Source organism: Chlorocebus sabaeus, chromosome 2 (genome assembly GCF_047675955.1).
Source record: "Chlorocebus sabaeus isolate Y175 chromosome 2, mChlSab1.0.hap1, whole genome shotgun sequence".
NCBI classification, from domain to species: Eukaryota; Metazoa; Chordata; class Mammalia; order Primates; family Cercopithecidae; genus Chlorocebus; species Chlorocebus sabaeus.
Genome location: NC_132905.1, coordinates 57635121 through 58788553, shown reverse-complemented (window position 1 = coordinate 58788553; position 1153433 = coordinate 57635121). Strand labels below are relative to the sequence as shown.

The 1153433-nt window shown below is 42.6% G+C and overlaps 7 protein-coding genes, 2 long non-coding RNA genes and 1 pseudogene across 25 annotated transcripts; 4 read left to right on the top strand and 6 right to left on the bottom strand.

Moving 5' to 3' along the window:
* Positions 1 to 144876: 144876 nt before the first annotated feature.
* RALGAPA2 (Ral GTPase activating protein catalytic subunit alpha 2) lies at positions 144877 to 473127 on the top strand. 5 transcript variants are annotated; one of them, XM_037993998.2, is made up of 40 exons: positions 144881 to 145248; positions 177370 to 177480; positions 181533 to 181585; positions 204823 to 204880; positions 215183 to 215226; positions 217831 to 218008; positions 219130 to 219245; positions 221528 to 221666; positions 223392 to 223591; positions 229556 to 229783; positions 234957 to 235124; positions 236189 to 236326; positions 240046 to 240194; positions 244820 to 244931; positions 250818 to 251055; positions 254700 to 254864; positions 265003 to 265140; positions 266937 to 267034; positions 271323 to 271413; positions 273094 to 273270; positions 283614 to 283807; positions 284738 to 284836; positions 285071 to 285226; positions 310060 to 310188; positions 318952 to 319080; positions 319941 to 319999; positions 324032 to 324140; positions 329438 to 329548; positions 330904 to 330972; positions 331257 to 331394; positions 334940 to 335123; positions 342837 to 343608; positions 344768 to 344839; positions 350557 to 350680; positions 352615 to 352770; positions 360803 to 360961; positions 382697 to 382824; positions 444338 to 444459; positions 465943 to 465982; positions 469417 to 473127. In XM_037993998.2, exons 1-39 carry the CDS (start codon positions 145143 to 145145, stop codon positions 465945 to 465947), a joined length of 5622 nt encoding a protein of 1873 aa, XP_037849926.2. In that variant the 5' UTR covers positions 144881 to 145142; the 3' UTR covers positions 465948 to 465982; positions 469417 to 473127. The 5 variants fall into 5 exon arrangements, with proteins under 5 accessions (XP_072864752.1, XP_072864750.1, XP_037849926.2 ...); XM_007961465.3 differs by lacking the exon at positions 465943 to 465982; XM_073008649.1 differs by lacking the exons at positions 444338 to 444459; positions 465943 to 465982; positions 469417 to 473127 and adding an exon at positions 383109 to 408099 and having other exon boundaries at positions 144879 to 145248; positions 382697 to 382897.
* An 18065-nt stretch (positions 473128 to 491192) lies between these two features.
* INSM1 (INSM transcriptional repressor 1) lies at positions 491193 to 494153 on the bottom strand. Its single transcript, XM_007961451.3, has one exon. It carries the CDS (start codon positions 493878 to 493880, stop codon positions 492336 to 492338), a length of 1545 nt encoding a protein of 514 aa, XP_007959642.3. The 5' UTR covers positions 493881 to 494153; the 3' UTR covers positions 491193 to 492335.
* Positions 494154 to 501425: 7272 nt separating this feature from the next.
* CFAP61 (cilia and flagella associated protein 61) lies at positions 501426 to 784327 on the bottom strand. Of its 5 annotated transcripts, none has more exons than XM_007961384.3 (27): positions 784137 to 784326; positions 779976 to 780126; positions 767644 to 767794; positions 764609 to 764685; positions 763731 to 763798; positions 763371 to 763497; positions 749817 to 749949; positions 742048 to 742207; positions 700913 to 701004; positions 693305 to 693379; positions 688542 to 688720; positions 686351 to 686390; positions 683325 to 683464; positions 664590 to 664716; positions 661236 to 661313; positions 655899 to 656105; positions 652796 to 652930; positions 623747 to 623874; positions 605992 to 606090; positions 600429 to 600597; positions 589154 to 589328; positions 574832 to 575124; positions 563837 to 564164; positions 562385 to 562476; positions 554454 to 554659; positions 513149 to 513239; positions 501426 to 501915 (listed from the first exon to the last, which is right to left on the bottom strand). In XM_007961384.3, exons 2-27 carry the CDS (start codon positions 780116 to 780118, stop codon positions 501715 to 501717), a joined length of 3714 nt encoding a protein of 1237 aa, XP_007959575.3. In that variant the 5' UTR covers positions 780119 to 780126; positions 784137 to 784326; the 3' UTR covers positions 501426 to 501714. The 5 variants fall into 5 exon arrangements, with proteins under 5 accessions (XP_007959575.3, XP_007959582.3, XP_072864740.1 ...); XM_007961391.3 differs by having other exon boundaries at positions 784067 to 784147; XM_073008639.1 differs by lacking the exon at positions 605992 to 606090 and having other exon boundaries at positions 501432 to 501915; positions 784137 to 784327.
* On the top strand, positions 584357 to 597666 carry LOC140709559 (uncharacterized). The gene is made up of 4 exons (XR_012090057.1): positions 584357 to 584710; positions 592480 to 592576; positions 593635 to 593896; positions 596071 to 597666. It is a non-coding gene; the product is annotated as an uncharacterized lncRNA (long non-coding RNA).
* Positions 784328 to 784341: 14 nt separating the features above from the next.
* CRNKL1 (crooked neck pre-mRNA splicing factor 1) lies at positions 784342 to 804498 on the top strand. The gene is made up of 14 exons (XM_007961431.3): positions 784342 to 784522; positions 786164 to 786316; positions 787337 to 787428; positions 788254 to 788412; positions 788820 to 788986; positions 791253 to 791431; positions 793086 to 793256; positions 794435 to 794626; positions 795318 to 795377; positions 796175 to 796255; positions 797112 to 797351; positions 798510 to 798611; positions 799402 to 799650; positions 800615 to 804498. Exons 1-14 carry the CDS (start codon positions 784472 to 784474, stop codon positions 800780 to 800782), a joined length of 2064 nt encoding a protein of 687 aa, XP_007959622.1. The 5' UTR covers positions 784342 to 784471; the 3' UTR covers positions 800783 to 804498.
* NAA20 (N-alpha-acetyltransferase 20, NatB catalytic subunit) lies at positions 803347 to 819833 on the bottom strand. Its single transcript, XM_007961351.3, has 6 exons — positions 819670 to 819833; positions 814697 to 814721; positions 811462 to 811552; positions 810330 to 810465; positions 804324 to 804469; positions 803347 to 803873 (listed from the first exon to the last, which is right to left on the bottom strand). Exons 1-6 carry the CDS (start codon positions 819720 to 819722, stop codon positions 803788 to 803790), a joined length of 537 nt encoding a protein of 178 aa, XP_007959542.1. The 5' UTR covers positions 819723 to 819833; the 3' UTR covers positions 803347 to 803787.
* A 15576-nt stretch (positions 819834 to 835409) lies between these two features.
* Positions 835410 to 1088053, bottom strand: RIN2 (Ras and Rab interactor 2). Of its 9 annotated transcripts, none has more exons than XM_037993964.2 (13): positions 1087944 to 1088053; positions 1043113 to 1043238; positions 951325 to 951417; positions 904278 to 904378; positions 881793 to 881985; positions 877716 to 877827; positions 873512 to 873584; positions 867624 to 867715; positions 862440 to 863573; positions 847796 to 848101; positions 845840 to 845971; positions 841311 to 841474; positions 835410 to 837227 (listed from the first exon to the last, which is right to left on the bottom strand). In XM_037993964.2, exons 3-13 carry the CDS (start codon positions 951379 to 951381, stop codon positions 836904 to 836906), a joined length of 2688 nt encoding a protein of 895 aa, XP_037849892.2. In that variant the 5' UTR covers positions 951382 to 951417; positions 1043113 to 1043238; positions 1087944 to 1088053; the 3' UTR covers positions 835410 to 836903. The 9 variants fall into 9 exon arrangements, with proteins under 9 accessions (XP_037849892.2, XP_007959485.3, XP_007959494.3 ...); XM_007961294.3 differs by lacking the exon at positions 1087944 to 1088053 and adding an exon at positions 1087556 to 1087784; XM_007961303.3 differs by lacking the exons at positions 1043113 to 1043238; positions 1087944 to 1088053 and adding an exon at positions 954189 to 954337.
* LOC140710179 (uncharacterized) lies at positions 1087338 to 1088699 on the top strand. The gene has a single exon (XM_073011416.1). It carries the CDS (start codon positions 1087338 to 1087340, stop codon positions 1088229 to 1088231), a length of 894 nt encoding a protein of 297 aa, XP_072867517.1. The 3' UTR covers positions 1088232 to 1088699.
* Positions 1088700 to 1100642: 11943 nt separating this feature from the next.
* Positions 1100643 to 1116822, bottom strand: LOC140709528 (uncharacterized). Its single transcript, XR_012090046.1, has 5 exons — positions 1115699 to 1116822; positions 1110675 to 1110808; positions 1104498 to 1104601; positions 1103402 to 1103488; positions 1100643 to 1102559 (listed from the first exon to the last, which is right to left on the bottom strand). It is a non-coding gene; the product is annotated as an uncharacterized lncRNA (long non-coding RNA).
* Positions 1116823 to 1121695: 4873 nt separating this feature from the next.
* LOC140709519 (protein NDRG3-like) lies at positions 1121696 to 1151167 on the bottom strand (annotated as a pseudogene).
* Positions 1151168 to 1153433: the final 2266 nt, after the last annotated feature.

The window sequence follows — 1153433 nt, the reverse complement described above, 5'->3', positions numbered from 1 at the left end:
TGCTGCGCGAGTGACAAAATGGCTTCTTCCCACCCTCTCTCTGCTTCCACAGACTGGGGCATTTCTATTCTTTATCTTGCTACACCTTTATACTTTAAACATGTATCCCCCACCAATAAAAACACAATTTCACAGAGACTCCTGGGGCCCACAATTAAAGGCTTTTGTTGCAATGCCACATTTTATTTCCATGTCTTCTATGTTATCTAACTAGAACCAAACTAGCTAAACATTCCATGGGAATCCTCACCAGTGGGTCTCTACTCTCCAGGCAGAAAGATTTCCTGGATCTCTGCAGGCCACTGACTTATCTTTCTAGGAGACACAGGCATAGCACTCACCTGTGGCTTCCCGAGCCTCCTGGTGTTTGGATTCCCTGGGAGCTCCTTACATGAAAATGCCAGGCCCCTCCTAGACCTGATAGGTCGGAATGGGCAGAGGCAGATCCCCCAAAGCTCTCCAGTGCTAGGGTAACCAGACGCTGGTACTAAGGCCAGCTTTGGGGAAGTCCTGGCCTGTACAACAGTGGACATGAAATTACCAACAGGAATGCCTTCCTCACTCCAGCCCAGAGCTGGTCCAGTAGGGGGCTGAGCAGAGGGGAATTTTAATGTTGTTAGGAAACGCTGTGGTTTCAGGAGGAAGAAAACCATTTTAAGCTTAAACTCTGATCAGGAAGAAGCTCTTTTCTCCATTATGGAATTTGAAATGCCCATCCCTCCATGGAGGTGTGGCAGGAAATGCTACGGAGCCAGCCAGTGAACACAGATGAATGCTCAGTGCCCAGGTTAGAAGGCACGAGAAAGCAAGCACCTTGTGGGACTGCCTTGCCTAGCATTTCAAATGACGCAGAAAGTCAATTGTCCACAAGAGACAGGAGCACTGGCAGGAGCACCAAGAACGGTGCAGGTCCTCGGGGACATCAAGAGAAGAGCAACTCCAATCACGCCACCCCTGAAATCCCATCAACTCCTTTCTGAAGAGGAACTAATAGTCTATGTCAAATCTTTTAAAAGTGTTCTTACTACACACACTAATAATAATAATAATAAAGGAGATGGGAAGAAACGTTGGGAAGGGATGGATGTCTATGGCCTTGATGGTAGCGATGATTACACTGCTGTCTACTTCTCCCCAAACTCATCAAATTGTACACATTAATTACATACAGCTTTATACAAGTCAATCATACCTTAATAACGTGGTTTCAAAAATATTTTTGTGAGTTAGATTTCCAGTTTATTTTCTGCATGGAAAAATATATGCAGGTCTCTCTCTCTGGGTGTGGGTGCAATCATTTACAAGGTCTCTTGTTATCTTCTAAAGATTCCAACTTCACAGATCTTGCACAAAGGGGCTGTGTGTGGCCACCAGGGTTGAATGAACCTTGCCCAATTATTATAGTCAGGATTCTGGAGTTCTGAGAGAACAAGGCAAGCGGCTCCCCACACAGTATGATGTCTTACTGAAACTCATTTCTGTTGAGTCCTTTAAAGGCACAATCTGGCCAGGCATGGAGGCTCACACCTGTAATCTCAGCACTTTGGGAGGCCAAGGCAGATGGATCACTTAAGGCCAGGAGTTTGAGACCAGTCTGGCCAACATGGCAAAAACCCATGTCTACTAAAAACACAAAAATTAGCCTGGCGTGGTGGCGCACACCTGTAACCCCAGCTACTCAGGAGGTTGAGGCAGGAGAATCACTTCAATCTGGAAGGCAGAGGTTGCAGTGAGCAGAGATCATGCCACTGTACTCCAGCCTGGGCTATAGAGTGAGACTTCATCTCAAAAAAAAAAAAAAAAAAGGTACAATCTTAAAATTCGTAGGACTAGAGGCCAAAAGATGGTGTCTTTTTTTTTTTTTTTTTTTTTTGGATGCTTCTTTTCACTTCTTCTCAATATATTTCTATACCAAAGACTAAGAATATTTCCCCAAACTTTGCCAGCTCCATCTCTTCCCTCCTCTTCAAGAACTCTCTCTAGAAGTAGTGAGCTAAGTTCTCCAGAGCTTTCTCTCACAGGATATGGAGAAAACACATAACATCAGCCATGTTTGCTGCGGGAAGAAAACTAATTAGATGGGCAATGCTGTAAGCCACATCTATTTGTTTTAGATTTTTTTCAGTCTAAAAGAGTTGAGCCCAAAATGGATAAATGTGTCATTTCCCTTGAATGTGAGTGGGTATTAGAGACTCATTCTCCTAGACCCATTGAGTGCTCTGTAATTCAAGGGCTTTTTCTTTATTCCTCCAATAAAAATGTCTTGAGTTTTTCTGGAAGTGCAGACCGAAGACACATGAGGGCTTCCTCTCAACTGGTTTTGACTGATTTTTCAAAGAAGTTGGGTGCACCAGAGATAGAGATGTGGACAAAGTGGTCAGACACACACATCGTTCACTCCATAATGCACACTAACACCCTCATAGTGATTCTGTGAGCTCGTGTTTTATGCATTTGAACATTTCTTTCTTGCTGTATTATGCTTCTACACCTCTGTTATTAGATGCACCTGCTCATACAAGTTTGCTATCATTTATCTCACTTACAGTAACATCGAGCACGCCATTAGTGTTGCTTAGAATTACCCCAGCTCCAATGAAGATGCCTTAATAGTTTTGAAGGAACGCCACCCAAATTACAGTGTGTGGGCGAGAGAGTTCACCAGTCTATAAATGTGAAGATCTTCAAGCATTGTGCTACATTCTCTTTTATTCATTTTCTCTGAAGCAAGTTAAACCTCTTGAATTAAGATCTATGCTCAGATGCCAATGGAAATGGAGTGTGTTCAGAAACTGATGTTTACTCGAATGTGTTTATTGCTTAAGTGTCATTTCTGTCTTCATCCCTTTCATTGTCTTTTTGAGCTTTCAGAAAGGAATCCAGTATTTCCAATGTTTTTCTTTATCATTTCTCCCAAATGTGTGCTATTTGAGTTGTTATGGCTGAGAGCTATAATAACTTTCTTTTTTTTTTAAATTGCCCTACTGAATTTAAAAAATAGTGGTTAAGGAAGCTTTAGTTGATTTCAGTTAAGAGATGCTATGTAATGCAATTAAGAGATGCTGTATAAATTGCCTTCCATTCCAACAGGGAAAAGAATTCATATTGCTTTTTAGGATTCTGCATGCCTCTTTAAGTCCATGTACAGCCTAACACCACAGTCACTCCCTCCCTAATTTGTTTCTTGCAGAGGCAGGGAAGAATCATGGCCAATGGCAGAATTGCAAGCATCGCTTCTAGTTCCGCAATGATGCTGTGCTTGTGCACCCCCTGCTGGCTTAGTTTTTGGTAACAGCAGTTGAGGGGCTGGATCACAGAGGAAATGGGTACTTTGGTAGAAATCAGCAGAAAAGGATGACGATGACTAACTTGTCTTTTACTGTCTAAGCTTTCAAGAGCTTAGAGTCTCGCCCAAATGGGCAAGGGCAAGAGTCCATATTTTTAGAAATGTCTTGCCTTTCTCATGACTGTCGCAGGAAGTTAGTTTCCTATGTTTTTAAAGCACCTGTCAACAGCACTGTCTTAACCTTTATTGCAGGAAATGGAGGCTCCAGGCAGGACTCTTGGGCATGAGGAAGGGGTGTGTGTGTGTGTGTGTGTGTGTGTGTGCGCGCGCGCGCGCGCAATTTTGTCCCGTTGTCCCATTTCCATCAGGTCCTCCATTTTTAAAAATACAAGCGACTGACATTTTCTCAGCCTTCTAAGAGGTGGAATACACATGTGGCTTCAAGTCCCCCACGTCACTACCAGCCGCTTCCAACCCAACAATGGTTTCTACATAGAAACTCTGGGCCACCCACCCCGCTTACAGTGTGCTGAAATGTATCTGTTTAACTGTCCACTGACACATAATGGAAATGTTACCAAATGATGATTCTGAAATTTTCTCGTGCCTCCAACACATAGTTTATTTCCCATTCTCTGACAACCAGCCAATCCCCTAGGCATTACCACCCCACCGTAGGAAGCCAGCTGAAGCCCAGGCTGTGTTCATCTCTGGATTGACACATCCCTGGACACGAGTGACGAGTGATGGGGCTGACCTTAGGGTAAGTCAACACTCCCTTGGGACTGAGACCTCAGACTGTCACAATAGGAAAAGAGAGAGAATCTCCTTGGATTGGTGCAGAGCAAACATGGCTGTGGTTTTTGGCCAGTGCAGGCTGCCCGGAAGTAGCAGTGCCCTGTGCACTGGCAGGATGTGGTGCTCTTCCCCCTCTCTGCCACAGGCAGACCCAGTCCATGCTACACTGTCTCTCCTGTGCCCTCACAGCAGCCTCCCAGTCCTTCTTCCCATCCCCATTTGTCTTTCTTACAATCTGCTCTTCCACCCTGAGTCAGAGTATTGTCCCAAATCCTAAACTGATCCAGCTTGCCCTTTGGATTAAAACTTTTCAGGGTTGGACGTGGTGGCTCATGCCTATAATCCCAGCACTTTGGGAGGCCAAGGTGGGAGAATTGTTTGAGGTCAGGAGTTCAAGACCAGCTTGGCCAACATGGTGAAATCCTGTCTCTAATAAAAATACAAAAATTAGCCAGGTGTGGTGGCGGGCGCCTGTAATCCCAGCTACTCAGGAGGCTGAGGCAGGAGAATTGCTTGAATCTGGGAGGCGGAGGTTGCAGTGAGCTGAGATTGTGCCACTGCACTCCAGCCTGGGCAGCACAGCGAGACTTCATCCCAAAAAACAAATAAAAACAAACAAACAAACAACAACAACAACAAAACTTTTCAAAGATTTTCTGTTGCTTGTTGGAAAAAAACCTAAAATTCTCAGCTTAGCTTACCAGGCCAGTGGGGCCTCTCATCTATCCTTCCAATCAACCTCAGGTCTCAAGAGTCTCCTCTGTGTGCATTGCACGTATTCATCCACATTGACTTTTAAGCTCTGTAAGGACAGAGCAGGAGCCAGTCGCTGTATCCATGGTGCCTAGTGCAGAGCCTGGTATACAATGGATTATCCATGGTTCCGACTATTTGCTGAATCAATATGTGAATAACTTGGGTGACAGCATGGAAAGTTTCAGCAGCAGTGAGAGGCAGTGCCAAGAAAGAGGAGCACCAGTCCCTTTAGGGTTAATGGGAAAGAGCTCCTTGGTGACAGTAGCCAGCCTCCCTACTCACACTGCTGCATCAGCAGCAAAATAATCAATGGCAGACATCTCTAAGTGGGGCCAGAAGATGACAGGTACCATGCTTTAACTGGGAGAACTTGTTGGTGAGCAGAGCTGAGATGCCTCCCCCTCAGGTGTTGAGAAATGTTGGGAGGACCAGAGTTCCAGAAAGTTCCCTGCCCAGTGAGAGAGCTCAAAGAAATATTTTCTTTTCTCATCACTTGCTAAGGTTTTAGGAGTAGGCATATAAAATTAACAAGCAACAGGTATGTTTCTGGTAATAGAACATAGAAAAGTAGAACATAGAATAGAATAGATAATAGAACATAGAATGGAGTTGAAAGAATGAACAAAAAAGATTCAATGAGTTTTAAGGGTTTTAACCAAGTTTTAAGGGCTTTGACCAAGAACCGTAGGATCTTACGACGAAGACCTACTTTGAGTCATTGAGATACTGTCCCATCTGATTGTATTCTTTTAAATCCAATGCTAAGAACATAAAAAATGCTTACGACTTCAAAACATGGTTTAAATATATTGACCCTCTTTATAGATCCTATGTTTTCGGGAGATGACAGGACCTTTTAAATGTATTTTCTAAGAGATCCTTTGTTACTTAAAGGTCACATCAACTTTGATGGGATCTTTGGGTTCACGTCAAATATATTATGGCAGCAGCAATAAGTCATTTAAGCCATTAGTCATTTTGTAAGAGTCAAGTGTATGTCATTACTTCACCTTAAACTTGTTCACATTCCTAAGAGAGTTTTCCATTCCCACTGCATGTGTAAAGGAGTGCAAAGGAGGAGTGAGTTTCAAGCCCAATCCATTAAAAGCACATTCAAATGGATCCCTGTAAGATTTCCCTGTGATATAATCAGAGACAATAGCAAGAAGGGTACCTGGTTTTCTCCAACTGGCTTGCTCCAAATGTCACCAGTGCAGAGACTAGAAAATATCATCTCACTCCTCCTAGAGCTTCTCTAAGTGAATCACCAGGACTAGGGCCTGCTGGAGCTTTGCCTTCTTTTCTTTGGCAAAAATGACAGCCTCAGTGGCACCTCCTGCATGGCCCAGAGGCACCACCCCTTGCTTCCAATTTCAGTAATATTCCAAACTAACACGAATCGTTGAGTATGGCTGGGCACCAAAGGAGATTCTAACTGCACCAAGAGAAAACTTTAGATGACCACGGGGCTCTAATGTATTGCATCAATTTAACCACATTAGTTAAGAGAAAAACAGAAAGAGAAACAAAAAATGAACAATTTGAAGGAGAGTTTTCATACTATTAAGTGTCATATTGCTATTCTTTCTACTAAGTACCTCTGTAAAATAACAGTAATAATTTCTAATGTTTTATGTGTGTAAATATAGGTATGTATACATTTTCATATAAATATTTATATTTATACATATATTAAATGGTTTATAACATTGAAAATATTCTTTTAGAACATCAAGTTCAACATGTCAAAACACTCTCACTACCTTCACCTTCCAAACATGTGCCACCACAACTGTCTGATTTCAGTAACTGACATGACCATCTCCTGGTAAGAAGGCTGGAAATTACATTTGACTTGTCTCTTGCCGCCTCCATCCATTAGTCCTGTGGAAAATTCCTCCAGATCTCACTCACTTCCACCTCCTCTTTCTAAATTCAGCCCTTCTTCCTTGCAACCTATCTGCACAAAACAACCAGATTAACTTAGCACAATTCCTCTATGATTCAGTCAGGCCCCCAGTCAAAACTTTCAGTAGCTCCTCGTAGTCAACTCAATCTCTTCACAGTCACTCAAGACCCTCAGCATCTGGCCACACCTATCTTTCTTATACCTGTACTCCACACTAATCCCATTACTTCCATTGCCAAGCCCTTCCCTCTCCCAGTCCTCCCTCCCCCAGAGGGTCAACACCACACTATCACTGCAACTGTTTGTTTTTTGAGATGAAGTCTCGCTCTGTTGCCCAGGCTGGAGTGCAGTGGCACAATCTCAGCTCACTGCAACCTCCGCCTCCCAGATTCAAGCAATTCTCCTGCCTCAGCCTCCTGAGTAGCTGGGATTATAGGCACCCGCCACCACACCTGGCTAATTTTTGTATTTTTAGTAGAGATTGAGTTTCACCATGTTGGCCAGGCTGGTCTTGAACTCTTGACCTCAAGTGATCCTCCCACCTTGGCCTCCCAAAGTGCTGGGATTATAGGCATGAGCCACCACGTCCAACCCTGAAAAGTTTTAATCCAAAGGGCAAGCTGGATCAGTTTAGGATTTGGGACAATACTCTGACTCAGGGTGGAAGAGCAGATTGTAAGAAGGACAAATGGGAATGGGAAAAAGGACTGGGAGGCTGCTGTGAGGGCACAGGAGAGACAGTGTAGCATGGACTGGGTCTGCCTGTGGCAGAGAGGGGGAAGAGCACCACATTCTGCCAATGCACAAGGCACTGCTACTTCCGGGCAGCCTGCACTGGCCAAAAACCACAGCCATGTTTGCTCTGCACCAATCCAAGGAGATTCTCTCTCTTTTCCTATTGTGATAGTCTGAGGTCTCAGTCCCAAGGGAGTGTTGACTTACCCTAAGGTCAGCCCCATCACTCGTCACTCGTGTCCAGGGATGTCTCAGTCCAGAGATGAACACAGCTTGGGCTTCAGCTGGCTCCCTACGGTGGGGTGGTAATGCCTAGGGGATTGGCTGGTTGTCAGAGAATGGGAAATAAACTATGTGTTGGACGCACGAGAAAATTTCAGAATCATCATTTGGTAACATTTCCATTATGTGTCAGTGGACAGTTAAACAGATACATTTCAGCACACTGTAAGCGGGGTGGGTGGCCCAGAGTTTCTATGTAGAAACCATTGTTGGGTTGGAAGTGGTAGTGAGGTGGGGGACTGAAGCCACATGTGTATTCCACCTCTTAGAAGGCTGAGAAAATGTTAGTCGGTTATTTATTCTTATACTTTAAGTTCTAGAGTACATGTGCACTACGTGTAGGTTTGTTACATATGTATACATGTGCCATGTTGGTGTGCTGCACCCATTAACTCATCATTTACATTAGGTATATCTCTTAAAGCTATCCCTCCCCCTTCCCCCCACCCCACAACAGGCCCCAGTGTGTGATGTTCCCCTTCCTGTGTCCAAGTGTTCTCACCGTTCACTTCCCACCTATAAGTGAGAACATGTGGTGTTTGGTTTGCTGTCCTTGTGATAGTTTGCTCAGAATGATGGTTTCTAGCTTCATCCATGTCCCTACAAAGGACATGAACTCATCCGTTTTTTATGGCTGCATAGTATTCCATGGTGTATATGTGCCACATTTTCTTAATCCAGTCTATCATCAGTGGACATTTGGGTTGGTTCCAAGTCTTTGCTATTGTGAATAGTGCTGTAATAAACATACATGTGCATGTGTCTTTATAGCAGCATGATTTATAATTCTTTGGGTATATACCCAGTAATGGGATGGCTGGGTCAAATGGTATTTCTAGTTCTAGATCCTTGAGGAATCACCACACTGTCTTCCACAATGGTTGAACTAGTTTACAGTCCCACCAATAGTGTAAAAGTGTGGAACTTATATTTAAAAGGAAAGCAGAGGGGCGTTAATTTGAGTCATGCATGTTGTAAGAAATGTGGGTTTTCACTTCTGTGGTCCTGGACTTTACCCTTGACCACCAGGTAACAATGATTGTCCCCTTGAGCTCACCACCACCTCCAGGACTGCCTGTGTCACATGAGCCACCCAGGCTTCCGGGACTCAGGCTGTGGCCCTCACGGAGCTTTTACTCCTTACAGGGTCATGGCCAGGATGCTGGTGCAGACCATCCACACAGGCACCCAGAAGCTCCAAGACATTGAGGCCAAGCAGAATGTTGAAAAGAAGATGGTGGTTCCCAACCACACTGGCTTTAGCATTTACCATCCCAATCCAAAAGAAAAAAGCTCTCTGAGGTGGGCAGGAAAATTTGAGGAGGTCCAAATTGCACACATTAAAACATCCTACAACAACACAGAGATCCAGGTAATTTCTGCCACTAATCAGCCCTTTGCCCATACTTTCTGTGGCACAGAGGAATTTCTGAATGCCGAGAAGGAGGCAGGCATTGATGCACAGACAGCAGGCATAGCAGCAGTGACAAAAGCTTCAGGAAAGGGTGTTCCCCCCATCTGAGTTGTGGTGAAAGGCCAGGGGCCAGGACACCTGTCTGCCATCCAGGGACTGACCATGGGTGGCCTGGAAGTGATCTCAATCACCACAACACCCCCATCCCACACAATAGCTTCTGCCCCAGGAAGGCTCCAAGTCTGTGATGGAAGGGAAGCTTATACTTGAACCTAACCTCAAGTCTCAGCTCCAGTTGGACCTTGTGGAAAGCTCACTGTCAGAGCTCTTTCCAGAATATGGCTTGTTGGAAATCCTTCAGACAGTAAGGGAGAGTTTTGCCTTCTTACATAGTGTCCTTTGCTTGCACTTCCAGCTGGAGGTGAATGTGCCCCAGAAGTGAACTTTGCATCCTTAGACAAGAGGGGAGCTATGGGGACAGCTGTGGCCTAGGCCCAACCTCTGCTCTGAGAAAACAAAATAATGTCTGTACCATCTATTGTAAATAAATCAATGGAAAGCAGAGTGTAAAAGTTTGAAAAAATTGTAGGCTGGCCAAGTGATAGAAAAGAAAAACCCATTTTCTGGGAAAGAATTCAAACTGGCTGAAGAAATTTATGTAAGTAAAGGGGAGCCAAAAGTTAACAGCCAAGACAACGGAGAAAATGCCTTGAAGGTGTTTCAGACACCTTCATGGCAGCCCCTCCCATCACAGGTCCAGAAACCTAGGAGGGAAGAATAGTTTTGTGGGCAGGGCCCAGAGCCCCACTGCCCTGTGCAACCTTGGGACACTGCTCTCTGCACTGCAGCTGCTCCAGTTCTAGCTGTGGCTAAAAGGACCCCAGATATGTCTCAGGCCACTGCTCCAGAGGGCGCAAGCAATAAGGCTGTGTGGCTTTCATGTGATGTTTAGCCTGTGGGTATGCAGAGAGCAAGAGTTGAGGTTTCGGAGCCTCCACCTAGATTTCAGAGGATGTATGAAAATGCCTGATGTCCAGGCAGAATTCTGCTGTAAGGGCAGAGCCCTTGTGGAGTCTACTAAGGCAGTGCAGAGGGTAAATATGGGGTTGGAGCCCCCACATAGAGTTCCCACTGGGGAACTGCCTAGTGGAGCTGTGAAAAGAGGTTCATTGTCCTCCAGACTCTAGAATGGTAGATCTACTGACAGCTTGCACCTTGTGCCTGGAAAAGCCACAGACCCTCAGTGCCAGCCTGGGAAGCCATCCAAGGGGGCTATACCCTGCAGAGCCATAGAAGCAGAGATGTCCAAGGGTATGGAACCCACCCCTTGCATCACTGTGGCCTGGATATGAGACATGGAGTCAAAGGAGGTTATTTTGGAGCTTTAAGATTTAATATCTGCCCTGATGGGTTTCAGACTTGCGTGAGTCCTATAGCCCCTTTGTTTTGGCTGATTTCTCCCTTTGGAATGGGTGTATTTACCCAATGCCTGTACCTTCATTGTATCTTGGAAGTAACTAACTTTTTTTTAATTTTACTGACTAATAGGCAGAAGACAATTGTCTTGTCTCATATGAGACTCTGGACTGTGGACTTTGGAGTTAATGCTAAAATGAGTTAAGACTTGGGGGACTATTGGGAAGGCATGACTGGTTTTGCAGTATGAGAAGGACATGAGATTTGGGAGGAGCCAGGGGCAGAATGATATGGTTTGGATTTGTGTCCCTACTCAAATCTCACATCAAATTGTAATCCCCAGTGTTGGAGGAGGTAGTGGGAGGTGATTGGATCATGGAGGCAGATTTTCCCTTTGCTGTTCTTATGATAGTGAGTGAGTTCTCACAAGATCTGATTGTTTAAAAGTGTGTAGCACCTCTCCCTTCACCTTCTTCTTCCTTCTCTGACCGTGTAGGACTTGCCTCCTTCCTCTTCACCTTCTGCCATGATTTTAAGTTTCCTGAGGCCTCCCTAGTCATATTCCTGTACAGCCTGCAGAACCATGAGCCAATTAAACCTCTTTTCTTTATAAATTACCCAGTCCCAGGTAGTTCTTCATAGCAATATGAGGATGGACTAACACAGTGCCCTGCCACACTGAACTAAAATGACCTGGGCCTTGGCTGGGCACGGTGGCTCATGCCTGTGATCCCAACATTTTGGGAGGTCAAGGCAAGACAATTGCTTGAGACCAGGAGTTCAAGACTAGTCTGGGCAACATAGCAAGACCCTGTCTCTACAAAAAAAAAAAAAAAAGAAAATTTAAAATTAGCCAGACTCAAGTTTGAGGCAGGGGGATCACTTGAGCTCAGGAGTTTGAGGCTGCAGTCAGTCATGAGTCCACCACTGCACACCGGCCTGGGTGATAGAGTGAGACCTTGTCTCTACAATAAATAAATAAAATAAAAATAATAATAATAATAAATAAAACAAAACTATCTTACTCAGAAATTGAAAAGACATATTTTCCTTATTTTTCTCCATCCAAGAAGCTAAGTGACAAAGGCCGAGGATAAGAACAAGTAGTTTTCCAAGCTCATAAAGAAGAAGAATTGAAGATGGCCATGCTCACAGCCAACAGGAAGTTCAGAGTTTGGGGAGGGAATATTGATCACCTTCATGTAAGGATTATTGTTCTTATTTTAGAAAGTTCTTATTCAAAATGTTCTTGTAGACATTTTCCTGCTTTTATTTCAAATAAATACTTGCTTTTGTTTCACTTTCATTCAAGCCTTTGGTTTAAAAATAAAATGAGTCAGAAATGATCATTCAGAACAGATATTCTCAGAGCAGAAAATCTTATTTCCTAACATAGGAAATATGTTAGGACATATGTTTATTATTTCTATTGATTTCTTATAAGTGGCCTAGAAAAAAATCTCTCCTTCTACTGCTGTGAACACTAATTTCTAGGAATTCTTGCACCAACTGGAGGACAGTTAGCTGGAATTCAATAGAATCATATTTTAAATATGGCACTTGACTTCACAGCCACCTTTTCTCCACAATTCTTCTACCATTTCATATGTCGAAGGAGCCACCTGGATGTACATCTGGAAGGAGCCACCTGGGCCTGGAATGTGAAGAAGCCACTTTGAAGAACTAGCATTGATGCAGAAACCACTCTTGTGAGTAAATCATCTTGGCTTCCCCTCCCCGCCACCACCCATCCCTTGTCCATCTGAAGGTTGGTGGACATTTAGATCCAACCCAAGGAAATGAGTTTTTATTCCCTCCTTGTCTGTCTCTTTCTCCCTTGGTCTTCTTGCAACACAAATCTCAGCTAGGATTTCTATTAACTTTAAAACTCTTAAGACAAGATGAAAATTCAGATATCTCTTAGTCCATTCCTTGCCTCTGGGCCTGGTTGCTCTTAATCCATCTACCAGGTAGCTCTGTGGACAGCTGTGAAAAATCTCCGTAGTCACCAACTGCAACTCTTCCACATATAGTTTGTCTTGTTTCTGATTTCTTGAATCCAACGGATATCACAAATCTTTATTTTGTTTTCTTCATGGCATTACCTGAGGCCTAGTTAAATCTTTCTTGCTTGCGTGTTCAACTGTCTCCATCTTCTGGCATTTACATTCCCTGAAAACATAACTTTTTCTTGGTTATTGCTCTGTCTCCAACAACTTGTGAGCTGGGCATGATGGCTCATGCATGTAATCCTAGCACTTTAGGAGGCTGAGGCAATAGGATCACTTGAGCTCAGAAGTTTGAGACCAGCCTCAGCAACATCGTGAGACCCTAAATATTAAACTATGTATATTATTTTTATTATTTAATAATTAAAATTCTCATTACATCCACTAAAAATTAAAAAAAAAATTATACAGCATGGTGGCATGTTCCTGTGGTCCCAGCTACTCAGGAGGCTGAAGCAGGAGGATCACTTGAGCCCAGAAGTTCAAGGATGCAGTGAGTTGCACCCCAGCTTGGACAGCAGAGCTGTCTTATTCACTGAGACATAATGAATGTCTCAATGAATAAGTAAATACTTGCGGATTGATAGCAGTCAAAGTGAGGATATGTTAACAAAGCATCCATTTTTCCTCATACTTTTACACAAGGAACTGTGCAAAATGATTGAATTAAATAGTGAATGGTTATAAGTAAAGAGATGGTCCAGAATATTCTTCCCTTAGGAGGAATGTCAAGGTGTAAAGACTCAAGCCAGCCTATGAGTGTTAAGCAAAGTCAGTCGGTGGCAATGAGCCCACCCATCCAGAAAGGGCCTTTAGACTAGGGCTTCCCAAACTTCAATGTGCAGGAATCTCTTGGGGGGTCTTGTTAAAATGAGGTTCAGAGTTGGGTGTGGTGGCGGGGAGTGCCCCAGTCTCTGCCTTTCTAATAAGGTCATGGGTGATGCCGTGTGGGTGACGCCAGTCCTTGCACCACATTTTGAGTCGTGAGGCTGTAGATAGCCAAAGGTGTTCAAAAGAATTGCAACCCTTATTTTGCCTTAAGGACAGAATGCTGATCAGCTAAAAGTGTTGATTGTTCTTTTGTTCTTCTTTTTATCTTTTTCCCAGATATGCTAACCCCCACAAGTACACAAACATATAACCACCATGGAAAATATTCCAAATATGGAAATGAGTCACTTGGTAGTTGGCAGGCTGCTTAATGCATTGGGAAAAAAATAGGGTCTGAAAAATTATATGGAAGCAATTTCATTCCCATTTAATGCTTTAACCTGTTTCTTTGTGGCCACTGATGTAAAAAAAAAAAAAAAAAAAAAAAAAAAAAAAAAAAAAACGCTCTGATTGATCCGGAAAGGAATCTTGAGACTTCACACATATTATTTCATTGCTTCACAGATGTTTGGAAGAGGAAGAGAAAAGCAATTCATAGACCAAGAGCGACTCTTCTTCAGATCCACTCCACAGAGAGATTTTTCCAGTTCCTATGTTAGTGCAGCCCCCACACCATTTTGCCTCTTTGTGGGGGAATATAAGATGTATTCTTCCTTTAAGCTATTTACTAGGGCTAAAATGATACTCAGCCCTCCAGATGTTTATATAACAGAGAGCCAAAGAGCGCGAGACAAAAGGAGAACAGTTCTGCAACAGAGACACTGAGGGCTCCATTCATTGGGAAAGACCCGCTGACTTCCACGTTCGGCCCAGCTGTTTGTTCCAAAGTCACTCGGACTGTTGAAGGCTGTTGCCCCCCTGCTGCATGGGCCCCAGCAGGAGAAATCCGAACAGAAGGAGAGCGAGTGCTTGTGGTCTTCTCCGCGGCCTTCACTGCTTGCAGGGCCACAGAAGGGACAATCTTGAGTGTGAGGTCACTCAAAGTTCTGACTTTGCTTCAGCCCTGTGTCTCTGACAGCCATGACCCTATTTCCCTCCCCAGTCCAGGCCACATTTTCTGAAGAATGGAGACCCTCACTCTCCTCGTGTTACAAAAGCCCTGGCAGAGGCCCCAGCAGGGTAAAAGCAACCTGAACCTTCTTCTGGCTTCCTTTTTTGGTGCTCTCTGTTCAGGACGAGGGATATTGTTGTGTCAAAGCTCACTTATCAGTTTGCCCATCTGATAGGTGGGAATTAAACACAGGTGGGCACCTTCTCAGAAAATGAAAGTGGGACTCCAATTCTGCCTCGATAAACACAGCCTGCCCTTAGACCTCGCACACAAGGTTATTACTAGGGTAGCAGCGCTCCATCTTCAGGCCACTTAAGAGGGACGTCCCAGCCAGTGTTTCACATGTATGTGTACACTCACATGCCTGCACACACTCACACACCAGCACACACTCACAACTATGTACACACTCACACATGGACACAGTTATAACTCTACACACTCACAACCCTGCACATTGGCCTGTGTACACTCATATGCCCTTACACACACTCTCACTTGCACACACACAGACTGTGGAATAACAATCCTTTTCAAGAAAAACCCTCCATAGTTTCCAGTCCAATAACTTCTAACCAGGCACTCCCACCTTGAAAATATCCTGTCCTGTTCCCACTTCCATGGTCCGCTGTTTTCACACCTAGGACCCCTTGGTAGGCCTTCCTGCGAAAGGAACCTAAGAAGTCCTGAGAACCACTTCACAGCGCCACAGTTCTTGACCCTTCAGCTGCCCCGGGTTCTGCTTGCTCTTGGAGTTCTGCTGCACCTGGCATCCTGGCCCACCTACTCGCTCCCGCATCTCTTTCCCCAGTGCCCACCTCCTTCTTGACAACATCCACGGGCTCCAGTTGCCCTGGTCCTGGAACGTCGTCTTGCTCTTGCTCTTCCCAAGGCCTGGTGTCCCATCCCTGCAGCTGACAGACGTCCCCAAGGCCGGCCACCTGCCTGGGTCTCTGAATAGTGCCTGCTTCCATGGCCTGCCTCCGAGGGCAAGTCAGTCCTGTCATCAGGACCCGCTGGCACCTCTTGCTGGACTTCCCCAGCCCCATTGGTTGCCTGGGTGACTGCTAGTTGCCTAGCACCATATTTAAACAGCCAGATGTGTTTCCTGTCATTGGCCATCCTGGGTCTATCTCGACCCTTCAACACCTGGACCGCCAGGTTCCATCTCCCAGGCTACCCTGGCTCCCATCCCTGCATCCATCTATGTCAAGAGATAAAATTCTTAGATTAAAAACAATAAGATGATCCATTCTAACAACCTGCTTGGCTATGTATAACACTGATGTATAATTTCAACCAGGTAATGCCACCTACGAAGAAATGGGTCACAAAATGTGCTTCTGATCTCCTTTTACAGCTTGGCATTGCTTTTGCCAGCATTCAACTATAACACAGCTAATTGGCTTCATGACAAACTGGATGTTACAAAAGGCACACAAGACACTCCTAATAAAATTTTTTAAATTTCAACTTCTTAGTTAAGCAAATTAAGAAAATATTTTAAAGCAATTCAATAATGTTCAAAGAAGTAGCAAGCAATTCTAAAATATCACATCACAAAATAGAAACTAGTCACTAAAGAGAAACTTTTAGTTGAAGAAAAGTATATACATATACATTGACCCTTGAATAACACAACTTTGAACTACAAAGTTACACTTACATGCAGATTTTTTTTTCAACCAAACAAGGATTGAAAATACAGTATTCAAGGGATATGAAACCTACTTATATATAGAGGGTCAATTTTTCATATAACACAGATTTCTCATATTACACAGAAGGGCTGACTATGGGATTCAAGGGTGTGCAGATTTGGGTGTACGTGGGTGTCCTGGCCAATCCCCAGCATATACCAATGGATGACTATATATGTAAAAAATGGAGAAAATAAAGCTATCAATAGCTTCTACAAGAAGATGTTTGGCTTACTGATCCATTTCTGTAAATCTGAGCTATTTTCTGAAGCTGATTGTGCAAAGGTTCTACATAATCCCTTGGATCTACATGTCAACTTTTACCGTGAAAATGGCAAGCTGGGGTCCCTAGCAAGGCACACAGGTGATTGAGACACCTGTATCAAAAGGCAGTGGCCTATCTGGAAAGAAGGAAGCCAGCCAGGTGACTCTGGCCAGGTGATATACAGACAGCAGCAGTGTGGAGGAGAGAACACAAACCTGTGGGGGAGGGCAGGGAGAAGGCCTAGCCCTGAAGGAGGAGGGGGGCTTTTCCACCCCACGCCATTCCTTCCTCTAGCTCTGGGGAGGTGGTTGAGTGTATCTGTCGGCTGCCACATGTCAAAGAATGTCACCCCCAAGGGAGCAGGGGCTCAAACGGTCAAAGTAATTTACATTTTAAACAATTATAGGCTGGACACGGTGGCTCATGTGTGTAATCCCCGCACTTTGGGAGGCCAAGGCAGGCAGATCAGTTGAGGTCAGGATTGTGAGACCAGCCTGGCCAACATGGTGAAACTTCGTCTCTACCAAAAAATTAAAAAAAAAAAAAAAGAGCGGGGCATGGTAGCACGTGCCTGTAGTCCCAGCTACTTGGGAGGCTGAGGTGGGAGAATCAGTCAAACCTGGGAGGTGGAGATCACAGTGAGTCAAGGTCGTGCCATTGCACTCCAGCCTGGGTGACAGAGTAAGACCCTGTCAAAAAAAAATTATAAATGTACATTCTGGTGTGAAATGCTACAGTATTTCTGGATGGTTAGAGACTAATGATTTGAAAATTATTTGGGACATTTAAACAAAAAAGGGATACCAGCTAAATACCATGTCCCTGCCTGGCAGAGCTTCTGGGTAAACAGGCCACACTGCAGGGCACCAGCACCTCGCCTGGGAATCTGCACAGAATCCACTGCCCGATTCCTTGACCAGAGTCCACCAACCTGCCCAGTGCCCGGAGTGGCCGCCTGCTGCAAAACTTATCCACCATCCGTCACCCTAACTAAACCATGCATCTGTGTCTCCTCCGTTTTCTTTTGTGGAAGCGTGAATTAAATGCCCTTTCTGCTCTCTGTGCAGCTTGCTGGGGTGGGATGACCATGAACTTCCACAAAGATCAGAGAATGTTCCAAAGGCACCAAGTCATTAAACAGAAGATCCCACCCCAACCTCCCATTCAGGAAGCTCCCCAGAAAGCACCCTCCTTGTTTATGGGGATCCCACATGCTGGCACAAGCTACCAGTGTGGGTAGAAGATGTTTGTGGTTATCTTTTTAACCAACTTACAAAATATGCCAAACCCTGACAGTGGTTTTCCTACATGTATAGAAATAATTCTTTCTTCTTCTTCTCTTTCTTCTTTCTCCTCTTCTTCTTCTTCTTCCTCTCCCTTTCTGCTTCCCTTCCTCCTTTCCCTGCCTCTCCCCATCTCCTTTCCTACCTCCCCACCTTCCCCTACCCCTCCTCTTCCATAGTGGTTCCTCATTTTATGTTTGTCACTGCTTTAACTTGATAATCTGATAATGTTCCCAGCCCTCTCCCTAGAGACTGGGCATGGGACACACAGGGCAGTTGCTGTGGGCTCCATGACTCAGTCTTGGATCCCCACGAGGCTGGAAGTGAAGAAGTCCTTCTCTTTGTTAGACTTTTGGAAAATGCAGTGCCTCGGTCAACCTGGTCTAAGGAAGCTGCCTTTGGAGGGCACAGGACTGTCACCTGTGAGGATACCCTCCCCAGGCCAATGATGGGGGTTGTATTGAGAGGGGAACTACAATCACAAGGACAAGGTGGCTACTTGGCTTGATAAGGAACTTCAGGCAGCGAAGAAAGCTCTCAGAGCCCTCCTGTGAAGCGTCAGCACCTCACTCTCTGGCACACTGCTTTCTTTTTATTTGTTATAAATGAAGACATGCATTTGCCCAGATCCCTTCTGTGTTTACACAACACCTCTGCATGCCAGGATCTGCGGCACAGCCTACTCCAGTTGCATGATGGTCTTGCTGGTATATTTTGGACAGGGAAGTCCTTCTCTCCAGCACAACAACTGAGCAACTTTAGTTGTGTGAAAACAGATGAACAAATGTAAACATGACCTGAAAATCAGATGAGACAATGGCACACAGAAATGTTCTCCAAGGGGAGCTCTTTTGAGGGTGAGAGAAAGTCTTACAATCCCTCTATAAACACACAGCAACCATGCCTCTCTGCTCCCTCTCCCTGGGCCCTCTCCAAGCTTCATGTGTGCAGCATCAGAGATCTGAGTCTGGAGAGCATCCAGCTGTCCCAGCTGGAGGGCTGTGGGCAACAAAGGGTGGCCAGGAGGCTCTGAGGGGTTATCAGGGAAAGTGTCCATGACTGTAATCATGTCTGCCACGTAATAACTGCCTAATGTAGGCAGACCTGCTGCACTAAGAGTCATTTGCAGGTAAAAGAACAGGACGTGGAGAGGGTGGGGAGAGAGGGGAGAAAGGTCTGAGCTGACTGCAGCTGCGGGACTGAGCTGGGGACCCGTCCTGTGGCTCCCCCTTCTGACGTCTCCAGGGGAGCAGCCCAGTTCAAGGGAAAGGAGGAAGTCCAGGCATTCTCAAACAGGCGAGTCCAAGCTTGGCCAAGTTTGCCACAGAGGCGTCCCACGCTCCATCTCAAGACCAGAGAGCACAAGAATATTTTTATAGTTGAATTATTCAACTACACAGGTGAAAGTGAATTATTCCTGGTTCAACTACATGTTGGAGAAATGTCTGAAAGCAGAAGGCTAAAATCTTGCTAAATTGCAACATTTATACGGATAGAGGATGATTTTAATGATGTGCTGTTGAATCTTTTGAGGTCTGTAACTGTGATAATAAAGTGACGGCCAAGGACGAAGTCAGTGGCCAGAGTGTCATGGCCAGGTAGAGAACAGCACCCTGGGCCTGCGTGCAGGGGTGTCACTCAGAGACCAGGAGGAATAGGATGTGGGCTGGCCCCACCCAGTCAGTCCAACCTCTCTGGGGCACTGTAGTTTCCCATCCAAAATCTGGGGGTCTGAGGGTTCCTCATGCTCCAGACCTTGCTCCTAACTTCATAAAATGACCCAAATATTTACAGATGATGGTTTCTTTTGGTGGTTGGAATAGGGGTGGGGGGGAAGCTGAAAAAGTACTATGTCTGAACATGAATTTAGATAGATACAGCAAAAATGCTCAATTGATGCATTTGAAAGCAAAGTCCAGAGAATGGCAGAGGAAAGGGAAATGTTGCTGTCCGTCATAAAATAGAAACGAGATTTGGTTGTTTTTCCAAATCATTCCTTTAGTGTGTAAAATTTTATGTGAAATGGAAGTTGTCAAACACATGTCCCCAAAGTCTTCTGAAGCCTTAGCTCCACCAGGAAACATCCCCTACAAGTTCACCCTTCCCTCTCCTCCCCTAATATACGATACCAATCTGCAGTTGCGTTGAAGACCCACATACTCCTGAGCTGGTTACATAGCTCTTTCCAATGAGCTGACCTTTCCCTCCCCAGCTGCAGCATAAGCTCCTCCGGCAGAAGGGCTCTCTTTTATCTCTGCTTACACTTTCAGCAGCATCAGCCATGGTTTTTCCTTTGCTGTGATACATTTTCATCAACAGTGGTACATTCTTTTAAGACTTGTTTGATTCTGAGGTAACAGTGCTCTAATGTGTCCCCTCTCTCACCATGCCATCTCAGCAGCTGGGTTTGAAGGGGAAAAAAATGAGTGTTTGGGACGATGGACTCTCTGCCAGGAGTCCACATTCTTCTCTCATTCCAAGAAAGACAGGGTTTGGAATCAGGAGAACCGAGTTCAGTTCCCAGATCCATCATTTACAAGTCATGTGATCTCAACCCTCAGTTTCCCCACCTGTAAAAGGAGAATATTGATAACTGTCCTATATCCTATATATCTCATAGGACGATCATAAAACCCAGATAATCTCACATGAACAGTTTTCTGTGTATTACAAAACTGTTCCAATGGAAATACCAGAAAGTGGCGTGTTATCCTGTTGGCCCAAACCACTATCCACTTTTTATTTACCGGGAGGAAATAAAGTGCCCTGAGCTTTGAGAGACTTACTGAGTGATTGGAATGAGCTGTTCTCCACTTCGTGCATCACAGACCTCAGTGTGGTGAAGTGATACAATGTCCAGAACATTAATTCCTGAAGAAGGAGGGAAGGGAGAGTAGGATGCCACCTGAGATGGAGTTCATTGTCAGGAATCCAGGCAGATAGGAAATGGGCAGCACTGGACTCCAGGCCCAGTAGGACTTGAATATGAAACTGGAATGTAGGTCTAGTCTCACAGCTGAGTTGACAGTGAGGCAGGAGACCTGTGCTGGGGAAAACACAGGTGCCGTGAATGTACCACTTAGAGCAGTGGTCCCCAACCTTTTTGGCACCAGGGACCAGTTTCACAGGAGACAATTTTTCCCACCAACCAGGTGGGAGGGGAATAGTTTCTGGATGATTCAAGGGCATTACATTTATTGTGCACTTTATTTCTATTGTGACATTGTAATATGTAATGAAATAATTATACAAGTCACCATAATGTAGAATCGGGGGAGCCCTGAGCTTGGTTTCCTGCAACTAGATGGTCCCATCTGGGGGTGACAGGAGACAGTGACAGGTCATCAGGCATTAGATTCTCATAAGGAGCACAACCTACGTCCCTGGCATGCACAGTTCACAATAAGGGTTGTGCACTTAGGAGAATCTAATGCCACTGCTGATCTGATGGGAGCCAGAGTGCAGGTGGTAATGTGAGCCGGTGGAGTGACTGTAAGTACAGATGAAGCTGACCTTGCTCACCTGCCACTCACCTCCTGCTATGCAGCCTGGTTCCTAACAGGCCACCTACCAGTACCCCTGGTACCAGGGATTGAGGACCCCTGACATAGGGACTTCTGTTAGTCTAACTAGTACTGAAGGGGTTTTAGGGCCAAGGTCTGACAGGGGTGACTTAAGACAGAAGTTGGGTTATTGAGACAGGTTATTATACCCACCTCCCATAGGCTGTAGTCTGGGACCTAAAACAGAACTGAATGCTTTGGGCTTGGAGTGGGTTGAGAAGTAGATTCATTTAAGAAGCTTGAGACAGGGCTTCTAACAAGGGATGTTAACAAGGAATTCTTGACTTGAAATTACCAAGCAAGGGTGCATTTCCCAAGAGGATGTAATGATGTAAGAATCACTAGACTACAAAAACAGACTTGTGGCCTTATGTTGTACATTCTTTGATCCTGAGAGCTCCCAGATAATTAAAGATGCTATTAAGGGCAAGAAAAATATTTTCATTGTCTCATTTGCATATGAATGTAATTGTGCCAATTAAAGTTCAGCTGTAGCTAGCGGTATGGGGCAGCCTGCCTATCCATTCACTGGAGCTATTCCCAGTAGCAAGGATCTAGAGGAAGAAATCTCCCACTAGAACTGTAGTTCAGCCTTTTTCTGCTTTTGCTGCTCAACAAATCACACTTTAGTTTGTGGTTTAAAACAATAACCATTTATTTAACCTACTATTCTCCAGGCTGGCAATTTGGCCCAACTGGGTAGTTCCCAGGGTCTCGGCTAGACTTGCTCAATCATTGGCACTCAGTTGCCCATCTGCTGGATGGGGCTGGTGACCAGAGCAACAGTGGTACCTGGGCCACATGTCCCTTGTCCTCCAGCAGGCTACCCCAAGCTTATTCACTTGATGGTTGTATAGGGTTTTAAGAGGATAGAAGAGGCATGCATGACCTCTTGAGATCTAGACTCAGCATACCATTGCTTCCTCCACATTCTCTTGACCACAGCAAGTCACAAGATCAGGCAGATTCAAGGGTGGGGAAGTAGATTCCACCTTTCAATGGGAAGAGCAGCAAAGTTACATTGAAACAGGCAGGGATACAGGGAAAGGAATAATTGCAATCATTTTTGCAAGCAATTTACCAGAGCCTCAACCCATAGCAATCTTCGTCCTTTAAAAGATAGGATAGGCCAGGTGTGGTGGCTCATGCCTGTAATCCCAGCACTTTGGGAGGCTGAGACAGGTGAATCACTTGAGGTCAGGAGTTCGAGGCCTGCCTGGAAAACATGGTGAAACTGTACCAAAATATAAAAAAATTAGCTAGGCGTGGTGCCTGTGGTCCCAGCTACTTGGAAGACTGACGTGGCAGAATTGCTTGAACCTGGGGGGAAGATGTTGCACTGAGCCGAGATCGTGCCACTGCACTACAGTCTGGGTGATAGAGTGAGACCCTATCTCAAAAAAAAAACAAAAACAAAAAACAAAAAACAAACAAACAAACAAAAAACTAGATAGATAGGACAGAACCCAACCCAAATTCTGGTTCAGACTCTGGCCTTTGCTCCTTAGTTCATTTGTATTGCTTTAAAGGAAAACGTGAGGCAGGCTGAGTAATTTATAAAGTAAAGAGGTTTATTTGGCTCATGATTCTGCAGGCTGTGCAAGAAGCATGGAGCCAACATCTGCTTCTGGTGAGGGCCCCAAGCTGCTTCTACTCATGTTAAAAGGTGAACGGGAGTCAGTGCGCAGAGACCACATGGTAGAGAGGAAGCAAGAGACAGAGGAGGAGGTGCCGGGCTCTTTCTAACAACCAGCTCTCATGGGAACTGATAGAGTGAGAACTCACTCACTTGGCTCCAGATAGGACATTAATTCATGAGGGATCTGCTACCATGACACAAATGCCTCCCACTAAGCTCCACCTCCAACATTGGATCAAATGTCAACATGATGCTTGAGGGGAACAAGCATCCAAACTATAGCAGCTCCCAACTCACAATGAGGAGCTCTACCTCAATCCCCAAAGCATGCTCTCCCATCTCCCCCTGTCCTCCTGGAGCTGACTTCGTTGGAACCTTCTGGCCCAGCTAATAACCTTCCTGTGTCATCCTTGTCCTATCGTCGTGACATTCAGTGGGCCATGGCCCTGTGTAGGAGGATGTCCAGCTCTCTCCAGATCTCACACCAAGGCAGGAGGAAACCACTGCCTGCAGGCCTTGTCCCCTAATGCCACACTAGTGTCAGCAGCAGACAGGACCAGTGCTCAGGTCCCCACCTCTCAGCCCAGGGTCCTGTGCTCTTAACGTTTCTTGCCTGCAAGTGAGAGAATATGGAAAGGGCCTGCCCATCCCAGGCTCTATCTGTGCATTCAGGAAATCTTTTCAAAAGAAAAGCTAGGAGTTGTGATTGTTAATTTTATGTGTCAATTTGGCTGGGCCATGGTACCTAGGCATTTGGTCAAACACTATTCTAGACATTTCTGTGAAAGTATTTTTGAACTAGACTAACATTTATATGAGTGGCCTTCGAGTAACAAAGATTACCTTCCAAAATGTGTGTGGGCCTTATCCAATCAGTTGAAGACCTTAAGAAAAAAGACTGATTCTCCAACCAGGAAGGAGTCAGCCAGCAGACAGTCTTTAACTCTTCCCTGGGTTTCCAGTTTGGTAGCCTACCCTGAAGATGTTAAGCCAATTCCTTAAAATAAATCTCTCTGTATACATACATCCTATTCTGGTTTTGTGTTTGTTTGTTTGTTTGTGTGCTTTGTTTTTTTTCTGGAGAATCTGGCTAATCTAGGGGTGGAGACATTCTGTATAAAACAAGCTCTATCATTTACTCAAGATTATGGGTTAAACAAGTTTGACAACAATATCTGAAAACTGTAACATTTATAGTACCTTACTACTTGTTTTCAGGAGGTTTATGGTAGAAAGAAACAGAAAATGGACCTAAGAGAGGAAGAAGAGAGGAGAGTCTTTGTACTTTGTATTTTCATATATATTATTCCTAGTTAAATAAAGTGAATTGAAACTAAGGGACAATAATTAACAGTGATAGTCCGGATGATATGATATGTCCAACTTATCATTTCACTTTTATTTCCATTATATGTTTATGCATTTCTACCAGAATGGCTGTTAAAATAGGATTCTTACGACATTTCCTGAAAGGACTCAGTAGTCTTTTACTTAAATCTTATTCTTCTTCTTATTTTTTTTTTTGTAAGATAGAGTCTTGCTCCGTCACACAGGCTGGAGTGCAGTGGCACCACCTTAGCTCACTGTAACTTCTGCCTCCTAGGTTCAAGTGATTCTCCTGCCTCAGCCTCCTGAGTAGCTGGGATTACAGGCATGCACCACCATGCCCAGCTAATTTTTGTATTTTTGTAGAGATGGGGTCTCGTGATATTGGCCAGGCTGGTCTCGAACTCGTGACCTCAGGTGATCCGCCCGTGTCAACCTCCGAAAGTGCTGGGATTACAGGCATGAGCCACCAAGCCTGGCCTTTTACTTACATCTAAGTAGCTATTTTGCCAAGGACAGGGAGCCAAAGATGAATGTATTTTAAAAAATCATATGACCCTCATTTTAATTTAAACCATCTGGGAACCAAGATTTCAAGATGAACATAAAAAAATGAACGTAAACGGCCTTTGAATTGAAGATTTTTTCCCCCCACTGGGTTACAATAAAGTTCCCATAAGTCTCTGGATTAAAGCAAAAAAAAAAAAAAAAAAAAAAAAAAAAAAAAAAAAAAGCGAAGTTGTCAGGAAGGGAGTGAGAGAACCAGAAACTAGAATGAGCTGGTTGAGTCCTCATGAGCCATCTAAGTCCAAAGTTTAGGAATTCAAAGAGGCCATCAGGGTGACTGCAGTCTCCCCCCGGGACCACCACGCCGCTCCACTGGGGGGCTCTTTCTAAACCTAAGAGCCCAGCATACAACGTGACTCTCTTGAGTCCCTTATCAGAAGTCTTCTACATGGACAACTGAAAGGCCTTTCAATTCAAAAGCTCTTCAAGGGTAGTCAGTAAACCTGGCCTGTCTTACCCCAAAAGCCCGATCGCTACGAAGGGGAGATTTTTATTTTCTGGTCCATACCGCCATCTGCTGGCCTCGCCATCTCTAAGTGAAGCATTCGCTATATTTTCTTCCAGGAAATCCAGCAGATCATTTAGACTTCATTCTAAAATCCACGTATATTGAAGTGTTGCTTCACTTGTGAAAGTAGCACTTCTCAACATTTACAATAACAGTAAGAAAAGCACTTGATAAACCGGTTCGTCCGACACAAGTTACTTGCGTTGATTGTGAATATGAAACGAGGTAACAGTCAAGGAGCTAAAAATAACTAGGTACCTCTGAGCAGCCGGAGTCTCATTTGGATAATTAGTACCTACACTTGTCAGCCGTCTGATTGCCCAGTAATTATGTTTAAGTTAAACAGGTAAATCTGATGGGTACGTGTTTGTTTGTGGACAGGGTTAACAGCTCGGTTGATGAAGCATCCCTGCACCATCCTTCAGGAGCGCCATGGTAATTAATGGGCTCTTACAGGGTTTTTATATATGCAAATAAATATTTAACATGGAAATGTCCTTAGATGACAGACAACAGATTCATAAGAAACAACGATTTCCCATTAGCATGGACTGCTTCAGGGATATCGGTGAATACAGGTAGTCAGGGAACTGTCAACATGTGTTTGAAAAGCCATTCCGGAAGGGTCGCAGAACTGGGTGGCTCACTGAGCTGCTATATACATAGTTTGCAAAGCCCTTCAAAGGTTAATCATTCTCATCCTCCCCTTTTAGCCTCAATTGTCCTCTTTTGTCATGATCTCTTTATAAATAAAGGAAAGGAAAATAAGGAAAGATGGGGAGACAGAAGAGGAGAGAGAAGGAAAAGGAGAAAACCACGCTTAAAGTCCCTGCGGGAAACTGTTGTACAGTTGCACGCATTTAGATAAAACCCCTAACCAGCTTAATAATCTATTCTGAGACAAACAGGGCAGCTTGGAGAACCCTGTATTTGCTCTTCTAAGAAAAGGAGGTCAGGCGCGGTGGCTCAGGCCTATAATCCCAGCACTTTGGAAGGCCAAGGCGGGCAGATCACAAGGTCAAGAGATCGAGACCATCCTGGCAAACATGGTGAAACCCTGTCTCTACTAAAAATACAAAAATTAGCTGGGCATGATGGCGCATGCCTGTAGTCCCAGCTACTCGGGAGGCTGAGGCAGGAGAATCACTTGAACCTGGGAGGTGGAGGTTGCAGTAAGCCGAGATCATGCCACTGCACTCCAGCTTGGCGACAGAGCGAGACTCTGTCTAAAAAAAAAAAAAAAAAAAAAAAAAAAAGAGAGAGAGAAAAGAAAACAAAAGGAAATATTATCAATGAACTGATAGTTTCCCACATTCTCTAGCAAACAAAGAGCATGTGGGTGATAAAAAGAGGTTTAACGGAGTAAGCATGGCACGCTCTCAAATGATCGGCAATCAGATCTTTTTTTTTTTTCTGTCGCCCAGGCTGAAGTGCAGTGGCCAGATCTCAGCTCACTGCAAGCTCCGCCTCCCGGGTTTACGCCATTCTCCTGCCGCAGCCTCCCAAGTAGCTGGGAATATAGGCGCCCTCCATCTCGCCCAGCTAGTTTTTTGTATTTTTTAGTAGAGACGGGGTTTCACCATGTTAGCCAGGATGGTCTATGATCTCCTGACCTCGTGATCCGCCCATCTCGGCCTCCCAAAGTGCTGGGATTACAGGCTTGAGCCACCGCGCCCGGCCAGCAATCAGATCTTAAGAGAGACAACTCATTCTTCATCGGCTGCACCTAACTCTCCGGGCCCCAGTGATGTGATTGTTAATGGAATAATGCCTACGCAACCCAGCCAAATGAACCCGGAGCCTTCCCCTCTTACACTAAGATAGGCCACTGTTGGTTTCCGAAATAAGCATGACATCAGCAGTGGCCACCTCCTACAGTCCAAACCTCAGAGCTCCTTAGGGGAGCAGGCAAGGTGTGCAGGAGAGCCATGTGGCTCCAGAATGCTAGATTTCACTCCTGGCTCTGGCTCTGGGTAACGTGTGACTTATGACCAGTCGTGTGTGCCAATCAGTTGGAATTATTCCTCTGCTTTCTGCTCTTAAACAGAAATAATGAAGTTGCCTTGGTAGATGCACCACCTTTTAATGTTTGGAGTTTATCAAGAGGGTCATTTTTAACACTTTTTCTTCCCCTGAAAATATAAGAAATGCGTGGCCATCGAAAAAGAAAGAAGCAAAGAGAAAAGGAAAAGAAGCAAGAAAACAAAACAAGTGGACATAAGATGACTCCTCCAGGAACAGCCTCGTCCCTCTTCCCTCCTTGCCACGTGGCTTTCGGAAAGAGCAGCCTCTGGTTCTTTGTTTGCTCGCCTTCCCTTCACACTTCAGCCCTCCTATCTGTCTTCCGCGTCCTGCGTTGGTACAGCTCAATCCAGTGCGCATTTTGCAAGCCTTGATCGTGACTTTCCAGCAGTATCTCCCCTCGGATGCCGAGGGCCCAGGCCTCTGCTTTCCTCTTGCTTCTCTGGCCACCTCTCCATCCTTTAGAAGTCTCCTCCTTCTCTTCATGGCCATAATCTGGTGGGCACTTTTCTTTCCACTTGATACTCGCTCCCTATGTCCAAGGGTCTAACCCTGTCTGTAATGAGAATCACCTGAGGACTTTTATCATCTACTTATACCTGGGCCCCACCTCAGGCCAGGCAAGTCAGAATCTCTGAAGAAGGGATCTGGGGAAATTCAGTATCTTTTTAAAGCTCCCGAGGCAACTCCTACATTCAGACAGCATGAACTAAGCCTCCAGGAACTGTTCTTCAAATGGTACTGCACAAGTGGAACCCCCTGGGGAGTTTTAAAAGCTTCTGATGGCTGTATCCAGAGTGTCCAGGTCTGAGGGGTGTCCTGAGACGAGGGACTTTCAGTGCTAAAACTAGGAAAGTCCCAGGCAGGCCTGGACAAGTGGGGATGAATTGGTTGCCCTCCCCAGAGATTTTGACATAATGGTACTGGATGGGCATTGGGAATTTTTTATTTTTATTTTATTTTGTTTTATTTATTTATTTATTTTTGAGACCGAGTCTTGCTCTGTCGCCCAGCTGGAGTGCAATGGTGCAATCTCAGCTCACTGCAACCTCCACCTACTGGGTTCAAGTGATTCCCCCACCTCAGCCTCCTGAGTAGCTGGGATTATAGGCATCCACTATCATGCCCAGCTAATTTTTGTATTTTTGTAAAGACGGGGTTTCATCAGGTTGGCCAGGCTGCTCTTGAACTCCTGATCTCAGGTGGTCCACCCATCTCAGCCTCCCAAAGTGCTGAGATTACAGGCATGAGCCACTGTGCCTGGCTTTATTTTTATTTTTATGTTAATTTATGTAGAGACAAGGTCTTGCTCTGTCACCCAGGCTGGAGTACAGTGGTGTGATCATGGCTCACTGCAGCCTCGAGCTCAAGAGATCCTCCCCACTTCAGCCTGCCAAGTTGCTGGGACTACAGGCGTGTGCCACCATACCTAACTGATTTTATCATTGGGATTTTAGAAGCTCCCCAGGTAATTCTAGTGTGAAGCAAAGTTTGAGACTCACTGCCTGCGGTTAGTGATTTTCAAGCTTTCCTGTGCATGCAAACGCCCTGGAGGCTGTGTTAACATGGTCTGCGGGCCTCATCCCCAGAGTTCCTGACTCAGTAGGTCTCGGACAGGATGGGGCCAGAGATTCTGCACCTCAAACAACTTTCCAGGTAATGCTGCGCTGCTGGTGGTCCAGAGACCTACTTGGGGAGTCTCCTCCCCATCTTCAGCTCAAGTCACCATCCTCACAGTAACAAATGCAAAATGTGTGTCTCTACTCTGGCCCTTGCTTTGCTCTGTACGTCTGTGGAACCAACAGTGCATTTGATTCTCCACTGGAATGTTTTAAAGGCACCTCAAATTCAAAATGACAAAATGGAATTCACGATCATCTTCTCCAAGCCTGATTTCTTCTAATGGTCTTTGTATGTTGCAGCACAGAAACTTGACGTCATCTTTTATAGAAATCTCCCTCTGCCCACCCCCAGCTTCAAGTCATCACCAGCTTTCATTGATTTGACTGCTTTGGGGTGTCTTGGACCTACCCATTGTTCTCCCTCGCTACCCCACGACTTCCTGGTCTAAGCCCCATGAGGCCTCCTTGATGGGCGGTGTGGTGTCTCCCAGCACATCTCCCCTCTTCCCGCTGGCCTGTCTACCCATCTACTCCATTGTCCATGATATTTTTTCAATATTCAGATCCAATCGCCCCTCCCCCTGCTCAAACTCTTCAGCGGTTTTTCATGCCTGACCAGACCCTGCCTATCCTAGGCCTCCTCTCTTCTTCCCATCTCAGTAAGATATGGTGATGGACAGCAGTAACAGTGTCCAGCCGGCCCCAGCATGGCCTTTGTCATCATTATTTGTCTATGGTCAATGAGCTCAAATCCCAGCAGGGGATTGTAAAGGACATAGTCAGGGCCACACCACTGAAGAGCAGGAAAGCTGGGATCATGGTGTGGCTCCCCTGCAGTGCCTGGTGCTCCCCACCGCACCACACTGCCTTTCTGCACCTGTCACGTCCCACGGTGTCAGACCCAGAACTGAATCTTCACACAGGTCCCTATGACTGTGTCAGCCTGTGTCTTAGTTTGTGTTCCCTAGCTACAAGGATTTGGGTGCAAATGGTTTACCTGGGCATGCAGAGAATATGGGGGGGATACAGAGTGAGGTGGGTGAAGAAGTGAGACTAACGTGAGAACTTGGCCAACAAAAGGTATGGTTATGAAGCCACCTCACTGTGGACCACTGGGCACAGTCCTGGGGGGATGTTCTGGGAAGCAGCATGGGACATGATCCCCAGAATGAGCCCATCTGAGGAGCAGGGAGCTCCCTAATTGTCTGGCATTTACAACCTGCTGGATGTGCACAGGGAGATCCTCTGAGACTTTAATGAAATTCCTCCAGTGCTGAGGCAGGCACACCGTGGGGTGCGGACCGCTGACCCTGCTGTGTTTCCTACAATCTGCCTCCCGCTGCTCGTGGCTCTTTGGCTCCCAATCCAGGTGAGTTTTCTGGTAAATGTTAGTCACTAGTCACAAGAGGGACTAGACAGAAGAGGACAGGTGACTCCAGGTAAAGCCACCCCCACTCCCATAGAAAAACAAATCAGCAATGAAATACCTCTTCTATTTTTTCCACAGATCAGTTAGGTAGACCTTCCTGTATACAAGCTAGCTTCCTGCAATTTTTCTCTGGAAGCAAAATTCTTGCAAATCCAACGCTTTTAATAGCCCAGGGTGTGTGTGTGTGTGTGTGTGTGTGTGTGTGTGTGTGTGTGTGTGTGTGTGTGTGTTTTCTTTTTTTCTTTTTTTTTTTTAACAGAGTTTCACTCTGTTACCCAGGCTGAGTGCAGTGGCACCATCTCGGCTCACTGCAACCTCCGCTCCTGCCTCAGCCTCCCAAGTAGCTGGGACTACAGGCGCATGCCACCACGCCTGGCTAATTTTTTTTTGTATTTTTGTAGAGATGGGGTTTCACCACCTTAACCAGGCTGGTCTCAAACTCCTGACCTCAAATGATCCACCCACCTTGGCCTCCCAAATATCCAGGCCTCCTCTGCCTGGATATCCAAGCATTTCCCTACATCTTCTGAAATCTAGGTGGCAGTTTCCAATCCTCAACTCTTGTCTTCTGCACACCTGTAGGCCCAACACGATGTGCAAGCTGCCAATGCTTTGGACTTGCACCCTCTGAAGCAATGGCCTGAGCTGTACCTTGGCCCCTTTTAGCCATGGCTGGAGCTGGAGCAGCTGGGACACAGGGTGCCATGTCCCAAGGCTACATAGAGCAGCAGGGGCCCTAAGCCCAGCCCATGAAACCATTTTTCCCTCCTAGGCCTCTGGGCCTGTGATAGGAGGGGCTGCCTTGAAGCTCTGTGAAATGTCCTGGAGATATTTTTCCCATTGTCTTGGTGATTACATTTGGTTCCTGATTACTTATGCAAATTTCTGCAGCCATTTGAATTTCTCCCTAGAAAATGGGTTTTTCTTTACTACCACATGGTCAGGCTACAAATTTCCCAAACTTTTATGCTCTGCTTCCCATTTGAACATAAGTTACAATTTCAGATCATCTCTTTGTGAATGCATATGACTGTATGATTTCAGAAAAGCTTCTGAAATTTCTTCTACCAGAGACCCTCACTCACCTCTCTCAAGTTCAAAGTTCCAAAGATCTCTAGGGCAGGGGCAAAATGCTGCCAGTCTCTTTGCTAAAGCATAGCAACAGTCACCTTTGCTCCAGTTCCCAGTAAGTCCTCATCTCCATCTGAGACCATTTCAGCCCAGACTTTATTGTCCGTATCACTATCAGCATTTTGGTCAAAACCATTCAACAAGTCTCTAGGAATTTCCTTCCTGACATCTTCCTGTCTTCTTCTGACCCCTCCAAATTGTCCCAATCTATGCCCATTACCCAGTTCCAAAGTTGCTTCCATATTTTCAGGTTATCTTTATAGCAGTACCCCACTATCCTGATACTAATTTTCTCTATTTGTCCATTTTCAAACTGCTATAAAGAACTACCCAAAGCTGGGTAATTTATAAAGAAAACAGGTTTAATTGACTCACAGTTCTGCATGGCTGGGGAGGCCTTGGGAAACTTACAACAATGGCAGAAGGGGAAGGGAAGCAAGGCATGTCTTATGTGGCAGTAGGAGAGAGAGGGGATGGGAAGGGGGACATTTTTAAACTTTTAAACCATCAGATCTCGTGACAATGCACTTACTGTCACAAGAACAGCACAGGGGAAACTGACCCCATGATCCAATCACCTCCGACCAGGTCTCTCCCCTGACATGTGGGGATTACAATTTGAGATGATTTTTGGGTGGGGATACAGAGCCAAACTATGTCACCCCATGAGCAGGGTCTCATTTAGAGATGAGAAAACTGAGGCTCAGAGAGGTTCACAGACTTGCCTAAGGTCCCACAGCTGGAAAGTGGGATTGAGCCAGCTGGATAACGTTGGTTTTACTAAAGTGTAAACAACTAAAAGACTTAACAACTGCTAAGGGGTATTTGCATTTTAAAAACAAAACATATGGCCAGAGTTTCAGATAACAAAATGAAACTCTAACAGTGTAATTAGTTCAATGTGACAAGCAGTGTGTGATAAGTAGATGCCATATACTATTAATTATCCAAATAAATCAAGGAGAAAGACAATTTGCATTTAAATTTATTACATATATTAAAGAGAAACAGCCATAGAGGTAAAGGAACTGTATCAGCTGGTGCAGGTTTGGCTGCTGTCTTGTTAACTGAGGCAACACGACAGCTGTAAAATGTGCCGCTCAGGTTTCCTGCTGCAGCGAGCATAATTGACCAAAGGCTCCAGGTGCTGCCCCTGACTTTATGCCCAAAGGCTACACTTCTATGAACTGTTTCCAGCCAATGACTAAAAGAACCTGGGATATTAAGGCAGGTTTATTCTTTGAGACCCAACTAATTTTGGCTTAAGGACCACACCCACCCCCATCAGACTTGCCAAAACTCTTTGAGAATTGCATTGCAAAAACTTTACCTATCAAATCTCCCTTCCCTCCCCTCCCCTCCCCTCTCCTCCCCTCCCTCCCTCCTCCCTTCCTCACTCCTCCACAGGGGTCAGACCTGCCTGTTGGCTGAAGTATCTCCCAGCCTCCTCTGGTGCCCTCCTCCCTCCCTCTCTCCCTCCCCCCTCCTTTCCTCCCTCTTTCCCTCCCTTCCTTCCTTCCATCCTCCACAGGGGTCAGATCTGCATGTTGGCTGAAGGGTCTGCCAGTCTCCACTGCTGTCCTCCTTCCTCCCTCCCCTCCCCTCCCCTCCCCTCCCTCCCTCCCTTCCTTCCTTACTACCCTCCCTCCTTCCCTCCCTCCCTTCCTTCCTTCCTACCCTCCCTCCCTCCCTCCCTCCCTCGCTCCTCCACAGGGGTCAGACCTGCATGTTTACTGAAGGGTCTGCCAGTCTCCTCTGGTGCCCTCCTTCCTCCCCTCCCCTCCACTCCCTTCCCTTCCTCCTTCCCTTCCTTCCTTCCCTCCCTCCCTCCCTCACTCCTCCACAGGGGTCAGACCTGCATGTTGGCTGAAGGGTCTGCCAGCCTCCTCTGGTGCCCTCCACAATTTCTCCAATAAATCTCTTAGAAATCTGATTCCACCTTGGCATCTGTGGCTTGGAGGGCCTGGACTTAGACTACCAAAAAGAGGAATTTATTAGAAGAATATGGGGCAGTTCACAGAACCTTGAGGAAAACTTTCACTAGCAAGTGACAAGAAGAAGCCAGGCAATCCCAGGAAACCAGACAGTGAGAACTGATGGGGGCACTATCCCAGAAGAAGGCAGTCCCAGCCCTTTCCTGCCCCAAAGGACAGGTTTTGGCTGGCTTAGCTTAGGTCAAGACCCAGACTTGGCGGTATTTGATAGACCCACTAAGGCTGTCTGCATCCGGGCAAAGTGTAGCTTTGCAAAAGGAAAAGTGGGAAGAGAATGAAAGGACGTGGGATGGGTGAACACAGCAAATATTCTCTCAGGAAGGGCAAGTACCTGGTCCAGAATGCTCTTTGCTGAGTACAGAAGCGTCATGTAAAACCCTGATCCACGGACTCTGTAGCAGATTCTGACTGCCCAGATTCCTCTCCCTCACCCTCTTCCCTGAGTTCCCACTGCCTTCACTGCTGTTCTTCCTCCAGGAGCTTTCTTGAACACCAGAGCCCATGTACCTGTCCCTGCAGCCGGTTGGGAGTGACAGGGCATTCACACAGCCGGTCCTTGCCCAGCAGCCAGTGACTGCATGGAGCTTGGATGTGAATGCGCGATCCCTGCATCCCTCCGAGGCATCTCCACGCCATCTCCCAGAGGTACCTGCAGGATTGAGCTTCAGGTGCCCACAGTGGTAATTTGCTGTATAACACACCTATTATTGGCCACCTGCCTTTCCTTGTCTCTCTTCCTAATTCACCTCATTTGCCAGGGTTTTCTTCATCGCCCAATAAACTTCTTACACTACGATCCGTGCTCAGGGTCTCTTCTGGGAGAACACAAACTAATTCGTTATGATAAGAGATTATACTGCCATAATTATCATCTATGCACACAAAAATGTGGGTAAATCTTACACTCCTCATAGGGAGTGAAAAAGCCAGATACTGATAAGAACACACCGTGTTGTTCTATCTGTGCAAAGGACAAAAGCTGCTCACAGGAATCCTTGCTGTTAGAATCAGGAGAGTGGTCATCTTCATGGCGAAGGGCACGAGAGGTTGCCTAGGGATGTTCTCTTCCTGGACCCAGGTGCTGTTTACAGAGGTGAGTTTAATTTGAGAAACTTCATCAAGCTATACAATTATTATTTGTCCATATTTCTGCATGTACAGTAGACTTAAAATGTTTTTTAAAAATACGAGCAAAAAGAAAAAAAGGAATGTGCCATTTGTTTGTCATCCATCAATCCCTGCATCCACAGAATAAGGAAATCCTAAGTTCCAAGCTTCCACCTGAAGCTTACAGTCTCCAGAGGAGGCATGCAAGTACATTCCATAGGAGTCATATTTGAACATGGGGATCTTTTGTTCTGAGCAAAAAGTTCCATGTGCATAATTTCAAGTAAGCATTCTATAGAACAGCACTTGTCACTTGGGAAGACTGATATAAAAATAAATTCTAGGCCAGGTGCGGTGGTTCATTTCTGTAATCTCAGCACTTTGGGAGGTCAAGATGGAAGGATCACTTGAGGCCAGGGGTTCAAGACCTGGCCAACGTGGCAAAACCTCGTCTCTACTAAAAATACAAAAATATGGCCAGGTGCCATGGCTCATGCCTATAATCCCAGCATTTTGGGAGGCTGAGGTGGAAGAATCACCAGAGCCTGGGAGGTCGAGGCCACAATGGAGCATGCAGTGAGCACTGCACCCCAGCTTGGGCAACAGAGTGAGGCCCTGTCTCAAAAAATAATAAAATATAACAAAATAAATCATAGGTTTGGCATAATATACTTAGCCCCTTCAATTTCAAGAAGAAATCTTGTTTCCACCCCCAAAGCAAGAAGGGAAGAGAGGCGGAATCCCCTCATGGTGCACTTGTTGATGAATTTGTCCCCTGAGACAGCTAATCACGCTGGAGGTAGGCCTGCAGCCCGGCCTCCCTCCCCTTCTCAGACTAGACTGAGGCAGAATTCTCCTCTCTGCCTTCTAGAATGTCTCCTGACACCTGCTCCTCTTGGGGAGGTTCTGGGCTTTGGAGAGAGCACCTGGAATCCCCCACTAGAAAAGCCCAAAAACTGAAAAATATTCATTACGTATCTTCAATGGAGAGTTCCTGAGGTCCTCCAGCAGAGGGCGCTAGAGAAGAGCAGGCCAAATCTGCAGAGCGTTGACCAAAGTCACATCCAGTAAACCAAAGGCCTCGCCCCACCAGGCATCTCCCCACCAGCGCGATCCCGGGGATTTCTCCCACAGAACACAGCCCCAGCCCTGCACCTCCACGTGTGGCAGAGCAGGGAGAAGGCCCTGGGACATTTTCCTACTCAACAAATGTAAGCTGTCAATACATGATGGTCACTGTCTTGTGATAAGATTTGGAAGCTGCTTGGTATTGAGAGCACTTCGGGGCGATCCACAAGGAGCCCCACAGTCTTGCATGGGCCCCGTGTTCCTCTGCTCACTTCAGAGCGATCCTTCCTCTGTACCGCAGCTGCTCTTTTTCTCGTTCTTATTTTTTCTCCTTTGAGGGGAAGTAGAGGACTCCAGGGAGCAGTTAGTTGTACAGGACAACCCCAAATCCTACTCCTACAAGGCTTACTTTAGTAAAGCGAGTTGTTTTGATATAGTAGAATTAGTACTACCCCAACCAGTAGTCTTTGAATTGATACCTTAACTGATGAAGGGATGGTTTTAACACACATTTACAAAAGGAAGGAATTTTTAAAAAATAAAATGCTGTTTTCTAATTTTATTTTTTTTTCTAACTCCTCTTTTTTCTGTCTGGAGGGCCTGTAGGATCTTCTCTGTATTCTTGGCGGCTGAACAGAGTGCTGGATGCTCTCTAGAATTAGATCCCCCTTCTGGAGCGAGGCACTCGCACCCCTGGCTGCTGGGAGAGCCATTGCTCGCAGCTCACAGCTGAGAACTTCTCTGGGCATTGACTATGCTGGCCAAGGTTGTGGCGACTCTCTCTGGAGGCAGCTTGCAGCCAATGTCTGGACAATATGGAGGTAAAAGGGCCAGTCTACTTCAATTCAGGATGATGCCAAAGGGACATCCTAGCTCCAGAGCTCCCTGTGGGATCAGTGGAACCTCTATCTTGCCAGACAACACACACATCCCTGCCCTAGGCTATGTCCCCACCTCCCTCCTGAATTCCAGAGCAAGAACCAGGGTCAAGTCACAGCATAAACGAGGGGCAGCAACATGAGGAAAGGAATGATCTGATGATGGCCCACAGTCCCATGTTGCCATCACCCCTACACCAGCGCCCTTCCCTTAGAGTGCACTCAGAGGCACATGGGAGAGTGCCTTGTGATCACCTGACAGAGGAGGGGAAAGGTTAAGCTTGGTGCAGGGGTAAGTGAGCTTGAAATGTGGGTGCAAAATAAAAACTGGCTGCAGATGTACTGCTGCCTCGTTCAGGGTGGTGGTGAGAGATGGAGGTAAGGGGGAAGCTCTCCCGGTGGACAGGGCTTCAGGCAGTGTGGAAAGAGAAGTATCCTGAAATCAGACCCCACATTGGCTCCTGGGCAGTCTTGTGTGACTTGATGGGTTGGTCAGGGTCTGGAAGGAGGAAGGTTGAGAACACAGAGACCTGGGGAAGAGACATGTGACTGTGTCTATAGGATTTGGCACCCAGTGAAGATCCTGGCACAGATGTTAATATCTGCCAGAGAGAAACAACCCAGAAAAGGCATGACACAGGCAAGGAAAGAGAACGACTCAGTCAGCTGCTGTCTATTCTAGCCTCTGCCATTGGTTGTCCCAGTGCCGGCACAGCGGGCTCGCAAAGGGAAAGGCCATTGGTGGCAGGGGTAGAGGCTCTGTATGTGCCAGATAGAAGGGCTCCAACTCGCCAAGGCTGAGCCACTGCCACAGCCGAAGGGCCAATTTGCGAGCCACAGAAACCAAAACCGAACCTCTAATCTTTCAAAGTGACTGATGAAGGAGTTGGTGGCGAGCTGATGACACTGGATCCCTTCACTCTGGAAGCGGGAGCAATTCATCTTGCCTGGAGGCAACACACATTTTGCTTCCCTGCCTGTAGCGTGTTGGCCAGCACCACAATCCATCTTACAATATTTGACCCACCAACATGGAGCTCTGCTTACTTGCCACCACCTCAGATCGAGCAGCCCACTTCGCAGCAGAGGAGGGACACCTGGTCGTGGGTCTAGTACTCCTGTCTGCAGCACTCAGAAGCTGAGGCCTGAGAAAGTGATGCCAGAGCCTTCTGAAGGCATCTCTGAGACTCCAGCTTGGAGATGATGCCTTTCCGGTATAGGGTGGCATTTTCTGGGATGTAGTATATGCCCTGAATCAAAGGCCATGGCATGGAGCCGTGTCCCCTATTGGTAGAGCCAAGGCATGGACGTAGGCATGGCCCTACTCAACATCACCTCCAGTGACCCAGGTGGGGATTCTGGGTGCTGTACTCTGCAGCTTTAGGTTCTGATGATGCAGCGCTGCACTGGCCAACACAGTAGCCACTATCCCAATGTAGCTAGTTATATTTAAATTAATTAAAATAAAGTTCAAAATTCACTTTATGTATTTGTTGATTTCTTTATTTATTGAGACAGGCTCTCACTCTGTCACTCAGGCTGGAGTGCAGTAGTATGATCACAGCTCACTGCAGCCTCAACCTCCTAGGTTCAGACAGTCCTCCCACCTCAGCCACGCCTGGCTTATTTTCTTTTTATTTTTTGGAGAGACAGAATTTCACTATGTTGCCCAGGCTGGTCTCAAACTCCTGGGCTCAAGCAATCCTCCTGCCTTGGCCAACCAAAGTGCTGAGATTACAGGCATGAGCCACCACACCTGATCTTAAAATTCACTCTGTGTCACACTAGCCAGATTTCAAGGGCTCAGTGGCCACATATGGTTATTAGCTACCATGTTGGGCAAATCAGATATAGAACATTTCCATCATCATAGAAAGTTCTATTAGACAGCACTAGTCTATAAAGTCTCAGTTCCTGGAGAGGGAACATTTCTTCCAGGAGAAACCGTACGAGTCCCACTACATTTAAACTATTGCTGCTGCCTTATCACTTTGGGTTCCTCTTGCCAAGAGACCAGCAGACAAGAAAAAGAGTCACTTTGCTGGCAGGCAAATTATCCTCATTTTCCAGGAGGAGGAAGGGCTGCTGTTGCAGAACAATAGGACAGGCCCTCATGTGATCGGCCAGAGCATCTCTTGGTTACCAACACCCTGCCCAATTTTGATGGAAATGAACAAATGCTGCAGCCATGCCTGAGAAAGACTGTGGCCAGAGCTCCGGCTCCTCAGGGCGGAAGGTCTGGATTACTCTCCCAGATAAGCCACCTAGGCCAGCAGAGGCACTAGAGGCAAGAGGTGAGGGTATAAAGACAGAGTAAAATAGAAGAGGAGATACTGAGAATCAGCTACAGCCTCAGGACTGAATGCAGTCATGGGGATTACAATGTATATCAATATCCTTTCTGTTCTCTGTTTCTCCAAGAAAAATGCCCAACCACCATCCTGGACGACCTGTTCCCGCAGAGGATAAACGTCTATTCAAAGCAACTGGATTCTAGTGGTGCCCAAGGGGTAGATGTGGTGGATGCTGTGAGGCACCCCTTTCAGGGCCCAAGACTCTTTCCCTGTTACCCAAAGTACTTGTTGCTAATGGTGAACCGTTAAGTCTCTCTCCAGGAATTGCCCTGGGCTGAAGAGAGATGCTTTGCCCAGGTTACACCCAGTCCCTCAAGGCAGCGTCCAAGCATTGGTTGATAAAGGGAGACAAAGTCTAGCCCTCTGCAAGATTTAGATACTCAGCCCTGGGGCATTTTCTTCTATAAATACCTTTTTTTCCCCCCCCAGAATTATTCCTTCAGTGTTTTTTGGTTTCTCTTTCTGGGCTAGTATCTTGAATTAAATTTCTATGGCTCATCTCTATGGTCTGCGGTTTCTGCGGTTTTGCCCAAGGAACTGGAAGACTTTTGCTGCTTTAGCTTCTAGTCCCTCTATTGAATTTCATATTTCTCTAATCATTTTTTTTAATTTCCAAGAACTCTTTCTTATTTGAGCATTCCTTTTATTCACCAGATGTCGTCCTTATTGAATTGATATAATAGGTTTGTTTTCGAGTTCTTTTCTGTTCTCTAAATTACCTTTGTTTCTTCCAGAGTTCATTTTTTCTTAGTTTGTTTTGGCCCCTCTCATTCTTCGCACTGCTGATGTCTCCCTGGGTGCTATTGCGTAATCTCCTGACCAGCCTCTCTCCTGAGTGAAAGGCGTGACTGGCAACTGGGAATGCTAATTAGTAGATTTTGCTCGAGGACAATGTGATGAACAATTTCCATTTGTCCTTCCAGCCACCCTTCTCCCATTCCTACCCCACCCCAGCCCATCTCTGTCCCCTGGTTCCAAATTATGTCCCGTGAATGAGGCACCCTGGTGAGAGGCCTAAGGGAGGGAACAGATTGTGGACCGGATATTTCCTTTCCTACCTTCCCAGCTTCCTTCCTGCTGTGCCCCACAAGGGAAGGTGTCAGATCTTTTTGAGATGACTTTCTCCCCATCTGGTTTTTGCTAAATGCTCTCTGACCTTGTCTCTTCAAGCCAGGGGTTGTGACAGCCCCCGTGTTGCTGGCTTCAGGTTCCCACACAATCCTTTGCTCTTCCCAACCACACTCACTTTCCACATTAGGTCCTGTCTTACCCTGACTTCTCTAGAATGCAAAGCCCGAATGTGCTATTGTTAAAGGGAGTTCATTCTCAGAGCAGAGGAATAAGAGAATGGGAAGAGGAGGGAGAGCCGTTCTAGGAGGTGTGAGGAGCGGGCTGCTGCTTAGTGCAGGCGATAGCTCAATGCAACAGAACTGTGCTCTGAGCTGCGCTGTAAGTAGGACAGTCTGCGGCGGCGGGGGCGGGGAAGAGGCGAGAATTAATCCACCTGCTCTCGTTTCTTATTTGTCAAAAATTAGCTCCACAATGTGTTAACTCCCCCATGTGGTGAGCCCTGGGCATGACTGCATGGTGTCCCGTAACTCAGTATGGATCCTCAGGACAGGATGGAAAGGTTGTGCTTCCGGGTAGTAGGGAGGTGCTGACGGATTGCACCAGTGTAGTGCTGGTAAACGTTTGACAGCTGGTTCTCCTATTCCTATCTACCTTAAATAATGAAGTTCAGAAAATATGATTAAGTAGAGTTTATTTGATTGCAATGCTTGAGGATAGACACCCAAGGACACTGACTGCCAGCCAACAAATGGGGTCAGCATTCCAAAGTGAAGAAGTTACCGTTTTACTTATAGAAAGATACATTTTAGCAAGATTACAACATTTTACAAATGAGACCACTGCATATGTTACAGCGATTTTTTTTTCTTTTTTAAACAAGGTCTCACTCAGTTGCCCAGGATGGAGTGCAGTGGTGAAATCTTGGCTCACTGCAATCTCTGCCTTCCGGGCTCATGCCATCCTCCCACCTCACCCTCCCAAGTAGCTGGGTTACAAGCCTGCGGCAGCACATCCGGCTAATTTTTTTTTTTTTTCTTTTTGTAGAGACGGGGTTTCACCGTGTTCCCAGGCTGGTCTCAAACCCCTGGGCTCAAGTGATCCACCCAACTCAGCCTCCCAAAGTTCTGGCATTGCAGGTGCGAGCCGCCATGTCTTACCTTTACTGCATTTTGATTGGTTACAGTTGCTACGTTCAGAGAAAGATTACTTTATTAACACATGAGTAGGGGCAATGATCTAAAGGGGCCTATCTCTGGTGCCATTTGGTCTTAATTATTTACAGAAAAAAAGGCAAAAGTTGCAGCTGTATGCCCGTGACTCAAGTCACATGGTAACGTTCTTCTCAAGGCTCAGAATAATTTAAAGCTCCAACAGCTTTAAGTTGAATTACTTAATTTCACATTTCTATGGTATAAATATTCACCATAGCTGATGTCAAGCTACCAACATACTGACTCTGAAGGAACTTGAAAAGATGATTCAATAGATGTAAATAGCTCAAGAGCATGGCTGGGCACGGTGGCTCACGCCTGTAATCCCAGCACTTTGAGAGACTGAGACGGGCGGATCACCTGAGGTCAGGAGTTCGAGACCAGCCTGGCCAACATGGTGAAACCCTGTCTCTACTAAAAATACAAAAATTAGATGAGCATAGTGGCACACACCTGTAATCACAGCTACTTGGGAGACTGAGGCAGAAGGATTGCTTGAACCCAGTAGGCGGAGATTCTAGTGAGCTGAGATTGTGCCACTGCAGTCCAGCCTGAGTAACAGAGCGAGACTCTGTCTCAAAACAAAACCAAAGGAAAACGTAAATAAATAAATTAAATAGCTCAAGAGCAAAAATAATAGTCAAATGTCATAAAATAGAGAGTGATCAGTTTCGAGTGTTTGTTATCTTCCTTTTTAATGTAATTTACTTAATTATAAGTTTATATCACTTATTTTTTAATAATGGTTGTGTTTAGCTCTTGCAAGCTCTTGAGGCCTGGCTACACACATTGCTGGACTGCACCAGCAAAAAAAAGCAGTTGATCACTGCAGCAGTGGCTGACCCACAAGACAGGTGAGGCCCAATAGATCGGAATGGTGCATCAGAGGAGTCTGGTAGATTACCTTGCAAATACACCTCCTTACACTATCCTAACTTGAGTGTCAGGACCCTTGTGATACAATTGAGTAGGTGTAGGACTCTTGCTACACCCTCTTGTAGGGGAGGGAAAAATGGCTTCCCTTCACCCTTCTGGGTCCTTTGGCCAGGGTATTAATTAAATTGACATAAGACAGATTAACAGGAGAAAAACCGTATTTAATTACATACATACACCAGAGTCCAACAAAAATATGAGGGTCGAGGAAGGGCCAGGTGATTGCAGCTTATCTGGCATCCTGAGCTACAGAAGGAAATGGTGGCTTAGGTCTTCTGGGGTGTGGTAAAAGCAAATTATGGGAAGACAAGGGGAGGAAATGTATGGTGAATAAAACTTGTCTTGTTATGCAGATAAAAAGTCTCTCGGGTAATAAACATTGACTCAGAGCAATTCTCTTACGGACACAGGTACTTTTACTAATATATATTTCCCTTATAGATGTGGATTTTCTTTACAAAAGGGCAACTTTTCAAACTGGCTCCTGTGTCTGCAGTTTCCCAAAATAACCAGCTCAAAATATGCTGTGTGGCATGTTTTGGTCTCCTCTAGTCATATTTTGGGGTAGTGTGTCCTGAACCCCAACACTCTGAAGACACCAGAGTCAGGAAGGTTTTCTTTGAGAGATGCCAACCTCCACTCAAGAGAACATACCCTTCCCTGTACATTTAACTTCTTTAGAGGCTTCTCAGCTTCTGATGGGAATTCTCCACATGCAAATAAGATCCCTGGGGGGAGTTGTGCAAACATTCTGTCCTTCCCACCATTTTCAGCCCATTCCTCACTCCCTCCAATGCCTGCCAACTCCAAAACTGGAGCCAGTCTTGGAATTCACACAGTATCTTAGCATCATCTGAGCTGCTCCATCCACTCTGTTTTGCTGGCCAACACGTTTCTCATACTATCTTTTTCCCAGAAATTTGTTAGGATCTCTCTTCTACTCATCCACAACCCTCAGGTCTCTTTATCTTTATGGGTTTACTTCTTTTGGCACTATTAAACTTTTATTTCCATTGGATTTTCAAAAAGCAGAAATGATAACAAATTTCTTTACAGATTTAATTGGCTTTTATTTGCAATTCATGAATTGGGGTGGCCTCCATCCTACAAAATAGAATGAGAGTTCCCACGGAGCAATGGCAGAACAGTGGGTTTTGTAAGGCTGGAATAGGGAGACAGAACAATAGGAAAAAAACGCTGATTGGTTATTGTCAGGTTACTTCAGGTTTTTTTGGATTACTTTTTTCTGTAAAGGTTAAAGCAAAGGGACCATTTTTATTACACTCACTCAGGTAGACTAGAACCTCTTGTTTTCAGTAAAAAACTGGTCTGGTCTGTTTGGGGATCTATCTGCTTCCTTAAAGTTCCAGTTTGATTCTGTGGCATTTTGTGTGAGTGACTTTGTTTTGATTTTGTCTATTCTGCTGGGGCCTAGTACAGGGAGCTCAGTCTAAAGTGATGGACTCCCATAATATTTGTTTAACAGGATGTTAGGAGCCACAGGTCACTTGTTTTGTTTTGTTTTGTTTTGTTTTTTAAAGTCAGCAAAGGCTTATGTGTGATTAAGTAAAGCACAGGAATTAATTTCCATGAATGTGACTACTTAATTCTTTAATTATTTATAAGGGAGTTAAAAGTAAGTGAAAAACTTAGTGACAACCTTGAACTCCCAAATTACCACCTGTTTCTCAGCAAATTGCATTGTGAAAAACTTAAGTAAATGAAATCGTCTCAGTACACTTAAAATCTTGAACACTGACTTGATTTCTGACCTAAGGAAACCCTCTATAGTCATATTTTGGTGTGATATATCCTGAGCCCCAACATGATGTTCATATTATCTACCTGTTAAACAGACTGAGGGTGCTTATGAAAGTGACATGAGATTCATTTGCATTGTTAGTACTTTAAAGTCTGTTGTATGAAAGGTATTAATTCAGGAGTGAGATTTAACAACTCATTTGTTCCCAAGGATTTATTGAGCATTTATTGTATACACAGTCCTGTGTAAACCAAAAATAAAATTAAACCCCTCAACCAATTGAATGGACTTCCCCACCATTGGCCAAGGGCATTCTGGGTAAACCTGAAAAACAGGTTCAGGCCATGGTGGGAATGGGGGTCAGACATGCCTCATTATACCCTCCTCCTTCTGGAATTCAGACAGAACTGACCAGCTTTAACATTAAAACAGACATCTTAAGACTGACCAAACAGACTCTTCATAGCAATGCGATACATCACAAAATGTCAGATCACAGGCCCTGAAAGAAATCAAAGTATTTTACCCTGAAATATATTTCTTTGACATCTGGCAAAGCTGTCTCTTTTGGGGGATATCTACATCCTGTAGAGAATCCCCCTTCCCTTTCCAGGTCTTTTTCTGATCCAGGAGAGACTAACTAGGAGTCTGGCGCCCAGAAGTCTGATAAGAAATATTCGCCACATCTTCTCTCGGAAGCCTACTACTTAGAGACTTCATCTTCATAATAAAAGCCTCGGTCTCCACAATCCCTTATCTTAACCCAGACATTCCTTTCTATTGATTCCAGGTCTTTACATAATAACTCAACTCTTTCAACCAATTACTAATCAGAAAACCTTTGAATCCACCTATAACCTGAAAGCTCCCCACCCCTCAAGTTTTCCCACCTTTCTGAACTGAACCAATCTACACCTTACACATTGGTGTATAAGGTAATTGATGTCTGCTTGTAATTTCTGTCCCCCTAAAATGTATAAAATCAAGCAGTAACCCAGTAACGCAACCATCTTGGGCGTGTGTTCTCAGGACTCCCTGGGACTGTGTCAGGGACACATCCGCCTTCGTGGCAAAATAAACATTTAAATTGATTAAAACTTGTCTCAGATATTTTTTGTTTTATACCTGTATTAGGACATGACAAATTAAAAAGAAAAAAAAACACTGAATTTCTGTCTATAAAATATATTTATTTTGAGTAAAGTGAGGTTATGTTAATTGATTGGTACATATTACAAAAGATAATAATAAAATGGAAAATTGGTAAAATTTTAAAGAAAACATTTTGAAGACATTACTAAAAGTTAATTGCCTCATGTTTTCATCCTGTTTTTGAGATCTAACCTTATCTTTGTGTTAAAGGTGTTACTGAGCACAGGTTCTTGGGCTCTCATTATGTTAGAAATTGAGGTGAGGCCGGAAGAGTTTTTCCAGACAAGGCCTCACTGGAGCTTATGCCTGGACATAAGGGAGGCAATGAGAGAGAGAGAGAGAGAGAGAGAGAGAGAGAGAGAGAGAGAGAGAGATGTTGAGAGAGACAGAGGGAGAATTCCCTGGCTGACTTTCTGACAAGAGCCCGTAGGGCTTTTATATTAGGCAAAGCACAGGAGTTGACAGCCGGAGTAGAGTATGCAGGTAGGCATTATCTGGTTGCTATGGTTATCCTGAGTAATGGGCCCCTTGCTGGTCTGGCAGAAGGCAGCAAGCCTGCAAATCAATTGTTTAGCATTCTCTCCCAAGCTGAGGCACTCCGCAACCCTTGGTGATCTCCCAAGGCCAATTTCTGGAATTCTTTAAGTAAAAGGCATGGTTCACACATGATGACATCAGTGAGGTAGTGGTGTAGGTTTTGCAATCAGTGGAGATGCATGAAAGAATGCTCTGGTGGGAGTGAGGTGAAGCCAAGCCCCATTCCTACTCTGTCTCCGAGGGACTTTTAATCATCAAACTGAACTTTTTAAAATTTCAATTTTCTTAGAAATAGAGAATTGAGGCTATATTAGTCAACGTTCTCCAGAGAAACAGAACCAATAGGAAAACTGATAAGAATCAAACAGAAGAAAAAGAAATTACTATGAGGAATTGGTTCACCAGGTGCTTATAGAGGCTGAGAAGTCCCACAGAAGCTGGAGGACCAGGAAAGCCCATGGGATAATTTAGTTCACACCTGAGGACCAGGGGAGCCAATGGTATAAGTTCTGGTCTGAGAGCAGGAGAAGGGAGATGAGGTGTCCCAGCTCAAGCAGTTAGGCAGGAAAAAAGGGGGCAAATTCCTCCTTTCTCTGCCTTTTTTTCTGACCAGGTCCTCAATGGATTGAACAATGCACACTTACATTGGGAAGGCCCATCTGCTTGACCCAGTCCACCCATTCAAATGCTATTCTCTTCTGGAAACAGCCTCAAACACACCCAGAAATAATGTTTATTTGGGCATCCTGTGGTCCAGTCAAGTTGACACCCAGAATTACCCATCACAGTAACCATTCCCTGAAGCAATGATTCACCCAATGACTCTAAAGAAAGTGACTTCTTTTCTATCGATAAAGGATTCTCTTAGTGGAGGGAAAGATCAGACAGATAAAGGTCAGTAGGTAGAGCTAAGTCCTCATGATCTCTGGAGGAATTACTCCAGGGATACTTACGTTGTTTATGAAAGCTCTTTCTCTTCCTTGGGAGTTAGGTAATATCTTCAAATTATCTTGTCTTTAAAATTTGTGTGTCTGGAAGGAACCTGACAAATCCATCTCGTCCAAGTCCTCCATCACTGTGACTCAGAGTGATAGAGTGGCTTACGTGGCATCCCAGGGGAGTTGCTTCCAGACCCTGCCTCCTGCCTGTCCCCTTCCACTGACTCCTGGTGCATAGACTTTGAAGATCATTCAAGAGTTGTGCAGAAGCTGCTGAATGAAAATATATTATTGCCTCCTTGTTTATCTGTTCTTGTGTTAAGGAAAATTGAGAAAATGAGTTTGGAAATTTGAAAATGCAGTAAAGTAGCTAGATACTGGCAACACACAAAAAGGTAGGAGCTATGATCCCAACATTGGTCACAGTGAATGCACTATTCATTTTAACAGAAAAATTATATGCCAGCGTCTATGAAAACACATGAGTTTAGATTCTCTTACCAGTTCATGGATGGTTTTCAGTGCATTCATAACCATGTATTCTCTTGAGATAAATGTTTTAAAAAATTTAAGCCATTAAAAATATTAAAACCTTTCCTTTTTCTTCTCATTATTCCCAAATCTCAATAAACCATTGCTTTGTGTGAAGGAAACTCAAAACAGAGAAATGGGTGTGTCTTCCTAAAACTTTTTCAGATGGAGTGCCAGTGTTTTGTGGAAATGGGGTTATAAGTGCCTTGTCTGGGTTTCTTAGTTCCAAGCATCATCTACATATTACTCCAAATTGGGGTAACACAATCTGTATCCTTGCAATGAGTTTATGATGTTCATTGTCCTCATTAAACCACTATTACAAAATTATAACTGAGAGAGTAAAAGAGACCTGACCTAACCAACCATATCTTGCTTCTAACCTCCAAGCTGCCCTTGTTTATTCCTGGGCATAGGCCAAAATAACTTTGGGAGAAACTTTGTTTATAGTTCATAGTTTAAAACAAAGATGATAACAGCCCTTTCCCCAAACAAACCTCTTTCTTGCCTGGAGACTAGACTGCCTTTGTAAGACTAAAAAATTAGCCAAAATATTAGAAATTATGGGTTAGAAGTCATGCAGCTCAAGGCTACAAGATTCTCACACTCTCCAAATTGCTCCTGGAGATAACCTTGAAGCAGCTACGTTGTCTGGAATAAATACCAGTGGTTCGTCATCTGGTGCCAAGAAAATGTAGGACACGGGCACACACGAGGAGTTTAGGAGCAAAGGTTTAATAGGCAAAAGAAAGAGAAAGAAACAGAAAGGAATCTAGCTTTCTCTCTAGCGAGAAAGAGGGGACTTCCTAGAGGAAAAGGCAGGCTGGCGGTGGATGTGCTGGATTTTATAGTCAGGCGTCTAATTTACATAGGGCTCACAGACTGATTCCATCAGCTACGACATTTACACAGTATGCGAAGAAGGCTGGCCACCCCACACTAATCTTATTGTGCAAATAAACTTTCCCCTTGGCTGGCACCATCTTGTCTGCTCCTTACTGTACACGTGGCTGACAAAGAGAAGGAAGATGGAGCCACCATCATCTTGAACATGATTGGCACAACTGCTGGCATCTATGTCTGCTCTTTTTGTTGATTTTATAGGCTGCTCTTTGTTAGAAAGGAAAATAATTTGGGGCGGCTTTTCATTAAAAGGAAAACCTTACCAAGGCCTTCTGTACCCTCACTTATTTTGCAGACGCTGCACTTGATGGATCAGCAGCCAGATCAATAAACTGGCCCATCTGATCTTGTGGTCTACACCCAGGAACTGACTCAGCACAGGAGGACAGCTTCGACTCCCTATGGTTTCATCTCTGACCCAACCAATCAGCACTCCTGACTCACTGGCTCTACCACCCACCAACTTATCCTTAAAAACTCTTATCCCTGAATGCTCAGGGAGACTGATTTGAGTAATAATAAAATTCTGGTCTCCCAAACAGCTGGCTCTGCGTGAATTACTTGTTCTCTATTGCAGTTCCCCTATCCTGAAAAATTGGCTCTCTAGGCAGCGGGCAAGAAGAACCTTTTGGGCAGTTACAGTCAACACTGACTCTAGACCTCACAGGCAGTCAGAAGTAGAACCAAAGAGTCTGACATCAGAACTTACATCCTTAAACCTATGCAAAAATGCTGGGTGAAAGAACCAATAGTTCTGGATGGTATGCTTTCTTTGGGAAGAAGAAGATGGATCATCGGAATTTGCATGGTGGTAAACCTGGATGGGAATTTGGGAGGAGTCCCGATTTGAGAGTAGCTCAAGCTAGGACTGAGAAATAATACATGATGCAAATGCCAGAAGGGAAGATTGGAGTCAAGTCTGGAGATCCTTCAATGCCAACCATATTCATTAGCAAGTGGGTTAGCGCTTTTCACAGAGATCCAAATACTGCAACCTAAATATATTAGGGGGTTATTCTGTTTCAGAAAAGAAGCCAGGAAGTCAGTTCTCCAGGGCTTCAGGGACCCAGACTCTTGCTGCTTCTCCATCCTCAGGGTCACAGGTTGGCACAGGAGCTCCAGTCATCTTTGAAAGTGCCTTTGAAAAATTATAACAGTGAAAAAATTATGACAGTGAAAGATCTGACCTAACCAACCCTCAGCTTGCCTTTAACCTCCAAATTGTCCTTAATCCCTGGGCCTGGGCCAAACCAACTTTGGGAGACATTTAGTTTATAGTTTAATGATAATACCCCTTTCCAAAACTAAACTGCCTTTGAGAAGCTAATGAAAGAATCAGATTAGGAGAAAGAGGAGCCTGGATTCTGCTAATGTGTAGACATAAATGATTATCAGCCATTTTTCTGGAGGTGACAAGATTTGCAACTTCCCCAATTATTCCTGCAGATAACATCATTATTGTAGAACCTAAGACTGGCCTTTTGAGATATCTTTTTAGTTTTTTGCATTTCTGATGATGATGGCTCCACCTGAACCTGCCAAACATCCTGTGGAGTCACTCAGAAGAGGACAACTTTCCACACCCCTATTCTCTTGCCTGCTAGACTTTCAGGGAGATTGGTTTGAGTAATAACTCCATCTCCCACATGGCATGGCTGGCCTTTTGTCTTTCTTTATTGCAATGCCGTGGTCTCAGTGAGTTTGTCTGTGTTGTGGGCAGAATGAACCCATGGGGCAGTTACATCTTGTCTGTGTTCTAGGTCCAATTCGAGAAGGGAAGAGTGAAAGGGTGCTAGGTCATATCCCTCCAGCTGAGTCAGCTCTGTTAAAACAGCTTATTATGGGAGTCTCGGTGACTTTGTCTTGTTAAAAGAAAAACTTCAGCCAAATTAAATTTAAAGGAGTTTAATTGAGCAATGAATGATTCATGAATCGGGCAGCCCCCAGAATCACAGCAGATTCAGAGAGACTCCAAGGATGCCTTGTGGTCAGAACAAATTTATAGACCAAAAATGTAAAGTGAGGTACAGAAATACTTGGATTGGTTACAACTCGACGTTTGCCTTATTTGAACACAGTTTGAACACTCAGTAGTGTGTGACTGGTTGAAGTACTGCCACTGGGATTGGCCAAGACTCATTGATTGTTACAGGTGCATATTCCTAAGTTAGGGTGCCAACCTCCTCTACCTAGCAAGTTAGGTTGGAATTCATCCACAAGGTCTCAAATGTAGAAGTATGGAGTCCTTCTCAGGCCATATTTAGTTTGCTTTAACAGTCTACACCTCATAGGTCACCCCTGGCTGCAAGGGAGGCTGGAAAATGTCATCTTTTAACTGAACATTGCTTCCTAGAACAAACTTAGTGTTCTAAGGCAGAAATGAAGAAAGGTTGTTGGATAGGTGATGTCAATTTCTCTAGCCTGAAGAGTGTAGACTATTTTCTTAGGCCATGGGAAGTCGTTGGACAATTTTGAGGAGAAAGGTGATGGAGTCAAGAAGATGAAATTGACAGAAGTGTGTGAAAGCAAATAGATCAAGCAGAGGACGATGTGTGTGGATATGCACAGAAAGTGGAAGAATAGTCCAACGTACTCACAACCATCTGGAAACCTGAGGCATTTGGATGGCCCAGCTTCAAGATATACCTTTCCCAAGACAGATGCGGTGGCTCATGCCCATAATCCCAGCAACTAAGGAGGCAAGAAAATCACTTGAAACCAGGAGTTCAAGAACAGCCTGGGCAACATAATGAGATGCCCATCTCTAGTAAAAATAAAAATTTAAAAACTAGCCAGGTGTGATGGCATGCACTTGTTGTCCCAGCTACTCAGGAGGCTGAGGCAGGAGGATCACTTGAGCCCAGGAGTTCAAGGCTGCAGTGAGTTATGCTTGTGCCACTGTAGTCCAGCCTGGGCAACAGAGCAAGACCCCTTCTCTAAAATAAATAAAATTAAAATTTTCAAAAAGAAATACCTTCTCTGCAGCACTAGAAGTTGCAAGCCTAAAAGCTAACTGAATCTTTTTAGATTCAGTATGAAAATTGATGTCAGCTTTCATGCAATTAGCAACTTTATCAAATGCTATTCTTTCTAGAAAGCTACTCTAAAGCATTTTCTCTTCTGCCCTTTGCATTCATTTTAACACTAACATAACATTTTGTAATTGAATAATATTTCAAATCATCTTAAATTTGAATTGGGCTTGGAAATTTTGTCATCCTTAGGATGTCAGCACCAAGTTTTATTGAATTTATAGTCACAATCGAATGGGCATTTATTTTTTTATTTTTCAAGATGGAGCCTTGCTCTGTCTCCCAGGCTGGAGTGCAGTGACACGATCTCGGCTCCCTGCAACCTCCACCTGCCAAGTTCAAGCAATTCTCCTGCCTCAGCCTCCCAAGTAGCTGAGACTGCAGGTGTGCGCCACCTGTAGTGATTGCTTATATTTTTAGTAGAGATGGGGTTTCACCATGTTGGCCAGGCTGGTCTCGAACTCCTGACCTCAAACGATCCGCCCGCCTCACCCTCCCAAAGTGCTGGGATTATAAGCATGAGCCACTGCGCCTGGCCTCAAATAGGCATTTATATCAGTGAGATGTTCATAAGCTTTATAACTCAAAAAACAAAGCCCAAATACACAAAATAAACTCAGCAATAATAAATAAAGAATATGAGCTAGTGTGCACATAGCGTATAACAATCATGGTAGAATCATTGTTGATCTGATGTGACTTTTGATTATAGTCATTGTAATGCTTGTGAACTTCTTTTAATGGATACCTGGATTGGGAATACTGAGATTTCTGAGATATTTCAGAGACAAGGGGATGGAATATTTGAAATTAGAATTGTTCTGTAAATGGCATTGACTTCCTGCCTTGGTTATCTACACTATGAATATTAAAAATCATAAGGTTTATGTTTGAACTACAAGCATTTTCTTTTAAAAAGGGACACATAAATGGTGTGATCTATCCTGTTGTCATCGTCCTAAAAGTTGAAAGACTGCTGCTATTGCAAGGAATGGCTTGAGATGGCCAGTTTCCAGGCCACAAAACCCTCTGAAGCCTTTCAGGGACTGAGCTACAGAAAAACAGGCACTTCTATGTCAGCTGCTTAGAGAATGCTAAAGAATACATACATCCATGAGATACCTTCTGTTTACCACTGACTTGTTCTCTTACCTTAGTAGGACATACTTGCTTTAAAGCCCATAAATATATATTATCTTTTGTGGTTTAAAACTAGTTTTCAGGTGGGCACGGTGGCTCACACCTATAATCCGGAGGCAGGAGGATCTCTTGAGTCCACCAGTTCGAGACCAACCTGGGCAATATAGCAAAGCCCCATCTCTACAAAAAGTACAAAAATTACCTGGGTATGATGGTGTGCAGCTGTTGTCTCAGCTACTTTGGAGCCTATGGCAGGAAAATTACTTGAGCCCAGGAGGTGGAGGCTACAGAGCCATGATCATACCACCGCACTCCAGCCTAGGTGACAAAACAAGACCCTGTCTCAAAACAGGACAAAACAAAACAAAAAAAAGCCTAGTTCTCTTATGAAAAAAGTGAGATTCTACTTCTGAAATGCAGATGCTAAAAACTGATGCTGTCAGGGCAGGAAGTGTCTCTTTTTGTAGAAGAGTTTCATTTTAAAACATAATTTCCCATCCCAAAGTCTGCACTACTCGCAAAGGAAGGAAAGCATCACATGGCCATATAATTCCATGTGACCGTAGAGTATTAGCAATTCCATAAGCACCTGTTTTTTAGGAATCACATGGGAAGTTTCTCTCTCTCTTAATGTGCTACACAAAGCTGTATCCCCTTAATTTTGTCCTTCAGTCAAGAATTTACTCTCCAAAGGATATCAAATTTTTGGCTGTCATAGCAACTCTTTCTGGCATCTGAACCCACACCAGCTTATGCAGCCCAGCTCTTTGATGGAGTCTAGTGGCTACTGCCTGCAGCATCCAACAATGCCAGCAATTGTTCCACCAGTAGATGCCCCAGCCATTTGGGTCATCTCTTCAGTGGTATGTTTTAAAAATATTCTTGACAGATCTCATCTCCTTTGTACAAAATTGTAAGCAGGAGTTTTTCTTGGTCCACACAGAAAGGTAGGAAGTTACAAAATAGAGATGCTTTCAGTTCATTACTTCAAATCATACCGCATTTACTCGTGGGGAAGAATTTTGGTTTGAGTTGGGCACTTTGGCCTCTTTAATTTGCTAATTACCAGTATTAAATGTTTCTCTTTGATAGTGAATTTCTGGCAAAGCATCTGTTTTCATTCTGTGAACTATTGAGGATTATAAATTCTGAAATCTCTGCAGATGGGTTAATGATGTGCTAAACACGGTTTCACAGGGAGACAGATGGAGGCAGTTCCACAGCACAAGCAGCTGGGGAGGCCAGGGTCTGGACTACAGGGCCTGGTCCAGGGGACTTACCAGAAATCACAACAATAAAAACAATACATCTTCATTGGAGTTTGACAGTGATTGTTATTCTTTCTAACAGAGCGATAACCTGATTTGCCTACAAAAAAGTGCATTGTCAAGAACAAATCTAGCAGAGGTTGAGTGAATGAATATTTGGTGGCCGACTGTCAAGGTCTCCTCTGGTTTGCCCTGCCCATCCCCCGTCACATTTCTGCAAATTTTCCCTGCAGAATGTCTTGTTCTTAAGGAATTCAGGTGTCACAGGCAGCATCCTTTAGCTTCCTTGTAATATCAACCGATGCCTCCATAATGCCACCCCAAAGGGAAACTGGGGTGCTCACCATACATGAGAGAGAGGTAGTTCTAACACAAGTTTCCTAATCTTCCTTCCAGCCAGATGGCTGCCCCCTAGGCCCCACCTATATGGAAATTTTGGATCAGTTGCTGTTTAGAGGATTAAGCTTATCCCAAACAGACAGAAGGCTTCTCCCCACATCACAACAAAGCTGGAGAGTGAACCAGCACAAGGACCAGCCCCCCGTCAGACATCTGGACAGCAGGAAGTCTGCTCCTCTTTGGAAACCCAGAGAGAGCCAACCAGCCTTTGAGAGTTTTATGAAGGCGAGAGCTGTTGTGTGGAGTGTGAGGAGCAACACTGTCTGACTCTGCCAAAACACCTAAAGGAAAGGTTTGCCTCTGGCCAGGGGTAGGCACCAGGCAGAGCCATAGTCAGCCAAGCTACACAGCCTGCGACTTCAGCCTCCAGAGGCAGGCACCCAGTGGAATTCCTTGCCAACCCTCACCACAATAAGTGGTGATGGGAGATCTAGTTGTCCTACCTACAGGGCACACTTTGGAGAACAATAGGAGTAAAGTACACAGGAAGAACCCCAGACTTAGCACATGCTACCTGGGCGCTGATCCTGAGACAGGGTAGAGACAGAATTTGGGCCCCACTCACTTGTCTCTCACTGAGGATCTCTACCACAAGCTGGTGACCGGGAGGCCCCAGGGCTGGAGGGGATCCCAGCGAGGCCATCCAGACCTTGCCCCATAAATCTTGCTCAAGGTGCCATACCTATTGATTGAGGAAACTTGAGGAAGCTAAAATAAGCAGCTCCCACCTTAAATCTTACTCAAAGGAGTTAACCCTATTGCCTGCATGCCCACAAGGCCAGAAGAAAAAGTGATTCTTAACCTTAGCTTCATTATAGCACCAAAAATCACACCTGGGTGGAGACTGAACATTCTAATGAGACATGACACAGGAAGAAGCGTGTTATCATCTGCACAGGTGCTAAGCATTCCCGCCTATACATGCCTAACGTCACTCCTTTCCTACTGTGGCCCCTGTAAAAATGTCTTTCCAATGCCCCCCAGGGAGCCAGCTAGGGAATATTTTCCGTGCGCTGCCTCCCTTATGCCTGGGCACAGTCCCATAAAGCCTTGTCTGGGAAAACTCTTTTGGCCTCATGACAATTCCTATTTGCATTGAGAGCCCAAGAACCCGTGGTGGGTAACAATCTGACCCAGCCACCATGCCAGGCATGGGAATACAGCTATGAATGGAAACAGTCCCTGAGCTCAAGGAGCTCATAGGTGGAAAAGAAAGGGAAGCACTGAACAGTGTGGTCAACCAAGACAGGCAAAGCCTCGGTGGGAGTGCTTAGCAGGGGCTCTGCAAGAAGACACTGTGGGCCACATTCTCTTGGCCCACCTGGTGCTCCCCTCCAGTTGGTGGGCAATTTCTGTGCACACTGGGGGCTTGCTACTTCAAGAACCTGCCAGCCTCTCCCTTCTTCTCTATAGGAGGACTGCAGGGAGGCCAGGAAGTGTCAAGCACCTAAGGCCCCCGAGACAACATTCAACCAGTTGGTGAGTACACGTCGTGGCTTCCTCCCCACTCTCTGGGGCAATCCTCAGGTGGGCTCCACCGTCTCCCAGAGGTCCCTGGTAGGAGTGAGCCCAGTGGCCCTCTACGGTAACTCACTCATGGGCATACCCTTTATTGACTTCCCTGCCTCACTTCCCCACTCTTCACAGGGCTTTCTGGGTTACCTCCCAAGTAAACCACTTGGCTCAAACCCCTGTCTCAGGCTCTGCCTTGAAGGAGAGCCCAGGCAAAGAGGAATCTGAGATATTACATGGCACTTTGGTGCAAATTAGAAGATGGTCCCTTTCCCGATGCCCCCTGGAGGAGGCAGCCCGGGGCAGAGTGCATCCAGCAGAGAGTGACCCAGCCTGGATGTAACCATCTTTCTCCAGCTGCCTGTAGGACAAGCACCTTTCAAGTAGTCCCTGTGGGGTTCTCTGACACTTCCTGATAGCCAGGACTCAGCAAACACATCCCTCATTTCCCTGAGATGTGAAGCACAGATGCATGGTCTCCTATGCAAACTCCTTAGGCCAGATAAGTATCAGAAATTGAACAGTTCATATCCCATATTTGACATATCACCCCCGGAAGAATCTGGGACCACACTCCCAGTTTAATCAATCAGTTTAAAATTTCTAGGACAGGCATGGTAGCTCACGCCTGTGATCCCAGCACTTTGGGAGGCTGAGGCAGGAGGATCACTTGAGCCCAAGAGTTCAAGACCAGTCTGGGCAACATAATGAGACCCAGTCTACAAAAATTAAAATTTAAAAAAATGTAAAAATAAAATGAAATACAATTTCTGCTTCTGCATGTTTAACATAAAGAGTTTACCCCAACTCTCCAAAAACTGTTGGTTCTCAGAAGATTTCAAATTGTAGACAAGGGATTGTGGTGCTGTTTGATGTCCTGTCCATTCAAATAGTGTGACCCCAAGGCCCACTTCATACCCCTCCTCTTTCATGACCTCTTCTCTGAATTGTGAAGGACTCACGAGGCTCACCATCTATACTATAAAATATAGCACCACCAATGCAGTACTCCTCTCTATTTTCTCGTAGATTTTCATGCATTCTGTCTTCTGTTTCAGTTCCGTAAGTCCTTGAAGGTAGAAATCACGTTTTATGTAGGATGTTGGATTGGACAGGATTTGGGGTTACGTGAAAAACAAATTCAAACCAGAGTTTTAAAAGCTGAATTTTTTGGCAGGGTGCAGTGGTTCATGCATGTAATCCCAGCACTTTGGGAGGCCAAAGCGGGTGGGTCACTTGAGTCCAGGAGTTCGAGACCAGCCTGGGCAACATGGTGAAACCCCATCTCTAGAAAAAAATACAAAAATTAGCCAGGTGTGGTGGCATGCACCTGTAGTCCCACCTACTTGGAGCGGGGCTGAGGCTGGAAGTTTGCTTGAGTCTGGGAGGTGGAGGTTGCAGTGAGCAGTGATCACCACTGAACTTCAGCCTGAGTGACGGAGCGAGACTCTGTCTCAAAAAAAAAAAAAAAAAATCCGAATTTTTGCTTTTGTAATTGAAAAGTGCAGAATTAGCCTTTGATTCAGGTCCAGATGAACTCAGGGGCTCCACCCATCCATTGGGGCTCTGTCTTGTGGTTCTCTCTGTGTCTCTTTGTTCCGTCTTTGCTCCTCCTTTCTTGGTGTTATTCTTGGCTGGCTTTCTCCATGTGGTAGCCCCAAAAGACACAAAGCTTACAGCAGTTAGCTGAGCAATCCCCAGGGAGGGACAGCTTCTGTGTCCTGATACTTCCACAAAACTCCCACCAAGCCCTCTCATTGGCCAGCTTGGCCCTGACCCAATCTCCTTGGCCAAGGGTGGTGGCAACCGGTGCTTTCGGATGCTGTTGGCGGAATGCAAAATGATACAGCTCCCAGCAAGGGGCAATTATATATATGTGCATCCTCTGTTCCAGCAATCTCACCTCCAGAAGGCTGTCCTACCAGTACAGTGCAACAAACAGCATAAGGCAATTCATCACAGAACTTCATAATAACAAAAGATTGGAAATAATCAATTGCGCATCAACAAGAGACTGGTTTCATCAACTCTGGCACATTCATACAATGGATCTGCTAAAAGGAGTGAAGAATATTGTGATGGTTAACTTTATGTGTCAACTTGATGGGGCCCTGGGGGGCCTACATATTTGGTCAGTCATTATTCTGGGTGTTTTGGATGAGATTAGGATGTAACTCAGTAGGTGGAGTAAAGCAGATTGCTAGTGCTAATGTGGGTGAGCCTCAGCCAATCAGTCGAAGGTCTAAACAGAACAAAAAGGCTGGCCCTCTCCAGCATAAGATAATTCTGTCTGGCGTCCTTTGAGCTGGGATGTTAGCTTTTTCCTGTCTTCAAACTGAAACAACGGCTCTTCCTGAGTCTTGAGCCTGTCAGCCTTGGACTGAAACTACACCATGATTTCTCCTGGGTCTCCAGCTTGCTGACTCACTCTGCAGACCTTGGAACTTGTCAGCCTCCATGACTGTGTGAGCCAATTCCTTGTAATAAATATCTTTCTATATATACATATGTACACGTTGACACAAATATATACAACTATATCCCTTGCCAAACACACATCCTATTGAGTTGGTTTCTTTGGAGAAAGAACCCTGACTAATACAAAAATTTGACATTTACCATTATGGAGTAGTCTCCAGTATACTTTATTAAATGACACAAATAAGACAGAGAGAAGTGTATGTGATTTGTTAGCATATATACATTTTGCTTATATTTTTTAAAATGGAAAGGTAAATAAGAAAAAATCTGAATGTTATCTGTAGGACACAAGGAAGAAGAAAGTGAAAGAATCAGAGATTTGGCTTTGGAAACATACACACACACACACACACACGCACACGAGACAGCATCTCGCTCTGCTCACTCAGGCTGGAGTGCAGCGGCGCAAACACAGCTCTCAGGCTCAAGCAATCCTCCCACCTCAGCCTCCTGAGTAGATGGGATTACAGGTGGTCACCACTATGCCCAGCTAATTTTTTTTTTTTTTTTGAGTTAGGGTCTCCCTGTATTGCCCAGGCTGGTCTTGAACTCCTGGACTCAAGCAGTCCTCCTGCCTCGGCCTCCCAAAGGTATGAGCCACTGTGCCTAGCCTAAATAAATATTCTTAAGTGATTATAAAACAAAATCAAATGAAGTATTTCTCATATTATACTTTCCTAGATTCAAATTAGGAAACCTGGCCTGATGAAGTATGTCTGGGACGCCCCATCCACCAACTGAAAAAAGTCATATTGAAGTAAGACAAAATTTTGCATATTCTAGGATAACATGAAGCTGTGCAGAACCAATGGGACAGAATGTTTGACATTGGGACAGTGTGAGCAGATGTGGGGCCTTGTGGTTGCTGCACCCTTTGAAGCACTCAATAATGCTTCCTGATTCAATAAATGTGTCAATCAATTAACCTACATAGGGAGGCTGATGTTGCTAAAGTTACTCAGCCTGGAACAATGAGAAACTTCTCAGATTGCTATAAAACTATACTATAGATGGAAAGCATCCTGTTATAGGCAGGAAATGGAACAAGGCAAGAAAAACAGTAATCCCAGGCAGCCGTGTGAGATGGTGAAAATCTACAGGCCAGAAAAATGTACAGATCCAGGGACATTCAGTCAAGGTCTGAGAAAGAATCTAAGGATCTGAGCAAGGACTTGTCAAAACCCATGCTTCATTTTTGGAGCAGAACAAGCTCAGAAGTTCACATCATGGAAGCTTTGACACAATCTCACCTGAGAAATTGGGACATTTTAAAGTACTTTGCATCCAATTGCTCAAATTATGGGCTTTCAAATCACGAGGTTGCAAGGGACTAATCTAAGTTATGTGGTAATCCATCACTCCATGTAACAAAACATTTCATGATAAATCACTAAAAATATCTGCTGCTTCATTAAAAGAAGACCTCTATTTGATAATGTGTGCTCAAGATGAAAGAGAAGTGGCTTATGATGGACATCTCATCCTGCTTACCCACAGCAAAGCTGGAACAGGGCCAGGCACTGTGGCTCACGCCTATAATCCCAACACTCTGGGAGGCCGAGGTAGGTGGTTTGCTTGAGCTGAGGAGTTTGACATGGCAAGACCCCCATCTCTACAAAAAATGCAAAAATTAGCCAGGCATGGTAGCATGCGCCTGTAGTCCCAGCTACTCGGGAGGCTGAGGTGGGAGGATGGCTTGAGCCCAGGAGGCAGAGGTTGCAGTGAGCTGAGATTGTACTGCTACACTCCAGCCTGGGTGACAGAGTGAGGACCTGTCTCAAAAAAAAAAAAAAGCATAATAGGTGTAGTCAATGTACCATAAATGCAAAAATCAAGCCCCCTCTCTCCCTCACAAGTGGCTTTATGATTATACCCCAAGAGAAAAACTAGTCAGGCTTGCTTCTCGCACTGTTTAAGTGCATTTGTATTCTGTGATTACCCACTGGGTCCCTAGACATTGCAAGCATTATCAACTGTGCTGAACTTAAATAGGTCAGTAGGAGCCTGGCCAACTCTACAACCCCAGCCACGGGGATCGGCAATTCCTTTGCAGGGAAGCCTGGAGAGCTGAGATAGCTCTACAAATCCACAAGTGTTGGCAAAGACGTGAAGCAGTTAGAACTCCCCCAGTCTGCTGGTAGAAATGTAAAATCGTACAAACACTTTGGAAAATAATTTGGCAATTTCTTAAAAAGGTAGACATACTTCTCATATGATCCAGCCCTTTCATGCCTAGGTATTTACCTAAGAGAAATGAAAGTGTTATTTCCATACAAAGACGTGAATGTGAGTGCTCATGGAAACTTTACTTGGAAAAGTTGCAAACTAGAAATAATCCACGTGTTCTTCGACAGATCATACTACTCAACAGTGAAAAAGCAGCAGCTGCTGATGTCCACGACAGCGATGAATCTTAAAATCATGACGGTGGGTGAAGGCAGCCATGCTGTGCTGACACACATTGTTTCCCTGTATATAAAACTCTAGGAAATGAAAACTAATCCAATGGGACAGAAAGCAGATCTCGGCATGGGACGCTTGGGGGTGGAGGATTATAAGAGGCATAAGGGAACTTTCGAATATTGTCTATGCTTATTAGCATAATTTTTCCAGGGTGAAGTTTTCAAGGGTGTACACTCATATCAGAAATCATTGAATTGTGTACTAAAAAAGCGTTTCTCCTCAGGCAGGAAAGAAGGTGTAGCGCCTGGCACACTTGGTGCTCCTGTTCCGGAAAACTCCAGTCCCCACCCGCATTTGTAGAGAGGTGTTCTGCCAGGCCTCCACATCGTCTTTCATAGGCAAAATGGAAAGGAGCAAGTCTGATCTTTGTGCTGCATTCTGCTGGGGGCCTGGTAACGTCAGAGCCCAGGGTCAACCTCTGTCCTCAGCAGAGGAGGAAGACAAAATGTTACGTGACTGGCCCAAGGTCACTCAGCGAGTCACGGCCCAGCCAGTGATTTGTCCTCCTATATCCCGACTGTGGACCTGAGCTCGGGTCACTGGGTCACACAGCTTCCCAAGCCCTTCACAGCTGCCTGTTGTTTCCTGGTGGTGTACTTTCCCCTCTCAGTGCTGGATTGAGACCATTTTCTCTGAAGTTCGGAGTTTTTAAGGACACTCTTGGAAACCAGTCCTGGTTTTCAGTAAAATCGTATTCCTCATTCCATTGTATCCCTAGGTCACAGATAAACAGCTCTTTAGTCCTCCTGAGTCGCTTTGATCATTGGTCCTTTCATCCCAGATCTATACCGGTGGCCTCAGCCCTCTGGAGCCCGCATGAGCCCAGACTCTGTAAGGGTAATCTGTGGATCAGTCCGACATACATATGCTTAGCCAGAGTCATAAATGCCTTCATTATTCCGGACCACCCAGCTAATATTTTATTTTCAATATGAATGCCCAAGCCGTACAATGGCCTTGTTGTACTGCACACTTAGGCTGTGGCAAAGCCTGACCGTAATCTCCTCATTCATAAAGGACCCACAGGGCTCAGGTTATCCTTACTACTTTTGTGAGCACTTGCAAAATCCTTTGGGAAACCAGTGTAGTTTACAGCAATGTCTTGGGCCACTCGTCTCCCTAGCCCCTCCTAGTCATTCATGGGGGATTTCCAAACGGCCCCACACACCACACACAGGGTGGCCGCCCCCAGTGCCGGCGCACGCCCACGTGCCAGGACCGACTCGGGGGCTCAACCCGGTGCTGGCGGAGGCTCTCCCCTCTCCCATTCCCCGCAGGCTCCCTCCCTACCCACTTTCTGCCTCTGCTATTTCTCTTGAAAGGAGTTTGTACTCTGCTGCACACTTAACCGAAATATAGGAGGGCATAAAACAGTAGAGCCTCTGGTGGAATGAAACACTTGCAGTGTTGACCACGGTACATCCTGCCTTGACATACCCTGCAGGAGAGCAAGAGGAGATGCCTGTCTGGTGTGGATTAAAAAAAAAAAAAACACACACACACACACCTTGGCTGTTTATTTTTCCAATGGTTGAAAATGCCCCTTCACTGCTTGTAAACTATTGTGGAAGATCCTCAGTGTTAGGCACTGAAAATGAAGACGCTTGCAGAATTGTGCACCAGAAACATGATGGGCAGAGCGGCCCGTGGGCCAGCAGCATTGGTATCACCTGGGAGCTTGTGAAAAATGCAGAGTCTTAGGTCCCAATCCCTGTTTTTCCAAATCAGATTCTGTAGTTTAATAAGGTCCCCAGGTGATCACAGTCTGAGAAGTTCTGCTCGAAAAAATCACTGTCGAATGTTCCAGGACAAGAAAGTTAATCAGCCACCTTGAACAGACCACCTTGAAAATGGGGAAGGGGTTATTGTTTCCCAGGCCTTTTGGGCAGTTTTCAGCATTCCAGAATTCCCTAAAAGAGTTGATTCCCCACCAGATGCAGTGGCTCGTGCCTGCAATCCCAGCACTTTGGGAGGCCGAGGTGGTTGGATCACTTGAGGTCAGGAGTTCGAGACCGGCCTGGCCAACATGGTGAAAACCTATCTCTACTAAAAATACAAAAAATAGCTGGCCATAGTGGCATGCCCCTGTAATTCCAGCTACTTGGGAGGCTGAGGCAGGAGAATCACTTGAACTCGGGAGGCAGAAGTTACAGTGAGCCGAGATTGCACCACTGTATTCCAGCCTGGGCGACAGAGAGAGGCGCCATCTCAAAAAAAATGTTGATTCCCCAGTGGCCTGGGTGGGAAGAACATAGTCCAGGTTGAGACATGAGGCCTGTGTTTGGCATATTCTTGGGGTAGGGGGTGAGGGATATAGAGAAAGCTACAAGAGACATCAGCCCTCCACAACCTCAATAAAAGCCACCCCAGGATCACAAACACACAACCCTAGAGGTGACAGCTACGATTACCAATCTTAATAACCATCACTCACATGCCATAAAAACATTGCTATTTAACATAGCTCTCCGTTGTAGAGGTATTTTTGTTCCTTCTCTTTTTAGACTTGTTTTTCCATGACACACACATATACTTCAACTTGACCTACCAGAAAAATAGAAGGGAAACATTTTCATTCATACGGCATTGTCTCTGCCTAGTTAATTACTCTCCAGGAAAAATCAAGTTCATGTCACTCCCCTGGAATTTTCTCATTTGATCTGCTACATTGGCTTCATCAGTTTCCTCTAGATCAGTGATTCTCAACTGGGGGAGATTTTGCCTCCCAGGGGACGTTTGGCAATGTTTGGGGACATTTGAGGTTTCAAAGCAGAGGATAAAGAAGTGGTCCTAGCATCAGGTAGAGATTGGCTGGCGACGCTGCTGAATGTGCTGCAATGCACAGAACAGCCCTGCAACAAGGAACCGCCCGGCCCAAAAGGCCAAAAGTGCTGAGGGTGAGAAATCCTGCTCTGGACGGCTGCTACTCAAAACACATTTCATGGCCATTCTAACATTTATCCCACAACGAGTTCCCTCAACCTGCTGCCCACACACAGCCATGCACCCCCTCCTTTGAGAACACATATGGATTTACTAGCAATCATATATCACACTTACTGAATGCTTCATCTATTCCAGGCATTGCTTTGTGAGCTCGCTATGCACTTTCCAGCAACGTATTTATACTTTATAACAACCTTGGAGGCTTGGAGTCTTAGAAACTACTCTTATTATCATCCCATTCAACAGATAAGGACAACTGAGGCCCAGAGGGGAACACTTTGCCTGAGATAAAGGGTGAAGCCACGGTTTGCACCCAAGCGCATTGTCTCCAGAACCCATCTTCTTCTTCTTTTTTTTTTTTTTTTTTGGAGTCTCGCTCTGTCACTCAGGCAGGCTGGAGTGCAGTGGCGCAATCTCTGCTCACTGCAAGCTCCGCCTCCCAGGTTCACACCATTCTCCTGCCTAGCCCCCTGAGTAGCTGGGAATACAGGCGCCCACCACCACACCAGGCTAATTTTTTGTATTTTTAGTAGAGATGGGGTTTCACCGTGTTAGCCAGGATGGTCTCAATCTCCTGACCTCGTGATCCACCTGCCGTGGCCTCCCAAAGTGCTGGGATTACAGGTGTGAGCCACCGTGCCCGGGCCAGAACCCATCTTCTTAACCACAACACAATTCTGATGACTAAATACCTGCCAAGAAACTGGGGGTGACAGGGACTCTGTGCACCACAGTCAGGCTCCCAAGAGCCATAGGCCATGGGCAAGGCCTGCTCTTCTCAGGAGAACATGCTCCTTTACAAACATCGCTCTGCCCCAGGCACCAACCCCAGGCACCAGGTTGAGCATGAGAAATAAGAGGGAGGACCAGGCCCAGTGGCTCACGCCTGTAATCCCAGCACTTTGGGAGGCCGAGGCAGGTGGATCATCTGAGGTCAAGAATTTGAGACCAGCCTGGCCAACATGGTGAAACGAAGTCTCTACTAAAAATATAGAAATTAGCCAGGCGTGGTGGCATACACCTGTAGTCCCAGCTACTCAGGAGGCTGAGGCAGGAGAATTGCTTGGACCCCGGAGGCAGAGGTTGCAGTGAGCCAAGACTGCTCTGCTGTACTCCAGTCTGGACAGAGAGAGACTCCATCTCAAAATAAAAAATAAAAATGTTTAAAAAAGAAAGTAAGAGGGAAAACATCCTGGGTTCATTCTGGGAAAGCACAGTGGTTAGGAAGTTGAAGATATCTCTGCGGAACCCTGTGCCATTTCCTGAAAGCCTGTTCTGCAGCCTGTTCTGAGTCCTCCCGGTGTATAGTTGCTGGTAGAAAAGAGAGAGAAATAGCCCTGAGTCTGGCCATCTTGCTTGTAAAAGGGGAGGAGGATGAGTGAGTGGTCGTAATTCTGTTCTTAGTGTTTGAGGAACAAAATACAATTTCAGCTGATTGTGGCAGATCTGAGAAGTCCCATTCTACTTTTTTTTTTGTTTTTTTTTTTTTTAAGAGCCAGAGTCTTGCTCTGTCACTCAGGCTGGAGTGCACAGATGTGATCATAGCTCACTGTAACCCTGAACTCCTGGGCTTAAGGCACCCTTCTGTCTCAGCCCTCCAAGTAGCTAAGACTACAGGTGCGCACCACCGTGGCCAGCTAATTTCTTTTCTTTTCTTTTCTTTTCTTTTCTTTTCTTTTTTTTTTTTTTTTGAGACGGAGTTTCGCTGTTGTTGACCAGGCTGGAGTGCAATGGCGTGATCTTGGCTCACTGCAACCTCCACCTCCTGGGTTGAAGCGATTCTGCTGTCTCAGCCCCCCAAGTAGCTGGGATTACAGGCGTGTGCCACCACACCCGGCTAATTTTGTCTTTTTAGTAGAGACAGAGTTTCACCACGTTGGTCAGGCTGGTCTCAAACTCCTGGCCTCAAGTGATCCACCTGCCTTGGCCTCCCAAAGTGCTGGGATTTCAGGCATGAGCCACCATGCCTGGCTGCCAGCTAATTTCTTTAAAGTTGGGTTTTTTTTTTTTTTTTTTTTTTTTTTTTTAGAGATGACATCTTGCTGCGTTGCCCAGGCTGGAGTGCAGTGGCATGATCGTAGCTCACTGTAACCTTGAACTCCTGGCCTCAAGTGATCTGCCTCTGCTTCCCAAATCACTAGGATTATAAATATGAGCCACCACATCTGGCCAGAAGTCCCATTCTTCTAGAAGAAAAGTTGAATCACACTTGAGGAAAAGATGCAAAACCTTTCTCTAGCATAGTGATTCCCCCAAATCCTACTCCCTTTGAGTGTCTCGCCAGCCACATGGCTAATGGTCTCTTCCTTACCACCCTGCCTTGCATTTCTAACCCACACTGCAACCAGAATAATCTGTGTATTTTACAAAGACAATCAAACACAGTGCACAGTAAGTACAGTCATCCATCAACTTTTGTGGAGAGACACTGAAGTTCAAACACTTAAATAATTTAACGTAAGTATTTTACTGGCACAGATATAATTTATTCAGGTGAGGCATACCTGATAAGAATGTAAGCCGACACCCATCACCATGTATATCAGCCATTTGTGGACAGATTCCTGAGTGCCAGGCACTGAGTGCCAGGACAGTTTATGTGCGTTGCGTATCTTATTCAATCCTCATAACAACCTTGTCATTTCGTGAATGAAGAAATAGAGGTTCAGAGAGACAAAGTAACTTGCCCAGAGTCACACAGTTGGCCAGTGGCAGAACCAGAACCCAAGCCTGTCTCCTACTCACTGGGCTGACCTGTTGCCCCCTGGATCAATTAAGCTGTCATTAAGATGTTCCCTAATAAATTGGGCACCCCGATCCTACAGCACTGAAGTTGTGGCTTCCTTCTCACAGCCTCTTGGAGTCACTCAGCAACATCCCCACATGACCATGCTGTAAGTCTGTGGAGAATGAGGTCGCCCTCCCTCTCAGCTTTTCCTAGAGAACCAAGTGACCTAAGGGTCCGTCAGCATGCTGAGTAGAGCTGCTAGGGGCAGAGGTTTTTGGGGGAGAAGAGAGACTTCTGTTCCCTTGGCAAAAAGAAGATGGAAAAAGTGCTGCCTTGCCTAAAGGCAGAAAGAGTTTACAACAAAATTACCAGGACGGAATGGGCGAAGGAAAGGGAAGCCTTCAGCACTGTTCCTCTGCCTCCTCTTTCTTGGGATGCTTTAGCTCTATGTAGCACTTCTCAACAAGAGGACAATTTTGCCAACCAGGGGATATTTGATTGTGTCTAGAAACTTTCAGGTCATAACTAGGGGAGGGGGAGAGCTACTGGTCACTACTGGGTAGAGGCCAGGGATGCTGTTGAACCCTCTACGGTACAGAGGACATTTCCAACAAAAATGTATCTGCCCCAAAATGTCAGTGGGGCTGAGGGTGAGAAACTGCTCTATGGGATAAAACATGGAGCTTCACAAGCCCAGGTAAGCACAGCGTATTTGGGTAAAAACATCATCCTCTCTCTCATCTCTCATTTTTATCTGGTCCCGCTTTTCTCTCTGCCAACAAATGAACAGGGATTCAGAAATGTGTACTCTTTGTTCCCCACCCCTGAATCTGGAAGCGAAAGAAAAGCTAGTCCTGGCTGGGGGCAGTGGCTCACGCCTGTAGTCTTAGCACTTTGGTGAATCTTCCGAGGTCAGGAGTTCGAGACCAGCCTGGCCAACATGGTGAAACTCCTGTCTCTACTAAAAATACAAAAATTAGCCAGGCATGGTGGTGCGCACCAGCAGTCCTAGCTACTCAGGAGGCTGAGGCGGGAGAATCACTTGAACCTGGGGGCAGAGGCTACAGTGAGCTGAGATTGTACCACTTCACTACAGCCTGGGCAAAAAAGTGAAACTCGAAAGAGAGAGAGAGAGAGAGAGAAGGAAGGAAGGAAAGAGAGAGAGAGATAAAGAAAGGGAGAAAGGAAGGAAGGAAGGAAGGAAGGAAGGAAGGAAGGAAGGAAGGAAGGAAGGAAGGAAGGAAGGAAGGAAGGAAAGAAAGCAGGGAGGCAGGCAGGCGAGTCCCAACACAAAACAGGTGTGCTTGCTGCCCTGCTGCACCTTGACAGTCACCAGTGAGGCTGGGACTCCTTTACTCCTCCTTAGAGAAATGGGAGGTTCTGAGAAAAAGTGTTAGCCCAGCAAAATGTGGGGAAAAAAATGGGAAACAAGAACATTCCAGAAAAAATTTTCTAGAAACTCTCTCTGAAGTAGATAAAGTAACATGTGCAATTTAAAAAAGAAAAGTAAAACAAGCAAATACAAAATGGGAAACAAAAGTATAATACAGGTATTGTCTCTGCAGCCCAGGACAGGTCAGTGTGCTTGCAAGAAGGAACGTGACATTCACAAGACCGTCCTAGGCTGGTTCCTCCAAGAAGCAGACACCGAGATGGAGTTAGGAGTGCTGAGGATTAATTGGTAGTAGCACCTTTGAACGAAAAAGGGTGGATGCAATATTGGGATAAAGGGTACCACCCAAACTGTGGTACAGACATGGCAAAGTGCCAGGAATTGACCAGATTCTACCTCCCCACCTTTTTCAGTCTTTGGCAGGGGCCCCCCAGAACGGCATGTCATCAGCCAGCAACACTCCTGGGCAGAACCTCCCTGAAGGGGAAACTGCGTCATGTCTCAGGTTGGGCTCCTCAAAAGGAGACCCTGAGGCAGGGATTTATGTGAACGTGATTTATGAGAAATTAATCCCAGGAAAAACCTGGGAGTCGGGTAGCAGGCCAGAGAAGGGAGGGAGCCCGAGCCAGGTGAGAGAGTAGGCAAAGTCCCACGGAGAGAAACCTCAGCTTAGCGCTGGTGAAGACCACACCCTTGACCCGTCAGGGCTGGTCAGCCGCAGTCTATAACCCACCTGCCCTGTGAGGCACAGGTCAGGGCTGCCCCCGAAGAGGAGTGAATTCCCAGGCACTAGTTGTTCCTGTGCCTGCAGGCAAAGTGAGTTCCGGTAGCTTCCGGACAGTGCTCAAAGAGACACAGGTGCTGGCTGTTGGCAGTGAAGACACCCCAGTCACAGCTGTGCCTGAACATGGCCAAGGGCCTGAGGGCACGTGTGTGGAGTACTGGCAGCACCCCATGCAAGTAGAAACTCACATATTAGCAATGCAGAGAGGGAAAACTGGAAATGGAATCTATTATTATTATTATTATTATTATTAAGACAGGGTCTCACTCTTGCCCAGGCTGGAGTGCAATGGCGTGATCACAGCTCACTACAGTGTTGACCTCCTGAGTTCATGTGATCTCACTGCCTCAGCCTCACAGGTTGCTGAGCCTAAAGGAGCACACCCCCCACCCCCACGCCTGGTGGTTGTTCTTTTTTATTAAAATTTAGAGACGACATATCGCTGTCTTGCCCAGGCTGGTCTCAAACTCATGTCTTCAAACCATCTGCCCACCTTGACCTCCCAAAGTGCTGGGATTATAGGCATGAGCCATCGCACCCAACCTAAGATCAATTACTTTTTTTTTTAATTGAGATGGAATCTTGATGTATCGCCCAGGCTGGAGTGCAGTGGCACGATCTCGGCTCACTGCAAGCTCCGCCTCCCGGGTTCACACCATTCTCCTGCCTCAGCCTCCCGAGTAGCTGGGACTACAGGCTCCCGCCACCACGCCCGGCTAGTTTTTTGTATTTTTGGTAGAGACGGGGTTTCACCGTGTTAGCCAGCATGGTCTCGATCTCCTGACCTCGAGATCCACCCGCCTCGGCCTCCCAAAGTGCTGAGATTACAGGCGTGAGCCACCGCGCCCAGCCTAGATCAATTACTTTTAAAAGTTTGTTAAACTATTAATTTAAAAGTCAACTTGACCTTTTGTTTCAAAAAAAAAAAAAGAAGCCGAGTATGAAGCTTTGCACGTGCTGAGAGCGCGGGAAGCGAGCTACTCATTCTTCTTCCCTCTCTAGAGCCAATGAGGCTCCAGCTCCTTGTCCCAGATGTTTGAGGGGCCCACGGAGACTCAATGACAGTTAGCAGAGTAGAGTAATAGATTACCTAGAGCAACGCAAAGGACATGTGAAGCCATTTGCTTCACTGAGAAACTGCGATGTGTTTCCCACAGTTACAATAACGAATTGCCTCAATAAGGCCTTTGGGGCATAAAAAAGGGAGTATGTCTACAGCTTCACCAAGCGCTGAAGGGCGCAGTTCAGGTAAATCACAAGTTCTTCTCAAAGTGCTTTACCCCATTGTATTGCAGAAGTTTGCCGACAGGCTTATTTTCCTTTCTTTCAGTATTTTTCTCTGTGGGTCTCTACAGAGAAATTTTCCAAAAGAAACCTCAGGATTCTTATTTCTCAGGTTCTGGTAGGGGTGGTAGATGGGTCAAAGTTGTGTCCCCACCACAAACTGAAGCTCATTTGGAATTCCTGCAGTTAATTTTACCACTGTCAGTGGTGGAACCAGGTCACTCTGATCCCAATACTGCTTCCCTTCAAATCTGAGTTATCCACATGGACAGTTTAGGGTAGGTGAGCCAGAAGTCGTCAAACTTCTATGTGGTGGTATGTAAGCATGTGTTGTATAACTCACTTACTTTGCCTTTTCTTTTGCTTATTATTTTATTTGCTTATTTGCTGTTTTTTATTTGTTTGTTTTTTGAGATGGAGTCTCACTCTGTCACCCAGACTGGAGTGCAGTGGTGCCATCTCGGCTCATTGCAACCTCTGCCTCCCAGGTTCAAGTGATTCTTCTGCCTCAGTCTCCCGAGTAGCTGGGATTACAGGCATGTGTCACCATACCCAGCTAATTTTTGTATTTTTAGTAGAGATAGGGTTTCACCATGTTGGCCAGGCTGGTCCTGACCTCAGGTAATCCACCCGCCTCGGCCTCCCAAAGTGCTGGGATTACAGGTGTGAGCCACCACATCCAGTCTGCCTTTAGTTATTTTAAGAACAGTTTCTATTTTGCAGAAAAATTGAGAAGATGATGTAGAGTTCTCATATAGCCTCCCACACACAGATTCTCCTATTACTAGCATCTTACATTAGTGTGGTACAGAGACTATAATTAATGAACCAATACTGACACATTAGTATTAAGTAAAGCTCATAGTTTATTCAGGTTTTCTTAGTTTCTACCTAATGTATTTTTCTCTGTATTAGGATGTTGCCAGGATCCTGCATTATGTTTGACTACCATATCTCTTTACACTCCTTTGGACTGAGAGTTTTTCTGACCTTCCTCGTTTTTGGTGACTTTGACAGTCCTGAGAAGTACGGGCCAGGTGTATTGTAGGAAGTCCCTCTGTTAGGATGTCTCTGATGTTTTTTTCATGATGAATTGGGATCACAGATTTTGGGGAGGAAGACCACAAGAGATAAAGTGCTTCATCACTTCATGTCAAGGGTATATATGATCAATGTGATTACGGCTGTTGGTGTCGACCTTGATCACCTGGCTAAGGTTGTAGTTCTCAGGATTCTCCACTCTACGTTACCCTTTTATTTCCCTGTCTCATGCTGTGCTCTTTGGAAGGAAGCCACCATGTGTGATCCACACTTAAGGAGTGAGAAGTTGTGCTCTACCTCCTTTTGGCTGGACTCTACAAAATTTACTTGAAATTCTGCATGGAGATTTGTCTCTTCTCCCCATTAATTAATTTATGCATCATTTATTTGTGTCAGTATGTATTTGTAGATGTTTATTTTCAACTTTACCTTTGAAACTTTGACTTTATTTGATACGATTGTATTTATTTTGTTGCCCAAATTGTTCCAGATCTGGCCATTGGAAGCTCTTTAAGTTGGCTTCTGTGCTCCTTTGACATGCCCCCATCAATGTGTGTTAATTTTTTTTATCACCGCCTTATTTTCTGGTACTGTAAGTTGTTTCAGGCTCATCCCATATATCTCCTACCCCAGTTCTAGAAAGAGACATTTTTCCAAGGAACCATGGTTTATTTCATTTTTTTGGAGAATGTTAAAGCCAAGATCTGAGCTTGTTCCTTGTGGTTACTGAGATGTCATTGATTTTAGGACCTCTCAGCTGACAGAACAAAGAAATATATAGTCACATGTTACACAATGTTTTAGTCAACAACAGACCACATATACAACAGTGGTACCATAAGATTAAAATACCATATTTTTACTGTAACTTATTTATATTTCGATGCATTTAAATACATCTAAATATAGGTATATTTAGATGTATCCCATTGTGTTACAATTGCCTACAGTATTCGGGTGCTGTACAGTTGGGTAGCCTAGGAGCGACAGACTATACCATGTAGCCTAGGTGTGTAGCAGGCCACACCATCTACGTCTGTGTAAGCACACCCTATGATGTTCACACTACACAGTTGCCTAACAATGATTCATCAGGACATGTCCCAGTTGTTAAGTGATGCCTGACTGTATGTGTATATGTGCGTATTCATAAATATGCTCATATGGAATCGTCTGTATTTATATTGAGTTAAACATGAGTTGTTACTGATAGCTCCAACTCGAATCCACTACCACATGGGTCATTCGAGTCTTCTGTCCTTGCTCAGTGTAAATTCCTGCTCCAAGAGTAAAAACCCTGACTTCCATCATCACTATTCTTAACTGCTTAGTTCCAGGCACATGTATCATATCTGGTTTGTTAGCCCATCCTCTGAGAGAAACAATTTCCTCCCAGTACAGTGCTTATGTGCAGTCCTTTTGCCTTCAGTCCTACACATTCCATTTATTTCCAAAGTTCCTTAGGTCAACACCTATTCCTCTACCTCCTTCAGTGAAGTTATTTCATACACTTAATAATACAGGTAGATTATCTTGTCACAGTCTTGATTTTTTCTCTGGATTGCACTAATTTGGTCTTGATTTAAAATTTTGAAGCAATTTTTCTATGCCCAATGAGTCTCCCTGTCAGATTCTATCAAGTGGGGACCTTGAATAGCAAAATCATTTTCACTAGCAGTCTGGCTACAGAAAAAAGTTGCCATCAGGTATCTGAGGACTCAGAGGGTGTAAGTTACCATGACAGTTGTAGTCTCTACCTGTGTGTGTGTGTGCACCTGTGTGTGGGTGTGTGTGGTTTAAGTGGGTTTGACACATTCTACATCCTCAGAACAGATCACAGCACATAGAAAATGCTTCATAAATGCTTCTGTTATTACCACCACCAAGTTTTCAGCAGAAGAGCACAGTGGCATAAACATTTAAAAAATCACTCCGGAAGCTGGCTAGTAGTGGGGTCACTGGAGAAGCCTGGATGAGGGATGGGGACAGGATGGGGGTGGGCATAGAGAAAGGGAAAAGTTGAGTTGCCAATGGAGATGATGGGGTATGAGATGGAAGAGTCAAGGATAATACCTTGTTTTTGTCTTGAACAATCAGACACCAGGAATGGTGGGGAGGAAGGTTTTGGTTTCGTTCATCCTGAAAGCAGAGCGTGAACAAGGACTTGGATGCAGGACGTTCGTTTGGAAGGGGATCCCAGGAAGCTGGAGTGAGGGATAGAAAGATGGAAGGCAAAAAGCCAATAAAAGATGTGTCATCACTGTGGACAACTAGGCTCAGTCTCACCTGGGGCCCTCAGGGGAACTGTGTGGAACATGCCTCAGAGTTGCCCCTCTGAAAGATGGGAGACTGGGATGCTTACCCACCAGCTCCCACTCCCTTGGTGGAAGATGGCCCTGGAGCATTAACTCTCCTTCCTCCCTGCCTTTCCTGCCCTTCCTGCAGGCAGTGTGGGCTTCCCTGGCTTGGGAGAAAGTCCTGTGGCAGAAAAGTGAAGAGCTGCTGTGGTGGCAGAAGTGGGATGCCCTTGGTGTAGAACCATCTGCCACAGCTGCGGAAAAACCAGAGCCTGGTGGAGGAGGAGTCCAAAAGATGTTTGCTGCATGGAGAAAGATCAGGTTTCCAAGGGTGGGGTGGAGGACAAATTAGGCCTTTCCATTTTCAATTCAATGACTATCAAGCATAAGCAGGGTATTCTGTCTGGGTACATGGGAAATAGACTTGGAGCAGACCCAAAGGGAGTAAAGATTGGTTCCTTCTCTCAATAATTTTACAACTAATAATATAATATAATTAATGGAATATAATCAAAGAGCACTAGCTTTGAAGTCACACACATCAGGTTTAAGTCTGCCATTTTCTTCCTAGGCAAACTTAGGACATATTTTTAACCTTTTTGAGAACATTTCCTCTTTTATAAAATGAGATAACACTAGTTCCACTTGCAGAAGTTTGTTCTGAGTAGCATATGAAGTAATGCACCGAAGGGGCTGGCACAGGGCCTGGCCTAGGAAAACACAAGAACCATCAGTCGCTATTGTCGTTGCTATTGTTAAAATCAGAGATAAGCTATTTGCCACAATCATTATTCAGAAAAAAAAGATTTTCTTTCATAAGAAGGCAAAAATCTTCTCTCTCACCCCCATCCTAGTTACTTCTAGATGCAGAATTTTGAGGAAGAAATACAAAAGTAGGTCTAATATCTGATTATCTAATACATTCTTTATGTCTAGAGAATGACTATTTTTACACAAAAATCACTAAGGAATAATTCATACACATTCAGTCTTGTCCCTTTCTAACTTCAGAATTTAGTTATTATAGCTTTAGAATCTCCCGTTCATATCAAGAGGTGACTATAGAACAATCTTTTCACAAGAACTCTAAGCCATACCACCATTGTTTAATTGCCTGCTATCCTCATAGCTTATCTCTATCATTTTTAGCCTTTCTTCTGTAGACTGAAATTGGTGACTCTCAATTTGAAGAGCATGTGTTTGTGTGTGTGTATGTTTGTGTGTGGAAGAGAGAGAGAAGAAGGAGGGGTTTGTATCAGTTATCTACTATCATGATAATGCTGCGTAACAAACTACCATAAAACTTAGTGCCTGAAAACAAGAAGCATTTATTTAGCTCGCTTGTCTGTGGGTCAGTGATTCAGGCTCTGGCAGGCTGGGCAGCTCTGATGTCCGCAGGGCCCACAAACTCATGGGACACTGTTGGCTGTTGGCTGATCGGGAGGGGCATGAACTTGGCTGGGATGCCTGGGGCAGCTGGACTCGGCTTCCCAGGCCGCCTCCTACATCAGTCCAGCTTCAGCCTCCTCTTATGGTGAAGGTAGAGGAGCAGGAGAGAGAGCCAATGGATAAATGTTGCCGCATGCCTCTGTGCACATCACATCTCTGACATCACTTGGCCAAAAGGAAATCAAAGGCTGAGGAAAGAGAGTTGCCTCTTCAGTGAAATAACTGAAAACTCACACCACAGATGGCCTGAATACAGGGAGGGGTGGAGAACGGAAGCTACTCATGCCGCCTCTCATGGGGTAGGTATCAGAGTTACCTTGGGAACATTTGCTAACTCCTCACACACATCCTCCATCTGTGATAGGGACTCTGACACACTCTGGTTCCCCCACACTGCACCTTGCTGTGGGAAAACCACTTCCTCACGGTCCCTACATGAACAAACCCTACTTCCAAGACCACTCAGATTCCACGCTGGGTTATGGACTTCCATTAGTGCAAAATGTTTAACTGTATTTAACAAGGAAAACATTTATTGGACACTGTGCTAGTTCAGGGGATCCAGAAATGAGGAAGAGATAGTCACTGGCCCCAAGGGCTCCTGACTGGTTAAAGGAATAGCATAGCACACAGTTTCAATGCAGCACAGCAAGGGAGACAACAGAGAAAAGCAAAGCACTGCTGTGGGCAGGGAGATTCAGAGGTAAAACCTTTTATTCATTCTTCTATCTGTTCTTCTACTTCAAAATGCAACTGAAAAATGAACTCCAGTTTCTTCAACAGATGTAGCGGAAGAAAATAAAAAGAGATGGGGAGAAAACTACAGATTAAAAGAGACTTAAGCGATACATATCACAGCAACCTCATCACAGTGTGGATCTTACTGTGATTCAAACACACTGAAAAAAATTATGTTGTTTATAAAACAATTGGAAGCATAAATGGCAATATTAAGAAATTACTGTTAATTTTTTCAGTCTAATAATATGATAGTGTGGCTATATTTCAAACAGTGCTGGCCAGGCACTGTGGCTGACGATCATAATCCCAACACTTTGGGAGGCTGAGGCAGGTGGATCACTTGAGGCCAGGAGTTCGAGACCAGCCCGGCCAATATGGAGAAACCCCATCTCTACTAAAAATGCAAAAATTATCTGGGTATAGTGGCGGGCACCTGTAATCCCAGCTACTCAGGAGGCTGACACACAAGAATTGCTTGAAGCCAGGAGTTGGAGGCTGCAGTGAGCTGAGGTCATGCCACGGCACCCCAGTCTGGGCAACAGAGCAAGACTATGTCTCAAAAAATAAAATAAAATAAAATAAAATAAAATAGTGCTATTTAGAGCAATATACCTAAACATTTGTGATTGACATGATATAATGTTTAAGATTTGCATCAAAATAATACGGGAGTGGGTGTGGATGGGGCAGAACTGGCCATGGGTTGATGGTTATTGGGGCTGATGATGAGCACATGGGGACATGGGGTCCTGTACACTTTTCTGTCGGCTTTCGTGTATGTTTCAAATTTTCCACAATAGAAAGTTAAATAAGCTCTTCCTTAGAAAGATTGACAGGATTAACACACCTGATTCTGATGATTTCCAGGAACCCCCCTCCCCCATCACATGCACACACACACACACACACACACACACACACACACACTTACAGTTCAGTCCACACGTAACCAACATCGTGCACTGGTTTCGTGCTTTGCTATTATTGTATTTTATCTCTTAATGGGCTAATAGCCAATGATTCCATCTGTACAAAAGCAATCTGTGCCCTTGAATCCCTTCTGGCCCCATAAGAACTATGAAGCTGGTTCATTCCCCTTCTCTCCAGGGTCCCCTTGGGTGATCCCCGCCCTTGTGCACCAACTCCTGCCATTCATGATCTTGTCAGGAATCCTGATGACTGTTCTGTATTCTTTCTTAGTGATGGAGAGCCACTGGCTCTTGCAAAAATGAAAAAACATGAAGTTAAAAAAGAAAAAAGCCCGCCCATAACTCCCCAAACAGCTCCCCAGGGATAAAAGCATTCCTTTGCAAATTATTAGCTCACGCTTAAATGCCTGGACCATTTCATGTTCAAAAAATGCTAATGGTTTTCTAACTTTTATCAAGAAAGTCTTGGATACTGATACAACCTAGTCTTTTAGCTGCCGAGGTGGTCATCATATTCTTAGCTGGAAGTGGATGTAATAAGAATAAGCAGGAAGTTGCAGCCCAACTCCAGAATGAACGAAGTTCGTTAGTTACCATGATGCTGCATGGTAACTAATGTTGACAATCTTAACGCTTCAGTTCCCTTCAGGGACTTTGATATGAATATTCCAGAACATCAGTTCTGTCCAATCTGCAGATCCCACAGATGCAGGAAATGACAAACCACCCTGTCCTGCAGGATGACCTCGTTGCCTACATGAGGTTTCTGACAAATGCTTTTTCCTGACAAACACGTGAGCTCAGCTTTGCAGGGGATGAGAAATCAGAGGCTAAAAACTGAGGATGGTCTCACGTGGAGCCCAGTCTGTAAGTGGAGGATCATATCGTGTGGAGGCTGAAGGGTATGGGGAGGCACCATAGGTAGCTTTTAAGCCTATAATCTTCTTACTCTTGTCCAGATGGCTTAGCTGTGTATGTCTTCAGCAATGGCTTGACATAGTTAGTAAAGTACTAGACTTAAGACTCTGGGAATACAAATACAGCTGTCTTCAGAATGCAGCCAGGTAATGCCTGGGTGCAAACTGGACAGAGTGATATATGTCAGATTAAGCTGGCATGGCCTTTGCTTCTAAAAGAAACATGCATTCGCCTATTTTTCTTGAAACACATGGGTTTCTGTATCTATCCTTTTCCCTCTTGGTGGGGCATGTGGGTGTAAACTTTATTTCTCTCTTCCCTGTAAGTGAAATAACATAGCAAGGGGGTTGAAAATTGGCAACTTATACTCAGCCCAGACACAGGAAGGGGTAGGGTGGGGTGGGGACCTGATACGCTGGGAGGGTGTGGCCACTGTTCAACTCACCGGGGTTAGTGCCTCATGGAACCCAGCGTTGCCAGGTCTTCCTGTTGCTGAAGGAAAATCAGAAATGTAGATACTTGCAAAAAATCTAAGTTTTAAAGTTTGGTAACTTATTCAAATCTATACATATTTTAAAATATATTGCAGGACAAACTAACAAAACCTGTCTGTGGGTGACTCTGACCCTCAGACCACGCGTTTGTAGCCTCTGCACAAACTAATGGGAAAAAAGTTAACCCTTGAACTTTCTTTCCTCATAAAAATGCCACTCTTTGGCAATAACACTTCCCCAAATCTTTTCTGTGTTCTGTTTGACTTATGAGGCATAAATAAAAAGTACTTCCTGCCATGTGAACTTCTACCTCCTCCACACGGTAGAAAGAAACACTTTCCTATTTCACCGTTGGATGCTATGGTTTTTGAATCCTTTTTCTTTAAGAACTTGCCTTTATCTCATTCCTTTGGGCCAGAAGCCTACTTTGCTGAGAAAACTTGGCAGAAGGTTATATTTAGAAACGTGCGGAGCTTAGCAAATTCCCCTATCAGCTGCTCTGAAACCCATGACCCCACAGAGCGGAGCCTGCGTTCTGCTATTTCTGCCTGCCCTCGGGAGGACGTTTTATCAAAAAACACAGGAGGCACTTCTGGCCTGTATGCCCAAGACAAGTTTATGAGCACTGATTTAAATGGGCATAGGGAATACCTCTTGGTAATAATTGTCTTATTTTATTGTTACCTTTATTGCCAGAACAACAACAAAAAAGCTTTTTATAACTAGTAAAAGGAAAGGGGTTGGCCACTTCTTTCCTCTCCCACTAGGCCAAGAATTCACTTCTCACCCCTTCTCCCTGCTTTCTATTTGCATTTAGGCCATAAATGCTACAATCCAATGGGCTTTATAATTTTATCTCCCGGGAGCAGCTACTCAGTTGGGTCATCCTCAGGTAACAGGGGTTTATGCCAAGAAAAGATGAGGAACGAGGGCAACAGGAAAATTAGGAACTCACAGACAGTTGTGCTGAGGAAGGCCCCACAGGGACTGAAATTCAGGACTCCTGTCTGGGACCAAGAGCTGTTCCTGATCCCAGGGGCTCAGTTCCATTGAGGAGACATTCAACCCCGAGCTCGCAACAGGAGGAGTCCACCCATCTGCCGCCTTTGTGGATGCTGGACTGAACTGTGTGCCCCACAAATTCATATTTTGATGTCCTAGCCCCCAGAAACTCAGAATGTGACCTTCTTAGGAATTAAGGCCTTTAGATAGGTAATGAAGGTAAAACGCGGCCACACGGGCAGGTCCTACTCCAATGTGACTGGCGTCCTTAGGAGAAGAGGAGATGAGGACACAGGCACTTGCAGGAGGAAATGCATGTGCAGACACAGGGAGCAGGCGGCCATCTGCAAGCCAATGAGAGAGGCCTGAGAGGAAGACACCCTGCCCAATGAGAAGCCAGCCCCACCGACAACACCTGGATCTCCAGCTCCGGCCTCCAGCACGGCGAGAGCTCTGTTTCGGGGCTTAGCCACTTTTGCCCCTGTTACTCCGCAGTTACCGCCGCCACCCACCATCCTAGCTCCTGAATATCTCTGTATCCCCACTTGTGCTGACTCAGAGCTTCTTCCCCGGCAGAGCACTCTGGTCAACCCTCCTTGCAAGGTGCTGGGTCAGGTGCCCCATCCTGTTGCAACCCTGTGTCCAGGAGGTCACAGGATATGCTCTGAAGCTGTCTGGGGCTGTCTGCCTTGGCATGAGCTGCAGGAAGGGACTCTCTCCCAAGAAAGGAGTACATGTATACACATGGGTGTGCATTTGTGAAACATGCTTAGGTTGGCACATCACCACCCTCCTTTATTCAAAAGCCAGTTTATTCTAGAAAACGCAAACTAGGCTACGGTGATGATGAGGTGGGGGTTTGCAGTGGAGTTTGAGAAAACTTTAGGGAGGAAAGACGTGCTTTGTGATTCGATTGTGTCCATGATTTTGATTGTGGCCATGGATTTATGTTTATCTTTCCAAAACTCACGAAATCATACCCATTACAACATGGATACTGTTTATTGCATTAAATGAAACCTCAATAAAGTTGATTTTTGTAAAAGCCACTCTAGGAAGCTAGTTTCTGGATATTTTGCACTCTTGGGGTATGACAGAGAAGTCTGGAGGCTTGGGCCGAGTGCTAGAGAGGGCTCAGAAACCTCGCCTGGCTCATCCTGTAACATGAACCTGCAGTTTCTCCATCTTCTTGGCTTGGCAGACAGTGGGGTTGGTAGGCAAGGACCGGCTGTGTTGCGAAATGCCGGCACCAACTCCCTGGCAGCTAGAGTGAGCAGCAGAGTCAAATGAAGGTGTTGAGCAACCACTAAAGAGGAAGTCTCAGCTAATTACGGCGATGATTGCTGTAGTGGTGATCTGACACCTCCCTTTCAGGGAGTGTAAGAAAATGCCCTCTGGTCTGAGCCCCTCTTGTTCATCCCCACTGTGTTCAAAAATTACGTTTTCTCAAAATTCGATTGCAATTGTAGCTCAGTTTCCATTTTGGAGTGCAAGCTTTGATATCCCCGTCAGTACAAGTATTTCATGAGGCAATGTTGCTTGCAACATAACCTGGAAGGAATCCTGCTAGCATCTAGAAGGGACGTGCCCAGACCACGCCAAGCCCTGGCTTCACTGTTGCTGGTTTTGGTACTTGCTGAGTTGAGCAAGAATAGATGGACCCATTACATTGCTATTAATTCAAAAAAATAGAGTTTAAAGACACAGCCAACTTTTTAAAATGTTTTGGAAACAGAAACAAAGATATTGATCAAATATTCCTTTTTAATAAACCTTTTATTGAGGTACAGCATAATACAGAAATGTGTGCCAATTATAGAGGAACAGCTTTATTGCTGTATAACACAATATTCTACTCTATGACAGTACCACAATTTATGTATGCATTCTACTCTTGCTGAGTATTTGGATCCTTCCCAGTTTGGGGTGCAGGGGTGACAACATAAATGCCTTTTCTTCACTCATCACAAGGGTTGTGGTTGACACTCTTCTACCGAAAGACAGGCCAGCAAGAGAAAAAGTATAACACATATGTTTAACCAAGTTTTACATGATATGGGAGCCGTCAGAAGTGAAGACCCAAAACCTAGGGATAACTGTTTCGTTTTGCCCTGTTTTGTATGCTAAGTCTGATTAAAGAAGTGGATAGTTGTGGAGAAGCATGATTGGACAAAAAGTCCAGTGGTAATAAATGGGGTGGAGTGGGAGAACCCAGCAAAAATGCTTTGCTTGTTCAGATTCTTCCTGTTTTTATCCTTTCCTTTCCTTTTCTTTCTTTCTTTCTTTCTTTCTTTCTTTCTTTCTTTCTTTCTTTCTTTCTTTCTTTCTTTCTTTCTTTCTTTTTTTTTTTTTTTTTTTTTTGAGATAGTCTTGCTCTGTCACCCAGGCCAGAGTACAGTGGCATGATCTAGGCTCACTGCAACCTCCACCTCCTGGGTTCAAGTGATTCTTGTGCCTCAGCCTCCAAGAAGCTGGAATTACAGGAGTGCATCACCACACCCGGCTAATTTTGGGTTTTGCCATGTGGGCCAGGCTTGTCTCCAACTCCTGGTCTCAAGCAATTTTCTCACCTTGGCCTCCCAAAGTGCTGGGATTACAATGCAACTGGCCTTTAAATTTTTTTCTTAGATTTATCATTTATTTTTTATCTTTTAATTTTTTTACAGTTATTTAAGATTTTAAAAATGTTCGTTCATATTATTGACCTCTGTGTATACAGCATTTCTTCCTCCTGGATGCAAGCAGGATCCCTCTCGGAAGAGGGTCTTACGGCCTGCCTTTAGAGGAGGCAGATCAGAGAGTGACTTTCTAGCTTTTATGGCTTGCTTTGGGGGAAAGGAGTTCTAGTTTCTATGACCCACTTCAGGAAAAGAGGAATCCTGGTTTCTATGACATGGCTTGCGGGAGAAAAGGGAACAGGAGAACAAGGGCAACAGGAGGTCAGAGCCTTTGCTTCTGAGGCCCCTCCAGTCTCCTTCAGTTCAGAGTACTCAGCACCCCAAGGGGCCGTACTTCGGGGTATTGTGTGCTGAGCCCCAGGCAGGGGTTAATATGAACTGTGCTGCTATGAACATTTTAGTACATTTCCATAGATGAATACGTGTTCAGAATTCTGCCAAAAATGCTTGGCTCAGATGTTTAGTTTTCTAACAAATAATTTTCTAAAATGACTGTAGTAACATTTACTTACACCATCTGTGTATAAGCATTTCTGCTGTTTCTCCTCCTTGCTAACATTGGTTTTTATATCTTTTTTTATTATAGCCATTCTGGGTCAAAAATTTATTTGAGAAAAAATTGATAAGCTGGGAAGGAATCGTCATCATAAATATTTTCTATTAGGGAAATTTTGTTTCTTTTTAATTTACTTTTTATTTTTATTATTTTTTAAGAGATAGGGTCTTGCTCTGTTGCCCAGGCTGGAATGTAGTGGTGTGATCACAGCTCACTGCAGCCTCAACCTTCTGGGTTCCAGCAATCCCACCTTATCCTGCTGAGTAGGTGGAACTACAGGCACACACCACCATGCCTGGCTAATTTTTTTTTTTTTTTTTTCCTGGCCGGGCATGGTGGTATGTGCCTGTAGTCCCAGCTACTCAGGAGGTCTTGCTATGTTGCCCAGGCTAGTCTTGAACTCCGGGCCTCAAGTGATCCTCCTGTCTTGGCCTCTCAAAGCACTGGGATTGCAGGCATGAGCCACCACACCTGGCAAATTTTATTTCTTACAGTATTAAATACACAAAAAAGTTTTCCAGCCTCAGACAATCAATTGTGTACTTCATATCAGAAGACCTCCAAATGTAATTAAGCCTAAGACTCCACTGAACAATATTGAACATGGCTCAACATGATAAATATTGTGATGTGGTAGTAGGAATGGAAATTGGTGCAGCCATTTGGGCAGGTAGAGTCTATGTCTCTGGAACTAATCATATTTGACTCTCAGATGTGGAGACAAATCAATGTCCTTGGTATTTTTAGCAATGTACAGCCAATTACTGAGTTTACCATCTCAGACTGTGAGCACAGCAATGGGTTGCAATGGAAGCTATTAATTAATTGTCAGTGTGCACTGTTTGCTCCATGTTTCCTTACACAAATAAGTTAAGTCATATACATTGTATTTAAACTCAAGGTTTTGTTCTGTTCTTGGAAGCTGTATTGAGGCACGCTGAAAAGAATTGAAATAGTAACAAAAACTCCGCCAATTCAAAGGCAAAACTGCTTGTGACCTACCAATGGCCAAGTGTCAGTAAATGGTGACTAGGAAGAGGCCCACCATCCCAAAGAAGTTTTTGAACAGTTGCTCAGCTGAACAACCTAGCATTGAGCCCCTGGTTTTGTTCAGTTTACTTTTGAAGTTTGACACCTAGAATTATCTCGCCCACTACCAATACCAATTAACACGGATTTCATAAATACAGTCCATGAATAGTGTCCTCTTGACATCTTGAATTCTTTTATATGGTTACTCAAGGGTGGCATGTTACAGCTGGCCTTCTCTGTGATGGCAAGATGAGTGAACAAACTCTCAGCACATGCATGTGCTTAGTTGGGATATCCTGAGGTCTTAAGATATGAAGATCATGCTTCTTATTTAATTCCAAAGTCTTCATTAGAATGCATCCAAATATTAGACAAAATTCCTATTATTTTTTGGCTGCTAAAGAGATATTTTTCCACACTTAGAACCAAATGCTTTCATGATAAACTCATAAATGAAGCCCATTCATAACCTTGAGTTCCACTGGACAAAAGCAACCATTGACATTCTCTTCAGAGCTTACTGCAGGAATATGGACTTGTCTATATATCCTGCTGTGGTAAGAACCCTCAGGGGTCATAGCCTCCAGATGCTTTTCCCCAGGATCTGCCAGACAACCCTAAAGAATACTTCCTTTCCTCTAAGTTAAGAGTAGTTTATTGTAGTTCGGGAGTTCCTGAAAGAATTCAAGGATTACAGTCCTTGGGCTCTTCACTGCATGTCTGACTTTCCATATATAGGAAGCTAGCTTCCAGACACCAAATGATATGTCAGTTACCTATAAAGTGTATTTTGCAAACAAATTAAAAAGCCTGGGGGCTGGGCGCAGTGGCTCTCAGCACTTTGGGAGGCCGAGGTGTGTGGATTACCTGAGGTCAGAACTTCGTGACCAGCCTGGCCAACACCGTGAAACCCTGTCTCTACTAAAAATACAAACATTAGCTGGGTGTGATGGTGGGCACCTGTAATCCCTGCTACTCAGGAGGCTGAGGCAGGAGAATTGCTTGAACCTGGGAGGTGGAGGTTGCAATGAGCCGAGATTGTGCCACTGCACTCCAGCCTGGGAGACAAGAGTGAAACTCCATCTTGGAAACAAAACAAAACAAAACAAAACAAAACATCCTGGGAATTTCCTTAACTTGACAAAAAGTGTCTATAAAAAAATCAACAGCTAACATCATACTTAATGGTAAAACACTAAAAGCTTTCCTCCTAACTTCTGAAAAAATCAAGAATACCTGCACTTGTCACCTCTATTCAACAGTATAGTGGAGATTTTAGCCATAGTAATTAGTCAAGAAAAAGAAATAAAAGGCATTCATATTGGAAAGGAAGACTAAAACTATTTCTATGTGTAGATGACAGGATTTTGACAATTGAAACTCCTAAGGAACCCACAAATAAACCCAAAAACTATTAGAACTAATAAGCAAGTTCAGCAAAATTATAGAATAGAAGCTCATTATAGAAAAACCAACTGTATTTCTACATGCTAATAATGAACAGTCCAAAAGTGTAATTAAGAAAACAATTCCATTTACAATAGTACCAATAGTACCAATAAGGATAAAATATTTCAACAAGGATAAAAAAGTGTAGAACTTATACACTGAAAACTACAAAACATTGTTTAAAAAATTGTTTGGATTGAAAACTTTCATATTATTAAGATGGTAATACTCTTCAAACTGATTTACAAATTTTATGCTTTCCCTATCAAAATTCCAGCTGGCTTTTTTACAGAAATGAGTAAGCTGATCCTAAATTTCATATGAGAATGCAAAGGTCCCAAAATAGCAAAAACAATGAAAAAAGAAGAAAGCTGGAGGACACACACTTCCTGGTTTCAAAATTTGCTACAAAATGACAGTAATCAGGCCAGGCATGGTGGCTCACGCCTGTAATCCCAGCACTTTGGGAGTCTGAGGCAGGTGGATCACTCACCTGGGGTCAAGAGGTTGAGACCAGCCTGGTCAACATGGTGAAACTCCATCTCTACCAAAAAAAAAAAAAAAAAAAAAAAAAGCCAGGTGTGGTGGCAGGCACCTGTAATCCCAGCTACTCAGGAGGCTGAGGCAGGAGAATGGCTTGAACCTGGGAGGCAGAGGTTGCAGTGAGCCGAGGCTGTGCCATTGCACTCCAGCCTGGACAGCAAGAGTGAAACTGTCTCAAAAAAAAAAAAAAAAAAAAAAAAAAAAAATCAGTAATACAGATTGTGTGGTTCTAGCATGTGTGTTTATTGACCATTCCAATTGAGGTGAAATTTGTTGAAAGATAATTCAATTGTGTTTTTTTAGCTTAATTGGAGTTTGTTTTGTTTTTTTTGAGATGCAAGCTGGAGTGTAGTGGTGCGATCGTGGTTCACTGCAGCCTCGACCTCCCCAGGTTCAGGTGATCCTCCACCTCATCTTCTCAGGTAGCTGGGACCACAGGCACACACAATTATGCCCAGCTAATTTTTTGTATTTTTTGTAGAGACAGAGTTTCAACATGCTGCCCAGGCTGGGAGTTATTTAAAAAAGAAAATTAGAAACAATTATGCTAATACAGTTTTTATTAAAGATATATAAGATAGGTTCCTATATCCAGATGTTTTTAAACTATGATGTGTTAAAATCCTAATCCCCAGTGCCTCAGAATGTGCATTTACTTGGAAATAGGGTCCTCACAGAGGTTAAGATGAGATCATTAAGATGAGGGTGGGCTGTAATCCAATATAACTGATGTCCTTCTAAAAAGGAGACATTTGGACTCATAGACGGGCATGGAGGGAAGATGATGTGAGGAGACACAGGGAGAGCACTGTATGAAGACAGATCAAAGGGATGCAAGCATACACCACGGAAAACCAGATTGCCAGAAACACGCAAGAAACTAGAAAAAGGCAAGGGAGGATTCTCCCCTGCAGGTTTCAGTAAATCATGTATCTCAGTGTCACTTCTGCCACATTCTATGGTCAAAGCAAATCACAAGGCCTGCTCAGAATCAAGGAGAGAGGAAATTGACTGTAGCTCTTGATGGGAGGAACTTCAGTGGATCTGCGTCTCTATTTAATCTGTTGCATATGTTTTGGGACTTCTGTCCAGTACTGACAGGCAGAGCTAAGGCAGCCTGCACCTGGGTGCTAGTTCTGCTATAGTTCCTGTCCTGGAGGGTGCAATGGAGGCTCTGGTGAGGACTGACACACCCAGGGAGGACGTAAACACCCGGCAGTGTCAGGAGGTGAGGGAAAGGCAGCTGTGGCCGGACTTACCGTGTCTCCAAGGCGGCAGGTGGGGATGAATGTCTGAGGAGATGCACGTGTTGGTTTTTTTCGCAAGATTCACAGGTGCAGTATGTAGATGTTCACAGAGTCAGAGGGTGTGTTGAGGAAGACCGAGAGTATGATTATGAAATGGAGACAGGGATCTGAGAAGCGAGGAGGATTCCTGGAGGGGCATTCAGGACAATCTGACAGTTGCCAGCTAGTGTGATGAGGACACTGGATGTGTGGTCTAGTGAGGGAGGCCCAGGACCCTGTACAACAAAGTTTTCCTGCTGTCTCACATTTTTGCCTGGTACTACCCCCAATGGATATACGTATCTGAGCTCAAACAGAAGTATCAGTTAAAACATCCTTTATAGCTGGGCACAGTGGCTCACACCTATAATCTCCTCACCTTGGGAGGCCGAGACGGGTGGATCGAGCCCATCCTGGTTAACACGGTGAAACCCCATCTCTACTAAAAATACAAAAAAATTATCCGGGCGTGGTGGCAGACGCCTGTAGTTGCAGCTATTCGGGAGGCTGAGGCAGGAGAATCGCTTGAACCCAGGAGGTGGAGGTTGCAGTGAGCCGAGATGGCACCACTGCCCTCCAGCCTGGGTGACAGAGCGAGACTCCATCTCAAAAACAAACAAACAAACAAACAAAAATTCTTTACAAGAAATTCATACCGTCATTAGCCTTTTCATTTTTAGATAAATTTAATGTTAAGTAGATTTCTGGATTTTGTGAGTTTCACTCTGTATTCTGCCAGAAGATCCCCTAAGTCAAGGATAAGCATCCAAAGGTTTATGTTTGAGGTGACATTAGGAAACACTAGCAGGGGATGGGGATGAGAGACAGGAGGAAAACAACCACTAAAGGCCCTGTGACTGAGCAGGTAACTGCCAAAATCAACTGGGGTACAGTCCTACCGTGGAATGCTGGGAGACTGTGTAGAGCACATCTCAGAGTGGGGAGAGAGGGGAAGGTTGCCAGAATAATTATTAATCCATTCCCACCAGCCATGGGTGGAGGGCTGCTCCCAAGGACAGAGGGGTCCCAGAGCCCCCAGGAAGATTTTGGATTGGGATGCTGGGAGATGCTGGGTGCTGATGGGATGTGGGGTGTCGGGGAGGGGAAATACCAGAAATGTGTGCTCTAGTGACCAGAAACACACACCTATTGTTTCTTTTGGCTAAGATCAAGTGTAGTATCTCTTCTTATCAGAAACATACATTTTATGAAATCAGCATATGAAAGATCACATTCTCACTTTTGACTTGTGATGGTGACTTCCAATAATTTCTTTCCATATGTTTCCACCTTTCCCAATTTTGAGTCTTAGAAAATACAAATCACTGAAGAGCAGCTTTAAAAGCGTAGCCAGTATAGCGCAGTGCAGTGACACATGATGGGGATCGGTAATGTTTTGCCCTAGGCTAAAATTACCTAATTCTTGTTCAATACAGAGTTTAATGTAGCAGTTGGCTCATAACCCCTCCTTATACTGTCAAACGTCCACAGAACATTGTAGTTTGGCAATCCTAACTTCTTAGAGGCTTCAGTGACAATGCAAATTGAAGCCCCCCGGGCAAAGATTGCCTGGGCTCGTTGTCAAGTTCACCTGACAGGATAGTAAGACATCCCAGCAGTCTTGCCCTTGGTTTATCGACTTTCTCCCTGGCTGTGCCAAGTTTCCGGAGGCTGCCCTGGCATAGATGTCAGCAAGCTGAGGCTTCTGCAGGCAAAGAGATCTCATCTTACCTTGTCTGAATCCATTAATAATGTCCCAATCCCACTAAGCCCTCCCAGTGGCCTGGGGTGCAGTTCTATGAGAATAACCACTTGGTTTTAGTGGCGGTAAAGGGTTTGCAATCACCTGGGTACGCTGGCATTTCAAAGCATGAAAGAAAATGAAGCCAGCTCAATCTCCCCATAGAGACGATATTTATAAGTTTTTTAATAAAAGAAGAAATCGACCCTCCTGGTCTTAAAATTTGAAATTTACATTTGTCTCATCTGAGTTCCTTCCTCAGGAAACCCACCCTCAGGCAAGGGACTGAAACTCACCAGATCACGGCATCCAGAGGATGAGATCCCAGACCCCTCACTCAGCAGCATTGCTTCCCTACTCCTTCCTAACTTCTTCCTGCAGGCAGCTACATCTCTTCCCTGGCTATATAAACCTCAATTTTAGTCCATAGGCGAGACAGATTTGAGAGTTATCTCTCGTCCTCCTTGACTGCAGCATCCAAAAAGCCTTCTTCCCTGCTAATACTTGTTGTCTCAGTGATTGGCTTTCTGTGCCTCTAGCAGTGGGACCTAGACAGAGACCCCTGGTATTTAGGTAACAAAAAGAGACAGAAAAGGGACAAAAGATAAGAATGTGCGGGGGAGGAAAGCAGGAAAAAAGAAGGAAATAGGAGAGAATATCAGAAAGAAAGATACAAGCAACAAGAAAGAGTAATACCTGGACTGGGTGCGGTGGCTCACACCTGTAATCCCAGCACTTTGGGAGGCCAAGGCAGATGGACCACGAGGTCAGGAGATGGAGACCATCCTGGCTAACATGGTGAAACCCTGTCTCTACTAAAAATACCAAAAAAATTAGCTGGGTGTGGTGGTGGGTGCCTGTAGTCCCAGCCACTCGGGAGGCTGAGGCAGGAGAATGGTGTGAACCTGGGAGGCGGAGCTTGAAGTGAGCCAAGATCACGCCACTGCACTCCAGCCTGTGTGACAGAGGGAGACTCCGTGTCAAAAAAAAAAAAAGTGTCATTTGATCAGGGGTTTGGCACATGTAGGTGCCCTTTTGAAATGGACATTGTCTCAGTCTGGAGTCTCTCAGATAGCAATCCTAGGATACGGATTGGGTGCAGAGTTGATGTGAGGAGTGAAGCTAAGGACACAATGAATGGAAGACAGAATGGAGGGTGTGGTCCACTCAATGCCTGGATGGGCTCAGCTCCGGAGTGAGTCAACAGCCAGAGTTATCCCACAGGAGGGCAAGGGAATTGCATATTCACACATCAACTTAGAGTAACCATTGTTTCAGGACCACTTCAGAGAGATCTGAACTCCCCTGTGCCTCTGGCCTGTAGCAGGGAAGTGCTAATTGGGAATGCAGTGAGTGGCCATCAACAATGAGGACAGTGGGCATGAAGTAGGGAGGAGAAGTGGCAGGTAGGCAGGGCACCCAGGGCAGGCCATGGGTGTCTGCACAATTTCATTTTCAACCTTCTCCTCTTGCAAATCTCTATTATGTCATTTCAAAGGAAAACCATGATACCATCTCTGTTTGACTTGAATTTGATTCCAAAGCTTTGTTACAACATCTCAGACCAAAGTGACCTGGTAAATTTTCTCACTAGGGCGTTATACTTTTGTTGGGAGAGCAGAGCCCAGACAGACTTCTCTGGGGACAGAGTCAGGGAGTTGCTTTCTATCCTCCGGTAAACTGGCCTGAGTCATTTCTCCTAGAGAAAGAAAAAGTTGCTATATATACTCATCTGAGGGCTTTTCAGAAAAAGGTTTCCACTGTTTGATATGACTTTTGCAGGCAGATACAGCGGTCCTAAGCAAAAAAAGAGTAAAGAATAGGAGTTTTAAAAATTCTAACCCATAGAACAGGCTGTGAGTTACAGTGATTGTGTTTTGGGTCACATTGTCAACAAAGTTCCATTACTGAAGTAAAAAGCATCTTATATGTTGGTCTTACTTAGAAGGTGGTTCGGGCCAGGCGTGGTGGCTCACCTGTAACCCCAGCACTTTGGGAGACTGAGGTGGGCAAATTGCTTAAGCCCAGAAGTTAAAGACCAGTCTGGGCAACATGGCAAAACAAAAATTACAAAAATTAGCTGGGTATGGTGGTGTATGCCTGTAGTCCTAGCTACTTGGGAGGTTGAGATGGGAGGATCACTTGAGCCCAGGAGGTGGAGGTAGCAGTGAGCCAAGATCATGCCACCGCACTCCAGCCTGGGTGACAGAGCAGGACAAAATAAAGAAAGGGAAGGGAAGGAAAGGGAAGGGGAAAAGAGAAGGGAAGGGAAGGGAAGGAAAGGGAAGGGAAGGGAAGGGAAGATCGTTCAATGCCATGGATTTCAAGGGCAAGTTTAATATGTCTCCAAAAGGATATGACCCAATGGCAGTCTCAAAGCAATTACTAAATCACTGGTTTTAAAGCATTCATTTAGTGAATCCTTGTTGAGTATCTATAATAGGTGGATTCTATTCTTAATGCTGGGAATACAGCAGCAAGTCACATCCACAATGACCCCTGCCTTAGCAAGCTGGTTATCTGGTTGTGTATGACAGACCAGAAGCAAATAAGCAAAATACAGAGGATGTCAGATGATGGTAAGTACCATGCAGAAGGACAAAGCAGGGCCAAGAACAGGGCAGAATAAGTTTGGGGGCTGCACTTTCAACAATGTGGACAGGGCAGGGACCACTTGAGCAGGATGTGGAAGGAGGTTGGAGAGGACACTATTAACACCTGTGGAAGAGCCTTCCAGGCAGAGGGAACAGACAGTGTGTAAGCCTGAGGTGGGAGTGTGCCTATTTGTTAGAGCAAGAGGCTGAGTGGGGCTTTGAAGAAGGTAGCGTGCAATCTGAATTCAGGGCAGTTTCAACGTGAATGTAAACAAAAAATAAAATTCTAAGCCCCCCACCCCACCGTCATCTGAATGGACCCCTCCTCTTGGCCAAGGGAATTCCAGAGTTAACCCGAAAAACTAGTTGAGGCCATGATGGAAGTGGGACATGGGCATGTCTCATTATACTCTCCTCCCTTTTTAAATTCAGAAAAAGCCAACCATAACAGGCACAGTGGCTCAGGCCTGTAATCCTAGCACTTTGGGAGGCCGAGGTGGGCAGATCACTTGAGGCCAGGAGTTCAAGACCAGCCTGGTCAACATGGCAAAACCCCGTCTCTACTAAAAATACAAAAATTAGCCGGGCGTGGTGGCACATGCCTGTAATCCCAGCTACTCAGGAGGCTGAGGCAGGAGAATTGCTTGAACCCAGGAGTTGGAGGTTGCAGTGAGCCGAGATCACACCACTGCACTCCAGCCCGGGCAACAGAGAGGAACTCTGTCTCAAAAAAAAAAAAAAAAAAAAAGAAAAGAAAAGAAAGAAACACCAACCAGCATTAACATCAACACAGATCTTAAATCTGATAAGAAACATTTACAATCTATTCTCTCTGAAGCCTGCTACCTGGAGGCTTAATCAGTGTGATAAAACCTTGGTCTCCACAACCCCTCATCATAACCCAGACATTCCTTTCTATCGATAATAATTCTTTCAACCAATTGCCAATCAGAAAAGTTTTGCATCTACCTGTGAGCTGGAAGCCTCCTCCACTCACTTCAAGATGTCCTACTCTTACATTGGTTACAGATAGAACCAATGTAAATCTTACATGTACTGACTGATGTCTCATGTCTCCCTAAAGTGTATGGAAGCAAGTTGTACCCTGACCACCTAGGGCACATGTCCTCCGGATCTCCTGAGGCTGTGTCACAGGTGCATTCTTCACCTTGGCAAAATAAACTTTCTAAGTTGGTTAAGAACTGTCTCAGATACATTTGGGTTCACATAATCAATTGGGCAGCTGAGTTGAGGCTAGGCTGTGGGGGTCTAGGGAAAGGGGAGGCAGAGGAAAGGCAGGAATTACTTAATCTCCATCCTTGGTATGAATATCTGAGTGTGTTCGTTTTAAGAGTAGTAATAATGGAAGGAACTTCTGACATCTGGCCAGAGGAGCAATTTGCAGAGTCAAGGATGCTTTTACACAGGAATGCCTTTTTGCATTTAGTGATTCTAGTCTAGGGGCATTCCCCAAGAAAGTGAGATGCTAACGTTAAAAGGTAGGCTGATTTGCATATAAAAAATTCTCATTAGTTAACCTGAGAGGGGAAATTGGCATTTGATTAACTGCTCTGGGCTGGGCTGTTATGTTGTTTCGTTGTCACCAAAGCCCTTCAGGGTTGGGGATTAAGTTAGGGACACTGTGACTCCTTTTCCAGCCACCCACCCAGGGCTCACCAGTCCTTAGCTGGCAGGAAAGGGGGCAGATCTGGTTGGTCCCAATGAGAACTTTTTTTGGACTTTATTTCCCTGAGCTTGGCTCTTCCTGGCCAACAACTACAGTGATGTTTTCTGTTGGAGGCCTGGGCAGATAGAAAAAAAAATGTCCTAAATGCCCCTAAATGGAGCACTTGTTCAATAAATTCTGGTAATCCACTTGATGGAATTTTCTGCAGCCAGTTAAAATATGGCTGTGATGATGAGACAGCAACACAAGAAATGCTTTTGTAAAAAATAAAACAAAATTTAGAAAAATTGAATACCTCCCATGGTTACAAATATACACCTTTAAAAAAAATAGCCAAGAAAAAGAACAGCAGGAAGAGTATGAAAAGGGTCAAAGTGTAACAGTGATAATATTCAGCTGTCATCATTGAGTATATATATATATATTTTTTTCTAAATTGTTTTGAACTTCTGGCTTTCTGATGTCTACTTTGCTACAAAGGGAAGGCTAGTTTCTGAGAATCGACGGTCAGTGAACCTGACTAGCAGAGACTGGAAGGTTCTGAGTGGGTCCCACCTTCACCTCCAGTTTCTGGAAGCTGGGACTTGAGTCCTATTTCAAACCTCCCCTGCCCCATGTGGGAGGCCAGTGTTTGAAACAGTCTATCCCTTTCAACTTTCCTGCAAACAACAACGATTTCCTGGCAGTAATCACTAGTCATCAGCGAATTAAACTAACAAAGATATATGATATTTTCTTTCCTCCTTCCTTTTCCTTTCTCCAGAAATTTAGTCAAACAGGAATTTCAAAGGTCACTTTCTTGCCACGTGATTTTAATACCCTTCTACCAACCTGACACTTTCCTGCAAATTTGATAGATGAACAATCCCTGTTAGACAAATGTCAGGGGAGAAAATTAAAGTTTCGTGTTTCAGCTAGAAAAGGTGGTACAAAATACGATTTGTAAAGAGGTCTGAATTAACATTCAGAGTAAAAGGTTTAAGATACTTAAGTCCACATGTTTATGCCTATGAAAAAGCTGCTGTTTACTCCTAAACAATTCAATATATATTCTTTGGTGAAGCAATTTATGTAATCACTCAGGATCTTAATTTTTCCTTCTAATATAATTTTTTAAAACTTGCTGTCCAAAAGGCTGCAATGATAGCTGGTGAGCATTTCATAAATCCAATTTATTTTTTATCTATTAGACAAGTTGCCACCGTGCCTCAAAAGAAAGATTGGATATATGAAATTTTGATTTTTTACGTGTACATCTTGTATAACAATTGTAGATCATTGTGGTTATTTCTCTTCCCTCTTTCCTCCTTTTTTCCAGACTACCAATTAAAACGGTCATTAGTCACCTGTGCTCATACTACTATATTTCCCATAACACTTATTGAGAGTCTTTTACAGGAAACCTTTTTTCTTAATTTTCAGTAGGTAAAAATGCAGCTGGTTACGCTCACCAATGCATTTCCTCTTCTCCTCCCTGTCCTGCCTTGTCTTTCTTACTTTGCCTTTGTTCTCTTGCAATTGGAAATGTGGGAAAGCTACACTAAGATTTTGGGGAACTCTAATGAGGCTCCATCACTAATTAATGCTCTAATTAAAGTAGTTCTTGGAAGTGTTCTCCTAACGAACTGTTGCATCCCAGTCCCACAGCTTCCACTAAACTCTTTGATGTTGCTGTTGTATGACTCTGCTCCCAACCTTACTTACAAAAAGTAGACCCCAACATAAGTTGGCATATGTGTGTGGTCACAATAGCCTCTTGGCCTTACTACAGAGGCTGTGTGGTTTCTGCCCAGTACTGTGCCAAGCTGTCTTTTCTTTTCTTCCTTTCCTGGTTCCGAGGTTGGACATGACTGGCATATAGATGACTGTGATCCAGGTTAAATGTTTCTAAGAGTTTTCTTTGACAAGATTAGCTGTCTCAGTGGCTACCCCCGCCCCTTGACTTCCCTGCCATTGGGGGGCCCTAACCGTTGCACTATAGTACCTTCTGTCTGACTGCCCACCCTCATGCTAAGACCTAACACAACCTCTGTCAGACTTTCTTCTGCCCCAGCAATGACCCAAGTGTGTGGCAGAAATATTTTAGATATTTCTAAATATAAGATGGTAGATATTTTACACATAAGACAAAAATCTCTTAACACTTCTTCTAAAAATAGACATCTAGGCCCACATCTTTATCACTATGTGTATGATAAACACAGTGGAAATTGTACAGGCATATCCAATGTGAGAATGATTTCATTTATTCTGGCAATAGACATCTAGAATTTATAAGTGGGGCAAACATGCTGTAAATGGATTGGTTCCCAATAACGCACTGGTCCTAGTCTAGCCATTTGCTTGCAACACTTGCTACAAGATTTGAAAATATCTAGATGTTGGTGAGAGAAACAATTTGGTGTCTCTGTTTTTGAGTAATTTGCCAATTAGAACTAATGTATTATATTGATTCAGGTGGTTGCTGGAGTATAAATTTGAATGTGGAAAGAAGGTTTTATTAGTGTATAATAAACATACAGAAGAGTACACATATTGAGACTATGTAGTTTTGGGACAGGATCACTTGAGGCCAGGAGTTTGAGAGCAACCTGGTCAACATGGAGGGACCCTATCTACACAAATAATAAAAATACAAAATTGGCCAGGCATGGTGGTGTATGTCTGTAGTCCCAGCTACTTGGGTGGCTGAGGCAGAGCCCAGGTCTCCCAAGGAGCCCAGGAATTTGAGGCTGCAGCGAGCTGTGATCCTACCACTGCATTCCAGCCTGGGTGACAGAGTGAGGCCCTGCCTCAAAAAACAAAACAAAACAAAAACTATATACTTTAATGAATTTCTCAAAAAACTGAGCACACCCTTGTAACCAGCACTCAGACCCACAAAACCCCTGAAACTCCCACCTGGACACTTCCCTTCAGCCAAGGGAACTATATATGACTTCTAACAGTATAGAGTAATGTTTCTATATTTATAGTTTTTGAGTATGGCTTCCTTCGCTCAAAATTATATTTGTGATATTTATTTACATGATTGCACATAGTTGTAAATCATTTATTTATATTGCTGTAGAGACTTGCATTTCTATGATACGAGCAAACCACGATTCATTCTACTATTGCTGGGGATTTGGCTGTTTTCTGTTTTGGCTGTTGCAAATAGTTCTACTATGAACATTCTGGTCCATGTCTTTTGGTATACATATGTAGGCACTTCTAATAGGTATACCTGGAATGGAATTTCTGGACTATAGAGTCATGTTTGATACTGTCAAGCTGTTTTCCAAAGTGATGTTGTGTCAATTTACACTTTTGCCAGCAGCGCTTGAGAGTTTCAGTTGCTCTACCTCCTCTCCAGCAGTCAGTATTATCTGTCTGTTTCATTTTAGCCATTCTGATAACAGCTATAATTTGCATGTGCCTCATGACTAATTAAATTGAGCACACTTCATATGTTCATTGGCCATTTGGATGTACCTTGGGATATAGAGTTTTAATACTTACAAGGAATTTTTTTGTGTGATATAAAATGAAGTAGAAGAAACATTTTTCATTATAAAAATAAAAGTATAAAACTAACTTTTCACTCTCAGTTCACTTTTCATCCAGCGTACAAACAGGCATACATCAGCTTCCCGGTGGGAAGCAATTGAACTTAGATGTTTCCAGAGAGTTTAATGGAGGGACTTTGACAGTGGGGCAGCTAGGGTTAACAGGAGATGGAGAAGTACCCAGTGGCCAACAGAAGTGGGCTGTTGTCACCCCAGACCTAAAGAGGCAGAGGGTAGGAGTAGTGTCCCAGGAGCACAGTGCTCCTGATAGAGAGACCTTCCTGTAAGTTGAAGTGATGGATGGATACAGCCACTGCTGGAAAACATTGCCCAGGGCACAGAGGAAATGAGGAAGAAGTACCCCAGCCTCTTTCTTCCCTGGTCCTCACTCTCCTGCTAGTGCCTGCCATTGGCCAAATCCATCCTGAGTCCAGGGAATAAGGGAGTCTGAATAAGGCAACCCAGGGCACAGAGCAAGAGAGGGGAGAGCAGAATTGACCCACGGGGGGATGGATGGAGGGAAATAGAGATTCACCAGCACAAGCAAGTACTGCAGTATGGTGGGAAGGATGCAGCTCCAGAAGTCCGAGCCTCTGTCAGTCACTAGCACTGTCTTAGAACATGAAAAATAACCTTTTTGAGGCTCACTATCCTTATCTATAAAGGGGAGGCTTTGCCTGAACAGTCTGGTAGGTTTCTGTTGGTTCTTAGGTAGTGTTTTGGTCATGCGTTGTTTCTGAGAATTATGTAGTGACTCACTGAGTAGCTGCTACCATCTTCATGAGGATGGGCTCGGCAGGTCCCCAGAGGTCCCCACCACTTTCTATTGTGCTGTACAGCCCCCCATAGGCATTTGGGTTTACAAACCACGGCATAAGGTTTCTAGGTAGGATAAGATCTCAATGTAAAACTTCCTAAGTAAATATTAGATTGCTACCTGTAAATATTTCCTACTTCATTGAAGATGCATCTCCATCTGAAATAAATGATGCAGCCACTCTGGATTTCAGAAGTTTCATCCTTTTGCAGCAGAAGGCAGACCAAATACAGGGCAGGCTCCTTGGGCAAGATCAACTTGCATAAAGCACAAGGTGGCACTGAAGACACAGAAGACAGGACAAAGCAGTGGCCCTATGTGCTAACCAAATACGGAGGCAGGGGAGCCAGAGTATCAGCAAAATATGACTGTAGCTGTTAAAGCCTAATGCACACACAACCTATAATCCAGCAATTTCACTTCCAGATGCTTCCCTAAGGAAGCCGTCATGTGGGTACGTTATGTTTTATTTAAGAAAACTTGAGCTGGGATTCTACCACTTATTACCCATTCTGTCTGATCAGAGAGTATTCTTTGATTGATTATTTATTTTGACACAATATTAGCAGAAGTTGTTCTCTAAGCTTCAGTGACAGCCTTGAGTTTTGCAGCTTACTGGAGTGTTTTTGTTACGCATCATGCCACCCAGAGAAATTCAATGCCAGGAAGTGTTGCCTAATAGATAGAGGGCCAAAAGGAAACCCAGAGGGCCAATCACACCAGCCAATCCCTCTGCAGATTGCTGACTGCCCTGGGGTAACCTTGCTCACAGCCCTGTTTCTCTTATCTGTGCATGTAGCTCTTTGCCCCAGATCTTGAGGTCAGTTTCACTTATAAAGAACCTCAGGAGGACCTTAAATCTTTCTCTATCTCACAATGGATGAATACCTTTGCAACCATCTAAGGTGAATGTCCCATCCCTTTATGAAATGCATTTTAGTTTTTAGTGTGAGAGAAATAGCTGTTCAGACATCAGCCCATGGAGGTTTTTAAATGAGGCTGAAGTTAAATTGCACTTACAGCCTCAGGCAAGTCAATGAATTTATGCGATGAAAATTTTATTTAGCCATATAGCTTTTCATCTGTCTTCTAGTTTGGAAATGGAAATGCAACCTGATTTAATAATCAATAAATATAGAACGCTACTGAAACTGCAAGTAGAATTGTTCAAAATTATTATGGTATTACAAAACATTATGTTTCCTTTGACAATTTGAGATGGTGGGATTTTTTAGAGCAAGTTAATCAAGGCAAAGAATTTTAGCTTAGTTTCAATCCTCCAAATATGTCCAATACAAAAGATAAGCCTTAACTATCAAGTTTTTTTAAGTTCTTTAGTGAAAATTACGTAGTTAAGGAAGTAAGAAACGCAGCAACAAGGATGAATTTCAGACATAATGTTGGGGAAAATAAGTGAAACACAAAAGGCTATATAAACTGTAGGATTCCACATGTATGAAATTCAAAAACAAACAAAACATCTATGCTGACGTGGCTACTTCTGGGGGATCCTGGAGAGGGCATAAGACAGCCTTTCAGGAACTTGAAACACTCTGTCTTGTTGGTTTCGTGGCTGTAGACATGTTTAAAATTTATCAAGCTGTGTATTTGCAATTTTTACCCTTTGCTGTATATAAGTTATAACTTAAAAAAAAAAAATTCCGCAAAAAAACACCTGGTACAAGTGGTAGCTTAAGACTACTATTTTGTAAATAATTTATCTATAATTTGGAATTATTCTTTAATATTTAGGGGTCTCTGAAAACACAAAAAAGATAATCCATAAATAGTTTGATCTATACTTAGAGGGTAAATGATTTGCATGGCTAATGAATCAATTGGTTTTATTATTTATTTATTTATTTATTTATTGTTTTTGAGGCAGAGTCTCACTCTGTTGCCAAGGCTGGAGTGCAATGGTGCAATCTCGGCTCATGTCAACCTCTGTTTCAGGTTCAAGCGATTCTCATGCCTCAGCTACCTGAGTAGCTGGGATTACAGGTGTGCACCACCACACCTGGCTAATTTTTGTATTTTTAGTTGAAATGGGGTTTCGGCATGTTACCTGGTCTGGTCTCAAACTCCTGGTCTCAAGAGATCTGCCCACCTTGGCCTCCCAAAGTGCTGGGATTACAGGCGTGAATCACCATGCTCAACCAAATCAATTTGTTTTAAATGAATCTCTCAGAATGAACAATAATGAAGAGGCCTGATCTTTGCTGAACCTGATTTATTTCTCAGGTATGTGGATAGTCATCTCACTGTTGAAGTTATTTGATATCAATGATTTGGGTCATAGAGAATGTTCCATGGCACTATATGTTTAATTGCCTTTATTGTTCATATGCCCGTATCTAATTACAAATAATCATCCTGTAATATTTTCTTGTACATATTTGCTCAGATATTATCTTGTGAGGAACAGGTTGATTAACATTTTTCTTTCAATATGTTTTCATAGTTTTCTCCATGGTTTTCTGAAAACTTCAGCTGCATTTCTAAATATACATCTATTTGTTGTTGTGTTCTGGTTGTTGGATGGAAAAAAATGTTGACAAATTATTAAATTATTCTTGAAGCTATAATTATTGTAATTTCTTTTGCAGCAATCCATTTGAAAGAAAAGAAGTGTCACAGCCCCTGATTTACCAGTGAACCAAAAACACTTGTTAACAAATCCTCTGCACAAAGAGCACTGGAAAGTTTTGTTTATTTTCAATTGCCTGCACAATGACTGTTTCCAGTTTATTTTTTTTTACGTCTGCCCTAGAGTCCTGGCACTGACTAAAGCTCAGATACGCAAGAAAACAAGGAAGTGACTGATAAAATCATGTCACAAAGTCCAGAGCTAGGTAGTTTATTCTGTCCGTAAAGACTACAAAAACTTGGCCGGGTGCAGTGGCTTAGGCCTGTAATTCCAGTATTTTGAAAGGCTGAGGCAGGCGGATCACTTGAGGCCAGGAGTTCAAGAGCAGCCTGGGCAACATGGCAAAACCGCGTCTCTACTAAAACTACAAAAATTAGCCAAGCGGTGGTGGTGCATGCCTGTAATCCCAGTTACTCAGGTGGCTGAGGCACAAGAATTGCTTGAACCTGGGAGGAAGAGGTTCCAGTGAGCTGAGACTGGGCCACTGCAGTGCAGCCTGAGCAACAGAGTGAGACTTTGTCTCAAAAAAACAAACAAACAAAAAACAAAACAAAACAAATGAACAAACAAAAATCATAAAAAGTCTTGTTTGTGGTCATGTTTGGTGGGATTCCACCACCTGGATTGGACAAATCTCCACCGTCCTAAACCACAGCTTAGGCTCACAGAGCTTGGGTGATCTATAGCAGGTACTGTCAGTGCTCTGTCTAGATTTTCTTTTTTTTTTTCCTTTTTTTTTCCGAGACAGTCATGCTCTGTAGCCCAGGCTGGAGTGCAATAGTGCAATCTCGACTCACTGCAACCTCTGCCTCCCGGGTTCAAGCAATTCTCCTGCCTCAGCCTCCTGAGTAGCTGGGATTATAGGCACATGCCACCATGCCTGGCTAATTTTTGTATTTTTAGTAGAGACATGGTTTCACCCTGTTGACCAGGCTGGTCTCAAACTCCTGACCTTGTGATCCACCCACCTCAGCCTCCCAAAGTGCTGGGATTACAGGTGTGAGCCACCACGCCCGGCCCACTCTGTCTAGATTTTCTTGAATGCCTTTTCACTGTGTTTATGTGCTACTCTCCTTACTCCCCACAAACAAACTTGGGTGTGCTTTCCTTCGAACAGCCTGAGCTACAGCTCTTTGGAGGTATGTTCTTCCACTACTGGAACAATTTTGTGCAAATGTGAACATTTTGTGCAAATGTGCAAATAACTTGGAGTGCTGGGAAGTTACTCCTCCAGTGATTATTGGGTGCTGGGAGCTCAGCTCCCTGTCTCAGGGCACAATTCCGAAGTGTAACTTACATCCCAGAATCCTTTGCAGGATCAGGCTGAAGTCACACTTTGCAGGACTTTGCTAGACCCTGCATCCTTGCTTAGCTTCCTCCCTGTCCCTTTATACTTTCCTATTTCTTTAGTGTGTCCCTGGGGGGCACTCCCTTATCAATCACTTTCACATAAATATTAATCTTAGGAACTGGGCATGGTGCCTCATGCCTGTAACTCCAGCACTTTTTGAGGCCAACGCATCAGAATCACTTGAGGTCAAGAGTTTGAGACCAGCTTGGGCAGCATAGTGACACGCTGTCTCTACAAAAAAACAAAACAACAACAACAGAAATACAAACAAAAATACAAAAATTAGCTGGGTATGGTGATGTACACCTGTAGTTCTAGCTACTCAGGGGGCTGGGGTAGGAGGATCACTTGAGTCCAGGAGGTCAAGGCTGCAACAAGCCAAGCTTGCATCACTGCACTTCAGCCTAGGTGATAGAGAGAGATCTTGTCTCCAAAAAAATAATAATAATAATAATAATAATAACGTTAGAATTTGCTTCTGGGGAACCTGAATTAAGATTTGACCCTGAATCCTAATCTGTAATCTCCATCCTGGGTTTCATGAATGCTATATCATTATCAATATTTGAAGGGGACCGGGAGCTGGTCTGCTCACTGTTAACCTATTTTCTCCACCCTCTTTTGACTCTTGCAAGAATTCACTACTGCTCTAACTCCTTATACTCCCTTTTACACATTCAGCACCTTCAGGCTGTCAACAATTACATGGTAGATTGTGCATAACTTCAAAATCGCCTTTAGTGCAAAAAAATTGGAACCACAAGTTGCCTACCTAATTTAGCTCTGGTGGGTGGGGGACATAAACATAAATCCTTCCGATCAAGTTGGTACAAATCCAGTGTATTAATTATTCCAGTTATTGTTACTACGAAGCAGCATAGCTAGTTGAAATATAAGGCAATTTCTTACTGCTCACACATTTAAAATATATGTAATAAAGAAATAAACCAGATTTCTTGCCCACTTTTCACTCCATGTGCACAATTGCAAATGTAATAGTGAAAACTATTTTAGCCCTTTTGGAAAACCACAGTCAAACATTCTCTCATAAGGAGTGTTCCTGAATTTACAATATTCCTTAATATAGGTGATCTATTACCAATTCAAGTTTGATGAAGCCCAGTAGGCCCCGTTTTACAATCTTGTTTGCAATGTCTTAAAAAAAGAGAATTCTTACTTTTGTAGTTACTTCTACAATCTCCTTGGAATAACAAAGAGGAATAATTAGATGTTAGTGTAAATCATTCAGCTTCTACTTTTGTAAATACATTTAAAAATAATTGACCAATCAAGTAACTAAGGGGGCTAGGGCAGGAGGATCACTTGAGCCCAGGAGGTCGAGGCTGCAGTAAGCCAAGCTTCCATCACTGCACTTCGGCCTGGGTGAGATTACAGCAGACGTTGCTTGCCTAAAAGTAGGACACAAAAACAGGGCCATTCCTCCAAACATAGTAGTTTTTTCTCACAACTCAAGGATTAAAACAGAACTAGGCAGTTGCATTATTAATCACTGTTACAAACTATTTTTTGTAGGTAGCGTTCTTGATAATTCAGGAGGCAGTTCTTATCCTTGACCCCTCACCCATGGCCATGAAGATGGGATAAAAGTGATGTCAAAGCATGGAGACAATCAGCTATTAATAGCGTCTGCTCTTTGGTCTTTAAGGAACCAGCTCTTTACCCAAAGACATGGAACATAAGAATTCGGGAATGGATGGCAGTGTTCCACCATGGACCTCCTCAAGTTATTTTTCTATGTTATACTTGCCTTTTTTGGGAAAGGTGTCTGTGGCTTCTACTAAATTCTCGGATGGGTTCATGCTTAGAATTTTGTTTTTAAAAATCCCTGCAATAGGCCAGGCACAGTGGCTCATGCCTATAATCCCAGCACTTTGGGAGGCCAAGGCAGGTGGCTCATGAGGTCAGGAGTTTGAGACCAGAATGGCCAACATGGTGAAACCCCATCTCTACTAAAAATACAAAATAATTAGCCAGGCACGGTGGTGCACGCCTGTAGTCCCAGCTACTTGGGAAGCTGAGGCAGGAGCATCACTTGAACTGTGGAGGCAGAGGTTGCACTGAGCTGAGATCATACCACAGCACTCCAGCTTGTGTGACAGAGTGAGACTTCGTCTCAAAAACAAAACAAAACAAAACAAAAACCCTGCAATAGAATGTCCCATTCTGCTCACCCAGAATATGACCTTTGCACCCTACCCTGATTTGACCTAATGCCATATCAGCCTCAAGACACCAGGTGAGGGATACTGTTGTTCACCCTGCTACAAGCCATCAGATGCAGCTTAGGGCTGGAAAGAAGACATCCATCAAGGTGGTTGGGACACTTCTTAAATGTGTACACTTTGCAGCTGTGTTTTCCAAGTTGATCTCAACTTGACTGTGAAACTATGGCAGAATGCACAGCAGCAACAAAAAGACAATTCTAGCTTTGAGTCAAAGAAAGTGAGTAATTGCTGGAGATAATGTAGGTGGCTTGGATCAAGAAAGTAGAAGTTAAGACATAAAAAGTGATTAGATCTTGGATGTGTTTTGAAGACAAAGCCAACAGAGTTTGCTGATCCATGAGTAGAGGGTGTGACAGAAAGAGGAAAGCAAAGATGAGGTTTATACCTGACCAACTGGCAGGGTAGAGTTGCCAACACTGCAGGGGGAAGGTATGGATGGGGCACACTGGATGGGAAGATCTGGAGTTCTATCTCTGCTAAATTATGTTGGAGATCCCCATTAGACATCCAAGAAGAGATACTTAGGAGACATTCATGGGAGAGGTCTGATCTAAACATATGAATGTGAGAATCATTAGAATGTAGGTGATGCTGAAAGTCACGAGACTCTTTGAGATTACCAAGAAAAAGAAGGAAGTGAAAAAGACAAGTACAAAGACACAGCCATGAGGACTCCAAATTTAAGGGATAGAAAAGATTGAGAGGAATTCCTAAAGTCAGATGAGAAGAAACTCCTACTGAGTCAGGAGACTGTAGTACCCCAGAGGCCATAGGTGATAGGTCGATTTCCTTCCCTCCCTCCCTCCCTCCCTCCCTCCCTCCCTCCCTCCCTCCTTTCTTTCTTTCTTTCTTTCTTTCCTTCCTTCTTTCTTTCTTTCTTTCTTTCTTTCTTTCTTTCTTTCTTTCTTTCTTTCTTTCTTTCTTTCTTTCTTTCTTTCTTTCTTTCTTTCTTTCTCAGACTTCCGCTCTTGTTGCCCAGGCTGGATTGCAATGGCGTGGTCTTGCCTCACTGCAACCTCCGCCTCCCAGGTTCCAGTGATTCTCGTGCCTCAGCCTCCCTAGTAGCTGGGATTACAGGTGCCTGCCACCACGCCCAGCTAATTTTTGTGTATTTTTAGTAGACATGGGGTTTCACTATCTTGGCCAGGCTGGTCTCAAACTCCTGACCTCAGATGATCTACCCCTCTCGGCCTTCCAAAGTGCTGGGATTACAGGCGTGATGAGTCGATTTTCTAAAGATACCCTCACCACTATGTCCCTTGCCAAGTGAGGTTAACACTGCTCCTTCAAGAGGTAGGGGACGATGTTTCCTCCCTGGGAATCTGACAGGCCTGTGACTATGGTAAAAGTGAAACTGGATGATTTCCAAAGCTAGATGACAAAAGCACCGCAAAATAGCTTTTGTCTGGCCTCTTTCTGTTGGAACACATGCCCCAGGAGGCCCAAGCCTACGTGTGAGAAGTCTGGCCACAATGCTATGCTTTGCTGCCATGCTGGGGAGACCACGGAGAGAGACAGAGACAGACAGGCACAAGGATCCTAAGTGTCCCAGCCTCTAGGTGTTTGAGTCTTCCTAGCCCAGGCACCAGGCATATGAGTGAAAGAACTTCAGCTCATTCCAGACCCCGACCTTCGAGCCATCCCAGCTGGCATGGAGTGGGGCAGAAATGAGTAGTGCCCATGAAGCCCTGTCCCTATGGCAGATTCACGAGCAAAATGAATGAGTTGGTTATTTTAAACCATTAAGTTTTGGGGTAATTTATTATGCAGTCCTAGTAACTGGTACACCAAATAAAGATGACATTTCTCACAGAAGCACTTTCTCAATTCTGTCAAAGGCTGTTGTAGGTAAATGGAGATGATGACTGAGAACCAACCGACTGCTGAATCAACAATGTAGAAGGCACTGGAAATGGTAAGGCAGAACTGAAAAAACATGGGTTTAAGAAAGAATGGGAATTGAATTGGAAACAGCCAGTAATGACTACTCTTTCTAGGAGTTTTGCTAAAAAACAGATTTGAGAAATGAAGCAGTAGCTGGAGAGGAGAGTGGGGCCCGGAGAGAGGCTTTAGTTGAGGTTGAAGACAGACAGTATGTATATCGATGGTAATGATGCAGTAAAGGGTGGGAAATGGATGATGCAAAAGAGAGAGGAGTGAATTGCTGGGGCCAATTCTGTGAGAGATAAGAGGATACAGGGTCCATAACTTTATAACACAGGTAAAGGGAATGGCCTTAGCTGGAGCTCAGCAAGTTTGTTCATGGTTACAGAAGTAAAGGCAGAGTCTATGAGCACAGAAGCAGGTGAATGGTAAACATTGTGGTGGAAGGAAGTTTAAGTTCTAATTTGCTTGCTTCTGTTATTTCAGTGGAAAGTAAGTGGTCTAGGACTTTACCAACCAGCATTGGGGTCCCACTTGAAGTCCATAATCATGAACTTAAAGGGAGAGCAGTTAGTGTGGCAATGATGTTGTCCAGCTACATTCAGTGGCCCAGGTGCAAGTACAAAGTAGGCGATGCTTTGGACTTCACCAGGGTCAGGGAATTGTCAAGAGAAAACTGATAAGAGAAAGGGGTAAGGGAGATGAGAGCTTAGGCAAAGGAGTGGCTGTGGAATTTAAGCTGGGCTAAGAGAAAACAGAAGATGTCGGAGGTTGAGGGACAGCAAAGATGCAGTGGGATGTATGGATTGTAGCTCCCAGCAGAGGTGAAGGATTGGTCGAGCTCATATACTTTAAATAGCTCCAATCTGAGGATGAAGAACTCCAGCTCAGAGAGGGTAAAGTAGCTTTCAAGTAAAGTCACCAGGGATTCAAAGCTAGGCTGCCCAGCTCCTGTAACAGTGAGAACATCTCTTCACAGCTCAACATATGATCAGAAAGAAAGAGAAAAAAGAACAATTGATATTGATAGTCACCAAGAGCTCTGAAAACCAGATCTGGAGAAATATCCGCGGGAGGTCCCTCATGTTGTGAGATCTTGGTTTTACCTCCTGAGTGACATTATCACATGCACTTTTCAGAAGACTCTTGGTTATTTTTCTTATAATCCAATTTTTAATTCTTTGAGTTCTCCCTAGAAAAGGAACATAGCAAAAGAGTCGACCTCTGGGTAGGAAAATGAAAACTAAAGTTTCCATGGATCTTGTGCACCTGGTGCATGTATACTTCCTTACTGACCCATTTCCTGCAGCCCATGGAAGATTTCATCAAAGGAAGTACATGTCACAATTACATCATGAACCCAATTGTTTAAAGTTTCTATTACAGCCAATTAATTATAATGAGTACCAGGAGGCTCTCTATTTCTGCCCTGATACTTTGGCCAATGGCATCACACAGCAATTATGGGAAGATGTCTGTAAGAGGAAGTTTTGTAAGAGAAATTTTATAAGGCTGTTTGTGTATTGTGCCCTCAATTGTATTTGCAATATCATTTCCTACTGTTGATTGTCCCGTAATTCTGGTCATGCAGCAACTCCAGCATTGGTAATGTGTTTATTTCCAGAGGAGGTGGTTTGGGTGGGGAAGGAGGGGAGAGCTAAGAGGTTGTTATTTGTGTGTTTAAAAAGGCAGGTTAGCCTGAATATAATTACCTTCTTTTTTTCTTCTTGTTAAAGACAGAAGGAAAAAAAAAGCATGTGTAAGCTTGATTGTTTAGGAGATGAGCATACTAAAATAATTTGATGAAATTGGGTCATTTGAAACCAAAATAAGATTGTGAAGAAGGAGAAGTTTTCTCTACTCAGTGTTCTCTACTCATTTCCATATTATTCCCACCCCATCCCACCATTCCACCCTGGTTGGGCTTTCTGGGATCTCTCATTACTTTGTAAATCCTGACCCTGACGTACAAGAAAGAACAGAAGCTTGGACTTCAGAAAGATCTGAGTTTTTACTTAAGTTCCATCTACTAATGTATATCCTTAAGCCAGATAAGGCTCTTTGAGCCTGTTTCCTCCCCCTCATTCTGTAAAGTGGGGATTATAATACCTACCTCATGGGGTGGTTTGTAAGACTTAAATAAGTAGGAACAGCACCTGGTTGCTTACAATTGACTCAGTGTCCTGTTGCCTTCTGTTCCTCAGCCTATCCCTTGATTCTTCCAACCATCTCTTCCTAATCTTTGTGTATACTGCCTGCAATGTCTCCTGCACTCTAGCTAATTTGATGTGACTTCCCTCTCTCCTTTTCATCCATTCATCCTCCTTTCTTTCTTTCCAGTCTCCAAAATCCCAGTTGCCCAATAAAGCTTATCCATGTATTCTGAAGACATAACTTACATATCAAGTTTACCTTGAAATTGTTTGTAAATTTCCATGACTCACTTTAATATATATGCACCATGACATCAATCATGTATTCATTTATTCATTCAATTATTTGATTTGCACATTGGTCCAACATCTCTCTTCCTGCTTATGTTTCTGCAGGTTGATATTGTAGCTGAAATCTTATATTTTTGTAGTGCTTCATACTTTGTTTCTGACATGTTTTATCATAGACTATCTCAGTGGAGCCTTACAACATCATGTGAGGTAAGCAGGTCAGATATTGTTATCATTTTCTAGCTTTATAAATGTAAAAACAGACTCAGTAGAGTAGGTAGTTTACCTACCCATGATCACAACCCTGGTTTGTGGAAACCAGGCCATCTTGACCCAAAGCACACTCCTCACCTCCACGAGCCACCTCCCACCCTTATTCATTCCCCCTTATGCTGTATGTGATCCTAATTCTAACAGTGAAATTCCCTGGCTGCAGAGTCTCAGAAATACAAGTCTCTTTGTACTCTAGTCACTTTTTCCAGACCACACCACAGGGCCTATTTTAAATAGCTCTAATACTACATAAACCCCATTTTTCTTTAATCTGAGATTTCCTTTAATGCTGAGGAATCAGAGATACTGATTTTGACTTTCCAGTAGTTTACAGCCATCAGGAGCAATACCATGATCCTTAAGGCAAGGAGATCTCTTCAGCAAAGCATTAGGTTTGGGCTTAAAGAATGGCATATTCTTTGACCAAACAGGTTCAGTCATCCCTAATTCTGATTCGTTAAGTTCAAGAGCATGCTGATTTTTATTGTAACAGAACCTGCTGGTCTCTTATCTCATGCATGGTTGCAGTGCATTTAGATTCAGTTGATCATCACTCCTTATGTATCAATCCTTATCCTGCCCAGCTTCCATATTAAGTCTCCGTAAGCCAACAATTGTAACACATGGCAACATAATAAATTTCTGACTATATTTTGATTCCAGAAAAACATTTGAAGGCATTTAAATGCCCTCAAGAAAATCTGTGGTATTTCGATGACCTCATTTGTGTTGCATGTGGCTCCATTTCAAAGTTGAACCCCTTCTTGGGCACACGAGCACAGGAAACAAACACAACACTGAAAAACACATTTGATGTTTGAAGGTTTTATTAATATATATGTTGTCGTTAGAAATAAATCAAGGTTCCTTTCCTTCCTGGACCAGATTTTGACTCATAGTTACTTGCTGTTATTCATTTTCACTCCTCTGAATCTTCTAAATAAAAATAACCTAGCCTGGACAGGTGAGGTAGCTCATGCCTATAATCCCAGTGCTTTGGGAGATGGAGGCGGGAGGATCACTTGAGGCCACGAGTTTGAGACCAGCTTGAGCAACATAGTGCCCATCTCTACAAAATTAAAAAAAATTTTTTTTTTTTGAGACAGAGTCTCACTCTGTCACCTGGGCTGGAGTGCAGTGGTGCGATCTCAGCTCACTGCAACCTTCACCTCCCAGGTTCAAGTGATTCTCGTGCCTCAGCCTCCCAAGTAGCTGGGACTAGAGGAGGGTGCCACCATGCCCGGCTTTTTTTTTTGTATTCTTGGTAGAGACAGGGTTTTACCTTGTTGGCCAGGCTGGTCTCAAACTCCTGGCCTCAAGTGATCCACCCACCTCAGCCTCCCAAAGTGCTGAGATCACAGGTATGAGCCACCGCACCTGGCCAAAATTAATTTTTTTAAGTAAAAAAAAAAAAAAAAAATCTTAAAAAGATCTTGTTTTCTTTCAAATTTATCTTAGCACATTTTTAACACTTTGAGTGTGTGTTTGTGGGTTTTTGTTTATTTTCCAAGGAAGTTTTAAATACTTAACATATTACACATAAGGCTGAATGACAATGGATGTTATCATTTGGTCACATGAGCTATATTTAAGACAGTCCCACATGCATGCAGGAATATTTGGAAATGAATGTTCAATTCAGCCATGTGTGTTGCACTTCTACTTTGCATTAAGTGATAGGAGAGAAAAACATATAAATGTGGGCTTATTATGAGATTTGCCCATAAAATAGGGAATTTTGGTAATTTAAAATAAAGTGCTAAATGGAATATAACCAAAACCAACAGATAGGTGAGCTCATCTGTGTTGCACCTAGCAGAAAAGAGAATTACCAGTATCAACCCAAATCCTTGAGAAATGAGTGCCCCATGACAGCATATCAGTTATCTTGCCTTCTGGATTCCTAACATATTAGGTCATAAATGATGACAAAAGAAAGTCTTCACTAGAAGCCAAGACATTTATTGAAGGTCTGTTTCAATCATATATTGTACAAAAACAAACCACCCCAAAACTTAGCAGCCTAGAAACAACAATCATTTTATTTTCTTTCTAACTCTATAGGCTGAGTGGCTCTTTGCATGTGATGTCAGCTGGGACTCTAGTCAACTAGGTGGGGCCTTGGCTGAGCTGAATGTCCACAGTGGAGAACTTACATGGCTGGTGGTTGGTTGATGCTGGCTATTAGCTGGGAGTTAAGCTGGGGCCATAGACTGAGTGTCTCCACTCTCTTCCACCTGGCCTCTCCATGTGGGTTGGACTCCTTACGATATGGGACTGTGTTCCAAGAAGGAAATGTTGCTGAAATACCAGGTGTTTGGCCTATGTCCTGCTGCTCACCACACAGAAAGGCAATCACTGAAACAATGAGTACTGCCAGGAAAGAAGGCTTTAATCAGGTGCTGCAGCCAAGGAGATGGGAGATCAGTCCCACATCCATCTCCCCAACTGACTACAATTAGAGGTTTATAGAGCAAGGAAGAAATGTAACCATGTGTGGGAAAACAAGAACTAAGGAGGGTAGGGAAGAGAAGCTGGTCAACAGGAAGCAGGTGGTCAGTTAGGCAATCATGACAGGTGAGGGATCTGATATCTCATGGTCCAGAGGCAGTGATCTGGTGAGTTTCAGTTTCTTGATACTATCTGGTAGTCCTGGTGGTTGGTTTTCTGGAAAAGGAACTCAGATAAGACAAATGTAACTTTCTCAGGTTTTAAGACTGGGAGGGCTAATTTCTGTTTATTCAAGAGAAACCATAAACATCAATTCTATGGAGCAAGTGGGTCAGTTTCAGAAGCAGAAGCTTCCAGGCCTTTTAAGGTTTGGGCTCAGAAGTTCCAGATTGTCATTTTCTATCATATTGCACTGGACAAAACAGTCACATTGCTAGCCCAGATGCTAGGAGAGGATAAATAAATGCCACCTTTCTATGGCAGAGTAACAGACATAAAGGTGAAAGCAGGAACTTAGGATGGCTGTGTTTGGAGACTATCTACCCATAGAGCTCGAGTAAACACACAAAACATGCATGGCAAAGGCAAGACCTTTGCATCGGTCAGCCCGCCCAGGTCACTGGTCAGCCTGCCAGGTCATTCTCCTGGTTCTGTTACAGTCTCCTGCTTTTGTCTTCTTTCTATCTGGCCTTCCTTTGTATAAACTGAACTTCTAACTTCTGAACATCTTTCAAACCCAAGATGCCTGCATCTCTCCTAGAACTGAAAGCCTTTTGCCACGGTCTTGCTTCCCAGGCTTGACTCTTATCTCCTGCACTCTGAGCCCCACAGGACATCCTTGGTATACTGGACTCTCTCTCAGGCCTGTGTTTTGGACCCTGATGTTCAATTTCCTCTGTGGAGCTTCATGGACTCCTAGTCCCCAGCCTGCCCACATGGAATCTGACCTGTTTCTCCCGACATCCTAGTTTTAACCTTGATAGAGCATGGATGGGAGTAGACAGATAGTCATAAAAGATCCCATAGATCTTAAGAAGTTAAACGTCTTTGATTGAGCAGAGGGCTGAGCAATGCTATACAACTGGGACTAAGAAAAGGATGCTTGCAGAACAGAGAGGGTTGAGGGAGACTCAGCTTGGACGAGGGAAAAGGTGAGGATGGCTGGGAAAATTAGGGTTCAGGGCCAGGTGATAACAATCAAGCAGTTTAGACTTGATGTGATATGAAACTGTAAACCACTGTGCACTCTTGAGCTGAGGTGTGGCTTGGTGAAATGATGTTTAAGCAAGATTTGTGCAGGAGTGGAATGTAAGGTAAAGTGGAGAAATTGAAACGAAGGAGGCCAATGGTAACTGGGTGCACAGGTGATGAGTGCTAGGATTACAGGGGACTACAGTGGAAAAGATGAATATGAGACCATTTGAAGGGAAAAAATCTACAGGGCAGTGATTTCTCCAATATGGGAAATTCAACTAAAGACAGCCAGTGGGAAGTTACTGTAGGTTCTGGGGAAGGGAGGGGCTGGGATGATGGACAGCAGAGGGCAGAAAGCAATGGACAGGTTAAGACTGGAGGGGAGGAAAGATCTGTTATACAGTACAGGCTTCCTCATCTAAGCTGGTGGATGCTGACATGAAGAAAGAATGACTCAGAGAAAAATTCAAAGGCAGAAGAGACAGGCTTTAATGAAAGTTTCAATTGAGAAGAAAAAGAGAAAGGCTAGAGTAGAAGTGACTCGTCTGAATTTTGACAAATGGTGGGGCCAATAGCAGAAAGATTGATATGGTGAGGAAAGGCTGGCTTGGGAAAGAAGCTGAATATCACATAGACTGAGTCTAAGGTGACACGGAGCACTCTGGTAGGAACATCAGAAAGGGCATAGAGGTGGGATGACAAGTTCGGCAAGGCAGCATCAAAGTGTAAGTTCCTCGTTAAGAGTTGAAGGCCTGTGCCGGTGCAGATGTGGTGCCTGTCTTTGTCCCCAGACCACCTTGTGTTTGCTCTTTGCCACCTGAAGAGTAAAATGGCAGGATAGGAAGGCATGTCATATAGGAATGGTACAGGGAGCCCTGAGATCCACCTGTTGCCCTTATTCTTCTGAGTTCTCTAGTGAGCTTTCTAATGCACACCTGATCTCCACCACTCAGCATGAACAGTGCTGGTCGCTAGGTCTGAGGAAGCATGGTTACATTACCCAGGTATCTCCCCAATATGATTCACATCACTCAGCTTCAAATGAATTTGAAGCTGTGGATCCCAGATATCTGACCTAGGTGGAGAGATAGCTGAAACCCTCAACAATCCCTTATGCACACCTCTTATGGTAACCTGCTAGACCCTGAGCCCTGAAGTGACCGTTCAGACTGGGTCATGCTCCTGCTCCTTTCCCATTCCCACAAGGTTGTCTCAGGAGGAATGAGGCCCTCCTGTCCTCCTCTTTCCTCTTTTTCTGACTTGGACATAGATACTGCTCCCAGTTTATGTTTTTTCCTGCGTAGTGGAATTTGGAGTCACCTCTCTCAGTTCCGCTTCTCTCAATTAGCAGCTAGCATCTAAAAAACCTCCATCAACCTCAAGCTTTTAATCAAGTAGAAAGTTCCCTGCTTTTCTGCTTAGCTGGTATCAGCATTTTTCTATCTGTTTTCTCTCCTCTCTCTCTTGACAGTTCTTGCTATGTTGCTCAGGCTGACAGTGGCATGATCACGGCTCACTGCATCCTCAAACTCCTGGTCTTAAGCAGTCCTCTGACCTCAGCCTCCCGAGTAACTGGGACTACAGGCACACACCACTGAAATGGTATGAGACTACTCATCAACCCCAATGCCTACAACCTTTCATGTTACCAAACTTATAAATGTTCACCCATCTGTTTCTACTACACTTTCTAAAACGTTTCATATGACAAAGTTTTATTTTAACATGGACAGTGTCTGTCCCCTGCCTGGGGGTGGGATGGAACATATATCCCAAGGGTAATTCTATGGATTTGCATTCAAAGAGTCTTGAGTATTTTTTTTTTTTCTATTAACTCTGTATGTGGAAGAATTCACTTAGCAGGGAAAAAGTCAAAAACTTAAGACTGGACCTTGGGGGATACCTGCCTTCAGTTCAGAGAGTGAAAATAAAAATGGGTGAAGGACAGAAAGAAGTGGTCAAAGCCATAAGAGAAAATCTAAGAAAAATTAAGAACCAAAGGAGCAATCAAAAAAACTGGCAAGAAGGAGTTTGGGGGGCAGGAAGCTCTGTGGGGGAGCAAGGAATAGCATATGATTCCTGAGCCCTTATGTGCTAGGTTCTGTGCTAATTGCTTTGCATACAAATTCCATTTAACATTCATAGTTAACTTTATGAGTTATTAACATGCCCACAAATCTGAGGCATATTCTATATGGTTTCCCAGAGTCCTCCCAGGAGGAGTAGGGATGGAATTAAGTTCCAGGTGCTCACAGTAGCAATTTGCTTGATAATATAACCTCTAATGGCATCTCCTTTCCCTGTTCACTTCCTTATTCCCTACCACATTTTCCAGCATCACTTCCCAAATAAACTACTTGCACTCACATACTTGTGCCAGGGTCTCAGCTGCATCACTGTGGCTAGGGAGGGGAAGCCCTGAGGTATAGTTTTCTCAGGCTCCTCATGGGTCCTCTGCCTCTCCAGCTCTGAGTCAAGAACTGCCTCGGGGCCTGCTAAGTGGGAAGAGGTGATACCTTAGCAGAGGCAGGAGTGGGTGCTCAGGCCAACGGGCTGCTGGAGGACTTGTCAGGGCTGGAGGGTCTGCAGTCAGGCAGAGCTAATGGAAGGCTGGTCAGTCACAGGAGGTCGGCTACGGATCCCTGTGGGCATGAGACAGACCATGAGTTCTCTAGCCACAGACTGTTGGCCAAAAGGCCGGCAAGGTAGCTAGGAATCAGAGGCATAAGGGCCATCACCCCAGGAGGGAGCTGAAGGACACCATCCCCAAGGATCCTGTTTTAGGTCATTTGTGTTGTTATAAAGGAATACCTGAGCCCGGGTAATTTATAAAGAAAAAGAGGTTTATTTGGCTCACAGTTCTACAGGCTGGAAAAGAAGCATGGTGCTGGCATCAGCGTCTGGTAAGGGCTTCAGGAGTCTTCCAATCATGGAGGAAGGGGAAGAGGAGCCAGTGTGTGTGGAGATCACATGGGGAGAGAGGGAGCAAGAGAGAGGGGTGGTGCCAGGTTCTTGTTAACAACCAGCTCTTATGGGAACTAAAAGAGCAAAACTTTACTCATTACTTCGAAGATGACACCAAGCTGCTCATGAGAGATCCACTCCTATGACCCAGACATCTCCCATTAGGCCCCATATCCAACACTGGGGATCAAATTTCAACATGAGATTTGGAGGGGTCAAATGTCCAAGCCATGGCAGACCCCGTATCTTCTTCTCTGCCATATAAGCCATTAATATTCTCCCATCCAGCCAAAAGCCATCTTGCAAAACATTCTGGGAAAGATACAGAAGATGCAAAAATCTTATAGACCAAGCATTGCCTCATAGGATTATTAAATGATTGGATGGCAAATTTAGAAGTTAATTGTTTCCTCTTGCTCACAGGTGGGAGGAGCCTCAGGATCAAGGTCAAACAAAAAAAAGGGGCATTCTTTTCTCTGCACAGTTGAGCTATGTTGTGTGTGATTCCACTTGAACAGCCTATGAGGCTGAGCTTTGGGAATCTACGCTGAGAATCAGTCATCCTAGGATTCAAAAATCCTGGAGAAATATTCTATGGCACCGCTGATGGGTAGAGACAGGAAACACAGTTAATGTCTTCTGAACACGCTGGGATTTGACTTGGCCTCTGTTCAATCCTAGCACACTTTCAGGAGTGGCTCTTTTGTTTGTTTTAAAGTACCTCTCCACCCATGAATTCTGGCCCTCCAGTAACAGGATGTTATACAAATAGGCCAAGTTTTCCACAGGACTGTGGCTCTCCTTCCCTCCTTCCATGAGGGTATCAATATGCAGAAAAGGCCCTTGCTGTCTCCTCTGTTTTGTGTTCTGCTGGAGTGGCTCTTCCTGCAATCTGCTAAGACAGGAACTGGCTGCACTTAGCTTGAGTGGGCCCCCATCCAGCCCCTCTCAGCCGGGTCTGTGGTGGCCAGGGCCTCCCTGGCAAAGCTAACACACAACTACTATTGAGAAACAGCCGACAAGGGAAAGGGTGGCATTTGAGCCTTGAAACTCAGGCTTCTGGCTACATAACAACACATCGGATGACGGTGAGCCAGGAGCATGATAGAGAAAACAGGAGGCCGCTTTAAGGAATTTACACAGTACCTTTGCATTGGCAAGAGTTTAATTATTCATTCACAGCCAGCCGGATCTCAAAGGCTCAGCTGACAAAGCTTCAGCCCTTCTCTGCAACCATTAGAGGAAGCAGTCTGAGCCCTTTCGCTTGAGTAAACAAGCAGTGAGTACAGGCTACTATGTCCTGAACAATATCGGAGAACAGGGTTTCAGGCCATTTCCTTTACTGGCAGCGTGGTGACTTTTCATAAGGATAAGCTCAAAATGTAAGGGCCAGAGGGTCTGCAGTTAACATGGGGGAGGAGACTGTAACCATAGCAGCAACAAGAACACTGATAGTAGGGATTATGCATTGAGCCCTTTCTATATGCCAAGCCACATTAGGCATTCTTCCTGCACCCAGAGCAAGCCTTTATCATTGTCCCCACCGTGCATTTCAGGAAACTTGGGCGAAGAGAATTTGCCCCAAATCCTAATCCTATAACTGCTAAGAGACTGAGCCAGGAAGCCAAAATTAAAATGCACATCTACTCAGGAAACTGTTTTCTATCTATATTTTCTCTCTTTCTCTCTCTGAAACTTTCTTCAAAACCTTTGATGTTACAATTTTTAAAACTCAGACGTATGGTTGACTTTCTTCCCCCCCAAAGGCCTAAAATCAAGTCCCTTCATTCATGACTATTCATGATTTTAATTTAAAAATAAAAGAATACTACAGAATACTGACTCAGAAAACTAGGTGTTTGTCATCTGCCATGAACCTGGTTTCCTGCTTGACACAAGGTAAGCAGAGTGAGTGGGTGGCAATTTTTCACCTTTATTTAAATATTTTTTCTCAGTAGAAACTTTGTACAGTCCTACTTTCCCTCCTACCTTGGCAAACAAGCAGGTGACCTTCCTTTGAAATCTCTGAGATGCTGAATCTGTCTTTACGGAACTTCTCTCCTTACCTCTCAACACTGACTCTTGCTCCAGTTCCGGAAATACAGCTGAGAAACAAGGACAAGGCAGAAAAGACAGTATCGGTCATCACGCCCCCACTCCCAACCAAGTCAACCAAGTCTTCAGAGAGGGTCCTTTGAGTGCATTTTCCCCTGCAGCATCCAAGACAAGGTTAATGAATGCTGAATTGTCTCCTTTTTTTTTTTTTTTTTTTTGAGACGTAGTCTCGCCCTGTCACCCAAGCTGGAGTGCAATGGTGCAATCTCAGCTCACTGCAACCTCCACCTCCTAGATTCAGGTGATTCTCCTGCCTCAGTCTCTGGAGTAGCTGGGATTACTGGTGTCCACCACCACGCCCAGCTAATTTTGTATTTTCAGTAGAGAAGGGATTTCGCCATGTTGCCCAGGCTGGTCTCAAACTCCTGGTGTCAAGTGATCCACCCACCTCGGCCTCCCAAAGTGCTGGGATTACAGACATGAGCCACTGTGCCCAGCCTCCTTTTAAAACTAGTGAATTTGAATGATACTTCAGACCCTACAAGTTGTACCAGTGATTTGGTTTCAATCCTATCATATCTTACATGGCAATAATACTGCAAATATATGCACATTCCATACCAAGTGCTGAAAAAATATGGTGGCAGGTGAGTGATGTGGATTTGTTTTCTGTTGCCCAGTATCCACTAAGGCTTTCTAAGGGGTGACCATTTCACACATCTTATTTCTATGTGCCCATTATTACCACAGTCATAAGGTCATCTCCCAAAACGTGGTTCTGGAAAACTAAGTTGATCTAGCAAGGGATTACTAAAATCCCTTTGTATTTTAGAGAGCAGAAGCCTCTACTTGGTGGTTTCTGCTGGATTTTCCACTGTCCCAGGGTAAGAATAAAGACAAAATGACCCTAAGGTATGCATTAGAAGATGAATTTTTAATTTTTAACATCTTGGTTGGGTTTTCCTTCATAAATCAAGTTCTGCATTGTGCCCTGTCACCTTTAGGTCTCCCCGGTCCGTACCAAACTGTATTTGCACTAATTGTTTTGACACCGTGTCCAGAGTGCCGGGCTTGAGCTCCTACAGTGTTGCCTCTATTCCCACAGGCTTTTGAGATCCTGTGCTTTGGTCCCATTTATATGAGGACGCTCCAAGATCATCACCCTCCCTCACTTCCTTCTATATCCACCCTGCATTTGTCACCCACCAGTGAGGCTTCCAAGGACAATGGGAGATGCTTTGACAACAGCACCCACAACTCACATTTCCAAAGCACCTCTGAAGTTCTGGGTCACATACCAAGTGCTTCAGAGGAACGTTGATTTAATTCTCCCAGCAGCTCTGTGCTGCGTATGTCAGCCTCCACAGCAGGTAACAAGTGGCACTCCAAGAGGCCAGTGAAGGACATTCACAGACATGAGGGTAGGGCTAAGGGACTGATATGGGATAGTGAAGCTCCCAGGAAATAGCAACAGCCTGAAGGAGCAAGGGAAGAGATAGTCTAGTGAGAGCTGGAGTCAGAAAAGAGGAGTCAGTTGCCAAGAACACGGCTGTAAAGGAACACAACTACATGCAGAGCCTGGGCCAGAAGGCGGTGTGCACGTATAGGGCTGGCGGGGAGAAAGGCATCCATGTCCCTGACCTCGCTCTTGTGCCACCTTCCAATCTCACTGGAGCAGCTCCTATTGGCCACACCCAGCTGGCAGGCAGGGGAGCTTGGGAGATTCTGACTGGAGAGGTCAGTCTCCTGGTCACAGAACAGGACAGAGAAAGGCAGAAAGTGGATTCAGGGAAAGCAAGTGGAGAAATACCGGCATAATATAGCTTCTCTTTTTTCCTCACCATGTAAAATGCAGAGAGTTTCAGTATCTGCCCAAGTTCATAAGTGGCAAAGCTCAAGATTCAGATCCAGGCTTTGTGACTTCGGATTCCGTTGTCTAAGGCACTCTCAATGTGATCTTCCGGGTCCTGCCCCGTCCTCTACATCAGACCCAGGTGATTTGAACTTTGCATGTTGTCCAAATTTATTATTTTCCTGTGACAAGCTGTTTGGAGACCAGAGTCTCTTTCTCAGGCCAGCTTTCTGTCCTAAGAAAGTAATTTCAGTCTTGGCGCAGGGGCTCACGCCTGTAATTCCAGCACTTTGGGAGGCCGAGGCGGGCGGATCAGGAGGTCAGGAGATCGAGACCATCCTGGGTAACACAGTGAAACCCCGTCTCCACTAAAAATACAAAATATTAGCCGGGCGTAGTGGCGGGCACCTGTAGTCCCAGCTACTCGGGAGGCTGAGGCAGGAGAATGACGTGAACCAGGGAGGCAGAGCTTGCAGTGAGCCGAGATCAGGCGACTGCACTCCAGCCTGGGCAACAGAGTGAGACTCCGTCTCAAAAAATAAAAAGAAAGTAATTTCAGCATATTGCCACACATTTTAGGTTACTCTGAAACTGTCAAACCACAGACTGGATTTGGGTTTCATCCGACACAGTGTAACATGGCTACAGTTAACTGTTGTCTTCCCGGGAGGACACTGCACATAAAATTCCCTCTCCCAATCCAGGCCACACTAGGTTCAGTACCCCAAAGCCCTGTACATTGAGTATTAGCTTGGGAACTGTTTATGACTTCTGCTAAGCCAATGTTCTGACTGGGCTGAAACTTCGCTGTTAAAGGCAGGAGAAACACAGAGGGAATTATGCAAACAAAAAGAGTTCATATATAACTTTTAACTTATTCCTGCCAAATCTTGCTCTTGGATTTAAAAGAATATAGTTGTTCTGTCTGATAACTTACACTGCCAGGACAATCCTAGTGCCTCTTTATGTCAATGTTTCAAGAGACTTGCATCTTTGTGTAAACCACAGGAAACCTGGAAATATGTCACACAGCTTTTTTGTGGCAAATATACTTTAAAAAAAAATCAATAGGTTTTTGGGGAACAGGTGGTGTTTGGTTACATGATTAAGTTCTTTAGAGGTGATTTCTAAGATTTTGGTGCACCCGTCACACAAGCAGTGTACACTGTACCCAATGTGTAGTCTTTTATCCCTCACCCCCCCCACCCTGCATCTCCAAAGTCCATTGTATCACTCTTACGCCTTTGTGTCCTCATAGCTTAGCTCCTACTTATAAGTGAGAACATACGATGTTTGGTTTCTCCATTCCTGAGTTACTTCACTTAGAATAATAGTCTCCAATTCCACCCAGGTTGCTTTAAATGCCATTATTTCCTTTGTTTTTATGGCCGAGTAGTATTTTCTTTATCCACTTGTTGATTGATGGGCATTTGGGCTGGTTCTATGTTTTTGCAATTGCAAATTGTGCTGCTATAAACATGAGTGTGCAAGTATCTTTTTCATATAATGACTTCTTTTCCTCTTGGTAGATACCCAGGAGTGGAATTGCTGGATCAAATGGTAGTTCTAATTGTAGTCCTTCAAGGAATCTCCACAATGTTTTTCATAGTGGTTGTACTAGTTTATTACATTCCCACCAACAGTGTAAAAGTGTGCCCTTTTCACCACGTCTACACCAACATCTATTTCTTTTTAATTTTTTGATTACGGCCATTCTTGCAGGGGTAATGTGGTATCACATTGTGGTTTGGATTTGCATTTTCCTTATCATTAGTGATGTTGAGCTTTTTTCCATATGCTTGTTGGCCATTTGTATCTTCTTTTGAGGATTGTCTATTCATATCCTTAGCCCACATTTGGGTGGGATTGTTTGTTTTTTTCTGGCTGATTTGTTTGAGTTCTTTATAGATTCTAGGTATTAGTCCTTTGTTGGATGTATAGACTGTGAAGATTTCCTCCCACTCTGAGGGTTGTCTGTTAACTCTGCTGATTATTTCTTTTGCTGTGCAGAAGCTTTTTAGTTTAATTAAGTCCCATCTATTTATCTTTGTTTTTGTTGCATTTGCTTTTGGGTTCTTGGTCATGAAGTCTTTGCCTAAGCCAATGTCTAGAAGGGTTTCTCTGATGTTATCTTCTAGAATTTTTATGGTTTTAGGTCTTAGATTTAAGTCTTTGCTCCATCTTGAGTTGATTTTTGTATAAGGTGAGAGATCAGGCAAATCTGATATTTGACTTTAATTTAGATGAAATGTCTACATTTTGAAGACATTTTAATTTTACCAATAATCTTTAAAATTGTCTTTATTTCCAGATTACTAAAGTCATGCAAATAAAAGGCATTAAAGTTTCTGTTTTTCTGACAAAATATGATTTTTAAGCGCTTATTTTTATGATTTTTAAGCGCTTATTTTTTCTAAGCCAATTAGTCAGAGCTCTTTTATATATAAACATCACACACACAACACATAAATACATAGACAGACAGAAGATCCAGTAGTTGTAAGGTTTTTCATTTGCCAGTGTCTTACTTGGATTACTGGCTTCAGGGTGGAGCCTTTGTAGGAACAGGGCCAGGAAAGCATGCAGCTTCTAGGGCCTAATAAGAAGGCTTTGCGGCAAATACACTTTTAAAACCTAACTCTGCCAAGTGCACTGGTGGATGCCTATAGTCCCAGCTGCTCAAGAGGCTGAGACAGGAGGATTGCTTGAGCCCAAGAATTCTGGGCTATAGTGCAATATGCCGATCGGGTGTTCGCACTAAGTGCGGCATCGATATGGTGACCTCCTGGGGGTGTGGGAGCATCAGGTTGCCTAAGGAGGGGTGAATATATGGAACAGGTAAGAACTCACGTGCTGATCAGGAGTGGGATTGCATCTGTGAATAGCCATTGCACTCCAGCCTGGGCAACAGAGAGAGATCTTGCCTCTTAAAAAAAAAAAAAAAAAAGACAAAACCTGGCTCTTTGGTGTGAAACATTTTGAGTGACAACATAAATAATGATGACAATGGATCAAAACTCATAAAATACAATAAATTTCTATAAGCCCATACTGATACAAATAATAACTGAATAAATAAATAAACAGGGGAGAGGGAAAGCAACAGAATCCCAATTAATAAATGTAGAAGGAATGATGCAATTGGAAAACTATCATTTGGCAAGACACGCAGTAATAATTGTTCTAGACCAGAAACATCCATGGGAAAGCCGGGTGCAGTGGCTCACACCTGGAATCCAAGCACTTTGGGAGGCTGAAGTAGGGGGTAATGCTTTAGCCCAGGAATTCAAGACCAGCCTGGGCAACACAGCAAGACCCCATCTCTACAAAAAATAAAAATAAAAAATTAACCAGGCATGGTGGCACACGCCTGTGGTCCTAGCTACTTGGGAGGTTGAGATAGGAGGATCACTTAAGCCTGGGGGGTTGAGGCTACAGCGAGCCATGATTATGCCACTACACTCCTGCCTGGGTGACAGAGTGAGACCCTGTCTCAAAAACAATAAAAATAGAAATAAATAAGCTGACTCTTTTACTAAATACCATCTCCCTATACATTTAAGACATAATTTGATATAAGTGGATTTGCATAACTTAAATTCTGTTGCATTTCTGATACATTTCTGTTGTATTTCTGATATATTTCTGTTTCTGCTTGTCCATTCTGTACATGATCAGTCTCTTCATTTCACTTTGCTATATGAAAGCCGATTTTCAAACTATTCACATGGTAACATCTTGAAGTCTCTTTCCCTTTCTAATTCTCTAACATTTTCAGATAGGACCCTGCATTATTTTTTCCTTCTCATACCTCTCTCATCCTTCTCAATCAAAATAGTTGAATGGGTTAGTCAATGGGTGGATTAATAAAGCTACAGAATCACTCTCCAAGATTACATAATACATGATGTGCCCAAGAAAGAAAACCAGGGGGGCAGGTCGCAGGGGAAGCATTCTCAAGTAGCCTGAAGTAACAGATGCTACATGTCTCCCCCGGCATCCACTGCAGACAGTCCCCTACAGTAATACCCACAGCTTCCTGAAATAGCCTCCTGCATCTTTGTGCCCAAGGGCATTTTCTGGCATGGAAGGTGATTACCCAGCATGGGGCAGTTTATAAATGCTAGGAAGCTGGATTTAATGCACAAGGCAAAAACTTCAGCTACTGAGGGAAAGAATTGGTGGATAAATATCCCAGCTTCCCTGCCCCTCAGGAGGGCAACAATGAGTTGTGTTCCACGCAGTTCCTTGAGGGTCTCCAGTGGGATAGAGCTCCTGTTGCCCACGGGACAACCTGCTCATTGACACATCTTACATAGGGCTTCCCTGGTCACTTTCCCATTCCTCACTGTACTTCCTGCAATCATCTTCCAAATCAATTACTTGCACCTGAATCTGTAAGGCATACTGGGAAAAGGGGGGGTCGTCCAATTGCACATAAACAAACATCTCAAGCTCTCTCTGTCTCCGATGGAATGGACCACTTCTAATCCCACGTTTTCTCTCATACTTCCTAGCCCTTTGGGGACAGGCCATGGCATTTGATCTTGCCTACCTCCCCACTTCCTAAATTTTAGAAACAAGAATTTGATTCTCTTTATGACCCTGGTCCAGCCTAGCTAAGCTGTCATAGGGATACACAGCTTAGATCCCTGATAAGTGCTCATGTTAGTAAACCCACTTGAGGGAGAACTAAAGAGCCACCCTGGACAGCCTTAGTGCCGGTGAACTCCTTAACTCCCCTAGAAAAAGAGTGAATACGGCATAACCATACAGTGCTCCTGTAGTTTAGCATGATCTGGTTATGTTTGATCAGCGTAAACTACAGGGGCACTTATCAAGGAGGTGGAGACACTAACTACCCTGTTGGAAGTTAGTCATGACACCTCCTGTCAGCAGGTGTTAATATGAATCTTAGTGTCCACCTAACTTCTCTATTAAGCTAGTTGAAAGTTTCAGTTTTTTTATGGACCTGTACAGGCTTGAAAAGGAAGATATTTTAACAAAGAAACTCAAAGATCTAGGACGGTAGTAAGTTATCAAGCTTTACCCTTATACTTTGTTTTTTAAAAGAGAATTCTATTTAAGTTCTCGTATGTTTTATTTTAAATGATTTTTTCCCGAGTTATCAAAAGTAATACCTGCTCATGTAATGAATCCACAGCCTTGAAAATAAATAAAAATCATTGCCTGCATAAAATCCAGGTACACATTTTGGGGTTATGTTTTCTTTCCTCTGCATTATGTAGAATTATAGATGCATTCATGTGCTGATAAAGTTATAAAATCTGTATCATATTGTACATACAATTTTCTCTTCTTTCTTCTTAAATCTAACATTATAATATTAACATTTCCCTTGTCTTAATAGAGTTATAAATAATTTCAGTGGCTGCATGCATGATATTCCAAAGCATGAATATTCTATAATCTTATTTTCTTACTGCACACTTTAGTTATAATTTGTGATATCATTAAGTGGTGCTGTGATATCTGCATATAAATAATGTTGTGATGATATCTATGCATGTATTTCAATTTTTTCAAGTTTCAAAAAATTTAAAAATACTTCCTTAGGATAGTTCCTACACAGAAAATTATAGGGACAAAGGATACAGATTTATTTGAATTTCTTATTAGAAAGGCTGTTCCAATTTATATTTGGATTAGTATTATATCAGCATCTCATTCAACTATTAATTTTAAAGCCCTTTGCTAATTTAATGGGAAAAAATAGTATCCCAACTTTGTTTAATTTGTAATTCATTGCTGGTGAGATTTATTCTGTATTTCTTCCATCAATTTTTTTGTTTATATCCTTTGCCTATTTTAAAATTATTTATCTATTTTTAATTGACAAATAATTGTGTCTATTTTGGGGTACGTGTGATGTTTTGATCTGTGTGTACCTTGTTGGAAAGATTCACTCAAGCTAATTAATATATCCATTACCTCAACAACTTAGCATTTTTTTGTGCATGGAGAGATCATTAAAAATCTATTATTTTAGCAATTTTAAACTACATATTTTTATTAATTGTGGTCACCAGGTAGTAAAATAGATCACTAAAACCTTTGCCCATTTTTCTATTGGAAATTTGATGATTTTCTTATCAAGATGTTTAAGGTCAATATACACTAGAAATAGACACGTGGTCTATCACATCTATTGCAAATATTTTTCTGGTTTGTCATCAGACTTTAACTTATTGTGCTTTCAAACAAAGTTGCCCACATGTATTTCTAGTTTTAAAAAATGATTTGTTTTTACATTTAATTCCTTACCATCTGCAGAATTTATTCTGCTATAAATGGTTTACTTCTATTTTTCTAATAAATTACTGTAGGTTTAACAACCATTTAGTTAAATATTTCGGGCAAAAAGCACTAGAACTTTTCTTTTTGAAACTAGTAGCTGAAGTTGCATTTTGTCCAAAGCCAACTTGCAGATGCCCTTTGCTTCCTTAGAAGTGTTGATTCAGATTTTGGAAAGTGAATGATCAAAAACTGTTTTGGAAGCTTCAGTGCTTCCAAAGCACTAGCATTAAGGAGAGTGGAAAGGCCTGTTTGTGTCTCTGGGTAAGTAGAGATGACTTAGGGCTTTGGTCTGGGGATTTTCTGTGAGTGCATGAAAATCCCTAAGCAGGGTGGCATTCAAACGCCACTTCCTCTGCATCCTTTCCATAGGTCTGCGGTCACAATTCTGCCGAGAGGTTAGTGAATGGAGGAAGCCCTTTTATCAGGCAATTTTCTAACACAGAAGTGTTTACCCTTCCTGAAATGAAGTGATGATATATTTGTGTAGAAGAGGAAGCAGCAGGCAGGATAACCGAATGTCTGTCACTCCCCTCTGGCAGGTTTTAGATGCTTCACCAAGAAGATACAATTAAAAACATTTCTCACACAAAAATCTCCCTAGCCCACCAACTTAGAGGTAGCTGGTATCAGAAAATGTGTTTTCTTGGCATTCAGTGCAGCCAATGGTGGCATTTAAGTAGTTTGTGAAGAGCCGGATTTGACCGGTCATTTGTTCTCCTATTGCAGAGGCCTTTTGTGGCTTTTTGCTCCCCATTACAGTCATTCACTGTATTTTTGCGACAGTCCCCGATTCTCCTTTAGGGACTTCTTATCCCCTACCCACTCACATGTGTCTTGGTCTTTCTCCATCACCTGCCACAGTGACTGGCAGGGGTCTGGTGAAGGTCAACCCAGTTTTCTTGTTTGAGCCCCTAAACTGCCTGGCCATCCTGCCATATGAAGAGCCCGGGGGTGAGTCAGCTACAGAAAGGCCCAGTAGGAGCTCAGCCTTGAACCCTAAAGTCAAGTTCATTCCTGGACATCTCAGTTGCATGAATTAATACATTCCCTTTTCTTTCTTACAGCAGCTTAAGTTGGCCTTCCTCTGGGTTACATTTTTTTTTAAGTCCTTTTCTTTTCTCTGAGATGTAGTCTCGCTCTGTCACCCAGGCTGGAGTACAGTGGCATGATCTCGGCTCACTGCAACCTTTGCCTCTTGGGTTCAAGTGATTCTCCTGCCTCAGCCTCCCGAGCAGCTGGGATTACAGGTACACACCACCATGCCCAGATAATTTTTTGTATGTTTTATAGTAGAGATGGGGTTTTGCCATGTTGGCCAGACTGGTCTTGAACTCCTGACCACAGGTGATCTGCCTGCCTCAGCCTCGCAAAGCACTGGGATTACAGGCATGAGCCACCGTGCCAGACCTATAAAATCTTAACCGATAGAGTTACTCTGTTTTACTCCACATACACACTAGCAATTTTACTTCCTCCTTGCAATGAAAGGTATTGCTTTATAAAGGTTTTGCTTTATCTCATTGTTTTACCTTTGGATTATTGAGAATAGGCTTTTTTTGTTTGTTTGTTTTGAGACAGGGTCTTGCTCTGTTGTCCAGGCTGGAGTGCAGTGGTGCAACACAGCTCACTGCAGCCTTGACCTCCCGGGTTCAAGCAATCCTATGACCTCAGCCTCCTGAGGAGCTGGAACTACAGGCGTGCATCACCACATCTGGCTACTTTTTTTACTTTTTGTAGAGATGAGGTCTCATTGTGTTGCCCAGGCTGGTCTCAAACTCCTGGGCTCGAGCAATCCTCCTGCCTTGGCCTCCCAAAGTACTGGAATTACAGGTATCAGCCACCACACCTGGCCGAGAATGGATTTTGTAATAACTTTCCCTATGCAGGCCCATTTGAGATGAACGGGTGATGCCAGAAGTGCCCTTGTACTGATGTCCCCACCACCAAGCACTCTTCCGACCCAGGCTCAGCTTCGTCTCCAGCCCTGTTCAGTCTACCCCTGGGATCTCCAGGTTTAATACTTCAGGGAAACTTCCCTTTGCCTGCACTCAGAGTCGGACTTGGAAAAATTCTGCAGGCCAACCCTTGCACAGACATAAGAATGAGTCTCCTACTTCCCTTCAAATCTTGCGCCGTAGGTGCCTAGCTTGCCTTGCTCAAAGCCAGACCCTGGCCGTCTCGGAGGAGAACCAATTTTCTTTTTGTAGCCTCACACTGGGGTTTTGCCCTGGGATTTCACCTGTCACTGGGGTTTCACAGCAGAGGGTTTGATCCTCTGCTAAGAATCACACTCAGTCATGTCAGAACCTAGTGCTTTCGCTAGAGAAAAAGTATCACTTGAATTTAGGTTCTGAAAGCATCCATGCTGGCAGCTCCTCACCTATCTTTTCTTATTGTTTTGCTCTGAAGCAGAAGAACCAGGATCGTTTCTAATTCCAAGCCACCCAAAAACAGCTAAAAATTTTTGTCTTTTCTCTTTTCTGGAAGAATATGGATGTATTTTGCCTCCTTCTTCTAACTTATTTGATCTTCTGATGGCCTTTATCTCTGCATAGGGGAACAAAGCCTTTCTGTATATAAATCCATGAAAGTAGTAATAGTAACTCACACATGATGGGCTTTATGAATTTTAGCTCTTAGTATTTTTTACATATTATTTCTATTGAGTAGTTAAGACAGACTGTTGATTACTACTGATAGAAGTACCTGAGGTTCTCATATATATTTTAAGACACTTGGAGGTTTTTAAAGTAGAGGGAACATCAAAAAGAGAAAATCTTTTATTATTCAGGGTATCACCTCTAAACAGCAGCAGTTGTTATGGCCTTGATTAGGTAATCAGTGCCTGCACAACCGCTGAATCATAGCCCTCATTCCTCTTAATGGAAACTCACATGGTCATTGTGTTCACTTTCTATTTTTGAAATATACCTTCATGGGTGGAATTTTTGGTGAGGAAGTGAGGGAAAACTAGGGCTATCTGATTCAGAAATCTTGCGTGCAATCATATCAATCTGGTGAAAATAATTTTTTTTGCTCTAAGTCAACTGATTGGAGGTGAGAAAGGAATAATAGTCATTTTATCTAATTTCCAGCAAGAATAATAAAGAGATAAAAAGGAATCAAATAAGCCAAATTAATCTGCCATTATTTTAATCAAGAAGACAGAGCAAGCCAGATCCTGAGTCACCTTCCTCCCAACTATTTTTATTGACTTGAAATAACAAAGGATGGAAGCCTGAAATGACCCAGATCACTTTTCTCGGTTTTAATGCCCAGTGGATAAAGCATATCCTGGAATTCTCCGAGGTGGGGACTGTTTATGTAAGTCACTATTCTGAAAATGGATTTTTTTTTTTAAAGTTGGGGAGAAAGAAAAAAAAACCTAAAGTTAGAGAAACACTTTCTGTTGCCCACAGATTAAACAACACTTTTTAAAAATTGATGGTTTTGATAACTTTGCAGAAAACAAATTCTATGTTCCTTTAGTATGTGCTTCTTGGAGGCATCAGTCTCTCCAGCATGCCTGACAGAAACTTTTAACAAGTGAAAACAATAAAGCAGAGCCAGAAAAGGGTTGTATCTGGGGTGATTCAAAGCCAGAGTGTATTCAGGCATTTTTAAATTATGAACAATGCATTTTGGACATACAAAGAAGTACAGACATGATGAAATCAACACCCATCAAACAATTACATTCCCCAGGATCAAGCAATTCTCATGCCTCAGCCTCCTGAGTAGCTGGGATTACAGGTGTGCGCCACCACAACTGGCTAGTGTTTTTTGTATTTTTAGTAGAGACACAGTTGAGCTTTTATACAGATTGATTGCACTGAAAAATCAGAGGTTTAATCCAATATAGTAAAATCATATGCCCCCACTTTTTTTTAAAGCTTCATCTAGGAATTGAAGACCAACTGATACCTAGGACACTGCATTTAGAGCCAGAAACTACATGAAAATTCATCCAGGCCAGAAGACTTATGGTTTAGATGACTTCAAGTCTCTAAAGCTAATTAATAACCAGGCTAGGTCAGAAGCTCAGGCGCCTCCTAGGACAATGTTCAACTAACCATATCATTTGCTGGCCTGAAAATTTCAGTGGAAGCTCAATATTTGCCGAAAGCGGGAAGGATAGTGAACTAATTTTTTATAATGATGGTTCTCAAGGAACCACACTTACCAATATTCATGTCCTTGGATTGTTCCCCGCTTCTTGAATCTGGGGTGATTCTGTGACCTTCTTTAACCAATAGATCATGGAGGAAGTGACAGGGTGCCATTTCCAATTTGAAGCCTTAAAAAGACCTGGCAGCTTTCATTTTTGTATTTTAGAAGAAGCCAGTCACCATGTAAGAAGTTTGAGTATCCGGAGACTGCCTCCCTCTGAGAAGTCTAATCTAGCCATGTGGAGAGGCCAACCAGAAAGGAAGTGAGGCCACTGGCTAACAGCCCCAGCTGAGCTTCAAGCCAACAGTCAACACCGGCTTGCCAGCCATGTTAGTGAGGCCATCTTTCAAACTGATTCTTCAGCCTCAGTCAAACATCAGCCATGTAAAGCTGAGATGAACTGTCCCAGCCAAGCCTTGCAAATTGCAGGATTGTGAGCAAATAAACAAAACTTTGTTTTCAGCCACTAAGATTGGAGATAGTTTGTTATATAGCAATAAGTAGGTGAAACACAGAGGGTATCAGCTTGTGGCCTCAGGCATCTGAAATGAAAAAAAAAACCCACCAAAACACTAATCTCCTTAGACTCATCTCCTGTATCCAGTAACTTATCTCTAACATCCTTCCAATTCTAAAATTCTTTAAGCCTGTGACTCCTTGGCTCATTCCTTTTAATATCAGACTAGCCTTGTGTCTACATGATCAAATGATTTTAGTTTACAGAAGTTGACTGGCCTGACAGGGATTGCTTTTCCCACCAATAAGCAGGAAGGCAACTGGCAAGGGGGAGGAAGAATGGTCTTCCAGAGGTAGAGGCAGACAGTAGAAGAAGCCCCAATAGTTCAGGTGCTGGCAGCAAGGAAAGAAAACCCAAAGTTTGTCTCCATGGAGGATAGTGAGGGTATGTGTAGAGTAATAAACAGAATATCCATAGGAAAAGCACCAGGCATGCTTGAAACAGGCAGGCCAGAAATTAACTTGAGAAATAGACTTCTGATTCATCTAATCGAACAAAAAGCACTTAAAAATATACTGGGCCAACCTCGTTAACATAGTGGGACCCCATCTCTACAAAAAAGAAAAATGAAAAAGGTAGCCAGGTATAGTGGTGCACCTATAGTCCCAGCTAGGAGGGAGGCTGAGGTGGGAGGATCACTTGAACTCAGAATTCAAAGTTGCGGTGAGCTATGATCATACCACTAAACTCCATCCTGGGTGACAGACCGAGACCCTATCTCTAAAAACAAACAAAAAACCCCTTTGTTAAAGTTCAACTGATTGAAGCATGAAAAAAGGGTAATGGGACATTAGATCATGTCAAGTCTTGTTGGTCATTGTAAGGACTTTGGTTTTTTATTTTTTTTTAATTGACACAAAATAATTGTGCATATTTATGGGGTACATAGAGATGTTTCAATACACATATTTATGGTTACCAGATCAGAGTAATTAGCATATCCATCAGTTTAAACATTTATTATTTCTTTGTGTTGGGGACATTCAATATCCTCCTTCTAGCTATTTGGAGCTATCTAATATATTATTGTTAACTATAGTCATCCTACAGCACTATAGAACATGAGAATTTATCCCTGCTATCTAGCTGTAATTTTGTATGCTTCGGCAAATCTCTCCCTATCCCCCTCTTCCCTCTGTCCTTCCAGCCTCCAATATCCTCTGTTCTACTTTTTACTTCTATGAGATCTTTTTTTTTAGCTTCCACATATGAGTGAGAACATACGATGTTTAACTTTCTGTGCCCGACTTATTTCACTTAACACCATGTTCCCCAGTTCCATCCCTGTGGCCATAAATGCCTGGAGTTCCTTCTTCCTATGGCTAAATAGTATTCTATTCTTTATCCAGTCGCCTTCTTCAAGAGCCTTTCCTAGTCTCTCTGAACTGGTCTATCTTGACTTCTAGCTTCCAGAGGACAAACTGAGGCATATGTTTACTTCCTTCCTGCTTTTCCTGGTGCCTGTTCTGGTTTGTCTTTTTACCTGCCTTGTGTGAGCTGGATGACCTTGTGCCAACCATACAGCTTTTCTGAGTGTAGGTGAAATAAGTGCATGGAACTGCTTTAAAAAATGGTATTCAGATGTGATGGCATTTTCCAGCCGTCCTAATAAGGCCAGAAGCATCATGGCAGAGCCAGGCAAGTGGTTTCCTCCCTAGTTCTGGGAAGAGCCAGTCACTAACCAGCTTTGGTTACTTTTTCTCTTTACAATGAAGGACTACATCTGTCAGTTGCATTCCACTCCCGAAACCTTTTATGATTCCAGAATGTTCTTCCTAATACTCTTGACAATTATGTAAAATCATTTAACCTAAGCTATATCATGACCAGTGTTGGCATGGGGTTGGGTAGAATTACACAGGCAAAGCAAATGAGGGGCTTTCCTTTTTTCTTTTTTTAAGAGACAGGGTCTCACTTTGTTGTCCAGGCTGGAGTAAAGTGGCATGATGATAGCTCACTGAAGCTTTGAATTCCTAGGCTCAAGTGATCCTCCTGCCTCAGCCTCCCAAAGTGTTGGGATTACAGGTGAGAGCCACCAGGCCTGGCCTTGGCCAGCTTTCTTCTCATTTATGGTCCAGAAAGAGTGGATATTTCACTTCATATAATGGGGCATCAGTGAAAGTGCCCCTCCTTGCCAAAGAGTGCACATAACAAAAGTGGAGAATCAAGGGTTCTGGGTCGTTGTTTTGACTTGTTCTGATGGTGTCCAGTGTGAGCTATGCAGAACCACGGGAAACCACAGCTGTGTAAATCCTTCCTATTCAACACATTTAAAAATCAAGTGAGTACACAAATGAGTAATCTTAGCAAACAGAAATGGTCTTGTTCTAATTTTCTGGAGAGTGGAGAAAAAAACCTATGTATTGAACATTTTTGTGCCACATATTGTGTTCAATTCTTTTTATGCTCATTTACTTCTTAGATAGAATACATAACCCAATGCAGGTTTATCTCCACTTTATAGATGAGGAAAACTGAGCCTTTGAGAGTCTTGGAGAATTCAGTCACCCATTGAAGAATTGGGGAAAGACTGGGAATTGGAGCCTTTGGGTCTGCTGTCATCCTATCCTGCCTTCCACACATTCCAGGGAAGTTCACTTGTCTCTTCCCATTTTGGCATTATCGCCTTTTATGACCGTTTGGCCCTGCTGTTCTCTCTGTTTTCATAGGGCTTCAAGAACACATACACATTTCCGTAACCCATAGTATGCGAAATACAGCCACAAGCACAAACCTGGGTGATAACCACACAAACCAATCTGCTTCTGGTGAGCCTCACACAGCCCATTGCATCTCACCTCCTTGCTTTGACCTTGGGTGCATTCAGCTCCTTTCCCCAATTCAGGTGTCACCTCCAGGAAGCTTTCTCTGAGCTCCCCCCTTATTCTCACTGCCCAGTTCTCTTTGGTCTCTCCTATACTGCCCAGTACATGCTGCTATTTTTAATTACTATTATCTATTTAGGTATCTGTCTCCTACACCGGCCTGAGTTCTCTGAGGTAAGGGCTGTGACTGCCTCCTCTGTTAGACTGTGGTGTCTCTGGGGCTTGGGGCCATATTCTTATGATCTTTATAACTTCATTGCCATGCATGAAACTAGCAAAGGGTAGGGACTCAAGACTATTGACTGGATCAAAAAGACTGCCAAGAAGGACAATAAAAAGTGATAAATATTAGGGTGGTTTACAAAGGGAAAGCTCAATTCAGAGAAAAGAAGAAAAATAAGAACAGACAAAGAATAATATAAAGAGAGGTTCCTGAAGGCCAGTGTTTTGAAGATGTCAAGGGAATGTCTTAGTGATGCTCAGTGACATACGAATTCTTAAATTCTTAAAAATATGATCCAAGTCTTTCCAGTTATTTACTATGATGAGTCTAACATTTGCATAATTCATATACACCCTAAGTATAAGTAACATCAGGGGTTTCCCAGTTAAAATTCAGGAAAAAACTATCAAATATAACTCTTGCTCAAGGATTTACTGAAAGGAGTAAACTATGTATTTCAATCATCTTACTTATAATCAGCCTCCCAAAGAGGAGCTTTGGGAGGCTGATCCCAAGTACAAGATCTTAATTATAAATCAGCCCGATTAAGTGGACAATTCCCATATTCCAGGACAGATATTAATTTATGCCAAGTGAATGGTAAATAATGAGGATTCTATTCTCTTTATTCCTTTGTGGAAGATGTATTGATTTGTAATTGTTGTTATTTTAGCTATTCAGCATCCAAAAGCCCTTCCTCCAACAAAACTCCCCATTTTTTGGGGGTTGGGGATTTCCTATCCTGTATAGCTCTGTTTGGAGGTGGTGCCCACCTCCTACTACAAAGGGATCTAGCACCTCAGATTTTCTGTCCCATGGCAGCCAACAGGGTGAACGTATAAACTAGGCATCTGACCAAGGTTTAGCCAACCGGTCATTCTCTGTTGAAACTTTGAATTTGAGGATGTGAGGGATGGTTAGGGGTCCTTTGTTGTTATGAAAGCTATTGTATGCTGATACTACACAGCATATTCTGTGACCTGTCCGGGCCACCTGGAGCTTGCTGAGTTTCTACTTTTCTAATTATTGGTTCTCCGATCTCCCATTGATTTTGTGAGCCTGACATTCTTCCGATGATTGTCTTTCACTTAAAAAGTCAATTTATGTTGCTTACAACTAAGGATTCTGTCGAAACACCAGGTAAAGAGTCTCAGTTTAAGACATATATGTGGATTCATATTTGGATTAGTAAAAAATTTGTATTATTGTATTATGTTTCCCAACAATTACTGTTTCCCAAGAATTACTTTGAGATTTTTTTCTAGAAAATTATAGGAATTCCCAAATAAAACAAACTGTGTGATGAATGTCTCCATTTTGAATGAATAGTTTTTGTTGACATTCCATTATCTGTTTTTGTTTTTAGAAAATCTAACACCCAGTTCTAAATCAAGGAGAACATCTTATCTAATATTAAACCTAATGGTGGCACCTTGTCTACCAGGGACGGTGTGAGGTAATGAACAAACTTTCGCAGGCTCCTCACCTTGTGTAACTTCATCTCTCTCTAGATTTTGTGAATCGTCTTCTATTCAGTCTTATTTACTGCTTAGACAGTTTCCACGATTCCTGATTTTCCCAATATTATCATTCAAAGATATGTTTCTTGTTTTTTGTTGTTTTTTTTTTTACTTATAAATGTTCTCATGGTACGTACCCTTGGGGTTATATTTTTCTAATGTTGATGTATATCCATGATTCAATGCTGATATATTGATACTGCTCTGATGATTAAAAAATGAAAATATATCCAAAGCAGATGACATTGTGGTTGAAATATACAGCTGTGAATACATCTGCTTGAATAAATTTAGAAAAATGGTTGGTTTTCTTTTCCCTCAGGCCTTACTCTGTTACCAGGCATCCATCAGACATGTCAAAATGGCTAGTACATTTTCAAAAACTTTTAAAAGTCTGCCTTAAGTGATATTCTCATATAAAATGATTTATAGTCAAGTTTAAAGTATTAAATTTTCTTGCTTGACAGATATTTGGAAAGGAAAAAAACTAGTAGTTTCCTGTTATAAAGTAAACTAATAGGAGATTTTTTGGAGATAAAATATATTTTAAGTGTATACAGATATAGTACCATCTGGAAAACAGAGACATTAGGGTCTCATTCTTTTTTTTTTTTGAGATGGAGTTTCCCTGTTGTTGCCCAGGCTGGAGTGCAATGATGCGATCTTGGCTCACTGCAACCTCTGCCTCCTAGGTTCGAGTGATTCTTCTGCTTCAGCCTCTCGAGTAGCTGGGATTACAGGCATGCGCCACCATACCTGGCTAATTTTGTATTTTTATTCGAGATGGAATTTCTCTGTGTTGATCAGGCTGGTCTCTAACTCCTGACCGCAGGTGATCCGCCCACCTCAGCCTCCAAAAGTGCTAGGATTACAGTCGTGAGCGATGGTGCCCAGTCAAGGGTATCATTCTTATGAAGTGTTATTGTCCTTTCTTTCTTAGGAATTTTAGATAGGTATATGCTCTCAGATACAACGAAGATATTGAGGAGATGTTAGGTCAAAATTTCAGGGTGAAGCTGATACAAGAAAAAAACCTTGAATTTATTGGACTATAGTTTCTGTTTTATAGAAAACAAGGACCAAATGCTCACATCTCTAGTTCCAGTGCTTTGGGAGGCTGAGGTGGGAGGCTCACTGGAGCCCAGGATTTTGAGGCTGCAGTGAGCTACAATCATGCCACTGCACTCTAGCGTGGGTGACAGAGGGAGGCCATGTTTAAAATAGAAAAGAAAAAGCAAAAAGAAAATCAGATTGCAAAGTGGCATCCAGATGAGGACACAGCATGCATGACATCCTAAAAGATCTTGCTCCTAAGGACAGACACAATGAGCTTACCCAATAGGAAAATTTGTGGCTAAAAATGGAATTTTCCCACACACTCAAATTAACATAATATTCATGATAATTGGGATTAACATGCAAGCACAAGATATTTTTGTCAGTCTGAAAAAGTAAATCCTCCCAAGCTAAAAAAACTCTCTGATGAAAGAAAAATCAAAAAATAAAATGCAGCAACTTTTAATGTATCTTTTAAATTTATTTTTTATTCTGAATTATACAGAATCAAAACTCCACACAAGCATTGTTTATAAGATCCACTAATGTTATATTATTATTATTATTATTATTATTTTTGAGACAGAGTCTCGCCCCATCCCCCAGACTGGATTGCAGTGGCGCGATCTCAGCTCACTGCAACCTCCACCTCCTGGGTTCAAGCGATTCTCCTGCCTCAGTCTCCTGAGTAGCTGGGATTATAGGCATGCACGACCATGCCCGGCTACTTTTTGTATTTTTAGTAGAGACAGGGTTTCATCATGTTGGGCAGGTTGGTCTTGAACTCCTAACCTCAAGTTATCCGTCTGCCTCGGCCTCCCAAAATGTTATATTTTTATAACTTTTATGCTTTTTTAAAATTACTGATATGCTTACATAACAGCTTTCTTTAAATCTGAGTTAAGAAAATTTGTCAGTACATCATTGTTTTATTTTTCCTGACTATAATTACTTAGTTATAAGGACAATTACAATAATTAATACTTGACAGAATTTTGATGCTTGATACCTGAATATTGAGTAGCATCCAATTAAAATATCAGTGTAGTTTTCATGCACCAAAGAAAATATTTTGTTCAAGTTCCCAAAACAAACCTGAGGAGTTATGTTGGGTTTGAATTCAATAAAAAAGGCCAAGTTAAAATATGAAAAGAAATAGTTTTCATTTGGTGGGAGCTGAAATCAAAGTATGCATTTGTATACATTCTACTCAATCATCTGTCTCATGGCATTTTCCAAATTTTTGTTTATTTGTTTTAGAATAGGATCTTGCTCTGTCACCCAGGCTGGAGTGTAGTGGCACGATCTCAACTCACTGCAGCCTCCTGGGTTCAATCGATTCTTCTGCCTCAGCCTCCCAACTAGCTGGGACTACAGGTGTGCATCACCAAGACTGGCTAATTTCTTTTGTAATTTTTTGTAGAGATGGGGTTTCATCATGTTGCCCAGGCTGGTGTCTAACTCCTGAGCTCAAAGCAATCTGCCTGTCTAGGCCTCCCAAAATGTTGTGATTACAGGCATGAGCTACGGCGCCCGGCCCCAGCCCCAAATTTTTAAGGGTCTACCAGACCAAACCCTTCTCTGCCTTCACTGCATTTGGTTTGCTTTTCCCTTTTCTTTTATCTTGCTTTGCCTTTGGTTAATCCATATTGGCTACTGTCCATTCTGGTCTAGAAGTCTTTTTGTTTCTCTTAATCTCAGTTTCCATTTTCATGTCATCTTTTTCATCTTTTATCTGACATTGCATTTTCTTTCTTTCTTTTCTTTTCTCCTCCCTCTTTCTTTCTTTTTTGAGACAGGATAACTCAGTCTGGAGTGCAGTGGCGCCATCATTGTTCACTGCAGCCTTGAACTCCTGGGCTCAGGTGATCCTCCTTCTTCAGACTTTTGGTAACCGGGACTACAGGAGCGCACCACCATACCCCGTTAATTCTCTTAACTTTTTGTAGAGACAGGGTCTTGCCATGTTGCCTAGGCTGTTCTCCAACTTCTGGCCTCAAGTAATCCTCCCACCTTGGCCTCCTAAACTGCTGGGCCTGAACCACTGCACCCAGCCCATGTCAATGTTTGGGCACCACCACAGTTGCTATCTTGAACGTCTTTCATTAAGACATCACTGTCTACTTGGAGAGTATTTTTAAGCCTGCTAAGTTCCTCTGGGACATTCTTTTTTCTCTTTTCAGCCTGCGTCTTTCTTCTCCACTTACTCTGTATGCTTTTAGCCATGTATTACCTGAGAAACTCACAAACACACATGCCACAAGATCTTTTAATTTATTTTTATATATTTTTAAAATTTTTTTAGAGGCAAGATTTTTGCTCTGTCACCCAGGCTGGAGTGCAGTGGCACGATCATACCTCAATGCACTGTCAAAGTCCTGGACTCAAGTGATCCTCCCACCTCAGCCTCTCAAGTAACTAGGGCTACAGGTGCATGCTACCTTGCCCAACTAATTTTTCATTTTTTTGTACAGATGGAGCCTTGCTAAGTTGTCCAGGCTGGTCTTGAATTCCTGGTTTCAAGTGATCTCCTGCCTCAGGCTCCCAAAGTGCTAGGATTGCAGACATGAGCCACTGTGCCTCATCCAGTAACTTTTAGGTTATCTGGAAACTACAGTGCTTAAAGTTCTATGCATCTAGAATGATTCCAATTATTGAAGTTAAAAAGGCAAACAAATTGTCTGCGATAGCAGTGATTGCGTGTTTTGGAAAGAGATGGTTGATATTAGATGGGGAGGGCCTACTAGCCATTTCTCCCTTGTTGCAAGTAGTAACAACAATTTAGAAAAAGATAGAGGGGGTTGGAGTCAGGAGGGGAAGGATAAATTATGATTTCACAAATGATGAGTAATTTGCTTAAGCAGACAGGAAGCCCAAGGCATCTTTCAGAAAAAGTTCTAGGAAAAGAAGAGCAGAATTTTAAAATTTAGGTGCATAAAAAATTAATTTGAAAACATTGTACTGAACACATTCCCTAATTACAATACTGAGATATTAATGAGCAAGTAAGTGAATGAATGTATTCATTCAACAATTATTGATTGAGTGTTGACTCTGGCGCTGTGATGGGCACAAGCCTGGCAACAATGAATTGTAGAGTTGTTTGACAAATATTTAATCTCAAAGATTATCCAGGTTGCAGTTGTCACATAGGGCCTTGAAAGACCAATTTTCAGTACAATAGAAAAGAATGGGAAATTGCAAAACTCTGGTCATCACAATTTAGCCATAGCAATAACTCTTCGTTGGTGTGAATTTATACGCAAAAACAAAAAATCTGAAATTTTACTCCAGACAACATCAGGTATTGATGAGTTTAGTGATGAATAAGTTGAAGATTTGATGAATGAATTGAGGCCTTCTTGAGCTCTCATCCCATTTTGCTTACTTTGTCATGTTTACTGTTTTCCTGAACAATCAAATCCAATTTGGTGTTATCAGGAAAGCATGATGCTTCTCTGGTATGTGATGAAGACAGAGGATGATAAATCTTTGCACTGTCCTGTGGTTAGGAACTTTTTTCTTTTTCTTTGTTACTTGCTTTTTTATTTCGAGATAGTGTCTTGCTCTGTCCCCCAGGCTGGTGTGTAGTGGTGGGATCATGGCTCACTGCACCTCAGGCTCAAGCAAGCCACCTGCCTCAGCCTCCCGAGTAGCTAATTTTTTATATTTTTTGTAGAGATAGGGGTCTCATTATATTACCCAGTATGGTCTTGAACTCCTGAGCTCAAATGATCCTCCTACCTCAGTCTCTCAAAGTGTTGGTGTGAGTCACTGTGCCTGGCTGATTAGGATCTTAAAGTACACACCCAGTCAGGTCAAGTTTCCAACTTGTTACTGAGAAGAGATTTTAGCCAGATGAGAGTCTGTTGAAATCAACAAAGGTATAAGAAATGTCCTCTGCTTGAAATATTTACCTAGTAAATTAAGGAAGTCTTTTGAGGCCAGGCGAGGTGGCTCACACCTGTAATCCCAGTACTTTGGGAGGCCGAGGTGGGTGGATCATGAGGTCAGGAGATCGAGACCATCCTGGCTAACACGGTGAAACCCTGTCTCTACTAAAAATACAAAAAAAAAAAAAAAAAATTAGCCGGGCATGGTGGCAGCTGCCTGTAGTCCCAGCTACCCGGGAGGCTGAGGCAGGAGAATGGTATGAACCCGGGAGGTGGAGCTTGCAGTGAGCCGAGATCGTGCCACTGCACTCCAGCCTAGGCCACAGAACAAGACTACGTCTCAAAAAAAAAAAAAAGTCTTTTGAATATAATTATAAATTCCCCAATTTTTATTTATGTATGTATTCCATTTAAAAATTTTATTTTATGGAGAGACAGGGTCTTCCTATGTTGTCCAGTTCAGTCTCAAACTCCTGGGCTCAAGTGATCTTCTTGCCTCAGCCTCCCAAAGTGTTGGGTTTACTGGTGTGAGCCATCATGCCAGGACTGAATTTTTATTTATGATAAATCACAGTCATTATTCTTCTTGACCATCAAATTATCCCACATTTGACTATAGACTCCTTTGTTTTGAATCTTTCCCATTGACCTTTGAGTACAGTTTTATGTATTCCCTATATTTTCCTTGCCCCAGACCTGGAACCAGCCATTTTTCTAAAGAACTCTGATTATGGCTGTGTGTGGTGGCTCACGCCTGTAATCCTAGCATTTTGGGAGGCTGAGGTGTGCAGATTGCTTGAGTCAAGGAGTTTGAGACCAGTCTGGGCAACATGACAAAACCCTCTCTCTATTTTTTTAAAAAATTAATTAATTAAAAAAAAAAAAAAAGAACCGTGATTACTTAGGATGGAAAATGGTATTTGGAAACCAATATCTCATTACCACTGGGGATGACTGCTTCTAGGCACTTACAGAGATTAGAAGAACTAGAACACACAGCAGATTTTTTTGTTTTTAAGGAAATAGGCAAACTGATTCTAAACTTTATATGAAACTGCAGAGGACCTAGATAACCAAATAATCTTGAACAAAGATAATATACATTACCTGAAATCAAGACTTTCAATAAAGCTTAAGACAGAGGGGTAATGGTCTAGGGTTAAACAACTGTATCAGTGAGACAGAACCCCTGGGAATCCAGAAATAGATACATACACAGTTGATTGATAACTGATCAATGCTCCAAGTTAATTCAATATGGGAAAGAAAGTCTTTTTATAGCCCAGGCGCAGTGACTCACGCCTATAATCCCAGCACTTCGGGAGGCTGAGGTGGGCAGATCACGAAGTCAGGAGATCGAGACCATCCTGGCTAACACGGTGAAACTCCATCTCTACTAAAACTACAAAAATTAGCTGGGCGTGGTGTTGGGCGCCTGCAGTCCCAGCTACTCGGGAGGCTGAGGCAGGAGAATGGTGTGAACCCAGGAGGCGGAGCTTGCAGTGAGCCAAGATCGCGCCACTGCACTCCAGCCTGGGCAATGGAGCAAGACACCATCTCAAAAAAAAAGAAAGTCTTTTTATAAATATTGTTGGACAACTGCATATCTGCTTTTTCTTTCTTTCTTTTTTTTTTTTTTTGGTTGAGATAAGTATCACTCTGTGGACCAGGCTGGAGTGTAGTGGCATGTTCTTGGCTCACTGCAACCTCTGCCTCCCAGTTCAAGCAGTCCAGCCTCAGCCTCCCAAGTAGCTGGGATTACAGGTGCGTGCCACCATGCCCGGCTAATTTTTGTATTTTCAGTAGAGACGGGGTTTCACCATGTTGGCCAGGTTGATCTCGAACTCGTGACCTCAAGTGATCCATCTGCCTTGACCTGCCAAAGTGCTGGGGTTACAGGCATGGGCCACTGCATCCAGCCAATATCTGTATAGAAAGGAACGTATGCCTTCTTTTTATTCATTCATTTCATTCATGTATGACCTTGACACATGTGTTTTTTTTTTTTTTTTTTTTTTAGACGGAGTCTTGCTTCCTTGCCAGACTAGAGTGCAGTGGTGCCATCTTGGTTCACTGCAACCTCTGACTTCCTGGTTCAAATGATTCTCCTGCCTCAGCCTCCCCGGTAGCTGGGATTACAGGCATGCACCACCACACCCAGCTAATTTTTGTATTTGTAGTAGAGACAGGGTTTCACCATGTTGCCCAGCATAGTCTCAATCTCCTGACATCGTGATCCACCTGCCTTGGCCTCCCAAAGTGCTGGGATTACAGGTGTGAGCCACCACGCCTGGCCAACACGTGTGTATTTTTAAATTGTGAGTTCAAATAGATATTTGAAGTAAAATCTAGTATTACAGAGTTTTCACATTTTCTTTGATGTGATATTTTTCTATCTCCTTTCTCTTACTCTGAAAATCTTGGTTCTTAATAGTAATTATTAATTCTTTGCAGATCTTTTTGCCCTTAGACTATATCCCTCTAAGGAGGCACAATCAGAATATTGTTTTCAAAAATCTCTTGAAATAATTATTTTCTCTATATAGTTATGTTACCAATTACATATATGGTTGAGTTTATTTTTTCATTTATTTTTGATTTTCAGGTTTGTCTTTTTCTATTTTAATTTTTGAATATGTAAAACATTTATATGGTTCAAAAGTGAAAAAAATATATAAAAAGGTATACTCAGAGAGGACACTGTTTCATTCCTTTCCACCTCATCCTCCATCCCACTTAGGTAGGAATTAATGTTAGTTTTTTATTTATCCTTCCAGTGTTTCTTTTTGAAAAAAAATAGGTTTAATATTCTGCTCCTTTTATATTTAACAATGTATCTGGAAAATTGTGTCAAATCAGTACACAGGAAATTTTCTCATTATTTTTAAACAGCTGCATAGTACTCCATAGTGCTACACTGTGTGGATGAACTGGATTAAATTAGCCACTTATAGAAGTATGTGTGTATAAGCACCTTGTTAGACAATCACAGGGTTCTCTCTGGTATCTGGTAGTTCTTGTTTTCTGGGGTGGCTGCAACAGATGACCAAAAATTGGGTGGCTTAAAAACAACAGAAATTTATTTTCTCACAGTTCTGGAATCCTGAAGTCTGAAATCAAGGTGTTGGGCTTCCTCTGGAAGATTCCAGGGGGGAATCCTTTCTTGCCTCTTTCAGTTTCTCTTGGCTATAGGGGTCTTTTTGTTTGTGGCTCCATAACCTCAATCTCTACCTTGGTCTTCATGTGGCCTTCTCCTTTGTTTCTATGTTTTCACTTCTTTTGTTTCTTATAAGGACATTTGTCATTGGGTTTGGGGTTTACCCAGATAACCGAGGATCTTATTATATCTGCAAAGATCCTTTTACCAATTAAAGTCTCAGTCACAGTTTTCAGGGATTAGGACATAGACATATCTTTTTTGGGGGAAGGGTGGGCACTGTTCCGCCCACTACATTGGCTATTATAAATAGTACTGAAAGGAATACACTTCCACGCATGGTTTTATATTTATTTCTCCATAGAGTTATGCTACCAATTACATATATTGTTAGGTTTATTTTTTCCGTTTATTTTTTATTTTCAGGCTTGTCTTTTTCTGTTTCAATTTTTGAATATGTAAAACATTTATATGGCTCAAAAGTGAAAAAAAAATAAAAAGGTATACTCAGAGAGGACACTGAGTCCTTTCCACCTCATCCTCCATCCCACTTAGGTAGGCATTAATGTTAGGGTTTTTTTAAAAATCCTTCCAGTGTTATATATTATAATAGCTGCAGGGTAGATTCTTAGAAGTCAAAATTCTGGCTGGGTATGGTGGTTCACACTTGTAATCCCAGCATTTTGGGAGGCTGAGGCCCGTGGATCACTTGAGGTCAGGTGTTCAAGAACAGCCTGGCCAACATGGTGAAACCCTGTCTCTACCAAAAGTACAAAAATTAGCCAGGCATGGTGGCGCGTGCCTGCAATCCCAGCTACTCAGGAGGCTGAGGCAGGAGAATCGCTTGAACCTGGGAGGCAGAAGTTGCAGAGAGCTAAAAATCACACCACTGCACTACAGCCTGGGGGACAGAGCAAGACTGTCAAAAGGAAAAGGAAAACAAACAAACAAACCAAAAAACCTTGGGAGGCCAAAGCCCACGGATCACCTGAGGTCAGGTGTTCAAGACCAGCCTGGCCAATATGACAAAACCCCGTCTCCACTAAAAATTAGCCAGTTGTGTTTGTGCATGCCTGTAATCCCAGTTACTTGGGAGACCGAGGCAGAAAAATTGCTTGAACCTGGCGAGATAGCGCCACTGCACTCTAGCCTGGGTGACAGAGCCAGACTTCATCTCAAAAAAAGAAAAAACAAATTGAAATTCTGGGTCAAAAGGCAAATATTTATTTTTGCCAAATTTCCTTCCATAGGAGTTGTAGCATCTAACATTTCTACCAGCTATGTTTTCTATAGCTTTACCAGCAGACCAGAGTGTGTTATCACACCTTGTCTCTGTGGAGGTTGTTTGTTTGTTTTTTCTAATTCAAATGGTATTTCAGAGCAGTTTTAATTTGCATTGCAAGTTTTAAACTTTTGATCTCATTATTCTTATTTGCTGATTACTGTAGGACATTTATTCAACAACACTTAATGTCTGCATAACACTCGGCACTCTATAACTCCAGGGATAAAGAATTCAGTACAAAGCAAGTGAAGCCCTCAAAGGGTTCACAGCCCAGCAGGAATGAATTTAGGAAGAACAACAGAAAATAAGAAGAGCCATATGGTACGTGCATGTGGATGAAAAAGTACCAAGATAATAATACTATATGTTTCTTCCTTTTTAAGAGAAGATTTGGAGTTCTACATTTTCATTACTGGGTAAAGGCTGGATATGATGGGTGAGATGAATCTATATGCACAGATGCCTGTTTCTGGCATTACCAAGCTTGACAGTATCACATGTTCACTGTACACTGTCATTTATTCCCACAGGTAACTAATCGCTCAGCCTCCTCAACTGGATTGGAAGCCTTGGAGGTCAGGAAGATGCACCTTATACATCTTTTATCTCCAAGGTTTAGAATCATGCCTTACACAGTGGAGGTGCTGAATAAACGTTTGATGATGATGGCAGCTTGCTTTGCAATGAAAAAAAATGGAGTTTCCTAAGACAAGCATATTCTATTTTTTCAGTCAGTATAAGGAAAGTTATCTTCTCCTAAAGGAATTGGACAATGAACATTGTGATTTGCTATGTGTAATCAGATACAAGCTCAGCTGCTGTAACAAAGATTCTCAAAATGCCTTGACTTAAGATAAGACATTATTTTGCTCTCTTGCAGCACTTTTGGAGGTTTGTGGTCCTGGTGTGTGTTGTCATCTGGGAACTCAGGCTGGTAGGGCCGCTCTGCCATCATCTTGAACATGGGGCTTTCATCTCTGGGTCTGAGAGTGATCCATGCTATTGGGTTTATCAGTAGCCTGTTCTTTTTTATTGCTGAATGTGTCCATACGAAGGAATATTACAAAAGTCTAAAAATAGAGAGATGCTCTAAAACTGTTTAGTTTTTTTTTTGTTCTTTTTGCCTGCCTGGTTGAAATATGTAGGACTATTTTAGCTTTTTATTGTATTTCATTTAATGAACTTTTATTGAGTGACCCTACAGGCCAAATACTGTGCTCAGGGATGGGGATACAAAGGTGTGTAAATCCTTGTCTCTTCCCTCAAGTTATAGCTCAGCTAGAGGAGAAAAAGACAGTTGTGTTGTCCCAATTTGGATGGAAACCACGTGATTCTACCTTAAGTACTTGCTGAAAAAGCTGAAAGGATGTCAAAACTTGCAGGATCCGGATGCCACTATACAATCCTACGGTGTAAGAAATCTGACCATCTTCCAGCTCAAAGTCTTGCCCCAGGGAATAGGCGCCTGGCTTTAAAAAGTATACAGGCCTGAGTCAGATCCCTCAGGGTCTATTTCTGGTTCTGCTACTGGATCGCCATGTGGCTTGCACAACACAGAGAACACACCCTTCCTACAAACAGGCAAGATCCCAAGGAGCCCCCTGAGCGAGCGACCTCCATACCCCAAATGAGGCTGGGTTCCAGGAACCAAGGGGCCAGCTGAACTCCTCACCGGGGCACGCTCTTCCTTAGAGCCAAAGCCACTCATCTTAGTGTGAAATTAGAGCTGCGATTTTGGCACGGTCAGAGGGGCTTCGACTCGTTCCCTGGTGTGAATCCAGAAGCTAAACCTAAAAATAGTTTGCATTTGAAAAGCCTTGACACTTTTCTCACTGAGATGTGTGTGTGTGTGTGTGTAGTTCACGTTGCACTAGAGGAAAATGGGGTGCGCGCGCAGGAGATAGAGTGACGCTACGGACGATCTAGGCTGCCGGGGCAGAGGGCGGGCAGGGGCCGCCCTGCGCTTCTGCGACCCTGGAAAGGAGGTCGCAGCGCGTCGCCTGCTGGAGAACTTCATTTCCCAGGAGCACTTGCGGCCCGCGGCAGGGCGGGGCGACGTGCCCAATGCCAGCCCATTGACTCCCATCGTGCCGAAGGCCGCCAGCCTGATTGGAGGACTGTCTTGCGGTGCATCTCGGGATTTGTAGTACAACGTGTGCGTGAGAGAAGCTCCTTTGTGATTCGAGGCGCCTCCTCGGCGCTCTGAGCGCGTCCCTTCTAAGTTTTGGCGCGGACGGGCTAGTGTCCCGCGAGGAGAGTTCGGGCTGTGTGCGCGTGCGTAGCGCCCAAGGGGCCGGGAGGCACCTCCCGCGGGGCGGGGCCTTGGGTCCCGCGTCGACACCGCCTTCCTGCCCCGCCCCTCGCCGTGACCGGTCCGCCCCTCCTTCCTGGAGCCACAGCTGAGGCAGCGGCGGCGGCAGCAGCCCGGCTGGGGGCGGCGAGTGGCCCGCGCGACACGCGCCGGCCTCGACCCTATGCTTTGATTCGCGTGGCGCAGGCGCCTACTGCCCCGCCGGCGGGGCCCGGGCTTCCTGCCGCGGGATGTTCTCTCGAAGGAGCCACGGGGATGTGAAGAAGTCCACCCAGAAGGTGCTGGACCCGAAGAAGGACGTGCTGACCCGCCTGAAGCACCTGCGGGCGCTGCTGGGTAGGGCGCGCGCCGGGCGCGGGGGTCGGGGCACCGGGGGTAGGGGCACCTGCTGGGAGGGCGCCCCTCTGGGCAGGGGTCGGTGGCTGGGAGGCTGGGGAGGGGGATAGGTGGGCGTCCGACCCCTTTCCCTGGATCTGGGCTTGGACCCCCGGGGCTTTGTTTCCGGAAAGCCGCAGCCTGGCCCTCGGGCACTGCTCCAGTCGCCCTCGAGTTAAACTTAGCCCAGATTCTCGCTGGGCGCCTGCGCTCCCGGAGAACCTGGAGGCCGGGCACAGGGGTACCTGTCCCCTCTCCTCCCAGCAAGTGAACTGGATCCCAAGTGGTCATCACGCGCACACATTGAACTGTCACCTCCCCCTTTCATTTTTAAAATTTTATTTTTGAGTCTGAGACTCTAAGTAGACCGAGACCCCAAGTGAACCCAGCACAGACCTAATTGGGCTCTCATCTCTGTCATCCTCCTTTTAAATTTTCTTTTTACTTTTGAGTGTGAGACCCCAAATAGACTGAGATTCCAAGTGATCCCAGCGCAGATTTATCTGTTTTCCCATGCTGCTTTTTAAATTTAATTTTTATTTTGGGTTTGGCTGCTTCAGTTTCTTTGTGTCCTTGGAGTGAAGGGGCCTTCTCTTCCTGCTTGGAGAGAAGGGTGGTTTTCTTGGGTTCAGGGAGGCTGCTTCTCCTTTATTATCAGCGTGACAGTGATGGTGTCTGCCACCTTCTGGTTTATGGCCTGCCGGGTGGAGGTTCTGAGGAGCTCAGGTGGGCTTGGAGTTGACCTGTGATGTAGCTCACCCCTGTGGGTGTGAGGTGTCCACAAGACCTCCTGTCACCTGCTGCATGTGATCTGTAGCTGGTTCGCCTAGGCTATGTTTTGTTTTCTGTATTTTTTGCCTCCTAAGTCTTTTCTTTAGGATGAAAACACCTTTGCTGTCTATAGACACACTTACTTGCCTGTGTATTTGGTGGCGAAGGAAAGAACACCTTATGTTTCTTCTAGGTGTCTTTTAGTCCTAAAATTCACAAAAATTGCCTAGTGCTAATGTGTCTGTCACTTGAAAGAATATTGTATAAAATGATTTAACATGTGAGGATTTTAAATAAAGATCTTGTTCATGAGATCAGAAGTTGCTGATTATTTCTATTTATATTCTACCTCTGAGGGGGAAAAGAACCCAAGCCAAACCAAACCACACCTGATTTGGCCAAGTGAAGTTATTCACAGTCTCACATTCCTTGAGGTTACACTGACTTGTTCAGTTTGAAATGAAATGTAAATTAGTTACTGTTACAGGGATTCATTTTCAAGACTTTTGAGAGTGAAGTGTGGTGTTCTTGATAAACTGAATTTTCTACTTCCTGTAGATACCATGCACTCACAGGTTGCACAATACACAGGTTGCATTGTGTGGAGTTCCTAGTAGTGACTGATTAACACCTACTGCAGGGACATTTTTGATAAAGGAGAGTTGAGCTGTGTTTTAAAGCATTTGATACTTTGAGCCTTTTTCTGTGCTTTAGCATTTACACTTTTGTTCTGTTCAGGTCTGCAAGATTAAGTTGGCTACATTTTATAAAGGCAGAATCAAGTAAACCTAGATCAGGTTATTTCTTAGCACACAGTACATTGTTCCTATTCTGAGAAAGTTGTTTCTTTTCAAGTTTGTGGAATTGTAGTTTCACTCTAAGGTGTAGTTTCTTATTTTAGGGAACTTCCTTTTATCATTTCACGGAACTCATCATGACCTCAGTTTTGTAACATGGAGAGGTTCTTTTATATTTCCTTAGGTGTATGATTTTTGTTGATATACTTACGGGAGGAGTGGCCCAGTTTGCTTTGTTTATTACTGTGATCTTTGTAGGGACTAGATTTTTGTAAAATGTGTCTGAGGAGTTCTAGTCATAATATTTAATGTAAACTTTCACTTGCTCCTGTGATTTATTCAAGACTTCAGAAATAGTACATTAATGCACTAGTTCCTACCTAATCCCAATATTCTATTTGGTTGCTACTCAAAAAAAAGTCTGCTTAGAAAACAAAGGCCTCTTGAACTAAAAGTTAGGAATTAAGCCAAGATCAAGGAAACTATTTGAAGGAAATGAATAGTAATTACTATTGTATTTTTATGTGTGTATTTATATAACACTTTTGCTTTTCATATATTTTATCTTGAAGTGATAATAGTGATTTTTTTTTTAAGTACACAAAGATTATGCCACTGACTTGGGTATTTGCAGCCTGTCCCTGCTGCCTGCAGCTTCATGACTCGAGCTAGTTACGTAGCCTGTCTTTGAACCTCGGTTTCTTCGCTCTGTAAAATGGGTATGGTAATGTTTGCCTTTTCAAGGATGATTGTGAGTATGATGAATAAATGACTTCAGCTTGAAGTAGGCCTTTAACAGTTTCCTTTCCCAATATAGCTCCCACCATTAATAGGATTGGACAAGTATTTTGATAGGTAATTTTTCTGTCTTTCTTATTTTTGATACTAGTGATGAATTTGTTCTCTTTCCTAAAAAGTAGTCTGTATTTAAAACAACTGGGTGAGAAACATAAAATTAGTTGTGGAAGTAGAGTATTTCTTAGTGTCATGGTAATAACTCCAATTTGGATGTAGATACTTTGGCCTGGCTATATATTATAGACTGGTCTGCTATGATTAACTTTATTTTACAGAGGGGTAAACTGAGGCACAGGCCAGTTTGACACATGGTGTCAAGACATGGAGCAGATTTTACTTATGTTAGAGGAAGAACAAAGAGCAGTTAGGTCCTGTGACTTCCAGTTCTCCCTACACTGTTGACAAAACAAAAACCACAAAATCCTCTGTATTACCATATTGCTCCAGCAAAGATTCCCTGTCTTTTTTTTTTTTTTTTAACAGGGTCTTGCGCTGTTGTCCAGGCTGGGGTGCAGTAGTTTGACCTTGGCTCAACTACTATAGCCTTGGCCTCCCTGGCTCAAGTAATCTCCCACCTCAGCCCCCGGAGTAGCTGGGACTACAGGCATGCACCACTATACTAGGCTCATTTTTTTTTTGTTTTGAAATGGAGTCTCACTCTGTCACCCAGGCTGGAGTGCAGTGGTGCCATCTTGGCTCACTGTAACCTCCGCCTCCTGGGTTCAAGTGATTCTCATGCCTCAGCCTCCTGAGTAGCTGGGATTACAGGTGCGTATCACCGGGCCTGGCTAATTTTTGTGTTTTTAGTAGACAGAGGGTTTCACCGTGTTGGCCAGGCTGGTCTTGAACTCCTGGCTTCAGGTGATCTGCCCGACTCAGCCTCCCAAAGTGCTGGGATTACAGGTGTGAGCCGCCATGCCCAGCCAGATTTTTATATTTTTTGTAGAGACGGGGTTTTGCCATGTTGCTCAGGCTGGTCTTGAACTTACAGACTCAAACAATCCTCCCACTTCAGCCTCCCAAAGTGCTGGGCTTACAGGCATGAGCCACCATGCCTGACCAGATAGTGTATCTAATTAAAAGTTGAGTGTTTACTATGAGTCCCAAATTAGGATGTAGAAATGGGATTGATATAGTGAGAAGAACAGATACAAAATAATAGTAAATTTATGGTGTGTTATGTAATTAGATGGTCGGGTATATGATAGAATCCATTATAGGATTTCAAAGAACAAAAGAGATAATTAAGAATGTCACAAAAATAAGGGCATCTTTAAGGAGGTTTGTAGTCATCTGTTCTCATGCTGCTAATAAAGACATACCCGAGACTGGGTAATTTATAAAGGAAACAGGTTTAACTGACTCACAGTTCCATATGCCTCAGGAGGCTTCACAATCATGGCAGAAGGTGAATGAGAAGCAAAGTCATGTCTTCCATGGTGGCAGGCAAGAGAGCTTGTGCAGGGGAGCTCCCGTTTATCAAACCATCAGATCTTGTGAGATTTATTCACTACCCTGAGAACAGCATGGGGAAAGTCACCCTCATGACTGAGTTATCTCCAGCCGTCCCAGCCCTCGACATATGGGGATTATTACAATTCCAGGTGAGATTTGGATGAGGACACAGCCAAATCATACCAACGTTTTACTCATGCTGGGATCCAAAGAATGGTTAGACTAGTTCTGTCCAATAAAAATGTAATGTGAGCCATATGTGCAATTTTAATGTTTTTTAGTGACCACATGTTAAAAAGTAAAAAGAATCAGATGAAATTAATTTTAATAATGCATTTTATTTAAGTCCATGTTTCTAACATATATCTGCAGGTAATCAATATAGAATGCTATCAGTATTTTTTACATCTTTTTTTCATACGAAGTTTTTGGAATTCATTGTGTATTGTATATTTACAGCACATACCGGTTCACACTAGCTGTGTTTCAGGTGCTCATTAGTCATATGTCACTAGTGGCTGCACTGGACAGAGCAAGGTTAGAATTTGGGAAAGCAAGGTTAGAATTTGGCAGTTCCAACCAAGGGAAGATGGAAGAGCTGGTGGCGGAAGTAATGTGGCAGTGATATAGGAGGGTAAGGAAACCAGCCTGACTTTCACTGTGTCCAGTGGGGCAGTAGCGAGGTGTGGTGTTGGGCACTGAGGACCTTTGCCCGGAGGATATCCACAGTGTCCTGCATAGGCCAGGGGTAGGGTAGGGTCCTGGCGAATGAGTGGAACAGTAGCCTGACAAGCAGAAGCTGAGGCTGGCTGGGGGATCATAAGCCAGACTCAGGTCAAATTGTGACCTAGGTTTGGACCGGAGTAGAGAATCGTCTCTCACAAATGCTGTATATACAAACAGAGCAAAACACAGCATTGTCATATAGTTCGTTTTGTGCATATGTCGCTCTAGGTAGGAACAAATTGACATACAGTTTTAAATGTCTTTTATTTTATCATTAGCATTTTTCATGTTTTGTTCCTCTCATTTTTAAGTACAACTGTTTGTTAAGACCGTGTCCCATAATTTAGCCTACCATTTCCTGGATTGTTAAATTGTGTTCTTTTCTCTCCTTCCTTCTTTCCTTTTTTTCTTCCTTCCCTTTTCCTGATATAAACAGTACTTCAGTAAACATCTTGAGGAGCAGCTTTTTCTATATTTCATTAGAATAGATTTTATTGAAGTAAGATTGCTGGGTTTGAACATTTGATGACGATTCACAGTGCTTTACTAAGTGTTGCTCCATTGGCCCTGCTAGCAGCAAGGATTGAGGCTGCCATTTTCACCGTAGTCTGACTACCAATAAATACCTTTCTATAATTTGATAATTGCTGGTAGGTATTTGGGATAATAGGAGTGTCATCTACAGAGTGAGAACAATTGGGAAGGGATCCTGGGCAAGGATGGGAAAGATGAGTTTGGTGTTCTACATTTTGAGTTTAAGAAAAGGCAAGATCCAAGTGGCGTGGAGGGGTGTGGGACATGGGATCTGGACCTTAATGAAATGATAGAATGCTGTCATATGTTTAGTTTTATTGGTTATTATCATCATGACCTCATTGAATCTTTTTGCAACTGTAACAAAGGAAGTGTTCCTCTCCCCAGCTGAGGAAACTGAAGCTCAGTGAGAATAGCTACTTGTCTGCTAGCAAGCGGGAAAGCTGAGACTCATCTGATTATCAAGGTCATGTTATGCTTCTGCTAGTTATCTGATTCAAAAGGAAATTTACATATCAGAAAATATATTTATCCAGTAGAATGAATGATAACATAGAAACAAAACCCCAGCAATTTTTGCATGCCTCCCAAAAATGTTGCTGTGATGTTGGCTTCTCTCTTTCTGGTCCATTTTTCTGCATTTTTCTAGGGAGACTTAGGATTATCATATTTGATTGGAGCATGGGCAGACGATAAACAGTCTCCTCCAGTGTTTTAGTGTTCATTGCCTTCCCTGTAACCTTGGCAGGCCTAGCAGGTGATAAATATTTGCATGGACATTAATGCCACGTGGACATTCTACAACTAGAACAAAGCTGGGAGGAGTAATTTCAGACTCTTCAGGCAGTCTTAGTATGGTCTATCTCAGCTGACCTTGTTTGGTACAAAGTGATTTTGTCATAATGCTTCCTTTGCTATTTTTTCATCAATTACATTTATAACCTCTGGAATGTAAATGGAACTTTGGACACATATATGTAGCACAAATACGCCATCCCTCCCTCTAAGGCTTGAGGTTGTCTAGACTTCTGATGTGAGAAAAGTGAACACAGGGTAAATGTCCGAGCTCAGATGTTTTGTTTAAGATACTAAAAAAGTTTGGCTTCCATCTTTTACTCTGAGAAGGGAGATACTTGGTAGGTCTAGAATATTTTGCTGTAAACTTTTGTAATTTGGATTTTTATTTTGGAAGTACTTTATTTGTGGACAGGCATAATACTTTTACTAGGTGTTTAGAGTACTGATCTTTGGTTACCAAACTGAGTATCAAGATAGAACTACAAATAATTTTTTTATTTAGAAAAAAACTTGGCCGGGCGCGGTGGCTCACGCCTATAATCCCAACACTTTAGGAGGCCGAGGTGGGCAGATCACGAGGTCAGGAGTTCAAGACCAGCCTGGCCAGCATGGTGAAACACCGTCTCTACTAAAAATACAAAAATTAGCCAGGCATGGCTGCTTGGGAGACTGAGGCAGGAAAACTGCTTGAACCTGGCAGGTGGAGGTTGCGGTGAGCAGAGATCGCACCACTGCACTCCAGCCTGGGTAACAGAGTAAGACTCTCAAAAAGAAACGCAAAACAACAACAACAAAAAACTTGACTTTCAAAATAGCAAATTGTTTCAATTTGAATTTTAAAAATTTTTAAAAAGAAGACATATAAATTATTGTTCTGTGAAATTAAGAATAACTAATATAATGTGTTAAACAATTATCTTGTCCTTGAATTTAAAAAAAATCAAGCTGGGTGCTATTGCTCATGCCTGTAATACCAACACCTTGTGAAGGTTAAGTGAGAAGATCAGCCCAGAAGTTCAGTACCAGCCTGGGCAATATAGTGAGACCCCTTCTCTACAAACCGATGAAGAAATTAGCTGGGTATGCTTGCATGTGCTGTGGCCCCAGCTCCTCGGGAGGCTGAGGCTGGAGGATCACTTGGGCCCAGGAGGTCAAGGCTACAGTGAACCTTGATTGTGCCACTGCACTCCAGCTTAGGTGACAGAGCAAGACCGTGTATCAACAACAACAAAAATCAAGTCACAAGCATTGTTTTAAAGAGTATGTGAGTGCGTATGTGTTTGCCTGCATGTCTGACATAAGTAAGTCTGTGTTTAGATGTTAATAAGGCACAAGCCCAGGATTTATGGTTTGGTAGGAGAAATAGCCATGTAAACAATGAAATTTACCACGAGGGTTCTGAGTGGCACTGAGGAGTGTGGTGGAACCATAGAGGTGGGTACAGGTGCAGAGGAGGAACAGCAGCAAGACCTCCTGGAGACACCAGCCAGTGCTTCTTTAGGGAGGTTAGGTCTGAAGTAGGTTTTGAATAATTGATAAAGGATTTTACCAGGGGGACAAGTTGGGGATGAGGGTATTATAGAGAGAGGAACGTATGCAAAGGTAATGGTGTGTAGCACCATGGAGTTAAGTGCACAGTGTTTTAACTTATGGTGTAGGTAGATGTTGGGACTCCAGTGAAGAGTTTTAAGCAGAAGAGGAGCCAAATCCTGTCTCTTCCCATTTAGTGTCTGAGAATCCCATTCTCCTCTGAGATTTGAAACATAGATGCTGGGAGAGAGAGAGCTCCCTTCCTTTGGATTGCAAGCCCTGAAGATATAGTCTGGGCTGCTGGCATTTGTTTTTCCCACCATGTGGGGAGCATGTGCCTTAAATTGAATTCCACACTCACAGGGAATGACAATAGAGAGGTGGAGAGTGAGAGGAAGCCCATGAGTCCTGAGTTTGGCCGTGTCTTTGCCAGGTCCATCCTGAGCTGCTCAGTTGCAGGAACTGGTAACATGTTAACTAGCTTGAGTCATGTTTCTGGGTCTTGCATTTGAAAGAGCACCTAACATGGAGGTGTTTATGTGTATGGAGATTTGACTTTTATATTTTTTTAGAACTGGAGGAATTTGAGTTTATATGGAAGTAACTAATAAAGAGCGAAATTGAAGAAACGGGGGATAATAATGCAGAATGGTATCATCTGCAGTGAGATTGAGAGCCTGGGGTGAGAGATCAGGCTTAACAAGAGGGACACCTCTTTTTCTAAGGCCACTTGAAGGAAGTAGGAATGGGGTGCTGGGTGATGGGGACAGGGAGGGAGTTCTCACACCATGGCTTCTGTCCCCTCTGTGAAGGTAACAGGTGAAGTCATTTGCTGAGCCAGTTTTCTCACTCATGTGGTGATGGGAACTTAAATATGTCTTCCTCCCTCTTCTGTGCCACATAACCTCTTAAAAAAAGGACATCTGTTATCTGGAAGGCTTTGTTTTTTTTCCTTAGGGAGTGACTGAAAAATGCATTTAACGTTTATGTTAAATATTCACTAAGAAGGCGGAAAATCCATATAGAATGAGGCCAGTTTAAGTAGCACAGATGTGGTATGCCCTTCCACTCAATGACCATGTGCCCTAGAGCGGACCTAAGGTGGGACATGGGTACCCGCCGTGTCGCCGATAGTCTTCTTTCCTTTGTGCCTTTCACTGTGAGAGCATCCCCCTGCTGGGTATGACTCCAGAGTTAAAGGATCATTTTAATTTTTTCTACTTTTGCCTTTCTTATGACTTAACCGCATGTAAAATGTAACTCTGTTGGTATCTCAAATTCATGTACCAGTTTACGCTTTTGCAAAACGTCTTCTCATATTCTTATTTAATCAAATTGCTACCTTAAGCAATCAATTCATATTAATTATAAAAGAAATTTATTAAATATCTATTTGTGAATGTATTTTAGGTGGTCTTCAATACAGGTTATTTTACATAGTTAAAGCCTCCTGAATGTGTCAATACAAATAGCATTTTCCGGTGAGAGGATCCAGAATCCACTAACAAAATCTAGCAATTGAGAATTTGATAAAGTTAAAATAGGAATTTTAGAGAGATTATGTCATTTAAAGGATTTACCGTATAGATTCTTAGTAGATTGTTTCTGAGTTCATTCTGAATCCTCAATTCAGGGTTTTAGCCTTAATTTTCAGAAAAGTGATGTTTCATAACCATTTTATGTCTTTTATATTGTTTTAGAAACTGAAACCACAGCTATTTTAAAAGTAGTTGTAATCTTTTTTTTTTTTTTTTGGGACGGAGTCTCCCTTTGTCACACAGGCTGGAGTTCAGTGGTGCAATCTCGGCTCACTGCAACCTCTGCCTCCTGGGTTGAGGCGATTCCCATGCCTCAGCCACCTGAGTAGCTGGGATCACAGGCTTGCTCTACCATGCCTGGCTAATTTTTGTGTTTTTAGTAGCAACAAGGTTTTGCCATGTTGGCTAAGCTGGTCTTGAAATCCTCGCCTCCAGTGATTAGTCCACCTCGGCCTCCCAAAGCGCTGGGATTACAGGCGTGAGCCACTGCCCCTGGACAAAGTAGTAATCAAATTTTGATATTATAATTATGGTTAAGTTAAAAAAATCCCTTTTGATAAAGTTCAGGAGCCCATGGATATTGTGTTTGATTTCAAGTAATGACACATATTCATTGAACCTTAGCCATGCCTGAAAGTACAAGCATGGTACTTGTGACATTGCTTGTGCCTGACTATGACAGCCATAAGAATGTGCTGCTTCTCCTGCTGTGGGGAGCATGATTGACTGATGGCCCCAGCTGCTGCTCCCTGAATCTACCAATTTTGAGCCAAAGCTTAGTTTCCCTTGGGAAGCTCTTAGCCCATTACTGAGCACTACAGGAGTATTAATGCTACCTGTTCCTACACACTTCAGATGCTTCTGAAGGGCCACTTTGGCTTGAGGACTTCCTGTTGGCCTAAGACCTTCTCAGAACTGTGTTGAAGTCTGACACTCTTCCAACTCAACCTTCCTTCATTCCCCACTCCCCTTCCCAGGGGTCAGACCTGCATCATGGTCTAAATCCTCTCCCTGCCTTCACCAGCTCCTTCTCATTTATCCTCCATGGGCATTTTCCCCAATAAATCTCTCGCATGTCTAACCCCGTCTTGGCATCTACTTCTCAGAGAACCCAAACTAATCTACCATCCATTTTCTGGAAGCTGTTGTCCATCCTGCCATCTACAGTTTTTCCAGGAGACAGTGCCAACACTTTATATCTTCCATGTGGGCTTTCTTCATCCTCTTGCCCTGAATGTATCGCTTCTCAGAATTCCCACAGCACTTTGTACCTTTTGTTTGGTATTAATGGCCTTTCACTTTGCACCATGCTTATTTTCTTATTTATTTATTAATTTTTTTGAGATGGAGTCTTGCAGCCCAGGCTAGAGTGCAGTGGTGTGATCTTGGCTCACTGCAACCTCCACCTCCTGGGTTCAAGTGATTCTCCTGCCTCAGCCTCCTGAATAGCTGGGATTACAGGCACCTGCCACCGTGCCTGGCTAATTTTTGTATTTTTAGTAGAGACGGGGTTTCACCATCTTGGCCAAGCTGGTCTTGAACTCCTAATCCTGTGATCCATCCACCTCAGCCTCCCAAAGTGCTGGGGTTTCAGGCGTGAGCCACTGCGCCTGGCCGCACCATGCTTATTTATTTATTTATTTATTTATTTATTTATTTATTTATTGAGACAAAGTCTTGCTCTGTCGCCCAGGCTGGAGTGCAGTGGCATGGTCTCCACTCACTGCAACCTTCACCTCCCCTGGTCAAGCAAGTCTTCTGCTGCACCCTCCCCAGTAGCTGGGATTACAGGCACATGCCACCACGCCCAGCTAATTTTTTTGTATTACTAGTAGGGATGGGGTTTCACCATGTTGGCCAGGCTGTTCTTGAACTCCAGACCTCGCGATCTGCCTGCCTTGGCCTCCCAGAGGGCTGGGATTACAGGCGTGAGCCACTGAGCCTGGCCCATACCATGTTTATTTGTGTTCATGCCTTATACGTGTTCTTTCCCACTAAATTATAAGTACATAGAGAACCTGAACAGCATCTTTTTCATCTTGATTTCTCTTGATAACTTACTCCCCTATTTGGAATAATAATTAATATTTATTTAGTACTTTTTATGTGCTGAACAGTGCCATAAATATTTCTACATTTATTAATGCATTTAATCTGCCCAAATGAGATAGGGAATATCATTATCCCTGTTTTACAGTTGAGATACAGACAGGTTAAGAACCTTGTTCAAGGTTACACATCCAGTTAGTGGCAGAATCAGGATTTGAACCCAGGGAGCTGGCTCAAGTTCCTTTATTCACTTAGCAGTTATATGTCCAACACAAACTATGTGCCAGACATTGTGCATAGCACTAGGCATACCAGAGCTTGCAATCTTAGTTTAGAATAAGTAACTTTAAAAAAAAAAAACCACCAACCAAAAATGTAATTTCTGAATAGCTGGATCTAAGTCTACTGGGGAGCAGAGCTGGTCCATCATGGCTTAAATAATTCCTGAAAGCCTTCCCGCCCCAAAGATTGTTTTCATCAGTCAGAAGTTTCCAACATTAAATTAATGATTCAAGATCATGAATTAAGAGTGGTGGTTTCTCCCAAATGAATTCTCTAATCTCCTTTGTTTACACACATTCATTATCAGACCAATCTCTTGGATTCTAAGGGGAATAGATGTAAGAAAGACTATTTCCGTGGACCAAAGGGAGAGAGATTGGTGTTTGTAAACCTTGATGAAGGTTGGGGGAAAGAGGGGCAGCAATGCTGGAGAGCTGTTGGCAAGGGCAGGCTTAGGCAAATTCCCCAGATATTCCTTCATGGGAACAAAATTGGAGAGAGATTATTGTAAAGTTTTAAATTTATAAAAACCAAAACTGAGTCACATTCCCCCCAGTCAAAGACCTGTTACAGCTAGTGAGGAAATTGTTTTTTTACATTTCAACTTTTATTTTTGGTACAGGGGGTACATGTGCAGGTTTTTCACGTGGGTATGTTGTATGATGCTGAGGTTTGGGGTGTGGATCCCACCGTCCACATAGTGAGCATAGTGCCAAATAGGGTTTTTTTCAGCTCATACCCCACTCCCTCTGTCCCCACTCTAGGTAGTGTACAGTGTATCTTGTTGCCATGTTTATGTCCCCTTGTGCTCAGTGTTTAGCTCTCACTTACAAGTGAGAACATGTGATATTTGGTTTTTAGTTCCTGTATTAATTCGCTTAGGTTTATGGCCTCCAGCTGCATTCATGTTGCTGTAGAAGACATGATTTCATTCTTTTTTATGGCTGTGTAGTATTCCATGGTGTATATGTACCACATTTTCTTTATCCAGTCCACCACTAATGGGCACTTGGGTTGATTCCATGTTTTTCTGTTGTGAATAGCATGGCGATGAACATATGAGTGCATGTGGTTTTTTTGGTAGAATGATTTATTTTTTCCTTTGGGTATATACCCAGCAATGGAATTGCTGGGTCAAATGGTAACTCTCTTTTAAGTTCTTTGGGAAACTCAAAACTGCTTTCCACAGTGGCTGAGCTAATTTACATTCCCACCAACAGTGTGTAAGTGTTCCCTTTTCTCCACAGCCTCAGCAGCATCGGTCATTTTTTTTTTTTTAACTATTTAATAACCATTCTGACTGGTATGAGATGGTATCTCATTGTGGTTTTGATTTGCATTTCTTTGATGATTCGTGATGATGAGCACTTTTTTATATGTTTGTTGGCTGCTTGTATGTCTTCTTTTGTGACGTATCTGTTCATGTCTTTGCCCATTTTTTAAATGGGGTTATTTGGGAAAAATTTTTAAATGAAATCTTTGATAGTATTTTCAAAACTGCATGGAAGAGAGGGGAACTGAAGACATACGTTGCTTCTTTACAACTTCTGTTCGGGATCACCGTGTTTTATTTCTGTCTGGTCATATTCCTGGTGTAAACAGTGCAGACTGTCTCTATTCCATGGACTCTATAGTATCTAAGAAGATGAGGATGCATTTGGCCAGTTAGGCTTGATGTGGTATAGCTTATGCTGAACTCCTGGAGTGGAAGTAAAATATCCTCTAGTCTTCCTCAACATGTGTCTGTGTCTTTGTCTGTGTGTGTCATATTGCAGATATTTGTTTTCGAAAGAATTGTTCCTTTTCTCTTTTCCTGCTCCTAAAATAAATAAATATAGAAACCGACATATCACCTTTAACTGAAGTAAAAAATAAATAATGAACTGGAAAAATATTTGAAAGTTATAAGAGGAGAAATAGTTACATACATAATACATAAAAAACTACGTGTAATTAGCAAGAAAAATTGTAGTAAATAAATGTTCAAAATGTATGTATATGTAAATTGCAAATGGACAAATGCTAAGACCCATAAGAACGTTTTCAGTGTTTGTTCCTCACTAGTAATCTAAATATATAAACTTAGAGATTAAAATGTATTTATCCATTATATTTGCAAATTTGCTGTTGTCTTTTTTTCTCTGATGATAGTATATGGTGTGAGCTGTCTCCACTTTTGATAGGACTGTAACTTGGAACAATCTTTCTGAAAAGTCGTTTGTTAATACAGATCAATGATCTTTAAAATGTATATCCCATTTAAGCCGGGCGCGGTGGCTCAAGCCTGTAATCCCAGCACTTTGGGAGGCCGAGGCGGGCGGATCACAAGGTCAGGAGATCGAGACCATCCTGGCTAACATGAAACCCCGTCTCTACTAAAAATACAAAAAACTAGCCGGGCGAGGTGGCGGGCGCCTGTAGTCCCAGCTACTCAGGAGGCTGAGGCAGGAGAATGGCGTAAACCCAGGAGGCGGAGCTTGCAGTGAGCTGAGATCGTGCCACTGCACTCCAGACTGGGTGACAAAGCAAGACTCCGTCTCAAAAAAAAAAAAAAAAAAAAAAAAAAAAGTATATCCCATTTAACCCAATTTCCTCTTTTGCAAAAGCCTATTCTACCATCAAGAAGTGCTTTGCAGCATTGTTTGAATGTTAATTTTTTTTATTGAGTTGAAATTCACATAACATAAAATTAATCATTTTAGACCAGGCATGGTGGCTCACACCTGTAATCCCAGCACTTGGGAGGGAGGTGGGCAGATCACCTGAAGTCAGGAGTTCGAGGCCAGCCTCACCAACATAGTGAAACTAAAAATACAAAATACTCTACTAAGAATACAAAAATAAGCTGGGTGTGGTGGTGGGTGCCTGTAATCCCAGCTACTTGGGAGGCTGAGGCAGGAGAATCACTTGAACCCAGGATACAGAGGTTGCAGTGAGCTGAGGTCGTGCCACTGCACTCCAGTCTGGGCGACAGAGTGAGACTCCATCTCAGAAAAACAAAAAACAAAACCAAAAACCAAAAACCTTGAACCCAGGAGGTGGAGGATGTAGTGAGCCGAGATTGAGCTGCTGCACTCTGGCCTGGGCGACAGAGTGAGACTCTGTCTCAAAAAAAAAAAAACAAAAAAAAAACAAAAAACTCTTTTAAAAGTAAACAATTCAGTCGTGCTTAGTACATTAACAGCATTTTGCAACTGCTACCTCTATCTTCTTCCAAAACATTTTCATCACCCCTGAAAAACTAACCATTAAGCATTCACTCCTTACTCCCTCCTTTCCCCAGCTCTTGACAGCTACCTGTATGTATATGTTTAACCAGACTAGGCATTTTTTTTTCTGTTCTTAATCTGCTCCACTAGAAGGGTAGTATATGTTGAGTATATTTGTATTTGTAATACTTAGGACTTTAGGTTGCAAGTGGCAGAAACCCATCTTGAACTAACTTAAGCCAAAGAGGGATTTAATGACATACGTAACTAAACAGTCTAAGGGAACGTTTGGCATTCGAGATGACTGTCCACAGGGATGTGGTCAGGATACTTACTCAGTCTCATATCCACTCTCTCTTTTCCCACCTCCCCACTTGGTGGAAAATAGTCTCTACCTTTGGTTCTGTGTTTTTGTTTTCTGTGCTTCTGCTTCATTCTCAGGCCAACTCTGCCAGGTACAGGTGTGATGGTCCCTAGTATGGCCAGCCTGACATGTCCTGGCAGCTAGTGACCCTTGAGAGGAGTGTGACCACTCCCCTAGGGCCCGTACCCATTCCTGTACCAATCACTGGGTGAGGGAGATGGGGTACGGTGATTGGCCAGCCTGGATCCCGTGTCCTGTTCCTAGAGATGGAGTACTGTGATTGGCCAGCCTGGATCACTTGTCCTGTTCCTAGAGATGGAATCTCATTCTGGCTCCTGTATTTCCGAGAACGTAGAGGAATAGAGAAAAGGCATTCTGGCACATTCCCTCCCAGAACAGAACTGCTTGTAGCTCTGCCCATGCCTATTTGTACCACAAGAGGTTCATTGACTTTTGTGCTAATAATCATATATTATTGAGCAAAGCTTAGATGACATTCTGTAAATTCTATTTAAGATTATGGGAGTCATATTTGAGGATTATTTTTCTGTTTTTTAATTTAAAAAAATTTTTTTGAGATAGGGGTTTCTCTCTGTCACAAAAAAAATTTTTTTGAGATAGGGGTCGGTCTCTGTCACCCAGGCTGGAGTGCAGTGGTATGATCACAGCTCACTGCAGCCTTGATCTCCCAGGCTTAAGTGAGAGGATTATTTTTCTAGTTTGATGGGAGTAAAGGGTTGCCCTTTTAACAAATGGGATTGACCACTCTTTAGGTCTACGTAGCTTGGACTATTTCCACTGTTTTTAAAGTCATTCCACATATAGTGACTGAGTTGCCTGCTATTTGCAGATGAAGCCCTAGTGCTCATGGGACTTTCATTCTATTAGGGTAGATGGACAATAAATAACAGGCCAGGTGCAGTGGCTCATGCCTGTAATCCTAGTACTTTGTGAGGCCCAGGCAGGTGGATTGCTTGAGGCCAGGAGTTCAAGACCAACCTGGCCAACATAATGAGACTCCATCTCTGAAAAACAAGAACAAAAAAACCAAATAACAAATATATGATACAATTTCAGGTAATGATGATAGAAAAATTAAGCTTGATAAGGGTACGTGTATGCTTATTTAGATATTGGGGTGAGGGAAGGCCTCTCTGAAGAGAGCTTTGGACTGAGACCTGGGTTAAGCAAAGGAGCAGCTTTGTGATTATTTTTGGGGAATAGTGTTCTAAGCAGAGGGAACAGTAAGTACCAGGCTCTGAGTCATAAATAGACTGGAAATCTCATGGAAGTCAATAGGGGTGGAGGGGTGGAGGATAGAAGGAACCAGGAAAGGAGCAAGGGTGGGAGAGGGGAGATAGGGGTAAGATGGCGTGGGACTTTGGCATCCCAGTAAGGACTTGGGATGTTACTCTAAGTAAGATAAGATGGGGCACTCCAGTGGGGCTAAGAGCAGAGGATTGATCAGAGCTGACCTTTAGGTCTAAAGGAATCAATGTGGTTCCCTCATAGAGACTATACTTGCTTGGTTAGTTTACCAGAGATTGGTTTTCTGACCACAAGCTTTGTAACAAAGCTTTCTTTGGCTTACATTATAAAAGGTCAGATCTTTTGCCCAAAAACTGACCAGTGACTGGAGGCAGACAAGGGAAGAGGGAAGAGAAAGAAAGAAGCAGTGCCAGAGAAGAGAAATGAGTGGCTGCAGAAGCTGTAGCAAGCATAGGTGTTAAGGATGATGGGGACAGACAGCCTGTGTCCCTCCTTACTGCAGCAGCGAGTAGTGATGAGAAGACAGGATGGAAACACTTTGTGGCCAGTGGGTTGGCAAAGCTGGAGTATAGTGGGCCATGTAATGGGCCCACACAGTGGTCTGAACTTGTAGCAATATGGAGACGGGCTTGCTGTTATCCCCGACTCTACTGACAGGCAGAGAACAGGCGCATTAAAAAGTGCTCCTGCTGCTGACAAAAACATGGAGATCTGTCAGTGGCTGGAAAAGAATGAGACCAGACAAATGTTGATGGGTCAGTACACCAACAATTTAATATGACTGGTTGCAAAAGGCAGCAAACACTGCAGATTGGCTCCACATCAGATATCCACCTAAATTAGGACCCCAGTTGTGCTTTATGTTGGTCTTTTCTCAGTGGAAAGACCTGAGGGAATCTTGATCTTTGGCTCAGTGTTAATTGCAAACACATAATTCTGTGAACCAGTGTTGCTAACTGAACCTTATGTCTTATTCAGAAAGTTGGCTGTGGTGTTTCAAAATATGACAGTATTAGGTTAGCTATATACAGAAGGAGAATCATATGTATTCTTCCAGAGACATCATTTCTGAGCATAAACCATCTCTTTAGCACTTTTATAGTGTGCTGTGAAGAAGCTTCTGTTCTGTCAGTTGACAGTCAGTCAGCATCAGGTTTAAGCACAACGAGGAGAGGTTGACTCACATGGACTAAGGCTTCCAGGTCTTGGGAATGGGTCTCATTGTGACTGGAAATTTCATCACTTCTTTGCTTTCAAAAGTGTCAAACATTTGCTCTTGCCTACTCAGTGCTAGCTGCTGAGTGGCTGGACAGAGAAATGTCTTTCTGCCCGGTTCTATTATTTTTTATCCTTTTCAGTGAATGATGTCTAGAGAAACACAAAGGCAGCAAAGCTCCTCTAAATCACTAGGTCATTCCAAAGCATAATGTACCATGTATGTGCTGTTACAGAAGGAGTATAATTAAAAAATTGAACAGAGGAAATTTAAGTCATTTGCTGTTATTTACAACATTTTAGAATTGGTAAAGATACTCTTTTATATATTGTTTGGGTCTTAAGGTTTCTTCAAAGTTAAAAGTAAGACAGGTTTGGAGAAAAGTATGGCCTGGTGTTGTGACTGATGAGTTTTTTGTGGTAAATATTCAGGTTTTGAAAAAAATCCCTTTTTCGAACACCCTGGAAGTACCCCCAAAACAGCTTTATAGTTTTTTTCTGGTTCTACAATTTTACATACTCATTGTAAACATTTAGATAATGTGAATATATGAAAAATAATTTAGGTATCAAGGCGTCCTCAAATTCTGCAGTCCCCTGCCGAGCATTACTGAAATCCCAGTGAATGTGCTTTCTAGGCTGGCTCTTGCTTGGGTGTATTCCTTTCTCTCTCTCTTCCCTGCACCTGCCTCGCTTGCTGCCTCGGTTACACACACGAACACGGTTTTACATGAATAGTCATTCTGCATGGTCTAACACTATGTTTTTGACTTAAAGCCTTAGATATTTTTCCACATCAGTAAGTGAAGAATTACCTAAGACTTAAATGGCTGTAGCATGTTCCACTGGACTCCTATAACAAAATTCCCTATCACCCATCCTTCAGGTCATGAGTTTCAGGCCTTCACATGCTATTAGCAGATTGTGTGCCTGTGAGTGACTGCCCAGTGACCAAAAGGGCCTTCGGTTTCTTGTGTTAGGGACACAGCAGAGGTGACAATATTGGAGGCTGCTCATAAGTTGGGGATAATATGATTTCCTGGAGGTTAAGACAGTCCCTTGGGGAAAGCCACTTCAGTCTTTACTGAGTTAATTTCACAGAAATGCCACCCTTTTGAATTGTCTAGGAGGAAGGTCATTCCCTTGCAAACTGGCTCTAGTGTACTTTTTAAACAAACCAACTTCTGGGTGTACTTTTGTATTTAATAACTATTTAGTTCTGTGACTTGTGCCATGTCTCTCCTGTGTTCTTTTTGTTTTACAACAAAATAAAACAAAATATATTTCCAGGCATGCTTCCCTTAACTTCCTCTCTCACTTTTTTTTTAAAGTTACAATATCTTTTTTGAAATTTTATTTTTCATTTTTTGAGACAAGGTCTAGCTCTGTTGCCCAGGCTGGAGTGCAGTGGCTCAATCATGGCTCACTACAACCTCCACATCCCAGGCTCAAGCCATCCTCCCATCTTAGCCTCCCAAGTAGTTGGGACTACAGGCACACACCACCAAGTCCCGCTAATCTTTGTATTTTTTGTAGAGATGGGGTTTCACCATGTTACCTAGGCTGGTCTCCAACTCCTGGGCTCAAGTCATCTGCAGGCCTCGGCCTCCCGAAGTACTGGGATTACAGGTGTGACCCACCATGCCCAGCCAACTTTCTATTAGTATTACACTTAATTGGGTGAACAGTATGGGAGGCTGACTGCCTGGGTTCGAGTCCTGGCAGTGACCTACCCTTTCTAGTAGGGATAAGAATGATACCCACTATCCTGTGGTTGTTGGAGGTTGAGTCAATGTATACAAAGCTGTTTTGTGAGCTGTTATTACCACCAATCATAATTATTTGACATGATACATTATTGGACAGCTGTAAACACTCTCCTCGTCACTTTCTTGCCTCCTTAGTTAGGGGGAGTAGAGGTGACTACAGTTCCTAGGCTGTGGTCATTTTATTTCTGTCTCCAACTTTTCCCCTCAGGAGCGATTTTGATTATAATGTAGACTAGCTCCAATACAGATCAAGAAAAGGAGATCCAAGTATGCATTGACTTTAAAATATCTGGTGAAACTTGATTCCTAAAAGAGAGAGAAATAAAATGTAATATAACTCACATTTGATTTTGATATCAGTTTGTATAGTACGTTTTATTATATTGGTACTTGATATGTGTTAAAAATGAAGTTTTAGAATCCTGCATTTGAGAAGTGTGTGTCAAAAATGTTAAGTAAAAATAGCTGTACTTTTAAAAAGGTTAACACTAAGTATTTGGACTGTATCTTTATACAGAATTACTTTTACATAAGGACTGTCACTCCTGGTTAACCAAGTGTTACTATTTATCTGATTTCTAAGAATTTGATGTTGTACATCTGGTTTACTTTATAGGAGTAAAGAAATGAAAACAATATGCCTTCAGAAATGAAGTAGGATTAGTATTATAATTTCTGTGATCTTTTCAGTTGACACTAGTGTTTGTTTCCTGTTGGAATTGGCAAATTTTATGTCAGCTGTCTGCCTACAAGGATATTTTTGGTTGTAGGTAACAAAAAACTCAAATATAAGCAAGTAATAAGAATTTCTTTCTCCTATAAAAAGAGGCTCCAAGGCAGGGAGGACCCAGAATTAGTTAATTCATGGGTTTGGTGATGTTGACAGTCCAGATGCTTTCCACCTCTTGGCTTTGCCATCCTTAGTGTGGCCGGTTTGTCCTCAGGGTGGCAAAATGCCCACAGCCATTGCACTCAGACAGAATGATAGCCAAAGGCAGGAAAAAGAGGAACACTTATTCCTTAAAATCAATAAAGCTTGTCTCAGCTATCTTCATCAGACTTCTTATTGTTTTGTATTGATCAGCATTGGGTCACAGGCTTGAGTCACTGGCAAGGGGCATGTTGCCACCAAAACTGGCTCAGCAGTATCAGGTCCTCCCTCTGGGACTGGGAACAGGCCAGCTTCTGAGAGGGGCACTGCTTTGTGGAGGAGAAGATCCCTGAGCAAATGGAGGCTCTGTTAGGAAGAGGGAGGGTCTGTTGTGGGTGGTGGGTGAGGTGAAGGAGCTGGAGAGAAAGCAACAGTGTCTGCTCCAGGCTGCTCTCAGTTTTTAGTTTAAAATACTATGGAGAATGCTTGTGGAAATAAATGCTCAGTTATGATAAATTTTTGAATATATATTTATGGATTTTTTTAAATAATTTAAACTAGTATAACTAGCATGTACAACATGGCTGTAATTGTATGTAAGAAACAAACCTGTCAGTGGAGCTAAAAGATGACTTTGTTTCATTTCCTGTGGTCTTAGTCCCTTTGTGTTCCTATAAAGGAATACTGGGTAATTTATAAAGAAAAGAGGTTTATTTGACTCATGGTTTTGCAGGCTGTACAAGAAGCATGGCACCAGCATCTTCCTGTTTTGAGGGCCTTAGGAAGCTTCCATTCATGATAGAAGGCAAAGGGGAGTGGGCATCACATGATAAGAGAGAGGAGGTGGTGCCAGCCTCTTTGTAACAATCAGTTTTCATGGGAACGAATGGAGAGGGAACTCACTCATTACTGTAAGGACAGTACCACGATGTTCATGCGGAATCCACCCCCATGATCCATCTGTCTTCCACCAGGCCCCACCTCCAATACGGGGGATCAGATTTCAACATGAGATTTGGAGGGGACAGATATCCAAAATATATCACTTGCAATAGGAGAATATACACTTTAGGCCCCAACATATATCGAGAAGTTTTATGTCAGGCTTCTGGACTCCGCTTCCTTCTGATGGACCAGGCTAGTGGTGCTTGGGCACAGATTACATGTGTATCTGCTGTTGGCCCTGGAGAGAAGTGAAAATTGGCCATTGGATTAGCGGTGTGGAACTCCTTAGTGCAGTGTTGGGGAGTGGTGTCAAAGCCTGATTGGATTGGATGCTTTTGTTGAGTGGGTGATTTAAGGTGTTTATTATACATCATAAATTATGTATATATAAAACTTGTTTTTTTCACGTGCATTAAATATTTAATACAAAATTTTAAAAAATCTTTTGTATCCAGTACATGGTCTGTGCTCTGATAAATACTTTCAATTGAATCAGGGTTGAAACTGAGACTGGGGTTTTATTACATGAATATGTTAGAGGGAGAAAGAGGCTGAGGGGTTGAAGGACAGTGAAAGGATTGATTAAAAAGAGGAACTGTGGAAGCTAAATTGAGAAAGGAAGGAAGTGAGGACTTGAGGGGCATCAGAGATAGTGACAAGATGGTGGGGTTATTGGATTCAAGGACCCAAGGACGCAGTAAGGTTGAAGAGTTGTTGGAATTAGGGTTCCAGAAGGAGTGGGCGGGAAGGATAAGAAATAGTGGGTGACGAGAGAGTAGATTGCTTGAAACTGAGGCTTGCAGGTGGGGAGATTGTAAGTAACCACCGGGTCTAGGATCTGGCTGTGGGTGTGGGCGGCAGAGGTAGGGTAGAGGACAACCTCATTAGAAATGAAGGAGTCAGGCATCATATATATAAATGTTGGAACCAGAGTGAAGACAGTGCTAGTAGTATACTGCAAGACAGTTAGCCAGTCCCTGGGATCTTCGAGAGAGTGTCTTGGGAAGGGGAAAGATTGTGCAACTCCAGTCAGTGAAAGTTGGTACAGATGTAGTTGGAGGTAGATGGTGTGAGCAGCAGAGGAGCACTGTGTGTGTGAGGGGAAGGACCAGAATGGTCTGGAGACTGCAGTGGGAAGCAAGGGGGCCACCTGTCTCATCTTAGGCTTGGAGGTATGTGAGTGTAGGAGGAAGACAAAAGCCTTACCAGGCAGACCGCAAGGAACCAGTGTGCTGAGGGGACTTCCAGGTTTCAGGCACAGCTGAAAGGAAACAGCCTTTGCAGGTGGCATACAAGAGAGGATTTGGTGAGCTTTATTGGATATAGTGGGTGGGAGGGTAGGGTTAGGAAGCTAGGGTGAGATTGGTGATGCCCAGACCTGTGTGGGGGTGACAGTCAGAGATGAAGATCATGTGGGAATTGGATTTCCCAGGAGATGGATGGAAACCTGAGTGCAAGGCCTGGTGGGACATCTCCTGATGTGTACCTAGGGGGTGGTCCGTGATCACTTCTAATTATAGTTTCCTTACTGAGTGTGCTTTCTTAGGCAGCTCATGGTAGCTAGGTAAGGAGGAGGAAATGGGAGGTCTTGCAAGGAACAAGGGGAAGATCTCTGGTGGGGTGCTGTGTAGTAAAGGAGGGGCCAGGGTTATCTTGAGTACGTTATTACTTAACTTCTGGATGACTTCAGGAGTAATTCCATATCAAATATTTCCAATGATGTTTATGCTAAAGTGGGTGCAGATTGAATGTATAGTACTTCAGAGAATTTTTCTGAAATATGAAATCTTGATGATATTAGACAAGTGTGCTTGTAGAATGGACTTATGTCTTTTGGTTCATAAAACTTTGCAGAAATTCTATAAATAGCCTTAGACTGAAAAAGATAAGACAGAGAGGAGAGGGGGTAGTGGACAGGGAAGGTATGGGGAAGGGTGAGTGAGGTTGAGGGTGGAGTTTCTTGAAGCAGAAAATCAAAGAAGGGATTTGCTGTTGGTATTTTGGTTTGTGGGACAGAACTCAGATGACAGGACAGGAACTGAGGGAACCTCTGGCCTGAGCTGCTGGCTGAATCTGCAGGAGGAGTGAACTCCTTAACTGAGAGTGATTATGTTAATTTTCTTTAATTTTTGAAACTCCTTATAACAATTGTATTAAGGGTCTTTTTTTGTGATCTCTACCAATTTTGCTCACTTTGAGAGACAGGAGGAAATTGTGGGCCTGAGGACATATTTTATTTTTTTATTTTTATTTTTTTGAGACGGAGTCACCAGGCTGGAGTACAGTGGCTCAATCTTGGCCCGCTGCAACCTCTGCCTCCCAGGTTCAAGTGATTCTTCTGCCTTAGCCTCCTGAGGAGATGGGATTACAGGTGCATACCACTATGCCCAGCTAATTTTCGTATTTTTAGTAGAGATGGGGTTTCACCATGTTGGCCAGGATGGTCTTGATCTTTTGACCTCGTGGTCTGCCCGCCTCGGCCTCCCAAAGTGCTGGGATTACAGGCATGAGCCACTGCTCCTGTCCTATTTTATTTTTTAGAAAGTGTACTTTTGGTAATATTTACTCATAGTTATGCCTTAAGTTTTACATTTGTAGCAGGCATTATATATGTGTGTGTGAAACAAATGTGATGGTGATAATTCCTTGCTGTTTTGTAGAAAATAACTTGTTAAAAAGTAAAAAGATATAATTAAATTAATATAAATTCACTTAAAGTATATCAACAAGTTTAAAAATTTTAGTGCTGAGGAGGATGTTTCTGATTTCAGATTTTTCTTACATAACATAGAGACTTATATAATAGATGGTAGATAAATATTAGATAATTTAACAATATGAATGCTGTTGGTAACTTAAGGAATGAACATACATTTGCTCCATCATTCTTTTGAAAATGTTGCTATTTACTAGAAATTAATACTAGCTGCAGGGTGGACCTTCATTGCTTGTTACTTTGTTTTAGTAATTTATCATCTCTATCTAGGATAGTAGTCCTGACTCCTTCTGATTTGGAGGAATCTTTTTTGGTCCATCATTGTAAGAAATTTTACCTTGATTTTTAAAAAATCATTTTTGTTATTTGGTGTGACTTCAGGAATGCTTGAAAGGATTAATTATGAAGCCTCTCTATATATCTAAATTCTGCTGTTTGATACATTTATTTAGTACACATGTATTCAGTACCTATGCTTTGGCTGAAGGGAGACCCTGACGCTCTCTGCCCATAGTCTGGTGGGGGAGACTGAGGTATAGAAGTAGGAGGGGCATCTAAGAGCAGTGTGTGAGGAGCCGGGCAAGGTGTCCTTACCTGTGAACTGACTTGTGGGGATGACTGGGGCTTAGCTAAGGGGACAAAAGGGACTCTGTGCTTCCTTCACAGCCCGCTTCCTATTCTATCCTTCCCCACCTGGGCTTCTCACACCACATCTTTGACCAGATGTCGAGTTTCACGCCATTATAGCACTGGGGCTGGAGTCTTTTGTCTGATGCATCAAGTTTTCTGCTGTGTAAATTAGTATTTTCATCCACATGCATACTTTGTAGTTGCAAATAATCAGTCCAGGAGACTTTTTTTTTTTTTTTTTTTTTTTTGAGACGGAGGTTTGCTCTTGTTGCCCAGGCTGGAGTGCAGTGGTGCAGTCTCTGCTCACTGCAACTTCTGCTTCCCAGGTTCAAGTGATTCTCCAAGAGACATTGTAAAGTCTGTATTTATAGGCATTTTCCAGATGTGAATTTCTCTTTAATAATAATGATGATGATAAGAATGTTGATTGACCATTAAAGCCAGTCATTCCTGATATACCTCCTGTTTAATGATCTGATTGCCTGCTGAGTCTGGAAAGTCTTATTTTGTAGGTTTTTGCCTCCTGATGTAGATAAACTTCTGACCTGCAGTTAGCACATTACTGCAGGCACAGGGGGTACTGAAACATACTGGCTGGTGTCAGGAAAAGGAGTTCCTGCCTTCACCCTGGCTAGCATAGATCACTGTTGACAGAAAGTTTGTGTCAGTGGGCAGCCTCTGTAACTTGGATTCATTTTTCCTGCTTTTCCTTCTTCAATGGAGGGGATGATGTGTTATACTTGGGGGTATCTCTTCATAGGTTTGCTGGCCTTCATGACCAGTGAGGCTGTTCTGTACTGAGTTTCTTATTCTGCACCAACATTTCTATAACAGTGTTACATAACAAACCTTCCCAAACCTAGCAGCTTCCGTAAGCTTTACAGCAACAGGCATCTATTTTTCTCCCTCACTGTGTTGGGTCTGTATTGGCTAGGGTGGTTCTTCTCACTCATGGTTGCCTGGGGTTGGCTCCAGACTGGTGGCTTGGGTTCAGCTCTTCATGAATTTTCTCATTTTGCTTGGATCAGCAACTGCTTGGGGCTCTCCCAGCAACCACTGCCACATTTTTAAGGCCTTTTTAGTCAAAGCAAGTCAAGAGATCAGTCTTGGATCACTGTGGGTGGTACCATCCAAATGTGTGGATGGAAGGAAGGAATGATTTATGGCATTTCTACAGACTACCCAGGGACCTAGGCAGCTGTTTAAATGTGAAATCGCCAGAATCATATTAGCCTATAAGTAAGTAATGATGCATTACTAATGACATTCATCCTTGTCAGCATTTTCTGTCTTGTGTCTGACTAGTTCTTTTGCACTTCATTATTTTCCTTGTTCTCATTGAGTGCTTCTGAATGACTGTTTTATTAAGTTGTCAAGTTTGCCTTACATTCTTCATTTACCCTTTTTTCTATCACCAGCCTGTTAGCTTGATCGTCAGGCCTTCAGTGCCATTATCCAGGGAATTTCGGTAAAATAGTAAAGGACACCTATCTTCATCTACACACAGGACTGTAGACAGGGCTTGGATGGCTCTTAGTTCTGGCTTGGGAATAGAGGGGTGTAGGCAGTATAAAAGGTGCAGGAGGGTCATTCCTCAGGGGAGAACTGAACATGAGCTCCTTCCTCTCTTGACAGCATCCCACTGGGTGAGATGAGGACTTTTTCCCTTCCTTTGGTGCTGTCTCGGGGTCTGCTGAAGCAGGTTTTTGTGAGGCTGTGTTATGACCCTTCCAACTAAAAAGCAATAGAATTGCTATTGAAGAGGATTATACGTGGAAGGAAATAGAGGGATAATCCCACTGGTTTTGTGGGTGTGTTTACTAGTAGTACTTACTGCTGTATTAGGATTAGTGACCTTTGCTAGGAGCAAAGTAATTCTAAAATTACTGACATTTCTATAATGCTGACTGAAGCTCTCATAAGCACTCTACATATGCTCATTTTATCATCACAGCAGCCCTGTGATGTAAGAACCATTGTTAGCCTTATTTTTTTTTTCTTCTTCTTCTGAGATGTAGTCTCACTCTGTCGTCCAGGCTGGAGTGCATTGGTGCGATCTTGGCTCCTCCCAGGTTGAGGCAATTCTCCTGCCTCAGCCTCCCAAGTAGCTGGGATTACAGGCATGTGCCACCGTACCCAGCTAATTTTTGTATTTTTAGTAGAGTCAGAGTTTCACCCCTTTGGCCAGGCTGGTCTTGAACTCCTGACCTCAAGTGATCCACCAGCCTCGGCCTCCCAAAGTCCTGGGATTACAGGTGTGAGCCACCGTGCCTGGCCTGTTAGCCCCTTTTTAAAGATGAAATTGAGGAAGGGAGTGTTTAAATAACTTGTCCAAGGCCCTGTGGCTTCTGCATTTGAATCCAGGCAGTGTGCCCCAGAGGTTTTGCCCTCAACTTTTGCTGTTACCTTTCAGCTAGATGTGGAGAAATACTTGTCAACAAGAGGTTTAGCTGGACAAAGGGGTGGAGGAGGGTGGTTTTGGGTGGTATGTGGAAGATTATCTTTGAGATTTAAGGTGAAAATAGTAGACACAGTTTACAATCTGTTGATTGGTGGTGCAGGAAAATGAGAAGTTAAAGGAGATTTCTTTAAAAATTCAGAAATGACCTCTAGCTCTGCCAGGCTGTCTACCATTTGCTTCCCTGTGGTTAATTTGGAGATACTTCCCTGAGTTCTGTAATAGTAGTAAGCCAGTGTGCTAGCATCCATTCCATGCCAAACCCTGGAAGCCATCCCTTCAAAGGCGGTTTCCCATCTGGACTCTGGAGCACAGCCTTGCCCTCCCCCTATCTTCCCTACAGCCCTGAGAGGCTGTGGGGAGAGTTCCATGAGCTGCTTCTTCAGTGTCACTCACTCCTGTTTCTTACCTTGGGCTTTCCTTCCTTCTCTTTCTCCTCTGGCTCTCCTGCTCATCCTCAAGGTAATGATTTATTTCTTTTATATTCCTGACTGATTTATTCCCATTTGTCCCTGAGGCCTTTGTACTACTACTCAGGTATGGAGTTGCAGGACCAGGGTAGGGGTTCTGTTGACGTCGCCTACAGGCTGTGTTACCTTGGGCAGGTCATGTGAGATCCTGACCCTGAGGTTTCTTTCTCTTAATCACACCTGCCCATCTATTTCATTGGGCCATGGTGAGGGTCAAATAAAATAAACTCATGAACATTTCCTTTAAAGCATAAAGCATGACATAAATGTATGACATTAGCATTCCTAGCCTCCCCATGTGGCCTTATCCACTCCCTGCTGTGGTGTCCAGCATGGGCTTCAGGCATGGTACCTATTCTGTTACTTGCTTGTTTACCTGTGCACCCCTGAGGGCCTCGGGTCTTATTCTCTTTGAATTTTTTAGAGCTTAACACAGCACTTGTTGGCATGGAGAGGGGCTAGTAAATGTTTGAATGAGTGGGTCAAGAATGCCTGTGTGAAGGAAGTTTGTGGTCATAGTTGTCATCTTTTTTTCTTTTTTTTAAATTGAGCAAAGCCTTCCTGTTACATCTCTATGTTTCTTGATATTAGCTTTGTTAAAAAGTAGGCTTTTGATCCTTTCTTGTGTTTCTTTTTGCAGGTTGCTAAATTCCATTGCCTGTGATTGCCTTCCCTGAGACCTATGCTTACTTTATAAATATTCTTCTGATGAGTCTTTAAAAAAAAAAGACAAATCAAGAAATGATTCTAGATTTTGAATTAAAGATAAAATATCTGATATTTGTTATTTGGTTATTCATTTAACAAATGTGTTAAGTACCTTTCATGTACCAAGCTCCGTTCTTCAGGCTGGGGATGCAACAGTGGACAAAGCAGATGAGATTTCTGCCCTCATGCTGCTTACATTCTAACAGCCAGACAGTGAGGCAGCAAATTAATAAAGGGATGATTTCAACTCGTCTGAAGTGCTGTCAGGGGGAATCATGCGAAGAGGATGCCCAGACCAATAAGGAGTTCTCAACACATGTACATAAACTGAGTGTGCTGTAGATGCTGTGCTTCCGGGTTCACTGTGCACTGGGTTCCCTGGAACGTATCTAGTTGTCTTGTTAGTGAGCACTTAAGCTCAACACCACCAATGCCTTACCCACAAGAAAGATATTGGATGGCTGAGGATAAAGGTGGTTGTTACCTGGACCTTTGGCCTCATGAGGACATCTCAGTTTTTAAGAGGGATCCTTGAACATGATGAGGACCCTCTTTGTTTGGTTTGCTGATATTTGAGTGTCTGAGGGAATGAGGGAGTAAGGGAGGGAAAGATGGGGACTTGTTGATCTCACAGTAGCTTTCTGTGCCAGCTTGCTTCATCAGCACACCCATATCCTCCATGCTAGAGAAATTGTTTGCCAGCTTATGGCATTCTGTATCTGAGGCACATTCACTGCAGAGCCTACCAAGGGAGAGGGCCGGGGAGAGGAGGAAATGTGGAGTGACACATAGGGGCACTTGCAGATTTCTTTGAGGAAGTCATGTGTGATCCAGATTCTGAAGGATGAGACCTGTTGATGAAAAAAAATTGATGCTTTTAAACAATTAAAATTAGTTTTATTCAGAAGTCTTGCTGAGGTTTGCAACCAGGGCAAGTCAAGAGAGTGTCTGTTAGACTGCTCCAAAGTAGTGCTTTAGCCCACAGTTTATATACAGGTGGCGCACTCTGCATGTGCTCAGAAGTTACATTAAATGTGCTCAGAAGTTACATTAAGTGTGCTCGGAAATTACATTACAGCAAAATCTTATCAAGGTTTGGGTGTGAGGGTCCATCTGGTTATAGATTATAGAGGCATAATCATTAATCCTGTCAGATATTATGTGCAGGAAGAGGCAAGGGCCGAGACGAATCTATCTTTTCTGAAAATGCCGTGATTCAGGCAGGAGATGTGGGAACTGGTGCTGTATCCTGCTTATCATCTTCAGGGCATTCTTCTGAAGGGCTGTGCGGAGTCTTTGAGTCAGGGGCTTTGTAAAATTCTGCTGGCAAGGGATTTTGTGGAATTCTGCTGTTATGTAAGCAGGATGAACAGACACAGTGTCTGCATTTGCTACTTTGTCTCATACACTGAACCAGCTGCATGAAGATCTGGGAGTGGGGGTAGCATCCTGCAGGGGCCCCAAGTGGAGAATGTGTTTGGGAAGTTTTGGAAATGGAAAGAATCCACAGTGGCTAGAGGATAGGGAGTGAAGGGGAGAGTGGTGTGCAGTGAAGTTGGTGTTGAGTGGGGGAAATCGGGCAGGGCCTTCCTGGCCATGGTAAAGAGTTCGGATTTTAAGTCCTACTGGAGGCAGATGGAAGGTTTTGAGTAGAGGAGTGATCTGATTTGATTGACTCTATTAAATATTCGTGTTGGCTGCTACAGGGAATGGAAGAAGAGTGGAAGCAGGGAACCCAGGCAATGGGCAGAGGTCGCGGCCTGTGTGAGGGTTCATGGCCACATAGACCAGGCAAGGCCGTGGAGAGCAGAAGCGGTCCAGGGCTGGAACACGTACGTGATAAAGGCAGGCTAATAGAATGGCATACTGGGGATTGGTAGTGAGGAGTGATGCCCAGGCTGTGGCCAGAGCAGCGGGGTGGTTGGGGTTCCAACTTACTGAGATGGAAGAGCCTGAGGGAAGAACAGGATGTGATGGAGGACTTCCCTTTGGACACGTTTAATTTGAGAGGGCTTTAAGATCCTCACGTGGAGAATCAGCTGGCAGCAGGCCGTGAGATTAGAGCCTACAGTGGGAGATGTCAGGGCTGCAGATGGAAATCAGGAGTCCTCAGCAGAGATAAGATTTGTCTTTTGATTTCCCCAAGGATTTTGAGGGTTAGGCTGTTTCTTGTAGGTTTACAAGGTATAGTCATTATCATTGTATGTGTAGGCTAATTGATGAATTCTCAATTCATTCAAGAAAATATTGAACTAAATATTGTGCTAGATGCATGGGACATAATGATTCATGAGATAGACTGTGGGTTCTGTGAGGGCAGGGAATATGTCTAACGGAGGAGACAGAGCATTCCATCAGAATTAAGTCAGGAATTCAAGCAGAATTCCACCATAATTAAGTAAAATGTGATGTGTTCTGTGACAGGGAAGCATAGAGTGGGGGCTACACAGCAGAGGCGCAGACCTAGTCTTGGGGGTAAGGTGAGGATGTTTCAGCTGACTGCTGAGGGAGAGTGGCAGCCAGCTGAGTGAAGCCGGCTTCAGAAAGAGGGCTCAGTTAGTGGTAGATGGGCTAGCAGTTTGCATTAGAGTTGAAGTGTACTGAACTCTTTCTTGGAACTGGCAGATTCTGCACAAGGCACTCAAGGATTCCTTGGCAAGATTGTGTAGCTCACAGGAATGTTAATATTCGTGTGGGTTGATGATACTAGTTTCCTTGCTACCTGCTTTCACACAGTAAATTTGTTCCTTGCTAGGAATTTTCACAGCTCTGTGCCCAGTTTTATTTTGGTGCAGTAAATATAGTGTGAAATTGGCAGCTCATAAGACTTTATAAACACCTTACATGCATTATTTCAAAGAGCCAGGGCACATTTTTGCATGAAAAGCTCTTATACAATTATCAGAGAAAAACAACTCTTCAGAATCATCTGCATTATTGCTAACATTATGTAATTTGAACACCATAGTATGTATATTCACATAGATTCAGTGTTAGGACTGCAAAGGCAATTGGTACAACACTGTTACAGACTGAAGAGCAACACATGTTTTTCTTGAGTAATCCTTGCAGAATTTTAAGGAAGCTTTTTGTTGTTTGTTTGTTTTTTGCTTTGTTTTGTTTTTAAGAGACAGGGGTCTCACTCTGTTGCCCAGGCTGAAGTGCAGTGGCTCAACCATAGCTCACTGTAACTTCAAGCTCCTGGGCTCAGGCGATCCCCCTGCCTCAGCTTCCCAAGTAGCTGGGATTATAGGTGTGAGCTACAATGCCTGGCTCCAGGAAGCTGTTTTTACTTTTCCTCAGGTGCTAGTGTATTCTCCCAAAGTGCCAACTCCTTGGTCAGGACTGTAAATGGCACAAACAACCTTGTTTGCTGAGGAAAATGTACAAAGGTATGTTGACAGTGGGTGACTACTTTGACCCCCAGCATTGTGAGGTTTTACCCTGGCTGACCGGGGCCCTTGGAAGAACTGCCTGTGTTGCTACTCAGCCCCAGTGGGAGTTGTCACTGTGCTAAGTTTCCCACACCCCCGCCTGTCTGTCCACAGTCTGTGGTTTAGCAAAACTGCAGTACAACAGGGGCAACTCTAGGAACACGTGGTAGGTCCTACAGTGTCCATACATGAGTGGGGCAGGTCATCTAGAAGCTTGTGGTTGGGGAGCCTGTGCTAGTTCACTTGAGCTGGTTTCTGTTTTCATGCCCAGAGAGGTATGTTGGTGGGGAGGAAGCAGAAATTGGTCCATTTAGGAGCTCCACCAGCAAAGTTGTTTTTCAGAGGTACAAACCTATCCCCTCTTCACAGCCTGTGTCAAAAACTGTCTCCTTCATGAACCTCTACTTCCTCATCCCCTAACAGGAAATCATGTTGTCCCTCCCCAGACCTGCCCCTGCTTACCTCCGACCTTCTAGCTGGTCTGTCGTTGCTGGCACCTGTCAGCTCCGACCTCCCTGAATTGGCCCCACAGTCTCCTGAGCAGGGCTGAGTGATGGGTGGTACCCAAGGTTCAATTAAGAACTCTCTTAAGTGGAGAATAAACAAACAGGAATACTGTTTTGTTCTGTGTTGTCTTATAACGGAATGAAACTAGTTGTACTTGCCTTCTTTTCAGAGAAGGTTGTTTCTAAATTCTGGTAATTGTATAAAGTGAATTGTCGTAAATGGAAACTTTTTCTTTTCAGATAATGTGGATGCAAGTGATCTTAAGCAGTTTTTTGAGACCAACTATTCTCAGATATATTTCATCTTCTATGAAAATTTTATAACACTGGAAAATAGTTTGAAATTAAAAGGTAAGCATTTCTGTGTATTTTTTTTTAAACATGCAGGCATTTTTATAAGTTGTGTGTATCTTGAGCTACAAATTATACATTTTTAAGCCTTTTGTCTTGCCAAGACTTTAGCAAAGCTGTGAGAGCCTGGTGGACAGGGTGGCATCTTTGTTTCTCTTGAGCTTTCACTTATACAGATGTTAATTGAACAACACATGGCTAGCAAAAATAGCAGAAGAAACCCTTACAGAGCATGATTTTCAAAGGAATAAGTTACTTAGAAAGAAAAGTTATGCATGCGTACTGTTTAAAAAATTTGGATTCTGTAAAAGGACCTGAAATGAAAACTCAACTGTCTGTTTTGCCCTGCTTGCAGAGGCAGCACTATGAAAGATTTCCTGCATCTCCTTCCAGATGTATTATTAGTGTATTATGTTTATATATGTTTGTGACTATATTCTTTGAAAATCAAACCAACAAGATCACATTATACGTTCTGTTCTGTATACATTTATACATCCTGTCACCTAAGCGGCAGGATAGTGTAGCCTAGGGAGCCAGACTGGGTTGGGAACCCGGCCCCACCCTTCTGGCTGTTTCTCTTTGGCATCCTCTTGTCAGCATTAAACAGGTTCACAGGTATCCTAGCATTTTAGGACAGAGTTTGACACATAGTCCATGGTCAGTGAGTAGTAGCTGCCGTCACCGTCTTCCTTCATTTTCGTGTAGTCCGTGGGCTGAATCTGAATCCCTACAGCTCTATGAAGTAGGTGTTACTCATTCATTTAAAAAATAAGCCATATGCATAAATAACTGTGAAAAAAGTTAAAAAGTTAGTTGTTCTGTAAGACATTTAGATAGAATTCTGTGGTTCTTGGGAAGTGAGAGAGATGACTTCCTGCTGAGTGTATAGATGAGGCTTTGGGGAAGAGGCGGCCTTGGGAATGGACCTTGAAGGACAGCAGGATTTCAGGTGGAAGAGAGCGGCACTGCTGGTGGAGGGGAGAACGTGAGTAGAGCTAGGCCTGTTCTTACGACATGTATGGGAAAAGTTTTTTTGTTTTTTTTTTTTTCCTCTTGCAGCAAAGGTGTGTGAAAGAGATTTGCAGGAAATTAGATAATGCTTGCAAGGAGCCTTGAATTGCAGGCTAAGGAGTTTGGACTTTGTTCTGGAGGTGGTTAGAGCTCTTGAAAGCGTTTGCTACTATGACAAGTGTCTTGTAAAGTAGCAAGTGAACTAGAAGCAGGAACACCAATTGGAAGGCTGATGCTATCATTCATGTGAGGGATGGTGATGCCTGATCCGGGGAGGCAGTAGTTAAGGGAAAAGAAAAGTGTTGTGTCTCAGTGGATCTACCATCTATGAGACTTGGTTATAAGGGAAAGGGAGAAGTCAAAGATGCTTTCAGGACACTGAGTCTGCTTTGTGAGGTACCGTTAGCAGTAGGAACCCTGGAGGGAAGCCAGATTTGGAAGGCAGGAGGGTGAGAGTGGCTTTGGGCAGTCTGTGTTTGAGGTGCCTGGGGGATACCTTGGTGTAGGTGTTGGCTGGACGGTACAATGTGGGTGACTGGATCTTGGGAGAAAAGAGGTGAAATCATGCTATTGCCAAGGGAAAAAGTATACAGAGAAAGAGAGTGATGGTCAAAACTTTTAGATAATTACTTATTTTATTGGGTATATACAAAGGAAAGTGATGGAGTATTGGGAGGGATGCCAGGAAAGGGTTTTGTCACAGAGGCCCAGGGGAGAGAGAATTGAAGTCATGTAGGGTCAGCCCGTTGGTGCGTGAGATGCAGCTGGGCTGGGGAGTAAGAACCCCTCAGTGTGCTGGTCAGTGAGTGCTGAGAGAAAGGTTCTAGGTGAGGAGCAGGTCGGAAGCCAAACAGATGAACATAGAGTCACAGGGCGGTGAGCTGGTGAAGGTGACCCATGAGAATATCCTTTCAGAAAGTTGGATGTGAAGACACAGATTGTGTCTCACCCTGGTCATGGACAGGTTATTGAGGAATGCATCGGCCTGTTTGCAGACTGAGGAGTGGGTCAGCTGGAGTGGGGGATAACCGATGGTGCAGGTGTTGGGGGAAGTGGGTTGAGACAGGTCAAGGAAGAAGAAGAGACATGGAGAGGAGTGTACAGGTGGCCTTTCTATGTACGGAGGAGCAGATAAGGGGATAGTGTAGATATGGAGACATTTTGAGATGGAGAGGAAAAATTGAGGGACCCCTTGTCAGATGCCCTGATTGCTCCTATAGAACAGAGGCAGTTGTCAAGCATGGAGCGGAAGGAATTCAGGGTGAGGCACTGCGGTGGTCTTTGATTGTGGCCATTCTTGCAATCTACTGCAAAGAATCATAATGAAGAGCCAATAAAAATAGTGAGATTTTTGAAGTTTTTTTGCTTTTAGTATAATCTGTGTTCGATTGGAGTGCAGGGAAGACAGTGTACCCCAAAAAAGAAAAGAAAATGCCTACCAGGAATAATGAAATAAATAATCTTGTGATAACTTCAGCCTTTGCATTTATTCAGGCAAAAACTCCAGAGTTATTGGCTCTATCTTCAAAATACATCCAGAATCATCGGCCTGTTCTCATTGCCTACACTGGTAACACTAAAACTCCTGATATCCTCACCTGGATTGTAGCATTAGCCGCAGAAATGGTCTCCCACCGCCACACTTGTGCCCTCTCCCATCCCATAGTTTCTTGTCAAAAGAGCAGCTGGAGTCCTTTAAAAATATGAGTCAAATCATGATTCTTGGCTGTTCTAAACTTTCAAATGGGTTCTCATTCCGAGCCATTACAGTGGTCTCAGGGTCCACCTAATCTGCCTTCCTTTGCCTCACCTACTCTCCAGCCTCAGCTGCTCCAACTCTGCCCCTTGTGTGCTCCAGCCTTAAGGGCCTCTGGATGTTTTGTGACTATGCTAGCCATGCTCAGGTACAGGGACTTTGCATTGTTCAGTTCCTCTGCCTGGAACACACCTCCCCTAAATTTCCATATGGCTTTCTTCCAAACCCCCACATTTCCATATGACTTGCTTCCTAACCTCAAAGGATCTTGTCTCAGATGTAACCTTACCAGAGAGATGTTCTCTGACTTCCCCAGTCAAAATTGCATACCATCTTTTTACGCTTCTCTATCTGCCTTCCCTGTTGTTTTTCTCGCTCATTTATAGAATGCCCCCCTCCTGCCAGAATATTAACTTTTTGAGGGTAGGAGTTGTTGTCTGTTTTGCTCACTCCTGTATGCTCAGGGCCTAGAATAATCCCTGGCATATAGACATTCTGTAGTAGTTTTTCAACGAATGAGTAAATGATATCTACTTCATTGAGCTGTGGGGATTCAGTTAGATCAGGGGTCTACAGCTTGTAGCTGCCTGTTTTATAAATAAAGTTTTATTGTACAAGCCGTATCCATTTATGTATTGTCTGTGGCTGATTTTGTACTGTAACAGCAGATTTGAGTGTTTGTAAGAGAGGCCTGCAAAGCCTAAGATATTTGCTGTCTGACCCTTTACAGAAGAGGTTTGTTGATTCCTATATTAAATGACGTATGTCAAGCACTTAGCACGATGCTTGGTACACAGAGAGGACAAAAAATGGTAACCTCTGCTGCAGGTGTTGTAGGTTTTATTACTGTTGTTATTATCAATAGAACAATGTGCAGTTGCCCAAAAAGATATACTACTTTTATAGTTATCTGCTCTATGACTTTTTATGTTACCAACTTAGAAATTTTTCTTTGTGCTGTGCATTCTGCCACAATTTGAGCCAATAAGTAACTAGTTGAGAAATGAATAAATTACCCATCATAGTTTGGTAACAAGTTGGAAAACATGGAAGCTGTGTTCAAACAGCTAGCAAGGGGCAGCTCTGCTGGTTGTGGATCCAAGCAGTCTGGCTCGGTTGTCTGTTTGCAATCCTAATGTGTTCTCCATACTGCCTCTTGCTATTTTTTGAATAAATGAATGTATGTTGAGGCTTACTAGTTTTAAGCTGCCTTTTAGCGTAATTTGTAATGTCCTAAAGTTTAAATGATGTCATGATAACTAATTATTTTTTAATATTCCAGGGAATAATAAGTCACAAAGGGAGGAGCTGGACTCCATCCTCTTCCTTTTTGAAGTAAGTTTTGATGAATTTATTTAACTTTTATAATTCTTGTTGGAAATAAAGTATTTTTGATCTTTAATTTTATTTGAAGACAAAAATGGCTATTGGTGGACATATTTTTTTTCTTTCCTTCCTTCCTCCCACCCTCCCACTTTTACAAACAGTTCTACAAAGAATTTTCTTGTGATTTTCTTGTTTTGCAAATGTGTGAGAGTTTTTCCTGTACAGGTACCTAGATGTGAAATTATTAGATGGAAGAGTACACACATCTTAAATGGTAGCAGATATTGCTGAATTGCCCTCCAAAAGGTCATATAGTCACACTGAGAAACTGCACTGCAAAAAATAAAAAAATAAAAAATACCTAAAAATGTTATATAAACTGATATGTAAGTCTTATGTAAATTTCTTATACTCTAACATTGGAGGTGATTCATCGATACATATAAATATACACATATATATACATATATATAAATCCGACATGCAAAAACTTGTATTTTTCTACCAGCGAGGTTATGATCTTTATGCATCTGTATATCTGTGTGCATTGATCATATCTTCAATGTTGAAACTGTGTTTGGGTGTGGTTTTTGACTTATTAAGCTTAAAGTCTTTCTTGTCCAAATATATTAGTTAAGTGGCCAGATTATGGGTACCTGGAGAACACACTCAGAACTGAATTATAGGTTCTGAAAGTTAATTGTTGGTTTTTGAGAAATTATTTGTGGTTTGAGAGGTGTATGCTTAGGCTGGTGTGAGAAGATGAACTTTTATGGCTATAAAGGAAAGGCCTGATGTGAACAGGTGCAGAGCTGGCTCTAGAAGGAAGCCACTGTAGGAAAGATCTCCTACAGTAGAAGAGTTCTCCAGGGCCTTATTATGAGGGGCTTTCTGGGTTTATGGAAAAAAACAAAATATGGGAAACTTCCAGCCCAGGACTTGTCTTCATGGCTAGTGCTCAATAACCCTGGTTCCCCTTTCTCTCCTTTGAGAGCTATATTCCTTTCCAAAGTACACACATTGATTCACTGCATATTCTGTAGTGGTTATTATGTTTCCTTTGGTTACCCTCCTTTGAATGAAACCTGTGTAAGTGAGTTGTTTTTAACAGGAGCTTTAATTGTGTTAGTTAAATATGTATCTACTGACCATCATTTGTTTGTACTATTTTATCAACTTAATTATATTATTTATGTAATGGTTAAAGAATCCATAACATATGTAAGTTAGGAAGCATGGTAATAAAGCACATACTCTTGACACCCTCCCCCTTCTCCATTTTAGGAACTAAAAACTACTTAGGTGCTCTTCCACCATCCTTTCTCACCTCTGTGGCGGTCATTCCCCTGCATTTTATCATCCTCTTTCTTTTGAAAAATGGCTTTACCACATATATTTATACCCTTAAATAATTTCTTGTGTGGTTTTGTTTGGTTTTGAGTGTAATGGAAATGATCTTCTGTGGTACATAATCACCTTTGACATGCTTTTTACCCTCAACATTAATTCTAAGATTTATCCATGTTTTTAAATTTAGTTCAAGTTTATTCATTCCTACTGCTGGATTAGGTAAATATATGTGACTTGTTTAATTCCTACATTTTGTCTACAGATGTTTTGTTTTCTTGGTAGACAGATTGTCTGTGAATAAGGAATGAACATACTTGCCAGTTGGTCTGCTTTCCGCCCTGACTCAGCCTTCCAGTACATTGGTAAATGGAAGTGATAAAGGGTCATCTTGTTTTTGATCTAAAGAGAGTTTTGTTAATGTGAAACATTAAGAGTAATATTTTCTGTAACTTTTTGGTAGATTCTCTATCAAATTAAATAAGTTTGTTTCTATTCCTAGTTTGAGATGTATTTTAAAAATCTTAGATGGGTTTTGAGGTTTTTAAATTTTTTTTCTTGAAAAAACTTGATTGAGAGGATGATGATTCTTCTTGAGTATTAATATTGTGAATTATAGTTCTAGATTTTTGGATGGACTAATTACTATTATTATTATTCTTTGAGTCAGGGTATTGCCCAGGCTGGAGTACAGCAGCGTGAACATAGCTTACTGTAGCCTTGACTTCCTGGGCTCAAGTGATTCTCCTGCCTCAGCCTCCCGAGTAGCTGGGACTACATGTGTGCATCACTGTGCCCAGCTAATTTTTTTTCTTATTAATTTGTTGTAGAGATAGGGTCTCCCTATGTTGCCCAGGCTGGTCTCAAACTCCTGGGCTCAAGTGATCTTCCTGCCTTGGCCTCCTAAAGTTGTGGGATTATAGGCATGAGGCACTGCACCCAGCCTGGACTAATATTTTGTTTGCATTCTTGGATCTATGTTCACAGCTGAGGTTGGCCTCAGTTTTTCTTTCTCATGCTCATATTGTTTTTGACTGGTCCTGTCATAATGGTTATAAAACCTATTGTCAAGCATTTCTTCTTTCTCTGTTGTATAACATAGTTTTCTAAGATTGAAATGAGCTGTCATTGAAAGTTTGTTTACCTTTTCTATATAACCACTTGAAACTGGGGTGCTTTTTTTACTTATGTGAAGATTTTACCAACTTACTCAATTTCTTTGATAGTTTTAGACTTGTTTTAGTATTATTCAGATTTTTCTTTTTTTTTTCTCGATTCAGGTTTGGTAAGTTATATATTTTTCTAAGAATTTGGAGAATTCTAAGGATTTGTTCTTATCGCCAAAGTTTTAAAATGTATTGGCAAAGAAGCTTCTCTTTGAAAAGTCATAAGCCCTTCAGTTTTATCTCCCTTAGCATGGTCTTTATTGTCTTCAAGAAGTTTTTATATTACATACCTTAGTAGTGGTGGTGGTGGTAGTAGGAGGAGGAGGAGGAGGAGGAGTAGTATTTATGCCACATTTTTACTATCTTCTAGTTGCCATTGTAGCAGCTTTAAACTCTGTTTTTTTGATGTAATTGTTGTTCCTTTAAATGTCTTTTCTTTCTGGCTTCTTTTTTTTTTTTTTTTTTTTTGAGATGGAATGTCGTTCTGTCCCCCAGGCTGGAGTGCAGTGGTGCAATCTTGGCTCACTGCAAGCTCCACCTCCCGGGTTCATGCCATTCTTCTGCCTCAGCCTCCCGAGTAGCTGGGACTACAGGCACCCGCCACCACACCCGGCTAATTTTTTTGTATTTTTAGTAGAGACGGGTTTTCACCGTGTTAGCCAGGATGGTCTCGATCTCCTGACCTCGTGATCTATCCGCCTCAGCCTCCCAAAGTCTTGGGATTACAAGGCATGAGCCACTGCGCCGGGCTGCTTCTTTTAAGATCTTTTGTGTCTGTTGTTCTGTAGTTTAATTACAAAATATCTAGTTGAAGATTTCTTATCTTACTTGGTATATATGTTTCTCATGTCTCTGGATTCATGTTTTATAGTTCTCTAACATTCTTAGCTATTGTCTTCTCAAATATTGGTATGTTTCTGTTCATTCTGGCCATATTTTCTAGGATTCTTATTTAAACTTGTTGATCTATCTTCCCTGTCTCTTAAGCTTGCTTTTATTTTCTCCTCCCCCAATCTGTTTGTGTTGCATTCTGGGAAGTCTCTTCAGTTCTTTCTTCTAGTTCACTGACTCTCTTCTTTTGGAACAAATCTGCTACTTTACCAATCTATTGAGCTGTACATTTCAATGATTTTTTTTTATGTTTTAACAGCTTTTTTGGTTTGGCATTCTTTTTTTTTTTTTGAGACGGAGTCTTGCTCTGTCGCCCAGGCTGGAGTGCAGTGGCCGGATCTCAGCTCACTGCAAGCTCCGCCTCCCGGGTTTACGCCATTCTCCTGCCTCAGCCTCCCGAGTAGCTGGGACTACAGGCGCCCGCCATCTCACCCGGCTAGTTTTTTTTTGTATTTTTTAGTAGAGACGGGGTTTCACCGTGTTAGCCAGGATGGTCTCGATCTCCTGACCTCGTGATCCGCCCGTCTCGGCCTCCCAAAGTGCTGGGATTACAGGCTTGAGCCACCGCGCCCGGCCTGGTTTGGCATTCTTACGTGGCTGGTTGCTTTCGATTGTCTCTTGATCGTTGTTCATTTTTAGACATCTTTTGTTTTCTTAAACATTTACTGCATAATATTTCATATTTTGTATGTGATAATCCTAGTAGCTGAAGTGTTTGTCTAATTATGCTTGTTATTTCAGCTGCCTCTCATTCACAGTGGCTTCTTTTTTGCATATTTTGTGATATTTGATTTTGAGAGTGGTACTGAATGACTACAGATTTCATGTTTGTTAATTCTGGTTTCTCCCAGAAGATTTGTCTTTGCTTTTGCCGGGAGTCTGGGAATGCTCTTGATTGAGGGCACTTTAGCTCCATTTGAGGGTTCTGGTTTATGAATGGAAATTCAGGTTGAGTTCCCTAAACTTACCATGGTTGGGGACTGGGTGCTGGAGGGAACAGCCACCTGTAGATCCTGGCGCTAGTATTGCCATCAGCTCCTTGGCATTCTGCAGTTTTTTCTTTTGCATGTTGCTCACAGATCAGGTTTTAGCTCACTTGTCTTCTGCTTCCTTTCTTCTTCCCTCTTTACTCCTCCTTCTTCCCCTACCATTTTTTAGTCCCTTTTTAGTTTCTCTGTGTTCTTCAAAGCCCAGCAATGTTTTAAGAATTAGATTTGTTGTTGTGGATCTAAGGGCTAGTTGGCCTGCCGCAGGAAAACCCTTCAGAGATTCTAGATCTATCCCTCTCTCAGAAGTTTCAAAACCACCTCTTCGTGTTCCGAAATTCTAGACTAGGGAGGGTGTTAATACTGATTCATTACCATTTCCAGAGGATTAGTTGCCTATATAATAGAGCAAATATATATTATTCAAGGCTTCATAAAACTTTCGTTTTGCATGGTAAATATGAATGAGTAATACACTTGCATTAGTTTTGTTTATGCTTATGTTCCCTCTGTCTCTGGCTTTACAAGGTAGGTTGTAATTTGTATGTTTCATTCTGGGTACTAAGTAATTTCATTGCTGCTTTGTAGGATAGTGCCTTGTAAAGCTTGTAAAGAGATAGTTTATAAGCGTTTGGAAGTGAATACTTATCACTTTGTAAATAATTGGGAAAGGCTGCCTTGAGAAGAGGTGGAGTTAATAAGATGTGTTAAATCACAAAAGCGATACCATGTAGAGATATTCTATAAATAAGAAATGGCTTGGAAGAAAGCATAGAGGTAAGAGATAAGAAGGCATGAAAGAAGAGTATGTAAAGAGAGCTGCTGTCTGCCTTGTAAGTCAGGGATGCCCTGAAAGGGAACCTTGGAAAAGGAAACAGCAGTTTTTAGATGTAGAGTATTGGAGACATTATAATATTCTGATAAAGTAAGTAATGTGCAGTGAAGGCCACCGGCCTGTCCAGGTCATGGTCTCAGGCAGTGAGCAGACCTTTTTACTTGCGTTCCTCTCTAGTGGGAACACCTGTACCTTTTGGAAGTTGACCTTTCAGCTGTGTTTGCCTGTAGCTTCAGATATGTGCACCACTTAGGAGAGTTTCTGTTGGTTCATGGAGATGTTTGTCTTTTTTTTTTTTTTTTTTTTTTTTTTTTTGAGATGGAGTCTTGCTCTGTCGCCCAGGCTGGAGTGCAGTGGCTCGATCTTGGCTCACTGCAACCTCTGCCTTCCGGGTTCAAGCCATTCTCCCTGCCTCAGCCTCCCAAGTAGCTGGGACAACAGGCGCCTGCCACCATGCCCGGCTAATTTTTATATTTTTTAGTAGAGATGGAGTTTCACCATGTTGGCCAGGCTGGTCTTGAACTCCTGACCTCAGGTGATCCACGTGCCTCGGCCTCACAAAGTGCTGGGATTACAGGCATGAGCCACTGTGCCCGGCCTATCGTATTTTTTTCCACTATTGTTATGACTCTACTTTTACTGTACTTTAAAAAAAATATTTCATCCATTATTGCTTTTATTTTAAATGGAGATGTGAGGATGATGGTGTGGAACTCCAAAACATGAATTTACGTTTACCATCTTGACAGGAATCTACATGTTTTACATGGGCTAGCCTGTTTAAACCTTTCCTTCTGAAGTAGGTTTGGTCTTCCCAGTTTTTATGAATGAAATGTTGGAGGCTTTGTAGAGTTAGGTGACTTGCCCAAGGGTACACACTTAGTAAATGGGAGAGTGGGGATTTAACCTTTAGTCTAACTCTAGAACCTATTTTCCTAACTTACTGGCATGCTGCCTACCACTTAGGACTGTTGGTTATTCTGCTTTCTAAGCTGTATTCCATAGGCTGTCTATATCAACATGTACTGTTCTTTACAATCCATTCATTCATAAGACACATTTATTAGGTATGCACTGTGTCAGACACACGTAGGTGCTGGAGATACAACAATGAGCGAGGCAGACAGAGCCTCCCGTCCTCATGGAGCATAAATCAGCATTTCGTGGTGAGCTGAAGAGTCTATCGGTAAGAATGAATTAATGTCAGAACTCTAGTAATGACCTTCTGAGTCACAGAAAATCCTGAATGGTTCTTTTCAGAAGTGATATTTTGGTGATGGCTCTAGAATTAGTTACCTGCATGAGGGAAAGGAGGGTTGGTGTCGAAACACAAGGTACCTGGTGAATGGGCCTCAAGATCAGATAATTCACATGACCTTGAGAACCTTCTGGATTCAAGCTTGAGAGGTTATTTTAATGGTACCTGGGATTTGTTTTAATCAGGTGTGGTAAGGCACAGAAACGTGGAAATGATTGTTATGAAGGAAGAATTTTTAATTATGCTCACGGTCCTGTAGAAACAGACATGCCACACAGAGCCAAACAGAGAAGCACCAAGGCAGAATCAGTAGGCAAATAGGAAAGAAGGAGAGACAGACAGAACTGAGGGCAGGAGCTTTTATTGTGGTTTTTGCAGGAAGGAATGGGCAAGGCCAGGTAAGCAAACTACATAGGCTTAGGACTGGATAGTTTGAATAATTTCAGCTGACGGGACTGTAGGGGTGGGTAGCTCCTGGTTGTCCAGTACCTGGCCTCCGGGTGATTAGGGGAGGGGGATAGAGTCCATAAAAGGACGTGGTTGGGGTTATGGATTTGAGATTGGTTGTTGCCATATCAGAAACATGCTCTGAGCCACTATTTTTGGGAATTTGCTAACCCTTGGAAGGGCATCCTTCCTAGGTCATTGAGGCCCTAGATGTCAGCACATCAAGAATACAGAGAATAAGACAATACAGTTAATTCAGAGATACTGTTTCAAGCTTTCTGCCACGTTGTATGCCATCCCGTTTTACTAGAGAAATAGAATAGTTTGGAGTTACACATATATGTTTTAGAAAGTTTATAGAATTTGATATTTCCTTACCCTCCCACACTCCAATTAAAATACATTGACAGAAGAGGCTTAATTTCAAAACGTAAACGTGTTCTGGCATTGGAGTGCTACTCATTCAGATGTTCTTCAAATATCACAGAATTTGAAATCACAGATAAACAGATTCCTTATTCTAAATTTTATTTAAATTACCCCACTATATTAAACCCTGTTTCAATCTTGTCATTAGCCTTCCCGGAGACCTGAATGGGTTCTTTATGCTGGAAAGTGTGGCCCAGGCTGGTCTAACACCCACAGTCCTCTCCCTGGCTCTCGGTGTAGCTCTCCTTCGCATTTTGTGGTTACTCTGTGGAAGTGCTCTGTTGGGCTAACACTTTGCTCTTTTACCTCTCTTTGCATAGTTCCACTTCTGCCTCTTCATTTTTCAGGGACTGCCCTTAGCTCTTCTCCCCATCTGGCCCATTCTCTCAGACCCTGTTCAGACCCACCAATTTCTCCTGGCAACTCCTGCTGGAAGTTCTTATTCTTTCCTGGGGACTGATATAATAGCACTACCTTGTGCTATCATTTGACTGTGGCTGGATGTCCATAGTTATCCCTTAATGTGGCTACGCCTTAGCTTCCTAATGAGACTGTAAAAATCCTAACTCCATGTTTTTTGTTTGCATTTTTATACATGTTTTTGAGTGGAAGAGGGACAAGAACAAATAAAATGAACAAGAAAAGCAAATTCTTCTAAAGCCAACAACCGTGACTTACAAAACTTTGTGATGTTTTTCTTTCTTTCTTTTTTTTGAGACAGAGTCTCGCTCTGTTGCCCAGGCTGGAGTGCAGTGGCGCTATTTTGGCTCACTGCAACCTCTGCCTCATGGGTTCAAGCAGCTCTCCTGCCTCAGCCTCCCGAGTAGCTGGGACTACAGGCTTCTGCAACCACGCCCGGCTAATTTTTGTATATTTAGTAGAGACAAGATTTCACCATATTGGTCAGGCTGGTCTCAAACTCCTGGACTCAGGTGATCCATGTGGCTAGTGGCTACTGTATTGTACAGGGAGGCTCTAGAGTCCTCCAGTAGAGCCTCATTTCATCGTTTGAAAGACCACTTTTCGTTGTTAAACACGGTTAAATCCTTAGTATCTTGTACATCTGTATCCTTGTGATGCAGAGGACTTTGACTTAGGTTTAGAATTTTACTGAAATGGTTTCTCTGGGCATCTTCTTATTATCAGAGTGCCCTTGGCTGAGGGGAATGAGCATTTACCTCCACAGGCTGGGGAAGCATGGCTCCAAAGTGACCCTCTGCAAACAGAATTGAAAAGCCGTGCACAGTTTCATTCTACTGTTATCATGCATGTTTTAAAATGAAAATAATATTAAATAAAGGCTAGTCAAATTCCTTAGGACTTCATCTCCCTACCACACTTTCATCCTTTCTCCATCTGTTTCTCCTTTAAGATAAAGAAAACAGTTTCATCGCACTCCAGGATGATGCACCATCTCTTTTTGTCACCCCTCCTTTGGTAGGAGATTCTTATTTGAGAAGCATTGATGGAAGAGGCAAACTGCAGCATGTGAACCACACAGCAAGTGCAGATGACATGTGGGCTTCTTATAGGATACACAGAGAAAGAAAAATAATACCGTGGATGCTAGCTTTTGTTTTCCTTTAGTATTGAAATTTGATTGCTTGCGATTTATTACACGCCTATATGTACTGACTCCCTTCCTTCCCTGCAGTGTAGTGTTATGCTGGATTGGACAGCTGGACTCACGTGTGCACCGTCTTGCTGGGTGTAGTTATGTTTGGGATTCATAATTTGACCAGTGGTGAATCCAGGGATGTAGTGGAATCTATGTCTTACTTTAATGGAATTCAACACTGGGTCTCTTGTTCTTCATTGCTCCAGGTGAGCTTATATAGATAGTGGATTTAGCCTCTAATTTTTTCCCTTAGAGTAAGGGAAAAGAATTTTTAATGATTTTCCTGATAATGGTAATATAGCGATATCCAGTACAGTGCCATTAAGATGAAACAAATGGCTGATTTTCACTCTCGGTAGCATTGCTTTGTATATGCAATCCAGTAATTTGAATGTTGATTTTATTTCCCATCCAAATGCATTCATTTATAACTTTTCACATTTAATAGTAACATTTTGCTTTAGATACTAATAGTGAATTGCCTAAAGAAAAACTAGAGTTATGAATATAATAGGATTACAAACAATTCCGAGATTTATTTCCTTTCTTCTTCCTTTCCTTCTCCTTCTCCTCCTCTCTTCCTCCCCCAACCCCGTCTCCTCTTCTTTTGTGGGAATTGCGTATCTTTTATAACTCTTTGAAAATGAAAACAAATTAAAAGCTCCTGTGGAGGTTCAGTGAAAATGTCTGAACTGAATTCTAGGCAAGTCGACACATTCAGGCTAGGTGTCCTACAGGATTAAGTAATGATTCCTTTTCTTTCTTCATACAATGGCTAATGGCTTTTCTTACAAGTGAATAATACATAGCAAGGCGGCAGAATCATATTTTTACAATTAACTAGTTGCCACAGTTTCTGCTTTTCTCTGCTTTGTTATTCCTTATTCTGGGCTGTCCAGTGTGCAGCCATCCTTCCGTGCTGCTCCCTCCTCCCGTGCCAAGGTGAAGGACTTCCTCTACAAACCTCTCAGGCTGTTACTGCTTTTTATTTTGTTTCCCGTGAGGACCACTTTATGGTTTTTGAGTGGAAGAGGGACAAGAACAAATAAAATGAACAAGAAAAGCAGATTCTTCTAAAATTCTTGGAATTTAAGTTCTTATTGAGGATTTCAAATATTTAGATGCTTTAGTAGATTTTATTTTCCTTTAAAAGAATGATTCCAATTTTGAATGCAGCTCTTTGGTCACTGTCATAATTCTAAGTGACCGATTGCAGTTGAGAAAAAGCCACTAGCAATTCAAATTTTGTGGAGAGCATTTTTAAAAGAACTAAGCTGACACAGACTCCCATCTCCCATCCCCAAAGTCTCCCTGAGTTCCAGTTGGCAAAGAGAATGAATGTCTCTAGTTATCATGATGAAGATATTGGGTCACATTTATGACATAGAGCTGTATTTAAATGATAATAGAGGTGTATGATCATCTGGCCTTCTTTGTAATGCTAGTCATACTTGTAGCTTTTATTGATTTTGAACCCTTGGTTGGGAACAACTCCAAATGATAGCATTATTGTTATGGCATGGTGTGATCTTGCCTTGAGGCTGCTCTGCAGGGATCACAGTAGAGGGCCAGGTGGCCAAGGTACCCTTTTTCACTGGTCTCACATGTTGCCTGTGGTAGTGGATTAGCTCTGTAATTGCTCCTCAGTGCTATCACCTGTACTGGATACTGGAGAAATAAAACACACAACTGAGATCCTTTATCTCTATGGCATGTGGTTATTCTGGTGTCTGATTTTGATTGTGAAATATCTATGATCTCTACAAACTGGAAGGTGGGAACAAAATGTAAACATGTGGTCCATTTTGGAGATTCTTTGCATGCACTGTTCCTGGTTAAAATGTGATTATCCTATTAGAGAATGTTAGTAATTTTAATTAGACAAGTGTTTGAGTTGAAAGGAGTCAGTTTCAATGGATAGTTTAATATGCATATTTAGTATTAAAGACCGCAGTCTCCCTTTTGCATCAAGACTTATAGGTGAGAAACTTGGGATTGATCCAACGGGATATACCAAATTACTCAGGTCACCTTGGAGGAAGGGACACTGGAGATAAGATGTTCACGGAAGTCTGAAATTACATTCTTGTGGTTATCTGTTGCGGTCCAGGTGCCCTGAGCTCCTGGCATGCTGGCCTCTTTCACATAGTGTGCCACTTGACGTGTTGGTAACTGACACTCTCAAGAGGAGATCCTGTGGAAGGCAATACTAGCAAAAATGCTTCCAAGAATCTTTTAAGGGCAGATGGTAGAAACTGCATTAGGGCTAAAGATACGGGAAATTCACAGTGAAACTTGAGCATGTGTATTTATTGTTAGGATAGCAGGAGACATGTAGAGAGCTCTTTTCTCTTTAATTAAAATTAATCTGTTAATGCAGTTTGGGTAAGCTGGTTTTTTAAAAATTAATATATACCTTTAGGAGAGAATTGTACAAAAACTTGCTATCATAAATCTATTACTTGTTTTCTGTTTGGATGTGTAGTGTGGTGGCTGTTACAGAGTGACATCTAGTGTTTGATGTGGTTTGTGACACTGTACAAGTTGGAAGGGTCTGGCTTGAAGCCTTTGTGCACTGGCTCGGCCTGCAGGCCTTGGGCACTTGCTGAATGAATTTGACAGGTTGGCGAGTCCCAAGCCAACCTACAGGTGTACAATGCCTTCTAATTGTGCTGAGGCAGGAGTTTAAATCCTCTGAATTTATGGGGTGGTGGGAACCAAGTCGTGGCATCTCACTGGGGTTTTGTTATTCTGTACTCATCATGTATGTAGAAACTGTCTGGGAGTGATTTTTTCCCCTAAAAAATGGTATAAAACAGATGGCCAACTAATGGCCAACAATTGCTAGTACCAAAACTGAAGAGATCGGAAAAATGCAGTAGTTTTCAGGCAGAAAATGGAAACGAAGAATAGCATGGCAGATTTGGTTGTGACTGAGATCTCCTGTGTAAGATACTTTTGTGAAAAGAAGACTCCTTTTCAATCTGTTTTAGTGAATGCTTTATTTGAGGCAAACCCGACATATTATGGGTAGAATTATATGCTACTAATTTGTGGATTTGTGAAGGTCACTGAATGTTCGTTCTGTCATTTAAAAAATGAGTCCAGTGCAGTGTGAGTTTTTCTTTAAAAAGAAATTAGACCTTTACATGATCCTAAGCAAAGTGAAAAAATAACCTTGAAATCTATTAAGTGCCCGCCTTTGCAGTTTTTGAAGGTTGCATTTTTTGTACCTAGTGAAAACATCTTGCATATCACATTTTAGTACTTAATATGGTAGTCCCCCTTATCTGCAGTGTCACCTTCTGAGGTTTTGGTTACTGGTGGTCAATCAGGGTCCAGAAACATTAAATGGAAAATTAAAGAAATAAACCATTCATAAGTTTTAAATTGCATGCCATTCTGAGTTGTGTGGTGAAATCTCTCACCGTCCTACTCCATTCTGCCTGGGATATGAATCATTCTTTTGTCCAGTGGATCCATGCTGTAGAGGCTAGCTCTCCGTCAGTCACTTAGTAGTGGTCCTGGTTATCAGATAAGCTGTTGTGGTATCACAGTGCTTGTGTTCAAGTAACTCTTATTTTACTCAATAATGGCTCCAGGCCGGGCGTGGTGGTTCATGCCTGTAATCCCAGCACTGTGGGAGGCTGAGGCAGGTGGATTGCTTGAGGCCAGGAGTTTGAGGACAGCCTGCCCAATGTGGTGAAACCTCGTTTGTACTAAAAATACAAAAATTATCTTGACGTTGTGGTGCGCTCCTGTAATCCCAGCTACTCAGGAGGCTGAGGCTCGAGAATCACTTGAACTCGGGAGGCAGAGATTGCAGTGAGCTGAGATCGCGCCACTATGCTCCAGCCTGGGTGACAGAGTGAGACTCTGTCTCAAAATAATAATAATAATAATAATAATAATAATAATAATAATAATGGCTCCAAAACACGAGAGTAGTGATGCTGGCAATCAGATATGCCAAGGAGAAGCTGTACAGTGCTTCCATTAAGTGAAAAGGTGAAAGTTCTTGAATTAATAAGAAAGAAAAAAAACTGTATGCTGAGGTTGCTAAGATATCTACAGTGAGAATGAATCTTCTATGAAATTGTGAAGAAGGAAAAAGAAATGTATGCATAGTGTATATAGAGTTTGGTACTATCTGTGGTTTCAGGCATCCCTTGGGAGTCTTAAAACATATCCCCCTAGGATAAGGGAGGCCTTCTGCAAAAAACATCAGTCCGTCTGTTTATTTTGTTCAGTGCTGATAGTATTTTTCTTTACTCTGTGGCTCTGTATATTTTGTGCTGGTGCTCTTTGATACTATCTTCTGCCTACTACCTAAGACTTTGTTCAGAGCCTCAGTTTCCCCACCATTGGAGTATCCTGCTAAGTAGTCTTTTGATCTGTGATCTTCTACCCCTTCTCTCTCCCTCACTCACCTCAGATGCTGTCTGTGTGATGTAATTTCGATTCTCATTGCCTTTAGGATAAAAGTCACACTCTCTGGTACAGCCTTCAGAACGTTCTTCATCTGGTCTCTGCCTCCTTCTCTATCACCTGTCTTGTGCCCTCACTGGCAGCCTCTTACAGGTCCCCAAACAAGCAGGAAGGATTTTTATTTTTTTGCTGCTGTTTGGTCTGCCTGGAATGCTCTTTGCCTGACTCACCCCTATTGTCCTTCAAGATTCAGTTCAAGGGTATTCTCCCTTTGGAAGTGTGCCTTGTCTGTCTTCATTTCCTTGTGCATGTACTCACATCCCTGATTTTCTCACCTTTTCCCTCTTAGGGCTCTAGATTTTAGAGCAGGAATGGTGTCTTTTATGTATCTCTGATCCCTCACATGGTACCTGGCACAGAATGGGCACTTAATAGGAATATTTTTTAATGAATTAAATAAATGTTTGATTAAGAGGATATTTAATTACCTGCAGTACTACCAGTTCAGCTGTCTGTATCTTAGTGATTAACAATACTTGGTGATAATTTCATTATATAAGTCATTTTTGCTTTTATTTTTATGGATTTCTTCCTTAACAAAACTTTTTTTTTCAAATTTTTGAGTTTAAAACTTAGTTCTTGTATTACAGGAAATTCAGGTCTATGGATTTGTCTCTTATTTCAGCTTTGACCAATTTTTGTTATATGTGAATCACAATGTTGATTATTTTTCGTTTATAATCAGTTTTTTTAACTTGAGTGTTAAAATTCACAAATAATTGAGAATTACTTTTTTTTTTTTTTTAACTTGAGTGTTTAAAATCTACAAGTAATTGAGAATTTTTTTAGCTTAAACTCTTGATGGTGGACTTCCAGTGTATTGAGTTTGCTTGTGACCTATGTAAAACTTACTTTGAGGGATTTCTTTACGTGGCCTAGAAAAATAACTTCGTAAATGTTTCACAAATGTTGGATTCTGTGAAGTTCAGTATTTGATATATAGCTGTTAAACCAGTCTTGCTATAACTATATTCAAGTCTTCTGTATTATACTGTATTGCTTATTTTATTTCTCAAAGATAGTGTGTGTTAATATCTCCCATTTAAAAAGTGGTTTTCCCTTTTAGTTTCTCAAAGTTGTTTTAATGGAGTATGCCTCCATTGTTTTATTTCCATGCTATGTTATTTGTTGCATAAAGATTCATAAGTATTATAGGTATATTATAAATTACATATTTAACCTATTTGAAATAATTCCCTTTGTCCTGTTAATTACTTTTTCACTTGATACTAATATTGCTTTGTGTATATGTGTGTGTGTGTGTGTGTGTGTACGTGAGCCTCTTTTTCTGTATTTTATTGTCAGTCTTTCTGTGTTTGAAAGCTGGGTCTGATGGACTTGGTCTTTGATAGGGGAATTTAACCTGCTTATACTAACTACTTTTTTGTGTGTGATAACCAGTACACATCTGTGTTTTCTGATGCCCATTGTACTTGGTTTTAGCTTTTCTTCTAACTTTGTTTTTGGGGGAGAGGTCACTGATTTTGGCTTTATGGAATATGCTTTGTAATTTGGAAGGTACACTTTCTGTTTTCATTCCAATAACTATCTTTAACAATAATGTTTGCATTGTTTTTCTTCTAATATCAAGAATAAAGCAGACCGGGCACGGTGGCTCACTCCTGTAATCCCAGCACTTTGGGAGGCTGAGGCGGGCGGATCATGAGGTCAGGAGATCGAGACCATCCTGGCTAACATGGTGAAACCCCTTCTCTACCAAAAATACAAAAAATTAGCCAGGTGTGGTGGCGGGTGCCTGTAGTCCCAGCTACTCAGGAGGCTGAGGCAGGAGAATGGCATGAACCCGGGAGGCGGAGTTTGCAGTGAGCCGAGATCGTGCCACTGCACCCCAGCCTGGGCGATAGAGTGAGACTCCATCTCAAAAAAAGAGAATAAAGCAGTATTTCTCCCAGGCACAGTGGTTCACACCTATAACCCCAGCACTTTGGGAGGCCAAGGTGGGCAGATTACTTCAGGCCAAGAGTTCAAGACCAGCCTAACGAACATGGAGAAATCCCGTCTCTACTAAAAAATATAAAAATTAGCCAGGTGTGGTGGCACACACCTGTAATCCCAGCTACTCAGGAGGCTGAGACACAAGAATCGCTTGAGCCTGGGTGGTGGAGGTTGCAGTGAGCTGAGATTGCGCCCTTGCTCTCCAGCCTGGGTGACAGGGAGGCTCTGTCTCAAAAAAATAAATAAATAAAGCAAGATTCGATGATAGCCCCATAATTTTACTTTAATTCCGTATGTCTTTTATACTTCTTCTCAACTATTTTAAGCAGTTTGTACCCAGATTATTATTAATTTTATATTATTTTTCCCTCTTTAGTAGTTTATTATAATGTTATCTATTAGAGTATTCTTTTCTTTTTTACACGTTTAAACAGGGCTAATACCTCAATAATTTCAAGAAAATGACAAACCCTGTATTTGATTCTGCCTAGAGATCAACTGTACAGCACATAGGAGGTACATAATAACCTTTGTTCAGCAAAAGTGGTGTTAGTTGTAGACAAATCTTGGGGTACACAAACCAAGTCACCTGGGAGGGAGATGATACATAGTCTAGGCTCTCTGTACTGTCAGTACCCACAAAAGCAGTTAATAGAGATTTCATTTTCCTTCAGAACACAGGAAAAAAATATTTTATGCATGATCAGGAGCACAGCCAAAACCCTAGTGGGAGGTTCTTAAATACAAACTTTCAAACTTTACTTTTCACTTTACTGTCAAACTTCATGAGGATAGACGCCATGTACTATAAGCTTTTGTATTCTCCATGACACTTTGAACTTAATAAGGACTGCATAAATTATCTACTTAAATTAAAAAAAAAAAGTCCTGTACTTTTATATTATGCTTTTCCAATCAACTCTGCAATTCTCATATTTGTTGATACCTACACGTTAACTAGGGATGTCTAGGTAGAAACCTAAGAATGAACAAATCTGATCTCTGAGACTCAGGTCAGTCAACTAAGGAAACTAGAATTTTAAATAGGTTACCAGGAAGGTAAATAAACATCATGACATAAATACAGGCATGAATGAACTATCAGGGCTCCATTAAATCACTAAGAACTCACAGAGGCAAAGCTTTCAATCTGTTTGATAGTCTTTTTTTTTTTTTTCAAGACAGAGTCTCGCTCTGTTGCCCATGCTGGAGTGTGGTAGCACAATATCGGCTTACTGCAGCCTCCACCTCCCAGGCTCAAGTGAGAGTAGCTGGAATTACACATGTGCACCAACACCATCCCTGGGTAATTTTTGTAGTTTTAATAGAGACTGGGTTTCACCATATTGGCCAGGCTAGTCTCAAACTCCTGGCCTCAAAGTGATCTGCCCACCTCAGCCTCCCAAAGTGCTGGCATTACAGGCATGAGCCACCACACGCAGCCCATTTGTTTGATATTCTGTTTGTAGCTCTGTGCGCTGGTGGGATGGCTAGGGGTTCTCCTGAAATACTAGAAAGTGTAGTTGTACTGTAGGGGATACTCTGCTGGTCCAGGAACAACAGCTTTCCTCTTGCTGCTGCTCTGATTCTTGTCTTGTTCTGTTTTTTCCTTCTCTCCAACTTTCTGTGTGCTGTTTTCTTCATTCTGAGCATGGTCCCCAGTGTCATCATCTTTCAAGGTATAGAACTTGTTCATCCTCTTGCTGCTGCTGTTGCCATTCAAATTATTTTATTATTTTTAGGATGTTGTCTTATGTTAGTTGTTTTAGGAATATACTTTTTTTAATAGTCATATTAACTCCAATTATGTAAATATAGCTCACTGTCACAGTGTTTATAACCCCACGCCCTTGTTTTTGGATTATTTTGATTAATCTGTATATTTTCTGGAACATGAATTGTGTAGGATATATTGAAGAAGGGAGGTATGTGGCTGATAGACTTTCAGTTCTAGAATAACTTTCTTTTAACTTTAAACATATAGCAGGTCCTTAAATAACATTTTGTTATAATGTTAATGAGAAAGTGTTCAAGGCAAATATTCTGTCTTCATGAAAGAGTTGAACATTGTGGTAAGAGACAAGTGGCCAGGCCTAAGGCAGCGAATGATCAAGTTCCCCTCTCTATAGGTCTCCCTGGAAGCATCTATGCAGCTGGGCTCCTATGCACATGGGTCCTTCTGAAATCAGACTATACTTGTAACACAGGCATTCACAGAATGTTTTCTTTAAACTGAACTGTCCAGTTCTCATTGTAAGTTTTCTGCATATTTGTTATTCAAAATATCAAGTAACTAAGACCTCTTTTCTTTTAAACCAAATCTTTTATTTTCTCCTTGGTCAGCATTTTCTTTACCCAGAGCTCTTCTGTCCTGTAACTAGTTTGGAGAAGGGTTGCTCCCCACACTGTGCTTTCAGATGTAACATGTGAGTTGGTCGTCGTTGTAGTTGATTACCTTCCCATGAGTTAGTGTGTAGTATTTTCTTCATTCTTCACTGTCCTAGCTTTCTACGTGGAATTGAAATCAAGTGTGAATCCACTGGGGCATGTTGCAGTCATCTGATAATAATTAAAAAATATTTCCCACACAAATCAAAAGAAAACCAGCAGTTATAAAGCAGACTATAGCATCTTATGTAGACTCCAACTTACATTTCACATTATTCCTGGTCATGCAGTAGGTTCTGAAGAAAAAAGAACTATGGATAATCAGTTAAAAGAATGACAGATTCCCTGATGTGTTGATCAGTAGTAATACCTAATTTCGATTTCGAGTGTACTATAATGGATTACCATATAGATGCAGCTGAGCACTGAGCATTAAATAGAGCCATGTGTTTTTCAGAAAAGTAATATTTATTCACACTGTGTGGCTTTCTTGATTTTTTTTTTTTTTTTATTTTACTCTCCAGTGAAACTACAAACAAGATGTCAATAGCTTATGTGGCATTCACAGCAGTATAGCTTAGAATATTGGCTGCAGTAGAAGAAATGCCAGATTGTATTTGCCCCAGTAAAGGTAGGCTTCATCTAGGGCTTTCTGAGGGACAGGCTTAGCATTTGGACATAGATAGTTGTGCTGGGCTTTATTTTTATTGACCTCATAGACTTTAAACAATGGCTCTTGCAATATTTGGGTACAAGAAGAAGCATCAGTGTGCGTAATGTTTCAGCCTTTGAATTGTTGTATAAGATTTTATCCATTTGGGAATATTCTTAGTAACTCAGATATTGGGCATGCATTTCATATCCAAACCTTTTTGAGTGTTTTTAAAGTCCATCCATTTTGTGAATCTGAAAACTTACCCCGAAGTGGTGATAATGATAGGCCAGACCTCAGAATAAGTTGGAAATTACTTTTGTGGCAGACTGACAGTATCCAAGCATGTAGATACACATCGTCTTGCTGCATTCTGTGTTTTTCTTTGTTGTGTACTAACAAAAGAAAACGAAATCAAGAAGACCAATATGTATTTTGGAAAACTAAAAAGCATGATTTTCACTGCCAAATTAGTTTCCTGACTAAATTAAAGATCTGAAGAACAGTGGGTATGTCAAGCATTCATCTAATCTAAGATCTATTCTGAATCTTTACTTTTCTCAGCATTTCCTATATGAAATGTTTAAATTAAGTGGCAAGATGGGATCAGAATATGATCCTGGGATGTAGCTGGGCTGCCAGGTCCCTTAAAGGAGAATGCGTGAGATAATAGGGCACCAAGTCACTGCTGTGCCATTTGCCCAGGCAGAGTGAATGTATGGAAGGAAGCACAGAAGGGGTGGGGAGAGCTCAGTGGGACCAGGCTTCCATCAATGTGAGGTAGGAGCCAGCTGTTGAGAAACTGCCAGTAGAGAGGTCATGTCTCTCAAGTAGGGGGCCCATCTCTTAGAACTTCAGCTTTCTAATGTGATGAGAATATTCTTATTAATAATTTGAAGATTATTGTGGCACACATAGAGATGGGCTGTACACATTCCCCTTCAAGAAAGAATGTGCTGCCCAGCTACAAGGGTGGCGTTAGCTGATGGCTTCCAGCTCTTCACACCTTCAACTTTCCATTCTTGGTCATACTCTTTGCATCATGGCCCCAGGCCAGTAAATGCCAGAGGCAGTAGTACAAGGGCCTTGCCATTTCTAGTCACACTGGGCTCCTCTCATCTTTGCTCTGGAGCTTCCACTAGGTTGGCAGAGATTCATCAGCTCTGCTTCATGGTCTGAGGCTCCCCTGTCCAATCTTGCTGCCATCTTTTCTCTTTCACAGGTGTTAGTCCTCAGTAGACCATTTGTACTCCTAACTCCTCCATTGCAGCGTGTTTTCCGGAAAACTCACCTTGCCATTATCATTAATTTTTTTTTTATCAAAGAGACCAAATTGGTGGTCTATAGTAAATTTTTCTTTTAAGAGAAAGTTTGAGTTAAAGAACCAGAGGATCTAACTTAGATGCGGGTGCAGGCTTGTCTTCATCTCTTGAGTCTAGTGATCCCCAGGCCATCTCCAGATTATGTCTATTTGTGGCCCTAGAGTTGCTCATTTGGCCTGGCAGCCTAACTCCTGGGACCCTTGTTCTTATTCTCAGTTCCAGAGTCTTTGCATTTCTTGTTCTAACCTCTTTGCTTGTGATTTTTTCCTGTAGGTTGTAACCCAGCTCTGTGGGTTCTTGATCCTGTGTGATCATGGGGATATTTGAGTTTAGGTTCTGTTGGTAAGACAGTGCTCATGTGGGTTCTTATTAAGATATTCTGTAGAGAGCTGTTTTACTTATTCTGATTCCCTTTTAATGTCATGTAACTTGACATAACAACCCAGTTTTTATATTTAGCTCCTTTTTTGTGTTATTCATCTAAAATTAATGTTAGAGCATATTGCAAGGGGAAGACTTATTTTGATTTTTTTCCCCCTGAAACAGCCAGTTTACTTCTGTACAATTTATAAATGGATCTGTTATGCCTGGCATTTGGTGTCTGGCTTACAAAGGTTGTGTGTTCTCAAGGCAAGAGATTAACACTGAGCTCACTTGATTTAATATTGAAATCATTTTGTTTGATTTCATTTGTTTGACGTTAATTTTCCCACATTTTCTAATATGTTTAACTTTTTAGAACTAGTTGTGCATATAAATACTCTTAAATATTTCTAATCTGTATAATAAATAAGCATACAAATAGCCGGCATATCAAAGATTTCTCCTTGGATTCGAGCACATTAGCCTCTGGCTTCTGCTTTACCTTCATTTTACCTTCTTAGCAGAGCTCCCTCAGCTCACGGATACCTCCAGAGCTTCATCTTGTCTTATTTTAAACTCTCTCAAAAGAGAGCTCTCATATACACACAGCTTCAGCTGCTGCTCATATCTGTTACCATCCAAATCCTGCCTCTGTACTCCAGACCCATTTACACATTTGCCTAGAAGAACATCTCCAGTAAGGTCATCCATTGACACCTCAAAATGGCAGGATGTCCAGAATCAAACTTGATAGCTTATTTGCCTCGGGTCTAAGATTGGATCTGGATTTGATCTCTTGGATAAAAGTGTTGCCATCTACTAAGCCACTGGGAGCCATGGAGACCTCCATTTACTACAGCCCCTCTACCCACTTATCCTGACAATTTTATCTCCTGCATATCACTATTATATGTTCTGTTTACCTGGTCGACCTTGGTCCAGGCCTCCTTATTTCTCCTCTGAAATGCTACCATTGCCTCTCTTCAGTGATTGTGTCTGCCTCCCCTCTCAGCTGCCTCTAGTTCGCCTCCAGCTGGAACCCATTTAGGGACCACACTGCTCCCATGAGGACATTAAGCCCCCAGGCTTGCCTGCCTCTCCAGGCCCATCTCCTCCCCTTCTCCCTGCCTACCAGCCAAACTGACCCTCCTGCTGCTGTGGTTCCTGTAAGGCACCAAGCTGTCTTTGCCTTCTAGCATTCTCCCATGGTCTTTCTTCTGTCCCTATCCACTAGGCTAATTTAAATCATCTTCTAAGTCTCAGCTCAAGTGTCCTCATTTCCAGGAAGCATTCCATGAAGCCCCTGCTGAGGTGAAGCTCTTTCCCCCTTACTTCTGTAATGTTTCCTGCAAACGTCTGTCAGGGTTTTTTTTTTTTTTTTGCTAAATGATACTCTTTTCTTTATCATCTCTCTTGCCCACTATTCATGAAATCTTGGAAGGATTACATATTTTATTTATATTTATTTTATTTTTCAAGAATGAAGTCTTGTCTGGTGTGTAGGGATTTTTCACTCAATGGGATTTGGAATGTGTGTGGGTGTGTTTGAGTGTTTGTCAGAATTATCATGTAGTAACATTAGGTATGAGATACCTTTCAGAATTATGGGCTTGAAAGATAAGGTGACTTGAATAGACTTTCTCAAAAGAATCCATACATATATTTGGCCAACAAGTTTATGAAAAAATGTTTGACATCACTAATCATCAGGAAAATGCAAATTAAGATCACAGTGATATATCATCTCACACCTGTTAGAATTACTGTTATCAAAAAGACGACGGGTAACAAGTGTTGGCGAGGATGTAGAGACAAGAAAATGCTGGTATACTGTTGGTGGGAGTGTAAATTAGTGCAGCCCTTGTGGAGAATAGTATGGAAGTTCCTCAAAAAAACTAGAAATAAAATTGCCATATGCCCCAGCAATCCCATTTCTGGCTTTATGTCCCAAGGAATTGAAATCAGTATGCAGAAGAGATATCTGCACTTCCATGTTTATTGCAGCATTATTCACAGTAGTTGAGATATGGAAACAACCTAAGTGTCCATCAGTGAATGAATGGATATAGAAAATGTGGTATGAATACACAGTGAAATACTATTCAGCCTTATAAAAGGAAATGCTGTGATTTGTGACAACATGGTTGAACCTGGAGGACATTGTTGCCAAGTCAAATAAGCCAGGCACAGAAAGATACTGCATAGGGCTGGGCATGGTGGCTCATGCCTGTAATCCAAGCACTTTGGGAGGCTGAGGTGGGTGAATCACCCGAGGTCAGGAGTTTGAGACCAGCCTGGCCAACATGGTGAAACCCCTGTCTCTACTAAAAATGCAAATATTAGCTGGACGTAGTGGCAGGCACCTGTAATCCCAGCCACTTTGGAGACTCAGGCAGGAGAATCACTTGAACCATGGAGGCGGAGGTTGCAGTGAGCTGAAATCACACCAGTGTGCTCCAGCCTGGGCGACAGAGTGAGACTTTGTCTCAAAGGAAAAAAAGAAAGATAGTGCATGATCTCATGTATATGGAATCTACAAAAGTCAAATTTGTAAAAGTTTGGGGATATTTTTAACTATAATTCTAAAACTTATTAGTTTTTTTGGCCATTAATTTCACGAAACTCTTGCCACTGATTTCATTTTCTTGTCTCACTGAGTTGTTTACAGTCTCATTCTCTTTGTTTTCACTTTTCTTCCCAATCCTGTTCTTTGTCAGAGACTAATAGTGATTATAATGAAAATGGGAAGGCGATGGTGAAAAAGAAGAAACCTAGGGAATCTGTCATTTGGGAAATTATTATTTTAATATTTAAGAAATAGTTATTTAAGATAAAAATAGCATTTTAGGTTTTTTTCTTGTTTTCTTTTGGAGGGAATTAAACTTGGGACGGTAATCTCTTTAAAACATTCAGGTAAGCAAGCTTGCCTGGGGCAAGTGAAAGAAACGATCCCATAGGAATACAGCATAAAGTGCAGTATGTATGTTATTATAGTTTCCTTTTCCTCTTCTAGAACTTATCTATAGTGAGTAATATGGGCCTGTCATGAAAATGTGTAATTTCATTTGTTGTTTATTTTCTTTATATCTTTTTTTAATAGAAAATACTGCAGTTTCTACCTGAACGAATTTTCTTTCGATGGCATTACCAGAGTATAGGTAAGAACAATTAAAAATTTTTTAGTAATATGAATTTCTTCCAGTTGAATTTTCAGTAATTTTTATATAATTGATATCATCAAGATAGCTTATAGAAAGGAATATTAATAAGGGCATGGTATTATGGTAATGAAAACCAAGACAAGTTCAACCCTGACTCTGGAGACAAATATGTCTATCTCTTCCTCTGTGTGCTCCTTAAGAGTGTAGTTCATAGGCCAGCAGCATAAGCCTCACCCAGAAGCTTGTTAGAGATGCAGAATCTCGGGCCCCAGCCAGACCTCCTGAATCACGGTAGTGTGTATTTTTTTTTTTTTTTTTTTTGAGATGGAGTCTTGTTCTGTTGCCCGGGCTGGAGTGCAGTGGTGCGATCTCAGCCTATGGCAACCTCTGCCTCCTGGGTTCGAGTGATTCTCCTGCCTCAGCCTCCCGAGTAGTTGGGATTACAGGCGTGCACCACCATGCCTCGCTATTTTTTTTTTTTTTTTTTTTTTTTTTTTTGTAGTAGAGATGGGTTTCACCATGTTGGCCAGGCTGGTCTTCAACTCCTGGCCTTAAGCGATCCGCCTGCCTCTGCTTCCCAAAGTGCTGGGATTACAGGTGTAAGCCACCATGCCCAGCCAAGAGAATTCTTGCTCTTTAAGCCTGTATCATTGAAAATTATTCTCTTTGAATGCTTTACGATGTGGCATTGAGAGGAAACTTGAAATAAAGGAAGTTACTACAGCTGCCTTTTCTGTCCAGTTTTTAACATCTAACATCTCATCTCACTTGAATATACACAGCACAGCTGGAGGAATTCTGTGAAATCAATTGTGAATTCTGCCTTCTGTTTTAAGCAGTGTCTCCTTCAATCTCCTGCTCTACAAGAGTCTAGCATTTCCTACAAGTTTTCTTACTTACCAGATGTTTGTATTTGTGGAGAGTGTGACCTTATGATGGAATCTAACTCTGTTTGATCATTCATTCATTCAAATATTTATTGAGGGAGAGACATTTGTATGCAAAGTTCTGGAACAGAAACTAAGAATATATCACCATTCTTGTATTGTATAAGCCTTTTGCCCAGTCAGGGAATATATGAGAAAAAATAATTACAGCAAAATTGCCTCTGTGAAAGAAGTATGATGATAGCAAAAAAGAAAAGTTGAATAATTCTGTTCAGAGGAATTGAGGAAGGCTTCAAGAGAGGTAACTTTGATCTGAGCCTTGAAAGATGAACAGGTGCAGCATGGAAAGGGTTTTCTGAGTGGGAGATCAATATGTACAAAGTTGTGGAACCTGAAAGAATGCAGCATGGTTAGTGGATATTCCAAAATTCCGAATCCTAAATTTCATTTAGGATTATTTATGTGAAAATGGAATTGACTCTTATAGAAACTAAATTATTTGAAGTTATGTGTTCTTAATTTAAATAAAGTATATATGTCAATTGAACCAAATGTGTAAATCATTAAGATAGTGCCTTTATCTTTAACTATTTCAAATACACAAATAAAGTTTTTCTTTAGATTTTAGAGAGTTGTCCATCGCATTTCTGCTTAATTGAGACTTTCAGCTTGTGTTTTTAAATTAAAGTGAAAATAAAAATTTAAATGTAAGATGTAATCTAAAGAGACATCATGGGGATTTGTGGTGCTCCGTGGTACCGTAGGAATGGCTGACAATGAGAAATAACTGCATGCAGTATTTTTTATCTGTGCTACATATAATCCTTCTTCAATTTTGTTTATATCATTTGTATGAAAACTATGCTCATTTTCTTTAGATAGCACTTTAGAATGTCTGAAGATTAGTAGGCTCTTCTCAGCATGAATAAATTTATTAGGACTATGTGTGAAAATTAATTTGCATTTGTGTTGTGAAACTGTATGTGTCTAGTAGGCAGTGTGTAGTATTATTTTAATTCTGCCTAATACCATATAAACTGGTTAAAATTGCTGGTACAAGTAGCTTTTTACCCAGTTTGGCAGCATCTTAGCAAGAACAACGACTGGAGACCTCAGACTCCTCAGTTGAGACTGCCAAATACTGAATTTCCTGAGCCATCTAATAGCAGTATGTGTTGTTCATCTGGTGTGCAGAACAAGTTGTTGCTATAAAGTGGTCAGAATGAATAATATTTCAGAATGCTGAAATATGAGCATTTGCATGTAAAATTATGCATGTTTATTACTGATGCTTATATACTTAGAGTCAAACAGGCTCTTTTCAGACAAATAATTTTTGCATGATAATCATATTGGGTGGAAATGGGTGTTGACACAGGTCCACATCTCCTCTATAGTGATCTTTACTAGATGTGCTTTGGAATCAGGCATTTTCAGATTTTAGAATGGCAATGTGGTGCACTGATGTACAATGAAGCAAATAAGTTAGAACATCAAGACAATCTTAACATAACACTTCCAGTGGTCTGGGCAGCACCTTCTCCCCGCCACCCCAACTATGTAAGTTACTATTTCTATAGCTTAAGATAAGAATATGTACCATTAATGGAATATCTACACATAAGATAGCCTTATTTGAGGCATTGCCAGCATATGAATTCAGATTAGGTTCTGTCCACTAATGACTTACACAGAAGAACTTCAGTTTTCCTATAATCTTTTGGATTTTGAAATGGTCCATAAGAGATTATGGATTTGTAATTATATACATATATACCTCACTGTACCTATTGAATTATTTCCAGTTTATCTGGATTTTTAAAACTGTTACCATTAGTCAGTCCAGGTCTTGACTGAGTTGTTGTAGAAACTTAGAAACTATAGGAAAATACCAGGTATCAAAGGAAAGGAATGTGCTTTAAATATGTCCTCAGCATTGGCATCCTGGACTTTTACAAAACCTCTGAGTCTTGGGCAAGGAGGGGCCTTCTCACCAGCTAGTGCCTGACATTGTAGGTAGCAATATTCCTTACCTACTAGGAAGAACACTCCTATACTAATGTCTTACTAGTTAAATGTTATTGCAGCTGGTGGGGGACAAGGTATTCTGAAATGTTGGGTTAAAACCTTAAAGTCGTGGTTATACACAACTGATGCAGTATGCTTCTTGTCCCACACTGCATATGACAGTGTCACTAAGCAGAGAAACCTAAAATAAGGGCAACTGCTATATTCTATGAGTCTCAAAAGCCGAGAAGGAAGAAAATAATTTGAAACATCAACCACCACAGTGCTTGAAGTCTGTTTCTTATCATGTCGTCTTATTTTTGTCTATAGAAAACAGAGACATTCTATTTCTCTTAAAACTGCTTTTAGAGGGAAGGGATACTCTGTGGTTTCTCTTTGTTTTGGTTTTTAATGGCTGGCTCCTTGCTTTAAATCATTGAATGAGGAAACATTTGAACTCGTAAGTTTTGCAATGTGAAATGAACACGGGTTCATTATTCCAAGCATCTGGAGGTATTTCTTCAAGTGATGTTTGGAGAGCAAGATGACCAGGGAAGTGGATGGCACAATACTCACGAGCTCTGCATTGTATGCTAATATACAACTCAACTATTTGTAAAGTTCCATTACTGACTACAAAAGAAAAAAATTGTTTATCCAATTTTTTCTGAAGTCAGTTTTTAGGCCAGTAAATCATGGTGGATAAAGGTGACTGCTTGACATCTCATCTCTGGGCAATAATTAGAACTGATGGAGAGTGAGGCAGTGGCAAAGAATGGCACTGGCAGCAAACCAGGGATATTTGGGACAAGGGCAGGCTGTGCGTCGTCAACAGAGGACTTAAGTTATATGTGTGTTCACTTTAAGAAGGCTTACTGCTCTGGAGCCTCTAGAAAGCAAGTTTCCTGTCTCATTCAGTGTGTAGTGCTATGCCTGAACTCAATAATTATTTGTCAGGTAGGTAAAAGGATATATTTTGTATTAGAGATGTTTTATATAAAAATGTTAAAAATGAATTTTTATATAAAAAATGTTAAAAAGGTTTAAAGGGGTGGGGCTCAATTACTGGAAATTTCACATGTGTGCAATACCTCATATGTTTTTTTATGAGTCATTATTAAATCTAGTTTGTTCACCTAGATTTTTTATATACATAGTGTAAAAACCAAAGGCCTAACTAAGCTGAAAATTTGTTTTTTACTTTTTAAGTGTATTCCAGGTTTTGTGCCTGGGACTAACCAGTGGCCCCACATTGCCTGGGATGTGAACATAGGCTCTGACCAGTCTCATTTTTTAAGGTCCCTACTGCCCACTGGGTCCTAACCTTTCCTTGGGAGCCTGAGTCTGGCAGCTTTCCCTGGTGCCCTCATTCAGACCATACCATAGCTCACTCTTCCTGAGAGAGCGGGGTTTCCCTATGCACTTTACACAGGACTCCCTCTGAAGTGCATCACAGCCAGGCTGGGTGAAATCAGGGACCCCACGTGCCTCCATGTTCACCAGGAGATGTCTGGAACTAATGCCCCTGGTAGCATGGGGGCCGACTCACTTGGTGTTTTTCCATGCCCTCTCAGGGTGCTTTTACCATTATTGCTCTGTGCTTCTTCCCCTCCCAGGCACTTCTTTGTGTTTTGCCCTCTGGGGGTCCTCTTCTTGCGTTAAACAATAGCCCTAAAGCCTCAGCCTCTTTCTTTCACCTCCCTGACCACCTGAAACCTGACTTTTGTCTGAAGCTCCTCTGTCTTCCTCAGGAGTGGGGGTGAGATCATGGTCTTTCTTTTTTCCCATGCCAATTCCAGACGTTAGCCACCGTCTCCTCTGTGGAAACCTCTGTCCCTTTTCCATGCCACCTTCTACCTCCTGGTTGCTGCCATGTCTTTTGACCTCCTGCTCACTTGCCTTCCCCCCCATCCCCCGTGGCTTTGTTCTCTCCTAGCCCTTTTCCTTCATGCCAAGTTACCCATCAGCCCCCACCCCTAATCCTATGTGCCTCTGTGGCTTCAGACCCTGATCTCTGTCTGACCACGTCCTCCATTCTCCTGATATTTGACCCAATCACTTCCAGGTCAGCTGATCTTTTTTATATATTTATGGGGGGTGGTTAACAATTTATACACAGTAAATTATTTATATTTAAAATGCACATTTTGATAAGTTTTGACATAGGTGTACACATATGAAATCATTACTACCATCAAGATAATGAACATAGGTACTACCCCCAAAAGTTTCCTCATCCCCCTTGGTAATCCCGCTCTCCCATCTTTTCTCACCTCATCCCTAGGCAACCTCTGATCTGCTTTTCTGGCCCTTGTAGACTAGCTTGCGTTTTCTAGAGCCTTACATAAGTAGAATCATGAAGCATGTACTCTTCTTTGTTTGGCTTTTTTCACGTGGCATAATTATTTTAGGGTTTATTTACATATTTCATGAATTAATAGTTCATTCCTTCTTATTTCTGAGTAGTACAGTATTCCATTGTGTGGATATACCATAATTCCATAATTTATTCACTTATTGATGGTCATTTGGATTGTTTCTAGCATCTGGGACTATTACAAATAAAGCTACTATAAATATTTATGCTCAAGTCTTTGTGTGAACATATGATTTCCTGTCTCTTGGGAGTGGAATGGCTGAACCATGTAACAGTGTATGTTTAACTACTAGACTGTTTTCCAAAGTGGTTGTACCATTTTATGTTCCTACTAGCAGCGTAAGAGTTCCACTTACTCCATGTTCTCTTCAACATTTGTTATGGTCAGTCTTTTTATTTTAATGATAGTGTTATCTCATTGACTAATAATCTTAAGCATCTTTTTATGTGCTTATTTGCTATTTCTTTGTCTTCTTTGGTGAAGTTCAAATCTATTGCCCATTAAAAAAAATCTCCGATAGATGCCTTGGAAATATTTTCTCTCCATTTCTGGCTTGTCTTTTCATTCCCTTAATAGTGTCTTTGGAAAAGTTGAAGTTTTTAATTTTGAAGAAATCCAGTTAATCAATTTTTTCTTTTATGGATTATGCTTTTGGTGTCATGTGTAACAAATGTTTGCCTAACTCAAAGTCACAAAGATCTTCTGTGTTTTCATATAGCAGTTCTATAGTTTAGGTCTTTGATCCATTTTAAGCTAATTTATGTTAATTTCAAATGTTTAGTGGAATGCTGGTTCCTCATGCTTAGTGTGGATCTTGTAGTGCCAAGAAGTTCTCTGTTCCTATTCCACTGGCCTCTTCTAGCAGGCTTGGCATACTAGCAACCAGAGGGAGTTTCTTTCTTTCTCGCTCCTTGTTTGATGCTGGTGGTGTATTGCATTGTGTGTAATTTGGTTTGAAGCATGATATTGAGAAGGAGGTTTTAAAAAATTAAAACTACATAAGAAAAAAATTTATAATGTTAAAGTTTTAAGTTAGAAATATCTGTACGATCTCCTGGCCTTGAAAATATTATTAAAAGATTGTTAAAAGATTGTTACTTGGTCAAAGAGAAATTGTCAAATGTGACAATTCTTACCAATTTAAAGTGAGAAGCAAAGAAATAGATTTTGAAAATATCATTGATGAATTTGCTTTCTTCAGAGCCAGGAAAGTAATATAATACATTCTTTGTTATAAATAAAATATTTAAACTAATGCTATGAGTTTTAATACACCCAATTTTACATTTTTCAGCTACGTTAATGTTCTGTAAAAGAAAAAAAAATACATAGAAACACGCATACAGAAGTATACCCTTTTTCTTTTCCCTCAGGTTCCCTAAAAATTTAATATTGTTCATTATGGATTCTTTTCATTTTTAAAATGCAATTTTTAAAAACCATTGCATGAAAGTACTTATCTTGATTAATGAGTTTTTTGGTATCCCTTAAATTTTGTTCAGGGTCTACACTCTTCTCTCACTAGTCCCAACCCTGACATTTTTACTGCCTCTTCAAAAGTAGTAAGACTTACATTTAAAGGATATTTATGGTTAAAATGTAGTAAAAGCCAATAGAAATTAGAAATTCGTAGAATCAGCCCAAGTAATTAGGTCTTATTTATTCTTTCAGTTATTCCCATGGTCAATAAAGTGGCAACCAGTAGGGTTGATGAGGCATAGAAGAGGTGGGGTGGGTATAATTATAGCTTGGATAAGAAGTTTAAAAATCCACACAGGCGGCTGGGCGCGGTGGCTCAAGCCTGTATCCCAGCACTTTGGGAGGCTGAGACGGGCGGATCATGAAGTCAGGAGATCGAGACCATCCTGACTAACATGGTGAAACCCCGTCTCTACTACAAAAATACAAAAAACTAGCCGGGCGAGGTGGTGGGTGCTTGTAGTCCCAGCTACTCGGGAGGCTGAGGCAGGAGAATGGTGTAAACCCGGGAGGCGGAGCTTGCAGTGAGCTGAGATCCAGCCACTGCACTCCAGCCCGGGCGACAGAGCGAGACTGCATCTCAAAAAAATAAAAATAAAAAATAATCCACACAGGCATGACATATGTAGAGGAACTTAAAAATTAAAACAAAATGAGAAATGACTTGATAATGTTAAAGAAGAAGTATCTTTGTGAACTTAAGGCCTTAAAAAATACCTATAGGGGGCTGGGTGCAGTGGCTCACACCTGTAATCCCAGGACTTTTGGAGGCTGAGGTGGTCAGATCACCATATGGTGAAACCCTGTCTCTGCTAAAAAGCAAAAAATTAGCCAGGCATGGTGGCGCATGCCTGTAGTCTCAGCTACTCAGGAGGCTGAGGAACGAGAATCACTTGAGCCCCAGAGGTGGAGGTTGCAGTAAGCTGAGATCGCACCACTGCACTCCAGCTTTGGCTACAGAGTGAGACTGCATCTCAAAACAAAACAAAACAAAACAGAAAAACCCTACAGAGGCCAAGCAAAGTTCTCAGGTACTTATCACCAGTCCTCAAGCTATGTGCCCCCACTGCACAAGTTTTTCTTGCTGATACATATATTTTTTTAATTAGAAAAGAGTTCCTTAGAGAATAGCTGATACCCTGTCTTGCATGAAAAATGTACTTACCACATACCAGGCACTGTTCTGTGCATTCGTATATATTAACTCATTTAAATCTCACTGTCAGTTGTCTGATAGATACTGTTGTCACCCCATTTTACAGATGAGAAAACTCAAGCATAGTGAGATGAAGTTACTAACTTAGGTTACACAGTTAATAAATGCAGAACTTACATTTGAACCCAAGCAGTCTAGCTTCTGAGTCTGGCTTATAACTCCTAAGCTGTACTGCTTCACATGTACCAAAGAGTTTTTGAATACAACAGAATAGACTAGATCAAATACGTATGTATTAGTTTTCTGTTGCTGCTGTAACAAATTACCAGATTAATTTTAAAAAGTTTGGGACCATTGACCAATATGGGTCTCATGTTCTAGGTGTCTGCATGTAATGTCCTTTCTATATGTATTTTTCTTCTCTTTGTGTAGGGAACAGTGGATATAGGCATCTGTAGGTAGTCCAAATACTTAAAAAACACCAACAGCTGGGCGCGGAGGCTCACACCTTTAATCCCAGCACTTTGGGAGGCCAAGGCAGGTGGATTGCCTGGGCTCAGGAGTTCAAGACCAGCCTGGCTAACATGGTGAAACCCTGTCTCTACTAAAATACAAAAAATTAGCCAGGCATGGTGGTATGCACCTGTAATCCCAGCTACTTGGGAGGCTGAGGCAGGAGAATTGCTAGAACCTGGGAGGTAGAGGTTGCAGTGAGCAGAGGTCATGCCACTGCACTCCAGCCTGAGCGACAGAGTGAGATTCTGTCTCAAAAAAAAAAAAAAAGAAAAAGAAAAAGAAAGAAAAAAGAAAAAGCACCACCACCACCACTACCAAAAACAAGCTGGACCCATTGTAAGAAGGGGAAGGACTAACAAGCACCAATAGTCACACACAATGGCCAGGAGAAAGTATTTCCAAGAATATGTTGTAAGATGATGGATTAGCCAGATGGCTGGAAAGAGAACTGTCTGTGCAGACTTTATCATTAGGTCTCCTGGGAGGTCTAGTATCTGTTGGCTCTGCCAGCCACCATGAGGTCCTCAAAAGCTGTAATGAAGCAGATGTTAAACTGAGGTAGAACAAACTGTCCAAGAAGGATGAACATGGGGATAAAGAACAAGGTCCAGGTTGAGGAAAGGTGTGGGCTAGATGGACACTTGAACCTTAGCTGTGACAGAAGGAGCCAGCCTAGTAAATGCTGGCTCTAGACCAAAAACTACTGGATACGGTTTGGTGAAGGGAGAAGTTGGGAAGGGGGAGACACTTTAGCTTCCTTCACTCATGCACAAAAAAGTTATTTAAGTGCTAGAACCTAGTCTGAGTCATGATGATGAATTTCCTTTGAGCCCTAGTGTTAGGTGTTACGAACAGTGGAACTGTTGTAAAAGGTTCCTTCAGATTGTCAGTGATTTTGTTCTGCCTAATGCATTTCTACAGAGAGTATTCATTTAATTATTATATATGTATTTATCAATGTAGCTGTGGCTTGTATCAGTTGTCAAAACACTGGCTCCCTTGTTAGAGGAGCTCTTTGAAATTCATTGATGGACTAAATATGACTTGATATCTAATTTGTTAAAGAGCTATCACAAATTTTTCATCAGAGGATCTAAGTAATTTTTTTCTTAAAAGATCTGTAATTTGACTGAGAGGAAAGTTATCTTGCCTCAGATTTTCAGTATATTTCTATTTTAAAAGGTCATCTCCTTTTTTGAGGTTAAGATCCCGTTTTAGAGGCTACATAAGATATTTAGATGGGGTTGTATTTCTCCATACTGAGGTCATGAACACACTTATAGAAGACTTAGTAATAGTGTTGCATCCTCCTAAGGTAAGCTTTTCTCATTCTAGTGGGCTGCAGCACCAAAGTTTTTGTAGTTGACTGGAGTTCCGAGTCAGCCTTGATTCTGCCTCCTTGACAGTGACCGAAGTGCTCTACTAGAGAATTTACTGATGGACCAAACCCCATAAATGTGGTTGTCATTGCCAGCAGAGAAACATGCCATTCTGAGTATTTGTAAAATGTTCTTGTAAAACTGTTTTGTGAGCAGTTGTTTTACATTATTTTTACCTTTAGAGATTTAAAAAGAAAAAAAGCATCCATTTTATGCATAACAAGAGATATGCACATAATCCACTGTGGGCATTTGGCTTACCTTAATATCAGTCATTTTGACTGTTTTAAAATAATTCTGAAGAGATACATACTTAAAGTACTTTTATCTTGAAAATGTCTTTCCCTCCGTGACATTGCTTTGCTTCTGAAGGTCAGCCTTCTTCCTTTTATTTTTAAAAATTATATTTTTGTCATAAGTACATATTTTCTTCTTAAAATAGATCTTTGATATGCATTTTTATACTCTATTTATAATTCATTATTTTAAACTTTCAGGCTCAACTTTAAAGAAGCTTCTACACACTGGAAATTCTACTAAGGTATTTATTTTATCATGTAATGGCATTTTTTATTACTCTTAAATTTGTTAATGCCACAAAGTAACAATGTTAGGCTATTTTGGAAAAAAGACCTTTAAAAACCACTTGATTTAGTTTTAATTTTTAATTGATAAATTATATTTTTAGGGTTTTGTTCTTACATCATACCTTATTGCGAGAGACATTTTAAATGGTATTAGAAGAAAATGGGTTGGGCTTCAGAGTTTAGAGTTCGGAGTTCTAATTCTGATTCTGCTGGGTATGGATAGGGACCATGGGCAAGGCACTGACTGCTCCAGTTTATCATCAGAAAAAGGAAGAGCAGTCCCCCTCTAAACTTCAGAGCTCACATGCTTGATTCTGTCCATCTTGGTAACCTGGTTGTTAAAATTATGGTTGTCTCTAATTAATTTTACTAATTTTGAGAGCCATTGTGGGAGAAAAGAACAACAGGGTCTCACTCTTGAGTATTTATTTGTGGCAGATTTATAGGTTAAAATTGGTTTATTTTGAAATGGGTATGTCTTTTATTATAACATATACTTCTTGATGCTGAGATAAGATTTTGCTAAAACATAAGTGGCAGAAAAAATTCAGCCTGGGATGAATATTTTATGAAAGATAATTCACTTGGAGTTAATTACGTTGTGTGAATGCTTTTAATAAACTAATATATTGGTAGTTTTATACTAGCTTAAATAATCACAGCCTCTTAAAACTTGATATGTTAACTGTTTCTCACATGTTGAAAAAAAAAGGAGTTATTCCTAGCCGCACTGTAGATTCTGTATTTTGTCCCTCTTATTTTAAAGAAATAGGGTTATGATTAAAACCTATCAGTTTGTTAATCTCGTGTTTATAATTACCCTTATTTATGTTTAGTTCTCTTAAATACAGTTAACATATAAAAATCAGAGACTTGTGATAGAATTTCATAGAAACTTCCCTCTTGTTCAATTAAATATAATTTAATTAGATATACATAGAGCTGGCTGGGCGCAGTGGCTCACACCTGTAACCCCAGCACTTTGGGAGGCCAAGGCAGGCAGATTGCCTGAGGTCAGGAGTTTGAGACCAGCCTGGCCAACGTGGTGAAACCCTGTCTCTACTAAAAATACAAAAATTAGCCGGGCATGTTGGTGCATGCCTGTAGCCTCAGCTACTCAGGAGGCTGAAGCAGGAAAATTGCTTTCCCCCAGGAGGCGGAGGTTGCAGTGATCCGAGATCATGCCACTGCACTCCAGTTTGGGCAACAGAGTGAAACTCCATCCCCCGTCAAAAAAAATATATATATATACATAGAACCTTCTCTCTTCTCTCCTCTCTCCTCTCTCCTCTCTTCTCTCTTCTCTTCTCTTCTCAGTCTGATGGCTGAATAGTAATGTTACCACTCATTTTACCTGCTTGGCGAGAGGAGGGCAGGTGTGAGCAGTCATGGAGGTTTGAGTGGAGCAGTGGTGGAGTCCAGGAGCGTGTTTGGAAGTACGCTGTGAATTTACTCTGTTAATGGGGCAACACTGTCACCAGCTGGGGTGTCTGTCCTAGTGTATTTTGACTTCTATTGGGAGTCAGCAGAATATTTTTATTTATTTATTTTGGCTCTTCTCCACTTTTTGGTTTGGTTTTATGGCAAAGCCTTGTGTCTGACTTGCAATGTTCTTGCTCTGGCAGAGTCAGCACCACCTTGAATTAATTGAAAGGAGATGAGGCAGTCACCCCAGTTGCTGGCATTTGGAGCTCCCTACATCTTTCAGCTGCATGTGACATTTTTTCAGTCTCTTTTGCTTATTTTTTTTTTAATTGACATAATCTTTTCAGTCATTTAGGAATACAGAAATGGAGGGACATGTGCTTTTGAATTCTAGGAATGGGATAAATTTGGAAGTGTAAAGAAAGAAAAAGGACACATCTCCCTATGTTGATGTTTCCTACAGCATGATGCTGGCAATTCAGAGCATGGCAAAGGTGTTGGAGAAATAGAATAGGGACATAAGGTATGAGGAGAGCTGCTCTGTCTCATTAAGCCAGGCCTTCAAGGTCTTATTTAGCTCCTAGTCTTTTGATTCTCAAGAACATTATCAACATATTATATTATAGTGATAGCACATATAAATTTGGAGGGAGATTATCTTTGTCATTGTTTTTATGGATAATTGAGGCCATGGGTACTGTTGCCTTACAGAATAAGATACTATTAACAGGAAGCACTTACATAGTGCTTACTGAGAGTCAGCCATTGTGTTATTCGGTTTACGTATGTTAACTCAGTCTTTATCATAGTCTTTTGTGGTAAATGCTCTTATCCTTATTTCACAGATGGGGAGACTGAGGCATGGAGAAGTTAAGTGGTTCTCCGTGGGTCCCAGCTAGAAAGTGGCAGAGCTTGCATTTGAACCCAGGCACTTTGGCTCTAGAACCCTGGCTCTTAGTTCGTGCTGTATTGCAGCGTCTTTGCTTATCTGTCACTAAGTGAAGAAGTTGGTGTACTATCTAACACCCCTTTAACTTGTAGTTTCTCTTTCTCAGACTGATGCTCCATTGTAATGCATTTTGGTAAATACATGTTAAGTGTTTCATTTTCATTGTTTTTAATTTTGTTTTTAGATAAGATGTGAAGGAATCAGGCTGTTTCTTCTGTGGCTTCAAGCACTTCAGACAAACTGTGCAGAAGAGCAGGTGCTGATTTTTGCTTGCCTGGTGCCTGGTTTCCCAGCAGTCATGTCATCCAGGGGCCCTTGCACACTGGAGACACTCATCAATCCCAGCCCTAGTGTAGCTGATGGTAAGTTATGTTAGCAGATCTCCCATGTTGAAATTATTCTTGAACTTACATTGAGAAATTCTTTCTTTTTCATTTTCTTTTTCTTTTTTTTTTTTGAGACGGAGTCTTGCTGTCAGCCAGGCTGGAGTGCAGTGGCGCAATCTCGGCTCACTGCAAGCTCCGCCTCCTGGGTTCCCGCCATTCTCCTGCCTCAGTCTTCCGAGTAGGTGGGACTACAGGCGCCCGCCACCTCGCCCAGCTAGTTTTTTTTTTTTTTTTTTGTATTTTTTAGTAGAAACGGGGTTTCACTGTGTTAACCAGGATGGTCTCGATCTCCTGACCTCGTGATCCGCCCGTCTCGGCCTCCCAAAGTGCTGGTATTACAGGCTTGAGCCACCGTGCCCGGCCTTCATTTTCTTGAATAGAAATCCTGATGGAGTCTGAAGAGGAATTATTCCCCTTTCACATTCACTGTAGATTCTTACACACCTTAGAATCAAAAGACTTGGAGCTTATTTTATATGAAATGATGACAGGAGATATTTACTGAAGTGATGGAAGCAGGAATAGGAGGGGACAGATGTTGGCAGTAGCAGGAAGTAAAAACACATGGGAAGTCTGAACTGGTTTTCTGGCTATTAATGAGATTAAACTCCACCATCCAAAGCTACTGTCTATTCCTTATCACTGTTGTTCATAAGTGGACATTCATCTGCTCAACAGGATCTTATTTTGCCACTGTGTATTTTCCTGCAGCATCTATGGAAAGACAATAGTGGTCTCATGGGACTATTAACGGTGGCCATTTGTGTCCTATGAGTTTTCAAGGAATTTGCCTGTTGGGACCATTGATCTATTACTGTATATTGCACTATTGCTCAATGACTGGCGTTTGATCTTGGGCTGACCAAAGCAAAATTTGAAAGGGAAAGAATGGTGCAGCGGGAGAAGGTGCTTCGTGGGCATCTATCTGGGCTGTGTTTCCAGGCCCTTTAGGCACACTGCCTTGGAGTGTGCTCCTCAGTGTGAGCAGTTTCAGTGGATGGAGAGATGTATTTTAATAGAGACCATTTTTAAAACCCTAAATTCTGTTTAAAATTTAACTTTGGTGAACGAGCTCTCATCATTTTCTGTCCTTTCAGTAAAGATATATCCAGAAGAAATCACTCCACTCCTGCCAGCCATATCGGGGGAGAAGATTGCTGAGGACCAAACCTGCTTTTTTCTTCAAATACTATTGAAATATATGGTTATTCAGGTCAGAGAAAAATTATGACTCTTTCAGTGTGGTGGGTTTATTCTCAGCAGGAAGAGGTAATATTGCCTCTTTTCTCCCTGCGTATCCGTATTTTTTCCCTTTTCTTTTTCTTTGAGGTGATTTTATGTGATATTTCAGCAAGTGCAGAGTATGTACCATTTTTTAGGTCACTGCAGCAAGACCAGCTGTATGTACTATTTTGTGAGTGTGTTTAAACCATTTTTCTCTCTTTACTCCTTTCCTACCCCAATCTCTATGCTTGCAAGACAGGTTGAAGGAGGAGGCGGGCCCAGAGGCTGAACAGGTGGACAGGAATAGGCAGAGAAGACCTGTTATCAGGGGATCTGAAGGAAAGCACATGGAGCAATCTCCTCATGCCATTGGCACAGGCCTCCTTTATGTCATGTATTATTTTTTCTCATATGCACCAATTGCATACAGAACTGAAGTAACTGGTATGATTTTAATAGGAGATTTGTGACCCTGGTCTAGATTTCTGAATAATAGTTAGAATAAAATGTGCTGATTCTTTTTTCTCAGCAAATACTTCTGTTGTCCTTGAGTTCGTCCTGGGTATTGTCCAGTATCTGTCTTCCCCTTCACAGCCGAGTTGTTGAAGTAATAATCTCTACTGAGTTCACATCCTCACTTCATGTTCTTTTGACACCCACTGTTAGCTGCCTTCTGCTCTGTCACTGCTAAAGTGGCAAGCCCCAAACCACAAGGGTTCTAGGGTCAGCCCAGAAGGAGGGCACACTTCAGGTTTTGCTCTCCTTGTTCTTTGAGGGGATTTGACTACCCCTCCTTCATGAGTTTCTCTCCTCTTTTGATATTTTCTCTGGCATTTCTCCCTTCCTTTCACTCCCTTCTAGTTTTCTTTGGGGAACTGTGCTTTTCTCTGCTGTCTCTCAAGATTTAGTACTTGACTGCTTTTTCTGAATACTCAGCAATTTTGTCCCCTTTCCTTGCCCCTTTCCCTTTAGCCAGAAACAGAAACACAGGACTTCAAAATCCTGAAAACCTGACTGGGGCATGCTTTCATATTCTGGAAACCCCACATTTGAACTCTAATGGCCCATTCTAGATGCATCTCAAATGCCAGCTGTTCAGAAATGTTTGGACATTCCATTTGTCCTGGAAAATCAACAGAGTATCCAGAACTTGTGTTGGGGGCCTTGGGTTCTCATTCTAGGTGTGTCACTAATGAGTTGTGTGACCTCAGATAAGGCAGATGGAATTGATATAGGATAGAGGTTTGCATGCAGACTGTGAACCTTCTAATTGTGTGCAAAGTTTTAGGTGCATATCGGTGCCTCCCTTCTGCCTTCTCTTCTGTCGATTGAGATGAGTTCTCAGAGCACCGCTTTTGGCATATTACGGATGCTGAGCCCTGCTGCCCCTGGGGTAGCCAAAGCATCTCATCCCTTGACCTCAGGTGCTGCACAAATTTCATTTTCTAAGTGGGCATGTCAGGAAGGAAGTTGGGAAGCCCTGCTCTAGAGTGCTCTGTGGTCTAACAAACATTAAGAACCACTGACAGGTCTTCTCTAAGGGCCATGTTTCCCTAAATCATGTGGGAGTGACTGCACCTGTTTAACCAGGCTGTCCTCCTGGCTCCTGAGGGATGGTCCCAGATATTGAGCAGTTTTGGAGTGCTCCCACTATGCAAACACTGATGGGTTTTTGAGGGGGAGAATATTATCTCAACACTATGAAAGATTTAAACTTAATCCATAGTGGACTGGCATGCCTGGTTTATCTTAGCCTTTGAATTTTTTTAATACAGAGAATGCATTTTCCAAGATTCCACGGATTTTGCCTTTTGATATTGATTTTACATGTAGGTAACATTGGATGAAATTCTTGAGAAGGATTGTTTCTTTAATTTCTATTTATTATAAATGGCCTTTTTCTGAGTTTAGAAAACAGCACCTGATTATTCGTGACTGAATGTTTTAAAGGCACAAGAAATGTTAGATAATTACAAAAAACAGAAAAAATATGGACATGATATATTATAGCACATTGTAAAAGATATAATATCATTGAGTTGTTTGGTTTTCAGTAAAAATGCTGTTCTTAACATAGTTACTGTTTTGTTTTGAAGTATTCATTCCTGCCATCTTTTGAGCTTTGTTATTATTTCATTACATGATTGTCAGTATATTTGTCATTTTTTACATTTAGGATAGGAATTTTAGTAACATAACAACACTTCAGTTTAGTATATGTTAATTTGAAATGTAAATATACATATGTTCTTTTCCACATATTATCCAAAGGCTGCGAGCTTGGAGTGGAAGAATAAGGAGAATCAAGATACTGGTTTTAAATTTCTTTTTACATTGTTTCGAAAGTATTATCTTCCTCATTTATTTCCATCATTTACTAAGTTAACAAACATCTACAAACCTGTACTTGGTAAGTACTGTTGGAGCCGTGTATAGAGGATATCCAAAGGAAAACTATGCAGTCTCTTTCAAAGTGACCTTTGATTATTTTAAAGTAAAATTGTCATTTTATTTTTGTATTGAATGGTAACTTTATTATTAGATGTTTAAAGTTTCTTAATAAGTGATTTTAATTATTTGTACCTACTAAGATATACCTCAGCTCACAGCAGTAAAAGGGAACCGTGACTCCTATACTTAGAAATAATTTGAAATGTATTTATGATATTTTTGGTATAATTATATTGTCATCCTTTAATGTAAAAATCTCTGCATTTCCTAAAGTCTTTCCTTGTGGGTGGTGGGGTATGGTGACCTCAGGTTTTGCTCAGTGACTGGAGGCCAGCCCAGGGCAAACAGCTGCCATTGTATGCCTTTTCTTTCATGCTGGGTCCTACATTCAGCAGCTACTACTGACAGGTGCTTATGGAGAACCAAATTTTAGGTGATTGTACAAGCTATGGGCAGTAAGCCCCAGAGGACTAGGAAACAGAAAGGAATTTCTAATTTGGCACCTAGTGTTTTTTTCTTCTGTAAGAAATGAGGACTCAGAGGACAGAAGCATCCCTTAGAGTGGTGAAGGTGGGCGTCAAATCTTCCTCTCCCTATTATCTAAAACAGGTAGTTCAAATGAATAATTAAAAACAGTTTTGGAGGGGAAATGGTGACATGAGATGTTACTCTTTTGGGGAACATGGTCACCTGATTCAGTTGCCTGTGCTGTGTGTGTTCTATGTTTGCATACACACACACACACACACACACACACACACACGCACGGGAAGAGAAGCCAAAACTTGGTGCATTTTGAAAGTTGTAGAATTACTGACTTTTAGGAGCACTGGGACATGTATTTCCTTAGCTATATATATGTGAATATCTTTTCAATATTTGTTTCTGATTTCATATGTACTCTAAATTCATTGTGAAAACATGGTATATTGTTAATATTCCTAGATTAAAAGTTATTTGTTGATAATTTTTCTGCCTTATACAGGTATTTCAGATATACAAAAATTATTAAGATAGAGAGTTGAACTTATGGCAAGTAGTATCTCAAATCCAATACCATATAATTTTCATATTGATTATGGAATTTAAAGAATGAGAAATTGACTTCTTATTAAGTCTTTGGAAAAGGTAGCATTTGATTGCCTCAAAGATGAAATGTGACTTTCTGAATTCTTTTAAATATAAAGTAGATGACATTGATTCTGTTTCATTGGATTCATCTAAAGGGAAAAGGATATAAAACTCTAAAGTTCAGTGCATTTAATCGCTGCAATGTTAGATGTTAAAATACCTAAAATTATGTTTTAATAGTTCATATATATGTTTACATTTGTTCCAGCTATAAAATTAAATTAGGTATAATGTATGTGAAAAGATTTTCACTATTATAGTCTCATGTAATTTATCAAAATTGTTAAAAATAGTTGTTAGCTTAGTTTTTCCATAGCTGTATATCATAGATACATAAACAATCACCATCACCACCCATTCTCAGTCAGATCACAAGGTGGAATCAGAAAGGAGCCTACCAAAAAATGCCATTTTTAATCATTGAAGTTGTTCATTCTTAATTGCTATTTAGACAACCAAAAATTGGATTTAATTGGAAACCAAAACATTTGTAGGGGTTACATAATGTTATGATTTATTAGCCTAATCAATCATGTGTTCTTTTTTCTACCAGACATCCCCCATTTGAGACCAAAGCCAGTGTACATTACTACAACTCGAGACAATGAGAACATTTACAGTACAAAAATTCCATATATGACAGCTCGTGTTGTTTTTATTAAGTGGATTGTAACCTTCTTTTTGGAAAAAAAGTATCTAACTGCAACACAGAACACTAAAAATGGAGTTGATGTATTGCCTAAAATCATCCAGGTATGCCGTTCATCATCTTTTTATCTGTTAATGCTTCTGTAATAAAATACACTGGAACATAGCTGGAGTTATTGATTATTAGAGTTATTGGTTCTTCTAGGTTGTTGGTTATAGGTAAGTGATTTTATTGGCCTACCCTGTCTGTAATGCCGAGGTTTCAGAGGGAGTTGTGAGTTTGAATCACTTGCTGTGCATTGTTGGGATTGCCATGATGATGCAGTCTTGGGAGCCATTCTGAGAAGATGGCTGTTGTGTGCACACTCCTGGCTCCTCCTCATTCTCCTCACTTGAGTACCAGTGGCCTCTGAGCATGAGAACAGAGGCCTGTCTTGCCTTCACCAAGCCCCAATAGCTGGAAGGCTCTTAGGAAACTGTAAGTGGCCCATGGTGAGGACCTGTGAGGTTGCCAGGCGCCCTCCGGCATCTCAGGAGAGGGAAGTAGATCAGCAGCTCAGGATTTTGGGCTGGCTGTTGAGCAATGGTGGGGCCCCTAGAAGAGGAGGCTACCTCTTCCCTGAGGCCTTCAGAAGAGACCTTTCCTTGTATGGGACCTGCTGTGCTTTTTCTCTCTTGGCCTTGGTCAGCCATACACAAATGGGGGCTTTCCCAACAGGCTGAGTTGCTTAGGGACTTGGTGGAGCACTACCATTTGTGGAGGTCACAGAGCAGCCACTTCACTAAGGGATCATGGTGTCGTGTGCTCTTTTGTTTATTGTCCCCAAGAACAGGGATAGGAAGTGTGGTCCACTGACTGGAGATTTGCCGATGTCCTGGAAGTCCCAGAAGTCCGACCTAGGCCTGAGCTGAAAGAATGCACAGACCTGAGGAGGCAGATAAGTGGCTCTTGTGCTTCAAGGTTATTAGGAACCTTGATGGAGGAACACCAAACAGTCTAGAGCATGTGGCTCCTCTGGGGAGAAGTCACTGAAGAGTGAGAGGAGAAACCTATTTTCAAAATCTGAGGGAAGTGCGGTTGCAGTAAGAACAATGAAAGACTTGCTGGAAGAAAGTTTTAAGAAACCTTTGAATGTCTTAGTTAGAAAAATTAGTAAATAAAATGAAAATGGTAATGATTATTGCTGAGAAAAAAAATTAGTTTTCTGAAAAAACATCCCACCACAGTGACTAAAAATTTAGAGAGATAGAACTCAGAAATTAGTAGACAAGATCTAAGGACAGGTCCCTACCTTACAAATATTAGGTGGGTGGAAGAAGAAGAGAATGAAAATAATTGAACAAATAATAATAAAAGTTTATCTGAACTGGAAAAAAAAAAAAAAAAGGCATGCCTCAAACTTAAAGGGTCTTTGAGTCCCAGGAAAAATTATCAAGACACAAACCTAAACAGACATTTGATTTTCAGGAATTAAGAGACAGTGGTATAAGTTTCCAGACAGGTTACTTCAAAGGAATGAGACTGAGATTAGTGTTGAACATCTAATCAAATCTGCAATCCTGCAATCTCTTTCTCTCTCTCCTTCACACACACACACACACACACATCCCCCAACAGGATGTCAGTCAAGATTAAAAGAAAGAATCATTAATTAATGGTGTTGGAATAATTGGCTAGTCTCTTACAACATACTGAAGCAAACGACAGATTGATTTAAGGTCTACAATAAAAACAAAATACTGAAAAAATGTAGGCTGGGTGCAGTGGCTCACGCCTGTAATCCCAGCACTTTGGGAAGCCGAGGCCAGCGGATCATGAGGTCAGGAGATCGAGACCATCCTGGCTAAGACGGTGAAACCCCATCTCTACTAAGAATACAAAAAATTAGCTGGGCGCGGTGGCGGGCGCCTGTAGTCCCAGCTACTCAGGAGGCTGAGGCAGGAGAATGGCGTGAACCCAGGAGGCGGAGCTTGCAGTGAGCTGAGGCTGCATCACTGCACTCCAGCCTGGGCAACAGAGCGAGACTCTGTCTCAAAAAAAAAAAAAAAAAAGAGAAAAGAAAAAAAATGTAAGAGAAGGGAAAATCCAGGAGAGTGTCTAAATTTGGGAAGTGGTAGACTACCTTAGGTAGAAATAAGACCCAGTAGGCTGGGCACCTGTAATCCCAGCACTTTGGGAGGCCAAGGCAGGCAGATCACTTGAAGCCAGGAGTTCGAGACCAGGCTGGCCAACATGGTGAAATGCTGTCTCTACAAAAAATACAAAAATTAGCCAGGCATGGTGGCAGGTGCCTGTAATCCCAGCTATTTGGGAAGCTGGGGCAGGAGAATCGCTTGAACCTGGGAGGTGGAGGTTGCAGTGAGCAGAGATTGTGTTACTGCATTCCAGTATGGACGACAGAGCGAGACTCCCATTTCAAAAAAGAGGAAAGAGAGAAAGAGAAGGAAGGAGGGAGGAAGCAAGGAAAGAAGGAAAGAGAGAGAAAACGGAAAGAAAGGAAGGAAACAAAAAAAGGAAAGAAAAGGAAACAAAAAAAAGGAAAGAAAGAAAAAGAGAGAGAAAGACCCAGTAGCCATGGAAGAAATGAGGTTTGACTTTATTTAAAAAAAAAAAACAGTGAAAGATTTTTGTGTCAAAAGACTACATAAGGCCAGATCCAATCAATAGGCTATGAAGTAACATTGTGACTATTAAAAGGGTTAAGATCTCTGCTATATAAAGAGTACCCACGAACTGGTAAGAAGACAACCCCACTGAAAAATGGACAAAGGAGATGAAAGGGCGGCTCATAGAAGGCAGACTACAGGGACCCCTGATTTTATCGGCCGTCAGAGAAATGCAGTTAGTTCTGAACCACAATGAGATACCTTTGTTCACTTATCAGGTAGACAAAAATCTGTATGAAATTATGTGTAGGAAACGCAGTCATGCTCTTTGGTAAATTTACATCACATCTGAAGCGATTGTCACTCAGTTCAAAAAAGTCTTAATTAAGGGGTGTAACCTTTCCTCTCTGGTTTAAAAAGATCAGAAAACCATCACCTGTATTTACTGAAAATAAGTAGCTCATTCTTGAAAAGTACATCTGGATGATGAGAAGTAGAAAGAACAGCAAATTAACCACTGCTTTCAGGTTCTGATTTTTTCTTTTAGTTGACTCTTCACAGTTGTGAGTCATCTACTTTTACTGTCTAGCTTTTTTAACGTCTTAAAGGTTGGAACTTCGGAATCAATTAGGATGGTTCCCATCATCCTCATGGAAAAAGGATCACAGCTCAAACTGTCTTAAACATAAAATAAATACTTTGATCTTACTAAAAAGAAGCACATGGTGAGGCTGGCTGAGAATACGGTTCACTCAGGCATTCTCCCTGGTTCTCTGTGGTCTTCTCCTCACTGTTCTGCCCTTTCCCTCTGACAGCTTTGTCTACAGCAACTTCCCCCTTGATTGTAAGATGGCTACCAACAGCTGGGGCACTGCTTTTCTTGTTCACATTTAGAGGCGATCCAGAAATATAAAGCCCTTTCCGTTTGTCTGAGTGGAACAACTTACGTTACCTGCCTCCCCCGGAACAGTAACAAGAAACTGATTCGCTTAAAGCTGGGTGCGTGAGTGGGCCAGGAGATGTCATGATTGGCCTCCACAAAACAGATTGGTCCCTTAGTACTGTGGATGGGATCAGCTTCCTGTGAGTCAGTTGAGGTGCATAGGAGGCGGCACACAGAGGACTGAGGTTCTGTTAGGGAGGGAGAAAGAGTGCTGGGCTGACAGCCATTTGTACCCTCTGTGCCATCACACCCTGCAGATGACTGTCCCTAGAAATGGCCACTACCATTCTAGAGACTGCCACTATACCTCACAGTAAGTTGTTATATTAGTTTCTTACTGCCACTGTTGCAGATTCTCACAAACTTAATGTCTTGAAACAGTACAAATTTATTATCTTACGGTTTTGAAAGTCTGAAATCCAAAATCAAGTTATTGGCAGATCTGTGTTCCTTCTTGAGGTTCTAGGGGAGAATCCTGTGTTCTTGCCATGTCCAACTTCTAGAATCCTGTGTTCTTGCCGTGTACAGCTTCTGTATTCCTTGGCTGTGGCCCTGCATCACACCACCTTTTCTCCCAGTTTCCATCATCACTTAGCCTTCTTTGTCTGTTATCCTCCTGCCACCCTCTTATAAGGACCCTTGGATTATATTGGGACCGTTTGGATAATCCAAAATAATTTTTCTATCCCAACAGCCTTAACTTAATCACATCTGCTGTGTCTCTTTTGCCATGGAAGGTAGCACATTCACAGGTTCTGGGGATTAGGACATCCTTGGGGAAGTCATTATTCAGCCCACCAGTGCTGGTTGGTCTGCAAGGTCCAAGATGATTTCATTCACATGCCTGCTACTTGATGGGGGCAGTTGGAAAGGAAAGCTGGGTTCATCTGGGACTTCTTGTTCTGTTTTCTGGTTAACAAGGTAGTTGGACTTCTTATATGCCTGCACAGGGCTCCAAGAGTGAAATGTTTCAAGAGATGGGAATTGTTAACCAACAGCCTCTTGGGCCTGAGTCTGATACTGGCACAGGTCTCTTCCATTCTATTCTACTGGCTAAAGCAGTCATACAGTCCATGAGGATGAAAGGGAGGGGACATGGGCCTCATGTCTCTGTGGAAGGAGTGTTAAAGAATTTGTAGTCATCTTTAATTTGCTATGTATGTGCATTTTTTTTTTTCTTTTTTAGTTTGTGGGGAAAATGGGAGTTCTAGGTCAAAAAGTCACAGGTTATTGAGCCATAAGAGACTTTAGACCTAATCTAGCCTCTGTGTCCTACAAATTAACATATATGTGTGTGTATATGTGAAATCCAAGTGAGTTGCATGACTCGCGTTACAGTTAGGAATGTGGAGAAGCAAGTCTTTTGATTCTTAGTTTGGGCCTCTTCTTTCTGTGCTATACTCATCCTTGGGCCATTCCTACTGAAGCTTCAGATAAAAAAAAGAATAAAATGAATAAAGTGTTATTTTCCTGTGGAAGATAGTGGATCCGTCAAAAAGATAAAATAATTTCCATAGGTGAGCACATCTCACAGTGTGATAGTGCCTTTGATAAGCCACACAGGCTTAGTAACTAAGGCATGAAGAGAAAAATTATTTCAAGTATAATATTCCTTTAATTTTCTCTAGAGATTACTATTGGATATCTGTTTTGTTTTCAAACTGTGCTTGGTAGTTACTGAAATTAGTTTTGCACTATTCATATCTTATCTCTTCTTGTAAAAAATATTCACAGTAGGTAAATTTTAGTTGTATTTGGGCTATGTGTTTTTGACACTCAAAAGTAATAATGGAGTTTGCAAAGATGAAGCAAAATTATACGTATATTTTGTTTGGGGGAAACCTTTAATTCTATGTGGATATGAGAGCAGAAATCAGTGTTAAGCTTTGTGAGTGATTGCATGAATTACTTCATTTCTTTGCATGCCTAAAGTCTTTTAAATGTTTAAAATTTTGTGAATATTTCTTTACATTAGACCTAAGATTCTGAGGATAAAGCTGAGATCAGCATTCTTCTGATAAAATACCCTTTGAAGATCTTCACACTCCACTGTCAAGCTGCCACTTAGTCACATAAATCAAATGATGCATCCTATCATTGTTGTTGCAAGAAGTCCCCTGAATTTTCCTATCTCTGTGACCACAGGAGCAAATGCTAAGGTGTAGAGACCTGATGTGATGATAATACAAATGTGTTTACACATTAATTTATTCTGTGGTTTTACAATGCAAATTAAACCTTTCAGATTGGGAAAATTTCACAGCCCTCCTTTCTGAAACAGCTTAGTAGTTTTCCTTTTAAAATAGCTGAGTTGGGAGGGATTTGTTGGTTAGTTAGAAAATTGGTAAGTACAGGCTCTGGAACCTGTCGTGCTTCAAGCAGTTGCTGGTTTTAGTTTGCTGTACCCTGTGCACGTTGATGGTAACTAGGGTTACTTAAAACAAGGCAAGACTGAAGTTTGGCCAGGTGTTCTTGAGTTGGGGTGAGCATCATTGAGAAGTGTGCTGACTTTCTTCCAGACTGTTGGTAGTGGTACTGTGCAGGAGAGAGCGCCTGAGCTGGATGGTGGTGGGCCCATGGAGCCGGACAAAAGCCATTCTAACAGCAGCACCCTGTCGGACCGAAGACTCAGTAACTCCAGCCTCTGTAGCATTGAAGAAGAGCACCGAATGGTGTATGAAATGGTACAGCGGATTCTCTTGTCAACACGAGGTTATGTCAACTTCGTGAATGAAGTATTTCACCAGGTTAGTGTGTGTGTGTGTGTGTGTGTGTGTTACAAGTTCTTGAAATGGAAACGATTTTGTTTCATGTTCTTTTACTTGTAACACTCCAACAAATAGAGTTGATGAGTTGGGTTACGTTACAGAACTGAATAATAACAAATGATTCCTCTAATCTTTTAATTTGTGTGGATTGCTGTGATTTTTAAATTTTGTTGTTGAAAAACATTTACACAAGGAGGGAAAATTCTATATTTGAGCAAAATCATGAGACAGATACTTTCATGTTTTTGTGGCAAAGTAAACTCAGAATTAGGTGGGAAGAAAGCCATTCCTGAATACCCAGCAACAAATGAACACAGCAAAGAAGAGTCCAGTCTTATTCCCAGAGCCTCAAGGAGCTCTCTGAGGAGCTGGAGGTTTCTGCAAAAACCTTGCAGAGGTGTGTGGCACTCACAATATGATAGAATTATTTATGGCACTAGAGAAAAAGGTAGGTGGCAAGGGGAATAAAAGGAAAGAAAGGAGCAGAGGCCAAGACAAGAAAAGTACTGGTGCTTTTCTTGGTGTTCAAGGTACTGGTGCTCTTGAACACAGGAATGTGGCCTATTTGTGGGTATGTGTATATGAGGCGGAATAGTTGTTTTATCCATAGACCTGAAAAGTAGGTTAAGCCCTTGAATGGCAGAGTCCAGTTGTAGGTGAGGAGGAGAGGAAGACTCTTGTACATGTGAATGACGGGAATGCACCACAGAGAACTTCTTTTGGCGAGGCAAGTTTTTGAGATAGTGAATGATTGGCCCTATCACTTCTGGGACTTTAATTACAAAAAATCAACCAAAAATGAAAGTCCCAACCTAATCCATAGCAGTGTAGAGATTTTACCATATTTTCATTTTAATGAAGAAAAAATTTTACTTAAGAAAATGTTTGTGTAGTCTGCAATTAACATTCCACTTATAAAATATTTTTTTCTGGTTCTGTGGCCTGGCACTGCCTTGGTTCTTCTCACTCTCTGTGTCTTTCCTGTTTCATGTCTTGGCCCCTCTTCTTGTTTCATCCCAAATTACAGGTGTTAACCAAGATTCAGGGCTCAAGTCTTTGCTGTAATTCTACACTTGGCCTCATTGGGGCCTTTACTGCGGGTCCAGTGCCAGCAACCACTGTGGCATGTCTCCCAGTCAAGCCTTTTGTCTGAACCTCACTTGTAAATAAAAATATTAATTTCATTAAACAAATTTTTTATACTCATGAAAGATTTGTTACTGGCAGAGGATATACTACACCAGGAGCCGGAAAGCGTAACGCAATGCTGCAGAGACCAGGTACACCTGAGCACAGCTTCAAGGGCCTCACTCTGCTGCACAGAAAATGTGCCCTCTCGGGATCATGATTCACCATCATGAGAGTGAGTTATCTGTCTCAGGGAAGACAGGGCGCAAGTTTACTGAGAGGTCCTTCAGACCTAACTAATCACACGGCCAAAATCAGGCAGAATGACTGAGTAAACCAGCTGTAGACTCTCAGTGTCTACATTGTCACTAAACAATGTAGACAAGGTGGCCCTGGGTGCCTCCTACACTTGTCTTTTAAAATGGCCATGTGCCATTGCATCTGATGTTCCTGTAGTATCTTAATGATAACAAGACCAAAGCCTGGCTCATTTTTTCCCCCTAATATCAGCTTATCCTCTTGACTTGACTGCTTCTTCAAAGGGACCTGTATTCATGTTTGCATCTTAATTTTAATGCTCCTAGGTTCCCCATCTCCCTCTCCTCCTATGACAGTCACTGGACAAGTCACACAGGAGTTTTGCTTGCTCCTTTGCTCTCCATTTTCTTTGACTGTGGTTAGCAGCCCTCTCTTTGAACTCCCCTCTTTCTGTGTCATCCCTTTCTAGGTAGTACTGCACACATCATACTGCCAAAACAGTTTTTTTTTAATAATAGTCCATGATTTGAAAACCTAGTCCATTGCCTACATTAATGTTGTCATATTCATGCTGCTGTTGTACATGTGAGAAGTCCATGGCAACTATTTGAGTTGAAATAGTCAGGGTCCTGGAGTGTATGATCTATAGCAGGGGTCAGCACACTTTTTAAAGCAAAAGGCCAAATAGTAAGTATTTTAGGCCTCATGGATTATCCTGAATGCACCTCAGAGAGACAGAGAGGTGAGAACTGTGAGAGATTGAGACCTGGAGGATCTGGTGAGAAGGTTCAATAGGTATTCATGTCTCCTCTGGCTGCATTATTTTTTTGCTTACTGTTCTACCACTTTTGGAAGAGTATCCTACTCTGATTGTGGATTTTTTTTTGGAAAGCCTATCAGTTTTTGCTATATTTTTGGCAAAATTATTAGTTGCAATACAAACTTAGAATTAGTTTATATTCCTTTGAATTGAATGTTGTCATTAAGAAGTTTCTGTCTTCATCTCTAGTAATGGTTTTCTGGAGGAGGGGCACAAAGTCTATCTTGTCTATTTTTAATATAGCTCTACCAGTTTTCTTTTGGCTAGTGTTTGTGTGGTATATCTTTTGCTAACTCTTTACTCTCAGCCTCCCCTGTTCGTATGTTTTGGATGTCTTCTTATAAATTACAGCTAAGTCTTTTAAATAGTTTTTTAAATTAAATCTTACGATCTTTGTCTTTTGATTGGATCATTATTCATTACATTTAATATAGCAACTGCTGTTAGGTTTTAGTCGGCTGTCTTCTTACTTTCTAGTTGTATTGGACCTTCAAGCTCATTGTTTTTAATATCCTATTTTTCTTCTCAAATTAGTTTTACAGTCATTTGTACTTAAATAGTTAACACATGCATTCCTAACATGAATGTTAGCATTAATTCCAACTTTTACCCTCAGTACACATGTTAGCTCTATTTACTCCTCAGTTTATATGCCATTGTTATTATTATTAATATATAATATGTAGATGTTATCCCTTTCAGAACCACTGTAAAGTTTGTTTCATCCAGTTTTATTCTTTTTATTCATATATATTTTCATAAATATGTTTTATTCATTTAGATTTATCCACATTCTCTTTTTATTGCATTTTATTGCTTCCTAAATCTCTGACCAGGAAAAATTTCCCTTCTCTCTAAAGAATAAGTTTTAATATTTCTCTTAGCTCAGGTCTCCTGGTAACAAATTTTCTCATCTGAAAATGTCTGTATTTTGCTTTCATTTTAGAAGTATTTTATTTCTGGGTGTCAAATTCTACACTGGCAGCCCTCTGCACATGAATCTTTTGTTCCATTGTTTCTTGGCTTCCATTATTTCTTTGAGAAGTCATAGAAAGTCATGTGGTTGCTCCTTTGTAGGAGATATGTCTTTTTTCTTCTGGCTGCTTTTAAGATTTTTCTGATTATCTTTGGTTTTCAGCAGTTTTACCTGTAATATACTTCATATTTATCCTTGTTTTTCTTTGTGCTTCTTAAATCTAGGGATTGATATATTTCACCCATTTTGGCTAAATTCTCAGCCACTCTTTCCTCAAATATTGTTTCTTCCTCCCATCTTTTTTTTTCCCCTCTTTTTTTTTTCCTGCATCTCCAGTCGTTCATTGGATAACCTATTCATTGTATTTTCTCTTTCTTATCCTGTCTTCTGATTTATCCATTCTTTTATGTCTTCATAGTTTGTTCTAGATATTTTCTTCTGATTTTTCTTCCAGTTTTCTCTTTAGCTGTGTCCATTCTGTCCAACCCATATACTCTGAGTTTTTAATTTGAGTTTTTTTATTTTTAAATCCCATTACTTTGGCTTTTGATACCATGATTATCTCGATATTGATATATTACATGAACCTTTGTTAAAGTGAGTTCTGCCTGTAACTGGATCCTGTGGCTTGAACCTTAAGGGCAGTATTAAAACAATCCCAGCAACTTGAGACCAAGACCTGGATTTGTGGCTAACTTTGTAACCCTGGAAGAATATCTCTGGTGCTGTAAGCCTCAGTATCCTCATCTGTCACATTAAAGCATCTGAGTATGCGGTACCTCTCCCTCTTGTTCCCCTCACATATGGAAAGAGTTCTTAAAACTGATAAGCAAAAAGCAAATGCATTTCTCCTTTAAATTCTTTAACATTATTGGAATCTTCTCACATTAAATCAAAATTGCTGTGTGGAGATGTGTAAGGGAATTCCTTAATGTTAAAAAGTTCTTATAAATATGCACAATGCTACAACTTTGCCATAGGCTCTTGTTAACATTGATAGCTGAACTCATTAGTAACCTGATAAATGTGAAACAATTGTTTCTCAAAGAAATAATAATAACAAAAAAGGAAGGAAGGAAGGGAAAGGAAGAAGGACAAAAGCAAAGAAAAGGAGAAGAAAAAAAAAAGGAACAGAAGTCCTGATTTGTAACAGATGCTGACTTCTGTGGTAGAACCACTCCCACCGTGACTGATTCAGGCCAACACCATGACATCAATGAACATGGAGATGAGAAGAGATGGGCACAACTGGTTGCCACTGGCTGTACTAGTATGTCCCTTCTAACCTATTTCTGATTTTTTGGGAAAAGGTCCAGGTTGTGCATTATAATTATGTTTTGTAGCCAATTGAAAGATTTCTGTAGGTATGATTTGGTGATTTGGTTATTTTTGTAGACAAATTATTCAGAATATAAAAGTTATTTTTTTCATTTTTCTTTTCTTTTCTTTTCTTTTTTTTATTGAGACTGAGTCTCACTCTGTTGCCCACGCTGGAGTGCAGTGGTACAACCTTGACTCACTGCAACCTCCACCTCCTGGTTTCAAGTGATTCTCTTGCCTCAGCCTCCTGAGTAGCTGGGATTACAGGTGCATGCCACCACGCCCAGCTACTTTTTGTATTTTTAGGAGAGATGGGGTTTCGCTATGTTGGCCAGGTTGGACTCGAACTCCTGACCTCATGATCCACCTGCCTTGGCCTCCCAAAGTGTTAGGATTACAGGTGTGAGCTACCACGCCCAGCCTATAAAAGTTATTTTTAACTGCCATTTTTTAGGGCTCTCTTACAGGAATGTCTTTGTTTCTGCTGGTAAGTTTGGTGTGCACAAAGATTTGTGGCCCTTTGTAGTATATTTATAAGCTATGTGTTCCAAAGGAAAGTGAAATAAGTGATGGTCATTGGAAATGTCCGTGATGCTGCCCTATACTGATGTTTGTTTGTAGTTAAAGGGAGTTTTCTCTTTTCCTTTCAGGCATTTTTGTTGCCTTCCTGTGAGATAGCTGTAACAAGAAAAGTAGTTCAAGTGTACAGAAAGTGGATTCTCCAGGACAAACCTGTGTTCATGGAGGAGCCAGATAGAAAAGATGTTGCCCAAGAAGATGCTGAAAAATTAGGATTTTCTGAGACTGATAGCAAGGAGGTAATTTTTTTCACTTGTCTTTTGAGTTGAGGGTAAATATATTTCAGTAAAGTATACTTGCTCAGTCAAGAGTCTTGTCAATGGGACAAAGACTTCCTTTTATCCCATCTGATACTTCTGAGTTGCCAGGTTCTGTGAGGGTCTGCCTTAGAGAGTAGCTTCTGTACTCCCATTCTAGATTGGCAGTCATCTCCTACAACTCTACCCAGGGCCATCTGCGTGTTGCATCTTTGTTAGTCTCTATCGCAGGAGAGTTGTTTAATAAACCATCATATTTTACATGTCTCTTTGTGAGACTAAAAAAATCACTGCCTTCTCCTTGGCTTGTTTAAATAAATATCATTTGGAGAAACTAAATTGAGAATGTTTGGGCAGACTTTTCTTATGCAGTGGCCTGTACCAGAAGCAGCTAGATGTTACTCCTGTGAAAGAACTAACCAAACAGCAGTGTCCCTCTCCTTTAAGCCTCGCTGAGTGCTGGCCTCGTGGAGGGACCGCTGCCCATGTTAGATAAAGCTATAGGTTGGATAAATCCAAAATGACAGAGTGGAATATCTTCCTGAAACGAAAGAAACTTAAGCGATATTTATATTTCTGGCATACTATTATGAAATTAATTTAAAATGTTTAAAGTTTCTCACTAGAGGCATATCACTTTAAAATATCTGTGTTAATTCCATAATTTTAATTTTTCAGTATTGGTGAAATCATTTTAATAACTACCATGAGATCTAAATGAATATGCTATGTATCATTTATCACTTATTTTAAAGCAAATTATCACCCATTTTAAAGGTCTGTATTCCATGCTCACTCAGTCATTGGACAAACAGAACTCATTCTTTCAGCACATACTAAGTGCTGAGCACTATTTTAGGTGTTGATCATTGAGTGGGGAGCACTCTACCTCCTAGAACCTATTTTCATGTGAATCCTGGTGAGTTTAAGGAATTAAATATGCCAACTAAATATACTTAGTTTATATAATATAATTATATTTATAGTTAAATGTAAGTTAAACATGTGCATCTTCTACTCTGTTAATGGATCATTATCTTCTGAAGGCCTCGTCTGAAAGTTCTGGTCATAAACGATCTTCCAGTTGGGGACGCACGTACTCCTTCACAAGTGCAATGAGCAGAGGGTGTGTGACAGAGGAGGAAAATACAAATGTGAAAGCTGGCGTCCAGGCTTTGTTGCAGGTATGTGGCTGGCCAGAGCATGAAGACCCTTCCACTGCCTACAGCTGGAGCCATTTTGTCTTTTTATTTATTGGGGATAATGTCATATAAATATGGTGGTATTTGTAGCCATCTGTTAGTAAACAATAAACAGCAGTTTAATTAGTTATTAAATTCTTATTCTGACTTCTCTTTCTAATTCCTACCCACAATTTACAAAAATTTTTTTCTAGTCAAAGAAGACATAAGAACTGATTGCAGTCTTTTTGAGATTATTATATAGTGAATGTGAAATGACTGAGATTTAAATCTTTAAATTATCTTCCAAACACACATGAATAGTTATCTGGGCTCTTAATTTGCAAGACAAGCTTGGTGATTATAAAATCTTGTAAGTAATATTCCTCTTAAAATTGGCTGTGTTTACAAAGAAAAATGACTGATGTAGTTTTTAGATTTTTTTTTTTATTATACTTTATGTTCTAGGGTACATGTGCACAACATGCAGGTTTGTTACATATGTATACATGTGCCATGTTGGTGTGCTGTACCCATTAACTTGTCATTTACATTAGGTATATCTCCTAATGCTACCCCTCCCCTCTCTTCCCACCTCACAACAGGCCCCGGTGTGTGATGTTCCCCTTCCTGTGTCCAAGTGTTCTCACTGTTCAATTCCCACCTATGAGTGAGAACATGCAGTGTTTGGTTTTCTGTTCTTGCGGTAGTTTGCTGAGAATGATGGTTTCCAGCTGCATCCATGTGCCTACAAAGGACATGAACTCATCCTTTTTTATGGCTGCATAGTATTCCATGGTGTATATGTGTCACATTTTCTTAATCCAGTCTATCATTGATGGACATTTGGGTTGGTTACAAGTCTTTGCTGTTGTGAATAGTGCCGCAATAAACATACGTGTGCATGTGTCTTTATAGCAGCATGATTTATAATCCTTTGGGTATATACCGAGTAATGGGATGGCTAGGTCAAATGGTATTTCTAGTTCTAGATCCTTGAGGAATTGCCACACTGTTTTGAATGAATATATGAAATAGAACTGACACCATTTGAGAACATTTGAAAGAGCAACTTTGGATCTTTACTTAACCTCCCCAGAGCTCAGGATTTTACCTCAAAAATGGGAATTGGGAGATTTCCTCTCAGGTCTCATGTAGCTTGAAGAGTAAGTGAAAATACAGGGTGCCTCTCATTCCCCGCTCACTGTGCCCTCACCCACCACCCTTCATCCACGTTTGGAGATGTGTCACTTAGGCCTCCCATGTAGAGGCCAGGTGTGGAGTCTGGGGAAAGTCTGGGAATGACACGCATGTTTCTAATTTTCTGTCATCTGTTTCTTGATAGGATTCGTTTTCGTGGTATCCTTTTTGTTTTCAAGTGAATTAGCAGTTTAATATACCATACTGATGAATTTTCTCACTTTTCATTGAAAACCCACACGTAATTTTGAAGTTAACTTAAAAAAGTTGAGATGATTTCACTTGTGCATCTTTTGGTGTAGCTCATAAATATGACCTGCATCCCCATCAGAGAAACTCTTGCAGGAGTCCTTGCCCTTTGTCCCTCAGTAGCTCCATCTTTTAGCTAAGGGGATCTCCAGCAACAGTCTGTGGTGGTTGCAGGTGCCAGTGATCTCCTGGGTTCAAAAGAGTGCTTTTTATTTTCTGAAAGGATGAGTTACATCCACAGTAAGTCCTCACTAATGTCATCAATGGGTTCTCAGAAATGGTGACTTTAAATGAAGTGAGTACAGCAGGTCTTTGAGTAACATGGTTTGATTCAACATCATTTCATCATAATGCATCATTTCATCATAATGTTCATGAGAAAATAATTTTCTTTTATATTTTGCTTAAAGTCATCATTTCCAACAACCTATCAATGACGTTAAATGAGGACTTACTGTCCTTGCCTGAACTGAGAAAAAACAATTTCTGTTTTATTATATATAGTCCTACAGTTAAAAAAAGTATTTACTTTGGATTTAAATAGTTAGTTTTGTTCTTGTATCTAATACCTTGGTCCTCTACTTTGTTTATTAAGAAAAAGGGCCAAATGGAGGTTTGATAAGATAGTAATTTTCTTTCTTTTCTCCAACTGTGTCTCAGATGTTCAAGAGATAGTAGTTTTCTATAGTTGCTTTTGACAAGTGCACTCTGGACATACTAATTTAGTTTATTTTTACCTTAACTGATACCAGCACATTAATAAGAAATACTCATGCAGTACCTTTGATGTTTTGTAAAAAGTAAAAGTATATAAAGACTCCTTACATGGGAATGTGCAAAAAGTTTTTAATTCGTATTCAAGAAGCCAAATATATTGAATTAAAAGGATCTGTGTTGCAGTATATCATCTGTGGCGTACTTCTTTCAAAAACAGAACCACTAAAACTGCTGTAATCAAAAAGCTCTTTGTTTTTGTTTTTCTTACTCAAAGACTAGTAAATTCTTCATGACTGAAGTTATCATCATCAACTATATTATAGTGCTTATTTAGTGATTTTTCTTAGAAAATTGGGACATAATACCTTTTAATCTTACCTAAGATAACTTTAAAGGCTGTGAATATTTTAGTTCACCCACTTGACTTTTGATGTGAATTTTAATTTGGTCAGATTGTACATTTATTTTGATACAACACTTTAAAGAATTTTATTTATAAATGAGCTAGAGAAGCTCCTTCATCCTTTGAGCTTGTGTTGTTGAACACAAAGGAGATGTAAGAGGGAATGTACTAAGTATATGGAGCAGGTCCGTCCTCATACCAGATTGACAACTCAGAATATCTGCAGATGATGGGACACTGGTGTCAACTGTATAAATGGAAACGCACCATTATTTTGCTGTAGTGACTCAAAGCAGTAATAGTATGTGATATCCTGGATCAGCGCTTCTCACATTTTTCTGCTGAGATACCCCTGATGGTAGAGAACAGTGAACTTGTATGCTAAAGGTCTGAGGCAGAGGGTAGAGTAGTTGGCTGATTTTCTGAATTGTTTTTGAAATCTCAGCTTTTAACCTTAAGAATTCACTTAGATTTTGTATGCTACTGCATAATATATCTTTCATATTTAAAAACATAGGCTCCTGGAAGACGTGTGATGTCAATGGCTTCATCTGTTTCTGGGCACATCACAGCTACTTGAGGTTCTTATGCCTGTTGAGTGGTGCTGTCCATTGCTCCTGTCAGCAAGGAGTTCATGCTCTGGGAGACTCAATAAGAATCACATAGTTCTGTCTGACCACTGTCTGGCCATCTGTCCTCTTCTCCTCACATTTCCCCACTAAAGTTTCTCATTCGTATGCAACAATCCTACTTTTTCCCCTTGTTTTCCTTTTTTTGTTGAGGGGTTGTGGAAAAGAAGTCTTCAAAAGCTTTTCTGACTCATAAAATTTCTGTAGTTGCAATATTAATATGTAATAGTGATTTTTTTCTTTTCCCCTAGGGAAAGGCTTTTCAGGTGTCTCAGTATTTAAGTGATTCTAAAGGGTGAACTAAAAAAAATTTTGCATATGTGTTGGTACCACTTGCCTTAATGAATTTTTGCCTTATTGTGAATTTATATGTTGGTACCACTTGCCTTATTGAAATCGAATCTTTTGGAAATAACTAAAAAGTGATTTCATTGGTAGAGTGAAATTAATATCATCTTTAAGCAAAATTTATTCAAATGTTTATGTTCAGTTATATTTTCTAATGTAAAATTGTTGATTTTAAGGTATTTTTGACGAATTCTGCAAACGTCTTTTTGTTGGAACCATGTGCTGAAGTTCCCGTGCTCTTGAAAGAACAAGTTGATGCTTGTAAAGCTGTTTTGATTATTTTTAGGCGCATGATAATGGAGCTTACAATGAATAAAAAGACATGGTGAGTTTCTATCAAATTAATTAGTATTGTAAAACAGATGTTTCTGTTTTTCAACATCATTTAAATGTTAAGGCTTGCATTTGTTTAATGTTTTTACAAAGTTAACGACAAAATGTCTTTTGTAACAGTTTCTGTGAATTATGAAGAAGGTAGTTATCCAGTACTTTGATAGATCAATTATTTTCATTCTATTTTTTAAAAATGTCCTTGAACAATAAGTATTTTACTTAATAGTGGATTTTTCCTTTTAAACTTTCATCAAACATAGTTTTGTGGAAAAGCAGCAACTGGTGTCTTATAATATTCATCATAAGCTCAGGAGAGTTTGTTAATTGCCCTGAAATGCTGTCAACTGATTTTTATTGCTTCTAACTTGATGTTTTAAATTCATTTTGGAAAAACAATTATTTTAAATGATAAATTATCAGAGACTAAATACATAGTGCAGTCAAAAATCTGATCCTGTTATTAAAACTACAACAACATTTTTTTCCTTTTCATCTTTGTTTTTATTTGATGTTTTTATTTATAATGTCCCTATAGGTAAACAATGCATTAGATTTTTTTTTTCCTGCTCTTCTCTTTTTTTCCTGCTTTTCTCTTATTTGAAAGTCATCAGCTGGGTGCGGTAGCTCACGCCTGTAATCCCAGCACTTTGGGAGGCTGAGGTGGGTGGATCACCTGAGGTCAGGAGTTCGAGACCAGCCTGCCTAACATGGCGAAACTCCATCTCTCCTAAAAATACAAAAAAATTATCCAGGTGTGGTGGCAGGTGCCTGTGATCCTAGCTACTCGAGAAGCTGAGACAGGAGAATCACTTGAACCCGGAAGGCGGAGGTTGCAATGAGATTGCGCTACTGCTCTCCAGCCTAGGTGACAGAGTGAGACTTTGTCTCAAAAAAAAAAAAAAAAAAAGTCCTCACTTTACTCCATCTGATGAGGTATTTTCAGTGATGCTCAGCAACAGACCAGAAAGCCTCAGAGTCACTTTCCATTTCTTCCTCTTCTCCTCATGTGTCATCAGCCTCTCACTTCTGCCTTTAAAATGCTCCTCAAGCCTGTCCTTTGCATGTTCCCTCTCATTCCACCGCCGCCCTTGTGCAATCAAGCTGCCCACCCCAGCATCTCCCTAGGTGATCTTCTGCCTTGGTTCTCAGTCCTTGGAGGCCCTGCAGACCAGTGGCACCTTTCCTACCTGAAACCAGAGGGGTCCTCTGCCCATGTCTGCGTTCTGGAGGCCCTTGAGTCAGCAGGAAAGGGGCTTTGGAAAGTGTCTGCAGTTGGTAGGAAAGCGTGGACACGAGGTCTGATCGGAAAGGAACTGCAGGCCACCAAGTCCAATTCTTTTGCTTCAAAGATGAGGGAAGGGTGGACTCAAGAATCCTGGTGTGCAGAAAGTTCACAAGTACAGAAACCACAGGCATCAAAATGATATTATGATGTAGATTCCAACATCATCTTTCCCAGACTTCTAAACTTAGCACTATTTGCCAAGTTAAGAAATTGTTAAAACTAGAAATATTACAGTGATGCACAATATGATGTAAACAAAGTTAAATTCCACGTCAGTAATATTGACAATAATGAGAAATGCTGGTATATGCTTTCAATTAAAATACCTGTTCCTGAATACCATAGTTTTATCAACATCATTTAAAATGTTTTTCTCCTTTGAAAACTTCCTGAGTTTTGTATACTACTGTATCAGCAATTTTTTTATATTTTTTGATAATCTTTTTATTTTGATGAAAATTCTAGGAAGTAAAATTAAGCAATTCTGTTCTGACTTTTACAAATTCATAGATTCCTAGGTGAAAGTATAGAAAAGAAAAATTGTAGAAATCGATGAAAATAGTTAACGGGAAAATGGTCAATAGAGCATAGAAAGGAATGTGAGCAGTTTCTCTAACAGATTTTCTTGTGTATTTAAGTACCAGATAATCCCTTGCCTCCCATCCCTCCTTTCCTTCCTCACTCCTTCTTCTCCCGTCTCTCCTTACCTCCTTTTCTTCCATCTAATAAATAACTATCGAGCGTCTACTGTGAGAATATAGTGGCGAACTATGTAGACAAGGTCCCTGCCCTCATGAGGTTACATCCTCATAGGACCGAGAAACATTAAAAACCTAGAAACAATTTCAGAGAGTCTGAAGTACTGAGAAGAACAGTGAAGGTTGGAAAGGGAAAAGAGTCCTGAATTGGGTGTGTGTTGCTTGGCATGGATAGAGGGAGAGTTATTTCCGTCAGCTGTCAGAGAAAGCCTTCCTGAGCAGAGCCCTGAGTAAAGGGAAGGAGGAGCCTTGGGGAGGTCTAAGGGAAGGGCATTCCTGGTAGAAAGAGCAGCAGATGCAAAAGCCCTGATGGGAGAAAAGGTAAAAAAAAAAAAAAAAAAGTGGCTTGTTTAAGGAAGGACAAGATGATGGCCAGTGTGGTGGAGTGGATGGAGTGAGAGGGGAGGAGGCAGGGGGCAGGCCAGGGCCAGGTTTCTTGGGGTCCTGCAGACCAAAGGAAGGACACCAGCTACCTCCTTGTGTGTCTGCAAGATTGTGACATAATACAATTTATGCTTCTGAAAGGCCCCTGTGGCTGCTGGAGAACATGCATACAGTGCCATAAATGATGGTGGCTGAGACCGGGGCTGTAGCCAGGGAACTGTAAGAAGTGGTCCTGAAACAGGGAATAACTGGTATGTAAATGAGTTGAAATGGCACCTGTATGAAGAGATGGAGATCAGGTAAATAATGAAGAATGTAGAAAAACCCTGACTCCTGTGTCGGACCCAGGGATGACACACATGCCTGATTCGATGTACTCCAACAGAAGTTTATTACACTCTTTGAGCAGTTCTCCTTGGAGAAGTCAGTGCTTCACAAAATAGAAAGGAACAAGCAGTTGTCAAAACTGGCAGCTTTGGCAGGTTGTGCATCTTTCTACTGTTAGGAAAGATTTTTCCAAACCGTAGTTTTTCCACCCTTGTTTTCTTCCAGAAGACTCTGCATGCCTTTCTAAGCTTTCATAGGTTCAGCAATCAGATTGACTGTGTTTTTGTCAGTCATTGCTTTGATCACATTTGTAGCTTTTGATAGCAGTTGCCATGATCAAGGCTTTACTTGAAACTTATGATATCTGTTGTTCTCATCACATTCTCATGATGGGTCTGTAACTAGTTGTGTGCAAGGGATTGTTTTTCATTGTCTTATGCATCATGTAACAGGAACGGGCAGTGGTGATCCCTTCTCTTCCCTGGCGACAGGGACCTGGGTACCCTGAATGTGGTGAGCGACAAGCTGTCCCCCAGCACTGTGCCATTTCTTCTCCCAGTTCTCTTCAAAGTCACCATTGTACTTCATGCGTGTGTGCCCAGAAGATAGTCCTTTCTCTTCTGTGCTTCCAGAATCCATAGGCAGAGAATAGGAATACATGGGCAAGTAGCATGGAGTGCAGTGAGAATGTATACCAACAGATGACTCTGGGGACCAAAATCAAATGGGGCCAGCTACAAAGAGGGCAGGAAATCCCCACAGGTGATTTTACTGTGAGGAATTTTATGAGGTTCAGCATATTGTTAGGAGAAAATGCTATTCTGATATGCAGAGATATGAGAAAAGTATACAGGAACTATGATTTAGAGATCTCATCTGATTACTTTGTCCTATTCTCAGTTTTATTACTAAAGAGCAGTAAAGCCAAGGAGAAGGTAGTAAAGATTAGATGAATGGTTAGCATGTGAAACCTGAAAGGAACCGGAGTGATTTCCCTCAAGGAACAAATGCACCTCTGTTACATAACGTGTTCTGTGTTCCCATGGAATCTAGGGGAAGAAAAAGTGAGCAGATACTCTGATATGAGCAATATAACTTAGGTATAAGGAAGAAAAATGTCTTTTGGCTGTTCTGAATAACTTATTATTGTAATTAGCAGTGTTAGGCTGTCTCTATGCTGTTTTATAGACTTCAAAGTCCTTTTACGTAAAACCTTCTGTGAGAGACTATAACAAATGCTGGCACATTGGAACTGAGCTGCAGTGATGGCATTTGTCTCAATTGTGCCCTGTAGCGCAGAGTCAGGATCTTCTAGGCGTGAGCACTGTGCCTGTAAGTGTCCTGTAATGCAAACCCCTCCTGCCTGTGAGTACTGTGGCATTCCACCATACCAAGATACTGACTGTGTGTGTCCCCAAAATAAAGGGCAGAAAGTCAACTTAACTTCCTGTTGCAAAGATAGGGAGACCTTACAGGTCAAGTAAAACAGTGGATAGCAAAATTAAAGAGTGCTGCATACGTTCCAGTAGGTTTTCACTGAGTGCCTTTAAGGTGTTGGCACAGTTGGAGAAGACAGTCTTGCCTCTCTTTTTGCAAGGGAAGAAAATCAGGCTGGAATGTTATGTTTTATCCTGCCTGTTTGTGTGGACATGGGAGGCATATTTTTAAAACCGTTGTAACATAAGGGAGCTTATTTTGGTAAAATATGATATTCATTATGTAATTGGCATCTGGACTTTAATAGTTTCGAGTAATACGTAATTATCAATGTTGCTGAATTCTTAAGAGAATTTCTGGTACCTATAAGTTAAAGTACTTTGGAGACATGATTATTAATATGAGCTTTTATTTTGGGTGGCCCAGGGAACAGATGTTGCAAATACTACTCAGGATAACAGAAGCTGTCATGCAGAAGCCAAAGGATAAACAAATAAAGGACTTGTTTGCCCAGAGCTTGGCAGGGTTACTATTTAGGGTAAGTCTTTTTTATTAAAACACTGCAAATGCAAGAAGTCAATCAGATTTTATAGCAAACTAGTTTTAATCATTGAGAATTTTAAGAATAATGTTAAATTTAAATTTCTAGAAATTTTTCTTCTTAGCTTTGTCCTGAAGGTTATGATCTATTCTTTACAATTAGTGCTGGGCTTTTAGGCTTTTCTCCCTTTCTACCACCTCCTTCCTCTTTTGATTTGCTCAAGGGTGGTAGGAATTAGGAAGCTCTGATTGGCTTGGTGGAAGGCTAGGTAGATTTGGAGAGGTAAAGAATGAACGGAAGCATGGGAATGGGATAAAAATTTGAGAGCCATCAGTGTGTTGGGAAATTGTATTTCAAGCCACAGAATGGGCTTACCTAGAGAGGACAGTGTCCACAGGTGATGGAAGAGATGCTGAGAAAGGGTGACCACGCCGCGAGGAGGAAAACCAGAGGAGTGTGTGTCCTGGGTGCCTGGGGATGAGTAATTGGGTAGGAGGAGAGCAGCCAGTTGACCATGGGCTTTGACAGATGTAGTTGGTTGAGAATGTTCTATGGGATGAGGCCCACCTGGAGTAGATGGAGGAGAAGATGAGAGCTGGGCAGTGGAGGTTGCAAGCGTAGTTAAGGCTTTGCAGAGTTTGATGTGGAAAGGAAGAGGAAAAGGGGAGCTAGCTGAAGTCGGTGACATACATGGTGGGCGAGGTTTAAGGTGGGTGGTACTAAAGTATGTTTGCTCACCAATGGGATGGTCCAGTGAGGGAGGACAAGATGGTCTCGGGGAGACAGAGGATAACTGTAGAAGTGAAGTCCCGGATATGGTGGGGGGCTGGGCCGGTCTTTGGTGTGAGCAGAGAGCAAGGAGATGCCTGTGCTTCTTGCATCTCATGTGGTGAGCAGGTGAAGACCAAGAGCAGGCTGATACCTGGTGAGCTGCCTGGGGAAGAGGATGTGCCAGAGGGTCCTGAGCATGGCAGCCTACTCTGACATTGCTAATATTTATGAGGACCTTAGAGTTTATGAAGCATTACTGAAAGAGAAGAGTGTGAAAGGGCTCTGGAAAAATGCGACATTCTACATAAATAAAGGTATTAGTACAGTGGGTGGACTTGACTTTGGATAATTACATAGGTGATTCTTTTGCATATGTCCAGCTTTGCTCTGCTGATGCCTGGAGGGTGGTACTGACCACTGCTTTGCTGCCTGCCTGGACGTATGGACACTGCACACTTTGCCCTCTCAGCGAAGTGTCTCACTCTTGGCACCCTTTTGAGCTCCGTGTCCTGGACCTTGGCTGCCAAGTGGACATGAGCTGAAGCCAGTCTCACGCTGGCAGGTGCTTAGACCTTATTCTCACCAATTGCCTGGCTCTGCATCTGTTTTGTGTGTTGGAATTAGAGAACTTGTCACAGAATTAAACAAGTATCTATTCTGGGGTTTGGGGTCTTTTTTTCTTTTTTTTTGGTTGGTTTTGGTCTTTGGGGGGGAAAAAAAACTCCCCCCATGTAATGGAGAAAACCTTCTCAGATATTACTGCCCTCCTCAGTTGGCCTGACTTCCCCGAAGCTCAGTTGACCTGACTTCCCTGTAGCTTAATTCTGAGTTCATGATTATTAATGATTTTGATATTGTTATTATTTTGGCAGTTTTTAGGTAGATCAAGAAGGATGCTTAAGTTAAGAAGTAACCATATGGCTGGGCATGGTGTCTTACACCTGTAATCCCAGCACTTTGGGAGGCTGAGGCAGGAGGATTGCTTGAGCCCAAGAATTCAAAACCAGCCTGGGCAATAGAGTGAGACCCTGTCTCTACAAAAAATTTAAAAAAAATTAGCCGGCCATAGTGGCATGCACCTGAAGTTTCAGTTACTTGTGAGCTGAAGTGGGAAGATTGCTTGAACCTGGGAGGTTGAGGCTATCAGCGAGCTATGATTGCACCCCTGTACTGCAGCCTAGTCAAAAGAGCAAGACCCTGTCTCAAAAAAAAAAAAAAAAAAAAAAAAAAAAAAAAAACCTACCATAAAAAATAGTGAAGAGAGGATGAGCTTTTTGGTGTTAGGCAGATTGTGGTTCTGATCTCAGCTCTGCTACTCCCTGGCTATGTGGCCATGAGCACATGACTTTAGCTTTCTGAGTGTCTTCCCTAATCTGTCACAATCAGGAAAGGACTTCTTCCTACCCTGCAGGGTTGTCATGAGAATCAGAGTGGTCCCATTGGGATTTGTGATCTTCTGTTGACCTCCCACATTCTTATGGGAGGTGCAAGAGGCAAGAATAGTAAGGGTCCGGACTTACCAGGCTATCTGGTGTCTGATATCTGTTGGGCATCATCGTGGTCCCATACTGTCATTAAGATGTGCTGTTTAATTAGTATTCATTTGATCATGTGGACTGTCTAAAATGGCCAATTGATTTTTTTTGAAAAATTTAGAACAAGGAGACTTAAAAAAGACAGGACATTTTTAAGTTTTTATTACCCTTTTTATCTTTTTCTAGTTCTTCTTGTGTTTATTTTATCTGTCAGTAGATAACCTGGGCCACCAAATTTTCTTTAAGTGATGATTGAATTTGACTTAGTTTTAAATATTTACCAAATAATGATGATCGCCTTATTGCCCTAAGTGATGTTTTAATTTGTTATCAGTGCTAAATATGACCTTATGCTTGACGTTCTGATGGTATATCAGGAAACTATGGTCCTGCTCTTTGTAATATGAGCCATTAAAGTTATGTCGTCCCCTTTAATGTGCTGATAGAGTGAAGTAGGAAGTGGTTGGTTAGCAAATGTTCCTAAGAAAAGGAGTGATTTATTAGCTAAGGTGTTTTTAAAATACATCATGTGTACCAAAATGTATCTGATAAAACATCAAATTTCAGTGCTGAAGGAACCTTGGAGAAGCTCCTATGCAACTCTTATTTTTAATGAGAAATGTGACTACAGAAAGGCCAAATAACTTTCCTAGGTCACAAACCAGGGTAGTCTAGGCTGTTTGTTTCCATGTTCCTTTTAGAAAATGGTAATTGATCAGAAGGACACCCTGCCTTCATGTCCACAGGTGCCACCACTCACCACCCAACTGTATTTTACAAGTTTACCATTTTGCTCTGTGCAAGTGTTGTCAGTTGTGAATTACGATGATAATTCAACAGGTCTGCATACATTTGTAATATTTGCTAAGTTGATTTTATAAACTGCAAGAAGTCATTCTGCACTTGTTTCATAATTAGTTAATAAAGTGAAGCCATTTTAAGATCCCCAGTATAGAGCATCTCATTACACCAAGACATCTGCTGTTATCCATGAAACTGACACTATATCCGAATGTGAGTCTGAGTCCTGATAACATTATCAGTCTCTACTTTCTTACTCGGCTCAGATTATACTTATTGATCTAATATTTAATTTTATTGTCTATAGGTATTTTATGGCAATGTCCTCAAATTCATCTTGAAAGCAGGGGTATAAAAATTAATAGAAGATGACATCGTAGTCATAATAAAAATATTTAATAAAGATAATAAAATTATTTTATTTTCTTTCATATTTTTAGTTTTACAAAATTCATACATGTTAGAATCAGATTTTAAATATAAGTGGTTAATATCTTGTTTTTTATATAATTAACTACTTTAGTCCTACTTTAACATTTTTATTTTTTTAAAAAGTGGTAGCAGCCGGGCACGGTGGCTCACACCTGTAATCCCAGCACTTTGGGAGACCGAGGCGTGCAGATCATGAGGTCAGGAGATTGAGACCATCCTGGCTACCATGGTGAATCCCCATCTCTACTAAAAATACAAATAAATAAATAAATAAAATAAAATTAGCCAGGCATTGTGGCGGGCACCTGTAGTCTCAGCTACTTGGGAGGCTGAGGCAGGAGAATGGCGTGAACCCGGGAGGCGGAGCTTGCAGTGAGCCAAGATCGCGCCACAGCACTCCAGCCTGAGCGACAGAGTGGGACTCCGTCTCAAAAAAAAAGTGGTAAACACAAATCGAAACAGAGAACACATGTGTTACAGAAGGACCACTTTAAATAAGATTTTCCAAGTGGTCAGAACAGGCCTGCCTGATTTTACAGACTGATTTCTGTTTATCAAAGTTTTCCTGTGTCTATGTTAAAGAATAAATTCCATTTAAAAAATCTATATATAATTTGGGGGAAAAAATTAAGAAGTGAACTCACCTACACAAAGAAGAATTCCTGACAAGAGTGGGAGCCTATTTGCATCTGGGTTGGGCCTATGCAAATACAAGCTGGCATCTTAACAAGTGCGTTTATCGTTGACAACTGACTACAGGACTTACACAGACTTTGGGTATAAGGATTCCTTTTCACAAGCTTAGGAAAGCATTTTGTGGCTCATTTGAGATGCACTTGGCTATGTAGAGGCACTTCTTTCAGGGAAGATATATTTGGATTTGAATTTTAAAGGATGGTGAATATTTTGGCAGAGGTAAGGAATGGGGCAATTTTAAGGGAAGGAAATATCCAGGATATAGGCATAATTGTCTCATAGGGCTGTCCATGTGACCAGTTGTAATGCTGTGGATTGTAAGACTTGGGGCAGACACTGATAAGTGAATAGACTGTGAAGGAAAGGTGTGATAGGTGTATTGATGGAGGGGAAATGCAGGGACCTGGAGGACACTTCCTGGCGACTGGGAGGTGGTGGTGGGGAGATAGTCAAGGATACCTTCTTGGAGGAAGTGATGTACAAATTTTGACCTGAGAAATGATGGAGAGTTATACAGAAACAAAAAGGAGGAAAGAGAGGGAAGGAAGAGTATGTGCAAAGGCCAGCTGCAGGAGCGAGCAGGTAGAGGAACTGGGAGAACGTCAGTGGAAGAAATTGAATACCTTTTACTATTATGCTGTAGGATAGGTGCCTGAGGGTTGTGTAAGTAGCACTGTCTAGTACCTAGGTAGATAGATCAGGAAACCAGTAAAGAGGTCTAAACTGGACATGGAGATTCAGAAGTCAGCAGCACACAGAGGATAACTGGAGCCATGGGAATGGAGCCAAAACCCAGGCAGAAGGTGGAAGTGACCTCAGAAAGGGAAGATCCAGAGCAGTCTGTTGCCTGGGGGATGAGGAAGTGGAGATGGAGTAGATGTGGAACATTCTTTCAAGAAGTTTGGCTGTTAAAGTGGAAGGAAAAAGACTGTAGCTAGATGGGGGAATCTGGGTTCAAGGGAATTGTTTCTTTCAAGATGAGGAAGAATTTGGAGCATATTTAAATGCTGAAGAGAAAGAGCTGGGGAAGTGGGGTTGGCTGGAGATTAAAGGAGAGGGGTGGTTGAGAGGCATGAAGGTCCAGAGCATAAGGGGGCACAAGGATAGTAGATCAGGGGCCCCTCTTGGAGTTCAACCCACGGGTGGAGGAGGAGCTGGGTGAATGTGGGCAAGAGTGTGAGTCCATGGGCAGAGGTTGAGGGGAGTCTCATTGAATGGGTTCTGTTTCTTGTGAAGTCTGCAGTCAATCTGTCTGCTCAAAGTCGGGGAGGATTTGGTGGGCTGGAGGTTTTCCTTTAGGAGGTTTGAAGTAGCCACTGTGGATGGAAGGAAAAGAGCAGTCTCAGGAAGCAGAGTGGTCACTGTGCAGAGGGGTTTGTCTTCTCCCTGATTATAGCCAGGGCCAGCCGCAGACCCTAGAATAGTATTGAATCAGTAACTTTGTTCATAATGATAACTAACTTCCCAGTAGCTTAAATCTTGATTATAGTTGGTCAAGTGGATTTTGAGAGTTAAAAGAAAAACAACTTCCAAAAGTACTTTTTATTTTAAAATTTGTGTTATTAATAGTCATTTAAAACATTTTGTTAAAAAGTATACTTCTTCAAATGAAGATGTATGAATTCTCTTGTTGGTTGGTTGGTTTTAGACGCTCATGGTGGCTTGGATCCGAGCAAACCTCTGTGTGTACATTTCTCGAGAGCTCTGGGATGACTTTCTTGGTGTGCTGTCCTCCCTCACGGAATGGGAGGAACTTATAAACGAGTGGGCCAACATTATGGACTCCTTGACAGCAGTGCTTGCTAGAACCGTTTATGGAGTTGAGATGACAAACCTACCTCTGGATAAATTAAGTGAACAAAAGGAAAAGAAGCAACGAGGCAAAGGTATTTCTACTTTTCCAGGTTAACACCAGATGTCTAGGTCGGGGGACGAGTGTGTATTTGTATGACTAAGCAATTAATGCATGAGATTTTGTAATGAACTGAACCAGCTACACAGTGTCTTCTTAATAGTGGCATTAATTCGTGTCTCATATCATTCTGTTCCCTTAATGAGATGGTGAATTTCTGAGGAGGCTATGCAAAAAGGAAGATGCAAGGAAGGTAGTAGTAATAGTAGTGATAACTAACAGTAATAATAATGGCTATTACATTGTACATATTATCTCTTTTTGCCTTCATAATAACCTAGTGAACTGTAGATACTTGTATAATCCCCATATCACAGAGAAATAAACTGAAGTATGAGACTTTGCAGAGATGTCCAATCCTTTGGCTTCCCCGGGCCACATTGGAAGAATTGTCTTGGAGCACACATAAAATACACTAAAACTAACGATAGCTTATGAGCTAAAACAAACAAACAAACAAAAAATAGCAAAAAAAAAAAAATTCTCATAATGTTTTAAGAAAGTTTACACATTTGTGTTGGACTGTACTCAAAGCCATTCTTGGCTGCATGTGGCCCATGGGTTGGGCCACGGGTTGGTCAAGGTTGCCTTGCAGTGATTGACTCATCTGAGCCCACATAGTTAAGAAGTGTTTATAAAATCAAAGCTGGATAAATACAACTCAAGATGTCATACAATTAAGATGCATTCTACAGCCTCTCTAGGAAACATGGAGAAATTCTGAATGCTTCAGATGGGAGCTATTTTGGCTTTGTTGTATTTCTGGGTAAAAATTGTTTTGGGACTGAGAACCTCAAATGAAAGTGATGTTTTCAAGGTAGAAAACATCAGTGGTAGTTTCTGTTAGGAATGACAATTTGGCATCCGCTTGTCTTAATTACCATTCTTAAGGATGTGGCATGGTCCTTAGATTAATTCACTTGTACTACACCATACTCTGTAAAGATTTGAGGCTGGGCACAGTGGCTCAAGCCTGTAATCCCAGCACTTTGGGAGGCCGAGACGGGCGGATCACGAGGTCAGGAGATCGAGACCATCCTGGCTAACATGGTGCAACCCTGTCTCTACTAAAAAATACAAAAAACTAGCTGGGCGAGGTGGCGGGCGCCTGTAGTCCCAGCTACTCGGGAGGCTGAGGCAGGAGAATGGCGTAAACCCGGGAGGTAGAGCTTGCAGTGAGCTGAGATCTGGCCACTGCACTCCAGCCTGGGTGACAGAGCAAGACTCCGTCTCAAAAAAAAAAAAAGAAGATTTGAGGCAGCTCATAAAAAGGCATATAGTACAGTAGATCAAATACAAAATAGGGTCAAAATGAGTGGGATTGCAGGGAACTGCCGTTGTGACTAAAATGCCAAAATACATGCCATAGAGTCTCATGGACTTGCTGGGGAGATGGAAAAGTCAAACATTGGATTTGATTTTGGTCTTTGCAGGGTTACATCAAATCAGGAATCACAGAGCACATAGGGTAAAAACAATTCAATCACTTAGGTGATGCTTAGCTTTATTAGGTCCTCCTGAGACTTGGGAGGAATTTTTTCCTTCAAAGCCCCATAAAGGGTACACATTGCTTATTGTGTAGACTACCCCTTTAATAATACCAGCCTTATTATAGATTGTATCAGTGTGCTTTTGCCATGTGACAAATCACCCCAAAACTGATGGCTTAAAATAACAACCACTTATTTGTCTTGATTTGATGAGTTGGCAATTTGGATTGGACTCAGCCAGTCAGTTCTTCTGCTGGTCTTTGCTTCTGTGTTTGCAGTCAGCCAGGCTGTGAAGTAGTCAGCTAGGCAGCTCTACTTTTAGGGGTTGGCTGGCTGTAAGGGGGGGCAATGAGGTGCGACTGGGCCACGTGTTTCAGCAGCCAGAGGCTAGCTCAGGCTTGTTCACCAAGTGGCTTAGAGTTTCAGGAGCAGCAAGAGGGCAAGCTCAAATTTTCAAGTGCATTTCAAGTCTCTGCTTGTTCAGTTTTGCTACCAAAGTCAGTCACATGATGAAGCCTAATGTCAGTATGGGAGAGAACAACAGAGGATGTGGATACAGGGAGGTGTGAACCAGTTACGGTGGCTAGTAAACCATATACATGTGTAATAAATGTGATGGATTCTTACAATATCTTCATTGAAATCTGAGAATGGCTTGCCAAAGCACTAATTAATAAAAGCAAGTTAGTAAGAAGCCAAAATAAAGTAGTTGAAGTACATGGCAATCCAGTGGAACAGTTTAATCCCAATGTAGATTTAGACTGTCTAATGCAATGATTTTCTAACATTTTTTTAACAGATCCGTTTTTCTCCCCAGTTGAAAGTATACATAACCCCTTTCTAAAGAAATAGACCGGAGATTTGGGATTGAAGTGGGAGCAGGGAGCCAAGAGCCTGGGTCCTTGGCCTCCATCTAGTCCTCTCTAACAGCTCTGAGGACCTCTGTGTAAACCCAGGGCCTGAGAGGACCCAGATACTTCCAACTAGGAACTTGGCTCCCTAAGACAGTGGTTCTCAGCCCAGAAGAGAACTTACCTGGCTAAGAATACCTTTCAGGCTAGAGAAGGAGAGCTGAAATAGGATAAGGACCTACCTTCAATTGTAATCCATGCACGAGTGCACGTTTGTACATGCACGCGCGCACACACACACACACGCACACCTGCCATTCTGCAAGATTCTCTTCCTACCCACAAATTCATCTGAAGAGATAGACTTGTCTTGGGAAGGCAAACAACTTCAAAAACAGTGTTTTCAAAATGTACTGAACAAATTATTAAATTAATGACCATGACTAATGTTTCTGATTTATGTTGCTTTATTCTAAAAATGATTTAAATATTTATTGTAGAAACAGTTGCCTTCTAAGGGCTAGACTACTAGAAACAAAAAACACAGGCAGAGGAAACTGGGTGTGGAAACATGCCACAGGTGGCAGCCACTGGCCACATCATACCTGTACAGAAATCTCTAAGTCTGCCATTCTCTTTCCTCCTCTATTTCTTTTGGTCCATAGTCTCTCATTGAAATAATTAACCAGAACAATATGAGAAAAAAGAAAAGTTGAATCTCAGACTACAATGTTTTATTGTTTTGGACCTTTGCTAAAATAGGATTTTGTATTATTTATAGATTTTCATTATCCTGCCCATTTAACTGAATCCACATTAGAGTTTATAGGCATGGATTGCCCTGGGGATTTGTGGAGGGGTTGGTGTCTACAGGATACAGTACTATTCAAACATCAGGATCTCTGAGGTTTTGGCTTATAAGTAGTGGTTTTTGGAGTGTCCTGGGAACAGCAGTATAACTTCATTTGATATTGTTCTTGTATTGAGAAAGGTTTATTAATACGTTCTTTTGTATACTGGAGTGAGTACTATGAAGATAGGATAATATTCATAAGACTGTTTTATATTCTTGAAAATATTTTGGCAACAAGAATTCTTAAATTAGTGACATGTGAACAACTTCCTAAATTGCAGTGTAAGGAAGTGGTACTTAATTTGTGACAAGAAGACCTGCTGATTATATATAGTTGTATGTACACCATTTGCTGAGCAACACAAGCTGCGAAATGAATAATAATGAATTCAGCCTTTAGATTATTTTTCTTTTCCTTTATCAGGGTGTGTTCTAGATCCTCAGAAAGGAACCACTGTGGGGAGATCCTTTTCTCTCAGCTGGCGGAGCCACCCAGATGTGACCGAACCGATGCGATTTAGGAGTGCCACCACATCTGGAGCACCGGGAGTGGAAAAGGCGAGAAATATTGTTCGCCAAAAAGCAACTGGTAAACATTTATTTAAATGCTTCTCAAAAATCGAGTTGTTATCTAAAATGAATTTATAGACATAAGGTGTGTTAAAAATTCTACTCAAAATTTAAATATTAGACCTTATATTAAATGAAATGTCTCTGCATCTTTTTAGCTTTCTGCTGTGGTTACTTTTCAAATCACAGTTTTCAGTTACTTATTTCTAAATCCTCCATTGTGAAAAAGAACTTGAGATGTTAATGTTGAGTGAGATATTTGTACGAAATAGAGAAAATAGAGGTTTTGTTTGAACCTTGAAGAAAATAGATTGTTAATAAATACACCAGTAGTTGCATTATTGTCAGTGTTAAACCATGTTAATCTTTAGAGTGTGGCAACCTGTTTCAGCAAAGAAAAGGAGAATTATACACTTTAGTTTTCAGGACTGGATAGACATTTTCATTTTTTGCTCCTTTGGAAAATTGAGCCTTTTCATGTCTGTGTATGTTATCTTTGCAGCCTATTTCCATTAGCAACTTGACCAACAACCCCCAGTTAATTGGACTACTTTGCTACATTTTACTCTTTTTTTTGTTTTTTTTGTTTTGTTTTGTTTTGTTTTTTTGTTTTTTTTTTTGTTTTTTGAGACAGATTCTTGCTCAAAGTGTAGTGTAGTGGTGCAATCTCAGCTCATTGCAACTTCTGCTTTCTGGGTTCCAGCAGTTCTCCTGCCTCAGCCTCCTGAGTAGCTGAGATTACAGGCGCCCCACCACGCCCAGCAAATTTTTGTATTTTTAGTAGAAACAGGGTTTCACCATGTTGGTCAGGCTGGTCTCAAACTCCTGACCTCGTGATCCGCCTGCCTCGGCCTCCCAAAGTGCTGGGATTACAGGCGAGAGCCACTGTGCCCAGCCTACATTTGACTCTTAAAACAAAAAGTGAACTCTTTAAAAAGAAGCTTGTATATGGCATTTAATAAGAATAAACAAAACCACCTCCTCCCCAGTGACTTTGAGCCTGTAACTTAGATTTAAGACAATTGTAATTGATAATTTAGCATGTTGACTTCAGAAAGTCGCAAGATCCTCTGACCATAAAACAAAGATTCATTAAGGCTCAACATATTCTATAGTGCTTAGTAAAGGCTTAATACAGATAGTTTAGAATCCTGTTGGAGTTTTTATGAAAATATATTCCACCTTAACTGTAACTCTCTCATACTTTTTTGCTGTAGCATTTGCTGGAAATTATCACCTTATTTACATGCACGGCCTCTTCTGCTTCTTCCTTCTTTCCGTCATTCTCTCCCCTGAGGGGAGACCCGATTCATTGTTAGCAGGCAACTTTTGAGGATGCTTATTCACTGATTTCCTTTCTCATTCCAATTCCTAAAAACTATTTGCTTTTATCATTGGATTCTTTGGTTTTTTTTTTGTTTTTTTTTTTGAGTCGGAGTCTCATGCTGTCGCTCAGGCTGAAGTGCAGTGGTGCGATCTCAGCTCACTGCAACCTCCACCTCCCAGGTTCAAGCGAGTCTCCTGCCTCAGCCTCCTGAGTAGCTGGTACTACAGGTGCGCACCACCATGCTCAGCTAATTTTTGTACTTTTAGTAGAGAAGGGGTTTCACCATGTCGGTCAGGCTGGTCTCGAACTCCTGACCTCAGGTGATTCACCCGCCTCGGCCTTCCAAAGTGTTGGGATTAACGGGCGTGAGCCACTGCACCCAGCCTACTGGGAATTTGAATAGGCAAAGGGTAGGAGAAAGGGCAGTAGGGTAAAAAGTTTGTTTCAGTTTTTACAAATGTGTCACTATCATTTGTAGTTCCATTTCATTAATGTTAACTGATATCATACAAAAATAGTAAAGCAGCAAGTAAATCTTTGTATTTTTGTTTTAGAATAAAACTGATTTTACAGATTGTGGTTTTACATATATGAAGCACATTTTCCTCCTGTGTTCATTCAATTCCTCCAATGTTTATTTGACTGGCAGTATATAGAAAACATAAGAATACCGTAAAGTACACACTAAAGATGTATGGATTTAATAAACATGAAATGTGACATAAAAGGATGGGTTTCATGGAGATTTTACCTTTTCCTCAAATATCAGATCTTTTAATGTTCAACTTGACTTTTATGTGTTCTTGAGCTTTTTGGTTATTTAATTTACTGATTTGCTTTTGAATACAGTCAGCTCTCAGCAAACCAACTTCTGAATGAAGGCCAGATATTCCCTCTCTCACCATGGTCTTTTTGTATTTGTCCTTTAGGAAAGGAAAACTGATTATAATGCCTGTCCAAGCAAATAACCTGAATGTGAATCTGATACACAGCAGAAAGAAGGAAAGGCTAAACATATAAAGCATTTCAAAATAAAATTATTTGTGGATTGCCCATTGTCCTATGTCATGCGAATGACTGACTGAAAGTTGGCTGTATTTAGAGACTACAATTAAATACTGTACTTTGTACTGACTTCCTTTAAAGTTTAAAATGACCTCCTTTAAATGTTTAAAGAGAGCCCAGAAAAGTAATGATAATAAATTGAAAGGTCTTATTGTTCTTCTGACATAATTATTACTTTATCTCTCCTGGAAGCTAAGCGAAGCCAGTCTATCAGCAACTGTGTCCACCTTTCTGAGGCTTTGCCTGCCACTAAAAGCGTCCCGCTCCTCCTTCACACCGTGAGCGCTCTCTTACCTGGTCTCTCTTACTCTTCTTGCTCTCACAGGCTGTCAGGTACTGTAACACTGTCTCATGTGTCCATCACTGTTCCCGGGCTTCTCCGGCTTGCCTCTGGGGCTTGCTTCCTTTGTTAATATCCCCACATGACACACGTGCCTCACCATTACACTAGTGTTAAATTGCAATGAATGCTAGTAATTACTTTTGTGTAGTTAGATGCTTAGTGGCAATTAGATAGTCAAGAAAAATTTCTGTAACTTTGGTCTTGGCAGTAACAATTAAAGAGGATAGAAGGGTTTTTAAGTCCATAGCTATTTAATAGGGGGAAATGTGATGCCTGCCTTAGTGTGTCTTCTATACAGTACCCATAGAAAGTAAGGGGATTTTCATAAAAGTTTTGAACATGTCAGTATTAGAATGCTTGCTATGCCTTCCAAAAAATGAATAAACTAGAAAAATGTATGTAGGCGGGATCTACTTGGAGTTAATAAATCATGTATGTGAAGTAATGACCAGTTATGTAGATTCATACGGACTATTGAAATTTGAGTGAAAAAGGACCAGTGCCAAAAAGCAGTAATTTCCAAAACAAAGAAACGTTGTTCTTGTACTTCAGCCAATTAAAATTGAATTTAGCCATGTGTGATTTACACACAGTACCTTTTTTATTACGACATCATAGCACCAAAAGTCATATTTGGCCTAGTTACTTCAACAGAAGAATTTACCTTTCTCTATATTGAATAATTAGGTCTATGTCTATTTATTTTTCAGTGATTCTAGGATGAACTGAATCTTCTTCCTTAAAAGAGAAAGATCATTTTCATGATCTTTTTTGTTTTCAGAAATCTGGCATTGTAGATTAGTATTTTTTGTTGTTGTTGTTTTTGATTTTTTTGACACAGAATCTCTCTCTGTCACCCAGGCTAGAGTACAGTGGCGCAATCTCGGCTCACTGCAACCTCTGCCTCCTGGGTTCAAGCAGTTCTCCCGCCTCAGCCTCCCGAATAGCTGGGACTACAGGTGTGTGCCACCACACCTGGCTAATTTTTGTGTTTTTAGTAGAGAGGAGGTTTCACCATGTTGGCCAGGCAGGTCTTGAACTCCTGACCTCGTGACCCACCCGCCTCAGCCTCCTAAAGATTAGTATTTTTTTTTTTTTAACATTGGAGATAACCTAATTGTGGCTTTCTGTAATACTAAATTATGTCATACCATGTTTTAGCAAAGCAAAATGAAAGCTTAAGTTCTCTGATGGCTGTGTAAATACCATATTACTTTATAGAATTTAGGGGAAGAAGTTTTACCAAGAGTGAGGACTATAATGTTTCTTAGAAAACTCTTTTTCTCCAGTAACTATTAAAGGAGAAAAACAGTAAGAATGGTACATGGGAAAATGGTCACTAGTCAATTAAATTACTGTTGAGTTTTAACTGCCCGATTATTTGGTTTTCAAAAAAAAGCTATTGTTTAGAGATGATTAATAAAGTATTTAAAATGATTATACCCCCTGTTTGGCTAATATACACCCCAAATGAATTTTCTCATGTTGATAAGTTTTCTCATGTCACAGTCCATTTTTTTCTATATTTTGTTTCTCTTAAGTTTTTCCCTAGTTTGTCCAGAACATGTTCCCACAAGAAATCTCTTCCAATTAGTGATTTAATTTTGGAAGCTTTTGTTCTCATTCAATATTACATTTTATTTTACTAAGACTCTTGGTTCCTGTATATATGTATACAGTTCCAAATGAATGAAGTTAAATGTGATTTAGAGCAGTGGTTCTCAATTGGGGACAATTTCAACAATGCCAGGAGACATTTTTAATTGTCACACGTGGGAGAGTGCTAGTGGCAGCTTGTGGGTGGAAGTCAGGGATGTGCTGAATAGCTTGCAATGCACAGGACAGCTCCCAAATGAAGAATTGTCTGGTCCAAAATACCAGCAGTGCCGAGGCTGAGAAATCCTAACTTAGAGTGAAATCAAGTGGCCTGGACTTGGTCTGAGTTTTCCTGCCTTTGCCATCTTTGTTCTTGATTTTGTAGCACAAAGGGTAAAAGAACTTCAGAGTACAGTGACTTTGAGAACAACTTACCATTCTCTTTTTCACCTGACAACTATGATAGTGAGCTTCTTAGCCTGATGCCATTGGTTCTTTACTACTTAAAATGATGCCATTGTCCTTTATGACTGTCCTATCCAGAGACTGACCCAAGGGCAGATTGTATATTCTCTGCTGGTTGGCACATTAGAGTATTGAATTTGCCCTCCAATTTAAATCCTAGTGTGTAGGCATATCCCATCAACCTACTGCTAGATAATGTAACACTTAATTTTACTTTCTGGCCACAAGTTCTTTACCCTATCAATCATTGCTAATTTTGTTTACATTTAAGTTAACTTTTTTTGTTTTTGTTTCTAATCTATATGACTAGTCAACCCACCAAAATTGTTTTAATAATATAAGCAATAGACAATTACTTACTTTTAGCTATGATTGTATCTTTTTCTGATCTTTTTGGGACTGTATTTGGCGGCAGCAGCAGAATTTTGGGTGGGTTGTTTGTATTCTGGGAGGAAGAAGTGATGTTTGTATTTTGGAGTCACAACCAACTGTTTCCATTAACATGAACAGCTACATAAAGAAATACAGTTGGGGAGGTAGGACTGGCACTTTTTGTGATTTCCTTCCCGCCCCCCCTTGATGAGAACAGTTCTTTCCAGCTGTTCTATAATTTTTTTTTTTTTGAGATGGAGTCTTGCTCTGTACCTCTCAGGCTGGAGTGCAGTGGTGTGATGTTGGCCCACTGCAACCTCCACCTCCTGGGTCCTGGTTCAAGCATTTCTCCTGCTTCAGCCTCCCAAGTAGCTGGGATTATGGGCACGCCATGCACAGCTAACTTTTTGTATTTTTAGTAGAGATAGGGTTTCACCATGTTGACCAGGCGGGTCTTGAACTCCTAACGTCGTGATCTGCCTGCCTCGGCCTCCCAAAGTGCTGGGATTACAGGCGTGAGCCACCACGTTCTGTCTGTTCTACAGAGGATTTAACTGCTTTTTAGGTTGAAACATTTATCAATCTGTAGCACTTAACAGGCCATACAGATGGTAGATGTTATTTTTCTTTTAGGAATATTGTAATAGTAGTAATGAGAGTACTGTAATGAGAGTAATGTAATCAACAATCTCCCCTTATTCTAATAAAACATACTGGAATGGCATGGCAAACCTTGCCTCGCTCCTTCTGCATCTGGTTTGTGTGCTTCTAGGAAGTGCTTTGTTGTCAGGACCTGGTCTCATTTACCCATGGGAAGTTTGATCTTGTGGGAAGCTTCAAGATGCTGAGTTGATATGCATTTCCTGTGCTTTTTATAGGATCAGATTGGTATCATTCATGGTGTTTTCAAAATTAGGAAATTATATTTATTTTGCTTATGCAACTTTGTACAAGGGATAAATGGAACTCAGAATTTTGGTTATTGAAGAATGAGCCTCACTGCACTTACTAAATGTAAGACTGATTAATGAAGCCTTAAAAAGTGAGTGAAATTGCTATGAAAAATAGTCAGAGATCTGGAAAAAAATGGAAATTACTGAAGAGCTTACACACTTAATTTAATTTGATCGCACTGCCTTTCTCAGTAAAAAAACCTGAAATTTAGTAATCCTTATTGATCGTTTTCAGGTGATTTGAATGGAGCTTTAGAAAGTGATAGTTTAGGCTGGGCGCAGTGGCTCACGCCTGTAATCCCAACACTTTGGGAGGCCCAGGCAGGCGGATCATGAGGTCAGGAGATCGAGACCATCTTGGCTAACATGGGGAAACCCCATCTCTACTAAAAATACAAAAAATTAGCTGGGCATGTGCCTGTAGTCCCAGCTGCTCGGGAGGCTGAGGCAGGAGAATGCCATGAACTCAGGAGACGGAGCTTGCAGTGAGCTGAGATCACGCCACTGCACTCCAGCCTAGGCGACAGAGCGAGACTCCATCTCAAAAAAAAAAAAAAAAAAAAAAAAAGTTTAGTAATGGTATTGTGTAACTTACACTGTCAAGAGATGAGAAAGTTAGTGCTTTTAAAATCTGGGCAGTTGGGACTAGCTAGGCTTTAGAGAGAGTACCTTATTTGGTGAATCTGAGATAGAACTTAGCTCTTTGAAGTGATTTAAACAAATTATGTGACATTCAAAAATAGATCTAGGATTTATTATGTAATTTTAATGTAACTGATATAATTCTTTCTCTATTTTAAGTATCAGATAATCCTGTCTTTTGGTATTTGCATATCACTGTTAAAATAATTTTCATTTGTTATGAAAGAGCAACTGCTAACAGCTGACCCCATAGAATGAGAGCAGCTTTAACATAAATTGCTCTTTCTTAAATAAAATGCCAGCAGAGGGAGCCCAAGAACTATTTAAAAAGGAAAAATAGTATAAAGAAAATGTTTCTGTCATTCATGTGTTCATTTATACAAAACATGTATTTAATATAAAGTATGAGAAAATCCCAATAAATATACCATTACAAATCAGGAAATTGGGTTTAAATTGTGGGATAAGGAGAATTGAAAATTCTCTTTTACACCGTCTCAATTGATAGTCAACTACAGGAGTAGCTCAGGGCACCTGCAACACAACAGCACACTTAAGCATCATGGCTCTCCTCTTCCTTCTCACTCAATCAGGAGTGCTCCCGCCCTGCCACTGACTGCTATTCCTAAAGGCTTGGACTTTCTCCATCTGATAAGTCCCTCCTGAGAGTTTTATAAAAACAAAGCCTTAAAAGCTGCACTAGGCCAGCCTGTTGGGAAGGCAGACCAGCTGGTGGTGGCAGGCTCTTCGTCCGTCTGCTGCGTTGAGGACCAGTGGGGACACTCTAATTTGGAAGCAATGGCGCTGTGGCTATATTTCATCCCACCAGATGGCGATGTTCTTTATCTTTAGGCAGATGCTGCCAGTGTTGGCTCAGCCCTTATTTGCTCCTGCTCATAGCCCAGAAACCAACATCTATCCGTTTTTGGCATCAGGCTTCAGAGACTAACTCTTCCCACTATCCATAAAAAATGGCATATGCCAATTATATTTTAGAAAGTTAGGAAGCTCTTGGGCTCCCCCTACTGATACTGGATTAACCAGTAGATTCATTAACAAATATAAACTCTTCCCAGAAGGTTTCAACATCTTGCATAATTAGAATAAACAATTAGAGAAGACAGCCGGAAGGGCTGCCCCTATGGTGTTATTTGGCTTCTGTTGCTGAAGGCTGAAGAGACTAGAAATAGATCTGTGAGAAGGACGTAGTCTATACTTTGAGATGTGTAGGTAGATTAAAAATTTGCACATACGCTTTGTGTTTCTCTATAGAAAAATGAATAGTACTTGGCTGTTCAAAAGAAGAGGAGGGCAAAGACAACCTGGGAAACATGAGGCTTTAACGTATCTGTCTTTTCTTGCTACGTTGGCCTATCTTTGCTTGTACTCCAAACACAGTTTCCCACCAGCATCTCAAGTTAGACTCTGGGCTGGGCACCATGGCCCATGCCTGTAATCCCAGCACTTTGGAAGGCTGAGGTGGGTAGACTGCTTGAGACCAGCCTAGGCAACATGGCAAAACCCCGTCTCTGAAAAGACAAAAATGTTTTGGGTATAGTGGCATGCACCTGAACTCCCAGGTATTCAGGAGGGTGAGGTGTGAGGATCAGTTGAGCCAGGGGAGGTCCAGTGTGCAGTGAGCTGTGATCACACCACTGCACTCTAGCCTGGCAACAGAGCAAGGCACTGTCTTTAAAAAAAAAGTAAATTGATAAATTTTTGTAAGTGAAGGATCACACAAATTTCATAGTTTTGAGGTCTTGTAACCATATCAGCATACTATAAAATGCATTTTCATTTGGATAGAAACAATAAAACAGAAACCCTTTGTTGAAATTGTCTGTATTAAATTTAGAATTTTCCTATATACTTCTTGTTTAAGGTGAGCCATCAGTTTGCCTTATGACTTAGATTAAAGGATTGTACAGAGGGTGGGCAGTTGGCAGTGAGTTTCTTTTTCAGGTGACAAACCAGGTGACCCAGCCAGTTAAGATAATACAGGATGAGTTTTGATCATCCTCTTCTTAGTAGTAGTAATGAGCAGATGAAAAATTTTGGAAAAGACTTTATTCTAGTTATGTGGATGTAAAGTTTTATGACTACGTCAGTGAGTGTGGAATCTAATGAGAAACAGAGCTATGGGGGTTACATGCAGGGCCAGGGAGCAAGTCCTGTAGGGGATATTCCCAGGCCAGCACGGCAAGGAGGGATGAGGGAGCAGGTGTGCCTTTATCATAGGGGAGTGAACAGCAGGAAGAAGAGAGTAGTAGCAGGTGCCAACTGGGTTAGTACTACTGGAGACTAAAGTGAGCTAGAGTACTTTGCAAGCGGATCAGTATCTCCTGTGAGAACAAGGAAAGCCCATATTCACCCTGACTAGCATGTTTGACAACTCTCTAACAAGAGAGGGCTTTGTTGGGTTTTAAGAAGAGTGGCACAGCCAGATCTTTATTTTAGAGGGACCATGGAGAGGATAAATATGAAGGTGGTAAGAAGAGGGGGACAGTGATTAGTGATTAGTTAGCAGACTGTTACAACCACCTATGTAAAAGGTGGTGCAACCCTGAAGCTGTGACTCTAGACGGAGAGGCTGGGGTGATAATTCCAGTGCCTTGGGTGGTCTTTAGAGATTAAAGTGTACTGTGCAGTTTAGAAATGAGCTGGGGGGAACTCATTCTCTAGGGGAAACTCATTCTCTAGGGGAATATAGCTTGTAATAATACTGAGATTATCCTGTGGTCCCTACCCAGCTATGGTTTTCTATTTTATGTCTCTTATATATTGTTTTTCTACAAATACCTGTGGATCATTCTGTACTTTAGAGAATAATTCAACATTGCATTTGATGAAATAAGCCATTACATCACTATAGCATTTTATTTTGGACAGTTGGGCACTTACCTGTTAAAAAGGAATAATGCAGTAGAAATTCCCACGTTTCCTTTCATCTTCCTTTAGGGTGTGTGTGTGTGTGTGTGTGTGTGTGTGTGTGTGTGTGTGTGTGTATGTGTGTATGTGTGTGTGGTTTTTTGTTCTTCTCAAATGTACGTTATTCATTCTGTGCATCTCCTAGATCTCTCTTTCCTTGGCATGCCTGACCCTGAAATTCCAAATGACTTTTACAGTTCTTAACTTATTATTGTGGCTTTTTTCCTTTACTTTGATTGAAAAATAAACGACTTTATAGAACTTAAGTGGAAAATGTGTTCTTGGAGTAGAATATTAGGGGTTAGTAAGTGTAGGAAACTTGACGGTATAAATGCAGATTATCTGACTATAAATTATTTGTGAAAAGCATTTGAAACTTTATTTTTTAAATCATTTGTTTTAAGTGGTGAATGTGTTTTTAAAATCTTGAACTGTAACCTTGCATGTTTTGTGTTAATGCTCACAGAAGTAGAGGAGTGTCAGCAGTCAGAAAATGCATCTGCAGCCGGATCTGTCTATCTCACGGTGGGACAGCAGCAGCAGGTCCTTCGGAGCAGTAGTACCTCCGACATCCCTGAGCCGCTGTGCTCAGATTCTTCTCAGGGTACGTGGTATATTCAGTAATTAATACAGAACTATAGATTCTGGCAGAGGAATAAAAGCTGCATATAGTATTGCTTTGTACATGTATTCTAAATATATTTGTTTCAAGGGAATTACCTTTTTAATTTGGAAGGATGTGATTTATGTCAATGAAATATTTGCACTATTTAAACATGTTTATCTAAATTATTTGTATGTATCTGTATGTAGATATATACCCACTTTTTTAAAGGTTGGCATGTTTGAGGACTAGACAGGAGTCCAAGTGACTGGAGTAGAAGGAAGACAGAGACTGTTACAACATGAAGTCAAGTAGGGCATCAAATTAGGTATTATAGAAGGCAGAGAGGCAGGATGGGGGCAGGGACATAGGGAAAGGGCTGTGAGAAGAGCCGTTAAAGTTGAAAATGAGAATGGAAAGCTGACCAGACTTGTGAAAAAGTTTATTAGCAGCTTACCGACTCTGCTGAGGTTGAAAATAATAACTTTTAATAGCATTAATCTACACGGTTTCACCAACAACTTGCAGCAGCAACAGGGTGTGGAAAGCAAGGAGACAGATGGTTTGACCTGTAAACAGTGGATGATAGATTTGTTAGTGAAAGAGTGTGCTTAAAGTGTGTCTAGTGGACATAGTTACTCTGTTTTGGTGTCATGAATTAATTAAGAAATCAACCCTACGTATCAACAAGTTATCTCATATCTTTTAATGTCAAGGTCATGCTAGTCTCATCAGATGAGTAGAGAATTATTCTCTCTTAGAAATCCTCTGGAAATAAGAAAATACAGAAAAAGCTTCAGAAAATGTATTATCTGAAAGATTTTTGAAAGGTTTTGTATAAGACTATTATTTTTTTTTCGTACATATTTGGTAGAAACTACCAGTTGCCTGGATTTTTCTTGTAGGAATATTTTAAATTATCATTTAAATTTTAAGAAAATTTCAATTATGGAGGAGGAATAAGTTCAAGAGATCTGTTGTACAATATAGTGACTGTAATTTGTAACAGTGTATTGTATTCTTGAAAATTGCTGAGTAGTTTTAGTGTTCTCACCACAAAAAAGAATGTGATACATATTAATTAGCTTAATTTAGCCATTGCACAGTGTATACACACATTTCAAAACAACATGTTATACACATTACATTAATACAATTTTTATATGTTAAGTTAAATTTTAAAAGTTAAAATAGTTATAGGACGAGTTAGATTTTCCTTTTCTTGTTTTGACTTTGATAAATTATGTTTTTCTAGAAACTTATTCATTTTTTTTTCAAATTTATTGGTCCCAGATTATTCATAAAATCCTCTTATGATCAGCTTTAGTGTTTTCAGGCTTTGTGGTGATATTCCATTTTTTATTACTGAAACTGGTTATTTGTGCTCTCGTCAATCTTTATTCTCAAGCAATACTGAGACACCTTACTGCTCTCTTCTTCCTGTTGGTTCATCTGGCCAACACAGGCACCTTTTCTCTGAGATACCTTCCCCAAGATCCCAGGAAGGGTTTTGTTGACCTTCCCTATGCACACCTAAATGCGCTAAGTGAACCTGTTGGCCACAGTGAACAGTAATCAATCCACTCTCTTCATAGCTCTCTGTGGGCCAGAGACCAGGTCTAAAGTATGGCCTTGACCCGTAGGCTGCTGTTTTGCCAGGCCCTTAACTCCTGTTTTTACATATCTTAGAATGTTTAAATTTAATAGTTACCTATATATAAAATCATTTTCCAGTTTTATTATCTGAAACATTCCTTCTACCTATTTCCGCTACCCCCCTGCCCCACCATTTCTAGGTCAAAAGGCAGAAAACACACAGAATTTGAGTTCTTCAGGGCCTCAGCCTATTCAAGAGAATAAAGGACATGTGAAGAGAGAACATGAAGGAATAACAGTAAGATATTTTCAAACCATTTCAGTTTCTCATTAAAAATAAACATTAATTAGTGCTCAGTAAGTAAATTTATTGGTGGCAGTGATAATTAAAATATTTTTTCTGTTTAGACAGTTTATAGGCTCAAATGATGTTGAGATCTTTTAAGATTTTGCTAGCTTTCTATGTAAAATTACAGTCACATTACAAAAATAGGAAAAAAATTAACATGAAAATGGAGTTCAACAGCTGGTCTGTGTATGGCACTATATATTTTTAAGCAGTTACCTTTGCCTGCTAAACCTGCGTTTCAGATTCCCCATTCCTGATATCAGTTTAGGTAGCCTCCACTTGACATGAGTTACTAGAATCAGTGAGTATTCACAAAGATGTTAGGTTTCTTTAAAAAAATAAAACAAAATGGCATTTATGTAAATATGTATAAAGAAGAAAATTAAAACATAAGCCCGTAACTCATTCATGTAGATAACCCCTATTCATTTTTTTTTAGTGTAGCATATATTCTTTGAAAACTCAAACATCACAGAAAGATACACAATAAAAAAGGGAGAGCCTCTCCTTGCTCCCCTCCCACTGGACAATAACCCATGTTAAGTTTCTTTTTTCTTTATTTTTAAAAAGGGCATGTACTGGTTTACATCTGTATATTCTGTTTTCAACAATGAAATAAATACCCAGAAACCCACCATCAGCTTCAGATCATTTTGGCTTCTACGCTCCTTTCTTGTTCCTTCTCTCTGCTGTCTTCCCTCAGAGAGTGGCCTTATCTTGGCTTTGTGTTCATTATCCCCTCGCCTTGCTCTATAGTTTTGCTATATAAGTATGTATCTCTAAACAGGATATTCTTTAGTTTTCCTTACTTTTGAATTGTTTAATAAAGTATTGTTGCTTTGTTTACTCAGTTACATATTTTTAAGATTTATTCACGTTGTGCCATGTAGCAATAGTTCATGTTTTCTGTGATGTGGTATTCCACTATAAGCAGACCACAGTTTATTTTTTCATTCTCTTGTTGGTTGATGTTTAGATTGTTTCCAGCTTTTTGTTTTTGTGAAAACTGTAGCCACGTGCATTCTTGTATGTGTTTCAGTATCTGCATGTTTAATGTTTTCTCTATGATGGCTATCTAGGAACAGAATTAATGAATTATAGAATAAAAGAATGTTCTTCTTTATAAGATAACCCCTGTTCTCTAAAGTGGTTGCATCACTTATATTTTAGCCAGCATTGTGTAGAGCTCCCATTGATCTGCATTCTTGCCAACACGTTCTATTATCAGATTTTTTCATTTTTATTGGTCAACTGGGTGAAAATAAGATGTCTTATTTTGCGTTTCTTAGACTACTAATAAGGTTAAAAATCTTCCTATGTGTTTATTGGCCATTTTTGTTTCATCTGTGAAATGCCTACTGATGTCTTTGGTTGTTTTTCTATTGTCTGTCTTTTTCTCTTTATTTATATTTACTAGTTATTTGTACAATCTGAGTACTGATCCTATTTTGTTTATGTTTGTAGCAAATATCTTCTTCCAATATATGGTTTATATTTTTACTTTCTTTATGGTATCTTTTGATGAACAGAAGTTCTTCATTTTGATACTCTCTATTATTGTTTTTATTGTTGAGGTCTTATGGAATTTTTTAAAAGTCTCAACTAGACAGGAATAAAAATATTACCTTATATTTATAAATGTTTCAGGTTTGCTTTACAAATTTAAGTCTTTTATCCATTTGGAATTGATTCCTGTTTATGGAGGGAGGTAGGGATCCAATTTCATTTTTTTCCTGCATAGATAACTACTTGTGTCAGGTCCTATTTATTGAATTCATTTTTCTTTATTGATCTGAAATGCCACCTCTCTTTCATATATGCTATTTCCAAGATATGTAAGACCTCCTTTTGGTGTTTATCTTGATTCTTGGTTACTTTGTCTTTCAGACAGCACAATATCTCAGTTAATGTAGTTTTCCCACCTGTCTCCCTTTTCCTTCTAACGGAAGTTATTTTTCTATAATCTTTTGTCTTTCATTGTTGCTGAGAAGTCTTCTGTCCATCCGGTCCTGTCTAGTTATTGTTCCTTGCTGTTTTTGTTTATTTGTTTGTCCTTTTCCTTCCATTTCACTATAGTATATTTAGGTGCAGGAATCTTTTGGGTTCATCTATTTGTTCTTTTTGGTATATGGTGTGTGCCATGCATCTGCAAGTGCTCATCTTCTGTCATTTCTGGAAAATTCTTGGTAACATTTCTGCATATATTGTCTCATTTTTTCCTCATTGGTTCAGTGGTATCTCCACCTGTTACATGGGACGCTGGGGTTAAAAAAAGAAAAGAAATGCAAATATTGCCTCTTTTATATTCTCTCTTTGCTTTCCTTCTGGAATTCTGGGTGGAAATATTAGACTTTCCCATTCTGTCTTCCTCGTCTCTTAAATGATTTTGATATTTTCCATTCTCATTGGCTCGGTGTTTTCTGGATAATTTTATCAGCTCTGTCTTTCATCAGTTCAGTAACTGTATCTTTACTCTGTTGTTTAATACTTCCCTTGAGTTTTTTAGTTGAGCAGTTATGCCTTTTGTTTCTGACAGTTCATGTTTGTACTTTTCAAGCATATCTTGTAATTTCTAATAATCTTTTGTTGCTTGCTCGTTTTTGTGATTCCCAACTTTTATTCCTTTAAAATGTTTACAAGTTGCAATTCTGAATTTTTTATCTGATTTTCTGAAATCCTTGGGGCATCTAAACCTGATGTTTGTTGTTTGAGACTCTTCTTATACATGGTGATTTATTTTCTGTAGTGTTCGATGATGATTTATTATGAGTTCCTAGCTGGCTGATCTTAATCTGCAGAAAATGTGGATTTCTAAATTGATGACATTTCAACAGCATGTTTGCATTTGTTTCTTGCACCACATGGGGAGTGCTACTTTAATCCTGGAGTCTTGGTCCTCTTGCCACTGGCAATGGTACTATTGGATTTACCGTTGCAGTAGCCACATTTCACTGCCCTGGTTTCTGCTCACTTTTAAGGGTTGAAGGTAGATTTCTTGGAAGTTTCTTTTACTTCCTTTGAGCCCCAAATTGCAACTAAAGTTTTATGTAGGATCTGTTTCTATGGCTAGAAGATATATATACCCTCTAGATATATATCACTAGATACATATACCCTCTAGATATACCTTCTACATATACACACTAGATGTATATCATTCTTCTTTAAGGCTGTATATAATTTTTTCATATAGTGTTAATCCTCTAAATCTTCTAAATATTTTATTCATGGCCTGCTTCTTTTTTTTTAGCTTAATAATTATTTTTTCTTTTAATTTTTTTTCTAGTTTTGCCATGGTCAACATTTGTGGTGCATTCCTTTTTTTAACTCTACATCTTGTTCCCCCCTTAAACCTAAGGTTCAAGGCCCATAGGCAGCTGTGTCTTTTTAGAAGGTCTGCATTTCTTCTTATGTTTGTCCTTCTTCACCGGGCTGCCCTGCATGGCCTGGTATAACCAGCATCTCTTCCTGTACATAGAACTTGCTGATTACCACCCAGTACTTCCTGCCTTGAATCCTCTTCTGTCTTCCCTCTACCACTTCATGTCCATTGCCATCTTGAACAGCTCTCCTATAAAACTGAGCCAATTAAGGCAACAGTTTATTCTGTATACCTTTCAGAGACCGTTTATTTGCATATTTTGCTTATATACATTATAATTATTTTGTGTAATTTGTGTATGTTTTGTCTCTCCAAGCAAATTATAAGTTTTTAGAGGATGCAGATTGCCTCCTGATTTTTTTTAATCCTGTGAGTTTAATACAAAGTTAAGCAATGCTCAGGAGAGTTTGTGGCACACTTAACTAGGAAGACACTGAATGAACCTTTAGAACTCTGGATGGAGTTTGTGCCTTGCCTACCAGCACACTTACCATTTGTGTGCATAACTTAATGCCTTCCTAGAGCATTCTGTTCACTATATATGTGTGCTTGGCCAGAAGAACAAATAGAACTTTAAAAGAAATCTCTTGCATATAATTTGGCATTCCTTCTTAGATCAGTTTAATTGGATGTAAGTTGACAAAGTAGAGGATGTAAATAAAAGTTTCAGATCTTGAGTAACATAAAGTTAAATATAGTAATTTGTGAAAATATATCCTTCAAATGGAAAACATCAATTTATTTAGCTATTATTATTGTTTGTTTCTTTTTCTTTAGAAATTTGGGCTAGAAACTTAAGTGTTATAAAAATGAAAACTTTCCTGTAGTAAGTGCAATATTTCTTTTTGTCTGAAGATTTTAGTTCGAAGAAGCAGCAGCCCTGCTGAATTGGATTTGAAAGATGATTTGCAGCAGACACAAGGAAAATGTAGGGAAAGACAGAAGAGTAAGTTCCAGGAAATGTCTGTTCCTCTGACTATAGAGTTGATATGTTCTATTTTCTTTTTATGTTTTATTATTATTACTATTATTATTATTAGAGACACAGTCTCACTCTTTCGCCCAGGCTGGAGTGCTCTGGCACAATCATGGCTCACTGGAGCCTTAACCTCCCCAGGCTCGGGTGATCCTCCCACCCAAGCTTCCTAAGTAGCTGGGACTACAGGCACATGCCAGTGCACTCGGCTAATTTTTCTGTTTTTTTTTTTTTGTTTTTTTTTTTTAATAGAGATGAGGTTTCGCCATGTTGCCCAGGCTGGTTTCAAACGACTGGGCTGAAGCCATCTTCCCACTTTTTACCTTCTAACTTGAGTAATAGCTTGTCAATTTGAGAGAGATGGTTGTGAAATGGAACCTTCTTATTCCTGGAATCCCAGGATTGACAAAAGATTCATCCATACATACAATAAAACAGTTCTACTCACCTGTACCTTGAGAGGCCCGTCTTTCTACCCCTGGGCCTTTCTCCAGGAGAGTGGTACATCAGAGGCTGATGGCACGAGTGAGCAGATAGACCAGAGAGAAAAATTATCTTCCCCAGAAAGTTCCCAGAGGCTAGAAGCAAAAAGCATCAGAAGTACATTGAAGTTAATGGGATAAATACTTTGACATGAAATGAGGTTGGAATCCTGAGACGTATTATCATATACTGTAAAACACAGCCTTAGTACTCCGCTTTCCTGAAGTCAAGTGCCAGAGTAGCATAGTAAACACCGTCTCAAGTTCAGAACAGTTCTTGATGGGTGCAGAAGAGTTCCACCTTCACCCTGCTGGCTTAGAGCCCTTTGGGAGATGAAGTTTGGTACCTACCATTGGTCACCTGGTTACTGAGACAACTTTCAGTTCTTTGTGGGTAAATAGAGGACAGCAGATTAGAAACAGCAAGGGTAAGGGACTATTAGGAGCAGACAGAGCAGCCATAAGGGTGAGCAGACAGAGATGTAGCTGCATAAAGTTGTTATGAAGTAGACAGGAGACTTTGAGAAGCAGAACTGTCTAGGTTCATTTTATGTCAGACTAAATAGTTCTATACGTCTTCATAGCCCAGCCTTATTATATTATGACAAATTAGAACTTATTAATGTTTAAAGGGGAGAATTTCTGTTCTAGAAAAATCTGTTGTATTGGAACACTCTATCCCCAAATGACCCTGAATGAGTCACCCTAGGTCTATGTCTACCCATCAGGCTTGGAGCATACAGCATCCTTAGACTCTTCTACCCAGTAGAGTAAGCTTGCATTTGTGGTGGATCAGTTATTATCTTCTTCCTCCACCCACCCTCATTTTGTAAGTCCCAGCACACTTTTGGACTTGGTGTAGTTTGGGTATGGGGGCACTGAGTGAAGACACATTGAAGAGTGCCACTTGAATGATGATCTTGAATGATGAATAGAATGATCTATTATGATTGTGTTCATAATAGATATTTATCTCCTGTATTTGGAAGATTAATTTTCTTGACCACATGGGCACTTTATGAGCTCCACTCAAGTTCTGCAGGTTCTGCCAAAGAACCTGAATGATTCCTGCTGTGTCTGCTGTTTGGTTACTTTCATATGAGTAATTGTGAACATTCTGATTTTCAGCTACTTTTTATCTTAAACTTTGGTTCTTCCGTTGTACCAGGTGAAAGTACCAACAGTGACACAGCTCTGGGCTGTATCAATGAGGCAGAGCTGTCCATGGGCCCATGGCAGACCTGTGAGGAAGACCCAGAGCTGAATACTCCCACAGATGTTGTGGCTGATGCGGATGCTCGTCATTGGTTACAACTGAGTCCCACTGATGCTTCGAATTTAACAGGTGAATTGCATTTTGGAAAAGAGGCAGTAGTGCAAACAGCTAGGAGATCAGTTGTGAATCCTTGGAGTCCTGTATACAGAGGGTTCTGAAACAGTTGTAGGAGGAAGTGTGCCATGCTCCTGACCACTGTCCACCGTAGGAGGAAGTGGTGGTATTCATGTTAAGCCTTTATCCCTAACTGAATTGTTCTACTCTAGAAAGAAGAGTGATTTTTCCAACTCATATATGTTGTAAATCCAGGATAAGTCAAGGAGTTTAGATAGCTTATTGATTAATTTTTTAAAATTTTTAAATAAAATATTTGGTACATAAAATGTAAGTTGTAACATATACAGTATGTAAGTTACGGGGGACAGTAATGAAGTGAACATGAGTGAGTCTGCTACCCAGCTTAAAAACTAGCATGGCACCCAAGCCAGTGAGGTCTCCTAGAGGTGTTTCTCAAGTCCCTCCTGTTCTCCCATTATTTTGGGACCCTAGCCCAAATTTGTTTTTATAATAATTTCCTTGATTTCTTTATAGTTTTACCATGCATGTCAAGCAATATATCATTTAGTTTTGTTTCTAAACTTTAAAAATAATGACTTCATACTCTGTATTTTTTGCAACTTTTTAAATCTCAGATTGTTTGACTTCAGAGCCAAACTTTCTGGGTCGGCTTCCAGGCACTTCTGAGGAATTGCTGGGTGACCTTGAGCTAGTTATTTAATCTCTGTCCTTCTATTTCTTTGTCTTTAAATTTGGGATAATAACCCCTACTTTATAAAGGTTGTTGGAAGAATAAATGAGTGAACATATAAGTCAGGTGCACAAAATGGTGTGTGTGGAGCAGTCTGCAGTTTTAGCTACACACACACACACACACACACACACACACACACACACAGTGTGACACTGGGTAAGTGAACCTCAAAGGCTAAGTTCCCTTACCTGTATGACCAGTCTGATGAGAACAGGGAGACCATGGAGGAGCTGGGTTTGGTTTTGCTTTGTTTAATGGAGTGTTAGGAGAGACTCGTGCTCTGAGGAATCAGTGCGGGAAAGGCTGACCAGAGCTAAGACTTTTCTAGCTGCACGTTCATGTTCACACATAGATACCGTGTATGAAAACAACCACCACAAAGTAACATGTTAAGTAAAGAGTGTTATTAAAATTCCAAAATATATTTTAAAATGATTAACATAAAGGCTAAAATTTTACCTTAAATGGATTTTTTTCAAACCAAGCAAACTAGTTTTCACTGTGTTGTAAAATTTAACCAACATCTCTGATATTTGGGAAATTCTTGATGGAATATCATTAAAACTTCATAAAAGTAACATATAAAGGTGGTATTCAATAAAATTCTTTATAGACTAATAATGACTAATAATACTATTCATTGATATGAGATTTAACATTTACAAAGAATTTTGAGGCATTCTCTTTGATTCTGTATGGGAAGCAGGCCAAGCTTATCATGTCTGTTTTAGAGATGGGGAAATTGAGACCCAGGGAAATTGTTATCAAGCTGGAGTGTGAGTTCCAGGGATGAAACTGACTTTCAAAGTGTTTTGACTCAACATGCAGTGCTGTGTCTACTCCTTCACACTGTGTTCCTGTTAAAATTAAAATTATTGTAAAGCCCTTTGACCTACTTGAGAATCCTTACAGATTATCCAAGAGAAACTCATCATCGTGGTACCATAGGAGGCAAAACTGAAGCTTCAGTAGGTTGAATTTACTTAAACATGGACTAGTTTTAATTATTTTTATTGAAAGGGAAGAAAATTAGGTGATTACTTCTTTTGTCTGTTCTTTGGAAAGATTAGTTTTGATCCCATTTCAGGTTATGTATTGGACAGCTCAATTTAATAAACCTCTGTGAGGTAATGTTATATGATGTACTCCATGTTGTGCTTAACTCCTCCAAATACTTAGTTCTTCTTTGAAATACTAATATAGAGAATCAGTACATGCAGTTCAATAGTTCACCTTGTCATCTGTGAAAAGGACAAACTGTAATGTGAGAAGGTTTAAGGATTATCACAATTCTGAATTTAACTTTCTGTTCTTAAGAGAACAATTTCTTCATAAATGTTCAAACTAAAACTCATATGAGCCTGATTTTTAGGACATTTTGAGAGACAATTTGAGTATATCTTTGTTTCTTGTTGAATAATCCTACCAGTTATCAAATGCTTAGAATAATAAACTGCCTCCAAAATCTTAAATTCCTTCATCACTGGCAAACTAACAGTTTACTTTTATATTTGCTTTCTCACTTAAATTATGTTTGCTGAAAATAACAGCTAAATTTACTGTGCATTGTCTTAAAGTTTACCTGGGATTTGTTTTAATCATATGTGGTAAGACATACAGATATGGAGGTGATTGTCATGGAGGAAGAATTTTCTACTCACAGATCCTGGAAACAGGGGTCATGCAGGGAAGTACCAGGAGGCAGAAGGAACAAAATGGGGCAACAGCCTTTAGTGTCATTTCTATGAAAATAGCAAAGCAAGGCAGGGTATGCAGATTTAGGATTGCTAGTATGAATGACTTCAGTGGGCTCTGGAGCATACGGGCTATTTCTGCTTGCCTGGTACCCACCCAGTCCTGGGATGACAGGGCAGAGGATATTGACTTAGTATGTGAGAACTAGAGAAAGGAGGTAGTTGGAGGGTCTGAATTTTGAATTGGTAGGTTTGAATATGAAAGACCTGCTGCCTGGTGAATAGACTTCTATCTCTAGGAATTAGCTAACCCTAGAAGTGGCAGTGCTTCCCTGATCAGTGAGGCCCTAATGCCAGAGCATTGAGAAAACAGAAAATAAGAAAATATAGTTAATACATACATACATTTAGTTCTGTTGAAATAGTCAGGGGAGGGGGACATTTATGAGTCTACAGCTAAGAATTAGTACTGTCATTTACCTCATCCCTTGTTTAACAAATGAGCTTATAGTCTAAAATACTGATTTAGATGCTATGAGAAATAAAAAGATGAATAGGTCATAAGCTTCTATAGTTTTTAAGTGCTTACAAAAAGGACAGAAGACACAACATTTATCCTAATAGTCACAGATAATGTGATAAATTCTATGAAATTACTTAAAGTTATAATCATAGAGATAGACAAATAGATGGATGGAACAGAAGATAAAATACAGAACTGAGTGCACACAGACATGGAATCATGATATATGATATATGTGGCTTGTCAGGGCTGACAAGGAAACAATGTATTGTTCAACAAATTTCTGTGGAGCAGGTACTTAGCCATATGGAAAAAAATGAAATAGAATTCCTACCTCATACCATGTCCAAAGTCAGTTTCAGAGGGATAAAATACATAAATGTGAAAAGGAAAATTGAAAAACTTGGAAGAAAACATCTTTTTTAAAAGGGTCTATGTTGTTTGGTTTTTTTTAAAAAAGCTAACCATAAGAAAAGTGTCAGTAATTCAACCTCAGCAAAATGAAAACTCTATTACCAGATAAACTTTTAAGAATTCTGTGGTTTAGCAGAACCACAAAGGGAAAAAACCAGCTTTGTTGCTCTTTCCTTTCCATGTTCTTGTTAGCTCAGGGATAAGTTTTAAGGTAAGGTTTGGTGAGAAATGTTATCCAGCATCTTGGTTTAGTTGGGAGATTCCAAGGTCTTTCTCTACTGGAATGCAGACTCCAGGAAGGGGAGGCCTGTTATCTGCTGTCTGCACAGCTGATTCTTGCTTCCAGGAATAGTGCAGGACAGGAGAGAAGCGTTCAATAAATACTTGAATCAGTGAACAAATACACTTTAAGCTGCAAGCTGTTGTTTTATATAGCTGAAAAGAGCAATTAAATTTTAATTGTTTAGAAATAATATATAAGACAATTTCAAAATCTCTTTTATTTAGTGTGTTTATCACAGTCTTGCATCCAAACATTACAGAAATCTTTTTACCACTTCTGCTTTTAGTTATAGCTGTGAAAATGAATTACATCTCCTGTTACCTGCCACTAAAATTGTGTTTCCAAGAATGCTTTGTCAGCATTCTCTGTCATCACCTATATTTTTGGCATTTTCACCAGACTTTGATGTGTGTAGAAGTCATGAAATATTAGAAAGAAAAATAATAATGATAGCTACTGGGGCATTGGTAGCTCACCTTCTAAAATCTTTGCAGTGAACAGTGGACATCCTTGCAAAGGAGAGGAAGAAGGAGAGGAGAGCCAGGCTGCACTGGTGGGAATGGGATGCCACCTTGCTGCTTCTCCACTTGATCATTGACATCCAGGCCAGGCCTGAATTTTCTGGCGCTAGAATTAAGTTGTTTCACTCAGGCCTTTGAGTTTGTTTTTTGTGTTTAGATTTCAAATCAAAAGGAAAATTTGTTTTTGGAGACTGAGGCTACGTTTCTTTAACACTGTGCCAAGCTTATATAAAATCGTAGCCATATAAAATCACCATTCGGCCATAAATGCTTATTTTGCCTATTACCAAGACGTATTTCGTGGCTAAAATTCTTTCTATATTTGCAGAGTTCTAAACTTTTAGATCTCTTTGTAAAAATTATTTATGTGTTTGGAGAAAGACGATACGATTATGCTTGTAAGAGTTTTCACTTTAATAAAAAAATTTTAAGTTATAGCATTAAGTAGTAATAAAACAAAAAGATAGTAGGCTAGCATACTAGGTTGCTAATGAAAATAAAATAAACTAAATATTGGATATTTTTAGGGTGAACATGAAATTTTCTGAAGTCTCCCAAATCCCCATTTTTAATTAAGTGCTCCTTCACTGAGGAACCCTCTACATGTAAAATGTCAGCATCTGTTCTGTCACTTATGCTACCAGCAGAATAATTTTGGGCAAAACATTTCAACTCATTAACATTTTTGTTCATAGTAATACTGAGGAAACTCATACAGGCATCTCAGAAACTCCTGAAGAAGTCAGCATACTTTGATAATTTTATGGAGGATGTTGCCTAGGATTTTATCATCGAAGCATGAGTTTTTCTGAGTGTAAAGCAGTATTTAAGCAGATTTGCTATGTGGGATTCTTTCATAAGTAAGGGCATATTCGTTGGCAGGTTGCAAAGAGGTGCAGGTGATGATGAGGTACCTGTCTACATGTACTTAAGAGTGGTTACTCAAGCAAAGCTCCAGTGTGATTGGGATGCTGGGGGCCAATCTCTGTTTTGGATAGCTACATTTTTGGAGTGAAGGTTAGTGATGAAACAAAGCTGCAAATTATCTAATCCCCTTACTTTTTTTTCTCCTCAAGGGATTGAAAATGCCATGACATACTTTATGAGAAAAATAAATGCCATATTATGCTGCTTGTTGACTTGGGGTCTCATGTTGATTCATAAGCATTTATTGATGCTTCAGCATACCTTCTCAGACTAACAGATTCCTGACATTGTACTTACTTTACAGAATTAGGATGATGAGTCTCTCTTCTGAGGTTTTATAAAAGTCAGAGAACCCAGAAGGCCCATAATTAGGCTTTTTGCACCCTGCCTTTCAGGCACAGTGTGTAGGAATTCCAGTTTGGAATATATCTGCACATTTTAATGTGTCTCCTGAGTTGAGTATATGATACCCTTGTGGGAACTACAGATATGTTTTCCTCTAAGAAGGAACAGTGCTTCTGTGTTTGGGAAGGCCTTTCCATGACACCATGTGCCATCGTTATTACATCTTTTGTTTTCGTGTCTTGGGATCTTTCCATCGCTAATTTAATAAACATAGCTTATTATAGTGAGCAGCCGTTTTTGGACCTGCCCTGGCTCCTTTTCAGATTCATTTTTTTCTTGCCTGTTGTTGTCCTTGTCATTCTTCTACTTGAATTCCTCAGATTCAGAGATTGTGCTTCGGTTTCTTTGATTAGGCCTTAAAAATGCCAACAACATATACACTCAAGATGACACTAAGTGGGGGCTGATAATTGCCTAGAAATCAGCCTGGCTTTATTTGTATGGAGTGAAGAAGAGAACTTTGGGAATAATTATCTTAATAAATTAACATAATGTGTTATGTTCAAAAATTAGGAGAATAACAGAATAACATAGATGTTAATAAAAAGGAACCAATAAAGCTGAGAGCATACATGCATGTACTAGAAAGCAAATAAACAATAGAAGACAACTAAAAATTGTTCTTTAAAAACAATAATAAAATAGACAAACAGGCAAGATTGATCAAGAAAAAAATGTTGGAGGTGAAAAGGGAACAACTACAAAACCAATATAAATTTTGAAAATAATACAGTATGCTATTCAAATAGATCTATAAAAATAAAGGATAATTTCTAGCTTTACTAAACCTTCATGTAAAAGAGAAACTATCTTTTTCGTCCCATTCAATAGAAAGAGAAAGAAACTCACTTCTGTTATCTACCTTGTGTTACCTTGGTAACACACCGGACAAGGTCAGTATGAAAAAAACATAATTAGAGACCATCTCACTTATAAACATATAAGCAAAAAATTCAAAATAAGGCATTAACAAATGAGATTGAAGAATATTGGAAAAATATCATACATCAGGGCTAAGAGAAGTTCATTCCAGGAATGCAAAAGAAAAGCCTATGAGAAAGATATCCAATAGATCCCAACTGAGGAACAGTCTATAAAGCAGTACTCCTTAAAACCATGAAGGTTATCAAACACAAAGAAAGTTTTAAGAAAACTCACAGTTGAAAGGAGGCTATGGAGACATGATAGCTATTTGTTATGTGATATCCTGGATGAGATCCTGGAACAGAAAAAAGAGTTACATAAAAACTAAGGAAATCTCAATGAAGTGTAGACTTTATAATCATCTTTTAGTATTGGTTTGTTGTAATAAATATTCCATTTGAATATAAGATGTTAATAGTGGAGAAATTAGATATGGAGTATATGGGAACTCTGTATTATTGTCACAATTTTTTATAAATCCAAAATTGTCTTAAAAAATAAATTTTATTTGGCCGGGCGCAGTGGCTCAAGCCTGTAATCCCAGCACTTTGGGAGGCCGAGACAGGCGGATCACGAGGTCAGGAGATTGAGACCATCCTGGCTAACACGGTGAAACCCCGTCTCTACTAAAAAAATACAAAAAACTAGCCAGGCGTAGTGGCGGGCGCCTGTAGTCCCAGCTACTCGGGAAGCTGAGGCGGGAGAATGGCGTAAACCCGGGACGTGGAGCTTGCAGTGAGCTGAGATCCGGCCACTGCACTCCAGCCTGGGTGACAGAGCGACACTCCGTCTCAAAAAAATAAATAAATAAAAATAAATAAATAAATAAATAAATTTTATTTAAAAAAAACTAATTCAGGGAAAAATTACCAAATATAAAGTAAATGCATTAAAGCCAACAAAAATTATAAAATAAGTGGCTTTTAAAAATAAGCAAGAGGAATGAGTAACAAAGACATTACAAATTGTAATAATGCATATTATTAAAGACAGTAGAGTGAACAAACACAAATAACCCCACTTATTCTCCAAACCCTACCTAAGCCACATTGAAAGGATTTATATTAAATAAGACATAAATCCACAAGGGCAAAGATGGCAGGAGAAAGACAGTAGCAACCAACTTCTTGAAGTTACAGAACAGGTGGCCTGTGGTAAATGAATTGGCAGACCTGAGAATATTAAATCCTGTGTCAGTAGTAGGGAAAGCCAAGAAACAACCTGACTTAAATTAATACGGGTTCTCTGAAAGGGTTAGAAAATTTCCCATACCAGGTAGCTACAGAAGTAGGAAGTGATGATGGGGCTGAAAACAGAAAGACTGTAAGTCTGTTTAAGAACTAGTTAGAGCTCTGTTGCCACGGACCACTGCTTTTTCACCCTAGAAGATGGTACAAGTAAATTTGGGGGGGTGGGGGTTGTGGCTTGGAGTCATCAACACATCTGAGTGCAGAGATGCTGTCTTGAAAACAGAGGGATTAAAGGAGAGTTTACATACTCTTTGAGCAGGAGAGAGTCTTTCGAATTCCAGGAAAAAAAAAAAAAAACAACTCAACATACATATATCTGAGGTTTTTCAGGAACACAGTGAAACTGACCAAAGACCATGCCTGCTTATGGACTCTGCTTCTATTCCGTCCTGAGCATGTAGAGCTGTCAAATATGTTGGTGGAGAAATGAGTTTAAACTTGAGGAAAGAAATCCAGGCTAGAAGTGGGCATGTAGAGCTGTGAGTATATGGAGGGCATTGAAATATGTATGGCAGTAAGTCTGTATGAGATTAAGAAGGGCATTAGTATAGATAGAGAAGACAACAGCTCCAGGGCCCTTCAGTGTCCGCAGTCCATGAGATGAAGAAGCACCAGCAAGAGAAAACGACCAGGTGAGAGTCATACGTGGGGGTCAAATGGTTGAAGCGTTTCAGAAAGTAGACATGATTACCTGAATCAAATGCTACTGAGGACTGGACATTGAGCACTGCATTAAACAACATGGAAGTCTTTGGTGGCCTACTCAAGTACCATGCCAGTGGAGAAAAGGGAGAGAACACATGGGGGCTGAGGCTATGACACGTGAGAACAGAGACTGAACTTTGTGCAGAGGCTGCAGGTTGGAGATGTGGAAACCAGAATTAAAAAACTGAGCTGCGGGAGATTAGAGGAATGTGCTTGGCCATGGAAGCAAATAGATACAGAATTGTGGAAAAAGGGCCTGAGGAAGAAGCATTAAATGCTGCAAGGAAGTCAAAAGGATGAAGAGTGAGAAAATACAATGTGCAGTTAAAATGCTTGCCTCTGTTGATTATTACATACATACTATGAAATACAATTTTTTTGTTATAATACATCATTCTTTAAGTGGTGCCTATGTGTCTTTGGCTGCTTTTCCATTTACTCTAAAAATGTAAAGGCTTATGATTTTAGGAAGCTGGAGACTTATTCAAATCAGTCTCCCCTAGCCTTTACTCATCCTAAAGCAACAGGTATCCAAAGAACAAAATTCTGTAACTTAATCCATAAAATTAGATATACATGTAAATCATTAAATTCTTCTTTAACTATTTGTTTCAATGCACAAAGTTTCATATTTCATAATTAAATATATACTACAAAGACATTCTATGCCTTGAACTTGTTAGCACACTCCCATCTCACAGCCTTTGCTCTAGCTTTTCTCCCTAACTGGCTCTTCCCCACATAGCTGCACAGCCCATTTGCACATCATCTTCAAGTTCGAGTCACATGTTACTGCATGCTTAAAATCTTTAGTCACTGGAGAACTGCAAACAAAAGCCTCAATGAGATAACTGCTCCATGCCTATAAGAATAGTTAAAATTTTAAAAACCGACAGCATCAAGTTCTAGCAAGGATGTAGAGCAAGTGGAACTCTCATACTTTGCTCGCAGGAGTGCAAACCGTAACAGCACTTTGGACAACAGTTCGACAGTTTCTTTCTTCAGTTTAATGTTTATTAAGCATACACTTATGATTGGACCCAGGAATCTCACTCCTAGATATTTACTGAAGAGAAATGTAAACATATGTTAACACAGAAGCTTGTACATGGATGTTTATGGCAACTGTATTCATAATTGCCAAAAACAGGAACCAATCTAAATATGTACAGGTGAATGGATAAACTATGACACATCTATAAAATAGAATATTAATAGCAATAAGAAGAAACAACTGATACCCACAGCTGTATAGATGAATCTCAAATGCATTTTGCTGAGTGAAAGAAACCAGACAGAAAGGCTACAAATTGTAGGATTTCATTCATGTGACATTCTGGAAAAGGCAAAACTATAGGAACAGAAAACAAAGCAGTGGTTGCAAGAGGCTGAGAATAGAGGAAGGGGACCAATTATGAAGAGGCATTTTTTGGAGTGATGAGATCTTCCTTTTCTCAATTATGGTGGCAGTTTATGGCAACAGTTACATGAATGTATACATTCCTTAAAACTCCTTAAACCTGAAAGGGAGATTTCCTGTATGCACATCTTACCCCCATCAACCTGACCTAAGAACAACAGCCACCGCAAATGTTACTCTGGCATTGAGGCTTCCCTGGCCACCCATTTCCATGGCACTGTTTCTCACCTATCCTGCTCAAGGTTCTCCCTCTTCCTCTCCCCTGGTTTATAAAACCCATCACAGGGTCTCTAGGAACTATTATGTCATGTCTTAGCTTTTTGCTCTTTTAGTTTGAAGAATGAAAATCATTTGACCGTTCTTCATTGATCCTGCTTTTCTCTTGTTTTAAATTCTCAGCTGTTTCACATTTTTTGCCTTAATTATTTTACTTTGAATACATTAATTTTTAAGAATAGGTAACTTGTCTTAAAGAAAAAAGATATGATGAAATCAAGATTGTTTACAAGGTTAACAGATACGTTTTTCTGCATAGATAGCAGTGAGTGCCTCGCAGATGACTGTAGTATAATCGCCGGGGGGAGCCTCACTGGTTGGCACCCAGACTCTGCTGCTGTGTTGTGGCGAAGGGTCTTGGGGATCCTTGGAGATGTGAATAACATCCAGTCACCCAAGATCCATGCCAGAGTTTTCTGCTATCTCTATGAACTCTGGTACAAACTAGCAAAGGTAAGTCCTGCTATATTACTTTTTATTCTAATCCAGGAAAATGGTCATATCATTTAATGTAAAAACTGTGTTGCAGTTAACTACTGAACATATTCTGAAACACAAATGGTACATTTAGACAAAGTACATTTGATTATGGAAGAGTAATCATATATAACATGAATATTTTATAAATGCAAAAGTTATTTCATTTAGTGCAAAAGTAGAATATCGCTATAGGATATTAAATACAGGATGTTAAGTAGTTCTAGTTACTCTCTTTATAAAAGTGATACTGGTTTTATTGTATAAAATTTGAAAAATGTAGAAAAATACAAAGAAGAAAATTAACATCACTATTCATAGAAATAGCCAATATTAATATATAGTCTTCTTTCTTTTTACGAAAGTAGAATCTTAGAGTACATACAATATTTTTTTTTTTTGAGATGGAGTCTTGCTCTGTCGCCTTGGCTGGAGTGCAGTGGCGCCATCTTGACTCACTGCAACCCTCTGCCTCCCAGGTTCAAGCAATTCTCCTGCCTCAGCCTCCCGAGTAGTATATACAATTTTTATTCTGATTTTTGTTTGGGTTCTGACATTCACATGTTATTAAATTTTTTTTTCAAAAACATGGTTCATGTTTGTTCACTATAACTCATTAAAACGTTACTTATCATTTGGAATTCAGTACCTCCCCAGCCATTAACGTTCAAGGAAAAGCAATGCCTTTGTTTTGTATTTAAATCTAAAACCACATACAGTGAGCCAAACATACAATTCAAAAGGATAATCTCACAACAAAAGAGAAACTTGTAAATATTACAGATTTTCACTTAACTTATAGAAATTTAAGTGAAAGCAGCTATTTGGTCATGGAAAATAATGTTGAAATACTGTTAGGATAAACGTAATGTTACCTACCCTAAAATTCTCCTCTTTGTGAATTAGATACGGGATAATCTGGCAATAAGCCTGGATAACCAGTCTTCTCCATCTCCTCCAGTTTTGATCCCACCTCTCAGAATGTTTGCATCATGGCTATTTAAGGCAAGTGGATGTGTGTTTATTCCTTTATTGCAATTTCCTCTTCCTTTCTGAAATTGAGTTTGAAAAATATAATTGCCCAAGACTGCATGTTTTGAAGACAGGCTGGGTCTTACTAAAGTCACTGCTTCCCACATGTCCATAAACAACTCTTAAGGAAAACTGAGAAGTAAATGAAATGTTGAAATGCTCTGCACCTGGGCTTGATTTAATCTGGAAACATCATCTCCTTGACAGGCGGTGACACTGCCAAATGAATATAAGGAAGGCAAACTGCAAGCCTACAGGCTGATCTGTGCCATGATGACCAGACGCCAGGACGTTCTGCCAAACTCAGATTTCCTGGTGCATTTTTATCTTGTGATGCACCTGGGATTAACCAGCGAGGATCAGGTATTCTGCGACTCCTTTATTGTGATTGCCCATTAATTGGAAATAGCATAGCATTCTTTAAAGGCATTAGTAAGATTTATGAAAATACATCAGAAGTGTTGAATTTCTTAGTAGCTTCAACTCTTTTACACACAGCAAGCACAGTGGTCTTTCAAAAATGTAAATCAGGTTTCACATCCTTGCTGCTTCTCCCCACTGACTTTGCAATTGCATTGTGCCAACCGAATTTTAATTTTATTCTTTGGCCTCTATGATCTAACCTCTGCCTGTGTTGTCAACCTCAAAATACTATTATAACCACTTTTTGTTTGAGTTCTGCATTAAATATGGTTTGAAGAAAGTGGTACTGATCATTTAAAAATGTTTGAAAATTGTTGTTTTAGTAGTTAGGATGTTTTTGTGAAAGACTTTACCTGTAAGGTAGAAGACGAGTCCAGACATTTCTTGATAAGGAGTTATTTTAATTTCTCCCAGTGCAATTTAAGTTTGGTTCAAGTTCAAACAGAAAGGCCCAAGGAGCCACTAGCTACCTCTCCCTCCTTGTAGGCCCTGGTTTTGGGGGAGAGGATGTGGCCAGACCCTGACCTTCCTCCCCTGGGAAGACTTCTCCTAGTTGAGGGAGATTATGGATAGGGACACATGGACTCTTGACTTGATTTGGGATATCAAGCAGGCAAATGATGTGGTTGATTTATGCTTCACAGAGATTCTAGACTGCATTTGGAAGATGGATTTGAAAATGTGATAGTGATAGTGTGTGATAGTAGGATAGAATCAGAGATTGGCCTGTAGATGGAGAATTGTTAGGAAGTGTTTAATACAGATTTTAAAAAACGATAAGAACTAAGCTGGTAGCATTGGGGATGGAAAGAAAGGAATAGAAAAGATTCAAGAAATTTTAAGGCATTTCATTTTATTACTAGGTTTTCTTAACCAATTAGAGGTATAGGGAGTGTTTGAGAATTTACCCTTTAAATTGTAAATGCTTATTAATGAACTTGAATAATTTATTAACTATCAAGTAGCTGTCCTTTCTGCATTTTTTGTATTCTTTGAAGGTATGATGCAGATACACAGACCTTTTGATACCGCTAGGGTACACGTAAGAAGTTCTCCTGATAAGCAAACTTTTTTTTTTTTTTTTTTTTTTTTTTTTTGAGACGGAGTCTCACAGGCTGGAGTGCAGTGGCGCGATCTCCGCTCACTGCAAACTCGCTGCCTCTCAGGTTAACACCATTCTCCTGCCTCAGCCTCGCTAGAAGCTGGGACTACAGGTGCCTGCCACCACGCCCAGCTAATTTTTTTGTGTTTTCAGTAGAGACGGGGTTTCACCGTGTTCGCCAGGATGGTCTCGATCTCCTGACCTCGTGATCCGCCCGCCCGATCCGCCCACCTCGGCCTCCCAAAGTGCTGGGATTACAGGCGTGAGCCACCACGCCCTGCCGATAAGCAAACTTTTTTTTGTTGCTTTAAAATGTACTTGAATTTAAAGAGTTTGCAGTATGTATTTTACAACTTTGAACTTTAAAAATCATTGAACTCTTATATGAAATAATAACCATAACCGTTGTGATTTTAGCGGTGTATAGAGGACATCAGTGTAGCAGGCTGGCTTAGACCCATAATCTCATTTATTTCCTAGATAAATGTAGAAATAGGGACATAGAGTGGAATTGTTTGTACTCTCAAATATTTTACAGCCATCTTTGCAAGTGGAAGCATCTTTTACAGAATGATGCAACTCAGGGTATGTGGAGAATTATGGGGTATAGACAAGAGAATTAACTCTCAGATAATAGTGAACTCCTTCAGTGAAAGAAACAAAAGAGGAAGGTTTACTTAACAATGCTCTACTTTTAAGAAGCCTTTTGCTAATATTTTGCAGGAAAAAAACGTTTACTTGGAAATAATCATTAACTATAGATCCTTCTCATTTTATAAAAACAAGTAAGTTAGCAGTAAACAATGTTCCTTAGAATGAGTTTTTTAGAAAGTCACATAAATAGGTGAGTTTAGAATTATCTTTCTGTTTTAAGATGTGTTGATGTGGAAATGAAATAGTAAAATGAGATGAAATAAGAGTATGTTATATAGCATTTGAGAACCTGAAAAAAAATTATTTTACAAATCATTTTCAAGAAATATGATTTTGTAGTACAGACAAAATAATTCCAAATTTTGTGCTTAAAATTGTTTTTACATCGTAATGCATATTATGTTTTTAATTAAGTTAAAGTTCAATATCTTTTATAGTTCATAGTAGAATACAAAAATCTTAAAGGATGGTCCAGTGCTAACAGTAATCCCAACATTCAGACTTCTGAGAAGTCTGAGGATATCATAAATCTCTTATTTAAAATCTGCTTATTGTTTAGGCTATTAGAAGCTTAAATTTTTATGTGAGTTTAATAGAGTTGACTGTTTTCTTTAAACTTAACAATTATTGTTATATATTTTAGAAGCCCTGTCTGCAAAACAGAATTACTCTAAGTAAACTTTATTCCTTTGCCAAAAGAAAATTACGCAGAAGACCTAATGAAAGAAACTTTTTTCATTTAAGTTAAGAAATGTCTCTGGTAATTAGTTTAACTTTTGATCCACATGTCTAAATAGATCATAGTGGTTGTTCCAGAACTTATGTAATTCTAGAAACACATGTTATATTCATTATAAAAAGAAAGCATTTGCTGTAGAGAATACAGTTAAATTCAATTTTTTAATTAACTGTGTACCTGTGACTGGTACCATCTCAGGGCTTCTATTTTGTGAGAATTCTCAAAGGGCCACACTTTTATATATCCTAGCACTAAAAGGATTTATTTATGCAGAGAGAACCTTATGAAAGATGTCCTGTGTTTTTAAATAAATAATCATAAATAATTGTTTAAAATTGAACATTATCAGTTTTGTCTCACAAATAAAATCCAAGGTGGGTTTCTTCCTTTTGCCTCTGGGTGGCACACTTGTCTGCACAACACAGCTTTGTGGTTCATGGGCCTTTGAACATTATGCTGTATATGGCATGGTTGTTTTATGAAGTTCTTTCTTAAATCTGAAGGTATCAAAATTATGTCAGTAGTGACCAATAAAGTGTTGAATTAAATAAGTTATAAGATGCCGAAAATATGTTCAAACATAATGATGTTCATAGTAATTGAAGACATTTTTTAGTTTAAAAAGCAATTTGTAAAGTAGATATCTCACAAGCTGTGTTCCCTGGCAATCCTGGAAAGTTATAGTTTCATCTAATATGATAGAAAATTTATGATGTAAACAGACTTGGCCATTTGTATCTTAAAAAATAATAATACATATATCAAACAGCCAGAAAAAATGTAGTGCATTCCAAAACAACTGTTTTTAGTATTTTTAACCAGTTTTAATTATCCTAATAACTTATGTAATACTAGCACAATGAATTTATCAAGTAGTATTTCCCACGGTCCGTATGTAACATGGGTTCGTGGTTGATTGCTGTGATCGAAAACATGGTTTGAAATGGCTTTATTTTTTCCTTGACAATGAATTTTTAAAAAATTGATTTTACCAGTTTACAAAATAATTAAGATTATAAACAGTTCCAGAATAACTATAAATTATCAAGAAAATTTGGCGTGACTTTCAAGGCTACCCAGCCTGCCTGTGAAGGAGTCTCCCGGTGTGCTTCCCTCTGCTCAGCTGCTTTGTGTCTGGTGGGCTGGTGGTGGTGCTTAGGGGTATTTATTTCTTCAGCACTCACAATGCTGGACTGTGTGCTGGGGACTGCATGATGTTGTACCATTGAATCTTCTCTGCAATTCAATTCAATAAATACCATGGCCTATTTTATTTTATTTTATTTTTTTAGAGATGGGATATCACTAATGGCCCAGGCTGGAGCGCAGTGACACAATCATAGCTCACTGGGCTCAAGCAGTCCTCCCATCTTGGCCTCCCAAAATGCTGGAATTGCAGGTGTGAGCCATAGCGCCCAGCCCCTGAGGCCCATTTTATAAATAATGAAGCTTCAAAAAAGTATCAAAAACTTTTGCCCAGTGCCACAGGCTAAGAGGCTGTTAGAATTCACATACAGGCTTGGCTTATTCCACCAGGAATGTTTTTTTTAATTGATTCACAGCTAGCGTGTTGGTGCAACAGTCCTTGATGTTGTTTCTCCCTTCTGTTTTGTTTTGCCTAGGCTCTGCCCTTGGTCCCACTCCACTTCAGAATCCTCCTTGTTAAAGTACCCCGCCCCAACCTGGAAAGGCCTTTCCACAATTGCCTTCTCAGTTCTTCATCGTCCTTCAGTGTCTCTTCTAAAGCTGTTTCTCGTTGTTCTTTGTTTTTCCTAACACTTAAGCAGCTTTTTCACCTCAGAATTCCCCAACATAGTTTGACATGAAAGGACTTATGATTTGGATTTATTAAAAACAGTTTCTGTTAATTTCATGATTATTTAAAACAGATGGAAAGATCAATATGTGTGAAATGGAAAAGGACAGTTGAGGAAAGGAATTTTATTTTCATGTTTGTAAGAACACGTATCAGAGACTGGAAAGTTTCCTTTGCTTATTTGTGAACTATTTTTTAACAATGACTTACAGATTTAATGTCTTAATGTAATTTATCTGTTATACATCAAAGTTAAATTCTCTTTTAAATGGAAAGCCTACATTAATGTAAAATTATTGTTGCAAATTTGCATATAGACATTTTGGGAAATGTGAGTCTTTGTCATTTTCATGTATAATATTGTATTTTATAATGCACCAAAAAAGCATGAGGCTTCTCTCCAATGCAGAAGTGTTTGTTGTTCTGCCCTGAGGTAACATATTTGGATCGTAACAGCATAAAGTTAAGATCTAGTGTGATAGTGTGATAAAATGTCTTCGTTAACAGCGTGGGCCTCAAGTCAGCTTGTCTAATTTCCAGTCTTGGCTTTGTTACTTATTAGCGAAATCATTTGGGTTTGCTCTGCCATAGGCTTCCTTATCTATAGAATGAGGATAATAATGGTGCCTACCTTAGAGGGTTGTTTGAAGACTTGAAAGAGGTAAAACATGTAATGCATTCAGTCTGGATCATGGATATGATCCCTCAGTAAGCATGAGCTCTTGTAATAATATTAAGGGTGAGGAGAAGAACAGCAACTCCATCATTTGTTTCTGATATCTTAAAGTGTTGATTTTTTTTTTCTTTCCCCGTACATTTTCTTACTTTGAACATAATGATTTGACTGAAAAACATAACTAGGCGTTGTGGAATTTTACAATGTGTGGAGAAATAACCACTCCCTGTGCTGTAGACAGACATGCCGATTGATACATTTGTTTTACCCACGTATGCTTATGATCCAGAAATGCTTCTTTTGTGTCCATGGCCATCAGCTCACTTTCCCCTCACTTTTCACACACCCAGTGAGCCTTCTGTACAGGGAAAGCTAGAAAGCTGAACACTGCATGTCCCAGACTCCTTGCAGCTGGGTTGGCATTGACCCAGGTTCTGTCCAGCAGAGATACCAGCCAACATGGCACTTGAAAGTGGATGTGGGGAGTGGTGGGCAGCAGCACAGGGGGAGCTGGATCTTCTTGTCATGGAGGTTCTGCTCTGGCACCAGCATCACTGGTGAGATTAGCAGACAGTGGGCTCTGTTGGAACAGCCTTGTGATGTGGCTGGGTGTTTCTGCTTACCAACTTTTTCCTGACTGTGGAGACTTGTGATTGGTTCCCTGGCACTTCTAGACATTCTATAAGCCATCTGACACCCTCATAGAAATCTCTTTCTTCTTAATCTCAAAACAGTGGATTCTCTTGTCTGCAAGTAAGACCCTGGCTCAGCCAGTAACTGCTCTGGAAAGTGCTGTACTGGGCACTGGCAATACATGATCAGCACTGGTTCATATTTCAGTTGCTGAGTGCACTTGAGCATTAATTTAATTTTTGTATTTTTAAAATTTTAGCCACATTTTGTAGGCAATAATATTTAGCTTGTAGGAACATTTTGCTTTCATTTAACTCTACATTTTTATGAACCTTTTGTCACATCAGTGTTAAAAAAAAACATAATTTTAAACATCTTAAATAGAGCAGTATTGTATCACAGAAGTCAAAGTAGTTCATGATTTTCTTAACGGATGTTACAACCCCCTCTCATGAGGTATATGATGGAATAATATAATAATAAACAGTCGTTTGTAAAAAGATCCCATGAGACCCCTCAGTGAGCATTAAGACTCAGCAGTGAGCTTTGAAAGCAAGGTACAGGGGTGATACTTGTAAATTGGCCATACCTGACTCTTTTAATAACCTCAGACAGCCTGTATCATGCAGTCATATGTAATAATTGCGTCACCTTTTCTCAGACAAAGAATTGTGCTTTGCTGAAAATTTAGTCTTACAACTATAGAACCATATATATGTTAGATAAACATAAATTTCAAAGTATATTTAAGGTGAAACATAAGTGAGTATTCACTTCCAGAAAGGGTAAAGAATTAAGATGGCAATTTGGGGGCCTTGTTTATCTCACATCCCTGGAAATAATTTTAATACATGTCTCTCAAGTGCTCATTCTGTAAAACAAGTGATTTTACTAAGGTTTTAATTTATAGGATTTTAACTCAACACTAGCAGATAAAGTACTTATTTGTGAATTTAAAGATCTAACTGATGTTCCGAGGATGAAATAATAACCTTGATGTGTATCAGTAGAGGAACTTTAGACCTTTTGAAGACTAACTTTGTTAAAGCTTCATTTAAAAACAGTTTAAAAAAAACAAACAAACTATAGGCTTATACAATGAGTAAAAATAGGACTAATGTGGCACCTTATTCCTAAGGATTTTAAGAATTGGAAAATGTACTTCCAAGAATTCAGGAGATAAGATGGCTTCAGAATATATCGACTTTCAACGATAACATATGACTCTCATGGATGGCAGGCCTGATACTGGGAACTACAATACCTTAGAGCTAGACTTATCTTTGTCACTCACTGGACATGGGGCCCTCACCTATCCACAAGTAGTCAAGTGAATGAGTTGGGCTAGAGAGCCTCTCAGACCCTTTCCTAATCATTAAGCATTCTTAGATCCTCTGATTTATTTTTAGGCATTTTATTATTAGGGTCACATCACTCCTTCCTAAATGCGGCACAAAGTTCAATGATCTTTTTGTGTTGAATATTTTTTCCTGCCATGGTAAAAGCCTAGTCAGGTTAAGAGAGTGTGAGATGCGTAAAGTATCTGTAATATCCATCAGCTTGTGCAAAAAAACAAATAAGTAGTGATATACATGTTATGAAAATTGGACTGTTGAATATCCTTTTAGCTTAAGTTGATTTGAAAGCAGCTCACAGAGGAGAGGGGATTTAGCAGGACTTTCAAGGATGGATAGGATTGAGATAGTAGGACAAGAAGCATGATGAAGTTTCACATCAAAGATACAGAACTTTTCAGGCTGTGTTCAGGAACAATGACAAGCGTGGCTTTGATTTAATGCCAGATATATGCATAGAAATAATATGTGGTCATGAATCCAGGCAGCACTGTAGAGAGCCTTGATTCAAAGTAGTTTTCATCCCATGGAAAGTGGCGAGCTGTTGAAGGCTGTTGAGCATGATATTCCACATAACCAGAAGAGCATTTTAAGAAGCTTAAACCACAGTGATAAAGTGGAGGTGAATTGTAAACATGAAAGAATGATGACAACAAGCACAGAAAGGAAATTATTATAATAGCCCAGGAGCAAGGTAATGAGGGCTAACAAGGACTGAGACACAGATGGGGTTTGTGTATGTGTGTCTGTGTGTAAATTCCTTATATGTGTATATATTTTGTATATATATATGCACATGTGTTTTGTGCGTGTATGTGTGTGTGTGTGTGTGTGTATATGTGAGTGAAATATGTTGGAGAGGTAGGGTGTAGTACTGATTGGTAAACATCCTGAGAAAGTAGTATCCTGGCATGATTCCCATTATCTGTCAAGGCAAATGTTGATTCAGAAAGGCAAGAAGATGAATTGAGAAAAGGAAGACAGGTGGGCATGACAGGATAAAGTGACTGTAAGTTTCAACTCATGTCTTGATGACCCTTCCTCACCTTGGACATTGTAGCACAGGATAGGCCAAATGGGTGCATCCAAGGATACACCAAGGGGTGTCCCCAAAGAAGTCTCGCCTCTCGCCTGTTAGGAATTAGAAATGTGCAGGAAAGATTTCCAGGGACATTTTCCCTCTACTTAAGAGAACATATTTTCTAATTCTGTTGGAATTCAAGCCGTTGGTATGCAAATTTTAAATGTATTTATAATTATTAAAATGTGATGTCTAAAGGGCTCTGTAATTGTTGTTTTTGTTAGCCAAGACATATATTTGTTACTGATTGTTTTTGAAAGTAATGTGGCACTTAAAAACAAATTCTTTTGTTTTTCTAAAAATACAACTTCTGACCTGAATTTACTTTATTCAAGTTAATGAAATGTTACTGAATGTAAGTTTACTGTAGCAATAAACAAAACTTCCAAGTTTGACTTAGGTTTGATTGAAGGATAACATAAGGACAGGTGAGATATGACAACCCTCTCCTGACATGTATTGTTAAGTTAATAATAATTCCTATTTGTGCTTATTGTACAAATTCAGAGTGATAAAATATAGAAGCTGTCATATAATTAATGTTACACCATCAGGTAGCATCCAGTGCCTTCCGAGTGTTTTCCATAAGGTTTCATGGGAATGGACAAGCCACAGATTCATCAAAATTTATCAATGAAAATTTTATTATAACTTTATTCAGCTATCAATCACCATAAAGACTTCAGGTAGATGACTGCACTAAAAATAAATGTGAGATATTTTTTCTTTTCTTTTACAGCTGTAGAATCAATAATTATTTTCATTAATCTATAGACAGAGCCCACTTACACCTCAATGAGGAAAGTAAAAATATGTAGGAGGTAACAGATGGCAGAGGTTTCGGTTATGAGGTTTAACACATGTGCAGCGAACTTGTTTCACAGCTTTAAAAAGTGTAAGATGATAGCATGGAGGCTGATCCAGAGAGAAAAAAATCTACCTGGCAGGCCAGAAACTACAGTTTTGTTTGATTTCCTTTGTTGGATTTAAAGGTGTAAAGACTTTCTTTCAAGTAAATGTTATCAGAGATGAATATGAATTATGTATATTTAGCCCAAAGTCTTCCAGTATTTAATAAGACATGCTACATGAAATAAAGCATAAAAATAGTATAGCAACTCTCAGTGTATGTGGGAAAAGGAAAGATTTTGTTCTTCCTAAACTGTTACCGTGTGATATCGTGTATCAGTTGGCACACATTTTTCAGTTGAGAATGTGTTCTTTTGCTCTGAGGTTTCTCTCTGGAAGGAGACTCTACTGTGGCCTGTCACAGAGCCCAGGTCACCGGAATCTTTTTTAATAGAGTCACTGGAGTGCATTCTGTCTTTTCCCAGAGAGGGTAGATGCTCAGTAAATATATTGATTGATAGAAAATTGAAGGAAAAAAAAAAAAAAAAAGACCTGCTTCTGAGACTGGCTATTCCAAATCCACATAGCATCATGGGGAAGAATGGGTAACCAAATCTGTCAAGCTGAGCCACTTTGGTTGAAATTTTGGCTTCAACTATCAGTTTCAAGGCAGGCGTTAGCTTTCTACTGCGGTGAGCTAGTCAACTTTCATTACCCTAGAACAGTGATTCTTGGGGGGCAAGGGAATTTTGCCCCTTCCAGGGAACGTTTGGCAATGTCTGGACACTCTTTTGGTTGTCATAAGTAGGGGAGGGAAGTGTACTGTCATCTAGTGGATGAAAGCCAGGGATGTTGTTAAATGTTCTATAGTGCACAGAAACACAACAAGGAATTTATGACCAATAATGTCAGTAGTGCTGAGGTTGAGAAACCTTGCCCTAGGGGAGTACTTCTGCAGATGACATTGTCCTAAGAAAAGAGCTAGGTAATATAAATTAAATGATACAACTCAGTAATCAAAGACAGTAGGAAAGTCTCACTTTCTTAGCTTAACCAAGGAAATAAATGCATACGAAAATTTAACCAGGAAGATTAAGAGAGTCAGTGTTTCAGGTTGAGTTAAATGAATTTTCAACAAGGGTTCAGCTTACTAAGTTCTCTGTCTAAAAAAAGTCAATTTAAGAAATAAAACATGGAACGTTCTGATTAATTCTGAAGTTAACATGAAAATTATCTGAGGTGGATTTTGCCTGGAAGCCCAAAGTAGAGAGTTGTGTGACCTGCGTCTGCAAAGCCCAAGGCACTGTATATATGAAAGGAGGCAGGAAGGTGGCTCAGGTTCCACTTCTTGCATGAACACTGCCTGAGTACCTAAGAGGAAGTGGGATGGCTGAGAGAACAGCTTGTGTGGAAAAGGGTTGGTGCATGGAAACAGATAATTGCTTTCTTCAAATGTCTGAAGCAGTGCTGTGTGGAGAGAGACTGTTTTACCTCCAGAGCCGGGACTAATAGGTAGATTCCAGCTCATCATCAGGAGACACTAAATCCAGTTTTCTGTTCAAATACGGCAGGCGATAGATTCTGCATTTGTAAGCCTTTCAAGCTCTAAAGTATTCAGTCCAAGGCTGTCTAACCCTCTAGGATGGCCTCAGAAAAAGGGAACATTCACTTTAGAGCTTGAGCCCTACCTAGCCTTACACTCAAGTCACTGCATCCATGAATCAGTGACCACATACATAGCCTGTTTGGCTTGTGCTGCTTATTCCGTGAAATGAGTTTCTGATGACTCTGGGACTTTGGGAAGGTGAAGATAGCTAGGTCTTCAGTAGGCACTGGTACATTTCACTGTAGAAGGGATTTTCCTGCTCTTTGGAATATAGCTGTTGACCTGTAAGAGCATCTTTTCTCATTTAGAATTCGATAAAGACTTCAAGAAATGTTACATTTTTCTCCAGGCGCAGAGGCACTGAGAGACACAGGGACATTTCAAGTGCTGAAGTTATACTTGGGGAAGGAGGATACATTAACTCCCATTTAGAGAGGAATGATTTTTGAATATAAGAGATTTAAATCCTGACTGTGGTTTATAATTCATAAAGGGGAGACTTGGATAGATGGAAATAATGTCAAGAAAAGCATTTTAAATTGCAGTTTTTTTTTTGTGACAAAAGCGCTCTCCTTGTGGGGAATAATCTCTTTTTGTCTGTTGATTTCTTTTTTAATACATAACAATAAGTGGTATTGTGGTAATTGCAGATTGTTCAGCTATTAATGCTATTTACTGAAACGCATTTTAAAGAGAACACTGTTTTCTAAAGAAGCAATAAACAACAGTTTTTCTTTTGTTCTCCCATGGAAAAAATATCCTTTAGTAGGTATTTGTGGGCTAAAGAAATGTTAGCAAAAGAGAACCTTTTAATAATAAGACATTAAAACAAAATACTTACCATTTTCCTGTGTGCTGGAGTCTAGTTGAATACATGCAGCATGGTCCCTTCATCAAGACCCAATGCCTTGTGCCACCTATTTGCTTCCCTTCCTTGGTTCCCATGGCATACCCGCTGTTCCCGTCATGCAGGAGCCCTGTGCTCTCGGTGGCCTCACTCTTAGCTATGAGTAGCTCTCCCCTCCCCTAACAAGTCATTGCTGGAAGGCAGGGGCTGCCTCAGAGCCTCACAGCAACTAACGTGGTACCTTCAACTCAGTTAGCACTTGAGGATTTCAAATGATCCTGGAAAATTAATATTTTAATAAGATCATGAATAAAAGTTGCTATTATTTAATAAAAATAATAATTACGAACTTTGGAATTTACAAAATGCTTTCTCCTTTGCTCTTTTGAAAAGTATAACAGGGCATGATGCATTTTCATTCCCATTTTACAGATGATGACATTGTTGTTCAGAAGGTAAAGTATCTGCCCAAGTTCAGAGAGCAAATTGTATCTTTTACTGGAATTTTATCTTTAAAGCCCTCCTCCTTCTATTTCCGCATTAGCTTAAAAATCTACACTTAAAACACCTTCATTTTTTAAAAAGTTGTGTTTAAGCCCCTAAAATGAATTTTGTTATGTGTACATTAAAAATCAAAATGTAAAATAAGTATTCCTAGAATTTGAAGCAGCAAGCCATTTGTCCACTATTTAGAGGTCGATTGACCTCTGCTTTCTGCCATGGTGAAATTTGTATATGGTGGGCTTTTCATCATAGGGTGGACGGAACAGGTGTAGTGTCTGGTTTGCGGGTATTGCCGTTTTGCTAATGGATCTGGCCTGAGGTTTCTCCATAAGCAGGTTGATAGAGCTGACTTCCTTTGGGATCGTTCTCTCAAATTTAAGCCATTCTTGAGAGCTCTTTGTCTAAACACAAATTGTCTAAATGGGAGGGGTGGGAGATTGTCATTCTAATTCATCCAGGCCTCCACCCACATTAGTGGAGACTCCCAGAATTGAATGACCACAGGGTTGCCCTCTGTTTTTTTGCAGAACACAAAAATGTTGAGAGCTTCAGTTTTGCTGCTTTGTGCAGGTGGAGTAATTTTACTTGTAAGAAAATAAACTAGAGAACATGCATTTTGTGTTTTCTTAGAATGAAAAGAATGGATAATAATCATATTCTAACACTAATCTCTTTACTGATATGGGAACAAACCAGAAGATGTGGGAAGTAACAAACAGAAATCATTTTTCTATTGTTAATCTGTTCTTGGGCATAGGCTAGGAAACATCCTGGCAAAAGTCAGTACCATGAAGCAGACTCGTTTTCACCCAAACCTGAGAGCCAGGCTTCCTGATTTCACCTTATGAGAAGGAAGCATGTTTAAATGCATGGGACATGCTAGTCTGTGATGGCAGTAGAAGCCCTGAGCTTTTTTTTTTTTTTTTTAAGCAGAGTTGAGATCACAGATAAATGAGCATAGAAGCCACAAAGAACTGGTATATGTTCTCTAGTGTTCATTTTCAGGGAAGAATGGGAATCTTAATTTGTTGCTGGAATCTTGGTAAATTTCTTTTTTTTTTTTCCCCCAAAAGATCTTTCTAATGCATTTCCCCTCAGCGCCCCGAGCCTCCTCACATAATTCCACACCCCCTTATCCCCCATGCCCAGTAATTTCCTAAGAAGATGGCTTTGGTGGAAGACCTGTCTTTATTTTGAAGATAGCATTTTATGAGCCATTTCCTTCATCTGATAATACTTCTATGAGAGTAGGAGTTGTGTGTTTATTTTTGGAAGCATATTTTTAAGCTGAAGCAATCATTTGTTGACTTCACTTGAAAGTATAGTTTTAAAAGATGTTATTTGCATTTTTAAATGATTATTAGGTAAAGTGAGTGAGATGAAAGAAGAATTCATGTTTCAAAACTAAGTAAGTCCTCAGAATAGTGCTGTGCAGTCTGGGCGCGGTGGCTCATCCCTGTAATCCCAGCACTTTGGGAGGCCCAGGTGAGTGGATCACCTGAGGTCAAGAGTTCAAGACCAGCCTGGCCAACATGGTGAAGCCTCATCTCTACGAAAAATACAGAAAATTAGTCGGGTGTAGTGGCGGATGCCTGTAATTCCAGCTGCTTGTGAGGCTGAGGCCGGAGAATTGCTTGAACCCGGGAGGCGGAGGTTGCAGCGAGCCGAGATTGCGCCACTGCACTCCAGCCTGGGCAATGAGAGTGAAACTTCATCTCAAAAAAACAAAAAAAAAGTAGTGCTGTGCACTATATATGAGGCCCATTATTCAGGAATATTAAATGGTGCTTCATTGACCCTGACTTAACATTTTCCCTTCCTGTAAGGAGCAGACATGCTTGGGTTTGTGTTTAAACCTTGCTGGTAACTGCAGTTCTGGCCTTGATTGATACCGTTCTCTATGTCTGTTAAATTAAAAGATTGAATGATGATCTCTTGGATCTCTTTTCTAAGTTTTTGTGGTTCCAAAGGAATAAATTAAATACCTTTGTTACCCAAATTCAGTAGTGTTGTGTTTTCCCTACTGATGTTTTCTACTTCATTCTGGGGGTAACATAGTGTGCAGTTGGGTCCTAATCTAGATTCCAACATTAGAATGAGAAGATTATTTTACTTGGCATCATTGGCAGTGTCGATTAAATCTTTACTATGCCCTTGCAGCCATGAAATTAAGGAACACCTACCTGACTGTGTTAAGTCTGTGGTTTCACCCAAGTGTTTCTTTTTAATATTCTAAGAAGAATGTATTTCTAGCAGATGCATTCTTGAGACGGTGTGAATAATAAACCTGAGAAAAGTATAGTTTTCTGACTTGGGAGTACCTATATTTGTGTGTGCACATTTGACTCCTTTTGGCAATTCTTACCTTAGTATTTACTTACATGATTATACACTGTTAAGTGCATTCTACTTAACCTTTTTTTTTTTTTTTTTTTGAGATGAAGTCTCCCTCTGTCACCCAGACCGGAGTGCAGTGGCACAATCTTGGCTCACTGCAACCTCCGCCTCCCAGGTTCAAGCAATTCCCTGCCTCAGCCTCCTGAGTAGCTGGGATTACAGGTGCCCACCACCACACCCGGCTAATTTTTGTATTTTTAGTAGAGGTGGGGTTTCACCGTCTTGGCCAGGCTGGTCTTGAACTCCTGACCTCAGGTGATCCACTCACCTCGACCTCCCAAAGTGCTGTGATTACAGGCATGAGCCACCACGCTCGGCCACCCATCCTTTTATCTGTGATGGCACTGACCCTGTTTTTGCTTCTGCTAGAGAATATTGTAAAGCTGTAGAGGAGGGGGTGGAGGAGACAAACAGAGACACTTGCCTCAGTTTAGCCTCTTCTAAGACAAGCAGCTGGGCATCTCAGAAAAAGATTTTAGTATCCTCCTACCCCAGCCCTCCCTCATCCCCAGTGCCCAGTAACTTTCTTGGTGCTGTATGAATGCCTTTCTGTGTAGACTTATCCCTGAGCTTTGGCCATGAGGCCTAATCTTCTTTTGGAGTGCTGTACCAGCGTCTAGCACTTAGAGCACCTTACACATGAGTCTGATGCAACTGAGTCGCTTCCACTGTTATCACTTACTGGCAACAACTTGTTGAAGCCCTCATTTGCTAAAGTCTCATTGTGAGGATTTAATAACTGCTCTTGAGCATCTGCATCAACCTCATTAAGCAAGCCTGTTGTACAAACTGTAATAGTGTAGATTTGAAGCTTATCAGGGTCATGACTAAGACAGTCATTACGTAGTCAGGCCACAGCATCTTCAAGGCGCTGTTGGTGCAGCTGGTAAGTCACTTCTTTCCTTGACCTTACAACAGTTTTCCTCATCTTATGGAATTATAAATGTGCCAGAATTTCCTAATAGGTTTGCTCTCTCCCTGTCAGTCTCCTCAGTGAGCTGTGAAGTGCCCATTATAGGAAGCACACGTGAAAGACAGCAGCCCTTCTTGATCTGTGGGCTTCAGGCAGGGTGTTATGTTGGTCAGAGAAAAGGGGCTTTATGTTTTGTTCATATAGCAAAGGACTTGGAGCTGAGGGAGCGAGCTGATTCATGTGATGGAGAATCATTTCTTTCTTAGAGGCCCTGATCTCACAGCACCCTGAGCATCCTTGCAGAAAGCACTCATTTGCTGCTGCAAAAATGTATTGCAAAAAGGTTGCTCTGGGCTTGTTTGCCACATCATAGGCCCTGGCTTTCTTCTCACCAAAGAAATAACAGGCATTTCCATTTTAAACTCTGATGTTCTCCCTAAGATCGGGGGCAAGACAAGGATGTCTTTCCTCACAACATTTCAACAGTGTACCAGAGATTCTAGACAGGGAAATTAGGTAAGAAAATGAAATAAAAGCCATTCAGACTAGAAAGGAAAATGAAAGATATGTATATTGAAAGACTGTATGATCTTGTATTTGGAAAAGCTCAAGAAATACACACACACTTAAAAAGGAAACCTACTAGAACTAATAAATTATGTAAGATTGCAGGATACAAGATCAATATATAAAAATCAACTGTATTTTTATACAGCAGAAATAGACAATTTGGAAATGAAATTAAGAAAGCAATCATATTTACAGTAGCACCAAAAAGAATAAAATACTTAGGAATAAATTTAACCCAGGACTTGCAAGATGTATACACTGAAAACTGCAAACCTTGCCATAGGACATTAAAAACTCCCTAAATAAATGGAAAAATATCTGTGGATCAGAAGACTTAATATTATTAAGATAACAATACTCTCCAAAGTGATATGTAGCTTCCATACAATCCCTATCAAAATTTCAATGGTGTTTTTTGCAGAAATGGAAAAACTGATCCTAAATTTCATATGGAATTGCAGGGAATCCTGAATAACCAAAGCCATCTCAAAAAGGAACAAAATTAGAGAATTACTAGTTTCCTATTTCAAAAAATCGTAAAAAGCTAGAGTAATCCAAACGGTGTGGTCCTGGTAAAAGGTTAGACATATAGATCAACGGAATAGAACTGAGAGTCTAGAAGTAAACTTATACGCCCATAGTCAGCTGATTTTTTGACAAGGGTGCAAAGACAATTCAGTTGGAAAAGAATAGTCAATTCAACAGGTGATGCTGAGACAACTGGATACTCACATGCAAATGGATGAAGTTGGACCCCTACCTCACACCATATACACAGATTAATTCAAAATGGTTCTATGTCCTAAGTATAAGAGCTAAAATGGCAAAACTCTTAGAAAGGAAAGGACTAAATCTCCGTGACCTTGGATTTGCCAGTAGACTTTTAGATATGAAACCAAATATGCAAGCAACAGAAGAAAAAATGGATAAATTATCATTCATCAAAATTAAAATCTTTTGTGCTTCAAAAGATGCTGTCAAGCAAGTGAAACTACAACCCACAAAATATTTGAAATTATATAACTGATTAGGGCCTAGTATCCAGAATATATAAAGAAGTCTTACACAGCCAGGCGCAATGGCTCATGCCTGTTATCCCAACACTTTCGGAGGCTGAGACAGGTGGATTGCTTGAGGCCAGGGGTTTGAGACCTGCCTGGACAACGTGGTGAAACCCCACCTCTACCAAAAATACAAAAATTAGCCAGCCTTATGACCTAGTCTCAAAAATAAACAAATAAATGAAAATTTTAAAAATTAAGGAAGTCTTACAACTCAGCAACAAAAAGACAGCCCAAATAAAAAATGGGTGAAAGATATAGACTTAAACTTCTCCAGAGAAGATATAAAAATGGCCAAGAAGAAAATGAAAAGGTGCTTAGCATCATTATTCACCAGAGAAATTCAAATCAAAACCAGTTAAAAGGTAGAAACAGCTTAAATGTCCATCAACTGATGAAAAGATGAACAAAATGTAGTATATTGATACAATGGAATATTAATTTGAAGGAATTAAGTATTATTAACTAAGAAGGAATAAAGTATGTGCCACAACATGGATGAACCTTGAAAACATGTTAAGTAAAAGAAACCATACACAAAATGCCATATATATTGTAAGATTCCATATTCTGAAATATCCGGGATAGGCAGATTCATGAAGACAGGAAGTAGACTAGTAGTTGCCAGTTACTGGGTATATGAGAAGTGGGAAATAGCTGCTGGTGGGTATAGGCTTCATTTTGGGGTAATGAAAATGCTCCCAAATTAGTTAGTGGCGACGGTTGCACAATTCTGTGAATACACTAAAAACTACTGAATTGTACACTTTATAGGGTGAACTTCATTATATATGAATATATATCTTGAAGCTGTTACTAAGAGAAAGAGGCAGGTTAGACCTATTATTGACTTATCAACTTCTTTGTAAAATAAAATTCATGTACAGTGTTCCTTAAGTAAATCTGTATCCCACATGTTTTGAAGCAGAACAGTCCATCTTCATCTGTTTAAAGGCCAGCCAAGTTTTTCTTTATAGATAAGCAGTTATAAAAAATATTCAAGGTTCTCCTTTTGGTCTTGAGCATCACAGTGCCTTTTTCTGCCATCTGTCCACTTGTTCCGTCACTCCTGAAATCCTGATACTGTGCAAATGCTCAGAACAGCTCCTGTGGCCTAAGGAATTTGTTGCGTGTTTCCCATTCCCTAAGGCATGCTGCTGTCAAGGAAATTCAGTATCTTCTTCATAGCAGTTCTGCTGGTGAGAAGTTCTGGGTATTATGTTTTGTTTGGTTTTGGTTTTTTTAAAGACAAGTTCCCTATCTGTCGCCTGGGCTGGAATGCAGTCTTACAATTACAGCTCATTGCAGCCTTGATGTCCCAGGCTCAAGTGATCCTCCCAGCTCATCTTCCCAAGTAGCTGGGACCACAGGAGTTTACCACACCACACCTGGGTAATTTTTTTTTATTTTTTTTAGAGGCAGGGTCTTGATATGTCGCCCAGGCTGGTTTTGAACTCCTGGGCTCAAATGATCCCCCGCCTTGGCTTCCTAAAGTGCTAGAATTATAGGTATGAGCTGCCATGCCCAGCCACTAGGCAGTTTTGATTCTCTAGGTGCAGAACCCAATTACTCTGTCCTGTAATATTTCTCCTGACTTTTGTAACATAGTTGTACTCTAGGAAGTCACATTGTGTACAACACTTGTTAAAATCTCTGCTTTTTTCCCCAGACAGATGTACCAAGTTAGCCATTTTAATACATAATGTAAAGCACGTACCACATATTTGGCCCCAATCATCAAAGTAATTGATGTAATCAGCTTTGTCCTGCTATCTTTTTATTCTCAGCGACTTTTCTGGAAATGAAGTATTGGTGTCGTGCTCTGCCATGTTTTTTTGTTTTTTTTGTTTTTTAAAGGTCATGTTGATTTGATTTATTTTTTAATCATCAGAAGCCAGGTAGCAACTTGTGGTATGTAAAGTATGTCCTTGTGCCCTAAGCTGAAGGAGCAGAGACCCACTAGCAGAAATGAGAGAATCAGGCTTTGGAGCTTTGAGGTATCTTCAAATCTGGTCTTCTGGTAACTAAAAATTTCTCATCACTCAGCATTTCTGAACGTCAGGCAGGCAATAACTAATACTTAAAAATATGTCCAGAAGTACTACAGGATTGTGACTGTCTTCATTGTTAAAGTTTAAATTATAATCATATTTAGTATGAATGTATTCCTCTGCGTTCACATTTTTTATAATTAATTATCCAAGTATAGAATGAATCATACCTTTTTGTTAGCCAGATTACTGGGATAAACGGATCCCAACCTTACCCTCTTTACCAAATAAAAGAGCTTCCTATAGAATTTCCTAGGTAAAAGACAGGCATCTTCTCTAAAAAATAGTGATGAATTCATCTAACTGTGTAGTGTTTAGTTTTCTTTAAGTAAAAAGTTAAATGAGGAATTGAGTGATTTTTCATATGCAGATTTTATTTCTTGATGATTGTGTCTGGCCTCGTGGAGGGACGGAGTGACTTTAGGTGGAATAACCGGATCTGTTTGCTCTTGAGAAGCAGGCGCGAGTCCACGAAGGAAAGGCAGGGAGACAGATGGCTGGCTATTGTGTTACAACCATCATCTGCTGGGCCCTGAGCAAATATTAAGTGAATAATATATATGTAATTGGTGTGAAAGTACAGTTGCAACATTTCTAATACGGTTTGGAGGAGGGCTACTTCTTGAACATTTGTGTTTTATAGAATGCTAAGTTGAAATGTTTTTGTTTTTAGGGTTAATCCGTTTTAAACTGCTTTAAAGTGAACATTTTTTCCCCATTTTGACACCACTGTACAATATTTTGAATTGAAATGGCCTGTAATCGCCCTTTTTTATTTTCCATAACAACATGAGCACTAAATTATAGCTGTGCAATTATGTAAACAATGGAAATGCTTCCAGAATGAATCCTTCCTTTTAAATTTTCATTTTGTGTAATTGTTGGAAGGTTTGGAGCCATAATAAACAAAATTATTTTACACATTTATCGCTCTAAAGGTCAATTATAAGGGAACTAAAGAAACAACACTATGCAAAATGAATAAACCAATTTCTGTTGCCATCACCATATGTTTTTCTTATCACTTATGGTTTTTCCAGTTACTGTGTACATAGCATTCAATTAAAGCGATTCATTTACCAGGCTGAATATGGTTTGTGTTTATAGAACTGTGCTTTGGAGGAGAGGAAACAACACGCCTCTATTTGAATTACCTGATTTTTTGCAAGATCAGTGATAAGAGACAGATGTTCTCACCAGTTACTTTCTCATAACCACAATCTTTTGATAAGCTGCAAATTCACAATTATCATCTTAGTGATCTTTTCACACTCAACATATAGTATGCACTTGGACTTTTAACCAGAACAAGAGAAAAATACTGGTTTGGTGATCTGTTCACTATATTGCAATATTTTGCAGAATGAATTTTAATTTCTTTGAACAAAAGCATGTGAAAGATCTTTGTCTATGTGTCATATGTTCAACTCTCAAAAATAAACCTCATTTTATTTTAGATTCCATATATCATTGAGCCTATTGTTTAGTTTGTGGTTTAGTCTATTTAACATGTGAAAAAGAAACTAATTCTTGCTATAAAACTAACTTGAACTTCTTTGTATTAAGTTCTAGAACTCCTTAGAAAAATGAATCCTAGAAAGTCTAAAATGATAATTTTCCTGTTTTTCTTTTAGTATTTGCCTTGTAAAACACTGTGGCTAATTGCCGTAATGCTTTGTTAAGAGTGTTACTTGAAAGCACTAATTTCTAGAACTTTTGAATTTCTGGGATAATGTATGATCTAAGAGGCTTGTTTGTGTGCCACCTTTGAAATGTCTTAAACTATTCTTTCTGTAGATCAGCAAAGTAATAGTTCACTGAATTATATAAACTACACCTGTAAAGTAAATTTTACAAAGTAAAACTCTTCAGAGTCCTTCTCTTTTTGAAAAATAATTATTTAATTGCTACTCTATTTACTTCTTTATGGCTCTTTTCATTTTACAAAGGCGTATGTTCTTATCTGCTATCCCATTACGTACAACTCCGTAAGGGAGTATCATTCCATTTTATGGAAGAGAAGCATGAAGCTCTGGGTATGACCTGATCTGCCCACAGTCACACAAGGTTTTGAACCTAGGCCTCATGGCTCAAGTTCTAGAGTTCTTTTCACCACGCTAGAGTGCAGGGCTGTTTCTCACTAGCCATCTCAGTGGAGGCAGCGCTGAATAGCATCGAATCATACAGTACAAAGGATGGCCCCTTTCCTCCTCTCTGCAGGTGCTTGTGATACTCTTAGGTAGGCCAGCTGGAGTTGAGAGAAGTAGTTCTCTCACACCACCCTGACATTGCATTCTGTGCTTATATTTAACAAGGAGAGCTGGTCTCAGACCCAGAGTCTTCATCAGAGGATGATATTTTTAGCAAAAATTTAGCAGCATTGGTTACTATCATTGTATTACTTGAGTTACTTTTTACTTATGAGAAAGGATACACATAAGTTTTTCAGAACAATTGGGCCATTATTCTAAGCGAAGTAACTCGGGAATGGAAGACCAAACATTGTATGTTCTCTCTCGTAAGTGGGGGCTAGCTCTGAGTATGCAGAGGCATAAGAATAATACAGTGGACTTTGGGGACTTGCGGGAAAGGGTGGGAGATGGTGAGGGACAAAAGACTACAAATTGGGTACAGTGTTTACTGCTTGGGTGATGGGTGCACCAAAATCTCACAAATCATCACTAAAGAACTTACTCATCTGACCAAATAGCACCTGTTCCCTAAAAACCTATGGAAATAAAAAAATTAAAACATGAGTCACTTTGAAAACCCTGTTAGGCAAGTAATGTTCACTTTGGACAGGGAGATGGCAAAAGGCCTGAGGGTTGCATATGAATGACTGATGTCTGAGAGCATCATCCTGTCCCATGTATATATAAAGCCCTGGAGGCTGTGAGGAAGGTTTCAGATTTTTATTATATTTTTCAAAGACTCCTGTTATAGCTGTGTCTTAATGTACGGTGGGGAAGGTGAAAGAAGGATTCTACTGAGTTAGGAAATCAGTGGGGCATTTTGTGGACGTCCTGCTGCTGGGAATATGCAGTGGCTCTTCTTTGAGTACCACATGGTTATTCCTAATTTTAAAATGTTATCACAAAGATACAATCTTCGAGTTGTTCCATTTCAGTGTGGAGAAGCAACATAAGCAGGCATATGGCCATAATTTGGCTGACTGGTCATATAGTTCCCTCTTTAACCCCCCCATTTATTCTCCCCAGTGCTGTCTTTGGCGACTTCACACAGGCGCTGTGTCTCCTCAGGGCGCTGTCTTACGTGGGTGGCAGGGTAGGGTAGGCTAGCCATCTGTTATTTTGCCCTCTTTTTCCAACCTTCTTGCTCATAGTAGCAGGTTCCGTTGAAGTGACTGGCTGAAGTCCAGGGAGTGGGGGAGCCATGTGACTTTATCTCAGCTACATGCCTATCTACTGTCTTTAGCATCAGTATAGCAACTGAGTAATATTTTTTGAATGCCCTATTTTACAGATTATTGCCTTTATATGTACAAATCTTATGATGCAAAATGGATTCATTTACAAATTGTGGTGTTAGCTTGTTAAAGGATTTAGTTCATAATTCCCATAAATTTAGCCTAGAAAAGCATTTTTTAATTAAAACTCTAAATTCCAGTGGTGAAAATGGGCTTATTTGATTCAAATATGTGCTAAAGATTTTTAAAGCCCACAAGCTTCAAGGTTTAGTTTCCCATCTCAACAGATGGAATTAACACAAACATAACAAAGTTAACATCATGGTTGTTTGCATTATTAATCTTCAAATGCATGGCATTCTGCTACCTTGCTAGCCAGGTTTGCACGAATCCTTTCATTGCAACATATGTCAACAGAAATGTGCTTCCATCTGCTGCCGGATAGCTTGATGCCTGATATTCCGAGACAAGGCCCAGCACAATGAGTACCTCTGTGAGTAATTACAGGTGTGTGGTGAGGAGCCTAGGGCATTAATCAGAGGCTTAATTATGAAAAAGGTGGATCTTTTGTTCCACTCTTGAATCCTGAGTTTACCACACACTTTCTAAACTGCAGCATCCATCTGCTCGGTCCCTTAGAATGTTTGCCTTGACTGATACGGACCTTAAAGTGTATCAAAGGACGTGATTAAAGTAGGCTTAAACATTAACCTGGAAGAAGCGTGGTTCATGGTTTTTTTTCCCTTCCTTCCTTCCTTTTTTACTTATCTATCTATCTGTTTATTTCTGGTGTAGGAAAAAAGTCTGCTGAAATGCTAAAACTTTGAATTAGTACTTGCTAAACTATTTACTATATGTGAACTCTACTGAATTAAGCATTATACAGTAATTTTAAGAATGTAAAGGTCAAGATTTGTAGAAACTAAGACCCATGTAAGGAAAAAAAAGTCTTAGGAAAAATGGTTTGTGAACATATACAAATTTTTTTAAGAAGATAAGTTGTTAAATGAGGTTATTTTTATTATGACAGACTTAACATGTTAGAATTTAGCATGTAACTACTGCTTTGCTCTAATGTGATACTGATAGAATTAAATCAGGATTATTTTTAAGGATTTTTAAGATAACCACACTGAAATCTAAGAAGAGAAACTAGGATTGTGTGTGTGTGTGTGTGTGTGTGTGTGTGTTTTGCTTCTTACTCTTATATTGAGACTCTAATTAAAGTTGTGAAACTATAAGTCACATAACTATAATATAGTCATGTAACATTTTAGTCAGTGGCAGACCACATATATGATGGTGGTCCTATAAGATTATAGTGCTGTATTTTTACTGAACCTTTTCTGTGTCTAGATGTGGTTTGATATGCAGATAATTTCCATTGTGTTACAATTGCCTGTACCATTCGGTATAGTAACATGTTGTGCATATTTTTAGCCTGGATGTGTAGTAGGCGTCTACCATCTAGGTTTGTGTAAGTCACTCTATGATGTTCACAAGATGATGAAATTGCCTAACAGCACATTTCTTAGAATGTATCCTCGTCATAAAGTGACACGACTGTACTTCAGTGTGTGTTTTGATTAATGTACATGGCCAACAGCTGCATAAGTTTGTGATTTGTGGTTTTCTTACTAATTTCTGTTACACACACACACACACATACACACACACGCTTGCACAGATGGCTTCAGAGATGTGGCCTGGCCATGGATGGCATGAATGCTGTCCAGTGGTGGACCCCTGATCTGCCACAGGGAAGAATTAGATATCTGCTTCAGACCAGAGCTGAGGGGTGAGGGGCCATCCAGCCATCATTGAGAGGCCATCACAGACACAGGAACACAAGGTGTCTGGGGCAGATGATACTCTTCACACTGCACTCTGTGCAAAAGGCCACTAGTGCACTTTGTACTTGCACCGAGATCACACATATATTCAGAACCATGCTGATTCCCTGACCTTAGCATTTCACTCATTACAACATTACCTTAGCACTCTGCATATTCCCATTTCTTAACACATAAAACTATCTGAAGAGTGAAATTGTCCATCTCTTTGCCTACTTTAAGATATTTTAATGTAACTGTGTGCTTTAACTGTGGCAAATTGAAAGCTAAAGACAGGACATATGTTTTGTTTTAGTGATAGATATTTGAGGGTTTTAATTGCATATTTACCTCATTACTCCTGTAGCTTGTCCAAGGAGCCTACCTTTACATGGAAGACAGAGGAAATGTCTAGTCTCAGAGTCATGGTTTAGATTTTGCATAATTCATCTTACAACTTGGTGTCTCCAATCTCTCACCTTTGAAATAGGTACAATAACCCTTGGAGTAACTCAGTTTCCAATATCTCTTTCACTGAAAATGTTCTGTGATCTGTGCTGTCTTAGATTATTATACAGTGGTCATATGTACCACTACAAACACTACTTTGGAATTTTGTGTTTGAACATTACAATTGTGTTTTCTTATCTTCCCTTTTAGGATATCTTAAACACCATCATAAGGCACTGTCCACCCCGCTTTTTCTCCCTGGGTTTTCCTGGCTTCTCAATGCTGGTGGGGGACTTCATCACAGCCGCTGCCAGGGTCCTTAGCACAGACATGTTGACGGTGAGTATGACAATGCTCAGCATCCCAGCTCCCAAGAGGCTTCACAATCGCTAACAAGGTTCAGATTTCTCCACTCTTAACAGGTGTTGACTCATTAGTGCAATGTGAAACTGGGCTCTCAGGGTAGATACCCTGGCAGCTGATGTGTGAAATTGTAGGAAAAGATGACACACTGGTATTGGAAAGGCGTTTCATCAAAAGGCCAAAGTGTGAGAAATCATATCCTCACTAATATTTCAGCACATTTACACAGTCGGAAGCAGGACTTGTCTCTTAGAATATTATTAGCATTTTCCAGTAAATGGTGGCACAGACATAAATGTCTAAAATAGAGAGTTTTAAAATGTACATTAGCAGTATGATTTTTTTAAATTAAATCTTGGTTATTATAAGTCTCATAGAAAATATTTTCTTAAAATGTTAGAACACTAAAATCTTAACTAGAAGTGAATATGTATTCTCCTAATAACATGCCAGAATACTTTGGCAGAATTTTTGTAATAAAAATTAGAAGTGGACTAAATGATCAGTAAGGGCTGCAGAAAATTTATTTTTACTCTCTACATTTACCTCTACTACTAAGGCAGTATCTTTTTCTTTTCTTTTCTTTTTTTGTTGTTGTTTTTCAAGAGATAGGGTCCCGTTCATTCTCCACCTGGGCTGAAGCGCAGTGGTGCTATCGTGCCTAGATCACTGTAACCTCAAACTCCTGAGGTCAAGTGATCCTCCCACCTCAGCCTCCTGAGTAGTTAGGACTGCAGATACACACCACCATGCCTGGCTGAGTTTTAAATTTTTTGTAGAGATTGGAGTCCCTCAGTGTTTCCCGGATTGGTCTCAGACTCCTAGCCTTAAATGATCCTCCTGCCTCAGCCTCTAAAATGTTAGGATTACAGGTGTGAGCCACTGCACATGGCCAAAGCAATATCTTAATGCCTTTTTGAGAGAATACTGTTATACATTTAAAATGAAAGGACATTTTCCATTTGTGCTCTTTAAGCTGTTACATATTCAGAGTTATTTTTGCCTCTTCAAATGATATAAATAAAATTAGCTTTACTATTTGCTAAGCATTGGTATCGAAATCAGTGTGGCCATCCAACAACCTAAAGCTTGTTTGATATGTGATTACTTTTTCACTTTACTTATTTCTTCTTTTCAGGGTAAATTCAAACTTCAAGCCCTTGGTTTTAAATTAAACTGTTTAAAAATACTTCCTGTAGCTGGTATTTCATGTTGGTGCTTTCACACACTAACTTTTTCTTATAAAGATAAATTAGAAAACAAAGAGAAGTGAAAAGAGACAGGAGCAGAAGGAAAGAAAGGTAAAAGAGAAGAAGAGGCCAGGCATGGTGGCGTAAGTATAGTTACAGCTATAGGAGACTCAGGAAGCCGAGGTGGGAGAATCACTTGAGATCAGGAGTTTGAGTTCAGCCTGGAATCACCACACTGTCTTCCCCTATGGTTGAACTAATTTACACTCCCACCAACAGTGTAAAAGTGTTCTATTTCTCCACATCCTCTGCAGCATCTATTGTTTCCTGACTTTTTTTTTTCTTTTGAGACAGAGTCTTGCTCTGTCACCCAGTAGCTGGGACAACAGGCACCCTCCACCACACCCAGTTTGAAGTTTTGGTATTTTTAGTAGAGACAGGGTTTCACCGTGTTAGCCAGGGTGGTCTCGGTCTCCTGACCTCGTGATCCACCCGCCTGGGCCTCCCAAAGTGCTGGGATAACAAGCATGAGCCACCACGCCCGGCCTATTGTTTCCTGACTTTTTAATGATTCTAACTGGTGTGAGGTGGTATCTCATTGTGGTTTTTTTGATTTGCATTTCTCTAATGACCAGTGATGATGAGCTTTTTTTCATGTTTGTTGGCCACATAAATGTCTTCATTTGAGAAATATCTGTTCATAATCTTCACCAACTTTCTGACAGGGTTGGTTATTTTTTTTCTTATAAATTTGTTTAAGTTCCTGCCAGGCTCGGTAGCTCTTGCCTGTAATCTCAACACTTTAGGAAGCTGAGGTGGGCAGATCATGAGGTCAAGAGATCGAGACCATCCCAGTTAACACAGTGAAACCCCGTCTCTAATAAAATTTTTAAAAATTAGCTGGGTGTAGTGGCACACGCCTGTAGTCCCAGCTACTTGGGAGGCTGAGGCAGGAGAATTGCTTGAACCTGGGAGGCAGAGATTGCAGCGAGCCGAGATCGCGCCACTGCACTCCAGCCTGGGTGACAGAGCGCAACTCCCTCTAAAAAATAAAATGCTTTAAGTTCCTTGTAGATTCTGAATATTAGCCCTTTGATGGTTAGATTGCAAAATTTTTCTCCCATTCTGTAGGTTTTCTCTTCACTCTGATGATAGTTTCTTTTGCTGTGCAGAAGCTCTTTAATTTAATTAGGTCCTATTTGTCAATTTTGGCTTTTGTTGCAGTTGCTTTTTGTGTTTAGGTCATGAAGTCTTTACCAATGCCTATGTCCTGAATGATATTGCCTAGGTTTTTTTCTAGGGTTTTTATGGTTTTAGGTCTTATGTTTAAATCTTCAATACATCTTGAGTTAATTTTTGTATAAGGTGTAAGGAAGGGGTCCAGTTTCAGTTTTCTGCATATGGCTAGCCAGTTTTCCCAACACCATTTATTAAATAGGGAATCCTTTCCCCATTGCTTGTTTTTGTCAGATTTGTCAAAGATCAGATGGTTTTAGATGTGTGGTGTTATTTCTGAGGCCTCTGTTTTGTTCCATTGGTCTATATGTCTGTTTTGATACCAGTACCATGCTGTTCTGGTTACTGTATCCTTGTACTAGAGTTTGAAGTCAGGTATCGTGATGCCTCCAGCTTTTTTCTTTTTGCTTAGGATTGTCTTGGCTATATGGGCTCTTTTTTGGTTCCATATGAAATTTAAAGTAGTTTTTTCTAATTCTGTGAGGAAAGTCAATGGTACCTTGATGGGAATAGTATTGAATCTATAAATTACTTTGGGCAGTATGGCCATTTTCATGATATTGATTCTTCCTATCCTTGAGCATGGAATGTTTTTCCATTTTTTTGTGTCCTCTCTTATATCCTTGAGCAGTTCAATCCCTTGTAAATTGTATTCCTAGGTGTTTTATTCTCTTTGTAGCAGTTGTAAATGGGAGTTCACTCATGATTTGGCTCTCTGCTTGTCTATTATTGGTGTATAGGAATGCTCGTGATTTTTGCACATTGATTTTGTCTATTATTGGTGTATAGGAATGCTCGTGATTTTTGCACATTGATTTTGTATCCTGAGACTTTGCTGAAGTTTCTTATCAGCTTAAGGAGTTTTTGGGCTGAGAAGATGGGGTTTTCTAAATATACAATCATGTTATCTGCAAATAGATAATTTGACTTCCTCTCTTCCTATTTGAATACGCTTTGTTTCTTTCTCTTGCCTGATTGCCCTTAAAGTAGCCTTACAGACATACATTTGGCTAATAGTACAGTAGCCCCATTTTATCCTCAGTTTCACTTTCTGATATCAGTTACCACAGTCAGTGGTGGTCCAAAAATATTAAATGGAAGATTCTAGAAATAATTCAGAGTTTTAAATTGCACACCATTCTGAGTAGCTTGATGAAACCTTGAGCTGTCCTGCCCCATCTTGTCCGGGACATGGATCATTGCTTTGTCCAGTGGATCCACGCGGTATCTGCTACGCACCCATTAGTCACTTAGTGGCTGTATCTGTTACCAGGTGGACTGCTGTGATATCACAGTCCTTGTGTTCAGGTAATCTTTATTTTACATAATAGCCCCAAAGCACAGGAGTAGTGATGCTGTCATATTGTTATTATTGTTCTATTTCATTATTAGCTGTTATTGCTAATCTCTTACTGTGCTTAATTTATAAATTAAAATTTTTTCAAAGGTATGTATGTATTGCAAAAACAATAGTATATATAGGGTTTAGTACTATCCACAGTTTCAGTCATCCACTGAGGGGGTCTTAGAATGTATCCCCTTCAAAAAAGAGGGAACTGCTGTATATGAAAAATGCTCAAGATCACCAGGGAAATGCAAATTAAGATCACAGTGAGATAATTACCTCCCTGTTAGGATGGCTTTCACCAAAAAGACAAAAGATAAGTGTTGGCAAGGATGTGGAGGAAAGAGAACTCTCGTACACGTTTTAAAAAAAAAATTCTCCTTTTATTTGAATTCATTATATATTGCCTAGATTGCAATATATAATGTCCATTTATTGCTCCATTCCCTCTGTGATCACTACTTACCAAAATAGTGATTCTTCCTTATTTGAGGCCTCTGACAGAAAAAACTAGGATGAGATTTGACATCACAACCAACACATCCCCAAAGACACAGGTTAAAAACCTATTGATAGGGATCAATATGTATATTAAAACAATATGTATATCAAAATATTACATTGTATATCATTTAAATATATAATTTTTTTTTTAAGGTGGAGTCTCACTCTTTTGCCCAGCCTGGAGTGCAGTGGCGCAGTCTTGGCTCACTGCAACCTCCACCTCCTGGGTTCAAGCAATTCTCCTGCCTCAGCCTCCTGTGTAGCTGGGATTACAGGTGCCCGCCACCAGGCCAAGCTAATTTTTGTATTTTTAGTAGAGATGGGGTTTTACCATGTTGGTCAGGCTGGTCTCGAACCCCTGACCTCCTGATCCACCCACCTCGGCCTCCCAAAGTGCTGGGATTACAGGCGTGAGCCACCACGCCTGGCCCATAAATTTTTATTAATTATACTTTAGTAAAGCTGGAAAGAAAGAATCAACACAATAGAGACTACTCAAATCAAAGATGGTATAAAGATAAATGTAAAGGTCAAATTCACATAAAAAAGTGTTGCCAAGGTAGGAAAATAAATAACCAAGAAATAACCAGAACCTGGAAAAACACAAACTAGAAAATGTGGAGGGAAGAAAGTACTGAAATATAAACCAGGAATTTGCTTCAAAAAATTCAGAAAGGATGAAATACAAAACCAGCTTGCAAAAAAGAAAAAAGTGTTATGTTCTTTGAAACTACAATAAAAGAGACATGAGTGCCTTATCTTTTAAGCCTTTTAAAGGCATCGAATTTGCTTGGTCTTTAACACATATATCAATGTTACATAATATTATATACATTTTTCTTTACTATCTGCCTGAGGTATGATAGTAGGAATAAATGTTACAGCCATGAATTGATTTTTAATTCTGTTTTCAAATATTGCACATGAGTGTTTGGGTTAGTGAATGGTTGGGTACTGGGTATGCTAATCATACCATTTTTTCTACACATTTTCATCCCCTTGTACACTTTCAGTGGGAAGGTAAATTGGTGCAGCCATTATGGAAAACAGTATGGAGGTTTCTCAGAAAGTTGAAAATAGAACTACCATATGACCCAGCAATCCCACTTCTGGGTATATATCCAAAGGAATTGAAATCAGTATGTTGAAGAAATATCTGCACTCTCATTTCAGTGTAGCAGCATTCACAATAGCCAAGATATGAAAGCAACTTAAATGTCTGTTGACAGATGAATGGATAAAGGAAATGTACATATCTCCAGTGGAATATTATTCAGCCTTCAAAAAACAAAGGAAATTCTGTTGTTTGCAACAGCATGAATGAACCATTTTTCCAAATGAAAGAAGCCAAACTCAGACAAATACTGTGTGGTGTCACTTATATGTGGAATCTAAAAAAGTCCAACTCCTAGAAGCAGAGAGTAGAATGGTGGTTCCCAGGGGCTGTGGTTGGGGTCGGGGGAGATGGGACCACTGATGTTTCTCAGTGGTCAAAAGTTTCAGTAATGCAGAATGAATGAGTTCTGGAGATCTCAGTGTGGTCACTATAGTTAATAATACTATATTATAAACTTGAAATTTTCTAAGAGAGTAGATCTTAAATGTTCACAACTCACACATAAAGGAACTAACTATATGAGGTGATATATTAATTCACTTGTTTGTGGTAATCATTTCACTATGTATATGTATATCAAAATATGCTGTATATACTTTAAATATATAAATTTTTATTCATTATACTTTAGTAAAGTTGAAAAAAAGAATCAACACAAAATTAATAAAGTAGCCTTCCAAAATGTTTTTTTAAAAGAGAGAGAATATGAATGAGAATGTGAATGTAAGAGTTACATGAAGGAACCACACTCTGAGTATTAGTACTTTCTTGTTTAAACTTGAGGTTAAAATTGTAGAGGAACTGGTGAAAGATGTTTGGGCTGGAGCATACTTGCTCAGTCAGAATTTTCAGTTAGCACAAGGTAATTACCAGTTTGAAGTACCCCTGCTAGGTAGGTCTGCCCCACTGAGGCAGTAGGAGAGGGAGATGCACAGATGGCTCACCCAAGTCACCAAGAGATGAGGAGATGCTTGTGCGCAGCAACATTATTTGTAACGGCCAAAACCTAGAGCCAATCCAAATGCCCATCAGCAATAGAACAGATAAATTATGGTGTGTACATAAGATGGATTATTATATACAATGAAAACACAGGATCAGTTACATAACATAATGAGTGAAAGAAGTCAGACACAAAAGAACATATACTCTAATTTCATTTATTTAATTGAAAAACCAGACACAACCAATCTGTGGTGTTACTGCAGAATGCGGTTACTTTGGGGGAGGGGAGGCTATCATGGGAGGGGCACAAAGAGGACTTCTGTGGGTTGGTAGTGATATTCTTCCTGTTGTCTGTCTCTACGTCCTCAGGGCTCCGACCTCTGTCATCACTTCTCTCTCTGTGCACTCCACAAAGACGCATGCATTCAGTTCCTCTGAACACATCTGAGTTGTCATCCCAGACTTTTCTCTCCTAACCTCAGGACAAGCATTTCAAAAAGTCTTCTTCAGAACAGTAATCTCCCCAGATACTCTGGGGGAAAGGGAAGGAAGAAAGCCAGGTTCATAGTCAAGTAATTTTGGGAAATACACTTCTTCACTTGGAAATTCACAGCATACAGTAACACGTTAAATGCTTCTATTTAATTGTGCTTAGCCAAATGTCTCTGCAACGTCTTTTTCCTGGGAGTCTTTGTTTTTGCCCTTTCACAGTTGTTGTGGCCCTAGTGGAACATACTTTGGAGACAACTGCTTCTGACCCTTTCAGCCTCCCGTCTCATGGGCACCTGCCTCTTCCCTTCTCAGCTGGCTCCCTCACCCACCGCCAGCCTGCCTGATTTCTACTCCCCTCTGTGGCCCTTAGCAGCAGTTTGTTTTAGGTTTCCTAAACATCCTGAGCAGAACCAGTCCTTGCCTCATCCCATAGAATAGCTCTGCCGTGCTTTATATTGCCTTTTATTTACCTGTGTACTTACGGGAACCAAGCTAGGTAAAAAATGAAGGACTGGGCTCCCATGCTATGTTGCTCTCCTAGCAGGTGCTTCACTGAATTGTGTATAGCTGTTATTTGCCTTTCCTCCCCTACCTCACATACCGTGCCTCATCTCTCTGAGAGAGTAAAACTCTCTGATTTTATAGCCTAAGTGCTTAACCATAGGCTCAGTCTGGACCTGGGGCTAGGTGGCCTCAGTTCAAATCCAGGGCGATCACTTAGGAGCCATATGGCATTGAAAAGCTACTTAACTTCTTTGAGTGTCAGTTTTCTCACTGGAAAATGAAAACAATAGCCTCTCCTTCATTGGGTTGGTGAGGGGACTTTATGAGGAAATGCTTGTTCAGCACTTAGAAGAGTGCCTACCACAAAGTGAGAACTCCTTAAATGTGAGCTTTCATTGTTTTAATTATTACATAATAGTAGACAGATAGATGGACAGATAGGTAAGTAGACTGATGACAGACCTGTGTAATCCCCTATTCTTGGCTAACCACAGCTGCTGTTGTTGACTGAATTGAAATCTAGTGAAATGCCTTTTTTCTTTTTTTTGAGACAGAGTCTCACTCTGTTGCCTACGCTGGAGTGCAGTGGCACCATGTTGGTGCAACCTCCATCTCCTGCAACCTCCATCTCCTGGGTTCAAGCAAGTCTCCTGCCTCAGCCTCCTGAGTAGCTGGGATTACAGCTGCCCACCACCATGCCTGGCTAACTGGCTAGTTTTTGTATTTTTAGTAGAGATGAGATTTCACCATGTTGGCCAGGCTGGTCATGAACTCCTGACCTCAGGTGATCCGCCCGCCTCGGCCTCCCAGAATGCTGGGATTACAGGTGTGAGCCACTGCACCTGGATGTGCCTTTTTAAATATGTACCTAATTCTAACACTGGGCAAATAAGAGAAAAGTATCTCACTAGATATAGTGATATAGTATCTCATCATATGTTGTTTCATAAAGTAGTTCTTGGTGATAGACAGGAAATGTGGTAGTTTGTCTTCTCTTTCTACCCTCTGATAGTTACCTCCATCTCTACTTCTCTATGAATTCTCCTTAATTGTTCTTAGCAGCAAAATGATACTAAGTTGATATCCTTTACCCTGCTTTGTTGAGAACATTAGCAGTAAAACAATGTAAACAGTCATGACAGAGTCATTGGCCTTTCTAATTCTGAATGAATCTGCACATCAGTTTCCACAACACTTGTTTACCTCCAAGTATAGTGTTATTTTCCATTCCTTAGAAATTTGTTTTTCCGTTTAGGCAAACCTCTTTTGCTTAAATATTCACCTGGAAGAGAGTAACTCGACCAAGTTTGGTATTTTTTATCTAGGATGAAGAATAAAATGTCGCTTATTTAATGTTTCTAACTTACAAAAAGAGAAATGTGTGTGCTTCTCTTCCTTATGTGCAGGCGCCTCGTTCAGAGGCTGTCACTGTCCTTGGCTCTCTGGTGTGCTTTCCAAATACCTACCAGGAGATTCCTTTACTGCAGTCAGTGCCAGAAGTAAATGAGGCCATTACAGGAACTGAAGATGTCAAGGTACATAATGCATTTGACTGTATCTCAAGTTTAGCACTTTTTATAATTCTAGCTTTATGATTATCTCTTCCATTAGTATATATTAATCTGCGTATTCCTGAAATTTTGTTGTATCTTTCAAATGTTTCAGTAGGTGTTTTTAGAAGGCTATTCGTGGGCTATACATGTGTTAAATTCAGAGCATATTGCATATAGCTCTGAATAGCTATATAGCTATAGCTAAAGCAGGTGTTTTTTGTTATACCTGTTTATTGGGCCTAGGGATCATAATCATGTAGTGAATTGCCTTTGGTAATAATTTTATTAACTTAATTAACTGCATTAGTGCATCAAGTTAATTTATAAGAAATAATGGAAGTAAGCTAAATACTCAATCACGTTGTTGGCCTGATTAAATACTACTAATAATTTGAGATTCTAAATTATTTATTGGAGAATAAAAGTAAGCATTTGTTCTCTCCTCAGCTGACTTTGAGGTAAACAAAAATGCTTTTAGAATCCCAGAATCAATCAAACTATAAAACATAATTACACTATGTAATTCAGTGTACAACATTTAATTCAATTAAAGTAAAAGAAAACCGAGATTTTCTTATCTGGAAGTCTCATTTGCTTTATACCAGAAGCGCTCTACTCCCACGGGCTGAATGGCTTAGAGAGGCCCTGTGGAGACCCCCATCCTCCACCACCCACTCCCCCGAGCCCAGTGTTCTTCTCGCCTCAGGCTCTCACTCATAGATGAGCTCTCTGAGCTCCCTGGTTGAACTTCAGTAGTTCCTGGCTGCCTGGAACATGGTCAGAACATGTGGGAAACCAACTATGACAAAAAGTTTTTATTTTACTTAATTTTGTGTTTTTAGCATTACCTCATAAATATTTTACTGAAGAATGCCACAGAAGAACCAAATGAATATGCAAGGTAAATGTTGAATAAGAGGTAAACTATTTTAGAATTTTAAGATACACATTTATGTGTAAGTAGTTAATGTTACAAAAGAAAACACTTATTCTTTCACGTAGCTCTTATACAGACTGAAAAGTATAGGAAGAATGATGCCAGGAAGATGCTTTGCATGATTATTTAAAAAGGTATCATTATTAAGTAAAAATTGTAAAGTGCAGAAGAGTATACATAATACACTATTTTGTGTGAGAAAAAGCAAGATTACAAATATAATCATGTATCCTCTAATTAATTTTCAAGAAGAAAGAAAATGAAAATATAAACCAAATATTTATAGAAATATAAATATATAAATATAAATAGTTGGTGTATGTGTAGGGTAGTGACTCTCAACCAGTGACGATCTTTTACCCCAGGAAACATTTGGCAGTGTCTGGAAACATTTTGGCTGCTTCTGCCAGGCATCTGAGGTAGCCAGCAGCCTATGACCAAGATACATGAGGTTTTCTGAGCCACTTATGTGATGAAAAGTTTCTGCCTCTCCTCCCAAGGTGAAGACTAAAGCTGGGAATGCTGATGGAGGGGAACACCTGTCTCCGATCCTCAATTTCAAACCCCATAAGGTCACCAGAAGCCCAGCTCAGCCTCTTACTCCCTCCTAGGAACGGTTCATGTTCTGCTCCCTCTGTAGCCTCATTCCAAGACAACAGCCCATCATTCCTCACTGCCTTATCAGCTATTTGATGATTTTAAGGGTTTTTTTCTCTTGTATTTTGTATAATTTCTTTGGTTATCTTCAGTAGATGGGTTAGTCCAAATTTCCTAGTCTGCTGTTACCAGAAGCTAAACTGATAATAATTTGCAAATATTAAGCTAACATTGCATTTTTGGATAACCTCAACTTGGTTTATGTGATACCAGACCTGGTTTGGCTAATATTTTGTTCAGGAAAATTGCTTTTATATTGATGGCCTGTAATATTCCTTCCCCATCCTTCGCTTATCAGATTTGATTATAAGGTTATAAAGTCTCACAAAATGAGTTAAGTACTATTTCATTTTATTTCATTGGAAAGAGTTTTTACAGAATTAGAATTAATATTTTTGTGTATTTAGTAGACCTTGGTGGTAAAACTACCTAGGTCTAATATTTTCTTGATGAGAAGATTAACCACTGACTCATTCTCTTCAGTGATTTTAGGACTATTAAAGTTTCCTTCTTCTTTTTTTTTTTTTTTTTTCTTTTTTGACAGTATTAATGAACCAAACTTTTCTAGGAATTAGCCCATTTCACCTAAATTTTAAAATATACTGGTATATGAGTTATCTCTATTATATTTTATCTCTTTCACTTCTATGGTTACATCCACTTTTTAAATCTCTGACACGTTTTGTGTATCCTCTGATTTTCTGAAGTAGTCTTGCTAAAGATTTGTCAATTTTATTAGTCTTTTCAAATACTAGCCTTTGGTCTTTGTTCAACTTCTCTATTGTATATTTGCTTTTATTTCCCACTCTCTGCTCTTTTCTATCCTTTCTTTTGTTTTCTTTACAATCTTACCTTTAAGGTTATATATTATTTTCTTACCTTTAAGGTTATATATTTAGTATATTAATTTCTCCTTTACAGATATAAACATTTAAGACTACATGTTTATTGCTAGTTACTACTTTGTCTGAATTCTATTGGTATCTTTTTGTTACTGATGTCTTAGTTAATTGCATTATGGATCAAAATGTCTTACAGCAGTTTTTGAAATTGTTGAAATTTGCTTAATGACCTACTAGGTAGTCAGTTTTTGTCAATATCTCGTATAAACTTGAAAAAAATGTATGCCCTGTTCTTTGTTGGGCATAGTCTTCTAGTTGTGTTTATTAAATTTTTTTAATCCTGGGCTTCAAATATTCTGTATCCTGTCTGATTTTTTTTTCTTCAGCTTGATCACCTTCTGGAAGAAAAATGTTACAATCTCCTGCTATTTTGGTGTGTTTATGTATTTCTCCTTATATACTGTCAAATTTTGCTTTATATATTTTGAGGCTATGTGATTAGTTGCATAAAAGTTTAGAATTGTTCTATATAGTGAATCAAATATTTTATATTTTTTTTTAGTGACTCTTTATTTCTAAGGAGGATTTTTTTATCTTAAAGACCACTGGTTTAGTTATTTTTAAATAATACTTTCTATTCTTTTTAATTAACCTTTTTATATTCTTATTTTAGATATCTTTGCAAAAACTGTATATATCCAGATTTTATAATTTTATCCCATCTGATCTTTATTTTGTAACTGAAGCTTTAGGTTCATTTTCATTTGTTATAATTACTGATCTGTTTGGATATACTTCTTTTATCATATGTTATACTTTATTTTTAATAGGAAAGAAAGATCCAATTAAAAATAAGGCACTTCTTTTATTTCTCCTTTATCTTGCCTTCATTTCCCCATCCCCTGTTTTTCTTTCTTCTTCTTCTTCTTTTTTTTTTTTTTTTTGGATTTTTCTCCATTCTATTTATTACCTCAATTGTTTTTAAATCGTAGGCTCCCTTTCCTTCTTTTAGAGGTTATACTAGATACTTGAACACGCATACTTACCAAGCCTGCAGCTAGTCTCTCGTTACTCTCTTCCTGAACAGTGTGTGTTCCTCAGAACATAATTCCCTAATTTTGCTCCTACCTCACTGAACTTTCCTTTCTGTCCCGTTTGCTGACCTTTCCTCCTCTACCTAACCTCTGATGAATGTTAGAGTGACTTAGGGTTTATGGCTGGGCCTATTCTCTGTATGACTTCCTGGGTACTCTTATTCTGATCAGCCTTTAAATACCATCTTTCTGCTGATTTATTTATCTGCCTCTTCATTGAGCCCCTTTTATACTCAGACTTATATATTAAACTGCCTACTTGACATCTCAACTTGAATGTTTTAACACAACTATTACTGCACCCTTGAGTCTGCTTCTGACCCCCCTCCCCCACCTCCGAGCTGACTGTCCCTCAGATTTCATCTCACCACATGGCCCCACCATTCCCCCAGGTTTTCAGTTAAGAAATTTAGAGAAAACTCTTGATTTCTTCTTTTTCCTACACCTACTGCATCTAAATCATAAAGTCTTGGCAATTCTTCTTCCTCTCTCTTTTTTTAGTTCAGAAAGCCGAATTTCTGTGGAGTTAAAAACAGAATAGAAATGTGTATGGCATGGTCAGCTTTCTGTAAAGAGTATCTGGTCCTAGCACATTGTTTAGAGGAATTAACAGTGAAATTTATTTTGAAAGTTGTATTTATATATACTTTAAAATAAAATATAGCATTTGTTTTATGTTTGTGGTAGGTATTATGCATATTACTGTAAAGAAAACAATTACAAACTCCATTTTTGACAGTTTCCTCAGATTTATGTTTTTTTATTCTTCCTCAAAAATATCTTGAAACAGTAAAATGTAATAACCTATTAGTTTCAACAAAACTAGATAAGCTGGGCATAGTGGCTCACGCTTGTATTCCCAGCACTTTGGGAGGCCAAGGTGGGTGGATCACGAGGTCAGGGGTTTGAGACCAGCCTGACCAACATGGTGAAACCCTGTCTCTACTGAAAATACAAAAATTATTTTGTGGTGGTGGGCGCCTGTAGTCCCAGCTACTCAGGAGGCTGAGGCAGGAGAATTGCTGGAACCCGGGAGGTGGAGGTTGCAGTGAGCTGAGATAGCACCACTGCACTCCAGCCTAGGTGACAGAGTGAGACTCTGTCTCAAAACAAAAACAAAAATAAAAACAAATCAAAACTAAGTGGTACATGGGCTGTGACAATTAACAGAAAATATACCATTCAATTAAATATTTAAGTACTAAACTATTATCAATATTTCTATTTGTCCTGAAAATTGGCCTATTGAGGATTTTTTATCTTTCAAGAAGACATTCTGCTAATAAATCTACAATTTTTGCTATTTTGTATAAATAGATTTAAAGTGTTTTGTTATTTGAAAATACCGAGAAAGTTTATTAAGTTTCATGAGAGTTTTCCTCTGTTTTCTTCTTTTTAAAAAGATGCATTGCCATTTGCTCCCTTGGGGTCTGGATATGTGAAGAGCTTGCACAGTGTACAAGCCACCCTCAGGTGAAAGAGGCCATCAATGTGATAGGAGTAACTCTGAAGGTATTACCAGTTTGTGGTGCTGATTGGACATTAAGCTATATCTGAGGCATTTAACAGTTTGAGTTTGAATTAGCCCCATCTTTTTTATCCCCCAAATGATAGAAGGATTGTGATTCCCATTGCATGTGCTGCGAGGCTCCCGGGAGGGGCACCAATGGCTGCTCCCCTGCTGGCAGCTGCAGCCCAGCCACCAGTGTCTCGAGTGTTCCTGGACCAGTGGCCAGATGGGTTCCTCTGGTGGCTGGGAAGCTCCTGTCGCAAAGAGGACACCTGTCACCTGTTGGTGGGAGTGACAAGAGAGTGGGGTCTCGTGCTGTGTCCTCTTCAGCAGGCCTGGGAGAGACCTCCACAGCTTCCATTTAGGCCCCTCAGCGTTCACCATCTGACTGAATCTTGGGCACTTTAAGGACATCTTTCTCTCTTTGTCCTGTTAATGAGAAGAAGAACTGCCATTCCCTGGGCACTCACACTAGGTCGGAGTAATGGCGAACTCTAAATACTTCTGTTAATCTTCAAGACAGCTCTGCAAGATAGATGTTGCAATTTCTGTTTTATACCAGAGGAAATCAGGGCCCAGAGAAATTAGGTCACAAGCCTGAGGCCACACAGGTGTAAGTGATGGAACCAGCAATAAAAGCAGATCTGTGCGGCATTAAAGACATGCTTGAGCTTTCACATGTGCTATTAGGCTGCCTCTAAGCCAGAGCTCAAATCCTGCTGGGTCCTTTCCTGGGTCCTGCTTGGAAATGGTGGTAATAAATAGCATTGCCATTATCACCCTTAGGGAATCAGTGAGTGCCTGGTCTCTGCCAGGTGCTGTGCTGAGGGTTTTATGGAAGTTTTTAGTTCAGGGGTAAGTGTCCTCAGTTTACTGGTGGAGAAACTTAGGTGCAGGAGCATTCAGGCCCTAGAATGACCGCCTCACTGAACCAAAGTTCAACCCCTGAACCATCCATCCACGTAACACCAGCATTCAGGCTGCTGCGTGCCCTTCTGTGCTGCTGCCAGACGCAGCTATAATAGCAACGGCACTTACAGCTGACGCCTGGGACAGTCGCCATCAGGCTAGCAACAGTCACTGTTCCACCCTTTGTGTATTATCTGCTTCTGCGCATAGGATAACCAGCCAGTGCTGTCTCCCACCCTTGGCTTGGCATCTGGCCCCTGCCTGACCAAACTCAATGCCTCCTGTTCCCCAAGTACACCCTCTGACCACCCCCATTGCTTCATCCTCCCCCATTTCTCCTCCACAACACCTGGGAGTGGAGGTGGGGGTGGTGATTGTATTATGGGAGCTGGAAAAACACTTGCTGCTGATCCCTGTGATGAGGAATGGAAAAATTATCCAACCACAGTATCACAGAAGAGTGCCCCTCCAGCCAGAGCAGGGTGCTGACCGCTGACCTTTGTCAGCAGATTTAATCCTCAGAGCTGCCCTGTGAGGGGAAGTGTCAGTGCCACCTCCACTTCACAAATGAGGTGGATGAGCTGACTAGGGACCAAAGGAGCTTGCCAAAGCCAAACCCAGAACAGTCTGGCCACATGTGTGGAGTTTTGCACAACTGAGGTGTGTAGGACACCTCCTGACTCCCAAAGCCTTGGAGAAATATTTACATATAATTTATTAAAGTGAAAACAAGTTGGCTTTAAATTATATATCAATGTAGATCCCAATTCATTTTTAAATACCCTTTTTCAATTCTAAGATCTGTTTTAAAATTTTTAATTTTTCTTAAATCTAGAGGTATATAGTTAATGTAAGGTGGTTCCCCCATCTCTATTCCTTTCATGGAAAAACTATTAATAACTCAGTGGTGTGTTAGATTGAAGGAGATAGACACACACAGACACACAGAGTCATGCATTGCATAGTGATAGGGATACATTCTAAGAAAATTGTCACTAGGTGATTGCATTTTTGTGTGAATATCATTAAGAGTATTACAGAAACCTAGATGGTTTCTGGACTTTGTGGGATGGCTTGTTGCTCTGAAGTTATAAACCTATACAGCACACTACTGTACTGAATACTGTAGGAACTGAATATTGAATTGGAACACAATGGTGAGTACTTGGGTATCTAAACATGTCTGGACATAGAAAAGGTACAGTAAAAATATGGCACTATAAGCTTATGGGACTAGTGTTATATCTGCAGTGCTTACCAAATGTTTCCAAAAACATTGTTAGGAGGTACGTAACTGTATATGTGTATCTCTGTATAATACAGGAAAGAGATAGAAATTGCTAACAGAGTAGAAGGATAGATAATCTTTCTGCAACTTTTCATAATTTGGGGGGAAAATACAAGATACCAGAAAAACAATGTGGTTACCACATACTGAGCTCTCACTCTCTCCGCTATCCCAGCACAGCATAGAGATTGTCCTGCTGAATCCTCCCGCCTCTGGATAGCAGTAAAAGGGAAGAGGACTGAGGAAGGTCAAAGAACTGGCTCCAGCTTGAATTGCTAAGAAAGCAGAGGGATCAGGATGCAGCCAAGTTGTTGGGTCTTTAACCATTATTAATAACAGGAAACTCATTGACTTAAGTCCTGGTCTCTGAGGACACCTCCCTCCCCACTTCCCTCTTCCCCTGCCTCCTTCTAGTTCCCGTGTTGCTGTGGCAACTGGGTTGTTTTACCTAAGGACATAGCACATCAATCAAAGAACTGAGGACTGGAAGGGAAAGAGTTGCTACAAGGAACAAGAAGAACAGCCACCACTCTGAGAACAGGGGATTCTAGGAGGCTTTGGGGTTCTGCCAGGAGGGAGAGAAATGGAGAAAGAGGAGGCAGTGGGGTCGTCGGCCCCACCGCCAGCCAAGCCTCCGCCTGCTTTTTGGGTAGCGGAGAGTGCAAGCCCTGGCAGGGCTTCCTGCTTTACGGGCTCCACGTAAAGCCAGTGCCACCTCTCTTTTAAGAACCCTTCAGAAATGCCCTGCAAAGGTGACGTAGGTGTGCCCTTGAATGTGCAGAGCATTCCACTTAGCGAGGCCTTGCTTGGCTGGTTTGTTTATGGTGGGGTAGCAGATGGATGGTGGGCATGGGGTGGTTGGGGGAGGTGGTTCTAAGCCATAGCCATACTCACCAACTCTTGTGAGCTGTCCAGCCCTGCTCCTTCTCCCACCCCGTCTTCTGAGACATCACTGACTTTCCTCTTTCTCCTTACCCCATTGTTGTTTCAGGCTTTGAGTCCTGCCAGCTGTACTTCCTTAACGCCCATTGAATGCCCATGGTCCGTCCCACCCACTACCCAAGTCCATCCCTCACACAGCTCACCCTCCCAATACAGAGCCTCCTGATCAGAGTCACCAGTCCTAGACTGGCCCCCCACAGATCACTGTTCATACCACTGTCAGCGGGATCTGTTCACGCACAGGCTGACCAGTACAGCCCACAGGCTGGAGTGCTCATCATGGCTCTCTGTCGGTATTCTGTGACTGTATGCTGGAGAAGTGAGAGAGCACATGAATGGCTTATTTCATCTCCACCATTCCCCCCTCCTTCATTACATGTCAGTAACACCACCCTGCTTGCAGCCCCCTGTATCTGACTGACCTTTCCTACCTTGGTGCCTGGGCCCTGCCACCCATGCCTGGAAGGAGACCCCACATCCCCACTGCGTTCTTCCAGGAGCAGCTTAGCTCTCCTCTCCTTCCACGTTGCCGTCTCTCTGCCTGTTTTCCCCCAAGCCCCATGTCCCACTACTCTGTGCCCATAGCTTTTTTGTCTTGTCGGTCGGCTCTCAGAATTTTCTCTTGTCTGTTTCCAGCTGCTTGAGTTCAGAGCTTTGCCAGCCTTACCTTTCCACCTGGTGACTCTACCACTGTGGTGCAGCAGCAACACACACAGTGCCCGCTCATGTTCTCCCACTCCCTCTGAGTTTCATCTTCACCTTAGGCACAACACGCACATCCTTAAGGGGGGCATGCTAGGCATTAAAGATATAGTGGTGAACAATATATGCAGGAAATAACAGACAAAAAGGTCAGCTCTGATAGCCTGTAATGCCATGAAGGAGATCTAATAGAGGAATAGGATGAAGCTGAAGAGCAGAGGGGGTGGGCCACCACCCAGCTATTGGGGCGGTGTGGTGGCCTGAGGGAGGAGATGACATTTTATGCCATAATTTGAAAGATATAACAATGCAAGCCACATGCAGACCTAGGGATTAAGTGTTCCAAGCAAAGTTTAGAAGGAGCAGGTGCAAAGGCCATGGGGCCGAAGCAAGCCAGAGTGTTTGAGAGATGGAACAAGGCTGGTGGAAATTGTGTCATCTGGGATGTGGGGTCTCTGTGGCCAGGGAAGGCTGTGAAGAGCCCCTGAGTGCAACTACTACAGCCCTGCGTTTAGCTAGTGCCTCTCAGGTAGGGGTAGTCAGTAACTGTTTGTTCTGTAGAATTAAAAACCTTTCCCTTTCTACTTCCTTATTCTGTACATTTATCACTGAGGCACTGAACATTGATGATGCTGCTTCATGTGGCTTAGAGTGAGGTGTCCCTACACTAGGGTCAGTGACAAACTTTTCCTGCCGTACATAATGAGTAATGGATAATGGTATAGCCCCATGTTCTGGCCAGGGAGAAAAGCAGAGGGTGCCCTTGTCCCTTCTATGCTCTCCCAGCATGAAAAAGTAAGACCTTTAAGGTGCTGCCCTTAGACATGCTACGTCACAATAAATGGAAGCGTTGAGATGCATGCCAGCCTCAGGAAATGTACTCAGAATAATTGAGTATACCATAATTCCTTCGTTATCTTCTCCTACACTCTAACTTTACACATTCTTAGTATGTTATACGTGTAGGTCAAGTTTTATTTCATAGGATAGAAAGCCATTTAATCAATCCCTGTTTCTCCATATGTAAAATGAAAATAATATCTACCTTGCAGAGCTGTCAGTGAAGATTTATCAATGAGAGAATGAGTAAAATCCTTGTAAAAGTTTCAGTGTACGGGGATACATTTTAATTTCCTCTATTTGTCAAAAATATGATTTATGTGAGCTGAATAAGAAATTTGAAATTATGGTTTTAATTTCCAAATGAGTGAATGAAAGCTTCTTGTTCCTGTAGAACGTTATATAAATTAACACAATGAGGCTAGAGAAGAGGCAGTTTTAAAATGGTGATGTGACGATGTCTAAACTCTCTGGTAGTAAGACGTATTTTTCATCAATTTGAGGCAAAACAGATAAATGTAATCTATAAGGAACTGAGAGGAAGTAACTATTTTGTCCTTAAGAATGATGTACCTGTTAAGTTATGTATCTGCTTTGGGATTTGGTTTCTTTTTATAGTTTCCCAACAAAATCGTGGCCCAGGTAGCTTGCGATGTGCTTCAGTTGCTGGTTTCCTACTGGGAGAAACTTCAGATGTTTGAAACCTCTCTGCCTCGGAAAATGGCAGAAGTAAGTCTTTTTTTCTGTAATACTGAAACATAAGAATTTTCTTTTTATTGTATTTGATATTTAATTAATTATAAATGTTCAAATAATTGTTAGAGAACCGACTATTAAATTGCCACAAGTCACTCGTTTTAAGATTAAGTTAGACTGATTCTTCTCAGCTGTGATTTCAGGCACTATGTAAAGAAGCCAGCAGTGTTCCAGACAGAGGCTTATACTTGGGGAGTTTGAAAGGCAGGCACAACCACAACAAAGAGACCTTTTGTAGATTGGGCTTCATTCATCAAGAGCAATTTGGATGGTGCCAACAAGGAGTAGGCAGCTGGTTATGATGCCCTCCGTGAGGGGTGGAGGGGGCGGCTGTTGTGTAAAACAGAAGTCTCTCCCAGACTAAAGCCCTGGACCCCACTTTCTGCCCTAGCAGGATTATTGGCCATAATGAGATTGCTACCATGATAACCTCTGTGTGGGTAACTGGTGGGAGAGAGGGTTGGAAGGAATAGGAAGAATCTTCTCAACAGTCATATCCTGAAGGCCACTTGCGTCCAAGTGTGCTTCGCCTGTACACAGGCAAGCACTGTCACTCCCATAGGTGTCCATGGGATAAGGCACTTCTACTGAGTTTTATAGCTGCACTTTTAACACATGCCCTGTTCTTATACATCCAGTGGTAACTCTTCGAGGAAATTTGATTTGTCCCTGTGAGGTATTACAAGGAGAGAGAAGAAGTGATGTTGGTTTATTTTCTCTCAGCCCTAGACAGATTTCCCTGGAAAGATCACTTTGTTCTCTCAGAGGTACATTAAAAGGCACAAGTGATTTTTGACCTTAAGTGACCTAGAGTGAAATGGAGTTTGGACATGGGAACGTAAAATGCTCTGAAATGGAAAGTAGGGTTTTGGGGTGACAATGTAATTTATCATCTAAATGGGACTGCTTTTGAGAATGAAAGGGGTGCTGTTTACACCAGGACAGCAGGTGGAGACTTAGGGTAATTTATAATAAATCTAAAATGGGAGCATTTTCATAATTATTTTTGGAAGTGTTTTTTCACTTCACTATGAAAACTGTGGAAACTGATGTTCAGAATTATGTGACTGCAGAGAGAAATACTCTTTTCTCTGTCTTCCCCCCTAATTTTTCAACCAGAAAAGTAGAGTAGAAACTGGATGTGACCCCATTGTCTTTTCCTAATTTTCAAGGTCACCACACAGCTGGCCCTCTGCTTTGTATCACCTTTCTTTGGTGAGTTGGCACCAAGCTGGCTTTAGTTGCAAGGCCATCGTGGGACTCCTAACATGGGCTTACAAAGGCTTACAAATATGGTCTGTTTGATTGGGGATTTATCTTTTATGCAGATCCTTGTGGCCACAATTGCTTTTCTTTTACCAAGTGCAGAGTACTCCTCAGTGGAAACAGACAAGAAGGTAGGTGGCACATTAACTAAGTTTTTCCTTGAGTTTTTTTTTATTTTAATGTAAGGTAAAATGATAAATAATGTTACAACTAGTGATATCCTTTGTAATATCCTTCTCTATTGGCCTTAACAGTCTTTTTTGTGAAAATGCTATTTATTTATTTACTTGTTTACCTGCCTATCTAGCACCTGCATGTCCACTGAATACTATGTGTAGGGACAATTCTCTTATTATTGCATGTAGTGAGGTTTAAGAGACTGCAGCATAAGTTACCGGATATGTTCTTCTTCCAGTTTATTGTGTCCTTGCTACTCTGCCTCTTGGACTGGTGCATGGCGTTGCCCGTGAGTGTCCTTCTCCACCCCGTGTCCACGGCAGTCCTAGAGGAACAGCATTCGGCCAGAGCCCCCTTGCTGGATTATATCTACAGGGTGAGTCTCCACCTGGGTCTGGGGGAATGGAGTGTGGGTTTATATGCCAGAGAACCACCAAAATATGTCTTGTGCATGTACTTATTTGTCATTGCCCTTTTGAAAAGGATTTATGGTGGCTAAACTTTTTCTTAAAAAGTAAATAACTTGGCCAGGCACGGTGACTCACGCCTGTAATCCCAGCACTTTGGGAGGCCGAGGTGGGCAGATCACGAGGTCAGGAGATTGAGACCATCCTGGCTAACAAGGTGAAACCCCATCTCTACTAAAAATACAAAAAATTGGCTGGGTGTGATGGCGGGTGCCTATAGTCCCAGCTACCCTTGGGAGGCAGAGCTTGTAGTGAGAGGCGATCTCACCACTGCACTCCAGCCTAGGCAACAGAGCAAGACTCCATCTCAAAAAAAAGAAAAAAAAAAATTGTAAATAACTTAAGGACTGAAAGCAGAACAGATATAAAGAAGCAGTGGTTACCAAGTTAAAGATGCATGCATTTTACATGAATATCATCTTTATTCTTTAAACAACTGCAGTTTTGTCAGGATTCTTCAATTTTCATGGAACATGTTCTATGTCTACTTAAGAAAGAACTGTTCGCCACCTCACCCGGCTACTTTTTTGTATTTTTTAGTAGAGACGGGGTTTCAGTGTGCTAGCCAGGATGGTCTCGATCTCCTGACCTCGTGATCCGCCTCGGGAGGCTGAGGCAGGAGAATGGCGTAAACCTGGGAGGCAGAGCTTGCAGTGAGCTGAGATCCGGCCACTGTACTCCAGCCTGGGTGACAGAGCGAGACTCCCTCTCAAAAAAAAAAAAAAGAAAGAACTGTTCATATTATAGGGATATCTACATTAACTTTTTCCCTAGGGCAAATAACTTCTTTTTAAAAAATTAATTTATTTTTGTTGCACATATTAGATGTACATATTTTCAGGGTACATTTGATAATTTGATACATTCACGTAATCAAATCAGGGTAATTGGGATGTCTGTCTTAAATGTTTATCTTTTCTTTATGCTAGGGACACTGGAATTATTGTCTTCTAGCTATTTTGAAATGTACAATTGATTAATGTTAACTACAGCCATCCTACTGATCTATAGAACACCAGGTCTTATTTCTTTTATCTAACTATTTGTATACAGCATTACTTTGACAAAATCTGTTTATCAAAGGAAGAAAAAGGTTTAATGGTCTCAGTAATCATTTTGCCTCAAAAAATTCTTAAGAAATAAATTAAGGAATTATGTCACATCAAAGTAATTAGCTTCATCATTTTTATAATATTTAAAATATTCTTAGTTAACCCCCCCACCCCTTCCCCCCACACACATACACACTGATGACTAGGGGTGGCCTTTGCTCTGGATTGCTTATAATATCCTTCTGTAATTTGTCTTAACAGTCTCTCTCAAACCTTGGCTGTTCATTTAGCATTTGCATGTCCACTGAATAATTACTATTATGGAGGGAAAATTCTGTGGTTTACTCTTTTACTAAGAAACCTTTAATAATAAAAGAAGAGTCCAAGTCACAGACTGATTACTTTATTGCCTTATTTTTAAAAGTATTACTTTAAAAAAAATACCTAATTGTGGTTGAAATTCTACTAAAAAGTATTTGTGTATTCTTAAATGGTTTCTTCAGTAGTTAAAGATTTTAATAACTATATTAGGATTCATTAGATACTTCTGTTATTTTTGTGGCTTATAAACCTGTACAGAGCTTGGTTTGGACCAACTGCATTAGCCACAATCACTTATGTAAATCTCTTTTCTGAGTTCTTTCTTTTCTTAAAGATTTCTCTTAAAATTGCTTTATCACTGTAAAAGTCACCTCGTAGTAAAAATTCATAAATTTACTAAATAACTGTTTGTTTTGTATTTTAAGAGTAAACTTCTTATTGAAGTATAATATGCGTCCAGAAAACTGCACCAGTCTGTAAGTGAAAGCTTGATGAATTTTTACCAAGTGAGCATGCTTGTAAAACCAGAGCCCAGATCAGGAAACAGAACATTCCCGGCATCCTGGAAGCCTTCTCTGTGCCTCGCCCTAGCCACTGGCCCCATACACATGTCCAGGGATAGCCTCTATCCTGTGTAACGGAGTAGAGTAGTTTTGCCTGTTTTGAACTTGATACAAATTGAGTCATACAGTCTGTCTTCTTTTGTCTGACATCTTTTGCTCAACATTATTTTTTAGTGATTTATTCAAACTGTTGTGAATAGTTGCAGATTTTTCACTCTTGGTGATAGATAGTATTACACAGAATAAACCACAATACATTTATCTATTTTACTGTTCATAGACATTTGGATAGTTTAGAGTTTTGGACCCATAAAATGTGAATATTTAGGGTTGTTGTTTTGGATTTTTTTTGTTTGTTTTTTGTTTTTTTGTATACACACATATGCATTTCTGTTGGGTGTGTACCTAGGAGTGAAGTTGCTAGAATACATATATTCTGCCTTATTGGTAAACACCAAATAATTTTCCAAAGTAGTTGTGCTAGTTTACACATAGCATGTTGTTTTAATGTACACTTCCTACATTTATTGCATTTTGGCTACTAGAAATTAATTATCTCAGTGATTGCAGCTTAATTTTTAAATGAATAACAGAGCTGCCGTAAGGATTTTCCTATACTGCGATTTTTGCTAGGAAGAGGACATAGTCAAGTGGTTGCCCTGACAACTATAATTCTTGGTACTTTGTAGCCATTTACAAAGGGTACCTGACCACAAGGCCTCTTGCCATGTCAGCAAACCAAAGCTAGTCATCTAAAAGTGAATTTACTTTACAGAAATATATTTAACCCAATGGTGTTTTCTTAGTTTTTCAAGTATTACCTTGATTCTTATAGAAATCAGTGTTTGGAGTTTATGATCTTGAAGTTATGATTAAAAAGGAAATCTGGTACAATCATTACGTCATTTATGCATTTTAGCATATTCAAGATGATTTGTGTTTGCATGGCTTGTATGTGTACAAAAGCTCAAATGAGTAGATAGATCTTCAGTCAACTGCAGTTTGTAAACTACCGGTGAACTTTCAGGAAACTAATCTTGTCAAAATAAGAATAATTTTAAAATTGTATTAAGTTAGCCCTTACAATTCATGGTGTCATGAGTTATACTAATTTAAACTCATGTCGTGCACCTAATGGTCTCTGCTTGTTGTGCTCATTCCACCCTCCACCGTGGTTGGCCTGTCCCACCACTACCCTTCATGCCCTGATTAGTTCCTTCTACCTGTGCCACCTTTGGTGGACAGGAGGGGGACTTAGGTATGTGCAGTCACACAGAATGTGAATAAGTACTTTTTAACTTTTACTTTCCTTTTGCCTTGAGAACATATTTCTTGGCATTGATATGAAAGGAGCAAAATAAATTTGCTAATAGTAAGAATATATTTAAGAATGGTCATTCCATTTCCAACTAGGACCAAGCAGGAGTCCTAGCTGTCAACTGCAACAGTAGTTTGACAGATTGTCAGGGGACACGAGGTGGGTAGCATCCATGGTGCACATGGCCTCTGTTTTCACAGGTTCTGCACTGCTGTGTGTGTGGCTCAAGCACGTACACCCAACAGAGCCACTACACACTGACCCTGGCTGACTTGTCATCCACGGATTATGACCCCTTCCTGCCACTGGCAAATGTGAAGAGCTCTGAGCCAGTCCAGTATCATTCATCAGCGGAACTGGGTAACCTGCTGACTGTTGAAGAGGGTGAGTGAGTATTCTTTCAAGTATGAAACCTTGTGAGAAGGAAAAGGAAGGATTTAGCCTTTTGCCATGCTTGCTGTACTATTTTTTTTTTTTTAACTAGTTGTTGAAGTTGAAATCCTAGTTCCTGGAGTCCTCTGTGATGGCAAATTCTGCCTTCCTTGTTTCTTCTTTTTTTCTATTTTTTTTTTCTCTGCTGTTTTCCCATTTTGGTAGTTCAAATGGTTTTTGTATTATTCAAGACAGGTATGTCTTAGATCCTTGGAACTCACAAAAAAGGCTCATTTTCTATCCTCAAGGAGCTTTACATCTAATGGAAAACACACAGTGAAGTCCAGAAGGACTCATTGTGGACTGGTAGCACCAAGAGGGCTTTCCATGAAGAAGGACTTAAGCCAGACTTAGCAGGGTGGACAGGTGTTGAAAGGAGCTCGTAGATTGTTCCAAGTTAGAAGAGCATCATAGAAAGAGATGGAAATGTACTTGCTACAGTTTTAGATTTGCTCTGCTCATAGCAGAGAGTCCATTTTAGAGTATATAGGGATTGTCAGGACTTAGAGCCTGCTGTATTTCTTACTTAAGCACCCCTCTCCCCAGAATGATAAGAGCCCAGCTTTGGGCCTTGGAATGGGAGTCAGAATGTGGGTATATTGTCTATACATATGATAAAATTGCATAGAACCAAACACACACGCACACACACACACACAAATGCATGCATGTAAAACTGGTGAACACTGAATAATATAGATGGATTATTATCAATGTCAATTTCCTGACTGTGATGTTGTCCTATAGATATGCAAGATGTTACTCTGAGATTAAGGGTATTTGAGGTCTCTCTGTATTATTGCTTACAACTGCATGTGAATCTGCAGTTGTCTCAACACTAAAAATTAGAAGAAGAAAGAAGACTGAGCCTGGTGGCTCCCACCTGTAATCCTGTCACTTTGGGAGGCCAAGGAGAACAGATCACTTGACACAGGACCAGTTGAATCTGTGAGGTCAAGGCTGCTGTGATCAGTGCCACTGCACTCTAGCTTGAGCGACAGAATGAGACCCTATCTTAAAAAAAAAAAAAAAAAAAAATGAAAGAGATGTAGGTGTGAAGTGTTAGATCATCCATGAAAATTTTATGGACTTCACAAGTTAAAAACCTAGGCCCAAAAGTAGAATCATGCAGGCAAAAACATCCGTAAGGACAGCAGAGTGAAGAATGTCAGCAGGAAAGCAAAGTCAGGGAAGTAGAAAAAGGACCAAGAAAGAGTCATTTCTAGCAAATCAAGGAAGAAAGCAGGTAAGAAGTTGAGAAAGGTCAGTAGTGCTAGTTGCTTCAGAAAGCTTAGGGAAGGTGAGAATGAAACAGGAGCTGTTTTATTTCCCAACTAGGTGTTTGGTGGTAGGTTTTGCCAGAGCACTTTCACCAGAGTGGTGGGTCAAGCCAGATTACATGAGCAGGTGACCTGTGCAGTGACAATCACATCCCTGAGTCAGACTCCTTTTGTGAGGCCCTTGGTGGAAGGAGGAAGGACACAGCAGGCAGTGGCCAGGTGAGGGAGGACCAAGGTCCAGAGGTATGCTTGCAGCACTACAGAGTCTGGAGCAAGGTTCAAGCTGACAGGAAGGGAAAGGTGAGATGAGGATGAAAAAGACAGGAGGGGGGTTGACAGTCATGAGCAAGGGCTTAAAATCTAGCAGTCCTGATTTTAGCTCCATTTTGTAGATGAGCAAACTGAAGTTAAGGGATATTCGCAGGGGTGTGTACAAGTCAGAAGTAAGGGAGGTGGAATTTGAACCTAAGATGTAATGACCAAGTTCCTAAAATACATTATTGACTCTGAGATTTTTGACGTGGAGTAGATTTAACACTCTTGTTTTGAGTTGTGTTGGAGGTGATTGATACATGGTTCATTTTCACATTGTTCTCTTGATTTGTTCTCCATTTATTTAATCATTTAATTGTTTATTTCTGGAGCTCTACTGTCTGTTAACTGCAATGTCTGCTTTACTTTTCCCCCCACAATGATAAATTATTTTTATTAAGTAATTGAAACAACTCAATCTATTTGTTTTGTTGTTCCCTACTGTAAGTTCATATGTCTTATAATAAAATTATTTTTTCCTAAAGTCATCAATTTATACTCATCCCACATGAATATATTCCTAAAACATGGCTATCCCTAAAATAGGTTCACCATTTATTATGAGTTGTCACTTAAAAATAGCAGAAGATAAATAGGTTATTGAAAAAGGAAAAACCTAAAAATACACATTTAAATTCTGGCACCATTTTTCTTTCAATGTACAATTATCTTTTACCTGAATATTTGTTCTCCAAAAAACATCAGGAGCTAATGCAAACATTCCCAAGATAGTTCTAAAGTACTAAAAATAATTGCTTAAACTTCTCTGACAAAGGAGTTTTTACAATTCACTGACATATTAGCTAAGCAAATAGGCAAAATGCTTAAAAATATATTGGTATGCACATCCTTGCTAAGTGGATACATCATATAGAAAGTGAAAAGGAAAAATGAAGGTGAATAGTGTAGGTATTTTAGGTTAAGCAAGAAAGAGCTCAAATTTGAGGGTATTTTTTTTTCACTCAATGTCATACTTCATCATCCATAACAAAACTATCCCTGGTCAGGTGGCCAGGCACGGTGGCTCACGTCTGTAATCCCAGCACTTTGGGAGGCCGAGGCAGGTGGATCACGAGGTCAGGAGATCCAGACCATCCTGGCTAACATGGTGAAACCTTATCTCTACTAAAAATACAAAAAATTAGCTGGGCGTTGTGGCAGGTACCTGTAGTCCCAGCTACTTGGGAGGCTGAGGCAGGATAATTGCTTGAACCTGGGAGGCGGAGGTTGCAATGAGCCGACATCGCGCCACTGCACTCCAGCCTGGCGACAGAGCAAGACTCCATCTCGGGGGGAAAAAAAAAAAAAAAAAAATTTATGTTGTTTTTCACCTTTTTCTGGTATCTTGTTGAGTAGCTTAATAATCAACCTTCTAAATTCTTTATCTGATATTTCAAAGATTTCATCTTGGTTTAGATCCATTGCTGGGAAGCTAGTGTGATCTTTTGAACCTTGTTTTATCATATTACCTGTATTTTCTGGTTCCTTCTCATTTGTGTAGACTGTTTCTTCAAATTGTTCTTGAATTTATTCTTGATTTGACTGTTTTTATTTTTTAATTTCTTTTTCCCCTCCTCTTAAATACGTGACTTTAATGTTTATAGTTTATTATAGCCTAATTTGATTTTGCTGCTTTTAGAGGTGAATATTCTATATGAGTTTCTTGGTTATATGGAGTCTTTGTATGCTAAGTTTCTCAGATGCTGATTGTAGTAGTTACGTACTCGGGGTGTGGGCAATTTCATTGTCTCCTGTGGAATTGGAATGGCAAGGATCTCTTGAAGCTTATATCATTTCCCCATGGTATGCACTTTTTAATTTAATTTTTCCCCAGTATTTTATTGAATCTCTTGATGATCCAGGCTTCAGGCTAGTAGGGGAAGTATCTCTAGATAGAAACCAGTTGCAGCTAAAGCAGGTGGTTAGATACAATACACAATGGTGGACTGAGGCCCCAGCCTTGATTAATGTGGCTAGGGGATCTCTCAGTTAGATGCACTGAGTTTTATCAGGGTGAAGAGTAGGAACTAACTCAGCTCTCCTGTCAGGCCAGCGAGAAAGTTACCCACCTCCCAGCCTCACTCCTGTCCTAATGTTTCGGCTGTTCACATCAGACAGGCACCTCTTTTCATCTGTAGGGCTGAGGGATGTTGATGCTCCATGTGGAAAGGAATTATGATTCTGCCTCTTTTGCAAGCCTAAACTCGGAGAGTGCGTCTGTGAGGATGCAGTCACCATGAATTGTTCCAAGAGGGCTATCTATAGGTGCATTCATGCTGAGTTCCCATGGAAGACATTCCAGTTGTGTCTATGGTGGTTGACAAAGTGGAGAACAAGGACCCTTTCTCCACAAGCCTTCACGAGCATGCAGGCTGCCTTCCTGTTGGGGTAGAGGTTCAGACTTTCCCTGTTGCACCCAGCACTGCATTTGTGTCTCTGCTGCAGAAAGATGTGGGACTCAAGCCCTGCTGTCCAAATTCTTTTGTCCCTTGGGGTGTTCCCTTGATGTGGTGCTCTCCCCCTTCCCCTAGATATAAGAGGTCTTGATAGCCAGACTACAGTGATTGCTATTGCTCTTCTGGGTCTAGCCACCCAGTGGGGTTGCCACTCTCCAGGCTGGTGCTGGGAAATGTCTGCAAATGATCATCCGGTGATGTGACCTTTCTTCAAGTCTCCCAGCAGTGGGTACTCCAGCTGTGATAGAGGTGGCAGGGGAGTGACGTAGACTCTGTGAGATTCCTTGGTTATAGATATGCTTAGTGTGCTGGCTTTCTTGAATGCCGGTTTTAATTGTGGTTAACTTTCACCTGGATAGGCTCAGGACCTCTGGTGGCTAGAGTATTATGGGCATTGGTGATAGCTCAGGTCATTTAGCCATTTTCTCCTTCCTGGGCACAGTGTTATTCCACCTGTAGATGCTGTAGTGGGCTGCATCAGCTAGTTCCAGCCACGACGTGGTGCTTGCAAGAGAGCACCAGCTGCAGTACTAGCTGTGGGATTTGAGCTAGCCCTAAATTGCCTAGGGGAAGTAATCTGGTTTCTGAGGCAATGGGCAGGGCTGTAAAGCTCCTACAAGTTTGTGTCCTTTGTGTTAAGCTACCTAAGCTACCAGGGTGGGTGCAGGGATACATACCAACAGGTGGGGATAGGGTTGAGCAGATCTGTGCTCTGACTGTCCTTGAGTGGGGCCAGCCATGGTTCCTTTGAGGGTCAGGGGTGGTTCTCAGGCAGTGGGGTAATGTTCCAGAGGTAGTATAACTGCCTCTGCTGCACAGAAGAGTTCACAATGGGAGTGGAGTGTAGCAGGCAGCAGTAAGCCTTGCCCAGCTCCCATGCAGTTGGCAAGGCCGATCTCACTCCCTCAGTGTTCTTATTAGCAGCACCAGGTTTAGATCCAGGCAGTCTGCACACAGAACCCAGATCTGTCCCAGGCCATAAGCTTTCCCACCTGGCTTTCTGGCCGTGCCCCTCCTATCTGCCCATGATGCAGATGTGTCTGCAATGCACTTCCCTGTCCCCCCCCACCCCCCGCCCCTGCCGGTTCTGGTCAAAGGAGTTCATCCCTGCTCGAGATTATATCATGAAATTCAGTTGGGAGCAACTTTCACCCTGCAACCCCTTTCTGAGCTAGTTGACCGGCTTCCCCAAGGTCCCCTGTGAGATATATTCAGGTGTGGCTTCCCTCGGTTCATGCTGGAGACTGGGAATGCCTGCAAGGCATTTCCTGCTGCTACTTCTACTTTTATGTTTCTCATCACTCCCTTAAGCAGTTCCAGCTCTGGGTAGGGTTAAGGCCTTCTCCCATGACCTGGATTTTCAGATTCCTGTGTGGGGATGTGTATTCTGAAGGTAGTCTCTCCCACTCACACTCTGAGGATTTATAGTTTTTCCCCTGTCTCTTGGAGTAGACTTCAGCCTTCTGCTTCTTTCAAAGGGTCTGTGGATTCTTGCAGTTTTCCTGTTGAGTTCCTGTATTGCTCCTTGGAAAAAAGTTCACAGTGCAAATCTCTACACACTATTCTGTCCTTCCCAGTGGGAGAGGCACGCTAACACTGCCTCCAATCTGCCATCTTCTGGATTTGCTTCTATAGCCCTATGGACTTCTGTCGGCAGGTTTTATATTGGGCTGTGCAATTTGACCTATAAGCCAGTAGATGGTGTTTATGGGTAAAAGCTGGCTGTGGGTGATGTGGCCAGATATATAATTGATCCATGTTTACCAGGAGAAGCTCTCTATTGCCTCAGGCAATGGGGTGATCCATGGAGTGCACAGTGGTCTGAGCTCCCTGCTTAGCTCTGGGTGGGCAGGGGGCAAGATGGATTGAGCCAGACTGGACAGGCTCATTTACAGCTCCCCTGGTGTTGGGCACAAGTAGCAGTGCTGAGGGAGAATCCAGTGGGTGGCCATCAGGTGCCCAGTGATGTGCCTAGGCATGGAGCTGGGAAATCTCCTTGGCTCCCAGTTCTCTGCACAGGCAGAGGGGTACCTCAACTCCTGATCAGGAGAGTGGGTTTGGGTGCTCCAGGTATCTGTAAGTCTGCCTGGGCTTGGAGTGCAAAGGGCTCTGCTATACTACAATCTCTGCACAAGAAAGGTGGGGTGGCTCAGGCTGGTAACCCAAATGAGCAGGCACTTCAACTACCTGGAGATATGCCTGGGCGTGGGTGGAGAGGACCCCACTTCACCGTGGTCTCTGCACAGGAAGGGCAAGCTGGCTCAGTCTGCTGATTCAGGTGAGTGGGTGCTCTGAATGCTTGGAGATCTGCCTGGGCATGGAGTGGAATGGGCTCCACTGTACCATACAGGAAGGGTGGGGCAGCTCAGGCCGCCAATCTGGGCAAGGAAATGTGCCGAATACCTGGAGATCTGTCTTGGTGTGGAGTGGAGAGAGTTCTGCTGCACCAGGATCTCAGCAGAGGAGGGATGGAGAGACTCAGGCTGCTGAACCAGGCAAGCAGGAGCTCTCAGTGCCTAGAGACCTTCCTGAGCATGAAGCAGAGAGGGTCCCCCTGCTCCAGGATCTCTACATAAAGGGTGAAGCAGCTCACACTACCAGTCCAGGTGAGCAGGTGCTTTGAATGCCTGGAGATCTGCTTGGGTATGGAGCACAAAGGGCCCTGTTGCACCACAATCTATGTCCAGGAAGGGAAGCATGGCTCAGGCTGCCGGTCCAGGCAAGCAGGTGCTCTGAATGCCTGGAGATCTGCCTAGGCACGGAGTGGAGAGGGCCGTACTGTACCATGATGTGTGCACAGGAAGGTTGGGGCAGCTCAGGCCGCCAGTCTAGGAAAGCGTTTGCCCTTACTGCCTGGAGTCCTGCCTGGGAGTGGAACAGAGAGGGCCCTGCTGCACCATGATCTCAGGGGAGCAGTCTGGTGCACTCAGCAATGACACATGCAGACTGATTCTATGTTGCCAAGCTGGCCCTGGCTGCAAATCTCATTGCCCAGGAGAAACTTCAGCTGTAGCAGCTCTCTCCTCCCACCCCAAGCCTGCAGTTGAGAGGAGCACAATTCCAGTGCCTGCTGCTGAGGCACTTTCTGCAGTTCTGACGGTGGAAGTCCCTACCCCACTCCAGAGCAAGTGCTCCAATCTCTCAGTTCTGGATCTAGGAAATGCCTGCAGGTTTTTCTGGTGTCTTTTCCTCTCAGCACCTCCAAGCCTGTCCCCAAGATAGCTCTGGGGCTTGGGAGAAACATCATTCTCTGCCTTGGCCTGGGTTGCTTGGTTCCCCAGTGGAAAGGTAAATTACAGAGGGAGGCTCTTTCTCAGGTACTGGGGCTTCACTTACATCAGCTGGATGCCATCACAGGGTCTGTTTGCCTGCATTGTCCTCCCTGAGATCTGGAACATCCTTCATGATTCCAGTGAATCCCCATTTTCCTTCTTGAATTAAAGCTCAGAGAGTTGATCTTTTTGCACTATGTTGCTATTTCTAAGTGGCTGAGGCACACTAAAAGCCAGTAATATACCATACTGGAACTGCCCCCTGCCCCCCCTCCCCAAAAAAGGAGTTGAGTTTTAATCTTCATTCACCACTGACTCTTTATGTTTCTTTACTGCTGTTTACAGAGAAGAAGAGAAGAAGTTTGGAGTTGATCCCCTTGACTGCTCGAATGGTGATGGCCCACCTGGTGAACCACCTGGGGCACTACCCCCTCAGTGGGGGCCCTGCCATACTGCACAGCCTTGTCAGTGAGAACCACGACAATGCCCATGTGGAAGGCTCTGAGCTGTCCTCTGAGGTGTTCAGAAGCCCAAACCTGCAGCTGTTTGTATTTAACGATAGCACCCTCATCTCCTACCTTCAGACACCCACAGAAGGACTGGCAGGAGGATCACCAGTGGGCTGTCTCTCTGATGTGAGAGTAATTGTGAGGGATATCTCAGGGAAGTACTCTTGGGATGGTAAGGTTTTATATGGACCTTTGGAAGGCTGCTTAGCACCCAATGGAAGAAATCCTTCGTTTCTGGTTTCAAGCTGGCATCATGACACATTTGGACCTCAGAAAGACTCTTCTCAAGTTGAGGAGGGGGATGATGTTCTTGACAAATTACTTGAAAACATTGGCCATACAAGTCCTGAATGCCTTTTACCATCACAGCTAAATCTAAATGAACCTTCCCTACCCCCATGTGGCATGAACTATGACCAAGAGAAGGAAATTATCGAGGTCATTTTGCGCCAAAATGCTCAGGAGGATGAGTATATCCAGAGTCATAACTTCGATTCTGCAATGAAAGTCACCAGCCAAGGGCAGCCCTCCCCAGTGGAGCCCCGAGGACCCTTTTATTTCTGCAGGCTATTGCTTGATGACTTGGGAATGAATTCTTGGGACAGAAGGTAACAATCCATGGTAGACCTCCAGTTATTTTATTATTTTCATGTACTTGTATTTTTTATCAGTTTGTGGTTGGGGAAGAAGAAAAGATTGGAGAAGAGAGAAGAGTGGAGATTTTTCTTTATTTTAACATTTGCAGCTTATTTTCTGCTACTAAATTAAAGCTAGAAATGAAATTATGCTGTACTGGTGTGCAGACTGAATTCCAAACATGTTGGATATTTTAAAGGATATCAAACATTGTGGGGGGGGGGGGGCGGTGGTAGTGGTGGTTGTTTGTTTGTTTTTTGTTTTTTGAGACAGAGTCTTGCTCTGTTGCCCGGGCTGGAGTGCTGTGGTGTGGTCTTGGCTCACTGCAACCTCCGCCTCCCAGGTTCAAGCAATTCTTCTGCCTCAGCCTCCTGAGTAGCTGGGATTACAGGCGCCTGCCACCATGCCTGGCTAATTTTTTGTATTTTTAGTAGAAATGGAGTTTCACCATGTTGGCCAGGCTGGTCTCGAACTCCTGACCTCATGAGTCACCCGCCTTGGCCTCCCAAAGTGTTGGGATTATAGGTGTGAGCCACTGCACCTGGCTGAGAGTGTGTGTTTTAATTATTGCTTTGTCCATTATTGTTTCTGCCTTCATGCAGGAAGCAAATGAACTACAAAGGTGAATAAGCCACAGTCTAACCTTAGGTCTGATGTGGGAGATAGACCTAATACAACTCTGATAAAGGATAGAATGACCCAGGAGTTCATGAGTAATGATTAAATCCAATGGGAAGTACAGAGCAATGGAGAAGACTTTGTGGAAAGGGGTGGATTTGAGCTGCACCCTGATAGTGGAGTGGAGTTTTTAAGAACAGAGGCGGGGAAAAGGGATTCACAGCAGAGCTGACACTGGAAACAGACATAGTCACACAGTCACATGCATATAAGTCACAACACTCACCAAAGAGCCATCTGTGTCACTGGGTAGTAATGGGATGCCAGTGGAATTTTTATACCTTTGCATGTCTTAAGGAGAATGGAGTTCATTCTGTAGGTTTCTATCACAAATCTTTTGTGAGTGAGGTGGTAGAGGATGGGTGACAGGTATTTTTATTAAATTACTGATTGAAAAGTGGCAAAATGGTTCTGTAATCACATGGTTTTTCTTCCATCCTTTTTTCTTTATAGGAAGAATTTTCATCTGTTGAAGAAAAATTCAAAATTATTGAGAGAGCTAAAAAATTTGGACTCCCGCCAGTGGTATGTGAAAGTATATCAAATCACTTTTTTCCTGTTTGTCTCTGGGTATTCTTGGATAACAGATACAACTGCAGGAATGAATACACTTACTGAGACATCCAAGGATAGTTCTGTAACCTAGCATCTGGTGACATTTGCGCATGCCATACCTTTGGTGTTTTTTACTATAAGGAATAAACTTTCATGTTTGGTACACTAAAAAGAGGTCACCACTCCCACCTAATCTGTACTTTTGATTGTCTTTCTTTGGGGCTGCCAGAATTCTCATTTGATCTCTGCAACCACCTCTTTATGATGAAGAAAAAGTTTATCTAGGTTAAAGAGCCCATGGTTGCTCATACCATATTATCTAAAGCCAAGTGAGTCTGACTTCAAAATCCATGGTGTGTACCAAGGCGCTAACATTCTGTACTTGTGGCTTCATAGTGTTGGAAAGGTTAAAACCAGTGTATTGTAATTAATAACTCTCTGTTAATAAGCCTCATTGTCCAAAGCTGGCCAGACTCTCAGATCCACCCCTGTTCTATACTATCTCAGAAGCGTTTCTATAGATGAGCTCACAACCATGAAAAGTGTTTGATTTGGGGAATGTGTGTTTCCAAAATCATCTAAGTCAAGAATAAGTATAGTACTTGGTACATAACAGATGTTTCAAAGTTTTGAAGAGAATAAGCTGCCTCCTTAATCTTTAGTTTTTAAAAAAAACCTCTTTTTTATAAAAAAAAAAACAAAAACAACTTCATTCCCCTTTTATTCCGCTTAGGAATATTCTGATATTCTCTGAGCTCTCAAATTAAAAATTCAGGTTGTTTTCCTCAAGTTTATTTTTCAACTCTTCACACTATATTTTATTCATTACATTTTTCTTACTAGTTAACTAATAAATTTTTAAATCCGTTTTGAGCTATATGTTTTTAAAGGGTGGTGCAGTTGCTGGCTGAGAAGTAAGAAGGAAGAAAGGAAGTAAGAGTCCTGCTTTATCTTGACCAAAGTCATATCCTAGAATTTCAGAAAATTACTAGAGCTCTTTATTCTATTCATTAAATCCTTCATTCGTCCACTCTCACGCTTCTCTTCTAAATCGTGAGCTTCTCCTGCTTGCACTTACAGTGATGAGTTATAGCCTGCTGAATGAATATTTTCACCATCGTGTGTGTTTCAGTGGCTTTGTGATGGTGTTATTGTTTATTTTAAAGTTTTGATCAAAACTCAAAGTGACACATGCTTAAATTTTATTGTCAAGCAAACTCTTGGTTCATGTCAGTATTATTTGCATATCACCTTGACAACTGTGTTTCTTCTTTGGTGTTTTGAATTCTTGAATTGGATGTAAACCCAACTGGCAAAGTCCAGTTGGAATTTTCTTTTAAACACTTGGAAGATTATATTTCAGAAAGGTCCTTTGGTGATGTCACTAAGGACTGAGTAGATAAAATAATATTTAACTTACAGCTGTGTATTGTTTCCATCCTTCAGAAGCATGTGGTATTAAGATGGATTTGTTTGTATTGACCATTTTATGGGAATCAGAAGGGCATAAGGTTTTTTTTTTTCTTTTTTTCTTTTCTCTTCTTCACCCTTCTACTTTCCCACCTGTCTCCCAGGTCACTCAGGACCTCTTATTGCATCTCATATTTACACACATGTTGAGGCATGAACTGTTTCGTGTATGTTTCCAAGTCTTGGGAATGTGACAGGGTGGCTGTTCCAAACCTGATTCCCTCTGCAGAAGGGGATATGAGGGCCTTTTTTCCTAGGTGGCCTTACTCTTCTCTGGAGAGTAATAAATATTTCAGTATCAAGAAATATACATATATTTTTTTAAAAACACAGAATTAAAACATTCATTTGTAATTTTACCTGGATAAAGGAGCCATTCTCAGTCCAGAAGCCTGGAGCGCCATTGCCATTTTAAATGTCTTTGTTTCCTGACTTATCAGGTGAAACAGTAAAAGATTTGAATTTGAATAATTTTTTAAAGGCATTAGAAATGAAAAACCTGAAGCTGCCATTTCTCACCTTGTCCTTCACTGTATTCCATTTCCTGATTATTCTTGTGATTCCTTTTCTCTAGAGGAACATAGATCAACTTTTCTATGGAAATTCTGTAAGGGATTTATTCTGAAGAACTCAGGGATTCACCATCCTCTCCCTCCTTCCTTCGGTATTAAATAAGCAGTCACTTGGGTTCCACACTCAGCTTTTTAAGCATATGCTGAATTATTCCAGGCTTCTTAGTATTAAGTGAATACTTGGTTTCATGTAATTGCGGTCAATTTGTTGAGTGTTAATGCACTTTAGTTGCATGAGGTACAATTGAATTAGCTCCCTGGGGTACTGTTGCAGCGAAATACAGCTTTGAATAGCTGAGTGGCAGTCCCCTCCCTGCGCCTTGATCAACCTTCACTTAAAACCCCAACTCCTGGATTTAGTGTCTTCGACATCAAATGGGTATCATTTTAAGGTGAAAGGTGTTTTGAAGATTCTTTTTGAAGAAACCAGAAATAAGTCTGGTACTCCTCAGCTTTGAGAAATCTAGACTGCCTTGTATTTTGGTCAGGTAGCAGGTAAGAAAATACCTTGTCTGTCAACTTTCATTTAGAACATTTCTGTTTAATTCTGTTATCAATTTATCTCGCTGCTCTTGATGCATAGTTCCTTCTTAACATGTTCTTTGGAAAAGTTGAGGCTATCTTGCAGCTATGGTCTAGATTGTCAATGCTCTGATGAATGTACATACAAATCACAGTGGGCTTCCCTTTTAGATATAAATGCCTTCTTGCCACTACATGGGGAGGTGGATGTTAAAATCATGCTTTCCTTTGGCTTTTTCATGTGACAGCACAAGGAAACTGAGCTATTCTGGTCTATTCCTAATAAGAAAGAACAGTGCATTCTAATGAGGAAGGGGAGATTGTTAATTTCATGTATGTGTGTTTCTGAATTACCTGCTCCTTCATACATTGGTGTACTTCTTATGGATGTGAAGTGCTGTTGATGTTGCTAATTACCATTTCAAAAGCATGGTTCTAATAAGGCCAGACAGCTTCTGCATCCTAGCAGGCTCTCTGTGTACTAACATTTTGGAGAACGTGAAATTTGATGAATGTTTACAACTAAAGGTCATCTTTCCTCACACTCACATTGGTCAGCCCCATCATTCAGGCTTAGCTCTCTTGTGCTCCCACATTGAGTTAATGAGGGCTCAAGGACTTAGGAACAGCTGCAATGGAAAAAGCTTAGATTTTTAAGGAGAATAAACTGAAACATTGTAGATAAACCTGAGGTTTTTATGTATGTAAAGTCTATAAAACAAAGAAAAATTAAATGCTGAGGATTTTTTACATATGTAGAGAGACCTGCAGATAGAAATTGAATAACTCTACTTCTCCACCTTTGTTGAAAGAGGCAGTCTTTTAGGTCTTAGGTTATGGTTTCTGTTATTATCCAAGTGCCTAAATTTTTATAGCACTTGGAATAGGCTAGCCAGATTCTACGCCATTGGTGTCCCCTGCCTGTTGCTCAGGGCAGTGAATGGTGTGGCACTTTCAGGGCTTCCTGCTGCATGAGGACAAGCTTTCTAAATTTATTTTGAGGACATATTAAAGATATTGGGGCTGGGCATGTTGCTCAAGCCTATAAAGCCAGCACTTTGGGAGGCCAAGGTGGGTGGATCACCTGAGATCAGGAGTTCAAGACCAGCCTGGCCAACATGGTGAAACCCTGTCTCTACTAAAAATAATAATAAAAAATTAGCCAGGTGTGGTGGTTGTGTGATGGCACGCACCTGTAGTCCCAACTACTGGGACAGCTGAGGCACAAGAATCACGTGAACACAGGAGGCGGAGGTTGCAGTGAGCTGAGATCACGCCACTGCACTCCAGCCTAGGTGATGAAGTGAGACTGTCTAAAAAAAAAGATATTGTGAAAAGATTAAAAACATTAAAGATTATCTTTAAGATGTATTAAAGATTACGTGAAAGTGTCTTTTAAAATAGAAGCAACCTAAATGAGGATTTGGGCTATGACATATTAATATAATGGAATGTTGTTACAATCATTAAACCTCTGTTGTAGAAGCACATGATATAAAAGTCTTCACACTAAAAAATGGTTGAAATGGTGAATTTTATGATATGTATATTTTACCACAATAAAAAAAAGTGTTCACAGATATTGTAAGTGAAAAAATCTGTTGTAAAGCAGAATGTAGTAACTTCTCACATGTGCATGCAAAAGTGTATCCTAAAACGGTGTAACGGCTGTGTTCTTTGCTTATCTGTTGAAATTGCTAGTGATTTATATTCTTCTCTTTTCTTTCTGTATTTTCTAATTCTTCTTCCAAATATGTTTATTACATATAACCTATGGGGGAAGTGAATAAGCTATCTTAGTAAAAGGAGAGAACTCTCTTCCTCCAGTTATTTGTGTAACTTTTTAATTGAGAGTTAATTAGTTCTGATTATTAAGTAGAGAAATAATGCACACAGAAGGAAATCTTAGAGAATTTGTTAAAATATGGAGCTCAGTTCCACCAATATGATATCTAATCAAATTACAGTGTTGAAATATTAAACAATTTGACAGAAAAAAGTATTTCCGTATTTAAGAACTTTACAGTTATTCCTATGAGATTTATCAGAATGTAGTATAAAAAAAGGAGAAAGGTGGAACCGCTCTGGAAGTGGACATCGAAACTTTAAAAAAACCAAAACTCTTGGATGATTGGGCTAGGGAATGAATGATTCGTAATTAAAACTCCGTTTGAATAAGAACAATGTTTTCATCTCTAAACTATCACCAAATGCTTGGTACAGCCCCAGGTATTTTGTCGCATTACTCCAGGGTATAATTTGTAGAAATTTATTATTAATACATTCAAATGTATCACCTATATATCTGGTCAGTAACAGAGATTTAACTGAACACCTTCTGTATACAAAGCAGTATGCTAGATGTGCAAAAGAGAAAATGGCAGGGCTTCTTTTTTCAAAGTGCACATCACTTTTGCTTGATTTAATACCAGAGTATCCCAGATCTATCTTGGAACAAGCAGATGGAGGGTTTTGGCTAAAAGGGGTTCCCCTGACTAGCTGTCCACCTTGTCAGGCACCCTCAGAATAGTCAGAGCCCAGGAGTTAGTAAACCCCTTCATGAAGAAAATACCTAAGTGTGTTCTGCTTGGAAGGATATTCTTTTTCTCATAAAATCGTGGCATATTTTATAGTTCCAATCACAGAACCACCCAGTAGCCTAAAGTGTGAGTTAAATACGGACAGTCACATAGATCTATTCACAATTTATATCTATTTGAAATACTTTAAAAGATTATTTTTTACCAAAAACAGAGAACTTACCAAATGTTGTTCCCCAACCTGCTGGTCAGTGTATGTTGTATCTGAGGGTATGGTCTCAGGAAGCAGATGGCCTTGCCGCAGTTCCCATCCCCTGCTTGCTGGGTGTGCTTTTTGTTTCACTTTCTGTGCCTCCTTTCAACCACCTCTGCTAGGGAGGTGATAATAATACTCATCTCTTTAGCACGTTTGTGAAGAATAAATGAGACTATGTGTCAGACCATCTCAGAACACTGACTGACCCCTAGCAGGTTCTCAGTAAATGTAAGCTCAGTGGTAGAAGTCATGCTGGTCGTATTAATAGTAGTGAAGTAAAATTTTACATATAAGAATTCTAACTCCTTTAAATTTAAAAATTTATAGCCGTGAGACACACAAAATCGCAGTGTTTTACATTGCTGAAGGTCAAGAAGACAAGTGTTCAATCCTCTCTAACGAAAGAGGAAGCCAAGCATATGAAGACTTTGTTGCTGGACTTGGATGGGAGGTAATGCATTTCATTCACTAGGTGTTTATTGACCAGCGCTATTTAAGATGTGTCCAAAGTAGACATTGTATACGTTTTTACATGTGCTTTTGCATTCAAATATAGCATAGGTAGAGTTCTGGAATTGAAGAATTTATTGGATTTGACATCTATTAGTTGCTTGTCAATATTTAATATATGAACTTTTGTTTTCCTTTAACTTTCCTCTTAATATTTTTTCATTTGCTTTTTATCAGAACTGAATAGTCAGATGGGCTCTCCCAGCCATAGACAGTTTGTAGTAAGAGAAGACAAATGTGGGCAGAGAAGCAATGGCTTTGGCCACAGTATGGAGATTGAAGAAGAAGTCAATGACTTGATGGGTGAAAAGATGAAGAAAGAGTTGGATGAAGTCAAAAGTTGCAATGAAAATATAATATAATAGCCATGATGGTTTAGCTATCAACCTATTTCCCTAAGGTAGATCTCAGGATGATTGATGTTGGAAAAGTTTATTTTTTTCTTTATTAAATGGTACTCTGACATACAGACATATATACATTTATACACACACACACACACACACACACCCCTTTCCCCCCAAAACATAAACCTAAACAAAAAATTCCTAGAATCTGAAAGGATTAGTAGTTACAATGGAAATCAACATATCTAAAATAATTTACTTTTTTTTTTTCTTTCTTTTTTCTTTTTTTAGACAGAGTCTTGCTCTGTCACCAGGCTGGAGTGCAGTCGCATGATCTCGGCTCACTGCAACCTCCACCTCCCAGGTTCAAGCTCTTCTCCTGCCTCAGCCTCCCAAGTAGCTGAGACTACAGGCACGCACCACCACGCCCAGTTAATTTTTTTGTATTTTTAGTAGAGACGGGGTTTCACCGTGTTGGCCACGATGGTCTTGATCTCTTAACCTGGTGGTTCACCTGCCTTGGCCTCCTAAAGTGCTGGGATTACAGGCGTGAGCCACCGCATCCGGCCAATTTCCTTATTTTTTATTAGTTTCTTGAGTACCTGTGCTGTGAAAAACTTTCTGGGTGCCTTTGAGAGCTCAGTGCTAGCAAGGGGACTGAGGTAGGGATGGGGACAGGGTAAGAGTACATGAGAGTCAAAACAACATCCTTACTAAGGCAAGTAGGTTTGAGTCTAACAGTTGCTGCACTTCCAGTAAATCATTGTTCTTACAAGTAAGGCTACTTCTAATTTGTCATATAATATAGTTATTTAATATATTTTTAAGTCATACATTATCAGTTAGAGTTTTAAGAGTATATGTTTACTGTATTTGGCACGGAGGAGATTCTTCTATTTCTTTTTTCATATGTGTTAGAATAGGTATTTTACTGAAAGAATACTAGTCTATGAAAAGTTAGACATTTTGGATAAAGACACTAAGAAGTGAACACTCATGCCGTAACTTTAAAATGAATTATGACTTATAAACTTTCAGCAGTGGTGTAAAGTGGTTGTTCAACCCTTTTGAAAGGCAGTTTAGCAAAGTTTGCTGAATATTTTCAATATTGGTACCTTTTGACCCGGCGTCTTAGAAGAACACTCCTTTGAGTGTGCTTTCTGATTTAAAAAAGCAGAAACCCCCAAATTCCATCAATAGGGAACCTATGTACACACACACACACACACACACATATATATACACACATACATTTATACATACAGGTGGGAAAAAAGTTAGAGATTATATACCAAAAGTGTGATAGTGGTTTTATTCAGTTGATATGATTATAGAGCACTTTCATTTTTAATGTTTTTTATTTCTTTAACATCTTAATCTGGTCTAACTTTGTATTACATTTGTTTGTAATCAGAAAGAAAGATATAAAAATGAAAATAATTGATGTTTTTGTGAATTCACAGTCCTGCTTAGTGAAAGAACAGCTCATTTTTGATCCTCACTCTTTCTTCTTTGTGACCTTTGTCAGGTGGATCTCTCCACCCACTGTGGGTTCATGGGTGGCCTTCAGCGCAATGGCAGCACCGGGCAGACAGCTCCTTACTATGCTACCTCGACTGTGGAAGTGATTTTTCACGTTTCCACTCGAATGCCGTCAGACTCAGATGATTCCCTCACCAAAAAGGTAAGGCATCTCCTCGGGCACCATTCTTAGCTGCCCTGGTTTGTTGGTGAGGTTCTCCTAGGACAGACAAATACAAAGGTAGAACGCATACTGAGATGGTTTCCTCTAAACTCTACTACCCTGAGATTAAGGTTTAGGGAAAGAAAGGGTCTTAAATGTTACTTTTGGATCTTCCCTCCGGTGAATATTACCTGATGGAAAATGACATTTTTGATCTCACAGATTGTCAAAGATTACAAAGTATGATAACCCTGTACTAGTGGGGCTCTGGGAAAGCAGGCCCCTCCGAGGCTTGCTACAGAGCGATTTGGCAGCATCTGTCAACTTAAGTGCAGGTGCACAGCTGCCCAGCCGCCCCACTGTTGCCCCTTACCTTTTATTCTTCAACTTGCTCTGTGGCCAGTTTTCCTTAGAATTCAAAGGAAACCTTATCCACCCCTGAGGAACCTCCCCCAGGGAACTTGGCCTTTACCTTCCAACCTGCAGGATGTTTGACTCGGGCGACCCTGTATTAAAAGTGAGGAGCGCCTTAAAAGAAAAGGCATTTGACTCTAGGAAGGAAACCTCTAATCGGATCTGCTTCTGTAAGCTTCCAGATGAGGAGAACATCTCAGAGCAACTGTGATTTGCAGTCACTTGGCCTGCTAGCAGGTGGGGAACCTAGAATTCCCACCTTTCTCTCTTTCTACCACATAAATGCAAGGGACTGAGGGCAGCACCTCACGTGCTGACTAAGGCTGGCCATTGGGGAGTCTACTATGGTGGTTATAGCCAGACCCCGGTGACAGGTGCAACAAGGATCAGATGTATATTCAGTTATTTCATCAGCCTGTGCCTCAGTTTTTCATCTATTAAGTGAGATAAAAAACACAACCTATGTTACAGGGTTGTTGAGTGAAGTAAATGAGATAATTCCTATGAAATTATGAAATTGCTTAGCACGGTGCCTGGGACGATGTCTCTGACCATCATCCCTCATTATTGCCCGTTGGTCTAATTGATTCTTTTTTTCCCCTGCCCCATTAGCCAGGTGCTTTATATTGGCAGATTGGCCTCACTGTACCTGCTTTATTTCTTTATTGCACGGTTTTGCTTTTTCACCACTGCAACCACAGATGTCTCGACTGTGTACAGGCATACCTTGTTTCATTGTGCAGCACTTTATTGCGCTTCACAACATTTTTTACAAATTGGATATTTGTGGCAACCCTTAAACAAGTCTATCGGCACCATTTTTCCAACAGCAGGTGCTCATTTGTGTGTCTGTCTCATTTTGTAATATTCACAGTGTTTCTAACTTTATTATTATTATTATTATCATCATCTCATATGGTGGTCTGTAATCAGTGATCTTTGATGTTGCTATCATAATTATTTTGGGACACCACAAACTGCCCATATAAGATGGCAAACTTAATTGATCCATGTTGGGTGTGTTCTGACTGCTTCACCCACCGGCCATTTAATAACCCCGTGTGGCCTCAAAGTATTCAAGTGAAAGGAAAAATTGGATGTCTCTCACTAGAAATCAAAAGCTAGGAACGATTAGAAGACATGTTGAAAGCTGAGATAGGCCAAAAGCTAGACCTCTTTAAACATTTACCCAAGTTTTGAACATAAAGGAAAAGTTTTTGAAGGAAATTAAAAGTGCTACTCCAGTGAACACATGAATAATAAGAAAATGAAATAGCTTGTTACTGATATGGAGAAAGTTTTAGTGGCCTGAACAGATCAAACCAGCCATAACATTCCCTTAAGCCAGAACCCAATCCAGAGCAAGACCCTACACTGTTCAATTTTATGAAGGCTGAGAGAGACGAGGAAGCTGCAGAAGAAAAGTTTGAAGCTTGTCAAGGTTGGTTCATGAAGTTTGAGGAAAGAAGCTGTCTCCATAAAATGAAAGTGCAAGGTGCAGGAGCAAGTGCTCATGGAGAAGCTGCAGCTTATCCAGAAGATCTAACTAAGATCTCTGATGGAGGTGGCTGCACTAAACAACAGATATTCAGCATAGTAAAAACAGCCTTCTATTGGAAGAAGGTGCTATCTAGCACTTTCATAACTAGAGAGGAAAAGTTAATGCTTGGTTTCAAAGCTTCAAAGGAACAGACTGAGTCTCTTGTTAGGGCTAATGCAGCTGGTGACTTTAAGTTGAAGCCAGTGCTCATTTACCATTCCCCAAATTCTAGGACCCTTAAACATTATGCTGAATCTACTCTTACCTGTGCTCTGTAAATGGAACAACAAAACGTCTGTTTAGAGCATGGTTTACTGAAGATTTGAAGCCCACTGTTGAGACCTACTACTCAGAATAAGAGATTTATTTCAGAGTATTACTGCTCATTGACAATGTACCTCATCACCCAAGAGCTCTGAAGGAGGCGTAATGTTGTTTTTCATGCCTGCTAACAAAATATCCATATTCTGCAACCCACAGATCAAGGAGTAATTTCAACTTTCAAGTCTTACTATTTAAGAACTTTCATAAGGCTATGGCTGCCATAGGTAGTGATTTCTCTGATGGATCTAGCAAAGAACATTGAAAACCTTCTGGAAATGATTCACCATTCTAGATGCCATTAGAAACATTCATGATTCATGGGAACAGATCAAGATATCAACATTCACAGGAGTTTGGATAAAGTAGAGTCCCACCCTCATGGATGACTTTAAAAGATTCAAGACTTCAATGAAGGAAGTCACTGCACATGTAGCAGAAATAGCAAGAGAATTAGAAGTGGAGACTGAAGATGTAGCTGAATTACTGCAATGTCATGATAAAATTTGACTGGATGACGAGTTGCTTCTTATGGATAAGCAAAGAAAGTGGGTTTCTTGAGAAGGAATCTGTTCTCAGTGACGGTGCTATGAACATTGTTGAAATGACAACAAAGGATTTAGAATATTCCATAAATTTAATTAGTAAAGCAGTGACAGGGTTTGAAGAGTATTACTCCAATTTCAAAAGAAGTTCTGCTGTGGGCAAAATGCTGTCAGACACCATCACATGCTACAGGAAATCTTTCATGAAAGGAAGAGTCAATCAATGTAGCAATTTCATTATCTTATTTTAAGAAATTGCCACAGCCACCCCAGCCTTTAGCAACCACCACCCTGATCAATCAGCAGCCAACAACATCAAGGGAAAACCCTGTACCAGCAAAAAAAGACTACAACTCACTGAAGGCTCAGATAATCATTAACATCTTTTAGCAATAGAATTTTTTTATTAATATATGTATGTTAAGAAATAATGCTATTGTGTATTTAATAGACTATAGTAAACATAAGTTTTAGGCATACTACTTTCCCAGTGCACACAAAAATTTGTGTGATTTGCTTTATTGCGATATTTGAAATATCTAAAAAACCTATTGCAGATATGTCTGGAACCAAGCGTATAATGTCTCTGAGGTGTGCCTCTATATGATGGGCAACAGTGCATGTGAAACATCAGAACTCGAGTCATAGCCCAATTACAGACGACTTTCATAGCGATCAAGTGTCTCAGATGTACAAAGCACAGTGTGCATTCAAAAACTCAGCAGCCTTTCCCTCTCCTGCCCCAGCATGCTATAATGACCTCCTGGGGGTGGCAGTACTACAGTCAGAAGCGCTGACCACGTGCTGGTTCCCACAGGTCTTGGAGGAGCTGCCTCAGTGTTGGGTTTTGATGGCTGCCCCTGGCTGTAGAGCTCTCAGCAATGGGAACTCTGCCCTCCAAGAGTTCACCAGGATCTCAGACTCTAGTGTAGCTTACCAGGATCCTAAGCTGGGCTGACACATCTTTTTTATTTGCAGTACATTGTAAATTATTTCTGCTTTGCAAATGTGTCACCATATTCTATACTTTTCTTATGACTGAGAATTATTTTGTTAAAAGATATAATTTTTAAAATATAAAATATTTTTTAAAATTATTTCTTAAGTAAAGTAGGACTGTTTTTTCTTTGTTGAGAAAAGACATGTTTTCTTGTTAAAATGCCAGGCTGTAAATAATGTTCCAAGACTTGGCCTGGTTGAAAGATTCCCTACTGTAATAATCAAAATTCAGCTGATACCTTTTGCAGCTCTAAGATTTAGCATCATTAGTGATAAACTCTCTTTATCAGATGTCTCACAGCTAGACTAAAAATCAGTCACAGTAACAGCAGCCCACAGTTCCTTGTCTTATTCTAACTAAATTGTCCCTAACAGCTTAAAAATGAGCTACAAAATTCTAAAGTGATTCATGCTCTCTTCTGCCCCCATCACGGGGGGACTTTTTCAATTCTGCAATCCGGTTGCAACCCCATACTGAACTCTTGATCCTTCACTGCAGAAATTTGTTAGCTCTAGCTAGATTAGATTTTTCACAGCTAATCTAACTGCTGTAGGGGTTTGCAGAGTGGGGACAGAGCTGTGCTATTGGATTTGTCCAATTCATTTGACTCCAGGACTATAATTGCACTTATGTCTTACAAGGCTTTTATAGCCTCAGGCTGGCCAGCCACATAAAAAACAAATTGGCAGTGATACAGTACGAGTGAAAAGGGATGAAAGGCCCACATTATCAGTCTCCAGGCAGCGCTGTTCTGGCAGGAAGTTTCTTGGTTAATTTACAAATAAAACTTAGATTTTAGGATGGGCACACTGTCAGCTGAACAATGGGGATGTCAGGCCTGACTGTTACTTAGTAAAAGTAGCAGCCGGGCCCACTGAGGAGCAGGAATTCTTCAATCAAACAGACGACTCCTTCTGGAGCCAGCTGGCGATGTAATGCAATTAGTCGAGAAAGGAGGTCAGCCTATTAGGTGTGTACCATGACCAGTGTCACCAGTGGCGTGCAGCCTGGCAGCAGCAACAGACAGAATGGCTTAGGCAAAGGGACTTTAAAACTCTGTTCGGATGAAAAGTTGTGGAGCCGGGATTGATTTCTTAAGACTTAAAATCTGAGCATTTGTTCTGAGCCTGATGAGTCTCCAGGCATTCTGGAGCTTGTTGTGCAGTTGAAGGAGTAGCTAACATAAACACCGGCTCCATTCCAGGAGACTCATCATTCTTCTCCAGTTACATAGGAACCAGATCAACTTGACTTGTATGCACTCACTGAACTCACTGGTGGGTTTCTAATTTGAGGGCCTCTAATCACAGTTCTTTAATATTCACAAAATTAGGTCTCTATGATGGACTCTTCTTTAAATTGGGCAACACTTTGAGGTGTCCAGAGTATTCTGTATGTTCTGATGTGGTTGACAGTTTGCCCAGATGAATTTTATTTATTTTACCTACCTGTTTTCTTATAGGCAAAAGAAGCCATATTTTTGCCCTTTACTCTGGATTTATCAGCCAGTTGTTCCCATGGCCTTAGCTTTTAGTTTTGTGATTTGGCTAATTAAACTGTGACGTATCCAGAAGTCTGAGTCACATGTCACTGAAAGCAGCTTTGAGATGATGAATATATCATCTCATTACCACACAAAAATAGCTTTTCCTTAGTGACAGAATTGCCACACTGGGAGGATGGGTCTATTAGTGTGAAACTACCCTCCCTTGCTGTAGTTCTGAGAATACAGATGTAAGTAAAATTAAGAGATACTTAGCCTATGTAATTGAGTAACCCAATTTAAAATGGAAAAGTAACTACAAAATTTCAATAATCACGGTATTACCTCACAGTTAATGTTTTGCAGCTAATACTTGTGGAGCAAAAGGAGCTGTCACAGATACTAGAGCACCCACATAGGGTGGTGGCAGCACGTTTGAGGGGTGTTTAGTAGGTGTTTCCATTCAGACATTTGTGCAAGCATTATACCAAGGGACCCAGAGCCACTCTGAAGCTGGCTGTCTTTGCAGGGTGAGGGCTGTAAGTGTGAACTCTGGGATAGCCCCAGTTCTCACAGTTGCCTTCTGCAGGTCTTAATTCCGCTTACAGTTCCAGTTAGATACTATTCATATTTCCCTGAGAACATACCTATATTAGGTTCTTGGTGATGCTGGCTACCATGTTTTTACTTCAAAAGGACTGAATTTTAGGAGTGTATTGTAATGTCTTTGCATGTTTTATTAAAAAGAAAAAGAAAAGCTGTAGCAAATATAGGAATGGAGAAATAGAAAGAGCTGTTCAGCACTACTAGGAGGCCCGGTGTTGTATTTTGTTTAAAACTATGTAAGGGGTTGGCTACACCTTTTGCCTGCTATTCTTTTACCTTTATATGGGAAGGGGGAAGGAAAAAAATGATGTACTGGGTAATTTTGCCATTAGAAAGTCATAGATACCATTAAATTGTTCTGGATCATCATGACTTGTGCTCAGCACCAGCAGTTGCATTTGTCTCAGAGCCCACATTCAAACACAGTTGAATCGTGCACCCCTCAGTATAGGTACAATGGTATAGGCACAGGTCACTTTTTAAATAATTGGCCGTACAGTCATTCCCAGAACTATGAGAGTGAAGAATAAACAGGCATTGGAGCAAATGAGCTTCCTTTTGTAGCCTTATAAATAGAAAAGAGGCTATGTTGGGGTCACCTGAGATTTTCTTTTTGTGGTCCAATAGTCTAAAGAAAATTGTATTTATGCTAACACGTTTTAAATACATAGTATTCCAGAACATCTTTTTAAAAAATACTTTAAGATAATACTAAAAATGTTAGATTTGACACATCTCTATTTTATTAAACTGCGTCTGAATTTAGTCATTTTTAATGTTCATCTGTTAGATAAGGAAGCAAGAAATACTTGTTCGTGGTGCTGGAGAGTAGATAAGGAAGCAAGAAATACTTGTTCGTGGTGCTGGAGAGCGTCCTCCTGCAGTTCCATGTGAGAGAACGAGAATCTCAAATTCCCAGAAGATGTCAGAGGACCTTACCAGCCTTTGTGGTTTCAGAACTTCAATTTTGGCCAACATTTTAATCTTTATAATCTAGTTTATTTTAGTCACACTTTGATTCTTTGTCACTTAAATGATTTCGTGTGCAGCTTTCTCCAGCTTGAGATGGTACAGTCATTGTGCAGGAGATTGATCAAGGGTGTTCTTACACCTGACAAAGCCTGGGCCTGAAAGAACTCTCAAGAGGTCTTGTTTTGGAGATCTTTCTAGTAAGGCCTCCTCAAAGAGGCCAGGAGTCTGTGATTTGCTTTTGTTCTTTGCAGACTCTTTGTGTATAAGATGATAAAACAAGTGGGCTACACTGCTAAGCAATGACAGTAAAGTAACTTTGGGTGCAGGCTTAGGTAGCTTTGAAACAATGAAAATGACCCTGAATTGGAAGCCCCAGTGCATGTCCCGGGCCTGCTCTGTCACTGCTGCTCATGCACCCTCGGGTAGGTGGTGCCTGCACCTTCCTGAGCGCCCATTTCTTTTTTGTACAATAAGATGAAGATGATGTCATCTACCTGAGAGAGTTAATGGGAAGATTAAATGAGACAATATGTGTGAACATGCCTTCTATACAGTAAGCACTCTTTAAATGCTAGGTAGGGGTATTCTTATCAGACTTAAGCAATAGTTATTCATTTCCTAAGCAAAGGTGATTTTATACGTCTATTTCTTAAAGGTTTGTCACAAATCTAGTTTCCTATACATTTGATACCAATTGTGTTGTAATGGCTTATGTTCTCTTATGTTCATATTCTTATGTTCATAGTAACCATTGAATTGAGAGTCTCATAAAGCACAACTGCAATGTGGAATAAAAGACGCATGCTGTTAATTGTTTAGAAACATATTCAGCAATACAAAGCATAGGACTCTGATGCAGGAGTAAAATTCCATTGGAAAATAAATTCTTACAAAGACCTCAGCCCCATCCAGCTGTAATGTGCCTGCGAAGCTTGCATGCCTTATCTTAGTACCAACGCACTAAGAAGATAGGCTGTGTTTTTATACACTTGTGCTTTTTAAAATCCTCACAGAAGAACATCAGTGGTGTAGTCTTTTTTGATAGTGAACTTTTTTTGGCCTTTGAGTTTTATAATTCAATTTGTAAGCCATGACCCCTCATAAACTGCTGTTATCACCCTGATTAATAAAGAGCCAATTTGCTTTTGCAGCTTCGTCACTTGGGGAATGACGAGGTCCATATTGTCTGGTCTGAACACTCCAGAGATTACCGCAGGGGTATTATCCCAACCGCCTTTGGAGATGTTTCAATCGTTATTTACCCAATGAAGAATCACATGTTCTTCATCGCGATAACGAAGAAACCTGAGGTACGTCGTTTTTATTGCATTGTTGTACTGACTCATAAAGCATTTGCCGTGTGATTCACTGTCATTGAAAATCAATGATACAAATATGTTAAAAGGGACTCTCATCCTGTTGTTGAATGTCTTACATGTATCTGAATTATGCATGCTTTATAGGAATTAAATATGAATTGGGATTTTCAAAGAATTTTTCATCATGAGCACAAAATTTTGTTATTGTATTACTATACTTCTTTGGAAATTATAATGTCAAATTTATTATTCTGTAAATGTTTTAAGTTTTCTAAATTTTGTACTTTTGAAAAATTGTAACTTGAAATTTTGGGTATGTTGATTAATAATAAGAGTTGAAGGAACCGCATATCACATCTAGCATTTTGTGGAGAACCGTGGGTATGGAATCCAAGCTTGCCTGGTGTACAGGCACTTGCCAGTCCTCTGACTATGCTAATGGGGTCAATCCTGCAGGATTGCAGTCATGTCCACGAAGAGGCTGGGCCTCTGGAGCATGGCCCATGTGATGAGTTTCAACTATTGGAGCACCTTGCTGCAGAATCAGTTCAGCCATGTCAATTGGTATTGATTATGGGAAGAGCTGGAACAATCCAATGATCTGTGTGCTGTGTACTAAATTGGCTGCAGTTTCGATCCTTGTCATACCTTTAGTGGTATTTTAGCCATGCTTTATATAGCAACTTGTTTTAGTTTTAGAATTACTAATAGAAGGGTGTTTTTAAAGTTCTTAAACATTAGCATATTAAGCCATCTCTCAAGAGGAATGACTTTGTGTTTTTCAGCTTGATAGTAAGTATAATCTTCATTTTCATTTCAAGTTGTTCTCCTGAAGGAGCTGAAAGTTACGCTTCTGAAAACTCTCTTTTAAAGCTTTGAAATAATAGACAACAGATTTATTGTTCATATTAGGATTTATGACCTAATCTAAAGGGTTAAAGTTGTGAGGATTAAATGAGCTAATAAATAGAAAATGCTTCAAACAGTGCATGGTGCAGAGTAAAAGCTACTTAAGCGTTAGCTATTATTCTTCTTCTTATTGTTGTTGTTGTTGTGTTGTTTGTTATTACTACTATGGAGAGAGAATACTTAATGAATTCCAAGTTTAACATGCTTATTATTCTCAGAGTAGATGCAGTGTGGGTCAACTCCTGAATTCATAAAAGTCCCATTCTGGCTGTTGCAAAGCCTGACATAAAGGGAACCCTCTTTTCTATTCAGGGAACGCAGATGCCAAAAGTCACTTCATATTAAATATTTGCATCATTTTTTATTCTGATGTCCATGTGCGTAAAGTTTTCGATTTTGTCTATGAAAATGTCTCTTAGTGCTAATATTTGTATTTGTCCATGAAGAACACTAGTTTAAAGAATTAAACTGAAAATTTTAATATAAGGGAACCAGTGAATTTTGTGTCTTGTAGCTTGCAAAAAGAGGAAACGTGTTTCTTTAATATTTAGTATGGATTAATTGGCTTTATTAGCTCATTTTCAACATGGGCCTCTAAAATGTCATTTAATGTCACCTTTATTTTTAAATAAAAAACATACAAGGCATTTTAATTCACTTTATAGAATCAAAAGTGATTTTTTAAAATGGTAGTACATTGATAATGCATGAATATAATTATTAACATACCTTGTAAACTTTCTTATAAAATGTTTGCACATTTTATGAATTTGGCTATAAATTCTAACAAGATGAATTGATTGAGCAAATCGCTTTCTTAATAGTTTAATTCAAAAAGCCTAAAGGGAAGAAGAGAATAATGGCCAACTGGAAATTTAGTATTATCCTTACATTTAAAGTACAAACCATTACAATGTAATAAAATTAATCCAGACATTTCCAGGGCAAGTGTGGCTGACCTTTTGTTCACCAACCACTGACCCCAGGGTGAATGCAAGAGGCTTGCGGAGGGAAAGTCTGTTTGTTTGGCTTCAGTCCCTGGTATTTAAATTGCATTCCCTAATCAAATGAAAAGGCTGTCCTCTCTATCAGGTTACAGAATCCATGGCAACATTTGGCCTTTTATATCCATAATGTTAGCCTTTTTGTTTGCATCTAAGTAGAGACACCTGGAGCAATGTTAACATTAACCGATTTAGCATTAATAGCTTCATTATATAAGAATTTCTGATCAGATAGCTGTTACTTTTGTTATATTGCTTCAGCTTGTATTGTTGTCATTTTTTATCTCCCTGCTTGGCAACCAGGCAATGATTTGCAAATTTTTTTTGTCTTGATTAATTAAGCAATATAATTATCAGTAACCGTGATGCAGTCTTTGCTCAACAAAGCTTCTGAGAGAAAACAATGGTAAGTCTGTTAGTATGAATGCATTCCACGCGTCCCAGATGCATGAGGATATTATGGACAATGAGGGGAAAGGCCGCCTGTGAGCGAGGACAAAGGGTGCCACGCAGACTCGACACACTGCACATACCGCCAGGGACATGCTGCGGGCTCCCTGGGACACAGACGCCTCGTTAGATTACAGCTAGTCAGCAGAGATTAATTCTCAGCCATTTGGTGCAATAATTTACCCATTCCCCAGCCTTTTAACTAGTGTTCCTTACTGTGGAAGGGAAGGCTTTGTACTCAAAAGGTTTATTTAACCTTGCCTACTTTTAGGGATCTCCACCAAAATCATTAATTTTTTCTTAGAAATTGTAATGACGCAGCTGCTTGAAGTTAAGGAATATTCCTTTTGAAGGACAGGATATGCATAAGTTTCCAAAATTGTAGGTAGAGTCAAAGGCATTCTTCTAGCACCTGTATATTTCATCCGAGTATAGTATGACTCTATGGTCTAAGTACATTTATTTTACTGTTCTCTGGGCAGCCATGCTTCTCTAAGAATAATTTTAATCCTTTTTTGGGAGAGGAAAAAAAAAAAAACCTCATCAGTACACAAAAGTCTTGCTCATTGGATAGAGTCATGCATATTCAAAGTGTACTTTCATTCACTCGGCCTCATTAATAGCGTATGTAATAATGTAGGGCTATTTGTAATACAAGCTTACAGGCAGCATTGCTTCCAAGTCCTTTGAAATTTAGCATATTTCGCTTTTTCATTCCATACACCTCCCTTAAATATACAAATTATGTGCCTGGCAGAATCCGCCTCCTCTTAATAATACACAGCATTTGTGAAATGGTATGTTGAAGAAGTGTGGGTGTGCTTGTGTGAACGCATAAAACCCTCTCATCTGAGAGGGCCTGTTCACTTCTTGAGCTTTGTATTGAACTTCTTTTTTCATTTAAAAAAAAAAAAAAATCAGTGTGCTTAGCAGCATCATTCCATTGTTGAATTACTTTCAAAATAAGTCCATCTCCATAAACATTGACACAATCGTTCTTTGGTCATAGAAAAGAAATGTGTTATTGTTAGACTTATGTTTTTTCCAGCTTTTATTACTAAGTCAGCAGTCAAGGAAAGACTTGCATATAGAGTAGAAAGTGAGTGATTCAAGGGGTTTGTTAAAATGCCCGAGTTGTTCTTCAGAAAAGTGATTCATAGAGCCTCCACACTGCAGTGAGTACCCACACTGCTTTCCCTCCCTTTCAGTATCTGGAAAGTAACACTGGTGTTCAAAGTGTTTGCCTTTAGAAATTTGCAAAGGTAAGTTTTAGTGGTTTTGGCATGTTTGTTTCCAGGCATAGTAGTGACTGACTGGTGACCGGTTGACCAGAGGGTAGATGTTGAGAAGCAGCCTTGAGCAGGAGCAGTTGAGACAAGAGGAAGTTTTGGTGAAGAGTCCTCCTCTTCACCTCAACCAGAGTGTCCCTTTTGTAAATGGAAAACATGCTAAAAGTCCTCTGAATTCTGCTTACTCAGCCCTGGTACACATGGGCATGGAAAAAAAAATGATAGTGATTCAATGATTTCTGAAAAGCATAGGAAGGAAAGTAGTAAGACAGGAGATGGGACCCCAGAGTTATGGTTCTAAGCCTACCGCAAGATGGTAGATGTCTTGGGCAGATCTTTCCATTTCTTTGAACCTTAGCTTCCTCAGCTGTGAAATGCTGGTTGAGAATCAAGGCTTCTCTGTAGTCCTTAAAGGGATTCTAAATACCTTTTTTTTTTTTTTTTGGATCCTTTTGTTCCTAGCTGCCCGTACCTTTCCTTAAGTTGTCCTGACTATCCCCAGAGCTTCATGGAAGTAATCGCTGGCTCTCTTGAAGGTTCAGCAGCTGTTGTGAGTGAGTGAGTGAGAGTGTGTGTGTGTGTGGGTGTGAGTGTGGGTGTGGGTGTGTGTGTGTGTGTTCGTTCATGTGTTCGTGTGTGTTCATGCATCCCTCTTCAGGGTAACATCTAGCCCAGGACCTGTACCTGGAGCAGGTGCCCAGAAATACTGGGAAAAGGCTGATGTGCCAGAATTTACAAGAGCATTTGCACATGGGAGGCTGAGAGGAGCCTAGGATTGGCAATGAGTTTGAAAAGAAGTCTTTTAAGCTTACTAGTGTGACCTCATGGTATAGGGAGAGTGTTTGACTTTGCAACATGGTTATGTAAATTTCTTTCTTTTCATTTTATATGTGCATGTTTTCTTAAATATTTATCCCAATCACAGCCAACTAACCTGTTTAAGATTAAATCATGCCCTTTAAAATGCTCTGGGAACTTCTCAGGGAAAATAAATTGTTAACCTTTGAATACACAAAGAATTATTTATTTAGAAAAGATCGTTGAAAATACCAAACAACCAGAATGTACTAAAATAGGTTATTAAATGGATTACTATGTTATGTTCTGTTTGGATAATTTATTATTATTGTTATTAGCATTATTTTTAGTAAAGGAATGACATTGAGAACTATGTGAAAAGGCATCTGTCATTTGCAGATGTTAAATTAAAATCAAATTTCTTCTCTAATTCATTGCCACTTCTAATTAGAGGAATTCCCTAGATACGAGGGATTTGTATTATTCCTTTTGTCCAGTTTTTGAAAGACTGAGTCACCCACGAACAGTTGCTGAAGAATACTAAAGAACGTTTATTTATACAATAAGCCTTGATACAGATGGAAGAAAATCTATAGCCGACTATTATTAGCTCTTAGCCGCTGTTTTATCTTTCACAACAATTTGGCTTTTGAGAATTTCTTCTCAACTGATTTTCCTCAGAAGTTGACGTTATTTCACCTTTTTTAAGTTGGTCTTTGCATATACATCTTCTTCTTATTTGCTTTATCTTCTCTCCTTTGGCCAGCCAGAGAGCCAGCCTGTGTAAATGCATACCAAATGGCAAATGGTAGTGTAAGAAAGCAAGGCAGCTCTCATTCTTTGCCTCTGAGCTACTCAGTAGGAAGGGCCTTTTGACTCAAGAGACAGCAGGTTCCCCAGACCCCTCGGCATTCAACTGCCTAGGTTCCTGCACACAGGTGCACACAGTGTCAGCCACTCAGCCCAGCAAGGAGGATGGGTGTCTGGAACACACAGAACTTCTCTGTGAAAAGGAAAGAGCACTCATTGCCCCAGAATCAGAGAATTTATCTTTACAGTAGTAGTTTCTGTGCAACACTTGAAACGTATTAGTTTGTTGTTGTTGGGTTTTTTCCTTTTTTTTTTTTTTTCATTATTACTTTCATTACAACTCCACCTCGCCAGTTACTGGACTGCTTTTAGTATAAGCCATAAGAGGAAGTACACTTATATTTTTTATGCAGAATATTTTTTAAATAAACTCTTTGAAGTGTGGTGTTACTAAAGATAGATGGAAGAAAGGGTTATTCTTTCTTATTATTTCTTATTTGTACCTACTCTTAGACTATGAATAGGTCCTTGATTTTCCTCTTTGGAACTGAAATGCCTGTGTTTTCTACCAGTACTATCTTAGAGGGAAAGCTCATTATTAGTCATCACTAGTAGAACTAACAGTCTCATCCTTCTTTGCTCCCATTTGAATTCTCACAGGCCCAACTGCTTCCTCTGTGCTGTAGATACTGATATCAAAATAGCTTTGCCCAATCTTTGCAGTTTTTAGATCTTTGTGTTTTAATTGTGGAACATTTTTCTCAAACCCACCAAACAGAACTGTGGAAGTAGAAGAAGGTTACTCAGGACCCCAAGGCCACTCCCTTCACCCTTCCCCTGGCCTTTCATGCATCTCCATGAAGCAAAAGACAGATGGTCACGAGAGGCCTTATTCTAGAAATGTCGAAAGGGGCAACAGATTTGGTTAATGCCCAGCAATCAGTCCCTTGGGAACAGGAGTGCTTCATTCAGTCAAGCAAGCAACATCTATCCGTTGAGGCTGCTTCATGCCAGATACTGTGTCTAGGGTTGGGGGTCCCACTCTCCTGGAATCTAAATTTTAGTAAGGGAGATGGCCACTAAATAAGTAAATAAATGGTTGAGCCGAGACTCTTTTATAGGAGTGGGTGTTTCAAAGAAAGTAAAGCAGAGTGATAGAATGGGCAGGAAGAAGGATGCTTTAATTCAGATAGGGAGATGTCTGGTTTCCAGTCAGCATGGAGGAAGCTTGGTAGTCATCACTGCCATCCTCACAGTGAAGGTAAGTTTTAGTGGTTTGGGCATGTTTGTTTCCAGGCATAGTAGTGACTGGCTGGTGACCGGTTGACCAAAGGGTAGATGTTTAGAAGCAGCCTTGAGCAGGAGCAGTTGAGACAAGAGAGACTGTATCAGGCAGATATAGAGAATCACAGCTTATCAGAACAGAAGCCCAGTAGCAGAAACCTCTGGGAAACCAATACCACAATAGGAATACTTAAATTATAATTCACCCATTGCAGGAGGCTTAGTGTGGACAAATCTGAGAGTTAAATAGAGTCAAGTGGGGCTGGCTTGTAATCCCTCACACTTTTGTGAGTTTTACCTCTAGGATACCTACCAGGTTCTCACAGTAAAAACTGGAGGAAAATCCCCTCTTTGGCAGAAAAAGGGAGAAAGCAGCCATTTGGAAATACAGTTGACCTTTCAGCAACGTGGGTTTGAACTCTGTGGGTCCTCTTACACATGGATTTTTTCTCAACCAAACACAGATGGAAAATATACAGTATTTGTGGGAAACGAAACCCATGTAAATGGAGGGCTGACTTTTGGTATTTGTGGGCCAATTGCAGGAATTAAGTATGCTTGGATTTTGGCATGCACAGGGGTGGGGCATTGGTTCTGGAACCGGTCCCCCTCATATACCTAGGGATGACTGTATACCCAAAGTATGTTGTTCTTCTTAACAAAGTCTGCCCTCAAGAGAAACTTTTTTTTTTTTTTTTTTTTTTTTTTTTGAGACCAAGTCTGGCTGCCACCCAGGCTAGAGTGCAGTGGCACAATCTCAGCTCACTGCAACCTCTGCCTCCAGGGCTCAAGCAATCCTCACACTTCAGCCTCCGGAGTAGCTGGGACTAAAGGCATATGCCACCATACCTGGCCAAGTTTTGTATTTTTTTGGAGAAACGGGATTTCACCGTGTTGCCCAGGCTGGTCTCAAACTCCTGAACTCAAGTGATCCACTCACCTTGGCCTCCCAAAAGTACTGAGATTACAGACATGAGCCACTGTTCCCAGCCAAGAGAAACTATTTTAACACAGCCTGTCTGGCCTGGGGGAAGGGAAACACTTAACACGAGCTCCCTTTAGTCTTCCTGTCTCATCTAAGTTGGGATTGGAAGGAGACAAGAAAACAAAACTGAGAAGCACTTTTGAAGGTCACAGTCCAGGGGCACAGGCTCAGTGAAGGACTGAGACGTAATGCTAGGACTATAGAATGCTTCCTCTTCTCCATACACAACTACCATGTCAGGAGGGCTTTTGTATAGTAACAGGGAGTGCAGCTGAAAGAACTGCACATCCTAGATCTCATTCAAGAAAAGTTACGTAAAAAAGCCTAGAAATAACATGAGCGGTGAAAGCAAGGTCATCCAAAGAAATTTTAACATCTGACATGTACAGCTATAGAAAACAAAAAGCATGGCCTTTTAGCCAATTAACCATAAAACCCCACATTTGAGGCCTGATTACTTCAGTTCATTTTACCCAATACATCATATCCAGCTTTGAACAAAAAATACAAGGCATACTAAAAGACAAAATAAACAATTCTAAGAGACAAAGCAGGCATCAAAACCAGACTCAAACATGGCAGAGATTTTAGACTAATCAGATTGACAATTTAAAATAACTATGATTAATATGCTAAGGATACTAATGGAAAAAGTGGACAGCATACAAGAAGAGATGGCTAATGTAAGTAGAGAGATAGGCACTCCAAGAAGTAATTAAAATGAAATGCTACAAACCAAAAACCCTGTGACAGAAACAAAGAATGCTTGATGGGCTCATGAGTAAACTGGGCATGGTCAAGGAGAGGAATTGTGAGCCTGAGGATGTGTCAGTAGAAACTGTGAAACTGGAATGCAGAGGGGAGAAAAGGTTGAAAAACATCTGAACAGAACTTCCGAGACCTGTGTGACAATCACAGAAGATGTAATGACATGTAATGAGAATACAAGGAAGAGAAAGGAGAAGAAATTTTGGAAATTGTCATGGCTGAGAATTTTTCAAAATTAATGACAGATCCAGGAAGCACCAGGAACACTAAGCAGAATAAATATCAAAGTGTCTACACCTAGGCACATACAAAGCACAGAAAACCAAAAACAAAGAGAAAATCTTGAAAGGAGCCAGAGGGCTCCTATGCTGGCACCAGTAGCTACAGAGGAGCAAGGGTAATAAATAGGGCTTCTCTTCAGAAAGCGAGCAATCAGGAAGAGAGTGGCATAATATGTTTAAAGTGTTGAAGAAAAAAAACCAAAACACTAACCTAGAATTCTGTATCCAGAGAAATTATTCTTCAAAACTGAAGGAGAAAGACCTTGTCAGACAAAAGTTGAGGGAATATGTGATTAGTAGACCTGCCTTGCCTTTCCTTCACGTAAAAAAAAATAAATAAAAAAGAAAGAAAGAAAATTATGTAAGTCATAAAGATGGACCCACCTAAAGAAGGGAGAAGCTTTAGAGAAGGAAGAACTACAGGTAAAATGAAATCTGTTTTTTTATTCCTTTTTTGGGACAGACTGTCAGTCTGTTAACCAGGCTGTTAACTCAGCCCTTTTCTTATTCTTAATTGATCTAACAGATAAAATTATGTTCCAGATAATAATAGCAGCAAGTATTTCATGCTTATAGCATATAGATAAGTAATAAATGATAGCAATATTATAAGGATAGGAGGGAGGAATTGGGAATACTCTCTTATAAGGAACTTCCACTACCTGTGAAGCAGTATAGTGTTATTTGAAAGTGGATTTGGGTTAGTTATAAATGTATTTTCAAACTCAGGGCAACCACCAATAAAACATTTTTTATATAATATGCTGAGACGGGAAAAATTAATTGACTCATACACAATTCTCACTTAAAACTAGACAAGGCAGCAAATGAGTGGAAGACCAAAAAATAAATAAATAAATAAAAAATAAGGACAATGAATAAAATACATGTCAGTAGTCTTAAATATATCAATTAAAAGAGACTGTCAGAGTGGGTGCCAAAGAAGCCAAGACCCAACTATTTGTGTTGTCTACAAGAGACCCACTTTAAATATGAAGATACAGTTTAAAAGTAAAGGAATGGAGAAAGATATACCATGCTACCACTAATCAAAGAAAGCTCGAATAACTATATTAATATCAGATGGAGCTAACATCAGAGCAGGGAAAATCATCAGGGGTACAGGGGACATGACATAGCAGAACCTGCAAGGCCACGGTGAGGAGTTGGCCCAAATCCTGAACTTGATGAACTACAGCAGGGGTGTCCAATCTTTTGCCTTCCAAGGGCCACATTGGTAAAAGAATTATCTTGAGCCACACATAAAATACACTAACACTAATAATAGTTGATGACCTTAAAAAATTGCAAACAACAAAAATCTCGTAATGTTTTAAGAAAGTTATGAATTTGTGTTGCGCCACATTCAAAGTCATCCAGGGCCACATGTGGCCCATAGGCCATGGGTTGCACAAGCTTAAGCTGCAGCAAATCAGTTAGCCCCTCTAGCCTTCATCTCTTGCTCCATGAAGTAGGCATAAAGTGCTGGCCTCATGGGGTTGTTGTGAGAATTACATACTGTACATTGAGCACTGAGATCAGAACCTGGTCTAGTAATTAGGGGTCATAGTCATTGAGCTCATCATCAAAAATGAAATGTTCCTGGACATTTAAACCCCTTGTCTATGATTCTTTTGTTATTTTGTCTTAATCTTGTAATCCAAAAATATCTATTATGTATATTATTTTTGTCTCTAATCACTAAGAATCATTGACCCTAAAGGCATCAAAAGAGAGTCACTCATAGGCCCAAATAACTGATGAACCATCTGTAAAATATATTCATGGAGATGCCATACTGTTCCCATATTGACTTTTACTATTTGGAAATCCCTTTCTGTGTCTGGCTCAGGCTCTGCAAAATAGAATATAAATCTGTCTTTTCCCACCTTCAAGAATCTAGCCCAAGCCCAGTGAACCATTTCCTGAGCAGCCTCTCCTTAGAGAGTGCTGCTTTGCTGGTGCTACATGGAGTTATGTGTTCTGGAGGATGATGCGTGGCCTTCCCCTTCACACATCCCACCCTGAACCATAGAACACACAAGAAGACATTTAGGATTGAACACAGTGTACTTTTCATAAAATGTTTATAAAATGTTCAGTGCATGGACTCCTTGGTGTTTCTGGTAAATAGTGTGACTACTATTGTATTTCCCAATGGGAAAATTATTATCTTTTGGTACAATATCTTAGCAGATTTATCTGTTACCCACTTTGACATCTCAGGCATAAATGCACAAGTACAAACACATCCTCTCAATTCATAATCCCTGTGGAATTGTGAATTTCCCAGAGGGGGAATTGAATCCTAAATCTCAGATGTGAAGAGAGCATTTTAGGTTGCCTGTTCTGACCTTTATGCGGGACACCCCTGACGGCGTCCTTACCCGTGTGTTTGTGCACCAGCATCACTGGAGCACAAGACTAGCTCAAAGTCCACGTAGCTCTCTGAATATCCAGAAACTACTTTTTTTCCCCCTTTTAGCCTCTCATTTTTATTCTTCATTATTTCCAGTCTGGCACTTTATTCTCTCATTATTCATTAGAACTTCTTGATTGTCTGAGATTTACTTACAGGATCTGGTTAGAAATGTGGGAAAAACATATTGTTTGTAATTCTAATGAAATACCCCCAAGAAATTCTGTTTTCCTAAGTCTGTATGCAGGATTTAGGGTATTGCACATGGTTTCCCTGACGCGTGAGGTCAGTGCTTTGTTATTGGCAGATCACCAAGAGAAGACCTGCCCTGTAGTATGAGGTTCCACAGGTCTTGTACAGGTTGAGCCTTGATGGACGATCCTGATGCCTTAGTGATGAGGAAATTTTACCTTTGGCGCAGCTGGGGCCAAGCTTCTCAAGATGACCGTCCTTGGCCAGGTGCTTACATGGAAAGCAGCTCTGGTCTGCTCAGCCCAGTGGCAACCCTCCACTTGCCCATTCTCGCATGTGTGTAGAAACTTTCACAGTTTCTTTTCTTGTTGGCTTCTTCACCTAAAATTATTTTCTAATTCACTGTTGCAATATTCCCTACCAGTTACATTGATCTGTTTTAGAGATTGTGATCATGATTGCAATTACTATTAACTTCACAGACCCTTTCTTTCCATCGTTCTGTGATGGGCACTGGTATTTCTCTCCAGGTATAGAAACATGTACTCTTTCCTACCTGACTTTACCATTTTGGTTTCTGGCCACCTAATTTGTGAGGAACACCCAACAGATCTGCAGCCTTTCCAATTCTCATCACCCACCAGATCTTACCTCCTACTGACACACAGTGAGGATGCCTTCAGTTCAGCCTTTCCATTAAGTAAAAGATGGGAAACTTACCTGGTGCTCTGTATTGCTTTCATTTGGATGACCAGGACATGAAGTGGGTAGATGAGCAGGGGTGGGCAAGTACAGCAGTGCAGAATCTTTAGAGCAAGCTGATAATTTCTGGGCATTTCATCAAGTCCCGTATCATCTGGCTTCCCACACCTGTTCTTCAGCCTTTTCACTTATCTCCATGCATTTCTGTAAATACCTATTCCAGAGCTTTCCATTCTTCTCAGATCCAGTCTAGGCCTCTACACCTGCCTCACTTCCTTTTGTGGCCCTACCTCTGACTTCACTTTGCTCTCAGGAATCCCTCAGGAGCGCTGTGCAGCCCTTTGCCATGTTCTATCCACAATCTTTCTGTTTATTTATCTGTAATACTTTAATCATTAACTGTAGGCACAGCATTCATATAAACCAGCTAGCACTCAGCTAAATTAGAATCTCTTGAAATGCCCTTTGGGGAACCCTGCCCTAGAAAAGACAGCCAGACCCACTTCATGTTTTCATTCCTATTTTAACATTTGTCCGGAGTGCTCCACTCTTCTCACCATGAATCTCTGCCAACACCCATGGTCATGACCGCCTCCTACATGAAGCCTTCTATGGCTTCTCTCAGCTAGAAAAGAACTCTCTGTAGCTTCAGAATATTTTATCTGTGTCCACCCTAAAGCTTTTTTTCTCTTTTGCCTTCTTGAATACATAGTTTTACCTCTCCTGCAAACTACTTACAGTTCAGAGTCTCAATTTTTTCAGGTCTGTATTCCCCCACAGCCTTTAACATAACTTTGATTAAATGATGCAAATGAATAACTGTTAAACAGATGACATGTGAAATCTCTGCCCCTTTTGACGCAGAAAGATTCACTGTAGTCTTTAGAATTTTCAGACAAAGTTTTAGAGTCTTCTGAGTATTCATTTTTCCCAAAAGCTATATCTTCTAGTATTTTAGAGAACTTATTTATATAATACAGAGATAGGAATGTAGGGAAATAAAAATTCTGTTTTTCAGAAATAAACCTTACATTTCTCTTAAGGTTTTTACATGTATCTCGTTGGTGGTTGTTGTTGTTGTTGTTGTTGTTGTTTTTTACCTTGCCTCTCATTAGGACAGTACTATTTGCGACACACTTTTGGGCATTTGAACCTTTTAGTCACTCTGTGAGGCTCATAGGGCAGACAACACTGCCCTTGTGCTCCATACGTGTGTGTAGTTGATATGAGTGTAAATAATTTATCCAAGAGTACTTGATTCTGGTACCAAGTCCAGCATCCTGAATCCCAGTAGACTGAATCTCTTTAAGAGTAGAGAGGTATCAGTTTTCACACCTGTATGCAAATGCTTTTTATATTCTGTGTACACATCCTGTGTTCACATTATAGGTATATGTGTGAAGTCTAGGAGAAATTTGAATTCTAGACCTTCGTATTAAGTTACCCACCTCTTCCATGATAAAGGCAGTGCCAAAAATCTGGACACAGAAATCAGTCATATCATTGTTATGAACACAATACCTGCAGTTTTTTAGCAGAATGAGTAACTGACCAAACTGGGTAAGTTAAGCCACGCACATTCTTCATTTGTCGTTTTCAATGTGGCCTCCCTCTCGGCAGTATTCCAATCCTGGAGGCTGGAGGTTATCTGTGAGGAATCGGAACAGAGTTCGGTTGTTCATTGCCCTGCTTTGAACAATCAAGATGTCTGCATTGCATCCTTGAAAGATTAATCCCCACAAATCAAATGGGTATTTTCAGATCATTTTCTGTGTCCCAAGGATTATTTTTTGTCCTTGCTCCAACAACTGGGCATGTCCTTGTGCTGGCATGCTGGCTAGTGTTGCAACATGGACTTCAGTGTCATCACTTTGCTGCAAAAGGCTTTCTTTGCTTTCACAGTATCTTGCCAAGAAGAGTCCCTGGATATGAAGTGTCTTCATCTGGACCCAAACCTGAGAAAGAGAAATTAATTTGGGCTGCACCTTCTAGGTGTGTGCCTCCCCTGAGCACTGTACTTCTTTAGTCAAGGAACACATGATAGGGGCTCCACATGCAGCTCCTAATCTGCAGGTGGTAAGGAAATTCAGTTTGTCTGCAGTCGTGGAAAATCTTGTTAATCCCCAGGCTTTGGTCATCATGCTAGGAGAGGGCACTTAGGAGTCACTCAGAAACTTTAGGTGTTGTGAAATATACACGCTCAGCAGGATGAAATACCGAGATAAGGTTCTGTTTAGGACTAATACTTGATATCGTCTTCCATTAAATTTACCATTGAGCACGGGATCAGGAGTGAGTGCTCCATGAGAACCCTTCCCCATCCACTTTGTACAGCAGCAGCACTGTTTTCCCTGGCAGGACCACTCACCCTGTCTATACTGGAGCCTCCTTTACTGCCTCAGTGTCCAGTGGTCTGCAAAGCCTAAAATACCTGACCATCAGTTTCCACTTTCCACTGAGAACACTGTCTTCTTCTAGGAAGTACTTAAGTACTAAAGTACTCCTTAAGTACTAAAAACTAAAGTCAGAGACTATCATCATAGGGATAGGAAAAAAGGACATAACATATCTTATGGGTCAGTATCCCCAACTTATGGGGGAATATATCCTAGTTAGCTTGGTGAATGAGTTTTCAGCAGTCATCAAACAAGCAGGAGGCTGTGTGGGTAGGTCCTCCTGTAACTCCACTGGTCCCATGTACCTTCCTCATACCGTCACAGGGTGGGATATATCTTGCTATGAGGTAAGGCAAGTCCCTACCCAGTTCTTCTTTGGCTTTTTTAGTCAATTTCATTTCTATAAATGTCTCAAAGTCAGCTTGTCAAGATACATACATGCAATGCATTAAATCAATAGGTCAATCTAGGAAGGAAAGTCACAGCAATATTGAGTCTTCTAGTCCAGCAACAAATCTATCATTTCATTTATTTAGACTAACATCTCTGAATAAAGTTTTGTAACTTTCTTTATACTTTCCTTGTTAGACCATTTTATATTTTTATGCTTTCGTAAATAATATTTCCTTTTCTAACCATTTGTTGCTGGTGGACAGAAATGCATTTGGATTTTTGGTGAATTTATTCTGTATCCGTTGACTTTGATAAACCCTCTTACTAATTCTGACCATATGCCATAGATTATTTTGGAGATTCTGTGAGTACAGTTATATCATCTAAAAAAACGACAGTTTTACTTCTTCCTTTCTAGTTTGTAATCCTAGTATTTGTGTCTTGCATTACTGTATTGGCAAGGATCTCCAGTGCAAATGTTGGTAGATGTGATGTAGGGGTATATTTCATTTCTCCTTCACAGTCTCCCACATCAGGTTCTCAATGTTTCACTATTTAGTAGTTGCTCTGGAATACTGTAGATATTCTTTAACAGATTAAGGAAGTTCCCTTCTATTTCAGGATTGCTAAGAATTTTTTTCCTTAACTGGATTTTGAATTTTATGAAACACTTGTTTAAATGTCTTTTGAGATGATTACCCAACTTTTGTCATTCAGTCTATTAATGTGGTTGTATACACACTGATTTTACTGAAAATTGTGTTCTTGGGATATACCCGACTTGGTCATGATATTGTTATTTTTGCCCATTATGGAATTGGCTTGCTAATATTTTGATAGGGTTTTTGTATGCATATTCATGAGTGAGATTGGCCCCTCATTTTGGTATTAAGATTGTACTAGCCTAATAAAATGAATTTGTTTTCTCTTTTCCTATACTATGGAAGTTTCTCCAAAATAATAGTTATTTGTTGTTTGAAGATTTTATAGAATTTGCCAGTGAAGGCATCTGAGCTGGCTTTTCCTTGTTAAAATGTTTTTTTCTACTGTTTCATCTACTTTAAAGCTCATAGAATTATAGCTTTTATATATCGTCTTGTGTCTGTGTTTGCTAAATTTTATTTTTCTTCGCATTTGGCCATTTCATCTAAATTTTCAAAGTTATAGCATAAAGCTACGTATATTTTCTAAGTATCTATAGTTGGATTCCTTTTTCTTTCTAATATTATTTATTTGTGCTTTTTTTTTTTTCTTGATTCACCTTGCCAAAGAAATGTCATTTGTATTAGATGTTTTTCAAAGAACCAACTTTTTTTTTTTTTTCGACTTTTATTTTAGATTCCAGGAGTACATGTGCAGGTTTGTTACCTGGGTATATTGCATGATGCTGAGGTTTGGAGTATGAATGGTCCTATCACCCAGGTACTGAGCTTAGTACCCAAGAGTTAATTTTTCGACCCTTGCTCCCCTCCCTCCCCCTTCTACTAGTTCCCAGTTTCTGTTGTTGCCATCTTTTTATACAATTTTTGTTGTTAACTTTATGTACATGAGTACTCAGTGTTTAGCTCCCACTTATAAGTGAGAACATGCGGTATTTGGTTTTCGGTTTCTATGTTAATTTGCTTGGGATAATGGCCTGCAGCTGCATCCATGTTGCTGCAAAGGACATGGATTTGTTTGATTCTTTTGGTTTTTCAGTACTTCTTGAGTTGGGTGCCTATCTCATTGTGTTGCAGTCTTTATTTCTTTGTAATATGAGCATTTGATTCTACACGGTCCCTGTAAATACTGCTGTAAGGTATAAGTTATAATATCTGCTAGTCTTATTTTATCAGTTAGCTTGACATATTGCTAAATTTCCATTTCAATATTTTGTTGACCCATGAGTTATTCAGAAGTGTATTTCTTAATTTCTAAACGTAGAGGTTTGTGCCAATTATCCTTTTGTTGTTTGTTGTCGATAGCTTTTTGGGCACAGAATATGGATTGTAAAATTCCCACCCCTTGAAATTTATTGAGATTTGCTTTATGACCTAGAACAGAGGCCAACAAACATTTTTTGTAAAGGGCCAGATAGTAAATATTTTAGGCCTTGAGTCTGTCACAACTAAATAACTCTGCCATTATTTTGCAGAAGTAGCCATAGAAAATGTGTAAGTGGGCCAGGCACGGAGGCTCATGCCTATTATCCCAGCACTTTGGGAGGCTGAGGTGCATGGATCACTTGAGGCCAGGAAATCGAGACCAGTCTAGCCAACATAGTGAAACCGCGTCTCTACTAAAAGTACAAAAAAAATTAGCTGGGCTTGGTGGCACAGGCCTATAGTCTTAGCTACTTGGGAGGCTGAGACACCAGAATCGCTTGAACCCAAGAGGTGGAAGTTGCTGTGAGCCAAGATTGAGCCTCTGCACTCTAGCCTGGGCAACAGAGTGACACTCTGTCTCCAAAAAAAAAAAAAATGAAAGTGTGTAAGTGGATGACTCTGGCCATGTTCCATTAAAACTTTATTTATGAACTGAAATTTAAATCTCATAATTTTCACATCGCAAAATACTCTTTTAATTATTTTCCAACTATTTACAAAGTAAAAAAGCATTCTTAGCTTGCAGGCCATACACAAGGAGGTGCCAGGTTGGAATTAGACCCTGCTGACTGTATTCGTGGATCCTTGGCTGAGGATATGGTCAATTTTAAAAAGTATTCTGTACATGCTTGAAATGTATTTTCTGCAATTGTTGGGTAGAGTATTTTATATGTTTCCGTTATGATGAGTTTGTTAGTTGTCTCGTTCAGATCCTCTGTATTCTTGCTCTTTTCTGGAAAACGTTTTCTTGGAAATATATTAATATTGAAAAGGACACAAATTGTAAGTGTACAGCATGATGGATGTTTTCAAGTGAACACACTTGTGTAATACCACCCCAGATCAAAATAGAGGATATTGCCAGCCCCCAAAATTCTCACTTGTGCCCCATCTCAATCACTAATACAATGAAGAAGTGGCCGCTATTCTGACTTTTGGGCCTGTTGATCCATTTTACTTGATTTTGAACTTTCTGGGAATGGAATTATGTAGTATGAACTTTTTAGTGTCTGTTTCTTTCACTCATCATTGTATTTGAATTATTTTCATGATGTTACATGTAGTTGTGGTTTATTCATTTTCATTACTGTGGAATATTCTGTTGGGTGAATATAACACGGACTTTTAATTTGTTCTCCTCTGGATGGACCTTGTGGCTGTGTTCTGTTTGGTGAATATGTGTAACTTGCCTTTTCATTTGTGTGATGGGCAGAGTTTTAGAAATTTATATAAAGTCCAATGTATTTTCTTTCTTTTATGATTTATGCCTTTTGTACCCTGAAAAATCCTTGCCTATCCTAAGGTCGTGGTGATTTTCTCATGTTTTTTTCTAGAAGGTTTATGGTTTTAGCTTTAAGTCTATAATCCTCTCAATTTTTGTGTGTGATATGAGATGAAGGTCGAGGTTCACTTTTCCATATGGCTTTCCAGTTGTTCCAATGTCTTTGTTGAAACAGACCTTTTTCTTCCACCAAACTGATATGCTGCCTTTAGTGCAAATCAATTACCATGTAGGTATGACTCTATTCTTGGACTCTGTATTTTGTTTTATTGAAATATTTGTTTATCCTGGTACTACTATAATGATTTCTTAATTATTATATTTTTATAGTGTGCCTTGAAATTAGGTAATATAAGTCTTATTATTATCATCTTGACTAATTTCTGTCTTTTCATTTCCATGTGAACTTAGAAGTATTTGGTACATGTGTATTTTTTAAAAGCTTGCCAGAATTTTGATTGGGTTTTGTTGAATCGATAGCTTAATTTTAGCAGAATTGATATCTTAACAATATTGAAACTTCCAGTCCATGAACATTGTACATCTTTCCATTTATTTAACTTGTCTTTAATTTATCTCATCACTGTTTGGTAGTTTTCAATATAGATGTCTTGCATATTCTTTTATCAAATTTATTCTATTTTGATGCAATTATAAACAATGTTTTTACAGGTCTTTTCCCAATCGCTGGTTGCTAACATTCAGAAATATAATTGATTTGAGGAGTATATTGTTTTCTGAGACTTATCAAAATTCACTCACTAGTTCTAATTAAATTTCTTTGGACTTTTCATATACATAATTGTGTTATCTGTGAATAAAAACAATTTTACTTCTTTCTAACCTTTATGTTCCCTTCGTCTCCCCTACCCTTCTTTCTTTCTCTTAATTTTCTTTATTGTAGTGACTAGGATCTTCAAAAATGTTGAGTAGAAGAGGTGAACATAGAGATCCTTGCCTTTTCAGATCCCTTTTAGAAAACACTTAATCTTTCATCATTAATTATGACACCTTTTTCCCCCTTTAAGCTCTCATTAAGTTGAGGTATTTCCCTTCTATTCCTGGTTTGCTGAGCGATTTTGTTCTGTTTTGTTTTTCTAATTATGAATGAATTAAATTTTATTTAATGCTTGTTCTGTATCTGTTAAAGTCATATTGTTTTTATTCTGTATTTTGTCAATGTGGATTTTTGCACAGTGCTAAAATAAATTGCATTGATGGATTTATGAATGTTAAATGAACCTTGAGTTCCAATGGAAAATTCTGCTTGATCAAGATATATTGTCCTTTTTTATCTTGCTGGATTTAATTTACTAAAAATGTATAAAGGATTTTTGCATGATTGCTGAGAGATGTTAGTCCATAGTTTCCTTATCATGTCAGCTATTTATGGGCAGAGACAGTCTCTCATTCATTATTGTATCCCAAGCCCCTTCACCAGTGCCAACCACAGAAAAGGGGCTTTACAAATAAATAGTTTTTGAGAGAAGTTAAAAGACCTAGGATGGAGACCCACATTCATTAATTTAAATTATTTAAAATATTAATGAATGTAACTCATTTAGCAGGTATTTGCCTTCCAATTGTGTGTCAGGTACAGTGCTACTCAGAAGGGGTTTTCTTCCTCCATCTCTAGCCACTCCTTCTTTTCTAATTGTTTCTCATTTCTCTAAGCTCTAAACATTGGAAAGCCAGAGCATAGAGTCCTTGAGTCTCTTTTCTTGATCTTTTGTTGATGTTATCTGATCTCATGGCTAGAAGCATCATCTCTAAATGAACAGCTCCAACCTAGGCCTTTCCCCTGACTCTAGCATGGTATATCTACACTTGCTGAATACATCATCACTGGATACTTAGCATGTCTGAAGTAGAGCTAATGACCCTCCCTCTCAGTCTTCTCCATTTCAGGAAAAGGTAGCTACAGCCTTCCAATGGCCAGGCTAGAAACTGTGTCATCATCCCTGACACCTCTCTATCTCTCCCATCTCATTAACCATCCTCAACAAATCCTGACAACTCTACCTTCAAAATGTATCTATCACCTTTCTCCACTTTTGCTGCCATTCTGATCCAAGCCATTACCATCTCTTGCCTAGGTTATTCAGTAGTCACCAGCTAGTCTACTTAATTCCCCTTTGCAGTTTTCTCAACACAGGTGCGAAAACAATACCTTTGAAATGTAGGTTAGATCATATCCCCTGCTTCCCTAAACCCTCAGGAGGCTTTGATCTTACTCAGAATAGAAATCCAGAACCCTTAAAACTTCCTATAAAGCCCCCTTGTGATCTGCTTGACTTTAGCTCTTAATTCTTCCTTTTACTCGCTTGGCCCCAGCCACGGTGACTTCCTTGCTGTTGCTGAAACACAGTAATTCTACTCCCACCACAAAGCCTGTGCTGTTACTCTGCCTGGAATGTTCTTCCATTAGATCTTCCTATAGCTTGTGGTTCATTCATCACTTTCTTTAGGCCTTTACTGAAATGTCATCCTCTCCTTAAAGCCCTCCCTGGCCATTAGAGCCAACTGGAGACCCCTCCCAAATATAAAGTTCTGTTGCTCTTCCCTGCTTTATTTTTACCTTAGCACTTTTCCTGCCTATCATATATTTTATATGTTTATACTCTTTATTCTCTGAAATCTCCAATAAATTCCAAGCTCAATAAATTCAGGGATTTTTGTACTATTCACTGTTGTTTCCACAGTGAGTAGAACAGTGTCCATCACATAATAAATATTTTCCAAATACATGAATAGGCAAGTAATAAGTGAATGAATATAAGAGTTACATGATCTCGTGGAGCTCATGTAAGAGTTGTAATCTCATGGAGCTTACAATCTCCATATTAGTGAATAAAATTAAAGAAATTCTAATGGGAGAAAAAGGAGAGAAAAGAAATAAATCCAAAAAAGGCAAGTACAGAAACTTGTGAGTTTTCCACATAACAGAAATGGGTTCCGCTAAGAAAAGCCAGTCTCTATTAAAAACAGAAGCCAGGTGTGGTGGTGTGACTGTAATTCCAGCTACTCAGGAGACTGAGGTGGGAGGATGCTTGAGCCCAGAAGTTCCAGGCTGCAATGGGCTGTGATTGTGCCCCTGCACTCCAGGTTGGGTGACAGAAGGAGACCCTGTCCCAAAAAAAAGTAGAAAGAAATGAAGGTAATACAGTATATTGGAAGCAGAGGGGGGAAAGGTCAAGAAGAATGAGGACTGTGTGGGACTTTGTAGTTGTTGACAGGGATCATCATCATCTCCTTTAAGAGTTAATATACATCAGCACCCGTGGCAGGAACGTTACCAATTCCATAACCTGTTTCAGACGGATGCAAGACTAGTGTTGTGCATTGAAGCATGTCTGTGTATCATGCATAATTCATATGAGGTAGGCACTTAAGAGCAACGCCATTTCTATAAATGACAACAGAAGAGAAAAAACGAATAACCTGGTAAGATTTTCTCGTTGAAAGTTTGGCTGGAGAATGCCTAGTAGAGGAGCATTGTGGAGCAGTCCTGTTTCACTCGATTTGAAAGCCCTGGACCTGTGTCCTGTTAACGTCAGCGTCTGCTCTGTGGGTGACAGCTTACATGCTCATTGCAGGTCTGACATCAGTCAGCTACTCTCATATCTTTGATTTGACTTTTACCAGTTTTTAAAATTTGTTTTTCCATTTCAAATCAACAGGTTCCATTTTTTGGGCCTCTGTTCGATGGAGCCATAGTGAGTGGGAAGCTGCTGCCAAGCCTTGTATGTGCCACGTGCATCAACGCCAGCAGGGCTGTGAAGTGCCTCATCCCACTCTACCAGAGCTTGTATCTTTTTGCTTTAAATATGTAGCTTACTAACCATCCCAGAATCAAGACTCCTGGCAATTTTTCATAAGAGGTAAGTATTCAAAACTGAATTGAAGAGGGAAGAGAATTTTTTTCAGTCTGTGTTAAAAATAACATAGTGTGGTTTTTCATAGCATTTGTTAATTTATATTAAATGTAACAATTTTGTGCTGCATTAAACTTAGAGTTTACTTTCATGATTTACTCACATACGTTTGTGTCTGAGAAGCTGTGACCACTATGAGATGCTCCTGTCTCCTTAGGTATTTTGCCCCACGTTCAGTCTCATCCTGTATCCCTCTTATTTGTGGCAGCCCTTTGTGTATAAGGTGGGATGCTGAGCAAAACGTATTGCTCATTCAGAGTGCCTACCAGAAACCACAGCAAATGAAATGACCCCAATAAATCAAAGAATGTGGCAGGTACCGCATGAGAACTGCAAGTAGGTTTCTGGAAGATCTGAGGAGATAGAAATTGCTTCTGGTTGAGAGGAGAGGGCCGCCTGAGAACTGCAAGTAAGTTTCTGGAAGATCGGAAGAGATAGAAATTGCATCTGGTTGAGAGGAGTGCGAAAGGTGTCCTGAATTAAGTTGCATTTGGACTTATCAATAGGAATAGCTAGACATTCTTTTGTAATCTTCCCAAATCATTGATATTTTCTTCTCTAGTTCCTGATTTTGTTTCCAAAAACAGAATAAATTTCGCTCCTAAAATTTTTTCCTCAAACATTAATTGGCCTGCCGTAATCCTTAAATTCAAGCATGATCTCAAGTTATAAGAAAAAGAGATTAAGATGGGTGACCTCATAAAATTGATGCAAAAAAATTTGTTTGACCTCCTAATAAAACTTAGAATCTCTTTGTTTCTAATTGGCATTGATAATAATTTGAAACGTATTGTGTTTGACCTCTATATATACTTCTCCAAACCTAATAGTAAGTGATGCGTTGCTATAGCGGGTGAGAGTTGGGGGTGGATGAAAACTATCCCATGTGAATAGATACAGTTCATAAAAAAATACCTCTCATTAAAATCCTGGTCACTTCATTGACTGATATTCTGCCTTTAGATTAAAAAAAAATACATATGCCATGTGGCAACTTAAAATTATCATAGAAATGAGTAGTAGAAAAGAGCTATTAGGTCCCATCTGGTCCTTCCCCCGGGGGCCAGGGCAGCATTATTCCCTTCAGTGTACCCTTTCGTGCTTTGTCCAGGCTGGTGGTGAGTGTTTTGGAGATGGCATTCTTTGCAGTGATTTCCACAACACTCTAGTCGTAATCTTATGGCTGATGTCAATTTGGCCTTCAGCATGGAGTTTTTATTTCACATACTGTTAAAAAGAGCCTCTTGGCAGAAATGAGAAGTGATTGGTTTGTCAGTTTGCATGTCACCTAGGACGAGCTGGGCACTCATCAGTCAAGTATGTTGGACCAAGGCACCAAAAAAAATTTTTTTTTATTTTACAAATGAGAAAATTCCATTTTATATTAATTCCATTGTGACTTTTGTCATGTCACCTTCTCTACTTACTGAACTTCTCATTATAAAATACTTGCTTTGTTATTTTGTTTAACATTGCTTTCTCAAATAAGAATGTGATACAATTGGAATAATCAGGTTTAGGGAAAACAGTATTTTTAAAAGTTCAAAGGATACTATTCAGCATCACTTTGAAAACTTTTCAAGCAGTGACACATCAGGACTAATGTGGATACCAGCTTGGGCTACTGATGCTATGGTGTATTAGTAAATATACTCTAACTCACAAAATAGCTAACTTGACATCTCAAACAACAATATAGTACAGAAATTAGGAAAAAGGTTTAAACAACTATTATGTTGATCATTATCAATATTTTAAACTTTTTTTTGTCTTGTACCTGGAGAAAATTTAGTTGATGTTATTCAAATAAATTGTTTAAAACAAGAAATCAACTGTTATACATAATTTTTTATAGAGATGGAGCTAGTGGGGAAAACTGCAATCATTTAACTACTTTTTTCTTTTAATTTCTGTCTGGAGAAGGGCTAATATTCAGGACAGAAATAAGGAATATAATAAGAGAAAAAAATAGAAAACAATAAGGAAAAGGGTTTTTTGGATTTTTACTCTTTAAAAATTACCAATTTTAAGAACTCTGGGCCAGGCGTGGTGGCTCATGCCTGTAATCTCAACATTTGGTAGGCCGAGGTGGGCAGATCACTTGAGGTCAGAAATTTGAGACCAGCCTAGCTAACATAGCAAAACCCTGTCTCTAGTAAAAATACAAAAACATTAGCCAGGCATGGTGGTGCACGCCTGTAGTCCCAGCTAGTCGGGAGGTTGAGGCAGGAGAATTGTTTGAACTCAGGAGGCGGAGGCTGCAGTGAACCAAAATTGCACCACTGCACTGCAGCTTGGGGGACCACAGAGAGAGACTCTGTCTCAAAAAAAAAAAAAAAAAAAAAATCTACCTAAGCTATTAATAATTATTTCCTTTATGTTTTGTTAAATCCAAGTCCACATATGGTTTGGCAAAAGTCCATTGATTATGTCATACTTTATGTCTGAAATTTGCCGCTTCATTGAGATAAGTCTTAGATTTGAATTTTGAAAACCACTGAATAACTTAACAAATTCCAATTACAGGTGTCTTGTTACATTTATTCATTTTCCAAACAACTACTGTGGACTCACTGTTGCCAAGTCCAGTGCTAAGAGCTGAGGCTACAGCAGGGAGAAAGGTAGACCAGGTGTGTGCTTACATGCTTCACAGAGAAAACGCGCACATTGATAAAAATATACACGAATTGAGAGAAGTTCAGTAAAGAAACTTTTAATAAATAGAGAGTTTGGGTAAAAAAGGGTCAAGGCACAGAAAGGCCTATCCAAGGAGAGAGCATTTGGGCTGAAATTGGAGGGATGAGAGAGACACAGTCCTCAGAGAGTAGGGATGGCGTTCCAGGCAGAGGGTACAAGGACTCAGATTGTTCATGAGTGATAAACTTGCATTTTTCCAGGATTGTATGCATTTTCAAGTTCATCAGGTGTTTATGATGGACCCAAGAGCCAGATTCCAGCAGAGATGGTGTTCTGGTTGATCCCCGAGGAAGTCAAGCTTGCCTAACTCTTTCTGCTCATGCCCACCTTGGAAATTCTCATCTTAGCACAGCATCCAGAGTAAAGTCCAATGTCCCGTCCCGCGGGATCGTCAATGTAGACCCTAGAAGAGGGAGTGGGAACTCGGGGGGGACAAGAGACACGAGAAATGGAGACAAGACAGGATCCTGATCAAGTCTCGTTTATTGGTGGCAGCGTAATGCCTTATATAGATGAGCAGGGGCGGAGGTTGGGCCAGGGCGATGATGGTGGCCCTGCGGTGGGCGTGGCCAGGTCGGTTTCGGTTTCTTCCTCGGAGGTCATGTTGCGCCTGCGCCTTCGGCTGGTAATTTTCCCGGGCGCAGGATGGCGCCTGCGCTGTAAGTTGATCATCTTCCCGGGCGCGGGAAGATGGGTGGTGAAGAACCCGGAAGAGCGCCATTTTGTACTGGCGTATGGGACAGCAGAACAGGGAAGAAAGTAAATCTAGGGAGGAGGCATAGAGTGGAAACGTATAGAGCTCAGGCATCAGTCGTCAGTTATTATCGCTATGGCCGGGCCACCCCGCTCCAGACAGTCCCACAGCTGCCTGATGTCAGGTGCAATAAGTGGGGAGGGAGTGTAGGGCCCACCCCGCCCCCAGCTTATGTAATCTCCCAAGGGCTGAGGAGATCAGCAGTACCTTGGGCACACCTAGAACCAGGGCTGGCTATACAACCTGAGGGTCCCAGTGCACAATGAAAATATAGGGCTTCTTTTTCAAAACATAGGAAAAAATGCCTTTAAAGCCCCTAAAATATAAAGGTTTTCCCATTTGTAATCTCTCAACTTATCATATTTTTTATTTGCTATTTAATGTTATTCTAAGTAAAGAAATGTTAAAAATTTAAATTGTTAGCATTATCTTTATTTATTTATTTATTTATTTATTTATTTATTTTTTATTTTTTTATTTTTTTTGAGATGGAGTCTTGCTCTGTTGCCCAGGCTGGAGTGCAGTGGTGTGATCTCGGCTTACTGCAACCTCCACCTCCTGGCTTCAGGCGATTCTCCTGCCTCAGCCTCCTGAGTAGCTGGGATTGCAGGTGCACGCCACCACACCCAGATAATTTTTTGTATTTTTGGTTGAGATGGGGTTTCACCATGTTGGCCAGGCTGGTCTCGAACTCCTGGCCTCAAGTGACCCACCTCGGCTTCCCAAAGTGCTGGAATTACAGGTGTGAGCCACTGCACTCAGCCCCTAAATTGTTAGGACTATCTTATCACTCATCTCCCATCCAGTACTAGCTGGGCCCGACCCTGCTTAGCTTCTGAGGTCAGACAAGATCAAGCGCGTTTGGGGTGGTATGTTTGCAGACAAACCATTTTTCTTTATATTGTGCAATGCCAGTTTAATATGCAAATATGAGTATTTAGCTTATATATGGAATCACTGAAATTATGCAATTCATATTTCATAGCTTATGCATGCATATATATTTTGTTCCTACCAGAAGAATGGGAACACCACACAAAACCAACTGAGTATTTCACTCTTTATGTGCACATATTCTACCATTAGTCTGTACTATCAGTTTATTGATTAGCAAGAGAGGATTGACAGGAAAAGAGGCTCTGCTTTTTCCTTTCCTTTATTGTCACCATAAGTGGTCAGCTAATAGAGGGAAGTAACACAACTATGAAGAGATATGATAGGGTTCCTTCGTGTTCATGTTTCTTGGGGCACTACTGCTTTCTTTCTGCGTTTTAAGCAAGTTCTGAATCAAGAGAGTGTGACTCCTCAGGGAGTCCGCTCCCGTGAACACTCAACATAAAGGGAACACACTTCCCATGTGCAGATGTTCAGGTTTCGCGCCCATGAAGCCCTGCCTGCAGCCTGTCCCAAAACACCCCAGTACAAGGTGGGAATCTCTATTCCTGGGTGTTTATTAGAGTTGATTCCCTTCTTAAAGCCTGGCAGCATATCTGTTGGCAAAATTGTGTTGGCATATGAGCCCGGATCTGTTACTAAATAAAGCAGCTTGTATGAACAGCCCTACAAGAGAAGTTCATTTACAAGACAAAAACTTCTGAAAAGGAATTACTATTACCTGTTTCCCTGGGATCCTAGGTACAGTGGTGAGTGCCGACAAAGGGACATTTCTTTGTCCACTCAGACTGTTTTATATAGGCAGCCCTGTATCCCCATTTTGTTTCTGATATTTAGATTACACTTGTTAAGTAGAAAACATTGCCAAACTGCTTATTTCATCCAAATGTCATTCACTTTCAAGGGATCAGAATGACTGTTTTATAACAAAGGACATGTTTAGTTGAGACCTTGTATAAATCTTTTAGAGAGAGGACATGCATAGCCAAAATTGAGCTTGATGACAACTAAAGAAACAAGCCAATGGAATTACTTTGGAGTAGTTATTCTTATCTCTCTGTCCTCTCCCCAGCTAATTTTAACTGCCTTAAAATCGTGTCAGTTGGGATTCAGTTTTTATAATATTTAACTAGAAGTGGAAATGTGGGCAGTTACATATTAATTTTGTCCACTATGTTTAAGAAAATGCAACGTTTCTGATTAGGCTGAGGATAGGGGCATTGCTGGAGCAAATTTTCCCTTTGGGGGTCTTTATGAGAAGTAAATGCAGTTAGAATCAATATCAAAGGAGTTTTTATTTGGGGCCCCTTGGCTGAGTTAACAGTTGGAACTCTGCAGCAAAGGCACATAGAAGACTGAAAAATACCATTGTCTTACATGATTAAAAAAAAATGTAAGCACAGTAGGGGTATCTTTGGAAAGCACCCTCAGGAAGAGTTCACCCCAGCCCCTTTGTCCCTTCTGGGTTCTCCTGTGATGTCCTCTGCGGCCTAAATCAAATCTGTCAAGTGGAGCCTTCATCTTGTGGCCACTGCTTTTCTGAGTGATGAGAGCCAACTCACCTGCCATCTGCTTTTTCTATCCCTCATGGGCAATCAAAGAGCCTATTCCTGTGCCTAGAGGGTTGTAAATGGGAAGCTTGCCATATGTTGTGTTTACCATTCCCAAGCCAACTAAAGATTCCAAAATCAAATCGTGGTCAACTGATAGAAGTTTCCACAACCATTTGAGCCAAGGTTTTCATTGTTCTCATCAGATAACTTGTTTCAGGGAAAAGGTTGCCACACAATATGTAGTGTGGCCATTAGGAGGAGTTCACCCTGAATCAAACAGATGGTGGCTTTTTAAAATAAACGTCCACTTCAATAGAACAATAGTCGCAATGGCATTCACCATCTCTACTCACTGTAACTATCAGCATTTGATGGAGAGAACTGGACTGCCTAAGAAAAAATAATTTTCTATCTCATTCTTTCACAAGTGAAATATATACTTTCATTTTCAGTTAACATATGTGTTTGATAGTACCAGAGTGTCTCTCTCTTAGACCCATGACTTTGGAATCTCATTGCTAATTTCTGCTACGAATTTTCACATCTTCAAAAATGACTCCTCTCCAAAGCTGTAACAACCTTGTTTCTTTCTTGTTCAGTGGGATCTGTGGTTCTTTTTCCTGGACAGATCTTTAATTTCTTCCATTCATCTCCATACATTTCAGAAAAGAAGTAAAATGGTACCATGTGTTCTATTTTGCCAGGCATACAAAAAGAAGAGTTCAGAGGAAGAAATCACATATTCCCCTGGGTGGGTTGAGACTGTAAAAGGGAATGAGGAATTAGAGATTTTTTAATAAGGAGATTTTTATTAAAAACTTAAAATTATTCCTCTGAGAAAGAAAAAGGGGAGGCATGGAGGAGCAACCAATATAGCTGTACAAGGTTGCAGTCTCTGATGCGTTCGTAGTTAAAATACTCACATCAGATTCAAAGAGGAGCTCCTGACTCTGTAAATTAGCAGGTGGGCACTGTTAGCCAGTATCTCAATGACTTCCGTCTTCTCTGTCACATCTCCTTCAAATGGGAAGGGACCGAGAAGTACCTGAGTGGATGAATTAAAACTCAAGTTGCTAAGAATACAGTCAATCAATCAATCAATGGCTCTTGCAAGTAAGCTCCAGACTTCAGGATCACCTGTATCTGGCTGTAGAACAAATGATCTCAGAACCATAAGAAATATTTTTTTAGAAATCATGTAGAATAAAAGATATACCCAAAATTGGAAACAGGAAAATATTTTCTTTGTTTTCATAAAGGATTAAAGGATGAATTTTGGAATGTTGCATGGATCCTTTGTAAAATTGTTAGACTAGGTTACTAAATAGCTTGTGAGCCTTCAGAAAAGAATATGTTGACAAAGAATAAGGTATCCCGAACACACTTCACTGTGTGTTTTATAGGATTACTATTTTCAGAGATTAGAGGAAGCATATACATCTTGATTTTGGTAAAATCTAAAATAAAATATTATTATCATCTGGCAGGTATAAGAGAGAAATATGGGCCCCTAAGAGTTGGGTCATTTCATTGTGACCAAATCTAAAATGTATTAATTCATGGGCACCAGTCAGTGGGAAGCTTTGTGTGTCTTGTGTGGTTTCGATGCCACAGCTTTGCCGTTAACCCCTCTTCCAGTCAAAAGTTTTTTCCGTAACTTTCACAAAGGTCTAAAACGTGTTTATCAAGCCACCATTTGTAAGAAAGCTGAGAAGGTTAACTAATTTGACACGACGCAAAGTCACACATTAGGATTATCTCAAGAGATGAGAGACTTCCAGGCCCAAGCCAGCAAGATGAGGTTTAAGAGGGCAGAATGTAACATTATGTACTGAACTTTGGATAATCAGCTGCCTGAGTACAGGGGGAGGGTGATGTGGTTTCATAGCAGTCATTGTGAACAATGTCTGAGGATTTTGGTTGGCCGCAGATTGGAGATGAGAGACGAGAGTGATGCAACAGCCAGCCACACCAGCATTCTCTTGAGACTTCTGCATAGGAAACATGAGGTCCAATCACAGGACCTATGGCCTGTGCTGCAGCCTCAGGGAGCATCCAAAGGTGGTGTGCTGCCCTGGGGCCACATTTTAAAAGGGACCTTGACCAACCCAGAGCCAATCCAGAGAAATTGTAACTAAATGGGGAGCCATTAAAACCAAGAAGTAATTGTTTCAGGAGTCTGAGAGGTTTTATAAGAGGATATCAGTCTGCAGAACTGTGACCAGTGAATAGAGGCAACCAAGAAACAGCTTTATCTCAATGTCAAGTCAAACATTCAAAAACCAGAGTGGGCAGACCAGCTGCCAGCACACCAAATCTAGCCCACAGATGGGCTTTGTTTTAACTGCAGTTGTCCTCCTCACATTACCAAAAACCTAAACTAAAAATTGAGTTTGTCAGCCATGCTGAAAAATTGGGAGAGTTTGCATTTTTAAAAAATCTAAACTTTTGACTTCTCTTGAAGAATCAGAATATCTGACCCAACGGGGCCTTCCTTCTACGGACAGCAATCAGTCTCTCCACAGAATATGTGCTGTCCTGGTCACCACAGACCCTCCTGGTGTCTCCCCAGTGCTCAGGCCTGGTACCAGGCACCACCACCATGGCACCCACCATTTGGTCTCTCTGAGTTGGTGACAGGGCTAATGGGCCAAGCAAGTAAAACTGCCTGTTCCTTAGTGAAAGCCCAGCAAGCATTACCTGCAATTGTTTTATATTATCAACCTGGCCCTTGCAAATACTGGAGTTTCAAACCTCTGTTGTAAAAACTGGAACCACCCAACTGTGGAGTTAGGCCTCAGGAAATATTTCCTTTTTTACATTGTAGGTGTTAAAATAAAGGCTAGTAGAGTACCCTCCATTCAGTGCTCTGCAGAAGGCCCTCTTCTGTGTGAAAGGCTGGCTGCCTAGGTTGGGAGCTGTCCTCCACTCTTGGTGCATGGAAATGAGGCCCGTGAGAAGTGAGAAGATGCAGGAGAAATCTCGAGAGAAGGCGGTACACTCTGCTATTTTTGCTGTAGAGTGACATCTCACTGTTAGAAAAACGACCATCCCTTCAGAAGTTATTCTCAACCTCACAGCCTGTGGAGAAACGAGGCTCATGCTCCATCTAGGGGAATATCAAGAACAGCCTCATTCTTCCTTCTTCCTCTCTTGCCCCCCTCTCTCAGCTCATTCCTCAGTGGGTCACTGAATCTCACTGCCAGCCATCATGGGTAGCATGCTCCTTCCCACTGGGATGACCCCTAACCTGGGAGTCCCCTTTCAGCCACTCTGCTATGCCCCACCCTTCACACGGCCCTTGAGGCCCTCCTGTTCTAAGGACACCTCTCCCTCCTATAGCCATCTCCGCTCTGACTCACTGCTTGCCAGCCTGGGCCTCCTCTGTCCTCTGTCTCAGATGTGGCTCTCCAGGAGTGCTGGCTTTACCAGTGGGGGCCTTGTTTCCATTCTGCTGCTGTCCCCTAGTATATTATGAGTGAGTGTGTGTGTGTGTGTGTGTGTGTGTGTGTGTGTCTGTGAAGGCCTGCTGGGGAAGGGATGAAGCTGAAGAGTAATTTGGTAAGAAATGTTTTGGAAAACAGAAACCAAAAGTAAATCTTATTTTATAAAATGACACTTTTTCAAAATGAAAACCTTAATTGCCCAAGGCAAAATAGAACCTTAGGACTAGAATATGTATGCATATGTATGTGTGTGTATATATATACACACATACACACATATTAACTCCCTCTTTTCCATTTTTGAATGTTTAGTTTACAGCTGGATCCTGAACACTTAAAATAGCACCTGACACATAGTAGGAACTCAAAAATAAATAGGATTCAAGAGGAAGCAAATAATTTTTACTGAAAAATTGGATTTTGTGGTTTTTTTCTTCTTACTGGGTGTTTTGTGCATATTTTTATTGTGCACTAAATACTCACTCTAACATCACCCCAAAGTTATTGAAGGACATTTATATGGGAATCGTGGCAATTAGAATGGTAACTTCATATTTGATTTGAAATTGACAGAATCTTATCGAGATCGCTATAAAGGAAGTGATCCCATTTTCTTAGAGCCATAAGTTTATTTAGTTCGTTTTTGAGAGAGAGATTGAATTCAAACGTTGTTAAAGTCAGAAACCTTGCAGACAAGAAGGAAGTGGGAGGGAAATGTAATGTACCTTCAAAGCCTTGGCCTCCTGGGAAAGGAGTGACTCTCTAGACCTGGGTCAGAAAGAAGTGAATTTCAGTGTCAGAGTCCATTTATAACTCCTAGGTACCTAGTTGTGGGTTTTTGTGTTTTTTCTAACTGTTAATTGTATGCAAATTGTATACACATAAATAAAACGGGCTTGTAATGCCTAAAGGAAGCTCTCCACAGCTCTGAGACTTGGAGCGGGCGGGCCTTGGCTGCGCATGCAAATACTGACAGCTGAAGTCACTTGTTGGAAAGTCCGCAAACTCTGGTTACAGCTGCATTTGTCAGTAGCTTTAAGGGAAGTGTAATCAGCCAGAGGGATTAATTTGCATCTCAATTAGAAAAGAGTCTGGAGGAAGCACTAGGGTCTGTTGCGGGAAGGTTGTGGAAGAAATCTCACCAAGCACAAAAGCCTCCTGGCGCTTCGTCCTCCAGCTGAGTGGAGGACAATATCTGAGGTTTCGTTTCCATAGGGACCAGAAGCCTGCTGGGCCCCAGAAGAATCTCGGGTTTGCACCGTAATCATTTGGTCATGATGACACAAATTCCACTGTTGTTCCCAAATACATTTTTGCTATTAGAAAGCTGTTAGAAAAGTGGAAATGGTCGTCATATCAGAAGCATGCAAGAGGGTATTTGCTGACCCGACTTACCTTTTTCATAGTGCTGCTAGGGTTGCTAAGCATTTAACATTTATTAATGTCTGAGTATTCGAAGAGCAAAAGGTCATTCGATAAATGACAATATTTCTTTAGCATTCAGATGGTTACTTTGGGAATGACAGAGCTTCAAAGGGAGCCATTATTCCTGATTCTTCAACACTTTTCGACAATAGGCAAACAAGATTATAAATTTTAAAACATAGGCAAGGAAGAGACATGGAATCATCTGGCCATGAAGCACAGAAAAAAGTCTAGCCATTACAGGACTTTTTATAGTCCTAATGAATCCTAATAAAATCTTAATCTCTTTTTAAAATTATTAATTTTCCCTTTAAATATTATCTAGTCATTTTCACAGGCTTTGATACTTATATCAGATGGGTCCTTTGTTTTCAGAGGAGTTCTTAATATTACCAAAAGCGGGTACAAAGCCTGGTGAGATCTAAAGCTGTCTGAACCGTTTATCCATGCCAAATCACTAAGACTCAACCAGGAAGGCCCACCCTTGGCATTTGTGGAAGAAGACTTTTATTTCAGGTTTATTTTGTTCTCTCTTAAATAGTTAATTCATTGGCCCCAGTTTCAAAGTGAGAAAACAAACAAAGAACCGTGAGGGAAAAAAACAAAACAAAAACTGAATCCTACATTATAAACTGTTGACTACAAACTGAATTCTTTAAAAAAGAAAAAAAAAATCAGGATTTTAAGCCCATCCTCCTATTCTGGAAAGGGAAGGGAACAAGTTTCCTAAAGACAATCTCTTCTAGTGCCCACAGACTGAAATAACACATTGCAGCGAGACATCAGAACCTCTTAATCCAACATTAATCAAATTTCAGTTTACTAATTATCAGTCCCATTTTGAAAGGAACAGAATGCCATAAACAGCATCCACAGAACATTTAGTAGACTCTGGGATTATAAGCAATGTTTTGAAAGTGAGACTTTCTGTTATTCAAATCTCTGAAAAGGATAATACATGCCTTATTAGAATAAGAGACGTTGCAAAGCCAAAGAAGGACAAAGCAGGCAAGTCCAAATGGTGGTCCCTTCTGTGCAGAGTCTGCCCTGGTGTATGCAGTGGACTCCCAGCAGGTTTCTGTGCTGGAGTAATTTGCAACACACTCAAGTAAATTTTTAAATCAAAGCAGAATACTTTTTTGGTAATCTGGGGGTGAGTACGACCCAAATGCCATCATGTTAGCCTTGAAAGGGTGTCCTTTCTGTTTTACCAGTGAGGAATTTTACCAAACTCTAAAAGGGGTACTTCGAATTTTGTGCTTCAGATGCATTTCTGAGGCCCTGTGGTTTGAAAGCCTTTGATAGAGACCACTGGGGCCAGGGTGGGGGAAGGAAGGATGCTGCAGGGTTCCGTGCTAGTGCCCACTCCCTTTTCTCCTCTGTGATGATCAGGTGTCCCATGTGCCAAGCCACTACGGAGTCCAGATGCACTTTAATGTTTACATTGTGTTTTGCACATGCCTTTAACACATTCAACTTGAGAAGTGCACAGCTGCTTTAGTTTCCAGTAAGAGAGCATGTCCCCAAAATGCCACAATATTTTCAATAGCCAACTCTTGGGTGATTTCTCATTATTCCTTAGAAAACCTACATCTGATATTCTGTATGTTTAAATGGTCTTTTTGTAACTCTTTTCATCAGAATCACAAAAATGAAATGCTACAATGTTTAGTGGCTTATAATTTTTATCTTTCTTTAGCTTATTTTTTTCTAATGCTTTATTTCAGTCTTCAATCTTCCTCTTTGGTCCCAGGATATAAAAGAGCACAGAATATGTTGTCCCTCTGCCTTGTCCACTTGTTTAAACTCTCCAGCACAAAGCTTTGGTCCTTAATCCACCAACATCAATGAAGGGGCTGCCTCCTGAAAACTCAGGGTCTGCTTGTCATGGAACAAGCCAGCCCTTAAGATGCCAAGTCCCTTTGGTTCTCCCTTCATTTGCCTATGAAGTGGGATGTGAGTATATCAGTGCATCCCGGCTTTGAGGCAGATGTATGCCTGGAAGTGCAAAGTCTCATACCTCCACAAAGGGTAGGGCAGGCTTGCTGGCTGATGGGATTCTGAATTTATAAGCAGAGTTCCAGAATTCCCCCAGGGCCTACTTTTCAAAGGCAAATTAGTATGTTTGCAACTTGATCCCTGGGCAACTTTTGACAGTTGTTCTAAGAATAATAAAACAGATGGACAGAATAGATTTTGGGGTCTCCATCCAAACTGCCATCCTCAGTGGAATTTAAAGAAGGCATAGAGCTGATGGAGAGAGCTGCTGCTGCTTACTATCATGGTCTGCCTTTAACATCCAAGAGCCATAGCTTTCTCCCAGAAGATGGCAACTGTCATCATATTACATTTGCCTGCTGAGAGTTCAGCTTAGCTGTGATATGTGTTTTCTTCCCACCTTTGAAATTAAAAGAATTGAACTTAAATTGAATTTATACTCCAAAGAAACCAATTTTAATAAGAATATCAGTAAAAATGTAAGTTAGGTTTAAATTTAAGGAGTATTTTCATAGAGTTTTTAACCCTTATAAAAAGAAGAGCCTCTTTAGAATGTCTCAGAAATACCATTTACTCATTGATTTAGAAAAATAGAATGTATGCCTCTTTAACAGGATGAACATTCTTTGCTTATAATGACATACGCACATCAGAAGACTACATCAGAAAACAGCATCTAAATTATTTGAATAAAAAGAAACAGATTAGTTTTGTACTTGTGCTCTATAATTTTGTCAAATGCATATAATTTGTGCAGAAAGTTTGATGAAGGAAAGCACTTCACATAAACCGCTCCATTTTTTATAGAATTTTAGCCTAAGTGTGGGTTTCAGCTCAGATTGGGATGAGATGTGCTTTCCTTTTAACTTACATCGGCTTTCTCTGACATAAATTTCAAGACTCTGATTCCATGCTCTTCTTCTCTGGATAAATCTGTCCAGTGATCACTTTTTAGGTCATCAAGATTCAATAAGGTAGCAGGTCAGCCATGCTTTGGAGTTCCAGAGCTGCCGTGTGCTGTCAGAGCTAGTATGCACATGTGTGTGCATGAGCTGAACAGCCAGTTTCCTCAGTGAGTTTGTTCTGTAGGCCAATTATTTAGCTCAAATGTCCCTGACAATAACTCAGTAGAATAGTAAACATGTTTTGTTTGTTTTTTAATTTAGAGGAAACATAAAGCAATGTAAAACTTTTTCTACGTCAGTTACGCCATGTAACACCATAACACTGGACCCTTGACCCTTATGGTCAAGTCTTGGTTCTCAGTGAGAAGAGTTCTTGCACAGAAGAGTTTGGGAATATTCTCTTTCCTTCGTGGCAGCAATTTTACTACAAGTCCTAGATAAATTTTAAAGTATGTCTTGTTTATTGTCATGCCCAGCTTAGCAGGTAACATGTCATAGCTGACCTCTGAGAGACCTTGGGTTTTGATGTTAGTTTAAATTAAATAATAACTTAGTTTTTTGGCTTTGAATACTTTACCTCTGTCAGTTTCCTTACAGTAAAATGAGGAAAATAATCGCTCCCAGACAGATTATTGTAAGGATATATGGAATGAAGTATATATAAATATAAGACTGAAGAATGAATGAACAGATGAGCTGATAGATGCAGCAGTGTAGAGGAGGGCCTGGCCCCTCCCTTGTTCTCCCAGCTCCCACTAGGAGAACATCTCAGGGCCCAGACCCTGCCACATGTGCCGTGGTAAATCAGGGTGGCCATGCTTCCGTGTTCTTCTTGCAGCCAACATCGGTATGGCTGTGACAAGCACTGTAGTGGGCAGGCAGAGGTGAGTGGCCTCAGGGGGCTTCATGGCCAGGATGGATTATAACTGTGACATAGGGTAGGATGTGGCCCATGCTCTGGGAGGGGCCTGTGGTCAGTGCCTAGTGAGTATTTGTTGAGTCACTGAAACACAAGATATAAGAGAGAGAATCAGAGGGTCATGGGAGCTCGAAGGGTAAAGAATATTTCTAGCTGCTGCTGCAAATCATTCACATATTTTTGTGTACCTCTCATTAGTTCATGTGTGTGTCATCTACAACTTGATAGGTGGGAAATGTCATAACTTTGTTAATTTGTTTGTTTTACAAAAAGATACTCATATGCCGATTATAATTTATTGCATCAGTGTCCATGCCCCATTCCAAGGAGCTAAGGCATTTTTTCAGGGAGCAATCACCCTCTCGGTTACTATGTAATTCACTGATTTTACTCACACCATGCCCCCTGCATGAGGGCAGAGATTTCTGTCTGTTTTGTTCACTGGTGCCTCCAAACATGAGAGTGGAAATATTTAACAGTGGGTACATAAGGGCACCAGTTGGGCACTGACCAGGACGCCAGCCATATGGGTGTTTTCCAGGTGAATACCAACCCTGGATGTAGCCTCAGCACCTGCTGCAGAGTAAATATTTTTTCAGTGAGTACACGCTGAATGAACGAATTCAGCTCCTTGTCATCACAGAAAAGGTCACCAAATTTAGAACATTTGTCTTTCCGTAAAAAAGAAAAATGAGTAACTCATCTTTATGTTCAACTTTCAGCTTTTATAAAGTCTTTCCTGTGAGATAAATGGCAAACTTGTGTGTGTGACAAAAGATTTCCATGGTCATGCCCTGCCTCAGGACAGTAAATTGTAAAGATAATATGATTTATAAGTTAATAAAGTTCAACACTTCAGTTTGGAGGCTCATGTAAACCATGGTACCTCACCCTGTGCTGAAAGTGAATGAGGGTTCTACTGCCAGCCCCTCCTCCCTCTCCTTCTCTTTCTTAGTACAGCTCATACATTGAACCTGACCTGGAACAGTCTGATAGATGACCTAGCAAGAAGGGTGCAAGCGTCAGGCCACATGTTAAATTTCAGTAAAGCTTGAGTTCATCATTTGAGATAAAAAGATAAATATTAATAGAAGTCCTAACATTGTCTTCTCACATGAGAGTCTGCAAACTTACAAAATTAAGCATAATGATTTTTGCAAGAGCCGGACGTGATGTGGCAAGTTCCAGCTATTCAGGAGGTGGGAGGATCACTTGAGTCCAGGAGTTCAGGCTGTAGTGCAATATGATTGTGCCTATGAATAGCCTCTACACTGTAGCCTGAGCAACGTAACATACGCAGACACTGTCTCGGGAAAAAAAAAAAAAAAGAAAAGAAAAGAAACTTTATAAAGATTTTTGTAGAGATTTTTAAAGGCAAAATGGTGGAGGGAGGCTCTTCCATGGTTCTGTGGGTTGACTGGGCTCAGCTGGGTGGTTCTTACCCAGGCTCTCTCACATCTGGCACCTGCACTGGCATAGCCGGATATCCGTGGCTCAGCAGCCCCTCCACTTGCCTAGCCTGGGTCTTCTCACAGCAGTCAGGCTTCTGACATGGCTGCTACAGGCTCCAGAGATCCAGGTGGAGGTGCCAGCTTCTTCACAGTATCACTTTGGAAGTCTCAGAACTGTTTGGCCACAGCAGGTCACAAGGCCAGCCTAGATTCAAGGGAGGAGTGTGAGCCTGTTGTAAGGTAAGCAGCAGCCTGCCTGTCCAAGGAGGGCCACAGGCCAACGGACATTTCTCTGTCTTCCACAGCTGGTGTAGCACTGACCACACTGGGTCAGGGGCTCACTACGAGGCGTCTGCCCCACCAATGGTCAGCAAGCTCCTTAAAGGCAAAGCTCTGTGTCATTCATCTTTCAGTCTCCAGCATCTAACATCATAAGAAGTCAGTAGATGTTAGTTGGATTAAAATCAGTTATGCAAACATTTTAAGGAATTTCTAATTAGGGGAAAGTAGACTCTAGTACCATTTATGTAATTACACCACAGGATGTCTTTACAATGTGCATGGGAGGAAATGACTTAATATGGATACTGAAAAGATAACTGATTTAAATAATGACTTCTTAATCCAGAGAGTTAAATCATAAAAGCAATAGAGTTCTCTCTGCTCCCATGTCCACAGAAGCAAGTGTTTAAAGCGTGCATTTTGTTCCTGCTACACTTGATTTCCTTGGGCTCCTTATTTTCACTTTAACGTGGTCTCATGAATCCTAATTTTATATTGCTTTCAAAAATCATGAGTTTTGATGTACCTCATAATTGTATTTGACTTTTTAGATGAGTTTATGTCTTTGTGCCTTGGAAGTTGTCGCCCTCAAAATCTTTTGAAAATCTTATAAATTGTATCATTGAGATTTCTTTAAGGAGAATGTCAGTTTGGGCCAATTTTTTAATGTTTTGCTTTAAGTAGGGGGAGGCGTCAACTTTTAGTGGGGAAGGGATTGTATATTTTATAGTAAGAGCCGGCCTGATGGCTCTGGTGAACCTCTCAGACGCTGGAGGAACATTCTTACAGATGTATCCACATTGCTCTGACAGCTTCTTAACATGACCGTTGGCAGTCCTCTGTGGCAGTGGTTTGTCCGTCATGCCTTGGAGGACCGTAGGAATGCCTTTCCTAGGCTTCTGTTTCGTGTGTTTTTTAAATAGCCAGAGATTTCACATGGCATCCTTGGGTCTCATGACCAGCTGACAGGAGAGGAGGTGGTGGTGACTTTCCAGCCTTTGGCCCAATCCCCCAGCTCTTTAGTATTTCCGTGCACGTTACTGTAACTCATGGGCGATGTGAAGGAGTGCCACCCCACATTTGGAACCACGGCCTTCTGCCAGAGCAGATCAATACTTGAGCTGTCTGTCTCTAGCGCTCACCTTCCTTTCACACAGCGAGACCCTTCTGTAGGCAGCGATCGATAGCTCTAATCCGCTGCAGCCTGCAGCAAGTCATGCGAGGCAGAGCACTTAGGTGGCATTACATGGGACTGTGGAGGCAGCAGTTCTGGGGCTTAGATTCGTAACACCCTTCCTAGGGACACATTCTATTTGTAATGTGTACTTTTAATAATCTCTGCCGTGGATCACCATTCCTCTGAAACTTGATTCAGGGAAATGGATATGTGTTTGTGTTTGTGTTTGTATATGCATGTGTGAATTACAGACAGATATTCATTCTCTTCTCAGACTTTGTAGCAGCCCTCCCTGTGTAGTGCTGCTGTAGACCATCACTGCGTCACTACACATCTGGGCAGTTTTGTCTACTCTTGTGCTTTGTGCTGTAATTATTTCTAGTCTGGGTATTTTTAAAACATTAAAACTTTAAATATATATATATTTGAAATACCGGTAACTGAAGAACATTCTTACTCTAGCATGTGCTTTCCCACAAAACATCATTAGAAGACAATGAACACTGGATGTCACTACCATCTTTGAATGGCTGTGACCAACTGAGACGTTGGAGAGTGAAGATCTGTCTTTCCCTGGACCACTGAGACCAAAAGAGCCTCCGCCTAGGGATTAGCTTTGGAACTAACCCTGTGGCATCCTTGGAAGGCAGAGTAGGGAGTTAGAAAAATCTCCTTCGGTTCTTTACCTGGCCTTCCAATCCTCATTCCATTTCCATATCTAGTTATCTTTGTTTTGTCTGTGGACTTCAGGATACAACATAAAGTTAAAGGCTGATCTAAAGAAAGCGAATATGTGGGAGACAAGTCTGAACCAGGGTTTCCGGCCGCTGTTGTGTGCTAGTGCTACAAGGAGCAGGCAGCAGTGGCCAGTAGAGCCAAGGGTGTAATGCCTGCTGTGTGCGAGAGCCTCAGCAGCTGCCTGCCCGTCAGAGAGGACTGGTTTCCAAATTCAGACATGCTTGAACTCATTAGTGAATGACACACTGTATTTTACACAAAGGTCTCTCCTGGGATGTAATCTTTGTTTCGAGCTCTGTGGCCTTTTAAACTCTGTGCTGATCATCTCACCTTTAAGGCCACTTTCACTGATCTGCGCCTTACAGGCCCCTGTGTCCTTTCCATTTTTCACAGAGTACAGATATCACCTTCGGAGAACCCCTTAAGTTGAGCTTAGCTCACGGGAAAACTTCTGAGAAACAAGTTTTTTTCCAAGAACCAGGTAGTTCTCTCTCATATTTACACACATCCTGCCCTACGATACAGAGGTGCAAAGTGCATTTGTTGCTGGAGATGACCATTCAGTAAAGTGTCTTTTACTTGGGGCTTAAAAAAAATCTTGACAAAAAATAATCAACTGATTCTGATAATCTGATCATCTCATTCATATTCCTAGACACCAATTCTGGAAACTCCAAAAGCATTTTTTCCGTTAGTGTACTCATTCATTCAACAAAATACCCATCGGCCATTTCCTGTATGCCAGGCACTGTAGTGTTGCTGTGGGTGCACAATTGGAAGGCACAGTGCCCACTCTGGAGGGGCTCTTTGTTAAATACAGAGCACATTAGGGAAGAGAGCAGTGCACAGTTTCCTCATGGCTGTGATGCAGAGTGCAGCCTGGAGCCCCAAGGCATCCCATGGAGGGCCTGTGACCTGGCAATTGGAGGGTGAATAGGTGCCACAGGAACTTGATGGAAGAAAGGAGCGTTCAGAAAAAGTAAACAACTTTCAACAGAAAAGAGCCTTTGGTAAACCTGGAACCATCAAGAAACTTAGTGATCTTGGAGCTTCAGATGCTGCTAGGAACCCAAACCCACCCCCTGCAGTAATCAGACTGGGATACACAGCACCCAGATGTGCACACATCATTCCCTCCACTTCTTATCGCTGTCTCATCTCACTATGTCTGCAAGACACCTTCCCCCATCCCATGCCATAGACCCCTCACTCATTAGGAGATGTGTTGCTGTGTTATGTTGCGTGAGAAGAAGACCAGGAGGTGAAGCTTGGAGCTGTACTCTTGGGTCACCTGGAGAGTCATCTGTTTACTTAGCTGCACCATTCTTTGTTCTGTCCCAGGCACTAAGAGCCTCACATATTTTATTCAGTTATTAATCCTATCAGAAAGGCACAATTATGATCCTATTTTAATGTATTGTGCAAATACAGTGCAATGTCTTAAAACAACACAATCTATTATGTCACAAACTTTTTTGTATTTAAAAAATATAGTTGAGGGAACAGAAGCCCAGAAAAGCTAAATAACTTGCCTGAGGCCACACAGTTTTGCGAGTGGTAACCAGGACCTGAACCAGCAGCAGCTGCTCCACCTGTGCCATCAACTCACCGCTTCCCACCACCCCAGTGCCTGGTCAACACCTCTCCATCAGGACCCAAAGATGCCTGTGGAATTTTACATGCATTTCAGTGCAACTTTTTAAAGCATGTTGAATCTGTTGGTTGGATTTATAACTTGTGATTTACAGCTGATTTTGATAAGCCGCAAATGCCAGTATCATGTTTTAATGAGACTGAAGGCATGAATGAGCAGATTCTACTCTTGAGGCTGTTGTGGGAACACGCCGGCCGACATTGCACTCACCCCTCTGAAGGCCGGCATTGTCGCCAGGCTCATTAGCATCCACGCTCCTCGCTGGGCCGTTGCCGCTTGCTAGCTTACCAGCTGTTCCTGCTGCTCCGTACAATGTCGGATGTGTTCAGCTCACTGGGTTCCTGTCCTCGCCGCCGGGAGGAGACAGCCCTTCCGCTGGGGATACCCACGTGGCTGCCTGTCAGCGGTGGCACCGAATAAAGTAATAGGCCTTCGCATGGCATATGGTGTCTGGATTCGTACAAGATGCAAAACTCTTCTGCAGCTAATGCACGATGACTCATAGCATTGCTAATTTTTCAAACAAAAGCTGACTTCCACACCCACACTTTTAACCCCTCCAGCTAAAAACTCTTGGGTTGCAAAGCTCTAGAATGGTGACTTTTGGGTCACCATATACAATTTGTTATACTTATTGAAAGTGTATGAAATGACTTGCTTTACTTTGGATTGAAGTTATTTTAAATTTCTATTTTAAATTTATTTCCTCTCTATATGGGGAATTTTTAAGCTTTTAACTTTCAGTTTCTTTTTTACATTGGAAGAGTCTAAACAGTTGGATAGATTTACTTTAAAAGCTGTTATTAGAAAATCGGTCAGAAGGCACTATATTAGTTGAACACTTGTAATTGTTTAGTAGAAGTTAAGTTTCTCTTAAAAGCTTCATAGAAACTACTGCCTAATATTCTCATCAATTCAGGTGTGAAGCATTTCGTGCTCACATTATAGTATTTTAAAGCTATAAGAGAATGTTGATTCTTTTGTGGAATATGATTTTGCACAGTCTCTTCTGATATACTAAATAAAGCCCATTTAAACAACCAAATTCTGGCAACAAAAATTTAGATTATAAATTTATGTTAAAATGGCCATTTTTCAAACTAGAAAATAAACACATGGGATCTTCTAAAAGAATGTGCCTCCTAAACTTTGGATCAGTTGTGCTAATAGATAGCTACATTCAATCTGAGACTTTAAGTCCTAAAATAAGGCAGTTATTTGCATTTACACAATTTGGCATCCTTTTGAAGTAGTGATCAAAATATTGGTTCTTTTATAAATAACCTTTTATTGAACATTTTATTTAAACATTTCAGAGTCAAGAATTGCCATCATAAAATGATTAGGCAGTTTCTAATTATGGATCAGTAAGTGTTTTGTAGTCAGTCTGGCACATGAGCACTTTTGCAATCAGAATTTGGCAAATGTATGCATTTATAAAGGAACTTCAACCTAGGAGGGTAATACAGATTTTTTAAAAAATATATTACTTTTTGGAAGCCCAAAAGATGTCTTTCGGGGAACAGGCTAGAGACTCAGAATTGGTATTTTCATTTTGGTTTCATGTTTAAGTCAAGTTTTTGCTTTCTGATCTACAGATACGAATTCAAATGCACATCTAACTTATAAAGCGCATTCTATTCTCTGAAAATGAAATTTAAAAATACAAAATTTCTAAATAGGCCTTACTTTCTATATTCCAGTTTTGATGCCATTTTTCAAGCACACTCTCTAATTTTGCTCTTTGCCATTGGAAATAAGCTGGTGTGTATTTGGTGTGTCTAAAAATTTATTAGGCACTTAAATTCTCCACGTTTGGCATATATGAGGATTTCCAGTTTTGCTTTCACTGCCTTGAGTTTGAGACCTATGTTTGTTGTTACTCCTACTAGTACTTTCATTTTATCCTATTACCACTGATTTTTATGAAATGAGGGTAAAATTCGTTGGAGTATTCAAATAATTACCTAAGGACAGAAGTGGAGACACTGCTGAGCCTGAACTCTTGGTCAGTAGTTAGTGTCTGCATGTAACTGATAAAATGCTTTCTCATCAGCCAATGGACCAGAGGGCAAACTCAGCTCCAAAAGGCAGTTTGGAACATTAGTGCATGATGTGCAAAAGCGCAGGCTGATCACAGGCACCCAGAAGGACTATTGGACCATTATTCTCACTCTTGGCGACAACCCTGCAGAATGGGACTGTGTTAACCCACAGATGGGAAGAGTGAAGCTCGAGGAAGCTGGGTCTTGGCCTGGGGCCCACAGCCCAGGGCAGGGCTGGGATGAGAGCCCAGACCAACCTGACTCTATGGCCGCCTGCTGTTTCTCATTTGTGCACACTTTTGACCTAAGAATAGGAGACCATCAAAATGATATAGCTTTGAGAAAGTGAAGCAATTCCAATTAATTTTAGCTTGTTCTCTCATTATTGTTACCAAGTGGATCCTAGCCTTTTAAACCTTGATTGTATGGAATAAAGATGAAAACAAAATTATCGTAAGTTAGGATGGAGAGCATTCCCATTTTGACACCATGTGTACATCTCTTATACCTAAGTACATATAGCTTCCAAATTAAAAAGCAGTGAAAATATTAAGTTTAAATATTCTTACTGGCATATCCCACTTAGAGTCCATCCCAAAATAAGCATCTAATTGATGTTACTCAGTGTACTTTTGCCTTGAGAAATAGTTGAGGACACACTTCCATCACAGTGATTTTTCCATCTTTTTGCTAGCAAGATGTTTATTTGTGTATGTGGAATCCATTTATATTCTACCTCTCTCTAAAATAGATTTGAAAGAGCTTACATAAAGGCCATGTATAATGAGAAAGAGAAAATCAAAGCCCAGGAAGCGAGGATGAAAATAAGAGCATCTGAAGGCATTACAGAGCATCCACAGTCATGACTCTGGCAGCAGAGCAGGGCGCCCCCATTGACTACTGCTGACCTCTAATGCTTGCTGTAAGGTGTAGCTACCGTGTGTCTTCGGGCCATTCTTGTTCTAAAGTTGTCAATGACTGTTAATGAAATTATATTTTGTATAAGTTGGAAGACATAATAGGTTATTCTAATGAAATATATTCTAGACAACAGCATATGTTTATAGGAAATTTTTAATATCAAAATGATTTCTGTCTACCCCATGAGTTCAAAAGATACCTTTGGAGCAGACAAGCAAGTTCATGTGCATCACAAGCTAATTAGGTCCAAAAAAAAAAGTTGAGGGCTTAACAATAGCTGAAAAAGTGAAGGATTAATTAGTGACAGGGGGAAAGTATGACTGAAAAATAATCTTAATGCCCACATTAGCTGGCTAGCTGCTTTTGCTGAGCCTTTTAGTTTAAAAAGCCCAAGTGCCTGACATTTTGCATCTGTTTTTTTTTTGTGAAGATAAAAGGAAACTTGAGTGTCTCATTCTCAATAATGGATTTTATGTGACAAAAAGGTTTCTGCTCCCTTCATTTTCATGGCCAGGCATTTTTACGTTATTGCCCCACTGACTGTCATTTCTTGTTTAACTCTTTGTAGACTCGTACACCTTTCCTCAACCCTGGGGATGGTCTGGAATTGAATGATGTCAAAGGTGCTCTGTGTACTAGGTACTTCCATGCATGTTGGTCTTGTTACCATGTTGCAGGACTTGTTGCCCTGTAATCCAGCTCTTCTCTCAGGTTTGTTTACTTGTGATCACTATGTAATCATTCATTTTATGGAGCTTCATTAAGGACTGCAAACCTCTGTCCCAATTTAGCGTCATTCAAGCGTAGGTAGCATCCATCTGCTCCACCCGCACTGTTTAATTAATGAACTTCGTAATGTGTTTTTGCCTGTGAAAAGCTCTCTGTCTCCTCAGGTTGTTGAATGAGATGTGCATTCCAGGTTTTCTGTGTTAAGATTCTAGAAAGCCCGCCGTGGAAGGTGCTAATTATGGACTTACCAAACTCCTGTTAGTCATAACTTGAAGGCAGATTTACTTTTTGTTGTTGTTTTTTTTTCAATATATATTCATAAACCCGAAGTCAGGTCGCTTTTTAAGTAAGTAAATCACTGGTCAGCTTTCATAGTCATTCTCTTCAGTAAGAGTAAAGATTAACATTTTTTAAAAGCTATATTTTATTTCAGTACAATAAAAATATACTTGTTACCTTGAGGTTTTTCCTTCTGAAATTAAAGTTATAGAAATGTTTGAATGTCAAAAATGCTATTTCTGTTTTCCAATATCTTTTCATAGAATTGCCTGGGAAACTTTGTAGGATAGATGCTATTAAAAGTAATGAAGTAACAACTGTTTTTCTTGGAAAATAGTAACATTCATGTAATATATTTTTTAAATTTCATTATTTGTTTAATTATTAGTGTGTTGTAAAATTCTGTCTGGATTTAGAGGTGTTTTGTTGGCACCTGTTCAAAGACCTGATAAATTTGATATTATATGGCAGATAGCATAAAACTAGCCACGCTCATTTGCTTAACACGTCTATTAACAACTAAGACCAGGAGCTTAATCCTGATTTTTAACAACCAGACAACCTATGGATTATGTGCCTTTTCTTAAAGACTATTTAATATTGAGATTAAACTCCACTCTACCCTGTCAAGTACTCTCAAGTCCTAGAAAAAATTCTTTCTGTCTTGAAATATGACAGAGTTCTACATTCATGTTGTATTCAGCTCTTTTCATCACAATATTAACTCTTTTTCCTATAATGGTGAAAAATACATCTGAATATTCATTCTTCAAAAACAATTTTTACTTACCCCCATCCTAACTGAGGAGGGAGGACTATATTTGTGTTCTCATCTAGCCATTATAAAGTTAATACATTGGAAAATCAATGTTAAAGTTGTTTTACATTAAGTACCCCATGTTCTGTGAGAATAAAAGCAAAAAGGATTAAGAGCTGGAAGAATAATTGGAGCACAAGGAAGGAAGAATGATGCCCCCTTTTTTCTCTCCCTTCTCTAACATTTGTAGAACTGCATGTAGTCAGGGACCTGGCACGTTCCTGGCTACACTGATGATGTGGGACAAGGATCCTCAGATACTGTCGATGTGGCCCAGTCCAGTAGGCAAGAGACTGTCCTATCTTATCCCCTCTACAAGTGCCCAGAAAAAGAGCTTCATGATGACCAAAAAATGAGAGACATATTGCAAGATGAGCTTCACTCCTTATTTTATATTGGGTTGAAGTGCATGAAGTTGTTGATATTTGACTGTTTGACCTAGTTAAAAAAAAAAAAAAAGGCAATTTGATATAATTCAACCTAATTTTTTGCATTACAAAGCATGGAGAATATGTGAATAGCAACTTTGTTTACTAACCAGAGGAATCTGTGCACATGTGCTATGATGAGGGTTTAGCTGCCTTGACAGGACATCTGCCAGAGCTCAGGATTGCATTGTGAAGCTTCTCTGGAGCCCCTTGCTGTTGAGCTCCCTGCATCTTGAACCATTTTGGTCTGTCTTCGGGACCATCTTTTTCCTTTAGTGTTGTGTTTGTGTAGCTGGTTTCTCTGGGCATCGTGCCCAGTGAATGTTATTTTTGTTTATTGTATGCAGTGTCTCCAATCCTGTTTTCATGATAAAGCCTTTAAAAATCAATTAACAAATGAAATACATGTTTGCCTGGGAAACTTTTGAATTGCTTGCCATGTTAGCAAATTCACAATACTGCCACCAAGTCAGACAGCTGACCACCTTCTGGTGCTGGACAATGGATAGCCCCCTTCCTTTATCAGCCCATTAAAAAAGAGACTCAAACCACTTTTATCTTAATGAAATGAAAAGCACAAATTGAAAAAAGTTATCTTTGCTTTATAGGCAATTGTATTAAAATGTTAAAATCTACAAGCAAGATAATTAAAATGCTATCCCTGCCAATCAGCTGAGAAATTAGTTTAACTGGGTTTTGACTTCATGACAAATGGGCTATCAAACTAAAACTTAGCAGAACTGTGGCAGCCTGAGGGTTCCAGAGTGGAATTTGGCCTTAGAACATTTCCTAAGTGTGAGTTTGGGCACAGCCAGCCAAAGAGGCTCGGTGACTTGTCACTGCAGAGAACGCCTGCAGTGTCCTCACCCTGTCACAGCCTCAGACACATTTTGAATCTGCAGGAACTAGTTCAACCCAGTAAGTCATTCACTTTATCATTTGGTAGAACCATCAGGCCCAGTGGAATATTTGCCTTCTGCATTATACCTGTGTCCACGCAGGTCAGCTTTGTATCACCCAGGGCAGTGCTGAGCAGTGCAGTGCCATCTCTTTATGCATAGTAATGCATTTGCTTTCCACAGCAGCCCTGCAAAGCCAAGGTACTGTAATTTATTTTGCTGCTGGTGGCTACTGCTGTCCTCCTCCTCATCATTCTCCTCTCCTCCTTCTTGTTAATTTCAAAACCTATTTAGGTTGTTACAAAAGTAATTGTGGTTTTTGCCTTTAAGAGTAATGGCAGCATAATAGTTTGAAAATTTACCTCTTTCTCTGTAAGATGATGTGGTGGTTTTCAAAACAAAAGATTGATAATCTGCCAGCATGTGTGTTTAACTAGTTTATAATACATTCAGAATTTTTCTTCATTTCTCTAAATGTTTTTCACTTGTTTTTATGTGAAATCCTCAAAATGGGGAAGTTGAGAGGGGATATCTCAAATTTTTGTGTTTTATGTGAGTTTTAACAGTCAACACTTACTAACTGGAAACATATACATTCATTCAGCAATCCAAGAAGGCCACAGTTTGGGTTTCTATGAAGAACATGTGCTCAAGTAAGAATATAAGATTTTATTAACCACAGCTCCTGTTAAAGCGGATTTTGAAAGAAAAAGAAAAAAAAAAAAAAGGTGCCCCAGCAAGAGAGATGATACTTTAGCTCTAAGAAGAAAGTGGACTATGTTTGTAAATTCTGTCATTAAAAAAAAAAAAAATGTTTTTTCCAAAGCAAATGTGCATTGTTTAGTGCTAGCAGAATGCATTAGTTTTGGCTCTGAGTCCAGCTTTTCAGAAAATGCTTTTGAGTTCAAATCTTACAGCTTCTTTCAAAGCAGTTGCTGGATTTTGCCAGGTTTTTCTTTTTAATATTATACTTCTTTACATACTAGTTCTAAAAATAGTAAAGACATTGGGCAATTAAATTTGTTTATAATGAAAATTTCACGGAAATGTAATTCCTAAGAACCTGTTTGACCATTAATCAGAAGTGTTTTGGTGTTGTGAGAGGAAAGTACTGTTGGGAGGCTATGCTGTAGACTCCTTTACCCCCTGGCAGGCAGCCATGGAGAAAATAGCCTAGTTGGGTGGGTGGGTTGATTGACCTTTTTTTGTTATGGTTTATTTTTAAAACAAGAGTTTGAAGAAGCACCCCTTTCTGAGTGATGTGGACTAGTCAGGGCCAAAAGCTGAGCCAAAGACCAGATTAGATTTTGCAGGGGACCTCCCCAGCTTCCAGTTCCAAGAACAGAGTAAATGTCATTCAGTGGCCCCCAAACTCAGAACCAACATCTGACCAATATGTGTATTCCGTCATCTGCCCTTCTGCCATGCAAAATTCAGCGCTTTGTGTGTAATAGACTTCCATCTTCATGAATCTCCTTGCAAAACTCAGGCACTTAGGGAATAGTCAGACATTACATTCAAGCATCTCAAGTTACAGTAGTTTCCCCTTATCTACAGGGGATACATTCCAAGATGCCCAGTGGATGCCTGAAACCTCAGATAGTACCAAAACCTATATATTCTACGTTTTTTCCTACACATACATCCTATAATGAAGTTTAATTCTAAATTGGACAAAGGAAGAGATTAATAATAACTAATAATAAAATGTAACAAGTATGACAGTATGCCAGCGTCACTGCTTTTGCACTTTGGGGACATTATTGAGTAAAATAAGAGTTACTTGAACACAGGCACACGCAACACAGAACACAAGTGATGCTGCAGCTGTTGATCCGATAAATGACTAATAGGCAGTGCATGTGGCGTGGACCCGCTGGACAGAAGGACAGAACAGTGTGCAGTTTAAAACATGAATTGTTTACTTCTGGAATTTTCCATTTAACATTTTCAGACCTTGCTTGACTGCAGGTAACAAACTTATGGAAAAGGAAATCACGGAGAAGTGGGACTGGCTACTGTATTAAAATTAATGTGAAAAATACCAAGCATTGGTGAGACTATAGAACAACTAGAATTCTTAAATGCTGCTGGTGGGAATGTAAATTTGCTCAATCAACCACTTGGGAAAACTGACAGTATTTGCTAAGCTAATCTGCAATGTATCGGGAGAGGAGTTATCCTTCCAGTAAGGGGGTGAGTGTCTGGAAAGCAGCAGGAAGGTGCTGGTGATTTTTTATCGGGTTGCTGGTAATATGAGTGTGTTCAATTTGTGAAAATTCATTGAGCTGTATACTTCTGTGTACTCTGTGTGTGTGTGTGTGTGTGTTTGTCAATAAAAAGTTTTAAAATCTCTTGAAGTAAGTTAGAGCTTCTCAGATTGGGAAACCAGGTGATGTGCTAAGGTGTAGGAGAGTCCCAGGAGACACATGGCGTGCCTTTGCAGATCATTAGCAGTACTTGATAGTTAATCATATACAACATTTTTGTATTAAAATAAATGCAAGCCATGAATTTGCATTCTTTTTAACACGTATCTGACACATTTCTTGCTTACAGGCCCCTGGAGGTCCTGCTGTTCCATTCTGTGGCCCTGAGGGGAGATTCCAGAGGAAATGTGTGTGTTGTGTTGCCATAAACCATGGTTCCCAACCCTGGCTGCACATACAATCACATGGGGGGTTCCGATATTGACTGATACCCAGCACCCACCCCACAGATTCTGGGTAACTTGGTTTGGAGTGGGGACCAGGCATCAGTGCCGATTAACCACCAGGTGATTCTAATGCGCAGCCAGGAATGAGAGCTGCTGCCCTAAGGCATTAAGCAGCTCCCTTAGCAGGGATTCACAGATGCCCAAGGACTAGGAAGAAAGGATTGCTGCTGCTGTGAGAAATGGACTTGATATTCCCCCATGGTTTCTTCCAGATCTGAGAGTGGAAGATAGTGGCTAACGGCTATCCAGGGCTTAGCTTTTGTTGTGCACTGTACTAAGCACTTCATGTGGGCACCACTGTGTTCATCATTCAGCCATGAGGAAACGGAGACCCAGAGGGGTCACATGACGTCCTCAAGAGCTTTATAATGGTTATGGTGGCCTGGAGCACAGGCGTTCTGACCCCAAAGCTGGACTCCACCTTATGAGGATGTCATGTGGTAAGCCTTGCACAGCAGCCTGGCAGGCAGAAGGAAGTTAGGGATGCTGGAAGATTGAGGTGGCTGCAACTATAAAAGACAAAAAGCACCAGCTTCACAATTAGGGGCACCTGGTATGGGACACCCAAGGCTCAAGAGGGAACCAGAGATACAAGGGGAAAAAAGTGAAGATCAAGAGCACCTGGAGACATCATTTCATAGTTCTCCTATGCCCCCGGAAATAATGCAGTGTCAAAAAAGTCAGTATCTGGATTATCTCAGTTCGAAGCCACCCATTCACTGGAGGACTGCTTCCCCCATCCCCACCCAAAAAGGTGCTTTTTCTGCACCCTTCCTCATCCAGGAAATGAATGCAGTCCCCTTCAAATTACATCGCCATGCCACGGTAGTTTTACAAATCCTTCTGGTATTACAATCTTACCTTTTTAGACCTTTGTTAATTGATCAAAGGGTTAAAAGTATAAACACTATGCAGCTTTAAGGAAAATGTGGATATTAATGTCTTTCTTTAATCTATAATAATGACTGGTTTTAGTCAGAATGCTTTAAATGCAGCTATTGTAAAATCTCTGCCCTTGTATCAGTGGTTAAGTATCATGGTCCACTGATAGAGCTTTAAAAAGTTCAAAGGCTATGCTAGCATATCTTTTGTCTCTTCATCTTTTAACTGTAAAGAAAAAGATGTCCTTGTATCAAGCCTTAGTGTTTATGTGAAAAATGAAATTGGGTTCAGTTCGTGCGTAGATTTTTAGAGAGATTAAAGTGGGCATCACACAGTTTTTCTCTGTAAAAGGCTGCCTTTGATGTGCCTTCTGTCTGTTCATACAGAAGTGTCAGCTATTGTTTTTCAGCAGTAGAAGAGTGTCCGCTTGTCATCAGCACATTCTAATACCTTTGTGCTGGAGCCTTGTTCAAGGTAGATCTTATAATTCAGAGATAATGTTACTGGAACCGTACATTGTAACACCAGTCTGCTTTAGGAAGATGAATGCCAAGGCAAAGCCAAAGTGTTTATCAAAAATGATCAGGGAGCAAAACTAAAACATTTATATTTGAATGTCTGATTACAATCCATGCTCTAGATATTTCATTAGCAGTATAACACAGTTATTCTTTGGTGCTTGCTTGGAGTTTTGTTTGTGCTATTTCACTGCAAAGGAAACGAAGGAGACGGTTACATTAAGGAGCCCAGAGTAGCTGAGTGTATGGTCATACCTTGAATTAGGCTCAGATGACAGAGAGCAGAGTGCAGATGCCTTATGGCATCTGAAAGTGTAGAACATTCCTACCAAGTAGCTCTTGGCCAACCTGTAAGTCATAATTTAGTGAGCTCTTACAATGTATACAATGTGCTAAATATTTTATGTGTACTTTACCATCACTAGAAAGTAGGGTTGTTGTCCATTTTGCAAGAAAGAAGCGAAAGCACAGAGAGAAACTGAATGACTTGCCCAAGATCTCTCAGCCAGCAAGTGAGAGATGAATTCACACCCAGGCTTGGTGCTCACTCTCTTAGCCACTGCTGTCTGTCTTCCAACTGCATTGTCACTAATTGCTAAAAATATTTTCACACGCCAGGCGCAGTGGCCTACGCCTGTAATCCCAGCACTTTGGGAGGCCGAGGCGGGCGGATCACAAGGTCAGGAGATCAAGACCACAGTGAAACCCCGTCTCTACTAAAAATACAAAAAATTAGCCGGGCGCGGTGGCGGGCGTCTGTAGTCCCAGCTACTCGGGAGGCTGAGGCAGGAGAATGGCGTGAACCTGGGAGGCGGAGCTTGCAGTGAGCCGAGATCGCGCCGCTGCACTCCAGCCAGGGGGACAGAGCGAGACTCCGTCTCAAAACAAAACAAAACAAAAATATATTTTCACACACTACTTTGAATGTACAAACCAACTAATATTTATGCCTTTTTCTCTAAATTTATTCAGATGATCTTTTTCATTTCCAGTAAATATTTTTTAATGAAAATGAAATCCAATAGAATTTCTTTCTTTGCTTGTCTTATGTTCTTTTTGATAAATAATATGTACTTCAGGATAATTTCACTTTCTGTTGATGCTGCCTCTAAATTAAAAAAAGAAAAATCATGTTTTAAAATGATTTCCAGAACAGCTCAGACTACATCACTACATCCCTAGTACAGCACTATTTAAATAACTCTATGATACTATAACTTTGTTTTTCTTACATTACTTCCACTTAGAGCTTTCCCAGCACATGTCAACTCTGCAGCTCTGTATCTGAGGCTGATGACCAGTGCTCCAAGCATGGGCAACCTAGAGCATTAGCCAGGAGGAGAGAGGGAGTGCTCCTCCGGCAACCCCCTCTCTGGTCTTGAGGGAGAGAAGCAGAGGATGACTGACACAGAAGGGAGGGAGCTTACTTCTGCTGCCATCCTGCCTTGACCTGCCTCTGCTGTTGTTGTGGTCACTGCTGCAGAGGCCCAGGGATGGCAAGGTGACATTCTAGCTGTTCGTTTGTTTCAACAAGGCTAGCCACAGGTCCACCCAGACTCACCTCATTCGGGTCACCTTCCACCTAAACATTGGCAGCAGTTCCCTGACTTAGAGATTAACGGCTGTCACACTTCCCACTTGTTTCCTTCTCTTTCATTTTCTGTTATGAAAAGGGTGCTCATGTGAAACAGCTCCCAAAAAGCATCTTACGTAAATTCATGCCAAAATATGTGAGAGTCCTCTTGCAAAAGAAAATTGGAATGTGAATTCTGAATTAAAATAAGATTTCCCTTTCTGACCACTCCATTAAATTCGGCTTTTGTTTGTTTTTTATTTGCAAGTGTTGATGCGTGTTAAGATGAAGGCAGAGCTACACTGCTCCATTCTGAAGAAGCATTTGGCCACTAACTGATAAAAGAGCCAGGATCCATGTATAAATTATTCAGAAATTTGGTAAATAAACATGCAAACTTCTAGCTGGGGCTATTGCTATTGCATTATTCAGCCCAATAAAGAGAATTTAATTTAATGGATTTTCAGCAACATTGTTCAATGATCAACAAAAGGCATACTGTCTTTTACGAATAACTGATTTTCCCGGGGCATTCTGAAGAAAGTGGGTCCTCGTTAACCCTAGAATGGCTAGCTAATGTAATTGAAGCGCGACCACCTGGCAGCGAGGTTGCCCGTCAGCTGCCAAGGAAGGCCTGGGCCGGGGAGTACCAGGTGCTCTGCTCTCGCTGTCTGATTGTTACAGTGGAATAAACAGCGTGATTGCACAGTATGGCCAGGGGCGAGAATCCAAGACTGCTGCCAACCGGAGCGCGGGCTTTCTTCCCTAGTCTTTGACAAGGGGGGCCAAAAGTGTTTCTATTCAGAGCAGGTAAAGCTGACAAAGCTCCGATGTTGTCTGCACAATTAGGATGAAAAAAATAAGACTGGCCCAAGAACGAACCAGCAGTAAGCCTCAAGTACCTGTTTCTGTATCGTACAAAGCCTAGGCCTATTTAATACGGGCTGGGAAGTTTAAGCATAAAAATTTAAAATAAATTCAAGAAAAAGAACTTAAATACTCAGTGACCACTGTTTCTTAGAGCAGGTCAGCATTATTAAGCTTCCTGTTTTGAAGCATAATTTCAAGTCGTCACCATACAAAAAACTTTATTTTGGCCCGAATTCCATGGCAACCCAAATACCCTGTTTCTTTGATTATACTTCATAAATTCTGGGCCAGGTCTTTTTGCTTTCTCTATCTTCCTTTATAAAGCCCTACACACATCTATATTTAACTCACTGAAATAGTCCTCACTCTGTGGTGTTGTTTATTCTCAGTAATTTTTTTAAGTGCTGCTGCCCATCCGGAGATATAAAAGAAAATTAGCATTATTTGACTTGTAAAAACTTAATTAAGAAATAGACATTGTGACCTTTCTAAGGGGTTTTGAATGTGAAATGGTTCATTAAGTTTTTGTTAATAGAAAAGTAAAGAGCACTTTCCCCAAACGGCAAGAACAAAATCGCTTTCTCTTAACACATTGATTTATTTCATTTGCTAAGCACAGGAACCATGAAAAATTTCATCCCAGTAGCACATTAAATATGTGCAGAAGTAAAATTACAGCTGAACGGCACCTTGTACTTTGTACTCGTGGTGTGTACATTTCAATAGGCTAGGAGGAAGAAACAAACTGTAGAAAGATCATTTTATGAAATTAAATTACCTGTTTTGTATTGCTCTGAATCTCTGCGTGTAGCTGTGGATTCAGAGGGACTCGAACTGTTGCCTGCAGCTTTTCACGGGGTAATCCCATCACCCTCTCCAGCCCACCCCCCAGGATTAGTATCTATCACGGGAAAATAGAAATGAGAAAAATGCTTCCTGTTGCGTGTTTAGCCTCTCCAGTGGTACCTAACTATAAAAGGTGACCAGGGACTGGATGTGGTGGCTCAGGCCTATAATCCTAGCACTTGGTGAGGCTGAGGCCAGTGGATCGCTTAAGCTCAGGAGTTCACAACCAGCCTGGGCAACATGATGAAACCCCATCTCTACAAGAAATACAGAAGTTAGCTGGGCATGGTGGTGTGCACCTGTAGTCCCAGCTACTTGGGAGGCTGAGGTGGGAGGATCACTTGAGCCCAGGAGGTCACGGCTGCAGTGAGTTGAGATCGCACCACTGCACCCCAGCCTGGGTGAAAAAGTGAGACCCTGTCTCAAAAAAAAAACAAAAAAAAAACTAAAACCAGGATTGCTTAGAAAGATGAATATTAGGTCTGTGGCATCTCTCAGTGTATTGTCAGATGGCAGTCAGGGCACTTAGTAATAAATCAGAAGAGTGACTTGAACCAAGCCAGGTCATGTCTCCTAGCCTCAATTTCCATGCCTGGGAAAAGAGATGGTAAATAAATGCTACATGAAAAGTAATTAGTACAGGGGCTGCTAGAGACAGTGGCCTAATGAATGTGCTTTTCTTCCCCTTTTGCACATTGGGTCTTTCCCAATGGAAGGTGACCCAAGTTTGCTTAGGAGAAACAAGAAGTCAGAAGAACAACACAATTTCATGCCTTGTTTTCTAAAGGATTTATTTCTCAGCCTCTATTTTGCATAAATAAGTACTCTGTAAGGATGAAGTAAATATATATGAATTTAGTTGTTTGATGGGAAATACATGTATATAAATAAGTAGTCCACCTTTTAGTCTGATAGCTTGAAACTCCATTTTGTTTTCAGTCAAATGTGAGAGTCTTACTGGCAACCCCACCTTGACCCTGTCTTTGGATCCGGAGCTAGAAACCCAGATTGGACAGTGGGCATGTGTGCGGTCCTGAGTGCAGTGCCTGGTAGCCCTGGGCCCATGCTGCCTGTGGTCCCTAATGGCTGAGTCACTCTGATCACTGCCTCTGAGGGCTGGACCTTGAACATACCCTGGAACTTAGCAGGGACACCAAAAGGGATAAAGGGAGTCAGTCAAAAAGGCAGTCTCTCAATCTTCTTTGTGCCATGGATGTCTTGCACTTCTCAGAATGTTTATAAATGCAGAACATAAAGCATATAGGATTCCAGAGTACATCAGTTATAGTGAAATGCTTTCTAAATCAAATGCATATATAGTAATATAGGAACATCTTTATTCATGTATTAAATAGCAAGCTCTAGTAGTAGGTCCAATAATCATCATAATTTTGAAGTGGTAATGAGCGGAATCAATATTTTGAAACACTGGCAACAATATAGTGGTACGTGAAAATACCTGATTTCTACTGGTGACACAGTCACAGGTGGTATCACTTTGGTTTGTTCCTATTTATAATGGAAAGAAATGCTTCATTTCAGCCAGAGGATAGGATAGTGAGAATGAAGATGTGCTTTTTTACCATCCAGGTTCATGGACCCCTTGAATTTTGATCATCACCCAGAAGAGCCCCATGGGATCCATTGACCCATATTAAGAACCACTCTTTGTGGGATTCACAAGAACCAGAGTCAGGCAGGATCCACTGGAACCACTGCAGCGTTGTTTCTTCAGCCAGCTAGCCTGCAAGAGTGGTTTCTGAGACTCTGTAGGTATGGGGCCTGTTCTCTGGGTGCTAGATATGCCACAGTTCCTGCCCGCATGGAGCTTCCATTCCAGGGGAAGAGGCTGACAGCAAGCAATGTAGATCATGAAAATGCAGGGAAGTTAGAGCATGGTGAGTACTGAGGAGAAAACTGAAGCCAAGAAAGGGAGAATGAAGGGTCTGGATCGCAGTGCCTCCTGAGAAAAGCTGGCATTTGAGCAAAGACCTGAAGGGGGTGAGGGAGGCAGTCAGACAGGGGTCTTGGAAGAGCATCCCAGGCAGAGGGCACAGCACACACACATTGTGTGTGTGAAGTGTGGGAAGGGGTCCACACTCCACAGAGGTGACAGCAGGGGCAGGCACCCAGTGGGGCAGGGCCTTGCCAGCCACACTAAGGACTTCTGCTTTTGCTGTGAGATGGGAGCCATCAGAAGGCTGAACAGAGGAGGGCACCATCCCTAAAAGGCTCCTGTTGCTGGGTACAGAGGCCAGAAGAGGTAGGAGGCCACAGCCATAATCCAGGAACAAAATGACAATGGCGTGACCTGGATGGCGGTGTGTGGTGGTGACAGGTGGTCAGGTTCTGTATTGATGGGGATTTGGGGCCAGAGGATGCAGAGTCACGTATGCCTCAGTGACCAGGCGGTCTTCAGGATGTTCAGGGTAGTTTGTAGTTGCCTGTCTCTTTAACTTCTGCATTTAGAGAAGGTGAACTTCTGTTTGAATTAATAATGCCAACATTTATTGAGCTAACATTTATGAAATTATACATATTATATATTCACATGTGAATAGATGGTTTGTGTTCAGATGCCATTGTGCAGAGGAGGCCACAGTACCCGGAGAGGATGGGGAACTTGCCAAGGTCCCACCAGCAGCATTCAGAGCTCAGAGCCTCCCATCAGTTAGTTAGCCCCGGAGCTTGGTCTCCGCGGTGCGAATGCCATGATTGCCGATGCACAGGCTCAGATGAGGTGGCGCCCCGGCCACCCGCCTGTGGCAGGGATTAGATCAGGCATGGCGCATGAGTGTGTCTGGCAGGACGTAGTGGGCAGTCAAAATGGCAATTTCCTGCCTCCCTCCCTTCCAGGGGTCTGGGGCTTGACACATCGCCTCTCCCAGAACCCCACTCCCCCGATGAGGCCAGGGTTTTATTCCTTTTTCTATTTAGATTATTCTTCTGCCTCCAACCTTATGGCAACAGAGACAACAGTGTCAACACAGTGAAGCCTTTGTGAGCCATCCAGTGTTTGTCTCCCTCCCCAAGGGAAATGAGATGGCTGCCCTGGGCTGGTGTTCTATGCCTTTGTGTCTTGGCCAGGGCCCAGGGCCAGCTGATGGCAGGGACACTTTGCCATCTTACTCATGTATTGCCATGACACTTCAATACACTTTATCCACCACTACTAGTTTTCTCTTCATATTAGGGATGGCATTGGAAGAAGGAATAGATAAGTAACATGTTTGAGCAAAGAAAGATCTACCCTATTAAATTGTTTGGTTTGGTAGGGATGGTATTTAAACAGACTGAAATCTTTTTAGAAAACTCAACACAAAGCACATGTGTAGAAGACTTGATCTAATTTACTTGGAACATGGATGCACTAAGGATTTCAGTAGCTCTGGTTTCTTCGTGGGGTTTTATTTGAAGGGTTCTGCAAGCACTATATACTGGAGGCCGCTGTATTTTCTGGGGAGCAAAGTGGCCTGAGAGGGAGAAATGTCCATAGGCAGGGCTGTGATTTAGGCAGATGGGAAGAAACGTCTGCGGCCCAGTGGGCTTTTCCAAGTAATCTGTGACTCTCTGGTATTAGGATTAGACCATATGAAATGCTGCTTTTGCAGGTTAAAAATCAGCAATTTTGTATGATTCAACTTAATACATAACTTACCCCATTTTAAGACTTCAGGAGCTACAGTATTTCTGGGATTGTTCATTTAAACAGAACTTAGAGCAATAAATTTCTAAGAATTTATACTAATCCTGCTCACAGACTAATCTTGATTCTTGTCCGTGTGAGCTCAATCCAGAGCAGTCCCTGAAAGGCCATAGATCTAGTGCAGTCCCTGCCTGTGGCAGTGTCCACAGACACATCCCAGTGTCGGGGTCCCTCATTCCCTTCGTGAAGAGACCAGAGCCACCTCCTTTCACCACACTGGCACTCCGGGCAGCCTCCCAAGAATCCAGCATTAGCCTTCCTCCTTCTTTGCTAAAAATCACACTGTGCCACATCTCCTTTCTCCTGCCCCCAAATGGAGAGACGCACACGCTCCTCCCACTTTGCTATGGCACAGCACTGTCAGCTCTGCAGCAGCCAGCTTTCTAGTAAGGGTGTGACCCCTGTTCCCTACTCTTCTCCTTCAGATACAATATGATTCTGTATACTTATATTCAAGAGTTCATTCTTTACTGCCCTTTCTTTTTGCTCTGTATTAGCTGCATTTATGTAGATTTCTCTCCTCCAAATGATAGTGCCCTTAACTACAGATGCTGTTATGTATCCTTTTCCTCAGCTGCTCCCAGTCTGCCCAGGGTGGTGAACACCCTCCATCTCTGAGGTGTTGCTTCTGCCTCTGCGTCATGGACTTTAGTTCCATATTGTTGCAGCATTCACCTGTCCCTCCCACTGCCTCCCATGACCATTTTCTTCATCCAGGGCTGAGTTTAGAGCCAGGGGATCTGGCATCAACACCCAGGTGGCTGTGCAAGGCCTCCTTTGAGGAAAAGGATCTGCAATATCCACGACTTTTAGATACTTTGCACCTCCAGCATTGGCAAACATGGAATTCAAGAATTGTAGGTGAAGAACAGAGTGCACTTTGGAGCCATCTCTCTGTGATGTCCGTCAGCTTCTGGGCATAGGGTAGAACACAGGAGAATAACTTGTGGAGTTTTTCATAAGTTCACTTTCAATGCCTTTCTCTAAAACAAAAATTTTTTGAGGCATAGTCTCACTGTATTGCCCAGGCTGGAGTGCAGTGGTGCAATCAGAGTTCACTGCGGCCTTGACCTCCCAGGCTTAAGCGATCCTCCGGCCTCATCCTCCCAAGTAACCGAGACTACAGACGTACACCATCACACCCATCTAGTTTTTGATGTGTTAGTAGAGACGGGGTCTCGTCATGTTGTCCAGACTGGCCTCAAACTCCTGGGTTCAAAATACACTCCTGCATCAGCTTCCCAAAGTGCTGGGATTACATGCATGAGCCACTGCTCCCGGCCTCTAAGAGGAATTTTAATATGGTTCTCAACTCAAACAGATGAAAGGCAATGGCAGACTGCTTTAAAATGAACACATCCCATCCAGAACGTGGTCCTCTCCTCCTGGTCTTCACTTCTGAGCATTTGGCCATGCTGGTGGCCTCCCTCTGTTTTTAGTGTTAGGATATCAGAGGCTCACCTGCATCCATTTCTGGTTGTGACTGAAACAGTCCCCTACAGAGCTCACAGAGGACCGAGAGCATTTCTGCTTGCTTTTAAGATGTTTTTTGCAACCTTTTCCATCTCATATGGCTTTGAACTTATTAATTTTAAAATCCAAGGCCTCGTTGCTGACTGTGGGTTTTAGCTCTGCAACTTTCCCGGGACCCCCACAGAGGAACTACTGGCATTTTCCATGAGTTCCCATGAGAGGCCGGTGTGTGTGGCTATGAGCAACTTGTTTGGGAGAGACTAGCCATGTGTATTAAAATTTGTTTTGTTTTTGTCTTCATTTTGCTTTTATACACTTTATTCCTCACTGCCGGACTTGCTAAATTACTAGAGCTTGGATTTTTCAGGGGCTTTTTCAGGCCTCCAGATGAGTAAGTCATGGACACCCCCAGTACATCACCACCCCTTCTCCCTCTTCCTCCCCACTACAGATAGCTTACAACTGCTTGCCATGTCTGAGTACAAAGAATGTAGCCAAAACTTTCATCTACATGGCTGTTAAGTATACTTTACTATATAAAATACACATGATGCAGTGTTTTGTTATTTGATCTACCTTCTGATAAATTTTGGAATTTCACTGATGTATACTGGATTTTGAAGTATTTTAGCATTTGTCTGTTGTGTGGTGAAGCAGAGATGCTAATCCTGGTCCTTCATGAACATTGTCTTCATCTCACAAAAACATCCAGACTATCTCATTTATCAGGTGACCTTGTCTCTGTGGTCCTTTGAGTTTTAAGTAAGAGCTTATTTTAAATGAGCTGAGTAGGTTTGTTTGGGAATACTTATACTTGTTGGACCTCATCTGAGAAACATTTCAGCCTCATGAGATAAGGCAAACTGTTGGTGCAGCTTGCACAGAAAAGTACTGCATTTTTAGGTTGCATTTGTATTTATAGCTTACATCAAAAGGCTTATTCCTGTTTTCTCACAGGCTAGCAGCCTCTGGAAATATCCTGTGCCTGGCTGCAGCTTCTCCAGATTCCCCCAGACCCTTGCAGGGTTTGAGTGCTCCTCCTAATTTCTTTCTCTCACCTCTTTTAAGATATTGTATGAGAGCCAGGCGTGGTGGCCCACGCCTTTAATCCCAGCACTTTGGGAGGCTGAGGCGGGTGGATCACGAGGTCAAGAGATCGAGACCATCCTGGCTAACACGGTGAAACCCCGTCTCTACTAAAATTACAAAAAAATTAGCCGGGCGTGGTGGCGGGCACCTGTAGTCCCAGCTACTCGGGAGGCTGAGGCAGGAGAATGGCATGAACCTGGGAGGCGGAGCTTTCAGTGAGCCGAGATCGGACCACTGCACTCTAGCCTGGGCGACAGAGCAAGACTCCGTCTCAAAAAAAAAAAAAAAAAAAAAAATAGATATTGTATGAGAAGCCCCTCCCTACCCAACCATCTTTTGGGGCTCTGGCCAAATTATTAGGCGGAATCATATGAAATTGCTAATGTTGGTTTGCCTATGACCTAATCTTGAACTTGGAGCCTTAATTTCTTCAGCTATAAAGTGAGAGTAACAATACTTTCTTCATAGGATTTTGTGAGAATTATTCAAGATAATTTGGGCACACTATTGACTAGCACATAGTAGGATTGATAATTATGTCCTAATGGAGAGACAAATGGATAGAAGTGTTACTAGATGTTTGTTGGCATCACATGAAATGACCCAGTGGATTGTCACTAAATTTGCATAGTCATTCTTAAAATGTAGGCTTTTTAGAATGGGGAGAATTCACTTAGGAGATGCACGGTGCTCACTAACAAGCCAGATGTGCACTTCTAGACAGCTGGAGCAGCGGCTCTGCCCATGCACCAAGTGCCGCTGGGCCTTCAGATCAAGCAGTCACTTTCACATGCACAGCCTGAGGATGGACAATTGCAGAACTGGAGTATTTAATGATGATGATGATTCTCCCTGGTAAAAAGAGGAAGTGGACTAGCTTTAAAAAATATTCAGAAATGAGGCTATTTGGAGAGATTAGAATTTGTGGGGGGTTTTTTTTGTTTGTTTTTCAAAATAAATCATTCTAAATAAATAAGTAATTTTTTGTTTTCCCATGTATGTATAGCATGATGGAATGTATTTTCCATTGTTTCCCAATGTTGAAATAGTCTGCCATTTAGTCTCTCTCAAAGAATCATTAACTTTACATTCAGATTTTCTAAGGAAATGCTGTAGCTCTTGCTTTTAATTTTCTCCCACTCAGGGGGATTAGGTGGCATTACCAAGTGATTTAAAAATCCAGGTAGGCGCCTTTAATTTGTCCTGAAAAAATCCAAAAGCTCATTAAGCGACTTGCTGAAATGAATATATACGGTGCTCACCTTTGAAAAGGTTAGCATTGTCACAAAGCTCAGGGAGCCACTGCTTGGTAATTCTCCACCCTGCCCTTAGCTGTTTAACCCATGGCAATCACCTGGTTTGTGACACCGGGCAGCTCATTATAATCAGCAAAGCAGAGCCCTGGCAGCCCTCCACTACAGGCACAATGAAACAGTCACAGTCTTGGATCCATCTCTGTAGAAAATGTACATAGGTGTTTTATTCCATAGTGGTCGGGTCATCAAGGAAAAATAAACATAGCTTCCTCTCATGAATTCTGACAGTGAAGACGATCACGAGCCCTGGAACAACAGCGGTTCCTATTTCACAGTCCTTAATGTTTCTCGTGCCAACTGCTGCTTTAAAAAAATACATGACTTTAATGACCAAAATAGAATTTATTATTAGTTACAAGTTAAGGGATGTATAACCCATTTCTCTCTCCCATTAAGTCTGTGCAAGTAATATTAGTGGATGTTTCTCATTGAAGAGATCCCCTACTTCAACTTTGCATAGAGGAAAAACCTGAGACACAGGCCTGTTGTAGAAATTATTGCTGCATGGAGAGGTGCACACATTCTGTAGAAGTGGCATTTGGAATTGTCAGATAATAATTGCATATATTTGTGGGGTACAGTGTGATGTTGTGATACATGTGTACATTGCAGGTTGATTAGATCAGGCTAATTAACATAACTATTACTTTGCATACTTAACATTTCTTTGTGGTGAGAACACTTAAAATCTATTCCCTTTGCAATTTTGAAATCTATAATACATTATTATCTGCAGTCACCATGCTTAAATTTTTTTGCATATTTCCATCCTCCCATCTCAAGGATAATTTTAGAGTAATTTATTGCCAGTTTGCAAATTGTATCACAAATTTTAAAATTATGTAAAGCATGGTGCATGTTTAAGTTTTAGTTTTCTCTTGCATTTTCCTTAAACCTGTCTGGTCTTTGAAATGTACTCTACCTGCCTGAGATCCTCTCCCTCTGCCTAGAGCCACTTTCCAAGGCTGTGTCCAGGGCTTTCTATGCAGTGGCACCGTTCCTTCTCCCCTCCAGCCTCATACCTGGCTGCCAGACTCACCACCATGCATTCTCGGCCTACTGTCTACCCTCAGGAGCCTCCTCGCTTTCCGAACACCGGTGTCAGTCTAGACTCTGGCCTCTCCCCAGTCCTATGTCTTAAGGAGCCCTGTGTTCCCCAGTTTTCTGGACATGGCTTCTTGGGAGATGCCCCATAGTGTTTTCCTCCTGCCTCCCCCATCACTCCCGTTCTGATGTCGATTCCACTCAGTCTCAGAGCTACGCTTCAAGGGGACTCACTTCACAAAGCCCCCCAACCACACCAAAAGAGTAGAGCCGTTTCCTTCTCATGATACCTTGCATATTTGTTCACACCACCAAGAAGCCCTGGAAAGAATGTCCAAAAGTCATTCCTCTCACATCAGTAGTATGCTGGGAGAAGATAGGGACCATGAGTTACGTCTTTATGTCCTCCATGAACTCACAAAATAATTACTTCTGATTGAAAATATATAGAGGCATTTAAAAAGTTATCTCGCTCGTGTACTGTCCTTAACCTTTGGGGTCTACGTAGAGTACATACTGAGACCAGATGATCCCAGTGATGTACATATGTGATGTTTGATGAAAACAGTGAGATCTCGTGTCTGCTATCAACATACAGACACAGGGAACTCTGAAAGATAAAGGCAGTAGAGAAATACAAAGGCAATTTCTCAAGTGACATTTTTAATATTCACTGGAGATAAGTGAAAACAATTGAAACATCAGTCTACAAAGTAAATCACCAGTATACTTGATCAGAATCAGAACCTGCTGTAGGTAGAGGCAATTTTCCATCATGTAAAATGACTATTGTCCTTATCACTGGTCCCTGTGTTTCTGTTTTTAATTGAGCAAAACACTTCTTATGAAATATTCCCCCACCTGTTGGAGGAAGCATTCAGGCCATGGGACAAGGAGGTGATGTGGCCCTTTCCCGTAAAGGGAAAGATCTTGCTGCCCCAGGCCTCCACAGGGCCCAAAACTTTGAGCCAGATGCCTGGCCACGGTAGTCAGTAATTGAGGCCTGCCCTTGTGTCCTACTCTGGAATGCCAGGGCTCTACACTCCACGGTGGTCTTTTGCCAGCTGTTCCCTGTTAGGTTCCACTGACTGGGTGCCACTAGGTTCAGCAGCTGCTGCTTTGATCCTGAACAGGCACACCTGTGGCATCATTCCCCTCACTGCAGCATGGTCCCACAGATCAACCCTGAACCCCTTCTTTCACAGATGAGGGGATGCGGGTTCTGCAGGGCAAACTAGTTGCCTAAGGCCACAGGGCCAGGACTCAGAGGAGTCTGCATCTGAACTCAGGGCTTTAACTTAAACCCTGCTATCTGTAATGACACATAGAATATCAGGCCTGAATTTCTACTTTCTTTTTTGTTCAGAGTCATTGCACCGGTGCTTCTACCCTCTTCAGGATTTTTGAATGACACCAAGTGGCACATAATTAAAAATAAGGATTTATCAGAAATGTTTCACCCTTAGAAGATAGCAATGAAAGAATGACAGTTTATTCCTGTTCCCGCTCAGTGTTTTGATTGTGGTGCAAAAGGCCTTACAGTGAGACGCTCTGTTGTTCTCCAGTGTTGAAGCATGTCACAACTTCAGAAGCCACATCTGGCACCAAATTCATTCTCTCTTTGAAAATGTCCGTTCAAAATAATTAAGAAAACTTTAGAATTTTGTACTGATTGTCTTCAAAATATCACTAGAAATAATCGCAGAAAGCTAATTTTTGTGTAAATGAGCTCATTTAAATTTTTCAAATCTTGGTGCATGAAGGATTGAATTAATGTAGTTTATTCCTCTAAATTGTAGCTTCTTATGACAATTGTACAGATAATAAGTTAGCTAGAAAGTCACCATTTATTCCAGATTAGCTGTAAAAATGGCCAGTTTTGTGCTACTTTTGGTTCTGGGGAGAGAAAGAAGAATCTAATTTATCTATCTTTATTCTTCCTGTTAGCACCAAACAACAATGTGGATTAATTTAGCACTGAACATTGCAAACATCTTAAATAAGTTTGAAAGATTAAACTGAGACAGCGTGAGGGAGTAGAAAGAGGCCAGCGTGTGTTAACCGATCGGCCTGGGTTTGAGTTTCAGCCCTGCTCATTGCTAACTGGGTGGTCTCAGAGCATCACTTTTGTTGCCTGTTTCTGCTTTATCATATGTGGTTTGAGTTTTGCAGGAGGACCCAGTGGGCTCACAGCTACAAAGAACTTCATGAGTGGCCACCCATTGCACCAACATTGGGTAGCTTGTTTTTATTTCATAAAGATTGTCTCTTTTGTTCTAAGTGAGATATTGCCTCAACAGAACTCAGGCTAATTATAGTGTAATCTCACTATGATGGGTTTTAGAATCCTCCAATATACTGTAATACTCAGTACAACGTTTGAGTATTATAGAATCAAAGATTTAGAAGAGGATTGAGATGCAAGGAAGTACTTTCCTTACATCTGAGGAGAGAATAATGGACATGTAGGAGGCACTTAGTAAATGTCAAATGGAAGGGTTGGTGTGTAGATGGGTGAATAGGTGGGTGAGTGGGTGGATGGATGGATGGATGGATGGATGAGTGGGTGGGTGAATAGATGGGTGGCAGGCACAGTAATGGGAAGAAATGAGGGATTGAGAGAAGATGAACCTGGGCTTTCTGATGTGGATGGGCCACCACATTTGGGATCATACCCAGCCTCCTGGCCTTGGGAGCAGCGATACAGTTTTGCCTCACATATGAATTGCTCTTCAAATAAAATACAAAATGGCTCCAAAGGACATTTTCCTCGTCTGGGTCATGTCTTATGCCATTAATATAAAACTACTGATTTAATGGAGCTACTTTTGATCTATGAAGAAAAGACATACCAAATTCAATTTGGCTATTTTTTTCTAAGAGTAAATGTCTTAATTTGGATGAGAATGATTTGATTATAATTTTAAGTAATATTGCAGTTACATTTTTAGTCACGAAGATGATATCAAGTGACTCTATGAGGCTTAAGTGTGGAAAGTCCCAGAGAATTGTGTGGGTTGGGAATTTTATCTTTAACAGCATAGAGGGCTGTTTCTGTTGTTTGTATATTGTATGAGTTTAGTCAGAATAGATGTTACAAGGAATTTTGCATATAAAATATAAAAGCAGACAGTTTTCATTGAAGAGTAAAGTAGAATTATCCCAGAATATAAAAACATAAAAAGTTAAGATAAACACCCATCATTTTTTTTCTGAAATTTTCTTTTTAAAACATGTTATTTTGAGAGAATTTCTAATTCTGATCTCCTGACTGCAGCAGACTTTTTACCTGAATTCCTTCTGCCTTACTCTTAAAAGTTGAAAAGATTTAGATACTCAGAGGTACCTGCTGAAATGCAGTAGAAATGTTGAATCTGTTGTTCAAATGTCAGACTCAGGAAGGACCAAATATCTGCTCTGTACTTGATGATACATGTTCTCCAGCCACAAAAGAAAACACTCCTTACAAAAAAAAAAAAATATTCTTTTTTTCCCTTGCACAATCCATCCTGGGCCAGATATAGTCATAGCTCAATAGAAAATTGCTTTCCTGTTACTGGCAACCTGTGTGGTCACTGGTATGACACTGCCCCATGTCGACTTGCAAGCTGAGGGGCCACTGCAGCAGGCGCATGGTAACGGTGCCCAGGAGCACTGGAGGACTTGAAGGACACACACAGTGCCCAGTGCTGTCCACCCCCACCCGAAATGGGGTGCCAGGACCAGGGGCGGGAAGACAGCAGCCCCTGGGCTAGCCGGTTGGAGAGAGTTCTAATGAAGGGATGAGTGAGAGGGGAAGAGACAGCTGCATAAATAAGTGCAGGATACAGGACTGATGTGCTGTGCTGCAGAAGCCCCCACCCCACAAACAGAATGGCACACAGATGGGATTTAGTGAAACTGTCACTCCCGCCCCTGCTCTAACCCCCAGGATTTCTCTCACTGGCTTGTTAGAGCCAAAAATACTTGAAATGCAAGTATTGAGGTTTAATTTGCAGGAGAAAACAGTAAGTTTTCTTTCTCCTGAAGTTGTTGGATAATAGAGTCCCAGCTGGAGAGAGCGGAAGAAGGGTTACAATTTACTCCTTCAGCTTTCTATAAAATCACCAGTGAGTAGATGGAACTCGGCCTTCTGCTAGCTGTGGCCTCACTAGTCTTTTCTCTTGTTGGGAGAATTCTGATCATAAGAGGCAGGGCCGTGACTGAGAGCCGGGCTCTCAAGTCAGGCTGCTGGTAGCATCTGAGAGAGGTGGAACAGAACACTTTTCCTCTCTGCTCTTCAATTTCCTCCTCTGCAAAAAGATTAGGATAGTACAAACCACAGGAGGAAGTTGTGAGGATTAAATGAGATAGAGCCTATTACACTTCAACCCATTAAAAGCACTTGATCATTTTCATCAGTATCATTATTTAAATGTAACCTTTGGTTGATGCAGCAGCCACAGAGATGCCTGGCCGGAGGCTCACTTATGCTCAGGATATAGTCTGATTCACATGCTGCAGACACCACACCTGAAGGGCTGTCAGAACAGGGACTTTTCCCTTTGGGATGCATTCGTAAAAGGGCATCTTGTATGCTGTGTGTTGCTGACAGTCTCTGAGAATATGTCAGTGACTATGCCTGAACTTCACACTGAGCCCTATTGCTTCTTAAGCCTTCCTCTAATATCGTTACAGTGTTTCCCTTCCTCACCCCTAGGCAGAAGCATCACAGGACTGTATGACACCTTATGGGGTTCTCAGCGCAGTGCCCTTCAGCCAGAGACTCGTTAGCAAACAGGTGGCTTCACTACCCCACTCAAACACCTAGACCTTCATCAAGACTCATTATTTTCAGCAGAGCTATATATGTATATTTTTTTATTTACACAGCCTAGAACCAGATTAGCTGAAGGTTTAGAACAGTACAGTTGAGGCTGTTATGCAACCAGAGTAAGTCATTCCAGCAGCCCCTGGGAATTTTCATGACCAATCTTGACAGCAAACATAAAAATTTCAAACCACACTGCATAAGTCACTTATATATACTTCCTGATCATCTTTTTTTTTTTTTTTTTTTTAAACCTAACACTGAACAAAATGCTAGAACAGATGTAAAAGGAGCAAAAGAGGTCCTTTTGCCCTCTGGCTGCTCAAAACTACTTTCCGTAATGTCAGTGAGACCCGTATTCTCCACGCTCATCTGGTCATTTTGGTTTGCACAGGACCAGTGTCTGTTGAGGGGCCCAGCCATGCCTACAGATAGAGCAGCTCTTCAGAGTGCTGCAGATATAGACGTGCTCCAGGGCCATTTGTTGTGATGGCTCAACCCTTGTGTCCACTTAGTGTAAGCTTCTTCCTAAGTGAGCCGGTTGCATCACATACTATTACTAATAGCCAGAAATCAGTTGCTTTTAATATTAACTGGCCAACATACTTTTGCTGCTTCTGGTCATGGAGGAGCTTTGTGTTATTAGAATTCCCCCAAATTTCCAGTTAGGTTTCAATAATTGTGGCTTTTTTTTTTTTTTTTTTTTTTGCTCTGATAGGTCTGTGGGGTGTATTGAGTTTCAAGTGTGGGTCAGCAGTAATATTTATCATTCAGGTGTGCTATGCAATCCAGCGTACCACTCAAGCAGTCTGAATAGGCCAGAAAGGCCACTTGGCAACCTTCACATCAGCTTCTTTCCTCATTTTGTAAGTCACTTTGATTTGGTAAACCCCTAACTTTTCTTGGAGTGTCTTCTTGACATCTGATAACTTGGTATCAGATGAATATCTTCCTGGAAAACTGAGATGCCTTTAAGTTATTAAAATTATTTCATAGCAGCATACAAATACTGTTTTCTGCTTCCAGAGGTAGTGATATTTATTATTTTTAAATGCACAGAAGAAAAAACAAACATAGCTAAAATTTTGTAAATACCATGAAAAGGAATGATTTCCCCAAAATTGCTTTCAGAAATGAAAAATGAAGAAAATCTGTACACAACTTGGTGCAAATACTTTGGACCACAAAATTTGGTTGTATCATGCCTGAGCCTAGTCTGATTTCATGTGGGCCTAAGAGATTGTTTATAGGTAACAATTAAGAATGTCTCGAAGGAATGCATAACCAGAGTATCTGCTACAGATGTTTTCTTAAACTTGTCAGTTTCATTTACTTGTTATCTATCATATATCATATGTCATCATGATCCTATTTAATTTACAGAATCAACCTAGATATAAATTATTCTGTAGGCCAAATGAAAGTGACTTTTGCCTTCAAAATAGAATGGTTGAAGAATAAGCATTGGATAATTCAGTTCAAATTGTGTTGCACTAAATAATACCTGTAATGTATTTTATTGAATAATTTTTTTCTCTTAGAGTCAGTGATGACAGAGCCAGAGTTTACAATTCATGTGTATTGCTCTTTAATTGTCTACTCTTTTTATACTTTGCTACAAACAGGATTTAAGACATTTAGAGACAGTTCTGCATTTCTAATTATTTTCCATTTTGTTGTCACTTCATGGATATTACATGCCCCGAAAATGTCAGCAATGGTCCTTTCTAGATTAAGGTTGGGAGTACATTTTTTAGCTTCTAACACATGATATCTTTAAGATGAGTGAAAATCTGTGAAAGAGAAACACAGTTCAAGTGACATTGACTCCCTTCCTCCCAGAAATCAAGGTATTGGCGTCAGCATGGCAAAACTCAGGGCTTCTATTGTTCATATTGATTCGTCACTTTTTCAGCCATTTTCATCATTGAAGTAGCCTGTTGAATCTTTTCTCACTCAATTTGACAGCACTTTCTCTAGACTTGAAATAGGCTGAATGACTAATTTTCTTGTCACTTACATTTTTACTGATGTGAGACTTTGAGCGACAGTGTCACAGGGCATTTTCTCACTTGGTGATTTACAGAAGGTGAGGCGCACTGGGAGAACTGGAGAAGATGGAAATGGAAAATGCTATAATTAAGGATGTGCTCCTTCACAAATCAATCCCCTGGGAAGAAATGATTTGAACATTTCTAATAACAGTATAGTCCAAATCCATTGCATGTGTGGAGCGCCTCAGATTCTAGGAGGGAGACCTTCAGCTCCCTACTCCGGAAGGACATGGGGATATGAGAACAGACCATCTCCAAAAGTCTGTAATTTAATAGCCTGAAGAAAATCTTTTTCTCATTTCCATTTGCTCTTATCATTTCCTCAGAATTATTCTTAAACTTGGTTATATGGTATTTTCTTCTCTTTGAGCAGTAGTGAACTGTTTCTCTCCAGGAGTGTATCATTAGGGTTTGAAACTTAATCTAATATCTTATACCTCCATGTGTTTAATTTCCTTTTCCAAAACATCCATTTTATTTGGTTACATGGTTGAGTAAAGTCATCCTCTTTACCCGTTACCAGGCTGTGACATTTACTTTCAGTGATTCATTTATTTGCAGCCTTAAACAGTCCTAGAATTTAAATTTGCATTATATTGAAAGAGAAATAAAATCTTGTGAAAATGTTGTATGGCTTTAGGATGTAACTGGCATCTGTTCGTGTCTTGCTCATTATAGAATTTTATCCATTTGTTTAGTTATTAAATGCAACCTGAGCCCACCTGTAGAGCATGTGCCTTTGAGGCAGTTACCAGGGAACTACATGGGAGCTGAGGCTCTGCAGGAACCCTGCCGCTTCTCCTTCCAGATGCTTCTCCCTGGGATCTGGGAAATGGCTGTCTCCCCCTCCCTCCATATCCCTTGACTGCTCTTTCACTTCTGCCCACCCTCTGGTGGGGTGGGGGTGGTTCCCTAGCATTCCATTCTCCCCTTTTCTCCTTCAAGATCATCTCCAAACCCATGACTCAACTCTTCAGCTCTGGCCCAGGCCTCTCTGCTGAGTGCCAGTCAGCACTTCCCTGAAGTTCTCCCCCAAAAATCCTTTGGGCTCCTCAGACTCCTCCACTCAACCCTGCCTTCCTCCTCAGGTCCCTTTCTGTCCCACCCTCCTGGTCACTTACACCTTGATCCCAGGGTTTTGTCCAGAATCCACCTCCACTCTTACCGTTGGTGAACACCCCAACTGGTCTGCCCCTCATTGTGCCGCTTCCTCCCTTGCATTGTCTCCCTGCCCTGTTATCTCTCAGGCATAGATCAGGTCCTGCCGTTCATCTATTTTAAAACCTTTGGAGATTCCCAGTTGCCACAGGCTGATGTTGCTTCTTCCTTTCTGTAACCGGCCCATTGCAGTCTGACCAAGACCTACTCCTCATTCCCGTGAATCGCTCCACCCACCAGCTCCCTAGAACTCACTGTCCACTTGTCTTTCCATATAAGCTGTGAATGCTGTGAAGGACAAAACTATGTCTTTTTCATCCTCCAGCTGCTAGAACAGTCCTGGCACATGGTCTGCTGCTCTTCCTGTATTTTCCATGATTAAATGATTCAGCCACTGTCTGCCTGGAGGGCTTTTGCTCTGCCAGGCCATCCTGCCATTTGTTCTCTCATGTGGTCAGTGAAGATCTTTTTATTAGCAGGCCTTCCTCACAATACATAGTGTGCACTGTGTACCACTAGGCATTTTGGGGGGCATTTTTTTTGAAACAGGGTCTCATTCTGTCGCCCAGACTTCAGTGCAGTGGCATAATCAGAACTCACTGCAGCCTCAACTTCCCAGGCTCAAGTGATCCTTTCACCTCAACCTCCAGACCAGCTGGAACCATAGGCATGTGCCATCACTCCCGGCTAATTTTTTGGTTTTTTGTAGAGACAGGGTCTCACTATGTTGCCCAGGCTAGTCTCAAACTCCTGGCCCCAAGTGATTTTCCCACCTTAGTCTCCCAAAGTGGTGGGGATTACAGGGGTGAGCCACTGCACCCTGTGTGGGGGCATTTATTTTATTGAGATATAATTCACAGACCATAGCATTCACCCTTTTAAAATGTATAATACAGTGGTTTTTTGTATATTCACTGAGTTTTTCAACCATTGCCACTTCCAATTCCATAACATTTTGATCACCCCAAAAAGAAACTGAATACCCATTTACTGTCATGCCACGTACTCCCCTCCCTCCGGCCCCAAGCAGCCACTGATTTCCTTTATGTCTGTATTAATTTGCTTATTCTGGACATTTATATAAATGAAGTCCCACCATATATGGACTTTGGCATCTGACTCCTTTCACTTAGCAGAGTGTTTGCAAAGTCCATCCATGTCACAGCAGGTATCAATACTTCATTGCTTTTTATGGCTGAAGAATATTTTATTGTATGATATATTACATTTTGTTTATCCATTCATCAGTTTGCAGGCAAGGGGGTTGTTTCTGGTTTTTGCTGTAAATAATAGTGCTCCTATGAACATTTGTTGGAAAGTTTTTGTGTGAGCATGTATTTTCAGTTCTCTTGGGTACTGAACTTCTAGGAGTAGAATTGCTGGATCATCTGTTAACTTTTTGAGGAACTGCCAAACTGTTTTCCACAATGGCTGCACTTTATTTATTTATTTATGTATTTATTTATTTATTTTTGAGCCAGTTTTGCTCTTGTTGCCCAGGCTGGAGTGCAATGGCACAATCTTGTCTCGCCGCAACCTCCGCCTCCCGGGTTCAAGCAATTCTCCTGCCTCAGCCTCCTGAGTAGCTGGGATTACAGGCATGCGCCATCACACCCGGCTAATTTTGTATTTTTAGTAGAGATGGGGTTTCTCCATGTTAGTCGGGCTGGTCTCGAACTCCTGACCTCAGGTCATCCACCCGCCTCGGCCTCCCAAAGTGCTTGGATTACAGGCATGAGCCACTGCGCCCGGCCTGTGGCCGCACTTTATATTCCTACCAGCAAGGTATGAGGATTCCAATTTCTCCACATCTTCTCCTCATCCTCACTGGTTATTGTTGTTGCTTGTCCTTTTGATTATAGTCATCCTAGTAGACGTGAGGTCGTATCTTATTATGGTTTTCATTTCCATTTCCCTAATGACTAGTGGTGTTGAGCATCTTTTCATGTGTTTACTGGCCATTTGCATATCTTCTTTAGATAAATGTCTGTGCACATCCTTTTTCATTTTAAAACTCAGTTGTCTTTAGTGTTGATCTGTGAGAGTTCTTTATATATTTGAGATACAAGATCCTTATCACTTAAATGGTTGGCAGATGTTTTCTGCTATTCTCTATGTTGCCTCTTCACTTTCTTTGGTCACTGTTCAAAACATTGCTCAAAAACGAAAATGTGTCATTTTCTTGTGCAACCTGTATTCCAAAAGCGGCCAGTAGTGGGGAGCAGCAGAAGAAATCAGCTAATTAATTTCCTAGTTTTGTAAAATATTCTTAGCCATTCCTTCTCTGAGCTCAGACTCTGCCACAGTAGGCTCATTTTTTTTACTAGGTTTAAAATGCATCCATGTTTTACACCTTTGAAACAGGGTAAGCTGTCATTAAGTTATCTCATTTTTATAAGTTTCTGTGAGCCCAGTATCTGTCCTGTGGGAGGGTCATGCCTGCCTCCTTGTGTGTAGCACCTCATTCTCTGCCTCACCGGAGAACCTGGTTCTGCTCCATTTCCTCTTCCCTCCATGCCAGGGTATGTGTGTCACCCAACGTGGCCCTCTCTCTGCCATGCCATAGTCCTTCATGGTTACGCTCAAGGCCATTCTCAAAAGTTCTGGTCATTTCAAGCCTGTAAGTAACATTCTTACCTCTTCCACATGCCCAAAAGATGTATGTCATCCACTTCTGAAAAATGCAAAGAATAAGTAAGGTATTGAAATATTTGGACAGGCGCATTGATTGAACATATAGATGCCAGTCAGCCTTGACCTCTTCCAAACTAGAGGACACTCAGGACCTTCCTTAATGGTGCAGTTCCTCTAAGGGCAATATAGCAATGTAAGTGACATCATGTTGCTTCCTTGCCTCAAGCCATTCGAGTCTCCTGTGCCCAGGCCCAGCCTGTCTTTCAACTGTACCTCCTGCCACCGTCTTACTACCCCATGGCCCCAGTCTCCTTTCTCCTCCCGAAGCATCCCAAATTCCTTCCCACTTATGGCATTCTTTATGCCTGAACTGCTCTTACACTCCTTACCCCACTTCATCCCTGCTTGGTTAGCTGCTTCCCTCCCATCAGAGACTTCGTTGAGCTTATCTCCCTCTTTCCTTCCTGGTACTGATGTAATGACAGTTTGCCTTATTCCCTGGACTTGTCCTTTAACTAGTGTTCGGTCTGCCTCCCTGCTAGAATTCAGGCTTGCTGGGGGCAGGAGTGACATCTGTCTTGTTCCCTAATTACATGCCCATTACGTAGCACAGGGGGGCACTCAATACATATCTCTTGAATGGATGAGCGCTTGAATGAAGGTGGATTTGCTTTTTGAAAATAGCATAACCACTTGAGATCCAGTTCTCTGAGCAGACTAGGATAATGTATAGAAATCTATGCTTAAGCCCGTGAATATATGTAGTATTTTGACCATTCTCAGATTCAGCTGGTTTTGTCATTCTTAATGCGTAGTAATTCTAACAACAGTAATTTTGTAGAAATGCATTTTTATTTTTCGAAGCATTATCTCCCTCCCCCACAGGTGGCATTCATATCCCTGTTTGATTTGAGCTTTTTGAATCCCTTCTGTCAGAGTTCCCCACAACTTTCTGAAAATTTTGAGCTCTGACATTCTGGTCTACTTCTGGAATGAAATCCCTAAAAATAGTACTGTCTCTTTTCTGCTTTCTCTGTGTCTGAGTCAAATGGACTTCTTTGTAATCATCGTCAACTCTAACACCCAAACACATACCTTTTATATTAGCCTTCGACTTGAAGCTCATTCTGTCCTTCTGATGGGTGAGAAAAGATTCATTTGATTAGTGCTTTTTCATTCTGTCCAAATTGCCCATTTTTATTATGAAATATTTATACAGACTAGAAGACGTGTCATTTACATACGTTCTAAGGAACACCAAAACGTGTCCCAGTACTGATACCCACTTGCACCAGCCAATATATTTGAGACCTTCCCAGGTACCACCCCTCCATACCACAGAGGTAATCCCAGGTTATTATTTCCTTGCTCTTCATCATTTTCCTACATACGTGTATAGCCCTAAGCAATATGTTTCACTTAACCTGTTTTTAAAATATATATAGGCCAGGTAAGGTGGCTTAGGCCTATAATCCCAGCACTTTGGGAGGCTCAGGTGGAAGGATCACTTGAGGCCAGGAATTCAAGACCAGCCTGGGCAACATAGCGAGACCCATTGCTACAAAATATTTTAAAACTTATCCAGGCATGATGATGTATGTCTGTAGGCCCAGCTACTTGGGAGGCTGAGGTGGGAGGATTGCTTGAGTCCAGGACTTCAAGGTTGCAGTGAGCTATGATGGCTCCACTGCACTCCATACTACGTGACACAGTGAGACCCTGTCTATAAATAAATACATTAATTAATTAATTAATAATAAAAAGTGTAGCAATAGAATTGCACTCATGTGTCCTTCAGTGACTGGCTTTTTTGGTTGAGCATTGTTTTCAATTTTATCCTTGTTAATACACATGCCTATAGTTCATTTATTTTCACTGCTATATAATATCCCATTGTGTGACTGCATTTATCCATGAATGTTAAAAATAGTTTCCTTTTTCTTTTTTGCTGTTGTCTGTAACATGTTATAAACATTCTGAACCAAGCACATATGTACCAGAGCTCATATACTGAGGAGCGGAATTGCCAGTCCACAAGCACGCGCACCTTTTCTTCCCTGGATAAGGTCAGATTGCTCTCCCAAGAAGCCAGGCCAGTTACCTCCCAGCAGCAGGTTCTTGGGGCTCCTGTGCCCCATATGCTGTCTGACATTTGGCATTATTACATGTTCTGTGTTTGGCCACTCTGGGATATATAAGATGGTATTTTGTTGTGATTCTCATAATCCCTGATCGTTAATGATATTGAGCAACTTAATTGCCAGTCACGGTTTATCTCTTTGTTGCCCATCTTTTTAGTAGGTTATTTGGCTCTTTCTTATGGATTTGCTAGGCGTTCTTCTTATATTCTGGCACCTACCCCTTGCCAGCTCTCAGTTGCAGATGCTTCCTCCCACGTTGTGCCTGGTAGTTCTGCCTTCTTTACAGTATTGTGGTAAACAGGAGTTCTTACTTTGAATGTGATCAGATGTACCAGTCTTCTCCCTGTGGTTCATGTTTTGCTTTCTTAAGAGATCTATCCGTACCCCAGCGTCATAAAAAGTTTGCCCCATACATTCTTCTAAAAGTTTTTATCATGCAGTTTTTAAAATCTATGTAGAATTTTACTTCAAAATGAACTCTCTAACCTCTCCTTACAAGTTGCTATTGCCTATAATATATCTAGCTGTTTCATAGCTTAAAACAATGGACACGAATTTCAGGCATTCATTTATCCACACAGTAAATATTATGTGGGGTGCTTTTAAGCTAGGTTGTATGAGTGACATAAAAGAATAAATTTCTGTTGACATAAATTTGATGAACCTGACTCATATGGTGTCCTCAAGGAGTTTATTGAAGTAAACGATGGTCCCAAAAAACATATATCTGTGTCCCAGCTCCTGGAACCTGTGAATGTTAACTATTTGATACAAGGCTGTGTGCTGATATAAGTAAGTTAAGGATCTTGAAATGAGGAGATCATCCTGGGTTATCCAGGAGAACAGTAAATTCAGTGAGGAGTGTCCTTTTAAGGGAGACACATAGAATAGGAAAAGGCCATGTAGCCATGGAGGCAAAGAGTGGAGTCAGTGCAGCCCCACGAATGGAGACAGCCACCTGGAACTGGAAGAAGCATGAACAAAATCTCTCCTGCAGCCTCTGCTGTCATCTTGATTTTGGACCTGTGGTCTCCCAAAACTAGTGAGAGAATAAATTTCTGTTGTTTTAAACCACCCAATTTGTGGTCATTTCCAGCAGCCACAGAAAACTAACATAAGGAGGCTTAAGACGGTCATACGTGGTAGCTATTTAGCCAGAGGTTTTCAACCTTTTCCACACCCTAGTGTACTCAAGGGATGGGATAGTGGCAGCAGAACTCGGGAGCACCAGAACTTTTGAGAGGGATGCATGGATGGCTGAAGCATCCTAGATGGTTCTGAAACATGACATTCCCTTCTCTGCAGATCACTGCTATGGGAGTTAGAGTCTGCAGAGTCATGAGAATGGCTAGCTCCAGGCTTGCTTGTGCCAGTGATAAGAGGCTGCATGAGTTCAGAAAGAAAACTGGGGTGGGTATGCAAATTGTTACAGCACACACACACCGATGTCAGGAAGCTGCCTGTGTCCGGGGCCAGTTTGCCAGTCTGAGCATCATGTCTGCTCTTGGAAAATTTAGAGAAGGTTCAGGCAAGAAGGGTTTCAAGGGTTGAAAAAATATAGTCTGCATCATAGCCTCTTCCAAACATTTCTCTTTATTTCTTTGATAAAAGAAGCTTGAAAGTGCTAAACAACAGTCAACAAACACATAGCCTGAATAAGTAAAAAGAAATTTAAATGGAATAATTGTTGTTTTGTTGTATTTTATAAAGACAGCATGGTCTGGGTATAGATGCAGCTTACACATATGCACTCAGGTTTACATTGTGGGTTGATTATTGTAGCTCATGTATATTTAAGTCAGTTGATTTGTCTCATTTGGAGTTTAGTTCCCAACCTCACACAAGATCTTGAACTTAACACTATTTATTCTAGAATTCAAGATATTAGATGAAAGCAGTAAAGGTGAGAGGACCTGGGCTCTAGCCTTAATTCCATTACTGCGTCACTGTGATTCAAGAAAATTTCTTGAACTCTCGGAGCTCTCATTACCTGATCAGTAAAATGGAGACCGTAAGACTTCCCCGCTCATGAGGGTGTAGCCTGAAGGGGGTTTGCTTGCCATGGAGCCTGACATGGAACTCTCCTCTAGCTTACCTACTACATTCTTTCTGCAACAAAACCCTAGGCCCACATGGTAGAGGCAGGGAGCAGTCAATCCAGATTTATCGTGCTTTTCTTTTTGTGCTGGAACCCAGGTAGATGCTTCATATATAAGATTCTATTTAATCTTCCCAGCCATCCTGAGAACAGGGGTTGGTGTCCTCATTTTACACGTAAGACAACTGAGGCTGGGAGTTGGAGCAGCTTGCCTTTGCTGTCTCACGTGTAAAATGGGGACATCATCACCTGGCAGGGAAAAAAGCAACTGGGATTCAAACCCTGCCTTCCTTCCACCAAAATACAAGCTCCTTCCTGACTGTCATGCTGCTGCTGTCATTTCTAAAAATTAAAACAAACAATGAGAGTAAAGTTGGGGGACAGGTTCAGATTCTCAGACTCTTACAGCTCTGCAGATTCAGCAGGGTGTGTCTTGAGAGTCTCAAGAAGTTCTCTTGGAAATTTTTGATAAAATGTAACTAGTAATGGCATATAACCTCTTTAGTAAAGTAGGGGAATAATATTAATTTTTTTTATTTTTTATTCTAGAGACAGAATCTTGCTATGTTGCCCAGGCTGGACTCATTAAACTCTTGGGCTCAAGTGATCCTCCCACCTCAGCCCCTGAGTCGCTGGGGCTACAAGCCTGTCTCTTAATCAAAATTCTTGATGAAAATTCGTATGTGAAAATATGAGCAGAATGAGTGGCTAAAGAAACTGAGAAATATCCAGAAGCCAAGATGGGTTTCTGGTCAGCAATTTGAATTTTTCCTGAATTGAGTAATCCAGGGGAAAACTGCTCTTTAAAAAAGTACTTTGTTGGCCGGGCGCGGTGGCTCAAGCCTGTAATCCCAGCACTTTGGGAGGCCGAGACGGGCGGATCACGAGGTCAGGAGATCGAGACCATCCTGGCTAACACGGTGAAACCCCGTCTCTACTAAAAATACAAAAAACTAGCTGGGCGAGGTGGCGGGCGCCTGTAGTCCCAGCTACTCCGGAGGCTGAGGCAGGAGAATGGCGTAAACCCGGGAGGCGGAGCTTGCAGTGAGCTGAGATCCGGCCACTGCAGTCCAGCCCGGGCTACAGGGCAAGACTCCGTCTCAAAAAAAAAAAAAAAAAAAAAGTACTTTGTTGTGTGTGACTTTTAATGAGATAATAATTCAGAACAGAATTAAAAGTTACACATTTGGTAGTAGACTTTTTAAGAGAACAAAAGGGCCATGGCTCGTACTGAAACAGGGATCGGATTTGTGACCCGGTGCCTCTTTCCGTGAAAGGTCTTTGACCATCCAGGGATGGACATTATTTCAGCATTCACTTCACATTTTAACATGTCTTACATGTGAAAAGCTTACAGGCATTTTGATGTCTAAATTATAAATGTCCTTTGTTATAGAAAGCAACCAGCATTGAAGCCCTAAGGATATTAGGTAAGAAAATGTCAGATGATACTGCTCCAAATTCCCCTTGCTAGTAGTTCTACTAATTAATACAGTTAAGATCCCAGTGCTATGTTTTTTATGGCTACTAAAGGAAATGATTTTTGGCACCCACAAGCTCCTTGGCTGTTTCTAAATGCCTCCAGAGCTAAGGGGATATTTGTTTACTCTTTGTCAGGGTGTTTACATGCCCTGGCTTGGGCCATGAGCGAAAATGTATTTGATGATATCCTGGTCTCACCCCAGTCCCTAATGGATGTTTGTCTAAATGACAGCACCCAGTTTAGCACTGTTAACACTCCAGTTAGTAGGCGGGAGAGTGTGGACTATGTGTGACAGTCGGGGGCATGGATGGCAGGGTCAGGAACCTTCTCTGAAGGAAACACTCCCTCCTCCAGGATCCAGTTCTGGAAGCACCTTTGTGTTTTCTCTGTCTCCTACTGCTTTAATTTAGGAGTCAGACCATAAATATTCATTGAATCAGAGAATCTCACAACTTCATTATTACTCCTCTAAATACAGTGCTGGACTTTCTCTAAGGAGCCCAGATCTCTCAGCCTTGACAAGGACAAGCTTACAACAATTGGATAGTGCCATCCAGGATAGGGACAGTGGGCTGCCGTCTGGGGTCAGTTCATATAGTATGCAAAACGTCCCTTTGTAGGTTTGATCATGAGCTTGATTCACATAGCCAGCCACTTTCCAGATACGTGGCTTCCATAGAGTAGTTAGCAAAATGCACACGCATTTCCTTTTTGTTCACCATTGTCCCAAGCACTGTATGTGGATGTGTTGGACGCAGTGGGGCCTTTCGGGAAACAGCAGGACGATGCTAGGCAGAGCATGACAGGTCTTTAGAGGGACATGCCTGCTCTAACCCAGGCCCACAAGCAGACGATGGACTGAAAGGGGGAGCCATGAATTGAGCGTTGACAGCGGGCCACGGCGGTCCGAAGGCTCAGGTGGTTGTCAGCCATAAGTTTAGCTCAGCTCTTTGAGTAATTTGTCACGCCTCGCTCAGCCCCTGCTGGGCCAGCACGTGCCAGCTTAGTGTCAGAGTGCCTGTTCGCCAGACGGCCACTCAGGCCTAACGTCCTGCTGTTCCCCGGACCAGCGGCTTGCTGGGGCCATGCACGGAGGGCCGAGCCATGGCGACAGCCAAGTGCTGTGCAGAATAAGTGTGTTCATAATGAGACATGAATGGCATTAGTGGGTCCCTCTAGAATTGGGCCTGAGCAGGCGCCTCTCGCTGAGGAAGTTTGGCAGCCTGTTCATTAGGGCGAGTCACCAGGAGTTCAGCCCACAGTCGAGAAGCCAGTTCAGGCTCATGCTGCCCAGGCCTTGGGCGGTTGTGCTCATCTATATAAAAGATCATAAATCATTAGAGGGGCCACTTTGGAAATCTTCAAACTTATTTTCCTTGCTTGAGGTTGCATAGAGCAAGCTTATGGAGAAATTCTGGCAGCACGCTGTCCAGTAGTGCTTTCCACGGTGACAGGCATGTCCTATATCTGTGCAATCCAGTATAGAACCCCTAGCCACATGTGGCTATTGAGTGCTTAAAATATATCTAGGTGGGGTGGGGGGCGGTGGGGGGCAAAGCAACTGAATTGTAGCTTTTTATTTTAATTAATTCAGATTTCAAATGAGATAGCCTGTATGGCTACTGTATGGATACTACTGGCTACTGTATGAGATAGCACAGCCCTAGAATGCCTCTGGTCTCCTCATGGTGTGAAAATTATCCTCTGAAGGAGTAGGGAGAGGAAGAGCCTGCGTTTAGAGATCGGTGTGCACTCTTTGCTATAAGAAAGTAGAAAAGTATTTGACCATTTAAAAACACATGCTGTCTTGAAAGCTGATTGAGAGGGCCTAATTGTCACCAACTTGTATTTTTAAAGAGGCCGTTTTGAAAAGATATTTTGAAAATGTAGTGAGAAATGCTAGAGTTACGTTTCTTCTTCTGGAGCTGCAAATAATAAACTGATGGTGATCCACATTCCCTGTGTTCCTGGAGAATTAGCATGATTTTCAAAATGACTGAAACATGTCTTTTAACTTTTGCATTGATAATGAGGAAGGGGAAAATGAGACGTCATGCGGACTTCCCCAAGTGTTAATTCATAACGTCGTATGTGCAGTGCCTCCATCCATTGTCGGATTGTTCTGACGTTATCCTGTTATTGGAAGTGCATGATTCACCTTCTGAGGAAACAGAAGCCACACACAAAAGGGGAAGATTTGCTTTTTGCCCTGTGAAAGCCTGCCACACGCAGGGGTCCTATTAAGACAGCTGGAAAGTTGCTTCAGTGTGTTACGCTTGTAAATTTTATTGGTGACTGGTTTTTGATTACACATTTGAATGCTGTGTGTTCCAGAGTGCAGTTTTAATTAAAAGGCAGTAGTCTTTTTTAAAAAAATTGCACTGTACACTCTTGATAGATTCTCTCACATGGTAGTTCTTATTTTCCAATGTTCACAGCTTGTCTTGGTTAGAGGCTCTGATGCCCCCTCAAAGTATATCTTCCTAGCTTTCTCTCTTCCCAGTAACTTGCATCTTCTTATTTTTAAGAAGCGTCTGCACTGTTGTATTACCAAGTTGCTTGAAGTATCAACTCATGTCAATAGGCTAAGAATGTTTTATCCACTGAAATAGGACGTAAAAGATCTACCATTGTCAGTGGAAAGAGATGCCGTTGCAATCAGTGTCTCCTGTTTTTGTTTAAACCAACCCTAATGATCTTATGATGTTATTCTGTAACTGTTGCCTTACATGTTTTTTAGTATTAATAGTATTAAATGCAGTTAAAGTCTAAGAGAAACTTAGGTCTGAAAACCAGAATTTTGGTATGAATTATGACTAATATTTAATTTTCTGCAAGATGGTAAAGAACCTGCAGGATACTTTTTTACACAGAAAAAAATGCACAACAGTATTAAAAGTGAATTCTGTCACTGCTCTGCATGCCACTTTGCACACGCACTTTTTCCTTAACCGGTTACCGCAGCTATGAAGAGCGAGCTCTGTATCTCGAAGCAATAATTCAGAACCACCGCGAAGTCATGACATTCGAGGATTTCGCAGCCCAAGTCTTTTCTCCCTCTCCCAGCTACTCCCTCAGCGGAACGGGTGAGTGTCTACATTATTCTTCTCTCACGCGCTTAAGACGCATTCGAGCAGCAGATGTACACCTGTTTTTCACAGATAAATGCTTGCAAATTTAAGAAGAGCATTCTCCCTCTGAATCAACTAATGAATATCAAAAGGAATGATGACATTCATTTTAATTTGTTTTGTATTCGAGCTGTTCACTCAGTTCCTTTCTTCAGCTATCCTGTTAACCTTCAAATCTAGCAAGGTTAATGAACTTTTTCTCAGTAATGTGCTCCGGTTCATTCAGGAGTGTGGGTTTCTTGCTGAGCTGGGAATATGTTGTTTAAAAGCGATGCCCGAATCACTGCTTACTTATCAAAAAAGAGTTCCTCACAGTGGAAGCCGTTGCTACTAATGCTAAATGGGGATTATGCTGCCGAGATACGAGGGTCAGGGATTAATGCAGGAGACATGGAAGGACAGTGTCCCGGGGTCCATCATTACAGCAATGCAGTGTGCGTGTGTCTCTCTGGAGTGGTCTGTGTCATGTGGACAAGCCGCCGACCGGAGCAGCACCTGGTGTGGAACCTGTTTAGAAACTAGCTTACAATAATTTTCATTTATTAGGGCCAGGGGAAAATTGTGAAAGTTTCCATAGATTTCCTTGTTTTTAGGTTTTTATTCTTTTTATATTTCCAGCTTGGGGGGAAAAATACATGTACCGCCACTTAAACAGATTATATGATTACTGTGTGTTTCTTTCAAATAATAGAATTATTACTTGTAAATTTCTGCATATAATTACAGATTAATTGCCTTTCAGAGAGTAAATGGGATAGTTAGCCAATGCATGTTGAAATTCTCAGTGAGGAGCTTCCTTCTTCCACTGCTTAGATGCAACTGTTAGAGTGCTTAATAGATTTCTAACCTGTGTCAATTGTCTCTGAACACTGCCTTACTTCTCCTATTCTGATTCGTTAACAAATATCTTATACACAAAGTGAAAAAAAATTAAATCCAGTGAAATAAATCACTTACAAATAAAATCAGCCATGCATCATTGTTTAACATCGCTGGCCTCAATCCTCGCCTCTCGGAGCTTTGTTGGGAGATAAGAGGGAGAGGCACGCACTTGCGCAGGGAGCCAGGAGCAGCAGGCAGAAGGCTTGGGAGATAAGCAGGCTGGCAGAGGTGCAGGAGCAGCGCGATTTGCATAATCACGCCTCTGCTTCCTGGTGAGGCGTCAAGGAACACTGGGATGGCCTCTATTGATCTTTGTTGAACTGGAATACTAAGCAACATGAGAAAAGCTTATAACTTAAAGCTTTGATTAATGTTTCTTACATTAAAAAAGTGGAACAGCTGTGAATTGAATTCTTTTATACACTCTGCCAACATTCTATCTAAGACAAAAAAAAATTCGTTTCAAGGGAAATGAAGATTTCATACTCAGTCTGGCTAGAGATTTTAAATTGTTTCTAATTTTTCAGTGCAAGAACATGAGGGATCTGTAGCAAAGCTAATTTTAAAAAGATCTCATTCAGCTTTTTCCCACCCTCATGAGATTATTCCCCTCTTCGTGAGGACTTGATTTTTCAGTGCAGGTTGTTTTTTGTTTCTTGTTTTTTTGTTTGTTTGTTTCTTTTAACTCTTGAGAAAGCTTTTTATTTCTTAAAATTAAACATGTAAATAATAACTAGATGTTTTCATTCCTTAACTGTTACATTCTTAAGATTATTAAGATATTATCAAAATGAATAATGATGGACCTTGTTTTCTATGTATATTTTAGCCTCTGTATAAACTAATTTGATCTTTTCCAAACATTCATAATTATTTAAACCAATTGAAATGAGGGAGATTCTAGGAGCAATTCGAGTTTTTAAGAACTCTACTTGGAGAGGATTGTCAATGGGCTTCTTCAAGAATGTCATATTTTTGAAAATTGCTTACCAGAATAAAGATTCTGACAGCATGTGAGGGTGGGCATTGGAACTTTTCTAAAAGGAATGTGAAACCAAACATGGAATATCAAGACAAATGCTACTCCCTCCACTTTTCAAATTATTAACATCAGTATTACATTTCATAGTGTTCATGGTTTAAGGTATTCAGTGTTGAGTGGGAAAATTTTTTATATATCTATCATACCTATCCTTAAGTGTGATTTTTAAGTCTAGGCATGATGTTCTGTTTTAATTCTTTGCATATCTCCTCATAACGCTGAGCAGGAAGGAAGTAGATATAATCTTGATTTGAACTGAAATGTGGGGCAGTACAATGAGGACGGAGCATTTCAGCACCATAGACAAGCACGTTTCCAGAAGCATCTTCTCATTTACATACTGGCTTCGCTTTTGAAGAATCCCTGTCCACTGTCTGTTACTACTTCTACAGATGAAAACATTTGTCATTTGTTTACACTGTTATGTTCTTGGGACAAGTGCGATCAAACCCAGATGAGCCAGCCAGCTTAAACTAAGAAATTGAGGTGAAGTCTGTTCTTCCAAGCAACAAGCCAACTGGAAAAATTGACCCTGAGCGGCTTAAGCTCCCACAGTGCACTTAGGACCCAATCAGACCATCTCTGGCCCTCAGTGTCATCAAAGCAGGGCCTTGGGCTTGGGCTCACATGCATATGCACAATCTGAGGAATTAGGGGCTCCTAGGTTTTCTTTGTATCCTCACCACAAGGGGCTTTATTATTAATGAAGAGGGAGCGTCACCTGAACGCTGCATTCATTCCACACTGTATTGGTAGCAGCAAGCCAGAAAGCAGCATGCAGCCCCCACTTCTAGAGGGAAAGCCCCAATATCAGCCTTTAAGTCTGAAGTGAAAGTGGGAGATGTGCTCAGTGGGAGTGGCCTATGCCTGAAGGTTCCACTGTTGGAAAATGCCCTCTGCCTCTGACTTCCCCCATCCAGGTGCTGTTACCCATCCGCCCAACAAGCCCTGTGGGGACGGGGTTGGCCAGGTGAACAGGCTTCCGTTCAGGATGCGCTGTCAACCACACATGGTGATGTAGCTGCTAATATATGAGTGCTCGGCTTTTTTCAAAGAGCTTTCAAAACAAAATCTATTTTCCTAATCAGAAAATATTTTTAAAGACCATCATGTCTACCTTGTATCTATTCCATCCATTACTTGTATTGATAACACCTGACATGTAAAGATATTTCAACTACTTTTTTACCCAGCACTGTAGTTTACCTTCCTTTTTTGAACAGCAATAAATATAAATAATCTAAAAGGTAGTTAGTGTTAAAATATTGGTTGCAGTTAACATATATGTGTTTTATGTATAAATACATTTATATACACATGTACATTTCTCTCACACACACACACACATATTGAGGTGGGGGACTAAATTTGTGTTTTCAATCATATCACCAAGAAAGAGGGACCAGCAGAGAGGCCTTGAAAGGGTTAACTGGAATGGGCACCCTCGACTGCTGGGAGGGACTGATGTAATCACTGCAGCTCACAGCCAAGTGCATCTGTTCACCATGAGGTCATTCTTCTGCATGCTAATGATTTGGAAAATCAAGTCTAGTGTTTGACATTATCAGAAAAGATATAAATAGTGTAAATCTTTACTTTTTGGAAGTTGCTCTTACAAAAGAGAAAAAAGGAACTTTACATTGGACCTGAGATTTTTTTTCAGAACTGCCCTAAAGATTGTGTCTGGATCTAAAAATCTTGGAGGAATCCACTTGTGTCTGCTGATAAATCAATCCCCAGATCACTATTACAGTCACAGCTAGCAATCTGGTAGCCAAGGGCTACAGGTATGTCTCATTTCATATCTAATTTTAAGAATTTCCAAGTGCCTTTGTCCGAAGTCGATAAAGATAGATTTTTCCCAAAGAATGTTCAAAACCAAGTTAAATGAGTGGTTCTTCTCAGAATACCCAAACTGACTTGTGTTTACTGAAGATGCCAATACTACGTATGGTTCCTTTCTCCTTCAATATTGCTATAGAGAGCCAGCAGAGGGAGCACAGATCTTTGTTTATTTGTTAGCCCTGCATAAACACAGCATTTGATTTCTCCAAGATACGGTCAGAAATACTTCCTCCTTTATGATAGGCTGGATTGTAAAGGCTCCAGGATTTAGAACAAGTGGGAGAAGATTCCTCACTATGCTTCATCAGAGTCTGCCACTTTTAATGTAGGTCATATTTGGAGCTTAAACCAGATTAGTCTGAGTCGGTCTTAGGATGCCGCTGCCATTCCTGCTATTGCACAAAACTGCAAACTTTTATCTTTCACACAATTGCTTGGACGCCCTCGTGGAAAGGGTTATTTATGCCACTTACCTAATGAAAAAGACTTTTGTAGCTTTTCTTCTACAACACGGTCATTATGTTAAGTTTGCAGAACCTTTACCAGAAGACTGCCTGGTGTCACTGCGTCATTTTGGTGGCCAGTAAAATCTTCTCCTAAAACTGCAGATGGAGGCACTTATGTTACACATTTGCCTCAAAGCATATCTATGATGTAGACACTACACAAACTCCTCTTAGAACTTACCAGCCTTTGCCCAGAGAGATACGGCTACACCCAGCTTTTGCTTGGTAAGGCCTCCGCACCATATGCAGTCTTGTCATTCTGCATGCAGTCCTGACAGGTAATCTTCCTTGGCTCTTTCACCAAGCAGTTAATAATCAGGTTAACTCCTAGAAACAGCACCAGTAAATCCTAACCCAAACCCCAAAAAAGAGTTTCCCCGCTCATTGAAAGGATAGTCATGTGACAGACTCGTTCCATTTGTATTCATTCTCTCCCTGTTAAAGTGGTCTTAATACGGTTTTAATCAATAGTACTTCTTTTGAATCGTATGTGTTCAACTTCCCCATAACTTTGCTGAAGCCAGCAAAGAACATCACAGAATGCTGAACTAGAAGGGACTTCAGGAAAGATCATGTCTAACCCTGTCACATTAATTTTGAGCGAGCTGAAGACCAACCCATGAAATGACCACCGAAGGTCATGGGCAAGTTGGAATCAGGGCCAACTCAACCTTCACCTCCCCATTCCCCATGAAAATGCCAGCCCTGTGCCCACACTATAGTGATAATCCCATAATCAGAGCCATAGCTACCAACTCTTTATTAATACTAAAGGCCAGAATCGTGTTTTACTCTATTCAGATAATCCAGAAGTTTTCCCTTTTGGTCTCACTCTGTCGCCCAGGTCTCGATTGCAGTGGTGTTAGTACAGCCCACTGCATCCTCCCCGTCCCAGGCTCAAGCGATCCTCTAGCCTCAGCCTCCTGAGTAGCTGGAACTACAGGCATAAGCCACCACATCCAGCTAATTTCTGTATTTCTTCTAGAGACAGGGGTTCGCCGTGTTGCCCAGGCTGGTCTTAAACTCCTGGGCTCAAGTGATCTGCCCCCCTTGGCCTCCCAAAGTACTAGGATTACAGGCGTGAGCTACTGCACCCGACCGAGAAGTTTTCCTTAAATACAAGTTATCTGATATCACCATCTATTCAATAACTCAGCCATCCCACTCAGCACCCTCAGCACGCTTGGCTGTAGCTGGCCAAAGTGTTGCCACACGTCTTACAGACAACCGCCTTGTACAGATGTTTCTTCTACCCCCATAATCCCTTCTGGACACAGCCCAAGTCTTCCTTCCCTCATAACTGGCTTGATTTTGACCACTTTTGCTTTGCTTTTTTCCAATTTAAGATGTATTCTTCTTGCAAAGATGGAACAACATTGATAGAAAGTTTTTTTACTAGCTATCATTCCATCACCAAGAGCCAGTGGTGCTCAACTCTGGCTGCACATTGGAATCCCCTGTGAAGCTGTAAAGATACTGATGCTTGAGTCCCTCCACTAGATTCGGATTTATTGGTCTGGGGTGTGGCCTGAGCATGGAATTTTTAAAAAGAAAAAAAAAAAACAAAAAACTGAGGACATTTTAACATGCAGGCAGGACTGAGAACCACTGCCCTAAATTCTCTCTGTAATATTTAGGTCTTAATTTTAGTGCCATCTAACTTGTGATTATGTATATCTTGATTTTCCTTAGCATATATAAGCCTTTATCCTGTGTGTGTGTCTCCTCTCCATAATGAACTGTAAATTCTTTAGAGAGTGGTACATGGGATTTCTTTCCTACGTGCAACAGGTGTGAATAGAAAGGAGGACAGAAAGGATCAGGCTGTTGCTTTAAGCAGAACAGGTGTGTCTCTAGACCACAGATGTGTGGGCCTGATGCAAGATGCAGAGCAAACACTCATAATTATGTTTCATCTGTCCCCTCCTTCCCAGTCTCTTAGTGAAAGTGAGCCACCGACAAGAAATCTGATAAGAAGCTGGTGTGGAGAAAGGCAGGGGAAGTCAGGAGCAGGGGAAGTCAGGAGCTGGCGAATCCACAGACCGAGTAACTGAAACTTGATTCAAGGTGCTTTCGTAGATGGTCTCGAGGGTCTTAAAGGGAATTATCGATCACCCTGTTTAGCACCACTTTAGGCTTCGTGCTTCTTCATCCCTTTGTTCTTTTAAAACTTTTTTACTCTCCTCGGGGTCAGCTCTGGAAGAGATGAGACAAGCATTCTTTTCATTTGCTTGGCTAGAAAAGCGCCGCTGCTACCTGTCAGATGTTACCATCTCTGACGTGGTCCCTGTTGTCCCTGGAGGCTGCCACTGAGCAGGACTGTGCAGGGCACTTCAGGCAACACAAAGTAAAGCTCTGGGAACCTCATGCAGGCCTGTGTCTCTCCTTCCCTTGTGAAGCTTGAAGTCTTATTGGAGAAAAGCAGATACTCATGAGCCACAAGAAATGGCTATTAATAAGCCCAGATAAGTTTCCTCCAAACTATAACCTGTGTCAGAAAGATAACCAGCCAGTGGTTTAGGCCAGTTGGGTTGAGATTTCCCTGAGATGAACCATGCCATTTGCCTTGTGAACTTGAGGAGAATGAAAACTTGCCTCGTGTGTGTTAGCTATTCTACTAAGCATCCTGCCAGCCGGTTTGGAACTTCCCCACATTGCCTAATGTCTGAAAACTGGAAGGCCCATGGACAAAAATAAAAAGCTAGAGGATAGTAAATGTGAGAAGAGCAGAGAGAAAGAAACCACATGTTTCAGAGCCACTACGGGGACAGTGACAACTCCTGACAACCCTGGGGCTGATGCTGGGGCTATTCATAGGTTCCCAGAATAAGAAGTGGCCTGAGATCATTCATTTTGAAGTGTCGACCTTGCACTGAATCTGTTCCTTTGGCAGAACTCTGAAGGTGCAGCTTTTTCTGTGAAATGCTACGTTAGGTTCCGGGTTCCCAGTCCTTACAGGGTTTTAAGTGCAGGTGGCATCTTCCTCCTGCCTGACTGCTAATTACAGCTCAGGGGATGCTTTAGCAGTTGCCAAGAGATGGCTGGCAGGTACCAGGAATTTTTCTCAGAGACAATTTTTGGAAATAACTCTTAATGAAAGCTTGTTTGAAATAACCTTGAGAATTTGTTTCAGAAGAACCTGGAGCTCCCGACACCCCAGGTTCACATTCCTTGTGAACCGTGACTGTGGCCCGCAAGTCCTCCTGGCTCGGCAGGTGGTGCATGCACAACCTCAGCTGCTGAGGGGCCCCCTAGAACACTCTGGTTTTGCTCAAATTCCTGCTCAGCAACAGCCAAACCAAAGCAGAGGCCAAATGGAACCTCTCTTATTTGCAGTTAAGTCTTCTGACAGAAAGAAGAAAGAATCTTTTATACTGTCCTTTTCCAGGAAGATACAGGATAATAACAGGAACTAAACCTGTCAGTAGCACAGGTTTTCTCTATAGAGAAAAGCCGATTCCTTTTTGCCCATTAGCCTTTAAAGTCTCTCGAAACAGCTGAAGGAATAAAATCCCTTAAAAATGGAAACATGCCCATCCATTTTGAAATAAATAACTTTATGTATTTACAACATTGATGTGGCCAAATTCTCAGTACACAAGCAACCTAGTAGCATCACCGTGGACAATGCCGAGAAAGAGTAGGGAAAACCCTGTTTTGTGACCACTTCAAGAATATAAGACAATAGAATCCAGATGCATAGAGGACATGTGCCACCTACCTGTGCCCCCACGCAGAGGCTCCTCTTGCCTTTCCCGCAGCACTCAGCTGTGACCTGTGGTGGGAACCAGTGGCCTTCACCATTCCAGCATCTGTCTTCTCCTGTGTGGGATTGTGTGATCTATGAGATTGCCTGAGGATAAGGAAAAGCAGTCATGGGTCTGGCTTGGAAAGGTTCCACTCCCCCATACCCCTAATCTCAGGCAAAACAGGAAGTGCACACACCTTGCGTTGCCATTGCTGCTGAATGTGTTTGGGCAGACCCTGCAGTCAGCGTGCATCCCAGAGCCCATGCGCTGTCATTAGGGAAGCCCTGCTTCCTAGCTACATCCCTAGGGTGCAGAGAAGCAGCTGGAGAAACGGCGCGACTCCAGTTAGCACCACAGCCTCCAGGTAACATCTGGGCATGCAGCTTTGTGAGGCCAGGCGCTCTGGACCGGGGTGACAGTCACTGACCCAACAGCATCACACATGAGAGCCCCAGAGGAAATCAGTCACCACGGAGAAGGAAGGAGGAGACCAGAAGTGGAAATCTGCAGCCCGCTAGGCTGACTCTGCTCTTTCTCCCACTTACCCAAAGCTAGCAACTTGCTCGAGGCCAAATTGAGATATTAAAACTCAGGTCCACTCAAGACCTGGGGCCACAGAGGAACACACCTTTGCTACAATTTCAGTAGATGCGAACTGCAGCTTCACTCCTCAGAGCGTCTCATAAAGCCCACAAAAGTGGGTTTTCAGACATTCATCCCATAAATGTTTACCAAACACTGAATATGCCAGTTGCAGAGATGGGCAAGACAGACAGCAGCCCTTCCTCCACTGGAGGCTCACCTTCCAGACTGGCGAGTAGACGATGGTGTCTGCTCTCAGGAGCTGAAGAGTGCTGAGGAGAAAAGACAACAGGGAAAGAGCCTCGGGAATGCTACTGAGAAAAATCCAACACACCTGGGGTGGGGGTGCACTTTAAAATAGGGGGTCAGAGAAGGCCTCCCTGGAAAGGCGGCATGTGAGAAATGATGAGGAGGGAGTGGCAGGAAGGAGCAGGTGGAAGGGCCTGAGGCAGGGACTTTCCCGGCACAATCAAGGAGCAAGGAGCCCAGCCTACTTAGAGCTGAGCAAGCCCGAGTGGGCAGGAGGAACAGGGAGGTCAGAGTGGCCTTGCGGGCAGAGGACAAGACCTTGGCTCTTGCTCTGGTGGGTTGGGGAGCACACAAAGCCTGTGAAGCAGCAGAGTGCTATGATATGACTCTTCTACAAAGGGCAGTCAGGCTTCAGTGGGGAGGATGCACTGTGGGGAGGGGGGACAACTTCCATGGCAGTTTACTTGCCATGTATTCCCATCTCCAGACACGCAACAGGCATGTCATATGTGTCTGGTGCATGAACGGATGTTATGCTCATACAAGAGGTGTTCTGCCTGAACATTCCCTGGGGGGCACTAGGGGGCCCTCAGCGGTGCTCCCTCACTCCAGCACCACAGAACACAGCCACTGTCCTGGATTGCCCAGACAGGCAGAACGTGGAGCTCAGCCACATGTCCCACCCTGCCCTCAAGACCCTGTGCAGACCCCTGTGAGTTCCAGTGCTCATGAGTACGGGTGTGCATGAAGAATCGCGCAGATGGCCACCCCCGCTACACAGAAAGCGACTTCAAGAAACTTTAAACACCTCAGTGACACAGAAGGGCAAGGATGGGAGGCCAAGGCTCCCTAGCTTTTTTTACTCTTACAGAAATGGTCTCCAGGACTCAGTGAACTGTAACCATTCTTTATGTATGTGTAGAGATTTGCAATTTACTGCACGCTTTCCCCAGAGTCCCCCGCCCATGGGGCAAGATTGCTCTGACAGTTGAGGAATGGAGGCAGGCTGGTTTTTCCATCACAAGGTGGCTGTTCATGTCCCGACCAGGGCTCGAGCACTTAGGCCTCTTCGTTCTCAGACAGGACTCATTGCTCCACCCTGTATACAGCCCCCTTGCGTCTCCATCCCTGCTGTGGGGGACCCACCCACAGGAATGAACAACCCAGTGGCAGGGAGGAGCCCTTCTTCAGTGGCAGTGGCAAAATGTTCCTCCCTGAAGGCAGAAAGGACTGTTTTCTAGAATGTGTGACCTGTACAGTTTTTACAGTGGCAAAGGCACACCCACTTTGGCACTGATAACAGAAATTTAACTAAAAGGTTGCCTACTTTACAGTTCAAAAGGAGCACCACAGAAATAATTCACATATAACAAGTATCTTAATTATGGGCCAAAATTCCTTTCTGAGGACAAGACCATTTTTATCAGTGAAACTACCAGACACGTCCATTGCTTCTGCAGTGTTTCCTCAGACACCTCAGACAAATACTTAGAACTCACTGTCCTCCCACAATCACCATGGATTTAACTGCTACATTTTCTTGAGCTGTTGATTATTAGGGAAATTTTTTTTTTAATTTATTTATTATTAAACTTCAAGTTGTAGGGTACATGTGCACAACGTGCAGGTTTGCTACATATGTATACTTGTGCCATGTTGGTGTGCTGCACCCATCAACTCGTCATTTACATCAGGTATAACTCCCAATGCAATCCCTCCCCCCTCCCCCCTCCCCATGATAGGCCCCGGTGTGTGATGTTCCCCTTCCCGAGTCCAAGTGATCTCATTGTTCAGTTCCCGCCTATGAGTGAGAACATGTGGTGTTTGGTTTTCTGTTCTTGTGATAGTTTGCTGAGAATGATGGTTTCCAGCTGCATCCATGTCCCTACAAAGGACACAAACTCATCCTTTTTTATGGCTGCATAGTATTCCATGGTGTATATGTGCCACATTTTCTTAATCCAATCTGTCACTGATGGACATTTGGGTTGATTCCAAGTCTTTGCTATTGTGAATAGTGCTGCAATAAACATACGTGTGCATGTGTCTTTATAGCAGCATAATTTATAATCCTTTGGGTATATACCTAGTAATGGGATGGCTGGGTCATATGGTACATCTAGTTCTAGATCCTTGAGGAATCGCCATACTGATTTCCATAATGGTTGAACTAGTTTACAATCCCACCAACAGTGTAAAAGTGTTCCTATTTCTCCACATCCTCTCCAGCACCTGTTGTTTCCTGACTTTTGAATGATCGCCATTCTAACTGGTGTGAGATGGTATCTCATTGTGGTTTTGATTTGCATTTCTCTGATGGCCAGTGATGATGAGCATTTTTTCATGTGTCTGTTGGCTGTATGAATGTCTTCTTTTGAGAAATGTCTGTTCATATCCTTTGCCACTTTTTGATGGGGTTGTTTGTTTTTTTCTTGTAAATTTGTTTGAGTTCTTTGTAGGTTCTGGATATTAGCCCTTTGTCAGATGAGTAGATTGCAAAAATTTTCTCCCATTCTGTAGGTTGCCTGTTCACTCTGATGGTAGTTTCTTTTGCTGTGCAGAAGCTCTTTAGTTTAATGAGATCCCATTTGTCAATTTTGGCTTTTGCTGCCGTTGCTTTTGGTGTTTTAGACATGAAGTCTTTGCCCATGCCTATGTCCTGAATGGTACTACCTAGGTTTTCCTCTAGGATTTTTATGGTATTAGGTCTAACATTTAAGTCTCTAATCCATCTTGAATTAATTTTCGTATAAGGAGTAAGGAAAGGATCCAGTTTCAGCTTTCTACTTATGGCTAGCCAGTTTTCCCAGCACCATTTATTAAATAGGGAATCCTTTCCCCATTTCTTGTTTCTCTCAGGTTTGTCAAAGATCAGATGGCTGTAGACGTGTGGTATTATTTCTGAGGACTCTGTTCTGTTCCATTGGTCTATATCTCTGTTTTGGTACCAGTACCATGCTGTTTTGGTTACTGTAGCCTTGTAGTATAGTTTGAAGTCAGGTAGCGTGATGCCTCCAGCTTTGTTCTTTTGACTTAGGATTGTCTTGGAGATGTGGGCTCTTTTCTGGTTCCATATGAACTTTAAAGCAGTTTTTTCCAATTCTGTGAAGAAGCTCATTGGTAGCTTGATGGGGATGGCATTGAATCTATAAATTACCTTGGGCAGTATGGCCATTTTCACGATATTGATTCTTCCTATCCATGAGCATGGTATGTTCTTCCATTTGTTTGTGTCCTCTTTGATTTCACTGAGCAGTGGTTTGTGGTTCTCCTTGAAGAGGTCCTTTACATCCCTTGTAAGTTGGATTCCTAGGTATTTTATTCTCTTTGAAGCAATTGTGAATGGAAGTTCATTCCTGATTTGGCACTCTGTTTGACTGTCACTGGTGTATAAGAATGCTTGTGATTTTTGCACATTAATTTTGTATCCTGAGACTTTGCTGAAGTTGCTTATCAGCTTAAGGAGATTTTGGGCTGAGACAATGGGGTTTTCTAAATATACAATCATGTCGTCTGCAAACAGGGACAATTTGACTTCTTCTTTTCCTAACTGAATCCCCTTGATTTCTTTCTCTTGCCTGATTGCCCTAGCCAGAACTTCCAACACTATGTTGAATAGGAGTGGTGAGAGAGGGCATCCCTGTCTTGTGCCAGTTTTCAAAGGGAATTTTTCCAGTTTTTGCCCATTCAGTATGATATTGGCTGTGGGTTTGTCATAAATAGCTCTTATTATTTTGAGGTACGTTCCATCAATACCGAATTTATTGAGCGTTTTTAGCATGAAGGGCTGTTGAATTTTGTCAAAAGCCTTTTCTGCATCTATTGAGATAATGATGTGGTTCTTGTCTTTGGTTCTGTTTATATGCTGGATTATGTTTATTGATTTGCGAATGTTGAACCAGCCTTGCATCCCAGGGATGAAGCCCACTTGATCATGGTGGATAAGCTTTTTGATGTGCTGCTGAATCCGGTTTGCCAGTATTTTATTGAGGATTTTTGCATCGATGTTCATCAGGGATATTGGTCTAAAATTCTCTTTTTTGTTGTTGTGTCTCTGCCAGGCTTTGGTATCAGGATGTTGTTGGCCTCATAAAATGAGTTAGGGAGGATTCCCTCTTTTTCTATTGATTGGAATAGTTTCAGAAGGAATGGTACCAGCTCCTCCTTGTACCTCTGGTAGAATTCAGCTGTGAATCCATCTGGTCCTGGACTTTTTTTGGTTGGTAGGCTATTAATTATTGCCTCAATTTCAGAGCCTACTATTGGTCTATTCAGGGATTCAACTTCTTCCTGGTTTAGTCTTGGAAGAGTGTAAGTGTCCAGGAAATTATCCATTTCTTCTAGATTTTCCAGTTTATTTGCGTAGAGGTATTTATAGTATTCTCTGATGGTAGTTTGTATTTCTGTGGGGTCGGTGGTGATATCCCCTTTATCATTTTTAATTGCGTCGATTTGATTCTTCTCTCTTTTCTTCTTTATGAGTCTTGCTAGTGGTCTGTCAATTTTGTTGATCTTTTCAAAAAACCAACTCCTGGATTCATTGATTTTTTGGAGGGTTTTTTGTGTCTCTATCTCCTTCAGTTCTGCTCTGATCTTAGTTATTTCTTGCCTTCTGCTAGCTTTTGAATGTGTTTGCTCTTGCTTTTCTAGTTCTTTTAATTGCGATGTTAGAGTGTCAATTTTAGATCTTTCCTGCTTTCTCTTGTGGGCTTTTAGTGCTATAAATTTCCCTCTACACACTGCTTTAAATGTGTCCCAGAGATTCTGGTATGTTGTATCTTTGTTCTCATTGGTTTCAAAGAACATCTTTATTTCTGCCTTCATTTCGTTATGTACCCAGTAGTCATTCAGGAGCAGGTTGTTCAGTTTCCATGTAGTTGAGCGGTTTTGATTGAGTTTCTTAGTCCTGAGTTCTAATTTGATTGCACTGTGGTCTGAGAGACAGTTTGTTATAATTTCTGTTCTTGTACATTTGCTGAGGAGTGCTTTACTTCCAATTACGTGGTCAATTTTGGAGTAAGTACGATGTGGTGCTGAGAAGAATGTATATTCTGTTGATTTGGGGTGGAGAGTTCTATAGACGTCTATTAGGTCTGCTTGCTGCAGAGATGAGTTCAATTCCTGGATATCCTTGTTAACTTTCTGTCTCGTTGATCTGTCTAATGTTGACAGTGGAGTGTTGAAGTCTCCCATGATTATTGTATGGGAGTCTAAGTCTCTTTGTAAGTCTCTAAGGACTTGCTTTATGAATCTGGGTGCTCCTGTATTGGGTGCATATATATTTAGGATAGTTAGCTCTTCCTGTTGAATTGATCCCTTTACCATTATGTAATGGCCTTCTTTGTCTCTTTTGATCTTTGGTGGTTTAAAGTCTGTTTTATCAGAGACTAGTATTGCAACCCCCGCTTTTTTGTGTTCTCCATTTGCTTGGTAAATCTTCCTCCATCCCTTTATTTTGAGCCTATGTATGTCTCTGCGCGTGAGATGGGTCTCCTGAATACAGCAGACTGATGGGTCTTGACTCTTTATCCAGTTTGCCAGTCTGTGTCTTTTAATTGGAGCATTTAGTCCATTTACATTTAAGGTTAAGATTGTTATGTGTGAACTTGATCCTGCCATTATGATATTAACTGGTTATTTTGCTCGTTAGTTGATGCAGTTTCTTCCTAGCCTTGATGGTCTTTACATTTTGGCATGTTTTTGCAATGGCTGGTACCGGTTGTTCCTTTCCATGTTTAGTGCTTCCTTCAGGGTCTCTTGTAAGGCAGGCCTAGTGGTGACAAAATCTCTAAGCATTTGCTTATCTGTAAAGGATTTTATTTCTCCTTCACTTATGAAACTTAGTTTGGCTGGATATAAAATTCTGGGTTTAAAATTCTTTTCTTTAAGAATGTTGAATATTGGCCCCCACTCTCTTCTGGCTTGAAGAGTTTCTGCCGAGAGATCTGCTGTTAGTCTGATGGGCTTCCCTTTGTGGGTAACCCGACCTTTCTCTCTGGCTGCCCTTAAGATTTTTTCCTTCATTTCAACTTTGGTGAATCTGGCAATTATGTGTCTTGGAGTTGCTCTTCTCGAGGAGTATCTTTGTGGCGTTCTCTGTATTTCCTGGATTTGAATGTTGGCCTGCCCTACTAGGTTGGGGAAGTTCTCCTGGATGATATCCTGAAGAGTGTTTTCCAACTTGGTTCCATTTTCCCCCTCACTTTCAGGCACCCCAATCAGACGTAGATTTGGTCTTTTTACATAATCCCATACTTCTTGCAGGCTTTGTTCATTTCTTTTTCTTCTTTTCTCTTTTGGTTTCCCTTCTCGCTTCATTTCATTCATTTGATCCTCCATCGCTGACATTCTTTCTTCCAGTTGATTGAGTCGGTTACTGAAGCTTGTGCATTTGTCACGTATTTCTCGTGCCATGGTTTTCGTCTCTTTCATTTCGTTTGTGAGCTTCTCTGCATTAATTACTCTAGCCATCAATTCTTCCACTTTTTTCTCAAGATTTTTAGTTTCTTTGCGCTGGGTACGTAATTCCTCCTTTAGCTCTGAGAAATTTGATGGACTGAAGCCTTCTTCTCTCATCTCGTCGAAGTCATTCTCCGTCCAGCTTTGATCCGTTGCTGGCGATGAGCTGCGCTCCTTTGCCGGGGGAGATGCGCTCTTATTTTTTGAATTTCCAGCTTTTCTGCCCTGCTTTTTCCCCATCTTTGTCGTCTTATCTGCCTCTGGTCTTTGATGATGGTGATGTACTGATGGGGTTTTGGTGTAGGTGTCCTTCCTGTTTGATAGCTTTCCTTCTAACAGTCAGGATCCTCAGCTGTAGGTTGTAGCTGTAGGAGATTGCTTGAGGTCCACTCCAGACCCTGTTTGCCTGGGTATCAGCAGCAGAGGCTGCAGAAGATAGAATATTTCTGAACAGCGAGTGTACCTGTCTGATTCTTGCTTTGGAAGCTTCCTCTCAGGGGTGTACTCCACCCTGTGAGGTGTGGGGTGTCAGACTGCCCCTAGTGGGGGATGTCTCCCAGTTAGGCTACTCAGGGGTCAGGGACCCACTTGAGCAGGGAATCTGTCCCTTCTCAGATCTCAACCTCCGTGTTGGGAGATCCACTGCTCTCTTCAAAGCTGTCAGACAGAGTCGTTTGCGTCTGCAGAGCTGCTGCGTTTGTTATTGTTTACTGTGCCCTGTCCCCAGAGGTGGAGTCTACAGAGACAGGCAGGTTTCCTTGAGCTGCTGTGAGCTCCACCCAGTTCGAGCTTCCCAGCAGCTTTGTTTACCTACTTAAGCCTCAGCAATGGCGGGCGCCCCTCCCCCAGCCTCGCTGCTGCCTTGCCGGTAGATCACAGACTGCTGTGCTAGCAATGAGGGAGGCTCCGTGGGTGTGGGGCCCTCCCGGCCAGGTGTGGGATATGATCTCCTGGTGTGCCTGTTTGCTTAAAGCGCAGTATTGGGGTGGGAGTTACCCGATTTTCCAGGTGTTGTGTGTCTCAGTTCCCCTGGCTAGGAAAAGGGATTCCCTTCCCCCTTGCGCTTTCCAGGTGAGGCAATGCCTCGCCCTGCTTCAGCTCTCGCTGGTCGGGCTGCAGCAGCCGACCAGCACCGATCGTCTGGCACTCCCCAGTGAGATGAACCCAGTACCTCAGTTGAAAATGCAGAAATCACCGGTCTTCTGTGTCGCTCGCGCTGGGAGTTGGAGACTGGAGCTGTTCCTATTCGGCCATCTTGCTCCGCCCTCCTTATTAGGGAAATTTTTAAAATATAGTCCTGAGTGGCGCACACACTCCCAGTGTATCTTGGGACAAATCACACGGTAATCCCACCTCACTGCCGCAGTCACTCCTGAGTTGTTTTAAAACAGATCAATTCAAGTTAGAATAAGCTTGGGAGACAACCTGGAAGGGAAAACAGGTCACTGAAAGCAGTGTGCCATCGGTGGGGTGGCCCTCTTTGCTTTGAGGGTGGTGCGAGGCACAGCAGGAGAGGTGCTGGTGGCATCTACAGAGCTTCATAGCTGCCCTCGTTCCCCTGCTTGCCTGGGTGCCCCCGGGGGATTTTTTTCCTGAAATCTCAGAGCCATTTCTGTTGTGTCACTTTTGGAATCATGGGAATAGTAGTGCCACCCAGACCACCTTCTATTCTATTTTGCCATTTTAAAAACCAGCTTGTTGAGATCTAATTCACATATCATGCAGTTCAGCCATATGAAGTATGCAAGTCAGTGTTTTTGGTCTCTTCATTAGGTTATGCAACCATTACCACAATCAAATTCTATAACATTTCATCCCCCTTTAAACAGCCTGCCAATAGTCAATCCCCCTTCTCCCCGTCCACCCCTCAACTCTAAACAACCACGAATCCACTTTTTGTGTCTATGGACCTGCCCATTCTGGACATTTCATATAAATAAAATCATCCCATATGTGGTCTTTGGTGGCTGACTTCTTTCTCTTAGCATGTTCTTAAGGTGCCTCCATGTGTAGCCCATATCAGTATTCCATTTATTTTCATTGCCAAATATTCCACTGTACGGATAGACCAAATTTTGTTGGTCCATTCATCTGTTGATGGACATTTGAGCTGTTTCCACTTTTGGTCACTGTGAATATTGCTGCTGGGAACGTTTGGGTCCTGTGTGGCCATTCACTCATGTGACTTCAGTCTAGTAAAGTACACAGACTTCCCATGGCTAAGATGCAGCGGAAATCTTGGTGCTTATGTTCTGTGAGAGTGAGAGAGGGTCTGGAAACATTTCTTTATGATGGCCTAACAAGAAAGTTGACACCAAGATATTAATTTTAAATTTATAATTTAGTTTAATTTAGTAATAGAGCCACACAAGTACATTATAGTCAGGGAAGAGAAAGAAAAAAATGCCAGGAAAATTCTTTTACCAATGATCCACCTGCTCACTTAGCCCCGGCACGGGAGCAGCACATATACAGGCACACGCTTCACGCACTTTCCTTTCTTCCCTCCCTTCCTGCCAGTTCAACTGTCCCAGCTTTCGGCTTCTGAACCATGGGTGATGGGCAAGACCAACAACCAGAAAGAGGAAGCCAAACCCAGAGTCAGAGCCAGGGCCAGGACACAGCCACTGCTGCTGGATTGGAAATACTGGAAGCCATCCTTGGGCCATTTGGAGATGTTAATTAGGCTGGCTAATTCCCACTGGCCTTGGGTTGCCAGTGTTGAGTGTGTGGGCTTACCCCATCCACTGCCTGCACCTGTTCCCTTCCTCAGAGCCATTCCAAGGGATCTGAATAGCCCAGACAGCTCTCTGATCTCCCACTCTGTCCGCCTTCCTGCTGGTAGGATATTTAGCACTTGCCTAAAGCTGGAGCCCTAGTCCACTCTTTCTCTCCCTCATCCATGCCAGCTCTCCAAATAATTCTCTTTCCTAATTATCTTGAACCAGCTAATCATTTTCCACACTGACTGTTCAGTAACCAGGATCCAGGGACAGACAGCCGCGTTTCTTGTCTGACCCTGCCCAGCATCATCCCAGGTGGCAGCTCTGGATGACAGCCTTTCCTCAGAGGCAAGAAGCTTGGTTCAAAGCCTTGCTCTCTTGCTATCCCAGTGAGTACAGCTGGAGAAAGCATGCCATAGAAAGGCCCACCAATTCCTGGAGCGCCTCTGCTAGGTGGAGCCGCCCACAACACAACACATCTCCAGCCAGCCTCTTGTTTCCTGTCCTGCTTAAAATCCCTGTTGATATCCAGAGTATCAGAGAAGTCACACGAGGCGGAGGAAGCAAGACATCTTTCTTCAAAAGTGACTTCTGGATTCCTCCAGCTCAACTCTGCGTCTGAGCCGCCAGTTGGCCACAGTTTGGCCTTTTGGTGTCTGAGTTAAACCGTTAAGGGCTGTCCCTGAGGAGTCTTGATCAACTGCTCTTAGATATGAGTGGGGCTGGCTTCGATTCCCAGCCCCACAAATAGGTAAAAATGATTTCGAATGTAAAACACACATTAACCCTATAACCCAGTGTCACAACTTTTTTTTTTTTTTGGGCGGGGGGGACAGAGTTTCACTCTGTTTCCCAGAATGTTGTGCAACGGCACCATCTTGGCTTACTGAAACCTCCACCTTCCCAGTTCAAGCAATTCTCCTGCTTCAGCCTCCTAAGTAGCTGGGATTACAGGCACCTGCCACCACACCCAGCAGATTTTTTAATATTTTTAGTAGAGACAGGGTTTCACCATGTTGGCCAGGCTGGTCTTGAACTCCTGACCTCAGGTGAGCCACCGAGCCCAGCTGTCACAACCTTTTATCCATTATCACCCCACGTGGAACCTTCTGAGAGACATTTTGGTTTCCTAATTGGTCCCCTCCCCTGAAACAGCACAGAAACGCCGTCTATCTGTTTACTTACAGTACTTATACCTGTGCTGTACACATATAAAGAGTAGGCTATTTTGCCACCCCAAGGGGTGATATCCCCTCATTAGACTGCATGCTGTAACTTTTCTCCCAGATCCCCCAAAGGCAGCAGTTTCATCTGCTTTAGTAACCACTGTAACCCAGAGCCGAAAACAGTGCCTGGCACATATCTGCTGCCCATTTGACAAAGGGATAGGACAGTTAGGCTTTGTGTCTCTCCCCTATCCCTGCCAGGCGCCAGGTCCCTCCTGGCCTCTTCCCACCCCCCATCTCCAAGCACATTGCCCTCCAGGTGCCCTCCGCACTGCCCAGGTTGGTCAGTGCCCTGTGCGTACCCCAGAGATGTATCAAGAAGCTGACAGCTTACTCCTCTGCTCCATGACTGGAACCCCACCCTTTGGGAGCACTGCCATGTGTCAAGGGCAAGTGACATTTGAGCCCTATGGAATAATCAAGGCAGCCCCCAACTGTCTCTGTCTTTGCATCTCCTTAACTCAACCATGGATTGGCAGTTACTGAGACATTCTTTGTGGTCCAGCACTCCACACCAGGCTGCGTCTGGGGACACACAGGAGAGGGGCAACCCAGTCCTCATCAGCAATTACAAACAAGTCCTCCATTGTTAGCTGCGCCATCTGCTTTCTTGGTTTCTACCAATCGGGTGCCTGTACACACAGCATAACCAGGGCTGAGGGGCTGCAGAGGAGTGAGATCAAGGAGCCTCTTCATAAAGAGACCCTTTGCTCACACTGGAGGGTGTCAGTGGCCTGGTGCTCTAAAAGCCAAACTTCCTCAACTCAAGGAAGACCCACGCAGATATGCTCTGTTTGCCCTCTTCCATGAGAGGAAATGGGGGCCCTACAGCACAGTGCACTGGGGGGAATCAGAAATCTAAACGATTACATCTTCCAGAGGATCCACGGAAAACATTCTAGTTTGTGACCAACAGTCAGCAGCAGCCCAGAACCTCTTGTGCCCAAAGAGCACAACCAAGTGTGGAGAAAGAACGGTGTTCACGGTGGGTGGGAGTCGGACCGAGTGTGGAGAAGGAATGGCGTTCACGGTGGGTGGGAGTCAGACCAAGGATCATACACGAGCCACAGTTATTGATCCAGAATCTCCTAACCCCAAATAATTTTCTTGGGAGAAAGGGACAATTTTCATCAATAGATTGGAAAAGATGTCTCCATAGCAGTGCACATTTCTTTCATGAGCCTTGGCTAAGAGAATGTTAGTGGTCTCCTCCTGATGGCTGCTGGAGCCACCATCTTAGAAGTTTGCCCCTGTCACTGTGCCAACCTTGGCAGAGGGGGTCAGCAGGAAATCCGTATTTACAACTGTGGCTGTGCAGAGAATGGTCCACGTCGCTGATTAATGTCCTTTGTCCGGATTTGATGGTTGTCTAGTGACACAGAATTCAGGAGAGTTGGGGGGGCTGAGAGTTCAGGAGAAGCTACTACCTGCTGCAGAAAGAGGATGCATTCACCAAGGAAACCCCACTGTAGAAAATAGGATGGTGTGGAAGGGGTGGAAGAATCTGTCACAAAGCATAGAAAAGCTAAGATCCCCCTCAGTGCTGGGTGACTGCTGAGACCCTGCTGCTCTGTGGGTGAGAGTGACCTTATGGTCCAATTTTCCCACTCCAGGGTCCCCTCCCAAGCTTTCCTCTGCACAGGATGCTGTGTGTCCCCTCCCTGAGGACTGTCACATTGCAGGTGACACCAGTATTAACACACTGTGCGTAACTCAGAAACCTGTAAAATGAAACTTGGAGACATGTAAACTTGCCCACCTAGGGGGTTTCAATTATTTTTTCAGGTCATCCATTGAATTTCAAATGCTTGTCTTGAAAACACTTTTATCTTTGTCTTTTAAACAAAATCAGTCAGGAAAAGTTGGAGAGCAGGAAAAGGATATAGCTGTCAGTGCGGTCCAGCATCTGTAGGGCTTCTGACAGGGTCTGCATGCATAGACCCTGGGAGTGTTAATGTCTCTCTCATTTCACATTTGCAAACATGACATTGGCTTCTATTTTGTCCTATCAAGTAGCATTTTCAAGTGAGTTTTCAGTTTTTACTGATTGACAAGGCTGCAAAACTGCTTGGGCAGCTCAGGGATAAATGTATTATTAGCACTGTGTTAATGATCAAGTTGGAGCTGTGGGCTGCTGTGTATGTATTCACTCGATTTTGTGTTCTTTCCCTTCAGATTAAAACACGTAAAGGTCTCATTACAATATTTGAGCAAGGTAAGACAGACACTTCAGTGGATTTGTCCAGCCACCCTGCTTTGGGGAGGGGGTGGGACTTTTCTAACCGGCTGCCCTCGGTAGCGGACCCTGCATCGGTGCTCCTCGCCCTCCTGGGCCTTCCCCTCCCGAGCGGCCCTGCCCGCACTCCTGCCCCTGCATGTCTGCGCTGCCCAGGGAAGCCCAGCCTTGCCTTTCTTCTGCCCGTGCACTCGGGGGAGAATCCAACACCAACACCTGCTATCCCGGAAAATGTCTTTGTCACCTACCCTTTTGTGTGTGGGGCTGTAGGGAGCCGGTGGGCACGGGGGCCACCCCCTTTTTTGTTGCCCAGGCCTAGAGGAGCAGGGTCTTGAGATGGGCCGATAAGACACGGCACGTGCTGGGCCGGCCTTTGGCCGCCAGCCTTAATGGAGGCCTCTGAGGCTTCCACGCGGGGAGGGCAGGTTGTGGCGGGGGCTGCTGAATGGAACAGCTGGGGAAGGAAAAGCAGATAAAAGCTGCGGAGTGCAGAGGGTGGAGACCCAGGGATGCGCTGCGGTCTAGGACCCAGAGGATAGGCTGGCCATGGCAGATGTGACCTCCCCAGCCCGCCTTTCTGTCCTGGGTCTGGAGTCCAGGCCCTGCCTACGGCGCTCTGATGGATGGTAGCTGCCTTGGCAGGGCTGTCTGAAAACCCTGTCCCGTGTGGCCCGGGCTGCACCACCTCCCAGGCTCACAGGTGAAAGGCAAGCAGTTGGTAATGACAAGAATCATGGCAGTGCCCTTCACAGGAGAAAGCAAGTGAGCGAGCTGTCGTTCATAAGCCTGTCACCCACAGTGGAATGCAAAGCACAGAACCAGTCACTTTGTCTCAGTAAATATGGAAGTGGGATGTTAGGGTCCAAATTTGTTGGTTTATCCAAACCTTCACCCTCCTCTGCCAGGCAGGGCTGTTGGACCTGCAGGCCAGAGGAGCAGCCGGCGCCACAGCCAGCCGACCCTCCAGCCAGCTGCCCTTTCTCTTCCCCTCACCCATGGCTTAAGCCCAGGCCTGGTATTGTCCCAAACTGGGCTCACTTGTGTCAGCCCCAGCAGGTGACACGAGCCTCAGAGCCCAGGTGCTCATGTCAAGATGGGGCAGAAGAGGGCTATACGGTCCCCTCTGAGCAGGGCACTTTGCTGCAAAACTTTGCATTTGCTGAGACCCCCATGTCCATGCATGTTCTCCTGCTCCTGCCGCCAAAGTCGGGAGGTGAGGTTCGAGTGTCCTGTGAATAAATCCATGGCTTCTATCACCGGGAAGAGGCAGTGCGAGTGGAGCCACAGCTGCGAGTGGACGTGTCGTATCAGGAAGGCGGCCCTACCTTGTGTCCTGCCTACCCGTCCAGCATCTGCCACCTCCCCACCGCAGGATGCTGTGGCACGAGGGCCCAATGCAGATGAGAATGTCCCAGCGGAAAGCTGGGGACCAGAGGCATGTGTAGGGCACTGTGGCACTGGCTCCAGCCCAGCTGCAGGGGTGGCTTTGCCCTTTGCCCCTGGCCATGGGATCCCTGCTTTCAGGTGCACAGGCCCCCTTCTCTGCAGAGCTTCCTGCACTTCTCCAGGCTCACTCAGCGGGACAAAGCTGGCGTCCTTCTGTCCATCTGCAGGAACTCGTGGTGCACCCTCTTTCCCTCTTTATCTTCCCTGGGTGAGTGGGTGGGGCAGAGGAACTAAAATGTTTTCCTTCAAATCCAGAATTAGCAAAGGTTCACGCTTTCTCTTTGGATCTCACTTTACATCTTTCATTTACTTGCTTTTTCTTTTTTTTTTGGCTCCTTTATTCTAATCCATCTGATCACCATAGTGGGCTGGGTTGTTGGAATATTGTCTGGGATTAAATCAAGTCTGTTCTCCCACGCTGCCCCGTACCCTGGATTAAATGCCAGTGCCCACCACCAGCTACAAGGGGATGGAGAGATGCCTCGTAACAATCCAGCTTCTCTTGTGGATGATGGTCTAGCTGTGCTGCCTTTGTCAGAAGCAGCCTGTTTTTGTGTTCTGGGGTTCTTCTAGTGTGGTGTTTTTTTTGAGACTGGGTCTGACTTTGTCACCTAAGCTGGAGTACAGTGGTGCTATCACTGCAGCCTTGACCTCCCAGGCTCAAAATCCTCTCACCTCAGCCTCCCAAGTAGCTGGGACTACAGGTGTGCACCACCATGCCTGGATACGTTTTGCAGTGTTTTTGTAGAGCTGGGGTTTCACTATGTTTCCCAGGCTGGTCTGGAACTCCTGGGCTGAAGCGATCCCCGCACTGCGCCCGGCTGCAGCCTGTTTTAAAGATGAGAGTAGTGGGCCTGTCTCTGTTTGCCCGACCTTACCGAGCCGAGAAGAAGGGAGGCAACAGTGAAGCCCCTGGACTCTGAAAGTACTGAATTTCAGAACACCCTGAGCCAGGTTACTTCCATAGGTCCAAGCATGTTTGCAAGTGTTGATTTTGGAAACTCTTCCTAGAAACAATAAGGTAAGTTCAGAGAATGAAAAAAGATGCTGTCTGTGAATACAATAACCTACTTAAATTAATTTCAAATGCCACTAATAATAATACTTTCAAAGGCCAAAGCCCTGCAAGTGAATCATGCAGGGAGGAAGATGTGGAAACTCTGCTTTTGAGGTTTGTTCCCAGCAGAGGTCATGCAGGAAACTTGGGGCACAATACAACAGGGTTTAAAAATACGCTACAAGGGGAAGGGTGATGAAACGATCCTCTCGCTGGCAGAACGGCCCTAGGGGAGACCCAGCTCCACCCGCAACAGTGGCTCGGTGTTGCAGCAGGCATTCTTGTATTCCTCTGAGCACGCCGACGGCAGCCCTGGGGAAGCGCGGGATGCAGATGCACAGGTTTTAATTTTATTCCTTTTCCCTCCGGTGCTGAACAGCTGTATGCTCATCTGGACTCATTCAGACAAGCAATTTAGTCCTGACCTCTAGTCTTAGGCCCTTTGGGGAATAATTGAGTTGTAACTCATTGTGTAGAATATTGATATGTAAACAAGTGGAGATTCCAGGAACACCGCCAGGGATCTGCAGAGCGTCCTCTGAAGTTTCACGGGCTTTTCCATTGACTCCAGCCACTGCTTCTTCAGTGGCTCTTCCTCCCTTTCACTATGACCAGATGCCTTTTCTCTTCATTCTTTACTTATGAATTGGACAGTAAGTCTGAATTAATTTCACAAGATCCATAGCTTCTTTTATGCTGCAGAAAAGCCCAGAGCAAAGAATAAGAAGAAAGACATTCATGTATTTATTCATTCAACAAACATCTTTGCCGGCATAGCGTGGGAGGAGGTCACCAGACCCTTCTCCTGGGAATTTCCCTCCCTTCCGAGTGCCACAGATCCTCCCTGAATTGTGTGGCCGTAGAGCCTCCATTGCCTCCATGACTTAGCAGTTCTCTGCTTCCTTTGCAGGGGCCCTGCCCTCCAGTCTGAGTGCTGACCTCGAAGAGCCCCTGAGTGAGGAGGAGACAGAACACCCTCTCCTGCCTCTGCCCCGAGCCACTAAACCCAGAATCTCCAGGAAATTTCATTGCTGTACTAGTGCCCTCAGCAGGTCTTCCCATTAGTGGACTTCTGAAGCCCATGGTGAATCCCACTACAGCATCTCTGATGGGACTCAAACTAGGCTGTATCATCTTGTCCTGAAACCTCACAAACCTTGGACTTCCAAAGAAGAAACGAAAAAGTCACCAAAAACCAGAGATGAACCCACTGTCACATGGGCATTGGTGTGGCTGCTCTGGGCAGATCACAGCAGGAAAAGATTCTGCGCTTTCAGGGAGGGGCGGAGGGCAGCTGGCTTCTGCACCCCAAGTTGTTTCTTCTCATTTATGAACCCAAGCGTGATTCACAGAGGGGCTGGCGAAACCATTGTCTGACTGAGGAATTCTATCTGCATTGATTTTGCTAGTTCCTTTTAAGTTAGGATTTATGATTTACTCAAAACTTTCATCATCGTGGAAATTGGCTTTCCCCAGGGTCTTTTGCCCAGGAGATGTTTTACCTCAGTTGTCCAGTGTTGTTCCACCTGGTACCTGACGCCCTCTAACTGAGCAAGGTTCTGCACACCACGCAGAGGCCCTTCAGGTCGTGACAGTGATGCCCGTATCTTAGAACACTCAGAAGATTCCAGAAATACAGGGTCCTGTCCTTGCATAAGTTCCTGCAGGACAGGAAGTGTCCTAAGGCTCAAAACAGCACAGACCACATCCACACAAAAGGCGCATGCCAGCTTCAGGTGCTAGGCTGAGCCGGGCACCCCCCGGATGGCCTTGTGCCTCCAGAAGCCTCACGCTGCAACTTGGCTCCTATCTGTTGCCCAGAGAGGCCCCAGACAGGCCTCGGAAATGTTTCTTGTCACACAAAGCTTTTGGTAGCAGATTCCAAGCAAGGGATTTAATCCTTATATTTTTGCCCATTTGGCTCCAAGGAAGGCACATTAGACCTGTTTTTTTTTCTTTCTTTCTTTCTTAAAAAAATGAATGAATGAATTAATGAATGAAAGAAAAGAGAAGCAATGGTAAGCCCTCTCCTGCTGCAGGGCACTGGGTGGGCCCTGCCCGTCCTGCAGCAGAGAAATCAGTCAGCAGTGAAGAGCTGCTGGCACGGACCCCGGGCTCTGCCCTGGACCCTTGACCTGCCTCAGAGTTAGAAGTTTGCTCCACCCCGCACTTCACTTGGGAAGTAAATCCGAGAAACTCATCAAAGTCAATCCCCACTGCGCAGGCTTTGTTCTCACAGTGGCTGGGGACAGAGCAACGCCCTGCAGTGGGAAGAGAGAGCAGCACGAGAGACGCAGCCCCTAACTCGGCGTATGATGGGTGGGCCAGTCCTGGGAAAGGTGGGCCCTGTGCATGAGGTCTCCCTGCTGTCCTCTGCCCTCTGCCCTCTGCCCTTGCACACACTTGTTACCTTCAGGCTGCTTGGCCACCCAGGCCTGAAGAAGCTTTCTGAGGCTCTTACCCCATCAGAGCGGCCATTTTCACTGAGGAGCCAGTTTTTTCCATTAGCTATTGAGCTGGTTTGGCTGGAACCTGGCCTTTGTAGAGAGAATGGGAAGACCCAGGAGCCAGACTCACTCTTGGGACAAATGAGAAAGGGCTGAGCCAGTCATTCTGTCAGAAGGGCGGGCCTGCTCATCCTGGAGAGAATTTGCTTTTCTGCTTTATAGGGGATTGCAGGTAGCACTTGAGGCCAGGCCACTGACAGGAGCACCTTGAGAATCACCTGAACACAAGAGAATGAGGGTGCCCCAAAATGGAAGGAAGCTTCCAGCCCCTGGGCTGTTTTGGGAAGGGCCCAGGGTACTCACCGGGCCTGAAGGGCAATGTGAAGAGGGACTGCAAGTCCTGACATTTTCTGTGGTGTCAGCAAACGCCCCTTTATTTTAAATGATTCCAGACTTCTGGGCCGTGTCACTTGGCCACCGTCACTCAGGTTTGATCCTGCTGTTGAGCTGCTCCTGTCTCCTGTTTACCTCACTCCTGTTGGGAAGGCCATCGCATGCTCCTAGGCTCCAGAGTCCCCTGTAGGTCTCTACCAGCAGGTCGCCTCTGGGAGAAATTTCATCTTCAGGCACTAGAAGCTCCTGTTGTGGAATTCCTGGCTGTAGTAGAAAAGATATGTCAGGATTTAGAAATCGTATTTAACTCTCCTGGACTTCTGTTCCATGATTTCATTTTGCTTCCACGAACCAGCCATCCCGACCTTGGGGTGGGAAATTCAGTGGTAGGCAGCAAATAACTCAACCTTCCTGTAACCCCTGAGGACCTCATGACCCCAGATGACAGCCAGCAGTTTGGTGAGTGGAGTTTTTTTTGAGCCCGCCATTCTCGGTAGCAGCCTTGGTCTGGAGATTTGGAATGTGGAGCCGGGAATCTGACAGCCACGTTTCTCATGGTCACATGGACTGGAGTCGTTTTTGTTATTTGGGGTGGAAAATTGCAATGATCAAGCTTCTTTTTTTTTTTTTTTTTTTTTTTACTTAGAAAAGCAAATATTGTGTTTTTGTAATAAATCCCTTTCAGCAAAATTGCGGCGGATCATTCATCCAGCAGGGCCCCACCTGAGGCACAGCGCCGACTCATCACGGTGGTACCAGTGGGTCAGCCATCTGGAAACAGAAGTGGCCCTAATTGGGCCAAAATGTGGTAAGACTCACTGGCCTCAGGCAGGGCCAGGCCAGCTCCCTCACTTCTCTGCGCACCTGTTCCCAGAGTCCATCCAGAGCAAAGCTGATGTTTATAGTCTCATTGTACTTAGGCTTTTGTACTTTAAAAAATTATGACTTTTTAAAAATAATCAAGCCTTCAGCAGACAGAAGTGAAGAAATTTAGCCTGGGTTGCCTCAGCCACAAAGTCTGCAGTTCCTAAGAGCCACATGTTGGGAAAGTGGGGTGACCCAAACTTGGTGACATGGGTTGATTGATCAGACCCTTAGCCTTACAAGCAAGAGCTCATGCAGATCCACAGACCCCTGCACATCCTGTCTTCCTGACCTTCCTCAGGTGGCACCACCTGCGCCCCATGGACCTGCTGTATTGGTGTCATGTGGAGGTCTGATGAATCCTTTAAAACCTAACTGTGATGTCGTAAATGTAACTGTGCTACCTTTATATCTACTGAAGGGGAACGTCTGCATCCAAGGTAGATTCAACAGGAAACAACCATCGTTTTAGTTGCACTCAGTCTGTCAGTATGACATACACATGAAATGAATGTTTCCCGATGTTTTCAGGTCTACAATGTTTAGTACATGTAAATAAGGAAAAAAATTGATAAATACGGTAAATTAAGTTATAGCGTGTCATTTGATTCTTATTTTGCTGTCTCTTGTTATTTAATTTTCCTAATGCTCCACATCTAGGTTCCTTCCTAGGTGGTAGGAACACCTTGCAGACGTGTGTGCGCCAGGACACACCACGGCACAGGCAGCCACGGCGAGAAAGCACACATCTCCGCAGATGGCAGCCACCTGACTCTCCAGTTAACCTCTTTTACTCTTTAATTCTGATTTACTGTGATGATTTCATAAAGTGGAAACACAGCACTTCAGTGCTATATGTTTCTGTCATTCTCATTATAGTTTATAAGAAAATAAAGTTTACCCTGGCATCTAATAAAGAGGTGGTTTTCATTTTTATTGGACAGAATTGTTTGAAAGCATATTTTAACTAAAACCTAAACATGTATCCAAAATGGTAGCTGGTACCTGTGCGGGGAAGCTTACCAACGTGTTTATGCAAAATTGACCTCATTTCCTAACATGGAATGCTGAGATCCAGTCACAGGAGGCTCTGAATCCAAGCATCATGCTTCTAATCTACTTAAATCGCTTTCTCTCTTCATGAGTAAAGGGCTGGGTCAGTATCGCCTGCTACCATAACATCCATCCGAGCCCGCAATGAAATGTGCCCCTTGCTCCGTCTCTCCAGGGCAGCCCCTTTCTAGCGGTCAGGAGCCCCTGTCCCTGGTGAACAGGAGGCAGCGTTAGAGGTGAGTAAGTGATAGGATGTGATACGGTCTCCTGTTGGTGTGGCTGAAGCCAGCTGATGCCCGTCTAAGGACTCCAGCCATCTCATGACAGCCTGGCCGGGTGGCCTCTACCAGCATTGCAGGCTACTCATGCGCTAGGCAGCAGTGACCTTTCGGGTCATTGTATTAGAAGTCTGCAAAAATCATCCATTTGTCCAGTTAGCAAATATTTTTTGAGTACCTAATACTTACAAAACATGGCTGTGACCTCCCAAATGGTCTGGATGCCTTCTTGGGAGTCAAGCAGACCCTACATTCAATGTCTAGCTTTTCACTGATAACAAGAGCTTGCTTAATGGTACGTCCTGCTTCTAATACTTGGTACCTCATCGAATGAAGCTTGATGTGGAGTTTTAGAGCTTTGTGGCCTGGATGCAGTGGGTCCCACCCTGTGCATCCGCAGCGGTGAAGAATCTTCGTAAGTCAAATGCAGGTTCCTGGCTGCTGCCGACTCTGACCTACCAGGTCTGGGCTAGAACCTCAGCATCTCCACTTTTTAAAGCTACCCAGAGGACCTGCAGGTAGATCTGGGTTGAGGGGCTGGGCCAGCCCCCTCGGGAATGGTCTGGGCAGCTCATCCCCCACCTGCACTGAGGGAACATCGGAGAGCACTCCCTGCAGGACAGCTCTTCGCTCTACAGCTGCTCCCAGGAGCTGCGTTTCTGCCGCTCACTAATGACTCGGCGTCATAGGTGATAGGTCAGCTATGGAAATGGTTATTTGAAATTCAAAGGATGTTTTTCTCAAAGTCTTAAAACAGTTTACTTTTTTATATCCTTGTTTTTGTTTTCACCAAATCGTTTTCTCTGCTACACTTTTTATTTGTGGCAGAATGATGACAGGGTGGGGAGACATTCCAGCCCATCATGCCTCCTATAAGTGATCAGGTCACCTTAAGAAAGTACTCATCAAATCTTGGGCCATATTAAGCAAAACCTTCAGCAGAATTCCAAAGAACAATACAACTTCCAGTGCTTCCAAAAGGACCATTGCTACAAGGCCCTGATAGGTCTTTTGGGGCTTCTGCTAGGTACCAGAATTGAAAGCAAGAATATTTTTAAGGTACACCTAACCATAGTCTAATTCTCTAAGTGTTCCAGGAAAAAACGCTAGTTATTTATGCCTCCTGCAGTGAAGCGTGTCTTCCAGCGAGAGGCTCACACACTGATATTTGTTCACTTCAGTACATATTCAAGCTAGTATTACGGTGCTGTGTATGTGCAGAAACTAAATTGAGGCCACTTTGGTTTATTAAACCGTTTATGTCAAGGGGCACTATTATCATTTGCTCTTTTGTCTATACCTGGAAATGGTTTTAGTTGCATTTCGTTTTTCAAACCAAAAAGTGAAGGCCACGGAAATGGAGCACAAAGTAAACTCTGTCCCTGCATATTTGGTTTACTCAAGGCACGGATCTGCAGCTGGAAAGGTCACCCTCACCCCCTCAGTCTGACCACCTACTTCTACGGGTATGAAAACCAAGGCCTGAAGACGTTGGCTCACTGAGATTCACAAGGTCAGAAAGTGAGGCTCCAGGCAGGAGATCAGTTTCCTAGTTCCCACTTCTTGATGACACCCCCATTTAGCAGCAGTCACCGTTCTTCACCAGTGCATGGACTGTTTATTGAAAGCAACGTTTTGGTCACTTTAAAAAGGTCCCCTAATGCCAAGGCTTAGGCTACCCTGAGCCTGCTGTCGTAGGGACCAGGCCCAACACAGACCAAGGGCTTCGAGTGTGGGAGAGCTTGTTTTAACAAGAGACTTACCTACTCTCCCTGCATGCAGACACGGAAACGGTGGAGTTAACCTCTCTCCATGGCTCTAGAAGCCATGGACTGGAACCTCTGGAAAGAAAAGTTGCTCGTCTTCAACTCTGAAAAATAGACTTTGAGGTCAGAGCACGTAGCCAAAGCAGGGTTTTCATGCTTGGTGTGATGCCCAGGCAGGTGAGCCACGCTCCGGAAGGCCACAGTCTGCTCTCTGCACTCAGACATCTACGTGTTTACCAAGCATCTGCTACAATTTGGCCAAAATTGTCTCGTTTCTCTCCTGAAAATGTTTTCTGTTTTGGGAGTTTGAGACAAAAGATAATGACATATCAATCAATGTCCTTCCATGCCACAAGAACCACCCTTGAGTGGAGTAGAATGAGACTCGCTTCCGAAACCGAGGTCTGTTCTTAGCCTGCTGCAGATTCAACCCCATTTTCACCCTCAGAGAACATGACAAGACCAGCCAGCAGCCCAGCCAGGCAGGACATTTCAAACAGTAGTGATACCCTCTCTGCCCTCAAGGTGCTCTCAGATCTGCCCCCAACACACACAAACAGCAGTGACAAAAACAGGAGGAACTCTCCAAAATGACACTTTCTGAATTATAAGGAAAAAACAGCTGGAATTGGCGATTGCTTCATTTTTGTCATTGTCAGAATTTTAAGTTAAAAGTATTTTAATACCTAAGTGTCCTAAGTTGGATAAGATGGGGGCAGTGAGACATTTATAATAAGCTGTCACATCAGGCAGTATTCGTCTGGAAGATCCTGTGTTTCACAGAAGGAGAGTGAGAAAGTAGGTCCCAGCCAGTATCCTCCCTCCGTACCATGTCAGACATGGACCACGCTGATCAGATTGTTGCTATTTATATCAGGTATTCCTGCCTCAGATATCAGAGAGCATTATGTATGTGGTCAAAATTCTATTCTAACATTATTTTGGGAAAGAAAGAATAAATGCATAAATTATCTCTGGAACAAGAGGGCACTTTTTATGTGTCCAGGTGTCATTGCTAATCTTCCATTTATGTTCCCCCCGCCCCCGTGAAAATGCTTGTTGAGTTTGACATGGAATATTTTCCATGAAGAGGTCAGAGCCGTCGGCTTCCTCCTTAGCGTGGGGTCCTTAGGGCCTGGAAATTGGAGTGTGCTTCTCACTGAGGGCGTGAAGTGGGAAGGGGCTTGCTATTATAGATCCTGAAAGGATCTTTTTGACTTTAGAAAATAGCCTGGCAAAGAAAAGCTTTTTTCCGTGAATACTCAGGGACTGCATTATGCCCCTCAGATGATAGAGGAGAGTACTTTTGATCAATATTCCCTAAGAAATGGCCGCTGGGCTAAGTGCAGAGGGCCTCAATAGCAGTCTCCCTCCCGCCCGACCTGCAGAGCATCTGCGGCAAATCTCTCAGAGCAGTGGGAACCAGCGAGGGCGGTACATTAATGGCATCATCTTCTCCTTTTAAAAAAATGTCACCCCATTTTGTCCTCCATGTTGATGGCTGATTATGGGCCCACTGGAAACAGTTATTTCTATAGCTTTCTTCGGGGAAATCTTGGATCTTCGTTTCAGGCACCAGGAAAAGTGACCCCCTGGAACAGTTTCAACCTAAAGGCGAGAGCAAAATGCTAGTGGAAAACTCACATCAGGAGCTTCTCTTAATCACGGAAGGTCGTTTGTTTGGTTTTTTTTCTTTTTTTACTAATGATCAAGAGCTTAATAAAATAGCCAAAGTACAAATGTGTATATTACATCAGGTGTTCTATATTTTTTTCTCCTAAAAACAATGATCTGCCTCTATTCCAACGCCCCCCTCCCTAAGACTGATAAGCAGGTTCTTCAAAAGAACATTCTCAGCTGAGAGCTGTGGCTGACGCCTGAATCCCGCACTTTGGGAGGCTGAGGCGGATGGATCACTTGAGGTCAGGAGTTCGAGACCAACCTGGCCAACATGGTGAAACTGTCTCTACTAAAAATACAAAAATTAGCAGGGCGTGATGGTGCATGCCTGTAATCCCAACTACTTGGGACGCTGAGGCAGGAGAATAGCTCAAACCCGGGAGGCAGAGGTTGTGGTGAGCTGAGACTGTGCCACTGCACTCCAGCCTAGGTGAGACAGTGAAACTCTGATCCAAAAAAAAAAAGGAACATTCTCTCCAGATTAATGCAAAGACATAGAAATAGCATCATATAATACACATCATTCTACAACATCCTTGTTAAACTTTACAATGTCATAGGCACCCCTCTATCTAGTTTATCATTTTTCACAGCTGCATATTATTCCTTATTACAGATGTACCTTAATTTACTCAGCCCATCTGTGGACATTAAGGTGGCTTCCAGTGTTTGTCATAACAAAGACACCTGTAATAAACACCAGCACACCTATATCCTGACACACTGCTGCTTTTATTTCTGTATGATAAATTTCCAAAAAAAAATGAAATTACAGAGTCAGAGAGTATATGTCATTGTTATGGATTGAATGTTTGTGTCTTCCCAAAACCCATCTGTTGAAGCCCTAACCCCGGTGTTTACTAGGTGGGATCCTTGGGAGGTGACTGGGTTGCGATGAGGTCCTGGGGATGGGGTCTCCATGATGGGATGAGTGCTCTTAGAAGAAGAGAGGCCAGAGCTGAGCTGCTCTCTCTCTCTGCTATGTGAGGACACGGGGAGAAGGCTGCTGTCTGCAAGCCAGCAAGCAGGTCTTCACTGGAGACCCAAATCAGCCCACACCTTGATCTTAGACTTACCAGCCTCCAGAACTGTGAGAGAGAAATTCCTGTTGTTCACGCCATTCCTATTGTTTTAAGTTTAAGCCACTCAGTCTGTGGTATTTTGTTGCAGCAGCACAAGCTAACTGAGATAGTCATTATAGCCCCCAAGAGATTGATTATTTGACCACTTTTGAATTCTATAAAGTCAGTTTTGGAGTTATATTTAAAAATTACGCTAGGACCCATGTCTTCCCATGTTTATATAAGATAACTCAGTAAATTACCCAACAGCTTAAGAAAAGAAAAATTTTAAGGGGCACCCAGGCAAAAGGCATAATTTCAGCAATGACAAAATGAGGCATTTGTTGACCAAAGTAAGGACTCCCAATCAGTGTGTCCACACCGTATGTCTTTTCATGATAATGTTCCAAAGGATTTCTCAATTTTGGAGAAATTTTTGAAAATACTAACATAAAATTCATCAAATACACCATAAATTCACCTTTTGGTCATAGATTGGAGAGGAACATGGTCCTGGGAACCAATGTTGGCTTCCGATTCCATCTGCACACACTCCTGAGTGGCCATTCCCTATCTGGCTCGTTTCCTTGCCTGGGACTTGGGGTGATAATCCTGATTGTGGTGGCCAGCCTCAAGGATGGTCCCCAGCAATCATCACCTCCTGGAATTCATACCTTTGCATGGTCCTTTACATGCTGATTCAGAGATGACCTGTGGGACCAACAGAACCCAGCACAAGTGATATATCTTTCAAGATTAGTCATAAAGGTGTTACAGTTTCCACTTTGGTCTCTTGGGTGGCTTGCTTTGGAGAGAGCCACCGTGCTGTCAGGACACTCAGGCAGTGCTATAGAGACCAGCGTCCATGTAAGGGAGCCATCTTGGAAATAGATCTTCCAGCCCCAATCAACCCTTCGCTTGACAGCAGCCCCAGTGGAAAATCACTGTAATTTCGTGAAGGACCCCAAGTCAGAACCACCAAGCCAGGCTGCTACTGAGTTCCTGACAACACACAAATAATTAGATATAATAAATCTCTGTTGTTGTAAGCACTCAGTTTTGGGGAGATTTGTTGTTACACAGTCATAGTGCTTGGGACATTGACCTAATGGTTGTTTTTGAGATGAGCTGCAGACAATGTACAGAAGGCATTTACATACAACAGTGCATTCTACTAGTGAACCCAGACCGCATCATTTTGTGGAGGGCTACATCAAGAAGCCAGACACCTGGGTTCTGCTCTCTATGTCTTAGATGAAGAGCCTTCTGATTGAGGGCAAGGCATTCAACATTCAGACATTTTCTTAATATACAAATCAATGAATCATAATCTATACAGGATTGATGTGAAGACCAAATGGAAAAATTCACATGCAGGCCGGGCGTAGTGGCTCACGCATGTAATCCTAACACTTTTAGGAGGCCAAAGTGGGAGAATCACCTGAGCCCAGGAGTTCGAGACCAGCCTGGGCAACAAAGTGAGACCCCCATCTCTACAAAAAATGAAACATTAGCTGGGCATGGTGGTACGTACCTGTGGTTCCAGCTATAGGGGAGGCTGAGGTGGGAGGCTTGCTTGAGGCCCAGAGGTCAAGGCTATAGTGAGCCGTGTTCGTGCCACTGTACTCCAATCTGGGTGACAGAGTGTAGCAAAAATAAAAATTCACCCTCAAGCAGTCTAAAAGTCAGAGAGCACTGAAAAATATCAGATATATTCCTGATATCAGTTATCTATTGCTAATGAATCAGTAATAAATATCAGTTGTCTATTGCTACATAACAAATCACCCCAAAACTCAGTGGCTAAAAACAACCACAATCATTTTATTACAGTCTCACACAGTTCTGGGGGTGAGCAGGCCCAGCTGGGCTGTTCCCACCAGGGCTCTGTCATGCAAATGTTAGGGTAGAGAGGGCTGGCATCATCTTAGGGGCTCCCCTGATCCCCCAAATGTCTGGGGCTTGGTCGTTGACTGAGATCTTAGCTCAGCCCCAGTAGAGCACCTGAATGTGTCCTCTGTGTGTAGCTTGAGCTTGGCCTTTTCTAGCTTAGTCTCAGAAGTCACACAGTGTCACTTCTGCTTTTTATTTGAGGAAGCGTCACAAAGGCCCTCTTCGTTTTGTAGGTACAGACTTCACTTCACAATGGGAGGCATGTCAAAGAGCTTGCAGAAGTGATTTTAAACCTACACTAGGTGGCATTGAGATTATATACAATTTCAAATCAGTGTTCAACTGGGTGCGGTGGTTCACACCTGTAATCCCAGCACTTTGGGAGGCCAAGGTGGGTGGATTGCCTAAGGTCAGGAGTTCGAGACCAGCCTGGCCAACATAGTGAAACCCCATCTCTACTAAAAATACAAAAAATTAGCTGGGCGTGGTGGTGGGTGCGTGTAATCCCAGCTACTTGGGAGACTAAGGCAGGAGAATCACTGGAACTTGGGAGGCCGGGGGTTGCAGTGAGCCAAATTTGTGCCATTACATTCCAGCCTGGGCAATAAGAGTGAAACTCCACCTCCAAAAAAATAAATTAATAATAAAATAAAATCAGAATTCACTCCTGTCCTTGCAAGGATAATGAGTGAGTTCTCACCAGCACTTGACCTCAATAACTCATTTAATCTCAACAGTAGCCTTGGGAGACACTTAGTTGCAGACAGCCAAATCCACTTTAGCCTGCTGAAGGAGATAAATACTTTATTAAAGGCTCTTGGCTACCTTGCTTTATGTCCAGGAGGGCCACACAATCAGGCTTTGGGACTGAAAGATCCAGAAACAACACTCAAATTGCCCTGCTAGGCAAGTCCAGTGGCAGCTCACCTTACAACTCTGGGCCTTCACCACAGCCACCTCTGAGAGACAAATGCCTCTACTCTCCCCTCCCCAGCACTGACTGCACCCAGTCCCATCTCTTTCGTGTCTCTCTTTTGGATTTACATCTCATGGACACATTTGATGAGTGGTTAGGCACCTCCAATCCGAGTCAGGGTGACCTGACTCCTTTCTGTTGGACATTGGTCTTAATGAGCAGTGCATTTTCCATTCCCTTACAGCAGAGCCTAGCTGCAAGGGAGGCTGGAAAAGCAAGTTTCTGGATTCTACCTTGAGGAGGCAGAGCTCATCGGACTGAGAATTAGCTGAGCATAGGAAGGGTGTTCAAAAGACAATGGGCAAGCAGAAAACATAATAAATGTCTGCTACAGGTGGGCACTACTCTTCCCTAATTTTATCAATGAGAAAACAGGGAGAGAGGGTTAATCACTTGCCCATGGCCACCCAAAGCTGGTGGAGCTGAAATGATGAAAGCAGGCATTTGTGCTCCAAACCCCTGGCCCCTAACAGCCCCAGCATGCTGGAGGAGGGGCTGGGTCCTTTTGCATGTGAGCACATGAAATCTCACCACAGCAGAAGAGAGAGTGACCTGCTAGGATTATCAAAATCTGTCACTGCCAGAAGCTACAACACTGGCACTCTCTTTGAGATATAAAATTAAATTTTTAATTTAATCATTTTCTTAAATGTTACTAGACTTTGCGTCTCAGAGTTGGGGTTTGGGTCCAGCCCATTTGAGTCCCTCTGCTGCCATGATGTTAAAAGTGGGCAAGGGAGAGCCTGAAGCCCTGTGCTCAGAGACTTTTCCTTCTGCCACTCATACTGGTTGCCATGGTTCTGGAATGGCCTATTCAGTTGCTTGCAAGTGTAGAAGAGAAAGTGATTTCTACAACCAAGTGCTTTTAGAACCAAAGTGGAAGGTAGAGACCTCAATAGAAAGTGGCCTGGACGCGTGGTGGTGGGCGCATGGTGGCGCATGCCTGTAGTCCCAGCTACTCGGGAGGCTGAGGCAGGAGAATCACTTGAACCAGGGAGGCGGAAGTGGCAGTGAGCCAAGATCAAGCCACTGCACTCCAGCCTGGGTGACAGAGTCTCAAAAAAAAAAAAAAAAAAAAAAAAAAGAAAGAAAGAGAAAGAAAAAGAAGAAAAAAGAAAGTGGCCCGGGCAAGCTAACTTTCAGCAATATCCTCCCTGTGGTGCTGCTTACAACGCCACCATTCACAGTGAATTCGTGCCTCTCTTACAGTTTGCATCTGCAGCACGTTAAAGCAAAGCAAAAAGCGGTGTCGAGTCTAGAATCTGCTACGACGCAGATGCCAGTGTGGGCCGTAGTTAACATCATGTGGTACTAAATTTACCCAGTTGTCTCGCCAGTACCGTTATTTGTGTTTGCAAGTTGGGTCATGTAGAAATAACAAGTTTCTCCAATGCGTAAGATAAGAAATAGCTGGAAACGATGTTACATTTGGCTCCTCACTCTCTCCCAGATGGGATTTTCAGTCCATTATTTTGGAGTCAACTTGCCAAAACACAAATCAGCTGTTTCATGATCTGGGCTGAGAACCATACATGTTCCTGGGCCACCGTATCACGCTCCCTGCTGTAGCAGCCTGTTGACAAGAAGGTGGAACCAAGGCCCCAGCATGTCACCGTCCATTTGAATTCTCCCACACTGGAGCAATTGTTGCCTTGGAGGTTTCTCTTTATGAACTTCGTTGATCTCAACTAAATTTCCGCACTTTCAGGCCACGTCATTTCACAGGGCCTTCCATTTCTTCAGATGTTACACAGGGTAATGACCACTCCAACCTCTTGGAGGCATTGTGAGAACTCACTGAGTAATTCATATGAAGTCCTTGGACCAGGCAAAGTTGGTTAGTTAAAGTTGCTGAGTTAAAGTTATCTTTTGTCTGTAACTCAATTTTTAATGAATTGCTACCAAACGTCCTTAAAATGTTAATATGAATTTAGTCTGTTAGTATTGTTACAAACCCATCGTTAGTTGGGGTTAGTGTCCCTGGGTTGGTACCCAAGCCATCAACCCTTCCGAGGCCAAATTTACTGGGGGTAACAACTGGGAGAACTTACTCTATGACCAAGACCTCAAATTTTAAACCAGTGCCTATAAAACATCAGCGTGCATAGAGATTCCCTGGGGATCCTGTTAAAATACAGATTCTGATTTAGGAGGCCCAAAGCAGGGCTGGCACTTCTGCTCCCAGGGGATGCAGACCTATAGCTCCTGGAGCCACACTTTGAGTGGCAGGGCTCTAAATGATACATACTATGGAAGTACAACACATTGTCCCCCAGCATCGCCGTAACGGAGACGCTTGTGGGACTGGGTCAGAAACCTGCTTTAAGAAAAAAGTTTCAAGAGGTTGTGAACCTCTAATCAGAGCAGAATTCTCATTGGTGGACATTGATCTATATCTTCCAAATGCTCAAACGCTTGCACAATTAAAAGAGGTCATCAGTTGCCAGGAAGGTGCTTGTTGCTATAAAATTAACACTATTTTGAAACAAATCAATGCTGAGTTAAAATTATCTTCTGTCTTTAACTCAATTTTTAAGCTAATGGTTACAAAAATCCTTGAAATGTTGGGTTAAGCAATATAAAATTATTGATAGGAAAGTTTTTACTTTTACTTATAAAATCAGCAATGAGCTGGGTGCTCACACTTGTAATCCCAGCACTTTGGGAGGCTGAGGTGGGCAGATCACTTGAGGCCAGGAGTTGGAGACCTGCCTGGGCAACATAGTAAAACCCCATCTCTACTAAAAATACAAAAAAAAAAAAAAAAAAAAAAAAAAAAAAGCCTGATGTGGTGGCACACACCTGTAATCCCAGCTACTCGGGAGGCTGAGGCACAAGAATCACTTGAACCTGGGAAGCGGAGATGGCAGTGAACTGAGATTGTGCCACTGCACTTCAGCCTGAGCAACAGAGTGAGACCCTGTCTCAACAAAAAATAAACCCCAAAACAACCATGTCCTATGGTTCATCCTAAGAGTTGTGATTTCACCTGATAAATGAAACTATCACTGCAGTGAGAAAACAACCTTCAAACCAGGAGACAACCTTCCTGTTCTGTGTAGATTTCTGTGGCTGACTTAACAGACTGTGATTCGTGTGTATTGTCTGAGAGCTCCTGTAACTGATATAAACAGGAACAATATTAATAAAACTATCTTGGAGGCAGTTTCCTACTTTCAGAAAAACTAGTAAACTTCCTTATTTAAATTATCAGGGCCAGGTGTGGTGGCCCACACCTGTAATCTCAGCACTTTCAGAGGTCAAGGTAGGAAGATTGCTTGAGCCCAGGAGTTCCAGACCAGCCTGGGCAACATAGTGAGACCCGCATCTCTACAAGAAATAAAAAAATTACCCAGGCATGGTGGTGTGGACCTGTCATCTCAGCTACTCAGAAGGCTGAGACAAGAGGATCACTTGAGCCCAGGAGGTTAAGGCTACAGTGAGCCATGATCACGGCACTGCACTCCAGCCTGGGTGACAGAGTGAGACCCTGTCTCAAAAAACAAAAACAAAAACAAAAATCAGGTTAAAGAAACACGGTACCTTGGCCAGGCGTGGTGGTTCATGCTTGTAATCCCAGCACTTCAGGAGGTTGAGGCAGGTGGATCACTTCAGGCCAGGAATTCAAGACCAGCCTGGCCAACATAGTGAAACCCCATTTCTAATTAAAACACACACACACACACACACACACACACACACACACACAAATTAGCTGGATATAGTGGCACACGCCTGTAGTCCCAGCTACTCAGGAGACTGAGGCGGGAGGGTCTCTTGAGCCAGGGAGGCGAAGGTTGCAGTGAGCCGAGATCGCGTCACTACACTCCAACCTGGGCGACCCAGTGAGACTGTCTCAAAAAAAAAAAAAAAAAAAATCCAAAAAACAAAAAACATGCTACCTTAGGCAGTGACATCTGTAAAAATAGTGATACTAAATTTTGCAATGTTCAAGACTTATGAATGCTGAGTGAGTTTATGACACTCAACACACAACTGAGCAAAGCAGTTTTCATGAGGACCAAATTTCTATCTAATCAAGAGGAGGAATTACTGCGCCATTTTATTGTCTATTGCATGACATTATTGTCGGCAAATTTTTTCTATAAAGGGCGAATAGTAAATATTTTAGACTTTGAGGGCCATGTGGCCCCTCTCATAACTACTAAACTCTGCTGTTGTGGCATGAAAATAGCCATAGAGGCTGAGTATGTGAGTGAGCATGGCTATATGCCAATAAAACTTTATTTACAAAAGCTGGCTGGATTGAGCCAGTAGGCCTTAGTTTACTAACCCCTGGTCTAGACTTTTCCGTATTAATAATAATAGAGATTGTGAAATACTGCAATGATGGCAGTAATTCTGGAATCCCAATATAATCTTAGAATGTAAGGTCACATTTACTCTACAAATAAGGTAGATATAATATGCATTTAATTGGTTTTTGTCCTTTTTAGTCTGAATTACCAAATTTTGAAGATACTGAGGGGAAAACATGGTCTTCTCTGTGATTAACAGAACAAAACACGTAATGTTTCAAAAGACACAATAAAGATCTATTCCAAGACGTGAGGAAAACAGAATGTGTTCCTTTATGGTATAAAATATTTGATGAAATCTAACATGATTCTGTTCCAATTTGGGTACCCAGATATGATTGGTTCAGCCTCATTTGTCCCGGACAGTCTCAACCTGATCATTTTCATGCACACTCTTCCTATCGGTTTCTGCCCATCTCCTAATAACAACCTCTTTGTAGCTGTACTTATAAAATGGTAAAGGTTCATTTTACATACTGTAGTAGATAAATAGCAATAGAAAAGAACTGCCATCAACTGATGTTACAAGCTTTTAAATGGCAACATCGGACACATGCATTTCTGCCTAACTTCCCCATCCTTTTCTGTTCTTTGTGCTGGGAGGAAACTGTAGCCTGATGTTTTTTTCCTCCTGTGGAAAGCGCCCTCCTCTAAAACCCACCCTACCATGCTCTAATGCCTCCTCTGTGTCCTATCAGATTTGACACATAATAGCCTCTTGGCTCCCTCTCTTCATCCTGTCACCGTCAGGTGTGACTGTCACCTGGCTGTGGTGTTTGAGAAAGGGGTATTGCATCAGGGCCCTGGTCCTGCACAACAGAGATGAAGCAGATGTTGCATTCAAATAAAAAGCCCTTCTTTGATGAGTGAAAGAGAATAATAATGAATTCAGGTTGACGTTGCCAGCATGATCGTCTCCCCACTGCACAACGCTTGGTCTGCTGGTTCAAACCACAGGGAAGGAGCAAGGAACGCCTGGGTTCTGATGAAGGGGAGGCGACCCTGGGAAACTAGATGCAAACTGTGTCAACAAGCTTCTCATAGACACTGGGGGAGCTGCAGGGCGTGCACACGGCATGCTGGAAACAGGCTCTCAGTAATCATGCCTTTGACTGTGTCCTGCTGGCAGTAAACACTCTGTAAGTTTCATTTCAAGGTGGTGAATGTGGAATGTTCTAAGGATGGGTTTGTCTCCATGCTGTGGGCTTATGCGAGGAACTAGAGAAAAAACATTAGTGCTGATGCTTTGTGTGGAAATGCCACCAGGAAGACCACACAGGGTAGAAATCTTCAAACAAGACAAACATGAAGGTGATCACCCCAGAACCCATCCGCTCAGCATATACACTGCAGGTCCTGAACATTCCACTTTCCAGATGCAACACAGCAAGCCCACAGTCCAAGTATGCGGGGTACAAATGATGACGGTCGGGGCTTAGGATACGAAGGGGTGTGTTTGGGTGAGTGAAAATGTGTTAACTGACTTCATATCGTCTGCTTAAAGGTGCTCTGTGATTCTGAGAAGCATATCAAGCCTTAATAATGACCAAAAAGTAGTTGTGATTGGTAAATTTGTAAGCCAGGTTGATTATCTCATCTAGCTGTGAGAAATCAATTCCCTTCACCCCAAAGGTCCGTTGCACATCCCTTGCTGGGATGACACTTCTCATGAGGCTCTGTGGCTTTCAAAACCCAATGTGGCCTGTGTCAATTACCTACTGCAGGTCCTCATGAGGCATGTGTCCAGAGGAGCAGGACTCAGTCACCTTCAGAAAATCCTCTTGCCTGGGAAGTTGCTCTGATGACACCAAAACCTGTAGCTGGTTGTTTGCAAAAGGTGAGGGGATGTTGAAAAGTATTGATCTGTTTCCTTAGCAGTGTCACAAGGAGGCTGTAGTTCCCCAGTTCTCCCCAGGAAAAAAAAAAAAAAGTCATCGAGATCATTGGGCAAGTAGGTGCCATCCATCTCTGGTCTCTTCTTCGTGAGGAGTCAACATACCTGGCCTCACTTGGAAACCTTAGCCGATAAAGGTGCGAGGGGACACGAGGAACTCTAGGCTGCAGCCCATCAGAGGATGGTCTTCCGGCTCTGCATGTTTGTGAAGAGTTCTTTATTCTAGGGTCACTGGGCTCTTGTGGGACTTGTGACCAGGTCTCCTTAAGTTATAGAGCCACCTCCCACTGCTGAACTTGTCTTTGTGTTGCTGATGTGCCTGCTAGTGACAATTGCCATATTAGAACCCAGGAGTCATGAATACACCAGACTTTCCCTATGACTATTGGCCATTTAATGTTGCAGGCGGGCAGTAGAGAAACGATGTTTTTTCAATAGATATGACGGGATGGAACTTGAAGACGACTTTAACTGCTCTCTGTCTCACCTGGGTGGGATTTGGGGGCTATTACTTTGGGGTTATGTTGCCAAAAGACCCATGAGATGTTCCCATCATTGAAGATGAGAAACTAAGTGTCTTTAGGTCGGCACTTTGCGTTCCCCGCTTTGGTACCTCCTTGACGATCAGATGGAATCGAGATCCCTGCATGTTGCTATTCAGTTAGTTCTCATACTGGTGTGTTTTGCCACCTGTGGGTTTCTCTCTACAACTCAGTTTCCTCTTCTATCTCTAAATTCCATCGCTTGTAACTTTAACTACCAGAGCATTACAGGTTCCTTTAGTCTGGCCATCAAAGAACCGTAACTAATTCTAGCTCTGTCAGAAGCTAACTGGGGGACTCATTTTTATCCCATACATGATTCCATAGACTTAGCCTTGGGTCTGTTTGCCAGAAAATTTCTCTACAAGACCTAAATGTCCGTTCTGCAAAAAGCAAGTTTCGCTCAAAGTAACCCTGCCACAGGCCAGTGAGTTTGGAACGAATCCTCAATGCCATGGAAAATGCCTGGCAAAGAGGAGTGCCCCTGTCTAAGTGAAAAATGCGGGTCCCTCTGGGCTCCTCACTGCCCTTCATCTCCTGGGCTCAGGAGTCTTCCCCAAATGTCCCACAAAGGCTCCAGAGACCCTCAGGGCATCTGCCAGGAGTATTATCTCTGGTTTACAGATGAGGAGACTGAGGCCTTCAGGAAGCCAAGTGACTCAACCTCAGAAAGCCCAATCTTATACGAGGCCCCTTTCTCTTTTGCAAGACAGTTGATACATGAAGAATTCCTGTAGTGTTATCAGGTCACTCAGGGTGGTTAAGAGACGCTTCTGCTTTGTTTTGAAGACTCTGTGGATGGCTGTGGAGTTCAGCCCAACTAGGGGAGGAGACAGCCACTCACAGAGCAAAGGGAAGCCGATGAGAAATGTCACACCCTCCTCGGCAGCATCCGGGCACGGACATGCCAGGCGCATCCACCCGTGGCTAGTGTTGCCCTGGTCGATGTTGCATACCCAGGTCTCTGCAGGACCCCAACATGCCCACAGGTGCCCTTGTGCAGCTGGAGTCCAGCCAGCCTCCTGGCTTCATTTCTGTTCTGCAAGATCTGGGTACTCCCAGATCAAACCCAGCGACAGGCCCAGGATGAGCTGAAAGGTGCGATGACTTAGTCCATGGTGCTACACAGAAGGAAGGCGTGCCTCCAAGCACAGGCCTCCGAGTGAGTCACCCAAGTCAGACTCTTGCCAGTACAGCGTTCCTGCTCCGAGGGCGGCAAGAACCCCAGCGTTTCCAGGCCTCCAGGGAAAAGGCAAAGCAGGCAACCGGGGAACTGCCTCCAGAGGACATTAGTAACTCTGAAGAAAGGGCTCAACCAGCGTGGCGTGCAGCTGTTCCAGCCACAGGCTCATTGTGAAACCAAAGGAATGCCGAACAGCCTTCTGCTTTTTATTATACCACATTTGTATGGAAGTAGAGAAGGGTGAAGGCACTGGCGAAAATCAAATCTCTTCCTTTATTTCTTCCCTCTTTTAGCTCCTCCCTCCTTAACCTTGCTACTTTTCCTGACCCCCTGGGCCTCTCACCACCAAATCCCTGCTGTGGGATGGTATGGGATTCTCGGGCAGTTTCCATGGATGGCCTTCCCAGCTTGCAGCAGCCCCAGAGCACACGGAATGCCCACAGCCTCCTTCACAGATTTGTTAAAAAGTGTGTGAGTTTCAACGTGATGTTCTTGAATAGGAACCTTGTGAACATATTATTCAGGAAGGCAAGAAAAAGGGGAGAGAGCCTGATTCCCTCCCATATTCTGTTAACTTATATTGTGTTACTATGATAGAAATTGAGCAAGTTTGTCTATTTCTACACTGTTTCATTGCCTTCAACTCCATTTACTATAGTTTCATTTACTATCTCACATAGATACTTTGGGTTCCATTTTAGAAAAGGTATATTTGGTCCATTGAAATAAATTTCCACGGGGGATGAAGGGACATGTTTGTGAACAACCAAATTATATTTACCCTCATAAGGGTGGATCTTAGATGAATTCATGTTTTGTGATTACGGACGAGAACCACAGTGAGCCCAACAAGCTACCATGCCTGCAGACGAGTCTGGACTTGCCATATGCAGCTAATCTTCCAGTTTTTAAGGAAACTTTTTATTGCCAGAGAACGCGCATACTCTGACCCTCAGTTTGGGATATCTTTTAACGTTTGGTGTAACTCAGAGAGAATATTTTCAATGCTCCCATGCTCCCGTATTACTGTTGCAGGAGGGGAGAAGCAGCAGCTATCGGCCCACACATTTGAGTTTTTCTTTGTTTCAGTCAAAGTTTTCAGGATGTTATAAATGCTGCTCTGTCCCTGTGCTTTCCTATTGTACCAGCCCTGAGCTTTTTGTTATTTTCCAAACTGGTAAAATACGTAGTCATCAGTGATAAAAAGCTACATGCAATTTGTCCTGGAGGCAACTTACCTGTAGAGGTTTCTCTTTCATTGTTATTCAAAGGCTGTTTCCAGAGCCTCACAAAGGGAGGAATATTCCACAGTCCTGCTGGCTGAGCCTTTGGCTAAACCCCGTCCCACAGAAAACTTGAGGCTGCCAATCTGAAAATCATCTCTTTCCTCAGTTTGTCCTTCCAAGTTCCTCATGGACTGCCCTTCCCAGCCTCACTCCAGCTCCTCTTTGGAGATGCAAATTCTTTTACTGTGCATTTTCTAAAATCTCTTTGGCAGGCAAATGTTAGATTTAGCGGGCCTCAGGGAAAAAAAAAAAAAAAAGCAAAAACACACAAAAGGAAGGGAACGCACACATGCACAATTGTGAGATTTAGCACAGCTCCTTCATCAACTGTTTCCAAGACAGAGGAAAACAACCCAAAATACTCGCTGTTGAGAGTCAGAATTGTTCTTCAAATTGCTGAGTGACACATAACGGAAAACATTGTAATTACCTGTTATTAAATTTAATACCCCAAACAGATGGTGTTCCATTTTCCCCCCAAACAGACCGCTCACCTGATTGGAAAATTATTTCTAAACCCTTGCCCCCAGTTGCTTAACTTCCCATGGCATCCAAATGTGAATCGGGTTGCTGCCCGTGCTTTGCAAATCTAACGGTAAAGTCATTTCTCCTTTCTTGTAGTTGACTCAGGAACAAAAATTCCCGGCTTTATTTATCTGAGGAATTACTATCACCCTGACCCCCAAATTTTCAGGAAATGAAGGACTTGCTCAATGAAAGTGGAGTGAAAAGAACAGCTTCCTAGGGACACTGATCTAGATTTCTCTGAAAAGATGCCCAGGGCCTTCATTCTAAACCACCTCCTGGCACATTACTAAGGACCCCAACGAGGCTTGTTTCAGCCAGCCGCTACCAAGGCTATACCCTCAGGCTGCCACAAGGGCAGAGTCCCGCAGCTGAGGTTCAGCTCTGAAAACCCACCACCCTGGTGATGGTGGTGGTTCCCTCTTTCCTGATAAAAAAAATAAAGTTAGCTTTTAAGAGACGATCAGAAGCTCTATGTTAAATCCATCCTGAAAACATGTGATGCAGAAATCAGGCCACCACACTGTGACTTTGAAAATATTTTATTTGAATAGTAAATAGTTATACAGTTGAAACAATTCTATTGAAGCTTTCTATAAATAGCTAACAATTAAGAAAATAATGTATGTAGAAAAGAGATTGCATTTAAAAGTAAGAGCTGTCAGTTGTAAGGGCCCTGGGGGGCCCTCGAAGCAGAATAAATGGTAGGTTGTCTGTCATTCACTCAGATAGGTATAAAAGTTAAAACTTTAAGCAGATCCCTTTAGAAAAAGGCTCTCTTCTAAAACGCACAGTGGAATGTCAAGAGTGGCAGGGTGGGGAGGGGGCAGCGCACCAAAAAAATCTGCAATCAAATAATATCATAATCTTCATAATTAATATAAATAAATAAAGAATAAATAACAATTACTCATAAATCAACATATACATTTCGAGGGAACTGATAGTCCTACCTCAACAAAGATGATCAAACCAAAAAGTCTTACGTGAAACACTGAGGCAGTTACTACAGCATCTTCGGAACACTCCCTCCCTCCCCCCCCCAAAACAATCCCAGACAACGGTTCAAGGCATTTGTGGCTATACTAAAGAAAACTCTTTTTTAAGCAATTTGATTTGTTCACATACAAAAAGGTAAAGCCAGACTCCAGCAGTTCACAAGCCATAATAAAGCTAATCGTGTGGGAAGTTCATTTTACAGCCTGTGAAATATAAAGGCATTTATTCCTCAAGATTCACCCAAAACAACCCGTACGCTACATACATAGAGAGCAGAGATTGGTAGGCGAGGCGAGAGTAGACCGCCTTTCTAGACCATGAACACAGCGAATACTAGCAAGAAAAACAGCTTCTCCCCGCCAAGGGGAGGCTTCCAACCACTAGACAAACGCGTACAGCTTTTCTCCCTTGTACAGAGACTGACTCCTGTTGCGCCATGGGGGAGGTGGGGGGACACAACATAAAAGTGGGGGTTCCAAAAGGAGTCAAAACGAGAGGATGGGGTTACCGTCACGCCTCACCGAGAGAAGCGGAGACGACACTTTCACTCGGTGGGGGCGGGGGCGAGGCTCCCACAGCGCGGACTGGGGTTCGGGGCGTGCAGGGCGCACTCTCTTTGTGGGTCTCCAAGCGAAGGCACAGTTCGGGGGGCCGGGGTGGAGGGCGCGCTCTAGCAGGCCGGGCGCACGGGCACCTGCAGGAGGATCACCTGTCTGTTTTCGGATGGGTGGCACTTGTTGATGTGCCGCGTAAGGCCGGGCGAGCTGTAGAAGGTGGCCGGGCAGTACTTGCAGGGGAACACCTGGGCGGCGTGCAGCAGGCGCAGGTGGCGCTCCTGGGCGCCCTTGCTGGGGAACGACTCCCCGCACACTGGGCACAGGTGGCACTCGGCAGATGCACTCAGGCCCAGCACGCCGGCTGCCTCGCCGTCGCCGACCGCCTCCTGGGGCGCCTTCTCGTCGGGCCCGGGGTACAAGGCCAGTAGGTCCTCGGCCGGGGGCGCTGGCGGCGCGCCCTTGGCCTGCAGCGCCTGGTGGTGCGCCAGCAGGTGCTTGCGTAGGTAGGCCTGGCGGCGGAACTTCTTGGCGCAGTGATGGCACTCGTAGAGCCCGTCCTCGGAGCCCGACTCGGATACGCCGCCGGGGCTCGGCGTATCCCGGTCGCTGCCGCCGCCGGGTGCCTCCCGCGCCTCAGCCCTGGCTGCGGCTTCCGGCTCCGGCGCGCGGGCGGCAGCGGAGGGCGCGGGCCGCGGTTTGTGCCAGCGGCGGTGCGAGGCCAGGTTGGCCGGGCAGCTGAAGACCTTGGCGCACTCGGGGCAGCGGTACTCCACACGCACGATGCGCGAGCACTTGTGCTGCGCCAGCGCGAACGGGTCGGCGTACTCCTCCTTGCACAGCTGGCAGATGAACTCGCCCAGCGGCCGCGCCGCGCCCCCCGCACGGCCCCGCGGCGCCTCCACCGGGCCCTCCTTGATCTTGAGCCCCAGCACGGGCGACGTGGTCACCTCGTCCTCGAAGTGCAGCTTGCGGATGGCCTTGGGCTTCTTGGCGCCCGGGGCCTTGACTGCCTTGGCGGGCGGCTCGGCGGCGGCGGCGCCGGGGGGCGGGGGCCGCTTTCCCGGGGGCCGCAGGGCGGCGGCGGGGGGCAGTGGGGGACCGGGGCCTGGGCCGCGGGCCGCCTCGGTGCCAGCCGAGAACGCGGTGCCCATCTTGAGCTCGGCTGGCGCGAAGAGCAGCGCGTCGCCGCCGCAGGTGCCGCCGCCGCCGCCCGCTCCGCTCGCGCCGCCGCCGCCGCCCCCTCCGAGCAGCGCGGCGGGCGTGGGGAAGGACTCGGCCGAGACCGGCGAGCCCAGGTTGAAGCTGCGTTCGAAGTACTTGTGCTTCTCGTGCTCGCGGCTCACGGGCCGCGTGGGGCTGTAGAGCGGCGCGGGGTGCGCGGCCTCGGGGTTGCCGAAGTGTGCCGGCCGCGGGCCCGGCGGGGGTGGCGGCGGCCCAGGCGCGCAGGCGAGCGCGGCGGCGAGCGCTGCATGGGCGCGCTCCGCGGGCGGCGGCGGCGGCAGCGGCCCGGGGCCCGGGCTCGGCGCCGGGGGCTCGGCGCGGGCGTCCCCGCAGCCAGGCGAGAGCAGCAGCACGCGGTCGCCGTCCTCGCCGCCGCGGACCCGGTAGGACACGGGCGTGGACTTCTTACTGCGCTTCACCAGGAAGCCGCGGGGCATGTTGGCGCGGCCCGAGGGCACGGCAGTGGCTTGGTCTGCCCTCTGCGCTCGGTCCCGGCGGCCCTCAGTGCCCCCGACCCATTGCCCGGGCGCGGCGGCTGCGGGACTCGCGTGACGCCGGCGGCGACTCGGCCCAGCTCTGCGCCCTGCACGCGCGTCCCTGTCCCCGGGCCCGGCAGCCGCTCCCTTTTAACGGGGGGAGGGGGCCATTGTTCTCGCCTCCCGCTTCCCCCGGAGCCAATCAGCGCGCCCGCAGCTCCTCGGCCTGGCAGGGTGGGAGGGCGATGGGGCGGCCAAAAGGGGGCCGGGACTCGGGGGTCGCCCGGTAGGTGCGGCAGATGTACCTGAGGGCGCGGGGCCCCCGCGCGCGCCCCTTGGTCGCCCCGCCCGGCGCCGCCGCCCCGCCCGGCCCAGGCACACGCCCGGCCCCGCCTCCCTTCACGGTCTGCTGCTTCTCTATGGGGAGGCGCACGTGCCTGGGCTTTGTGTCTCTCCTACGGGGGGCGCGGAGCCGCCAAATGGGCCCGTCTATCAGCGCGACAATGCACGCCCCCCTCCCGCGCGGGGATTACCCGCGGGTCGCGAGCAAAATAGCAACAAAGGAGAAGAACGGCCCCAAATATGTCAGGAGGGTTCAATCCGCGAGCCGGAGCCTAGGGGGAAGTTGTGCGCGCTGATTGGGTGGGGGCGGGGGCGCGCCGGGGCGGTGCGTGGGAGAGCGGGGCGTCAGCTATCAGGGCGTCCGCGGAGGCGCAGTGGCTCCGCGTGGTGTTTGGGAAATAAACAAGAATCCGAGAGAGCAGCGGGGTCCCGACGGCCAAGAGCCTCCGCCAGGACCTCGGACGGATGGGCCGCTGGACCCAAGAGGCCAAGCAAAAGGGTTCCCTGGCGTTCCGAGTGTCGACAGGGGACCCAGCCTTGTCGCAGTGGCCGAGGGCGATGTTTGTGTTCACTGCCTCCGCGCGCCCACGGGCTGGGAAGGTTTCTTTTTGAGTTTGAGAAGGAATTGACGCGGCCTTCTCAGTCTCTAGAAAGCGCGGGATTGGAGCGCGGGGCGGGCTGGGCTGGTTTCCCAAAGGAACGTGAATTTCTGAACTTTTGGGTTCTTGGAGGCTCAGGAATGGCAGCTTTGGCGGGGCCCGGCCCAGGCCGCCCGGAGCCTCCGCGTGGTCCGGGGCTGGGTTAATCCGGGTGGAGTTGGCCGAAGCCCGAAACGCGCGGTCGGCCTCGTGCGCCCCAATGAAGTTGGTTTCTTCCTCCCCGCGCGGCCTCATGCATTTTCATTCCGAGCGGGCATTTTGTTTGCCAGTTGACATCAGATGCTAAATCAAGGGCTCCAATCAAGGCGCTGCGGAATAAAGGGGCCGCCTGTCTGGGCGCAGCCCCCACGGAGCCGTGCCCCCTTCACCTTTGTGAAGGAAATTAACCTCCCGCTATTGAGCTCCGGTCGCGGCCAATCTGGACGCAAAAGAGACGCGTGCTGGACGGGGGGGGGGGGGGGGGGGCAATCTGTCCTCTGAGGCAGGCTGAGGCCTCGGAGAGGACAAGCCGCCTCCCCTGTGCCACCAGGAAAAGACAACAGCGAAGACTCCCCCCACCCCCACCCCCACCTCCGCTGCCGTTCCGTTTGGACCCAGACTGGGCCGCCTGCCTCCATCCTCTGTCCAGCCCAGCCCCCAGGAAACACAAAAGGCAGAATCTCCGGGGGACAGGGCAGAGAACCCCACGAGTGCGTAGTGACCCTGATCGTCCAACACTGGGGAGCAAATAGCCAAGCCATATAAAATGTCACACACTCTGAGGAAAATGTCACTTTATTGAAAGAGAAAGAAACATTTTTCTGCAAAGCTCTATATACCAGACAGATTTTGCTGAGTTTTACTTATGCTTAATTCCACTGAAGGTATTTAATTGTTTTGGATTTTCCCTCTGAAAATACCCTGGCGTAGAAATTAAACATGTAAAAATAGAGTCCACATGAGTCATAAGTTGTGCTGGGGACAGTTGTTAGACTTTGTTAATTAAGGGGTTAATCAAGTTGCTTAATCAAGGGAAAGATAATTGATAATTTTATGTTTGTAATATTTTAACCCAGACACTGAAAAGGGAAGAATGCATATAGTGAAATATATTTTGACAAGTCTCACCCTAGTTTTAAAAATGCTGTGGTGACTGCTAGTCTCCCCAAAAGTTAGAAATCTTAAAATGAGTTTATCTAAAATGTATAAACAGATTTCTATCTTAAAGTAACTGATGTTACTTCCTTGCTCTTTTGAGCGCTGATTAATAGTGCTGATGAAATTAGAAGTGGGAAAAGGATTCCGAGACAGCTTTGGCCAATTTTATTTTCTAATCACGAATCCCATCTGGATTGGAGAATAGTACAGGGCGGGGGCTCGGCCTGCTACATTCGGTCTTGCATATGTAACACTCCTTCTATTCAACAGATAACAGAGAGTTAGTCACCTTGTGAATCCTTTAAAAATAACAACACCTATAATTGTAAATAAGCCGTGGGGATGGGGAACCGGTACCGCTACCAACAAAAAAATAAAACAACTCTTGCCTGAGTGAATTCAAACAGGGCTCTGAATTTAGCCAAGGGTTATCTATTGAACGCTACTGAGATACTGAGATTCAATGAATCCGTTTCTTTTTCTTTATTTGTGGCTTCTAGTCTTGCCAGCCTAAATGAAATCTGCTTCAGACGGGTCAGTCAAAATAAATGGAAACTTGAAAGGTACTAGTATTGAAAACTAATTTCACCACCTGGGGCTGGGAAGGAATTGGGCTGCCCGTGCGCGCAAGCACACACCAGCGACCTCCAAGCAGGTGTAGCCCAGCCTGGGTCGTGGATCGCAGCCGCCTCCTGCGTGATTTTCTCAGAACCTGTGTGCCCTCATGGATGGGAACATCGAGTCGAGATATTTGTCTTCGCTTGAGAAGAGCAAAGCGCCACCACACTGCGCCCCCGACGCCGGCCTTAGCGCACGCGAGTCGGAGAAGGGGCCGCGTGAAGTTAAGTTGGGGGAAAGAGCGTGGATTTGCCCCACTCCAGGGGGACTTCGCCAAAGTCAGTGAGCATAGGATCTAAGGCAGATCACCTAAGTGTCCTTCCCGGGCTTTAGGCGACTCCTCCCCTTCCTTCGGGGTCCTGGCCAGCGCTTTGGAAAAATCCCGGGCCTCTGCATTTATTGCCCTTGCGGACCCCGCGGTGGGTTCTTCCTCTGACCACTGCGGAGCCCGAGGCCACAGGCGCTGCAATGTCTCCTATCCTGGTGTGCGGGGGTGCCGTCGGGGCGCGCGCCGGGGTTCACTGTGACCCTCACCACAGCTGGAAATAAAAGTCAAGGCAACCGGGAGTTTGTAGAAAGCGCGAAGCTTGGAAATAAGAGCAGAAGCGGGGAACTTCTACGGAGGAGTTGGCTCCTTGGAGTGTCTAGAACAGGCCGCCCTGGCCTTACGGGAGGAGCCGGGCGGGCCCGCATCTCACCCCACAGCGGGTAGCGCGTTTGGAGACGTCGGCGTTGAGGGGGGAGTTGTCAGCGCCCCCCATCCCCACTCTGCTGCAGACTTCTCTTCTGGCTTCACAGAAGCCCCCACTCCTGGCCCTCAGTCCCCGGAGCCACAACCGGGCAGGAACCGTACGTTGCCGCTGCAGTGCCCGCCGCCCGGAGGGACCAGCGCCTCCCTGCGCCTGGCGCGCCCGACCCGAGCCGGTGAGAGGCTTTGTATTTGCAGGAATGAGGGGTTGTTGTGTCAGTCCCAGGGGCACGCGAGAGACACGCGCAGCCCGCCTGCCCGCCACCCCGCCCGGCCCGGCCCCAGGCACCTTCCGGGCCTCCCGCCCGCGGGCCGTTGCCTTTGTTCCGCGCATTAGCATAAAGCTGCCAGGGATCTCCCGTTTAAATAATTCCACACAAAAGGAGAGTGCATGAAAGAGAGCGAACAAGGGACGATCCGCGAGGCTGCGCCGTGCGCCCTCGCGGGGAGGGACCGCGCTCAAGTATTTCCCTCCCCTCGAGTTTCAAGTGCCCCCTGGCAATCTGCTGCGCGCCCATTATTCGGCCGGGGACCGACGGCGTGACTGGCCGCCTCTTTTATCCCCCCGAGAGTACCGTCGGGACCACTGCACGCTCCTTGAAGTGCCCTCGGGGCTGTTTGTTTTTGCCTCGGTGGGACCGTCGGGCCAGGGAGGGAGGAGAGCGGGCAGGAAGGCCCGGGCGGGCGGCGGGAAGGGCGGTGTCGGCGAAAGCTGGCAGAGGAGAAGCCTGGAAGGTGAGAAAGTCATAACCAGGGAATTAGGTCAGGGAGAGTCAGGACGGCACTGGACTCATCGGGATGACATTGAACTTGGGGTGTAAGAGGTGACCTCCACCTGTGAGGTGCTGGCAGCAGATGGTCCGTGCGCCTCGGTCTCAAACGGAACTGACAAAACCCAGCGAAACTGACCAGAAAGGCCGCGGCGACCCAGATCCTTTCCCCTTCCTCCCACCCCACTCACACCTGCACCCCGCCTCGCCTGCCGTAGGAGGACGAAGAGGCATCCAGGCTCCTGGGGGCCACAAAAGCATACTTTCTACCTTGGTGTGCGTTTTTGCTATGGGGTTAGGGGGTGCTCCTCCCCCACCATCGCCGTTCCTCTCCCTTCCGCCTTTCCCTCTTCTCCCGTCCCTGCTCTCCTCCCTAGCCCTCCGGTTCCCTCCTTGTGTCATCCGCCTCCTCTCTCTCCTCCTATCATTCTCTCCCCTTCTGTCTCTTCCCTTCTTTTCTTTCCCTTCCTTTCTTGCTCCCCACGGTCTCTCCTCTCCCTCCTCTCTCTCCCCATCCCTTTCACTCCTAGTCCCTCCCCACCTGTGGGCTCCCTCCCCATGACTGGCCCCCTTCCTCTCTCCCAGCCCCTTCTTCCCACTGTCCCTCCCTCCCCATCCAGTTCCCCCAGCCCTTTTTGCTGTCTTTCTGCTCCTCTCTCTCCTCTCGTCCCTCTCTCCTGTGTCTTCCCTTGCTTGTTTCTGTCCTCTCTCCCTCTCTTCCCCCACCTCTCTCCCAGTCTCCCATTCCTCTCCCCTACTCTCTTTGCTTCTCTCTCTCCCCCCTCCTTCACTCTCCCCCCACTCTTCTCCCTGCTCTTATTCTCCCCCCACTCCTCACAGGCCAATGTGTGTTATTTTATTTGTCTAGAGAGAGCCTATTTGTTCAGTGATGTGTGGCCTCCTGGTCGCCTGCTTTAATGGGGGACGCGGAGGCTTGGTTTCTGTGAGCATTAGCATACAGCTGCCGGGCTCTGCGCCCCTGCCGGCGCTCACTTTATCCCAGCCTTATCATCACTTCTTCTTTCAACCAGAAAACAATCAACAGCTCCTCGCACTCGGCGACTTTCGAGCCCTGCTCCCTGCTTCTTGGCTAACACTGGATCACTCGGGTGCGCACCCTCTCTCTCTCTCTCTCCCTCCTCTCTCTCTCTCCCTCTTGAAAGGGTAAATATTGATTGGCTGGCTTTACATTTTATGCTCCATGCCATATTTCCTTCCCTCCTTCACTTCGTCGTTGATTTTTCTCTTGCCCTCCTGTGATGTTTGAGTGTAATAAAACCATAAGAAGCCATTTTTTGGAAAGGCGGTGGTTACACTCTTTATTAAAAACCGACATCTGTCGGGAGAGCAATTAGAGGCATCAGAAGGCAGGGTTGTTGCATGTGATTTGGGAGAATAAAACTTTGGAAAATTAACTTTGGTATTTTTTTATTAATATTCTTTGCTTAAAACTGTAGAATTTCAAGATCAAGCTTAGAAGCCAAGATGTCCCCAGCTCAGCAGCAAGTGCTGAAATATGTAGAGATGCCAAGCATTCATTCCACTTACAGAATTCATGCCTTGTGCAAGCCAAGTCCAAATATTGGTCTCTTTCAAGCCCTTCCTTTTGCCAGGCTTTATCTTCACCGTTATTTTCCCAAAGCCCTTAGAATAGTCAATTGCAAGTTATAATCAACAACTCTTGAATTCCTCTTTTATTCTTAGGAAACTTGTTCAGTGACAAAGTTTTTAAGTCTGAACAGATATGCTAAGATTCTTAGATTCAGGAAATTATTTAGCATATATGCTAAATGTCCTGTAAATTACCCACTTTCTAAGTGTGAGATAAGGATTAAAATAATGTCACCCAATACACGTTGTAGACTAAAATATATTCTAGATATTTTTAAGTCTGCTGTGATACTTATGGAGCTCCAACACTCCTTTTTCAAAAGGCGGCAAAGGAAAACTTGTCACATTTATGCATGATTTTGTATTAAGGTTGACATTGTCATTTGGGGTCACTTTTATGTGACTAGAGGCTTTTTAATGCTAATACTTGGTCACAGAAGTCATAACTGTTGATCCTCTGAGGTTGTCCCATCCAAGGGTTCCAGGACCTGTCACAGAAACTTACTCCTTTTACTTATGAGTTTGACCCAGGTCCTTTCAGGGGAAAGGGACAGGGGAGGAGAGTTGCTTGAGCCGACTCATTCACCAGTCCCTGAAATATGGTTTCATGTGTGCTGGGTCTGAATTCTGAAGAGTGGACCAGTGGCAATTGTTCCCTATTCAAGTGACACAGTGTGTACCATATGGCCAATGCTGGACCCTCCCCACAGTGACCCATGCATTTGTGGAAAACGCACATGTGAAGGAATTAGGAGAATTTATTGCTTGCTTTTGCCTGCCTTGGGAAAATCAAGAGTTCAGTATTCTGGAACAATTTTATTTTGCAGAAATATCAATATCAAATAACTTTGCAGTTCCAACAAGTTGGCACTTTGCAGCAGAGAGTTTGATAATGTGTATACAATACTGTAATGCCAGCTCTGACTTTCCTTCTAATAGTTGTGTATCCCTTATCTTGTGCCAATTTTTGCTCAACATTTACCTGAAATATAACACATGAACAAAAAAGTGGAATTGTTCACAAAAACCAATGTTAAGCCCTGCTGTGAAAAAGTGTGTCACACTATCTACTAAGACAGACCCAATAAATGAGAACCATCTTATGTGCTGTTGCCCCTCGTTCCTGAATCCATGCAGTTTCTAGTGGGCAATTAATTTGCTTTATCTATAAGAAAAAGGGTTTCTGATCCACATTATAGCTGACATGTACTAGGGACCCCCTCACCCTCCCCCCAGTGCAAAGCATCAGTGCTAAGGATAAAAGAAAGTGAACTTAGATGAACTTCCCATTACCACCTTACCACGTTCTAATCTAAAACCTATGTGTGAACCCCTTGAGCATACAACTTTTTTGTGACTTTAGGCTCCTCATCTGCAATTTGAAACAGAAATACAGCCTCCTCCTTTCCAAAGGTCATGTAAGCTTTCCTACACAATCACTGCTTCTGATGTTGGACTATATAGATTTAATTTCTCATCCTCTGTTTACTGATTTTCCATTCTGGGCACATTTTCTTTTTTATCACCCATAAGTATTGCTGGGTAAACATGTGAAGAACTAACAAGACTGGCAGCAGAAGTTTCCAGGAAATCAAACAGAATCACACCCAAGGTAAAACAAGTTTTACACAGTATGATCTCATTTTATTGCCGAAATGGATTATTCTGCAGAGAAACATGCCTGGGATTTGTAAAGCGAGCCTGCCCCAGAAGAGAGGCACACGGCCATGTGCCACCTACTGGGATGATAGAAAACTACAGGCATAAGTCGGGGAAGGAAAGGAATGAACAAAACCACCAGGGGCTGGCTTCACTGTCATACCAGGCTGCAGAGAACTTTTCTATTTCTACAGAGCAAGTTTCCAGGAACGAAATAAATGAAAACCATCAAGGGGAGACCCTGCCTACAACTAAATGATGCCTGGCCACGCATACATGCGCAAGTGGTAGCGATTATAGTGTAGGTAGTCCAGAATTCTTCTCTCCACCAGGGTTTTGTAGATGGATTCCTCGAAGACTCTTTTGAGGTATTGCCTGGGCTTCTCAATCGGGTTTATTTCCTCATTTTCTATCTGATGGGCTAACTGCTCTATGGAAGGAAGGTCTTCCTCCTGTAAAACACAGTAAGAGGCCAGATACAGAAATTAATTGGACCCTGCACAGTTGTAACAGGGCAGTTTCGTGAAAATGAAGACGATAGTAGTCAGCTGTGCAAGGCTGGTCACTTTTTTCCTAGCTTTTGAAAATTCATTTTTAATTGTGGCAAAGTATACAATAACATCAAATGTCTTATTTTAATAATTTTTAGGTGTACACTTCAGTGGCATGAAGTACATTCACATTGCTGTGTAACCCTCACCCCTGTCCATCTCCAGGACTTTTTCATCTTCCTCAACTGAAATACTGTCTCCATTAAACAGCAGCTCCCTACCCTCCCATCCTCCAGGCCCTGGAAACCGCCTCTGTCTCTGTGAACGTGACTACACAGGCACCTCATATGAGTGGAACTGTGTAGTGTTTTTTTTTTGTGACTGGCTTATATCACTTAGCATAATGTCCTTAAGAGTCATCCAGGTTAGTAATTTCAAGCCCTTCATTTTCAGATAAAAATCATCATACTTGTTTTGTTGTTGTTGTTGTTTCTGTTTGTTTTTTGAGAAGGAATTTCGCTGTTGTTGCCCAGGCTGGAGTGCAATGGCGCGATCTGGGCTCACTGCAACCTCCGCCTCCCGGGTTCAAGCGATTCTCCTGCCTCAGCCTCCCGAGTAGCTGGGACCAGAGGCGTGGCCCACCACACCTGGCTAATTTTGTGTATTTAATAGAGACAGGGTCTCTCCTTGTTGGTCAGGCTGCTCTGGAACTCCCCACCTCAGGTGATCTGCCCGCCGAGGCCTCCCAAAGTGCTGGGATTACAGGCGTGAGCCACCGTGCCCTGCCCGTTTTAAAAATAATAATAATAAAAAAAGGAGTGATTAAACCTTTTTACTTGAAAGGTCCTAGATGGTTTTCTTGGTTATAATTCCCAAGAAATGGGATTTTAAAACCTTAGAATAAATTCACGGTCAAGTCAAATTTTATTGATACATTTGAAAAGATAGGGCTTAGAAAGAATAAAGTTGTTCAAAGTTGAGAATCATATGCTGTACACAGGTACAGTGTAGTAGAGATTTTCCGAACATTTCATTATAAACGTTTTCAGAGACAAGTTGAAGAATTGTCCAGTGGGCACCTGCACGCCCCCACCTGGACTCCACAGATAACATCTGCTATATTTGCTTCACCGCCGCATATCTGCCCTCCAGAGTAGGGTACTTCTAGAAAGCACATCCCCCAGGGTTGAGCTGGGTGCTTTCCAAACACCGTGATTCTTGAACATCACCGTAGATCAAGAGTCTGTGGACTCCAATGGTACATTTATTTCAACTTCCAATAATTCCTTCTATTTTGAACAGAAAAGGCAATTACTTGCAGGGTTTTGTTGGATTATTAACTTACTAGTGATAAGAGCTTATAGATAGGAAAACAGACTCAAGCTATATGGAGGCATAGAGTCATTGCCACTTGGCTAAGCAAGATACAACGAGGTGTTGGAGATTATGCATGCATTGGAAAGAGCAGTCAATGGGGCTTGCAGGAATTCAGAGGTAAACCAGAGGGATAAAGGTAGTGATAGGGAAAAAGCAACTGATTCTCACAACTAAATACTGGAGGTGCTGAAAACTTTGGGTGCCACCAGTAAGGCCTCGTGGATATATTCTGCAATGTGTATGAGGTTGGCTCTTTCTTCCTTAATTTTTCTGGAGAACTGTATCAAACCAACCAAAAACAATTACCTTATTAAAATTATACAAGATTTCGAGCTCATATTGTATGCTGCTGTTCTGACACTGGGTTAAATAGTGTAAAATCACTTTTAAAGTTTATTTCAAGCAAATATTCCTCTAGATTATAAACAGATTTTTGGGCACTTGCCTCTTGAAGGATGACCTGTCATACTGTGATCATCTTCTTTCACTGTGTGACCACCTCCCCTCACAGTATGACCACCTCCCCTCAGTGTGACCACTTCCCCTCAGTGTGACCACCTCCCCTCAGTATGACTACCACCCCTCACAGTGTGACCACGTCCCCTCAGTGTGACCACTTCCCCTCAATGTGACCACCTCCTCTCAGTGTGACCACCACCCCTCTCAGTGTGACTACCTCCCCTCACAGTATGACCACCTCCCCTCAGTGTGACCACCTCCCCTCAGTGTGACAACCACCCCTCACAGTGTGACCACCTTCCCTCACAGTATAACCACCTCCCCTCAGTGTGACTGCCTCCTCACTCACAGTATGACCACCTCCCCTCAGTGTGACCACTTCCCCTCAATGTGACCACCTCCTCTCAGTGTGACTACCACCCCTCACAGTGTGACCACCTCCCCTCCCAGTATGACCACTTCCCCTCAGTGTGACCACCTCCTCACTCACAGTATGACCACCTCCCCTCATTGTGACCACCTCCCCTCAGTGTGACCACCTCCTCTCAGTGTGACCACCTCCCCTCACAGTATGACCACCTCCTCTCAGTGTGACCACCTCCTCTCACAGTGTGACCACCTCCCCTCAGTGTGACCACCTCCTCACAGTATAACCACGTCCCCTCAGTGTGACCTCTTCTCAGTGTGACCACCTCCCCTCAGTGTGACCACCTCCTCACTCACAATATGACACCTCCCCTCAGTGTGACCACCTCTTCTCAGTGTGACCACCTCCCCTCTCAGTGTGACCACCTCTGCTCACAGTGTCACTACCTCCCCTCAGTGTGATCACCTCCCCTCAGTGTGATCACCTCCCCTCACAGTGTGGCTGCCTCCCCTCTCACAGTGTTACCACCTCCCCTCTTACAGTGTGACCACCTCCCCTCTCACAGTGTGACTACCTCCCCTCTCACAGTGTGACCACCTCCCATCACAGTGTGACCACCTCCCCTCACAGTGTGACTACCTTCCCTTAGTGTGACCATCTCCCCTCTCACAATGTGACCACCTCCCCTCTCACAGTGTGACCACCTCCCCTCACACAGTGTGACCACCTCCCCTCTCACAGTGTGACTCCCTCCCCTCTCACAGTATGACTCCCTCCCCTCAGTGTGACCACCTCCCCTCTCAGTGTGACCATCTCCCCTCACAATGTGATTACTTTTTCTTTCACAGCATTACCACCTCCCCTCAGTGTGACCATCTCCCCTCTCACAGTGTGACCACCTCCCTGACACAGTGTGACCACCTCCCCTTTCACAGTGTGATTACTTTTTCTCTCAGCGTGACCACCTCCCCTCAGTGTGACCACCTACCCTCATGCAGCGTGACCACTTTTTCTCTCAGTGTGACCACCTCCCCTCACACAATGTGATCACTTTTTCTCTCATAGTGTGAATACCTCCCCTCTCAGTGTGACTACCTCCTCTCAGTAGTGTAACCATCTCCCTTCACACAGTGTGACCACCCCCCTTCCTCCCCTCATTACCCTTATGAATTCAACTTCTTTAGATTCCACACGTAAGTGAGATCATGCAGTATTTGTCTTTCTGTACCTGATTTTTTTTTTTTTAAGACAAGGTCTCACTCTGTTGCCCAGACTGGAGTGCAGCGGGACGATCTCGGCTCACCACCACCTCTGCCTCCTGGGTGCAAGCAATTCTCCTGCCTCAGCCTCCCGAGTAGCTGGGATTACAGGTGCACACCACTACCGCCTGGCTAATTTTTGTATTTTTAGTAGAGACAAAGTTTCACCATGTTGGCAAGGCTACTCTTGAACTCCTGACCTCAAATGATCCACCTGCCTCGGCCTCCCAAAGTGCTGGGGTTATAGGCCACCGTGCCCGGCCGTACTTAGCATATTATACTTAGCATAATGTCCTCCAGGTTCGTCCATGTTGTTGAAAATGACAGAACAGAACTTCCTTTTTTTTAAGGCTGAATAGTATTCCATTGTGCATATATACCATAATTTATTTATCCATTCATCTGCTGATGAACACTTAGGTTCAATTCATGTCCTGGCTATTTTGAATAGGCTGCAATAGGCATAAAAATGCAGATATTTCTTTGATACACTGATTTCATTTGGATACATACCCAAAAGTGAGATTGCTGGATCATATGTAATTCTATTTTTAGTTTTTTGAGGAACCTCCATACTGTTTTCCAAAATGGCTGAACCAATCTACATCACCACCAACAGTGAACAAGAATTCCCTTTTCTCTACATCCTTGCCAACCTTTTATCTATAACAGCCATACTAACAAGGGTGAAGTGATAGCTCACTGTGGTTTTAATTTGCATTTCCCTGATGATACATGTGGTTGATCCTTTTTTAAATATATCTTTTGGTCACAGTAAGTCCTCATAGCGTCCTAGAAACTATAACTTTAAGTGAGATAACATGTATCAAAACAAATTTTACCATAGGCTAATTGATAAAAACAAGAGTGAAGTTCCAACAGCATATTTCTGGTCACAAAAACATCACCAAACTTCTAAATAAAGATCAAAAATACTTCTAATATTAAACACTAAAATAATTGTGGGCTATAATCCATTTAAGAAAGATTAACATAAACAAGTAAGGTAATTATTTACCGAATTATTTCAGTTCTGGGTGGTGGGTTGCTGGAGCCTATCCTGGCAGCCCAGGTCACAAAGGGGGAACCCATGATGAACAGGACCCTTCCCATCACAGGGTACATTCCCACCCACATCTGCACCTACACTCACGCACACTGGGACCATTTAGACATGCTAATTAACCTTTTGTGTCTGGCTCTTTTCACTTAGCATGGTGTTTTGATTTTTTCTGATCTTTGAACTCCAGTGTACCTGGTGAAAACCCACAATGCACACAGACATGGGCAGAACACGCAAACTCCACAGACAGTGGCCCAGGAATGACTTTCTTTTCCTCATCAATGTTACAACGAAAGGATGTTATTTGAGGACCTACCGCATGTATTCTTTTGAGAAGTGTCTATTCAGGTCCTTTGCTTGTGTTTATATCAGGCCATTTGTTTTCCTGTCGGTGAGTTGTGTGAGTTCCCTATATATTTTGGATATTAGCTAAAATTGGATATCATACATCAAATCAGATATATGATTTGGAAATATTTTCTCCCAGTCTGTGAGCTGTCTCTTCACTCTGTTTTCTTTGCTGTGCAGACGCTTTTACATTTGATGTAGACCCACTTGTCTGTTTTTGCTTTTGTTGCCTGTGCTTTTGGTGTCACATCCAAAAAAATCCTTTCTGAGACCAATGTCAAGAACTATTTTTCCTATGTTCTCTTCTAGAAGTTTTACAGTTTCCGGTCTTATGTTTAAGTCTTCACTCCATTTTGAATTGATTTTTGTGTATGGGCTGAGAGAAGAGTCCAATTTCATTCTTCTGCATGTAGATATCCAGTTTTTCTAATACCATTTATTGAAGGGACTGTCCTTTCCCCATTGTATGTTCTTGGCACTTCTGTCAAAAATAAAAATTTCTATCAAACATTTAAAGAATTAACAACAATTCTCTTGAACTCTTCCAAAAAATAGATATTGATAGAATTCACTAGCGAAGCCATCTGGTCTTGGGCTTTTCTTTGTGTGAGGTTTTTGATTATCGATTCAAGGTCTTGTTATAGCTCTGTTGAGATTTTCTATTTCTTCTTGTGTCAGTTTTTAGTTTGTTCATTTCTTTTCTTTCTTTCTTTTTTTTTTTTTTTTTTTTGAGACAGAGTCTTGCTTTGTCGCCCAGGCTGGAATGCAATGGCATGATTTCAGCTCACTGAAACCTCCGCCTCCCAGGTTCAAGTGATTCTCCTGCCTCAACCTCCTGAGTAGCTGGGGTTACAGGCATGTGCCACCATGCCGGGCTAATTTTTGTATTGTTAGTAGAGATGGGGTTTCACCATGTTGGTCAGGTTGGTCTCAAACTCCTGACCTCATGATTGGCCCACCATGGCCTCCCAAAGTGCTGAGATTACAGGCGTGAGCCACTGCACCCAGCCTAGTTTGTTCATTTCTAATAATTTGTCCATTTCATCTAGGTTATGTAATTGGTTGGCAAATAATTATTCATGACATTTTCTCATAATCCTTTTTTATTTCTGTAAGGTTGATAGTAACGTCCCCACTTCTATTTCTGACTTTAGTAATCTGAGTCTTTTTTCTTAGTCAGTCTAGCTGAAGGTTTATCAATTTGATTGATCTTTTCAAAGAACTAACCTTTGGTTGTATTGATTTTCTCTATTTTCTTATTCTCTATTTCATTTATCTCTGTTCTAATCCTTATTATTTCTTTTCTTCTGCCGGCATTAGGCTTAGTTTGGTTTTCTTTTTCTAGTTCCTCAAGTTATAAAATCAGGTTCCTGATTTGAGTTCTTTTTATGTAGGCACTTATAGCTTTAAATTCTGTTTTCTTTGGATCTCATAAATGTTGGTATGTTGTATCTTAGTTTTCATTCATCTATAAGCATTTCTAATATCCCTTTTTTATTTCTTTTATGACGCACTGGTTGCTTAAGAATGTGTTATTTAACTTCCATAAATTTGTGAATTTTTCCAATTTTCCTTCTGTGACTGATTTCTAGCTTCATTCCATTGTGGTTGGAGAATATACTTTGTATGATTTTAATCTGTTAAAATGTATTGGCACTTGTTTTGTGGCCTAACATATGGCCTATCCTGGAGAATGTTTTGTGTGCACTTGAGAAGAATGTGCATTCTACTGTTGAACAGAGAATTTCATCCACGACTGTTGGGTCCACTTGGCTTATAGTGCTATTGAAGTCATCTATTTCCTTATTGATTTTCTATCTGGTTGTTCTAGTCATTATTGAAAGTAAGATACAGAAATCTGCGTTATTATTTTAGAAATATTTCTTCTTTCAATTCTGCTTTTATTCGTATATTTTGGGGTTCTTTTGTTAAGTGAGTATATGGTTATAATTGTTATATCTTTCCTAAAGGATTTTGAAGGATCATTTTGACTGAATAAAATTTCACCTTGGTCAGTGATGCTGTGGCTTTGCCTGCAGCTGAATAATGCAGTGCCAGTGTTCCTCTGTTTACCTCCACAAGAGCATTCACGATATCTTGGAATGAGTTTGCTTTTTAAAAATAAATGTTATATTCTTTTTTTTTTTTTTTTTTTGAGACGGAGTTTTGCTCTTGTCACCCAGGCTGGAGTGCAGTGGCACAATCTGGGCTCACTGCAAACTCCACCTCCCAGTTCAAGCAATTCTGACTGCCTCAGCCCCCCGAGTTGCTGGGACTACAGCCACCTGCCACCATACCCAGCTAATTTTTGTATTTTTAGTAGAGACAGGGTTTCACCATGTTGGCCAGACTGGTCTCGAACTCCTGACCTCAGGCAATCCACCTGCCTTGGCCTCCCAAAGTGCTAGGATTACAGGCGTGAGCCACGGAGTTTCACTCTTGTCTCCCAGGCTGGACTGAAGTGGCACCATCTCAGCACACTGCAACCTCCGCCTCCTGAGTTCAAGAGAGGCTCCTGCCTCAGTCTCCCGAGTAGCTGGGATTATAGGCACCTGCCACCATGCCTGACCAACTTTTTGTATTTTTAGTAGAGATTAGATTTCACAATGTTGGCCAGGCTAGTCTCGAACTGCTGACCTCAGGTGATGCACCTGCCTCATCCTCCCAGAGTGCTTTACACTCTGGGATTACAAGCATGAGCCACTGCACCCGGCCCACGTTATAATGATTCTAATCTTCATAACAGATGACTTCTAACAACATTCATAGATAATAGATAGGTAATAGTCTTTTCTTACTTTCTTTACATGTGGAAGGAGAAGAAAATTGATATACCAAGCTCTAGGATATCATAGTTAATGGGATTGAACTTCTGTACTTCCCAGAAGACAAGATAGAAAGTGAAATAAAATGGGTTACATCATTTGAATATTTTTAAAAATTTTAATTTTAATTATTATGAGTACATAATAATTGCATATATTTATGGAGCACATGTGATATTTTGATACAGGCATACAATGTGTAATGATCAAATCAGGGTAAATGGAGTATCTGTCACCTCAAGCATTTATCATTTCTTTGTGTTAGAAACATTCCAATTCCACTCTTTTAGTTATCTTAGAATATAAAACAAATTAGTGTTAACTATAGTCACCCTATTGTGTTACCAAATACTAGATCTTATTCATCCTATCTAACTGTATTTTTGTACTCATTAACCATCCCCACTTTATCCACCCCCTCCTTGCCACCCTTCACAGCCTCTGGTGCCATCATCTCTAAGAGTTCAATTTTTTTTTTAAACTTCCACACATGTGTGAGAACATACAATATTTGTCTTTCTGTGTCTGGGATATTTTACTTAACATAATGTCCTCCAGTTCCATCCATGTTGTTGCAAATGACAGGATTTCCTTATTTTTATGGCTGGGTAATATTCCATTGTCTATATAGACCACATTTTTAAAAATCCATTCATTTGTTGGATGCTTAGGTTAATCCCCTATCTTGGCTATTGTGAGTAGTGCTGCGATAAACATGAGTGTGTAGGTATCCCTTCGATATACTGATTTCCTTTCTTTTGGATATACACCCAGCAGTGGGATTGCTGGGTCGTATGGCAGCTCTATTTTTAGCTTTTTGAGGAACCTCCAAACTGTTCTCCATAGTGGCCGTACTAATTTTCACTCCCACCAACAGTGTGCGAGGGTTCCCTTTTCTCCACATCCTCGCCAGCATTTGTTATTGCCTGTCTTTTGGATAAAAGCCATTGTAACTGGGGTGAGATGATATCTCGCTGCAGTTTTGACTTTTATTTCTCTGACGATTAGTGATGTTAAGCATTTTTCATATACCTGTTGGCCAATTGTACCTCATTTCAATATCTGAGAAAAGAAATTACTATTATTCTTTAGTGCAGGCTATTCATTTTATTTTATTTTCCTAATACCAAACTCTTCGGTGAAATTCCCACATATCTGCTCACGTGGCGGTCATTTCCCCAGCAGCCTGTCTCCACTGTCACCTCTGCGGCTGCTCACGGTGGCTGGCACTCCCTGGGCCACTCTTCTGTGCCATTGCACATTTCCCCGCTGCTACTCCTCCACAGCTCTCTGAGGTGGGAACAGCTGGCCCCATTTCTGCAGGAATGGGGGGGTCTGGCCGAGGCCACATGGCGTAGTCCAGCTGAGCTAGGCAGACACCACTCTACCCATCACCACTTCCTGTGGCCTTTCCCACTTGACAAACGAAATGCTGAAAATAAAACAGTCCTCCAATGGAGGTTTTTTCCTTCCAGAGGTTTCATTTTCTGGAAATCTACAAGACCCACAAGAATGGCTGGAGGGCCTTTAGTGTGTGTCTTGGGCAAATGTCTGTGGCCACTTCTGATCTGCTGCCTGGGCCTGCTGTCCACACTGAGTTCATTCATAGCAAATGGGTCCACAGCAAATATCTGTACACAGGTAAAAGTTTGAGGGTATCTCAGTGAGTTGTATGAAAAGTGGTGGATGCCTTGGGCTTGACAGTTTCCGTGGCTTCCCTTTTAAGCTTTAAGACTAAAACCCACCGGCTTTGTGCACAATGTTAACTGAAGAGCTCAACTCTGGGGTTAAGAAAGACGGAGGCACAGAGTTTTGATGGGATCACTTGGAAACGAAGGGCCGTTTACTGTAGGGGCAGTTGGAAGCTACAGATGACATTCTGCGAGGAAGGAAGTTGTCTCAGGAGCTGAACATTCAGTGAGCCCCAGGTTTACAACTCGGGTTCAGGTTTCCACTTAGGTTGGCCTCCTGCAGCCCTGGGTGAAGTGCAGGGCCCTGTTTGGCCTGCAGCGCCTTTAATGGATTCCATCAGCACATGTACACCTTCAGCAGCCTCTGACCTGGGCATTCAGCCACCCAGCCCTCCACTTCCCTCAGTTGCATTTACCTGCTGGATCCCAAGTCATTGCTGTTTGGTTTGAACTTTAAACCTGTGTTTCCCAATCTAAGCCTGCTTCAGATTAGGAAATGATTTACATTTCCCAGCCGGACCCTGGGAGTGAAACTGAAAGTGGGGGCACTGAGGAGAAGGTCCCAGGATACCCACTTCGGCCCCCGCATGGTTCAGTAACCATGTTCCCACCTTTGGGGTGAGACACCCTGGAATGTGAAGCTTGCTGTGTCACCATGGAGCTGATTTAAAATCTCTAAGCTGGTCGGGCGCAGTGGCTCATGCCCGTAATCCCAGCATTTGGGGAGGCCGAGGCGGGTGGATCACCTGAGGTCAGGAGTTCAAGACCAGCCTGCAGAGGTTGCAGTGAGCTGAGATCGTGCCATTGCACTCCAGCCTGCACAACAGAGGGAGACTCTGTCTCAAAAACAAAACAAAACAAACAAACAAAAAAACCCCAAAAAACCCCACCCCTTTAAACGTCAGTTTCTTCACTGGGAAAGTCAAGATGATAACAGTGGCTCCTCTACCCTCCTTAAATCACAGCAAGAGCTGGGATTAAGTGGGGAGCACACTGGGAATGGGGTGTGTGCTCTCTAGCGCTGCCGTGCAATAAGGCGTGTGGGCGCTCCCAGGTAGAAGTGACAATGGAGACGTGGGAGCTGCCCATATAGATGGTAAAAGGAGGTGGAAGCTAACCCAGGCCCCAGCCCTTGACTGAGCGAAGCGGGGTAGAGCCAGGCTGGAGATTCAACCACGCACTGAGCACAGCTGTTAACGTTCCACAGTTCTGCTAGAGACTCTCGTATTGAAAGAAATATTTTAACTTAAAGTTTCACAAATACCTCATTATTTATACTGCAGAGTCAAATTTCATGCTGAGCACAGAGCCCTTGGGCTATGCAGCCTGATGTCCAGTTAATTCTGTAGTATTTTGAGAAAAAAGTTCTGGTTATAAAAGGAGTGTGCTTTTGAGGCACACTGGATGGCTTCCCTGTACATCTTTAAAACAACACACACACACATGTTCCGCAAATGGCTGGCAAACACAGGCAGAAACTAAAGGAATGCAACCTTCATTCTTGAGGGCAAGTAGATGCAACTCAGATTCAGTTTTCCGCCAGCACTCTGAGCTTATCAGAAAAATACCGTTTCTTGTAAAAAGGAAAAAGAAATTTGCCCCCATAAAAAGATTTAAATAAAATCACTTTCCCTGAAATATCACAGTCTGCATTTACATGCTCCGCAGTTTGCTTATATGAGATACAGTTGTTTTAAAAAATAAAACCATAAAATGGGAATGTAGGGAAAAGTCTAAATGATCAACAGCTATCAGCTGCTTATAATTTGCAAGGAATAATCCACATATCCATTAATCACTCTTACCTCCTTGGAGGCTAAGATTTGCCGTAACTCTTTCCTGAGATCAATAAAACGATCGTGGAACAGGGCCAGGCACCACGGTTCGGTGAAGTAGCTGGTAAGGAAAGAAGAGACTCAGTGAGCTGGCAACCCTCTCATTATCACTAATAAAGTATTTACCTGCTTTTTTGCCTTTATAAATTACAGTTCTGGCCTCATTGCAATCGTTTGCTCATAAAATGTCTTGTGGAACAGCCTGACCAATCAATTTTTTAAATGGATGTTCCTGCTGTAAGGCCAGGTCCCATAATTACATTTAAAGTGGTTTAATTCAGAGCTGGGGCAAGACCCAGTGAAGAATCCTGATTTTATCAGAATTTAAAAGCCTGAAGACTTGTAAAGAACGGTGTCTCCATTATCTGCCCTCGTTTGAGAAAAACAGATTGCAAGATTAACTGCTGCATAAATAAATTAAATTTGGGTAGACAATAACACAAATGTTGTTCATCATTAAGGTTTCTGGATTAATAATGGCCAGAGAAACAGGCTGCGCTGCTGCTGCAACATGCTGTTCGCACGGTTGCATCGATGCTGAATTGAATCTCCTGTAGGAGAGCTGTATTTTCTGGTGTTCAGATTTGCTAACTTTTCACTGAAAGTTGAAATGCTTTCTTATATGGAGAATAATAAGATGATCCTTTATTTAATTGGAAAATTTGATGCATTTTTGGAATAACCAAGAACTCTTATTGGTATTTTAACTCTTACTTTAAGTGTCTTGGAACAGGGAACTTAACTGCTTCAGGGTCAAAGCCATGTCACTCAGCTGGGCTTTGCTCTCCTCTGGATGTGAGCTAGCTGTCCTTATTACTGTGTATAGATGTTGTGTGTGTGCACAGGGGAAGGAAAAACCTGGTGCGCCCACGTGGATGGGCACCTTCTGTTTTCCAAGACAAAAAGTTCTTAGGGATGGGGGTAAAGTGTCCCAGAGGCCACGGGGGCACTAGAGGACAGACACAACGCCGAGAGTCTGTGTTAGGGACAACCTGGCACTCGGCGGTATAAGGCCTTGCCCCGCACCCACTTGCTGGACCAGAAGACGGCATCAGTTCCTGATGACTCGCCCGCGTAGCTGTTCAGGTAATATGTTCATCCAGCTGTTAACACACCGTCTTTCCTCAGCAGCTGAAATCCCTCATGTTTGTTTCTGTGGCACCATCAGAGCTCCCACCCCCTTGGTTTTGGGGGTCTACGGCCACCTCTGTCTGGTGGCGGAACTGCCACTGCTTTCCTCACTTCCAGTGCCACCTGTTCCAACAACCCAGGTGCTCTCGGACCATGCTCCCCACCCAGCGCCTTTACTACTCTGCCCTCTGTGCTGCCCACTGGGGACCCGTCATCATCTGCTTCAGAGAGGGAGTTCTGTGAAGTCCCACTTCCCTTGGGAGCCCACTGTGGCCTGTCACGAGCTCTGGCCCTCCATCTAAACACCCGGGTTCCCACAGCCTTGTCATACAGAATAGCGTCACTGCCCTAAAAAGCCGTCTATGCTCTGCCTACTCACCCTCTCTCCTTCCCTCCCTCTGAACCCCTGGCAAATTAATTTTGGAGGAACTTGAATTGTATTAGAGAAAATGGGGGCTATGGACAAATTTTTGTAAAACATTTAAAAAAATCCTAGTGTCCAGGTTTTATTTCAGAAATAGAGTGGTGTTCTCCCAACCACACACCACCACACATCACACTTGCCAGCAACTCTAAAGGGAATGGATTTGCGACTTGAGGCTGTGCGCTCTGGGTGCCCACGGTGGCTGGCCCAGGGATGGGCCTTGGGGCCCAAGCTCCTGGCAGAGACCTGCATGGTGAGGGCAGGGCTCAGGCCCGGCTGCTTTCCCATATCCAAGGACAACTTTAGCACCAGCTACAGGCTCCCAGGTAAGGGTGGCCAGGAGGGGTGAGGGTGTCTGGGATCCTGTGGGCTTCCTAAAATCATCCTACAGCAGTAGCATGGCAGCTTTCATCATTCAAATTGGAAAAGCTCTGAATTTAACCAAACCTGTTTTACAATTGATCATAATGTTGAGTCAAATGAAGGTGGTTTCCTTTTGATACAAGAATGTTAGGTGGAAATTCTGCTTTAAGAAAAGTTTTAGGAACCAGGTATGATGTGTCATGCCTGCAATCCCAGCACTTTGGGAGGCCAAGGTGGGAGGATCACTTGAGGCCAGGAGTTCAAGACCAGCCTGGACAACATAGTGAGACCCCCATCTCTACCAAAAAAATAAATAAATAAATAAATTAGCCAGATGTGGTGACACATGCCTGTGGTCCCAGCTACTAGGGAGGCTGAGATTGGAGGATCACTTGAGCCCAGGAGTTTGAGGCTGCAGTGAGCTGTGATCACGCCACTGCTCTCCAGCCTACTGCACTCCAGCCTAGGTGACAGAGTGAGACCCCGCCTCCAAAAAAATAAAAATAAAGGTTTTAGACCTCCCCCAGGTTGAAAGATTTCTACGCGTTAGGCTCCTTCTGTATCCATAGGAAGGAGAGAAGCATCTTGGATCCTAGCGAAGCTTAGGGCCAGGTTTCCGCCAGGTACTATGGTGCCATCAGCATTCGTGATGAGCTTTTGGGAAATTTGTATTTCCATGAATATTGTGAATTTTAAAAACAAAAACTATTAACTTTTTTTCCCAATTTATATTCAAAAGGGGAAGACTACTAGGAGCCATGAAGTACCCCACACAGCCTGCCATCTAGAAATCTTCGGGAGAGAGGACCAGGTATGCACATGGCCCCAACGTGCTTTTTAAGGGGCTGTGTGCATTTGGGTGTCAATGCCACAAAAATCATTTTTGCACAGCTGTGAGAAAAAAGTTACACCTTTTGAAGACTGAAATAGAAGACCTTACTGTCTCTGTTCATGCTGCCAATGGCCAGCCTGGTTTATTTGGGAGGACTTAAATTCCCCATCACTTCTGCAAATAATACACTTTTCCAAGAAGCCCTGGGAGATTTTGACTTGCAGAACTGAATTAACCATTTCTGGTCGATATAGTCCGATCGTTAAGCAATTGACTAAATGTCTCCAGAGGTCATCCTCGCCCGCTCATCCAGGCAGTTCCATCGACAGACTCATAAACGGAGTGGGGATATGAAGGCCGGCTTGGCCATCGGACACGCTGAAGGCCGAGGAAAGCTGATCAACACGACACACTGGGAGAAGTTGTAGGGAAAAGTCCAGCACATCTACGGGGAAAGAGAAGTGGTAAAGGTGTCCTTTAAAGGCCGAGATCTCAACTCCAAGGCTAAGGCCTTCCTGGCCAGCAGGAAAGGAGTGCTGTGACTGCAGGTGTGCCTTTTCCAGCACTGGCATGGCATGGCAGGGCACGCTGAACTACGCACCAGGTGGCAAAGAGGAGGCGGGTGGCAGGGAAGAAACACATCACTTTTTCCAAGATTTTTTTTTTTTTTAATAAAAAGCATTCTAATGTTCTCTTGGCATGAAAAAAAAAAAGTTTCTGCTTTTAGAGCTGTTCACAGGCTCCCCAAGCTGCCACTCACACCTGCAGAGAGGGCTGCTGGAAAGTCAGGAGTCGCTTTTTTCCGGGCAGGCAGCTTCCACCAGGGAGACCTGTGGGTTTCCTTTGAGAATGATGCTCTTGCTTGTACATGTCTTTTCCGGCACAGCGGAGGGCAGACTGTTCTCCTTCTAAGATGCCTGCCTGAACGTCAAGCTCAGCCATGAGTCTCAATCTTGTGATACGAGAGGATAGAGTGTAGCTAGTGGGGCTTGCCTCTCTATGAAGCAGCCTGTGTCATGTCTCCATTCGATACACAGAAGGCAGGCAGTGATAAATATCATGGTAGCAAACAGATACCCAAGGCCAGGTATGATATACGGATGCATCTACTTTGGCCTGAATAACATTTGGAATTTGGGTTTCAGGCCTTTCTTTGATGAGTCAGATTAGGCAATGCTGTGTCCTCGTTTTTGTGTGGCATCCATCAGCTCAGTTGCCGAGGATGCCCTCCGTGGTTCGTCCTTGCTTTCCCACCAGCCTGGCCAAAATTGCTCCTCTCCATGGGTCACAGCAGGCATCTGGGTGTGCCAAGCCTGGCAAGAGGTCTGGGTGAGAGGGAGGCAGGATTGCAAACATGTTTCCTAAAGCCCCTTTGCCCCATGACCTCTTCCATGGTGGGATGTCTGCTAAGAACACTAGAACTATGTCCTAGCTTTCTTTTTTCTTCTATCCATCCATCCATCCATCCATCCATCCATCCATCCATCCATCCATCCATTTATCCATCCATTTATCCATCCACCCATCTATCTATCCATCCATTTATCTGCCCACCCATCTATCCATCCATCCATCCATCCATCCATCCATCCATCCATCCATCCTAACAGGTCTAGTGAGGCCTTCCTAAACCCTGTTTCCTTATTTCCAGTGGCTGCTTTCCTCTGGTTCTCTTCCTCTGCTGCATCACTCCACCCTTCAATGAACATCCCTTCCTTCCCTGTGCTTCCGTGTAGACTCTTCTCCCTCTCTTCTCTGTCCCAGGTGTGTTCAGAGCTTCTGACATTAACGGTTGCAAAATGGCAGGGAAGGAGAAGACCTAGGGTTCAATTCTTTGCCATGAATAGAATATGGCCCTCATGCCTGTGTCAAACATGTGATAGGCACTGAGGGTACCCTCAGTGAGAGAAAGCCCCTGCTCCCAGAAATGCACACATGGTGGGTGGGGGTGGGGAATATCAGAGTGCACATGGTGGGTGGGGGTGGGGAATGTCAGAGCTGCTTATGATGGCCTGGCATGGCAGGGTTGCAGAGGGGTGCACGCTGGGGAGGTGGGGGCTGGAGTGGGCTTGGCGAGGCCTGGCACTGTGACCTTCTTGAGCTCACTTCTTTGTCCTCTCAGCAGCTTCATCCCTAGGCTACCTCTTGGGCTAGTGTTTGCCAAACTTCAGTCACTTGGGAATCAATCGTTTTCTGTGTCTCTACATTACTGAATACTTCCAAATTTTCTTTAAAAATTTTTTAGGGCCGGGCGCGGTGGCTCAAGCCTGTAATCTCAGCACTTTGGGAGGCCGAGACGGGCAGATCACGAGGTCAGGAGATCGAGACCATCCTGGCTAACACGGTGAAACCCTGTCTCTACTAAAAAATACAAAAAACTAGCCAGGTGAGGTGGCGGGTGTCTGTAGTCTCAGCTACTCGGGAGGCTGAGGCAGGAGAATGGCGTAAACCCAGGAGGCAGAGCTTGCAGTGAGCTGAGATCCAGCCACTGCACTCCAGCCTGGGCGACAGAGCGAGACTCCATCTCAAAAAAAAAAAAAAAATTTTTTTTTGTTTAGAGACACCGTTTTGCTTTGTCACCCAGGTTGGAATACAGTGGCACAATCATAGCTCACTGCAGCCTCAAACTCCTGGGCTTAAGTGATCCTCCCGCCTCAGCCTCTCAAACAGCTGGGACTATAGGTGCACACTATCACACCTGGCTAATTTACTATTTGGTTTCTTTTAGAAACGGGGCTTTGCCATGTTGCCCAGGTTGGTCTCAAACTCCTAGCCTCAAGTAATCCTCCCAAGTAGCTAGGATTACAGGCATGAGCCACCAGGCCTGGCCCAAAATTTTCTTTACACTGATTTGTCTTTTAAAAAACTGAAATAATTACTTTTGTCTTGTCCTAAGTAATGATATCTATGAAATCACAGGCTTGACGTGCTTGTTATGTTTTATTCTAATTCCTGCCGGAACGAATCCATCATTAGTAAGATGTGGCTGTGCTGCCTGAGCTATCCTGCTGGTAGTAAGCACCTGGTGGGTGCTTACTACACCCTGGGAGGCATCCTGTTCTATTATAGCTTCATGCTGGAGGCACACTTAGATTCATCTGGGGATGCAAACCCACAGACTCTGTTACACGCAATTTCTGTGCATTATCTCATTTCATCCTAATTCTAATCCTAGAAAGTGGGACATGTTGGCCCATTTTACAGATGAAGACATAGATTCAGAGAGCTTAAATGAGTTGCCCAAGATCACAGAGTTAATAAGCGGCTGAACTGGGTCCTACCCATAGTTCTGTGTGACCCATGCTCTGAACAACTGTGTAACCAAATCCCATTTCCTTATGCTTTTTCCTGAGTCTCTCTAGCAACTCTCTTAATCACCCCAGTTTCCCAAGTATCCCCTACATGAGCTAGGATTAGATATGATTGAAATTACAGAAAGTTTCAAAGTAACTGTGACTTTCAAAAGGCAGAAGTGTATTTTTTCATGTAAAGAAGGTCTAGATGGGGAGTTTAGGGCTGCCAGGGTGGTTCCATGGACATCAGAGCACAGTACATTCATAGGGGCGTTGGCCTCATGATTCAAAATGGCTGCTGAGCTCCAGCCATCACATGGTTCTGGAATGAAGTATGGGGAAAAAAGGACTCATCTCCTTTCTTCTAAGGAGAGTTCCTGGAAGTTTCACAAAGCACTTCCATTTCTATCTTATTGGCCAATGGTTGGTCATATGACTTTCTTGGTTGCATGGCAGGTTGAGAACCAGTCATTTATTTTAGATATGATGTACTTCCCTATAAATCAGAATTCTGTTCCTGAAGGAGAGAGAATGGATGTTTTATCAGCTGTGATACCCCAAAGACTCTACAGCATCTGTTTTTAACAAAAATCTTTTCTTAAATTTATGAAAATTGGGAGATGTTTTTGGTTGAAGTTTCCAGAACTAGAACATGTTTATCACTCTAGACTCCAACTACTCCAAAACTGAACACTCTGGGGGAAAAAAATCCACAGAATATTTTCCACAGGCGACCTCTACCTCCAAGCCAGTGGGAAAGTCCTGGTGTCCTAAGAGTCCTACATGTTCCCATCTGGCCCGACCCGGCTTAACTGCGAAAACAGGCACAATTTGCATTCACACTGTCAGGCAGGGTTACGACCATTTTATTCTACTCATGAAAGAACATAAATGCAGGCATTTCAGTACAATTTTCAAAAATAAGAATAGGAACAAGTATTTCTAGTTATTCTTGGGTTTGCTTGGAAATGAGACCCCATGACATGAGCAGACACAACCCTGATGCCCTGCAACAAAAAATCCCGAAGACCGAAATGGAAGTCTGACTGAAGAGTTCCTTGGGTTCAGCCTGAGTTTGCAAGAATCTGTATCCAGTCAATTTTTTGATTGCTTTGAGGCAGATCTAGAAATGTAAGATTAAAGATTTTGAAAGCAAAACCAACTAGTTATTTGATGGCCAGTTGTAATTGTCACATGCTCTGATCTACACAACAGAAAATGCAGCAGCCTCGAAATATAATTTGGCTGTGGTTTCATTGTCACAACGTAGAGCTGGCCTCAGATGTTTCCTGAATGTTTTCTACAGAAAAACGGCTTACAATTCATTGGCACTAAGACCGAAATTCTAATCTTCAGCAGAAATCAGCTATTTTCTGAATGGCTTGTAAACATCCTCCTTCTTAATGCTACAGAGCAGTGTTTTGCCAATGATCCTGGTTTACCTGGGAATTCAGAAGCTAACATTGCGGCCACATGCAGCAGCTTATGCCTGTAATGCCAGCACTTTGGGAGACAGAGGCAGGCGGATCACTGGAGGTCAGGAGTTCGAGACCAGCCTGGCCAACATGGCGAAACCCCGTCTCTACAAAAAATATAAAAATTAGCAGGGCGTGGTGGTGCATACCTGAAGTCCCAGCTACTTGGGAGGCTGAGGCAGGAGAATTGCCTGTATCCGGGAGGCAGAGGTTGCAGTGAGCTGAGATTGTGCCACTGCTCTCTAGCCTGGGCGACAGAGCAAGACTTGGTTTGTTTAATAAAAAAAAAAAAGAAGAAGCTAACATTGCTTAACACTGGGTGCCTCCCACACCCTGGGCTCCCTTGCCTGGCAGCACTGGTGCTGGGAGGCACTGCTTTGCAAGGCTTTCTCTGCTCCAAATGCATGGTTTGCCTCTGCTGGAGGCCACTGGGACCGGCATGATGTGTGTTGTCTGTGAGCTGAACACCCAGAGCTGTCTTAGAGGGAAATCCTGACTAGCCCACAGGCCCCACGACCTCCCTTGCTGAGGGAAGGAGGCTGTGGTCTCTTGCAAGCACAAGTTTTCCTTTAGGTCCTTTGGTGTCTATAAGAACATGGAATCTGATCTTCTGTGCCTTCATCAGGTCACATTTGCTCTGGACAGGACCAGAAATTCCCTGCCACCCTTGCACCCAGAGCCTTAGTTTTCAGAAAGTTGAAAAATTACCTGAAGGATCTGTCTGCTGTCCATTTGTTTTTCTGAATCCCAGATACTCAGCCCAGGAACAGCTTAGAAGATGGAATATGTTAATTCATGAATTACGAATCTAGCCAGTGCTAACATTTCTCTCCTTGCTCTGATCTCTAAGGAGTGGGAAGCCACACATGGGCTGAGTTGGTGATCCATTCTCAGGATGCAAGTTGACTAAACAAAGACCGATGCTTGCGTTGGTGGTCTCTCCATCTCAACTCAGATTCGTGTTGCTGACCCGGCCTCAGTTTCCCATTTACTGTCCTTTTTCTTTTTACCCCAGCTCTGCTGCTTGTCAGCTTGTGTAATCTAGAGCTAGTTAGCTTTAGTCTCTCTTGGCCTCAGTCTTCTTAGCTGTAAAATGGGGATAATGATGGCCCTTCATTGCAAGAGTTACTATCAGAATTCAAGGAGACACTCCAGGTAAAAGATTTGGCATTATGCCTGGCACAGGGGAGAGGCTCCATATCAATGATGATTACTGTTATTGCTCTTAATTATCCTATTGCATATATTTGTGTAGGCTGCCTCAAATCCTTTCTGGTGTGAATCAGAAACTAAAATACGAAAATACTTTTTTGTTTGCTGCTTAATTCAAAGAAAGTCTTTCTTTGGCATAACTGCAGTTTTTCTCCTCAGGGAATGCTTTTCCTCCATTCAAAAGTACTGCATAAACTCATTTGCCTGCCATTTTATACAGCAGTAAAGGTAAGAGGACATCGTAACTAGCCTTCATGAAGTTTTGTCTTTCACTGAAGAATTATGCGGAAATAGGCCAGGTACAGTGGCTCATGCCTGTAATCCCAGTGCTGTGGGAAGCTGAAGTGGGAGGATTTGAGGACAGGAGCTTGAGACCAGTCTGGGCAACATAGCGAGACCCTTGTCTCTACAAAAATTAAAAAATAAAAATTAGCTGGGCGTGGTGGTACATGCCTGTAGTCCTAGCTATTTGGGAGGCAGAGGCAGGAGGATCACTTGAGCCCAGGAGTTTGAGGCTGTAGTGAGATATGTTCATGCCACAGAACTTAAGCCTGGGCAGCAGAGTGAGACCTTTTTTAATTTAAAAAAGAATTCTGAGGAAACAAATAAAAATTGCATGGAAATTGTTAAACTGAGGCCTTACTTTTTTTGTGTCTGAATTGATGAAAATTAAATACAAACTGTCCAAATGGAGTTATTTCTTTGCTGTTTTGCCTGCTTACTATGTTGGCTGAGCCAAGTAAATCAAAACAGTTAAACCAGTTGTTCACTGAACACATTTAGATGGCAGATGGGAGAAGTGGCCCCGGAATTAAGGCCCAGGCATTCTAAAGCCCAAGCAGACTGAATTTTCTTCTGACCTGTCTGACTTTTGGTCTTACTTGCCACAGCAAACCAGTTTTCTTGTAGAACTAGCATAATGTTTATACACTTAAGAATTTTGTTTCTATTTAAGTTTACCCTGAAAGCATAGCCGTGGGTCATTCACACACTTTGCCATGGTGGGAAGCTGGGTTTGGCGGTGCCTTACAGCAGTGTCTGCTGTCACGGTACAGGACTGAGACTTAGTGCTCCACCTCTTCCCTTTTATTCCATCTACAGTATTTATTTGCACATTGCTGGTTTCTTAGGGGCTGCACTAATTGAATTTGCACAATAAATCTAGTGCCCTGGAAGTTGGCCAGCTATTTACATTGATTTGTTATATAAGTTCAGCACTAATAGTATGAGGCAAGGTTAGCATTTAATTCTGCAGAAAAGGGGAAGCTCTTAGTGCTTCAGCTTCCCTTCCTGTGCCTGTCTGCTCTCATTCTGCTTCTCTCTTCATAGAGAGCACAACCATTTTCCTTTAATTAGGCTGCAGAGAGCCCAGGCCAGCATTAGGCCAGGCGGCGGCCACTCAGCCTCACTCACAGTCATGCCCATTTCCTATCTATTTTCTGTAGGAAAAGAAAAAAAAGTGTGTAAGTGCACATATAAACCCCCATGAGTCAGGGGGACAAAGGAGCCAGGAGGAATGACCTTTTGTGAGGCTAAGGCTGCAAGAACTAGCAAACCCCACAGAGCAAGATATTTCACTCCCTTATTATTCCTTTGGTTAAAGTAATGGCTCTTTAAATTCTGAAGAAGTGCTTAGTAGAAATATCATTCACCAGGACAGAACAGACACACCATGTTTGAAATGTGTTTAAAATAATTTTAAAAATAATTAATGAATACATGTTAAAAGTAATTCTCTTTCAGAAAATAGGCTTTTCTAATTAATGTGTTCCTTTTTTTTTTCTAAAGCTTTTACATGGAGAATAAGAAACTACAAACTGTTTCTTTGGTGTTTTTTTTTTTTTTTTTTGGTCACTCTTAGGATTTCAGGGTTGTGGTTTCCAAAAATCAAGCACGAAAATTTAACTAACATATTCCTAGTTCATATCTCACCAAAACACAGTAATGAGGGTAATGGATTACAACCCACAGAATAGTACAGGAATCCATAAGTCCACACTGATAAAAATTAATGAATGAGTAAATAAATGGAGGAGAAGGGACAATTCTTCCTTACAGTAGGATGCTAAGTAATAAATATATGAGAATTATGGAAGTAGAAAAATCACCATTTGGTAAACAGTGCAGTAATAGTTATTTCAGCCAAGAATTGTCCATGGAGTCTAAAATTAGTGGAAAAAATTATGAGACATAAGGTATTTATATAGTCTCAAAGTATCACTAATTAGTTATGAAGGTAAGAATACCTGTATAAATCATCTCAAAGTAGTACCTTTCCAGGGGAAAACCCTGCAGCTTGCGTTCTAACCAACTGATCACAGTTAACAAAACTGCTGGGATCCAGCTCACCAGCTGGTGAAGGACACTTCGCTCTGAGACAATTCTCTTGAATTCCTCACAAGGTATCAGAGCCCCATTTTTTTTGGAGCTGGGAGGGATAAGAGATGACAGATTTTGGTGACCTTCTTGTTCTACAGGTAGGAAAACAGAGGCCCACAGCTGCACCTGCTGAAGCCCCCATGATCCAGTCCAGGAGCCATGAGCCGCCAGTGGCTTCTGAGCACGTAAAATGTGGCCAGTCTGGACCAGGTGCAGTGGCTTACACCTGTTAATACCAGCACTCTGGGTGACTGAGGCAGGCGGATCATTAAGGTCAGGAGTTCGAGACCAGCCTGGGCAACATGGTGAAACCCTGTCTCTACAAAAAAAATACAAAAATTAGCTGAGTGGGGTGTCACACGCCTGTAATCCCAGCTACCCAGGAGACTGAGGTGGGCGGATCACTGCAGCCTGGGAGGCAGAGGTTGCAGTGAGCTGAGATCACGCCATGCACTCCAGTCTGGGTGACAGAGTGAGACCCTGTCACAAAACAAACAACAAAAGTGGCTAGCCTGAATTCAGATGTCCCTCCTGTATAAAATACACACTGAATTTTGAAGAGAATGCAACAAAAATGGAAAATAGCTTATTACTGTTTTTGTATTGACTAAGTGTTGAAATGACAAAAGTTTTGGATATACTGGGTTAAACAGATTATGACATTAATTTTCTCTGTTTCTTTTTATGTTTTTAATGTGACCACTAAAAAGGGTAAAATTTTGTATGTGGCTCCTGTCACATTTCCACTGGACATCACTGGTCTAGATAGAAAGGTGAAGAAAGTGAGTTTATTGAATGCCTCCTGTGAGCATCATTTCAAATGCAAGGATGAAGTGCAGTGCGCCCAGCATCCAGAGGTGCTCTGACAGCAAGAGATGACGGACATGTAAAGAGAACCACACTACTGTACAATACTGGGGGATGGCCGCACCACAGCAGGCAGGAGCTCCGCCATCACTCACAGGCGCTGCGCACAGAGGCACGGGGAGGATCTATTGAAGCCCTGGAGAAGGAGTCAGTGTTTGCCAGGGGTATTTCAGGCCCGGGGAAAGCGTGGAGGCACAGAGCAGGCAGGGCCTGCTGGGAACGACAGGTAGTTTGACTGCTCTAGCGTCCAGTCAGACGCCAGGTGGGAGGCAGTGGGCGGGGCCAGACTCTAAATGCTTGTGTATGGGGCTTGGACTTTATCTCCCAAGTGATGGAAAGCCACGGGAAGGCTTTACACAAGTGAGTGCTGTGGACATCCTATTTATGTTTCAGAACAAGTGCGCTGGAAGCCGTGTTGAGGCTACACTGGACAGGGTATGGCCGGAAGCAAAGGGGCCCTGCTAAATGCAGCTGCAATGGCAGCAGATGACTGGAGACACATTTAGGAGGTGAGGGGGAAGCAAGCGAGGGGAAAAGGTCTGCGGATATTCCCAGGTCCTGGCTCAGAGACGCAGGAAAGCAGGAGCACAGGACAGAGAAGTCAACAGGGGCAAATGGCAAGGAATGAGTCCATTCTTTTTAAAAGTGAAGTAGAGACAGAAGTGCCTGCAGAAGTCCAAAGTGGGAACGTCCAGTTGGCCAGACTGACCCTAGCACAGACGGAGCTGGACAAGGGCCCCAAGAGACAGGTTTGGTTCAAGGAAGAGATGATAAGACAGTTGATGGCAATCTCAAGGAAATCTCAGTATTTCCTGAGGGGTGGTGGGATCAGGGGAGCAGTGGGAGACACTTGAGTAAAGTGTCAGCAGAAGAAGTGACAAGGAACACAGGAGAGGGATCAAAAGGTTGATTCCTACCAGCCAAAAATCACCAGGAACCTGGCATGTAAACAAAGTCAGGTTTATTCAGCTGACTGCAGTAGGAAGAGCAAGGTCCCAAGGGATGTCTTGATAAGAAGGAGTTGAGAGGATCTTGAGACAGGATTTGGGCTGGTGCCCAACCTCCACGCCCTGACAACGCTTGTTAGCGCCTATATTTCAGAGAACAGCCATCCTATTGGGTATGAGGTGACATCTCATTCCGATTTTGATTTGCATTTCCCCGTTAAGTAGTCACGTCTGACACCTTTTCATGTACTTCCCAGCCATCTATATGTCTTCTTTGAAAAATTGTCTATTTGGGTCTTTGGCCCATTTTTAATTGGGTTATTTATTTGTTTTTGCTATTGAGTTATATGAGTTCATTATATATTTTGGATATTAACCCCCATTAGAAATATGGTTTGCAAATACTTCCTCTCATTTCATAGGTTGCCTTTTTTTTTTTTTGAAATTGTTTCCTTTGTTGTGCAGAAGCTTTTTGTTCGATGCAGAACTACTTGCTTTTTTCTGCTTTTGTTGCCTGTGCTTCTGGTTTCATATCACAAAAGTCAAGGCCAAGGCCAATGTCAAGGAGCTTTTCCTCTCTGTCTTCTTCTAGGAGTTTGGCCTTGTTAAGTTTGAGAGTCAAGTAAGCAGCTGAAAATATCACCAGAGCTTAGAAGCAAGTCTTGCACATACTGCCTCTAAAATACATCTGAAATCTGACCATCCAAACTGCCATCTCTCACCTGGGATATGGCTGTGGTTCCCTAACAGCTCCACTCCCCAGCAGCTATGGGGAATGTTTAAAACATGAATTGGCATGTTGCTACCCTTCATGCTTTGAAACAAGGATCCCAAGTCCAAACCTCCACTTACAGGATCTACATGATCCAGCTCTTCGGACCTTCTCTCCCTCTGCTACAGCCACGCTGGGCTTCTTTATTCCTCAAACATCCTATACTTAGTTACTTATCAAAGCGAAGCAGCACTGAAACCAGCCTGCATGACCACAGCTGGGGCTTCAGCATGGATTCTGACTGGAGAGAAGGGCAGTGCCTGAAAGCAAGGGGTGTTGATGCCCAAGACTGTGGGTGCTCACCGGGGGCAGATGAGCGCTGACATCATTATGAGTGACCACCCGGCAATTCATGATCTACCGGGAAGAAAGATTTGTAAGAAATCCTGTGATAGGGACTTTGAGGGACTTCAAATGCCTCCTGTTTCTTCTACTTTTTTGAGACAGGATCTTGCTCTGTTGCCCAGGCTGGAGTGCATTTCTTTTCTTCCAGGAAATTACCTTCTCTAGGATTGGGCAGATAGCTCCACTTCCTCTTGGGGAAGGTCTTGATTATGTCGTAACATAAACATAACTAAAATAATGTTTCTCTTACCCAAGGCTGAAGGTAATGGCAGTCCAAAGATATAAACATGTGACCTTAGCCCAAAGAGAGTCTCTTACAATCAAAATAAGAGTTCATGCCAGCCATTTTGGAAACATATTACATAATGTGAGTTACATTTATATTTTTTAGAGACATTTCAGTTTAATTTTTCTGAGGGAAGAAAGATAATAAGAAGGTGCATTAATGTTCCCTGACCCTAATTCATGAAATATGCACTGGCCTTCAAAGTCCCTGATTTAGTTTCTCTTTAAAAAATTACTTGTTCATTGTCTCTTTCCCATAAAAGGCAAGAAGAAGACAAGGGTGAGCACTATCTCCACTACTATTTAATATTGTACATGTAATTATAGGCAATTCAATAAAATAAGAAAAATAAATAGAAAGTAGAAGTATTGGAGAAGAAAAAAAAGGTGCTGTTATTGCAACTGATAATCATCTGTCAAAGAAATTCCAAGATAATCTAATAAAATATGCTTAAACAAAAAGAGACTTCAACACAAGAGCAACATACAAAACCAACATCTTTCCCAACTACCAGTATTTTTTTTAAATCAGAAAATGTAATGAAACAACAAGATTCCATCTACAGCAGCAACAAAACTATAAAAACTACTAAAATAAACCTGAATATAAATGTGCAAGCTCTATGAAAAAAAAAACCTATCAGAGTTCACGGAAGAAAATTTAAAAAGACCCGAATAGTAATATTCCATTGTATAAATGTACCCCAAATTAACCTGTAACTTCAATTCAGACTCAGTTAAAATTCTAAAAATAATTTTTATAAAGTTGGACATGATACATTCAGAAAAGTATAAGAATAGCTAGAAGACTACACATTAAAGATATCAAGTCAACTTATAATGTCTCAATCACTACAACAGCATGGAAGAGTACAGAAACAGACAAAATGGAGCAAAGAAACAGGGTAGTAAATTCAGAAACTGAATTATCTGTAGAAAAGATTTTGGCTCAGTGTACGATAATGGTAGTATTTCAATTACGTAGGAAAAAACATGAATTATTTAGAAAGAGTTGTTGGGAAAATTATCTCTACATTTGGAAAAAGTAAAATTAAATTCTTATATTCCACTGCACACAAGCACACACACAGTTTTCCAGATGAATTAAAGATGTCAATGTAAAACAAAGCTATGAAAGTGATAGAAAATAGGAGCATATTTTACAATTTCCAGGTGGAGAAATTTTCCTAAGTAGGAGACAGAATTCAAAAAGAATAATTTTGTTATTCTTCTTTGTTAGAGAAGTTTTGATTATGTAAAAATTCAAACATTTATATAAAAAAGATATCAAAAACAAATGATAAAAGTTAATAAAAAGACAAGCCACAAACTGGGAGAAAATCTTTGCAAAACACATATCCAATAAAGGAACAGTAAACAGAACACACAAAGCGCTCTTAAAACTCAACAGTAGGAAAACAAACATCCCAATTTAAAAATGAGCAAAGGAGCTGGACACATCACCAAAGAAGACATAGAGATAGCAAGCAAGCATTTGAGCTGAGCATGACAGAATGTCCCTGTAATCCCAGCCACACAGAAGGATGGTTTGAGCCCAGGAGTTTGAGACCAGCATGGACAACATAGTGAGACCTGTTAAAAATATATATACATTTTAAATTTATTGATCCCAAATTGGTCAATATGGTAAGTCACTAGGGAATTTCAAATTAAAAACAATGATGGGTATGGCTAAAATCTAAAACATTAACAACACTAAATGCTGACATGGATGTGGAACAACGGGAACTCTCATTCATTGCTGGTGAAAATGCAAAATGGTATAGCTACTTTGGCAGACAGTTTGGTGGGTTCTTACAAAAACTAAACACTCTTACCACATCATACAAAATTGTGTTCCTTGGTATAGTCCCAAAAGAGTTGAAAACTTATGTCCACACAAAAACTTGTACATGTTATAGCAGTTTTATTCATAATTGCCAAAACTTGGAACCACCAATATATATTTTAGTAGGTGAACAGATAAACAAACTGTGGTACATCCAGACAATGGAATATTATTCAGTGCCAAAAAGACATGGAGGAACCTTAAAAGCATATTACTAAGTGAAAAAAGCCAGTCCAAAAGCACTACATACTGTATGATTCCAACATATGATATTCTGGGAAAAGGTAAAACTATGGAGACAGTAATTAAAAAGAGTGGTTGCCAGAAGCTTGTAGGGAAGGCAGGAGGAAGGCATGAGCAGGCGTAGCACAGAGGATTTCCAGTGGGAAGCCATTCTGTTTCACATTGTAATGGTGGGTACATGTCAGTATACAGTTGTCAAGATAACAGAATGTCCGACATCAAGAATGAACCCTAATGTAAACTATGAACTTTAGTTAATAATAATGTATCAATATTGTTTCATCAGTTCTATCAAATGTACCACACACTAAAGATGTAAATAATAGTAGAAACTGTGTAAGTGGCTGGGGGTGGAGGAGGGTATGTGGGAGCTCTGTACTTTCTTCTTACAGACAGGAGGTCTTGCTATGTTGCCCAGGCTGGTCTCAAACTCCTGGCCTTAAAGGAACTCTTTATTTTCTGATCATTTTCTTCCGTAAACCTAGAACTGCCCTAAAAATGTCTATTAATTTTAAAGACAGGCTGTAAAATATTTGCAATGTACATAATAAGGATTACTAGTCTTTAAAAAGAATAAATTCTGATAAATAAAAAAGAAACAGGCAAACTAATTAAAATGGGCAAAGAATAACACGTAATTCACAGAAGAATAAATACAAATGACTAATAAACCTATGAAAAGATTCAAAGGACACTGAAAGAAATGCAAGTTGAAAGTACAATGAGAGATACACTTTTTACTCTTTCTTCGTCCTGCAGATAGACAATAAAACATGAAATATATCCAGTGTTCATGAGGATGGGGAGAAACAAGCCCTCTTCTATCCTGCTAGTGGGAATAAACTTTTTTGAAGATAACTTAAAATAATATCTTGATCAAAATTTAAATGTATATACCCACTGATCTGGACATCCCATACATGCACACAGAGATACATGTTCAGTGGAAACATTACATACAATGCCAGGACAAAATTGAAAATAACCTTAGTAGAAAAATCATTAAGCAAATTGGGATTTAGCTATTCCACGAAAGATTAAAAAAGCCATTAAAAAGAGTGAGAACGATGTGTACTGACATGCAAAGAACTTTATATTTATACATATTCTTAAGTGAAAAAACTAGAAGAAAACATGTACAGTATAATCCCATTTGAGAAACACATATTCACAAACTAAGACTGCAGTCAGTGTTGACCAGAGGAGTGGGACTGAGAGGAGGGAGAAAAGCTCAGTTGGGTGGTGGTAATTTTTTTTTTTAACAGCCATGTACAATTTTCTATCTTTCCTACTTAATTTTAAGCTCTGTGAAGGAAGAGAGCATGTCTCAATGGCTGTGTTTCAAGTACGCGGCACACTGATGTTCAACAAAAATACATTGAATGCATAAGAATTGAGAATATTAAAACAACTTTAATGGAAATAACCAAGGATATGCCAAAAAGATATATCATCAAGAAGGTTTATTGCAGGGTTAGTTGTGAAAACAAAAAGTTAAGAGCAACCCAGTTAATTAAGTAAGGCATGCTGGTATGGTAGAACTCTATCCAGTTGTTAAAAAATAATGCCATTAAAATAGAATCTCAAGAAACGGGAACATGTTCAGAATATGCTGAGAAGCTAAAATAGCAAGCTGCAAATCAGCATGTGAAATATTGTTTATGTATACATTTTATATTTAGAGAAAAATTTGAAAGGACATACACCAAAAAATTAACAATGATCACCTCTGAGTGATTGCTTCTGGGTAACTGGTTTCTTTGCAATTCTCTCTTTCATACCCCACTGCCTAGATCCCCCGTATTGGGCTCTGCAATGATCATGTACTACTTTTATAAACAGAAAACAAGGCTTTATTTTTAAAAATCTCTAGAAATGTAGCTCTGCAGTTTAGATTTTTATATGGCTTCTTTCTAGGGGCCTTTAGATGCAGCCCTCGGCTTTTGGATACTGGCTCTGTGCATTCCATTTGTTATTAATACAACTTGTCTGTTTACATCTTAGCCATCAATACTCTTCAACTTCTGTCTATCTGTTGAACTGAGACTTACTTGCTAAAACTAATAAAGAACATTCTGAGCAATCATATATTAACTCTTTGGGAAGAGAATTCTCTTTTTTAAGAGATGATTCTATTATTTGTTTTCTGGGCATTTGAATTCCATACTTGTTTTTAGGAACAAATTTTGTTTGAAGGTAGGGGTCTGTGTGTATTTCTTACTCTCTTTTGAGCTCCTGAAAATTTAGGGTTGTTTGTTGTCCTTTTTTAGAAAAATCGAAGACGAAGTCTGAATAACTTCTGCAGTTCCTTTCACGCCTATGCTGAATGAGGTCCATTTATTCCGTGGGGCCCTCTTTAAAAGCATACTGGCTCAAACCAGAATCCTTGCCTAGCTGAGGCTTCGGCAGGAAGAAGTTGAAGTCGAGTGGCAGAGTAGTTCACAGGTATGGGGCTAGGCCCCAGGGCAGCAGCACTTTGTCTAAGAACAGTGATCACAAAGTCAGAGCTGCATAATCTCATCATGAAGGGCCATCTGACATTATTGAAAACAAAGTCATTATTACGATAACTTTAACAGTCTCAGGCCTGGAAACCACTCACAGTCTAATTCAATAAATAAGCTACTTAAGTATAGAAAGTCACAAGGAAGAACAGATTTTGTGTCATATTAGTAAATCTGATTTTCATTAATGCAAGATGAATGTCTTCTATGAAACACTTTCCTATCATATTAATAACATGATAGCAAACAGCATTCACAGGTTGCTAGGCAACACGAGGACCCTCTAATGATCTCCTCTGTTCTCGAGAGGCCACAGAAGGAAGATGCCAGAACTCTGAAGGTAGTTCCCATTTCTCGGCAACTGTTTCTGCTGGAAGACCACCATGGGGCGGGAAGGGAAGGGAGTTAATGATTCCATTTACCATGGCAAATATATACCACTTCCCTCTGTCCTCTTTTGCACTGCCTTACTGTGTGGGAGAACAAGAATTGAGAAGGGGGCTTAGACACAGGAGGTCAAGAGTTCTCAGTCCATACCTCCTTTCCTGCACCCAGGTAGGCAACAGGCTGCTGTGAAATCAGGCTAGGAAATGGAGTGGAGGCCTTGAGGTTGTTTGCTGAGCCTCGTTTGTTGGAATCTGCTCAACCCCCTGCCATCCCTCTCTCTTTGTGGGGGTAGGCCCCCAGCAGTCATGCTGGGACTTCATGCCAGGAAACAGGGAAACTAATTTGATCCAAGCATTTCAGTTATGGATTAATGTGCAACAACCACTCCAAAACTCAGTAGCATAGAGCAACAGCCATTTTATTATGCTTATGATCACTTGGCTCTGCTCCATGATGACAGGGGTATCAGATGGAACAATGAGTGGGAGCCACTCAGATGACTGGGGCTGAAACCATCTGGAAGCTTCTTCACTCACATGTCTGGCACCTGGGTTGGGATGACTTGAAGGCTTGGCTCAGCGGGGATACTTTGCTAGAGTGTCCTGTATGGCCTGTCCACGTGGCTTGGGCTTCCTCACAGCATGGCGGTCTGAGGATGGTTAGACTTCTTACATGTCAGGCCAGGAAATTCAGAGGGAATATTCTAGCAAAAAAGTTGGACACTGCATGGACTTCTACAAGCCAGTCCCAGAAGTCACATGGTCTTATTCTGCCAAACTCTATTGGTAAAAGCAAGCAGTCATAAGCTTGCCTAGGTTCAAGGGCAGGGGATATACACCTGACACTCTTTCTGGGAGGAGGGCCAAATGGTTTGCAGTCATAGTTTGAAACTGTCCCACCAAGCCATACCTATCAATCACTCTCCAGGGAAACTGGAGGTGGGACCAAGGTGCACCTGGATAATTTCTATGGGTTTTGGGGCTTGTAACGTAAACATGAGAGCTGTGGGGGAAAGCAGAGGAAGTCAGTCTGCAAGAGAAAGAAGCAGCCACTGCATGGTCTCTCCTCTCCCTGCCTTGTCTGTCCTGCTGTGGTTCCTTCCCCAAACCCAGTCTTATCTCTGCCCTTTGTCCTGTTAGATACAACCATGAATCTTCACAATGGATTTTCCTTTTTACCTTAAATCTATAGCGTTGGTTGATTTCTGTTTCTTGCAACCAGAGTGTTAAGTAATTCAGAGGTTATCAGATACTTTTTCAATGATTGTGTAGCTTATATATGATTACTTATATAAGCTACTATTGCCTATCACCCAGTTTCAACAGTTAATGACTCACGGCCCATGTCATGTCATTGCTAGCTCCTCCTACTCTTCTCCCTCCTGGGTTATTTTGAAGAGAATCACCAGACCCTTCTTATTTATCAACCTTCGGCATAGCTATTGACACCTTGCTATGATAAAGGAAGTTTTACCTTTTTAAACTCAAACCCTCACTTCTCTCTCTCCCAATTTCCCAAATAGTTTGTATCACAGTTTTTTGGTTAAATTTGAATTCTGTGATTACATTATTTTAACAATGCAAATATTAATCACAGGCCTTTCTCGTATAACTTTTAACTTTTCTTAGAATTAATAACTGCCCTATTTTTCTTAGTTTTCAATGTATCTAGTACAATTTTTTTTTCAAAATGTTCCAGCAGCTCTGTAAAGCGCCCTTCAAAATTATTTTCCATGTAAACATATCAAATAATCCAAGTAATTAATTGTGCCCAGGACCCCTCCCTCCTCTCCTCTCTGGCCCACCTGGCTGTCTTCTTGGCAGCTGGGACTGCTCTGCATTGCTCCTCAGTGCCACAGCCCCTGCCTTACTCCTTCTTAGTTTACAACTTCGGTTGCTTCTCAAAAATAACTCCCTATTATGAGAATTTTAAATTATATTTAAGTTCAAAATATACCTAAAATGAGCTCCCCTCATCCATCACCCAATTAAAACAGTTATCAGCTCATGGGCAGTCTTGGGTCATCTCTAGTTCCTTCTACCATTCTCCCTCCTGGGTTATTTTGAAGCAAGTCTCCAGACACTTCAGTATGTATCTCTAAAAGATAATGGTTCTGTTTTTAAATATATATATATATCTGAAATACCATCTTTATAGCTAAAAAAATTAATCATAATTCCTTATCATCATTAACTCTCCAGGTTTCAAATTTCCAATCACCTCATAAATGGCATCGATTTTTGTTTTACAGCTTATCTGAATCAGGATCCAAATAGGTTGATATGTTTTTAAAATCTATTCCAATTCATAGGCCCCGCCTCCGCCACTGCAAGTTTTATTTCTTGCAATTTATTTGTTGAGGGAATCAGGCTGTTTGTCACATAGTTTCCCACTCTGAATTTAACATACTGCATCTCTGTGCTTTACATGTTTCATACGTTCATTTATCCTCTCTTTTCTACATATTGGTGGTAGATCAACAGTCCTGGTCGGACTCAAGTTCAATTTGGTTTGTTTTTCACAGGTGGTGTGTTTTCCCACCAAAAGTACATATGGTCTGCCTGTCTCCTTTTCTGTCTCAGCAGCCACTGATGTTCCATACCCATGTCCATGATTCCCTAGGGGTTTCTGGAAAATGATGATATTCTAGTCGTACCATTTCTCCTTCATTTATGAGCACTGATAGTCCTATCCCATTGGTTCTTACTTGATGGATGGTAATTGTATTAGTCCATTCTTGCACTGCTATAACGAAAGACCTGAAACTGGGCAATTTATAAAGAAAAGAGGTTGAATTGGCTCACAGTTGCACAGGCTGTACAGGAAGCATGTCTAGGGAGACCTCAGGAAACTTTCAGTCATAGTGGAAGGCAAGCAGGCGTGTCTTACCTGGCCAGAACAGGAGGAAGAGAGAAGAAAGGGAGGTGCCATGCACTTTTAAACAAGCACATCTCATGAGAACTCACTAACTACTACAAGAACAGCAAGGGGAAAATCCGCCCCCATGATCCAGTCACCTCCCACCAGGCCCCTCTTCCAACAATGGGGATTGCAATTCAACATGAGATTTGGGTGGGGACACAAATCCAAACCATGTCAGTAATAGAATTATTGTTTGGAATTATTTCCTTTCAGAACTTTGAAGACACTGCCTCATTATCTCTTAAGTTCTGAGGTTGCTATTCAAAAATCTGATACCAGTTTGATTCTAGTTCCTTTTTAATTGACCTGCTTTATTCACTGGAAGCTTTTAGGAGCTTCTCATTATTCCTGGAAGATGGGGAGCAATGCAGAACTACGTATTATGGGCAGGCCACTGCTTCATGCTACGGGAATTCACTCAGCCATGAGGGATAACTTAGGACAGGCTGTATAAAGAATCCGGGTCTTGCGACAGCCAATGGGAGGCAGAGAAAAGGGCTTTGTCTTCTCTAGTTCCTTCCTATCCATAGAGAATTACACCGTGCATCCTTCCTACCCATAGAGAATTACACCGTGCATTTCTGCACTGCATCATGTGGCCTCTTGGGAGCCAGATCTTACGACCTGTGGTGTAGAATTTTATCCAAGTCCAGAAGTGGAAGGAGGATCCAGAACCACTCAGGGAATCCAGCGAGGCTGAAAGTCTGTGGATACATCCAGTAAGTAACTGATGTTTAAGGAAAGCTTTTTGTCTCCCCAGAATCCCTCCTGACCCCCAAGCATTCTTGCCCCCTGGCCTCAGGGCTGGGACATGGCCATGCTGAAGGTCTAAGTGGGCAGACACATCATGGGAGCCAGACTGTTTGGAGTCCTTCCGCAGGAACTTTTCAAGGTGGCACTAGGCAAGAGAGGGTGCTCTATCCTCTAAATAGCAAGCTGTAAGATGCATGAGCCTGGGACTCCCCATGATTTCTACCATCAGGGGAGGCCAATCCCAGAGAAGGAAGCAGGGACAAAGGGCCAACGGTGTTTCAAATCCTGCCTCCAGCGCCAGCCCTGCACTCCTCGGTTTAGCTGCGAGTGACATGACAGTCTCCTCCCAGTGTCCACTGGTTTCAGCTGGGCTTCTGTCACTTGAAGACAAAGCTCCTGACGCTTATGACCAAGAAAAATATAAATAAAACCTTTAAAAATGCTTTATCCAATAACTTCTTGAAAGGAATGATTTTTTTAAAAAAACTCAAATTAAAAATGCTTCTCTGCTTCATATGTCTTCCTACTTAGTGTGCTGCAGATAGAGTTGTTGCAATACAGGCCTAAGTTGACACTTCAATCCAGCACATAATTGGAAAAAGAGTGGGGTCACGTTCGTTCATGTGTCAAATCCTCCCCAGGACTTCAGTAGCCTTGGAGGAACCCTGCATAAGGTCCACGTGCAGATCTGTCCTGAGGGCAACGATTGACCCAAGAAGGGACGTCCTTCCGGGTACGAGAGATGGTTTGAGTTGGGGGCCTGAAAAGCCCAGCAGATCCCTGGTAGCCAGTCCATGTGAATATCCTGAATGAGTTCTAGCATTGGTCAATTATCACATGCAGAAAGCCTACAGCTTGCAGGCGCCGTTTGTCAGCTGGGGCTGCTAGTAGCTGGGAACTAATCATTAAGTCTGCCAAGGAGCAGAGAAGCCTTTCTCCCAGCAGCCTCACGGCCTCCAGCGTGGTGTACATTTTCCTATTTCACTTGGATTTGCGCCTAATGATTGAACTATAGATTATTAATGCTGTGAAGCTCTGGGATCCCAGCGTGACTGTGCTGGGCTCTATTCTGCCCTCAGAGCCTTCAGCACGTATCCTGGCCTGGCAGACAGTGCCCCAGCAGCTGTCAGAGCTGCTGGGTCCAAGAAGGTACCGTGGGATCCAAAGAGTGGCTCCTATTAGCAGCTGCAGGGGCATCGTTGGTGGCATTTGGTGCTCTCTTCTCCCCAAATTACTAGAGAGAATGAATAATAAGTCACAAAACACAACTTAAAGTTTGCGAAGAGGGTGACAAAAAGTATCTTTTTAAAAGAGAAGCGAAAATGGCTGAGGCCATGCTGGGGCTCTGCCATCTGTCACTGTGCACAGCTGTCTGGGTGTGTGCTGGGGACACCGCTGAGCAGCACACACAGAGCCAGGTTGAAGACGTTTGGGGCCTGCAGCAGTGCACTCCCAGGGCAGAGAGAGGAGCTGTGCAGCCCAGCAACTGTGGAACAGACCCTCCAGGGGTGACTCTGATCTGAAAGCTTCTTGTCCTTTAGTTTTCAAAGACACCCCAGGGAATAATTATAAGGCCCCTTTTACAGATAAGGGAAACAAGGCTTAGAGGAATTAAGAGACTTGCATAAGAGGCTGGGCACAGTGGCTCATGCCTGTAATCCCAGCACTTTGGGAGGAGGCAGGCAGATCACTTGAGGTCAGGAGTTTGAGACCAGCCTGACCAACATGGTGAAACCCCATCTGTACTAAAAATATAAAAATTAGCCAGGCATGCTGGCTCGAGCCTGTAATCCCAGCTACTCAGGAGGCTGAGGCATGAGAATCGCTTGAACCTGGGAGGTGGAGGTTGCAGTGAGCCAAGATCATGCCACTGCATGCACTCCAGCCTGGGTGACAGAGTGAGACTCTGTCTAAAAAAAAGAAAAGCTTGTATAAGAAAGCATCACTCAGCAAATTCTGAAGGACCCTCACTGCTATGGTTTTTTGAGATGGGGTCTCACTCTGTCACCCAGGCTGGGGAGTGCAGTGGTGCAATCTTGGCTCAATGCAGCCTCTGCCTCCCGGGTTCGAGCGATCCTCTCACCTCAGCCACTCAAGTAGCTAGAAGTACATGCATGCACCAAGACACTCTGCTAATATTTTTTTTTTTTGTAGAGATGGGGTCTCACTATGTTGCCCAGGCTCCTCTTGAATGCTTGGGCTCAAGTGATCCTCCCCGCTCAGTCTCCCAAAGTGCTGAAATTACAGGCACGAGCCATCACACTCGCTCTCATGTTGAAATTTGATCCCTAATGTGGCAGTGTTGGGAGGTGGGGCCCAGTGGAAAGTGTGTGGGTAGTGGGGGCAGATCCCTCATGAATAGCTGGTGCCATTCTTATGGTAGTGAGTGAGCACTTGCTCTGGAGAAACTGAATTGGTTCTCACGGGAATGGATTCGTTCCCTCAGGAGCAGTTTGTTTTAAAGCCAGAGTGACCCTTGGCGCTGTCTTTGCAGGTCTCCATTTCCCCTTTGACCTTCCCCACCATGTTATGATGTAAAATAGCAGAGAAGCTCTCACCAGAAGCCAGGGTCATGCTGCTGTTGAACTCCCCAGCTTTGCAGAACTGTGAGCTAAATAAACCTCTTGTCTCTACAAATTACCCAGTCTCAGGTGTTCTGCTATAGCAACACAAAACAGAAGAAGACACCCACGGTGTGCTCTCTCCTTTTCACTCATGTTATTTGGTTTGGTGAAAATTAGGACACTCCCTTTATGCCTAGAGAATGAACTTAAGGCTGGTATAATGTCAGAACCAGGGACTGGATCCAGGTTCTGACATGGATGCCATTCCCATCACTGCTACACAGAAGTGTCCAGTGGATACCATGGGCCTTGGACAGAACGACCATCTGCTGTTGGAAAGAGCAAAACACCCTCTGTTTGCCTGCATCGCAGCCTACTGAATTGTGGGGATACAAAGAAGCAACAAACTTGGGGTGTAAATCTCTTAGCCTGCTCAGACTGATATAACAAAATGCTATAGATTGGGTGGCTTAAACAACAGAAATGTATTTCTCACTGTTCTGGAGGCTGAAAGTCCAAGATCAATGTGATAACATGGTTAAGTTCTGGTGAGGGCTCTCTTTCTAGTTTGTAGATGGCCACCTTCCTGCTGTGTCCTTACATGACACACAGAGAGAGACAGAGAGAGAGTCAGAGAGAGAGAGAGAGAGTGACATCTGTCTCTTCCTCTCCTAAGAGTCCTATCCTTATGATCTCATTGAATCTTAATTACCTCCTAAAGACCATATGTCCAGATACAGTCACATAAGGGATTAGGGCTTCAACATATACATTTGGTGAGGGGACATAATTCAGTCCACAGTGTTGGGGCTATAAGTAAGGCTATCAGTTGGAAGACAGGCAATAGAGAAGTTAAACAGACTAATGAGATACAGAATAACTTAAGAAATGTTGGTTGGCATGGGTAGGATGGTGCATGTAATACGGGGGCTGTGCCATGTCTTATTAGTCTGGAGCTGTTATATAATATATAATAAATACATACTAAAATTTGAAAAAAAAAAAGGTACTTTAACAATGTTGCTCCATTGTTTTCTGGCTTGCATTGTTTCTGATGAAGAATCTGTTGTCATTTTCACCTTATTCCTCTGTAAAGAATGTGCCCGTGTCCCTTGCTGCTTTTAAGACTTTCTCTTTATCATGGGTTTTGAGTAATTTGATTATGATATGCTTTGGTGTAGTTTTCTTCATTTTCTTAATGCTTGAGATTCATTGAGCTTCTCAGATTTGTGGGTTTTCATCAAATTTGGAAAAATTTTGGTCATTATTTCTTTAGGCCACTTGAAATTGTCCCATTCCTCACTGATACCCTGTTCATGGTTTTATATTCTTTTTTCTCTGTGTGTTGTATTTTGGGCAGTTTCAACTGTTATGTCTTCAAGTTCACTTACCCTTTTCCCAGCAAGGTCTAATCTGCAACTAATCCCATCCAGTGTAGTTCTCGTTTCAGACATTGTAGTTTTCATCTCTAAAAGTTTGATTTGGGTCTTTTCTATGTTTTCCACATCTTAATTTTTTAATCATGTGGAATGCAGTCATACTAACAGTTATAACAGCTGTTTCAACATGCTTGTCTGCTCATTCTAACATCTGCATCAGTTCCGGGTTGGTTTTGTTGACTCATTTTTCTCCTCATTATGGGCTGTATTTTCTCGTTTCTTTGCCTTCCCAGTAATTTTTTGATTAGGTGTCAGAAAGTGTATCATTTTGTTATGTGTGGAAATATTCAGTATTTCTATAAACATTCTTAAACTTGTTTTCAGATGTAGATAAGTTACTTGGAAAGCATTTGATACATTCATGTCTTGCTTTCAAGATTTATTAAGTGGGACTGCAGCAATGTTTGGTTTAGGACTAATTATTCCCTGCTACTGAGATGAGTCCCTTTTGTGTACCCTACCCATCGCCTCACTAATCTTAAAGTTCTCAAGTCTGGCTGGTGGGAACAGGCAGCGTTCCCAGCCTTGTGTGAGCATTAGACAACGTCATGCTTTTTCTAATCCTTTTGAGTGGTTCTTTCCCCTGTCTTGGGCAGTTTCCTTGCCACATGGACTGATCAGTTCTCAACTGAATGCTTCCAGGGGAGGCTTCTGCACATCTCCAAGCTTCTCTCTCTGTGCCGCCTTCTCCTTTCCAGTACTCTGTCCTGACAACCCACCTGCCTTGGTCTACCCAGACTCTCAGCTCCCTCTCCTCAACTCAGGGCTCTGCTTGGGCTCCACTTCCCTTTGCCTGGGAACTCTCTCAAGGCCGTTAGCTGGATCAACCATAGGGTTCACCTTCTTTGTTTCCCATCTCTCAAAGATCACTGTCCTTCATTGCCTGTTGTCTAATATCTTTTTAAAAAATTGTTTCTTACATTTTGGCAGCTATTTAGTTGTTTCATGTGGGAGGGTAAGTCTGGTTCCCCCCAAAAATTGAAAAAATTTATTGAATTCCACAACATCTGCTCCTAGGATTTTGGATAAGGGTTTTGTGGACCCATATATTATTAGAACCATCATCCTCACTGGTAGTAGATATAAATAAAAACTCCAAAGAGTCTTCTTGATAGTTTTGTATTTTGGGGGGCTGACTTCTGATCAAGGTTGATTAGTTAGCTATGAGAGATATTATAAACTGTTTCAGCCAGCTTCACTCAAGATACCGTGTAGCATGATTTAGCCAAAATATCACAGGCTGGGAAGTGAAAGACTACAATTTCCAGACTCATGTCCAGTGTAGGTTCTACATGGGACTGAGTTTCATCCAGAGAGACGACCCAGTGCAGGACTTGGATGATGGACATGAACACCATGAGGTGGAGATTCTGCCTCTACTCTATTAAACACCCTGAGGAGGAGACTCTGCCTCTACCCCGTGGAACAACCTGAGGAGGTGGTTCCACTGCATTTCTTGCTTTTGCTGGCAAGCCTGGCTGTGGCAGTATTTGGTGTCAGCTGTAGCAGAATCCCATGGGGGCAGAAATCAGGGTTTAGTGTACCCATTTTGCTGGTGTGGATTATGCCAGAGAGGATTGTTCGTAGAGCTGACAACTGTTGTGGCAGTTTTTCAGTTCCACGAATTCCTCGCTGTGGCAGAGACTGGCTAGGCCTGCGGGGCCATTTTCCGAATGTTTCGTGGAAGGCAGGCTGAAGCCTGCTCCTCCAGCCCATTCAAGGAATTGTATAAAGCACCCATAACTGGCAGTACATTGCTTTCTGTTGAAACTAGCTAGAGAGGATTTTGCTGTCTGCAATGGAATTCTAGCGGAGAGACGAACCATGGTACTTACTCACAGTGTGGCTGAGGAAGAGGAGATGATCTGGCCCTGCCCTTTCCTGGTTAATGTGTGCCTGCTTTGCCAGGCTTTGCAATCTGTAGTTTCTTTTGAACAATCCATTAAATGCTCATGCCGATTTTGTGGGGGGTTAGTTTACTTAAAACCAGAACCAGATACACAAAAGCTGCAGTAGGTTCCAAAGTTAACTAATAAGGGCTGGGTGTGGTGGCTTATTCCTGTAGTCCCAGCACTCTGGGAGGCCAAGGCAGGTGGATCACCTGAGGTCAGGAGTTTGAGACCAGCCTGGGCAACATGGTGAAACCCCGTCTCTACTAAAAATACAAAAATTAGCAGGGCATGGTAGCTCATGCCTGCAATCCCGCTACTCAGGAGACTGAGGCAGGAGAATCACTTGAACCCGGCAGGCAGAGGTTGCAATAAGCCAAGATTGTGTCACTGTGCTCCAGCCTGGGTGACAGAGCGAGACTCTGTCTCCAAAACAAAAGCAGAAACAAAGTTAATTAATAAAGTTGACCCCTCCAAGCTGTGACACTGTCCCATTACGGTATGTTGAGGCCATGTAGGATGCACAGCTGTCTTCCATCTGGCTCAAGAGGGCACCCATGTGTGTGCTTCGAATACTAATAAAACACAATTTCTGTTTTTTTTTTTAAGATAAAATTATAAATAGAAGTTGTAATATTTTCTTCCTCCACACATGAATTATCCTGGGCATCTTCTGAGGTATTTTATCAGAGAAGCAAAATTATTCTCATGTCCCAAACATTATTATTATTATTATTATTGCCAATCGTCTTATATAGGTAAATGATGAGTCAAACACAACAACTGCTTTTTCTAAAGAATGGTCATTGCATGATGGAAAACCTATTCCTATTTGTCCTGTATGAAGGAAATTTGACAGAAAGTCAGGAAACTGATTCTGGTCCTATTGGTGCCACTGTCTCGGTTGTGGCACATGGCAAGCCCAGCCACTCTGGTTCTCCCTTGCCTCACCTGTACGAGACAAGTGTGTGGGGCTGCAGTTAGGGTTTGCCTGGCACCTGGGTTCCCAGGAAGGAGAGCTGTGCTGTCTGCAAGCTTGCTGCAGGTCTTATTTCTAGGAGCAAATAGCAGTTCCCCTTCAATTCTTTTCATCTCATAGTGCAATCATCTAAAATAGTTACTGGGTAGTGGGATTAGGTATAGATTTTATATTCTACTTGGCATTTGAAATATTTTTCTGCATTATCTGTAATAAACACACATTGCTTTTGTAGTGGAACATTTAAAAAATTAAACAAATACGCTTAATTAAATAGCCCTCAAAAAGAAACCTACAGAGACTCAGGTGTAGGAGAGAAAGAAGGAGAATGCTGCACCTGTGACTCCCAACTGCTCAGGTGGCTTCAAAGCGTCTCTTTGCAATTGTTAGTTTGCCATAAAAAATTTAGGCAGGCAGGCCAGTTCCTTCTCACGGCTCAGTAGACTGAGAACATGATTTCTGAAATGCATTTATTTTCACAGTTCCAACAACAGTAAAACAACTCCGTTGTTTCTTGGAGTTTGGCGAAGAGGTATTTATATTAAAGCAGCTTAGTAGCCTTAAAGATAACCACGGCTCATCAGCTATTATTTTAAACTCATAAATAATCACCTTCAACCACATGCTGCCAGATGGGTATGTAATGAAATGGAGGAAGAAAATCTATAAAGGACTTTAACTCCTACTGTACAAGTTTGAAAAGAACGGCGATTTTTCGAAGCTGTGCAGAGGGACAGAAGTCAGTTCTGAACATACCAGTCAGCGTTCCTAAACCCCAAATCAAGACTTGGGCTCTAACAATAAGACAGTATGTTAGTAATCAAGGTAGTCTTGATAACTCTGGCAGGGAAGTGCCAGGCTGCCTGGGGTTGGCCAGCTGAGCCTGAAACAAGTATAAGGATAGGGTAAAATGGAATTTTTATCTCACTCAACAAGGCCGAGTGTCCCTTGTAAGGCCTGCAGAGTGACCAGGTGCCCCAGAAAGCTTACCTGTTCCACCCCTTCTCCCACACCAGCCCCCTCCCCACCTGTACACCTTTGGTACATGATCTGGAGAGAAAGTTTTCTCAGTGACCCCACAAAAGCAGGCACAGAGGGAAATTACTTCCTCTGTCTCCACTGGGCCTTCACTGAACACACATCTGTTAGCTTCCACATTGGCAGGTCAGAAACTCACATCCAAATGGGGCTGGTGATTAGCATTTTAGGGAACAATTGTTCATAGATGCTGCATCCAACACACCCACTCCAGATTTCATGGATGCAACTGCCCTACAGCAGCACCGTCCAACACAGCTTTCCACAACAATGGAAATGTTCTCTTCTCCACTGTCTGATATGGTCGCCACTTGTCACATGCGGCAGTTGACTATCATAGTGGACAGTGCAGGTCTAAAGTATTAGTGATTATTGACAATGCATGAAACAATGTTCCAAAGCAACTTTTAAAACTATATGACATTAGATTCTAGACACACTTTACAACTCAAACAGCTCATAATTTTACATTTTAAATGATATTAAGAATGTCTTTGGCTGCTTTGGGTGCCCAGTGGTTTAAAATGAAATCATTTTTAAGTGAAATTTATATGGAATCATCTGATCCATCCCTTTGCTATAAAGTGCCCTGGGAGGTACATTATCGACTCTCATCTTAGCACATTTATTCTAAGTAAAGCACCAGATTTCTCACTTATTTAATTATTGATAATGACCTCTCTCTAAATAAATTTTTTTCTTAGAGTGACTCTGAAAACAAGCATATTCAATGTCATATGTAATCCCATATAGACACTTTTAAAAATAAGATATAGCAAGCACATACATGAATGCAATTTTAAAACATTTGCTCATTTAGATTATTAAAAGAAGCACTGCTTCTTTTAATAATCTAATTTATTTTAAATTAGATTATTAAATAATAAATCTAAATAATCAAATTTAATTTAATTTAATTTGTATTAATTTTGGAGGGGAAGGGAATACTGCATAGAAGGCTGGAAGTGTTTCTGTCTCTCCATAAAGGCTAATATTGATGTATAGCGAACATGAACACACGAGTTAAGGTCATTACAAAGCTCTGCCCTTGTACAGTACTTTACATACTTTTAAAAAACTTTTTGCACTTGTACTTTACTTTCCATCAACATATACTTTTATCTCATGATCTGGGAAGATTTATCATGGATTACATCTCCATTTTATGGGTGAGGAAACTGATGCTCAATGTGATTAAATGGCTTGTTCAAGTTCACAAAGCTGATAAGCAAGAAGTCAGGAATTTGACCCCACTGTTGGTCTTAGTCTAGTGTCCTTTCCACGCTAAGGAAAGTGAGGATTTGCTTTCACCGACTGTAGGAGTTTCAAACTAAATTCTCTTAGGATATATACCAAGTGTGCACAGGGGCACAGGACAAAGAGGGTGGTCGAAGTGGCAGCTAAGAAGACAAGGGCAGGGGCTATGGATAACTGGGAGGTGGCAGTGGTGGGCTCACCATACGGTATTTCTTCGTTTTTATAAAGCTTGGTGAAGAGTTCAGTTTTTTTTGTAATATTGCAGACATGAGTCAGCAGACGTGTGTGAATTGTGTCTCACACTATATGATTTGTCTCATGTATGGTTCACATTTCAGCAAGGTCTTCCGGGATGCTGGGCCATCCCTGTGCTGAAATTGTCTCCCCGAGTATTAATATGTGATTTAAATATACATATTTCCTTTCAAATACTGAAACACTAGTTTTCTTGTATAGCCAGGGAGAATGCCAGCGCCTTCCTCTGCCTGCCTGGAAAGGGCGAGGTAAGGACTGCGGGAGTGCAGGTTGACTAAGTGGGGTGGGGAATCCTGGTGGAGAGTTACCTGTTAATAGACACGGGCTCCCACCCTCACCCCCAACTTCAGATTGATGTTAACCGGGGCTCAATTTCCTCCCTCATTTCTTACATTCTCATAAACAAAGCCTTAAACATAAAATGAAGTCTTGGCTGTTAGAGAGGGATAGTCATGTTTCTTTCACTCATTCATGGGCACTATCCCTCAGGCAAAGATTCTTACTAACGCTAGTGAGACTGAGGCACTTGAAATCAGAATTCATACATTCCTGATACCTCAAAACCATAAAAAAAATCTCAATCCGAGCCTTTCTAATAAGTCCTAACATGATATGCCAAGTGATATTTTCATGGTAAATGCGGTGAATGTTTAAAAGTTCACACTTCGTGCAGAACTCCATGTGTTCATTCCTCTGAACATTCATTTTGGACTATGCAAATGGGTGAGTCTACTTTTCTTCCACACTATCATCTTTGGCATGAGTATCTGAGAAGGGACATGTGCTGGCTCTAATTTCAGGGCAGTTCAAACATGGTCTCACCTTTCATCCCAGGAAAGGTTAGTTCCACACAAATGCCATAATGGAAAGATGTGAGGAGGTGACATATGCTAAAAAACACCCCTAGTTTTCATCAGAACAGGATTGCCAATAAGAACGGACACATGTTGTGTCCAGTGGAGTTGGGCCTCCTCCTTGGTCTATGCTTCCAGATCTAAGGTTGACCATCTTGGGAACAAGTAAGGTTCAAAAATTTGAGTTTGGTCTCATGGCCTGTGGAATAGTAGCAGAAACATCTCTGGGTACGGATCTGCCTGTTGGAGTAAGAAGGCCAAGGCGTGATCAATGAGGAATCCCCAGAGTATGTGAGCACACTGACCTCGATTGCCTTTTATGAGGGCAGAGAAATAGCCTGTAATTGAATGAGTGGGAAGCAAAAGGAAGAGAATGGATTTTGATTTTTAGCAAATCATTTGGGAAGGATTCTTTGCGAGGCTGGTCACACAGAACTGGCACGATCTGAAGTGAAATAATGGGCAGGAACCCTTACAGAGTCTACAGAGAGCAGGTCAGTGGCCTGGCACACAGCCACAGGGAAGCGCATGAGGGATGAGGTGGATACTGGGAGAATTACCATCCACCACCTTTCAGGTATGGACCAAAAAATTGAGAAACTGGAGTGGGCAGTCATCATTCAAGAAGATTTTGATAAATCGGGCAAAACAAGTACCTGGAATGTAGTGTGCAATTTACCGCTGAACATAGCAAAAGGCTGCTGAATACAGAAGCACAGAAAAATATTTCAAAGTCATGATTAAATGATTCCAACTGGAGTCAAATCAATAAATTAGGGGGCCACATGGGCTGGCAGCATCCTGCTTTGCTGGCAGCATCCTGCTTTGCAGCTCCAAAGACAGATAACACAAGGTGGCTCTCCTGAGGGAAGAACTTCTGGAGCCTCACAGTTCAAAAAGGTAATGGCAGCCTTTTAAAGGGCTGCTCAAATCCCATTTAGAACATTGTGCACAGCAACACTCAGCCACTAAATGTAGGCCACTGGCGTGTGTGGGGACGTGTGGAGGCGGCGGTGGCGCGGGCGCAAGGACCGGGCTGTCTGAGGGCAGTCTTTGAGAGCTGAGCATCTTAAGATGTGAAAAGAGGTTTAATCAAGGTTTATGAGTATCTCTTGGGCTCATACAAAGAAGCTAGGGCAGGACCTATTTACACCATGAGGATAAAGGATGCACAGGCTGCTAATTAAGGTGAAGAAGGGAGAGATTCTATAGGCGAGACCTCTCTTTTGCAGGGTCATCGATAAGTGGGGGTGAAAGAAAATGAAGTAGAGTCAAGAAAGCCGGGAAGACACGGGACAGGGTTGTTCAAGTCCCTGACAGGCAGCATCTCAGGAAGCCACCTCAGTCTCCACTCTCCTCTCCACCCACAGCTCCCATTTCCCCACTTCTCCACACCCTCACCGAAGTTCCTTTCACCCCCAGTGTCCTGAAGGAGGAGCATTTTCAGCAGGGCAGAGGTGCTGCCATTCTAAACACTGCCAAGGGACCTGGCAGGCGGGGGCACTGTGAGGTTTTGGAGAGGTGGGTGCAGGTATGTGTGAGCGTGTGACTGGGCGTGTGAGTGTACATTATGAGTGCTGTGTGAGTGTGCATGAGTGTGTGCACACGTGTGAGTGTGCATGAGTGGGGCCTGTGGGGGCATAAATGCTTTTAAGGGGAAGATTGGGAAAAGGAAGATTTTTAGTAACATATTTGTGTGACTTTAAATGCTGGTTGGTTCAGAAAGCAACAAATGACATAAAATTGGCTCTATTCTTTTTCCAAAGTAGTAAATCAATCAACTGATCAAATTCTCTCTCTCTCTCTCTCTCACATACACACACACACAAAACACGCACAGAGTCACCAATGGATTAGTTCTCTCACTCTGTTCAGAGCCAATGGTTTGTACTGGCTCTCAGAGGTAAAAACAAAGAATAAAATATAGGTGGAATCCAAGCCAGCCTGGGCCGCAGACCCTTCGCTTACTGTGGTCCCGTGACAGCTGCCTGCCTGTGCATCATGGCAGCTGACGACTCGGCCGCCACCTCGTGTCCCCATATGGTTCCAAGTGAGCCCCTCGCAAGCAGCCAGGGTCTGCCCGGGAGGCCTCGGCTACCACAGCAACATCTGACCCGCAGGGCTGCCACCGTTCCCATTGGCATAGCTAGTGCCTGCGCTGTTTTGGCCCTCGATGGAGTGAGAATAGATAGGGGAAAGTGGAGAGGAGGGATCCAACGGATCTCTCTGAGTGTGGAGAGGAACTGATACTGAAGTCATGCCTGACTTGCAGAACAATGCAGCTGGTTAACCGTCAGCCCTCCCGGCAGCAGCGAGCACTGAGGAAGGTGCCCCAGCCGTGCTGGATGGAAGTGCGCAAATGAAACATGCCTGGTCTGAACAAGAGAGGTTGCTGATGCTGCCAAGGTCAGGAAAACAATCGGTAATCATATCGCGGCCAAAATCAGCTCAACCATTCACCCTGCTTGGAAAGAGCCTCGCCAGTCGATCTGACAACAGACAGGGCAGGAGTGCTGGTCCAAAAATTAGCACTAGGACCTGGCAGCATTTCATGGCACTTGAAAAGAATGTGGCCGCAGCTGCACGTACCCGCTAACACCCGCCTGGAGTGACTGACAAGGCACAGCGGTGCTCTCAGAACCTCACTTGGAAATGACTGGCGGCCATCTTCCTGTCCCTGCTCCTTTCTGAAAGATGTCCATAGGCCCTTCCTGATAGCCGGTGTCACCCCGTCTTGCCATCCCAAACACTCGCCACAAATCAAATTAACTTTTGAAATCATTACTCTTGTCAGTTAACAGCGGCACCCCCTGTAATAGTCTCAAACTCACCAAGTCTGTTTCAGAATCACCTTCTATTTAGGGAGAAACAAAACAGGTAGGGCTTTGAATATGGTCAAATGTGAAAACATTTTTTTTCCAGAAAGTCTTAGCATATCATTCCCCACCAACCAAAATCTTTCTGTAACAAACAACTGATTCTCCTCTAACTCAAATATTTTGGGTAAGGTTTACCACAACCATAAAATCCTATATATAAGTGAAGGAGCAAATGAATTCATGTTAAAAATACTTGTGGTTTTCATTATTTAAAATAAGTATTGGAGCCAAGCCTGCAAGGAGGAGGGAAAGCTCACGATTTTAAATTTTGATACTTATCAAAATGTAGGTTATATTTGAAAGCATTAGGAAGACATCTTTACACGTAAAAGGTTTCAGGGACTAAGTACTCTTTCTGAAAAATAAAAATAAAAATCCATTCATGATAAGAACGCTTAGAAAACCAGTAATCAAAAGGAACTTTCTTAATCTGACAAAGGACATCTATAAAAATATACATATGGCAACTATTACACACTTAATTTTGAACCCTTTCCCCTTCAGATTAAGAATGGGGCAAGGGCACCATCCCTCACTACTCCTACTTAACTTTTTATTTTTATTTTTATTTTTGAGACACAAATTCACTCTGTTGCCCGGGCTGGAGTGCAGTGGAGCCATCTCGGCTCACTGCAACCTCCGCCTCCCAGGTTGAAGTGATTCTCATGCCTCAACCTCTCAGACAGCTGGGATTACAAGTGTGAGCCACTACGCCTGGCTAATTTTCATATTTTTAGTAGAGACAGGGTTTCCCCATGTTGGCCAGGCTGGTCTTGAACTCCTGATCTCAGGTGATTTGCATGCCTCGGCCTCCCAAGGTGCTGGGATTACAGGTGTGAGCCACCTCATCCCGCCAATCTTTTAATTACAAATCTTAGCCAGTGCAGTAAAGCAAGAAAGGAAATAAATATTATAAAAGTTGGAAAAGAAGAAACAAAGCTGTCACTATTTGCAGATGATATAATTTTTCTACTTGGAAAATCTAAAAATCTACAGGTAAATTACTCAAAACTTTCAGAATACAGAACTATACTAAAGTTAGTTCATCTCTATACACAAGCATCAATTCATAAAAAATGACATTTATAACAGAAAGAACAATATAACGCATCTTGGATCATATCCAACAAAAGTTGCACAAGCCATTCATGGATAAAATGATAAACCTTTATTGAAAGACATTAAAGAATACCTAAATTGAGAGCTATACTACGTTATAATATTGGACTCAATATCAAAGATGTCGATTCTTGCCTAATTGCTCTAAGATTTAATGCATTTCCTATCAAATCCAATGGGGCTTTTCATGGATCTTGACAAGTTGATTATAAAATTATTAGAAGAATGAAAGGACAAAAATACCCAAGACGCTCTTGAAGAAGACAAGCATTCTATTAAAAGTAAGAATATTGTTGACATCATAAAGAAAGTAAAAAGACAAGCCTCAAAGTTGGTTAAAAATACATAACCAACACAAGTTTGTATTCCGTTTGTTGATAAATAACTTCTGTGAAGTAACAATGAGAAGACACCCTCGCTTCATGGACAAATATCATGAATTGGAATTTCACAGAAACTACCACAAATGGCCCATGAACAAATGAAAAGGCAGCTAACTGCATCATTAAGTGGGGAAAAGCACATTAAAGCCCTAGGAGGATACCTTTGTGTGCTACTAGACTGGCCAAATTTAAAAGTCTAACAGTACCAAGCCTTGGCAGATCTGTGGAGCAAGAGGTGCTCTCTCATTCACTGCTGGGGGAAATTTAAATAAATACGACAGTCATGTGTCACTCAACAACGGGAATAGGTCCTGAGAAACACATTGCTGGCAACCATCCTAGAGTGCACTTACACAAACGCAGATGGTCTAGTCTACTACTACACATCTGGCCTATATGCCCCTGTTGCTCCTAGGTTACAAACTTGTACAGATTTCTATACCGAATACTGTAGGCAACTGTAACTCCATAGTAAGTGTTTGTGTATCTAAACATAGAAAAGTGAAAATATGGCATAAAAGATTTAAAAAGGGTATACCTGTATAGGGTACTTCCCATGAACGGAGCTTACAGGACCGGAAGTTGCTCTAGGGCAGTTAGTGAGCTAGTGGTGAGTGAGTGCGAAGGCCTGGGACATTACCATACAATACTGGAGATATTATAAACAGTACATTTAGTCTACACTAAATTTATAGAAACATGTTTCTCAATCTTTATTATTCTTTAATAATAAGTTAACCATTGCTTACCCTTTTTACCTTATAATCTAATTTCGTTTCAACTTTTTGACTCTTTTATTATAATAACATTTAGCTTAAAACACAAGCATGGCCAGGTGTGGTGGCTCACGCCTGTAATCCCAGCACTTTGGGAGGCTGAGGCAGGTGGATCACGAGGTCAGGAGATCAAGACCATCCTGGCTAACACAGTGAAACTCCGTCTCTACTAAAAATACAAAAAAATTAGCCGGGCATGGTGGTGGGCACCTGTAGTCCCAGCTACTTGGGAGACTGAGGCAGGAGAATGGCGTGAACCTGGGAGGCAGAGCTTGCAGTGAGCCGAGATTATGCACTCCAGCCTGGGCGACAGAGTGAGACTCCATCTCAAAAAACAAACAAACAAATAACAACAACAAAAAAACACAAGCACAAGGCCAGGCACGGTGGCTCACGCCTGTAATCCCAGCATTTTGGGAGGCCAAGGTGGGTGGATCACCTGAGGCTGGGAATTCGAGACCAGCCTGGCCAACATGGTGAAACCCCGTCTGTACTAAAAATGCAAAAATAAACTGGGTGTGGTAGCACATGCCTGTAATCCCAGCTACTTGGGAGGTTGAGGTAGGAGAATTGCTTGAACCTGGGAGGCGTAGGCTTCAGTGAGCCAAGATTATGCCACTGCACCCCAGCCTGGGCAACAGAGTGAGAGCACCCATAAGCACACTGTATAGCTATATGCAAATATTTCTCTAGGTCCTTATTTACAAAATTTTTTATTTTATTTTTTACTGTTTAAACTTTTTGTTAAAAACCAAGACACAAACACACACATTAGCCTAGGCCTGCAGGGTCAGGATCATCAATATCACTGTCTTCCACCTCTGCCTCTTGTCCCACTGGAAGGGCTTCGGGGCAGTAACACACATGGAGCTGCCGTCTCCTGTGATAATAATGCCTCTGAATACCCCCCGAAGGACCTGTCTGAGACTGTTTTAGAGTTAACTTTTTTGTTCATAAGTAGAAGGCATATACTCGAAAATAACGATAAAATGTATAGTATAGTAAATACATAAGCCAGTAACATGGTCATTTATTATCATCAGTGAGTATTCTGCACTGGACATAACTGTGTGCTATACTTTTATACCAACTGGGTAGCACAGTAAGTTTGTTGACCCAGCATCCCCACAAACACGTGAGTCATGTGTTGTGCTAGGTGACAGGAATGTGGCCTTTGGAGATGGAAATTTTTCAGCTTCATTAATATCTTATGGCACTACAATTATACGTGTGACCCACTGTTGACTGGAACGTCTTTATGTGGCACGTGACCGTACTTGGGAAACATTTGGGCACCAACTAGTAAAGTTGAAGATATGCACGTCCTGTGACCCAGCGGTTCTAGGGCTAGGACATCTCAGAGAGGTTCTGCACATGAGGTACGTCCACAGTGTTCACAACGTCCACTTGTAACGGCCCTGAACTGGAACCAGTGTAAATACAGTCAACAGGAAAAGCCATGACTGAATCGTGACCATGATATGATGGAATACCACACAGCAGGAAGAACAATCAAACCACAGCTACGGACATCATCCTGGATGCTTCTCACAAACACCGTGCTAAACAGAATGCTTGCTTTCTTTGGTAAGCCATAAACCTGAGTCAGAAGTAGGCACGGCAAATTAATATATTATTTAGGAAATCACATGTGTCTATGTACACGTCTTTAAAACAAGGGTTGACAAAGTATGACTAGGGGCAAATCCAGCCCAATGCCCATTTTGGTGAACGAAGCTTTCTTGGGACGCAGCTGTGTCCATTTGTTTACACATCATCATGGCTTCTTTCTCACTACCAGGGCTGGGCTGAGTACTGGCAACTGAGGCTATATCTGCCCCTTATAGAAGAAGTTCACTGATCCTTGCTTTATAGGCAACAGAGTGACAAACTCAAACTTCAGGACAGTGGCTACCTCCAAGAAGGTGGGGGAGGGCTGTGATCAGAGAGGGACTTCCTGACTGCTAATGTAAGGAATTATTTCTTAATATAGGCAGTGGGCCCATAGATTTCCAGTACTTTCAAGTGTCCATACATATTTCACCTGCCTTTTTGTTTGTATGACGCATTCTACAATTTAAAAAATTTTTAAGAGGCAAGAGAGATTGATGGCAATCCTGGCAGTTGCCTCTATGGGTGTCGAGAACACTGAAACTGCATAGTTTTCATTCCACATCGTCTCTGGTGCTGGCTCTGCATCACCGTGCTTTGTGAACAGGGAAAGTCTCCTAACCTTGCTAAGCAGCAAGCTAAGCAGCAAGCTACATTCAGAAGCAGCTTTCCACTCGGAACTTCCATTCTTCCTAATGGATAGGATGAAGTGTGTCTTAAGAGTTGGAAATGACAAAGGTTTCAAGTCTAACCCACCTGTCAGTGTGGGAACTCCCTTACCAATACACTGGACAAATGGCCACCCTGAGCCTGCCTGAACACATGCCATGAGCAGGAAGGCTTGGGTCACAAACACCCTGTCCCATGATCGTGGATTCCCATCAGGATCAGACCCTTCCACATGCTGTTCCCAAATCGACCTCCTACAATTCTGACCACTGCTCTTAGCCATCCTGTGTGGGAAGGGACTTGAATATCATCTCCTCCAAGCCTGTTCATGGTGGGCTTGGTTGCACCTGGGGTCCAGGCCCTGGTATGGCCATGGGGGCCATGTGTGGACACATCCCATGACTCTCTGCTCCCCAGTCCATATTAACGTCAGGTGTTCTTCTTCAGAACGAAATCTGCCACTCAGCTTCTCTCCGGGATTCCTGTTTTGCTTTCGGATGCATCACAACACACGTCCCTCATTCACAAGACATTATATATATTTGTATTTTCCTGTAGTCAAATGCAATGTCCAACTTACCTATAGAGATCTGTGATGAGGTTTTCATCGTACCGAGCACACAGGTTGTTGAGGAGTTGCTCGTGCTGGCCAAACAAGCAGATGTAGTTGGAGGCGGGGAAGGGCTCCCTAGAAAGGCACGTGATGGTTTCCACCATGTTATACTCGTTAATATGAATTCGGAAGTAAGTCCCGTTTTTCGCACTGCCGGTTACTATTTCTAAACCCTGGAGGAGGGATGCGGACCAGAAAAACAACATTAGAAACATTTCTAGATTTTGGGAAGTTTATCATAGCAATATATTTTTCAAATATAACAGATAGGTTATATCTCATCCCTTGTTGCAAATAACAGTAATAGATATTGACTAAACACGGCAGAAGGTAACAGTGTGTCAGAAACCACATACTTGGACTCAGTGACTAAATGTTCCTCAGGATATTTTAAACTGTGATTGCCTTGTTCCGTGTTTCTAAACTAGTTGCTAGGTTACAACCAATCCTTTACTAACACTGCATACCCAGCTAATAAGTGGAACTGGGTTTCTTCTCTCCTCTGAGGTGTTTAACACGGTTAAATTTCTTTGCTTACACAGCATCATTTCGAGAAAAACCTCCTAGTCAAAACTGACCAGAAATCATGTCAGTTATTTTCAAGATTACTTGAACAAAAGAAAGAAGTAAAAGGCCATGCCTGATGGCGGGGATTGGGCAGGGTCAGTCGTTTGAAAAGGTCTGTTCCCAGGAAGAAGGTTCAAGGCTATGAGAGATGCACATACACATTCTGCAGGTGGTTTTCTAGTTTATACATTGTTAAAGGTGTGGATTTGTGACTTTCTGCCCTGTAGAAACCAGCTCCAACTGCCACATGAGCCCAAGTGACAAGGATAGATGCTGCTCCAATTCCATGCCACGATGACTTTTTCTATTGCAGCCGCGGATGCCTCCCCACTGGCTCAGGCAGTGGGAAGATTCTGTGGACAAACATGAGTTTTGTCGGGGTTGGGGGGGCGGGAACTGAACCTTCCCTTTGGCCCTAGACTCTGACCTTAGTACACAGTAACGCTCAATAAATGTTCTTTGAGTGCATATAGATTTAAGCTTCTCTTCTGAACTTGAATGTGGCATTTAGAAATCCAAGGCAATTTGAACTGCCTGGATCCCAAACATTTACTTAGTCCTGGACATCACCTGGGGATTTTGTCTAAACAAGGACAGTTCAACTTTTAAATAAATACAGGCAACTGGTGGGTGTTTGGGTATCACACAGCAAAGCCCTGAGGGGACTCAGCCAACTGTAAAGGCATAAGATGAGACATACAGGAGCACGACAGGTGAGTTCTGGGCCACCCCCAGGTGTGTGTGTGAGAGGTTGGGCATTTGGGGGTGCGGGAGGAGCAAATGGGGTTGGGGGATGGTGTTTCAAGGGAGATGGAAGTGGTCCTTTGTTTATAGCAATGGATGGATAGATGGGAAATCTACCACCATAACAAAGTACTTAAAAAATCCAAACTTATTAAGATATTATCCAAAAAACAATGGCCTGCCCACAATGGAGGGCAATGCATTAAAAAAAATTAGTGTTAAAATATATTTCATAACAGGGAGATATGTTCACAGTACATTTTATACTTTAGAAGTAGTTTACAAAAACGCACAGTATCATTTCATTTGTTTTGTATCAACATTTTCACAAAATGTTGGTCATTTTCTGAAATGGTCAGTTAGTTAATGGTCACCTTCTGTGGTTGGGAGACTGGGTAATTTTTATTGTTTATCCTTATAGTTATTTGACTATCTGCAGTTTCTAATTTTTAAAAAATGATCATTACTTCTAAAATGAGGGAAAGTTATTTTTAAATACTCAGGCTGTGGCATGGCAAGGAACTAGATTTTTTGATGAACAAATTGAGGGAGGGAGGGAGGGAGGGAGGAAGGAAGGGAGACAGGCAGGAAGGAAGGAGGGAGAAAGGAAGGAGGGAGGGAGGGAGGGAGGGAAGGAGGAAAGGAAGGGAGAAAGAAAGGAAGGAAGGCAGGAAGGAGGGAGGGAGGGAGGAAGAAAGAAAAGAAAGAAGGCAGGCAAGAAGGAGGGAGGGATGAAGAAAGGAAAGAAGGAAGGAAGCAAGGAAGGAAGGGAAGGAAGGGAAGGAAGAAAGGAGGGAGGGAAGGGAAGGAGGAAAGGGATGAAGGAAGGAAGGAGGGAAGGGATGAAGGAAGGAAGGAGGGAGGGAGGAAGAAAGGAAGGAAGGAGGGAAGGAGGGAGGGAAGGAAGGAAGGGAAGGAAGGGAGAGAGGAAGGGAGGAAGGAAGGAAGGAGGGAGGGAAGGAGGAAGGGTAAGTAAAGAAGGAAGGGAGGAAAGAAGGAGGGAGGGAAGGAAGAAGAAAGGAAAGAAGGGAGGGAGGGAAGGAGGAAGGAAGGAAGGATGGAGGAAAGGAGGAGGGAAGGAGGAGGGAAGGAGGAAGGAAGGAAGGATGTAAAGAAGGGAGGGAGGAAGGGAAAGGAAGAAAGGAAGGAGGAGGGAGGGACGGAGGAAGGGAAGGCAGGAAGGCAGGAAGGCAGGAAGGCAGGCAGGCAGGCAGGCAGGCAGGCAGGAAGGAAGGAAGGAAGGAAGGAAGGAAGGAAGGAAGGAAGGAAGGAAGGAAGGAATGAAGGAAGGAAGGAAGGAAGGAAGGAAGCAGGCCGACTCCAGGCAGGAGTTGGTGCGGAAGGGCGGGTTCCTCTGGAAAAGAGTTTGGAAAAAGCCAGGACTGAGCCTCTGGCTGCAGGGGCCTGGTCTCCTCTGCCCATCCCTTGCCCTCAGCTCCTGCCACAGGCATCTCTCTAGGCCTGGATGCCTCATGGGCTTTGCTCATTCCCGGGTGTTTCCTCAAGTCCTGACTTCACAGTCTGAGCAATGACTCACACCATTGCATGGGGTGGGGGTGGGGGCACTTGACCTCACAGAATAACCTCTGGTGTCAACTTTAACTGATGGCCCAGGATATTCAGCAGTATTTCAGAATTAAAATATATGTAGATATATGGACAGTGAAGAACGTGACCTCCACATGTATTTCTAAATTAAACACAAGACTTGAAAGACCATTTGAGTTTGGAAACGGCAGCTTTAGGTTTGGCTTCTGGAACCCAGGGGTGCATGTCACCATCACAGTAAGGGATGATTGGTGGAAAAGCTGGAAAACTGCAGGTGAGTTCTGAGGAGGGGCGGCTCCTGCACCATGGCAGTAAGGCTGGCGTCTGGGAGAGGAGGCACCACAGACTCTGGCACAGTTTTATCTGCTAGGCTTTCCCAAGCCTTCTCCTCCTTTTAGGTTTCATTGTTCGAAGTGTTTAAAAAAGGGGGCCCAGGTGTCAAGGGGGCACACCTTGACATCCATCCATGTGGTTAACAAATCTTGACTTTGCCAAGAGTCTCACTAAATCCCCCACCTTCAGCCTACAAGAACTTCTTTGTGTTTAGGAGGGCTGACTTGGATTCCACGTATGTGGCCGAGGCTGTGCACCTCAAGATGAGGGTCACAGTCACTTAGTTGGCAGTGACGTGACAAGCCCTCAAGGAGCCCTGCAGGCTGCAGGCTGACAGCAGTGAGAGTCTGAGCATCTTGTGCCCTTAAATGTCATCCTGTTCCTTGAGAGTCTATCCTCAGCATCATTTTTAATGATTTTTTTGTTATGGACTTGTTGCATTTTTTGGTCTTATTTTGAAACGTAAAGACTGCATTATCATCTTTTGGCCTCCTCTATAAGTTTTGTCTGCATAATCCTAGCATACAGGGCCGTACAGAAATTACGGCTTAGAGTCCAGAAGCAGCTATGCTAGAGAAAGCGACGAGGAGGTTGCACTGATGGCTGATCTTAACTTTGGAAGGAACAGTGTCCATTTGAAGGAGATTTGGTACTACATTAGCCTCACTGGAGGGTCCATCTGGGAACTGACAGTGCATCAAAATACGCTGTATTCATGTTAAATACGATTCACTCATACAGGGGTTTCTCAGACACAAATTACCCTTGTAGTGCAGGCCATTCCTATTCACAGTCGCTGACAGAACAGGACAACCCAGTGAAGCCCAGAACTCTTTCTGCAATTGCTCATAGGAAGCTGCTCCACTAAGTGATGCCGTAGGGCACCTCCCAGCCCTGCCCACATGGTGCAGGGTTCTGGGGTCAGGATGCTTACTTCACAACCTTCCAATTTGGTAGGGTATGTCTCGCGTCTTCCCCTATTTTAAGTATATGAGTACATTGTTTAAAAATTTGGATATTAAATTTAAAATTTTGATGGAGTCACTGATTCTGATGTGGTTTTTCTTCTTCTTTTTTTCCCTGAATACAATTATCCTTTGGAGTTCCTTTATGATTTTGACAAAGGTTGGAAAATGGCTCTGGAATTCATGCCAAATGGAAGACACAGGATTAATCAGACTTGGTGTTCAAGAAATCAAGTTCCCAGCTCTCACGATGAACACACAATTTTAAATTTGATGGTATCCAAGGCAGAATTTGTTTTGACAAATTTCTTTATTCCGTGGTATATACACCAGCAAAGCATGTGGACTGGAATCTGTAAATTAGTTTATTATGTAGACGACTTGGGGTCCCCTTTCTTCCTTTTGTCAGGTTACCTCTCAAAGAGCTCATGAATTACTACAGTATCTTCCGACTTAAATATTCCAATTAGTGAGCACTATAAAAATCTGATAAGATTTGTCTGTGCTACATCTAGTGTATGAATAGTAATTCAATTTATCTGGTGAAATATTGTTCAATGGGCTCCATTCTTGATCAATTGGCTATATTTAGGTGACTGCCTGACCATTTTGGCAACAATTTCACTTAATCAAATTAATTCCAACCCCAAAAGATTGCCATGGAGCCATCCTACATTTTTTTTTCTTGGATAATAAAATGGAAAAAAAATCTGTTTAGATCTTCTGTACTAATTAAAAAGGAGGCCCACCTGGCAAAATGGTTAATTAAAGTCAGGGGTCCTGTTCACATACTGTCATAGCACCAGCCAAAGAATCTATTTAAGTTGCACTCTTATTAAAACTCTCATTATCTAAAAACCCCTTTTGGCTCCTCCTCTGATTTTATTTAGAGAGAGCCAGTGGCTCATAAATAAACGATGCTGCATGTAGGAAATCATGCACTGTCCTTGAAGAATCTGGTTCTGGCTGGAACCAAGTCCAATATGTTCTATCTCTTGTGCATATCAGACTCCAGTTATTTATCTGTGAAGATCAAAGTGCTTAGCCTGTGAATACTCTGGGCTTTATCCTATTTACCTCATGCCCCACCTCATTGGTGGCAGATTGTACTTTCCAAACATGGCCATGACAGTCTCCCCATCCCACACACTATCCTGCAATATGACCTTGACACTGTCTGTCTTGAGAGATGGACTCTCTATCCCCCACCTCTTGAATCTCGGTGGTTGCTGTGACTGCTCCAACAGAAAGAGTGGGAGAAGTGAGGCTGTGTGACTTTTGAGGGTGGGTCATAGAAGACAATGCAGCTTCCAACTTGCTAGTACCAACACTTGCACTTGGAGCCCAGAGCCACCACGTGAGCAGTCTGGCTACTCTGAGGCCACCATACTGTGAGGAAGCCCAGGCACTTGAGGACAGCCCAGGTCGGGAGGCCGTGGTGAGCACTTCCGGTCCTTGAGTCATCCCAGTCCTGCTGAATAACAAGCCTTCAGATTTAGCAAAGGAGCCTTCAGATGATCCGGACCATTGATCTAACCCTCTAGTCTTCCCATCTAAGGCTCTGGATAGTGTGAAGCAGAGACAAGCTGTGCCTACTGTGCCCTGTCCAAATTCCTGACTCACAGGATCTGTGAGCAGGATCAAATGGCTGCTTCATGCCACTGAGTGATTTTTATACAGCAATAGAAACTGGAACACTATTATGATCTTATGGTTTCCTGTATTATAAGAAAATTTTGCATCAGACCATGTGTACAGGACAACTAAAAGAATCTGGGAAAGGGCTAAGGGAAGTAAGTTTTAAACATACAGCATCTACCCTTTTCCTGGAAGAACTGGGTTTCATTATTTATCTGGAATAATGATTAAAACAGCCATCTTCATCACTTACTGGCTACCTGTTTTGTTCCAGACGATGTTACTTTATATATGCTCCCCAGCAATCCCAGAAATGCAGAGACGTTGAAGAACTTGTTCAAGGTCCGTGGGAAGGAAATGGAATAGCTGGGATTGAGACTTCCTGAAGGGTGAAGAGCCCATAGCCTGTGCCATTTGAGTAGGCCCCCATTTAAGGAATTTTCCAAGAGCTTCTACTTACATCTCATTGGTTAGAACCTGCCACATGGCTGACCCTGTCCTTGAGGAAATGTGGGAAATGTGTTTAATTTAGGTTGGTCATATTGTTTACCCTAAAAAATATTCAGGAGAAGAAAATGGGAATGGAAGTTAAGTAGACAGCTTCCAGTCTGCCTCACTGACTAAAAATCAAATGTGACATATCCAAAAGGAAACCCCCAGATGACAACACACAGCGGGCTGGGACCACGGGTCAGAGAATCTCATTAGAGGAGCTCTTCAACTGACCAACCACCTGTGTCCTTTAAACAGGGGAATTCCCAACTGCACAGCTTCTGCTTTTCCTGGAGGAGAGGAAAACAGTGGGGTCTCCATGGCCATTCCAGATGCTAAGCAATCTACCTGCTCCATTGACATGAAAGTGGATATTTCAGTTATCTATCAATGCATCACAGGTTGCCTCAAAACGTAGAGGCTTAACTTCCTTCAGTAGGTGAATGGATAAATAAACCGATACATCCAGACAATAGAGGATCGTTCAGTGCCAAAAAGAAATGAGCTATGAAGCCATGAAGAGATACAAAGGAAGCTTAAACGGATAGTGCTAAGTGAAAGAAACCAACCTGAAAAGACTATAGGCTGTATGATTCCAACTATATGACATTCTGGAAAAGGCAAAGTGACTGAGACAGTAAAAAGATCAGTAGTTGCCAGGCCTTAGGACAGAGGAAGGGACAAACAGGCAGCGCACAGAGGGTTCTTAGGGCAGTGAAGCTGCTCTGTATGATCCTGTAATGGTGGATATGTGTCATTATACATTTGTCCAAACCCACAGAATGTACAAAACCAAGAGTGAACCCTAATGTCAACTACGGGCTTTGGTTGATAATGTGCCAGTGTAGGTTTATTAATTGTAAGAAATAGATCACTGGTGGGGGATGTTGATAGTGGGGGAGGCTATATGTCTATTGAAGCATTGGGGTTATATGGGAAATCTTTCTACCTCTGCTCAATTTTGTTATGAAACCAAAATGGCTCTAAAAAATAAAGTCTATTAAAAAAAGTAATGGTGTAAAACAACAGTACATTTTTATTATCTCGCGGTCTCTGGGAGTCAGAAGCTGAAAGTGGCTTGGCTAGGAGATTCTGGCTCAAGGTCTTTCATAAGTTTTCAGTCAAGATGTTGGCTGGGGCTGCAGTCACCTGAAGGCGTGAATGAGGCTGGAGGATTCACTTCCAAGGTGGCACGCTCATCTGCCTGGCAAACTGATCATGGCTGGTGCAGGAACCCTCAATTCCTTGCCACATGGACCTCTCTCAACGGGTCCCTACAGCATGGCAGCAAGTCATCTAGAAGTGTGCAAGCTGGAAGCTGTAGTATCTTTCTTGACCTGACCTGACCTGACCTTGGAAGTCACAGAGTCATTTCCCCAGTATCCTCTTGGCTACACAGATCAGCCCTACTCAGCGCGGGAGGGGCCACACAAGGGCATGAAGACCAAGTCACGAGAGTCACTGAGGGCCATCTAGGGGGACGATTACCCCAGTGGGCTTCTGATGCGTGAACCGACACATTACAGTAAAGACTCCAAGTAAAGAATTTCATCCTCTTATAAACAAAGTTTTGTATTTGAAAGTAAAATGAAATTCAGAAACAATACTTACATAATTAGGCTGTGCCATTTGTACCTCCAAGGGAGTAGGAATGGCAGGCTTGGCAATATGCAGATAATGGTAAGACCCAGGAAGAATGCCCCCTAGAAGAGATGGCAAATTTTCCATTTCAAATGAATTGTTAAGGAGGTGAGTAACAGAGCTCACATTTTCATCACAGGACAAACAGATGCCTGCAGTGGTGTATGCTCCTCAAACTTTCCCACTAAAGTACCACCAACAGCAAGGAACTCCCCAGGGTGGTTGACATTTATTTAACCAAATTGATGTGAATGTGACACGATATCTCATAATGTAGCCGCCAATGCTCCAGGACATGCCAAGCCGATCTTGTATATCCTGTGATTATCCGTAGCTCCCCGCCCTCTAATCTGTATCTGCCAAAACCAGATCAAGACCTTTAGAAGCCTTAAATTGTTGCAAATAGGATTCCTGTTCCTCATCACTTCTCCAAAATGTAGCCAAAATATTAAAAAATTGAATTTAATTAGGACAATCAACAAAGTTCTTTGTTCAATGTTTTAGAAACTGTCATCATCGAATTCTTAATATGTTGGCTTGTCCCTGAGGTCTGGACCTGTGCCAGCTCTGGCTTCTGACAGCCCTCCCTTCTCTTGCCTGCCCACGGCCACCACCTTCTCTCAGGTCTTACCCAGAGAGAGAAGCAGAACAAGACCTTGTGGGGCTGCCTAGTTAGGAAGAGGAAGTCAAGGATGGAATGTGGGGCTTTCATTTCTGTAATCTGACATTCCATTGACTGGACTGGGTTTCTGTCAATGGAATGTCATGTACCTGAGTACATGTACTGGACATGTAACACGGAAGTGAACACGGAATTCTGTAAATATGTGCATTTTTCTGGTAAAAGGTCCACAACATTCAGAAACACCATTTTCAAAGGTATTTCTCATACCCTAACAGTGAAGGAACCCTGCATTACTCATGAAGTCATCTCCTCCCTAGGGGCCAAAAAGGTTTACGGGATAAAAGTGCACTGCTTTACAGCTGCAAATGGTTAAGCTTATCCATCCCAGAGCAGGCTGAGGCCTGGCTGCCTGGAAGAGTCTCCTCATCTCTGAACTTATAGTGAGAATGGAAGTTTTGGGTAAGATGTCAGGGAAAACCATCACTTTCCAGCTGTGGGACATCCAGACAAGTTAATAATCATTCCCTTGTCTGTTTTCGTATCTGTAAAATGGGAACCCCATTTAGGATGTGGTCCATAATAAATGCTCAAATGCAAAGAATCATAACAACAATAATTTTGGGTTTGTAATAAATGCCTCAGAAATTAGACAGACCCTTTCTCTGTCTCTGTGGCAACCCACTGAGATATGGAGGAGCCTTTTCCCCAAGCCTAAGAGAAACCTGGAGGGCTGGCCTGACTGCTGACCCCTACCTAATCTGTGGCTTCATCAAGGAGAAGGAAGCCTACTCGTATACCTTGAATCTTGGCTCCCTTGTACATGGGGATGAGCCGGTCAAGATCAGCTGGTGGCTCCGTCACAGGCTCAAGGGTTGGATCAAAGAGATGTAGCATAGCTGCTGCCAGCTGAAAGCCAATTTCTTTGGAACTGAAGTTGCTGTGAGTCCACTCATTTGAGTAGTATCTATTGGAGAATTTGGTGAGGGAGCCAGCAGCTCTGATGGCTATGTCATTGGTGTGGAAGTTGGCATCAATCACAAGTCGACCATCATACACAAGACATGAATCATTGAGGGCTTTAAATGTTTCATAATCCACATTCTTCTCACAGAAGCTGAAGAACATCTACGAAATGAACAATTACAGCAATGTTCAGTTATCACTCTTCGTTTTACCTTCCCAAGAGTGTGACTAGTCTCTAGGGCATTTTATTATTTGGGGCACAAAAATACAAATACTAAAAGTTTGTTATCATGTTGTTTGTGTGTGTATGAGAGATAGATTATCTTGGGTATGAAGAACACATTAAGATCCCCAAATGTCACTCTTATTCACTCAATTTTGACATCCAGTGGAGAGAATGATGCCAGGTGATAAAATGTCTCTCACAAGTGTGAGTGGTTTTCCATGTAAGAGGGTTTACATTTGTACAGACCCTGCCTTCCCCTCACACTCCTACATTTTGAACAGCTCTAGCTCAGCCTCCATCCTCTTCCCCTTCCTGTGTCCGACACTCGGGTCTCTGTAGGTTCCTTCTTGGGTTGACCTCATCCAGTCTTCAGTTTTCAGACTGCCCATTGCTAGCTTTTAAAACCCAGTAAGCTTGTCCCTATATGATGTTCCAGAGAAGATGGGTGCTTCATCAGTGTCTGTATCTACTAGGTCTGGGTTCCTGTCTTGTTGCTTCCTGCTCTCATACGACAGAGGGTCATTCAAGAAATACTGATGGCATACCTACCATATGCCAGGCACTGTGTGAGGGTGCCGTAAGTAGAGGGGCCACCAACCCCTTTGCATGCTCCTTAGAAATTATTTGTATGCCCTCTCCATTCTGTGCTCAAATTTCAATGTTTTCTTATGCTCATCTGGACATCATCTTCCACACTGATGTTGAAAGTCACTAAAGCAGTGCAAGTTAGTTGTTTTTGTCTTTAGTTGTTGGACCAATTGAAATAAGTTCAATTGATTTTATTTTTACCTAAAATAGTCTGCCACCTTAACAAAAGCATGCTAAAAACTGAACATAAGACATGGGTCCCAACCATACTGATGGTCATCTCCCCACTTCCATCACATTCCTGCTTTACCCCCCTCAACTGTTTCATTCTGTACAGACATCAGCTGTCCCTGGGCAAGAGATAGCCAGCCCCTTCAGTATTACTGCCCCACACCCATGAATGGTTCCAGGAGCTTTCTGATCCTGTGGTAGCCACTAGTCATGCAGAGCTATAAATATCTACATCTAAATTAATTTAAGTTAAATACAATGAAAACTTCGGTTCCTCAGTTGCAATAGCCCATTTCAAATGCTCAATAGCTGTAGGTGGCTAGTGGCTGCCATACTGGGCAGCGAAGATACAGCCTGTTTCCATCTTGAAGAAGGTTCTATTGGACAGCGGGACTCAGATCCATCAATCTCTATGATGTCCTTGGTCCTCCCTCAGGCAGACAGACTCTCTGCCCTTGCCCTGTCTTTATTCACTCAGTTGTCTCATCCCATCCCAGGATGCTTCTTTCTTTCAAGTCTTTTTCTTTTTTTTCTGTCTTATAATTCTTACACGGTGACCACAGGAAAATATATTTCTCTGAGTCTCTCTCTGATTCTGAATCTTTCTGTCTCCCTACACTCCTTTTTTGCTTTCTCATTTTTTTCCCCAATCTCTATAAAAAATAGATTTCCTACCCAGATAAATATATAGAAAGATATCAGATTTGAATTTAAATTACAAATAAAATCAGTGCCATCAACCTCTTGAGCCCTTGAAAATGTTCAGAAGTCTCCTTCAGCATCCTCATAGAAGTTCTACCTACCCAATTTTCTTTTTCTAATTAAGCCTACTTTTCATTTAAGTAGCACATTAAATATACTAGTTCCTGTTTTTCTGGGTTTTAAAGATTACCAGTATTGCAGTAATGTTTATTTACATGCTTTTGGTGTAGGCATTCACAATTTTGGCTACATTTGGGGTTTCATAGGAGTTTGTAGACTAGACTGAAAACCAAATAAGCAAATCCAACGTTGTTAATAGGAACATGTGTTCCAAGTTACAGACCTTGCAAATACAGCCTATGTGCTTCTGTAATGCCAATGGAATATACATATTGGGTACAACCAGGAAGTGGAAATGGCTGGCCACACTGACGTTCTGAGTACATATTTCAAGACTACTTATACTGACAATTCTGATTAAGGACAGCAAAACTCCTTGATTAGCTAGGGAGAAGGGTGGGTGTTGGTAGTCTGATACACTTCATTCGTTCATGCATTCAGACAAACACTTCTTGTGCCAGGCACTGTGTAAGGTCTCCAGAATGTCTTGGTGAAAAACATAAGCATGGAGCTCATGATCTAACTAGAGAGATGAATGCCAACAAGATGGGGAAGTCTGCCTCGAAAGCCAGTGTCACTGCAGCCTAACCTGGCTGGAGGCTGGACCACCTGCTAAGTAAGAGCCCTGGAGGTGCCACTCTCAGGCAGGATGTGGAGAGGCTTTGATGTGGGGACAAAACATCAATTTCAAGAGAGTTCTGCTTCTGCCTTGGTGCTATAACCTTCTGAGATGAGTCCTCCCACTGATCATAATTATAAACTCTGATATAAGAGGATTCTTATTAATATTTAAAAGTTTGGGTAGCTTGTGTATTACAGTAAAAACTTGGAGAAATGACCAGGATGGGGATAATTTCCCTTATTTTAGAGGTTTTGAAAAAGTTTGCTTTTTAAATTACCTTTTCTCTCCATTTCCACATACAGGTATTCAATTTAGAGTCTTTTTTTAAAGATAGGATCTCACTTTGTCACCTAGGTTGGAGGGCAGTGGCAAGATCTCGGCTCACTGCAGCCTTGACCTCCTGGGTTCAAGGGATCTTTCCACCTCAGCCCCTGCCATGTAGCTGGAACTACAGGTGCTTGCCACCATACCCGGCTACTTTTTTGGTATTTTTTGTAGAGACGGCCTTCACCATGTTGCCCAGGCTGGTCTTGAATTCCTGAGTTCAAGCCATTCACCCAACTTGGCCTCCCAAAGTGCTAGGATTATAGGCGTGAGCCACTGTGTCTGGCTTCAATTTAGAGGCCTTTTTTTTTTTAAAAAAAAGAGTGAGCTGCAGTCATCTTATGCCCTAATAGAAAATAGAGATGATAGAGGAGTCAGTGAACTCGAAGTTACATCAATAGAAACTGTCTAATTTGAAGAATAGTGAGAAAGAGAAAAAAGAGACTGAAACAAATAAACAGAGCCTTAGAGCCCCAGGGAACAATACAAAAAACTCTTAACAGATATGTAATTGGAATCCCAGAAAGAGAAGAGAGAAGAATGGGGTAAGAAAGAATGGCCAATAACTTGTTAAAATTTAGTGAAAATCATAAATTTATGGATTTGAGAAATTCAGTGAACCACAAACAAGACAAATTAAAAAAAATGCTTAGAGACATAATAAACACAGAATACCCGCAGCATCAAATTGCTAAAAACCAAGGATAAAGAGCAAACCTTGAAAGCAGCTGGTGGAAAATGACATATAGGGAAATGTTTTAAATGATCGTAGATTTAACATTCATGGATGTCAGAAGATGGTGGAAAAGCATCTTCAAAGTGCTGGGAAAAAATAACCTGTAAGCCCAGAATTCTATATTTGGTGAAAATAAACGTTAAGAATGAAAGCAACATATATTTTCAGATGGAGTAAAACTAGAGAATTACTTTTTAGCAGACCTACAATACAATAAATGCTCTGAAGGTTGTTTTGGCTGATGGGAGACTTGGATTTTCAAAAAGGAAGATAGAACAAGAAAATTAGTAAATATCTGGGTATCTATAAAAGACTATTCTTTTTAATTCTTCAATATATAAATGACCTTAAACAAAGATTACAATATTGCCTTACTGATTTTTCAGTGTTTGTAGATGTAACATACAGGATAGCTATTAACAAAATGGACATCCAGAATATGGGGAGAAGGAACTGCATAGCTGCAAGGTTTTTACATTTTATGTGAAATGGTACAAAATTAACTCTATTGAACATGAAAGATTGCTAATATGTATTACAATCCACAGAGCAATCACTAAAAAATAAGATATAGTTAAAAAGTCAATCAAAATAGACTACTACAAAATAATAATCCTAAAGAAAGCAGGCAAGGGGGAACACAAAAGAAAGAAGAGGGAACGAACAGTAAACAAATAATAAAATGGTAGACCTAAATCTAACCATATCAGTAATTACATTAAATATTAACGGTCTAAGTACTTTAAATAAAATGCAGAGATAGAGAAGATAAAAAGCATGTGGTAGTTAGAAGTCTATGATGGTTCCCAAGATTCCCACCTCTTCCCTAAGTACAAGTGTGAACTGTGAAAGTATAAGGTGATGTTATATGGCACATGTGACTTTAGACAGGGAGATCATGCTTGGTGGGTCTGACCTGATCAGGTAAACCCTTAAAAGGGACCAGGCTTTTCCTGAAGAAGGATTTGAAATGTGAAGGGAATTTGACATGAGTAAGATACTCTGTTGCTGGATGTGAGATGAAAGGGGCCATGAGGTAAGAAATATGAAAGGCCTCTAGGAGCTGAGAGTAGCCCCTGGCTGGACCAGCAAGGAAGTGGGGACTCCTGTCCTCAGCTGCAAGGAATTAAGTTCTATTACTATCACATAAGCTTGGAAGAGGACTTCAAGCTCCAAAGAGAATGCAGCCTGATTGGTACCTTGATTTTAGCCTTGAGAGTCCCTAGGCAGAGAAGCCAGCCACACCTTGCCTGCATTTCTGACTGATGGAGCTATAAACTAGTAAAGGGATGTTGTTTTAAGCTGTTAAGTTTGGGGTAATTTGTCATGCAGCACTACAAACATTAATATAATCTTTATGATGCCTACAAGAGACACACTTCAGACACAAAGACACAGATAAGTAGAAAGTAAATGGATGGGAAATATATCATGTAAACAGCAAGTATAAGAAGAATGGAATGGTCATATTAATATCAGATAATCTGGACCTTAAGATAAGGAATATTATTAAATATCAGAGATAAAGAGGGACATTTCATAATGATAAAAGGCACAATTCACAAGGCAGATATAACAACTATAAATGCTCATGGGCTTAATAACAGAGCCCCCAAGAAGATAAAGCAAAAATCAAAAGTATTAAAAGGAAAAACAGAAACTTCCAAAATAATAGCAAGAGATTGTAATACCCTTCTCTCAGCAATTAATAGAATGAGATAAAAATATCAGTAAAGACTTATGAGTATCGAACATCACTATCAACCATAATGAACGAACATTAAACTCAAGCACATAATACATATTCCTTGTACGTTCACAAAGTTACTCAATATGCTTGGACATAACACAAGTCTCAATTTTTTTTTTTTTTTTTTTTTTTTTTTTTTTGAGACAGGGTCTTGCATTGTCACCCAGGCTGGAGTGCAGTGGCGCCATCTGGACTCACTGCAACCTCCACCTCCTAGGTTCAAGCAATTCTCCTGCCTCAGCCTCCCGAGTAACTGGGATTTCAGGCATGCACCACCATGCCCAGCTAATTTTCATATGTTTAGTAGAGATGGGGTTTCACCGCATTGGGCAGGTTGGTCTTGAACTCCTAACCTCAAGTGATCTGCCCGCTTCGGCCTCCCAATGTGCTGGGATTACAGGTGTGAGCCACCGTCCCTGTCTCTAAATGTCAAAACACTGTTCTCTGATCACAACAGCATTACACTAGAAATCAATTAAAAATATAATATTTAGGAAAACTTTAAATATTTGAATATTAGTGCAGTTCTAAATAATCCAAGGTTGAATAAAGAATCACAGGGAGATTAGAAAATATTTTGAACTAAGTGGTAATTAAAAGTTAACATACAAATTTATGGGATGCAGCTCAAACATAATGGAAAACTTACAGCTGAAATGCTTATATAAATCAACAACTTAAGGCTCTACCTTAAGGAACTAGAAAAAAGAAGGGTAAAGTAAATCCAAAGCAAGAAGAAGGAAGAAAATAATTAAGAGCAGAAATCAATGGAGGAGAAAACTGACAGATAATAGAGAAAATTAATATACTCAAAAGCTGGTTAATTGAAAAAGATCAATAATATTGATAAATCCCTATCTACACTGGGGGAGAGAGAGAAAGAGAGTCAGAGAGAGAGAGACTGGCAGCAAACAGAGAGAGGGTCAGAGACACTGAACACAATTCACCAATCTCAGAAATAAATGAGGGGTTATTACTACAGATCCTAGACATCAAATAGATAATACAATAATATGTGAAAAACTTAATGTCAACAAATTTGACAAATGTAAATGAAATGGACAAATTTCTTAAAAATTACAACTTACAAAAATTTATAGAAGAAGCAGAAAATTTGAGTAGCCTTTTATCTAGTTAAAAAAATGAATTTGTTATCAAAAGCCTTTCAACAATATAAACTCCATGCCCAGATTGTTTCACTGGTTAATTCTGTCAAACATCCAAGAAAGAAAAAATAACAATCTTGCACAAACCTTTTCAGAAAATAAATAAGGAGGGGAACATTGCCCAAATTTTTTGCATGAGGCCAACACAGCTTGAACACCAAAACCTTACAAGGACATTACTAAAATAGAAAATTATAGATTAACATCCCTCATGAATATAGTTAAAAAATAGTTTCAAAAATTCTTAAAACATATTGGCAAGTAAAATTTAAGAATATAGAAAGATAATACATTATGACCAATTAAGTTTTATTCCAAAGATTTAAGGTTGACTGAACATTTTAAAAAATCAATCAGTGTAATTCAGTGTATTAAAGAATTAAGAAGAAAATTTCCATATTTCTTTTTAAGAAATATGGAAAGTTCACTTAACAAAATTCAACAGTCATTCATGATAAAACCTCTAAACAAACTAGGAATGGAAGGTTATTTCTTCAGTCTGATAAAAAGCACCAAAGAAAAATCCACAGCCAAATTCTCTCATATTTAATAGTGAAAGCCTGAAAGTTCTCTCTGGGATATGGAACAAGGCAAGGATGTCTATTTCCCCCACTTCTATTAAACATTGCACTGTAGGTCCTAGTGAGTAGAATAAAGCAAGTAACTGAAAAGACCTAAACATCAGAAAAGTAGTAAAACTGCCCCTATTTGCATGATATGTTTATGGACCTAAAAAACTACAAAAGCTAATAAGAGAATTTAGCAGTTTCAAGTTACAATGTTTATACACAAAGTAAATTGCATTTTGTAAACTTGCAGTGATCAATTGGAAATTTCAAAATTTTGAATACATTTATAATAGCTTGAACACTTCACAAAAAGGAGAAATACTAATGGCTACCAAAAAAATGAAAAGATGCCAAACATAATTAATCATCAGGAAAGCACAAATTTAAAAAACACAGTGACACATCATGTCACACCCACAAGAGTGGCTAAAATTAGATTGACAATACCAAGTGCTGACAAGAATATGGACCATCTGGAACTCCCATACATTGCTGATGGAAATGTAAAATGGTATAGCTACTTTGGAGAGCAACATGGCGACTTCTTAAAAGGTCAATATTCACCTACCAAAGAATTTAGACATTCTTTAGGCTTATAGCTAAGAGAAATAAAAATATTATCCACACAAAGACATGTACCAGAATGTACATAGCAGGCAAATGAATAAACACAACACAATATATCCATACAATGGACTACTACTTAGCCATAAAAAAGAATGAATTATTGATGCATGGAACTATATGAAATCTCAAAATCACTATGCTGAGTAAATGAAGCCAAATAGAAAAATAGCATATAATGTAAGATTCTGGTTATAAAAATCATAGTTTTAGTAGGTACATACACTGTGATATCACCTGCTTTAGTTTCCTAGGGCTGCTGTAATAAAGTACCACAAACTGAGTAGCTCAAGACAAGAGAAATTTATTCTCTCACAGTTCTGGAGAATCCAAGTATTGTCAGGACCATACTCCCTCCAGAGGCTCTAGGGAAGAAGCCTTCCCTGCCTCTTCCTACTTCCTGGAGGTTGCTAGCAATTCCTGCCATTCCATAACTTGCAGCTGCCATCACATCAACCTCTGCCTCCACTGTCATGAGGTTTTCTTCATTGTGTGTCTCTGTATGCCATCAAATCTATTTAAGGACACCAGTCATTGGATTCAGGGCCCACCTTGATCCAGGATGACTTTCTCTTTACTTGCTTACATCGACCAAGGTTCTATTAACAAATAAGGTCATGTTCACTGGTACTGGGGGTCAGGACATCAACATATCTTTCTGGGGGACGTAATTCAAGCCATGACACCAAGACCACTGTGAAGAAGATGGACACATTCATCCCTACCAAAAGATGCTTAATGCCCTGACAGATGCTGCCCAAAGCAGACAGTATGAGAGATACCTACCCTGAACTCCCCGCTTCCCATGTCTAATCTCCCACAGGTACAAACTGTTGGCCAAATAAAGATGAAAATCAGAGAATAATGGAGCCTGGGAAATGTCATCTGCAGGGGCCATTCTTTGTGAGACCAAGCAGACCAGGGAAGGTAGGAGAAAGAATACAACAGCAAACAGGCCAATGTTTGACCCAGACAGTGTTAGGATGAAAATGCTTACACATAGATTTTTTTTCTGCCTTTGCCATCCCTGAGACAGCAAGACCCACCCCTCCTCTTCCTTCTCCTCCTCAGCCTACTCAGTGTGAAGACAATGAGGATGAAGAACTTTATGATGATCCACTTCCACCTAATGAAGAATAAACATATTTTCTCTTCCTTATGATTGTCTTAACAACATTTTCTTTTATCTAGCTTACTTTATTGTAAGGATAGAGGATACAATACACATAAAATACAAAATATGTTTTCATATAATCAACTATTTATGTGATCAGTCAGGCTTCTGGTCATCAGTAGGCTTTTAGTAGCTATGTTTTTGGAGAGTCAAAAGTTATATGTGATTTTTCAACTTTGTGAAGAGGGTTGGTGTCCTTACTCCTCATGTGTTCAAGGGTCAATTTAATTTGCCAGATGTTTTTGTCAGGAGTTTGATTCTAATCTGAATAGGAAAGTGAAGGTCAGAAGAGCTGCTACCCAATGGGATGTTTGGGGAGGTTTTCTCAGGCCTCTGCTTCCTGAGCAAGGCACACACTCACCTCCAGAGGTGCTTCAGGATAAACATGGCAATCTTCCAGGTTTGCCATTTTTTTTGAGGGAAAATTTGGGCAAAAGTATTTTGATATTTCCTGTTTTAAATAGGTGTCATGACATACATGTATAGACAGTATCACTTTTTAAAATAAAGGAGACTTGTCCTGTCTTTTTCACTGTTACATCCCTAACACCTAGGACAGAGCCTGGGACCTAGCAGGTGTTCAATAAATATTTATGGAATGAATGAATAAATGAATGGACTACAGAGTAGAATACAAAATTTCCATGGATCTCAGGATAAAATGAGATTCTAAAAAAAAATCTTCCTTTTTAGTCTTTTTAGTGGTTTGCTTTGAGCTCCTGTCCTTTGAGTTCTGGGTTGGGGTGGGGGTGAGACCCACCATCCTCAATCCTTTGCAGCCTGTTAGTGAGAAGCCCTACTTAGGAAGATCACCCCCTACTCCTAGGTAAGGGCCTGCTGTGAACACCTGCCCCTAAATGGCTTGCCCATTGGATGTTAGCAGGCATTCTTTATCACAACCGCTAACACACACCCTTGGCTTACACAACCATTATCCTCATACTGACTTCAGCCTCCCCTTTGAGCAAGGGTCCCCTGCTTCTCAGTGAGATGGACCGGCCCCTTCCCTCCTTCCCTCCCTGCAGGCTTCTATGAACCTCCTAAGCTGGAAACTCTGAGGACGCAGGCTGGAAGGTAGGGTGTCACCCACCTGGAAAGGGAAGTGCTCTCTCTATACACACTGCCAGAGGTTGTGTGTCATGGGGAAAGACTCACCACTGCTGTTGCCAGAATCTTAAGAGGCTAATGGCAGCATAGACCTTGGGCTGGGCAGGGAACCAGCACTGCCACTGACTTAGAGCCATGGTGTTCTCATCTGTAAATTGGGGATACTTCCCTTTACAGAGCTGTCCCGATGAGGTGACAGAATGTCCTGGGGCACGGCAAGCTCTCAGTAAAGAGAGGCATTCTCCATTCAAATCTTTGACCTCCTGTCCACGAACAGGCAGGGTCTAATTTCCCACTCCTTGAATATGGGCTGGTCCTAGCGACTTGCCTCTAGCAAATAGAACGTGGTGGGAAGAATGCTGCTTGATTTCCGAGGCCAGGCCATCCAAGGTGACACAGCTGACACCGCCTCTCTCTCTGCTCTACCCTCAGACCCAAACCACCATGTTGTGAGGAAGCCAGGCCCATGAAGGTGCCACTTCTAAGTGTTGTGGCGAAAATCGCAACTAAAGTTGATTCAGGATCAACAGCCAGACACGTGAGTGGCTATGTTTTTGAGACAATTCCAGCCCACCCACTGCTGACTTCAGCCGCATGAGTGACCTCAAGTGGGAACTTCCTAGCTGAGTCTGGCCAAAGCCAGAAGAGATAAGAATAATAAAATAATAATAAAAATCCAGGAGAGACAAGAATAATAAACGTTGTTGTTTCTTCATGCCACTGAGTCTGGGGTGGGTTGTTACCCAGCAAGAGGTAATCCGAACACACAGAAAACAAAATCCAACATCTGGTATTCCAAATTCACTGCCCGCAATCTTCCAAACCCCCAAATCCCTTGGAGATGTCGGCTGTCCCTAGCTGGTGAGTGAGGTTTGCAGGGACCCACTTACACAGCACGGGAGTCTAAAAGGCTTGGTGGGTGTGGTGAAGGAGGCGCTGTAGATGGGGTCTGGGTGCAGGCCGTCATTCCACTGGGCCAGGATCGCATCCCGGTAAATAGTGACTCCGGCGGCTGCCAGCGCGTCCGCCACGGCGCTCTCCACCGAGTAGTTGTTGATGCAGGTGATGGTGGAGGCGGGCGGGGGCTGCACGAGGTGGATGCGGCTGCCGCTCACGCCAAGGTTTAAGAGCGTCTCCACAGTGGTGTAAGTATCAATTGTATTCCCATAGACAATGACATTCCCTAGGAAAGAAGGGAAAACGCTAAGATATACAGTTCAGAAAACCAAAAAACCTTAGTCAAATGCTAATAATGCCGAACTGCTCCATATAACCCTCTCATTTTTCAGCTGCAGGAAGCAAGGGGTGTTACCTAGCAACGGCGACCAAGATAATTTAGTAAAGAATCGGCACAAAACATCCCACAAAGTAGTCAAATACTTTTAATGCAGAAGTAGGACATTCGTTTATGTTCCTCTAATTTGAAGTTGAAATTATGCTGAAAGAAACTGTCTAGAAAAAAACCTTTTGTCTTGTTTTTGTTCCCAATTTGCTATACTTATTAGGGAAAAAAAATTACTAATGTTGGCAATGTATATTAGTTCTTCCTTACAGACAAAAAGGCAATGGCAAAAAATATTCATGCTCATGATGTTACTGATATTTTAATATCTAAATGTTGAACTGGATTGATTTCAAGGAAGTTTTCCCTTTTTTGAGAATTAAAGGCTAGAACATTCTGCTTTTCAACAGATAATTTTACAAATATTCAACCCTGAGTTTTAGAATTTCATGTGTCAAGACCTAGCTAGAGAGACTGAAGGACAGTATTTTGGTTAGCAAAAATAAAATCACAAAATAATCTTGACAGATTTCCCTTGTGTAAGAGCATTTTGATGATAGTCTATACTATTTACATTTCTCAAAAAGACCACAGAAGTAATTACATATGCTATTCTACTAGTTTAGCAGTTTTAAGATCAATGACACTATTAAATTAATGAAATGTAGTATATGCTATTTTTGACATTGAATTGGCATTTTCAAATTTTCACAAAGAAATAAACTGCTGTAGACTCATTTTCCAGGTAAGATACCAATTTTACCACAAAATGTACACTTTGTTGAATGTCTCTCTGTTTTTCTCCTGTTCATGAAATAGTATGAAAAGGAATTTTACAAGCCAAAATAAATAGCAAGTGTATTAATTCAATTTGGTTGAGGAAATCATGCCCAAATTGTTTTCAATCTAAAACTGAAAGGAGGTGTGATGGTTTGTCTTGTTTGCTTAGGAAAAATAAACTACAGTAACTTTCAGATGGCTTCTCGGAAGCTAACAGCATCTAGAAAGTTCTCCTACACTCCCTGCTCTTCATCTATGGAAAGCCAAGAAGGTACTGAAGTGAGGGAGTGGAGTCTCTCCATTCCTGCCTTCGCTAGGACGCTAGGACGGTTTTGTGGCTATGACTCCCACTCTGTTCAGATGCTCAAATGCAACATTCCTCGGTGAGCTGCATTTTCCTTGGCTGAAAGAGGCAACATTTTGCTTAAATTATTGAGGCTACCACCTGCTACAAAACATGAATCTTGGCTGTCTGGCACAACAAAGAATCAGCCTGCCAAGAAAGGCAAAACTTGAACCGAAAACTGTCAAAGGTTTGAGGTCTTCTGTCCTTTTGAAATAGGCAAGCCAAAACAATATTCATTTTCAGTTGAACGAATTTAAGTGTGTTTAGATCCCACACAGCTAAGGATTTTGTATTTTCCGCTCTCTTTCATGAGAGCTGTTAGCAGCTCTGCTGTGAGCTGGACTTTTTCTTCACAGGCTCATGGAAAACTGGGCCTGTGGTGCTGCTGGGGTTTGGAGAGCTCTCTGATCCAGCGAGCGTGGTCCATGGACTGCAGGCAGCTGGAGAGGATGATACTTTTCAATTCCAAAGGTAATACATTTTGTAAAACCTCTAATTTCAAAATTAGAGGTTTATTTCTAGATAATGTGACTTCTAAACAGTTTTGGCTATCTTTATGTTTAATTTGAAACAAAATTCCCTAACAAAAATATAAGACTTTAGTTATCTTAAGAGTCAGTTATCATCATAGCAATGGTGCGTAACAAACCACGTCAAAACTCCATGTCAAACAACAAGCAGCATGTTGTAGGTGGTCTACATACCTAGGGGCGGACTGATGTCAGCTGATATGGCTCCAGGTTGTGGCTGGGTTTGTTTGCACCATATGTGTTTCATCCTGCTTGGACTGACAGTTACCTGAGGCATTTTCTATTTATGGTGAAATGCAGGTGCACAGAAAGGCAAGCACAAGGGCCCAGGCACATGTCAAGCCTCCGCCCACATCACATCCACTAACATCCCATTGACCAAAGTAAGTGTCATGGCCATGTGCATGAGCACGGAAGTGAGGACGTCCACTCTGCCCACACAGCAGGGAGAGAAGGATGAATATTTACTGACCGGCAGTGCAAACCAGCATGGTCATATAGAAGATGACTGCCTGTGTGATTTCATCTCAAACTTTTCATTTAAACAGGTTTTCTATGACTAGTTACAGTTCTCTCATTTCCCATAAAATATAGTAGAGTGTTGTGATAATATAATCTGTTATATTAAATAAATAAGAACATGTTACACATCAAATCACATTCCTCCACAAATATAACAAAACATGATAAAAACTAGCTATTAATATGTAAGATGGCCTACTATTCTTGACCAGGTCCACCTCTTGCCCTTTTTTTATTTTCATTTTTATTTTTTGAGACATCTCTTGTCCGTTGCCCAGCCTGGAGTACAGTGGTGCGATCTCAGCTCACTGCAACCTCCACCTTTTGGGTTCAAGTCATTCTCCCACCTCAGCCTCCTGAGTAGCTGGAATTACAGGCCCGTGCCACTATGCCAGGTTAATTTTTGTATTTTTAGTAGAGACGAAGTTTCGACATGTTGACCAAGCTGGTCTTGAACTCCTGACCTCAAGTGATCTCCCCACCTTGGCTTCCCAAAGTGCTGGGATTACAGACGTGAGCCTCTGCGTCTGACCCAATATCTTGCCTTTAAATATCTCCGTTCTGTGGGAGATTATTCTTTTCATCATCTTTGTGCAGTTGTGAGTTCTTTCTGCAACACTGCTCACATTTACTTTGTAAAGGATTTTTAGATCCAGTTCATGTTTATCTCTGGACTCCGCTATGCCAGGCACAAAGTTAGGTACTTTTATACACAATCTCTCATATTGTTATCATTATCGATAACAATAGCATTTAGAACTGTGAACAATAACATGGGCTTCACTCAAATGCCCATATATAATGTTGTCATACAGCAAAATATAAGCATGGTGATAACACTTAGAATAACCAAAGTCTTATATTTTGGGGCCCCCTCCAGAAAAAAAGCCTAGTAGACAAATACTTTGATTATTCATTTTGGGACAAATCAAACTGGTTTAAAAATATGATTACTTATAATTATCAGAGCAATTTTACTAATATGGATGAGTTGGAACCAGTGCTTCTGAAGAACCCATGTCAAGGCCTTAGCCTGCCTGTGGCTCTATCTGGGCCCCACAGACTGTCCAGCCGCCAGGTAGGTGAGACCCCAGCAGGCCCGCGGGTGGTCTCCACCTTTCCTTTCCAGCACTCACCATGGCCTACACACCCAGGCTATAGCCAGGCTTCCTGGCGAGATGACTTGTTTGGACTGTAAGGTCCATGTTTGCCCTTCCCATCATGTTATCCCTGGAGCCTAGCACAGTGCCTGGCCTACACTGGATGCGACTGTAATTACCACCATAGTATTGTGTTTCCTGACCAGATACGTGGATATATGTCGGAGATTTATTAGATTGCTGATCCTAAGACTTTCTTCCTGCTAGCTGGATTATGCTTTTGGGCCCTCTAAATATTTAACACCAAACGACCTCACTGTAGCCAGATTTTCCCACCACCTATTTCTGCTTGGTATTCACTACTAAGTTGGTATTATAAGAACTATCCAGTCACAGAATGGGCTATACACCTGAGATTTGTAAGACAGAAATATGTTCCCCTTAACAATGTTCAATCTGGTTATTAGATTTCCAGTGTAGGCTCATGAAATCCCACATAGTCCCTAATGTAACCAAAATTGTGTATGCCTACAACAAATTATAGATATTAAATACTACTCCTGTCATATTGGTGGCATTTAAGCTCAGGGAAACAAGAAATTACACCTTTAATGTGCTATTTAAAGAAAGACAGGGCTGAGTGTAGTAGCCCATGCCTGTAATCCAAGCACTTTGGGAGGCTGAGGCAGGAGGATTCATTGAGGCCAGGGGGTTGAGACCAGACTGAGAAACACATCATAGCCTCGTCTCCACAAAAAAAAAAAAAAAAAAAAAAAAAAAAAAAAAATATATATAGTCCCAGTTACTCAGGAGGCTGATACAATTTCTGGGAATTTGTAGGAGTTTGAGAGATTTCCACCCCTGGTTTTCTTTTAGATGTAAATGTGACGTTGGATGACCAGGCTTTCTTATATTTTATATGGAAGTAGCAGTTGGGTAACTCATGTCGCAATGTTTAAGTCAATTTTGGGCTGAATCAAGAAGGAAAGATGGGGAAGGAAGGAAATGGAGAGAGAAACAAAGGGAGGCAGAGACACAGTCAAACAGTAGGTGCCTCAGAGAAACAGATCTTCCTGAATCCCTGGGTAAGAGTTAGAAGGAAGAAAGAGTTTAAAAGTAGGTGAGAGAAAGCAGCTGCTGGGTGGGATGAACCGAAGGCAAGTGAATAATGACCGGCGCGGGGGGACACTCTGTTGGTTGTGCCTGAGGGAGGTGTTGGGGCTGAGAGTTACGGGTCCCCGTGTGTCCAGTGGGTGGCTGAGCCTCCACTGGCACAGAACAGCGTGGCGGCTGTATAGACAGGTGAGACAGCCCCAGTTATGGGGACCATGACATATGTTCTTTGATAGCATGCTTTTATTTCAGTTTTTAATTAATTAATTAGTTTCGAGACAGAGTCTCACTCTGTAGCCCAGATTGGAGTGCAGTGGCACCATCTCGGCTCACTGCCACTTCTGCCTCCTGGGTTCACGTGATTCTCATGCTTCAGCCTCCTAAGTAGCTAGAACTACAGGCACCCACCACTACACCCGGCTAATTTTTATATTTTTAATAGAGATGGGGTTTCACCGTGTTGGCCAGGCTGGCAGTGAACTCTGGGCCTCAAGTGATCCACCCATCTCGGCCTCCCAAAGTGCTAAGACTATAGACATGAGCCACCACGCCCGGCCTACAGCATGCTTTTCATAAACCGGAAAACTTCAGTTAATGAAATATGAATTTATTTATTTAAATTTTAATTTTTTGGATACATAGTATGCCCATATTAAAGATGAATTTAATCCATGTATACCTACCATTGTGTACTTTATAATGCATGGAGCCCTTGCAAATATTTACAAGGAGGTAGATAACACAGTGCAGGGGCTTCCTTCACATTACTGGGATATCACATACACTGTTTTGAAGTTTCTAGACACACATAAAGAAAGGAGAGTGGGAAAACTGATGATTTCCCTGGATATCAGTTTTATGCTGAAAGATTTAGTCACCGTTTCCTTCCCAGATAAGCTTACCTAACAGATGAGAAATGACCAGCTTTTGCTCTCGATTTAACAGGTGACAGAGGTAAAGGATGGGCTGCCCCACTTTCAAATGGCAAATAACCAACGACAGAACACTCTGGGTGGATTCCTCATAAAGGATAAGGGAATATAACCATGGCAGTTTTCATGGAAGACCAATCTTTGTTGCTCCTTTTAGGGAATAAATCATGCATTACTCTGATTGCAGATCTGAGATGGGCAGTAGGGTCCAGGTAGAGCGCCCGTAAAAAGGCGACTGTGAGGAAGCTCCTGAAATTAAAGCTGGCAAGCAAGAAGGAGCTTGAAGTCATTCTCTCACTGCTAACCAGTGGCAGCCTTTGAAACAGAATGTGCAAGGGTGCTTCCTAGAGGAAGGAGGGTGCCAGAGTCAACAGCCCAACCAAGGAGAGAGAGGGGGAAGTGATGATGCAGTCAATACCTGCGTGAGCTGTCGATTCCCCACTTCAGACTGAAGGGCACTAGCACTTGCTAATTAAAATGCTGGTAGAAATGTACAGACTATCTTTTCGGTTTTTGTTTTTGTTTTGTTTTAAGATGGGGTCTTGCTGTCACTCAGGCTGGAGTGTAGTGTACAACAACAGCTCACTGCAGTCTCAAACTCCTGGGCTCGAGCAATCCTCCTGTCTCAGCCTCTTGAGTAGCTGGGACTACAGCCACATGCCACTATGCCTGGCTAGTTTTTTAAAAAAAAAAATTTTGTAAAGATGGGGTCTTGCTATGTTGGCCAGGCTGGTTCCAAAATCCTGACTTCAAGTGATCCTCCCACCTTGGCCTCTCAAGGTGTAAATGAACAAATCAGCAACTTTGATAGTGACCATGCACATAAGGTGATCACACTTTAAAGTTTCAACTTGGGGCTGGGTTCGGTGGCTCACACCTGTAATCCCAGCAATTTGAAAGGTTGAGGCTGGCAGATCACTTGAGGTCAGGAGTTTGAACCCAGCCTGACCAAAATGGTGAAACCCCATCTCTACTAAAAACACACAAAAATTAGTTGGGCATAGTGGATCACACCTGTAGTCCCAGCTACTCAGGAGGCTGAGGTAGGAGGATCGCTTGAACCCAGGGCACGGAGGTTGCTGTTGTGCCACTGGTGGGTGGCAGAGACAGACTCTGTCTAAAAAAGAATAATGCAGCAAGATTCAGGAAGTTCTTCAATTTATGTTAATCAAGGGGAAAAAATGCCAGTTTCATCATCCTAGTTCCTGAAGGCAGTATGTAAGAGTTTCAGGAGTTAGAAAACAAGTAATTAAAGGTATGACTTTGCAGGAAAGGAAAACTAAGTTGATTTCCCCATTAAGTTCAAGAAGTAAAATAAAGTGCTAATTTTTTTAGTCATAGATGTACCCTAAAAGTAATGGGACAACTTTTAAATAAATTATTTTTAGTAGATGCTAAAAAGTCATTTTATTCTTTTGAACTGAGTGCTTTACTTTTAAACACTTGGAAATTGTGCTCTGCTGCCATTTCATGGTCACACTCAATGCTATAAAGATGAAGCTTCTCCAAGGAGAGAATCAGGACTTGGAGGGAAAGATTTGCTGGTCTGGTGGTCTGGCCATGAAGTTAGATCTCAAGAATATAAGAAATAAATTCAGGATTTATGCACACAATATTAACATGAAGTTTTCTTCATAGTTATTATATCTTTAAGGTCAAAGAAACAAGAATTATGTGCTACATTTTATAGTTTATATATTTTAAATTATGTCTATGCATATTTACCTATTCTTTTGTATTTTAATGAATAATTATATTTCATTTTTCTGCTTCAAAAGAGACATACAGTGGTTACATATGACTCATTCATCCTCAGAACAGGCCTGTGAGACAGGATTTATCATTTTATCCAGAAAACAAGGTACAGAGAGGTTAAATCTTGAGCTCAAGGTCACATGGCAAGCAAGTGAGTCAGCAGGACTCAAACCCCATGAGTCTATTTCAAAACCAGGTCTCATAGCACTGCAGTACACTTGCAGATGGATGTGTAACACGTTACTAAAATATACTCCAACTGGCATTTTACATGGGTAAATATCTTCAGCAAATAACTAGATAATGAAATATTTTCAAGTAGCAATCATAGAATATTAATAAATCGTGAAATAAACACTTATTAAAAAACAGGCTGGGCATGGTGGCTCATGCCTGTAATCCCAGGACTTCGGGAGGCCAAGGTGGGAGGATCGCTTGAGGTTAGGAGTTTGAGTCCAGCCTGGCCAACATGGCGAAACCCCATCTCTACCAAAAACACAAAAATTAGCCGAGTGTGCTGGTGCATGACTATAATCCAAGCTTCTCAGGAGGCTGAGGCAGGAGAATCACTTGAGACGGAGAGGCAGATATTTCAGTCAGCTGAGACTGCACCACTGCACTCCAGCCTGGATGGCAGAGCAAGACTCTGCCGTATATATATAAATATATATAAATTTATAAATAAATAAAAAAATATGTGTGTATATATGTGTATGTGTGTATATATATGTGTATGTATATATGTGTGTGTGTGTATATATATATATAAAATATCTTGCTCACAAATAGAACCAGACAATGCTCTTTTTACTTTTTAGAAGTCAAAGCATAAGATTTCTATGCCCGAAACGTGACCTGTCTCATTCTGCTCTGCTGAATAAAAAGGGAAGAATATATTAGATATAACATAACAAAGGCTTTGTTCGATGATGCATGCAATGGAATTTTAATGTTATACTTTTCCTATAAACATGCTTTTAATAAGGCAGAAAACTATATTTAGCTAAAGATGAAAATAATTGACCCATTTTGAGCCATTAAGGCAGTTTATTTTTTTTTTACTTTACTTTCATCCTACTTTTCATTTTCATGGAAAGTACAGAGGTAATAGCAGATGAATTTCAATTAGTTTCAGTTAGTGCCATAAATTGTTATCATGTATTGGGTTGCTGGGTTCTATCGGAAACCCCCCAGCAGAACACTCCAGGTTTTGTTTGCAGTTGAAAGCAGCATTTGAGCCTGTGATGTCAGCTCTTCTCCATGGCACTGGAGCAGTTCTAACAGTTTAGGGTAATTTACTTATATAAATCCATCCAACTCTAGAGCCCAGAAAACCATGACCTCCGGATGGACTCATTCCCTCACGGAACCACTGTGTTCTCCTTTGGAAGCAGAAGATGTGAAATAAAACAGTGACTGCGCGAAGGAGCTACACTTTGGGGTGGTATCTGCGTGCGTCTGCAATGGGTAGAAGTTCAAAGGAGAGCCGACTTCCTCCTGGGAGTATCTCTTGTTCTTGATGCCCAATATACACTGTTCTAGAACACTCCATCCACCATTCTCCCCTCACATCCCTGGGCTTCAGTAACGTCAGCCCTGGTGTTTGCCAGGATTCAGGGTGTGGTTCCCGGAGGGACCAGTCACCCAACCACAGCCAATGGGACACGATGAAACTATTTTTCACTGTCCTTGGCTCCCTTGCCCCAACTCACATGCTAAAGTATTTAAAAAAGGGGAAATTAGCACCGTGGGAGTACAAATCAACTATGATGAAAACTGTCCACGTTTCTCCTGGTGTTATCAGGGTGACATGAAGAAAAAGCAAGGACTGAAATGTCCAGGACGGTCACGGATTGCTCCATGCGACCTTTCAAACATGCAGGAACACAGCCCTGCTCCTTGCTTTCCATCATGCGCCAGACTTCTAGCTTCTGGCTTCAAATGCCAATGACACAGGGAGGTGGGAGGGAGTCCCTAGAAAAACTCCAATCAGCCTGCAGATTGGGGTGGAGCCTCAAGAAGTCCATGTCATTTGCAGTGGGAAGGAGCCTGGCCCCTCCTCTTCCTGTGTGGAACCTGGGATTCAAGTAGCCTGCTGGCCTTGCGCAGGATCCTGCTTCCCCGCCCCCCCAACTCCCCTTTTTTTTTTTCTTTCACCCAGTAAAACCCTGTTTTACTCACCCTTCAAACCCTCTGCAAGCCTACATTTTCGTGGCCATGGGACGGACAAGGACCCCGTCTTTAGCTGAACTAAGGCAAAGCCCCGCAACACCACCATCTCATAGCTGACTTGGAAATAAGCTAGAAGCGGCTGTGTCAGCAAGACCACCAAATGCAGCAAGGGTGGCCACTTCCAGCTAGCTCCTGCGTGCATAGCTGCCTTGCCTCAGCTGGCTGCTGCCATCCATGGTAAGCCATTCTCCCGCGGTCACCTTCTCTCCGCTGGCATGGGTACTACGGATGGAAACGCCATTTTCCCAAAGTGCTATGTGTGTACAGTGGCACCCGCCTGGTCAGCTCCCATTCCTAAAAGGTAACCAGTTAAAACTTGGACGTGGCTGGGTGCTTGCCGCCCGCCAATGTCTGTCCCTGCCCATGCCTCCGGCTTCATCTCCTGCTGCTGCCCTTCACAGACTCTGCCCAGGCCACGTTGTTGGCCCAGTGTCTTTTGGACACAATCCATACTCCCCCAGCCTCTCTGTCTGCTTATCCTGTCCCTCTTCAAGACTAAGCTCAAATCCTCCTTTCTCGGGGAGGCCTTCTCCAAACTTCGCAGCCTCCAGGGCTCTCCTGAAGGCCACAGCGCCTCTATAGCTGACTGGCACCTGGTGTACACGGATCCCTGGCTTTAAATAGAGACTGATATCCTCAACTTCATCAGTGCCTGGTGGCAGGAGCTGAGACTTCTACTCTGGGGTACCTTTAATTCCATCACACGGTAAGAGCAATGCTAATGGCAGCCTCTATTTATAAAACTCTTTCTATGTATGAGAGACTGTCCTGAGTACGGCATGCCATCTCATTTATCTGTTTTCACCCTCTCAGCATCCCATGTGAGGTAGATATTATCTGGAATCTGAGAAACAGAGCGGTTAAATAACTTGCCCAAGGGAAACGGCACAGCCAAGATTTGAACCCAAGTCATGTGACTCCAGAACCTGAGCTAGACTGCCTTTATAAATGTCTGTTATTCGTGAGGAGGAACTTAACTCATCCTGTTTAGCCAGCATGTTATTACTGCCGTTATCAAGTATGAAGTTTTAAAGAAGAGCTTCAATTTCATTCAAGGGTTCTCTTGTCTTCATCTCAATTGACCATCTATTTCCAAGTTAGGCCGAATGCAAAATGTTTTGATAAAACTCACCATGTGGAGGGGGCAGGGGTAAGGAAAAGAGTTACATCCTGAACTGTCTTCACTTACATTCACTAAAACATTTATTTTCATTTACTATGTGCCAGGCACTATGCTGGATACAAGTGACATTGAGATATAGTAGAGCTGAAATTATCTAAGAAATGGCTTGGAGCTTCAACCAAGTATGGTACTGTAGATGTCTCAGAAGCAAAGTTGCAACAGCTGTATTCTTTTCAAAATGCAGTTCTGGAAAGACCACTAGGCTTTGCACAGTATGAAAAGGGATTTGAAAGCCCAGCAATGAAACTCAAGTATCATATACCCAAAGTCTCAGTTAAGAAATAGAGGTCACAAGGTGACTGAAGCGATTTGGCATGAATGTCTATTTCTACATGGAATGCCCTCCCTGCTAAACATATTTCAGCCTGCCAGGGAAGCCAACGGTGTATTTAGGAGGCTCTACCTCGAGGCCTTCTCTCACGCTGGATCCTACTCTTTGCTGCATTTCCTGGGAGCCTCTGTGGGTATAATTCTGTCTTGTGGTTGTTGGTTCTTGGCTCAGGTGGGGATGGGCTTTCTGTCCTAGGCCTGCTCTGCTCTGAGATTTGGACTGTGATCCAGTGATGCTGCAAGAATAATAATGGCAAGAATAAGATCTGAATGGGACTAAAGTTATGTCTGAATATGACCTGAATTACAGAAAAGATACAAAGAGGAGAAAGTTTTCTTAAGGCAAGATGTTAACATTTTTTCTTAACTTTGTTTACTTGAGAATTCACTTGAAAAGGGCCTCTACATGGAGTTAAATTAACTTGGCCAGGTCAGCTTTCCCTGAAGGCTCCCAGAGCTTGGTCCCAGCATGTGAGTGTTAAGAGCATCTACCTGGGAGGTGCCTTGGGGAGTGATTAAGCACCAGACCTGGAGAAAAATCACCTGCATATAAGACAGGAAACTAATTTCCACATACTTCTTATTCTGGCTCTTTGGTGGACAAAAGCAAGCACTCCAATTGGCTTTATACACTGGCTGCTGGGAGACAGTCTTAAATCTTGAAAAAGCATTTCCCTTTAAGCGGGCAGTGCAGCATCACCATCTCTGACAACTGGCCAAGTCAGCAGAATAGCACTGATGCTATTCCTCCATCTGAGAACCAAGAGGACAATACAAAGGCACTTGAAAGAGACCATAGTGCTTCTTGCTTTGAGGTTTCTAAATTCTCTGCCATCAACATTCCACCTTAAGAACTTGCAGTACCACTTTCGAAGGGTCTTGTCTTGGTCAAATGCTCCCTAGCCCAAACATCCAAAACACACAGAGGTTCAAAGTTAAAGCACAGCACTGCAGGCTAACAGGACTGGGTGCACTCTTAAAGATGTACTGTGCATTTTGTATTGAACGACTGGCTTTTGTGCTTTTGGGGAAGTTATGGTACTGGGGAACTTATGGTACATTTGGAGGTCTGGACTTCATGAAATGGTAATGATTTGTCAAAAATGTTATGGCTAAAAGCAGGTTACTACAAACTACAGCTCATCGTCTGGTTTCATAAATAAATTTTATCAGAACACGACCATGCTCATTCATTTACATATTGTCTATGGTCACTTGCTCACCAAAAGGGCAGAGTTGAAGAGTTGCAACAGAGAGCGTATGGCCTGCAAAGTCTAAAAGAAAAAAAAATTGTAAGATAAGGTCTTGCTCTGTCACCCAGGCTGGAGTGCAGTGGCATAATCATGGCTCACTGCAGCCTTGATCTCCCAAGCTCAATTGATCCTCCCACATCAGCCTCCTGAGTAGCTGAAACTATAGGTGTACACCACCATGCCCAGCTAATTTTTGTATTTTTTGTAGAGGTGGGGTTTTTCCATGTTTCCCAGGCTGGTCTCAAACTCCTGGGCTCAAGTGATCCTCCCACCTCGGCCCCCACAAAGTGCTGGGATTGCGGGTGTGAGTTACCATGCTCAACCAAGTCCAAAATATTTACTCTCTGGTATTTTACAGCAAAAATTCACCAACCAATGGATTAGAGAATTTTCCCTGATAAGAAAATACTCTGAGTCTACATAGATCATGGGGTAATTATTACAGAATGACTAAAAGGCTAAAACAGGTTTAAACATACATAGATGCAAAACTGAAAATAATTCCAAGCTTGGATGAAAGTATGAAATACTTTATGACATTTAAAAAATCTGGGTTGCCAGTATAATCTATCTCTATATCCCATCTCTACCCAAAGGTTCCAGACTCAGCTGGTTTTATGGGTGATTTCTGTCCAACTCTTAAGTTACTTTGTATTTCAGATCCCCAAAGAATATAGAGAGCTTCCAAAAATGCTTTGTGAGACTAGCATACCCTTGATTCCAAAAACCTGACAAGCAATGCATAAAAGAGAGAACTACAGGTCAATCTCATTTATGAATTTAGAGGCACACAGTCTATAAATAGTATCAGCAAATTGAATCCAGCAACGTATTGAATGCCGTTTGATACTCATTTTTAAATGCTGAATGTCGTAAATTAGTAACTTTTTAATGTAGTAAATGTTATAACTTGGCAAAAGTTAATACCTAAATGATCCACCAAAAATTATAATAAATTATATTTAATTTTAATGTATTAACAAATATAATTAGATTATACTCATATACATGTATTAAATAAATTAGCATGTTTAATTTTACACATCGATGCCCACTTTCTGGGCACTTAGTGGTTTTACATCCTTGGGCTGAACTCTAAACCACAGGTGGCTGTGGAACAGAACCAGGTCACTAACTGTCTTCTCACTTTTAGGCAAAAGAAAGGGGCTGCTTTAAGTAATCTCCTAACCTTGACTTCTAGGTTTCAGTTAAAGACACAAAAGCAGCCAGGCCCTCTTCTGGTTGTTTCACTGGCTGAATGATTTCAATGAAATTCAAGCAATAGAGAGAAAGATGCTTGAGAATACACTTTTGAGTGGCAGAGGCATTGGCACAAATGTTTCACTTTTTCATTTCGATTTAAAAAGTGGCATGTAACTCGAGTCTGTGTATTTGTGGGAAGGACTGTACGGGCAACACCAAGAAAGAGAACAATAGGTTGTGAAAACAAGAAAAGGCCCTTCCAATAGAAGCCTTTTTCTTCCTAGGTCTTTTCAGCTTCACAAAAGAAGACATATTTTCCATATAATTGCTAAACATGTTTGCTTATTAAATTATTCTTTAATTAGTTAATGATTTTAGCTATGCTTTGCTCTTCGGATATTCATTTTGTATAATAAAATAATTATAGATAATTAAACTATCTCAAGCCTTTTTCTTTCCCCCAGCAAACATGCTGGGTATCCAAAAATGACAACAAGTTGTAAATTAATCTGGAAAACAAAGCATGACAGATGAATGATTTGGTTGGAATTAATTAGGCACTAATTATATACTGGAACTAGATGAAGAATGAGACTCATTATAAAAATAAAACGCTCTTCTGAAGAGATGCACAGTTACCGACATCCTTACCTTCTGTGGTGATGGAGTTATTCCTTATCCAAGTCAGTGCCTTAAAGCAATCCTCTTCCTCGTTGAGAGTGAAATGGTTGCAAGGAACTTTCCCTGTGTACCGCCGCCGACTGCTGTTGGGAACCTCTCTGTTTGTCAGGTGTTGACTAATATCAGCCCCTGTGGGGCATGGGACCTGAAGTATGTTAGAGAAATGCTTGTTTCAGCGATAATAGATAAAGTGGTGACAGTGGTTAAAAAAAAAAAAAGTAGACATAGCAATGTTCAGTATGTCTTTTTCTGTCCCCAGATACAATCAATTAGATTTTAATCCAAGTAAGAAAAACACACACACACACACACACAGGTGAAATGAGCACCTAGAAACAATTATCAGAGGGAGTTGCTCTAGTTATGTAATGCTGTGTAACAAACTGTTTCAAAATTCAGTGGTAAAAATCAACCATTAGGCTCCCAGCCTATGTAGGACAGTAATTCAGACATGGCAAGGTGGGGAATGGCTTGTCTCTGTTCCACAGTGTCTGGGGCCTCAGCTAGGAAGACTCAGGGCCTGGGGCCTGAAATTATCTGAAGATAGTTAAACTATCTCAATCCTTTTTCTTTCCCCTGGAAAATATGCTGGGTATTCAAATGTGACAACAAATTGTCATGATTTGCCTTGCAGTTGATGTTGGCTAAGGGTTGGATTTGAGCTGGGGTTGTTGGCCAGAACACCTACATGTGGCCTCTCCATGTAGCTTGGGCTTCCTCATAACATGGTGGCTGGGTTCCTAGGGCAAGTGTTCTGAGAAAGAGAGAGCCAATACAGAGAGGTCCAGGTTCTTTTCCAGCCTAGTCTTGGAAGTTGACCAGTGTCTCTTCCACCATATTCGATTCATGGAGGTAGCCATAAAGGCCTGCCCAGGATCAGGGGAGGGAACCTCAACTCCACCTCTTCATGTAGGAGAGGCAAGGCTCTGGAAGAGGACATGGAAGTGAATTGGATGTGGTAGCCATTTTTGGCAAAAATAATCTGCCACAGAAACAATTATATCTGGGGTTGAAATTTAAGGGTATAGAGGGGCTAGGCAGAAAAGAAAAGGAAGGAAACATTATTATTTACTTATGAAAAGTATAGAATTATTCCTTGTCTTGTCAGAGAAATATTCTCCTTCTCTTTATTCCCCTCCATCTTTCTCTCAGTTTTGATGCAGATGTGTGTGGGAACAGAAACTTTCCTCTACTGTAAGGAAAGTAACAGTAAAAACACAATAAAGGATGATAGCTGATACTCGTCTTCTGTGTCAAGGATACTGTGGTAAACTGGAGGGTTTGTGCTTGGGCCAGAGAGATCAGCCATGACTCAGCTCCATCTAGTTGCTGCCAGTATAGAGTATGGATCCAGTATGGCCAGATCTGACTTCCCAAGAAATGCCAGGCCCTTGGGTTTTCATGTAGACTCCTGATTTTTTTTTTTTTTATTATATTGGTTCAAATTAAAATCAGACAAGGAAGTGTCATTGCAAAAACCAAATAAAACAGCATAGTGACCTGAGTTTCCCCAAATGGGCCACCACTTGGTCCCTCTGATTTTTGACTGGTTGCCAGATGGAGGTTATGAGGAGAAAAAGAGGGCAAGCAGAGGGGCAGCCTAGAGGGAGCCTGAGGTCTTTGGTGGAAGATCGATACCTACTGGCTTGCTGCATTCTGGGTCTAAGACCTCAGGGCTGTGAGGCAAGAATACTCCTAGAGCTATTACAGGCAATAAGTTCACTTGCGGTCAAGATGGATATTGGGGTAGAGGAAGTTCTTTATCCTTTGACAAGCAGGCAAATGCTGGCTGGTGCTTAAACTCATAGGGCTTGACTAAACTCCAGCTGACAGGAAACTTTTGGTTATACACTTCCTCAATAGAAATTGTAAAGCCTTAGTACATTGCCGTGATGTATTTAATGCAATTTCAAACTAGATTAAATTAAAATGAAACAGAGCAAAACAGAACCAATGTTTAAAGCTGGATATTCTTTCTCCATTAAGAAGCTGCAGTGAAATTATATTTAGCAAAAGGGAACAACTAAATAAATAGTGGTCATTTACTGTAACCAAAATTGAGGAGGTAAAGTTTTCTTATTAGTAATATAGCTTGTTTAGTAATACCCCACTAAAATGTTGATAGCATTATATTCATAGTTATTATAAAGCAGCCCACTGAAGGCTTTGATGAAAGGTTTGACATGCACAATACTGAATACTGTGCTTCAGGTTTTGAAACCTCACTGGAACTACAAGGAGCATTGTAGCATAAAAGAAAATAAAATTTGGGTAACATTACATCAGTTTAGTAAGTCATGATTTAACAATTGAAAAAGCCTTGGCAGAAAGTGGCAGCGCTAAAGAACAAATTGAGAGCCCTTCATTTCTAAAAGTTTCAAGTAGTGGGTGTCTAGGCAAAAACAAAAAAGGAAGAGGAGAAAAAAGAATAAGGTCCGAATGGAAAATTAGCTCACTACGATCTTGAAATGTAATTGCATTCTGACAATCCACATAATTCTTGTGTGCACTTAAATGTGTAGAGTTGTTTTGCATACTTCTCTACTATAAAGAATAAGAGCAATTAAAGAAAACCTAATGGGATTATGGCATTTTCACAAAGTAGGCAGAACTGAAGCTAGGATTATAAATTCCAAAGCCACACAAATTTGTCTGCACAGAGTTGAGGAGAACTCAGTGAATTAGAAAACAATCTATGGAAAAAAAAGCTTGCTTTGTGACCAGTTCATCATTTACTGTGTTCTTTCATTGAATGGAAGCTTTTAGCAGAAAAATAATTTGTATGGAGACATTGAGAAGAAGCCAGTACAAGAAATTTCCTTCTTCCATGTGTGCCTGTGGGACCACAGAGCTATCCAGCCCTGAAAAGTAAAAACAAGCTTCCTTTCTGAATGGTTCATCACATACTGTTTTCTTTCATTGAATAGCAGATTTCAACACTAAGAGGAGTTTGTAGGCAGACATTTAGAAGAAGCTAGCAGAAGTTTCTTACACCCATACACTCCTATTGGTCAAGAGAGGTCACCAGCCCTGAAAAAGAAAAAGAGGCAAAGGAGAGAACAGTCTTTGATATAAGGGCTTGGTTATCTTTAATGAAGTGCCATGAGGACTGGCTATCCAAACTGAGGGTCTCTGCCACTGACTAAAGTGCCACTAAATTTGAATGGAGAGCAGCAGATAACTTTTCAACCACACTGATTTGCCATTGCACAGTGCCACCATCACTTAGCAATAACTCACGGTGGCTAGGACTGCTGGCTGCCTAACTCAATATTCTGTCTTCCTTTCTTTCTTAGTAACAGACTCGGGAAATATGCTCAGCTGAAAAACTGCATTTTCCAACTCATGACCTAAGAGGTGGTCAGGAGATACAAGCAGGAGTCCTTGGATGAGGTAATGAGAGAAGTCATCATGCTCTAGTCCTTCCTCTTTCGTGCCTCTTGAAAATGGAATGACTGGAACCACAGCAGCCATCTCGAGATGCTGAGAATGGAAAACACACATTAAAAACAGAAAGAGGGCCAGGCATGGTGACTCACACCTGTAGTCCCAGCACTTTGGGAGGCTGAGGCAGGCGGATCCCTTGAGCCTAAGAGTTTGAGACCAGCCTGGGAAACATGGGAGATCTCATCTCTACTAAAAATACAAAAAAAAAAAAAATTAGCTGGGTTTGGTGGCATGCACCTGTATAGTCCCAGCTACTTGGGAGGCTGAAGTAGGAGAATTACCTGGGCCTGGGAGGTCAAGGTTGCAGTGGGCTGTGATTGCACCACTGCACTCCAGCCTGGGTGACAGGAGTCAGAACTTGTCAAAAAAAAAAAAAAAAAAAAAAAAGATGGAAGGGCCTGGGTTCCTGATGACATCAGGGAGCCACCTTACCGGGCCTGGGTTGCTTTTCTACAGATATTTTTAATGAGAGAAAGAAATAACCTTTTTCTTTTTGAACTGCTTATTTGACTGTAGCTATAAATACTAAGCTCTAGAATCTCTGTGGTAATGACTTTTAAAAGCCGTCAAGTATAAGCCTTGCACCATATCAATGAGAGATAAAGGGAAACAACAAGAAAGGGAAAAGAGAGGGAAAGAGAAGGAAACAGAGACAGTGCTTGATCCAGGGCCAGACCACCTGAGTTTGGACCCTAGTCTACCACCTCTGTAGTAACCGACCTTGGGCAAACTACCTAAGCTTCATGGTATGGCACGTCGGTTCTCTCAACTACAACACGGGGATGCAAATGGCAGTGACCTCAGGGTATGTGCGAGTTCCATCTGTTACCATGTGTCTGTCTCATGGTAAACATTCAACGGCAGTCAGGTGCTCAACCGCTTTGAGGTTCCCTAGCAGCAGGCTCCTGTCTCCTAGGGCTGACCGTTTTCTTTGGAGTAGATTTGAGTGAAAGTTGTTCCTCGGGATGAATAAACACTGCATTCCCGTCACTTTTAGGACCTAGATCTGTTTCCTAGAGCCATCATGTACAAGACTGAATTTGGTCTCCGTATGAAAATTCTTCAAGTATTTGAGGACTGGCTGGCCATCCTGCACACCCTGAATCTTCACCCCTCTGGCTGCACATCTGGAGTGACAGAGCCTGTCCCTCGCTGTGCTTCAGCTTGTTCCTTCCCTTCTTCAATGGGACTCCAAGGAATGAAGGTCATATTGCAAGTGCACTTCTGTTTTTGTGGCACATCCTCTGATACAACCATGTTCAGCAGGTAACTGGTTCATGACCTCTATATTCTCATCATGGATTTTACCCTTGGTCAGGTTTAATGCTTTTCTTTCTCCAATTCCCTTTCTTGGGCACTAATATTATTGCTGTTTCTAATTAAGCTGTGTGAAATTTGCCTGACAGTCTTTTGCTGGTGCACTTTGAACCATCTTATTTTTAAACTTTTGTTGCCCTTTGATTGGGTATTTCTCTTATATTTTGAATTAAGTGTAAAAACAGAGTCTTGGTTCTTGTAACAGGGTGGTTTGAAGCCCTAACCCTAATCCACCCATAACATTCACCACTATTTTCTCCTCATGTCATTCTGGTTTACACCTTCACTTTTAACCATTGTGTCTGTTTTCCTTTGTTTTCTCCCTTTTATCTTCTGCAGTGTTGGGAAGGTGAATTTCTTCATGCTGTTTCAAAGGATTCTTTAATCTTATTTCTTCTAAATATAAGAGTCACACTGAAATAGTACTTTTGGGTTTCTCCACTTAAGACAATGCATATTCCTCCCTTGCTACCTCCCTCCCAATTGTCAACAACTTCTTGGTCTTTATTAGATTAATTTAACTTAAGAGTCATTTTTCTATTTTGCATCTATTCTCAGATTTACAATAATTATTTAGATTACATTTATAAATTGTTTGTGGTGCTTGCCACCTGTCCTTTTATATGATTATGAAATTCTAAATTTTCTTTCTTTTTTTTTTTTTTTTTTTTGGAGACAGAGTCTTGCTTTGTTGCCCAGGCTGGAATGCAATGGCACAATCTCGGCTCACTGCAACCCCCGCCTCCTGGTTCAAGTGATTCTCTTGCCTCAGTGTCCCAAGTAGCTGGGATTACAGGACCCCGCTACCACACCAGGCTAATTTTTGTATTTTTAGTAGAGAGGGGGTTTCACCATGTTGGCCAGGCTGGTCTCGAACTCCTGACCTCAAGTGATCCACCCATCTCGGCCTCCCAAAGTGCTGGGATTATAGATGTGAGCCACCACACCTCGCTGAAGTTCTAAATTTTCTTTTCTATCTCAATTATTTTGAGTGCACATTAAGCAAAGAACATGGAAGATAATTTTTCTGAGGCCTTGTATATAAAAGAATGGCTATCTGCTATTTTCAAATATGAGAGATTTAGGTGGGCATATAATTACTGAATCACCACTTTTCATCAAAATTCTGTGAGGTTAGTTTCATTTTCTTTTGCTATTTAACACTGGAGATAAAATTTTTGGTATCTGTTTTATTTTTGTTCTTTTTTAGGGGGAAAGGTTGTAATCTGTTATTTTTCTTTTGAAGTTTGTTCAATTTTTTTCTGCCATTCTATGAGAAACTATTTATTATCCCCAATGCAGTTTGATCACCCAGCCTCTGAAATGGCAGCTGAAGCATCAGAAGAGCAGAGGCTGAGCTAAGAAGGCCACAGGGTTAGACAAAAATGGAGATGGGTGACTAAGAAAGAACTGAAATTCTGTCAGAACATAACTGAGAACATTTTTCTATGGTTTTGCCTAGAATGTGGTCAGCTGGACAATATGTTTTTCAGGTAAAAAGAAGTTTTCTTCTAGAATATCTTTAATTATTGTCTCTATTCCTTTTCTTTGAGTCTCCTCTTCAGGAAAACCAATTATTTCTATGCTGCCTCCATGCCTATCAGATCCTGTTTTCTCCTGAACCAAGCATATCCCTTTGTCCTCTGCTTCTGCCCTCCAGGGGTGCTCTGTCTTCAGCATCACTAACTGTTTAGCAGCAGTTCTGTCTCTGATGGGGATTTCATTTTAATTCTTTCTTATTCACCCATCTCCCTTTTCATCTGTGGCCTTCTCAGCTTTGCCTCTGCTCTTTCAATGGCTTCAGCTCCCATTTCAGAGGCCAGGTGATCAAATTGTATAGAGGATGATAGTTACCTGCAATGTGTGTGTGTGTGGGGGGGGGCCTGAATTTTTTAACATTTTCAAAAATATGTTCTTCCTCTGATTTTTCCAAATATTGTATTATTCTCTTTCTCTTATTGTGTTATCTTTTTATTCTAGTTGTCCTTTGCTATTCAACAAACTCGCACCAAAACTTAGTAGCTTAAACAACAACTACTTTCTTAACTTTCCAAGATTTTGTTGGTCAGAAATATGGATAGCATTTTGGTGATCAATTCTTTTATTCTGTGTGCTGTGGACAGGAGTCACTTGGCAACTTTCAGCTGGTGGATGGAGTGATCTGGAGGATCTGAGATTGTTTCACTCACATGCCTGTTCGCAAGGCTGGCCGAAAGGCTGGGATCAGCAGAGACTGTGAGGCAGAGAGCTCACCTACGGCATCTCCAGCATGGCAACCCCAGGGCATCAGAACTTCTCACGTGGCACCTCAGGACTCCAGGAGTGACTGCTGCCACAATCCAGGAGGCAGTGTATGGCCTCTGTGACTTGGCCTCAGAAGTCACACCATGTCACATCCTTTGCAGTTTATTGGCCGAGGCAGTCACAAGGCTGCCCAGATTCAAGGAGAGGAGACATAGACCTCTTAGATGGAAGAGGCATCAAAGAATTTGCAGTCATTTTTAAAACAGCCAGTTTTCTTTGACTGCATGCTTTTATTTTCCCCTGTAATCATTCTCAAAGTGAGATCTCTTTATAGTAGGTGACGTCAAATGACATGGGGGAGTGTCTTTCTCAGGTCTCTTACTGGGAGGTACAGTACTGGTGTGGATTCCTCCCCGCTGTGTGTAGAAGGTTCTCACCTGGGCTGCATCATTCTGGATGCTACACTGTTACTGACCCAGTCTAAGACATGATTAATCCCTTTGGAGACAATGTCACATTGCCAACCCACATCAAGCTCACTGTATACTGCAGTCCCAGCTATTCTTCTTGCTTGCTTGGAAGTACCTGCCCTACCTGCCAGCTGCTAGTGACCCCCGACTCATAAACAGTCCGTGCCATAGTCTTCTCATGCTCAACACCAAACTCATTTGATTTTGAGTTGGTACATTTTTGTTCTTCCTATTTATGAGGTTCCTCAAATCCAGGCCTGGGGCAGGCATCTCTCTGCTACTCCATGACTGTCCATGAGTCATGGAGAGTGGCCCTATGATCTCAGAGGGGTTTTCAAAACCAGAGTGTGTTTGCCAACAAAAATGATCAACATGGTTTGGAGTGGTGGAGAAAGAGTTACAGAGTCCAGAAAGTGAGCCAGCTAAATCTCCATCTTTGAAAATGGAGAGGTTGTAGATAATGTCTGAAGTTGACAGAGCAAGGAAAAACATTCTATAAACATATTACTGTATTTGGAGTTATGCGGATAGCCACTGAAGAACTGAGAAAAGAAATGCTTGAAACTGGTTGCCTCTGGAAAGAGCTGGGAGGAAGAGTGGGCTGGGAGAGAGACCAGCTCTCCTTATGCTCAGCCCTGCAGTGCAGTGTAGTATTTTACCTTGTGCATGGATTTTTGTAATAAAAAATAGTGATGTGCATTTGAATATTAAAACATTATACAACAATTTAGAGTGAGGTGTGCCATTTAAAAGTCTGGTTAGAAGCTGCGGTTTGTAATTACATTTTATAAAGGGTTGTCTTCTTGCTTTGGGTTTAAGCTCTGTTTTCATTATTTTAATTTGTTTTTTAGAAAATCACAAAATTGGGACAAAACCAGGAGAGAGTTGAAGAGAATGGGGAAAGGGGGAGAAAAGCTCCCCAGTGAATTCAGCTGCCCTTTCTGTATCACTCTATGTACTTTGATTTTATGTCCTTCTGGAAAAATTAAATTGGAACTCCCTTTATCACTTCTTCATTTCATTTTTTTTCCGTTGTAAAAAGGGCAAGAGCTTAATGTGCCACAGACTAAAGCTGCAGGGGCAGCTGGGCACACATGGGCAGATGCCCGAGGCTCCGGGCAGCTGGCTGGGTCTTCCACTCAGTTTCCAAAGTACGCAGTCGCAGCAGCAGCTGGAACCTGGCAGGCAGGTGACAGGGAGACAAGCTAAGGGGGTGCATGGTATTTCTCTCTGGTTTAATGTTTTAACAAGTAAGAGGAACACTTAAGTATTAAAACAAAGTATCCCTGCAGTAAATATTTATCCTTTAACCATAAAAATACCGTTTTATACCCTTTGAGAATCGACAGGAGAGCAGAGGAGAGGAGGGGAGGGGAGGAAAGGGGAAGGGAGTGAAGGGGAGAGGAATAGAGAGGAGAGGAAGGAAGGGGAGAGGAGAGGAGAGGGGATGGGAGGGGAGGGGAAGGATGGGAGGGGAGCGGAGGAGAGGAAAGAGATTCTTCAGAGGTTGATCCAAGCTACTCAAAGGGTTGTTCATTCACCAGCAGCATCGGCCTCACCTGGGAGCTTGTTAGAAATGTAGCATCTTCCTGTTCCCCTAAGTGGTCTGACAATCTGTGAAAATGTGAACCTCAGGCAAATCGAGAGGTTCAAATCTTTGTGTTCACTGAACACCTGTGAAATTGCCCAGGCCATCAGGGTATGCATAGATGAAGAGCATACCATATTTTTATGATTAAAGGATAAATATTTACTGCAGGGATACTTCATTTTGATATTTAAGTGTTCCTCTTACTTATTAAAACATTAAACCAGACAGAAATCTTTCAGTATCTGAAAGATGTCACTTTATAGAGACAATGTGTACCATTCTGACGTTACAAAGGTGGAGCTGGTAGGCGTGTCCAGGCCAAACGGTGGGACTGGACACAAGGTCAGTGACCCAAAAAGAGTGCTGAATGTTTGCTGCACATGCTTAAAAATGCAGAGAGCCACGCTGAACATAAGGATTTACATGTAGATTCTCTGGTCATTGAGCATAGCCAGGTGAACAAAGTACCCAAGATGTGTGGCCAGACTCACAGAGCTCAGGGTCAGGTTAATCCATGTGTGAGCTCTGCCTGCCACAATGAGATGAAGATTATTGAAAAGGAACAGATTGTTCCTAAACCAGAAGAGGCTGCACAGAAGAAAAAGATAACCCAGAAGAAACTGAAGAAATGGAAACTTACGGCACAGGAATAGACTCATCAAAGAATAAATGGAATTAAAAGTACAAGAAGGAAGGAAGGAAGGAAGGAAGGAAGGAAGGAAGGAAGGAAGGAAGGAAGGAAGGGAGGGAGGGAGGGAGGGAGGGAGGGAAAAAGGAAGGAAGGAAGAAAAAAGAAAAGAAAATGTAGCATCTCAGGCTCCCCATTCCATGACCTCCTGCTCCTAATGTGCATTTTAAGAAGCACAGGGGATTCATGTGCAGAGCACAGTTTGAGAGGTGCTATTCTAAGGTGTAGATGGGGAATTCTTAGTCAAGAAAGTGCAAGCTTGTGGTTCTCAGCTTTAGCTTAGGAGCATGTGGGGCACTAAAAAAATACTGACGACTGGGCCCCACCCTAGAATAATTAAAACAACCTCTGGGGGCGGAGCCTAGGCATGGATGTGTTTTCAAAGCACCCAGGTCTTCTCAATGTGCAGCCAAGGCAGAAAATACAGGGCAAGTGATGCTCAGAGCTGCTGAGCACATTCTGTGACAGTCCCTACGTGGAGACCCTGTCTCTATGCGCTGCCTCCTCTGTGCTTGGTGATGTCAAGGAAATCTGTCGTACCCAGGCCCACATCGAATCCACAACTGTTCACAAGATGGTCTAAATGGGGTGTCTAATCTTTTGGCTTCCCTGAGCCACACTGTAAGAAGAAGAATCATCGTGGACCACATAAAATATACAAACACTAAAGATAGCTGATGAGCTGAAGAAAATAAACTGCAAAAAAAAGTCATAAGGTTTTAAGAAAGTTTACAAATTTGTGTTGAGCCACATTGAAAGCCACCTTGGGCCCATGGACCGTGGGTTTCGCAAACTTGGTCGAGGACCTCATCCTTGAGTTACAGAGTAAGCCTCTTGTCACTGGAGAAATACCTTACTGCTGTAGACTACATGAAACACTCATGCGCACTACAAAGTGGAATATTAAAATCTGCTGCCCTGAGACACTGAACAGCTTCGGTGTATCCCGCAATGCTTTACTCAAATGTGGCTGGAGAGTTTAACTGAAAGGAAAGCATGGACACTGGGAAACCAATCAATCAGATTTCCTATTTTCATAACCGAGAGACAAAATAAAATAAGGGTTGACAGAAGGTGCACGTGTTTGCAATACTTTCGCGAGAGCCCATTGCCACAGCCAAATGTTAGCCTCTTGAGGCATAAATTAATTTACCACAAATGCATGCCTGATTGTGTCTGGATTCTGCTAGGGTGAGCAGTACGTGTTAGACTTTTGGACAACAGCTTAAAGAATGACATTTCTCCAACTTGCTGTGATTTCTATCCTTGAGCAGAATGTTTTTCTTGGAATGGGTTTCTGGGAGGGTTTGCTGACATAATTCTGGTTATGTGTGCGGGCTCCAAAGGGTGCTTTCATGAATTTAGAGCAGCAGCTGTCCAGGCAGAGGGCTGCTCTTTACCCAGAGAGCGTGTGCCCCAGTAAACATATGAATGGCTCTCATGGAGCTCCCCAGACACATGGCTTGCACCCCCTGTGCCCGGCCTTACCTGGTACTGCCGCCCGGTGCAGAGGATAAGGTGGTCATAGAGCACGATCTCGCCTGTGGAAAGCACAACGTGCTTGGCTGCTCGGTCTATGCCGGTCATTCTGCCCACCACGACATTAACCCAGGAGCACAGTGACATCAGCGCATAATCTTTATCATTAAAACAGTGGCTGCAAAGAGAGAAGCTCCATAAGTGACATTTGAGCAGCTGACAGCGGGCATTAATTAGACATCTGGTGAGCTGGTTCAAGTCCCCTAGTGGGCTGAGTCTGTGCTCTTGCTGTGAGTTTATCAGGACTGATACTAGGAGATTTTTCGTTATGAAACACTTAGTCACAAATTGACATCGTCCCATTAAAGCTAAATTGTTCCACCTGGCTTAGTTCAGCCCGCAACTGGGTGGGAGGTGTGTGTGTGTGTCTGTGTGTATGTGTGTGTGTGTGTGTGTGTGTGAAATCACTCATACCTTTCTTCTGCTTCTATTTCGTAGTGGTTGTAAATTTACTTTAGTTATTAAATTAGTGTATTGGCCACAGCCTCAAATGGAATGAGAAGGAAGAAAGTGACATTGTTGAGGATTCCCAAAGCCAGGGGTCAGAATCCTTGAATACCGAGAACCCTTCCTATTCGCTAATACTTTTCAGTAATGACTCATTCTGAGAATTAGCGTATGGCTTCCTGCCAAAACAACAAAATCCATTTTACTTAAAGAATATAGCAATTAGGGAGTTACGTTTGCAGCAAGTACACTCCCTGGAGACTTTGGAATTCACTTTTCAGGGCAGAGGTGATTTTCCAGGAACGGAGACTTCCACTGCCAGCAGGCCCAGGACGGCCATTCATGCCGTGGCTTCAGGGTGCTGTGGCTGCACTGGCTTTCATTTTCTGGGCTCTGTTGCAGAGTTTGAGTGCTTTCGTGTAATATGATAAGAGTGAGTTTCTTGTGGCTTTGGGTTTATTTAAAGAGTTTTGTGAGGGTTGTTTCCAGAATTTTCTGAAAGGATTGACCTCAAGTAAACCACCTTTTAGTGATTCTGCTCTGAATACTGAGAGTCTAAGGTAATAGGACATTAAGTGCTTCTTTTAATTTAGGCTGTATGATTCTTTTCTTCCTTTTTTCTCAATATAAAAACATTAAAATTTGTCTTTATTCATCTATTTATTTATTTATTTTTAGAGAAAGGATCTCGCTATGTTGCCCAAGCTGGTCTCAAACTCCTGGACTCAAGTGATCCTCCTGCCTCAGCCTCCTGAGTAGCTGGGACTAGAGGCACACGCCACTTCTGTGCTTGGTAGCACAGTCCTCTTCAAAAAGAACCCTGCCATGGTCTGTGTTGCTGACAAGCCTGGACTCTGTGTCTGCCTGCTATCTTCAGTTACCTCACCTCTTAACACAGGAGAATGAGCTCTCCCTACGTGCCTTCACCACTGACCGCTATAAGGAGTGACTGTGAGAATGTAAGACAGGCTGCTTTGTTAGGCGGGATGCATATGTGAAGAGTATTATTCTAAATAATATTAATGAGACAGAACCCTGTTTACTCTCTTTGGAGGCAAACAAGATTCTGAAGTGGTAATGACAGAACATTTCTTCTTTTTGATCTGCACATAAACCTGGTCTTACCACACAAAGAGAATTCTAGTCATGGGGACATATTAGACCTTGTTACAGGACCTGTGAAAGGGCTCTATGAAACAACTTAAAAACAAGAAACTTTCTTCTTAATAAGAAAAGAAAATCAGGGACTGGCCTATCACAGGAAAATAATGGATAGTGAGAGGAAATTCTCTTGTAAAAACCATTTCGCTAGCTTTATAGGAATACAGGAAATGTCATGGCTTCCCACATTTGTGAGACACCCATGAAAGACTGTTCTTATCTGCTCCAGATCCCTGCTGTAAGCCAGCCACGATGAGGAAAAGTTAAATACAGTTAGTGCACAGGGATTCGTTTTATGAGGCTGTGCCCAAAGATAAAGGCTCTCAGGGGAAATTTGTGGAAGGTGAAGACAATCATATTTTTAATGACAGTAGGACAGTAGCATTGATCACATCAGAATGCATATTTGAGAGTTAAAATGTGAAGCTCTGTCCAGTAGGAATGGCATTGGGGACCACTGATTTTTAGGAAACTTTACTAAGTCCTTTACAAAAGGAAGTGTTAAGAATGTGGGGTGATTGCTGTTACAATATGTTACTACACTGAATGATTTTATTTACTTATTTGAGACAAGATCTCACTCTGTCCCCCAGCCTAGAGCACAGTGGTACAATCATGGTTTACTGTAGCCTTGACCTCCTGGGCCCAAGCTATCCTCCCACCTCAGACTCTTGAGCAGCTGGGACTATAGGTGCAAGCTACCATGCCTGGCTAACTTTAAATTTTTTGTAGAAATGGGACTCTCCCTATGTTGCCCAGGCTGGTCTTCAACTCTTGGGTGCAGTCAATCTTCTCGCCTTGGCCTCCCAAAGTGCTGGGATTACCTGGCCATTTCTCAGTTTAAAATATCATTGTGTAAGTGATTGCTACCCATTCTGGATATTACTATCCATTCTGGATATTACTATCCATTCTGGACCTTCCTAAATTTCGTCACCAGGTGAGTGAAACTATATATTGAAGACTGTAAGTGATATTTTCCCAAAATTATGTTTTAAGTGGAATGAATAAGCTTCAATATTCTAACATAGCAGGGCCTGACTCATGGCTTGGTGGTAAGAGAAATACCTCCACTAGGCTTCGCCCGAAAAGAGAGAAGGCACCAAAGAAGGCACATCGGTGAAACTTCACGTTTCTCAAGTGAGCTCGACCGTGACTCAAAACTAATGTGAAAGATTGTCTTCATAGAAAGTTCTGAAGACAGATAATAAGGAGGAGGAAAAAAAGCAAAAATGGAGAATGGGGAAATTTCTGGAAAGTGCATAGATGAGTAGCAGCTTGCTCTAGGTTATAGTGCCCCCAACCTTATGGTCAAAAGCCTAGTCCAAAGCTCCAGGTGTGCAATTAGAAGCAAGCTCTGGGGGCCACAGATGAGTCAGTGGAGACCTGCACCTCATGGAGTCATGACTCTTCCAAGCTGGAAAGAACCTTAGAAATTCTCATAAAAGATTAATTGTGACACTCCTAGAAAAAGGACTATCACAATTAACTTCGAATTAATCAGTGCTGATTGTCCAATTAGTGGATTTCTCGTGCTTCCTGTTCCTCCTCTCCCACCGCCTGCCTTTCGGCTCCATCACAGACATGCCATTAGCACCTCCACAAGAGGCTGGATGTGGGGGGCGGGAAAGAAGACAGAAATGGTTCAAAAATTCTAACAATAATAAATTAAAACACTGGTTAACAAGTTCAAAATTAGTATTTGGAATCAGGGATTTAAATTACTAAATTTATGAATGTCATTTGCACCTTTCCGTTTGAAACCCCATGATCAGAGATAATTTCCTTTATCGGGGTTATGAGGACCATTTGAAAGGCATCTCCTATTTATGGTTCAATCTTACTGAAATATGTGGTTTCTAAGAAATATGATGACATGCAGTTACCCATGTAAAGGGGTCTGGCTGTGTTATTTAGTCCCTAACACTTGCTTGAGAGGAGGTTTGCAGGTATTTCTGGAGGTAACTTTCCTCTGTTCCACATTATTTACTGGGCATCTGCTGTGTGCCAAGGACTGTCCCAGGTATTGAGTATACATCAATCAATCAATGAATAAAAAGGCAAAAATGTCTGCCCTTGTGGAGTTTATATTATAGTTGATGGATTCTGAATATAAATATAAACATTATTTCAGAAGGCAAATAATACAATATTTAGGAGGATTTAAGTAGCAAGAAAAAAACAGAGCAGAGTATGAGGGACTGGAGTATATTGGGGTGTTGGCTGCAAATGGATGGGGCGGTCAGGATAGACCCCATAGAAAAGGTGACATTTAAGAGAGAAAAACAGAGACCTCAAGGTGGGGACTTGCCTGTTGCATCTGAGGAACATCGAGGAGGCTGGTGTGGCTCAAATGGGGAGAAAAAGGGCAAAAATGATAAAAGGTGAGGCTGGATAATTAAGTAGATGGAGACAGAGTTTAGGCTGGAGCAGCACAGCACGTTCTGCGATAATGAAAATGTTCTTATCTGTTCTGTCCAATATGGTAGCCACTGGCGACATGCGGCTAATGTGGCTGAGGCACCGACTTTTCATCTTATTTAACTTTAATAATTTAAATTTAAATACACGCGGCTAGTGGCCACCATATTGGATAGTGCCGTCCTGGGCTGTGAGGCGGCGATGTGATCTGAGCCAGCTTTCTGCAGCCTTGCTCTGGCTGCTGTGCTGAGAATGTGGAAGCAGGGACAGCAGCAGGGACAGCGGGGGCTTCCACCCACTCAGTCTGCCCATGCAGTGTCACACCTGCAGAAAGCCCCCTCAGTAGCTGTTTTCTCCTGACACACACCCAACATGGGATTGACGGAAACTTTCACTACGCTGATGGAATTAAGTTCCTCTTAAGACAGCTGCCAATAAAACCAGCATTTCCTGGGAATCATGTAATTTAGAAAGAGGGAAATGGAGGGAATGTGTTCTTGGCCAGAAGTTGGTGTTATGTTAATTTTAATAAAAAATCCAGCAAGCTTGGCTTCTCATGTACTGCTCATGATCAAAAAAAGCAAAACTCAGAGAAATGAAATTCCTTGCCCAGGTCCTTGGCGGCAGGGGCAGGATCTGAATTCACATCCTCCTGGCTCAAACCCATGCCCTTTTTTGTACCATAATGACATCCTTCAAGAAAAAATCCATAGTCTGATAAAATTATTAAGTGGAAATGAACCTGGTTCTGCTGGCAAGGAAGTTGTGGTTTTTTTCTCACTGTTTGTTTGAGGGCAAAACAACTCTTTTTCACGGAGGAAAGAGGGTCCCTTCATCATGGAATCTAAAATGAATCCCCTGGGAGGGAACAATTTCCTTCCTCCTTATTGGAAAAATTAGGAGCTTGTTTCTAGAGGCAGAGAAACTAATATTTCTTGTACCCATGTTTTGCTACAGGAAATTAAAATGAATGAAAGCTGTGTGATAAAGACATGGTATTTTCCAGAACAGATGTTGTCAAATAGTGATTCTCTTGGGATGAAGACAATAAAGCTCACCCGGACTGGCATGGAAGTTCTTTGCCTGATCATCTACTGAGTACAAATGGCCAGGGTAGCTGTGGGATCCATATCCCAGTGAGGTGCCCTGTCGGATGTAAATGTAGTCACCAACCTCCATTGCCCCGTAGTGTCACTCAGAGCCCAAAGGCAGGGCTGGCTGGGTCCGTAGGCTCCACCCCAATTGTTTGGAACAGGGCAGATGTCTTCCCACAGATACAAACTGGTGGCCCTGGCCTGCCAGTCTTGGCCACTTGCTTGTGAACACACTGGTACTTGTATCTCCTAAGTGATGCCTGAACTCCAGGAGAAAAGCCCCACCACTTCTCCTTTTCCAATCTGAAATCTACTATTTAGCATTAAGTAGACTGCACAAAGAGTAGAACATTTAGGCCTCAGAATGAAAAAGCAAATAAAATTCATACTCGCTGGCTAAAAATTTCCTTTGTTCAGTGTCCAGAAGTTTTTTTCCTGGGAGTCCATGAGTTGAAATCAGGGTAAGATTATTAAACTTCAAGTGAGAGCTAAAGAAAAAGAAAAATGAAAAAGAATAAGCAGTTAAGTGCAACTTAGCAAGTTTATCATAATTCAATTTAACTTTATATCTTGTCATCCAACTGTTGAATTGTTTTTGTAGCTACTAATTCTTTGCATGAACCTTCAAATAGAACCAACCATTTCAAGGAAAAAAGGAAGATGGTGCTGCAGCTGCTAACTGTAGAATCTTCCAAAAAGCTACACATTAGTAATGAGACAGGTTTTTAAAATGTGCTTTTCAAAGTAAAACTAAATAAAACAAATTGGGAGAGAGGTAAATTTAGTATAAAATTTAAATTTTAGACTACTTCTATTAATAATAAACTGCTTGGAAGCATAACAATTGCAGCTCAACCCGGATGACTGCTTCCAGTCAAGCGTTTTGTATGGCGCATTACACCATGTAGTCCTTACAGCAATCCAGTCAGGTCAGTAATACTATTATCCCTATTTTTTTTAGGTGGAACTGAAGCAAGTAATTTGCAAAGACCATTGGTATAGTTTGACTCTGTGTCCCCACTCAGATCTCATCATAATTCCCACGTGTTGTGGGAGGGACTTGGTGAGAGGTAATTGAATCATGGGAGCAGGTCTTTCCCATGCTGTTCTCATGATAGTGAATAAGTCTCATGAGATCGGATGGTTTTAAAAATGGGAGTTTCCTTGCACAAGCTCTCTCTTTGCCTGCTGCCACCCATGTAAGACGTGATTTGTTCCTCTTTGCCTTCTACCACGATTGTGAAGCCTCCCCAGCCACGTGGAACTGTAAGTCCATTAAACTTCTTTTTTTTTTTGTAAATTGCCCAGTGTTGGGTATGTCTTTATCAGCAGCATGAGAATGGACTAATACAGTACATTGGTACCAGTAGAGTGGGGCACTGCTGAAAAAATACCCAAAAATGTGGAAGTGACTTTGGAACTGGGTAACAGGCAGAGGTTGGAACAGTTTGGAGGGCTCAGAAGATGAGAAAATGTGGGAAAGTTTGCAACTCCCTAGAGACTTGCTGAATGGCTTTGCCCAAAATGCTGATAGCAATGTGGACAATAAAGTCCAGACTGAGGTGGTCTCAGAGGAAATGAGGAACTTTTTGAGAAATGGAGTAAAGGTGACTCTTGTTATGTTTTAGCGAAGAGACTGGTGGCATTTTGTCCCTGCCCTAGAGATTTGTGGAACTTTGAACTTGAGAGAGATGATTTAGGGTATCTGGCAGAAGAAATTTCTAAGCACCAAAGCATTCAAGAGATGACCTGTGTGCTCTTAAAGGCATTCAATTTTATAAGGGAAGCAGAGCATAAAAGTTTGGAAAATTTGCAGCCTGACAATGCAATAGAAAAGAATATCCCATTTTCTGAGGAGAAATTCAAGCCAGCTGCAGAAACGTGCATAAGTAACAAGGAGCTGAATGTTAATCACCAAGACAATGGAAAAAATGTCTCCAGGACATGTCAGAGGTCTTTATGGCAGCCCCTCCCATCACAGACTTGGAGGCCCAGGAGGAAAAAGTGGTTTTGTGGGTTGGGCATGCTGGGTGCAGCGTAGGGACTTGGTGCCCTGCATCCCAGATGCTCCATTCATGGCTGAAAGAGGCTAATGTAGAGCTCAGGCCATGGTTTCAGTGGGTATAAGCCTCAAACCTTGGCAGCTTCCATGTGGTGTTGAGCCTGCGAGTACACAGAAGTCAAGAATTGAGGTTTGGGAACCTCCGCATAGATATCAGAGGATGTATGGGTATGCCTGGATGTCCAGGCAGAAGTTTGCTGCAGGGGCAGGGCTCTCATGGAAAACTTCTGCTGGGGCAGTGTGGAAGGGAAATGTGGAGTCAGGGCTCCCACACAGAGTCCCTACTGGGGCACTGCCTAGTGGAGCTGTGAGAAGAGGGCCACTGTCCTCCAGACCCCAGAATGGTAGATCTACCAGCAGCTTGCACTGTGTGCCTGGAAAAGCCACAGACACTCAATGCTAACCCATGAAAACAGCCAGGAGGGAAGCTGTACCCTGCAAAGCCACAGGGGCGGAGCTGCCCAAGACCATGGGAACCCACCTCTTGCATCAGCATGACCTGGATGTGAGACATGGAGTCAAAGGAGATCATTTTGGAGCTTTAGGATTTGACTGCCCCACTGGATTTTGGACTTGCAAGGAGCCTGTAACCCCTTTGTTTTGGCCAATTTCTCCAATTTGGAATGGCTATATTTACCCAATGCCTCTACCCCCACCATATCTAGGAGGTAGCTAACTTGCTTTTGATTTTACAGGCTCATAGGCAGAAGGGACATGCCCTCAGATGAGACTTTAGACTGTGGATTTTTGAGTTAATGCTATAATGAGTTAAGACTTTGGGGGGCCAGGCATGGTGGCTCATACCTGTAATCCCAGCACTCTGGGAGGCCGCGGCAGGTGGATCACCTGAGGTCAGGAGTTTGAGACCAGCCTGACCAACATGGTGAAACCCCATCTCTACTAAAAATACAAAATTAGCCAGATGTGGTGGCGCATGCCTGTAATCCCAGCTACTTGGCAGGCTGAGGCAGGAGAATCACTTGAACTGGGGAGGCAGAGGTTGCAGTGAGTCAAGATCACACCATTGCACTCCAGCTTGGGCAACAAGAGTGAAACTCTATCTAAAAAAAAAAAAAAAAAAAAAGACTTGGGGGACTGTTGAGAAGGCATGATGGGTTTTAAAATGTGAATGATATGGTTTGGCTCTGTGTCTCCACCCAAATCTCATCTTGTAGCTCCCATAATTCCCATGTGTTGCAGGAGGGACCTACTGGGGGGTAATTGAATCATGGAGGCAGGTTTTTCCTATGCTGTTCTTGTCATAGTGAATTAGTCTCATGAGATACGATGGTTTTAAAAATGGGAGTTTCCCTGCACAAGCTCTCTCTTTGCCTGCTGCCATCTATTTAAGACATGAGTTGTTCCTCCTTGCCTTCCATCATGATCGTGAGGCCACCCCAGCCACGTGGAACTGCAGGTCCATTAAACCTCTTTCTTTTGTAAAAGGTCCAGTCTCAGGTATGTCTTTATCAGCAGCGTTGAGAACAGACTAATATAACCATATAGCTAGTAAGTCTGGAGGCAGCATCCTCTCACCTTACCTCTGCCTGTACTGTCCTGTAGACCTCAAATTGTTTAGAGGGATCCAAAGGTCATCTAATTCCCATCAGCTGACATTAGCTTTATTACATTCAGATACACATAGTTAGTCAAATCAGGATACCAAAAAGTGTCATCTGGGAGGAAATTCTAGAGGATTCCTTTTTAAGAGCAAAATTGCTTTATATTTGCATCAGGCTTTCCAGAGTCCAAGGCACATTCATAGGCATACACATAGAGATTAATCTTCTACACAATTTATGCTGGGGGTAGGGGAGAGGCTGGTTTTTCTAATCCACATTTCATATGTAAGAAAATCAAGGTTGGAAATGGTAAGCAATTTGTTCAAGGTTACAAAGCTCATAAGCAGTGCCAGCTATGAAAGCCAGGCCTGCTGGCCTCAGGCAGTGCCCTGCTCCAGGCACCCACAGTACTCCCTCTAACCAGTTCTACAGGTAAAGTGCACCTGAGTAGAGGCCTCTGAAGAACTCACATGCTCAAGGCTCACTCCATGTTTGTCCATCAGGATTTAAGATGCTCTTGCTGCAAATCCACCCCCTAAAGTCAGTAAAATTTTATGGTGAGCTGATCTTTTCATAGGGTTCATGCTGATGAGATTTTTTTTTTCTAAAATCTCTTCTTAGTTCACACCTCCCCTTCAATCAACCAAATGCCAAAAAAGAAGCCTTCACCAAGTCAGAGAGAAACACCTGCCCTCTTTTCCCATGAGAAGATTGGAAATGTTCCAAATGTGGAACTGCTATCAATTTACTGACAATCTGTTAAGTAGCACTAAAAGCAGGAGACTTTTGGTGATGGCGCAGGCCAGAAATGCAATAAACTCAACTGAACCTGACATTTAAAAATAGCTCAATATTATGAGAGGTTTTGCTCTAAAGTCTCTAAGGATGAGTGTCATTTAAGAATGAATATTCTTATTTGATAAGAAGAAAACTGAGTGCATCTTATCCTCTAATAATAAGAATAAAAAATTTGAATATCTTCAAATAACATAAAGGTCACAATTAACCCAGCTACTTATGGCTGACAGTCTACAAGTGCACACTGATTACTCGTCTCTGATTTATTACCATTTAATGGAAAATGCTAATAATAATCAGTGTTTATACTCACATGCAGTTAAAATTTATCCCAGCTTTGGGTGTTATGTGATAGAAATGTGGTTTATGTTACACCAATAATAGTTATATATAGGCCTTTTTTACATCTCTATGTAAATAGAAGGCTTAATAATTATCCAGCTATATCTTTTACTACAAAGACAATCCCTTTGGTTTTGAATCATTTGAATTACTGAACAACATGAATCAAATGATTTATAAATTACCAAACTACCACACTGCATTATCCTAAATAATGCTGTTGTACAATTTAAAATTTCCCCCAAAAAACAAAGTAGTTTAAAAAAAAACCTAATCTATCATGATATAGTACAAAAAATTTTGGGGGGATAGAGGCATTTTTTGAATTTTAATACATTAAAAAACAGGTTTCCACTCCTTTAGCCCAACTTAAAATCTTTTTGCATTCTTCATTGTTGCTATTCTGGGCCTTTCTCTAGCCTTCAAGTTCTGTACTGTAACCCCTCGTTATCCCTACTATCCCCCTTCCTCATCCTCAGGTGATCACATCCCCTATGTCATAAAGAAAATGAGGACTGGTCACCAGGCATTTTTATGTTTCCTTCTTACCATATCTAGAGCGTTCTTCCATTCCCCTGAGTCAGAAGAGACGTGTTTCCCCGTTAACCCTATCTCCTCTTCAAGTTCCTCTTCTTTCTCTCTCAATCCCTCTGACAGCAAACTTCTCTTAAAACTATACTTAAGACACCTGGACATCACCAGCCTCGTGCTGATAGGACGGATCCACGGAGTCAGCTGGGCCCATGACCTGCTTCTCTGCTTCTCCATGTGTGGTTTCCATTTTCAGGGTCACCTTGGGTTCAAGGTGGCTCCTGGAGCTCCAGCCATCACAGCCACATTACAGGCAGAGGAAGGAGAAATGGGCATAGAGGGCTGCCTATTAAGGAGCCTTCCTGAAAGTCCCACGTTTCTGCTTACCTAGCCAGAACTCAGTGACATGGCCAGGGAGCAGCAGGGAGTCTGGAAAATGTAGTTTTTCAAAGAAAACACAGTGATGTTTCCAAGAGCCACAGTTCCCAGGGTTTTGTGACCAAGTGCAGAATGAATACTGGGAGGCAACTAGAGGTTTCTATTTTCGTTGACTCATGGAGGAAGAATGAGGTGGGGATATGAGAAGATCCTTATTAATCAGGATCCAGGCCAAAAAAAAAAAAAAAAAAAAAAAAGATGGCAGACTCCACAAGGTCTTACTGACTGAAGGCGGCTGTGTATGCAGGGTTACAGGGACAAAGAGGGAAGGACAGTACCCAGGGTCTAGCAGCAGTGGGTGCCATCACTGATCCTGGGCCTAAAGGAGCAGGGGTGGAGGAAACAGTGAGAGCTGGGACCATGCAGGAGGCCTCCCCCAGGAGATGTCGCCACAGAACCTCCTGTCTGGGACGAAATTGAGGTCTAAATTGAGGTCTAAATTGAGGCTCCCTTTCATGACTGCTTTTTTACCAGCTCCTCCTCCTTTGTCCATTTCTCCCTAGCCAAGCTTCCCAAGCTTCATGCCTATTTCTGTGGATGATGTTATCCACCACCAGGACTCCCTCTTACACATTGACTACAATGTACTATACTATAGTGATTCTTCTAAGCTCTAAATCTAATTTCTAAATGCCTATTGGCCCTAACTGGCATGCTCCAGGGGGATCTCAAATTTAGTATATGCCCAAACAAAGCACTTGGTCACCTCATCCCACTCCTCCTCTATCTCTGTCAAAGCTTTGGCCAACTAACCACCTCTCGAGCTAGGAATTTTGAAACCAGTCTCAGGCTCCTTCCCACTACCCACATTGGCCACTGTGTCCAATCACTTTGACCTTGCCCACATCTCTCAAATGCCCCTGCAACCCACCCCTCCTATAACACACTGCCTTAGTTCGCCATTTTGTCTAGAGGGTTTGTCTCTCTGGCATGAGTCTCTCTCTTCTGTCTATCTTCCACACAGCTACTGGAAACCTCTTTTTAAATTAAATAAAATCTCAATGGTTTCTGGTTTTAAAATCCCTACCTTTGTTCTTGGTAGGGATTTTACCAAGGTAGCTGCAGAACAGACTTATTAAGATCCCGGTCTCAGAAATCGGACTGCCTCAGCGTGACTCCCAGCTCTAGCACTTCTAGGTTTTTTACCTTTGCAAGTTATTTGACCTCTCTGTGGCTCTAGAACCTAATGCTTCTTAGGGGTTCTGTGAAGATTAAATGAATCATTGTCTGTAAAATGCTTAAAATATTGCCTGCTACATAGTGCATTTTCAATAAATGGTAAGTGTTTTGATTACCAAACTGTTCAGTCCAAATTCCCTAGCGTGGCATAAACATCCTTCCGGCTGGGCCTAACCAAACTTCCCCAACCTTCTTTGTAACATCAACCTCCTTGCTATTCAGGGAAGGTTCCCTGCCCTTTCATGACTTTATATGAAAATATCACCAGCATTTTCATTTCTTTCTCCAACCTCATATTTTTGCTGTGATGGTTCTCTCTATAATCCGATTTAGCAATGTCTAAATATTTAATTTCTTAAATTTATAACTATGTAAGAGTATTGGTCTAAAATCATGAAGTTTATAATACATAATTCTAATAGACTGATTTTGAATTTGATTGCCTATGAATATTCAAAAAGTTCCTTCAAATAGAACAGTGGGTCACGGAGTACAGCTTGGGTTTGGGCATGCATTTGATGAAATGGCAGGAACAGCAGAACTACAGATAAAACGCAGATCTAATGGTGTTGGCTTAATGTATATAAACAATATCTAACATCACCGTGAGCCCTCAGCTCCAAAATCAAAGGTCACCATATCATGAAAAAAAAAAAAAAGTTCCAAGTTAAGTGCTCAAGCCAATGAAACATTAAACAAGGGCACCTGCATTTTTGCAGCAAATAATTCCAGTGGGGATTTCACGTTGCTGTGGATACAAAGGGGGGAACAGCTCAAAGATACTTGTAAAGCAGGGAGGGATTAGGGTATCCAGGGAAATAAGTAAAAGGTATTGTGTTTCATTCCATGCTTCAGGAGGACAGCTACAAAATTAGGTCTAAACATCCTTATCCTTCAAATAAAGAGGGTCACATTGCCAATTTATTGTGAACATGATAAAAGAAACATAAAACTTTTCATGGTGCTTACCCTTCTGGGCAGTAGATACATGTCAGCCCGCTAGGCGATCGCTAGTTATTTTCTAGCTGATTTTGTCTGGGTGCGTCTGCAGGGTGCAGGCATAGCAAAGGCAACCAAAGCAAGTGATTTAATTAACTGCTTTAATTAATGCTGTTATTTGAACAAATAGATAATGTAGAGAAAAAATTATTACCCCACATTGATCTAAATGTTTCAATTTAATTTACTAAAACCTCTGCTTTCTGAATGGTTCAAAACAGTGACAAAAATATTTGCCAAATGAAAATAAATCCTAGCTCGTGATAGATATGTCACCTATCTACATATTCTACTAGTTAAAAAATAACTCAGATTTAATTCAGTCTTAACAACAACACATGCCACAAAATACTATAGATGGAGTTTAAAAGTTGGGAGCTCTGTGAACTTCCAATATTAGAGGCAAAACAAATCCTCACAAAATATTTATTGTAAGTACACAGCAGATTAAGAGACTCTACCAGTTTTTCCCTGAAAAAAATTTAACTTTCTTTAGCAATATTTTTTTCTGTGTAAATCATAAGAGACTTTTGGTCAAGGTCCTGAGCCATTAATTTAATTTTTTTATTTTTAAAAAACTTTTTATTTTGGAGGATTTTAAATATACACGAGGTGAAAGAAGCTTAGCGATTACTAACATTGTGCTGCTTTTAAAATACTCACCAACACTGTTTGTTGTGGTTGGAGTAAACGCCACACATTGTATTATTTCATCATAAATTCTCTAACATGCAAGAACCTAACAATAAAATAAATTTAAGAAAACGGGAAAGGTGCAGGAGATTGTTAAATATTTAAAAGGATTTCAGGGGCATATTAACCAAATGTAGTATTTGGACCAGCTTTGCATCCTTATCCAAACCAACTAACTGTAAAAGAACAATTTTAAGACCACTGGGAAAACTGAACATGGACTGGTATCAGATGATATTAAGGAGTTATGGGGTGTTTGTTTGAGTGTGTTAATAGTACTCAATCCATTTTTGTTGTTAGTAAAAATTAAACGGCAGCTGCATCCATGGCCACAAAGTTGTCGGTCATGACGCACTCTGACCTCCAGGGGGAGACCGAAGAGAGAGATCCATAGAGGAGGCAAGGGATGGAGGATTCTGAGCACATCCAGAAGGGAGTGGGCAGTTCGTGGGGTAAGACAGAGCTTAAAACCTCTCTCCCTGACCCTACATCTCTCTTCTCTTGAGTGCCATCTTGCCCGGCTCCACCTTGGGTGGTTGGTCAGAGCTCCCTGGTCCTGGAGCTCCTGTAGGAATCAGGATGGGACAAATGGGGCAAGGAGCAAGTCTCTTAAGGTACCCTGAGTCGGTGTGATTCAACACTGGACCCGACACTAAGGTAGAAGTGTCTGCCTGGAGGGCCCTGGGTGCTCTCTGGAGTCCTCAGGGACCTGGCAGAGGAGAGGCGTAGTGGCCAGGATAAGGGGCTAGGCAGACGTTCAGGATCTCAGATAAAACACTGATGTATCACAAAAGAAACACATAAATCCTTACTGAAAAAATGAAAATGCATGCCATTCTTGAAATGTCAATTGAAAAGATAAGAATAAAATTTGGGAGTTCTGGCAAAACAGATTAAAATGAAATTGGTTTTCCTTTATAATCTAGGGGAAATGATTAATGATGTTTTTATCTATGTCTATGAAGTAAAACCATTATACATTTACATTTTAAGCGTATGTTTATATATACTGAACACACACTAGATGTAAATACCAAGATGGCAGCTATCAAAGATAAGCCAGAAAGCCCTTGCACATGAGAGATGGCAAAATAAAAGACACAAATCAATTTGTTCCTTAAGGATAGAATCATGGAGCGTTATGGGAATTCAAACTCGAGTGGGATCACTTCTGGTGGGGGAGGATGAAGAAGAGCTTTATGTTTTGGGCAAAGGCTGGCTATTAGCAAGGCTTTATTAACACCACATGGGCAGGTTTCTTCTTGGGCCTTCCTTCTTAATGGTGACAGTTTAAGCATGAGACTTCGCGAAATGCTTTCTGCTAGGTCCAGTTTAGCATGCTAATACTATGAATGTGGGTTCAACTATATAATGCTAATAATAACTTAAAAATTAGGCCCTGCAAGCCCCAAAGTAATGATGTGACTTAGAAGTTATATGATTTGCTAGGAATTAGAAAATGTGGTTTGGAAAACAAACCCATAAATACAAGTTAGTTACAATGAGCAATTACGGGGGGAATAGGTTTCCTTATAGATGAGACTGCCAATTTTGAGCAAATGTCTACATAAATGGCTCCTAAACCCACCTGCATGTCGGAATTACCTGGGGATTCTATTAAAAATATTGTACATATTCCTGAAACCCACCCCAGGCCAGGAACAGGGTCCCAGGAAACTATATTTGTACAACCTTTCCCATCCCTATCCAAGTGGCTGTGATGTGCAGAATTGTAGAGCCTGGAACTTTTGCAATCTGTTGCTTATAGAAACAGTTACCTAATATTAACCCTAAAATCTCAAGGTGATTCACAACATTTTCCTCCACCACAAGGTCTTAAAATAAAACGGAGAATTCAAACCTTTTTTTTCAGGCCCCAATGTCTTACTATACTGGCAGTGTTGGATTATCTGTTTGAAAGGCATTATCTTCAGAGAAGTACACTTAGCAAGAAACCTGTTGTCCAGAAGCCATCTGCTCCATAGATGGCTTTGCCTGCTCTGGGTCTCACACAGAGGCTCATGGTCCTCCCACTCCCCAGCAACGAGGACCACCTGTCACCTCTACTGGAGGGCCCTCATGCCTGTGTTTTCAGGCAGGGCTCTTTCTGGGCTTCCCTTCCAAATTTCTACCCAACATCAAATGCTATAAGTCGGGGGCAGTTTGATATGTCCTTATTCCTTCAGTCCTCTTGTACATCATTTTACGTGTGCCAAGATAGAAGAATTCAAATGCATGGGTGTTACGGCCCTAATCCTCCCTCCGCAGGGAGGAAAGTAAGTGACTGGCAGATGCAGTGCTGACGAAGTGGGAGAGGGTGCGCAGCTGAAGGTGTACGATGCCTTTTGCTTTTTTGGGAGTGAAGCTGCCCATGAAAAAAGTGGGGATGGGAGGATGGGGCAGGAAGGGCAAAGACCACATTGGCCTATTGGCCTAGTGGCATTGACTGAGTGCGTCCCTGCAGGTCTCGTGAAGACACACATTGCTGGGCCCGATTCCCAGAGTTTCTGATGCAGGAGGTCTGGGTGGGGCCTGAAAATCTGCATTTCCAACAGTTCCCAAGTTTTGTCCATGCTGGCGGGCCAGGGGTGGCACCTTGAGAGGCTCTATTCAAGGAGGAGAAAACTGAGAGGCTCCTGAGCGTTTGGGAGTCTCAAGAAAGGAGGGTAGAGTTTAATGTAAGTTTCTATGAAGGAAGTGTATGATCCCATTACATATCTGAGAGACATGTGTCTCTTAGGAGGATGTTCTGCAGACTCCAGGGAATGTCTCACCAGGAGTCAGATGCAGCTGCGGGTTGGAAACACCTCCGGCTCAGTCCTCAGGGAAGAGGGCGTCCTCCACATAGAGGACACTCCAGTTCCTCAGTCACTTCCCGCCTTTGAAAGTCAATGCAGGCTTCCATGGGGGTCTAGACATGCAAATTTACTTACTGGGGAGGTGTCTGTCTAACAAGTGTCAGCACTAGGCCTTTGGACAGATGCTTGACATTTGCTACCTGACTGAATGCTCAGGCCAGTGTGTGAGGAGGGAATTCTGGATGACTTCCCTGCAGCACGGGTGAGGAGACTGAAGTTCTGGGTATTGGAATCATTCTCCTGGTCTCTCTCCACTCCTCGCTTCTGACTTCCTTGACCTGCCACCTCCCCTGCAGGGCTGGGAAAGCAGAGCCTGGCCCTACCCCCAGGTTTCCGATTCAGTCCCTGGAGAGTGGGGCCTGAGTATCCCCACCTCCGACAGCTTCCCAGGCAATGCTGATGGTGCTGGGCCACAGACCACGTTTTGAAAACTAGTGAGTCTAACCTTAACTCCATCCCAAAGTAGAAATAAAGTATTTGCCAAGACAAGGTCCTTAAATGCCATCTCTTTTCCAGCAAAACTTTCTGGTAGTACACCTGCATCCTCTTTAGAACTGCAAGAAACCCACAAAATCCTCTACACACGGCCTTCTTAGCTAATCCGGCTTCTTCTCCATCATCGTCTATGCCCAAGTTTCAGTAAAAGGCAACTTCAAGAATATTAACAAGGAAGAACCGAACAAACTTAGCAAACTAAGGGACCGTAAGGGCACTCCAGAGACAGTGTTGAGGCCCACTCACCTCACCCTGGCCCACCTGCTCACCTGCAAAAGGGTCTCCTGTCTGCCTGTCTCTGCCCAAGGCCATTCTCTGACCTCAGTTGTCTACAGTGGGGACCCACCGACAAGGGTGTCTTTTGGCTTTGTGGCTGTCCTCACTTCCCTGTCACACGGCTCTGCTCTCAGGCAGTTCCCTAGGATCACTCCCAAATCACCTACTTGTATCCAAATGCTTTGTTTTCAGCTTGGTTTGAAAGAATGCAAACCAAGACAGGTACCAATGTCATTATTTGAAAATCATCCAATAACAAATGATGAAGACTGAGGAGGCGGGTGTACGACTCAGATCCAGGTACATGGTTTGTGCTGTGTGTGATCATGAAAAATGCATTTCCTACTTACCCTTAATGCCAAAGAATCACAAAGCACCCACAAAAAAAGGACAATAAGCTGACCTTCCCCCATCGAAAAGGCCTAAGGTTGCTCAAAGTGGATTGCTTTGCTTTTGTTCTGGGAGTCTGTAATGTGGGTATGAGGAGGTAAGTTACCTTGAAACAAGCAGGGGTGGATAATTTCAGTAAATAGTGGTGCTTTTATTTAACATTAATTACATTTAAATATTGGAGTCAAATAGGAAACCCCATTGTGATTAGTGACACCAGGGTGCGTTCTGGATCATTATTCTCCGATGGCAGAATGTCAAGTCTTGCTGCCTGGGGAGAATGAGACTCTTGAGCCTGACACATAAAGCTCCTTCCACCATCCCCTTTGCTCTGGCCACCAGACCAGCCTCTGCACCAGACCTGATGTCCTGTATGCCCCATGGATGTCCGTCTCCCGTACGCCCCCCCTGTGGATGTCCGTGCTGCCTGCTGCCTGGGCACATTGGAGGGCGGCCCTGCACATGCCCTGGGCCTCACTCCCATGCTGTCTCAGCACAGGGCAACGAACAGGGCAATTGCGAGGAGCACACGTGCAGAGACCGAGAGGACAGGCAGTCACAGTCACAAACCTGTCCATTGCAGTCGAGCTCTGAGATCAGCAAGGAAGCACTGACTATTTAATTAGTCACCTAATCAGTGACAGGCCACACTGAAGGTTTCAGATGTCCTCAGACAAATGTAAAGATAAAAAGCCTAATTAAGCCGCCAGCGCTAGGCTGGCTGCTGCCAGAGCCCACAGCTGTGCCGGATATTGTGCGGAACTGCACGACCCGATAACAGGAGTTGTGGTCATTGCCACAATTGCAGCTTGAAAAACATGCCCTGCTTGGTCCAAGCTATTCTTAGTCACCTTGACACATTCAACCAGATGAGGGGATCAACGTCTAGGCTGAAAGTCTGAGGTTGCATCTTTTGCTGGGATGATTTGGTTGGTTTTCAAGAAAACTCTTCTCAGTGGTGGAAGTGGAAGACAAGGGGAACCCGGGCTTTCCAGTGCCCACCAACCAGTGCTTCCTGCGAATCAGTGTTCTAGTCACACGGAGGGTTGCGGGGACACCGGCTGGGCTGCTTTCAGTCATTGTCATCCATGACTCTTGTAAGCATTTTTCTAGTGCCATTACAGGCTCTTCAAAAGATTCTTTACATCGGGATTAAATTAGGAAAGAGTTAAAAATAATGGATTAAAAAGGAACTTCCCCATAATTAGGAGTAAATACTACAAAACACCAAAGCATAGAGACTCATGTGCTGAAACAGAAGAGGAGAGCAACTGCCTCAGCTCCATGAACGCAGGCCCAGGAGACAGTCAAGGTGCTGTTCTGCATCATTCTGGAAAAAAAGCCTGTTTGGGACACTGTCTGGGGCAGGGCCTGAGGTTCTGCATTTCTGACGAATTCACAGGTAATGTCAATGCTGCTGGTCCACGCGCCACACCAGGAGTGAAAGGATGCAGAGAGGTGCATACACCTGGTTCCGGCTCCTCCTCTTCTGTTTTTTTTTTTCTTCTATTTTGCTATAGCATTTATATACTTAAAAAAAAAAAGATTCTGGAGTATCTTTGTGGAAACCTGAAATAGTCAAAGCACTGCATTTGAGGAGTTCCGTGATGCTAGACTCGGTGGGAGTTCACTTTACAGTGAGTTCACTTTACAGATCTCGCCCTCATAGGGTTTGTGGAGTTTCTACCGTGGTGGTGCCTTCGGGCTGGCAGGACCTGGGAGCCCCTGCTGGGACTCTCCTTCCGCACAGATGAGAACAGTACCTCCCTCAGGGCCACAGCACTGCTTGGCAGCAGAGGTGGGCTAACAGCTGCAGCCAAGTTCTTTCTGCTTTCTCCAGTGCTTGGAGGTTTTAAAGAGTCTTCATAATGGAAGTGCTGAGAAGGAGAACGCACACGTGACATCTGCAGTGTCCGAGCCAGGAACTTTCAGTCCCAAAGAACAGGGTGGCCAAATGAACAAACCCACCAATCACAAGAACAGTCACTGAAAAATAATCCAAGTCTATCACTTAAATATCTTGGGCATTATGAAGAACACACATAATCTCACAGTGAATGTCTTAAGATCTGTCTTTTCCCCTCCAATTTATGGCCCTCCACCCCATAGTACAAGCCGGCATTTTCTTCCTCTATGCCCTGCAACGCAAGAGAACCACCCCATTGCCCTCGCCTTGCCCTGCCCAGCTCCTGATCCTTGCCACAAACGTGCACGCTCCTGCGCCGGCCGGGCAGATGATAGGAAAGAAGGCTGGGTCCTTTCCTCCTGGGCTGCCTTCAGAGGCCAAGTGCACAAGACAAGGGGGAAGGGAACCAATGAGCTGAGCCCACCCCACCCTGAATGACTCTACGCCCCTGCCCATCTCCACCCCTGGAGGCCTCCGGCAGGGCTGAGGGAGACTGTAGAAGCCTCTGAGGGCCGTTGGCTCCTAGGCTCTGCTGGGGATCACCAGGGCCAACAACAGGAAGGCACGGAGGACAGCAGGGGAAGTAAAAGACTGGGATGCTGGAGTGTGTCCCCAGGAAAACGCCTGCCATGCATGTCTCCCGGTGCTGGAGGGCCCAAGAGGCTCCCCCTAGGAAGGACAAGATGCAGGACTCAGGCCTGACAACCACAGACAAGGAGCTGTATCTGTGCAGATTAACTGCACTCAGCTAGCAGATAAAATAGCATACTTTAAAAACAAGTCAGAACACCAGCGCAGTATTCCCTCATCACATGGAGCTTACATCCTAGGGTATATTAGGTAGTGAGTTTGCATAAAGCACTTCGGCTCTCCCAGTAGCACCTCAGCACTTGGGGAAGAAAGGATAGAAATTTACACAAACTGCTTTTGGTGTCCTTTGAAGAGAAGACCAAATGTATTTTATAATTTCTTGCATGGAAATAATACAAGAAGAAAGTTGTGTTTGTTTTGTCATCAGATGACAGAATTACCAGATTTTCTGGAGAAAGAGGTTACTGTCCTGAGCCTCAAGTGGATTTTCTAGGAACGATGGTGCCCCTACTGAGTCTGACGATGCAGCTCAAGACTACAAGGAGGCAGCCGGGTGCAGTGGCCCCTGCATGTAATCCTAGCACTTTGGGAGGCTGAGGCGGGTGGGTCACTTGAGGCCAGGAGCTTGAGACCAGCCTGGCCAACATAGTGAAACCCAATCTCTACTGAAAATACAAAAATTAGCCGGGCATGGTGGCTTGCACCTGTAATCCCAGCTACTTGGGAGGCTGAGGCAAGAGAATCACTTGAACCTGGCAGGAGGCAGAGGTTGTAGTGAGCCGAGATTGCTCCACTACACTCCAGCCTGGGCAACAGAGTGAGACTCTCTCCAAACAAAAACAAAAACAAACAAAAAAAGACTACAAGGAGGCTGATTTTCCTAAATTTTGCTTCCAAAATGTAGATTCAATCCTCATTGGTGGTCAGTGTTGGGTGAAAGCTATATTTCTTCATTTCAGCTCAAATTGTATATAAAATTAAATTCAAATGGCAGTTAAACTGGGAAAGTAAAATAAGCAGGTTACCATGGTGATTGCTAACTTAAAATAATTAGAGAAAAATAATAAGAAAACTATTTCCTCTCTTAAGGATTAGAGATCCGTAAACTGATACCAGTCTATTTTTAGTGTACATAATCTGTGTAATGATGATAGAGAATTATGAGTATTTTAGAATGCTTTATAAAGCTCTATTTGATTGGGAAATTTAATCAACCCAATACTTACATCAAAATTTATACTTGTCTTTATTAAATCTAAGTTGACTCCACAAAAAGAAAATTACTTGTATATGTCTCAATGTAATCATTTAAATAAAACATTATGACTAAGTAGATAGCTAAATTAAGATTTAAGACCTGTTTATGATAACTTCTTAACTGCTATAATTTCACAGCTCCACCTTGATAATTCATCATTCAAAAATGGTTGCATAAAACTTGCTGTTCGAAAGTTTTCAAGGCAGAGACCCATCAGAATAAGTAAAGCACTCAGACTACAACGTGGCATGCCCTGGGAATGGAATATTCCTAGGTGCTTCTCATCATTTCATGCTTGCAGTGAAATATTGCTGCAGACTGACCACATTATTTAAAGCACATGAACTCTGTTACTAACTTCAATAATGACACATAATTTATTTCTAGTTACCTAAGGGTATGTTCTGGAGAACTGAATAAACTGGCTAGAAAGGGAAAAAATCAATTCTTTTTTTATCTGGTTAATGTGATGTTAAATGAGCAAAATAACCACTTGGGATTAGCTCGTCTCCATGTTAACCAGGCACATACACCTTTTGAGGGTCACTTCCTCCGTTCATTTTCTTACCCAGCCCCTCACAAGGCCCCGCCTGTCTTGAGCTGGGAACTCTGCTAGCTTCCAGAAGAGTGACGGCGGGCTGCATTTTCCTATCTCCTGCTTACCTCTCAGCACGTGTAGTTTTGAATGGTAGCTAAAGTTTTTCATGTGATCCTGAACAAAAGATTTGGATAAACTGGACTCTTAATCCAGGGTTCTGTGGTTCCCAAAGTCAGGGTTTTAAAACATCTATGAGACTTTAAACAAAAATAAATGAAGGTAGCGAGTTTGACAGAAGCTAGGCAATACACTGACGGCTCCATGTTAGGTGCTGATGATGCCAGGCCATGATCCCAAGTTCTCAGACCCTAACCCAGGGTGTTTTCTATTAAAGAGGTGCTCAATTCAGTGAGCAGATAGAGAGAGAGACTGGGGATGCTGCAAATCCCTGAGCATCACGCATCAGAAAAATGGGCTCTGAAAGGAAACCTTGTTTAGTGCTTTGAGGGGGATGAGAAAACAGCATCAGAAGAGATGCACAGGCCTCCGTATTCCCTGAAGGGTTTTACCTGTTCCATGGGATCCAAAATTCAAGGGCTGAAGAAAGGTCCTGGCCCACATGCCATTTCTGAAACTGTAATGTATGAAGTCAAAACTCATTCCCAAACCTGCCTGATTATGTGGAATGCCTATTAACATTCAGATTCCTAGACCCTTCCCCAGGAGTCCAGGTGCTGCAAGTTGGGTGCAGGATCTTAGAACCTACATCTTTAACAAATGCTGCAGGTGGTTCTTATGATCTGGCCAGTAAGGAAAACATTCCTTTAGAAAAGGGGTCAGTAGGTTGTTTCTGGGAAGGGTGAGACAATACATATTTCAGGCACTGAAGGCCATATGGTCTCCGTTGCAACTACTCAGCAGAGGAGTCTGCCATCTAATCTGCTATTGTAGCACAAAAATGGCCACAGACAACACATAAATGAGTGTGGCTGTGTTCCAATAAAGCTTTATTTACAAAAGCACTTGGCAAGCCAGACCTGGCCTCAGGGCTATAGTTTGCTGACCCCTGATGTAGAATATTCTTTCACTGATTCATTCATCCACATAGGCAGGGTGTGTAGAGTACTGAACAATCTCAGGTCTGTTCTCTGAGGGTGTTCTCTTCAGATGTAGGAATATAATTTTTATTATTTAAAAACCAATCGATCAATAGAGTAAAACAACTCACCAAAATACCAATGTCTCTAGGAAGGAAACTCCAACACTGGATGCACCGACCACAATGATCTTGGCATTGACAGTTATTTTAGGTGCCAATGTTAGTTTTCTGTTTGTATGGTTTAAAGCATAACTCATCTGGAAAAAAAATACAAAGACAAAGAAGAAATCAAAGAAAATGTAGCAGTGTTCATACCCCCACATTACCAATTATGTAGAGTTATTTAACCAGGACATTGCCACCAAAACAAACCTAGTAGTGCCCATGTACAGCCACAGTGAAATGTATGGGAAGATATTTTTAAGAAATTAATGTATGAATATGTGAATATGCCTGACATCTCAGCTAGGTCACATCAGAATGCCTGGTTTTCAAGATTTTGTCTTAATGCTGACAGATGTCTCATACAGAGCAGAGACCCTCAATGATTAGAGACCACCAGTAAATGATACTACAAGGAGACGGGCAAGCTACTCCCTGAGAATCTGTAGTTCCATGAGAGGTCCTAAGTGTTTTCTTCTGTCCACAGTTTCCCTGAAACCTTGAGTAACAAATTATAATAGTTGGGTACTTGAAGATAAGTTTTAGCTCATGTTCAATTCTGTGTCCCTCACGTTACTTAACGTGGTATCTTCTGGACAGTAGATGCTCAATAATATTTGTAAAATGGCAAACATTTATTAAATGGCAAAAGTGTGTTAAATAATTAGGGTTGTTCAACCTTTCAGATACTTCAGAGTCAGGGAGGCCTCTTAGAATCACAGAAAGTAACTGGTGATCATGTTAACGTCCATGTTTACAAAAATTGCCTGAATTAGTCATTTATTTGATTTACACCCCTGCAGAAGCTGCAAGGGGTATATTAAATGTGCAAAGTAAAGTTTTACAAAGAAGTGATACAGCATTCTTGGAAGAACATTGGGATCTGTGCCAAAAGATCTTGGTTCTATTTTTAATCCATTGATTCAACACACTTTTTTGTTTGGTGCTTACTATGGTGTCTGGACAGTAACAAGAATTACAGCTGACTTCTCATTGGAAACAATGGTGACCAGAAGTCAATGGAAAGATATTCTTATCACCTCATCCCATGCTGTTAACTACATCAGCATTAACTTCATCCTCTAGGTCAGAAATCTCCACATTCTGATAGGTCAAACCTGCTTTGGATTTTCTTAAAATCCTGGGATACCAGGAGTTGGAAGTCTGACAGAATAATGGTAAAGTGTTATTTGGGTTCTCACCCACTTTCCAGTACTGTAGGGGCATGGGTGTGGCCATACACTTTGCCATTTAAAGGTAACATCTCAGATCTAGAGCATAAATCCCATTTCTCTGTCTCTAGATAGCCTAGCAACATGGAGGAAGGAAAATGGCTTGAGCCAAACAATATATTGATAGAAACTTAAAACAAAAGTGGGAGATTTCAGACTCCATAATTAACATCGCTTGTACTTCTCAACATCATTTCCACCCTACAACTCCCACCTTTAATTTGGCACAACAGAGATTTTGGAAGATATTGAGCTCACTCCCATTTTCAAGAGGGACTCAGATCCACATAAACCAAGTCACATACTCCCACTCTCTTTCCTCAGTGATTGGGTCAGGACACACATGTGACCTAAGTTAACCTAATCAGAGTGAAGCCCAGGACTTCTGCATGACAGCTGAAGAAGAGAAGCCTTCTTGTTTTCTGGATGGCATGTGGTGTAAATGTGAAGCCTGAAATGGCTATGGTCATCATGCCAAGAGGGAAACCATCCTGTGTTGAAGCCCCAAGAGAATCACAGAGAAACAGAACAGGCATTCTTTTCAAACCCTACCTGAAACCCATACTACCTTTGGACTCTTCAGTTATATAAGCAATACATATCAGTGAGATATTGCCACAATAGTGCTGTGAAACAAACCACTTCAAAATGCATTGGCTTAAAACAACTGTCACTTATTCTGGCTCATGCAATTCCAGGTCAGCTGGAAGTTGGCTGATCTAGGTTGGACTCAGCTGGGTCTGGCTCCAACCTGCAGATTCCAAACCTGCCTCACATTTCTCTGATGCAAGGGAGCCAGAGCTTGTTCTTCTCATGGCAATGGCAGAAATACAAGAAAGGTAAGTGAAAATAGGAATACTTTTAAAATCTGGCCAAAGCAAGTCATGTAGCTGAGCCTAACATCCATGAGTTAGGAAATACGCTCACCTTTAGAGGGAGGAACCTCAAAATCACACAGCAAAGGACACAGCCCAGGGAGGGATGAAGGCTGGGAAGAACGACACAGCCCACTGCATTTCTTTGATTGTTTAGGCCAGTTTGTTTTTTATATGCTACTGAAAACTTCCTAGATTGATATACTTTCTAAATGAAAATAATGAATATACCATTTGGGTGAAAAAGTGCATGTTCTTCAAATAAATGTCAGTTCTGATTTGCTCTATGAGAATTTCCCAGGACAGATCCATGAGGAATTGTGTGAGAAATCTAGTTCCTACTGGTTCACCTGGGTGCCAGTGTATACTGTACTCTGCTTAATTTCCAAGACAGGCAGGCTGACAGCAAATACACTTTAGCCAGCCTTACATTGGGTGGTCTAGAGCAAGGAAGGTGGGAAGCATATGTGTTGTAATGATGGCATCTAATCGCAGGCCTAGTTAACAGATTTAAAATGCAAGCATCTTGACAGAGGTCAGAAGCCAAGATTATTTTCAAAAAGAGATACGTTCAGACATTCCCCTCTGTGTTGGAAGTGTAAGCTAACATTGAAACATGGGCAGTAATGAAATTCTCCGGTGAAGAATTATACCTCATTTATGAAACAGCTCCTGTATCAGTGATACAAAGGCAGGCTGGGGAACAGAACAGAATGGCTTTTGTTTCCTACACAATAGCTGTAACACCAACAGCTGCCGGGCCTCACACATCACCTTTCTAACTGCTAAGTACACAAAGTGGCCTCCGGGGTCAAGAGCCAGCAACCAGTACCAATGATGGTGGGTGTCTCAGGAGAGTGGCCAGGCATTACAATGATTCATAGTCAACCCAATTTTGTGCCCAGGTTTTAATTAAAAACATATCCATCGCTAGGTATGATGAAGTCTTCTGACCTGAAAAAATCGTGTTTTTCTTTTATTAGTATAGATAGTTTTTAAATGTCTTGGAAAAAAAAAAAATTCTTCCTGGCCCGGAAACCCCCTTCAGTGACAACTGTAAATGAAGACGGCTTCTGCTGCTTTATGAAGGGTTTATTTTGCACAGAAGCAGGAAGCACAGGTTACTTTTTGATGAAAGCAGAATATTTCCTTCCTTTATGTTCCTTCAAACTATGAGTTTTCATGGGAAAGAAAAACAGACATGCAAGATCCTATGAGTCGAGCCAGCTTTTCCTTTTCTCCCTCTGAACATCTGCCAAAAACTGTCCCATGCATTGGAGATTCTATTTTGGGTCTGATTTCCTTCATAGAAAGTAAAAATAAAAGCCCTAGCTCTTGGCTCACATTTTATAGACAGAAATTAAATGATCCTCATAATGGAAAATTATTTCAAAGATTAAACAGGGTGAATTGTAACCTATTTACCTACCTACCATACCAGGAATAACATGGATGGGAAATCCAATTCTTATCTCCATATCCTTTCCAGACATTTCTATTTTTCTAATGGCATTAGGTTAGCATTTTAGACAAATAGATGATTTTTTTTTTGAAGTGGAGTTTCGCTGTTGTTGCCCAGGCTGGAGTGCAATGGCACCATCTTGGCTCACTGCAACCTCCGCCTCCCGGGTTCAAGAGATTCTCGACAAAGGGCCGATTTTAAGTGTAGAGATCAACAAGTAACCCAGCAAGATAAAACAAACCATACATCATGGGGTATAAGCTAACCTTTTAAGCTAAAAAAGAAATTCCTTAAAGTTGATGTCAACTCTCATAATAACTTTAAAATACAAACCATAGATTCCATTGCTTAGGTAGGAAAGGAAGGAATGATAATATTTGATACCCCTGTTAGGAAATTCCAGAGTTGAGCTTGGGGGTTGGGGGGGCGGGGAGGAATGTGGAAGATTCGGAGGTCAGATGGGAGGGAAGACAGGCTGAGATGGGAAAACAGGGAATAGAAATGAGCAAATGTTTATGTTTTAACCTCTTTATCTATAATTCCCTATGAGCTTCTGAAACAGAAGACTGTACATGTGAGTAGCTGAGTCACTACTGGAGGAGTTTGTGGTTGCTTTTATCCATTTATTTGGTTGCCTGCCACCCTGCAACTAGACTATTAACTCCTAGAGGCCAGGAACTATGTCTCTGTGTTTTGAGCACTTGCCTTATTTTAGCTGAACCATTTCTGCCATGCATTTTGGGGCATGTGGTACGTGGTAGAATAGGCACATCAACCTCGTGTTTCGTGGACCCTTTGGAAAGGGTGTTGACATAATTTCTGTATTCCAAATTATTTTAGTTGCTTCATTTCCATTTGCTTAAATGGCCAAATGAATAATCTGGATGTAAATCTGGATTTATACTTAGGATTAAATTTGATCTTTTTAGTAAAAATGATGTTGATGTGCACACCCAGTTGAGTTTATGTCATGATTCACATACATTGGTCAAGAGAACTTAAATAAATAGTTTTGAGTTTTAGGCACACTTGTTAACTGTTCTGTGTGTATGGACAAAAAATGGTCAAAATATAATTTCATTGGATATACATAGAAACGAGTTCCGTGTTTCCGCAAGTGGTTTGGTTTCTCTTCTGCACTTAGAATGAGTTAGAATGACTATAAAAGCATTACTGAAACTCAATTTCAATGTTAGATTCAAAATTGGGAGTTATTAAAACAACAAATAGGCTGATATACTAGAAAGCAACAAAAATAAATACAAATGATCCTACATAATACATACAAGGTTCATACTAAAATGGATCACGATGCTATCTATGGTGAATTTTTTCTTATCATAGCATTTCTTTTGGAGGTTACGTTCCACCTTTGGGATCATTAACCTGGGTGTCATTAGCTTGGTGGTAAGGTTTCGGCTTGTTTTCTTAACTTTGCCACTGGTTGAAATCCTGAGCCTCTTTTTCCTAAATACCAGTTTCCTCGGGTGTAAAATGGAAGTAAATTACATGAACCTCTGCTTTCCTCAGCAGGCAAACATGGGAACCAGTCTTTTAAAAACGTCTACAAATACTTCGAGCTTTTCAGGCAAAGATGTTACACTAGGTAAAATTGCAGATCCTCTCTCCCATCTGCAATATGAAAGGCAAATCTTTGAAAAACACGTTTGAAAAGGGCAAAACAATGAGCTCAATTTTTAGCTCACACCCATGTGTATATACATCTTTTCTTACAGAAAGCTTCCAAAGACTTCAAAGGGAGCTCTGTCCATACAAGGAAATGAAAGCTGGAAAGATTCAAACCCATTAGGAATAAAATTTCTGAAATCCATAATAAGCCTACTTTTGCTTTATAAATGTAATCTTTCTTATGCTTCTCTTTCTCTCTTTTCTCCTTGAGAAACTCTCTGTTTTCCCAATTTGAGCAAAACAAATTATGACAGATTTACAGTGGTACAAATATTAGTTTAGGGCTCAAAGTTCAAGTTGACCTCTTTGAGGCAAAGTATTGCAATATTACAAATAAATAAAGACTAGGGGGGTATAGACATTTTAAATAGAACCAATCAGTTGGAATCTCTTCAACAGGCATAAAATGCAATTTCAAAAGGACTTTCTACTAAAATAATTAAAAAGTTTCAAAAGTATGATATGAATACCAACACCTCTGTCCCGCAGAGCGTAAGTCTGTTGAGGTCAGGCTGTGGTTTTGAGACTTGCTTTACGAAGGATTCACTTAACTTTCCTCTCGGTTGGGGGTACTGGGAAGCTCAGAACAATTTAGTAGCTCCAGCACTTTAGAAAAAATGTGAACTGTTCTGTCTGTGGTATCCGCTGAGGGTAATGGTGATTCTAGGACACTGGCTTTTTTCTTAACACTGGATAGAGCATACTCAAAATCAGGTAGCAGAGGTCAAAGAGTGGGCCATGGTGGCCTCTATGATTCAATAAGTAAATTTCTTTAGCATTTTTCTTATATTTCTCTTATCAACTCCATCTGTCTCAATCCCTCATATACCCATATTCCCTATTTGGGCGTTATCATTAATTTGCACATTTCTAAAAGTTAAAATTATTGCCACCCTATGACATTCACTTGTGGCCATTCTTAAACACTTATATTAGAAAAATGATTTGAACGCTAAGTTGAGGGACTTTACTGGATTTCATCAATTCTAGCGTGCACATTTTTTTAATGCTGGTGTTCCTGAAATCAGCCTTCCAGTCAACAGCATTTCAATAGTAGCAGTCAGCCAGACAGTAGCAGTGACATAGTTGTCCTTACCCGTGCATGGGTGCTTGGCCATAGCTGTTCATCGTCATCACTTCAAGAGAGTCATGTGTATTATATGCACAATATGTGTTGAGTTTAAGTGCTTCTAACAATGTCTTCAAAAAGATTACAGCATGATTTGGCACTGAAATGAATACTTATTGTTGTGTTCCCATAAAGGCCCAGAAACTGAGCAGCAAGGTACAAATTTGATATTAGTGAAGCAAATACTAGTCATTGGAGGAATGGATGTAATTCCATGTTTTCTTGCAATGCAACAATTGAGTGCTTTTCAGGAGCAAATAAAAGATGACAAGGAGATGAAGCTGTGTTACATTTTGTTACTGAGACACATGCAAAAAAATTTTTCCACATCACCCAGCAAATAGTGCAATTGAAGGGCACATAAATTGCCTCCCCTCTCTGAATAGATGAAAGAAATTTCAAAGCACTAAGACTTATATGACTGATTCATATGCTGTTCAGGACTCTCATTTAGACATTGTGTTACAATTTAATTGGCTGCAGTTTTTTTTCTTAATACTACCTAAAATAAAGGTACATCTTATAATTGATAGCAACTTAGATTTGATGAATTAGGTGGTTAATTCACTTGTTTCCAATTAAATAATAGCCCCCAAACAAGTAGCTCATACGATCATTAAAATATGGTTGCCTTTGTGCAATACACAAACATCGGCAAGGGAGATCCACTGTTGGCTTTTCAGAGGCACTGAAATTCATTAATCCTTAATATAAGGCACATTAGCACAAGAACCAAGATAACCTCATATGGCTCCATGTCTCTCTTTTGCCACCTTGAGTAGTGTAAAGTGTTCAGAAATGTCCTCTGGGTTTCTGCAATATCCTACTCGAATCCTATCTGGTCTGTGTCAGCTAGCTGGCACTCCAGGTATCAGTCTCAATACAGGGTCAGCCATAAACTGGAGAAATGACTTCTCTGGGGGTGAACACACAAGGAAAGGCAGGAATAAAGTAAATCCATGGAAGAAAAATGGTTTACAGAACCAACAACCTGACTTGCATTGTTCTATAAGTAATAATTAGTACTACCTTACAGATGTATCTCTTTAACAAACTACTTAACATCCTGCTACCTAATCATTCTCAAGCTCTATATCCCCATGAAAGAACTACTTGTACTGGAATAAAATGAGGACATGAGCTGAAAGGTTTGGGAAACACATTCAAAAGTGATGGACGGCATTCTTCCTATTAAATAGTACCCTTCTGAAATGATGGATAGTTATTAGAGAACAAAAATTGTCTTCCACGTATTAAACTTAAACTACATTAAAAGGAAAAACAACTTATTTCTTCTACGTTCTCTCAGAACACTTGTGATGCCAAATGTGTGAGTTTTTCCCACACTGACCAATTTTCTGACACCAGCAGTGTGTCTGTTCTACGGTTCAATTCCATTCTGACACTGTCTATCTAGGCTTAGTCCCACAAGGCTGCTCCCTGTACCCCCACTTCACATGCCAATCGCAAGTCCATGTTGCCACCTGTACTTCTGACTGGCTGGCTATCAACTGGAGGTTCCCATGACCCCTGCTTAGGTTACGATAATTTGCTAGGATGGCTCACAGAACTTGGAGAAACAGTTTGCTAACTGTATTACTGGCCATTATAAAAGAGTTGGGCTCAGGAACAGCCAGCTGCACAGGGCATGCAGGGGGAAAAGCACAGAGCCTCCATGTGCTTTCCAGATGTGTCACCCTCCCAGCACCTCTGGTGTTTACCACCTCAGAAGTTCTCCTAACCACTTTGGTTAGGGTTTTATGGAGGCTTCATCGTGTAGGCATGGTTGATGAAATCATTGGCCACGGGTGGTTGAACTCAACCTCCAGCTCCTCTCCTCTCCCTGGAGGTTGGCAGGTAGGCCTGAAAGTTCCAACCCTCTAATGACATGGTTGGTTCTCCTGGCAACCAGCCCCCTTCCTTAGGTACTTTCCAAAAATCATCTTGTCAATATACAGACTCATGTGTTGTTGAAAGGAGCTCCTAATCAATAACAAAAGATGCTCCTCTCACCTTTATTGCACCAGAGTTTTGTCAGGGGTGGGGAACGAAAACAAAATATTGTAACAAAAGATGTTCCTGTTGCTTTTATCATTTAGGAAGTTACAAGTGTTTCAGGAGCTCTGACCAGGAGCTGGGGACAGAGACCAAATGTATATTTATTTTATCACAATTATCATAGCATATATATATATATGCTATGATATATATATATGTTTATAATACAGAGTTTGATTATGACATTCATAATCATAATATTAAGACATTCATAATCAAACTCTGTATTATAAACATATATCATATATGTTTATATCATATATCATATATATGTTTATAATACAGAGTTTGATTATGAATGTCTTAATAATGAGTTAAGAAATCAGAGAAATATATGAACTAATCTGTGGTAAATATATTCTAAGATTTTTGTGAAATGAAAAACAGTTATATTGTTGGTTGTTTTCCCATCCTAAAAACAGTAAGGGGTAGGTTTATAGAGAATGTATGGGGCATCAACTAAGTACTATTTGCTTAAAGGAAAGAGAATTTCAGGTCATTTTTCTCTTTCCAATCCATATCATAAAGGGTGGGACATATGATATATCAGAGATGTGTGAACAGTTGCTATTTAGCCATAGACTTTAAAATATTTTGTACTTATATCCTGGAAGTAGGCTGGAATCTGCCCTTAATCCTATAGAAACAACTTAAACTATATAGCAAAGAGTTACTATGCCAAAGAGTCATTTCTCCAACTAGAAAAGCAACTCTGGAAAAAAAATTTGGGGGATAAAAATCAATATTCTAGAGTCAAAGAACAAAATTTCAACAAATTGAGTTTCACAGATCTGACTGACTTTGATTAGCAATTCATGAACGGGGCAGCATTCAGCCTACAAAACAGAAAGGAGCTCTGATGAGCTAGACAGAGTGGGTAAGCTTTATCAGCAGTAAAGAAGTGAAGGAACACAGGAACAATGAACAAGTAGTGGATTGTTCATTTCAGTATTACTTTCCTTAGAGAGACATAAGCAAAATCTTGCTGGCTTAACGGGATTTGAATATCACCTCTCTTGTGATTTCTCAGCTATTTCAAGTAAATAACTTAGTTTTGGATTGGTAAAGTGGAACTTTAGCACAAGTGACTCCATTTTGGATCCACTATCTTTAACACTAGCAACAAGGACAGTCTAACTTGTTAGTGGGGAAGGCAACTGAATGTGTGAAGCAATTCTGAGGGCATTGAGATAACCTATTCAGTATCCTGATGTCTGAAATTCTACCACCAAAACTTTAACAGAGCTTAATTCAACAATTTCAATTTGACAGATACATACCAAGCATCTACCAGATGCCAACAATTGGTCTAAATGCTGAGGTGTGAATGAGGCATGGTTCTTGTCTTTAAGGTATTCTCATTAGGTTGGGGGACAGACAAGTAAACAAATAAAATGCAGCACATGTGACAAGGGTAGTGTATCAGGAAGCTATTGTTGTATAACAAACCAAGCCAAAATGCAGTGGGTTAAAAGAGTACGTATTCATGTGGCTCATGGTTCTGTAGGTCAGTAGTTTAGGCTGTGCTCACCTAGGAAGTTTTTCTGGACTCAGCAGGTGTATTAGTCTGTTTTCATGCTGCTGATAAAGACATACCCAAGACTGGGCAACTTAGAAAAGAAAGAGGTTTAATTGGACTTACAGTTCCATGTGGCTGGGGAAGGTCTCACAATCATGGCGGAGGGTGAAAGGCACTTCTTACATGGCGGTGGCAAGACAAAATGAGGAAGAAGCAAAAGTAGAAACCCCTGATAAGCTCATCAGATCTCGTGAGACTTATTCATTATCATGAGAATAGCACGGGAAAGACCAGCCCCCATGATTCAATGACCTTTCCCTGGGTCCCTGCCACAACACCTGGGAATTCTGGGAGATACAATTCAAGTTGAGATTTGGGTGGGGACACAGCCAAACCATATCAGCTGGGAAGCCATGGAATCAGCTGAAGTTTAACTGGTCTAGGATAACAGGAAAAGTCACGTAAGGCAGCTTGGAGAAAGTGACAGTGGAGCTAAATTTAGCAGAATCACTGGGATATTTCCAGGTGAACAAGAGGGAACAAGTTCCTGGATGAGAGAGAAAAGTCAGGGCAAGGATTTGGAAGGATGACACACCCACTGACCCCTAGGTCAGTCTACATGAATGGATTTGCAGATTATGTTCTGAGAGAAACCTTTGAAAGGAGAAGGCTGCATGGTCATGCAGAGGCAATACAAGAAGCAGACGTAGAGGGAGACACAAACGGAGGAGAAGGAGTTGGGACAGAAGGCTGGGAGGGAAAGCTCATGGCCAATTGTGTCCACACCACCACCTCCCATCAGGCAACATTACTTGGTAAATCTCTGCACACAGAATAAGATGAGAACTTCTGTTCCCCCAAGGAATATGCTGTTTGTTCAGGCCCCGTAAGTTAAGTGGCTATTTGCTCTGCAGGCTTAGGCCTCTGGTTCATTTGCTAGAACAACGACAGCAGTGGCAGAAAACTCATTTTTTCTGAGAAGTTTGATCCAAGTGAGTGCTGTTCCACAGATACAACTTTTCAATCTTGCTACCTTGCCACCATTTTCACTCCCAGATATTTATGTCACATTTATTTTCACTCCTGGATATTTTCAACACACGTGTCCTGTGAGCAAGCTAACATGTGCGACTCTATTTTAAATTTCTAATGTGTGCCTCCATGCACAATTTTAGTCTTTCAATTAGGCTCACTATTTCTGTTGACATCCAATTGTATCTCTGATTTAGTCTGAAGAAATTAAGCATATCTCTTTCATCTCAATGCGAACAATGGTTTGTATTCTCTTTCACATGACTTTAAAATTCTGTACACCAAAAGGCTCGCTGGGCTTTTGTAAAAGCAATGCACAATGATTGTTTTGAAAGAATAAGCCTTTCTGAAAATTCCTACAGAGTGTGCTAAGGCTACAAAGTTCAAAGGAATTTGGTCAGATTCAATGGAATAGCCTCTTGGTTCAAGTGAAGGACTTGGAGGGAGGAGTAAAACAAATCCACCTTCTTTTTAAATAGAAATGAAAAGAGAGCTAAGCAGAAACGTCAACAGGAAGGAAGCTGAAATACAATAAATGGGAGTGACCACTGCTGAACACCAGTCAGAGAAACATTTTAATAAAACACACAAGGCTAATTTCAGTCACTCAGATACTTCACATCAGATCAGGGAAAATAAAGATCTAAGTCTTTACTGCTAATTCTTAGGAAATGAAGATCCTATCCCATGAAAAAAAATTTGGTATAGAAAATGTCCACTGTTTTTCTTCTCATTCTTTGAATCAATTCCTGATGATTTTGACAGCACTTTAAAAAAACGTTAATTCCATGCTCTCAATGGAAACTTTTCCAAAACAGTATTCAAAATATCTGAAGTAGTTATGAAAATAAAAATAAAACCCCCAACCAAGCAAACACCAATAACAATACTGCTGTCATTAATCAGCACAAAAGGCTTCCCCGTGCCCAGAAGTCCTGGCAGGGACGCAGGTTGCTGCTCATGAGGGTGACACCTATGTGATGACAGCTGTGACTTTCAGGGTGTCTGAGACTCCAAATACAAAACCAAACAGGAGTCCTCGGGAAATTTTCCCTTTTGCTCACTCTGTGTATATTCAAACACAAACTATTTTCAAAAAATTCCCTAAAACCCCTCTGAGTGGGATGGAAGGGACTAGGCAAGCATATTGCACTGTAATTAACACCCGTTCACCACTGACATCACACGTCAGTGTAAAGATAGGTCACGTACTTTTAATTTCTCACACGCACGTCAGTGGTAAACAGTCCCAGTGTTCGTGTTAATGACACCATCTGGCGCCTCCCATAACTGTGTAGCATTCAGCTTCCAAACAAGATGTAATGGCAGCAACACATGAAACCCACTGACATTTACAGTAAGGAAATTTATTATCAGTCATCGGTTTGGTATAAATGTGTTTGCATGACTGCTGGGGCTATAAAATCGTCACCTTTGCCAGGCAAGCAAAGGTGCAATAAATAATGGATTTTAAGCCATGCATGTACTACCAAATCATTAAACATTTATCACACAGGCACAATAGCATCTTAAGCAACAATTACCACTTGAAAAATTAATGCCACTTTTGAGGGTTAAATGAAAACCATATAGTCTAAGCTTTAACGATTTTTAATGTGGCTCAGTATAGAATATGAAGTTTTTTTATTTTTATTTTTAGTTGAATATGATATATATATATAAAGAGGTCTTCTATAATAATTTTCTCTTGAGGAAGAATCACTCTATATTCTTTGGTTAAATACTAAAAAATACAATGGAAATGTTTCTTGAAAAAGAAATCATGGTTGAAACCTTTCAAAACTAGAAATGGCAAACAAAAGGTTCTTTAGGAGTCACATGGTATTATTTTCTTTAAAATCCTTAATGGATTAATCAGTGATGATTGAAATTAAACTATTTTAACTTTGGATTTAAGGAAACATAAAGTCAAAGCCATGAAAATCCCCTGAGTAACCCAGCCGCATTTGTCCCTACTACTTATTCCTTCCAAATACTCTCCCCATGGCGTGCCAGTAATTTCTCCGATATGCTTGTTCTATGGGTATCCATTGTTTTAAGAACAAAATCCTTAGCAATCACAATTCAAAATACAGATAGATTAGAGGAAGGTTTTATGGAGGATTAGAGGAAGGCTTTATGGAGGATTTATCAAAGAATAATTTTTGACACAAAGAAACAAAGAGAAACCTGCGTGGGAACTAGTTATTTATTTGCTTGCTGGACGTGGAACAATGCAGGCAGAGAAGCCAGTGACTGCCTTGACATGAGGCTCCCCGTGTGGGAGGTGAACCAGAAGCCAAGCCTGGAGGGAGACTGTGCCATCAAGAGGCTCTGTCACGAGATGCCAAGATGAGCACGCGTCTCCAAAACAACACAATCTCAACATGCAAAATGATCACCGAGCAAGAAGAAACAGAGTGAGCCCTAGAGTGAGTGAGTGGCACTGTCTGAAGAAAAAAAAAAAGTTAAGAAGTGACTGAACAAGAGATTTCTCCGTCAGTGTGTGAGTGAGGTTTAATTCCGTGGTGAGAGCTATTGCTTAGAAGGCCTCTGTAGTTTTATGGGTCTGCTCCCTGTGGAGGCTTCTCTGTCCACTCTCCTTTTGCCTGCCCTATGCCCTAAACAGGAAGCAGGTGCAGCGCTCTGCAGGCAGGATCCCTGCTGGGACGGAGGGCAGGATGGTCTGCAGAATATTGAGGAGGCCAGGAGGGGAGCCCTGCTCCCGAATTTTCAATCAGTGGAAAGAAGTGTTGAGATTTTAGGCCTTCATCTCTAATAGTGACTGCTGTTTACAGGGGTCCAGGGGACTGTGAGTCTTCTTTGTGTGTCTTGGAGTTGAAATTCAAGGTTTTGTCAAGACCATGCATCTTCCGGGATGGCTTCCTCCATTGTTGGGGAGAATCCCTGTGGACAGTGTTCATCTTTGGAGAACTGAATTTAGGACTCAACAGAAGGGCTTGGGGTGGGGCCGGTGGGGGGTGTATCACAGGAACTAAGAGATCACAGGGATGCCCCTCCTTGAATACATACGTATTGCTGGTTCCAAGTCACGGAGGGAGAACTTTGGAGCCTGGCCTGGTCAGACAGAGGAGGGGGTGACCACTCTCCCACCATTGCTGTCTGCAGGGTGACAAAGTTGCCTGAATTCCGTCTGTGTGCCCACATACACAAAGCTCTGCTACACAAAGGAGCCACTCCAGGGACTAACTTATGTGGGATTACGCAGAAACGAACACAATCCACTGGGATGGTGGTACTGTTATGAAACAACACAGACTGCCTGAGCCCCGGACATCACAACAAAAACACCGAGTATGGGAATTTTTCTCAAGCAGCTTCTCTATCCAATATCTGAGAGGGCCCCACACTGCCCTGTCCTTCCATCTGTCACTAAGTAATTCAAATATTTCCTAGAGTTCTTGCTGCTACCTTACATCTTCTGGAAGTGACTATCAGGGCCCTCACAGAGGTAGAGAATCAATGAATAACTCCAAGAAGGCTTTCCTCATTTCTTTCAAAGTTGTGTCACTTCCATAATACCTGATGCAACACTCTGCCTTCATATGAGAGAGACAGAGAGGGAGGGAGGGAGGAAGGGAGGGAGGGAAGGAGGGAGGGACAGAGAGAGGGAGAGAGAGAGAGAGAGAGAGAGAGAGAGAGAGAGAGAGAGAGATTGCACACCATGGCGAAAACAGCTCTCCTGAAGGGTGTGAATAAAACAGTTAACAATGAAGGGAGAGAAACAAAAAGCTATTCAACAGATGCATGTCATTTTTACTCTTCAGTGTGGATCAGTTTTTCTTGTTAATTATATCACCTATTCTTTCCTTATATTGATAATTACATAATTACATGAAACAGATGGGTGACAGAATGCACCCAGATGGTGAGAACGTAAACAGGCTTACAAATTGCTTATTCTTGAGCATATTAAAAATAATTATTTAATAATACATAGATTTCTACACTCTACACATCTGTTGAGTAGAGCCTCAAAATGGGTTACTTTGTCATTTTTTTTTTTTTTTCTTAAACAGATACAATGTTCTCCCTGGGAATTCCTGGGAGGCCAACTGCCACGGAGGTAAAATATTTCACCTTTTCCATAATTTGGATTCCTGAAATTCTAAAATCATGTTCTGAGTCCACTGGCTTGCTGTTTTGAAAAATAGAAAGGCTGGTTTCAAGGGGAGTTACAATCACATGTAGCACTGGTTATACTTTCACAAGCTGGACAAGATTAAAAATGGGAGGGCTTGCCTTGAGAACATATTTGACATGTTTTAATTGCATCCAGTGGACTTCTTGCATGAAATTCTTTCAAAATAATTACGAAACTAAGTCAAAAGCACCAAAGCTGCATGGGCTGAGTGTGTGTGGAGGTGTGTCTGTCGGAGGAGGGGGCTCACAGACCCCAGAGGCTTCTGGAGGGTCTGAGGGAAGAAGTGGCATTAGCTCCTTCCTCGTGGCCCACATGCCACCTCTGTGTTCTATGGAGTAAGGGCTCTGCTTAAATGATCCTTCTCAGAGGAGTTGTACCTGCCCTGTTCCCACCCTCCCCTCCCAGGCTCTCCTCCTGATGGCACTTGCTGCCACCGGGCACAGTGCCTCCTGGTCTGGGTACTGCCTGCTGCCCCAACTAGAACACAAGTGCTATGTGGCAGGGATGTGCCTATTTATAGCTGTCCCCACAGAGGACAGAGTTGGGCCCACCACATGATCAGCATGCAACAATACTGACTGAATGAATGCTGACATCAATTAATTCTCCACCTCCAAGCCCCCTAACCAGCGATGCAGAACAGGCCCTGTGCTTGCAGTTTCAACAGAAAAGCCTGTCCAGGAAGGAGCAGGGAGTGACCAACAAGGGGACTTCTCAATGGCAGGTGGGGGTGGAGGATAGCAGGGGTTCCTCTCTCAGTTGCAAAGCAGGTAGAAAAGCCACGGTGTTTATCGGGGTCATGGACAAAAAGCAGGACACCTAGAAACATGGTTTGGTGGAGGTAGAGAAACAGGCTCAGGCAGAGACAAACCCACCTGGCTTCTGGTGAAGCGATCTGGCTCTTGGTGAGGCAGGGGTGGGTCACAGAACTCCAGAATCAGGCTGTTGTCTCCCACTGCACCAGGAAGTGATGACATGTAGACGTGCTTGGAACTGGAAGTGTGAACACTTCCCCAGGGCCAAACTTGGATGGGGATTGTGTGCACTCTGTGTGTATGTATTTAGGTATGCCTGCTGCATGTGTGAGAGAGAGATGGCTGGAGGGAGAGACGGACAGAGAGAGAGAGTCATGAGAAGCATCTGAGTCCTCAGGGGCCTGGAGAACCTTTTGGTATTTGGGTTCTGTGAGCTGTGGCCACCTTCTGCTCTTGAATGGGATCGGGGAGTTGCTGAGCTGTTAGAAGTCACATGGTCTGAAAGGGGCCTGCCAGCCTTGGTCCTACCAATACATGGTGACCAAAGACCCAGTGTGTGGGGATCGATGTTGTCTGTAAACAAATCAAAATACTTTTGGTATGTAATTCTGTGGGACATTGTCAGCCCATCTTTCGGAGTTGCTTAACTGTGATTTGTGACGGATAATACTCAATTCCATTTTTAAATCAACTGTCAACTCCAGTTTCATGAAAAGCGCTGTCCCCACAGATCCATGAATGGCGGTGGGAGGGGGTGGTTTGCACGAGAGAGGAGCTCTGCTAAGGTGACTGGAAAGTGCTGCCTAAGACCTGTTCCCCGGAAGCACAGCTCTTTTTGGTTAAATGCATAGACTACCATAAAAACCACAATTACAGTGACTACCATGGTAATAATTTCAATGCACTGAATTATATGAAAAAACAAAATAAAACAAACAAAACCTGGGACACAATTGAACAGCACAAGAAGTAGGAATGTGGCATAGTCTGTAGTTTATGTTTATTGCCATGGGTTTCCACTGACCAAATGGCTCATGCCTGCCTGCACTGTAGCTAAGTCATGTTTGATATCTCAAACAAGTGGCAATAAAAAAAATCTTTATGGCTCCCATGCTATTTTCATACCTTATTCATTCTGGTTTTTCCCTGTTTTTAAGTCATCTTTTGTATTTTCTTCTTGCTTATTAAGTTGGTTACTATGGAGATCATGACATCAGCAATCTTGACTAAGCTTAATGGTCTCGAGGCAACATTCAGACTAAAAGTTTTGATACTTAAAGTGGTTCAACCCTGGAGAATGGGAGCAGATTGAGAGCTGAGGGCTGCGGGCTTCAAGCTGCTTCTCTAATGGAACACAGAGGTGGAAGGTGGTCCATGCCCACTCAGCCGAGTCTGCATGGGGCAGCCCTTGGGGAGGACTGCGCCCCTGGCTAACCAGGTACTGTACTTTCCAAGGCCCATTTAATCCTCCGCCTCTGATGAACTCAAATGCCATTTTCCCTCTGCATTTGGTGAGTGCAAATAATGATAACCAAACTCAAATTGCTTTAGGAAAATTACTAAACTGTGGAAGGCGTTTAATCCATCTCGGTTTAATTTGAATGTAAAACCTTTCTAGGTTCTCGGTTGTTTTTCCTCATCTTTCACATCTTCCAGAAAGGCAAAACCCATTTTTTTAATTGTTTATTTTTTGTAGAAATGGGCATCTCACTGTGTTACCCAGGCTGGTCTCAAACTCCTGGCTTCAAGTGATCCTCCTATTTCAGCCTCCCAAAGTGTTGGGATGATAGGTAGGAGCCACTGTGCCTAGCCCATATCCCATCTGTAAAACTAGAATTTATTAACGGGATATAACAAGTGAAAGTTTTAACAAAAAGACCTGAAAGTTAGGCTTATGACACTGTACTTTATTCTATACGCATCTACTGACCTCCAATCACTTCATAATGAATGGAATCATGTTTCTATAATTCTTCCATGAGCCAGAGGGAGTAGGCCAGCCCCAGAGGGGCATTCGTGGTCTGTGTTTCATATGTCTGCCACTGCTGTCATCCTAGTGGGGTGCTGTTTTTGTACTAGCAGATGTGTTTCATTTCTGCCAATCCATGCTGACTCATGACCCCTCCTGATGCTGCAGGCAACAGCCAGGGGACACCAGGCCTTTGGACAGACCCAGCCCCAGAGAACAAATGCGTCAATTCTGTGCTGTTTTGTTTCCAGGCAGATAACTGGTTGCAAGAAGGTTTTTTGAGTCTCAAAAGCCTGACTGTTATGCATCAAAAGTCAAAGTTGATGCTTCCAATGACAGATACAGAAGAACACAGGGGGATAGAGAGCCCACTGTCTAAGGACCAGGAGGAGGAAAGCCAGAGGGGAAGAAGGAGAAATTAGTGCAGTGCAACCCTCTCCTTCCCCTGGCTAAGCCCAGGAAAGTGGAAGGAAGCAGGCAGGATCCCCACAAAGATTTTGGAGAATACAAGAAGGAGACTGCTTCATGAGGGGGACTCTACTGCCACCTTGTCCTGGGAAGAGTCCAGTGGAGACGGCTGAGGGAGCTTCCCAGACGAGGAAGGAAATGAGGCAGCAATGAGCTTCTGAAAGCCCAAAGCGAGGAAAGCAGGAAAGGAAGAGAGCACCTGGCTCCAGGGAACACAAGGTCACACTCAGACTGGCCTCAAGGCTGTGAGGATGGGATGCTTCTGCAGAAAGCAGTGAGGGCTGCGGGGGCTTGGATGCCAGGACAAGGGGTGACTTTGCCTGAGGACAAAAGCTGATGTTCTGAACTCAGGATTCCTGTGAGGACAGGCACTACCCAAGTAGCAGATACCTCCCCTCCCAGCCTCCTCCCCGCCCGCCACAGTGCCATGACATTCCATGTCCATGAGCTCCTGAGAACTTGGATGTTTTTTCTACCCCACTAAAAACATGAAAGAAGAAAAGCTCCTACATGGACTCAATGTAAATATTAAATGATTAAATTTACCCAGAATTGATGGAGGTTACTTTTACTCCCATCAGGTGGAATAAAGGCTCAAAGCAGAGACTCAGTTCAATTAGACAAAAATAGGAAAATAAAAGATGTATCCTTTTGCACACCTGGTTACTTGTCTTAAAAATCTATATCTGACATAAAAAAGAGGGTTTGCTGTATGTCTCTATACTCTTTATGTTGCTTAGATACAGCAACATATTGCCAAGAGAAATCATCTTTTTCAATTCAGGAATCACAAGTTTTCATTTTCAAATTCTAAAACTTTAAGCTTTTTGATTAAAGAGATAGTAACTTTACCTTTGACTGAGCAATACCATTTCTAGGAATTTATTCAAAGGAAGTCAAAGCAAATGTGCTGAAAAATAATAAGGGCAGACATGGTAGCAGTGTTCATCATGATAAAAATTGGGTTAAAAACTTAACCAACATGAGGGAATTGGCCTGCACACAGCAATGGTGAATCGTGGGCTCTGACATCACACTGTTTAGTCCCCAAACCGCAACTTAGCAGCTGTGTAGCCTCAGCATGAAGACAATAGATGCTACATTCCAAAGGAGCCCCCTTATAAAAATGCCAAAGTCAGTGACAAGTGCCGGTTAAATGCCTTTTAACTCCTAACTCAAAATGAAGACATGAAAGTGTTAGATGAGTACATGCAAAAGGGGCTTTTTTGAAGATTTCTTCCAGGAGAACTGTTGATGTGCTGTGAGTCCCATGCCCCCCATCTCCAAAGAGGACAGATGGAAGGGGTTCCTTGTCTTTTGCTTCAAGTCACAGAAAGGGTTTGGGAGCCCTCCAAGAGCTTCATGTGAGGCCCCTAGACAAAGTGGATGGATGCGCTAGGTGAGCTGCACGGGCAGGTGGCCTGCATGGGCAGAGCCTGCTGGCCCACAGAGGCAAGAGCTCTTCTCTCAGGTCCTTCCTATACGGCACCTCCAGATGCAAATGAGACTCGGTATCAAAGCTAGAGGATGGCATCTCCTGCATCATGGGAATGCTGGTGAGAGCTCCCTAGAAACAGGAATCCCCTAGGAAACTGTAAACACACACTAAGAGAAGAGAATTCCAGCCTACAGAGTAGGGGCCATCTTACGACAGCAGTGGCCAAGTTCAGACTTGCCTCCTCCTCCAACTGTTCCTCCCTGCCCTGACCCCAATTTCAGAAGGACTAGAAACACAGCTCAATAATAAGAAGACACTAATAGGCTAAAGAAAGAGAAAGCACTAAATACTGAAGAGCTATATAAATGCTAAGTTAGTGGAAGGGGCATGAGAGTTCGGAAGAGACAAGAGGCCCTCCCCATCCTGCCTTCTCCAACCACAGGCTTCCTACGTGCTTGCAGGCTTCAGCAGTGGGTCAGGGGAGTCTCACCCTTGGAGGAAAATTGAATTTTGATTATTACATAAAATGAAATTGAACATTTTATGGAATTAAGATCAAGTATTGTGATTGGAAGTGACCCATACAGCTTTAATGACCTAGAACTGACCAGAAGGTCCCAGAACTTGCTCACTTTCCATCCGGGTGCAGGAGAAAACTCAGCCACATAGAACATATTTACAGGGCGATGAGATACAGAACTCAAGTGGCTTCGTGACTATTCACACAAGTCCTGCTGGCTTAATGCTCACTTGCATTACCAAACCTTTACTAACCTCAGTTTTCCCCACTGCAAAATGGAGACGATGATGCTGAAACATCTGTGAGAATGAAAGATCAGCTGGGACAGGATGTAATGCAGGGCCTGGCAGGAGGAAAGTACTCACTGAGCGGCAGGGCTTGCTGCTTCGCAGAAAACTGTGTGGCCACGAAAATCACACTTTACAATACTTAGTAACAAGTAAATATAGTCATAACATATTAAGTGAAGAAGCATGTTTCAAACACTATAACCCCATATCTAATAGCATATATGTAGTCTTTCTCACAGAAAATAATCCAGAAGTTGAAACCCCAAAATATTAACAAAGGTAATCCAAAGATAGGAGGAGAGAAGGTTTTACTGATTTTCTCTATTGTTTTTTCCTAAAATTTCTACCAAAAACATGTATTGCTTTTGTAATAACATACTTATTTTTAACCAAAGGGAAAAGATATCACTTCTCTAGTCAGTATCCACAGCTCTAATTGTCCCCTTTGTCATTTTATATCCCCAGCTACTTTAAAAATCACAAAGCAAAGCCTCACATTGGAGCTGCCATTCCTCTCTTCCCCGAAGGCAGATTCTGAAGAAGCCACTTAGCTGCGAAGGCCAGTTTCTGCCCGGGAGCTCAGCTCCACCCAGGAGCCTTGCTAGGCTGCAGGCTTTCAGAGCTCTGCAGCAGGCAGCTGATGCGTCCGGAGGCACTTCTGGACCTCTGTGGCATTCATTACCCTGGCTCTGCAGGGAACAGAATGCATTTTTTTTTCCTCCTACTGGGTTGTGGCAAGAACCCGATCAGCATCCAGGAAATCCTTAGAATTTTTTTCTTTTCTATTGGAAGCATTGGCAGCTCTTTTTAAGAGCAATATTACTAAAGGTGGATCAAACAAAGAACATGCTGGTGTCTTCGAAAAAACAGAAAGTCCCCCACTTTCCTCCTACATTTGGATAGGCATCTTGTTTGCTGCTTGAGCTCTCTTAGTTGTCCACACAGGACCATAAGAGGCTGCTGAGTCAGAGAGGGTGAAGCAGGAAAGCTAACAGAGATTTTATTTTAGAAAAATCTCTGCTTTCAAAAGAATTGAAGCAGCATTAGCAGTGTAGTCTCAAATGTGTGTATGAAGCTCTCTTGGAGTGGTGGAAACTCTACTTCTGAAACTGAAAGAACAGTTGAGACGTTGCCCTTCAATGGCCTTGATTTGACCAGCACTTCATCAATTACTAGCCGGAATGCTGAATCTGATCTAAGAATGAAAGAGTGCAAAATAATGCAGTCACTTTGGAAAATAGTTTGGCAGTTCCTCAAAATATTAAACATAGAGTAACCATGTGACCTAGCAGCCCCACTTGTAGGTATAGACACCGCCCCCCAAATGAAAACACATACACCCAAAAACCTGTGTGCACATTTTCATAGCAACGTTTCCATCATAGCCAAATAATGGAAAAAACTCAAATGTCATCGACTCATGCATGAAAAAATAAAATATAGTATTATCCACACAATAGGATATTCAACAATAAAAAAGAAATAAAGTACAGACACACACGCTACAATGTGGATGAAACATGCTAAGAAGCCAGTCACAAAATACCGCATAGTATATGTTGCGACTTGTATGAAATATCCAGAATAGGTAAGTTCATAGAGAGAGTAAGTAGATTACTGGTTGTCTAGGGTTGAGAGGAGAGGGCTGGGAAAGAGAGGAAGTGACTGCCAGTGGGCACAGGTTCCTTTTGGGGGTGATGAAAATGTTCTAAAATTAGATAGCGGTAATGATTGTTCAACTCTGTGAATATACTAAAAACCTTTGAATTGTATAGTTGAAGTGGGTGAATTGTATGGTGTATATATATGATTTATGTCACAATGTGAAGCTGTTAAAGACATGGTTGGGGGAAGAGAGAGACTGTCCTATAAATATCTGTCCTAGAAAATGAGGATAAGACGTAGCATTGATTCCTGACAACACTAAGATGTTAAGAAGTTACTTTTCCCAATTTCTTCTCTATCATACCCTCAGAGCCTCATCTTGCCCCCTGACCACTGCCCAGTTACTCAACAATTTCCACAGCTTGTTGATCATGCCACTAATTCACATCTTATCTCTTCCCTCCACCCACCCCCAAAAATAAACCTTTAGTCACTCATCTGATGGGCACTTACTTGGGTTCTGAAACCACATCCAACATGGAGCTGAATTTTGGGAAATGTATAATGTCGCCTCCATATGGGATCACAATTTTTTCCTTCCTTTCCCAGCAGCTGCCACCATAATTTTGCAACAACAAAGGTTTTTTGTAATAACAAAAATTACAAAGGTTTGTAACAACAAACCCATACAACAGGGAGCTAACTGCAGACAGCCTGAATCAGCAGGTGTCCAAAACCTGCCAGCACACCAACCTGGACCCATGTCTGCTCCTTCCTAGCCCAGGTCAGACAGGGTCAGGCTGGTACCAGATCAAACCCAAGAGTGGATCATTCAGCCAAGAGGAAAATTCAAACTGCACTGGGAGAAATCCAATCGTCTGTGGGTCACCTTTTGGTTAAGTACCTGGTGCCAAGGATTTGTGAGGTTCAACAAGATCTATATTGAACCATATTCCTTTTCTGTAGTTTGGTTTTCCTATAATGAGTCATACTAGTACTTTAGCCTTTTAGGTAGGAAAGTATGTCTGTGGAAGTTAAAGATAGGAGTTTTGGCAACCAACTGCCTGGGTTTGAAATTCTGTCAATTAAATTGCCTTTGGACAAGTTATTTACTCACCCTCCTGGCAAGCCTGTTTGCTTTAGGTACACTGAGGATGGTAATCGCAGTAACTATTTACATGTGCTGATGATGTGAGGACTAGATGAGAAACTCCATGGGAAGCCTTTAAGCAACAGCTCAAGAAGTAACAGTAATGCAATAGTAGTTGTTTTTAGTACCTGGTAACCTAAGAGGGAAAAATTAGGACAGTAAGGAGAATAAACACTGGTTTATAAGTCCTTCTGGTGTGTATTTATATACTATTTATATAATATACACTTATATAATATATAACATATTATATTAAACTAGATAATGTTCAGAGAATTGGAAAGAAATGACCATAGAACTTGTATTGTAGAAAGAAAAAAGCCCACAAAGGAACTTACGTAAATTATTCTAAGAATCTCAGAGAAAAGAGTTCACTATACATAGAAGGAAGTGCACTTCCCATAGATATTGTAAACACATAGGAACTGGCTGGGAAGTGGCTTGAAGAAGCAAACTGGACTCATGGCGATGATTTAAAGTGGGTTAATTTCACTTCAAGAAAATATTTCTCCCATGGTCACATTAATAATAATTAGAGCATATACGATGTTGAAAAAATACGGGTCTGCATTTTTAGAAACCTCTACCAAAGTGATGGCCCAAGAGCTAAAAATACACCGACCACAAATATAACCAAGGGAAGTCTAACCACTGGCGGTGAAAGTTACCACGTTTAAGGAAGGGGCTGGGAAACAATAAAGCTGGGGAAAATCTAGCAGGTGCTGGGAGAATAATGCAATTTCCTAGGGCAGCAGATGCACAAGTGAAACAGTATCCAGTAACAGTCCATCAGATGGTAATTATAGCTGGACTGGGAAGAACAGCCAGATGAAAAGGGGCAATTCAAAGGGTAACTGAATGCCAGTGAGTGACATCTTCCTGAGAGATCACATACCAGGAAAAAGCAGGGCCATCACTTAGCTCTGAGGGGGAGGGCTTCCATAAACCGTCATTTTTCTTTGTAGAAGGACAAAGGGAAAATGTGGAGAAATGAATGCACAGAATCCAAATGGAGGCCTCCAAAGAATTCATTAGTCGAGATTTAATCAGACCATCATTAATAAGCAACCAGAAAAAAAAAAAACAAAAAAAAACCCAAGATCACTCTGAAAGTATGATTCCTCAGGAAGGATGAAGGGTTGATTTAGTTCTGAAAATATGTGAGAGAGAGGTGAGTTCACGCTATAATTCTATGAACACTATAAACCAAGATGAAGAGCTGAAGTGACTGAAGTGGATGATGGGTAACATCTATTGATATTGAGGCAATGGCAGGGGCTATTTAAGTTCAAAGCAGGTTTTCTGGAGTGTAACATGACAAATAACACTTATTTAAACTCCCACTCCTGGAAAGGAAGCAGTGCCTTTTTTTCAAACACATTCCCTCTCCAGGAATTCTGCAGAAACAGGTCTGAGCCCAGTGTGGCTATTTCTCCTGAGTTTGGGCTCTTGTCACCTGGAAGGCCAGTACAAGCCCTCTTCCACCCCCAGTTAATACCAAAACTAGACTGGAAGCTCCTTGCAGGTATGCATGGTGACACAGTCATATCTGAATCCCTGTAAAAGGCAGAAAGGAAAGAAAACAGGCTTGTATGTAGACCCACCCTGAAAATAAGTGTAGGGCAGCTTGTTCGGCCGTCTTTAATCAATATAACTACTAAATTAATTCAGCCCAATTTTGAGTGTTTTCCTGATCGTAATACTCATTCAGGATAAATACTTGAGGGAATGGATGGATACCCCATTTTACATGATGTGATTATTACTCATTGCATGCCTGTATCAAAATCTCGTGTACGCTATAAACATCGATACCTGTGTACTAACAAAAATTAAAATTAAATAAATAAAATAATTTTGTAAAAAATAATAATACTTACGCAGGTAGGCCCTGATGAGTCATCTAATAAAAAACTTCCATGAGAATAACTCTCATAACGTAAAAGCACGGGCCAAGATGGCTCATTCAAGCTAAGAAAAGAATCTTCCAGGTCTATGATGTCAGTTATGGTCTTGGTCAGGAAAAGCCCTCTCTTACCCATGCATTCACACTGGTTGACTGTGGAGATATTATTACGAATCTTTGAGACCTCGTTCTGAAATGTGTGATGAAAATCATTTATGTTTTCTAGGCTCTTTTTTATTACCTGCTGTGGAGTGGGCTGTCAATTAATAGAATCGACGGGGAAGGTGTTGTGGCAGGGACACTGATCGTCCAAACCAGGCAGGAATTAGGAGGGCCTTGAGGTGGGAGCGAGGGCATATTTCCCTGCCATGCAGTGATGAATTTCAATCACTGCTGCCTTGTGCCAGATTCAAATTGGCAACCTACCGAGATGAAATGCTTTCTATCCCATTACTCATGCCTGGAGTGATCTGTTCCCTTGAAGATTGGCTTCCGAGGTGAAAACTAGGGACTGCATGGTCACTCTAAGATGCTTTAAATAGGATAAAAGGTATGAAAGACGAGTGGCCGGCAAGAGAAGTGATATGGACATGGTGAGGGAGCTGAGGGTCTCATATAAAGCTCGATGCACTGGGAGGGGAAGGGAGGGTGGGAGATGTGAAACCTAAAGGGAAAATTCATTCATTTGGTAATGAGAGTTGCTCAACCTTGCACAGTTTGCTACTGCAAAGCTATCGCTCTACTAAGAAAACAATGTCTTGAGGGATATACAGAGATTCTTCCTAAAAATACTCTACTTGGCTCAACTTGTCTCAGATAATCACTCTAAAACATTAAAACTGTCTAAAATGTTAAAAAGAGAAAAATAATTTTTAATAATATAATTTAGCATTTTAACTTTTTTTTTTTTTGAGATGGAGTCTCGCTCTGTCGCCCAGGCTGAAGCGCAGTGGCCAGATCTCAGCTCACTGCAAGCTCCGTCTCCCGGGTTTACGCCATTCTCCTGCCTCAGCCTCCTGAGTAGCTGGGACTACAGGCGCCCGCCACCTCGCCCGGCTAGTTTTTTTTGTATTTTTTAGTAGAGACAGGGTTTCACCATGTTAGCCAGGATGGTCTCAATCTCCTGACCTCGTGATCCACCCGTCTTGGCCTCCCAAAGTGCTGGGATTACAGGCTTGAGCCACCGTGCCCGGCCGCATTTTAACTTTTTAATACCAAGGCCCATTCCATGTGGATTATGATCTCGATAAATAATCCTGTGATTAAACTTTTAATATGTCTAAAATTTTTTAACTGAATCTTGTTTACTAAATCTAAATCTCCATTACAATTTTCTGAAGCTTGAATACAACGAGTAGCAACAAAAGTGCTTCTTAAACAGTCAGAATTCACCTGAGAAATAAGCACAATAGCACGAGCAGCAGGTAACAAGCATCTGTGTTAGAATTCTCCCACCTATCTGCTAAGTGGCTGCCTTCCTGGACCCTGGGTTTGAACAATCCATCTCTGCTTTGTACTGAAATACACCAGGGCTCAGGGGTGAGGGGCACAGCTTACTGAGATGACCATGGAAAAGGTTACTCAATGTAAGCAATGATTTCGGATCATACCAACCTGGGAAGTAGTAATGAGATAATTTTAAATGAAACAAAATGTTATCTCTGACTTTCTCTCCACCTAGAGCTCCAGCTCACCTCAAAATCACTTAACTGAAAATTCTCACAGTAGGGTGGGAGGGAAGGGGCAGGTGTGAAACTGCACTTCATATTCATAAAAACGATGCTTCCTGATATCCATACAGCAGCTCTGGACTCCTCCCTCCAGCTCCAGCCAGGCCACCCATGCTGCCAGAGGACTGGCTGAAGGCACAGGAGCCGTGGGCTGCCACTGAAGTATAAGTCTCAGCAATGACTGTAGAAGGTCAGCGTCTCTCATCCTGACCCTGATCTGATGCGGAAGCTGCAAAGTTGTATGCCGAGCACATCCATGTACTTCTATGCCCAGCGCTTTCTCCAGAGATCAGTTTGCCTCTGTGGAAACTGTATTTCAGTGCTGGAGACAGCATGTAGCCACTGTCTCTGACCCCAAGACACTGTCTTTGCACCAAACTTCTGGGTGTTGGCTCTCTTTCCAAAGCAGTCTGTTCCCAGGATCTTCACATGCAGACAGACCGCATGGTGGCCCATCCTAAAGGTCTTCCAGGTGGGCTAGGCACATCTCATCTCCAGTCCTGTGAACCCTGCTACTTAAGAATATGCCTGTGACCTTCAGATAAAATGATATGAATCTGGAGTTTGCTTCAAAATGATATAGGAGAAAGGGGAAATGGTGGGGGCACAGATGATCCAAAATTAGCTAAACAGTTGCAAATCATTGCAGCTGGGTGCTGAGTGCATGGGAGTTCCAGTGCCACTCAATCTGTGGTCTGGAACAGGTGCCCATGTGCAAACTATTATTCGTCTATGAAGATATGAGTAAGAGAGACCGAGAGAAGCATTCAGAAACTTTTATAGCAAACCAACAGAGTAATGCTATGTCTGTTAAATCTAACAATAAAAGAATTTTGTCTGTCTTTGCTTTTTAATCTTGTTTTCCCAGGAATTCACTTTTTACAAAACTATCAGTCTATGACTAATTGCACATTAATTTAAAAAAAAAAGACATGTAGATTGAGAAGTCCTGCTTTATATGATCAGTCTGTACTCACATATAAATTTACAATGATATAAATTTTGTTATTTTACAAATATAAAGATGAATGTAAGACACAAAGCTGCCTCTGAGTTGGTCTGATGGAGGTGCCCTCCCCATCCCTCAGTGCACCCGCCAGTAAGACAGGTGCCGGGCGGGGCGATGTCCTTCCCGCAGTGCCGAGCCTGTTGCAAAGTGTTTATTTCAGCATCATCTCCAGCTCTGAGGGGCAGCTCCTTGGGTAAGTGTTTGCAGAGTTTAAACTCACACTTTCCCTTTTTCTCTCTCACAAAGGACAAATGTTAGCCCAGGAAGGGATTTTTTTTTTTTTTTTTAACTTAAGTAGAAGAGTATACAAACACTACAAGTCCGTATCAGTCAACATGAGAAAATTATGTTTTCCAATTAAGTTATTGAAAAACACTATGTGTATGTATACAGGTACATTTGCATTTAAAAGAATATCTAGGTTTGATTTCAGTCCTTTTTCCTGTTCTCACAATAAAAGTGGCCCCTGGCCATTCATTTTAAGGTCAAAAACTCCTGCTGCCCCAGGGCAGCTAATATGCTTCCGTTAATCATCTTGATGCCCCTGGGGGAGGGAGTTAAAGAAACCAGCTTAGACCCGGGGCCCAAACATCTCAAATGTAGCCAGCTCTGTTTTCTCTGTCAGCTTCGTCGTAACAGCGAATGACCACTTAATGCCTTGAAAGCAAAACATCATTGAAAGGGGGAATCTGCTTTTGAGGACAGGGAAAGCAAATGAAAATATGCCAGAGGATGACTCTAGGTCTTTTGTCCTGGGACACAGCAGCCTGAGAGGCATCCCCATGGGATGACCCTGCAGGGTCCTGTGGCTACGGCTTTAGGCTTGCCGGGAAATAACGACTTGAGGGAAAGGGCTGCAGGGGAGCCTTCGCAGGGCTCCGCCTGTAAGGGTATGAGCACCAGGTTCCCTGTAATTAAGAAGCAGCCTGCTCCTGTGAAGACAGCACTGCCACCCCATCTGCCAGGCCCGCGGGAGCTGGCACCGCGCCGCCCTGCCTGCCGCCCTGCTACCCACCGGATCCTTGGAGACCGCCTTTGATGGAGCGTTTATGCCAAGCTTTTCCAGAGGATAGACAATCTGTCGTCGTGGTCGCACAGGAACCAAGTAATGAAGGGCAGATGTCAGGGAGTGGGCGTAGGGGTTCTGGAACTGAAAGACAGCAATCTATATTTTAGGGGAGAGAATGTCAAAGAGGCTCAGCACAGATGTCTGCGTACAGCTTTACAAATACAAAACTCTTAACTCGGCCAAGTCAGAGAAGAAAAAAAAAAATCAGCAAATAAACAAACATACTCTTCGAGCAGTGGAATGAATTGTAGATAATGCCTGACACTAATGAAGATAATTACGAGAGTAATTACATTACTATCTCTGTGGGAATGACAGATAAACAAGTGGTTTGGTTTATGGGATTTTTCAGTACAAGTATTTTCCCCGGGAGGATATTCCCTCCATAGTGATCATGCATCAGCTTGATCTGACCCCATTAAGCTGTGTTATCTGCATCCTGTTAACCTTTGTATGTTTGGCACAAGCTGCTTTAAGAAGACACATAGATAAAAATGTCATCCAAGGGGTAACTTAGCAGGGATGTGAAAATCCTCCTGTTTGTAAAAGTCACTCACAGTGACTTCAACCGGACCTCTGTTAAACAATAACAACAACAAAAACTGTTTTGGAACAAAAAGATAAAACTGAGAAGTGGGGGTGGGTGTGGGAGAAGTAGATCATAGTATTTACATCTAGACTAATACTAAATTATGAGTTGGATTTATACTTACTGAAATGAACTATGATAAACCACGTCTTAGGGGAATGCTTTAAGTATTGATTTTATCCAGTTTTAAAAACTTAGCAGAGAAAACCAAACATGGTGATCTTTATTTCTGTCACATTTATGAAATCTTAGGGTTTTGGTGAAATGAACTAAGGACATTGTAACCATTTAAATCTGAAGCGTCAGACTGTAAAATCAAAACTTTTAATGATACACTTATTGAATTTAAGCTGGAAAGCAAAGAAAGAAAAACAACTGTAGATGCATTTTAATAAATAGATGGTTTACATATGACTTTTTGCGGTTCTAAAAATAGCCCCTGGCATTTCTAAGAGCTTCTAAAATGGTTTTCTAAAATCCTTCACCACTGAACTTCACACCCTGACTTCGCAAACTGAAAAACAGAACCCTAGCCAGCACCCTGTTTTTATGCCTGAAAGAGCTCTTAATACATGCCTTGACCAGAGAGACAGAGAGAAAACCATCCCCATAATGTGAGCCAAAAAGCTCAACTTTACTGTAGTCAACTGGGGATTTATAGCAGAATTTGGGAATTCTTACTCAAATTATTTGGAACTGCTTCATACACTTGTTTTAAATGAATATGTGAAATCAACTGGAAGTGCAGACTGAGAAGAAATCTGTTTCCAAGCATGTTTTTAGAGGCTATATACAACAGTGTGGAACATATTCCTAATTTCATACTACTGAGGTAAATGTATAAACATTTAATGAAATGCCCAAGGTATTATTTTTATTATGGATGCAAATGGACCTTCTCTAACCCAGCACATCCAGGCAACTTCATGAATAAAAACAAGAAAGTAATATCACATCCTGAAGGTCACAAAATTGGCATATGGCCAAGTGCAAAGTAAAAGAAAACTGTGCAGGACCAGGATTTTCCAGCAGAACTGTTACCTTCCCATCTCAGTGAGCTCAAAGCTGGGCCATTTCATTGCCACGGTGCTGCATTTTGATAGCAAAAAAAAAAAAAGAAGCTAGGGCAGAGTCTACATCTCACTCAAAACCTTTTCTGTTTTTCTTCTTTCTTCCCCATTCCCTCTGGACTTCTCCAAAAGGTTTTCCGAACTTCTCCAAAAGGTTTTTGTTAAATAAAATACACTGGCGAGATTATTGCTATGTGTATGTACTAACACACTGTAGATTGTTTAATAAATAGACATGTTAATAATAAGGCATTTTAAGATCTCTTAGCTCCCTTTTGCTGATAAGAAGAAATGAGACAATGTCAAAGACTCTAGGCAGAACATGGGAAAGTTTGAGTTCATGAGTGGAATCTTATGGGGCAACTTCTACCTGCTCTAATGGTTGAATCCCTTCACCCCAAGTCTACATCAAGTTGAGGACCAATGTTGTCAGTGACTGAGAGACCAATTTGCAGGAAAAAGTCCTTGGGAATCTAGCTTGAAAACGCCCTTGCCTATGGAACAATCAGACACCTTATATGAGTGTGTGAGAGTGTGTGTGTGTGTGGGGGGGTGAGTATATGTGTGAATGCATGAGTGTGTGTGAGAGTGTGGTATATGTGCATGAATGTATGAGAGTGCGTGGGGTGTTTGTGTGTGTGTGTTTGTGACTCTTCTAGGCAATGGGGATATAGCTTTGACCAAGACAGATAAAAGCACGGCTGTGTTCATGGTAAAATAGATAACTTCAGTTGGTGGTGAGTGCTGTGAGGAACACTAAAGTGGGATGGGACGTATGCAAGTAAGATGGAGGGTGTGTGATCTGTGCATGCACATACACACCATGTATACACATCAGATTCGTATCTATTACCACAGTATTATTCCATGCAAGTGTGGCAAGTGTTACATGGGGTTACATCGGCATCAGGTATCTCCACACTTTCTCTCCATCACCTACTGGGGGTGTGTACAGTGCTTGTTTGGAATGTTGGGATAGCACACCAGTCTTCTAAAATAGAATTATTCTATGGATTAATCACTGAAATGTTCTTTGCTTGAAGGAATGAACAGGATCATGTTGGCGTTGCACTTGTGCATCATAAAAAATTATTAGATTTTCACGTCTCTTAGAGCATTTTTGCATGGTTTTCAGTCTCTGTTTTGTCAATATAGAAAAGCCAACATATTTTACTACCAATGATATTAGTTGTGATTGTGTCAGAAATTCGAAGCCTACAGAATGTCACTGTAGTCTATGAAAAAGGCAAAACTAAATATGGCCATTGGAAATTCAGACCCATGTTATCATCAAAACCCATCATGAGAGGAATGAATAAAATGAATAAAAAACACCAACAACACTGTGAACACTGACCTGCTAGGAAAGGGAATTGCACCATTCTCTCACCTTGCCTTCTCTGGATTTTGGGTAAACAGGGTAGTAGAGACAGGATTTAAAGCCTAAACGCAGGATCTCCTTCAGAAAGAACTTGGTGTAGTGCCGGAAAATGGGGTTGAGGGCAAAGTGATGCATGTGCCCATGTTCTTCACGCTGGTGGTGACTGAAGTAGATGAAATCTTCAATGTTGTAATGTGACCGTATGTACTCAATGTCCTACAGAAGAGACAGAAGGAATGGTTTCTACAAGCATTTTAAACAAATGGCATGCATTTTGTGATAAGTATCTTTTAAAAATTACTTTAGGTATGACAGTAAGAAATGTGTTTTTCTCTTCCATATTTGCCACCTCATCTTCACAGTAAATTTTTTAAATTAGAAATTACATTTCCTGAGAGCTAGTTGTTCTGATGGATTGTCTTTGGGGGATGGCAGCACAGCTTGTAATGTGCTCCTTCCACACCCATGGCTGCTATCAACTCAGAGAGCCCTGAGTCTCTGCCGTTGGCCAAGCGGCAGGACAGCAGCTCCATACCACTGAGGCGAAGTGAGCACAAGCCGGTCAGTGCAAGAGACCGAGCCCATGGGAAATTAGGGAGTCAGGCAGACAGAGCCACTGGTGTTCTCTGATGTGTTACCATTCACCTGTTAGTGTGGAAATGTGTCATCCCCAAGTCACACACTTTGTTTTGTTTTGCTTTTCTTCATTTGAGACAGAGTCTCACTCTGTCACTCACACTGGAGTGCCCCGGCGTGATCTTCGCTCACTGCAACTTTTGCCTCCTGGGTTCAAGAGATCCTCCCATCTCAGCCTCCCAACCAGCTGGGATTTCAGGCACCCACCATCATGCCTGGCTAATTTTTTTTTTAGTTTTAGTAGAGATGGGGTTTCACCATGTTTGGCCAGGCAGGTCTTAAACTCCGGACCTCAAGTGATCTGCCCGCCTTGGCCTCCCAAAGTGCTGAAATTACAGGTGCGAGTCACCATGCCTGGCCCCAAGTCATACACTTTGATTACATGTATGGCTAGCTGGCCTACAATAAAACTGCATAATTGGGCCTTATCCCTGTGCACTTCTTAAACCTTCTATCCCCCTTGATGTGTAATATTTTTACAGTGGAAGGTAATTTAAAGAATTGATGAGTGTCTTCCCATGTAAAGGAAATATCAGGTACACTGCTCTTGTTTCCACAGGTCTGGTTCTGGTTCCCCCTCTGTGCCCACACTGCACTGGGATCCCAGGTCTCCTTCATGCTAACTGTGCCCTGGGCCAGCCTGTCCTGTGTCACCTCCCAGCAGTGCACACTGTCAGGGGCATGGCAGGAGGGGAACACTCCAAGGTGGGTGTGACTCTCTGATGACAGCAGCAGTAAATGCACCCAAAACGCAGGAAAAATCAAATCATATGCAGGTTGCAAAACATCAACTTATATTTCTCCTTGTTTTCCACAGTAAAATTATTTTAAAAGCCTACTTTCAAGAACAGAAATTGGAGAATGCAAGGCCCCTGATGTGTTCTGTGATCAGCAAGGCTGGCACCAGCAAATCCATGAAAACTGTGGCATCTGTGGCCAAGCTTCTCGAGGTCCCCTGCCTTTCCAGCTTTTGTCACAAAGCACAGAGGAAACAGAGCTCAGGGTAACCGGGCCAGTGGCGGTACCCTAGGGCAGTTCTGGCAACCTTTCAATCTGCATTGACCCTGTAATGGCCTTTATACTATAAGACTTTTCTTTAATTACCAAGGAGGCATCCCTCATTATAAAATAAAATGAGTGATAAGTATAGGACTGAGAAATCATTGAAAAACAAAAAGCCAACAGAGGTTATTAGCTCAAAACAGCAGATGGGCCATGTGCATCTAATTTTCTTCCCATCCCAAATCCCTTAAAATAACAAAACCAAAAATTATCTTTGGTGTAATGAGAGCATAATGGAGGACAAAAACGTTAAGCAGTTTTACATTGGAAGGAAACCCTACTACTAGGTGAAACCTTCTTACCTTGGGTCACCTGGAGTCCCTGCCTGTCAGCTGGTACTCCATTCAAGCACACAAGGGGAAGCCAGACACTGCCATACCCTCCCAATCAAACAGAGGGACGGTGGCACTACCAGTGACAGGGGAGACGCCATGGAGAAACATACAAGCACAACTGTCAAGGATACCCATGCCAGCCACTCAAACTGATCATTTATTCTTTCACTCATGACAAGGACAGACTTTTGAGGAAAACTGACAAATAAAAAAAGACCAGCATAGAGAAACATACAACTTACTACAGAGAAGACAAATTATTCAGGAAGTAGCAGAGAATTAAAAAAAAGTTCTACAGAGTGTACTCAGAGAGATCAAAAAGGATCTTGCATGTAATAAACAAGCTGATACCAAAAAGGAACAATGAGAGAACAAGAGACTTGGAAGTTAAATAGATGAACTCTGAAATAAAGATTCCAATAGAGTACTTGGGTAATAGAATAAACACAGCTGAAGAATTAGAGATTTGGAGGACAAAATTGAGGAAATCTAAAATGATGAGTAAAATGTAACATATATATGTTTAGAGACATCGAAGAATCAATTAAAAAGATCTAATATCCATCTAAAAAAGAATTTAAGAAAAGGAGAATGGAGAAAATGGAGGAGAAGAAATAATTAATGAAATCATAGAAGACAAATTGCCAACAGAGACATAAGATACTTCTTGGCAAAATTTCAGAATTCCAGAGACAAAAAGAAAATTTAATTCTCGAGAAAGCAAGCAAACAAACACACATTTATTCATAAAAGATCAAGAATCAGGTTGGTATCAGATTATATTTTATCAATGACATTAGATACTGGAAGACAACAATCTGATGAGAAATAATTAGAATGAGGCTGGCGCAGATGGCTGATGCCTGTAATCCCAGCATTTTGGGAGCTTGAGGGGGGGCAGATCACCTGAGGTCAAGAGTTCAAGACCACACTGGCCAACATGGTGAAACCCCATCTCTACAAAAAATACAAAAATTAGCCGTGTGTGGTGGTGCACACCTGTAATTCCAGCTACTCAAGAGGCTGAGGCAAGAGAATCGCTTGAACCCGGGAGGCAGAGGCTGCAGTGAGCCAAGATCGCATCACTGCACTCCAGCCTGGGGGACAGAGCAAGACTCTATTTCCATAATAATAATAATAATTTGAATGAGAATTCTACACACAGCCAAATGAGTATACAAGTAGGAGGACCAATGACAATTTCTCATATTTGTGTGGATGCAGGGACCTTACTACCCAACACCGTCTCTAAAAGAATAACTAACTCCAAGAAATATGGGATCAAAAAGAGGACTAAATCTAAGAAAGAGAAAAGTGTGCAATATATTAAAGAAATAAAGCCATGTGAACATCTCGATGTCAAAAACACATTTGATAAAATTTAACACTCATCCATAATAAAAACTTTTAATAAGATAGAGAAGAAAATTTCCCTTACTTGTTAAGGGATATCTATCAGAAACCTACAGCCACGATTATGCTAAATGGAGGAAAGTATAGAATCATTCCATTAAAATCAAAAACACCAGAGAGGCAGCTATTACTAACACTATTACTCAATGTTGTTCTATCCATACACTAAAACTGGAAAAAGACTAAAGGTATAAATATTGAAAAGGAAGGTGTAGCAGGTTCTCTTATCCAAAGAATCCTAAGATGACCGCCAGGACAGTACCTATCATCCCACATCCCTCATGTTCTTCTGCAAAGTGACTCTGCCACACCTCCATTGAGAGAAGTCCACCTCCACCCCTTGTGTCTGAGCGTGCCCTCTAACTGCTCTGACCAGTAGAATAGGGTAGAGGTGATGCTGCGGCAGAAAAGAGAATCAGCTGAAAAACTTTCCAAGCTCAAAGATATTTCATAAAGGTGACTGAATACAAGATAAAAATACAAACACTAGTAGTTTTCCCATACACAAGACAAACATTAGAAAATATGAGAAAAAGTGTATACTCAGAATACCAAGAGAAATCATAAAACACGTAGAAATAAATGATCAATGTCTAGAACCGTGTCAGGTCAGGGTCTCAGCAGGAAACAGTATGATCAAATTAGGATAATTGGAGGCGGGTTTAACAAAGGAAATATTTACAAGGATGGGGCAGGTGTAAGAAGACAAGTAGGGACTGTGCCGCAGCAACTGCAAGCTATTCCCACCCTAAGAGGGTGGCACAGGAGGAGGGCTGGTTATAGGAATCCAAAAGGAGAGCATCATGAAGAGGCTACCTTGAAATGTCAGGGAACTCAGTGGAGATCAGCCTGCTGAGGCATCAGATGTCACTGTCCCCTCCTCCTTCTGTCAGGGCTCTCCATCCACCAAACCCAGTGGGCAGCCAAAAGGCAAAGGCACCCATAATGCTGTGCCCATCGGTCAGGCTCCCTGGGACAGAACAGGGTGGAGAAAGGTGGAGAGTGGACTCACAGGACAAACAAAAACCCGTATTGCACAAAACATGATGCAAAGAAAACCACACGAAAGAAGCCACAAAATGTTTCTGAAGAACCCAAAAAGTTAAACAACAACAACAACAACATAGAAAGCCATGATCCATGATCCTAGTAGGGAAGTCTCTATATTTTAATGTCAACTCCGCCTAAATTGTTCTATAGAATTCACATAGGTATAACTATATTAATAATAAGCATTACAAGGTTTGGGAGAGGAAATAGCCAAGAAAAAAAAAATAAGAAAATTTAGAAGACACCAAATGAGAGAACACTCCTCTACTAGATATAAAAGCACATGATAATGCAATAGGTATCAACAGATAAATCTATGGAAAAGGAGAGTTTAAAAATCGACATAGGCATATAGAAATTTAATAAACATAAAAGCAGCATTTTAAAACCAAAATAAAGAATGGACTATTCAGTAATAAATGCTTTGAAATAGCTGGCTGTGCACTGGGAAAAAATGACATTTCCATTTGACATACACACACATATATGATATATGTAACAAGTGCAAAGAAGAATGCTGGAAAGGATAAATGCATCACTACAGTAGTAATACTTTGGGGAGAGTAATGGAATATATCAATATATGTATAGGTGGTGGAAAGTTATCTGAGTTTTTAGGGTGAGAATGTTTTCATGTAGTCTTTGTAATATATTAAATATTGTGAACTGCAAAAAAATGGAGAATTGCAAGTTCTCCAAGTGGGATAGAGGCAGATGATGATGATATCCATCAGAAAAAGGAGGCATTCACATTAAATAAGTAAAAGTACAACTCCAAAAGGGGCATTTGGGCTAATTCATGATATAGCAAGGCACAATCAAAGAAATTAATATCCACTTCACAATTTACCATTTCATTTCTGATCACTGCAATACCAACTATTTGTTCCGCAACTTCAGCTACAAATGCCTGCAGCAGTGTTCCATCCTGAAAAGATAAGCAAATATTTTAAGACCCTTAAAAATATGGCTATGAATATTTCTGTAAGCAGGCAACAGTGGGTCTTAACCACATTCACATAACAACAACAACAACAACAGAACAAGCATCTATCAACACCTACTTTGGGTCAGGTAGTAAGTTAAACGCCCTCCCTATGTCCACTGGATCCTCACACCAACCCTATGAGATATTATTATTATTGTAATTATTATTATCAGTTTTGAGATGGAGTTTTGCTCTTGTTGCCCAGCTTGAGTGCAATGGCATGATCTCGGCTCACTGCAGCCTCCGCCTCCGGGGTTCAAGCAATTCTTGTGCCTCAGCCTCCCAAGCAACTGGGACTACAGGCGCTCAGCTAACTTTTGTATTTTCAGTAGAGACGAGGTTACACCACGTTGCCCAGGGTGGTCCTGAACTCCTAGCCTCAAAGAATCCACACACCTCGGGCTCCCAAAGTGCTAGGATTACAGGCGTGAGTCACCACACCTGGCCTCAGGGTTGAGACTTAATAATAAAGTTAATAATTTTACTGCTTCATCAAGGATATTTCTTAGTGAAACCAGCTTTTCCTTTCCTTTTTCTTTAATGGACATACTTGTAGATTTACATGCAGTGTAAGAAATAAAACAGAAATTTCTTGTACACTTTGTTTAGTATCCCCTAATGATAACATTTTGCATAACCATAGTATAATACTACAAGCAGGAAACCAACACTGTTACAATTGTGTGTGTGTGTGTGTGTGTGTGTGGTGTATGAAGTTTCACATGATTTCATCACCTCTATAGGTTTATGTATCCACCACTGTAGTCAGAATATTGAACAGTTCTAATACCACAAAATCCCTTGAGTTGCCCCCTCTGTCCCCATCCTCCCCACATCCTTAACCTCTGGCATCAAATAACCTGTTCTCCATTTGTAAAATACTATCACTTCAAAGTGTCATATAAATGGAACTCTAGAGGATATAACCTGTAGGGGTTGGCTTTTTCCCCACTCAGTATAATTCTCTGGAGATTTATCCAAGCCGATACATGTATCAAGAGTTCACTTCTTTCATTGCTTAGTAGTATTCCATGGCATGATGTTCCACAGTGTGTTTAACCATTCATCTGTTGAAGGATATCTGGGCTGACAATAGCTGCTATGAACATTAGTGTAAAGTCTTCATTTCTCTGGATCAAATGCCCACAAATGCAATTGTTAGACCATAAGATAGTTGCAGTTTTAGTTTTTAAATAAACAGCCAAGGTTGGGCATGGTGGCTCACACCTGTAATCCCAGCACTTTGGGAGGCTGAGGCAGGCAGATCACTTGACACCAGGAGTTCAAGACCAGCCTGGACAATGTGGTGAAACCCCGTCTCTACTAAAAATACAAAAACTACAGGCGGGCACCTGTAATCCCAGCTACTCATGAGGCTGAGGCAGGAGAATCACTTGAACCCGGGAAGCGGAGGTTGCAGTGAGCCAAGATCGCGCCACAGAACTCCAGCCTGGGTGACAAGAGCGAGACTCTGTCTCAAAATAAACAAATAAATAAAAATAAAAATAAAAAATTAAACAGCCAAAATATTTTCCAGAGTGGCCGCACCATTCTACATTCCCACCAGCAACACTAGAGATCCAGTTTCCCCACATCCTCGCCAGCATTTAGCAACTAGTGGCATCACTGTTTTTTGTTTCAGTCATTCTGATGGCTTTGCAAGGATATTCCACTGTGGTTTGCTCTTTCAGTAGTTACTGGGATGACAGTGAAGAACACCAGGACCACTAGGACATTTGCTGCCACTTCTGTGACCTACTCTGAGGTGGCACTGGCTTCACCCACCATTGCTATTGCTTTTGCATCATAAGTACAGATCTCAACACAGTGGAAAATGAATAAAACAGTTTTTACCTTGCAGACTCCCAGAAAATCCATGTTTCAGAGGCCCCCAAGGTTCTTTAGACCACACTTTGAGAACCAGGGCTTGACCTCATACCACTTAGAGGACCAGGAGGGAAGGAGCAAAAAATGAAGAAACAAAGAGTCCAAGACAAACCAAAGCAAATACCATGTGCTGAAGGGAAGCCGTATTTTAGTTTACTCTGATGCCTTCGTAAATAGTAAACATTTGTATATACACCATTATGTTTAGGTGTTTGGTGTCTTCCTTCTGATGACTTAAAAATTAACTAAAAGGTTTTTTTCCAAAAGAATGAATAACTGGAACTCCCCAAATGACCTCAACAGTAGAATGAAGATGTAAATGGTGGTATATTCATGCCATGAAATACTTCATGCTATAATATGAATGACTCTTACAAACATATTGCTGAGCAAAAGAAACTTGATATCAGAAAACAAGTGGTATGATTCCATTTATGTAGAGTTCAAAAATAGGCATAGCCAATTTCTGATCTTAGAAGCAAGGTGGTATTAACTTAGGGAAAGGCCTGAGTAGAGACATCGGGGAACTTCTGGCAGGCTGTGGTTAGTCTGTTTCTTAAAATGTGCTGGTTACATGGTGTATGCAAATTGTGAAATCCACTACACTGTTTATTGGTTATACCTCAATAAATTTTGTTCAAAATAAAATGTATCAAAAAAGTGACTATGCACAATATTCTTTAACTATCTGCATCTTTCCATGTGTAGTTAGATTAACTGGCACGGCCCTTAAGATAGCAGTATTAATTTATAGACTGCCACAAGCCTGACTTTTGCCATAGCACATACATGCATTACTACACTAGAAAGAGAACCCAACACTTATCATGCAGGATCTTTCCCAGACCATGTAATCCTGGGGGATGTAGCCAGCTCAACAAAAGGGTCTGGTCAGACTCATCATTCAATAGGCTCAAATAGGGTCCCACTACCCTCAATCTGGTACCCAGTGCTGCTGAGGTAGGTACCAGATACCCGTGGATTCCTAAGCTACCCTTCCCTAACCACGGTCATACTGTATCTACCTATCCTAAAAAATAGGATCTATATCATTTTGATATGATTGTTTGGATCAAGTCCAAATTTTCTATCTTCATGGGAAGGATTTTGGGTGTCTGATCCCTCTGGGGGATCCCCACTGAGAATGGTCGCACTTTCTTAAGTCCCAGTCTCCATGGTTTCCTCTTCTGCTCCCATCTTCTAACTCTATCTCCACTGCCCCCTGCCATATGATTTTCCAAATCAGATCCAAGGAAGTTTCAGGGCTGAATCTACATGAGTCATCACAATGGTCCCATACCCTGAGGTCTGGTCATATCACATACTTACAGGGTCTTTGCGAGCCACGTTGTAACGGTCTAAGTCCTCCAATATGCTTTTATTCAACATGAGGGTGCTGACAAGATTTTCCACACCAGGAGTATCCAAGAAAGTGGCAAATCTTATATGAATGGACCTGGGTAAGGAGAGGAATATATTTTTAAGTTAAAGTACTAAATATGTATTCCCCCACAAATGGAGACAGAATTGTAACATACCACACTTATATAAAATAATATCCAGTAAAGTATGTTTATATAACATTGGGGTTGGAGTAATTGTAAAAGTAACTAATTTCATTATAGAAAACCTGAAACACAAAAATGTGTGAAGAATAAGGTAAATATCACTAATAATGCCATTAACCAAAGACAACACAGAGATACTTTAAATATTTAGTTTACAATAGCACTATGATTTATTTCATAAACAGAGTCAAAATCCTTGCAATTTTTAAATTATGTTAGGAAGAAGTCACATTGCACCAGGGCTGGCTTCATGGGTGTGGGACCCACATAATGCTGTGTGCTTTGTAGAGCCTCACACTCACAGTTTATTGCTCTGAGGCCACCGTTCAAAAATTCTTAATAATTTTATCTTTCACTTCATGTTTTTAAGTGAAGTTAAGTGACACAATGGAGCATGTTAGGGGCCTTGGAGCCTCGGCTCACGTGTGCACCCCACGGTCTCTCCATGATGCTTTTCTCCCACCTGTTCCCTGCCCCTGGCATCCTGGGCCCTAGAGAGCCTCCCCATTCCTGCCTCATGACAGCTGCCTCCTCCTTCTGCCAGGGGTGACACTGGTTGCATTGGTTGGGGGAATCCCGCGTTCAGCCAACACCCAGTGGGGTTCCTGGACAAGGGTATAGAGAGGCTCATGAGTCAGGTACATGACACATGGAGTCTCTGGTCAGACCAAGGGGGTGGCTGTCCCCACCCTGGGCAGGCAGTGCCATGGCATGTTCGGCTAGCAACTCAGTGTGGACCTCCTACCCATCCTCCACCCAGGGGTTCAGTGCATCCTGGTGCAGAGGGTGCAAGCCCTTAGTTGGATGCCTGTTTGCCATGGGTTGGAGCTCATGGGAAAGAGAGACTGATTGCCCCACACGAGGCCAGAGCCTCACATTTTCATTTTGCAGTGGGTCCTGTATATTATGTAGCTGGCCTTGCGGTGAATTCTCTGCAGTTACTAGGGTATTATTACTCAATGGGACAATTCCATTCCCCCTCGTGCTGATACAATAAAATATCCTAATCTATTTAACTATCAACTGTAGGGAACATCTGTGCTTAAATTTTAATACATGCTTCCATATTAGGAACAAAGTATCGTATTTGCGAAGAGCAATATCTATATCTATAATTAACTAATAAAAAGATGAACAACTCCATCTTAATAATGTTTATGAGCAATTTTAAGTGAAAGGTAAGAACTTTGTTATATGACCACCTTACACCAAAATCTAGTTCAGTGGATTAAAGATGGAAATGTAACAAACAAGACCACAAAAGTACTAGGAAAACACTCAAGCGAATTAAAAACATATATCCACACAAAACCTGTACATGAATGTTCATAGCAGCATTATTATAGCCCAAGAGAAAACAACCCAAATGCCCACCAACTGATGAATGGATAAACAGAGTATGATTTATACATACAACAGAAAACTATTCAGCCATAAAAGAAGGTACTGACGCATACTCCAACATGCATGAACTTTAAAACACTGTGCGAAGTGAGAGAAACCATATACAAAAAGGCACATGTTGTGTAATTCCATTTATATGAAATGTCCAGAACAGGCAAATTTACAGTAATAGAAAGTGGGTTAGTGACTGTTGGGGACTGAGGGAAGAAGAGAATGGGAGTGACAGCTTGATAGGTACAGGGCATTCTTTGGGTGATACAAATGTTTTAGAACCAGATAGAGGTGGTAACTGCACAATGCTGTAACTCTACTACAAACCACTGAATTGTACAGTTGAAGTGGGTAAATTGTACGGCATGTGAATTACATCTCAATAAAGCTGTTACAAAAATATATATAATGCCAAAATAATTGAAAGGAAAAGGGAATGGCAACTAATAGCAAAAAAAAAAAAAAAAAAAAAAAAAAGGCTGGCATAGCTATATAAATATCAGATAAACCAGATCTTAAGGCAAAAATCATGAGAAAAAGGTCTTTGTTTGATAATAAAAGTTCACTAGGAAGACATAACAATACCATATCTATAGGTGTCTAACAATAAAGCTCCAGGATACTGAAGTAAAAATGGACAGGGTTATGAGAAGAGTTTGAAATTTACCATCATATTGGTAGAGTTTAATATGGTAGAGCTCTCTCAGAAACTGGTGTCAGACAACACATTTACGATACTGTGGAAGATCTGGATAAACTTCAGCTAAAGTACACTACATCCCCCACTGTTTCCATTCCAAAGCCCTCCAGCCAGCTGTCTTTCCTGTCTTAGGTAATAACTCCTCCATCCTTCCAGTGGTTCAGGCCCAGACCTTTGGCTTCATCTGTTTTCTTGCACACCTCTCTTTCAGCCTCACCTTGGGCTGACTCTACTTTCAAAATGCATCTAAGAATGAAACGACTTCTCAAGACCTCCAATGCTAGTCCAGTCTCCACCACCTCTCTCCTCGGTTGTTGGAACAACATCCTAGTGTCTCTCCACATTTCTGCCATTGTCCCTGACAAGCCATCCTCCACCAATTTGCCAGAGCAATGCTTATCAAATGTTAAGTCAGATCACAAGACTCTTGTACTCAAATTCCCAGTAATAGAGGTGTTCTTACCCTCTTTTATGTGTACGGCCCCTCTCAGAATGTTTTTAAATGAATAAAGTAAGACACATAAGATTATAATATATGAGCTTCATTAAACAAACACGACTCAGCAGGGAGTCTAATAATTACCATAATTTTGCTACATTGACAAGCATAAGCTTGCACTCCCAGTAAAAGCCAAAGTTCTACAGTGGCTGAGAGTCCCCTCCCCGGCTCCCCACAACCACAGCCTCCTTACCTGTGCCCTCCCTCTGGGACTGCTGCTTGCTCTGACTCATCTCCAAACAGTTGGCTTCTTGGTTTCCCTGCTCTGCGGCACAGGCCACCATGCTGTTCCTCAAACATGCTAGACATAGTTCCTCATCAGAAGTTCCTACTTGAGGAAGTTCCTACCTCATCAGAAGGTCCTACTTCATTAGAAGTTCTTACCTCATCAGAAGTTCCTACCTCATCAGAAGGTCCTACTTCATTAGAAGTTCTTACCTCATCAGAAGTTTCTACCTCAACAGAAGGTCCTACTTCATTAGAAGTTCTTACCTCATCAGAAGTCCTACCTCAACAGAAGGTCCTACCTCATCAGAATTCCCTACCTGAGAAAGTTCCTACCTCATCAGAAGTTCCTGCCTCATCAGAAGTTCTTACCTGAGGAAGTTCCTACCTCATCAGAATTCCCTACCTGAGAAAGTTCCTACCTCATCAGAAGTTCCTGCCTCATCAGAAGTTCTTACCTGAGGAAGTTCCTACCTCATCAGAAGTTACCTCATCAGAAGTTCCTACCTGTAATTCTCCTCCAGCAAATCTATGAGCCTGATCCATTACCTCAACATTTGAGTCTTTGCTGAAACTTCACCCTCTCAATGACCCTGAAACCCTATTTAAAATTTAGACCCTGACTTTCCAACCTCATTCCCTTTTCTATTTTTCTCCACAGCACTTCCTACTTTCTCTTTATTTTGTTTTTCACTGTTTGTCCCCTTCCACTAGAATAAAACTTGACAAGATGGGAGTGTCGGTCTATTTGCTTACTGCTGCCACCTCATGGCTAGAGCAATGGCTGGCACATGGTAGATGCTCAATAAATAGCTGTTAAGTGAACTAATCATGAAGCTTGCATGGAGACAGCCAGAGAGCTTCCCCATGCTTATTACATGTCTTTTTGCATGTGTGTTTTTTTTTTTACATATGATAAATACTACAACTGAGTTGTAAAGAGTGTTGTTGGATACTAGACTGGAAAGTGAGAGTAAGCGGACATCTTCCCCCAGTAAGGCCTGAGGCTCAGACCGTATCACAGTCCACTCCAAAAGGCCAGGGCTTTTTGTAGCCTACAGTGGTGCACAATAAATGTTCAGTGGGACATGGGGCTATCTTCCTGCAAAGGAGCACAAAACTGCAAACATTGTTTCACCAGTCTGTCCACGGAAATCTACCGGTGATTAGGGGTCACAACCATTTTGCATTCATCTCTGCTATTCATATTCACCAAAGAGGAATATTTCAGAGCTTTCCTTTGTTCCTAGAATTTCAGGGGGAGGAACAGGCAATGGCAGTATGTTTGTGCCCTCCTCTAAAATGACACTGTCCAGTACAAGAGCCCGTACACTTGAAATGTGGTACTCAGAACTGAGATGTGCTGTAAGAATAAAATATTAACTGAATTGTGGACTTGGTACAAAAAAGTAATATAAAGTATCTCATTTGTGCTTTTTAAATATTGATTATATGCTGAAACAATAATATTTTGGATATAATGGGTTACATAAGAAATAAATGTTACAATTAATTTCACCTACTTTTTGATTTTTAAATTAGTGTGGCTATTCAAAAATCTAAAATTACACATGTGGCTCAGAGTGTTTTGCTACTGATGGGGCTGCTCTCTATGTCTGTATTTGCCTCTGAGAACTACTTCCCAAAAGGTTTTTATTTAGCTCAAAAAGCAGAATGTAGGTTGGTGGGTGAGGTGGCTCACACCTGTAATCCCAGCACTTTGGGAGGCCAAGGCAGGAGGATCACTTGAGACCAGGAGTTCAAGACCAGCCCAGCCAACATGGTGAAACTCCATCTCTACTAAAAATACAAAATAGCTGTGCATGGTGGCTCACGCCTATAATCCCAGCTACTTGGTTGGCCAAGGCACCAGAATCACCTGAACCCAGAACCCAGGAGGCAGAGGTTGCAGTGAGTCGAAATCATGCCACTGCACTCCAGCCTGGGCAAAAGAGTGAGACTCTATCTAAAAAAAAAAAAAAAAAAAAAAATCAGAATGTAGGTCTTATTCCACATGTGACCCTTTTTTGGCAGGCTCTGAGGCAAGGTGGCTGTATATACACTATTCCTCCTACAACGGGTGCTGAGAATAGCAGCCTGTTTGTTTTCGCTTTAACTAGAATGAGATGTGGGAGACCTGAGGAGGAGGTGGTGCAGCTCCTTTCTTTTCTGGGTAAAGGGAGGAAGAGGTGTGGATTCTTTACTTAGTGTGTTCCGATAGCCGTGTGTCACTATGCACTTGTTCTTTGTGTCTTCACATCTCCTCCTGTTGCATTTTAAAGCATTTTCATAGTATGTGGTTTTGCCTAATAAAGCATTCTCATAGCAAAAAACAAAAAAACAAACAAAAACGGGACACATACTTGTTGCTACATGGGTATTTCCTTTACAAAGTAAATTGCTTTTAATTGCTTCTAGTTGCTTCTACACAGCAATTGGCAGGAAAAAGTGAAAAACGAATAAATGTAAGAAATAAACTCTTAAGACATATTTCCTTAAAATCAAGGATTAACATGGATTCATTAAGAATTATTCATTCACTCCATCACAAATATTTATTAAACATCTGCTGTGTGCCTCGTGTGTTCTGGGTGCTGGGGATACATCAGGGAAACAGACAATCCACAATTTCTACTCTCATGGAGCTGAACTGCTATTGACTCCAGACCATATTTTGAGAAATAATTCTGAAATTCTTTAAAGTTTTAAATAAGGCACATGAGGTTAGAAGCAGACCAATTGTTATGGAGACCTTCATCTGTGTTTTTGCTAGAGAAAGCACCTTGAAAAATACAATGACTTCAAGACAAAGTTGTCAGGATGCATACTATTTTATTCTCAACAAAAAACACCCATTAGAATCCTTAATTAAAATGACATGGATCTCAAATATATATATCATGTCATCTATACCAACAGAATACTGTTGTCAAATTATCAAGCAGCTATCTTTATTTCTTACCCTATTCTCAGATAAATCCTAAAGCTTTATTCAATGAGGGTCTATAAAATGATACCAAGACCTTCTGTGGAATGAACTTTAAATCTGCTAAATAAATATCCAATAAAACAAAGTCTGCTTCAATGATTATGTACTGACTTAGGCCTGGCAGGACCTCAGAAGATGGTGGCTCATTGGATGCACCTAAACGTGGCCCTACTTTCATCTCTCTGCAAGTTTCAAATAGGAAGTTGCTTCTTTCATTTTAGTCATTCTTTCATTTTAGCTATTAAGGTGGCTCCCTTCTTTCAGTCCCATGGCCTACAGCCAGGAAGGAGAACACTCCCACCTCCCTCTATCTGTTCCACATATCACCTTGCCTGACCGTCCCAGAAGCGAATGCGTACTCAGTAACCAGAAGAGTTTAGCGTTCTTTTCCCAAGGGTGCAAGTATGGTTCTAAAGCCACCCTGAATCAGTGAGGGAGATTAGCTATGTTTTTCATTATCCATCCACATGGCTTCTTCTATCCACAGAAAAAGCAAGGTTTCTGGAGGGCTTCCCAAGGCTTTACCTCTCCAGGTCACCTCTCTCTTATGCTTTCTCTCTCTGATGTACTTAAATGCTCTAACCTGTTAGTCCTCAGGAAATGGCACCTCTCCGTGAAGAAGTGATGAAGCCCCGCCCACTGGCCCCTTCTTGAGTCCTCAGAGTCTTGCAGTGTGGGTCACCTACTTCACAAGAGATTTGCTTCTCCCTGTTTTTGGCTGACTTTGACCTCAAGGATCAGAGTTTCTAGTATTTAATCAGATCACACATACAATAAAGTAGAATATCATATATGAAAGTGGAAGGAAAAAGATTTAACACAACTTTTCAATACCAAATTGAGTGGATGAATTGTTTTAGACACTTACAAGGTTATGTATGTGTGTGTATATATATGTTATATATACACACACATAATATATATATACACACAAAAAAAGTATGTATACACATAAATGTGTGTGTATATATATATACACACACATAAGAGTTGTATATATATACATGTAACTTTTACTTGAAGTTCAGGGGTACATGTGAAGGTTGGTTATATAGGTAAACCTGTGTCATGGGGGTTTGTTGTAGAGATTATTTATCACCCAGGTATTAAGCCTAGTACCCATTAATTAGGTTTCCTGATCCTCTCCCTCCTCCCACCCTCCACCCTCTGATTTGCCCCAGTGTGTCTGTTGTTCCCCTCTATGTGTCCATGTGTTCTCATTATTTAGCTTCCACTTATAAGTGAGAATGTGTGGCATTTGGTTTTCTCTTCCTGCATTAGTATGCTAAGGATAAGGGACTCCAGCTCCATCCATGTTCCTGCAAAGGACAAGATCTCATTCTTTTTTATGGCTGCATAGTATTCCATGGTGTATATGTACCACATTTTCTTTATCCACTTTACCATTGATGGGCATTTAGATTGATTCCATGTCTTTGCTATTGGGAATAGTGCTGCAATGAACATGCGTGTGTATGTGTCCTTAGAATGATCTATATTCCTTTGGATATATACTCAGTAGTGGGACTGCTGGGTGGAATGTTATTTCTGTTTTTAGGTCTTTGAGGAGTCATCACACTGTCTTCCACAATGGTTGAACTAATTTACACTCCCACAAACAGAGTATAAACATTCCTGTTTCTCTGCAACCTTGCCATCTGTTATTTTTTGACTTTTTTGTAATGGTCATTTTGACTGGTGTGAGATAGTATCTCTTTGTGGTTTTGATCTGCATTTGTCTAATGATCAGTGAGGTTGAGCTTTTCTTCGTATGATTGTTGGCTGCATGTATGTCTTCTCTTGAAAAGGGTCTATTCATGTCCTTTGCCCAGTATCCTTTTTTTTTTTTTTTGAGACACAGTCTCGCTCTGTTGCCCAGGGTAGAGTGCAGTGGCATGATCTCGGCTAACTGCAAGCTCCGCTTCATGGGTTCATGCCATTCTCCTGCCTCAGCCTCCTGAGTAGCTGGGACTACAGGTGCCCAGTTTTTAATGGGGTTGTTTTTTCATTGTAAATTTGTTTAAGTTCCTTATAGATGCTGGATATTAGACTTTTGTCAGATGCATAGTTTGCAAAAATTTCCTTCCATTCTACAGGTTGTCTGTTCACTCTGTGGATGGTTTCCTTTGCTGTGCAGAAGCATTTTAATTAGATACTGTGTGTCAATTTTTTCTTTTGTTGCAACTGCTTTTGGCGTCTTCATCATGAAATCTTTGCCAATTCCTATGTCCAGAATGGTACTGCCTAGGTTGTCTTCCGGGGTTTTTATAGTTTTGTGTTTTACATCTAAGTCTTTAATCCTTGAGTTAATTTTTGCATATGGTGTAAGGTGTCCAGTTTCAGTCTTCTTCATATGGCTACCCAGTTATCCCATCACCATTTATTGAATAGAGAATCCTTTCCCCATTGCTTTTGTCAGGTTTGTTGAAGATTAGATAGTTGTAGGTGTACAGGCTTATTTCTGGGTTCTCTATTCTCTTCCATTGGTCTATGTGTCTGCTTTTGTACCAGTACCACGCTGTTTTGGTTACTGTAGCCCTGCAGTATAGTTTGAAGTCAGGTAGGGTGATGCCTCCAGCTTTGTTCTTTTTGCTTTGGATTGCCTTGGCTATTCCGGCTCTTTTTCGGGTCCATATGAATATTAAAATAGTTTTTTCTAGTTCTGTGAAAAATGTCAATGGTAGTTTAATAGGAATAGTATTGAATCTATAAATTGCTTTGGGCAGCATGGTCATTTTGATATTGATTCTTTCTATCCATTAGCATGGAATGTTTTTCCATTTGTTTGTGTCATCTCTGATTTCTTTGAGCAGTGTTTTGTAGTTCTCCTTGTAGAGATCTTTCATCTCTCATTGGTTAGGTGTATTCCTAGGTATATTATTATTATTTTTTTTTTTGGCAATTGTGAATAGGATTGCGCTCTTGATTTGACTCTAGGCTTGACTGTGGTTGGTGTATAGGAGTATCAGTGATTTTTGCACATTGATTTTGTATCCTGAGACTTTGCTGAAGTTGTTTCTCAGCTTAAGGAGCTTTGGGGCAGAGACTATGAGATTTTCAAGATACGGGATCATGTCATCTGCAAACAGGAATAGTCTGACTTCCTCTCTTCCTATCTGGATGCCCTTTATGTATTGCAGAAAATAGGGCAATCTTTTAATACCAGTAAATAAAAACGAAATGACAGGGAGAAGAAAAAGTGATTTGAGTCTTTCTGAATTCCAAAGAAGTGATCGTTGTAATAGAATTATGAAACAATTTGATAGTCATTAGTATTTCAGTTTAAATCAAAAATAAACAAACAAAACCCACAAAATTAAAAATGAGGTTTCTATTGGGTTCCGTTCAAGGCGGCTGATTAAAAGCAGACGGGGCCAAGGACTGATGATGTTAAAACACTCTCCACAATAACACGGGCCTGAAATAGGTACAATGGTAACTTTCTGTGTGAGTCACCCACAGAAAAGCAAAGAAGACAGAAATGGTGAGGGGAGTAATTGCTTAAAGGACAACTAGTTGAATGCATTTTATTTACTGAGCCAAGTTGACAGCTGTATGATCTAACTCAGCAGTAAATATTTATTTATAAAAAATAATTCCTAGCACAATAAATATTGGTTAGCCAAGTACATCTGAAATGTTTCCCCACATTTAAAATTTCAAATTTCAGAAAAGCATCATGTGAAAGGGTGGCAAGATGGAGTGGGTGACCAATTCACCTGAATGTGTTCTCTACTAATGAATAAACAAGAGGACAGAAAAGCCAGTGGGTAGGTCAAGAATGAGCAAGCAGCGGAAATAGAAAAGGAATCATGATATGTAGCACACACTCACCCCGTATTAAGTTTGGAAATGTCCTAGAGGTTAATATAGGAAGAAAATGTATCATAAAGAAAGCATTTAATTTATTCACAATTAAAGTGCAAGTTATCATAAATATTAGGAAATGTTCTCATCTCAAAGGCCTGTAGTCACTAAACAAAAGGAGAGGGAACCTGGGTATGGAATGTGTTGACAGAAGAGGTAGCCATCACTAACGACTGAATGAGTAATTTGTCCCAGTGCTCACCAGCACAGTCAGAGGGCAGATGACAGACACAAATATAATTTCCCAAGGGAAGAAGAACGAAATTAGGTGGAGGACCAGAACATGAGGTCATGAAATTTAAAGTAACCAAACTTAAGAGCAGAAACAATTCATCCCAAATGTCAAGAGAAGTGAAGCAAAAAATAGAAGAACATGATACATTTTTAAAGAGTAGGTGTAGAGGACCTGAGCCCTCACCATGCCCAAGTGGCTCCTCCTCACCTCCTTCAGGTCTTTACTCATGGCCACCCTTCCTGTCCTAGGCAAAATGGCAGCCCCTCTCCCACTCAGCACTTCCGATCCCCTCTCCGCACCTGCTATACCCTTCATGTTCGCCCGCCCTCAGTGACTACATACTGTGCATTTGGATCTCTTTCCTTTACATCTTTTTCCACCATCTAGAATGCCCCTGGTATGGGCAATAATTTCTATCTGTTTGCATCATTTCTGTTTCCCCAGCACCTGGAATAGGACTGGCACACGTTTGCAGTCAGTGCTGTGGATTTTACTGGATGAATGAGGGGGTTTGCTGGGGTCTCTGAGAAGGAAAACAGACATCAGCCAGTACTCTCCTCCTGTACCCCAGAACCCAGTGGCCATTTTGTCAATGTGATAGATGTCAATTTCAGGATGGAGGGAGGGTGGAAGAAAGGAAAGAAACCAAGACCCTAGAGATACAAATCCTAAAGCCCTGCCTATCTCCAGACATCCTGCTTATGTGAGCCAGTACATGCCTTAAAGCAGAAGTCATTCTGAGTTGGTTTTTCTTTCCAACTGAAAGCATTCTCATTGTTAATCTAAATTTTGAAATGCAAAAAATGGTTTTAGAAAAACACAGGTGGAAAGTGTGTATGAAAAAAGAAAGGGCCAGGAACTAGAAACAAGCAAGAGAAATTAAAGCATTACTTGATATAAATAGAAAAAAATATGTAAAACAGTTATAGTCCACATATTCTTACAAATCTAACCAAAAGGTTATATTTATATATAGAAGAAACTTAGTAACTCAACAGTACCAAAAAATTACTAGATCATAAAAGGTGGTGTGGCCTTTAAACTTCTAAAAAGTAGGTGTGGCCTTTAAACTTCTAAAATTGTCTAGAAAAGGAAATAAATATAAAATAAAAGAATAAAAAGTAAAGTAGGTATGGCTTATATGTTTTATAGAAAATCTGTATTTGGAAGACAGATAATCACAATTCTTTTTTAAAAAATTAATTTAACTCTATTTTAAGTTCCAGGATACATGTGCAGGACAAACATATGTTACATAGTGTGTCATGGTGGTTTGTTGCACCTGTCAACCCATCACCTAGGTATTAAGCCCAGCATGCATTAGCTACTTATCCTGATGCTCTTCCTCCCCTCGGACCCCCACTGATAGGCCCCAATGTGTGTTGTTCCTCCTGGCCCCCACATGTGTTCATGTGTTCTCATCATTCAGCTCCCACTTATAAGTGAGAACATGTGGTGTTTGGTTTTCTGTTCCTGTGTTAGTTTGCTGAGGATAATGGCTTCCACCTGAATCCATGTCCCTGCAAAGGACGTAGTCTTGTTTCTTTTTTATGGCTGCATAGTATTCCATGGTATCATAGTATTCTATGGTACCACATTTTCTTTATCCAGTCTACCAGTGATGGGCATTTGGGTTAATTTCGTGTCTTTGCAATTATGAATGGTGCTGCAATGAACATATGCATGCATGTATCTTCAAAATAGAATGATTTATATTCCTTTGAGTATATACCAGAAATGGGATTGCTGGGTCAAATGGTATTTCTAGTTCTAGGTTTCTGAGGAATCAGCACACTGTCTTCCACAATGGTTGAACTAACTTACATTCCCACCAACAGTGTAAAAGTGTTCCTATTTCTCCATAGTCTTGCCAGCATCTGTTGTTTCTTGACTTTTTAATAATCGCCATTCTGACTGGCATGATATGCTATCTCTTTGCGGTTTTGATTTGCATTTCTCTAATGATCAGTGATTTTGAGCTTGATTTTGAGCTTTTTTTCACATTTGTTGGCTGCATGAATGTCTTCTTTTGAGAAGTGTCTGTTCATGGTCCTTTGCCCACTTTTTAATGGGGTTGTTATTTTCTTGGAAATTTGTTTAAGTTTCTTGTAGACTGTGGATATTAGACCTTTGTCAGATGAACACATTGCAAAAATTTTCTCATATTCTGTAGGTTGTCTGCTCACTCTGATGATAGTTTCTTTTGTAATAAATCACAATTCTTTTCTACCAGATGATGTATTCACTAAAAAAGCAGAAGCCCTGGCCAGGCACAGTGGCTCATGCCTGTAATCCCAGCACTTTGGGAGGCCAAGGTGGGTAGATCAGGAGGTCAGGAGATTGAGACTATCCTGGCTAACACGGTGAAACCCCGTCTCTACTAAAAATAAAAAATAAAATAAAAATTAGCTGGGCATCGTGGCCGGTGCCTGTAGTCCCAGCTACTCAGGAGGCTGAGGCAGGAGAATGGCATGAAACCTGGGAGGCAGAGCTTGCAATGAGCCAAGATCACACATTGCACTCCAGCCTGGGCGACAGAGTGAGACTCCATCTCAAAAAACAACAACAAACAAACAAACAAACAGAAGCCCCTACGGTGCTTCTCAAACTTTTAATGTGCATGAAAGTCAACTGGTGCACTTATTAGCAACACAGATTCAGAAAACCTGGGGCAGGGCCTGGGATTCTGCATTTTAGCAAAGTCTCAGCAGATGCTGCTGCTGCCGATCCCTGGACCACACCTGCAGTGGAACTGAAGAGCATATGAAGAAAGAACTGTCCTTGAGTAAAATGAGGTAACCTTGAGAAGGGAAGCCAGGTGCTAAGGAGCAAGAAGGAAGAATATGCCACGGTCCATGATGGCCGTATGCCCAGCCCACCCCGATGGCCTTCTTCAAGGGACAAACAAGTTCTTGTAAAGTCTCACTTTCTAAAAGCCAGGTGTGAGTCCTCACAGATACAAAGGGTGCATGTCACTGAGCATCACTGGATAGTGCCCTGACTTACAAAGGACCCTGGCTGCTGCACCTGAGCTCCTCTTGCCCTCCTGGCTGACACGCAGGTGCAGGGGACTGGCTGGAAACACCTTGGCACTTAAAGACAATGCCATGGGGATGCGGGGACAGAAGGGGATGGCCCTGTGCAGGCACTGCCACCTCAGGGTAGCTGATGCCAGGAACCCAGAAAGGTGATGGGAAGTCTTCTTTAAGGTCTCACCTACTCTCACATTTCCAAACTTCATTTTGTGTGATATGAAATTCCATCAAATTCATTTGTTAGTACACTCATTTTTTTTTAAAAAAAAAAACAAACATTGCTGGGGTGTAAGGGTGGGGGTTGCTCTTCCTTCTCATTTCTGTAGGAGCCTCTTCAGGTTGGCCACCCTCCTTTCTCTCCTCCACTCCTGCAGCCACGATCAGCTGCCTGGAGAGGGTGCAGGAGTGTGGACTTTAAAAGAGCAGAGGGAAGAACGATGTTGTACTCCCTATAGGAACTGAGCAATATTGACAGGCAAAGCTACCATTTTTAACATTAAATGTGTGGTTTCACTAAAAAGCTTTTTATGCTTAGAATATGGTTTAAACAATTAAAGAGGAGATCTATGCTTTCTGTAGAAAACAACTGCCCACTGCCATGTGCACCCCTAATGGTGATAGCGTGTGGGTTTCGAGGGATGCCTTCCCCTATGGGACCGTGCATAGCTTCTTGAATGGAAAAAGGCAATGGGCACAACCATGGCACTTGGAGAAGCTACAGGAGCACACAGGCAGGGAACCTGGTGTGGGCTGGCAGGTGTGCTGGCGACAAACTGGAGGAGGCTGTGAAGGACGGTTCCTGATGAGGGCTCAGGTGGCAACTGCGACAACACATGACTTGTGAAAGACACAAAAACTAGTTCAGCTTCTGAGTCTTTAATATTTCAGAAAAGAACCCAGGTATGCATCAGGAGCTCCAGTTTTAAATGCAAGTGATTCAAGAAAAAGAAGCTGGCACTGAAAAAGGTTACGAAGAAAAGCCAGGGCTCCACTGCAACCAAACTAATTCCCAGACAAGTGTGGAAAGTCTCATCATTTAAAAGATTTAGATTTTATTTTTAAGAAAAGTAATGCATGGACATAGTAAAAGAGTGTGTAAGAAAAGAATATGAATGTAAATTATGTAATTAAAGCTACTAAGAACAAGGCCGCTACTACAGCCAGACCGATGACCCCTTCCTAGATCCGTATCATCTCATTGCTCTCCATCTCCAGTGCCTTCATTCAATTGGATTTATTCAGAGTGAAAACTCCAAGAAAAAAAGTCACCAATGCACTTAAGAATGCGGAGTATAAAGTACATTTTTTAAAATTCTACTTGAATCATAATACAATATAAAATCTCAGTGTAGAAAAAATTAACTACATTTTTCTGTCACAGAAGTACTGCACACCCACTGATTTTTAAAAATTCAAACAGAAATAACCCATTTAAAAATAGGCAAAAGACCTAAACACACACCTCACCAAAGAAGACACACAGTTGGCAAATAAGCATATAAGACATGCTCAACACCACATGTCATTAAAACAGCGAGGTACCACTAACATACTGATTAGAATGGCCAAAATCCAAAACACTGATGACACCAAATGCTGGCAAGGGTGTGCAGCAGCAGGAACTCATTCACTGCTGGTGGGAATGCAAAATGGCTCAGCCACTCTGTCAGATAGTTTGACAGTTTCTTGTAAAACTAAACATATTCTGGATCCAGCAATTGCACTCTTTGGTAGTCATGTAAAAGTTGAAAACTTACACCCACATAAAAACCTACACATGAATGTTTATAGCAGCTTTATTCATAACTGCTCAAACTTGAAAGCAACAAGAGGTTTTTCAATTAGATAAATGGGTAGACACACTGTGGTACATCCAGACAACAGAATATTATCCAGGGCTACAAAGAAATAAGCTAGCCAGTCATGAAAAGATATGGAGGAACCTTAAAAACATATTAATCAGTGAAAAAAGCCAATCTGAAAAGGCTACTAACACGATTCCAAATTTATGACATTCTGTAAAATGTAAAATTCTGGAGACAGTAAAAAGACCAGTGGTTGACAGTGTTGTGGGAAATGAGGGATGAACAGACAGAGCATAGAGGATATTTAGGAGAGGAAAACTATTCTGTGTGCCATCATAACAGTGGATACATGTCATTACATATTTGCCCAAAGCCATAGGATGTACAACACCAACAGTGAACCCTAATGTAAACTATGGACATCGGTTGATAATGATACGTCAGTGGTGGTTCATCGATTACAACAAATGTGCCAATCTAGTGTCGGATGTTCATGATGCAAGAGTCTGTATATGGTGGTGGAGAAGGGACTTGTGAGAACTCTCTGCACTTTCTGCTCAATTTTGCTGTAAACCTAAAACTACTCTTTTGAAAAAAAGTTTATTGGCCAGGTGTGGTGGCTCACGCCTGTAATTGCAACACTGGGAGGCCAAGGTGGGTGAACTGCTTGAGCCCAGGAGAGTTCAAGATAAGCCTGGGGAACATGATGAAACCCTATCTCCACAAACAATACAAAAATCGGCCAGGTGTTGTGGCACATGTCTGTGGTCCTGGCTACTTGGGAGGCTGAGATGGGAGGATCACCTGAGCTTGGGAGATTGAGGCTCCAATGAGCCATAATTGTGCCACTGCACTCCAGCCTGAGCAAGAGAATGAGATGCTGTCTAAAAAAAAAAAGTTTATTAATTAAAACAAAAAAAATCAAACATAACAGATAGATGTAATGCAAAATGTCAGTCACCATCTTCACCTACAATTCCCAGTCTTGTTTCCCAGAGGCATATAAGGTTAATGATCCTATGTACCTTTTTAGAACTTCTATACATACACAAGATAAAAACTAGATATAACGTTCGCATAGTATCCTTTTTCCTCTTCTTTTTAATTAAGGAATCAACTGAGTTTCTTACTGGGCACATGCCCAACCTGCCAGCAACGTATCTTGCAGGCTCCCTTGCAGCTAAGTAGGGCCATGAGACCGAGTTCCTTAGCACACAATATGAACAGAGGTAATTCACGTCCCCTGAGAGGAAAGTGCTTCCCCTCCTCCACTTCTCGTTCCACCTTTCCCTGTGGGCTGCAATGTGGCTACAGCGCTCCGAGCTAGCTCTGAGCACAAGGAGGAAAAGTCCACTCTGGCCATGGGTCTGAAACTCTTGCATGCCACGGAGCCCTTTAACCCTCTGGTGATGCTGTGAACTCCTTCCCAGACAAATGTTTCTACATTCATAAAATAAAACACAGAGGATTACAAACTATCTTGAAACACAGTTAGCAAAATGTTTTTAAAAATATGTTACAGTAATGCCTGTGCCTCTTTGTTAATGCATTAACTAACAAATTCTGGTTGAGAATAAAATCACTGAAATTTCAAAGTAGGGTAAATATATGCGATCTTTTTGAGACATCTGCAACAACAAAAACATGAACGAAAATATCTGTCATTTCTACTGGCTACAAAGTCGTGGTTTCTGCTAACACTATGAGACCTGCTAGCTCCAGTCACAATGGAAGGACACACTAAACTTCACTTACAGGTTAGTGGAATAAAGATGTCGCTTTCCTTCCCATCCAGATTCACAGACCTCATGCTTCTCTCTGGATATGTTAGGTAAAGACCCTTGCTCTATGGAGTGGAGGAACAATAAGAGACGGAACTTCAGTTCCTGGACAATTTCATGGGAAAAAAGCTGACAGTCTCCTTAGACCACGTGCTCATGTCTGGACTACTGCAGGACAGAGACAGAACTGGCTCAAGGCAGTTCTGTTTAGGGGTCACTCTGATACAACAGTTTAGCAATAGTGCTGACCTCTACCTATGAACACTTTACAACAATCAGATGGGATTACACCAACCACACCATGTAGAGGAACAGTATGTGGGGTGGTCATGAGTTGGCTCTGTAAGCTAAAAGCCTAGGTTCCAATTTCAGTTCTGCCACTTTCTGCTGTGTGGACTGTAGACTAGTTACTCAACTTCCCTATGTCTCAGTCTTCTTACCTGTGAAATGAGAATAATGATACCTAACTAATTAGGTCACTGTGAGTGTTGATACACGGAAAGTGATTATTAAGAAAGCGCCTGGCACACTACAAATCCTCAATAAATGTTAATTATCATTAGTATTAGTACTTGTACTATTGTTGTTTGACTGTTTTTCTCACCATCCTAGATATCTTTCCACATAGGATACAGAAATCTGGTTTTATTTCTTCAAATCTTCATCATAATGTACTAAATGAACTTGCTAAAATTCATTTAAGCAGTCCCTAATTATGAAGTGAACATCTAGGATGTTTCTCAAAGTTTCACTCAAATGGTTAACACAGCACTTACGGAGCGAGCTCTCTGACGCTCCTCCACCAAACCTTTCGTCAGAAGATTGTGCGTCAACTTTATTGAGGTCTAATTTACATACAATAAAAGGCCCTCATTTCAAGTGTGCAGTTTGATGAGCCTCAGAATATTTTGTAAAAATAAGATAGAAGATATTAAATATACACTGATTTTTGTTTTTTTTTTTCCTGTACAATCTGGTCATGCCTTTAATTAATTGTTCTATTTAGGAATTAAATGATTTTCTTATTGATTCATTAAAGCTCTTTATATATTAAATATACCCACCTTTTGTCTGCCATATTTGTTTAAAACATCCTTCTGTTGGTCAGTTACATTTTAATTAAATCAGGTGGTTCAAAAAACTTGGTATAGTATAAGAAACCTTAATTTTTTTCTTTCATGTTTTAAAAAGAACTTTCTCATTCTGAGACGTGATAAAGGTCAATCTTTACTCACTTTCCTCATCCAGCACTCCATATTACTTTCTCAGGAAAGCTTCATCTGGCTGGGCCAACTCTCCCAATGTTCCACGCTCAGTAGCACATGCCCAGCACTGGTTACTCCCATCACAGTTGCAGTTTTACACTATGTGTGTCCATAAGCCTTGAAAAGGCAGGGACCATGTCTGTATGTTGTTCACCATTGTATTCCCAGAACTTGGCACAGAACCTAGCACTCTAAATATATTTTCTAATTTTTATGTTTTCAATATTTACATTTCACTCTTTAATCACCTGAGAATCTATTTTACGATAGAGTATCAAAAAAGTTTCTATCTTCATTTTGTCCCACCATTTACAGAAGAATTCTTCCTTTCCCCACTGTTGTGACACACACTTTGTCATGAATGTATTATATACACACACACACAAAGCTCAATCTGCACACTGAGTTCCTACTATACTGGGTCTGTTTCTTGTGTTACATTGTTCTGCCTACAGAATCAGTCAACGTGGCCTTGTCTTGATTGTTGTGGAGCTCTATTATGTTTTAATATCTGACAGGACAAATCTCTTCTCAAGTGCCATTCTTTCTCTAAATGTATTAGTTAAAAATCACTTAATCAAGCCCTCTTCTAATAAAAGATGATCTTTAAAATAAATTATTAAAATAGCAGGGAGCTCCTTGTTCCCTTGTCTTCTGTAATTTCATGGATTGCTGTGTGGCCAAACATGTGTCTACTCACTTGAGCAAGCCGGCCCGGTGGAAGACGTAGAGGTCCTGCTCGAGGGTGCAGGTGCTGAAAGGGACCATTTTCATGAAGTTCTGGATGAGGATGAACTCAGGGGTGAGACGGGGCAGAGAAATTATACAGAAGTTCTTATCCTAACATCATCAAAGACCAGGACACAGAGAAAAAATAAAAAACCATTAATCAAAAAACAAATTTCTCTAAAAAACACCAAGAAAACTAGAAGCAAAATGTGTTCATTAAGGAGAGGATACTCAAATTACCTTTCCTGTAATTTGGAAAATAATCACATAAAATTCACGAAATAAGCAACTACAAGGGCATGGAAAAAGTATCTTTGTGTCTTACTGAAACCTGAATAAATTAATCTTATAAACAATGGCAGTCATTCAGCATAACTCTTCTCGGGAAGTAGTTTTTAAACCAAGACAATTCATACTTGCAAGTTCACTTGTGTCACAAAGTCAGTGAGGTAGCATGGTGTCCTAGGCCTCTTGCTTCCTAAGTGACCTTACACCAGTGGCCCCTTCCTCTTAAGAGACGGGAGGATGATACTACAGGCCTTTTTTGGCTCTAAAATTCTGTGATTATCCATAAACCAACGTGTATGTATTTTATCATGACATGATCCCAGTTGGATGAACAGATCCATGAGCATGACTAAACCTAGGCAGTGGGTTTAGTTAGTAGACACAAGAGGTCTTGCATGTCCTGAGGGCTGTCATTCACCTATTCTAGGCCTGCCCTGTCAGTAGAGTAGACAATGAAATGTGGCTAGTATGGCAAAAGAACTAAATTTTAAATTTTATTTCGTTTAAATTCATTTAAATAAAAAAAAACTGATACTTAATTCCATTACTGGAAAAGTTTTATGTGTGCTTGGTTTGTGTGAATCTACTTATCCAACTGTAAATTTTATAACATCTAAATACAGATGAACTATTTCTGATGAAAATTCAGTACTTGTATTGAGATGTGCTATAGATGTGAAATATATATTAGACTTCAAAGACTTAGCATGAGAAAAAGAATGTAAATAGCTCACTAATAAGTTTTCATATTGATTATATGTTGAAATGATTACATTTGCCCAGGCACAGTGGCTCACTTCTGTAACCCCAGTACTTTGGGAGGTCAAGATGGGAAGACCACTTGAGCCCAGGAGTTCGAGCCCAGCCTCGGCAAGATGGCGAGATCCCATCTCTACAATTTTTTTTTTAATTAGCTGGGCATGGTGGTATGTCCCAGCTATTTGGGAGGCTGAGGCAGGATGATCTCTCGAGCCAAGGAGTTTGAGGCAGTAGTGAGCTATGATTGCGACACTGCATGCTGCAAAGTGAGACCCTGTCTCTTTAAAAACAGGATTGGGACACATTAAGTTAAATAAAAGATATTATCATATAAACTTCATCTGTTCCTTTTTCTTTTTTTTTCCTTGTGGCTCTTGGAACATTCAGAATTACCGACGTGGCTCACAATCCATGTCTGGACAGTGCTGCTCTAGGCTATCTGAGCTTCACGCAGCTGCCTGATCCTCTGCCAGGTCCCTGCAGAAGCAGCCTGCTCTTCCCAAAGCTAATTTGTCCCTTTGGGATCTCGCCTCCTCTTGAACCCTGTGAAGGCATTACTTGTGCTAATCCAAAACCCTGGGGACATTTGTGCAGCTCAAAGGAGTGAATCATTGTTTGACCTTAACTTCCTTCTTTTTAGCAAATTAGCAGGACTCCTTTAGGGGAAACTGAGAGTCAAGTTGCTGAAATACTCAAGTTGAAAATAAGGACTGGGTGCCAAGTCTGGGTGGGCTTTCTCTGGGAGGGGGAGACTAACTATAATGAGTTGCTTCATCTTGGATTTGAAGGATTAAGGATGAAGCAATCAAGGTTATTTTTTTTCCTGTCGTCCATGTTCCGAAGTCAAATAGAATTGAAATGTAAACAGCTCTTGTAACTTTTTAAAGCCAGCATTACTTTTATAATGTTAAAGATTTACCTTTACATGGACTTTAAAATAGGAAACAATTAAAATTAGTGAAATTTATTTGAGGAGTCTTTGAGGGAAACCAACTTTGTAAATCCTATGTTTAGGGTAATCTACATTGTTTTGAAAGTGCCTTAATAATCAATTTTTAAAAATTATGATGGAGAACGTATTGCCTTATTACATAGCTTCATTATAATAAAAATGAGGAAATAAAACTTAACATCACACAGTTTTAAGACAAAATAATTAAAGTATACTTGTTTTTGCCTCATGAGAAAGAGTATCCAGGAAATATAAAGCAATAGATATTTTTATTGAAATCAGTCAACTGAAGAAGTACAGTTGTTGACTTTACTTAACTAACAGGCCTGTCTTTATAAAAACGCATTTTGTCCCTCAAACCCTCCTTCTCCATTTTCTTTCCTTCAATAAAGAAGTGTGAGAGTTTGGCTGGATCTCCATCCCTAGAGAACAATGAGACAAGAATGTAGGCAGAAGCCCAGGACACCCTGACACGGAGAATCTTATTTGCACTTGGATATTAGCCTGCAGGCCCATTCACCAATGTGGGTTGAGCCCCCTGTACAAGACAGGCATGAAGTCAGGCCTGAGGAACTAGTAGGGAAAGAAATACCAACCTGAAAATCAACAAGTCCCTACTTTGCTACCCTCAGAAAAGCATTATGATGGTTTCAGAACACTTATAGCCAACATAATCTATCAAATAACATAACTGTATCATTTACTTTAATTTCTGACATTTTCATATATTACTATAAATGATTTGATTCTGATAAAACACTGGTAAGGCTATGTCTAAAAGAAATTTTGCATTTAAAGAGAACTGCTAAAATAGCATGACTTAAAAATTCTTGAAAATGACAATACTTTCTATTTTTATGAGCTCATGACATGCCATTTGACCTTATTCTCAGAACACAAACCTCAACATTCATAGCATAATAAATTTATGACATTTTACTTTTATATAACTTCTCTAAGCTTACAAAATCAGTTCTCAAAATTCAGCATGTACTTACAGAAAAAAGACTGAAAACAAAATTCATGAAATCCAGAGACCTGTAAACAAGACAGTAAGCACTGTCACTGCCCTGCAAGCAAATGCAACATCAGTGGACATTTACAGAGATTTACAGCTCCCTCCCCTCGGGCAGTGATTAGCCAACCACTAGTCAGAACGTGTGTCTAGCTGAACACTAATGGGGCGCATAAGTCGCAAGCTTCATATGCCAGTAATAAAGTATTCTGCAGAACTGAAGGCACTTTCACATCAATTAATAATCTCTGTGCATTTGAAAAGCCAAAACAAAATTGGTCATTCTGTGCCTCCGATCCTTCCTGTCTGTTTTGAAAGAGTTAAGAGGAGAGGTGGGAAATATTATAGGCTGCTTCTGATCTTTTTCCCTTTTATCCGTTGAAGATTTTCTGACTAGCTGCAGATGTAAGTTCATAGGCAAACTACACTGGGTCATCAAATTCCTGTTTCAAAATTCAAAAAGTATACTCTAAGCACAATCATATTTAAATGTACCAATAAAATAAATATAAAGCAACAAATACAGATAGGCTTTACAAGTTTTTAGATGTCTACAACACAATTAGAATAAAAAGAATTTATCTTTTCAATGTCCCAGATCTCCACAGAAGCCAAAAACTCAAGATGGAAAAAGTTAAAGTACAACATGGTTCCAGGGGATGCTGGGAGATTGGGAACATGTTTAAACAGATCCTCTGGAGAGGAACTGTCCAGCTATTCTTGGTCATCTAAAAGACATTCTAGAGCCTTCCATTCCATCAAAATGGGCCAATCATTTCCTCTTCGAGATGGTTCTATGAACAGATGAGGAGTCGGTGCTAAGGAGATGTGGCATCCAGGCACTGAGGGCAGCGTCCAGTGTTCAGACTAGAGGAGAACAGTAAGCACTGAACATACGGGAGTTCTGGAGGGGCGGGGTGGGTAGCTATGAGGTCTGGTGGGAGCCGGGGCTTTAGACAAAGCCCAGCACCATGCATGCCTCCTCCTTGCTTGCTGGATTGCTATTGGGTGTCAACTTATCCCTCACTCAGATATTCCATGTGGCTGAGGCACCAGTTGCAGATTCTGGGTAAAGCATGAGCTAAGGGATGGAGCCCATCTCCTCCATCTCCTTGTGGCATGGGCTCGTCACAGCCTTTGGCTCAGGAATGAACACACAGTCCTGTCAGCCCTCATGGGACTTTGGCTGGAAAAAGCTGGGCCCATCCTGGCAAGTCCTCCTCACTGGATTTTGATGCAGACCTGAGACTGTCAGTGGTCTTAGGCTTAGGATGGGGCACTCCTCTGAGAAAGGGGCCAATAGTAGGGAAGTAGGGTGATATGGTTTGGCTGCGTCCCCACCCAAATCTCATCTTGAATTGTAGCTCCCACAATTCCCAAGTGTTGTGGGAGGGACCCTTTGGGAGATAACTGAATCCTGGGGGCAGTTCCCCCATACCGTTCTCGTGGTAGTGAATAAGTCTCACGAGATCTCATGGTTTTATAAGAGGAAACCCCTTTCACTTGGCTCTCATTGTCTCTTTGCCTGCTGCCATGTAAGATGTGGCTTTTGTCTTCCCCCATGATCGTGAGACCTCCCCAGCCATAAGGAACTGTGAGTTCATTAAACCTCTTTTTCTTTATAAATTTCCCAGTCTTGAGTATGTCTTTATCACTATCATGAAAACAAACTAATACACAGGCTGAAGAGGTAGACAGAGAAACTTGGTCCTTGATTTGGTTATCTAAATAAATCCTAGATCAAGCCATATTTAAATTAGTCTCATCACTGGAGTTATCCTTAGGTATGTGAGGCAATTATTCAATTTTTTTTCCAAAGCCAGTTTGGTTGGATTTTCTGTTACTTGCAACCAAAGACTCTAGAAAACCAATAACCCAAATCCAAATTCTCCAAGAACTGCAAACTTTACAGAATGGGAGCAGCATGTGGTTATGTAAGTGATAATTTTCCAGATTCCCAATTGTTACATAGGTGGGCCAGCTTTCTAACCCACTTCTGTAGCCCTTGTTAAAATGTGATGGACTAGAATCTCTGGATGGGGCTTAGGAGTTTGTGGTTTTTAAAAATTCCCCAGGAGATTAGGATGCGGGCCAGGTTTGGAAATTACTGGCTTTGTAAACCAATGCCAGAAGAGATTCTCACTGTGACAGCCAGCCAGAAGGTCAGTACTTGCCTTGCTTCGTATTTCTCATCAATAAAAAACAGCTGAATACAAAAAGCAGCTGAGGCTCCCCTGTAGATGGGGCGGAATTGGACGGGCTCTTCAGGCAGTAAGAACGATGCCAAGCTCCTACTGCTGACACGGTGATCCTGTGCATATCCAGTGGAGATGTCACTGAGTTTTTCTATGTCCTAGAGCAAGGAGACAGGAGGAGCCAATGAGAATCCTGTCAATTCCCTATAATTTAGTGGGCTGGTGTTTGCATTATCTCTACATGACACCGTTCTGAGGACAGGTGTGACTGTCTCACCCGAAACAACTCATCCTGGGCCAGGCCTGGTTTTAAGGAGAGGTTCTTAATGAGATACTCAAAATTTATAAAATGTTTTTAAAAACTAGTTCTTCAATGAGAACACATGGACACAGGGAGGGGAACAACACACACTGGGGCCTGTCGGGGGGTTGAGTGGGGAAGGGGAGGGAGAGCATTAAGACAAATACCTAATGCAGGCAGGGCTTAAAACCTAGATGACGTGTTGACAGGTGCAGCAAACCACCATAGCACGTGTATACCTAGGTAACAAACCTGCACGTTCTGCACATGTATCCCAGAACTTAAAATTTAAAAAATAATAATAAAGAAAAATAAAACTAGTTCTTACATGAAGGTCTCACACGAGACAAATAGTTTCAGTTGGCCTTTGACATAGGGTCCATATTTTAACTGCATCCTGGGGTAGATATTAGAGCATGGTAGTATTATATACATATTATAATAACTCAGGAAGCAAAATACTTCTCTCCCTAAAACTGTGTTCATTGTGATACAAGAATTTTTGAATCTTGGGACTGGTCAGGTGGTCCTAGGAGTAACTGTGGTGGGGAGGTGGAGCCCAGGAAGGTCAAATGGACCACAGCCACCTGGAAAGTCAGGGCTGAGGCTGTTCTGTCTTGGTTCAGGTGCATCTAAAAAGGTGTCAAAACTCAGAAGATGATTCCTTTTGAGATCCCTCAAGGAGTTCTTTTAAATCAAAGTAATACATGCATATAAAAAAATTTAAAATAATATCAGCACCAAACATTTATTAAGAAAATCAGCAGTTCTCTGTCCTTCCAAGTCTCTACCCCCATTGAACAGAACTTTTGACCTTTTCATTTCTTTGGGTATTTACCTCTATATTTCTGAACAGTATGTTTATGGTGCTATTTCTAAATTCATTCGTTCTTAGAATTTCCTACTGGATATTGATGTAGTGGCTAGATTAATCCCTCTTATCCTACCCTCTTCCCCACATCTTATCCCCCAGGATAATTACATCACAATTCAGGGTTAAATCCATAAGTATTTACACTAATATGAATGTGTAAGTTCTGTTGTTGCTGAGGAAAGTAGTGTAATACGACAATGTTTTCATTTGTGTGCTTAGTTTTTATTCACTTGGTTTCCTAAATTTTTCACTTGCTTTATTAGATTTGCCAAATGTTGGTCACCACTATTTTCCAAATGATCAGGCATTTGAGATAATATATGAGCTTCCTTTTTTCTCCCCTCTAATCTGGACTTGCAGCTCTGCCGGCCTGCCTGTATTGCAGCTCCTATTTCGTAAGTTCCAGGTCTTTTCTTTGTCTTTTCTGTGCATCATTTAGGCCCTTATATCAGTAGAGCACATTGTTAGCTTCCCAAAAGCAACATGCTTGAAAAGCAAAACTCCACAGACACTGGCTAACTGGGGCACTTCATGGGGTGATCAGGCAGAGATATGGCATTATGATTGGGTGGCCAACATTCAGTGACATTATCTGAAGGTATTTTCTTTGGGCCTGTCAGTTTTGGGGGGACTTAAGTTCTCCAATATCCTGCACGGGGGACTGTGGTAGATGGAACAGTGGCCCCCAAAGATGTTATAGGCCCTAGTCCCTGCAACCTGTAAATATGTTATCTTTCAGGGCACAGGGATTATGTAGATGTCATCACATGAAGGGTTCTGTGATGAGGAGATGCTCCTGGATGATCCAGGTGGGGTCCAGTGGAATCACAGGGATCTGCTAAGAGGGAGGCAGCAGGTCCGAGTCAGAAGGACGAAGATGCTGCGCTGCCAGCTCTGAAGATGGAGGAAGGGGCCACAGAGCATGGAATGCAAGTGGCTTCTAGAAGCTGGCAAAAGCAAGGGAACAGATTCTCCCCCAGAGTCTCCAGAAGGAACACGCCCCTGTCTACACCTGAAGCTCAGCACACTCAAACCCATTTTGGAATTCTAACCTCCAGAACTACACAATAATAAATTTGTGTTGTATAAGCCACCAAGTTTGGGGTAATGTGTTACAGCAGCAATAGAAACTAATATAAGGCCTGGCTCCTGGCATCGAGAGGGCATGGCTGGAGGAGGGACTGTGGATTCCTCTGTTCGAAATGGAGAATTCCACTTACTTGTCTGTTCTCTATTCTTCACCATTACAACGCCCATGCAGCACAGGCTAAATCTGAATTAGCAGCAGCCTCTGTTCAATTTCTCTAGAGAATAGTCATTTTATCCTCTCACTTGGGGTGTGGCTGACAACCTAACTGAAGTCTGCAGGGATCCAGTGTTCCAGTCCCTCCACATCAGACTGCCCAGCTTTTCAGCCCAGTTCCTCACCCCGCCTTCTGCAAACCTCCAGTCTTCAGCCTTGTGCAGAATTCACACACTTTTCGCCAGTCTTTCCTCTCATAAAGATGCTTGAGTTTCACCTTCCTCAGCTGTGCTAAGCCAGTGTAAACTCCTCCATCGATTTTTTCAGTCTCAATATTTTTAAAGTGCTTATCTTCCAATATTTCCTCTCCATCTCATCTTTGTGGATTTGTGCCCTTTTTATTCCTTTACTGTCATTTCAGTGGTTTTCTCCGGTAGGGAGAGGAGATAAAACTAGGAGATCAATCCACCTTGTTGACTCAGGTGTCTTGTGGGGTTCCAACATGTTTGATGCAGTGGTGGGGGCAGGCACCCTGGCCCTCCATCCACATCCTTGCTTGGGTTCATAAGGGAACGGCTATCCTCTCAGGAATATTAGAGAGAAAAGTGCTGTCCTCTTCTACACCCCAACTTTCTTCCCTAGGGCACAGGGAGTGACCGACTGGTCAGTGAGTCTCCTAGTGCGGGCTGCCCCAGAAACACACCCCGAACTAAGAGTCTGAGAGTCAGTAGTTTACTTGGGGAGCAAAGCCAGGACACTCTGTAAGAGGAGTGGCGTGCGAGGTGAGGAAGGGGAGGCTGCCAGCATGGGGCGCTTCAAGATGTGGGTGACTACGGTGAATCGATCCCACCTGGATCTCTGGGAGCCTAGAGAACACAGTGCAGAGTGGTCCCATCTAAGAGGTGAAGGAGCTGGCGTATTGATTCTCCAATCCCTTCAGTCACTGGTTGATGGCTGCTTCCTCAAACCGCCTGCGCTGCTGCAAACACGGCATGGAAGGAAGACCAGGCACTTGCATTCCTTGTCCTCACAGGGTGCTCAGGAAGAATAAGTGCTAGAGGATATGGGTGGGGCTCCAACAGCACACGCTAATGTGAGATTCAAAAACTGGACCCTGTGCCTGCATTGTGCTGTCTCTTTATGGCAGCACATCCTGCTTCCAGGGTGCGTGTTTTCTTCTCCCCTCCCTGCAATTAGCTGGGAGTGGGGAGACCCTGCCCCACGGGTGAGGCCTGCCTACAACCACATGGGGGCGTTTAATTCAGTAAGGAGAAACGGGAAGCCCATTTGGGTTATCGGTCCAAGCTTTGTTTTCTAGTTCAGTGTTAGCCATGAGAAAGGGGTACTTCAATGCCTAGCTGACTTCTGGGTAGACTCCTTTACTGGTCAGAATCCAGAGAGGAGCGGGGCTGGAGAACCTGGCCCTCTGGCAGAACTTCAGTGTCTGGGCTTAGTCTAAGTTCAGTGAATCTGTCCCAGTGCCTCTGTGGATATGACTAAGCCCCATGCTCCATTCCCTTCTCAAGGGTGCTCTAGGCTTCTGTTCCTGAGTCAGTCCATCCATCACCAAGAGGCTCTCGGGAAACTACTGAAATTCCAGGACTGTGCTCATCATCAGGGAATGAAAATGCCTTATTGTACCAATCTCCCACTCAAAGGCCTACAACACCCTCCTCTGCTCCTTAGGAAAAGTTCGAGATCCTGAGCAGGGTTCACAGGACCCTGCCAATCTCTTCCGGAACCGCCAGGCTTCTGGCAGGGAACAAGAGGGACACTCCAATGAAGTGGTCAAGGGACCACCTGCAAAGGCATGGGTAGGATAAAGGGAAATCAAGAAAGGATGAGGAAGTCCCCAGGGATGGCCACTGCACTGGTGGAAGATGCTACACTCCTTGGCCTGAATTTGTAACAGGAAAGAGGACTTCCCAAATCCCCAGATGCATGTGAATGACATACATTAATAACACACCTAGATACAGACATGAGTGTATATATGTGCATATGATACAGAGAAAACCCTTATAAATATTTTGCCTCTCCAAAATGTTTTCTTTTTGGGCAATGGGAAGGAGAGATAAGCTGTATTTACTAAAATTTTTGCAAATAATTTATGTACAAATGGCAGCTTATCGTACAGGCCATGCAGAGAATACAGAAGAAAAGATTAATCACAGCAGGAGAAGAGGTAAGGAGGTGAGGCTTGGTGCAGCACGTCCTAAAGGAGGTGGGAGGTGTGAACTGGTGGCGACAGGCAGGGAGGTCAGGAGGGGTGTGAAACCCATGGGGTGGCCAGGGGGCATGCAAAGGCCCTCCTCAAACCGTACCTCTGGTTCACTAACACTTCCACTTTGGACTGCTGTTAAAGCTTCCTTGGATGCAGCTTCTTTGGCAATATTTCCCTGCAAATGATGACAGCAAGACATGAAAATTAATCAACACCTGCAGCAGTTTAGAGTCCAAGCTCTGGAGCAAGCTGCCGGGGTTCAGACCCCGGCTCTACAGCTTACCAGCCTCGTGGCATTGGGAACACTATGTAGCCTCAGTTTCCTCCTCTGTGAAAAGGGGATGAGAAGAGCATCTACTTCATAAGGGTGTTATGAGGATAAAATACAGACAGACAGACAGAGAAACAGAGGCTTAGCATAGTGCAGGCGCCTCCTGGTTCTCTGGAGATGTTAGTTATTACTCCATTATTCATATTCTTCTGTTTACCTTGAAAGGTGCACTAAGTTTTTTCTAAAAAAAAAAAAAAAAACTACTGTATTGAGGTATTATGATGGTGCAAAAGTAATTGTACCAAAAGTAACTGCATTAAAGTAATGGCAAAAACTGCAACTATTTGTGCACCAAAAGTAATTTGTGCCAACCTACCAGAATTGACATACAATAAGCTACATACAGTTGAAGTATACTTTTTGAAAAGCTTTGATTTACGTGTACACCCATAAAAATATCACCACGATCAAGATAATGAACATGACACATCACCCCCCAAGCTTCCATGTTCCTATGTGCCTCTCACTCCCACCCTTTCTACTCTGCCAACCACAGGCAAACACTGATATGATTTTTGTCATTGTAGAGTAGTTTGTACTTTCTGTAATTTTATATTACTGAAATCAAATAGCATTTACTCTTGATCCGGCTTCTTTCACTCAGCATATTTACTTTGAAATTCATCCATGCTGTTACACGCATCAGTGTTTTAGTCCTCTTTGTCCCTGAGTAGTACCCATGGTGTGGATGCACCGTACTGCCTCTACATCCTCACCAACACTTGGAATGCTTAATCTTTCTAGTTTTGGTCATTCTAATAGATGTATAGTTGTATTTGATTGTGGTTTTAATTTGCATTTCTCTAATGACTAATGAGATTGAGTGTCATTTCATGTGATGTCTTCTTTTGGAAACTTCAAATCTTTTACCCATTCTTAATTAGTTTTTTTATTTTATATTGTCGTGTTTTGAGAGTTTTTAAAAATATGTTGTAGAAACTCTGTCAGATATGTAATTTGCAAATATTTTCTCCCAGTCTGTGGCTTGTCTTTTCATTCTCTTAACAGTATTTTTCAAAAAGAAAAGGTTTTAAATTTCGATGACACCTAATTGGTCAATTTGTTCTTTTTTGTATTGTGCTTTTGATGTGGTTTCTGAGAAATCTTACCTAACCCAAAGTTCTCGTATGTTATGTTTTCTCTAGAGGTTATATTGGTTTGAATTCTGCATTCAAGTCTATGATTCATTTGCAGCTAAATTTGTATATGGTATGAGGTACGGATTGAGTTTTTTAAAAGTTTGTATATGGATATTCAGTTGTTTCAGAAAGAAAAGACTATTGTTTCTCCACTACATTGCCATGTGCCTTTGTCAAAAATCAGTTGTCTATATACATTGAGTCTATTTCTGAGTTTTTAAAATTCTATTCCATTAACCTACTGTTGACTTTAGCACCAATATTATACTATCTTCATTACAATAACCTTATAATAATTAGGCCAAGCATAATGGCTCACACATGTAATCCCAGTACTTTGGGAGACCAAGGTGGGCGGATCACTTGAGGCTGAAAGTTCAAGACCAACCGGGCCAACATAGCAAAACCCCATCTCTACTAAAAATACACACAAAAAAATCTAGGTGTGGTGGTTCACACCTGTAATCCCAGCTACTCAGAAGGCTGAGGCATGAGTATCACTCGAACCTGGGAGGCGGAGGTTGCAATGAGCTGAGATCATGCCACTGCACTCCAGTCTGGGCAATGGAGAAAAAAAAAAAGAATCTTATAATAATTAATCTTGAGATCAGTTAGTGTTATTCTATAGCTTCATTATTTTTCAAAGTTGCTCTGCCTGTTTTAGGTTATCTCCATTTTCACATAAATTTTGGAATCAATTAATTAAACTTTTATAAAAATTCCTGCTGAAAATGTGATTGGGATTTTGCTGAATTTGGGAAGAACTGATTTAAAGATTCAATATCCCACGAACATAGAATATCTCTCCATGTATTTAGGTCTTCTTTAATTTCTCTCAGAAATGTTTTGTAGTTTTCACCACAGAAGTCTTGAATATCTTTTGTCAGATTTAATATTTGTACTGTTTTAGATAGTATTTCCATCTGATTGTTCATTGCTATTATACAGAGATACAACGAAATTTTCCATATTAATTTTGTATATATTAGTTCTAGTAGCTGTTTTGTAGATTCCATCAGATTTTTTTCATAGGTAGTCATGCTGTCTGTGAGTAAAAGATAGTTTTAATTATTCCTTTTTAATCTGGATGCCTTTCATTTCTTTTCCTATCTTTCTGCACTGGTTCAAATCTCCAGTACAATTTTGATTAGAAGTGGTGAGAGCAGACATTCTTAACTTGTTCCTGACTTTAAGGGTAAAAGAATTAGTCTTTCACCATTATGTGTGATGTTTGCTGTAAGTTTTTCAAAAATAACCTTTATCAAATTGAAAGAGTGCTAAGAGTCTTTATGAGGAATTAATGTTAGATTTTCAAATGCCTTTTATACATTTATGAGATAAACATATGGGTTTTTTTTAGTTTGTTAAAATGGTGAATTACACTGATTTTCTTATGTTAAACCAAACTTGCATTCCTAGAATAAACCCTACTCAGTCATGATTATCCTTTTTGTATATTGACTAAGTTTACTAAATTTTAAATTTTTTTATTTCAATACTTTTGGGAGAACAGTTGGTGTTTGGTTGCATGGAAAAGTTCCTTAGTGATTTCTGAGATTTTGGTGCACTCATCATCCAAACAGTGTATACTGTACCCAATGTGTAGATAAAAGACTCTATGTTGATGGGCATTTAGTCTGGTTCCGTATTTTTGCAATTGTGAATTGCGCTGTTATAAACATGCTTGTGCAAGTGTGTTTTTCATATAATGACTTCTTTTCCATTCTGCAGACACCCAGTAGTGAGACTGCTAGATTAAATGGTAGTTCTACTTTTAATTCTTTAAGGAATCTCCATAGTGTTTTCGATAGTGCTTGTACTAGTTTACATTCCCACCAGCAGTGAAAAACTCTTCCCTTTTTACCACATCCAAGCCAACCAACATCTGTTGTTTTTTAATTTTTAAATGATAGCCATTCTTGTAGGAGTAAGGTGATATTCCATTGTGGTTTTGATTTGCATTTCCCTGATAATTAGTGGTGTTGAGCATCTTTTCATATGTTTGTTGGCTGTTTGTAAATCTTCTTTTGAGGATTCCCTATTCATGTCCTTTGCCTACTTTTTGATGGGATTATTTGGTTTTTTCTTGCTGATTCATTTGAGTTCCTTGTAGATTCTGGATACTAGTTCTTTGTTGGATACAGAGTTTGCAAATATTTTCTCCCACTCTGTGGGCTGTCTGTTTACTCTGCTGGTTGTTTTTTCCACTGTGCAGAAGCTTTTTAGTTTAATCAGGTCCCATTTATTTATCTTTGTTTTTGTTGCATTTGCTTTTGAGTTCTTGGTCTTTGCCTAAGCCAATGTCTAGTAGAGTTTTTTCCAATGTTATCTTTTAGAATTTTTATGGCTTCACCTCTTAGATTTAAGTCTTTGATCCATCCTGAGTTGATCTTTGTATAAGGTGAGAGATGAGGATCCAGCTTCATTCTTCTATATGTGGCTTGCCAGTTTTAACAAAATCTTTTTCCACTCCCAAATTATTTTCACTGCAAAGATCATTAAGTATTTTGACTCAAATCCACAAATGGATGTAAGCAAGTTACAATATTACATAAAGCTGAAGATATAATGTTATCCTTGAAATACATAATTTTTATAGCTAATTCACCACAGAAAACTTCATGAATTCTAAATATTATAACTAGAGCCTAGTCTAAAAAGCATAGAGTATTGTGAAAAAGATGCATATTGTGTTTGTCTGAAATCTTTAGAAAAAGCCTATTTTCTTCCACCAGCAGTGTTGGGAGTAGTTTCTTTATCCACTGGTAATGCCAAAAGTTGCTATTTCATGTCATTTCTATCTATTACTAATTTAAGACAACTATGCTGAATTAGGTTGTTTCATTCTAGTTTATTGAGAGGTCCTATTGTCACTCCTCAATGGATTTTACATATTTCTCATACACTTCACTCATGAGTTCATTCAGTTGCAGGGTGTTACTCAGCATCATCTTGACATTGATGCCCACTGTTGCATACCATTTTCTGTTATTATTCATTCATGTCTATCTGTGAATTGACACACTGAGAACACAGTGGTTCCATATGCAGCATCCAGAGAGCACTTCCCTCAGTCACCACGGCTGCAGCCCACAAGCTCCACATTGTTCACAGTGTGTCACATTTGATGGGATGCTGAGGGCCATTGTGCTGCACTCAGCTATCTAGGCCAGGAGGTGGGGCAAGGCTGGTCAATACTGTCATTAAAATCTTCTTTATCCTTACTGATTTTCTGTCTACTTATTCTATCAGTTACTGAGGGGAGCATATTGAAATCTCTAACTATAATTTTTATTGATCTATCTTTGCAGTTCTACAACTTTTTGCTTCTTATGTTTTGAAGCACTGTTATTGGGTGCATAAGTATTTAAGATTGTTATAGTCTCTTGGTCTTTGTAATCTCTTATAGTATTCTCTGTTTTGGAATCTACTTTGTCTGAAATTAGTAAAGCCATTCCAGCTAACTTTTGATTAGTGTTGGCATGGCGTATCCTTTTCCATTCTTTAAATTTAGTCTATTGTATCTTTACATTTAAATTGCATTTTTGTAGTCTACATAAACTGAATTTTGCATTTTATCCACCTATATCTGCTTTATATATATGCTCTTTAATTGGGACATTTAGAACATTTAAATTTAATGTAATTATTGCATACATAAGTTTAAGTCTGTCATCTTGTTATCTGTCCCATCTAGTCTTTGCTCCCTTTTTCCTTTTTGTCTTCTTTTGGTCTAATTTTGTATTTTTATGATGATATTTAATCTCAACTGTAGGCTTATTAGATATAACTCCTTGAATCTGATTTGTAACATTAGTGGTACATCTTTAACTTATCACAGACCGTCATTAGGTGATATTATAGCACTTTAGGTTTAATATAAGAACCTTAAAATAGTATACTTTTCCCCTTCAGGTCTCCTCTCAAGGTCTTTGTGCTATTCTTGTCATACATTTTATTTTTACATATGTTATAAACCCCACACTATTTTTGTTTGTGAAGTCACTATCTTTTAAAAAGATAAATATTAAGGATAAAATCGTATACTTTTTTTCACTTTGTTACCATTTCCAGTGCTCTTCAACTCTTTGTGTAGAGCCAAATTTCCATCTCATATAATTTTCCTTCTGCCTAAAGGGCTTTCTTTAACATTTCTCATAATGTGGGTCTGCTGGTGATGCATCTTTCCACCTTTTCTGTGTAGGGCAAACTCTTTATTTCACATTTTATTTTGAATGAAAGATATTTACTGGATATAAAATTCTAGGGTGGAGTTTATTTTCTTCTATTTCTTTAAAGATGTGATCCTACTATCTTTCTGCTTGTATTATTTCCAATAAGAAATCTGCTGTTATTCATGTCTTTGTTCCTTTGTTCCTAACTTGACTTCTCCCAAACCTACTCCTGGCTGCTTTTAAGATTTTCTCTTTATCACTGGTTTTCCACTGGCTTTGGTACAGTTTTCTTTAGGTTCTTGTGTTTGCTGAGCTTTTTGTATCTGTGAGTATATTGTTTTCATCAAATTTACAATTTTTCAGTCATTATTTCTTCAAATATGTTTTTTCTGTCCTAGCATCTCTCTCTTCATGTGGACTTCTGCTACACATATATCAGGTCTTTGCAGTTGTCCCAAAACTCACTGATATGTATCTTTTTAAAAAATCCCATTTATATTTGTTTCAAGTTCACTAATCTTTCATCTGCAATGCCTAACCTGGAGTTAATCTTTCCAGTGTATTTTTCATCTTATTTATTGTAGTTTTTAATCTCTAGAAGTTTGATTTGGAGCATTTTTATATCTTTTATGTCTCTCCTTAACCTTTGGAACATACAGTTATAATAACTGTTTCAATGTTTTTGTCCCTTAATTCTAACATGTTTTCATATGTGTGTAGGTTTCAACTGATTGATTTATTTCCACCTTTTGCATAATACACTACCAGTTTTTTGAGTGCTGGTAATTCTTTATTGGATTCCACACATGGTGAATTTTATCTTGGTGGGTGCTGAAGAATTTTGTATTCCTATAGATAGTCTTGTACTTTGTTCCAGGACTCAGTTAAGTTACTTTGATTTTTTCAGTTCTTGCTCTAAAGATTTGTTAGGCAGGACTGGGGCTGTGCCCTCTCTAGAACTAATTATTCTCCACAAGCCTCTTTTGTACACTCTCTTGCAAGTTATAAGCTTTTGCAGTCTGACTGGCGAGAACAGGCACTATTCCTAACTTTGTACAGGCACGGGCACTATTAATCCTCATCCTTTTCAGAGGTTCTTTTCTCAGCCTGGCCTTAAGGAGTTTCCTCCCATGCCTGGTATGATCAACACTCAGCTGACTGCCTGACTGATCTGCTGATCAATGATGTCTCTCTCTGTGCACTCTGTCCTTTCTAGTACTCCATCCTTCAGACTTGAGTCGCTCTAGTCCGCATGGACTTAAAGACTTGGGAAGTCTTCTGGCTCCTCCTGCCCTGCGTTGTGTCCTAGAAGCTCTGTCAAGGCAGTCAGCTGGGGCAGCCACAGGATTTGCTTGGACTGTCCCCCATCTCCCAGGCATCGCTGGCCTTTGTTACAGTGATGAACAGTGTTTCCTATATTTTAGCTACATTTTGGTTATTTTAGGCAGGAGAATAAATCCAGTCTCTGTTACTGCACTTTAGCATAAAAAGAAGAACGCTGCACTTTAAAAAAACAAAAACAAAAGCAAAAACTAATTCCATTCATCAGCTTCATTTCCATCAATCTAATCCATGCATATAATCTTTAAAAGATTTAGGTCTCCCCTGAGTCCCCTCTTTGCTGGGAGGAGACTTTTCTGGGCAATGGGGCAGGTGTTTCTGTGTCTGCTGGGCCCAGTCAGGGAAGGAAGGAAAATGCTGTCCCATTTGAGTATGCAGATAGTGTGTCAGTCTCTTCAGGAAGCCTGTATTTCCCAGTGAGTTTAAGGCAGCAGTTTTATCTGGCTCAGCCTCCTGAAGTCAGGGAGCAAGGTAGGGAAAGGCTGACATTCTGTTCTGACCTGCGTTTTGGAGCATACCAGTGAGGCTTTGATATGTCCGTTACACACACAGAGGCCTCTGTTGCTCCCAGCTCATGGTGTGCTTACTGCTAGTGAGGCCTTTTCTGCATCAGGCATTAGAACTTCTCGGTAGTGACCCCAGCCCCAGAGATGCCCCTGATGTCACAAGTAGTCCCCAGGCCCATCCTCCTACCCTAGGCATGGAAGGATGGTCTCTCTCACCTGGATGTTTTCCATGGTATCCGGAAAGACAGGTTCCTGCGACTCCTCGACTATTTTTTGGGAACCCTGGCTGCTACTCCTGAGCTCAGCATCTTTGAGAGAAGGGATAGAATAATGACAGAAAATAGGTGATAAATATCTGCAGAACCACAGGAAATTAGACAGCGTGGTCACATGTTTTTAAGCTACAATGCATCTGAAGAATTTTATTCTACAGAGCAGTACCTTGAGGTAGGAAGAGCAGGTCTCTGCAGCCCACCCGGATTTTGACACTGAGGAGGGATTCTGGGCTAGTTCCTCCCTCCCTCCACCTCTCTGTGCCCTTATCCACATGATGTTGCCCAGGGGAGTTGTGGAGATGGGAAGATGGGCAATGGACCTGGGCCGCAGGAGGCCCTCAACCTCTGCCAGGCCCTGGGCAATGGGATCCTTTGATAGCAGCCCCTTTTGAAGTTTACAAACAATGGGTTATCAGCTTCCTCGATGGTGGGCTTTGAAATGATCTTCAGGCAGAAGGTGGAAAAGGCCACAGTGAGTTACATCAGTGTTGGCTGAATGCCAAGGTTTAGCACAAGGGCTGCTTTCTCTTTGTTTGGAAAGACTGTGAACTCATGCTCTGCCAGCGGTCACAATGCTCACTTTTCTATTTTGTAATAGAAATTATTTTCAACAAGAACTGGAGCTGAGCATTGGTGTTTCAGTAAGTTCTGGAAAGTCAATAATCAGGGTAGCTTAGGCTTCATGTATTTAACCTTTACTAAAAATTACAGAAGAAAAAAAATTCCCATTTTGTCTAAAAAGGTCTTTCTCCCTCCTCCTCCCCTCCTTTCTTCTCTTTTGAAATCTCTCCGTGCCTAAAGAGGGCGTCCTGGGAGAAAACATCATTGGAGGATGTCCTCTCTTTTGTGCCTCACCCAGTGTCTGCCCTGCTGGGGGTTCTCAGCCATGACATCTGCTCTCAGCCTTTGGGCCTCAGCTCAGAGCAGCCCTAGGATGCCCTGCTCATAGCTGCCCCTCCCCAGAAGCGCTGCCATAGATGCAGGAGGGACCCTGGGCCCGCTGAAGGCTCCAGAGACTGCTGCTGCCACCGTGAGTGTGCGCATGCTGCTCTGCCTTCTTGTTTTCAAGCATCACATCAGACACTGCAGGGCCAGAGCAGCCAGGATCCTCTCTGCTTCCTCCTCTCCCATAGTGTTCTTCTAGTGCCAGCTACGACAATGGCCCCTGCAGATGTCTCTCAACCCCAAATACCTGGGTCGCTAATGTGTTACGCCTACTTCTGGCAAAGATATAGGTAAGTAAATGAAATTCTAAGAGAAAAATGAGATGCCCAGGGAAGTGTAAATGGCATAGTTGGAGAGGTACATAATGTTGAAGGCACAATGAGACAGAGTCACATCCTAGCATGAAAAAGCAGCTCTTTTGGCATGAAGAGAAAATGTCCTGAGAAGAGAGGGTAAAGCACTTAGAATCCCTCTTCCGAAGAAAGATGCTTTGAGGGAAAACAAAAACTGTCGTATCTCTAGCTCCTGATATGCCCTGCACCCTGCAGAATTTTCCAAATAAGACTATCTGGGGTTTCTAGCATTCTCATCATGACAAGAGCAGCATATTTTTTAGCTAATTAACTTTGTTGTTGAGATTAACACACATATGAAAAGTGTACAGCTCAGGGAATTTCTACATACGTCTATTCTTGAACAACAACCACCTATAAAAATACATAAAACTGGCTGGTCACAGTGGCTCACACCTGTAATCCTAGCACTTTAGGAGGCCAAGGCAGGTGGATTACCTGAGGTCAGGAGTTCAAGCCCAGCCTGACCAACATAATGAAACCCTGTCTCTACTAAAAATACAAAAAAGTAGCCAGGCATGGTGGTACACACCTGTAATCCCAGCTACTCGGGAGAGGCAGGAGAATCACTTGAACCTGGGAGGCGGAGGTTGCAGTGAGTCAAGATTGTGCTACTGCACTACAGCCTAGATGACAGAGTAAGACTCCAACTCAAGGAAAAAAAAAAAAAAAAAAAGGAAAAAAAAGAACATATAAAACATTTCTAGCACCCAGAAGTTTGCCTCATCTCCCCGTCCAGTCAATACTCCTCTTGAAGGTATCCGCTCTTCCAACTTTTACTATCATTGATTACTTTTGCTCAGCAGCAAACTTGTAAATTAAAAAAACTTATTTTCAGTAGTTACCTATTTCAATGTATTAAAAATGTATTTCTTTCCTATTTTAAGTTTGAAGAACTACAAAAAATGCAACTAAAAGTAGACATTCACTGTGCATGCTTCTTTTATAATTAGGAAAAGATTATTAAAAAATTAAAAGTCTTAAAGACTGGATTAGATTTTCAGTAAACTAATAATCCTGGTGACTTAATTGCCAATGGTCTGATGTTCGTGAGACAGTTACCAACTACAAAGACTAATTGCCGTGACTAAACTGTTGTGAGGTGCTGCAGTTGATTATTAAGCAGCTGCCACGTTCATCCCTCAAGGTGACTGCATTTCAGAACTGGGCAAGGTGAAGCTGGATCTCCCTCTCCAGTGTCTCTGGGGTCTTACGAAGTTTAATGAGTGAATGTTCATAATGCCCCTTGAGATCCTCAAATGTGAGGTGCTATCCTGAGGAAAGCTGAGGCAGTGGTATTATGTAACACATGACTAAAAATACTACTGAAGCTGCAGATTTAACTGTTATTTTATGGCGTATACCATCTAAGTAATTTAGAAGTCATGAACTATTGGTTTACTCTAGTGGGAGTAAAGGCACAATTTGTCAGGACTTTCTTTCTAAGTGAGACTGCTTGTCTGAAGCAGGTTTACCATGAAGCTAATAAAGCTAGAGGTTCGGGCATCTTCCCAGCACAGGTCCCTCCAAGGCACAGCATCTAATGCTCCATTCATCATTTTGCATTACTATCCTTAAAAAGGGCTCCTGAATGGGTCAGACCTTAGGTCCCACAAGACTCTGGATCTACCCCGCTCTTTATCTAATAGGAATAATCCATACAGAGTGTAAAAAAAAATAATACATGTTGAGGGCTTCAGGAATAAATAATAATATAATTTTGTGCTTTTTACATTTATTTTAAATATCCATCAAAAATCTTAATTTTTGTGTGATGAAATAAATTGATTCTAAAAGAGCAAATATGGAGAAACAGTAAACAAACATTTAAGAAAGATGAACAAAAAGAGAGCCATATTCCCAACTGAATATTAAGACATTATAAAGACATAGTTATTAAAACAGAGAGTTACTTACAGAATGAAAGCCAGAAATAGACCCAGACAGTTATGAAATGTTGATATATGATGAAAGTGGCATTTCAAATTAGGGGGGAAAGAACAAACTGTATAACAAATAGTGTTGGAGGAGGTGAAACAAAATGATCTAATAGAAGCTCCCACCGATCATCCTCCCCGCAGGAACACAAAATTTAACAATTACATACACAACAAAGCACCGTCAGAAGAACCAAAAATCACGGGAGCGATCGCAGTATCTGGTTTTTCACTTCATATAACTGAAAGAGGCACTGAAGAGGGCAGGAAAGGCAGTCTTGAATTGCCAACACTAACTTTTCCCCATTCCCCTGGCAGTAGCCATGTGGTGTGGAAAATCTGTACACTCGGGGAGAGAAAGTGCAGTGATTGTGGGACTTTGCAATGGAATGCAGTGCTGTCAACACCAGGCAGAACTCAGCTGGCACCCCGAGAGGGAGCATTTGCATCTGCCCTAGCCAGAGGGGAATCACCCATCCTGGTGGTTGGAACCTGAGTTCTGGCAAGCCTTGCCACCACAGGCAAAAGTGCTCTGGGGTCCTAAATAAACTTGAAAGGCTGTCTAGGCCACAAGGACTGAGCTACCAGACTTAGGGGACACACAACCTAGTAAAACACCAGCTGGATCTGCTAAAAGAGTGTTTGCGTTACCCCACCCCTAATCCCAGGCACCGCAGCTCACAGCTCCAAAAGAGACTCCAACTCCTTCCTTCCGCTTGAAAAGAGGAGAGGGGAGTGAAGAGCACTTTGTCTTGTAACTTGGATACCAGCTCAGCCACAGTAGGATAGGGCACCTGGCAGAGTCACAAGGTCCCTATTCCAGGCCCTGGCTCCTGGATGACATTTCTAGACACATCCTGGACTGGAAGGGAAGCTGCTGCCTTGACATGAAGGACCCAGCCCTAGTAGGATTCATCACGTGCTGACTGAAGAGCCCCTGGGCCCTGAACAATCAGCAGCAGTAGCCAGGTGGTACTTGCCATGGACCTTTGGTGAGACTAAGAGCTGTGCTGACTTCAGGTGTGACCAGCACATTCTCAGCTGTAGTGGCTACGAGAGACCACTTCTGCTTGAGAAAAGCAGAGGAAAGAGTAAAGGGGACTTTGTCTTGAGCTTGGGTGCCAGCTTGGCCACACTGGGGAGGAGCACCAAACAGGCTCTTAGGGTCCCTAATTCCAGGCTTTGGCTCTTGAATGGCATCTCTGGACCACCATGGGCCAGTGGAAGAGCCCACTGCCCTGAAGGGTGAGTCCCAGGCCTGAAAACATTCACCACAAGCTGACAGAAGAGCCCCTGGGCCTTAAGTGAACATCAGCAGTGCCCTGGTCGTACCCCTGTGGCCTGCGGTGGTGGTGGGCATGGGGAGAGACTCCTTTGCATGGGAAAAGGGGAGGGAAGAGTGGAAAGTACTTTGCCTAGTGCTGTCAGAGTCAGCTCAGCTGCAGTAGAATAGAGCACCAGGTAGATTTCTAAAGTTTCCTACTCCTGACCCTGGCTCCCAGACAGCATCTCTCGACCTCCATAGGGCCGGGGAACTTGTTGCCCTTCAGGGAAGGACACAGGCCTGGGTAGTTTCATCACCTGCTTATTGCAGAGCCCTAGGGCCTTGAGAGAACGTAGGCAGTGGCCAGGTAGTGGTTACAGTGGGCCTTGGGCAAGACCCAGTGCTGTGTTGGCTTAAGGTTTGACCCTGTGCAGTCACAGTGGTGGTGGCCACAAGGGTGCTTTGTGTCACCCCTCCCCCAACTTCAGGTGGCTCAACGCAGAGAGACTCCATTTGTTTGAGAGAAAGTAAAGGAAGAGAATAAGAGTCTCTGCTTGTTAATCCAGAGTATTCTTCTGGATCTTATCCAAGACCACCAAGGTGGTACCTCTACAAGTCTGCAAGAACCAAAATGTTACTGGGCTCTGAGTACACCCCTAATGCAGATACAGATGCAGTGGCCAAAAACTTAGTTCACAACATCCAAGTTCCTTTGAACACCTGGAAAGCCTTCCCAAGAAGGACAAGTACAAACAAGTCCAGATTGCAAGACTATAATAAATATCTAACTCTTCAGTGCCCAGACGCTGACAAACATCCACCTGCATTAAACCTATCCAGGAAAACATAACTTCACCAAACTAACTAAATAAGGCACCAAGGACCAATCTCAGATGGAGAATTCAAAATAGCTGTTTTGAGGAAAACTCAAAGAAATTCTAGATAACACACAGAAGGAATTCAAATCCTATCAAATAAATTTAACAAATAATTTGAAATAATTTTTAAAATAATGCAGAAATTCTGGAAGTGAAAAATGCAACTGACATAATGAAAAATGTATCAGAGTCTCTTAATTGCAGAATTGATCAAGCAAAAGAAAGAATTAGTGGGCTTGAAAAAAGGCTATTTGAAAATATACAATCAGAGGACACAAAAGAAAAAAGAATAAAAAAGAAGGAAGCATGCTTACAGGATCTAGAAAAATAGCCTCAAAGGGACAAATCTAAGAGTTATCACCCTTAAAGAAAAGGTGGAGAAAGAGAGAGGGATACAAGATTATTCAAGGGGATAGTAACAGAGAACGTCCCAAACCTAGAGAAAGATATCAATATTCCAGTCTAAGAAGTATAAACACCAAGTAGATTTAACCCAAAGAAGACTACCTCAAGGCATTCAATAATCAAACTCCCAAAGGTCAAGGGTAAAAAAAGGGACCCTAAAAGCATCAAGAGAAAAAAAAAAAATAATACACAAAGCAGCTCCAATACGTCTGGCAGCAGACTTTTCAGTGGATACCTTGCAGGCCAAGAAAGAGTGGCATAACATATTTAAAGTGCTGAAGAAAAAAAAAAAAACTCTTACCCTAGAATAGTATATCTGGCAAAAATATCCTTCAAACGTGAAAGAGTAATAAAGACTTTCCCAGACAAAAGATATTTCATCAATACCAGACCAGTCCTACAAGAAATGTTAAAGGAAGTTCTTCAATCTGAGAGAAAAGGACATTAATAAGCAATAAGAAACCATCTGAAGGTACAAAACTCATTGGTAATAGCAAATACACAGAGAAGCACAGACTATTACAACACTGTAATTACATTATGCAAACTACTCATATATTAAGTAGAAAGATGAAAAGATGATCATAAATAATAACTACAATGTTTCAAGACATAGTACAATAGGATATAAATAGAAACAACAAGAAAGCCAGGAGACAAAGTGTAGAGTTTTTTAGTTTTATTTTTGCTTGTTAGTTGCCGTTTGTTTATGCAATCACTGTTAAGTTGTCATCAGTTTAAAATAATGGGTTATATTATTTTCAAGCCTCATGGTACCCTCAAATCTAAAAACATACAATGGATACACAAAAAAATAAAAAGCAAAAAGTTAACATTGAGCACAGACAATTCTTTCAAGGAGTTTTTTCTGAAGAGTGAATAAGTCCTTATTTCTTGACATGTTTTTATGCCTTGGTTGGCCTCATTCCCTTTTGTCTTCATAATTGTGTAAGTTTCCTGTTGCTGCTGTAAAAAATTACCACTCACTTAGTGGCTTAAAACAACAGTAATTTATTCTCTCACAATTCTAGAGATAAGAAGTTGGAAATCAGTATCCCTGGGCTGAAATCAAGGTGTCAGGAGGCCTATGCTCACTCCAGAGGCTCTAGGGGAGAACCTGTTCCTTGTTTCTTCCAGTTTCTGTTGACTTTGGCATTCCTTGACTCGTTATGCCATTCCAATGTGATTCCATAATCCCACTGACTTTTCCTTTTCTGTCTTTATAATCTCCCTCTGTCTCTTCCTAATCACAGGACGCCTGTGATAGCATTTAAGGCCCCATAGATAATCCAGAATAAACTCCTCATCTCAAGATCCTTAATCGCAACTACAGAGACCTTTCAAAAAAAAAAAAAAAAAAGGTAACATTTACAGGTTCCAGAGATTATACAAGGGTGTCTTTAGTGAGGCCATTCTTCTCTCTACTTTAATAGGCACCTGTGGCTGACTGAATGCAGGGTATTTATCCAAATGCTTACTAGGAAGGTCAAACTCTCTACCTGTCCAAATCAGAAATGTTATCATCTCAGCATCTTCATCAAATAATCCATTCACTCTTATTAATCTCATCTCACAAAATGGTTCCACCATCTACCCAGTTTCTGAAATCATCCTTGATAGTCCCCTTTTCCACAACCTCCTTTCCCTATATCCAATAAAATATCAAGTTCCATTAATTCTCTAAAATATCTCCCAGGTCTATTCCACAGTTACTTTTCTGGTTCAATCCCTCCTCATCTCCTTCCTGGACACCACAGTGGCCTTTGCAAAGCCTTCCTGTGAACTAGAAACTGACCATGTAATGCTTTCTAATTAAATATTTCCAATGGTTCATCATCACATATTACCGATGTAATAGAATAGAATCTAAACTCTCTTGCAAGGCATGCAAGGCCTTGATTGCCTGGCCTCAGTTCTCCTGTTCTGCTTTGTCTCCTGCCACTCCCTCACTTGATGCTCCAGCAACACTGAACTTGTACTTTCCCGCAATAAGCCATGGTCTTGAATATCTCATTATTCTACACTCTTTGATATCACTGCTAGGAAAATCTTTCTGCTTATTCACCTAGAAAGCTCCAATTTGCTTTGAAGTCTTACTCAAAAGCTTTGAGGTCTACAAAGTCTATGTGGAGGCTATGAAGTCTATGTGGATGCTCTCAAGATGATTTAAGTGTAATTCTGCTCTGGTCCCACCACAATCTTCTATACTTCAAGACAATTATGTTATTGTAAAGTTGTTTGTCTTGCATCTTTATCTTGTCATCAGCTGGTACTGGACTCACTACATACTAGACTATGTTCCTAAAGTCTAGCATATGGGATGCACTCAGTATTTGTTTAATGACTGAATGAACAGCAAGAGGTTGATAATAAAGTCCACAATGATACAAAGAAAGATATTAGGCAGGTTGCAAGAAAGAAGGACAAAGGGCTTTTCTCACATTTTTCAATGAAACTCCTCCTACTTGGGATGTGGCGTACACTCCAGGCCATCCAGTACAATACACTTGAGCTTAATATATAGACAATTCCCAAATCACTGTCTTGAGATGAGACTTGAGATGAGGTCTTACCCTCCTCCAGGAAAAGATACCATTTCCCCATTCTCATTGTATCACAAATCAGGGGACCAATCTTACATTGAAGTTTGTCTCTCCTTAAGAAGGCCATGACAAAAGTCTTCAGCATTCTTCTTTTTGTGTATGAACATGGATTGCAATGATGACTCTGATTCTTTATATTCCCTGTTTTTAGGCCCTTTGCCCCATGTAGTCCCCTCTCACTCTGATTCTGGGTTTAATCATGTAACCTGCTTGGACAAGTGACATATGTTAGTTCAAAGCCTAAGCCTTCTGAGGTCTTGTATGTTCCCATTTGCTCTCTTGTGCCTCTACCCTCTCCATGAGAACCTGCACAAGATAGCCTCCTAAAAGATGAGAGAGATATGGAACGGAGCCAAGGCCTGACTAGACCAGCTGTCAGCCAAAATACTCTAAGACATGTGAGTAGACTCAGCCAAGATCAGCAGAGCTGCCTAGCTGACACCAAATGCATGAACAATACATGCTAATTGTGGTATGCCACTGTAGTTTTGTAGTTGTTTGTTAGTAGCATTACTGTGGCAATGGATTATTGATGTAGTTGCAAGAAGTAATAGAATCACCAAAATCCTGAACCTGATTCTTTGAAAATACCAATTAAATTAACATATCACTGGTGATATTAAGAAAGAATAAAACACCAATAAATGGTACCATAAATGAAACACAGGAATATAGAGGACATGTAGAAAGTAAGATGGTAGATAAAAACCCATAAGAACATTAAACGTAAATGGACTAAATACTTTAATTTAAAGACAGTAATTATGACACTAGATTAAAAACAAAGCCAACCAAACTCAATGCTGTTTATGGGCAACACATCTAAAATATAAGAAAATAGAAACGGTAAAAATAGAGAGACAGAAAAAAATATGGCATGTAAGTGAAAATCAAAGAAAGCTGATGTGGCCATATTAAAATCAGAAAAAGTAGACTTCAAGACAAAAACATCACTAAAGAAGGAAACTTCATAACTGATAAAAATTTCAAGGAAGATATAATAATTTAAAAACTATGCATTAAATAACATAGACTCCAAATATATAATGAAAAAAATGACAGCCTATGAGTAGGAGACAGTAAATCCATAATCAAAGCAGGAGATTTTAACACACCTCTCATGAATTGCTCAAAAAAGTGATAATATCAATAAGGATAAAATATCTGACAACATTACTAGCAAACATGATTGATTTATACAGAACACTGAACCTAAAAATTACGGGATCCACACTATTTTCATGGACTCAAGGAATCTTTACAAAAATGGACCATATGCCTAACAAAGTTGGAAGAATTAAAAACACACACAGTAGGTTCTCTGACTACAATGCAATTAAACTAAAGCCTAGTAAAAAACAAAACAAAACAAAAAACAAGGATATCCTGGATGGATAAAGAAAATGTGGCATATATACACAATGTACTATTATTATTCAGCTTTTAAAAGGAAGGAAAATCTGCAATATTTTATATATTTATATATTGCAAAAATCTGCAATATATAACAATATGGATGAAAGTTGAGGACACTATCTTATGTGAAATGAGCCAGGCACGGAACAAATAATACATAATTCCACTTTTATAAGGTATCTAAAATAGTGAAATTAATAGAAGCAGAGAGTAGAATGGTAGTTGCCAGGAGACTGAGGAGAGAGGAAAATGGGGAGTTGCTATTAAATAGGTATAAACTTTCATTTACACAAGATGAGTTAGTTCTAGAGAACTGCTGTACAACATCTACCTATAGTTAACAATTTTGCATTGAACACTTAAAAATTTGTTGAAAGAGTACCACAATTAAAAATGAAAAAAACAAGAACATTCCCATGTGTTTGTTAATAAATAACATTTTAAATAACTCATAAGTCAAAGAATATATAAAATGAAATTTCAAACATATTGATAATACATATATTAGTTACATAACAAAACTTGTGGGTTGCAGCTAAGACCAAGAATAGAAGGATATTTATAGTTTAAATACTTATATTAGTACAGAAGAAAAGCTGAAAAATCAATGAGTTAAAGAGTCCATTTAAAATATAAAAAAGCAAAAATCAAATAAGCCCAGGAATACAAAAAGGGAACTAATAAAGGAAAGAACAGAAATAAACTTGGTTACAAACTATAGAGAAGGATCAAACAAGCCAAAAGTTGATTTTTTGAAAAGACTAATAAAATTGACAGTAAGACTGTTTAAGAAGAGAAAATGAACACAAATACTCATATCATGAAAACTGAAAAAGGCAACATTACTACTTTGAACATTAAAAGCAGAATAAGAGAAAAATGAAAATGGCTTCAACTTTATCCTAATGCATTTGAAAATGTAAAGAAAATGTATATATTCATATAAAAAGTATGAACTACCAAATATAACAAATAGTTATATAACAATTTAAATTATAAACTGCAATTAAAAACCTTCCCACAAAAACTTCAGGTTCCAAAATGGTAGTGTAGAAGCCGGCTGGCTTCACTCCTCCTCCTCACCCACAGAAAACCAAAAACAAATACACAGGACCCAGATTATCACCAGCAATATCCCAGAACTCAAAAATGAGAAAGAGACAGTTCCCAGAGCCACAGAGAAGTGGAAAAACTGAGTAGATGGTAAGAGAATCAGACTTTTATATCTATGACACACTTTCCCCCAATCGCCCAGCTACAAGTATGTGGAAAATTTCCCTCAACTCACAGTTTTCTACACAGCAAACAGTGATACTGAGGCGGACAATCAGCTTCCCTGCCATCTTGAGTTCCCTGGCAGGAGATCTGTTCCTGCCTCAACTCATGGAAGGCATCAGGAGTACTTGAAGAAAGAAATATCCATCCCTAAGGACAGCCAGAAACAAAGTGGGGAGGTGGGACTATCATCCTCAGCCATGGAAATTCTGCTCTGTAACTCAAAGGAGACTCCAAATTAGCATTGCAGATCAGCAGCACCAAACTGTAGATTTATTCCATGGTCCCCTGGGCATGAACCCCTAGCTAGCCTTCCCACACTACTGGGATATCCCTTTGGGACCTCCTCCATTCAGGATGGGTGGCACTCTGACTGCTTACTAGAATTGATGCAAACCTGGGCTTAAAGTGCCATCTAGTGCCAAAAAGGAAGCAGCTACCTAGCGGGGGGGGGGGGGGGGGAAACAAAATCAACAGGTAAATTACAAAGAATCTGTAAGCAAATATCCCAATAAAAAACAAGCCAGAGGGAGAATGGAACAAATAACTTCAATTGTCCTTCAATTAAACTGTCCTTCAATGCAGGACATAAACACACACCACAGGAAACATCAGGAAACATGGAACTATGGTCCTCTCAAATTGACAAAGCAAGGAGCCAGTGACTGACCCTAATAAGATGGCAATATGTGAGCTCTATGACCAAGAATTCAAAATAGCAGTTTTAAGGAAACTCAGTGATCTTTTTTTTTTTTTTCTTTCTGAGACAGAGTCTTGCCCTGTGGCCCAGGCTGGAGTACATTGGCGTGATCTCAGCTCACTGCAACCTCTGCCTCCCAGGTTCAAGCAATTCTCCTGCCTCAGCCTCCTGAGTAGCTGGGATTAGAGGCACGCACTACCACGCCCGGCTAATTTTTTGTGTCTTTAGTAGGGATGAGGTTTCACCATGTTGGCCAGGTTGGTCTCAAACTCCTGACCTCGTGATCCACCTGCCTCGGCCTTCCAAAGTGCTGGGATTACAGGCATGAGCCAACACACCCGGCCACTCAGTGATCTTTAAGATAACTCAAAAAAGCAATTCATAAATGTATCAGATAAATTTAACAAAATAATTGAAATAACAAAAAAATCAAGCAGCTATCTTGGAACTGACAAACACATTTGCTACTGAAAATGTAGCAAAGAAACTGAAAAAATTACTGGAGGCCCTCAAGAGCAGAATGGATCAAGCAGAGGAAAGAATCAGTGAGCTCAAAGACAGGCTATCTGAAAATACATAATCAGAGGACAAAAAAGAAAAAAGAATGAAAACTAACAAAAAACAAGTCTAAGAATTACTAGTGTTCAAGATGTTGAGCAAAAATAGGGGTAGAAAGCTTATTTAAAAAAAAAAAAAAAAAAACTTTCCAAACTTGAGAAATAGATAAATATCCAGGTACAGGAAGATGAGAGAGCATCAAATAGATTTGACTCAAATAAGAATCCCCCAAGGCATATAATAAACTGATCAAAAGTCAAGAACAAAGAGAGGATCCTAAAAGCAGCAAGGGAAAAGACGCAAGTACAGAGCTCCAACTCATCTGGCAACAGACTTCTTAACAGAAACCATACCGGGTAGGTGGGAGTGAGATGACATTTTCAAAATTGCTGAAATTAAAAAACTTTCTTTGGAGAATACTGTATCCAGCAAACTTGTCCTTTAAATATGAAGGAAACATAAAAGTCTTTCCCAGATAAACAAAACTTGAGAGAATTTACCACAAACAGACCCATCTTACAAGAAATGTGAAAAGAGTTCTTCAATCTGAAAGAAAATGAAACTAATGATTTGTGCAAAAAGAAAACAACATCTGAAGGTATAAAACACACTGGTAAAATTAAGTACATGGACAAACCCAAAATACTCTAATACTGTACTTAGGGAGTACAATCTATTCATAACTCTAGTATGACATCCAAAAGAAAAATCTGTCAAAAACAATAATAGTTATATCAACTTGTTAAGAGATAGACAATATAAAAATATGTAAATTGAGACAACTAAAAGTCAAAATCTTGGGGGATGGAGTTAAAATATAAAGCTTTTTTTCTAGATTTTTCTTTGATTTTATTTTTTGTGATTGAAGGTAAGCTGTCATCTTTTAAAAATAATGTGTTATTTCTATAAGGTGTTTTTCATAGGCCTCATGACAACTATAATGCAAAAACCTATCATAGATACACTAAAAATAAAAAGCAGAAGAGTAAGCAATAGTTTGGATCATCATGGTGGATGGGAGGCAGGACTAGATTGCAGCTTCAACTCAGATGGATAAAGCAGCGTGCAGAGGCTTGCGCTGTGAATTTTAGCTCCAGATCAACAGCAAAAACAAACCAGCAATCCTGAGAGGACCCACAGACCCTCTGAAGGAAGCAGACTTCTCCTGCAGGACCTGGTAGACAGCCCAAATACTGTGAGTGGCCCAACTGCGGAAGTGGGAAAGGGAGATCCTCCTCTCCCAAACACACACCCCCATTGAAGAAAATGAAGGTCTGTTTGCAAGAGAAGTTTCCAACCTTGCTGGAAGTTGAGTCAATTTAGAAAGCTGAGTGAAATGCAGGGGTAGAGGAAGCAGTGGGAAAGGCCCTGGGAACTCGCTGGGTCCCCAGGCAGGCCATTCCTGCCTGGCACCACAGGGATCCATCAGGAGGGCAGCCAGAGGAGCAGGGAAAAACACCAAAAGAAGAAGGAAATCTCCAGCTGAAGTCTGTAACAATTTGAACCGGTGGTGAGAAGCCTTCTGGCCACAACTCGGGCAGAGGGCGTGAATCCAGTGTGCAGACTCCACAGATGGGGGAAGAACCAAGCCCTTTTCTTTCTCAGCTGGGAGGTGGACAGCCTGGGGCAAGTTCTCAAGCCCAGCTCGCCCAGCACATGGAAACAGACTATTGGGGGGCACAATGGGAATGAGACCGGCCCTTTGGTTTGCATGGGAGCTAGGTGAGGCCTGTGACTGCCAGCTTTCCCTAACTTCCCTGACAACCTGCATGACTCACCAGAGGCAGCCATAATCCTCCTAGGTTTATGTGCAACATAACTCCACTTACCTGGGAACCTCACCCCCATCCCCCACAGCAGCCACAGCAAGACCCGCCCAAGGACAGTCTGAGCTCAGACACGCCTAGCCATGCCCCCTACCTGATGGTCCTTCCCTACCCACCCTGGTAGCTGAAGAAAAAGAGCATATAATTCGGGGAGTTCTAGGGCCCCACCCACCACCGGTTTCTCTCCATACTATCACAGCTGATGCTCTCTGGAAAGTGCCACCTCCTGACAGGAGGCCAACCAGAACAAAAATAGAGCATTGAACCACCAAAGCTAAAAACTCTCATAGAGTTCATTTCAACCACACCTCCTCCCACCCCCAACTGCCACCTCCACTGGAACAGGTGCTGGTATCCACTGCTGAAAGACCCACAGATGGTTCACATCGTAGGACTCTATCCAGACAACCCCCAGTACCAGCCCAGAGCCGGGCAGACTTGCTGGGTGGCTAGACCCAGAAGAGACATAACAATCACTGCAGTTCAGCTCACAGGAAGCCACATCCATAGGAAAAGGGGGAGAGTACTACATCAAAGGAACACCCTGTGGGACAAGAGAATCTGAACAACAGCCTTCAGCCCTAGACCTTCCCTCTGACACAGCCTACCCAAATAAGAAGGAACCAGAAAACCAACTCTGGTAATATGACAAAAACAAGGCTCTTTAGCAACCCCAAAAAATCACACTAGTTCACCAGCAATGGATCCAAACCAGGAAGAAATCCTTGATTTACCTGAAGCAGATTTCAGGAGGTTAGTTATTAAGCTAATCAGGGAGGCACCAGAGAAAGGTGAAGCCCAATGCAAGGAAATCCAAAAAAACGATACAAGAAGTGAAGGGAGAAATATTCAAGGAAATAGATAACATAAATAAAAAACAATAAAACACTCAGGGAAGGTTGGACACACTTACAGAAATGCAAAATGCTCTGGTAAGTCTCAGCAATATAATTGGACAGTAGAAGAAAGAAATTCAGAGTTCAAAGACAAGATCTTTGAATTAACCCAATCCAACAAAAACAAAGAAAAAAGAATAATAAAATATGAACAAAGCCTCCAAGAAGTCTAGGATTATGTTAAATGACCAAACCCAAGAATAATCAGTATTCCTGAGGAAGAAGAGAAATCTAAAATTTGGAAAACATATTTGGCGAAAAAATCAAGGAAAACTTCCCCAGCCTTGCTAGAGACCTGGACATCCAAATATAAAAAGCACCAAGAACACCTGGGAAATTCATCACAGAAAGATCATCACCTAGGCAAACTGTCATCAGGTTATCCAAAGTTAAGATGAAGGAAAGAATCTTAAGAGCTGTGAGACAAAAGTACCAGATAGCCTATATAGGAAAACCTATCAGACTAACAGCAGATTTCTCAGCAGAAACCCTATAAGCTAGAAGGGATCGGGGCCCTATCTTCAGCCTCCTTAAACAAAACAATTATCAGCCAAGGATTTCGTATCCAGAGAAACTAAGCATCAGATATGAAGGAAAGATACAGTCTTTTTCAAACAAATGCTGAGAGAATTCGCCACTACCAAGTCTTCACTATAAGATCTGCTAAAAGGAGCTCTGAATCTTAAAACAAATACTGGAAACACATCAAAACAGAACCTCTTTAAAGCATAAATCACACAGGACCTATAAAACAAAAATACATGTTAAAAAGCAAAAACAAACACAAGGAACACAGGCAACAAACAGCATGACCAATGCAATGGTACCTCACATCTCAATAGTAACATTAAATGTAAATGGCCTAAATGTTTCACTTAAGATACAGAACTGGAGAATTGGTAAGAACTCACCAAGCATCTGCTGCCTTCAGGAGACTCACCTAACACATAAGGACTCGCAGTAAAGGGGTGGAAAAAGGCATTTCATGCAAATGGACACCAAAAGCAAGCAGGGGTAGCTATTCTTCTATCAGACAAAACAAACTTTAAAGCAACAGCAGTTAAAAGAGACAAAGAGGGGCATTATATAATGGTAAAAGGCCTTGTTCAGCAGGAAAATATCACAATCCTAAACATATATGCATTTACCACTGGAGATCCCAAATTTACTAATTACTAATAGACCTAAGAAATGAGATAGACAGCAACACAATAGTAGTGGGGGACTTCAATACTCCACTGATGGCACTAGACAGGTCATCAAGACAGAAAGTCAACAAAGCAGCAATGGATTTAACTTATATCTTAGAACAAATGAACTTAACAGATATATACAGAATATTTCATCCAACAACTACAGAAAACACATTCTATTCAACAGCACATGGAACTTTCTCCAAGATAGACCATCTGATAGGCCATAAAAGGAGCTTCAACAAATTTAAGAAAATTAAAATTACATCAAGCACTCTCTCAGACCACAGTGGGATAAAACTTTAAATTAATTCCAAAAGTAACCTTCAAAACCATGCAAATATATGGAAATTAAATAAACTGCTCCTGAATGAGCATTGCATCAAAAACGAAATCAAGACAGAAATAAAAAAATTCTTTGAACTGAATGACAATAATGATACAACCTATCAAAACCTCTGGGATACAGCAAAGGTGGTGCTAAGAGGGAAGTTCACACCCTTAAACACCTACATCAAAAAGACTGAAAGAGCACAAACTGACATTCTAAGGTCACACCTCAAGGAACTAGAGAAAGAAGAACAAACCAAACCCAAACCCAGCAGAAGAAAGGAAATAACCAAGACAAGAGCAGAACTAAATTAAATTGAAACAAACAAACAAACAAAAAAGATAAATGAAACAATAAGACGGTTCTTTGAAAAGATAAATAAAATTGATAGACCATCAGCAAGATTAACCAAGAAAAGAAAATATCCAAATAACCTCATTAAGAAAGGAAACAGGAGATATTACAGCTGACACCAATGAAATACAAAAGATCACTCAAGGCTACTATGAATACCTTTATACACATAAACCAGAAAACCTAGAAGAGATGGATAAATTCCTGGAAAAACAAAACCCTCCTAGCTTAAATCAGGAAGAATTAGATACCCTAAGTAGACCAATAATAAGCAGCGAGATTGAAATGGTAGTTTAAAAATTATCAACAAAAAACAGTCCAGGACCAGACGGATTCATAGCAGAATTCTGCCAGACATTCAAAGAAGAATTGGTATCAATCTTTCTGACACTATTCCACAAGATAGAGAAAGAAAGAACCCTCCCTAATTCATTCTGTGAAGCCAGCATCCCCCTAATACCAAAACCAGGAAAGGACATAACCAAAAAAGAAAACTACAGACCGATATCCTTGATGAACACAGATGCTAAAATCCTTAACAAAAAAACTAGCTAACCAAATCCAACAACATATCAAAAAGATAATCCACCATGATCAAGTGGGTTTCATACCAGGGATACAGGGATAGTTTATCATACGCAAGTCAATAAATGTGATATATCACATAAACAGAATTAAAAACAAAAATCATATGATCATCTCAATAGATGCAGAAAAAGCATTTGAAAAAATCCAGCATCCCTTTATGATTAAAACTCTCAGCAAAATCGGCATACAAGGAACATACCTCAATGTAACAAAAGTTATCTATGACAAATCCACAGCCAACATAATATTGAATGGGAAAAAGTTGAAAGCATTCCCTCTGAGAACTGGAACAAGACAAGTATGCCCACTCTCACCACTCCTCTTCAACATAGTACTGGAAGTCCTAGCCAGAGCAATCAGACAAAAGAAAGAAATAAAGGGCATCCAAATCAGTAAAGAGGAAGTCAAACTGTCACTGTTTACTGATGATATGACTGTTTACCTTGAAAACCCTAAAGATTCCCCTAAAAGCTCCTAAAACGGATAAAAGAATTCAGCTAACTTTCTGGATACAAGATTAATGTACAAAATCAGTAGCTCTCATATACACCAACAGCAATTAAGTGGAGAATCAAATTAAGAACTCAACCCCTTTTATAATAGTGTGCAAAAAAAATAATAATAATAACTTAGGAATATACCTAACCAAGAAGGCAAAAGGCCTCTACAAGGAAAACTACAAAATGCTGCAGAAAGAAATCACAGATGAAACAAACAAATGGAAACACATCCCATGCTCATGGATGGGTAAAATCAATATTGTGAAAATGACCATACTGCCAAAAGCAATCTACAAATTCAGTGCAATCCCCATCAAAATACCACCATAATTCTTCACAGAATTAGAAAATACAATTCTAAAATTCATATGGAACCAAAAAAGAGTCCGCATAGCCAAAGCAAGACTAAGCAAAAAGAACAAGTCTGGAGGCATCACACCACCTGATTTCAAACTATACTATAAGGCCATAGTCACCAAAACAGCATGATACTGGTATAAAAATAGGCACACAGACCAATGAAATAGCATAGAGAACCCAGAAATAAACCCAAATACTTATAGCTAACTGATCTTTGACAAAGCAAAAACATAAAGTGGGGAAAGGACACCCTTATCAACAAATGGTGCTTGGATAATTGGCTAGCCACATGTAGGAGAATGAAATTGGATCCTCATCTCTCACCTTGTAAAAACCAACTCTTAAATCAAAGACCTGAAACTATAAAAATTCTAGAAGATAACACTGGAAAAACCCTTCTAGACATTGGCGTAGGTAAGGATTTCATCACCAAGAACCCAAAAACAAATGCAATAAAAACAAAGATAAATAGTTGGGACTTAATTAAACTAAGGAGCTTTTGCACGGCAAAAGGAACAGTTAGCAGAATAAACAGACAACCCACAGAGAGGGAGCAAATATTTACAATCTGTACATCTGACAAAGGACTAATATCCAGAATCTACAATGAACTCAAACAAATCAGTAAGAAAAAAAAAAAACAATCCCATCAAAAAGTGAGCTAAGGACATGAACAGATAATTATCAAAAGAAGATACACAATTGGCCAACAAACATATGAAAAAATGCTCAACATCACTAATGATCAGGGAAATGCAAATCAAAACCACAATACCACCTTACTCTTGCAACAATGGCCATAATAAAAATTAAAAAAAAAAAAAAAACAGTAGATGTTGGCATGGATGCAGTGATCAGGTAACACTTCTACAATGCTGGTGGGAATGTAGACTAGTACAACCACTATGGAAAATGGTGTGGAGGTTTTCTAAAGAATTAAAAGTAGAACTACCATTTGACCCAGCAATCCCACTACTGGGGATCTACCCAGAGGAAAAAATAGTCATTATACAAAAAAGACACTTGGACATACACGTTTATAGCAGCACAATTCGCAATTGCAAAATCGTGGAACCAACCCAAATTGCCATCAATCAACGAGTGGAAAAAAAAACTGCGATATATATACACACACAATACAATGGAATACTACTGAGCCATAAAGATGAATGAATTAACAGCATATGCAGCAACGTGGATGAGATGAGAGACTATTATTCTAAGTGAAGTAACTCAGGAATGGAAAACCAAATGTCTCATGTTCTCACTGATACGTGGGAGTTAAGCTATGAGGACACAAAGGCATAAGAATGACACAGGCTGGGTGTGGTAGCTCATGCCTGTAATCCCAGCACTTTGGGAGGCCGAGGTGGGTGAATCACGAAGTCAGGAGTTTGAGACCAGCCTGGCTAATATGGTGAAACCCCATCTCTGCTAAAAAATACAAAAATTAGCTGGGTGTGGTGGTGCATGCCTGTAGTCCCAGCTGCTCGAGAAGCTGAGGCAGGAGAATCACTTGAACCAGGGAGGCGGAGGTTGCAGTGAGCCAAGATCATGCCACTGCACTGCAGCATGGGTGACAGAGTGAGACTCCGTCTCAAAAAAAAAAAAAAAAAAAAAAAAAAAGAATGACATGATGGACTTTGGGGACTTGGGGGGAAAGGTGGGAGGGGAATGAAGGATAAAAGACTACAAATAGGGTACAATGTATACTGCTTGGGTGATGGGTGCAACAAAATCTCACAAATCACCACTAAAGAACTTACTCATGTAACCAAATACCACCTGTACCCAAATAACTTATGGAAAAATTAAAGAAAAAAAAAAAAAAAGCAATGAATTCAAACATGCTACCAGAGAAAATCACTTAGCCACAAAGGACAATAGTAAGAAAGGAAGAAAGGAAAAGAGGAGTTACAAAACAACCAGAAAATAAGCAACAAAATGGCAGCTGAAAGCCTGTACTTATCAGCTAGGTGCAGGGGCTCACACCTATAATCCCAGCATTTTGGGAGGCTGAGGTGGGTAGATCACTTGAGGCCAGGAGTTCAAGACCAGTCTGGCCAAAATGGTGAAACACCATCTCTACTAAAATACAAAAATTAGCTGGGCATAGTGGCATGTGCCTGTAATCCCAGCTACTTGGGAGGCTGAGGCATGAGAATCACTTGAACCTGGCAGATAGAGGTCGCAGTGAGCCAAGACTGAACCCTGCACTCCAGCCAGACCCTGTCTCAAAAGAATATTTAAAAATTTTAAAAACTAAAAACAAAATCCTTACTTATCATTAATAACAATGAATGTAAATGAAGTCAATTCTCTAATTAAAAGACATAGAGTGTCGAGCATGGTGGCTCACACCTATAATCACAGCACTTTGGAAGGCTGAGTCGGGCAGATTGCTTGAGCTCAGGAGCTCGAGACCAGCCTGGGCAAAGTGGCAAAATCCCATATATACTGGGAAAAAAACCCCACAAAAACCAACAACAATTAGCCAGTTGCAGAGGCATGTGCCTGTAGTCCCAGCTACTCAGGAGGCCAAGGTGGGAGGATTGCTTAAGCCTGAAAGCTCAAGCTACAGTGAGCCAAGATGGTGCCACTGCACTCCAGCTTGGGTGACAGAAGGAGATCCTGTCTCAAAAAAAAAAAAAAAAAAAAGTAAAAATAAAAGATGTAGAGCAAGTAAATAGATAAAGAAGCAAGACCCAACTATATGCTGCCTACAAGAAACCTATTTCACCTATTAAGACACACATAAACTGAAAATGGAAATGGAAAAATATATTTCATGCAACTGAAAACCAAAAAAGAGCAGTAGTAGCTATACTAATATCAGATGAAATCGACTACAAAGACTTCTAAAAAAGACAAAGAAGATCACTATATACTGAAAAAGGAGGCAATCCAGCAACAGGATATAACAATTATAAATATCTATGAACTCAACACTAGAGTGTTCAAGTATACAAAGGAAATATTAATAGAGCTGAAGGGAGAGACAGACTGCAACATAATAGTAGTAAGGGACTTCGACACTCCACTCTCAGTAGTAGACAGATTATCTAGACAGAAAATCAACAAAGAAACAGTAGATTTAAACTACACACAAGACCAAATAGACCTAACTGACATTTACAGAACATTTCAACCAGCTGCTGCAGAATACATATTGTTTTCATCAGCACATGAAACATTCTCCAGAATAGATTCTCCAGAATAGATTCTCCAGAATCTTAGGCCACAAAAGAAGCCTCAACAAATTCAAAAAAGTAGAAATCATATCAAGTATTTCTTCTGACCACAATGGAATAAAAGTAGAAATCAATAAAAAGAGAAACCTCAAAAAATACACAAAAACATAGAAATTAAACAATCGTTTTCAATGAGTAAATGAAGAAATTCAGATGGAAATTTAAAAATTTCTTGAAACAAATAAAAATGGAAATACAACATACAAAAATCTATCAGATATAGCAAAAGCAGTACTAAGAGGAAAGTTCATAGCAATAAAAGCCTATATCAGAAAAGTAGTAAGACTTCAAAAAAACAACGATGTACCTCAAGAAACTAGGAAAGCAAGAGCAAACAAAACACAAAATTAGTGGAAGAAATGAAATAAAGATCGGAGTAAAAAATCTCTTTACTGAGTATTTAACCAAAGGAATAGATATTGTTCTATCATAAAGACACATGCACAGTATATTCACTGAAGCACTATTCATAACAGCAAAGACATAAACTCAACTTCAATGCCCATCAATGGTAGACTGGATAAAGACAATGAGATACATATACACCATGGAATACTATGCAGCTTTTGCAAGAACACGAATGGAGCTGGAGGCTGTTATCCTTACCAAACTAACATAGGAACAGAAAACCAAATACTGCATGTTCTCACTCATAAGCTGGAGTTAAATGATGTGAACATATGGACACATACAGGGGAACAACAGACAGTGGGGCCTACTGGAGGGCGGAGGGTAAAAGGACGGAAAGGATCAGGAAAAATAACTCATGGGTACTGGCTTAATACCTGGGTGATGAAATAATCTGTCCAACAAACCCCCATGACATGAGTTTACCTATGTAACAAACCTACACATGTACCCTTGAACTTAAAAGTTTAAAAAAAAATCATTTCTTCATAGCCAAAACAAAGATCAGAGTAGAAATAAATGAAATTGAGACCAAAAAATATAGAAGATAGACAAAATGAAAAATTGGTTTTTGAAAGGTACAAAAATAGACAAATCTTTAGCTAGACTAAGAAAAAAACAGAAAAGACTCAAAATCAGAAACATAAAAGGAAATATAGCAACTAAGACCACAAAAATACAAAGAATCATCAGAGACTATTATGAACAATTGCACACCAACAAATTGGAAAATCTAGAGAAAACTGATAAATTCCTGGACTACACAACCTACCAAGATTGAACAACAAAGAAATAGAAAACTTCAACAAACCGATAATGAATAACAAAATTGAAGCCATAATAAAAAGACTACAATCAAAGAAAAGCCCAGGACCTGATGGTTTCACTACGAATTCTACCAAACATTTAAAGAACGAATACTAATTTTACTGTAACTCTTCAAAAAAATTGAAAAGGAGGGAATATTTCTAAACTCATTCTATGAGGACAGCATTACCATAATACCAAAACCAGATAAGGACAGAACAAAAAAAAAACTACAGGCCAATACCACTGAAGAACATAGACACAAAAATTTCAACAAAACACTAGCAAACCAAATTCAATAACACATTAAAGATATCATTCACCAGTCGGGCACAATGTTACATACCTATAGTACCAGCTACTGGGAGACTGAGGCAGGGGTATCACTTGAACTCAAGAGTTCAAGACCAACCTGGCAAACACTGCAAAACTCTGTCTCAAAAAAAAAAAAAATCATTTCCCATGATCAAATGGGATTCATTTCAGGGATGCAAGGATGGTTCAATGTACACAAATCAATAAATGTGATACATCACATTACCAAAACCAAGAACAAAAACTATGTGATCATTTCAAGAGATGCTGAAAAAACGTGCAATAAAAGTCAGCATCCCTTTATGATAAAAATCTTCAACAAAATGAGTCCAGAAGGAACATACCTCAAAACACTGGGTGCAGTGGTTCACACCTGTAATCCTAGCACTTTGGGAAGCCAAGGCAGGCAGATAACCTGAGTTCAAGACCAGCCTGGCCAACATGGTGAAACCCCATCTCTACTAAAAATACAAAAATCAGCCAGGCGTGGTGGCAGGTGCCTATAATGGCAGCTACTTGGGAGACTGAAGCAGGAAAATTGCTTGAATCTGAGAGGTGGAGGTTTTAGTGAACCGAGACCATGTCATTGCACTCTAGTCTGGGCAACAAGAGCGAAACTCTGTGTCAAAAAAGAAAGAAAGACAAAGAAAGAAAGAAATAAGGAAGGAAGGAAGGAAAGAGAGGAAAGGAGGGAGGGAGGGAGGGAGACAGAACATACCCCAAAATAATGAAGACCATATATGACAAACCCACAGCTAACATCATACTAAATGAAAAAAAGTTGCAAGACCTTCCTCTGAGATCTAGAACAAGACAAGGATGCACACTTTCATTACTTGTATTCAACATAATACTAGGAATTCTGGACAGAAGAATTAAGCAAGAGAAAGAAAGGGCATCCAAATTGAAAAGGAAGATGTCAAATTTGTTTTCTTCACAGATGTGTTCTTATACTTAGAAAAACCTAAAGACTCCACCAAAAATCTGTTAGAACTAATAAATAAACAATAAATAAATTCAGTAAAGTTGCAGGATACAAAACTAAAATACAAAAATCAGTAGTATTTTATCACCAATAGCAAACAATCTGAAAAAGAGATCAAGAAAGCAATCCCATTTACAATAGCTACAAATAATATAAAATACCTAGGTATCAATTTCACCAAAGAAGTAAAAGACTTATATAAGGAAAACTAAAAAACACTGATGAAAAAAATTGAAGAGGACATACACATACAAAAACGGAAAAATAACCCATGGTCATGGATTAGAAGAATATCATTAAAATGACAATAATACCCAAAGTAATTTATAGATTCAATGAAAGGTTTACTAATGACATTCTTCATAGAAACAGAAAAAACAATGTGAAAATTTATACAAAATCACAAAGACCCTGAATACCCAAAGCAATCATGAGCAAAAGAACAAAGCTAGAGGCATCACGCGACCTGATTTTAAAACGTACTACAAAGCGATAGTAACCAAATTAGCATGGTACTGGCATAAAAAAGCAGACACATAAGACCAATGGAACAGAACAGAGAACTCAGCCATAAATTCATGCATTTACAGCCTATTTATTTATTTATTTATTTTTAACTTATTAATTTATTTTTTGAGATGGAGTCTCACTCTGTTGCCCAGGCTGGAGTACAGTGGCAAAATCTCAACTCACTGCTATATCCACCCTCTGGTTTCAAGTGATTCTCCTGCTTCAGGCTCCTGAGTAGCTGGTATTACAGGCGCATGCCACCATGCCTGGCTAATTTTGCATTTTTAGTAGAACCATGTTGGCCAGGCTGGTCTTAAACTCCTGACCTCAAGTGATCTACCCACCTCGGCCCCCAAAAGTGCTGGAATTACAGGTGTGAGCCACTGTGCCTGGCCTACAGCTGATTTATTTTTGGTGAAGGCATCAATAACATAAAGTGGGGAAAGGAAAGTCTTGTCAATAAATGGTGCTGGGAAAACTGGATGCAAAAGTCCTCAGCAAAATACTAGCAAGCCAAATTCAACAACACATTAAAAATATTATTCACCAGCTGGGCACAGTGTTACATACCTATATATCACTTCAGCCCAGGAGTATAAAAAATGTGAAAACAAACAAACAAACAAATGCCAAATGTTTTCACTCACATGTGGGAACTAAAAAAGTGGATCTCATGAAGACAAGAGAACAGAATGCTGGTTACTAGAGGTCAGGAAGAGTAAGGGGGTTGGGGAGAGAAAGAGAAGTTGATTGATGGGTACAAACATACAGTTTAATAGAAGAAGTAGGACCCAGTGTTTGATAGATCAGTAGGCTGACTGTAGTTTACAACCATGTAGAATGAAACTAGATCCCTACCTCTCACCATACACAAAAATAAAATAAAAATGGATTAAAATCCTAAATCTAAGACCTGACATAATGAAACTACTAGAACAATACATTGGGGAAACACTCCAGGACATTGGTCTGGACGAGGATTTTTTGTGTAAGACCTCAAAAGCACAGGCAACCAAAGCAAAAAGAGACAAATGGCATTACATTGAGTTAAAAAGTTTCTGCACAGCAAAGGAAACAATCAACAAAGTGAAAAGACAATCCACAGGATGGGAGAAATTATTTGCTAACTACCCATCTGTCAAGGGTTTAATAACTAGAATATAAGGAGCTCAAATAATTCAATAGCAAAAAAAAATCTCATTAAAAATGGGCAAAAGATCTGAATAGACATTTCACAAAAGAAGACATATGAATGGAAAACAGGTACATGAAAAAATGCTCAACATCACTAATCATCACAGAGATGCAAATACCCAAAACCACAATGAGATAACATCTCATCCCAGTTAAATGATGCTTATCAAAAAGGTATCAAATGCTGGTGAGAACGTAGAGAAGGGAAACCCAAACATATACATATGTTTATAGGAATGTAAATTAGTACAATCACTATAGAAAACTATATGGAGGTTCCTCAAAAAACTAAAAAACTACAACTACCATACGATCCAGCAATCCCACTGCTAGGTACATATTAAAAAGAAATGAAATCAGTACATTGAAGTGCTATCTGCACTTCCATGTTTATTGCAGCACTATTCGCAATAGCCAAAATATGGAATCAAGCTAAGTCCCCACCAATAGATGAATGGATAAAGAAAATGTGGTATATAAACACAATAGAATAATGTTCAGCCATTAAAAAGTAAAATCCCGTCATTTGCAACAACATAGATAGAACTGTACGCCCCCATTATGTTAAGTGAAATAAACCAAGCATGGAAAGACAAATATCCCATATTCTCACTCACGTATGGGAGCTAAAAAAATGGATCTATGAAGGTGGAGAGTAGATTGGTGGTTATCAGAGACCAAGAAGAACAGTGGAGTGGGGTGGGGAGGAGAGGAAAATTTGTAATGGGTACAAATATATAATTTAATAGAAGAAATAAGACCTAGTATTTGATAGCTCAATAGAGTGCCTGTAGTTTATAATAATCTATTATATATTTCAAAATAGCTAGAAAAGAATAATTTCAACTGTTTCCAGCATAAAGAAGAGATAAATATTTAAGGTGATGAATATCCCAATTATACTGATTTGATCTTTAGAAATTTTATGAATATATTAGCACATGCACTTTAAAAGTATTTCTCTTCTATTCTTTGGAAGTAATAAACTAACTTTTAAAATAAACTCAGTAATAAACTTGAAATGAATAGAAGAGAGAATACTCCTCAACTTGTTTTATGAGACCAGCATAACTCATTTCCAAAGTCTGGCAAGGAAGGACATTTCAAGAAGTGAAAGTTACAGGCCAATCTCACTCATGAACATAGGTGCAAAAATCCTAAACAAAACACTAGCAAACAAAATCCAGCACTGCATAAAAAGAATTGTATATCAAGACTAAATTGAAATTAACAAAATAGTTAACATAAAAAGTCAATCAATGTAATTTATCTCATTAACAGAATAGAGAAGAATCATATGATCATTTCAGGAAACACAGAAAAAAAAATTTATAAAATTCAATTCAATTCAAACAAACAAACCATTCCTAATAAAACTCTTAGCAAATCAGAAATACAGACACTTCCTTGACATGATAATGAGTATTCAAAAAGTCATCCTTAATGATGAAATACTGAAAACTTTTCAGTTAATTCTGAGATCAACAAAAGGATGCCTGTTAATGCCAATTCTATTTAAGGTGTTAGTAAATAAACAAATTTAAATTATAAAGATCGGAAGGTAAAGAACAAAAATTTACATTATATAGAGAAATACAAAAGAATATACAGATAAATCTCAGAATTCGTAAGTCTGTGTAGAAAGGTTGCCAGACATAAGGTCAATCAATTGACGAAAGCCCATTCCACTACAACATAACAGCCATGAACAATTTGAAAAATAATTTTTAAAAGATATTTACAATAGTGTAAAAATGCCAAATATCTAGGAATAAATCTAACAACAGATATGCAAAGCCTTTCTATAAAATCTATAAAACATTATAGGAAGAAACTAAGACACTTATTTATCCTTCAATAAATAAATTGTAGGCTATACCATATTCAGAGATTAGAAGGCTTAATATATTGTAAAAATGTCAGTTTCCCCACCAGCAAACTGATCTATAAATTTGAAGCAATCCCATTCAAGATCCCCAAAATGATTATTTTAGAATTTTATTTTATTTTAGAGACAGAGTCTCACTCTGTCACCCAAGTTGGAGTGCAGTGGTACGATCTTGGCTCACTGTAACCTCCACCTCCCACGGTTAGGTGATCCTCCCACCTCAGTAGCTGGGACCACAGGCACATGTCACCATGCCTGGCTAATTTTTTGTACTTTTTGTAGAGATAGGATTTCACCATATTGCCCAGGGTGGTCTTGAACTCCTCAGCTCAAGCAATCTGCCTGCCTTGGCCTCCCAGAGTGCTGGAATAACAGGTGTGAGCCACAGCACCCAGCCTATTTGGCCTATTTATTTTTTTGAGCTCTCATGTTTATGTGGAAAATTAGACAACTAAGAATAAAAAGGATAATCTTAAAAAACAAGGTGGAAAGACTTACTCTGCCAGTATCAAGATTTATCGTAAGTCTATGGTAATTAAGACAGTGTATTGTTGACAAAAAGAACAGAGAATCCCAAAATAGATGTACACATATATGGACATTTAATTTGTGACAAAGGAGGTACTGCAATTGGGGGAAAGAATGACCCTTCCAATAAACGGTAGTTAGTCAATTGGATATTCATATTTTTAAAAATAAAATGTGATTTCTATATCACACCATATATGAAAATCAATTATGTGTGGGTGCTAGACCTAAATGTAAAAGGCAAAAGAACATGGGGCAGGTGACTTGAGTAAAGTTGTCTAGGATCCATTCTTCATTGTCCCATGTCAAAATTGTCTATGCCCAAGACTTGGAGGACATTGCTTAGAACACTTCACTATAAAATTTCTTGTGGTACAGTGTGGGCCTAGGAATGGAAATATTATATCAGATTAAATATAATTCAAAGCATATTAGATGAGCAAAGACACTTATTTTGTATTGATGAAAGATATCCCCAATTATAACCTAATTGTCATGAACCTGCATGTACCAAAGAGCACACTATCTAAATACATAAAGCAAAAGTTTTACAAATGCAGTGATAGGTGGAGAAGATAAGACCACAGTGAACTGGAAAATTTTGCTTTCTCAGAATAAGACAGACCATGTCAACAATAATGAAGTTATGGAAGATTTGAATATCATAGTAAGCCATATTTAACCACATTATACAAAAGTTTGAGCCTTATAAACAGAGAATGCACATTCTCTTTGAAAGTTCATGGACATGTATGAAACTGATCCTATATGAGGCTGTAATAAAAGACCTTAATTTAAAGCAAAAGTAGAAATTACACAGGTTATATTTTCTGACCACAATGCAAAAATTTAGAAACTAAAGACAAGAGGACAAGCACACACAATAATCACACCCAATGGAAATCAAACCACTTCCCTAAAAAATTTCAGATAAAAGAGAAGATTAAAATCACAACCACAGACATTCATAAAATAACTACACTGAGAATAAGGATGTTAATATCAATATCACTTGGTAATAGTTTATGGGATAAAGACAAGGCAATACTGAGTGGAAGATGCATGGTTTTAAATGTGAAGTGATGAACAGCCCACCACAATGGTTGAAGATTATTTTAAACTGAAAACATTCCAACAATCAGCAGCCACAGAAAGAAACATTAAACTTAAGCAGAGCCTCCTGAAAATACGGCTTCCATTGACCCCCTCGCCCCCACACAGGAGTTTACAGTTTGGGAGAAGAATGATGACCCTTTTATCCTAGAAGTTCAAGTTCAGCTGCTATAAATGCCTGACTTTCCAGAAAGTCCCTGGAAAATCTCAAAGGATTTGTTCTTTCACCTTATAAAAAGAGAGATATCAAAAATTAATTAGGATAGGGAGTGATGGAAAATGTGAAAAAACAAAATAAAATTAGGTACGTTGAAATGCATGAAAAGCATTGTCAAATAAGAACAGATACTTAACTTTCCCAAGGTTATATTTTTACATATATTTTATGTAAATGTTATGAATATAAATATTTCAGGAAGTATATGAAGTTCCTAGAAATTTGTCAGTGCCCTCACTGTCGATGATCTGTGCTGGTATTGCTTTGCCTGATATTAGACAACAGCAGCATAATATTACAGCCATAATTCCAGTTTTTATTTTAAAAGTTCTATGCCACAGAAACAATCAAATTTCCTCATCAATTTTGCTATTTTTATAATGAACTCTCATCAGATCATTAGTCATACCATTTAAGTCTTTTCTTATCCTGGATAGTTTTTGAAAATGTATCACACCAGATAGGATGGACTGAGAGCCCAGAGTTCCACATGCATGACATGACTCTCGCCATGAATAAACATCAAACAAACAAAAATAAATTACGTTCTACAAAATTATGGGCTAAGTCATGAAAAGCAGAGAAAGACTGAGGAACTGTTCCATATTGAAAGATAATATGACAAGTAACTGCAGTTTGTTATCCTGGACTGGATTCTTTTGCCCCGAAGGACATCCTTGGGACAAATGAAGAAATGTAACTGGGGTCTTTGGATTGTGGATTAAATTGTAGTATCATATTCGTGTTAATTTCCTGATATGCGTGGATGTTTGAGGTTGTAAAGAAGAATGTCCCTCTTTATAGCAAATACATACAAAAGTATTTCAAGGTGATCCAGCTTCATGCTGGCAACTTATGTTGATAGGAATTAGGAAGAAAAAAATGTATCTGCAACTTTTCTGTAGATTTAACATTGTTTCCACATTTTAAAAAATATAGGGAGGAAATAAAAGCATTGCTTTATTGCCACTTCCGTGACTCCATCTCTTCTGTTGTTTTAGTTTATTGCCTCCCTGTACTCTTCATAACATGTGCTTTATCAGGTAACTTTACTCATACTGCAATTCATTTTGCATTGATTTTTTTTTCACCTAAGATTATATCTGAACCATTTCCCCTCACTACTTGTAACCTTCTTTTTAAAGGCTTCTGCATATCTATCTAAGGGATATTCACAAGTTTAGCCATCTTCTTGTGGGAGACTTGGGGTTTTTACATTTGTTTATTTGGATACTTTTTGTTTGTTCATTTTTAGTATTATGATTAAGCTTAGTGAAATTCTTGCATATAGATCTTTTTGTAGTATTAGTATTATTTCCTCAAATTTCTATAGTTGAAGTCAAAGAACATGAACATTTAATGGATTCTGTGATAACCATGAGTAAATTGTACTCCAGAATGTTATATCAGTCAACCTTCAGATCATCAGAAAATGTGAGTGTTCATTACAGGGCTTCTTGCGCAGAACTAAGTGTTTTAATTACAACGCATATTTAGAATTTAGTAGGCAAAATGGGGGAGAAAAAGATCTTGGGTTTTAATGTGCATTTCAGTTTTAGGAAAGTTTAATATTTTCCCACATTTATTATGAATATTTTTACAGTTACTTTTGTGATTTATTTTTCTCTTTATTTCAGAATATTTCATGTGAATTTAAATCAGTACTCAATAAAAAAGACAGGCTGGGTGTGGTTGCTCATCCCTGAAATTCCAGCACTTTGGGAGGCCAAGGCAGGAGGACTGCTTAAAGCCAGGAGTTCAAGACCAGCCTGGCAACAAAGTGAAACCCTGTCTTCACAAAAAATTTAAAAATTAGCAAGGTATGGTGGCACATACCTATAGTCCCAGCTACTCAGGAAGCTGAGGTAGGAGAATCACTTGAACCCAGGAAGAGTTCAAGGCTGCAGTGAGCCGTACTTGCACCACTATACCCCATTCTGGGCAACAGAATGAGACCCTGTCTCTGAAAAAAAAAAAAATTAAGTATGTTTCCACAGAGTTGGATACATATATATACACACACATATATTATACATATATACCTATATTTATCTCCACTACTGTATGCTAATTTTTCATCTTCATATACTAAATTAAGCTTTTCTAGAACAATCTTATTTCCAAAATTGATTCAAAGGAAATAGAAAACCTGAATCTATCAACTACCTTGAGGAGAAATGGAAAAGTTGTCAAAGATGCTTCCAAGGTGCCTCTACCAGGTCTTCTAGTGAATGAGCCTACTTGTATCTGGAGGTCTGAAAATATCAAAAGCCCAAGCAAAATGCAGTGGAGAGAAGGCCTCTGACCCAGTAGGCAAATAACTGGCTTCACGTTGGGCTTCAGAATTAATAAATTTTCCTTTGTTTGTTGCCATGTGCAAAAACTGTGCTTTTTAGTAATTGCTTCCTTAGCCGCTTGGCTCAGATTAAATGTGGTCCATGATATTTTAAGAATCACCAAAAACTCTTTGCAAACAGAACTCACAGTGACCTCGGTGCAGTGGGTGTGACCCACTGATGGCCAATTTAATCAAGGGGGAATTCAGAGTATTCGCTGCAAGCAATTGATTTTCAAGAGAAAAGTCAGCAGGATCAAACACCCAGTTGGGATGAAAATCCCTTGAATCACCCCTATCACCGTGTTTTCTAGCAACTAACTCCTGACTCCATGTAGCGTAATAGCCAAATTACTATAATTATCCTGCAACACAAGTGGCATATCAACACTATTTTAAACACGGATTTTTTTGCATAATCTTTCATTATTATCTTTCAGCCTTCCATTTGAAAATGGAAAACAACAACAAACTGTGATCTACCCCAACAGGGAAAAGGTCACCAGAGAGAAAAAATAAAAGGGTTATTTACATGTGAATGTACTGAGATGTGTTTTACAGTCAAATACACTCTTGAACTTCATTAAATGCCTTCTCCCCTGCTTCATAAATACGGGCAAAAGAGACATCCCCTACTGAGAAAATAATCCCAGCACATAATGATCATAACGAATATAAATAAAGCCACTTTTCTTCCTTTTCTTCCGAAGACCTCCAGGCCCCAATAAAAATGCGCTTGTACTTCCATCATTGTGAAATGAATCTGCCTGCTGGAGAGCAAGGCTGTGATATCACAGGTCTGCTCCCAGGGCTGAAGAGGAAAGGAGTAATGCAGATCTCAGTCATGTTGCTGTCTGCAAAATAACAGATTCTTAAGTGATTGCCATCCTTTGTTGCTGTGGCTGTTTTTGAAGACATTAGAAAAGGTTTAGAAATCAGCCTTGGGGCCGGGCGCGGTGGCTCAAGCCTGTAATCCCAGCACTTTGGGAGGCCGAGACGGGCGGATCACGAGGTCAGGAGATCGAGACCATCCTGGCTAACACGGTGAAACCCCATCTCTACTAAAAAAACACACAAAAAAAAACTAGCCGGGCGAGGTGGCGGGCGCCTGTAGTCCCAGCTACTTGGGAGGCTGAGGCAGGAGAATGGCGTGAACCCGGGAGGTGGACCTTGCAGTGAGCTGAGATCCCACCACTGCACTCCAGCCTGGGCGACAGAGCGAGACTCCGTCTCAAAAAAAAAAAAAAAAAAAAAAAAAAGAAATCAGCCCTGGAATTAAGACGGAGAATTGACAACAGGTTTTATGAAATAACCAAAAGGCTCACCAAGATGGCTTTGGGGTCATTTCCTTGACAACAAGTTCTGGGTTTCAGGTCTGGATTACAGTCTTCCTGGTATCCTACCAGTCCAGGGGCTCTGCCCTGAGAGCCCTGAAAGAGTCTAAACTCTCAACCTTGTAGATGCCTGGGTATAGGTCTGGTATGATTTATTTGTTTTATCAACATCTCTTGCAAAGTTTTAGAATTAACAAAATAGATTCTAGAAAATCAAATATATATATAATATATAGTTATATGTTTTTATATATAAATATATAAGTATATATTTATATATATATGTACACACACACACACACACTCACACACTCACACTAAAGACATTCAGTGACTTAAAAAAATAAAATTCATCACGCCTGTAATCCCAGCACTTTGGGAGGCCGAGGCGGGTGGATCATGAGGTCAGGAGATCGAGACCATCCTGGCTAACACAGTGAAACCCCGTCTCTACTAAAAAAAAAATACACAAAAAAATTAGCCGGGCATGGTGGCGGCGCCTGCAGTCCCAGCTACTCGGGAGGCTGAGGCAGGAGAATGGCTTGAACCCAGGAGGCGGAGCTTGCAGTGAGCCGAGATCACACCACTGCACTCCAGCCTGGGCGAAAGAGCGAGACTCTGTCTCAAAACAATAAAAATAAATTTAAAAAATTCAAATTTTAACAAGTGTAAGTTAGTATATTAGGGCTTTGTATGAACATTAAGTCAAGCCGACTTTGCTGCCACTGTCTGCATTACTGTCAGAGCCTTGACTAAAGGCATCAAAGAACCACACCACAGGATCTAGGGGAAGGAAAGTAAGCGGGAGGAGGGAGAACTGAGATGCTCAAAGCCCAGATCACAATGAGAAAATGGCAAATTTGGTGGCAATTGCCACCAAGTGAGTAATTGCTGTGTGGCCACTGAGTGAGAGCTATAATAGGCCCCAGAACTCACCCTAGCCTCCTGGGAAGTGGAGGTGACCAGGGCACGGAAGGCTGTAAGAGCAGAGTTCCTCTCCTAGGGGGATCTGAAACCCACGCCAGGAGCAATGAGAAGCCTATTTGGTGGGAAAGAGGGACATTCATCAGGCACAGAGTGTTAGGTGGGTGCAGTTTACATCCAGCCAGGGGAAGAACATGGGCTTATGAGAGGATGTAGACGTCCAAACATCCCCCATCCTGAACACATACCACCCCGCTATTAGGGACCAAAGGAAGGCAGTACGATACCATAGAGCCTTTCCCGGGCTGTAGTGTGCCTCCTCCCACCCCGAAACTTGTATGCTGAAGCCTTAACCCCTAGTACCTCAGAATGGGAATGTATTTGCAGACAGAGTCTTTAAAGAGGAAACTGAGTTAAAGCAAGGTCACTAAGGTGAGCCTTATGCAATGTGACTAGTGTCCTTATAAAAAGAAAAAACAAAAACACCGATGGATACAGAGGGAAGACCCTGTGAAGACACGGGGAGAAGACGGCCGTCTACATACCAAGGAGGGAGGCCTCAGAAGAAACTGACCCCTCCAACATCTTGACTTCTGGCCTCACAAATGTGAGAAAATCAATTTCTGTTTTTTAAGCCACCCAGTCTGTGACACTTTGTTACGGCAGCCCTGGCAGACTAAGTCCTGGTGGGTCACTGGTTAACTACAGAATTAACTGACTGTTAAAAACAAAGTTCCGAGATCTATAATGCAAAGATGGCGGCAGAAATCCTGACACGCTCTGTAGATACGTGCTCCAGTCCTATTTGGAGTCCATGTTAAAAGAATAATAAAGTAAAATAGAAGGGAATCCAGGAATATAAAATGGAACCTTAGGAAGAGAAGCGAAAAGACCTGGGATGATTTCATACACAATCAATAAGACTTAACGTAGCCATTGTTTTTTAGCTCCAACACAGGGAGAGTGGTTCCAGGTGTTTCCTAACCCAAGAGCTGAGGGAATCTGAGGTAAGAAGCAAATGTGAGTTCAATGAAACAAGACATAAAATTGAAACAAGACATATAAAGACATTTCCTGATAGCAGGAGTAATTTAAAAAAAAAATGTTAAAGGCAATATGGCGATGTTTTACGTGGAGACATTACAAAAATTATATTTTGAAGGGCCTTTTATATGTATAATGAGCAACAGTTTTCCTGGATGACTTGGTTACAAGAGGCTACACTAGTTATTCTTTTAAATCCCACAACTCTATTATGTAAAGTTAAATCTCTCCCTGCCAAGGAGCACATCAAGTTCTGCAGAGACTTTGTAAGGTGGGCCCTGGGTATATAATGAGATTTACCTTGCAGGAGTCTTTTAAAACAGAGATTCACGCTGCCCAGATCTCACCAGCCTACATGAGGAACAAAAGTTTTGTTTTTTGCTTTTTATTTTTTTATTTTAACTATTAAATGTGGTGATGCCAGTACAGCTGTGGAAATGCAGTCTGTGCCCTATTTTGCCTTATGCATCATCAAGAAAATTGCCAGCTCAAGCTTGATTCCAAAATCTTTATTGGGTGATGTAGCTAACAAAAGACACAGCTTGATTTGCAAACGCCAGGCAGGGCCAGTGCTGCGGCCAACTGGAAAAAATATTGTTTTGAACCATTTTATTGTCACTGAAGGAAAATATTCATAAACTGCCAGGCATATGGAACATCTCAAAGTGTATTCAATAAGTTTTTTTTAGCATTTAAGGGGATCTTACATCTCATTCAGTATAATCTTCCACACAAGCAGAAAGCCCTTTGTAAGTGTATATGACTGTTTCTTTATGAATTCTTCTAATATTCTGGGAACTTGCTACTTCCACACTAGGTCCTCCATTGAATTAAAAAAAAAATACACTTCTACTACTTTTTCCTTATGCTTGGACAAAATTTGCATCCTTAGAACTTATTCCCATTGGTCCCAGTTTACTCCCAACGTTTAGTACATAAAAACCAAAGTTTACAAGTATGTAATAGGTTATATATGCAAAATGAATAGCTATGAGAACATATACAAATTATTCAGGTAAAACACAAATTGATTGTACACAGTTAAACATTTTAGATTCAGGGAAACTTTTTTTAAGGTAGAACCTAGCATTTTATTTAGATCTTCATTAAACCGTTGTAATTGAGAACAGACATACGTAATAAACCTCCAAAAATAGATCCTGAAAGGCACTTTCTGCTCAGGGCAAGCAGTCATGGAATAAGCACATAAACAAGCTGGCTTCTCTGCACCACACCAGCCAAGTCAGCTTTCTCCATGGTCAGCCGCACCAGCTCTGCCCTCCTTTCTGTTAACACCAGCCAGACCTCCAGGGAAACTTTTGATAAGGCTGAGATGAGAAAGGACAGTAAGCTAACTACCATGTGTATTAGGAGCTAGAGAAAGGAGAGCCTCTGGATTCATTTAAGAATGTTGAGTCTTGACATTATTCTGCTTGAAAGGGTTGAGGTTGGTATGAAATTACAAGTTTTCACAGCTGGTAGGGAAAGATCAGATCTTGAGAGAAGAGCTTGAGAATAAGCAGTTTACTTTGGAGGTGGTTCCAGGATGCACCAGTAGGAGAGTGAGGAAAAGAGACAGGGAAGGAAAGACAACTAATAAAGTGTGTGTTATCCATGGACACACAAAGGGGAATAACACACACTGGGGCCTTTTGAGGGTGGAGGGTTGGAGGAGGGAGAGGATCAGGAAAAATAACTAATGGGTACTAGGCTTAATACCTGGATGATGCCATAATCTGTACAACAAACCCACATGACACAAGTTTACCTATGTAATGAACCTTCGCATGTACCCCTGAACTTAAAAGTTAAAAAACAATAACACGGCCGGGCGCGGTGGCTCAAGCCTGTAATCCCAGCACTTTGGGAGGCCGAGACGGGCGGATCACGAGGTCAGGAGATCGAGACCATCCTGGCTAACACGGTGAAACCCCGTCTCTACTAAAAAAAAAAAAAAAATACAAAAAACTAGCCGGGCGAGGTGGCAGGCGCCTGTAGTCCCAGCTACTCGGGAGGCTGAGGCAGGAGAATGGCGTAAACCCGGGAGGCGGAGCTTGCAGTGAGCTGAGATCGGCCACTGCACTCCAGCCTGGGCGACAGAGCGAGACTCTGTCTCAAAAAAAAAAAAAAAAAAAAAAAAAAAAAAACAACAACACATGTGTTATCACTCAGATTACTATTATGGACAACTGAAACTTAATCCCTTGGGGGAACTCTGAGAAACCAGCCAATACTCACATCTCTGAGTCCTCCCACCTGAGGAGTGAGGGAGCTGGGGTATTTATACTCTCACCCAAGTCAGTTGTGTATAAATAAATGCTTTCACAGCTGGTAGGAAAAGGCCTAACTAGTAGTGTCTTGGTCTCACTTCCCTCAGAAGCAAACCTTGAGTTAAAGATTCAATTACAACCATTTATTTGGGAGTCGATGGAGAAAGCACCAGCAGGGAAGCTGGGATGTGAGACAAGGAAGCAGTCTGTTCCTTAAGTGATAATTTCCTGATACTTCCAGCCTGACCCCTGCACAGGTCAGAGTGGCCTTTCACAGTTTTAAAAAAGCCTGCAGACACAGAGGTGAAGATTCCAGCAGACAGGAATTGTTTGGAGAACACACATATAAAATAAAAGTATGAGGGATATGGGCAGGTCACTGATCATTCACTGAAGTGATCATTCATTAAATAACTTATTACAGTGAAAAACTGGCCAGGCATGGCGGCTCATGCCTGTAATCCCAGCACTTTGGGATGCTGAGGTGGGCAGATCATCTGAGGTCCGGAGTTCAAGACCAGCCTGGTCAATATGGTGAAACACTATCTCTACTAAAAATACAAAAAATTTAGCTGGGTGTGGTGGCATACACATGTAATCTCAGCTACTGGGGAGGCTGAGGCAGAAGAATCGCTTGAACCTAGGAGGCAGAGGTTGCAATGAGCTGAGATTGCACCACTGTACTCCAACCTGGGTGACAGAGGGGGACTTCATCTCAAAAAAATAATTATAAAAAAAAATAAAGTGAAAAAACTGATTATGTATCTTGTGTAGCAGAGCCATCATTGGAGTTTTCTGTCAAAACCATCCAAGATAAAAAGTTACCTTGCCAAGACTATCATCTTGCACAAAAGAAGAGAGAGGCTGGGTCTGCCTTCTGGGTCAGCCACTGATGAGCTTTAAAAGCTTGGATGAGCTTGAGCAGGTATAAAATAGAGAGAACCTCACCTTCCCTAGCTCTCCTACACCAAGTTACAAGGATAAAATGAGATAATATAAATAAAAATCCTTTGAAATGGAAAAAGCACTAAACAAAATACAAGATATGTGGCATGGTGATGTGTGCTCATTTGAAACAAGAATTTTAGTTCATATTTTAGAGAAATTATATTTCCTTTAACTTGAGACTTTCATCAGGCAAGAAAAGTAACAGATCACAGTACATTTAGAATTTTCTCTGGAGCCTCATTCTTTGTTGTTGTTGATAGGAAGATGGCAGCAAAATGTGTTGATGACTCTTTTCTTAGATATAATGAGCTGTTGATGATTTGTGACTCAATCCCTGGAACTTATCTGGAAGTCTACAATGCCAGCTCCCTGGTGAAAATTTCATAAAGAATCATCTTTGTGTCAATGAACATAAAGCTGACTTTCAAAAATAAACAAGGCACAGAAGATAAGTTTTCCTATTTCTTTTACTTACCACCTGTCCTAGATTGACTGATTTTAGGTAAAAATATTAAAGGAGGTAGACAGAAGTAGGACTTCTTTTAGTGCCCATATCTCTGTGGGCTCTTGCTAGAGATATACTAGCTTATGTGTGTTTTTAAGTCCAGGGTTCAGTTTAAATTTTGAATTTCATTGCTCCATAAAGTTTCTAAGTAATTTTCCATTCATTCTACGTAGGAAACATTAGTAGCATCAGAGCCACTCAGGAACACACTGGAAGGGACTACATCCTTTCAACTTGTCCTTCATTACAATAGCCACAGGGGAAAAAATATTTTTAAATGTTCAGGACTTACTTTGTGTTTGGCGCTGAGCTAACCACAACACATAGATTCTAACATTTAATCATCCTCTCAGTTCTTTGGGTTAGATACTATTTTCATCTCCATTTTATATATGAGAATATTCAGCCATAAAAAGGCAATTTAGGACCAGGTGTGATGGCTCACACCTGTAATTCCAGCACTCTGGGAGGCCAAGGCAGGTGAATTACCTGAGGTCAGGACTTCAAGACCAGCCTAGTCAACATGGCAAAACACTCTCTACTAAAAATACAAAAATTAGCTGGGTGTGGTGGCAGTCGCCTGTAATCCCAGCTACTCTGTAGGCTGAGACAAGAGAATCACTTGAACCCAGGAGGTGGAGGTTGCAGTGAGCCAAGATCACACCATTGTACTCCAGCCTGGGTGACAAGAGTTAAACTCCATCTCAGAAAAAAAAAAAAAAAAGAAGGCCATTTAGTGCTGCTTTCAAAGAAGAATTTAAGCATTGGAAAATGACAATGACAACTTATGGTCCCGGACTGTCTCACAATGATAAGTTCCTTCAGAACTCTCCCATGGTAGAGTTCTTCTCTGAGAAGCATGGCAAGCAAGGCTTCGCTGTTAAACAATAAGGACCCCAAATCTCTTTTGGGAAGGGTGTTGTTATCATCAGAACAAAAGGGAAACTCCTCTACCTGTGGCTTTGCAAGTTCTCTGTGATAAATGTGTGTGTTCAGATGAGGTCTAGACGCTGTGCACTGGGTTTACGCATTCAGGAGAAAAGCTTAGCCAAGTCGCTGCCTTCTGTTGTCTAGACTGACAAGTCCTTTGCCACCAGCCAAGGGCTCCTTTTCCCATTTCTGAACAATCTTGTTATAATCTTTCAGACAGGAAAAAGCATAGCAATTTGAACTACCCTGATTTTACCCTAGGAAGATTCAAGTTGGTGGAAGGCCGACACAAAGGAAAAAAAAATTGCTAACGGTGATGATCAACATTTATTGAGTGTTAAATTGACTGTGCAAAGCACCCTACATGGCTTATCTCAGTGAAACTTCACAACCCCCCTCCCCACCTGCCACCGTGTGGGAGGTATTACTATTATGCTTATTTTACAAATGAAGAAATCCAGCTTTAGAGAAGTGAATTGATGTACCCACGGTAACTTGCCTGCCTGCATCTGTCTTCTGTAAGAACCCAAATATGTAACCGCAAAGATACCCATGGATACAGTAAGACCTCACTAAATTAACACATCAAAGTTCGAGATTGCCTAATTGAATGTGGTGAAAATCTTGATACAATATTTTAAAATTGATGATATCATTTCATATAGCTAGAAGTAACTTAAGTAAGTTAAAAATGACTATTTACAACAGACCTATACTATATAATGATTTGTCAAAGACAAAAAGACAGAAGCACTGAAAGTTGGGATTAAAACTTCAAAGCATATAAAACTTCCTGAGTTCTTGATTTGAAAAATTCACTTGTTGTATTTGGCTGTGTGTATGTGTGTGTGTGTGTGTGTGTGTGTGTGTGTGTAAAACCTGAAACACTAGTAATTATTTCACCATAACTTACATCTACTATAGCAATGAACATTCAAGAAGTGAGCATGCTCAATGTGGGAGCCCTAAAGCCCCAAGTCCAGTATGTCTAACTCCACCCCTGCACTATGACTATCTGTGCTTGTTGATATTTGCAAAAGGATGTAACCAACTATAGAACTACTCCTTAAGGGGAACTGGGGAAGGAAATATAAAGTACCCTATCTAGTTCCATCACTTAGCAAAGAGTGCAATGTGTATACAGCATAGATTTAATTTTCCAGTGTGTCCCCATGATATCCACTGTACCTTGACTTCTTCGGACACTTAGCTCTTGTGGTGCTTCCAGAACATCATCAGGATGGGGGAAACAGAGTCCGTGGAAAGGGCCCAAGTCAAAGCACTCATGTAGCAGTTGCATGTTCACTCTTGAGCACACACTCATGAACCCAACAGCTGTGCCTTCCACCTGAAATATCCAAAACACCTTATTATTCTTTTTTTTTGAGACAGAGTCTTGCTCTGTCGCCCAGGCTGGAGTGCAGTGGTGTATCTCGGCTCACCACAACCTCCGCCTCCTGGGTTCAAGCGATTCTCCTGCCCCAGCCTCCTGTGTAGCCATGTTGGCCAGGATGGTCTCAAAGTCCTGACCTCAAGTGATCTGCCCACCTCGGCCTCCCAAAGTGCTGGGATTACAGGCATGAGCCACCGCACCCAGTCCAAAACACTTCATTACTTTATCAGAGGTCAAATGATTCTCATCAGGAAACCTCCAGAGCCCTCAGTATGTGGTTGGCTGGTGGTTTGGCAGGCACCCTGAGATTTAAGGGAGGAATGAGTGGCTTCCTTAAGTACCTAAAACATGCTCAAAAATGTTCCAATAAGTGACCACTGGGGACACACCTAGTGGTGAATAAGTAACAGGGAAATTGCCAGAGTTCTTGACCCTTCAACCATTGGGATACTTGCCCTCTGCTCAGACCATGCCCCTGGCTGCTCCATATCCTCTGCCATTTGGTGTCATGTGTTTGTACCCCAACATAAGCCTGGTGCTTCTGTCTACTTTCTTCCCCTCTGCCATGCACATTTCTCAGGAATACAGGTCATTGTTCTGGTGCCCATGTGATCAGCCCCCAGTACAGAGAAAGTCCATGGACCCTAGCTCCTTATCAGGTAGAAACTCTTCAATTTGTCTTGAACTCACTTATTTATTAACTGGATAGTCTGATGGGGAGGAGATATGAGGGAAGGAAGTTTGGTGGAAAATGTTCGAGGGAAGTAAACTTGAGTCAGGCTGGGCTGGTTCACCAGGTGGCTCTCATCTGCAAACATCTAACTTCCCATCACCCCGAAATGCTGGTTCTGAAGCTCTTGCAGTTGTCCCCATGATTTTCTGTCTTTGATGAGTAATACATAGGTGAAAATATGAGTAACTAGCTGATCTGAACCCTGGTTGGGTACCAGGTACCTGATTGGTACCAAAACATTAGAAATTAACAACAGACTTCAATTCTATCATATTCCACATTGAGAGACGGCTGTGACTGAAACTCCTTATTATATCCCTTAAGTAATTCTGTATTTCATTGTTTTCTGCAAGGAAAGTATTTAAAATTTTAAAAGAGAGAGAAAATACATAGTCCTTTGAATTTCACATAAAATAATTATTAAGTAGATTTTAAGTAAATTCTGGTTGACTGATTAGACTCTGATAGCCGTTATTAGAAACCCACATTTACTGGGTCCTATCTCTCAAGTGTTCAGACTTTTAGATAACCATTGCATTCAGAAAGTAGCAGAACTCAATAATCACAGGCATTCTCTATTTCCAAGAATGCAGCATCTTTCCATAAATGCCCAGTCAGAGAAAATGGTTAATGCTTTAACCTCCTAAAACAGAGAATCAGGCTACAATAATACTCAGTTTTTAAAATGACACCAAAAAAAATAGGTATTAAACTACTATTTGTTCTCGAACATGTCTCCCAGTTAAAAATCATTTGTTCTCAAATGTGTTTGCAAAATAAAAGTGAGACTTCCTCTATTTTCTCCTCAAAACTGAAATACAAGGGGTATTTTTAAAAATTAATTTTTTCACGTATATTCCTTTCTTTACAGTCCCCCTAAAATGATACTGCTGAAAAAGCCTGGATTTACACAGCTGTTTTATAAAGCCATTGACACTTTAATAAAAGTCCAAAATAAACATTTTAATTTTTTTCCCAAATAACAAGTGATTGTTTGTCTTGTTTGCACTCGTGAACAAAGGCTGCATAGCCGCAGTTGTCTGGCTTCTCTGTAATTTCAGGCCCAAGACTCAGCAGACGCTGATTAACCAATCCATCTACCATATGTGCAGAAAGAGACGGCCAGCCTCACTCTCGGCAGGGAAAATTGGCATCCATCTTGGTTCACATGGAGATGTCCTTCTAATCCACAGCCGCGCTGGCGCAACAAAACTTCGATGGCCTGAAATACCTTTTGCTGGCTTCACAGCGAGCTGCATGTGCATGATAAGAATGTATTATTTATAAGACCGCTGTTAGTAATGAGCTATTACACTAATGGCTCATTGTGTTTGGAATTTGATTTCAAATGGCATGGATCACACATTCTGATGAAAATGAGAAAAACATGTTTTGCCATTAGGAACAAAGATTTAACGTTCTCCAATTCTACAACCTGTTATATTCCCATCATTCATCCAGGGTTGTAACAATTTACAAAAGTTCACAATTACAGACTACAACAGAGCAAGGACATATTGTGGAAGCGTCTGCTTTTTCCTTTGAGTTTCTTTCAAATAACCGATTTGAGACTGTTCTTAAATATGAATCTGCAGGAGTATCCAAATGCATTCTTGTGTATGCACTGAAAAAAATAAATGGATTTAATGGACTTTTTAAACTTGTACAACAGAAAAGCATTGATTGCTGGCTGTTATCTATCTTCCTGGTGACAGAAGTACTTTCCACCACAAGCGTCTTCAATTATCTTATACTGGAGAACAAAACTGAAAGTTTTGTTTTTCTTGCTTGTCCTGTAAAGATCTACATCATGACACAGAAGGTTTAGATTGCTAGAAAACTATATGTACTGTGGCCTTGTCTTCCCAAACAGGTCCATATTCCACCATGAGGGTTTTGCCCTCATTGTGACCACTGCTGGCTCTGATCCTCTCCTCCTGATGCCAAGCGCATGGCTGACCTGGCAGGCTCTCCCTGCCTGCAGGTCAGTGGTGCCTACTCAGACCACTGCTGCCCACACCATGGATGATGCCAAAGCAGACGCTCTGCCCATCTGTCACTAGGAGCCGCCGTTGGCCTCTAACTACCCTTCCCTAAAACCTCAGCTTGGAGTAAACACCAGATGTCAAGGTAAGTCAGGGTACAGTTATGACAAGGAACTTGTATGAAGTGATGGCCCCAAACTCCTCCAAACTAGCTATCAAGCCAAAGAAAGTCCTTGTAACTAAAAACCCTTTCAGTCATAAGGGTTTCCCACAGGGCACAGCCTTGCCCTCAGGTATGCTGCGTGCATGGCCTGGAACTGCCATGGCTGTTCAGAAAGAGACAAACTTGATGGACTTCTTTCTGTTTCCTCTGGTTGACAGTGGTTGCCTTAAAGTAACATGTGCCTGTAAATGCCTAATCAGCATTCCGGAGGGGTAGGGGGGAAGCCCAGATCTGTAGCATTTGCCAATTTCTGAGGTATAAGCACTCTCATCATGGCCGATGGGGGGAAAGCCTAGATTTGTAGCTTCTGCCGATTTCTGAGGCGTAAGCACTCGCATCATGGCCAATGTCAAGTGAACAGTGTGATCTCACTAAACATGTAGTTGGGAGGGAATGCACAGTAGCTAGCCATTATTTCTTACACCCACTGTATAGAGGCCACAGACATTTTTTTTAAAAACCCTCAAGAGCATGGACAATAGCAAAAAAAAATTGAAGGTGATGAATTTCAAGTATTTATTAACCTTGTTTTAATACAATTTATTACATTGTATGTTTCTATAATTTAATTTTTAATAATAGCTGTATTTAACAAGCAGTTTGCAGAGTTCCTGAAGATTTACAATCAGCCCTTGAGAGCCAGAGCAAGCTGGCTCCAGCACACCATTGCCTAAAAGGCCCCTAGGGAGGCAGGAAAAAGGGTAGCAACAGCATTGATCTTGAACCCCAAAAGGCTTCAGACATCAGACATGGCTCACTTCAGATTAGAGGTCCCCTCCCAGATCCCAGCTCACAGTCTTGTTTCTGCCCTTCTATTTGAAGATCGAGGTCTGTGGTCTCCCCTCCACAGAACACAAAGCCTCTGATGCTTGAGGCAGCACAGCCTCTGGAAGGAGATGGGGCTGGATGCCCTCTGCCTCTTTCAAGACACCAAAGAATCCTTGCAGGGTTGGAACCTCAGTTTTCAGCCTATGGCTTTGCTCTGATGTTTACACACACTGAAAGTGTGAAACATATGGCAAGAGAGAGAAAGAACGTGGGGGAAGAGGTCACTGCGGCTTCTCTACAAAGCACTGACTCAAGTGATTCAAACTAAAACTAGTACCTCGAAACCAAATAATTAACAGTCTTCCAAAAACAAAGACCCTGATTAAACCTGATGAGTAAAGTCTGGTCATGAAAATCCTTACTGGGGTCTGTATGAATCATTTCACTTCTCAGGAGTTTCTGTCTAGTTGTGTAAAGACAAGCTTTCCAAATGGTGCTGCTAGGCCCAAATGCTTCCAACCCTCCCTTCTGTGGCTAGCCTGGTAGCCTGGGGCTAATGGCTAAACGAGAATACGTGAAAGCAGGTCGTTGAGAAACCATGCCAAAACCTAAATATGAGAAAATAAAATAAACATTTAAAAACTAAAATAAAAATAAATAAAAATTCTTTCAATGTAGTACTTCAGAATCTAATTTCCAGGGCCAATTGTCAGCTTCAGAAACTAATACCCACATGTTTATAAAGTCATGTCATTCTCACCAGGTGTGTTTTATCCTCATGTAGATGAGTGTTGCACCACCTGGACTGCACATTGGAATCATCTGGGGAGATTTTTAAAAATCCAGATTGAGGCCAGGCATGGTGGCTCATGCCTGCAAACCCAGCACTTTGGGAGGCCGAGGCAAGAGGACTGCAGTTTAAGACAAGCCTGCGCAACATAGTGAGATCCTGTGTCTAAAATTAAAAATAAATATATGGATTATGTCTCACCCCCAAAAGATTCATTTAATTGGCCCGAGGGTACCCCTGCAACAGGATTTTTAAAAATGGATACAATTGATGTAATTCAACTACCATAAAAACAACCCTTTAAGAAATACACAATTCAGGCCTAGTGCAGTGGCTCACACCTGTAATTCCAACACTTTTAGAGGCCAAGGTGGGCAGATGACTTGAGGCCAAGAGTTTGCGACCAGCCTGCTCAACATGGCAAAACCCCATCTCCACTAAAAATACAAAAATTAGCCAGTGTGGTGGCAGGCACCTGTAATCCCAGCTACTTGGGAGGCTGAGGCAGGAGAATCGCTTGAACCCAGGAGGTGGAGGTTGCAGTCAGCCAAGATCACACCACTGCACTCCAACCTGGGCAACAGAGCAAGACTCTGTCTCAAAAAAAAAAAAAAAAAAAAAAAAAAACAAAACACACAATTCAGTGGTTTTTAATATATTCACAAAATTGTACACCCATCACCACTATGTAATCCCAGAACATTTTCATCCCCCCACCAACCAATGCCTATGCCCAGTATTAGTCACTTCTCCTTCCTTTCCCTCCAGACACTAATCTACCTTCTGTCTCTACAGAAGGGTCTATTCTAGGCTTTCATCTAAATGCCATCATACAATACGTGGTCTTTATGACCGACTTCTTTTCCTTAGCATCGTTTTCAAGGTTCCGACATGCTGTAGCATGTATCAGTGCTTCATTCTTCTATTTCCTAGTACTATTCCCTCGTATGGATATGCCATAACTTGTTTATGTAGTCATCAGTAGACAGACATTTGGCCTAGCTCTACTTTTTGGCTATTATGAATAATGCTTCTATAAACATTTGCATACAAATCTTTTTGTGGACACGTGTTTTCAATTCTGTGTATGGAATTGCTGGGTCAAATCGTAACTCTTATGTTTAACTTTTGGAGAAAATGTCAGACTGTTTTCCAAAATGGCCATGGCATTTTATATTCCTACCAGCAATGAATGAGGGTTCCAGTTTCTCCACATCCTTGCCAACATCTGCTATTGTCCTGCTTTTTGATTATAACCCTCCTAGTGGAGGTAAAGTGGTATCTTACTATGATTTTGATTTGCCTTTCCTTAATGACTAATGATGTTGAATGTCTTTTCACGTGCTTATTGGCCAATTGTATATTTTATTTATTCATTTTTTTGAAAAGTGTCTATTCAAATCATTTGCCCACATTTTATGTGGATTATTTTTCTGTTGTTGTGAGAGTTCTTTGTATATATTCTGGATCCAAGTCATTGGCATGGTATGGATAGTTAAAAGCCTCCCAAGTGATTTGCATATGTGCCAAGTTTGAGAACCACTGATGTAGAACAAAGCCTCAAACTGCTCATGTCATCCAAATAAGAGAACTTTTCATTCCAAGTTTCAAGAAAAGTAATATTCTTTAAACAGCTCTTATAGTTTTAACAAATAATGAGTAATGAGTAGATGAAGAATCATGAATTAGAGGGTATGGGCTGTCTTTTGGGCCCAATAGGCTGGGCCTTCTGATTTGTTTAGAAAAGCTAGAAATTCCAATTGCTATATAGACTTTCATAATTTTTACATTAGCTGCTAACTCAAAAATATTTAATCATATATAACTTGAATCAAATCATGAGAAAACATTGCACAAATTCAAAATGAGACATTCTACAAAATGTCTGACCTGTACTCTTCAAAACTGTAATTGTCATGGAAGATAAGGACTGATTGGAGAATTGTTCTAGATTTAAAAAGGCTGAAGAAACAGAGCACCTGAATGCAATGAATGGCCTGGAATTACCTCTGCCATAAAGGACATTCCTGGGACTGTCAGAAAAATCTGAATAGTCTGTAGATTAGATAAAAGAATTGCAGGAACTAGTTGGGTGTGGTGGCTCACTCCTCTAATCCCAGCACTTTGGGAGGCCAAGGCAGGCGGATCACCTGAGGTCAGGAGTTCACCTCAGGTCAGCCTGGCCAACATGGTGAAACCCCATCTCTACTAAAAATATAAAAGTTAGCTGGGTGTGGTGGCACACACCTGTAATCCCAGCTACTTGGGAGGCTAAAGCAGGACAATTGCTTGAACCCAAGAGGCAGAGGTTGCAGTAAGCCGAGATCATGACAGTGCACTCCAGTCTGGGTGACAGAGCAAGGCTCCATCTCAAAAAAATAAAAAATAAAAGAATTACAGGAATCATAATTACTTGGCTTTGATCATTGTATTGCAGTTATCTAAGAGAGTGTCCTTGTTTTTAGGAAATATACATTGAAATACTTAGAGGTAAAGGGGCATCATGTATGCAACTTACTCTCAAATGGTTCAGAATATACATGAGAGAGAGAGAAAGCCAGTGAGAGAGAAAGAGCGGGGTGGGGAATTAGAAAGGATGAACAAAAGAATAAAACAAATGGGGCTGGATGTTAACATTTGGGGAATCTGGGTAGTTATAAACTTTCTTTAAGTGTGAAACTATGTCAAAACAAAACGTTAAAAAAAAATACCTCTCCAACTCAAACAAAATCCATCTGCCAGCAGAACGCTGGTTTGTGACTACTGAAGTCTGAGATTTGGGGATTCTCAGAAATCCCCCTATGCACCCCTGGGGGGGTCTTTTCCATTCCCTCTCACTCTAGGAACAAGGCAAAAATCTACAGCACCCTGGGCATCTGGAAGGACATCGCAAAAGACAGCCTAAAGTCAGTAACCCAGGGGAGGAACCTGGAAGGGCAGTGGGAGGGCCGGGGTGCCCAGGGAGACAATGGCAGCTCCAGGGGTGCCCAGCAACACAAGAGCAACACCACTCACATCCCTCCTTCCTCTCACTAAGTGTGTCCCCACATGGATGAATCACTAACCTCACACACAACAGCATGATTCTCTTCATCTTGGGCCTCTATTAGTTCGGCCAGGAAGTATTCACCGTAAGTTTCCTTCAGAATTGTGTCATAGCGCATAAATATTGGCATGAGATCGTCATGGTCTTCCACCCTGTTTAATAGAAAGGCTGAAGTTCAGTGTTCGTTCACTCATTTTTGTCCTTCAACGGGGCACCAATTACGTGCCAGACCCTGTTCTAAGTGCTGGGGCTACAGCAACACTCATGATATCAACTTCCCTTCTTCTTTTTTTTTTTTTTTTTTTTTTGAGAGGGAGTCTAACTCTGTTGCCAGGCTGGAGTGCAGTGGTGCAATCTCGGCTCATTGCAACCTCCGCCTCCTGGGTTCAAGAGATTCTCCTGCCTCAGCCTCCTGAGTAGCTGGGACTACAGGCGCGCACCACCACACCCAGCTAATTTTTGTATTTTTAGTAGAGATAGGGTTTCACCATGTTGGCCAGGATGGTCTCTATCTCCTGACCTCGTGATCTGCCCGCCTCAGCCTCCCAGAGTGCTGGGATTACAGGTGTGAGCCACCGTGCCCAGCCTGAAATTACCTTCTAATAGGAGAAACAGACAATAAAGATGTAACCAATTTAGACAACTGTAAACATTTCAAATAATGATACATGCTTTGGGATAGAGTGTGAGAGGGTCAAGTGGTCAGGGAGGACCTCTGTGAGGAGGGTCATCTGAGCTGAGAGCTGAATGAAGAGAAAGGGAGGAAGCTACGTTGAAACCTAGAAGTGGAACATTGCAGGCAGAGGGAACACAGTTGGCATGTGTGGGTGTGGGATGCAAGGAAGCACTTGTCATGGGCCAAAGGACAAGAGACTAGGGGCAGCACTTCCCAAGGATGTTCTAAGAAACATCACTATGATATTGTCCCAAGCATCCTTCCAGCCCAAGTAATTCCAGTGCCTAAAACAATAACCCGTATAAGTCTCTTCCTGTTTCATAGTTATATATTAAAGACTCTGAGAAGCACTACAGTAAAGAATATTTAACCTTGTTTATGCATTTTTCAAACACTGGCCCATGGAATCCTTTATTCCTGAGATGTCTCTGCACTTGCCATGGAGGGGAAGGCCGGTGAGGTGATGGAGCACTGCTCGCCCTCCTGGGGACATCCACTCCGCTTCCATGCTCAGGACCCTTTACAGAGACCTTGACAACTAGTTGGGGATTGGGGGCGGCGGCGGGTGGGGACAAGAACCAGATTTATTGCAACTTGGGGAGGCTGGCTCCTGTGTTCCATCTTGCCGCAGGATTTAACACTCCTTTCTTCTTTTTAGCACATTCTTGGGTAAATTTAGTGCTATTTTTTACCTGTCTGGGATGTTCTTATACTTTTTTTTTCTGATACTCTTCCTGTAAAAATGTTTCAGCTTTGTGTTATTTTCTTCTAGTATATCTGCTTTGGCTACTAATGTCTATTTCCTTCCCCCGGAGCTTTACCACGCTACCATCTTCATCCCATTTTATCTTCTAGTATGTTCTCTTTGACGTTAATAGGAGCTCCATCTACTGAGTGATCAGTATATATATATAAAGCTCAGGGCTTTATCCGGATGATTTCTGCTACTGTGTTTCTCATAGTGATCCCAGGAGGGTGGCACTGCCATTTTCACTTTGCAGAGGGAGGAGAGTAAGGCCCATGGGGATTAGGAAATGCTTTGCCTGAGATGACAGAAATAGTTGGCAGCAGAGCCATGATATGAGCTCTGGTCTAGTGACTTAAGCCCTGCCTTCACACTCTGCTAAGCTGACAATGCACTTCAAAAATCCTCCTTTATTTTGACTCTTCTTTTGAAAATTTGCAGCAGGAAGCAAAAGAGTTGAGACGGGGGAGTCCTCGGCTAGGTGTCAGAGGTTATCATCCAGCCAGCCCTGCCACCACTCCTGCCCCTGCAGGAACGAATCCCCTGATCCTGCCACAGGTGTACTCCCTAAGTCTAAATTCTTTAAACTGGATGACCCCATGCACTCTGGATGAAAATCTTCACCCTGCTCCCAGGATGAAACCTTTGCCTCTGCAGACACAAGTATAATGGTTGAAATGATGCTGGTTTTCCATTAAAAACAGTAAGTATCTTGATGGAACAACTACACAGTTGAAAAACCAGGCCTCTGGTCTATAAAACTTCAGAGGTAAGGAGGGAGCCAACCAACAAGACCATGATACAAGGAGGAAAAGACGCACACAGAAGATGAGAACTCAGGATGGAAGCGACCATCACCATGACTCCTCAGGTTGAATCTTCTCGTTAACCTCTTGATACAGTTTGGCTGTGTCCCCACCCAAATCTCATCCTGAATTGTAGTTCCCATAATCCCCACATGTCATAGGAGGGACCTGGTGGGAGGTAATTGAATCATGGGGGCAGTTTCCCCCATGCTATTCTCGTGATAGTTAGAAGGTTTTCACGATATATGATGGTTTTAGAAGGGGTCTCCCCTTTCACTCGGCTCTCATTCTTCTTTCCTGCTGCCTTGTGAAGAAAGACACGTTTGCCTCCCCTTCCACCATGATTGTAAGTTTCCTGAGGCCTCCCCAGCTCTGTGGAACTGTGAGTCAATTAAACCTCTTTCCTTTATAAATAGCCCAGTCTCAGGTATGTCCTTACAGCAGTGGGAGAATGGACTAATACAACTCTTGTCAAAACTCTCTGGAAGGAGAGACAGCAAAGGGTCATTATCCAGGCAACCAGATCCTTTGTTTTCTTAAACTGTCAACCTGGCCCTGATGTCATCACCACCAAACAGTCTTATTCCATCATGCAAGGGCATCAGCACGAATTTCTAGTGATGAGGCTTAATCAGGGAGCCAGAAACAAATGTCAACCATTTTTTGAATGGGTATGACTGTACTACTGATGCTGCAGTCATTTTTCAAGCTATTTCAGCCCTGCAATAATTTACCAAAGGAAGGCCTTGACCACTTGTCCGTCTATTTCTGCATGTGATCACTGAGCATTATCAATGGTCACCTGTGGCCCAGGGGACTGAGGGACCACCATAAATGCATTAAGTCTTATGGTGCTCTTGAAAATATTAGAAATAAAATGATACAGCATAGTGGTCACAGCCTGAGCAGAGGAGCCAGGCTGCCTGTGTCTGGATCCTGCTTCTGCCCAGCTGTGACTTTGGGTACTTTACCTCTCTATGTTACTGTGTGTGCATCTGTCATAAAAATAGCAAATGTTTAAAAAGATCATGTGCAATGTTATTGTTATTATCATTATTACTTAGGTAGGAGAAACCAAAAAGAACTGCAGAACTTCTACAGTCAGTGGGTGGAATGAGAGTTTCTTACAACAGAAGCTTGAATCACTGCACTCACTTCCCACTGACTACTGTAAGGAGAAACTCCGTCATTCCATCCACCATCACTAATCTTCTTAAAACCCTGCTTTCTTCATCTTACTTTAAAACTTTTCCATGCAGCCATAAGAAATAATGAAATCATGTCCTTCGCAGCAACATGGTTGCAGCTGAAGGTCATTACCCTAAGCGAATTAACGCGGGAGCAAAAAAAACAAATACTGCATGTTCTCACTCATAAGTAGGAGCTAAACAATGGGCACTCATGGACATAAAGATGGTAACAATAGACACTGGGGACTTCTAGGGAGGGAAGAGAAGGAGCAGAGTATGGGTTGAAAAACTGTTGAGTACTATGCTCAGTACCTGGGTGATGGGATCAACTGTACCCCAAACCTCAGCATCATGCAACATACCCAGGTAACAAACCTACACATGTACCCACTAAATCTAAAATAAAAGTTGAAATTAGTTTTGAAAAACTCCACTTTTGCAAGCTCCCCACTGTTTCTGGGATGGGCACAAAATTCTTTGCCTCCATCTTTCCACCCTAGTCACCAATAATGATAAGAGTTGATTCACTTATTGTCTCTAGAAGGAGACTTCACCATCTTCCCTCCTTCTCACGTCTATTCTCAGCCAGTGCTCTGACCACCTTGCCCATCCCAATTCCAGCATCCCCAAAGCTCATCTCCACCCTACACCCTCCAGTGACTCTTCTCTCCCAACCTCCTTTCCCAGGAACCCAATGATGGGATCATCACTGGATATATATTGTCCAGTTCTGGCGCTAATTCTTATAGCCAAGGTGTAGCATCTTCCCAACCAGGGAAAATGTTCTTTAGGGAAACAGAAGGAATTCTGTAGCAGTTCTGTAGCATGTAGCCCAATAGCCAACGTGAACCGGGCCCATACCTTGTGCTAAGACCTTGTCAAGGGTCCCATTTACAGTCACAGCAGTGAAGGGCAGAATTTTTATGCCCAAGGGGCAGCATCTAGGCAGTCTGAACCTATGGTCCCATGCTGGTGGCATCATAGCCCCTCTGCTTAGCCTTCTGACTCTACTGACTAAGAAACTGGCAAAGTCACTTCAATACTAAGCCTTGGTTTTCTCATGTACAAAAAACAGGTAGGGACAAGAATAGCTGCGAGATCCAAATGACGCATTAAAGCTTGCTCTCTGGGGCACAGTAAGTCCTTAGCAAGTGTTTGTTCTCCACATGAGCCCTCAGAACCTTGGCAGAAAAAGCCTAGAACATTCTGCTGCCTTCCAGGAACAACTCACTTCCCCACTTAACCTGCCAAAAGGGTGTTGCTAATAAGAGGAGGTGGCTTTTCTCTGTAAGAAGAGTCCTTGATGATATTGGCTAAAAATAATCTGTAAAAAATTCTAGGAGAGAGTAGTCAACAAATCCATTTTCAAACATTTTGCCAAAAATAAAAGGTTGTATCAATATTTATTAACAGACATTTTAAATAATGGAAAAATAATTCAATAACCTAATCATTTTAAGTGAATGAAGACAGCAATCACACACAATCAACTGTGCACCATAGGCTTTTATTTATACGATGGGCACAAAAATATTACTCTACAGCTATAAACATCAGGAATAAAGGTTCCGGGAGACCCAGAGCCCTAGGCCTGCTCATGAAACCGAGCAGCCCATTAACAAAGTTATCCATAATCATACCTCAACACGAATTCTTCTGGGAAAAACAGAAAAACATCCAAATCTTGGAGTTCTGAAGAGGCTCTCTCTTAAGCCCTTCCCCAAAATGGATAAAGAGGAACTTGTTCTGCTAAATGCATTCCTTGGGGTAATTGATAATTTATGATCTTGCATCAGCCCGAGTGCTAATGATAAAGTATGACATCAGCCTCGCATAGTCTCAAATGGCATATGACAAAGTCCAGCCCCACAGAAACAAAACACCCCAGCTATGGAAAACAACTCATGTAGTCAAATGTTTCAACGTGAGTGTTCTGAGGCAACGAGCGCTGCCTGTCAAAGTCAGGATGTAAGAAGAGCCACTGTGAATTTGGCGCGGCAGCGCCACGTGCCCTGGCGTTGACATGCCGCACAGTGTTCCAGTGGTGATGACGAAGCAGAGTTTATAGGTCAACACAGAGTGCAATGGAAATAGTACAATTCTCTGAGTGAAAAGCAAAGTTACTTTATATCTTCCATTCAGAATGTGGCTTGGAGGGGGCAGCAATGTGCTTGTTAATGTCATCAATTATACAATATTTTATTTTAACTCCTCTGGAGGAAACAAACGGTCCACCTCATAAAGACTTATCAATCTCTCAGACACCCAGATTTCCATCAGACTCTGAAAACTGTGCCATGTGAAATGGAGTTGAACCCACACCTTAAGAAAATCGACCACCGCTCCAGGACACCCTACTTGGGAAATGGGTGTCTTCTAAGTCCACAGCTAGTAATGAGCCGGCAGCTTTCACTGGCTTCCTGGGAGCTGGGGAGAAGTGAGGACAAACTCCCTCAGCACTTCCACCAGTCGGTTAGCTGGGCTTGCTAGGACAACTGCGACGTCCAGGCCATGCAGAGCTCTCCCTTGCAGCCTGATGGGTCTCTGGGTGACACGCAGATCCTGAGATTGCTTCATTGCCTCCACGGTCTGGCTGCTGCACTACATGATTACGGCTCCAGAGGAAAACCTGCAGGCCTGCTTCCCTCAAGTCTGAGAGGTGTGCATCACTTCCCTGCAAGCACAGAAGCCCCTGTGAATGCACAGACGGAAAGCTCACACTTAAGGACTGGAGTGACAGCAGCAGCAGCAGGCCACCTCTTCTGGATGCACCTCTGCATCCAGAATCCTGGCACAGCCTCCTCGTTCCTGTCTGATGATAGTCTCCATATCCAGAGGGGATTTGCATTTCACTAGCTGGACTTTAAAAGGTACAGTTGGAAAAGGAATTCTGCTGTCACTTCAAACGCCATCAATATATTTCTTCAAAACTGTGTGTGTGTGTATTTTAAGAAACCAGTGAAGAAAGAAAAAAAGTCATAGAAAATCTAGTGGTAGCACCAGAGAATGCAGTGTGTTCTAGTTACGCCAACTTTTTATCATGCACACTGTCTCAGTGTGGGGTAGGAGACCCTAAGATCAGCACCAACTAGATTGCTCTTTGGCTTCAGGTATGCAAAACCAAGCACCTTTTTTCTTTCCAAGATCTTTTGTGACCTCTAGTGGTCTTCTTTAAGAAAATCAAATCTATCATTTCTAAACTCCATACAGTATATTCCACTGTAGAACTTCAAAATGGGTTTTGGAGTCATTCAGCTTCTAGTCCTTGGAAAATGTCATGATTTAAAAAATTATGAAGGGTTTTAAGCTCAAATTTGTCATGTGCGTTTCAAAGTACATCTGATCTAAACGTCCATCCTGGGATAGTATGGCTCCAGCTGGCTCGTCAACCAAGGTCTACTTACTGGGTCACTTACCAATCTCACTCATGAAGATTGTTGGGGAAAATCTGTCATTGCTCTACCCCTTCTTTTGGAATGCTTTAGGATATTCACAACAAACATCAGAATGTTTATTATATGAAATTGCTCAGAAGTCAAGTTTAAGTGGATTTCTAAAAAGCATGACATGAGACTATCAAATGCTTCACAAAAATGATTGCCTTAAGAGTTAAAACTTTGTAATTACAAACCACCAATCTTAAATCTTAAAGAATGTTTTTTTCATCTATTTTATTTTCTAATTTCAATAGTTTTGGGAATACGGGTAGTTTTTAGTTACATGGATGAGTTCCTTAATAGTGAATTCTGAGATTTTAGTGCACCCATCACCTGAGCAGTGTACACTATATCCAATAGGTTGGATTTTATTCCTCACCCCCTCCCAACCTCCCCCTTCCCAGTCCCCACAGTCCACTATGTCACTCTGTATGCCTTTGTGTCCACATAGCTTAGCTCCCACTTACAAGTGAGAACATACAGTATTTGGTTTTCCATTCCTGAGTTACTTCACTTAGAATAATGGCCTTCAGCTTCATCCAAGGTGCTATAAAAGACACTATTTTGTTCATTTTTATGGCTGAGTAGTATTCCATGGGGTATAAATATCATATTTTATTTATTCACTATTGGTTGATAGGCACTTAGGTTGGTTCCATATCCTTGCAATTGTAAATTGTGCTGCTATAAACACGTGTGTGCATGTATCTTTTTCATATAATGACTTATTTTCCTTTGAGCAGATTCCCAGTAGTGGGATTCCTGTATCAAGCGGTAGCTCTACTTTTAGCTCTTTAAGGAATCTCCACACTGTTTTCCATAGTGATTGTACTAATTTACATTCCCACCAGCAGTGTAAAAGTGTTCCTTTTCACCACATCCATGCCAGAATCTGTTGTTTTTTGACTTTTAAATTGTGGCCATTCTTGCAGGAGTAAGCCAGTATCTCATTACGGTTTAATCTGCATTTCCCTGATGATTAGTGATTTTTCATCTATTTTAAAAAGCAACAAGGTTGAGCCAATTTAATCAACCATTGTTATCAACAAAGAAGCAATACTCCACTAAGGAAACTTCAGTTATTTCACAACATTGTTTGAAAGCACATAATCCTTTCCTTGGCCAAGTCTCCTCCCAGCTCCAGGAGGACTTGAAAAAGACAGGTTTTTCCCCAGAAAAAGAGCATACCAATAGTTTCTAAATCTAAACATCTCAAATCCACCATGGATGATCAATGAAGCCCACTGTAGATTTTAAAGGTGTGTCCAGAAGTAGCTATGCTTTATTTCAGATAGTATGAAAAGTACAAAACAGTAACTTCATTAATTACTGTCTAAGTAGACAGGCAGATTACAGCATAATTTTCCACATGCGTAAATCAAAGAAATAGGACAGGGGATTACAGCGTTAATTCATTGGTTTTGAATGTATCACTAGCCAAATGGCCAAAGGATAATTACATCCCCAAACCCTTCACTGGTTCAGTGTCTTAAGAATTGTGGGCCGGGCACGGTGGCTCATGCCTGTAATCCCAACACTTTGGGAGGCTGAGACGGGCAGATCACGAGGTCAGGAGATCGAGACCATCCTGGCCAACACGGTGAAACCCCGTCTCTACTAAAATACAAAAAAAACCAGCTGGGCGTGGTGGTGGGCGCCTGTAATCCAAGCTACTCAGGAGGCTGAGGCAGGAGAATGGCATGAACCCAGGAGGCGGAGCTTGCAGTGAGCAGAGATCGCCCCACTGCACTCCAGCCTGGGCAACAGAGTGAGACTCCGTCTCAAAAAAAAAAAAAAAAGAATTGTGTTGTTTGGCGACAGAATGAGACTCCATCTCAAAAAAAAAAAAAAAGAATTGTGTCCTTCACCATTAACTATCAGTGCAAGTAACTATCGTTGCAACGGATGTCAAAAAACACGTGAGGGAAATAAGAGAAAGGAAGTAGCCTAAGAGCCACACAGCCATGCCCGTTTGACTTCTGTAAAGTCTCCATTTTTCTAGCGTTCTTAAGGAGGGAGGTAGTCCACACAACTGCATTCTCCAGATACATGAAATCCTGTGCCTGCAAGTATCAAAACTCGAATTTGAACATGTGGATCAAGGGCTTTCTAAAATGTGCCACACCTCTCTACCTTCTGCAGGCAAAGGCACCAACTGCCATACTGTCATACAATTCATTTCCACATGAATTCACTACTGTCCACTTATCTTCTTACAAACATCCCTTCCTCACTGCAAAGTATCCACTGTCACCTCTTTGCTACCACTCCTCCTGTGCTTTGCTTCTTTCAGATTTTCTGTGGGCACACCATCAGGGGCCATATGTGCAAGACCTCAGGTTAAGGTATCCAGGTTTATTTCAAGTTTTGTGAGCCTTGTCTACTGAAGGTTATAGTCCATAGCACTCAAGTTTTCAAGAGAAGAAAGGAAGAGAAGGAGGAAGCGAGGAAGGAAAGGAGGGAGAAAGGGAGACCAAACCACAACCATCTGTTACCAAATGCTTACTGGGAGCCAGGCACTTGGCTGAGCACATCCCACACCTTTTCTCCTGCACCCTGCATCCTGAGTGACAAGTAGGGTATTAGGGAGTAAATTAATAGACAATACCTTACTAAAAAGTGAAAGGAATAGGGAATTTTTGGATGGGCTGTTTCTATACATGTCATTTTCAGTGTTGGATTTATATACAAGTTTTCTATTACAATAATGCCTTGCTGAATAACTAAGTTGAAAGTACTTAAGCCCTACATACCTCCAGAAAATGATAATTCCCAAGATACAAGTCGAGTATCCTGACTAAAACTTAAGAAAACACTTTCAGAAATTTGCCTCTGTCAGTTGTAACTAACTCATATCTATCCCCTGCCTAATCCTTTGAAATTGTCTAGAATTGCCTCCTTTGTAGGAACATGTTTAATCATCCAGTAGGATGTTAGCTTAACTGGAAATTACTTTAAATTCAAGTATTTTATTCATTTAAAATGGAACCTATAAAAGGCACTCAAACTCTCACACATTTAGACAAATGCAATTTAAAGCAACAAAATACTATTTTGACCTAACAGATGGGGAAACTCTTTTTTTTCTTCTTCTTCTTCTTCTTTTTTTTAGACAGTCTCGTTCTGTCGCCAGGCAGAGAAAAAGGAGAAAAAGAGCAAATCAGGCTGTGGGTTGGGGAGAGGCCAATGTCTGGGCAGGTGGGCCCCCTCCCTCTTACCCAAAGTTCTTCTGATTTTTCTTTAATAGATATGGAAGCATCCAAGTTATCTATTTTTTCTTAAATCAGTTTTGGTAATTTGTGTTTTTCAAGCAATTGGCCCATTTTTATCTAAATTGTTGGATTTATTGACATTGAGTTATTTGTAGTGTCCCTGTATTAATCTTTTAATCCCTGTAGGATCTGTAGTGATATCACCTCTTTCATTCCTGATACTGGCAATTTGTCTTTTTTCTTGGTCAGTTTGGCTGGAAGTATCAGTTTTATTCATCCTATCTGTGCCTTTTTAAATTGCCAAATCTAATGGCTTCTCTTTTACTCAAATAATTTCATTGCCCTGCATCTTTCGCCACTTTATGAGTCTGAATTTCTTCTATATTCCTCTCCCTCTCTTCTAGTTTTCTTTCTTATTATTCATAGCTTGTTTTCATTTTTCAAAGTTCTGCCCTGGTTGGTCCTATGCTTTTTCACAGTACAATCTCCCCCTCAGCAAGACGATCTCCTTCATTTTCATGATCTCCCCACTTATCGACAAACTGACAACTCACAAATGTGTATCTCAAACCTGGCTTTTCCCTCTATTTCGATTTCCAACCTTCTCCTGTCCATTTAAATCTATTATTTCTACTTTCAGTTAATAAAATCACCATTTCCCCTAAACCTGAATTACCATTAACTCCTCATCCCTCAACTCCCCCATCCAACTGTAACCAAGTGCTACTTTCTAACATGTCTCTCTGTATCTATGCACCTGACCTGATCCTTTCCCCACCATGTAAACCAAAAATAAAATTCTAAGCCCCCCAAACCAATTGAATGGATTCCTCCTCTCAGCCAAGGGTATTCCAACATAAACCTGAAATACCAGTTCAGCCCATGATGGGAATGGGTGGTCAGTCATGCCTCATTATACTTTCCCTTTGGCATTAAGGCACAGCTGACCAGGATTAGCATGAAAACAGAGACCTTAAGAATGACAGAACAGACTCTTTGTAGGAATAAGATACCAACATGACAGCAGGGCAGGCCCTGAAATAAACTGAAGTATTTTACCCCAAAATATATTTCTTTGACATATTTTGAAATGGCCCTGTAAAGCTGTCTCTTCTGGGAAAATTCTGCATTCTGTGGGGAATCCCCTTCCCTTTCCAGGCATTTTTTTTCCTGATCCAAGAGAGAATTAACTAAGAGTCAGGCATATTTTTAAGTTCGATAAAAAATATTTATAATCTATTCTCTCTGAAGCCTGCTACCTGGAGGCCTCATCTGCACAATAAGAACTTTGGTCTCCATAACCCCCGTCTTAACCCAGACACTCCCTCGTATTGATTCCAGGTCTTTAGATAAACCCTTTCAACCAACTGCCAATCAGAAAATCTCTGAATCTGCCTATGACCTGGAAGGCCCTTCCCTGCTTTGAGTTGTCCTGTCTTTCCAGACTGAACCAATGCACATCTTACGTTTATTGATTTGTGTCTTATATCTCCCCAAAATGTATAAAACCAAGCTGTAGCCCAACCACTTCAGGCATAAGTTCTCAGGACCTCGTGCGGCTGTTGCAAAGCCCTGGTCACTCGTATTTGGCTCAGAATAAATCTCTTCAAACATTTTACCGAGTTTGACTCTTTTTGTCAACAACGTGGATCTCTGTGACCTGTCGCTGCTAGAATTCCAGCCTGTGTCATGATCTCCATGATCTTGGTTTCTATCTCTATCTGATTCCTATCTCTATGGATGCTTTTCACCCATTTTGTACATCATACAAGTGTAATCAGCAGTACTGTATACACTTTTTGTTTCTAAGTCTGCCTTCACTCAGCATAAACCTTCTGAGATTGATTCACGCTACTATATGTAAATGGTTCATTCCGCTGAATTGCTGAGTAGCATCCACTGTATAGATATACCACAGTTTGTAAGAGTAAACAACATTTACTGATGGATGGACAATTAGAGGTTTTTTTTTTGGGCGGGGGGAGCGGTTGTAATGAAGCTATCTTCATCTCTCTCTGTGCACCCCGCTTCTCAGCTACCAACGTGACAGTTAACTGAAGTGAGTCCCTCCCTACCACTTAACTCTAAGGCCCTCTGTCATAATGATATTTAATATTTCCTGGGTCCTTACATGTGGCAGGAAGTGTGCTATGTGCTTGACATTCATTAGCTCACAATCATCACAATCTTGTGTTGTAGACAATGGGCTTACATCCACTGACAGAGGGAACTTACACCCCCGCAGAGTTCACTTTCCTTTTGTAAGTTAACCCACCTGGTAAGCAGGAGAGCCAAGATCAGAATCCACATCAATCTGATGCCAGCATTGCAAACTCTTAACAACAATGCCATACTACTGCTACATGCCTGGTAAATGATAGGCTCTTACTTTTGTAAAGTTTTTAAAACTTTTAAAATACTTTTCTAAAGAAAGTCAGCATTCCTCAAACACAGCAATGGCTGATCCTAAAAGATACAATTTATTCTTCACTGATAAGCCAAGCAACCACCCCTGTGAGATGATTTCATAATGCACTCTTATTTCTAACAGCCACTTTACATCGCTCATGGTTGTGTGAGTCAGAACTCTGGCAGGGCTCAGCTGGGCATCCTCACTTGGGTCTTTCATGTGGCTCCAATCAGAGGTCAGCTGTGCTGTAGATATATCGGGCTCTCCTGGGCTGGGCGTCCACAACGGCTCGCTCACACAGTGGGCAGTGGAAGCTAACTGTCAGCAGGAGCCCAGCTGGGGCTGTCAACCACCCCTCCCTTGTGAACATGTGGCTTCTCCAGACTTCTTACATACGGCTGGCTTCCTCCAGAGCAAGCATCCTGAGAGTGCCAGGCAGACGCTTTCCAGCCTCACAAGTCCCAGAGCACCCCTTTGGCCATGGTCTACTGGTCAAAGTAGTCACAACCCACCCAGCTCCAGGAAGAGAGGATGAAACCCCCAAGGCTTGAAGAGAGGAGTGGCAAGGTCACATCAAAGAAGAGCCTGCGGGGTGGAAGGTGGTATGGCAGCCATCTTTGGAAAACACTGCCACAGCCATCTCCCTAAAACTGCTGAACTTGGGGCACCTGATGGTAGAGACCTTCAACTTGGAAAACCCCTCTTTGGGGTCAACAGCATCCTCACTCACTGAATGTCAGAAAATAGTTGGGTTTTACCAGGAAAACTGAATAGGCAGGTTCATTTTCAAGCTTGTTTTATTTGGAAGTTATCTTACTGGCGTGGGACCTAGGATTGTATGTTTTCAGAAACCCCTAAGGAGTCAATGCATAACGTTATAGCCACATAGAACGAAATGAGTATCATCAGATAGTCCTGCAAATAATGTCATTAAGGGGAACTATAAAGATATCCAAATGAAGTAATGTTTATGCGTATTGTAAAAAATTTTTTATCTGAGCTATGGTCACTTAGCATTGGTAGTTGAAAGAGTCTTGGGAAGATGACTATCCCAGTGAAGCAAGCTTAGGTCACACAAGGCATGACTCCAACCATACCTGGCTTTGCGAACGTGCAGCTGAGGATAGTGGCTGTGCCTGTGACATATATGCACTGCAAAGTCTTCCTCATACGTCGGACATGGAATGTTCCCCACTTGGTCAAAAACAGTTATGAGAGTTGAACCTAAATCACAGAGATAAAGAAACATGTCCTTATTTATCAAGAAATAAATTTGGGATGTCAGAACAAAATGTAGTTTCCATTCTAAATTGTGCTTTAATTGTTCTAATCAAATATGCACATGATACACTGAGGGCCTGGAGACCATTCTTATTTCTCATTCCCCAAAGCACCATTCTGGGAGTGAATTTTCAATGTTTGCTACTGGGGACCAGAGGTGGCTGGGCGGGCCTTACCTAGGCTCATGTAGGACGGCACGATGAGAAATATGAAGTGCAGCTCTGGCACTGCCTTATACACGGTTCTGGTGAGGAAAGAGAGGGTGGGCTGGTGTTAATAACAAAGCAGTCCCATTAGCTGGCACTTTATGAAGACAAATGCTGTCGCTAAAAAGGTGCGGTGCTCCTAAATCCACATGGGCTCCTTTGCTCCCCACCTGCAATGGCAAGAACAGCCTCAAGGCAATTTCTTTTTCTTCTCTATTTTTCCTTGGGTTCTAAAGGGCCCCTTTTCGATCTGTCCCATGGAGGCAGAGAGAATAAAAGGTGCCATGTTCATATGGCACACCAGATTTCTGCTAATATTAACCTTTGACCTGGCATCTGGACGGTCTGGTGTGACATTACAAAGTGACTTGAAAGCTGCGGTCACCACCCCCAAATGTCTGTGCAGGCTGTCAGAGGCTGTCAGAGACACAGCGCCATGACTCAGTAGCCCTGCTGGTCATTTTCCATGCATCCTATTATTCAGGATGCTTTGAAGTCTGTCATGTTAACAAACATTTCTAAGGATAAGATGAAGAAAAGCAGTTTTTAGAAATGTCCAAGCTTGTGACACTTAACTCTTCTCCTACTCCTCTCACCCCAAATCCATTTCTTTAAATTACTGTACTACCAGTTTGCCTCAAATGATATCAGCGTGCAGAATGGACAACAGATTCAAAGAATTATCTTCTTTCAGAAATATGATTGCTATTCAAAGTAAATATTTTAATATAGCCACAAATTACAACCAAATTAAACACCCCAAAGAATTTCATGTCTTTTAAAAACTATTTCAAAACTATCCACATAGTCTCTTTCATGTTCACCACTGCACCGCCCCATCCACTCACCGAAGAATCTCTTTGCAACAGCCAACAGAATACTCATCCACAGCCACAAAGAGGTGCATGAACAACGTATTCAGGGGCTGCAGAAGAAAAGAGAACACGGATTAAAGGCTGAGTCAGCATTCGGGCTAGGTCAGAGCAGGGTTGGAGGAGGGTTTCGGGGCATCCACAGACACAGAACAGCCTGGCATTCAGGGTTGATATTTTATGTCTTAAGTGATGCAACACCCAGGCGGCATTGGAGCTGTCTCACTGAGTCCGTTTGCCGCCTTCTGTCCTCCTCGCTCAGAATTATTCAAGGAAACAGGGATCGTAAATGAGTCCAGAGCGCCCGCCCTTCCTCCTGCCCTCACGAATGAGCTGTGGGCAGGGAAGAGCCTGCAGGGGAGTGAAATCGATTATTAACTCAGTAGTCTTGTCCTCAGGGGTGTCTATGCCAAGTGAAAGACAATCACCCTTTTCCCGGCGCTCTTGAGTCAGCAGCTGCTGCTCTATTCATGTGACAGGCGGGAGAGATTCTCTTATGAATTTGAAAAATGGAAGGCAGATGCCACGTTCAGAATCCATTGGCTTGTTTTGTTCAACATTCCCAGAGTCAGAATCAAATATTACTCTTGGGATCCAGAAAACCTGGGAGCTGAAAACTCACAGTAGCAAGATTCTAACATGACTTTCCAGTTAAATCTTCCAAGGTTTAAAAGAGCTTTGTCTCCTCCTTCTGCAGATTTTTAAAGTGGCCTAAACAATGAGTAAGTGGTTCAAACATCCACACATTGGTCCACTCAACTTGGTACCTCTGTGCTTATGAACAAATCTTCAAATTCTGGAAATAGTGCAGACGTGGACTGGCTGACTGGTGAGGGTAGTGCTGGCACCTATATCAGGACAGCACGGGTGCTGCCTAGGTTTCTTGTTTTTTGAATAACTTTCTAGACAGCTTTGTGGGACCAATGGCACTTCTGTGTGCCTTGCCCCCATTTCTGTTGGATGGTGTGTGACTCAGAAGCACTCGGAAAGAACTACATAGCGCCTAAAAGCGCAAGAGGAGAACTGTGTTTTGATTCATGAGCTAGAAAACTCCCAAAAGGCAAACAATACAAATCCCAAAAGTCCAGATAATGATGACGACGACATGATTTTAAGCACTTGCTGTGTATTCACTCATTTAATCCCACAATAATCTCACTCAACATCTGCCTTACATTCTGAATAGGGCTAGCCTCAGGAGCACACGGCTTATGATTTGCTTGATTTGTCTCCCAAATTCTCTCTTCCATCATAAATATGACAATGCAAGATTTATTCTTTAGCTTTAGGATAAAAATCATTACTTCAGCTGCAAATACCCCTGGGATAGGTATTACATTAAACCTTAAGGCTCTATATACTGGTGACATCCAGCAGAAAAGCAATGCAAGCCACAAACGTCATTTCAAATTTTCTAGTAGACACATTAAAAAAGAATAATGACAAACAGGTGAATTAATGTTTAATATTTAATTTAATATTTAACCTAATATATTCAAAATAGTATCATTTTAACAAGCAATCATTATAAAAATCATTAAGGAGATATTATACGCTCTTTGTTTTCTACTAAGTATTTGAAATCTGGCATATTTTATACTTATGGAACACCTCAATTCAGACTAGCGACATTTCAAGCGTTCATTAGTTACATAAAGCTGGTGGCAACCACATTGGACAGCCCAGCTCTATGCTGTCATAGAAGATAGTTTGAAAAGAAACAGAAGGGACATGTGTTTATGAGTAAGAGTGTTAATTTATAATTTTCAGAAAGGTAAAATCATAACCCTAATGCAAATATAAAAAAAAAATCTATCAGAGGTTTATTCAACTTCAACTCATCAATTAGTGAGGCAACCAGTGAGATGATAAAAATGATTCTTTGCACTTGAAGAGCTGGATACTTCAGCTGATTTACTAGGAAAAGGAAAGAATAAGATTGCTGGATTAGATACCAAATAACCATAATAAACCATAAACTTTGAGGTTGCCTCTTTCCAGACAGGAATTCTTTACATCCTAATGGACAAAAATCTACAGGCTAATCGCCATTCCTACAGCATTGTAAAACAGGCTAGTCAACCAAAGGTGCAAGCATCGGACTGAAATAATCTTTTTGGTCTATTTCCAAGTTTGGGATAATTTTTCTGACAACAGTCCTTGGGTATACAGGGTGGCAGGGTAGGAGAGAGCACAAAAGATGAGAGGAAGGCACCATCTAGTGAAATAAATGCTGAATAATTTGCTTAGGGGTGTGTGCATGTGTGCACATTTACACACGTGTACGGGGGGTGAATTCACCCACACACTCATTTGGCATTCCCTTTTCTTCTGACATGAGGGCTCTGGGGACATGCTGCAGAATTCCACCATAAGGCAAGGGTGCTGCCCAGAGTTGCAGCCTCTGGCACTCCACAAAAACTGGGGCCTGTCTCTAGCCTGGCTCTGGCAGGTTGCATGTAGGGAAAGCTCACATTTGGCACCAGGTACCCAGGCCAGACTCCTGGGAACCACTAACCTAGCTTCTGTTGGCCGACAAGTTGTCATGTGCCGGCAGCTAGAAGATATTAAATAAGCCAAGGTTCACGAGGGCATTTTGAAAATTATAGAATATGACAGAAGTCTGAGGCTCTGCTGTCATGATTACAAGGGCAAGCGTGTAGATGGCAGGTGCTCTCCTAACATATCAATGACCTTGGACACTGACGCCTGGAGAACAACACAAGACCTGGAAGCACACGTTTGACACTTCCACTAATTCCTCCCCTGCCCTCATTAGTGGAGCATGATCCAGGCCTTGCCAGCGGCTAGCCAACTTGGCAACTCCCTGCCCTTTCCTATCCCTTCTGGCACTACTCTCAGCCCTTTTCCTCCCCACCAGCTACCTTCACTTTTAAGTGTCATGATGTCATACACTGTTCAGTGCAAAACTTGGAAAGACATAATTACAAACACAGGACTCCCCCTCAAGATTCAGGGTGTTCTAATAAGCATTGTATGTGATTTCTTACTGTGCATGGGATGTCACTGTCGAGCTCCCGGAACACTGACACCCAGTCGTCCTGCTTGGCAACATTCCAGTTGGGGTAGTCCAGGAAGGTGGCCTGGGCCATGATCTCCTCCTTGTCATTGCAGAGGGTAACAGCAAGGTTTGCCTTTTCTCTGTAGAAATGATTAAAATTGCAAACATGAATAAGATTACAAAAAGTGAGGTGAGGACATATCATTTCTTCCCCTCTGGCTACTGGAGCTCAGCAGCCATTGCATGAGGGCTGATAATCTCTGGAAAAGGTGGGAATGATATTGCAGCCACTTTGGGGTACATCATTCAGAACAAGTGGTGCTGTCGACTAAACTTGTATTCAAAATGGCATTTCATGAGAAAGGTATTACATTTATGATATTGAGTATCTACTATCTTTCCCTGGGAGATTGGCTAGGAAGATATTTGACTACACAGTTTTCCCATCCTCTCCATGTTGCCAATACCACTGTGTTTGACCTAAACATCTGCGGTTAGGGTGGCCAAGTGTCCCTCTTTGCCCAGGACTGGGAGTGCCCAAGATATAAGACTTTCATGGCTTAAAAAAATGAAAGTCCTGGGCAAACTCAGATGAATGGGTCACCTATATACAGTGGTAAAGCTAACAGTTTAGCTCCATCTCAGTTACCATTCTCAAGCAATTCCTCCAAACTGTGAGTCCATGTCCCTGGGCTTACTGATTCATTCATATGGAATCTGGGAATCTGGATTATCGTCTGACCCAGCTGCAGAAATGGGGACTCTCAGGGGTCTTGCTTAAGCTAAGGTAACCCAGTGAGTTAATAAAGTGAAGAGAGGAGAAGCAGGCCTTCCAGTCTTATTCTGGTGGTTGTCTCAGAGGGACTATCTTGACAATCCCTCCCAACTGTTACCCTGTCTTGTGGCCCATCAAGGCAGCAAGACTTAAAGGCACTTAAAGGCAGCATATAGTTTACCACCTCCAAGAACCATTTGTGCATAAATTTAAATGTATTTTTTACTTTCTTAGTGAAATAAAATCTACTGGCATTTTAAGTTGGAGGAAAAAATAGTTAAACAGTCACTCAAAACACAAAGAAGGCAGCAGTTACCCACGTTCCTTCTTGAGGAGAACAGGAAGAAGCAAGCATGTAACTGGAGGAAGAGGCGAAGAGGAGACGACAGGAGGACAGAAAGTGACATGGGCTTTCCAGCTATGTTTTTATCACAGAAGGAATACACTGTCAGTGCAGAAAGAATGAGAAAATCTAAGCAAGAAGAGAAAAAAATAATTTGGAAAATCAGTTTTAATCCCACCTTCCATAGACAACCAACTACTGTCAATACTTTGGTTTCTGTCTCTCCATACTTATCTTTTCATGAGGGTAAACTATATGTTGAAATGTACACCATGTGTTTTTAAAACTGGAATCTGGCCAGGCACGGTGGCTCACACCTGTAATCCCAGCATTCTGGGAGGCCAAGGTGGGCAGATTACTTGAGGCCAGGAGTTCAAGACAGCCTGGCCAACATGGTGAAAACCCATCTCGACTAAAAATACAAAAATTAGCTGGGTATCATGGTACACGCCTGTAATCCCAGCGACTTGGGAGGCTGAGGCAGAGAATCGCTTGAACCTGGCAGGCAGAGGCTGCAGTGAGCCAAGATCGCACCACTGCACTCCAGCCTGGACGACAGAGCGAGACTCCATCTCAAAAATAATAATAATAAATAATAAAAAAATAAAAATGGAATCCCACAACCTATACTATTTGTAGTCTGCTTTATCTCACTTGACAGTGTACCCTTTTACTAGAGCAGTTCACCAAACAGCAGTCTCTCACACACATGCACTTCCTGTACTTTTTTCTTTAAATCAATTTACTTTGGGCTTAAAGTTTTAATAGGAAATATACATCGCTACCATAAATGGAAAACCAGTATCTCTTGCTATAAATAGAAGGTAAAGGCCGGGCGCAGTGGCTCAAGCCTGTAATCCCAGCACTTCTGAAGGCCGAGGCAGGTAGATCACAAGGTCAAGAGATCGAGACCACTCTGGCCAACACGGTGAAACCCCACCTCTACTAAAAATACAAACATTAGCTGGGAGTGATGGCACACGCCTGTAGTTCCAGCTACTCGGGAGGCTGAGGCAGGAGAATGACTTGAATCCAGGAGGTGGAGGTTGCAGCCAGCCAAGATCACGCCACTGCACTGCAGCCTGGCGACAGAGCAAGAGTCCGTCTCAAAAAAAAAAAGAAGAAGAAGAAGAAGAAGAAGAAGAAGAAGAAGAAGAAGAAGAAGAAGAAGAAGGTAACTATAAAAATAAATATGTAACATTTAAAACAAAATGTTTTCCTGCATGTAGCAAGTGAAATCCCCCTGGGTACCACCAGATGTACGGATCTCTTTGGGAAACATTGTGCTGGGGATATCAATCTCAGTGCCTGCAGCCACTGTCCCTTCTCAGAGGAAGACACAGCAGCCACATATGATCACACTCCTCAGCCACAGGGGAATGAAACAGGGCTGCTCCTGGTCCAGGGGCCCCATACAAGCACTGGCTGTCAAGGAAAAGAGGCAGTAGACTGTCCCAGGTTCCTAGAATACAGTATCCACACAGGGCTCTTTAGCACAGGGATGCAGCCCCAAAACTTCTCACTGAACCCTTCACTTCCATCTACCTCTATCATCTCCCTCCAGCTCTTGGTCTTTTGGGCTCCTCTGCCCCAGACTCCCAGAGTCATGACCTATGGTCTCAAGCTGAGAGTGCTCCCTCTAAACCAGATGAGAAAATGCACCAGACGCCGTACACATCAGCTCTGACGATAGTGGCAATCGTAGGGAGGAAGAAGTGGGCAAGAATTTGGGACAGCGCAGCCACCATCCCCTCAGGGAAGCAAAGAACAATGTGCTCCTGTAATTCTAACGAAATGCATTTATCCATGGGAACTTCAGGATGGCAGCTGGGTCCTATAGTACAATTAGCACAATACTATATACCACATAGACATTAAAGATTCAATATGCTTTTGTGGGTTGGCCTGGGAAGCCAGTCATGAATTACTTTGTTTCAATGGGAAAATGCACTACAGTTTACAAATAGCTGACTGTAAAAAGTAACTTTTGTAGCATTATCTTTTTATGTATATAATTTTTACTTATTACCCCTTAGCCACTAGGTCCTCCATAGCACAGATAAAAATCACCATGGGAACAAAGGGAAAGAAGAGGAGATATATATATATACACACACACCATATATATATTTTTGACAGAGTGTTGCTCTGTCACCCAGGCTGGAGTGCAGTGGCGCGATCTCGGCTCACCACAACCTCCCCCTCTGGGGTTCAAGTGATCCTCCCGCCTCAGCCTCCTGAGTAGCTGCGACTACAGATGCCTGCCACCACGTCCAGCTAATTTTTGTATTTTTAGTAGAGACAAGGTTTCACCATGTTGGCCAGGATGGTCTCAATCTCTTTTTTTTTTTATTATTATTGTTTTTGAGACGGAGTCTCACTCTGTGGTCTCTATCTCTTGACTTCATGATCCACCCACCTCAGCCTCCCAAAGTGCTGGGATTACAGGCATGAGCCACCGCGCCCGGCTGAGAAGGCATACTTTCAAATGTTGGATTTTAAACTCTTCTTTGTAATAAGCCAAATCCAAACTGAAGGAGCCCTATTAGTACACACACACATACACAGGTATTTCATACAAAATGGAAATCAGAGCTCTTTTCATTGGAGCAATGCCTCATTTATTCAACTGCTTAGGAAAATTTCCCAGCATAGCCAAAACTTATTTTCTTTTTTTACATTCAGATGTTATACAATTTTTTATAATATTTTAACGTGGTATAATTTACATGCAGTGAAATGATTTTGTGGGTACAATTTAACTAACTTTAGAAAATAAATACACCTTTGAATCACATCCACCCCCTCCACACATAAATCAATGTTTACATCATCACAAAAAGTTTCCTAATTTATCACCCAGTAAACAACCCATTAAAATAATGTGGACTGGTTACTGTCAAAGTATATTAGTTTTCCTGCTCTGGAACTTTATTTTTATTTTATTTTATTTTTTATTTATTATACTTTAAGTTCTGGGATACAAGTGCAGAACATATAGGTTTGTTACATAGGTATACACGTGCCATGTTGGTTTGCTGCACCCATCAACCCGTCACCTACATTAGGTATTTCTCCTAATGTCATCCCTCCCCTAACTCCCACTCTGACAGGCCCTAGTGTGTGACGTTCCCCTCCCTGTGTTCTCATTGTTTAACTCCCACTTATGAGTGAGAACATGTGGTGTTTGGTGTTTCATTCTTGTGATAGTTTGCTGAGAATGGTGATTTCCAGCTTCATCCATGTCCCTGCAAAGGACATGAACTCATCTTTTCTTATGGCTGCATAGTATTCCATGGTGTATATGTGTCACATTTTCTTTATCCAGTCTATTATTAAAGGATATTTGGGTTGGTTCCAAGTCTTTGCTATTGTGAATGGTGCTGTAATAAATATACGTGTGCATGTGTCTTTATAGTAGAATGACTTATAATCCTTTGGGTATATACCCAGTAGTGGGATGGCTGGGTCAAATGGTATTTCTAGTTCTAGATCCTTGAGGAATTGCCACACTGTCTTCCACAATGGTTGAACTAATTCACACTCCCACCAACAGGGTAAAAGCATTCCTATTTCTCCACATCCTCTCCAGCATCTGTTGTTTCCTGACTTTTTAATGATTGCCATTCTAACTGACTTGAGATGGTATCTCATTGTGGTTTTGATTTGCATTTCTCTAATGACCAGTGATGATGAGCATTTTTTCATGTCTGTTGGCTACATAAATGTCTTCTTTTGAGAAGCATCTGTTCATAACCTTTGCCCAGTTTTTGATGGGGTTGTTTTTTTCTGGTAAATTTGTTTAAGTTCCTTGTACAAAACTTATTTTCTTTATACTTGATGGAAATCTTAGTGAAACAGCACTCGCCTTTTCTGCTTGATTTGTTGTTTTTTTTTTTTTTTTTTTTTTTTTTGAGACGGAGTCTTGCTGTGTCACCCAGGCTGGAGTGCAGTGGCGCGATCTTGGCTCACTGCAAGCTCCACCTCCTGGGTTCACGCCATTCTCCTGCCTCAGACTCCCCAGCAGCTGGGACTACAGGCGCCCGCCACCATGCCCGGCTAATTTTTTGTATTTTTAGTAGAGACGGGGTTTCACCGTGTTAGCCAGGATGGTCTCGATCTCCTGACCTCGTGATCCCCTGACCTTGGCCTCCCAAAGTGCTGGGATTAGAGGTGTGAGTCACCGCGCCCAGCCTTAGGTGAGATCAGTTTTATTCGTTCCTGTACTTCTATAACTGAACAGGCAGTCAATAAAATAAAACCAAACACACAGACCACAAAAGAACCACCTTTTTTTTTTTTTTTAATGTCTATAAAATAAGTCATTAAGCCTTGCAGTTGACTTGGCCAAGGGACAGGAGTTGCCTAATATAAAAAAATGAAACACTGTGTGGGCTTAGTAGCAGCTGTTTTGGAAGCTTCAGGACATCAGTGAAAATTTAAATTTGCTTTTACTTCTGAAAATACACTGGCTTCTAAGATAGGTTGCAACCCTTTCAGTTATAAAGATCCCATTTTAACTTTTTTTTTTTTTTTAAATGTTTGGGGTCTGAGCAAGGGGAAGGCTGGAGTTACTGAGATAGGAAAAGTGTGGGAAGAGTGGATTAAAGGTGAAGACCACGCTGGATTCAAGTGCCTACTAGGTATCCAAGGGCTGGCATTCACCAGGAAGGTGGATAAATGAATTTGGAATCCAGAAGGTTCTGTCATCGATTTTTCACATTTATATCATAAATTCACTCAATTAATTTTTAAAAGTTTTCCACTACATGAGGTTGGTTACTATTTTCTTTTCCATGTGAACAACAAACTCTCTCAGCACCATTTACTGAGTGGCACAATCCTTCCCCACAAAGCCATCATCAAATTTTTATATAGGTATGGGTCTGTTTCTGGGATCTCTATCCTGGTCCATCTGTCTTTTGTCAATTCCCTGCAAATTACCACACTGCCCTGATTACTATACCTACAATGAATCTTTAGTTGGCAAGCCTCTCCACCTTATTTTTCTTCCTTCAGATTATCCTGAACCTTTGCTTTCCCATACAGATTTAGACTCATTAAGCTTGACAAATAATCTTGTCAGGATTTTGATGGGGGTGGAGGGAAACTGACTTTGTGATTTGAATCTTCCTGTCCAAAATGTAGTCTACCTCTTGAAATACCATAGTCCCCCCACTTCTTCGTGGTTTCATGGCCCACAGTTTCATAGTTAATTGCAGTCAACGGCAGTTAGAAAATACTAAATGGAAAATTCCAGAAATAAACAATCTATAAATTTATAATTGCATGCCATTCTGAGTAGCAAGATGAAATTACATGCCATTCCACCCCGTCCTGCCCAGGAATTGTCCAGCAGACCCACACTGTAGATGCTGCTGCCCGTGAGTCACCTAGAATTAGATCTGATAACTGCACTCTGTTACCAGATCGACTGTCACTGCATCACAGTACTTTGTTTGGTTCAAAGTGCAAGAGCACTGATGCTGGTAATTCAGATATGCTGAAGAGAAGCCGTAAAAGGCTTCCTTTACGTGAAAAGGTGAAAATTCTCAACTTAATGATGAAAAAATAAATTGTATGCTGAGGTTGCTAAGATCTAGGGTAAGAAGAAATCTTTAATCTGTGAAATTTTGAAAATGGAAAAAAAATTCGTGCTAGTTGTCCTGTCGCACCTCAAACTACAAAAGTTACAGTCACAGTGCATAGCAAATGCTTAGTTAAGATGGAAAAGCCATTACATTTGTAGGTGGAAGGCATGAACAAAAATGTGTTCTGACTAGTAATAATTGGATGTGGTACTATCCTCAGTTTCAGGCATTCACTGGGGGTCTTGGAATATATTTCCCTCAGATAAGGGAGGGGGGCGGCTACTGTATTTAGGCTTTCCTTAATGTCTTTCAATAGTTGACAATTTACCCCATAATGAGTTTGGAGTTATTTTGTCAGTTTTATACTAGGTACTTTATATTCTTTGGCATGGGCATAAATAGAAAAATGTTTTCTGTTCATTGTTAGTATATAAAAATGCAATGGGTTTTTGCTCAATGACTTTATAGCCAGGAATTTTAAACTTCTGTATTCATTCTAATTCATATTCCTGCCAATTTTCTAAGTAGAGAATATATCACCTGCAAAAAATGACAATTCCTTTCAAATCCTAGTACATTTTATTGCTTTTGCTCTCCCTTACTGCAATAGCTAGGATCTCATGACAACAGACATCCTCATTTATTATACAGGGATTGTTTTAATATTTTATCATTACATATGGTGTTTGTTAAAGGTTTTTACACATATGAGAATCATCTTATATTCTTATTTTGTTAAGAATTATTACTAAGAATATTGCATTTTATCAAATGATTTTGTCTTTATTGAGAAGATTACATTTTCTCCTTTGTTAATTTGATGAATTAGACTAATCCATTTTCTAATATTAAACCAATCTTGAATACCATGATCAATTAATCATAATCATATCTTTTTAGTTCATTATTAGATTCCTTTCCTATTTTTTTTTTTAGAATTTTTACATCCATGTTCATGAGCAAGGCATGAATGTTAATTTCATTTCTCTTTCTATGTGAGATTGGCCATTAACTTTCCTTTCTTGTATTGTCTTTGTCTTATTTTGATATTAACATTATGCTAGCCTCATAAAGTAAGCTAAAAAGTATTCTCTTCTGCTTCCAAGAACTTGTATTTATTTGGGACATACCCAATCCCTGAATGTTTGGTAGGACTGCTTGTAAAGACAGTTGTGCCTACCATTTTATTGGTGGGAGGATTTAAAATTAACAATTCAATTTAATGGGTTTCTATCATTTCTTTTTTTTTTTTTTTTTTGAGACGGAGTCTCGCTCTGTTGCCCAGGCTGGAGTGCAGTGGCACGATCTCTGCTCACTGCAAGCTCCGCCCCCCAGGTTCACGCCATTCTCCTGCCTCAGCCTCCTGAGTAGCTGGGACTACAGGCGCCTGCCACCATGCCCGGCTAATTTTTTTTTTTTTGTATTTTTAGTAGAGATGGGGTTTCACTGTGTTAGCCAGGATGGTCTCGATCTCTTGACCTTGTGATCCGCCCGTCTCGGCCTCCCAAAGCGCTGGCATTACAGGCGTGAGCCACCGTGCCCGGCCTCTATCATTTCTTAAGTTGATTTTAAGAAACTTTTCTGGGACCCCATATTTTCAAATTTATTGGCATACAGTTTTTTTTTATACAGGTCCCCAATCCCTTTAAATTCACAAAGCCCTAACTGGAAGCAGCAAAATTGGACTTGAAGTGACATGAGGTTACTCTACAGTCTTGATCCCATATATAAAATATTCTTACATTTTTACCACAGATATCCTAACGTATGTAATCATGGGAAATCTCTCCAGCCCTCATGGGTGGAATTCAATAATATTTCATCAATGGATGAAACTAATTTTTAAAATTCTGCATTCTGAAACACAACTAGTCACAAGGGATTTAGTTAAAGGATTGTGGATCTATAATACCCTTTTATTACCTGCTTAACCTCAGCAATATCTGTAGTTATTATGTCCTTTTCACATTACTTTGAAAGTTTTCCTTTTTTTCCTGATTAATCTTGTCAGAAGTTTTTTCTTTCTTTAGGCTTTTTAAAGAACCAACTTTTGGCTTTGTTTATCCTCTACCAGATGCTTGTTTTCTGTTTCATTAATGTGCTCTCTTGTCCTTTATTTCCAGTTTTCCTTGAGCTGATTCGACTGTTCTTGTTCTACCTTGGAGGTAAACTCTGAACTTTATTTCAGGTCTTTCTTCTCTTCTAAGTATTTAAGGTTGTTAAGTTCCCTCTAAAACCTGCTATTTTGTTAATCTATTTCTGCATAACAGGTTATCCCAAATTTAGTGGCTACGCTGTTTTATTTGCTCATGACTCTATGGGTGAGAAATTCAGACTGGGTACAGTAGGGGTATCTGTTGGGGCAAGAACCTCCAAGATGGTTTTTTACCCTCATGTGTCTTGTGCCTCAGTGAGGGTGGCCCAAAGGGGCTGGGGTGCGCCGGGAAGGGTGACATGGGGCCTTCCTTCTTGCTGGAGGCTGCGCTCCTCAGTTCTCCTCTAGGCAGACGCACGCTTCTCTCTTATGATATGGCCTCTCTGGGTGTTATGTCCAGTAGAGTAGACAGAATTTTTACGTGGTAGTGCAAGGTTCGAAGAGCACAAAACTGAAAGCTTCCAGCAAGGGCTCGAACTAGGGTGAGGCCAGAGGGACCCAGGGTTCAAAAATGGAAGGAGCTGTTCACTCTCAGGTTCATGCAGGGGCCCTAGCTGGGAGTGAGTACCCAGGATGTCCCTCGTGCCTCCCCTGGGTCAGCCCTGCTGTCAGGCCATCTTAACACTTGGGCCTGGGACCAGGACAGCCCCACTTCCATCACATTCTATCGGGGGAGTCACAGGCTCAGCAAAGATGGAAAACGTGGAGACTACAGCAGGGAGAACGACACAAAAAGGCACAGGGAATACAGGGAGGCGAGAGAGTCTCCAGTGCTCTACCAGTTCTACTGACTTTCACTTTATCTATTTTAGAATCGTGTCATTAGAAGCATGTAAGTTTAAAGCTGTCTTAGGTCTCCCAAGAACAGTTTTATCCTTATATAGTGACCCTCTTTACCTGTAGGGAGCTTTTCATCCTGAACTATATGCTGTCTGCTGCTGATATAGCAATAGTAGCCCTTGTTTTGGTTGAGATTTTGGGTGGCATATCTTTTTTTCCTGATACTTTGACTTTAAATATTTCTGTGACTTTATACATTAGGTCTGTCTCATAAATAGAATATCAGTTTTGTTTTGTATTCAGCCAATCTGCCCATCTTAATCTTTTAATGGAAGAATTTTGTCCGATGCATTTATTATGATTACTGATGTAGTAAAACTTATTTTCTTATTCTGTGATTTTAATACATCCTATGCTTTTTGTTTCTGTTTTCCTGCTCTTGTCTTGTCCTCTTAGATTCAGGGTTCGTTTTAAATTTCTCATTCCATTTTTCCCTCTATAGATCAGAAGTTATCATCTCTACACCTATTCTTTTAATGATGATCTTAACCATGTTAACATATATTCCTAACAGTCTTTACTGTCTGTTCCAGTTATCAACTGATGTGTAATAAACTACCCCAAACCTTAGTGGCTTTAAGTAACAATTATTATCTCTCACGGTTCTGTGGGCTGCCTGGGTTGAACTAAGCAGTTTTTGCGTGGTATCTCAGGCTATCAAATGGCAGCAGTGGCTAAAGCCATCTGAAGACTCAGTGTCTAAGACAGCTTACTTGCATGGTTGGCAGCTGGTGGCAGTTGCCAGCGGGGAGCTCAGCAGAGGCTGTCAAATGAAGCACCCACAGGGAGCCATGTGACTGGAGCTTTCATCAGTGCGGCATCGGGTTCTGAGAAGGAGCACTTCCGGAGACCCACTGGAAGTTGCAAGACTTCTTATGTCTCAGACTTGAAGTCAAATAGGGTCTCACTTCTGCTGCTTTCCATTGGTTGCATAGGGTGAGCCATGATTCTCTGTGAGAACAGACTACACAACTGCCTAAGTGACAGGATGTGCGGCTCACGGGAGCCGGGGGAGTCTGTTTGCATACCACTTACCACGCCCTCCATCTTGAATAAAACCTGAAGAATTCTTTCATTCTAATCATGTTCCTCCCAATTTATATGCTGTTTTTGTCCTGAATCTTAGTTTTAACATATGGTTTATACCTCACAAATCAGTCATTTTCAATATTATTGTTTTATGCCAGTCATACTTCTTCTTAGATTTACCTACATATTTGCCATATTTTTGTTGACATTCCTTCTTGTGTTTTGAGCTTTCTAGCTGAGGTATTCTCTGTTCTTCCAAGAGCATATTCTGAGGAATTTCCTCCATTCAGAGTCTATTGGTAAATGAGTTAGGTTTTTGTTTGCCAGAAAATGCATTTATTTTCTCCCAGGTCCCGCTAGGAATTGTTTCACTGGGTGAAATGGTGTCACAATTCTAAATTGATGTTATTTTTCTCTCCATTATTGAAGATATTCTACTATCTTCTGACTACTATTGTGGCTCCTAAGAAATCTATTAGTCTAATCTTTAGTTCTTTGCAGGCAACTTGGCTTTTTTTTTTCCTCTGTTATTTTTCAGATCTTTTTAGCTGTAATGTTTTGCTGTTTCATTATGATGTGCTCAATTGTGGATTTCTCTGTGTATTTATCCCCTTTGGGATTCACTGAGTTTTCTAGATGTAAGAAGTGTGCTTTCCAACAATTCTGAAAAACTCTCAGCCATTCTCTCTTCAAATAGTCACCCTCTGGCTTCCTATTATCTCCTAAAAGTCTAACTAGACTAGGACTCATGCTTCATTCATATTTTTTCTCTCTCTTTGTGTTGAACTCTAGGTAATTTACTGGTATTGATCCTCCAGCTCGTTACTTCTGTCTTCAACTGTGTCTATGAATGATGTTTAATTCATCTACAGAGCTTTTAATTTCAATTACATTTTAATTTCTAGATGGTCTTTTTCACTTTTGTTTAAATATGATTATTCATTTTTATAATTTTTTACTTTTTTTTTTTTTTTAAAGACAGAGTCTCACTGTGTTGCCCAGGCTGGAGTGCAGTGGTATAATCTCGGCTCACTGAAACCTCGGCCTCCCAAGTTCAAGAGATTCTCCTGTCTCAGCCTCTTGAGTAGCTGGGACTACAGGTGTGCACCACCACTCCTGGCTAATTTTTTGTATTTTTGGTAGAGATGGGGTTTCGCCATATAGGCCAGGTTGGTCTCAAACGCCTGACCACTCCTGACCTCGGGAGATCCGCCCACCTCAGCATCCCAGATTTTTTTAGTCTTTAATCTTTTTTTTTTTTTTTTTTTTTGAGACAGTGTCTCGCTCTGTCACCTCGGCTGGAGTGCAGTGGTGCGATCTCGGCTCACTGCAAACTCTGCCTCCCGTGTTCAAGTGACTCTCCTGTCTCAGCCTCCCAAGTAATGGGACTACAGGCATGTGCCACCACACTCAGCTAATTTTTGTATTTTTAATAGAGATGGGATTTCACCTGTTGGCCAGTCTGGTCTTGAACTCCTGGCCTCAGGTGATCCACCTGCCTTGGCCTCTCAAAATGCTGGGATTACAGGTGTGAGCCACTGCACCCAACCAAAATTGTGAACATTTTTGAACTTAGTTATGTACTTACAGAAGATAGATGATATTTAGCTCCCCAAACAGCTTGCAGGTAAATTTTCTAATAAGGCTTTTGATACAATAAACATCCTGTGATTCTGTTCTTCGGCAATGAACGACTTCTGCCTTTCCTCTTGGAGACGTGAGTACTGACATTTTTTATCCTGTCCCCAAAAGAGAGAAAAAAGTCCACTATTAATCTGATATGACAAGCCAGTTTGGTTATAATTGCACAAAATTGGACATTAATTCAATTTCCATATGGTCAGAATGAACATGGTGTGGGAATACTGGTGTGACACGTTTTCCCCTGGGTGTAGTCTGTGATGCTGTCACTGCAAACCAGCTGATGTTTCTCCATAGGAGAATGAAGTTTCTGAGAACTGGCCTGTTTAGAAGTTTCTGCAACTATATTCTTTGTTTCCAACAAAGCTGCTAAAAAAATTCTAACAATAGAATTGGAAAAACATTGAAAGGAATTATTTATGGATTCAGGGTCCTCTTATATTTAATCGGCCATGATGGCATGTGGTCAAGAGTTACTGGGGAAATATTGACAGCTGCTGCCTATGTTCTTAATAGAGTTCTCCAAACTGGAGCCCTGAAGATCAGCAGTCTTGAGAGATATTTTGAGACCAAAAACGTTCCGTAGTTAAGAGTAGGAAATGCTCGCAATAGGCTTCCTGAAGGGCCACCAGGACCATTAACATCTTTGAGAGGTTCCATAATAAAGCAACTTGTTTTCTTTGTATAACCCAGCCTTTCCCACAGAATCTCTAATGACAGCAACAGTGGAGAATCTAATGTTCCCGACGGACACTTTGGGAAATGCTGTTGACAAAAACAGTAGGTCACAAAATGATTTCAATTTCTCTCTCATTATCTCAATTTCTGTAAGTCTCTCTTTCTTCTCTCTTTCCCTCCCTTCTTTCCTTTGGAGGGAAAACAATTTTATTATATACTAGCCAGTGAGCTCAAAACAGGGAAAACAATGAAGGAGAAATTAATAATGTCTAGACTCCTATCAAAGCTAGCCATAAACATTGTCATTCCTTGTTTTGGTTTCAAATTGAAAGCAAAATTGGAATGAGACATCTTGTTTGTGAAACATATAAACTAATGCTACAAGTATATAAAAATTCTGAACAAAATAAGAAAGTATAAATAATTACATAACTGAATTTGGTAATAAGAAAAGAAGAAAGAAAGCGAGCAAGGGAAATTCTCCAACCAGGGGGCAATGATGTGAGCAGTACCTCAGGAAGTGATCAGATCTGACACAGGTTTTGGGGGTAGAACGGCCCTCACTCCAAACAGAGAATTAAAAAATTAAACCATGCATCTACTTGGAACTTTGGAAGGGCCCCTCAGTAAGCAAGGGGGCTAGAAAAATTAAACTCACCAGCCCAAGAAAGTGACAAGCTTTCTCTACGCAAAGCTCTATGTAGAAAACAAAACAAAAATACTGCTGAGAAGTCCAAATTCTAGACTAAAGTGGGTATGGCATTCTAGTCCACATAATCTGTGTATTGTGGAAGTCACCAAGAACTTTAGATGATAGACTCTGAAACAGACTATAAACTAAGTATGTTTATAATAAAGAAATATACAAAGAGAAACAAAAGTCATGAGAAGAGAACAGGTCATTATTTTAAAAAGAACAGAACCTTAAAAAATGAAATATGTGGTTATTGAAATTTAAACTAAGAGGACGGATTAAAAACAGAGAAGAATAAAGAAAATAAACTGGAAGATACTTATGAACAAATTATCTAGAAAGAAGCACACAGAAATAGAAAATACAGAATTCAGTCAAGATACATGTAAGACAGAATGAAAAACATCTGTCTTATGGGAATTCCAAAAAGAATAAATGAAACATTTGAAAATAATTGCTAATTATTTTTAGTATTGATGAAAGGCATGAACCTTCAGTTCAGAGCAGAAAATACAAATAAACTCCAAATATATAGTAGTAAAACTACAAAACCCAAAGACAAACAGAAAACTTTAAAGGAACCTGACAAAAGACAGACTGTCTATGAAAAAATAATTAGATTGACAGAATATTTCTCATCAGCAACATTAGAAGCCAGTAGCACAGGGGTTAGCAAACTTCTGTAAAAGGCCAGAGAATAAATACATTAAGCTTTATGAGCCACATGTTGTCTACACAACTATTCAACTCTGCCATTGTAGCACAGTAACAACCAGAGACAACATCAGCACAAATGAGCACGAATGTATTCCCACAAAATTTTTCTTACGGACACTGAAAGTTGGTTTATATATAATTTTCAAGTGCCATGTAATTGTTTTCAAATGTTTAAAATGTAAACTACATATAAAGTTTAATGTAAAATGTGTGTGTGTGTGTGTGTGTGTGTGTGTGTGTGTATCCCTAGCTCAGTCACAGTCCATACAAAATAGTCAATGGGCTGAATTTAGTCTATGGGCCATGATTTCCTGACGGCTAGAATAGTGTTTTAAAAATATAAAGGGAAAAATAACCATTAACCTAGACTGATAAACCTAGCTAAACAATCCCTTGAAAATGAAGATAAAATAAAGACAATTTCATGCAAAGACTGAAAGAAATTCAAAGAATCTTGTAGAAAGAACTAGGAGATAGTATATTCTGAGAAGAATAAAGTTAAAATCAGAAAGAAGTGGAATGAAAGATTAAATGCTGGGAAATAAGAAGGTAAACACGAATGTATATCTACAAAAGCATTGATGGCAAAAAGTAAGAAGGATAATACATTTTTCCTTAAAAAAAACAGAGAGATGAACTGAATTGCCAGACAACAAAAATGTGAGATAAAAGGATGGTGATCAGAAGCAAAGTATTCTAACATGTTTGTATGTTTGAGCAAAGGCAATCGATGATTAAATCAACGATTCATTTGGCAAATCAATTGTTTACAGTTACACATTTAAGGAAAATCACTTCAAAGAAACATCTTTTTAATATATTTTATTTTGTTAGGTGGTTTTATGAAAGTGATATAAAATCTTCTCTATTTAAATTTTGTAAAGTGAGATCAAATATCTAAATAATATGGTTAATAAAGAGTTATGGCAAATATATTGATGTTGGTTATAACTGCAGTTCTAGAAATCTGCATAAATCTTTTTTTGAAAGCAACAGCTGCATTGGTAGACGTGATATTACTACATACACAAATATATATTTTCCCCAAAAACCAAAAGAGCCTTGCAACTGTGGAGATTATTCTAACAAATGTGCTGCCAAGTCATGTCATTGTACATTTGTCCAAACTCATAGAATGTACAACACCAAGAGTGAACCCTAACGTGAACTACAAACTTTGAGTGATAATGATATGTCAATGTAGGTTCATGATTGTAACAAATGTACCGCTCTGGTGGAGGATATTTTTGAGAGTTGGAGGCTGTCAAAGCGGGGAAGAGGTACAATAATTGATAGCAGGAAGCTGTTGAGGGGGGAAATCTCTGTGCCTTCCACTTAATTTTGTTGTGAATCTAAAACTTCTCTAAAAATTTGTTTATTAAAAAAATTCTTTTAACTTTTGCTTAATTTTTCCGTTTTTGAGGGCAGGTTAAGTATTATAATAGCTAACATTTACTGAGCATTTGTCTTTAATCCTAGTGAAACAGATGTTATTACCCTTGTTTTATAGTTGAGGACACTGAGGCTAAGAAAATTTGAGTAATTAAGGCACACACAGAAGTTAAACATATTTCTTATCACAAGACTGAGTTGTTTTCTAGTTACTCTATTTATTTCCATTTTGTCCTAATATCTGGCTTCTAAGTACCTTCTGTTATTTTTAATTCCAAGCCTTAGAGTTAATTATTTGGGCACAACTGTCCAGAAACCAGAAACGAGGGGGCGTGGACCCAGAGACTACAAGACCTAGAATGCAATGCAGCGCCAGACAACCTAAAATGGCGGCAGCTCGCCCCTTCGCATGCTGGGAATGGTAGTTTCCTCGCTCTCCCTTCGTCCCCCGCCCCTCGAGCATCCAGATTGGAGGTTCGTCCCTACTCCCTTGCAGGGCGCCACGGCTAGACAGAGCCTCTCTTCCTTGCCTGGTCATCCCAGTTCTGGAGGCTGACCTGGGGATACGCCCTTGACGCCCTGAACCGCAGTCCTTCCGTCGCTGCTAGTCAGGCCGGCGCTACCCACCTCACGCGCAGCTCCACGGCGCCGCACTCCGCGCGCTGCTGTAACGGCGCCGCACTCCGCGCGCTGCTGTAACGGCGCCGCACTCCGCGCGCTGCTGTAACGGCGCCGTACTCCGCGCGCTGCTGTAAGGAGGACGCGCAGCCTGGTCCCCATGGAAACGGTGCCACGTCCGTCACGGCGCATGCGAGCGGTCAAAGGTCAGCCGGGCGAGTTCCGCTTCCGATTCCGGGATCCTGTTTGTTGTCGGAAAGCTTTGTGGTTTCGGTGAGCTCTCAGACCGCAGATTTCTAGCTTCCGTGCGGGGGACAGGTGCCCCGAGGTCCGCTGCTGCAGACATGGCGGCCTCCACCGCGGCCGGGAAACAGCGGATTCCCAAAGTGGCCAAGGTAGGCGATCGCGAGGGGCCTTGTGGGAAGTGTCCCAGGAGAGGGGCATCCCTCAGCCCTGGAGGTGCCCCGGGGGAGAGACAGTGTTCCCCCCGGGGAGAAGGCTCACCCTGAGAGATGGAGAGGAAGGGTCAGCTGGTGGTGGGGCGCGGGCTCTTGTCATCGCGGAACACGACGGGGTGGTTTTGCTGGGAGGAGGAGTGGAGTGGTTCAGTGAAGATTTACTGACCCAGGCACTGCACTGGGCGCTGGCTACGCGCGGACGCTGGCCAGAAGCAGTACTCAAAACACAAGTGTGTGTATGAAGACGACCTTGCCAGACGTTGCTGAGAGGCAAAGTAGAATATGCCGTGGGCGTGAATAAGGGGGTCGTATGAAGGGTTCCTGAAAGTAAATTTTGCTGAGGAAATGACCTTTAAGCTAAGACTTGAAGACTGAGTGGGAGTTAGCCCAGCTGACAGCGGAGGGCGAGAGTAGACGGCAGGAGTAGTATAGTATCATAAGTTAATTAAACAGTAGATTTACTATCTGGTATTTCCCTCGATAGCTGATACTTACGAAGTGCTTAATACGTGGCAGACTTTGTCTGAAGCCTTTACAGATATCCTCCCTCCAGTCTTTCTTGAGCCCAAATGACTCACTTGAACTGGACCTTTACATAACTATTTGTCTGACTTGCAAAAGTAATGCATATAGAGCAAGTAACACTGTGTCTGGCACTTAGTGCTTATTAAATATGAGCTATCACCATTATCATTACTCCACACGTGGCATTAAATAACAATTTTTATAATTCAGCTACATACACTTTTATTGGGCATCACCGGTCCAGTGGAAATACAGTGCCCGCCACATATGAAATTTTAAATTTTCTCATATCTACATTAAAAAGTAAAAGCAAAGCAAAAAAAGTGACATTAATTTTGATAATATATGTTTTATTTGAACTAATGTATCCAAAATATTATCATTTCAACAGGTAATCGGTATAAAAACTGTGAGATAGTTTGTTCTTTTTTTCATACGCCGTCTTCAAAACCAGTGTGTATTTTACATTTACAGTCCACCTCAATTTGTGCTCACCACATGTGACTCATAGCTACTGTGTTGGACAGCGCAGCTCTAAGCTACGTTAGACTGTAAGCTTCTAAGACCTCAAGAAACTTACAGTCTAATGATGGGAACTTATTGAATATTGCCTTTGACTTGAGGTTCCGTGAAAAAACCATACCCGCTTTTCCACCAGGAGCATTAAATAAGTTGAAGAATTCTGCAAATGCAGGTTGTAATACTGTTAATAAGATGTGCTACACATCTTGGTAAACCCTCTGGTCAGAATTTTACCTACACGGCCTCAAAGTTTATTATTATACTCATCTGAAAGGGAAAACTTGGTATTATTTTTGCCACCTTTTTCTCTTGAGACTTTTACCTGTGGCTTTGTAGTAGATACCATGAATAAGAGAGAAAACGTAGTATTTTTTTTTCTTTTCAGTCTCATGGAGGAATGGGAACATGTCATACAAAGAGAGCATCTTGTGATAATACTAATGAAGTTCATATCCTAAAAAATGTATGTTTGTTTCTTAAACCTTGTGTGAAGAGCATCTACTAAAAATAGAAATGTCTTGTTCTTAAAAGGTGAAAAACAAAGCCCCGGCTGAGGTACAGATAACTGCTGAACAACTCTTAAGAGAGGCTAAAGAAAGAGAACTTGAGCTTCTTCCACCTCCACCTCAACAGAAGATCACAGATGAAGAAGAATTAAATGATTATAAACTAAGGAAAAGGAAGGTCAGTCAGTGTGGTATCTTTCAGTCCACTAATTGTTAAAGAGTGTATCGGTCAGAGTTTGAAAAGCTGGTTGGATTCTGCAGGGCAAGATGAGGTTAGTGTTCCTAGACACATGAATAATGTCCTTCTGGTTACCAGATAACAGCATTTTTCTGAACCATATAAAATATGCCTTGAGTTTTCTGGTTAGAGTATAAAACAATTGAATCTGCATAATTTTTGATGCTGAATCAAAAATGGGTGGAAGTTTAGCAGGTGAAACAACAGACAACTGGAAGGAGGGTATGCTTAGTAAGGCTGGACTGTGTACTTCTGTCTATACCACCTTCTGTGTTAAGAAATGAGATCTGGCCAGGCACTGTGGCTCATGCCTGTAATCCCAGCACTTTGGGAGGCCAAGGTGGGCTGATCACCTGAGGTCAGGAGTTTGAGATCAGCCTAACCAAAATGGTGAAACCCCATCTTTACTAAAAATACAAAAATTAGCCGGGCGTGGTAGCAGGTGCCTGTAATCCTAGCTATTCAGGAGACTGACATGAGAATCGTAGGAACTCAGGACGTAGAGTCTGCAGTGAGCCGAGATCATACCACTGCACTCCGACCTGGGCGACAGAGTGAGACTTTGTCTCAGAAAAAAAGAAAAGAAAGGAAGAGGAATTGAGATCTGCAAAAGGACTATGAGAAGACTTTGGGATCCGATTTGACCTCTTCACTTTAGAATGTGGGACTGTTTTAAAGCATGAATTCTGTTATATATGAAATTCTGAACATTACCAGAGGACTTACAGGTAATAGTCAAAAACATTTTTTATTAGGGACAAGCATAGACTATTTTAAAGTATCAGTAAGTTGATTGTAACCTTCTGTAGTGGATTTCTTGTTCCTCAAGGATTCCAGAATGTAATTTCTCTTAAATATGAACAAAATGAATAACCAGTTTAGTACGACTTAAAATAGACCAAGGGTGCTGTCATTTTTAGTCATTTGCCCTTTGACTTGACCCTTTTTGCCTTCTTCCAGACTTTTGAAGATAACATAAGAAAAAACAGGACTGTAATTAGTAACTGGATAAAATACGCACAATGGGAAGAAAGCCTAAAGGAGATTCAGAGGTAAAATTGCTGAAAGTGTACTTTTGTGTATAATGATTCATAGGTTAACAGATACCAAAAAAAAGAAGAAGAAAAAGTTAAAGCACAGATAAAAGATTGTGCCTCGGGTAGAAATTTTCAACTATGGTTCCATGAAACCCTAGGGTTCCCTTGAGGGCCTCAAGAGCACTGGGGTAGAATAGTCCTGGAGGGAGGGGCGGGGGAGACTTTACAGATTGATCTTGTCAGCTGTAGCTAAAGTAGCACAATTTCATCTGCTTTCTATATATTGAGTTTTTTTTTTTTTTAATGGTTAGCTGAAAACCAATGGCCAAAAAAATAAAAATTGCAATCTGGCCCTTCCTATTGTCTAGCTTTCTGCATTCTCCCCTCATACCTCCTTCCCCCGCTGCGCCTGTGTACGTGCCACTCCCTGAATATATCATGTCTCCTTATTGTGAGGCTTGGCTGTTCTCCTCGCCTGGAATGAGCACCCCCTCCCCACCAACCTTAGTTTCCTGGTAAACTGAAACTTGCCTCAAGTTCTCATTTCTAGAGTTACCTACTACTTAGCTTTTTCCACCAGACATTTTCATTTCTTCCTCTCTGCTTCCTGTGCAGATCTTGACTATAACATAAATCACATTGCATTATAATTGCATGCATGTCTTTCTATAAGACTTCGTAAGGTACTTGAGAGCATTATATCTTTTCATCATCTTATGCCCAGAACCTGGCTCATGGTAGACACCTAATAAAACATCAGGGCATTCCAGATAGTGTGAAATAACCGCTGCATGTGTTGTCTGCACTACTTTTGATGCCCTGCAAATCTTGCTTCTTAAGGGCTCGATCCATATACGAGCGTGCTTTAGACGTAGACTATCGAAATATTACACTTTGGCTGAAATATGCAGAAATGGAGATGAAGAATCGCCAAGTCAACCATGCTCGAAATATCTGGGACCGGGCCATAACAACGCTGCCTCGAGTCAATCAGTTCTGGTAAGTTTCTGATAAAGTAGCCTTTTATAGACTAGAGAAAAGTTCCACATTTTCTGTATTTATTTTATTTACATGATAATAGTTTAATTTTACATCCTACTTTTTCTTTAAACATAAATGCTTTTTAATGTCCCATAGTCTGTTAAGTCATAATTGTGATGTTCTACAGCTATGTAATCGAAACTAAAATTTTGATTGCAATCTTTTGTTCATAAGCTTCTTGTTGAACTAGGCAACTTTTAATAAAAAATCTTTTTTTCCAATGGTTCACCCTTTTTCAGATTTATATTTCAATAACAAAACATGTTCAATTTAACCTTTAAGCAAGATAAAATCTTAAATCTTCCTCCCATTCAACAATGGGAGAACTAAACCACAGCAGATGTTTTCGGCTGATTTTGTTAAAGGTACAAGTACACATACATGGAGGAAATGTTGGGAAACATTGCTGGTGCCCGGCAGGTGTTTGAGCGCTGGATGGAGTGGCAGCCTGAGGAGCAAGCCTGGCACTCCTACATCAACTTCGAACTGAGATACAAAGAGGTGGATCGGGCCCGCACCATTTATGAGCGATATATCCTTTGGACGAGAACTGTATGGTGCCATGATTGTCCTGGATGCTGCTGCTCCTGTAGAGGTGTCTCATGGTCAGGACACACAGTCGTTGACATCAGACTAGAAGTCAAGAATGCCAGTTTATCAGCTTCCCTATGTTTTGTAGGGAAAGAGATTGGTCAGAATGAAAATTTGTGATCTGGGTAGTGAGAGTTTGGGTTTATTTTATTGTAGTGCTGAAAACTAATGTTTCCTTGTGGAAAACGATATTCCTGGGGGATTGTTTCCAGGACATCAAGAAGATGCCAAAATCGGTGATGCTTAAGTCCCTGATATAAAATGATGTAGTATTTGCATGTAACCTATGCATAGCCTCCCATATAATTTAAATAATCTCTAGATTACTTATACCTAATGTAATGTGAATGTTATGTAAATAATTGTTATTCTGTGTATTTTAAGGTATAATAACCAAAAAAACTACATGTTCAGTATAGAAGCACTTTTTTCTCACGAATACTTTATCTCAGGTTGGTTGAATCTACAGATATGGAACCCATGGCTGGAGGACTAACTGTACTAAGGTTCTGGCTGCCCTTGCCAGTCCTGTTTTTCTAAGGTTTGTGTTGGTCATTACTATCGTTACTGGAGTTCATCAAAGGTTTACTGTTTATTGGCTGTGTGGCTCCAGTGAGTCATTTAACTCCTTTGAGTCTTCGTGTCCTCTTCTTAAAAACAAGAATAAAAACACTTTTGTTAGGTGTTTTTCTTCACTTGTGAAGATTAAATGATACACATGAAAGCACTTTTAGAAACTAAAGTACAGTCATTCCTCATTATTCACAGATTCCATATTTGCAAAATCACATATTTGCTAAAATTTATTTGTAACCCCAAAAATCAGTCATTGTGGCACTTTCACAGTCGTTTGTGGACATGCACACAGCATGAAGTCCAGCAAGGCGAGGCTGTGCCTTCTGGTCTTAACCTCATATAACCATGCCCAGAGCTTGGAGACAGGAAGGGCCAGTGCCATGTAGTGCAAGGAGCTCCGGCCCGGGGGCCAGTTGGGGAGTTTGAATCTGTCAGTGGGGCAGCCTCAGTCCAATCACTTAACATTTCTAAATCACTTTTCTTACAAAATAATGAAGATAGAATCTGCTAGGATGAGTTCTTTTTAGGATTTAAGATGGTCATGAATGTGAGATTGTATATATACATGTTTCCCCTAGGCGCAGTGGTTCAGTACTCAATAATTAAGTGTTTGCAGTGACTAGATAGAACATAACTACCACAAATAATGAGAATCAACTTTACAATGCAGTATTAAGATCTTTTTATTTTTTTACTCTTCTCTCTTTAGGTGACAGTGTTAAGATCTTAATTATGTCTAGTAATTTTAATATTATTAGTTTGACAAAAGCTTTTATAGTACTTGCTATGTGCCAGGCATTATTCTAAGTACTTTACAAATATTGTGGTTTAATCCTCATAACAACCTTGCAGTGTAGGAACTTCTCCATCCTACAGATGAGGGAGCTGAGGCACGAGAGATTAAGTAGCTTGACTAGGTTCTCACAGGTGCTGATGGGAATAGAATGTGAACCTAGTAGCGCAGCTTCAGAAATGATGCTCTTCACTTCTTTGCCATATTTGAATGTATTACTACTTTGGAAATTAATGATTTATTCAAGGAAGATAGATTAAAATGGCAATTCAAAACTTTCTGCTTTGACTCTGGTTAACAGTTTGCTTTTTATAACATTTTTTTTCTTAATTATTAGTTCAAGTATTAATATTTTAATATAATCGGTGCCATTTATTGAACAGACCATTATTGACTACTTACAGTGCTATGTTCTTTTGGCCAGAAACGGTGCTAAGGGCTTTACATACATTTTCTCACTTAAAGCTGGCAGTAATCCAGTGAGGTTGGCATTATATTTCCCTGTTTACAAATGAAATAGCTGAGACTTTGACAAGTTTGGTGACTTATCCGAGATCACATGGTTGGTAACCTGGGTTGAGATTTGTCTTTGCTTCCAAACTCAAGTTTGTACCCACCACTAGAATCTTAACTAAGCACTAGAGGAAAATAGAGATGAATAGGCGTGGCCCTGCTCTCACGGAAGCCACTGTTTAGTTCTTCGCTTTTGTGTGTTTTATTCCCCTAGAGTTGTAGTTCGAATTGTTGGGGTTTCCGGGCTTTGGTATGGTTTTGGTGTTTACTTACCATTTTTTTAAGCCATGCTGTTTTGCCTGGTATTTCCTTAATCCCCTTGCACTTGTCCTCGTGCACCCTGATGTTAAGAACTGGATCAAGTATGCCCGCTTTGAAGAAAAACATGCTTATTTTGCCCACGCACGGAAAGTGTATGAGAGAGCTGTGGAATTCTTTGGAGATGAACATATGGATGAGCACCTGTATGTCGCCTTTGCCAAGTTTGAAGAAAATCAGAAAGAAGTAAGTATACTTAACTTCATTATACTGTGAAACAGCTTAGCAAAGATTACATTTTGTGCATGGTGAGTTCATTTCCATTTTTTCTTACTGACACGTCCCTGGGGAAGATGTTTTCAAAATGCAAAAAACACAACTTCTCACAGAGAACAGTGTATATATGTGACTAAGCTACAGATGGGAGCTGATTATAGATTGTACTGTACCTGTCTTAATTTTATTGTGCTTTGTTTGAAAATTAAGTCTTTTAGTCTGAATGCCCGTAAACTGAGAGCAAGTCTTTTAGCATCCTAAGTAAAGGACTTAACAGATAATAAATGTGGGAAACAAAAAGCATAAAGCCCCAGAACAGAAAACAAAATTTAGAATGGAAATAGACATTGCCCTACAAATAAGATAGTTCTTTTTTTCCCTTGTTCCTATGAAAATAGCTCAAATATTGAGAGGCTGAGGCAGGAGGATCGCTGGAGGCCAGGAGTTTGAGACCAGCCTGGGCGACATAGTGAGACCCTGTCTCTAAAAAAAAAAAAATTGAGTGGGCATAGTGGCGCATGCCTACAGTCCCAGCTACTTGGGAAACTGAGACAGGAGTGTCACCTGAGCCTAGGGGTTTGAGACTACAGTGAGCTATGGTCGTGCCATTGCACTCTAGCCTGGGTGACAGAGCAAGACCCCATTTCTTAAAAAAAAAAAAAAAAGGCAGTTCAAATAATACAGAATTGAGATCCATCCAAATACAGGTTTGAGCATTCCCAGTCTGAAAATCTGAAACTCAAAATGTGAAACTTGTTGAGTGCTGACATGACACTCAAAGGAAATGTTCATTGGAACGTTTCAGACTTTGGGTTTTTGGATTAGGGATGCTGAACCAGTAAGTATAATGCAAATATTCCAAAACTGGGAAAACATCCCAAATCCAAAACATGTCCGGTACCAAATATTTCAGACAAGAGATACTCAGCCTATACAAGGTCTTGCACAGACCATGCTAGGGAGTTTAGATTCTGTTCGAGCCAGCAGGAAGCATTAAAAGGTTTTAAGCGGACAGTGATTGGATATGATTTATATTTTAAAGAGAGCCTCTGGCTAATTCATGGAGAATATATGGGGGTGGATGGCAAAAGTGGAACCAGGGGAGACTAGTGAGGAGACTTTTGAAGTGGTCCAGGTAAACAGTGGAGCTTGATGGCTGGGGTCTGGGGACAAGCGAAGGGCTGTGTGGAAGAGATTGAAATGGCAGGGCATGTTGCAAGAGTGAATATGGAGAATGAGGGAAAAAGAGGAATTGAGGATCACCTGAAGGCTTTGGCGTGAGCAAGTATGTGACTGTAGGTTAGGCCTTGCCTACTAAGATTGGGAAGATGGGGAGAGTCCCAGGTTGAGTGGGGAAGAAACAAGCTCAGTTTTGGACCTGTTTGAGATGTGCAGTAGACATCCAATTGGCAGTGTTAGTTAGGTAGACAGTATTAAACGTGGAGCTCAAAGCAGGGTACTGGTCCATCCTGACAGAGATACCTTCAACAAAATGGAGAAAAGCATCTTACTCAGGACATTATGAGGCCTCAAATTAAGTAATATTTTGGTACATTTACTTTCCTACTTGTGACTGTCATGAGAATATTGTGTTATAGAAGGTAATCATCCTGTCTGCATTTAGTTTGAAAGGGTACGAGTGATTTACAAGTATGCCCTGGACAGAATTTCAAAACAAGATGCCCAAGAACTCTTTAAAAATTATACCATCTTTGAGAAGAAGTTTGGTGATAGGCGGGGTATTGAAGATATCATTGTGAGCAAACGGAGATTCCAGTACGAAGAAGAAGTAAAGGTGAGCGCTGGTGTGGATGGTCAACTCTGCAGATAACCCAAGATGTGCTCATCAATACTAGCAACACTAAGATGAATCATAGCAAGTTAGCACTACTACAAGTGATTAATCTCTTGATGATGTGCCTGTGATCAACTGGCAGCTATTTCAGACAAGTAGGAATAAACAAGGCTGATAGAAAAGGCAAGCAAACAACACTTGGATTTGCTGTGCCACTTACATGTTGTAAGTTATTTTGTTGATTGCTGACTGTGTGTAGAACTGGAGCAAAAGAAATGTGGACTCCATTCGAGCTCATTGTTGGAAGAAGGTGGAAGAGTCAGAGATTGGTCCAAAAACCTGTTTTGCACATCACCTTTGAGCTTAACTGCCTGAACAAAAGATGTATGCTAGACAGGGTTCCATTGGCATCTCTTTTTCTGTAATGTACTATTTTGATTTCAATTCAAAGAAAATAGCATTTTCCTTCAGTATTCTGCTATGTATTTAAAAATACTCTTGCTTAAAAATTAGCCGGGCGTGGTGGTGGGTGCCTGTAGTCCCAGCTACATGGGCAGCTGAGGCAGGAGAACGGCATGAACCCGGGAGGCGGAGCTTGCAGTGAGCCAAGATTGCGCCACTGCATTCCAACCTGGGCGACAGAGCCAGACTCCATCTCAAAAATAAAAATAAAAATAAATAAAAAATACTCTTACTTAGTCAAGTTAATTAAGATACCTCCAAGCAAAGGACTAAATCTGTTACTATTAATCTGTGGTGGTAGGTTAGCAAGATATGTGAAAGATGAATTACTGTTAATTGGAAAGGCAAGTTTAACAATTGTGAGCATGATATAATTCTATTGTTGTTACAGACATAATGATACATAGTCACATATTTGAGCAAATGCATTGGTAAGAATAGGCATCTAATTATTGACTATCATGAGAGTGATGACTATAGATGAAGGGGTCCTTGCTGTGGGACACCTGGCTAGTAATCTATCCTCTGTGTTCCTGTTTCTTTTCTATTTATGCAGTCTCAGGGATGGTGTTTTTAAAATGAGAGAACGTGTAAAATTTAGAAGAAAAGGTGCTAAAATATAGAAAGTCGGCCTGATGCCCTTTTTCAGCTTGCTTAACCTGGCAAGTGCAGCTCTTGGTTTTGCTTTTTATTTATTAAACTGGTTGTCTTTCTAGGCGAATCCACACAATTATGATGCATGGTTTGATTACTTGCGCTTGGTAGAAAGTGATGCAGAAGCTGAAGCCGTGAGAGAAGTCTATGAAAGGGCCATTGCCAATGTCCCACCCATTCAGGAGAAGAGGCACTGGAAGCGCTACATTTATCTTTGGATTAACTATGCACTCTATGAAGAATTGGAGGCAAAGGTGAAAAAACAGAATTATGTGTCAGCTGTTAATGGTTTCCTCTCCTCTGTATTCACAGCTCACCTATTGTGGATATTTATGATTCTTGAAACAAGGAAATTTAGTTTTAAATTTTTATAGGCTTCTGTTCAAGCCATACAGTTATATATTCACTCTGCAACATTTTAAACTCTCTGTGCTTGTTATGGCCACACGTGAGGGGCTTTTCTTATTTTGGTTTGATTTTTACTTGAGGCACAACAAGATATCACTTGGAACTTGAAAGAGAACAGTGAACCAGCCCTTAGTTTAATTAAATATAGTTTCCTGGATTTGCTCATTAATAGGGGTAATTATGGCTAGATTGTGCATTTTTGCTTTTAGGAAAAATCAAGTGGCATTTTCAGAAATCATTTGTATTAACCTTCTGGGTTTGATCTGAGACTATGAAATGTCTGTTTCTGCCATCAGGCAAAAAGGCTTTCTACAAAGAAGGGCTTAGAGTTTGGTGTCTTGTTGGTGATTCTTAAACTGAAGTTTCGTGGCCGTTCATACTTTAGATCATAAATCAGGGTTTGCAAGTAACAACTTGTGAAACATACTCAGTTTTGGGGATGTACATTTTTACTAGTATCAGTAAAATTAGTAACTAGTAAAATGAGTGTTAGCAGCAGACTTCAGTATTTTGTGAAAATTTATTATCCTAATACAGGATCCTGAGAGGACAAGACAGGTGTATCAAGCCTCTTTGGAACTAATTCCTCACAAAAAGGTATGTTTGCTCTAAAGTATTCCATTTCAAACAGGTCAGAATCCTCTTCTGTTACTTGTGAAGTAATTCAGTGAAACAATATTGGTTGATAAAATACTTCCCTGACCCACCATGGACAACATAAATAAAACTGAGATACGCGCCTTGCCTCTGAAAACAGCTCACAGTCTAGGTCGGAGGACTGCCTGCATTGACAAACAAACAAATTCAGAGAAGGCTAGGTAATTTGAATAGTCTGAGTGGAGGGAGAAAGATTTCCATGCAGAGAGCACACAACATGTGTCGGGGACACAGAGGCAGATTTGTTGGTAACAGTGAGTGTGTGCATGCCCAGATCAATGTGCCTCTTGTGTAGATGGTTGAGATGTTACCGCTGCCTTGTTTCCCAGCACGAGAAACAAAACGTGTTTCCTTCTGTAGAAGTGTTGACAGAGTTACTTTTCAGAATAGAGGTAGGACATTCTGCCCACATACAAGCATGCCTACAAAACAAAGTCTGTTCTGAGTAGAGGCTACCGTGCCGTGCAGTACAGTACAGTATTTGGATCATGATTCTGAGGAGAGGCTACCATGCCAGGCAGTACAGTACAGTATCTGGATCATGGGATGTGGGTTTCTAGCTTTTGTGAAACGAATGTGGTCTTTTTTGCTTGTAAATAAGCAGAGTACATTCCTCTTACTCTGAAGTTTTAGAGAAATAGAATTACCAATGGCCTTGGTTAATTTAAATTTACTTTAATTCAATTTAATTTGGATGAGGCTTTTAAGCTAGATGTTTTTGTGCTTTTGTTTTCTAGTTCACATTTGCCAAAATGTGGATACTGTATGCACAGTTTGAAATACGACAGAAGAATCTGTCGTTAGCCAGAAGAGCATTGGTAAGTAAAGAAAGGATCAAGATGTCTGATTAAGTTCTATGAGAAAGAAATTAAAGTTTTGGTGCTTGGAAGTTTTACAATTCCTACTTTAAAAAGTGACAGAAGTATTATACCTTTATAGCCTGGGACATGTTAGAAAACGTGCGTCCTCTGTAAAAACACTGACTAATAATGCGCAAATTATTATTATTACCGGGGGAAAATTACATTCTGTTTCAATATTGGAAACTTCTCTAGCTACCAGTTACTAGATCTTCCCACAGACTGGAATTGGTAATCTGATCCTGTGCAAGCTGTTTGGTGTATTAAATGCACTTTTAATTGTTCTACTTTTTTTTATTCCTTTTTTTTTTTTCTTTTCCGGGTTGTTTTTTTTTTTTTTTTTTTTTTTTTGAGACAGAGTCTCGCTCTGTTCCGCAAGCTGGAATGCAGTGGCGCGATCTTGGCTCACTGCAAACTCTGCCTCCTGGGCTGAAATCATCCTCCCACGCTGGCCTCTCAGAATGCTGGGATTACAGGCACGAGCCACCATGCCTTGTCCTTTTTATTTATAAGAGGTGTTATGCATCTGACGTCCATATTCCCTAGGAGATCCTGAGAAACTTTCCAATCTTATCTTATTTAGTTGCCCAAACATTTCTGGAACACTGCCTCTTGCTGAATGAATTAGAGGAGTTTCCTTCAGCCTTTTGTCAAGAACCAGTAAACATTGTGATACCACAGAGGGAAAGAACGGTAGGCCACGTTGACTTTGCAAGATTCTTCCTCATCAGAGAATAGCCTCTAGGGCAGTGCAATAACTGCACAAATTGAATCCACTACAGTATCACAGTGGTCTGGTTATTTTATTTTCCAGGGAACTTCCATAGGCAAATGTCCAAAAAACAAATTATTTAAAGTTTACATAGAGTTGGAGCTACAGCTTCGAGAATTTGACAGATGCCGGAAGCTTTATGAAAAGTTCCTGGAATTTGGACCTGAAAATTGTACCTCATGGATTAAATTTGCTGAATTAGAGACAATCCTTGGTGATATTGACAGAGCACGGGCAATCTATGAATTAGCCATCAGTCAGCCACGTTTAGACATGCCAGAGGTGAGCATCTCAAGTCAAATACCATTTTGTTTAAGATACTTGTTTAGTCTTACTTTAGATGACCATCTAAATGTGGGTGTATTTTAGAGTATAAAGAAGATCTAGCTAACTTAGTCTCTTCTGCTCAGATTAGGCTTGTATGTGGAAAGGTGGCTGTCGGGGACAGGGGAAGTAGCCCTCCTGTTAGATACCAGAACACAGTAGACATCCAGGATGATGCCCAGGATGAATTGGGATATCATGGGGGTGGGTGATGCCCCTTCTCCAACAGGGAAGCCTAAAGGGGCTGGGGAAGACACCAGGCAAAGAAGCAGCCAGCAGGCTGGCCCACCTGGAGAACAAGAGGGATGGAGGTGGGAACACATATCCCTGTATTCTCTAAACCAGGATGTCCTTGCAACTACTGTTGTCACTGTCCTGAAAGTCCTCGCCTGCCTTCAGTAGTTAAGCTTGACCCACAGGGTAGCACCAAACCACAGCTAGGACCGATTTGAATCTCACAGGAGCCGTAGAACTCACCCAGTTGTTTTGTTAATCTCATGCACTGACATGACCCCGCATTTAATGGTTTGGCCCCCTGACTGCATTAAGGCAGAGCTTTGGGTATCGCTGAGTTTGTCAGTTGTCCTCGGCTCCTCCACCAGACTGCCAGCTTTCAGGTGTCCAGGCCACGGTTTATTCATTCTTATGCCCTGCCAGGCTGTACCGAGCCAGTGCTCACCTGTTCAGTGAATGCTTGCTGCATTGAACTCTCATAATAACAAGGAGTGTACAGTAGAGGTAAGAACATACATACTGGCTAACCTGGGCCTATTTTCTCTCCGGAAGCTCAACTGCATGTGGCTGGAATATGAAAGAGTACCTGGGAGATGCTTGGCAAGTTTCTCAGCTCTTGATAAGTCAACCATTTAAAAAACTTCCAAAGAGAATCTCTAAGACTGAATCCAAGGCCCTTTTTCTGTAATCTGAAATTTTAGGCAAGTTTTGGCCAGCTTATAGATACCAGTGTTATTTGTCTTATCCACATGTGTTCTTTAGTTGTTCTGTAAGACTCCTATGTTCCTAGATGTAGGTTAGAGTGATACTTAAGCTGTGCTTTGGCTGGGGGCATGCTGCTTTGCAAATGTCAAGACTGACCAATTTACTTGTCTTTCTTAGGTGCTTTGGAAATCATATATTGATTTTGAAATTGAGCAGGAAGAAACAGAAAGAACACGAAACCTTTATCGACGGTTGCTTCAAAGGACGCAGCATGTCAAGGTAACCTTTTGCTTTGTAGATGATCTTTCATTTTGCTTGAATCAGCAGTCCTGAAGAAAATACTGTATTTCTGTATTTTAAGTGTTTGGGGTTTTTTTGTTTTTTGTTTTGTTTTGTTTTGTTTTAAAGGACTTCCTTGCTTCTTAAGAGAAACGTGAATCTCAGAGGACTTTCGAATGTTAAGTTTATACCAGGTCATTGTTCATGTTGCATGTGAATAGCTTGGGTATCACGAGATTGAAAAAAAGGTGAACTCTTTTTTTTTTTTTTTTTTTTTTTTTGGAGACAGTGTCACTCTGTCGCTAGGCTGGAGGGCAGTGGCGCAATCTTGGCTCACTGCAACCTCCACCTCCCAGGTTCAAGTAATTCTCCTGCCTCAGCCTCCCGAGTAGCTGGGAGTAGAGGTGTGCACCATCACACCCAAGCTAATGTTTCTATTTTTAGTAGAGACGGGGTCACCTGTTGGCCAGGATGGTCTCGATCTCTTGACCTTGTGATCTGCCCGCCTCAGCCTCCCAAAGTGCTGGAATTACAGGCGTGAGCCACTGCGCCCGGCCAAGTTAAACTCTTTTCAAGAGTTTAAAACTATGTCAGACATTTAATTGTAGAATGTAGAATGACATATTTTCAGTGTTTATATTGAAGCATATATTCATTGTTTTAATCTGTGAAACACTAGTAATGAACACATCTTTCCGATGTCATTAACTGGGAATTTGCTTTATTATTACTACATTATTGTCTTCTGAGTGACATGGTTAATTTGGTTCAATAATAACTTTTTTTAAAGGTATGGATCAGCTTTGCTCAGTTTGAGTTGTCTTCAGGAAAAGAAGGAAGTTTGGCTAAATGCAGACAAATTTATGAAGAAGCTAACAAAACCATGCGAAACTGTGAAGAAAAGGAAGAGAGACTTATGCTGCTGGAGTCTTGGCGAAGTTTTGAAGAGGAATTTGGAACAGCTTCAGATAAGGAGAGAGTAGACAAACTCATGCCAGAGAAAGTCAAGAAGAGAAGAAAGGTCCAGACGGACGATGGGGTAAGATCTCTGCCCTGGGACTGTTCATCTCACATCACATGAGTAGAAACACATCTGACTTTGAAATGTGGACTTTTAAGTGGCATATGTACAATCTTAGAATGGAAGCAGACCACCTGGAGTAGGAGATGGTTGCAATCTGGCTATTATGGAAACATGGGGTAGAGCATATGGTCCAGTCAGAGGTGGAGAATGAGAAGGGGTTGGCAAAGGTGTTTTGGTGACGGTTGAGTCTGGGAACTTCATGAAGTGTGATATTTTTAGAGCATTAAATAGGAAGTCAGCGTGGAGGAAGACAGAAGCGAACTTTCAGATAGCAGCCTATCCAGAGAAGGCTTGTAGGCGGTAAGAAAGAGTTTGGTGGGAGTCAGTGAAGACTGTTTTGCATAAAATGACGTGACCAGATTGCTGGCATCTCATACTGGTAGACTCAAGGGGCTTAGACTGGAGAAAGAAGACCCAGCAGGAAGCAGTTTTTACAAGCTGAGCAAGACATGGAAGCTGGAACTAGAATAGGGCCACAGGGCCTGTTAGAACAGTATTTGGAAAGTGAAATCAGTGACTGATAGGAGGTAAGGATGGGAGGGTAGGGAGTTGGAATAATAATGCACAGATGTATGACTTTTGCTACTGGATGAATATTATGTAAAAATCGTTAAACATTTTCTTAAACGTAAGACTACGCAATGTAGTTGGAGACACTGAACATCTTAGTTGACTGTAGAAGAGCTATGCTTAGATTTTTAGAATTTTTTTTGTACCACTTTAGTTTTCACTGAGCTACAGTTGCTGCTTACTCATTCCCAGTCTTTCAGACCCAGCCCTTGTTCTTTCTGTAGTAGACTTTGATGTTGTTTTGTAAAATGGAGGTAATCCTTCGGATTTCCAGTAAAAAATCTTCATTCTGATATGTGAGTATATCACCCACATGTTTGCTTATCTTTTCATTGTCTTATTTCTGTAGTCTGATGCAGGCTGGGAAGAATACTTTGATTACATCTTTCCAGAAGATGCTGCCAACCAACCTAACCTCAAACTCCTGGCCATGGCCAAACTGTGGAAGAAACAGCAGCAGGAAAAGGAGGATGCTGAGCACCATCCAGATGAGGACGTCGATGAGAGTGAATCCTGATCTTTTTTTCATATTGACAAATGTTTTGTTATTTTTATAAATTAATTGTTTGGAACTCTTGTGACTCCTGGAAGTTCTTATATATTTCACCAGTAAGAAATTGATTGGTATCTTTGATAGCTACTTTTTAAGTTATTTTTTAAATGCTTTTGGGTTAGCTAGGGGTGGGGATTGCAAGTAAAGGACTTTTTTAACTGCTGGATTTCTTTTTCCAACTGAGTCCAAACTTTTCTAACGTCTGTCCACATCATGCATTAGAAAATGTAATTAAGGTAACATTCTGCAGTAACTTTTCATGTCATAACCATAAAGATAGTTTATGCATTCATTTGAAATATGTAACTTTTTCATGTCTTCAGAGTCACAGACTTGAGTTCATTTCCCAGCTCTGCCACTCGTGATTATATAACTTAATTTTCATTTTCCTCATTCACAAAATGGGCCAATACTTTGACAACTCATTTTGAAGATTATATTATAAAAGAAATATACCTGGTGGGTGCATAGTAAGTGCTCAGTAAAGTGTTTGTTCTAAGCCACTTTTAAAAATAGTTTCATTCCTTGTAGAATTAAATGTGAGTAGATTAATTTACCTTACTTTATTACTAGTGGCCAGTTACATTAAGTGCTTTTTAGAACATTATTTGGAAAAAAAATTTGCAGTGATTCTATTTCTGAACAAGGTTCAGGAAACATTATTTACCAAGAGGAATTTAGTCTAATTTCAGTTAGGCACTCATCAGTTCTCCAGAGTGGTTGAGTTTGTAATAGCTTGTTTAAAGAATAATGGCTTGTTTACATGTGTGCTATGAAAAATGATGTCCCATGTTCACACAAATTTGGGAAAATCTGGACTAAGACTTAAGTCTCGCTAATCAAATCTCTTTACAGTTAGGCTTCTGTATATTATGTATCTCCGGTAGCAATGTTGCCATATTATTTCCCAAACTTAGTGGACAATGGAGTAATTTCTACCTAGAGTACCAGTAAACATCTCCCAGTGTGCTAGAGTAGAAAATGTCTACTCCTCACTGCTGACATGTTAAACTTACTCTTGGTTTAGAGCATGTGTAGAAACACGTAAGGTAGCTCTATGCTAAATAATGAAGAGTAGCACAAGAATGAATATATTTGCTGATATGTTGCTCACATTCTCAAGCAAAAATTTGACTACATTAACCGATCTGAGAGTTTTCCTTTAACCTGGACTGTTTCTCAAGCATATTTTTTCTTTGTTCACTGCCCAAGGACTAGAACTATATTTTTAAGGTTGTTTTCCCCTAAAAGGACCTTCAGTAAGCAAACTGATTATTAAATGTGCACATGTCTCATTCACCCAAGGAATAAAGCTACTTCGTAATGTTACTAAATTTTATCTTGAAAATAACATACAGTGTTTAAGGACAGAAGAAAATAGGACTGTTGAGATAAAAGGAAAATCTGTTTTCATCCTGACTGCTTTAGTCACTGGACCAGCATCAGCTGCTGCGGTGTCAGATCACATCTCAAGTAAAGGTCTGCCTAGTGAGTGAGCAGAACATCATCTTAATGAGGCCTTTGGCTCATCCAGTCAGGGAGTGAGATGAAAACAGGTCAGAATGCAAGTGACTTAATCACAGACTTCCTAGAATTACCTTTTTATGTTGCATGTATGCATAAGAAGAAAATTCTGTCATGTTCCCAAGGTAGAATTGTAATAAGCATGTGCCAGTGTGAAAGCTGGAAGGGAAAAAGCTATTCTCTAACAGGAGAACATAAAGATTCACTTCTCTCCCACCCTCAACTCCACCAAAATAAATCCTTTCAATAGTAAAAGTTTAATAATTTCTTGTGGATTTTTCTTTAGTTAAGTCTTTCACTAACTGGATATTTTCACATATTACAGAGGATGACACTACACATAAAATACATGGTTGGCCTATGCCTATGCTATAGTTATATGACCTTTCTTTAGGTATTATGTTCTTTTTCCTCTCTAAAAAAAAAAAATAACCTCAACAGTTTTTGTTTGTTTTTTTGGTTTTTTAGAAAGGCAGCATTTAAATAAAGCATTGTGAAGAGGAGAAAAGATCTAGGACTAACAGTGTAACAGTATGAACGCAGGTGACTGGGAAGAATTTACTACACGATAAGAAGGGAGCTTTTAAGTATGCTGGGCAGTGATTGCTTCAAGTGTGCATTTTTAAAATATGTATGGAAGTCACAATTTAATGAAAAAAACATATCCTAAATGATGACCTTTCACAATCCTGATTTTTCTTTTTTTTTTTTTGAGGCAGGGTCTCACTCTGTTGCCTGGGGTGGAATGCAGTGGGACAATCTCAGCTCACTGCAACCTCCATCTCCAGGGTTCAAACAATTCTTGTGCTTCAGCTTCTGCATAGCTGGGATGCCCAGCTAATTTTTGTATTTTTTAGTATAGATGGTATTTTTAGTATAAATTTTGGCCAGGCTGGTCTCGAACTCCCAACCTCATGCAATCAGCCTGCCTTGGCCTCCCAAAGTACTGGGATTACAATCTGATTTAGTTTTACAAATGACTAACAAACTTCAGAAAACATTCATAGGGTCAACAATGTATTTTATTATACATCTTAGATTTATACATTTCATATATGCTTTTTAAGCTTCAATTAACAATTCAATATAAAATTTAAAAACAAATATATGCAGCAGTGGTTCTCAGGCACAGAATTTAGGAGGAGACTGAAGCAAATCTTTTCCCTAGCATACATACAGTGAATATTACGAACCATGAGAGTGGGATGTTTCCTTCTGACCTAGCTGCCTTTTTGATTGAATTTTGTTAGTGAACAGCTTTAATAGGTATGACATTGCTAACTGGAAACAATGAGATTTTAAATAAATTGATAACCTGTATTTTCTTGAAGTCTTTAAGACCTAAAATGATTACTTTTCTCCTAATAGAGCTCCAGAATCATCCAATGAAAATAATATTGTCCATAAAGTATATAGAGTATCTGCCTAAGAACCACTGCCCAGGGTTATTCAATGTCTTCAGGCCTCACAGGATGAGGTAATGGTATGATGGATTTCTTCTCAGTGTCCCTGGAAAGTGCTTTCCTCATATCTGTAAAGAAGCAAAGTTTAATATAAACAAACAACATATTATATCAAATGTAAAGTGTATAAAGTTCCCATAAGAGGTTTTATCCCCTACCCCACTTCCACCAGATTCTAAGCAAAATGTATTTATAAATAAGTCTCCCAACTGCCAAGTATACCAGATGCTAACCAAACCTCACCCAGGATTCAGCTCACAATACACGTTCTTTCTTGTTATTAAAATGATATGTATGTAACATAGTAAAACAGTAATGTACAGAAATTAACCACTGGTTAGTTAATAGGTAAGTTAATTACTACTAATAGGTTCATAAAGGTAGGTTGAGGGAGATTTAATATTAAAGTCAAATATGATTCTTCTACATTTATTAAAATAATCAAAGACTACAATCTGTAGAATGAATGTAACTGTTTCGACGACTTCTTGAGGATACTGCCATGGAAGGGAGCTTACCATAAGCGTCCTCATCAGGCTCCCCGTTGCTGGCCGAATAGTACTCTATGACCGTCCTATATACACTGTAGCCCAACTGCTTGTACATGTTAACTGCAACTTGGTTAGATACTCTTACAAAGAGATCGACAAAAAATCCACCCTTTCTTTAAAAAAAAAAAAAAAAAAAGGAAAATGTTAGAATGTGAGACACCCTAGAAAGTAATAAATACATATTTTTTTAAAACATGTGTTTTTACCTTGCTCTGACTACTACTCAGAATGGTAGTAATAGGACTTTGTAGCTGATTACATGGTAACAGAAATTTGTATTAGTTAGGATTTATGACAATTACTTTGCAGTATAAGATGACTATATGTTTGCATACTAGCATTTCAAAAGCTGCAACACGTTTTCTTAAAAGATAAACTCAAGGCATTTGTTCTACAAATTCACCACCTATTAGTTTCTCCTGTTGATGAAGTTTACATACATGGAATCACATATTCTTTTGTCTTTTGCTTCTCTCAGTCAACTAACATTGTAAAAGTCAGCTTCAAGAGTGGCTGGGCTTGTGCACCACAAGTCATTCACGGTCCTGTTGATACACATTTCTGGCTTTTACTGTTACAAACGATGCTCCTATGAATACTTCTGTTGAGTGTCTCATGTAAGGTCTATAGCTAGGAGTCTCACTGTTGTGTCACAGGGCACATCTTCATTACTTAATGCCAAACTGTTTTCCCAACTGGCTTGTACCAACTCACTCTTGCACAGAAGTGAGTAAGCCTCCATTCCACAGCAGCAAGGCTTGGTGCATCAGATGTTTTTATTTTTGCCAATCTTACAGTGTAACTATATCTCAGATTTTAGTTTGTATTTGCAATTACTAACGATGCTGAATATATTTCTGTTGGTTGGCCATTTAGATTTCTCCTGTACAGTACTTAAATCTTTCACACAATTTTTCCCCCACTACAGTTCTCTATGTATTGTGAATATTCAGTACTGTGTAATGTCTTTGCAAATATCTTTTTCCAATTTGTGGTTTGTCTTGTCATTATCTTTATGGTATCTTTTGATAAAAAAAGTTACTTCACTTCAGTGAAGCTGAATATATGATGGCCTTTTTAAAAAGCCCTACACTAAGGCCACAGAGATACTCTGCCATATTAAATTCAAAAGACTTCTTAGCTTTACTTTCACATCTAGGTTTTTAATAAATCTGGAGTTGATTTGTGTATGGAATAGTGGTAATCTGGGAAATTTTTTTTTCCCATAGGGACATCCAATTGTCCAACCACCTTTACTGAAAAGTCTATCTTCATACTACTGATGTGCAATGCCTCCTTTGCGGTATGTTAAAGTCCATATATTCTCGGGTCTGTTTCTCAAATTCTGTAGCACTGGTCTAGATAACTACAGCACTAAGATACAGTCTCACTCTTTACAGTCTGATACCTGGAGGGGGCACATCACCCATTTTGCTGCTGTTCAAGAATATCTTGTCTCTTTTTTGCTCTTTCTATTCCTCTATATGTTTCAGAGTCAGCTTAACAAGTACTATAAAAAATACTTGGGATTTTTATTGCAGTTACATTGGAACTGTGGTCAATTACCTGTTTTACTGTATCCTCTAATCCAGTGATAGTTTATTGCTCCACTTATCAGGGCTACTTTAATATCTCTCAAAAAAGTTTTTAAAATGTCAGAGGTCTTGCATAGCACTTGCTAGATTCTTAAGTATTTAGTATTTTTTCATGCTATGGCATCTTTTTCTAAATTTTACTGTTTGTAAATATATAAATACCATTGATTTTTATACTGACTTTGTATCCAACAACCTTGCCTACCTTTTATTAATTCTAAACATTTATTTCTAGATTCTTGTGGATTTTATATTTATATAATATCTGTGCAAATTTCCTCTCATATGTAAATACAATTGCTTTTTATACTGACTTTATATCCAACAACTTTGCCTACCTTTCATTAATTCTAAATATTTATAGATTCTTACGGATTTTATATTTGTATAATCATATCTGTGCAAAATAAGTTTTGTTTCCTCTCAATCCTCCTATCGTTTATTTTTTCCTGCTTTCCTGCGCTGTCTATAATTTCTAGTAAATTACTGAAGAGGGACTAACTTGTCCCTGATTTCAAAAGGAAAGCATTCAATGTATCACTACTAAATATATTTACTACAGATTTCTTGTAGATATTTTTCAGGTTAAGGAAGTTCCCCCTTTCTATTTCCTAGTTTGCTAACAGTTTTTATCAGGAAGGAATATTGGATTTTATCAAGTTTGCTGCACTTTCTAAAATAACCAGTGTTCTCCTTTAGTGTAAAGTTGAAACCACCTTGTTTCTGATGTGTCATCCTATTTATGTAGTGCCAAATCCATTTTGCTAATTATTTTCCCGGGATTTTGCATCTGAGTGAGATCTTCCTTAAATTTTCCTTTCCCATATTTTGTCAAGTATTGTTATCCGAGTTATCCTGGCCTTAAAAAATAAGTTGAGGAATGTTCCCTTTTTTAGCTTGTGCAAAATAGTTTGTGTAAAAGTGACCTTTCAGTTGTTATTTCTTAAATGTTTGGTAAAATTGGCCAGAGAAGCCACAGCTTGCTTCGTGAAAAGATTTTGGCCTACTGATTGAAATTCTTTAGGGCAGGGGTTGGCTCACAACCTATTTTGCTACTGCCTTCAAGCTAAGAATGGTTTTTGCAATGGTTGTTAAAAAACAAACAAACAAAACACTATGTAACCAAGACTTTAGGTGGCCTGTAATGCCTGAATATTTACTATCTGACCCAGAAGAAAATTGCTGATTCTTTTTCTATAGGCTTGACAAATTTCTATCTCATTGTTCTATCAGTTAGAAAAAAGCATGTCTACATCTCACATTATAATTATTTGTCTATTTCTCCTTGTAGTTTTGTCAATTTGTGCATTTTTACTTTGAAATGATGTCACTGGGTATATACCATTTTAAACTGCTATTTTTTCTGTTTGTTTGAGATGGAGTCTCGCTCGTTGCACAGGCTAGAGTGTGATGGCGTGATCTTGGCTCACGGTAACCTTTGCCTCCCAGGTTCAAGCAATTCTCTGGCCTCAGCCTCCCAAGTAGCTGGGATTACAGTCACGTGCCACAACACCTGGCTAATTTTTGTATTTTCAGTCGAGACAGGATTTCACCATGTTGGCCAGACTGGTCTGGAACTCCTGACTTCAAGTGATCACCTGTCTTGGCCTCCCAAAGTGCTGGGATTACAGTCATGAGCCACCACTCCCAGTCTTGTTACTTCCTTGATGAAATATTTTATCAATATGCAGTGACCCTTTTTTACACTAGTAATAATTATTCGACTATAACTACTATTAATAAGTATTCTAACTTTCTTTTGGTTAGAATTTGCAAGGTAATTTAAAAATTTACTTTCAATCTTTCTGTATTAAAAATATTTTAATATATTTTACACATATTTCCTGTAAACAATACAGACAGCCTTTGTCTTTTAAATAAAGTCATCATAGCCAGCAGGGCATGGTGGTGGGTGCCTGTAATCCCAGCTACTCGGAGGGTAAGGCAGGAAAATTATTTGAGCCTGGGAGGCAGAGGTTGCAGTGAGCCGACATCATGCCACTGCACTCCAGCCTGAGCAACAGAGCGAGACCCCTCTCAAAAAATAATAATAAATAAAGTCCTAAGGCCATTAACATTTACTGTTGTAATTACTGACAGTGTTTGGAATCTTGGCTACCATTTTATTTCATGCATTTTGTTTTGCCGGTTTAGTTTCCTTTTTCTCTTCTTTGGGGTTGATTTCTATCATTCAGTTTTTCTTCTTCTCTACTTGTTTGGTTTCTATTTTTAATGTATACATTGTATACACTATGTATACATGTATACAAGCATATAATGTATACAAGCATGTGTATATATATAATGTATGTATATATGTATACATACTCCTACAAATAAAGATTACTTAAATCTTAGCAACTAGTCTCAAATAACGAAGGCTTAGAAACTGGAAGGGAAGAGAGCTTAGTGGTTTTCTACTCAGAGAGAGAATCTGTCATATAAGTACCTTAAATTATATGTGGAAGGTCATAGCTAGTTACAACCCACTTTCTTTTTTATTATACTTTAAGTTCTAGATACATGTGCAGAATGTGCAGGTTTGTTACATAGGTATACACATGCCATGGTGGTTTGCTGCACCCATCAACTCGTCATCTACATCATTAGGTATTTATCCTAATTCTATCCCTCCCTTAGACCCCTGCCCCCGACAAGCCTCGGTGTGTGATGTTCCCCTCCCTGTGTCCATGTGTTCTCATTGAACAACCCACTTTCTAACTCGCTGTTCACTATACAATAATGCCAAATACTTTTTTTTCAACATAATGCCATTAATAAAAGTGTGTAAACTATAATCATGCTAAAAATTTTCTTCCCTTCTTTGTTTGGTCTAGGGAGAACTTTAAAAAAAACCTTAAAGATTAGCACTCTTCTTTTTCAGCTAACACAATTTCTTCTCTTCTCTGAATGAGTTTGAGCTCCTTTTGCCTCTCATTTGGCTTGAAGCCTTTGTCAGGCCACAGTTACTTCTTTAAAACTTGCCTTTATTAAATCTAATAATTAAGTGGAAACTAAGCTCAAGAACCCTTCTCAGCAACTATTCTCTTTCCTACCACACTTTTAGGAAATTACAGTGGAGAAAGAAATGGCAGCTTGACAACAGGTCAAGCTTATACAAACATATCTCTTCTAGAATGAAGATACGAGGAGGGGCTTTCTCTTCTATTTACTGTATTACATGATAATGAAGAGGTTTGATATATACAACACATCTCTTAAAAAAAAAAAAAAAGGATGCCATGCTAGCAGTTCGCAAACTGTGCACTGAGGTGCCCTAAAGTGTCCCAAACTCATACAGCCACCAAAGGATATTTCGAATGTTCAGAAAAAACAGCAAAACCTTACATGTCAGATATTGGGAAACTAGTTTGAAGTAGTTCACAAGTTCAACATTAGATCATGCTACATTCCTCTTAATTACATAGTATTTCTATGAAGCTGAGTTTCTGGCAGTTGCTGTGATTAAAAAAAATATTAGGGCCGGGCACGGTGGCTCACGCCTGTAATCCCAACACTTTAGGAGGCCGAGGCGGGCGGATTACGAGGTCAGGAGATTGAGACCATCCTGGCTAACGCAGTGAAACCCCGTCTCTAAGAATACAAAAAATTAGCCGGGCATAGTGGTGAGCGCCTATAGTCCCAGCTACTCAGGAGGCTGAGGCAGGAGAATGGCATGAACCCGGGAGGCGGAGCTTGCAGTGAGCCAAGATTGTGCCACTGCACTCCAGCCTGGGCGACAGAGCAAGACTCCATCTCAAAAAAAAAAAGAAAAAGAAAAAGAAAACCAATGGGAAACAGGAATGCAGGTGGTTGTGTCAAGTCATCTAATTAATGTCCAACAGGTGTACACATCTCATTAGTAGCTAGCCATAGTTATTTAAGAATGAAATAAAAATATTTCTTCTTTCAATTTATTTATTTTTTTCTAAATGGCTATTAGTTGTTAGGCTATAAATACTTATTAAACAGTTAGAATATAACTGCTTAAGACTGAACTGTTTTCTTTTGGCCAAGAAGCACTGTTAAAAATTTATTCAGATGCCAAGGCAATGTTAACAGATATTAGGAGTGTGTGCCACAGTGGCAGGAACACTAAGAGAAACCTCGAGAGCTAGCCTTTGGAACTGATTCCACCAATTCCTCGGCTTATAGGCCTACAGCGGGTCACTGCAATACTTTGCCTTAATTTCCTCAATGGCAAAATAGAAACAATTATCACTTTGACTATGTGACAGAATTGTTGTAAGGACTATTGGAGATGGAGGAACATGAAATTCCTATAAACTGTAAAGCATGACAGTTATTCAGCCTGAAGGGGAAAAAAATGGTTAGGGGTCCACAAATCCCTAAGTGTATTTGAAAAACCGAATCTCACCTTTCTGAAATTTCCTCTAGTAACTCCATAAGTTTAGCAGCCAAACCAAGGCGTCGAAATTCTGGGGCAACAGACAGAGCTGTGACGTGCCCGTGCCATTCTTCCCTGGCTACTGAGCCTTCTGCTTTACCCATAACTGCCAACAACAAAAAAAAATCACATTCAGTAACTAGACACTGATTTACACATAAATATACAATTACTGTTCGGTACATTTTTATTACAAAGGAAACTGATAACGAAGTTTTTAAGTACCACCTGAGGTCATCCAGCTAACAGTGCTTTTATTTGAAATTCACTTGTAAATGTAATACTATATGTAGTTCTAAAATCAGAATTAGAACAAAAAAGAATGATATACTTAAAAACACAACTAATTTTGAAAAAAGAACCAGAGTATGTATTTTTTCAAATAGCTACATTTCATATAGTTGTGGATATATGTGGGTACATGTGGATGTACATATATAGTTCAGAGCTAAAGGTTTTGTTAGTAATGCTAACTCAATGAGGATGCTATGATGCCTGCATTATATACTAAATAAACCATGTAGAATTTTAACAAAAGTATAGAAAGATTTTTTTTAGAGACGGAGTCTCGCTGTGTCACCTAGGCTGGAGTGCAGTGGCATGATCTCAGCTCACTGCAAGCTCTGCCTCCGCGGTTCAAGTGATTCTCCTGCCTCAGCCTCCTGAGTAGCTGGGATTACAAGCGTGTGACACCACGCCCAGCTAATTTTTTGTATTTTTAGTAGAGGTGGGCTTTCACCATTTGGTCAGGCCGATCTCGAACTCCTGACCTCAAAGGATCCGCCTACCTCGGCCTTCCAAAGTGCTGGGATTACAGGCGTGAGCCACTGCACCTGGCCTTAGAATGAAATATTTTTTTCTTCTTTAGAATGAAAGATTTAAGAAGACTAAGACCATGTCTGTCTGGTTCACTGCCGTTATCACCTGGGCCTAGCACAATGCCCAAAACAGAGAGGAGATCAGTAAGTTGTTGAATTGTTGAAGAGGAAATAAAATTACAAGCATCATGATTATATTCCGATTCTGCAGTCTAAAGCAATTGGTTGAAATCTGTATTAAACTCTTTACCTACTCCACAAAATATTAGTGGTATTATACTTACTATAACCCATTAATTCTCCACCAGGTGCCTCTGCAACTATGAAATACTCTGGCCAGTGGGCGAGGTACTGTAGGTAGAAAGGAATCCCATACTAGAGTCCTGTTAAGGAGTGTGAAAAGTAATGGACAGTAAAAAGTTCTTCATTAAGGGATATTGTAAAAAAAGTTTCCTTTAAAAAGTATAGTTACTTTATCCCCAGCTCTGTGTGAGTCCTATAATCATACATACCATTACATGAAACATTTAGGTTATCACTGATTTTTAACAAAATTGCCTGGACATACAGCCTCAAGTGTGGAATGGTGATAGCACTGTCTAATAGAAAGCAGAGAATCAGGACCCCAAAGTTCTACAGTCTACTTCCCTACTGACCATACCATATCTAAGTCTCGCCATTTATCACCTGATACTATTTGTTAGCGGTCTGCCTCCTCTTAGTCTATGAATGTCATGTTCCCTCTATCCCTGGTGCCTGGTACACAGTAGATGCTCAATACATTCATGCTTGCATAATTGCACTGAAAAACTAATGGCTAGTACCTACTTTGACTTCAGCTATGAGACTGTGAAAATCACTTTACAACCTAAGTCCTTCCAGAGCCAACTTAATTACCCAGTTTTTCCTCTCCACTGATTCAAATCCTGCATTTCTACTAATGCAGATAAAAGCTGACTTAAGGAATCAACTATGTTAACAGTAAATGCCTGAGTAATTTGCTCATGACTTAACTCTTCAACCTTGGGATGTCCCTACTGACATGTAATCATTCCTACATTTCTCTTCTTTTCACTCTGTACTTTAATGGATGAAAATATATTTCTTGTTAGTATAAACTCTCTGATGCAATTTATCAGAGGACACCATCAATCATACATAAATATATTTTTTAAGTTCCTGGAAAACATGTTCAGTGTGAAATTCTTCAAAATCTCCTGTGAAGGACCACCATTATTTTGAATACCCCTCAAATACAACCCTTAACATGGCAGGCCAGCCAGTCTTCCTGCCAGCCAGCCTGACATACACCACAACCATCTCTCCTGTGGCTAACGGAGGAGTCCCAGACACCCCTCCCTCCCATCGACCTCTAGGACCCAACAGGTTACTTTCAAATATAGGCTCACCTGGATTATGGGACTTTCATTGTACATTTTAAATGTCACTGGAAGCACACCATATAAACCGATTTGCATCCTAAAGTTCTTCCCAATTTTTGTCATTCAAAATTCTTCAAAAATCTTTTTTTTTAAGTGGTGATATCATTAGTCATAATTTTAAAAGTCCAGATGAACACTGTGGAGATTTTTTGCTTTTCCCATTCAGTTTTGTTTCTGATATGTAGTACTGCTGCTGCCTGTACCTGTAAGTAATTTTTACTGCTGTATAGTATTTCCTTATGTGAAGAGACACCTTAAATAGCCTGTATCCTGACAATGGACACCTGGGTCATTTCCAGTTTCCCAAAAAAATGTCTGAAATCCTTCTTCAGTACAGTTTAATTTACTTAACCATCTCCTGATTGTTGTGTGTGAATCTTACTCCAAATGCTTAGTAACTCTCCTGCAATAAATAATTTTTGTAATGGTATAACTCAGGGGTTAGCAAACTTTTTCTGTAAAAGGCCAAATAGTAAACATCCTAGGCTTTGTGGGCCACACAGTCCCTGCTGGAACTACTCAAACTGCAAAAGCCACAGAAAAAATATATAAATTAATGAGCATGGTGTCCCAATAACATTTTATTTACAAAACAGGCAGTGGGCCACATTTGGCCTATGGGCCTTTTGTCAACCACTGACAAACTCCTCTATTTCTTCTTATTTTCGGCTTTCAGGAAATGGAATTACTATTTCCAAAGTGCCTTCCGGAAAGATAATAGCAATTTACATTGTCACTAGCAATTTATGAGAATGTTCCTCTCACCTCACCATCAGCAATGAGGTGTATCATTTTTTTAAATCTTGGCTGATACCTAAAATATGGCATCTCATTTTGATTTTAGTTTACATGTCTTTTGACTGATGAGACTGAACTCCTAACACCTTCAATAAGCTCCTATATGCCCTCTTTTGATAAATTACCAGTTAGCAGAACCCTCCTACCCACCTACAGTAGACATGGAGCATAACCCAGAATCCGAACTTTGTGTTGCAAGCCACTAGAGATGTGGGGTTATCTGTTACAACAGCATAACCAGAGTATCCTATCTTCACATCTTTGCCCCATTTTTCCTTTAGGACAATAATAGACACTGCTCATTGTTACCTCAAATCCTTTATTCACTTTAGTAACAAGTCCCAATTTATAAAGCGGGGCACATTTCTGGACTCTAGATAGGATTCGGTAGACAGGTGGAACATGAAACAGGTGCTGGTCAATGAGACAGAGCAGGGCTGTGCGGCATTTCCCAAAGGTACTCTTTTTTTTTTGAGACGGAGTCTCGCTCTGTAGCCCAGGCTGGAGTACAGTGGCGTGATCTCCGGTCACTGCAACCTCCGCCTCCCGGGTCCTGGTTCAAGCAATTCTCCTGCCTCGGCCTCCTGAGTAGCTGGGATTACGGAGTGCACCACCATGCCTGGCTAATTATTTTATTTTTATTAGAGACAGACGGGGTTTCACCATGTTGGCCAGGCTGGTCTTGCACGCCTGACCTCGTGATCTGCCTGCCTTGGCCTCCCAAAGTGCTAGGATTCCAGGCCCAAAGGTACTCTTAAAAGGGAAGAACACCCTCACCTCCCCCTCTGTTGATTCTGCTGCCGGAAACATTGCTGTGATGCTGTCTGCTCTGGCAGCATCTGGAACAAGATTACGGCCACTCTGTAGAGTGCTTAACCTGCAGAGAGCCTGCCTGCTGGTGTCTTCATGGAAGCATCACCTGCCTGGGACTGCTTATCTCCAGACTTTGTTCACACTAGACAGATAAAGCAGTCTTGACTTGCTGAAGTCACTGTGCTTTCTGGTGAATACAGCCATGCTGACTCCTGAGGGGCAAGGTTGGCAGGGGAGCTATGATGTTACAAATTTCTACGATATTAACAGTTTGTCAGCAGATCTAAGACAACTCTTGTTCTCAGTGTCATTTTTAAAAATTGCTTTCAGTGTTGCTTATGAAGTTTCCTGACCTACAAGTTTTTAAATTTTTCAGTACTCCTCTGTGTTTTCCTTTCATTTCTCTATTTTCTTTATTCTCAGTAAATCTTCATTCAACTTTTTTTTTTTTTGTAAAAAAGGATACAGTTTCTGTAAGCGGATCCAAGTTACTGAAAGAAACAAGAGAAATGTCAATAGTAAGCAGCGTTTACAATAACCAGTTGAAATAAGCTTGCTAAAGCTAACAATAATAATGCCACAAGGAAAACAAAACATGTTTCATCAACAATTTTAAGGCCAACTTTAGGGCTGAGGAAGATGATTTAATCTACCTAATAGCCATAATAGGCTGTCACAGCAACTATTAGGGTGTTTATACATTTTTTCATTTAACTGCTACTTGCTTCTTTAAAATTAAAGTTAATAAATCTACATCTCGCCTTTTCTAAGTGGCAATAAATTGCTAATGGAACTGGGGATCAACTAGGGATGTAGCTCGCAGAGACGGAAAGTCAAACTCGCCCACTGCAGCATCTAACCCCATGGATCCTCCCTGCCTGTGTCTGGGTCTTCCCTGACAATTGCTCCTTTATTCTACCTTGTAAATGTGGTCACTCCCACCACTCGGTTTTTGCTCCCCACTCCTACACTCCCACCTCCCTGTCCCCACCATCCCCATTCCTATGTGTTCAATCACGTGTTCTTGGTGGATGCCTCCCAACCTGGCTCTGCTGCTGTGGGCGCTTCAACCAGCACATCCCAGCACACCATTCCCGAATCTGCATTCTGAAAACCCATCTCCTCCGTCCCCTCACTTCCCTATTCAATCAGTGGAGCTATTATTTTGTCAGGCTCAAAACCAGCTACTTTTCAATTGTTCTCCTCCAATTTCTAGTCAAATTCTCCTTTGAGACCCATAGCGATGCTAGTCATATCATATTCTGTAGTCTAGCAGTTCCTAAACTTTTTGGTTTCAGAACTCCTTAACACTAAAAAGTTACTGAGGACCCCAAAGAACTTTTGTTTATATGGGTAATATCTACTGATATTTAAAAATGTTTAATATTCACTCAAAAATAAATCAATTACATGTTAACACAAATAACTTTACCAAAAAATCACTATACTTCCAAAAACAAAAAACAAAATCCAGTGACAACAATGGCATTGTTTTAACAATTCTGCAATGTCTTGCTTAAAAGACAACCGGATTCTCAAGCATTTGTTATGCTTGCTGCTGAAAGATCACACCTTGGGAAGCTCCAGTGTACTTGTGAGGGAATGACAGTGGAAAAGGCAAAAAACCTTCTTAATACATCATGAAGATAGCTCTGACCTCACAGAATATCTGAAACAATCTTGGGGACCCCCAAACCCTGGCCCACACCTTGAGAATCACTGCTCTAATACAGTGCAGGGAGTCACTCCCACACTTCTCAACAACTGCTTTATGTCCTCTTGTCTGCCCACCCGCACCCCCACCTCCAGCCCCACCATCTCAGGGGCTTCCTATTCTATCACAAGGAAAAGATAACGGGAAGAAGAAGGCTTCACCAAAGTCCCCCCACCGAACCCACACATACAGGCATCTGCACCCATATGCTACTTGCTTTCCTGTCACCAGGCACGGAGTGCTGGCGAGAGACCCCCTCAGTACTCGGGACCCTCCTCCTGCAATTCCTTCCCTCCTGCATCTGCATCTTCAATTTCTCTTTCCTGGAAGAAACATATAAATATGATGTGCACTGAGCCATCAGCTGCTCTTGAACAGCTTCCCACTGCTGGGACAGCCTGAAACGCTGTCTTCACTCAGCTTCTGAGACCATGGGGTTTTCCTCTCACCTCACTGAGCCACGTGGTCTCCTTTACTTGAACACTTGATGCCCTACGGCGCCATCTTACAGCCTCTTAGCCTTTTTTTCTACACTTGTGTTGACCCCCACATTTCCATCTTTAGCCCAGACCTAATCTTGAGATGCCCATGCCCAGATGCCTTCCTAGCCCCTCCACCTGGGTTTCTTGGTGCCCTTGGCAGAGAAGCTCAGGTCTTATGATGGCCTCTCCAAGTCCTGCCCTTCTGACTCTCTGCTATTGTCCCCTTACCCTCCCACACTCACTCTGTTCCAGCCACATGGCCTGCCTCCTATTTGAAACAGGGGTGTCTTCATTTACTGTTCCCTCTATTTGGAAGCTCCCCTGCCCCCTAGTATTCATGTAACTCATTCCTAACTTCCCCAGGTCTTTCTTCAAGGGCACTCTCCCTGAACCCCCAAACTAAAGCTGAATCCCCACTCGCTTCCAGCTTTCCTTCCCTGCTTCTATTTTCCTGTGTAACTGAACACTAAGCTCCACATGACTCCCCACACTGTGTTAGAGCAGTGATGCCCAAGGTGTGGGTCAGGATTTGAGGGAGTCCCTAAAATTGTTTCAGGTGTTCTATGAAGTCAGAGCTACTTTATGATACATTAAGGTGTTTAGAGGGGGAAAATGTACATTCTATAAAGACATCTTTTTGGTTATGTCTTGTTCATTGCTGTGTCTCTAGAACTGGTACACAGTAGGCACTCAAATATTTTTCTAAGAATAAAATATGTGTTAAATTAATTGCAGTGTTCTACATCCACAGATTCTTTCGATTCCGACTGCAACATCTAATCTGAGTCATTCTCAGAGTTTTCTACCAAAATGCCCTAATCAAAGAGGCAAGTAAATAGAAAAAATGGGGAACCAGGTGTGGTGGCTCACACCTGTAATCCCAGCACTTTGGGAGGATAAAGTGGGAGAATCACTTGAGCCTGGGAGTTCCAGACCAGCCTGGGCAATAAAACAAGACCCTGTCTCTACAAAAAAAATTTTAAAAATTAGTGGGGTGTGGCAGCACACCCCTGTAGTCCCAACTACTCGGGAGGCTGAGGCAGGAGGATTGCCTGGGCCTGGGAGCTTGAGACTAAAGCGACCTATGATTGTGCCACTGCACTCCCATCTGGGTGACAGAGTGAGACCTTGTCTCAAAAAATAAAAGAAAATGGGGAATAAATGGAGCTCCCCTACTGGCACATTCTGAAGAGGCCACATGATTCTCTGAAATCTAATATTTTCTTGTAAGTGTTCCTGTGTTATTTTCTTTCTATTCATTTCCATGTAAAACTGTTGTCCTTTCCTAGATCTTTAGGTAAAACTGATTCCCCATAAGGCTTAACTTTTCTTGAAGCTTCGAGGCATCCTGTCACCTCCCATGCTGCACCTCCCAAACTGAAGCCTCTGCCAAGTCATCATCTCTGGGCCACTGCCAAGGCCTCCTGAATGGCTTACCTGCCCAGTTTACCTGCTCTCATCACATGACAGCCCACAGAGCTCAGTGGTTAAGAATTTGAATCCATCACCTAGAATCCACAGTGAACATTTTGCTACACTGGCTTCATCATCTCTCTCTGCCCATCTATCAATCCTAGATTCATTTTTAAAAACAATAGGGCAGTATGTGAAAACTAAGAACCAAGTGGTTCCAATTCAAGTGTCAGGAGGATAGAAAGGACTATGGGATGAGATGGTTGGGAACATTTCAAAGAGGGTTGAGCCTCTCCAGAGGCTCCAGGTGGGTTAAGACCCACTCCAGACCAGTGGATCGCAAACGGAATGTGCGTTTCTAACATGGTCCCTGTGATCAGGGACCACATCTTTTAGAACCACTGCTCCAGAACCAATCTCCTTGGATGAAATTCCTTGCTTTACTCATCCCCACCTGGGCCAATTCACTTGTGCTTGCCATGCCTTGGTTTACTCATACACAAAATGGGGGTGACAGCACCTCAAAGAATCGTGAGGATTAACTGGATTATTATGTGGGCACTCAGAACAGTGCAGGGAACAATGAGTTCAACACAAGTCACCGCAGCTATGAAGCTTAAACCAGACTGGCCCAACAGAAAATTCTTGTCACAGGATCAAGTCGAAACCCCTCCTGTTTCACCCATTTCTCCCTGACTGCTCAGGGACAGAAAGCCACTAGATTCGCACTGACCCCAGTTGTCTAACCGCACTTCAAGTGTCCCCACTTTCATGCCCCACTCCTTCTCTGGAACTTCCTTCTTCCTCACTTACCAATGTGTCACCCATCCTTCAAGGCTCACCCTCTCTTTGAAATGTTCCCAGCCATCTCATCCCACAGTTCTTTCTATCTTCCCGACACTTGAATCAGAACCATTTGGTCCTTAGTTTTCACATACCGCCCTGTTGTTTTTTAAAGTGTATCTAGGACTCATTGATAGGCAGGAGAGATATCAGTGTAGCAAAATGTTAACTGCAGAATCCAGGAAAAGTGTCTATAAAAGCACAAGGTGAAATTCCTCCAACTTTTCTAAATGTGTGGGAATCTTCATAATAAAACATTTTCTTAAAAAAAAAAAAAAAAAAGGTACCCGCAAATCAGAGGTCTGACCTTAACTCGAATCCAAAGAGACTGCATCCAGGGCTCTGGGCACAGCAAGCCTCCCCTAAGATGTGCCCTGACTTCTCACAGAGGAAAAGTGTCTACACCGGGGTGCGCAGCTACAGTAACTAAACTTGCAAACACTAACCATGACTGAGACAGCATCCGCTGCCGGGGACACAGTGTTATTTCATTTAGATACAATTTAACCACGGCCACCAGGTGGGCTTCACTATGTACACATCCCAACAGCTGCTGACCAGCTTCCGATCCTCGCAAGCCCCCTCTGCGACCGGGCCTTCGGCAGTGCCCACTGCCCAGAAGAGGTGCGGCCCGGTCACGAGCCAGCAAGCAGTGGGGCAGGGCGAGGAGCCCAGGTCGTGGGCTCGAGGCCGCGCCCAGCCCCATCACCCGCGAGCTAGCAGGGTCCAGAGACAAAGTTTGAGCACCTTGGCCAAGGTCGCCAAGGCCGGCGTGCGTCGACTCCAGGCCCACCTGTCCCTGGACCCTGTGGCCCCAGGGAGGCGCCCACGTCGGCCGGCGGGGGTGGTTCTCGCGGGTCCCTGCCCGGGCTTGGGGTCCGGCCGGGAGGGTGCGGCTGGGGCCGGAGCTGGCGGGGCTGGAGGTGGCGGGGCCGGAGGTGGCGGGGCCCGACCACGAGCGGCTGGCCCTAGGCGCGTGTCACTCACATGTTGTTGAAGCGGAACAGGTCGTCGCAGGTGAAGGCCCGTAGCGTGGTCATCGCGCCGCCGCCGCTTCGGAAGCCCGTTCGCCAAGACCCCGCACTCGCCCCGCTACCGGAAGTCTCCCGGAGTGCGGCCGCCGCAGAACCGAGCCGGCCGGGGTATTGCTTCCGGGCTACAAGTTGCTCGGCAACAACAGCAGCGAAGCAGCTTCCTCTGGCGGCCGGCGGTGAGAATTGCCAGGCCGCTCCTGTAAGGCCTCCGGGGCTCTGGCTGCCCAGAACGTCGGAACCCCTCCTGGGAAGCGGCTGCAGAAAGCAGGCGGCGACACCTGGGAAGGAAAGAAGCTGTTGGTGATGCAGAAACCCAAGCAGAAGAGCGGGGTTCACAGCCACCCGGTGCTGCAGAGTAAATGAGGAATGGGAGAATTCATGACCCAGAGTGGCTTGTCCCAGTGATGCGAGTCGCAGATGTCATCTTAAAATGTCAACACCACGTTTAAAAACAAAAAGAAGGCCGGTGGCAGTGGCTCACGCCTGTATTCCCAACACTGGGAGGCCGAGGCGGGTAGATCACTTGAGTTCAGCAGTTCGAGACCAACCTGGCCAACATGGCGAGACTCGCTGTCTACTTAAAAAAAAAAAAAAGAAAAGAAGAAAAGAAAAAGAAAGAAAGAAAAATTAGCTGGGCGTGGTGGCACGCGCCTGTAATCCCAGCTACTTGGAGGCTGAGGCAGGAGAATCGCTTGAACCCAGGAGGCGGAGGTTGCAGTGAGCCGAGATCTCGCCACTGCACTCCAGCCTGGGCGACAGAGCTAGACTCCGTCTCAAGAATAAATAATAAATAAAAAAAACAAAAAGAAATGTAAAATTGATTTTGATAGTACACTTCATTTTACTCATTTATTTTTCTATTTAGGAAAAATATTTTTCCCTGACCCCACTTTATTATACCTGAAATATCATTTCAACATGTAACCAATCAATACTCAACATGTAATCAGTCAATAAAAAAATTAATGTGATATGTTACATTCTTTTCTGCAAAGACTTTGAAATCTGGTGTGTATACAATTGCAGTGCATTTCAATCTGAGAGAGCAGCTGTCATCGGAAATGCTTGTTCTCTATTTAGATTTCATCAATGTATGGTTAAAAAGCAGATTCTCATATCCAAGTGGTTCCAAATATACTGTTTTCAAATCGCTGAATCAAACATCAGTTTTTAAATTTAAAGTAGTTAAAATTAAAAGTTAAAAATTCATTTCTTCAGGCCAGACACAGTGGCTCACGCCCGTAATCCCGGTTACTTGGGAGGCTGAGGTGGGAGGATCATTTGAGCCCAGGAGGTAGAGGTTGCACTGAGCCATGATTGCACCACTGCACTCCAGCCTGGGTGACACAGCAAGACCCTGTCTCAAAAAGATAAGATAAAAGAGAGATAAAATACATAAAGCAAGCAGGAATGCTGAAATGCATTTACATAGAAGTGTTAAACTGGTCAATATCCACAGAGCTGTAATCCACTGTCTCTGCTGGACACTGTATAACACCATGCATTTGTATTTTATGGACAAAAATTTTCATTACTATCAATTTTCCTTAGCTTACATATTGGTAAAATTTTGTACTGTCAAAGACAATAAAAGGCAGAGAAAACCTGGAAACGTGTACTAGACAGGACACCCAGTAATCTTTTTCTGGCCATTTCAAAGTGTTTCATAATTTTTGTGTGTGTGACATGAACTAATGTTGATTTGAATCTTGTTCCTTATTAAGTAGTGAAGGTTTTTGTAATATCTTTGGCTCTGATTCATTGGTATTATAAACATTAGAAGTTTATAGCTACTTTATGTTTGTATCTAGGTAATGGTGGAATAAACATGATTTTGATTTTTAGAAAAAAACACTGTGGATTTAACACAAAGGTAGTACTGAAACCCTGCAGAGACTGGATGCTGTGGGCCAGCAGTTTGCAGCACTGATATGACTTATTATTCTGATTTTGAGGCACAGATCAGAAATGTCCGGTAGCTATGTGGCCATTCCAACACATGGGGTCAGAGGAACGTGCAGGGAAGTACAGAGAATATCCTGGATATTCACCACCTGGTTCTCCCTTCTCTCCTGTTTGTCTACTTATTTTTAAACTGTTATCAGTTTCCATTGCTGATTGCCGCCTATGAATTAGCATCTCAAAGGGTGGCCAGTAAGTGCCCAGCAAATATCGATTAAACAGCCGAGTGAAAAAGTGGCATGCAGGTTACCCAGAAGATAATGTCATCCTTGGTAGTTTACAAAGAGGGTATTCACGTTATCAACAAAGGTATTTCACCTCTCTGTGCCTTAGTTTCTGTAAAAGGTGCATAATCATAGCACCTACCTCACTGAATTATTATGAAGATTACATGAGTTAATATTTGTAAAGCACTTACAACAGTGCTTGCCACATTTTAAGTGCCCTGTAAGCGTTTGGTAAGGAAAATAATGAAATTAAGTATTTTGCATTTTGAAGGATCAGAATCTGGAGATGTAGAGTTAGGAGAGGCACAGCCCTCAACCATAGACCTTAGCATAAATGGCTCTGGAGGGGCAGTGGCTGCCCACAGTCCCCGAGGAGCAGCTTAGAGGAGATGCGTGAGGCTTTGGAAGCCACCTCCCTTTCCTCTTATTGTCTTGCTCCCACCAGAAAAGTCTACATGTTGACACATTTGTTTTATGGGTTTTAAAAATACCTTTCAGGGCTATTTACATTTTTAAAGACCTTTTAATAAAAATGATATATGCACATTATTAAGAAATCAAAGACTTGTGGAAATGTACAAAGAAGAAAACAACAAATCATTCAAAATTTTGCCACCTGGGAATAAACCATGTTAACTCACAGAGAATTTCAGTCATCTCTCTATGTAGATTAAGGGGTGAGAAAGAGACTTTTACTTAAAAGGGATTCTAATTACATATGTTAATAGATTGTAAAGTATAAGGTATTACTATACTTGACTTTTTTCTTTAATTTAACAGAAGAAAAACAAATCAAATGAAAATGAAAGAGTGCCAGGCGCTGTGAGTCACTCCTGTAATCTCAGCACTTTGGGAGGCCGAGGCAGGTGGTTCACCTGAGGCCAGGAGTTCAAGACCAGCCTGGCCAACATGGTGAACCCCATCTCTCCTAAAAATATAAAAACTAGCTGGGCATGGTGGTGGACACCTGTAATCTCAGCTACTCGAAAGACTGAGGCAGAAGAATCGCTTGAACCTAGGAGGCAGATGTTGCAGTTTACTGAGATTATACCACTGCACTCCAGCCTGGGCGACAGAGGGAGACTTCGTGTCAATAAATAAATGAATAAATAAATAGGCCGGGCGCGGTGGCTCACACCTGTAATCCCAGTGCTTTGGGAGGCCGAGGCGGGCGGATCATGAGGTCAGGAGTTTGAGACCAGCCTGGCCAACATGGTGAAACCCCGTCTCTACTAAAAATACAAAAAAACTTAGCCGGGCGTGGTAGCAGGCGCCTATAATCCCAGCTACTTGGGAGGCTGAGGCAGGAGAATTGCTTGAACCCGGGAGGCGGAGGTTGCAGTGAGCCGAGACCGTACCACTGCACTCCAGTCTGGGTGACAGAGCATGACTCTGTCTCAAAAAATTAAAAAATAATGAAAGTAATAAATAAATAAATGTGAAAATAAAGAGATTGCTGAGCAGCACAAAATAAAAGCTCCTAAAAGTTTCCTGTAAAGTTTAAGATATGTATAGTATTATACATGTATTAAATATACTTTCAGTCTCCTAATGAGGATAATTAATGGTCAAAATCAGATTTTTTAATAGAAGTTTCAATTTAGGGCACTATTGACTCTTTTTTGTTCTTTTGTTTTTTGGTTTTTTGCTTTTTTGAGACAGGGTCTTGCTCTGTCTCCCAGGCTGGAGTGCTGGCAGGATCTCAGCTCAGTGGAACCTCTGCCTCCTGGGTTCAAGAGATTCTCCTGCCTCTGCCTCCCGAGTAGCTGGAACTACAGGTGTGCACCACCACACGAGGCCTTTGTTTTTTTGAGACGGAGCCTGTTGCCCAGGCTGGAGTGCAGTGGTGTGATCCCAGCTCACTGCAACCTCTGCCTCCTGGGTTCAAGTGATTCTCTGCCTTAGCCTCCCTAGTAGCTGGGATCACAGGTGCCTGCCACCACAGGCTACTTTTTTTGTATTTTTAGTGGAGACGGAGTTTCACCATCTTGGTCAAGCTGGTCTTGAACTCCTGACCTTGTGATCTACCAGCCTCAGCCTCCCAAAGTGCTGGGATTACAGGCGTGAGCCACCACGCCTGGCCTTTTGCATGTGTGCATGTGAGAGAGGGTCTCTCTCTGTCGCCCAAGCTATAGCGAAGTGGCATGATCTCAGCTCACTGCAACCTCCACCTCCCAAGTTCAAGCAATTTCATGCCTCAGCTCCTGAGTAGCTGGGACTAGAGGCGTGTGCCACCATTCTCTATACAGCCACATCACTTTTACAACTATATATCACCTAGTTGTTTGGTTTTAAGTCTATGATTGAGTGGATGTAATTGTCATTCCTGTTTCTTGTTACAGCTTTTCCCTTTCCATTCTTCATTCTGATGCATGTATGGGTTGGCTGAGTTTCTCTGTTGAGCTTTTGTTTGTTTGACTTTGGTGTGCTTTGTTTTTCCTCAGGCTCATGGTGCTGGTGCTCTATTCACAGAGCGCCCTTGTCCCTTAGGACACTCAAGTGGAATATTGGCTGGATATTCCTGGATCCCATGTTCTCTCCTCCAAGATTTTGTAAACATCATTACTCCATTGTTTTCTGGTGTTTAAAGTTTCTGGGGGAGAAGAATAAGGCCAGCATGAGTTTTTTCCCCCTTGTATCAGTGGCAATTTATGCTGGAGTCTAATTATAACACTTCTAGAAATATAATTATGATACTTTTAGAAAGAAAACATTTTTAACAGTGCATGTGTTTTAAATCTAGTGAATCTGACAATTTCAGCAGTTTAACACTGAAATGTACTAAAAACTTCAAACCAGAATCACTCATACAAAGCTGATGGGAATGCAAAATGGTGCAGCCCCTCTGGAGAACAGTTTGGTAGTTTCTTTACAAATTGAACATGCAAACATGCAACTACCACTTGACCCAGCAATTGCATTCCTGGGCATTTAACCCAGAGAAATGAAAACTTATGTTTTCATCAAAACATCTATATGAATATATAAGCCAGAATCAAAAAAGTCTATGTACCCTATGATTCCATTTACATGGACATTCTTTTTTTTTTTTTTTTTTTTTTTTTTTTTTTTTTTTTTTTTTGAGACAGGGTCTCACTTTGTCACCCAGGCTGGAGTGAAGTGGCATGATCTCGGCTCACTGCAACCTCCACCTCCCCGGTTCAAGCGATTCTCCTGCCTCAGCCTCCCAAGTAGCTGGGGCTATAGGCATGCACCACCATGCCTAGCTAATTTTTGTATTTTTAGTAGAGATGGGGTGTTGACATATTGCCTAGGGTGGTCTCCAACTCCTGGCCACAGGTGATCCATCCACCTCAGTCTTCCAAAGTGCTGGGATTATAGGCACGAGTGAATGTGCCCAGCCATTTATATGACATTCTGAAAGGGCAGAATTATAGGAACAGAATAAAACAGACCAGTGTTTGCCCAGGCTGGGACTGATCATGGTGATGGCTACGTAACCAAATGAGTCTGTCAAAATATATCGAATGTGTACTAAAATGAGTGAATTTTACTTTATCAAACTTATGCCTTAATAAACCTGACTTTAAAAAGAGGAATCGCCCAGCACTTTGGGAGGCTGAGGTGGGAGGACTGCTTGAGGAGTTGGAGACCAGCCTGGGCAACAAAGCGAGACCCCATCCTTACAAAGAAGAAAGAAGAAAGAAGAAAGAAGAAAGAAGAAAGGAAGAAGAAGAAGAAGAAGAAGAAGAAGAAGAAGAAGAAGAAGAAGAAGACGACGAAGGAGGAGGAGGAGGAGGAGGAGGAGGAGGAGGAGGAGGAGGAGGAGAGGAGGAGGAGGAAGAAGAGGAAGAAAAAAAGCCTGGCATGGTGGTGTGTACCTGAAGTCCCAGCTACTTAGGAGGGTAAGGCCAGGGGATCCCTTGAACCCAGGAGTTTGAGGCTACAGTGAGCCATGATTGCACCACTGCACTCCAGTATGGTTTTTTTTTTTTTTTTTTTTTTTGAAAAAAAAAGAAAGGAAGGGAAGGGAAGAGAGGGGAGGGAGGGGAGAAGGAGAGAAGGGAAGCTGAGATTGCGCCACTGCACTCCAGCCCAGGCGACAGAGTGAGATTCCGTCTCAAAAAAAAAAAAAAGAAAAGAAAGAAAGAAAAGAAAAAGGAAAAGGAAAACAATAAGCAGCAATATCAGCACCTTTTTAGAAGTATGGAGATAAATAATGATGGGAGGGGAGGGGAGAAGAAGGAAGGAAAGAAGGAAGGAAGGAAGGAAGGAAGGAAGGAAGGAAGGAAGGAAGGAAGGAAAGAAGGAAGGAAGGAAGGAAGGAAGGAAGGAAGGAAGGAAGGAAGGAAGGATCAGCATAGTCTTTACATTTTTGTCACCGTCATTTTAAGAAGTATATTTGAAAAGCATGAACTACGTTAAGCCCCACAGTTACTTGGGCTTCTAGGACATGCTGCTATTGACTTCTGTTTCAGTGCATCTGATTTGATTTTTAGCCGGCAGTAAAATACTGTTTCTATCCCGGCTGCACATTTTCCCCTACATTAAAGATGACTCATAGAATCCTTTATTTATCATTCTACACAGAGTAATTTCTTTTACTGCTTCGTTGGAAAAAACTACAAGCTTTTACCACATTTAATGGCAAACATTTTCCTGCTCATTGAAACAAAACACCATGTGCTCTCTGTAAATAGTACTGACCCAGATTCACATCTATCATTGCAAAATTCCACATTGAAAACAAGCAAACAGCTTGATGGCTCATCTGTTGTTGCTCTGTTTCTTTTCTTTCAGATTATATGGAAAGGACAAAGTGTGCAGTAAATATATATTTTGATATATCCTAAGCAGCGTACTTTACAATTAAACAGCTTGGATGGTTGGATGCCTTCATATAAGAAATTTTTTAAATAAAATAATAACTGGACAAGATACATGCATTGACTCTGAACTATCGATGTAATAATCTATTTTCAGTTTTGCTAACTAGGATGTATAAATTCATTCACTATTCAAATTTAAAACTACAGGTTTCTTTCTGTATTTATTATTTTATTATTTATTTATTTTTTTCTTATTAAAACTACAGGTTTCAATTAAATAACGCAGGCTGTATTTATCTATCTTTTCCCTACCAATACCTCACTAAAATGAGAATTAAAGAAAATGTAAAAAGGAATTTTTTTAAAGGGCATACATCCATAGGAACAAAACGAATGGAAGAGGAGACAGTAGCCAATGGGAACTGGCAACAAAATTTTGTATGCTTGAAAACTCAGCAGACAGGAGAAAGTTAGATGTTAACCAACTGCAGGCGGAAAAGCCAGCAGGAAGCAAAGCAATTGACTCCCCGTGCAGAGTCTGGGTGGGCTCAGGAATTAGCCAAGGCGGGTGTGAGTGAAGGGAGAAGATGAGCGCCTCATTCCTGGAGAGACCCAGAAGCCATGTCCCTGAGCCATCAGAGCACAGGCAGCAAAGAGTGAGGTTGAGATACTGCATCGGAAATGGGCGGAGGTGAAAGCTGAAGACAGAAAGCTGAAACCCCACAGGCTCCTTGCCTGCTTAGCTCCCAGAACCCTGGCAACAAAATTTAACCCCACCTGGCACCCCCCAGTAGGATACTGGAGAATTTTCTTGGGGGGAAACCACCTGACCCAGAAGAAAAGCCCCACAGGTATTGACATATGGCCAGGTTGCCACATGGTCACCCTAAGGAGAGGACCACCATATAAGAGGGTTCAATCCTTACTTTCCAAGATATGGAATGAATAATTAATATCTTATATTGAAAAAGAGGCCGGGCATGGTAGCTCACACCTGTAATCCCAGCACTTTGGGAGGCAGAGGTGGGCAGATGACTTCAGGTCAGGAGTTCAAGACCAGCCTGACCAACACGGTGAAACCCCGTCTCTACTAAAAAATACAAAAAACTAGCCGGGCGAGGTGGTGGGCGCCTGTAGTCCCAGCTACTCGGGAGGCTGAGGCAGGAGAATGGCGTGAACCCGGGAGGCGGAGCTTGCAGTGAGCTGAGATCTGGCCACTGCACTCCAGCCTGGGCGACAGAGCGAGACTCCGTCTCAAAAAAAAAAAAAAAAAAAAGTAGCTGGGTGTGGTGGCACATGCTTGTAATCCCAGCTACTCAGGAGGCTGAGGCAGGAGAATCGCTTGAACCTGGGAGGTGGAGTTTGCAGTGAGCTGAGATCATGCCACTGCACTCCAGCCCGGTGGACAGAGTGAGACTCTGTCTCAAAAAAAAAAAAAAAAAAAGAAAAGAAAAGAAAAGAAAAAAGAAAAGAAAAGAAAAACCAATAAGCAGCAATATCAACATCTTTTTAGAAGTATGGAGATAAATAATGAAGACACAGCTGGAGATGTGGTTTGGGGGAGGAGGTAACAGAAATGGGATTGGGAGGAGGCTCAGGGGCTGCTACCTTCCATTGCAAGTCTTACAATATTTGGTTTTGAAAACTATGTATTGTGTGTATTTTTTAAAAAATCCTCCCTCCCGTAAAAAACATAAGGCAAAATCATGTGAGTAAACTGGTGTCATCTGGAAAAACAAACGAGGGCTCAGGATTGTTCAGAAAGGTTACCTGGAGAAATGGAAGAGTTCTGCGAAATTCACCACACTTTACCTTTGAAATCATCTGCTGGGGATTCCACAGGAGCTTTTTCCAACGAAGTTTTAAATCATTCACTCCTTGCTCACCAAAGAGGTTTTATTAAACACATCTTTGTTTTTTGAAGTTGATGAGTAAAAGGGTCTTATGATTAGTAGATTAGCAGATTCTCGGGGAATGAAATGCCTTTAAAAGGAAGTTGGCTGTTCTTCTTTTTTTTTGAGATGGAGTTTCGCTCTTGTTGCCCAGTCTAGAGTGCAATGGCGCAATCTCAGCTCACCACAATGTTCGCCTCCCGGGTTCAAGCGATTCTCCTACCTCAGCCTCCCGAGTAGCTGGGATTACAGGCATGTGCCACCATGACTGGCTAATTTTGTATTTCGAGTAGAAGACGGGGTTTCTCCATGTTGGCCAGGCTGGTCTCAAACTCTTGACCTCAGGTGATCCGCCCACCTCAGCCTCCCAAAGTGCTGGGATTACAGGAGTGAGCTACTGTGGCCAGCCCAGCTGTTCTTTAAGAAAATAAAAAAGCTTATAAACTTCCCATGTCACATGCAGATAATGTGACTAATTAACTGTGCATGATACATCCGTGCATGCACACACATTCATGTGCAAGCAGCTGGCCCAGAAATCCCCCCTCCGCTGCTCCTGTGTGCCCTCACACAGGTGTTGGAGGTGAGAGAAGTCACTTTCCAGCAAAATCATTAAAGTTCGACTTCAGCAATCCCACCTGATTTTCAGAATCTTTTCCCCATGCTCTTCAAGCCCCTTTTCCTTGTCAAAGCAAGAATATAATTGAATATACATAAGGAGGTAAAAACTTGGTTCCTGACATTTGTATGTGAAACCTTTTGTCCACAATGTGGTGATTTTAAACGAAGTTATGCCTTATTCTTAGCAAAACAATTATGAGCTATTTTCTTCTCCTTTCTTGCAGGGTTCTAAGAGCAGCACACCTCCTACATTTGTGTATTTGTATCAGCTGCACAAATGCCACTTCCCCCAATATACCTTGAACTAATGCTTCTCAAGCCAACTCTAATGTGCGCGTGAATCTTGTTAAAATGCAGATTCTGATCCAGCAGGTCTGCCAGGGGTCTGAGATTCTCACAAACCCCCAAAAGACGTGATGCTTCGGCCGGGCGCGGTGGCTCAAGCCTGTAATCCCAGCACTTTGGGAGGCCGAGACGGGCGGATCACGAGGTCAGGAGATGGAGACCATCCTGGCTGACACGGTGAAACCCCGTCTCTACTAAAAAATACAAAAAACTAGCCGGGCGAGGTGGCCGGCGCCTGTAGTCCCAGCTACTCGGGAGGCTGAGGCAGGAGAATGGCGTGAACCCGGGAGGCGGAGCTTGCAGTGAGCTGAGATCTGGCCACTGCACTCCAGCCTGGGCCACAGAGCAAGACTCCGTCTCAAAAAAAAAAAAAAAAAAAAAAAAAAAAAAAAAAAAAAAAGACGTGATGCTTCATCCATGGATTATGGTTTTCACAACAAAATCCTAAACTATCTGTTCAATGAGAATTTGCAATTTGTCAGGTCTCATATTTTCATGTGCTAGTAAAAATAGAAGCTTTGTGATGTCCTAGCTGCTTCACTTACATATATTTTTCTGATTGGTTAATGAGTCTCTAGCATTTTATTGTTCTCTGCAGTTTTTCTTTCAATAGATAGATAATAGATGCATAAGTCTATTCTGCATATGATTGTACATCAATAGGCTGCAGAGAAAAATGGGAGTGAGAAAGATAAAATGGACGGAAACTGCAATCTGGTAAATAAATGCATTATCTCTTAATTTGTAGAAGTGGCGAGAAGTCAGAAGCACGCACATCAGAAATAAAGAGAATTAATCACGTCAACCTCTGTATTCTTCTTGGTAAAGCACCAAGTTTTAAAGAATAGTCCTTTTAAATGATATAAATGTACATATAAATTCTATATAAATTAGTGAATATGATAAAGGGGAAAAAAGTGGAGGAAAGTTATTTAAACAATCACTGACTATAATTATGCTTTTACTTAAATAATAATTCCTTTTTGGGAAATACTATTTTAGACTCTTGTGTAGGCAGAGATGGTTCCTCTCAGGATTTCACTCTGGCCATAACTGGGAAGCTAGCAACACGTCTCTGCAACTTGCCTTGCTCCCTTTGCCTTTCTTGGTGAAAGTCACCCCTGGCTGTGGGCCCTGATGATGCTTTTGACCAGCAGGGAATACTGGGGAAAATGAGCTACTCCTAGCTCACACGCACACACCACCATCACCGCCATCGCCACCATCAGCAGTAACAGCAATGAAGTTGGGCTGGGCGCGGTGGCTCACACCTGTAATCCCAGCACTTTGGGAGGCTGAGGTGAGTGGACCACGGGGTCAGGAGATCGAGACCATCCTGGCTAACATGGTGAAACACCATCTCTACTAAAAATATAAAAAATTAGCCCAGCGTGGTGGTTGGCGCCTGTAGTCCCAGCTGCTCAGGAGGCTGAGGGAAGAGAATGGCGTGAACCTGGTAGACGGAGCTTGCAGTGAGCCGAGATCACACCACTGCACTCCAGCCTGGGTGACAGAGCGAGACTCTGTCTCAATAAATAAATAAATTAAATAAATAAAGTTAATAACTAGTTTTCACTTTATGTTTGATCTTCCTACATTGAGCAACCTGCCCCAATACATTTTTCTTAAACCTTTGATACCCATTACTGCCTTTCTTCTGTTTCACGAGAAACTTGCCAGCAGATAATAGCATGAATGGGTAGGCAGAAATAAGCAGTAGGGGTGAAATGCCAAAGCAGTCGATTATCTAATGATCGTAATAAGTAACATTTAACTGTGCTTATGGTGTGGTGCCTGGATGTTCTGAGCACTTTGCATAGATTAATTTATGTTTGCCTTACAGCAGCGACTGAAGAGGCAAGATGCTATTTTCATCCTTGGCTAGTAACACATACATATGTTTGATAGGATGCATGTGTCTGTTCCTTTGTAGATGTAACCTGTGAATGTGTTTTTATTTTATATGCACATACAGTCTTTTTTTTAAACTTCTAAATCAACCCTAGTTGATATGGTAGAACTGCACTCTCCAATATGGTAGCCACCAGACACATGTGGCTATTGATTATTTGAGACATGGCCAGTGTGAAATGAGATGTGCTGTAGGTGCAAAATGCACACACAACTTTGAAGACAATATAAAAAATAAAAGAATGTAAAATACCTCTTTAATATTTTTGATTAATTGTTGAAATATATTTGAGATATCATGAGCTAAATAAAATTACTAAAATTGATTCTACCTATTTTTTTTTTTGCTTTTTAAAAATGTGCCCACTAGTAAATGTAAAATTACCTATGTGGCTTGCTTCATATTTCTAAGGGATAGCACCAGGCTAGAAGTACATTTTCCATCGTCCTCTGCCAGCCAAATCAGGTTGAGAATACATGCTTGGTTAGGTGTCAGTGGCCTTGGCTAGGCAAGGTGTTACTTCTCCCAGGTGTGCTTTTATATTAAAATCCACATTTTGATCTAAACTAGTAGTTTTCATAGCAGAAGCACCTTGGAAGTTTAAAATAAATATGGCTGGCTGGGTTGCCTCTGCAGAGATTCTGATGGTCCGGGCAGCTGGGGCATTGGGAGTTTTAAAAGGCTCCAGGTGACTTCAAGCTGACAGCCAAAGCTGAGAGCCACCTATTCAAATGGAACAGCCGACACTGAGTCTTGGTGACAGATAGTGTGGGCGGGTAATGTTTGCAGTGGGGCCAGGTTCACACTTTTTGAGTCTCTGGTTGGAACTACAGAAACAAACTGTGGAAAGGATCAGAGCCTGCTTTTTGGCAAGGAGCCTTGGAATAGAGTTAAGAGCACCCTCAAATCCATGGCATGAGGGAAAACCCAGCCCACAGAATCATGGTAGGGAAATGGGAAGAAAGGCAAGCAATGGAGCTAATTATGTGTAGTGATATTTCCTCCACGAAACCGAAGGCTGGTTACAAAGGTGAAAGCCGTCTAGGAGCTCCTCCCTGGTCACCCGTGGTCCTCAGGTTCCAAGCCCCTCTTCACAGGCCACAGGATCTGACCAGCCCCATTCCCCAGCAGTGAGAAATGAGGGTTGGCTACAGTAGTTCTAATGTGTGCACTCAAAGGAAATACTCAGATTCATTAATGTAATGATATTCTAAGTGTCTTATATAGAGCTTCAGAATTCTGGCAAATTCTACTTTTAAATGGGAGAATTTGTATTAGACTGGAGATAAGAAACTCCTCCCCCACCCCCACCCCCAACCACCTCACTCCAATTGAAGCTTCTCCAGGGAGGTTTCTGAGGGGACGCCTTGGTTACACTTTCTCAACTATTTGGGAAGCTGAGGGGGTAGATCCCGTGAGTTCACGAGTTTGAGACTAGCCTGGGCAACATAGTGAGACCTCATCTCTGCAAAAAATAAACAAAAATTAGCTGGGCATGGTGGTGCACGCCTGTAGTCATAGCTAGTCAGGAGGCTGAGGTAGGAGGATTGCTCTTGAGCCCAGGAAGTTGAGGCTGCAGTGAGCCAAGATAGCACCACTGCATTTCATTTCAGCTTGAGTGACAGTCACACCTTGTCTCAAAAAGAAAAAAAAAAGTTATATGCCCACACCTTTCGGAATAATTATTTTTTTTAACTTCCCATACCTACGTTTCTTGCAAAGCTAGTATTCATGTGGGAAAGGTTTGTGCGAACTGCCACCATTTTTGATGTTGGAGTAAAATCGATCTTTTTCTAATCAGAACCTGTTTCTTGAGAAAAATGCCAGATGTTTTCCTCCTCCCTCCCTCTCTGCATTCTTTTTTCTTTTCTTTTCTTTTTCTTTTTTTTTGAGACTGAGTCTTGCTCTATTGTGCGGGCTAGAGTGCAGTGGCGTGATCTCAGCTGTCTGCAACCTCCGCCTCCTGGGTTCAAGGGATTCTCCTGCCTCAACTTCCCGAGTAGCTGGGATTACAGGTGCCTGCCACCATGCCTGGCTAATTTTTGTATTTTTAGTAGAGACAGGGTTTCACGATGTTGGCCAGGCTAGTCTTGAACTCCTGACCTCAAGTGAACTCCTGACCCGCCTTGGCCTCCCAAAGTGCTGGGTTTACAGGTATGAGCCACCGTTCCCAGTCCCTCTCTGCCTTCTTTACTTCCTTTCCTTATCACCTATTTAGGATTTCGCAATGTTAGGTGATTTCTTTTCCATATTTCCAACTGAATTAGAGTTAACGAAATGACAAAAAGTACTTTGGTCTCAAATTCATCATCATGAAAATGGGCCAAAAAAATGAGGACACTTAGAATTTTACTATCAGATACTGCCAGATGATTAAAACACCTGTATTCCACACACACTGTGCCCGTCTGAGTCCTTCTTGTGCTGTTTCTATTTCTCTCAGATTGCTGGCAAGTGACCAGGTGTGACCAGGCATGACCAGGCATGACCAGGCATGACCAGGCATTAAAGAAGTGCTCCCTCATTTCAAGTCTCTTAAAGATGAAGGTAACAGCTGCCCAATGAGGATGGAACCGCATTTTGTGAATGGAAGCACTCATAGCTGGGTTTCCTGGGTTTCCTGTACTTTGTATTTTCGTATAGATCTAAAGTTGTAACTTCCACATAATATGAACTACTTCAACAGTTTCTATTTCTATTCTATGTCCCTGGGGAGTGGGGGTGGTGCTAGAGTGAAAGGATTTGGCAGTGCATGCAACATTAAAAAAAAAAAAAAAAAAAAAAAAAACCCTTCCTTTGGCCAGCATTCAACTTTTATAACATGTTTTTATTTTTACTTTTTTTGGGGGGGAAAGACAGGGTTGCTCTGTCGTCCAGGCTGCAATGCAGTTGTGATCGTAGCTCACTGCAGCCTCCAATTCCTGGGCTCAAGCGATCCTCCCACCTCAGCTATAATATATTTTTAAATTTGGAAATGCATTCTCCTCTTCCTCCACCCAGCGTTATATTTTTACTCTCCTCTTATTCCCTCCAACCTTCACCCAAGTCTGTTTCCTGGCAATTTGAGAAGTGAGAAATGCCTGCATGGGGGAAAAAGTGGAGGCATATGTTGTGTTGTAATTTTAACGGGGAAGCATTGCCCAATGACAAAACCAGGGACTGTCTTGTGATGTCGCTTTCTGCCCACGCTACCTTTTCCTCTTCTGAGCTCGCTCTCATCCCGTGGAAGGCTGCAAGGCTGCCTCGCATCCAGAGGCTGTGACCTGCTTTAAATCAACAAAGCATGATGATCTTAGTTTGAAGAGTGGGGAGGACAACCATATGGATTGAGCTGTCAACGTTTAGTTCGTTCTAAATATCAAAAGCAGGCAGCCCATTCAGTCCTCATTCTGATCTTTACGGATCTCTCCCACTGATGAGTTAGAAACCCTTTTAAACTCATGTTTTCCTTCCTTCAGCCAGGAAGGATTTATTGAGCACTTACTATTAATATATGCCAGGCACTGTTCCAAGCATGGGGAGTATAGCAGCGAGGAGACCAAGCCTCTGGCTGTCAATTTTGAAACAGCACTGAACTTTCAGCCAGGGCATTGCAGAGGCTGCGTGAGGACAGGGTGGGGCTGTCTGCAGGGCCCCAGCTAACTCCATGTTCAAATTACCTGTGATTTTCTCTAAGTCCGACTGAGCCAAGTACTGTACTAGATAACAATGGAAACACTTTCAGGCGGGAGGATGATCTTTTCCTTCTGCTCCTTAACTTTTGCCCCATATCAGGAGGAGCTTCTGAGAAATGTGAGCTTTTCTGCTTAGCCCCTCAATACATCGTCTAACCACAAACCCTGGCTCGTATTTCATCTGTCCATGACACTGTGTGGTGCATGAATATATTCTTACTCTAAAGAAAAAAAAAAAAAGGATATTTCAAAAATTATTTTCACACATGATTATCATACAGTATTACAATGTATTATGTGCAAAATTCCATTTAAAAAATCATTTACAAAAGTACAACACAGTATGTGCTGAGGGTTCTAGTTCAACAAAAGCCAAGGCTAAAAAAGGTACAAGGTACAAAGCCAACCAAATTAGATGACTATGCATCTTTACACAGTACAATAACATGTTTTTGTAACTACCTGTGTTACATGGATACAAGACCCTCATAGTTTGTGCACCTGCAAACTGGTTTTATTTAACGTAAGTTTAATTTCACTGCAGGTTCTGATAATGTAGATTTTTTTTGTGTGTGTGCATTTTCAAATTCTTCTCCATTATACAGCATCTTATTTAACTAAACAAAAGCCACATTATACATTACTTGGTTTCTGGTCCCAATAATTTGATGCTGTTAGTTTTAATTTCTATGGAAAAGGAAGAAAAGGTGTTCTTCTTGATTTTTATTTTTCTGAAGGGGCTTTCAAAATTGTTTCTAAAAGCAAATCACACACGGAATAGATTTTGCCAAACCTCATTGCATATTTACAGTATTTTAAGCGTAGGTGGTTCCTTCTATCTCTTTTTCTACATCTTTCGAAGAGCCTGAACCAGCAGACTGCACTCCTCAGTCCTTTGTTAGAGTCCGTATTTCTCTCTCTACCTCTCGCTACATTCATTTCTCTCCTTATTCTCAGCATCATTTGTTTAAAAAACAAAACAGCAAAACACCACTAAACGTGAACAAGAGAACAGTACATCCGATTTCCAAAGGCATTCTGTGGCCAGTGTCAGGAATACGTTGCTTTAAGAAATCCAGCAGTCTCTCCCCACAAAGTTGCCAAAACATCCAGTTACAGAAAAGAGACTTTAAAAATGCAATACTCTCAAATCCAGCAAGAGATTTATTTTTGAATATTAAATGTTAAAATCACATGCATAATTATAGAATATTTTAAAGTTACAAAAATATTTTAAAAACCAATCCTGACAGTTTACCTGCAACTGCTATAAAAATTTCTATGAAATATATAAAAACATGAAGGCTCTTTGTAAAAAAAAAAAAAAAAAAAAAAGGAAAAAGGAAAAAGGAAGGCAGGAAGGGATGAGGCCATCCACAGGAGTGAGAATCACCTGACGCACTGCATCGCAAACATCTGCTGTTGAATTCAAAAGAACTTGTATCTGAAGTGTTTCTTCTGCACATATACATACATGTAAGCCAACCTAGAACCTGACTGGGGGTAGGTAGCAAACAATCTCAGGACACTTCAACCATCAAATACAATTCTCCATTGCCAAAAGGGAATCCTACTGTTTCACGAACCTCAGCTACCTTGCGTGGCTAAAGACGCCCTTGGCTGAGTTGGCCTGTGGATGGCTTAGTCACTAAACGGAGGGGTCCCCGAGGAGGTGACTGCTTTTCAAGCTCAAGCACATAGAAGCCAGAAGACAAGGCTTCCAGCTCCCCTTTGGATGCACCACTGGGAAGTCCTGCCTCTCTTCTAGGAGGTGGTGAGGTCTTCTTCTCCGTTCTGGAAAATGACGCCGTAAGGATCGTTCTTGATGCGTTTGTAGACAAAGTGGAAGATGTGGGGCTGTGGTCGACTGTGCAGCTCCGCCTTGATTTTTTGAGGGTAAGTGTCCTCTGCCAGCTGCTGCCATGTCTCATCAACGAAGAGAAAGAGGCTGTACTCCTCAGGGTCCCCCACCTTGAACTTCTCAGCGCAGATCTGACACACATCCTCGGTGGTGATATAAGGTCTCACAAGGAGGGTCTTTCCTGTGCAACCACTGTTGACCTCCTGAAATGCAACTCGGAGGTAATTCTGCAGGTGGAAGAGGAATGTTGAGACAGTCAGAAGAGAAAACTAGATAGCATGATGGGGGACCGAGTGGGGCGTGGTTACTGTGAGCCACTTCCAGGCCCTGTCCTGTCATAATGCCCGATGTCAGGCCATGAAGCTTCGAATGACAAGGAAAGAGGCTGACCTGACTTTGGACAGTGGCGAGGATAACTACATGATTCATTGCAACTGTAAGAAGCAGGAAGTCCAGGCAGCCCTAGTTCTGATCTTTCCATTTCCCTCATAAAGTCTGCTTAAGAAACCCCTGCTTAAGAGTGTGAACCGCATCCAATGCTGGGTTTCTTCCCAGATTGAAAAATAAACCAAATAGCACAAGAGTATGAAGGAAGTCAGCAGGAAGAGATTTAAAATATCTACACACAACAGCACGCACTGTGCTCACATTTTGTTTTTTTTCTGTTCCTTTTAAGAGATGAGATCTCACTATGTTCCCCAGGCTGGACTCATACTGCTGGGCTCAAGTGATCCTCCTGCCTCAGCCTCCTGAGTAGCTAAGTCTACAGGTGCATGCCACTGTACCTGGCTTGTGCTCACTTTTGATACACTTTTTAAATAAATCCTAATCAAGGGCAATAATTTAGATTGAATCACACACATACAAAAAACATGCTGACATCTGACTATTTTTTATCTCCCCCACATGGTGATTTCAGGTAGTTCAATCTAATACAAGGCTCTTAGTGGCTCTGGGCACAATGTGGAAAAAGTCAGAAGGAAAAGAACGTTGATTTTGCCAAACGCTTTGCAGATGGAGGTGATTACATGCAAGGTGGTGCTGCAGGGAATTAAACAAAGACATTTGAAGGCTCAGGCACTGCCATCATGCCAGGTACATACTATCATGAAATATGTAAACCTGTGGTCTTACAAGATACAAAGCCCAGACCAGGCATAAAGAATCTTAAACTCACATCAGGCTCTCCTAGATTTTGTGACCCCAGACAGCTTTGCTTCTGTTTCCTTAAGAGTGGTGTTATCAGATGAAATCTAGAACACCCAGTGAAATTTGAGTTTCATCTAGAAAACAAATACATTTTATTCTTCTAAATCTGGCAACCCTGCTCGGCAGTGAAGGGAAGGAGGGCTCTCTGCCCAGGTGCCTGCATGGTCACCACGAGGGTTTCCTGGGATAATGGAAGCTCTCGGGAAGGACAGTGAGCTCTGCACATGTCAGATATGTTTCATATCTGCTTCCAGTGGGGACTTTTGCTAGCCCAGTGACTTTGCAGGAGAGGTGAGCTAGTGGGAGGTGCCCAGGTTGACACTGACACTCTTTGAACGTTTTTTTTTTTTTTTTTTTTTTAAGAGAGAGGGTCTACGTGATCCCTGTTTGACTAGTGCAGAAACTGAGGCACAGAGAGGCTAAGTAACTTGCCCAAAGCCACACAGCTAGGACATGGCAGAGGCAGCCCCACCACCTTGACCACTAAGACGTACTGCCTCTTCCCACGTGAGAAGACCTCTGTGCCTGTGACCTCTGAATCAGGGGTTTCAGATGGAGCTTTGGGTCTGAGGTTTTGCTTTGACCCCCGAGCCGAGTGCTGAGCATTTCCTTCTTTGGTTACACTCTGAGAAGGCATGCACCTCCAAAGTGAGCAGGGTCAATGAAGGCAGGAGGGGGCGGCTGCAGAAGAAGGCAGCTCCACGGTGTCTGGGGGTCTCCAGGTGAAGAGGTGGAGGAGGAAGTGTGTGTTGGCAGGTGGGCAAAGGAACAATGAACTTTCCTTACTCCCTCTGTTCTGCCTCAGGCAGCCCCTCCCTGGACAGCTGTATAATGGCACCCCAGGGGTCTGCAAACACTGAGCGGCACAGGGACCTTCTTAGTGCAACAGGGTGAGGAGAGTGCAGCACGTGTATTCTCATTCTTTAGGTTTATGTGCTTGAGAAGGGATTTCTGAGAATACTGAAATCTTGGAGAAGAACGAGCTGATCTTGGCTTTCAAAGATGGGCTTGCCTTGTTTTTATTTGTTTTTGAGAAAGGGTCTTATTCTGCTGCCCAGGCTGGAGTGCAGTGGTGTGATCATGGCTCACTGTTGCCTCAAACTCCCGGGCTCGACAGATCCTCCCACCTTAGCCTCCTGAGTAGCTGGGACTACAGGTGTCTACCACTACACTGACTAACTTGAAAATTTTTGTTGTTGTTGTTTTGTAGAGAAGGGGGTCTCACTTTGTTGCCAAGGCTGGTCTCCAATGCCTGGCCTCAAGTGATCTTCCTGCCTCAGCCTGTGAGGCGCTGGGATTACAGGTGTGAGCCACCTCATCTGACCCCTCTATTTTCAGAGCTCTTATAAAAGAAAAAAAAAAAAGGCCAGGTACAGTGGCTCACGCCTGTAATCCCAGCACTTTGGGAAGCTGAGGCAGGTAGATCAGTTTGAGGCCAGGAGTTTGAGTCCAGCCTGGCCACCAGGGTGAAATCCCGTCTCTACTACAAATACAAAATAAATTAGCCAGCTGTGGTGGTGAGCACCTGTAGTCCCAGCTACTCCAGAGGCTGAGGCAGGAGAATCGTTTGAACCTGGAAGGTAGAGGTTGCAGTGAGCAGAGATCGTGCCACCACTGCACTCCAGCCTGGGTGAGCGAGACTCCACCTAAAAAAAAAAAAAAGCAGGTGAATCTGGACATGTAGGCAAACCTGTCCTGCTTTCCAGATCCCTGCTTGGAAACTCATCATGAGGAACATAGAAACAAACCACAGGCAGATGTTATCATTTAATTTAAAACCTTCAAAATATTATTTGAAGACACTTGCCAACTCACTTGTCATTTCATAAACAATGAGCAAATCAGAATTGTGTTAGGTAAGGATTTCTTTCTTTTTTCTTTTTTTTTTTTGAGACGGAGTCTCGCTTTGTCGCCCAGGCTGGAGTGCAGTGGCGCGATCTCCACTCACTGCAAGCTCCGCCTCCCGGGTTCAGGCCATTCTCCTGCCTCAGCCTCCCGAGTAACCGGGACTATAGGCGCCGGCCACCGCGCCCCGCTAATTTTTGTATTTTTAGTAGAGACGGGGTTTCACTGTGTTAGCCAGGGTGGTCTCAATCTCCCGACCTCGTGATCCGCCAGTCTCGGCCCCCTAAAGTGCTGGGATTACAGGCATGAGCCACCATGCCCAGCCTCTTTTTTTCTTTTTTGAGACTAAGTCTCACTCTGTCACCCAGGCTGGAGTGCAGCGGTGTGATCTCGGCTCACTGCAACCTCCGCCTCCTGGGTTCAAGCGATTCTGCTGCCTCAGCCTCCCAAGTAGCTGGGATTACAGGTGCCTGCCACTACACCCAGCTAATTTTTGTATTTTTAGTAGACACAGGGTTTCACCATGTTGGCCTGGCTGGTCTCGAACTCCTGACCTCAGGTGATCTGCCCGACTTGGCCTCCCAAAGTGCTGGGATTACAGGCGTGAGCCCTGATGCCTGGCCTTGGGTAAAGATTTCTATAGCCCTAACCCACCTCTCCATTCTAAGAAACAAGCTCACTGGGAATCCCACATTCCCAAGCAGCAGCTCATGGTCAGGAAAAACCCTGGCCAGGGAACCTGAGCAGGACTCGCTCAGATGCTTGCCTGGTCACTCTGCGCTGTGGACGGCTGCCATAGCTGTTGCTGCTGCTGCTGAGATTCTGGGGTCTTCTGTTTTGGAGAGCGGGCGAGTGAAAAGGGAAGGAGACATCACTGTTCCTCTCCCTTTTCCCAAAGAGAAACTAGGCCAATTGTATCGCGTAACACAGCGGCTGTTTCCTGATGAAACAAAATCTCCAACGCCTGTGCCAATGCTTCCTCCTCCTTTTTGACTTATCGTCTGCTTGTTTGGGCAGAAATCCTGCCTTAATTCAACTTGGTTTTCTTAAGGACAGCAAACCTTGGACCAACTATCCCATGCATATATAAATGTAAAGAAAACAGAGCAATGTAACAAGGCCAGAGGGTGGTTTGAGATCTCCCTTTCCTGCCAAATAATTCAACACAGTGGGGACCTCTGAGCTGGGATGTGCTGGGTGAGCCAGCTCTGCATTCCTGGAGGAGGAAGGAAGCAAAGCGGGGGCCAGCTGCACACCTGGAAGTCGTCCACAGAGGGGATGGTCCGGTTGGTGGTTCTCCGTTTGTGCCACTGCCTCAGGGTGTCTCTGGTTTCTGAGCTGAGCAGTCGCGCTGCTTGTTCTTCTTGGAAATTCTTTATCAGAGAAAGTGCTCCGTATGCGCTTGTCAAGTAATAGCCTCCTGAAAAAAGCAGAAAGAGTGGGTCCTCCCAGTGCCAACCTCCGCTCACAGGTGATAATGGGATGCCAGCATTAGAGGGCATGTTTTGTATTTTTAGTATTTCTTCAACATGCATTTCCTGTAGCATCACAGAGGCCCACATCCAAGAGCATGGCACTCACTCCTCCATCCATCCCTTCACACAGCCATCCCACAGAGATTTATGGAGTGACCCAGGCCTGGGAGGGGCCGGGGGAACACAGACAAGCCAGGCTGACAAGTTTCCTGTTTCCACTGATGGGATTTCCATTCCAGTGCGTGAGACTGACCAAGCCTCTAAAGTGTTTTTGTTGTTGTTGTTGTTTTTGAGATGGAATCTCGCTTCGTCACCTAGGCTGGAGTGCAGTGGCACAATCTCAGCTCACTGCAACCTCCGCCTCCCAGGTTCAAGCAACCCTCCCACCTCAGCCTCCTGAATGGCTGGGATTAAAGGCAGGCGCCACCATGCTTGGCTAATTTTTGTATTTTTAGTAGAGATGGGGTTTCACTATTTTGGCCAGGCTGGTGTCGAACCCTGGCCTCAACTGATCCACCCGTCCCGGCCTCTCAAAGTGCTGAGATTACATGAGCCACCATGCCTGGCCAAAATTATTAAAGTGCAATTGTGAAAAACGTTTGCTAGAAATAGTTGGGGTATTAAGGCCTGACAGAGTGGTTGGGGGAAAGTCAGGCTTGTGAGACAATCCAAAGCTAGAATCTCCTCCATCAGTCCAGACTCGTGGCAACACTTACTTTTGGCTTTTTCTTTTAGTAGTTGATATTTTCTATCTCTGATAAACAAGAATTTGGTTTTCAAAAAAAGTAAAAAAAAAAAAAAAAAAAAAAAAAAAAACAACTAAATGAATATTTTCTAAATTAAGTACACTATACACTTTGAAAGAACTGTTCGCAAAAATGTGGGTACTTCAAAAATAATTTCTCTCTCCTGATTCCCTTTCTTACCCCTTCCTTTGGGACTAACGTAACACCTGGCACTTAGGATAAAATAATTTACAAGAAAGTGATGTTCCTGTGATGGTGCATTTAGGAATGATCTCTTATGTTCCTGAGGAGTGGAAAAGGGCTGACGACCCTGTTAGATGCGTATGTATTCCTTCATAGTTTTTGTTGTAACATATGATTAGGTGCCTGGGGAGGAACTTACGGTCTCTGCGCTGAAGAGCCACTAGGGGTCGCCCCGAATGTTTATTAAAAATTCCCTAACTGGGCACAGCACATTTTAGATGTAGAGACATTCTTTGTCAAAATACCCACTGAATCTCTACTGCGAGCCACAGCTACAGAGGAGAAAGTAGGTTTGTAAGAAATAGAATCTGAGTCCTCACTCTCCAGAAGTTTATGAATGTGTGTTTTGTTTTGTTTTGTTTTTTTAAAAAAAGACACTGGTAATTTATGCCTGCAGGGACCAGAAGTTAGTTTGGTGAAATGAGTTTTGTGCAGAAGTGTCACCTTTAGGGGCAAAGTATTTAACTGTTCATGTGAGACCCTGTAGAAGCCTCTCTCTGGTCAATAAGTGGCAATATGTAAGATGGCAACTGTCCCCTCCATGTGGGTCAGGAGCCGCACACCCTGCGAACTTGTGCTGGACATGAACTCGAGAAAGAAAAACACCCTTCTTGTTTTTGAGTTGCAGATAAAGACTTGAGGTTATTTTTTTCCTGCAGCATAATCTGGGTCACCCTGAGCCACGCACTTTCCCTTGATCACATGTCAAGCTTTCTGTGTACAGAGTGATCTGAAAGGTTTTCCAGACCTTGCCACCTACAGTATAATCACCCTAGTTAAGAGTTTTGAATTGCTGATCTTTACCAAATATTTGCCCCACAAACAAATCAGCAGGTGACTGTGTGTGAAACTCAGTAATCCAGAATACAGATGCTACATGAAGAATTTCAGGAGAAATCAGTATGAATGTAAGTATTCGGGAAAGGCTGTATGGAGGGTCAGGATTTGAGCAAGGACTTGGAGAACTGTTACAATCTTTGTGCGGGTGGTGGGGGGCTCCTTTGGACTTCAAATTTTAGACTCCCTAGCTCTCATCTGTTCAGGACACTAAGGAGAAAACTCAAATGCTGGAAGCACAAAATTGACCACACTTTGAAACATGTGGATGCAATTAGAGAAGGTTTTAAATTTCAGCAAAACTATAACCCTACCACAAGAGTTGTGCAATTCTAAGGGATTCTATGACGCCTTTTTGGTAAATGAGAATACCTGCTTAAACAGCAGAAAACAGACGTGGCTGCTACCCTGCAAACCAAAGAGGACTTTGGGCAGGCACGGAAAAGTCCAATCTGTATTTTTGCCACTGCTCAGTAGCCTCTTCCTCCCAGGCTGCATAGCTTCAGTTCGATGCTACGCAGGCCTGGTCTGTGATCACAGCCAACCCGACTAGGCTGCCTGCTCTCCCAAGAAAGGCAGCCAAGAAGCCCCAGACACAGTTAAGTGGAAGCAGGCTTTATTGAAGTGCGAGCTCACCAGCCGCTTTGTGTCCTTACTAGCTGTGCCTTTGTCTTTCTTGTGGGATTCGTGGAGGAGATGACAGCCACCTGTCCATTAGTCATCAACACAGGGCCTTGCCCTGGGCCAGTCTGGGAAAGGGGCAGGTAGTAGGTGTCTCTATCCTTGGGCCACAAGATATAAGCAAATGTTTGTCCTGAGTGCACATTGTCAGTAACAGAATCGACTTTCTAAGTGAAACCCGCATGTCTTTTTCCCCAAAGCCCTAAGAGCTCTACATACTTATTACTAGAATTAAACATGATCGAAGCTTGAAAAAGAACAACCCCAAACTGTATTAATAACAAACACTACAGTGGAAGGAAGGAAAGCATGCCATGTAGACTAACATGCTTCTCTTGGTCCCTGGGCAAAACCACATGTTTGGCCTTGTCCGGTCTAATCCCAGGGCAGAACAGGCAAGAAAAGCTCCAGGGAGGGCCTCAGAGGCTCATCAGGGAGTGTCTGGTTCCATGGTTAGGAATATTAATGAGGGGACAGAAGAGGCTAAAGGGTGAAAGAATGAAAGAGGCCCATTCATACCTGCCTGGGATGGGGAACAGGAAGAGAGATATTCATCCCACATCCTGAGTCAGCACTACCCATGGCCACGTGGGAAGGGCATAAGTGGGCTCCAGAGAGGGCGGTCCCTCCGACAGAAAAAGTAGGACTGAAGAGACTAAGGGGCACATTCTGGGGTGGTAAAAATGCACGTCATTCCCTCCAGGGAAAATGCTGGGATGACTCATTCCTTAGGGAATCCTGTCAGAGATGGACCTTTCCACTCAAGCCCAGACTGAAACTCATCGGAAAAAACAACAACAACAACAACAACAGCAACAAAAACCCCATAACAATCCCCCCTAGGGCTTGTCTGGGTTTTTATCTGGATATATTAAAATGGATTAAGAGGATTCACAGTGCACAGGCCCTGATATGTTCTGCTTTAAAAAGATAAGCTCACACACAGTCCCAGTTACGTCTGCTTTTCAAGGTTGTGCGCTAGTGTGCCAAACATCCTAATCATTTCCATGGTGAAATACCTAAGCTATGCGTAAGGAGAAGGAATTTCTGCTAAGACATGTTGGCGTTAGGCAGACATAAGAAGAAGGAATCCGACTGCCAAGGTAAATTGAGAGCAAACTGCACGGATTCCACACCCCTGTGTTTTTATTATAAAAATGAAAAGACACTTAAAAAAAAAAACTGGAAAAAATTTAATACTGTTTTTACCTTAAAAGTGAAATTTTAAAAAATAAAAACAAAGCCAAGCTTTTACCCATTTCACGAATATAAGAGCAGGTTATTTTTCTGGCAATGGAAATATCCTCAACAAAAGTTTATAATTTTCTCTTGGAGTCAAAGAAACCATTTCTTAAAAAAAAAAAAAAGGCATTTATTCTACTGAATGTAGTTTTTTTATTGCCATTAAGCAATCTTAGTGAAGCATAGTTAAGATGGGGTTATATTTTTTCTTTGTGTTTTTCCTGGCTTTTCCAAATTTTCTACCATGAGTGCGTATTACCTTTGCAATCAGAAAAAGCTTAGTACACGCTTTTAAATTAAAAAAAAATTCAGTTAACGCTTAAGATGTCAAAAAAAGCACCCAAGTAACTGCTTCATGGGTGCAGAATTTTATTTTAGGGTGAGGAAAATAGTTTGATGCTAACTAAAGGTGGAGAATGCATGACATTGTGAATATACCAAATGCCACTGAATTATTCACTGTAAAATGATTAATGTTATGTTACATGAATTTCATCTCAATTTTTAAAAAAATGAAAAAAATAGCACCCAGTTCCTTCAACTTTTCTCAAAAGCAGTTACCTTCTCCATGTAACAGCGATGGGTCTAGGAGCTCCATCATGTACTCGATTTCAGTGTCCAATTCAAGCATGTCACACTGGGCTATGACGTAGGTCAGGACTGGCAAGAAGTCATCAGCGCCATACATCCTCCCTGAGAGTAGGAAGAAAGAACGAGATGGAGTGTTTTTACCAACTTTTCTTTCTTTCACATCCTACTTGCTGCTTTTATTAGACAGCAAGGAGTCACTCTGGGGGACTGCGCTATTTATAAACAGAGGTGGGTGTTTCTGGAATCCTATGTAACCTGTGACCCTCCCAGCTGCTAATGTTAGAGACCAGCCCTTACAGTTTCAGAATGAATGTCTATGAACCAATGAACACATTACAGATTTTCTCTCCGCTTTTATAATTTGTATAAAATTATATGATAGAACAGAATGCTCGTTAAAATATTTTAACTTTCAGCAAACAATAAACAATATTATAAAACACAAAATATTTACTTATGCTAATTCTTTGTGTCTTATTTCCTATTTCTTGCTATGCACATTATTCACAAACATAATGACAAGGCCAAACTCAAACCAGGAAGAAGCCAACTTTGCTCTGTATTTAATGTGAGCACACAGGTAATTCGGTATATGTTGAATACACACACTGATTAATAGAAATATATGGCAAAAAGTGTTAGTGTTTACTTCTAGTTTTCTTTACATCAGTGGTTCTCAACTGGAGATGGTTTTGTCCCCCAGGGGATATCTGGCACTGTCTGAAGACATTTTTCATTGACATAACTGGAGGGTGGGGATGCAGATGACATCTGGGATGCTACTAAACTTCCTACAGGAAGCAGGACAGCCCCTGATTAGAAGATTATAATTATTCTGTCTACATCAAGTCTTTAGTGTGTGTGTTGAGAAACTGTGCTTCAGAAGAAATCTGAATCCCATGCAGATTATTATTTGGGGAATTTTTAGAAATGACTGTGAACTACAGAAAATATGTTTCCTACATGTGAAATATGCTTGCAAACTTATGAGGTGATGTTCACATGCTATCATTACCAGGCCCAGGAGCTCATATTTTAACATCTTCACTCAACAATTCCCGAAGTGCACATACATTCCTGTCTACTCAAGCAGTGGTTAATAGAGCCTGTGTTTTCTCTCTGCTGCTTCTTCATTAAGCAATTTCACTCAGAAGAAAAGTTCGTAATCGTCCTCGGAATTACAATAAGCTTACTGAAGACCTGGGACAATGCAAGGCTCCATCACTATCCATGATTCATGGTTACCCCTGCATCTACAGGAAGCAGCAAGGCTAAATCCGAGGGCTGGCTTTCCAAGTTTGTAACTCTTTGGTGAATTTCAATTATATTGATTCGGCTTGTAGCAAAGAAGGTCTAGCCAATGAAACAGCTCTAATGAGGCCTCATTATGACTGAATGCTCCGAGTTCCTTTCACATACTATAGGTCATTGACATAAACCCTCATTGGCCAAAATGTTGTAATGATACTCGCTGATGTTTCCATTGCACTTGGGGCTATGTGTGAGCTGTCTCAGCTGATCCTCACCTTATGAAAGAAAGGGTGACATCCAGCTAAAGACGCAGAAAACTACAGCGTGCAAGGTTGATTAAGGGGACCAAAGTCCCTCAGTTAATTTTCTTCTTTTTGGAGGGAAGATTTGAACTCAGACTCCAGAGACTGAATTTGTAACCATACTCTGAACTAAATCTTTACTTAAATCGGCCAGGTACAAAAATCTTGTTGCCCTCATCTGCTTACATTTTAATCCGTTGCATGTGGCTAATTCGCCAGATATCAGAGAATCACTTGTAGTTTTGTAAGGCACTTGGTGAAATCAAGAGACCAAAGGGAGGAGAAATTGGGAATCAGAAAGCCTGACAGGAGACAGGCCTGTCTCTGGCCCGGGAGGGAAGCGGCATGGAGCCTGGGCTTCCAGCGGCCTCACCTGAGTTGTTCTCCATGACCGTGTAAATGAGCTTGCAGACCCGCAGCAGCAGCATGACCTTCTTTTCTGGTGAATACATCTTCTGCATGGTCATAAACTTGACTTTGATTTTCTCCACATCCACAAAATCAGGGGTCGGGGCAAAGACCCCCAGCTCCTGTGGATTCCTCTGCCGCACAAGCTGCAGGTTCTCCTTGAGTTGCTTCCATGAGCCGTCGGCCATGTGAAAGTCCTTCAGCATGGCCTCCACGTGCCCCTTGAGAGGCTTCAAGATGCACTTGTGCATGGCTTTTTCCAGCACCACATCTGCCAAAGAAAGTGTAGCTACTATGACCATTGTCTGAAGAAAGAAGAAATGCAACATCTGCTTTCTTAGAATGGATGTCTGCAACTCTACGCATTCATTGCAGGCACACAAGTTGTACACCTTAACATCCAACCAACAGACAACACCAAGCAGCACATGACTCACATGTTAACATTGTTTTCTGAAAAGCCAGGAAGACCTAATCTTCCCCAATGATGTCTACCTTGCATATAACCAATACAATGAAATACACTTGTTTTAATTACTTTCATGCCCTATCCCTATAAGTACAGGCAAATATGCTAGAAGACATTCTTTTGACCTAGTCCTCCAACTGGTCATCCAGTTAACAGGAGAGCAAAGATGTTATCTTAAAGGAAGGATTTTCTAATAATGAGGGTTCAACATCTCTTAGAATACTTTCTGAGGAGGGCCTGGCGCGGTGGCTCACATCCGTAATCCCAGCAATTTGGGAGGCTGAGGCAGGCGATCATTTGAGGTCAGGAGTTGGAGACCAGCCTGATCAACATGGTGAAACCCCATCTCTACTAAAAATACAAAAAAATTAGCTGGGCGTGGTGGTGCACACCTGTAGTCCCAGCTACTGGGGAGGTTGAGGCAGGAGAACTGTTTGAACCCAAGAGGAGGAGGTTGCAGTGAGCCAAGATTGTGCCACTGCACTCCAACCTGGGCGACAGAGTGATACCCCACCTAAAAAAAAAAAAAAAAAAAAAGATATTTTCTGAGGAAGTAGATCCACCTAAATATAATATGTGATCTTGGATCAGATTCTGGACTAAAAAATTCTTCATTTGCTGTAAAGGACATTAGTAGGGCATTGAATACAGCCTGTAGACTAGGTTATAGTGCTAACAAGGCATCAGTGTTAATTTTCTAGGTCTGATAATTACACTGTAGTTATTAAACAGGAATAGCCTTGTTTTTAGGAAATATGCATTGAAGTCTTTAGGGATAAAGGGATACAATGTCTGCAACTTAAATGGTTCAGAAAAAAAGGAGAGAGAGTGTGTGTGCATGTATTTGTGTGCACGTATGTGTACGTGCATATATGTGTGCCTGTGTGTGTGTGTTTGTGAACAGAGAGAAAGAGGAATGAGGCAGATGTGGCAAAGTGCTAACATTTGGGAATCTGAGTGAAGGGTAGATATTTCTTTATGCTATTTTTGCAACTTTCCTGGAAGTCTGAGATGATTTCAAAATTAAAAGTTAAAAATGTGTGAAATGTGTTTCTGTTCTGAGTTAGGAAACACCGTTGGGTGTGGGAGGTGTTATTCTTCCCTCCTTCTTTGAATGGTTGCCCAGTGGAGTAGCTTTCTTGGCTAATACCAAAATGACCAGTACCATAAATCCAGAGATGTGGGCTGAAGACTATTTATATAACAATAACTCCCCTGCTTTGTCAATAGCAGCTTTTTGATCTCATATGTTTGCACATTCTCATCTAAGCCCCCGGGTTCTACTGCAGCATCTACACATAAAATCATGACTCCTTAATTTGATTCCATTTGGGAAGCCAATGGATCCACTTACATATGAGATTAGAAATAGTTAAGTTAGGCCAGGCATGGCGAATCATGCCTGTAATCCCAGCACTTCGGGAGGCTGGGGTGGGCAGATCACTTGAGGCCAGGGGTTCAAGACCAGCCTGGCCAACATAGCGAAACCCCATCTCTACCAAAAATACAAAAAATTAGCTTGGTGTGGTGGTGCACGCCTGTAATCCCAACTACTCCAGAGGCTGAGGCGTGAGAATCTCTTGAACGCTGGAGGCAAAGGTTACAGTGAGCCTAGATCCTACCACTGCACTACAGCCTGAGTGACAGAATGAGACTCTGTCTCAGAAGAAAAAAGAGAAAGAAAAAAAAATAGTTGAGTTGTCTCTCTGGCCTTTGGAATTGCTGACACTGGATCAGATCATATTGAGTTCAAATGATTACCCATTATTAGAATGGCCAGGGACAAAGAGAAATCTAACCCAGAGGTATAAACAATGAAAACAATCCCTCAAGGTTAAAACTGAGGCCAAAAGTTACCGCTGACCCCACAATCATCATATTCCGCTGCCCAAGTTGTTGTTTTTTTTTCCTCCTCCTCCATCTTATCCAGGAGATCTCCTTGTTTAAATACAAAGGTTTATGTAACTATAGAAATCAAGGTTGATGCCAAGGAGGTTATAAAGTAGGAAAAAAAGCAGAACAACTTATTCACATCTGGCATTAAAACAAATTACTTGGTTTACATTGGTTGTTTTGTGTCAATAAGCTCGTGCAACTTTATAGCATATTTGACTTTACCTTATATCATCTTTATGATAAAAAATTAATAACAGCAATTAATATTTAGTGTTCAGATGGGCCAGGCTCCATCTAAGTGCTTTACTTCACTATCATCTAATCCTTGCAACAATTCTATTATTTTTGCACAGTACTAATATTATGTCCATTTAACAGATGGAGAAACTGAGGCTCAGAGATGACTAATGGCTTGATAGAAGCCACACAACTATTTTAAATAACCATTTATACAGCTTTTCAAAGTAAATAATCTTTTAATTGTAAAGTTCAAGTCACTTTATAAATACTTGCCAGTTTATTCCTCGCATCCAAACATTCTGAAAGCTACATTGATGGTTATAAGTGACCACTACTTGGTTAAAATAGGGTCACCATGGGAGGACAAAGGCCATGTCAATCATTAATTAGAAATGTACATGAATGTCCATAGTAATGTTATTTATAACAGCCCCAAGTTGGAAATAACCCAAAGGCCCATTTGGACAGAAATGAATACACTGGATATATTCATTCAATGCAACACTACAATGAAATTCAGACAATTGAATGTATTTATTCAATGAAAAAGCTCATATTACTGCTCTAGAACAACATGGATGAATCTCACGGACACGATGCTGTGTGAAAGAACCCAGACACAAGAGTATCTCCTACAGCATTTCATTTCTATGAATTTTCAAAAGCAGGCGAAACTAACCTGTGGGACAGAAGTCACCATGACAGTCCTCCCCTTGGGGAGGATCTGGGCTGGGACAGGACACCAGGGATTGGAGATGTTCTGTATCTGGATCTGGGTTGTGTCTACATGGGTGTGCATGTGTGTAAAATTATGTTGAGCCGAGCACTTAAGACTTACACGCTTTATGGATGTAAGTTAAACCTCAATAAATGTATATGAATCAGAGAAACAGAAAACAACTAAAGACCTGGATGAGATTTTCACCTTGAACCCCAAGGGCAACTTTTATCATCAGAGTGAGCCCGGTCACCTCTGGGCCAGAGTGTTAGTACACATCACCCCCAAAAGGCTCCCAGCTGCTCCTGGGGAACGATGACAGCAGAAAGGTCATTACTAGCAAGTTGGACAGGCTCCCTTGTGCAACTCATCCTTGCTGCCAGGGAGGGGTGCTGGCCTTCGAGAGGAATTCCACCCTTAGGTATAAAAGGGGCTGTGGAAATCTCTTAGGAGGGTTGAAACCTAGGACCAACTGCCAAGGGGGTAGCCCATTGTCTGAAAATAAAATGAAAAAGTAATTGCTAGTGGTAGATTTTAGTACATTTTTCTTTAAAGACTGTAATTTAAAAATAAGGAAACTGGTCCCTGCATGTTTTTTCAGAGGTTTACCCCATTCCTCCTCCCCACCCTCCCCAAATCCTTAATAAACATAAAGAGTAGGGGACAAGAGCCTAAATGAAAAGAGGGACCCAAGACCCAACTGGCTCTCTCCAGTAGAGAAAGTAAGGTTCTGCTCATAAAGCAAGAAGGAAAAAGGATTTGAGGAACCCAAGAACAGATGATCTTTCATATCATGAACCACCTCAGACAAAAGAGGAAAAAGCAAATTGATCACATTTCTCATAAATTACTACTCTCCATTGTTTTCTGTGATCTCTGTTTGCATTAATCGTTAATTCCTGGAAAACAAAAAAAAAAAAATCTTTTAAACTCTCAGAACAATGACACTATTCTAGCCACTTTACTTGCACTGGATCTTCAAATCCTCAAACAAACCCCATCCAGGGAGGAATACTATGTTTTCATTTCACAGATGAGGAAACCGAAACCCACGGACATCTTTGTCAAGCAGCTATCAAGAGCGGGAGCCAGGACTTGAACCCACAAAATGTTTCCTGAGTTCTTGGAGTAATGTCAACTGTATTCATCCACAAGCACGCATGCAAAACAAACACCTGAAACCTTTACAGATGAATAAGGTGAGTATATGCTTTTGAAGCTCATTACTGTCTTTTTGTTGTTGCTGTTGTTGAGATGGTGGGGGTCTCACTATGTTGCCCAGGTTGGTCTTGAACTCCTGGTCTCAAGGGATCCTCCCACATCAGCCTCCCAAAGCACTGGGATTACAGGCGTGAGACACCATGCCTAGCCTCACTCATTTCTTTTCTATTTTTCTAATAACAAGCAAACAGTAAAAAATCATTCAAACCACAACATACTGAATTTTAGAAACGAAATGTTTCTAAATGACCAAAACTGGAAACAAGTTCTCTGAAAATATTTATCAAGATTATATCAACTGGCCCCAAAATAATCCATAAGAAGAAAGTGGTAGAGACCATAGCAATTGCTGGCTTTTCCTTGACTAAATGTCACTTACTGTAATAATTTATAGGAAGTATTCAATGTGTTGGCCTCTAGACAAGAAGTGATTCATTCGTATTACTTCTCCAAGAATTGATTCACTCCTCCATTAAGGATGAGAGACAGAAACCTTGACCCTTTCCTTCATGCTGACCACCTATAGCATGGATTCCAGAGGCTGGAGACAGACAAAGAAACATCACAACACCAGCAATGCAGTGGCTTTGTTTGTGCACTTGCTGCGTTTCCGCTGCTGGCCCGAAGGCAGTGAGACTCTGAGAGGCAAAGCTGAAGACTGGAGAAATTGCTTGTGTTAGAAAGAGCCCTGGGAGCCATGAGGAGGCCAAGTCCCTTCCCCTCTCACTGCCACTGTCTGGACGGCCATCAGAATCATTGTCCACAGAAGGCAAGACAGAGCCAGCGGTCTGAACCTAACTGAGTTGGTGATTGTAAAAACAATACAAAGTAAAAATCAATATTCTCCAGGGAATCTAACCATACCCAGAGTCTAAACCACGTAATATAATTGCATGCTTCATAATGATGTGTTTTGGTCAAAGATGAACCATATATGCCAGGGTGGTCCCGTAAGATTTGTATTTATTTATTTATTTATTTTTTAATTTATGTTTTGAGACAGAGTCTTGCTCTGTCACCCAGGCTGGAGTGCAGTGGCACAATTTTGGCTCACTGCAACCTCTGTCTCCCAGGTTTAAGTGATTCTCCTGCCTCAGCCTCCTGAGTAGCTGGGATTACAGGCATACACCACCACACCCGGCTAACTTTTGTATTTTTAGTAGAGATGGGGTTTCACCATGTTGGCCAGGCTGGTCTTGAACTCTTGACCTCAGGTGATCCACCTGCCTCAGCCTCCCGAAGTGCTGGGATTACAGGCATGAGCCACCACGCCTAGCCCCATAAGATTCTGATACCCGTATTTTTACCGTTCTTTTCCTGTGTTTAGACATGTTTCGATATAGAGATACTTAGCATTGTGTCACAGTTGCCTACACTATTCAGTATAGTCACAAGCTGTCCAGGTTTCTAGCCTAGGAGCAGTAGACTACACCATACAGTCTAGGTGTGTAGTAGGCTATGCCACCTAGGTTTGTGTAAGTACTCTATGATGTTCCCACAACAACAATATTCTCTAACAGTGCACTTCTCAGATGTATCCCCATCGTTAAACAACACATGATTGCATTAAAAATGTACAGGTGTGTGATGTCCCCCGCTCTGTGTACAAGTGTTCCCATTGTTCAATTCCCACCTATGAGTGAGAACATGGGGGTTTGGTTTTCTGTCCTTGTGACAGTGTGCTCAGAACGATGGTTTCCAGCTTCAACAGGGCCTGCCGTTGGGTGGGGGGATGGGGAAGGGATAGCATTAGGAGAAATACCTAATGCAAATGACGAGTTAATGGGTGCAGCAAACCAACACGGCACATGTATACATATGTAAAAAACCTGCACGTTGTGCACATGTACCCTAGAACTTAAAATATAATCATAATTTGAAAATTGTACAGGTTACAACCTAAAGTTACTTGACAAAGATATAACATGAGGTTAGGGTGGGAGGGAGGTGAGGGTTGAAAAATTACCTATTGGGTTACAATGTTCATTATTCAGGTGATGGGTATACCAGAAGCCCAGACTTCATCACTACACTACATATGCATGTTAGAATTCTGCACATGTACCTCCTAAATACATAAACATATTTAAAATTTAAAAATCCATGAGTTTAGATCATATGACCTCTTAACTTATTCTAGTTCTAGCGTTCTGATTTTTTTTTAAAAAGGTAAAGTAGTAGAATAGAAGCTAATGTTTGATAACAAGATATGGGCCTTTTCTTGTAGGGAAGTCAAATTGTGGACATGTAAACGTTTATAATTGCTAACATTTATTGGGCATTTATTTCAGCACTTCCTAGTCTAATATTATATGTATTACCTCATTAACCCTCACTTCAGCCCTACGATGCTGGAATTACTGTCATTCTGTCATTCATTTCACAGATGGCCATGAGGCTTGGAAGTCAGGTGACTCTCCCAGGTGTTGGAGAAGAAATGCAACCCAGGTTACTTCCAGTCTGACGAGTCAGGAGATGGCACATAGACCTCCTTTGGAACAAAAAGGACAAAACGGCTTGATGCTTTCTTTTTTTATGTGCTAGCATATTCTCCTTTGGCTGTATTATTGGATTAAGGATCAGAACTAACACTGAGTGAAAGCTCAGTATGTCTATTAAGTACTTTACAGGTATTTAAACAATTCTTTGACTAAAATGGGTGCATAATCCCTATTTGTCTTAGTTTGGGTTCTCTCAGAAGCCAATCCTGAGACAAGGATTTGAGTGTGAGTGGTTAAATTTGGGAAGTGATCCCAGGAAGCACTGACTGGGGAGAGAAGGCAGCCAATATAGTTTGCTTTATTAAGCCAGTTATCACCACTGGCAGGTGGATCTCAGCCCTGCTGGGGAACTCCAAGAGGCAGTGTTGAACATGCCTTAGAGTTGCTCCCCCTGGAGGAGAGAGAGGCAGCTGGGTTACGGATACACATGCTCCCTTCAGACCCTGGCTGAGGCTGCTCCTGGAAGTGGATGGGCATCAATTTCCCAGGCTTTCTAGCCCACCCTGGGCCACAGCTCTGGTGAAAGCCTCATGCAAAATGTCACAGGTGCGGGAAGCTGGACGTCAGACTGGTAAGCAAGTGTCAGACTGGTAAGCAAGTGTCAGTGGGCAGAGCACAATGGCGTCTACAACACCATGTTACATGTGAAGCAACTGAGGCACAGAGATATTAAGAAACATGACCAAGCACCCACAAGTCAGCCACAGCGGAGTCAGTGCTTCAGACCTGCCTGAGCCCTTCCTCTGAGCCACCACTAGCCCCTGACTTTCAGTCAAGAAACTTCCCTATCTTACGTGAGTAGAGCTGGTGGCTGAGGAGGATGGAAGGCAGGATCTTGAAAATATGACACCGGGGCCGCCATGACAGCATTTTGCTAATCTTCTATTACAAACTACACAAAAAACGGCAGGCCACCTGGGGTTGCAGAGGCACTCAGGTCAGATGCAGAGTTTGAATGGGTAGCTTTCTGGTTTCTAACCATCAAAGAAGATGACCTTTCCCAGCCTCAGCTTCCTCATCTGTAAAATGGGGCCATTCATAGTTTCCCGGGGTGGTTGCTGGGAGGACTGGGAGGCGTCTCCACCAGGAGCACTTGTATGCATCTGATGCCTCGTAAGCACGTTGCTTTCTTTGTTGTCTCTGCCCTGACATAGAGTCAATTCGTCTTCTCTCTTTGAGGGGAAGCCCTCTGAAAACCACGCCTGGGTTTCTGCAGTCCCTAGTGTCCGCTGAAGTCCCCAGCACGAGGTCCTCATGCAGCACACACTCCAAAAGTGTGAAGTTTAACAGAAAATTCTTCCTTTGGGAGAAAACATGGAATTATGTCTTTACCCTGCAGAATACAGGTGTGTAACTCTAGTGATGAAATCATCGACCAGGTGTGGGGTAGGCAGGTGTGGGGCACCCCGTCACTCTGCAGGGATGTCCTGTAACCTGGATTGGTTTTAAGTATTGTTGGCCATGCACACTTCGATTCATAAATAATACATAATAAAGGACATTGGATGCTTTTAAGGAAGATCCCATTAGGCCAGCAAGGAAAGGGCCGAAATAAGGATAACAAGCACTGGGGCTTTGATCCAGTTCAGTTTCCGCTCATTTTGGTGGGCTTCAGGAAAAGCCAGTCTGCAAAAGTATGGGCTACATCTGTGTGATATTTGATGGAGGGACTCCATCAGACTGATTTCAGTGTCTTTTAGTAAAAGGATAGGAAAAATGAAAGCAGGGAAGAAGAGACCAGTCTCCCTTATGGAAGAATTCCAAGTAATTTATGTAGATCCTCCCACCTCTGGGAGGTGGAGCTTAATTCCACTCCATCTCTTGAGTGTGAGCAGTGCTAAGTGACTTGCTTCCAAAGAACAGAGTGTGGAAAGAGGGGAATCTTTAACTCTACAGGGCAAAAACCTGGCATACCCTGCCTTGGCCAGGGGGTCGGGAGAATAATGTCAGTGATGAGTCATGCAGACAGCAGGACCCTCTGGTGTGATGTGCCTTCACCTCTGAGGTCACCTTCCCGCCACATAAAACCAACTGGAAGGCAGCGATAATTCCCCGCCACCAGAAGTATAGACAAGGCCTGCCAAGGGTCCACGTCAGTCATGCTTGCATCTTGGCTTGACCTTGCTACGCTTTTGGTTTCTTCATCTATAGAAGTGAGGGCAATAAATGGAGCCTCCCAAGGCATTTGGAGGATTAAAGGGGATTCTACACATCAAAGTGCTTTGTAAACCATAAAGGGCCGCCCACGAGGAGCGATTACCAGTGCTCTCACTTGGCTCTTTTAAAAACAGGGATGCATTTAATTCGCACGCTTTGACTCCACAGGGGCAGCGGCTATGACTTCCCTTGGGCCTGGACAATAACTGAGAAGCTCCAGAGTGGATACTGTGTCTGCGAGAAGAGAGTGGGGGCTGTGTCTACACCACTTGTGCCCCGTTGAAAGACTGAGCTAGTGAGACAAGGCTGTGGGTAGGACCTGAGCACCAGGGAGGGCTGCATCTATGCAGTGCTGGCCTCACAGAGGTGTCCAGTGGGAACCCTCCTTTTGGCTGGAGTGGAGGGGTGGGAAAACATAGGTGTGCCTTAAAGAACCTGATGCTGCCACAAAATTCATGCAGCATTTTAGGTGTCCTTTGGGTGACATTCCTCAACTCCTACACGAATTCCTCTTTTACCCGGTGAGGTTTCCTGCCTGGGAGGTAGAAACACTCTACGAATATGGTCAGAAGATACTCTGGAGCAGACGTCTTCGTGTGACTTATTTTGTGATGCCATCCCCCACCCACCTTGTGAGCAAGCTCTTTCTGAATTACTGAGCTAATAGCCCCCTTGTGCAGGCTGTCATGGAGTCAGGGGCTGCGGGACAGAGAGTCACAACTCCAGCGGTATCAACCTTGTTTTGGTTGATGTAACATAATTGACCCCATTTTGTGCCCTAAAGTAAAAATTATTCAACAAAGGATGTCCCACGGGAGAAAAACAGATGCTTTCTATCGTGGTTTTCTATTTAAATTAATTTTTGGAAATAATATAGGTATCCTTTTGCATACCACAATCTTTCTTCTTTTTCTCTGCCTCTTGTTAACTCTACAAGGACATTTGTTCCCTCAGGCGATAGGGTCACATGTACTAGAGCAGAAGTCAGAAGATTCAAGGTTTTAATCTCTGTTTGGCACTAACATGTCTCCCTGGCTACACCTCTCAGAAGAGCTTTTTTGTTTGTTTGTTTGTTTGTTTGAGACGGAGTTTCACTCTTGTTGCCCAGGCTGGAATGCAATGGCATGATCTCGGCTTATTGCAAGCTCCACCTCCCGGGTTCAAGTGATTTTCCTGCCTCAGCCTCCCGAGTAGCTGGGATTACAGGCATCCACCACCATGCCCGGCTAATTTTTTTGTATTTTTAGTAGAGACTGGGTTTCACCACGTTGGCCAGGCTGGTCTCAAACTCCTGACCTCAGGTGATCCACCTACCTTGGCCTCCCTAAGTGCTGGGATTATAGGTGTGAGCCACTGCGCCCGGCCCCAGAATAGTTCTTTATCTTAAAAAATAACCCAGATAACTCATTGGCTTGAACCAAACTGTGACCTGAAAAATTAAAAACAAAACAAGTCACACTAGATATTGAAGCTAGAGCCACCTTAAATACTCACTTGAAAAAAAAAAAAAAAAAAAAAACAGATCTGAACCAGAGTAGTTGTGATTGTTTAACTCCCCGGGAATCATTTCAATTCTGTTTTCTATGTGTGCTATACTCTCTGGTGTCTTTTCCATATCATTTCTCTATTAACAAACAAAAAACACTCAGATACGTAAATCGAAGTGATCTTTGAAACATGTGGAAACTGATTTTAGGGATACTTTTTCTTCAAATCGTTAAATTGCTCTTTGGAGAAACCATACATTTTGGTTTGTAGCACTTAAATAAACACAGTACCGTCCTGTTTTCCACTACTGACTTTTAGGAATATGAACTAAAAGCCAACTGGCTCTTTGTATCACTGCTGATAGTCTGTGGAGAGTATCTGAATGAAATAGAAACTTTAAGATTACTAACATTTTTGGAGTTGGATGAATTTTGTTTTTCTTGACACAAGCCTTGAAAACAGAGGGATTTCCCAAGACCGACATCAAGTCAGAAATAAACTTCATTTTACCAAAATGAGAACACTAACCACACCATTGCAACAAGTTCTGCAAAATGAAGATTTCTCTACCCGAAACTTTGGATGGATTTCCCCCATGGGTTGAAAAAGACTAAAGCAAGAGTGGTGGGATGTGAACACCCACCAGTGAGGAGCGCGTATGTTGGAGCAGGAAGTGATTTCACCCCATCTAGATCCTATAGCATGACTCATCAGCAATGAGCGCAGCACACTGTCCACAAAGTGGTTGATCCCAAGGCTTTAAGTAGGGCCCCCAAACTGCACTCCTCTTATTAAAGCATTTGTTTGTTCTTCCACGTACCACTCTGGAGGGGTGAGAGTAGGTGATGGCTCTCTGGGTGGGAAGCCCAGTATGTGGCCTGGAATGAATAGACAGCTGGCACACACGGGAACAAGCCCGTGTCTTACCCGCATTGGCTTCATCCTCCAACAAGGAGAGCCAAGCTGGTGCCAGGCAATGAACATGTATTCAGGAAACTCTGCATAGCTAGGCTTTTGGTTGGAAATGCTCCAAAGGGTAGTCTACATAGAATGCAAATTCTCCAAGAGAGGACATAATCATTTACAGGGGCAATTTTTCAGTTTTGAGATTGATTCACTGTTTATCATTTGCACTTGTCCAGAAAGTGCTAGAAGGGATAGTGACACCAGCACATGGGCAAAAGGTGAGTGAGAACTATTTGTTTTTCTCATTAGCTTTTCTCTATGCAACGGAATAACCACCCTCTGAAGAAGACAGATGAGTATTATCTCCACATACTAAAGGGATACACGTGCATGCATTCATAGGTTCATTTTCACCTAAAAATGACTGCTCTAACATACATGGATTAAACCAGTGTAATATCTCCTCCTACCTTCTTGACTTCAGGATGTTGCATAAATCTAGGCTTTAAATTAGAATTCTGTCTTCTAGTTCAGAGCTATCTTCTTCAGAAGCTATAGGAAATGAGGATAGAAATAGGTTTTTTGTTTTTTTTTAAAGCAGACATAGACAAGTTTTTAAGCCCACCTAGACAAGTGGGCTATCTAAGTCCATGTTCTGGTCAGAGGCCTAATCTAGTAAAGTGCACCTCTATGGGGACTCGCTTTCTAATAATTAGGGTCACATCTTTTCTTCCACCTGGACTTGTGATGAGTTTCTCAGGTTGACCTTTGCTCCCACTCACCTTCTTTATTTCAAAAGTCCAACATTTTCACTATACTTTCAAAACAGAATGATGCTTTGAAAGTATAGTGAAAGCTTGAACTGGTGAAGAAACAGGAGGAACTGACTGCTTTTGGTGCAAAAGTTTAAAAAAACCAAACCAAACCAACCCACGGAAAAAGCATGGCAATGCTTGTGGAGGCCATACCCGTATCTCAACAGAGAGCTTTATTCTGAGCTGCCTCAACACAGGGTTGGTCCTGCGGTTACAATTCCCCTGAACTACTGATGAGAAGGTAGAAACACAAGCAGCAGCAGCAGAATAGTGAGCTCGGCAAACGTGGCCTTCTGATCCGACGGAAGTTCAAATACCGCACCTGCTAGTTTACTAGAGAGTGTGGCTGTCAGACAAATGGCATGGCCTGGCACGGCCCTCCTTGCCTTCCTCCAATCCTTAAGGGATGCCGATGCCTGTTCACAGGGGTGAGATGAGGATCCACTGGAATAGACTGGACAAGCTGCCGGGCTCGTACTCGAAGCTCCATAAATCATTTTAAATTAAAAGCTGCATCCTTCTAGAGTAGCAAAGTATATAATTTTCAGCATGTTTTTGGAGAAAATGAGTGAGTCCTTGAGTTCTAAGAGCAAGTACCATATCCAAATTTAACTACAAAAGGAGCTGGCTGAAGAGCTTCCCGGGACTAACTTGGGTCGGTGCTTGCAGCATCAGCAGGGAGGGAAGGCAAGGCACTGTGGGCTGGTTGGCGCCGCTGGCCACATAGCTCAGCCCTGACATCAGCGCCTGCCTGGCTGCACCCCCTCCGACCCCAGCCCCTAAGAGGAAGCTTCCCCTGCAGGTTGGGTTTCTGTTAATACTGAGTCTGATGTGGTCTCCCTTGAGAGCGGGTCTCTGGTGGGATGGGGAAAGAGGCAGCCTGCATGGATATTCTGCCGTCTCCTTGACGTCTTTTTCAATTAGAAGGCACCTCACAAGGGCACATTCCTTTAGCCACTCACTCCAGCAACACCCCAGCTTTAACCACGCCCTGATCATCCAAGCCTGGCCTCAGTCAAACCACAAGAAAACAAACAAGGCTTTGATTCCTTTGTGAGAAAATCAAAGAGCTGCTGAAAATCACTTAAAGGAGAAAAAAGGAGGGGGGGGCGGGGAGAGAGAGAGAGAGAGAGAGAGAGAGAGAGAGAGAGAGAGAGAGAGAGAGAGTCCTCTATCACACACTGTTTACCACTTTCAACAAATGGAACCAATCAGAAAGAAAAAATTGGGGTTTAGCTTCTGAACCGCCTGGAAATGTTTGGTAGCTCCAAATGCGCCTGCTGCCTAGTGAATAAAGTTTCTGAAATTAACCTTCAAGAGTCAACCTTCTAAAATTAAAAACAACAAACAAACAAAAAACGCTTCAACATTCTCACCCTGGAAAAAAAGACTGCTTGCCAAATTCAAATCTGCCTTGGCCGAAGTAACTATGAGCAACTCATCCTTTAAATGAGATTATAAAGAAAGTATTTCCCCTTGACATTGGAGAAAACACCTTTCATGTGACCTCCAAACTATGTTACTTATTTTAAAGGTACACAAAACAAACCTGTCTTTTTCAGTTTTTGCTTACTCTCAAGCTGTGCTGCTTACAGAAGTCTATGGGATGAGGAGCCAGCAGGATGGTTCCCTTGAGGGAGAACAGGGGTCCCAGGCTCGCTAGATGCTGGTCAGGTTCTGCTTATTCAGGGGTTGGTAGTTGTCCCACAGGTAAGCTCGCGGTGGAAACTCATTCCAATGCATACCTGAGTTTTGTGCTCTCTGAACATACGCTACATACAGCTCAATAAAAAGTTTCCTTTGCAACCAAGGCAGAACAAAATACCCACTGCCTCTCAGAAGATAACAAAAATACCTTTGTATGTATGCACAGCCTGCAGAGAAGCACACTTCCAGAAACGCCCAGCCCGTGTAACACACACACGTTACCACAGCAGGCGGCAGCTGGACCCACAGAGGGCCAAACTCCATCCCTGAATAGAATCACTCTGCAGTCCCAATCTGCCACTCCAAAAACATTTTTGAGCCTGGCAGTTAGCACCTACTTTGAGAAACTGATTTTTCCATTCAAACCGGGAGAGAAGGTGGAGGTGGGTGTTGTTCTGATGGAGTAAACTTCATCAAAAATAACAAACACAGGTGGCACTGCCCGGACAGAGTTACAATAGATTTTATATTTTAAAAAAGCGGATACTTACCTATTTGGTCTTCAGGGATCAGCGACTCGATGGGGGGGTCCAGCTCCGAGCTCTGAGACAAATAGTTCTTGACCTGGGTCATGAACTGCCGGATAGTCTGCAGCATGTCGGTGCTGGACACGTGGCACTCCTTGTTCTCCTGCAGGAAGCTCACGTAGTCCTGCACTAGGCACCCGAAGTAGGTGCATTTGTCCCGGGACAGCTCGGCGATCCTGCGGACCATCCGCTTCTCCGGGGTCATGAAGGAGCTGAACACCCCGCTCACCTTCTGCAGCTGGGACTTGACGAGCTTGGGCAGCACGAAGGAGCTGCTCCTTTTCTTTTTGGACTTGATGGGAGGCGCCATGGTCTCCTGGTCACTCTCCCCCTCGTAGTCCTCCAGGCTGCTGTTGGTGTCCGCCTCGTAGCCAAACAGAGGCATGCTCCGGTCGAACTCCAGCGAGTCGGAGGAGGAAGTAGAAATGCTCATGTCGCTCAGCCGCTGCCGGCCTCCATGGCACGGGGGCCGTGATTCAGAGCTGGGCGGCGGGGCCCTTGTGCAATCCCCCGGGGCGGCCTCAGGCGGGGCCCCACCTGGGCTGCCAGCTGTGCCCAGCTCCAGCTCCGGGCCCGCGCCCGGCCGGCCGCCGCTCAAGGTCTTTGCGCCGCCCTCTGCTTCCAGAAAAGAAGCCTGCTTCTTCAGCCGGGGTGGAGGGATGGGAGTTGGTTTCGTTCCAGGCAGAGCTACGTTCCCATGTTTGTTATGGTTGACTGTTTCTGGCATGCTCGTCTGGGTTTCAGTCCTGGCCAGCCGAGGGCTTGTGTGGAGACTATTAATAGCGGGTGGCGGGGGCCTGGGTGGGGGGGACCGAGTCCGCTCCGTGCCATTCGCGTTGGGAGTCCTTGTGCTCGGCCGTTTCAGGCCTCCACTGAGGTCCTGGCTGTGCACTTTCAAGAAAAGGGGATTAATAAAGCACAGGGCCCCGTTGGTCTGGCTGCACTCCAGCTCTGAAGGCGTCCTGGTTTTGATAGAATGCACTCCATTTATAAGGCAGAGCTGACGCAGGGAGGCAGGACAGATACCGTCGGAGGACAGAGGCCTATGGGGAGGTGGAGGGTTCGGGGGTTTGCTGTCAGCTGGGGAGCTCCAGAAATCTGAAAGTCATTATCAGTGAACACAAGAATGTAAATACGGTACTCTCAGACCATTCCTTCACAAATTAAAAAAAGCACACTGCATGACAACGCGAGTCTTGCGGGGTGGGGTGGGGGGTGCGTTGTACTCGGGTTTACTGCATTCCTTTACTGGAAAGGGCAGAAAGCCTGCCAGGCCCAGCTGTGGGCTCACAGGAAAGCTCCAGGGGCCTGCCACTTCAAAGTCCTGGAGAAATGGCTTGGCCAACATAGGATTCCAGCCCTGCCTTTTCACAGGTAAGTTGGAAGAAAAAAAGGAACTGGAATTGTTCCAATATAAGCTCAAAAAAGGTCACTGGGGCTTCCTGACTTGCTTTACAAAAACTGAACCGACTTACAAAGCAACACCACCCTTTCCCAACAACTTCTCCTGGGATGCCCTCCACGGTGCAGCTGCCAGTCAAGGAATCGGGCCTTGAAGTTCCCCTTTGATGGGCAGGACCAGCAGCTGGGCCTGGGGGATGTTACACAATCTGCCTAGGGTTTTACACATTCAGCATTAAAACCACCAAAGGAGGAAAACTACATTCATGGGTTCCATCAGCAGAAAAACCACAGCAAGCTTAATGTGCAGTGCAGGCCCAACCATTTACCTTTGTGGTTTGGAGCCCTTCCTTCCCAAATCCTATATAACCTCCTCACCATGCTCATAAATATGCAATGCCCTGCAAAGTCGTGCAGATTGCTTATTGATCCGTACTACTTGTGTCTCCTCTTGCAGATGAGTCTCAGTGTTCCATGTAAGTTGAGGGAGGTAGTGCTGTGATCAGTGGTGCCTGTTATAATTTCCATTTGGGATAGGTTATTCTTTTTTTTCCTCCTTGAGACGGAGTCTGGTTCTGTCGCCCAGGCAGATGGAGTCTGGCTCTGTCGCCCGTGCAGTGGCACGATCTTGGCTCACTGCAACCACCACCTCCCAGGTTCAAGTGATTCTCCTTCCTCAGCCTCCCAAGTACCTAGGACTGCAGGCGCATACCACCATGCCTGGCTAACTTTTGTATTTTTAGGAGAGAGGGGGTTTCATCATGTTGACTGGGCTGGTCTCAAACTCCTGACCTCAGGTGATCCACCTGCCCAGCCTCCCAAAGTGCTGGGATTATAGGCGTGAGCCACTGCACCTGGTCTGGAATAGGTATTCTCTATCTCTAGCCATGCTTTGCAGTGTGTTTCTTTCCCATGGGCCCAGAATGGCTGGGCATGGGAAGACTGAGGTGAAGCCCTTTGGGAGCCCTGGCCCTGCCTTGTCTGTGAGGTAGCAGCCGTGTCACATGCCTTATGTAATCTGTCCTGCATCCCTCCTTCTCTCTCCCTACTCCTGCACTGTCCAAGAAAGCCAACAGCCACAGGTGACTATTGAGTACTTGCAGTCGGCTAGTGCAACTGAAGAAGTCAGTATCAAATCTCATTCAGTGTCATTCAATTTAAATTTTAGAACTGATACTCAGTTCAGTCACTGGAAAACATTTAAGTATCTTTGGAACTTGGTTATGAGAATCTACTTTTTAAACTGTGAATTTAATGAAATCTAAATACAAGCCATGTATTTCTGACAAACATTCAGGGCCTGAGTTGAGGTGTGCTGTAAGTATAAAATACACATTGTGCTGGGCGCGGTGGCTCACGCCTGTAATCCCAGCACTTTGGGAGGCCGAGGCGGGCGGATCATGAGGTCAGGAGATCGAGACTATCCTGGCTAACACGGTGAAACCCCGTCTCTACTAATAATACAAAAAAATTAGCCAGGCGTGGTGGTGGGCGCCTGTAGTCCCAGCTACTCGGGAGGCTGAGGCAGGAGAATGGCGTGAACCCGGGAGGCGGAGCTTGCAGTGAACCGAGATCGCACCACTGCACTCCAGCCTGGGCGGCAGAGCAAGATTCCGTCTCAAAAAAATAAATAAATAAAATAAAATAAAATAAAATAAAATACACATTGGGTTTTGAATACCTGGTATGACAAAAAGAATGTAAAACATTTCATACCTTAAAATTTTTTTATATTGGCTACATGTAGAAATTATAGTGTTTTGGATATATTAAATACAACAAAATAAATTATTAAAATCAACTTAACCTGTGTGGCTACTGGAAAATTTCAGATTACATACAGATTAACCTTATGTTTCTATTAGCCAGGACAGCAGGTCTTGGAGAAACTACTTCCATCTCCTTTGAGTCCTCCTTAGACTGGTACTGTCACTGCTGTAAAACTTTTGTAAGGCTTTGTACACTTAGTTCATGTGTGTATGTATCTCCCATATAAACTACAAATCTCATTGGCAGTGGGTAGGGTCACAGGGAATAAGAGGGGATCTTATTAATCTTTGAGTCCTTGGTCTGGGGCACAGTGTCTGCCACAAAGCAGACCCTCGAGAAATACTAGTTTGATGAACAGTATTTTTACTGAGGCACAGAATTTTAAAATATGCTATCTCTACACAAAATGGATAACATGCACATTGAGAATCACAAGTCAAATATATGTGAATTAGCCCTTAGTCGCTTCTGGTTAGTAGCCACTGAAGCAAACTCTTTTTCCCTCTGTTTGGCGTAGCACAAGCGTTGTCCTTGATACTCCGGTCCTTCAGACTCAGCACTATGCACACAGGACCATCAAACTAGAGCTATGTGGACAGAGGTCAGGAGAGAGAACTGAGACCCAGTGCACATCTTCAAGAGGCCTGGAATCTAGTTGACAATATTGACTTAACTTCAGCGAGTATTTTAATCCCTCTCCAAAGGTATGCAGAACTTAGCTGCAAGAGAAGGTGCCGACTTTAAAATAGGGACATTTCTATGGCCTGAGAGTTTTGCCAGGATTCTCTTTCCAAATCCCATTACCCAGTCTTGCCATCTGACAGGCCTGAAACACAGAAGGCAATCCTTCTACAGATACAGTCTAAGTTTCATGGTTGAGCACGGTGGTGCATGCCTGTAATCCCAGCATTTTGGGAGACCAAAGCAGGTGGATTACCAAAAGTCAAGATTTCGAGACTTTCCTGGCCAACATGGTGAAACGCCGTCTCTACCAAAAATACAAAAATTAGCCAGGCGTGGTGGTAAGCGCCTATTACCCCAGCTACTCGGGAGGCTAAAGTGAGAGGATCACTTGGACCTGGGAGGCAGAGTCCGCAGTAAGCTGAGATCTCAACACTGCACTCCAGCCTGGGTGACAGAGCAAGACTCCCTTTCAAAAAAAAAAAAAAAAAAAAAAAAAAAAAAAGCAGGGAATTCAAAGCCATGCCGAGGCTCCTCTCTGAAGCTTCCCTGGAAATGATACTCGTTTCAAAACAAGTTCTTTAAGAGAAAAATATGCTGGAGGAGGAATACATACATCTTTTATTTGCTGGGTCAAGTATCATAGTGAGTGAAGTCCTAAAATCTTAAAAGAATTTCCTCTTTTGATCTAGGAGGAACATTTTTTGCAAAAGCTAAACCCACATAGATTCCCCCAGGGCAATGGAGAAAAGAAGTTAAAGTGGGTGAGTTGTATGTCTTGATCCATTGTCAACTATTGTCCGGCAGAATTGTGGGGACTTAGGGGACATCGGCAAAGGGGCAGGACGGGGAAGCAAGTACCCAGCTGCCAGAGGAGGGATCCACGACAGGTTAGGACATGGCCCGGAGCAGCAGGACGAGAATTGAATGACGAGAGAGGAAGTGGGACAGATGTTACTCTAGATGTCTGTGCTGTCAAATTCCTCAAAGCACAGAAGTGCCATCAATGTCCATGTGCCCCTCAAAAAAAAAAAAAAAAATCATGCATGCGAGATGCACTACACTGGATTTCCCTTTCTGTCAAGTGCTGCCTCTCCCCAGCAAGATTCCTCAGAAAACGAAGACATCAACATGTTACAGATGTTTACGTGAGGACATCAACATTTTGGGTAGCCCAAACTCATTGATGGAGAAGTTGGAGAGACTGACGGAGCAATATAACCTCAGTGAGCGCACCATTGACTCTGCTCCGTGGATTCATTTTTAGATAGACCTAGGCAGGGGGCACACACTTACTTAGTCCCATCTGGGCCAGTTCTTCAAGCTGAGCCTCCGACTTGGCTGTTGAAATGGCATAAGGCAACTTCAAGGTAAATGGCAGAACATCCCTGATTGTTCAGAAAAAGAGAGAATGTTTGTAATTACATGTCTGGTTTCTATCTGGTGTTTATTTTCATCATAGAGATGTTTTAGCTTAAACTGTTTAAAATATCCTAAGTAGACACCATACCATATCAACCAGAAGTTATCTTTCCTGGTGGTAAAACTTAACACTTACAATTCCTATCTTCTTATCACACTCAGGACAGGCTGAGAGAAAAGCCAGCATAGTTTCAGCATCAAAGTAGGGACCCAATTGCCCTGCTGAGTAGCTAAAAGGTATGTAGAGTTTACATCAGAATTGCTGACTCTGTTGGCAGATCTGGCATGCATATAAAACACTATGTACCAATTCACTGCATGCCCATGTGAATGTTGGCCCCAAACTGCCTGGGCAGGAATGTGGAATCCTAAACTGAGATGAATTAGCCCATTGCCTTGCACACTGCAGGCTCTCAATGAATATCTGTTGCCTTTACTTATGAAATCTTCCCATTAGAGCCCCCACATTGGCCTTGGTGTGCTGGAGACAAAACTTTCTCCTGTGTTTGGAGGCAGAGCTTCTCCAGTGTACAGATAGATACTCAGGGTCTTCTTACACTGCATACTCTGATTCCAGAGGTCTGGGAGGAACTGGAGATTTGGCATTTCTACCAAGCTCTTAGAGGAGGCTGATGCTGCTGGACCCTAGACCAGACTTTGAATAGGAAAGCAAGTCTAAGGCCCCTCATGCCAATAACTCCAGCACCCAAGCAGCGTGGTGCCATGTGCAGATGAATAAACACACATGGCAGAGAGAGCAACAGATCCAACAGGAGAGAGCCCAGCCAGCATCAGGGGCCTGCCACAGCCATGGGCTTGCTTGCTTGGAAAGGGCAAAGGCAGACTTAAACATTTGCTCATGTTCATACACAAAGGTTAGGACCATGCTCTAAGCACTGATGAATTCCCCACAGGGCAAAGCACGACACTGTCCTGACACAGACGGCAGAAAGTGCTTTTGAATGAATGAATGAATGGATGGATGAATGAATATTCAATAACTATGGTGACTTAATCAAAAGGGAGGGTTTTTTTTTCCCCCCAGTGGTGACAATAGTCTTACAAAGAAATAATTATTCATTCATTTATTCCACAGATGTTTATGATCATCTGTGATGTGCCAGACATTGCATCAGGGGCTGGGAACAAAACAGATGGAAATTTCTACCTGCATGGAGCTCCATATCAGGGGATACCGATAGATAATAAACAAATACACAATTTACAGAATCTACGAGAAGGAGACGCATGACATGGATAAAAGTGAAGCAGGAAAGGAGAATAAAGAGTGTTTGAGTGTGAAGGTGACCAGACAAGGCTTCATGAGCAGGCAGCATTTGACTGAAGATCTAATGGTGGCCAGGGGTTAAATCATGAGGGGAAGGAACTTCCAGGCAGCATGAGCAGCAGGTGCAAAGGCCCTGGGGTGGGGAGGGTCTGGCATGGATGAAGAACATCAAGGAGGCCACTGTGGCTGGAAGGTGCTACTAAGGAACAAAAGTCCTGCCTGGATTTTGTCATCATGAGACATGCTGAGAATTTCCACTGGCAAGAATAATGATACCAAACAACCTATTGTTTACAGTAAAATTAGGCAACATTCTTGGATAAACCAGATTAAATCTGGATGACTGGAGAATTTTGGAGCCATGGAAGCTGTTAACAATGAATGACAAATTAGTAAGTCAATGAGAAAAAAAAAAAAAAAACAAAAAAACCAAGAATGTTTTGACACTGTACTACTCTGCTAAGGTAAAGCCAGGAGGCTGCTCTTTCTTGGGGGTCAGGCCCAGATCACCTCTTCCTTCCACGAGACCGTTCATTTGTCCTCAAATGTTGTGAGCACCCCCTTTGCTTGGCCACTTGTGTCTGTTTGAGATGAAGCAGGCAGCACTGCAGGGGATGGCTGTGTCTGTAATAGCTGCTGGCTGACCTGGCAGGGTGGCAACCCTGATGATAATCTCAAATGAAGATTAATGGGAACCAGAACCTTGTAACACCAAACTAGCCTGTAAATATATGTTTGTATAGCCGGACCAACTTAATTAAAATCTACTTTCCTCAGACAATTTGGGGGGAAAACTGCATACAACAAAACCAACCTATGTTTATATTAAGCTTTTACCTTGCTCAATGCAGTACCTGGAGCTTAAATATCATGTGACTGGTTTGGATTTTTCTTAATGATATATGACAGGAAGCCACACCTGTGCTTGGTTAATGGATGCTTTCAGGCTTTGATCTACTAGAAAATTAGATGTTGCATATGCATCCTTTCCCACTGTGCCAACCAGGGTGCATCCCAGGATCTTTACACACACATGCACACACACAAGCACGCGCGTGCGCACACACATACACTCACACAGGGATGCCTTTCCCTTACATCCTATTAAAGAAAGGGGCCTCAATTCTAAAGCTTGCATAACAGACAGACAAAAGCCATCATCTTCGATATAAATGCTTCACCCAAGACTTAAAACATGTACAGTCTAGATTTATTTTGTTTAACTTTGCTCTATACATAGATTTCTAAAGGGGAGGGGACAAAGATCATCGGGCAACGATTAAATTACAGCAAGCACTGTAACTCGTGTGGGGCCTGCAACAGCCCTGGGAGGAAGCCGTGATTCCCCCATTCTGTGGATCAGGAGCAGATGATGACGCAGACAGGTGAGGTCCCTAGCACACCCTCGCAGAGCTAATGGAGGTGAAGTGAGGGTCGAAACCCAGATGTGTTGGGCCCTAAGGTCTGTGCAGCTGAATAGTATGGTGGGAAAATATGGGCTTTGGCATTAAGGCAGGCCTGAGTTCAACTCCCACAACTGTCACTTACTGATTGAATGATTGTGGGCACGTGCTTCACTTTTTCTGCCTCAGTGTTTTCATCATCCTAATTTACAGGGTTGCCATGAGGATTAGAAATATGTATGCATGGTGCTTAGCACAGATACAGAAAACTCCTAAAATTATGATTTCCTCTATCCCTCTATTCTGGTCTGAGGACAAGCAGCATCAGCCTCATCCCCTGGGAGTTTGCTGGAAATGCAAAATCTCAGGTACCACCCCAGACCCACTGAACCGGATTCTGCATTTTAACAAGACTCAAATGACTCTAGTACTCTCGTTACTACACTGATAACACCAAATCAACAGAGTGCTGCCAGGCATTGGGGGCGAAGGTGTGCAGTCACTATTTGTATTCTCAACAACACTTTTCAGTGAGCCTTCCCACCATGGCAAATCCTATGTTTATTGATTCGTGAATTCTCCTGTGCAATGCATATTTGCATATGCGTGCTGTGTGAAACACCAGAACCAATAATCCAATCATTTTCTTTACTTGAATATATTTATATAATAACAACCAACTAAAAAATGTCACAAATATTCTTGTAAGACTGGTAAATCAACTACCAATTGCCAAGAACATAGATGAGTAGCACAGAAAGAGAAACAAAAACATCAAATATCTTTGCATTTTGGAACAAATGGAGAAATTAATCTTGGCCTTCCTAGCTGCAAAACATCAATGTTGGAGTTTTTCTCTAAGTACCTTATATATTGGTATCAAGCTTTATAGTTTATAAGGTTTCCATATACTTTATCTCCTTGGATCTTTAAACAGTCCTGGACAGCAGGCCCTCCAGTCTACCATGAACACTGATGGTATCTTTTCTATGCTATTGCCAAATATTGCTTTGTAGGTGTAATGATTTTTCCCAACAACTCCACAATTACCAAAAAGCAAACTGTGAAAAGTAAGTATCAGCTGACTTCACCTCTGGCCGACATGTTAGCATTAATACTTACTCCTCCAAACTGGTTGACTTTAGGCCAGACCAGGTGTGCTTCCCTGGGGATGAGAGTGTGTGTGTGTGTGTGTGTGCGCGCACGTGTGTGTCGGGGGCTGTGCTTCTGCACCAGCCTCCTCTCTTTGGGCAGCACATTTCCTTACACAGGCTCAAGTGATCCTGCCCAAATCATGGCAGGTAGGTTGCATCCTCTTGTGAGGTGCTCCCAGGTACTGGTCCCATTCTCAGTGAAGCCCTCACTTTCCTCATGCTGGTAAGCAGCACTGAATTCCTCCTCTGGAAGTGCCTCCCCTTCCTGAGGCCATTTATTATGTGGCTTCAGCTGACCTGGAGACTTCAGGGGTAAAGAGCTTAGTGGCTCCTGGCTGGGCACAGTGGCTCATGCCTGTAAGCACTTTGGGAGGCCGAGGTGGGCGAATTGCCTGTCAGGAGTTCGAGACCAGCCTGGCCAACATGGTGAAACCCTGTCTCTACTAAAAATACAAAAATTAGCTGGGCATCGTGGTGCATGCCTGTAATCCCAGCTACTCAGGAGACTGAAGCAGGAGAATCGCTTGAACCCAGGAGGTGGAGGCTGCAGTGAGCCAAGATCACACCATTGCACCCCAGCCTGGGCAACAAAAGCAAAACTCCAGCTCAAAAAAAAAAAAAAAAAAAAAAAAAAAAAAAAAAAGAGCGTAGTGCCTCCTGCCCTCTGGCAGAGTCTAGTCAACAGGCACTTAGACTTTGAGAAACAACCTAATCCTTAAATTAAAATAAACTGAGCCAAACTCAAATAAACTCCCCAGCCTATATGTGTGATTGCTATGAGAAGTGATGTCTGAAAACATCCTAGTAACACATTTTCCTGTCTCTGCCATATTAGCGGCCATGGACAGACAGAGAAGGTCAAATTGAGTCCAGCCCCGTAAGAGGAGGCAATGCCAATCCCTGCAAATAACAAGAATTTTGATTCTTAATTACTGAAAAAACACTTGATGTGAAAAAACTGTTATTGCTAGAAAGAAAAAAAATGGAAAAAAAAAAAAAGCAAGCTTTCACACTCTGTTTACTCTGGTTAATATTCTGATTTTGGGCCGGGTGCGGTGGCTCACACCTGTAGTCCCAGCATTTTGGGAGGCCAAGGCGGGTGAATCACCTGAGTTTAGGAGTTCAAGACCAGCCTGGCCAACATTGTGAAACCCCATCTCTACTAAAAATACAAAAAATTAGCCAGGCATAGTGGCAGGCGCCTGTAATCTCAGCTACTCAGGAGGCTGAGTCGGGAGAATTGCTTGATCCCGGGAGGCAGAGGTTGTAGTGAGCTGAGATCATGCCACTGTACTCCAGCCTCCTGGGTGACAGAGTGAGATTTCGTCTCCAAGGAAAAAGAACAAAAGAAAAAGAAAAAAAGAATCTGATTTTGGAGTTAATGTTGTATAGAACAAAATAGCTGCTTTGGTTATGAAAAGGACGTGAGCACCCAGTTGGACTGAAGGACAAGACTGATGGGCCGGTTTAAGGAACCCACATTTGTAGAATGAACTCCATCCCTTGCAGAGTTTTCAGAGGCATTATCATGAACCTTTCAATGTCACAGGTTGGTATGCTCAGTCCCTTTCTGTGTGTATGTGTGTGTGTGTGCATGTGTGCACGTATGTGCATGTGTGCGTGTTTCCTGCTTGATGGGTCTGGCTGAAAGGAGCCTTGGGAGCAGCTTGAAGAAATAATCATATGAAGGAGAATTTATGTTTGGAGGGGTTGGGGTAGTTGTTTTGACCTGAAGCCTGGCATGGTGTGAACTTGGTGAACCTGTTCACTTGGTGAACATTTTACTTAAGTAACCAGTCTTAATCCACCAACATCAAATAGGTGGCCAGCCTCCTAGATCCTTTAAGAAACCTCAGGTTAATTATATCCCACACACCAAACAGGGCCTTGAAACCATATGAGAGGAAGAGGCCTTACCTGCTGATGCAGTAGAAAGCAATGAGCCGGAATAAATCTGCAAAACTGATTCCTGAGCCTTCCAGGGAAAAGGCTGGAAAAGAGATTTCAGAAAGCAGCTGATTCTCCCTGAGCACGTTCTGGGACAGGAAGAGCCCCTAACACCACGTGTGTGGGACCATCTGAGTACTCTCAAACAAACTACCGTGTGGCTTATCAGAACCAGCTGTGCAGAGGAGGCATGTCGGCCAGCAGCCACCGGTAAACAGTCGATGATCTGGAAGTTCATCGCTTGACTCATTCCGAGCACATGCTCCAGTGCTTGGTAAACAGACCAGGACAGACTCAAGTTGCACAACTGTCTTTTTTTTTTTTTTAACTTCAGAACACAAAGGGCAGGACAAGGGGCCAGTCTGTCTGGATTGTATCAGCACAGGACAGGGCTTGGGGAACACCAGGATGCCTACTCTTGACCCTCCTAGGACACATACTTCCCTGGCCACTCCTTTTTGTCATAACAGGGCACCTGTGATAAAAGCACACGGGAGAAGGAATGTAGAGCTGGGAGGATACAACGAGGTTCCCCAAAATCAGCTTTTGGTTAAATTCAACATGAAAAATTCCAAAACTAGCCGGACATAGTGGCTCATGCCTATAATCCCAGCACTTTGGGAGGCCGGGGAGGGAGGATCTCTTGAGCCCAGGAGTTTGAGACCAGCCTGGGCATTATAGTGAGACTACATCTCTCTTTTTTTTTTTTTCTCTCTCTCTCTCTCACTTTTTTTTAAAAACAAAAATTCTAAAACCCATTTACTTGGAGTGTTGTTCCCCCCTCCACCCCTGCGCCAGTGTACACATTTTCTAACACAGAAGACATATTCTGGGCTGGCTGCAGTGGCTTGTGCCTGTAATCCCAGTACTTTGTGAGGCCAAGGTGGGTGGATCACCTGAGGTCAGGAGTTCGAGACCAGCCTGGCCAACATGGCAAAAACCCATCTCTACTAAAAATACAAAAATTAGCTGGATGTGGTGGAACACGCCTGTAATCCCAGCTATTCTGGAGGCTGAGACAGGAGAATCACTTGAACCTGGGAGGAGGTTGCCGTGAGCCAACATCGAGCCACCGCACTCTAGCCTGGGTGACAGAGCAAGACTCTGTCTCAAAAAAAAAAAAAAAAAAACAAAAAACGAAGACACATAGTGGCAAGATGGTGTGGTATTTTGCTCATCTTCCAAATGCTGGAGCAGCAAGTGGTCTGACTTCAAATACTCATGAATTTGCCAGCCAGCCGTCACACAACCTCAGCTGAGCAACTCACACTGTTATTCCTCCTAACAGTGAAATATTCTCAGTTTTATGAAGATTTCCTCAATCCGATGTGTTTCTTCTCACTCCATACCCTCATTTATTTTGCTTATTTGCTTTTTTTTTTTTTTTGAGACAGAGTTTCGCTGTTGTTGCCCAGGTTGGAGTGCAGTGGCGCGATCTCGGCTCACTGCAACCTCCACCTCCCGGGTTCAAGCGATTCTCCTGTCTAAGCCTCCCAAGTAGCTGGGATTACAGGCATGTACCACCAGGCCTGGCTAATTTTGTATTTTTAGTAGAGATGGGGTTTATCCGTGTCAGGCTGGTCTTGAACTGCTGACCTCAGGCAATCCGCCCACCTCAGCCTCCCAAAGTGCTGGGATTACAGGCGTGAGCCACTGCGCCCGGCCGCTTATTTACTTTTTTGTATTATTTTGTTTATTTCTGTAGCACTCCCAAAAACCATCCATACCTCTACACATACACCATCACAGACACACAGAAACAACAAACACACATGTGTGCCACCATTTGTAGAGTTAAGTAGGAGAGAACTGATTTGGAGCAGGTTAGTTTCTCCAAGCCTTGGTTTTCTCATCTGGAAAATGGACTCTAACAGTACTTTCCTTATCTCCCAGAAGGGTGGTGTGGGGAGCTGAAATTTTAAAAAATGAAATAATTTATGTGAAAGCACTGTATCCAAATATGAGGTGTTGTTCATTATTAAGCTGCACTGTCCGTAAGTTATGACAAAATATCTGAATATTTATTTATTCGAGATAGAGTATCGCTCTGTTGCCTAGGCTGGCATGCAATGGCACGATCTCGGCTCACTGTAACCTCCACCTCCCGGGTTCAAGGGATTCTCCTGCCTCAGCCTCCTGAGCAGATAGGATTACAGGCCACACCTGGTTAATTTTTGTGTTTTTAGTAGAGACGGGGTTTCACCATGTTGCCCAGGCTGTTCTCGAACCCCTGGCCTCAAGTGACCTGCCTACCTCAGCCTCCCTGAATGTTTTTATAGCAAGTCCTTCCTTCACCTCAATTCACAGAGAAAATAAACAGGCCCTGGCTGGGAAGGGGCCATTGCAGTGGGACCCAGGCCTGTGGTAACTAGTTATGACCAGGCTAATGCTTTATTTAAACAAGCTCTTTTAACCACTTGAAGTCACCTGGAGAGAATTAGGGAAGTGACAGAGGCCTCGTCAAATTATGGGGGAAAAACCTTTGGCCACAAGGACCTCAACGAACAACCAGGAAGCTTCCACACACATTGCCCACACTTCTGGAAGAGGAAAGGAAGTGGCTTCCGACCAACACATCCCGTGCTCCACTTTGGACATTAGGGAGGAATTTCAAAACCAGTTAGATCTGTGGCGTCTTGCCTCGTGGACTTTTACATATATATTTTTTGTTGGGCTGTTTTTTCATTTTTAAGATACAGTCTGGCTCTGTCGCCCAGGTTGGAGTGCAGTGGCACGATCACGGCTCACTGCACTTAAGTGATCCCACCTCAGCCTCCTGAGTAGCTGGGACTACAGGCGTGTGCCACCATGCCTGGCTAATTTTATTTTTTCTTTTTTTTGTAGAGATGGAGTTTTGCCACGTTGCCCAGGCTGGTCTCAAACTCCTGAGCTCAAGCAACGCTCTGGCCTTGGCCTCCCAAAGTGCTAGGATTACAGGTGTGAGCCACGGTAATCCAGCCCCTCACAGACTTTCAAAAGTCAATTCAGAATTCCTCAATTAATTCACTTAATATACATTCATTATCAATTCACCTAACACATTATTAACTCAATATGAATTCATTACCTTTCAAAGAGTGGGTTTGCAATGTACCTTGTGGTTGCATCCTAACGTATTTACATTATTGGCTAGGTTCCGCCTGCTCGTGCGCCTTTCAGGAGGAAGTTTTTCCCTGGCATCCATGACCTTGTGGCCTTGTGAGATTCAGGTTCACAGTTGAGCTGGAGGTGGATCACAGTCAGCCTGGCAGGTTTTACCCTCCACTGACTGAGTTAAAGGTCATTTGGCTCAGCAAGATGGTGCCCTCCTGACTGAGTAGAATCTCATCTCAGCCCTGAACTTGACCTCCATCTACAGCTTCAGCTGCTCCAAATGCAGGAGGTGAGGTGCTGGGACATCGGGAAGCAAGAGATTGGAATCCCAGGCTCCGTCCGTCTTGCTTCTGAGCTCTCTCCTCCAGGCCTGCTCCTCCCACTCCTCCCCCTTGGATGTGCAGATCCATCTTCCGATCCTTTCTTGGAGGCTGGCAGTACATCAGAACTGCCTGTTCCCTTTTCTATTTACAACTTGGCCTCCCGACACTTCACATTTCCAATGACCAATCATGGAACAGCAGAAAGGAAACCAACACTACTGAACACCACTCTCCCTTCAAAATATTCGTCAAAAGGTTGGATTCTGCCTCTGATGAGCTGCATTTCATAGAAGACTGAACACTGATTGCCTGGAGGGAACAGGTCTGCTCAGGGATTATTTATTCACGAAGAAGTGCAGACACATGCTTTAGGATTAGATCCTGTAAAAGGGCTCTCTCACTACAGTCGCCTTGCAACTTAGTCATTGGCAAAGCTGGGAACCGAATTCATGTTCCACTTAATTGGGCAGTGGGAGAGAAAGTCAACCTCTATTAGTTCCCTACCATATGCCATGCAGTAGGTTGCACACTTAATATTCAGGTTGTTTGACTCATTAACAACTCAGAGGTTACCATCACCCCATGATACAGATGAGAAAACTGAGGCTCCTGGAGTAGGTTACCCGCCTAGTCATTCAATGCCAAGACTCAGACCCATATCTGCCCATCTCAAAACCAGAGCTCCTTCCACTTCCACTCCCTGCAGAGCCCCGCGGCCCTCATGTCAGTCAGGACCTGAGCATCCAATGACCACTTACTGTATGTGCTTTCCTTTATGGCAAATTCCTTGAGGGGGGCCCCAAATTCACAGGGCAGGCGGAGGGAGAGGACTTTCTTCTGCATTTTGGTAGATTTATGAACCAGGAAGATCTAGCGGAGGGAAAAGAAATAAAGCTTTAGGAAATATTTAGAACGTTGGAACCCAAGAATCTGGTTTCCCTCACAGCCAATGAATAGAGCCCCTTCGTATCCACACTGCATGGCTCCATGGAGGAAACTCTCTTGCCATAGAAAGGGGTGCTCAGTGCCCAGGCTGCTGACACCTTTGTTCATTACTGGCTTCAAAAGAATCCTGTTTTCCTCTGACAGAAGCTTCTCCGTGGGGCTAAGAATTCCCCTAGTCTGCATAAGCATTTTCAGTTCGGTGACTGTTTTACTGCTGCAGTTACATTCTCCAGCCCCGTCTTATATGATGTCTTATATGAGTTATATTCTCCGGTCCCTGTCTTATATATCTTGGTTGGTGAAACCTAAATTCTAAACACAGGTAACATGGCTAAACCGTAGGTGGTGAATTGGGAGTTCATTGGTTAACTTGGCTTACGAGGATATTTACAATAGAAATTTAAGTTCATTACCAACAGTGAAAAAGCAGAAGTTGCTTTGTTTTTCGTTTTCAAATTGAAATCTGAATTTCTAGCTCCTCCTGGAAAACGAGATGACACAGTATGACCAGGCAACAATCTACTGGAGCTGAAAAATGGCTGTTCCATTTGGGCGATGGGTGGATGCACGCTCAAGTTCACCCCCGTGGACATGGAGGCTATCCAATTATTCCTGAGTCACTTCACATTCTACCAGTTCCCTTAAGACCCTAATATTGTCTTTAGACACGTGCTTTAAAACAGCCCAATTCCTAGTGCTGATCTCAGGACACCATTCTGGCCCTCATCACTGCAGAGGTAATTATGCTGTGTACTGTTGTGCAGGCCATGCACTGCACAACTCCAGGAGGCACCACTCACCTAGTCTACGAATGAAGTGACTCTCCCTGGAGTGTGGCGTGTGGCAGCCCAGCTGAGTCCTGGTTCCCTTCTGTGGAACATGACCCTTCTCCAAGGATCTTATTCTGTCTGTCACGCATCTTTAGCTACTTCTCTTTCCTCTGCATTTAAACACCTTACTCTCTACCTCTTCTCTCCCCTACCTTTCTACAGCCTTTCATTTTTTCCCCACCTAATCTTTGCTCCTCTCTTTATCTCCAGTTAATAGCTTGTAAGATACTTTATTTAGGGGGTGGGAAGATGGGTATGGGACTTGAGTATCTGGTGAAGAATGAGGCTGGAAGACCTGGAGTTCTCTTTTCTCCTGGCACCATGGGGATGAATCCATAGGATTCATCCAGTAGCGGGTTCTGGGAGTCAGTGCCTCTGCGACACCCTAAAACTGAAGCAGATGCTTCCTAAATAGCATCCTGATGGGTAAGAGGCTGAAGCACCATGGAGAGGCAGCTGTTGGTGGTTAGGAGAGGAAGTATCACTCCCTTTTACAGGTGGAGATCCCCCTGAGCCTTGGGGTTGGGGAGTGCAACCTCTAGGCCTTATTTTTTGAGGACTGCAGGCTTACATTATATCAGGGGTTGGCAAAGTCTGGCCTGCAGATGAAATCCATCCTGCCATCTGTTTTTGAGTAAAGTTGTATTGAAACACAGCCAAGCTTGATCATTTACATATTGTCTGTGGCTGCTTTTGCATGACAATAGCATAGTTGAGTAGTTGTGACAGAGACTGTATGGCCTGCAAAGCCAAAAATATTTCACTTTGCCCTTTACAGAAACAGTTTGTGGACACCTATCTTAGATTGTAGAATAATTAAGGAAGGGGAACCCCAAAAGCCCACTTCACACTTCACTCATGCCACCATGGCCAGTCTCTGAAATCCTCCTCCTTCACACACTTTCAGCCACCTGCTTTTCTGTCTCTTCTTTTTTAATTTAATTTAATTTAATTTAATTTAATTTAATTTATTTTATTTTGAGATGGAGTCTGGCTCTGTCATCCAGGCTGAAGTGCAGTGGTGTAATCTCAGCTCACTGCAACTCCCACCTCCTGGGTTCAAGCGATTCTCCTGCCTCAGCCTCCGGAGTAGCTGGGGTTACAGGAGCATGCCACTATGCCTGGCTAATTTTTGCATTTTTAGTAGAGACAGGGTTTCGCCATGTTGGCCAGGCTGGTCTCGAACTCCTGACCTCAAGTGATCTGCTTGCCTTGGCCTCCCAAAGTGCTGGGATTACAGGCCTGAGCCACCATGCCTGGCCTCTCCCTTCATTATTCTTGACTGTCCTGGTCCACGTTACGACTGTCCTGGTCCACCTGACTCCTGTCCTGGCCCTGCCCTCAACCTGCCCAATCTCATCAGGCAGGCCCTGTGCAGGGATCAGGCAGGTAGATGGAGAGAACATGCCTGGCTTGTTTCCCACGCAGGTTTCAGCAAGAGTGGACGTGCCCTATCCTGGGAGGGGGAGCTGGGCAGGGTGTTGCCTAGCTCTGCAGCAACTTCTGTCTTTGGCATTGTTTGCAGAAACGCAAGAGCAGACAATTCAACAGGCTAAAAGTGAGGCTTCACAGGAGGTGAGGAAATTCTGATCCTACAGAGCAAAACTAGAGGCAGCAGCTCTGTGTTAGGGCCAAGGGATTCTTTGCAAAGATGAGAAAGCACCATGCCTTGTTCCCCTGAGCATGTTCTAGCAGATGTCTTAGTTCTGCCTGTTTCTGCCTGATGAGCAATAAAGAAAGATTCACACGTTTTTTAAAAAGTGAGAACAGACAGACTCTGACTGCTAGGAAATTCAAAAATATATTTGGTGCCCAATTCTTATGACATTCCTCAGCTGGCTACTAATGGGATTTTCCCCTTGCTTCGCCATCTAGTTCTTAGTCTCTATCTTGTGTTGTGCGTGAAGTCTTATTTTATCTGTGACTTACTGTATTTACCCTTTGGAAGTAGACACTGTACACAAGTGCTATCCTCTATAACTTTGTACTACAGTGAAAATGTTCCATATTCTGCACCATCTAATACGGTTGCCAGTCGAGGCCAGAGAGCACTTAAAATGTGGCTATGGTAACTGAGGGGCTGAATTTCTAATTTTGTTTGCTTTAATTCTTGTAAATTTAAAGAACCACATGGGGCAAGAAGCTACTATATTGGACAGCACAAGAGATACCAATCACTTTTTTTTTTTTGAGACAGATTCTCACTCTGTCGCCCAGACTGGAGTGGAGTGGCACAATCTCTGCTCATGACAACCTCCACTTTCTGTGTTCAAGTGATTCTCCTGCCTCAGCCTCCTGAGTAGCTGGGATTACAGGCATGTGCCACCACACTGGGCTAATTTTTGTAATTTTAGTAGAGATAGGGTGCCACTGTGTTGCCCAGGCTGGTCTTGAAATCCAGGCCTCAAGTGATCTGTCTGCCTTGGCCTCCCAAAGTGCTGGGATTACAGGCGTGAGACACCGTGCCCGGCCCCAATCGCTTTTTTGAGGACCTTCCGCAAGTCGTGGAGTGGTCTGGATGGGACGGACAGTGGTCTTAGATAGACAGTAGCTGAGGAAACCATATTAGACTTTGGTCTGTGTGGAAAGCCCAGGGAAAAGAGGACTACAGAGCAGGCAAGTCTGTGGACACAGAACTTTTGAAGGCTGGGTCCCAAGTTGGATGGCTGGACCCTGGCAGAGCTCCCAGGCTCAGAAGGAGAGGAAGGCAGCAGAGGCCACCAAGGATCCCAGACCCAGGCTCATCCTCAGTGTCTGGGCTCAAGAGGTCAGACCCAGGCTTCTGGCCAGTGGCCCCTACCGGCTACCCAGATGCCCAGTTACTCTGCTGAATCCTTGTACCTCCCATGGTAACTGAACAGATAAAGACAGAAAGACACGCCGTGAAGGGCTCTGTTCCTGGGTTTCCAGAATATTTCTGCATTGAAAACCAGTTACACATCAGGAAACATGCTCCTTACAAGCTGGGAAGAACTTTCTGGAACTAACTCCAAGTGTTTTTCTTTAAGCCGGCAGCAGTCCTGCCTGCCTCAACCTGCTTCCCGAGGTTCTGAGTCTTACCCCCGGAGGCTGGGCCTGCAGGACCTCTGCTGCCTCCTCCTCACTCAGACCCAGCTGCAGCCATATGGGGTGGGTGTGGAGAAGCCGGTCCAAGATGCTGAGCCTGTTGGAGAGGCTGTCATAGCCTGAGTCCCGGGCACAGGTCTTCACGTCCTCTTCCTCGGAATAGCCACCATCCTTGTGTCTTACCATGCTAGGAGAAAGAGAAGTGGCAGGGTCAGCGGGCTACAGTACCATTTCCCTAACAAGGAGGCCCTCCCTACAAGTTCATAGGCCAGGCTTGCCACCGCACATACCCCATCTTGTGATTGCCCCCTTAATCATCTTCTCTTCCAGACTGAAAGTTTTCTGAGGGCAGACACATTGTTTTATTTTACCCTATATCTCTCATATTAAAAAGAACACTTTGCACTGGACAGACCTGACCTTCTATTTCTAACCCCATTTTCAAAAGTTCTAAGCATCCAAAATGCCGTTTATTCAGGCTTTGTCTTCTGACATAAAACATGTCTTATTTTTCTTTTTTTTTGAGAGGGAGTCTCATTTTGTTGCCCAGGCTGGAGTGCAGTGGCACGATCTGGGCTCACTGCAACCTCCATCTCCTGGGTTCAAGTGATTCTCCTGCCTCAGCCTCCCGAGTAGTGGGGATGACAGGCACCTGCCGCCAGGCCCCGGCTAATTTTTGTATTTTTAATAGAAGTGGGGTTTCGCCATGTTGGCCAGGCTGGTCTTGAACTCCTGACCTCAGATGATCCGTCCACCTCAGCCTCCCAAAGTGCTGGGATTACAGGCGTGAGCCACCCCGCCTGGCTGACATAAAACATTTCTAACTTTGAGGACAGAACCCTAAATGCAAAATAGCATGGATGGCAACCGTGAGATCCTAATGCTCACTAGCATTTCTCATAAGTACAGCCATGCCCCAGTCTAAAGGCAAATGCACTCACACAGATTTATATTGTACCTGAATGATTGGATTTTATTTCTTCTCACAAATCTAAGCATTTTTATTACTGACATTATTTATAGTAAAACTTCACAGAGGAGTGATGCTGTGCTATTTGCAAAATCATGTCGACATTCTTTATAATAACTAAGACGTGGAAACAACCCAAATGTCTGTCAGTTGATGAGTGGATGAACAAAATGTGGCTGAGTGTGGCGGCTCATGCCCGTAATCCCAGCACTTTGGGAGGTTGAGGCGGACAGATCACTTGAGCCCAGGAGTTCAAAGCCAGCCTGTGGAACACGGTGAAATCCCATTTCTACTAAAAATACAAAAATCAGTCAGGTGTGGTCAGGTGCACCTGTAGTCCCAGCTACTCAGGAGGGTGAGGTGGGAGGATCGCTTGAGCGTGGGAGGTTAAGGCTGAAGTGAACCATGATCCCACCACTGCACTCCAGCCTGGACAACAGGAGTGAGACCCTGTCTCAAAAAAAGAAAAAAAATAAGTAATCTATTCTTACAATGGAATATTATTCAGCCATAAAAAGGAACAGAGCACGGATGCATGCTGCAACATGGATAAACTTGGAAAGCATTATGTTCAGTGACAGAAGCCAGATGCATAAGGCCACATACTGAATGACTATTTACATGAAATATCCAGAATGGGCAAATCTACAGAGACACAAAGTAGATTAGTGGGTGCCAGAGAATGAGGGAGAGAAAAGAGAATGGGGAGTGACTGCAAACAGGTACCGGTTTCTTTCTTCTGGGGTGATGGAAATGTTCTGGTATCAGACAGTGGTAATAATTGCACAATGTGTGAATGTACTAAAAACCCATGAATCATACACATTAAAAGGGTGAATTTTATGGTATGTGAATTATATCTTAATGACCAAACCATATTGATGTCCTTTTGGTGCCAATACTGGTTCTGTCAGTGAGTGTTTAATTCCCATTTCACCAATGAGAAGACTGAAGCCTAAGAAGTTACTGAGCTGTCCTGAGTGAAAACAGCCTTGAAACAGCAGAGCTAGAGATTACACATACTCTGATATTTATCCAACGTTGTGGGTACTAAGTCAGGTCAGGGACACAGGGGTGAGGGGCACAGAGGTCAGGTCAGGTCAGGGACACAGGGGTGAGGGGCACAGAGGTCAAGGACATCGGGCAGTTTGTATCCATGTAGCAGCTGTTGTGTGCCAAGTCCTTTACCTACATTCTCTCATTTACTCCTCTCGACAGCCCTGAACCACAGGCACCGTGATCCCAATTTACAGAGGACCAGGAGGCTGAGCCCAGGTCAGGACCTTGCTCAAGGTCAAGCCCCTGGTTAGAGGGAGGGGCTGACATTCCCATCCAAGGCAGCTTCGCTCTGGGTTCTCTCCCCCTTTACCAAACTCAGAACTGACACTTTCCCTGGCTCTCAAGGAGCAGGTCATCAAGCCCTATCCCGGGGCAGCCAGACCTAACCATTCATGGCCAAACAAGCAGGTTTAGCTTGGGGTATATATTGTCTTCAATCCTGTAAACCCAAAGGAACTCAACTGTGTGATCTAGATAATGTCTTTAGCACTGAGAAGGATGGATAATGAAACCGAATGTATGATGAGAGTTATAAAAAGGAAATTAAAGAAAGGAAGTGTGATAGTTCCACGTGGACAACTCTACTACTAAGAGGTGGGACTGAATTTAGAAGAAGCCAACCTATGCCGATCATTTTTGGGTGTGCAGACTCAATAATAATACCCAGTGTTGGCATGTGGCCTGGCCAGAGACCCCCATCCTAACTTCTCTCCATCACCTTCGTGACTTTCTGCAGGCCTGAGGAATCTCACTCATTCATTCGAGATTTATCTTTTTATTTCTTCTCAAACATATGAACGCTTTGCTCAACTTCTCCTACAAGTTTCCAGGTAGGAGACTCTGCGCCAAAAAGAATAGTTTCTCCTTCTGCAAATGCCATTCCAGCACCTGCAGGTATTAGGAAGTGAATATTTGCAGTTAAAAAAAAAACATACTCTTCAAAGTGAAGCTGGTGTTAAAATTCCTTTCATAGAAGGCAAAAGAGCCAGCTTTAGACAAGTGATTCTCAACCCTGGCTGCTGATAAAAATCACCTAAAAAAGCCAGGTGTGGAGGGCCGGGCGCGGTGGCGCACACCTGTAATCCCAGCACTTTGGGAGGCCGAGGCAGGTGGATCACGAGGTCAGGAGATCGAGACCATCCTGGCTAACACAGTGAAATCCTGTCTCTACTAAAAATACAAAAATTAGCCAGGCGTGGTGGTGGGCGCCTGTAGTCCCAGCTACTTGGGAGGCTGAGGCAGGAGAATGGCGTGAACCCAGGAGGTGGAGCTTGCAGTGAGCCGAGATCGTGCCACTGCACTTCAGCCTGGGTGACAGAGTGAGACTCTGTCTCGGGGGAAAAAAAAAAGCCAGGTGTTGTGGCTACACCTGTAATCCCAGCACTTTGGGAGGCTGAGGCAGGCAGATCACCTGAGACCAGGAGTTCAAGACCAGCCTGGCCAACATAGTGAATCCCCGTCTCTACTAAAATACAAAAAGTAGCTAGGAGTGGTGGTGGGCGCCTGTAGTCCCAGCTACTCAGGAGGCTAGGGCGGGAGAATCGCTTGAACTTGGGGAGGTGGAGGTTGCAGTGAGTGGAGATCGCACCACTACACTCCAGCCTGGGCGACAGAGCAAGAGCCTGTCTCAAAAAGAAAGAAAGAAAGAGAAAAAAAGCCAGGTGCAGTGGCTCACGCCTGTAATCCCAGCACACTTTGGGAGGCTGAGGCGGTTGGATCACCAGAAGTCAGGAGTTCAAGACCAGTCTGGTCAACATGGTGAAACCCTGTCTCTACTAAAAATACCAAAATTAGCTGGGCATGGTGGCGCACACCTGTAGTCCCAGCTACTCGGGAGACTGAGGCAGGAGAATAGCTTGAACTTGGGAGGCAGAGGTTGCAGTGAGCTGAGATTGTTCCACTGTACTCCAGCCTGGGCAAGACTCCATCTCAAAAAAAAAAAAAAAAATTTTCCCAGGGGATCTCAATGTGCAACCAAGTTTACAACCACTACTTTGGATCAGTGTTTGTCAAACTTGAGCGCCTGTGTGAAAGTCACCTGGGGTTTGTTAAGCCACAGATTCCTGATTTCAGACTCACAGCTTCTGCAGGCGTGGCGTGAGCCAGAGACATTGCATTTCTAACAAGCTCTCAGTGACCAATCTGAGGACAACACTGTAAGGCGCATCTGCCTGAGGTCCAAGTGTAAAACATGCATATTAACTCAGACCCAATTAGGGGTTTGGTTTGGTTTTGTTAGGGGCTGGGGGCGAGGGATGGGTACCATGCCACTAAAAGAATTCTTGGTGACTAAATGAATGTTTTATCACTGCCACCTCAGGTTGGCCATATTTTGCCAAGTCCAAATTGGACAGTGTCTAACATGACAATTGTGATGCTCATGTGTGCTGAAAGTAAACATGTTGACATATCTTTCTTCCCTAGAAGGGCACATCCTGTGACTCCTCTGTGGTTTCAAGGAGCTGAAAAGCCTTTGTTCTGACAAGTGACCTCAGCCTAAAAAGCAGGGACCAGACAGGAAGATGGTGAATAAAATTCATGGGACCTCGTAAAGGAGTAACCATAAATTATCCCTTGCCTTTGCAAATGACTAAGCTAACTCCTTGATTCAGCCAGCCACTTGAGATTTATAGCATATTATTACAGGACAAATTGGCTTTAATCAGGAACAACCTTCAGGAAAGAACTCATGTGAGAACGTCGAACATGTAGGGGATGCTACTGGTGCCCCACCTAGAGCCCCTCCTCTAGGGCAGGCACCCATGCCCCAGCTGCTGCGAGTGTTGGCTGTGGAAAGCTCACAGCTGCTCCTCTTCTCCTGGAAATGCCCAGGAAGCTACATCCTCTCCCTGAGAGCAGACTCGCTGCCAATGACATACTGATATGTACTTTCTACATATGTAAGATGGAGAAGAGTGGCCTTCTAGCCTCAAGGTGCGACAACTCTGGAGGCTATTCACACTGCTGAGCTCCCTGTGGGACCAGGCAGAGCCCACATCTTTGACTTGCCTCCTTCCTGTCCCATCCTGGATCCCTCACTCCTTGGCAGACTGTTCCTGAATCATTGCACAAGAAGCCCCGAATCAGGCTCTCCTTCCAGGGAACTCAACTTACGATAGAACTTGATGAGATTAATAGAAACTAATGATTGCTAAGAAAGGTGTCTGCATGCAAACAGGAGGGAAGGCAGTGAACAGAGGTTCATAAAAGGTAAAACACTGTGATATAATCCTGGAAATTCCAATAAAAACATGGCCATAGTGGAACGGCCACAGAGCCAAGCTCAGGGCAGGAAGCATGAGGTTCCTCTCTTAGCTTGGCCGGGCATGTGAGACCTTGCTCAGGTCCCTTTCTGAGCCTCGTCCTTTTGATCTGAAAATAGTAAATAACAATACCTTCACTACCAGCTAGTAATCAATGCAAGCAAAAATTGTGAGTGGATGCTAAAATGAGAAGGCAAAAGACTTAGGAAATAGGATAGTCATAGTCTTAAAATATCACCTCACAGATCACTTAACGACTTGTGAAAATGGAAAGGTACCCTGGCAATGGAGGAACCTGGTAGATGTCACCTTAACCAAGTGATCTGTGTTAACTCCTCCAAAAATGAGCCGCCCTGACATCACGTGCCCCCGACGTGAGGCTCTGAGAAGGTACCATGTCACCCAGGTGTCTTTCCTGCCCCCAAATAGGACTCACCTGAATGTATACAGGAGAAAAAAATCAGAAAAATCCAAATTTCAGTGACTGCAAAACCAATGGCCAAAACTTCAAAAATGTCAATGTCATGAATTTTAACAGGCTATAGGATTAACACAGATTCGAGGTGAATAAAGAGATATGATAACTACATGGAGTGTGTAGCCTTGAACTCATATGGCATCAGTATAAAAAGATCTATAAAGGACAATTTCACCTGTGATCCCAGCACTTTGGGATGCCAAGGTGTACGGATTGCTTGACCTCAGGAATTTGAGGCCAGCCCGGGCAACATGGCAAAACCTGGTCTCTACAAAATACACAGAAAAGAATTAGCCAGGCATGGTGGAGCATGCCTCTGGTCCCAACTACTCCAGAGGCTGAGATGGGAGGATCGCCTGAGCTTGGGAGGTGGAGGTTGCAGTGAGCTGAGATGGCGCCACTGCACTTCAGCCTGGGTGACAGAGTTAGACTCTGCCTCAAAAAAAAAAAAAAATAAAAATAAAAAAATAAAGGTAACCGGGCACAGTGGTGTGTGCCTATAGTCCCAGCTACAGCTACTCAGGAGGCTAAGGCAGGAGAACTGTTTGAACCTGAGAGGTGGAGGTTGCAGTGAGCCAAGACCATACCATTGCACTCCAGCCTGGGTGACAGAGCAAGACCTTATCTCAATAATAACATAACATAACATAACATAACATAACATAACATAACATAAAATGGATAATTTCCTAAGCGTGATAATTTTATTATGCTTACAAGGGAAAAATGCTCTTATTCTTAAGACACGCATACTGAAAGATTTAAGGGCAAAGTGTAAACATGTTTGAAAGTGTCAAATGGTGAGCTCCGCCTAAAAAGAAAAAAATATAGGGAGATAAAGAAAATGTAGCAAAATTTCAACACGTAGTGAATTAAGTGACCAGTGATATCTTTGCAAATTTTCCATAATGTTTGAAATTTCTCAAAATAATAGGTTGGAGGAGAAGTAGTAATATCTACCATCTCACTGAGTTTTTATGACTATAAAACTCATTTATTTGTGCAGCCATTCCCACTATGTCTAGGTGTCTAGGGCTGCTATCATGAGGAGATAAAACTTAGGTACAGCTACAGTGAGACCCACCTGTGACCACAATGGGCAAACCACAGAATGCCCCTCAAAGTATAAGGTGCCTCTAGGGGCAGAGAGCAAACACTCACCCAATAGAACAAACACTCACCCAGAGAACAAAAACTCCACCCATCCCAATTCCAACCAAACCTGGGCTTTATGGCTGTGAAGCAGATGGGTGGATCTTCCGTCCACTTTGGAAGGGCAGGGCTCTCCAGCACCTGTCCTGCTATTGTGAAAACCAGGTTAAGGCTCTTTGGAGTATGGGATGAGAGAGGCCTTTCCACTGGGCTAGATTTCCTTCCTTCCCATGGCCCAGTGTTAGTTGCCTGAGCAGGTGGAAGAATAAGTGATTGCAGAAAGCTCGTTCTGAATAGGATAACCAGGCAGACAAGGGTTAGTTTTACTAACATTGCCAGAATCAGATTCACTTGAGCAGAGCAGAGCTTCCAAATGATGCATGCCTTTTCTTGTCCTAATTCCAGAAGAATAGTACAGTCTACCAGCACAGCTCCTAATGACCAGTCCCAGCGACTAGGGTCTAGACAAAGCGTGCTATGAAGCCTCCCTTGCACCTCCCCCTACATCACCCGCTCCCCTGAGCTCCGTCCCCAACCATACATCTGAAGTGTACCCTTTGACCTTGCAAATGAGAGACAATTAATAAGGCAAAAATACATAGAAATTTGATGCGAGGTCATTTCTGTGGCAAAAAGTACTGCCAGAGTAAATAAAGTCAACAACTTTCTAGACATAAAAATCCTAGTTTGGCTGTTAAATAGCAAAAAGAAAGTTCAAGGCAAAATGCCAAATTCTTACTCTGTCAATCAAGGATGGTGCACATCCATTAGGCTATAGGTGTCAGCAGGTGTGCTCTGCTCTGTATGGCTCTGCCCTCAGTGGTAGGATATGAGGATAAACGAGTTAAACAAAAAGCCCCCTAAATCTCCTCTGTGCATGTAAAACCACACCTTCACTAAGCTGAGCAATTAGATATTTATTTATTTATTTATTTATTTATTTATTTATTTATTTTGAGACGGAATCTGGCTCTGTCACCCAGGCTGGAGTGCAATGGTGCAATCTTGGCTCACTGCAACCTCTGCCTCCCAGGTTCAAGTGATTCTCCAGCCTCAGCCTCCTAAGTAGCTGGAATTACAGGCACACACCACCATGCCTGGCTAATTTTTGTATTTTTTTAACAGAGACGAGGTTTCACCATGTTGGCCAGGCTGGTCTCAAACTCCTGATCTCAGGCGATCCACCAGCATTAGCCTCCCGAAGTGCTGGGATTACAGGTGTGAGCCGCAGCATCCAGCCTAGATTTTTTTTTTTTTTTAAATAAAATGACGTCCTGGTGCAGTGGCCTGTACCCTAATCCCAGCATTTTGGGAGGCAGAGGGAGGTGAATCGCTTGAGCCTAGGAGGTCGAGGTTGCAGTGAGCTGTGATCATGCCACTACACTCCAGCCTGGGCAACAGAGTGAGACCTTGTCTCAATAAATAAATACATACTTAAAATTAAAATTAAAATCATTCAAGACAATCACTTTTGTCTGGGACATACTTCCAAGTTGCCTTGGAGAGTGCTCCCGAGAAACTGGAGTTTCTAAATGGACAATTTAATATCATCTATCATAAGATGTGCCAGATTTTTTTTAAGAACAAAAGTGATTTCAAACAAATATTTAAAATGTACTATGAATTTTCCACCAGCCTGGCCAACATGGCGAAACCCCGTCTTTACTAAAAGTACAAAAATGAGCCGGGTGTGGTGGCGCGCTCCTGTAGTCCCAGCTACTTGGGAGGCTGAGGCAGGAGAATGGCTTGAACCTGGGAGGCGGAGGTTGCAGTAAGCCGAGACCGCGCCACTGCACTCCAGCCTGGGCGATGGAGGGATACTGTGTCTACAAAAATATATATCTATATATAGATATATATTTTTTCCAGTCTACAGCAGACTGTTAGATCATAATTCAGCTAAAAAAGGATTGGTTTAGTTAATTAACAATATCTGAAAACCCCTCATAGAATGAATGGCAAGTCCCCTATGGAGATAAATAAGGCAGTTGTGGCCCCTAAGTCAAGTGATGCTTTCCTAGGGGAAGTTCCATAGTTCTCCGGCTCCCTTCCGTGTGTCTGTGCCAGTGGCTGTGTCTCAGCACAGTCACTATCACATCTGCCTCGGAGCTGGAACCATTTGTGGTCTACCTTTGTGTTTTATCAAGGTAACCTGTTTTGCTTCTACTTACATGAGTCATCTGGTGACACTGAGATGACTGGGTCAGCAGTTAGTAGGAGGAAGGATTATCACAGTTTCTCAAAAGCAGCTGGGCTTTCGGCTTTTATCTCAGTTCCCCAAGCCCTGGCCGTAGACACGACCTTCTTTCCCTTGTCAGGCTCCACAAGGTATGGAGAACTCTCCCCTTGGAAGGGCGATACCTGCTTGCTTTGCCGGCTTTCCCAGGCCAATCCTGGTGGAATCTACAAGGACTGCCCCAGACCTGGGATTTGAAGGAGTGAGCGGCAGGCTCCTCCCATGTCTCTCCTTGCAAGTCTCACCTTTCTGGCCACGCACTCCCTGAAAACAGTCTTTACGAAAAATTCCTGGCTTTTCTTGAAGCCTGAGGGCTTGTTCCCTGAAGGTTTCTGGGAATCTTCTAGACTTTTATGAAAACAAAGTTTTTCATTGTTTACATGGTAAGTGTTTAATAAGTGGTTACAGAATGAAGACAATGGGCTAATTATCATTAACAGGGTGATAAGTTCTTATCAATAAAACAAAAACAACAACAAAAGCAGAGCTCAGGTTCCATATTGCTTTTGCCTCTGACTAAATTATGGTTTAAGATTCATTACATCGTTTGTCTCCCAAAGAACTGTAGTTTTGCTACTAAGTGGAAAACCCAAAAACAAAATAAAGCTCTAATGGTGGAAAAGTGTAGATTAATTTTGATATCTAAATTTTTAATTTTAAAAATTACCTTTTTAGAGATGGGGGTCTTGCTGAGTTTCCCAGGCTGGTCTCAAACTCCTGGCCTTAAGTGGTCCTCCTGTCTCAGCCTCAGCTTCCTGAGTAGCTGGGGCTACAGGCACAAGCCACCATGCCTAGCCCAATTTTGATATTTTGTAATATCTCAATGTGGTTAGAAACTGACAATATTTCCCAAAAAGTGATAGATATAGCAAGGTAATCCATGGAGGCATGGTTTTAATTTTAATGACCCTTACTTATTTTAATGGTTATATGTATTCAGTGTGTTTCCCAATTATGGTAAAGATACTGAATTTGGTTTTTGGTTTTTTTTTGACAGTCTGTCACCCAGGCTGGAGTGCAGTGGTGTGATCTCGGCTCACTGCAACCTCTACCTCCTGGGTTCGAGCAATTCTTCCACCTCAGCCTCCTGAGTAGTTGGGACTTCAGCTAATTTTTGTATTTTTAGTGGAGACAGGGTTTTGCTATGTTGGCCAGGCTGGTCTCGAACTCCTGATGTCAGGTGATCCATCCACCTTGGCCTCCCAAAGTGCTGGGATTACAGGTGTGTGCCACCGCACCAGGCTGAATTTGCTTTTTCCTTTTTTTTTCTTTGAGATAGAATCTCACTCTGTTGCCCAGGGCTGGAGTGCAGTGGTGACACAATCTCGGCTTACCGCAACCTCTGTCTCCCAGGTTCAGGCAATTCTTTTGCCTCAACCTCCTGAGTAGCTGGGACTACAGGCACGCGCCACCATGCCAGACTAATATTTGCATTTTTAGTAGAGACAGGGTTTCACCATGTTGGCCAGGCTGGTCTCGAACTCCTGGCCTCAATCGATCCTCCCGCCTTGGTCTCTCAAAGTGCTGGGATTCCAGGTGTGAGCCCCCGCGCTGGCCTGGGGAGATTATCCTGTAGATGGATCTACATGCTGTTGCTCAGCTTCCTCTTTACTGAGTTCAAGCTACTAGGAATGTCTCCTGCCATATCTGGCTCCTACCTACTTACCTACCTGTCAAACTGAGTTCAAATCCTCATCCCTTATCTCTTTCAGCTGCAAGTAATCTGTGACCCATCACATTCCTTCCTTACTGTCCCCACACCTCCAGGAAACCTACCCCATTCCACTCTGGTCAGACTTCTCTCCCTTACTAGCCTGGCCTCATCCCCAGGCCATATTCAGGCCTCAACCTGGGCAGGCATTAATAAAAGGTCTGCTTTAGGCGTGACCAGGGGCCTGAGGAGGAGGTGATCGGCAGAGAGCAAGGTTTACGGAAGAGGAGGAGCTTAGTGGGCAGGAAGAAAGGTTCTTACGGGTACTGGGCAGTTTCTTTCTGAGGCCTCCTAACAAATACAATCCGCTGCTCAGCTCCAGCCTCAGGAGACAAAGGGTTCTTGTTTCTGTGCTTATCAGGAAATGGGCGGCAAAAATCACCACAGCTACCAAGAGCCCCCTGACCTTTGGCCATCTCTGGGGCAAGAAAAGGAGGCAGCTCCAATCCTTCCAGAAAAACAAATCCTTCCTTATTGCTCGTGAATTTCTCCCATGGACACCCCTTCTAAGCTCAAGTCAACTAGCAAGGAGCGGGCTTTGAGTGGCTTTGGTTGTAAAAGTCAATGACGTTCTTGCAATCTACATAGTGAAAAAAAAAATGATAAGAAAGATAAAAAGAAAAGTCAATGATGAGCTTTAGTTTAGAATTACAATAATTCTACGCCCACCAATACCAGACATTGGAGACCAGTGCTCCGTCCAAGATCTCCAAATACAGAATGCTTTATTCCAGCATGGAGAATGAGATTTAGAATTCCAACAAAAGTGGCCTGCTGAGTGCAGGAGAAAGTAGAGGGTAGACAGTCCTGGCAGGAAAGTGCCCTTGGATGAAGGCAGGTGCAGTGCACAAGGTCTGAAGAAATCCCAGTGGGAACCCCACGCACACAGCTTCAGGGGCTTTCGCATTCAGTCATCAATTTATCTGGAATCAAAGCCATCCACCTCCTGCCCATGTGAGTGCACTGAAATCACGATGATATTTTTGGTAAAGCATGTCATAGTTTCAATGAAATCAACCCTGATTCTAGTCTCCCTCAGTCTCCTAATCTTCAGCGGTGAGGTGGAAAGAGGACCCCAAGTCAGACTCGAATCAGAGCCTCAGCACTGCCGCTTCGTCACTGTGAGGCCTGCAGCCATTACTACGCACCACTTAGCCTCAGTTTCCCTGTGTCTAAAAATGGATTCTTGTTGAAAAAAGGAATCTGTTAGCAAAACAAATAAACAGAACCTGAAAAGAACATCTGATTCTAAGTGCCTGGAATGTCTTTGAAACTATGAGTAAAGGTTCAGTTCCACAGGAGTTTCCAGGATGACTTCTTACTGTCTCCTAATTTTTGGATAGTCACAAAAAGAAAGCGAGGCAATGTGTTTCCATTCTAGGACTGACAAATACTGTTGTATAAACACAACTCTGGAGCTTGTTTTGGCAGCATTTCATGTGACCTGGGAGAAAGTAAAACCCCAAAGCTTCTAGAGGCTGGCTTCCAGCAGGTTCTGGAAGCAGGAGAGTTCTCCATCTACCTTTAGTGTCCAGGCTCAACCTGGACTCTTGTATCACCATCCTCAACTTTCAGATGGAAAAAGAAAAAAAAAAAGCCACTTCTTTTGATATTTTTGTGTTAAAATGTCCATGTATATCACGCTTCTCCAGGAGCCTCCCTTCAGCTGCATGCCATACTAAAACCTTTTTCCAGGCTGTTGCCTTAATCAGCTGCAAAGGCAAGAAAGGTACACCCTGGGATGTGGCACTGCCAGAGGACCCAGGCTTCTAGTTACAAGAGGCCAATGCAGGGGTCATCTTATGACTCAAGGATGAGACAGAAGTCAGAGTCTTGTGCCCATCATGGTCCTGCTCTTGGGACAGTAGATCCTTGACCATATATCAAAGGGAACACAAATATACATCCCAAATGACACGCCGCGGCCAAGATGCCTGGATAGGTGGGAGATGAAGCCAGGACTTAGTGGGGCTGGGAGAAGAGAGGTAGTGGGTCTGGGATCAACAACTTCTGGAAAAATATTAGAACCAGAGGCCCCTTATGTAGAGACACAGAAAATAATGGCTCATATCGAAGATATCTATCGACTAAAAATCTCTGACACAGGACCAATCCCAATTTGTGTTAAACACATACACATACAGAGAGCAAACAAAAAATACCCAGAGAAACTTCAAATTCAAAAATACCTAGAAGTTGATGTCTAATGATTTCTTAACACCTTCAGACATAAAAATATTTCTTTGGAATTTTGAAGTTCAGAACTTGAGTCTAGTTACAGGTTAAAAAAAAAAAAAGAAAGGAAAAAGTCCGGGCACAGTGGCTCACGCCTGTAATCCCAGCACTTTGGGAGGCCGAGACGGGCGGATCACGAGGTCAGGAGATCAAGACCATCCTGGCTAACACGGCGAAACCCCGTCTCTACTAAAAATACAAAAAATTAGCCGGGTGCGGTGGCGGGCGCCTGTAGTCTCAGCTACTCGGGAGGCTGAGGCAGGAGAATGGCGTGAACCTGGGAGGCGGAGCTTGCAGTGAGTGGAGATTACACCACTGCATTCCAGCCTGGGCGACAGAGCGAGACTCCGTCTCAAAAAAAAAAAAAAAAAAAAGAAAAGAAAAGAAAAGAAAAGAAAAGAATTTTGAAATGGAATTAAACATGTCTCTGTAATATTCTATTAGTCTAGAGAAGCAGGGAAACCCCAATCCATTCTGGACACAGCAGGACCCTGGCCTGGCTAACACAGTTGACAGCATGGAAATGGCCAGGTGAGCAGAAGAAACCTGTTACCCACCACCCCATATGGGAAGACTAGTGACAGAAAAGCCTGGGGAAATGGATTGTCTTAGAAGGACCACTGCATATTTAGCCAAGTTTTAAGGGCTATCAGTGGCCATCCAGTTTATCTCCTTATTTGAGATCAAAATGCTAGAAATTGATAAAACTGGTCCTGGGTCCAGTTTTCCAACTTATGCAGTTTCCCTAGAGCAAGCAAGTGCATACTTAATTCCTCAAGGCCTTTTTTTGGTCCCATTAAACTTGAAAAGGAAAAAAAATCACTAGCATATTTGGGGTTACGGATTTTATTTCTCCATGGAGAAGAGCTGCTGCTTTTTGAGGGTGGAGGCCCAACTTCCTCAAAAAAGATTTGTAAGAGTGTGTCACGGGAGGACTATTCTGAAAAACTTTTAGGGCCTTTGATCACTTTTAAATTCTATCAACAGAGGCCCAGCAGAAGAGGACACAGAAATGGGAACAAAAGCGCATGTCTGCCTCCGGGGAGACACTGCCATTTTCAGGAGGTAAGAAAAAGTGGTGGCTATTTTGCCCAAAACTTCCTCTCGCTGACTCTCCAGCTGGAGATGAAAAGGCCAGATATGGAGTGAATGCTGGCAGAAGCTTTTATTCATTCCTGTAAAAATAAGAAAGAGGAACAAAGAACCTGTTGTCCTGGTTGCCCTTGGAGCTGAAAACAGGCAGAAGAAGGAGCCAGGCGGGCACCAGTCTTGGTCCCGATGCCCTTTGAGCCCAGGGCATGCACCCTGCTTCACGGAAAGGCAAGCGTTCCATGGATTGGCAGTTTCTAGTATTTAATTGCTTTGGGTTGCACTGGTGTTATTTCCTAGCAGATGAATTCTAACTAAGCAGATATTTTATGGCAGAACCAACTGCCAATATAGCAGCAATGCAAAGCCTACAGAACACAGAATAGCTCCAATATGCTGCTGGAGACATTGTGTGGCCAAGGTTTACTATAAAAAGATAAGCCAGCCACTACTTTGGAAGGTGCTACCCATCAACAAGAACAGAATCAATTTCTAGGAAACTGCATTTCCAGGATGATCAAAAACACCCTTGTAACTCAGCGAAAAATTGTACATGATCTACCATTTAAATGGATTGTAATGCAAAAACATCAGAAGGATACACATCAAAGCAAAGAATTAAATCAGCCAACCCAACAAACAAACAATCAAAAATGGTTTTATCTTGGAGTGGGGGTGGGGTCGGGGTCAGGGTGCTGTTTATTTTGATTTTCTGCGTTGTGCTTTTTCCACCACGTACGTGTTTTACTTTTGGCCATCAAAAAAGAAATCTTAAACGTCCCTTTTAAAAACCTTCCTAAAGATAATAGATACCACCAGTCAAGATACACTGAACAGCTCTTTAGGGCATTTTTGATCTTATACTTCTTACTCACTCATTAATGAAATTGATGTACCTCTGACTTAGAGGTACCTGCTTCCCACCTGAGGTTCTCGGGACATCTGCTATCCTCCTGTATTCATCTGACATATTCTATTATGTCCCATTTCATTACATGAGACTCACTTGTTTATACTTTTTTCCCTCCTTAGGTTGTGTAAATCTTCAGGCTCCACTGTCTTGGTATTTTGATAAATAGGATCCACTGAATAAATTTTTTTTTTTTTTTTTTTTTTTTGAGACGGAGTCTGGCTCTGTCGTCCAAGCTGGAGTGCAGTGGCCAGATCTCAGCTCACTGCAAGCTCCGCCTCCTGGGTTTAGGCCATTCTCCTGCCTCAGCCTCCCGAGTAGCTGGAACTACAGGTGCCTGCCACTTCGCCCGGCTAGTGTTTTGTATTTTTTAGTAGAGATGGGGTTTCACCGTGTTAGCCAGGATGGTCTCGATCTCCTGACCTCGTGATCTGCCCGTCTTGGCCTCCCAAAGTGCTGGGATTACAGGCTTGAGCCACCGCGCCCGGCCTTTTTTTTTTTTTTTTTGAGACAGAATCTCACTTTGTCACCCAGGCTGAAGTGCAGTGGCTTGATCTCGGCTCACTGCAACCTCCGTCTTCCAGGTTCAAGCAATTCTCCTGCCTCATTCTGAGTAGCTGGGATTACAGGCACAAGCCACCATGCCCGGCTAATTTTTGTATTTTTAGTAGAGACGGGGTTTCACCATGTTGGCCAAGCTGTTCTTGAACTCCTGACCTCGTGATCCACCCACTTCAGCTTCCCAAAGTGCTGGGATTACAGGTGTGAGCCACCACACCCAGCTAAAATATTTTCTTTAATTTGAGTTTAGTGGTTGCTACATTGGTAAGAGTGTAGCAAAGAGCTGGTCAACCCTCATAGAATTCATTGAAATCATGTTCGCGACACTCCTGATTGAGCTGAAATATGGAAATATTCTAGGGGATTGGGGGTAAATTGATAAAAGTAATCATAGTAGTGAATCCTCGGTGACATAACCAGAAAATGTTTCACCATATACCTGTTGCTGCTACACGGCCTGCCCTGCAGCAGTAACAGGTTTGTCAGTAAAGCCATCGACGTGTGATGTGTTTACTCTGTGGACATTCATCTAGCTGGATGCTTATTTGTGAATTTTGCTGAGTCATGTTTTACTTCAGTGGAAAATTATTTAAAAAGCAGCACTAAGTGAAGGTGGGCCTGGTTCAAAAAGCCACAGAGTAGCTAATGTGGTCACAACTGTCCCCCTTGAGACTTAAGGAAGTGGAGCTCTGGGCACCTTTTCCCCAGGCTGCGACCACCATTCTTCCCTTCTCATCTTCAGTTCTCACCTCTGGGCAAGTGAAGAAGTGAACGATTGTCCAAGGAAGGAGCCATCTGGGTTTGTCAATGTTGTCACATAGCCACTGAGAAGCTCAGAGCTTCCCAGAAGAGGCCAAAGGTGATGACCAGCTGCTACATTGTAGCATTGAGAAGAGCTGGCCAAGGAATTTTTGAATTCCATGTGTCATGTCCGGTTCTGTGGTGGGGCAGGAGGAGTATAGACATGGGACCGCAGGCATCCCACAGCAATCCACTTGGGCTAGAGGACACCAGCGAGGTGGCAGCAGGAGTGATGGCTACAGGAGAGTGGAGGAAGGGACAAGCCACAGCCCTCACTGACCTGCTCTAGCCAGGATCCCAGGGATCCTGAACAGGCAGCCTGGGCCCAGACAATAGCTTGGGAGGTTGTTCTGCGGATCCCTCTGTTCTGCCTGAGGACAAAGTGATCTTTAGAGACTTGTGTCAGCCTAGAGGGGATGGGTTCAAGTGATGATGAGAGTGGAACCTACCTCAGGCCTGGTGGGCCTACCCAAAAGAGGCCTGCTTCCCCCAAATGAAAATGGACTGTGAAATCATGCGGGAGGGAGAGGGGAGTGAAACACCTTTATGTTCCCGTACTCGCCTGTCTTTGGAGGGATGCAGTGCGGAGAGAGGAAGCAGGAAACTGCACTGGGAGAGAGCAGAGGACCAGGAGCAAGAAGCCCTCAGTCTCGCCCCTGGTTTATGGGCTTCTATTTAGTAGATTAGCAGAGGCATGGAGGGAGATTTAATCAGCTCCTACTCTATTGGCCAAAGATTAAAATAGCTCATGGTAGAACTGGTGGAGGAGGCACGACTGGAGACTGGGGGAAGGGCCTCTGCCCTATTTCTTTGCTAGGGTGGAAGCCTTGGGCCTGTCACACATTTTCAACTTTTTATTTTTTTATGCACCGGTTGGTGGCCCCCTGCAAGAGGTCTCTGATGCACAAATACTGTAAAATCGCTAAGGGGTTTGGCACCTTTCCTTTATCCATTCAACAAATACTTAGCAAGTGCATTCTCTACGAAAGATACTGTCCCTGGCACTGCAATCCCAGGGTGAAGGACAGACCCAGCCCCTGCTCTCACAGAGCTTACCTTCTAGTGATGGGAAGCAGAAAATGCACAAATGGACCAGGTGTGGTGGCACATGCTTGTGATCCTAACTCTTTGGGAGGTCGAGGCGGGAGGATTGCCTGAGCTCAGGAGTTAAAGACCAGCCTGGGCAACATGGTGAAATGTCTCCACTAAAATACAAAAACTTAGCTGGGTGTGGTGGCGTGTGTCTGTAGTCCCAGCTACCCAGGAGGCTGGAGGCACAAGAATGACTTGAACCCGTGAGGTGGAGGTTGCAGTGAGCCAATATCATGCCACTATTGCACTCCAGCCTGGGTGACAGAGTGAGAGTCTGTTTCCAAGAAAAAAAAAAGAAAAAAAATGGACAGGAAGCAAGTGAGTATACGTCCTGTCTGTACAAGTTCTATGAAGAAACATAAAGCCAGGTAAGGAGGTAGAAGAAAAGGAGGGCTTAAGGGTGAAGGCTTCCTGGGGAAGGATGTGCCAGGCAGAAGGAACGGCAAGTACGAAGGCCAGGAGACAGGAGCCACATTGGCAAGGAAGTCAGTGGGACTGGAGCTGAGTGATGGGGAGAGACTCTTAGAGAAGAGATGGCGGAGGAGGGGGTGCTGGGGTGTCACATCTTGTAGGGTCTTGAAGGCCATGGTAGTAATTTTGGTTTTAGATGCAAAATTATCAAAAGGCTTTGAACAAAGGAGAGCTGTGTCTTGGACTTAGGTGAACTAAAAGGTTCACTGTCCTGCTTCGCTAATAGCCTGGAGAAAGTGGAACTGGTGGAAGCAGAGGCACCAGGCAGGGGCCACTGCAGTGGTGCTGGTGAGAAGTGGTTCCATCCTGTGTCTATTTAAAGGTAGAGGCTAGGCATGGCAGCTCACGCCTATAATCCCAGCACTTTGGGAGGCTGAGGTGAGTGGATCACTTGAGGCCAGGAGTTTGAGATCAGACTGGCCAACATGGTAGAACCCCATCTCTACTAAAATTACAAAAATTAGCCAGGCATTTTGGCACACACCTGTAATCCCAGCTATGTTGGAAGGCTGAGGCACAAGAATTGCTTGAACCTGGGAGGCAGAGGTTGCCGGAGGCTGAGATCATGTCACCACTGCATTCCAGCTCTGGGGAACAGAGCGAGATTTGTCTCAAAGAAAAATAAAATGTAGAGCTGCGTGGATTTGGAGATGGATGGGAGGAGGGCGGTTATGAGAGGAATAGAGGCATCATGGATGACTGCAAGGCCCAAGACGCTGGAGGCATGGTGACTGGGACGGGAAAGACTCAGGAAGGAACGCACCTGTGAAGGAACCCTGCCTGAGTGGGCAGTTGGTTACCAACCTCTGGACTCAAAGAGAGGATCAGCCAAGGGAGTATAAGTTGGGAATAACCAATGTATACATGGTATCAGAGCCACAAGACCGGGTGGGATAAGCTAGGAAATTACTCCACAGACCTCTTTTTAAAACTACATATAGTGTGTCTATTACCATGTGTCAGGAACCATGCTGAGTCCCTGACAGCTATTAACTCACTTAATCGTCCCAACAACCCTGTGAGGTAACTCTGTTATTATGCCCATTTTAATGGTAAGAATACTGAGGCACAGATATTTTTTAAAGTACCTTGTACAAAGCTAGTGGGAGAGAGGAGAGGTGTGAAGAGTGAAAAGGAGTGGCTTGGCTGGGCGCAGTGGCTCACACCTGTAATCTCAGCACTTTAGGAGGATGAGGTGGGAGGATCCCTTGAGCTTAGGGGTCTGAGACCCACCTGGGCAACACAGAGAGACCCCAATCTCTATCAAAAATTTTAAAAAAAATTAGCTGAGTATGGTGGCGGGCACCTGTGGTCCCAACGACTTGGGAGGTTGAGACAGGAAGATCGCTTGAGCCCAGGAGGTCAAGGCTGCTGTGAGCCAGGATTGTGCCACTGAACTCCAGCCTGGGTGACAGAGTGAGACTCCGTCTCAAAACAAACAAACAAAAAATAGAAAAGGAGAGGCTCAAAGTGTGATCTCTGGGTTCTCCAGGGCTGGAGTTCAGGGAGATAAAGAAGAACCAGTCAGGGCATTGAGGGCAGCAGCAGGACAGCTAAGAGGATCCCAGGGAGGTGTGGGGTCCCAGAAGTCAAGCCAAGCAAGTGTCCCAAAAAGGAGGGCAGATGGACCATGGCAGACGACGCTGACAGGAGACAGGCTGGGAAGTGGGCACTGGCCACCAGGCCAAAACTGACATCTTCACTTTCCCTAGCCTCATTCTGAATAAACTTCCTTCCATTTTGATTGTAGGCAACAAACCACAGTAGTATTATCAAGACCTGTGACTTTATCACCAACAGAAACCACAGAGGTTTCACCGTCATCACAGCTGTTACAGAGATTGTGTCATTTATGCCTGTCACGTGTAAAAAAGTGCCTATGCCATGAAAGCACACGCTGAAACACACACTGAAATCTTCTGATCACTGGACTTCACTATAATTGCTTTTCCCATGACATCCTATAGATCTTATTTTATGCATTTAAAAGATTATTCAGAGAAGGAGTCCATGGCACAAGAAAAAGTTAAAGATCAAGGTTTTCCCAATGTTAACCACGAAAGAGCAACCAAACATTAACACAGCTAGAGGAATAGTGATTCCTAACCTAGGGGACTAGCTTGGTGCTTAATCTGGTATTCCATCAACTAAGGAACCATAGACATTTCGTGGTGGCTGTGGTGGGATAGGCGACTCCCTGTCCCAGCTCACAGTCACAGAGTATGAAGCGCAGAGCAAGCTGACTGCCGTGCATTTCCCGCAGCCATCAGATGTGCAGAGCCAGGGGCTGGGGGTGCTCACTACTTCCTTCTGCAGGGGTTTTGCTGAAAGCAACTCTGCTACCTACTGGTTTGCTTTCCTCTTCCCTCCTCTCCCCTTTGGCTGCTGCTCTGTGCCAGGCTGAATTGTGGCCAGAGCTATGCTTTTCCTTGATCTTGGAAATAACTGAACTGGCCCTCCTGACAGCTCCATTGGATAAAATGGAGAAATTAAAAGCAAAACCACTACTTCTTAAAAATCAGCAAGAGACTCTAGCACATAAGTCAAAACTATGTAGCTTTTCGCCCACAGCACACAGTTTCCACATCAGTCAAATGCAGACCCAAAGAGCTTTCCCTCCTAGGAGTGTTAGGAAGATTCCATAAGTTAGTCGCTATAAGCGACTTAGAACAGTAGTTTAACATGAACAGTGTTGCCACATGGCCAGCATGACCTATGTTGTTAAATAAAGACAACTCATCTTGCTTTTTCCTCTTTCATTTCCGTTAAAAAAAAAAAAAAAAGCCAAGTAAAATGCCTCCGCAAATTTATCAATTCATGAATTAAGCAACATAGCATTCAAAGTGACATTCATCTGGGAAAAAAGGTTATTGTGGACTGCTTACAGTTATTCTTACATCTGAAAAGGAACAGATGGAAGGAAATGTGAAAGATTAAGCAACCACCCGGCTCTCACTCTAATATCCACCGGAGTCAGAAAACAAGATCTCGATGGCCCCTCACATGTTCAGAACGTCCTTCTTACACCCCTAAAATCCCCCGTGCTGATATGCAGGGGAAGGGTTTCTGCCGCTCTGTGTCCGGGTGTCTGTCATCTGTGGAGCTTGGGGTTGATCTCACAGAGCCACCTTTCCTGGCTATGAGAGAAATCAGTGCTACCAAAGCTCTCTTTTCTGTTGTTATCAGCCTAGACTCCCAATTAAATTTTAGCTCAACAAGGCACAGGATAAAGAGAAATTCCCTGGCTAAAGTTCCACGATGTTTGAAACTACTCTGGAGGTGAGGCAGAGAGTCACTACCTGAAAATCATCGTGCATTTGTCTAGTTTACGGGGAAAAAATAAGACTTTCACATTGAGGTCAAGGACAATCATAGAATGCTGGGTGTGCTGAAAGGAGCAAGGGGACCATCTGGTTCACCCCCATCGTTTCGTAGAGAAGGAAAGGAAAGGGAAGGCACAGAGAATTAAGGGTGAGTGCTGTTCCCCCAGAGACATCGGGTGTCAAAGTACCACCTGCCAGCTGCGAAGTGCTGGAAGGGATGGTGCTCTCTCCCCTCAGCGTATGGCGGGGAACTAGTCGGGCTGGTTTGAAACTTGCCTGGACAACCAGAACCATCTGGCTGGCCTGCCTGTTGCATGACTCGCAAGCAAAACCCACTCCATAAATCAGCCTCACACTGCTCCAGGCAGGCTCAGCCCCACTTTCTGGGAGAAAGGGGAAGCTGTTAATGAATCTGGCCTCTAAGACACGAAGTGTCTGTGCCTTTTTACAGCCATTATATTGTTATCTTGTTAGCATCAAAGTTGAAAGAGGTCACCTTCAACTCCCCACCACCCCCCGACTTTCGCACCCCTTTTCTCCAGGTACAGACTAATCCCTTGCCTCCTATTCAGACAGCGTGCAGTACTTGCACAGGTATCGGCTTCAACAGCACAGCACGCCGTCTTCCCTTTGTATCTGATTTACAACCACATCCAGTTTCCAATCGCTAAATGGCTTTTCAGGTTAATGGTTTTGGAGACTGCTGGGGTTTTTTCTGACCTGAGAATGCAAAATGAGTCCATCCTCTTTAGCGGCTCCCCTGTAAGCCTTCTGGAGACTCACACGGCTACACTGAATTCTACTTTGCACACGCTGGATCTCGCTGTGTTACTGTTTCCATCATTGGGAGTAGGTGGATATGGCACAGACAATTTTAGGTTTCCGGGTTCTGGTGCCAGGAGGAATCGAGAGAGTGTAAAGTTCAAGTGCCTTCAAAGTGATTAAAAGAAACAAGCAGACAACTAGTTCCTAGGCCACTCCCACCTCCTACAGAGGATTTCATCTAGAGCTGCCACCACACTCCCAGTTCCCGGACTTCTGAGGAGTGACTGCAAGTCAGCCCTTGGCAGTGCCAGGGTTCACTCGATCTCTTTCTCGCACCCATCACCTAACCGTGTCTCTGGTCACCTGTGGGTTTCAGCGGGTTCCAGGCCATTTTCCAGGCTGACATCTGTCCGCACCATCTCCTGTTTCAGTTCTCCGATCTCCGAGGCAATTGTGTCAATGAGCTATTCAAAGACAAAAATAGTATGACGTCAGGAAGTGGAGAGGCGTGGCATGCCCACAGCGCCCGGGGAGCTCAGGCTCTTCAGTAGGAACAGAGATGACCATCTTTTTCTATGTCTTTTTTTTTTTTTTAAATCTTGGCTCTGTGAATTTCCTCTGGCCAGAGGAAAAAATAAAGGGGGAGGAGGCAGCTTCTCCTTAGAAAGGGGAAGAACTTAGGTTTCGGTATTGTAATAAGGAAAAGAATATGATATCCAGTTTGTTAGGTTTCAGTATTGTAATAAGGAAGATAATATAACACCCAGTTAGCTTTCTCAACATGAATATAGACAGAATAAATACATCCTGCCAAAACCGGGCCTCAATATCCATTCGGCAAGGGAAACAATCCAAAGGAACCCCCTTTGAAGGACTGAAATTCATACAATCATTATTTTGGTTATAGAAATGAGCTTCTTGAAAAGACATATCCAGCATACACACTGATTTCTGAAGACATCAAAATGATTTCTTGTTCTATTTTTGCACTGCTGTGGAGAGAAGATTGTTGGGGAAAGGGAGGAGAAAGGACTGAGTGAGGCTGGGGTGGGTGAGTAGGGAGGAAGGGAAGTGGGCCCCAGGGCCATCTAGGGGAAAAGGCGGCCCCCTCTCAGATCCCCACCTATCCGTGCACCTGTATCTGACCCTTCAGACTGGTCTAAATTCTTTCGCTCTCCTATTCACTCATTCAACAGAGTCTTTCCCAGCGCGTACTAGGCACTGTAAGTGTAGAGTAGCTGTTCTCAAGGGTGCCACTCTGCTCACTATTTTTTTGAAAACATAGTAATTTTTCATACAAATGTTATTTACATCTACAAAAACATAGTAATTTTTCATACAAACGTTATTACATTAACATGTAATAGGTCCATTATTGTTTTAAAATAAGCATTTTAAAATTTCTTCATTTAAATTTCTAATATAGCAACTATTTATAGATATGATTCACACACACGTAAGTTCTTTGGGGTCCTGAATAATTTTTAAGAGCATTGGCCGGGCATAGTGGCTCATGCCTGGAATCCCAGCACTTTGGGAGGCTGAGGCAGGCGGATCACTTGAGGTCAGGAGGTCAAGACCAGCCTGGTCAACATGGCAAAACCCCATCTGTACATAAATACAAAAAATATTAGCCGGGCGTGGTGGTAGGCGCCTGTAAGTCCCAGCTACTCCAGAGGCTGAGGCAGGAGAATCACTTGAACCTAGGAGGTGGAGGCTGCAGTGAGCCGAGATCATGCCACCACACTCCAGCCTGGGCGACAGAGTGAGGTTCCATCTCAAAATAACAACAACAATAATAATAATTTTTAAGAGCCTCAAGGGGTCCCGAGGCTAAGAAGTTTGAGAACCACTGCTCTCACTAAACAGAAATGTTGTCTTGTCTCAAGTAGCTTTTATCCCACCCAGACTCTGGGAGGGAAACTTCATTTGTGCTTAAAGCTTGTTCTAAAATGTGACCTCATCTATTCACTCATTATTTCGACTTTTATGGGCTTTTGCTTCATGCCAGGCACTACAAATGGGGAGTGGAGCTGAGAAGATCTCAGTTCTGGAGATGAGAGTCTGGTGGGGCAGAAAGACACCAGAACCAAGCACTGAGCAGTTCCAGAATGAAGACAGATGAAGGTAATGCTGTGGGAGCAACGAAGGGGCCACATGGACCAGGGCGGGTGGGTCTTTTTTAAGTGATAGAGCCTTGAATGACAAGAATGCCATAAAAAGATCAAAGGAAGAGCCCTCCACATGGAGAGAAAGTTCTGGAGCTGAGGAAGGTGTGCAGGAGGAGAAGCAGGCAGGGATCAGATCTTGCCAACTTCTAGATCATAGCATTCATCACTTTGAGTCTTCTGTGGTAAGAACCACTGGAAGGTCTTAAGTAGAGGAATGGCATTTTATAAGTGTTTTATGGTCTAAACCGATCACCTTGGCACTGAGGTGGTTGGAAAGGGTGAGACGAGAAACAGGAAGACCAGCTAGGAGCAACTACAGTGGTCTAGGCAAGAGATGATATAGCTTGGACCAAGGTGGTAGCAGTGGAACTAGAAAGAAGGGGGGAATTTAGGAACTATTTGACATAGAAATTGATATAATTTGATGGATTGAATGTGGGGATGGTGGAAAGAGAAGAATCAAGGATGGCTCCCAAGTGTGTGGTTTGAGCAATTAATAAACGGCATTGCCCTTGACTGAGATGGGAGCAATGGGGAGGAATTAGACCTGAGAAGGAAACCACGTTGAACTTTGGGCAGGTTAAATTTTATTTCAGTTGCTTATCAGCCATCAAATAAATCTGTGAAGTAGCTTCTGACACTCTGCAAGGAGATTTTTCTACATTTGGAAGTCACTGGCACGTGTGGTTGGCATTCTAAAGCACTGTGGCAGGGACAGATTATCTAAGGAGAGAGGTCAGTGGAGAAGGGGACCCAGCAGATAGCTATGGATACTCCCAGGACTTAGAGGGTCAGAAGAAGGGAAGCCAGCCAAGCCCTTCATGCTTGATCCATCCCCTCGGTGCCTGTGACTGCAGTAAGGACCAGAGGGGGAGCTTCCAGAAGCACTGGGGCCTTGAGAGAGAAAATGATTAGGAGATTCTATTTTATACATATCTCTGCGGCAAAGTTTCTTTTAAAAGTCTGACAATGCCAAATATTCTAGGATGTGGGAAAACAGGATCCCCTTTGTCTTTCTCTGTTTCCTGTTGCTATAACAGAATACTACAGACTGGCTAATTTATTAAGAACAGAAGTTTATTTGGCTCACGGTTCTGGGAGCTGGAAAGTCCGAGAGCATGATTCTGGCATCTGGTAAGGGTCATCCCATGGAGGAAGGCAGAAGTGAGTGGAGACAGGGAGAGGAAATCGGCCAAGCTCATTCTTTTTGACAGGTAACCACATCTTTGAAAACTAACCCACTACCAAGATAATGGCATTAATTTACTTGCGAGGGCAGAGCCCTCATGACCTAATGATCTCTTAAAGATCTCACCTTTTAATACCATTACAATGGCAATTAAATTTCAACATGAGTCTTAGAGAGCATATTCAAACCATGGCACCTCTTACACTGCTGGAGGTGTATTGACCTCAAAGTTACTTTGGAAAGCAACTTGGCAACATCTTGTAGGGTTAAAGATACACAAACCTATATGTGTACTTTAGAGACTAAACTTGCACGTGGGCACAAAAATACCTTTGCAAGAATATTTGTTGCACCATTATTTGTGAGAGCACCTATGGGTCCATTAATAGGAGAATAGATAAATTAATTGAAGTATAAAATGCTACATGGCAGTTAAAAATTAATGATCCGGAACTGTATGTATGAACACATGCATAAACATAAAAGCTCAAAAGGCTTTTTTTGAAAGCAAAAAAAGGCAAATCAAGAAATATCACATTCAGTATATGAAGTTTAAAACCATGCAAACGTTCCCAACACAAAGAAAAAGATACATGGATGGATATCCCAGTTACCCTGATTTGATCATTACATATTACATACATATATCAAAATATCACCTGTACACCCCAAAATATGTATAACTATGACAAGACAAATTAACAAATAAAAATATATCTCAATAATATTTATATCGATAACATGTTGAAAGGATACTATTTTGTCTATGTTAAGTTTAAAAATATATTATTAGGCCAGATGTGGTAGCTCATGCCTGTAATCCCAGCATTTTGGGAGGCCAAGGTGGGAGAATTGCTTGAGACCAGGAGTTGGAGACCAGCCTGGACAACATAGTGAGACTCTGTTTCTATAAAAAAAATTTTAAAAATAAAATACTGTTACATGTTATATTATTAAAATTTTAAAAACATGCACAACTGTACTGTATGTTTATAGATATACACATAGGCACAAAAGCTATCCCAATATGTATAGGGTTATAACCCTAATCCAGGATAGTGGTTACCTCTAGACAGGAGAAATGGATGAAAGTGTTCACAGGCCAAGCGGCTCGGTCACGTGTGAGATTTTATTTATGTATTTATTTTGTAGAGACACTTTCTCGCTGTGCTGCGCGGGCTGATCTTGAACTCCTGGCCTCAAGCAATCCTCCCACCTTGGTCTCCCAAAGCTCTGGGACAGCAGACAGGCGCCACTGTGCCTGGCAAGATTTTATCTCTTAAAATGAAATGGCGAAACGATGACATTTGACAGCGCTGAGTGATGGGTATTTTAGTGTCATGTGTGGTTTTCTGTATGCTTAACGTGCTTTGTAACCAAAATTTTAGGAAACCAAGACAAAGAAAGGGTGGTGTGTATGAAAATGGAAGGAGTGAAGGGACTAAAAAGGTAGAAGCAAGGAAGGGGTTCAGGGGAGTCTGGGCAGCTCTGCTGAAGTCCCACCACCCTGGGACTAGGCCCTGCTTCATTCTGGACTGTGGCTGTGGCCCCAAACAGGAGGGCCACACACCCACCAGAAGCAGAGGGCCTTGTGAGGGAGGGCCGGCCACAGCCTCTGGCAAACCTCAAAGAGAAGACTCCCACCCCAGAAGGAAGCCCCGTCACTGGGTACATTTCCCTCTCCACACTTTGGTTACCTTCACAACCACCATACTGATTTGGACATAAAAACCCCAAATGGCCTTGATTCTCATCGGAATGGGCAGCAGCTGATTCCCTTCAGCCAGGCTGTTTTTGTCTGGGTACCACTCTTGCCGATGCTGTTGGCTGGATCTCCAGACCTCCAAGTTTCCTCCTTGATTCCTTCTCTACATCTGGCCACACACAAGAAGCTACAATCTGTGGCTGTCACTCAGGAGCACTCCCATGCCAAGTCACCAATCATGCCATGCAGAGGAAGGCGCCATGACCCCAAGGCACGAGGGTGGACAAGCACAGAGGTTGCACTTGACTGGATTGCTGTGGACCCTTCCCTGCTGGATGTGGGGATTTTTTTTTTTTTTTGGTCCCCCGAATCCCCCCAGCCCCACCTCCCCCCGCACCAGCTTTTCCCTCCCCTTCCATTCAGTCCTGACTCACTTGTCCCAGAGCACAGAGGGATTTAATCTCACGAATGGACCGGAGTTTAGTGTTCCAGGGCCAGTCCTCCCTCTCAGAATCATGTGTATATACCCCCTGGGCCCTCCGCCAGCAGCAGTTAGCATCACAAAACACTTCTTCCCGTCTGGGGATTGGATTTTGTCCCACTGAAGGGATTTTGCGTGTTTTTTAAAGTTGTTTTTGGACAAGTTTGTGTTGATTTATTTGTTTGTTTCTAATTCTCACAGACTTTCGATCTCATCCCTTACACTTGCTTCTTCAAAATTTCCTTCTTTGAGGGCAGAAATAACTTGTCACCCAACAAAGGAGACCAGTTTTAATGTCAGCTTTCCCATGTCAAAGCCAATAGCAGTTGGTGCTACAGGCCCGGTGTGGTGACTCACGCCTATAATCCCAGCACTTTAGGAGGCTGAGGCGGGTGGTTCACTTGAGGTCAGGAGTTTGAGACCAGACTCGCCAACATGATAAAACCCTATCTACTAAAAATACAAAAATTCGCTGGGCATGGTGGCATGTACCTATAATCCCAGCTACTTGGGAGGCTGAGGCAGGGGAATCGCTTGAACCCGGGAGGCAGAGGTTGCAGTGAGCCAAGATTGAGCCACTGCCCTCCAGCCTGGGTGACAGAGCCAGACTGTCTCAAAACAAAACAAAACAAACACACAAAAAAACCCAAAAACAAAAACACAAAAAACTGGTGCTACTAACTGAAGTTTCTCCAGACCCACTTACACAACCCCAGCCTCCAACACATCCCCGTACCTGTGCAGAATTCTTGCAAGCAGGGGGAGGGGCTGTCTACATATCTGCAAAGCTGGTGAGTGAGTGCCGCTCGCTACAGCCCTGCTCGGCTGTGGACACCTGGGAAAGTGGAGGCAGAGCCACATGGCTGTGATTCAGTGCAGCCAGAGGGTCAGACAGCACAAGGCTGGCAAGGCACAAAGTTGGTGAGACATCAAACACCCTACACAGCTACATCATTCCCAGAAAACCCCACAAGCAGCAACAAAGACCCCAACCCAAGGGATAGCCACCTATCCTCATAGAGCGCAGCAGACCACCACTGAGAGCTCGCCAGGGCATTGCCTGTGTTTGTTTTTCCCTGCAGGCATGTACAGCAGGACAGAGGGGTGATGTGCTGCCTTTAGAAGCTGGGAGAGAGTGGGTTGCTGGCCTGGCTGGGGACTTCCAGGGAAGAAAAGGGGGTGCTGGTGACCACAAGAGGGAGAGGAAGGCAAGCCAGGGGTTGGGTCCACTCCCTCGTCCTGCATTCATGCATAACACACCTTGAGAAGCCCGAGGTGTTCACCTGAGTTCTCCTGCATAAGAGCTGGCATCCTGGCCAAGGGCAAGAGAACAACTGGAGAAGGCCCAAGTTCTTTCCCAGCCCTTTGAGGTCACGCCCAGGGCTGGGGCTGGGCAAGGCTGGGCCTGCCGAGTTCCAGTCTGGTGCAGGAGTCTACAGTAATTTGTACCATTTTGTAATCATTCTGCGTAATTTCTCAGTCGGCGGGGACCTCATCCAAAGGGCCATTCTTCAGGCAGCAACCTTGTGAAATTTCGAGGCAGTCTGGCTTGCAGCTCTGACTGGTGACCTGGCAGCTGGGAGTACAGGTAAGCATACCAGCTTTTGGCTCAGAAAAACCTGTCTTTAAATCCTGTCTCGGGCCCCGGTTGGCTGAGTCACCTTGGGCGACCCATTTGGGTGCCCTCATCCTTAAACCCCCAAAGCTAGGGCTGATGATATCAAGGGAAGGTCATTGGAGGAATAAAATGGACAATGAGATTAAAACACTGCAATAGGCTGGGCATGGTGGCTCATGCCTGTAATCCCAACACTTTGGGAGGCTGAGGTGGGCAGATCACCTGAGGTCAGGAGTTCGAAACCAGCCTGGCCAACATGGTGAAACCGTATCTCTACTAAAAATACAAAAATTAGCCAGGTGTGGTGGTGTGCGCCTGCAGTTCCAGCTACTCCGAAGGCTGAGGCAGAAGAATCGCTTGAACCCAGGCGGTGGAGGTCGCAGACAGCCGAGGTCATACCACTGCATTCTAGCCTGGGCTACAGAGCAAGACTGTATCTCAAAAACAAAATAAAACACTTCAATAGGCACCTAAATACTCTCTAATCCTCTTCCTATTTAAACGATCTCTTGGATCTCTCGTCCAGGTGCAGTAGCCTACGCCTATAATCCCAGTTCTGTGGAAGTCCGAGGCAGGAGGATCACTTGAGCCCAGGAGTTTGAGACCAGCCTAAGCAACATGGAGAGACCTTGACTCTACAACAAATTAAAAAATTGGCTGGGAGCGGTGGCTCACGCCTATAATCTTAGCACTTTGGGAGGCTGAGGCAGGTGGATTGCCTGAGCTCAGGAGTTTGAGACCAGCCTGGGCAACACGGTGAAACCTCGTCTCCACTAAAATACAAAAAATTAGCTGGGCATGGCAGCGTGCACCTGTAGTCCCAGCTACTCAGGAGGCTGAGGCAAGATAATTGCTTGAACCCAGGAGATGGAGGTTACAGTGAGCCGAGATCACACCACTGCACTCTAGCCTGGGCAACAGAGTGAGACTCCATCTCCAAAAAAAAAAAAAAAAAAAAAAATTAGCTGGGCATGGCGGCGTGTGCCTTGTAGTCCCAGCTACTCAGGAGGCTGAAGTTGGTGGCTCACCTGAGCCCAGGAGTTCAAGGCTGCAGTGAGCCATGATGGTGCCACTGCACTGCAGCCTGGGTGACAGCAAGAGACTCCATCTCAAAAAAAAAAAAATAATAAAATAAACAAACAAATAAATAAATAACAAAGTATCTCTTTATATTAATGGCATTTGTTATTAACCAGAGAGCTGATACTAAAAGACACTTAAAACGGATTCATATACCTCCCATCCTGGAAAGAGACCATTTCATCACCAGCAGCAGAGACCTGGGACTACAAAGAAACAGTGTCTGCGGAGTCCAATCTCCTTCTGCCTGTCTGCTTAGAAGCCTCTAACCTAGAGATTTGCCTACCAGGCGCTGAATGTCCCCTAATAGAGAGAAAAGTTGTTGTATGCTTCTTTGCATGCATAGGAAGCTGCAGGGAGGAGGGTAAAGGGAGGGACCCCAAGTCTTGTTTTCTTTCTTTTAGGGTTACATAAAAGGAGAAAAATTATCTTGAAGGTCAAGTAAAAGTCAAATAAGAAAGTGCTTATGGCACAAGTCCTGATACAGAGCTCTTCAAATTCCAAGTCTCATTCAGGAATGTTATCAGTGGTTTGAAAAGGGATGTGTTTCTGATATGTTGAAGACTTGAAACCTAGGGTGTGGGAAAAGTCAAGTCCTTGGCTCCCAGCTATGGAATTTCCATTCCCCAAGGGCATCAACTTGGCCTTGAGGTGTGGTAAGCATTTATAATCCCGGAATCAGCTCTGCAGTATCAGACCTACCTCCAGATCCTAAAAAAACACATTACCCAAACAGTTCTCTCTACCGTCTGCTTCTGCTTGGCTGAGGAACCTCCTGGTGTGGTGGGTACCTCTCATGTAAGGGTTTTTCTAAACCAGTCTGGAAAATAATGAGCTTCCTCCAAACTTTCAAATGACCTTTGCCCCCAGGAACTGTCACCTGGGAAACAAAAAGGTAATGGAGGCTTTTGCCCTTCACTTGCAGATGGGCACCTGGACAATGACGCAAGTGCAGAGGGGCACCTGGACCATGACGCAAGCGCATCTTTGCAGAACATTGCTTCTTTTCTTTTAACTTTGTGTGTTACTCCTCCCAAGGGTGTTTGCATTTACATTTTTGAAATTGTAGTTACAAACATCACAAATGAATATATTTTAATTAAAGAAAATAAATGATTGTAGTTGAAAGTAATCTCCCTTGACCATCACCCATAATCTCCTTCACTTAGATGTAACCACTGTAATCAGTTTTGTGTGTATCATCCTTGAATGGTATCATCTGTGTTTTCTCCACCCAATGGAATTGTACTGGCTTACTAATTTCACGCAACAAATTGTAATGAGGTTTATCCACATTGACACATGAAGCCCTGGTTCAACTGTTGTAAGTGGGAACGGTTTTCCACCATAGGGATGTACCACAATCCACATATCCATTCTATTTCGATAGATGCTTAGTCGTTTCCAGCGTTTTGCTATCCATCACAGGCAGGGCTGTGATGGTCACCTGTATGCGTGTTCCCTTGTGTACCGTGTGAAACCTCAGAGAAAATGCCAGGGCCTATGCATGTAGCAGGTTCTGAGCTGGTGCTACAGGACTCCCCGGGTGGCTGTGCCCTTCTGCACTGCCCCTGCCATCTGTGAAAGTGTCCACACTGCTTGTCAATGATTTATATTATCAAACATTTAAACAGACCAATCTGATGAACAGAAATGATTTTGTTTTGTTTTCATTTGCTTAGCCCTGATTAAATTTGTATCGTTTATTTCTATTTCCTCTTGCAAGGAATTGCCTTTCCATTCATCTGTTGCCTATTTTGTGGTTTCTTGATTTTCAAAAATTAAGTTGCGTAAGTTGGTTGTATATATGAATCCATTGTCTGATATGTTTCATATATGTTCTCTTTCATTGTTTTTCTGCCTTTAAAATTTTCTTATGCTTTTAATGATGATAGAAGCAAATTTATCCAAGTTGCCAATATGGCTGTTGCTTATTAACTCTTGCCTAGAAAGAAGCCCCTCATCTTGAAGTAATAAAGTCCCTTTATTTTCTGCTAAGACTTATACAGTGTATACAGCTTTGCCTGTTTATATATGATGTATTTATTTATTTGTAGGCCTTTCATTCATCTGGAATTTAGTTTTGTGTATGGTGTAAAGTCAGGACTAGGCAGCAAGGAATAACTACAACATGGCCAGAGCTGAGTTCCTCCAGCCTGTTAAGCACTACACCCTGGGTTGGCTCTGCCTGCCTAAGGCACCTTCTGCAGGCTAAGGAATGTGCCCAGAGGGTAGTTTTTTGTGTTTTGTGTTTGTTTTTTTTTTGCAAATTTACCCAAAGGCTGGGGTGTGGTGAGAGGAGGGGCACAAAGAGGTAGGGGTATGAAAGTAGGGGTATGGAAGGTGGGGTATGGAAGGCAAGGGTATGAAGGTAGGGATATGGAAGATGGGGATATGGAGGTGGGCTATGAAAGGTGGGGGTATGAAGGAGGGGGTATGGAGGTGGGGTATGAACGTGGGCTATGAAAGGTGGGGGTGAAAGTGGGGGTATGAAGGTGGGGGTATGGAAGTGGAGTATGAAAGGTGGGGGTATGAAGGTGGGGTAAGAAGGTGGGGATATGGAAGGTGGGGTATGGAGGTGGGGTATGAAGGTGGGGTATGAAAGGTGGGGGTACGAATATGAAAGGTGGGGGTACGATACGAAGGTGGGGGTATGGAAGGTGGGGTATGAAGGTGGGGGTATGAAGAGGTGGGGTATGAAGAGGTGGGGGTAAGAAGGTGGGGTAAGGAAGGTGGGGGTATGGATGGTGGGGGTATGGAAGGTGGGGTTATGAAGGTGGGGGTATGAAAGGTGGGGGTATGAAGAGGTGGATATGAAGGTGGGGGTATGAGGGTGGGGGTATGGAAGGTGGAATATGAAGGTGGGGGTATGAAGGTGGGGGCATGAAGGTGGGGGTATGAAGAGGTGGGGTATGAAGAGGTGGGGTATGAATGTGGGGGTAGGAAGGTGGGGTGTGGAAGGTGGGGTATGGAAGGTGGGGTATGGAAGGTGGGGGTATGAAGTTGGGGAGTATGAAGAGGTGGGGTATGAAGGTGGGGGTATGGAAGGTGGGGATATGAAGGTGGGGGTATGAAGTGGGGGGTATCAAGAGGTGGGGTATGAAAGTGGGAGTATGAAGGGGTGGGGTGTGAAGGTGGGAGTATGAAGGTGGATGTATGAAGAGGTGGGGCATGGAAGGTCGGGGTATGAAGGTGGAAGTATGAAGGTGGGGGTACGAAGGTAGGAGTACAGAAGGTGGGGGTATGAAGGTGGGGTATGAAGGTGGGGGTATAAAGGTGGGGTATGAAGGAGTGGGAAATAAATGTGGGGTATGAATGTGGGGGTATGAAGGTGGGTGTATGAAGAGGTGGGGTATGGAAGGTGGGGGTATGAAGGTGCGAGTATGAACATGGCGGTATGAAGGTGGGGGTATGAAGAGGTGGAGGTATGAAATAGAACTCTGCCCTTTATTTTTCATTGCAAATGGAAATGAACTCGACAGCATTTATTCAATTGTCCATCCTAGCCCTGCTGGTTCAAGACACCACCTTAGTCAAAATCGGGATGTTCTATTTACCAAAAAGCAGCATTCACTATCTTTTAATTCCATTTTACTCCTCAAATAACAGTATGTAGAAAAAAATGTAATAAGCCACCCACCCCTATCCTCTGAGTTAAGTGAAATGAGTATTTTAGTGTGAATAACTTTATGATTTTAGTTCAAATTAGTAAATGGTAGTATCTAAAGGAAATAAACACAATGGATAATTTAATATTATCTATTTTTTAAAATAGAGGCCAGGCGCAGTGGCTCACGCCTGTAATCCCAGCACTTTGGGAGGCTGACGCGGGTGCATCACGAGGTCAGGAGGTCGAGACCATCCTGGCTAATATGGTGAAACCCCATCTCTACTAAAACTACAAAAAATTACCCGGGCGTGGTGGTGGGCACCTGTAGCCCCAGCTACTCGGGAGGCTGAGGCAGAAGAATGGTGTAAACCCAGGAGGCGGAGCTTGCAGTGAGCCGAGATCACGTCACTGTACTCCGGCCTGGTGACAGAGCTAGACTCCATCAAAAAATAAAATAAAAATAAAAAATAAATAAAAATAAAAATAGAGATGGAGTCTTGCTGTGTTGCCCAAGCTGGTCTCAAACTCCTGGGCTCAAGTAATCCTCCCACCTTGGCCTCCCAAAGTGCTGGGATTACAGGTGTGAACCACACCTCTCAGCCAAATTTATTTTATTTTATTTTATTTTTGAGACAGAGTCTTGCTGTCACCCAGGCTGGAGTGCAGTGGCACAATCTCAGCTCACTGCAACCTCCGCCTCCCAGGTTCAAGGGATTCTCCTGCCTCAGTCTCCCAAGTAGTTGGGACTGCAGGCGCCCGCCACCACGCCTGGCTAATTTTGGTATTTTTAGTAGAGACGGGGTTTCACCATACTGGTCAGGCTGGTCTCTAACTCCTGACTTTGTGATCCACCTGCCTCAGCCTCCCAAAGTGCTGGGATTACAGGCGTGAGTCACGGCACCCGGCCTCTCAGCCAATTTAATATTTAAAAGCAGAATTTTGACTTAAATGCCTACTTGGAATGTTATCATCTCTGCTGCTCTAAGCTGTGTGTCCTTGAATAAATAATCTGACCCCTTAAATTTCCTCAAGCTTAAAACGAGGACAGGACGAAGGTTGCGTCCAAGGTTGCAGAGAGTTCTCGGAAGTGACGCTGGCAGAGCCCCCAGCAGGTGAGCATCTGTAGTGTGCTGGTGGGGGGAGGGCTGAGTGACTTACACCCTCTTCCAAAGACAGAAGAGTGAGAGGTATGGTTTAAATGAGTGCTGCAGTGTGGGGTGGGGTCCGGGTGGCAGAATGCGTTGGCTAATTTTATCTGCTGGGAACACTGGTCTTTGGGCACTTCCTGGGAGCAGGAGGGAGACTCCCCACCTTATGGTCCCCATGGGCACTTTCATTCCACAGGGACATGGGGTCTGAGAAGCATGGATGGACTTACAGTGGACAGAATATTTGAAATTAGGAGAGCCCCAGAAAATGGAGCACCTGGTGCTCCTACTGAGTGGTGCTACCTCCTCGGGGGACCTCCAGGCATTGATGACGACGGTTTCATAGCTTTGGACCTCTTGGACTTTTCTCAGATCTGAAAATCCCTAGAAACATCAGGTTGCACAGTGGCCTCAATTGAGACCAACACTTCTGCCAGCGGGGGCCTCTCACACCTCCAGAGAGAAAGAGTGGTTGGGACAAGAGAACCGTATCCCACACAGCTGGTGGTTCAGGCTGTCACAGCTGGCTTTGTTTGGTGCAGAGTCCTTGAAGGGTCCCCAGGATCAGTCCGTGACCAGTGAATGCTGGGTGTTGGGGTGTAAATATCCTAGCTCCACACTCCTGATTGGGATAATTGAAGTGAGACCTACATTGTCCTCAAGCTCCCTTTAAGATGGACACAGGCCGGGAGCAGTGGCTCACACCTGTAATCCTAGCACTTTGGGAGGCTGAGGCTGGTAGATCACTTGAGGTCAGGCGTTCAAGACTAGCCTGGCCAATATGGTGAAACCCCATCTCTACTAAAAATACAAAGATTAGCCGGGCATGGTGGCATGCGCCTGTAATTGCAGGTGCTCTGGAGGAGGCTGAGGCGGGAGAATCGCTTGAACCTAGGAGGCGGAGGTTGCGGTGAGCTGAGATCCTGCCGCTGCACTCCAGCCTGGGTGACAGAGAGAGACCCTCTCACAAAACAAACAAACAAAGAAAACCCCGACAGATCCAAATTTACCCTTAGGGGACTTCACCTGATATTGGACCTCTGCTCTCTGATCTGTTTCCCTCAGGGCTCCAACCCCCACTTCACTGTGCGTTTCTCTTGGGAGCACTTCCTGAGAGCCACTTTCACACAGTTCTTCAGCTCTGGGCCTGTTTCTGGGGAACCTGACCTAGGACACCCCCCAACCTTCCTGCTTGGCCCCGCTCGGTGGGTTCTTCCTGGAGCCAGAGGTGCTCCCAAACGTCCCCACCTGGATGCAAATTCCACGGAGTAGGAATGCTGTCCTTTGGTTCAGCGTGATCTCCTCAGCTCAGAGCAGTCCCTGGCATGCATTAGTTGTTGAGTGAATCAAGTGCTCTTCCCTCTCCGCCTTCCTCTTGGTGACTTCTCTGTTCATTTTCGTGCCAGGCAGGGGGTAAATCAGGACAGGGAGGAGGTGGAGCTTGCATCCAATCCATTATAACCTCAGCTGGACGGGATGGGGAACTTGCTGACGTGTGGCATCCACTAAAAAGAGACTGCTCAAGTTTTCAATTATCCACCACCAAAAAACACCAATGTGTTTGCACATCCAGGAGGCAGTGGTTCTCTTCTGATCCTGGGGGAAGTTCTCATTGAGTGTAAAACGTTTGCTTTCAAACAATTAATAACGAAATTGTAAGCTGCTCCTCTCAATATATAAAAGAGATCAAAGTGGGCTCCACCTTGCCAGGCGCTCCTCACTATACGTGGAAGAGGCTGTGAAGGGCCGAGAGGACATCCCTGTTTAGGCTGCACCCCTGATCAGTGGCACTCCCAGAGGCTTAGCCCAGAGTTGTTTTTTTTTTAAAAAAAAAAAAAAAAAAAAAAATTGTTTCGGCTGGGCATGGTGGCTCACGCCTGTAATCCCAACAGTTTGGGAGGCAGAGGCAGGTGGGTCACTTGAGGTCAAGAGTTCGAGACCAGCCTGGCCAACATGGCGAAACCCTGTCTGTACTAAAAATACAAAAATTAGCCGGACATGGTGCACACCTGTAGTCCCAGCTACTCAGGGGCTGAGACAGGAGAATCACTTGAACTCGGGAGGTGGAGGTTGCCGGTGAGCCATGATCATGCCACTGTGCTCCAGCCTGGGCAACACAGTGAGACTCCATCTCAAAAACAAAAACAAAAACAAAAGAACTATGTTTGAAATTACACTGAAGAGCAAACACTCCGATATAATCCTCAATTTGGTGCACGCTCACAGAAAAAGAAAAATAAGTTGTAAAAGGTACATGTAGTATCTGTAGTTCAATGTGTGAAATACAGAAGCAGCTTGTGTGGCTGTATCTTGAAATAGTCCTCCTGCTGAGGCCTTGGTCTATTGCATCAGTTGTCTGAGGCCAGTGTTGTCTTAGATTACTCCATGACCTCTGAATTAATCAATGACCTTGGCAGTCACAGATGGCACCATACTCCTGCCTGTGGCTTTGCATTTTTAGGTTTAGTAATAAGAGAAATGACTGAAGTACCACAAGGGACGAAGTTCTTTCTCAGAGTGGTCACTAAGGTCTTCTGCAGCCCCAGTTAGTTTTAGCATTGGTGTTTTCAGTTAGATCTTGCATCTTTTGCTTAATATTTTTAAGAAGTGTTTACAGAGTACTTATTTTTTTTTTTAATTTATTTATTATTATTATACTTTAAGTTGTAGGGTACATGTGCATAACGTGCAGGTTTGTTACATATGTATACTTGTGCCATGTTGGTGTGCTGCACCCATCAACTTGTCATTTATGTCAGGTATAACTCCCAATACAATCCCTCCCCCCTCCCCCCTCCCCATGATAGGCCCCGGTGTGTGATGTTCCCCTTCCCGCGTCCAAGTAATCTCATTGTTCAGTTCCCACCTATGAGTGAGAACATGCGGTGTTTGGTTTTCTTAAGCATCAGGCTTTGGGTCTACAATAGGAAAGAAAAATACATAATGTGCACTTTCACATTTTTTATTTATTTTATTTTTTATTTTCTGAGCTCTGTTGCCTAGGCTGGAGTGCAGTGGCATGATCTCGGCTCACCGCAGCCTCCCTCTTCTGGGTTCAAGCAATCCTCCTGCCTCAACCTCCCAAGTAGCTGGGATTAGAGGTGTGTGCTACCACACCTGGCTAATTTTTGTATTTTTAGTAGAGACGGCGTTTCACCATGTTGGCCAGGCTGGTCTCGAACTCCTGAGCTCAAGTGAGCTGCCTGCCTTGACCTCCCAAGATACTGGGATTATGGTGTGAGCCACTGTACCTGGCCACAAATTTAAGATACTATTAATTATAACACACACTCTTATTTTATATACCATCAAGAAAAAGAGCCTTGCCACTTTTATACATCGTTGACTATAGGATACAAATGATTTCAGGGATAACATTTTGAAAATCTTCTAACTGAAATGTGCTGACTTATGTCTTCATGGAGCTCAGGTTGAAGGGGCCTGCAGCCGCATAGATCGAATATTAGTGACTTGTTCAGTTGTATTATTACTGACAAACATGCTGTGTGGGGACCAGCATCCTGGAATTTACAAATAGAAACTGACAGATGACCGGCAGGCCTTCCAGCATTCTGAGCTCTCCCTGGAACCTTCTCTGGGTATAAAACCAGGACTCTCGCACGGCATCTGCCATCCCCTAGCTGGAAGGCTGACAAGAGCAGATTCCCACATGGTAAACAGGTGCTCCACCTCAGCTTCCTGGGGAAACACAAAACCTGGAGCCCACTCCCTGGGAAATGAGAGCAACAACTGACTGTGGGGCCTTCCAGCCTCCCAGCCTTCAGAGACACTCCATTGGAGAGTAGCTTGAGTAGGTTTGCCATGAAGATCAACCTTGTTCTCCCATACACAGTTCAGCCACAAAAGGTTGTTCTTACAGCAGATACAACTATGCCAACTTCAGATAAAGCACAAAATGTTCCCTCGCAAAGGCATAGTTGGGCTCTGTGTAACACATCTACCTAAGTGTCATCCCAGATGTCATTCTGTATTTTGTCTGATTCTTTTTTTTTTTTTTAAGGCCCAGACTCTATAAAGTCAGATGCTAACTTCTGGAAGGTCTATAAATTGCAAATGATGTTTGTCCAGTAGAAAAGAGAACCCCAAATGTTTTGATTGTATTGCCCTTTATGTCTTTAGCCAGGTTTGTATTGGGTTCTACTTTTTGAAGTTGAGTTGTTTGAAAGTCAAAAAGTGGTTGAATGCTGACAATAGTAAGCTTACCTCTAACCTTCAAAGGTAGAAATGCAAAAGCGGCTTATGGTAGATGATAAAGTTGGTTTAAGGTGTTATTCTTTTGCCCACTGACTCTTTCCCAATCTTCGCTCCATTTGGAGCCAGCTTTAAAGCCCTGTTGATCTCGTTAATGAGTTAAATCAATCTTTGACACACACACACACACACACACACACTATGTATTTGTATGAGAGTCACATTTTTTCATTTTTTGAAAATTATCCCTGAAGTTTACAGCTATCCATCTAAGCTACGGGACCTTGGCTTGGGTGGGACGTTGCTTAACCTTTCCGGCCTTCAGTTTCCTTAAGCTTAAAATAGACCAACAGGTTTCCAGTGCCTCTTCTGGCTCTAACTTGGTGTCCCCCCAGCTGTCCCGCTTTGCTTTTCCGGAATGCCCTGGCATGGGTGTCACAGTGACATTCACTTCCCTTTTACCATTTCTGGCTTTTTACCACTTGTCTTCATTGGGCTTTCTACAAGCACTAGAGAAAAAAGATGACTTGCTCTTTCTAGAAGACGATCTGAATGTGTATATCAACATTTAAGTACGAAAACCATTGGATTCAGCATTTCTACTTCTAGGAATTGGCCCAAAGAAATAATTAGATACATGTAAAGGAATGCTTTGGGCAGTATCACTTGTAATAGTGAACAATGGAAAAAGGGTTAAATGTCAAACAGCTGTGGACTGGGTAAATAAAGTGTGTACCCTAATGGAATGCTATTCAGCCTTTGAAATGGTGATTCTGGTACATAGTTCTTGAGATGTACTCTCTATATATCAATATATTGTATGTCAATATATCGATATAGTGATATTAAGTGGAAATAAACAAGTTGTGAAACAGTATGTGTTCTCTGAGCTCACTTAAGTAATAGTTGTGGCTGCACTTGTGTATGGATTTACATAATACAGTCGAATCACAGACAGAACAAAAATCTGAATGCATTAGCGTCAAGATGCTCACTGGCTTCATTTCCGAGTGGACTGACTAGAGGTGGTACAATATAGGTCTCTTTCTTCTTTATACTTTTAAAATTTCATAGTAAAAATAACTATTATCATTTTAGGAAAAATAAAAGAAAAAGAATAATTTGATGGATGGCATTAACAGAGAGCCTGGAGTTAGCAGCACAGCAATCAGACAAGTTTCCTCTGGAGCTCCTGGGCTCAGCAATTTTGTACTCTGGACAGGTGCTTCCATTTGCCAGATGGAAGTGCTGGCAACAGATCACTTGGTTGGTGCAGTTCTTGGTAAACAAAGGAAATAAGGCATTATGTGGATGACTATGGCACAGCTATTGAATTATGTTCCACATTCCCGGGCCCTCTCCCTTCCTGAAGCCAGGGCTTTGCCATTTGGAGTTGTATCTTACCCACTCCACCTGCCTTTTTAATTTTTTTATTTTTTTAATATCTGCTCAATTACACAGCAGAGGCTGACTTCAATTGGAATGGAAGTCACTTTTCATTCCAAAACATTAGCTACGTGTCAGGTGGTTTTCACTTTTTCTCATTATAAACTCTGAGTTGTACTTTTCTTGTGCACACTACTTCGATGCCACTGTCTCCAAATGCCGACAAATTTCAAATGCACAGAGAGAGCCAGGATCTGTATATCAAGCAGCATCTCCCCAACTGGTTTCCACCCAACACAAGCAGTGTAGGATGTGAACAGGCACGATTTCAATAAAAAGACGACTGCTCGAACAACACTGAAAATATTCAGTGGAAGCGCATTAAACATTTGATAAAATGAGATCACTGAGGACTCCTCAGAACTCTTCAGATGCTGATGTCTAGGGTTGGTCTCCAGGGAGTGAATAAAGTGTGCGGGGTTCCCCAGACCTACTGGCTTTAGGGCTTTCTGTTGATGATCATTTCTGGGGAGCAGTAGTCTGCAAAACTCTTTTTATTTTTTGGATAGGATCTCACTCTGTCGCCCAGGCTGGAGTGCAGCCTCGAGCTCCCAGGCTAAAGTGATCCTCTTAACTCAGCCTCCTGAGTAGCTGGGACCACAGGTGTGCGCCACCATGCCCAGCTAATATTTTTATTTCTTGTACAGACGGAGTCTTGCTATGTTGTCCAGGATGGTCTCAAACTCCCGGCCTCAGGCAATCCTCTCGCTTTGGTCTCCCAAAGTACCAGGATTAAGGGCGTGAGCCACTACACCTGTCCCCCAAACTCTTAAAGAAATACAAACTTAAAGCAATGTTCCCGGGAACAGTAACTGCTGTATTTGGAATTTCCAGTTTCTTTCTTTCTTTCTTTCTTTCTTTTTTTTTTTTTTTTCAAATGGAGTCTCGCTGTGTTACCAGGCTGGAGTGCAGTGGTGCTATCTCAGCTCACTGCAACCTCTGCCTCCCAGGTTCAAGCGATTCTCCTGCCTCAGCCTCCCGAGTAGCTGGGACTACAGGCACCTGCCACCACACCCAGCTAATTTTTGTATTTTTAGTAGATTCAGGGCTTCACTGTGTTGGTCAGGATGGTCTCGGTCTCTTGACCTCATGATCCACCCGCCTCGGCCTCCCAAAGTGTTAAGACTACAGGCATGAGCCACAGCGCTCGGTCAGAGTTTCAGTTTTAATTAAAAAACAAGACAGAAAAGAATGGAGTAAGGGTTCATAGTGAAAGGAACTGGAGAGGGGAGATGAATCTGTAGCATGTAATATCAGAGGGGAAATTTTGAAATAGAACATGACAAAAAATTTTCTGTAAATTGAGCATGTCAGTGTCCTCTGAGCACATGGAGTTGGTTTAGGGAAGGAAGAGAGCAGAGCGGGTATGAAAAGGGGATTTGGATTATAAGCAAATGTGAAGTTCAGTCATTTTCAGTCTTGTGAAGATGATTAGTTACTCTAAGGGGATGAGTCACTAAGATTTGAAATTTACTGAAATGCAAAGGTTTGTTCCTCATTTGGAACCTGGACACTGATGCGGACATCTGCTGAGACACCCTTGACTTCTGAATCCAGATAGGACACATGGAGCAGAGACTGTGAGTGTTCTGCCCACGACCCTTGGAAATCACTGTTTTCTTCTGCTGTGATGGCTCTACTGCAGGCACCTGGAAGTCTCAGCCCATGAGATGAGGATGCTTTGTGACTGGGAGTGAGTGCAGAGCAGATCAGACCACGGTGCTGCGGAGTTAATACCCCAGGGCAGCCCTCAGCCAAGGAGAGATGGCAGTGGGTGCACAAATACCCCAGCTGCCTCGCTCCTATGTGGAACAACTCGGACGCCCCCACACAGTCTCCCAGAGGTCCCCAGTGGGATTGCACCATGTATTGGCTTCCTCCCCTTCCTGTCTCACTCCCCTACTCTCCCACCTGAACTTCCTGTGATCACTGATCACAGAATAGACTACTTGAATTTGTATTCTGTCTCTGAGTCGGCTACTGGAGAACCCAGACAATGTTTTTCTTTTTATTATGAATTCAGAGCAGGAAATCCCTGCTGGGATTCGGTCCATCTTAGGCAGCCAGATCCCTTCAACACCCGTAGGGCCTTTTCTCCCAGCTGCACTGCTGTCATCCTGAGGGTCTTAGGGAATGACCACAGAGGGGTCCCTTGTGCTGCTCTGCTCTTATTTAGGTTGTGGTAACCAGAACTAGGCACAGTTTCCCAGTGCCACCTTAGTCTCATCTCTCCCTGACACACACAAAACACCCTTTGTTATCATTTAGGATACATCTAACAGGATAGTATTCATAAGACTGGTGTTTCTTAAACTGGAATGTGCACACACATGACGTGGGGGCCTGGTGAGGGTGCAGGTTCTGATTCAGAGGCACACCACAGAGCCTGAGAGTCTGCACTTTTAGCAAACTCCATGGCCGACTGGCAGACCACACTGTGAACAAGGTTCCACTGGAGTGTGAGAGTCCCAACCACAAGACCAATTCTTTCCCAGGTCAGTGTATCCAGTGTCTCATCCAACTGACTACACAGTGGGTGCTGAGTAGGTATTGGTGAAATCTGGCTCTTGCAATTGATTAATACATCAATTCACTAATTTAATTCAGCTGCCCAGCTTCAAACAAGAGAGCAGCAACTGTTTAATGCAAATTTTTTGATGTAATGTCCTTCTGATGCTGGGAAAGTACATACTGGGAAAGTGGTACGGGAACACCACAGAACAATGCAGAGCATGTGCAGACAGGCAAATTTGATATGTGAGTCATTGTCAACTCACAGTTATTGACGACCTGCTACCACTACCTAGAGTAGTGGCCTAACTAGACACCAAAAGAAGCATAAGATATTATTTCTGTCCCCCAAAAGGCTTGCAATGTGACTGAAAAAATACGACAGACAATAAAAAACAAGCATCAGGTGAGTGGTTAAAGACAGTAGTAACGCTGACAACTAGCTTGCTTGATCTAACTCACTTGACATCTCAGTAAGCCCGTCTGATCATTGAACTGATAGTACTGTTACTAAAGCCACTTAGCTCTCTGGGACCGCAAACACTGGTAGTGGCATTTCACAAAACTCAGATTCAACTTCAACCCTATGATGCACCCCATCACAACACATGTGTGCATATGCCTATAGGCAGATGGGCCCCCTTAATCACATAGGTTTTAATATTCTTATTCAGGGCAAGAGAACAAAATAATCTTCCTTAAAAACAGGATCTAACCCACGTTCACAGCAGCATTATCTACAGTAGCCAAAAGGTAGAAGCACCCAGTGTCCACTGATGGATGAATGAATAAGCAAAATGTGGTCTACCCATACAATGGAATATTATTCAGCCTTAAAAAGGAAGAAAATTATAACATATGCTACAATAGGGATAAACTTTAAGGACATTATGCTAAGTGAAACAAGCCAGTTACAGAAGGACAAACACTGTATGATTCCACTTGTAGGAGGTACCTAGAGGAGTCAAACTCATAGAAACAGAAAGTAGAAGGGTAGTTACCAGGGTTGAGGAACAGGAGGAATGGGGAGTTATTTAATAGATAGAGTTTCGTTTCTGCAAGATGAAAGGAGTTCTGGAAATGGATGATGGTGATGGCTGCACAACAATGTGAATATACTTAATGCCACAGAATTGTACATTTAAAAACGCTTACAATGTGACTGGGCATGGTGGCTCATGTCCGTAATCTCAGCGCTTTCAGAGGTCAAGGCAGGAAGATGGCTTGAGCCCAGGAGTTTGAGAACAGCCTGGGCAACACAGTGAGACACCATCACTAAAATGCTTAAAATGGTAAGCTTAAGAAACATGCTTAAAAATGCTTAAAATGGTAAATTTTATGTTATGTATGCTTTATCAAAATTAAAAGAACAACATTAAGATCTGAGAGCTGCAGTGTAAACAACGACAACAAAACAGAATCCCTAGAAAATAATTTCGTAGAAAGCAAGGTAGAAGAGTTTCTTCTTGTTTATGAAAATATGTCGGCCGGGCGCGGTGGCTCAAGCCTGTAATCCCAGCACTTTGGGAGGCCGAGACGGGTGGATCACGAGGTCAGGAGATCGAGACCATCCTGGCTAACACGGTGAAACCCCGTCTCTACTAAAAAATACAAAAAAAAACTAGCCGGGCGAGGTGGCGGGCGCCTGTAGTCCCAGCTACTCGGGAGGCTGAGGCAGGAGAATGGCGTAAACCCGGGAGGCGGAGCTTGCAGTGAGCCGAGATTGCGCCACTGCACTCTAGCCTGGGCGACAGAGCGAGACTCCGTCTCAAAAAAAAAAAAAAAAAAAAAAAAAAAAAAAGAAAATATGTCATGGAGACCTTCTCTTGAGGAAATGATCTATGCGAACCCATCTCCAGCTTCTAAATTCTGGGCTCCTCCAAGAAAACGACAGTTAACAGAGGCAAAGCCCAGGAGGGCCCTAAATGTGAAGAGGACCCCCCGCAGCACTTTCTCCGGATCCATACACAGGGACAGAGGCTCAGCCTGTGCACAGCACACTCATGGCGCATCTTCATGCTGCGGACAACATGCAGCTTCCTCAGCTGTGACCTTCCCACGCCCCGGGGTCTTCCATTTCCTAGTGACATCAAACACTCAGGATGGAGAAGAAAAACCTGCCGTTCACCCAAAAAGGTGGTTGGAAATGACTATCCTGGCGTGGTGGCTCACGCCTGTAATCCCAGCACTTTGGGAGGCTGAGGTGGGTGGATCACTTGAGGTCAGGAGTTTGAGACTGGCCTGGCCAACATGGCGAAACCCTGTCTCTACTAAAAATACAAAAATTAGCCAAGCATGGTGGCAGGCGCCTGTAATCCTAGCTACTTGGGAGGCTGAGACAGTAGAATCGCTTGAATCCCAGAGGCGGAGGTTGCAGTGAGCCGAGATGGTGCCACTGCCCTCCAGCCTGGGTGATGGGAGTGAGACTCCATCTCAAAAAAAAAAAAAAAAAAAAAAAGAAAGAAATTATTATCCCAGCAATGGATGCGGGGGCTCTTCCTGATGGGAACAGGCCTTCTGGAGCCAGGTGACCTGGCTGAGATGCCACTGGAGAGGGGTCTGGCCTGGCAAAGAGCATGGACCTGCAGCAGGAGACCAACCAGGTTCTGGGGTGGTGAGAGCAGGGTGGAAGCCCAGGCTTCCTTCCTTTGTGTCTTTGAGCAGTGCTCATATGAAATGTGTCTGTGTGAAAGTCCTTTCCCTGTTCTGGGTCACAGCATTTTGACTCAGATGAGAAACTTATCTGGGTCCAGTTGACACGTACTTGAGGAGTCCTGGAATTAAGGCTGAGTTTTAGAATGTGCTTTTCATGTTCGGCTTAATTCAATTATCAAAACACATCAAATGCCTATCCTGAAATGGGCATGAGAGGCCACAGGAGTCCACAGGGCCAGGAAGTAAAACCTGAACTAAAAGGGAGCCCTGTGGATCCTTCCATCAAAGCCACGGCCTTGTGGACCCACGGCCATGGCTGGCTGCACTCTGTACGCTGGGCTCACCCACGAGATTCACCTATTCTGATAACAAAGAGGTTCATTTTGTAAAAAATGTCACATACAAATGCCATTCAAAGCCAGTACCAGGTATGTTGACTTTGTGGAAATTCACTAAGCTGAATATTGACGTGAGCACTTTCTGCATGTATGTGATACGGCAGCAAAAAGTTAAACACAGAATGAAATGAGTGAGACAGGACCATCTGGAGGCCAAAGACTCATGACAACTAAACGCAGTGAGGCAAAGAAATAGGAAAAGAAATAGCATAAGGACATGACCAGAGCAATGAACAAGCTCTGAAAATGAACTGTGGGTTAGAGAGGAGTGTTCTATTAGAGTTATCAGTGTGTGTAATAGTTTTTTGGCTTTAGTCATTTACTTACTCTTTGTGCAAGAGCATGTCCTTGTTCCTCGGAAATACACAAGGAGGATTTAGAGATAAGGTGGTGGGGTCGCGGGTGTGTATCCAATATACATTCAGATGGTTCAGAAAACAGAGTACATATGTAGCTATATGTAGAGAGACAAAATTATCTACTTATGTAAAATGTTGACATATTTGGGCCAGGCGTGGTGGCTCAACGCCTGTAATCCTAGCACTTTGGGAGGCCAAGGCGAGCAGATCATCTGAGGTCAGGAGTTCGAGACCAGTCTGGTCAACGTGGTGAAACTCCGTCTCTACTAAAAAAATAACAAAAATTAGCTGGGCAAGGTGGTACGCGCGTGTAATCCCAGCTACTCAGGAGGCTACTCAGGAGGCTGAGGCAGGAGAATCGCTTGAACCTGGGAGGTAGAGGTTGCAGTGAGTTGAGATTGTGCCACTGCACTCCAGCCTGGGCAACAAGAGTGAAACTCTGTCTCGAAAAAAAAAAAAAAAAAAATTGAGATATTTATATAATTCTTCATGTGTGTGTCTGTGTGTGTAGAAAGAGAATGATAGAGCAAGGGCAGCGAAAGGTTAACCATTGATGCATGCGGAACCAAGGTAATGGATATATAAGCATTCCTCGAACTCTTGCAACTATTCTGGAAGTTTGGAATTATATCAATAAACTCACTTCCTGGCCAAGTGCAGCGCGGCTCACACCTATAATCCCAGCGCTTTGGGAGGCTGAGGCAGGTGAATCACTTGAGGTCAGGAGTTTGTGACCAGCCTGGCCAACATGGAGAAACCCCGTCTCTACTAAAAATATAAAATTAGCTGGGCGTGGTGGTGGGCGCCTGTAATCCCAGCTCCGTGGGAGGCTATGGCAGGAGAATTACTTGAACCCAGGAGACAGAGGCTGCAGTGAGCCGAGATTGCGCCACTGCTCTCCATTCTGGGCGACAGAGTGAGACTCCATCTCAAAAAAAAAGCTCACCTCCTCTCCCAGGGGAAAAAAAATATTTCAAACAATATACATAAGAATGATTAAAAAAAAAGAGAGAGAGAGAGAGAGAAAGAAAAAAGAGAGTATGAAGGCCAAGTGTGGTGGCTCATGCCTATAATCCCAGCACTTTGGGAGGCCAAGGTGGGCGGATCACTTGAGGTCAGGCGTTCAAGACCAGCCTGGCCAACACTGTGAAACCCTGACTCTACTAAAAATACAAAAATTAGCTGTGCATGGTGGCGCAGGCCTGTAGTCCCAGCTACTCAGGATTCAAGGGGAATCACCTGAACCCGGGAGGTAGAGGTTGCAGTGAGCCAAGATCGCGCCTCTGCACTCCAGCCTGGGTGACAGTGAGAACTTGTCTCAAAAAAAAGAAAGTATGAAAAAAATTAAACTAAATAAAAAATTAATGTACACAAGATTAAAAACAGTGTTGCAAGGAACCACTTCCTTAATTTCTCCTAGCACATCTTCAAAGCTCACTTTGCACATTCTTACAGTTGGGAAATCTTGCCTTTGAAAAGTTCGGCCCGCTCTGTGCCTTGTCCTCAAAATCTGCGTCGATGGACACTTGGGACGCAAGCTGGAGGAAGTGTGCCCAGCTGCCACAGGCGCCCCACCTTTTTCTGCTCAAGACTGGCTGGGCTCCCAGGCATGGCCATGCCACGGTCCCCGTTCACAGCAGCCGCACCGCACCCAGGCTGTCTGCTTACTGCCTCTGGGGAAGCCAACGTCTCGTGGCCACCAAGGAGACCAGTTTAGCTTAGTGATGAGCCCTGGAACCACACAGCCCTGGCCTGAAACTAGCTCTGCTGGCTCCTACTACCTGTGGGACCTGTGGGGCGAGACTGTAACCTACCAGGGTCTCAATTTCCTCATCTGTAAAAGATGAGATAACTTGGTGGGATGGTGAAAGGGGACCAGCATGAGGATGCCCAGTGTATTGTGGACACAACCCAAATCATCCCATGCCAGCCGGGAGGAGGGTGCAGAGTGTGTGCCAAGCCCCAACACACAGACGTGCACACAAGCACACAAATGCTCATCTCAGATGAACTTGCCCGGTACTTGGCTGTTGAAAGTTCCAGAAAGGCATGATTTCAACTTCAGCATATAGGTAACTTCTGTGTCACTCGGGAAAAATTGAAATTATTTTTAGTTATGTATAAGTGGTGGTGGATCAAAACTCCTCAGTATTTGGGAACGTCTGAAGGCATTTAATCTTGCCTTGGGGGTAGGGCAGGGAAGGATGTGTGAGGTGAATGATAGGATGGAGGAGGAGATTATAAAGCTGGCTGCTCTGATGACAGGTGTGTTTGTTTTATGGGCCTCAGTGGGTTACTAACAAAAACTGAAGAGCAGACCGGGCATGGTGGCTCACGCCTGTAATTGCAGCACTTTGGGAGGCCGAGGTGGGTGGATCACCTGATGTCAGGAGTTTGAGACCAGCCTGGTCAACATGGCAAAACCCAGTCTCTACTAAAAACACAAAGTTAGCTGGGCATGGTGGTGGGCACCTGTAATCTCAGCTACTTGGGAGGCTGAGGCAGGAGAATCACTTGAACCTGGGAGGCGGAGGTTGCAGTGAGCTGAGATAAGGCCATGGCACTCCAGCCTGGGCAACAAGAGCAAAACTCCATCTCAAAAACAAACAAACAACAAACAAACAAACAAACAAACTGAAGAACAGGCATGGTGTTCCCCATGTGTATTTTTTCCATGGCCCACCCCTAAGCCCAGCTCTTTCTAAATAATGGATCTTCCACAAGTGACCAGAAATCTCTGAACAGAATGGAAGGAGGGCAGCCAACTTTTGCTGCCCGTAAGTAATTTCTGCCTCTTCAATTTGATTCTGAAAAGCTTTGAACTTTTAAACTCGAAACCTTAATAAATAAATGATGATGTTTTTGGGTTACTTGAATTTTTCTCAGTCTTCATTAACCTGCATGGTGGGAATGAGAGATTGTTTCCACAGCATTATTTTACTTACCAGAGAATTATCTCCCCACCCCCTGATGTCCAACCTCTTTCTTTCTTTTTTTTTTTTTTTCCGAGACGGAGTCTCGCTCTGTTGCCCAGGCTGGAGTGCAGTGGCACAATCTCGGCTCACTGCAAGCTCCGCATCCTGGGTTCACACCATTCTTCTGCCTCAGCCTCCCGAGTAGCTGGGACTATAGGAGCCCACCACCACGCCTGGCTAATTTGTTGTATTTTGGTAGAGACAGGTTTTCACCGTATCAGCCAGGATGGTCTTGATCTCCTGGCCTCGTGATCCGCCCGCCTCGGCCTCCCAAAGTGCTGGGATTACAGGTGTGAGCCACCACGCCTGGCCGATGTCCAAACTCTAAAGTTCCTATGTCCACAACACAACATAATGCTTCTTGGATAAGTCTTGTCTAGTTTTGAAGCGATCGCCCTGCAGACAGATGGGGCATAAGACCTACGCTGTCCCGACCGTGGTGAAGGCTCAGAGGTCAATGTTACAGGCATGAGGAAGGTGAAGAAACACACTTCATTAACCAGCTTCAGCCAAGAGCAGCTGCCCCTTAATGAGGGCCCTTCTTGATGGCTGGCATTGTCCACTGTCTCACTTACTCCTCCATCGTCTTAGCACCACAGGACAGGGATTTATTAATCCCACCTTACAGATGAGGAAACTGAGGCTCTGAGAGTTCACCTAATGTCATGCAGCTGGTAATGGTGCAACAGGGATTGGCAGCCCTTACGAACCCATGGCCTTTCCACCAGTATTTACCCAGGAGAGGTATTCATATCTTTGATGCATTAAAGGGAATATTGGCTTTTACTATGTTTGAAAAGGTGAGTGTGTGGACTCTGGGCAAGACCCTGTGGCTATACCCAGGACAAATTCACCAGTTTTATCTCAGACCCTGGGGCTCTCCCAAACCCACCTCCACCCTCTTCCTCCCTGACCTCAGCGTTCCTGCATCTCTGTATCTTCTTTGGCTCCTTGGAATTTCCTTCCTTCAAGTAGTAAGTGGACAGCTTCTGGTAATGGGTGGAACTGCCTTCCTTCCTCGCTCTGGTGATAAGTGGAGGATGAGAATGCACCCAGTGTCCAGCTGAGGGCTTGGCTGGGAGCCAGGGCTCTGTCCGGTGCACAGCCCAGGGCAACCCCCAGCTGCCTCCCCTAGAGCTGCCTCTCCCCTCCACAAGACCCAACCCTTTCCAGGGCTATGACTCGGCTGTGTCCTCAAAGTTCATGTGTTAGAAACGTAATCCTCAATGCAACAGTGTTGAGAGGTGGGACTTTTAGCAGGTAATTAGGTCAAAGAGGTCTGCCCTCTTGAATGGATTAACACCATTATTTTGGGAGTGCGCTGGTTATCACGGGAGTGGGTTCCTGATAAAAGGATGAGTTCAGCCCCTTTTCCTTCTCTCTCCTGCCCTTTCTCTCTCTCTCCCTCCTACCCTTGCGTGCACATGTACTCTCTGCTGCCCTTCCACCACAGAGTGACATAGCAAGGAGGCCCCCACAAAATGCAGTCCCCTCAACCTTGGGACTTCCCAGCCTCCAGAGTGGTATCATATACATCTCTGTTCTTTAGAAATTACCCAGGCTCAGGGATTCTGTTTTAGCAGCAGAAAACAGTCTAAGACATTGAGGAAGGCTGTGGCAGTCACTCCAATATGTATGTCACATATCAGAGGTCATACTCCAGTGGCCTATAGGACACTCACCCATGCTTTGTCCAGTTTGCCTCACATGGGCTTGTCTTGGCTTTTAGAGGTAAACCTGTTTCAACATTTAAATATAATAATATTTCATACAAAAATCAGGAGATTTACACAAAAAAATTCAGGTTTCCAGCTTTTGAAAATTAGAAACCCTGGACCATGATGGTGATGCTGCCTTGTTAGATGGGATATCCACTCTTCAGATTGTTGCAGACCCCCACTACTCCCTATGGTTCTCGTTCTCTAATACTGAGGCCAAATGTCAGGTGCCATTTATGAACTTTGGCCTGGGTTGGCTTCACCTGCCTACATTACCTTCCTGGCCCCTGTAAGCATCTGAGGTTAAGACCTCTGATGAATTCATCCCTGCTATTTTTTTCTTTTCGAGACAGAGTCTCACTCTGTCACCCAGGCTCTGGAGTGCAGTGGCATGATTATAGCTCACTACAGCCCCAACCTCCTGGGCTCAAGCAATCCTCCCATCTCAGCCTCCAGAGTAGCTAGGGTTACAGGTGCATGCCACCACGCATGGCTAATTTTTTATTTTTAGTATAGACAAGATCTTGCTGTATTGCCCAGGCTGGTCTCCAACTCCCAAACTCATGCAATCCTCCCACTTCGGCCTCTCAAAGTGCTGGGATTACAGGTGTAATTCACCATGCCTAGCCACTATTCCAGCTGTTTCTGACAACCTATATGTATGAGGCAAGTAGTGCAGTTCAGGAAAAAGAATGGAACCTGCCCTCGGAGATCAGGCTCTGAATCTTGGCTCTGCTGCTTACTCTCTGGGGGTCTTTTTATAGATTCATGGCCCTGGCATGTGTTTGTTTGTGAAACCTACACTCAAGACTACCTTTGAGAATTCAGTAACAAAATGCAGTTAGTTCCTAAGTCAGAGGTCAGCAATTTTCTCTATAGAGGGCCAGAGAATGAATATTTTAGGAATTATTTTCTAGGGGCAATACAGTCCCTTTAGCGACCAAGCTCTGCAGTTAATGGTACAGAGGCAGTTACAGACCATACGTGAGTGAATGGCTGGGTTCTAATAGAACTTTTTGTTTGCTTGTTTCTTTTTTGTTAAAGATAGAGTTTTGCTCTGTTGTCCAGGCGGGAGTGCAGTGGCATTATCATAGCTGCAGCCTTGAACGCCTGGGCTTAAGTGATCCTCCTGCCTCAGCCTCCAGGAGCACCTGGGACTACAGGCACATGCTACCACGCCCAGCTCCAATAGAACTTGACTTTCTCAGTTTATTTTATTTTTATAAATAGAGATGGGGTCTCAATATGTTGACCAGGCTGATCTTGAACTCCTGGCCTCAAGCCATCCTCCCATCTTGGCCTCCCAAAGTGTTAGGATTACAGGTATGAGCCACCTCGCCCAGCCAGAACTTGACTTTCAAGCACAGATGCCAGCTGGATGTGGCCTGAGTGTCATCGTTTGCTTTGTCCTCAGTGCTTGTCTCATTCCCTGTCCTACCCCTCTCTTGTCCACTCCACATATGTCAGGTAGGCGAGTTATTTCAAAGAGTATGAGACAATCCTGAAAAATGCACATCACAGGAGTCTGCAATCCTCCTCTCTGTCTTACCTTCCAAGTGGGGAAGGTGTGAGTTTTGAGTTTGTTCTGGCTTTTGCTGAGCAGATTCTGAATCGGGGCAGAGAAGAAAATCATGATACTAAAGATTCCAGCCAGGTCAAGGTGATCTGTACAATAAAGACCAGAAAGTGGGAACAGGACAGAGTAAACCAGAGAGGACCGCCAGGCTGGAAGAGCTTGGGAGAGATGGAGAAAGCAAATCAGAATTGGAGAAACTCAAACGTGAAGGATGGGGAGGAGGGGCAGGGCTACCTCAGTTTGAGAGAGCCGCCTGGCACAGGAAGAAGCATGTGTAGAGAAAGAATAGCAATTCAATGTCAAGATTTCAAGTTGTGCTTGGTTGATGGGTTGCAGACACAGTGTTAATGCCAGGTGAGCTTTATGAGGGTGGCACATAGATGGCACTCCTCTCCTTATACCTGTCACTGCTTCTGATAGCACTAAGAATGGAATCCCAGTGTTCACCCGGCTGGCATGACTGGCCTCCGGCCCCTCTGGCCTGCCATTCATTATACTTGCCACGCTTTTTCTCCCTCAGAGCCTCAGATGTCACTCCAGGCCTTTAAACATGTGGCTTCCTTATCTGGGAATGCTCTGCCTCTTGTCTCTTTCTCTCCTGCACAGTTCAGCTTAAAGTCACCTTTTCAGGAAGACTTTCCCCACCCCCCATGCAGGTAGCCCTGCCCCTCATCCCCATCCTTCAAGTTCAAGTTTCTCCAATTCTGATTTGCTTCCCCCAGCACCACATACCCAGTGCCCAGGGCTAGCCTCACCATTGTAGGTGTGGAATCAATACTGGCTGAATAAATGAACCATATATAGGCAGTGCATACAGATGTGTACTACACATTTTTTATTCATCCAGCAAATATATATATATATATAGAGAGAGAGAGAGAGAGAGGGAGAGAGAGATGGAGTCTCGTTCTGTCACCTAGGCTGGAGTGCAATGACATAACCTCGGCTCACCACAACCTCCACATGCTGGGTTCAAGCAATTCTCCTGCCTCAGCCTCCCGAGTAGCTGGGATTACAGGCATGCGCCACCACACCTGGCTAATTTTTGTATTTTTAGTAGAGACGAGGGTTCATCATGTTGACCAGGCTGGTCTCGAACTCCTGATCTCAAGTGATCTACCTGCCTTGGCCTCCTAAAGTGCTGGGATTACAGGCGTGAGCCACAGCGCCCGGCCCATTCAGCATATTTATTGAACACCTGCAATTACTGGCCAGGTATTGAGCTCAGCCCAGGTAATACAAATTCAGTAAGACACTCTCTCTGTCCTCAAGGAGCATGCAGGACACTGGGTGCTAAATACATGATCACAGTCTTCATGTTTCCTTTCCTTTCCTTTCCTTTACTTCTGGAAAGCCTGATTCAGAGATAGTTAGAGAAACCTCAAAATAAAAATGTTATTTCCTAATTTACAGTACAGACCAGGATTTCTCAACCTCAGCCTTGTTAGAATTTGGGGCTAGATAATTCTTTGTTGTGGGGGCTATCCTGGTCACTGGAGGAAGTTTGGCAGCATCTCTGTCCTCTGCCTACTGAGACCAGTAGCACCCCCACCCCAGTGGTGGCAGCCAAAAATACTTCCAGAGAACCACTGGCCAAGATGGAACCAGCTGTACTGGAACAGAACCCCAAGTGACCTGCGTCTTTTTGAAACCCCAAGACAAGCCTAGAATCTGGAAGTGGAACGAGAAAGGGAGAAATGCCCCTGGCATGCTCCCAACAGAACATAAACAACACACACAGAATATAAACACCAATTATTCAAGGCCACTAGGGAACAGGTCTGAAATGACAGAACAGAACCAGGATGCTGAAACCACAAAAACGATGAAATGGCCCCCTCTTTCGACACACAGGACTGCTGGCTGGTCCTTCACCAATGAAACCTCAAGCTCCCTTTATTTCCTCCCCTTCCAGATAAAGACCATTAAGCTGCCCTTAGCAAGAAATTACCCTCATTCCTGACAACATCCTAGCCCTCCTTTAGAGTTCCCCAAGAAAATACAGGATGCTAAATTAAATTTAAATTTTAGATAAACAATGAATAAAGTTTTTGAGTATAAGTATGTGTTAAATATTGCATAGGATATACTCATGCCATATCTGGAATTCAAGTTTCGCTGGTGTCCTGTATATTTTATTTGCTAGATCTGCAACCCCACCTTCCTTATAATTATCCAGCACAAGCAGAAACCCTTTAATGAGCTCTCCCAGCTCCCTCCGACTGAGAACCTCCTATGCCTCTGCTAGTGGGCATTCTGTCTGCACAAGCTCATAAGCCTAACTTTGAGGAAGGATGTCTTCCTGGTGGCCTTTGAGAAGAATCATCCCCACTTTTTGCTATAGGAAACTCAGAGATGGCCATCAGAAAGGGTTAGTGGTGGGTGGCCAGCAAAGGACAGAGGTAAGGGACAGGTGCAGTGGGAAAATTCAGAGAGGCTCAGCTCACGAGCATCCAGCCCAGGGACCACTCCATGGAAGGTGGTGGGAGGAGAGACTGCCTGTGTCTAATTTCTGAGCCAGCTGAGGCACAGAGTCAGCATCTCAAGGCCCCAAGTGGAGTCGGAGGAGTCCAATGAGTGCTGGGTCCTGTCTCTATGAAATTCCTCCCAAGTTTACACACAGTCTCCATGGAGCCACCAGGTACTTCACAAACTGTGTGACCCTGGGCAAGTTCTTCGTGCCTCAGTTTTCTTAACTGCAAAAGGGGGATAATAATATTGTGAGGATTAAATAAGTTAATGATTTTAAAGTGTTTAGAACAATGCCTGGAACAGCGTTCGTTCGATTTCTTTCTTTTTTTTCTTTTTTTTTTTTTTTGTGAGATGGAGTCTCATTCTGTCACCCAGGCTGGAGTGCAGTGGTGCAGTCTTGGCTCATCACAACCTCCACCTCTCAGGTTCAAGTGATTCTCCTGCTGCAGCCTCCTGAGCAGCTGGGATTACAGGTGCCTGCACCACACCCAGCTAATTTTTGTGACTTTAGTAAAGACCGGGTTTCACCATGTTGGTCAGGCTGGTCTCCCGACCTCAAGTGATCTGCCCGCCTTGGCCTCCCAAAGAGCTGGGATTACAGGCTTGGGCCACCGCGTCTGACCTGTTTATTAGATTAAACATAAATATTACAAAGTAATTGAATAAGGAAGAAGGCTGGGCTGTGCCTAGGGACTGGCACCAAAATAGTTGATTTTACCTAAATGTCAAGCAACAAAGTGTCTGTTTTTTCCATTTGATCATTTGTTCCTTTGGCTAATGGCAGTGTATACCAACAATGGAGTTTGAGTGTTCATTTTCCCCAGGATTTAGTTGGCGGGGGGAAGAGTCACCCTTGAATCTTAGCACACTGATTGTGCTAGCACCCATGGGTAAATGACAAAGTCGGGTGTTTGACACTGGGTGGGGCACTTCTGCCAGCGCATGTTGCAAGGTTCTGTTTGGCTGAGTCACCCTGCCTCTGAGGATCTCCACCCGTGTATCTGTGTGCAGATGCTTTTGTGAAAGCAAATAAAATGTAGGGACGGGAGTGGGGGAAAGCAGACAGAAAAAGATGCCGGTAATAACACCAAGGCTTGCAGAGTTATTGATTGAAATCATCAAAATACTGTATCTGAACCAACAGAGAGTTACAATCCAGCTGGTAAGGTGGTATCATTCCATTTTCCAGAGAAGGACATGAAGCCAGGTTGAGAATGAAGATGTTTCTGTGTTTTTTGTATAGTCCCGTTTACTCATTGAAATATAGGGTCTGGAGCAGTGGTTCTCCCACATGGGTGAGCATCAGAATCACCAGGAGAGAGCTGGGCCCCACCCTGCAGTTTCTGATTCTTTAGGTCTGGGGTGGAATCCAAGAAGTGCATTTCTTTTTTTTTGAGACAGAGCTCTTGTTGCCCAAGCCAGAGTACAATGGTGTGATCTCCACTCACTGCAACCTCCACCTCCTGGGTTCAAGCGATTCTCCTGCCTCAGCCTCCCAAGTAGCTGGGATTACAGGCATATGCCACCATACCCGGCTAATTTTGCACTTTTAGTAGAGATGAGGTTTATCCATGTTGGTCAGGCTGGTCTGGAACTCCCCACCTCAGGTGATCCGCCTGCCTCGGCCTTCCAAAGTGCTGGGCTTACAGGCGTGAGCCACCACACCCGGCCTCATTTTTGTTGTTGTTTCTGTTTTTTCTTTTTCTTTTTCTTTTTTTTTTAATTTAGTAGAGATAGGGTCTTCCCATGTTGACCAGGGCAGTCTCTGATTCCTGGGCTTAAGTGATCCTCCCACCTTGACTTCCCAAAGCGCTGAGATTACAGGTATGAGCCACTGCACTTGACTTTAGAATGGTTTTTATTTTTGAGACAGAGTCTCTCTCTGTTGCCCAGGCTGGAGTGCAGTGGCACAATCTCGGCTCACTGCAACCTCTGCCTCCTGGGTTCAAGTGATTCTTCTGCCTGGCCTCCTGAGTAACTGGGACTACAGGTGTGCGCCACCAAACCTGACTAGTTTTTATAGTTTTTGTAGAGTCAGGATTTCACCATGTTGGCCAGGCTGCTCTTGAACTCCTGACCTCAAGTGATCTGCCAGCCTCAGTCTCCCAAAGTGCTGGGATTACAGGCATAAGCCATGATGCCCAGTCAGAATAGTTTTTAAATTGGGATTATTTTACATGAAAATCTAGATTTCTGGCCTCACTTGGAAAAAATGAAAAACCCACATTCATTCTTGCATGACAAGAATTGGTTAGAACCGAGTAACCAGTTTCTCCTTCTAGAAGAGACTTGTATGCTCCAATTTTGTTACAGTCCCCACCAATCCCACCTGTCTGACACCAGGCCCACTCACTCATTTTATTTCTATTTGGCCCTGCAGGTTGTTGAGTTTGTGATGGAGCTGTTTTTCTTTTTTTTTTTTTTTTTAAATTTATTTATTATTATTAAACTTCAAGTTGTAGGGTACATGTGCACAACGTGCAGGTTTGCTACATATGTATACTTGTGCCATGTTGGTGTGCTGCACCCATCAACTCGTCATTTACATCAGGTATAACTCCCAATGCAATCCCTCCCCCCTCCCCCCTCCCCATGATAGGCCCCGGTGTGTGATGTTCCCCTTCCCGAGTCCAAGTGATCTCATTGTTCAGTTCCCACCTATGAGTGAGAACATGTGGTGTTTGGTTTTCTGTTCTTGTGATAGTTTGCTAAGAATGATGGTTTCCAGCTGCATCCATGTCCCTACAAAGGACACAAACTCATCCTTTTTTATGGCTGCATAGTATTCCATGGTGTATATGTGCCACATTCTCTTAATCCAATCTGTCACTGATGGACATTTGGGTTGATTCCAAGTCTTTGCTATTGTGAATAGTGCTGCAATAAACATACATGTGCATGTGTCTTTATAGCAGCATAATTTATGATCCTTTGGGTATATACCTAGTAATGGGATGGCTGGGTCATATGGTACATCTAGTTCTAGATCCTTGAGGAATCGCCATACTGTTTTCCATAATGGTTGAACTAGTTTACAATCCCACCAACAGTGTAAAAGTGTTCCTATTTCTCCACATCCTCTCCAGCACCTGTTGTTTCCTGACTTTTTAATGATCGCCATTCTAACTGGTGTGAGATGGTATCTCATTGTGGTTTTGATTTGCATTTCTCTGATGGCCAGTGATGATGAGCATTTTTTCATGTGTCTGTTGGCTGTATGAATGTCTTCTTTTGAGAAATGTCTGTTCATATCCTTTGCCCACTTTTGGATGGGGTTGTTTGTTTTTTTCTTGTAAATTTGTTTGAGTTCTTTGTAGGTTCTGGATATTAGCCCTTTGTCAGATGAGTAGATTGCAAAAATTTTCTCCCATTCTGTAGGTTGCCTGTTCACTCTGATGGTAGTTTCTTTTGCTGTGCAGAAGCTCTTTAGTTTAATGAGATCCCATTTGTCAATTTTGGCTTTTGCTGCCATTGCTTTTGGTGTTTTAGACATGAAGTCTTTGCCCATGCCTATGTCCTGAATGGTACTACCTAGGTTTTCCTCTAGGATTTTTATGGTATTAGGTCTAACATTTAAGTCTCTAATCCATCTTGAATTAATTTTCGTATAAGGAGTAAGGAAAGGATCCAGTTTCAGCTTTCTACTTATGGCTAGCCAATTTTCCCAGCACCATTTATTAAATAGGGAATCCTTTCCCCATTTCTTGTTTCTCTCAGGTTTGTCAAAGATCAGATGGTTGTAGATGTGTGGTATTATTTCTGAGGACTCTGTTCTGTTCCATTGGTCTATATCTCTGTTTTGGTACCAGTACCATGCTGTTTTGGTTACTGGGAGCTGTTTTTCTATGTTGTGCTCTCTAAGATATTCCCAGTGTAAGCCACAGCCTGATATTCACACATTTGAGTAATTGCTCCTGAGGCTAGACTTACTGACTGGCTTCTAATGAATAGAATATAGCAGAAGTGATGGGGTACCACTTCAAGAGTAGGTTATAAAAAGACTGTGACTTCCATCTCTCTTGCTCTCTCCTGTTTAATTTGCCCTGTGAGGAAGTCATCTGCCATGTCCTGAGGTCACCTCTGTGGAGAGAACCATGTGACAATGGACCGAGACCTGCCAAGTTAGTTCGTAAGTGGATTCCTCACCAATCAAGCCTTCAGATGAGACCATGACCCTGGCCACCAACTCCTCCCAAATCTCATAGTGACCTTGAGCTTGAGGCTCTCAGCTAAACTGCATTCAGATCTCTGACCCACAGAAACTGTGAGGTATGAATGTTTGCTGTTTGAAGTCACTAAGATTTGAGGTAATTAGTTACACAGCAATAGATAGTATAGGTTCAGATTATGTTGTGGAAATGGTTTTCTACATATCACCATAAAGACATTTGAAAGATTGTTATGCTGGGAAATTATTCTCCATCCAATTCACCTCAGATCAGTGGACACATATATGTACACATCTGAGTTCAGGGATTAAAGCAACACCCAGAACATCACTGTAAGGATTTTACACCATGAAAAAGAGCCCAGGAATCCTCTACCAGTATTTAAGTCAATAAACATTGAACCAGCTTTCTCATAGTTCTTCAGCCTCATTGAAGACATTTGATTTTTTAAGGCAAAAGTCCTTGGTTGGGGATATTTAGGAACAAGGAAAGAAGAGGCATAATAGAAGTAGCTCGGAATAAACCATTTCAGCAGTAATTATTAAGAAACACTAAGACTTGAAATAGATTTAAAAAGGTGGGGCATGTTTTTTTGATAAAAAGTGTTTAGTGCTATGAATTTTCCTCTGATTGCTGCTTTAAATGTATACCATTGATTCTGATAGGTAGTGTTCTGATTATCATTTTGTATCTTTTTTTCCATAATTCTGGTTTGTATTTCTGCTTTCACCCCAGAGTTGTTTATTAGAGGGTTTTAAAACTTCTAGATGAAAGGGCCTTTTTGTTTATTTGAGTTTGTCCTTTCATTGCCACGCTGGCACATGATTTAACAAGTTTATCTATGGATTAGTTAATTGTCTAGAGGAATGTATCTGTGTTTGATTTATGTGCTATTAATGAAAAGGTCAGACACAGTGAGGTTATATACCAGCCTGCAGATTTCTGTTCTGAAGGGAGAACACTAAAGGTTAGTTTTACTGCCTTGTAGGATGTTAACAGTTTTGATTTTAACTCAGAAAACTTATCACAGACTGCCTTTCTAAGTTGACTACAAATACATCACTTGTCAAAGCATTTTTTGAACCAGCTTTACTATTTACTGGTTTCCTCATAAATGGGTGAGATAAAGCTTTGGCAGGTGTTCATTCTATATTGTACAAGAGTCATATTTTAACTTTTTGAAAATTTTACATTGACACATAGTCCTTCAAAACTACATTTTCCTTCTTGGTATCCTTCTAATTATGAAACTTGGAGCTACAAGGAAGCCTGGAGAAATATGTCATTGAGGGGAACCTGGGCAATCTACTTCACTCCTGATTTTTAAACAACGAAGTCCCCTGGTGAAGATGAGCATGTGTTGGAACGACATATGCTGTTAGCATCAGAAATGAATGGCCACAATATACTGGAAAAACCATTTATGAAACCATGAAACCCATTGCTTTTTGAAAACATGAAGAGGAATTTCTGTTCAATAAGCTCATAGCATTCCTAGAAAGTCATGCCTTGGGGCACTGACTTGAGCCCTGGAAATGTTTGGAATAAATGGTGAGAGGCGTGTGTGTGCATCCAAAAATAGCCAACAGGCTGGGCACCGAAGCTCATACCTGTAATCCCAGCACTTTGGGAGGCTGAAGAACGAGGGTCACTTAAGCCCAAGAGTTCAAGACCAGACTGGGCAAAAACGTGAGACCCTGTCTCTATAAAAACTAAAATAAAAGTTGCCAGGCATGGTGGAATGCACCTGTAGTCCTGGCTACTTGGGAGGCTGATGGGGGAAGATAGCTTCAGCCCAGGAGTTCCAGGCTGCAGTGAGCTATGTTCATACCACAGCCCTCCAGCCTGGGCAACAGAGTGAGATTCCAACTCAAAAAAAAAAAAAAGCCAACAGCTCCTGCAGAAAGAAACCACCATTCCTATGACCTCTCCAGAAGGAGTATTCTGGGAGAGGGAGCTGGTAAAGCAGGAAGACGGTCACAGAACAACCAGAGCAGGAGGTCATGTGGGGCCAGGAAGCCACAGGACAAGTCAGATCAGGTCTGACTCCCATCCCTGCTGTATCCTAAACTGGGCCTCAGTTTCCCCATCTGTAAAAGGAAGGGATTTAGACCAGCTAAACCTTTGCTGTCCAGTCTGGCGGCTGCTGGCCGCATGTGCATACTGAGCACTTAAAAATGTAGCTGGTCTGGCTGGGTGCGATGACTCACACCTGTAATCCCAGCACTTTGGGAGGCTGAGGCAGGAAGACCACTTGAGGTCAGGAATTAAAGAGCAGCCTGCCAACATGGTGGAACCCTGTCTCTACTAAAAATACAAAACAAGTTAGCCGGGCATGGTGGCAGGTCATCTGTAATCCCAGCTACTCAGGAGGCTGAGGCAGGAGAATCACTTGAACCCAGGAGGCAGAGGTTGTAGTGAGCAGAGATTGTGCCACTGCACGCCAGTCTGGGCGACAGAGAGAGACTCTGTCTCAATAACAATAACAACAACAACAACAAGATGTAGCTGGTCTGAATTGAGACATGCTGAGTGTAAAATACACACGGTTTCAAAGACATGCAATAATACATGCTTTCAAATAACACGTACAAAATAAATATATACCAATTTTGTCAATATAAAAGTGGTAAAAAAAGAATGTAAAATATCTGATTAATACTTTTTTATATCTATCATTTGTTGACATCATGATATTTTAGATATACTAGGTCAAATAAAATATATTATTAAAATTAATTCTACTTGTTTTCCTTTTAAAGTTTAAAATGTGACAACTAGAATGCTTCAAATTACATCTGTGGCTTACATTGTTTTCTATGGGACAGTGGTGCTGTAGCTGTCAGTGTCTTTGAAGAATTTATTTATGGAAAACAAAAGGCATATCCACATACAGGTGTGAGGCACGCTTTGCAATACTATTATGAGTAAATTGTCACTGTGCCAGTCGCTGTGACTAAATCTCTCCTCGCCCTGCTGTTTCCACTGCAAGGTGCTGAGAGACCTGTGGGCTGATACACTGTGGGGATGTGGACTCACTGGACAGTGGGCAGCTGACGTTCTGTCTACTCACAGTCCAGGGGATCTGCTGGGAGGCCAAGGGACAACATTCATCTCTATGGCTTTTGAGCATCCAGAGACCCATGTAAGGATTTGCTCAATGAAATTACTGACTAGCAGGAGTTAGAGGCCAGTCTGGCCAACATAAAGAAACTCCGTCCCTACTAAAATTACAAAAAATTAGCTGGTTGTGGTGGCGCACGCCTGTAAACCCAGTCACTCAGGAGGCTGAGGCAGGAGAATCACTTGAACCTGAGAGTTGGAGGCTGCAGTGAGTCGAGATCATGTCATTGCACTCCAGCCTGGGCAACAGAGCAAGAGTTTATCTCAAAAAAAAAAAAAAAAAAAAAAAAAGAAAAGAGAAAGAAAGAAAGAAATTACTGACTAAAATGTGGTTTTTTATTCTATCCATTATTTTTCATGCCTCTGCAATCTCTGCCCATAGTACATTGTTATTGTGCATGCAGATGAATGAATTTCCACTTATCTGGAAATAAAAAATCTGAAAACTCCATTGCTGGGAATCCCAGAGGCCTGAGATGTGCAGTTGTATCAGTTCTGGATGATTGACAAATTTTGCTTGGCAGACAGAATTTTTGAAAATTGAATACTTCTTCAAATGCCAAGAAGAGACCCATAGTTAAGGGAACTCATCTGAGGTCCAGTGAATCATCACCCGCTGGTCCATCTATTTGGTATAGCCAGATTTCAGCAATGTGTTTTCTTCAAAGCTAGTCGCAGTTCTAGTCTTCGTGGTGTCAGAGAGCTCTTCTGTTATTCTCTGAAATACAGTGACAGGTTTTCTGTTTCTGAAACACAATCATGATGCACCTTCTTATCCAACCTGTGAGACATGACCAAAGAGGGCCTCTCACATTGGGCCTCTGCTGCTGGGCTGGGCCCTTGAATGACCCCAGTTGGTTTGTGAACCTAGGTTCAGGGATACTTCTGCAGCATGAATGGTTTTGAGGCCCGGGACAGTAGGATCCCTGTAAGCTAAAACACATTTTCTTCTTGGTCTAGTAAGAACAACTCTCACCCCGTCCCAGAGGCCAAGGAAGGTTAGAAGGTGGCCACTTAGAAAGGGGGTACTCTACACCCTCGAGGCTGGTGAGGGCAGGCTTGCTCAGGAAGCCCCAAGGTATGCTGGTAAGAAACTAGAACTGTTGACCGGACAGTTCACATTGGTTCTCTTCTGGCACCATTCTTTGCTGTAAGAGGATCCCTCTCAGGATCAGGGCCATGATGACAAAAGGAAAGAACAAATCCCTTATGGCAGATATACGAATTGAAGTTTATTTCCTGGCACTGCATTGAGACCACAGCTAGACCTTCATACATAACATTTCTCCCACAGTTTGATCTTCAGACCAAACTGAAGGAAGATACCAGCTCAGCCTGTGTGAGCTCTGTTGTCAGTGGATAAAGTGGGTCTAAAGCCTGGAAGGGTGGTTGGGAGGTTGATGGTGGGAAGTGGTAAGGGAGGGGGTGGTAGCAAGTCTGGAGACCGGGATTAGTGGGTTTGGACCCCAGGAGAGACTCACGATGCTGCAGAGGCAGGACCAGTGGAGGAAGAGTTCGGGGAAAGTGGAAGCACAGCCTGAAAATCTTTGAATGTCAAGGTGAAGGGTTCAGGCTTGGTCCTGTGCCAGCAAGGAGCCAGGGTCTTCAAGCAGGTGACATGGATCAGTAGAAACATGTACAGTGTTGGTGTGGGTGGATTATAGGCATCATTTATCATGCCCGCAATGGAAGAATGAGAACCAAATGAAAGAATGAGAACCCAAACTGGATGGGGAGGATAATGACAAAAAAGAGGTCTAATGATTGCCTTCCAATTATTTATGCTTTACACAAAGTCACATGAGCACTAATAGCCAAGTGGATATAGGACAGGAAAGAAGGGCAAGGACAGGATATAGGACAGGAAAGGTGGATGTAGGACAGGAAAGAAAGGCAAGGACTTTGGAGAAATGAAGAGGATTTGGGCCAGGGGTGGTGGCTCATGCCTGTAATCCCAGGGCTTTGGGAGGCCAAGGCAGGATGATTGCTTGAAGCTAGGAGTTTGAGACCAGCCTGGGCAACACAGAGAACCCATCTCTATTTTTTTAAATAGAGAAGTTAATTAAAAAAAAAAAAAAAATTAAAGAGGAGGATCTGCCAGCATTGGGAGCCTGGATGGTAGGGGAAGTGGGGGTGGCTTGGGGGAAGCTATGGGATTCAGGGAAAGGGAGGATCAAAGATAACTTTGAGCATCTCTGCCCCTAATTCAAGACTACCAATAGCTTTCCCAGCCCAGACGACATCTTTCTTTCAATATATCTTTGAAATATTTTGTTCAATATACCTTTGAAATCTGATAGCAGTAGGTGTTCACATTTATTACTTAAAAGCAGGCCACTTTGGCTACCATGTCCAAGGTGTTACCCCTTTTTCCCTACCATGTGTTTTGTTGTTGTTTTGTTGTTTTTTGAGACACAGCCTTGCTCTGTTGCCCAGGCTGGAGTATGGTGGCACCATCTTGGCTCAGTGCAACCTCCATCTCCTGGGTTCAAGCCATTCTCCTGCCTCAGCCTCCTGAGTAGCTGGGATTACAGGCGCCCATCACCACGCCTGGCTAATTTTTGTATTTTTAGTAGAGACAGGGTTTCACCATGTTGTCCAGGCTGGTCTCAAACTCCTGACCTCAAGTGATCTGCCCGCCTCGGCCTCCCAAAATGCTACAATTTACAGGCGTGAACCACAGCACCCGGCCCTGTCATGTGTTTTGTGGAGCAGGAAGATACTATTTTTCCCAGATGGTTGTGGAAAATTAACAATGGTGCTGTGAGTGACTGGAAAATGGGTTGATCTGCATAGGATGGATGTGGCTGGAGCTTCCAGGATGCGATTCCACAGTAACCACGGGGCATCTCAGTGATCCCAGAATGCTCACATAATCTGTGTGTTATCCACACACCTCATGTCCTCCAGCTTATCTGAGTCATGTCCATGAGCCAGGACAGATGGGAAACCACAAATCAAGGCTCGCTACTAGCGATTAGCAACTCTGGTTTGGAAACAAAAACTGGATGGGGAGGACAATGATGAAAAAGAGGTCCAATGGTTGCCTTCCAATTATCTGTGCTTTACACAAAGTCACACGAGCACTAACAGCCAAGAGAGGTATAATACTCATGCGGAATTCAGCTGTGAGCCAAGAATGTGACCAGGAAACCTCACGCTTTATGAAAGCATCCTCTCCAGTTGTAGGGCATCCCTGGTGTCTGCTGAGAAGTGCGTTGTAGTAGCATCAAGAGTCATTCCAAAACTTAGCTCCAACCACCTTCCTAAATGGTATAATGTCAAATCAGCTCTCAAGTCGAAGGCCGCTTCCTCAGGAAAGATTTCTCTGCAACCCCAGATTAGTTATATACTCTCAGCACTCCTTTTACATCTCCCATGAAGCATTTTTCAAAAACGATTTATAATTATGTGTCTGCTGCTGTGATTATTTGATTAATATCTTTATTTGCTACCAGACTGAAAGCTCCTTGAGGTTAGGGGCGGCTTCTGCTTTTTCTCTCCCTGGCCACGTACAAAGCTTGGCTGCTCATGGGTGCTTAACAGGTGAGAATTGAAATAAAGCATGGTGAGTCAGAGCAGCGCCAGTGGGTCCCAGAAGGTGCCCACTGGGTGACAACCCATCTCAGCACCGAACTCCCCTCCAGCTTGTTACAAATGAACCTGCAAAGAGTCAGCACTGAATATCCAAAGGGCAGTTTACTTCTCACAGATAATTACATGTGAATGCTGGTGACTAATTATGGAATAGTCACAGCAAAGAATAACCATGTATAGAATGAAGAGGAAGGAGGTGGGTGTGGTGGCTCACGCCTATAATCCCAGCACTTTGGGAGGCCAGGGTGGGAGGACTTCTTGAGCCCGGGAGTTCCAAGAAAGAAATAGGAAAGAAAGAAGTATAAAGTAACTATATCATTTACATGGAGCATCTGACTTAAATAAATTAAACAATTTAAACTCTGCCAAAAACACAGAATTACAGACAAGTTAAATAGTGCAGGCGCCTTTGCCAATATTTGCACAGGTATTTGACCCATGAGAGGTTACATGACAGGTCTCACCCTTGGCAGGGTCAGGCAGGCCTCTCACCTCTCACCTGATTGGTTCTTTCCTACAGCGTAGCCCAGAAATACAAGTCAATGACTTAACTGCTGTCCCACTGAAAACTCAAATAAAAACAAATGTGATTTTCTTAGAACTGCAGGAAAAACTGGCTACAGTAGACTTGATGATAGGTGGTATATTGGGCCCCACAGGGCACCTTCCTAAGAAATGTTCAAAGGCAACTTTGTACTCCATTTTCTTCCTCCTCCTCCTCCTCCTCCTCCTCCTCCTCCTCCTCCTCCTCCTCTGCCTCCTCCTCCGCCTCCTCCTCCTCCTCCTTCTGAGATGGAGTCTCGCTCTGTCACCCAGGCTGGAGTGCAGGGGTGCGATCTCACCTCACTGCAAGCTCCACCTTCCAGGTTCACGCCATTCTCCTGCCTCAGCCTCCGGAGTAGCTGGGACTACAGGCGCCCGCCACCATGCCCGGCTAACTTTTTGTATTTTTAGTAGAGACGGGGTTTCACCGTGTTAGCCAGGATGGTCTCCTGACCTTGTGATCCTCCCGCCTCGGCCTCTCAAAGTGCTGGGATTACAGGTGTGAGCCACCACACCCGGGCCTTTTTGTTTGTTTGTTTATAGATGGAGTCTTGCTCTGTCACCCAGGCTGGAGTGCAGTGGTGTGATCTTGGCTCACTGCAACCTCCGCCTCCCAGGTTCAAACGATTCTCCTGCCTCAGCCTCCTAAGTAGCTGGGATTACAGGTGCAGGCCACCACACCCAGCTAAGTTTTGTATTTTTGGTAGAGACAGGGTTTCGCCATGTTGGCCAGGCTAATCTCAAGCTCCTGACCTCAAGTGATCCGCCCACCTCGGCCTCCCAAAGTGCTGGGATTATAGGCGTGAACCACCGTGGCTGGCCTCCATTTTCTTCTTTTGCCTTGACTTTAAAATCTAATTACTATGTAAGATACAGCTCCACTGTGCTTCCTGACCATCATAAGGTGGTAATTACGGACTAGCCAATATTTAGGCTGATCTAGACAGTGCTTTGGGTTAAGGAGAGGTTTTGGGTCATCCCTCTTAACAGGGGAAAATAAATATCTCAGCATCAGATGCAACCTAGGAACCTGGAGGATGACAATCGGGCAGTCTGGTGGGCTTAACTTTGATCTACAGGGGACTTGAGGAGCTCCTTGCTCTCATCTGCCTCCTGTGGGTGGAGGTTATACAGGTTTGATCAAAACTGAGTAAATCATTTGAGAATTGAGATTGTCTGCAAAGCTTAACTATTAGGATTGATAATTGAGACCATCTGTGTCAACATAACTTAACTCTTTCTTCCAGGATCTTCTTGCCCAGAAAATTAAGGCTGTAAACCAATAAATAACTTCACTGTTTGCTGCAGGAAATGTCTACACAATAATTTGTCCTGGCAAACAATTTTGTTCACCTGGGAAAACAGCTCACTTATCAAACAAGGGTTTACTTGTCAAGAGCCACTTCAATATCCTAGTCTTGCTGTATCCACCAATCCCAAGCTATTGTGGCATAGACGTCACCAAAATCAAATTAGTTCTCCACCTTGAAAAATGCAGCTTGAAGGACTTGGACCTAGATTCCGGAATCCTATAAATCTGCCTCTTAATCTCCCCTGGCTTAGGCATGAATAACACTGTGTCCTGGTGATATTCTTCCTTATTTCAGTAAATCTCATGAACTTTGCTTTATCAGCAGGTTCTTCTGATGGACTTTTTTTGTAGAGTCAACAATTGACACAATATATCAGTTTTGGTCTCTTGGAAACAGGAAACATACAAATAAATGTTAATAGATACTTCCATCCCATAAAGGTTGGTTAATTGTTAAACATAGTCACTTGTTCTCAGTAATAAAATCTCCTCCATCTTCCTCCTCTGGGGACAAGACCTGGTGTTGGAACACCTGCCTGTGACAGATTTCAAGTGCATATTTTACTTTCATTTTTCTACCTTTTTAAACATAATTCTGTATTTTCAAAATTTTCTATACTGAGGATGCCTTAATTCAAGGGCGAATGAAAGGAAACAAAGCAAAAAGCCACAAGAGGGGAATTGATTCCCAAGTGTAAATTAGAAGCGACCACCAAGTCTTCACTAAATACACACACACAGTACATAAAACCACCATTTAAAATCTTATCTCATTAAGCTCGCAAGGTAATTTAGTCCCATTAACATCAACATGAACACAGAAGAGTTAGACAGTTGTAACCGTGCTTTCTCGTTATCATAAGAAGCCTTTGGGGATGTTTGATAAAATATTCCAGAAAATAATATTTCATCATTCTAAGGTGAGGCCCAGGAAGCTGTTTTTGTTTTGGAGCCCTTCAGTGATTCATACAAACAAGCCAAGGAGAGAACACATGGACGACAGCACTGATTCACTGGAAAGCAAAGTCCAGCGTCCACCATAAAACCCTGCAGCTGGAAAAGGACAAACTGAGCAGCTCTCAAATAAAGACAGCCTCATCCGTCTTGCGCAGCACGGCCCCTCTCCGTGCCCAAGTCCCGTGCCTGTATGAAAGCACTAAATCACAGACCCCGCAACCTGTTATAAGCCCTGGTAACAATCAGCGGCCGGGCTCAGGCAAGCTCCCTTAGCCGGCGCTGGCTGAGAGAGCAGACTTCCCTCAGCAGCTCCACGGAGCACCGCAGCTCCCAGGCTAAGGCAGCAAGCCGACGATTTGAGATCCCAGTCAAGGCTTCCTTTTACCTTAAAGAAACTTCCTCGCTTGTCCAGACCGCGGGCGCCCATGGTCCAAGCTGACATTTCCCCCAGCGGGGCTCCACTGCACGCCGGGGACTCCTGAAGGTAGAGACATTTTTAATGGTTAGTCCAGCCTGTAGGAAATTCCTTTCTAAGCCACAGAACACTCACAACAACAGTCCTGCCAAGATCTTTTTCCGTCAACAACACAGTGCCATTTATTTCTCACCAAGCCCTTACATCTCCCTTCAGCCCAATTTCCTGTCCCCACCAGCACAGTTCCTAGACGGCCCCACCTCACCAGCCCACCTCCCACCGCTGCCGCTGACGTAGAAGGTCCTTGGGACTCCAGGAAGCATAATGATTACTTTGTGTTTGACCTCGCGCTGAAATGTGAATGGAACCAATATTAGATGTGCCCATCATCTGCTCTGAAAGCTTATAGATTGACTGTGGCTGATCACAGAGGGACAGCTGAAGAAGGGATTTTCTGTACATCCCAGGAAATCCTGCTGGAAGAGGGTGAGGTCATCCTTAGTTCTGCAGGCCTCTCCCCCAGGCAAGGTCAACAGAAGGGCACTGGGAAGTAATCGGTCTATTTTTCCCTTAGAAATCAGAAATATTTGGATAAAATCCTGTCACTGTTTACAGGGATCAGTTCACGGAAGAGGACAACATGTAAACAGCTTCACAATCATCCAAAAAAGGGGAGTTGAACGTAGAGGAAAACTTAGAGGCAGGGTAACAACACAGTTCTGAATTCCAACTGCGGCTTTTGGGGCTTGGAATTTCCCCTGCTAGGGCATCAGATCCCAATAATTCTTCCCTTTGGGCCACAAAGCCTTCAACATTCAGTTCTAAGTTAAACATATATACACCTCTGCCAGCTGACCTGGCTCAGGCCTTTGTGCATTAAAGGGAGCACCCCCAAACCCTTCCTTACCCAGTGACTGTCCCGGGATCAAGTATAAAACCACCCTGTCTTTCCTCATTCATCCCTTCTCGCCATAACATGCACAGGATGTAGCTCATGCCAACCGTGACGGACACAGAGGAGGGCCAGTGAAGGAAATAGTGAGACTGTCTCTTGCACCATCAAGGAATATTCAAAGTGGTTCAGCTGCAGGGCTGGGTAGGCACCGAAGCTAAGGCAGCTGCTGCTGCAGGTTCACTGAGGCTGTTTCATTATTAGCTGAGTGGCAGAGAGCCAGCGACACAAACAGGACATTGAGGGTGACGGTTAGGGATGTTTCAACAAGTGGAAAAGCATGAATTTATAGCTGAGAAGTGCATATGAGTGAGTGAGCAAGGATCTTTGCAGAGAGGTTTTTTTTTTCGGCCCGATGATTTGCCCCCTGCTTGCACTCACAGTGAGTGGTGATGACCTCTGCACGGAATCCCATCTAGAAAACAAGAATGACACAGAGCATCCCACCCCTCCTTCCAGAACCATCGTCTCTTTGTGTCATCGCTCCGTGCTGTGGCCACTTTAAAGATTCGACGGTGTCTTCCCTGTGTTTCTTTCCACTTGTGATCCTGCTGGGATGAAGGCCAACCTTCCAGAAACCTCCTGAGAAGGCAGTGTGTGATTTGCTGACTCTAGAAGTTCAGGTTCGGGGTTCATCACTCATTAGCAAAGGCCACAGGTTGGAGCGACTCCAGAAAGAAATCACAGTGCCATGCTCAGAACTAGGGGCGGAATGGAGCCACACTGTCACCTTGGGGGGCAAACCATGACCTGTTTAGACCCAGAAGCACACAAATAAAAAAGCATACCCTGCTTTAAATCAGGCCTAATGTCTGGAATTCTTTTTATTTCAGACTTTTTTTCAGCAGGGGATTTGATGTCACCTGGCAGTTCAGGAATTGCTAAAGGACAGCCAAGACTTCATTCCTCATCCAGACTTAAGTTTCTTTGTTCTGTTCTGAAGTTTTCCATATACAAACTCTTTCTGATGAGCCATGGCAGGCAGGGAATTTTGCCTATAGCACTGGAGCAGTTTAGGTTCCAGAAGTGTACTAGTTTATTTTAATTAGCTGCCTGAAAACTGCATGTGCACACTTTCACCTCCAGCAGTCCTCAATTCACCATCCAGTTTGGATTCTGCTAAGGGCAGGCAGATCCATCACATTTCAAAAGATGCAGGTGGCATCTCTCCTTCATAAGCTACTCCAAGAGGGAAATGAGAGCAGGTGACAGGAACACACCGCCAGGTGCAGCAGCACGTACCTCCCACAGGATTAAATGCTGGGGGCCATCCAATAGTTCAAGCAGACAGTACATAGCTTATATTATTTTTAAAAATAAAGTTCTTGGTCAGAAAAATAAAGTTCTTGGTCTGTGCAGTGGCTCATGACCAGCATTTTGGGAAGCCAAGGTGGGAGAATCACTTGAACCCAGGAGTTTGAGACTAGTCTGGGCAACATAGCGAGACCTTGTCTCTACAAAAAATTAAAAAAAAAAAAATTAGATGGTCGTGGTGGCATGCTCCTGTAGCCCCAGCTACTCAGGAGGGAGGATCACTTGAGCCCAGGAGGCTGAGGCTACAGTGAGCCATGATCACACCACTGCATTTCAGCCTAGGCGACAGAGTAACACTCTGTCTCAAAAAAAGGAGAGAAAAGTTCTTAAGGGCCCCAAAGAAGTCCTGGTTTAAAATCCTTCTGTAGTAGCTATAGTTAGCTATAGTTTTCTTCCCCAAACCATAACCTTAGACACCTTGACTCAATATTGCCAGCAATCTAATACAATTTAAAACAATAACTTCTTTTCACCTGCGGTTCCCCATGCCTCCCCACAGATGTCACCCCAGCAGCTTCTTCCTAAAACCACCCCAGTAACAGGCTGGACTAAGAAACAAAAAGGGTACCGTAGTTTGAGAGGCTGTGAAATTCCTCCAGACTTGTACCGGTTGGAAGCGTGTTCTTTTCCTGGCTTCCCTGAAGGGTAAAGTGGATTCTTGAGAAAATGAGTCCAACACGTCTGGTAGATCTTTCCAGATACTAGCTAAAAGCTAGCAAAAAAAAAAAAAAAAAAAAAAAAAAAAAAAAAAAAAAAGAAGAAGAAGGCAGCCCTCATAGGACTAAGGACACTGCAAACATTTGGGAGCTGCCAAGCCTTTTCAACAACACCACTGAAAGAATGTAAACGGAGCTGGTCGCTTTGGTCGGCACTAATGGACAAAGGCAGGAAGTGACTATTCCTCATTCTCCCAGAGACATCAGCCTCTGTCACTTTATAGTAAACTTAGTGGTGGCTTTCCGTGTGGCCCCAAGAGCAACCGCTGTGGTAAAGCAAAGTATGTCTTTAAAAAACAGAAAGGATTCCTGCGTCCCCTGGCTGGGCTCCAGGCTGTGCTGCCTGCTTGCTATGTGAGACCGCTGGAGGCTGGTTCTCCAACCCATTCTACCGACAGCCACTGAGGCCAGGAGCTGAGGCCGCCACCTGGACCCTGGCTGTGGGCTGGCCGACTGGGGTTGAAACACAGAGTCCCCGATTTCCAGTTCACTGATCAATGGAACTGGGTTGAGTCACTGGCACTTTTCCAGTTTTTGCTGTGCTGGGCCACAGGCCAGATCTTGGCAAGATAGAGAGCTTGAGAAGCATTAAGGACAGGACTGTTCCCTCCTCTTCCCTCCCCCCTCACCCCTTCCCCGCCCACCTCTACTCTCCCTTCTCCACCCTTCCCATCCCATCTCCTCTGCTCCTCTTTTCTTCTCTTAATTTCTTTAGTCCAAAGTAACGTTCCTATTCTGAGTCAAGGATTTTATTTTATTAATTGACCAGTAAAAATTGTATATATTTATGGTATACAACATGACATCTTGAAATACATAGGTACACATATTGCAGAATGGCTAAGTGAAGCTAATTAACATATGTATTACCTCATATGCTTTTTACTTGTCCTGAGTGCACTTGCGCACTTAAAATCTCCTCTCTTTGAAAATTTTCTTTTCTTTTTACTTTTTTTTTGGGGGGGGTGGGGGACAGGGTCTTACTTTGTTGGCCAGGCTGCAGTGCTGTGGCATGATCTGAGCTCACTGCAGCTTCCACCTCTAGGGTTCAAGGGATTCTCCTGCCTTAGCCTCCCAAGTAGCCAGGATTACAAGCATGCACCATCATGCCTGGCTAATTTTTGTATTTTTTGGTAGATACGGGGTTTTACCATGTTGGCCAGGCTGGTCTTGAACTCCTGACCTCAAGTGATCTGCCTGCCTCGGCCTCCCAAAGTGCTGGGATTATAAGCATGAGCCACTGCGCCCGGCCGCAATTTTCAAATATGCAATACATTGGTTTTGACTACAGTCACCGTGTTGCACAATACAGCTCTTGGACTTATTCCTCCTTCTGAACCGAAAGTTTGTATCCTTTGACCAACATCAGCCCAATCTCTTCTCCCCTTGCCCCCAGTCCAGCTTTCTATTTTATCCTATTTTATTTACTTTAGGTTACAAGTGCAAACCCACAAGAGAAGCAGCAAAAGCAATTATATTGGATTCCACTACTCACAGGTCCGACTTAAAAGACACTTAGTGTACTCAAGTCCCGGATTCTCGAATCCGCACTGCCTGAGGTTGGCTACAGAAGCTTTCTAATCACAACCTTCAGTTTCTCTTTCTAGCTGTCAAATGAGGCGAGGCAGCACTGACTTCAGTCTCAGTAAACAAGACCTCGTTACTGTAATTATTTTACAGTCAAATTGACCGAAATAGGAAAAAGTGACTCACCCTAGGGGACCTGTCAGGTCAAGTCCGAATCTAAGAAATGTATCTCACACTTTTTTGCCTGGTCCCTTAATGAGCTCCCAGGGAGACAGGTCATCTCTCCTTTTAATGCTTTTTGTTTTTTTCTAAGAGAGGTAGGAGGAAGTGGAGGTGGCTGTGTGTCTGGGTCCAGGGAAGTTCTCTGAATATTTCCATAATTATCTTTGTATTACCCAATATTTTACACATTGGACAGAAAAATGTTATTCCAGGATCGGACTTGACAATTCGAACTATGTGAGTTAAAAGAAATTTTTCAAGTGTCTTGGATCACTGCTTGACACAGGATTTCCCTCGCCCAACAGTCATTTTTTAAAAAAATGTTAAGTTTGAAGGTCATGAAAACTTTTCATTGAAAAGAGAAGCTAATTTATGAGAAAGAAAGAAGTCATATGCAAAGAACTGTATTCCCAGCCACCTTACTCAGCAACAGTGTTTTAATTTTAATTTTAATTATTGTTTTTGAGACAGGGTCTCACTCTGTTGCCCAGGCTGGAGTGCATGGCTGCAGTCACGGCTCACTGCACCTCAACCTCCTGGGCTAAAGTGATTCTCCCGCCTCAGTCTCCCGAAAGCTGAGACTACCAGTGTGTGCCACCATATTCAACTCATCTTTTTATTTGTATTCTGTAGAGACCAGGTCTCCCTCCCTATGTTGCCCAGGCTGGTCTCAAACTCCTGGCCTCAAGCAATCCTTCCACCTTGGCTTCCCAAAGTGCTGGGATTACAGGAGTAAACCACTACGCCTGGTCCTAATCCTATTTGAAAACTATTGTTGGCCGGGTGCTGTGGCTCATGCCTGTATCCCGATAATCCTAAGCACTTTAGGAGGCCAAGGCAGAAGGATTGCTTGAGGCCAGGAGTTTGAGATCAGCCTGGACAATATAGTGGGACCCTATCTTTAACATAAAAAAATTAAAAAGTATTTAAAAAATGGAATTAGGAACAATATCCAGTGCCTCAATTTTGCTGAGAGTAACCTTTTTTTTTTTTTTTTTTTTTTTTAAACAAGGTGCTGTGGAGTAGGGTGGGTAAAACTGATTTCTGCCACTTACAGGACTGGCCTGTAAATGGGGCTAATTCCATTGGAAGTCCATCCCTTCTTTCCTTGGAAAACTGGTTCACAAACTCATAGAAACTCTCACCATGTCCACACCACAGAAGCCCTGCTGGTGCCCATGTAGCTACTGGCCATGTGGCCACCCGAGGGCAACAGGTGGCTCCTCTGCTGGTTAGAAAGTCCGCCTTTTCTGGCTGGACATGGTGGCTCATGCCTGTAATCCCAGCACTTTGGGAGGCTGAGGTGGGAGGATCACTTGAGGTCAGGAGTTCAAGATCAGCCCAGGCAACATAGGGAGACCCTGTCTCTACAAATAATAATAAAAACATGAGCCAGGCATGGTGATGCGTGCCTAGGGTCCCAGCTACTTGGGAAGCTGAGGCAGGAGGACTGCCTGAGCCCAGGAGGTCAAAGGTGCTGGGAGCCATTATCGCTCCACTGCACTCCAGCCTGGGTAATAGAGTGAGACCAGGGAGAAAAAAAAAAGTCCTCCCTTTATGGAGTAGGAAACTTCTCTCATCTCCCAGCCAATGCCCTCGTTTTCCCCCTTGGGCCATTTAAGAATTAGCCTCCTGCGGCATCCTTCTTCCCCACCCCTGCAGGCATCCCTTATTCCTCTCTTGACTGATGACTTCTCCTGCACCCGTGGCCCAGGACTCAGGGCTGATGGACTCTACTCACTTGGAATATGACTGAGCATGGAAAGAGGGGTAGCTATCCCTTGGCTCCCACAAGGTCACTGAAAAGTCTATATACAGTTGACCCTTGAACAATGGATGGGGTAAGGGTTCTGAGCCCCCGAGCTGTCAAAAATCTGAGTACAACTTTTAACTCCCCAAAACTTAACTACAAAGAGCCTACTATTGATCAGAAGCCTTACTGATAACACGAACAGCCAATTAACACATATGTTATGCATTCATAAGATATTTAGCATTTTCTTAATTTTTTCAGTATTTCTAGGCTACACAACTTGTGTGTTTTTTCAGATTGGTGCAAATCTCCCCCAGAAGTGTTTATGGAAAAAACTCATGTATACATGGACTAGTGTAGTTTGAAAACCTATGTTGTTCAAGGGTCAACAATATTTCCAAACCTCCTCACTCGAAAAGCTCCACGTGATCAGTGGTCACACAACAAACGCGTACAGTAACTTCATACAATACAATGCAGAAGTGTCATAAGCCAGCTCAGCTCTTAATCCACAGAATCCCATGGACAAAGAAGCCACACACTCTGGGACTGCCTCAGGGTCTACTCATCAACCTGTTAGCACTTGAGTTTAGAACTTTCTTTTCCAAGGTTCTCTGTCTATGATGGTAAAAGAGTCTATGTAGGTGATTATTTTTCATTAGAGGTTGTAATCTGGCAGCTTTTGGATTGAGTCCACACTGCAGACACAATATATTAAGTAATGCATTTATTTATGTATTTATGTATGTATGTATGTATGTATTTATTTATTTTGAGACAGAGTCTTGCTCTGTTGCCCAGACTGGAGTGCAGTGGCGCCATCTTGGCTCACTGCAACTTCTACCTCCCGGATTCAAGTGATTCTTGTGCCTCAGCCTCCCAGGTAGCTGGGACTACAGGTGTGCACCACCATGCCCAGCTAATTTTTGTATTTATAGAAGAGACAGGGTTTCACCGTGTTGGCTGGACTGCTCTGGAACTCCTGGCCTCAAGTGATCTGCCAGCCTTGGCCTCCCAGTGCTGGGATAACAGGTGTGAACCGTTGTGCCCTGCCTGCATTTAAAATGTTTCTGAATTAACTGTCTCCAGATCCCAAGACAGAGATTCACGCCCAGGTAGTTTCTCAGTGGTGACTTCAGGTAACACTTGTAGGGTATCGGATTGTGACAAAGGGAAGGGAGGGCAACCAATACAAGGTGCATAACCAAGCAAGGAACCACTGTGAGCAGTGGACTCTAGTCCCTCAGGGGAGCCCTGGGAGTCAGTGACAGCCATGCATCCAAACTGTCTCAAGTGAGGCAAGTGGGGAGCTGGGGTACTTGTCCAGCAACTCTCCTGAGTCATTGACTGAGAGCTGCTTCCGGAGGGTCTCAGTTCACCAGAACTTCCAACAAGTACCTGCGTGGGTAGAATGGGCTCTAGTAGCCAAAGAGAGCCCTCATATAAAGGTGGCAGCTGGCAATCAGGCCGGCGTGCATGGAGATGCTGTATCCAGGAATATGCGAAGGACTAGGTGCAGTTGGCCACTTTACAAAATCAGAACACTGCACATCAAATGTAGATGTCAGGCTTCTCTGGCCACCCTCAGTTATCTTTCCAGCATGGCCCCAGATGGCTCACTCTGAGGATTCTGTCAGGCAAAATGCAGGTCCTTCCAGTTGACCAGGGCCTATGGACCTGCTCTCCTCACTCAGATGCCCTGTGTGAGTGAAAGGGACTCACCCTTGTGCCCGATCCTGCGCCTGATCCGTAGCAGGTGTGATTCTGCCCAGCCCTCCCCTCAGCTGATTGGACTGGGGATGGACAATGGCCCAGACTAGAGTTAAGAGTCGCAGAGTAAGTGCTTATGCCTGAAAGCTGGATTTGAAACTGAAGGAAACTAAAATATTTCACCCCAAAATATACTTCTTTGACATCTTTCAAGATGGCTATTCAGAAGGGCTGGAAATCTAAGAATAGCTAAAAAGCTGTCTTTTCTGGGGATGCAGCCAGGTTTCCTCTGAGATCCTCCCTTGTCCAGATGTAGGAAAGATGAACTGAGAGGCTGGCACCATCAAAGGTGGGAAAGAACCATTTCCCATCTCTTCTTTCTGAAAGCTGCTACCTGGGAGGTTTCCTCTGCCTGATGAGACCACCTTTGCTAGCCAGGCCTCCTCTTCTGCCCCTCCCATCACCTATTTTGCCACCATCCAAAACCCATTCTTTCTGTAACCTCGAGATGGCATACAAGCTTCTGAGCCCCATAGCGGGGTGGGAGTGACCACTCTGCAGCTCTCCCTTGGGCATGTTAATAAATGTTTGTGCCATTTCTCCTCTTAACCTGCCTTTTGTTGGTCAATCTTTCATCCAGCCTTCAGAGAGTGAAGGGGAAATTTCTCCTTGGCTCCTACAAACTCATATGACTGCTCAATTTATGGGGAACAGATACCTTGAGTGAATAGATATGAGAGACCATTGGACCACAGGATGTGTGTGGTGGTAGTGAATGTTAAATGTGCGATGAAGAGTCTTGAGTTATATTGAAGAATATAAGTCTTGAGTTATATTGAAGAATCTTGAGTTATATTGAAGAGTCTTGACTTATATTCCCTTCCATCAAATACATTTTGAGCAGGATAGCATCTGAAGGATGAAGGACACCATGAGACACTCAGAGGCAGGTAGAACTTTGAGATGTTTACTATCATCCAACCAGATGTTTACTTCAAAGATCTTAGAATCAACTAAAGCCCACACTGATAAAGAAGAAGCCCACCAAACCAGAACAGTACTTGCAGCTGTCACCTCTGACGGGGTTTCTTAGATGAATACAGTAGCGGGAGACCTGTAGACCATCTGAGGGAAGATGCTTCAATTTAGGGATGAGGAAGATGGACAAGAGCCATACTTTGATCTCTCCTGTCACCTTGCAAAGGTGAGTGGAGGCTTTGCTATGTTTCCCCCCTCTCTCTTTTTAAGTTTCTGACTTGAATGAAATGCAATTAATTCTGTTTTTCTGACTGTGGGGCAGTTACGGACTGTTGTAAAAATGTTTTTACGTTGTTATTTATATCTGGTCTTTGTGACCTCAAAGGATATTTTAACCTCATGTTTAATAAACACTGATATTTAAATTGGAATTATACCAATATTGATAATTTTCATGGAGAACATATTTTCCCGAGCAAACTATCTTAACTCATTGGCCCGTTCTCTTAAACAGTACAGTTAAATTGTTTAAAACTTTTCCGAGTTCTATTTTAATTTTGTATCTTTCTTCTTTTTTTTTTTTTGAGACAGAGTCTTGCTCTGTCACCCAGGCTGGAGTGCAGTGGCCAGATCTCAGCTCACTGCAAGCTCCGCCTCCGGGGTCTATGCCATTCTCCTGCCTCAGCCTCCCGAGTAGCTGGAACTACAGGCGCCCGCCACCTCGCCCGGCTAGTTTTTTGTATTTTTTTTTGTAGAGATGGGGTTTCACCGTGTTAGCCAGGCTAGTCTCGATCTCCTGACCTCATGATCCGCCCGTCTCGGCCTCCCAAAGTGCTGGGATTACAGGCTTGAGCCACCGCGCCCGGCCTCTTCTTTTCTAATATAAGAACTTAAAGCTGTTAAGGATTCTATGTTTTGTTTTAAAAACTTTATAGTTTTAGCTTTTTTTATTTTTTTGAGATGGAGTTTCACTCTTGTTGCCCAGGCTGGAGTGCAGTGGCGTGGTCTCAGCTCACCATAATCTCCACCTCCCGAGTTCAAACGATTCTCCTACCTCAGCCTCCCGAGTAGCTGGGATTACAGGCGCCCACCACCACACCTGGCTAATTTTGTATTTTTAGTAGAGACGAGGTTTTGCCATGTTGGTCAGGCTGGTCTTGAACTCCTGACCTCAGGTGATCTGCCTGCCTTGGCCTCCCAAAGTGCTGGGATTACAGGTGTGAGCCACTGCACCCGATCAGTTTTAGCTTTTATGCATAGATCTATGATCCATCTCAAATTAATTTTTGTGTGTGGTATGAAGGTTGAGAGTCTGTTTTTTCATATAGCTATTCAGTTAATTTTAATTTTATAGAAAATAGTTTTAGGAATGAATACTTTCCTTGTAAACTTTGTAAAAGAGAAGTAATCGATCCAAAGTATTTTTGTCTTCATGAAACTTTACCGTTGAAGGTTCCTGCCCTGTGAGGTGTTGGCTGTTTTCATTATTTCTATGAAGTTTCAAATTTTCTGGGTTACATTTGGAATGTCTGAATTTTGTAAGATTGATGCTTCCGTCACTTTTTAGTACATAACAAGTGTGACTGTCCACAGTTAGGGACAGCTGTCATCAGGTTTTCTTCTATCAGTATCATTTTTCTCAGACCAAGTTTTTTCCACTTTCCAAAATTACAAACAAGATATAATTCATCAATTCATGTGTGGATCTATCACAAATTCTGTTGAGTGCATCTTCACCCATTTCATTATGAAATGGCTACAATACTAGTGATTTTGTAATTCTTAGACAGTCAGTAAGGAAAGGAGAAGCAATTCCACAGAAACTCTAGGAATATTCTTTGGCCCAGCAATGGAGTATTGAAATTCTAAACATAATACTGTTTATTCTATCAATGTTTTTATTTTGTTTCCTAACAGCCTATGTCATCAGTGGAGTAAAGAACTAAACAAAGTGCACATGGTTACATAAAAATGTCCTGGGTCTATTGGCCGGTGTGGTGGTGCATACCTGTAACTCCAGCGGCTACTTGGGAGGCTGAAGAGGGAGGATCTCTTGAGCCCAGGAGATTGAGGCTGCGGTGAGCTCAGATTGCACCACTGCACTCCAGCCTGGGTGACCCTGTGAGGGGCTCTGTCTCTATTTAAAAATAAATCAATAAAATACAACGTTTTGGGTCGAAATGTTATGACAACCAGTGCTATGAAGGAAAAAGAGAGGAACATCATCCCTATATAATAAATTAGCCTCTAGGATACATCTTGCCTGGAATCTTACGTACTCATTTGCTTCTTTTCCTTCATTTTGACCATGAATATGCTGATGTCTTTCCAAACTTTCCCCTTCACCATTAGGGTGTTGACCCTTCCCTTTATTTAGTGATGTGCAGGGAAATGTTTAACAACTGGCTTTCTGGGAAATAAAAGCTGCGAGTTTTAGCATTTGGCTATTTTGTGGTGTAAATACTCCCATCATGGCTGGTTCCAAGCTACCAATGTGATATCAACAGACTTGGAAAATTCATGAAAATCTAACAAACAGCTCTAGTGAGCAGGGAGAACCAATTCCAGGTCACCACTATATTTAATTCACCAATTCTAAACCATAAGGTCTCTGAAGAGGTGGTTTTTATTTGATTCTTCATACACTTAAGTAATAAAAGATAGCAAAAGTAAGAAACTAGATCTCCAGACTAAAACCAGTGCTTTATCCATGAAACCACATTATTTGTCACTAGTAGGACATAAAATATTTCTGGCTCTTATCTTAACCAAGTGAAATGCTGCCATCGGGAATAAAGGAAGCCATATGTTCGGTCTGTTATTTTAGACTTAGTGGGTTCCATTTCTATGGAGGTTGAAGAGGAGAAGAAGAAAAGATCTTCCTTTATGGAACCAGATATTAGAGATCTCATCTGCTTCTTCACAGTAGTGTCTTTAATACCTTACGTGCTGCCTGGTACGTACGTGCTCAGTAAATGTTTGCTGAATGAGTAAGTGCATAGGATTTTACAAAGAAGTCATCTAGGCTGAAGAGGAGGGTTTTTAAAGAATGACTTTTTCAGCTAGGTGCGGCAGCTAACATCTATAATCTCAGCATTTTGGGAGACCAAGGCAGGAGGATCACTTGAGCCCAGCAACACGGCAAAACCTTATCTCTACAAAAAATTAGCCGGGCATGGTGGCATGTATCTGTGGTCCCAGCCACTCAGGAGGATGAGGTGGAAGAATCGCTTGAGCCTGGAAGGTCAAGGCTGCATTAATCATGCAACTGCACTCCTGCTTAGGTAATAGAGTGAGACACTGTCTCAAAAAAAAAAAAAAAAAAAAAAAAAAGAATGACTTCCTCTAAAGCATAAGATGATAGGAAGAACCACGCTTATCTTTAAGAATCACTAGATCAGATAAAATGCCAACAACACACATACCATGCTGTAAACTCACAAAACATGCTGGAAAAAACTTTTTTTTTTTTTTTTTTTTTTTTGAGACAGAGTCTCACTCTGTTGCCCAGGCTGGAGTGCATTGGCGCGATCTCGGCTCACTGCAATCTCCACCTTCCCGGTTCAAGCAATTCTCTTGCTGCCTCAGTCACCTGAGTAGCTGAGATCACAGGTATGCACCACCATGACCAGCTGATTTTTGTAACTTTATTAGAGACAGAGTTTTGTCATGTTGGCGAGGCTGGTCTCAAACTCCTGGCCTCAAGTGATCTGACCGCCTCGGCCTTCCAAAGTGCTGGAATGGCATGAGCCACTGCACCTGGCCTGGAAAAAATATATATATTTTTTCATATCACTTTGAAATACTAAAGAAATAAAAGAGTCTAGGGAGTCCATGTGTTCTCTCTGTTGTTGGATTTTTCTTACAGAGTTCTATGATCTGAAGATCTTTCCTCTCTCTATAGCATACAAACCTACTTTGCTCCCTACAAGTCCCTAGCCAGTCATGTTTCTCAACCCTTTCATTTTTACACGAATTGGAATTCTAGAGAAGTCTCTGGGTGTTTGTCCAAGACAACACATCAGCATTGAAGATCACACAATGAAAAATGTCCACGGGAACAAGTGCAAAACTCCCAGTGAAATATATCTACCACTGAAGCAAACTGACCACACTGCATGTTTGTGCATGTCCTTGCATCCACGTGCTGTAGGATTAGAGCCTTAAATTTCCCATGCTTTCTCTTAGGAAGTGGGTTGGAGAACAGATGGCCTCCTCTGAAGAATGTCTTCCTTGTAAGCCCACAGATTCCCTGTGGACAGTCAGCGGAAGCACAGTGGCTAATATCAAAATAACAACATACTATGACACCTTCTATACATAGTAAATGTGCTAATAATATGTATTAATATTTAATACCATCACACAACCAGACTCCAGAAATTAGCAAGGGAAAAGCATAAAGAAAGAAACAGTTCTCCAAAATAACTTAGTATTTTGTGTGTCTGTGAAAGAGTCATGAAAATCCACGTAATGCTTTCAGAGATATCTGTCGCGATCACCAAAAGGTGGTTTTGGTGGCAGCAATTGTGCCTCAGAAGTTCAGGCATCTTTAAAAGTCTGTCTTGGCTGACAAATGGCATTCAGGTTTTTTTTGTTATGAGTGACAAGGACATAGGATATTTCACAAATAATAGTTTCCTATTATTCAGTTTTGCACTATTTGCAACTACCAAAAAATTTCTGCTAGGTTCTGCAGGTTCTCTGAAGCTTAGGGTTTTCCTCTCAAAGGTCTACCTCACCCCATCCTCTTGTTCAGACGTCTGACTCCTTCCCATGGCAGTGGTGTCAGACAGGGCAGGTGTGGTTAGCGTGGAGCCCAAGGTACAGGGGAGGAAGCAGGATTACCGCCATTGAGACTATTTGAGGGTGGGTACAAACTCATGTCTGAGGGAGACTGCTTTGGGTCATAATGATAGCTAAAGAGTCAGATTATGGAAAATAGAGTAAAGCATGGAGGGTCATGCGGGCCCATGGATGGATGGCCTGAGTGGACAGTAGAGACAGCATCACTGCCCGTGTCTGGGTTTTCATGCCACCCATGAGGATGCAGCGTGGACACTGACATTTTCAGGGACTGAGGCAAGAGGACAGATGGAATTTCACATATACTTTATGTCTCAATATTAAGAAATTACACATCAAGAGAACAAACTGTTAACTAAAATATGTTCTATTCTCCTACCATGACACATGTGCCTTTATGAGGACTTGGGAAACCTGGTTTAAATTTAAAATTCTCAGACTTGTCAGTGTTTTGTCCCTGAACATGGGGACATGGGGCCACACTGAACCTGCCTCAAGGTTTGTGACCTCTCTTCTCCCTCCACTAGCTCTGGGGATACCCCATCCTTGATGTCCAAGCACTGCGCATCCTTCATTCCCTCCCACACTTTTCAGCCTATGGATGCTACTCCAGGAGCAGAGTCAGCCCGTGGGCCCAGGGGCTTGGGAGACAGCCTGCCAGGCAGTGGAAGCAGGCTTGGGCCATGCGTGCAGAGATTCCAGAGCTTTGGGCATTGGGAGCATGGGCGAGGCAGTGAGGGGATGTGGGCCCAAGACTGGCACAACTTGTTTGCTCCAAAAATTTCTCCTTCCACGAGGAGGGTTGAGGCTAGGATAGGAAAAAGTGCACATCTCAAGTGTTAGGGGACTACTGGGTGGCAGGTAGGACCATCTTAGGGCTCACAACAGAATGGACACAGCTTCCACTACTATTTTTCTTTTTTGAGACAGTCTGTCGCCCAGACTAGAATGCACTGGGATAATCATGGCTCATGGCAGCCTCAACCTCCCAGGCTGAAGTGATCCTCCCACCTCAGCCTCTCCAGTAGCGGGGACTACAGGTGTACATCACCACGCTTGGATAATTTTTTGACTTTTTTTAGAGACAGGGGTCTCTACAGTTGTCCAGTCTAGTCTTGAAGTCCTGGGCTCAAGTGATTCTCACACTTCAGCCTCCAAAAGTGCTGAGATTACAGGCATGAACGATTGTGCCCAGCCCCACCACTGCTTTTAGTCCTCTCCCACCCTCCATCCATTCCTGGTTTGCAGAAGCATAAGGTTCGGTCCTGTGTGGGCCTAGTCACATCCCTGTGGTACTTGCAGAAAGCAGGTGGGCTTAGGTTCAACAGCCCTATGGCAACCTAATTTCTCTCTAGCTCTCAATTCCAGCGAAGAGGTCAGGCTCTCTCTTGAGAAGCATCCCGGCTCTTGTGCTCCTTCCTCTGCCTTATGGCTCTTTCACGGGGCGAGTCTACAACACTCTAACCCTGCACTATGAACCCACTGTCTTAGACTCCTGAAATCTCGTTCTCAATTCTAAACCAGATGCCTTTCCCCTCCAAACATTCTTGTCTTGGGAGTCAAAACGTATCCAGTAAGAACTGAAAAATACCCCTGCCTTGTGTCTGAGATATGTACACTTTCTCTGGGGCTGGGGTAATGTTATGAACCCTCTGCAATCAGCATCCATTGACCTCGAGTTACTGCAGATAATAGGAAAATAGATAACATGCCTGAGAATCACCCAAAAGCTGAGTTTCTTGGTAAAACAAGGTGTCCCTCTCTTTGGTTGGCTGTAATAGCATCTCCAGCAAGGGGGGACGGTTAGAAGTTAATGCCTTTCTTCCTGAAGACCTTATCTTCTTACTCTTCTCCAGAAGGCTGTAAGTGCTTTTGGTGAAATCAGGAAAGCAAACTGGGCCAAACTGGACTCTTTATAGTCCTCACCGGCCTAATCCAAATGGATGGATCTGGCTATAAAAGAAGGAATGCCCCAGTACACTTTGTATGTGTTTGTTTGTTTGTTTGGTTGGTTTGTTTTCTGTTTTTTAGACGGCGTCTCTATTGTCCAGGCTGGAGTGCAGTGGTGCAATCTCAGCTCACTGCAACCTCTGCCCTGCTGGGTTCAAGCAATTCTCCTGCCTCAGCCTCCTGAGTAGCTGGAATTACAGGCACCCACCACCACACCCAACTAACTTTTATATTTTTAGTAGAGACAGGGTTTCATCATGTTGGCCAGGCTGGTCTCTAACTCCTGGCCTCAAGTGATCTGCCTGCCTCAGTCTCCCAAAGTGCTAGGATTACAGGCATGAGCCACTGCACCCGGCCAGTATGTGGTATTTTGATTTATAAAGGGCTTTCACTCACATATCCCCATTTTGCCTGTCATGCCGTCGTAGTCTGTGTGGCACCTCTCTCTACAACATGAGCTCTCCCTGCATCTGGAAGCTTCCATTTTAACCAAGGCTTTCTCCATAGACCCTATTTTCCAGTGAAGCCCTCTTCTCTTAGTTAGGAGTCTTTCCTTTTCTCTCTTCTTCCCTTTTTTAAATTACAGTCTATCCCTTTATTATCTCATTGGGGTATACACATAGAGTAGACAGAAATGAAATCTTTCAGTCAAAGGCAAAAGATTTATACGACCTGAAGATCAACCAGAGGATAGATGTCAGATCTTTCAGTGGCAAAGCTGTGCATTATTTCTGGATTGCAACTACTTATTTTGCCTGGATCAAACAAAAATAAAACAAAAAAGCTAAGGGTTTGTGGAGTCCTCTTCCTTCTTTCCTATACTCTGAAATATCGGTCTAGAAAAAACTACGAGAAACAGTCATTTTTGGTTTCTTTCTCTGAAATTTAGCTTCCAGTGCAGACTTTCCACTTCACATTCCGTTCCCCTGAAGTCGTCGCTCCATCTTCTGTTAATGACAACCCCAGGCTGAAAGCCTCAGAGGGAGGGACCCCAGCTGTGCTCTCACTTTCCTCCTCATATCAGTCATTCTGTGGTTCTGCTGAGTCTTCTGGTTGAAACGTCGCTCATCTTCCTTCCCATCCTCTGCACTCACTCAGACCTTGGACTGCGGCGACCCTAATGGCTTCAGCAGCTCTTTAAATGTCTGTGCATCACCACTGTCTGCCTCTGCTTCATTCCATCCTACAGGCCTGCACCAAAGGACACATTCTGCTGGGAATGTGTTGGGTGATTTAAATGTCTGCATCACCACTGTCTGTGTCTGTTTCATTCCATCCTGCAGTCTGGCACCAGCATTCTGCTTCCCTGTTTGCAACCCATTTTTTATTTATTCAAAATTTAAAAAATTTTAATCTGTTGCTTAGGCTGGACTGCAGTGGCACAATCATAGCTCACTATAGCCTCAAACTCTTGGACTCAAGCGATCCTCCCGCCTCAGACTCCCTTGGGACTATAGGTGTGCAGTACCACATCCAGTTAACTCATTTTTTGTAGAATTTAAAAATTTAGGCTGGGTGCAGTGGCTCATGCCTGTAATCCCAGAACTTTGGGAGGCCGAGGTGGGCATATCACAAGGTCAGGAGTTTGAGACCAGCCTGGCCAACATGGTGAAACCCTGTCTCTACTAAAAAAAAAAAAAAAAAAACCAAAAATTAGCCAGGCATGGTGGTGTGTGCCTGTAATCCCAGCTACTCAGGAGGCTGAGGCAGGAGAATTGCTTCAACCCGGGAGGCGGAAGTTGTAGTGAGCCAAGATCGTGCCACTGCACTCCAAACTGAGCAACAGAGCAAGACTCCGTTTAAAAAAAAAAAAAATTATTGACTGGGTGCGGTGGCTCACGCCTGTAATCCCAGCTCTTTGGGGGACCAAGGTGGGTGGATCACTTGAGGTCAGGAGTTGGAGACCAGACTGGACAGCATAGCAAAACCCCAGCTCTACTAAAAATACAAAAATTAGCTGTTTGTGGTGGTGCTTGCCTGTAATCCTAGCTCCTCAGGAGGCTGAGGCATGAGAATCACTTGAACCCAGGAGGCAGGGGCTTCAGTGAGCCAAGATCATGCCACTGCACTCCAGTCTGGGTAATGGAGTGAGACCTTGTCTCAAAAAATAAGAAAATAAGAAAATAAAATAATTTTAAAAATAAAAAATTTATCTATATTCCCTCTTTAGGGCCCCTTCTGCTCTGCAACCAACCCAACTATTCAATCTCAGTTGCTAATTATATCTCTACTCAACTATGCCTCAACTCTCATTATGCTCCTCTGCTCAATGTAACCTGTCTTAGTCTCCATTCCCCTGGAAGCCAACTTTGAGAGAAGCATTGCTGTGCAAGTTGTTTCCTTGGGAGGTGGTCCTAGGAAACACTGTAGGGAAGGAGACAGGTACTGTGAGGGAGTCAGGGAAGGGAAGGCAGCCAAGGAAAGGTGCATTACTGACACCAGGAAGCATTATGAGATAAGGACAGGGTGTGCTGTCTTGAGCACCCTTCTGGGTTAGCTCCATCTGTCACTGTCTTTCTTTGAGCCACAATCAATTGTGCTTCATGGTATTAAGTTCTATAAAGTCATCACCAACTGTGAATTAGCGAACACTGAACCATTGTTCCTAGGGGAAATACCAGCTTAGGTTCCTGCTAGCCCCTGGTCACAGCATTTTCATTAATAGATCAGGGCATAACCTTGCTTTATGTGTGTTTCTAGTTAAAACCACCATATTTAATATGTATTGTTGATTCATTGACACTGAAGTCATAGTCAACAGCACTATAACTCATGCCCAAACAGAGCTTATGTAACATTCACATTTTCTCCATCACAGCCTTCTTGCCCTTAAACAGTTCTTTGGCATTTACTTTAGGGGCCTCTTAAAGCAGCAAAATAACCAACACACACACACACACACACACACACACACACACACCCCAAAATGTGAAAAAGGCAGCACTAAATAGACATCAAAAAGGACACTTGCTTACAATATGAGAGCCAAAAAGAAGGTAGGATCCTCAGCTGGGAATGTGCCAGGTGATTTAAATTTTTTGCTCCTCTGTGTACGTACACAATGACCACAAAAGCACCACGATTATTGATTGGGAGTCACAAATAAATGTCAGCAAGAAGGCAAATTTGCAAATACTGACTTCACAAATAATGAGGATCAACTGCATTTTCAATTCTGTAAATTGTAGAAAACTGATAATAATGCAAATGAGTGTTGCCCACAGAGATGCAAATTCGGTTCTGTGGAGATGCACTTGATTAGTGCCCTGTGGATATTGACCAGTTTTGCACCCACTTGTAAAGTAATTTCAGTGTTTTTAATTGCCTATATCGGGGTCTGCAAAGAAGGTCTAGTAGGCCAAATGCACTTACCATGTGCTTTTGAGAATAACGTTTCATTGAAACACCAGCGACCACTCCTTTATTAACATATAATCTATAGCTGTTTCAGACTAAAATGGCAGAACTGAGTAATTGCAACAGAGACTACGTGGCCTGCAAACCCTAAAATATTATCTGGTCCTTTCCAGAAAAAGTGTGTTATACAGCTGGACATGGTGGTGCACACCTGTAATTCCAGCATATTGGTAGCCGGAAGCAGGAGGTTCCCTTGACCCAAGAGTTCAAGAGCAGCCTTGGCAACATAGTGAGACCCCATCTCTACAAAAAACTTAAAAAAATGAGCCAAGAGTGGTGGCACATGCCTGTAGTCCCAGCTACTTGGGAGGCTGAGGCATGAGGATTACCTGAGCCCAAGAGATCAAGGCTGCAGTGAGCCGAGATTGTACCACTGCACTCCAGCTTGGGTGATAGAGCAAAACTCTGTCTCAAAAATAAATAAATAAAAAAATAAAAATAATAAAACATTAAAAAAGAGAAAGCGTGTTATATATTTGTGTGTAAGTGCTATTTGAGTCCACTTTTAAAACAGTTGTGACATTTTACCATTTCCCTCATTCGCTAATGAGTTTAAAATTTTTTTGAACAGTTTTTGAAAAATTTAATTAATTAACATTAAATATATTTAGGGGGTACAAGTGCAGGCACCTTACATGCATATTTTGTGTCGTGGTGAAGTTTGGGCTTCTGGTACACCCATCACCTGAATAGTGAGCATCGTAATCAATGGGTAATTTTTCAACCCTCACTCCCTACCCAGCGTCCCACATTTTGTAGTTCCCAATGTCCAGTATTTCACTCTGATGTAGTTTTTAAAAAAATTTCTATTAATGTCATGATTTTACCTTTAGAATACTTATCCTTTAAGACAACATGTGTAGCTGGGGGCCACCAGAGCATGATGCTGCAGGGGAGTGCAGATGATGTGGGGTGAGTGTGCTCCAGGGGTGTCCCAGTTGAGGTCAAGGAAGCTGGGTTGTGTGGGTCACTGTTGGAGAATTGCTCTTGGGGGTATTAACTTGATGGCACCCTCAGACGGCCAGGCAGAAAGTTGCAGTAAGACGTGCACAGGAGTGTATGGTAGGAGGAGGTGAGCGAGGTACAATTGCACATGCATCTTATCCATACTTTATCCCCATTCCCACCTTTGCATTTGGATCAGTGCCCCCACACCTTCCCAGCTTCATATATCCAAATTCTACCCATTCTTCAAAGATCAGCTCAAGCCCACCGTATTAGTCCATTCTCACACTACTATACAGAACTTCCTCAGACTGGGTCATTTATAAAGGAAAGAGGTTTAATCGACTTACAGTTCCGCATGGCTGAGGAAGTCTCAGGCAACTTACAATCATGGTGGAAGGGGAAGCAAGCACCTTCTTCACAAGGCGGCAGGAGAGAGATGAGTGAAAAAGGAGGAACTTCTGAACACTTATAAAACCGTCAGATCTTGTGAGCACTCACTCACTATCACTAGGCGTGGGGGAAACTGCCCCCATGATCCAATCACCTCCCACCAGGTCCCTCCCTCAACACCTGGGGATTACAATTCAAGATGAGATTTGAGTGGGGACACGAAGCCAAACCATATCACCTACCTTGTTCATGGACTTTTCCCTGAGCACTGCCCCCATAATGATCTAACACCATTATTGAACCAGTGAAATAACTTAAGAGTCTACAATTCCTAAATCTTAGTGTCCTCCTCATAAACGTCATTGAAATAAACTGGGGACCCATTTCAGCATTTTTAACTGGAAATATAGTCCCTCTTGGGCAGAGTTCCTGCCTATGATTCATTAGAGAAGCCGTGATGTTAGTTCTACCTCCTTCAGGGTAGAGACCCCACAGAATGGAGATAGGAAGCATTCCTCACTAGCAACGATCTGTCTTTGTTGAGTATTTTGACACATGGCATTGCATGCCCTAACTCCCAGCCAAACCTAGAACAAGCCAACCTAGAACAGCTAGAACATGTGACCTAAGGTGGCAGTCTGAGGAAGAGGAAATTCTGAAACTACATAGTGCGTGATGCACTGCTATTTACTAGAAATGGTGATTTTTCTCACCTCAACCCCAATCCCTCATTTTAGTGGGATAACTCTGAGGTGTACAATCTATACTGTCTCCCAAAGATACCTCATGACATGAAGCTTCGGCTGTCCCAGTGAGGGCCAGCTTGAAAACAAACCATATATTGGCTGCCATTTATTCGATTCCACAATCTCCTACTAGTATCCTTTTTTTCCTTCCAAAACATGGCTTGCATTTTAATTCTTATCTCAGGGTCTGCTTCTGAGGAGACCCAAAGCAAGACAATCGCAGATGGTTATGAACACAAACACACACACACTTGCTTGATCACACACTTCTCTCCTGTTCCCATTTTCCTATGGGAGTGTGATGGTTAATACTGAACGTCAACTTGATTGGATTGAAAGATACAAAGTATTGATCCTGGGTGTGTCTATGAGGGTGTTGCCAAAGGAGATTAACATTTGAGTCAGTGGACTGGGAAAGACAGACCCACCCTTAATCTGGGTGGGCACAATCTAATCAGCTGCCAGTGTGGCTAGAACATAAAGCAGGCAGAAAAATGTGAAAAGAGAGACTGGCCTAGCCTCCCAGCCTACATCTTTCTCCCATGCTGGATGCTTCCTGCCCTCGAACATTAGACTCCAAGTTCCTCAGTTTTGGAACCTGAGCTGGCTCTCCTTGCCCCTCAGCTTGTAGACGTCCTATTGTGGGACCTTGTGATTGTGTGAGTTAATAATTAATAAACTCCCCTTTATACATATATAATCTATTCCATTAGTTCTGTCCCTTTAGAGAACCCTGATTGTTTTTATTTATTTATCTATTTATTTTTGAGATGGAGTGTCGCTCTGTCACACAGGTTGGAGTGCAATGGCAAGATCTTGGCTCACTGCAACATCTGCCTGCCAGGTTCAAGCTATTCTCCTGCCTCAGCCTCCTGAGTAGCTGGGATTACAGGCATGTGCCATCACGTCTGGCTAATATTTTTTGTATTTTTAGTAGACATGGGGTTTCATTATGTTGGCCAGGCTGGTCTCAAACTCCTAACCTCAGGGGATCCACCTGCCTTGGCCTCCCAAAGTGCTGGGATTACAGGCATGAGCCACTGTGCCCAGCCTTGTTATTTGTACTTGAATCTTTCTCGGGGTCTGATTTCATGGATCCTAATATAAAATTTAGAAGAAATACATACACATGTTTTGAATAAAATTTGAGTGTCTCTGTAAATAACCACTATATTTTGGGACTATAACTAACATTATCCACTTAAGACTGGTGAAAAAACTAAAATGAAAGGCCATTGCAAATTACAAATAAGCTAAAATGTTGTGTTACATTCAGTGCAAATAATGATACAACTACTTTGAAAAAATGTAATTTTATTAATAGAGTATCTCTTTTTAATAAAAAAATTAAATTAGAGACAGGGGTCACTTTGTTGCTCAGGATGGTCTCAAACTCCTGGCTTCAAAGTGAAGCCCCGTCTTGGCCTCCCAAAGTAAGATTACAGGTATGAGCCACCTGCCTGACAAGAGTATCGTTTTTGTTTTTGTTCAGCTCTTGCAAAATAAATTCAAAGAAAAAGAAGTGTCACCAAATGATTAGTCCTCTTAGGATCCCCATGTGCCTTGGTCCAGATCTGCTCCCATCAGACCACAATGAAAGCTTTTCAGATATCCCTCCTATTTTTCTCTTCATAATCCCTTGCCTGCTTCTCCATGGTAATCAGCAATCAATCCTGCAATATAAATAAGGTCAAACTCCTAACTTCAGGTGATCCACCTGCCTCGGCCTCCCAAAGTGCTGGGATTACAGGCATGAGCCACTGCGTCCGGCCTCGTTATTTGTGTGTGTGTGTGTGTGTGTGTGTGTGTGTGTGTGTGTGTGTGTATATATAAACGCTTCATATATATATAACCTTTTATATATATATAAAATCAGCTAGGAGTTTTTATGTTGGAAGTAACAGAAAATCCAATTCAAATTGGCTTAAAGGTAAATAATAACATCTCCTTAAACAGTGTTTGTTAGTTGCAAGGGGACCGATAGTAACTATACAGTGGAGAAATTAGGCAACACTTTGTCCAGGTGATCCAAATCGGCATCCCCAACGAAGGCAACCAGATGCTGTGTTCCTCCAGATGTGATGCCCAAGAAGAACACAGCATCAGTTAGAGGATGTTCCAACAGGGGATGTGTACGTGGAATCTCATCACAAAGAAACATACCCACCCCAACTAAGGGACATCCTATCACAGAACCGGCCTAGATTCTATATCAATATCAATGTCTTGAAAAACAAAGAAAGGCTGAGGAAACATTTTTTCTTTCTTTCTTTCTTTTTTTTTGAAAGAGTCTAATGCTATAGCCCAGGCTGGAGTGCAGTGGTGTCATCTTGGCTCACTGCAACCTCTGCCTCCTTGGTTCAAGTGATTCTTGTGCCTCAACCTCCTGGGTGGCTAGGATTACAGACGTGCACCATCATGCCTGGCTAAGTTTTGTATTTTTAGTAGAGATCGGGTTCCACCATGTTGGCCAGGCTGGTTTTGAACTCCTGGCCTTATATGATCCACCTGCCTCAGCTTCCCAAAGTGTTGGGATTACAGGCTTGAGCCATCGCACCCAGCCTGAGGAATCATTCTTAAAAGAGATTAAAGAGGCATGACGCCTCCCCACAAAAGACGTGATCTGGACTAGTTCCTGGACTAGAGAAAGAAACATGCTACACAGGACATTATTGGGAGAACTGATAAAAATTGGCATCTGAGGTTTAGATCAAAGTATCATATGATGATTAGGCTTCATTCTTGGGTCATTGAACTGTGGGAATGTAGGAGAACCTCCCTGTTCTTCAGAAGTATGTACTGGCACAGTAAGTGGTGAAGGGGCCTGATGGCTACAATCTACTCTAATCTGGTTCAGAGGCTGATATAGGAAATGGGGCAAAATGGCACAGGTCAGTGGACCTGTGCAAATAGTACAGAGGAGTCCTCAGAACTATTCTTGCCACAATTATGGAAGTTTGACATTATTTCAGAATAACTTGGCCTGGCGTGGTGGCTCACGCCTGTAATCCCAACACTTTGAGAAGCCCGGGTGGGAGGACTGCTTGAGTCCAGCACTGTTACCTGGGCGACACAGCGAACCCCCTTATCTACAATAAATAAATAAAATTAGCCAGGCATGGTGGGGCACACCTGTATTCCCAGCTACTTGGGAGGCTGAGGTGGGAGCATCACTTGAGTCCAGGAGTTTGAGGCTGCAGTAGCTGTGATTGCACCACTGCACTCCAGCTTGGGCTACAGAGTGAGACTCTGTCTCTCAAAAAAATCCCAAGAACAAAATAAAAGCTTAAAAATCTCTAAGCAGTAAAAGTGATTAAAGGATGGCCTAAAGTCCAGGGTGAGGGTGGAGGCTTCACGGAGTGGCATGGGCCAATCCAGCAGCTCCACAATTTAACCAGGCCCCAATTCCCCAGCTTTTTCTATCTCTTGGTTTGGCCCTTCCCTGGGTCAGTGCTAACCCATCTTCAGTGGGGTCAGCGGTGACGTGGCTTCGCCTCCCCACCTCACCATGTGATAAAAGTCAGTAACCTCTGAAGGAGTAGTGAGGGTCTTGTTCCCCAGAAACCCTTCCTCTCAAGTTTGGGAAACCCCGCCTAAAACACAAAATCTAATCAAGGTGGCCCTGACACTCAGTCCAGACTCTGCCATAGCGTATATGGTCTTCATCAATTTCATTCAAACCTTTACATGCATTTCTAATTCTTCTCTTCAGTGCAGACTCATCCACACCATGTATCTCTGTTTACATCACCCAGTCTCTGTTTAAAATGCCTCCCCCTCACCACCTGGTGAACATTTGTTTTTTGTTTTGTTTTGTTTTGTTTTGTTTGAGACGGAATCTCACCCTGTCACCCAGACTGGAGTGCAGTGGTGCGCTCTCAGCTCACTGCAACCTCCACTTCCCAGTTCAAGCAATTCCCCGTCTCTGCCTCCCAAGTAGCTGGAATTAGAGGCACAGACCACCATACTCAGCTACCTTTTTGCATTTTTAGTAGAGACAGGGTTTCATGATGTTGGCCAGGTTGGTCTTGAACTTCTGACCTCAGGTGATCCACTCCCCTCAGCCTCCCAAAGTGCTAGGATTATAGGTATGAGCCACTGTGCCCGGCCAGTGAACACCTTTTTATCCCTCAAGACTCAGGTCAGAGATCATCTCCTCTGTGCCAGCCTCCCTTCATTCCCTATTCCCATCATTAGGCCTCCCTCTTTCTGGGTTCCCAAGGTCCCTCTGACAGCTTCCACAACATCATGATTGTAGGTGTCTGTTTATCACACATAGGCTGTGTGCCTCTATGGGATGGAGCACGGCCTGTTGTCTGATGTTCACGGTCCACCCAGCGTATCATAAAACCTGGACCAGACCCTAAGACATGCTCTACTCATTTCACGTGTTTCCTGGCACAGTGAAAGTCTGTGGTATGAATTCAGGAGCGAATCTGTAAGACTACTTAACACAGTGCTGGACACTAAATAATTTACTAAAATAAAATGTTGTCCAATAAAATACATCTTCATTCATTTGGGTATTTTACTGCATGAAGGAAAATTACCCTGTTACTCAAGCCACATGGAATCACTAAGAAACTCATAACGTAGCCAGGCTGTGGAAAGCGCGTATGTCCCAATTTCCTGTTTTTCTCGGAGACGCTGCTGCCCCAGCCCGGGTCAGGCGATGCGTGGTTTGTGGCCTGCCACTTGGGCAGCCCTGGCTCAGAAGAAAGGCCATCTTCATTTTACATGGGAAAGTTGGAGAAACCTCAGAAAAGCCATGGTGCATAAATATCACGTCACCAAGGCGGGGAACTGGCCACGCTCAGGCCTCCTTGAGGCCTGGCCTGATGTCAGCTCCTGCTGTGGAGCTTAGTTTGGCTCTTTGTGCACCAGCATGCCCCACGCCAGACGTGACGACATGGATGGCTTTTGCAGCCCCAGCCGCAGAGCAGGCTGCTGATGCCGCCCTTTCTTGTCCCACAAAAATGCCTTGCAGTTCAGAGAGCAGGCCGGCTCACCCAGCTGCATAGCATTTTCAGAGCAGCTTTGGGACCGTCATCCAGCAAAGTCTAAATACCCTCCCAGTTTGATTCATCTCTCATTTTTAGACAAACCACAACTCCTAAAATTCTCCCACAGCAGAGAAACTTGGTAGACACCATCTTAACTAAACCATTGGAGTTAATGTCACCAAGAATAAAACAAACCTGCCGCATGTGCCTCCTGATATCCGGCACTGAGGAGGCCACTGCATCACTCTCGGGCATTCCTGCCAGGGGTGCAACACATGAATCTACTGTGAGGAGCATCAGACAAACCCAAACTGGGGGTCACTCTACAAAAATGACTGGCCTGCATGCTCTAAAAACGTCAAGGTCTTAAAAGGCAAAAAAAAAAACTAAGGATACATTTCAGAGTGAAGGAATCTCTAAAGATAAATGAAAACTCAATTCAATAAATGATCCTCAGTTGGATGCTGAACGGAAAAAAAATGCTGTAAATGACATTATTGGGATAATAAACTGAAATATGGGCAATAGATTAAAGTTTTGCATCAATGTTAAATTTCCTGAATTTGGTAACTGTATTGTGATGATGTAAAAATATGTCCTTGTTCTTAGGAAGTAAACACTAAAGTATTAAGTGGTAAAGGGGCATAACACATGAAACTTACTGTCAAATGGTTTAGAAAAAAGTGTGTGTGTGTGCACATGTGTTGTGTGTGGAGTGAGAGATATAAAACAGAAATAAAACAAATGTGGTAAAATGTTAAAATGTGTTAATTTGGATAACTGACATCTTATGAGTCTCTGTACTATACTTGCAAACTTTGTGTAAATTTGAAATTATTTAAAAATTTAAAAATGCATTCCATTAAACAAAACAAAAATAAAACAAGATACTTAGTGATGGTTTAACGTTTTTGCATTACACTAACATGTGTGTTCAAAAATAAATTAATCTGGCCAGGTATGGTGGCTCACACCTATAATCCCAGCACTTTGGGGGGCCAAGGCGGGTGGATCACTTGAGGTCAGGAGTTCAAGATTAGCCTGGCCAACATAGTGAAACCCCCATCTCTACTACAAATACAACAATTATCCTGGTGTGGTGGTGCCTGCCTGTAATCCCAGCTACTCAGGAGGCTGAGGCATGAGAATCATTTGAACCTGGGAGGTGGAACTTGCAGTGAGCTGAGATCATGCTACTGCACTCCAGCCTGGGTGACACAGGGAGATTCTGTCTCAAAATAAATAAATAAATAACCAAAATTAATCTAGAAACACAATTTCACATGTTAGTGTTTTTTAAACATGTAAAATTTGAAATATAATAAGCGTATCTGGCTATGTGTTTTGTGAATTTTGTATGCAATGTTAAAGATATACAAAAAGGTTTAAAGATGTATCACGTCTCTCTGCACTCCCCAGCCCTGTGAATTCCTCTCTATCATTTGTCCTTTTTCTCTCAGAGGTTACAAGAATTCTGAACTTGGAGTTCATCAGTCCTATATATCGGGGTCCCCCACCCCCCACCCCCCGAGACTGCACAGCAGGAGGTGAACAGTGAGTGAGCCAGTGAAGCTTCATCTGTATTTACAGCCACTCCCCATTGCTCGTATTATCACCTGAGCTCTGCCTCCTGTCAGATCAGCAGTGGCATTAGATTCTCACAGGAGCATGAACTCTATTGTGAACTGCACATGTGAGGGATCCACACTGCTTGCTCCTTATGAGAATCTAATGCCTGATGATCTGTCTCCCATCACCCCTAGATGGGACCATTTAGTTGCAGGAAACCAAGCTCAGGGCTCCCACTGATTCTACATTATGGTGACTTGTATAATTATTTCATTATATATTACAAAGTAATAATAATAGAAATAAACTACACAATAAATGTAATGTCCTTGAATCATCCCCAAACCATCCCCTACACAACCCCGGTCCATGGAAAAACTTGTCTTCCATTAAACCGGTCCCTGGTGCCAAAAAGGTTGGGGAACGCTTCTACTATATGTATGCAAATGTACCTTTACGCCTTTGCTGCATATGTATATATATGTATATTTTTATTATATTTTTGAAAAGTATAACTTTTGTCGAGGCATGGTGGCTCATGCTTATAATCCCAGCACTTTAGGAGGCCAAAACAGGATTGCTTAAGGTCAGGAGTTTGAGACTGGGCTGGGGAACAAAGTGAGATCCCCATCTCTACAAAAATAAAAATTAGCTGGGCCTGGTGGTGTGTGCCTATAGTTTTAGCTTCTTGAGAGGCTGAGGAGGGAAGATCACTTGAACCCAGGAGTTTGCGGCTGCAGTGAGCTATGACTGCAGCACTGCATTTGAGCCTGGGTAACAGAGCAAGACCATGTTACCAAAAAAAAAAAAAAAAAAAAGAAAGAAAAAAAAAGAAAGTATAACTTTTAAAATGAAATTTGAATTAAAAACTGTGTAATCCCTGAAGAATCCCTCAGGGCATATATTAGGGTTCCAGGGAAAACGATTTTATTTGGCAGTTTTATTTAGCTGAACTGATCTTTCTGGCTCTTCAGAGTCATTTACCCAGTGGCCTGAGTGTACCTCCTCAGAAAGTAACCTGAATGTTGTGACTATAATGTATAGAAAATATGTCATAGCACACACCTGATGACATGCTGGAATCAAAATATGCCATCTCACAATGGTGATGGTGAGCATCTCTTCTTAACTCTGCCTAAGGACATCCTGTTGGTAATTTGAAGATGACCATGGTTGGAGTATTTATTTACACCACGGAAACTGGCAAGTGCTAAATATGGGGGAGTTGTAAACATTTACAGCAAACTGTTGTCTGTACCTTTCTCCCCAGCACCTTTGATGTAAAAGGGATAAGCTAATTCAGGTTTTTCAGGTAGTCTTTCAGACACTCAAAAAAGAAAATGAAGAAATAAAACTTGTTAAGATTTCATAGCCTAGCTTGAATGCTATAGAAAGTGTTAAGGTGAATTTAGGTGATCTTTAAAAAAATGCCCAAATAGAATCCTCCAAATATAATTTACAAATAATATTTGTCCTGTAGAGAACAAAGATGACGGTTTGATGGCCCTGTGAGGATGGTAACTAGTTTTGTACCACAGGCAGCGAGTATATGTAGCCTATTTCAGCAGGCTTTCTTTGGACTGATTACATATACACCAATCTCTTGTACCCATCCTGCTCTCAACTAGCTTTACCCACCTGCTGATGCCTTCCTAATAAGTCTTTAACCCCACACTCCTTATATGTCTATAGGAGGGTTCTATTTTTAAACTTTTAAATGATCATATTTTGACAAAGGAAAAGTGTATTGGAATTAAAGAATTTGGTCCTTTTTTCTTGTCAAATTTCATACTGTCTGCTCTGGAGGAGGGACTTTGGTGAAGTCAGGAAGGAAGGATTCAAAGGATGTTGTGTTTCACGACCTGGTAATTTTGTTTATAGAGCCAAGCCTCATGATTTTCGAAATGTAACCATGTCTGGTGTTAATAAGAACCAGGAAGATCCTAACCACAAACAGATGAATGTTTTGCCAAAGAGCTTGTGCCCTGTACAGCAAACTTAACCAAATAACTTTATGAAAGTTCAGCTGTTAACTCCTCACTCCAGAAAAGAGGACATGAACCCTGCAAACTAAACAGTGCCACCCAGGATGGTCAAAAACCAGGGTACTGTCAATAGTAACTTCTGCCTCTTGCAAACTATTGTTTCCCAGCCTTTTCAGACCTTTTTTTCTAATTGATCCCCCCATTAAATTGTAATACCATGGATATCCATTATATAACTGTTTATGTATCATACGGATGTCTGTGTCTGATACATTAAAAGAAAAAGTGTTTTTTTTTTTTTTTTTTTTTTACCACCCACCCCCCAGAACCAATTTTTGCCTTCTTGGGGGCAATCTAGCCCCTGTTGAGAATGCGTGTTGTAAACTGACCATTATTCACTGTGCTCTCATAGCCTGGCAACATCCACATGGGATTTCTCAGAGCGGTGTGAAGATGAACACAGAATGGGAATGATCTCTCCCATCTATGGTCATCTTTGCTTTCTACTGATGAACAGCACTTTTATAACAGCAGAAACAACAACCATTCTGGGACTTCCTAGATGCAAGGAATGAGCTAAGCACTTTACATACTGTCAAAGTTTGCCTTATCCCAGAAGCAAACCCCAAGGCAAGGATTCCAGGGCTGGTAATTTCTGGGAAAGTGGTCCTAAGAAATACTGGTAGGTGAATGGGAAAGTGAGGCAGGAAAGAGGAGGATGATTTTCAAGCTATTGACTCCTGTGGACAAATGGAGCCTAATCTCACAGAGTAACACTGGCAAACAGTGTCAAACACAAGCTTCAGAGTGATCCCATCTGAACGGGGTGAAGGAGCCTGGGTATTGATACAGTTGACTTCCATCAGTCATTGGTTGAAGAGTGCTTGTGGGGACATTAACTCCCCTAGACAGAGAGATGCAAATGCAAGCAGCCAGCAGTCAAGCTGGTGTGAGCCGCAATGATAAGGCCCAGGGTAGAAGGCTGAGGCACATACATGGTCTCATGTAATCTACAACTTTTATGAGAGGTGAGCCCTTAATCACTGCGAATGTTACAGAAATGAGACAAAAGGTGTTAAATAATGTTCCCAAGGTCAACAGGGAGTAAGTGGAAGTGACAAGTGCTGACTCCAGAGGCCACATGTGTGCCAGGCTGCACATGTATACTGCCTTTCTCCTTGCACACACATGTTCCTCTTGATTTTTCCTATTCAAATCTATTTGATGAAGCAGTAAGACATATATGAGAAAGCGCTCACCTTAGGTAAACATATAAGTTGAGAGGACAAGGGTGGACATAGAGCAGAGGGTGAAAGAAGAGAGAAAAGTAGATGATACCAAGAAGGAGAAACATGGCACAGGTCTGCTGGCTCCATGCTGGAGGGCAGATGTTGCTACATTAAGTCATATTACAAACCAGCTCAAAGACAAGATCTAGCAATGAGAGGGGATTCAACTCTGTAAACGTGCATTTGGCAAGGATTCAGTTCTAGGGACTGTGCTCCCAAGCACTGGGAACACCAAGGTTACTAAGACCAGCCCTGGTCCTAACTTTGAAGAACTCATAGTCTACATAGAGCATTAAAGAAAAAGTTATTCAATGATACTTGTTAATGCCTGGTAAGACAGACTTTATTCAGTCTGCGGTAATGGGTGGTTGAGGAGAAAGATTGAGTTTAACTCTGAATACAGCATGGACAAGTGGGAATTTACAGCCAAGGAGCAGAGTGGAGGGACAGTGGATGGGGCCTCTATTAAATTTTAATACCATGGATATCCATTGTATAACTGTTTATGTATCATATGCATATTACCAAGAGGAAACATCAGGGTCAGGAGACTCGGGCTAAACCAACCTAACAGGATTCTTGCTGAAGACAGGCCAGGGTGGCCAGACACCACCTGGGGGATAGTGGCAGTGAAGAAATCTGATCAGATATGGAGGGTAAGCATCGGTTATGGAGGGTGATCATCAGATATGGAGGGTGAGCATCAGGTTGATCAGATATGGAGGGTGATCATCAGATACGGAGGGTGATCATCGGATACGGAGGGTGATCAGATATGGAGGGTGATCATCGGATATGGAGGTTGCTCAGATATGGAGGGTGATCACTGGATACGGAGGTTGATCAGATATGGAGGGTGATCATTGGATATGGAGGGTGACCAGATATCAAGGGCAGGGCGTTCTTGCTCAACTGACTTAGCAGGGTTCTTTGCTAAAACTAGATTTTATAAGGGGTGCGCAGAAGCACCTAGGAAGAGGTCCAGGAGCCTGACTAAAGTTTCGTCAAGCCAAGAATCTTTGTCAAGGGGAAGGGCTGCGGTGGAACATATCATAACAAAGGCTGACAATGAGAGTAGAGTGCAGTTGGGCAGAAATCAATTTTCTCTGGAGGTGGGAGGGTCAGGGAAACCTATAAGGAGGAGGGACATTTGAGAGGGGCTTTAAAGGAAGAATAAGAGTTTAGGAGGTGGACAGGATCAATAAGGATAGAAGGAATAGTGTGACATCTGCCTGGAGACTGATCAAAGCAGGACATTTGACATTTTTTTTTTTTTTTTTTTGAGACAGAGTCTCGCTCTTTCGCCCAGGCTGGAGTGCAGTGGCACGATCTCGGCTCACTGCAAGCTCCACCTCCCAAGTTCACACAATTCTCCTGTCTCAGCCTCCCGAGTAGCTGGGACTACAGGCGCTCGCCACCACACCTGGCTAATTTTTTGTATTTTTAGTAGAGACGGGGTTTCACCATGTTAGCCGGGATGGTCTCGATCTCCCGACCTCGCGATCCACCTGTCTCAGCCTCCCGAAGTGCTGGGATTACAGGCATGGGCCACCGCGCCCGGCCGACACATTCTTGATTTGCTCTGCTCACCATTTTCTACCTCATAAGGTCATAAGGGGAACTGTTAACCCAAACTTAACAAGGAAAGACTGGCTGTGGGTTTAGACGTGATGGAATGTTATCATAGGATTTGTAATAGTGAAAGAAGGGTGTTATTTACCTTGGCTTTAATTTGCTACCTTCCAGAATTATCTGCAAAAACTTGCAGTTGGTTAGGTGCTATGCCACCTCTTTTATGGCTTTTTTCTTCATTCATTTAGTCATTCATTAACTCAACTATGGGGATGTAAAGGTGAATTAGAGTTTGTTTTCTGTTCTGAATATGCTCATAGTCCAGTGAGGGCCATGATTAAATAAGAAACCATTAAAAGACAAGCTTATCAGTGCTAAAACAGAGAGAGAGAGGCACGCCATCCAGACTCTGTGGAGGGTGAGTGTGTGAGAGTGACACAAGGGTCCCAAGAGGAGAAGACAACTAGGCAATCTGAAAATTAGCTTAGAATTACCTGGCCAGGTGCAGTGGCTCATGCCTGTAATCCCAGCACTTTGGGAGGCCAAGGCGGGCGGATTGCCTGAGGTCAGGAGTTCAAGACCAGTCTGGCCAACATGGTGAAACCCTGTCTCTACCAAAAATACCACAAAAAATTAGCTGGGTGTGGTCACATGTGCCTGTAATCCCAGCTACTCGGGAGGCTGAGGCAGGGGAATTGCTTGAGGAGGTGGAGCTAGCAGTGAGCCAAGATCATCTTGTCACTGCACTCCAGCCTGGGCAACAGAGTGAGACTCCTTCTCAGAAAAAAAAAAAAAAAGAATTACCCATGTAAAGGGGCAGACCAGACACAGGATGTCTCCTTGGGCACCAGTCAGGAGTCCATTTCTGGCTTCCAACCATTAGCATCTGTGCCACTTCACTTGAGGGTTTTCCCTGGTGATGGGACCTAATGCTATCACACCTACGGAAGGCCAGAAGTGCAAGGGGCAGCCAATGACAGAGAAAAGCCAATGCCTGGGAGTTGGCAAACAAATACCCAGCTCCTTTGCACCTTGGGATGAGTGACTCTGAAGATTGTGCTCTCTACAGCATCTTCAAGTTTTTCAGTGGGATTCAGTTCCAGTTGTCCACAGGAGTGCCAGGCTGGATAAAACACTCTATATTGGCTTCCTTCCCTTTCTTGTTTCACTTCCAAGATCCCCCAGTGATGCTTCTGGGGGTCATCTCCCAAATAAACCACTTGCACTTCAATCCATGACTCCTAAGTTTTGGGCTTGATGACTGGGTTCTCCGTATAGAGAAGGCAGGTGAGGAAGGGAAAGATTTATGGAAAAGAAAACGAGCTGAATTTGGAATTGTTGAGTTTGAGCTGTCAGTAGGGCATCTATGAGGAAAGTTCAGGAAGCAGGTATATCAATGGATCTGGCTCATGGGAAGGAGTTATGTGCTAGAGATACTCACATAGGAGCTGTCAGCATGTACATGGTAGCTATTGTCATGGAATAGATGGGATCTTCATGGAAGTCAAGGGAAAGTTGTATTTCAAGATCTTGTGACTATTTAATGGTGCCAGTACTTCAAAGCGGGCAAGAAAGATATGAATTGAAAGCTATCTGTTGGAAGGAAGAGCCAAAGAAATGGGAGGAAAATGGGGAAGTTGGCATTTTATGCACAGTATCCTATTTGACCCTCTAGTCAATCTTAGGATGGAGGCACCATTCTTGCTTAATGTTACACAATTAACAAGTGGTAGAGTCAGGTTTAGCACCAGGAATGTGTGAATCCCAGCAGTCCTCTCTTCCTATTATGCCAGGCTCCCTTTCCCTGTGCCTGAGGGTGAACGCCCAGGGGCATCTCTGCAGCCACATCCTGCCTGCCCTCATCCAGCTCATCCCTGGAAGTTGGATGGCTCCTCCTCATTTTGTTCCTGTCAATTAGTGCCTCTAAGGAGACTCTGATTCATTAATGTAGTCCCAACATTCTTAAGTATGACCCTTGGAAGGGCCTGGCATGGAAGTCTTTTCTTGCTGTAGAGCTGTTTGAATTCCCAAGAAAGCTCCATGGTCTCCAGAGCCCATCTTCTGAGCCCAGGGGTCTCAACTCAGTTGCTGCTACCTAATCTGAAGCCACTTTAAGGAATGTGTTCTGTCCTCCACCGCGTTTGCAGCAGTCCCGCCTTCTCCCTGCATGTCCTGAGCCTCTTGCCAACTCCTGCTTAGTTCTGGTCCCCACTACATGGGCAGCTCAGTCCAGGCCCTGCCAGGGTCTCTTTATGAACAGCAGACCCAAGCATTTACTCTTGATTGTAGGAAGACAGATGAGATCATGGAATTATTGACATCTTCAGTAAGTAAGGAAAACTTACGGAGAATGGGGGAGGAGTTAGAGGATTAGGAAGAAGTAAATATTATTCCAAATGGAGGTTTCTTTTCCTGGATATGGTCAAGAAGGGATTATCAAGATGATAGTCTGGTTTTTGAGCACTTAGAAGGAAAATGATGGTCTCTAGACATTAGCATGATGTCCCTAAAATGCGAACTTCATTGACTTTGTCATGTTTCTAAGCAATAGATCAGGGCTGTGAATATGGAAGAGGTTGATTTCACAAAATCTGACAAGCTTCTCCAAACACTCTAAGAGACGCAATGCAGATATTTGGGCTGGACAGCACTGAAGTCAGTTATCAGCTTACCCAGACTCAAAAGCTTTCAGGTCCCTTAGACCAAAAATCAGATGGTGTTGGGCCTCTTCCTGCTTCAATCTATTCCACAAATTTGTTGGTCTTGCCTCCCTAATTTAACTCTGTCACCCTTCCTGCCTCACTCAGATGTAGCCTGACCTGATTCCTATTTTCCCCACTCAAGAAAAGGGCAGGCAGTTAAACTGGCAAAAGAAACAGGGGTTATAAGACAGAAAAACAAGGAGTAGGCAAAAATTTCTTAAACAGGACATAAAAAACACAAGCCATCTTAATACATTTTTTAAAAAAGACAGACCATAAAAAGGGATGAACTGGACCTCATTAAAGTTAATGCTTTTGTTCAACAAAACACATCATTAAACAGTGAAGGAATAAGACACAGAGCAGGAGAAGATATTTGAAATGCACATATATGACAAATAACTTATGACCAGAATATATAAGGAAGACAAAACACATTTTCAAAAGAACAAAAGACTTAAATGATGCCTTCACTACAGAGAATAATCAAACCAAAAACATTTGAAACTGTTCAACATTATTACTCATAAGGAAAATCCAAATTACTATTATTATTATTATTATTATTATTATTATTAGAGACAGGGTCTCACTTTGTTGCCCAGGCTGGCTTCAAATTCCTGGGCTCAAGCGATCTTCCCACCTCAGTCTCCCAAGTAGCTGGGATTACAGGTGTGTACCACCATATCCAGGGAGGAAAATCCAAATTAAAGCCACATTGAGATACCCCCATGCGCCCTCTGGAATAAGAAAAATTTAAAAGACTGATCATACCAAGTGTTAGCAACTAGAACTCTCATATGGTGCTGGTGGGAATAAAAATTGGTCCAACTACCTTGGAAAGCTGGAATAATTTACTAATATCTATGCTTACTCTATAATCCAGTAATTCCACTCTTAGTTATACATTCAAAATAAATGAGTGTATATGTCTACAAAACGATACACGTACAGAAATGTTCATTGCAGCTTTATTCATTATAGTCCAGACTAGAAACAATTTAAATATCCATCAACATGAAAGTAATACAATGAATCCATTGTATTGTTCATACTATGGATAAGTACCCAGGAACAAAGAGGAACAAATTACTGATATATGAAGCAACATGGATGAATTTCCTCAAAAGATTATGTTGAGCAAAAGAGGCCAGTTGCAAAGGTGTATATATTTTGATTCCATATATATGAGATCAGTAACAGGCAAAACTAATATACATTGCTATTAATAGAAAACAGAATAATGGGTATTCTTGTTTAGGGAGGCATTGACTAGGAAAGGGATAGGAAACCATCCAGGATAATGAAAATGTTCTAGACCTTGATCTGGATGGTGGCTACAGGGGTCTATGCATAAAGCTCATTTGTATACTTAAGACTTTGCACTTTGCTGTATACAAATTATATCTCAATACAAATAAGGTTTTAGAAAATGAGGGGGGATACTGGCTAAGATATTCCAGTACGTGTATATATAAGGGCTTTAAAAAGCCACATAAAAAGTGGCCTCTCTTCCTGTTTCTTTACTACTGGCCACATTGCCAGATTCGGAATCAGTTCACGTCCAAAGTCACCTCACTCATGGTTCTAGTTCCATTTCTAATAATCAGTCACTGGAATGCTCCAGTGGAGAAATACTAAATGTAATAGCATCTGAGTCTCCATCAATAGTAAAGGACACCATTATTTTATATATCGTCTAATGAAACAGACATTGCCAATTAAACCATGGCAATATCTCTCTCCCTTCCTTCCTTCCCTCCTTCCTTCCTTCCTTCTTTCCTTCCGTCCTTCCATCCTCCCTCCTCCCTCCCTCCTTCTGTCCCTTCCTTCCTTTCCTTCCTTCCTTCCTCTCTTTCTCCCTCTCTTTCTTTTTTTTTCCTGAGACAAAGTCTTACTCTGTCACCCAGGCTGGAGTACAGTGACATGATCATGACTCACTGCAGCCTTGAACTCCTGGGCTCAAGCGATCCTCCCACCTCAGCCTCTGGAGTAGCTGGGACTACAGGCAAATGTCACCATGCCCAACTACTGCTCATTAAAATTATTTTTTAAATTTATTTTGTAGAGATGGGGTGTCACTATGTTGACCAGGCTGAATTTATTTTCTTATCTCTTAGAATTTACTTTAATCTTATTGAAATAACTCTTAAAATCCTAAAATCATATTTAGACACAGAATGTCATCATGCATATTACAAGGAAAATAAAAGCAAAATTAATTAATTAAGATATCCCTAAAATTCCTTCATATACAGGGTATGATCTTTCAAGGACATTGATGATGTAGCGTCTCCTAAAAGATGTTCCCTTTTTTTTTTTTTTTTTCCGAGAAGGAGTCTTGCTGTGTCATCCAGGCTGGAGTGCAGTGGTGCGATCTCTGCTCACTGAAACCTCCACTGGCTCCCAGGTTCAAGCAATTCTCCTGCCTCAGCCTCCTGAGTAGCTGGGATTGCAGGCGTGAGCCACCATGCCTGGCCAAGATGTTTCATTTTTGTCTCTGGGACTTTTTTTCCCCCCAAGCCTCTGGCATCAGTTTTGCGAGTCTCTTGCTGATGTTTTCTTGATTTTACAGAAGAGGTCAGTGAAAGACTCATATTCCTTCCTTAAATGCTCCTTAAATGGCTGATGGAAACTTCAGCGTGTCCAGTTGCAAGCTTGTACACACTCAGGAAATGACAGCCACTTGAAGACTATGTGGTTAGAAGGGGTTATAAGTTGCTATCAAATTATGCAAATGATGTCCATTGCTATTTAAGATATACTGATGAATATGTAAAGCACCTTATCCTAAGCGACTAGGTGGCTGTAGCATCTTACAGACGTTAATTCCCAATATGGCTTGTAGTCACAAAAGAATAATTTCATTATTACCTTGTATGTAAAGGACTAATGTAGGTTAAGAATGATCAGAGAGGAGGCTAGAAAAGAGTATAGAAAAAGTAATTTGGCATGGTCTCCACCTAAACATGGGAGCAGCCTGCCCACTACCCCTTTGGCAGGTGTTTTCCTGTAGTAGAAATGCAGGCCTCAGGCAAACAGATCTGGATAATTCAAGCCGTTATGATCGCCTGACCAACGCTTCTTGCTTCCTCTCCATGTTCATAAGCAAAGCTGGAATTATGATTTGATGTTCTACGTTAATTTCCTACTGAAAAGAATACGCTGAGTGGATGACAGGAGCTTTCTAGCCTGTAATATACTTAGATTTCTAGTTGCAAATCAATAAGGTGACTTTCTGGTTTATATATCAGTTGTACGAGCTTAATTAGTAGGAGTCTATCCGGAGCCTTCATCACCACCTGGAGACGCTGGTAGAATCACCTTGGTCACGTTACCCACCTTCAATTCTTTACCCTTCTATTTATCCACACCCTTTGCCATGTGGCTTTGCAGTTCCCCAAGTAGAGGCAGAGCATATTTCCCTGCCCTTTGATGTGGGGCTTCATTGCATGACCTGCTTTGCCCAATAGAATAAATGACATGAGCACTGGCTCTAAAAAGTGTTTATGTGGTCGGGCTTGTGCTCTGGTGCTTCTGCCATGGCCCTGAGAACACGTGTCAGAGATGCCAGGGAAGATAAAAGACATATGGAGTAGCCCTGAACCAATCCACGACTCACAGCCAAGCCTAGTTGAGCCCAGATGAGCCCAGCCCGCCCAGCCTAGATGAGCTGAACTTCAGCCAGCCTGCATATGTAAGTGTGAGAAAGAAGTGCTTATTGTTAGGCCAGGTGCGGTGGCTCAAGCCTGTAATCCCAGCACTTTGGGAGGCCGAGACGGGCGGATCACGAAGTCAGGAGATCGTAGACCATCCTGGCTAACACGGTGAAACCCTGTCTCTACTAAAAAATACAAAAAACTAGCCGGGCGAGGTGGCAGGTGCCTATAGTCCCAGCTACTCGGGAGGCTGAGGCAGGAGAATGGTGTAAACCCAGGAAGTGGAGCTTGCAGTGAGCTGAGATCCGGCCACTGCACTCCAGCCTGGGCAACAGAGCGACACTCCGTCTCAAAAAAAAAAAAAAAAGAAGTGCTTGTTGTTGTATACCTCTGAGTTTGGGGGTGCCTTGTTAGGTAGTTCTACTGGCACTATAGCTAACTAAATACCTCTTTTCAGCCAGTCTCATGGCAGCTGCCACAGTGCCGACCACCATGTGTGGTCACTCCACCCTAGAGCTCTTGGGAGCCCAAGGTTTTGTTTTGTTTTGTTTTTTGAGACAGGGTCTTGCTCTATTGCCCAGGTTGGAGCATAGTAGCACAATCGTAACTCACTGCAGTCTCGACCCCCTGCGCTTAAGCGATCCTCCCACCTTAGCCTCTGAGTAGCTGGGACCACAGGCATGGACCACCAAGTCCAGCTAATTTTTTATTTTTGTAGAGATGGGGTATTGCTGTGTTGTGCAGGCTGGTCTCAAGAACTTCTGGCCTCAAGCAATCTTCCTGCCTCAGCCTCCTTAATTGCTGGGATTATAGGCTTGAGCCATCATGCCCAGCCCCAAGGCCAAGGTTCTTTGTCCCTGGCACCTGGGTTGGCCTACCCAGTGGCTGCAAACTTTTCCCAATTTCCTTCATCTGTACTTGGCTTCAAGATTCACCTGCGTCTGAACCCCTGACACTGCAAATTCCTTCCTTTCTTATTGATTGGGTCCTCTTGCCTAGCGTCACATCCACACCACTGGGGCCTGTTCCCGCAGCATCATCTCACCTGCCCCAAGGTTTTCTCTTTGCCACTGGCCCCTCTCCATCACCCCAGTTCCCAGCACCCAGCATGTCTGGAGATCAGTGTCAGACTGCAGGTTAGGCAAATTTGCTATTTCTTTCTTTCTTCTTTTCTTTTCTTTCCTCTCTCTCTCTCTCTTTTTTTTTTTTTTTGGACAGAGTCTTGCTCTTGTTGCCCAGGCTAGAGTGCAGTGGTGCGATCTTGGCTTACTGCAATCTCTGCATCCCAGGTTCAAGCGATTCTCCTGCCTCAGCCTCCTGAGTAGCTGAGATTACAGGCATGTGCCAACATTCCCGGCTAATTTTTTGGTTTTTGTTTGTATTTTTGGGAAACAGGGTTTCACCATGTTGGTCAGGCTGGTCTTGAACTCCTGACTGCAAATGATCCACTGGCCTTGGCCTTCCAAAGTGCTGGGATTACAGGCATGAGCCACCGCACCCGGCTTGGTCTGCCATTTCTAACCACAAAGTGCATCTCTTTAAAACAAGTTTTAAAACTAAATATACTGTACCAGGGGCATGTGTTGGATGATACAAGTGTAGGTGGCATTCCAGTTGAATTCAGGGGTCCCCAAACCTCCTCTGCTATCCACTGGCCCAACCTATTGCAGTGACTGCTGCAAACAGAAGGTAAGAAGCCAATAGTGGTCAAGTGGTTTGTGAGGACCATGGCTGGTGCTTCTGTGCGTTGTCTAGAGTCCAGCCAGAGTCTACTCTGATGATGGGATACACAGCATTTCTCCTGACAGATGATTACTCTCTGGGAAAACAACAGCCTTCACGGAGAAGCCACAGACTGTGTTAGGACAAGAGCTGAACCCACCCCTCCCCCGTGTCCTCCAGGGGCTCTCATGTGATTCCTTGTTGGGCAAAAGGGTGGAAAAGCAAGGGAGGTTAAAAACAGCAAGACAGCACTCAGAAAAAGTATGGAAGGAGGTCTGTTAATGGTAATTCATGGGAAAAGTAATTTATGATGCTGGATTAACCAAATGTTAATGGCCTTTGTCCTCAGGACACATTTTTGCAGAGTGTCCAGGCCAAAAGCTCCTCAGGCGTGAGGCCGGCAGCCCAGCATGGACATTTTCAGAGCACTTTGAGATTTACTTTAATGAGAACAGTCACTTGTATATAACCAAAAATAGACGTAGGAGGAGGTTCAGGAGAAAGGAACTTGTTCCTTTCTGGTAAATCACAAGGAACAAAGAGGGAAAATCTCGATCTTGAAAACTGCTTTTTCTAGCCTCATCTATTAAACTTCCCATTTTCTGGAGGCTGCTGTTTTGAGGCATTAAGAGACTTGTATTTTAATATACAAACCACAAACCCTGGCTTTTCTCTGTGCTATGCCATTATCTGGCTCTTGGCAGACTTAAAATTCTTCCTTTTAAAACTATTTCCTTTTGGAGGTCAGCTGAAAGTCCGGTTCAAGCACCACATTGATAAAACTGAACACAGGACCCCTCTTAAAAGGCAGCAATTATGGGTCCCAGTAGAAAAACAGTCCGTGGTGCCAGGCTTCCGAGACACCATGCCTCAAACGTGGCTTTGTGTCAACGCAGCTGTATCCACAGGCAAAAAGTTAAAAGACTTATTTAAAAATGTTTCCACTTCTGGAAGCTCTCTCTCTGCAACTTCTCTGCCGAGCGGGAGCAGAGTCGGAGTAGAAGGATGCTCTCTCAGCTACCAGGACCCTGCTGGGTCTGGCATTTTCATGCCCCGACCTTGGGAGGCTGTGCCCATGGCCATCCTGTTCTCTAACCTCGGCCCCGGTTTCCACACTTACTCATTTCTGTCTGAGCAGGCCTGAGCAAGAGCCTTGATAGCTGGTCAGCATTGAGGTCCAGAAGGAAAAGTCATACTTTTCTGTCTGTCTATATTCAGATGGCAAAATAGTAAAACCTGTTTATTCATTCTGCAGACAGGATGAGCTCATAGGGAGCCAGAATTTTTTTTTTTTTTTTTTTTTAAATTTGCAAAATCTGGTGGTTTAAGTCTATACAACTTTAATACAGTTTAGGCTTTTGATATCCAGTGAATTCTATCCGCTTACTACTCTCCAAATAGCCAATAGCTTGAATTTTGTCTCAGTGCAATTCTCCCAAAGGTAGTGACCATTGTACAGAATGGATATAGAGTAAGACAGGAGCTACAGAGACTTGAGGAAAGCCGGATGAGTTTGGACAACTAAATGGCCGACTGATGGTAGAGAATTAGTAAAATGTTTTTAGTTTAAATAAAGAGTCACCCTTACTACTGTTGAATTTCCTCCCAAGTGGAAATCATTCTATCACGGCTGTGTCTATTATAGTCTATTACAGTAACTGCAAGTGTCACAAGTGTTCTATGTCAGGCTAGGATAACCTAGAGGCAGTAATTTTTTAAATGATAAAATAAACTTAATGCATATAAACGCATGATAAACCTATTTTTTCCATCATCAACCTTTTCAAGTATTTAAATAAACAATTGCTCTGTACTGTGAAAAAAAAATGGTTTCATTCTTAAACTGGGAAGAGGATTGTCATTGACTGATAAGAGCAGATGTACATTTCTGGCTTTTTTTTCTTTTAGTCAGATCTTCCAGAAGAGACCCCACTCTTTTTTCTTTCTTTTTTTCTTTCCTTTTCTTTCTTTCTTTCTTTTTTTTTTTTTTTTTTTTTTTTTTTTTTTTTTTTTGAGATGGAGTCTTGCTCTGTCACCAGGCTGAAGTGCAGTGGTGCAATCTCAGCTCACTACAACTTCCGATTCCCTGGTTCAAGTGATTCTCCTACCTCAGCCTCCCCAGTAGCTGGGATTACAGGCATACACCACCACGCCCAGCTAATTTTTTTTTTTTTTGTATTTTTAGTAGAGATGGGGTTTCACCATGTTAGCCAGGATGGTCTCGATCTCCTGACCTCATGATCCACCCGCCTCAGCCTCCCAAAGTGCTGGGATTACAGGCGTGAGCCACCGCGCATGGCCGAGACCCTGCTCTTTTGAAGTCAACTTTTTATTGAAGTATAATGTATACATGGAAAGTATGCATATCATATAACTGTAGCTTGATGGATTTTCAAAAAGTATACCACTTAACTAGCATTAAGATCAAGAAACAGAATGCCATCCACACCTCAATGTCCCCTCCCTCCCCTTTGCTTTTATTTTCTCATCAAGCAGGAGTCAGCAAATATGGCCCCTGCCTATTTTCGCAAATAAAGTTTTATTGGAACACAGCTGTGCTCATTCTTTTACATCTCGTTCATGGTTGCTTTTGTACTGGAATGGTGGAGTGAATGTTTGCAACAAGGACCATAGGGTCTGTGGAGTTTAAAACAGTTACTTTCTGGACCTCTACAGAAAAAAGTTTATGGGTACCTCCCTGTTCTAGAGCAGAACTGATCAGTAGAATATAATTCCACTCACAGTCATAATGTTAAATTTTCTAGGAACCAGATTAAAAAGTAAGATTAGACAGGTAAAAATAATTTTAATACTGTTTAATTTCCCAATATATCTAAAATGTCACTTAAATGTAACCAATTACAAAAATGAGATATTTTATATCTTTTTCATAACGTTTCTAAATCTGGTATGTATTTTACACTGACTGCACATCTCAGTTCACATGAGCCACACGTCAAGTGCTGGACAGTGCCATGTATTCTGGGACTACTGTGCTGGGTGCCACACTTCTAGAACCCCCTCTGGGTCTCTGGAAGCTGGAGCGGCAGCACCTCTACCCTCTTGTTGATCCCACTGCCAGTCTAGGCACCTCTCTTTTAACTGCATGCACGTTTGTGCATAAGCTTTCCTGATTCTTTAAAACGTGCATTTTCAAAACCACCCTGAGAAATCCTACAACTCTTAGTTGTAACATATCTCAGGGATGAAGAGTATGGAAGAACGGCCTAAACTCACAAGTTTTATGAGCAAGGGTGGAGTGAGCTGATGAGCATCAAAACCCTTTGGACTTTCAATAAGGGAAAAATAACATGAAAACTGCAATCAAATGCTAAATGCTTCAGATGAAGGATAAAAAGCAAAAAAGGAATCAACGAGCATCCCTCAAGAGCATCTTCAGCAACTCAGCTGTGCCATTATTCTATTCAGTGACAAAACAATGTTGACTGCAGGGCAAAACACTAATTTAATTTTGGTCTGCCCAATATTACAAAACGAGATAAACAAAAGAAAAATGGAATAGTCGCCCATGTTCAAAAATTAACAGATACTACTTACGAATCTGGATTTCTCTCATCTTTTGAAAAATCAGAAGGTCTGCAAACACAGGTCCTGTATTCTCAGGTAATTATGGTAGGCTGGATGGAGTAACTGGTGCCCCCGCCCACAGAAGAAGGTGCTCTCTCTATTTATAACAAACCCACAGCCAATATCATACTGAATGGGCAAAAGCTGGAAGCATTCCCTTTGAAAACTGGCACAAGACAAGGATGTCCTCTCTCACCACTCCCATTAAACATAGTATTGGAAGTTCTGGCCAGGGCAATCAGGCAAGAGAAAGAAATAAAGTGTATTCAAATAGGAAGAGAGGAAATCAAATTGTCTGTGTTTGCAGATGACATGATTGTATATTTAGAAAACCCCACCATCTCAGCCCAAAATCACCTTAAGCTGATTAGCAACTTCAGCAAAGTCTCAGGATACAAAGTCAATGTGCAAAAATCACAAGCAGTCCTATACACCAATAATAGAGAGCCAAATTGTGACTGAACTCCCATTCACAACTGATACAAAGAGAATAAAATACCTAGGAATCCAACTTACAAGGGATGTGAAGGACTTCTTCAAGGTGAACCACAAACCACTGCTCAAGGAAATAAGAGAGGACACAAACAAATGGAAAAACATTCCATGCTCATGGATAGAAAGAATCAATATTGTGAAAATGGCCACACTGCCCAAAGTAATTTATAGATTTAATGTTATCCCCATCAAGCTACCATTAACTTTCTTCACAGAATTAGAAAGAACTATTTTAAATTTCATATGGAACCAAAAAAGAGCCCGTATAGCCAAGACAATCCTAAGCAAAAAGAACAAAGCTGGAGGCATCACACTACTTGACTTCAAACTATACTACAAGGCTACAGTAACCAAACAGCGTAGTGATGGTACCAAAACAGGTAGATAGACCAATGGAACAGAACAGAAGCCTCAGAAATAACACCACACATCTGGAACCATCTGATCCTTGACAAACCTGACAAAAACAAGCAATGGGGAAAGGATTTCCTGTTTAATAAATGATATTGGGAAAACTGGCTAGCCATATGCAGAAAACGGAAACTGGACCCCTTTCTTACATCTTACACAGAAATTAACTCAAGATGAATTAAAGACTTAAACATAATACCTAAAATCATGAAAATATTAGAAGAAAACCTAGGCAATACCATTCAGGACATAGGCATGGGCAAAGACTTCATGACTAAAACACCAAAAGCAATGGCAACGAAAGCCAAAATAGACAAATGGGATCTAACTAAACTAAACAGCTTCTGCACAGAAAAAGAAACTATCATCAGAGTGAACCGGCAACCTACAGAATGGGAGAAAATTTTTGCAATCTATCCATCAAATTATCCACAAAGGGCTAATATCCAGAATCTACAAGGAACTTAAACAAATTTGCCAAAAAAAAAAAAAAAAATCAAAAAGTAGGTGAAGGATATGAACAGATACTTCTCAGAAGAAGACATTTATGTGGCCAAGAAAAGTATGAAAAAAAGCTCATCATCACTGTTCATTAGAGAGATGCAAATCAAAACCACAATGAGATACCATCCTGCTCCAGTTAGAATGGTGATCATTAAAAAGTCAGGAAACAACAGATGCTGGAGAGGATGTGGAGAAATAGGAACGCTTTTACACTGTAGGTGGGAGTGTAAATTAGTTCAACCACTGTGGAAGACAGTGTGGCAATTCCTCACTAGAAATACTATTTGACCCAGCAATCTCATTACTGGGTATATACCCAAAGGATTATAAATCCTTCTACTATAAACACACATGCACATGTATGTTTATTGCAGCACTATTCACAATAGCAAATACTTGGAACCAACCCAAATGCCCATCAATGATAGACTGGATAAAGAAAACGTGGCACATATACACCATGGAACACTATGCATCTATAAAAAAGGATGAGTTCATGTCCTTTGCAGGGACATGGATGAAGTTGGAAACCATCATTCTCAGCAAACTAACACAGGAACAGAAAACCAAACATCAGATGTTCTCATTCATAAGTGGGAGCTGAACAATGAAAACACATGGACACAGGAAGGGGAACATCACACACCAGGGCCTGTTGTGGGGTGGGGGACTGCAGGGAGATAGCATTAGCAGAAATACCTAATGTAGATGGCAGGTTGATGGATGCAACAAACCAACAAGGCATGTGTATACCTATGTAACAAACCTGCATGTCCTGTGCATGTATCCCAGAACTTAAAGTATAATTTAAAAAAAAAAAAAAGGAGAAGAAGAAGACAGTGCTTTCTAGTTGCCATGTTCTCCACCATTCCCACCTGTCGCACACCAGTCATGCACCCATTTGCTTGACTACCTAGTTTTTGAGTTTGTGTCCCCTGCAGTAGTCATACCTTTGGGACAATAAGACTTTCCTGAGTTACAATAGGCTAATGTTGAAAGCAATATGGTTGTATGCTATTGGCAATGGGAAAAATTGTAGCAAAATTAAACACTATTATTTATCATGCTTATATTCGAGTGGTTTCAGTTTAACCATAAGGGGCTCTGAGCCTTTAGCTTATATCTCAGTAGAATAGTTGGTTCCAGATTCAAAGGCAAGTGATGTTTTTTATCCTTCACATATCTGAGGCAACGAAGTGCTTAATGAGGTAACTCCCACCAGCACAGGCTTGAAATTACCAACTGTTTCCAATCTTGCCAGCCAAACTGGAGAAACACTCCACTATCATCATTTGTAGAGCTACTCTCCCTTAACTTATTTTGGCATTGGAGTTTGACATACTGGAGGATTTCAATATGATTTGCCATCAGGAAATTAAAGATTTATTCTTCCCTATCGAAGGTATTTGTACTCTAGTTTGTTAATTTGCCTGAATCATGTTGTTTTTAAAGTTATGGATAGTTACTGAGTCAAAGAATTGCGTGTTTTATAGAAGGATAAAATGTATTTTTTTAATAAAGTCAATCGTTTTTATTTGAAAACATTTTGAGGACTAAAAGGTATTTTTTTTTTCAGAATAATTTTTTACTTCTAATATGATTGGTTCTTTTCAAAAGAAAGTAAAAAAAAAGTGACTATGTGGCCGGGCGCGGTGGCTCAAGCCTGTAATCCCAGCACTTTGGGAGGCCGAGGTGGGCGGATCACAAAGTCAGGAGATGGAGACCACGGTGAAACCCCGTCTCTACTAAAAACACAAAAAATTAGCCGGGTGCGGTAGTGGGCGCCTGTAGTCCCAGCTACTCAGGAGGCTGAGGCAGGAGAATGGCGTGAACCCAGGAGGCGAGGCTTGCAGTGAGCCGAGATCGCGCCACTGCACTCCAGCCTGGGGGACACAGCGAGACTCCGTCTCAAAAAAAAAAAAAGTGACTATATTTTTCAGTATTGCTTGCCATTTGATATTCACGCATGCTAGTGGATTGTGGTAGTCCAGGCACATCTTGGAGATACTGTGGGTTTGGTTCCAGACCACCACAATAAAGCAGATATCACAATAAAGTGAATATTGCAATAAAGGGAGTCACGCAAAGTTTTTGATTTTCCAGTACATGTAGAAGTTATGTTTAGACTCTATTATAGTCTATTAAGTACCTAATAACATTTTGTATAAAAAATGCACATATTTCTATGTAAAAATACTTTATCACCAAAAAATGCTAACGATCATCTGAGCCTTCAGCAAGTTGTCATTTTTTGCTGGTGGAGGGTTTTGCCTTGATGTTGATGGCTGCTGGCTGATCAGGGTGGTGGTTGTTGAAAGTTGGGGTGGCTGCGGCAATTTCTTAAAATAAGACAACGATGATGTTTGTCACATTGATTGACTTTTTTTTCATCAAAGATTTCTCTGTAGCATGTGATGTTGTTTGACAGCATTTTACCCAAAGTAGAACTTGTTTCAAAATTGGAGTAATCTTCTCAAACCCTTCTGGCCACTACTTTATCAGCTAAGTTTATAAAATATTCTAAATCTTTTGTTGTCATTTTAACACTGTTCACAGTATCTTCACCAGGAGCGATTCCATCTCAATAAACCATTTTCTTTGCTCATTTGGAAGAAGCAACTCCTCATTCGTTTGAGTTTTATCATGAGATTGTGGTCATTCAACGACATCTTCAGGCTTCACTTCTAATTCTAGTTCTCTTGCTACTTCTACCACATCTGCAGCAGATTCCTCCACAGAAGCCTTGAGCCCCTCAAAATCATTCATGAGAGTTGGCATCAACTTTTTCCAAACTCCAATTAAAATACCAGTGTATTTTGGCCTCCTCCTGTGAATCATGAATGTTCTTTGTGACATCTAGAATGCTGAATTCTTTTCAGAAGATTTTTCAATATATTTTGCTCGGATCCATGAGAGGAATCACTATCTATGGCAGTTATAGCATTACAAAATGTAGTTCTTAAATAATAAGACTTGAAAGTTGAAATTACTTCTTGGTCCAAGGGCTGCAGAATGGATGCTGTGTTAGCAGGCCTGAAAACACGAATCTCCTCTTACATTTCATTTAGAGTCTTGGGTGGCCAGATGCATTGTCAATAAGCAGTAACATTTTTAAAGAAATATATTTTTTTCTAAGCAGTAGGTCTCAACAGTGGGCTTAAAATACTCAGTAATCCATCCTGTAAACAGATGTGCAGCTGGGCGCAGTGGCTCATGCCTGTAATCCCACCACTTTGGGAGGCTGAGGCAGGTGAATCACCTGAGGTCAGGAGTTTGAGACTAGCCTGGCCAATATGGCGAAACCCTATCTCTACTAAAAATACAAAAAACAAACAAACAAACAAACAAATTAGCCAGGGATGGTGGTGAGTGCCTGTAATCCCAGATACTAGGGGACGCTGAGGCAGAAGAATTGCTTTAACTCAGGAGGCAGAGGTTGCAGTGAGCCAAGATCACACCACTACACTCCAGCCTGGGCAACAGAGCAAGACTCGGTCTCAAACAAACAAAACAAAACAAGGAAACAATAAAACAGATGTGCTGTCATCTAGGCTTTGCAGTTCCATTTGTAGAGCACAGGCAGAGTAGATTCAGCCTAATTATTAAGGGCCCTAGAATTTGGGGAATGATAAATGAACCTTGGCTTCAACTTAAGGTCACCAACTGCATTAGCCCCTAACAAGAGAGTCAGCCTGTTCTTTGATGTTTTGAAGCCAAGCACTGACTTCTCTCTAGCTACGAGAGCCGTAGATGACATCTTCTTCCAACGAAAGGCTGTTTCACGTACATTGAAAATCTGTTGTTTAGTGTAGTGAGTTGCAATTATCAATTATCTTAGCTAGATCTTCTGGACAGCTTGCTGCAGATTCTCCACCGGCACTTGCAGATGGCTTCTTTCTTTAAATCTCAGGAACTAACTTTGCCAGCTTCAAGCTTTTCTTCTGCAGCTTCCTCACATGACTTAGCCTTCACACTGACAAAGCTCCCAGCAGGACCTGCACAAAGTAGGTACAAGGGCAGTCCTGCCTGCAAGCCAGCCTAGCCCCTGTGCATCCTTAAATGCTTTTTCTCATTGGTCCTAGTTCCCGTCCCTGGTTTTCAGCTGTGGGATGCTCTCACAGGTTTCGATGTTTGCAAAGGTCACTTTTATCACATGATAAGCCCCTTTACAATGTGGATGCCTAGATCATCCCCCAAATAAACATGAACACTTTATAGTAGAGAGAGAGGAAACTCTGCCTTTATGGTTCAGATCATCATTTCAATGGTGGCCTTTTTAATTCCATAAGCTGGCAAAATCTATGGGGCTGCACTTATTACTGCCAACTACATGCGAGGTTATAGATTTAATTCACTTCAATAGACCTGAAAGAACAAAAGCCAATTCGTGTTCAAGCCAGCAGTGCCAAAAAAATCACAGTAAAGTCCTTTTGAAGAAGGCCTTCACCGAGTGTGGTGGGTCACGCCTGTAGCCACCTCACTCGAGCTAAAGGACTTTTTCAAAAGGATTTTACTGTCCTTGGGAGGCTGGGGTGGAAGGAACACTTGAGGCCAGGAGTTTGAGGCTGCAGTGTGCTATGTTCACATCTGCGAATAGCCACTCTCACTCTCACTCTGGACAACATAGTAAGACCCTATCTCTAAAAGAAAATAAAGTCCTTTCCTGGTAGGTAACAAGGGATTGAAAATGACCCATGGGATCAAATATTCCCTAAAGAACAGATAATTTTTGGAGAATAAGAGAGGCCGAAGAAGAAAGAGAAAAGTGGGACAAAAGTTCACATTGGAGATGATGGAAATACTCTTACATGTGGGTTATGTCTCATCATCTCTCAACAGCAAACTATCTTAACCAATGTTCAAGATTTTAAATCTGTGAGTTCCTAGAAAGAAAAGACATTTGTTCATCAATTGCTCTGGACAACTCTAAGCACAATGAGGTATCCATTAGAGGAGCTTGTGGAACACGAATGAAAAATGCTCTACGGGACCCTAGGAAATGGAACTGTGTGGATTCAAGGCTTTGTCTCTCACTGCCCATCCTGGATGAAGATGTTTTCCCAGCACTTCAAGGCATGACTGAACTTAAGGGCATGTAAAGACATTTCCTCAATTAACAGAAGTGGTTTCTGGTTGGCTAAGGGGCATAGGGACTTACCCTTGACAGAAGCCCATGAATAGGCTATGTCAACAATGATAAGGCATTCCTGTAAACTGTGGGGAAAGGCTCTCTATGGAAAGGAAATGACGATGTGTGTTTGTGTTTTAAAAAAGAACCTAAGAACAACTCCTTTCGACTTGTGTTTCCCCAAGTTGCCTGCTCACTGTCACACTGGTGAAAATCAGGAACCTTGTAAGGATAAACAACAAACCAACCCCAAACTGCTGCCCAAGTACGCAGTGCTGAGCGTGGCCACTGTCTTACCAAGGCCTGGCACCAGGGAAAAGGCGTGGGGAAGGAAACTCTTGAGACCCGGACTCACCCACTTCCACTGGCAAACCTTCGTGTGACCAGGAATGTTCTCTCTAAGTTTCTGTTTCTCTGTTTGTGAAATTTGAGGTTGGAGTTGGCATTGAAATACTAGTTTTTAGTTTTTTCCTTGATTATAGAAATAATAGCTACTCATTGGAGGGAACACAATAAAGCTTGAAGAAGAATATCAAAAACATCTACAATCTTGCCACCTCGAAGTAACCACTGTTATCATTTGGTATATTAATTTCAGGCAATTGTCCTCAAAGACATGTATTAATATATTTTTTTAATAAATAGCTACTCTTTCAAATTCCTTGCAGTTCTAGGGCTTTACTGCTGCAGGAAATGTGGGTTTCAATTTTGCATTTACAGAAGCACTTTTGATTTAAAGATACTGCTTACTCTTACTTTAAACATGTCAGTACTGTACATTTCAAATGTTCCATTGGATTTGAAGCCAAGTGTTTTAGATAGGATTCATTCAGAGGGTGAGTGGGAAAGGGGAGGGCCTTTCTAGCCACATTGCACAAAGAACAGTGGAGAGGGAAGGGGGACAGGGTTGCAGAGGTGCAAGAAGAAAGGCCCAGGAGAGAAACCAGAGGTAAGAGTGGAACTAGATCCTCCAGGGGAAGGTGGTAGAGAAGGAAGGAAAGGGTCTTCTCTAGCCAAGCAATTCTCTTAAGACACAACAGACTCTGAGAGGGTAAATAGCCCCTGGTAGAGAAAAGCATTAGGTCAGGGGCCCAGAGACATGGTGAACTCCATCACTTCGTTGGTTTTGTGACTTTGGCTGGGTTATGGAACCTCACTGAGTTTCCATGCCTTCATCTGTAAAATGTGGGCAGCAGGTCCTGCTCAGTCTCCACACTGTGGCTGGGATGATACTGCGGATCTAGCTCATGAAAGCTGTAGGCAGGTTCCAGGGCATGCCCAAGGGCAAGTTATTCTCACTGCCATGAGGAGGGAGGTCCCATCCTGGCCTTTATTCATTTTCCTTCTCAAGTATTTATGCAATTAGGTACCAACAAAAGGGACTTTGTGCACAATAGCTTTTCTCACCGGTTATTTTCTTCCTCCCTTGGAAACCACATGGTTGTCAGGCAAAGGCTAAAGTTGACCAGGGGATTGGAATAGATTCCAGGGAGCATCCATGAGGCGCTGAGCACTGGGGCTGCACAGACTCGGATTTGTGCTCCTCCCACTGCGGAAGCAATCGTACACAACGGTCCGGCTGGAATACCGTTCCCAATCATCAGGTTGGTCCGTGGACAGATTTAAAATGATCCGAGAGGCCTTCCAGGCCATCCAGGCTGACAAGCTGGTGTTGTCAGGCCACTGGGTGGAGCTTTGGGGGCTGGAGAGGAGGCTTGTGTGAAGTCTCGGGGACCCCAGTGTGAGTGGAGGTAGTGGTACCCTCAGCACCAACCCTGCACCCAGAGTTACTTCTCACACTAGAAAAATAGACGCTGGAGCACAGGTGTGCCGAGGCCTGCCAAGCTATCCAAACAGTGCCAAACCTGTCTGCAAAAGACTCATCCAGACCATTGGTTTAGATTTCACCACAGTTGGGAGTATGATTTCCCATAGCCATGGGGGAAAGAGACCTGACTGGAAGCAGCCAGCTCCAGTCCCCAGGATGAATCCCAGTGAGAAAGGGGGTGGCTAAAGCCACACACGATCCTCCCAGTGTCACACAGCATTATTCACAATAGCCAAAAAGTGGACACGATCCAAATGTCCATAAATTAATGAATGGACAAACAGAATAGGGTGTGTCCATACAATGAAATATATATGTGGTTATAAAAAGGACTGAATTACTGATACGGGTTACAACATGGATGAACCTTGAATGCTAAGTCAAAAGAGACAGACACGAAAGGCCACATATGGTATGATTCCATGCATACAAAATGTCCAGAAGAGGTAAACGCATAGAGACAGGGAGTAGACGATGAGTGGCTTCCAGTAGCTGAGAGAGGAGGAATGAGGAAATGACTGTAAATGGTGATGAGGTTTTTGGGGGAAATGATGGAAATGTTCTGGATAGCTGTGATGGTTGCAAAACTTTGTGTATGTACTGAAAATCATTGAATTGTATGCTTTAAAGGGGTAAATTTTATAGTATGTAAATCATACATTAATTTTTAGAAAGTACAAAAAGTAATAGTCTTATTAAAATTAATGCTACTATTAAACTTGATTGGGCAAATTAATTCATTAAACAGGCCATATCTCTCTTCCTCAAGACACCAAACAAATGCAAGCTTAGCTCACAATATCCTATGCAATGTAGAATGACTGATCTTAGACTTACTTATTGCAGAACCTGTTTAAAAAGAAGTCAGAATGTAACTAACAAAAGTTACTTCATGTTAAAAGAAGATGGAAATAGGCTTCCAATGAGAGAAGATACGTTTTTGTTTTTAAACTAAAATCTGAAGTTTTTTTGTTTAAAAAAAAAAAAACCCTCCGATTTTTGTGAAGTGACTGTTTTAGCCAGCTGAATAAATTACTTTCTTTTTCTTGTCCCCTCCACTCAAAATACATTTCAGATATATTATAGTTAAGTCAATAAACAGTGAAACCAGAAGAAAATACAGGCATGTATCTGTCTTATCTCTGGATTGGGAAGATCACTCTCAGCATTCACTCCCACAAGAAAGGAAAGGAAAGGACAGGAGAGGGGAGAGGAGGGGAGGGAAGGGGAGGGGAAGAAAGAAAGGAAGGAGGGAAGGAGAAAGAAAGAGATAAGGAAAGGAAGAAAGGAAAGAAAAAAGAAAGGAAAGAGAAAAAGAAGAATCAAAGAGAAAAAGGTTGACAGATTTAATTATATTAAAAATAGCATTATCTGTATATCAGCATATATCATAAACAATTAAAAAGCAAAGCAAAAGCTTGACTTACCATTTGTTAAGAATTTGATAAAATATAATATACTTAACTTATAATGAATTTAAATACAGCAATAAAAACTCTAGTATCCCAATGGTGAAATTAGAACTTCTGAATAGAAAAAACACGGCATAGAAAAGATATGTGATTAATCTGAAAATGTTGAAACTTCCTAGTAATAAAAATGCAGATTAAACTGACAACAAGAGACTATTTTTCACTTGTGAAATAAGTGAAGATTAAGAAAGAGATAATGCTTCCTTGTGGATTTCTCAGTCTTTATTTTCCCTGGAGGTGTTTCAATTTTCTTTGAATAGTTCATGTGTATTGAGTTAATTCTCAAGTACATTATTTCCTTTTTGCTGCTATTACATGAACAGATTCTGGGCTCAGACTGAGCTGGGTTAAAACCCAAGCTGTGTAATTCACTCTGTGTGTGTGTTTGTGTGTATGATGTTCAGTGTTACTTAATCTCTCTGAAGCTTAGCCTCCATACATATCTGCAAAATGGGGATCATTAGAGTACCCATCTCATAGCAGTGTTGTATGGAAATTGTAAGGATAAAGCTTTAGGGAAGGCATCTGCACATGATATATAATAAATGGTAGGTAGTACAACGGTGCAGTGGCCAGGATGAGGCTTTTTCAATATCTTCCAGTTCCTCTAAAATTAATATTTGTCACTAAGACTCTGATGCATTTTTGTTACTTTTTATAATAATGTGATTATATGCCTTGAATTTGGCAAAAATCAACAAAAATTTATTTAAGAAAATAGTTAAGTTCAGCAAAATTCTAGGATGTTACCTATAAATGTAAAAATCAACAGAATTATTTAATGTTAGTAATGGAAGAGAAACTCATTATCTTCCTCCATCATAACAGCTACAAAAATTAAATAGATGAGAATTACATAATTCAATAAACATAAGGGCCATCAAAATTATATAACCCTAACAGGAGAAATGAAAAAAGATTTAGATAGATGGAGAGAGAAAGAGAGAGAGAGACAGAGAGAGAGAAAGAGATCATGGTCTCCTAAATGGTAGATTAGAAATACTATCCATGAAAATATTCTTTAATTTACTATCAATATTTAATGTAATTCCAATTAAAGTAGGCACATAACTGTGAGGGATTAAGTTAGATCTAATTAGTTCAATTTTTCTGAAGAACGAGCTGGTGATCTGTAATGAGAATTACAAATCTTTTCATGCACTAATATTTAAGTTACTAATGTGGAAATTGAGGATGAATCTTTTAATTTAGTTTTGGTGTGATGGCATAATGAGGAAATAGTCACTTACGAATTCACTCAAATTTTAGTTAATTGAAACAAGCATTTTCCTGGAAGAAATGGGGGTATCTTATGTTCAGTGTTATAATTGCTGGAGCACTCAGTGTCTTAATTCTTTAACCCACTTTGCCTCGAGGTCTGCAATCGACATGCATTGTACATCATCCGATGTCACCAGATGATGCCAGTCATGGAAACAAAAGTGGCTGAGCTCAGACCAATGGTCTGTCCGTAAGTGCTTGATGCAGAGCTCAGCTCTCCCTCTAGGGATGTAGAATAGGGGGACTTATCTGGTAGCCCGGGATACCAGATGGCCTGGCCATGCCCCAAAGGAACAAAGGCAGCCAGTCCCAGTCCTAGCACAGTGCCCAGAGCTCAGAGGAACGTGTGACAGGCAAGGACCCTGGATTCCCTCATCGACTGTCATCCTTAGAGGAGCAAGATGCAGTCTCTCCTTCTGGCCAGGAACCTTTCCTTCTGTAGCTTTTCTGCAATTAAACAAGTTCATGGAGAGGAGAGATTTTTCTGCTCATCCTGGTTCACTAAATGGAGTGCTTGAAAAAACCTTGAAAAAATTTAAGTAATTGTGAGCATCCACTCAACTTCCCATTCATATTTGCTGTGACTTAAGCAAAGCAATGTAGGCCCGAATTTCAGAGAAGACGGCTTTTGAGATAAACTGACTTCTTTCTGTTAACTAAATATTTCCTTACTATTTGCTTTTGGGTACTGATTTATTTACCTTAGAGTATAGCTGTCTAAATGCTGATCTTTTAATCAACTCAGGTAAATGATCTGAAATTCGGTTTATTTCTTTCATAACTCAGTACACATTTATTTATGCCCTTTTTATCTGATCTTGTTTAAAGTAATATAATAGTTTTTATTGAAGACTTTAAAATATTCTGCCCTCAAAAAATTTTAATGAAGTTGAAGGTAAAACCATTTACACATGAGCCCTTTAAATCATAAAGAAGATTTATATACATTCCACATATATGCCTATAGATACAAACATTCACCACGCACACACACACACATATGTATATAAACAAAATAAAGCAGTGTGCTATAATTTACACAATTACTAGTGCAGACATGAAGATAATGATAGATGCAGTGTGGGAGTTAGTCTAGGAAATCCTTCCCTCCCTCCCTCCCTCCCTCCCTCCCTCCCTCCCTCCCTCCCTTCCTTCCTTCCTTCCTTCCTTCCTTCCTTCCTTCCTTCCTTCCTTCCTCCCCCCCTTTGTTCATTCCTCCCTCCCTCTTTTTCTCTTTCTCTCTTTCTCTCTTTCTCTCTTTTTCTTTTTCTTTCTTTCTTTCTTTCTTTCTTTCTTTCTTTCTTTCTTTCTTTCTTTTTCTTTCTTTCTTTTCTTTTCTTTTCTTTTCTTTCATTTCTTTCTCTCTTTCTCTCTCTCTCTCCCTCTTTCTTTCTTTCTTTTCTTCACAGGGTCTTCCTCTATTGCCCAGGCTGGAACGCAGTGTTTCGCTCTTGGCTCACTGCAGCCTTGACTTCCTGGATCCTCCTGCCTCAGTCTCTCAAAGTGGTGGGATTGCAGGTGTGAGCCACTCTGCCTGGCCTAGAGTCAAGTTTTAAAGAAAATGATGAACATTATTTATTATACAACTTAAAAGACAGAAGACTGGGGTATCAGGTCTACATGTTACCACAAAAGATATGAATAATACAGAACAAAAGAAAAAACTAAGAAGACAGATGATCATTCTATTTTCCTAGTTTGCATATTTATGAAATCTGAAGACTAAATACAGTCAACAGGGCCAGCCATGAGGTGCCTCCCTTCACACCAATATTCTTGATTTGCTCCTCCTCTTTCAAGGGGGCGGGAGGGCAGGAGGAGGAGCCTGTCTGGAACCAGAGCATCAGGCTGGGTGGGAGGTTGCAGCCGTGGGGCGGGGCTGAATGCTGCTGCTTACTAGCTGTGTGATTTGGGTTAGGCCATTTGTCCTTCCTGTGCTTAGCGATGTACCTGGCACCAAGCAAGTGCCCCATAAACATGGGCTATCCCTTCTCCCTGCTATTTTCACCCATAGGCAGCCTCCACTTTGGCAAAAATGGGTGCCAGTTGCATCTTCCCCCTGAAGCACAAAGCCGAATGAGGGGATGTGAATTTGCCCGTAGGTAATGTGCTGCTCATGCCAGTGGGTTCTTTCATGCTTTTTATAGGTGGGATATTTAGGGAGCTGCCTATGGGCTGATCCATTAATTAGGCTCTTACAGCCTGTACTAAGGAGATTAGCAGGAGTCACTAAATGATCCATAACCATTACACACACTACGGGAAAACCCTGCAACCAGCACAAGGTCCCTCCACATTTCCTGTGATGCTTCCTTGTAGGTTACTAGGTCGCTGCGGGTCTCACTCACAGGGGATCCTTGTGCAGGCGATGTGGTGGAGGAAAGCTCTCAGGAGAAGGGGATGGGGGCAAGCAATGGGACCTTAGCAGGAGGCCAACCTCAGCCCGAGCCTGCAGGGAGCTCTGGGGTTTGAACTGCACCAGAGATTTGGTCCTGCACTGAGGCAAGGGGGCTGCGCTTTTGCACCCCTGTGCTGCCTTGCATCTCATGGGGGAGAATCTCCTGGGGAGGGAGGCCAGTTAGCAGCCACCACTCCCAGCACAGTGGGGCACCAGCCCAGGCTTGAGGATCTGGTGGGGCCCCAAGAGCACTGCTACACTCACTACTCATATATAGATACCTTCTGTTCTCTTCCTTGTGCATGTAAGACCGTAAAACCAAGTACTTGAGAGCAAACTATTCTTGGCATTCTTGCTATTTTAAGAGCTCAACACGTTGTAAACAGTAACTCAGAAAAGCTGAACACCAAGGGACATTTGTATTTAACTGGCTTTTAAAAAATATAGGTTTTACGTGGACACAGGAAGGGGAAAAACACACACTGGGGCCTATTGGGGAGTCAGGGGTGAGTGGAGGAAACATAAAGGATGAGTCAATAGGTTCAGCAAACCACCACGGCACACGTATACCTTTGTAACAAACCTGCACGTCTACACGTGCCTCCCGGAACTTAAAGTAAAAAAATACACACATATATACACACACACATATATATGTTTACTATATATATAGGTTTACTGTCTATATATAGGTTTACTATATATAGGTTTACTCTGTATATAGGTTTACTATATATAGGTCTATAGTAAACCTATCTATATATCTATATCTATATCTAGGTTTTATTATGATTTTGTTTTGGCAAGGCCAGAATATCAGGAGATGACTACCATTGAAAAGACAGTTTGTTACTCACAGATTCCAAGAGGAGGGCTTGCCACACTGTCGGGGGCCACACAGGGAAACACCAGGGTCCGTTAGACGCAGAAGGTGAGGGGAAAACTGTGGGCGGGAGCTTTCGCTGTGGTTTCCGTGGGGAGCAACATGTAGGGCAGGGTAATCCGGCTTAGGACTGGGTGGTTTGAGTAATTTCGTTAGGCTCTGGAGTATAGGGGCTGCTGTGGTTTGAATGTTTGTGCCTCCTTCAAAATTCATGTTAAAACTTAATCCTCAGTGCAACAGTGTTAAGAAGTGGGGCCCTTAGGAGGTGAGGAGGCCATGAGGGACCTGCCCTCATGAATAGATTAGTGTCTTACCAAAGGGTTTGAGGGGGTGAGTTGGCCCCTTCTGTCCCTTCTGCTGCATGAGGACAGAGCATTCGTCCCCTCCAGAATATGCAGCAACACCTTCAAGCAGAGAGCAGCCCTCACCAGACACCGAACCTGCTGGTGCCTTCTTCTTGCACTTCCCAGACTCCAGAACTGTGAGAATAAATGCCTATTGTTTCTAAGTTATCCAGTCTGAGGCATTTTGTTATAGCAGCACTGAGGGACTAAGGAAGAGGCTGTCCCTGGTTGTCTGCTACCTGGCCCCAGGGTGATCAGGGTTGGTGGGTCATGGCCTGGAGTGTGGGAGCTCATGAAAGAGGTGGCTGGGGTATGGGCTCCGGAGTGTTTGGTTTGCCTTTGAAAGGCGTGCTTGAGGGTGAGTCTTTTTTACAATTTCCAAAAATTAGCCCTGGGAGGGACAGTGGGGAGCAAGAGGGAGGCAGTCTAGGGAGGTGGGGAGAGTCATCGGGTTGCCACACGCGTCTTGTCTCTGTAAAGGAGAGTGGGGAGGAAGGAAGGTTGGGGACAGCATCCTAGATCACCATGCTGGCTGAGAAAGGCTGGCGAGGCCATCTGGGAGTCACAGAGCCAGCGATGGCTGTCAGAGGCCGCCCGTGTCTCTTGGGAGTGTGCTTGCCTTAGTATCCCTACTGGGTTCAGCCGCTGGCTTAGAAATTCAGCGATGGGTTAGACAGCACAGCAGGTGGTGCCCTCAGCTAGTCACATCCCCTTTAGTTGCAAATCTGCAGATACATTCTCACTATCACAAAGTGTAAGGATGACATGCATCAAAACAGGTGAAGCCCTCGGAACATTGCCGGGTACATGGTGAACACTGCGTAAGGTCTGCTATTATTATTATTATTATTATTCATTGCTAGAAACATTATCTGTATGGTAGAACCAATACATGCATTTGTTTTTGTTTGAGTTTTGCTTTGTAGCTGTCTCCTACAGGAAGGAGAATCCATGTATTTTAAAAGTCTACGTCTAGGGTGATATGAACTATTACTACTTAACTTTCTATATGTATTTATTGAATCCACTATAACAAACTTATCGAATATAGCTCTTATATTTCTTTATCCTCCCTGGAACACTTCCTGTATATTCAAGCTCATTGTACATGCTCAATAAATGTTTGCTGAATAAATAATGGGTTCAAGCATATCAGGGAAATTATACTGATATAATCTCAAGTACTTGATGGGCTTAACTTTATCGTTGAAATAAGTTCATAAAACAATCTCAGTCTACTCTTCCTATTCAGTTATACCTATTTATTTTCCCAATACTTTAAAATAAAAAGTTTCACACAGCAAAATTGAAAGAATTTTTCAGTGAACACTCATATACACACCACCAAGATTCTACCATTGACATTTCACAATACTTGTTTTATCCATATTTTTCCATCTCTACCTCCCTCTACGCACACCCCAATCCATCTTATTTTAGGTGCATTTGAAAGAAAAACTTGGATGTCTGTACTTCCCCCTAAATACTTCTAACGTACATATCACTAACTAGAATTCAATTTTTTTCAGGTTAAAAAATGTTAATGTAAAAATTTATGTGAAGTTTTTAAATGAACGAAACTACTCCCAAGCACCAAGCACCAGACATCTGCTTGCTGAGAGCAGTTGGCAGCTGCACATTTCTAAAGTGAACTGGGTGCCCTGGGAGGGTGGAGCATCTACCTGGAGTGTGGCATGCTGGGGCATCTGTGTACTTCTCCAAGAGGCTGATGGTCACGGGTTGGGGTCTCCCGGAAGCAGACCTGGAGACAGAGTTTAGGGATCACTGCCTGTGGAATGGTAAGGAAGCAGGAGTGGACACAGGGACATGGAGATAAGGTTCAGGATTCAGGATGAGCCAACCTCATAGGGGTGTCCCGAGGTGGGCTGAGATGGCTATGCCCTTATACCCCCACCAGCATCAGTCACTGGATGTGGGTGTCCCCGGGAATGGCATGACCCTTGCCTAGGCAGCCCCCTTCAGCCAAGGTACCCCTGCAGGGGCTGCCTGGCAGCTATTGACTCCCCATGGTCAGCACTGGCAGCAGCCGGGCAACAAGTCCCTCCTTAAGGGGGATCTGGTGGCGCATCACAGTGTCTACTACACTAATGATACTGCATTCATTTTAGCGACACATCATGTGGCAGTTGTTCATGCTTTATTCCACAGCAACAGGAAATTCCAGCCCATCCTTACTGAGAGTCCTGGAGACTGAATGACTGGGCTTGAGTAAGCTGTGATAAACATTTGCTGGTACGTGATGCACTGTGGGACGTGACATTGGAAAGGGCTGAGGCTTATGGCTGACGGTCATATCATTAAGGTATCCCTCATGTGGCAGGAAGATGCTACACCTGAGGGAGCAGGGGGTCTTCACCAAACTGCACAATAATGAAGCATGAAGGAGAGGCCAAGAAAGGATTCCAAGGTAATGCCATGTAAGTAAAAGATGATTTGAGGCCTGGTATAAAAGTTAATGAAAAGCTAGCTTGAATTTAGATAACTTGGTAAAAGAAAATGTGAAGCTAGTTAGAGAAACCAGCAGTCTCATGACCTCACACAGTCATCAGGACTGGCGTTGGCTAAAAAACAAATGGTTTCATAAAAATGATATTTTAAAATGCAAATTTCATCCTATTCTCCCTTCCTTTAGAAAATATGTCTTCCTGAGGTGGACACCTGTCATTTGAGTATCCCCTAAATCTTTTGATCACAATCCCTATTTTGATAGTGTCTTTCAGGATAATTTCTGTCTTTCCAATATAGGATGCAAAAATAAGACAACAGACACCTCATTTTCTGGCCTCCTTGCTGCTGGGATGTGGCCATATGATTTAGACTCTACCAAGCAGATGGGCTCCTGCACGGCTTTGTTGGGAACTGAGTGATGCAGGGAATGACACAGAGTCAGGGGCATCGTTTTGTGGTTAGGGACCATGGCAGAGCTGGAGCGGCTCTGAGCAGCAGCCCCTAGGGGGTCTCCTGGTTCAGCAGCTTCCTGATCCCTTCTGCAGTGGCCAACCCCTTGGTCGGCTGATTCTGGTGGGCCATTCTGGGAGTCCCTTGGGAAGCTCAGCCTAAACCCCACTGCTTGATCCATCCCATGATTCTGGGAACTTTGTTCATCAGTGCCCCTCCCTGCCTAAACCAGCTAGAGGGGATTCTCTCATATGCATCTAAAAACCCTGACCAATACATTTCCTATTGCCACAACAGTGGATTTTGAACTTTTTAAGCTGGCGCACTTTCATCAAACACAATAGTCTATAGAAGCCCAGTATACAACGTAGATGATATACGAAATTGTTCTTCCCACCCTCCTCACTCTAGACCTCTCTGGAGCTCCTGTGAACTCACCCCTGGGAGAAAGCATGGTTATTACAGAGGGCCCTTCATATACTGGATTCAATCCACATTTTTTTCTTTTTTTGTCTTAATCTCCTATCTCGCCCCCAAACAAAGTCCTATGGATTAATAAATTAATCCCATTTGCAAGCACACCGTACAACTTTGGGTTTCCATAACTGCTCATCTTCTCTTCTTTCTTCCTGGGATGTCTGTCATGAGTAGATTTGCCAGGAAAAATGCTCATGTACTCTTCAAGAACCTGATCAATCAGAACCTCCACGAACCTCTCACCCAAAACGTCCCATTACATAGGTGGCAATTTCAGTATCCTCTTAGCATTCATGGGCCTACTATTTCCAGAGGTAGCTCTATTCTCTGCTGAGGATCCCAGGTAATCTGCATGTTTGCTGAGGCACAAATTTGAATCATTAGTATATTAAGGGTGGTGAAATGCCCTGGCTTTTCCTTTCCTTCCACCCACCCTATCAACCAGGGCTTCACATGAGCCAAACCAAGCCTAGCAGGAAGCCAGTTAGCAAAGGGAGCCTGAGACAATGTAGCCGGTTGGACCATCCCAATCATCATACAGAGCAGAACCAGCAAAAATGGACCTAGGATGGTGAAGGAAATGATCAGCTCTGCAGAACTTCCTAGGAGTCAGCAAGATCACAAGGAATGGAACCCTCCGTTAGAATGCGACCAAGAGACGGCATATTTTATCATGTTCCACTCATAAGAAACATACTTTTTCTTTTCTTTTGGAGAGTGCTAAGCTGTCTCTGTTAAGTCAAGGACAAATAAATCTATGCATCTACATAATGGTTTTCATGTTAGAAGATAATGGAGACGAATGGAGAAAAGAATAAAAGTGCTACTGTGCTGACAGGAAGCCACAGCCACCATCAACGCAGGAAGTGAGTGATTCATTCCTGCTGCAGATATCAGGCAGAAAGACAGGTGGCAGGTTCAGCTGTCCACACACATTCTCATAGTGTCTCTGTGATAAAAACTGCGTAGGACACACACTTGACCTAACTTGTGGGCAGATTCAGCCCTCAGAAGGATCAGAAAGCTGTGGGTGGAGCTGCTATTCTCAACTTACTTCTGATTCACCGGGAGGAACTGATTGGGGAAGTGGAAGTGAGAGGCATTGTAAGAGAAAATTCTTAAGTAATCCTTACGTTCACAAAAGCTAGGAGTGGGAAAGTTAGTTGGGCTGATGAATTTTGTGGTTTATAAACAGAGATTTCACAAAGTTTAAAGGTGAGTTGGAGTCTATAAACAGTGCCCTCTTTTCCATCAAATAGAATGGGAAGTTCTTGAAAATGGGGTTCTGACATCACAAATGAGTCAGTAGCTAAGAGGGAAAGGTATCACAAGCAGGCGTGTCTGCACCTTTGCAATGAACAGCTGGGCAGCACAGGAATATGGGTAAGGGCTTTGGAGGCCTAAGTGTACCCCAAACAGTGTGCTGGATCTATATGAATAATGCCTAGAAGCCTATATCCCAGGAGAGGGGTATTTTACAAATAAAACAAAGCTAAATAAAACCATAAAATACCTTTTTAAAAGTACTTTTGGAACACAATGTGGTTGACTAGCAGCAAAAAAAAAAAAAAAAAAAAAAAAAAAAGCAAATCTACTAAAGTCCTTGACTATGGGAGCAATTAATTTACATCAGCTGAACACCTAAAGGCTGTAAGACAGGAAGAGGAGACCAGCATTAAAAAGCAAGACTGGATCCTGAGGTCAATTAGGCGGTCATAGGAGCGTACCTGGATCTTCTATAGGCATTTTGTTTTCCAATCAGGAGGACTCCTGTGCCACGCTATGGTTAAAAATTAAATGCATGTGAGATTATTTGTGATCACCTTCAAGCATTCAGGAGAATTGAAGAGGGCTGGATAAAGTTGGTAGATAATGTTGGTCCTTGGCTTCAAAAACAGAGAAGGCAGTAGACTCCTCCAGCTATAAAGCTTTGGGTTCAAGGGCCATTTTAGAGATGATTGCTCTTGGGATTCTTTGCAAGATGGTGTATCTTAGCCAAAACGTGGTCATCTCCAGGGTCCAGTTTGGGTTTCCCAAGACAAGCTATGTCAGTTTAGCCATACTCCTTATGTACTTGGCAGGGCTATTAGACTAGAAAATTAGAAAAAGGCAGGGTGTGGTGGCTCATGCCTGCAGTCCCGGCACTTTGGGAGGCCAAGGCGAGCAGATCACCTGAGGTCAGGAGTTGGAGACCAGCTGGCCAACATGGTGAGACCCCATCTCTACTAAAAATACAAAAATTAGCTAGGTATGGTAGTGTATGCCTGTAATCCCAGCTACTTGGGAGGCTGAGGCAGGAGAATCGCTTGAACCTGGGAGGTGGAGGTTGCAATGAGTTGAGATTGCACCACTGTACTCCAGCCTGGGCAATAAGAGCGAAACTCTGTCTCAAAAAAAACCCAAAAACAAATCAACAGAAAAACCAACAACAAACCCAAAAATAAAATTAGAAAAAACGATTGTGTAGATCTGAATTTCAAAAAGGGAGCTGACAAATAATGACACCTTTTTAGCAAGAAAAAAAATTGCATATAAGAGGATGACGAGAAAATAGTTAAATGCCTGCACACAGGAGCCACAGTTGATGGATTGCTACCAAGCAGGAGTAGGCCCCAAGATTCCCTCCGTGCCTGTCCTGTGCAGGATGTTTGCTAAGAAGGTAAACCAGGATAAGGATTAAACAGAAGTTAAGCTGATAGATGACTTAAAGTAGAGAGAATGGCAAACCTTATAAATCAGTGTTTCCTAAACACCAGTCATTCATGTACTGCCTTCACAATGCCTGCTGCCAAGTATCACACAGGATTGTGAATTTTCCTTAAATTGACTCTCTTTTCAACTTAAATCTTTAGCAGAAGAAGCGAATGGATATGATGTGCCAATTACATCCTTGCTATGGCCCCATGACTATGAAAACAGGGAAGGGCCATCCCAGGGAATCACTAAGGGCGTGACTTTGAGCAGTTACTTAGTTATCCGTGCCTTAGTTTCCTCATCTGTAAAATGGGTATTGAATGAAGCAGTTCATGAAAAAGCACTTCTTAGCACAATGTTCATAATATAATAAATGATTAATAAATGCTAGCTATTCTCATAATTATTTATTATTAGATTAGAAATTATAAGAAATTTTTTTTAAATCCTGGCTTACTAAGGTCAAGATAAAATGTATTCATGCAAACAGTCACTCACCTCCTTTTACAGAGTACACTGTTTAGAAATTATAGCAAACTAAATAAATGCATGCAAAGCACTTTGCAAGTTAAATTATTGTTAAAAATATTAACCATAATAAAGCATATATTAGCATGAGCAACAAAGAGCGACCATAAATCATACTTTGATACTATAAACTAAATTCATAAGAATTAAGCAATGAAATAAAATTATTACAGAATGCTAATCTGAGTTCCAGCTAAAAATCTTCAGGGCTGTGCCTACAATGATTGTTGTAACATGCTTTGGAAAGATGGGACCAGATGAAATAATTAGGATACAAAATACAACTCAACTGGCTGAGACAACAGGCTCACAAATGAGATGTAGCAGAAATAAATGCAAAATCCTGTGAGTGGGGTTACAGACAACATCACCTGAGGGTGCACTGAGGCAAGGTGCAGCCTACTAGAAACACAGGTGAGAGAGTCTTTGGTTTGAAGCTCAGTGATAGAGTTGTCCAAATCCCTGATGAGCACTTGGGCTTATCCAAGGCGGTATCCATATTTGTGGAAGTCTTATTCTGTGTGTCCTCAACCTTCAGTGAGAATGAAGGGCTTGAGTGAGCACCCATGGTGGGATTTTGCAACACTGGATTGAGGCAACGAAAGAACCCAGGAAGTGAGAGAACAGGAACCTGGCCACAAGAGGCCTAGCTGAAGCACCTAAAAAGTTTAGGGTAAGAGAGGACTGGGAAGGGGGAGAGGAGCCGGGCAGGAGAACTGTCTTCTGAAAGGGAGGCTCCATCTGCCTGGATCAAGCTAAGAAAGACCTGTCTAATGACCAAAGCTGCCCATACGTGGCAAGGACTGCTCTGGAGGCAGAGGGCCTCTGACTGCTGGGTGACCCTAGGACATCAACCAGGTAGCGGGGCTGCCAAGAAAGGTTTAGTCCTAGAGGCAGGACTGCCTAGAGGCAGAGTCTGAGGTGGAGATTCAGATGCATAAGGCATATTGGGAGGGTCTTGTATGGAAGTGAGGAAGGCAGGTAGGAAAGGAGAAAGAGCAGAGTGAGCCAGTGGTTGCAGGGAAAGTCTACCCTGGTCTCATCCCCAGGGAGCTCGAGAGCGTGACTCACACCCCACAGTTATCCCACCGGCGGCGAGGCGGGGCGTGCTGCCTGTTATGCTTTGGTGCCAGTCAGTGTGTCTGAGTGTGTCTTCCTGGGTAAGGAGGTTCTCGTGGCCTCAAGCAGGCCTTAGAGAAGAGAGCCACTGAGAGCCGTCACATTCAACTCCCACCATGGTCGGAGGAGGACATCTGGGTGGATCAGCATCCAAACAGTGATATAAGAGGGTGGCCTTCGAATGATCCTCTCCAACTGGAAATGATCATCGGCAGGACCTAACCGAGTTTCTGTAACTAATGCCTTCAGTTCATTTTTCAAAAAGTCTTCTAGACCATTTTCCTTCTCCTTGGCTCCTGTTGTGTTCCTGCCAGCCAGAACTCACGAAAACCTCTCTTTCTGGGATTCTAAGAAGTTCCTGCAATGGTTACACAGTCCATGTCACACACGGAGGATCCAGGTCTCAGTGGGCCTTAGATTCATGGTATTCTGGAAGCCCCCTTTAGGAGACAGAAAACGAAAGTACTAATGCAAACTGCCCACAGGACTGGGAGGGATCTGGGCAAAAGAAGGGCCATATACACAGAATAGTGTACTATTATTTAAAAACAAATATACCTAACACCCTAAATAATAATAATGATGATGAAATCACAATTTGATGTACTAGGTACATGTATTTTAAATAATCTTAAAATAAACCCCTAAGCTCAAAAAGGATGTTCCATTTAAAATTATCTCATGTTCACTCAAGGGCACAGGTGTGTCTCGCTGATAAGCAGTGGTAGCAAACTGTGCGGGAAGCTTCCGTCCCTGCCGTAGGCTTATTCTTTTTTTTTTTTTTTTTTTTTTTTGAGACGGAGTCTCGCTCTGTCCCCCAGCCTGGAGTGCAGTGGCACAATCTCGGCTCACTGCAAGCTCCGCCTCCCGGGTTCACGCCATTCGGAAGGAAAGGGAAAGGCCATTGAGAGGGAGCCTAGGTGAGGTCCAGCATGCAAATAACTTTCATACAATTAACTCAGCACATGCGCATACCAGCCCCTGGGTGGGCATAGAAGCAGGCAGAGTAGATGTTACCACCATTTATTCACTTTTGCTCAGAGAATGCCAAATAGCCACAAAAGAGTTAGATGAGAACTTCATTCGGTCTTCAGATTCCAGGGCATGAACACTTCCACTACCTTCTGCTTCCTCACCACATTCACTGCCAGTAAGCTTTGACATTAAGGTGAGAAACTTCAACAAGCAGCAATGTCTCCTTGCTATGGCTCTATGACTATTAAACCAGGGCTGGGCCATCCCAGGGAATCACTAAGCAGTTACTTTGAGCAGTTACTTAGTTACTCCGTGCTTCAGTTTCCTCATCTGCAAAATGCGCATTGAATAAAAATAGTCCATGAATAAGCACTTCTTAGCACAATGTGTGTAATATAACAAATGATTAATAAATGCTAGCTATTCTAATGATTATTATTTATTATTAGAAATTATTAGAAATATATTTTTTAAAATCCCGGTTTACTATGTTGCTAGGCCAAATAAAATGTATTCACGCAAATAGTCACCTCTTTTTGCAGAGTACATTGTTTAGAAATTATAGCATACTAAATAAATGCATCTAAAGCACTTTGCAAGTTAAATTATTGTTAAAATATTAACCATAATAATGCATATATTAGCATAAGCAACAAAGAGTTATCATAAATAATTAAAACTTCACTATGTTCATCCAAATAGATGTATTTGGTGCTTTAACATCTGAATTTGTAATTGTGTGTGCGTGTGTGTGTGTGTGTGTGTGTATTTTGCTTTCAGTGTAAATCAGTAAGAACCTATCCTGCCTAGAAGAATAGGTATCATTAGCAGAGGTCTTACCAGTGCTCTAAGTAATTCTAATACCAGATGGAATGAAGACATTTGGAGGGGATCAGGGAAAGATGGGCAAGGGAGCATTTAAGATGAAATCAGGATACCTGTTTAGAATCTATTCGTGGCTTTTGGAGTTCCTTACTTCCTGAGTCTCTTCATACAGATAACGGGCTCTTCCATCTATTCTATTGATTCAGCCTCTGAAAATTCTTGCCATTCTTTGGATTCATCTATACAAACTTCAATTATAAGCTCCAAGAAAACACAGGAGGCCCAATCAAAAGAAAGAGTACTGCCACTCTCATTGTTCAGATGTAGGCAGTTCTCACCCCACTGTCTCGGTCTTGAAGAGCTGGTCAACCTGTCCCAGGCCAGTCTTGCACCATTTCTAGTCTGCAGATCTCCCAGGAAGCTCAGACCTATGAGCCACCTAGAAACAAATACATTTGAGTCCATTTTAAAGGCTGGAACACAGATCAGAATGGACTTCATGGGTCTGAAGATTCTGGAGACAAAAATATCTTCCAAAAAGTGGGAGGAGAATGAACCACGTTTAACCTGGGTTTCACCTTTTCAGTTCTACCTTTTGCAGCCTAAGCAGTGAAGATGGGTAAAACTTGGCCCACAGTTCACTCAGCCATTCTTCTACTTAACAAACATGACTGAATATCTGTAACGTCCCAGGCAGTCAATGTGAGATAACAGACATATGACAATGCAGCCCTTTGCACCCAGACACTACCAACAAGATCACTGCTAAAACAGATCTGTGACCAGTGCAATAGGAACAGAAAATGGAAAGTGTAAATTCTGAGGGAGGCTAGAAGAGAACTGCAGAAAAAACAGCCTCTGAGTTGAGCCTGAAAGGACGAGTAGGCAGAGGAAGGGATTCCAGGCAGAGAGAGAGAGAGAGAGAGAGAGAGAGAGAGAGAGAGAGAGAGAGCGAGCACCGTGAGGAATGGTGTCCAGAAGTGAGAAAGGAGCAACTGCTTTGGAGAAGCTACACGTCCAATACTGCCCACTCTTGCTGGAGCCTCAAGTATCCTGCAGAAGGGGAAGTGGGGCTGGACAGGGGTGATCAGATCATCCTTAGGCCAGAGACAAACTGAGGTTTGATCCTATGGGGAATGACGAGGCCCCACTGAATACTTCTGAGTAGGAGAGGGACATTGTGGATGGCCAAGCAGGTAGGGGAATGATCGTACACATGTGAGATGAATGGAAAAGGGTGGGGCACATATGGGCAATATATTTATGAGATACAGGATTTGAGTTTCCCTTAGGAAACGTGAGTGGGTGGTGGTACAATTCACCAAAGTAAGACATCTAGAAAGATAGGAGGTATGGTGGGAGAAAAATAAAATAGTTGAACTTTGGACCAGCTAAATTTGAGGAGCCTGTAGGCCTCCTAAGTGGAAATGACCAAAGGATAGTTGGATAGATGAGTATGGAGCCGAGACATACAGTCAGGGGTGGAGAAACAGAGTTAGAGCAGGCAGGACCACCAGTGGATGAAACTCTCGGTGGAAAGCCAGACAACCCACCTAGACCAGCAGCATCAGCCTCACCTGCAGCAATGTTCTACAGCCAATTCACATCAGCTCACACCGGCCCACAAGAGCCCATTACCAAATGTGCAGCAATTTTGCAGGCTGGTTGTGAAACCCTTGGTAGCTTGGTGGGAGTATTTATACCACATGGAAGTCAGCAAATGCTATAAATTAGGTCTGTTTGCTCCACAGCCCATCCTAGAGCTGGCTACCAGCCTATGGTGCACTTGAGAAGGAATTATAAATGCCAATTATCAGCCCCCAGCCCAGATCTATTGCATCAGAAACCCTGAGGGAGTTTTCACCAGCTCTCCAGGGGACTCAGATGGGAAAGTGAGAGAATGCCAGCAACCACAGGAAGTACATGGTCCACACTGGCCCAGGAAGACCAGCCTGGCCTAGAACCCGCTGGAAATGCACCTGAGGCTGGGCTGGCTCAGGGAGACCCCTGGCTTGCTTTTGGGGGACTCTAGACCACTGGACCCAGAAACAGACTGTTGACAATTGGCCAACATCTCTCCAAGTCTGTGATAGAAGTAACATACCCAGACCCCTCGCCCACACTTCTCGAATTTCCTAAAGTAAATTACCACTTTTTGTCTGTGTTTTGGGGGGGTTTAAGGGGAAAAGTGACAATTTAAGAGTCTGTAGTGCATTACGTTACTTTTTGGTGATAAATTACAATGTTAAAATCTCACTCACTAAGAAAGGCTACGATGGAGTCCCTTAAAACTGGCATCTGTTCATTTGCCATTTAAAATGACCTTATTTAGAATCAGGCTTTGTTTCCTGGTTTCACCTTTCAAATAAACAATCATAACATTGGCCACTTGATCTTACTAGTCCTTATGACTGTCACAAAACAAGGTTAACAGCAACAGGATTAGCAGTAAAAATCAATGTTGATGTAAAATGGCAACAAATTGCCTACAATATTAGAGATACATTTTGAGTTGTCTGTTTGAGCCTTTTAAATTTAATGAGAACCATATAATGTCATTGTTTTATTTTAATACTTATTTGATTACAGTAATTTGATACTCATCAGACCAGAAATCTTGAGTTTTTATTTGCATTTGCATTTATGTGACTTTGAGAAAGTTGTTAAATCTCTTTGATTACCTATAAAAATTGAAAGTTTGGATTAGATGTCATTTCTGATCACTTATCACTCACGGCTATATGCTTTTGCTTTTTAAATAAAAGTATATTTTCAGCTGGGTGTGGTGGTTCATGCCTGTAATCCCAGCACTTTGGGAGACTGAGGAAGGAGGATTGTTTGAGCTCAGGGGTTTCAGACCAGTCCAGGCAACATAGTGAAACACATTTCTACAAAAATGAAAGAAGTAGCTAGGCATGGTTGCCTGTACCTGTGGTCCCAGCTACTCAGGAGGGTGAGGTGGGAGGATGGCATGAGCTTTGGAGGTTGAGGCTACAGTGAGTTGTGACTGTGCCATTGCACTCCAGCCTCAGCGAGACCTTGTCTGGTACACATACAATTTCAATCATTAAATATTCTGTAAATATTAAAACAACACAAAAGTGTATGAATAAAAGGGAAAGTCCCCTCCTGTTATGAACTGAACGTTTGTGGACACCTGTGTTAAAGCCCTAATCTCCACTGTGAAGTTATTTGGAGGTGGAACCTTTGGGAGGTATTTAGGTTTAGATGAGGTCATGAGGGTGGGGTGCTTGTGATGGGATTAGTGCCCTCAAAGAAGAGACACCAGAGAGCTTGCTGGTTCTTTTTCTCTCTGCTGTGTGAGAAGATGACTATCTGCAAGCCAGGAAACGGACCCTCATCAGAGCCTGACCATGCTGGCACCTGGACCTTGGACTTCTCAGCCTTCAGAACTACAAGACATACATTTCTGTTGTTTAAACAGCACAGCCTATGCTATTTTGTTATGGCAGCCTTCTAATCCTTCCCCACCTAGAAATAAATTTCATCAACCATTAAAGATCTGTCCTTCCAGACCCTATATGTATGCCCATGTGCACATACACACACACATTTTTATATGAAGGGATCATACTGCACATACTGTCCTGAGATGTGTATTTTACATGTGATAAGACAACATGGACATCTTTTCATGTTAACACAAATATATCCAGCTCATCCCTTTCACACCTGTGAAACAGTAATACATTTAATCAACTGATGAACGTTTCAGTTACTTTTAATTTTTGCTGTTTTTGATATTTTAAACAATGTTGCAACCTTTTTTTCAAATATCTTTTAATCCATGCCCAGTTACTTTCTTTTCCTTTTTTTTTTTTCTTTTTTTTGAGATAGAGTCTCACTCTGTCACCCAGCCTGGAGTGCTGTGGAGCCATCTCGGCTTACTACAACCTCTGCCTTCCGGGTTCAAGAGATTCTCCTGCCTCAGCCTCCTGAGTAGCTGGGATTACAGGCATGCACCACTATGCCAGGCTAATTTTTATATTTTTAGTAGAGACAGGGTTTCAGCAGTTGGTCAGGCTGGTCTCGAACTCCTGACCTCGTGATCCGCCCACCTTGGCTTCCCAAAGTGCTGGGCATGCCCAGCTATTTTCTTAAATTAAGTTCTATAAAATGAGTTACTAGGGTGAGGCATATGCAGTTTTAAGAACTTGTGATGCGAGGATGCCCATGAATTCACACTCTTGCCAACCATGAGCATTAACAATTGTTTACTTTTTTGCTCATTTGAAAAGTACAATATAATACAGTTGTGCATTGCCCAATGACATTTCAGTCAATGATGGACTTACATACAATGGTGGTCCCATAAGATTATAATGGAGCTGCACTATACAGGTGTACTATTTTTAAAAAAGTCTTTGATACCATATTTTTACTGTACATTTTCTATGTTAGATATGCTTAGTACTTATTCTTATGTTACAATTGCCTAATGGTATTCAGTACAGTAACATGCTGCAGAGGTTCATAGCTTAGAAGCAATAGACTATTCCATATAGCCTACCTGTGTAGTGGCTCTACCATTTTTGTGTAAGTGCACTCTATGATATTTGCACAATGGCAAAACTGCCAAATGATTCACTTCTCAGAACGTATCCCCATCATTAAGGGATGCATGACTATACTTCACTGTTATGTAATTCACATTTTTTGATTCTGAATGATGAATGAACAAACATATTTAATGTTTTTTGGAAAGGCGATATTCAATAGTGATGGAGTGCTCAGGCTCTAGAGCTGAACTGAGAGCTGTTGAATCTTGGCTTTGCCCCATTGTCAGTGGTGAACCCTAGACAAGTTATTGAACCTCAGTGGGCATCAGTGTCTTTCTTTTTGATTCATTGATTTTATTAAAAAAAATTCTTGTGACTTTTTCAGTTTTTAGTTTCATCAAAATTATACAAAAAATCAAATAGATCCATAAAGATTATTCACATAAAAAGCATTTCTCCCCACTTCCCTCTCCTTAGAGTCAACCACTTTCAATCTTTTTAGCTAATTGTGTTGGTGCTATAATCTAAATGTTTGTGCCCCCCGCCCCCAAATTTATACGTTGAAACCAAATCCCCAATGCAATAGTATGAAGAGGTAGGGCCTTTAGGAGGTGATTAGGTCTTGAGTGAAGCTCTCATGAATGGGATTACTGCCCTTATAAAAGAGGCCTGAGTGAGCTTGTTTGCCCCGTCTGCCAAGTGAGGACACAGCTAGAAGGCTTCATCTTTGAAGCAAAGGGTGAGCCTTCCCCAGGGACTGAGTCAGCTAGCACCTTGAATTTAGGATTTCCGGGCTCCAGAACTGTGAGCAACACATTTCTATTGTTTATAAATTACTCAGTTTAAGGTATTTTGTTAGAGCAGATGGAATGGACCAACCCAGTTGGTATTTACTTCCAAGTAATAACACATGTATTGCAACTTCTGGAATTTTCCATTTTAGACTGTTGATTCCCTATTATGGAAGGCAAGGATTGAACTCTCCTTTACCACCTCTACCCCCATCCCAGCTCTAGCAAATGTGCACACTTCTTGTCTCCACTTTCTCTATATGACTATGTCTCCATTTTCTCTACATGATATTACAATCACGCCAATATTGTTATATTGTAATTATACCAATATTGTATTCATCACTGAAATACACAGTATATTATGATAAATGTTCCTCTCTTGAACAACTTAATATTGTCTTATTTTTAGTTTTTATTTACTTTTCTCTTATTCATCCTGAAATTTACAAATTTTCTAAATCTTCTTTCAGTTATTCAGATGCATCAGGAATTGTATCAATGTCCTCTTGTCTCAACAGAATATGGCTGGCAATCCTCTTTTATGCAGAGGTTAAGAAATTATACTTCCTATATGTTCAGGAAATATTCGATCGGGCTTTTTGTTTGTGTGACCCAGTTCTGATTGCAAGGCAACCATGTGCAACTTCTACCCGGGTGCACTGTTTTCTGTTTGCGTTTCCACCTCAAGCTCTCCATGCTAACAGACACATAAAAAGCCTGAGGCCTAGCAAGGCAAAAATTGTTTCCCAAGGCTACCCAAGGATCAGACCAGAATTTGATCTTCTGACACCTTGTTTGGCCTATTTTTTTTTTTTTTTTTTTGAGACGGAGTCTCGCTCTGTCGCCCAGGTTGGAGTGCAGTGACCAGATCTCAGCTCACTCCAAGCTCCACCTCCCGGGTTTACGCCATTCTCCTGCCTCAGCCTCCGAGTAGCTGGGACTACAGGCACCCGTTACCTCGCCCGGCTAGTTTTTTGTATTTTTTAGTAGAGACGGGGTTTCACCGTGTAGGCCAGGATGGTCTGGATCTCCTGACCTCGTGATCCGCCCGTCTCGGCCTCCCAAAGTGCTGGGATTACAGGCTTGAGCCACCGTGCCCGGCCTGTTTGGCCTATTTAACTGGTTAACCATTTGTCCCTGCTCTTAAACTGCTCCAATTCCTTAAACTTGTAGAGCCTATACTCTGAACAGGAAAATTAGAGTTCTCATTATCGCAGACGTAGATGCCAAAGCCCCTTCAGGTTAGGTGATATCAAATGGAGGTAGGGTCACATCTACACCCTTGGAACAGGTGATCACAAACTATTAATCAGCAATGCTAACTGCAAGTGGAAACTTAGGGAGAATAATTGATTATGGTTAAGGCATGACTTTAGGAATTCTTTGTAAGTCTAGCTTATAAAGAAAAATCCCTTGGCTTGAAATTTTCTAAAATTAGACTCAAGGAAGTTAGATAAAAGTATATCTGAGATAAATGAATCTGTTCCAAATTTTTCAAAGCTGCATCAATATAGTAAGGTTCAAGCTATCCACAAATATTATTTATATGCCACTGGCAAGGGGCCGTGATCAATGTCTGTTTCTTGAAGGCAGAAGTGTGACCCAAAAGCTTCTTAACCAAATAAGACGTTTATGTTTTCCAACATCAAATTTGCCCGTATGTTATCAAGATGAATCCAAGGATTGCTACAAACCATATGAACCCCTAAAGGGAAGCTTTCTTACTTCCCCAAAGGAAGATGCTACAGCAACTTTCATCACTGCCTAAAGACAGTTGTTTGAGCTGATGCTGACCACAGCATGCAAGGTACCTTGCTCAGCAGTGACTAATCAGGTTCCCACAGGACTCTGTGGTGTAGTGGACTCCAGAGGAAGTCAATGGCAATGAATCACAGTGCTCAGGAATGAAAAATACAGCTGTGATTCACATTAACTCAAAGAAAAGGTTGAGGGGAAACAAACCTAAAAATTAAAACCACACACACGCACGCATCAGCAAATACCACACCGAGCATGTCAGTGTAGCTTCTGCTTTTGAAAAGTCCAAAGAAGAAAAAGAAAAGCAACTTTTCAAAACAAAGCCTAATAGATCTATTCATAGCAAGATTGAACTTGTATAATGCAAAATGTAGTTCCATAAAAGGAAATAAATTACTTTCAGTGAACTTGGTTTTTGTTATAAGAAAAAGGGAGCCAATGTATTGTTTTTGGCCTAATTTCAAATATTCCTATGTATACCTTCTTTAATTTTTATTGACTACTATCAAACTTTTAAATTTCAGCTTTTGCTTCAATTACTTTATCTTTGTAAACAGAATTCGTGCCTCATTATAGGCCTTCTCTTAACTAGCATTGCTTTCTCAATAATGAATTATCTAGGAACACAAAATAAGAAAGTGCAAGTTGGATTCATTGTTGTTAGACTCACCAAGCAATTAAAAAATAAATAAACAAAACACAAACCTCAAGGTTATTAGGACTGATCACTTTGAAACCTGCTGGAAATACTGCAGAAAGTCATAGAGCTCAGAGCCAGTTAATAATCCACACAGATACAAATTGGAGTTTCTTTGTTGGTGCTTAAATGGATGAATATTACATGACCAAGTTTATAAAACATGAAATGAAGTTAATATTTGGATAGGATGTGGTTTATTCTAGCACCAGAAATGGCCAAGTGGATTTTAAAATCAGTGTAGACGAGGGCTGGGCATGATGGCTCACACCTGTAATCCTGAGACTTTTTGGGAGGCTGAGGTGGGAGGATCACTTGAGGCCAGGAGTTCAAGACCAGATTGAGCAACATATCAAGACCATGTCTCTACCAAAAAAAAAAAAAAAAAAAAAAAATTAGCTGGGTATGGCGGGATGCACCTGTAGTCCCAGCTGCTTGTGAGCCTAAGGTGGGAGGATGCTTGAGCCCAGGAGTTCCAGGCTGCAGTGCGGTATGACTGTGCCACGGCACTCCAGCCCGGGTGAAAGGGCAAAACCCTGTCTCCAAAATACAAAACATAAAATTACTTTAGACCAGAGATTGAATGACTTTAATCATGTGAGAGGCGGACGCTTTAGGTGGACATCTGGAGTGGGATGTTGTTTGACCACACCAGTTGTTGTGAGTGATTGTTATTGTAATCAGTGATGTTAGAAAATAAACATGTCATCTTGTTTTGGAAGGCAATGCCAATCAGTGACAAGGCAGAGTCAGACTTGTGGAAGCACTGGGGAGGGGGGTGGGAGGAGGGGAAGGAAGGGGCAAGTGTGCACAGTGACCTCCTGTCCACCTACCAAACATGGGTCCAAACACCCCAGGTAGCTGAGCCCCAGGCAAGCGGCCTGGGTTGGACCTTACTTAACATGATTTATTTTTGTCTGATTTTTCCAAGCCTAATGGTCTCGTTGGGCCAAGCTAACCAAAAGCCTAAAATCTTCACTTTATATTTTATTGTGTGACCTCGTAAACACACATTTGCCCTTCATTTGCCAGTAAGAACATAACAAAACAAAGCAACATTAGAAACAGCATTTTGGGCTCAAATGCTTTCTTCTCTGTTTCGTGCATGTGATGCCACTATTTTTCTATTCTGACCTATTCGACATATTTTGCTATTTACCAACTGGAAGAGATTATTCATCATTTCAAATGACCCATCTGGAAGGCATTTTATAAACATGTCTAGTTTTCTATAATTTATTTATATTTCCAGATATCAAAATTCCTAAAATATGTTGAAACCACACCCCAGATAATAAAGACTATGTATTATTTTCCAGTTGAATCTTTTCAGTGTTTTTGGTAACAAAATTATGATAAAACAGGTGACACAATTAATCATGTGGGACATTCAAACCCAGTGCTTTTTATATATTTAATGTAACTTTTTATTTTACAGAAATACATGTTTGTTACAGAACATTTAGAAGATATAAATTTTAAAAGCTACAGGTCTATTTGTTAATCCTTGGGAGTACATCCTTCCAGAATTTTTGTGCACCCATCTGTCTCTGCTTTTTTATTGTGTTTTACTTCATTTTGTAATTCCTATTATAACCTGACATGTATCATGTATTTATTTGCCCAATTGTTCTAATCTATTTCTCTCACTCGAATGGAAGCCTCTTAGGGGAAAGTACTCTGCCACTTTTGTTCACTACCAAGCCCCACTAGCCTCACATAGTATCTGGTACAGATTAGGTGTCCATAAAAGAAAGAAAGAATGAATAGTTGATGCTCACTAAATATTTGAAGAATTGAAAGACGCCTTGAAGTACAAGCCAACTGACCCAAAGTCACAATATGGCAAATGGATGGGAACTTCCTTCTTTTCCACCTCATATTTCTTGATTTCATCTGCTATTGGCTGAGTAGCCTGTTAATTTGCTTGAACTCAGTCAATTAGCTGCAGGCATGCGGATGATTCATTATATGAGAACTAGAGAGAAGTCGTGATCTGGGGGCAAGGGGAAGAGTGGTGACCCCCACAAATGGGGCTGACTGTGCGGGAGGCCACTGTGGAGTGGATTAGAGAGGGGAAGTCTATTGCTGAGCTTACTGGTGCCTGTGTTCTTCCTGCAGGAGTGGTGAATGAATAGCTCCCCTCAATTCCTCCATTCTCAGAATCTGACCTTGCACTGTTAGGTGGATACAAAGCAAGTGATTCTTGATCAGCCCCAAAGGGACAGCGCTGAGGAAGCTGAGTACCTTCTGCAGTAACTGAAGAAAGGAAGATCATCATGAGTACTCTCACGTCTTTCTTTACTCAACACCTGGACATTTTAACCACCAACTTCCCATTCACAGACAAAAAGTAATCCAGGGAGTATTGTTACCAGACAACGACTATTTTTAACAAAAGATTTAAAGTCTGATCGTGCTCTTCCTTTTGATTCTTTCAGTGAGGATGTCCACACTATGAAACAATTTCCAAGTATACCATTCTGATGGGGTGGGGGTGGGGGCTGCAGTGTGATGGGAGCTAGAATTGCCTCTTTAACTTTTTATTCAGAAATAATTTTGAACTTACAGAAAATAATTGCAATGATCCAAACCCTTACTACTCAAGAAGGAGGAAAACAACCCAACACAAAATAAGCAAAAGATTTGAACAGACATTTCATCAAAGAAGCTATGCAAATGGCAAATGAGCACATGAAAATACGCTTAACATCATGAGTCTGTAGGGAAAGGCTAAAACCACAATAAGATGCCACAACACATCTATCAGAATGGCTGAAATAGAAAAGAGTGATATTACCAACTGTCAATGAGGACTCGGAGAACTGGAAGCATCATACATAGTTGATGGGAACATAAAATGGTACAGTCTCTTTGGAAAACAGTTGGGTAGTTTCTTAAAGAAATAAACATAAACTTAACACATCACCCAGAAATTCCACTCATAGGTATTTACTCAGGAGAAGTGGAAATGTGTGTCTGCATAAAGACTTGTATGTGGGAGTTCACAGTAGCATGACTTATAACAATAAAACTAAAAACAGTCCAAATGTAGAACGGATAAACAAAATGTGATAAATCCATGCAGTGAAATACTATTCAGTGTTAAAAAAAGAACAAGCTATTGATACCTGCTACAACGTGGATGACTTTAATAACATTATGTTGAGTGGGAGTAGTCAGGCACAAAAGACTGCAAATGGTATAGTTCCACCTATGCAAAATTTCTGGAAAGCTGTATACATTTACTAAAACACTATACTGGTACACTTAAAATAGGTAAACTTTATGGTATGTAAATTATACCCAAATAAAGCTTTTTTAAAACTGGGAGCATATTCTAAGTATTGTCTGTACTGTGCTTTTTTCTACTCAAAACTATAACTCAAAGAGAGTTTCATATTACCACAGGAGATGGCCCTCATTTTTTAGTGGTTATATAATGGTTCGTTGTATGACTGTGCCCACATTTAAGTAATGTAAACAGCCATGAACAAAAAGTTCTCATTTCCCCATTCCGTCCAAAGACCTTGTAGGCATACAGTTTCTGCGTTCAGTTTTAAAAGCTACAAATTCGTTCCTTCCTTGCCTCAAAATCTCTTGAGCACCCTGTGGTGGATGCTAATGGTGCCTCCCTTGTCCCCTCCACACCCACTGTTCCCATCCATGTCAAGGGTTTCCCACTGCAGGTACCCGTGAGTCTCTTCCTGAAGTCTCTCTGGTGACAGGAGCATACCTGAATCACTCATGGGTGGCCAGAAGTGCCAGGAAGTTACTGCCTTTTGGAGCAGTCCTCACCAATGAGGGAAGGAAGCTATGGACAGACACCCCAGCTCCCTCACTCTGTGGGTAAAACCACTCAGAGGTGACGTCTCCAGCAACTTACAGCACTCCCAGCACCACTGAACCCCCATTGCCAATGGCAGCATCTGATCTTTAACACTCGTTCTTTCCCTTCTTTGTCCCATTTCCCTACCCGTCCTCCATCCTTCCTGGAATCACTCACCAAATAAATTACTGTATCTAAATCCTTGTCCAAAATCAACCACCACCAAGAAGTGACAGTTACTAATTGGCTTATACATCTGGTACTCTCCACTTTATCCTTGTGCATTTGTTTTTTTATATTAAACAATCTTTATTTGAAAAACAGTACCTTACAATCTTAACACTAGCAAACTTCAACAAGAGCAATTTCAGCATCGATAAACAGTAGCTAAACTAATGAGAGAGCGATCAAAAGTGCTTTAAAGGGAGCAGCATTGGCTGATGTTCTGCCGAGGCTCTGGGCATTCAGAACCTGGCTAAAGGGAAAACAGAATCAAATCGGCAGGTGCTCCGGACCCAAGCCCTCACATTGTGACCCACCTCCCTCCTGGGGGCCCTGGCAGCCCATAGTCCCCTTGGTACATCTTTTTTCATTTCTCTGAGATGGAGTCTCGCTCTGTCACCTAAGGTGGAGTGCAGTGGCACAATCTCAGCTCACTGCAACCTCTGCCTCCCAGGTTCAAGTGATTCTCATGCCTCAGCCTCCCGAGTAGCTGGGACTATAGGCATGCACTACCACACCTGGCTATATATATATCTTTTATATTATTAATAGAGATGGAGTTTTGCCATGTTGGCCAGGCTGGTCTCGAACTCTTGACCTCAAGAAATCCACCTGCCTTGGCCTCCCAAAGTGCTGGGATTACAGGAGTGAGCCACCACACCTGGCCCCTCTTGGCACTTCTGGGCTTCTGTGGACTGTGGATGGTGGAGCCCTAGGAGCCAAAAGGTCACTCAGGAAAGGCTGCAACTTGGCCTTGCAGTCAGCTGGCTTCTGCCTGTTGTAGTCATTTTCTTTCTGCAGCACCTGGAGTGCTGTCCCAGTTGTTGCAGCGCCCATCTAGCTTTCCTGGGCTGTTCTCTCGTGGAAGAGGATCTCCCTCTGAAAACTGGAAGTGTCTTTCTTCAATTCCTGGGCCAGGTCTTGGGCCATCTTCTTGTAGTGGTTGTGGGTGTGACACGTGGTTCATGTATATGTGCACCTTGTGAAGTCTCTGGTCAAGGTCCAGGCAGTAGGCGTCTCCTCTGTGGACTCCCATGAGGCCCCATCATGTGTTCTCGGTGGAGATCAGGCAGAACGGGAAGCGTCGGTTGCAGCTTCAGGAGCTCCCTCTCCAGCGGTGCCCTTGCACCCTGCAGAGGCGCCTGCTCACTGATCAGACTTTGGACTTGTGCTGTGAGTTCTTTATACCTTTGATTTCTTCTCACGATTCCATGTCTGCTTCTCCAGTCTCCCCCTAAGGACATTCGGAGGATGCACCTAAGTCACCATCGTCATCCACACTCTTCAGAGGGACTTGTGGTTGGGACGCTAGGGGACCGCCATATCCTGCTGCCCTGTTCTCCTCCTCTGCCAAGTTCCCATCCTCTGCATGGTCTCTACCACCCTCTAGCAGATGCAGGACACTGGGCGGGGTGTGGACCAGGGAGGTCAGTCACTTCACTCCAACGTTCATGACTGTTTCATTCCTGCCTTGGCCTGCTTCAGCCTTTCCTTCTTTGCCTGCAAGCGTTGCTTCCATCTGACAATTTCCTGGTTGGGCAGCTCTGCAGGTTGCTGATGGTCACTGCTGTCATTCAGATCATCCACAGTTTTCCCCTGATCTTCTGCCCCAGCTGTGAAGTATATGGACATGCTGTGCATCAGTCACTTACGGAAGTTCAGGAGGCTTCCTGTTTGGTGTTTTTTTCAGAAGCTCACCTAGTTCCTGATGGGAAGACCTGCTTATTTCACTCAGAACCCTAGGCAGAGGGTTTGGAGCAATCCAGGACTGGCCTATGGAATGGGCAACATGAGGCCCCCCACTGGCCTAGGGTGCTGGCTGCATCGTGGCTCTGGCCTTTCCTTGGACCACACCCTGGATGACATCCCTTTGGGCTGGCTCTGCCCTTCTTTTCACTGCATGTCGTCTCCTGACCATAAAGGCCACCATAGCAGTGCATGCCCAGATCACCCAGGGTATCCCTAGGGTCGCTGGCACTAGTCCCAGGATTCTGTACATCACTAGCCCTGCCACCCGCAGGGGGCCAGCAGCAGCTGAGTAGGCATTGCATAGCGAGCAGCAGGCCCTCCGTGGCTCCAGAAGGCTCTGCTGCTCTGTTTCCACTTGCCAGTGGCCTGTGGACCACAGTTAACCGGAACCCTGTGGAGTGTTTTGTCTCTGACACAAACAAGGGCCCACCAACCAGGGTAGACCATCCGTTGGGCTGGGGGAGGGGAGGCATCTCGTGCTCTGGAAAACTGTCCCTGATTTTGCTGTGCAAATAGAAAGTGACATTACTTATACAGGGCCTTGGGGGAGTGGAAAGAGTTCATAGCAGACCCGAGCTCAGGCTACTCCAGGCCCCACCTGGCCCTACAGCATAGCTAGATGGTCAAAGCAGGGCTATGTCACAGCCCGTATCTACACACGATCCTCTTCTCAGCTTTCCTTCACCTGACTCGCCTTCCCCTGACTCTCACTGGGCCATGGCAGCCTCTCTGGCCCTGCTGGGGACCGGGCTCAGGGAGGAGAGGGGAGGCCTGTGACTGCCAGGTGTGGCCCGTGAATTTATACAGACAGAAGCAAGCCACTAAGCATGCAGGCATCTTAACGGTATGCATAAGGCATATGATTTCATTCATAGTTTAATTAGAATGCACCGTAAGACACTAGCATCAAGGTCTGGGTTCATTTGATTGCTTGCTTAGCCAATGCAAGGACACAGTATAAATAACTTATGAGTGTTTGGAAAGACATTTAATCATTTAAGGCTTAGGTTTCTTCCGCAGACCTTCTTTAGACGGCCAAGAACACAACAGTGATGCCACCCCTAGCATATGTTTTATGACTTACAACTCACAAAAAGCATAAAACAGCAAGTCTTTTCCATTCTAAGTTGGAAAAAGTCCTGTAAATTTATGGCTGCAAATTCCAACCGACATAAAAGCCTTTGCCTCTTCTCTTTCCAGCTAAATTGCATCCATGCCAGATGAGAGAGCCAAGGTATTGGGAGAAGCACAGAAAAGACATTTTTGCAGAAACCAAAACCTTCTCCTAAAATTTAGAAAAACACACACATCAATATGACTGACAATTTATTCATTCTACTTGCTACTCTTATTTCATTCTGACAAGCTTGGGCAACTGGTGTGTGCTGAATCCAAGTCTAATCATCTGAGGCAGCTGCTGAGGTGTTAACAGGTTGTCACTGTGGAGGAATAAGCTCACCATCTCCAAACACTTCATGATTCTAAGGTGAACAAAGCCATCATACAAGATAAAGTAACAATTCCCAGCTCGGGTCTGAGATAAAGAGATTCCTGGAGCCTTATGGTGTGCAGCTTTTAGTATCATCTCATCTCCCATGAATAACAACTTAGAATATCATTAAGGTTTTGGGATTTTGCCGAAAGTGATAACTAAAGCTAGCAATGGTAAAGACTTAAATTTCACATCATGTTTGCCCAATTTGGCAGAAGATAGAGGAAGCATGGTAGATGGCCTTATTGGTCTTAAGCCAAGGTCAACAGTGGAAACTCCTCCAGCAAAGGCAGAATGCATTTCTCTGCCTCTTGACTTAGGTTTGGCCATATGACTTGCTTTGGCTAATAGAATAATACAGAAATGTCAATGTGCCATTTCCAAGCACAAGCTTTACAAGGTTTCTTGGGCTTCTACTTATACTCATGCACCTTTGCCGTTGTCACAAGGAGAGCTTTCCTCAGGTAGCCACCGCCCACCAACCTGGACTTAGAGTGTGCTAAGTGTTGCTGGCCTGAACCCAGACATCAGTGGGAAGCCAAGCCTAGCTGAACCTGTGCAGGAAGCAGCGTCACCTAGCTGAGCCCAACCTAGATCAGCCAGATCCCAGCTAACCTCTGTCTGCATGAGCTAAACAGACACTTATTATAAATTTCTTGTCCTTTTTTTTTTTTTTTTTTTTTTGAGACAGGATCTCACTCTGTTGCCCAGGCTGGAGTGCAGTGGTACAATCATGGATCACTGCAGCCTCGAGCTCCTGGACTCAAGCGATCCTCCCACCTTAGCTTCCCTATTAGCCAGGACTACAGGTGCACACCACCATGCCTGGCTAATTTTTGTATCTTTTGTAGAAATGCAGTTTCACCATGTTGCCCAGGCTGATCTCAAACTTCTGTGCTCAGACAATCCTCCCACCTCAGGCTCCCAAAGAGCTGGGATTACAGGTGTGAGTCACTGCACCCGGCTCAGTTTTCCTACTGAGTTTGGAGATGGTTTGTTGCACATGTAAGAGCTGATGCCAGAGCAAACGGGAAGTACAGGAAGCCGGGGGAATAGTGCATAGTAGGTTTCTCCTCTTTCCTTCCCTGGAAAAATGGGTGGCAACGTGCAGGATATAATCATGATGTTCACAGTTGTTTTTTAAAAAGTCCTTCTCACACCAGTTAGAATGGCAATCATTAAAATGTCAGGAAACAAGAGATGCTGGAGAGGACGTGGAGAAATAGGAACGCTTTTACACAGTTGGTGGGAGTGTAAATTAGTTCATCCATTGTGGAAAACAGTACAGCGATTTCTCAAGGAACTAGAACTAGAAATACCATTTGACCTAGTAATCCCATTACTGGGTATATACCCAAAGGATTATACATCATTCTACTATAAAGACACATGCACATTCATGTCTATTGCAGCACTGTTCACAATAGCAAAGACTTGGAACCAACCCAAATGCCCATCAATGATAGACTGGATGAAGAAAATGTGGCACATATACACCATAGAACACTACGCAGCCATAAAAAAGGATGAGTTCATGTCCTTTGCAGTGACATGGATGAAGATGGAAACCATCATTCTCAGCAAACTATCACAGTGACGGAAAAACCACACACCGCATGTTCTCACTCATAAGTGGGAGTTGAACTATGAGAACACATGGACACAGGGTAGGGGAGCATCACACGCTGTGGCCTGTTGGGGGTTGGGGGGCTGGGGGAGGGATAACATTAGGAGAAATACCTAATGTAGATGACGGGTTGATGGGTGCGGCAAACCACCATGGGTCACGTATACCTATGTAACAAACCTGCATGTTCTGCACATGTACCTCAGAACTTAAAGTATAATAATTTTTTTAAAAAGTCCCTATAATTTGGGAAGGGGGCAGTGGCTCATGCCTGTAATCCCAGCACTTTGGGAGGCTGAAGCAGGCAGATCACCTGAGGTCAGGAGTTTGAGACCAGCCTGGCCAACATCGCGAAACCCTGTCTCCACTAAAAATACAAAAATTAGCTGGGTGTGGTGGCGCGTGCCTGTAATCCCAGCTACCCAGGAGGCTGAAGTAGGAAAATTCTTGAACCCAGGAAGTGGAGGCTGCAGTGAGCCGAGATCGCACCACTGCACTCCAGCATGGGCGACAGAGTGAGACCTCATCTCAAAAAAAAAAAAAAAAAAGAAAAAGGTCCCTATAACTTCTTCCAAGAATATCCTAACTTCTGAGTCCCATAGTTGGACTATTCCAAGATGAATCCTACACAGTCTGTCACAGTAATGGTGGGATTGAGGCCCAGTGCCCACAGTGGTAACCTGCTCATGTCACAGACTATATGGCCTCTTTGCCCTTCGTATCCCACTCCCCACTCCGTCATTGTGCTTCAGAGCATCCCTGCCCATATAAATACTCACATCCCAATTTTTGACCAAAGCTAAGTCTCATTGTAACAAATAGTAGCTAACACTCACTGAACACTTGAATGTGCCAGACGCCATGACACACAGGTAACATTGTAACAAATAGTAGCTAACACTCACTGAACACTTGAATGTGCCAGACGCCATGACACACAGGTAACTTTACTTCTCAGTGCTTCGGTTTTCTCATCTGTAAAATGAGGGTAAGAATAGTGCCTACCTAAATAAACTAGAAAATCTAGCAGAAATGAATAAATTCCTGGACACAAAGGCCCTCCCAAGACTGAACCAGGAAGAAGCTGAATCCCTGAATAGACCAATAACAAGTTCTGAAATTCTGAGGCAGTCATAAATAGCCTACCAATCAAAAATAAAAGAAAACAACAACAAAACAAAACAAAGCAAAAAAACCCAGATGGATTTACAGCTGAATTCTACCAAAGGTACAAAGAGGAGCTTGTACCATTTCTTCTGAAACTATACCAAACAATTGAAAAGGAGCGACTTCTCCCTAACTCATTTTATAAGGCCAGCATCATCCTGATACCAAAACCTGGCAGAGACACAACAAAAAAATAAAACTTCAGGCCAATATCCCTGATGAACATTGATACAAAAATGCTCAATAAAATACTGGCAAACCAAATCCAGCAGCACATCAAAAAGCTTATTCACCATGATTAAGTCAGTTTCAACCCCGGGATGCAAGGCTGGTTCGACATATGCAAATCAGTAAATGTAATTCATCATATAAACAGAACTAAAGATAAAAACTACATTATTATCTCAATGGATGTGGAAAAGGCCTCCAATAAAACTCCACATCCCTTTATGTTAAAAACTCTCAATAAACTAGGCACTGATGGAACATACTTCAAAATAATAAGAGCCATTTATGACAAACCTACAGTTAATATCATACTGAATAGAAAAAAGCTGGAAGCATTCCCCTTGAAAACTGGCATAAGATAAAGATGCCTTCTCTCACCACTCCTATTCAACATAGTATTGGAATTTCTGGTCAGGGTAATCAAGCCAGAGAAAGATATAAACGGAATCAAATAGGAAGAGAGGAAGTCAAACTGCCTTTGTTTGAAGATGACATGATCCTATATCTAGAAAACCACATTGTCTCAGCCCAAAAGCTTCTTAAGCTGATAAGCAACTTCAGCAAAGTCTCAGGATACAAAATTAATGTGTGAAAATCACAAGCATTCCTATACACCAACAATAGACAAGCAGTGAACCAAACCATGAATGAACTCCCATTCACAATTGCTATAAAGAGAATAAAATACCTAGGAATACAGCTAACAAGAGAAGTGAAGGACCTCTTCAAGGAGAACTACAAACCACTGCTCAAAGAAATCAGAGGTGACACAAACAAATGGAAAAACATCCCATGCTCAAGGACAGGAAGAATCAATATCATGAAAATGGCCAAACTGCCCAAAGTAATTTATAGATTCAATGCCATTCCCATTAAACTACCATTGACACTTCTTCACAGAATTCAAAAAAACTACTTTAAAATTCACATGGAACCAAAAGAGTCTGTATAGGTAAGACAATCTTAAGCAAAAAGAACAAAGATCTGATTTTTAGTTTTGGGTTTCACATTTAAGTCTTTAATCCATCTTGAGTTGATTTTTGTATAAGGTATAAGGAAGGGGTCCAGTTTCAATTTTCTGCATATGGCCAGCCAGTTTTCCCAGTACCATTTATTAAATAGGGAATCCTTTCCCCATTGCTTGCTTTTGTCAGGTTTGTCAAAAATCAGATGTTTGCAGATGTGTGACCTTATCTCTTAGATCTCTATTCTGTTCCTTTGGTCTATGTGTCTGTTTTTGTACCAGTGTCATGCTGTTTTGGTTACTGTAAACTTGTAGTATAGTTTGAATTCAGGTAGTGTGATGCCTCCAGCTTTGTTCTTTTTGCACACAACAAGCTTTCAATAAATGCTAGTTATTTTCCAGCAAGACTTGCTTATCCTTATTACTATCAGGCTTCTAAGCTGCATCTGCTAGGGTTGAAAGAACAGGGTAGAATTGAGGAAAATAAAGAGGTAAAAGAGAATGAAGAGAAAAGGAGTACATTTCATCTTCATTAAGCCACTTTAAAATTCTCAGCCTGCTGATGGCAGTGCTGGCTCATCAGTGAGCAGGTAGAACAACAGGAACAATAAAGCATTCTCTGTTAATCGTATTTAGTTTATGAAATTCTATTGCACTTAGGGCAGGAGAAGCCTGGGAACAAGAGAAGATAAAAAAGGGGTCTGGGGGAGAGGCTGGTTAGGTTGTGCTCCTTGGAGTATAGGTGTAAGGTATGGGAGGCATTTTCAAAGGACTGTGTCCAAGAGAGGATACATTGTTTGCAACAGGGCGCAGCAGGGTCTGGAGGACTTCATTCAGATGTGCAGAGGACCAGGGCTCACTCTAGATGGTGCCAGAGCACTCCTTGGGGTACCATGAAATAGGGCACAAAAACCTAGCTTTTGAGGGGGACTTCAAGACTCAGTCAAGGTGGAGAAGGGGATGGGTCACTCAGTTGGTATTAAAAACTAACCATCCCTAGAAACCCAGTTAAAAGTGGGGACTACCCAAAGGTGGCTGACGGACTGACTGCTTGCCAAGAATTCTCCTTCAGCGATGTCATCCCTCCAGCCTGCCCTTCTATAACACAGCCTCACTCCAGACCTTCAGTCACACTGTGGCAAGGGCAAGGGAGGGAGGCCAAGCCCCAGGAGCTCTGGCTATACCTTATTTTTGTTGTTGTTAAAGAAACTTTTGTAGAGATAGTGCGCAAGCTGATCTTGAACTCCTGTCCTCAAGCAATCCTCCTGCCCTAGCCTCCCAAAGGACTGAGATTACAGACATGAGCCACCATACCTGGCCTGGCCATACTTGGTAGAGGCAGCTATTTCTGCCAAGCATGTAGGTCACCTAAGCATGGGGTGCTGGGGACAGGGCCCTGTGAAGTCACACGGCCTGCTCCAAATTCCACCTTTGACGCTGCCTAACTGGGTGATGTAGAGCAAGTGACAACCTCGTAAGACTCAGTTTCCCCATCTGTAAAATGACAACAATAACAATCCCACCTGTATAGCGCTGTTGTGATTATTAAATATGACAACAGATGCTGTGGTCATCAGTTCTCCAATGTTGTATATTGGCTTTTCCCCTCTTGAAAATATTTTTTGCTTGGATAATAACCTAGTGAAATATTGTATCTCAGAGTCCTGTGGCAGTTCCTGTTATTGTTTAGTTTACAACTGCATTTTACTGAAGTAATTTATTTATGAAAGTCAAGCACAGGGGTGTTTTATCTAACAGGAAGGACAGAGGAAGTGAGAAATAAATCTTTGGCCTCAAAAGACAAACCTACAGCATCATGATAGGACTTCAGTATGTATACCTGGAACTATGCACTTCCTTACTCTGTCATCATTATTATCAAGAAAATTCACATCTAATGCTCTCTGGTGTTTATTTAACATGCATTTATTAGCTGTCTGCTCAGGTAAGGGTCTTTGCTAGAAGAAAAGAGGTGAGGAACAGGAAAGACAGACCAATCGCAGGCCTTCCCAAAATAAAACAAGGGATAGAGACATCGATCACAGAATCACGTAATGATGCCAGGGGTGGTGGCTCACGCCTGTAATCCTAGCACTTTGGGAGGCCGAGGCCGGTGGATCGTGAGTTCAGGAGATCAAGACCATCCTGGCTAACACGGTGAAACCCTGTCTCTACTAAAAATACAAAATACAAAAAATTAGCTAGGTGTGGTGGCGGGACCCTGTAGTCCCAGTTACTCGAGAGGCTGAAGCAGGAGAATGGCATGAACCCAGGAGGCGGAGCCTGCAGTGAGCTGAGATCACGTCACTGCACTCCAGCCTGGGCAACAGAGTGAGACTCCGTCTCAAAACATAAAAATAAAAAAATAAAATAAAATAAAAAAAACATGAATCACATAATGATTATTTTACATGATAGGGAAAAGAATATTGTGTAATATGAGCAGATACCACAGGATTTAAATTCATGGAGGGAAGGTAGACAGCTTCCTGAGAGAACCCTACATTTAAGTCAGAACAGGAGGCATCCATCCAGGGTCCAAATTAAGAAATAGAGCAGCAACATATTGTGCAGAGATAGTTCTCTAACATTTTTCTCTCTTGTTCCTCTTACTCTGCAACGGTTTTCTTTCTCTGAGAGCAGTTTTGTCTACAGGGCAGCTAAGGCCCAGATCCCAGCTCAGAAAGAATGCGTGGTTAGAGCAGTGGTGAACCTCACAAGCTTGAAATCAGATAGCCCCGGGTTTAAACTCCAGCAACACATTCAATAGTTGTGTGGCCTTGGGTAAGTCAGTTTATCTCACTCAAATTCTGTTTTCTTACTTGTAAACAAGTGTAATGATATCTTACACTTAAACAGTGTTGCTGTGGGTTTAAATGAGATAGCTGAAAACAACAGTGTTAATTTTGCTGATGAATCTGTTATAGGGGCAGGGCTCAGCAGGGATGGTTCAGCAGGGACAGCTTATTTCTGCTCCATTCAGCATCAGCTGGGGCAGCTCAAAGGCTGGGGGCTGGAGCCAGCCTTCTAAGTACCATGTCATGGGGCTGTCAACTGGAGCACCGACATGTAGCCTCTCTGCAGGGCCTGGCTTCCCAGAAACATGGTGGCTGGGTCTCAAGGACATGTATCCTAAGAGGTTTACAGAGCCTGGTGGAAACCCCGTCCCTTTGCTAATCAAGACTTTGCTGTCACTTGGCATCACTTTGCCACATTCTTTATGTCAAGGCAGTCACTGTGTCCTGCTCAGATTCAAGGAGAGGGAAAATAGACTTCTCCACCTGATGGAGGAGTAGCAAGGTTTTGGAGGAGCCATCACTGTGACCTATGTTGAAAAATATGATCTGCCATAGTGGCCTATACTGATATCCCATCGACGCAATTTCCTTTCAGTGTGAAGATTTATAATTCTATGAAAAAAAAATCTACGAAAAGTACAGAAGAGGAAGCAAAGTGGTGGGAACTGAAGAGAAGTAGAATCATTACTGCCACATCCTCTTTCAGTTATTGCCAGGTTCTTTGTACTTGGAGGTGGTGTCATCCCTCAGATGAGGCAACAGCAGTTCCCACCTCATGGTGGTGTTGTGATAATTGAATGAACTAACCCATTAAAGTGCTTAAAGCTGTGCCTGGCCCATGATGAGTGCTCTGAAAATGTAAATGGTTTCCCTTTATGCTCATGGGCTCCTAACTTGTCCTGATCTTGATGTGGCCCTGCTGCCAGTGTATCATGGACAGAATCCCTCAGACAGCTGGAAAACATCCTCCCTATTGCTTTGTCACAGCAAAGTCCCTTCCACAGCCACATACCACAGCTATAGCACATGATATTCCCGATCACACTGATGAGCTTGGAAATGAAGGAAACACTGGGGTAGTGCACACTGGGTTTATGGTCTCACTGCTACGTACCCCTTCACGCCAGCATCTCTTCTCCTCTCCCACTGCAGTTCAGCCTGACCTCCCCAGTGTTCTGAAGGGCTTGCACATTTTATCTTTTCTGGTAGAAGTTCAGAAGTCCAGATCTCTCGTCTCCATCTACAACACAAAAATTTACCATTCAGAGTTTTGTATGTATATTTAAAACACAATGAACAACCACCCAGAGAACTTGTTTCCTAGCCTGGCTCTGGGAGGAGACATTGCTAAATGAGAACACAGTGATGGCCTTTCCTTCCCATTCCTGGTCCTCCACCTTTGGACCAGGAAACCGAGGAGGGAGATTTCTTTACCAGAATGCCCTGTAAACCCCTGTGCCAATGCTCAGATTTAAAAAACTCTCCATGGTCTTTCATGAATGGAACTAATCAACAAGCATCCTGTCTTCCCCACCAGTTAAGTGACATTTCATTTCTTTCCCTTATCCTTTGCATCACATCGCTTCCTCCAAAAAGGATCCCGAAATCTTCCAGTCTAGGATTCTGGAGATGGGACTAATCAGAATAAGAAATTCCTATATTGCCAGATGCAGTGACTGGCATCTATAATCCCAGCACTTTGGAAAGTGGACACGGGTGGATCACTTGGGCTCAGGAGTTTGAGACCAGCCTGGGCAACATGGTGAAATCCCGTCTCTACCAAAACTACAAAAAATTAGCCAGGCATAGTGACACACACCTGTGGTCCCAACTACTTGGGAGGCTGAGGTGGGAGGATCGCTTGAACCCAGGAGGCCGAAGTTGCAGTAGCAGAGATTATGCTACTGCACTTCAGCCTGAGTGACAGAGTGAGGTTCCATCTCAAAAAAAAAAAAATCCCATATTATCCTACATTTCATTTTTAACTGCTTGAATCAGTATCCTAGCCTTTTCAAAATTACTTAAGTACATGCATGAATGCAGTCACCTTGCTTGAAAATGCAAATATTAGATCAAATCTCAAGTTCCCTTTGACCATTACCATTAACTCCTATATCCTTGGCAGAAGTGGGCATTTTTATAATTTAAATTATATCTTTCCAGATTGCTTCTGTGCATTCCAATATCCAATTACACATGCACACACACACACAAACCCACATGCATGCACACGCACACACACAAGTGTATGTGTTTCTTTTCTAAATATATGTTTCTCATGTGCTCCATTCTCCTACTTGTTCCATCCTCAGGATGTCCTATCAAACTCCCATCATCGGTATAAGAAAGTTATCTCATTCTTTTTTTCCCATTGCTTTCCCAATATTTCATAGTCTTGGCTCCTCTGTCAGGCTCTATAACTGGCCTCTGACTTCCCCGCCATCTCCTCCCCCGGAACTCTCACACACAGATGCACACACATCCCTTCCTTCACACCTGGGTCCATATTAGCTTTCTGGCTTGGAATATCCTCCCTGTCCGTCTCCTTTTCCTTGAGAAGATTCAGCTCTTGGGCTGGGATGCAACATACTTGGGCTTCAGTCCCAGATAAGTTGCTCAGGCAAATTACTTAACCTGGGTTCTTATATAAAAAAATAGGGTAATTGTAATAGCATTTATTATACTTCAAAGCATTGCTCTAAAGATTAAGTAGAATAATCCATAGAAAGCATTGGTCCATTGCAGGTTATTTAGTAAATGCTCAAACAATGTGAGCTACCACCACCGTCAATGTTAGTGATCATCATCATCACCATTTTCCAGGAATCATTTAAATCCCACTTTCCTTCTTAATCCAGATTTTCCTCTGAACCCCTGCTTCCCACACAGATAGGACTACTCAAAATCATCCCAATAAACATTAAGCTACGTTGACATCACTTCACAATGTCTTCTAATATTTACTAATAGATAGGCCTTGGATTCAATTTACTGCCCCACTTGGTATTCAGGGCGAGCTTCACAAATCACACAGAGTAAAGGGAGCCAGTGAGTAAAGTAAGGTTATCCTTTCAAGGGACAAAAATGCTAGGGGTTCTTCTGTTGCATGGTTTATATTATGGTATCAAATAAGTATGTACAAATAAAGTAACTAGGTGTAAATGGCTTATGTTCTTGTTTTTACATAGTTATAAAACCATGCACAATTGTAAATTATTTATTTATTTTTTAAATTTATTTATTATTATTATACTTTAAGTTGTAGGGTACATGTGCACAACGTGCAGGTTTGTTACATATGTATACTTGTGCCATGTTGGTGTGCTGCACCCATCAACTCGTCATTTACATCAGGTATAACTCCCAATGCAATCCCTACCCCCTCCCCCCTCCCCATGATAGGCCCCGGTGTGTGATGTTCCCCTTCCCGAGTCCAAGTGATCTCATTGTTCAGTTCCCGCCTATGAGTGAGAACATGCGGTGTTTGGTTTTCTGTTCTTGTGATAGTTTGCTAAGAATGATGGTTTCCAGCTGCATCCATGTCCCTACAAAGGACACAAACTCATCCTTTTTTATGGCTGCATAGTATTCCATGGTGTATATGTGCCACATTTTCTTAACCCAATCTGTCACTGATGGACATTTGGGTTGATTCCAAGTCTTTGCTATTGTGAATAGTGCTGCGATAAACATACGTGTGCATGTGTCTTTATAGCAGCATAATTTATAATCCTTTGGGTATATACCCAGTAATGGGATGGCTGGGTCATATGGTACATCTAGTTCTAGGTCCTTGAGGAATCGCCATACTGTTTTCCATAATGGTTGAACTAGTTTACAATCCCACCAACAGTGTAAAAGTGTTCCTATTTCTCCACATCCTCTCCAGCACCTGTTGTTTCCTGACTTTTTAATGATCACCATTCTAACTGGTGTGAGAAGGTATCTCATTGTGGTTTTGATTTGCATTTCTCTGATGGCCAGTGATGATGAGCATTTTTTCATGTGTCTGTTGGCTGTATGAATGTCTTCTTTTGAGAAATGTCTGTTCATATCCTTTGCCACTTTTTGATGGGGTTGTTTGTTTTTTTCTTGTAAATTTGTTTGAGTTCTTTGTAGGTTCTGGATATTAGCCCTTTGTCAGATGAGTAGATGGCAAAAATTTTCTCCCATTCTGTAGGTTGCCTGTTCACTCTGATGGTAGTTTCTTTTGCTGTGCAGAAGCTCTTTAGTTTAATGAGATCCCATTTGTCAATTTTGGCTTTTGCTGCTGTTGCTTTTGGTGTTTTAGACATGAAGTCTTTGCCCATGCCTATGTCCTGAATGGTACTACCTAGGTTTTCCTCTAGGATTTTTATGGTATTAGGTCTAACATTTAAGTCTCTAATCCATCTTGAATTAATTTTCGTATAAGGACACAATTGTAAATTATATAAGAACAAGAATGCAAATTAATATAATTAAAAGTAACTCAATTAATGCAAGGGATAATGTTTTCCCGAAACTAAGTCACTCTTGCAGCATAAATACGGTGGGGCTACATATTCTAAGACAGGAAGGGCTTACATGAGAGAACAAGTCAAAAATTACCCTGACAGCTAATTTGCTGTGTGCAGAGGCTCATACTAGTGATAGGTACCTATAAACTGAGACCACCTGGGGGAAGAGCAGACTCCAGTGCTCTACGTCATGCTGATGCTGGGACACTCACTCACTGAGTGGAATGGTAGCTGAAATTGCTCACACAATTCAAATTATTCCAATCTCTTCCACTCTCTCTTTGAATTCTCCCACTACATTTCTCTATCTGAATTACTGGGCAGCTTTCATTCATTCGCCCCCATTACACTGCATTTGGCTTTCACTAGGGGAAAACAAACAAACAAACAAACATTGACTATGTGTGAAGCCTCCTCTGGCCATCTTCATACCTTGCAACAATCTCAGTTTATGGGACGATTTGGCCCCAAGGCAAATTAAATAAACTCAAACTCAGAGGCAGGCACTGAAATTACTTGGCAGAACTTGGTCCCAAGGCTCAATTCTTTGGGGATTCTCCACCCTGGCTGCACACCTGTGAAGCTTTAAGCAAGCTCCAAGCCCAGAGTACATCCCAAATCAATTACAGGAGAGTCTCTGGGGGTGGGAATCCTATTTTTGAAGCTCCATGTGTGATTCTAATGTGCACTGAAGGTTGAGAACAGGAATCTATTGACTCATAGCTTTCAAACACGTTTGACTTCCATCCATGGTAATAAATATATTTCACATCATGATCCATACCCAGGCATAGACATACAAAACAGAAACAAACATTTTGTAGAACAATACTTAACTGTTGCTACCAGCCATACACTCTAATATTATCCATTTTTTTTTCACTTTTATTTAAAACAACGCTGGACGTATCCAACTTCACCCCTTAATGAACCACAATTCACTAGAGGGTCATGACCTACAGCTTGAAAAACACTGCTCTAGTTAGTCCAGAATGTAATTTGATTAATTAGTAAATGTTATCCTTGACATAAAAACATACTGGATTTCAGACATTCCAAAGGAGGATATGTGGATCCCGGAGAATAAGTCCATATAGAGGCTCATTTTGAAAATCTTTACTATGGACCAAATCCTTCATTTTACAAAACAGAAAAGGTCAAACTCCTATATACCATTCCTCCTGGATGTGTACATGCCTGTGTGTGTTACACTTTGCCCTAACCTACCTTTCTTTTCTTTTTTCTTTTCTTTTCTTTTCTTTCTTTTCTTTCCTCCTCTCCTCTCCTCTTCCTTTCTCTTCTCTTCTTTCTCTTTTTTAGAGACAGTTTCATTCTGTTGCCCAGGCTGGAGCGCAATGGTGCAATCTCGGCTCACTGCAAGATTACTGGCTGAGCCACTGCGCCCAGCCCTTTGTTTCATATTTTCTTGTGGCATTTTATCTATTTGAAAAATCCTTAAATGATGACATTGTGGATCCTTAAACATAGAGCTCCTGGAGCTTAGTGATGTTGCTTCAGTGTGTGTTGTTTGGGGGTGCTGGTCTTTTTTTCCTTTGCCCATGATGCATGGGGTGGGTATGTGCATTTTAACACTTGTCAACTGAGTTTTAGCATTCTAGGATATATTTCCAATTTGGATTTGACACAACGGCACTCTAAGGAGGGTGAAAAAATTCTCATTTGGTCTTATAGAGAAGGGGATTTGCTGTCACGTGCAGGATCTCAATAGTTAGGCTGTTTTCCATACTAGAACCTCTTCTAACATCAGACTGTATTGTTTTAGATCTCTGACACCCTTATCTCATGGGCAAAATAGAGGGTAATAAAAGCTGATTACAATATCCAGCTGTCATTAATATTGATTCAGTAGCATCCACAAGTATTTAAAACTAAGTTTTCTGAGGACCTGAGGGGGAAAAAACCTTACCAGGCAAAATGCTATTGGTCAACTTCCAAAGGGGTTTTCACTTTGAAAACTACAATAAACAGTCAAACTCAAACAACCTAAAAAATAGACACAAAACTGAACTTGCACTGAATATGTATGATGTATGATATAACATCTTACAGAAACTAAGATATCACTGCAAAAATTAAAACACTATAGCCACTTACAAACGGTGCTTTTCCATAAGAAGAAATATAATCACCTATTAAAAACAGAAACAGACTGACTGAGACTTCCCTGCGAGTTCGGGTTAAGCAGCTGGAACAACTTGGGATGCTGTCCTGACCTTCCTGGGCCAGTGTCACCACATGTGTACACAAGAGCATTTCCTCAGCAAAGTGCCTGTGCTTTAAATGGGTTATTGAACTTTAACAGGGTTGTGCACCTAAGAGAAATGCAATTTCATTTAAAACTGACATTGGTTTCCTAACAAACCAGAATTTCTCTAAAGACAACTAAAGTGTTTCTACCTTTGAGAATTCTAAATTGTCTTAAATTTTAATTTAATTTTTCTATGGAGGAAAGCCAAATTTATAAAGGGGATTGTCTTGATCAGAATTATTCATGAATTAACCAATGTTGATTAAGCATCTAGTAGGTGGGAGGCGTTGTGAGAAATTCTGAGTTGCTGTTCTCATCAGAAACCCTGAAGTCCTTATAAAGAAATTTATAAATTAAAACCTACGAGGTAATAACAGGTTGAAGAAAATGAAATATCAACTAGGTTTAGTTTTTCTTAATCCAGTAGTCACAACTCTAGAAACTGAAGTAGTTGCTTATTTTTCCACATAGTATCATCTAGAAGGTTCATATCTACGTTATTCATCATTACCTAGTATCACTGAATCTTTTTCTTTCTTTCTTTCTTTTTTATGAGACAGGATCTCACTCTGTTGCTTAGGCTGGAGTGCAGTGGTGCGATTTTGGCTCACTGCAACCTCCACCTTCAGGGTTCAAGTGATTCTCCTGCCTCAGCCTCCCAAGTACCTGGGACTACAGGCACCTGTCACCACACCTGACTAATTTTTGTATTTTTAGTAGAGATGGGGTTTTGCTATGTTGGCCAGGCTGGGCTCGAACTCTTGACCTCCGGTGATCCACCCATCTTGGCCTCTCAAAGTGCTGGGATTACAGACGTGAGCCACTGCACCCAGCCCACTGAATCTTTTTGAAGATTTGCACATGCAGGCCACTTGCTGGGTGTCATTTTGAAATGCTGCTATTGGTGGAGTTCATCTCTCACTAAAGCCTTTGTTTTCAATTCTATACATGTTGACTATAGATGCATTATTCTTTGGATCCTTAATTGTGATCTTGGGTATATTATTTTCCCTGATCTTCTCTTAAAGGAGGTAAAATTGGTTCAGTTCATCCTGCCTTAGTGTATCCAAGCTTCACAGATGAAAAGATTCAGTAACCAATTTGACTGATTTTCATTAGGTACTTAATCTTGCCCGTGTTATCTTCACGATGGGACCCCATCTCTGGTGTTGGCTCAGGCTAAGAATTTACTCACCCAGCTATGAGCTTTCTCATTTCAATTCCCTGTATTTCCCTATCTAGCAACCCTAGCAATGCGTCAGTAGCTACCATGGGGAACCCAAATCTAGGCTTGTCCAGTCTTTCCCCACAGCTTTTCCTATAAAACAATGAATTCCCAACCATAGAAAGTGTTAAAACATCGTTCTGTAATCCTAATAACCTGGAAAATTTGGAGTTACTCAAAGTAAAATAAGATTTTTTGTGCAAGATTTCTAGAGCATCTCCGCTAGTATAATCTAACAGGGTCAAAGAATGTTCCAGCATCTCCCTAAACCCTTTGAGCTTTCATTTGTGAAAACCTCAGGATTAGGCCAGCTGTGAAGATAGTGCCCTGGAGTACTTATTTTCTCCCTCCCTTTTTCCTTTCCTTTTTTTTTTTTTGTTAAATTAATTGTATTAGAGAAAGGCATTGCCATCTCCCTCTCTGGGGTAAGAGAGAGAGAAAGACTAACATTCAAGGGAAACCATGCTATTATCACAGGAAAGCCCCTCTATGGCTGAGCCATCCAACACAGCAGCCACGGGCCCTGCGTGGCAATCAAGCACCTGAAATGTGGCAAGTCTGAATCGGGATGCTTTGTAAGTAGAATATATGCTCCAGGTTTTGAAGACTTAATACAAAAAAAAAAAAAGTAAAATGCCTCAATAATAAATTTTCATATTGATCATATGTTGAAATATTGAATTAAATACAATATCTTATCAAAATTAATTTTACCTATTGCTTTTAACTTGCTAAAATGTGACTACAAAAAAATTGAAAATTACATACGCAGTTCTACTGGACAGTGCTGCCTGATCGAATAATTCCCAAAGTCTTACTGGTCATCAATACCTCTTGGCTGGGCTGGTATATTTGCTGTATTCTGAACACACAGACACACAAACACAACGCTATATTCTGAACATCACACACACACACACACACACACACAGAGTGGCTGCTTAGCCTAAAATATCTTGCCCTCTGCAGCCATCTCCTGTTACTATCCTGCCCAACCTTTAAGATCCATCTCAAAACATAATAGGCAATTGCTAGCAGGTCTTCAGAAGAGATTCCGTGCCGGGCACTATGCTGAGCCCCCTCCCTCAAATAACCCTGGCAGCCTATGAAGGTGTAATAGAATGTGCTCATTTTGTAGCTGGAAGAGGTGAGGTGACCTGCTTAATGCTATGTGCTGGTCAGTGGCAAAGCTGAGTCTTCTTTGGCTTGTCAATCACCAAATCATCTTTAGCCCCTATGGTGGCTCTTGCCTCACCTCCCCATGTGTGCTCTAAGTCCCCAATGGCAGGCACCCCTTGCTCCTGTGAGCTTCACTTCCCTCAGTTTCCAGACCTTAGTTCAAGTGTCTTTCTCACAATACCCATCACTCATTGCATCCTATTACCACCGCTTTGACATTTTGTTTCAGGCACATGATACCCTCTGATGACCCGGGTGGATTCTGCTCTTGCTTAAATGTTCATGAGAAATGACACTATGAGGTCTCAGTCAATATTTGATTAAGGTAAACATGTTATATACTTGATTATCTTCCTTTCACCATCTTTTAAAACCATATATTTTTGCTGTTAAAAATGGGAATTAAGTGCATTGATGAGGGTGACCATTACAGACAGGTAGACCCTAAAAAGCCAAGCCAAACCACGCCGGCTGGAAGTGTAATTTCCCCTGTGGTAGAATTTGACGCTGAAGACCTTCACAGGCAGTTCCTTTGTCCACAAATAAGAATTTCTTTCTTTCAGCTCATACTGTCAACTTGACCTTGTCAACTGCTCTGGCCATGTCCCTGGAAGGAGTCCCACTTGTCCTTCCTCTTCCCCCAACCATGGAAAACAACCTGAGAAAAAGCTGGATGGGGGAGTGAAGGAAAAAAATTACACATTTCTTTTTCAACATTATTAAAGAAATGAAGATAATAATTATGGGTAATTCTAAAACATGAACATTTTAGGTAAGTTTAGATGACTTTATTCCTTACCTGTTGCCTGAAGTGGACACAACGCAGGCAAATAAAGCCTTGCTAGTTGCATTAAGACAACCCCAATGCTGATTTTGCACGAGAATATGAGCATTTCCTCAAAATGCCTCCTGTTAACAGTTCTAGGAATACTTATTTCAAAGAATAATTTATCTTTGGAAAAAGAAAGTAAAGGTCCTATGAAAAATGAGGATTTATATGTGTTATATTTTTCATTCCCTTTCCAAAGACTTTTGTGTAATGAAGAAAATTTAGATTACTTTAAAATGAACTTCTTAGTTAACTTTCCTCAACTGATGGTCTCTGCTTTCCCTGGGGAAGTCATGTTATTGCAAGTTTATGAAGTTTTTCTCACTTCCACATAATAATATCTGAGGCAGGGGGCACATCTCCTCTTTGGCAGATCAGGTATTCTTTCAAAGATCAAGCTAAGAATTTTGTTGACCTTAAACTATCTAAGCCTTAGCACTATAACTCCCAAATTATATTCTTTGGTGTCTTCTTAAATATGTAAGAGTAAATTAAATATCCACAGAATTGTATTTGATTTTCTCAAATAAATTCATTCACTTTTTTGGAAACCTTATCTTTAGAAATGACCAAGAGTTTTAGAAATACATATATATCTGTGATAATTTTCCAATCATTTCTAATTCTCTTTTTCCAATTAAAGAAATGGGACAAGTAATTCATTTGTTTATTCAATTTCAAAACCACTTGCTGATTTTGTTCAAGGTCTAAGCTATACACTACAGGAACGCACATGAAGTCCTGTTTTTCTATATGGGCCATCTGAAAGAGATGCCGAAGATGAGTGTAGTTTTGGCTGGGAAGTGTAGGGAAAGGCATTTTAGTTTAGACAGGACCACTTGGTTTAAAGCAGCTGTGCCAAGGTACAACCATTAGAACACTGGTTAGCCCTTGGAGCACTGAGGATTCACATGCAAAGGCAGGCCAGGTCACGGTCTGGACAAAGGGAAGGGTTTCCATTTTACAATGTAAACCAATGGAAGCTGGTGACCATCTCAGAGTAGGAGTGGAGTGCTGGAGGTGGAAGGACCACTTAGGGCAGGTAAGAGAGACCTGAACTAAGGAATATGGGCTTGAACTAACAACAAAGGTGACAGACATGAAGAAGGGCCAGATAAGGCCACCCAAAGGAAAAGGAAGTTGGGAGGGGGAACTGGTTTGGGCAAGTGGATGATTATTCTATTTTTATTAATTTTTTTACTGCTGGGGTCACCCTACGTTGCCCAGGCTGGCACTGAACTCCTCCTGGACTCAAGTTATCCTCCTACTTCAGCCTCCGGAGTAGATAGGACTACAAGCACAAGCCACAGAGCCCAGCTTACCCCATATTTAGATAAATTAAGTCCAACTTGAAAAGTCCAACATTAGTTGAAAAATTAACAGGAATAAATGGATATTTTGTATCGGGATAAAACCTCCCCTTCCCTAAACCCACATACACAAATAGAGAACGAAGGCTTAGTGGAATAGTAACTGTCCCCTACATAATAAGGCTAGAGATCACGTTATCTGAGTGGGAAGCAGGCAACCTGATTTGCTGGCCTTGTAAGACTGGGGCAGTTGCTGGTGTCAGTGGTTGTATGATTATTTCATTTTTGGATAAATTGAGTCTGAGGTTTCCAGGGAGATCCAGATTGAGAAATACAAAAGGCAGTTGAAGAATTACTAGAGACAAATGAATAAGTCTATATTCGGAACACAACACATCTACAACGAGGGAAATGATGGTGTATAGAGGTCAGATCACCTTCAAACCTTCTGTTTGATTCTGGGTGCCACATTTTGATAGAAATGTAATAAAACTGGGGCCTGTCAAGAAGTAGACAGAAATGAAATATGTGACCATGTTTAGGAAAAAATGTTTGAAGGAGTCTTGGATGATTGACTTGGAGAAAAGAAAAAGCAGGGAAGGCTCTGTCATGTGAGTGGAATCAGACTTGATCAGTGACATATAAGAGGAGAACCAAAGGGCAGAAATTAGAGGAAGACAAACTGTAACTAGAGATAAGGAATCTCTAGCTAGCACTTTGGGATTGGTTGATTTTCTCCTCATCAAAATATTAAAGCACAGACTGAATAACAACCCCTGGGGATGCAGAGAGGGGATTGAAGCACACTGCAGGGAACCAGACAACAGTTGGATATCCCTGAGAGCCCTATGACCCCATGGGAGGAGGCAGATTGGAACAACAGATACAAGATTAGAAGCCACCTACAGGGAGCAAGCAGTTAAAACTACAAATAGGTAAGATGCCCAAGATACCAACTGTAGCAAGAGAAAATAAGTAAACTGCAGAAAGAATCTTGTACGAAATAAAGCAAACTAAGCGAGATAGAGAAATCATAAAGGACTAGGAAGAAAATTGAGAGTGTCACATAACAAAAAACAAAGGAGAGGAAATTCTATTGAAGTATAATTAACGTACAGTAAAGTGCAGACGTCTTAAGTGAAAAGTACTAGTTTAAAACATCTTTGCGTATTCCAAGTTCATGAAGATATTTCTCTTATATCTTTTCTAGAAGGTTGTTTTAGTTTTAACATTTAAGCCTATGATCCATCATAAAATCATTTTTGTGTATGGTATAGGAATCAAGTTTTATTTTTTTCTTCGGGAATATCAACTGACTAGTACCATCTGTGGAAAAGACTCTTCTCCCACCTCCACGCCTGCTTAATTGGAGTGTAGCCTTTGTTGTAAGCCAAGATACTGCATTATCTTGTAGATCTGTCTCTGAACTCTCACTTCTGTTCCATTTACCTATTTGTCTATCCTTGTTCTGATGCCACAGTCTTCATTATGTAGCTTTATAGCATGTCTTGATAATTGGTAATGTAAGAGCTACAGATTTGTTGTTGTTCTTAAATAAGGCTTTGAATTTTATAATTATTTTTCAATGTCACCTACATTTTGGAATTAACTTACCAATTTAAACAGAAAATAACCCTACTAGGACTTATTTGAAATTCTGATGAATCTGTAGATCATTTTGGGGAGAATTGACATCTTTAAAATATTTCAATCCATGAACATGGTATGTCCTTCTATCTATTTAGATCTTCTTTAATTTCTCTCAATGTTTTGTAGTTTTAGTGTGGTGTTCTTGCACATCTATTGTTAAGTTTATTTTTGTACGGTACTGTAAATCCCATTTTCTATTTAATTTTCTACTTGTTACTAGTATATTAACTCCTGATTAATGGGAATTTTAATTTTTTTTTTTTTTTTTGAGACAAAGTCTTGCTTTGTTGCCCAGGCTGGAGTGCAATGGTGCCATCCCAGCCTGCTGCAACCTCTGTCTACTGGGTTCAGCTGATTCTCTTGCCTCAACCTCCCAAGTAGCTGGGATTACAGGTGCCTGCCACCATGCCCAGCTAGATTTTGTATTTTTGTTTTGTTTTGTTTTGTTTTTAGCAGAGACAGGGTTTCTCCATGTTGGCCAGGCTGGTCTTGAACTCCCAACTTGTAAGTGATCGGCCTGCTTCAGCCCCCCAAAGTGCTGGGATTACAGGCACGAGGCAATGCACCTGGCCAATTCTTATTTTCTAATTGTAATAAGACTTCTTTCTTTTTCTTGCCTTAGTGTCCTGGTAAGACTACCAGTACATTGTTGAACACAGGTGACAGACTGATAGGTGCTATAAGGTGAGAGTGAATAAAAGTTGTAAGGCACACTTGTGTTATTCCATACATCAGAATGAAAGCAGTAAGTATTTCACCATTCAATATGACTTGCACATACCCTTTGTCAGATTCAAGTGGTTACCTTTGAATGGTAGTTTGCTGAGATCACACTAGGTATTTTTAATCTAAATGTTAAATTCTACAACAAAAATACAATAACTTATTCAGAAATTCAAGTTAGGGAGGGGTGTAGTTCTTCACACTACTGATAGAGGAAGTCTTCCTCTATTTGGAAAAGACTATCACCTTGGACAGATGGAGTAGATCTGAGATTGTCTTGTGTAATGCGTAGGGTAGTAACACGGTCGCCAGTAAGCACATGCTTGAGTCAAGCAATTTAATCTCTGAACTGTCTATCCTCCCCTTATTAGATCTGGATCCAGAGCTTAAAATACAAAATCCAGAGAGCATAACATAATGACAACACTAGCTACCACTTATTGAGCACTCAGTATATGCTTAACATTATATTAAGCCATTCATGTCTATTATTTCATTCAATCCTTGCTATAACCCTCATAAAAATAGAAGAGGCAGCAAAGGCATGAGAAATAAATTTACTTGCCCGTGGTCACACAGCCAGTAAGTGAGGGAGCTAGGATTCAAACCGTCTGACTGCATGACATTAATCACTACACTTTCGCCATCAGGAATAAAATCTTCTCCCTCTAGCCCCCTACTTGAGGTCATTTCTCTCTCTCTCTCTTTTTTTTTTTTAATGACAGAGTCTTGCTCTGTCGCCCAGGCTGGAGTGCACTGGCTCACTGCAACCTCTGCCTCCTGGGTTCAAGCAATTCTCCTGCCTCAGCCTCCTGAGTAGCTAGGATTACAGGCGCATACCACCATGCCCAGCTAATTTTTGTATTTTTTAGTAGAAATGGGGTTTCACCATGTTGGCCAGGCTGGTCTCAAACTCCTGATCTTGTGACCTGCCTCGGCCTCCCAAAGTGCTGGGATTACAGGCATGAGCCAACACGCCTGGCCAGTCTTTCTCTTTATTATGGCCTAGAATGCTAAATATGTTTGCTCACCATAGAATTAGCTTGAGAGCTACCCAACGTTGGGCTTTATTAGAAATCCTTGAGAGCAGCGCCACATTCTTAGTCCCTATGTCCTTTTAGCTTTATCCCACCCAGAAACAAAATAGACAGCTCTCTCCAGTACCCTATCCTATCATTTACTTTCACCAAAAGCAATAGATACATAAAGCTTTGCAAATACAAAAACAGAAAATCACTGGAAAATAACTCAATTCTTTTCCACCAGAAGGGTTAGCTTGTAAGCTAAATCTAGAGAGGAATATAATTCTTCCCAAAGAGACATGTCCTGTCCTATCAACTTCCTCTATAAAAATTATCCAAAACAACACTACCACAAAAGGTATTAGGCACAGTCACAATGCTTTCCCTAGAAATGATGGCTTCATGCATCTTTACGCTTCAGGCATCCTCATTATCTATTGCTATATAACAAGTCACTGCAAGACTCAGTGGCTTAAAACAATAACCATTTTATTATTGCCATGGTTTCTGAGTGTCTGGAATTCAGGAAGGGCTTAGCTGGGTAGTTCTGGCTCAGAGTCTCAAATGTGGTTGCAGCCAGATGTTAACTGGAGCTGGAACAAAAGGCAGAGTGTGTGGGGGTGGGGAGCAGGAAGGTACTGCTGGAACAGCTGGAGACTGCTAGGGCATCTCTCTCTTTTTTCATGTAGCTTCAGGGCTTTGTCATGTGATCTGTTTGCCTGGGCTAGTTTGGGTTTCCTCATAGTATGGTGGCCTCAGAACCTGCTTGCATGGCAGCTCAGCACTCCAGCAAGAATGCACCAGACAGCAAGGTGAAAATTTCATTATCTTTTTCTTTTCAAATTATCCTCAGAAGTAATGCAGTATTATTTTTGCTGCATTCTATTGGGTACAAGTGAGACACAAACCCACCCAGACTCAAGGGACAGGCATTCAACTTTACCTCTTGATAAAGAGGTGCCTAGGAGAAGGTGTGGGATGGGTGATGATATTGTGGTTATGTTTAGAAAAATACAATCTGTCCCACAGACTGAAGTTAGTAATACACTGGAAATGTCACAGAGGGGAAAGCCATTCCCATTCTCATTTTTCACATGTATAAACCAAGGCAAAGCATTTCTTTTTTTTTTTTTTCTTTGAGACGGAGTCTCGCTCTGTCACCCAGGCTGGAGTGCAGTGGCCGGATCTCAGCTCACTGCAAGCTCCGCCTCCCGGGTTTACGCCATTCTCCTACCTCAGCCTCCCAAGTAGCTGGGACTACAGGCGCCCGCCACCTCGCCCGGCTAGTTTTTTGTATTTTTTAGTAGAGACGGAGTTTCACCGTGTTAGCCAGGATGGTCTCGATCTCCTGACCTTCTGATCTGCCTGTCTCAGCCTCCCAAAGTGCTGGGATTACAGGCTTGAGCCACCGCACCCGGCCAAGGCAAAGCATTTCTAAGCTACTTGTGGTCACACAGAGGCAGGGAAGAAACTATCATATGTGTTACTTTGACTTATCTACAACTTTAATGATGAATATAATGTATGAAAATTACTTTTTAAAGTATAAAATACAGCATGATTTATTATAGTCATTCATTATAATTTGGAAACATCTCTGAAAAGTTTATCTCTGAAAGTTCGACATATTACCAAGGAGAATGAAGCTCTCCTTGGAAAGTTTAATCCACTCAACTTGATTTTCCCTGGGAAAGTATTTGGGTATTTCCTACAGTCTCATATAATAGAGAACTTGGCAAGTAAAAATGATAGCCAACATTGGCTTTTCACAATGTTCCCCACTGAAATAGCCAGTACGCTTATGGATAAGAAATGTTTGCCATGGGCTGGGGTTTAGAAAACATAGGCCGGTGGATGGGAAAAGGCAACAGAGAAAAGGTGCTAAGTTCTGGTCCATTCACTTTCCGCTGAAAGGATGTCCCTTCTGGCAGCACAAGTATCTGCAAACTGAATTTCTCCATGTCCTCTCCGGAGTTCAGTCAACTCTCATTTCACATCGTCCTGGGTTTTGCCCATTTTAGTTCTGATTTTTTAAATTAAAGGTTGGGTTTTTTAACATATGAAAATTCTTATGTTAGGACATTTAATTAGTGTTGGAATGCCATTACAGTTTTCTTTTGCTCTGGTGTGTGTGTGTGGGGTGTGTGTGTAGAGGGGTGAGAACATTCACTAGCTGAAATGCTTAGATTCATAAACTCGTTTCTTCTGATTGCAGCTCTGCTTGCACGTTGTCTGCCACTTTCTGCTCTTTTTGTCATCTATTTTCTTTATTGGATCGTGGGTGAGTGTTGATGCAGGCAGGGACAGTGTGTGGGTGGCTAACTAGGTTTCTTGATTCAGATGCGCCCTCTACCGTTGATAGAGTGAAGTGTAATTTCTTCATTGTGCTTACTCTAGAAGAGGGGGAGCATGTCTAATTTTCTGGTTTTCTTTGATCTGTAAAGGACCCTTTATTTTATTCTTTTTGTTTTCTTTCTGGATATCACCAAGTTTCCAAGGGGCAGTTCCCTTCCTAGTTTCCCTCGTCTCTCCCAGTAACCTCACCTTTCCCACGGCTGTAGCCTCCAGTCTCACACTGTCTGGTATTCCCACTCAGGATAGGGCCTGTCTTTCCACCGGTGACGTGATCTGGGCTGCATCACCCCAGGCTCTGCACACTCCTGCCCACCTCCACTTGTCCTCTGTGGTCCCCGCCCAACGCTCTAGACAGGGGCGGGCTCCGGAGCCTGCCTGACTGGACCTGGGTGCTTCTCTCACTACTTACAGGACATTTGAAGTCTGTAGAATTTTGTCTCTTAGTAATCCTGAGGGCTTGTGTAAACAATGGTTTTATTTGCTCTATTTGTTGATTTGGGTAAATTTTTTTAAGTTAAGGTAAGAGATTTGGATGTAGGCAACCACCATTATTCTACTGAAACTCAGAGTTCCCTATGCGTTTAAATAATAATGCCATTTACTGTGCTAAAACATCCATTTACCCAGATCTATTTGCTCTTCACAACACAAGCATTTCTTAGTACAACAGTATATATAGCTTTTTAAACAAGGAACCCTTTGTAATAACTAACATGCATACACACACACACAATTGTTTAAATTCCTTTCTGACCACTACAGTACACTTGAAGCTAAAATTCTTACATATCATCAGCCATCACCAAAACAAGCAAACTTCCTACCTCAACTACATCAGCAAAGGGCACAGCGCCCTTGATAGCATCTGCTGTCCTGAATAAAACTACAGGTTGCAGGAGTTACTGGCAAAGCCACATCTGATTTTCAAGTTGCCTTGGGGTAGCAGGCAATTTGCCAATTTCAAGCAGCGCCATCCAGTGCCATGTGCCAGCCCTGCTCGGACACACTGTGTCCGCCAGTGTCTCACTGTGCTAACCTGGCCTCCACCCCGGAGTAGACACTGCAGATGCTGCTCGCGTCCCCTCTTCCACGACAGCCTGCAGGACTCCACACTGCCAGCATCCCCGTCTCCTTGCCTGAGGGTTCCTCTGGCTCTTGGAATGAGCTTGTCCCAGGGAGAGGCCTGAAATGCTAGGAATCAGTTCCCAGACCCCAGTAGCCCTCAACCTACAACTGATGAGAGTGAATGTGAACACCTGCCCTGCACCTCCCACACCTCCACCCCTAGTGGGACAGTTAGCTCCCCAGTAGGGGTAAGCTCTAGCTGTCCATGGGGTAAACGATTGATAACACTCTTCATATTGTTGCCTCACTCCCCTGCCCACCTCCCCACTTCCCTAGGGGTTTCCTGGGACCACTCTCCCAATCAACTACTTGCATTCGAATCAAATCCTTGTTCAGAGCCGGCTTCAGGAGGAATTCAGATCAACACAGTTCCCCAGCTCAGGGCCTCACCTCCAGCCACCCAGAGCCTTTGCTTGGACAGGAATCACCCAGATCAGACTGGAAGACAGCCTCAGCCGGGTCCCCATCCAAACAGGGCAGGAATGAGAGGGGGCTTTGGATGCGACGTCCACAAACCTGGGGGTCCAGGGAAGCCCATGAGAAGGCCTTGACGGGAGTCCGCAGAGAACCCTGGTGTGGCCATGGCCGAGACTCAAAGGGGCAGTGATGGGGAGGGCCATCTACAGTCCATGACAAAGGCCTGTGCACATAGTAACTTCTATGCCCATGTTTGTGGGGTTCATAAATGAGCAGGAATTTAGTTTGAGAAAACCGTATGAAAATAAACTCTGTTAAACACGGAATGTTTTTCCAGTTACCACTCTAATGTAACACATATTTGTTGTGTTATGATCTGATACAGCAACACACGACCACCAGGATGAGCAAGAGTTGGGATTTATAGACTCCCACCCACCACCACCGTGGGGCACTCAAGAGAACCCACCATTGACCATAGGCAGCCGCTTCTTTGAATTCCTGGGTGGGGTCACATACTAAAAGGAGAGATGGAAATGGTTTGAGCTTTTCTTCATACACTCACTGTCCAAAGCTGCTAGGCATTCCGGGCCCCCCTCCCCCCGTTGCAGGCCTGAGCTGGGCAGCCAGCACACAGGTAGGCAGGAGATGCGGTCAAACGGTCAAACACCTGTTAAATGGCCGTGAAGTCAATACGTCTGTGTACCAGGGAGGAAATAATTGTCTTAATAAATGTCTTAATAATTAAGACAAGGGACACATCAACCTGGGTAATGCTTTAGAAGAGGAAGAGGCCAGACTGGCACATGAAGCTGATGAGTTTGGTTCATGCCAAGTAGGAGCAAGGGAGGCATTTAGAACACAGGAGAAGATGCACATTTACAGGCAGAATCAGGCTTTTTCCAATTCTTGGGGACATCGGTTAATTAACTCAACAGTTATTTTTAAACTTTGTTATTCAATAATAACATTTTTAATAGTTAACTGTGTTTTTAAGACAGTCTCGCTCTGTCGGCCAGGCTGGAGTCCATCTCAACTCACTGCAAGCTCTGCCTCCCAGGTTCAATTGATTCTTGTTCCTCAGCCACCCAGGTAGCTGGGACTACAGGCGTGAATCACCAGGCCTGGATAATTTTTGTATTTTTAGTAGAAGCGGGGTTTCACCATGTTGGCCAGGCTGGTCTCAAACTCCTGGCCTCATGTGATCCACCCACCTTGGCCTCCCAAAGTGCTGGGATTACAGGCGTGAGCCACCATGGCTGGCTAACATTTTAAAATACATATCTCATGCCTGACATTGGCTTAGGTGCTAGGCATATGGCAAGGAACATATAGACTTGATCTGGACCTTTCCTTCAAGAGTTTTAGTGGGAAAGACAGACCAATCTAGTGTGATCAATCCACTGGATATTTCATGAATAATTCTCCATTCAACTTTGTCTGATATGTTCCTGTGGATCCCGGTCATGTGCAAGCCCAGATAAGGAAGGGTTAACCATCCTGGCATTAACACCTCAAACAATAAAACAGATTATTAAATTAGGGCTTAATTTAAAATGTAAAGCCAAATTACACTACCTTAGTAACCTATCATGGGAAATGGAACTGTTCTTTGATGATGCATGGTCATCAATAACCTTCAGTACATATGTTTTAGGTTTTGTATCCCCAGCTGTAGGGGGCACAGTAATTGCAAGCACAGAGTTAATGAAGATTGGCCGCAGATGAATACCTAGAAATACTTTTCTTGAAAAAAATGAAAAACAAGATATGATCTTCCTTCATAGCTCTTTGCCTCACTCATAAAAAACTTGGTAAATAGGCCTTGCGCTATGGCTCAGGCCTTTAATCTCACCACTTTGGGAGGCCAAGGCAGGTGGATCACTTGAAGTCAGGAGTTCGAGACCAGCCCGGCCAACATGGTGAAACCCCGTCTCTACAAAAAATACAAAAATTAGCCAGCTGTGGTGGTGGGTGCCTGTAATCCCAGCTACTCTAGAGGCTGAGGCAGGAGAATCACTTGAACCCAGAAGATGGGGGTTGCAGTGAGCAGAGAGATTGTGTCACTTGGTAAAGGGTATGCAGATGTCAGATTCCCTGGATGATGCAACACTGCTGCTTTTCTAAACAGATCCCCAAAGCCAGGACACAAGGAGTTTTCCTAACCTCCAGAAAGTCACCTATTGCAGTCATTATCAATGTTCTCTTTCTTGGCAATAATAAGCTATTTCTACACACTCCTTACAACATGTAGCCACTGCCCACTGAGCATCTATCCATGTGACTTCTATGTCCCAGATGTTCTTGCATTGGGAAGGGTCTATGTGACTGGGTTTGGGCCAGTAAAATATGGGTGGAAGTGATATATGCCACCCTCAGACATGGCATTTAAAGTGATGCCATGTGTCTCCAGCCTTCTCTCCCTTTCTGCAATAGCCTTGTAAACTATATGTTCCAGATGACATGATACAAGATAAAAACAGCCTGGATCCCTGCATTATCACCTGAAGAGCCACCCAACCAAAATCATGTAGTGGATGTGGGTTGAGTGGCTCTTTTTTACAAGCCCCTGAAAGTCTGGGTTTTGTTAGCCTCTCCTAACAAGTGCAACCATCTGACCAGGCTGCAACCACCCTTTCATCTCTCTATTACTAGAAGAACTGAAATAAAATGAACTTCCTGGCTGGGAGCGGTGGCTCATGCCTGTAATCCCAGCACTTTGGGAGGCCGAGGCGGGCGGATCACAAGGTCAAGAGATGGAGATCATCCTGGCGAACACGGTGAAACCCCCGTCTCTATTGAAAATACAAAAAAAATTAGCTGGGCGTGGTGGCGGGCACCTGTAGTCCCAGCTTCTAGGGAGGCTGAGGCAGGAGAATGGCGTGAACCCAGGAGGCAACGGAGCTTGCAATGAGCGGAGATCATGCCACTGCACTCCAGCCTGGGCGACAGAGTGAGACTCCATCTCAAAAAAAAAAAAAAAAAAAAAAAAATTGAACTTCCCTCCTATTCTTCAAGACCTTCTATTATTGACCTTGTTGCATATAAAGCCACAGCACAAATGCTGAGTGCATTCCCCATGCCAATTAAATTCAAGTATTATGTGGCATAGCTCCTTTAATCTTCTCCTTCGAAGCAGATGCTATTCTTATTTTCATTTTACATATGAAGAAACTGAGGCTCAGAGAGGTTAATTAGTTTGCCGAGAGATCCACAGCTTGTAAGTGGATTCACGAGGGTTGCAACAGAGGCCATCTAGCTCCAGAACACGTGTTTTTATTCATCACACTGTCCCACTTCTCCATCTAGCCTTTCGTGTCAGCACCAGTCACATTCTTGAGCACTGAGCATTTCCACTAACACAATGTTGGCCGCTGGGTGGACTTGTGGCGAGACCCTTGATTCCCACTTGGCTTTGTCTACTTTAAGAGAAGCTCATTACACCCAGATCTCACTGGGTAGTAGGACATGTGATATCTGAGCAGTGAATGGGACACCCTGGTCCCTTGTGATTGTATTTTTAAAGAGGCACTACTTCTTCAAAACATATCAATTCATGACCACTATCGGAAGCTGTCTTCACAAACAACCCTAGGTCATGATTATTTCCTTGCTATTTTAATGCTTTCCTTTTCACTGAATTCTAGGCCTATGCAGCCTTAAAATTATATAGCTACCTTCATGATAAGTGAAATTTCTCAAGGAATATCTTCCACATTAATTCATGCTCTGAATCACATTACACTCTGGCCCAAGAGCTGAGTCAATGAGGCATTGGTGTTTTGTATTTTTGTTTCTGTATTTTTCTGAACAGTTCAAATCATAGACAATGAGTAGATATTGTCTTTATAATCAGAAATAAAAGCTATTATATGTTAATGAGGTGCTCGCAGAAAGAAAATGATTCAACTATTACAGAAGCCATAACATCGCTTCTTTAGGGCAAACACCGCAACCTCCAGAAATAGGCTGGTTTTGCTATGCTTAGACAAACCAAAGATTTCATATATTCTTTCCCTGGAGGCACAAAACATGCTGGTACCAATAAAAATCACATCCATCACACTAACTCGAGCTTTGTAAGCAATACATGGTATACTTTTGAAAGCCACGGCACGACTAGATTGTCTAACCACTGAAAGTCTTATTTTAGAAAATCTCAAAGTGTTCAAGTAAGAAAAATACTAATACTTGTTTTTCCAGGGCTTGGGTCTGGGGACATTTATCTGAGGCTCTCTGCTTGGCTGCAATTTGACAAGCATGGCCAGAATGAATCAGTTTTTCATCCTGGGAGTCAACATGGATCCTGGAATTTGGACACATTTTCTTATTCAAATCCCAGCTTCCACATTCTCTTACCTTGGTATCCTAAGCAAATTAGTTATACCCCACTGAGGTGCAGTTCTAGTGACCCGTGCCCTGAGGACTGTGCTGTAAGAATGAGTTGAGATGATCTCTCTGGAATACCCAGCCCAGGGCCTGGCCCAGAGAAAAGCACTTAGCTCAGCACCTGCGCATGGTAGCACTCAATAAACATTAACGATATTATCAATAATTACGAGGATTTTTTAAAATCTGTGCTTTGAATGCCTGTTATCACCTTGACACACAGGATACAGCATTTGCTACACAGGATACAGCATTTGCTATGTAAAACTGGCAGGATTTAGGTTAGAATTGAGCCAGAAGTCAAACACTCTTCAATTCTCTCACTGAGACACCTTTCTGAGCTGGACCTGGAATTGCAAGAATATGGCTCAGTCTCCTTTTTACAGATTTGTGATGATCCAAGAGGATGAATCCTCCCGTTACTACCATTATTGCTCTCGCTGGATCACCCACATGGCCTTATTTTCTCTTTTAAGTTACTTGTAATTTCCTTATGGACATTTCTGCCTTTTGACTTAGTGGTGTTCTTAGTCCAAACTCTACTCTGTATCAGGACCCAGATGTTCCGATGCTGGTTTTCAGCTGTGAGAAAATGGAGAAGGGGAATCCCAGGAGTTGTAGCAGTTGGAGGGCTGGGAGTACAGTCCCAGGCACTAGCAAGGCAACTCAGGTGGTGTCTCTGGGCCTCGGTTTCTTTCTTTGTACCCCACAGGGCCCTCCGAGGTCCCAGAAGTTCCCTAACTTCAGAATAGATGTCCTTCTTCCAAATGTCCCCAGTTCACCGTCCCATTACTTGGTATGGCCCAGTTCCTGGCCCCAAAGAAGCTCAGGGTTTTCCCTACCCGGCGTCGGCTCCAAGCTAAGAATCAGCCCGTGTTTGGGATGTGTCATGGAAAGTCTATGCTGGGCTTTGCAGTCAGCACTTCTAGTTCCAAACCCTGGCTCTGGCACTACTTATTAGGTTTGTGACTTGGGACCAGTTCACTTAATTTCTCAGAGCCTTTGTTTGCCCATCTGTAAAGTGGGGATCAAGGCACTCGCCCCACAAAACTGTGAGTACCCTAAATAAAGTAGATAAAGTTCCCACCACAGTGCCTCACACACAACTAACAGTCCCAAAATAATAAATGCTCTAAGTACAAGGACTTGGGCACAAAATTTGACATTTCTAGGATTTAGCGTCCCCTTCTGTAAAAGTGGGTGATATGATTCAGTGATTTTTAGGGTCTTTTGCTATCTCAAATTTTGAGTCTATGTAAATGCTCATGCAACTGGAATTCACCATCTTGTCTGAACCCTTAACACTACTGCTTCTGTGGCACCTGGCAGGGAGCCTTATGCATGCAGGCAATTTATAAATGCCCGGGGCAACGCCCTCTGCATTTCTAAAGTTATCTCTTCTGTGTCAGGGGACTTTGTTTTTCCTTCCCAAGCAAATGAAAAATATATTCAGGTGGACCCCAAACAAAGGCATGCTTTTCTCCTCCTTTGAAAATACAGCTTCTGTAGCATTGTTTGCCTTTTTAGGAATTTCCTTGGATTTGGAACACACCTGTAAGACTGTGGATTGTAGCATGTGTTGATTGTAATCACACATCCAAAGCCTCCCCAAATTCAATTACATTTTGGTGGCTCCTAAAAAAGTGACATTTGACTTTTAAAAATGGCAAAATTAAAAAACCAGGAAGGCCACAGAACCAGCCTTTGCTCCACACCAGTGTTCTGCGTGTTTATTCACAGCATTTCACAATTAGTCTGGAACGAAAACTAAACCAGAGAAATTGAAAATTCCATTTGAATAGAAAACCCCCTGTTTATCGTAAGGAAGATCTCTTCTCAGCCAGAAATGAATACAAACCAATATAAGAAAAATCACGGTGAATGTCTCTGCTCTGCAGAAAGACAGCCCCCGTTTACTTGAGGAATTAGTTTTAAATGGTCATTTCCTGGAACCATGAGGTGACGCAGAGGTCAGGTCTAAACAACAATTTATAAAAGCCTATTAAATCCCATGGGTCAGTTTTATAGTAACTGGAGTGTGGAATTTTAATCTCCTGGCATGGAGGGGAAATGTGGAAGAATGCAGAGCTGAAGTTCTGAAACAGCATCTTTCTTTGTAAGATATACTGGGGCTACCCCACCCTAGGTTTCTCAACAGGTGGGACCCTGCTCCAAAGGTCCCAGTGGGGCAGATGAGCTTGAAGCAGAAGGGGCCTGGTGGGGTGAAGAGGGAAAGAGATTCAGGCACTTGGAGCCTCTTCCCCTGAGATTTCTAGGGGTTCCACCTGTGTCCTTCCCTGTGTTCTTTGGCCCTGAGCACACAGTTCTTCTAAACCTCCCACATTTAAAAAGACCAACACTCTACCATGAATGATGGAGGGAGAAGCCAGGATAAAACAATTCCCTCTGGGATAGATCCACCCCGAACACCTCCTCCTTCCTCCCTCACTCCTTTTCCTATTTTATCTGTCAATGAAAAGAGCCCTTAAGAGATTTATTCTGTAAAACATCTGTAAAACATCTTAACAGATTTATTCTGAGCCAAATATGAGTGATCAGTGGCCTGAGACAGAGCCCAAGGAGATCCTGAGAACATGTGCCCAAGGTGGTCGGGCTACAGCTTGGTTTTATACATTCTAGAGGGATGTAAGACATCAATACATGTAAGACATAATCAGTACATGTAAGATGTACACTGGTTTCGTCTGGAAAGGCAGGAAAATCGGAAGGGAGGGGGCTTTCAGGTTGTGGGCAGATTGGAAGATTTTTTCTTTCTTTCTTTCTTTTTTTTTTTTGAGAAGGGGTCTCGCTCTGTCGCCCAGGCTGGAGTGCAGTGGCGTGATCTCAGCTCACTGCAGCCTCTGCCTCCTGGGTTCAAGCAATTCTCCCACCTCAGCCTCCCGAGTAGTTGGGACTATAGGTACCCGCCACCATGCCCAGCTAATTTTTGCATTTTTAGTAGAGATGGGGTTTCACCATGTTGGCCAGGCTAGTCTTGAACTCCTGACCTCAGGTGATCCATCTGCCTTAGCCTCCCAAAGTGCTAGGATTACAGGCGAGAGCCACAGTGCCTGGCCACATTCAAAGATTTTCTGATTGGCAATTGGTTGCAAGAGTTTTTATCTAAAGACCTGGAATCAATAAGGGGTTATGGAGAGTAAAGTTTTGTCATGCAAATAAAACCTCCAGGTAGCAAGCTTCAGAGAGAAGAGATTGTAAATGTTTCTCATCAGACTTAAAGAATCTGTTCTATCAGTCTTAAGGTTTCTGTGTTGATGTTAATGTTGGTCAGCTGTGCCTGAATTCCAAAAGGGAGGAGGGTATAATGAGGTAAGTCCGACTCCCACTTCCCATCATGGCCTGAGCTAGTTTTTCTGGTTAACTTTGGAATGCCTTTGGCCAAGGGGAGGGGTCCATCAGTTGGTTGGGGGACTTAGAATTTTATTTTTGGTTTACATACCAAGGAAATGAGAAGAAGTTAACGGTTGACTTTAGGGCACATAAAAGATTGAGGCCAGAGAACCCCTGGGTAAGTCTTTAATAAGCTATACACGTCACAAAAATATTTGTTAGTATTAGTATTTCTATTTCAGAAGGAAACTGTAAAACCAGATTGCCTGGGTATTTTTCTGCAGTTTCAGTCGGAGCGAAGCTGGAGGCTCTGACCGCCTGTGGAGGGTGAGGCTCCTGACTGCAGTTGAGTCCTGCACTCAGCTAAGCAATGGAGGGCCCCGGGGCGGACATGCTTCTTAGGCTGTTGGCTTCAGGAGAAGCAGTACAGCTTGGCACTTAGGAGTTTGGGCTCTGTCAATGGACAGAGCTGGTCCAAGACCGGTTCTACCACTGATTAACATGAACTTGAGCAAATGCTTGTGTTCTCTAAGCCTCTGTTTTTCCAGTGTAAAATGGGTAAGAATACTCATCTTCAAGACCGGTGTAACTATACAATAAATAGCACATGGACTGTGGCAAGTATATGAGTGACACACATGTACTTAATAAATCTTAGGTATCATGACGTTCATTACTGATCTCACCTCTCAGCAGTCTACCTACAGTCTCTTGTTGAAATCAGGTGGTGTCCTCAGCCCCAATTTGGAAGGGCAGGCATACCTCCACCAGTCAGAAACCTACTGCAGTAGAGGGAGCCAGATGCTAACATCCAAAATACCGATTTCAATGGGGGCTCCATTTGCAGGGAAGATATGCAATTTAGCAAAATGAACCAGTAGTCAACCCTTGCATTGCCACGTTTTCACAGACTTTGGAGGCCATAGTTAGCAACATAAGATTTTGCACTTATTGACATCCTGTTACACCAGTTAATCCCAGGATAACATTTCCATATCCTTTTCTTAGACAATTTTATCCTCTTTAGGCTCTCTATATACTGAAAACTGCTGACAATGCATTTGTAGCCCAAAGCTCTCTTTCAAGCTCCAGACTCCCAGATCTTTAATACCTCCTTGGGTTTTCACAGGCTCATCAAACTTAACACATACAAAGTGGAACTCTGTATTGCTTTGGCTTCTTTTCCTCCCAGATTGATCATCTCCTTAAATAATGCCTCCATGAACGTGGGTGGTCAGTAATGGGCCATCCTTGACTCTTCTGCTCTCCTCACATCTAATTCATCACAGCTTTGCTGGGTCATTCTCCAAATTTTGCCTCCAATTCTTTCCCGGAGCCCGGGACCAGTCTCGGAATGATCACAGTCTTCCGCCATCTGGTCTCACTGAGGCCACTCTTGCTCCACTGAAATGCTGTCTGTGATCAGCAGTCAGCGTGAACTTTGTAACACCAAATCCTATGACATCATCCTATTCACAAGAAAGAACAATGGCTTGGAATGGGACAATGGCCACAGAGATTCAGGGAAGTACAAAAGCGGGTACCCTGCCTGTTCGATGCCTGACAACATAATTGGTACTCAATAGTGATCTGATGAGCAAATGCATGGATCCCACTCCCTTGTGTCCTTTTTCTACAATATGAATGATTTTCTCAAGGCCTTTTCAATTCCTTTACATGCCACAGTGGCAGAAGACAAGGGAGACTCATGGCTTTTTCTGACTAAAGATTCTCTTGGAATTCCTCTCTGCAATCTCTGGCTCTTAATCTTTTTTCCGCTTCTTCTCTAGTTGCAAAAATATTGCTTTTATAATATGCTACTTTAAGAAAAATACAACATACCCAGTCCACATTCCTATCTGACTTCCTTTGGAGAAATCAATGAGAGTTGGGTTGTGTTGAGTTCTTTATGCAACCTCATCATCCTGTTCTCTTCAGCAATCCCAGTGCTCTCTCCTGATTCAGTGAACTGGTACTTGGCTGCTTGGGGGTAAGAGGGGAGATACATTCATATTTATGTCATTTTAGATGCATCATGTAAATTGAGTTCAGAAACCTAAGCTCTGTCTTTAAAAATTCCCTGTGAGATAAAAGAGAGGAGCCTATAAAGGCCTCCACCCCCTGCCTATGGTAGCTGGTTGACAGCCCATAAACACGGTTGTTCCATGGGACAGAAGCTCCAAGGTCATGGAACTGGGTGCTGGTCAGGGGCAAATCAAGGGCACGATGGTGAATTTTATATGAAGCTAAACTTATTTCTTTTATTTTTATTATACATATATAATATTTTATAATATTTATCTAGTGCATCGTATTACTTTATTTTTATTATCACAACCCATGATGTGATTTTAATAGTGATTGTAACCAGAATCACTGTAGTATCAGGCATTTTGAAATTGTACTGCACATCTCCCAAGTACAGTCATTTGGCCACTCATGCCCCTCGGCCAGCAGGAAGGAGAAGTTGCAGTTCATTAAGCATCAACACCTCCAAAGAGATGTACCTGGCACCCAGCAGTACCATCAAGAGATCACAGAAACCAGCCAGAAATCATAGACAGCACGCCACCAAACCAAAGTTCTGGAACACCCACCTCACTTGGCCCTTTCTTTAAGCCTTCAGCTCCCATTCTCTGCTTTCAACCACCTCAGAAAGTGCTAAGGCCTCCCCAACAACAGCAGAACAAGGCAAGGAGGCAACTCACACCTGGCCCTTTGACCTGTAATAAATATTTACTGCTGAGAATGCCTGACTCTGTTTTCTGATTGCGTGCACTGGTCACATTTCCTGGATATTTGATCAGTTTCTAATTTTACACCTAGTTACGGGTTGAATTGTGTCCCTGCAAAGAGATATGTTGGCGTTCTCACCCCAGTAGCATTGGATATTACCTTATTTGGAAATAGGGTCTATGCAGATTTAACTAAGTTAGATGAGGTCATCAGATGAGACCCAATCCAACAGGAAAGGGGAAACCTGGAGGACCATGTGAGGACACTCTGGGAGAATGTTGTGTGAGCATGGAGGACTGGCGGGATGCATCTACAAGCTAAGGTATGCTTGAGGCTTCCAGAAGCCGCGAGAGAGGCCTGGAACAGCTCCTTCCCTACCACCTTCAGAGGGAGCACAACCTTGCCGACACCTTGATTTCAGACTTCTGGCCTCCAGAACTGTGAGACAATAAATTTCTGTTGTTTCGAGCCACCTTGTTTGTGGTATTTTGTTACAGCAACCCTAGAATATTAATGCATGCTTGTATTTCTACACAGATACATTCTGAGGTTATTACAGTCATTGCTACAAGTATAGGTCCTGGTGTTTGACAGACCAGGAGTGAATTGTGGCTCCCCACTTTCAAGCTTTGTGACTACAGACAAATCACTCCATCTCTCCATGCCTCAGTTTCTATAATTTGGAAAAAAAAAAAAAAAAGCATAAAACGACTTCATGCGTACCGCGGCGGTGACGCACGAGGTGATCATCTCACAGGCTGGTCAGGGTTCTGAGATGAGGCCAGCCCACGTAAGTCCTGAACAGAGGTCTGGCTCAGGTGGTGCCGGGACCCTTGTAGCTGCTGGAATTATTCCTTGGGATCTTGGAGTGCTTGGCAGTGGAAGCTCATGTCTCTTGTGACATGAAACCCAAGATCAGCATGGTTCCAGGGCTGGCTTCGTGACACCCAAACTGTTCAGTCACACAGGGCCCTGCATTCAGAAGGGCCCCACCCTTGGTTTAATGTCAGATGCTGCTAGAAAATCACATCATATGGGGATCAAAGACTGACCACTGGATTTAAAAACGGGGGGTCATCGGTGACCTTGTCAAAATCAGTTCCGGGGCAGTATCCTGGCTACAGTGGTAGAACAGAAGAAGCGAAGGAAGGGACCTGGGGACAGTGCGCACCGACGCGCTCGTAAAGAGTTCTATGTAGAATGAAAGCTGAGAAAAGAGGTGGGAGCTGGAAGTAAATGTGGAGTCAACAGAAAGTTCTCTAAAGATGAGCCATACTACAGTATGAATGCACCTGGATGGAAATGACCCAGGAGACAGGGTGAGAAACTGGTGACCCCGCAAAGAGCGGCACAATTGCTGCTGTAATGCCCTTGAGTATCTGAGAGAAGCCTGGGTGGACTGCGTACCCAAGAGCGCGCATCTGTTCTATCCACGGAAGCCTGGGTGGACTACATTACCTGAGAGCGCGCATCTGTTCTATCCACGGAAGCCTGGGTGGACTACATTACCCGAGAGCGCGCATCTGTTCTATCCACGGAAGCCTGGGTGGACTGCCTACCTGACAGCGCGCATCTGTTCTTTCCACGGAATCCTGGGTGGACTGCATTACCCGAGAGCGCGCATCTGTTCTATCCACGGAAGCCTGGGTGGACTGCGTACCTGAGAGCACGCATCTGTTCTATCCACGGAAGCCTGGGTGGACTGCATTACCCGAGAGCGCGGAAGCCTGGGTGGACTGCATTACCCGAGAGCGCGGAAGCCTGGGTGGACTGCGTACCTGAGAGCGCGCATCTGTTCTATCCACGGAAGCCTGGGTGGACTGCATTACCAGAGAGCGCGCATCTGTTCTATCCACGGAAGCAGGAGGGAGCTGGAGCCTATGGTCGGCATGCAGGTGGCTTGGTAGTGTTTGGGAGGGGTTTGGAAGTTCTGGAAGTTCTGCGGATTAGTTCTAGTTTCTGTGCAACAGAGCAAGATCCTGTCTCAAAAAAACGAGGAGAGCAGGAGGAGGCAGGAGGCTTGAGAAGCGGGGGACAGAGTGGAATAATCATCCAGGGCATGTTTTTTTCAAAGCCCATTAGTGGGTTGTGAAAGCAATTTAGAAAAGCTGCTCTCAGAGCATTTTAATGAAATGAAAGAGGATAGGATCAGAGAGAAGAAAAAAGGAAATACCAAAGTAGTAAGTGTTAGTTCCCCGAACTCTCCTTCACTCCTACACATATAAAAATGTAATTGTAAAAAACAAGTATGTCGAAGATGGAGCTGAAGAAGTGTGTGGATGGACCAAGAAAAGGGAGCTGGACCCCTCGAGACCGACAGCTGTGAATCCCTTAAGGAGGCTGTGGTCTTCCTGGCCGTGTCCAGCTGCCTGGTGCAGGCACAGCCCAGGGCAAGTGTGCTTCAGCAAGGGTTGGGGTTGAGCCCAGGGAGTGCCCTGAGAGAGACCAGGCAAGAGAATTGAGGAATACGCAAAGGAGGTGTTATGTGGTATATTATGAAACATATACCTGATCTTTAACCCTGTTTCCTGCCATACAACTCCAAAAATCCTTAGACTCTCCAAAGATGTTTCTGCAGGCTACTGAGTGGATTGACGGATAGCAGTCCCTGGTTACGGGAAAGACCAAGGCCGGATTAGAGGACTGGGACTTTGAGCCACTGTCTCACTTGCAGGGACGGGAGAGGGGCTGAAGGTTAAGTTGATCACCAATGGCCAATGGTTTGACCAAGCAGACCTAGGTAATGAAGCTACCACAAACACGCCAAAGGCCTGTGTTCAGAAAGCTTCTTGGAAGCTGGCTTACTCCTATGCTTCTCTTCATCTGTATCTTTTGCAATATCCTTACAATAATCCAGTAAATATTTGTGTTTCCCTGAGCTCTGTGAGCTACTCTAGCAAATTAATCGAACTCGAAGAAGGGTCTGTGGGAACCCCGGCTTGATGCCGGTCAGTCAGCAGATCCGGAGGCCGGGACTTGTGGGAAGGTCGGGGTGGGGGGGGGCAGTCTCGCGAGACCCAGCCCTCGCCCTGTGGGGGTTGAGCTGGAGGATGCCCAGCTGGTGTCCACTGCTTGGTGTGTGGGGAAAACCCCCACATATTTGGTCACAGAAGTCTTCCATGTTGATGATTGTTGCGAGAGCAGAGGAAAAACACGTTTTTGTTTTGTTTTTCACGTACAGGTTATACGTGAAAACATGGAATTCTTGCTGGGAAGGAGGCAGCAGGAGATGGAAGAGGGACAGAGGCCAGGGGCAGAGCTATGGGTTGCAGGGCTTGGTGGTGACTGAGCGGAAGCAGCTCCGCAGGGAAAACAAAATTTCACATTTCCTCCTCCAGACGGAGGGCAGGGGAATTGTGTCCCCTTAGAAACGCTCATTTGCAGAGAGGTTCTGTTAAATAGCTGATCGGGAAATGCTTTAAGGGTCAGAGGGCTTTCTCCTTGCCTCTGCACTGGGCTTTTCACATGTCATGTAAACAATTTTGAAGTCAAATGGTATCATAGCTGGGTCAATTTCTCCAGCACTCACCCAACATTGTTTTCCTCAAAGGCAGTTCTGTTAAATAATCCTTCCTTCAGCTCAGTCAACCTTCAACAGCTATTTTGCTAAATTTATTACTTTTTATCTTTGCTTCAGGAATGATATTTATTTTATAAAAGCATCATAATCCTTGTGAAATATGAAGTCTTGGTTCTTATGTCAGGCTCTTTTTGTCTCTCTAAAACACTTGAGCACAGCTTTCTCTGGAGCCTGTTATACCTTCATTACACCATCTTCCATGAGAAATAGAAATAATTCCTCAGAATGTTAAAGACCAACTACAACCAAGAGGTTTAAATGGGCTTATAGGAAAGTGTAGCTAAAATATTCACTTTTTCTTTTCTGCTGTTCATTTTCTTTTGCTCTTAGGGTTGATAACTTTTTCTCTTACAATAATTATTTTTATCGTTTATTGATTTTTTTTTTTTTTTTTTTTTTTGACGGAGAGTCTCACTCTGTCGCCCAGGCTGGAGTGCAGTGGCATGATCTCGGCTCACTGCAAGTTCCTTCTCCTGGGTTCACGCCATTCTCCTGGTTCAGCCTCCCAAGCAGCTGGGACTACAGGCACCTGCCACCACGCCCGGCTAAATTTTTGTACTTTTTAGTAGAGTGGGGGTTTCACCGTGTTGGCCAGGATGGTCTTGATCTTCTGATCTCATGATCCACCCGTCTCCGCCTCCCAAAGTGCTGGGATTACAAGCATGAGCCACTGCGCCCGGCCTATGGTTTATTGATTCTTAAGCTAAATGAAATATACCTTAGTAAAAAACTTTTAAAAGAGGTTGATTTCCACCTTATATCAGCAGTTCAAATTAGACCTTATCATGATCTACCTCCTGAGGTCTTGAAACACAGTATTTAAAGTATCTGATTCCATATGGCCCTGTCATGTTATTCTGCTTTCTCAGCCATTACTCCAGCTGTTGCATGCTCAGAATAGCAGACACACGGAATTCTTACTAGTGGTTTGTCACTGGTAGGAGCTTCATGTTAAATTGCAGCCGCCTGGTAACAACAAAGTGCTTCATCTCTGAAATCTCTTGTGATTTGCTAGCTTGAAGTAATTTACATATCCAACCCTGTTACACTTCACTGGCAGGGCCTGTGCAACCTACCAGAGATGGAGGGGCAATGATGATGACGACAGCACAGAAAGGATGGAGGTGGGAAGGTGCCTATGCATTCAGATACTCATGTGTATTTGAGTAAGGATTTGACAAACTACTAGCCTGGGTGGTGACGGTATGCGCTTCTGTGCCCTGACCTGGTTAGGAGATTCTTCTTCATATCTTCACATTCTCTGGTCTCCTAGACCCAAAGCTCTCAGTGTCCTCTATCCTACTCATTACTTACCCTTTAAGGATCTCAGAGCCAATAATAATAGAAACAGAAAGCTGGCTGGGTGCAGTGGCTCATGCCTATAATCCCAGCACTTTGGGAGGCCAAGAGGGGTGGATCACCTGAGGTCAGGAGTTTGAGACCAGCCTGGCCAACATGGTGAAACCCTGTCTCTACTAAAAATACAAAAATTAGCTGGGCGTGTTGGCGGGCACCTGTAATCCCAGCTACTCAGGAGGCTGAGGCAGGAGAATCACTTGAACCCAAGAGGCAGAGGTTGTGGTGAGCCGAGAGTGTGCCATTGCACTCCAGCCTGGGTGACAGAGCAAGACTCAGTCTCCAAAAAAAGAAAAAAAAAAAGAAAAAAAAAAAAAGAAACAGAAAGCAAACTATTTCCAAGAAGGATATATATATATAATTATATTGAATATTTCCAATAAGGTCTAAAGGCATGAAAGTCAGCACCAGAAGTGTGAGAAATAAGCACGTATAGGACAGGTGGTTTCTGCTGGGTCAGCCTAACCTCTGAGGGGCCAGTAAGCCACACTTGGCATCATGCTGTGTAATGTCAGTAAGACACTCCTGCTCCTCATACGATCAGGAGGTCACAAGAAATGACAATGAATTATTCATAACAGTCCACCCTGTCTGCCTGTGTGAGGATGAGAACAGGTATCCCAGTCTGGCAAATGCTGCCAACGCCCTGTCCCTGTGCCTTCAGAGTCCTAAACCATTTTCATTCACATTTGCACTCCACAGCCAGCACCTGGGTCTCTGTCAGAGGACAGCTCTCTATGGGACTTGCTTTGCCTGCCTGCAGAGAGAGCTGGAAGCGCTTAGGGCAACCCTTAGTCTGACTGATGCAGGGGTATAGCGTCTCCAGTAAGCTGGCCTCCAATCTGGCTACTCTTGTGGGGTCCACACTGTCTACAGAGCGTTCCCGTTTGCACCGCTGCTCAGCTTCCTTGCTTTCTGGCCCCCTTTCCCCTCTCTCCTGCTTTCCTGTGAATATTTCTTCATCCATTTTCCATGAATCCTCACCTCAGGGTCTGCTTCTAGGGAACCTGGTCTGAGACCTTCCCTCATCTCCTGTTATAGACAAGGAGCCTGAGATTCTATTTAGATCAAAACATAGGGAACAAGACCAGGCAGAACCTAAGCATTTGTTTGTGGACTATACTGTTTCTCTCATGGACTTTCTCCATTGTGACACACAGTCTGGATCATTGGGACGTGATGCTCTCCTAAGTTGTCTTCCACTTGTCCCGCAGTTACAGTTCTTGCCTGCCTCCCCGGACTGAAGCCCTCAGAGGGTCTGGGTCACATCCTCCGTCTCTCTCCATGTTTCGCAGGAGGCTTGCATTGATTTTTCTTTTTTTTTTCTTTTGAGACAGAGTTTTGCTTTGTTGCCCATGCTGGAGTGCAATGGTACGATCTCGGCTCACTGCACCCTCCACCTCCCAGGTTCAAGTGATTCTCCTAACTCAGCCTCCTGAGTAGCTGGGATTACAGGCGCCCACCACCACACCCAGCTAATTTTTGTATTTTTAGTAGAGACGGGGTTTTACCATGTTGGCCAGGCTGGTCTTGAACTCCTGATCTCAGGTCATCCACCCCCCTTGGCCCCGCAGAGTGCTGGGATTACAGGTGTGAGCCACTGCATCTGGCCAGGAGCCTCGCATTCTAAGTGGTGCCATAATGAACTCGTGGGAGCTCAGAAAACAATACCCCAAAATGAGGGCGTCAGAAGCAAAAGTCATTCTCTGACCTTCTGCCCTCTGGTCTCTCAGCCACATCCTCCCTGAGGCTAGTCAGAGAAACTAGAATTCTCCTTCAAAGTGGGTCATAGGACCCATAACCTCTTTTCTCCAGAGCCAGCCACAAAACCTAAACGTACTGCTGTAACTTTCCCTCCACCATTCTGTGTAAAAACTGGCCATAAAGAAACTGTCTGACCTGCTGTGACTAACTGTAGGTCATGAGCGTATTCCAGGGAGGGTCTGGCAACATACCTGGAAGAAAGGAATCTGCTCAGAGAGACCAGGAGGAATCTAGACAGACAGGCCTTGATGGGTCTCCCCAAGCAGTCTGTTCGCACTCAATCAGACTCTCTTTGTCCAATCACATTTCTACGTGGCTGTTCATATTTGTTGAACCTAAACATAAACACAACTTCCCCTGTATTTTTGGGTCTTCATTCTGAAGGCTCCTCTGTATATACTTTAAGTAAATCTGTATGCCTTTTCCCCAATTAACCTGCCTTTTCTGAGTTGATTTTACAGCAAACCTTCAGCAGGTGAAGGAGAACTTTTCCCTTGGCCCCTACAAACTACACGTTCCTTCCCTAGGTGCTCCAAACCTCTCTTGTTTCTCTCTCTTTTTTTCTTTTCTTTTCTTTTCTTTTTTTTTTTTTCTGAGATGGAGTCTCATACTTTTGCCTAGGCTGGAGTGCAGTGGCGTGATCTCAGTTCATTGCAACCTCTGCCTCCCGGGTTCAAGCAATTCTCCTGCCTCAACCTCCCAAGTAGCAGGGATTACAGGTGTGTGCCATGACACCCAGCTAATTTTTGCATTTTTAGTAGAGATGGGGTTTCACCATATTGGCCAGGGTGGTTTTGAACTCGTGACCTCAAGTGATTCACCTGCCTCAGCCTCCCAAAGTGCTGGGATTACAGGTGTGAGCCACCACACCCAGCTTATTTCTCACTCTTTGCACTTACCACTCCTGCCTGGAACCCACGTGTTACTAGTTAACACTGATGATTCCATCCACCATAGCTTAGACATCCCTTCCATTGTGAATCCTTTTCTGATGCCCAGGAAAGGATGAAGTACCCCTTCTGTATGCAACCACATTGTCCTTGAATAGAAAGCGGCCTGGGAACCAACCTTGAATCTGCCCTTTCCTAGCCCCATTCTTTGAAATTACTCTACCTCTGATCCCAAGGTCCCATGGAAGCACAGTTTAAAACAGGGAGATTGCCTGAACCAACACTAAAGTGTAGTAGGTTATTTGTATTATTTAGATCATATATGTAGTCTAAGATCATCCTGTAAATGGTTTAGGGAAAGACATTAGCTACAAATATTAGGGAAAACGGGGGTATGAGATGTGCCCAGAGAAAGTGTTTGTCATAGGGAACACACACCATCTGTTAAGGGAGGAATCCCGGAATACAGAGAGGATGGGTGGGTTCCCTGTGACAGATGGCCAGGAGCGGGCTCCCACCATGGGGGAGGAACAGGGAGCTGTCTGACTGTCACTTCATACATCAGACCTCACCCGACTGAGGGGATAAGAAGCTTTGAAGAAGCCACCCTAATAAAGCACCTTCGTCAACCTAGGAGGACCATTCTCCCCATCTGTGCCTAGTCCGTCCCACTGGCTGTCCCTCCTTCCCTCCCTCCCTCTGTAGGCTCCTTTGCTCAAAAGCCACGAAACCTTCCAAAGGGTCTTGCCATCCATGAGGATGAAGTCTCCTTCCTTCAGCAACATTAGTCTAGCAGAGAGCCAGAGGAATCTCCTAAACCCACCCCATCCCACCCCCAAGGTCCCTGTGCTTACTTCATAAAAGGAAGAGGGATAAATACCTTTTCTGTCGCCCAGGCTGGGGTGCAGTGGCCGGATCTCAGCTCACTGCAAGCTCCACCTCCCGGGTTTACGCCAGTCTCCTGCCTCAGCCTCCCGAGTAGCTGGGACTATAGCCGCCCGCCACCTCGCCTGGCTAGATTTTGTATTTTTTAGTAGAGACGGGGTTTCACCGTGTTAGCCAGGATAGTCTCAATCTCCTGACCTCGTGATCCGCCCATCTCGGCCTCCCAAAGTGCTGGGATTACAGGCTTGAGCCACCATGCCTGGCTGATAAATACCTTTTCTAAAAAGACAAGAGCCTCCGACTTTGTGGAATCCCTGAATTGTCAAGGAGAAAAACTATTGCAAAGGACAGCAACAAAGCACTTGAATTAGGGGTTTTCCAATTCAAACTCAACACAAATATGTCTGTCTCTCGAGTCAAGCACTGACCACACTGTCCTGCCCTTCCCAGTCTAAGTATCCCCTGCTAGGCTGCGAGGTCCTTTAGACCTGGAATCTTAAAGGAGCGCCTGCACACATGAGTGCAAATGAATCTTTGGGCCAGCCAAGATCCCACACCTCCCAGCAGAGCTGAAACCAGAAGCTGGTCTTGTCTAATCTGGGTTTGTGCCTTCCTCACCAGCCACCCCAGGGATCAGTGTGCTCATGTGACCTGAACACATACAATCAATGCCCACTGGCTCTAATTCAGTGTCATGGTTTCCCGGAAAGAGGATCCTAAACTTTCTTTCTGGTCTTCGCAAATTAGGCTTAATATAATTCCAAACAAATACGCCGGAATACAATTTCACTGGAAGAATTAATGAGTGAATTTGCCAAAAAAATTTGGGGGTGGGGGAGGAGATAAAAGGATAGAAAGTGGCCGGGCACGGTAGCTCGCGCCTGTAATCCCAGCACTTTGGGAGGCTGAGGCAGGTGGATCACTTTAGGTCAGGAGTTCGAGACCAGCCTGGCCAACATGGTGAAACCCCGTCTCTACTAAAAATACAACCTGGTAGGCAGAGGTTGCCGTGAGCTGAGATCATGCCACTGCACTTCTACCTGGGCAACAGAGCAAGACTCTGTCAAAAAAAAAAAAAAAAGAAAAACAGAAAAGAAAGGGCAGAGAGTGAAGTGGGACTTGCCCTTCCTAGTATACTTTGTATGTATTATGGAGCTGGGGAAAGGCAGGTTTATTCACCAAATGATGCCAGACGTGGGGGAAAACTATGGGGAGAAAAGAATAAACTTTTGTTCCTACTTTATAAACCGCTTACCAAATGATCCCAAATGAATTTAAGTAGTAATCTAAAAAACTGAAAGCAGAAACATTAGAAGAAAATATAAAAGGCTAGGTAATTGATTGAGGAAGTGGAAAGGTTTTCTATGCAGAGGCGCCATTAAGGAAATTTTAAGAAAAAGCACAAACATTTGATGATGCAAAAGGTTAAAGATTTTGTATAACAAAATGTATATCACTGAAGTGATAAACATTCAGCACTTAAACAAGGAAAGTCTGGACAGCAAGACGATGAGCGTTTAGGTTCCACGCCCCTTATCCGGACACGGGTGTGCTGAAGTCAGACACACCGGGACTGCTAGGTCCTGCACAGACAAGGTGGCTGGTCTCAGCACTCAACTCCTGGTGTGGGATCCTGGCTGACTTTCCGAGACTCAAAGGTTTCCATGGAATCTGACTAGTGCAGCTGCCCTCAGTTACCACACAGGACAGACATATGCCTCCATTCATGTTTTAAAAGTATTCTTATAATCAAGCCATAGTTAAAATGCAATGGGGGAGTTCAGTATTTGGGAAAAATCTGTAACAATTTCTTAACAACTAAAGTTCATCCAGCTAACTATTTAAACTAGCTATTTTTTTAAATTTTGAATTCCTGATCTACCAAATAAAATCAGATACATAAAAAACAAAAAGTCTCTTTATCCAATTTATTGGATTAAATTACTTAAAAAAAAGACTTCACTCATTAAAAATGCAAATGTTTCCAAATTTGCTTTTTAAAATGACTCAGATTTTGAGAATTTGAAGCAAGTGGGGGGTTATGTATTAATACTCCATGTACTATCACTTGGCCAGATGGCATCATCAAAAAAAAATGAGATATACACTTATAGTAGGAATTAGGACACCTCCCAGATCTGTTTATCATTTGGGTACTATAAAACCCAGCAATGTCTTTTAAATCACTCTTACGATGATTTTTAAAACAAACCAGCATACCTTTATAGCCTTTCCTACATCAAACTGAATCAGGGGCTCTCAATCACGGACCATCAAGTTTTGGGGTAGTTCAAAGTTAGTAATGGAGGTTCTTACAACCAAAGATTTTTGACCAGAATAAGATATCTCACACAGGCTGGAATACCCATAGCCTTAAAAAAATCCAATTTTATTTTCTGAGACTCTTTTACAAAATGGGTGTGTTTAAACTTTCACCTAACCATTAGTGAGTTTACAAACCATTTCTGCTACAAAAAAAGTGTCATTTAATCATTCATTCATTCACTTATTCATTATGTGATTATGCTCTTGAGTGGTTTTGCTAGTGGCTGTGTTAACTTGTGTGGTTCTATTCACACTTTCAGCTGACATTTCACACTTCTCTGTGCTGATATACATATGTATTTTTTTATTTTTATTTTTATTTTTTATTTTTTGAGACAGAGTCTCTGTTGCCCAGGCTGGAGTGCAATGGAGTGATCTTGGCTCACTGCAACCTCCGCCTCCTGGGTTCAGGGGATTCTCCTGCCTTAGCCTCTGAAGTAGCGAGGACTACAGGGGACTGCCACCAGGTCCAGCTAATTTTTTTGGTATTTTTAGTAGAGACGGGGTTTCACCATGTTGATCAGGCTGGCCCTGAACTCCTAACCTCAAGTGACCTACCTGCCTCAGTCTCCCATAATGCTAGGATTACAGGCATAAGCCACTGCACCTGGCCAGAACTTTAAAACTCAACAGGTTAAAGATCACACTTAGGCCTGTTCACAGTGGCTCATGCCTGTAATCGCTGCATTTTGGGAGGCTGAGGCAGGCGGATCACCTCAGGTCAGGAGTTTGAGACCAGCCTGGCCAACATGATGAAACCCTGTCTCTACTAAAAATACAAAAAAATTAGCCAGGTGTGGTGGCGGGCATCTGTAATCCCAGCTACTAAGGAGGCTAAGGCAGGAGAATCACTTGAACCAGGGAGGTGGAGGTTGCAGTGAGCCAAGATCACACCCCTGCACTCCAGCCTGGGCAATAAGAGCGACACTCTGTCTCAAAATAAATAAATAAATAAATCACACTCAGTATTTCCTCCCTACCTTCTCCCTTGTTCGCACAGCACGATGACATGTGCATGCTCACACACACACACTTGAACTCCATGGCTTGCCTAATGACTCATCAGCCTTCTAGTCTCTTCTTCAACTCCCCTTGTCACTCCCCATCCCGCCCCATCTGATAGGTCCATTTTTCTCAAAACACTCCTTCCCTTGACTTCTGTGACACCACTCTGTTTAATACATATCTGTAAATGAGACTTTTTACTTTTTGTGCTTTGGAAAAATCTACGAAACAAATCTTGAGATATATTTGCTCAGCATTGGAGACCTAGAAATGTCTGCAGATGAATGTTAAATCTGCACAGCCATGCCTCTTTGATCACTTTCCAAAGGCTCCTCCATTAGCCCACAATACTCCTTTGACTTCCTGAAATTCTAACTCCAACTTCCCCACTTCATCTCCTTAATTGCAATAACGCCTCAATAGCTGAGGTTACTGGTCCGTGGAAGGTGCTCTAACAGTAGATTGAAGGCAAACTCTAATTTAAAAATACCTCATTTCAAACAATGGGTGTTTGCGAATGGGGGCTGCAGCTCTTATGAGGAGGGATGAGGAGGGACTGCTATTAGCAGGCTCTGTTCCAGGTCTGAGACAGCCAGAGAATGACGGTTGCTACCTTTTCATAAGTAAATGTCCACACACACTTAGACACCCTAGAGAATTCACTTGGCCAGCACCCAGGAGAGAGGAAGTGAGAGAACTGAAAATTCACTCAGCAGGAGTCCTTTCTCACTCAATGGATGTAACTAGCCAAGATGAAAGAGTGATCTCAGGACAAGAACCCTGAAGTTACCACCCCATCTACAGAGCTGTGTGTGAGGACATTCTCAGAGTTGGGAAGGCTGGTTGAGATCTGAAGGCTTCTGGGCAGCAAAAAGGCAGTGCTCTCCAGAGGCTGGGGTTCCCTCAGATCATATCTGATCAAACCCAAAGAACCTACTCATATTAATCGGATGCAGGGAAGCTACTTGAGTTAATTGGATACATAGATCAACAATCCACTCTAAATTTACAAGGGTGGATTATTATGCTTTTCTAGTGTCCAGAGTACACATTTTTAGTATCCAAAATACCACATATTACTTGGAGTCAGCATTCCTTGGAGGCTGACCCAGACATTAGAAGATTCTGGGAGAACTGAACAATTCCCAAGGTGAATTCCTTGGAACAATGGATCCGGAAGATGCTTCGTGAGAAAGAGTGTTCTGTGGCCAAATAAAGTTGGCAAGCATCCCATACTATGGTGTCACTCTAGACAGTCCCTATGTATGGTATAATAATAGACTCCTTAAAGTCCTGCCATAAAAATCAGATTAACATTAGCACTTCCCTAACATATTTTATCACTGTAACTCATTAGTGATTGTTTAGCAAAACTGCATCCTAAAACACAACTCAGTGAATCCTGCTCTGTACACACACTGCATGGAGTGTGCCTCTGGGCAGGTTCACTTTTAGCAAGTCCACTGTGCTGCGGCAGAATGACAGACTACTTTAGGCTTCCATCTCCTCACCTACAAAATGCAATGAATACTACTGTTGTGGGAACGGCTGAGATACTATCTGTAAAGCCATTTTATAATGTGCTACAAAAATGTTATCTGCTTTCTTCAGAGGCATTACAGTCCCAAGGGTGTACTTCTTGCTGTGCAACTCCTCAAAATGCCTTGACAAAGGGATACTTTTGCTCATCCATTCATTCATTCAACACCCCCTCCTTTACTGGTAGGTCTTAAGGGCTATGGCCTGGTTTTGAACCCTGAGAGGCTTACAGACAGTGGGCAAGTGAGGTCCACTGCATTGCTTTAAGTGATACACACACACACACACAAGGAATTCTGGTGGTGGTGAGGGGGTGTCTTACCAGGGAAAGCAGGACAGGGTCAGGGAAATCTTTCTTGCTGAAACTATTAGGATTCTTGAAGGATCATTAGGAAGGTTGGATGTACAAGGGAAGTTGGGCACAAGGTCAAAACACTGTAACACGGAGAGTATGTGAAGAATGGGCCTCCCATTAATGGGTCGGACCCATTAATGAGCACGGACCTCCCAGGGCAGCATACCCTGTGTTTCATCTGTGATACCTGATTCATCTGTGTCCTCCAAGCAGAGGAAGATGATTTAGCTAAGCGAGGAGGTTCTTTCTGGAAAGTGGAAGTCCTGAAGTGGGTAGTGGCCCTTGACTTTGGATAAGGTATGTGGCAGGACACCTTGGGTGGGGATAAGAGTGCTGCTGTGAAGTTAACTTTAAATAAGCACATGCCCCCAGCACTTTGGGAGGCCGAGACGGGCGGATCACGAGGTCAGGAGATTGAGACCATCCTGGCTAACACGGTGAAACCCCGTCTCTACTAAAAAAAAAAAAATACAAAAAACTAGCCGGGCGAGGTGGCGGGCGCCTGTAGTCCCAGCTACTCGGGAGGCTGAGGCAGGAGAATGGCGTGAACCCGGGAGGCGGAGCTTGCAGTGAGCTGAGATCCGGCCACTGCACTCCAGCCTGGGTGACAGAGCAAGACTCCCTCTCCAAAAAAAAAAAAAAAGCACATGCCATAGCCATCCTGGGAGTCAAGCTCTCTCCCGCCTGCCCTACACTAGAGGTCAAGTGTGGGCTATTTCAGTTTCCTCCTCTGCTCTGATGGACTGTCTGAAGGAGAATGTTTCCAGACAAGAGAGGTCTTGACAGCAGATTGGTTTTCCCCATGTCTCCAGCCTCCAACTATTGAAAGTCTCCAAACCCAAAAGCTCCTGTCAACAGCCTTCTTCCCAAGTTCCAAAAGCAAGGGCCCTTCGCTGTCCCAGGACCCTACCAATCCCTAGCTTGTGATGCTCTCTCTCCAGAGGTGCCAAAGCATGGGAGTGCACACTTTGGGTATTCCAGAGGCAATATTAGAACCTGAAGCAAAAAGGAAAATTAGCACCTCTATATCCACTTATGACAACATCCTCCCATATTTGAATTAGGTAAAAAGTTAATAAAAGCTCTGCAGTCAGTGGACATGACTACAGCTGAAGCCAGAGTTGCTCAATCTGTTGCATGCCACTGTGAACTCTGAAACCACCAGCCAAGGAAACAGACAAATGGGGAGGCTGGGGTGGGAGACTGGATATGACTGTTCTCATTGAACAATAAAGCAGTGTTTTTTGTTTTGTTTTGTTTTGTTTTTTTAGAGGGAGAGTTTCACTCTGTCACCCAGGCTGAGTGGAGTCGCACAATGTCGGCTCGCTGCAACCTCTGCCTCCTGGGTTCAAATGATTCTCCTACCTCAGCCTCCCGAGTAGCTGGGACCGCAGGCACGTGTCACCTTACCCAGATAATTTTTGTATTTTTAGTAGAGATGGAGTTTCACCATGTTGGCCAGGCTGGTCTTGAACTACTGACCTCAAGTGATCTGCCCACCTCAGCCTCCCTAAGTGCTGGGATTACAGGCGTGAGCCACTGCACCCGGCCTATGAAGCAGGGTTCTAACAACACCCACCTTATTTAAAATGTTGATTTTTGCTTATCATGAATTTTTTACATTCAATTTGGTTTTGTTAAAAAGATCGTATTAAAATACTATTTATCTTAATGATGGAGTGCTGCCCTGTGTGTTTCTTTTTTCCCAGTAAACCCTTTGCACTCCTAGCAAGTGTTTCTTTTTGGTTCGGTATTTACAGTCCTTTTGGTCGAAGAGTACTCTGATGTTTCCTTACTGATGACACCGTGTTCCTAAGAAACCCCAATGTGTCCAAAACCGCGCAAGGAAGTGCGGCTACGCTGCGGAATTAGGAAAACCCCAGGGATTTGAGAGCTCTGAGAAGAGAGGCGCCTCTCAGGGCCCAGGGGACCGATCTTGCCCTGTATTTCTTGGCAACATATCACAGGGTTTAAAGCTGAACTTCTGGAAATCCTGCTGTCCCCGCTCCGTCGAGGGGCGCACCACCGCCCGTGGGTGGACGCGGAGCCGGTGGGAGCCCAGGCCAAGGGTGGAGGCCGAGCCCAGAAGGGGGCGGGGAGGCCTCAAAGTGGGAAAGTGGCCCCGTCCCTTCCCGGCAGGAATCCAGGGCTCCTCCTCCGCCCGCTGTGCAGCCATCAATCACCGCAACAGCCCAAGTGCCCCCTGCCCGGACACAACACAACAACCCTCCTGCTTTTCCACCGGGGGAGGAAATCTCCGGTCGCAGCATCTGCCCCGCACACTGGCTGGACGCACCAGTGGGGTCCGCGCTGGAGATCAAAGCTGTGCGACACTGGGTCTGGCCCGCGCGCTCAGGCGCAGGGAGCACTTGATACCCCACAGGCAGCCCTGCAGGTAGAATTCCACAAAGATCCCTACCAAACTCCGTCCCTTGCACATGCACGCACACCCGCACCTCGAGCCATAGTGCCCTCCAGCTGCCCCTCACCCCAGCCCCGCACAGGTCAGCTGAGGACACCCGGTGACCCTGCCGGGACCAGCGACCACCTCGCGCTCCGGAATGTCACCCTGTCCCTTGTCCCCACTCCCTGATCCCCCTCCCCGCTTCCGCCCCCAGGATCCCCTAGGACGCGCTCTGGCTGTCTTCCCGCGTGGGGAGAGAGTGCGCGCAGCAGCACCCGCGTCTGGAACCCCAGAGAGCCCCGCCCGTGCCCGGAGCCTCTCCGGGCTCTGGGTGCGGGCACAGGGGGTGGGGTCTCCGCTGCCACCGCCCCTTACCTCGCGCGGGCCCTCCCCGCAGGTCCCGGAGGCGGGGGCGACCGGTAGCCCCAAAGATGAGCGCGGGGCTGGGTTTCACCGCCCGGGAGGAGCAAGAGGAGGAGGAGGAAGAGGAGGAAGGGGGAGAAAGGAGGGGAGGGGAGGGGAGAGGAGAGGAAAGAGGAGGAGGGGAGGGAAGGGCTTTGTGTTTGCCTCGGGCCGTCCCTTGGCAGTAGGGAGCCATCCCCCTCCCCCAGCCACCTTCCAGAGCTCGCAGAGAGGATGGGGCGGGGGTGATCCGATCCGAGGCAGCGACCAAGGCGCCTGCGCGACCCCAGGTCCGGCCCATCGCTCCACTCCCTCGTACCGCAAGCCCCAACCCCTCCTGACAACCACCCGCTACGCTTACCCGGTTACAAGGAACCCAGGCTGCAACCAGGAAAAACTGCCATCAGAAAGTTTATCTAAGCCGGAGCAAACTTGGCTGGACCGGCCCCTGACCCGCCTTGACGCCGCCGCCCCCGTCTTCTGCGCTCCCCGGCCAGGCGAGGACCAGAGTTTTGTTGTCGGAGATTCTTGCCTTTCTTGTTTTAGCACAAACGCGCACGCACCCCTTTCCCATAACGAGCCCCTCCGCCCAACTACAGATCCCGGGATCTGTCGCTGGGGCTGGAAAGGCCCCACTCCAGAGGCCTGAGCTGGCTGCGGCTCTTGGTCCCGGGTCAGGTTCTCCAGGGTTGGACACGCTCTGGACGCCTGGGCGGGTTGTTTTGCTTCGGCCTCGCTGGCCGGGGGCCCGCCCACCCCGCCTGGAACGCGGTTTGGATCGGTGCTGGGAGCCCTCTGTAACCCCACAGAAGGCCACGCAGGCAGGCGGGGACGCGAGAGCCGTGGGGCCAGTTCCCCGCCAGCATCCAGCCTTTTCGGAATCAGGCGCTTCACTGGTGATTCGCTGGGTTTCCCCACTTCCCACGAGGACCTCACCTTTGGGAATTAATTGCTGACAGTGTTAGAGTTACAAAGTAGTCAGTGTCACAGAGGGAACCTCAAGGAGACAAAGGGACACCTTGGTGTCAGAGAGACAGTTGTTACGGGCAGAAACAGAACAGCGAAGCGGAAAGAAAACAAACCTTGTTTCTGTTCTTGTTCCACTTCAGACAGTAGCAGAGGAGACTTGGATGTCATTGGTGTTGGTTTTCGTGATTCCTGCCTTCTAAAATCACAAGACTTGTTTATCATTTATCATCAGCTCAGATCCCGGGAAAATAGCCCCCTGCACTTCTGTTTCTGCTCCAAGACACCCATTAAATAAATAATTGAACACCTGCTGGTGCCAGGCGACGTTCTAATGCTTGGGATGTGACGGTGAACAAAGTGAAAGTCTCCCTCACCTGGGGGAGCTGAAGTCCTGCGGGGAAGAGGTGGGAGACAGAGGGTAAACCATGGCCATCCATAAGTCAATTATTTGGGGTGTTGGAAGAGGTCGGTGACAGGCAAAACAAGAAATAGAATATGGGGGCCCAGAGTGCTTGTGTCTGGAGCAGGTCACAGAATTAAATAGGTCACCGGTGTGGTCAGGGTGGTCCTCGGGGAAGGTGGGATTTGAGCCTTAAGGGTTTGAGCAGAGGATGACCTGATCTGTTATTGCTGAGAACTCAGTGTGATGCTGTTTGGAGAGCCCACTGTCCAGGTAGAGGTGGAAATAAGCCAGGAGGCGATTGAAATAGTTCAGGCTAGAGATGGTGGCTGGTAGCAGGCTCAGAGCAGGGGTGGTGGAGAAAGGTAGTTGGATTCTTATTTATTTTGAAGGTCGAGCTGACAGCAATTCCTAAGAGGTTGGATACATGGGCAAAAGGGAAAGGTGGACAGAAAGGTAGACCTGGCCCCATGTCCCTCTCTCTTCAGCCGCAGAGTAACCCAGTTTTATAGACAAAGGGTGCCAGGTAAATGCTGAAGACACCTGACCTCTGCTCCTTTCTTCCTGTCCAGTTTTCCTTTCTCCCCTTCCACCCACTCTCTTGAAAACATCCTTCCTCTGCCCACATTGCACCACGGATGGTCCCAGAGGCTCAGTCTCTTCCAGAACTTGGGGGCCATTTTGCTCTGCCCTTCCCCAGAAAAACATCTTTTACTGTAGAAATGAATTTGGGGGTTGTTTATTCAAAACTATTTATTGAGTACCTACTATGTGCCAAGCAGTCATAGGCACTGGAGCTACAGCAGTGAACTAAACAGAAAAATCCCCATGTTCTCTGCGAACTCACAATCTAATGGGGAGGGAGAGGCAATAAACCAGACAAACAAGGTGAATGTGTAGTATTCAAGCCGTAGAGAAAAGCTAAACCAGGAAGACAGCCACTCATCAAAGAAAACCGTGAACACACATGGACTTATCTCATTTTTGACAGACTTGACCTCCCATCCCAGGGTCCCAAGAGACTCGAGTGGCTGCTTCAGTCAGCTGCAGAGAGCACAAGTGCTCGTGGGGCACTTTTGCAAGCTTGGGGACCGGCTAGCCAAGAAAATGTCATTTCTAATGAAGTTATTTGCCCTTTAAAGTAAACCAAGCTGTGTTGGTTCTGGAAGCATTGCCCAGAGCTGGCAACTCAGCAATTTGTTTCCCTCCTCTGTTGAGCAGGGCAGGTAGAGGTGAGTGTCATGTGTAAATGATTTGAAAAGTGCAATTTTTTACTCTGGGATCTGAGTAAATATGAGGAGGTGATGGGGTGGAGGTGGCGGCAGAGGTAGTTATGGAGGAGGTGATGGGGTGGAGGTGGCGGCAGAGGTAGTTATGGAGGAGGTGATGGGGTGGAGGTGGCGGCAGAGGTAGTTATGGAGGAGGTGATGGGGTGGAGGTGGCGGCAGAGGTAGTTATGGAGGAGGTGATGGGGTGGAGGTGGCGGCAGAGGTAGTTATGGAGGAGGTGATGGGGTGGAGGTGGCGGCAGAGGTAGTTATGGAGGAGGTGATGGGGTGGAGGTGGCAGCAGCAGAGGTAGTTATAGAGGAGGTGATGGGGTGGAGGTGGCGGCAGCAGAGGTAGTTATGGAGGAGGTGATGGTGGTATCAATGATGGTGAGCCTGCTTATAGCAGCAGAGGGGGCTATGGTGATGGTGGAGCAAGATATGAAAACCAAGGTGGTAGATATGGTGGCGGTGGCAGAGAATATGATGGTTACAATGAAGGAGGAAATTTTGGCGCTGGTAACTATGGTAACTATGGTGGTGGTGGGAACTATGATTTTAGCAATTATAGTGGACAACAGCAATCAAATTATGGACCTATGAAAGGGGGTAATTTTGGTGGAAGAAGCTCAGGCAGTCCCTATGGTGGTACTTACGGATCTGGTGGTGGAAATGGTAAATATAGTAGCAGAAGGTTCTAAAAACAGCAGAAAAAGGCTATAGATCTCGGCTCACTGCAACCTCCTGGGTTCAAGGGATTCTCCTGCCTCAGCCTCCCAAGTAGCTGGGACTACAAGGATGCGCCACCATGCCCAGCTAATTTTTAGTAGAGATGGGGTGTTTCAACATGTTGGCCAGGATGTTCTCGATCCTTGACCTCATGATCCACCCACCTCGGCCTCCCAAAATGTTGGGATTACAGGTGTGAGCCACTGCAGCTGGCCAATTTTTTGTATTTTTAGTAGAGTTGGGGTTTCACCATGTTGGCCAGGCTGGTCTCCAACTCCTGACCTCAGGTAATCCACCCGTCTCGGCCTCCCAAAGTGCTGGGATTACAGGCTTGAGCCATCATGCCCAGCCAGGGCTATAGTTCTTAGCAGGAGAGAGAGAGCAAGGAGTTGTCAGGAAAGCTGCAGGTTACTTGGAGACAGTAGTTCCAAATGCGTTAGAGGAACTTTAAAAATCCGCCACAGAAGGAACGATGGTCCATCATCAGAAAAGTTACTGCAGCTTCAATAGGAAACCCTTCTTGTGCAGGACTGTCAGAGTCGCAGTTTGCAAAAAGTGCAGCGATTGATTAATATAATATAGTGTTGTAGCCTTTTCTTTACGTCAGGTATATTGCCCTGTAAATTGTGGTAGTGGTACCAGGAATAAAAATTAAGGAATTTTTAACTTTTCAAATTAAGAAAAAGATAACATGATGACCAAATTGGCTTTTTCCCAGGAATGCAGAGTTGACTTAAAAACTGAACATCACAGCTGGGTGCGGTGGCTCACTCCTGTAATCCCAGCACTTTGGGAGGCCGAGGCAGGTGGATCACGAGGTCAGGAGTTTGAAACTAGCCTGGTCAAGATGGTGAAACCCCGTCTCTACTAAAAATGCAAACATTAGCTGGGCATGGTGGCGGACACCTGTAATCACAGCTACTCGGGAGGCTGAGGCAGGAGAATCGCTTGAACCCGGGAGGCAGAGGTTGCAGTGAGCCGTGATTGCGCCACTGCACTCCAGCCTGGGTGACAGAGCAGGACTCCATCTCAAAAAAAAAAAAAAAAAAAGAAAAAAAAACCTCACAAAAACCAAAAACTGAACATCACTTGCTTAACAATAAGGATAAATGTAAAATTAAAATTTATTTACAAAATAAGAACTGAACATTGGCCAGGGACAATGGCTAATGCCTGTAATCTAAGAACTTTGGGAGGCTGAGGTGGGAGAATCACTTAAGGCCAGCCAGGAATTTGAGACGAGCCTGGGTAACATGGTGAGAGTCTATCTTTACAAAAAATTTAAAAATTAGTCAGGCATGGTGGTGCATGCCTGTGGTCCCAGCTACCCTAGAGGCTGAGGCAGGAGAATTGTTTGAGCCTGTGACATTGAGGCTGCAGTGAGCCATGACTGTGCCACTACACTCCAGCCTAGCCAACAGAGCAAGAACCTGGCTCAATCAATCAATAACTGAACATTGGCTGGTGCGGTGGCTCACACCTGTAATCCCAGCACTTTGGGAGGCCGAGGCAGGTGGATCACCTGAGGCCAGGAGTTCAAGACCAGCCTGGCCAACATGGTGAAACCCCATCTCTACAAAAATAGAAAAATTAGCCGGGCATAATGGTGGGCGCCTGTAATCTCAGGTACTCCAGAGGCTGAGGCAGGAACATTGTTTGAACCCAGGAGGCAGAGGTTGCAGTGAGCCAAGATCGGGCCATGGCACTCCAGCCTGGGTGACAGAGTGACATTACATCTCAAAAAGAAAAAAAAAAATCTATAACATACTTCATGGGATTATTTTCCATCTAAGATTGGGAACGAAGCAACAATGTTCTTACCACGTCTACTCAGTGTTGCACCAAAGGCCCTAACAAATGCAGTAAGACAAGAAAAAGAAATGTAAAGTATATGGATTGGAAAATAAAATAATACAGCTATGTTTACTTACAGATAACACAATCATATACAGATAATCCTAAGGAATCTGCCAAAAAGCTACTAGAACTAAAAGTAGATTTAGCAAGGTGACCCAGAGTCAATATGCTTTGAGAAGTGTAGTGACCCCAGTGGGGTCTCTGCTTCCTTTTCTTTGGTTTCTTTGCCTGACTGAGAGCTCTTTGACCTTTGTACCCTTAATTTTTTTTTTCTTTTTATTTTTTAGAGACAGTTTCACTATGTTGCTCAGGCAGGCTTCAAACTCCTGGGCTCAAGTGAATCCTGTTGCCTCGGCCTCCCAAGTAGCTGGGCCTCTAGGTGTGCACCACCACGCCCGGCTTGTATTCTGTACCTTTGAGAAGAGTCTCTTCTTGAGCTGTGCTGTAACCCTGAAAAAATTCTGTGGTTGGGAATGAGCTAAATATTTGAAAATAGGCCCAGCTGAACTAGTGACCAAGACCTTGTATCTTTTGCATGGTTCTTGAACCACCCCACCCCAGCCACTGTCACCAGTTATTAGAATCAGAAAGGGTAGCTACACCTGGGATCTGGTCTCAGGGATAAAGAGGTCAGGGGTCATCCATCCCTGATTGCTTCCTCTCTCTCAGCCTCACATCCAGCCCAACAGAAAGCCCTATTGGGTGTGGTCAGAACACAGCTAAGAACCGACCACTTCTCACCTGGACAGAGCCTGCTGCAGCTTCCTGCGTGGCTTCCTCTCTTCGCATCAGGCAGGAGGAGTCAGGTCATCTCACTCCCCTGCTCAGAATCCTCCCTGTCACACTTAAAATCAATCCCAAGTCCTCTCCCTGGAAAGGCTCTGTGTGACCTGACTCCCAACTCCCCACTCCCCTCGTCCTGTCTCCTGTGGCCGCCTGCTGAGGACGCACGCGCCTCCCTAAGGCCTGTGCTCACACTCACACCCTGGCACTCCGTGTCCTCTGAATGCTGCTTTATTTCCTCTTGGCACTTATCACTCTCACATTATTTTCTTATTTGTTTACTGTCCACCTTGCCAACTAGATTGTGGGCAGGAATCTTGCTTTTCATACTGCAGAATCTCTGGTTTTCTGAACAGTGCCTGGCACAGAGTCAGCACACAGTATCTGTTTGTTGAATGAATGACTGGGTCTCTGTGATAAACACTCGGATGGAGCCACGATGACAAGCAGTTTTAAAGGAGAGCTCATCACCGTTTGCACTCCTACTGTCTGTGGGCACAGATGGTGTTGGGAATGATTCTTGAAGGCCTATCATTGCACGATTTGCAGCAAACACATATTGAGCATTTACTAAGCCCTACTCTGCCCTGGGGACAGAAGGCCCACCCAGAGCCAGCCCTCAGCTGAAGACAGAGTGCTGTGGGGCACACAGGTCCAGGTGACTGATGGGGGAGCAGGTCACTAGGGGTAATGGGGAGGTGACTTTGGTTCTGTCTTTGGAACTGATGCTACAAACGGCCTGAATCTTCCTGTTTGGGGGGCAGTCTTCCCCCAGCTCTTCATCCTCTCTCCCCCTCTCAACATGCATAGGTGTGCTGACCAGCTCATTCATTTATTCAGTAAACATCTGCTGAGCACCCACTACATGCTGGACACTCTGCTCTGGGCCCAGACACACGTATGAAATCATCACACTCGGGGGAAATAAGCGCTGTCTTGTCAGCACATCCACAGCTAGGATTTTCCTTAACGGTCCTCATTTCACGTATGTAGTTCCTGTATTATTCTCATCAGAGCATGTCCCAAGATTTTTTTTTTTTTTTTTTGAGACGGAGTTTTGCTCTTATTCCTCAGGCTGGAGTGCAATTGCACGATCTCAGCTCACTGCACCCTCCACCTCCTGCGTTCAAGCAATTCTCCTGCCTCAGCCTCCTGAGTAGCTGGGATTATAGGCACCTGCCACCATGCCTGACTAATTTTTTTGTATTTTTAATAGAGACGGGGTTTCACCATGTTAGCCAGGCTGCTCTCGAACTCCTGACCTCAGGTGATCCACCCACCTTGGCCTCTCAAAGTACTGGGATTACAGGCATGAGCCACCGTGCCTGGCCATGATTTTGTTTCAGGAAATAAATTTAGCCAGCTGTGGTGGCTCACACCTGTAATCCCAGCACTTGGGAAGTCTGAGTGGGAGGATCGCTTGAGCCCAGGAGTTCAAGATCAGCCTGGCAACATAGTGAGATCCTGTCTCTAAAAAAAATTTTAAAGTTAGGCATGGTGGTGCACCCCCCTGTAGTTCCAGCTACTCAAGAAGCTGAGGTGGGAGGATCACTTGAGCCCAGAAGTTCAAGACTGCAGTGAACCATGATTGTGCCACTGCACTCCAAGCTGGGCAACAGAGTGAGATCCTGTCTCAAAAAACAACAAAAAAAAAGCTGGGTGTGGTGGCTCATGCCAGTAATCCCAGCACTTTGGGAGGCCAAGGTGGGTGATCTCCTGAGGTCAGGAGTTTGAGACCAGCCTGGGCAACATAGCAGAATGCTGTTTCTATTCAAAATACAAAAATTACCTGGGCCAGGCATGGTGGCTCACGCCTGTAATCTTAGCACTTTGGGAGGCCAAGGTGGGTGAATCACTTGAGGTCAGGAGTTCAAGACCAGCCAAGGCAACATAGCAAAACCCCGTCTTTAAAGAAAAAATACAGGCCGGGCACGGTGGCTCATGCCTGTAATCCCAGCACTTTGGGAGGCCGAGGCGGGCAGATCACAAGGTCAGGAAATCGAGATCATCCTGGCTAACACGGTGAAACCCCATCTCTACTGAAAATACAAAAAATTATCCAGGCGTGGTGGTGGGTGCCTGTAGTCCCAGCTACTAGGGAGGCTGAGGCAGGAGAATGGTGTGAACCCGGGAGGCAGAGCTTGCAGTGAGCTGAGATTGCGCCACTGCACTCCAGCCTGGGTGACAGAGGTTCTGTCTCAAAAAAAAAAAGAAAAAAAAATACAGCTGGGCACAGTGACTCATGCCTGTAATCCCAGCACTTTGCAATGCCAAGGCAGGTGGATCACAAGGTCAAGAGATCAAGACCATCCTGGCCAACATAGTGAAACCCTGTCTCTACTAAAAATACAATAATTAGCTGGGTGTGGTAGCATGCGCCTGTAATCCTGGCTACTCGGGAGGCTGAGGCAGGATAATTGCTTGAACCTGGGAGGTGTAGGTTGCAGTGAGCCGAGATTGTGCCACTGCACTCTAGCCAGATGACAGAACAAGACTCTGTCTCAAAAAAAAAAAAACCACAAAAATTAGCCAGGCATGGTAGCATATACCTGTAGTCCCAGCTACTCAGGAGGCTAAGGTGAGAGAATCGCTTGAACCTGGGAGGTGGAGGTTGCAGTGAGCCAAGATAGTGCCACTGCACTCCAGCTTGGGTGACCCTGTCTTTAAAAAAAAAAAGAGAAAAAGAAAAGAAATAAACCTATTATAGCTACAGAAGAGGTCTTTTCAAGATGCTATGGGAGTTGAGAACAAAGATTGACATAGTCTGGGAAGGCGATAATCTGGGAAGGCGATGGTCTGGGAAGGCGATGGTCTGGGAAGGTCCCATTGGAACGAATGGCAAAGGATGAGTGTGAGTTTGCCATGAGGAGAAGCCGAGGGCAGGCTTTCCAGATGGAGGGAGGGGTATGTGTAAGGATGCAGTGGTAGAAAGAACGAGGTATGTTTACAGAGTGGCTGGTGGGCAGAGGGTCCAGAGGGAACACTGGAAGCTGTGGCTGGATGCGGGTCCTAGAGGAGGACCCACCAGAAAGAAAGGCACAGTATAAGTTCCTGGTTTCAGAAAGCTCTGGCAGGCGTAGGCAACATCACCTCTGGGACCTCTGGGGTCAGGTGGTCCAGTGACCATGCTGGGAGGGGCTATGAGAGATCAGATCAGGAGCTGCGTGTGGGAAGTGGGCCTAGCAGGACCCTCCCGAACCTTCTCTGCTGAGGCCTCTGAGAAGCTTTGGGGATGCTGAATCTGGCAGCCTCCACTGTCTGCACCCTGAGGACAAAAGCCATGACTTAGCAGGCCTGACTCAGAGGAGATGCTCAGTAAGTGTTTCTCAACTGAAAGTGGACAGAGGTGAGCCCCACAGGGGCAGGAATGACGTCTTGCTCATCAATCTCCCTCATAGTGCCTGATGCAGAACAGATATACAGCAGGACAGCCAGGTGGGGCTGCTGCTGGGGCCTGTCCCCAACCCTGTGCTGACCTCTGCACAATCCTGTGACCTCCACAGAGTCTTCCAGGCATCCTTCACCAACCAAGATTTGGGGCCTGAGTAGAGCCTGGCCATGGCTGTCCCGAGGCCTGTCATATAGCCAGGTATGCCAGAGGGACTTGGGAAGATGGGGTCTTCCCGCTCCGGACTCTGAGTAGCATCCTGGTAGCTCAGGGCCCCAGGCCTTCCTCCTTGGTCCACACACAGGCTTGAAGCCCCTGTGGAATCAGTGCCTTTGGGCCAATGAAAAGCTGATCCTGGCATCGCTCACTCACTCACTCGGTCAATGGCTAATTCCCATTATATAAGACAGGAGCATACTGTAAAAGACATTATCTCTTATTACTTCATTCTGGGTTCCCTAGATTGGAACTCTGTTTTCAAACTCAAGAGAACAGTAGAACCATCCAGAGAGCTTGTCCAAGAAGCAGATTTCTGACCTCTGCCCCCAAAAGTCTGATTCAGTTAGGTCTGCGGTGGGGCCCACGAGTCGACAGTGTCGACAAGTTCCCCTGATGATTTCTGTACACTCAAGTCTGAGAACCACTGTTCTCTGAGGTCACTTGGGCCCTTAGAGTGACTGTGGTGTCAAACCACAGTACAGAAGTTTACACTGTGACCAAGGACACACCTTATAAAAAATCTGAAACAAAAGTTTTATGACGCAGTATTTACCCCAACCATGGTCATGTTCTCTGCTCAATTTCACTACAAACACGCACTGGTCCAGACCCACTAAATTCGTGGGTTCTGACCCTGGCTACCCATCAGAATCACCTGGGCAGCTTTTACAGTGTGCAGGCCACATCCCAGACCAGTGAGTCAGAAACCCTGGAGGTGGGGTACAGGCATCAGTAGTTGATTTATTGAATTTATTTATTTATGTATTTATTTTTTAGAGACAGGGTCTTGGTCTGTCACCCGGGCTGGAGTCCAGTGGTGTGATCATAGCTCACTGCAGCATCGACCTCTTGGGCTTAAGTAATTCTCCTGCCTCAGCTTCCCAAGTAGCTGAGACAACAGGCACATGCTGCCACACACATGCCACCACACCCGGCTAACTTAAATTTTTTTTTTTTTTAAAGAGATGGGGCTCTCCCTTTGTTGCCCAGGCTGGTTTTGAACTCCTGGGCTCAAGTCCTCTTGCCTTGGCCTCACAACATGCTGGGATTACAGGTGTGAGACATTGCACATGGCCCCTAAACTGATTCTTGTCCCACAAATTGACCATGACCTGCAGGAAAACTTTACCTTTCCTGAAAAATTGGCAAATTCTTTTTTTCTTTCCCTGTTCACGTTTTTCATCTTCCTCTTTGATAAGAAGAGCTGCATATTGATCCATCCCCTTTTGGAGTTGACTATGGGGACCTGGATAATCAGTCCCAGTAATTATCTGGATTTTTTTTTTTTTTTTTTTTTTTTTTTGGAGACACAGTCTCACTCTGTCACCCAGGCTGGAGTGTAGTGGTGCCATCTTGGCTCACTGCAACCTCCACCTCCCAGTTTCAAGCAATTCTCCAGCCTCAGCCTCCTGAGTAGCTGGGATTACAGGCACCCGCCATCACGCCCGGCTAATTTTTTTGTATTTTTAGTAGAGATGAGGTTTCGCCATGTTGGCCAGGCTGGTCTCAAACTCCTGACCTCAGGTGATCCACCCACCTTGGCCTCCCAAAGTGCTGGGATTGCAGGCATGAGCCACCGCGCCCGGCCTTATGTGGATCTTATGGATCTTTAAAGATCTTCCTGGATCCGGCCAGGCACGGCGGCGGGCGGCTCACGCCTGCAATCCCAGCACTTCGGTCCCGTTAGAGGCTTCACCGTGCCTTCTCATTGGAAGTCTGTATTTCTGGCCGGGTGTGGCGGCTCACACCTGCAATCGCAGCACTTTGGGAGGCCAAGGTGGGCGGATCATCTGAGGTCAGGAGTTTGGGACCAGCCTGGCCAACATGGCAAAACCCCGTTTCTACTAAAAATACAAAAAAAAAAAAAAAAAATAGCCCGATATGGTGCCTCATGCCTATAATCCCAGCACTTTGGGAGGCTGAGGCGGGTCAATCACCTGAGGTCAGGAGTTTGAGACCAGCCTGACCAACATGATAAAACCCTGTCTCTACTAAAAACACAAAAATTAGTTGGGCATGGTGGCACATGCCTGTCATCCCAGCTACTCAGGAGGTTTAGGCAGGAGACTCACTTGAACCCAGGAGGTAGAGGTTGCAGTGAGCCGAGATCGCGCCACTGCACTCCAGCCTGGGCAACAGAGACTCTGTCTCAAAAAAATAATAATTACCCCGGTGTGGTAGCACACACCTGTAATCCCAGCTACCAGGGAGGCTGAGGCATGAGAATCACTTGAACCCAGGAGGCGGAGGCTGCACTGAGCCAAAATGTGCCACTTCACTCCAGCCTGGGTGACACAGTGAGACTCTGTCTCAAAAAAAAAAAAAAAAAAAAAAAAAAAAAAAATTCATGGATCCATACGGCTTTCTCCTCTATCACTCACATGGTTTTCTCTTTGCGTCTGTGCCTTCTTAGGTAAGGGGCAGAGTGGCCATAAGGGCCGGCCACTATATTCTTGGGGCTGAACCAGGCCAGAGAATGGGCCAGGGGTGGGGCAGCTGAGCACTGAGCACTTCCTGTGGCTCCTCAAGCGCCGGGGGACAGTCTGCAGTGGGGCCCTGCTCCACTCCACACCACTGCTGTGGTTTCCTGTTTGCCGCTGCTGTGCTGGGCTGGCCTCCTCAGCCCCTCCACCAGCATATGGATGTATGTGAGGTGGGGGTGCTGATGCTGCCTAGAAAATAGCAGGAGGGGTCTCGGAGAGGTCAACCCAGGAGCGCCCAAGGGCAAGGGAGGAGACGTAAAGAAGTTGGAGAGGGTCCTGGGAGGGAGACTGAGGCAGAGAACAAAGGGTCCCGACAGCCTCTCACAGTTGGTTCATATCAAGGCGGGTGCCAGGAGGTCTGTCCGCTCCTGATGCCTCCTTTCCTGGTCTGTCACTGTGCTTGCAGTGCCAACATTACTGCCCCATGTGGCCCTTTCTTGGGGGCCTGGAGTGAGAGGAGCTGTGGCTGAGTTTGAATCCTGGCTCTGCACTTACTAGCTGTGTTTCCCCAGGCAAACTGTTTCTCTTCTCTAAGCCTCAGTTTTTCCATCTGTAAAATGAAGACAATGGGAGTACAATCCCCACACATTGTTTTAAGTCACACAAATGTGGGTGCTGCTGCTCCTTCAGCATCCCTCTTTGCCTCTGCCTTAAGGGACTCGGGCAGCAGCTCAGAGGGAGGCAGGGACATCAAAGAGACTATCAATCAACTTTGTGTTTTCATTGCAAAAGGCCCTGCACCTGGGGTGGGAGACGTCCCACATGAATGTGTGATGTGGCACGTCCCTACCCCTCTTTGGGCCTGTTTTTCAGTCTGTACGGTGGGGAGAGGAGGATCCATGAGGTGACTTCCAAAGGGTTTCTAGCTCCAACTGGCTACTGACCCAAGAGATCCTGTCACTGTTTTAACGTTTTGCCAAGAGATCAGAATCATGTGGTGTTTTGGGGAGGGAGGAAGCCCTCCTAGTCAGCGCAAGGAAATTCTGTAACTATACTCTATTAAAAATCCTAGTTGCCAATGTATTGGCTGAGCCTAGATCCCTACTGTGGGCCATTCACATTCACTTTTATTTTTTTAAGATGGAGTCTGGCTCTGTTGCCCAGGCTGGAGTGCAGTGATGCAGTCATGGCTCACTGCATCCTGGAACTCCTGGGCTCAAGCAATCCTCCTGCCTCAGCCTCCCAAGTAGCTCAGACTACAGGCAGGCACCACCATGCCTCACTACATTTTAAATTTTTTTGTAGAGAAGTTGTCTCATTATGTTGGCTAGGCTGGTCTCAAATTCTTGAGCACAAGTGATTCTCCCACCTCAGCCTCCCAAAGTGCTGGGATTACAGGTGTGAGCCACAGTGCCCCGCCTGTATTCATTTTTAGAAATGCAGATTTTTGCTCTATTGCTGATAGGCTCTCATGGCAGCAACATGGCAGACAACAGCCAGACTGCTCGACACCAAGGCTAGGAACTCCAGCCCTTCACATCTGGCCTTCTGTCTGCCCCACCCTCAAGTCATATCATACTTGACTCTCGGCACTGGAGGGGCAAGCCCTGGTATCACTGTGAATCTCAAATAGAGATTCTGTGCCATGGAACACTGGTTTCCAGTGACCTAGGAGCTCTCTGAGAGCAGGGACCATGTCCACCTCCTTCAGCAGAGATGCCTAAGGCCTGACACATACAGTAGGTCCTGTCCTTCCCTGAAGGCTCCTCACATCACGGGTGCTGGAGAAGCATTTGCTGAACGAACGAACATAGAGTGAATATTACAGGTGCTGCATGATGAAACGCTCCTGCCTTCAGAAACACTTGGGAAATGCCCAGTTAGGCAAGCGCGACGCCTTAAGAAGTCTTGTGTTAACACAGATTATGAACCTCTCAGAGAAGGATGATTTTCGGTGTCCCCTAAACTGACCCCTCATCTCCTCTATTTCTAAGCAGGTGGCCCACAGAACACACTCAGAGAGTTCCTGGAATGAGTCCTCTCATCTCCCCCAAAGCCCACGCCCAGCACCGTGTCTCTGCTGAGGAGCAGCTCCACTGCCTTGGGAGAAAACCCGAGCTTCTCAGCCCGGCATCCAAGGCCTCTATGCTGGAGCCTTGCTCACTTCTAACCTCCTATTTTCCTGAGGTGCAGCCCCCTGGCCCACCCCAGCACCAATGTGTCTTGTTGCCCGGGATCCTGTGGGAACATCCTTCAAGTTTCCACTCATGGCCCACTCCTCTATGAAGCCTCCCTTGATTGCTCGAAAGTTAGCTGCCTCTCCTCTGCTTTCATGGCCTGTCTCCATCTCCCCAAGCCTGGGCCCCACATGGCTCATATGGGCAGGACATGGAGCTGGGGCTCAGGAAATCTTGGTTGACTGAGGAGTCAGGCAAAGCCTATTTTTCTGGGCCGCACCTGCAGTCATATATCTGTGGGCTCCTTTCTTTTTTTTTTTGAGACGGAGTCTCGCTCTGTTGCCCAGGCTGGAGTGCAATGGCTGGATCTCTACTCACTGCAAGCTCCGCCTCCCGGGTTTCCGCCATTCTGCTGCCTCAGCCTCCCAAGTAGCTGGGACTACAGGCGCCCACCACCTCGCCCAGCTAGTTTTTTGTATTTTTTAGTAGAGACGGGGTTTCACTGTGTTAGCCAGGAAGGTCTCAATCTCCTGACCTCGTGATACACCCGCCTCGGCCTCCCAAAGTGCTGGGATTACAGGCTTGAGCCACCGCGCCTGGCCAGGGCTCCTTTCTGAGACCTCCACGCAGGGAGGGCCTGGGCTGGTGCTGAGCTTACCCACCTCTCCTGGTTTGGCTCTCCCGGATGAGGAAGGCCCCTCCAGGGTTCCCAGGTAACAACAGCAGTTCCTCAGCTTTCTCCCTGCTTAGGCCCTCATACAGCCACCTGGAGGAGTGAGAGAGAGGGACAAGGGACAGGGTCAGCCTGGAGGAAGAGGGAAGCCAAGATTTTACCACCACCTCTGAGTGACCCTCACAAGGCCCTCCCTCTCTGGGCCTCAAAGTTCTACCTGTTCCACAAAGAGCTGGGCTCAGGGTCTCGGAGGCCCACGCCATCTTTGTCCTCCTAGTCCTGGCTCCAGGGCCCTGGCAGGACAAACTCATGGGGACAGCCTCAGCTTTCTCTGCCTGGAGACCTCATTCCCAAGTAACCTGGGTTGGTCCCAGCCTCTCTGCTATCCCTGCTCAGTGCCCCCAGCACCCTGATTCTATCTACTCACCTTTCTAAGCCCCACCTTCCCAAGAGCTGCCCCTCTGATTTTTTCTTTTTTAATTGAGACAGGCTCCTGCTGTGTGGCCTAGACTGGAGTGCAGTGGCACAATCACGGCTCACTGCAGCCTTGACCTTCCAGGCTCGAGCGATCCTCCCACCTTAGCCTCCCTAGTAGCTGGGACCACAGGTGCGCACCACTGTGCCAGGCCCTCACAGGGCATGCTCCCATCTCCTATTTGGACTTTTCAGCGTTTTCCACCATGAGATCCTGGCAACCTCCAAAGCCCAGAGCTCCACACCTCCTCTATGGGCCTTCCCAAGCCCCTCCCCTGGCTCCCACGTCTCACAGGCCAACCTGTGCTAGGATGAGCTATCTGCACCTCTTGAGGGCAGGGCCTCGGTTCAATTCTCCTCTATCCTCAGCTTTGCTCAGCGCAGAGCTGCGCATAAAGGGGAGCTCTTGTGGGAAGAGAAAGCAGGAAGCTCCGCAAGGTGGGCCTGGGGTGGGAACTCACCCATGGGAGACTTTGGCCACGTGGATACTGGGGATGTTGTACTCTCTGCCTGAGACTTCAGACAGCACCGTCCACCAGTCTCCATCCCTGGAGGGAGAAAAGAGTCGGGGTACCTTTTTCAGATGAGCCAAGGCCCCAAGAACTGCACATTCAGGGTTGTCAAGGAGCCTCTCAGGCTGGGTCCTGCAGCCACATGTCCCGCCTGTTTCCCAGGCTTCCCTGCACTAGCCTGTCCAGGTAGCTCCTGAGTCAGGGCTGGGGCCAGTGGTAGATGGCACTTCAGGCTCCCTGCTACAGGGCACTGCCCACCCACTGCCTCTCTCTGTGGGGGTGTCCAGCCGCCTAAAATTCTACCACAGGGTTTCTGTGAGCACTTCAGCAAAGGCTCATGCTTTTCTACCTGGGGAAGGGCCCCTTCTCCCAGGACAGCATCTCTATTCCTTCCTTCCTTCATCTATTTTTATTTTTTTGAGACAGAGTTTTGCTCTTGTCGCCCAGGCTGGAGTGCAGTGGCGTGATCTCAGCTCACTGCAACCTCCGCCTCCCAGGTTCAAGCGATTCTCCTGCCTTTGCCTCCCGAGTAGCTGGGATTACAGGCACCTGCCACCACACCTGGCTAATTTGTGTATTTTTAGTAGAGACAGGGTTTCACCATGTTGGCCAGGCTGGTCTCAAACCCCTGACCTCAGGTGATCTGCCTACCTTGGCCTCCCAAAGTGCTGGGATTACAGGTGTGAGCTAGCACATGTGGCCCATTCATTTATTTTTAAAGACAGAGTCTTGTTGTCACCCAAGCTGAAGTGCACTGGCTTGATCATAGCTCACTGCAGTCTTGAACTCCCGAGTTCAAGCGATTCTCCCACCTAAGCCTTCCAGACAGCTGGGACTACAGGCACACACCACCATGCCTGGCTCTATTAGTGACACCTGGGACTACAGGCACGCACTGCCATGCCTGGCTCTATTAGTAACAGCTGGGACTAGAGGCACTCACCACCATGCCTGGCTCTATTAGTGATACCGGGGACTACAGGCAGGCACCACCATGCCTGGCTCTATTAGTGCATATTCAGGTACCCAGTGCCCATGGACTTACTCAGAGACGATGGTCAATGGCTCCCCGCCCGAGTCTCAGCGACAGCTCAGCTGGGCCACCTGCTGGGAAACTGCCCAGGGCCATGGCTGTGGCCTTGCTTCTCTCTAGATGGAGGGACAGAAATGGTCACCCACTTAGCTATCCCTGCTCCATGTGTGACGTCTAGTGGAGTCTGGCCTGGGTCTGGCTCCCAGCATCAGCCCTCCACAAGCACCCTGACGGAGTCCCATCCACTTCCTAAGAGGGCCACCCTGGAATCAAGCTTTACCAGCAGAGCTTTGCAGGGCCCTGACAGTGCCCAGACAGAAAGAAAGAAAGAAAAATATTTGCAATTGGGTCGTGCTCCATCAGCACCGCACGTAGCCTGAGCGACAGGGCAAGATCCTATCTCTAAAAATTAGGCTCAATGCAGCCTTGACCTCCTGGGCGCAAATCCTCCAGCCTCAGCCTCCTGAGTGGCTGGGACTACAGGTGTGCACCACTACACCCAGCTAATTTAAAACCATTGTTTAGTAGAGATGAGGTCTCGCTATGTTGCCCAGGACATGATGGCCATGAGGCTCAGGATGTGGTAACCGTAAGGCCCAATTTCAAGGCTGGGCCTCAGTCGGCAAGGGCACCCTCAGCACAGGATGCATGCCCTCACCCACCCCAGAGGGCAGCCTGCTCAGGCCAGCCAGACTCCCTATGACTGCCGAGCCTTGTAGCCTGAAAATCCAGCTTTCAGCAGCTGCTGAAGGCCACTTCACTGCACCCTAGTGTCCCTCCCTTCTTCCCCTTGTCCTTTCTCTGTAAGGATTCCTGAGACACTTGTAGCACATAAACGCATTAAGTGTGAGAAGCAGCCAGAGTCAGCAAGAAGGGCCCATCTGCGTCCTAGACACCCTGTAGGAAGCAAGGTCTTAGAGGACTCTGGTCCTCTAAGATGGAGCTAGGACCCCAGGAAGTGGGGCAGGGGACGCAAACGAGCAGACAAGGATGTGGGGGTTGGGTGGGGGCACCGTGTAGGCTGAAGGGCCTGTGCTCCAGGTGGGCATGGGAAGAGTGAGGCTGATTCTGGAAATGGACTAGTTCCTCCACATCCTCCCAGACACATGTGGAGACCCCTGCAGTGAACCCAGCCTGGAGAGCTCCCCAGGGGTCTCTCCTCTGAGGCCTTTGCAGCATAAGGCCTGGCCATTCCACAGTGCAGGGAAATGTCTGATGCTTAGACAAATGATGCACATCTTGTGACACGTGCTCTCTGATGAGAATGGGAAAATGTGGCCTGGGAGGGCCCCTTTCCCTCCTGGAAGCCCTGGCCTTGCACCCCTGGGGGCAGCCACCCAGCTGTACACACTACACTGTCCCCCTGAATGGCCTCATTCTTCCTGGCTGACTTACCTTCATCCATTTCCCAACCAAAACATCCCTTTTTCCAGGAAGCCTTCCCTGACCAGCCACTTCTGCACACACTCTTGGTCAGAATCCCTTAAAACATACTGCCACCAAAATCTAAGTTCTAGTTGGTGATTGGTTTAGCACCTGTCCCTGGGGCTCAACTGTCCCTGAAGGCATGGACTGTGCCTGTCTTGTCTACTTCTGTGTCCCCAGGTCCTGTCACAAGGCCTGGCATGTGGTAGATTTTAAAGTGGTTGCAAGAGGCCGGGCGCAGGAGCTCATGCCTGCAATCTCAGCACTTTGGGAGGCCGAGGCACGTGGATCACCTGAGGTTGGGAGTTTGAGCCCAGCATGACCAACATGGTAAAACCTCATCTCTACTAAAAATACAAAATTAGCCCAGTGTGGTGGCGCATGCCTGTAATCCCAGCTACTTGAGAGGCTGAGGCAGGAGAATCACTTGAACCTGGGAGACAGAGGTTGCAGTGAGCCAAGATCACACCATTGCACTCCAGCCTGGGCAACAAGAGCTAAACTCCATCTCAAAAAGAAAAAAAAAATAAAAAAGGTTGCAAGACTGACCGTCCGCGGTGACTCACACCTGTAATTCCAGCACTTTGGGAGGCCGAGGCGGGCAGATAGCCCGAGGTCGGAAGTTCCAGACCACCCTGGCCCACATGGAGAAACCCCGTCTCTAATAAAAATACAAAAATTAGCCAGGCATGGTGGCGGGCACCTGTAATCCCAGCTACTCAGGAGGCTGAGACAGGAGAGGCGGAGGTTGCGGTGAGCCGACATTGCGCCACTGCACTCCAGCGTGGGCGACAGAGCAAGGTTCCGTCTCCAAAAAAAAAAAGAAAATGTGCTTCAATCTGTTTTACTGCAGTGACAGATTAATAGCTTGGTTGGCAGAATTTACTCACAATTCTAAATAATTTTTCTTTGAGGTAAGTAAATCTGCTCGGAATTGTCTTGGCTCATCAGTGTTTGCTTGTCAGCATTTTCTATAACTGAAATAGGAGTGAGGTGACCCTTGTTCTATTAGTCAAGATCTACCTCTAAGGCATGTTTTTTTTTGTTTGTTTGGTTGGTTTTTTTTTTTTTTGAGACGGAGTCTCACTTTGCAATCTTGGTTCGCTGCAACCTCCGCCTTCCAGGTTCAAGCGATTCTCCTACCTCAGCCTCCTGAGTAGCTGGAATTACAGGCACCCACCACCACACTTGGCTACTTTTTGTATTTTTTGTAGAGATGAGGGTTCACCATGTTAGTCAGGCTGGTCTCGAACTCCTGACCTCGTGATCTGCCCGCCTCAGCCTCCCACAGTGCTGGGATTACAGGCGTGAACCACTGTGCCCAGCCTACCTCTAAGGTTTTAATCGTTTTGAACCCAGTACTCTTGTTTGAAATGTCCAGCTGTAAACTTTGCTACATATTTGTAGGCACAGTGATGTTATTTCTTCAATGTAGGCTCATAGTCTGTGAAGTTTGCTTTTTTTTTTTTTGAGATAGTCCCACTCTGTCGCCGAGGCTGGAGTGCAGTGGCACGATCTAGGCTCACTGCAATCTTGACTTCCCAGGTTCAAGCGATTCTCCTCCCTCAGCCTCCTGAGTAGCTGGGATTACAGGCACATACCACCATGCCTGGCTAAATTTTTTTGTACTTTTAGTAGAGACAGGTTTCTCCATGTTGTCCAGGCTGGTCTCAAACTCTTGACTTCAGGTCTGCCTGCCTCGGCCTCTTTTTTTTTTTTTTTGAGACAGAGTCTCACACTGTCACCCGGGCTGGACTGCAATGGCATGATCTTGGCTCACTGCAACCTCCACCTCCTGGGTTCAAGCGATTCTCCTGCCTCAGCCTCCCAAGTAGCTGGGATTACAGGTACCCACCACCATGCATAGCTAACTTTTTGTATTTTTAGTAGAGATGGAGTTTCCCTATGTTGGCCAGGTTGGTCTTGAATTCCTGACCTCATGATCTGCCCTCCTTGGCCTCTTAAAGTGCTGGGATTACAGGCATGAGCCACCACACCTGGTCTGAAGTTTGCTTTTTTTAGTCAGCTCCATAAAACAGTGTGCTAAGATTTTCACATCTTTAATTATCACATGGTTGAGGAGAGTTCTACATTACAAATGAAAAACTTGAGATAGGGAATTTAGGCGATTTATTGTTTTGTTTTGTTTTGTTTTTGAGACAGAGTCTTGCTCTGTCCCCCAGGCTGGAGTGCAGTGGTGCGATCTCGGCTCACTGCAACTTCCGGCTCCCAGGTTTAAGAAATTCTCCTGTCTCAGCCTCCAGAGTAGCTGGGACTACAGGTACATGCCACCATGCCTGGCTAACTTTTGTATTTTTAGTAGAGACAGGGTTTTACCATATTGGTCGAGCTGGTCTCAAATTCTCGAGCTCAGGTGATCCACCTGCCTCAGCCTCCCAAAGTGCTGAGATTTACAGGCATGAGCCACCACCCCTAGCCAATTTAGGTGATTTAACTAAAGTCCCAGTAGCAAAACTTACACAAAAGCCATATAAGGCGCATGTCCCTAGGCTCTGTCCAGGGGAGTGAGGAAATACACTGTGAAGTAGTGTGATCTTGTTATCTGTGCTAGTTGATTTTATGTGTCATTGTGGCTAGGCCACACAACCCAGATATGTGGTCAAATACCAGTCTAGATGTTGCTGTGAATGAGATTGAATTTATTTATTTTTTTGAGACAAAGTTTCGCTCTTGTTGCCCAGGCTGGAGTGCAGGTGCAGTGGTGCGATCTTGGCTCACTGCAACCTCTGCCTCCCAGGTTCAAGTGATTCTCCTGCCTCAGCCTCCCAAGTAGCTGGGATTACAGGTGTGCGCCACCATGCTTGGCTAATTTTGTATTTTTAGTAGAGATGGGGTTTCACCATGTGGGTCAGGCTGGTCTCAAACTCCCAACCTCACGTGATCCACCCACCTCGGCCTCTCAAAGTGCTGGGATTACAGGCGTGAGCCACTGCGCTCAGCCGAGATTGAATTTAAGTCAGTAGACTGAGTAATGCAGATGACCCTCCATAATGTGAGTGGGCCTCATGCAATCAGCTGAAGGTCATAAAAGAACAAGACTGACGTCCTTTGAGGAAGAGGGAATTCTGCCTCCAGACTGTGGTCGGACTCAGGACCACAGCATCAGCTCTTCCCTGGGTCTCCAGTCTGCCTTGCCGATTTCAGACTTACAGCCTCCACAATCGTTAGAGCCAGCTCCTCAAGACAAAATCTCTATACACATACACACACACACACACACACACACACACACACACACACACACATCCCCCCCCACACCACTTATTGGTTCTATTTCTCTGGAGAACCCTAATACATTATTGAAATCCCAATCAAGGTGTGACTTGAGAAAGGATTTGTGGCCTGTTTGGGGAAACAAGAAATAGACCTGGGGCCATAGTTCCAACATCAAAATACCAGAATTGCTAGGATATTTTTATTGTTCAACTGTCCTAGAAACTGGGAGTTTTAGTCAAGACTATATTAGAAAATCATGGTTATAGACTCAGCATATGCATTGTCTATGCTATTTTTCTACCATTAAGACACTCCTGGCAAGGGCCAGGCATGGTGGCTCATGCCTGAAATCTCAGCACTTTGGGAGGCCAAGGCAGGAGCATCACTTGATCCCAAGAGTTCAAGACCAGCCTGGACAACATAGGGAGACTCCATCTCTACAAAAACATTTAAAATGGAGCCAGGCATGGTGGCATGTGCCCGTAGTCCCAGCTACTTGGGAGGCTGAGGTAGGAGGATCGCTTGAGCCTGAGAGGTTCAAAATGCAGTAAGCCATGATCACGCCACTGCACTCCAGCCTGGGTGACAAAGCAAGATCATGCATTAAAAAAAAAAAAAAAGCACAAAAATAAAAAAGACAGCCCTAATGTCACTTCAGGTAATTTCACAGTACCTGTCAGGTCCACTAGAACAGTATAGCAGAACTTTCTACAATAATAGAAATGTTCTGTAATTCTGTGCTGTCTAACAAGGTGGTCACTCACTACATGTGCTATCAAGCACTTACTTAAAATAAATGTGGCTGGGGTGATGAAAGACCTTTTTTTTTTTTTTTTTTTTTTTGGTGAGACAGATTCTCACTCTGTTGCCTAGGCTGGAGTGCAGTGGCATGATCTTGGCTCACTGCAACCTCTGCCTCCCGGCTTCAAGCGATTCTCCTGCCTCAGCCTCCTAAGTAGCTGGGATTACAGGTGCCTGCCACCATGACCGGCTAATTTTTGTATTTTTAGTAAAGATAGGGCTTTACCATGTTGGCCAGGCTGGTCTTGAACTCCTGACCTCAGGTGATCTGCCTGCCTTGACCTCCCAGAGTGCGGGATTACAGGCATGAACCACCGTGACTGACCCCGGCCTAAAATTTTAAATTTAAGTAGTTGCGTGTGGCTGGTGGCTACTGCATTGGACAGTGCAGCTCTAGGGGGCTGCAGAGGTGGGGCTGGCCAGCTCGGTGTTTGGATAAACAACTTCTTGAGAAGGAGGGAAGCCTTGGGAAATGCCTGGGGGTCTATCATGCCTCCTGGTTTAATATTCTGGTCAGTGCCTATTGCTTTCTCCTATTTTCTCATTTACTCCATTGTTTACTATTACTGCTAAGGTGGGCTCTATAGGGGCAGTAGGACCCTTTATGCAGCAGGACCTCAGTGGTGCTTATGCTGTGTTGGAGCTGCTGGCTAGGAAGGCCCACAGAGGCAGTGAAGTCTAGTACTGTGTGGGAAGGGCCTGGCTGTCACAGGCCCCGAGGCTTACCTGCTTCCGTGGTCACAGGTCCCTGGCCTTGCACAGAGGGACTCAAGCTTGGGCTTGGCAGGGATTTTCTTCTGCTGGGCAGACTTCCCATTGTTCCTCAGCAGAGCACTCAGAAGCACATCATCGACGGAAATCTGAAAGAGACACAGTGATGGGGACAGAGCCCAGGCTTCTGGCCCAATCTCAGATAACTCTCCCTCCCCAGATCGGCCCTGGCTACCTCCTCACAGAGCATGTGAATGACCTCCCTCCTGTGGGGCCAGGCTCCAGCCCCTGAAGGCTTCCTGCACATTGGACGCTGTTTTCTCCACATCTCATCTTTTTTATGCCGCAACAGGCTCAACTTTTTCTTTCTGGGCCTCTGCTTAGGTCCCTCCCATGGGCAGTTATGCCTTCTCCTCTCTTTCAGTCCTGTTTGGATCCTATTCTTCCTTCCCCAGGAAGCCTTCCCAGCCCCTAGCCTTTGTTGATCACTCCTTTGACTTCCTACGGCTCACTTAGAACCCTTTCTCTGACCAGGGATCACACTCTGCTATGGGTGGGAGGGGACAATGACAGGACAGTGAGCTCCCTCCAGGCATACCAGGACCTGTGGCTTGGGTCAGGGGTCTGCAAGGAGGGCTGGATGTGGTGGTTCATGCCTGTAATCCCAACACTTTGGGAGGCTGAGGCAGGTGCATGACCTGAGGTCAGGAGTTCAAGACCAGCCTGACCAGTATGGTGAAACCTCATCTCTACTAAAAATACAAAGATTAGGTGGGCGTGGTGGCATGCACCTGTAGTCCCAGCTACTCAGGAGGGAGGCTGAGATAGAATTGCTTGAACCTGGGAGACAGAGGTTGCAATGAGCCAAGATCAAGTCACTGCACTCCAGCCTAGGTGACACAGCAAGACTCCCTCTCAAAAAAAAAAAAAAAAAAAAAAAAGGTCTGCAAGGGGGATCTGAGCAGGTGTGAGAGATGGTGTCACAGCAAGCCACGGTGACACGGATACACTTACTGGTGTCACAGGGCCAAGTAAGAGTACCTGTCTCAGCCTCCTGAGTTGCTGGGATTACAGGCGTGAGCCACCAGGCCCCGTACTTTAAGAGGCCGAGTACTTAATCCCAGCACTTTAAGAGGCTGAGGAGGGTAGATTGCTTGAGCTTAGGAGTTCCAGACCAGCCTGGCCAGCATGGCGAAATCTAGTCTCAATAAAAGAAACCACAAAAATTAGCCGGCTGTGGTGGTGCACACCTGTAATCCCAGCTATTTGGGAGGCTGAGGTGGGAGGGCGGGAGGATTGCTTGAGCTTGGGAGGTGGAGTTCACAGTGAGCCAAGATCATACTAGTGCACTCCAGCCTGGGCAACAGAGTGAGATGCTGTCTCACAAAAAAAAAAAAAAAAAAAAAAAAGTACCAGGGGTTGTATGATGCAGTGATGACTTGCAAGGCTTCGGGGGACTGACTGTTGAGCCACTTCCCCTCTCTGTGCCTCCTTTTCCTCATCTGAAGAATGGGGATAACAACACTCAACATACAGGTCCGAGAGATAACGCACATGAAAACCCTGGCCAGCCCCCTGTTTCCTTTACCACGTCCTGAATGTCACTTCATCAGAGGCCTCTCCTGGGAGCCTCCCCAGGAGGTCTCGCTCCGTCACCCAGGCTACAGTGTAGTGGTGCAGTCCTAGCTCATTGCACCCTTGAACTCCTGGGTTCAGGGGATCCTCCCACCTCAGCCTCCCAAGTAGCTGGGATCACAGGCATTAGCCACCGCACCGAGCCTCTTTGCAAGTTGTTTTTTTTTTTTTTTTTTGAGACAGAGTTTTACTCTTGTTGCCCAAGCTGGAGTGCAATAGCGCGATCGTGGCTCACCACAACCTCCGCCTCCTGGCTTCAAGTGATTCTCCTTCCTCAGCCTCCCGAGTAGCTGGGATTACAGGCATGTGCCACCACGTCTGGTCAATTTTGTATTTTTAGTAGAGACAGGGTTTCTCCATATTGGTCAGGGTGGTCTCGAACTCCCGACCTCAGGTGATCTGCCCACCTCGGCCTCCCAAAGTGCTGGGATTACAGGCATGAGCCACTGCGCCTGGCCCTTTTTCTTTTAAGTTATGGGCTCTCGCCTTTTTGCCCAGGCTGTTCTTGAACTCCTGGGCTCCATCAATCCTCCCACCTCAGCTTCCCAAAGTCCTGGGATTACAGGTGTGAGCCATGGGACCCAGCCTCTTGGGAAGTTTTCATCATTCATTTTAGAGTTTACTTCTTTAATCTGCCACTATCCTGTAACTGCATGAGGACAAGAACTTCTTTTGTTTGCCTATTACTCAGCATTTAGGGAAGCACTCAGCACACATTAACTAAATGAGACCGTTAGCTCTTCGGACAGGTGTCTTATCCTTAGAATAGTTTAAATCCCCAGATTTCCAGGGTAGTGCTGACTTTTCCAAACACTATATTAAAGTGTTTGGGGAGTGGGAGGCAGAGCTTTGTATTTCTTTTCAGATGGTTTCATTCTTTTCAGTAGGGACAAGGCACAATTACACATTTGGCCCAGTTCAGCTGGTATTCATGGAGTTCCTGCTCTGTCTCAGGCACCTGCCAAGGGCTGGCAGTCCCTGGAGGGGAACCCATGCTCCTTACTCTGGAGGAGCTCACTGAATGGGGTGGTGACAGAGTGGGCTCCTTCCTGGATGAGGACGGGTGTCCATCAATATCATGGAGTGATTTCTGTGGCCTCCTGGGCCAGTCCTGTCTGGGGAGTCAAGATCCTACCTTAGCGGATGGAACAGCCTCTCTGTTCTTCAGCCTCATGTCATTGACATGGGAATAACAATACCTGGGCCGGGTGCGGTGGCTCACTCCTGTAATCCCCAGCACTTTGGGAGGCTGAGACGAGCAGATCACATGAGGTCAGGAGTTTGAGACCAGCCTGGCCAACATGGTGAAACCCTGTCTTTACTAAAAATACAAAAATGAGCCGGGTGTGGTGGTGGGTGCCTGTAATCCCAGCTACTTGAGAGGCTGAGGCAAAAGAATTGCTTGAACCTGGGAGGCAGGGGCTGCAGTGAGCCGAGATTGTGCCACTGCACTGCAGCCTGCGTGACAGAGCGAGACTCTGTACCCGCCCTGCTGCAAAACAAACAAACAAACAAACAAACACCCAATACCTGCTTGCTGCTGCCTCCCTATGGGGAGTTCAGCATTCATCTGGAAGGGAGCTCTTGAACACAGAATGGGCATATGGCATGGAAATGAGTCCTGACAGCCACTTCCTGCTCAGAGTTTTAGGATCCTGCAGCCTGGGTACATTGAAATGGTGCTGCTGTTCTTGAGGAGGTTTTTTGGTTTTGTTTTACATTATTGGGGTCTTGCTGTGTTGCCCAGGCTGGTCTTGAACTCCTGGGCTCAAACGATCCTCCTGAGGAGGAATTTTACAAACCCAAGACCAGGAAACCCCAGGGAGAGAACCTCTGGCTTGGGTAGCGTGAGTGCCCACTTGAACCTGGTTGGAGCTGTGTGGCCTCAGGCAAAGCATGCAAGCTTCCTGCGTCTCATCTGTGAATGAGGTGCACCACAGGCACCACAGGGCTGTGGGGAGAGTCGCAGGAGTCCGGCACAGAGTGGGTGCTCAGTAAGGCTTAGTTTCCTTTCCCCTCCTTCAGGAAGACCACAGTCACCACCTGCAATAGACCGAGAGACTCCTTCCTGCCGCAGGTGGAGCTGGGGGCTGGGCCCAAAGGCAGACGGAGACAGGGGAGCTGTACTCAGGCTGGAAGCCTCCCCAGAGTCTCTGCAGCTCCCCTCACCTGGTCAAGGACTTGGTCAGGTCAAGGCCAATAAGCCCCTGGGGGCAAAATAAAGACCATGCGATAGGCCAGCCTAGGAGGAGGCAGTATTAGCCACAACTTTTATAAGACAGCATCTAATCATTAACTACACAAATTTTTGAAAATCTTACTATATGCCAGGCACTTTCCGGAGGACATGAGGCATCGGGTGAAAGGAAAAAGTTAGTCAACGGCAGCCGAGATCAGCTCACTGCCCAGAATATTGGTTGTTTTTTTTTTCAATGTCTCACTTGGGCCCCATTTCAGATACAGTGACCAACTCCCTGAGAGGATGACCTTGTGCTTCTGGTCACATAGCCCATTTGTGCAGGGCTGGGCCTGCTGTCATGTGTATTTTGTGCTTCTGAAGATCATTTTTCAGCAGTGGGTGTAAGAGTGATGGATTTGACCAGGCACGGTGGCTCATGCCTATAATCCCAGCAATTCAGGAGGCTGAGACAGGAGGATTGCTTGAGGCCAGGAGTTTGAGACCAGCCTGGGCAACATAGTGAGACCTCCCCCCGGCCCCTGCCATCTCTACAAAAATATAACAAATTAGCTGGGTATGGTGGTACATGCCTGTAGTCTCAGCTACTTGGGAGGCTAAGGTGGGAGGATCCCCTGAACCCAGGAGTTCAAGGGTGCAATGAGCTAGGACTGCACCACTACACTTGAGCCCAGGGGTTCAAGTCTATAGTCATGATTACGCCGCCGCACTCCAGCCTGGGTGACAGAACGAGACCCCAGCTCAACAAAAAATAATAATGAATTTGGATTGAGTTAAAGGGAGATCTCTCCCTTTCTTTCAACTGAGAAATATCACCCTTTTGAGAGTGAGATTTCACTGTAGGCTCTCCAGCTGAACTGTCTTGAGAGATGATAGCCCTCACATTCCTGCCTTTGGAGTCTCACTGCAGCACAGAGAGGGCCCCAAAGTCACACAGCAAATGCGCGACTGAGATGGGACTAGGACCGGCGTGAAGACAAGCTGCAGGGAAGAGCGTAAGCTCCAAGAGGCAGTCAAAGGTGGAGCAGGTGGGTCTTGGTTCTTCTGGGACCCCCAGAAAACACTCCTCTTTACAGCCACTCTCCCTTCTCCTTCAGCTGTTTTTTTTTCCCAATGGCAAATAAAGCCCAGACCCAGTCTGAGCCGGGGAGACCATTCTTCCTCACCTGGCTCCAGGCCATCCAAGAACAAAAGCAAGCATACTTACTGGTTTGTCATCAAAGGCTTGGGAAGACGGCTCTGCTGAGACGCTAGACAGGTTAGGGCTTTGGGGGCCCTTCTGGAAGTCTGCCAGTGTCCTTGGTCCTAGGACACCCAGAACTCTCTCAGCCTGGGAGGATCTTCAGTGAGAGGCTAGGTGTCGGTTTGGGTAGCTCAGCATCCGTCTGCAGTCAGCAGTTTGTACAGCAGGGATGGATCAGCTGTCCCATGCTCCTGAGGGATTCTGGATTGGGGAACCCTCCCAAGCACAGTCGAGCCAGGGAAGGCAGGCCCAGGGCCCTCTGAGCTCTGTCACAGAGACACAGGCGTGGGGTCCTTGGAGCTCTAGCTCCGACTGCAGACTCTGTGGTTCTCACAACCACCCGTTTCCTCTGACGGCATCACAGACCATGGAGGAGCCACCTTCCCCGAGTTCCTGTTTCTAGGGGAGCAGCTGCTGCCTTGTCATGATCCTGGAGCAAAAGATTTTTCTCTGGCTTTGTGGCATGGTCTTGTCCAAGGAACACAGGACTGAGGAAAATGAGCAGGAGTTCCCATGCTGACCTAACCATAACAATCACTCAACCGGGCTTAATTGTAGTAATTTCTGGGATCTCCCAAACCTTCTAAATCCAAGTCACCAGACAGGGAGCCCAGGAATCTAAATTTTAAACCAAGCGATTCCCTTGACTGCTGAGTTTGGGAAGTAGTGCCTTCTCAACCTTTAGTGTGCATAGGAATCACCTGCAGATCTTGTTAAACTGCAGGCTCTGATTCAGAAGGTCTGGGGCGGAGTTCAATATTTTGCATTTCTAATAAGCTCCCAGGTGACCCCCATGTTGCCAGTCTGGGGACCACACTTTGAATAGCAGTATCTGGACAGTGGTCTCCAAGTGTGGTCCCTAGACCAGCAGCCTCAGCGGGAATTTGTTAGACATGCAAATTCTCAGGCTGCATCCCAGATCCACGGAATCATACTCTGGGGGTAGGCCCGGCAATGTTTTCATGCTTCCAGGTGATTCCAATGCATGCCCAGGCTTGATTTCTTTTTTAACAGGGTCTTGCTTTGTCACCCAGGATGGAGTGCAGTGGCACAATCATAGCTCAGTGCAGCCTTGACCCAGGCTCAAGTAATCCTCTCTTCTCAGCCTTGAGTAGCTAGGACTACAGGTGTGCACCAGCACTCATGGCTAATTTTAAAATTTTTTTGTAGAGATGACAAGCATGAGCCACGGTCCATGCCTAAGCTTGAGAGTCACTGGTCTCGGATAAAGAATCTGACTCCGGCTGAATTGTCTTTGATCAGTGTGTTACCTTCAGTCCTACCTTTCATTAAGATTTAACCACCCCCTCTTGCTGCTTCCCCATTAGGGGGATTAGTACTCCTGGAGACAAAGGGCCCACTGCACTGAAATGACTTCTGACTCCAGCTCAGCCCATGCAGCCCTTTCTGGGGCCTTGCCAGCTACAGCACTCCTGCTCAGGTTCTCCCTTGATCCTGGGGAAGGCTGGTTTGATTTTTATCTTTGTAGGCACTCGGCATAGTGAGCTGAAGGAGCCAGAGTGGAGGCACACTTCTGCACGAAAGTTCTAATCAGGATGTTAGAATGGGTGACAGCCACTCAGGGACGTAGGCCTTGGCTTGAGCCCACCTTCCCACTCCTGCTGCCATACAACTCTAATGCCCATCTTCTTATGACAGGCAAATTTCCAAAACAAGCCTCAAGGTGCAGTTCATGAATGGGGCAGGAAGTAGGGAATCTCTGGTCTCTTCTTAAAAGAATCCCACCGCATAACTCTCCTTTTCTACCTAGGGAGGCACCTGAGAATTACAAAATTTAAAATCCTATGTCTTCCACTAAGAAATATGCACTGGTGTTCCTCCCTGGCTCCTGGCCAGAGCTCTTAAAACCCTTCTAATTTTCTCGGTGACAGAAGTGTTTTCTGTTCTAATGAGGCAACACTTGGTGGGCTCCTGGATGCGGACTGGTCACTAGAAAGACAAAGCCATCATTATGAGCTTGGAGCTTTCAGTCCCACCCTCATCCTCTGGAGTAGGGAGAGGAGCTGGAGATTGAGTTAATGATTGATAATGCTTATGTAATGAAGCTTCTATAAAAATCCCTAAAGTACGAGGTTCAGAGAGCTTCCAGGTTGGTGAACACATCCAGCACACCAGAAGGATGGCACACTCCAACTCCCTGGGACCCCTCCAGACCTTGCTCTACATACTTTTTTTTTTTTTTTTTTTTTTTTAAGATAGAGTCTTGCTGTGTTGCCCAGACTGGAGTGCAGTGGCACAATTTAGGCTCACTATATCCTTTGCTTCCTGGGTTCAAGCGATCCTCTTGCCTCAGCCTCCCGAGTAGCGGGGATTACAGGTGCCCACCATCGTGCCCAGTTAATTTTTGTATTTTTAGTAGAGAGGCAGTTTCATCATGTTAGCCAGGCTGGTCTTGAACTCCTGACCTCAGGGAATCCACCCACGTTGGCTTCCTAAACTGCTGGGATTACAGGCTTGAGCCACTGTGTCCAGCCTCCTACATATACATACATACATACACACATATATATATATATATATATATATATATATTTTTTTTTTTTTTTTTGAGATGGAGTTTTGCTCTTGTTGCCCAGGCTGGAGTGCAATGGCGCAATCTTGGCAACCTCAGTCTCCCGGGTTTAAGCGATTCTGCCTCAGCCTCCCAAGTAGCTGGGATTACAGGCATCTGCCACCATGCCCGGCTAATTTTTGTATTTTTAGTAGACGGGGTTTCACCATGTTGACCAGCCTCAAACTCTTGATCTTGTGATCCACCTGCCTTGGCCTCCCAAAGTGCTGGATTACAGGTGTGAGCCACCACACCCAGCCCTATCTACTTCTTTATCTGGCTATTTACTTGTTGTATCCTTTATTGTATGCTGTTTTTTTTTTTTTTTTTTGAGATGGAGTCTTGCTCTGTCACCCAGGTTGGAGTGCAGTGGCACGATCTTGGCTCACTGCAAGCTCCGCCTCCCGGGTTCATGCCATTCTCCTGCCTCGGCCTCCCGAGTAGCTGGGACTACAGGTGCCTGCCACCATGCCCAGCTAATTTTTTGTATTTTTAGTAGAAATGGGGTTTCACCATGTTAGCCAGGATGGTTTTGATCTCCTGACCTTATGATCACTATATTGCCCAGGCTGGTCTTGAACTCCCGGATTCAAGTGATCCTCCTCCTCCCAAAGTGCTAGTATTACTGGTGTGAGCCACCGCATCCAGCCTCATATCCTTTTGAATAATAAACCAGTCAATTCAGTGTTTCCCTGAGTTCTGTGAGCCATCCTAGCAAACTATCAAACCTGAGGGAGGGGGTCCAATTTGTAGCCAGGGTGGACAGAAGTATGAATAACCTGGGGATCCACTGCTTGCAACTGGCATCTGAAGCAGGTCTTGTGGGCCTGAACCCTTAACCTGTAGGGTCTGTGCTAACTCCAGGAAGCTGGAGTCATAATTTAAGACATCTACTCCGTGTCTGGGGTGTTGGAGAATTGGTTGGTATGGGAAAAAAGCTCATACATTTGGTCACAGAAGTGTTGGAATTGTTGAGTGTAGTGGAGGAAACTGTTTCCCATACAGCCACTTACTAGTTTTGTGACCATTTACAAACTAGTTATCTCTGGACCCGTTTCTGCATCCATAAAATGGGAATAGCATGTACCTCACTGGATCAATAGAAGGAAATTTATAGGAAGGCATTAAGGGCCTGGCCTATATATAGATGCTCAATAAAGGGCTGATTCCCACACCTGTAATCCTAGCATTTTGGGAGGCTAAGGCAAGATCACTTGAAGTCAGCAGTTCAAGTCCAGCCCGGGCAACAAAGTGATACCCTGTCTCTACAAAAAATAAAAAATTAGCTAGGCATGGTGGTGCATGCCTGTAGTCTCTGTTACTCAAGAGGCTGAAGTGGGAGGATGGCTTGAGCCCAGGAGTTTGAGGCTGCAGTGAGCTATGATTATACCACTGCCATCCAGCTTGGGTGACAAAGCAAGATACTGTTTAAAAAAAAAAAAAAAGTCCCAGTGCAGTAGCTCATGCCTGTAATCTCAGCACTTTGGGAGGCTGAGGCGGGCAGATCACTAAAAGTCAGGAGTTCCAGACCAGCATGGTCAACATGGCGAAACCCCATCTCTACAAAAAATTAGCTGGATGTGGTAGCACATGCCTATAGTCCCAGGACTCGGGAGGCTGAGACAGAAGAATTGCTTGAACCTAGGAGGCAGAGGTTGCAGTGAGTAGATATCGTGCCACTGCAGTCCAGCCTGGGCGATAGAGTGAGACTTCATGTCAAAACGAAACATAACAAAACAAAAAACAAAAAAAGGGCAACTGAGGCCATCAGATCAATTCCTTCCCATGTCAGCATTCTGTGGACCACTGGCCTGCATTGTAAGACTTCAGCTTGGTAATCTTGATCTGTTCACATACATTTGTTTCAACTCCTCTGCAAGAACGGGCAGGGTCCATGTCATTTTTTTCCTTTTTTTTTTTTGAGACAGTCTCGCTCTGCTGCCCAGGCTGGAGTGCAGTGGTGCTATCTCTGCTGTCTGCAAGCTCCGCCTCCTGGGTTCACGCCATTCTCCTGCCTCAGCCTCCCAAGTAGCTGGGACTACAGGTGCCCGCCACCACGGCCGACTAATTTTTTGTATTTTTAGTAGAGATGGGGTTTCACTGTATTAGCCAGGATGGTCTCGATCTCCTGACCTCGTGATTTGCCCACCTCAGCCTCCCAAAGTGCTGGGATTACTGGCGTAAGCCACTGCACCCTGCGGTCCATGTCATTTTTTACGAGTGCCTCTCGCAGATGTAGCAATCCACATGTACTTTTGCTGGCACTTGCCCCTGGGTCATTGAAAACTCATCTGAGATGGTGGTCTCCTGAAATGATTATTATTATTTTTTTGAGACAGAGTCTCACTCTTGTTGCCCAGGCTGGAGTGCAATGGTGCAATCTTGGCTCACTGCAACCTCCACCTCGTGGGTTCAAGTGATTCTCCTGCCTCAGCCTCCCAAGTAGATGGGATTACAGGCACATGCTACCATGCTCAGCTAATTTTTTTTTTTTTTTTTTTGTACTTTTAGTAGAGATGGGGTTTCATCATATTGGTCAGGCTGGTCTTGAACTCCTGAACTCCAGTGATCTGCCCGCCTCGGCCTCCCAAAGTGCTGGGATTACAGGTGTGAGCCACCACACCTGGCTTTTTTTTTTTTTTTTTTTTGAGACACAGTCTCGCTCTGTAGCCCAGGCTAGAGTGCAGTGGTGTGATCTTAGCTCACGGCAACCTCCAGCTCCTAGGTTCAAGTGATTCTCCTGCCTCAGCCTTCCAAGTAGCTGGGATTACAGGCACGCACCACCATGTCCGGCTAATTTTTGTATTTTTAGTAGAAACAGGGCTTCACCATGTTGGCCTGGCTGGTCTTTAACTCCTGTCCTCAGGTGATCCGCCCACCTCAGCCTCCCAGAGTGCTGGGATTACAGGTGTGAGCCCCTGCACCCGGTCTGAAATTATTCTTGATGGGTACAAATATAGCTATTTCTGGAGAAACACAGGCTGGTCTCTTAGAGGAACCCAGACAAGTGGTTGCAGATTATTAAATGAGAAGTGAGACTCAGCAATCCCACACAGGTGGTAGAGCTGTGACGTGGACCACCTTCTCAAGACCTCAGCATCTCCATCACAAACAATACTGTCAGGCTTCTCACGATTTTTGGCTTCAGGGAAATATAGACACATCAGATAGAATTCTGCATAATTCCCTAGGATTTGATCCTGGCTAGAGTTATTGGCTGTATGACTTTGGGCAAATGATTTATCATCAGGCTTCATTTCCTCCTATAAATGGACAGTGTTGCTTGGTGGATAAGCAATCATATGTGAAAATGCCAACACAGAACCAGTATACAGCAACTCGTCCCACCCTGAACCCCAGTGAATGGCTTGAAAGAAATACCACCAGCAATCAGGTAACAATGAGACATATACAGCTTTATTTAATAATCTGTAAAAAGTCGTACTCTGGCAGAGTGATGCATTCCTTATCTCAGCAGAAAGCAAACAGTGTGTCTGAAAAGCCCCTTCCCAAGGTTTGGAACTGTGTAACCCTGAGCTTACATCTCAACGTTCCCAAGAGCTGGGCTCTTGCTATGTGGCAGTCGGTCTCCACAGTTCTCTCACCCTCCAGCAATACTCTCTGTCTTGCTGTGACTTCCTCACTTAACAGTAGACAGGAGGCTGAAAACAACTTTACCTGGACAGGGCTGCCCCTACAGAGTGGCCCTTTCCCTCCTACAAAAGGGAGTTCATAGGATTAACAATCTTTCTGATGGCTGGGCAAAATGACTCATGCCTATAATCCCAGCACTTTGGGAGGCTGAAGCGGGCAGATCACTTGAGGTCAGGAGTTCCAGACCAGCCTGGCCAACATGGTGATATTCCATCTCTACTAAAAATACGTAACTTAGCTGGGCATGGTGGCAGGTGCCTGTAGTCCTAGCTACTCGGGAGGCTGAGGCAGGAGAATCGCTTGAACCCAGGGGGCAGAGGGTGAGCCAAGTTTGCGCCATTGCACTCCAGCCTGGGTGACAGAACGAGACTCTGTCTCCAAAAAAAAAAAAAAAAAAAAAAAAAAATAGATTCTGAGAAATGGGTTCTGTATCAATTTAATTTGGCTTCCATTACATCTACTGAAATCAAGGCCATACTTATTAAACATGATACTATGTTAATGGTTGTTCCTCTCTCCCCACCCATTTCTCCACCATCTACATGCTTTTTAGGCCATACCTCTCCCCTCTCTGGGAACTGAGGAATGGAGACACTCTCCGTCATAGACCTAAGAGGCACTTCTTGTGGATATGTGGATGTCCAGTATCAGATACTGCAGCGACAGCAGTTTTGCTCTTCAGAGCAGAGGCCTGGCATTTTGTTTCCACCTTCCTGTGCTAAGAGAGTCCAGTAATTAAGCCACATTCACTCCTTGGAAAAAACTCTTATGTTGTATCGGAACCTCACCGATGGTTCATGGGCTTCCAGCAGAATATATTCCTCCCTTTTATTTATAGAAGAGTATACAGAAATTCATTTGGACAGAAGGAGTCTCTCTATGTAATAGGCACCCTTCTACTATTGCTCACAATCAATCAATGGTCCAGATGGCAATTATGATTTTCCACATTCCTCAGAGCTGCTCTCTCCTGAAATCACTCTGCAAATTTTGTTGACCAATTTGCAAACAAAAGAGAACGCAGTGGCCTACCCAACCTAGAAATCTATTCTGCCTAATTCCCTTAAAAACACCATTGAGAATGCAAAATAAGTCCCTTGTTTGTTTTTTTGCAGCAGCACTACAAGAAAGCGTGTCTAAAACCACAGAACTATGCACACACAAACAGAGACACACGTGCTCGCACACACATAGAGTTGGGATCAAAGAATCTTATCCGATACATAGTTGGGGGAGCACGGGAAAAAGCTGGCAAGAGAGGATATGGAGAGATCTGATCAGCTAAAGATGTTGGAATGTTACAGTATGGCATGGAAGTGGTTCTTGGGCTATACAAAAAAGGGGGTGGGCAGGCAGAGAGAATGATAAATCCAGGCTACTAGAGAGAGGTTCAGTGGCCATGCATGAATTAAAGATAGTAGAGGCCAGTTTAGTTGGATGAAATGTTATATTATGGAGTGGTCATTTGAAGAAGGATGCACTTGCAACGGTCCAGGGGAGGAGCATCTGCTTAGCAGGACACCTCCATGGTCTAGTGTCTGTCCAGGACATCAGGGGACTCACAGGATTCTTGAGTTCCATATGTCTGATTGCTGGTGACAGACTGGCTGAAGGGACTTTCTCCAGAGCCGAGGGTACTCGAGGTTGAGTGGGTTCGTGATCGGGCGAGTCGAGTCACGCCGGCCAATGGTACTGTAACAGAGAACCAAGGGGACTAGAAGATGAAGCCCTAGTTAAGCCCAGCTAACCTAGGAGTCTCACCAAAGGCTTTATGTTTAGCTTTTCTGACTCATTTACAATGACACCCAGGACAAGATATAGCCATCCCCATTTGGTATTATTTGCTCTAGGTGAGTGGTGATATGTGAGGCCACTTTAATCCTTTAGATCTGGTTGGAATCTCAGCTGATTGTAGTCACCACAGAACAAGGGGAAACCCTAAGTCCAGAGTATGGCCTCTTAGCTATGCCCACACCATTCAGACAGTGACAGAATGGAGGCTTTGGGAACCCAAACAGGTAACCAAAACCTACAGTGCATGCAAGACTAAACCAAAAGAAAAGAAAGACAAACACACAAGTATGAAGGTGTTTCACAAACACAGTGCAAGCCCGATACAACGAGACTACCATCCGTGTCCACAGGCTACCTTGCTACCAGGGAGGAGATGTGTAGGACAGTGCAGGTGAAGGGCAGGGCAGGTTGGCTTGGAGCTGACCTCGACACAGGGATGAGGTACAGGTTGCCAGGGATGGAGGAGCTCTGGGGGTAGGTGTTAAACTCAGACTCCTATTCTGCCACTGCTTGACTCTAAGGTCCTTCCAGCTTGGCTGGGACTGGGCCTTACCTGGCATATAGCCTCCCTGCCTATCTTCCTGGGCAGCAGCCACTCCCCTAGCTGTATTTCAATGCTGGGGTCAGAAGGTGCTATCATCTGCAGAGTTCTCTGGGCATAGGCTCTGACCCTCCTATTTAGAGCCAAGGCTGTCCTTGGATTCCTATGTCTGGAGGTTAATTCAAGGATTAGTAGGTGGCGGTGGAAGATGTGCCCTGCCTATCAAGTTTCAGCTGCTGCTGTGACCCTGGATTTAGGATGACAAGAGGAGGCCTGCCCCTTACAACCAGATCCTTTCTTCCTCCTGAGAGACCAGGGCTGGACCTGCAGGCTAAATCTCTTGGGGTGTACTGAGCCACGTTCTATTGGGCTCTCACTGCACAGGAAGACTGCGGACATGCTGCAGGCAGCCAGTGCAGCCAGGAGAGACTGGAAGGCGGGGCGGGGCCAGCACAGAGGAAGGTACCTGACTCGGTGCTCAGGTGACTGAGCTGCACATATGGGACTGGAAGCAGGATGGACACAGGAAAAGGCAGGTTAGTGATCCGAGAGTGCCAAGTGGCAACCTCAGCTGCCTGGTAGACATGACAGAATACTCTAAGCCAGGGATAAAGTTTTATTTTAAGCTCCCAGAGAGGAGGTGAGGCTGACAGATACTTGAATAACATCTCAAATGTTACTTTCCCCAACTAGACAAAGGCAATTGTTTTCCTCTCGCCTATAAACAGTCATCTTGCTTTGGATCAGAAGTGGGCTGGAAGATCAGCTATTTCATAGGAAAAGGATAAGAATGGGATAGGAGAGGGGCTCCTGCTCCTCCCAGTGAGCCACAAGGCTGTGGGTGTGGGCTCGGTTGGTAGCGGCTCACAGGCAAGGATGACACAGCCACTTAAGACAAGACATACATGGTCTGCCTGGCAGGTACAGGGCTGCACCCAGGGCCCAGCTGCCCAGAGCAGCTGACCAGGCAGCTCTCCAATGACCATTATCCACACTAATACCAAAGACAGGAGAAAAATCACCTTACTGGGTAAGGAGCTCTGTACCTGGGTGAAAGAGTTTTTCTTAAAACTCCAAGAAAGGAGCAAGTGTAGATAATTCTATGACCATGAGAAAGCTCAGGGGTCTTACAACACAAAAGACCAAGACAATGGCGTATGGTATGGACACACCCTTGGACTTGCTCTAAAACACTCTCCAAGTTCATCTCCTGGAGTGGAGGAGACTTTCCCAAGGATACTGCCCTTTTCTCCTGCGTCTCTGTTTCATTTCTCTTGGTCAGGAGTTATTAACCAGCTGAGTTTAAATGCAAATCATAATTTCAGATTCACACCTAGGACAGCCTAAGCTACAGGGGTTCAAAATTGGGCTTTGGAGTCAGACTGCCAGGGTTTGAATCATGGCCCTGCAGCTGAATTTTTACCCTTGGCAATGTGCTTAGTCTCTCTGAGCCTTAGTTTCTTCTTCTATAAAATGGCACTAATAACAGAATGACCTCTTAGATTAAGAATATACAGGCTGGGTGTGGTGGCTCACGCCTGTAATCCCAGCACTTTGGGAAGCGGAGGCAGGCAGATCACGAGGTCAAGAGATCAAGACCATCCTGGCCAACATGGTGAAACTCTGTCTCTCCTAAAAATACAAAAATTAGCCGGGCATGATGGCATGTGCCTGTAGTCCCAGCTACTTGGGTGGCTGAGGCAAGAGATCAAGACCATCCTGGCCAACATGGTGAAACTCTGTCTCTCCTAAAAATACAAAAATTAGCCAGGCATGGTGGCATGTGCCTGTAGTCCCAGCTACTTGGGAGGCTGAGGCAGGAGAATTGCTTGAACCCAGAAGGCAGAGGCTGCAGTGAGCCGAGATCACACCACTGCACTCCAGCCTGGCGAGAGTGACACTCCATCTCAAAAAAAAACAAAACAAAAAAAAAAACAAAAAAAAAAAAAACAAAAGAATATATAGTGCCTGAAAAAAGTAAGTGCTGAGTGTTAGCTTCTCATAAATATGGACAAATCAATGTTCCATAACCATTTCAGTTTCTACTTTGCTTAAGGCTAGCTGCCACAGAGGTTATATCTCAGGAATTGTGGGCTCCCAGATGTGAAACTGGCCCCCAATAATCCTAAATTGTTGCTAGATAGAAAGTTGTATACTACTCACTGTAGCCCATTCCCTGCAAAAAGTACTTGAAGTCCTTGGCGAGCTTCCCAGGCTGGGGGGATAAAACAAGAGGGCATTAATCTTCGCACAGACAGAGAGGCAGAATTAAATGGGTGTTTAAAAAAAAATTTCCTTACCTGAACTACCTGGGGCAGTCCCCCACAGTCTGCCATCTAGAAAAGGAAAAATATGCAAGTCAGCTGGGACTGACCCTTAAGAGAATTGCTCTGAACACCCCAAGGCCTTTCAAACGGAACAAGATCGAATTCTAGGTTTTAATGTTTAACTGCAAGTTTACATCTTAATGCACCTACATACAAACATTTATAACCTTGGATGAAAATCTGGTATCATTATTACATACTTATGTATCAATAAGACTGAAGCCCTGACTTTCACGCCCATGGTGGGAATTTTCTGTCGAGGTGATAGTGAAGTTAACCACTATTCTCAACCATGAAAAGCACCTGAAGAATGTTCCTTTCAGAGCCCTCGAACAGTGTGACCCTAACTTCTCTGTGCATCGTGCTTTCCAAGTCCCATTTCAACTCTACATTATCTTTCCTCCATGAGTGAGGACACTCAGCCATCAAGAGCTGATACTGATTCAGCCGGCTCGCTCAGTCAGTTACTTTCCTCTAATAGCTGGGTTTGGTAATGCTGCTTTTCACTTCATAAACATTTACAGCTGGTTATTCTCATGCGTGCAAGGATTTCTAGGATATGGCTTCGTTAGTGTGTGCTGGAATTACCTGAAGGACTTGTTAAAACTCAGATTCTTGGATTCCTGTCCCAGAGATTCTGATTTGATGGGTTTGGGGTATGGTTCACGATCATGCATTTCTGGCCAGGCGCGGTGGCTCACATCTGTAATCCCAGCACTTTGGGAGGCCGAGGCGGGGGGATCACTTGAGGTCAGGAGTTCCAGACCAGCCTGGCCAACATGGTAAAACTCCATCTCTACTAAAAACACAAAAATTGGCTGGGCGCGGTGGCTCACGCCTGTAATCCCAGCACTTTGGGAGGCCAAGGCGGGTGGATCATGAGGTCAGGAGATCGAGACCATCCTGGCTAACACGGTGAAACCCCATCTCTACTAAAAATACAAAAAATTAGCCGGGTGTGGTGGCAGGCGCCTGTGGTCCCAGCTACTCGGGAGGCTGAGGCAGGAGAATGGCATGAGCCCTGGAGGGGGAGCTTGCAGTGAGGCGAGATGACGCCATTGCACTCTAGCCTGGGTGACAGAGCGAGACTCTGTCTCAAAAAAACAAACAAACAAAAAATTAGCCAGGCATGGTGGCACACACCTGTAGTCTCAGCTACTCTGGAGGCTGACACAGAAGAATTGCTTGAACTCAGGAGGCGGAGGTTGCAGTGAGCCAAAATCATGCCACTGCACTCCAACCTGGGCAACAGAGAGTCCATCTCCAAAAAAAAAAAAAAAAAAAAAAAAAGGAACTTACAGTTCTAATAAGCTCCCAGATGATTTGAATCTACTATCCACAGTAAAGCATTTTTAGGGCATGCTGGCCCTAGGCCTGCTCTTTCTTCCAGCTGTTACGCACTCTGGGCTCAGATGATATCCTATTCAGGCTGACTGGCTTTTTAAAAAAGGAACATGAACCCCATGGTTTCAATTCACTGGCATCAAAACTTATTATGAGGAGGGACTACAACCGAGGAGAATGCCACAGAAGGCATAGAAGTTTGAGATTAACAAGGGAGAGGCCTCTGAAAATTCTAAGCATAAGATTATAAACAAACATTTAATCTAACAAATATACAAAAAAACCAAACCAGCACAGGCTGTATTTTCATGAAGTTTAGGAGCTGAAACCTGATAGGAATATAGAACAGTTCCCATATGCAGAGAGAATACTGGAAGAAACTATTTCCAAGATGGGTACCTATCAAATGGTTTGAGAATCAGTTCGATCTGCCATAGGAGTTATCCACTCTATTCTATGGTGTTATAGATGGACATTTTTGCCCAAAAATAACTATGTCTATGGTTATTGTAGGGTTTAGTTTTCTGCTTTTGAATATTGATTCAAACCTGAAGTGAGAAACTAGTTTGAAACTACAAACTTAAAAAAAATTTTTTTTTTTTGAAATAAAGTCTCGCTCTTGTTGCCCAGGCTGGAGTGCAATGGCACAATCTCAGCTCACTGCAACCTCTGCCTCCCAGGTTCAAGTGATTCTCCTGCCTCAGTCTCCAGAGTAGCTGGGATTACAGGCGCCCGGCATCATGCCCGGCTAATTTTTGTATTTTTAGTAGAGATGAGGTTTCATCATGTTGGGCAGGCTGGTCTTGAACTCCTGGCCTCAGCCTCCCAAAGTGTTGGGATTACAGGCATGAGCCACCATGCCCGGCCCCTCCCCCAAATTTTTAGACCAGCCCATCAATTGCCTGGAGGGCAGAACATTTTGAATGTGGTCACCTCAGAGCATTAACCTCACATTAGATTTCTAGGAACTACAGGCTGTTTCTGGTAACAGCACTTCCCTTTCAAACACACTTCAAAGAGAAAAGGAAGATGGCAGAAGTCTTTCAGACTGAAAATGTAGCAGTAAGCAACATATGATCAGCACTGAAATCTACAGTAGTCCAAGTACAAACTAGAAGGTCAGCTACCTAAACACTTTAGTAGAGGCTCTAGGAAAAGCTAGGTTGAAACAATAACAGGTAGAAATTCTTGCCTCCTATATACTCAAAAGTGGGAGACACTTGATACTATCTCTAGATATTTAGCATAAGAGTTGGTCTGTATTTGCCCTAAGAGAAAGAAAATGCATACACTCTCATCATGAGAATTGTTACTGAAAGCTTCCTTACCAATACAGCAGCAGGACTTTGCATATAAAGAATTTACATCCATTATGTTAATTCTCACAACATTAAATAATGTTGACAAAGATTTTTGTTTTTGTTTTTGTTTTGAGACGGAGTCTCGCTCTGTTGCCCAGGCTGGAGTGCAGAGGCCGGATCTCAGCTCACTGCAAGCTCCGCCTCCCAGGTTTACGCCATTCTCCTGCCTCAGCCTCCCGAGTAGCTGGGACTACAGGCGCCCGCCACCTCGCCCGGCTAGTTTTTTTTGTATTTTTTAGTAGAGATGGGGTTTCACCGTGTTAGCCAGGATGGTCTCAATCTCCTGACCTCGTGATCCACCCCTCTTGGCCTCCCAAAGTGCTGGGATTACAGGCTTGAGCCACCGTGCCTGGCCTTTTTTTTTTTTTTTTTTGAAACAGGGTTTCACTCTGTCACCTAGGCTGGAGCACAGTGTCAGGAGCACAAATACTCAAATTCCTGGGCTCAAGGAATCCTCATGCCTCAGCTTCCTGAGTAGCTGGGGCCACAGATGCGTGCCACCAAGTCCAGCTAATTTTCTGACTGTTTTTCTAGAGACAGAGTCTCACTATGTTGCCCAGACTGCTCTCAAACTCCTGGCCTCCCACCTCTGCCTTCCAAAGCACTGGGATTATAGGTGTGAGCCACTGCACCCAGCCAAAGTTTTTAGTTACATGGGAAAGGCTATGTCATAAAGTTGAGGAAAACATACAGGGTTGTAAATACTCTCTGACAGGGTATCACTCTGTCACCCAGGCTGGTCTCAAACTCCTGGACTCAAGCGATCCGCCCACCTCAGCATCCCAAAGTGTTGGGATTATAGGCATGAGCCACCGTGCCCAGCCCCTCTCTAATTTTAATGATATAAAAATGTATAGGAAAAAGCAATATTTTTTTTTTTTTTGAGACGGAGTCTCGCGCTGTCGCCCAGGCTGGAGTGCAGTGGCCGGATCTCAGTTCACTGTAAGCTCCGCCTCCCAGGTTTACGCCACTCTCCTGCCTCAGCCTCCCATGTAGCTGGGACTACACGCGCCCGCCACCTCGCCCGGCTAGTTTTTTGTCTTTTTAGTAGAGACGGGGTTTCACCATGTTAGCTAGGATGGTCTCGATCTCCTGACCTCGCGATCCACCCGTCTCGGCCTCCCAAAGTGCTGGGATTACAGGCTTGAGCCACCACACCCGGCAATAATTTAAATTTGTTTTATTCCATATCCTTTCCTCTTTTTTGCAATGTTTTACAATGAGAACATATTCAGGAAAAAAGCTTTATTTTATTTTACTTGTTTATTTATTTTTGAGATGGAGTCTCGTTCTGTTGCCCAGGCTAGAGTGCAGTGGTGTGATCTCAGCTCACTGCAACCTCTGCCTCCCGGGTTCAAGTGATTCTCCTGCCTCAGCCTCCCAGGTATCTGGGACTACAGGTATGTGCCACCATGCCCGGTTAATTTTTGTATTTTTAGTAGAGACGGGGTTTCACCATATTGGCTAGGCTGGTCTCAAACTCCTGACCTCATGATCCACCTGCCTCAGCCTCGCAAAGTGCTGAGATTACAGGTATGAGCCACTGCACCTGGCCAAAAGCATAATTTCAAAAAGAGAATGAAGGCTGGGCGTGGTGGCTCACACCTGTAATCCCAGGACTTTGGGAGGCCAAGGTGGATGGATCACAAGGTCAGGAGACTGAGACCATCCTGGCTAACACGGTGAAACCTCGTCTCTACTGAAAATACAAAAAATTAGCTGGGGGTGGTGGTGGGCGCCTGTATTCCCAGCTACTCAGGAGGCTGATGCAGGAGAATCGCTTGAACCCGGGAGGTGGAGGTTGCAGTGAGCCGAGATCGAGCCACTGCACTTCAGCCTGGGTGACAGAGCAAGAGTCTGTCTCAAAAAAAAAAAAAAAAAGAAGAGAATGAGATAACCAAAGAGAGGGAAGCTTTGCTTCTTTCTCGGCAATTATTCCAATGATTAATCTAAAGCATATATAAGGGTTGGAAGTGAGGGAAGAAGACACATTACCTTTAGCAAAGTTGCGTTTACAGGGTTCAGGCGGGAATTGCATTCAACCTAAAATTTAAAAAAAAGGAGAAAATAATTTTATGAGTTGCTGGGAAAAAAAATGAAATAGCTCGGCATGAGAATGATCTTGCAAGATCAACAGCTCAGTTTGCAGAAGGCTGAACCAGCCAAAGAGATTACCAAAATACATAATGGGAGATATATTTATATGATATACTTTGATATTTCTGAGCAGATCTAAAAATTTAACTTATCTAATTTTCTGAATCAGTTATGTGTCTTTAAAAAACTACAAGCTGAATCTAAGTCTTCCTACTGACTAGCTATATAACATGAAAGTAGGTTACCTTACTTCTTTGAAAAATGGACTGGACCGTGGGTCCTCTCCTGCTGGAATCTCTTTAATGGCTTCTGAGCACAACTAGTTCTAACGGCTAAGCCCTGGGCACCTCCCTTGCCTCACTTTTCACCTCTTTCCTTAGTGGGTTTGCCATTCTTTATATCCTCACTCTTTTCCATCTCAAGGTCTTTGGCTATCCAGTCCAATGTTGAACTCTTCTCATTTTTCTCTCATGGAGTCATTTAATTAAGAATCGTGGCCCTGTGCATTCACATGTCTGATATCCTGCACCCTTGTGTTCATGAAGGCAGAGATCTCAAAGAAAATGTTCTGGGGAGACAATCTCTCCTTTCCGCATTGTTTTACAGCTATTTTGATCAACTGGATCTCTCCGTTTATATGTTTGCTAAGAACATACATGTAAAACCTGTGCTTAGAATCTGGAACCAGCAGGGTGAAATATGTAATACAAAGCAAAATGAAACCACTGCAAATGCTTCACAACTGAGCTGAGTGAACACAGAAAGAAGTGGGATTTCTACAGGTAGATAAAGGGAAAGGGTGAGTGCTTGAGGGCTTCCAGAATCAAGGCGAAAGCATAAGCAAAGCCCCAGGGGTGGGAACACAACAGCTACCGAGGCAAGTGTGAGGTGAGGTTGACTGAAGGTGAGGCTGGGGCACAGGCTGGAGCTGACTGTGGAAGGCAGGATGCCACAGAAGGTGTCTGAAGTGACAGGATTTGAGTTGTTTTAGGAGAGCAGTGGCCTACATGATAGACTGCAGTAGCAGCAAGCAGTGGTTAAAATTACCTAAGCAAGACCCAGTAATCCAGATGAACTTTTACTCTGGGGATTGCGGGTGGGGGGTATACAAAACTCTTCTAAAATCAGGGAAAATATAAAAGTCAGGATCACCAAATCGGAGTTTTGATTTGCTCTATACAAAGGACAATGCAGACAGTGACAAACGAATGTACCCTTTCACTACAGAATGTGCATTAACTCTAAAACGTAGAATTTAAAAACTGGATCCCTAACTGCTAGGTACAGTGCTTAGAATATAGTAGATAGACTATAAATATTTTCTGGAAGAATGAACTCTCAAATCTGGATTTAATATAATCAATCATGCTTTCCTTGGTTCACTACTTTGCAATTTCTACATTATATAAGAAGTCTTGATACCTAGTAGACCAACCACAATCACTGTGGGTTTTTGTTGTTGTTGTTGTTTTGTTTTGTTTTCTTTGAGATGGAGTCTTGTTCTCTCACCCAGGCTGGGGTGCAGTGGCACGATCTCAGCTCCCTGAAACCTCCGCCTCCTGGGTTCAAGCAATTCTCCCACCAAGGAGCTGGGATTACAGGTGTGTGCCATCACGCCCAGCTCGTTTTTGTATTTTTAGTAGAGACAGGGTTTTGCCATGTTGGCCAGGCTGGTCTTGAACTCCTGACCTCAGGTGATCCACCCATCTCGGCCTCCCAAAGTGCTGGGATTACAGGCATGAGCCACAACCACTGTTTTTTGACATCTACTCTCTCCCCGGCTGCCTGAATGCACTCAGTCTTACTCATTTTCATATTCTTCATAGCAGAGTAAATAGGAGATGTTCAAAATATGATGTTGAATGAATAAGTAAGCAAAAATAGTTACTGACAATGACTAGAATTTGTAGAGTTTCTTTTTGCTCTTCAATGCATGGATATTCCTCTTAATCCCTACACACTTGTGGGATAAAATGCTCTGGCAGAGGAACTAGGTTTGACTGCATATGAAAGAGCATCTACTTGTGGTATAGACAGGGTTGCAGAATTCTCATAAACACTGAAGGTGTGGAAATCAGAAAGAGGAAGAGCCCTTATCTATATGGTCAAATTAATACAGTCTTGAAAAATAACTGCAGAGGTTGCTTTAAGTCCACAAAATTTTAAAAAGGCAAATAACTAGATACAAGATGAACAGAAATATTTAGCATTGTAAGGAAATTCTGATTAAGGATATTTTCTAAAAATATTTTCCTATATTAAGTATATATGTTCATTTAAAAATGTTTTTGATAGTTTAGAAGCATGTATCTCCACCTTTTTAGCCAGCAAACAGTGACCTTTATAAAGTTCCTTCTTGATAAATTGGGGTCACCTCTATAACCTTTTTACCTCTGGGGAATGTTTTTTGAGGAAGGGGAACTGAGCATTATTGGCCTCTATGGGAAGTCATGCCATGTATTTCACACCAGACATGGAGTGTTTTACAGGACAGTTCAGGGAGATGCGAATGTATCCTTTCACATCTGCATGTTCTCACCCTACAAACATTTCCCCACTCTACAAACCTTCTCAACTATGTCTACACCTCTGATTATTTGTTAGACTTCCTTTCCAAAAAGCTTTACTCCATAATATTTTGCTTTATTTAGGGCAAATAAATCAAGTAATTTCACAGAGATATTTAGTTAAGTTATATATGCTGTAGGAAACACATAATAAGACATATGAAAAACTATCAACTTCATTTGTAATCAAATAAATGCAAATTAAAACAGTGAGATACTATTTTTAACCTATCAAATTAACTACTAATAAAAAAAAGATTAGATGCTAGATAGTGTGCAGTGAAACAGGCATGCTTATACAGTGCTGGTGGCAATATACTGGTGTATTATTTCTGGAAAGGAACCTGGCAAAATGTATGAAAGACTTTGTAAAGATTTATAATTTTGGACACATTAATCCCACTTCTGGAAATCCATCCCAAGGAAATAATAAAAGATTCAAAGATTTTCTAAGGATGTCCAACAGTATCATTATTTTTATTTTTATTTATTTTTTTGAGACAGAGTGTCTCTCTGTCTCACCCAGGCTGGAGTGCAGTGGTGCGATCTTGGCTCACCGCAGCCTCTGACTCCCAGGTTTGAGCGATTCTCCTGTCTCAGCCTCCCAAGTAGCTGGGAATACAGGGGCATGCCACCACACCCAGCTAATTTTTTGTATTTTTAGTAGAGACGGGGTTTCACCATGTTGCCCAGGCTGGTCTTGAACTCCTGACCTCAGGTGATTCACCCACCTCAGCCTCCCAAAGTGCTGGGACTATAGGCGTGAGCCACCGCACCTGGCCAACAGTAACATTAATAGTGCAAAATCGGAATTAATCAACATGAGAACAAAGTTAAATAATGGTAAACCTACAGAGATACTGATTCTGTAATGGAAAAATGCTATCAATAGTGTTAAGTCAGGCCCCCAAATCTTGTATATTTAATATAATCAGGTCTACGTAAGGCAAAAAAATAATACTCTGTCTTTAGGTAATAGGATCATGATTTTCCCCTCATCCTTCTATTTTTAAATTTTTTTCATATTTTCTACAATGAGCATATATCATTTTTATCCATGTGCTATGTCCTTCAGAAGGAGGCAGAGGTGGCCTTCCAGCCTGCTGGATTTATGGTGGTAATCTATTCCAGATTAAAGGCTGAGGCTGTCAGAAATCTGACAATAAGTAAACGGTGTTTAGTTGTACTACTTGCCACAAAGTGAACTACACAACACAAAGCAATCAAGAAAAAAACTGATCCCATCTAATGAAATCTAATGATGAATTAATTTTCCAAAATGTATGTCAAAGAGCAAACCCTGATATGTGCAATCAGAAAGAACAAAAACTAGTATTTACCGACTGTTTCTAGTGTGTCAGCAGTGTGCTACATACTTTTTTTTTTGAGACAGGGTCTCACTCTGTCACCCAGGCTGGAGTGCAGTGGCACAATCATGGCTCACTGCAGCCTTGACCTCCTGAGCTCAAGCAAACCTCCTACCTCAGCCTCCAGAGTAGCTAGGACTACAGGCTGTCACCATGCCAGCTAATTTTTATTTTATTTTATTTTTTGAGATGGAGTCTCGCTCTGTTGCCCAGGCTGGAGTGCAGTGGCACGATCTTGGCTCACTGCAAGCTCTGCCTCCTGGGTTCACACCATTCTCCTGCCTTAGCCTCCCGAGTAGCTGGGACTATAGGTGCCTGCCACCATGCCTGGCTAATTTTTTGTATTTTTAGTAGAGATGGGGGTTTCACCGTGTCAACCAGGGTGGTCTCGATCTCCTGACCTCTTGATCCGCCCACCTTGGCCTCCCAAAGTGCTGGGATTAGAGGCGTGAGCCACCGCGCCCGGCCACGCCAGCTAATTTTTTTAAAAAAATTGTAGAGTTAGGGTCCCACTGTGTTGCCCAGGCTAATCTCAAACTCTTGGGCTCAAGTGATCTTCCTGCCTCAGCCTCCCAAAGTGTTGGGAATACAGGCGTGAGCCCCTGCACCCGGCCTATACGTCTTATTACATTTTGATCTCATTCATCTTCACAGCATGAGGACATACTTACCACAGCCTCAACTGCAGGCGAATTGTCCCCTACCACAAGTAACGTAGAACACCTAGGTAGGCAAAGTAAGAGGAGTCACTCAGCAAATAGGCACATAAATTCCACTGAACACCAAATTAGTCTATGAAAGGCAAAGATATTTGGCAAGTCAGCTGAGGAAACTGAGGAACTTACCTTAAAGTTTTTGATTGGTTATCATTTTGGCCCAGTTTGGGTCTTTTAATCTTCAGGTCTCTGCGTCTAGAAAAACAAAGCAGAAGCAATGCCCTTTTTGGGTAAAGTCATAGCAACTCAGGTTATTTTCTGGTCATAAACACCAAAATTTATCAAGGAAGGTGAAACTATCTTTTCTTCACACCTGAGAAGGGAAGAGGCCTGTGACTTGGTTCTTGAGTCGCCACTTCAGTGGCATCTGGTACGGAGCAGGAAGGAGGCTCCTGGCTTAACCCTGAAGGACTCTTTGGGATGCTACAAGGAGACAGCCCCAACACTCAACAGCAACACCACTGAAACTCTCAAGTCCTAAGTGTTTAATTAATTTATTTTTTTGAGACAGAGTCTCAGTCTGTCACGCAGGCTGGAGTGCAGTGGCGCGATCTCAGCTCACTGCAATCTCCGCCTCCCGGGTTCAAGTGACTCTCCTGCCTCAGCCTCCCAAGTAGGTGAGACTACAGGCGCCCACCACTATGCCTGGCTAATTTTTGTATTTTTGTAGAGATGGGGTTTCACTATGTTGGCCTGGCTGGTCTTGAACTCCTGACCTTGAGATCCGCCTGCCTCGGCCTCCCAAAGTGCTGGGATTATAGGCGTGAGCCACCGCGCCCGGCCCTAAGTGTTTAATTTACAGGAATAAATTCCTTAAGAGAATGACTTACACTTTGAGGAGGAGGGAGGGGTGTTTTCCTTGTAACTGAGTTTAGCACAGGGCTTAATCTTTCTGATTTCAACTAAAAATAGGGAGGCTCTGTTATATAGAGGAAAGAGCTAGAGAGACAAGGTTCAAAATCTGGCTTCACTCCTTACTGGCTGTATAACTTTGGTTAAGTTACAGCTGATCCATTTCCTCAATCTTTGTCCATGTTTCTAGAAAGCCAGAAGGGGCTCACATTTTCACCTCAGAGAAGCTCGTCCCAATATTAGATACAGTCCTCTCTCCTTCTCCCGCCCTCCTCTTTTTAGAGCTGTTTACATTTAAGTGAAGAAATGGGAAAAAACTATACCCATTGTAGGAATTCAAGAAGAGCCGCAGGTTGTGTTGGTTGATGTCTTGGGCAATATGCTTTCTGTAGGTTTGGATCAGGTCCCGGTTGGCCCGTAACTCTTCCTAGAACAATTTAAAGAAGACGTGGGCAAGCTTTTGAGCTCCAGAATAAGTCCATCTTGTTTGGTTTGCATTTTCATTACCACGAGTCAAATCGTGCAGCTCATGATGGGAACTGGGGCAGAGCCTGGGGACTACTGATGTGCTCGTAGGCTGAATGGCTGATGATTTGCATCAGACTGGTTCAGTGCCATATTCTGTGTCAGATGAGGGCAGCAAAGGATTCAAGTACTAGTTGTGGAACTTAGGGTCACCTCATCACTCTGAACCCTGATTTCTTTGTGTGTTTTTTTAATGTTCTGCAATTCTTCACAAAAACGGAGATACTATAAAATGAAGACAATAACCAGCTATCTGACAAGGCTGTTTTAAAGATTAAGTAAGAAAAGTTATAGAAACATATAAACCACAAAGTGTAAAATGAATGGAGCGTAACATTTCTTTTCTTTTTTTATGAGACAGAGTCTTGCTCAGTTACCCAGGCTGAGCAATGGTGCAGTCTCAGCTCACTGCAACCTTCACTTCCCGGGTTCAAGCAATTCTCCTGCCTCAGCCTCCTGAGTAGCTGGGATGAGGGACATGCACCACCATGCTCAGCTAATTTTTTTGTATTTTTAGTAGAGATAGGGTCTCACCATGTTGGCCACACTGGTCTTGAACTCTTGACCTCAAGTGATCTGCTGCACCTGGCTGCATTTCTTCTAATAACCATAAATCTGTGCAATTAACTTATCTATATATTCAATGATATAATCAGCGTATTACCTATCTATATGTACCACCATTTAATATTATACACTGTATAATTATATATTCCATTGCGTTTATGACACTTTATTGATTTAGTAATTCATTATTTATTTTAATCTTTTAAATTTTATTTCAGAGATGGGGACTCACTATGCTGCTCAGGCTGGAGTGCAGTGGAGATTCACAGGCACTATCATAATGTACTGCAGCTTGGAACTCCTGGGCTCAAGCGATCCTCCTGCTTCAGCCTCCTGGGGAGCTGAGACAACAGGCACACTCAACTGTGCCTGGCTCATTTATTTTAATCTTATTACCAATACTTTTGAAGGTATAAAATACGAGAGAAACAAAATGGTCTATATAGTGAAAAGTCTCCCTCTCCACCACCCACTGTTTAATGGTCACTCTGTTGCTGGCCTTCTCAGATGTCATCAGAGCTAGTTGCCAGATTCTTGAGTACATAAGCATACATGTAAATACGTGTGTGCATACACACATACATCATTAAGCAGTTTTAAGCAGAAAGGAAAATTCTTGCATTGGAGGAAAGAAATAATATCAGGGATAATTAAGAAATCTGTTAATCCAGGGCAATGTGTAAAGTTTACTGGTGACCAAGACTTGTTAGAGAAATAGAGATATGGAAAACTTTCTTCACATTTTCACAACCATGTGGATGAAATGAACCCAGAATACAGTTGGAAACTGACAAGAGTCTACCTGAAACTGAAGGGTACGTGAATCACTACTAGAAAACTTTGTGAGAGCCCCAGTCTCATTCTAAAGATATTATAAGAAAAGTTAATACCAAATGATAGGCCAGGTGTGGTGGCTCATGCCTGTAATCCCAGCACTTTAGGAGGCTGAGGCAGGAGGATCTCTTGAGGCCAGGAGTTTGAGACCAGCGTGGGTTAACATAGCGAGACCCCCATCTCAACAAAAAATTTTAAAACTAGCTTAGTGTGGTGGTACATGCCTGTAATACTAGCTACTCAGGAGGCTGAAGGAGGAGGATGGCTTGAGCCTAGGAGGTCGAGGCTGTAGTAAACTAAGATGGCACCACTGCACTCCAGCCCAAACAACAGAGCAAGACCCTGTCTCAACAAACAAACAAATAAACAGACTCCCATGTTTTTAAAAACACAAATTATAGTCCTCTAGACATTGTTCTACACTTGCTTTTCCTTGTAAAGTATGGTAAAGATCATTCCTTATCCGGATATATAGAGCTATCTCATTTATTTACACTACCTGTCTTCCCACATCCTTGCTAGTACAAACGTATTTTTAATTTATTTCTCTTATTGGTGAATTGAACATTATTCATGTTTAAAAACCATGTTTGTTTCCATTTCAAAGTAATACAAGCATTAACTTGCTTACATGTTTTAAAATTTATTTTTAATTTTTATTATCTTTTTGACTGGTCAAGAGCAGTAGTGAGAAAGGGGAAAGAGTAGAACAGGGAATTCAATCTATAACTAACTGTGAACAATCAATTCAGATAATTCCCTACCTTCAGACCAGCCTGGATGCTTAAATGTTAATGAACTCTTCAGTCTTACGAAAATAAGACTTATGAAAATCCACTGTGACCTCATATGTTTTAAATTAAACATATATATATGTTTAATTTATATATATGTTATAAACTAAAAATATATATATTATATATATATTTCTCTCTCTCTCTCTCTCTATATATATATATAACTCTCTATATATAGTGAGGAGGTTCTTGCTTTTTGGAAATTATTAAATACTGGCCTTAGCTTTCCCCTCAGAGGCCTATATGAAGTAGTATTTCTTTTTGCTATGTTGCCCAGGCCGGTCTCGAACTCTGGGCTCAAGTGATCCTCCCATCACAGCCTCCCAAGTAGCTGGGACCACAGGCATGTGCTACTAAGCCCGGCTGATTTTTGAAAAAAATTTTTTTTTGAGACAGAGTTTTGCTCTTGTTGCCCATGCTGGAGTGCAATGGCACGATCTTGGCTCAATGCAACCTTCGCCTCCTGGGTTCAAGCAATTCTCCTGCCTCAGCCTCCTGAGTAGCTGGGATTACAGGCATGTACCATCACACTAGGCTAATTTTTTGTTTGTTTGTTTTTCCTGAGATGGAGTCTTGCTCTGTCGCCCAGAGCTGGGGTGTAATGGTGCAATCTTGGCTCACTGCAACCTCTGCCTCCTGGGTTCAAGCAATTCTCCTGCCTCAGCCTTCTGAGTAGCTGGTACTACAGGCGTGTGCCACCACACCTGGCTAATTTTTTTGTATTTTTAGTAGAGGTAGGGCTTCACCATGTTGGCCAGGCTGGTCTTGAACTCCTGACCTTGTGATCCGCCTGGGCCTCCCAAAGTGCTGGGATTACAGGTGTGAGCCACCATGCCCAGCCTAATTTTGTATTTTTAGTAGAGGCAGGGTTTCTCCATGTTGGTCAGGCTGAACTCAAACTCCTGACCTCAGGTGATCCACCTGCCTTGGCCTCCCAAAATGCTGGGATTAGAGGTATGAGCCATGGCACCCAGCCAATTTTTGAATTTTTATAAAGACAGGGTCCCACTATGGGGCACCTGCCTCAGCCTCCCAGGTAGCTGGCACTATAGGCATATGCCACCACACCCCGCTAATTTTTGTATTTTTAGTAGAGACGGAGTTTCATCATGTTGGCCAGGCTGGTCTCAAACACCTGACCTCAAGTGATCTGCCCACCTCGGCCTCCCAAAGTGCTGGATTACAGATGTGGAGCCACTGCACCCGACCCCTAATTTGTAGTATATTAATACAATGAACTGCTGCTACACAGTAATAAAAAAGAATGAACTACTGACACATGGAATGACATGGATGAATCTCAAGATAGTATGTTGAGCAAAAGAAGCCAGACTCAGAGAAGTAAACACTCTGTTATTCCATTTATATGAAGTTTAAGAACAGTCAAAATTAATCTATGGAGGTAACAGAATAGTGAAAACCTTGTTTGGGGTGGGGAATTATTGAGTGGGAAAGGATAATGAGTAAACCTTTGTGGGGTGATGAAAATGTTTTATTTGTGTTCTGGGTGGTAGTTACAAGAAACTATACATCAGTAAGTGGTCACTGAGATGCACTTAGGATGTGTGCATTACACTATGTATAAGAATTACCTCAATTAAAGAGAGGGCAAGATGGAGGCAAAACCCAAAGGAGTCAGCTGGAAGAATTAAAGTGGTTGCCACTAAAAAGCAGAATATGGGATAGGTGACAGATTCTTTGTAATAAGCCCTGTAGAACTTCTCTACTCTAAAATATATGTGAATTTGTAACTTTGATAAAAATATGATGAAATAAAAGACTATGAACTTCGGACTTAGCCTGACCTGGATTCAAATGTTAGCTCCACACTTACCATCTAGACAGTGGTGGCAAGTTATGTGGCCTCTCTGGTCTTTGGTTTCCCTATCTTAAAATCAGACTAATAGAACCATGTAAAAAGCAACTTGGTTTGCAAATCTAAAGTACTTATAAATAATCAGTACTCAGAAAGGAAAAAAACTAGCAGTTTTCTTCCCATCTGCCATTTTCCTTCAGATAGTATTTTAAATTAAGCAGATTACAATGGAGCACCCACGCTCGTCTCCTCATTCCAGACACCTCACAGCTCTCTGACCTCACTGCTCATTTACTCCATCACTCCTTTGTCAGTCACCCAACTCACTTTTCCCTTTGAAGGGTCCCCCTCACCTACCAGTTAAGCTCCCTCCCCTACCCAGCAATTATGTACACGATAACTGCCACTTTCTGTGAAGACTTCGTTTTCCTCACCAGTTGAAAAACATGGGGCTTGAACAAGATAATCTCTAAGCTTCTTTCAGCACTATTATTTCACGGTTTCCCCCCCTGAAATGTCTATTTCTGTGAAGCCTTTCCCAGACCTCCTAATGGCTCTAAAGATGTCTGGGGAGGCACATGATGTCAAACATTAACAGATGGCATGCTACTTACAGGAACAGGTAGCAGGAGATGCTATCTTCTCTCATAGCTCCACATGTCAACAGTCACCTTTGCAGGGCCACATACTTTTCAGACTACATTGGAACTGTTATTTACTAGGGTCAGGTAAATTCTAAGGTAACCCTTCTTTCCTGAGGTAAAATAAGAATTTGCATGCAAACCAATAAACACAGCTCTTCTGGGTGGAACAGGTACTTACCCGCCCAAAGTGATGAGCCAAAATAATGTCCACAATATTGGTTGTCAGGCCAGAGAGCTGAAAAGATAAAAACTCTGTGTTAAGAATGTAAGCAGATGCAAAAATTTATCAAGCTACCCAATTAAAATGAATGCACTTTATTATATATGTTATCTCTTAAAAAACAAATGAAAAACCCTTGGCCGGGCACGGTGGCTCACACCTGTAATCCCAGCACTTTGGGAGGCTAAGATGGGCGGACCATGGTCAGGAGATCGAGACCATCCTGGCTAACATGGTGAAACCCCATCTCTACTAAAAATACAAAAAAGTTAGCTGGGCGTGGTGGCAGGTGCCTGTAGTTCCAGCTACTTTGGAGGCTGAAGCAGGAGAATGGTGTGAACCCGGGAGGCGGAGCTTGCAGTGAGCCGAGATTGTGCCACTGCACTCCAGCCTGGGCAACACAGTGAGACTCCGTCTCAAAAAAAAGAGAAAAACCCCACAATTCATTGTTATACATTTTCATGGTTTCAAAGAAACACAGAGATGAGAAACAAATCAGAAAAAGCTGTCTCCTTTCCAGGGTTATAATAAAGCCTGCTGTGAAACAGGAGACTGGAAGAGACACTGAACATTCCTTCTTTGAAAGCCTGAGACCTAGACCTCATGGCTGTTTGATATTTTATTCCTGTCTGTATTTCCGTATTTACACTGGTTGATGAGGACTAACAATCACTCCCATGACTTCCAAGAGACAAAAACAATTTTTTTCTCTTTCTTCTCATTTTTGCTATCTTCATTTCAGGAAGTAGGAGGAAATGAGTTGTTTACAGAATGTTCTTGAGTTTTAAACATTTTTCTCCTAATTTTTCCCATTTCAAAATGATGCATCTCATAGTCTAATAAATGCAGCAATCTGTGTAAATCCACATACTGTAGTCTATTTTCAGAAAAATTTCCAACTCAAATTATGTTGCTGATTCCTGTTGAGCCTTCTTCCTTGGTTTTATGCTGAACTCGTACTGCTGATCGGGGTGAAGTACTGAATTGGGGGTAGGCATGGAGAAGAGGCACTGAGGGAAACAGACATGGCTATGCCTGGAGTAGGATCATACAGTCCCAGAAAGAAGTCCCGAAATCTTTGTATAGGTTATCAGTGATGCACAGGTTATGAACTAGAAAATCAGGCCGGGCGTGGTGGCTCACACCTGTAATCCCAGCACTTTGGGAGGCCAAGGCCAGCAGATCACCTGAGGTTAGGAGTTTGAGACCAGGCTGATCAACATGGTGAAAGCCCGTCTCTACTAAAAATATACAAATTAGTCAGGCATGGTGGCACACGCCTGTAGTTCCAGCTACTCGGAAGGCTAAGGCAGGAGAATCACTTGAACCCAGGAGGTGGAGGTTGCAGCAAGCTGAGATTGTGCCACTGCACTCCAGCCTGGGCAACAGAGCAAGACTCCGTCTCAAAAAAAAAAAAAAAAAAAAAAAAAAGAATTGTACCCACATAGTAAGAATTAGGACACGTTTGGTTGATTGACTGACAGGGTCTTGCTCTGTCATCCAGGCTGGAGTGCAGTGGCGCCATCATAGCTCACTGCAGCCTTGACCTCCCAGGCTCAAGTGTCTTCTGGCCTCAGCCACCAAGTAGCTGGGACTACAGGTGTGCACCACCACACCAGGCTAATTTTTAAATTTTTTATAGAGACAAGGTCTCACTATGTTGCCCAGGGTAGTCTTGAACTCCTGAGCTCAAGCAATCCTCCTGCCTCACCCTCCCAAAGTGCTAGGATTAGCAGTGTGAAGCACTGCACCCAGCCAGGACAAATTTTAAATAAGGCAGGCTGAGAGAAGGAATTTCCACAGCATCTGACAATAGCACTGTTAATGTGTTTCAGCTAAGAAACACCTCATTTCTCAAAAATGTAAACATAGGAAGAAATGGATATTTAGATTGCAGTTTGCTGGTGACTAGAATATTTTAACGGTTTCAATAAAAATATGCTTATCACAGAAAATTACGAAAAAACAATACAAAAGACATCATTTGTTTGTTTTCTTTTCTTTTCTTTTTTTCTTTTTTTTGAGACCGGGTCTTGTTCTCTTGTTCTGTCACCCAGGCTGGAGTGAAGTGGCGCAATCCAGGCTCACTGCAACCTTCACCTCCCAGGTTCAAGTGGTTCTCCAACCTCAGCTCCCAAGTAGCTGGGACCACAGGCTGTGCGCCACCACACCTGGCTACGTTTCTGTATTTTTAGTAGAGATGGGCTTCACCATGTTGGCCAGGTGGCCAGGCTGGTCTTGAACTCCTGACCTCAAGTGATCCGCCCACTTTAATGAATGCTTTAAAGCATTAAAACAATGCTTTAATGAATATTCTGGGTCTGCAACCCCCTTACTAGCAATGTAATTTTAAGTAAATAATTTCTCTGTAGGATAGTAATAGTACCAATGGATTGTTCTGAGGATGAAAAGGTTAAGTATATCTAAAACATTTGGCTGGGCGCGGGGGCTCACGCCTGTAATCCCAGCACTTTGGGAGGCTAAGATGGGCAGATCATGAAGTCAGGAGTTAGAGACCAGCCTGACTAACGTGGTGAAACCCCGTCTCTACTAAAAATACAAAAATTAGCTGGGCGTGGTGGCATGCATCTGTAATCCTGGCTACGCAGGAGGCTGAGGCAGGAGAACCACTTGAATGCGGGAGACGGAGGGTACAGTGAGCTGAGATCATGCCATTGCACACTCCAGCCTGGGCAACAAGAGTGAAACTCTGTCTCAAAAAACAAAAAACAAGAAACAAAAAAGACATTTAAGAACAGTACCTGGTACATAGTAAGCACAATATAGGTGTTACATTAAAAAAAAAAAATTATTATCCATCTCTTTAAATCCTTTTTTTGTTTGGTTTTTTTTTGAGATGGAGTCTCACTGTGTCACCCAGGTTGGATGGAGTGCAGTGGTACAATCTCGGCTCACTGCAACCTTTGCCTCCTGGGCTCAAGTGATTCTCCTGCCTCAGCCTCCCCAGTAGCTGGGAATACAGGTGTGTGCCACCACGTCCGGCTCATTTTTGTATTTTTAGTAGAGACAGGGTTTCACCATGTTGGTCAGGCTGGTCTCGAACTCCTGACCTCAGGTGATCTGCCCACCTCGACCTCCCAAAGTGCTGGGATTACAGACGTGAGCCACCATACTTTGCCCTCTTTAAATCTTTTTAAAGATCACTAACTACCTTTCAAATAAGTTCCTAGATATCAACTTATTGAATCTCATGGTTTGAGTATCAATAAAGCTTTTTTTTTTTTTTTAGATAAGGTCTCTCTCTGTCACCCAGGCAGGATTGCAGTAGCATGATCGTGGCTCACTGCAGCCTTGAACACCTGGGTTCAAGAAATCCTTTCCCTTCAGCCTACTGAGTAGCTGGGACTACAAGCACATACCAACTTTTACATTTTTGTAGAGACAAAGTCTTGTTCTGTTGACAAGGCTGGTCTTAAACGCCTGGACTCAAGCGATCCTCCTGCCTTGGCCTCCCAAAGTGCTATGACTACAGGCATGAGCCGCCATGCCCAGCCAGATTCTTTTTTTTTTCGAGACAGGGTCTGCCTCTGTTACCCAGGCTGGAGTCCAATGGCATGATCATGGCTCACTACAGCCTCGACCTGCTGGGTTCAAGCATTCTTCCCACCTCAGCTTACCGAGTAGCTGGAACCACAGACGTGTGCCACCACAACTGGCTTTTTTTTTTTTTTGAGACAGTCTTGTCTGCTGCCCAGGCTTGGAGTACAGTGGCACGATCTTGACTCACTGCAACCTCCGCCTCCTAGGTTCAAGTGATTCTCCTGCCTCAGCCTCCCGAGTAGCTGGGATTACAGGCATGCACCACCGGCTAATTTTGTATTTTTAGTAGAGATGGGGTTTCTCCATGTTGGTCAGGCTGGTCTCGAACTCCCGACCTCAAGTGATCCGCCCACCTCAGCCTCCCAAAGTGCTGGGATTACAGGCATGAGCCACCGCGCCTGGCCCAAATTGTAATTTAGAACTACTGCTACACACAACTTGGATGAGTTTCACAAACACCGTGATGAATGAAAGAAACCAGACAGAGAATACATTTTTGGCCGGGCACAGTGACTCACGCCTGTAATCCCAGCACTTTGGGAGGCCAACGTGGGTGAATCACGAGGTCAGGAGTTTGAGACCAGCCTGGCCAAAATGGTGAAACCCCATCTCTACTAAAAATACAAAAATTAGCTGGGCGTGGTGGCACACACCTGTAGTCCCAGCTACTCGAGAGGATGAGGCAGAGAAATCGCTTGAACCAGGAGGCGGAGGTTGCAGTGAGCTGAGATTGCACCACTGCACTCCAGCCTAGGTGACAGAGTGAGACTCCGTCTCAAAAAAAAAAAAAAAAAAAAAAAAAAAGCTACGATTCCAATTTAACAGATGAAACTGCTTAAAAACAGATAAAACTTATCTCTGGTGGCAACAGTTAGAACAGGTAATTTCTGGGAAGGAGAAGAAGTATCAATTAGGAAAAGATACAAAGGAATCCCCTAGTGAGCTGGGAACATTCTGAAGTATCTTGATTGGATGGTGATTTTATATGTAAACAGTCTTCAAGCTGTATACTTAACATTTTTACCCTTAACTGTATATATACCTCAATGAAAAATTGGTAAGCTGTTCTGATATGGGCGAAGATGAGCCGATGGACACCTTCATGTGGTACTCACTTTGGAAGCTACCCAGTCAATCCAGCCTTTCGCGCAAGGGTCAACATTAATGAGCACAAGGCCTTCCACAAGCTCTGGATGGTTGAGCTGAAAGATGAGGCAAAGACGACAGTATGAAAGCTACACTCCCACAGTTCTTCTAAATAGTTGGAACATGATTGATCAATTCTTTCTTACATGCCTTAATGCCTCACATTTGAAAGTAAAACTACAAAGAAGGAGAACATGTGGAAAAATAGCTCTTGAAATCTGACTTAGCATCTGGAAACCAGTTTCTGGTTTTACTATCAAATTACTTATTTTACTATCAAATTATCTTGCCTTGCAAAGATCTATATGCAGTTGTTCAACTCATGGTGGATCTGTCTCATCGGGAAAGTGCCGTTGGCACAAGCAGCTGCTCCACACTCATATATCTTTGTTCTCAACAGGGGCTTCCAAAGTTGTTTTTTTTTTCCCCCAAAACCACGTGAACAGTTTATATCATCCTCAGAAGACTCTCCTATCACTGAGGAGGTATTGAAAAAAATAATGATGATAATTTCTGGCCGGGCACAGTGGCTTGCGCCTGTAATCTCAGCACTTTGGGAGGGTGAGAGGGGAGGATCATGATGTCAGGAGTTAGGGACCAGCCTGACCAACATGGTGAAACCCCATCTCTACTAAAAATACAAAAATTAGCCAGGAGCATTGGCGGGCGCCAGTAATCCCAGCTACTCAGGAGGCTGAGGCAGGAGAATCACTTAAATTTGGGAGGCAGAGGTTGCAGAGAGCCAAGATTGTGCCTTTGCACTCCAGACTGGGTGACAGAGCAAGACTCTGTCTCAAAAAAAAAAAAAAAAAATTTCTTTAAAACGAGTTCTAGCTCTCTAGCTTATTTAATTAATTAATTTATTTATTTTGAGACAAAGTTTCACTCTTGCTGCCCAGGCTGGTGCAGTGATGCAATCTCAGCTCACTACAACCTTGGCTTCCAGGATTCATGCAATTCTCCTGCCTCAGCCTCCCAAGTAGCTAGAATTACAGGCACCCGTCACCACGCCTGGCTCATTTTTGTATTTTTAGTGGAGATGGGGTTTCACTATGTTGGCCAGGTTGGTCCGAACTCCCAACCTCAGGTGATCTGCCCACGTCAAACTCCCAAAGTGCCAGGATTACAAGCGTGGGCCACTGCGCCCAGCCCCTACCCTACTTTTTTTCTCTTACTACAGTGATTACATTCACTGTAGAAAATTTGATAAGCAGAGAAATTATAAAAAGCAGAAAATAAAATTTCACATTATCTTACCACACATCAATCCATTACTATTTTTTGGTACATTTTCTTCCAGTCCTTTCCTACAGTTATGACAAACTTTACGTTTTGTCATATTCTATTCTATTCTAACTTTTTTGTTAACATTATAATGTATGCAAACCATATATCATTATAAAGCTTTTTGTAAACTTAATTTTAATGGCTGTACAAAATTCCATTATAAGCAGCATCTAGGAATGGCTTTTTATTGATGACGTACTGTCTCCATTTGTGATTTTTCAAGTATTATAAGTACAAAGCAAGGCTTTATACAACCTGCATCTAAAGCTGACAGAAGTTACAGAAAAATTGACATAAGTCCCAGAATACTGCCTGGTCATTTAACACAGCATAATAGCTGTGACCCAGGCAGTGCCTCAAGCATGTTGAGGCTAATCCTCTATATACTTACTGCAAATCTGCTGAGGATGTAAGCTCCAGCTCCAACTCCAATTCCAACGATGCTTTTCAGGCTGTGAATAGGACATAATGACAAATGACAGAGTCAATTTCATTTGGAGGCAGCACTGCATAATTGAAAGCATACAACCTGGGTTGAAATCCTGGCTCTGATATTTATTAGACGTGAGAATTTGGTCAAGTGCTTTTTTCCTTTTCCCTAACTTTCTGAGCCTCGGTTCCTTTCCTATCTATAAAACAAGGATCCCGGCCGGGCGCGGTGGCTCAAGCCTGTAATCCCAGCACTTTGGGAGGCCGAGACGGGTGGATCACGAGGTCAGGAGATCAAGACCATCCTGGCTAACATGGTGAAACCCCGTCTCTACTACAAAATACAAAAAAAACTAGCTGGGCGAGGTGGCGGGCGCCTGTAGTCCCAGCTACTCGGGAGGCTGAGGCAGGAGAATGGCATAAACCTGGGAGGTGGAGCTTGCAGTGAGCTGAGATCCGGCCACTGCACTCCAGCCTGGGCGACAGAGCGAGACTCCGTCTCCAAAAAAAAAAAAAAAAAAAAAAAAAAAACAAGGATCCCATCTAGGTGCAGTGGTTCATGCCTGTAATCCTCCTGCCTGTAATCCTAGCACTTTGGGAGGCTGAGGCAGGTGGATCACGAGGTCGGGAGATCAAGACTATCCTGGCCAATATGGTGAAACCCCGTCTCTACTAAAATACAAAAAATTAGCCAGGCATGGTGGTGTGCGCCTGTAGTCCAGCTAAACAGGAGGCTGAGGCAGGAGAATCGTTTGAACCTGGGAGGCAGAGGCTGCAGTGAGCCAAGAGCACGCCACTGCACTCCAACCTGGTGACAAAGTGAGACTCCGTCTCAAAAACAACAACAACAAGGATCCCACAACCTACTTTCAAGTTGGTTTTAATGGTTAAATAAAATATAACTAAGGCTGGGGGCGGTGGTTCACGCCTATAATCCCAGGACTGAGAGGCCAAGGCGGGTGGATCACTAAAGGTCAGGAGTTCAAGACCAGCCTGGCCAACATGATGAAACCCTGTCTCTACTAAAAGTACAAAAAAAATTAGCCAGGTATGGTGGCCTGCGCCTATAATCCCAGCTAAATGGGAGGCTGAGGCAGGAAAATCGTTTGAACCTGGGAGGCAGAGGTTGCAGTGAGCCAAGATCACACCACTACACTCCAGCCTGGGCAACAGAATCAGACTCCATCTCAAAAAAAAAAAAACAAAAAACAAAAAAGTAGTGTGTGTATATATATATATACACACACACACACATATATACACACACACAGACATATACATACACACACACACACACACACATACATATATATATAAAACTGAAACCTGGGAGTTATCCTTGGTAGCTTACTGTCAGTATCCAACCCATCAGCAAGTCAGTGGAGTCCACCTCCAGAATATATCCATCTATCTACTACTATCTACTTCAATCATCCCCAACAGCAGCATCCAATACTATGCTTTCATTATCTCTTGCCTGGACTATTGTTAAGTTTAACTGTTCTCCCTGCTTTCTCTCTCTGATTCCTCTCCAAAGCATTCTCTTCATAGTGAGATGAACCCTTTAGAAAAAATTTAAACAGCTTTATTTTTATTTTTTAGATACAGGGTGTCACTGTTACTCAGGCTGGAGTGCAGTGGTGGGATCACAACTCACTGTAGCCTCAAACTCCTGTCGTTAAGTGATCTTCCCACCACTGGGCCCAGCTCAAGGTAGATTTCTAAATCTTCTAGGTCTCAGCGTATGTGCCACCTTCCTAGAGAGGAATTCCCTCACTAGCCTTACTAATGTAGATCCTGCCCTTATTCTCTATCACAACACCCCCACTGACTTATTTTATAAAACTTTATTATTTGTTTGCTTACTTGTTACCCCACTAAGCTCTAGAAGGACAGTGACTATTGTTTTCCTAACCATCGTATCCTCTGAAACAGACACTAAAGAATTCACCATAGAAAGTCAATAAAAACTGCACGAAAGACTACAGAATGAACCTACCTTAGGTGGGTAAGAACAGAAGGCAGCATTTCGGCCAGCTCATCCATTGTGGGGTACTGATACCTGAAATCCAGAAGGATATCTCCTGAATTAGAAAGTACTCACAATTCCCAGTTACTAGAACAGCTGGAAAGGTACAGAAGTCTTAGATAAAAGGCTGGGCACAATGGCTCATGCCTATAATCCCAGCACTTTGGGATACCGAGGTGGGCAGATCACCTGAGTTAGGAGTTCGAGACCAGCCTGACCAACATGGAGAAACCCCATCTCTACTAAAAATACAAAATTAGCCAGGCATGGTGGTGCGTGCCTATAATCCCAGCTACTCGGGAGGCTGAGGCAGAAGAGTCGCTTGAGCCTGGGAGGTGGAGGTTGCATTGAGCAGAAATCACGCTAATGCACTCCAGCCTGGGCAACAAGAGCGAAATTTTGCCCCCTTCCAAAAAAAAAAAAAAAAAAAAAGAAGTCTTAGATAAAAGCATTTCCTTTTACCAAAGGCTCAAAGGAGGTGATGTGGTACCTGAAAATGATTGTGGCATATTGTGTAAATCTCTACAACTGCCATGCTAAGGAGAAAGTAAAAGAATCCACTGTTTCTATATCCTAACGAGCAGCCCTTGGGACCAGAGGGTGCCACATGAAAAGAATTAGTAACACGGTTCTCTCTTAGGGTATTTCCAAACCTCTAACAATCACTTCAGTTGGAGTCCAGGCTCAGTAAACCTCTGGCAGTAAGAGTCAACTCAGTAAGTGGGTCTTGGTCTACTGCTATATTTAGACAACTAAATGCAAAAATAAACAAAGGTTTTCTAGTTATGGGCACACAGTTACAAGCCCTAGCATGAATGCCTATTTGTTTCACTTAGGCATAGAATAATATAGTTATTTTTAAAAATTTATTATTAAATTTTTAAGAGACATGGTCTCACTCTGTCACCCAGGCTGGAGTGCAGTGGTGAAATCACAGCTCACTATAACCTTGAACTCCAGGGCTCAAGCTATCCTCCTGCCTCAGTCTCCTGTGTAGCTGGGACTACAGGCGTGTGCCACCACGCCTGGCTAATTTTTCAATTTTTTGTAGAGATGGAGTCGCGCTATGTTGCCAGGGCTGGTCTTGAATTCCCGGTCTCAGGTGATCCTCCTATCTCAACCTAACAAAGTGCTAGAACTACAAGTGTGAGCCACTGTGTCTGGCATGGTTATTTTACTGTTTTTGAATTTGGTTCATAGTATGACCCATCTGATCCTAAGATGTTCAAGCAAGCCCAGGAACAGACCCAGATCAGAATTCTTAGAAAAGTAGTAAGCATCTGACTGGGAGCGTTGGCTCACGCCTGTAATCCCAACACTTTCGGAGGATGAGGCAAGCAGATTGCTTGAGCCCAGGAGTTTGAGACCAGCCTGAGCAACAGGGCAAAACCCTGTCTCTACAGAAAATACAAAAATTGGCTGGGCGCGGTGGCTCACGCCTGTAATCCCAGCACTTTGGGAGGCCAAGGAGGGCGGATCACGAGGTCAGGAGATCGAGACCATCCTGGCTAACACGGTGAAACCCCGTCTCTACTAAAAACACAAAAAATTAGCCGGGAGTGGTGGCAGGTGCCTGTAGTCCCAGCTACCTGGGAGGCTGAGGCAGGAGAATGGTATGAACCCGGGATGTGGAGCTTGCAATGAGTGGAGATCTCGCCACTCCAGTCTGGGTGAGAGAGTGGGACTCCGTCTCAAAAAAAAAAAAAATAGAAAAAGAAAATACAAAAATTAGCTGGACGTGTTGAAAATCTAAAACTTAGCCAGGCGTGTTGGTGCACACTTGTAGTTCCAGCTAGTAGGGAGGCTGAGATGAGAGGATCACTTGAGCCCAGGAGGTTGAGGCTGCAGTGAGCCATGATCACACCACTGTACTCCAGCCTGGGAAACAAAGCAATATCCTATCTCAAAAAAAAAAAAAAAAAAAAAAAAAGCGATTACAGAATTGAAGATGGAATTGATCCTAAGATGACCACTTATATATGAGGCAGTATCTGTTCTATATCTGACAGGGAAGTCAGCCTGCCTCTGCCTGAACACTTAAGGGATGGTGTGCTGTGGAACCATTTGTGCACAAAATAGAAAAAAGGAACTGGATCCAAATCTTGCTGGATATAAACTGACCACTGGCCAATTTGCATTATAGAGTCAGAACAGCACAGATTCTGGCACCAGACTGTCTGGGTTCAAATCTTAGTTCTGCCACTTATTTGCTATGTAATGTTAGCCATGTTACTTAATTTTTCTGGGCCTCAGTTTCCTCACTTATAAAATGGGAATAATAGTAAACTTATCCCATAAGGTTATGAGGAGTAAATGAGTTAACAAATGTAAAGCATTTAAAGCAGTGTCTGGAACATGGTTTGAGTACTATTTAAGTATTAGCTATTATTTGTCTGCAATTGTCTATTTCCCAGCAGTCACTGGCCAAAGGCAGCTCTGGAGATGAGTGAAAGGAGAGGAGAAGAATTAGCATTCCACAGTGTGTGCGCTCACTCCTCCTAAGGTCTTCTCGATAAGCACACCGTCCAGGGAACAAACAGGTAGGGAGCCTGTAACTCTGCCCTGCAAAGCAGACGTAGGAGGAAACTGAGAGTGCCAAAGCCAATCAATCGGCCCACACCTCTATCTGCCAGGACAGCCTCTCAGAATAAA

Excerpts from the sequence above, each read along its gene's own strand:
- RALGAPA2 (XM_007961465.3), top strand. The coding sequence starts at position 145,143 with ATGTTCTCTCGAAGGAGCCACGGGGATGTGAAGAAGTCCACCCAGAAG. Across the intron at positions 244,932-250,817 it reads TGGCAGGGTTACTATTTAGG|ACGCTCATGGTGGCTTGGAT; the intron begins GTAAGTCTTTTT and ends GGTTGGTTTTAG. Across the intron at positions 284,837-285,070 it reads TTGCATCATGGCTATTTAAG|GCGGTGACACTGCCAAATGA; the intron begins GCAAGTGGATGT and ends TCTCCTTGACAG.
- INSM1 (XM_007961451.3), bottom strand. The coding sequence starts at position 493,880 with ATGCCCCGCGGCTTCCTGGTGAAGCGCAGTAAGAAGTCCACGCCCGTG.
- CFAP61 (XM_007961384.3), bottom strand. The coding sequence starts at position 780,118 with ATGTCAGTACTCACGTCTCCAAGAGGAAAGGCAGAAGTCGTTCATTGC. Across the intron at positions 686,391-688,541 it reads GATGAGAAATACGAAGCAAG|GTCTCTGGATTTCATGAATT; the intron begins GCAAGTACTGAC and ends TCTTGTTTACAG. Across the intron at positions 652,931-655,898 it reads CAAAATCCAGAGAAGGCAAG|TTCCAGAACCCCTACGCCCA; the intron begins GTGAGAGAATGG and ends GCTGTCTTTCAG.
- CRNKL1 (XM_007961431.3), top strand. The coding sequence starts at position 784,472 with ATGGCGGCCTCCACCGCGGCCGGGAAACAGCGGATTCCCAAAGTGGCC. Across the intron at positions 784,523-786,163 it reads GGATTCCCAAAGTGGCCAAG|GTGAAAAACAAAGCCCCGGC; the intron begins GTAGGCGATCGC and ends TGTTCTTAAAAG. Across the intron at positions 799,651-800,614 it reads AGGTCCAGACGGACGATGGG|TCTGATGCAGGCTGGGAAGA; the intron begins GTAAGATCTCTG and ends TTATTTCTGTAG.
- NAA20 (XM_007961351.3), bottom strand. The coding sequence starts at position 819,722 with ATGACCACGCTACGGGCCTTCACCTGCGACGACCTGTTCCGCTTCAAC. Across the intron at positions 814,722-819,669 it reads CTGTTCCGCTTCAACAACAT|TAACTTGGATCCGCTTACAG; the intron begins GTGAGTGACACG and ends TGTTTCTTTCAG. Across the intron at positions 810,466-811,461 it reads TGGAGAATTAATGGGTTATA|TTATGGGTAAAGCAGAAGGC; the intron begins GTAAGTATAATA and ends TGTTGTTGGCAG.
- RIN2 (XM_007961283.3), bottom strand. The coding sequence starts at position 951,816 with ATGTACAGAAAATCCCTTCTTCAGCTGTCCCTCTGTGATCAGCCACAG. Across the intron at positions 904,379-951,324 it reads AGCGAGGAAGTTTCTTTAAG|CTCATTGACACAATTGCCTC; the intron begins GTAAAAGGAAGC and ends GTCTTTGAATAG. Across the intron at positions 848,102-862,439 it reads GATCCCTGAAGACCAAATAG|ATGTGGTGCTGGAAAAAGCC; the intron begins GTAAGTATCCGC and ends TTTCTTTGGCAG.
- LOC140710179 (XM_073011416.1), top strand. The coding sequence starts at position 1,087,338 with ATGTCACCCTGTCCCTTGTCCCCACTCCCTGATCCCCCTCCCCGCTTC.